At 32.1% G+C, this 1,153,433-nt stretch overlaps 17 protein-coding genes and 4 long non-coding RNA genes across 38 annotated transcripts; 12 read left to right on the top strand and 9 right to left on the bottom strand.

The window, feature by feature from the left end:
• Positions 1-33,114: 33,114 nt before the first annotated feature.
• On the top strand, positions 33,115-41,513 carry LOC130441338 (translational activator of cytochrome c oxidase 1). The gene is made up of 4 exons (XM_056774963.1): positions 33,115-33,538; positions 34,737-34,890; positions 35,915-36,007; positions 41,101-41,513. Exons 1-4 carry the CDS (start codon positions 33,355-33,357, stop codon positions 41,474-41,476), a joined length of 807 nt encoding a protein of 268 aa, XP_056630941.1. The 5' UTR covers positions 33,115-33,354; the 3' UTR covers positions 41,477-41,513.
• A 19,608-nt stretch (positions 41,514-61,121) lies between these two features.
• LOC130441252 (uncharacterized) lies at positions 61,122-85,635 on the bottom strand. Its single transcript, XM_056774839.1, has 5 exons — positions 85,482-85,635; positions 74,631-74,886; positions 71,343-71,628; positions 64,092-64,203; positions 61,122-61,340 (listed from the first exon to the last, which is right to left on the bottom strand). Exons 1-5 carry the CDS (start codon positions 85,527-85,529, stop codon positions 61,122-61,124), a joined length of 921 nt encoding a protein of 306 aa, XP_056630817.1. The 5' UTR covers positions 85,530-85,635.
• A 5,129-nt stretch (positions 85,636-90,764) lies between these two features.
• LOC130441251 (uncharacterized) lies at positions 90,765-94,698 on the bottom strand. The gene is made up of 3 exons (XM_056774838.1): positions 94,657-94,698; positions 91,301-91,634; positions 90,765-91,140 (listed from the first exon to the last, which is right to left on the bottom strand). Exons 1-3 carry the CDS (start codon positions 94,696-94,698, stop codon positions 90,803-90,805), a joined length of 714 nt encoding a protein of 237 aa, XP_056630816.1. The 3' UTR covers positions 90,765-90,802.
• Positions 94,699-111,811: 17,113 nt separating this feature from the next.
• On the bottom strand, positions 111,812-168,417 carry LOC130441640 (facilitated trehalose transporter Tret1-like). Of its 4 annotated transcripts, XM_056775409.1 has the most exons (7): positions 168,066-168,296; positions 151,765-151,836; positions 138,566-138,854; positions 131,943-132,121; positions 122,575-122,791; positions 114,359-114,559; positions 111,812-112,805 (listed from the first exon to the last, which is right to left on the bottom strand). In XM_056775409.1, exons 3-7 carry the CDS (start codon positions 138,841-138,843, stop codon positions 112,373-112,375), a joined length of 1,308 nt encoding a protein of 435 aa, XP_056631387.1. In that variant the 5' UTR covers positions 138,844-138,854; positions 151,765-151,836; positions 168,066-168,296; the 3' UTR covers positions 111,812-112,372. The 4 variants fall into 4 exon arrangements, with proteins under 4 accessions (XP_056631387.1, XP_056631386.1, XP_056631389.1 ...); XM_056775408.1 differs by lacking the exon at positions 151,765-151,836 and having other exon boundaries at positions 168,066-168,417; XM_056775411.1 differs by lacking the exons at positions 151,765-151,836; positions 168,066-168,296 and adding an exon at positions 144,420-144,502.
• Positions 168,418-181,035: 12,618 nt separating this feature from the next.
• Positions 181,036-193,839, top strand: LOC130441250 (kelch-like protein 10). The gene is made up of 6 exons (XM_056774836.1): positions 181,036-181,247; positions 185,547-186,176; positions 190,427-190,905; positions 190,958-191,269; positions 191,365-191,512; positions 193,584-193,839. The coding sequence occupies exons 1-6, from the start codon at positions 181,036-181,038 to the stop codon at positions 193,837-193,839; spliced, it is 2,037 nt and encodes a 678-aa protein (XP_056630814.1).
• Positions 181,910-182,575, top strand: LOC130441639 (uncharacterized). The gene is made up of 3 exons (XR_008909633.1): positions 181,910-182,038; positions 182,393-182,497; positions 182,548-182,575. It is a non-coding gene; the product is annotated as an uncharacterized LOC130441639 (long non-coding RNA).
• A 15,091-nt stretch (positions 193,840-208,930) lies between the features above and the next one.
• On the bottom strand, positions 208,931-748,098 carry LOC130441295 (calcium/calmodulin-dependent protein kinase kinase 1). 8 transcript variants are annotated; one of them, XM_056774909.1, is made up of 11 exons: positions 747,938-748,098; positions 681,660-681,808; positions 588,435-588,501; positions 386,036-386,592; positions 365,923-366,104; positions 351,853-351,906; positions 271,265-271,595; positions 245,044-245,246; positions 226,675-226,890; positions 215,633-215,800; positions 208,931-209,580 (listed from the first exon to the last, which is right to left on the bottom strand). In XM_056774909.1, exons 2-11 carry the CDS (start codon positions 681,676-681,678, stop codon positions 209,335-209,337), a joined length of 2,043 nt encoding a protein of 680 aa, XP_056630887.1. In that variant the 5' UTR covers positions 681,679-681,808; positions 747,938-748,098; the 3' UTR covers positions 208,931-209,334. The 8 variants fall into 8 exon arrangements, with proteins under 8 accessions (XP_056630887.1, XP_056630885.1, XP_056630888.1 ...); XM_056774907.1 differs by lacking the exon at positions 747,938-748,098 and adding an exon at positions 731,493-731,594; XM_056774910.1 differs by lacking the exon at positions 747,938-748,098 and adding an exon at positions 723,156-723,166.
• LOC130441296 (uncharacterized) lies at positions 467,319-468,968 on the bottom strand. The gene is made up of 2 exons (XR_008909601.1): positions 468,500-468,968; positions 467,319-467,739 (listed from the first exon to the last, which is right to left on the bottom strand). It is a non-coding gene; the product is annotated as an uncharacterized LOC130441296 (long non-coding RNA).
• On the top strand, positions 612,737-629,919 carry LOC130441297 (uncharacterized). Its single transcript, XR_008909602.1, has 3 exons — positions 612,737-613,029; positions 624,230-624,422; positions 627,172-629,919. It is a non-coding gene; the product is annotated as an uncharacterized LOC130441297 (long non-coding RNA).
• A 14,217-nt stretch (positions 748,099-762,315) lies between the features above and the next one.
• On the top strand, positions 762,316-767,508 carry LOC130441246 (uncharacterized). The gene is made up of 2 exons (XM_056774832.1): positions 762,316-762,574; positions 765,998-767,508. Exons 1-2 carry the CDS (start codon positions 762,316-762,318, stop codon positions 767,506-767,508), a joined length of 1,770 nt encoding a protein of 589 aa, XP_056630810.1.
• A 1,159-nt stretch (positions 767,509-768,667) lies between these two features.
• On the top strand, positions 768,668-769,030 carry LOC130441237 (uncharacterized). The gene has a single exon (XM_056774823.1). The coding sequence runs from the start codon at positions 768,668-768,670 to the stop codon at positions 769,028-769,030; it is 363 nt and encodes a 120-aa protein (XP_056630801.1).
• Positions 769,031-776,004: 6,974 nt separating this feature from the next.
• Positions 776,005-817,743, top strand: LOC130441234 (kelch-like protein 10). The gene is made up of 6 exons (XM_056774819.1): positions 776,005-776,216; positions 783,359-783,988; positions 804,003-804,481; positions 804,542-804,853; positions 807,541-807,688; positions 817,476-817,743. The coding sequence occupies exons 1-6, from the start codon at positions 776,005-776,007 to the stop codon at positions 817,741-817,743; spliced, it is 2,049 nt and encodes a 682-aa protein (XP_056630797.1).
• Positions 817,744-826,633: 8,890 nt separating this feature from the next.
• On the top strand, positions 826,634-845,149 carry LOC130441602 (protein takeout-like). Its single transcript, XM_056775349.1, has 5 exons — positions 826,634-826,789; positions 836,698-836,938; positions 838,758-838,891; positions 840,439-840,588; positions 844,685-845,149. Exons 1-5 carry the CDS (start codon positions 826,702-826,704, stop codon positions 844,834-844,836), a joined length of 765 nt encoding a protein of 254 aa, XP_056631327.1. The 5' UTR covers positions 826,634-826,701; the 3' UTR covers positions 844,837-845,149.
• Positions 845,150-857,654: 12,505 nt separating this feature from the next.
• Positions 857,655-864,255, bottom strand: LOC130441199 (actin-related protein 2/3 complex subunit 3-like). The gene is made up of 4 exons (XM_056774767.1): positions 863,905-864,255; positions 863,633-863,812; positions 863,315-863,484; positions 857,655-858,091 (listed from the first exon to the last, which is right to left on the bottom strand). Exons 1-4 carry the CDS (start codon positions 863,908-863,910, stop codon positions 857,911-857,913), a joined length of 537 nt encoding a protein of 178 aa, XP_056630745.1. The 5' UTR covers positions 863,911-864,255; the 3' UTR covers positions 857,655-857,910.
• An 11,140-nt stretch (positions 864,256-875,395) lies between these two features.
• LOC130441245 (farnesol dehydrogenase-like) lies at positions 875,396-902,139 on the top strand. Of its 2 annotated transcripts, none has more exons than XM_056774831.1 (5): positions 875,396-875,646; positions 888,768-888,975; positions 894,172-894,425; positions 895,697-895,855; positions 901,950-902,139. In XM_056774831.1, exons 1-5 carry the CDS (start codon positions 875,494-875,496, stop codon positions 901,989-901,991), a joined length of 816 nt encoding a protein of 271 aa, XP_056630809.1. In that variant the 5' UTR covers positions 875,396-875,493; the 3' UTR covers positions 901,992-902,139. The 2 variants fall into 2 exon arrangements, 1 of the variants encoding a protein (XP_056630809.1); XR_008909599.1 differs by lacking the exon at positions 901,950-902,139 and adding an exon at positions 897,520-901,898 and having other exon boundaries at positions 875,479-875,646; positions 895,697-897,457.
• An 18,491-nt stretch (positions 902,140-920,630) lies between these two features.
• On the top strand, positions 920,631-947,388 carry LOC130441243 (farnesol dehydrogenase-like). Of its 2 annotated transcripts, none has more exons than XR_008909596.1 (5): positions 920,631-920,798; positions 933,823-934,030; positions 939,218-939,471; positions 940,742-942,502; positions 942,565-942,766. XR_008909596.1 is itself a non-coding variant. In XM_056774829.1 (5 exons), exons 1-5 carry the CDS (start codon positions 920,646-920,648, stop codon positions 946,876-946,878), a joined length of 816 nt encoding a protein of 271 aa, XP_056630807.1. In that variant the 5' UTR covers positions 920,643-920,645; the 3' UTR covers positions 946,879-947,388. The 2 variants fall into 2 exon arrangements, 1 of the variants encoding a protein (XP_056630807.1); XM_056774829.1 differs by lacking the exon at positions 942,565-942,766 and adding an exon at positions 946,837-947,388 and having other exon boundaries at positions 920,643-920,798; positions 940,742-940,900.
• A 19,210-nt stretch (positions 947,389-966,598) lies between these two features.
• Positions 966,599-1,004,976, top strand: LOC130441244 (farnesol dehydrogenase-like). 3 transcript variants are annotated; one of them, XR_008909598.1, is made up of 6 exons: positions 966,612-966,760; positions 983,665-983,872; positions 993,075-993,328; positions 994,617-996,370; positions 996,433-996,479; positions 996,584-997,950. XR_008909598.1 is itself a non-coding variant. In XM_056774830.1 (5 exons), exons 1-5 carry the CDS (start codon positions 966,608-966,610, stop codon positions 1,002,852-1,002,854), a joined length of 858 nt encoding a protein of 285 aa, XP_056630808.1. In that variant the 5' UTR covers positions 966,599-966,607; the 3' UTR covers positions 1,002,855-1,004,976. The 3 variants fall into 3 exon arrangements, 1 of the variants encoding a protein (XP_056630808.1); XM_056774830.1 differs by lacking the exons at positions 996,433-996,479; positions 996,584-997,950 and adding an exon at positions 1,002,771-1,004,976 and having other exon boundaries at positions 966,599-966,760; positions 994,617-994,775; XR_008909597.1 differs by having other exon boundaries at positions 994,617-996,479; positions 996,584-997,977.
• Positions 1,004,963-1,042,920, bottom strand: LOC130441241 (arrestin domain-containing protein 1-like). The gene is made up of 9 exons (XM_056774827.1): positions 1,042,725-1,042,920; positions 1,036,690-1,036,801; positions 1,032,631-1,032,780; positions 1,027,937-1,028,148; positions 1,024,388-1,024,570; positions 1,019,576-1,019,767; positions 1,016,844-1,016,961; positions 1,012,020-1,012,139; positions 1,004,963-1,008,916 (listed from the first exon to the last, which is right to left on the bottom strand). The coding sequence occupies exons 2-9, from the start codon at positions 1,036,793-1,036,795 to the stop codon at positions 1,008,855-1,008,857; spliced, it is 1,143 nt and encodes a 380-aa protein (XP_056630805.1). The 5' UTR covers positions 1,036,796-1,036,801; positions 1,042,725-1,042,920; the 3' UTR covers positions 1,004,963-1,008,854.
• Positions 1,042,921-1,060,827: 17,907 nt separating this feature from the next.
• LOC130441015 (uncharacterized) lies at positions 1,060,828-1,085,102 on the top strand. 2 transcript variants are annotated; one of them, XR_008909580.1, is made up of 4 exons: positions 1,060,828-1,060,892; positions 1,061,036-1,061,250; positions 1,061,440-1,061,491; positions 1,085,045-1,085,102. It is a non-coding gene; the product is annotated as an uncharacterized LOC130441015 (long non-coding RNA). The 2 variants fall into 2 exon arrangements; XR_008909579.1 differs by lacking the exon at positions 1,085,045-1,085,102 and adding an exon at positions 1,070,522-1,070,923.
• LOC130441014 (arrestin domain-containing protein 4-like) lies at positions 1,064,528-1,104,669 on the bottom strand. 3 transcript variants are annotated; one of them, XM_056774462.1, is made up of 8 exons: positions 1,104,629-1,104,669; positions 1,091,161-1,091,275; positions 1,083,953-1,084,075; positions 1,072,406-1,072,602; positions 1,070,417-1,070,599; positions 1,070,129-1,070,320; positions 1,064,842-1,064,998; positions 1,064,528-1,064,756 (listed from the first exon to the last, which is right to left on the bottom strand). In XM_056774462.1, exons 2-8 carry the CDS (start codon positions 1,091,261-1,091,263, stop codon positions 1,064,704-1,064,706), a joined length of 1,008 nt encoding a protein of 335 aa, XP_056630440.1. In that variant the 5' UTR covers positions 1,091,264-1,091,275; positions 1,104,629-1,104,669; the 3' UTR covers positions 1,064,528-1,064,703. The 3 variants fall into 3 exon arrangements, with proteins under 3 accessions (XP_056630440.1, XP_056630439.1, XP_056630437.1); XM_056774461.1 differs by lacking the exon at positions 1,104,629-1,104,669 and adding an exon at positions 1,097,269-1,097,530; XM_056774459.1 differs by lacking the exon at positions 1,104,629-1,104,669 and having other exon boundaries at positions 1,091,161-1,091,534.
• A 4,712-nt stretch (positions 1,104,670-1,109,381) lies between these two features.
• Positions 1,109,382-1,153,128, bottom strand: LOC130441013 (arrestin domain-containing protein 3-like). Its single transcript, XM_056774458.1, has 8 exons — positions 1,153,028-1,153,128; positions 1,146,979-1,147,116; positions 1,143,460-1,143,570; positions 1,129,463-1,129,671; positions 1,125,150-1,125,332; positions 1,122,662-1,122,853; positions 1,109,596-1,109,713; positions 1,109,382-1,109,545 (listed from the first exon to the last, which is right to left on the bottom strand). The coding sequence occupies exons 2-8, from the start codon at positions 1,147,079-1,147,081 to the stop codon at positions 1,109,496-1,109,498; spliced, it is 966 nt and encodes a 321-aa protein (XP_056630436.1). The 5' UTR covers positions 1,147,082-1,147,116; positions 1,153,028-1,153,128; the 3' UTR covers positions 1,109,382-1,109,495.
• Between the last annotated feature and the right edge of the window lie 305 nt (positions 1,153,129-1,153,433).

Below are 1,153,433 nucleotides of genomic sequence, written 5' to 3'. Positions count from 1 at the left end.
CAGAGATGTAGAAATGGCCGATGAACACAAAGAAATTTTACAGTACCATCACGAAACTAAAACATGCCACAGAGGAATAAACGAAACTCTAGAAGCTTTAAAATCAAAATACTATTGGCCCGACATGAAAAAGGACATAACTCAATATATAAATGCATGCGACATTTGTCAACAAGCGAAATACGACAGACACCCTCCAGTCATCATATATTCACTCACGCTTACTCCCACAAAACCATTCGAAATGATCCACATTGATGTATTTCAGGTGATGAAAACAAAGTTCTTAACATTTCTAGATTCATTCTCTAAATATGGCCAAGCTTATCTCTTAGAATCAGTAAACGCAATATCAATAATCGAAGGTCTATCTCTTTTTATATCTCACTTTGGCGTACCATCAGCGATAACTTGTGATAGTGGAATTGAATTCCACTGTCAGCTATTACAAGAGTTTTGTAAGCTAAACAAAATCAAACTACATTTTACTACACCCAGAAATTCTAACAGCAACAGTCTCGTTGAAAGGTTTAATTTATCATTATTAGAAAATGCTCGCGTTATTCACTTGCAAAATTCAAACATGCCCCCCAAACAGATCATTCAAAATGCTGTGTTAGGATACAATTCTTCTGTACATTCATTAACTAAATGCAAACCTTTTGATATAATCCTAGGTGACACTAAGGCACTCGACCCTTTCGACCTCACCGAAGAAACTATTATAAATGACTTTTTAGAGAATAGACGCAAACGACTTAGAATTATATATTAAAACTTCGAATTTGGATTTTTAAAAACAAAAATTACAATTACAATATATGTTTATTAAGCAACGTTAGAACAAAGAATGAATCATTAAAAGAAATGCAGTTTTTATTATCTTCCATGTTTCCGCGAAGTCATCACATTTATTATATGTTATCAGCTGTTACTTCATATGTAACTCCTCCCCTCTAAGATGAGAACAATACGGAGTGGTGTTCGATTTTGGACTCTTCTGGGTACTCTTCTATTGAATTTTCTTTCTTTCTGGTTTTTGCAGCATTTTTGCAGGATTTTCTTCTTAAAAACCCATCCCAGTATAAATAAAATTATGGCTAGTAAAGATAAACTACCAGAAATTTTGGGATAGTGGTTGGATATTGGGATTTTTAGTGGTATAAGTTGATTCGTCATTCTGCTTATTTCTTGAATGTCTTCTAAATTGATTTTTTCCATTTTGGGTGTTTCGTATTCTGCAATCGTATCGAATTCTTCCGTAATTGGTTTGGGAAGAAGTAGTGGTTTTCCTCGTTGTATTTTGACGTCGTTGAAGAATTTTTTCGCTTTGATTTCTATTTGACATGACTTTGGTATTTTTATTAGTGTAGGTTTTTTTACTTCTAGATATTTGTCTGTGTTGCATTTGGAAAAAACTTTTTCCGTTTTTGCTGGAATGATAATTATCTCGTCTTGTGTGATTTGTTCAGTAAGTGATTCTTCTAATTTTGAATTTATTTTTTGGCAACCTTTAGGCGACTGGTTTTCGAGGAGCTGCAGGGTGCAATTGTCGTTAGGAGAGTGGTCTTCGATGCAGAAATATACATTTTCTAGTAGTGGACAGATTTCTTCTATAAATTGATTATTCGAGTTGTTTCATGCCAGATAGGAGTATTTTAGGGAGAATATTTGGTTGTTTTGAATGATGGGGAAGAGGTGATATAATTTAAGGACTTCGGCTTTGATAATTGGTATATGTATAGCAAAAATGAATTTATTTTTAGCAACCGAAACTTGATTGCCTAAAAATTGGTAGTATGTTAGAATGTTTTTAAATTTTGTAATTTGGTTGTCGGGGTAAACTTTCCTTAAATATTCTAGCGTTTTTTGTAACTCTTGACTAGAGATAATAGAAGGATGAAGTGTGTTTAGTTTTGCGAAAGCTATGGAGTCTTCCAAATTATCTAAGAATGTGATAATATTTTGACAGTCTAAATTTATTTGTGAAATGATTGCTTGAAAGGTTAAATACTCGTGTGATTCAGTGATTGATTTTTGTACGCTGATTTGAAATTTTTCGAGAGAAGTTGCAAATTTTACTTGATTTTTTGATAAGGTGTGAATTGTTACATTGTAATTTCTTATAAGATTCTTAGAAAGTGAACTTTGTAAGTTTATTTCCGTAATCATGTTTTGTTGGTTTGTTTCTAGAATTTTTATTGCGTTATCATATTTATTACCGTCATCGGTATCAAGTGTACCAAACAACCATTTTTGTAGTTGACCGACCCCGTCAAAGAAACTTCTTTTATTACATATATGAGGTTGTAAATTATCAAGTTTCGTACGTGTAATTTTGATGAGAAATTCTGTTCTCAACAACATGTCTTGAGTTAAGGCATGATATGAGATTTCATTAGTTGCATTTCTCACTTCTAAATTATTTTTTATAATGAAAAAATGTTTTTCAATGTTGAACAATTGCTTAATAATAGGTTCTAAATTTAAATAATGTATAAAGGTATGTTTACTATATATGAGACGGGAGTCTCCTAATTGTATCGGTAGTAAAGGATTATCGATAGTAGTTAGGTCTATGTCTTCCGTAGCGTTACTTTTATGCAGTTTTTGTATTGCCAGAATTGCTAGGAATATTATTTTCATCTGCCCCATCTTCCTGAAAAATTTGTTTTTTATTAGTTTTGGGTTTTCGTGCACTTGCTTTGTGATAAATGTTTTTATCTGTTATTAATTTATTTTTTGTCGGAGCTAATATTATCAATTTTTCGAATTTTGGAAGTTTTTTGTTTCTTGTTTTTGTACGAATATAGGCTACTTTTTCGTTTTTGTAGTCAGGGGCTTCGGTGCGCTTTTCGTTCCTATCATTAATGATCTTTTCTTTTATGGTTTTATTAGTCTCTGTTATATTTTCGTAAAGTCTTGTGGTTGCTTGTTTATGAGCTTGTACATAGTCTGATATTATTATGTGATCATTAAGGTCAAAAGGGTTTGTTTCATTTATGTGTCCCTTTATTACCTCGGACGGTGTATATTTGGTGACACTATGAATTGAGTTGTTATACCAAGTATGGCCCGTTTTATCAATTGATCTGATGTGAGACTTCGATTTTGTTCTCTTAAACATCGTACATGTTCAATCAGTGTGGAATGAAACCTCTCCACGGGGCTATTTGAATTGCTGTTTCTAGCGGTTGTGAAGTGAAGTTCAATTTTGTAAAGTTCACAAAAGTTTTCAAGATCTTTATTTTTAAATTCCGTAGCCGAATCTGCTGTTATTTTTATGGGCAATCCATGGTGTGTTATAAAATTAAATAGGCATTCTACTATAGATATTCCGTTTACAGCTGATAAAGGATAGGCTTGGCCGTATCGAGAAAATGTATCTATTACGGTTAAGTAAGTGTTTCCTGAAATTTGAAAACAGTCAATATGAATATGTTGAAAAGGACGTGAAGTAGTTGGTGTTAGGTTGAATTTTACTACTGGTGGGTTTCGATCGTATTTGTTTTTTTGACAAATTTCGCAATTATTCACGTATTCTACAATGTCATCGGACATTTTTGGCCAATAAAATCGTTTACCAAGTGCTATTTTCATTTCGTTAATACCGCGGTGGCAAGTTTTAGTTTCATGATAAAATTTGAGTTTCTCTTCTTGTGCTTCTTTAGTTTGTAAATCCTCTAAAACGGTGTTACTTTGTGTAATTTTGAAAGCAGAATTTTTGAAGTACGATTGCATCGTAGTCGTGAATATTCTAGGTAAATCGCGGTGTTTGAAATAAATAGCGTATCTTTTGTTTGGGGCGATGTGTTCTTTTACGAAATTTATTATATGGAAGGAAGAAATTTTTGAAGGTAGTGTAACATATAATCTAGTATTGTCGAAAATTTTGGCAGTTTTACATCTGATCGATTCTATTTCTCCAGTTTTTATGAATATTTGGTTCTTGTATGTGTTTAATACTCTCTCGGTAATTGGAATAGAAAAGATAGGATTCTTTCTCGACGTATGTTGAGTTTCAATGTCAGATTCTGAGTTTGAATCTTGAGGTCTATCTGATTATTTTTGTATGTCTCGAACTATATTTGTTTCTTGATTTACGGTGTCAGTGGGTCTTATATTATTCAGTATTTCCTCGAGGTCAGGGCTAGAGAGTGGAGGAATTTCGTCAGGATTTTGTAGGAAGTTTTCTATTATTTCGTCCGCATCCCCTACGTTATTTATTATTGATTCATTATCCATAGCATTCAATTCTATGTATGGATTTCTACTTAGGGCATCTGCGGCTGAGTTCGACGATCCTTTTTTATATTTGATGACGTAGTCGTACTCTTCTAATTTCAATCTCCATCTGACTAGCATAGAATTTGGGTCTTTCATGGAGAAGAGCCATTGCAGTGGCTTGTGGTCTGAATATATTGTGAATTTTCTGCCGAAAAGGTATGGGCGAAAGTATTTGCAGCTCCATACTATTGCTAGGAGTTCTTCTGAATCGTTGAATAGTTTATTTCGGCTGGATTGAGAGTCCTTGATGCATAGCATATAGGGTGGTTATTTTGTGAAAGAACTGCGCCTATTGCGTAGTTGGAACTATCTGTAGTTACTTCAAATTCTTTATCGAAATCCGGATAAATTAAAACTGGTTCAGACGTTAAAATATTTTTACATGTTTCAAAACAATCTATAAATTCTTTTGTATGTATTCCTTTTTCGTTTTTCTTCAGGCATTTAGTCATGGGTTTTGTGATTTTAGCAAAAGTTTTTATAAATTTACGGTAGTATCCTAATAATCCTAGAAAAGATTTTATTTCTTTTTGTGCTTTTGGTAAGGGAAAGTTCTTAATAGCTGAGATTTTTTTTTGGATTGGGTTTTATCCCGTCTGTTGTTACTATATGACCTAGAAATTCTACCTCTTTTCGTAGGAATTCTGATTTGTCTAATTGAATTTTAAGTTTCGCTTCGCGTAGTTTCGAAAAAACAAGTTTTAAATTTTGAAGGTGTTCTTGAAGTCCGGTACTGAATATTATTATGTCGTCCATATAGACCATACACACTTTATTTTGGAGATCTTTTAAAATTTCATCCATAACACGTTGAAAGGTGGATGGCGAGTTTCTTAACCCAAACGGCATTCTTAGAAACTCATAATGGCCGTTATCGACAGTAAAAGCTGTTTTTGGTATGGAATTTTTGTCCATTTGGATTTGATGAAACCCAGCCCAAAGGTCAATAGTTGAAAAATAGTTTGATCTTCCCAGTTTGTCGAGAATCGAATTAATATTTGGTATCGGATATCGATCTGGGATCGTTTTTTCGTTGAGTTTCCGATAATCGATGACTAGACGATATTTTTGTTTCCCCGATTGGTCTTCTTTTTTATTTACTATCCAAATAGGGGATGACCATGGTGAAGTTGAGGGCCGTATTATGCCTTTATCCAGCATTTCATCTATCTGGTTATTTATTTCTTGTTTATGAATATAGGGATATCTGTACGATTTACAATGTATAGGAATTTCGTCGGTCGTTTTAATTTCGTGTTTTGTTCTTGCCGTGAAGGATAATTTATCACCCGGTTTAAAGAAGATGTCTGAAAATTTTCGAATAAGCTTTAAGATTTCAGCTTTTTCTTCCGCGTTCATATGGTTTGTCCTAATTAATTGTGATATATCGATATGTTTTTTTGATTTATTATTGTCTTCGTTATTTAAATTTAGAAACGAATTAACATTAAAGGTATCATAACTAGTTTTTTCAAATGACTCTACCTCTAAAGGTTCTTTAATATTAACTGAAATTGTTTGATCTGTTTTGTTTTGGATTTCTACAAGAGCAAATCCGTTTCTGGCATCAATCAAGATTTGCGGTATATATAATGGTCCTATTTTGCCATCATTTATCAATATTTCTCCATTAAAAATAGAAACAGGTAACTTCTTTAGAATTTTTTGTTGTGGTTCTACTGAGAATAATATATTTGAGTTTTCTTTCCGTTTATATCAGAGAGGTATCTCAGTATTTGGTCCTATTAATTTGTTATTTATAAGATCAATATTAAAGTTCATATTTCTTAAATCATTTAGTCCTATAATACCATCGAAATATTCGTGGAAATCAAATAATAAAAAGGAGATGAAATAGTTTGGACTCTGAAATTCAGGAAATGCTCTAAGTGTTGATTGATATACAATATCTCGACTACCCAAAACTGTCTTAATTTGTGCATTGATTCGATTAACGGAATGTAGATAAGTTTTTTCTATAATATCAGGTTTAATAATTGAACGTGAACTACCGGTATCTATAAGTAATTTTAATTTGGGATTATTAATTTCTATGTAAGGTAATGCGTTTTCTGTTGAAATGTTAATTTCTACTAAGGTATTCCTTGTTGTTGGCTCGTTTGGATAAAATTTTCATTTTCTGACTTGTCATAGTTATAATACATTTGATTTTGGTCATTATCGTCCGTATTTTGGTTCTGATAGTAATGTTGTTCGTCTGATTGGTTGTAATCGTTTGTGAATAGCTCTTCGGAAGTAAAATTTGAATTCTGTCCAGAATTTCGAAATTGTTGATTTCGATTGTAATTGTTATTATTTGGCCATCTTTGTCTTTGTGATAATGTGGAAGAATTTCTTGAAGTCGTTGACATAGGTGTTGGCTTAGGAAGTTGGTGCATGGGTTTTTGGTTTGGTCTGAAAACGTTTTGTGGAGGTCCAAATACTTGTTTGTTCGTCGGGTATTGTCTGGGGGGCATTTGTCTAGGTTGGATGTTAATAGGTTGACTGGGGCATTGATTAACTGGTTTATTATTGTCAACGGGATGATAGGGTTGTTGGAAAGAGGGTTGTGTTTGGTTTTCAGGATAGTATCTTGGTTGTGAATAAGGTTGTCGATAATTACTATTAAATCTGGACGTCGTTGCTCGGTTATTGTCATTTAGATTGCCATATAATTTTTCAAAGTTTTCAAATTCGTTTAGATAGGCCATTGCATCTTCCAGTGAGGCTGGATTTTTAAGATGCAAGTTATTTCTTAAGGTACCACTACAACCTGCTATAAAGGTACTAAGTGCAGTTTTATCATAATGGTTTATTTGGCACACTTTCTCCGCGTTAGTTATGTTAGGATTATTACTAATTTTCTGCGCTACACTACTTCTTAATAATTGAATTCGACTTCCAAAGTTCATCAATGGTTCGTTCCTAAATGGTTTCATTCTAGTGAGTTCTTGTACTAAACAGTCAATATTTCTACGATCAGCGAAACACTGAATCAGGGCTTCTTTCAATCTCGGCCAATCTGTTAACTCAGCACGATTACCTACTAATATTTCTGCTTTATCTATAAGTTTTTCTTGAACTGATTGGAATATGTGTTTAGATAATTGTGCATCATTAAATTGCCGATAATCATTAATAAGGTCTTCACACCTAATTAGAAATTTATTTAACGTGTTACTGTTACCGTCATACGGTTTAATATTATCAAGTCTAGATTTTAAAAGATCCCAGTTCATCTCAGGCATATTTAAAGTTGAATTTATTGATTTGAAAGAATTAGTGAATTGTTTATTAATATTCCGTTGAGTGTGATTATTATTTTTGTTATCTAATCCTATATTTGAAATTCCGTTAATTATTTCATCAATATCGCTCATGAAAATAATTTAAAATTAATTATTATAATAAGCAATTTATTCGCAATGAGCAAAATTTATCCATCTTTACCAAAATCCTTATACAGAGGGGTTTGGAAAGGAAAAAGGAAAAGGCACTTACAGATTGTTCGTCGATTCGAGCGCTCTGCTTTCCTGCTCCTTTTCTTGATTCCCTGCTCCTGTTGCCACAACTTCGAAAGTTTTAAGCTCGTAATACGCACTTAAGGTGTAGAAACTCCAAGGTCCCGAATTTCACTTCCGGCACAATGCGAAACTGTTCACTTCCGAAACCCGTGCGTATCCTACTGACTGCGCCAATTATATATTAAAACTTCGAATTTGGATTTTTAAAAACAAAAATTACAATTACAATATATGTTTATTAAGCAACGTTAGAACAAAGAATGAATCATTAAAAGAAATGCAGTTTTTATTATCTTCCATGTTTCCGCGAAGTCATCACATTTATTATATGTTATCAGTTGTTACTTCATATGTAACTTTAGTAATCTTTATCAATCAATAACAGAACGGTCATTAAACGAAAAGGAAAAAGTAATTTCAAAACGGAACGAGAATCGCAAAGACCCTATAAATTTCGACGAAAATCAGACAATATTCATTAAAAACCGTGAAGCAAAACGAAATAAAATAAAACATCGACATGTGAAATCTAAAGTAAAACGTGACTTTGGCATAAAAATACTTTTAGAAAAAAATACAAAGATTCATAAATCTATTGTTAAGAAACCTAGTAATAAGTAAACCCTTTCTTTACAGAATTATGAACAGAACAAAAACAAATCTTATCCTTACCCTATTTCTAATCCTAATTCCCATCTCAATAACTTTCGACATAGAAATTCATGAATTGGACACTCCAATTATGCCACTTGACTTAAGACCAATTAAAGTGATTGAAACGAAACATACATTCTTACACTATATCAACACATATATACACAAATCAACTAACTAACCAACTACAAAATATAGAGTACTTTTACGCTAAAATTGACAAACTTTTGAATATTACAAATTTAGGATACAATAAAAATATGATAATTGATTTATTTTCCCATGCTTATTGACTACTTATTGTAAGGAACTACAGAAAAATTGAACAATCTTACTCCTATTAAACGGCAAAAGCGCGGATTAATAAATGGATTAGGAACCGCTAGTAAATGGCTATTTGGTACACTCGATCACGACGACGAAATAAAATATAATTCTCAAATATAGAAATTGCTAGAAAATCAAAATTCTATCAAGCATCAATTAGAACTTCAGACATCATTAAATTTCAACCTTATCGACCACTATAACAGAACCGTTCTAAGCCTAAACAAAAATCAACTCTCAATAAAAGTCAAACTAAAAGAACTCTCTACAGAATTAAGTAATTTTACCGAAGATATATTATAACTATAACTATGTAAAATTCCATGTTTAGTAATACTCAAGAAACAACCGCTGTAAACCCTAAAATTTGATTGGGAATTCGCTGGAACAGAAAAGTACACAAAACAACCCATTAAACTATTAAACTAGAAACAATCGACCTTCAATCAATCAAGGATTTGAAACTCCAAGCTGAATTAACAGAACCAATACAAAATCAAACAGTAAACCCTGCAAAATGGAATATTCCCGGACTTCTAGCAATCATAATACCAGCCATGATAATGAAGAAGATGAAGAAAACCAGTCAACAACACCAACAAAACAACCCCTTTGACGGTGTCGTTTTAACTTAAGGAGGAAGGAGTTATGTGAAGTTATTTTACTTTATATAAAAATATCTGTGTTAGCTTTTAACGATAAAGGAACTTTATATTATCATGATCATTTTTTTCATTTATCATTCTGTTTGTAACTCTGAAACTGTAAACTTGTATTAAATAAAGTTTATTTTTAAAAAGATATTTTTCTTACGAAATATCATAACTCGCTTCTATACCCACTTTACACATCATCTTACATGTTCCCCAAATGAGTATGACCCCGCATTAATTTCATCGATATAAGGCTTATACAATGAGAGTACGGGTCACTCGAAATTGGTCCCGTACTCTCATATTACCATTGTAACTTATTTTTGCTCAAATAAATAATATAAATAAATTGAGGAAGTTTTTAAAATTCCACATGTCATTGTAAACACAGATGAGCGACCACCCAAAATAAATCGAATATTTTTTGACGGTAGTGTAGATAAGATAATTATTCTTTATTGATTATAACCTTCAACAAAATATAATTCAAATAACAACTAATTTTTTACAAATATTCTTGAAAAAAAAATTCAACCATGGATCTAATCTTTTTCATCGAGCCCCCGCACCCCAAACTATCCCCCGCACGCCACCTACCTAGTAACTCACACACACGCTTCTATACCCACTTTAGACATGTTATTACATGTTCGCCACGGTACAGTAGACAACGCTTCGGCCTCGCAATCCGAACGAGACAAGTTCGAATCCCAGCCTGTCCATCTCGATTTTTTGCTATTTTTCACTTCTTATAAATTTAACCAGAAGCTTCGTCGTCGAAGACACCACTCTTTGCCTTCAATTACCAAGAACTCTGGGCCATCCAACTGCCCCGAAATACAATGAGAGTACGGGACCACTGAAATACAAGGAGAGTACGGACCACTGAAATACAATGAGACCACGGGACCACTCGAAACTGTTCTCGTACTCTCCTCATAGCTTCCCGAAATACAATGAGAGTACGGGACCACCCGGAAGTGGTTCCGTACTCTCATAGCTTCATCTACTATTGTATATTGAAATATTGAGCATATCTTGAAGATAATAAAGTGATAAAGAGTACCAACTTCTGCTTTTTGTTTAAAAAGTTTAGTACATTTTGATATAGACGCGTTTCAGACAGAATTTAAGTGTTAATGTAGTGGCAATAAGTAATAGTGCATATGAATCTCAACCTCAGTTCCAAAAATACTAATTTAAAGGATAAAAACCTGAAATTTGTTCAATAATGACGAGTATATTGTTAAGAAAAATGTACATGCTACAAAGTATCCACATCATGTTTTAGTAAAAATTTATCTGGAAATATATTTTTTCAGCATTTCTTTGCACCAACCGGCACGACCATTTTTTGAGCGATTGCTAATTATGCGGTATCCAACGCGGAAAAATGTTTTTGACAGCTAAATTTTCATGCAATATTGAATGTATGCGAGTGGAACTAATCCCTACGTATGCCTCAACCTTACAGTATGTCACAAGACGATCTTGCAATATCAGTTTACGCACAACATCGATGATTTCTGGCACAATAGCTGATTTTGGACGATATTCATGAAATTCATCCTATAGAGAAGTGCGACTACGATTGAATTCGGAAAACCAGCGAAGCACGGTGACTCGAGATGGTGTTTATCACCAAAAGTCGAAGTGAGTTGGTTTAATCCATAGAAAATCATTGCACGAAAATGTTTGCGATTTAATTCCATTTTTTTATCAAGATTAATATTATAAGTATCTGTAAACAACTTAAATAGCACTCGTATAACAATACATTCTGAGTACGTTCACTATTAAAAATGTCAAACTTTATGATGGCAATGTCAAATTTGACATATTCACATCAGAGTTGCCATATCTGACAACTCAATGAGCAACTCATATTTATTTGACTTTCCATATTTCTATATTTAAATAAGTATCTATCTTACTAATTAAGTTGGAATTTCTGGAACTGTTGGTTATATTCATACTGAACACACTGTTAACAATACCACTACACCAATACTCACTCACGCGCTTCGATGACAAAGTTAGAGATTGAAGCTAAACTATTTACCTTCACTATCTTATTAATGTTTTATTAACGTTTTTATTATCAGAATAAATCGTGATATTATTAATTGAGTGTTTTATTATGAAATATAGTTGCAACATTTGGAACAATCTTAAAATCAAAACAAAAGAATGTGGTACCGCGCATCATTAACTATGTACTACCATTAAACACTACACCGAAGTAAACTCTTTCAGTCTCTGAAGATAATTTTGATATTGAACCGCGTTTCAGACAACTTCAAGTGTTAATGTAGTGGCAATAAATAATAGTGCATATTAATCTCAACCTTAGTTCCAGAAATTCTAATTTAAAGGATAAAAACCTGAAATTTTTTGTTTTATTATTGCTAGTTCAATAATGACGAGTATATTGTTAAGAAAAATGTACATGCTACAAAGTATCCACATCATGTTTTAGTTTAAATTTATCTGGAAATATATTTGTTTTTTCGACTTAATTGTATTGTGAATAAATAATTTAAAATCTTATTATTGAGTAGAGGCTCTAATTAAATAATAATTTTTATTGTTTTTAACATGAACCCTAGCACGTGTCCTCACGATGTATAATTAACAATTATACTTCATTTATAATTCATAATTCTAGAAAATATAAAAGATTAGCAAAGAAACGACAATCATTCTTATAAAAATAAAGTCCTTTTATAAAACGTACTACGAATCAACTTTTAAAATGTTGAAATATTAAGGGACTTGGTCACAAAACATTGATCAAAAAAATAAAAATAGTTATCTCACTTATTGTGTTGCTACAAATTTTTTTTATTTTTATGCCTAATTTTATACGATTTATTCCTATCTTGAATCAAACAGATTTTAAGCATATTATTTCGCGTGCTTATGCATTTCCGTTATCTTGTCTGCCGGTCATGAAGTCTTTTTTCTTCTTCAAAAAACGTTCAGATCTTCAAAAAATTCAACAATATTTCAATAATTTCCAACCAGAGGTCAATGATACCAATTTCATCATGAAAACTATGAAAATTTACCGTGTTTTAAAAAAATCTGTAGAGTGTTTAGCAGTTATGATAATTACAATCGATACAACAACAATGGCCTCTGTGGTAAGTCACTATAAATATCATACTAATGGCTGTTTTTTGAAATTAATATATTTTAATAAGATCTTTAAATATTACCCTTGATTCCTGACTTTTGTTAAAATAAAATTTTACCATAGTATGGATATCGAATGTTATTTAACGCGATGTTAAAATAGTTTGAAATGGTTTTTCATGAATATGGTGTTTAAAAAAATTGTGAAAAATCAATTAAAGAAATTGCTTATTTTGAATGATTACTTTTAAGTATAAGAATGTAATTGGGTACCTAGAACCGTTTATCGAAGTTGTTAGTATTTATAAAAATAATAACTTTATAAAATGAGGTATCTACGCCTATGTAAGCCTTATGTAAATCTATAAACACCTTGTTTGTAGAAGATCTTTCAACTCTAAACCCATTTTGTTCTTCTTCTTAGTAATAAGTATATTCCTGCTTTACATATTCCTTGTTATTCTTGTATGTATACTGTTCATTGTATTTATTACTAATATTCCACGATAAATTTTGCATTTTTTATGTAAAGATGTGATATAAGCTGATTTCCAGTCTTCGGATACATAAAGTGTTCCGGAACTTGATGCAAAAAAATTCGGGAATGGGTAGATGATGTGAAAATAATGCCGTGACATGGAAAAAAAATCTCATACGGCCCCTCATTTCTGAGTTATAGGCCATAAGATGCGAAATCTGAACATATATTTAAGTATATTTCCTAAATTATACATTCGAATATAATGAATTTTTAATGGATAATTCTAAACTATTATCTGAAGTCTAGATGCGCCTTATGCCCAATGGTTGACAATCCGTAACTTTTACAGGGACAACTGTACAATCTGAAGATAGCAAAAATAAATTTTTCAATAAATTTTTCAACAAAAAGGTACTCTTTGGGAGTACCTTTTTCTTAGGAGATATGTAGATGTTTAGATCGTTGATAAATTGTAGGCTCACCAACTAAATTTTTCTATATAAGTTTTTCCTTATGTAAGTAACATGATGTTCGACAATATGCAGTTCAATTAGAAATTTTTGATTGTGTTCAAATTCCACCTGTACGAATTTTTAATGATTAATTACAATTTATGATAATTTTCTTCAACATGTCTCTTTATGGCGAACGGTGTCCTTGGCATGTACAACGATCTAAAAATCTACATATCTCCTAAACCATAAATTTTATCGAGTTAAACAAAGAGTAACTTTTTGTTGAAAAATCGATTGAAAAATCAATTTTTACTATTTTCAGATTGTACAGGTTGTTCCTGTAAAAGTTACGGATTGTCAACCATTGGTCATAGAATTATTCATTCCGTCAAACATATTACCTACATGGACATACGTAATTATCCATTAAAAATTCATAATGTTCGAATGTATAATTTAGGAAGTATACTTAAATATAAGTGTAAATATAAGTTCTGATAACACAACTTTAAATGTCTTTAACTCAAAAACAATGGATTGTATGAGAATTTTTTGCATCAAGTCCCGGAACACTTTGTATATGCAATAGTATGATTTTTGTAATCTTTTTCGCCAACAATTTATAGATAATGCATAACACTAAGCACTCACCACAATCAAGTTCACACCCACGGTCTTTGCTATTCCACATAGTCCAGACTGTAATAATAGTAAACCTCAGTGGAATGGATTAAGAAGCATGTTGAACGTTGAGGTTAATAATAACAAATGGCAAAACATAAACAAGAAAGCAAAAGTTTTAAGATTATTTGTTACAATTTGTACTTTATTGAATATTCTAGTGGAATGTAACTAAGTTCCATTAAAGTAAAATCAACAATAATAAAAGGCGATATTAAGATATTTGGGGGTACGTCACAAGGATTTTTCAGAATTTCCTAATAATATCCCTTAACGCATCAAATGAAGACATTCTCATAGTTATGCTTTGAGTTTTGAGAATCCCGCTACTTCTCTCAACGCTCTCTTCGATTCAACTTTTAACATGGGTCATCAGTGGTTGAGTCATGAGTGTTAGTGACCGTGTAATAGAGCATTTTTGTTCTTATAATGCGCGTGTGCTGGTTCAATGTGGACTGTTTATCGTTTTGAATAATGGTTTGTTTAATTAAACGTAATGTTTCACTTCATTTTGCTTAACACAACAACAATAAACAATTATGCCGGACCGGCTTAACTCGAAAATACCGGCGGACAACAAAATACTGATTGGCTGGTCACGTCCGCGTTAAGAATTTTATTACATATCTATGCTATAAGATGCTTTCCATTAAGAGTCCACGGCGCTTGTAATACTCTTTTGAACGTTTCGCATAACTACGATTGTTGTCACGGCGAGAACGTCACTTATTATGTCACTAACATTCACGACGACACTTCAACAGGTGGATCTAAGTGGCCGTTGCGGCATTTTTAAAACTCAAGCAACGGAGATTACAACTATGAGAATATATCTCATTATTTGATGCAGTATGGGATATTATAAGTACTTTTGTAGCATATATTTTACTTTTACTTCACAAATATTTTGATTTTAGTTTAATTTAAATCAGTTAAGCACTCCACTAAAAAAATCAATAACTTACAAATTACATAACCGCTTTCACTTTATTTTTTCTGTTTTTCCATTTCTTAATATTTATCTTAACGCTCAAAACGCCTTGGAAGTCCATTTCCTTTGGATTACGATTATAACGCTCTGGTCTAAGTGGAACGGGAAAGGTCGTGGTCGTGAACGTGATTGTCTTGAGTGCTTAGTAGAATGCATCAATAGAAAAGTAAACAAATCTTAACAATGAGCATTAGTCATGACGTCATTAATAACGTTCTCGATGCGACAACAATGATCGTAGTCGTCATGTGGAACGCCCAAAAGGGTATTTGAGGCGTTGTGAACCAATGGAATGCACAAAGATAATAATAAAGTTGTTTTAAACGTAATTCCCTATTAATACAACAACGAAACCTACTAATACAAAAGTTTATAATGCTAAAGAACCAAACTATCAAGATTTAGTTCAACATCTGCTTATATTAATTAGTGTTACAAATAAATAATAATTTTTTCTTATAATTGATTTCATTGTATTTTTCATTTAACTCGCGAAAAAAAATCGGAAATCGAGTGCTGCTCTTAAAACGCCACCTTTACGTCTTTGTAAAAACATATGAGAACAAGATGTTTTCAGATAAGTACAGAGTGAGTTTTATGTATGGAACGCCTCAATTATTTGTTATATCATATATATTTTGTGTTTTTTGAAATACTTAAAAAATACTGATTTTTCATCTAATCTTCTCTAAAACTAAATGTCAAAATTTCGGAGTAATAGCTACATTTGCAGTATCTCCATCAAAGTTACAATGAATATTGTACATTTAGATGGCTACTATTGAATAATCTCGTTTAATTTAAATATTCTTTAATAATTTATGTGCTAATACAAATAACTTATCAAGGTCTTGTGTCAGTAAGTTTAACGAAACTGGTGCAGTAAAATATTTATCCAAATCATGGCGCAGAAAACCTACAACAACTGAAGACAAATCTTTAAATGGTTGTGTCGTGTCAGAAGTAGATCCACATTTGTGAAGTAGAAAAATTACGAATTTTAGGAAACATAATTCCTGAATATTGGCAGGTTTTGTTTTATAAACGATGTTTTTTAAGTGACCCCACAGCAAATACTCTAAAGGTTTTATGTCGGGTGATCGCGGGAGCCATTCGATAAAACCACGCCTTCCAATCCATCTGGGAAACACATTTTTTGAAATATTGCCTCACCACACACGCATAGTGAGGTGGGGCACCATCTTGTTGTAGCCAAATATTGTCGTTTAGGATATTGTTATTGCCTGAAAATTTCTAATAATGAAGTTTTTTTGAAATGTAATTGAAAATACTTACTTGAATTTGGCAATATCTGAGCCAACTCAGGTATAATACTATTTTTCAATAAATCTAAATACGCCGGACCATTTCAGTTGCCCTCAATGAAAAAGGGACCAATTGTTTTGTCGCCTATTATTCCAGTCCATACATTTATTTCTTCAGGATATTGGGTGTGGGATTCACGTGTCCAACGAGGATTGTCACGTGAACAGTATACAATTATGCCGATTTATGTTTCCATTAATACAAAAAGTGGCCTCATCGCAAAACATAACATTACTTAAAATTTTTGGATCGCTTTGATTGTAACATTTTTCCATCTTTAGGTGTGCAGACTCTTCACGTCTATCAAAATCATCATCTGACAACTTTTGAACAAACCAATTTATTATCACATTTTAATTGCGGATGTTTGCGAAATATCAAGTTTCCTGGATATTTGTCTAGTACTCAAGTGTAGATCATCTTCTAATAGGACACAAACATCTAAAGATTTGTTTTCAGTGGATGCAGTTTATCTGCGTCCTGATTTGGATAAATCTTTTACAGAACCAGTTTTGTTAAATTTTTTTACTAATGTACTGACAGTAGATCTTGTTATGGGATTTCGGTTGGGATATAAATTATTAAAGATATTACACGTTTCTTGGTAACTTCTATGCCCATTACCATATCCTATAGTTTATTTCAGAAAGGTATAAAGTAATAAAACCTCATTAGGTATGCAATGGGACCACAGAGTGACCCAACGAATATTTAAGCTACTTCCATAGTTTGGCATTGATTTCATTGTAAAATTCTCTCTTTTTATCAAGTGCAGGTACTACCACCCAGGTTGGGGCCTATTGTTATCTATTCACAAACACTGAAAATAGTGTGTCAAAGGCGTGCCGGTACGATACTCGTTAAAAGGGAAAGAATTTTATTTTAATAGAATAAAAATTAGGCATTATGTACATAGTATTAGGTACACTTATTTTTTATTGAACATTATACAAAAAATACATTATACGTTATAATTAACGGGTCGACGGTCCGATCGATCAAGTAGTCAAGATCCCACATTTTCTCCTCTTCTTTAATAACATGCTGGACTGCTTTTCGCCAGTTCTCTGGTGTCACCTCCTTAATGGCTTGATCAAACAGTAGCTTAACGTCTATCATTTTGAATGTCGTGTTGTGTCTTGCTACAAATCCTTTCTCTTGCGCCCATATAAGTTCTATAGGATTTAGTTCGCAATGATATGGCGGTGTGCGCAGCACAGTTACACTATATTTTTCCCCTATATCTTCCACGGCGTATTTCATAAAACGTTTATGTAAATTTTCTATATCCCTGTCCTCGTGGTAATCTTCCGTATGGCACGACTGAGAGGTTAGCAAACCTTCTTTTAAAAATCCCTCTTCGCTTCCAATATGGACGATTATTAGTCTTTTCCCTTTACCTGAATGCAACTTAATACTTGTTGACAGGCCTTCCATGAAAGCTTGGCGAGCACTGATTATATTTTTGTCTTGCCACTTTTTTGGTACTGTATAACCTTCATCAATCCACGTCTCATCAAGATTAAAGATTTACTTATGCTCTGTTCTGTACTGCTTTATACTTCTTAAGTATTTTCGTCGCTAGCAAACAATTTCATCGCTTTCCAGTAAAATTGCTCTACGGTTATGCTTTTCCCAGATAAAATCCATATTTCCCAAAGTGGTCCATAAAAGTTTTTTAGTTATCAACGGAATACTGTCATCCTGGCCAAGCTCCATTAAAATCTTGACTAAGGTGGGTATTTCTTTTTTAAAATAAAAAGAGTGAACTTTTCTTAGAAATTACACTTTTGGTGTCTTCATCAAGAACTTTTACTGGTCTGCCTGGACTTTTCTTGGGAGGTTCCACTTGGCCTGCTATTTTTCTCCCCCGCAATATTTCAAAAATGGTGGACTTTCCAACTCTAGTCATTCGGGAACATCGGTCGACAGTTTCTTGTATAGTAAATTTCGGGTATCGTATTTTATGCAATCGTGTACATTTAAAATAATAAGTTTTTCATTCACTGATAGTGGAGAATTATTGGAAGATTTTTTCGTTGGTGTAAATGTCGCCATTTTATTACTAATCTTATAATACTGTGAACACTATTTACGGTTTAACAGCAAATACTGATGCGTTAGACTAAACAAATATACTCATAAAGGTCTAAAAATTTTGGGTAAGGCACCATTGCCATGGTTAAGCCAAATCTGAAATAGGGTTGGAATTAGGCAGAGGCACTAATAGAAGGTTAAACAGTATCTGTTAAACGCAAAACGTAACTGTATAATCTACTACCTAAGTAATCCCTACACAATATTTTGATATTGACACTTCAGGCCAGAAAACATACTTTTAAGACTTACACCTATGGCCGACACCGAAGTTGAGGACGAAATTTCCCATTTTATTACTCTATACCTTTCTGAAATAGACTATAATATCAATAGAATATCAATTCGTTCTTTTTCAGTTAAACGATCCATTGTGACTTTCAATGAACTTCAACAATAATAATTTATTGAAACGGCAAATTTTTTATCGTAGCCACCTTAATATATTATTTTAACTTCGACGAAAATGTAGCTATAACTTCAAAATTATGGCATTTAGGTATAAGAAACATCAAATGTAAAATAATAAGTATTTCTTAAGGATTTCGAAAAGCGAAAAATATACAGGGTGATCCATTTGAAATAATAAAGTTCATCATTTTTCCGGAAAAGGGAAATATCTGGCAACAATGTAAATACCAGCATAATACCGGCCGTATCACAAGACTCTTGTAAACAAAAAATATCAAAATCGTACAAGCTGTTTCCGAGATAATTGAGGCGTTCCATGTATAAAACTCACTCTGTATAATGAAAAAATCTTTTTTGTACATTACACTTGTATTGTCAGCCGACAGTGTTAAAAGTGGATGTTTACGTGATGTTTACGTGGAAGTGTGTTAAAAATATTAACCGCGTTGAGAATACTTTTAGTAAGGTTTTGTAATTATGTAAAACATCACTTTTAACACTCATATCATAGAAACTGATATATAAGAAGGGTTTTCAGTATAAGAGTTGGGGCGCCTTATATCTTCAGAGAAATACATATTTGCGAGTTATCAATAAGTAATTTGAAAACAGAAATTTTCTCATGTCCCAATAGTCACATTCAGGGATCAGTTTTAGTTTCACTACAGAATTGAAGCATTCTGCAGAAACCAAACAATATTATCACTATATTTTTCTTGTTTTAGGTGTCCAGTTAACTCATCATCTCCTCTTAAAGAAATTATTCACGTTTATAATATAAATTTGACATATATAACTACAACGTACATTTATATTCAACTTATCTACTCGGCAATATTCATTTTTATAGGAATGCTATGTGATTTATATTGTAAACGTTTGTCTAGAGTAGAACGTTTAGATGAAGTTTTACTGAAAAATTTGGTGCAGCATTACGAAAATATAATAAGGTAATGTAGATACTTAAATCATATAAAATGTACGAAATAAATTCTTTAAGTTGAAAATGTGAATCAAAAACCAACTTCTCTGTTACCAACCACTGTTAGTGTTTTTGTTTTCAATTTTTCACCACCTAACAACATTGATAATTTCACCTTTAAGAAACGAAGTCACACCACTTGGATTCCTACTCTGGAACCTACATTGCTACACATGGTGTTGCCATATGCTTGAATTGTTAAGCCACATAAACGGCTCAGTCCGACTATTTGAGAAATATTTATGAAATGTACTTCAAACCAAAATCATTCGTCACTTTTTTCATAAAGTATACATAAACCCCTTATTCTTGGATACGTTAAAAGGCAATGTAAAGACTGACCAAGACTAAAAAAATAAAAGTTTTTGTACGTACCTACAATTTGGTTTACATAAGGAAACTATGATCGGGTTAACCTGATCATTGTTCGTAATGTTCGGAAACTAACTCGGAACGTTTATTATTATATATTCGGAAACTGATGGAGTTAATCGGGTTGTAGTCAGATGATATGACCTTTTTACCCTTGTAAACCTGTGAGTAAATGCGATCAGTGGACGGATTGTTTCATTTGTCTATGTTTTTTTAAATTTTAATTATTTATTCTTCTTGAATAGCTGTCAACTATTAAATCTTATTTCAGCATAAAAATACCTTATAAGTATTATACTTTAGTACAAAATTCACGAGAGGGGTAAATCGTTGATAATCATTGATAACTGCTTGATAACAATTATTAAACATCATACAATTGAATAAATATCATTGAAGTATTAACGCACAAAAAAGCGATAAAATCAAAAGTAGATCATATTTTACATTTGAAATTTCCACCGAAAATAGAACCCGACGTTCGGGAACTGTGAACTAAACTGTTCTGGGTTAGGGCTGCAATTAGCCGGTAGGTGAAACTTTGCTGACGCCTAATTATTTGTCCTTACCTATATTTGCAACATTCGATGCCTATAAGAAAATTTCCGATTAATTAGAGATCTGTAAACCAGAAAAGAAATTCTTAATAAACAAGGGGATTGAAACAAAAAACTATAATCAAAAATTATATTTATGCTCCATAAATACATTACAATAATAAAGGTCAGATTATCTTCTGTAGGGCAGGGATTGTGATGATGTTTAGGATATGTAAATCGTGTTAAAAGTTCTCACTGTATACCTATATCATGTGAGGGATAAAAAATAATAATGGGAGCAAAACAGAATATCGAATTTACCAGGCTACAAAAAACCGTATTCAGCATATATATATTGTGGGTGTTTATAGAATTATAATATTTTATTTTCATTTGAGTCAATTGACATCAATCTTGTCATTTTCCCGACCATTAATAACTTTGGATACTGAATTTTTGCATAATCTCTGCAATATGCAGCTTCTCATTTATATTTATTTTTATAATTATCACATTGCACAAACATTCCTCATTTATGTAAAGCTGAATAGTTTCCTTTTCATTCCACTTTTGCTGTTTTCTGCCCATTTTTATTTTTATTTTAATACGGAAGAAACGTGATAGTATATGTTTCACACTTGCCAAAGCACGGCCATAGAAAGTCGGGTTTTTTGAACCGCGATAAAGAAGTATTGGAATGAAGCTAGAACAAATACAACTACACACACTCTAGTCACCTTGCTTGTTAATGCTACGTGTTTCTTATAAAAAACGAAAGCTGCGAGTATCATCAAATTTATTTTAAAATAATTTATATCTGTTGTATGCTGCTTATGACTTTTTTGTCACGTTTTCATTTCTATGAGTAAGTTTAGGTAAGGTTGGAAGGTGAATGTTGGCGCAAACGTTGGAAGCAACCTGTAGTTGCAGCTTTGTCTATTAAAGATAAAATTGAGTATGTAAGAATATATTATGTTCTTATACAATTTTGACAAAATTTAATACTATAATTATTTTGAATGTAGTTATAACGTTTTTAACGAAACAGATTGCTTCGCTTTATAATCTTCGTAATGTTATTTTGTAGTACCCTATACTTTCTTATTTTTTTCCTACAAATCTCGACACAATCTGTACAACAGAAATTGATCTGTCGATATTCTTTTCTAATTTTAGAATTTCCGTTTTGTCTGAAAGAGTTTTTAGCGAAATATTTTTAGCTGAAATTATCTGGGTAACTTTAGGAATGTGTCTCAGACCTTTCGTAATTTCTCTGGTGAGGAATAATTATTATTAAATCAATTATAACTGAATAATATCAATTTTTGTTTACAGACAGAGAATTTCTTGGAACTCCCTATTCATATATCATCATTAATTCTCGCATGTGTTTTGATATTATTCCCTTGCTGGTTTTCAACGACTGTTAAAACAAAGGTAACTCAAATGTATAGAAAATGTTGTAAACACAATTTAAAATTCAATAATTTCAGAGCGATAGAATTTCTACTGCTGTTTATTCATTACCTTGGTACAATTGTCAATCTTTGAGAGTAGTTCAATTCATTCGTATAACTGAAAGGCCAATTGAATTTACTGGGATGGGACTTGCCACTCTTTCCACTGATACGTTCATTAATGTGGGTATTTATCTGAATAAATCTATATATTTTCTTTAAATATGGTTTCAGATGATGCGCACCACTTTTTCATTCTACACGTTTTTGGGTTTTCTAAATCAACGAGAAGCTGAATAAAACTAAAAGAACGTTCACATACTTGAATACAAATATTGCACATTTAATCCAATCACACAATCACTGATTTACAAATTAACAATTACTGTGACTTAATTTCTAATCATTATGGTTTACTCAAATTAAATATATTTCAAACAAATGTTTTAATTGTGATTGTTTATTTTTTAATTATAGTACGTGCTTCATGCCAATTGCGCCAAAAACATAAATTCAGTTATTCTTTGGAAAACAACAAAATAAGAGAGAAAATGAAGTTAGAAATCTATTGGAAGAAAAAAATAATGAAGATTAATTTCTTAAAATTGTATTAGTTTCGTCATAAAAAAATTTCACCTAATAACTCACATAGTACATTAATATACAACTTAAGTTTAGCACTTTCATGACGCACACGTTCTGGCTAAGCGCTTGTTACGGAATTTAGTGAAGCATACATCAAGGTACTGATTGGCTCATTCCTTTCCGCAATAGTGGTGACGGATATTTATTCTGTACCGTCTGATGGAGCCCTTTTATAATTTAAACAAAGTAAAAATACATCTTATTATTGTTGGTAAGTAAAAACTAAACTGATACTTTTCCACATCTAGAGAAGAGGAACATGGAATTAAAATTCCAATAAACAATTCACATGTACAACATACAAATAAGAAACGCTGACATCAGGAGAAACAAGTTAAGCATATATAATACTTACATCGTAAACTACTTTTTCATATTACGTTACATATGAACTAGTTTTATTAATAACAATTTATCACTAACATCTTAGCAGAGGAACAGAAAGGTTGCACAAGGGTGCAAAGAACAACTTATTATGGACTCTGTGACACTTCGGCAATAACAGAAAGATCACCGGAATATGCACACTGCTTTCATGGATTACAAGAAAGCGTTTGATAGTGTACCTCATTCCTGGCTTCTGGAGGTCTCGCAGATTTACAAAGTCCACCCAGCTATTGTAAACTTCCTTTCAAGAGAGATGAAGGGATAGCGAACCTACATCTGCAAATCGATCCAAACTCCCTCATTACTGACGAAATACCCATTCGTAGGGGAATATACCAAGGCGACTCCTTGAGTCCGTTGTGGTTCTGTCTTGCTGATATACATATGGTTGGACTGTCTAAGTGCAAGACTCTACATATCGAGAAAGGCATTGTCATGAACGTGCAACTTCCCAACGAATATATCGTACAAGCGGTGGAAAATGGAGAAACCTACAAATACCTAGTATTTCAACAGATTAAGTTCCTGGGCCACAAGCAGGCAGAAGCTAGAATCCAGGGTCAATACACCAAAAGAGTGAAGTCACTTATTAAGTCCGAATTGAATGCAGCAACTTAAGGTAATCAATACCTATGCCACGCCTGTTTTAACGTATTCTATTGAAATCCTGAAGAAAAATGTTATTAAGGATCTGGACACTCAATTTGACAAATGCAGAAAGTACCAATATACATCAGAGACCATTCAACATATAACATGTGCTTGTAGTATGTTATAACCCAGTGTGCAACATCATCCACCAGAAACTAGCCAACAAGTACGGTTTTTCAATACATATACACCTTATTACAAGTACCAATCGTAGAAGGTGCTCGAAAATGACAATTTTAGGTCGATGGACGATAGGTCCGTTATCACCGATAGATGGGAGACGAATAACGGACCTGACATCGTGGTGGTTGATAGAAGAGTCAATTCAGTCCTTCTTGTCGATGTAGCTATACCGAACTCTCATAACGTTCTCAACAAACACCAGGATAAACTGGCCAAATACGCGGATCTTGTAATTGAGATTAAACAGATGTGGCACAGCGAAAATGCGGAAATAGTCCCAGTTATTATGTCAGCAACCGGAGTCTATTCAGAACATGCAGAACTATTATTCTGTTAACACAATTCGGCGCCGTTAAACTGCATGAAGTTTGTGACTATCCAGTCCTCGATTACAACACTTACCTGGCGGCCGCCGAGGGTGCATTCCACTAAGCACTCATGACAATCACGTTCACGACCACGATCTTTGTCGTTCCACTTAGTTATAATCGTAAATCCAAGTGTAATGGATTACGAGGCGTTTTGAGCTTAAAGATATATATTAAGGAATGGCAAAACAGAAAAAATAAAGCGAAAGCGGTTATGTTATAATTTGTGAGCTATTGAATTTTTTAGTAGAGTGCTTATCTGATTCAAATTAAACTAAAATCAAAATATCTGTGGCGATAGTAAAATATTGCGGTTGGGCGTTACAAAAATGCTTCAAAACTACTTATAATTTCCATACTGCATCAAATAATGAGATATATTCTCATAGTTGTAATCTCCGTTGCTTGAGTTTTAAAAATGCCTCTAATTATTTGACAAGGATCGGTGTGAACGTTATGAGTGACGTTCTGGCTGCGACCACAATCGTAGTCGCTATGTGGAACGCACAAAAGAGTATTTCAGGCGCCGGAGACGGTGAGTGAGATGTGAAATGAACTCACCATCCAACTCACCTCGTTGCCAGACCACCGTGGATGTACCTAATTTTGAAGTTTATCCTCCATGAATAACTCGAAAAATTCATTTTTTTGGCATTTTAGTTTGGATAAAATTTTTTGGATTGATATGTATTTTTCAGTATTAATTTTCATGAATTTTTATATCTTATGCGAATTTTTGTAGTTTCACTACTATTCTTAAGGATATTTTGACAGAATAAATATATTTTTTCATCGAAGTCGATAAATAAATGGAAGGAACTCGTCAATGCGCAAAGGAAAGCAAAAGTGTGTCCAATATTGTATGAGAGAGAGCACATGATTGTAAGATCTCCGTTTCTCTTTTGAGCGTTCTGGTTAATGCCGTTATTCGTTTATTTCATATGATTTCATATTATTGCGTTTGACTTTGAATTTGTGAGGTTTTTGAAGCTTTGTAAATATAAAAATTAGTAAAGTAAGTGTTGAGGACATTTTCATGATATTATTAGCACATATTGCTGTTGTAAACTTGGGAATGGTGTTATTTGAAGCCAAAGTACAGTTGCGATTTTTGAGTGCATGGACATTTTAGAACATTAAAGTAGGCTTTCTAACGTCGAGAACAAGTAGATTATATGAGCAACATTTCCTACCACCAGATTACCAAGATATACCTGGTAGAAAACAAAAAGTCTTAAAACTTTATGCCGTTCAGAGTGTGTTTAATTTTCCAAAACATCTCAAACACGTCACGGAATCTCGAAAGGAGCCAGTACAACGAGTAATATGTGCTACCTAATTTATTATTTAATTTTCATCCGGCTTACAATTTATTTTAGTCACTATAGGTTTTCATGAGTTTTAAGAATAATTTGTTATCAATATATCATAAAAAAAATTGTGTGTGTCAGCTCCGACGCACGACTGGAGTTTACTCCTTAAGTTCGATAGTCTAACCAGACGCAAAAAGAGTTTATTTAACTTAAAAAAGATTGATACTGTATAAAAGGGTGAATTTGTTAATTAATGAAAATAATATACATATATAAATATATATTTATTCAATTTATTCATTTCATATACATTTATTATAACTAATCGACGAAATATTTTACATTAAACTTTTTACAATAGTCAATTTCAGATGTGCATAAATATATCATTAGGAATGTTGATAAATTATGTAAATATTATAATCAGACTATTATCATTTTTTTTAAATATTAATTAAATTAACATTGTCTGCATTATTAATTACAGTGACAAGTGGTTTATAGTAACTAAAATAAGACACATGGACGTTCGTAGATACGTGGTTCACGAATCGTTGAAATTAGTAATCGTCTAATTGCCGTACTTTCCTTCCTAAGTAAAGGCTTGGCAACATCGTAGAGGGACTCGCAATTGTAAGAGATCCATGGTTACGCGACGATTCCCTTCGAATTCTGATTTGGACCATGCGGCAGACGTGCAGCGTTGCCAGACTTGCATTTCTATATTAAAAATACCGAACAATTGTAAAAAACGCTACTGTCACATAAATGGGATGGGCCTAAGAGAGAAGGAAATTATTGCGGCCTTTGTCAGGTATGACGCGTCTGGCCTTTTCTTAGCTGATTTGTACTTTACCATACCTCGTTGTCCCCATTGCTCTATCAGAAACAATACCTAAATTCAGTTCAGATTTTAAAAATTTTATTAATGTGAATCCATCATCTTTGTTATAATCGACAGTAAAATCGCCACTCAGTACGAGCGGCAGTAAATGGTATTATATATATTTATATGAACTACATCGATAATTATTAAAATATTTAATAAACATAAATTGCACATGCTCATACATATAATACATGAATTGTAACGTTCCTTGCAACCACGTGTTTGTTAGATATTCCGGCAAAATCATCTACACCCCTTTCTGCCATAGTTATTTGAAAATACTTTCAGTTCACTTTAGCGGAACACAATGATAAAAATTAAAGCTTCACAATAACAATATTAATTACTGATATTTATAATAAAAACAGCAATATAAGTATGTCGACACTGATAGAAATAAACAAACCAAATAACATATAGGTATAGTCGCTTTGCAGTATACCCTATGCACGTGTCCCTATACCCTACACTCACCACCAAATTAGAAAGTTGCGCATCATAGGGTGCGCACCAAGAACGTAACGAGGTCATTCATCGATAGATTTTATTCCTCACATTTTTCTCATACCGGGCCCCTTATATATGCAAATCGATTCTTAAGGAGTAAACTCCAAAAATTTTAACCGACTTTAAGAAAATTGATAAAAAAAGGTTTTTATAAATATTTTTTTTTTTAAATTGAAAATATAATATTATCTTAATAATTAACAAAAATGGTTATAAAAAGATAATTGTCACTAAATCTTTTACATACAATAATAAATAGTTCATGAAAATTATTTAAATAAGCTAAAAAATAACTTTTCGAAAGAAAATTATATAAAAACATTATTATAATGAAAAAATATTGTCGATTTTTCTGATAATATTATCGAATTATTGACTACAGTTGTTAATATTTAAAAATTATTTATAAAATAAATCATAATAACGTGGAAGAATTTATAGACATCGACAAAAAAATTAATTTTTGGTTAGGTTAGAAATTTTCTATTTTATGTGGATGCGCTCGATAATTCATATTGGGTTGATTATCTAATTTTATGTGTTGTTTTCAAATATATATTTATATGAACTACATCGATAATTATTAAAATATTTAATAAATACAAATTGCACATGCTCATACATATAATACATGAATTATAACGTACCTTGCAACCACGTGTTTGTTAGATGTTCCGGCAATATCATCTACACCTCTTTCTGCCATAGTTATTTGAAAATACTTTCAGTTCACTTTAGCGGAACACAATGATAAAAAATTAAAACGTCACAATAACAATATTAATTATTGACATTTATAATAAAAACAGCAATATAAGTATGTTGGCTCTGACAAATTAGAAAGCTGCGCATCATAGGGTGCGCACCAAAAACGTAACGAGGTCATTCATCGATAGATTTTACTCCTCACATTTTTCTCATACTGGGCCCCTTATATATGCAAATCGATTCTTAAGGAGTAAACTCCAAAAAATAATTTTTTTTATTTCAGTGCCTCGACAGCGCTGGTTATTGGCACACAAAAACAATCATAAGTTAAATAGAGAACTGTTACAAAATCTATTACAATGCATAAATTAAATTATATTTTCTTATACAGCTTGGTGGCATTAAGAAACTCCACGATTTTCTTCATTTCCGTCGGGCAGTTAAGTGTCTCCTTGAGGTTGGTTTTCATATCAAACTGTTGATATGCGGTAGAATATTCTGCAGTCGGTGAGGAACTTGACAAATTCGGCAGACAGGACGACTTTCTGACGACATCAAATAGCCGTGAGTAAGTTTCGTGTGTTTCCTATTCAAAATATTTAGGGAAATGTGAGAAGTAGATGGGTGAATGTGATGTGCTGTAGTGCTCTTGCTCCATGTATCGCGCCAAGATTTTTTAATGAGGTGTTTGAAGTTAATCTTCAGATTATTGGCCAGCTGAACTGGATTTTCAGGATGATTTTTTGTGGCTTCGTTGGCATGTTTTGCAATGGCAATGTTTTGGACTATTGGATGGTCGGTAAATATGGTTGTGATTGACTGTATGGATGAAAGAGAGTCAGTACATATGACGATATGTTTATGGGGAGGAGAAATATATTTGAAAGCTTGAAGGATACTGTATAGTTCACCAGTGTAAACACTACACGTCGAGGGTAAGCGGAAATAACTTATAAGTTCGTGGTTTGTAGTGACTGCGCAACCCACACCAAATTTAGCTTTGGAGGCATCCGTATAGAGAATTAGGTCGAAGGATTTTTATGCAGAATTTCCAAGAATGCTTTTTCTACAAGAACGCTAGGGGATTCGTGTTTATTGTTGATCGTTAGTGAGGTATCTACTATGGGAATATTTTTTATCCAAGGGGGAGAAGAAGGCAAAGAAAGTGGAAAGGTCAACGAGAGGTTGGTATTTTGGACTAGAGGTGCGAGCAATTGAGGGATTGAATTTACAGTTATTCGTGAGTTGTTAGATACGGAAGTGGTGGTGAGTAGCGAATGGACAGGATTAGAAGGATTGGAAGATACTTTAGCAGCATATGACAGGAGAAGAGATTGTCGTCTTATGAATAGTGGTGGCTCATTAGCTTCAACATTGACACAAGCGGCGGGGCTTGAGCGAAAGGCACCAAGGCAAAGGCGAAGAGCGGTGTTGTGTACAGAGATCAATAAGTCAGTTTTAGACTTGGAACCGGACATATAGATAAAATAACCATAGTCAAGCTTTGAGCGTATGAGAGCTCTGTAAGTATAGTATCGTTGGAGCCCCATTGAAGGTGGCTAAGGGTTTTAATTATGTTCAGCCTCTTTAGGCAAATGTCTTTTACATCATGAATATGGTGATTCCAGTTGAGTCGAGAATCAAAAGTCATACCAAGGATTTTGCACTGATTCACAATAGGTAGAGGGGAGTTATGAAAGAAAATTTGAGGTGAGTGAATAGATGTTCTTCGAGAGAATTTTATCAGCAAGGATTTGCTTCGGGAAAATGATAGTCCTAGGTAGGGGGATCTCTCTTGTAGTAGATTTATTGCGTTTTGGAGCAGTTGGCATTTAGAGGGGACGTATTTACCATGGCAATAAATGATAGGTCATCAGCGTTTTGGACATATTTTATGGGAGATGTTGTCACATAGCTCATTTATTGTGAGGATAAATAAAGTAGCGCTTAATACTGAACCTTGAGGGATGCCAGTATTTTGTGGATTGTAGCGTTTGCGGAAACCCTGAAAATTCTATCAGCTAGGAAATTATGGATGAATATGTTACTGGTGAGTATTCCAAATAATGTTATAGATGTCAAAGAACTTGGAGAGGGACGAGTCGGATAGTTTTTTGAGAAATATATACAGGACATCACCAGGACCGGCAGCGGAATTTTTGCAGGACGATAGCGCGATTTTAGTTCGTTTAAATTAATAGGAGCATTGACAGACGCAATATCAAGAGGATTAGCTGGAGTGTGGAGGAGGGCTGAATATGTGAGTTATGAAAATCGGATGACGGATTATGGATGCTGAAATTTCCTTCAAAGTGTTGTGCGAGTGTGTCAGAGATTTTTTGGCTGTCGGTGATAAGCAGATCGTTAGATAATAAAGAAGGAATTTTGATATTAGTTTTTGTGCCTTGGAATTGTGCATTTTTTTTCCAAACTTGACTGGGGTCTGTTTTGTGGGTAAGGAATGAAGTATAACTTTGCCAAGCAGATTTCTTGCTTTGCTTGATAATAAATTTAGCTTTAGCTTTAAGCCTTTTATGTATAATAAGGTTTTCTTCCTATTAAGAGCATGTTTTTTCAGTTTTTATTTGCCAGAAGCTTTTGGCAACAGTTTCTTTATTAAAGGGATTGGATAGGATAATAGGAAAGTGGTTGCTATCATGTAGGTCATCGGAAACTGACCAAGAAATAGATATTGCAGTTTTAGGGCCACATAAGCTGAGGTCAATAGCAGGAAATGAACCCGAGGAGATGTTAAAGTGAGTTTTGGATCCAGTATTCAACAGACAGATACCAGTGGAATTTATCACTCTTTCTATTGTGTTGCCTCTAGTGAGAGTTTGGGTGGCGCCCCTCATAGTGAGATGTGCATTAAAGTCTCCAACAAGAATATATGGCTGGGGAAGCTGACGAATTAGGTCTGTTAACTCTTTTTCATCAAGGGGGTGATCCGGTGGAATGTATATACTGCAAATGGTGAGTTTATTGGGGCACCAAGTAGTGACAGCTACTACTTCAAGTTTGTTGATAATAGGAAGTGGGATGAGTATATGTCGCTGGATACAAATATTGAAGTACCGCCACTGGCTCTTATGCAGTTAGTACGGATGTAATGATATCCTTCAAAGTTTCTCAAATTGCGTTTATGATCAATTTTGAAGTTGGTTTTTTGGAGACAAAGGAAATCAGGTTTGTGAGAGGAAATGATTTTCTGAATTCTTTCTAGTCGAGGATAAAATCCATCGCACTGTATCAGGGAGAATGTTTAGGAAGAAGGAAGAGAGTATTTACTGAGATAATGACGAGGAGTCAGTGGTATTCCCATCATCAGTAATAGACATTTCGGGAGGAGTTTTTTGCTCGGGGTGAAGTTTAAAATTAATTCTATTGATTAGACGTGTAATACGGTTTTTTAAAGATCTTTCTTTTATATTAAGATAAATTAGGAACAAATCCTTCAGAAGAAGGGTTGTGTCGGAAATAATTTGTTGTCTTCGGGGAGGGGGTAATTGATGCCATACGTATTTTCAAGAAACGCAATAAATTGGGTGCCTGTAAGGGAAAATGATTCATTGTTATTTATGTATAACGGAGCGTGATTCAGGGCTTATGAAGTGACAACCGTTTTTAGTCAGTTTAGATTTTTTGGTCTTCTTTTTCGCAGGGTTTCTAGAGCTGGATGTTGAAAATTCGGGAGGAGGTATTGGATCTGGATGAAGATCAGTAGGAGATATAGTCTGTGGTGATTCGAGGTTGCTGTCATTCGAAAGAGGACGTTTTTCGCTAGTTTTTGATAAGGAATCTAGAGATGGAAAATGAGAAAGGGTGTCCTCCGAGGATACTACGGGAATAACTGAAGTATTAGTAGTGGCACTAGGGTCAGCACAAGAGGAGGGGATGAGATTGACCGAATCATTCGATTTGGGAGAGGGATCTTGAGGGATGGAAGGATTGGGCTATGAATCAGCAGTGTGTTATATGTGCAATATTCTGTCTGTTGTATTTTCATGACTAATGACAGTCAAAGTTTGAAAAAAAAATCATTATTGGTAGGTAATACGTAAGATACTCGGCGGAAGCTGAGTATATGTGCGTATTCATCATCAGGTGAGCCACATTTGACGGATGATATAGGAGAGGTGAGTGATAACCTTAGGTCTAGCAGTGCTTTCTCCATGACGGAATGGGGAATGGGGAATGGATGGACAAACATTGGAAATGAGTATTCTTTTGGTGGGAGATATAAGCCGATGTATAGGGATTGAATTAGAATTAACTAGGATGCTTTGGTTGGTATTTTAGAAGTTCGTCGACTTGAGTCGTCGATGATAAATAAATGCATATGCGACCGTGTGATATTCTGGATGAGAAAATGACATTTTTAGGAGAGACAATGCTACCTATTGATTAGATGTAGTCAAATAGTACAGTGTTGGGGATAGAAGGCATAATGTTGGCCTGATCTCGTGAGGGCACAGAAGGTGGTGGATATTTTGTTGAGATAGCTGCAGCATATGATAAAGATGGAGAGTGAATATTTGGATTGGTTTTTGGTAGTGAGGGGAGGTTAGACATATTGCTGTGATCTTGGTTGCCAAAATCATAATCAATAGTTGAAAAAAATGAGAGAAACGGATCAAATATATAAATGAATCTCAGCTCGAGAAAAACCAAACAGTCTGTGTCTCAGTGATTGGCCTATCGATTTCCGGATACGTAAATAATTTTAGAGTATATTTACCAAATTTTATGATAAAAACACTGTTTCAACAATTTGAGGTATCACATTTTAATTATTACAAAAATCGAAGAATTTATTATTTTTGGGATTTAACTGACCTGACGAGGTATACAGATAGAATAAAAAAAATATTTAAATTATTTATAACGAAGATATGATTCAATACATGAAAATATTTTAGTTCTTGCCATTTGTCCAATGAGAAAGAGTGCGACAGTGATACTACAATATAGCTATTTCAGCTGGCCTCACTTTCGCAGCCCTACGTGTCCGTTCCATTTATTTATCGACGTCGATGACTTGGTTACACCTCATTAATTCTCCTGGCCATAGATAAACAAAACTGTTATTGTTATCATTATTATCAAAACTCTAGCATTTATTCTCAAAATCGAAATATTTATTATTTTCTGATATAAATTGTTCAACTAAATTTTATCACATAATTAATATACCTCAGTTAATTATTTACATTAATCAGAAAAAGAAGAAAGTTAAAGTGAATGTAACCTTTATTAGAACTTCTGAAAGTCACATTAAGATAAGATGTCATAATATTTATTAATAAGAATTAAATTTATTTCCAAGTAATGTTGAACCGAATATTTACCAAATCATTTTTAACTGATATTTGTATTTGCAATATATTCGTACCTAAAAGGCTTGCGGGGCATTCAAAATGGGCAAATATCCGCCACATAAAAGGAGCGAAAGATGCAGAAAAAGCCAGAGTTTTTACAAAGCTAGGAAGGCAGATAAAAGTAGCTTTTCAAGGTATGTTTTAGCAACACTATGATACTTTACACAAAGTTTTAAATTTATTGACATCCTAAATTATTTGTAGCTCTGAATATATCAGTATATTACTATTTAGCCAATGTCACAGTACTGGTTATTTTTACATAATATTATCAAGATGTTTTCGAGTCTATGAAGAGTTTACAACCCTCTCTAATGTTTTTGACTTACTATTTAATTTTTAAAGCTGAACACTAATACTTTTTTTTCTATGATTGGAAAGATGTTCATCATTTCGAAAATACAAAATTAACCAATTCTAACCAGATTGCAACAAAATAAACTCAACCAAGCTACAAATTATTTTCGGCTCTTTGAAACAATGTGACTGCTTCAGAACAATGAACCTTTTACCAAATTGAGATATTTTCCACAACTTACTCTTGTATTGTTGTCCGCATTGCTATAAACGTATATCCTACATCAGACTAAATCAGACCTTTTGTCATAAAATTACCATAATCACCAACAGACGACTGTTAAAGTTTGGACTTGAGAAGAAACTCTTTAAGCAGGAGCAATGTCTCACTACCCCAAAATATGAGAATCTTCCCCCTGTGACTGAAGACATGCTGTTCTCCAAGACTCTTTGTGTCTTACTCTGTGTGTCCCAAATATCCCTTACTGTTGAGAATGGACGGAAAAATTTTGAAAATATTTCTCATAGGTTAATTCTTATTTCTCATCTCATTTTCAAAGTGTTTAACATCATTCTGGTAAAAAATTTTAAAGGTCTAGTTTGATGATCCTTAAAATTAAGAAAACTGTAATTGTCTCCCTCTATCTGTTAATAGGTGAATTAGAAACAGGCTCTCCTTCATGTATTTACCACATTAAACAACTGACTTTCTGCCATCAAAAAAATTACAAGCTCAGATGTATATGGTTTCATGTGTTGCTATCCAAATTTATCCCAGCGTATTAGCCAAAATTTGGCTTGAAGTTTTTGAAAAATAATTTTTACTCAAGTACCTATGTAAAATTATTTTTTCAAAGAAATATCCTCACTAAATTGTCTGTTACTGGTGCTCTTTATTCATCTTCAGTGAGAACAATCTAATAATGTCTCAATAAATTTGAAGGCGATATATATACTCTAACTCACTTTAAAACTGTATAGCTTTATGAGTGTTTTACTTAACTTTTTGTCTTTGTGATAATCTATTTTTTGTAGAGGGAGGATCAGCTGATCCCAAACGAAACTTGCAATTGAGTCAGGTTTTGGAGCAAGCAAAGAGAATGAACATGCCTACAGCCACAGTGCAGAGTATATTGAAAAGTTGTGAAAGTGATAAATCCCAAAACAAAAAATATCTCCTAGAAATAAAGTAAGTCACAGGTAACTGACATAAGGAATAACAAAATTATACTTAATAACCTCACATTTGATATTAGTTTGGTGCAATAACTGATTTTTTGTAGTACCTTAAAAACTAAATTAGTTCATTGGTGTAATGAAAACAATCAACCACATTCTTTAGATGGCCAACTCGAGTTCCCCTTTCAGCACTATCTCTTGGTTCATTAACAGTACTAAACATACTAAACATATTTCAAATTAAGATCTTTCGTTCAATTATCTTTCAAAATTTAATAGTCATTGTGATCATGAACGTTTTAGTAGATGCAATTTCATTGAATTGTTTTGAAAAATAACTGGATGAAAGTTGGTCTTAAATATGATGCATCCATCAATAAGGTTTCAGAAACGAAACAGAAAAACAGAAAAATGAGACCTAACCTAACGCTTCAGTTGTCTGACCCACAATTTGAAACTAAACACTTTTTCACACAAAATAAAATGAAAACACATCTGTACGACTGAAAATGTGCTACATTGATATTAGCAAGTAGATGTTAAAAGGATGTTTCAATTTTTACACAAAATAACAAATATAGAATTTATTTGTTGAATAAAAATCTGTTCTACCCTTTTTAGTCAATTACCTGAGAATTTACAATAATTGTGTTATTCCTTCACTGAACATATACTCCAAAGCATCAGAAACATTGGGGTAGTTACCAAATACTTATTTTGTGAATACATTTTCAGTCTCATAAATTCAAAAGACGGACATTGTTAAAATAGCAGATTTATTTGTAGTGTAATATCGATATTTCAATATTTATGCTTCTAAATGTTGTCTTGATTTTAGGTCTCTTCGGTTTTAAAAATATTTTTTTTCAATAATTTGTCTTTCAAAAATTATTAAAGAAAACTAATTTTAAAACAGAAGAAACCTAAAATGAAAAACATATAGAATCATAAACATATCAAAAAATCTAAGAAATAAGAAATTAAAGAAATTTATTTCAATATTTTTATTCCTAATTTATTACTCTTACTCCTAGGGGACCAGGAAGCTGTTTCATTTTATGTGAACTATATACCAATCAGTTACATATATCAAAAATGGCAATTAGTACAATTTTAAAAAAGCATCAGTAAGTATGTTTTAATTTTGTTTATATATTTCTTTGAAATGATAAACATTTGAAAAATATAAAAACTTCCATAATTTAATTCATATTTGAATACAATTTTAGTTGGATGGTCGGGGCAGTCCAATAATAAATATGAAGGCACTATTAGTATTAATTTTTATATTTATAATTATGAAAAACGTCTTAGACATTCACTCTTTACAAGAAACGACAAAGGAATAAATCATTAGTATTATTAGATGGTTGAGTCAACACGCTTTGTATATCTGGCTGTCATAGGCGGGTACCCTACCAGTTACGCATATAGCACGGCCATCCTGACCTGTTGTTGTTCTCAATAACTTTCTGTCAAGGACTTATCTGTGAACAAATCAAAAAAATAATATCTATTTGTGACCGATCCATCAAAGCTCATTTTCTTGCCTTCGAAGGCTTCTTTCTGCCAGCAACGGGTTTATTTTTGCAATCAGTGCTAATTTCTTCAATCAAAGTGCTGATTCTTACCTTAAAATTTCTTAAATTCCAAAGGTTTAATGTGTTCCACTGTGCTACCACTCCTTCATATGGGCGGTTGGATCTACCTGTGTGAATGTCCTCTTTAACTTGTTTGGTATTCCACTTTTTTAAAAGATCTTTTGAACTTCGACAGCAGCTTTTTACTTTTTCCGTTTCCTGGATTGCTAATGACCTTCGTTAACACCAAATCCCCAATCCCAAACATTTTTGGTGGTAGTCTTTTCTAATAAAAGGTAACATTTTGTTTCAGTCTATTATCCTCTAGCCTTTTTGCAGCCTCTTTGAGAATAGTCATGGATGTTAGTATCCATTTTCAAGAGAAATTCAAATAAAAGTTCTGCAGGCGTATGCTGTGTAATTCCAAAAAATGAAAAGTATTTTTTCTTTTCAATTTTTTATTGCTTTTACTATCAATTCAGAAATTTTTGTTGATATCAAAGTCTGTAATCATGAACAGCTGAAGTTGTTATGACATCCAAACTAAGAAAATCAGTGCATAAAGTGGAATCCTACAGATCAATTTGATTATTCCAATTATTTCAAAACTATATGAGAAGATATGTTATTAGAAATCGAACAATACTTGATCAAAACCAAGTTATTCCATCCTACCAGTTCAGCTTCCGCAGCAGGCATTCCATAATAGATAAAGTACATCATATAACAAATATGATAGAGATGACTCTTGAAGAAAATAAATCAAACTCAGTCGTTTTTTATAGTTATTGCAAAAGCGTTATTGATAAAGTGTGGCATAAGGGTTTATTACTAAAAATCAGAAAATATTCACTTTCTTTTTATGTTCACCTAATAAACTCCTACCTGAAAGATCGTACATATAGAGTTAAACAAGAAAATGAATATTCAGAGCTCCGACTGATTGAAGCGGGGGTTCCTCAAGGCAGTGTTTTGGGACCAAAACTGTACATATATACTTGTGACATTCTTGTTACCGAAAATGTTAAACTGGCTACATTTGCAGACGACACTGCAATGCTTCAAGAATTAATTGGAAAGATGCTCAAGAGTCTTCAAAATTCCATGAGCAAAGTAGATGTATAGACTAGTTATAGACAAAGTACGACCTGTGGGTCAAATGCGACCCTCGGGTTAGTTTAATCCGACCCGCGACAGTTTTAAATAAAACCTACAGAAACACTCATGGTGATCGTTCGTCAACGAAAGAAAGCATTGATGTACTATCTGTCCCATAAACGGTTAAACATAGACATCGACTCCATCTGAGGCGACCATCTAACATTAACTGACGTGCAAGTTTGCACTTTGCAGTAGCAACCTTGCGTAGGCGGATTGTTTCAAGGCCAGTTTAGTTAGCACAGTCATCGACTTGGAACGATCTCGAGCAGACGATCGGCTTCGGCTTCATTTTGTATATTTTCAAAGTCAGTCACCTAATTAGTACAACATATCGAGTATCCTCTGTGGTACTCTTGTTCGTTACAACAAGTAAAAAACGTAAAGTTGATTCAAAATGTCGTGTCTTTAAAGATGAGTGGACTTAGAATAGTTATTTTCCTAACAAGTGGAAAGTGATACTTTCCCGCACGCGATTGCAGTTGTCCCGAATGACGCGGAGTGAAGTTCCGCCAAGCGGTCAAGTGCGGAAAGACACTTTACGCATTAGTTAGGAATATTATTTTTTCTACGATCGTATATACAACGACCCATTTTTCAAAAACTATTTTATTCCAACATACATAATAATATACAAAACTTTAACTAAAAACTACTAAGTATTATAAATATTAATATTGAAAACACAATTTGTTGCATTCTGTCGACTAGTAAGAATTGCCAGTCCAGTGGAGTCATTTGGTTTAATGTGGTTTAATTTAGAAGAAGATTGTACTTGGTCACTTCCAAGACGTTTTGAACAACTTTGACGTTTTAGTAACAATTACACGCCTGGGTTGTCATAGCAACTGATATCAAACCCAATGATAAGTTTATTTATAGCATTCGTTCACGAGCATTCAATCATCAATCTTAAAAGTTTCTTGAGTCATTGCAGTCTGATTATTCTGATGTACCTTAATACATTAAAGTGAGGTAAGTCAGTGCAGGAAAGGTTACTGAACGAGTTTGGGATCAGAAAGACGAAATAATCTCATTCATGGAAGAAAAAGGACTGGATCAGTGTGAACATTTGAAATATATTGCCTGGTTCTCGGACTTTTCATTTTTTACAGATCTTTTGGTCACATCAATAGATTGAACCTTAAACTTCAACAAAGAAATCAATAAACCTCTGATATTTGGAGTCATATCAAATATTTCAAAACTCAATTAAATCTATTTTCCAGACAACTAGTCAAGAATTACTACTTATTTTTCAAGACTAAAAACTAGTGCAGTTACGGGAAACAAACTTTAGAGATATGAGACAAATGTGAAATGTCTTCACGAAGATGTTGAACGAATAATCAAAGACTTCAAAATTATCGAATTGGACCTGGACATTTTCAGCATGCCGTTTAATCTGAATTGTGAATCAGTCAAACAGTTCATTGAGTTGCAATGTAACTCTGAATTGAAGCAATTATTTCTCAACGCTCTTAAAATCGAATCCTACAAAGTACTATCAAAATCAAGTTTCACAAACCTGAAATCTCACGCGCAGAAAATAATTGTGACAGCATTAGAAATCGATTGACTGACGACAATTCAGCTTCACTTCTCCAAATCAACTGATCCCAATTTTTACTAGATTACAAACAACCTTTAGAAGCTCGGGCACAATTTTATCTGTCGCATACGCTTTAAAAAATAATCAATTTCCGTAACTTCATTCACTAATTTTCAACCATTGTAGCATATATAAGTTGTGTGTAATGTTTAAAAAAGTTCATCATAATTTTTTGGGCCCGCTTTCATAATTTTTTGTTTTATCTGCCCCCCCCTCTAAAAAGTTTGCTCATGTCTGGCCTATACTAACAAATGGTGTATTAAAATCAATGAGGGAAAATCTGCACATATCAACTTTACCTATAAGTGGCAGGAATATTTCAAAAAGAAACCAGAGGAATTTAAACTCAGATTTAAAATATATATTGGATACTACGGAAAAACTCACAATTTCTATGAAAAATAAGGTGCTGATATACAAATACTCAAATCGGTATGGACTCACATGGTGTACAACTATGGGAATGTACTAGTGAAAGTAATTATGCTTGCCTGCAAAGAATCCAAAACGGAATACTAAGGAATATTGTTAACACGCCTTGGTATGTCCGCAATAAAGATCTACACCCAGAACTCCATATAAAAAAAATCACAGAAGAGATCAAGAAAATTGCTAAAGGTCATAACCACATAAACAACGAAATATTGGAATTTCTCGATAAAAAAGACACAATCTGCAGGCTCCAACGCACGAAGCCTTCTAAACTTCTCTGATAAGTGACAGCTAAAACCCAGTTCAATAGTTAGTAGTCTCAAGAATAAAGTGCGCATAAACGTCTATATCATACTGAACTTGGCAGAGTAAAGTACTTAGTAGATTAAAGCTTGGTTTATGCAACCTTAATTAAAAAGTACCATTAAAATAATAAATTAAATTACTAGTTGGAAGACACTAAAATGGCACTTGTAGTTCATGTGGAAAATTAAAAGTAAACTAGAGTTCGCAAACTTATAACTTCTTAGTTTAATTTCTTAATTTTGTGAGGTTATTAGAATAGAATACGTTAGGTCAGTCGGTATCAGTTGTATTGTTTTGTTCACATCCTTGTTCTTTGGTTATGACAATATTATTCACGCTCTTGCGCTGATTTTCTCCGTGGTGTTTTATTTTTAAACTGACATAAAAAAAAATAGGAAAGAGCGATGTCTGAAAGTCAGCAATGTTCTTTAGACGAAGGAACACTAATAGACAGTGTCAGAAGTTTTCCACATTTTTATGGCAAAAAGGGTCTATACAGGGAATTTCTATTGGTTAACCAGTGATTCATAATTATCCTTTATTTACTGCATAAATTTAAACATTACCATCAAGAAAGTTTAATTTAGCTGCAGAAACCAAGCTTTAGTTAAATTGACTCTAGTTTTGTTTTACTATCTTATGATAATTTTAGTTATATATATATATATATATATATATATATATATATATATATATATATATATATATATATATATATATATATATACAGTGCTTTTCAGATAAAAGTATCCACCTTTAATAACTTTTGTAATACTGGTATTTAGAAAAAATCCAAAAACACGTCAATTTATGTTGGAAGGGGCAAGCATTATGGCTTATTTAAACTTACTGGAAAAGCCACCCCCTCACCCCTAGCAGCATCCCCTTTATTTTTTTAAATTACTTTTCACATTTTTGGATATACGTGTGGATACACGTGTTTTTGGATATATATATATATATATATATATATATATATATATATATATATATATATATATATATATATATTACTACATGTTTTTTCATTACTGGTGTTCATTATTTCTTAGATTTTTCTGATTTTTTAACAGCTAGATTTATATACTTATTAGAATATAATATAAAAACATATCTGATTCATTTGTTTTAGGTCAAAGTTCAGTGAGGGAGGCGGCTTACATTTATTTGACGAAAAAGGACGAATAGAAGCTGAACACCAGTCTATGATTAATAAATCCCAAGGAGAAATTTTAGAGCTAGCAACAGATCACGCAATAGAATCGGGTGCAGAAGATGTAACAGTGATAGAAAACAATTTACTCCAATTTACCTGCGGTAAAACGAATTTAACCCGAGTGGTTACAGAATTAGAAAAAATAGGTTACAAAGTTAATAGTGCTGAAATTGAGTATGTTCCTTTAAAATTACAAGATTTACAAGACTTCGAACTAGATCATTGTCAGAAATTGTATGAAAAATTAGAAAATTTACCTGAAGTTGTGAGGCTGGTAGATAATATTGCCTAAAGTTGATATATTTCAAAATAAATATATATACATATAGCTTTTATTATTAATATTTCCTTTTTTACAAAGGTTACTAAAAAAATTATAAATTTAGTCAACAAATGTTTTGAAGATGATAACTCAATGTTTTAAATATTTAGAAAATTTTTGAAAAAGAATCTATCAACTTTCGTTATTTCGTCAATACTCTAAAATTTAATCATTATGGAGACTAGAGGTAAGGAGAATGGTCTGGAATAAGGGTAAAGCTGAAAAAGTGTCCAGCTGTAAACAGCAAATTTTTTGATTTGATTTTGATATCAACAAGTTCATTTTATAAACTTTGGTACAAAACAACAAATCTATCACTTGCAGAAAGAATTTTGAGAAACATCTTCATCACATTCCCGTTCTTCTAGAAAGAGTATTTTTTCCCGAGAGCATTTTTCGAGTATCCAGTATCAGGAAAGTTGATTTTGTGAATATAAGTTTGTGACGAAGTTGCATTTATTTTGAGTTGGATTCAGAGGATCTGATATTACTCATCCAAAAAGTGTTTTTTGAATAAGGGTTTGTTTTTGCCGAGGCCGATTTGACAGCCACCTTCATAGTAAGTCGGCAACAATCAGTAGATCAATGCTATTTGGTATGCTGTATTTACGACTTGTTAATTGCAGATATTTAGCAGTTTGGTGTCTATTTTGACATTTGGAATTAATGAGGTAATCTTTGGAAAAATAATACAAGAAAGCATGGTGCTAGAATTATTAATAGACGATTGTAATTTTACGTCGCATTTGGAATTTACTTGAGAGCTTAGGGATATTAAGCACTCAAGCTTGGTACTAATTGGATATTGTAGTCAACTTATCGAATTAATTGTTCTAAATATAAATATGAAAAATAGGAAAGTAGTGCTTAGTGAAAAGTTGACCATTGGACGAAAATTTAAAAAGATTTGATATGTCGCAACTTTTGTCTTTTTTTTCAACCAACAATATTGTTTACACTATAGTACACCAACACTCACAATTACACTGTCTGACGCATAAATAGTTTATCTTCAGTTTTTAAAGACGATAACTTTGTAATCGAAACGCGCGTGTCATTGTGAGTTTTGGTGTAGTGGTAGACCTATACTTACATATGCAGGGGAAACTTGAGCGAACACAATAAAAACGATGGACATGATGAGGGCAACAGAGATAAAAACATTGAGAACGATTATAGGAGTGGGTCTAAGAGATCAAATGAAAAGCAAAGCTATAAGAGAAGATCTGAAAATTCCTAAATACGATATTGGAGAGATTATGTTGAGAGAATGATGAAATATTGATGGGCTGAAAGGATGAAAAATCAATTTCAATGAGACCTCCCGCCGACCTCATAAGAGATAGTACGAAAGCTGGACATCTACTTCTGAAGAGGCTCAATAGTAGAAAAAATAAGATTAAGTATTAATAAAAGAAGAAGAAGATACTAGGAAAATTGTGGTATCTGTAATTGGGATAAACACTGATAAGCAAACTACATGAAGAATTGGTCTCAAATATTTATTTGTTGACTCGACAAATATCAAATAATTCAAAGTTTTCTTGAAAATACAAAAAAAGGACGAAGAACGACGTGAAGAATTTAATTGCACACCTCTAGAATTACATAAAGTGGCAGATGGTGTCATATAATTTGCTTCCAAAATGACAAAAAATATTGTGCTTATTTATTTTGAAATTTTGAATAAAGTTGAAAAATAATCGACATTGTGGTTCATATATTCGAAGTTGATGGCATCGTTGCATGTAGATGAAAATGTTGATATTTCGAAATATTTCACGCTTTACAGTGGCCCAATTTCGATAAAACACGGACAAAATGTTGTTATTTTCAGTGGGTTTTGGGTTTTTTGTTGTTAAATTATGAATAAATGATACTTGTTTTAATTAACAAAACTTAGGATTGTTACTCAATATTTAAAAGTAATTAAAAATCACAATTTGTAGCACGTTTGCCTGTCACAATTTTTATGTCACTACTTCACTTTCACTTGTACATATCTAAGAGTGCTTGTCCTCTGCCAACTTAACTAAATTAGAAATTAATATAAACATGGCTACCAACTATATAAAACAAAATAGTGTGAGATAGGGATAGGTCGGATCAGCTGTTAATTTGATTAATTATCAACACTCCTCCTTGATCAATTTACAGTGGAGCGTTTCAAAGATTTTTCTGTTCAGTGACTGCAATCTGCTTGCTGCTCTCGACGTGTTGCCGTGTCACAGTATTGCCGACGTGTTGCGGGATGTACTTTCGTGGTATCTCAATGTATTTCTTTCCTATGGTCGTCTTTCCTTCGTGTGCGTTCTATAACATGTGTATGGCTGACATGTTGTCAACTCAAGATGATCGGCTGATCAATTTCAAGAATACCAAGTTCCAGTGCAATTCTTTTGATCCAGCACACATCGTCAATCACTGACACCGCGGCTCGGTACTCCGCTTCTGCAGTTGAAGTCGCTACCAGACGCTGTTTCTGTGAGTACCAAATTACTGATCCTCTCTCATCACTAACACTCTACTCGTCGACTGTCCTGTCTCAGGGTCTCCTCCAAAGTCTGAATCGGTATGTGCCATGAGTTCTTTGTCTCCTTCGAAGTGGCTTCCTGCTGTCACTGTTCCTCTCAAGTACTGGAACACTCGTTTCACCATCACCTAATGACTTTTCATGGGCTTGTTACAGAATCGACTTAGGTAGTTCACGGCAAAGCTGATGTCTGATTGTAGCTAAGTAGAGCAAACTTCCTATCGCTTCGCGATAGTTGTTCCCGGAAGTGGCTCGTCGCTCTTGAAGTCTGTCTTCTTGGTGATCATCCCTTGCTCAATCTTTCTCAAAATCTTCTCCGTGTAATCAAGCTGATTCACGAAGATGCCATTCTGGTCGATCTTGATTTCCATGCCCAAATACGTTAACTAGTCTTGTACTTTCTCACTGTATGTGATCTGAAATTCCTTGCTTATCTCGCCTAAAAGTTTTATATTTCTTCTTCATCTTTCCCATCTACCAATCCATCACCAATGAAGAGTTAAAGCATAATGCTCTTGTCCTTGTTATAGTAAATACATGGGTCGTCATCTGTGTTGATCAGGCCTATCTTTTTTTCAAAATGAGCGGTGACTCTCTCGTTCCACATCCTTGGGGCTTGTTTGAGTCCGTAGAGACTCCCATCTAACTTGCAAACTTTCCATGATCCGTCGTTGAACCCTTCAGGCTGGTTCATGTAAATGACTTGCTCCAAGTTTCCATACAAGAACGCTGTTTTTACATCGGATGATATCAACTTCATTTTCTCTGAAGCTGCGTGGCATAAGAGTAGGTGAAGCGATGCATGGCGGGCTACGGGGCTGAAGGTTTCCGCGTAGTCCACTCCTTCCTTCTGTTCAAATTCCCTTTCCACGAGTCTGATCTTGTATCTACCGTCTACTTTCTCCCTTTCTCTCGTAGTACCCAACGACAAGTGATTGGTTTCACTCCTTCTGGATAGTCAACCAGTTTCCAAGTTTTCATTTCCATGAGTGAGTCGTACTCCTCTTGCATTGCTTGTCTCCACTTCTCATTTTTGAGTGCCTCGCTCACCGGGATGTCTTCTGTTTCATCAATCATGGCTATTTTTGCACTCTTTTCTCTACGACGGGAGTCCAGTATGCAATCTCTCAGTCTCGGTGGTGGTTGCAAAGTCCGACAATCTCGCAAAATTCTCGTTCCTGGCTCTTCTGCTGGCTGTGGTCTCCCATTCTCATTGTCGCTTGGCTCCTCGGCGCTTTCTTCAGTCTTCCAGTTCTCGTCTTCTTAGTCTCACTCGCTATTGCTTTCTTCTTGCTTGTCCGCTATGCTTTCTGGTCTCAATGTCAGTGCCTTGATTTAATCGCACCTTTTCCTCGTCGAATATCACATTGTCTGAGCTAACTACCCTCTTTTTCTTCAGATGAATCCTGCAACAGGGCGAATCAATGTCACAGCCAAACAGAATTCCCTTTTCTGATTTTCTATCAATCTTACCTCTCTTCTGTGCTTGCGTCCACACATAACATTCACATCCAAATGGTCGCAACTTCTCAATCTTCATTTCCCTTCCAAACCAAAGTTCTGCTGGACTTTTCTCTAGTACGTTGGTGGTTCCAGTCTGTTTGATTGTGAAGATCGCATGGTTCATTGCCTCTGCCCACAGTCTCTCGTCCAACTCGTCAGCATGTATCGCTACTCTAGCTGCTTCAGCAATCGTTCTTATTTCTCTCTCAACCCTTCCGTTCTGCTTTGGCGTGTGTACATTCGTAAATGTGTGAAAGATTCCCAACTTTTCCATCATTTGTTTGATTTTTGCATTTTTCAGTTCAGTGCCATTATCTAATCTCAGACTCTTCACTATCCTCTCCTAGCTGATTTTCAACAAGTCTCAGGTAGCTCTCAATATTTTGTCTTTATAAAATAATAGCTTCGGTAGTGGGTTAAGTCATCCTTAAACATGAGCCAATACTTGGCGCCTCATAGAGACGGGATGTTCATCTCGCCAGTGTCGACATGCACAAGATCTAATGGCTGTTGGGCTGTATTGGGATTGTTTGGGTATAAAGATCGATGTTGCTTGCCATATGCGCACCCTATGCACACATAATCATTCCTTTCCTTTTCAGTATGTCCCTCACATACTGTACATTTTGATGAGCGAGTCTCTCGTGCCATACTTTGATCGACTGAACCATCAGACTTGTCTCTTCTTCTCTGCTAAGCATTATTTTGTAGGGATGTCCGTTGCGCTTTGCTATTGCCACAATTTCCCTACCATCTTGACTATAGAATATTGATTCTTTTTCGTTTACCTTCTGTACATGTCCCTTGTCTAGCATCTGACTTACTGAGAAAAGATTAAAGTTGAGATTTGGTACGTAGATCACACGTCTTTTCTTACTGTACGTCGTAACTTGAATTACGTGTTTTCTTAGCTTTAGTCGAGTATAAATCTTAGGTTTGGTTGCCGAATTACCCCAATAACAGATGGCGCCAAAATTATTTAAAATATTATATTCAACCCTTAAGCTGTGTAAAGTTTCTTATTTTGGGTGCCTATAGTACAGTTGCAATTTGAGTTCATTATTGTATTGTGTTCGTTGTGTTATTGTTGAGTTTCGTTGGTTGTGCATTTTCGTTGGTTGTGCATTTGGATTATTTTTTTATTTGACAATCTTTGAACTTGGATATATATTACATTTTAAGGTAAGTGGATATTATTACAATTAATATACCTCACTTCTCTCTTAGTTAATATATTCAAATTATAAGAGGCGCTAGATGTATAAATGCTACAGCTTACAATTTCGTAAAAAAACTGTATATTTAACGAACTTCTTACTAAAATGTATTTATAAAACAAATAATCACTTCTTTTCAATTTTTTAGAAATGGATGGAAATAAGTGTGTTTATTTCAAGTGTGGACTAAGTAAGAGATCAGATCCTACAATTAAAATGTACCGATTTCCTGTGAATGACTTTACCAGATGTCAAAAATGGATCATATACTCGGGAGTTATTCTTAAGACAATTATTTTTCATAAAGAAATAAAAAATGGTGAATGTGAATAAATGACTGTTTACAAATGTTCAATACTAAACATAAGTAGGTATTTAATTATCGTCAAATAAAAGATAATAAATAGTTTTTTCTGATAATGAGTTTATTTGTATTATGGTCGCATTGCATATTATACCCTTACAATGATTTACTACAAATTTCAAATCCATTCAATCTTATAAACTTATCAAAAGTACTTGAATCATACCTAAATTTAAAGTTAGGAGCCATCTTTATAGTAAAGACAAACAGAATAGAATAAAACATTTTTGAAAATATGCATAACTAACCGAATACAAATGACTGAACTTTAATATTTCAAAAAAATTGAAATAGTATTTTTTGTTATTTTTTAATGTTTATGAACTAAGCACATAATAATAAGGTAGTGTGACTGTGTGTTTATATTTGGAAATTATCCTGTCAATGAGGCAAAAACTTCATCTGTTCAAATGTATATAGACTGTTTTTTTTATCACATATTATAATATGGTTATAATACTATATTCTATGCCATAACATATTGACAAAATAGTAACAATTAGGGAGAAAATTATAATTTCCTCTATTCTTAAGTTATACATGAAAATTATGCTTTTGTTTTATCCAGCATAGAATGTTTGAATGAAATAATATCAAATCCTAGTTTTATTTGATTACAAATTTACTATAGATATGTACCAACAAATCTTCGATACGACGTTTCGTGCCTTCACGAGGCAACATATAGGTTTTTAATGAGGATATGCTTATTTATTATAATTATTAGTCAATTTAAGCGATATAGCACACTTTTATCTCGAATAACTAACATTACTGATGATTATTCTTACAAACATTTCTGTCTTAGATACTTGTTTTGATTTTGTCAAAAAATGTACTGAGAGCTTTACTTTACTTATCTGGCGTTTTCTATATAAAAAAGGACTTTTTTAACCAATGTAATGTCCCTCCATAATATAATCACTATTTTTGTCCATTGTTCATTTTTGTCCTCGTATCTATTAAGGGTAAGATTATAGTAATATAGTAATGCCATATTTGTGAATAAAATCATTTTGTTAAATTAGTACCATTAGTAATATAAATATATTTAACTCAACAATGAGCTCAGTTTTAACATTTCTTTATTATTTTGTGGTCAATCCAAAAGGTATAAATAGATAATACAATAAATAATATTTTCGATTATTATAACTTTTAGCTCTCCAATGTGAAACCAAGACCGGTCTTGGGTTAGTTGGTACACTTATCAGTAAGGATGAGGCCATTTTATAAATATCTTAACACAATTATAAAACTGACAAAAAAATTTTAGTAGTAGCTGTTAGGACAACTTTCAATACAAAGCCAATGAATATAATGTTTATATTAAAATCAGATTATTTAAATATCTTTGGTACGTATATACTTATTAGCATATTTTTTATTTCTGGTTTTGTTACAATTCTTTTGAATGGTCTTTTTTGTTTGACTTTAAAAACCCTTATTAAAGATAAGTATGAGAGTGTTTTTACCGTTGTTGTGAGCATACCAAGAAATTTCAATGATGTGTAGTTGTTTTTGAGTATGGAATTATCTTAACACAATTCGGGAAAATTCTGTCATTCCGACGATGATATAAGATACAATTAGGGAAATTCCAAATAAGGTACTACTAGTCGTTATAGCATTTATGCCCGTTATTGAAATGAAATAAAGTTTTTGAATATAAAAAAATACTACTTTACCATAACCATTACAATAAATATGTTTGTTAACATTGATGTTCCTTATTTCAAGTAATGCTGTTTTGGCAAACCTAAGCCAGAAATCACTAAGAAATAAGCTGATCTGCAGCAAACATTTCAGTGAAAATATTGGTCAATCTAAAAGATTGCTTACTACTTCTGTACCATTCCGCTACAAAAATGATGAAGGGAATAATCCAATTGAATGTTTCCTCACATTCACAAACATATTCAAATAGTGATTTTATTGCCCCGATTCATTCCAGAAATGATGACATGACAGATAGTTCTATCAGTAACCATGAAGATGAAGAGTGGTTGAAAGAGTTACAGAACCTTTCATCTTGTTCTATGGGAATTGGAGGTAGGAAGCAGTCATTGCAAGAAGAAAATGAACGGTTGAGAAAGGAACTAACTAACGCTAGGAACAAAGTCAATAACCTGAATATTCAATTGAGAGCTACAAAAAAAAAGGATTATGAAAACGTAACTCTCTGCGCACGTTTTGGATGGAGAAGGAACTCTCATGAATTTTACAAAATCTCTTGGGAATATGCAATTACAACATAAGATGAAATCCCCATGGTTACTATCTGAAAAGAAAACTGCCCTGTCATTATTTTATAAAGGATGTAAGACATACAGATATTTGCGACAAAAAGGGTTTATTTTGCCAGAAATTTCAACAGTGAAATCATGGGTTGCCAATTTCCGCTGCAAACCTGGATTCAATAAAAAAATTTCTATGCACCTTACTTTAAAGGCGGATAGATGCTGCCTTACAAGAAGAAATGTATTCTGATGTTCGTCGAAATGTCTATTAAGAGGAATCTTGAGTACAACATGAAAACAGATTTAATTGAGGGTTTCGAAGATCTGGGCGTGTTTGGAAGAAAGCCTTTAACTGTCAGTGAAATAAAATTCCTATTGCCTACTTTGTATCGAATGGTGGTGTCATATGCTTCTTTATGGTGTATAATTACCAAGGCATTGGAAAAACTTAGTGAGACAAAACTAGACACTATAGGCATAGTACTTGATTTATCAACTACCAATCAGAAGCTCATAAAGGACTTGAGAGTTAACACAAACCAACCTTATTTTTTTCATAATGAGAAAAATATTATGCTTTTTTTGATGCTCCCCATCTGTTGAAATGCGTTAGAAACAATTTTTTGAACAATAGTTTCATATTTAATGGGCAGTTCATAAGTTTTTCTGACATTCGAAAAGTTTATGATCTTGATAAAAGGAGCAAAGCAGGAAAAGCCTTATTGAAACTGACTGATAAGCACATCAATCCGAATTCTTTCGAAAAAATGAAGGTTAAATTAGCTGCCCAATTGTTGAGTCGCAGTGTTTATTCTGCCATAATGACATCTTTGGAAACTGGTGAACTTATTTCAAGACAGCTAAAAATACGGCTAACTTTGTTCTAACCATGATCAATTTATTTGATGCCCTGAATAGTACATGTTTACATTCAACAAAACCGTGTAATCGTGTTCTTAGCGAACGAATCCAGAAGTGCTAGCAGCTTTAAGCTCAGGACATGATTTATTGGAAAATCTCTATAAAGTTGGAAAAAAGGGAAATTTGACCAGACCTGATAGCTTTGATGGTTTTCTTCTCACCATTAACTCCGTTAAACAATTTGCAAGTGATCAAAAAAATGAAGGTTCCAATTATTTATTCATAGGCACACTAATTCCAGATCATCTTGAAACCCAACAGTGAAAGCATTTCGAGCTGCATTTAAAATAAATATTGTCGCCAATTTGATGATGCTACCTAAAAGTGCTAATGCAGGCAGTCAACTGGATGATGATGATGTACTGCTTTCACCAACAGATGACAATGAAGCACTCGTTTCATTAAATGTTGAAGAAGAATCATCATCTGAACAAACGGATTCATCCACCAATTCAATTTCTTCAGAGATACATTCAAATGATATTGCGACGTTCGAAAATTGTTCTGTAGTATATTTTGGGGGTTATTTAATTAAAAAATGTTTAGATCGCTTCAATTGCAGAGACTGTAAAGTCAGTTTAGAAGCTTCTGATGACATAAACAGTGGACAAGAGCTTTTTATATTCTATAAGAATTATTATTTAAATGATAGTGCGCATTAAAAAGTCCAACAACATTATTGAAAAATTTCACCATGATAGCTTCGACAAAAATATAGGGAAAATTTCAGATAATAAAATAATATTAAATTTGAAAAAGAAAATTGTTGGAAAAATAGAAAAAATTCTTCCCGAGTGGTATGCAACAAATGCAATCTGTTGTAGTCTTAGGCAATACATTTTCAATTTATTATTGCGAACTCAGATTTTCAAATATTGTAAAACTTTTTCAAGTTCATTAAAAACTAGACAAAATAAAAAAAATGATAAATTAACAATAATTCAGCATAACTGAACCACCAAGATATTTTGTATGTTTCTTATGGTATATTATGGTATATTCTTTCTGTTTTTTTTTTTGGTAAATCAATACACAATCTTTTTTATGTTTCGGTAGCGTTGATCCAGTTACCGTTATGAAGAATAATGTTTTATAAAATTGTTGGACCCTAGCTGACATTAATGAAAAAAATCGAAAACTAGAACATCAATAATATTATATATCATTAGATGGTTTAAGACTGATGCAAAAAATTGTCGTACATTTTTCAAGGTCCATTCACAGAAGATTATATTTTCGATAAAAGGTGCATATTAAAATATTTGCGTGGATTGTGGTTTGATTTCCAATATTCAACAACAAAAATAATAATGAATAACCAATAATATTCAACGTTTTTATTTATAGTAGGTGTTTCAATAGTAAATGTGATTACTTGACCCAAGAATATCTAGAATACATGTACTACATTTTTGGGGTCTTACAGTCTTCTTAACGGAGATTCAGGTTGTTTAGTGGATTTTGTCCATTTCTTTCGGTGGTCAACATTAAGAGCTACTTTGTATATATTTTCTTGATAAGACATAGTCCAAATGGGTTGGGTACTGGTTATAAAAAAAATCATTTCCAGAAAACAAAAATTTTAAAATGTGAATAATGTTCCGAAGTAACACTGTCATGCTATTACAATAAATTTACTCAATTTGTTGACCATTTGAATTTCCCACTAACAATGTTGTAGCTGTAAAATGCACAAGAAATATATACAGGACCGTACTACTTGTAGTTTCTGATTATTTTTTTAAACGCTCAGTCTATAATTATTATAATTTTATATCAACAATTTTATAAAAAGTGTAGTTATTATTGTTACTTTATTTAATATTTCTGTTCTATATTTTCTAATAAATTCATTTACTAAAACTTTGAGTGCTTTATTTAGTTATCTAATACAATTACCTCAGAGCAAAAATCCGCGAAGTCCAAGCATTAGGTAATGCCATAAGATGTTTATTGCCCAACCGACCTCTGACCTGTTAGAACCTTCATGCTAAAAAATTATCATATAGGTATTTTTAGAATTATAAGCAACAAATAGATTTAGTTCCGAATATCGACGACGGCATTTCTTCAAGAGTGGACATATTGCACAATTGAAGAATTCTACAATGTCATTAATTGAATTATGAGTACTATATTGTATTATATATATAATATAAATTTAGTATATTTAATTTTTCCCAGGAAGAAATGGGAAAATGGATAAATCATATAAATCAACTGAAAGTTAGAAAAAACATACAAAATGGCCAGGACTTATTTTTTCGCCTCTTCAAAATATCATCAAAATATGAATGTTTCAAAAATACATTCATGTCCGAGGTTCTGAAATCGCAAATTCATATTATTTCAGTCACCAAAGGAAAGTATATATATTTTACATACCTTTGTGCAAGGATCCTTCTTTCTATCTAAGTGATTAACAGATTAATGAAAAATTATTTGTTTCATTTGCTAGTGCTACATGAACTCATTACAAAAATCTTTTTTTATACATTGTAATTGGTGAGAGATAATTAGTACTGAGATTAAGTTTATTTTCGGTTCGAGATGAATACATGCTATAACATTATTAGAAAAATGGTATTTCAAAATACGCCTTATCTATCTTTTGTAAAGATTCCTATCGAATAGGTAATTTGTGTCACTTTCGTAATAAAAAGTCGGCAACAATGTACTGTCGGTTCGAATTTCGAAGATAAAGAAAACTTTTTTCCCACATTTAGTTGGGATCTTTCCAAAAAAATTTAGTTGTTCAAAATAGTGCTTTTAATTTCAGATGGCACTAAGCTACGCATCATTTTTATGAAGAACGAGCGTAAATGTAACTAGATGGCATGCAAAATTGCCTCAAATGGTTTTAATATTGTCATTGTTCTACTATCCTATTCTTTATACAATGGCTGTACAAACCATTCTCGATGAGTCGTCATGTGTTGGCTGGCTTCACAATCCTGATACCATGAAGTTGCCCCGTCCTTCGAAATGTCGTTGTCTATTGTCGAGAGTGCCGTAGTCAAAAATGCTTTCCTTGGCGGTTTCCCGTTTGCTGGTGTGTTTGCATCATCACGGGATTCGCATTCTCTTGCGAAGTGTCCTTTCTTCTTACAGATATTGCATGAGTATTTCTTCTTGCAGTAGGCAATGTATTTCGCACATGCTCTGCCTTTGCACTCCTTGATAACGTCACCTGTCTTCCCACATTTGTAGCATGCGAGCGATGACTTGTCCTGTTTGCTGTGTGACGACTGTCCTTGTTTCTCACGTTTTGCCATGAGAACGTTGCTGGTGCTGACCTCTGCATTTGTCGTCGTTTCCTTAAGTTGCTCGTCCTCGAGTCTCAAACGTTCGTGGAGAGTCTAAGTTCTTCGTTGGTCCGGTCACGTTGTTCCAGGATGTTCTGAAATGTACCAATTTTGGCGGTAGTACACTCAAAATTCTCTTCATGACCCAACTTTCCTTCATAGGATCATTTTCAGTTGACACTTCTTCTGTCAAGTACAAAATATTCATATAATTTTCTATTACTGACTTCTAAAGTTTCTAAAGTTACAGCAGTTTTTGTACCATATAAACTAACTAATTTATCCATAATGTCTTCAGCTATCTTACAATTTACAATTTTGTTCGCAATCAATCTTACTATTTACATTTAAACCTATCATCGTTAGAGCTTCGACATCTTTCTTTATCCAAGCTGAAACGTTTCTTTCTGACACAGCACCTGCTGGTTTGAGCTTTGCACCTGTTAAAATTTCGTGCAAGTCCTTATTCTTAAGTGCTTGGTTCAATTTAAATCGCCATGAAATAAAATTGACATTCCCCTGACTGTCTTCACTTAACATTTCCAATTGAGACTTTACAGTATCCATTTTGCTTAAAATTTTACAATTCGACTGACTTCTGACAATTTTTCAATAAACAAAATGAATTTACAATCTTACGTGGCGTTTTTCTAACTAAAAGCGACTTGCGTGTACGTTGCTCAATGTTATTTTGTTATGCGATGGCTGCTCCTTTATCACTGATTTGTAGGTTATGTTGACCGTGGTTCTGACTCTCTGGAGTGCTTTTCTCGACTTTACGGTTGTTTTCCTGACCTGACTTCCAAAGAAACCCTTTCACAGCTGCCCTGGGCATGTAACCTGTTGTTATTTTCAGTGGATTTTGGGTTATTTGTTAATAAATGATACTTGTTTCGATTAACAAAACTCTTGCTGAACAATCTTAGGATTGTTACTCAAAACTTGAAAGTTCTTAAAAATTACAAATTGTAGCACGTTTGCCTATCACAATTTTTGTGTCACTACTTCACTGTCACTTGAACATATCTAAGAGTCTATGTCCTCTGCCAACTTAACTAAATTAGAAATTAATATAAACATGGCTACAAACTATATAAAACAAAATAGTGTGAGATGAGGATAGGTCGGATCAGCTGTTATTTGGTCAATTATCAACACAAAAATAAAAAAAATTCGAAATTAATATCCCATAATCTCGTGATGGTAACACCACCGTGCAGGGTTCCGGAGCTGGGGTCTTATACATGACTGTATACGTTCTGTTTTCTGCGGTTTTCTTGCGATCTGGTGAACGGGTTCTCCAGCCAAATGGCCGACAATAGGGAATAACGCAGGTGCGGCTGTACCGCCCGCCCCCTTTAAATTTGAAATAAACAAAAAAAATTTTCAAAAATAAATAAAATTCCTCAAAAAATAAAAATAGCCCAAGCTCCCTTCTCGTTTACTTTTAGCCAAAATCTCATCACAATCCCATGCAACTACCACAATCCCAGCCCTGCAGAGGAGCAATTCCTATATCAGGGCCCACTCTAACAAACATTTAAGTGAAATCAAGCAGATGTTTAAAAAGGGATATCTTTTGTTAAAATTAGTTTCATTTAATCCAGCAAAATGGAAAATGTTAATGAAGGTATGTACAATAAACCTTGTATGTTATTAGACATAATCAATATCTATAACGTATGTAAAAATTAACTGAACAAATGGATATTTATTAATTTTTGTAAACAGTAATATTTTGTTAAACCATAAAAATAGTAGTGAGATCGATCGAGATTCGAGGTGTAACTTTTTTTAAATGAGGTTCAGAATATGATTTTCAGATTACATTAGATAAAAATTTTTTGTGCTGCGAGCTGCCCCTGCTCATTTTAAGCCAGTTTAAATATATAAATGCGTGCAGAGCGAAAGCGTTTCAAAGTAACGACATTTACAAAAATGAAAATTAAAAAAATTGTGTATTTATGAATTCAAATCAACTAAATCCAATATTATTTTGAAATTAATATGTTACGCAAAATAACTAAAATTACTTAAAATTTATTAAATTTGATAATGTAAATTCAAATTATCTATTACAGCGAATACAAACATTGTGGAATGCAGCAGGCAAGAATTTTCCGATGTTTTAAAGAACAATTTGCACTTAGAATATACCTATACAAATGTGGGATTGTGACCAATCCGACATTAGTTCGGATATGAGTGATGACCTATCTTATTCGAGCGATTAAGTGATTTTTATGTTTTTCAGTTTTCAGTTAAAATACTGCTAATTTGAAAAAAAGTTTTAAATTAAGCATAAAAAATTTCAAAACCGGTATATATACCATATTTATATACTTTTATATATTGTTTTAATCAATTTTCTAGTGCTTTGATTGCCATTGTGGACCCGTCATTCTAAATTTGGAAAAAATAATGTTAAATTCATAATTTTGGACTTAGAAAACCCTTATTAACCATTTTTTGTTACAATCAAATATTTTGTTTTTTTATGTTCGCCATTTTGAATTTTGAAATAATATAGATTCATAATTAGCGATCTTGAAAAACGCTTGTATATCGACTTTCATTAGAATCAAAATATTTTTCTATTTTTGTCCGCGTGTTTCGGAAAATGGGCCACTGTGCGCTTACCTAAAAATATTTTTCCCAAGGTGTGAACCTAAAAGTCTAAAGTTTTGGAATCTGGTGACATCCACTGTTTTATTACTAAAGATGATGGTAATGTCTACTTGGCAATGAGAGTACATATTCCATTATATATGGATTTCCACATTATATAAATTTTTACAACTACTTATCAAGATGTCTATAATGTCTATAGATGATCTTCAAATAAAAACTGATGTTATTGTGACACAGACCTTCTAGGCCCATAGCTTGGAGCTGATTCCGTTCAGCTCTTTCCTATTTTTGGCTTTCGTTTTCCAGTCCCTAATTCATCTCACTCTTTCATCATCTCTACGTATCATCTTTTTCTTTGTCTTCCAAAGCTGATGTTCAAGACTATTTGCAAGTACAGTGGAAGTATTGATTGGAATTATAAAAAAAAATATACTAATCTCAGATCTACTTGCTTAATACATAAACGTTTAATATTAACTTATCGTAACTTATTGCATTAATAGTCCAATTGGCATAAATATTGGAATAATGCCACGTTTAATTGCCCAATATTTGAAATTACCAGGCTGTATACTGGTAACTGTTTTCGGAGGTCCTCCAGTGTCACCCACTTGGTTATGCATGCGGTAACTTGGTTACAATAAAATGGAATATAGGTTGCAGATCCTTATCTGTAGCACAGTGTGGAAGTAGTTCAAATGTTTTTGGAGTTTACTCCTTAAGAATCGATTTGCATATATAAGGGGCCCGGTATGAGAAAAATGTGAGGAGTAAAATCTATCCATGAACGACCTCGTTACGTTTTTGGTGCGCACCCTATGATGCGCAACTTTCTAATTTGTCAGTGTCAACATACTTATATTGCTGTCATTGTGAAGTTTTATTATCATTATGTTCCGCTAAAGTGAACTGAAAATATTTTCAAATAACTATGGCAGAAAGAGGTGTAGATGATATTGCCGGAACATCTAACGAACACGTGGTTGCAAGGTACATTATAATTCATGTATTATATGTTTGAGCATGTGCAATTTGTATTTATTAAATATTTTAATAATTATCGATGTAGTTCATATAAATATATATTTGAAAACAACACATAAAATTAGATAATCAACCCAATATGAATTATCGAGCGCATCCACATAAAATGGAAAATTTCTAACCTAACCAAAAATTAATTTTTTTGTCGATGTCTATAAATTCTTCCACGTTATTATGATTTATTTTATAAATAATTTTTAAATATTAACAACTGTAGTCAATAATTCGATAATATTATCAGAAAAATCGACAATATTTCTTCATCATAATAATGTTTTTATATAATTTTCTTTCGAAAAGTTAGTTTTTAGCTTATTTAAATAATTTTCATGTACTATTTATTATTGTATGTAAAAAATTTAGTGACAATTATCTTTTTATAACCATTTTTGTTAATTATTAAGATAATATTATATTTTAAATAAAAAATTAATTATAATTTAAAAAAAAATGTTAATAAAAACCTTTTTTTATCAATTTTCTTAAAGTCGGTTCAAATTTTTATAATTATGCGTTTATAAATTTTAAAAACTCCAGCCGAGAGACAGCGAGCTTACAGATTTAAAAAAAATTAATGAAGGAAGCCCAAAATATTCTGGCAATCAACCAATCTTTTTTAAGTTAAATAAACTATTTTTGCGTCTGATTAGACTATCGAACTTAAGGAGTAAACTCCAGTCGTGCGTTGGAGCTGACACACACATTTTTTTTTTTCAGAGAGATCTCAACCATCAACATAATTTTCTTTATGTTTAAATGATACACAAAAATCATCATCCTACAGGATTGAATCTACTGGTGACCAAAATGTTGGACAAAACTTTCACTACTATTCACAATTAATATGTTGAAAGTAGCTTAGTTTTTCGTTCGTTGTTACGTGAGTTACTCATTTAAACACCATCCACATATTTCTTTCGTTTAATAAACAATATTGAACTAAAATATTAGTTTGAAATTTACAATAATTAATCATATACGCATATTTTTGATGAATTTGGTGATTATTCTACTTAAATTTTTTTAAAAACTTGAAATTATTTGTGTGCAATATTCTGATACACATTGTTCCTTAATTAAGTCAAAAATATTATTAAAGTAACAGAAGTACTTGTATCTCATATCAAATAATGCATCCTTGTATAATGGCCTGCCCACCGAATTTTATTCTATTTTTTCAAAATCTTGTATCATTTTTTTTCAAATAAATTTTTATGGGTAAGTGAGAATGGTCAAGTACTAAAACATATATTTTTTTGATTATTGTAAGTCGCATTAAAGGCGAAATATTTATTAATTAATTATCGGTGGTCTTACTTATTTGAATAATCTAAAAAAATACCAATCTACTCTCTATTGTCACTTGCAACCTGATTTTAGACTTATTTCTTTAGTACAATAGGCTTGGAAAATTTGGAAAAAGTATATTCTTTCTTAACGAAAATAAAATCAACCTAATTTTACAAGAATTGTGTTTATTTCAAGTCGATAGGATTAGTATTAACAAACCTACAAAGTTTAGAAGTCTGGATTTATAAGGTTGGCAACTAAGTACTTTGGCTTTTTACTAATAGAGAGTCTTGCTTTATATTTTGAATAACTTATTGTTAGTGCTGTACTTTGCCGTTCGTCACCTGATATTAGTCACATTGATGTAACTGTAGAAAAGCAAATATTACGTGATTTTTATTAAGGTTAATTTTAAATAGAATGCAGAAACGAACATTTTCGGCATATTTTACTTTACATTTTACTACATTTATATTTGTGCCCGTGTATATCATTGCGAAGAGCGCATGATCTCTTGTATGTGTGGAAAAGCTCATGTGCACGACGTGTGCCTTGACAGGCTCCATTTCTATATAAGATGTTCTATTGTACAGATGTTTCTTTTATTATTTGTCTAGTCTGAAAGTCATTACCACATAACTCATCAATCTTCACTTTTATTCAAAATGAAGAAATGACTGTGAGGGAATGACAAAACAAATTATAACCTAAAAAATCTTGAAACATAACTTTTCGTTACCAACTAGCTTTTCGCTACGTTTTCTACCTCTAAAAACATACTTAACTACGCCATCAAAATGGAAATATTATAATAACTTTTTTTATTCTTCGTTGTGATAGAATGATTGAATAAAATGTACTCTTTGAAAAATAACAGTGAAATCTTTTTCCAACAATTACTCTAATAAACTTGAAGTTAAAAATCTACCTAATTGTCGACTGTTGTTAATGCTGTGAGGGAATGATTATGTTTCATAGGACAAATATTGAATTAACATTAGACAAGTATTTAATGACTTATGATCCTAAATTCAGAGACATTTTGTTGTATTTACAATAGACAAGTCATAATTTCAAACATATTTTTTAAAAACTTCTTCATAAACACTTTAGACAATGTTCTAATCTGGATATAGGGACATAGTGAGGGAATGATTTTCAGAGTACTTTGTATTTTTTATTCCTCACAAATGCCCGTATAATCCCAAAGTTATTAGCAGCATTTTTACCCTAGATGATGTTCTTTCGAAAAAAAAAAATCTCTCAAGTTGGTTAGGTTTATTCTTAATGGCTAGATCAGTACATGATGAATTTACTAATATAGATATAGGCAAAGTCGTATCAGTGAGGCCCCTTTCCGTTCGATCGCAAGATCTACCTAATAAATTCATCTTACCATACATGCTTTGATACGATAGGCTTACTTATGAAAGTGAAAAAATATATTGTAAATAAGTGATGGAAGAATATAGATTGAAACTTAAGTGGTTTAATTTTTTAAAAAAGTAAGGTTCTTCGGGTTTTTGCTTTACTGAAGCCATCTAATAAGGATTGAGAGTATTACTAAACCTACTTCTTTCTGTGGAAGCTGTACTTACGGGCATAGTCAACATAATTCTGATTGCAATGTTTTACAAGAATCCAAAATTTTTGTAATATTCAGTGAAAGCAGCAAATCTTTTTTGATATATTGTATCACGGTGCCAATCATTGTAATGAAAAAATTAACTTTCAGCGGAATCAATAGGCTCATCCACAGCTTCATCAATGAACATTTTCTTTTTCAGGAAGTATTTTCTCTTTATAAGTCATTGGAATCTTACAACTAATTTCTATGGATTCGTAGGCTTCTGCAGTACATTTAATGGAGTTTTTTCCCGAAATTTTTGAATCCAGTTACAAATTGTATCGAAATAATAAATGCCACAATTAGCATTTCAGTTCCAATTGCTTGGCAATTGCAAAAAGTATCGATAACATTATAGTTGTCACTGTAGCATTAGTACTTTCACATGTTGTATCAGACAATGATTTTAAGGTTATCTTCATTTTATCCTGTACTAATTACCATAGGAGTGAACCACATTTTTGTTTTGTCATTGTTTGCAAAATAATAATTACATGTCACGAACGAATACGCTTTTGAAGAAGACAAAATGTCATGGTACTTTGATACAAAAAAATACTACAAGTTTCTTTGATATACTATTTGAATCAAACGAATAAATTCTGATTCACGTACTTCTAAAAGTTTTGAAAACTTCTCTTTTTTTCCAAAATGTTTTCCATCTCCGCTGTTTTGCAAGAAGTATGCGTTTGAAGAAACGTTTTTAAAAGCTAAACTGTGTTGCGAGTGTGGTCAATATCTTCTAGGTTTTCTATTTAATTTAAAAATAGATTTCAAGTTTGGTTAGGTTTGAGAGGAAGAAGCTAATAGATTGTGTACGGCCACTCTTATTGTATTAAATCTTCGTAACGCCCTATAAATGACAACTACTGATCTACCAAAAATTATTTAATCATTCAAATCTAAATTACACGTTAATACAATCTCACTAAACATAGTATTACAAGGCATATGATAGAGGTGGAATATATTGCAATGCCATGTTGATATAACTGTTGGATTCTTCCAAATCTGTAATTAGTTGTTTCACTTTTTTCAAAATGTCAGCCCTGTTTGTATCTCGATGTTCTATAAGTTTTTTTAAGGTGTATAATAGCTGATATGAAGAAGTGCCAGTGGAAATATCAGCAAGTTCTTTCAACATCTTTTCAGTGTAACCCTAAAAAGATAACATAATTAAAATTAATAAAATCATTTCTGTTGGTGTTTTCATCCATAATACACACATGTGTTGCAATATGTACAAGGTACTAGTAGAATCATAAAAAGTAAAAATGAAATGCCTTTATAAAGATTTCCTTCTTTCTTCCATAATAGGTCTAACGCCTGTTTATCAATCGCTATATTTCTTTATTATGGCAGCAGGTTGTCATCTACTGACTTTTTCGTGTTTTAAAAGAAATTCATAAATATCAATATTAAATATATTCAATTTTTTGCCAGATCATATTATAAATAGGCAAATGTGAAATTTCACTTCGAATTCAAGCTAGTAGATTGCTTCAACAATTTACAATCTTTTTCAACAGCTGATTATCTCTAATAAGAAATATTCACCTTTTCCGTATAAATTCGATGATATTCCTTATGTTCTCCTTCAAGGACGATGAAATGATTAAAGCACTTTTCAACTTATTGTTCATAAAAATTGCACGAGAATCCTCTTCACCAAATAAAAACGTTATTTCGATAAATCCTGTCTATTTAACCCTTAACCCGTACAACGTAACGGAATCCAGAGACGACTGACAACTTGCTCTAAGCCGGTGTAATAATGAACTTGTGTGATATTCATCTTTAGACGAGGGTTGCTACGAAAGGTTTCATATAGACAAATAAAAACAAAAATTTATAATTGGTTATTGTTTTATTGTTTTTCTCCATTAGGATCAATACACTTTTGCATGCGTTTTAAATAATTATAGAAGCATATTCCGACTCCAATTGAGGTACCTCCAAAACATGTGATTTACACGCATCTACCACTTCAGGTGTACAAAAAGGTTGACCTCGCAATTAATTTTTGATCTGCGAGAATAAGAAGATATCATTGAGTGCCAAACTAGGACTGTATGGCAGATGACCCATCTATTCGAAGTTTTGACTGTTCAAAAAAGTTTTTGTTTGAACTAATGTGAGAGCTTTCATTGTAATGGGGGGAATCATAAGTCTTCTGCGATTGGTTTCCCTGATTTTCTTAAACACCTCTGGTAAACAAATGCTGGTGTACGATTTAGAATTGACCGTTCTACGTGGTTCTTATGGAACGTCCAAAGTCATAGAAAATCATCACAAGAAAATATTCCCGATTTAATTCCATTTTTGGCCAAGATGAATGTTTCAAGTAATTGTATAGAACTCGTATGACAACACATTCTGTCTACGTTCACCATTAAAAATGTCAAATTTTATGATTGGCAATGTCATATTTGTGATATTCACATAAGTGTTGCCATATCTCAGAACTTAAGTAGTAGCTCTCATATAATGTTTCATGCGTAACACTATGTTATTGGTTGAATTCATACCTACAGATCGTAGAAGCTCTCATTTTGTTAACTTGGCAAGTTCATTTAATTTATAAAGGCTTCAAAAGTGTTATCTGGACTCTGTTCCATCGAAAAGAACCATTTGTTATTGGTTTACTAAATTTAAACATGGTTGTACAGACACCGATGATGGTGAACGTTCTGGTAGTCCAATTGGGGTAATTACTTCAGAAAACATCAAAAAAGTCCACGAATTGGTTATATCTAATCATAAATTGAAATTGCGTGAGATATGTGACAATGGATGAAACATGGATCCATTACTTCACTTCGGAATAAAAACGTTGATCATCAGTGTGGACTGCCAAGCGGCTTCATACGTCGGAGAAAAAATCACTCTATCACCAAGCCAATGCACAGATTCACAAGTCGATGGCAACGATAGTTAAATTTATTGAATTATACTTCGAATTGCTTCCTCTTAAATGAAGAAGCAATTGCTGAAACTGAAGCCTATTTTGAGGCAAGAGACAACAAATATTTCTACAAGCACGGCATCGATAAGTTAGAGAAGCGTTGGAATGATTGTATTGCTCTTGAATTGATAATTCAACGACACAGCAATTTTAGCGTCTCACCGCAATACATAATTAACAATCAGAAATGTACAAAACAATCTAAACAAAATAGAAACATGGCTGCAAAAATGGAAAATAAAAGCCAACGAATTAAAATCTCACAATATTATATTTATACTGAACCAGTCCTCCTGTGCCCTCCAGTCACACTGAACCACTGCCAGGTCACACAAGTAAAGAGTGCAAAATGCATCAAGACAAGAGACTAATGTGAAAAACACACATTTTCAATTAGAGAAAGCAGCTGGGACTTCGAGAGCTTTACTGAGTAATTGGTAGCTGTACCTATATAAAACAATTATAAAGCCCATTTGGACATACGAAATACACCTGTGGGGATCTGCTTTCCAGTCAAATCTATAAATCATACAAAGATTCCAAAATATGGTTCTAAGAATTTTAGTTGATGCTCCATGGTACGTTCCCAATTCAGCCATAGAAAGAGACCTACATATCCCCACCATTAAAAGTCAAGTATCACGCTGCGGTAAGAGATATAGAGATAGGATCAAATCCCATCCAAATGTCCTCTTAAAACGTTTCACACCGCGGGACCTTTTGACTGAGTTTAATTAACTATCCATGAAGTGAAAACAGAAGAATATAGCTTAAGAGAGGAGATATTTAATTGAAAATATTTCCCACATGTCAAATTTTGTAAAATCTTACTACTTACTTATTGTTTAAATATATTAAACAGATTAAACAAATATATTAACGTTTTCTGCCCAAATAACTATTTCAAACCCACATAGGTGACAAAATAATTGGCATTCTACTTACTTGATATTTGCTCAATCCTAAACGTTTCGATTCTTTATTCAACATATCATATAATGATAAAAGAGTAACATAAGCTCTTGTGGGCGGTACTCGCTTTTGCCTGAACTCTGTCCTAAAAATGATGCTTAAATCAATACATGAACAATACAATATGGAAAAACAGGGGCTTGATTTCTCAGGGCAATAACTCATTCATAATAAAAATATCCAACAGCATCAGAATTTTGATTGCAATTTGTACTACTATAATTATTTAGAATTGAATAACCTAACTCTCACTATATTTAAAACTAATCTCTAATCAAGATAAAGGGCGATGAAAAAAAACCTATACGCATTGTTCACAATTTTGCCGAACTTGCAACATTGTATGAAATTTTATTCGAATACGTTTTGGAAGCTGATGTATCCATGATTTTGTTTCCATATCTGAGTCTCATAAAGGGCGCTAGTTACACGGTTTGTACTAAGAATTATTAAACATAACCTTTCCAAGATTACACCAAAAAGGTACTCCAGGTAAAACACGATACTATGTACTGTTTTCGGAATAATTTGATTTGACAATTATTATGAATAACCGTTGCTGTTATAATGTAATGAAATTAACAATTAGTATGCATTATGTGAATTAAAAATTTTTGATCGCGTCACCTTTTTTTGAGACAGGGTCTCTTTTTTGAGGCATAATGATAAACAATACTATCAATGGACAAATCAAAATTTGTACACACATTTTGTGAATTGGTAGAAAGATAAGTCAATCGATAATTCTTTATATTTGATTAAATTGTAAATTGTGATACAATGTTCACTGAAAAAGCATACATTTTTCTGCGTAACTCGTAGTTTCTGTCATTGTCAGGTCAACAGATAATTTAACAATTAATTAATGCAGTCAGCATATAGCAAATGCGTTTTTTTCTAGCCTCTTCTATCGCTTTAACTTGAACCTGAAGGTCTTTCAGCGCAGCTTTCACTTCCTGAAGCCTTTTTCATCGAACTTTCTTTCAGCGACATTTTTAAATTGTAAAATATTTGTTAAATGTTGCTGCACAAGGATAATCGAATCACGGAATCTCTTAAATATTTCAATGTAGAAGACAAACAAGCATTCTTCACTGATTGTTTGACTTGTCGGAGAATAATACCTCAATGATCAAAGATAATAGTGGACATATTTTGTTTCTGGATCATACGCCGGTTATAGTTCGCTCACCCACGTTTCATAAATGGTATTGAACATCCAGCCTTCATAATAAACACAAGCTGCTGATCCGCAATTCAACAAATATTTTATTAAACTGATGAACTTACTGAATCACATATTTTTAATTTATAGTTGCATTTATTTTTTGTATATAAGATCGATCAAAAATAACTATTGTATAGTGTAATTTTAATTATTAACAAATAGTGTCGTTTTGTTGTCCAAATTAAGTATCATTTTAAAAAGTGATTTTTGTGGCAGTAACCTTTAATTGGCGCAGTCATTAGGGCAGTGAAAGAGCGGATCACTAAGGATACTCTCCGTTATTTAACGTTTGTCCACTACAACGAACCTTTGGAAAACATTCAAGTTCATCCAGGAAGCATAGGTGAAAATTTGAGAAGTATTCATAAGTTAAGAAGAAAAAAATAGAGTTAATTCAAAGTACTAGAAGATAAGAAAATAGAAGCGAAAAAATCTTTGGAAAACCGTATGAAGTTAATCCGGAAGTTTTGGGACGAATAGAAGAAATAAAATAATAATAGTTACAACCAGATTGTACTTCAGCATCATTGTTAACCTGTAAGCAATCATAACTTTCCATAACTTTCCTCGACCATTCCAAGCATGCAAACCTACACCGATGTATCAGTACCAGAGTACCAGAGTAACAACTCAGAAACAAAACGAAGCACCGTAATTTTGGAGACCTTAACACCAACCAAACCCACCAAGATTTGCATCCGAAGAATTATTTATTATCGAATATACCATCGAAAGCTATGATTATGACATAAACGGATTTGAAGATGAAACTACGTATAACGATTCCTTTCTAGAAAAGCAATTCTTCGAGCGGGACCAATAAAAAGTTTCAGGAAAACGTCGAAAACAACGCTGAGACGTAGTAGAGCTACACTCCTACCACGATAGAATAGAACTACCCTACATCTTAAGCGCTGCTCTTAAGCCCTTATAGACACTTGCGCTACCAAATCTTTCCTCAATCACAAAGCTTCAAAGTACTAACCTAATAATATCAAATACGAGCCCATATTCCTTAAATTCCAAAAGATAGGTAATTTCAAATTCCACCTTTTTAAATTCCACAAAAACTTCGATTGTTTAATAGGATTCAATAATCTCATAATACTTCTTAAAACCAAACTCAATTTCCCCGATTCTGAACTCATTACAGACAGTTCCATCCTATCCATTCAATACTACAAAATTAACAATACACAATTTTACTCTATCCAACTCGAACCACAAACCATTACCTAAGTCCGATTACCCGTTAAAGAAATCCAAGGAACTATCATACTGCCCAAACAACAGATACAAGGAGTGATTCTTAGGGAAAGCTTAACTATAGCAGCTAATGGCTTAGCACGGACAGAACTTGTCAATTCTACAGGCGAACCGATACAAATAGCTCTGACAGATCCAGTGAAAAGTTCAGAATTCCATTTACCCGAATTCCATCTACTTACGGCCGAAATTATTCCTCGCGAATACCAGAAGACAGATATCAAATACCTCCTAAGAGTCGATCATCTTAATCCAGAAGAATTGAGCATAAAACAACTGTGTAAAAGAGTTTTAGATATTTTCCACCATCTAGAGTCACGCTTGACTTTCACCAACCAAATCAAACATAACATAAGAACAACTGGTGAAGTTCCGACCTACACCAATCATACCGTTACCTACATTCAAAAAGAAGAGGTACAGAAACAAATAATATCAATGTTAGAGCCAGGAATCAATTGACCTAGTCAATCACCATGGTCTTCATCGATTTAAGTTGCCCCTAAAAAACGCGATGCCTCTGATAAAATCAAATGGCGAATAGTAGTAGACTACCGCAAGGTCAACGAAAAAACAAAAGATAATAGATACCCGATTCCAAGCATCAAAGATATCCTGGATAAACTAGGAAGATGTCAGTATTTCTTTTGACCTCACTAGCGGGTTCCAGATAGAAATGGCAGAGGAAGATATTCCTAAAACAGCATTCAACATCCAAAACGGTCACTATGAATACCTAAGAATGCCATTTGGACTCAAAAACACCCCTGCAACATTCCAAAGGATTGCAAGGAGAAATTTGTCTGGTATACATGAACGACATAATTCTCATCTCCACATCCCTACACTAACATCTTGTCAATCTAGCAAAAGAGCAAGAAAAAGAGCAACTGGATAATTGTGAATTTCTAAATTTTCTAAAGAAGTTAGCTTCCTAGGTCATATTGTCACTTCAGAAAGAACTAAATCGAATCCAGACAAAATCAAAGCTATTATGGACTACCCGATTCCAAAAACGACAAAAGAAATCAAGGACTTTGCAAGGATAACAAAACCTTTAATCGCATGTTTAAAGAAGGACGCGAATAAGAACATACACCAGAATTCTTAGAATGCATGAAGACATGTAAGAACCAGAACCTGTTGACCAACGAATCATTGCCACAATACCCAGACTTCACGAAGCCGTTTAACTTCACTACATATGCCTACTCTCTCAAGGTCCCATCGGCAACGAGAAGCCGATCGCATGCGCATCCAGAACTCTGAATGATACAGAAATAGAATACTTCACTATCGAGTAATACTTTGGGGTACCAAAGAATTTGCCTACAAAGTTGCATATGAAAAAGGCAAAGCTAATACCATTGCCGACGCCCTTTATAGAGTTGAGATCAACGCACACAAACTAGAAGAAGAGACAGATAATGAACACTTGGCATTATTATACAAGCATCCAGGTTCCCTCATCGACACAAACAAGGATGAAACAGAATTTGTACAAAGGACAAATCATCTAAATCCAAAAGAAATAAAAATAAGAATTGTTGAAAGAAGGGGAGAATCAACATTCTCCAGCGAACAGCTTTAGCATGGAGCATCTTCAAGCTATAGAATACTTATTCCAAGAAAAAGCAACAAGACATACAGCAGAAGAAACTTCCATGTTAGGAATTCCCATCAGCGGTAGACCGATAAATCACTACAACAACCAAGTGATATTCAGACTCGTTAACCATAGTCCAGTTCCACTGAAATCACTTTTACTAATAAAAAAGGATTTATGCTCAAGTTGGAAGAAACAACCTAAAGAGAGACTTTTTCGAGTTCTTTGGGGACTATCTCGATTCAAAAAAGAAATACGCTACATACTTTGAGGTCGATGATTTTTACCCATTTCTCTGTAACATAATAGAAGAAACATTGAAGAGCACGGCGTATGACTTAGTAAAATATAACCAAGTTTTTGAAGATATTAATAACCCCAAAAGGGGGGGAAAATATCATAAATCATTATAAACAAGGAACAACCAATCCCTATGTCATAAACGCAACAAAAACTTAAATTCGAAGACTATATTATTGGCCAATCTTAAAGAAAGACGTTAAAGAAATTATAAACCTATGTGATACTTGTCTGACCAGTGAATATGACAGAAATCCTCCAAAATCCAAATTGGAAATCATTCATATCGAGGAAACGGCCAGTTTTTAACAATCGTTAATGCATTCTCCAAATAAGGACAAACCTATCTAATAGAAGGGTGTAACTGTCAATTTCCTAAATGCTCTTCTCACCTATGTAACACATCATGGAATACTCCACATGATAGTAGCTGACAGCGGGGCCGAGTTTGTCGACACTTAAATCCATTACACAACTGCACACAATCCAATGGAATAGTCGAACGATTCCACTCTACAATACTTGAACACCTAAGAATTCTCAGAACAAAGAAGAAAACCTTGATTAAAAGGAACAAATATTTTACGCTATTCTGGGCTACAGCAACTCTATTCATTCCGTGACTAAACAAAAACCAATAGATGTTTTAAATGGCCATCTGAAAGCTCAAGACTCACTTGACTTCGATATCGATTAAGCTCTGCTGAACAACTATACTCAAAGTCATAGAAAAAAAACTAAAGAAATATAAACCTTCCACTAAAGTTTACATAAGAAAGATAGTTAAAAGAAACAAACTTCGACCAAGATTCTCTTCTAAATTAGTCACAAAAGATAACAAAGTTACCATCGACATTCAAAATACAACTAAACACAAGAAAAACGTTAAAAACTAACCAAGAAAATCTAATACTAATCCTATATTATAGATGTCCCTATAAAGTGGCTCAAGAAGTACTTATACAAGATCTCAAGGACAATCCAGGAATTCTTTCCCCCAGGCTGGGACTACCAAAAATCCAGACTAGCAAATATGATTTTATCCACATAAATAAATGCACTAGAAATGCAATATCAAACAGTCACATCAGAAATTCACGAAGGATTAATACAACCCTACTTCGATCAGCTAAAAAATTTTGATCAAAGCTTATAATATCTTCTAAACGCCCCTAAGAAGAAACTCCACAGCATATACCTACAATATAAACTTAAAAGAGGGTTAATCAACGGTTTGGGAAGCGTTATCAAAACAGTATCGTCTCACTCGAGAAAAACCAAATCAATATAATAACGGAAATTGATAGACATACCAGTCTTCATAAACTGGTAATGGTGAACTACAATAACACATTATCACTTATTACACACAACCAAGAAAATATCGCTCTATAACTAAACAAAATCAATACCGACCTAAATAAATTTGTTTTCGACTTCAACCACTATATGGAAGTACGTAACATACTTGATCAACTCAACTTAACTCTTCTAACCGTTCTACTACTTCTCACTGATTTTGAAACTATTACATTTGCAAGATTAAACATCATCCATAACAGTCTAATTAACCCAGACGATTTGAAATGGGAAGTCGAGAAAATGCACGAACATCACTCATCCGAGCAACTGCCATACATGGAAGATAATTTTACAAAATACTTCAGCATTCTGAAAGTTGACAGTTATTGCACCAACCACATACTGGTATTAGTTATCCACTTTCCGGTCTTCTACTCAGATCCCTTCTCATATTTCCATCTGTTTGTTTTTTCTACCCCTACTCATAATAAAACTATAATCATTCCACCAGGTCCCTACTTAGCCTCTAATGGAAATTTGTACCAGTACATGGAAACACCCGAATCATTTGTTCTGGAAAATCTATGTTCGGAAAACTTCAACTGTGTGAACAAAATACTCAAGCTTACCAACGAAGAAGTCTCTTGCGAACATCTACCCATCTCAATTAACTCCACATTCATACAAGAGATGTTAGAAGCTCATTACATAGCCGTGTTTCAAAAATTATGGTACTCCAGGGAACGTACCTAGGATCAAAACCATCTCATAAACAGTTATCTAAGATCAAACCTCTAACAATTAATAAAATCCATTTCGACCAGCTCCACCTCCTCACCCCCAAAGAAGAACGACTGCAATCAATACCCATCAGTACACAAAAGACACTTTTCTGGATGACCCAAATTTATATAACTACGACTATCTCTACAATAATAGGATTGTACAAACTCCGAAGACTATACAGGACTCCGAAGACTATACAGGACTCCGAGAGAGTCGGAAATCCAGCAAGAACATCACCATCACAACCAGTTTTGTTGGTCCCTTACAAAACTTCCTCGAGGGATGGAAAAGTTACAGCCGTCATAACAAACACAAATTGCTGATCCGCAAATCAACAACTATTTTATCAAACTGATGAACTTGCTGAATCACAAATTTTTTATTTATAGTTGCATTTATTTTTGTACATATATAAGATCGCTCAAAAATAACTAATGAACACTGTAAATTTAATTATTAATAGTGTCGTTTTGCTGTCGAAATAAAGTATCTTCTTAAAAAGTGACTTTTGTGGCAGTAACCTTCAAGTCACCATTTTATTCTAAAGCTTAGGCAGAACTCAATTCGGTGATATAATTTTTAGTTTTAACAGTAAGAATATGAAACAAACGAGTATACACACCAATGAGCTCTGAAGACTTACACTTCCCATGTAGGGAAAGTTTTGACGTGGTGATATGAAGGAAGGCTCAATACTTTTGAGAAAAATATCCTTTGTATTATTTGTATCACTTACGTGAAAGCTAAATCGTCATATTTCTTTAAAAACTCTTGTGGGTTTTCTTCAATATTGTTCGGAACATCGTCTTTTTCAACTTCAATTCCAAGCTTATAAGTGTCCAGGAAATTATTTCCAAAGTATTCAGCAATAGTTGGAAATATTCTATCTACTTCGCCGGTTTCAATATTTCTAGGATTTCTATTAACATTCTTACTTCTATCCAAATCTTGTTTGTATCGATCAAAATAGTTGAGGCCGCTTGGTCTTTGCAGACTTGCGATGTAATCTCTATAACCATTACCTGAAAATTGAAAAGATAAATCCAGAAATCTCCAAAATAAATTTTTTAGAAGCTAGAAAATGGGACGAGATCAATTGTCAAAGGAAAAAGGAAATTGATGGTTAATATTGAAAATAACAGTATTTTAAAACGAATTGGTGGTCAAAAAACTCATTACCTTATCTAAAGCATCTTATTAATAGTTCAAAACAATTGAATACATATTTCTATTGACATAGACTATAAACAGATAAAAAATACCATCATATACTAGTCCAGTAAAATAATGGTTAGTACACCCAATTATTCTGTTACATTACATAAAATAGTAAAATAAAACGATAAAATGGAACAAAACAAACAAAACGAGGTAATTTTAATACAAAATAATAACACATTATTTCAAGAAAATAATGCCAGGACACAAAATAAACAAGTATTATATAAGGCATGTAAAAAATTGTAAGCAGTAAGCTAAACAAAATGCAGCTTCAATGAGAACAAATGCAAAAATATCAAAAACCAGTAGAATGTTGCACAGATGAGAAGAATTGGCCAGAGAAACTGAGTGAACCGGAAAGAAAATCGTAAGAAAAGATGTATGGATACTTCGTCTACCCCACCACAACATAGTTAAAAGAGCGAAGAAACGGAAGCGGAAACCCAAAATAACATCAACCACATTCAATAGTTGTAAATGGAAAAGTAGCAAAATGAGTAATTTTCAAATAAAATTAATTAATGATAGAAATAAGTATTATTTCGAAAAGAAACAAAATAGGTCAATTAAGGTGCGCACTCTTGCGATCCCAGTCACATAACTGCTGAACTGAGAAAGAGAGGTTATAAAATCGTTGATATATAAAATATATAATAGATGAAAAGAACATAATTCCACTCATCAATTTGGTTTCCGAGAAAAGTACTCAACCATCGACCAAGTTCATAGAATCAAAGACGTAATCGAAAAGTCCTTGGAGGAAAATAAAGTGTGCTCTGCTGCTTTCCTCGACGTGGATCAGGCCTTTGATAAAGTTTGGCATAAGGCCCTAAATTACAAGCTAAGTTACTTCCACGGCAATGTTCTAGTACTAAAATCTTATATATCAGACGTAGACGCCATTTTGGACGTAGAAAAAGACCATGGAGGAGCTAATATTAAATTACAAACATCTATAGATCTGATTAACACCTGGACTAATAGATGGCGAATTAAGTTGAACGAAAAAAAAATCTGCTTACGCTGAATTCACGAACAAACGAAACCAAAATATCCTAGTTAAAATAAACAATGCTCGAATTCCTCATACTAACAATACACAATATTTGGGAATGACGCTTGATGCTAGACTTCGTTATAGAGTCTACACCAAAAAGAAACGCGAAGAGCTAGATATAAAACATAAAAATATGTACTCGCCTCTAGGATGAAACTTAAATTGTCCACACAACAAACTGCTTCCCTACAAACAGATATTGAAACCTGGACATACGGCATACAACTTTGGGGCCGTGCCAGTAAAAGTAACATTCAAGTGATACAACGTTTCCAAAAAAAAAATATTAAGGAACGTCGTTAATACACCTTGGTACTGCCGTAACTGTGATCTCGATAGGGACCTCAGAAACTGTTAACCAGCTATGAACAACGGATACTACAACATGGAAACGTTCAGGTAATGCCAATTTAGTGAGAAGGCTTAAAAATATCAAGCCGTTCGAGTTAGTTTAAATGACTATGTTAGCTGAAAGCAGAGTATAACATGTAAACGATAGTGTTGGATAAAATTACTGGACACTAAGGTATGAGTAGGACCTTAGGATTCAAGAGGTTAGAAAAAAAATTGCTTATAGATCTTCATGATCAGATTGTAATAACCCCTACTTGGGTGTTTTTCTTAACAAAAAAAATTATATTAATGTTCCTTCAATAACTTTCTCAGTGAGAAAAATTAGAATGACTGGACAAAAAATTGTCTCATTAGTTTTCCCTGTTTCAATTACTACTTTTTCAGTTCGAGATAAGTTCGTATATTGAGAAACTAAGTCAAATAAGTAGATTTTTTTCTTCATTTCATTATTTCATAGGTATTGTAATTTGACAGTACCTGGTAAAAAATGACGATAGTCCTGAGATTTTCAGGGACGTGATGGAAACTTTGTTGTTGTCCAATTAGTTGATATCGCTGATAGATGAGCAACAGAGAATGCAATACTTACACCAACAAACCTTTTTTAAAAGCCTATGGTGAAAGCAAAGGTCAAACTATTGACTACTGATCTTAAATTTGGAGCAGTCACAATGGCTTCAATTTATAAGAAATTTACCTACAAGTATGACCCGATCATGGAATTGATAAAATATAGTAGAAATAGAAAAGCATCAGATGATGATGTTGGCGAGTTAGGATATGTACTCTGTGAGACACTGGAACAACTAAAACGGCGAGAGATAATAAACTTGAAGGTTCTACCGACGAGACTGTTAACCGCCACATGTGAAAATGCCAAATTTTATAGAGAGAGACAGATTGGGTACAGAAAAGTTAACGCCTTTGGTTAGGTAGCTGACATCAAAGAACTATTTTCAGTTGGCCTTGAGAAACAGAACTATTGAAGTAGCCTACAGCCTTCATTAAAAAGAAGACAACACGGGTTTGAAATTGTAGAGAAAGATAACGATTATTTACATCCATGAAACGAAACTATGAGAGAAGCGCGGTAGGTAGGTAGGTACTCAACACAAAACGAAAAAAAATTATAACAATGAACTTGATTTACTTATACTTGAATGAATAATTTTTAAGATTAATAGTAGATTATTATTCTAAAATTTAAATCAAACTAATTCTAATTTTGTACATATGGTTAAATAGAATAGTGGTAGTAAAAAGGGGGAGATATTTGATATTCTTATTGTATCCGTATTGACTTACACAGTTAATTTAATATATCCGATATTTTAGATTTTATTTTATCAATAAATGTAGAAGCAACTAAGCAGTATTATGGAATATACTTGCCTTTTTGAAGTGACTGATAATAGGAATCTCGTCCCGGAGGCTTGAGGGGGGCATAGACACCCGGCCTGTGAAAAGGCGTGGGCTTAATTGTCGAAGTAGTTGTTGGTCCGTAAGGTGGAGCTGTTGTAGGCTTCAAATCGTACTTCATCATTTCAGTTAAATACGCCATCATTTGCATAGCAGGTGGAATATATGATTCTAGTAATAAAGTTACTTTTTCAACTTTAGGTGGAGAACCGAGTTGAGATGAACAGATCTGTAAAACAGAAGAAATTACATATTTTTTAGAGATCATAATTACGCAGATCGAGTAATGATAAAAATTTAAATGAATAAATAAAAAATAAATGAAAACTTCTTGAGTATACATGACAAAATACCTCAGCTTTGTGGGAAAATGGACAAAAAGGACCGAATTTTTACATATACCTATAAAGTGAGTCAATTTGAAAACATAAAAACCTGTGTATTTTGCTCTTTATAGAAAATTCGGAAATAAGCAAAGCCAGGTCACAATTATTTTTCATGGAAATACTGGTTTTTATATACATTAACCTCTAGTGGGGACAGACTCAAACTAAAATCTCAAATGGAAATAGAGGTTGCATGATATCTTATTTTTGTCGTTCAACTGAATGTTAAAATATTACAAATCATTAAAATAATAAATAAATAAAAATAACTAAATAAAGATACAAAATAAAATGAAATTCCAATATACAAAAGGAAACCACAATGAATAACAAAATTATAGGTAATAGTAATAGATAATACTTAGTATATAAGTCCATAGCAACATTAAACTAGTATGTAGCATGCCTGGAATTAAATATTATTATTACAGAGTAGAGGACACTTTCCAGTAAATATGCCCTTAAATTGATGCGAAATGCGGGAAAAGATGATATCGATTTCATTTCAATTGGCAAATGATTGTTTCTTTTTTTGCATTGTTAACTTTATGTGATAAAACTTTAGTTTAGAAACGTAGTATCGCACCATGATTTAAGAGTGAGGTCAGGGTTGCTGTAAGAGAAACTGGTATCGTCTGCAAAAAGACTTATTTTACCAAATATGTTGCGATAGGCGATATCGTTTATAAACATAAGAAACAAAATAGGTCATATTACTGAGCATAGGGGCACTTCACATTCTGTTGTTTCGCAAGAAGATATCATTATATAAACCCTTACAAGCTGACTGATGGTAAGGTATCACTTATAAACCATGCGACAGGTATTCTCCTGAAACCGTAGGAATGCAATTTGTTAATTAAAATAACAATAGATGTTGCAGTGGAGTGATGGCTGTTTAGGCTGCAGTGGGAAGGGGTACAATTAGAGAATAATTCGATACTTGATTTAAGCAATTAGAAAAAGTGCCATTTTGAAATGAAACGTTAATTAAGGTGGTAAGGTGATTTAATGTGAAATCGGGCAGACTTGAAAACATTCACAAAGTAATTATCAAGATTATTAGGTGAAGTAGAGATTATGTTCCAAGATGAAGCCTTATTTCTTAGGTCATTCACAATGGACCATGTTATGTTTAGAAACATTACGAGACTTGGCGAGTCTCCTATTATAATAAATATCTTTGGCAGCTTTTATTGTCTTATGATAAATTTTCCTGTATAGTTTCACGTAATTTTTGAAGAAGGTACTATCCGAGAATTTACTTAGGTGAGATAAAGTTCGCATGTTCTTTGCATGTATACGTAAACCTTTAGTGGCACTAGATTTATTTTGCTTATCTAATTCTATTAAATTTTGGAAACCTTCCTAAATAGTTGTCTAAAGTCTGCAGTTAAAGTCCTCTCAATAACATGTAGCTGTATTCTCTTGCTCCTCTTTAATCAATCATACGAAATATTATTCGTTTGTCTGTTTGTGCGTCTAGATAGATTGTGCTAGCTTGTGAGCTCTGCCGATTCTATAGTGACTTTATCTACAACTAGAAACTTTCTATTTAGCTTTTCGTATGAAAAATCTTTCCCTTAACGATTGCAATATCTTAACCCTGCTTTTTGTGGCGAATAGTGGTCTTCCGTACTGTAGATTTTTGTTTTTTGTTTATTACTGATATCTATTTATATACTCGTATATTTAACACAAGAAATCTATACTATGTTGGAAAAAATTGATTTTATTATACAAATTGGCTAGTTTTGACGTAGTTGAATATCATTAAATAAATTAACTATAATTTCATATAAGAATTTTGTCACCAAACGATTTATAACAAAAGTGCATTGACGATCGCATGGTTAGATCGTCGCCTTGTAGTCAAATGGTTGCAGTCTAGTCTGACTATTATTCTATAATAGTACCACTTTTCTACTCCTTTCGAATCTTTGATTCAACGTTATTTTTACCTCTATATAACGGCCTGAAAAACTTCTATATATTGAAGTTTTTGCAATAAAAAACACAAAGTGAACAAAATATGTACGGAAAAAAACTTTCTTCTTGCGATTTGTCACCGATACCGGGGAATTACAATACAATATTTTTAATATGGTGTGAGTTTTAGTCTAAAATGTAACGTGTTACAAGTAATTTTTATTTTTTATTTTTTTGTGCGATGGCAAAGCAAAAAACATAAACCTATGAAGAAAAATTCAAATGATAGAGCCTGTAAACACTGGTGACAAGAGAAAATGTGAATTTGATATACCTACCACCACACTGTGTACAATAATGAAAAATACGATAACGAATCATCTTTATCAAAGAGAATTAAAGGAGCTAAATTCGAAGACATCGAAGATTGCTCTCTGCAGTGGTTGATAAGTGGACCAATCCTACAAGAAAAAACAATTAACTCAATTTGCTCAACAACTGGGTAAATGTGAAAGTGACTTCTGTACTAGTAATGGCTGGTTTCAATGCTGACGAGACTGGTCTTCATTACCAGTGCTTACCTGACAAAACCTTCACGTTTTAAGTGGATTCTTGCCATGGTGGGAACGACAGTCAGCTTAGAATTACTGTGCTGCTGGCACAAAATCTTGGATCGAATCTGAAATTTTTTGTCAATTGTTAGCTGATCTGGACAAAGAAATGAGGAAAAAGAAAAAACAATTCTAATGTTTATCGACAATTGCACAGCTCATGGAGATATCCTAAAGATCGAAAACATAAAAATTGAATTTTCACCTCCAAATACGACATCGAAGCTACAACCGTTGTATCAAGGAATAGTAAAAAATTTTAAAGCTCTTTACAGAAAAGAAGTTGTGCACCAGTTCTTTTATGATATTGAACACAATAACCCAACAAAAATCAATGACCTTGACGCCATGCAGATGGCTTCAAAGGTTTGAAAAAAAAATAAAGAACTGTTTCAAAAAAAGCGGATTTAAACAGCAGAATCAAAATGATGAACAGGACTGCATTATTGATAAGATGCAATTGAAACTCCCGATCGATGGAACGAAGACACTGAACGTTGACGGACTTTTATTCGAGGAATTTGTTAATTTCGATGAAAATCTGTCTGCATGCGGTATACTCAGCGATGCAGACATTGTCGCATCTATTTCGCAAGTGGCAGAAGAGGATGAGAGAAGATAGCAAAGACGAGAATGTACCGGAGCAAAATCCAACACTCTGTGATGCACTGTATGCCTTTACCTCCTTGAATAGATTTTTACAAAATAAAACAGCAATGAGTGATTGTGTAATCCAATGAATAGTTGTCCTGGATGATGCATTGGACAAGGCGGGATTTACTGGCAGTAAGCAAACAACAATTTTGAATTTTTTCAAATCCTAGATGAAATTTGATTTCGTATTACTGTAATTTGTAATTGACATTTAATACTGTACTGTATTTAATTTCATTGTTGCACTTCGTATGCTTTGTTTATTATTTATCTTATAATTATATAAAATATAATTTATCCTACTGCAGTGAATTATGTTTGCATTTACACCATATTTTGCTCCATAATTTGCATTGAAACAAAATCATGAGGGTTGTTGTGATCTTCAATATATCGAAGTCTGTCGAAAAACACCTCGATATATCTAAACTTGATATACTCGTATCAAAGACCTCGATATATCGAAGTTGTCACATTCCCCTTGAACTTCGATATATCAAGGTTGCACAGTATTTTCGGTTGAAATAACTCATTAACTTCTTGAAAAGGTTTTGTATAATAAATCATTCATATGAAACATAAACTAAATGAGGTTGCAATTTTGATATACAGTGCTTTTCAGATAAAAGTATCCACCTTTAATAACTTTTGTAATACTGGTATTTAGAAAAAATCCAAAAACACGTCAATTTATGTTGGAAGGGGCAAGCATTATGGCTTATTTAAACTTACTGGAAAAGCCACCCCCTCACCCCTAGCAGCATCCCCTTTATTTTTTTAAATTACTTGTCATATTTTTTATGTAAAATTTGGATACTCCTCTTTGAGCTGATTTCAAAAATGTATAATACTTGTAGGTTAAAGTGGTTAGTTTATGAGATAAACAATTTTTCTTTTAAGAGCACAAATTTTACTTATTATTTACTTTCACCTTATTTGCCTGTACTAAAATGGGTTGTACAACAGTTCAAACTCTTTAATCTTTTTAACTGTGCTATTTATTATGAAGTTACAATAAGTGTTCAAAATAAGTACCATTCACTTCCATACAATGGTATAATCTATTTTGAAATGCCTCTCTGACATTGCTTAATACGGCTGGATTTAATTGTCGACATTCATTTTCTATCCTCTCTCGTAAATCATCCAGAGATTCTGGTTGGGTAGCATAAACTTTTGTTTTTAAATACCCCCATAAAAAGAAGTCTAGGGGTGTTAAATCCGGTGACCTAGGTGGCCACTCCATCATCTGCCCCCTTCTACCTATCCAACGAGCGGGGAATGTTTCGTTTAAAAATTGTCGGACAGGCATAGCATAGTGTGGGGGAGCTCCGTCTTGTTGAAATACCAGTAAATCTTCGGAAAGGTTATCATCATTTTCTATTATTGTTGTAATACGTGGGTCAACCCCTTCCCTGAGTAACTCAAGATATGATTCACCATTCAAATTTCCGTTGATGAAGAAAGGTCCGACAATGTGGTCACCTAGGATACCACACCAAACGTTTAACTTTTGGGGATGTTGTGTATGGAATTCACGCATAATATGTGGATCACTTTCACCCCAATATCTACAATTATGCCTACTTACTAAGCCCTTTAATGACCATGAGCATTCATCAGAAAAGCAAATATTGTTTAACAATTGTGAATTGTTATTGATAATTTGCGTCATTGATTCGCAAAACTCTAGACGACGATCAAAATCATCTTCATTCAACTCGTGCACCAACTTAACTTTGTATGGGTGGTACTTGAATTTATGTAGAACTCGGAAAACTATAGAAGATGAAACACCGATCGCTCTACTTATTGTTGACAACGATTGGGGTTGTTGAGCCTCTAAGCTGACTTGCCCTAAAATTGCCACTTGGATTGCTTCGTTATTTACGAGTCCCTCTCGCTTATGCACTTTATTGCAAACAGACCCAGTTGTGGTAAATTTCTCCATCAGTTGAATTACATACTTATGAGTTGCATGTCTTCCGTCATGTAATTCGTTAAATATTCTAGCAGCAGCTCTTGCACAATTATTATTTTGGTAGTATAAACCTACAATTTCAATTCTTTCTTGCAAAGAGTAAACCATTTCAGAGAAACAAATAAAATAATGTATCAAATTACACTATCAATAGTGACTACAAATTCTAGTTGACAATGTCAAACTTTAATAAAAAGTAGAGTTTTTTGTTGTTTGGATTTTTTAAGTAGAATAAATAGCATAGTTAAAAAGATTAAAGGGTTTGAACTGTTGTACAACCCATTTTAGTGCAGGCAAATAAGGTGAAAGTAAATAATAAGTAAAATTTGTGCTCTTAAAAGAAAAATTGTTTATCTCATAAACTAACCACTTTAACCTACAAGTATTATACATTTTTGAAATCAGCTCAAGGAGGAGTATACAAATTTTACATAAAAAATATGACAAGTAATTTAAAAAAATAAAGGGGATGCTGCTAGGTGTGGGGGGGTGGCTTTTCCAGTAAGTTTAAATAAGCCATAATGCTTGCCCCTTCCAACATAAATTGACGTGTTTTTGGATTTTTTCTAAATACCAGTATTACAAAAGTTATTAAAGGTGGATACTTTTATCTGAAAAGCACTGTATATTCGATAGATACATATCTCGCGACTCATCAATCCTATGGTCGTTAAATCGAATATCATTCGTGAATCGGGACGTGATTTTAATTGAAAATTATAGAATAACAAAAATGCGAAATAGAACATTCTGTTTCACATAAAAATTATTCTCATTCTTATTATCTTATTCAATCGACATTTTTTTAATTTTCCAACAATTTTCCTATTTCATGTATTGTCATGAAAAGCCAGAAAGTATCACAATTTCAATCAATAGATTGATTAGAAGTTAGGAAACATTTGATAGAAAATTTCATATGAACATAGTAATTGAACTTTGGTGATACAATAAGATCTGGAAAATTTATCATTAATAATAAGAAATTTATGAAATAGAAAGATCATTTAGATATTTTAGAAGCAGATCAACTATTGTTATTGAAATAATGATAGTGATAACATGATGAAAGCATTGAATTATGAAAATAATCAATAGTCCAAGAGGTGTAATATCGAAAAATTCTTGAACTAAAGCTGATCTATAATATCAAAAATGTTGACGCTCCTTGCTGATTTTTTTAAATCATATATTTCAATCTACGGCTGTGATGATCATACCGGTTGATAGTTGAAATATTATAATTTGTTGACGCCTATAACACTGATGTTATTGACCTTTACCGATAATGTAGATTTAATCTATTTACCATTTTCCAAGCTGTCGGGATTTAGTTTCTTTCCATTCCCAAATAAGATTAGATCACAAAAAAGACTGGTAAGATGTACTAAGAATTTTTTTAATTTGCGTCTTTTTTGAAATAATAAATACATATTTTGGTATTTCAGTTTAAGTGAAGCAGCCTTAGGAAAATCAAATTTAAACAAAGCATAATGAGCACCGCAGATGATGCATGTAGTGGACGAAAACATCAGAAAAGTCCACCAAATAACTTCGGATAATAAAGTGAAGTGAAGCTGATTGAGATAGCTGAGAATCTAACAATATCAAAAGTACGTGTTCGTTATACTGGGTGTCGCGTGAGCTTACAATCGACCAAAATACAACAATGAAGTAATGATTCTGAGCAGTGTTTGGAGCTGTCCAATAATAATAAATTACGTCGATATGAGACAATGGATGAAACTTAGTACTATCAGTGGACCGACTCCAAAGCGTGAGAGATACAAATTTGGCTTGTTAGCTTATGGCATCAGTACTTTGAAGTGAGCATAGTATTATATTATTTATATACTATTCAACAATCATAAACATCCACTATTACAAGGCATTTGAGTCTAATTTGAGTTTAAAGACAAATCGTATTATAACATTGGTATCGAAATTGGTATGACCGCTATAATCGTTGCATCGCACTCGAAGGCAACTACATTGAATAATAAAATAAAATACTATAAAAAAATATTTTCATATGCTAGTATATATATATATATATATATATATATATATATATATATATCCTACAAATTTTTCAGCTCAGAATCAGTATTATACTGAATACAAGAAGACACAATCAACTCTTCCTACAAGACTTATCCATCTACATGAAGAGACTAATTAATTGACGATGACGATGAATAAATAAGTATTCGAAACCTATATTAGAGTTAGTACACTTTGGTGTCTAATTTTGCCGCCATCCCACTACGAAAACGCTAATATATTGAGAGGTGAGGTTGATGTTATCACAGTGGATGTGCAGAATCAGATGAAACTGTGACTGCATTGAAGACATATACATGAAACTGCCTTAAGTGAGTTTTAAACATATGTGCTTATTTATACTTATTATAGCCAGTATAGCTAGTATTATAGGCTAGTTTATAAATGTAGTAGTATCATCAGGAGAATTTTCATCGGTTGGGAGTAGGTGTGAAAGAAAAATAACAGATTGGTAAATTGCTGGGGTTCAACCCATACCCAAAAGAAGGAAAAAAAGACGGATCCTAACAACTACCGTCCGACTGCTTTAGTCTCAGCCATTGCTAAAGTCATTAACCAGCAAATATTGAGATATTTTGAGTCTTAATTAGCGATCATCCATACTGTTTTTTTAAACATAGATCAACCGGGAAACTCTTGGTCTCTGTCACCACCGTATGGACTAACACTATAGAGAAATATGGGGAATACCGAGCAATCGCACTGGACATATCGTAGGTTTTTGACAGGGTTTGGCATGAAAACTTTCAAATTAAATGAAGATCATACGGTTTGTCGTTCTCACTTATCGACTGAGCTGGCTTATTAGGTTTCTCACAGACCGATCCATCTAGGTCGCTATGAATTGACAAATCTCAAAAAGATTTGGAATCAACGCTAGTGTTCTTTAGCGATCTCTTTCTTCTTCACATCAACGGTCTACTCGACATCAAACCGATGTATAGCTTCGCAGACGATACTGGTGTCGTTGTTCAAAGCGACCGTCCCAATAATCTCGGCCAACATGCAAATCAGTAGGCAGCAACAAATCAACACTATCAATACCGCACTTGGAAACATTCTGGAGTCGACCAGGAGCAATCTGATTGAGTTTAATGCAGCAACTGGCAAGGAAAGGCAAGGCTTACACTGTAGCTCAGGATTTGAACCTGAAAGGGAGAAATTTCAAAAAATCGATCACATTAGAATAAAAAGGAAGTGATTTTTCATCAGAACAGCACAATTTTTCACATTTTGGTGATCGCCATGACTAAAATTCACCAATTGCACTTTAAGTGGGTTCACCACTCACCATATTCAGAGCTGCCCCTTATGGACTTTTGCGTATATCCTAACATTGATGTTTCACATGTACAGGAGAAAGATTTTCATCAGATTAGGTCGTTATCGCTCAGGTGAAAGGCAACTATTACTTGGAGGATTATATCATATCATGTCATCGCTGAAAATAGTATATACTGTATAGAAAAAATATAGTAAAAATTATACTGGAAGAAAACGGCCTGTAGTAGTATTTAACCTGTGAAAATAGATGCATTAGAATAGAAATTCTAAAGGAATCTAATTACCCAAACAATTGAGTAAACATTCTAGATCTTGGAAATAGTATTTATTTATATCACTGCCAAATTTCCATTCTATATGGTATGAAAGGACCAAATGGAATAAATTCGTTAATTAATAAATGAGAGCGTGTTAGGAAAAGCGTTTAGACACGTGGATTTGTATTTTTAAATGCGCATTTTAGAAAAAATCATACAATGGACTTTACCAACTTTCTTATTTCAAATGCAACTTCCTGTGTATTATTTATTCATACACATTTTTTAGAAAATTTTATACAGTTTCGGAAATACTAAGTATTTTCAGATTGATAAACTTAGGAAATATTAGGAAATTATTTAATTTTAAAAATTCGATACATTACACTCAATAGATATTTCCAATGTAGATTTTGATATTGAGGGAAAAAGTTTTGTTTATTTTCGTTTAACACTAATAGTCTTAGCAAATTGTTGTGTGCCTGTAAGAAAATATTGTCGTTTTGATTTCGTTAACTGTACGCAATAATATCCAGAAATGGTTCATTCAACAAAATGTACAAAATAACCATTCTACAAATTTTGGATAATGGAAGTTGAGCGCTTATCTCACATAAAGTATCCAAAATGGCCCTAATAATAAGCAAAATAGAAAAGCAGTTTCGTAAGCTTGGTCATGTAAGACAACTAAAAAAGTAGTTTCCAATTCTGATCGAATATGAGCTCTGTGCAAAGTTAGCTACATATCAATTTTCTGAATATGTCAGGAAAATAAAATCCATCCATATATAATGATAACAGGAAGAAGATTTCATAGGAGAGTCCTCATTGGATAAAACACCAAAACCAAAATCCTACTTTTTTGGCATATATGGGGATATATATGTAGATTTGCTCCAAAATAAGGTCGTGTCAAATTCATATCCTGATCCAGCAAATCTATAAGTTCCTATAAACATGATATGGTTTCACCAAGGAGGAGCTTTTCTCCATTGCTAAATCAATGTACCTAAACCAAAATTTTCCGAACCTGTGTCTGGGAGGCGCGGATAGAAATAATGGCCAGCACGATCACCTGATCTGACGCCATAAGACTTCTTTTTGTGGAGATATGACAAAAGTGAACATGAATAACCTCCTCAATTTAGATGACTTTATTAGACGAATCAGGCTTGCGATTAGATCAGTCACGCCTGAGATATTGAGTAAAGTTTTAGTATTACTTATTAGGTTTTTGTAACAGATTAATATTTCCAAAACGGTTAAGGACATGTATTGCACCAGAGTTATGTCCAGAACTTGTCACTGTCACACTCCGTAAATTTTTTGAAGAAAATAGGTATTTAATAATACAAATCGATGTGTCCATGCGTTTCACCAAACTCGTCCTTATTTATTAACAAATTTATTCCACATCTCTGTTTCAACAAACAAAGAATTTCTCATAAAATTATTTCATACGTTTCGACTTGATTTCTATCAAAATATTACCTACCGTCAACAACTTTGATTTATGAATTGACATTGACAATTTATTAGATAGAATTATAATGTGAATTTTTCAGCCATATTTAGTATAAAGTTGGTTGATAGGTAAGTAAAATTTCCTTACTTTGTATATATTACACCTAGTGTGAAATGATATAATTTTTGCTCACCTTCATTAAACCAAATATCACTAAAAACTTTGTCACAGTCGAAGACATTGTCAAATATTCTTTTTTCAACCGGCAAAAACGAATTCACCCGTATGACTAAAGAACAATAAGCAAATGTGTTGTTGATGCAAATAAACCACCGGCCAAACCAGTCTTTAGGCGATGAAACGACAAAAAATAGAAGACGCACAAAGTGAATAACTGTAGTTATTGAAGTAGGCGCGACACACAGGCCTAGTCTTCGAGTGTACTAGTTATTTTCACTTTTTTCTTTTGTATTCTAATATATCGGAAAGTGGATCGAACAGTAATAGAAGGTAACAGAAATGTTGTCTTGATTTAGTTTTTCTGATGAATGCGACAAACTTTGGTTTACATGAATGTCTCAAGTATATCAATACAATATTGAACGCATTCTTAAATTATACAAATGTGATATGTAGAAAAAATTGATTTCAAACTCTTGGAATTCTTTGAATGATACAGAAAATTCCACCCGTATGTAAGCTGGTGAAATTCCTTCGCTGGTTCCTCACAGTGGAGGTTTTATTCATGAATTGTCTGTGGAATTTGCAAAATGTGTTTTTGGACAATAATAGACTGATGGTTACTCACATTTTTAAGTAGTTCAGTGACGCCATTAGAAAAAACTCGTCGATGAGCAATATACAATTAAAACTCTACGGAATATATAAAGGGTGTTTCTAAATTCATAGGACAGAATTCAGGAGGTGATTGCTAATGTGAAATTAAGATGGGTCTTTTCTATAACAAAATTTCCGCAGTACATCCCTTTCCAAAATTAAATTAAGTTTTTATTTTTGTTTCTATTTCAGTAAACCTAGAAACTTGAAATTCTGTAACTTTCGTGCATTGGCAAAGGACTTACTAATAGTATTTTCTCAATATTCTTGTTGAATTATATGGGGGTGAAATTAGCAGCACTTACTTTATTTCGCTCTGTTTTAAGATGACGTTTTATGACATAAAATTATAACTACAACTAAATTTCTTATTGTGTCACATGCTAGTTCAATAAGATTCAACTATGGGTGTCGTGAAGACTAAGGTAATCCCATAAACAGAAATCAAAAGTGTATTAGAGCATCATCGTGTATGAACAACATGTTCTGTCTGATATCAGTGATACCTTCAAGTCGTTCAGGGAGATCATTTTCGAGAAAACTGTTATGGGAAATTCCATTTGAAGGATGAGGCTAAAAATGTGGCCAAATTACATTATCCCTTATAATATCAATCCATACAATCACTAAAAAAGACATTTTGAAAATGATGCTCTTTAATCTCATGGGGATTCTCGTCTACCCATACGTGATTATGTGAAAATTTATGATAGATACTCTTGGAAAATGTATCTCGTGCGTAAACAATACATTATTTAAAAATTGAGGATTTTGTTGCAATTTCGAATGTTATAAAATATAACTCTCTGAGGAAAATCTCATTTTATTTAAAAAATTTTGAACTATTGTTTATTTTTTTGATCTGCAGCTATCGGTATTGGAAATGAAATTTAACAATAATTATATTTTTAAATAAAACAAGGAACTTAAGTTATAATTTTATTTCGAAAAACTTCATCTTGAAACAAAGTATGATATGAAATAAAGTAAGGATTGCTCATTTCACCCCCGTATAATGTAACAGGAATAACAGGAATGAAAAGAACTCGTAATTAGTCCTTTGCATGTGTACAAAAATAACAGAATTCCAAGTTACTATCATTAATGAAATTGTAGAAAAAAAGAATATTACTCTGTCCAAATCACATTATATGGCTACATTGAGATACTGCTACACTGGGGCAAAGTCATCAGGTATAAATTTGTCTATATCTAAAAGGAATATTCCATTTGAGCGATATACCTTTTTCCTTCGTAGCCACTTTTTTCGATTAAATAAACTTGCTAGATCAGTCATGTTTATTTTTCGCTTATCGCTTATCTTCCGATGCTGATAGAATTCTCGGTAAAAGACATTCTTTAATGGACTGTAGAAGGACACGTCGAGCGGTTGGTGATTATTTTTTCATTTCATCTCTAAATGTGGATTCAGGAATTCTGAAGTCTCGCCCAGCTTTTCGAATTGAAGATTCGTTATTAATAGCCTCAATCGCTCGTTCAATGGTGTCAGTTTTCCAGGTTTACCCATGTTTTTCTGGCGTATTTTAGGGCCATCTAGAACATAATACTTACCAAGAAAATAATTCCAGATTTTTTATCTTTAGAGCCAATTAGTTAGCTAAAAAGGCCCAAATTAAAAGCTATAAATCAACAAACACTAAGGTACAAATTTTAAGGAATAAGTTATTTTATTATAACATTCTACCATTAACTTAATAAGGGGTGAAACCATACATAATATCGCGCCAGCTTTCAGTCTGCGCGATAATACCCCCCAGGAGTATTTTGACAAATAGTGATAAATTTTCTAAAAACGTGACCATCGACATAAGGTAAACTAAGATTAAACAGAGACTAAAAAAAGATTTTCAAAAGAGTACCAGCTAAAACCAGAAGGAGCTTCAATTACTCTCCAACCAGTTTCAGCAATTTTTATCTGGATACTCTCAATATTCGATTACTAAAGTTTGCCTGCATTTCTTCTTAATGGATATTTTTGTAATATGACTCAATATTGATTAAAACAGAAGTTAATAGATATCACACTTTCTTAAAGCTTTACAATAAAGAAGATAGATATACAGGGTGTTTCTAAATTCATACTACACAATTCAAGAAGTTTTCCTATAAGAAAATTCCTTCAACCCAGCCCTTTCTGAGATCTCACCCTTAAAAGGTGGTGACTAAAATTTAGTTTCTTTTTCTAAACGAGTGCGGCAATCCATAACACGTAGGTTTATATTTTGGATAAAGGTGGTTATTTCCACAATATATTATAAATCATATTATATTTTATGTCTAAACTGTTTTCTACTCAATTTATTAGGAAAATTATAAATTATGGTGTTTATTTTTTTCCTTTGCAGCTATTGGTTTTCGGAAAAAAATTTATCAATAAAAAATATTTTCAAATAAAACAAGGATTTGAATTCTATTTCATGTAACTTCATCTTAGGAAAAGTTTTGATATGAAATAAAGTAAGTGTTGCTAGTATCACACCCGTTTAATGTAATAGGAATATTGAAAAAATAACCGTAGTTAGTCCTTGGAGAGAGCACGAAAATTACAGAATGTCAAGCAGCATCACTTAAATTTTAGAAAAGAAATAAAATCTTGGTTAATTTCATGCGAGCAATCACCTCCTGAATTTTGTCGTCTGAATTTAGAAACACCCTAACACCATAACGGGAGAGTAATTCATTCTATATTTTTTCAATATTATCAACGTAGATACTTAACTGTTATCTTAAATTGAATCTAAAAAACAATCGTTATCATCTATTTTTATGAGGAGGTATAAAAGATGTTAATTCACATCTTAACTTTATTTCGTGATATATTAAACAACCTTGAATTTTTCGTGTTAATAACCTTATTTGAATTCTTGTTTGATTACAAATGGTTGAATATTGCTGTGTGGGTATTGATAATTATCAGAGGTATGCAAAACTAATTCTGAAACGTTCCAATAAATATGGATTCCCTTCCAGGCAAAAATAAAACTTGTTTAATAATATTTCATATTAGTTAAGGTAACCATTGAATACGAGATTGTTGCAAAATCACTTAAGTGTTGTTTAAAATATAATAAAATTTCTAGGATATATAATAGCAGCAAAATAAAAAAAGGGGGTTATGCCTGCAGTAAAGTAAAAAATCTTCGAAAAGTTGGAAAGTTGGTATTCACCATCTTATTAGATTAACATAATTATCAAAATTCGGAGCAGAAATCAAATTTTTAGTTCCTAATCGTTCCAACACTTTGGAAGCGTTTGTCACATAAAACCTTCTTAAAAATACTCAATGTAGGAGCAGTTTAAGATGGTGAACTCAAAATTATTATTGGCGCTGCTCAAATTAATTAGTAATCAGCCAGAAAATTGAATTGATGGATCAACACAGATTTGGTCAGTGACTTTTGTTTCCGCACATCAAAAACAAGATCCGCGGTCGACGAGTTTCAGAAGTGTTTCGAAAATACATTAAAAAGTATGTTAATTTGAATAGAAAATATTTTGAAGAATAATGAAGGTAAAGTGTATTTATTGTCTGCTCGTAAAAATACAAAATGCCGGCACCTGTAATCGATATATCGTTTCACAGTATTGGAAGTTTTATCTAAACATTGAAGTTTTGTTTTACTTGGTTCTTTTATTTTCGTGGTTTCTGTAGATACGTCCCGTTATTTGTTATGTGTTTTGGTTTCTAATATGGAAGAGACACAGCAAATGAAAGTAGAGGCCTTTTAATTAAAGCTTATCAAGTCGTCTATCGAAAAAATATTTTAGTGTTAGATGAAAGAACTTATTTCATATTTTTTGGTGATTGTTACTTGAAAAGCATCTTGACGTTTTTAAAGTTAAACTATAACCGGTATGACCGGTAGTACCACATTCATGACATGTTGTTTGTTGTATCGTGTCAGACAAACTAGGAATCATGAGACCTTTCTTTATTGGAGGGACATTAAATCAGCATACTTTCAATAATCAGTTTGGTGGAAGATGGTTTGGGAGGATAAGTGTGAGATGTTGGCCTGCTTCACTCCCAACTCTGGAGTTTTTCTATGGGGAAGAATGGGTGTAGAACCATTTGTTTATCAAGAACAGATTCCGAATGATAGAGAAATATTAATGTGAATCACAGAAAGATTTTGAGCATTTCCGGAAACTTATTGATTAATGCGTAAATATTAGTGAAGCCTAACATTTAATATGTATTCAACTTACTTTTTTTAATTAACATTAATTAGTATTAAGCCGATAGTAATAGAAAGAAATTTGTTATATGGGTCTAAATGTTGATTCTATACAATTTTTCTGCATGAGTTTTTTCATATTTACCATAAAAAAGACTTTATTTCTATTCCTAACAAGAGTCGTTTTACATAATCAGGGACACATTTTATATGATCAAGGTTCCCTATATTGGGATGGTGCGCGAATTCCACAATTACAAAATAAATCTCGATTATCGTTATGATTAATATGAAATAGTAAATACGTGTGAAACTTAGTTTTCTCAAAAATCAATTCTAACCTGTTCTATTGTTATGTAAAATAGAATCATTTAGAGATCTGGGTGACATAAATTGATTGACATTAAAATATATGAATATTTAGTTTTTTAATTGAATGTTGATTTATAATAAATATAAGAACTGTATTGATAATCCCTCAAATTGTAGTTTCAGGCTGGTATTCTCCTTGAATAACTTTATTAATATGTGCAAAAGCTCCGTAAACAAGCGCTAGGAAACTTCCAAATAGTTCGGCAAAATGTATTCCAGCTTGACCAATTTTATTATTCTCTTGACTCGTACAATTAACATCATCAAAGTTTTCAAACTCGGTACTACTTTCTGAGTCTTGGATATCCAAGTTTATTTTCAATGGAGTTCCATACTGTTGAGAGATTAGGTTTTGGAAGGGGGTCTTGGACTTGAAAAAGTCGGGTTGCTTCAAATCAATCTTAACTTCACTCCTTGGAATTTCTTCTGTAGAAACTTCCGTGGCTGCAAAAAATTATTATTATGAAACTAAGTATATTTCCAAAGAAGAATTAAAGTGCTACTACTCAGCAAATTCCTAGATAAGATGAAAGTAGCATGATGATGAGCAATGAGGAAATTGAAGTTTTATGTGGATTAAATTTGAATTTTGTAAATTACTTACAGTTATTTTCTTCTGGTTCAGGAGGTGCAACAAAACTAGATATGAACTGCAGTTTTGTTAAAATTTTATTAATTTTTTTCTGCAGGAAAGTTGGATTGGCTTCATTTTTATCTTTTTCATTTGGGTTCTCCTCGATTTCATGATCTTCACTTAATTGCTTCTCTGCTTCTAATTCTTGAGCTTTTCCTTCTTTCCTTCTGTAATCAGCTATGTTTGTAAACCTTGCAGAAGTAGGGGATGATGCAGAAGACGAAGCTGATACAGCTATTGTGGTTAAAGCTCTTGGCACACTATAAAGAGATGGGTATGATCTTGAATATGCCAAGTGTACTACCTGGTGAGGAATAAATATTAAATGATTTCATTGTACGGAATATATCTAAAATAAATAAATATTTTATTTTCTCAAAGAAATAATGTGCGAATGTTTCTTATTTCTATCATTTTTTTGTGTGATTGAACTTAATCCAGCAAAGACCTAGGCTGATATTTTTACGAAGAGGATTGGTACTGTAGCGCAGGATTTGGTCCTGTCTAGACATAAAATATCACCATCACCGCAAATTCGTTTGTTGGGTGTTGAGGTTTGAAACAATATATTCTAGCGTAGTAATCTGACCGATTTAGCCTAGGCAGCCTCACAAAAACTTGGAGCCCTCTTTAAGAACAAAAACTGTATACCCCTGCATCAGCTTCTAATATTCTACAAGGTTCAGAGGGCAGTTCGACTTATAGGTGATCCCGATTTGAGCAGAAACTTGGACGGCGTAGAACATAGAAGGAAGGTTGCCATCGTGACTCTCTTTAATCCATACAACCACGGCAAATGCTCTCCCAGCTATCCATCAAAGTCCCACCTAGAGCAGTTCTTACAAGACCTACTCGACTTGCAGAAGTGGCTCCTGAATACAGAGCTCGCCTGAAGATGATCAGAACTTCATTTTATCGGGACTTGATTCTTTGGAGGAGTACAATCCTGTGAAATAGCTACCAAGACACTCTTTCCCGAGTACAGCCTACAGGAGTTCAAGATCAATATCCACAGGCATCTTCACACGACAGGCACCAGTCGAATTACTTGAGTGTAAAAGGACTTAATCTCTTGTGCTTCATTTTTATATAAAGAAAATTGCAACAGATTTCTTAGCGTTAATTCTTACTCAACGATGTTAAGAAGAAAACCAGAAAGTGCACAATACGTACCATCTACTGAATAATTCATTGATATGGAAGTGATTATAATCGGACAATCAGGCTCAACAGATTTTCAATAATAAAATTTGAGATACATTTATGGTACGTTGTATGGATTTAAGAAAACTAGAACAAGATGTAACAATAACAAATAAATAAATATCACCAATAAGATAAAACGAAACACGTAGATATGGTTGTGTACTGTAAAATTTTTGGTATATTACTTCAAGAAAATACGTCCTACATCCCAAAAAGTTAAATTGCTTTTGAAGCATTTTTAAACACTGCGCTAACTTTTATCATTTTTTCTATAAACACATTTTATTAATTTCTCCATCTCCATTCCCAAATTCTTAAATTTTTATGCAAGTAACATTTCTGCCCCTTTTACTGGAAATAGCTCACAAAACTACTCTTATCAAATAATTTCTTCTACATCGTTGATACAGTGTAATAGTGAGTGTTGGTGTAGTGGTACAGTAAACACTGAATAGTTGAAAATGGTAGACCGCATGTCGCAAGAATTGTTCAATGGATTGTTGAAGGGAATGGCATAGCCAGTCGTTATTTTTTTGTATTTTTGTATTTTCGTTGATTTTCTGTATCTCCCACAGTAATGGTAAACAAATACTTAGAAATTTTTTGCGTAATTCAATTACAATATTTGGTTAAATATTTGAAAATATGCATAATGTCATTTGACATAGTGAAAAGGTAGTTTCGTGAGATTAAATTTGGTGAATAGTAGTGTGATAATCATGTGAGAATTAGATAAATAGTTGTTTTTTATTTTCTTATACAATGTGGTAAATAATATACTAAGCGCCGAACTGAACATGGAAATATTGTATACACGATGGGTACAACAAATCTTAACAGAGCCCCATAAGCAAAGTGAAAAAAACATTTAAAGTCATTTTTTACATTTAAAGTCATTTTTTTCAACGCATTTAACGTATAGATGAAACAGAGAGAATTTTATTGAAATATTGAAGACAATTTATGGCTCATTGATCTACCGCTATGATGCGGAGATATCGAGGTTTATTACAATCGGAAAAATTAAGATATATCATTCATCAGCGAAGGTCATACTACCCGTGTTCTGGGCTGGTAAAGGCGTAGTTTGACTAGATCGCAGTCAAAAATAGCCAAAATAGATACTTATTATGCAAATTTGGGTCAACAAGTAAGTGACGCGTTAAAAGATAAACCATTGATAGAAGTAGTATCAGGATAAAGCAATTGCAACAGCCTCAATGGCTCATGCTCATGTAGAGTCTGGAAAATACTTGCCTGGTAATGAATTCATATATGCGGCTTGTCAGTGGTTTATAGAGGTTGAAAACTTTTCCATATAGACTATATTGAATTGATATGAATGATACCAATTTTTATTGCTAGCGGGCCAGGGACGAAACAAAAGGATAAGCATACCTAAATATATAAAACTCATTTGAAACATTAAAAAACTTTTTTTGTCTTTCTATATTGTAAACGACCCATTTTGATACGGGTTTGAAGAACCTAAGTATTAATTATCAAGAAGGTATAAAAATAATTTATAAAAATTTAATAATATTGGTTTCGCGGGTCTTACGGCCTTGTTTAAACTCTGCTATTTTATTGTTGATAACGAAGGAGCAGTCTCACCCAGAGTACAATCTTGTTCAGCTGTTATATTGGTTGGGCTAACGCCTTTCAAATGAAAGTATTTATCACATAACGATGACCAATTTTGTCCATGTTTACAAATTCACTGGAAACATTCACAATTGATGGCTGCCAACAGCGTCGGATTAAGAAGTAATAGGGCCTGGGGCATAAATAAATCCTTGCTACTCGTCTTCTAGTGTAGTGATCGATTCAATTTTGCTCTGCCTACGTACTTCTAAGTGGACTGAGTAGCCTAGTGGCACTGATGCCGTTCTAAGGCGTGGCAAAACGAGGAGAGCTGAGGGGCCAAGTTAACAGCCTACCCCTCAGAAAAATGCAAAAAAAAATATTTCTAGATACCGTCAGAATATGAAATGTGACAATTTTCTTGACTACTACTGCATTGATCGTTATTATTATCATCTCTTAATCATACATATACATTCGATGACTAAATACTTCATATAATAATGTTTTTTTTAATAAAAAATGCTTTTACTTACACTTGTTATAAACAACACGTTAACACAGCCACGTACCAGCATTTTTGTTACAATCAAGAATAGCAATGATGTAAAAAATATGAAGAGTGTGATATGCATAAATAGTTTGACAATCCCTCTTCAGAAAATAACATAATATGTTGTAACAATTAGACCAGTTGAAAATGCTGTTAGCAATTAAAATTAATTGGACGGTCTGGTCTAAAATTTAATTCTTATATAATAAAAATAAATCTTATATCTTCGATAATTCATCCAGTTTTTTGAGCTAAGGATGATCCAAAATTTCTTGCTAAGCCTTTGGTTATAATTAAGTAGGATACTAATGTTTATGATTATACTTTTAAAGCAATATGTAAGTAGTAAGAATGTACTAAACGCTGATCATTAGTCATTAAATTTGCACAATAGGCCCTTAATCAAATCACATCTGCAGGTATGTATTCTCTAAATGCAACTCAATTTGAATTACTGGGCATACGACACCTCGTGATTTTAATACCCACCATAAAATTTCAACTTGTTACAAGGTGCCAACTTGTGATCGTGGCTGTTATGAAGATTAGACAGCTGTTCACGGAAGATTATGCAGCTCAGGATTATAATTATGATATGAAAAACAAAAATAAAAAAATATATTCACGGTGTATTTCAATAAAAAATATTTTTTTTAAAACGGGCCAGAAATTAATACTTTTCGGTTTATTTTTAGGTCATTTTGTCTGACCGAGCCAGAAAATTATTGTAATAATCTTTAAAGAGAAAAATAATAAAATAGTTAGTCTAAGATAGTGGTCAATTGGTTTCTATAGTAACCGAGTTTTGTTTTATTATTTAGAACTATAAAATAACTTGACATATTTTGACGCTTAGTTCAAAACGTGACATTTATTATAAAATGGATATTCAAAATGATGCATTTGATTGTATTTATGGTACAATGCCCGTTTAAAAAAAATATTGTACGTAATACGTCCCGAAAGTGGTTTTTTACCGGATTCGCAGGCTTGCAGGACTCGCCCTGCAATTTGCCCACTCGTCCAGTAAAAGACCACTCTCAGGACTTGTTACGTAAACTACTATTACATTCTAAATACATTGGAAAACAATAATAGATATTTACGCAATACAAACCCTAGGATCCCGCTAAATCCCGCAATAGATACGAAAAACAATATAAGCGATTCGAAGACTGCTGCAGTTCAAAAAAATTCCGTGATATATCGGAGAAAATTTTATTAGCTTATTTTGCTGGGAAAGTTGAAAAAGAGAAGGCATCATCATTATGGACACATTATAGTATGTTGAGAACAATGATATCTGTGAAGAAAAATGTGGACATTACGAAACTCATATTAGTATCGTAATGTTTGATATTACATATTGGTAGTAGGTAAAAAATGTTACACTTTGTATCTATGAGAAACCTGTTACAAAAATTTATATTCTGTAATTTTATTTGACTAACCTAACCTAACTAATTGCATTATTATTTTATATGGAATTTTATAAATTCATTTTTGTATTATATATTGTTGAGTGTGTCTACCTAATGTTATATTGCAATTTCTGGATTTTCCAATTTTATGAAGTAAATTAAGTACGAAATTCCAGGTAATACTTTTAATGTATTCGTCTTGTTGGCTCAACCTTATCTCAAGGGATTAAGAATCGTCACAAGCTGTAGCGCAGCCGAATTACTGATTAATGAGTAGGTGTACTCCGGCGTTACTGTAAGAAATAAGCCACAATTACCTGTACTGGTATTTAGTATTAATAATTTATCAAAATTACATTATAAAATGCTATTTAAATATTTAAAGTTTGAGTTGCCAGGTGTGAACAAATATATCACTATTATTTACAATTTCATCTGTGTTTTTTAAAAAGATATCACTTCGAACTAATGTTTACCTAATATTTGCAGTACCTGATGACCCTGTGTTATCAGTTAAAAATAGCTACAAGTAGTAGTTATCAAGATTTGGTTTAATTACGAGTATGTTCACTCTAGATATGCATTTAACAAAGGATATTCATACTGTTACATTCTGTAAATAACAATGTGATACATACATTTTTGAGAATTTTAAACATCTTGAGCTATTGGTGACATTTACACTAAACGCACTACTACTAGTATACCAACAGCCTCTGTTATACTATCTGACACACTCGTTTCGATAACCAAGCATCGCCTTCAGAGGCCGAAGGTGAATTTTTCTTTGGATAAGATAATGAGATTGTGATTGTTGGTATGGTGGTAGTAGTGAACAGTGTGTCCTGTATAACACATTAGTCGTGAAACACTTTTTATTGAAAATAATGTTGAAAGAAAAACAAAATTTTCTCATTCCTTTAATCTCTATTATTAGAAAACTTTTTTTATTTTATCTCTATTGTAAAAGTTGAAGGAAAAACATAAATAATGACCAATGGTACATATAATAATAACATCAAAGAGCAATCGCAATTGTAATGTTTTTTTAAAAGACAAAATTAGTGGCTTTTCGTATGCGAAAAGATATTCATACTACAGCTGGCATTAATCCTCAATATTATTAATTTAAATTATGGCAACCTCTCTATGTAGTCATTTTTCAACTGGTAAGCATGGGTTTTTAAGAAAAGAACCAGTTGCAATGTTGGTAAAAGTGATTAATATCTATCAATAATTTCTTTTAGATTTCAAATATTCTTTTGAAAATACTTAGAAAAAACTAGTTTTTTGATAATAAATAGGGAAATTGACCTGAATTCTCTTTGTCATGATTAAATACGAAACGTTTTGGTATTGCAATTTGTGGTGCAATTGCTTGCCTATACATTGCGTAACTCATGATCATCCAACGATATTAAATGAATATATTTGTTTTAGGTTCGTGTTTATTATTTTTTACAATGAAACCTGGTGTTGTATCTGTTTAGTGTGTATGTGTATATACAAGGGATATAAAATCAATTGTGTAGTACAATTTCACATATGAATGTAGGAAACGAAATAATATTGTAAATTGAATTGATACAGTAATATTTGGCTGCAACATAAATTATCAAAAGCTTGGCGAGAATCTCTAACAATCCCGATACATAAATCACGTACTCCCAAATCAACTCCCGAATTTTATCGCCTTATGTCTCTTACATGTATGATGAGCAAAATGATTGAAAAAACTATCAATACAAGATTACTATGGACACTGGAAATACGCTACTTAATAATAGAGAATCAGAATGGAGATAGATCAGGAAGACCAACATTAGACAACATTGTTGATCTCGAATTTTCTTCGACATTTTATGAGTGCTTTCAACACTGCCTTGTATGCCACAAGTACTAAGAACGACACTATTCATAGTAGCAATGAAATGTTCTACAAGGATTAAAACTGCCTCTGAAAGCTCGTTTATGTCAATGACCTGGTCGTTTACTGTAAGAGTAGGAGCCTTAAAATTTACAAACTGAAACTGGAATGAGTGGAAAACTTTCGGTCAATGATAAAAGTAATGTCTTCAATAATTTTTTTTTATTCAAAAAGTACGGAGAGAAATTAACTGAAATATTTTAAATATCGTAAAAGGCACGCATCATCACGATAATTATTATGCTGGTAACATTGTTTACTTAATCATATTGGTTGATATGCAGAACGGGTAGCTGATACTTATTTGGGCCAAAGTCAAATCATATCATTTCAGAATCTTCTTTGAAGGCTGAAACATATTTATTAGACCTGTCAATGATAATAAACATAGATTAATCGCGTCAAGCAATTTCATAAGTTTGTTGTCTAAAATATATACCTATTCAATAAAAATTTTATGTCCTTATCCATGGGTTGCTAGCCACGCTGTTTTCAACTCAGGGGCCGAAATTTATAATCGAGTAGTCTGGCCATATTATTAGAATAAATATCACATAATCATAACATCCACGTTAAAAACCAGCATTGATTCGATACTCAAATCAATTTTTATCAGATTTTTGGAAAGTAATTTTGCTAGAACTGTTGTGATATATTCTTTCTATTATAATATTTTTCACAATCTAATAAAGTGCCTTTACTATCCAAAATCTATATAAAGTTCGATAGGACTCAAAAGTCGTAAATTTATGGCTATTTATTTATTGGGCGGGGGGTTATTATGCACGGGCACACTATTGTATTATAATCCATAGTATTTATAAAATTTATTTGATATGGCACTATTGAATTTTAATCTGAGGTCTACCAAATGATACATAATAAATTAATATATATTATTATTATATAAATAAATGAAATATAATATATTAACATATATTATATTTCATTTTTCACTAAATATCTAATGCAATTTCACTATCGATAAAATTTTTAAAGCAATTATAATTTTTACGGATTATAAACTATAAATTTGTCATTCAACACGCCACTACTGCTATCTTCGGCCATCTTGATTGAGTACGCGGCAAAGATTTGTGTTTTCGTAAATAAAAGATTGATTTTAAAGCTTACCTAGTCGGGCAAAGTGAATAGGGCAAAGTGGATATGGTATCCACTTTGTCCGCTATTTCTCATTGCTGACTTATTATCTAAAAATGTCTTTTATTTGTTTCAAATGGTAAATAAATATAAAAAAAAACTAAGCAAGGGACTTTGGGGAAAATGCTATGCAAACGGCTATTAATTTGTGCAAAGCTGGAGAATCAATAAAAAGCACAGCTAAAAAGTATGGTTTGGCTTATGCAACCTTGTATAGGCATGTAAAAACCGGCATCGCTGCTTCAAAACTTGGTAGATTCCGTTCTGTTTTCACTGAAGATCAGGAAATAGAGTTGGTGACATATCTCAAAGATATGGATTTTGTATTTTTTGGCTTGACTCGAGATGAATTTAAATTTAAACATTTAGCGTTCATCTACGCTACGTCATTTTTGTCTCGTCACGATCAAATATCCCTCAGGACTCCAGAGGCAACATCGGTTGCAAGGGCAAAAGGATTTAACAGACGTGAAGTTGGACGTTTTTATGAAAATTGTTTATATATATATATATATATATATATATATATATATATATATATATATATATATATATATATATATATATATATATATATATATATATATATATATTGAAAGCCATTCTCGAAAGGTCCCGCGGTTGTATCGTAGTGAGAATCCAAACTGAAATATTTTTGGCTGCTAAAAACATACATTCTGGTATCCGTTTTTCAGGAGCTATCGAATTATTCACAACTTTCCATAATGTACTTTCAGGAATGCTCGTTAAAGCTGGATTCCCTTTTAATGAAAGGTATTATTCGTTGCCGCACTACCAACTTTAAGCAAACACTTAAACTATAATTTTTTCGTTGTTTCGTAGACATTTTAAAAGACACTATCTAACTCTATAATACACACTGTTTCATGGCTCGAAATGAACTGACACAGAAAAATTCGTTGGGACCATACATAATTCTATCATGTTAGGGCCAGGTATAAATAAAAGGAATAGGATAGAGTCTATTCTATTGCATCTTATATATTAACTGGAGGCTAGTCGCTTACTTATAATTATATCGAGAAAAGTTTTGTACCTTACTACATACACTTAAATAATTAGTGCATTTGATAGGGGACTATTGCAATTCAATTACAATAACCCTATGTTTTCCTGAAAACATAATGATGTATTGCCCAAAGTTTTTATTCAAATATTCTGGGTCAAGTGCTCTACAATCAAGAGAATACTCAGCAAATTTTAGATATTTTCAGATATTGCTCCAAACTTCTTTTGTCTTTATTGTCATGTTTTCCTCTATACAAAAAGAAATTTTTGAAACTTTTTCAGATTAATGCTTATAAAGAGAAGCTTTCCTTTAGAAAACGCTAAGAAACTGATTTCTTTTGAATTCAAACTTTGCTTTAAAAGCTATAGTTGATGGATAATGTTGAAATTAATTTACCACAATTAACATAAAAAATATTTCAATACATATTTGATGACACTACTTAGTACCATGACATTATTATTTTTTTATTCTTTCATTTGTGTAACTCATCACAAAATGGGATTTTCCAAAAACAAGGGCGAGTCGATGGGAAGTTGACAATGCAACGTTTGCTACGATGTTTATATTGTTAGTTCGCCATGCTTCTGAAGTTATTTCTCGAAATTTAGCATAATTTGGTGGATTAATTTTATTACTTAAATAAAAAACACTGTTTTCATTATTGAGTAATCAAGGAATAATTTAAAATATTGATTGAATATTGACTTCAACGTGGAAAAACACTTAGATAAACAACAAAAGATTACATGAATATTATCTTGAAAGTGCTCCATTTCACAGAATTATTGGTACTTTTCTTATGAATGTTGCCACATGAACAAAGACGGAGCTGAACATACGAGACCGTCTTTCTCAGTACGCATATTAGAAATGGTTAATGAAATCTTTGCCCTTGTGCTTAATGATCGTCGAATTGAAGTACGAGGGCCTTTTTTTCAGCATCCGATAAACTATAAATAGAAGACAAGTTTATATAAAACAATAATTTTATTACCAAAAGAATGGTACACTCACGGTTACTTTTCGACATAATCACCGCAGAGATTGAGACATTTGTCATATCTGTGGAAAAGCTTTTGACTGAAAAGACAGATTTGCGTACTTTTGGTACACCAATGAGTGCCTTGGTGTCATCTATTTTGGCATCGTATGTCATGGACGATGTATTAGACATGGTTATCCATGTACACTCCTCAAAACCTTTTTCATAAAAAATATGTTGATTATATTATCGTCTCTGTACCCAGTGATGATTTGGACGAAATTTATATACTTTCAGCAGCTATGACCCACACATCCAATTCAATAGAAGTAGAAGACACCAACCATTTTTTGTCACGAGATTTATTCGTAGATTGGATAATTCCATTGTAATAGATTGGTACAGGAAACCGTATAGTTCAGGTAGATAACTTAATTACTATTCATACCATAAACATTCTATGAAAGTGAAACTCTAATCACATTTTTCATAATAAAAACCTGAACATCCTTCTTAATCTCTATTTAGATAACTCATACACCGAACTTTTCTTACGTAAACTATTATTTCATAAATCTTCATCCATAGACGAACATACCACTAATATTACTAATTCTACTATTAAAACAAATAACACGACTAAGCTGTCTCAATCTCATATGATTCATACATCTACACAATTTATCAAGGAAATTACTCCTAGGGCTTACCAAACTTTTCAATCATAATAACAAATTTAATATTACAAATGAAACAATTTTAACAATCCCATCTATATTTTCCAAAATAAAAGATAAAACACCTCTTTTATTACTTACTAATGCCATTACACAATATTGGAAAGCAATATTGGTGAAACCATTGTATCCTTATCAAACAGATTCACTTCCCATAAAAGCGCCTGCAGATTACATCCTGAATGGTATGCTCTCGCCGAACATGTTAATTCGACCAACTATCAGATGTATTTCAATGCTGTGAGCGTTTTAAAAACTGAAGCATATCTCAAAAAAGAACCATAATTGTATAAACCAGAAAAAACATATATAAACCATCTCAGCAAGATTTATTCCTTCCTACTCTCATTAGATTCAAATAAACTCTTTAGAGTGAATCCCAATAATACAACATCAATAAGCTTAACATAATATTGACCAAGGAGGACTTACATCCCCATAAGGGTAAACCTCCACTGGACAACCAATCATCTGATTTACCAATAAGGGTGCTAGGGACGTTTCCCCAATCTAGCCTGAGGAAAAATACATTGAAATATTATTCGATAACTGATCAGGGTATTGAATAATCAGAACTACTATAGAATGTTAAAGGTGGAATAAGGCCATCAGCAGCAATTCATCTGGTGGAAAATCAAACCGGTAAGAAAATTATTTGATACTGAAATAAGAAGTAAGAGAGCGAAGTTGGCAGAAACGACCATATTTGTACAAAATAACTATGAATAATAGAAAACACAAGGAACGGAATAATTGATAGAATAAACTTCTATTGTGACGCTATAAGGCAGAATCTTGGAATACTCTTCTAAGTTCAAAGAAATATTCTCCGAAAGTGTGTAGAAGTGCGAGATGCCCACTTAAAAAATTTATTATAGTGTAATATTTTTCTAATTTATTTATACGGTTTCTATTCGTGGGTGAATTAATAACACTGTCTCTTACGTTCTCAATTTATTTAAATACTTCACACTACACATAACTAATATATACTATATAATTAACTTATCACTAACGCTAACTAATTTATATAATTCATTGAAATTCTTCGATTACTCTCTATTTCAGCCTGTTCACTATGAATATTAGTTATAAACTAAACTACACTAAACTGCACTACACAAACTCCTTATATATATCCCAAAAGAATTCTCATAACTTCTATAAAATGAAGAAACAAAACAAATAAATTAAGAGACCTTCCTATAAATGATTCAAAAGAAACAGTGTGAATAAACCGCCTGCTATAATAAAAATTAATATAAATCAAACATCAAACGAGTTTCGCGTTTTATAAAAAATATGTCAAAGAAATCGCACGCCTTCGCCGAATTTAAGAATTCTAAAATATCTAGACAGGACTGGCTCTAGGACGGAGACGCGTTCGTAACAATAGTTTTGTTTTATTTTTAATTTGTTAGGCTGACCAAATAAATTTTTATAATTTACAATTTCTACCTTATGTAAATAATACGAAGTTCGACAGTGCGCAGTTCCATTACAAATGTTCGATAATAATTAATACCTGCTGTAAGTATTTTTAATAGCAATTATCATTTTCTTCACAATGTTTCTTTATGGCGAACGGTGTCCTTAGCATGTACAACGATCTAAAAATATACATATCTCTTGAGCCATAAATTTTATCGAGTTAAACAAAAAGCTAGAAAATCGATTGAAAAATGTATTTTTGCTGTCTTTAGACTGTCCCTGTAAAAGATACGAATTGTTCACCATTAGACATGAGCCGCCGTTGGCCTTGAGATAGTAGTGTAGAATTCTTTATTCCGTCAAACAAATTACAGGGATATACGTAATCATCCATTTAAAATTCATGTTGTTCGATTTAGAAAATATACTTGAATATAAGTTCTGGTTTCGCAACTTTGAAGGCCTCAGAAGCAAGGGGTCGTATGAGAAAATTTTTTTCATGTCACAGCATTATTTTCACTTCATCCTATCACTCCCGAATTTTTTGCATTAAGTCCCTGAATATGAAAAATAATACTGTTGCCGTAGCATTGTGAATATTTACCACATTTTTGGATATAGACACTTGGCATAAAGTGCTAGAACGAGTAGATGAAGTTAAGTATTTTCCTATTTTAGGCTGTGATATTCTTAAAAAAGAACTTATGAGTTGTTGAAAGAACTTTTGAATATTTTTATAGTAATGAATGGAATTGATAAATTTAATCAACCCAAATCTGGAACAGCGAAGTAATATGAAAAAGTAAGAATTCTGAATTTTTTAAATCATCATTTTTATATAAAAATGTAATCATAAGGAGCCAGAAGACCATAGCCGACCTACATGCTTAATTACAAGCGTAATATTATAATAATTGAACACATGTTTATTATGACTTCTTATAGTGAGATCTTTGGTATAAGGGTTGTTGTTATGAAATCTAGTACTATTTATAGTCCAAGATAGTTTGTATTAAATCTCGTTCAGACAATCCTTAGATACTAAATAAACTCCTAATAAACTATTAATGAAAATAAATAAAAATAGTTCTACACTTGTATAATCAAAAAATTATCTGCTCATTTTCTCTTCAGAATGGAATAATCATCTCCAAAATATCAGGGAATTTATCATTAAATTAATTAGACCAATCACCCTCTCTCATTGAGATTTATAAAACAATTATTAAATTATTTAATTGAGAAAAGTTATAATTTTTAAATAACGAGCTTCTTCACATTTTCTCCAGAGATGCCCTTCTTTTAACGATGTACAAATCATATATCATCGAGACGTATGATTCCGAATGTTCATAACGGCACCAAATGCATAGCAACAGGTAATTTTGTACAGAAAACATCTAAGTCATATTAATCGGAATGCTACTAAACGTCAAGATCAATAGATCCAATCAACCCGTGTCATGTTAACTGAACCACCAATTGTTATTGAAAGCGTCCTTCACACACCAAAAATCATTCAAGAAATTTCCAGAAGCATACCAGACCACGGAATCAAACTAGAAAAGTTGTAAATTCCAGAAACTCACGGTCAAATTCAACCAATAAAGTCATTGGAAAATCTTCCCCAAATTTTTACGGGACTGAGTGGTGCTTCTATGATTTTATTATTATCTGTTTGAAAGTCTATTAATCAAAGAAAAATAGTGAACCAAAGCTTTGATTAGTGCGTGATTAACACATAAACATCCCGGGCGAAACTCGGCGCAACATCTTTATTGGTTGAAATCAGTGGTACCATAATAAACCACAAATAAAAATCCGCGTGGGAGTGGCGAGATCTGCATCGCTGTTAGAGCAGGTGTACTGTAGTTAGATTGCTTAAATGTCTCTATTACGTAATTTTATTAAATATGTCTGAGATGGAGATAGAGGATGAAGTTGTTGACATAAGCTATCCTCCGCCCAAAAAATAATTAAAAATCTTCATTTCAACACTAGCGCACAATTTATATTTATAACAATGAAATGCAAGAAAATTATGACATGACTGTTGATGATGTTATTTCGAAAATAAAAAATATTTCAGGAGTATCTTCAAATGTTCAAGGTTGAAACCAAAATATGAAATATAGACATTGTCATTGATGTGCAAGTTGAGCCCCTTATTATACATGGCGAAGACAGTAGACGCTCAATGTCATTTGATAGGGAATGAGAAAATGTGTTTATTGAGGTAGAAAATGAAGATTTTATTTTTTTGTTGTAATACATATATTTTCTGTATTCGGTGTTAACAAGTTAAGAGGCTAAGAAATTATTAATACCTGATTGTTAAATGAATGTGTTTCATATGTTGGCCGTTCACTTTATATCTATTTCAAACTTCACGTTTACATTGTATATTTTTGTAATAATAATTGTGAATAGTTTTTTATAATTTATATTATCAATCTGCTGTATGAAACCGCAAATTATTTCTTAAATGCGTTTTCAACCCTGATTACGTGCACTATTCATGATAATGTTTTGGTTCACTATTTTTCTTCGATAAATAGAGTGTAGTAAACTGCAACCAGCCCAGGCAAAGTATTAAAAGAAAAATTATTATAACGGTTGTTGTAGTAAAATTCATTTATTTGCTATAAGCTTTATTTTTGAAAATAACACTATTTCTAAACGTGTTAAGGTGTTACAAACGACAATGTTATATTGCTACTATTTATGTAATAAAATAATAATTTCTCACTGTTTACAGTCTTTTAAAATAATAATCTCGGAACAAATGAATAATTACTCAAAATTTATTCTATTATTTTATTCTTTTAAATTCTACTTTTCTTTAAATACAGCCGGATGCGGTAAGATAAAATATTGTATTTGTATTTATACTGTATTACTGTAAATATTATATTGTATTGTTATACAAATAATATTTATTTACTGTTTATTATGCAGTAACAAGAATAATTTATCACAATATTTTATTATAGCAATATTAATATGGTTTTTAGTCCAATTGATACTTTACTTTTTCTTCAATTGTATTTAAAATAACGGTAGATATTAATTATCATTGAAAAAATTAATTTTAAAATTGTAAGACACGATCCCTGCATTCCGTAGTTACTCCTTCTAAACAATAATAAATAGAACTATTTGCCGGACATTACGAACGCAGCATCGCACTTGCGGCATATTTACGAAAATGATAACCGATTTCAAGCGAATAACCTGGTCATTATTGGTAATTACCAGTAATAACCAACGACATTCAAGCGCTTTTGGTTACCGAAGGTAATTATATCATAACGTCATAAATTAGCCCTTCAACATCTCTATTTTGGACCGCAGATTATCATACTTGACAGTTGAGTTAAATTTGTGGTTATCTAAGAAGTGAGGTTAAGTTCGATATATAACGGTATTTTGCAAGCGTTCCAGTGAACTAAATAAAATTATTATACTCCAAGGCATTTGGTGGATTCTTTAGATTTTGTGGAGAGCTCATCAGATGGGACCGTCACAAGTGAGGCTCAACCAGAAGGGATTCCTGCACATCTGACCCTATTCTAGGAACCGGTATGGTGAGCCTTCCCAGTTGAAAATTAGTGACCGATTCAAAAATTTGAAGGATGTGTCGCCAAAACCTAATAAGATTGATCAAGTTCTACAAGAGTTTAATGATCAACGATTGGTGCAAAAAATACAGTTTAATATTTTAACTGCACATATGAAGAAAGCAGAACAACAGAGAAAGACAATCAGATTCAGACTCTGAATAGTTAGTATTAAATGTGTATCATATAGTTATATTTGTTCTTTTAATAAAATTTTCCTTTGTTTTAGTTTATTAGTATTATGCTATATATATTTGGACAGAATTGTCATGTTTTCCATGATTATAAACTTTTCAAATATAGTTTGCTTATCTATAGGTAGGTATTTTTTGTTAGTGTAATATTCATTTTTGTATCCAAGTTTCAATTATTTTACACGCATCATTATTTAATTATGACAAAAGGTAAGTATTACCTAGATAGTGAAAACATTTGTGCTACAGTATGGAGCTCATGATGTCTAGGAAAAATAATATTAATTTTTTTCAGTTGCAATAAAAAATATACTATTCTATTGTTGACATTAATCACTGTGGCAGGTGATATATTACATCTGTCTCCTATTGACATTAAAGTAGCCAAATACCACAAAGAAATCAAGAATTGTTTTGAGGTCTAATCAATAGTGACCTCCTATATTTTTATTTATTATATCCGACTTTGCAATCACTTCGGCGTGAAGATAATAATTTGTTTTGTCAAGCGAAACATCCTGAAATTAAAATACACTTGGTAATAATGAATATATGAATAAATATCATATTCAAGTACATTTTCACTAGCAACGATCATAGTTACAATTACATCTTCTGTAAACGACATTATTCTCTGTAATATGTAATTTGAAATCTGAAGTAAGTGAAGTATTTTAAATAGTTTTCTCTAGAACCTTATTTGATACTAAATATTAAGAGAAAACACTAGTATGAGCATTATTGTTATGTAATTTTTCTAAAAATAGTTATAATCCGGGTTATAAAAGTATTATTACTTGTGGATACTTAATCTCATTTTTTGGAAAGTAAAGTAAAATTTGCAAACAACTATGAAATGTTTATTTAGAAAGGAACTTCTATTAGATACTTCAAACAAAGAACGTTCATGAAAGTTTGCTTTGATATCAACACCCTGACCTATACTAAAGTAATTGATGGCATATAACCCTAGTGTATTCAAGCGGAACTTGGTTATTGCCTCCAAAGTACTAGAGCCAACAGCAAGACCAACTATAACCGCGGTTTTTCCTGGTCATTTGCTTGAAATCCTACAATTTTTGGACGCCTAAGTAGGTCTGAGACTATAAAGCGGCTTGATCAAATGCTTTAGCAAATTGATTGTATCAAGCATGATTAATAGTTTAGAAACCCGTTTGAAGCTTGAAGCAAGTATTGACGATAATTGATAAAAATTTTTAATGACTCATGCGGATGGTAAAGCCGCTTGATAGTTTAGGGCAATAGTTTGGGAAGAGCAAGGATTATTTCAATAGAAATAAAAAAGTGCGACGCTAGAAAAAATACGTGGGGCTATTGAAAAAGATAAAACCCGATTTCAGTGTGATACAATTGAAACAAAAAATTAATGTTGTTATAACAAACTTCAACGGGGAGTTCAAGGCCATCGAGGGTAAAAAAGTATCAGGGATGTTTACAAACCACATCCCTGAACCTTCGCTTTGGTATTACAATGACATGCACTTTATAAAAGACCAGTTGGAAATCGCACAAACCGAAACTTCTGAGGTAAGAATTTTATTTCATTTAATTTTATTTTTTTACTGTATTCATAATTATTGTATATTACGAGTAATGTTACACAAGGCAATTGTTTTGCCATGGACTGACTCAGACGTATTGAAACATTTGCAGAAGTCATCCCTTATTCTTTTGTCTCTACTGTAGAATTGCCTTTGGTTCTTTGAAGTTGTGCCATTTGTTAAACGTTTTGCTTCCATGGCCTAAGTTCCACAGTGTCAGTCACAATATCGTATCTGTCAATATCCTGAGGTTGCAAATACTCTGTTGTTTGAGCACAAGTAGTTGTGCAAATGTCACCATGCCATTAAAATTTTCACAGCTTTTGGTGGTTCAAATTTAATGGCAATTTGAAATATTTTGAATCTCTTCGTTAATATACCAAATGCATTTTCAACAACTCTTCTGGCTCGGGAGAGTCTATAGTCGAAAATCCTTTTCTCGTTCGTCAAAACAGCTCTTTTGTAGGGCTTCATGAATTGAGGGAGAAGTTGGAATGCTCCATCTCCAATGAAGACATACGGAAATTTTTTACTAGGAGTGTCTGATAACTCACGAGGATCGGACATGTCAAGCTGGTTCTGAGACAACTTGCGCCAAAATAATGTGTTCTTCAACACACCACCATCTGACACTCGCCCATTTGCTCCCACATCAGAAATTTATAATTTGCGTCAACAATTACCATAAGCAATTGATACTTATTTACCATTAACGCTCCCCGTGCAGTGAGTAACCCGTTTCCAACCATCCTGCGATTTTGAAAACTAGAAGAGAGACAAAAAATGAAACTTGCATTATAACTCTACAACAACAACTCAGTTTCGAAAGTGTAGGGTCTCCTTCTGACGTAGTTACACCCCCAACTCCCAAACCAGCCATCCATATAAAGACGGCTAAAAAAAGGAAAGGTGGGCCTGATAGCACTGATCAATTAGTGGGACTAGTGATTGAATATTTCAAGTGATCTGAGACTGAAGAAGATATTCTGACTAAGGAATGGGCTATGAAATTAAAAAAGGTAATCCCAGACCAACGATGCTTCGCCGAAAAAATCATAAATGACACGCTTGTTGAAGCAGAAATGAGTAACTTGGCAAGGGAAGGAGTGCGTTTCCAACCCCCCCTACTCGATGGTTACCGTCACCACCTTCATCGTCATCTTCTTCAATGAATAGTACTCCAACCCAGGGCAGACGCTGTACATTTCGCATCCAAGTGAACGCCCCTCATACCCAGAGCATCACCACGAAACGTCTGATGAAGATAATGCTGCTACGTTCTTCTTCTCATTTACCTCAATGTGAACTTGTCCCCTAATCTTTTCAGTTCAGCAATAATGTACATTACCTGTGCCATATCTGTATTATTTGTTAAGTGTAATTATTTGTAATTTTTTTCTTAAAATATAAAGAAATTTACTAGGGCAATAATTTCTTACCTGGATATATTCCGTCAATGCCTTGATAATTGCAGAGCAAGTTTCCATTATGATGAGTTCCAAAGTCTGCGAAGCAATAGCACACGTGTCTTGGTGGACTAAATCGAGTAGATTATCGAGGTCCATGCGTAGAAAGTTCCTATAATCCTCTGGTTCCGAACCACTCAGAAAGTTAAGGAGATGTTGATGATTGAAGCGGTTCCTCATTTTATACCAGTACCTAGACCACCGTCTTTTGTTTTTGTCTCCCCTTCATAGCAACCAATGTTAAGGCCAGGAAGCCCATTTACATTTGACATTATGATACACTCCACACTCCTCCACTTCTCAGCTTCGACTGAGAGTTTTGATCAAAAGATTGAAGTACGTTTGAAACGCCCATCAATCGGAGCCTCAAGCATTTGATCAAGCCGCTTGATAGTGTAAAGCCTCCTTTACAAAATACATTGCGATCGTCCTCATATAGCCTCCATTATCTTAATTCTCATACAGTACAATGCCAAATAAATTCTCTAGCTTCTTCAAAATCCCAGATTCAATGAGTTTTCCTTTTTCGAATAGCAAAGAATCTAAATTCAGAATTTGATAGTTGGATAGGTATATGAACCAATTTTGAGAGTTAAATATATAAACAAATTAATGATTGCGCTACGCAAGCATCTGCAGCAGAAGATCATGAGGAAACTGTCTGAAGCTAACTAGCTAACTAACATGACAGCATTACTGCTGAACCAAAAAATGGAATTTGAAACTTTAGTAAGAAATGCAATTTTTATCATAAGAAACTTTGGTTCAATCGAAATCGAACAAATAAATAATTAATTTTCTGGATGTCACATGTCACAATAACATGAAACGAATAGATAATAGGGTAACTATATATATGAAAGTATAATTTTTACAAATTTTGGCATTAGTAGTCACTCTATGTAGTGCGTGGTTGGCAAAAACTTATCGACATATAGGCACATGTGTACATGTTCATCTACAAGAATGTATCTGCAAAAACAGTTAGAGTGATATCTGATATTCTGCTCATGGATCTAAAAGCTGAGAAAAGTCATCAGAAATACATTGAACCATTAACAATGAATGTAAAAAAACATGCTCATCAAATGGCAATCCAAGAAATTGAGGCTGACGTTTATTTACAGATGCTTTGGTGGAATGTTTTATTTAAAAAAACCTAAGACAACAAGCCAAATACGTGTATATTATTCTCAAATAGAAGACATTTAAAATACTCTTTTTAAATGACAAATGTTAATGGGTGGGTAGAAACTAAATGCGAAAGAATTGCTTTGATAAAATGAAAATGATAGAAACCGTAGTAGGCTCAGACCAAGCATGTGAATAGCAATGTGAATTCCAATATGTTATGCAGACATGTAGAAGTTTCTTTCAGTCGGTTGGTAACCGTGCAAGTGGTATAAACCGACACTTGATTGGTCGCTACAACACCATACGGGTATATCGTTTTGTAAATTTTCGCTACCACACAAAAAAGATCAAGAGCTCTTTCCAAACGATCTACCGTATAAATGAATGTTTGTTAAATACATCTTGAGATTTTATATTTAATGGAATGTGCTTGAGCATAATTAAAGGTGAGTAAATAAAAGTTATTGGAATATAAGAAGTACATTGTTTATTTATTCAATCTTATATTATTGTTCAGTACATTTTTATTCTACTTTACATTTAACAGTATTGAATAAAACAAGAGTTTTTATACAAATATCAATTTCTATTTGGAAAGAAGTTGCATTTGATCGGATTTAAGTTAATTTATGAGACTACTCTATCGACTCAACAATACTTCTTAGCTCTCACAAGTGTAGAGAAAATTGAACATTTTTCTGAAGAAAGTACAAAAAGCTATGTTCCCAATGTTTTCCTATGAGAATTGAAAAATAATCGACTTTTGTTGTTTAAATTATAAGATTTCTTTTTGTTCTCTAAAATATTTGAATAACAATTCTATATTATCACTATATCCAAATATCATCAGATTTGTATATAATATCTGATCAATTGAACTAATGAAACTGATGTCAGGTAGAACACTACAACTTCTCACAATTGTTGTTAACAGATATACAATTTGCAAATTATTTGGTATCTTCAAAATTTTGTTATATCAAAGTTTTGTTCATTGTACATTAGAGTTTTGATGTTTGTTGTACCCCAAATCATTTATCCAACATTTCTTGTATTTCATTCAAACTTTTACCTTTTGTTTCTATAACATAGAAACTGGAAAATATTGCAGCTAATAAACAACTAAAGGTGGAAAATAGGAATACGTTTCCCAATCCAAACGTAGCTACAGCCAAACCAAAATATTTCGTCACCCAAAATGATACTAACCAACAAAGTGTTGACACCAAAGCTGCTGCGAAGGACCTGTAGTTTGTTGAGAACATTTCAGCTAAAATCGTCCATGGTAATGGGCCATAACCAAAATTGAAAAATATTATGAACGTAGTGAGTGTTAACACTGGAATCCAGGAATAACTTTCTACATATATTTGGGAGCTCCTGAGATGGCAGTAGATAGCTAGAGGTGCATTGGAAGCTATCATTCCAACGGCTGATATTAACAAACATATTTTTCGACCAAATCTGCAAACAAAATCACGTTCAAGTTTATTGAAATGCGTTCTATTTATTTTTTTTTTATTAGAAAAACGATAATTTCAAATTTGGCTTGTACTCTTGTACTCGTACCGAAACGTAACCAGTATTTTTGTTATGACGAATATTTAATTGCAGCTTCTCCAGAGAAGAGAATATCTGCTAAAAAAATTAAAAACTGTGCTGCTGATTATCATGAAGATAGAATAGCAGAATTATTTGAAAAGTGGTTAAATGAACAGCTTTTACCTAACATTCCACTATTCATTAATCATTACGGACGACGCATCCTACCATACGCGGCAACTCGCGGCAAGATACCAAATAGTAGTGGTAACAAAGCTCAAATTTTAGCATTTATGTCTGAAAAAAATATTCCTATTCCTGTCAGCGCTCGTAAAAAAGGTTCAACAAACAAAGAATTGCTTACCGTTATTAAAGGTCTTAAGTTAGATAAAATTTATTATATTAACAAGCAGTGCAAGGAACAGGGTAATACTCTTCTCAGATTATCTCCTTACCATTGCTTATTTAACCCTATAGAGTTAATATGGGCAAACGTAAAATTAGAAATACGAAAATCTAATCAGTCTCCAGAACTAACTGAAGAAGTTGTAAAACTTGTAAAGAAAGTTCTAGCAGCAGACCGCCTATAGCTTTGGAGAAACGGTGTTGAACACCCTCTTTAGAACCCTTCATAATTTAATCGAATGATGACTAGTTCAGACGATTCTGACTACCATTATTATTTATGAATATACTTTGGAATTGAAATGTTTTTTCTATTTTGTTTTATTCGCAAAAAATTTATTTTCCTTCATGTTTTTTTCTCTAAAATTTCTTATTCCAGAGAAAAAGAACGAATGGGATACAAAGACGGCTCAGTTCACGTCTGGTACCCTGCTTAAACCAAACTCCCTAATAGGCAGGTACATTTTACTCATCTATTTACGTTTTATAATTTGTGCGTCTATCTAAATAACGGCGTATATTTATAATGATTCGATTGCCTTTTAACGAATACTTTCTCGCATAAAATATACATATTTTTAAAAGTATTAATAAAAATAATAAATTTATAAAATGAGGTAAAGTGATTCATTTGGAAAAATTGAGAAAATAATGTATTAGTATTTTGATTCATCCTGTATCAGAGTCAACGAATATTAACGAAACAAATAATTTCCCAGAATTTTTACCACTATTTGAATGTTTTGGCCGGAACAGACCTTCATTTTTGAATTTCTCTTAAATTGTACAGGGTATTGAACTTGTTGAAAATTGGTTATAATTTTTCAAATACTCCGTATAACACATCCCATATTATTACAATGGGAGAGTCAAACTAATCCAAATATGCAATGAAATATAGTTTCAATAAAAAGAAATGTAACTTTGATGGATGGAATACCTGTAAGATGGTAAATAATTTTAAAATGATGGGTGTAATCTAATTTTCAAATTGACAAAAGAGGCACTGAACTTCATGACACTAATCAATCACATTGTATTATGCATTAAGTATATCTTAAGATACTCACCTGTCAACGACAAATGAAACTATGAAGCTGCTAACAAATTGTACACTCACTAGAATAATCACACAAAACTGTGGTGCCAATTTGGTACCGGCTTGTTCAAAAATGGTCTGGCTGTAGAACATTATGGCATTTATTCCGGATAGTTGCTGGAAAATTAATAGTCCCAATGACGAAATTGTTCCTTTGATAAAAGGTTTTGATCTATAAATAAAAAAAAGTATTTATAATCTAATTTACAAGGTGTCCATTCAAAAACTTATTACAATTCATATTTCGGCCTCAATTGAAAATTAAAAAGTATGCATAGCCACGTCACACTCTAGCGGAGAGGACTAAAATAACCTCTAAAATATTAAAAAGGAAGAAGAATCGCCTCACAAAGTACTCTCAAATTATTAAAATTATCATAACCTCGATTTTTTTAGTAGTCAGCTGGCGATACCTGTTAGAAAAGGAATATTCCGTTATTTTGGATCAAGCTGTGTGACTCGAATTATCATAACATCCACATTATTTATAAATGAAAAAGAAATGTTAGTTTGTTAGTCAGTTAGTTGTAACATAATTGAAGGTAAATTTTATTGTCGGGAATTTTGTAAGTGTAAAGTAGTAAATAAATTTTTAAAAAGTGATTATACACCTTCAGTGATTTATTTGGCGCAGTCAGTAGGATATTTGGGTCGAACATATCGTATGTGCGATTTACGAAATAAATTTACGAAATTTAACGATTTACGAAATTTAAAGATTTACGAAATTTAACGATTTACCGAAATAAATCGAACACTTAGCTACATTGTTGAATTTTTGTAGGTAATTTGTTCAGCGAGTTACCATATTTTTGGGCTCATCCGTCCACTAAGGACCTGTTCAAGGCGCTACCAACTATTCAACGAGATCTTGGACCCATATTGCCTATAATCTGCGAGAAACCAGTCGTAAGTTCTCATAGCTAATAAGACATGTTTAAAATCATCCTCTATGTTCTCTAAGTACAATTTATGAATTCTGGAGTAAGTGTTAACGAACTAAGTCGAGCATTTAATAATTTATTATAAGAAACCACTACTGACGCTAGCCCGACAAGTTCAAGTGGTACAATAAATAATCAAATTGATATGGCGGTGCAATCTTCCAAATGGGAATATTCAAATTTTATTCCTAATTTTGACGAGAATCCAAACGACTTGAATCGATTTATTTTTTATTTAGCAAATCACTAATAAGTAATTTCATTGGTAGAGCTAATCCTAATAATATCCAAAATGTTTATTTGCTGAACTCCATAATAGCAAAGATAAAAGGTAAAGCTAAGATAAACATATAATACCTGGAACGAGTTGAAAGATGTCTTGATGAGAAACTTCTCAGATCAGCGAGATGAAGTATGTCTAAACAGGGATCTCGTAATGCTAAGACGAAGTTCTAATGTTAGCCCACAATCATTTTACGATAAGTGCTATCATATTTTGAATTTACTTTGCAGAAGCATATAGGAGAGAATAATTGAATTTTGTGAAATAATTACGGATTCTATGATTGACATCCAGAAGATTTTAAAAAATATTCTCTCCGGTGATGAGTGTACATTGTTTCTTAATAGGCATGTTGAAAAGCAAAATTGTCGTTTTAATAGTAATGAAACTTCTTAAGTTGCTAGGCTCATACACAGTACATGAATAAAGTGAACACTTGAGCTAGTATTCCAAGGAATGATGTCACTGGAAATTCAGTCATTAGGAAAATATAATTGATCCAAAACATGATAGACCCGTTAATAACCGACTAATTAGGAAAACAAATTATTGCGGTGAATAACATGCTTTTATAGGGATTTTCTTCATTTCCAATACAACAATTTGAATTTCTTCATATTATCTGGTGGTAGAGGTAGATTTTCTGCCAAATAGATTGGCCAAAGAAAATAAATAAAATGGCATTGAGATTGCCCTACTCAGTGCGTCTAGCTTTCTCGTAAAGACATTTTACATAAGAGGAAACCTCGAGATAAATAATATTTTGAGAGATAAATAACAGCTGCGAATAAAGAGCTTTGGAGAGAAATTTTTTGAAATGTTATTGAAGAGTAGGCTTCATCACCCCCGCTAGAGGATGAATGTAAATTATTGCACTAAATTGTATAATGGAATTACGTCATACTCAAATTTTGGAAATAACAGAGCAATAAAAATATTTCCTAGAGCTGTGTTTATCACCTGCAGCAGGTATATTATTTTTGTGGACGGCCATAATCTCAAGATGTAATGGATACTGGATATCGACCTAGCCCTAGACCAGGGATCGCAACTTGCGGATCTTTGGATGTGAAGCTGCGGCTCTTTATTTCCATACGCAGAATATTATTGATTTTATCAAAAAAATATTCAAAAATCGTTCTGAATCTATTAACGAGGATAAAGCATTGATTCTACCACTCAGCGACTTGTATTCGCTTTTTTTCGCTTCCTCTGCCATGACACACGTCAAGGATTGCTAGATACGTGCATATGAAGAACGGTTTCGTGATTTCAAAAACAAACCAGAAATCATGAAAAAGATCAAAGATCAAAGTAAAAGACACGGTACAAGATGCTCTTTTGTCAGATAAATGTCTTCCCAAGGTCTAAAAGAACAACTTCCAGCTATCGCTCTACCACTCTAACATTCATAGTAAATTGTAATGAATACTAATGAATTCTACATTGAGCCATTAGGAATTGAAACCGGATATCTAGCAATGCAATTAATCGAATGAAAAAGTAAAGCTTTGGGGAGTGGAAAACTTACAGAGTTGAAAAGCAATTTAGAAGAGTTGAAGGTCTAGAAGAAATATAGGTACGTAACACAACAGAAGTGGACAGATTCTTATATCGCATGGAATTGTCTTCCAGAATGCTTCAGTGAGGTGAAGAAATTGACATTTCAAGTGCGGACCATCTTCGGATCGTCATATTCGTGCATGCAAACGTTTTCTTGCAAGAATATAATTAAAAGTAAAGTAAAGAAGCCAACAAACATGAAAATTTAGAGTCATGTTTGAAAGTGTTTTTTTACTTGAAAGATAGGTAATTATCTAATAATAAAAAATAATAAATATATATTTTTTCTTATGAATAAAACAAAAAATTTTGTGGCTTTCTAACAACTTTTTAAATTTAAATTAAATTTTGTAAATTGTAATTTTTTGCTCTCTCAACTCGAAAGGTTGCCGACCCCTGCCTTAGACCAAAAACGATTTGAGGTGCACAATTCACACACATACGAGGATGTATTGATATCTACTTAGCCTAAATCAGTTACATGCGTAATCGAAATATTGCGTTACCATAGAAACAAACAATAACTTATTAGAAGTGTCAGTGTAAAGTTTGACGTCAGAAAAGTAAACCAGAGCTATGCAATAAATAAAAAGAAAAAAGATGTCCACCGAAATTGTAATAATTAAAAAATTGGAGTATTAAGCCATCATCAAGTACCTGGATTTAAAAGGGTTAAGAGGTAAGCAGATTTACGAGATATGCTTAATACTCTTGGTGATCAATGTCCTACGTATGCGACCGTGAAAAATTGCAAAGTGCAAGTGCAAGCTTCAAGAGGTAAATTTTCCATTGAAGATGATGACTGATCGGGAAGGCCAGTTTCTGTGGATTTGGACATAAGAAAAATTGCTACAAAATGGATCCCCAAATGTTTGAATGTTAACCAAAAGTGTGCAAGGGTAGAAGCATCGCCTTCGATGTGACGATGTAGACTTCTTAAACCGAATTGTTACTATGGATGAGACAATCGATAAAATGGCGACCTATGAAGTCTCGTGTCCAAAAATCTGCTGGAAAAGTTCTTGCTGCAGATTTTTGGGATTGCTACGGAGTCATGATTGATTATTTGGATAAGGGTAGAACAATAATTGGAGATTAATTACTATTCGACATTTCTGACCAATTTGCGAGAGAAAATTGAAAAGAAAAAACGCGGAAAACTATCCAAAGGTGTTTTGTTTTTGCAGGACAACGCTCCTGCTTCATGATGCCATGCAAAAATTCGTGATTTAGGGTTTGAATTACTAGAACACCAGATTTGGCTACGTCCGACTATCATCTTTCTCCTCAATTGAAAAAAAGTTTAAAAGGTCGTAAGTTTTCTTTCAACGAGGAGGTAATAAAAGTTGTGGAGGTCTGGTTTGCAGAGCAGGAAGAAACATTTTTTTTTTGAAAAGTCTAGGGACGTTGCAGGTTCGCTGTAATAAATGTATCCAATTAAGAGGAGAGTAATACTATATTTATATAGTACTATATACTATACCCACCATATATACCTACTATATAGTTGGCTAAGAAGTTTTCAATATATCCTCGTAACTTAACTTAATTACAGTTATTCTTAATCTCGTCACTCTATTTTATGTAGCAATTTAGTATTCTATGAATGATATATATTGGATTTTGTATAAGCCACTCTCTGGTTCAATGAACCTTTGCCGGTGCTTTTAGATCACTACAAGAACTTGGATACAGTCAATCAATAAATTAAAAGTTCAAATAAAATGGTAGATTGGAGGAATAGATAACCAAATAAAATGGAAGGAATTCGTAAGCAAGATAAACAATTCTGAAATTATAAAAAATCACAGTAACCCTTGAAGGAAACAAATTGCTGGAAAATGAAGATGATTTGCAAAAAAACAAAGAAAAAAGAATTGAATGATGAATAAGGATAAAGTATAAAGACGAGCTTATGCTGCATTTATTTTAACTAGTATGTCTAATATCCTTATATGTTAAGACTAGCACTGTTAACTGTGTTGGTGGTGATGAGTTATAAATAATACCTGAATATTAAATTGAATTCCATGTTAAAAAAAGTGTTAAAGATGTTGAAATTTGTCTTTAGTGGTAATGTAGCAACTTTGAAGACTATTCACAAATTGTATCAATAGTTCAAATATTGAAATGAGTTTTCTAAGAACAAGCAATAAATGAAAATGTACAAAAAGTAGACAAACTTATTCATTCAAACATAAGATTGACTATCCAAGAATTGAACATCTAAAAAATCTCGTCAATGAAAGTTAAGCCTCAAGCCCATAGTCATTGTTACTTTCTGTTGTAAGGCAATAATAGCATTCCAATCTAAGGGAAACAATTGATGCGTTTCTTACATAAACAACCATTGTCCTAAAACTCGAATTTCGTGGTTTAAATTGATACCCATAAATTAGGGGACACCTGTTTGACCGGGAAAGTCAGATTCTACAAAAAGAACTATAGTACGAAGTTACAGCCGCCAAAAAATCGCCATAGTCCAACCGAATTCCACCAAAAAGCACCATTGCCCCGGTCTGTTTGATTAGTAAGCATGACGAGTGTTAACGATATTTGTGATGAAAATAATGTTACAAACTGGCAGAAAAAAACTAAAAATGTGTAAAGAAAGAAACAGTTATAAAGGAAAATAAAGTACGTGTTGTGGCACATATAAATCATGTGGGAAAACAAGTTCCGGCTAGAGTTACTGGCGCTGATTGTATGTATGTGAAAAACTAAATATATTCATGTTATTATTGAGTAGAACTTTTGTTTTAGGTGTTCGCGTTTAAAGTACTTTCAAAATATTAACGAGAATAATCGACAGACTTTAATAACATGGTATCAAAAGATGAAGAAGATTCTTATTTAGTTGACTTAATTTCCATAAGTGCTCCGCTTCGCTATAGATCAAGAAAAGTTAGTAATACAAGTGATGATGAACCAAATGCAGGTGAAAGAAATGACAGAATGAAATCGTGCAGAATTTTCTTACAAGATAAGAGTGGAAGGCAAAGAATATTCAGTGTGTTTTAAGGCGTTTTTAAGCATTTTTGGTGTTACTAGAGGGAGAGTACGAAGACTACAAAATAATCTTTTGCTTGAAGGTAAATCACCACACGATATAGGAGGAAGGCATAATAACAGGCACAAGAAAATATCGGAGCCTGTAGCGAATTTGATAAAACCTATATCCAGTCATTTAAAGCTCGGCAATCACATTATTTAAGAAAAGATCCAAACAGATTATACTTTCCAGAAACACTTTCTGTCAAAGCAATGTATAAAAGGTTTTTAGAGAAGTTTCATATTAATGTATCCTGCATATTGGTCAATTTTCATAACATCATTTAATATTAAATTTGGATTGCCGAGATCTGACACGTGTACCATTTGTAATAGATTTATATCAAAACTAAATTTATGCACTAACTTAAAAGAACGTGTTAGTATCGAAACATCATTTATGTAAGGCTGACAAATTCTATAAGATAAAAAGGCAATGTAAACTTAAAGCAAAGCAAGGCCTTATTACGCGCTTATCTTTTGATTACATGCAAAATTTGTCATTGCTCCACATTCAAACTGGTGATGTTTTTTTGCCAGCCAGCTCTGGTACAATGTTTTTGAAGTGCATGATTTGGCAACCAATGATGCAACTATATTCGTGTACGATGAAACTGCAAGAAAGGCCAGAATGATATTACTTCTTTGATGTTGCATTATTTTAACAGGACAGATGGAAGCAACAAATACTTAGTGTTGTTTAGTGATGCGATACGAAATCTTGCTAAATGCCTGAAAGTTCCCGATAATGTCCACTATTATCTCAATCTGCAATCAAACCTTGCTCAGTCCAGCATCAGTACTAGTACTGGGCCTGAAGTTGAAATAAATAACAAAGACAATCGCAGTGGCGCTAAAGATTAAACAATGATGCCAATTTTCTTGGTAGTTATTACAACTTAACATTGTTTAAAAAAACACATTTCTTTCAACCTTCTGCATATTGAAATCCTCAGTTCCATAGAAATTCCCGTAAAGAAACCATTGTCCATGAAAAAAGGAAAAACTACTTTGTTATTTGAAATATTACCAAAATTTTGAATGTTTTTTTTGCCCACTTTCACTAATTATAAAATAAAATATGTTTCACATGAAAAAAGCCAAATTGAACAAAACGTTGGGCGACATAAAGTTTTTTCCACTTTCCTAAAAAAGTGAAAGCTGGACTATGGTGGTTTTTCTGAGAAACGCCTCAATTGTAAATTCAAAATTTTTCCAGTGGAAAATGGAACGTTTTATGGAAAGCGCAAAGCCTCCAATTCATTAACGATTTATTTGTTGCTAAGAAAGCAAAGTTTCTACATCATTTCTAACATTGTGGTTACCCTAACAGAGTAGATGAAAGCCATTTTGAAAGAAGATGACAAGTTTCCACTCATAGATTGAACGTTAGAATCGGTGCATTGCTAGGCAAGGGTAGACCTTTGAAATAGTGTTATTCGAATTTAGAATCACTTTCCTTTTTTCTTTTAAATAAAATTATATGCCATATTTTTTATCCTAAATCGTATAAAGGAAGTAGGGACAGGATAATTGAATTGCTTCAAGATAATGTCAAGGAAAGCTGGTACATATAAAATCATGAAGAAGACTTATTGGAAAAAAGTGTGAAACTATATACTTATTGAAGACAGAGAAAAGAAGGGATATGGGCAAAAAGTGAACTAAATAATTGATCAGAAAGGTTAAAAACAATATTATGGAACATAATGGCAAAAAACACCAAACCAACGATGACTATATGATACTAGCAACTTCTATACGAATACATCATAAAGCCATACTTAAAACAATACACAAGAAATCAATTGATGAGACAATGTTGTCTAATGGAATATTCATCATCTGAAAAAATGTGAATCTCAGTAACTTACTCTGAATCATATTGAGATAAGAATTTTTATATAAGAAAACATGTAATAGCCAAGCCAATAACCAATAACTGAATAGCTAGAATTCAAATGCAGAGTATTATATGATAAATTATTTGATAAAAATCAAATTTTCAGCTTCAAAATAGAGAAAAAACAGAATATTGATCCTTGTTATAAAGAGTGTGGCAAAAACGTGTTGGGTGACTAGAATTTGAACTAAATATTTCAGACATAGTGTCACAGAAGATCCTGGTAGGTAATAATCTCGGACGTACCATCAAAAAAGTTGGAAGAATAATTATCAAAAATTTATGGGCCAGTTGTAACGGATACAAAAATGGAATCATTCCGATATATTGGTAGTAATATGACTAAATGTAGAACTATAATGTTATGATTATGAAATAGGAAGTGAGCTTGTGATATACGGTAATAGATCAAATGGAGTTTGTGACAGAAGTAATCAATTCACCTGAACATTTCTTTGTAGTTTATAGTTGTATCTTCTTTATTTCCATATCCACTCTGAATCTCCAGGATTTCCTTCTTTGCGGCTTCTAGTGTCCTTCCCAAATTGTGTAAAACTGATTCGGCTTGTTCAATTTCTTGATTTTTTATTAAATATATAGGACTCTCTTCACTAAGTATACTGAAGATAATTAAGAATAATAGAGGTGGGATAGCTAGAACTATAAAAAAAAGTAAAATATATACTATATTTTTTATATGACACTTTAATAAAAAAGTTTTAATTTCATGTGAATTTCTAGTTATCAGAAACTGTTTTATGATATTTAATGTGATTATTACAATAACATTAACATTGCTATAGTTTTATTGAAAGGATAAAACGGGCAATGTTAACAAACATTATAATCCAATTTTTAAGAAACTGGAATACTTTGTTTTATGTTTTTATAAAAAGAGCTTGAGTTCTATTCTGAAAATATTTTTAAAAGGTAATTTCTACTTTTGACTAACTTTTTGCCGCAATTAGTGGAACCATTGTTACTTATCAAACGTGCTTAATTTTGATATAACAATTGACTAGGGGAGAGTGTTCCACAGCGGAACAATCTATCTTAATTAAAAGCCAACAGACAAAAATCTTCCGCCATCTCGTGAATTATTAGATATCTAATCCCCACTTAAAAATACTTTACAGCAGATGACGGCATTTGTTTAGTACAGTGCTTTAGTTCAGCAAAGGCATCCAAAGACACAATACCCTGACTAGAAATTTTTCCTGATTTCCTTAAAATTATAAGGACCTTGTCAGGTTAAAACAAGGTTAATCTTATTAGTTGTAATCCAAACGAGGTTCACGCTAGGATTACATCAGGATAACCTTATTTGAAATAAATTAATTTTTGGTCAGATTCCCTTGATAATGTCCTTACAAGGAACGTCTCAGGATAACCTTACTGAAAAGAAAAATATTTCTCACAAGGTAATCCCGACGAGGTCCATAATAGGATTGTACCAGGATTACCTTGTGTAAAATACATTAATTTTCATCAGGTTTTTCTCATCATGTCCATACAAGGAACCTCTTAGGATCACCTTACTAAAAAAAAAGAATATTTCTCATCAGATTATCCCGACGATTTCCATAGTAGGATTACATCAGGATAATCCTATTCAAAATACATTGATTTTTATCAGGTTTTTCTGATCAGGACCATACAAAGAATATCTTAGCATCACCTTACTGAAAAAAAAAGTATATTTCTCTTCAGGTTAACTTGGCGTTTTGCATACCAAGATTAAATCAGGTTAACCCTTTTTAAAATGCATTAATGTTTTTCCTGATCATGTCGGTGCAAGGAATCTCTCAGGTTTACCTTACTGGAAAAAGAATTTTTCTTATTGTTCTCAGTTTATTTCATCTACTTCTAAATCTGATTAGTATAACCGATTATAAGAACAATTTCTTTTTTTTTTCGTATGATAACCTTTCTGATTACTTTCACGATTCTAAAATTTTTACAAAACGTATTTCCATGTTTTTTATTCACTCCAGCTTTGGCGCCAGGAGAGGGTCACATAGACATTATAACGATAACCTCATTTCAATTTTTTAATCATTGAATATTAACATTTTATTCATTCAATAAATCATATATAGTTAAAAATTCATTTTTTACCTGAATCCAGCATTACTAAGGTAACTCAATGATACTCATCACAACGATTGTAATCGAACCATAATTACCATATGTAATTCTAATAATGAAAGAATGGATGAGATTGTCAATAATGTGAATGATGCTTTTGCCAAAATTCATTTAGTTACAAGAAATGGAATTCAAGAAATAGATGAAGTCGAAGATCTTCGTGAGTGGGCACTGCCGCCTAATCCACATGCACGTCTCCAATCATTATTAAAAATTCTCAGAAGATGGAAATTTCTAGAACTGCCTAAATATGCAAAAACTTTCTTAGGTACCACAGATACTAATTATAACATTGAAGAATTTGATGAAACAGTCGAGAGTGAGTTGGTTTATTTCGGAGTTACCTCTCATTACCGAACTATTAACTGATGATATACATGAAACTGATTACGTCGAATTGCTGGTGAATATTGATGGTATACCCTTATTTACCAAAAATTTCTCACCAATATAATGCATACAAGGCATTCCCCTTTGTTGTTTGTTGTGAGTCCCATGAACCAAAAAGCGTTGAAATTAAAATTATATGAAAAAATTTATAACAGAAATAAAAGGATGGAATATTTGTCAATAATCGTAAATTTCAAGTTTCTATCAATCTATCATTTATGATAGACCATCGCGATATTTTCTGAAATCTATAAAATGAGGGTGTTAAGCTTGTGAAAGATGTGTAAAAGGTGAACGTGAACGAATAATTTATTCTATAGCTGCAAGAAAGTGTATCGCTAAATACAACTGTTGAATCATTTAGACAAAACAGCATCACGTACAAACTCCTGTTTGTAACATAAATCCACCGATTGATGTTATACACGCATTTGTTATAGATTCTATGGATTTAGTTTATCTTGGAGTTGTTAAAAAAATTATTATTATTGAATATTGGTTAACGGGAAAAATCAAATCTGCAAGACTGAGCAAAAGTATGTAGGACCGATTAAATCTAGTTTACTCATAACATTACAATGTCAAGTACCTACAGAGTTTCAACGAACCACCAGAACGCTAACACATTCATAAATTTAAGGAGACTGAATTTCAGTTTTTATTATTATATATGCTGGACCTGTTATATTCAAAAGAGTATTATCCGAAGATGTATATTTCTTACATGCAGTGGAAACGAATCATGAAGTGAAATTTTTATTAAAAAGATTAACAGTGCTTGATTGGAAATTTGCATAATCTCATTCATTTAGCTGATGATATTGCTTATATGGGATGCCCAATTTCAGAGATGAACGCATATCCATTTGAAAATGCACTAGGAAAACTAAAATAACTTATATGTAATGGTAATAAACCATTGTCACAATTATGTCGTCGAATGAATGAAATGTTTTTCTAATGTTGAACGAGCATTAATTCTACCTTCTTTTCAAATTTTAAAGATATCAAAACCTGACAGTACTGTTTAAAAATGATCACCAAAGTAAAATATGAAGATATTATTATAATTACAGTGAAAGAACCGAAGAACACTGTGTTACTAAAAAAGAAACGGTTATATAAATTAACCAAATGTATGTGCTTTCTGTCGAAGACCCGAGTGCAATACATGTTTGGGGATTCTGTGGACATATTTCAAGGAAATTGAAACTATTATATACATGATCATTTGATGCAGTGTATTGGAAATGTGGAGAGTAACCAAAGAAACTCTGAAGCTATTAGTTGTTGTTAACAAAAATTAAAAAAAAAGGTAACATTTTATACCAGTAGTGATTATGAAGAGTGAATTTATACACTGCCATAACTTCATATGTAGTTTGTGTGAATTATAATAAAATTAAGTGATCATTTATCTCTTATAAATTATATTATTATTATACACTAAAAAATTATACTTTTCTGTTACTTTTCTTATACAAAATATCAATTCTCATTTTTTATGATATAGTGCATAACATATAAAAGTTTTTGTTTCTCAAGATATGATATTGTGTGATGCTGATCGACCGACCAACCGAACCAACTGTAAAAACTCTCTTGGACATTTTGTTGCTCATATCAACGACTGGCAGCTACAGAGAGGCAAATATGTATTATTTGTTTTGTTCTTCTTGGGTGTTGTAGTTGTTACAAAGTTAAATTTTTATTTTCTCTTGACATAACACTGGACATATAGTGAACAGGTTATAAAGGACATATAGTGAACAGGTTATAAAGGAAAGAAATTATTGCAATTCATACTCAATGAATAATATTAAGGTACCAAAAATTTCAATTTATATAAATATAAGTATCTTCAAGTGGATATCTAACGATTCAAAGTATTTGAAATTAATAAGGAAAGAAATTTTGATCTCAATAGTTTTGAAAGTTGCTTCATTATTTTTAATGTTTATCTTGAAGTTTCATGGGATATCCATGTAGTAATTTAAAAAAATATCATTTTATACCTAGTTAGAAAAATGATTATTTCATCTCAATTTGAAATTTTTTATATTGACAGATGTGGATCATGAATATAGACTGATTGCATTTCAAGAAGATACAAATAAAAATTTGAAGCAGATCAACATTATACCAATATCATGGTTCATTTATGAAGATTCAGAGCCAAATAAAACGTATCGTAAGTTTATGCCACCACCGAGTTCTACATTATGATATGGCCAGGCCGGCCATACGTCCCGGTTTGGCCGGGACAGTCCCGTTTTAGACCACTTTTTTGGCCGTCCCGTCGGTTTCCGAAAATAATCTACAATGTCCCGGTTTCAATGAAATAATGCTAAAAATAAATATTTTTACAAATCTAAGTAATAACTTAGTTATCAACAGTTTCATCGTATCTCATAAAAGCTTACAGCAATTGGAATACAGTCAGTACAGTATTAAAAAGTGTATTCATAGTTTCTGTGCTGCTTCGGGCATATTTGCGTGCAGCGACTGTACTTCGCCAAGAGCATAGCTTTTCTTGCTGACTGTACCTCCGCGCCTGCGCAAGTCGATGACAGCCGCCATTGCCAGTCAAGGGTATGATGGTATGATGTATTAACTCTGTATGTACAAGTACAGTCGTATACGTGTGCTCGGTTTTGTGAACTTCGGCTGTGTAAACTTGTGATTTGTAAGTGTCATATAGTAATGTGAATGATGTCTCTCTCAAAACAGCAAAAACGGTTATGTGTTTTCAATGACGATTTGGAGAGAGAATTTAAGTTTATTAAAACTGACATTTCTACTACTGACAGATCAAAAGTAGTGTGCAAAACCTGTGGTGTCCATTTTTCTGTCGCTCATGGAGGAAGAAATGATATTACTCAACATACAAAAAAGAAACATAAAGATGCTGAGAAAGCTGCCAGCAGTTCTTCTACTTTGCAACATTTTATATTGAAAAAGGACACCGATGATAAAATTTCTGCACAAGAAGACATGTTTGCTTATCATGCAGTTGTTCATGGACACAGTTTTAGGTCAAATGACTGTCTTTCCAAACTGATTAAAAAGTTTTATGAGCTAAAATATTCATCCGGAAAGACCAAAAGTGGGGCAATCGTGTGTAATGTCTTGGCGCCGTTATCCATTGATGAAGTGGATCAAGAGATGAGTTCTTGTGGGTCTGTTTCTCTCAGCATAGACGCCTCAAACAAAAAAGCAGAAAAATGTTTTCCTGTACTTGTTTTTTGCCATTATCTGGAGTCCACGTTAAAATTATTTCATTTTCGTCACTGCCTAATGAAGAATCTGAACCCAAAGCAAAATGCTTGAGAAACTAGTGAAGAAAAAAAATCTCAATGAAAAATTGGTGGCTATGAGTGCTGACAACACTAATATAAATTTTGGCGGGGCCGCTAGAAAAGGGAAGAATAATGTGTGGCGACACCTTCAACAAAGTCTAGGGAAAGAGATAATCGGAGTAGGGTGCGGTGCCCATATAGTCCACAACTGCAATCAAACAGCTGTCGACACTCTGCCGTTTGATATTGAATGCTTCACCGTTAAAGTGTATAAATACTTTCACATTTATACCGTTAGAACAGAAGAGCTGAAAGAATTTTGTCAGTTCGTTGGAGTGGAATACTCAAAGTTACTAGAGCATGGAAACACTCGTTTTCTGTCCCTTGGCCCAGCTATTATACGTATTCTGAAGATATTTGAAGGCCTGAAGTCCTACTTTCTCTCCCAGGACAAATGTCCATACTTTATAAGCCAGCTTTTTGAAAATCCATGTTTTAAGCCATGGCTGATGTTTGTGACATCCCAGATTTCAACTTTCGAAGAAACCATTTTGAAGATAGAGAAAGATAATATCTCAGCTACTGAAGTTGCTTGGCGCATAAGCTCACTCAAAAGTGTGATGGAATCTAGAGAGGAAGAGGAATATATCCCAATTAATGTGATAACACTAATATTAGACTTAGAGAAGGAAGGAGAACTGAATGTCCAAAACTTTAAAACAACTGTGAGAAAGTTTTACCAAACATGTGTTGACTACTTAGACAAATGGGAATCGAGCTTCGGTGGCGTACAAAACTTGCAGTGGATTTTACTACAAACACTTCCGTCATGGAGTGATATCCAGACCAGCCTGTCTAATCTAAATGCTAAGCAGATAAAGGAAATATCTGAGGATCAAGCTAAAGAAACCAAACTCTTTGACCAGTGGCAGTGTGTAAAAGAGATTGTGTCTGAAAACATAGAGGAATCGAACAGAGTGGACAAAACAAAGGCTAATACTTCTGTTGACGAGAGATGGAAGCAAATATTTTCAAAGCTTAATAGTGATTACATTGCATATGATGCTGTTTTGACAGTAGTTGAATATGCAATGTGTTTGCCAGGAACCAGTGCTCCCGTAGAAAGAGTTTTTTCTATTGTGAACAATTTGTGGACATCTGAAAAATCACGTCTTGATGTTATGACAATGAGTTCAATGTTGATGGTTCGAGTAAATTTTAAATACACTTGTGACCAGTTTTACGAGATGCTTTTGAAAAACAAAAATGTAGTGAGACAGATAAGGCTGGACCCTCAAACAGACTAGGGGGTCCAACAGGCAAACAAAGTTTTTAACTCAACAGACTTTCCATGTGTAGCCAAAGTTACAAATATTACTAAATAATTAAATGCAAACTACAAGTTTTATCTACAGTGGGAACAATAAAGTGGAAGAAAATAAATAACTCTAGTTTTGATTCAACAACAAACTCAACCCATTCCCAAAAAGTCTAAGGTAAACCGCCCTAATTAATTACGATCACCTACCTAACTCCATTGATTTTAAATTCTTATTTTGTCCATATAATAGCCTCCGCAAAATATTTTAATGTATGAAATTTGTTTTTTGGAATAAGTTACAGACTGAGAAATATTTATATAGCTTTTTACTTTGATCAACGATGGTATTAGGTAGGTGACTGCATTTAGGGTGGTACCGGTTTACCTTATAGGTTTTCGGACTACACAGGAACCCCCCCCCCAAATGTCCCGGTCCAGGCTAGGACATTTATGACCACCCTAGATATGGCTAAAACAAATCAAATACCTGAAACCAAAATTCCTGAAAGCTGGGTCAAAAATAGAGAAGCAGGCTTCAGGCTCAGAAGTATAAGAGCGACATCCTAGTATCAGTATTTGTACGCAGTCTTTCGCGAATGACCTCATTCAATGCACATAATGTACAATCATTTTTTGTTAAGTTTAAAACCGTTTATTCATAAAATGAACACTTTTCTGACTGTTCAAGGTTTAAAAATTTAGACAAAACATCAACCACTCTTAAGAATAAAAAAAATTGCTGGAAAAGGGATTAAGTAGGTGAGCAAAGATACAAGCGGGGAAAGGGGATAAAATGTCACTATATGCTGAATTATTAACGCTGTTGATACCTCCTTGCCTCCAGCCATGGTTAATTACAAAACTCATATGATTAGTGGAGCTCCTCACGGAACGCTAGAGCTTTTACGTCTCCTTGTGGATGGACTACTTCGGAAATATTTCCACAGATTCTGGATCACTTCATCAAGTTTACTTTGTGCAATAAATAAAATCCTACGCTCTTGTTTATAGACAACCATGAATGTCCCAGTTACTGTGGACAAAGTTTGCGAAAATTGTAGTCTACAATCTTTGGATGCAAGTATTTTCTCGTCTTCTAGAGCTCATTATAATGCTGCGATAGATAGTCAGCCTCTGCATCATATCGGAGCGCCCAATGCTATTTATCAGAATACATTGGATTTTGATCGTGAAATATTTCTGCTAGATAAGAATATATTTAGTGAAAGATTTTATGAGCAGCTGGTACAGATGGTCTATCACAGACGAAAACACAGGGCAATAACTATTGCTGCTATAAAAATTAAACAACGAGAAGTTCAGTGCTGGCCAAACAAAAAGAAGTAAACTTTGCACTGTTCTGGGGAAATAAAGTATTCCCGCAAGCTTCCACACGAGAAGGTAAAATGAATAGAAGAAAAGTATTATAAGGACTGGCCATCGCGAAAAAAATATGCTCTTGAAAATGTTACACAAAAACTTGTTAAAACTTCGGAGGAAGAAAATGAAGACGAAATCTCTCTTTGCTCAGAAATGGAGAGCTGGATACCTGAAGGAAATCCAAATGGATTTGAAGTTTAAGTTCCTTTCTCAGAACCTGGTGATTTTGTATTGATACAATTTAAAATAACAGAAAATTTAAAAAAACCGTTTACTACGTTGCGGTAGTCTTGGAGGGTCCTAGCGACAAAACACAAGATATTGGAGTTAATTTTGTAGAAGGCACACTAAAATAACCAACAAATTTGTTTTGTTGGGTAGTTTCTGACATTGCGGTAGTTCCTGAAAGTAACATTAAAATGATTATCTTCAACAACATGGAAGTTAACGTTAAAATGCAAATGATTTAATTAAAAAATGTTCGCTTGAAAAAATAGGTTGCAGTATTTGCCAATTAGCGATTCGTTGTTTATTTGTTTATTAAGTAGGTTATAGTTTCTTAAGCCAATTTATAGTTTTAAGTCACTCTTTATTTTTGTAGCTAGTATGTATAATTTTTTTAAATTGTTTCTTTATTCTATTTCACAGTACCACACTAGTGCTCCACGGTGAAATAAAAAACATGTTTTTTTAAATGCTCCACAAAAAACATTTTTTGCCTACTTTTGATATTTTATTTTAAAGATAAATATATAATTTACTAGAATTTTTAATGAAACTAAACTTCGAGGGTAGCATTATGATTCGGACAACAAAAATCTTATTATGAATCTGAAGATTTCCAGTTCGTCTGGATCTATATAAATTGTATAGTAACTTGAAAGTTATTTTTTTATAACTACCAGTACATTTAAGACGTCATTTCATATGTTTTTGTTATTTGTGGATTGCGAATGACTCGAAGCGTCAAGGTTCATGGAGATGTCTCACGATTCTTGCAAATATTTTATGATTTGATATTAGTTGCTCATAAAACTTTTTTTGGTATACTTTAACGCTTTTTCGAAAATTTACTCCACAAAACGGCAACATCTTAATTCGTTAATCATAAGTATACTTATTAACTCTTTTGGGAAAGTGTACAAAGAAACAAAAAATTCAAAAAGAAAACTCAAGGTATTGAAACACTTTCACTCTGAAATATCATTGATTTTACGTAAATAAGAAATATGAATGATATTTGATTTTAGGTTAGGAACAACATTAATTTTACCTGTGTTAAAATATTGAATTGTTTTGAATGGTCCCAAGGCTACTGAAAATAACAATCCAAACGAGCAAATAGCCCCTGTTAAACAGCTGATCAATCCTCTGTTTCGACTTTCAGCAATTTCTCCAATGTACATGGGTACCATGGTGAAAGTACCTCCAACTCCAATTCCTGATAGAATCCTAGCAATAAACTTAAATTAAAAAAAATAAGAGTTGTTCAGCTGAAATTGTTATATAAATATGGAAAAATCATATAGACAACTCTACTAAATAATTTTATTCCGGAAATTTAACCTCTATAAAAAATTTTCGAAACATAAAATATAATAACCAATTTTCTTTAGTCAAAAAATTACATTAGACAAGTATATTATAACTGAAACATACAGAAGAAGAGATTCACCCTTTTTTTCAGAAGGGTATTTGCTTTTGATATTCCTTCGATTAAATCAAGCCTCTCTTCAACTTGAATAATTAGAGCTTCGAAATCAGATACCTTGTTGCTGCAGAACCCAATCGACTACAGAACTCTTTGATGCAGATTCTTACCTTGATACATCGCCATCAACATTATCCAAATCGTTGCTAATTAAGCGCAAGTAACGATGTTCGTTTACTTTCGCCAGTGGATTTGCATACAGAATAATGCCATATACCACCATCAATTTAGAAAATCAAAATAATGCATTTGCCGTGAAATATTTCGATCACCGACTGGTACATTTCAGCGGGAGTGTTTCATAGTAATTGAGGCTGTATATTCGCTACAAATAACCATTGTGGCTCATAAACTGTATTGTGTGAATATTGAGTTTTTTCAATAGAAACAATTTTGATGAATCATTAATAGTGAGAATCACAACGACTCGTTCGTTTTTGTTAGTTTAGTAGAGTTTAAGTAGACATGCACACATTGTTATGAAAATATCTTATACGATTATTGTCTGTATATCAGGGGTGTACCTAAAGTAAACAGGCGGCTGAGATATGTAGTTTTTGTTTATTCAATTGAATAATATTGAGAGAAAGAATATTTCGTATGCTGAAATTATGGCGATTGTGCAGAATTGTATAAGAATTATAATATTTCAATGAGACTTCAATATATAACACGGACGGCTTAAGAATAAGATCATCATGAATAAGTAGAGTTGAAACAGATGCGTAAAATGAGAAAGAGAAACTTGAGCAGATTATACAAATTAGTTTAGTGATAGTGGGTATTATAAAGTGAACATTATATTTTAAATATAAATTTTAATGAGTGAATAAATCAAAAGTAGAGAAATTCACCATGCGTTTGAATTTATTCTACCAATCAAGATATGTATATATACATGGTAAGTTGTTAACACAGCGCAATATCTATTTAAATTTATTTTTTCCAAATTTTCTGTTCTATCCCCATTTCATGGATCGATTTAAATGATAATACAAAATACTTCGATCTTTTGTGTCTGAAGTAAGCTCAAAATATATTACTATGTATTTATTCACAAAAATATGTTCGCACTGATATTATTGAGTATTTCATTTCACTTTTTCCATTTGATAATTTTAAAATGAACTGGGAAAAAACTAACAGAGCATTCGGAAGTTTCTAGGCGACATATCGACTCCAAAATGGCCCAAAAATGAATAAAACAAAGATTATTTTCCATATTTTTATGTACACCTCAAAGAAGGGAAAATCTTTGAATTTAAACGCATCACGTGAAGGAAGAGGAAGAATAGTAGCAGCAAGAATCGACTCAGAATAAAAGTATTATAGCCAGCTTCTGAACCAATGTCTGTTTCAGTAACTTTACTGAGAGTCTTTATACTATTTCTAGAATCAAATCCAAACTATCTTCGGAATTAGCCAGAATTAGGCGAATAGTCCCATTAATGCTATTATTGAAGACGCTTCAATTCTAATAAGTGTGGGTATACCATCTATTACTCTAATGAGACGCTTTTTTCAATAATTTGTTAGGATCAACCTTGTTTGTCGATGTAAAACGGCATTTCGTAGCAATTTGTTCAGTTGAAAATATTTGACTAACTGGCTTTCAGTCAATGTATGGTGAATCCAGAATCTAATTTTGAAGACTTGACTGTACGTGATTAGTACAAGAAATAACTGCCTGTTCATTTGTAAACCTCTCAACCCGACCAAAAGATGACGGTCAATGTACTTATTTTTTCAAGCAAATCTTAGATTTTGATATATTCTCTCAAGTATGTCGTGTTTAAACTAGCAAGGATTTCACTCCAACAGATATTTTTGAAATGGACAGCTCGAAGAAATTCAGTTTTAATAAATGATTATTTTGATATATAACGATATATTTTTATTAATTTTCTTTGTTTTTATATGAACGAAATAGACTTAAGTTGGCGGTTCGGTTATGTGGTTGGTGAAATTTTGTGAGGAAAATTTATTGTCAATTTGTAGCATGAGATTACCGAACTTCCGCGTTCGAACGTATTAAAAAATTTATTTTTCAGTAATTCATATGAACTCATATTTGCTTATTAAAAGGGCCTTATGGGACATATTTGGTTGATTTGAACCTAAGGTATCTCTCCATGTTTCTGATTTATTCTCGTTTTTCCACTTTTTATCATAATTACTTGATGGACACATAAGGTTCTGGTCCTAGACATAATCTCATAATCTCAGTGATATTTTTGGGAGATAATTCAAATTCATGTCCCCATTCCACCTAGTAGGCGAAAGAACAAAACATACCATTATTCGCCGATCATTTTTGTTTATACTCGTATATTTAGTCGAAGCTCATGTTGATCATGGCGTTGTTTGATGGTGTATGGAGTTTTATCTAAACTTGACCGCTTGGCGCTCTGCGTCGTTCGGGACAAATGCAGTCGCGTGCGGGAAAGTATCACTTTCCGCCCTTGTTTGGAAAATAACTATTTCACCTAGTAGGCCACTGTCTAATAAGCTACTACCTGAAATTCAATTAAATATTGCAAGCGACATAATTTTTCAATATCAGTTTACTGTCAATCTACAATAGTAGAATTTAGCTTTAGTAAATAGGCCGAAATGCATTTGGGTTTATGCATTTATGGTTTGGGTTCTGTAAACTCATCAGATGAATGTATATTGAATGCTTTCCGAGCAGAACTACACCCGACTATAGAACTTTTGTTAGGGTTGATCACAGCTTAAGAGAAACCGATTGGTTTACATAAATTGAGTAAATATGTTTCCATTTTTTATAAACTGATATTTTAGGAAGTGTTCCACCAAAAAAAGGCGGCGAAGGTTAACATCGAAGTATACGATCATCAGGTTTAGTGCAAAATGCATTAGACGTAGTTGATGCTGATTCCACATCTAGGGTACGCAAAATGTCACTATAATTTAACGATCAACCCCTACTAGTCAGGAGCAACTTCCTCACCCCTTTCACATCCAAAAATGCATACCATGAAAGTAGAGGATTATCCAGCATAGTCTACGCTTGGTTTCTAGATAAGATACTGATGAAGTTGGTTTCACATGAGACGGTTTTATTAATTCCCATTAATTTGCAGTTATGGGTAGATGAAAATTCTCATAGTACAATTCAAACAAATAATCAACATCTATTTTGTGTTGATGTGTGGCAGGAATAGGACACAAGGAACATAATAATCGATATAATATACTTCCATTGTGACGCTATAAGGCAAAATCTTGTAATGCTCCTCTAATTTCAAAGAAATATTCTTCGTAGACTCTAAAAGAGAGTAGAGCTGCAAGGTGCCCACTTCAAAAATTTATTATAGTTTTACTTGTTTTTATTTGATAAGTTGTGGGTTAACCAACTAAAATTTTCTACATTCCAATTTTTTCTATGTAAGTAACACGATGTTAGACAGTATGCAATTCAATTACAAATGTTTGATTGTTTTCAATAATGTTCGAATATATAATTTAGAAAATACATTTAAATATAAGTTCTGACCTCGCAAATTTAAAGGCCTATAATTCAGACACGTGGGGTCGTATGAGAAATTTTTTCTCATGTTAGCTTTATTTTCACATCATCTATTCACTCTCGAATTTTTTTTCATCAAGTCCTGAAGCACTCTTTATAAAAATTAACATTTTCCTTGATTGTGATCGAAAACAAATTATGTTTTCTTGTGTCTTGAGATTCATAATTATACGTGCTTCTTCATAAAGGCTATCAGAACCATTCACCAACAAAAATGGCAGTTATTATTACTGATTGTTTATATTTCAATGTCATATTCGCTTCACGAATTAACTCGGATATGTTACGTGCCCGATAAGCAGTTATGAGTTTAATTTTACTAACCTATGAGAAGGTTGCAAACGATTTTCAAGAAGGTTGTTGTAATAACATTGACCTTGACTCCTCCACTTTGAAAGTGAAGGTGATCTCCACAAAAATAGAATATGGGAATTGGTTAATTTACAATTGATTAATATAGCTATCGTTGTATTCTTTCCAGTTTCTGGCCATTGAAAATTCTTAATATTATACTCAAAAAATAACCGATTTCTTTTCTGGTTCTAAAAAGGCCGAAACTGGTCTATAGCTCTTTTTGACTACAATCTCAATTGATTAGTGTGAATTGTTCATGATGTCGTTAGGTTGCAAAAATTCGTGGAGAACGTTTAATCGTTGTTTATGTATTGTTATGTAATAAAATATGTCATTTTGTAATTACAAAGAATCTCATATCTATATGGAGGTATGTCGAACTGTACTGAATTCACAATTTAAAAACTCTTAGATAATTATATAGAGTAAAGATACGTTAGGTTTTTCAAATTATTGTTTGAAGATATTTTAATTGTGTAAATTTTTTTGAGGCCATGGTATGCATTGATTATCGATGCGATATAGATTTCTCTTTCAAAAACTATTCATTTCATTTGAAGTTTTAAGAACCTTTTTATGAGGAGCTTTACTGGACGACAAAATAAATCCACATTACGAATTACACGTAGGTACTACAGTTCCTTAACTCATAATTCTCTGGTTGTTAAGGAAGCGAATAGTCATCTTTATGCATCTTAAGCTTATGCCTTTTTCCTAGAATTCATAGGTGATTAACGTCAGCGAACTTATCGAAGCTCAATGGAAGATAATTTCAATTCCTACAAGAAAAATTTCGATTTGTATACTCAATCGTTGAGAATTAATCTGTTCCTATGGGAAAATTGAAGTTTTACTTGAAAAGCAAACGATTTACTTTCTACATTGGGACTGAGTCCTTAGACAGGAGACGAGGAAGTTGTCAAGAGCTGCAACTGGAATCACTGAAGATAATTCGGCAACGTGGGGATGGCCACACTGTCATAGATCAGTTTTTGTTATCCCTTCAATTCCCTTATTGCGAATCTCATCTTCGTACAGTAGATACAATATTTCTTGCAGCACCAACATTGGAGTTGTGCATTTGTCGTACAATAAACCTTGATGAATTCTCTAGTGTTAATTTGAGAAAGTTGAAGAAGGAAGAATTACTAATGAGATTCACCAATACAAATGATGTTTTAGAGACAGAACAAAGGATTAAGACCGTTTAGAGACCTTCAATATTAAAAACTGATGTGTGAAGGATCTCATGAAATCAGACAGTTGACAATCAGGAAATGAAAATAATTGCAGCGTACACATGTTAACAGATGACTTCAATATAATAATTATTTTTTCCCAAGTTCTAAAAAACCAAACAATAGAACGGAAGGACAATCGAAGACACGTATGAGTTGATAGTGTGCAAATGAAACAAGTTACAAATACGTAATAACAGGGGCTGCTACTGATAGTATGTAGCTGCCCAAGTAAATAATAGGAAAATGGTTTGTTAATGAAAAATTCTTTTCATAACTTTTCTTGTACACTTTGCAAGAATGAGAAGATGTATATAAGGTGAATAGTTTCCATCAAAATGCTTTGTATGCACACAAAAGTTCTTTGTATTTGGCAATTTTAACTTTAGTTTAGGAGAATTTCTGTTAGGTGAGGTACCATTGTTATTTTCAACTGTCACTGAAAGCGTATGTCTAAAAAATGCCTGGGAAGCGTAAATCTACATTATCTAAAACTTCGTCACGGGCCCCTGCAGCAAAAGTTGCACGAAATCAAGTATCTTCGGTTCATGCAGAACTGAGAAGACAACAGCAAGCAACGGGTAGCTAGAAGAGCGATAGTAAAGCTTTAACAATCACAGGCTAGGATAATTGTTCGAGCAGAAATAGATACCACGCGCCGTCGAAATTTCATGTGTAAGGAGTGGTCCGTATTTAATATAGTCTACAAAAATATTCTAGATTAATACTCATTTGTTATTGTATTTCAATAAAGCATGTTTTGAATCTTCACTGTATGTAGTAATTTTTAAAAGTCGATAATACTAACCAAGCAATAAAATGAAGTTATAATATTGATATGTTTCTATTATAATTATTTCTGATGCTTATTTAATGGATTCGATTCGAGCGAAGCCGCGGGTAAAAGCTAGTCATATCTATATAAAGAGCGTGCTTTTTTCTCTCTATTCTCTAGTCATTAAGAAATGGTTCTACGCTTCATCATGATAGAATGTACTCATATCTAATTCAAAGTATTCGAATCATTCACATGTACTAACCTTGCGCAATAGAACACCTCAATCACTTCTCCTGTAGCCAACATGACGTAAGAAATGAAAAATGGAACACCAACAAGTAGTATTGTTGATTTTCTACCAATTTTATCTGCAAGGAAGCCAAATAGGAAAGGTGCCGTAACGGCTCCCAAAGTAAGCAGTGATGAAATCCAGGAAATTTCTTCTTCGGTTACAACTCGTTCGAATGGATTTGTGGTGGCATTTAAAAGCTTCGGTATTTCTGGGGATGACCAACAACATGATGTTCCCGCCATGAACATCAACAGGCTTGCTGTAAAATATGTGACATTAATAGGAACTATTAGACAAAATCAATTAATATAGTCAAGTGATACAGAAATGATACCGACTAGAATTATTCGTAAGAGCTTGATAAGGACCTTATCAGGTAATTCCGCAACCTGGTAAAGAGAAGGTCAGGATAACCTCACAAGGACCTGATAAGGATGTAACGCAGATCACTGATGATGTCTTGATCCAGTTAAGCTGGTCCTCATCAGGATTGCCTTATATGGTCCTGATCAGAAGTGTCTCAAAGGATCCTCATAAAGTTCTGGACGGGATTACTTGCAGCAATGAACATAACTTTGATAACATTTTTAGATAAACCAAAAATAACATAAATCATAAACACTGTCTCTCCTTCAAAAATTTCAAATCATAAATAATTCTCAAAATCATAAATCAGTAATTTTGTTAATGAATCACAAGGAAAACTGAGGAAATAGAAGCGATATATTATATATTATCATATTAACTTTTCTTATAATTTTGATCAAATGCTTCTCTTAAAGTAGTTCACACTTTAGTTGGACATCCAACAGCCAAATGAATAAAGCAATTTCTGAAAGTAGATACTGTTATATTAAAATTCATAGAAGGTTCTTATTATATGGTTTGAAATGTGTGATTTGATAATAGAAATATTCGGGAATATCGAAATTTCGTGAAAAAATATTATTTTTCCCGTGAGGTAAGAGATTCCTCGAATGGATATGATCTGGAAGTTCTTATGAAAAATAATTTATTTTTAATCAACCTTATGTGATCCAAGTATCGTCGGAATAACCTAAAAAGAACGTTGCCCATGATAAAGAAAACCTCATGAAAATTAATTTATTCTAAATAGGGTTGTCTTGATGCGCTTCTAGCGTGGACCTCGTCAGGTTTTCCCTAATAAGGTTAACCTGATAAGATCATTCTGATGTTTCAAGGAAATGAGCAAAAATTCTAGTCGGGATAATACAGAAAAATTGATGGATCTGACATTTTTTAGCTTATAAGATTATCTATCTATATTTAATATAGAGCTATGAAGAAATAGAAGTGGAACTATTAGAATAAAATATTTCCACGTAGCTAGATAATTATTTGAGGGTTAAATAAATTTTTTCATCGTATTTTATAAAGTTGGTCGCAAAGGAACTTAACAGCTGACTTTTACTCTTGTTTATTCGCATCTTCTTGAATTGTAATAATAGCAATTGAATCTTATGCGTAGTTTCGAGTACTCTAACCTCGCTTCAATAAAGAAATACTCCTCTTATTCTGCCAAGCTTCTAGAAGAGAATCAGTTTGTGATGCTTAATAACCAATTTTGTCTTGCATCCGTTATTAGTCGAATATCATCACATTTCTTATATTATTTTAGTTTCAAGGGAGAAGATATTCTTTTTCTAGAACTGATTCATATGGGACCCTTTTTTCATATTTTGGAAGTGAATAAAGGAGTAATTCGCTGTAATTATTTTCATGTTAACTATTATTTCATTTAATGTGAATATATAGAGTAGACAGAAATATGACGAATACCGTAAAAACATGTTATATCTTCAATCTATCTATCAACAAGTATATTTGATGAAGGCATCAAATTAATTTTTGTCGGTTAATACTTGTCGAATATGTCAATATTGACTTTTCTTGTGTATGCTGCTTAAGAATGCCTCCAGTTAACTTTTGATTATTTTGTCGCGTCTTTGTATGATTAAACATCTATCGACTGTACTATCCTTATTTCAGTTCTTTCCGATTATGAAGCAGTAGATTATTGGTGAAATCCAATACTACGAATGATTCTCGTATATTATGCAGTAATTTTTCGGAAATTTTTTTTTCATAAATTGAAACAACGATGTCTAACAACTGACTGGGACATTCTCTCTGGTGATTTCGACTTCGAATTTTCTAAATTCGTAAAACCACTAACTAGTTCAGCGTTAAATTCTTCTCCTCTCGGGTATATTAAAAATTATTTCTATTTGCTTTGTGTTAAGATCGGATTACACGGAATTAAACTTATCAACTTATATAACAGTTTATTATCCCCTTTTTGAGTCGCATGAGCTGCTATGCTTCCTCTTCTGGGGTCCGTTTTGTCTGGCTCCATTTTAGGGAAATCTCAAAAGGACGAAAGAGAGTTGTTATAAGTTCACTCAGACTAAACAGTAACACTCACTGCCGGGACTTATAGGACTTATAGGACTATCTATATATGAATCCGTTGACCTAATTCGTAAGGACAGTTCTCCTATTTTAGAAAGATCAGGCATCCTCTTAAGAACGCGGAACATAATCTCTACCAATCTACTCCACATTGAGAATCGATGAAGGGTTCAATACTGTACATGAGACGAAAATTTTTTATACGGTCACAAGAAAGGTAAATTGAACATTTCACAAGACTAAATATAGCCTCTAAATTCTGCTTATTATGATAGGAAGCAGCATTTAATACTACCATTAAACAACACAAATAATATTTACAACAGAAAAACTATTATCAACTAATGAATTATATAATGAATCAAATATACTTAACGTAGAAATACTTTTCACTTGCCAATATATAATATCAATATCTAGGAGAAATTAACAATAAAACTACCTGGTTAGCCCGATCAATCACAAAAAAAAAATTGAAATACAATCTATAGCACCTTTTCACAAGAATTTGTAGGCATATTTACTGTAGTTGTAATGCCTTTAACGCTCTAAAGGACTTGTATTCTTATAATAATATTTAATTCTGAGCATTCTAAACACTGGTTTAATGTTAATACCAATTTTAAATACAAATTATTACATATTTTAGGATTGGCTTATATTTAATCTTTTTATCTGATTTAACCAAATCATTGAATTTGTTTTGTTTCGACAATGTATTACATATAAAAGTTTTCACAGTGAACATTTTGAAAGGTGATATTGTTATTTATTGTAATTTTGATGTGTCCACATTATATTGAGATTTTATTTCATTTACGTATTTATTTAGTTATTTGAGTGTTTGTTTTATGGTTATTTATGATCTCTTGTCTACAAATTGTGTACAATTCATTCATTGAAACATAAATTCTCCACATAAAACTAGAAATCAATCAATCATATTTCTCAACAGAATATACTCGAATCTTCTTATACTTAGTTAACAATCCTTGTAGAAATCTATGCTCTAATTTACACTTCATTAAACCTCCTTTAACCTTACCTTATTCTACTTTCCTGGTTGTGCTAATCATCCTGATAATATGTGGATTTGTGATGAGTGCTTATCTTATTTATTTGGGGATCCATTTAGGATATCATCACAAGTTTTAGTACCAATGTATTACATAAGTTGAACAATAGGAACAATAAATATATTTGGTATATGAATGGTTGGAGAGGCCAAACTATCATGATTTATGCTATTTTTATCTGTTTTGTCCCGATCCTGACTCATTTATCTATTGAAACAATTATTTGGTATTACGAGGATGTATTGATATCTAGTTAGCCTTGACCAGTTCCATGCATAAACAAAATATTGCGTTACCATAGTACGAACAATAACTTGACGTCAAAAAAGTAAACCAGAGTTACGCAATAAATTAAAAGAAAAAAGATATCCACCATCGTGCTACCTGTATTTAAAAGGCGTAAGAGGTAACCAGATTTACGAAGATATGCTTAATACCCTTGGTGATCAATGTCCTTCGTATGCGGCCGTGAAAAATTGTACTACAAGCTTCGAAAGATCGTCAGACCGTCGAATTGAGCTAAAGCACTGAATATTCCATACGAACGCGTTTATCATATAGTTCACGTCAATTTGGACACGAGAAAAATTGCTGCAAAATGGATCTCCAAATGTTTGAATGTTGACCAAAAGCGTGCAAGAGTAGAAGCATCGCGTTCGATCTGTGCTCGATTTTAAAACGATGTAGACTTCTAAAACCGATTTGTTACTAAGGATGAGACTTTGGTACATTTCTACGATCCAGAAGCAAAGCAACAATCGATGGAATGGCGACACTCTGGCTCTCCAAGGCCTAAGAAGTTTCGTGTACAAAAATCTGCTGGAAAAGTTCTTGCTTCAGTTTTTTGGGATTGCCAATAACTGTAGATTACTATTCGATATTACTGACCACTCTACAGGAAAAAATTAAAGAGAAAAAACGCGGAAAGCTATCCAAAAGTATTTTGTTTTTGCAGGACAACGCCCCTGCACACAAATCTCATGTTGCCATGCCCGTGAATTACTAGAACACCCCCTTATTCACCAAATTTGGCTCCGTCCAGCTATCATCTCTTTCCTCAACTGAAAAAAGTTTAAAAGGTCGTAAATTTTCTTCCAACGAGGAGGTAATAAATGTTGTGGAGGTATGGTTTGCAGAGCAAGAAGAAACATTTTTTTTTGGAAAGGTCTAGAAACGTTGCAGGTTCGCGGTAATAAATGTATCCAATTAAGAGGAGAATACGTTGAAATACATTGAAATTTTGTTTGCTTCTATAGTAGGCTAAGAATTTTTTAATATATACTCGTTTATGGAGCGATGGAAGATTTAGGATCACCTAGTACAACCGTTGGAAGTGTTCTTGAAGAAAATCTAAATAAAGAGATCCATTTAAATTGGTTGGTAGTTCAAAAGGACTTATTAAATACCCACATATTACACCACACCAAATGTTAACCTTTGTTTACAAATTTGTTATTGTTACATATTTAATAATAAAATTTTTTTATGAAAAAATTAAAATTTATATAATTTTTTTTATATAATTTATATAATTTATAAACTTTTTAGAAGCAAATAACTCGATAACCGATTGAGTTACACGAATCAAAGAAGAGTAATTTTTTTTGTAGAATTTAACGCTTCTTAATATTTTTTTATTATTTTAGTTGTAAGTTTAGCACAAAAAAGTTTACTTTGATTTAATTAACACAAACAAGTGTAACTAGCGCCCTCTATTAGCAATGTTAAATTAGAGTGCAAATTATGATATCTCATTTCAAAAAACGTAAAATTGCCAATTTTCAAAAAGAATTTGTGAAAATATAAAAAATTATTGCGAAAATCAAAATTTTACACCCCGTATCTCGAAAACTAACAATATTTGCATAAGGCATGTTGAGGAGAATCATCATATTTTGAGGTCTACAATCTACAGTTCAGAGATTGGACATTCTTAATGAATCACCATGTATATCAGTTTTGCTGTCAGAATTATTTAATAATTTTTTCTATTATTTCAAGTGAGTAAGAATAGATAAAATGAAGAATCAGTAATGCTTCCAGATTTTTATATACTTGTTTGTTATATAATTAACTTTACTTTAAGAACCATTTTCTTCTTTAATGATCATAAAAATAAAACAGGAAGATGGCATCAGGACATTGAAACTGAAAGGGCGATATCGTAATTTTAAGTTTCTGTATTTAACACTAGATGGCGAGACCATACAAGCAACAGCATGAAGAATATGGTTATAAAGTATTTGAGTATTTAACCTTTTAATTATTATTTTACAAATGTTATTTTGCCCTATCAAACGAGATTTTATGCATACCTCTCAATGTTCGTATTATTTAAAATACGGAAAAATGTAAAATCCAGTATTAATCCTTTCCCAGCGGTTCTGGATTTACGATGTTATACTGTATCAATCAATAGATCAACTACATCATGAATATTAAAATAAGAATAAAATCAAATTAGAAATTTGTTATAACAAGAAACATTAATTTTTTCTTAGTTTTTACATTTCAAATACGCAGCAGTCATCAATTAAATTATTTGTAGTTGTAGCTATATATTTTACTTAAATAATTTATATCTTTTTTACCATTAATAGCTTTTTCGTTATCATGAATGTGAACCATTTTTAAAAATTCTTTTTTTCGTGAATTACATTCCGTTCCAAGAATTTTCTAATCTTTATAATTGAACTTTCGAGTATGTTATTTTTGATATTTCATGCTTGGTTAATGCTGTTCTATTTTTTTTATCATATTTATGACCCCTTATTTTATTTTATAAATTCTGAGATGTATGCCCTATGTAGACATCGTCACAATTAGTATAAGGTACTTGATATTTAATATTATTTATTTTGTTTTCTGTTGTTTTAGATTTCAGTTTAGTGAAATATTTGGATAATGTATTATGTCCTTTATGACAAATACCTTATTTATTGAAATATGCGATAGTTGTTGGGAAAGTCCTTGTACATATGGTAAGGAGAAATGCTTATGTTCTGATGTTTCATTTTTGTTTTTTAATTGATTGTAGTATCCGTTCATCCTCTTCTTGGATATGTTGTTTAATTTTTTTCCTTTGTGTTATTTTATCATAAATTCTAATGTTCATAGTCAACCTAAAACCTTTTTAAAAACAAAAAAACGTGAATACGAACGAAAAAGAGCATTACAAAAAGCAAAAGAAAAACATTCATTGTATATCTAGAGAATCATATAATTCGAATGCTTTTTAGATTTTAATTATATTCAATTACAGTACTAGTCTATTTCCCTGTCACATTAACGTTGAATTATAATTATTTTAATGCATGTTATTATCACACACACGAGACACAATATAATTTTAGTGAATCTAAAAATAAACTTTATTAAATAATACCCCTTATTATGTTATTTGACAACAGACTTCAAAATTGCAGCGAACCATTCTTTTCATGGGCTGAGTTCCCAATTAGGGGCAGGATGCGAGAAATTACGTTACAAATATTGCTTCAATCTGCTATAAATATGGCAATAGAGAGTGATAAGTGTCGCAGGTGTTGTGTACTTCGTACAATTTAAAAAATATGTTCATAATTGATGGCTCCATCAGCATTAATTTTTACTTAATTACTTTGTTAATTTTTCCCGTTATCCTACTTTAAAATCAGTAATATTGTCTGGTTCATCAAAATATACTTTAGATTTTAGAGGAGTCAAATCGGGAGAATTTTTATGATTAAAATCAGGAAAAGTCTTTGAATGTAGGCACTAAGAAGTTGATAAAAAATATAGATAAACCTTACCATTAAAACGGCCAATAATTTTATTATTAATGTTACCAGCCCAAACGTTAACTTTTTTAAGATATTGAGTGTGAGCCTCACACATCCGGTGAGGATTTTCTCTGCTCCAATATCTATAGTTCTGTTTGTTAACTGTTCCGTTTAAATGAAACGTCGCTTAATCAGGGAAAACTATTTTGATAATGAACTGCAAATTTGCGTCCATCATCAATTTTTCTTTATGTAAAACTGTCAAAATAGATTCACTTCAAGTGGCAAGTTTTCGAGTTGACTTATGTGGATTTTCCTCAATCTCTAGAAGTACATCAAACTTTTTTTCATCAGTGAATTGAAAATTTTCACCTGGTTTTTCACTATTTTTCACATGTCCAGTTCCAATAAACTTTTTTCAATTTTGCTAACTGTAGATTGCGAAACGTGTTGATCAGAGTATTTATTATTAAAAATTTCACATACCTCCTTTTGTTCTTATTTTATTACCTCAACCAATCATAATTAAAATGTCTATTCTTTGAGTCCCGGACAAATGAGCCAATATTAAATTTAATAGTCGCACAAATATTATTCTAACGTTTTTTAGTAACTTTAAATACCTGAATGACAGCAGCCTACTAGATTCATATCAATTGTTTATTTTTGGCTTTTTGACTTAAATTTTAGTATATTCAAATATTTTTTTCTGATGTTAAGCAGAAAAGATACGAAAATACCTGACTATTTCTAAAGTATATTCTAATAGATCAGACAATATTGCTGAAATTGCTGAAATTAACAAAATAACCCATGAAGCCATACAAAATGTTGTACAAGAATTCCAAAATCGGCTCGGTTGTTGTCAAAAAGTGAATGGTGGTCATTTTGAACGTTTAATTGTAAAATACTTTAAAAAGTACATTTTACATATTATGCGACATTGTTATCTTCATTGTACGTAAATTTTGTGAGACATTACCAAAATCAAAAATTAATTTTCTCAGTTAAGATTGCACCAAATTCAAAAAACTTCATATTGCTATGAAGAGGACTCTATTTCCAACACCACCCCCTTTCTTATTTAAAATTTTCGAGGGGTGTTCATAATTCAGAGGAGATGCTTGAGGGGGGAAATACTTTCTTACTGTAAATTGTCAATTCAGGAATAACAACCCACCTGTTTCAGGTTTTTTTTACATCGTACATAATAACGCTAAAATCTAATTTATTCTATACATATGGCATTGTATAACAAAATCTTCGAGGCACTTAACTTAATGAAAGTTTTGAGAAAATCAGTGCTTCCGGCTATATATAAGCAATCTTTTGTATGTCAGTTTTCATTTTTGTTGAAACTCTCAGAATAGCTCTCAAAACTTATCTGTGAGTCTAGAAGTATATTTTTAGGTATCATACTTAATAATAATATTATAAAATTAATAACATTGTTTTAGTTTCAAATCTTAAAAACGACGTTCAGGCAGACAACAGACGCTTATTTCAATAGAATATAAAAATTAAAATTCCCATGATGCATTTACTGCAGTAAATAGCGGATATCAGGCGGACGCATATTTTGAATATTAAAATTCTCAACATTTACCGTATGCCAAGGAATAATGCGTCTCCTATTTACAAATGTACCTCTGATCCTCTTTCCCAACAATTATAAACTAGAGAATATGACGTGTGTAGCACAAAATTGAAAAGGGATTTGGATGGAGACTTTGACCATAATGATTGCCAACGATCATTTTCGATATTTACATCGTATTTGTCATAAAAAGACTGATTAATTCACAACAGTTTTTAAAAATTGATGGCTTGTTAAGGTGCCATTTTCTCCTGTTACATTTAAATTAAAATGATAACTAATTGTAATCTAACAAAAATAAAATAAATTATGAGTTATGATACATGAAACATTTTTAACTCAATATTGAATCTAGGATCTAGATGATCAAAATGATCCATCACTTCCATACGATTGTAGAGTAACTATTTGAACCTACGCCGACAATTTCGAAAAAATTCAGTATTATTGGATTACATTCTTGAGGTATTCGTTGTTTTAGTTCTTCCTACTAAGTGTTCTCGATTTAATGAATTTTGCTCTTTAAGCAACCCTTCATCAAAGATTCCAAGGACCTTGGGGACCATTTAATAAAGCTTTTATCTCCAAACCAATCTTTAAAATATCGCATTACATTGCACTATTGTAATGTGAAGTTAACAAAAGAGATATCCCTTAGAGTACCTAATGTTATTTTTGACTATACCTAGGAGAGCGAGATCAATAATGACCTTAACTGACTTTACATATGTTTTTTCGATTAAATTTAGTGCAAAAACGATCTCCATAATTTTCCGACCACACACTTAATTATAAATTATTATGGGTACATATCTTGTCGCATCTGTGACATGAAAGGAACATTCACCTAGTTGTCAGTCTTGGTATTTATTTCTTCTATAAAATGCATCTGGAAACGATGAGATTTATCTTCACTCGATTTAAAAAAATATGGAAATAATCTCAATCTGCAATAAAATTTAGCAATCTAGAAGTGAGTACCTGAATTTAATGAGTAATAATTCTGAGAATGTTGTAGTATCATATTACAAATTTGTTTCAATTTACTTTTGATGATATAAAAAAATGACTGAATAGCAAACAGTCGCGTTTTATTTTCAAGAGGTGCTGCACTTAGTACATCAATGAGGAATTTTTTCTTATTTTCTATGACCTCTGTATAATACAAATATTTCTTACAAAAGAGCTCCTCTTCGATAATATAAAATATTTCACCTTCTTTCAGTATATGTTAACATACTTTTTCATTTGCCAATTTACAGCAAATTTTGATGAGACATCTTTTTCAACGTACAAATGCTTTTATGAGAACAATCAGAAAGGTTTCACGAAACTTCATTAATTGGAAACGGTTTTCGACGATTTTTGCTCTCTCAGAAGAATACTATGATTTTATTGACATGTCTTAAGTATACACTTTTTTATGTTTGTTTCTAACTTTATAGAAGATCATGACATATGTTCTTATTTTTTTTAGTCATATTCATTTATCTGTTATTACCATAGTATCTATTGAATTTGCACATTTATAAAAGTACGTACACTTTGCAAATTAAGAACAGGATGTAGTGGAAATAAACTAATCATAAATATATAAACGAATATATGGTATTAATGTGTAATTATTATGTCGAGTTGATATTCAATCCAATGATTTCGTTGTTATTACGTGACAAAATAATTCGTTTGGAGGTTTCCAGTGCTGTATGTTAGTATCTGAAATTAGCAATCGAATCTATAAAAATATTATTCACGATTTTTCTAGGAATATTCAGATCATCAAACAAAGAAAAAATAATTAGGAGTTACATGAAGAAAAATCTAGATTATTCTAAAAATTAGAAGGCAAAAAAATTATATTTTGTAAACATGTGTCAGCATTTATTTTACTATAAAAATAGTATTGTTGTAAACACCTTTTAATGATTCTTGTTAATTCAATCGCTTGGAATTAATAGAGTTCATTCATATGTAATTTGTGTTTTTGTGTTAATAAAGTTTTTAAAAATAAAGTTTCGAAAGTATAATTGGCGTAGTCGTAGTAGTATTTGTACGGACGGGATTTTTACGTATAGTGCGGTTGAAGACTCGACTACGTATTTTATATAAAAGTGCGAATATCTACGTTTTCTTCGAGGGACAATAACTTCAGATTGCTGAAGTATTTTAAGAACTCAGAAAATTGAAGAAAATAAGGAAGAAGAATATGAATTAGAAGAAAGAAGTGGAGCAACAGAACAAGATTTTTATATGTATATATATATAACCTCCGTTATTTTTCAGTCTTAGGGATGGAGGAGTTACATGAAGAAAAATCTAGATTATCCTAAAAATTAAATTAAAACGCAAAAAGATCATATTTTGTAAACATGTGTCAGCATTAATTTTACCGTAAAAATAGGATTGTTGTAAACACTTTTCAATTAATCTTGGAACTAATAGATTTCATTCATTTGTTATTTGTGTTTTTGCTTTAGTAAAGTTTTTAAAAATGAATATATAATTTGGGCAACTAAGCAACGTATACATATAAATTTTTATCACAAAATATACTCAAATACAATGAAATCTCATTTTATTTATTGCAAACAATAATGAAAAATCTGTTTATGCCAACTATTTTAACTTAAAACTGCCACTGTACGAGAAATGTGAGTACATTGTAAAAATTCCTAAGAAATAAAAGGCAATATATAGGGAGATTGATTTGTGTGATAAAGTTCAGTGCCTCTTTTGTCCTTTGAGATATTCATTTGACAATTTGAGGTATTATATTCATTATAAATCCTCACATTTTAAAATTATATATTAATTCTTATTCTTTCGCTTTAACTCATCACAAAGACGTATGGTGTCTTTTCTCACTAAATCTGATTATTAAAGAATTTTATTTTGTCACAAAAATCTTGAACTATTAATTTCTACATATATTATTTTACATCTAGTTATAGATTTATCAATTACTTCAATCTATTTATCAATTGCTTTCCCTGCATTAACTATCAATTAGTGTGTTATCTAATACATACATTCATGCATATTTCCTCATTTTTGAATAGTTCCATTTCGTGTAATTACAGTTTGTTCAAAGAATGTCCTACATTCCTTAGATAAAGTGAATGATGGTTTGTGTATATATGTACTTTCAACTTTTGTTATTGAGATCTAATGTAAAATTACTTTGGAATCTTCTTTCCTCTTCTTTGCGAGTATTATTAATGAATAGAATACTTCTCTACCAGTTTTAATAAGTCGGTCAATTATTGAAAAGATAAAATAGAATTTCTGTTAGTGGAATGAGAATGTGGTTAATATATTACATTTTTTATCAGCATCAAGCATCTGCGGTACCATAGAACTGAGTACTTTTTGGACAATTTTAACTAAAACTGTGTTGTTTATATGAGTGATACTGATATCCGACCAATTTATATAAAATTTGACAACAAAAAAGATAATCAAAATAGCGGAAGTTTTGTTAACCTTAGAAAAGTTATTCTCCCTTCATACCTCTCATGCATTTATAAATAATAGTCTAGCATTGAGTTTAAGAATCTTGGGAACTCTGTTATGACTAATCTGATCCTTGAAATAATATCATTGTTCGTTCAGTATCATAATATTACTAAACCAGAAAGTTTAATCAATTGGATATAAATCAAATAATAGGGATCATTTCGAGTAATTATTATAGTTCATACAGTTGATTCCATACCACCATGCTTACTTGTTCTTTGTGAGCTATTTTTATTTGTTGTTCCTATGATTTTAGGAATAAATTCATATATATTGTGTTTTCCGATTTATTATTTGGAAGCTCTGTATTCCTTAAAGTAGTTAGGACGAAGCGGATATAATATACGAAATAGGACCTGGGTTGAAAAAATGAAGTTATACTGAATATGTTTTGAAGAAACTAATTTTTAATATTTTTCTTTAAAGGGGAATCAATTTATAGTTAAAAACCTGGTACAGTAGATTGAAGATTTTAAACGGTCCTAGTAATTGATATTTATGGAAAATAAATCACCCAAAACTTCGTACATCCACCTGCGTCTTCATCTACCTTCGGGATTTTGTATGGAATCACCTCTCTGTAAACTTTGTACATGACTCAACTATCTCGGTCTTTGTGCTTCCACAAAACAAAGGTGTCGTTTAATTCAAGAACATCATTTTAGAGAAAACTACCAGACTAATCCGTACGTTCACTGAACAAACATTTTTAACATGGTGCTCTAAAATCTCATGGTGATTTTTGTCCGCCCATACGTGATTATTGTGAAAATTTATGATAGATACCTTTAAATAATGTGCCTCGTCCTCACATTACATTATCCTTACAACACGATTTTGTCGCAGTTCGAGCAATTACTGAAATTTAAGAAAAATCATTTAAACTCAATTTAAGTTACCACCGCAACACCGTTTAAATGTGATAAATTGGAAAAGGGGTGGGGAAAGGAAATTTCGTTATAGGAAAGACCCATCTTAATTTCACACGAGCAATCACTTACTGAATTTTGTCGTGTGAATTGGAAATACCCTGTATATCTAGTTCCCATTTTTCTTGTATTGAATAATTGTTTGGACTAAATTTCAAAATTATGTTTGACCATAAATGTTTATAAAATTGAAGATATTTTGGAAATAATGTATTCATATATAGAGGATGTTCTATTGAACTGACTTTAATGGAATTTGGAGAGAAATATACAGCATAGGCAGGATACAATACTTTATACGATTTGGTAATGCTGCAAGGAAGAATCATCAGGTCACATAATTACAATCTCATTCCATTTTAGTTTTTAATTAAATTCTTTTTAAATAGATGCAATTAATGATTATTACTGAATGTTGATGGGCATTGTATATCTTTGCAAAACTTTTACGACTCGAATAGAAAAAAAAAGATCTGCAACGGAAACACGTGGTTCTGTAAGTGGCTCTGCATTTAAATAATTGTCATAGAATATATTGGTTATCTTCGGATATATTTAAATCATCCCATCACAACCTCTCAATATGCATTTTTCAATTTTTTTTTCATTCAGTTATCACATGATATAGGATGAATTATCAATATAGTACTGAAAATAAATGTTGTTGACATCCTTTATTCTTTATCTGTTGAATAATCCAATTGAATAATGTTTCACAGACTTAATTCTAATAAGAATTGGAAAAATAAATCAGTATCAAGAGATTCAGACATAATAAAACTAGACGTTAGGTAGTATTATTTGGAGTAAGATTATGTTAATTGATAGACAAAATTTGTAATATTGGCATTAGTATGTTTCGGAAAGTATGATCGAATTAATCCGATCATGATTTGATTGCTAGGAAACTAATTCATATCACGGTCATTGTTGTTAGAAAACTGATCGATTTAATCGGGTCGTAATCATATGTTATGATTCCTTCTACCCGAATAGATCGGTGAGTAAATACGATCAGCTGACGGGTTGTTTCATTTGTTCATAAATTTTTGAATTTATTTCTTCTCCTTATATTGCTACCTACTATTAACTCGTTTCCGGTTTTTATACTTCTATACCAATTATTTCACATTTAAAAACTATCATATAACTAAATAAATATCATAGAAAAATTGATGCAGAAAAAAGTAATAAACATAAAAAGTTCTTGTAGATCAGGTTTGAGCACGACGCGACATTCGGAAACTGTGATCTAAATCCCGTTCTGGGATAGGATCCGCAATAAGCTGATAAGTCATTTACCTGTACCCGGGTTATATTTTCCGAAAATTTAATATTGTTGAACAGTTGAAAAAACAGTCTTGGTTTGATTTCATTTATTTTTGAATTTTTGAGAAATTCAAAACCTTATCTCAAAAGATCGGTAATATTGATACATAGTTTTTTTGTAGAAACTATTATCGTTTAAAAAGTAACAATAAAAAAATATATGTTTTCATTCAAAAAACGTAGTATGATGTCATCAAGGTGTACTAATGAATGCATAATAGGTATTGTTATTCGCACCAAAAAGCAAAACATAGATATATAAATGTTGATAAAAACGTCAAATAAAAATTTCAGTGGAAAATAATGTCAAAATCAGTATAATTGATTCATAAATTATCATACGACGTATGAGGAAAAAATTGATTGATTAATCATCTATTTTAAATTTGACATTTTCTATTTTGTTGATCATTGTTTTGAATTTATATTGTTTTATGAGAGGCGATTGCTCTGCCTTCTAGCTTACCTGGCAATACACTCTACATAAAGTGGTAAATTCAACAATATTCCAACGAACATCAAAAAGCCATTGTAAACAAATTTCTCATTTGTCTTTAACCAAATAGCCACACAAGGAGAATTATAATGAAATTAAAGGAAGCTGAGCTTCTGCACGAGTCGGTGACAAGATAAGCGGTCGTCTTTCCAGCGAATATGCCTTTTAGAGAAAAGGGATAAATTATTTGGACAGTTTTTACTGGACACACTCAAAAGCGAGCAAGCACGAATCAAAAACTGTCCAATTAGGCTTTCGAAAAGGCAAAGTTTTCGATTATGGAATATGTTTTATATTTATATTATATTAAAGATATTGTCAATGTTAATACTATTGTGCTATAGGTCGTAACAATCTGTTTTGTGTAGTTCAATATTTTTTTCATGAAATAGTAATACTTAATATCTAGGAATAAATAAATTCACCTACAATGTTTAAAAAACAAATATACGTCAAATGAAATTATATTTAATTTAACATAAAACAAGTAGTATTAAAAAGCAATATAATTTCACTGGAATCATAAAATCTGTGATTTTAGTCAGTCGTACAGATACATTTTGTAATTCATTTTGGATTTAATTAGCGTATTAGCATAATTTTCTTGCATGTGAAACTGTTCGTCGAAAAAAACAATATTTCATAGTACACTAACAGAATTGAAATAATCGTTCAAATTTGGAAATATAAATAGTTCGTGTTCGGCATCTTCTTTTGTATAATATCATCTTACTTAGTTGAAGCATAAATATCAATAAAATAATGGACTTTTTTCATGTTGCTGATATCATACAGATGGCCTCAAGAGCAAGTGTTATTACTGTCTTGGTTTTGTATTGAATTCAACACTTACAGTCGTCTATAATGATATTTTTAACATCTCATTATATTTTGGCCAACAGATTGCAGTGCAGATGTAGCATTTGTTTGTGAAAGTATTATTGGAATGCCGAATTTATTGCAGATTGGTAACAGTTGAGCAAGACAACTATTAACCAAAAATTGAACTTCTAAAAATGTATGATGTCACCCATTCTTTTACATTTCTTAGATTTTTCAAAATGGCCTTTAGTTTACAGGTATTATTCGCTACAATCATGTACACTACAGTACTTATGAATATTTATCGTCTAGACCAGGGTTGTCTAACTGGTGGCCCTCCAGGCTATTTTGTGTATTAATTAATTGAAATATTATATTATTAATCAATACTTCTATCATCGTCAATTTGAATATTGAATTCCATGAGTTTAAAAATTTTACAAGCTTTAATGACATTAAAAATCACCGGCAATCTTAATTAATTATTTCCCAGACGATGAATAAATAAGTATTCGAAAGCTCGGAAAATATATTGAAGTTAGTCCACTTTGGTGTTTCCTTGCCACGTTCCCAATAAAAAACTACTCATAATATAGCTGGAAAAGACTTAATTACAATTCATATATATAAATATATGAATGTATGAATACGCAAATATTCAACTAAATACTGTTAATGTCAAAAAGAAGACACAATTGCTGAATACTATACTTTTAAGAGCATTTTAACATAATTAAAACACAATCCTACAACTTAAATTAGATGTCTGTTTCCATTGACAGGAAATATTTGTAATGTTTCCAATATTATATCTTCATTCAGCCTCTCAAAAAGTTTTCAATGCCACGTAAAAATAACCAATAAAAAAGAAGGTTCGTGAAGCGGTATGAAATAAACAGTAATAATTAACAATCAATCAAATTGGTCACTATTATATGATTTAGAGATATTATTTAGTTTGCATGAGTTGGTTAAGCGATTCATTCAATAGCATTATCATGGTTTTGACTAAATTTGTAATATTTCATTCCATTTTTCTAACCTCAATTATTCTATAACCTTGTGTGTAAACGATGAATTTAAGGATCAAACTGGCCAATTAAATGTTCTTGAACTTCCAAAACACTTCCAGAAACTGTTTTCTAGTCAAATCATTTACTAAGATACTTCAGCAGACAACAGTTGCTTTGAAAGCTAGCAGTATTTTTTTTAACATTTTATCTTCCACTTTTCTTTGTTGTTTGTTGTGAAGCAAATTGTAATTTTGCGACAAAATTGTAATTTTAATTTTGAGGTAATTAAACATCTCTAATCCTTCTCAAATTTGAAATACTAACTTGAGATGAATATATTCATTGTTCCCAAGTATCTATTTTGACCAAAAGAGTTCACAGAAACTTCTATAATTGATTTAAATGTGTATCATAATTTTTACCTCAAATGGATATTTTATCCTTAAATACATACATTTGACTCTCCTCATATGTTTAGGATTAATATCTCTTTGTGTCGAATCTTTTTAACTGATGTTTTGAAAAAAATTCATTATTATATGGTGTTAATTAAATGTGTTGGTCAAGTGGATTTGTAGTGAAACATAAAGGCATCACTATTAAAAATTATGCATCAAACTGTAAGCTTCTTCCGGATTTTCAAATTGTTCGTAGTCCCCAATTTTAGTTCTATCAATGGTTTTTTTAAATAAGAAGATAGTTTATCTATGCCCGTATCTTCACACTCAACAAATTTGAGTGTTTCTTCAATTTATAAAGCATATATTATATTAAATTATATATTAAAAGAAATCTATGCGTTTCTGCTTTTGGGCCAATAGATGAACTGGTAGTAGTTTTTATACCTTACACTGATTCCTTTTGTATTGTATGAATCTTTAAATACCCTCATCAAAGCTCACGAGACACTTCTTCTCAGTTATTTCACGAACACCTTTTGTTGTTTGTTCAAATTCTAACGAAATAACGTTCAACAAGTGATATGTCAACTTCTCGACTCTCCATGTTTGATAAATAATTTTTTTAGTCCAAATATGTGCCAAATAATCATTAATGAAGTTCATCTATTTTTTTAGACCACCACATGACAACTAATTGCTGAGTATGTCAGGTGCTATTTAAAATTTCAAATTTTTTAAATGGGACCAATCAACACAACAATCGAGGTCTAACAATTAAGAAACGGAGGCTGTGAAAATTATTCGTAGCCTCATTATATTCATCAATTTTCTAGTACATCTCAAGCTCTCTTTAATACGATTTTATAAAAAGTAATGAAAAAAACAAAATTAAAAAATATAAAAACGAATCATATAAAAGTTGTCACATATGCAGACGATGCAACCATATTGGCTAAAAAGAGCTTATAAAGGCAATCAAAACTGGAAACAGAAGCAGTAGAAATCGGTCTAGAAATAAACTAAGAAGAACAAAATACATGAAGATAGCAATATAGGACGAAAGAGGAATGGACCACATAAGGACACAGGAATACGCATTTGAAACTATATCTTCGTTCACTTATCTTATTATATAATTAGGATCAAACATTACAGGAAATGAAGGAGAAAATATAATATATAATAGCACAATGGATACCTCTATGACCAAGAGGCAGAGGCAGACCAAGAAATACCTGGAGAAACCAAATTGAAAAAGATATCAGAATCCTAGAAATAGTAGACTGGAAAGCAAAATGCAAAAACAGAAAAGAATGTAGAAAGCGGACAAACAAAGCCATGACCAACAAAAAACTGTAACAATAAGATCAATGGCAGTAATCAACTCCAATAAAGGGATTGTGGTCGCACAAAGCGTTTAGTCCAGTCATTACGTCGGAAAAATTGGGTTATGAATGCAAATGAACCGAGAAAGCCGAATTTTGGATATTAAGTGGGGGGGGGGGGGCTAGAAAAGTTTAAGTTCAAATTGTCGACCCAAATAACCTTCTGGGTTTTCCGCCATCCTGAAAAAAGGGTTAAATTCAGTTTTTCATCATAACTTGGTTCCCGGTGAGATATGAAAATTTGCAATACAATATGCAATACTTTTTTGTTGCTCTTAGAATTTGGGCATGAGTCAGGTATAGAAGACCCTTTTCTAGTGTTCGTGCCAGAACATCCGCTCCTTTTCGAAGCATTCCAGTCAGTTGTCTCGAGTCTTTTGAAGTGAGCGTACGTGTTTGAAAGAGTCTACCGAGGAAGAACTTTTACAGCCAAGACCATCAATTTATAGTTTTTTTTGATCGATATCTCGATAACGATAATCGGTACGTGGAATGTACAGGACGTTAATTGTAAATCGTACAAAGAGCAACAAAAAGTATTGCATAAAAATTTTTGTATCTCAACGGGGAACCGATGGAAAACTGAAATTAACCCTTTTTTCAAGATAGCGGAAAACCTACAAGATTATTTTGGTCGACAATTTGAACAATAATGACTGGACTAGTTAGCTATAATCCAAGAGATTGAGCGGCATAATGATGAATGATGACGATGTAACAATTTGTCTTCTACTGGAACGTACGGGAGCACCCTGGTTACAATTATATATTTTCTAATACGTCTAGTTTTAGAATATTTTTCAAGACATTACAATAAGTAGATACATTAGTTGATCTACATTTAGATTATAAATATATTGTTAAGTGAATAAAATGAAATGTGAACTTTAGCGGAAATTATATTAAGAGAATGGCGACTTTAAATAATTTACTGCCACTCAAATCAAAACGGCAGTTAGTAACATTTTAAAAAGATTGACGATTTACGGTTTGCGTAATAGATATATTAATTTTCAGTGATTAGTTCCAATATAAAATATAATACAAATAATTCGATTTAGTCACTTAAATAACTACTAAATATATTATAACTGTTAAATTAATGAGAAACATTTATTAATAAGTAATAGTAAGTACTGGGAATTTATATGAAAAATTATTACTGCGTATATGAAGTAAAGTACGTAACATGAATGTTAATTACATTAGATACTCATGGAATTAAGCACTCACCACTTTGTGCCTAATTTTTCTAACCATGTTTAGTATGCAGTATGCTACACACTACTTTTGGTAGGTAATATACGATTACGTTATAAGGATCAAAATAACATTATAACATTAGCCATAATTATTGATGAATATTTTGTATCTGTCATTCATGCCAATCAGATGTTTTAACTTTGATAGGTTGTTACAACATCCTGAATTTTTCGAAAATTTTTTCGATCGCGTGACGTAACTGCAAAATTAATAAGTGATAATTTTCCATCATTGACAGCTGTCACGTGCGAATGTCATAATGGCAGAAAAATAAATTATTTCTAATACATATTTATTTTTACAGAATATAGAGTAAATAACATTTTCTTCTCACAAATAAACTTAAAAATGCTTTAAAAAATTGTCAATAGAGAGTCAAAAAAATCATGTCATAGCCACTTGAATTGATTAACTCACCCAAAATTGGGTGTAAAAAAATGCTTTATTATAAAATTCTCGTACCGAATGTCCCATAATTAATATCTGTAAATTATTTCTAGTGGGGGTTAAAGGATGGTATAGGTCTCAGAGTTTGCATATGGGGTCGATCGGTATGTGACGAATTCAGCTCTAGCAACAAATCCTCCTTTTACGTCCTCGACGATGTACTCGTATTTATCGTAACCCCAAGGTTCATGGCATATAATGAGTATACGTTGTGTAGCAATCGAGTGAGGGCTCCCGGCACCTTTGAATAACGATCAAGGAAAAACCCCCTACAGAAACTTTAGTCCTTCAAGTTGGGTGAAATGCAAAAAAATCCAATGTTAGCCTTGGAAATGAAACTGGAATAAGAGGTAAACGACAAAGGCAAAGAAAACGAACATGAAATTAGGTATGTTGGGTAATGACGCCAAGAGAAAATTTTAGAGATCGGGAGCCTCTCAATTCAATTCAAAAGAGAGACAGGGGGTCGATTTTTGAGATTCCACCCCCCGCCGTGGAAAATGGGGGGGGGGATTTCGACGTTCTTAGATTTGATTTTACATATTTTGACCCTCCTGAACATGAATATGTCATTAACTTTCAAGATCCGACCTCGAGAAGTACCCCAAATTTCAAATTGAGAACTTCCCCATTTTTCAATTTTTGTGAAAAATTTTCGTCCATAATGGCACAAATTATGAGTCTTGAAATTTCTATCACCCCAAGCATAATGCGTAAAACTAACTCCCAAAACGTTGCAGGAGTTCATTTCTTGTCTTGAAGAAGGAATGATGGGAGAAGAAGGGGCAACTCCTAAATCTCATGATAAGCCTTGTTTCTTCGCTATTTACACGAAAAATATTACCTACATATATCTTATATATATATATATATATATATATATATATATATATATATATATATATATATATATATATATATATATATATATATATATTCAGGGACTTTAAGACTTTATTTCATTCTAATGCAATGTCTCAAGCTTGTAAATGTGAAGCTTTTAAACTTGGGATGGACGCAGGAGTCAATTTTGTGAAAGGGAGTGGAATAAATTTGAATAAACGTTCATTTCTCCCAACCACTCAAATCAAGTATAAGAAAAAATAGATCAAAATTCGAAAGAAAGAAGTTAAGTTCTTTTCTACTAGAAAAAATTCAAATTTTATTCCCAAATTTGTTTTCCCCGCGCCTCTGCAAAGTGATCAAAAGGATTTCGCTTCAGTATAATATTATACCTCTATAATGAATCATTGTTTTAATAATAGGTTATTACGATGAAAATTTTGAAATCGATCCCAATACTGAAGTAAAAGGCTCAATAACGAATAGGCTCATTGTTCGAAGTCTCTAGTCACCATATCTACTATTTGTAATGATTCAACATTCCTCACATTTTGTACAGAGAAGAAAATATTCTAAAAACGTATAGAAAGCATAAAAAATCCTCGAAACTTGCAGTACCTCCTGTTTCCCCTCACCTCGACATATCGAGGGGTGAAAACGGCAATTTTGACAAAAAATTTTTCACAAAAATCGGAAAATGGGGAAGTTTTCAATTTGAAATTTGGGGTACTTCTCGAGGTCGGATCTTGAAAGTAATGAGATATTCATGTTCAGGAGGGTCAAAGTATGTAAAATCAACCCTAATAACTCTTATTCACGGGGGGGTGTAACCTTAAAAATCGACCCCCTGCCCCTCCTATGGCGAATTTCGAGGGGCTCATGACCTCTCTTCTTCTGTCATCACTGCCTAACATACCAATTTTCATGCTTCTATCATCAATTGCCATTTTTTATATAAAATTCACTGTTTGCCATTGCACTAAATGGGAAATGGCATAGAAATGCTTCACAACTACTCACATTTGTACAGTGGCGTGCTGAAAGACCAGCATGCACGTAAAGAAGCACCTATACTAATCTGTAAAGACCTGAAAAAGAGCGAATAACAGACTAAGCTAAGTCGGAGTTTCTGGGACCGTTGGTGATATTCTTACTGACCACACTGTTTACACCGCCACTACCTTCTTGGCGAGATTCTTCACATTTATTTCTTGACCACTGAACAATAGAGTGGGCTGTGAGGGATTAGCCCTTTGATCCAAGCTACTTTTACATTTAGCAATTTCAATGCTTTCAAATGCACCCTATAACTTATTATTGGTAACATTTCTTAACAATTTTATATGGTCATGATTAACATTTAGGTCATGATTATGACTGGGAGAGTGATCGACAATACTCCGGTACATCCATATTTTAAATGAGATATCTGATCTTTAAACCAAACATTAATTGATCTGTTAGTCTGCCCAACATGCTCCAAATTTGTTATATTATGGTTAGGATTTCCAAACAATTATTGAATTGTCTTAATGTTTTGTTCGAGCTACAAACCAATGTAATTCAAATTTATTTATTATTTCTATTTGTGGGGTGAATTTATACTTATTTAATCTATTTGAACACTTACACTAGACTACTAATAATTATCCTCTAATGATATACTACTCACTACATATATATTTAATTTACATTCACCGCTTACTTTTTACTATTTCGATCTGTTAACTATGACATTCAATTATATAGGTAGCTGATTTAGTATTTATTATTAGTATTTATACCAAAAGAATTCATCGAATAATTCTGATAAGTGAACAAACAAGCAAATTAAAAATGAACAATGAACGAGTTCGTAGCAGTAGTCCTCAATTATAACATTGAAAGAGGTGACTCCCACCTCCTGTAGAAGGGTGAAGAAATATGAAGAAGTCACTATGGACCCAGACCTGATCTGGCACGACCACGTGTACACCAAAATAAAATGGGTTAGCTGCGCACTTTGGAAATGAAGAAGGTCATTAGGTCATACAGCTGGTCTTTTATGGAAGATCCTCTACTGGACATACACTTTGATTGTCAAACCCCCTTTCATGTACAAAGCTTTGGTGGGGTGGTACTGTACAGAAAAAGTAAATTCTACAGTGCAAAGTTCTATTCGATATTCAACCCTGGCACCTGAAGATACGAGTACTACCCATGAGGAGAGCATCCAGGACAAATATTCTAGACAAATTGCAGATTGAAATAATTGTTCATATCGCAGGCTGCAGGTGAATGTCCAATTATTTTCACAAGCAGTGATCACATAGCACTTTCAACTGAAAATAAGGGCTTGGAAGGACATATCACTTACAGATAACAATGGATGATTGACTCTTACCCCGAAATACTGAATAGTGGAGCCACCTGGTACACAGAAACCACCAGGATTAATGCCTCAGCTGAAGCAGGCTTCTGCGGAGAATACTCAAACATTTTTCTCGTCTGGAAAAAATACTACCAACTTCGATGTCAAAGTGTTGATGGAATGTGGACGTGCGCTACTCAATTGACGTCATAGGAACAGGCTTGTATTGGAGTACAAAAAACTTCTACATGAACTAGTGAGTACCAGGGTCAAACGCTTGGCAAGCCTTACAGTTTGCTCAGTGATGTTAAAAAGTTCAGGTCAAAATGACTGATTAGCTTTTTGGGAAACATTGGCTATATATTACCAAGAGTAATATTGATATTATTATATGGATGAAGAAAAAATGTATTAAATATCATGAGAAATTGACAAATTACCTATTTATGTAGTTGCTGGACAAACACCTGATTGATTTGGAAGTTTAAATGGAAAAACCTTTGACAATTAAGTTAATGTAACTAGAAAAATGTCGAGTTCCTTAAACACGAAAAGATACTTTTAGCTTATTTGGCAAAATCATCAATGATAAAAAATTGTTCAGCTTTGTTTTGACTGTGAAAATAATGCAAAGTATTTACAATTATTTTGGATGTGAGAAGAATATAAGAAAACGACAATTTGCAAAACTACAAACTAAATAATGGGCCAATTTCAACGTCTATTTCCATCTCCAATTTAATAAATTGCTATAATCTAGTAGTTAATTCTATGTATACACTAATTTATTGAAATATTAAGAAACTCAGTACAATAATAGTATAATTGATTCTGTTCAATAGACTTAATGAAAAAATATAAAGTGCTACAAATTTCAACCTCTTGAACAAATATTTGAATTGTTGGTAAATTAATCATACTGAATACACTCTTTACACTACACTATTAAGGTAAACAGTTGGAGTAGTGGTTGTGTAAACATTGTGTTCATTATGAATATTACCGACGGATCCAAAAATACAGCTTAATAAATTATTTGGATTCAAGAAGATAACTTTTTGTGTTTTTTAATATCAACTTATGATTTATTAATGCATCTAAATTCTCTTGTGTTTTAAAATTGGTTTTTTTAATAATTTTAAAACAGAAGAGACCTAAAATCAAGAATATTTAGTTGCATTAATGTATCAAAAGGTCTAAGAAATCAGAATTAAAGAAACTTATGATTTATTTGTCTATGCTGATGATATATATGTCCGTTTATAACATTAAACCATGTTAGGAAAATGATATTTTTTGTGGTTCTCCATTTCATGAATTATTTTTCTTTCCTTCAATACTAAAAACGAATCTGATCATTTATTGCCATTTATTACCATAACTGAATATAATACAACTATTTCTAGAGTTCTGAAAGTCAAAATTATGTGATAGTTATCGAGCCCACTCTACTAAAAAGTCACTTGTTTAGGTTTGCTTGAAATTGTGTTTCATACTGAACAATATGAATCATAATGAACTTTATTATGATCCACTTTATATCCTTCGTATAAATATGCTTTAAAACAGCCATAAAAATAGGTAGAAGCAATAAAGTTCAACACTATAATAAATATATACTCAAATCTCGTGAAGAATTTAAGATTTTTCATCCTTTTTTATCCTTATCAATAATTAATTTCTCTACTTTTCGCATTAAATTATGGACAGCTTTAACAGATTCCTATAGCATTATAAACATTGTTATTTCATACAAGACGTCAAGCTAGCTAATTTGTATAACAGCCAAATGGAAACATATGATACTTATAGCAAATATTGTTTGTCTGAAAATTAACGAAGAAATATGAAGCAAGGTATCAAGAAATAGTGCAAAAACAAAGACTGTTATAGCAGTTTTAGAAACTGAGCTTTTGACGTACTTTCACGAAACATCAGCTATAGCAAAGTCTTTGTCAAGCTTATGGTATTAATATAGCATTCTGGAGTCCACTTTTCTCATAGAGGAAAGCATAGATATTGTTTATTAACTGTAAAAATGGCATTGTAAGAGATTGTTTGAGGTTATTGCTTGCACTTCCAGGTCTTAACTAGAAAATGCGTCATTACTTGTTTAATTAAGTCATCAAGATAAATACAACTATTACATTCAAATGAATAAGTATGAACAAAACCAAAAAAAAAGTACAAAAGAAGGAAATATAATGTATAATAAATATAATATATATAATATAAAAATTTAAATTTAATAAATGAATATAATATATAATAAAATATGATTGAAAGTAGACAGTAATCTAATTTTACATGATACACGTCTTCTCAAAGTGTTTTTGCTCTAAATCAACCCTAGATGTCTTGATACCCTCCTGGCATAAATTTCCACACATTCCTCGTCGATGGTTTTAACCGCATCATTTTCAATAGCTAGTAGCTGGAGCATATAATTCCTCAAATAGATTTTGATGCATTTGAAAACATAGAAAGATTGTTTTACCGTTGTAGTAGACACAGGTATAATCGAAAACAGTTACAGAAGCTTCAACAAATTAAGGAATACACTCCGGTTGTGAACATTTTCAGACTTGAAATGAGTAACCAAATTTGTCACGAAATGTCGATCAATTTGGTCTGGTCATGATCTTGATCATTTTTGAAAATACATCAATTTTTGAGACTGAAGTGTCATTTTCTAAAGCAAACTATGAACTCTCAACAAAACATGTTTCTTTCATGCCGCTTTACACACAGTTGTTCTTTGTCGAAGTCTTTAGCAGTAATTCCATGTACACAGTACAGCCAGCTGGTTATTTTCAAATCGTAACCTAATATTTTCACTCATTTTATCTAACAGAGGATAGTAAAGTGTTTGTGAAAAAAATAGGCTTCAGATGAATCATATTTATGATGAACATCTCCTCTTATTTTAGATGAAAGTTTTCTTTTGCATTGAGCTGTTGTCCTCTCAAAGTTGTGTTTTTTTACTAAAATCAAGTGGGCCAGTAAAAAAACTTGAAACTCTTCTTTTTCTTTATGGACGTAACTCATTCTGAAGAAGACGTTATAACATATCCAAAAGTTCAACAGAAAATGTAGAAAATAATTTGTCTAAAACAGATTTATAAACAAATATTTGTGACAAAATTTTACAACAGTTACATAATCTAACATAAATAATGATTTTGAATTTTAATTGCCCAAATTAATATCTACAGTGAAATTTGGACAATTGTTCATATTATTTAGTATTATTACATTTGGAAATTTTTTTCACTGTAACCTCGCTACTAAAAAATTGTGACTATAGTTTTTATTTTTGAGGTCGGAGGCGCCCCTGTTTCGACAAGTGTCGATTCGTGCTCTGGCTCCTCTAGTGCAGAATTTCTACTCTTGGCATATCTTCAAATTCTTGGCTGTCGACATTAAACAATTGAATTTTCTATGTAGCTTTTTGCGAGGGTTGTGGATTTCCATCCGTCGCGCCGTGTCGTTTAACTACTAACTTCTGTACTCCCGAATCGGCGAGTAGAGAAACAGACAATCGTCTTAAAAAGTGACCTGTGTAGTCCTTGGGGCTGAGCAAATTTAAATATTGTACTATAATGGATGGAATCTTTACAATCTGGTTAATAATAATAATTGATACCTATAGGTTGTTTGGTACATTTATTCTTGTGATATGTAAAAAAAATCTTTTATTATTCACTTCTGGTTTATGGCTCTCTGATTGTCGTTTTATGGAAGTAATAAGCTAATCAAATCTATTTACATCAATGTTTAAATTTAAATTTATGGTATTTTTCAACATCGAAAAATGGAACCATAATTTTGATGATTTGACTTTTCGGAGAAATATGCAATAAGAACATTTTCCGTGTAATTTTTTTAGAGTCACACCAATTCAAAAACTCGCCATATGACTTCATTTATATTTTTTTGACTTCTTCAGTTATATTTCACGCAATTTCTGCAATTTCAGGAGGACTGCTATCAGATTCTTCTTCCATGTTTATTCAGCTTGACAATTAGTAGTTTATCAATAAAATTTCGAAAAACATGTTGCAAAATGACGATGACGTTTCACACTTCTTAATGACAGTATCAATACAGAACCTTTGACAGAACTCACGACAAAAAATCATGTAACTTGATAAATACACAAATAAAAAATAGTGTATAATGATTATCTCCTTTAAAAAGCATTGTACTTTTTCGCACTGTTTGGGGTATTATAATGAAACTTCTATTTAAAAAGCATTGTTCTTTTTTGCACGTTTTTAGACGTATGTATAATCTGTAATTTTTTTAAATTTTTAATTTTAATGGTAGTCATGGATAAAAGTCATTTCGACACTAATAAGAAAATTGAATAACAAATATATGAATCCAACTGGATTAATTATTTTTCAGATATAATCTATTATCTATTACCAATCAAAGCATTCATTTTGCGATTGATTCATGATTTTTAACATAAGCGAAAAAAAGTTATATAGTTTATATAATAAATCTAGTTTTCATGGGTTATCTGAGTTATTAATTCGAATATAAATGTTTCAAACATATAATTCTTCTAAATGTTCTTGTTTTTGGGTTCGGTCTCTTCTGTTTTAAAATTATTTTGTTTCTAAATTTTTTCAAAGAAAGATAAAAATCGACATTTCAACTTATTTCAGTCTTTTTCAAAATATGATATTGACACTGACAATTTGTATATTTATATTAATTAATCAATAGACCACCTATATCATAAATATCAAAATAAGAATAAAATAAAAATAGAAATTTATTTAAATGAGAAAAGTGAATTTTTCCTTAGATCCCTTATCTTCAAAATGTATTAGATTTCCTTCCAAGAATTTTTGTTTCTTAATAATTGAATTTGTACAGTGATAATTAGTTTGGCTGATAGATGTATTCAACTATGAGATCCTGAATTTAGACGCTATTCAAAGGGCATTGAAAGAAAATAATTATCCGGAAAAAATGATAAACAACATATTCAAGAAAAAAGTAAACAGATAATACATCCAATTGAAAAGCAAAACAGAAACGGAACATCAAAACATTACACACATTCCCAACAATTATCGAATTATTTCATTAAATATGATATTAGTATAAGTCATAAAGGATTGAATACATTTTCCAAATATTTCACTGAAAGAATGTAAAACACCAAAAACAAAAGAAGAAATATCATATAACAAATGCCTTGTACTAATTGTGACGCTGTCTACATAGGGCAGATATCTCAGTATTTAGAAAATAGACTAAGAGGTCATCAATATTATAATAAAAATAAAACTGCATTAACGAACCATGAAATATCAAAGAAAACATAAATTCAATTATAAAAACTCAAAAATTCTAGGAACGGAATCTAATACATGAAAAAGAGAATTTTTAGAAATGGTTCACATTCATAAGTACGAAAAAGCTATAATGATAAAGAATACCTGAATAATTTAAGTAAATAAAGTTCTATTTTGAGAATTCTAATAAAACTAAAAATAATTAAATTGATTACTTCTACATATTTAAGATGTATGATCTAAGGAAAAATTCACTTTTCTTATTAAAACAAATTTCTATTTTGATTTATTTCGAAATTTATTATGTAGATGATCTATTGATTAATATAAATATACAAATTGATAGTGTCAATATCATATTTTTAAAAAGACCGAAATAAGTCAAAACGTCAATTTTTATCTTCCTTTTAAAAAAATTTCCTTCCATTGATCATATTTGATAAATTAAAATAATCAAAATAATTTTTAGATGAATTTGAAAAATAAAATCCTACCTGGGGCGGCTGAAACATAAACAGACTTAATCCTGGGCAGCGGCAACATTTTCGGAACTCACCACATCAAAATCTATTTCACGACTCACAGTCACCCAATATATTGAAAAAATGGTAAACTTGAACTTGAATATTTCAATATTCATCGGTCTGTTATCCACTGATGACCTCAACTACCGTTTTCAACTGTAGTCGTAGAAATAAAAAACGTTTTGGTAGATTGAAATTGCTACTATATTCCTCTGATTAAATTTGTTAACTATTTTGTTCTTAATAGCAACAAAAGTGCTGGAGAACAGGACGAGAATCATTTTGCAACAGATCACAGAAGTGGTGTGTAATTAGACGTTGCGCCAAAACAGATCGTTGACTGAGTATACAACTGCGGTTCAGCCCTTTCACTATTTCGTCAAGTTCTGTGATATTTGAATTGAATTAAAATGACACGATATATATTTTCTTACAACAATAATGATAATTATACAGGGTGATATTGAATTAGGGAAATTAATTCACCCATTTTATAAATGGAGCTATTTTTGTCATATCCTGAATCCTTCAAGTAATATTACCGTTTCAAATTGATCTGTGAAATTCACATTTTGGATTCAAGCCAATCTGATAATCTAAAATATATACTCCAAAAATATTGCTGAGACAATTTCTCAAATATTTGTTTTACTTTATAAATTATTGCAAATGAAGACCTAAATATATATTTTGATAAATACTTAAAATTAGTCGAAACATCAATTTTTATACATATATATTTTAATAAAAACTAATTTTGAAAGAGAAGAGACCTAAAATCAAGAAAATTTAGAAACATAAACATGTCAAAAGGTCTAAGAAATAAGATATATATATATATATATTTATATATATATATATATATATGTGTGTGTGTGTGTGTGAGTGTGTGTGTGTGTGTGAGTGTGTGTGTGTGTGTTTTTTTATAAGAGGGGGATCCTTTTTACGGATTACAGGCATAGGTGGTACGCCTGGATATGTGAGACTCGACTCTGCGGCTCTAGTGCCCCTATTCACTAAACCCTAAGCATCTTATCTTCTATCCTCTCATCCCCCGCGGACCCGCCTTTTAGGCATTATATCGCAGAGGGAGGGATTAGCTGCTGCTCTTCTTTCTGGTAGCTAAGATTTTATATCTTCTTTCTTCTAGTGGACGTTATTCGCTCTTCTTCTTTCAATGGAACGCAGTTCCGTAAGGACTTCCGTGACAAACGAATTGATAGCGTTCCAGGCAGCTTCTGATGCTTGAAGCGGTGAAGATATGTCCGAAAACATCCATGTCCTGACAACATTTGCGTCAAATAATAGTTGACCTCGCCACAACTCCGATTCAGCCAAACGTCGATCTTTGGTATGAGCCGGTATGTCCATATTCCTTTTGTTGCGGCATCCCACTGCGATTGCCATCGTGTGATGCTGTTCTGCCGTTCTTCAGCTCTGAATTCCTCGGCACTTAGTGTAGTTGACCTCTTTTGTTGGTAAAGGTTCCTTCTTTCCTCAGCTAGAACTCCGAGTGGCAAAGTTCCGGAAATGACACAGACTGCTTCCTCCGATATTGTGCGGAAGGCGCTGGCTACTCTTACAGCATTTAGACGATATACTGGTCCAGCCTTTCTCCATGACTCTTGCAGCTCCAGCGCATCTGCCCAAATGGATATTCCATAAGTGAGCACCGATGTGACAACTGATGATAATAGTAGTCTTCTGCTCTGCTTTGGGCCGCCGACGTTAGGCATCAGTCTTGCGAGACTAGCTCTTACTACCGATGCTTTGGAACTGACGTGTTCTACCTGCTGCTTAAAGTTGAGTCGGGCATCAAGCATCACTCCCAGATATCGGATATACGGTTGTGATGTGATTTCTTGTGTACCGACTTTCAGCTTGATGGACTCTACTGCTTTTCTGCTGCTAATAAGCATTGCCTCAGTCTTGTGCTTCGCCAGTTGGAGATTCATTTCGTCCAACCATTGGTTGACTTTGTCAAAGGTGATGTCGAACATATGGCTTATCTCATCAAGATGTTTGGCAACGATCACGATCGCTACATCATCTGCGTACGCTATCAGTTTGACGTTACTTGGTAGTTTCAGTCTTAACAGTCCGTCGTACATGACATTCCACAGGAGTGGGCCTAGAACAGAGCCCTGAGGTACACCTCCTGTAATATCGTTCTCCTTAGGACCATTCTTCGTGTCACATTTGAGAACTCTATCGGTAAAGTAGCCGGCTACTATCCTACACAGATATTCTGGAACCCTTTTCTCTCGTAGAGCTTGCATGATGCAGTTCCAGTTGGCGGAATTGAAGGCGTTTTTGATGTCTAATGTCGCCACCAGGCAATACTTCTTTGTGCCGCCTTTCCATCTGTTTCCTGCGGTCGCTTCCTTAGCGATATTAACAACTAGATTAATCGCGTCCAGTGTTGATCGTCCTTTCCGAAATCCATACTGGTTGTCTGCTAGGAGTTGATCGACTACTTCTTCTATTCGTTGATGAATTATACGCTCTAAAATCTTACCTGCTGTATCTAACATGCATAGTGGACGGTAAGATGACGGTTCATCCGGAGGCTTTTTTCCTTTCGGAAGCAGTACCAGTCGTTGCTGTTTCCACTTCTTTGGGAAGGTCCCCTCTTTGAGGCAGATGTTGTACACGTCTAGGAACAATGTCGGTGCTGCCTTTAAGATAGTTTTCAAGGTAATATTAGGGATTCCGTCCAATCCCAGCGCTTTATTATTCCCTACACGGTTACAGGCCTCCATCAGCTCCTCTTCAGTGACAGATGGTATGTCGTCTAGTTCACTTGGAGTCATCTGGTTATCGAAATTTCTTTGCTGAGGGAACAGCGCAGTGACGATTTTTTGAAGGAGATGAGGACACGTAAGTGATGGCATTTGTTGCTTTTTCAAGTGGGTCATGACCACCTTATAAGGCCTACCCCACACATCTTTGTCTACCTCGTTTATAAGTTCTTTCCAGCATCTTCTTTTGCTCTTTTTGATAGCTTTATTCAGCTCATGACGCGCGTTTAGTTGGGCCATTGATAGCCGCGCTGAGGATTCTTCTCTTCCTGTGACACTCTTTACGAAGGCTGCTGATGTGGTCGTTCCACCAATGCACTGAAGATCTTGAGTTCATGCCACGTTTACGACGCATACTTGCATCACAAGCATGTGTTACTCTCCTCATCAGGTCCTTAGTCTGTTCTTCCACACATCCAAAGTTTATCGGATCACTGTTGAGAGCTATTAACAATAAACTGGGTCAAAAGACTTTACTTTCCAACCAACGTTGTTAGATAGCTTGATATGCCTCCTGAAGTTCTGGTTGCTTGATATTTCCCAGAATATTGAATGATGGTCGCTGGCGGTGTAGATATCCAATACTTTCCATTTGTCGTTACCTTTAACAAGGCTACTACTGACAAAAGTGAGATCTACAATCGAGCTTGCGTCGCCCTTGGTGTAGGTCGGCTTGTCACCGCTGTTGAGCAAGACTACATCTAGTGTAATAAAAGCCTCCAGCAGTGCCTTCCCTCGTGCGCTGGTATGTTTGCTACCCCAGTCGACTGCCCAGGAGTTGAAGTCTCCGGCTATCGATACTGGATGGTATTGCTCCGCATCTTCGATTAGTCGATCGAGGAAATCAGTGAAGTCACCAATAAAGAGGCTAGGTGGTGCATAGCAACTATAGAAACGGATGCCCTCTACTGATGCTGCTACAAAGCCGGCATTGTTGTTGTCGACTGCGTTCTGGAAAGGGAGCTTGCCACATGACCAGATGACAGCCTTGGATGTGCTGTCCGATTCCCAGGGTTGGGTGCTTAGGTGTTCATATGGCTCCGCTATCAGTACCAAGTCAAGCTCTAATTCGCACACCGTCTGTATGAGCAGGTCATGCGCAGCCTCACAATGATTGAGATTGAGCTGCAGTATCTTCATGTTCTTTTGCTTGTTATCCTCTGAAACGCCTCTTGGAATACTGGGCATTTGTGACTGCCGGCATTGTGATGCCCAAAGTGCCAGCACTTGAAGCATTGGAACGGTCTCTTCGTTGCTCTAATTCGGCAGTTTACCCAGCCGATGCGGATTTTACCGCTTCCTTCCAGGATCTTCTTCGCTGCAGCTGCTGGTAGAGTCACAACAGCAATCTGAGTACCTCTGTAGGCTTTTCGGATCCTAATTGCCTCCAGTGGTATCTCGCAAGACTCTCCAATTTCCATTTGCAGGGCGGCTTGGATATCCTCCCTGGTTGTGGTATCGTTAAGATCTTGAAATTCGACATCTTCCTGTGGACCTTTATAGATTACTTTGGCGTCTTCCTGTAGGATGTCCACGATAGTTTTCTGCAAGGCTTGGCCTTTGTTGGTATTTTTCCTAGAGAGCGTTATCAGCATATTTCCGGCCCTGGTTTTGTGGATCTTATCCACGATGGTACGGACCTGCTCTTTGGGGACGTCCTTCTTTATTCGACGCAAAATCTCTGCGTACTTCGCCGGCTCAGATGGGCGGATGATTAGTGTATCTGGCTTGATCCGCTGACGCGGTTTTCTGCGCTTAGGCTCCGGCCGGGGCTTCTTCGTTGGCTTTTCCTTCCGTAGCTGTTCTTTCTTCTGCTTCTTCAAATCTTTCTTGGACTGAACAAGCTTCCAAGCCGTTTTGGTCTGATTCTTGTCAGTGTCGAGCGACGCTAGTTTCGTCGGAGGACTTTGTTTCGCGTCCAGCTTCTTCGTCACTTGCGTGTCCACAGGATTAGGTGAACTCCGTACCCTTTTGTTATTCTTCTTGGGGACATTTTCATTGAGGTCGCCAGCAACTGACTCAGTGTCAGCTTCTGCTCCGGTGTCCATCGCTTCAACAGTTGGTAGTTCCGCTTGTTTTGGCGTCGCCGTCTGCAGTGGCTCGCTTGGTTTTAGGGTGACGTGGCCATGCCGCTGTTGCATTTCCTGCCATTGTTGATCCTGATTTTTGAACCTTCTCAGGGCACTGCAGAGGTTCATTGACGTCGTTTTGATTTCCTTGTGGACATTTAGCTTATTTTTAAGGAAATATTGCAGTCCATTGACTAGCTTTTCCAAATGTTCTAGCGCATCCGTTCTTTTCTTCTTCACACTGAGTAGTAGTGCGTCTTGCTAAGCATGAGGCCCATTTCCCCCATTCTTTTGTGATTGTTTATTAAGGTTCTCCATAAACTATGATATGAGTCCAAAGCAAAAGGTCGTCTCCGAACGCGATGCCTCCGGAAGTGGGGGGGGAGATCTCTCCTACAGCTACCCCCATTGCTGTGAGAGTTTCTGTCCCTGAAGCGGGAAAATTCAACCGCTTCGACCCTGGACCTGCTTCCTTCATCGGCTTCCTCTTGCTTCCATGGGTGCAGCACGTAGATGCCGGGAGTTACCACAGACACCGCGCTATAGGGATCATATCGCACATCTCTTTCGAGCAGCGTCACCCGTATCCGCTTGTGTATGTGACCCGCTGGCCAGATGTATTTCTGGCCCTTCTCCATTTCAACCTTAGTATAGGATTCCAAGAACCATGAAAGAGTGCAAGCAATATCCGGTTGGTACACATAAAAAATAGATACATTTGTTACGATACCATACTTACGTTTATTTGTGTCTGGATACGGTATCACGAGTATTCTGTGATGACATGAATTACCGGTAATTCATGAAACACAAAAAATATTTGCAGATTGTTAAGAAGCATGAAAAGTGGTACTAATATAACAATATAATTAAAAAACCTAAGTGAAAAATTTCGGATATCTGCACACAAACCTAGCAAATCCATTCAAGTAACAAAAAACGAACGCCTAGAAGAGTCCAAAGAGGAGGTAACGGAAGCAATGGAAAAGCTCTCTTATAAATATATAATTTGATAAGATGTTTATTAATATTGTTAACCGTTTCGAATCCATACTGCTTCCAGCACTCAACTTAGATTTCAAAACTTTTCAAAACTCACAGGGCATTCTAAAAGCCGAGAATTTTTTATTTACAATTCTTAATTTACAACAAGTATGACTGAATTTTAATTTCATTACTTTATTCAAAAATATACACCAAACACTACAAACTGTACCTACGAGTATAAACTGCCAGCCATGCCAGATCTGCTCTTGATCAAATTGTAGATCTTGACTTTTTGCCCTTGCCTGATTATCATGCATTCCCAGACAGAAGAAAGATTCGTCACTGAACTTATTCAATTGCTCATCCCATTGAATTTTCTCTCTCCTCCGAAGCAGATGGCGATGACGATATTCACATGTGAAAACCAGCACTCCGTATTCGATGGATAGTAATAATAATACTTGAATGATCGTCAGCACACTGTTTTACATTGCATTGGTGGATACATAAATGGACCAACTTCGCGTAAACACGGGGCACTTCAGGTATTTCACTTGGCTAAAAACATATTGAGAACTGTATTTTATCTTTGTGTGATTAACTATAATTCGTTATAGTTCCACTTAATCCCATTGTCATCAATTTAAATCGTGAGAGTAATTTGTATCATAATCGTTTGTTGATATAACTTTTCAGTAAATTCATGTAATACTTTTTCTTTTCAAAAAGAAATATATAATTTCATTAGAAATCATGGAATATTGTTGAAAAAAAACGGAAAAAAATTCTGACCACATTTTCTCAACAACAAAACAATATAGAAAGTACAATACATTGCAGCAGAGAGTTTTTATAATAACGTAACAAAAAGTATTTGTTAAGTCAAATCAATTACTTTTTCGTTCAATTGATAAATGGAAAACAATATTATTTCCGTCTTATAGATACTGGGAGAACTATAAATTTGTCATTTATACATTAGATAATTCTGGTTACACATTAGCGAATGTTTGCTTCTAATCGTCTTCGACTCATCTTAATTGAACTATCTCGCATCACTTAATATCCAAGATATTAGTCTAAGGATATGGAAAACATAAAAATCATTGAAAATATGAATAATTCTAGTTTCTAAATAATAAATATAAGAAGAAAATACAGTGAAAATAATATATATAAAATATAGAAAATCATTCAAAAATAAAAATATACGAAAATTAGGAATTGACAAGGTTAAAAAATCTGTATAATCTCTTGGGGTTTATAGAATCCTGATCCATGGAAAGTCAAACTAATTGTTCGTCACCGTGTTCTTTCCACGAAAGGTTTATCATATTAACCTATCAAAAAATTTTATTTTTCCTTTAACGAGAAGTGAGTAAAAAATTTTCGGAAAAAATGGTTGGAAGACACAAATCTTGCAAGATAAAAAATACTTCGAAAACCGATACATTCATGAAAGGAATGTTTCGAATTACTGAAGTTAAAACTGAATAATATAATATAATTTTATGTTCTATTTTCAATTTCTGAATTTACATCAACCATATCAATTCAGTTGCAAAATTACTACTTCTTGATATAATACTCACAATAGTGATAAATTTATTTGATTTTCATTCGTGGTCAGGCATTTCAATAATTTACAAAGCATAAATTTTTCCCCTATTTTTTGTTGACAATGTAATTTTAATAAGAGATATTAATTATATTGACGTGGTAATTTTTGTCATATGATCAAAAACAGGCGGTGTGCCTGTTTCGAATGACGTAACTATATAGTGCGATCCAATTAACTCCATTTAATTCACTTTGTTTTGGTTATCAGTACACCACTGATTTCATTTTCTTGGGGTTTACAGACGAATCTATGAATTTACACCTAAATTAAGTTGTGTTCTGTTTATTTTTATTTTTAATGAAAAATATTTACTTATGATATAACTATGGTGGCGGGCAAGTGAATTTGGAGAAGTTGTAATTCTGTAGTAAGTATATACTATTTTCTTGAAGAACAAAAAAGTGAATCTAGTGAAAGTTGGTTTAAAACATAGTATCTTCGATCATTAACACGTTAAGCGCCACCATGTTAAAAAAATGGCAGGGGGCTACTTGATAAAAAAGTATGAGAAAAGCTCTTCATTTCATTATTTTTGTTTATCTGTGATTTTTTCAGCTTTTTATCATTGAAAACATAATCAGGTCAGAAAACTTAGATGTGGAAAATATTGATATGTAAAACGAAAAGTCACATAAGAACAAATGCACTTATAGAGGTTTGAACTATTTGACTTATAGTTTACGTATGAAATGTCAAACCAACACTCTACCTCATGCTCGCATAAAACTTTGGTATGACACCACTTATGATGAGATGAGATTTTTTTGTCCGTAATATTGTGGATGAGAATTATCCGGTTACCTCAAGTCAGAGATTACTGATCAAAATATGAGATATATACAAATAAACTAAACGCTATTTTATCAAGAAACAGAATCGAAATACTAATAAAAACATGGCATTTCACTTCAATCCTCCAGAAAATGATCGGTTGTACCAAAAGTAGAATTTTGTATCGATGAGACACTAGTTCCCTTTCATAGCCTCTGAGCTTCAAGCAATAAAATTTGGAATAAAATTATACAAACTGTATGGTTGTACATATAACCTGAAGGTATTACGGCAAAGACAAAACTGGTGATATAAATATTTTCGGTGCCACTTAAACTGTCCTGGAGTTTTCAGAAAATTAACAATTTTTATAGTAGCTCACGAACTTCAAAAGAGAATGGGGACTTCCTGTTCAAACAGATAAAAATTGTTGATGTTGTAAGAACAAAGTTGGAGAAGTATTGATCTACGAGTTAACAAAGTAATACAGGTTGTTGTATTGTTTTGAAATGGAAGGACAGAAAAGATGTTTTGATGATTTCAACAAAACACAACAATTCAATGGTTTCTGTAAGAAGACGTGGAGAGAAAATAGAAAAACCGACAATAATTGTAGATTATAATAGTCGAAAAGCCTTTATATATCTTTCTGATCAATTGAAATCATACTCTACCAGTTTACACAAAGAGATCAATGGTACCGAAAATTAGCACTATAGCTGATAACAGAAACTATTCTAATATGTGCGTATTATTTACATCAGACGGCAACAAAGAAAAAATGTCCGTCACTAAGTTCAAAAAGTTAGTTGTATCTGAAAGTTTGTCAAGACCTCCCAAGCCTAATCAAATTAACGTCAATCATGTTTTAGTGGATGATAAGAAGAAAAGGAGATACTTGGCTTGCTATTGAAAACTAAAAAAACAGTCATGATTGGAAACTATGCTCAAGTTAAATCTGCACAAACTCACTACATATGTAGTGCTCGTGAAAATTTTTATTATTTTAATATATACAAATAGAGCTTAACATGTTAATTAAACATATTGTTGGTACCAATTAAATCATTATACACTGTCTTACTCCATTATGCATTGTTCACAATATTTATTTTTTGAATTTATCAATATTATTTATGATACTGTATGAAATTTTTCATGTCATTGGAAAATTGTAATAATATACCTTAGATGGATATATTGATTTATTTGAAACAAACAACTTTGAAATTACATCTTTTTCAATAAATTTTATTGCCAAGTTATGAAAATAAATATGACAAAGTATCTCTTCCAGCAAGTTGTAACTATATTTTTCGTTCCTCTATCACTCTAGGTATATAAATAGTTTTACAGTTATTTCCAATGGAGCATTAAGGCACTATACACTACTTATAAGTTATAAAATACATTCAATGGCACAGAAGGAAATGAACACTAAAAAATCGGTTACTGATTACCAGCATTCCCTATACCGACGTCGGTTTACCGCCATATTGGTAGTGAGCATTTTAGCAGTTCAAAAAGAAAACGTTTTATTTCAAATGTGATGATAATAGGATGAAAATATTATAATTATTTTGTAAGTAAAGTTAGAGATATATTATTTCAACCACTTTTTCAGAATTTGGCAAATACTTTATTGCATCTCTTGAAGGGAAAGAGGATATGAAGGATGTAATCGATGAAACTTGTTGTTGATGTTTTATAATTGTCACTGGCCTGCTAGGTAAATACAAGTGTTTTTAACAATTTACAGCTTTGAACTTGCAAGTTTATTTGACAACCCATTGAGCAGCTGATAGTGGCTTCTTATTGAGATTAGTTGAACATTTCATTCAATCAAAATGGCGTACGAAATTGTTTTCAGAATGGTTAATTCGAATAAAAATGGATAGTTTCCAGAATGCCTTCACTCTTACTGATGATGTGCATCCTATGAAACTGCGAACAGGTACTGAAAAAGCTATATTCGTCGTTGATTCTAGTAACGGGTTTATGTTTTTATGATTAATGGAAAATTTTAGGAAGAATTGGATGGTTTTAACAAAGCTGATGTGGAAAACTACCGCTTCACATTCCTGGAACTCTTCAAAACTTCTTCTTATTCATTTTTAAGATCTCATAATCTGTTATCTTTGCAGGTTCTTTTATACCAGTTCCTGGGAGATGGACTGCCAGCTGTCTATTCATTTCTTAGGTGGTCATCCGGATTTTCAAGTACGATGCGTGGCAGTCTACTATCTTCAATTCTTCTCACGTGGGAGTACTAGTATCTTTTTCTTTGTCTCCCCCCTCTTACGATGTCTTGTTTTCTTATGTCAGTGTTTTTGATTCGATTGACTCTTATCTTTCCCACTATAGTCCTGAGCGTTTTCATTTCGGCTATCCGAAGCATGCTTTTCGTTTTGTTGGTTTCCTCTCTGATTTCTATTCCTGATGTCGTGATTGACCTGATACAAGTCTTGCTATCTTTTCGCATGTATTCGTTTGCTCATATTATCTGTCTTAAGCAGCCCTATATGGCAGCCTCTTTTTTGATCTGGCCTCTTAGATTCTTCACTGCGTCGTGTTAACTTGACAGGCCCATACCCAGGTATTTAAATTGACTTGATCGATGATTTTGTCGTGAAATACTAGCTTACATCGTACGGTCTCTTTAGCAAAGGTTATGCTTTTCGTTTTTCCTGTGAATACAGTCATGTTGATCGCTTGGCTGACCTCTCAGAATTTGTGTAGTTGTCTCTGTACGTCGTCCTTCGTTTCCGCGAAAATAGCTGCATCGTTGACGTAGCAATACTATGCTGATTCTTTTATTCGGTCCCATTGGGTATCCCATATTTAGTGATGATACTTCCTCTATAATTCTGTCCATTAAGAGATTGAACAAAAATGGGCTGAAGCTGTTGCCCTGCCTGATGCCTCCTGGTGTTGGTATCTCTTCGGTTAAGTCTCTCCTGACTTTACTTTGGTCGTGTTGTTGAGACTCTTCAAATCTAACCTATAGAAATCAATAGGATAAAATGAGAATATTAGAAGTTTACAGAGATTCCATCAAATGGTACAAAAATGTCTCTCCAAAATACACCAAGCATATTTCTAGCAGAAATATTTGAAATAGAAGAATATGTCCTGTTTCTTTTATAAAGACATTGACGGAAATAGGAGATTATCATGTTATCTGATAGCCAAGCAGATATTAGAGCTATGAGCTCTAATTTCATAGAATCCAAACTGATTTGGCAATGTCTGGTCGTTATGGTAAAAGAATGAAGTCAATTTCCAATTGGGGGGATTCTCTTGATTCGTACGAGCGTTACGTTGTATTCACCATAGACTAAATGCTTACCTATTTACTTACTAAATGCTCAATAACTTTTGAACATCATTTTAATTTGACCTAATTGTTTGTTAATTTTTCACACCCATCTAGAACTTATAACCATCGTTGAGTAATCAATTAATGAGACCGAAAGCCAAACATACAAAAAAATCACTTTTTTTGTATACAAAATTAACAATAGCATTCATATATTTTTTAAAGAAATCCTCAATTCACAATACTGAGAAAAATGTTTCTAAAATTTATTTTTTCTCCCTTCCATGTTTAAAACTTGTCGCGGTAATGATGCAGGTTGGTTTATACCAAATAAGCATTAATTGTAGGGTTATACCATTTACCAATTGGCACTTTGAATATAATATAAATTTAGATAGTTTTCTGAGGGAGATGATTAAAATCTTGTTTTTTCAAAAAGCTGCTAATTTTAAATTTACAATGAGAAATAATTGTCGACCAAAAACTAAATATCCTCAATGGAAAAACGAGTATATTCTTCTCAAGTGACCTATATGTACTCTGTCTTCCTCAATATATTTTAAGTTTATGAAAGGTCAATTCACGAAATCATCTCCTTTTTCCCTTTTTCTCTCTCCATATATTATTTTCTCACTAAATCTTAAATATTGTTATTTTGACCACAAAACTGTGAATCATAACAGTTTTCAAAATATTCGACTCAACAAGAACATTCCTTCACTTCTTTACATGTTCCAACGGAGTTTACTATAAATAAACATTTCATTTGCTATTAGTTACTAACTACAAATTCAACAGTTAATTCGACCAAAAACTCACTGCTACATTATTATTTACCGTCAGCGTATATTATTGAAAATATGAGGAAAGGTAATAAATATACAGATGACAGTCAAATAATTTTATTTATCCAAATGAATCATCAAATTTTCGTATGAACTAATCTTAAAATTATTTGAACAATTCGTAGTACGGAGCTTTACGTCAAGATGAAGGTGGGGGTAAGAATATGTTTGTAGATTGGTTCATATCACTAACTGGTACTCAAAACATACGTATAGAATGAAAAAGTTAATTATTTCCAATTCTGGTTCAAATTTATTGAATATGTTCTTAATTCCTAATTCTCGGTTGTAATTCCATATTCCTATGAGATTAACTTAATTCATGAATTTCCTTCAATCCTACAGCTCATACCATGCATAATGTTTTCTCACTTTTATTCGTCGAAAAGTGGACGAATACGTTGTTTAGCATTTGAGATAATTGATCACCTTTATTACTGTCTTTCAAATTTGACTTTTCATTTCAGTTTATATTTATTAATTGATTCACTAAATTACTTGTGTCCAAATCTTAACAAAGTAACAAAATGGCCCAGAGCAATGAAATGGGCGAATCGAACACCTTCATCGGGAAACACATGGACTGTGGATCAGGAAGATGTATGAGTATTCAGGCGATGCAAGCTCTTTTTGAATTAAAAGAAAACAACCAACTCTGCGACGCAACTATTGTTTTAGATGATGGAGCCGAAATTCCTGTGCACAGAGCAATTCTCTGCGCTTGTAGCTCTTATTTCAGGTAAACATTAAACTGTTTGATAATATATGGAAAAATAACATCATACTATGATATGTTGATGAAAAACAAACTTTCGGTAAAAGTTGAAGATTGGGGAGCATAATAAAAAAGGTAACTGGAACTGCAATTTAGAAAAACGTATTATCTAAAGAAATATTCTCGAAGTTCTCAGTAGGTAAATATCAACAAATAACAACCATAAATAAGGATTTCCGTCAAAAAAGTAATATTTCAAATTTCAAACTTTTCCACTCAAAATTGAACAATTATAACTAAACTTTAACCACGATAAAACAATAAATATATTAAATTCACTCTACTTTGACATTCGCATTTGATTTAGGTTAATACATTCGAAGTATGTCAAACTAAATTTGTTCGCTCTGTGTGTTCTCAACATACTGGTGTAGCTTTCTATCTTTGTCGGCGTAATAGGATAGTTCAATGTAATTTTACCAAAAGCTTTTGTTAAAATTTTTATGGAGTATCAGTGACATACATCACGTAAAAAAACAAAGCTAATTGAATCAAAATTTTGAAAGTTGCGCCTTATCATGGTGTGGAAATTTACAGCTATGACGTCATTAGGTGTTTAGAGAAAGATAAGCTGAGTAACACTAGGATTACGTTCATAATAATATTTTTCGTATCAACTAAATATCATTTTTGTTTAGCGTTATTTTTGAATAGTTTCCTAAATCTGTTATATGATGCGAAATATATTAATACCGATTCTCCCATTTTGTCGAGAATTGATCAGTGTAGAAAAAAGGATTCTCAATATGCAAACGGTAAGTATCATATGTCTCAAATTTTTTAGTTCATATAAGGTATTATATTCATATAATAGTTCAGTGTTCATGTACACGTAATTTCTTTTTATTTAAAATGTAAGAATATGAATATATGACCAAGCAGATTGGATCACATTGTTAAAAACCTTTCCATTCATATTTTCCGTGTTTTTAGTTTTTTAAGAAATTATAATGAATTTTACTAGGTTTACTAAATATGTGGACAAGTTTGTATTTTGTATTATATTTTTAGTGCATTGAATTCGCGTAAGTTTGCTCATTTCATTAACCAATACTGATATGTGATCTGTTATATGAAGCTAAACATTTCTCTCTCCTTTAAAATTGTAGGTTCGTCATAGGGCAGATATTACATGCGCAAAACCGATATGCGAGGTGTCAATATAGAGTTTAAAGTTGGAATGAATTAGAGATGATAAAGATCCAGTTTAAGAAGTAATATCTAGTTTTTGAGTGTATAATTGTATTATTCTTCTATGTTTTAGATATGTTCATAAACTTTATTGAGAAAATGCTGTGGGTTATGTTCATCATTTCTTCAAAAGTGAAGGACTAGACCACACAAGTAAGAACTATCAAATGTTGTGATGAAATGTCGTGATTGTTCTGCTTCTGAAGAATATTGCAAAAATGCGGTGTTGTTCTTAATATGTTTGCAAAGTAGAAGCTTCTTCGATGGAAGGGTGTGAAACTGACAAATATCACTTTTAAATGGAACGTAAAAAAAATGTATTATTACCCACAACACCATCTAAATCTGCTCTTGGAGCAAAACAAGAGTTGAAAATAATACCATGAGGTACTATCTTTTTTCGTTCATAAAATTGAAATTGATTCTATTGACTTAAACAACGCAGATATATTTTGGAATTATCGATTCAACAAATAGAATAAAATTGCCTCAAGAAATTGATTCAGAAACTGAGGACAATTTTAAATGTGAGTGATCTGAAATGAGATATGCATCCACAATAGAATTCCTCGCATGTACTGTTGCACATTGTACAACGGTTAGATGGAACACTAGTAAAAAATATATTGGGGGCCAACGTTTCCGAACGGCTGCTGCAAAAAGAGACTTTAATTTATAGGTGTTTTGTTCCATATCTTCATTGCTGATAGTAATATCACTCTTAAATGCAGACGCAGATGGATTTCACAAATTTTAAAATAAATAATAAAATTATTTCTCAAATATTGTGATTATGATTGAAGGATTTGTTTAAATAGTTTCAAATAAACTAATAATTTCTCAAATTAAAGCTATTGACAATGATACTCTCATTTTTTTCATTCATTGCAAATAATCTTGCAAAAATATTAAGCTACAATATTATCTAAATACTTTCTCCTATCGAAATCGTCTTCCATAAGCTCCTAAGTTGTCACCATTTTATTGGGATGCATTTTCTTTTCATTTTATACTCGGAAAAATGATGTATGGCTAGCGATGGCTTCTTTTCGACCAGATTTATGTGGTTAAATCAAGGATATTGATCCAATTTCATATAATCGGGATAATCGTGTGAAGTGAAAAATTTGAGAAATCTGATTAACCGACCATTGTATGTTTTTATTTTGTACTCAGTTCGATTATTGTCGAAGTCTACATTTCCACAAAATGGCATAACTATTTTGTCCACAGCTAGAGTCCTTTGCCGATTGATATTTTAAATATTACTTTTGATCCGTGACAAGTGACATAGCGAATTTGATAGAATTATGAACATTGATTAAAAAAAATACCAACTGCATTTTTCTGGAGTTGTCTCAAAAATATCTTGTTCAACACCTGTTGGAAATTCGATTTTACACTCTTTGCTTCAGCTTACGTCTCATGGCTCCATTATGCAAACTCGTAAAAATCTTTCATTTTAAAAACTGTGTATACCATATACTACAAGGGTTGCTACTTAAGTTATGAGATAGACAAAGGAAAACAAATTTTTGGATACGTTTGAACCAATTCTCCAAGCATTTTCTCTATTCTGTTCCGTTTGAAATGCTGGAATAAGAAGAAATCATTGGGTGCAAAACAAAGACAGTGCGGCGGATGAACCATCCATTCCATGTTTTGACTGTTCAAAAACTTTTGTTTAGTTTCTAGCATCAATGATTCCTCGCCTATAGTGATCTTATAGATTTCTTTTCAATCACCGCGATTAAATTTTTTCATCATTTCTTTGCGCTAATCAACATGAGTTTTTTTAGCGATTGTCAAATTATGACGAACACATCCAAGTATTCCTCAATCTCACGGTACATCACATGACGATCTTGCAATATCAGTTTACGCACAAAATCGACGTATTTTGGCACAGCAGCCGATATTGATCCATCTTTACGAAATTCATCTTATAGCGAAGTGCGACCACGATTGAACTTGGAAACCAGTGAAACACTGTGTCTCGAGGTAGTGCTTCACCATCAAAAGTAGAAGCGAGTTGATTGGCACAATGCGGTTGGTTTATCCATGTCGAACGTCGTAGAAAATCATCACAAGAAAATGTTCGCAGTTTAATTCCATTTTTTGATCTTGATCAATGTTTCAAGTATTTGTAAACAATTCAAATATCACTCGTACGACAATACGTTCTGAGTACGTTCGCCATTAATGATGTCATTTTATAATGGTAATGTCACATTTTACATATTCACGTCAGTGTTGCCATATCTCAAAACATAAGTAGCTCTACTACAGATATTTCGTTACTTTCGTTATAGATATGACTGAAAAGTATTTCCATGAGCTTACCTTCAAATCCTTCTCTATCACTTTCATCCATCTTTGATAATTGTTTTTTACTACAGTTTTATGATGTTGGTTTCGCAAGTTATAGTTATAGTTTTCATGATTATTTTTTGCTCTTTAGCACCTTTTTGTGTGTTTATATCATGATCATCAACACTAGTCTGTATATCATTTTTAACTACGTCGCTAAGTCCGTATGCTTTTAAATTTCAAATTGAAACATTCAGAGTGAGAAATTTCACTTATTGCATTTCATGTTTAGTAATTTCACTTATGGCTTCAGAACTTATTTTTGTATCCATTTTCATGGGCAACTTATTTCACACTATGTTTAAAAAAGTTTTAAGTACGTGTTTTGCACACAGATTTTTGTTAAAATCAGTTTTTGTTGTATTTTTAATCTAAGTTATTTATTTGTGTGGTGATGAGTCCTGATCCAATAACCTATTGTTTTGGCTTTTTTTAATTCTATCAAAATAACAAAGTTAATTATTTTGTTATAATATTTATCAATGTTATAACTTTATACCGGCTACAAAGAAATAACAATTCTAATATTTGCACTTGCAGTCAGCTTCATAATGTGTTTCCAATTATTTCTTCAGCACATGGAAAACCACCTTTAGCGGCTTCACTTATTCTAATATTGTGATTTTGGGGTAAACAATATTATGTTAGTGGAAATCTATATTGGTTTGAAAAAATGAAGTTTTAGTTTTATTTCTGTTTCAGGGCGTTATTCACTACAACGCTACATAATAGAGAGAAACACAGAGTTCATTTACCAGGAGTAACATCGGAAATGCTCCAAAAACTTTTGGTGTACATATATCTGAGAAAACTGGATATAAACCATGACAACGTATATTCATTATTGATCACCGCAGATTATTTGAGTATATTGGGTGTATTGGAACTTTGTTGTAAATTCCTGAAGGAGAATTTGACTCCTAAAAATTGTATTGGTATTCTGAACTTTGCAAGAAACCATTTTTGTAGAGATTTAGCTAATGACACATGGAAGTACATCATGAGAAATTTCACTCAGATAGGAAATGAAAGTAATGAAATCCTAGCTCTATCTTTTCCTGAAATCCAAGAAATTATCACTGCAGATGATTTGAACGTGAAAAGTGAAGAAACGGTGTGGGAATTGATATTGAGATGGATTGATCAAGATACAGAAGTGAGAAAAAAACATATTGTGTCTTTGATGAAATGTATACGATTGGGGCTATTAGATACGCAATTTTTTCTCGAACGAGTGAAAGAACATCCTTATGTGTCCAGTTCAGAAGAAAGCAGACCCATGATTATAGAAACCCTCAAATTCCTTTATGATTTGGAAATGATAACGCACAGGTAATTATACCTAAAATTATTCTGCGCTCATTAATATAAAAAACATTAAAAAATATATTCATTTTATGCTAATTATTAGGAATACTATGTCAAATAATACATTCAATTTATTAGTTCTTGGACCTTTTATACCCAATGTTCAAAAAGATCATTTCATTATATTAAAACTGGGCTAATAGAAAATATATTAATTTTAAATAACACAATCTATTGACAGGGTACTGTACAACCTCAACACGTAACTGGAAATGTGTAATTACACGTCAACGAGAGCTGGTGTTGTACTGTAGATCCTTTCTTTGAAGTAAGCTTCCATAAAAATTTATATGCGTTAAATAAGGACTTCTGGGCGGTTAATTTATAAATAATCGGGCACTGATTGTACAAAGTCGTCTCGATAAAAGTGCATCTGTTTGCTGAATGAGATAACGTTGAAAGTTTGAAAAGTAGGTTCTTTATCTAAAAATTCAAAATAAAACGGATGATGTTACGTTTGTTGGTTATTTAATTATTGAATCAAACGTTTCGGTTTTCTTTAATTTTATTTACACTATGTACAATTGAATTATTACTTTTCTGCCGTTCATTTCTAATCTTTACTACCCATACCACTGCTGACAGCTGTCGTTCTTTCGCGAACTGTCTACCCTTGACCTTGTTGCGGATTCTCAATCCTATATCCACACTACTGTGGATAAATTTCAACTAAGATAAGTAACAATAAAATTTTTGGAGGATGTAGTTACAAATATTTGACAGTATGTTGTAAACGACTGTTTTTAATGATTTTGTTGCTACTGGATTTTTCAAGCAACTGCATCTAGATTTTTGTGACACTGGATTCAACGTCGTTGATGATCCAGTTTTTTTCCAAAACTATCACACACATGATTGAGGATATTTAATGCAAGATATGGATATATTTTGAGTTGCTACAGTATTCTCAATTCGGATCCTGTATCCAAGTAAAAGTATATAAGTACTTATAAATCACGCAGTAAATAACAAGTACATGACACAGAAGTAGCTTTGAGTGGGTTTCAAATTACAATTCGATATATGATGCATCTTTTGTCGCTACAAAAGTAATGCTTTTCTATGGAATATATTTTTCTGAAAAAAACTTTAACTGCTTGGAATTCTTCTCTGGTATCAGACAGACTATCTAAGCATGCATCATGCATTTCTTTGCACATATTTTGAATTTAAGTATTTCGAACATATCTTCATAACATTGCTGGATAAAAAATTGGAGACTACGTCGCGACCCATCTCATCTATTCGTTTCTGAACGGTGTTATTTTCTGTAATTTCCTGTGCAATATCGTAAACGAGCTTGTGATAAATTATTAAGGAACTCCAATTGTGTAGGTTTTCTCTGACTTTGCTATTACTAAAAGTATGTTATAGAATGCTTGTAGCCATCAACATTGTGCATACATAATGACGAGAGCACCGACCATATGGATATGCTTCTTTATAGTTTTTATTGCGGTGCTTGCAAGAATGAAAAGGGCTTAATTAGCATCTATTCTTAATTACTACTCAATTTTACGAGAATAATGGTGTTTATTTCAAGTCGAAACGATTAGTATTAACAAATCAAAGGTTAGATATCTGGATATATTTTATACCGTCCAGGATCCGTTTCATGTTGGTACTACGTCATCAGCGCCATTTTATAGGAGAGCGGCCGACCTATTCGACAAAATGCTAGTGGTTGGAAAGACTTGTCGCTATTCTGAAGACAAAAAATTGATTTGTTGATAAAATGGAACAGGGGTTTTTTCGCAGCTCTTCACACAACTTGTTCCAAATAGATGCCCTTGCAATAGCTAGATATTTTGACAAAAAGAACGATTTTGTGACTGTTAAAATCCGTGGTATACATCAGATGAATAGACAGATCGGTGAAATGATATATTCATAGGGAAAAACACAGAACTTCTTAATTTTGAGATACCAAGTTTATGCGAATATATTATATTTAATTTGGTGCAAACTCAATTTTGTCGGACTTATGGTGTCCAAGTGAGAAATGTTTTTCATTAAAAAATAATTATAATAAGATAAGGAAATACTATTATTTTCTAAAAGTTGTAGTACCTCTAGATTTTATTAATTTGTTTTAGTTAATGACCGCTAACTAGCTTACGGTTTCAACCAACTCACATAAAAAATGTAATTTGATGAAAATTCTCATAAAAAAGGAATTGTGTGTATTAGTGGCGAAAAACCGATGGTGCTCCTTTTTTTTTCTAACAATATTTAGGTTATATTCCTTCCGGACGCCACGCCAATGCAAAAGAGCAAAAAAATAAAACACAAGTAACACCTTAAAAATACTACATTATTGTTACAATACTATGTCAAGCTACCCTATATCGTAAAGTTTAAGTTTTTATTCTGCGAGATGACAGTACCTACTTACCTCGAAATGATCTTCACAACAAAACCGATTACTTGAACTTGATAAAACAGTATTCCTTTCACTGTCCCTTTTCATTCCATTACACCATTTTTTTTGTAATTTTTCTTCCTTTATTTGGTACAGTAACAGTTGTCTTGGAACATTTTTGTACAATATAATATATATAACGAACCCTTGTCATTGAAACTTCGAAATCTTGACAAAAAATAAAACTAATACAACACGACGCGATATGATGGTAAAACAAAACAACGTGGTATGGATGCTGCTGTAGCTTGATGGGCGAAACTCAGTCGACGCTGGTGACGTAAGCAAGAAGAATTGAGGGCGAAGTGAAAATATTTATATTAGCTTTATTATGAGTGCTAGGGACTTGCGGCAAATTCAAAATGTATGTTACGGTGTGCCCTATCATTTAAAAGTATAAATCTAACATCGTTTTCAGACTCATCTAGACATTGTAACTGAGGTATACAACATTTGAGTTAGGTACTGAGTAGCGGAAAAAAACGAAAACAAAGAATAATAGAATAATGATTACTTAAATATTCAGATATAACTTATTCTAAGTAATTTACAAAAATATTAGAACGTTCTTTTCTTCTTTGGTACTTATCCACATTTTTATAAACTGCAGAAATGTATAGTTACTCTACGTGTCTATGTAATTAAGCACTTCGTAAATTGTAACACATTCACTTTATTATCATTAATTCCATTTAACTGTGTAATCATTCCATGATATCTTGAGATGAATTATTATTCATGATCTAACGTATTTCAAAACGCAAATGAGCTTGCAACCTAAATTGTGAATCAGATAAAACTGCCCCGATATTTGACTGTATTTGTTGGAATTCAAAAAAATCCTGTCGACTTTTGTTATGAGTTGTTAAAATTTTTAAAATATGGATACCATGCGCATCATATTCAGCATATTCGGAATCTTGTCAAACAGAGTTCTATGTATGGAACGCCTCAATTATCTCGGAAACGGCGTGTCCAATTTTTATAAATTTTTTCATCTTGTCTTGTGATACGGCCGGTGGTATCTACTTTGTTGTCATCTTTCCTTTTATCGGAAAAATAATGAACTTTGTTATTTTGAATGTATTACCCTATATATTTTGTGTTTTTAGAAATCCTTAAGAAATGCTGATCATTTTTCATGTAATCTTCTCTATACCTAAATGCCATAATTTCGAAGTGCGGAAACACATTATTGGTATTTCCTCAGCAAACACGCATAGTGAAGTGGGACACCATCTTGTTGTAGCCAAATATTGTCGTTTGGGATATTGTTATTATCTGAAAATTAATAATAATGAAGTTTTCAAATAAAATTGAAAATAAATCTAAAGACGCCGGACCATTTAAGTTACGCACCTGATTTGGATAAATCTATTACTGAACCAGTTTAGTTACACTTTTTACTAATTTACTGACAGTAGATCTTGTTATGGAATTTCGGTTAGGATATGAATCAATAAAGATATTACTCGTTTCTGGTTGACTACGCTTATCACCATATCCTAATATCATTAAAATATCAATTTATAGAAAATTATAAAATTGCGTTTATCTGTAGTTTGCTTCTTTTTCTATATAATAATGACAAAATTACTTATTTCTTACAAGCAAAAATATTTGTAAAGTAGAAATTATATATTCAGTTCAATTATGTTCTATCAGCAAATAATGTTTGCTTATATAAAGCATCCATGTATTTTTTACTAGCATATCGATTACCATTTCGACTTTCAGTCCACATATATTCAGAAGCGGTAGGTAAACAGTTCCTAATAATTTGGTCTCCTAGAGATGGTGAAGTGATAACTCCCGAAATAGCACGTCCAAGAGTGCCGCATGAAATTCTATTTGCCATTGGAGGTTGGAGCGGAGGTTCTCCTACTAATTTCATTGAAACCTATGATACAAGAGCCGATCGCTGGGTGAAAGTTGAAGAGGTTGATCCAACTGGACCAAGAGCTTATCATGGAACAGCTGTTGTAGGTTTCAAAATATACGTTATCGGAGGATTTGATGGTATGGAGTATTTTAATTCTTGTCGATGTTTTGACGCGGTGACTAAATCATGGAAAGAAATTGCCCCGATGCATGCCAGACGATGTTATGTTAGCACTGCTGTATTGGGAGATTTAATTTATGCCATGGGAGGGTATGATGGACATCATAGACAAAATACTGCAGAGAAATATGACCATGAAACCAATCAATGGTCTCTGATAGCTCCTATGAATATGCAAAGATCAGATGCTAGTGCATGTGATTTGAATGGTATGTATCTGTGGAAAAAAATTTTCTTATTACAAAGTATTCTTCTTTTCAGGTAAAATTTATATCACTGGTGGATTTAACGGTCAAGAATGCATGCATTCTGTAGAAGTATATGATCCAGAGCTCAACCAATGGTCTTTAATAAGTCCCATGAGGTCCAGGAGATCAGGCGTGTCCTGTATAGCTTACCATAGTCAAGTGTACGTGATAGGTGGATTCAATGGCATCTCAAGAATGTGTAGTGGAGAAAAATTCAATCCACAAACAAACAGTTGGTCACCAATACCCGATATGTATAATCCGAGAAGTAATTTCGCCATCGAGATTGTTGATGATATGATATTCGCAATTGGCGGATTCAATGGTGAGCATTTGGAAATATGATTGGGCTCATTTTTTCAAATTATATTTATGCAACTCTGTAGGTATTCAGCCTCATTTGAAGCTAATATATTTTAGGTGTAACTACAATATACCATGTAGAATGCTATGATGAGAAAACTAACGAATGGTACGAAGCTACTGATATGAATATCTATAGATCAGCTTTGTCAGCTTGCGTTATTGACGGCCTACCAAATGTTCAGGATTATATACATAAGCATAGGTAATAATATTTATCTGTATTGCAAAGACATATTTAGTTGCAGAATTCGGAAATATTTGAATATAAACACATATGTATTTGAAAAATAAAAGGTAATGGGGTTCTATAAATACACATCACTTTAATTACATGAACACTAAGGACTTCTCAATTTTTATTATGTGAAAAACATTGTACACTAACAATATATTGCAAAATCAATTATAAATTGTTTTTGTCATCTCACATTTTATGCAAAGTCGAGTGTAAAATGAGTAACCTTAAAAGGTGCTCTAGAAAACAATCCTTGCCGGGTACAGATTTATAGGCATACAAATATTCTGCAGGAAATAGATGAAAAAGGAGGAAAATATGAAAATCCAATAGTTTCGAGGAAAGGATGAAACAAACATCCTTAGAATATGATAGCATGCCAATGAAACAGGGGCTGCTGAAGAAACTGAACAATTATTTACACAGACAGCCAGGGAGCCTTAAAAACAAAAATGTTAATGAACTGTCGCGAGGCAATCTTCTGGATTCGCGGCACTAGAGTAGGCTGTGTATCTAGACTCTACAAAATGGAAGAGAACTTAGATCAGATTTGCTAGCAAAAAGTAGGAAGAAGAAACGATCGAGCATCTTCTCTGACTATGTCTTATCTTAACGGAAAAACGATGTCCAATGCTGGGGAGTAAATAACAATATTAGACATAGAAAAAGTTGGAAATGCTCAAAAATAAGTTTAAAAGGGAACAAGATGTGAGGATAGCTACGTTGTCAGCTAAATTCTCAAATTGTGCAAAATAAACGTTGCCACAATAAGTATCAGGCGTCTAAGTGAACCATGACCAATCTAGATTAAGGTGGTCCGTATCAACCTAATATAAACTAAGAATAACATGTTGTATCAAACATTGTCCAATAAAGATTCCAGCAATAACGATATAAAGAAAAAAAAATAAATTCATGATTGGAAATAATTTTGACAACGAAGTAATTAATGCAAAATGAGATGAAGAAAATAATGATTCGTCGTGGTGAACAGAGCTCTACACAATGTCTAATTTCATTTTGTTTTCAAGCTTTGAATGCCAGCAATTGTATAAGCTACCATTCGTTAACAGAACGCCGTAGAGTGAGCATCGTTTATCAAAACTGTGGTATATTTCGAAAAAGAATCATTAATGTGGAATTCAAAATGGTTATAAAATCATAAATACACAAGGTTACGAAATAGTGTATAAGGTATTCAATAGTTTAACGTTGTAATCACAAATTCTTTCGCAAAAGTGCAAGAAAGGGTCGTATAAGAATTGCCACAGCAAGAAAGCGGTGAAAAATATTATGATTCAAGGCAAAAATATTGAAAATATGAAGTGGTATCCTCCAATACCAAACACAATAAATGTAAAACCTTGCAGAATTCAAATATTGGTTGTAGCGTTTTGCGAAGAACTATTCAAAATTGGTATAAGTAATAAATCCACATAACAAACAAACAAAACGAAACAGTGGTTATTTCCAAAAAAACTTTCTAATTTCAGATAATATCCTGATAGTACAATTATATAATATTATAAAGAAGTATTGCTATTTGAGACTTATGAAAATACATTTTAGATTAACATTGTTACAATACTCAGATTGCCACCATATCACCGCGATCTCAATACCATTGAATTTTTTTGGGATCTCTTGAACAATAGATTCTAAATTTCAACCATTAGAATCGCATTCGCCGCAAACCTGCTGTGAAATGTGAAAAATAAAGAGATGATTGTAGCGATAGGACAAATTATTATTAATCCGGATTACATTACCGATTGTGATGATTTAGTAAATTCTGAGAGTGAAAACTGTGAGTCCGAATATAGTGATGTAGTTCATTATGATCAGAATATTCTCTTAGGATTAACCGCCAATGTATAATGAGTAATGTTGAGCACTTTTATAGAAATCTTTTTCCATCTATTGAATGATAAAGTTTAGTCGAGCTTCTAGAAATGTATTCAAAATTCTTTATCATGTACTTAGGTTCCATTGTTGGTGAAAATTTGTTCCTATTATTTGAATTGTCGATATTTTTTAGGGACCGTTTAATGGAGGAAAAACGTCAGAAAATGATAGCTTTGGAAAATCACAGAAATATGAATGGAATACAAAACTTCAATAATAATAATAATAATAACCCTCAGGACAATATAGCAGCGGCTGTTAATGCGAATATGCAACAGCTTAATATTTTGCAACAACTTAATGCAAACTTGAATCCAGCTCTGCCTCCAGCTCCTGTACCAAATCCTATTCCAATGGATGCAGATGATCGCGATGCAGAAGAACAATAATAACTCGAGATTGTTATTTAGCATTGTCATATATTTTAACATATTATTTGAATTCGGAAGTGATAATAAAAAGAAGGACATTAGAAGTATTAAATGGTATTTTGGTAATGACTGGAAACAATAATCTTCAAAAAACAGGTAAATCGAGCAAGGTTAGATGTTTATACTTTTCTTATTAACGTATCTTTGTACTTACTTAGACACCGGATTAACCTCCCTCTCTTCTATCCATTTTCATAAATCTCTATACTTGGCAAATATATCCATCAAAATTTTCCTCATATTTCGCCACTCTCTTTCACATTGCAAATCAATGGTGTCTTTGGTTCCTTTTTTCCTTGTATATATGAATGGATTTTGGGGTCTCGTATACATTGTGACCCAAAGGATCCATTGTGTCTCCATTTCTTGCTTCGATACTGGAGATCCCTGTATTTACAGCTAATCCATCAATCCCACTCCTTTTAAAAAGTCTAGAATGTGAGATGGCTTTAATTGCCAGAGATTTTCGTTTTCTATTTCATACGCTGCCATGTGTAGAACTTCAGATCCACTTCGAGAGAATGTTGATAGAGGTTTCGTTTTCTATGCAACAGAACCTGCACGCCGCATTATCTGCTAGGTTTAGTGTCTTCAGGTGTTTATTGAAGTGACAGTGTCCCGATAGAACTCCTGTTAGTATTATTCGTAGATTGTCCTTACTTAGGTTGATACGTTCATCAGATCTACTCTGGTTATAGAGTATCAGCCAACTTTAGCGAGCTTATCAGCTATTTCATTTCCCTTTGCTACCGAAGTACATAGTAGAGTAATTTCATTTTTCTTACCTAGCCCGTTTAACTTTTCTAGGCAATCCCAAACGAGTTTAGATTTTTTTGATATTGGAGCTTAGAACTCCTATTTGCTACAGTTCCTTTTTATATTGAACCGAACACATTTTTCAATTACGTAAATTTCTGCTTGGTGCGCTGCTCAGACTTTCAGAGTGTTTGGTTATGGACCCTTACACTCCTATTCCAGTTTCGTCTGCTGTTTTTGATTCATCTGTATACCATTTAATGGCATTTCTCTTCATTTCTTGTATGGTATTTTGATCCCACTTGCTTTTATGGTTTATTTTTAGGTGAAGTTTTTTTAAAGCTAAATTTTTCCGATGTAACGTCCTGGAGCATGTCCCAGGGCTGGTCATTATTTAAGAACGGGTTTTCTTTGATGATTCCGTTTCTGAACATTCTAAGTGATGTTTTCTCTGCCGCGCATTCGAGAACTATGTGGTGAGGTGGGAGATTTAGAATCATTTCTAGTACAGCTGGGCAAAATTTCATGGCTCCAGTTGCACATAAGGAAGCCAGTCTTGTCAATTGTCATGTACATCTACCATAGAATCGTCCAATTCCTCCCAGCAAAGTTTCTGCATACCATCAGGACTTTTTTGGCTTTGGTGATGGTGTTTGTTCTAGACAAGATTGTTGTCTAGTTTGAATCCCAGATATTTTACCTTTGTTTTTCATTCGGCTACTTGCCCATCTAGCTTGTTGGGTTTAAAGTTGAGTAATTAGGTAGGTCTTATTCGAACGGACGTTTAGCCGCACCGATCAACACCACCTTTTTGTATAGTTGAGTCCTCTTTGACCTAGGTCACAAAGTGTATTCTCAAAGCATCTTTTTGCGTAGATGACTAGCTCGTCTGCATATCATGGACAGGGTATGCCGGAGCTCCGTCAACCCGCATAAGAGTTCGTCTACTACTAAGCTCCACATAAGTGGGGACGCGACTCTCCCTTGTAGTTCTTTTTTCTTGGCTCTCTATGTCTATGATTTATCTAGCTATTCTATGCCTAGTTAACTATTTTTTCACCAATTTTTTATCAATTACTGATGCTTCCCTGGTTATTTCTATGTTAATTAGATTTTTATTGTTTCAATATTTTACTGATTGTCAATATTACTTCTTCTTGGCTCTAGTTGTAAATTCTGCATCTATATATCCGTCTTCATTAAAAATTTTTCGTATGTCGATGCCCCTCATATAATGTAAATTCATTTCTTTATATATCTGATGTGGCTCATTTATTTTCTTTATTGGCATAATTCCGGTCTTGTTATTGTTTATAACTGTTTTTAATCCCTTAACATCATTATTTCCAATCATTATTCTTTCATTTTATTCAGTTTATTTCTTGAATTTATATTTGTTACTATATCGTTAGAATATAACGACTTACTGATTCTGTTACAGCCAAAATTTATGTATTCTGCTATTGTATCCAATTGGCTTCTTTTTCTTCCACCCTTCCAACTATCTTATTCGTGACCATAATAAATAGCAGCGGGCTTTGTCTTCCTGCTTTACGTTCTATCTTTTTCATTACACATGTATCTTATATCTCCAAGTCTAGGTGAATTTCAGTTTGTTCTAACCAAGTGAACTTTCTATAGCATAAATTATGTTGTACGTGTGTAATATTAAATCGTTCTTAACAACACGAACACTGATTCAACATAACGACATTTTACTATGATACTTCCAAAATGGAATAAATGTGGTGAACAAAATGAATAAAATGTCTTAACATTTTCTGTGTACAACACCTAATTAAAAGCTGGAACTCCGATTGAGTTAAGAACAACCTCTAGTAAGATACCACAAATATACAGAGTGACTCATATCCAGTCAAAGTAAAGAAAAGTCGCTTAGTTGTACAAATAAATATATGTTAATATATAACTATCATGAAATAACCAGAACATATAATATTTGTAGAGTGAGTAAAATAATGAGGTTTTTGTAAATTTGTAATAGATTAAACAGATTTTGGAAAAGCTCGATACTATATGTAGAAAATATATTGAAATTTTGCTATCACACAGTACCATGGCCATATTTAAGTTCATCTTACTCACGTAATCACATTTTTCCCATTCGTGTGCATCATCAACATCAATAACTTATGAAAGAGTATTACATATATCTGCCAGGTTTTAGTGTTGCTACTACCACTTTTACATCCGTTTAAACAAAATAAATAGGATTCAAATCGCACACCTAAAAAACTAGGAGAGAGTAGGTAACGATAAGGCGCTTTTTTTGTTTTCATGTGAGTTAAACTTTTTATGGAAAGCTGAGAGTTTCATGGCAAAAATGGATTGTTAGAGGTGTGTATCTTCGGAGGTGACGGCTATTTCAATTGCAGCACTTGATGACTGCATGTTAGGAAAGCATTTGTTACCCAGGAATTGATAATAATAAGACGGTATGTGGATAAAAATACGATAGTAGTCTGATTTATCGTTTTTCTTTCCGAAGAAATATTAATAACGTTTAGAACTTGGAAACTTCATTTATTAAGCACATAAAGTTTTACAGAAGATATTTTTAGTATCATAATTTAGTATTAAAAGTAAAATTAACGAATGTCAATTAAAGTAAAATTTTATAATAATTATAAATCATTCTTATGTCAATTTTGGAAATGTGAAAACTATCAGGAACTGGTGGAAAATAAAATTTATTTTGAATTTTTTAACTTCTCAAAAAGGAAATAAAAAATTCATCCTTATCCCCGGTAAAGGACAACAGTTTTCCAACATAGTAAATAATAAGATTTTGGTTCTTCTGTTTTAAATTTAACGAGATATAATATCCCACCTCTAGATTCCGTTTCAACTTAATCATTGGGTTTTCTTCCAACTCAATATTATAGTCTGAAGAACCATCCGATTGCCACTCTTCGTCTTCATCAGCGCTGTCATTATTTATTCGTTTTACTGTGATCTTCTGTTGCTGTGGTTTTCCATTACTATGTCTTTCTTCTAACTAAGCTTTATCTGGTGTGTCCGTTGGTATCATGTTCGTTCTTTTTTTCCCTGTTCGGTTTTCTTTTCTTGCTTCAGCTTTAGTCTTCTGGTGAGATAAATTGACCAGATCCAGACGCATTTTCTAAGCTTTCTCATTGACTTGGGTTAATCACTTCTATATCAGAAATAGGTTTATCAGTTATGGAACTTGGTAGAAAAACTACTTCAGTAAATATTAAGCTATCAAAAGGAAAAATTCCACATTTTCTGAAGGCCGATGTAATAGTCTCTGGTAACTTTTTAAAAGTATCTCCGACATAAGCAGCCACTTCATACATTGAAAGTGGTTTTCCTGGTTTCTTGGCATTTTCCTGCCGACATAGTACTATATAAATTAACAAAAAAATTATTGACATTATATTGATTGAAGGACATAACCCATGGCAACTACATACTTCTGCAGTTCTAAAAGAAATATTTGGATTCCGTCGCATAAAACTCATCATCCAGTGAGAGGCAGACGATAGAATATTCGAGAACATTTAATCAAATAGTTTGCGAAATTCGCTTCTTGACCTTCACTAAAAAAATGATTGACGGCATAATTAGGTGTATATATAAAAAATTCATTTACATTTTCTGTAGTTTTCTTTACGTATCTGGAATAAAAAAGACAACATATTATAACAATTTTTACATGAAAATATTTAGTCCGGAAGGTGTTTCTGTTGTTCCTGTTGTTGTAAAATAACACTTGATACCTTTTGACATTATTGCTTAAGCAACAAAAAACTAAATAAACCAGAAAAAATGCATTTTTTCAAACAATTAATTTTTTTATATTCTTTACAATATTTCGAATAAAAAAAGTCCGTATACTCACTATCGTATCTCCAACTCATTTATTATTTTGAATTAATAATCGCTGGAATTCCTAATTTCCTTGAATTAAACAATATACCTAAAAAATCAAAATTATATAATTTTTAAAGAGCATTTCAACCATATTAAACAAAATAGCCTGAATAGATTTGAAAAATTTTGTTTTTCTATATGTTTTATTCACATTTTTCATTTTTTATTCACACTTTCGAGAGAGAAATTGCATACTTTACGGGCTTCATTTTAGGTTTATATTTGGAGAAATTCAGATCAATTTTTATATGAACCGTTAGATTACTCTTATTTTGGTTATGTTCTAGGTGATAACCAAATAAAATCATTGTTTGTAACAAAACCACTATTATCTGAAAGCAAAACCGTGCAATTGTAGAAAAACTAAGGCTAGCTCGTGTCAAAAACTTGACGTTTATGGCGTTATGCGGATGCTCTAGTGAATATTGCTAAAATCGATGTAGAAATTAATAAAGTGTGTAAACTATGATTTTATGTAAAAATTTGATAACTAATTATTATCATAAAAAAGAATTACCAAGCATTTAAAAAATTTATTACTTATGTTGCGTACTTTGCTACAAACTAAAAACCACGTAAGCCAGCTGTGTTCATTATAACAGGTAGATATTTTTCATAAATAATAGATCTATTGGTCTTCTTTAATCTCATTGAGAAATGAGTTTTAAAATAGATCCTGATAATGATTTCTGACAACTTCAATTACCGAAAAAGTTATCTAAAGTGTCTTAAAAATGAAAAAAAATCTCATTACATCAAACTATAAATTGAGAAATTCAATAGATTCATATTAGAAACAATAATAATATTTTTTTACGTCCATTATAATATTCACGTTTTTTTCATTCATTTGCATTCATAAAGAATGTAATTTCTGAATCGGTCAAAAAGCGTGAAAAAAAGTACCAAAGCGGTTCATTTTTTCACGCTTTTGTTATAATGAGAATGAAACTCTATTTAGATTAATTTATATATATATATATATATATATATATATATATATATATATATATATATATATATATATATATATATATATATATATATAGTTAAAAAATACTATAACAAATATCAAAATTTCGATTCGATTTCGATTATTTAGGTTTATTATTTAATTCAAGAAAATTAGGATTTTAGGCGATTCTCAATTTTAAAATATTCATAACAATTAATGGGTTGGAGATACGATAGCGAGTGTAAGGACTATGCGAAATATGAATATGAAAAAATTAATTATTTCCAAAAAATGCATTTTTTCTGGTTTATTTAGATTTTCGTTATTTAAACAATAACGTCAGGTATTAAGTGTCATCTTACACTTTTATAAACACCTCCCAGACTTTAAAAAAAATAATTACGAATTAAAACAATTTTGCAAACGAATGAGACACTATGCTCTGGTCTATTAGGTATTCCATGTTTTGCTAGTGCTTGGTACATGTGTTTTCTTGATATTGAATCATATGCCTGTTTAAAGTGAACTGTTATCATTATTACCCACATGTATATCTAGTTCCAACTGTTTAGTATAAAAATTAACTATAATATGGGATACGTCTCATTGATCCCCATGTCTCATTGTTATCCACTCTCTTCTATACTTTGAGCCATCATGTTTTATGGACATTATTGTTTTCCAACATCGATTAAGATGCGTTTCATTCGTGAGACAAATTTTTTATCATAGTTCCAAACCATTTTTAACATAGTTGATTCCATTTCTTCACATTGAACTCTTATTTATCTCGATACAAATATTATGCGGTACAATCTTGATTGATATCACCTGTATTTATTATCAAAATACGTTATAATCTTGCTCCCCGAAGATGACAAAAATTTTCAAAGATGCTTACAGAAAGAAAAATTATTTCAATATTTACTGATCTAATCGAAATCAGAATGTTGCTTAGTATGTTTGATCAAAATTCAACAAGTTACTGCGTTATTTTAACTAAAGGATTATTTTTAATATATATTTTTTATTTTCATCATGTGATTGTCACTTCATTAGCTAGTAGGGGAGTTTACCTAAAAAGTGATAAAGTGGTTGAACGGGATACCCTCAAGTGATGAGTAATCATCAACAGTTTCAACCAATACGCAAATTGTGAGTTTTTAATGCATTTTTTGTAAAAATTTTAATATACGAACATAAGCTTTTTGTCTTTATGGTCAATCAGGTGACGGCGATATTTTTTTTACCAATAGCGAAGACATAAGCGACCCCTTAACGAATGAATATGGTGGTAAAGTGGGACGCGGAATGTGCTTATAAAACGTGATGTATCCCATTGTAGAAATGTTATGCACGTCTACTATTTCAATTTCAATATGATAGCAGTGGACATTGTTGTTTAATTTTGAATTTCAGATTCAAGTTATTAGCAAATATCGCAACTCGTCAGTCTTGGTCCGAAGAAGGCATGGCGAGAGAAATTAAATGCAGCGAAAGTTTTTTCTGTTTTAAAAAGCACCCTTGAGAGGAGAGAGTGAAAAAGTTAAAATAAAAACATTATCGGCTATGAAGAAGGTTTGGGAAGTCGACAACGAACTTTTTCGCGTTAAATGGAAGAGCAACTACTTAAATACGTAGACACTATGGAGAGCATGCTATTTGTATTAACGTCTACAGATGTGCGTAGGTAGGCGTTTCAGTTAGCGGAAAGGAATAATTTGAAATATTATTTTAATGAAAATGAAAAAATGGGTGGCTCGGTTTGGATTCGATCATGAATGAAAATAAATCACCTCTCCTTGAAGAGACCTAAGGTAACATCAAGAGCTCACGGTGAATTTTTTTATTTGCTAGAGTCCCTGCAAAAAATATACGCGTATGCACCATCTAGAAGATTCAACGTCGATGACACTAGCTTAACAACTGTCCACCTAAAATGATTGTAATGCAAGATAGGAATCAAGTAGGAACGTTAACGGGAAATACTATGCATGTAATATGAGTACTGTTTCACATATGATTATTTTACCAAAAATTCGCGCCAAGGAAGACTTTTCAATTGTACTACCCCCTTAATCCATAGCTACCTATTATTCTTCTGGCTGGATACATCTGGATCTCTTCGTGATTCAACCATTTTTTCACAATCAACCGATGCAACGCAAAAAATCCTTCGTTCCTTATAATGGACCGCCACAAAACTCATACTCCAAACATCTTTTGATAGAGAAAGCCATGGATCATATGTAATCATCGCATGCAACCGCTAGACGTTTCTTCTATGGCTCAATCTATGGACATTCTACAACCAAGTGGTGGAAATATTTCTAAGGAACAATTTAGTTAGGGTCGTCATAATTTCCTAATAGACAGATTATTTGGGAAAGCCTTTTCAAGAAATACTAGAAATAGAACCACCATTAGCAATCAGACACCAAAATAGTTTTTGCATTATTGTAAAGTAGATTTTCTAAGCAGCAAACCTGGTGATCAGTGGAGTCGGTGCAATTCTATACTTGGAACATTATTCTATTCTAGAGATACTACTGACCCAGTTTTAGATATATTTTCCTCAAATGGGAAATTAGTATGCCACAAGAATTATTTTGTTTTTGCTCTATGTTTGATACTTTCATATGTTATGTTAATTTTTTGAATAAATTTACGTTTGATATATATCATGAGTGTTTTCCATGACTTTGTACTTGAAATTTTTATTTAAACTAGGTCCAAATCTTAAATATCCCATTCTAGGTAAACTTTTTTATTTTCTTACACTGCTCTTAAATTTTTGTCTTACATAGAAGTGCTGATTCTCATGCTCTGTGCCTAATCCACCTACAATAAAAAATTTGCAGGTATGAGCTTAATTATTTAAGATACTACCCTTAAATTTAACCTTTCTTCATCGACAATGTAACATTTACAATGCTTCTAGAAACAAAGATTATGTGGACTCTGCTAACTAATGATTCACTCCACAAATGACTTCAAAATCCAAAAAAATTATTAACAGGTTCAGACTATCAGTTCCTAGCTTGCGTCTATACATGCTAAGTTACAATTTGAGGATGATAAAAAATTGTTTTGACCACTTCAGCGGCTCAAAGTATACTAACTACTTATGTCAAATACCGTTGAATGTTGTTAATAACATTAACTTTGACCTACAGTCCTTGGACTATGGTAGTAGCTGCTATTTGTGAACAATTCTTCACACGAATCAATAATAAAAAAAATAAAGAAATTTTTTTTCTAGGTCAGTTTCCAAATCACCATTTGGACAAAATAGGAAAGTTATGATGAATTTTTCTAAAATGTGAATTCGCAAATTTACCTTAGGTAGTGGGGATACAAGATAAATAAAATTCTTTATCCAAATATCAAAAAATGTATTCAGCTGAATTTCAATAAATCGTTTTAACACTATTGATTATGATTTCCAAGGTAAGCTTTGTGCAAGATCATAAAAATTTGGTGCTGTATGTAGATTTTACAAATAGAAAGAGAAATTTATTCCATGCATTGATTCATAAATAACAAGTAATATAAACATAAAATTGTAATAAATATATTATTATCTTTCCAAGAATTTACAATAAAACTTGATTCAGATTATTATTAACCATGATAGACTAGGTTTAATAAACAATACAGTGAACTATTTTATTGAAAAAAAGTAAGAATATAACATTAATTTTGAATTAATATTTTTGAAACCGCTGCAGCGCGCTGTTCTTGTCTAGCGATGTCTTTATTCCAATTACGAATTTATAATTGTTCTGTCTTAGCCTGCTAAATGTCAGAAATAGTTTAAAACCGTTGTTTCCCTTTTAGCACGTTTCTTGGTTTATAAAAAAGCCAGATGCCAAATCTAGAGGCGGATGTAGACAGGTAGTACGACGTTTAGCGGCTAAGAACTCGCGAATCTAAAGAGAACCATTATCATGATGAAGACGAAAAGCATTAACTCAATTTTCATTTCGAAAATCGTTTATCAAACATACCAGTTACCTGTTTGCCTATTTAACCCTTTCGAGGTCAACTGCGCAGAAGTGATTTTGAAATTTGTCTTTGCCTCAAAATTTCTTTATCATATTTTTTTAAGATTTTTGGTACCGATATACATACATATATATTTTAAATTTTAAAAATATATCCATTGGAATTGACAAAACGGCTTTAAAGAAGTAAGATTTGAATATGAAATAAACGAATAAATTTGATAAAATCAGAGAGTGATATTTCATAAAATAATTCCGGCTCTTAATAAAACATATATAAACTTAATACAAAAAGTATGAGATTTGTGTACAGTATTCCAGTTAACAATGTGCTGCCTCCTTCTTTTCTGGAAGATGTCCATAGCCATCAAATCTAAATTCATTCAAAGGTTTTGTTTTTGCAGTGAGGTATCGCCTTGAGAAGGACGTCCACGTTACGGGGATTCGTCATGTAAAATTAAGTACTCTACGATAATTTCTTGTTTATATTTTTTTTTTTATATATAATGTCGGAGAAGGCCTTTTTATTAATTTGCTGGCTCACTTTTAGAATTCTAGAAATTTCTTTCTGTTATAAATTCGTGCTTGTTTAGCGGCGAGAGTCAGTTTATAATTCTAAGTTATAGTAAACGAAACGACATAGGTGAATTTAAGTTATGAATATTTAATTATATTATATTTAATTATATAACTAGTAGTAAGTTAATTATCATAGTGTCTAGTGTGAGTGTGTAAATAAATTAAGTAAGAGACAGTATAATTCGACCCCACCGTTAGAAAGAGTTTAAATAAATAAGAAAATCATTACAATATATTAAACAAAAAGAAAACTCAATTTCACCAGCCGACAATTAAATTACTTAAATAGTAGTTTGAATGATATTTTTTACGCAATATGTACGGTTCTCATAACAGTACTTGCTGTTAACAAAGAAAGAAAGAATAGAAAAAATGTAATCTTAATTACTCAGAATCGTTACCGTACCAAGAACTGTTTTTTGATGGGTTGGAACGAACCTAATATTAAAATCATTGGTCAATAAATAAAAATTATTAAATAAGAACTTATACTCTTCAAATAGAGAAACATACTTCATCATTACCAAAATTCGTCTTCATTTCCCTTCCTTATTAAACAATGACATGTGTTACACTTGTTATTATTTCACAACATATCAGATCTCACGTTTCAAGCAATGACGGCTCTATTCGGCTCTATTCACTTATACAAGGTGATTCATTAAGAATGTCCAATCTCTGAACTGTAGATTCTAGATCTCAAAATATGATGATTCTACTCAACATGCCTTATGCAAATATTGCTAGTTTCCGAGATTCCGAGATTCAAAGTTTGAATTTAAATTTTGATTTTCGCAATAATTTTTTGTTTTCATAATTTCTCTTTGAAAATTGGCAATTTTACGTTTTTTGACATGAGGAATCATAATTTGCACTCTAATTTAACATTGCTAATAGAGGGCGCTAGTTACACTTGTTTGTGTTAATTAAATCAAAGTGAACTTTTTGGGCTCAACTTACAACTGAAATAATAAAAAAATTTTAAAAAGCGTTAAATTCTACAAAAAAAGTTACTCTTCTTTGATTCGTGTAACTCAATCGGTTATCGCGTTATTTGCTTCTAAAAGCAAGCAATAAATTTTAATTTTCTCATAAAAAAATTTTATTCCTTAAATATGTAATAATAACAAATTTGTAAACAAAAATAAAAAACTTCAAAGCAAATGCTCAAAATGCTCACCACTTACTTCAATACACTTTATGATCCGCTTTCGTAAAGATCTCTTAATATCAAATAATCCTTGTCTATTATTTTTAATTACATCCCGGCTTCTTCTATATTCCGTCGCAGTTGTGGAAAAGAAGTAATTTTTTCTTTGTAAACTAATGCCTTCTTTGCGACCAAATTAAAAATCCAAAGGATTTAAATCAGGGCCTCTTGGTTGCCAAGCAAACTCACTTCCACGACCAATCCATCGATGCGGAAACTGTTCGTTTAAGTCAACAATTATAAAATATGACATATTCCATACAGCTTCCCATTATTGTGAATTTTAAACTGTAATTTCAGCAGGGAAACGAGCGAACTGTGTAAAATGAAAATTTTGTCCGCAGTGCAGTGCTTTGTCGAATGACATTTTTAATTTTACTTTTGAACCGTTGGCAAGTGACACAGTGAATTTGGGAGAATTGTAGAATTTTTTGTGAGTTTGATTATTAATATTTTATTTGATATTAAATAATGAAAAATATTTCAGTAAAAAAACGATCATGGGAACATAACTTTCCTTAAAGTTGCAGAAATAGCTACATAAATTAGTGGAAATTCACTGCCATTGATGTCAAAGAAAGAAGACATACATATAGAAAATTCATAGACTGGTAAATGAAAAACAAAGTGAAATCCTTTTTCTGCGAATGTGTTAGATAACAACTTATTTTGGTAAGCTCTGTAACACATGAAAATCCATAAATTCTATGCTCTGTGGAACGCTATTAGCAAAACATGATGTTAACATTGCTACTTATTGCTAACTATTGCTTGTTGAAAAAATAATTGTTAATTACATCGCAACAAATTCTAACCAGTGTACAGTGGTTATTGTTAAAAACTGAATTATTTTGTTAAAATATATCAAAATAACAATAGTTTATTATAATTTTTTTGTTTGTTTTATATAAAAATTATAAAATATCCTCGCTATCACTCGTTGTGAATTTAGTTAAACTTTCTTCTTCCGATGAGAACATAATTCATTCACAGATGCTTTCTGTAGCAATTTTCTTACGCTAGTAATAACTGAATCAGATGACACTGGTAAAACACTAAAAATATCTGCATTAGTGAATTGCCTTGATGCTTTTCCAGAGTGGCTTCTTCGATATACTTTCAAATGTTTATTTCTAGAATTTTGTTCTTCTCCGGATAGTTGCCCTATAGAAAGAATTACAAAAGAAATCACACGTGGTCCATTAATTGATAAATTGTGCATTGTAATTGACAAATAATACAACAAATAATGTTCCATGTACAGTTTAGCTGATTTTTTTCTTTAAGTTCTCTCCCTACTGACTTCATTATGCCAAGCAGCATTTTACGCCAGAAGTGTTGTCCATTCTATTAGTGATTTGCCACCTTTTCGAAAATGCGAAATACAGCTGAAAAATGCTACGTTTCCCAGATTTTAAACTTTCTTCAACATGTCCTTCATATATGAAATGATTGCGGACAATATTCTGTACATAATGAAATTTTTCCGTAATATTTTTCCCTTGTTCTTGTCAAATGGTAAAAAAATTCTATTATTTCATAGAAAAAGCTGTAAAGTGGAATGAAATATCCATTACATAAAAACTACGATATTTTCAAGAGAGGAAAATATGGGCAGCTAATTTTTTTCCAGCAGATTCTATATACTATGCTCTTTTATTTAACCCGGCATCAAAACAGTGACATTTTTTACTATATGGGTACGGTGAAAGTAGTGTTTGATAAGATAAAAAGCAAAAACCATAGCTTTAGGATGTAGAAACGTAAAAGAGCTTGAACCCGTATATTGCTGCTCTGTTAAAACTCGCCACATGGATGAATGAATGTTTTGATAGGAGATACAGTGAGGATTGCTAATTCCACCCCCTTTCAAGGGTGATGTCTCTGGAAATTTTGTTATGAGAAAGACCCTTCACAATTTCATACAAGAAATTTTGTCGCATGAATTTAGAAACACCCGGTAAATACGAGGTAGGAGAGTTAGGAACATAGTTAACAAAAGATCCTAAAAATGTAGAAGAGAGTGCAAAAAGTAAAAAAAGTGTCTCAATAAAATATTTAAATCAATTCTCCCCAACATTGCTGTATCCGAACTATCTAAAGTTGATAACTTCAATTAGAATTATTGCTATATGGATTCTTTTACATGTTTTCAAATTTTTCTTGAATTATCTATATATTACTCACATTACACTATATTATAATGAAACACTAGTGGATATATAGATAGAATAAATTAAACAGTTCCGAAGATACAGTCTACAAAACCCGAACTAATTTTTGGAAAACGAAACTTCGGTAAGCTACAACGTAGGTTTAAAAATATTTTTAATCATGAAAAAGCACAAGGTAAAATCGCCACAATAAAAAAGAATAAACTGGAACTGTGTAGTAAACAAAACAATTAGGAGACCCAATATCGTCCAAAAGATACGCCTGAAATTCTGTACCCGCATAAAGTTGATTCTCATTTATTTTATCGTAAATCTTTCTTGGGAAGTGAAAAACTAAATCTAATACCAAGACCGTAGTTTTCCCATGTTTTTGTTTTGATAATTTAATGAAGGCAGATCCTGCAAACCTTAGGAGTCATATATGACCTGAAAACTGATTTATTAGGAACGTAGTAGAACTTCTGTTACTTCCATAATAATGCAATAAAACTCTTTTACAGAGCATTCCAAATATCTGAGTAATACATTGACCATAAGAGTCAATACGGCAACATTATTTACTGTTGTCGAATCGAATTCAAATATATGCTTATGAATACCAATGATGTTTGGAACAAGCAATTCAGGAAGTAATGTCAGCCAGGGCCGTCTTTCATGACCAAGGGGTACAAGGCCTAACATAGAGTGGGGCTCTTTTCTAAAAAAAGGTTCTCAGTATACAAGATTACACCCAGAACCTAGGTCACTATCCCTAGTCCTATGCATAAAGACGGCCTTGATATCAGAAAATATTTGAGAAAAGTGTTAATCGTTCGCAAAATGAGTTCTATATTTACTTAGATTGGAGGGGCCCTAGGCGTAACATAGGGTAGGGCTATTTTCTAAAAAAAAAGGTTCTTACTATACCAGATTGTATAATTCTTTAAAAGAAACAAATTAATTCGTGCATCTTCATCAAGTTATATATGAAATTTCACGAAAAAAGATATGATATGTGTTTCTGTATCGGCTAGGGCCTGGGCCTCTTGGGCCTATGCGTAAAGATGGCCCTGATATCAGCAAATGTTTGAAAAAATTGTTTGGACCAAACGTAGAATTTGGAGAATTTGATGGAAACAAAGCCTGCAAACTACAGATATCATATTATATGACATGAAAACTGGTTTATAGAAACGCAGCAAAACTTTTTTTGAAAAAAATGATACAAATTTAATTTCTGTACCCACTTTTTAAGGGTGATATCTCGGAAAGGAGTGGACTGTGGAAATTTTGTTACAGGAAAAACTTATAAAATCATATTTTTTCTCATATTTTTGAATCTAAAATGAAATTTCTATTTCTAACGATTTCTAACGATGATAGAGTTGTTGTGACTCATTGGATAAAACTCAATTTTGAGGAAAAGGCAATTTATATGTATGTTATAATTATTTTGAATAATTTCACTTATACATTTTTGCTTTTACAATTTATTAAAAATATTAATTTGTGTAACATATGAGGTGTAAATGAGAAAAAAAATATTAAAGGAAATTAAACAAAGTCATAAATTTTGGAACCAAAAATCACACATATCCCAGTTTTAATTTGCTTTAAATTCATGATTTATAAAAATAATATAATTATGATTTTAAAATATAAGTACTTCAACACATATGAAAATATCAAACTATTTATTTTTGAGTTCTATTCCAACTATAATTGAAATAAATATTTATATACATCTTCATATATGTTAAAGAAATGAGATTCACAATGTAGTGAATTTTTCATTTAATCACAGATCAAGCTCAAACTCATTATCAACATTTACCAAAGCATTCTCCAAAATTTTTCTATTTTATGCAACAAGTGATATCACCGCTTTTCTTCTCTTTTCCCCCCATTATTTGTAGTTTCTTCTAAAGTTTGATCTGTAGCGACCTCTTCAACAGATTCTAGACCCAAGTCGATACTGAGCTGTTTCTCGTGATGCCAATCATAGCTACCAGGTGCGGAATTAGAACGACCCGATTGCCCGATATATTGACGAGGAGTAGATACCGTGCTGGAATGTGAAACAGATGGAACTACAGTTGTATCTCGACGATGAAGGAATGGATTCTAAAAATAAAAACAGAAAAGTGTGAATAAATACATAAATCTGTCTTTTACGTGATACATTTCGAAGCTTGTTATCACAAATATCTGAAATTGGCAACGTTGTCGAAACACAATTAGAGAATTTTTTTTTTGAGAAAGCAAGAGAAAGATAAGGTTAACTCAGCCAATAAATTAAAATGAAAACTTGGGGTCGAATGAGAATCTTTTTTTACCATGGAGAAACGATTGGGATAATTATGAACTAAAATAGATAAAAAATCATAATCACCTGATGCATTAAAAATATGAAAACGTCGAATTTAACTGAAATTGAATGAAATTCAATTATAAGTGAAATGCATACCTCATAATATATACAAAAGAGTTCACTCATTCAAATATTGGGGTTTCTATGAAATATCTTATAGATTAAATATAATTTGGATAATTTTGATGATATAACATCGAAATAATTAGAATTCAGAAAATTTCATACACCAAAGTCAATGTATACATTTTGCTTATTCATATTAATCAAAAGATCACCTGAATCATGCATATCAAAATAAAATCAAAATACAAATTTATTGTTTCCTTAGTTTTTCATCTCAAAAATATGAAGCAGTCATCAATTAAATTATTTAGGTCTTTTTTATCATTTATAGCTGTTTCGTTCTAATGAATGTGAAACATTTCTGAAAATTCTCTTCTTCGTGTATTAGATTTCATTCCAAGAATTTTTGATTTTTTTTGATATCTCGTGGTTCGTTAATGTAGTTTTATTATTTTATTTTATTTATAAGCAATTATTAAAAAAATTAATTTTATAGCCGAAGAGAGATCATGACGATTTAGAAACATAAACATTTAGAAGAATAAATATATACTCGTTTACAGAAGTAAATGATGGAAAATGGAAAAAATATATGTGCGAAGTATTTTCGATTTATTTTAATTAGTGATTGCGGAGTATTAAAACAACATTTTTGGCTGCATTGTAGGCATTCTACACTAATTTGAGAGCCACTTCTCCACAAGCGACATCCACAACCCTTTTTGCAACTACCAAAAAGTTGTATCAAACATGGAATCGTGTCTGTTATATTTTTTCATCTCTCAGATGAACTGATATCCTCAAGCATTTTGTCACTTGATATACAATTTTTTCATTCGTAACCATGAGCTCATATATCACTCCGAATAATCTCATTAACTCCTTGAAAATATGAAATTTCACTTTTTTTAATATATTATTGTTGGTTGTACAAATTTTCTGTTAAATTATTATTAGTTTTTTCTTTCATCTGAAACAGTATGAATTTATCTTTACTTGATACAAGAATATAATCATAATAGCGGTCGCATTCTAATAGTTTTTTCATTTAGAATAAAGTGATGACCAACAGTCCACCCTATCTTCTATCTATTTGTACGAGCGTTGCTACATAGGTTTTGAAATATACTCAAAATATATATGTTGATGGCTTAACACCCCTAATGTGGTTGTGACTTGAACATGCTTTCTAGATCCTTTTTGTTGGGGTAGATCTGTCCCCATAATTCATGTTTACATCTTGTCTTTTATTTCCCGCCACAACTTCCTATTTCCTGTCTTTTTTGCCAGTTTATAACTCCTATTCTGCTTATGTAATATTTTACCTCTCTTAATCATTTTATCGTTTAAAAGATTGATTCCCAATATATTTATTTTCACATATAGTAATAATACGAGAGTTGCTACTTGAGTATTGAGACAAATAAAAACAAATATTTATAATTGGATATGGCTTTATTATTTTCCAAATTATATTCCAATAAGATCCATACATTTTTGCATGCAGTTTAACCAATTGTCGGAAGTATTTTTTCCATTCCGATTGAGGTTCCTTAAAAACATGTAATTTAGGCGCATCAACCGCTCCTTCAGATGTAGAAAAACGTTGACCTCACAATTTATTATTGATCTGAGACAATAAAAAAAAATCATTGGGTGTCAAACAAGGACTGCACGGTGGATGACAATCACAATCGCAATTGAACAATCAATTCGATGATTTAATTGTTCAAATACGTTTTTGTTTGAACTGATATGTGAGATCTCGAGTTGTCGTGGTAGAGAATGTTTCGTTTTCTGCGATTGGTTTCCCTAATTTTTTCGAACACTTCAGTATTGACCGTTCTTCGTTAATCTACAACTTTTTTTGGATTTGGCTTGTCTTAAAAGACCCTTATTTTTTTATCATTTCTTTACAACAATCGACTCGAGACGTTTTTTGAAAGATTGACAACTGATGCGATATCCAACGCGAACAAATCTTGAATATATATGAATGGAACTAATTCCCACGTACGAGTATGCCTAAATCTCACGGTATGTCACATGACTATCTTGCAATATCAGTTTACGCACGGCATCGGTGTTTTCTGGCATAACAAACGATTTCTGACGATCTTCACGAAATTCATCCTCTAGTGAAGTCCGACAACGATCGAATCGAAAACCAGCAAAACACGATGACTCGAGATGGTACTTTATCATCAAAAGTCGGAGCGACTTGATTAATAAACTGCTGTTGTTCTAATCCACATCGAAAGTCATAGAAATTCATCACACACAAACCTTCGTGATTTAATTCCATTTTATTATCAAGATGAATGTTTGAACTAACTTAAAGAACTCAAATAGTACTCTTATGACAACACGCTCTGAGTACTTTCACCATTAAAAATGTCAAACTTCATAATGGCAATGTCAGATTTAACATTTTCACATCAGTCTTGCCATATCTCAAAACCTAAGTAGCAGCCCTCGTATATTTGCTCCATTGCTGCAGGTATCATGAAATTCTTGAACCAACTTTGTACTGAGCAGAATTCTGTTAAATTTAGTTTCCAATATTGATAACAGAATAATATTTTTCTTGAAATAACTGGAAACCTGCTATACCAGAAATTATATGATGAATTCTAAAGTTCGTCTATGTAGATAATGGGTTAACCCTCCTTGCGACATTGTTTCATTTCTCGTGTAAACTTCGTTACATATGATTTTACGCAAACTACTTTCATTCCCACTAAATCGCAATTCTTTCTCAAACTTTAGGCGTTATTTTTTGGTATATGCCAATATTTAATAACCCTTCGCAAAACGCTATGATCAATATCAACTTTTTTGACGTTTCAAATCCATTGTATATGGTATGTAATAATACAAGATAACCCTTTTCAATATTTTTTCCTTGATGGATACCATTTTTCACTCTGCTAAATTATTGTATGTGTAAGATTTTGGAGATACAATTAGTTGAACCTCACATTAAGCAACACTATTTAATTTCAAGTCAGCTATCAATGATTCTTTGGAAGTTTTGACATTATTTAACTCATTACGGGACTTTATTTCAAATAAAAAAGAGTAGAGATTTCTTAGTAGATTTATCTTCAGATCAAAGCATTTGTACTTTAATATGCATTTCAACATAATTTCTACCAATATTGAGGCACTTTTCATACATTCCAATAAGGTTTTTAATTTTGCCTCCAAAGAATTTTGCCACCTGTCTACAATTAGTTCAGCTCAGCCATTTTGACATCGACGTCATTGTTTTAATGTTTACCACTCAGATGTTTCTCGAAATAAAAAAAATATGTGGTCATTACTGGTCATTAGATTGGAAATAACGAGAGGATATGGAGTACTTTAGTGAAGTTTCCTATGATTTTACGATGTGACCATGTTTGTTTAAACTTGAGATTCCTGGGCGATATCATCATTATTCCACACTGTTATTTTGATTATGGTGTAATGTGTGCCACTCCTGTGCTTGTCATTATTTGGTATGAGAAATAATCGCCATCTTCACCGCAAACACAAAGTGAAAAAACACTACAGAAACGCTAGGTTTTGTGAACTTCTGTCAGCTTTTTTAGTACCCATAATGAACAAAATTTCTAATAGTTCAAGCATTTCGTCACAATTTCGAAATTTGCAATTCGGTTCGGTCACAGCGTTCCTCATTGTACATAGCCAAAGCCATAAACCAGTCTCGAACCATTATATGACATATAATATTTTTCAGTCGCTTCATAGATCCGTGAATAACGATCGCTTCGAGGTATTTAGCACAAAGAAAAGGGATAAGTGCCAATACCTTGCAGTTAGCGGAGCTCTCGATTAGCAGAAACATTTTAAACAGTTTCCATGAGCACTGATGGAAAATGTCCTACTGGTGTCTATGTGTTGTTGACAGATGTAGGACCACAGCCACTCTAATAAATAGTTTTATATCAATATCAAAAACTCTCAATTACTAATAACACTTCCCGAGAATATTAAAAGTAATTATTTCATCCAGCTTACTCTATCGCTGTCTAGCATATTCCGTTATATTCAAATCAACAATGTCTAGGTTGGAATTTTGGGAACCGTTGGCGATATTCATGCTAAACATCTGTTTGCCCTACCGCTTACAATACATTGTCTGCCGCGTTTCGAGAACTAAGTTATCGTCTTCAGTATCTAAGACTCCTAAAATAGTCAAAGATCATGTCTTTAAAAGTTTCTATCTGGATAGGACTGAATTGGGAAAAATATTGAACGCATTGGAGCATTTTCCAAGGCTTTACAAAGAAATTTTTATCTCTCACTACAATCTTCATACACGAGGATGGTCTCAGAAGTACCTGGCCCAACAAAGAAAGAGAAGCTCCTCAAAATACACATTAACTGCCGACATCACCTCTTCATTGTTGGAAAATCTTTGACCACCAAGTGTTGGAACAGAAAATAATCCGAGAGGGTTAAATTTGGAGAATGCGGTGCATGATGTAGGAATTCAAACTTTAATTCATTAATTTTGGCCATTGAAATAACAGATGTGTGAGCTGGTGCATTGTCTTGACGAAACAACACTTTTTTTAGTCAAATGCGGCCTTGATTTCTTTGCTAAAACGATGCACTAAGTTCGCATAATACTCGTCGTTAATAGTTTTTCCTATTTCAAAATGGTCTGTGAAAATTATTCAAGGCACATATCAAAACACCGACGCATGACTACAGATGGAACGGTCTTTGTTTTCTTTGGAGCCGGTTCTCACTTTTCAGTCCATTGTTTTGATTGTACTTTTGTTTCGTGTGTGACTTGATGGATCCATGTTTCATACATGGTTATGGAAGCGCAAAAATACGGCTTTATTTCTATTAAACATCTTCAAGACGCTGTGTTTGTACATTGCGATGTACCGCACTTTTTGAAATGCCTAAGTCTGCTAGCTCGTGTACTTTCAGTAGACAATCATCCAGTACCGCTTTGTTGATTTTCTTCAACATTTCTAGAGTCGTCACCTCATTTGGTGGACCACTGCGATGCTGGTCTTCGCAGGTTGTATGGCCTCTGCTGCTTAATATTTCACTGTTGACAACCAAACAGCAGTCTCATCTAGAGTTGAATCTATTTCAGATTTTGTATTGGTTGAACTAATACCTTTCAAATAAAAGTATTGTATCACATAACGATGACCAATTTTTTCCACTTTTACAAATTCACTGGAAACGTTCACTATTGATGGCTGCCAAACAAATATTAAACAACGCAGCGTCTTCGAACTTATATATTTAGACAAATCGAATAAAGAAATGAAGTTAGAACCTCACATGTACTTATTAATAAAAAGATTTAGTTTCTTGTTGAGAAAAGTCCTGTGATTTTTATTCCATTTTTCGAATTTAGAACGAAGAGAATATGTTCCAATAAGTTATGTACAGACAAATAGAAATTGTTACTTTCGGAAAATATGTACATTTTCTCTTTTGACTGGTTGTGCGAATTCACAAGATTTTTCCATGATATCTGAAATATCTTATATATACTTTTTCATTACTTCAATCTGATGGAATGGAAAATCAACATGTTTTGTTAGGCAAATATATCATCGCAACTAAAGGTCACCAACCGTTTATGTTAGTTACTGTTATCGCAATGCCAGTTTTCATATTTACGAAAATTTCATATTTACAAACTTAAATAATTTTTGTTTCTTAATATGTATTACTAAAATGGAAAAGATTACGAACCTGGAAGGAGTGTTTCTTGAGCATGTGCTTGATTAAAATTAAAGTGTCTAGTTTCGGTATTGAAGTTATAACTTTAGCCACTTCTTCTTCAGTAACTTCAACCAACTGGCAATTTTCCTCTTCCGATGGAAGTGGAAATTGTCCACTACGAGTTACCCATGGATGAACCTAAAACATATAAAAATCATAAATAAGCACTTAACTTCAATATTTACCCTACATTGCCACATGTAGCATATATGATACGGTGAAGTTTTTCCTTTTATTTTTTGACTTAGAAGAAAATTTCAATATAGCAACTTTGTAAAAGATCTGCTACATACTTATTGACCTATTTATCGCGCAGCAACATGATATGCGCCAACTGGTGATTCTAATATTCGCCACAAAATTTTAACTTAACTGTTACTAAATACAAAATTTCAATGTCAAAATATTTTATTACTTAACATATTCTCCTCTTAATTGGATATATTTATTACAGCGAACGTCTCTAGACCTTTCAAAAAAATGTTTCTTCTTGCTCTGCAAACCAGAGCTACACAGCTTTTATTACCTCCTCGTTGGAAGAAAATGTACGACCTTTTAAACTTTTTTTCAGTTGAGGAAAGGAATGATAGTTGGACAGAGCCAAATCTGGTGAATAAAGAGGGTGTACTAGTAATTAAAATTCTAAATCACGAATTTTTTGCATGGCAACAAGAGATTTGTGTGCAAGGGCGTTGTTCTGCAAAAACAAAACAGCTTTGGATAACTTTCCGCGTCTTTTCTCTTTAATTTTTTCCCATAGAGTGGTCAGTAATGTCGAATAGTAACATCCAATTATTGTTCTACCCTTATACAAAAAATCAATCAAGATTACTCCATAGCAATCCCAAAAAACTGAAGAAGGATCTTTTCCAGCAGATTCTTAGACACGAAACTTCTTAGGTCTTGGAGAACCAGAGTGTCGCCATTCCATCGATTGTTGCTTTGTTTCTGGATCGTAACAATGTACCCAAGTCTTATCCATAGTAACAAATCGGGTTAAGAAGTCTACATCGTTTTCAAATCGAGAACAGATCGAACGCTATGCTTCTATCCTTGCACGCTTTTGGTCAACATTCAAACATTTGGGGATCCATTTTGCAGCAATTTTTCTCATGTTCAAATTGACGTGAACTATATGATGAACGCGTTTGTATGGAATATTCAGTGCTTCAGATATCCGTTTTAGCCCAATTCAACGGTCTGATGAAATCATATCATCAACTCGATATTTTGGGGGACTGACACTGAAACTGGCCTTCCCGATCAGTCATTACCTTCATTGGAAAATTTACCTCTTTTGAAGCTTGATGTCCAATTATTCATGGTCGCATATGAAGGACATTGATCACCAAGGGTATTAAGCATATCTTCGAAAATCTGCTTAACCTTTTAAATGCAGGTACTTGATGATGTCTCCATACTCCAATTATCGTTTTTCACAATTTCCGTGGACATCTTTTTTCTTTTAATTTATTACGTAACTCTGGTTTACTTTTTTGACCTCAACTTTCACACTGACACTTCTAATAAGTTATTGTTCGTTGCTACGGTAACGTAATATTTTATTTAAGCATGAAACTGGTCTAGGCCAACTAGATATAAATACATCCTCATACAATAAGCAAACTCGTCATCATGGTTGTTACGAAGATTAGACAACTCGTGATTATGTAGCTCGTGATTTTAATTATAAAATAAAAAACAGAAATAAAATATATATTCACAGTGTATTTCAGTAAAAAATATTTTACATTCTAAACACATACCAAAAGTACTTTGGATAGTATATACTTAAAAGTGCCATTCATGTAAAATGTTCCTGAGTTTTTTGAACAATCTAAATTTATTTTAGATTCTAATATAAGTATGTCATGAGTTAAATCTTCTGATAAAAATATTATACTCGGTCAGTTTTTAAAAGATATGTATTTCTTATAGCATTGTGAAATTTTAGATTTTACAACTCTACAAAGTGGATTCGGTACAAAAATTCAGGTGATACTGTTAATGAATCCGTCACGAGTGGTATTATGTAGTCTAACTTTTCGTTTACCTGAAATATCCCCCATTCTTTTATATTCGTTTTTAGTTGTAATATTATTTGATGGATTTCAAAATCAGTTATAACCGATCTGATACATGAAGTTTATCGTGAATTTCTCATAAAAATACCACTGAAATAGCTGATATTGTAGCTCATTTGTCGGAAATGAAATTAACGATGAATACATACCTGAGGACATACATGAAAAGGCATACCTCCATACCATACGAATACCAACTACAGCAAAACAATTTATTATTTGAAAATTTAGTTATATATTTGACTCTTCCGTAAATGTATTTTTTCAATGACGACATAGTCGCAGAAATAGTTTATCAATAGAATTTATATACCACACAGTATGACTCAAACTCCAAATTTGACAGCAGAATATATAAAACAGTTTTTTGGTATTTGCTTATAAATGCCAGTAGTCCAAATGCCAAATGTACTTTTTTTTGGAACTTGGGACTAAGTCAAATAAAAAAATAATGAGCATTAAAAAATTTGAAAACATTCGTCAATATTTCTCCGCAAAACCTCATTTATATATGTATAAAATACAGGTGAATCAGACGATCTTATTTTGGGCCTGAAATGACCAGAGTCGACCGCGAAGAAATTTTTTGAATTTAAGGAAAAGTTGATTTTTCACTTATTTCCAATAATTTGTAAATAAACTTCTCTATAACTTAAAGAACCCTTTCCAAAGGCATTCTTTCCAGTGGATTCCTTTTTTTAAAAATAACATAGTTATTTGGTATAAATATTTATCGGGTTTAGCTGACAGCTTTTGACGAAATAAATTTCACCTGTTGATAAAACAGTATTTTAAACACCGTTTTCGATGTTAAGATACGACCAGCAGCTTATGCCTTTCATTTAATTATACATTTATGCAATAAACCTAACTTTTCCTAAGCTTGATTTCTTTCAGGAAAGTTGCTTTGTGAAAAATCATTGCAATTAAAAATCATCAACAAAAATTCTCCCGGGGGTGGATTTCGTCATATCAAGCTCAAATATTTAAGATCGTGTGTGTACTTCCGAAGCATCGAAAAGCATCAAAATCATAGCAGACACTTTCATCGAATATCAGTGGATCTGCCCATATATTATGCGGTTCAGTTGGATTTTCGTACAATTTCGAAATTTACACTGGCACTGTGTCGAATAATACCCGCTGGTAATATAATTATCGAATGCATCCCAATCATTTTAATAATTCATTTTTGTATATTTGAGGAGAGTTTTATCCCTGGGTATATATTTATAGCACCAAATTGCAAATTTCTGCTTCAAACTGGAATAAATAATTAGAGGAATTTCGTATTAGTATGTATGTGTATACCATAGAAATTTCTAGTGGTTTTTGAGAACATAATGAAATTGTTACCCTGCTATCATCTTTTACATGCAAAATTATCATTCTTTTTTATCAAATATTTGATATGGTTGTAATAAACATCTGGCTTCTGCATAGAGAAACATTGCGACAAAAAATTTGCGAACAAATTTTATTTTTGACACATTTCCGAATCAGAACTTGCATACTGTATGTATTTGGGAGAAGGTAACCCAAAAAGAGGATGGTCATCATCCAAACTATAAAAAAAACTGCAAACAAAAATAACGTTTAGCTCCAATTGCATACGTCTCACCAAACTATGGAAGAGCAGACTCTCATGCGCATGTTTGTTCATTACTCAGTAAGATAATGGCTCAAATTACTGAATTGCAACTATTTTTTATTTGAAAAATGCTCTATTGGATGTGATCCCATTCTTAAAAATTACCTTCATGTTGTAGAATCTATCTATACATTTTTTTGTGATAAAAATTATTTTATAGCAGATATAATATATAATTGAATTCTATATTTTTCACTTCTCTCTCTTTCTCTTTGTCCCTATAACTTGTATCCTAAAAATCAATTGGTAAAAAACTTGTGTCAAATAAATAGAAAATAAACTGATTTTTAACAGCAAAATCAAAACAAACACTTGGTGTATTACCTAGTAAGCACCATGTATCATATTTGCTACATTTATATGTTTTAGCAAAATTTATATTTTTTTATGAATAGAATGTTTTGTATATTTTCCTCGTCAATTTTGCTCAATTTTAAAAATTAGACCAGTATAGGGTTGAAGTTATTTAGTGATAGTTATTTGCATATGTGTTGGATAATATTGTAACGTGAAATTATCAGGAAATCTATCACAAGTACCTAATGGTTTATTTTCTTTGCTATAATTTGAATAAATTTTTTTACTAAATTACTCAAAGTAGATTCTGTTATAAGATTTCAGTTAGGATATAAATTATTAAAGATATTAGATTTGAGTTGGTAAGTTTATAACTGCAAATTAAAATGTAAACTCCAACGGAGTATGAAAATTAGAAGTATTAAATCGAACATTTTGATTCGAAGCAATATAACATGAAAAGGAAACTGCAAACGTTAACTATAAAAACTAAAACGCATAGTTCTTTACTTGGAAAGCGATAACATAGCACGCAGCTGAAATATTTATGATGCGTTTGTTTTTCTATCGTATTCCGTGTACCATTTAGACATGAGACTGAATCTTGACCAAATCGATTTAATGAATTTTCTATTACCGGTAAAATATTTTAGAATGTGTAACTTACCTATCCATTCAATATATAATTAGTAGTGAACTTTTAGCTGCTTGACTATAGACAGGTTCAAATTTATATTAATCAACTAAAAGTTTAATTACTTTATTGAACAAAGCGAATGCTGATGCTGAAACTTGGGACAATAGTCTCAGGAGTACTGTGGTGAAAACTTCCATTAATACAGTAATAGACAATGAAATGGGATTTACTTATAAAAATTGAAAAAACATGTTATCCAGAATATTGATTATATTTCCAGTTGTGAAATTTGTGAAATGAGTGAAACGAACTATTGTCCTCAATATAATCTAAATCTAATATAAAAATTGATAGAATTCTAATTTTGTTTGAAATGTTTCTAGAAGAAGCCGTGATATAGAAAATTCAAACTAACAGATAAAACTATGTGATTCATTCTTGACTTCCACTATTAACTATTTCCATTGGGAGTCTCTGAATTTTAAATTCATTGAATTAATTAAGTGTAGTTCAAATAATTTCAGAATGAATTCGTCAAAATTATTTTATGTGTTATAATTTCAATGTAGAAGAGCTTGAGAAAGGTTCATAAAATTGTGGTGGAATTTAACGCGATGACGAAATATGGACTGGTCTATGTAATGGAAGTGTTAAAGTACTGCATTTGATGTGGCTTGTCGATATGAAAGATATACACCAGCAGTCAAGGATTTTAACAAATTAGAAGGAAGCTTTCCATTTGTGGTCATACCGGCGGGCGGCGTTAGCTCATGCAGCACACATCAAACGATCATATATTGGGATACCTTTATAAAGTACGAAAATTACATTATTAACATAGATTTCAATATATTTGACATATAATGGGAGGAATAACAATATATGATCAGGGAGTATAATTGAAATAAATGGAAAAAATTGAAAATACAACTTTTAAATTGAATAGAATCAGAAAGAACAAGAACACAGTCGAAATTATCACTACGATTTCAAGAAACAAATTAACATAGATATACAAGACTTACCCATAGAATAAACATCCACAATTTAAATTTGGGACGAAGAAATGTGATAAATACACCTAAATATCATTAAGAAAAAATTAATCGTTGCTTTTCATATCAAAGTTCCCTCTTTAGTAAATATTTGGATGTTCCCCATTACCTGTTATCTTGCAATGTATCCACAAATCGTGTATATTTCATTGAACTTCTTAGTTTTATATCAAAATAACTTCAGATGGTAAGTGTGAAAATATTGGTCAATCGACATAACACAAACCATTTACCTTCTTATGTAATATATTAATGTTTTGTTATCAATGGCATATAATAAATGATAATTATTATTAATACGAGGGTTACTACTCAAGTTTTGAGATATGGCAACACTGATGTGAATATGTCAAATCTAACATTGCTGTCATAAAGTTTGACATTTTTCAAGATAAACGTACTCGGAACGTGTTGTCATATGAGTGTTATATGAGTTGTTTACAGATACCTGAAAAAATCATCCTGGTCTAAAAATGGAATTAAATCGCGAAGGTTTTCGTGTGATGAATTTCTATGACTTTCGAGGTGGATTAAAGCAACATCAGTGTGCCGAGAAACTCGCTTCGACTTTTGGTGATAAAGAATTATCTCGAGCCACTGTGTTTTACTGCGTTTTGCTAACTAAATTGTAGTCGTAATTCGCTGCAGAATAAATTTCATCGTCGGCCAAAATCGGTTGTTGTGCCAGAAAACATCGATGCTGTGCGTAAACTGATATTGCAATATAGTAATGTGACATATCGCAAGATTAAGGCATACGTGGGCATTAGTTCTACTCGCATACATCCAATATTGCATTTGGCTGTCAAAAGGACTTGTCGTGTGTGCGTTAGATACCGCATAATTTGATAAACGTTCAAAAATAGCTCGTGTCGATTGGTGCCAGGAAATTTAAAAAAAATTCAATTCAATTTTTCAAGAGGAGTCATATCAAACAAAAGTTTCTCGCATGTGAAGCACTACGAAGTAAATGGTCACCTGATTATTTTTGAATAACTGGACCGCCACCCTTCTATTAGACCAAAATTAAACGGTAAATACTAAATGGTACACCAGCATTTGTTTGCCAGAAGTATTGAAAGAAATCAGAGAAACCAATCGCAAAAGACGAAGCATTCTCCACCTAGATGAGAGCTCATACAAATCAGTTCAAACAAAAACGCTTTTGAACAAACAAGCATTGAATTGAGGGGTCATCATCCGCTGTACAGTCCTCGTTTGGCACCCAATGATTTCTTTCTATTCCCGCATATAAATTGGGAAGTCAACGTTTGAGGTACATTAATCGGAATGGAAAAAATGCTCCCATTATTAATGGAGAATATTTGGGAAAACAATTGAGCCATATCAAATTATAAATATTTGTTTTTATTTTGCTATCTCAAAACTCAAGTAGCAACCCTCGTATTATTATTATATATGAAAAAAATATATCGGGAATCAATCGTTTCACAACTACATTTGACAATATTTATCGATCAAAAACTGCAGGAAACAGAGCATATCTAACAAAATTAGTATTTCAGTACTTATTCATTATTGCCAACAGAGTGTTTTTGAACAAATTAACTTTAATGAATATGTTTGCAACTATCCGTATTTCTGTAACATTTTATCAAAGCATATTCAATTTAATAGTAGTTTTTGCCACTCGCATTTTCAGTGGTTCATTTTAAATAATATAGAACGGAGCCGTGCCTTTACAAAAATGATCCAATTGCTTTAATCTCAAAATGTCGATGAGAGTTGTCGTCACCTTTTCTCAGAGATGAAAGCACGTATGGTCTCAAGTAACTCTAAATAACAATCGGTCGGAATTTCACAAGAAACTAATTAAGTTTGATCTCTTTTAAGGAACAAAATCCACGTTCTTTTCTGTTTGATATTTGATGTTAGTTTTCTCTTTGCTTTCAGATTCAGAAGTTATTGAAGTTAACATATCGATTTGTCACTAACTAATTCATAGCAAATATTGGGAAATTCATCGATACTTTTGAATCTTTGTATGGACTTAAATATTAAAATCTCTTTGAAAATATGTAAGTTTTCTAGATAATTTTTACAACATATGTGGAAATGATACGATACAAATACACCACCAAAATGTTTTCGTATACAAACAAGAAATCTATAGGGTATGGTCGAAAGATTCGCAGTATGATATACAGCTCAAATCCTGGTTAGAGAAAAACAGTGATATGTTTAAGCCAGTTTTTACTTATCAGTTAATTATTACCAACTTAATATTTGCATCCGCCAATGTAAAATATAAATCGTGAACAATTAGTTAACATAACAAGTTAATTGTAAATGGAAAGCCAAAGAAGCTCACGAAAAAATCTATTTTAAAGTGGTACAAGCAATTTTTAAGTGAAAATTAATTAGGAGAGGAAGAGGAACATTGGGAACACGTTTGAAGCTAAAAATATATCAATTTGAATAGAATTGAAGGATCGTAATACATCCAGATTTCGATCACCAAAATCAAAATTATTATTGAAAATGAAAGATGGATCTATGTAGTGATTCACCTCGCCTTAAAAAGTTGAAAATTATAGTCAATGTTGTCTTCGAAGGCGAAGTCCTAGTAGAATCAATATTCGTTACATGTGGCACATTTGTAACCTCCGAATTATAAAAGGGGGGAATGGAATATAAAGAAATAGATCAACAGCTCTCATTTTCACCAAAACAAGTCGACTCGCCACAAGCTCTTTTTGATATGAGAGTTTTTGGCCGTTAATACTCTTCTTCTGTATCCATTTTTCTTTTACTTGAATGGAATGGAATTTGGTACCACAGTATCTGTGGAAAAAGATACAGAAAAGGAAAAAACAGTTCAATATTACTGACATTCAGAAGGATACGAGGAGGTGAATGAAAACCATTTCAAAATAATGCTTTCACAAATTTTACGAATCAACGTTGAGATTAGTGATTTACTATTACAGTACAGTATTTTGAAGATACTTTATTGAATTTTATTTTAAATTTTTACTTCAATAGTTAACCGTAGTTGTTGATCATATTCCGATTTTAAGCTACTCTAATGGAAATCAACTCAAAACAAATTAAAAAGATAACAAATAAAGATGAGTGAGATCGGTCTTGTAAAACCCCACACACCAAGACCAATTTAATATCAGCGAGACCCAGATCAAGACCGAATAAAGAGACTCAGATCAAGACTGATGTGCAAGGTCAAAACAAATATGCTAGTCAAATTTTGATACACATTTCTTCTTATTATTCCAAGGAGGCAATTTGTATTTTTTCACTATAAAACCCACACTATGAGAGATACTGTTTTCTTCACAATAGAGTGTAAAATCAAGTTTTTTAGTTAGTGTTTGTGTAATATTTGAGATGTGAAGATGAGTAACGAAGTAAGAATGACTTATTCTCAAAAGAAATCTAACAGGACATACGAGGATATATTGAAAAATTCTTAGCCTACTATAGAACCAAACAAAATTTCAATGTCATTGGATTTATTACAGCAAACTTGCAACGTCTCTAGACCTTTCAAAAAAATGTTTCTTCTTGCTCTGCAAACCAGACTGCAAACTTTTTTGCAGTTGAGGAAAGAGATGATAGTCGGACGGAGTCAAATTTGGTGAAGGAGGTGTTCTAGTCATTCAAACCCCAAATCTCGAATTTTTTGCATGGCAACATGAGATTTGTGTGCAATAGCGTTGTCCTGCAAAAACAAAACACCTTTGGATAGCTTTCCGCGTCTTTTCTGTTTAATTTTTTTCTGTAGAGTGGTCAGTAATGTTGAAAAGTAATTTCCAGTTATTGTTCTATCCTTATCCAACAAATCAATCATGATTACTCGATGGCAATCCCAAAAAACTGAAGCAAGAACTTTTCTAGCAGATTTTTGAACACGAAACTTCTTAGGTCTTGGAGAACCAGAGTGTCGCATTCCAGCGATTGTTGTTTTGTTTCTGGATCGTAGAAATGAACGTAAGACTCACCTCTACAATTTTACTATGTGAATTTGGCTACTTGATAAAACGTAGTCTTTTATGGTTGCAGGATAAATACGTTAGACTGAATATGATTCTGGTAAAACAATTTAGTTCTTTAATGTGCGAATTAAATAGTAGGTATAAACATAAAAATAAACAACCCTAAGTACGTTATTATCTCTAATGATTATTAGAGCTGTTTTAGCAAACTAACTACCTGCAATAGAGCGTACCAATTGATAACAAACGAATCTAAAACTAAGATGTTATGAGCCCAAAAGATATAGACAATTATGTTTATTTCACGTCAGTTTTTTTTTATTGTTAAAAGTTTTATAATTATAATTGAAAGCAGGTAAGCTAATTTTGAAAATACATATATTAACAGCTAGTCAATACACAACAGTCACTCATTATAGGACACTTGATAATTGAATCTTGACAACTGGAGCAATCAAGAAACATATAGAATACAAAACTTATAATTTAATACTGAGCTGAAAATATTAAATAAATCCTGAGCTGATCGCCTAGGCCTTATTGGAGTTCTTTGTACATATAGATAGGAGAAGAAGCAAAAAGGAGAAGCTGACAAACCCAGAAAATATAGAATGGAAAAGACTTTAAGGTGGTGGTATGAACTACAGAATCACCTTAACATAGGAAAATTTGAGAAATAGACATAAATTAATAGTGCAGAGGAGAGAAAATAATATAAACCATAATATCTTTCTTTTAAATATATTTTGTACCTTTCCTTTATCATTATATTGTCTTTTTAATGAATGTTTTACTTGCTAACCATGATTTTCTTTTTCTTAAGTATGCATACAATTTATTATTGGATCACTCTTCTCCAAATGCGATATTTTATCATTAGGATTTAATAAATGGACGGACCGAAATAGCGAGTATTGCCTATCACGCTTCCAGTGATAATCATGAAATAAAAATAGAAATAATTTGAACTTGTTGAAAAATATTCTAATAATAAATTGTTCAAATAGCGACAAAGTTCTCATTCCTTACAGGCCTTTTTAGGTCAGTACTTTAGGAATAAATGAGAAGATTCCCACCAAGGACTTTTTCCGCTGGAATAATAGGTTTTGGTTTACCTTCAGTCTCTGAAGACGATAACTTGGTTATCGAAACACGAATTAGAAAATGCATTTGGGTGTGTTGATGCAGTGGTAGTGTAAACAGTGTGTTCAGAATTAATATCACCAATGGTTCCAAAAATCACAACTTTGTTAATAATGTATATTTGAATAATTGTTAGTGAAAATAATTTTTTCACTAAATTTTTTAGTATACCTTTATTTCGGGTAGCGTTATTCTTTGGGTAGGATCCTTAACAAGCATTTTCTTTATGAGATCCTTCAACTCATCACTGATGTACGGCTGCTCTGGAAAGTTGACTGGTTGACTTTTAATTTTTGAGTAAAGTCTCACGATATGATCGTCATAGAATGGTACTTGCCCAAAGACAAAAGCGTAGAGTGTGACTCCCATTGACCAAATGTCGGTACCCTGTAAATAAAAATAAAACCTGATTGAGAATGTAATATATTAGGTGGACTGGAAAGTAGAGAATTTCTGTGCAAGTGAATATTTCATTGCTTTTTGTCAGCTCATACTATTATTTGGAGTCGTGTCTAAGTTATTGTGGGTTGTTCACTTCTAAATAATTGAATAGTAGGTTTATTTGCATTCTGTGGTGAAATATTAAGTTAAATACCAGTGTAGCAAAGACAGTAACATAACAGTTCCAGCCAAAAACATTTGCGAATTTAAGTGAATTCGACGTTTGTATCCGGCTGAGAACATTATAGAACGACAAGGATAAAAAGTGGAACAAAATACATGTCAGAGAACACCATTACCCAGCCATGGTCGACCAAGAACATTTGCAGCAGGATTGAAAAATAGTACATCAGGTATTTGGTATCCTCAAGATCTGTCCGAAGAGAACAAATTCATCACATACAAAATATTGCTTCATCGGTATCATATTTTGAGGTCGCCTGATCCCTGGAGCCGTAAAATGGATCCTACATGGTGTTTCAAAAGGCAACAAACGACCCATCACGAAGTAGTGCGATATCAGGTTTACATTACAAAAAAGTGCTTCTGAGTATTTGGTGGAGAGTATGCGAGATTTTTCATATAGATATGCTCAAACTAGGACAAGCTGTTTATAAAGACCTTTATGGTGACTATTGGATCCAGTGAACCAAATTTTAATCGAAAATTATGGGGTGATTGTCAACAGAAAATACGTTATGCCGACCATACTTGACCAATAGTTTTCGGATTTCCATTTATTCCGATTGCTACCTTAGCAAGAAAATTCAAAAATTTGAATAACTTAAAAATATTTTTGTCAAAAACAAATTTATTCTTATTAGTCTCGTATCATTCATTGCATTATTGATTAAAAACAAAAACTGCATCGATTGAATTCAATTTATGATAGCGGCATTATTTTCCGATTCCCCGTTGGGTATTGAAACAGAATCGATATGGTACAAGTGGGAACGTAAATAAAAAATTAAAAGTTTGTCGTTACCCAGTTCAATGGAAACATACCGTTGCTTCATATTAACAAGTAATTTTTTATTAACGTATAAAGTGGAATTAATTAATCGCTATGTAACATAACTCGCATGGTGTGTTTTTACAATAAAATACTTTAAACAGTAATATAGTACTGTTTTCCCTTAGCAGATGAAATTTTTTTTTATTTCTTTATCCTTTTTTAAGTTGTTGAGTAGCTATTTCTATGATCTAATCCTCTCAATGAAGTAGTCAAGAATACTTCTGCTGTACTAGCGGTTCTTCCATTGTTTCGAAATTCTCGTCAAAACTACCACACGATGCCCTCAGTAACATTTCTCAAAGTGTCTTAAAATATTCTATGTCTAGAGTATTCTGTGTTTTTTCATTTTGCAAGAACTATTTAAAGAGTTGAAATTTATCTTGTTTTTTCTCATTTATTTCACGTCAATGTTTTTCTTATCAGGTTTAAAAGATTCCCCCACACGCTACTTCTCTCTGCACATTCACACAACAAACCACCTTGTTGACCAAGATACCTGTTACTTAATTAATTAATTATGCTCATAGATTTTAAGCAAGCTTAAATGGAAATAGAATGTATGCTGCCATTAATCTACTAGAAATCCCGAAATAAATTGTGAAGCTAGTCAAGATGACATTACATAACTCACACAGTAGAGTGGCCAGTGATGGAATTGTATCAGACAAATTTAGGGTGGAAAAGAGTTTGAAACTATATCGACAATGGCTTTTAATCATGCAAACGATTGAGTTTTAATAACCAAAACAAATAAATGAACAGAGCAATCTGTAAACTAGAAGAGGCTGCAAAAACTTATGGATTTAGTACTAATCAAGAGAAAATAAAGTATATGGCAATAAGATACAATTTTATTGTTGGAAAGGAATACATAGATATTAAAGCGGGACACGACAAGAAATATAGGATAGAAAAATTTATGAAATCGAAAACCTGGGAGCAACACTGTCAAATAAAAATTAAGAGCGGATTGAAATAAATAATAGCCAAACGAAAGAAAGCCATCGGATTATTAAGTAAAATGATGAAATCAAAGGAGTTATCTAGAACATTGAGAAACATAAACATATCAAAAGGTATAAGAAGGTTAATTTAACAGTAACGATCTTTAAATAGACACTATTGTTAAGATTTAATTTCGGACTCAATTCAAATTATTGACAGTTGCATTCATAATATAGAATTAATTTGACTTAAATGTATGCAAATTCTGAAACATTTCCATGTTCATATATACACAACTATTCAAAATGTTGATGAAGAGTAGCTTTTGATATTGCATTCGATATATTTTTCAATTCTATATTTAGAAATATATCACTTTTTGATATTGTTAACAAATAAAAGCTATTATCAATAAAGTAATTGAAAACGTATCGATATATCAGTGAATTGATTGATTCAGAAGAACAAAGTGGCTATAAAATTTTGCTAAATCGAACAATCTATACATTCGTAAAAATTCAAATACGCTAGTACTGTTGATGCATAATGTAGTTTCACTTTGTCAAAACCATACATTTCTGGAAAAACCGGTAATCAACAATTTAATACTTATAAGTAAACTTAGTATCGAAACAATATGTTATAGGAAAGTAGCTCAAAAAAAATTTCTAGATAAAAGAGCCTGAAAATGATAGATGTGGAAAAAATATATTTAGGAGTGTTAATTATCTAGTAATTGTTTTCACCCGATCAGTTCCATCAAGAATATCCCCCAATCTTATACTGTTCGAAAACTATTAATGTTGACTGATTTCTATAATTTCAGATATGCGTACAAAGGGGGAACTGGTTGCAGATATTTCTCAGCATTGAGATGTGTAGTAACAATAACCGAAAATTATGATTAAAAAATTCAAATTTGTAACTATCAAAAGCAGAGTTTGACATCAGCTCACTAAAATCTGAATTAAAATCTTCTTGGCATGCATTAAATGTCAAAATGACACAACCCTAATATAATTAATACATGGTGGCCAACTGCATTAAAAAAGGTTTCATTATTGATAGAAATTTTAAGTGATTGTGTCTCAAAAATAACGTCGGCTTTCATATCGAAGTGTTTGAAGTTACTTCTAAATTTATTTTTCACTTTTCGGTTGGTAACTTAAAAGCTGAAAAAGTGACTGCAATAGAACTATTTACAAGAAATTATAAGAAATAAGAATAAGTTTTTTAGCAGCAATAGCTCAATAAATCTTCTAATTTTTTGACTTATCGGACAATTTGAGGGGAGGTGCGATATGTGAAAATTCCTACACCTCAATTTAAACATGTCGTAACGTGTCTCTAATTCTATGGAAAGTACAATTGCTTTACTTTTTTCATCATCATCTGTTTGTTTATTGACGACGCAGTTTTTATAATAAATAGTGTAATGTGCGATAAATGTGAAATTCCTGTAGTGTTAAATCATTATTGGAAACAAAAGTTTGAAGTAGCAGAGAAAATATGTGAGTTCTTGGACCTTCTAAAGGTACCGCATATCGTGATTTAATATTATTAGGTAAGATCTATAAGTTGTCGAATAGTAACTAATTAACCGAAATTCAAATAATACGTCAAGTAGAAGTGTGTAAACTGCTCCTTGCCCTGCTTTTTATTAGACGCATTGTTACTTTGGATGAAAAATAGATTTATCCAAACAACCTGGGCATAGAAAATTAGTAGTTAGACAAAAGACAATTACCAGAACCCATTTTATAGATATATCCATAGGATCGGAATATTTTGTGTGTCTGGTGGAATTATGGTTGAGTGTACTTCAAAATCATTCCAGATGAACGAACTATCTATGCCAAGGAATATAGTGAACAGTTCATGCCAATGTGGTTTTATCGGTGAAATATGCAGGTTTATTTATTATTGAAAGCGGCTTCTCTTCAATAAGACAATGCTTAACCACATATTGCGAAAGTTACGTCAGAAAAGTTGGTGGCATTAACTCCTATCATATCCACCATTTAATTCGGACCTTGCACCGTCCGATTACTATTTATTCACATCCATGGAGGATCGCTTGGGAAACATTTTTAATCCAAGGGAGATGTTGAAAATGGAGTTCGATAAATTTTTGTATCTAAGCCCAAAGAATGGATTTACCAAAGTCTCAAAGAGATGCTATTGGGTTAAAACTGTATAATAGGATAGGCTAAGCTTTGAACACTAAGGCTATATTTTTGTATGATTATTCAATAGAATTCAAGATTGGAAACCAACTTTATGTGTATGACACCCTTATATGACAATTTTATAAAATGAAATCACAAAGAAAAAAATATTTGATATCATGAATGAGGGGCTGATTCTACCTCCATATATATATATATATATATATATATATATATATATATATATATATATATTACTTCCTTACTAGTATATGTAAGTTTACATTATCACTTTAATTTGAAAAAAATAAAATTTGGATCTCAACGTTTCAGAGTTGATATATCGGGAGCGGTTGGTATAAAGAAATTTTATTATAAGATCCTTGATTTTATATTTTATTTAGTTTAAGAAGAAAAGATTCCGATTCAGTTCGAGTGGCTATGAAAAGAGCAAGGAACTGATTAAATATGAAGAGCACAAAGAAAAAACATTAATACAGAGGTCGGCATAAGTCAGGCAACAAATTTGCATCAAGAGAGAAAAATTCAGCGTCAAACTAAATTTATCAAAAGAAATTACAAAACGGATTCGAAAAAGGGTTAATGTAAAGCAATGTTTCTCAACGGAGAGGCAGGTCCCGTGAAGCATGTCAAACTGTCCGCGAAGAGTTCAAAATTCTTTAATTGCAGTTGGGAGGTAGGAAGTGTACGTGGTCCTCTCGCAAAAAAGCGGTACTTGAGAAGGCCTGACAAGAAGAAATCACGCCGTGTCAAATTGTAATATGCTATTCGGCTTGTTAAGCTTGTCTTTAAGTATTTTGAATATTCTTTTGTTCACGTATTGTGGCACTGTAATCACTTCTCATCTATGTATTCTAACATTCGAGTTTTTGAAGAAATTAATTTGTTATCGACCTCCACTTCATTCGAGAAATTGAATAAAACCTCGGAATGTACTCGAATTTTTTTTTTTTTCATTGTACTTAGAAAAATTCTATCTTATCGTTATGGATTTCCTTTTGCTTTAATTGTGTATGATATTTTTCATAAAAATTAGTATTTTCTTTTCATTTGGGGAACAGAACAGAATAGAATAAAACAGATTTTTATTTTGTTAGATTTTAACAAATATAAATTCAGTTTTTTCATATGTGAGCATAAGCTCCTTTCATTCCAATCTGTTCTTTCTGTTCATTCCTCATTCAGTAATTTCCATCTGTGCTCCTAAGACCTTCATTATTTTATTTCTCTGTTCTAGAGCTGCAAGGTTGGAGTTTCAATCACATCCACAGAGCTCAACTAGTACACCACAAATAGACAAATTTAACTCAGCTCCAACAACTGACATTTCAGTTGAGGACTGCAACCATCCCTGATTCAATTATAAGATAAAATATTTTGATAAAGACTAGTCGTCAATTTTTATCTTTCTTTCAAAAATTATAAAATAAAAACAAAATCCAAAACAGACGAGACCTAAAATCAAGAAAGAATATTTAGATGCAGAAACATATCAAAAGGTCTAAGAAATAGGAAATTAAGGAAACTTATACTATATATATATATATATATATATATATATATATATATATATATATATATATTTATATAAATTGTGAAAAAGTCTTTGCCAGCTATATTATGAGTAGTTTTTTATTGAGAACGTGGCAAAGAAACTCCAATGTGGACAAGCTTTCGAATACTTGTGTATACTAATGTATTCATCGTCTGGGAATAATTCATTAATTATTAAATAATTAATTAATATTTCTGGTGATTTTGATATTATTGAAGCTTGTAAAAATTTTTAATCTCATGGAATTCAAAATTCAATATTCAAATTGACTTTTTATTTAAAAAAAAAATTTACAAGCTTTAATAATATCCTTTTAGAAAGGCGTTTGACACAGTTGAACTTCCAGCAATTTTATCAGCCCTGCAACAATGTAGGATAGACTACAGGTACGCAAAGCTCGTTAAACACATATATGAAAACGCAACTCTAAATGTAAATCTCCACGAACCAACAAATAAGATACATGTAGGACGCGGGACTAGACAAGGAGACACTATCTCTCCTAAGCTCTTCACATGTGTGTTGGAATACTCTTAAACTGAGAAGGGAAAGGTATAAATATCGACGGTGAGTATCTAAACCACCTGCGTTTCGCAGACGATATCGTCATAATCACCGACAATATGCAAGACACTCGGCAGATGGCCACGGATTTGAAAAGAACCACAATGAATGTTGGCCTAGAAATAAATCTAGACAAAACCAAATTTATGACAAATCTGGTAACAAATGATAACATAATTATCGATGGAGGTGAGATAGCGCAAGTATATAACTATAAATATCTAGGCCATGAAGTGAGGATAGGAAGAGATAACCAAACGTGTGAGATAAAGCGTCGAATACAGTTAGGGTGGATAGCTTTTGGCAAGTTGAGTAGTACCTTGAAATCAGACTTACCAATAAGCCTAAAGAGAAAAGTATATGAGCAGTGTGTTATACCTGTGATGTCCTATGGGGCAGAGACGCTTATCCTCACGAGACAAACTGCAGGAAAGATGAGAGTGGCGCAACGGACAATGGAAAGGGCAATGTTGGGAATTACGAGAAGGGATAGAATTACAAATGAGAACATAAGAAGAAGAACAAACGTTAAGGACATTATTGAAATTATAGCCCAAAAGAAATGGAAATGGGCAGGCCATATAGCCCGAATGACGGATAATAGATGGACGAAAAGAATATTGGAGTGGAGGCCAAGAATGTATAAGAGAAGTAGAGGCAGGCCGCCAACAAGATGGAGTGACGATGTAAAGAAAATTGTAGGAAATTGGATACATACCGCTCAAAAGGAGGTCTATATCCAGCAGTGGATGGAAGATGGCTGATAGATGGTGATGAATAATATCAAAATCGCCGGAAATCTTAATTGAGTATTTCCTAGACGATGAATACATAAGTATTCGAAAGCTCGGAAAATATATTGAAGTTAGTCCACTTTGGTGTTTCCTTGCCACGTTCCCAAGAAACATCTAATCATCTAATCGTTTAATCATCTAATATTCAGTTATCTACTGATTATTTTACTTGTTTCACCCACATATATGTCTTTTAGTTAATTTGTTCAATACAATAAAGTTACTGGTAGTTCCAGATCTACTTTTATTGTAAGAATAATACATCTAATCAAAATGGATGTAATATCAATTGTTACATCAGGAATGGCCCTCATTCTTTGAAGCTTATGAATGTAGACGATAGTGTTAACAATGCCAATGACTCTTGAAAATCAATTTGATTAAGTGATAGAAAGATCCATTAAACATCGTTATTTTTCATTGTTCCTCAATTAATAATGAAATTTTACTTGAAATGATAATTTCATATTCTCAGGAACATATACCACAGCTTCATATTAAAACAAACAACATAATTTGAAACTTACCCATGCAGACTTGTATATAAACTCAGCTTCCTAACTAACTTTCATCGTGCTCCTTTTATGTAGAAACTGTTATTCTCAGTTGAGCTTAAAGTTAACCTTGTCTATAATATTGATCTAACTAATACCATGCACTTCTCGACTGCTTCAACAGTCTTACTATTCAGTTTTGAACGGCTGGCAAGTTGATAAGGTGGAAAGATTAATCTCTATCGAAATGGAAGCTGTATAAAGTTGCCATAATGTTCTTAATAGCTTGAATATTTAGACAAAGTGGAACAAGTGATTTCAGTTTACATTTACAGCAAAACACGTCGTTTTGATTGAAATTAGAGTTGTTACAAGTTCTAATCAATAAATTGATGACTAATATCATCAAATAAAAATAATTCATAACATTAGTATTGGATAATCTCTTACAAATTCAAGAAAGTGACATTCATATAGAGTATGGAAAAGTAAAATACAATCCTTACTAATATTATAAATCTGAATGTAAGTTTGTTTGTTAAGCTTTAACGCGAAAACTACGTAACCGATCATCATAAAACTTTGTACAGATATTCTTGGAAGTATTAGAAATAACATAGGATACTTTTATGAAAAATGTGAATTTTTGAGGTTAGATGTCATTTTTTTCATTACATGCTATTCATTATTTTAGATCTTACTCTTTGATTTTAATTATTACTCTGTTCTTCTTTAAAAATGTTTCGGAAGTAAAAGCCCCATGCAGCAAAAGTTGCACGAAATGAAGAATCTTCGGTTCACGCATAGATGTGAAGACAATAGCAAGCAGAGCAACAAAGTGTTTTGAGAGTAGCTGAAACTCCTCTTCAGATACGAGTTCGTTCAGAAAGGCAAGCTGCAGGCAGTTAAAAGAGTAATAGAAATGCCAGAACAGTCGCCGGCGAGAAGAATTTATAATGCAGAAATGCATACCACGCGTCGTCGAAATTTCATGCCCAAGATTGGTTGGTATTTAATGGTACTAGGTTTAAATATGATTGGCTCAATGAATAAAAAATGTCACTATTGCGATGCTTTCTAGCGGAAAGATAAAACTATTGGAATGTGCCGTTCCAGTGGTAAAGTTTTATTTCCATTACTTGGTGAACCAAAAGAGCCTTTAAAAACTTAATTGTCAAGTGTTACAGATGAGTCAAAGCAATTTTTAACCAAAATAAGAAAATATAACTTTAGCTTTTAATTATATGGATTCATTTCTAGTGTAATAATCTCTTTTCCATCGTCAGTAAACTATAATTTATTCGAATAGCACAGTTTTTATGGCAAAAGATATAGAGTTTTAAAGTAAAAAGTGAATATTAACACTTTCTCACCAGAGTTTCACTACAGTTTAATATGACTACTACGAAAATCTCGAAACTAATAAACTGTTAATATCAGCATTATAATTAATATCATTATGGAGTCACACGCCTAAGTATATAAAGCATACAATATTTTTTCATTTCGGAAAGCGTCGTTTATATTCATTTAGGGGTAATCAATTCAAACATTTAGAAGAGTGAATCCATAAAATATTTCGAAAAGTAAATGACAATTAGTATATTTATGTCTAGATATGTGATGTGCTTATATGTTTATTGAACAAAGTATAATATTTGAAAAAAATCTTAGAGAAGTTAGGCTTGTACAATTGTGACTATATGGTAGATATTTTTTCAGAGTGGGGAACTTATTATGAGCTCATTGCTACAGAATTTTTTCGAGAATAAATACCAATATGGCAACAGAAAACTCAAACAAAGTATTGCAATAAAATAAAATGAATGAACAGCAAACCATTATATGCTCGTGATTTTTTTTAAAGTAATTGGTAGTTACATTCTCAATTTTTTGAGGGTTGATAACTTATTAGATGTATTGGAAGATATTGTAGCCGATGAATGTTAAAGGAAATTATCAATTCAGAAAGACTACAACTGTTATTTAGTACAGAAAAGAAAATTTTTTGCTGTAACATAAAGTAGAATGAACCTATATAAAGACGAGAATGATCAATAAAAATCTGGAACAAATAGGATTTTTATCACTTTAAAAAACCACAAACAGGTTAACGTTTAATTGTTATTTTATAAATCTTGATGAAACATTTTACCCTTTTCGTGGCTGACAGCTCCCAAATTATCAGGAAAATGGGAATGGAGAATATGAGTTTTTAATAACGTTCGGCAGATAAGCGATTTATAGGAATTTGAAAGTTCATTAACTATTTGTTCATAGTTTGCATCCCTATTTCCTATAAAATTGATATCGTACAGCAATATTCTAATTTGTGGCCCAATACAAATACCCTCCTTCAATTTAGCGTTACATAACTGAGGCCATGTCTTAGGTATCGAAATCTTTTATATTCTTTATTCATAGAATTCACAAGTTTTTTATTAGTCTGATTTTTATTTTAAGTGGATGCAAAAAGATATTTATTGCGTCTAAAGAGTGAGATACTTAAAATATTGAGACACCGGTTGACATTCAGACGTTTACCTCGGTAGTGTTTCTTCATTGTACGACTGTCCCATAAACATATAAAACAGTAATAAGGGAGAGAAATACTTGTCGAAAAATTGTTACAATTTGTAGACAAAAGCTTGTACAAACTAAAAAACAAACATTAAAATAACTAAATAAAGATACAAATAGAATAAAATTTCAATATACAGAAGGAAACCATAATGAGTAAAAAAATTATAGGTAATAGTGATAGGTAATATATAAGTCGTATATAAGTCCAAAGCAAAAATTAAACCAGTATGCAGCATGCTCGGAATTAAATATTATTATTGGAATATAATTCGTTCACAGAGTAGAAGGAACTTTCCAGTAAATATGCCCTCAAATTATTGTGGAATACGAGAAAAGATGAAATCAATTTTATTTCAATTGGCAAGTGGTTGTGAATTTTTTCTATTGTAAAATATTGTGCCCTCAACTAATTCTGAGCATGGAGTAGGTAGATTAAGGTCGTGCTCCACGTTCCTAAGGGGATAGCCGTGCAACGATCTTTCTGAAATTGGAGAAGCGCGAATTTAGCAAACGGATTCAAAGATGAATAAGGCAGGAAGAGTAAGAATTTTTAATCTTTTAAAGAAATCCATGCGGTGAGCCCTGCTGTTTCGTTCGAGTGAATATCTAACAGCTCTCTTTTGTAGTTTGAAGTACACTCAAATTGAGTCGTATCACACGTACCCCAGAAGGGAAGGGCATATCGAATATACGACTTAATAAGGGGATAATAAACTGTTAAGGAGGTGGATAAGTGTAGTTGTTTGGAAACCGATCTCAGCACAAAGCAGGAGGAACTTAATTTTTTAGATAAGGCGGCAATATGTAATTCCCACTTCAAGAAATTCTCCACAACAAGAGTTTTACAGATTCAACAACGTCAGTGGATAACACATTATTCAGGAGGTAGATTATAGCATCATTTGTTCAATTGTTACTTGAAAACCCAAATTGATGAGTAGTAATTGATTTATATTTAAACAGAAATGATAAAAGCATCTTTTTGGCCTATCTTTCCATGATCTTACCAAACGAGGAAAGGAGTGCAATCGAGCGATAATTTGATTCTTGATTTTTATCTCCTCCTTTATTAAGAGTTATAATTAAAGCCGTCTTAAGCCAATTGGAAATATGAATATTTCGTAAATCCTCCTGAATTCCCACTAAAATAGCAATAGCTCTTAAAGCGCCACATACCTTCCACTTATAGAGGTTGTTGTCAATTTTTTTTAAATAAGAGGTATATTTTCATGGGTCATGTCTGTATAGACAACTGTTATAAATGGTTGCAGATTTACATAAATTAACACAGCCATATTTCGAAGAGTCCATGAACAAGCATTCTGCTGGCGGAAGAAGCTTGGATTGTTTCTGAAAAATATAATTTTCGTTTTTTTGGCAAGTGAGTTCCGCTTTTTAAAGCAGAAACCAAGCAGTTCTAGCTGCTGCTTTGACATCCCCAAATCAAGAACTAGAACATTAAATCCTTTATGAAGAATCGAATATGGCTAGACGGAACTGCAACCGTGTGTAAATGTGAGACCTGTACACAGTTTGTTGAGACTTTCGACAAACCATTATTACACTACATTATTCCCCAAAACAATAAATTGTCAATCTGAAGGCGTCGTCGGTATTGCATTGTGAAGACAAGGTCTGATAGTAGATTTCAAATTTGCATATTTGATATCACGCTTCCCTTTTTGGGAATAGCATTTCTGATGCCGAAATAGCATTCATCGAAATAGTTGGTGAGTTCTCGCCATACTATTAGAGCTAGGAAAAGCATACTTTTTCTCGTCCCTTATTAGTCTAGGCGTTGTAGCCAAAATTTTACTAATACCTGGCATTACAACCAATTGTAATGATTCTTAGAATAAGTAGTTTATGAAGAATAATTTGAGGAAAAAAATGATCTGCGCGCGAGGAGCCATGAAAGATGAGGAAAACCCCTGGAAAAACTGGTATGTCGTCAATAACGTGGAAGGGGATGGAAAATTCGAAACGATGTATAAAAACAAGTATTTAGAGCTTGAAGTTTCTTATAAAAAAGATATATACACGTGTTTTCGAAAAATAGTCCATTTTGGAGATACATGGCCCTAAAGTATTGTTTTTCAGTAATGGACCCCTGGTGCCAGAGTTGTGACGAGCATGATTAAGTTAATTGGGCTGTAATTGTGTGGATTCGTGAATTGAGTAGACTGAAATCATATTCTCATTCGCTTCCCGATTCTGAAAACAGCTTTAACGATTCGAATTATCAATTTATGACTTGAGAGTATTTCAAACAATTTCAACGTAAAGATGAATAAAAACTTTCTTGTTGCACGTTTTTAGACGTTATTCTGAAACAGCAGGATTTATGAAATACATGGTATCAAAATTTTCAACTCCTTCCACGTTATTGACAAAAACTTTATTGGTTTTAGTGTCAGGTTAAAACCCTTTGTTCCTAACCTATTATCTACTGGACCAAAGATACTACAGCTGACACAGTACATATGTCAGACAAAATATATGAAATAATACTGAAATTTTAGAAAATGGTCTGACTTATGATTTCACCATAAATTCTCCACATACATCACAAAACTTGTCAAAAGAAATTTACATCTGTGGTGCTTATTACTTGCCATTTTTGTCGTTAAAAAAAATTTCATAACTGCACCGACATAATTATTCGACTATCCAAAAATTTTATGCTAATATAAATGGAGGCCAATTTAATAACCCTTCATAAAATTTAATACCTTCGAACTAAAAAACATATTAAAAGTGCTTAATGAATAATTTTTCGATTATAAGGGAGATATAAGCATCATAAAAATAATTGTTTGTACTATATATATAAAATTTTGGAATTACAACGGGTGGTGTGTTTATTGTCTTATTCACCTGAGAGTATGTATTGTATTGTAAAAATGAACAAAGAGTTGAAGATTGTAAAACAATCTTCTGTAATGAATGTAAGATATGTTTATAAATAGCTTAATATGTTTATAATTAATTTAAAATCAGTTATTTTCAAACGAATTTTGATTGTTCTATTTGAGAAGAGAAGCCAAACTTTTTCAGGTCACCTCATACAGAAAATATATGTTAATATATATCTTCACGAGCCCCCAGCCAGTCAGGTTACATACATAAAGGGAATATTGGAAAATCGATCAGTTTTATTAGAAAAAAATATTATTATTTGTTGAATGATGAGAAAAAACAAAGAAGCAAATTTACTTTCCTTTCTAGAATTCGATATCCTCATGATACTTATCTATTTTTCAGTTAACCAGGTATGCCATAAAAAAATAACTCTATAACAGTTCCATGGTATTCTACTGTAAAATGTTTTTTTTTTATAAGAAAGATAATATGTCTTACTAGTAATAAATATTATATTAACCCTCGGTCGGTCGCATGCGTATCAAAATGATAAAAGATCGCCAATTTTCAATTTTATCAGTGAACCCCCCTAAGCTGGGGAGATTCCTCCTTCATAATACCTTCCTATGCCGCATTAGTCTATCGCTCAGTCGAATTCGCAACGTTGGTTGTAGTCATTGAGTGTGTTTAGCTACGAACCTATTGTATCATATTGATACATTGCGACATAACGCGTAAGTGTTATTTTACTTTGTTATTTTTGGCTTAATTATTATAGCTTAGTGTTATTTTATATTTATTTTACCTTGGAAAAGATAAAACTTCAAGATGGATGAAACTACCACACGCAAAGAAGCGACGCACTGAGCCTAATATTGTTACACGTCTCACAGGAGAATATATGAAGCACGACTAGCTAAGTTACCTATAGAATGTTGGAGTCATATGTTTTTTGATGAAACGACATGACCAAACTCAAAACTTTTTACTGAACTAAAAACTGATAGACTTTCATATGTTGGCACAATAAAAAAATAAAAGAGAACTGCCAGTAGAACTGCTGAATGTTGAGGGGCGACCACCACAGTCAACTATGTTTGGTTTTGGAGAACAACCAACTCTTGTTTCCTACGTACAAAGAAAGAATCGAACTGTTCTTGTTATACCTTCTCAGCATCACGATTATTCCATAGATCAGGAGTCAATACAAGCTGCGAAACCAGAAATAGTCACATGTTATAATAAAAAGACTGGCGTTGCTGGAAACACACGTCGTTGGCTGGCCTATGGTTCAATTTTTTCTAAGTTGAACGTTGGAGGTATCAATGCACAAGTGATTTCAATCCGAAATGGACAGGAGAATATGCGACGTCGCCTTTTTCTTCGAAAACTGGATGACGGATTAGCCTTGCCACAACTTTAAAAAAGAACTCTTATGACACAAGGCATGTCACGTTCTCTTTCTGGAGGTCTCAGAAGATTCAGACCAGCGGAAGAACCCGATAAAGAAGCTGGACCAGTGGCAGTACAAGATACCGTAGCTCCAACAAAGCGTCGACGCTGTGCTTTATGTTACACATTACAAACAACTAGATTGAACAAAACCATTTGCAAGAATTGTAAGCGATATATTTGTGGAGAGCATACAACTTCACACAACTGCACACCATATCACTCAAGGTTGAAAGAAAAAAAAGACTAAATAAAAGATCGCCTCTCTGAATATTTTCACTTGAAATGTTTCTAAGAATATATATTTCTTATTAGTGTCATATAGGAATGCCAGATTTTGAGTTACCAAACTACAATGTAAGAAATTATTTTATATGAGTACCTACCTACTTTGGTTATATTTCTTTGTAAGTTACCATTTTTTCATAACATAAATATTTCAAATCATCCTAATAAAATAAATTATAAGAATAGATATAAAAAACACAACTAAAACCAGACACATTTGACTTTTCGTTAGTAAATTTTACAATCATATATCAAACAGATACATTGCGACATTGCTGTCATTAATTTTTTACCCGTAAATCACGTCTCCGGGGATTGACATAAATAATTTTTTTTGGGATCACAACATACTTAAACAAAAAAATAAAAGGATGAGCAAAATGAATATTGGATTTAGTCTACAACTAAGCTTGATATAAGAACTGATGGTCTTAGTGTAATTATAAACTAGATGTATCAATTTGATACATTGCGACAGCTTTTCGTTTTGATGATCGGCAAGCTAGTCATAACAACATAAAAATGAAAAGTGTTTCTTATTTGCATTTCTAAACAGAACTTTTCAGTTGATCAATTTTACATAGGCACTATTACAGTTTCTTATTAAAAGTTGGAACAAAGATGACATGTGCATGTATTGTTATGAATGCACCGCTATTGATTCAGACACTGTACAAATGAGAGAGATGGCTAATGGAAACAGGGTTATACAATGTTTGCCAGATTGATATCGATGCGACGAAATGATAATGGTCAATATATCAGAAAATGTGATTTTAACTCAGTCTTTTTGAAAAAAGAAAGAAACGTCTTTGATCGATAATGGCTAAATCAAAAGACTTCGTCAAGTATTTCATACAGATGAAAAGCGGATCGGAGAATAGAGATTATATTTTTGCGAAGATCAATGAGTTTGTTTATCGTTTGTAAGCGTTGTCGTAGTGAGATTTTGGCAAATAAGTATAATAACTCTAATATATTCCGAGCTTTCGAATATTCATGTATTCATCTCCTGAAGTGAAATTATGGTTAAGTACAATATAAAAATATGTATAAAAGTGTAACAATAATAACAATTATTTACATTGATTAGTTAAGAATGGCGGTGTAACAACTTATAATATCTTTTAAAAACATTAGATTCATCAACTTCAAAATGATGATGAATATACATTCGTTGGTTAATGGATGACATCAAATTTTATAAGTCTTCCTCTCTTAGTCCTCGCTCGCTTATTGATCGTTTCCTTCTTTCCATCCATGTTTCCTTGATCTTACTGTTGTACGGTTTTCTGGTGGTATCCATCTTATAACTTCCTTTGGTAATCTTGATTCTGTCATTCTCTGAACATGCCGTACCATATCAGTTGTTTCCTTTCTATACATGTTATAACTGTCTCTTCTTGTTTGTTCCTTAACGTTACTTTACGCACTAGTGCCTAAAGAAACATACTTTGAGCAGTAGTGCGTGAAGATAGTTATTATTGAGGTCTCCGTAGCGTAACGGCTAGAGTACGAGGATCTCATGTGGGAGGTCCCAGGTTTAAATCGTACTCCATTTTTTAATTTTCTACTTATGTAGTGATAACTATTTTTTGGTGACATTTATACATTCTGTAGAGAAGAGTTGACAAATTCAATAACTGCAGAAAGTACAGCTCTAATATTAGTATTGTTTATAATTGAATTTATCTGTTGTTTTGTTAATTTGTTCTAATCTTGATTGAAGTGTTCAAAATATTAATAAATATATAATATATCTTGTCAGCAATTATATTATAGTTTCTTTGAACGAAAAATTATACTTACTTAAAAAATTATCGCTAAACTTATGTATTTCAATGAAATTTTCGCTAGTTGTAAGAAGGCTTCTTTACACACTTGTCATGGCCCCTCCACACACTCTCAAGAATCTCGCTGAGAATCTCCACGAAGTTCTCACTACAGTTCTCACTTCAGTTCTCCGCTCGATAATGATGGACGCTGAAGTGTCTGCGTCAAGTTTATTGTTATGCGCATTTGCATATTATAATTATGCGTATATTAAAGAGAAAAGAATGATTAAAAAGAAGGGGTGAAAAATAATTCAAATCGGCGACTCGCTTGTTACTGAGAAACATGCGAGTGTGGAGTCAATAAACGTTCTCGCCAGTTCTCACGTTCTCGCGCTCCTTTCTCGCGGTGTTCTTCATCTTCACCGGAAAATGCCGGAGAACAGCACGAGAACCTGAGAAAAATACGCGAATCGGTTCCACATTCGCATTTCTCACATATCTCTTGCATTCTTGCGAGATTCTCGCGAGAGTGTAGAGGGGCCTTTACGCAAATAAATGTTTCTCACTGCCAAGGCGACTAGACTAAAATTAGACATTCTTGTATGTAAATAACAGTAAGTTAGTATCACTAACTTTCATAATAAAGTTGATCTAAAATTCGAGTTTATTAATTGTCAGAGCAATATTACAGATAACATCAATAATATTTATAAATAGGTGGTATATATATGAAATGAATAAATTGGAAATTAGTTTTGTTATTATACTTTTGTGAAAAGTTTTCTCATGCTCGTGTAATTTAAACACTTACATGAAAAAGTCGCTTTGCGACATTTGTAGAAGAACGAATAACTATTTGCGGAACATTCATTTTATTGGAAAATTTATGTTCCTCGTAGATAAAAATTTTTAATCTGATTGTACATTTTATTCTGTAATTATTAAAAAAAATCAGAAGCCGAGGGAAACCATCTTGTAGGGAAGGTATTATCGGGTAAATTTTCAGTTGATCAGTTGTTTTTTTTTGGGGTATTGAAAAATATAAAATTTAAATAGTGAGGAGCAAATAGGAGAATTAATTTTTTCCACATATTCGGGAGACTAATCCTCTCAACGAACCTCAACTAACGTTCACGAAGCTCTATGCACCTCATCAAATAACGCTTAAGAGGATTTTTCGCTCGTGCTACCTTGATAATATTACCAATCACCAATATTAAATGAAAAGAGAAGTTAATTTAGACCTTCGAATAGGTCTCACGAAGCTATCACTGTGGGCCCGAATATTATTTACCAAATTGAATTTCGACTTTTGCCTTACACAAAGAAATGTGTTATTTATTTATGAATTTATTTATGTTTAAATTTATTAATCAATTTTTAATATTTTTGTTTAAAAATATAGATTTAGCTACAATAACTAAAATTTATAGACATACAATATTTCTTTACTGACTTATATTTGTTAAACTTAAAATTCTCTCAATTCTCTTCGGTCTACCCTACCTAGGAAATCGTGACTTTGTTTTAAATAAATAGTTCGTTATCCAGTTTTTATAGGAGACTGTTACATAATACCTTACCTTTCCACTAAATCCTGCTTGTTTCTGATCGCTAATGGCTTCTGGTGCCGAGAAAGCTGGAGTGCCTGCAGTATTCGAGAGAAAAGCATCGCTTCCGTGAAACTCGTTGCATACCCCCAGGTCGGCTATCTGAACTCTACCCGTATCGCTTAAAAGTAAATTTGCCGGTTTTATGTCTCTGTGGATGATTCTTTGGTAGTGAACTAGAAATGAAAGAATTTAATAAAGATAGAATACACATTCATTCGTGCTTCATTTCAAGGAAAATATTTGTTTATTAAATATGAAAAGATGATTGTAGGAATTTGGTTAGAAATGTCATTTAATAGTACTATTATAATAACATGCTATTCTCATATTATTCAAGGAGGGTACGTTACGATAATTTTCATTAATTTAGGAAAATGAAAATGGAAAATCTCATGCTGCAGTTTTATTTTTATATAGGTTGTCTAAGTTACCTACCTACTAGTCAAGGTAAATTGGGCTTTTCAAAACAAAAAATTTACAGTTCTAAAAATTTGGCTAGAAGTATTTAATAGATATTAAAATATAGATCATAAGTATTCGCTCCTATTAGGAATGTGCTTTATTATGTTGAGCTCAAGAAACGTAATGTAATATACGAGGATAGTCCTAGAAGTACCTGGCCTGATCTAGAGATGGCAGTAGTTGCTCGAAAAATACCAATGTATCAGAAAATACAGAATCTATATAGCATATATTTCAAGTTTGAAGACGCTACATTGTTTAGTATTTGTTTGGCAGCCATATCTATAGTGAAAGTTCTTTGAATTTGTGAACATGGAAATAATTGGTCATCGTTATGTGATACAATACTTTTATTTTAATTTACTCCAACCAATATAAAAGCTAAACTAGATTCTACTCTGGGTGAGAATCCTCCTTCGTTGTTAACAGTAAAACATTGGGTAGCAGAATTTAAGCGAAGTCATATGATCTGCATAGACCTGCATCGCAGTGGTCGAACAAATCAGGTAACGACTCCAGAAATGTTGAAGAAAACCCAAAAAGCGGTACTGGATAATTATCGACTGAAAGTGCGCGAGCTAGTAGATATAGTAAGTATTCCAAAAAGAGCGGTACATCGCATATTAACTGAAAATTTGGACATGAGAAAGCTGTGCGCAAGATGGGTGCCACGTTTGCTCACAATGGAACAAAAACAGCGTCGTTAAGATGTTTCCATCGAGTATTTGGCAATTTTTCATAACCATGGATGGAATATGGGTTCATCACTTCACACCCGAATAAAAAGAACAATATAAAGAATGGTTTGAAACGGTGAACCAGCTCCAAAGAAGGCAAAAGCCGTTCCATCTGCAGGTAAGGTTACGGCGTCGGATTGTTGGGATGCGCATGAAATAATTTTCATTGGCTATCTCGAAAAAGGAAAAACTATCAACGGTGAGTATTATGCGAACTTCCGCATCCGCATTTGACTAAGAAGAAAATGTTGTTGCATCAAGACAATACAACAGCTCACACATCAGATATCTATTATTGCAATGACCAAAATTGATAAATTGAAGTTTGAATTGCTATCTCATGTACCCTATACGCCAGATTTAGCCCCCTCGGATTATTTTCTGTTTCCAGACTTGTAAAAATGGGTCGATGGTCAAATATTTTACAACAATGAGGAGGTAAGGCAGTTGATGCTTATTTTGAGGAACTTGATGATTCTTATTATAAAAAGAGTATTGAACTCATTGAACATCGCTGAGAAACGTGTATGGAACTAAAAAGAGATTATATTGGAAAATAAATATATTTTTTCCCAAAATGTTTGTGTTTCCTTTGTAGCCTCGTAACAAAGTTTTAATTTTTTTTCAATTCCTTTTATTCCTATTCCTTTTATATTTTATGCAGTTCAGTCAAAGCTATTTCGAAATGGTTGAAATACGTCGATGCGTTTTCGCATATCGATAATAAGGCATTAATTTCTTCGCCACAATCTAACAGTGCCCATACACACATTTGCAACTTATGTACAGTGTAAATGAGATCAGATATGTCACAGAGTTTCATTACTTGTATCATATTAGATCCAGAATCGCGGATAGAACAATGAATTTTCTCATTTATGATGCCCCATTACATCAACATACCTAATTTTTTTCTAGAACTAGGTCTCCTGTATGCCTTTCGTCAAATGTGTAGCAATTCTAAATAACTTTTAGCCTTTTAAAATCTCTATTCATGCCATGCGCTGCCAGACTCATTAAGACACATTCGAACTTGGTTCGATACAAATGTCGGTTGTAAATGTGATCTTTTCAAATTATATTAGCAATTTCTTTATTTGTTTTGCTGTTGCATATAAATGAACACAAATATTTTTAGTGAAATAATGTCTTCCCCTTAAGTGTGAGTTTGCCACAGTGAACTGCATAAGTCGCCCAAAATTCTTCCACAAACTTGAAGGGTGGATCTTGTAAGGCAATCATTTCAGAAATCAATCTGTTAATTTCCATAGATTTAACATTAGAAGTACACGATTTTTGATTCTTCGGCAAAGTTTCTTTTAAATACTGTATTCTTCTCTTCAGTTTCTAATTTTATTAATTGTTCGTATTCAGTGGCATGGACAGACTTTAAATGATCTTTTAACGACGTTGTCGTACCTCCCTTTTTTGGATACGTCTTCATACACAGTTTACACTTTGCCGAATCTAAATAAACTTCGAAGAAGATTTTTCAGTTTTGTTGTCCAACACAAAACCCTTCACTTTTATTGATATTAAGCCGCAAACATCAAAACAAATTTTTATAACCTATGTCGTGTGCGTAACGACTAACAACAAGTGAAAAAATAATTGACGATAAGCGCACGTAACGGGAGTCCTGGGGATTCCCCGAGCGACATGTATGAATATGAATCTGTTCATAACAGTCAATGCAGGCCACTGCTGCCGCTATGTAATGCTTCGACCTCCGATTTAAAAGTGTCGGAGCCGAAGTTGGAACCGAAGGAGAAATAATAATCGGAAGTTTCGACGTAACGGGGTTGGATTCAAAGCTCCGTAATATTCCTGGTCTAAGTTTACTTTTTATAAATCTTAAAATGCTGAACATTTATTGAATTACTAGCTTTTACGCGTAGCTTCAATCGCATTGAAGCCATTAAATAAGTATCAGAGAACATATTTTTTCTACGTTCATGCAATAAACACAACTTTATTGAACTATATTCACTGGAAAAAGTGGATCTTCATTACACTAGTGCAATAAATATTGCCCTCTTCTTTCATTATAGTACAGAAGTTTGTAATCAAGACAAACATAAAAACTGAAATGGGTGAAATATGTAGTGCTTTTTCTGTGAGATTGTAATAATTTCAAAGAATTGCTGATTTTATTTTATTATCATTCATATTTATTATGTACTGGTTAAGGAAATTTTCTTGATCCTACCAGAAGTTGGTGGGTGAAGTAAATAGAGAAAACTATATGAAATTCGTTATAATCGTTTTAAAGAGTGGTACTTCGATAAAAAAGTTGTGAATCTTCAAAATGTGTTTCATGCATATTTTTCAAAAAGATCGAAAGTTATTAAGCCCTCATCACTTTGTTCTTAGTATTCAATGGTGAGAGCTTGCCTTTCTACAAAAGAAGATATTAATATTAAAAATTATAAAAAACTAACGGTATTTATGAAGCAGCTCTGGAGGATTTCGGTCAAAAATTCAAAAGTTTTTAATAGAGTGCACATTTATAATTTATAAAAGAAACTCCAAGTATTCGATGAAAAAAGTAAGTCAGAAATTATTGTTTAGCTGTTGTAAGACATATTAAAATTATTTGTTGTAGTTCGCTGGAATATTTGGAATCACAGGAGCATGTCATAGAGATCAGCTTCAAAAATTGAGTATTGAAGACATAGAAGAAGTAGGTTCAATATTAATTGTAAAAGTGCCATGTTCAAAAACTGACAAGGAACGAAGTTTTGTCATTAGAGGCGAGGTTAATGAAGGATTAAATTTGATCGATATATACACGAAACTACGTCCCAGTCATATTCTACATAAACGTTTTTTTATCAATTACCGAAATGAAAAGTGCACTGTCCAAGCTATTGGTGCAAACACCTTTGCTAAAATCCTGTATGAAATTGCAAAATTTCTGAATCCTGAGCTATAAACAGGTCACTGCATCAGGAGATTATCCACAACACTTACAGATACTGGAGCAGATATACTAGAGCTCAAACAACTCGGCGGATGGAAATCGTAGACAGAAGCGGAAGGATACGTAGAGCAATCACTTGCAAACAAACTCAATGTTGCAAAACAAATATTTCAAGCTGAAGAAAATGACAATGTACAGTTACCAAGTATTAGTATATTTAGAGAAGTCACAAATCAAGAAGTAGAATTAAAAATAATTCACAAAGAAATATTAATATTGAAAATTGCAAAAATTGTACATTTAATTTTAATATTAATGGTACAAATAATTTTTACGTTAAATTATTCCTAATTACTAGTTCCTAGCGCTTTTTCAATGTTAACCGATAGTGTTGATTGATTATTGAATATTTTTCTCTCAAATTACGCTATGCTCTTTATTTTTCTACAACTAAATGATTATTTTATTGAACATAGAAAATATATTGTATGCAACTCGTGCAAAAAGTGTTTATTGCACTCGACGTGTTGTCGCGTACAATAAACATTTACTTTTTGCACTTGTTGCGTAAATAACTATTAACTATTTTTAAAATTATTACATACAATTAAGTTTTGAAAACATAGGATATACTTTATTGAAATACAGCAAGAAACGTTAAAATATATTTCTTTGTAACAAAAATGAATAATTTTAACAATTTAAAAAATATAAATGCAGAGAATTAACCTAGGCCATTTTTGTAGACGATATTAAAAGTTTTAACGTGGAGTGCAAAAATGTGTAAATTCCGGGCATTAGACACAAAGCGAACAGGCTACATATAGTTGACCATGAGAGAAACAAGGCGATTCTGAATGCACTCTCGCACTCACATGTAATGTGTGCTCTTGTTCTTTGTTTATAATAACAAGCAAAACTAAGCTTCACGGGAAACAAACTTTTTGAATTAGAATACAATGTCAATGGGAATAATTGGAATCATAATCAATAGCATCTAACCACAAAAATTACACCTAACCTCAAAATTTAAATAGTTTTATATTGCATATATAATGAAATAAAAAAATAACAATAAATACAGAAAATTTTAAACAGCTGAAACTATAGTCAATTGGATTGGATATTGACGTGAGTGTCGGAAATATAGTGCAACGGTATTACAGTACTCTGGGCTGAAACGTCATTACGGAAATACTAGATGGTGTTGAAAAAACTAGATTTTGAGATTTTTTGACAACTAATTTTTTCATCTTACGTAAAAAATATTCTTTGTTATGTACATATTATATTATGTATATGTTAGTTCTAATACCTCCAAGAATGTGTGTACAAAGTTTCAAGATACTCGATTAAGTAGTTTTCACGTGAAAGCGTAACAAACAAACTTACATTAATATTAGTAATGATTAGTAATGATAGTAGCTTTTTTGGTGTTTTCAAAAACCATTCGAGGCATGTATTCTTGATATAAATTGTCTTTGCTTTGAGGCAGCATTATTTCCGAATGTTTTAATCTGATTGATTCATCACAATATTTTCAAGATATTATATGTGATCATTATTTAATTACACAAATAAGGTCCTGCACAATCAATTGAATACGTTACAATCCGATCCAATATTTTGCAATGTAAAACCCTGACAAGATATCGTTGCTATGTTAAACTCAATCTATGGCGTGAGTATGCGATATGACAAGAATTGATGAAATCACGTTTACAACCACTAAAGATAAACAAGTCAATTGGTGTACGATTCATATTAGGTTTTCCTCAAACCTAATATCTTTTCAAATTATTCTCAATATATTTAGTTGTAGGCGGAAAAAATACGGTAAATCCCTAATTATTTCTCGGGGGAAATCAAAATAATGAACCTTTCACTTTGTAAGCATTTCGAATACGCCGACCATTAAGTAATCATCTTTCAACTGTTCGTTTTCCTCACTATTTAATGCCGCATTAAGCATAAACTTTATGAACCGCGAATAGAATGGAAAACAAAGAACAAATAACCGTTCGTTACGTTAGTATTAGTCGATTATACGATTATACGAGATATTGAAAACGTACTCAAGTGTTAATATTAAGGTGGAAAATCTTTTCATATGATAAATTAACATATGCAGGGTCGAACAAAATCACTGAATTTGTGGTTTAATTATGACCTTTTGTATATTTTTTCATACTGTCTAATGGTGTTTGCAGATTTTCTACTTTTGTCACAGTTTTTGAGATATATCATCATTAGGTAATATTTTGGATACATAATTTTTTTAGTATAGATATAAGACGTTCCTGAATTTACTGATACTAAGTTTACTGGGTCCCCAACTTACGGATGACGGTTTAACAACATCAAAGTCATCGTGAGGAAATGTTTATTTTATACAAAATTACCAATAATTGAGAATTCAACACATTTACACACACTTTATAGGAATGAATTTTTGTATCGTTCTCACAGATTTCTTACTACGCGGGTGGCTACTTAAGTTTTGAGATAGACGAATGAGAACAAATATTTATAATTCGATATGACCCAAAATATTCTTAATAAAGATCTCTTTTGTATGCGTTTGAACCAATTGTCGAAGCATCTTTTCCTTTAGGATCGAAGTACTTCCAAAACATGTGATTTGAATGCATTTAAGGTGTGAAAAAACATGGAAATCACAATTTAATTGCGGGAATAAGAAAGGATCATTGACTGCCAAACAAGGCCAGTAGGGCGAATGAATTCATCAATTCGATGTTTTGACTTTTCAAAAAAGATACATTATGAAAAAGAGTAGGCGCGAATCATGGACTAAATTCGTGTCTACAATAACATCCTCAACGCCATCTAAATCCCCCTAACCCATAACTCTAGCGATTCAAACTACGACCCAACATTCATACAAACTACAAGAGATATCAAGAAAGAAAAATTAATAGATTCTACGGAAACTGAAACAAATCCCTTCAATTACCCTTTCAACAAAACAGAACTACACGAAGCTCTGAAATAACAAAAACCGACAGCTCCTGGTCAAGACCAAATACCTGTATATTCCTACAAAAACTTTCCATTACCACCAAAGAATACCTATCAAAACTATACAACTACATTTGGATCCATAAAGTCTTCCTTTCAAGTTGGCGCGAAGCTGTGATAATTCCTTTTTTGAAACCCGACAAAACGAGAACCAACCCAGACTCATATCGACCAATATCCTTAACCAATGTTCTATGCAAAATCATGGAAAAAATGACCAATCGTAGACTTCTCTGGGTACTAGAACATAACGATTTATTAATACCAGAGCAAAGCGGATTTCGCCAAAACAGATGCACAGCCGATAACCTGATAGATCTCGAATCTGAAATAAGGACTGCCCAATAAACAAGAATGCATAGCAGTATTCATCTCTAAAGCGTACGACGTGGTATGGAGACCCAACATAATCTCAAAATTACATCATTGGGGCCTAAGAGGAAACATTTTACAATTCATCAACAATTTTATCACAGATAGATACTTCCAAGTAAGAATAGACTCAAACCTCTATGTTAAAAAAAATACAGAAGAATGGGATACCACAAGGGTCCACAATAAGCTCCACCCTCTTTCTTATCGCGATCTCCGATATACACGATAGATGCTCTCCATTAGTCAAAGGAAGATTGTATGCCGATGACCTGATATTGTTTGCAAAAGGTAAAAACCTAACTACTATTCAAAAACATATACAAATTGCACTAGACGAATTAAACAACTGGTCTAACAATAGCGGATTGAAATTCTCCGAAACCAAAACAAAGTGTATCAACTTCTCCAGAAAATATATACAAGAAACGCCCGTACTGACTTTGAAAGGTAAAAGTTTGGAATTTGTGGAAAGCATTAAGTTTATGGGCATTATCTTTGATCAAAAACTTACTTGGAAACAACACATTAATCACCTCAAGAAAGTCTGCCAAAACGGCATCAATTTATTAAAAACAATAGCCAGCCATAAATGGGGCGCCGATTCTATATGTTTGACAAACCTATATAAGACACTCATAAGATCAAGAATCGACTACGGCTCAATCGCCTATGCATCATGCGAAAAAACATATATTAAACAACTTGACACATTGCAAAGTACTGCACTAAGAATCGCTACTGGCGCATTCCGAACAACACCGATCTAAAGCCTCCATTGCCTCACCGAAATATCACCCCTCCGACTCCGAAGAATTCAATTAAGTATGAACTATGCAACATTAGTCCTGTCAAATAAAAATAACCCTGTTAATCAGAAAATTAACACAGATCGCTTCAAACACCTATTCGAAAACAAACAAACAACTATTCCGTTCTATGAAAGATTTTGCCAATACACAAACACCCTTGTACTTGAATTACCAGATTTCTTTCCAAGCCACATAAATATCCCCCCTCCTTGGACAATCCCTATTCCCACCATCAACGTCAACATGAACTCCTTTATAAAAGAAGAAACAACCCGTTCTCTAATAACACAATCGTTCTGTACTCTTACAGACAAAAGCTTCAAAGAATACCATTTTCTGTACACCGACGCTTCCAAAACACCTAATGGCCTAGGAGCCGCAGTAGTAGTAGAGAACGAAATACACATATTTAAACTATCTTCACAACGTTCACACTGGAGAACTCTATGCCATATTACAGGCACTAATCATCGCTAGAAGAAATCAATAGAAATCAATAGAATAGCCATAATTACAGACTCCATGAGCTCGATACAAACCATCCAACAACTCTTTCCCAAACACCCTATAGGTATCCTTATTAAAACTCAACTACACCTTATCCACCTAACCAAAGCAAAAGTATCAATTATTTGGGTCCCATCACACACAGGAATCGCAGGAAATAAAAAAGCAGACAAATGTGCCAAAGAAGCAGCAGATAGCAACGAAGAACAATTGTACGGGAAGTGATAGCAAACGACTATAAAAGGACAATAAAAACAAAAGTACAGTGCCAGTGGCAAAGTGAGTGGAACAAATCGCAGTCGATATAGAAATCTATAAAACCATCCGTTCAACCATGGTAAAACAGCTTCAAAAATCGTACGGATCAAATAAAAATCGATCGTTTAAGGCTGGGGAACACCAAAGTGACACACTCACATTTATTTTACCGAGAAAACACACCAATATGTGAAACTTGTAACGAAAATCTAAATGTGAAACATTTATTGTTGAACTGTCAAAAGTACAAAAACGAAAGGCTAATTAACAACTTCCCAAACACCATGATCGCTTTTCTGAACAATAATTGTAATACCGCAGACTTAATCAAATACCTAAAAGACACTCAACTGTATCATGAATTATGAACAACTGACATATCGCTAATAACCTTGTAGTTGATGCGACATTAAATAGAAAGTTTTTGTATGAACTGATGTGTGACAGATCGCATTGTCGTGGCGGAGAATGATTCGTCTTCTGCGATTAATTTCCCTTTATCTGGCGACAAAATGCTGGTGAACCACTCAGAATTGACTGTTCTAGATTGCTATAATAGAGGCAATATGTCCAATTATTCCGAAAAATCGCATCTGCTTCAAAATGCTTCATGCGCAAACAACTTTTGTTGAATTTGGCTCGTATTGAAAGACACATACAGTCGATTGTTGTTCAGTTTCTAGTTCATATGTATCCATTTACTGGCACAACAGCTGATTTTGAACGACCTTCACAAAATTCCTCCTGTAGCGAAGTGTGACCATGATTGATTTCGGGAAACCAGCAAAACACAGTGGCTCGATATGATGTTTCATCACCAAACTGTCGAAGCTAGTTGATCGGCCCGCTGCTGTTGGTTCAGTCTATGTCGAAAGTCATAGAAAAAGTCGCACGAAAATATTCGCGATTTAATTCCATTTTTTGTTGAATGTTTCAAGTATCTGTATATAATTCAAATAGCACTCGCAGGACAACACGTTTTGATATGAAAAGGTACGACATTAAAAAGTCAATTTTTATGACGGCAATGTCAGATCTGACATATTCACATCTATATCGAAACTTAAGTAGGAGCCCTCGAATTGCAGTGATTTATTCAAAACTCTTTGGTTATTTTGAATAATATAGCAAAATTATATGAACAAAAAAATGGAGATGAAAATTCATGAAAAGACAATTATTAATTATTATTAATAATAGGACGACAGCAACAATTAGATAACCTGAATACAGCAAGATTACGAGATATTTATTGAGACTGTCAACTGATTTACTTATTTTTTGGTACTATTTCAAGAATGTTTGTCATCGTTTCATAATAAACAATTGAAAATATCTAGATCCCTGCAATGTTTCAATCTAATTAAAAAAAAAGAGAGTTGTGGTGGTTAAAACCGATTGTACATCGGCATCCTCATTGACAACAAATCTGGTAATTAATAGATATTTCTTCATAGAAAACTCAAAAACAAGATATAAACAAACCAATTAGGACACACACATAAACCCGAAAAAAGAAATTGTTTACCATTGATTGAGTTAGTTAATTCTCACTGAATAATACGTAAAGACTCACAATATGTAATCGATAGTACGTCTCCTCATAGATCTTGACAAGCTGATGTCTAGCCCATAGTTTTACGACAATATTTTTATACAAAAGAAAATTTCGGTTTCAATAAAGTTAACTCGGAATTGTGGAGTTCAAGGACGTCCAGGTCTTTAAGTTCAATGAATTGCCAAAATCGTTATTTTCGTCTAGTAAACAAACACGATATTAGAGGATATAATATTTTTCAAATAAGTGCAACTTATATCAGTGAGACGTATGTTATAAACACAATGTTTAAAAGTAGATAATGATGAAAAGTGGAATAAAATACTTTACATAGTATATTTTCAGAATGCGAATGAAAGTTTTAGTTTACCTTTTTTGCCCGTTTTGATTATTGACTTTAAAATAACTTTTTTGTAGTAAACGTAATTTATTCGAATAACAGTCGTTTGCTTACTATTGAATTTAATGAATTCATATTTGATATAGTGTTGAATAAATTGTATTAATAAAAAAATAGAAGTACCAGTCAATTATTATTTAGAAAACTGTGTTTGTTAAGAAATTGTAAGAATACCACGTCTGAAAATAGAATAGCTTTATAATTCATTTAAAATGAAGTATCTCTTTTGAAGTATTCTATAAGGTTTTATATGAATCACTTTTAGAATCAAAATAATGGGGGATGAGTATTTACGCAAAGTACGCTCATTTGCGCTATGTACCGAATCACCTTCCTGGATGCATGAGTGTCCTGGTACAGAAAATTCCGATTTCGTAGGACGCAGCTGTCGCTCTACAAACTTAATTCCTTCAATTCCTTCTGTAACCCTTTTATAGACGGCAACAACTTCTGGCCAAACTGCAGAATAGCCTTTTCCGGCAATTCAAGGATGTGCTGTCATGTTGTAAATATTAAGCTTAGACTTGTAAAACAAATTCTTCATCCCTACCTCTAGGTTTATTATGATTCAAAATTGATCTTTGTCTTCTGCTTCTTCTTTTCTCACAAAAAATATTTCTTTTCAACATATTTTTTATCTCAACACAAAGATCGTGTAAGTCTTATACCGGTTTATTATAAGAAGTTAATAATCTCTGTACTTAAAATTTGACGATATTTGTAAAATTTAACAGGGTTTGAACCTTTTTCTGCTACAAATTTTCAATATAACTCACTCATTTTCTTACATGATAGGTCACCTTCTAGGTACTACCTTTTTGTTTTTGCCCGACAATAATGGAACCACTGAGGGAACAGTTTAATATGCTCTTTCACTAAACTAATGGTAATATACTTCTCAAACTTTCCCTTCTATTCTTTCCCTATTGTTTCGAATGTGTGAGAATTTGTTGCATGGTTATAGACGGGATATATACGTTTTGCCTTATAGCTAGTGTTCCTCAATAAAAATATTCACAAACCTATATTCTGTTGATATTTGAATTAAAAAAACATAGCTATTCATCTTTTGTGAGTTTTCAGATTTTTTTCCTTCCTTCTACTTTCAACCTTACACTTTGTAGTTGTATTTAAGATAATCAATCAATAGAGTGTGAAAACTCTATCGACCAATCCAATTTCACATTTTTCCTCGAAAGTTTGTTGAATAAAAAAATTTACTATTTTTTATTGGAATAAATTTGATAAAAAGAAGTGTGATAAATACTGGAACAAAAAAAGGATGAATTTTCGCGTTTTAATTCAAAAAACTAGTTATGTTGAATTAAAAAAGTAGTTACTTTTATTCTATACGTCCTCAACTAAATAGACGAATATAAAAATACTGGAATGACGATATATCCCAGGCGTTGTAGGATTTATATTAGACAATGAAAATTCTATATGACTGTTATTATTGCAATAAAAGTACGCGGAATAAACGAGGATTAGGGATGGAAAGGACATTCGAATTTGAATTATTTATTATTATATATGTTTCCCAAAAAAAATAGCGCTCTAGCACATATCAGAAATCACGGAAAATATTTTTGTTTGTATGTCTACCGTTAGAGGATATAATTCAATGAGAATTTTTTAAAAGCAAAATTTTGTTAATCAAGGAGTCCGATCGTCACCGTATCATTTATATATTTAATATTACAGTCTCAATATATCTAACTAAATGAAAGGTATGGTAAATAGGAGCTTTGTTATGAAAAAACTCTCTTATTATATTTTAACATATCCTTAAGAGCACTACTTGATATTTTTATATCTAGTTAGTATTATCACTGAAATTCATATGTGTTCAATTTTTTTTCGCGATAAAATTTACAGCCAATTTTGTCAAGCATTCCACAGGGAAGTATCTTATGTACACAGCTGATATTCCCACACACAACAACGTAACTACCAGCACATATGCAGGTGACTCAGGAACCAGCTATTGCTATTTGTGGCTAAAGACTAAGAACAAATCTGTTCGTGTTACCAACACCCAACGGAAAGGGACTTGTTCAGCTATAATATTAAACGGGCATCTTCTACGACAAAAAAAATGTAGAATACTTCGGAATTAATCCGGACTGACGACGATTTGCTCATTATAAATTTTACTAGCAAATAAAAAATGGGTTGTTGAAAAAAATTTGGAAAAAAAGTGAAATTCATATTTTTTTGAATTTCTACTCAGTATTGATGTTGGTGCTGAGCTGATTTTGGCAATTTTATACTAATTATTATTGACTTCTTTGTCCTATTAAATAATAGCTTCAATCAATATTTGATATCTGTTAATTTTATTAGGAAACGACAAAAAAAATTAATGAAATGAATCAGAACAATAATTAGAATAAACAGCGCTATGAAATATAAATAATCAAAACACCACTGATGACCCAAATATTTAGATTGCTAGCTATAATTTTCGATACAAATATATATACTCGATACTCTTCCAATCACATTGTCTCGAAGAGTTTGCTTAGACGCCAAAACAAGCTCTCAATTCACTCTGAGAGATAAAAATTTATTAGGGTATGCTTATACTAAAAGTAGTTATATAATGTATTCCTTGAACAGAAGTTATGGGTTCCATTCCATTCAAGCAGAGAAGCCTTTTTTATTATTCGGAACTTATTTAATGTATTTGCCTTTTAATTTTGAAAGTACCTGATTGAGTAATTTTGGCATTGAAAATGATGGAGTTTTCACCAGATTAGAGGTGGGTATTATATGGTATAATAAACTAAATGTCCATTTTTTTTCTTCTAGTAAGGTAAATATGAGTTGAGTTGTGAAAGTGTGAGAGAAAAGAGCGAGAAGAGTTAGAATTTTGTGTTTTTAAAAATAGAATTCGCAATGATTTCCACTACTCAAACCATAAATGTAACGAATAGCTCTTGTTTGAAATTTGAAGTTTCCACATGTAGTCAAAGAAACTTGATCGAATTGGGAGTCAATATTGAATTTTAAAAGTTGTAAAATCTTTTGTAGGATAAAATTAATTTTTTTTCTGTGTTTCAGCAGAGCCCATTCGCTTTAGACCAGGACTTGATAGTAATGATCTTCACCCATAGTACTCGTAGAATGTAAAACTTGGAAGTCTGGACCACTCCAGGTTACACTGGTTTCATCCGCAAATAAAGTGAATCTACCATTCATTCGTCAGTCCGTGACATCATTATTGAACACTAACAAAAGAAATGGACCCAAAACTCATTCCTGAGGTACACCACTGTTAACTGTTAAATTGCTCGAAATATTATCATTAGCTCATTCCAGTTATTTTCTACATTCAAGGTAAGATACAAACCATTTTAGACGAACACCTCGGATGCCATATAGTGCAGTGGCAAACTGCAAAAAAGTGGCAATTAATGATAGAAGCATGAAAATTGGTATGTTGAGCAATGATGCCAAAGGAAAATTTTAGAGATTGGGAGCCTCTCGAAATTCGCCATAGTAGGGACAAGGGGTCGATTTTTGAGGTTCCACCCCCCGTAAAAAAGTGGGGTGAGCAATTTTGACGTTCTTAGTGTCAATTTTACATATTTTGACTCTTATGAACATGCATATGTCATTACTTTTAAGATCCGATCTCGAGAAGTGCCCCAAATTTCAAATTGAAAATTTCCCCATTTTCCGATTTTTGTGAAAACACCTCAAAATTGCGGTTTTTCTTCAATACACCGAATACATTTTTTAGAATCGAATTTTCAATTCGAGTAGTAGAGATTAAATAAGAAATTTTAACGTATATATGAGGTCAATATGTCGAGGTGGGGGGAAACAGGAGGTACCACAAGTTGCCTAGTTTCGAGGATTTTTCATGGTTTTTGTACGTTTTTTGAATATCTTCTTCTCTGTACAAAATGTGAGGAATTTTGAAGCATTACACATAGTAGATATGGTGACTAGAGACCTCGAACATTTGCCTATTCGTTATTGAGCCTTTTACTACTTTTTTTTAGCATTTAAGGAGCCATAATTTTTGTTTTCTTCAGAGCATATTCGACGAATCTAGTATTGTGATCGATTTCAAAATTTTCATCGTAATAAGCTGTTCTTAAAACAATAACAAAATCGACCTCTTGTCCCTCCTATGGCGAATGGAAAAAAAGTGTAGCTCATTTTGACAGAGGAACATGGAAAATACTTTTAACATCGCATTAAGTGTGCTGTGTTTTCCTATGAGGGACATATTATGTTATTTACAATTCCCGTCGAACTCCAACAATGTACGCCTCTGGATATATCTGCTTATGGAATGTCATCCTGGGAGAAACATGGTATTCCATACATCCTAGGTACAGCAGTTGCATTTCTTATGTATTCGAAGTACATACTAGGAGAGCCCAAGAGGGGATTTTGGGATTTATTGCAGCGCGTCAGATTAACATAAGGGAGGGTAAGCTTTACACCTGCAAAGGTAGAAAGGCGTCAGGATTAAGTAAGTAAGTACGTGAATTACCTATGGATGAGGATGAGCTTTAATATAGGAATATGTCAAATTAATTACGATCTAAAAAGTCCCAATTCTGCCAATCTGATGGTTTGAGCGTGACCCAAAGGGATTGGAAGGTAATAAAATTGCAAAAAACAATTTCTGATTTTACTCGAGCACGCCTATTTTTTTAATTTAAAGGTAATAATATCAGAATAAGAAAACAATATAATTAAATACTTTCCGCAAGCAGAAAAATCGCTAATAAAAATCCTAGAGTGTAACTGGTGTGAGGCATGAATTCCGTACTCCGCGCCGCTTTTTCTCTATTTCGTCCCCACAGGACTGTCTGGCGCCATGACACCATATTATTACAGTATCATTTTTTTGTCATAATTATATCTATGTAATTTGTAATATAGAATACCTCCAATTGATAACTTAAGAAGAAAAAATTGAGAAACTTTATTTTTTTCAAAATTCAATATAATTGAAGTTCCTTTTATCATCAAATAATGCACATATTTGCACAAAATATCATGTGAATTACTAAAAATGATATTCTAAGATATACAAATATAATATTTACCAACATATCTGTAGCCCGCAATGGATAGCAAATAACCGGCCAAAAGAAAAACCACTCTAATAATATTTTCGTTAAGAGATCGTGATTGTTTCTGTGTCTTTAATTTAATCGTCTAGATTTGTGAGCGTATATCAATTTGTAAATATAAAAATATATGTATAGTTAGAATATGTAAAACATATAGAAATCTCCGTATAAAAGTTGTGATAGAAAGGTTAATGTTGACTAAGCTCGTGAGGAAACCCTAATCTGGTTTAGAGCAACAAAGACTCTGAGGGAAATGGAAGATTAGGGGAACGTCCATTATACCCTTATTGGTCAATCAAAAGATCAGTTGATCAGTGGAGCTTTAACCTTATGGGGATGTAAGTTCTACTAGATCTATAAAACTTTAATTAGAGATTTTATATTATGTTAAGTTTAATGATATTGTATTATTAGGGTTCAGTCTAAAAGGTAAATTTGAAGCCAAGTATGAAGTAGAAAGTAGAGTAGGCAGGAAAAAATCTCACTGAACCACATCTTAAAAAAGAGCTTTCCGAGAAATGTCCTACATCGCCCAACCACAAAATTGTATAAACAGAAAAGCAAACATAAACCATCTCAGTGAGATTTGGGATTGTGTAAAATTAAACACAAAAGTGAACTAACTCTAATATATTCCGAGCATTCGATTACCTATGTATTCATCATCTAGGACTAAAATTATGGTCAAGTACAATATAAAAATTTACATAAAAATATAAAAATGTCAAATACTTCATACTTTGTAATAATGATAATAGATTCAACTTTAATGTGAATATAATTTTGAATTTAGTTATTACTAATTACTACATTTAATTTTCCGTTACGCTCACTTGTAATTATATATTTCTTTTGACGTTGTTTGCGAGTAACATTAACAAATATATTGAAATAATAAATGAAAATGATAAATGGTTCTGTCTTTAAATAAGAGGTGGTGTTTAGATTTGCCGATTCAGTTCTTTCAAAGTGATACTAGATATTTGTGAAATGATATATCGCATCAACTAGTAATTGATTTTCCGAATGCATTAAGACATTCAGAAGGCATTTTCAACCCAAAACTCCATAAATAAAATAATTCATTGAAGCTCTTAGTTCAAACTTTTGATATTTTTACTAGAGTAAACTGGTTTGATATCATTCATAATAACTTCATAACAACATAATTCAACAAACATTTCCAAAAGATAAAAATGAAACTATCCTCATTAACAAATTTCAAAGCATGTTATGTAAAATAATACCGAATGTAGAACAAAGAGTAATATAATTAATTTAATCATCAAGATCCAAAACAATTAACACACATTCTGAATGTAACGGGGCATGCAGAAATTATGTATGTGTTTGGGTTTTTTCTCTCCTCCACAAAACGTGCAGTCGCTGGTAGCTCTTATTTTTATTATCTCAGGGTGTTTATGTAAGTTACAGTGTTCCGTCAGAAGCCCTCTGAAAATGTGAATGTTAATTCTGCTAATGTCGATGTATTTACTCGATCTTTTTTAGTGACATTTATCAATAACGTGCACGTAATGAGATTTTATGATACACACGTGCTTACATTTCTTGTTTCAATCAAAATTTTAGCTACGTAGCACTTTATTTGGTCTATTCATATAAATTTAATCAATTGAGAGAAACATTTTGGATTAAAAGAATACCTATGAAGGTCGACAACACATATAATTTCTTAGTTCTCAGCTTTTTGTGCAAAAAAATATTATTGTATGTCAACATCTAATTAATATTATCTACAAATAGATAGGCAATTACATGAATTGTAAGCCTTTTGTGCATTCGACACTGCGCAGCTTCCAGCGTGAACTTTTCACTTCGTGCGTTATAGGTTTACATACAACTCTTGCTTTAGAATACACTACGAGTATTGTGACAAAAACTGCCTTGGTAAAACCAATGTGTGTCCATTCCCACAGAATTAATAACATTTATTCAGTAAAAGGTATCCAAATACTACAATAAATTAAATACTGCTTGGGGTTTAATTAAGAAATTTCTTACGACAGAAAGAAATGAAATATAAAAGCTTATAATGACAGGTTGAGTTGCAAACATACGTAAATCACATCTAGAGGGATCATATTAAGCACACAGAATTCATCTTTACAAAGTTAAAATTTGTCACACTTCAGAAGAAAGTGGGGAAGCAAAGTGATTCCAGTGCTGTTTGTCTTCAAGGAAGCCTAATTTTGGTAAAAAGAAATTGTCATGAATTAACAATTTTTTCTGACGAATGAACTTTTACCACAAATGGTATTCCGTATTCCTAAAACTGTCAATATTTGGAGCGAAGGCAATTCCCATTTTGAAATTAAAGTAAGAAGGTATTATTTCAAAAAAGTAAATGTTTGGTGTGCCGTGTCATACCGCCTTGAAATCATTGAACCTTCTTTTATTACTTACTCTTTTTATAAACCTTCTTTCTGGACGAATGATGAGTTTGGTGAAAGAGTTTGAGAGAATGATTGTTACATGTGGGTCTAGTAGATTCCCAGACCTTTCAATATTGCTTTTTCTGAGGAAGGGTTACAAAATAACGTATTCTGAATAATAGTGAAATAACACACGCAACACGATCAATTACTGAAGAACAAGTACAGGCAGTTTTTGGAAAATTCCTGAAACATATTGAAAATGCGCTGATAGAGAAAGAGCATTAGTGGATTCTGAAATTCAAGCTGAGGTTATCAAATAACTTACACATTTAATTATCAGTAAAAAGTGTTTAGCCAGTAGTAATAAGTCGAGTGTGATTTTTCAATTTTAATAGAAGTTGAGAATTATACTTAAAATTTGATGTTTGGGCCTAGAATCTGAACAACTTTTTCTAATAATTTTTGCAATATTAGACATGTGAAAAATACTTCACAGAAAAATAGTTTTAGTTTGAAAATTTTTAAGCCATATGTGATTTATCAAATCTTGTATTATGCGAAAAGTTAGTCTTTTGTCAAGCAGGGGTAAACTTAAAGAAATAAAAATTGGAATCGAGAATTGTTTATCTTTTACAAAAGTGGTTTCACATTCCCAAGGACAAATTGTATCATTGAAATGAACTGCGATATTTTGTACTATTACATGAAAAAATGAATGGTACTTATTATAAATGAATATAGAACTTAACAAAGTGTTCCCTTTTTGGAGATATGTCTTCTTCAAAAATGTCTAAATACTTTACTCAAATCCATGCTATGTTCAATACTTAGCACTTACTTAATTATTAGTTTGACTTTAATTAATCATATTTTCAACAGATAAACCAATGATTTTCTGCACATTCGTCACACTCCTAACTTTCATACTAGATACAGATTCATACAAACTAGTCTATTCAGTCGGTAACGGATTATTCGATACAGTTTCTGCCAGCTCTATCACTTCATGAGTTTCAAAAACTTAGATTGTGGAATTTTTTTTTAAATTATTATTCATCAATCTTTCTTGACAAATATTAACGTTAATAATATTAATTATAATGAAAAAGCTTGGTTCCTTATTTTTTTTCAATTTCTCAGAGTTCATATGCATATAAAAAATCAAGTGTGATTCAAACAGATAACTTTCTGACTTGCTTCGTTCGTGGTGTTCATTTGAGAAACAGTATCTCGTCAGAAATCCTTCGAACACTCAATTTATTCTTGCTTGGTTCGAAGTATTCACTCAATCTTTCACGATCATAGTTTCCGAGAAAAATTCGCAAAATATTTGTTATTCCATCATTGTATATACCTCTGTATACTAGCTCCCAGATTAGGAGAAAATGGAACAGAATTAATTTAGTATTCTTGACATTATCAACTTAGAGATGAAACGAAAAGATTTTAATAAAGTAATACACAAGTTAGTAAAATTAGATGAACTATGATTTTTACTTGATTTATAACCAATAGGTTCGTCTATTATTGTTATTTATATACTACTTATGTAATTCAATCTTTCTGTTAGAGGGATCCATTGAATTTATTATATAATATGCCATTAAATTCACTTTCTCCTAAATTACTATTATATTCTAAACCTTATGTTGGAAACAATTTTATTAAAAAGCTTTTTCTGTTCCACAATAAAACAAGGTGATTTCCAAATTTTTCGCTATAATTTATTTGCCACGCACTTACATAATTATTCAGAAATACTTGAAGTTGATGTTTTCATAATATTATATTTTTCACCTTGAATAACATCCGAGTCTATTTGTGATTCTATAAATGTTGTGTCCGTCGTGGGCAAAAACCTACTTTGCAGGTACTCTTTGGTTGACCTTCTATTTTCAAAATTTTATCGATCACTTTACATCCTGTTGTCTTATGAATCCACTTATTTTGCGCGGTTTAGACCAATTGCATTCAAATATTCATAAATCTAAATCCGCAAGAAATTAGTTCGCATTATTTTCATTTAGATGCCATAATCTCATGTTATTTTAACGAGTAATATAAATATTTCCAGCATCTATTGAGCAGATGTAAGGGAATTGCAGTAATAGTTTACAACTTTTAGACAACCTAGCCTGACAATTGCTAATAAACACTTTTTCTTCTGCAATATTTAACTGTAACAAATGTTTAAAATATTTCCACCTCTAACAAAACTTTTTTTATATATTAAATCAAATTACGACTACTCTAGAGATAAAACTGACGAACAATTTTTTCTTATAAATCCTCTTAAAAGTGTTTTGCCAAGTTTAAGTCACTGCACTAATGTTTTGTTCTATCTAGGATACTACACAACACAACATGCACTCTGCTCTGTTTTGTCACCACTACATTGACTTAAAAGGTTCAATTTTATTGAGTTTTTTAAGTATCCAACGTTGTTTCGGCAAGGGATTGCCCTAGAGCTCTCGTGAATTTGAAGCCATTCTTCATGTTTCTTTGCAACATGTTTTGCCTCGTCTGTTACTACTTTAACTCCTAGATCGCCGTAACCGTCTCTGTATCTTGCATACCAACGGACATCAACAATACACCTCAATACCTTATTTTGTATGATTTAAATATTGATTGAAGTGACAAATGCCCAAAGTTGTATACTATATATCCTCACAAGTTTCAAGCCCTGTTTTAATATTCATAACTTTTGTTATGTTAATTGTTAGTTTAGAGTTTTTAAATAGAAACTAGCAAAATTTTTCTATATGTCAGATTTTATGTTCATCTTATTCTTTCCATCGTACTTCAAGTTCATGTTTTTTGCATATGGAATGATATGATTATTGATAATTATAAGCATTTGACCAGAATGTCTATTCATGAAATTTGAATGGACTGATTTATTTCCATCAAATATGATGCACCAGATTTTTGCACAGGCATCGAGTTTTGACTCAATTTGATACTTGATGGGGTCTTCCATCAACTTCTTGATCATTTCTACCAGATGTCGAATATTTTGCTAATGTACTTTATTCTAATACTGGTGAATCAAAGATGTATATAAGATACGTCAGCTGACTCTCACAACTTTGCTTTATATACGGAAATTGTTTCATTAATGTAGGATTTTAACAGCAGGCTATATTGTGATCTCGGTTTGGGAAGCACGTCGGCCTCTGCTTCTAGTATCTACGCAAATGTTTTATTCTAAAATTTATATATCCTCACATAATAAATAATGATTGTTGGTATTTGATAATTTTTTCAGTTATAGGATCATAACCGGTTACTGTTTTGGGGTTCATTTTGTCTTTATCTCCTCTACTAGTTCTTCTATTGTTAGTGGTTCTGTATTTTGATATTGCCACTATTTATTGCTTTTAGGATATCAGCTTCATTTAGCTGAAAAGTACCTTTTATATGGTTAGCATAGAATATTGCTTCATGTTGATTACTCCTAACTAATTTTTTGTTTTGTTTCCTTTGAAGCAGGTTATATACTTTAGGCTTTCTATTTCTGTAGTGGCCTCTCACAAAGAAAGCCGGTTAAGGTGAGAATTCAGTATTTTATTCTTTTTTGTTACTCCTCTTTTCAGGGTTTGTTTTTTTTTTCTTGTCAATGTATTATTAGTTTCCTTTATTCAACTACAATAGTTCTCATTTTGTATAGTTGGACTTGAATTTGTTGTAGAATATGTGGTGCTTGCTATAAGTGATAATGTGGTAATAAATGTATTTCAGCCTGAATATTACCGTCGTCGTTGCTATCATATTTAAACTGGATTTTAATTAATGCATCAAAATAATATTATTGTAACGACTAAAGCTCCCAAAATGATTTCTACTACTTTAACAGCAAGTACCATAACGAACTTCTAACTTAAGAATTTTAATCTATCTTATGTTGAACAACAATTTGCTCCTATTATAAAATGCGTGATTGATCATTTCTATGAAAGTGGAATATTATCCTCATGAAAAAGTTCATATAATTACAAGTTTGATAATTTCCTTATTCAAATCTCATCATCAGTGGAGGACATTTTTCATTTGCTATTTTCATAATTATATTAATCTATTAGACAGCTGAACTCGAATCAATAGATAGAAAAATGGTATGGGATAGTATGAGGAAATTAGGAATCTCTGGAAAAATAACAAAGATAACAAAAGGATTACATAAAAATGTAAGAAGATAAGTTCAATATACAAAAAAAAATCGACGAATATGGAAATAAAACAAGAAGATAGTCTTAGTCTTCTTCTATTTATATTTCTCATGGATAGGATGATAAAAAATAGAAGAGACAACTGAAAACTGGAGGCAATAATTGGCTACAGAAAACTAGAATCGGTAAAATTAGGAGAATTATTATACGCAGACGATATAGTAATAGTAGCAAATACATTTGAAAATAATATTTAATATATATAATATATAATATATAATATTTAATAAGGGAGGGACAAAGAATAGATGGAGTGTCCACTTTTGAATACCTGGAAGTCATTTGCACAGAAGACAGAAAAATACACTTAAATATAGCGAAGTGAGAAGAGTGAGTCAAATATACTATGCTTCAAATAAGTTATTTGTCGAGAAAAAAGAAATATTTAAAGACATCAAAATAAGAATATGCAGCCCGATAACACTACCCGCGTTAGTATATTGAAGTGAAGCTTGTGTAATGAACAAAAAAAAACAGTAGCAGCAGAGATGAAGTAACTAAGAAAAATGTCAGGAAAACTAGAATGGATAGGAAATAAGGTAATTATAGAAAAGCTCAAACAAAAACCAATAGAAACAAATGAGTTAACACACTTTGATACTCGAAAGGGTATAAAGAGTCCTAAAGAAGTAAAAGAACAGTTGTTCTAATACATTGTGCTCTATTCATGTATCTATAATGAGCATATTCACTGATACTGAACATCTAATTTATTTGATTACATCGTTTGGTTCACTTGTCATTATCTCGATGTGCTCACAATGACATGAAATACTTTACTGACTCTCTCTATAAAAGCCGGCCATAAAATACATGATGTAAAAAATCCCAAACAAATGACCAGACCTACCAAGAAATATCCGGCAACATATTGGAACAGGACGGCTTCACTGTCAATATCAGCGGACGAGTTCGTACCATATCATATCTAATTTGTTACAGAATTGATAATCACTCATTTCACCAGCATTTTACTAATACCCCTATAGCTATTAATAATGACTAAGCAATTTGGTTTCAACGGAATATCAATATCATCCACTGCAATTGCTCAAACCCTCCCATATTAGCAAACAGGGAAGGGGTAGAAGTGTTTCTGCTATATGCAACTGATTACATCCCATCTATGGGATTATTATAATAACTTTTACAGCATTACAGGAAGTCAGAGACAAATTTACTGCAGGCTTTAATGAAAAAACTTCAATTTCCATATCCAATAATCCATTTTTATGATACCCTTTCATATTTCATTTGCTGTGAATCAACTTTCTTATTACAATTTTGATTTGAATTTTGAAGTACCTAAATATCTCGGATCATGCTCAAACAAAAAACAGTCACTTAATATCACATCTTTTTTTCAAATATTTTATTTTGATAAAAATCCTCACGTAAACTAAAATAATGATTGAACACTATAATATCAACGTAAAAATTGTTGATATCAACCCTTTTATATATGACAGGATTAATTTTACTTTAAAGCGAATTCAATTTATTTGACTTATGTATTGGAAAAAGAATGTTCATAAATTCATTCTTATGAAATTTATTTTTCCTTAAGTTCCGGCTCCTATCGGAAGCGGGAAATCATTATTGTAGTTTCCACTTTACTAACGGAAGCTCCAGGAAGATCTTTAGAGTTATCTGTACCACTTCCTCATATTGCATAACTATGTTTTACGTATTTTTCCTTTACTTTGTGTAATTGGTATCATTAACTTTTGATTTTATCTCTCATATCAAGCCTAGATTTTATGTGTTTTGAATTTGTGTGAAGCAACAAAAGATTGTTTTCTTAAACGTCTTTCTATCATTTACAACATGGAATGTTTTCTAACGATACTTCACTGAAATTAAGACTCAAATAAATAAATAGTATAGATGCAAATAAGAGGATCGATTTTCGCAATATTCCAGGAAAATAATTTAAAGAAGCTATAAAAGTTATGTTAGAAATGTGAACTTTTGAAAAGCATGTTTTATACTTTGAACATTTCAAAAGCGTCGTCACTTTTGAGTTCACATTATCTCCCCATTCTACAGCCAGGAGTACAGCCTCCTCTCGCGTCCATCGTATCCCCAACATTCTTTTGCACATTTCCAATACTTTAATGTTTGTCATTTCAAACATTATTCTTTATCCACTACTTATAAGTAATTTTATGCAGATTCTACCGACCAACACAATTCTATGTCTCTGTGACAGTTAATCAAATATGCGGTTTTCGGTACAAGGCACAGAGAGCAACTGACAAGATTCAACCTTTAGACTGATACGTGTCATAAGAAGAATAGTGTAGATCAAGGAAACTCTTGATTAAGAAAAGTGAGTAAAGTTGAACTGTTTCCACTTGCTGCTCAATATGAATTATTTTAATTTTACCAACGTTCCTTGTGCTATTTGAAATATCATTTTCAATTTTTCTGGATTAATTATTTTTTTCTCCATGCTACTACGTAATTGTATGATATACTCTTTTTATTTGTTTGATATTGAGCGTATAATTTGTCTTTGATATAACTAGAAATTCAGTTTTTTCACGGTTTCAAACTAATATTCAATAACTTTCTCTAGATTTTCTCAAACAAAAAGCGTTTTTTTTTCAATAATATAAAAAATGAACTGTGCTTCATCGTCTAATACTGAATACTATTGAACTGCTTAAATTATTTTTCAGAATCCTACTCCATTACTGAATTTAAATTTCTTAATTCATTAGAGTTTAATTTTAATCCCACAGGTAACCTTAATAATTGATGTTGACCTTTGTCGCGGAGGAGATTATATGGGTCTATTAATTCCACTTGATAATAGCCTTGCGATGAATCTAAATTGGGAAAGTATATTACTTTGATTTTCCATTACATTGGGAATGAATTTGTCACTACCTTCCATTTGGATCAACTTTTTTGCGAAAGAGACGTAATTCTTATTCCCTTTCTCAGTTTATCCACTCTTCATTATCTCCCAGTTTTAATAATAATCTAAATATAATGAGCCGTCGAAATAAAAGTTTATTTCCTTGCATGGTAATAGTTCATATCCAAAATAAATAGTCAAATTTAGGATCGAACTCATATATTTCATGTTAATGTCATCACTATCAACTTTCTCCATTGTGATTAGTTTCTATCTTTTGATTCAGTTTTCAGTACTCAATCTACTATATTTTTAGTCAAGTCCGAATTTACTATTTTTATTTTCATTTTCTTGTAAATTGATAGTTTCTTCAATTTGCTCGCACTTCAGCAATCCAGCATGATAGTGATCAAGAAATGACTATATACTACCATAAAACTGGCGACAAGAACAACTTAAAGTTTAGTATGAAAGTGAAATTGGATAGCAAAACTTGGGAGCAAATATATAATATTAATCCTACTTACGATATTCAATTCCCAATACAACGTCTCTGAAGTAGGTCCACGCTTTATCTTCATCCAACGGAGTATCAGTCGGTATTTCCAATACTTGACCACCTTCGAGAAGTTCAAATACTAAATACAAATGATCTTCATCTGGATCGTCTAGTACTTCTACTAATTTGACTACGTTGGGATGGTCAAGTTTCTTCAAAATGGCTATCTCTCGATATACTTTCTGGAAAGGATGATTGATTGGCGAGGAATTGGATCGACCATCTCTACGTGGTGGTGGAAGACGACCAAACATGCCATGTTTTTTCAGAAGTTTCTTCTTTGATAGAATCTTCATGGCCTGAAAATGAACAAAACTGATTTAAATCAAGTCCTTTAATATACATGGTGGTCAAATAGAATGCGCAACTTTGTATGTCGGGAATCATTCGTTGTAAAACTTTGTAATAGAGAATTTTCTGGATAAAGTAGCCAAAAGAAAGCTGTTAAGAATTTCAGACTTCTAAGATAGTGAAGGTGAGACGTAATGCCAATGGCTAATTCAAAGTTCTGTCCTTTGAATAGATTTTAACATACTTGACTTTGTTGCAAAACGTATCTTTTTCTCATTGACTTTAGGGCTAGTATTTTAATAATTGAATACAAAATTGAATTTTGGCTTGAAAATCGCAACATAATCGTATTTCTAATAACATTGTTAATAACGAATAATTCCCGAGATACAAATACATGTTTATATAGCTTTCTCATACAATTTGTTAGATGCAAATAAAACGTTGTTTGTTGGATTATTATATTAATTTTATTCACTTTCACAAATTTCTCTTCCATATTGTTGTTAATTTATATAAACATCGAAGAATATTACATATACAAAAGACGTTGACAGTAAGAATCGACTGCGCATTGTTTTCATGCATTTTGACATTTGACTTCAGTTTAAGGCTGACCACTATTTGCAGTTTTTGAAAAAAACCAAAATTAGTACTAGTTAAACTGAGGGACCATTTATGTCTCTGACTTATTCATCCCACCATAATATTCTAATTAATTCAATTCAAAATCAATATTTAATTGACTATTTAGACGAGACAGGGGTGAATACTGGTCATACTGAGAAATTATTTTTGGAGGTAAGTCTCCAAGCACCAATACGTAAAGGAAAACAAAAATAACGGTGGACTAGTATCATGATCTTATTATTAAACAAGCTTTCAACTATTACGAAAAAAGCATGATTAATTTCAACTTTCAAACTACATCGAGCCAAATGAACCGTATCATTTAGAGCTCAACCTTTTAAACTTTATTGGCATAGACAGTGGTTACGTAGCGCGTCATAATTTAACTAAAACTGCAGATGCAGAGCGATCACTACGTAAAGCTATAGATAAAGTTTCCTCATTAGCCTGGAAGAAAACTATAAATCATATTCAGAGAGAAGATTGATGTAGGAATTAGATTTTATAGCACATACTCTACCGGTCCTAAGTTTTCGTCCACCCTATAGTTTGCGTGGTTATATTTCAAAGAACATATATAGATAAGAATATAGTAATAATAAAAGTACAGTCTGTAATTGTTACATATTAGCATTTTTCATTCATCGTTGTAACCTCCTTTTGATTTTATTATTTCGGTGCAAAATTTTGATATTCTCTGCAATAATTTTGACAATTAATCGTCTTCCATTTGGTTACATTCGTTTGTCAGAATATTCCAAACAAGTAGAGTGAAAATATGATACTGCTTTCTGACTTCCTTGTCCAATTTGTCTCAATATGGTTTTGGTCGGACGATTGTGACGGACAAATCATTACTTTCACTATATTCGTTCTTTCCAATTATTTCAAATACTCTTTGCACAACCTCGATGAACGCTTGGGATCGTTGTCAGACTGAAAAATAATTTTTTTACCGATAAGGCGCTAGCCAGAATGTTCTGAATTCTCCTTAAATCTTTTTATAGCCTTTCTTCAACATCTATTTCATTTTTACCAGGTCTCCAGTCGCATTTCTTTCCAAAATTTGACCAAACCATCATACATCCTCTATGATTTATAGTCGTAATTACACATGGATCTGCAACCTCTTTATTTAATTTTGACGTCTTAGAAGGTTACTTCACTGTCACTTTTCAAAAAAAAAACCAGCTTCTCTTAATCTATTTTTCACTGTAGAAGTACTCTACTCGAAGGAAGATAATTAGATTTATTGATCTGAGCTGCTACCTCTAGGCCTGTGAGTTGTCGATCACGTTTACTGATTAAGATAATAGGTTTATCTCCATCGGTTGTGATCTTTCGAGGCCAATTCTTATACGAACTTCACAAAAAGATGACTTGGACAGAAAAGTTTAAATGAGACCACGATCTTGCGTCTTACATTGCTAACTGTGACTAAACTACAATCATAAACACCAAATTCGTAATTCACAGTTAAAGAATAATAAACAAATCAGCCGGTAATAGCAAGTTTTAAGTTACCGCTCTCACCAACAAAATATAAATATGCGCTCGTATGAAGTAAACAAATAACGGACACTATTATTTTTGCTTTATAAGACGGCTTTCGCTTGACAATATGGAAGAGGATTTTGTGAAAGTGAATATAACTGATGGATTATGGGGTTGGCGAAAACTTTTGACCGGTAGTGTACGTTTAATGAACTAGTTATTATTTATGTTGTGACCTATAATGACCTTAATATATTTTGTACAGCTTGATAAATGTCTTGGTGATGGAACATATTGGTTCTTCGAAATTTTACTACGAACGTAAACGCTTTTGGGTATTTTACTACACCATGAATTTTTGAATCAAGAAATATGGAATTTTTATAATATATAATGGATTTTAGTTGTGTAGCGATTTTTCACTCGAATATAAGCACTACAATATCAAAGCGACAGAATTTATTAAACAACAAAATGAAGCTAGTGTGTGAGATATCTCAAGCAGTGAAAACTTTTTTAATTAGGGTGTTGGAACTACCTCGATTGGTCTTGAATTTCATGTCCTTATTACCATATTAATTGGTTGTGATAGTAAACGTCTCCAGTTATGCCTTAAAATTGACGGAAATATTCATTTAAATACCTATTAATTAATATTAATTTATTCTATACTTAGTTTTCCGAGTTTCATATAATTTAACTTTCAACGCTTTTTCTCCTAAAAGTAAAATGAGAATAGGTTTTGTTCGCTTTAAATTAAAACTTTGATATAAAGTTTGTAATCAGTCGTTTTCAGAATAATGAATTCAAGGTCGTGTTAACAACTTACATTGATATAAAATGTTATAAATTCCAACAAATCGCGGTATATTTGGTCCATTGATTCCTTATTTCCTACGTGGATAAATTAGCTTATAATCTATTCAATACTGTCACTGGAATGTTATCACTGATATATTAAATTTATTCATATCGCCCACCCTCAAACTCTCTTATCAAAGAAAAATATTTTGAAACTACACCGAAACCTTATTTACTGCTAATTGAAGATTTACTGATAAACCTTTCTCTTTGATGAAGCAATTTTAGAATAAGGTTAAGATAGAAAACAGCACAAATTAATTCACATTAATATATAGTATAGAATCCGTCAGAAAAAAAGAGCGAGACTTATGCTAATTTAAGAGATAATTATTCGCATCAAAAGTCTTTCCTATAACAAAATTTCATCATCCCATCTTTTTCGGAGGTTGTCAGTGGTAGGGAGTAAAATTGACTTTTTATTTCCATCGAGATCAAGAAGAAACTTTAAATTTTGTAACTTATGTGCATTCATAAAGGCATAACCATGGTAAATTTTCCAACATAACATTATTAGGGGGTGGTGAAATACGTGGATTCCCCTTTATTGATTATCAAACCTATTTTGTATGAGATATCTTTCGAAATATCACTAAAAATTACTGTTCATTGAAAGAAGAGAGCAAGCACCTCTCTTTAAGTAGTCAGGAGCTCATTTTCAAAACAGAGGCAATGAATTTCATATAACGGCCGAGACAGAAAATGTTGCTTAATTTTGTTATTCTCTATAATTTAAATCCATACGTCAATTAGAAACTCTTCTGGAAAACGGCGCTCTATATTCATGATGGATACTCTAGAAACAATATCATATATGGATTTTCATAGCAATTAATGATTTCCTCTATAATCCTTGAAAAACTTCAACTCACTTGAATTTCGAAGGTCAGAGTTGAATACTTTCGATAGTTTATAGTTGTGAAATCGTGGACATAGACCTGATAGACCCGTGGGCTTCAATAAAAACTACCAAAAGACATTGTCTTTTGAAAAGTGAATCAGGCACCTTAGCTGGAACATTTTAACGTTACTGAGAAAAATAAAAGACCTGCCCTTGAGTCTGAAATTCGTAAGTGTGACATGGTCTGCAGTTTTTTTCTACTTAGAACGACATTTAGGATCATCCGAGATGTCTATATCAGTAAAAGGGCATCTCATATGACCGTGTTCGGTGAAAGACCACTCAGCAGTCGTATTTCGTATCAGTTTAAGCAGTAGTTGACAGATAATACAGGCAGATGGTGTGATTGCAATGTCTAAGGTGTTTCCATCCATTTCCGTAGAGACCTACACGAATAGTCTCTGGGTCCAAAGGTGATCTTGGTAATCTCAGTCTGGCGAGCGAAACTGTCTCGTAGTTGTCCTCATTAACCAAGTGAGAAGACACCTAAATGAAATGAACGTTCGTTCACCAGTTTAACACAAGCTTAGAGCAATTTGATGTAGTAAGGGTATAATTGTTGCTTCTTTAATACTCACTTCATGTGACTTTGTTTTGTTCCTGAATGTTAATTAATTATATTCCGAATATCTTATTATATTTCCAAATTTCGTACTGGAAACGACTGACTTTCTATGTAGGCAGTATATAATGGGCCTTGGTCAATATGTAAAAATACGGAATGATAAAGCGTTACTTGATGCAGATATTTTTTGACATAAAAATGTCTAGCTTCACAACAATTGATATTTATAATACAAAAGTGCATATTAGTCTTTTAGCGTTTGTATACTTGTTATAAAGGAATAAATTATAATAGTAGTAAACAAATTAATGCAAAACTATCCAACTAAAATCTAGCAAGTAACATTTTGTAACTGGGGAGCGACCCAGTTAGATCGAGTGAGTAAGTTACCGTCAATTTACGACCTGTTAAACTTTTTTTCAGTTGAGGAAAGAGAATATAGTCGGACGGAGCCAAATCTGGTGAATAAGGGGGTGTTCTAGTAATTCAAACCGTAAACCACAAATTTATGCATGGCAATATGAGATTTGTGTGCAAGGGCGTTATCGTGCAAAAACAAAACACCTTTCTTTCCGCGTCTTTTCTCTTTCAATTTTTTCCCCGTAGAGTGTTCAGTAATGTCGAATAGTAATCTCCAGTTATTGTTCTACCCTTATCCCAAAAGTCAATCATGATTACTCCATGGCAATCCTAAAAACTGAAGCAAGAACTTTTTCAGCAGATTATTGGACACGAAACTTCTTAGGTCTTGGAGAACCAGAGCGTCGCCTTTCCATCGATTGTTGCTTTGTTTCTGTATCGTAGAAATGTATCCAAGTCTCATCCATAGTAACATTGTTTTCAAATCGACCCCAGATCGAACGCGATGTTTCTACCCTTACACGCTTTTGGTCAACATCAGATATTCGTTTCAGCCCAATTCAACGGCCTGATAAAATCATGTCATGAACTGTATCGATATTTTTGGAGACTGACACAGAAACTGGTCTTCTCGATCGGTCATCATCTTCAATGGAAAATTTACCTCTTTTCTTACTTGATGATGGCTCAAGATTCCAAGTTTACGATTTTCACAATTTCGGTGGACATCTTTTTTCTTTAAATCTATTGCATAACTCTGGTTCACTTTTTTAACGTCAAAATTCACATTGACACATCTAATAAGTTATTGTTCGTTACTATGATAACACAATATTTTGTTTATGCATGGAACTAGTAGGCTAATTAGATATCAATACATCCTCGTATACTTATAGATATGTATACAGGGTGATTCATTAAGAATGTCTAATCTCTGAACTGTAGATTCTAGACCTCAAAATATGATAATTCTGCCCAACATGCTTTATGCAAATATTGCTAGTTTCCTAGTTCCTAGTTTCAAAGTTCAAATTTAAATTCTTATTTTCGCAATAATTTTTTATATTTTCACTATTTCTCTTTGAAAATTGGCAATTTTACGTTTTTTGGCATGAGAAATCATAATTTGCACTCTAATTTAACATTGCTAATAGAGGGCGCTAGTTACACTTGTTTGTGTTAATTAAATCAAAGTAAACTTTTTTGTGCTTAACTTACAACTAAAATAATAAAAAAATATTGAAAAGCGTTAAATTCTACAAACAAAAAGATTCTCCTCTTTGATTCGTGTAACTCAATCGGTTTTCGAGTTATTTGTTTCTAAAATGTGGAATAAATTTTAATGTTTTCATAAAAAAATTTTATTATTCCTTAATTATGTAACAATAACAAATTTGTAAACAAAAATAAAAAACTTCAAAGCAAATGCTAAAAATGCCCACCATTTACTTCAATACACTTTATGATCCGCTTTCGTAAAGATCTCTTAATATCAAATAATCCTTGTCTATTATTTTTAATTACATCCGCGGCTTCTTCTATATTCCGTCGCAGTTGTGAAAGAGAAGTAATTTTTTCTTTGTAAACTAATGCCTTCATTTGCGACCAAATTGAAAAATCAAAAAGATTTAAATCAAGGCCTCTTGGTGGCCAAGCCAACTCACTTCTACGACCAATCCATCGATGCGGAAACTGTTCGTTTAAGTATTGACGAACTTGTAAAGAATAATTTGGTGGTGCTCCGTCGTGCAAAAACCACATATTTTGTCTTAAAGCGAGATGTATAATCCTCTAGTAATTCGTGTAAATGTTCTTGAAAAAAATCTAAATAAAGAGGTCCATTTAAATTGGTTGGCAGTTCAAAAGAACCCATTAAATACCCACATATTACACCACACCAAATGTTAACCTTAAACTTGTGCTGAAAATGTGTTTCCCTCATAGCATGTGGATTTTTAGAATCCCACAAATGATTATTTTTTTAATTAAATATTCCTCATCTGGAAAATGTTGCCTCATCAATAAAAAGAATTGTATCCAGAAAATCTGGGTTAACATTGTTAACATCTTGCAAAAAATGGGCAAATTGTAGACGCTTTTAGAAGCAAATAACTCGATAACCGATTGAGTTACACGAATCAAAGAAGAGTAACTTTTTCTTGTAGAATTCGACACTTTTTAATATTTTTTTATTATTTTAGTTGTAAGTTTAGCCCAAGTGTAACTAGCGTCCTCTATTAGCAATGTTGAATGTTTTTTGGCATGAGAAATCATAATTTGCACTCTAATTTAACATTGCTAATAGAAGCATCATGTTCGATCTGGGGTCGATTTGAAAACAATGTTACTATGGATGAGACTTGGATACATTTCTACGATACAGAAACAAAGCAACAATCGATGGAATGGCGACACTCCGGTTCTCCAAGACCTAAGAAGTTTCGTGTCCAATAATCTGCTGAAAAAGTTCTTGCTTTAGTTTTCTAGGATTGTCATGGAGTAATCATGATTGGCTTTTGGGATAAGGGTAGAACAATAACTGGAGATTACTATTCGACATTACTGAACACTCTGCGGGTAAAAAAATTGAAGAGAAAAGACGTGGAAAGCTATCCAGAGGTGTTTTGTTTTTGCACGACAACGCCCCTGCACACAAATCTCATATTGCCATGCATAAATTTGTGATTTACGGTTTGAATTACTAGAACACCCCCTTATTCACCAGATTTGGCTCCGTCCGACTATATTCTCTTCCCTCAACTGAAAAAAAGTTCAACAGGTCGTAAATTTTCTTTTAACGGGGAGGTAATAAAAGCTGTGGAGATCTGGTTTGCAGAGCAAGAAGAAATATTTTTTTAAGGTCTAGACACGTTGCAGGTTCGCTGTAATAAATCTATCCAATTAAGAAGAGAATATGTTGAGTAATAAAATATTTTGATTAGCCCAAAAAAAGTTTACTTTGATTTAATTAACACAAACAAGTGTAACTAGCGCCCTCTATTAGCAATGTTAAATAACAGTGCAAATTATGATATCTCATGCCAAAAAACGTAAAATTGCCAATTTCTAAAGAGAAATTCTGAAAACATAAAAAATTATTGCAAAAATCAAAATTAAATTCGAACTTTGGACTAGGAAATCTAGGAAACTAGCAATATTTGCATAAGGCATGCTGAGCAGAATCATCATATTTTGAGGACTAGAATCTACAGTTCTTATATATATATATATATATATATATATATATATAAATATATATATATAGAGAGAGAGAGAGAAAGAGAAAGAGAGAGAGACGAAGTTTGTTTGATTTACATCCCAAATAACTTCCTAACGACGAGAAATAGAACAACAAAGCTTTACGATCGTATCAAATATTTTGTATCGATTTATTGAAATATATATAAAATCTAATAAGAAACGGTGGAATTCACCAGGTCATACCTTGATAATTTATTTAACGATAAAGTGATCGATAGAGTAATAAGCATTCAAACGTAGCCACATGGAGTTATTGAAAACAGAACGAGAATTAATGGCAATTAGGAGTTTATGAAATAAACTATGACGATTTTATAACTACTATTTTGTCCAGTATAATTGTAATAAAGTTACGTTACGGCTGTATTAATTTTTCAGCGAGTCATTGTAGGAAGTTTTTGGCACAAAATTTATTCCTTGCACTGAAAATAAATACAGAATATGATAGTATCAAATAAAATTTTATATTTCTAGCCGTGTTCACTTTCATAACGTAATTCCATCTCGACAACCTCTCAAGGGATCAGTTTTTTATGTTAAATTCAATATCCTGTACAATGTGAAACACCTTTCTCCTGTGATAAGCAATTAACTGATTAACATTAGATTTGGTTATTAAATTCATTATCAGCGAACACAGTTTTATCAAGAAATGCTAGGATTCTAGGAAAGGAGATGCTCTTTACTTTAATAAAATTGCGAAATAACAGTACAAAAGTACAGACTCGTTCAAAAACCAAATGAACAACACCAGACTTCTTCTTTTATTTCGATTTGAATATACAGAAATAATTTTTTACACGAGTCTTGTCATTAATATCATTAGACCTTTCGCCAAAGTTTCGGAAGCAGACATTATATCCAAAACATACTCAGACATCATTATGTCTATGCTAATCCAATATAGTGTATTATATAATCCAGTTAATTAAGGACGTTTTCAGAAGCTTTCATCTTCTGTTGTAGAATCAGTCACTTACATTAAATACGGTACAATTACATCAAAACTTCACTCAGTTACCTGAGCTGTTCTTGACAAAGCAGGAATGATTTTTATTATTACATACTTCATTCGTTGGAATTAGCATAATATAAGGGAACTGTCATTCTATTTGTGCAAAACGTAATATATTAAGCATAATAATAGTTGAATGAATGAAATGAAAAGTTTGCCACAATGTTCCATTCCATTTTCATATACATTTGATTTTTCAAAAAATTACTATAATCCAAGGAAACTTATTGAATTAGTATCACGATTTTGCTTTATCGAGGTAATTTATTTCACTATCTAATAGTGTATTCCTTAGTTTTCAACCTTATAAAAAAATTGGTTCAATCTTTTCTACACTATATTTTTCAACCTAATAATGCCTGAGGAGCTTTCAATGACCCAGAGACTGAAAATGAATCTATATACCAATATCATTTGCAGAAGGCACTAATAATACGTCCGCCTAGAAAAGGGGTGTCCAAAATACGGCCCGAGGGCCACATCCGGCCCGCGGATAGATTTTGTCCGGCCCGTGGAGAGCTAGCATACTTGAAAACTCCTTTTAGAGAACATATTTTTTATAGCAAATTAAATTTAGTTTACCGAAGTATTCTAATTTTATGTTGAATAATTATTAATATGACCTCTACATTGATATGGTCATTGGCTAACTACTCATAACATTGTTGTAGGCTTATTGTTATTGTTTTTGTAATAAGTTGGATAAAGAAACACAGAATTGTAATGAGTAAAGACATGTATAATATGCAGAAAATGTAACTTCAGGATATAATAACTAACAAATTATTGAAATAAATCCAACTAACATTCTGTACATTTTAAATAAAAACATAACTTATAACAAGCATAATGACATATGAAATACTAATGAAATTTATGTAGTTGATATTTTCCACTGACAATAGTTTGTAGTTGTGGAGTAATTTTACTTGTACCAATTATTAAAAAAGATTTAAGATGCTCATCAGTTAATTTAGATCTGTAAACATTTTTTGTGTACTTCATTTTGGAGAAGGTCTTCTCACACAAATAAGTAGTACTAAAAACAGCCCCCGAGCAAATTTATGCAAATTATCAAATTGTGCCAGTGGAAGACTTTTATAAAATTCCAAAAAAAATGAGTTTTGACATTTGCTCTTAATTATATCACTACACTGTAAATCAATCATTTCCATTTGAAGTTCCGGGGCTAGAGTTTCAATGTCAGTATAAAAAGGACTCTGAAAAATTTTAATTTGATTCGCAATGGCATCAAAGTCCAAGAAACGAGTATCAAAATTTATTTTCAAAGCACTCAAAGTTTCGATTGCAAAATCGATAGGAAACTCAGCCTCAATGATGTGGCTGAATATTTCACATGTTTTAAAATATGAAAAACATTTACTTCGTAGTAGTGATTGAAACAGTATCAATTTCTTCCGGAATGATTTGATATTAGTGTATAAATCAGGAAGATGCTGGTTTTCTCCTTGCAATCTCAAATTCATTTCGTCAACATGTTTTGTCAAATCAACATAGAATGTTAACTTCCACAGCCATCCGTTGTTTTGTAATTCAGTAAGAGGGCGATGCTTTTCATTCAAAAAAATTTCGATCACTACTCACAAAAAAGTGCTGAAGAACTTTCTCATAATTAAGCCCACGTACGGTAGTATGATAAGGTAAGTCATTTTCTCCAATCTCTTCAATAAACTGTCGGAATTGTCGGTGCTTCAGCGTAAAAGATCTGATAAAATTAACAGTTGATATGACTGGTTTCAGAACTTCAGACATATCAGACCACCGTCATTTTCTACAGCCTTTGACACAAGAGTGACCATTCCTTTATCTTTTCCACTCATGTTTTTGCCTCCATCAGCTGTAATGTATTTCAAGTTTTTCCATCGAAGGTTCTTTTGATTAATGGCCATTTCAACTCCTTTAAAAATATCTGTACCGGTAGTTGTGCCATAAATACTATACATATCAAGAAGTTCTTCATGCACTTCATAGCTTTTATCTACTCCTCGAATATAAATCAACACCTGAGTAGTATCTGATACATCCGTTGACTCATCCAAGGTCAAAGAAAACCACTCAACATGTTCATTTTTCTCGAACAGTTGAGAAGATATATTTTTAGCGATGTTTTCTACCCTTCGAGCCACAGTGTTTGCTGACATACTGACAGTTTTTAATAAATTTACCTTTTCAGGGCACATTTCTTCGGGTACTGCAATTATGCATTTTCTGATCATTTCTCCATCGGTGAATGGTTTCCCACGTTTTGCAATTTCAAGAGCCACACGAAAGCTGGCACGAGTTGCAGCCTCTTATTCAGTTTTGAGTTTTGTAAATGAAGATTGCTGCGATTTCAATCCGCGCTTCATATCTTCGAATTTTTCTGTCCTGTATATTTTGAGTAATTTTGCAAACGTTTTATTTCATAATGACGTTTAATGTTATATTCTTTGAGAACAGCTATGCTTTCATTGCAAATCAAACATAACGCCTTGTTACTGGACTCAATTACGAAATACTGATCCACTGATCTTTGAATTTTCTGTTTCATTATCAATTTTTCGCTTCTTTTCCATACTATTAAATCTCACAAAAAAGCAACAATTCAAATAAAAATACTGTTACAAAGATGTCTTAAACTTAAACACGCACAAACACGTTTTAAGGAGGTACGTACTATTTTGTTTCACAACAGTGTCATATGAACTGTCTTGTGATCGCGCCACTAGCCTTCTTATATATTCCAATTACTGCCATCTAGAAGTGAGTGGAAGACATCAGAACTTTCTCGAACCAACGAGATTATTCTGTACGTGCTATTAGCACCATCAGTTAGCGATAGAAGGTACTACCTATTTCCGCTTGTGTCCACCATATGTCGAGTCTTGTTACTCCTTATGTTTCGTACTCTACGACTAATCTAGAAATTACAGATAATGATAGGAAAATTATGCTGAGTTGCCGATTTGCAGACTTTAGTCCGACTTGCAGCCTTTTTTAAACGTTGCGTACTTTTTCGGACTTTTTTTGTTCATCAGTGGACTATTTTATTTTTTACCACCGGCAACAATGATAATATGGTTTACGGAACTTACTGGAATAATCATTATGGCCCTAAGGCTGGAAAGTCTGGAGACCCCTGGTCTAGAAGAACGTACTTGATTTATTAAATTATCACTCCCCTTAGAATCGCGAATTCGCCAGTTTCTTTTTGGAAAAGTACCACTATTGTTCTCATTTGAGCATAGTTATATTATTTATTCAAGAGCTCGTGATCAGTTACAAACGATATTTTTATAATTTTGTTTTTTGAATAGTTTCCGGCAGAGAGTTATATATATTTATAGGATTTTTTTGGCAGCGGATACCTTCCTCCACCACGCAGAAGGAAGAAGCTGAATATTTGCTTAATACACTGGTATTATGAGGGGTAATCGATCTGAAGGGATATACAGATTTTTGCATGCGTTCGGCAACAGTACCCTACCTCAAGAGAACAAAATGGCTAAGTTACGTTCAATGATTGACAAAGCATTGAATGGAACCTTGAAAATATGGCTGTAAGCAATTTATCCGCAGTGAGCCCATACAATTTTTGCTATAAGGCTTGAGTTGAGTACCAAGCCAGCCCATTACAGTTTCACATTCATCAAGGACACAAAAATGAAGAAATATCTATATAAAATCGAGATCTTGGAAATATGTGCGCAAAAATTTACTAATATCTCACATGAAGAATATCTACATTTGTTTATATTTCCATAACTTTTTTTACCTCGGAGAAGTTGAAATATGAATATCGAAGCAAGAAGAAGAAAACAGAATAATGAAATGTATGAGGATATATTGAAAAATATTTAGTCTACTATAGAACCAAACAAAATTTCAATGTCAAAATATTTTATTGCTCAAGATATTCTCCTCTAAATTGGATAAATTTATTACAGCGAACCTGCAACGTCTCTAGACCTTTCAAAACAAAAATGTTTCTTCTTTTTCTGGAAACCAGATCTCCTCAGCTTTTATTACCTCCCCGTTAAAAGAAAATTTACGACCTTTTAAACTTTTTTTCAGGAAAGAGAATATAGTCAGACGGAGCAAAATCTGGATAATAAAGGGAGTGTTCTAGTAATTCAAACCCTAAATCACGAATTTTTTGCTTGGCAAGATGAGATTTGTGTGCAGGAGCGTTGTCCTGCAAAAACAAAAAAACCTTTGGATAGCTTTCCGCGACTTTTCTCTTTAATGTTTTCCTATAGAGTGGTCAGTAATGTCGAAGTAATCTCCAGTTATCCTTATCGAAAAAATCAATCATGATTACTCCATGGCAATCATAAAAAACTGAAGCAAGAACTTTTTCAGCAGATTATTGGACACGAAACTTATTAGGTCTTAGAGAACCAGAGTGTTGCCAATCCATCGATTGCTGTTTTGTTTCTGGATCGTAGAAATACTCAAGTTTCATTGATAGTAACAATTCGGTTCAAGAAGTCTACATAGTTTTCAAATCGAACACAGATCGAACGCGATGCTTCTACCCTTGCACGCTTTTGGTCAACATTCAAACGTTTGGGATTCCATTTTGCAGCAATTTTTCTCATATCCAAATTGACGTGAAATATATGATGAACGCGTTCGTACGAAATATTCAGAGCTTCAGATATCCGTTTAAGTCCAATTCGACGGTGGGATAAAATCATGTCATGAACTGTATCGATATTTTCGGGGACTGACACAGAAACTGGCCTTCCCGATCGATCATTATCTTCAACGGAAAATTTACTTCTTTTGAAGCTTGCAGTCGAATTTTTCATGGTCGCATACGAAGGATATTGATCAACAAGGGTATTAAGCATATCTTCGTAAATCTGCTTGCCTCTTAACTTTTTTAAATACAGGTACTTGATGATAGCACGATACTCGATACTTATTACTCGATTTTCATAATTTCGGTGGACATCTTTTTTCTTTTAATTTATTGCGTAGCTCTGGTTTACTTTTTTGACGTCAAACTTTACACTGACACTTCTAATAAGTTATTGTTCGTTGCTATGGTAACGCAATAATAAAATTATGAATAGAGGTATAAGAGGAAATATTAATAAGGACCTTAGGACCATAGGTATAAAATGGAAAGGTAACAGTGTCGTTAGCTCATCGTCAAATGACTATGGTGTTGAGTACATGCAGAAAAGTAAAATATTTTCGATCAAAGACAAATATTTATATTGGTTTTCAAATTTTATTATTAAGATCAATAAACTCTTGCATGCGTTTGAACCAATTGTCGAAGTCATTCTATCCTTTCCGATTGAGGTACGTCCAAAATATGTGATTTGAACGCATCAAGCGCTGCTTCAGGTATAGAAATACGTTGACCTCGCGACGCAATTTTTTTTCGATCTTTTTTATCTGTGGGTATAAGAATATATCATTGGCTGCCAAACAAATACTGTACGGAGGATGACCCCTCAATCGATGTTTTGACTATTCAAAAACATTTTTGTTTCGACTGGTGGCACTAAATGATCTTACATTCAGAATTGACCATTGTACATTGCTCTAAAGTCTAATGGAACAACATGCCGACATATTCAGTTATTCCGACAAAACAACTTGAATAGCATTCGTATGACAACACGTTCTGAGTAGGGTCGCCATTGAAAATGTCAAACCTTATGATGGCTATATCACATTGGATGTATTCACATCAGTGTTGCCATATCTCCAAATTTAAGTAGCAACCCTTGTATAAGATAGGTTAATATCACTCGGATAATATTATATCCAATTACAAAATCACTAAGAGAGGGAAAAAGTTGTAAGCACCAATACTGCACTGGATCAGTTAACCCTCTCTTACGGATATGAGGCAGATAAGTCAATTTGAGACGAGAGATTTCACCATATCTCGTAAAGAAATATGGAATTAAATAAAAATACCGAGCATAAAAAGGCCACAGTGTATTGTAGCACTTTGAAAGGATCCTAGTGTATAATTTGCCCACAGACAAGAAGAAGATAGTCCCTATGTAAGAATAGAACAACTAAAATATACGACCGTCCTGTAATTCCAGTAAACTATATCTTTTGACGAATTTCATAAATTGTAATTATATTTCAATTGTTTTCATTTATTTTTAAAATAAATGAAAATAATATCATACAAAATCATAAATTACAATGCAAACATTTTTTCAAGTATTTCACCTTTTAATAACACAACACAATCGATCATTTTTAAACATTTTTATAGTTCTGAGCATTAATGGATTGAATACTGACAAAATATCCAAAAAACAAATCCTTAAAAAACGCATTACCACAAGAATTGCTTCAATATTCATAAGTGTGTTTTGTTGTTAATAGGATTGTGCTAAATAAAAATACGTATCCAATAAAAGTTTCATATTTATCCGATCAGAACGACATTGAAGTTCTTCTTTTTGCTTTGGAAGCTCATAATAAATATAAAGTCATTCTTATGTCTGTTCGAATAACATTTCTGGAACTTTAAGGATTAATGAGTGTGTCCCACAAAAGAATGTAATCATCAACTTGATTGACTCAATTGATAAAGTTTACATTCTCTCGCTTAATCGACACAGGGTCTATAAATTTAACGAATGACGAATGACGAATGACGAATGACGAATTTTGTATCTATTAATGGGAATCACAGGAATAATTTATTTAAGAATGGATATTACATTAAGGAAATAAAATGAGTAAAAATTTTTTGAAATAATAGGAACAGAATATTTTACAATCGATGGAGATAATTTTTATGGGTATTTTCAAATTTTGTAGTTTACACTCAGAGATTTTAGAAAATCAATTTGTTAGGTACCTGAAACCTATAACCAGACCTATAAATCCATATACTCATATATAGAGGCAAGTCTAATTTAATTTGTCATTAAAGAATTTAACTATAGCTGCCATAGGAGCTCTTGTTAAAGAAGCGAACTTTCGCGCATTCAGATTTACCAACAAAAAATAGTATTGAGCTATATGGTGGGTGTCTATATAAAATACATTTGAATACTGTAGCATTGGAAATCGAAGCAGTGTGGACTGGAGCAAAGTATAAAACTCGCGAAAGATGAAGAATCTATTATCAAATGAAGTCATTGTTTAATGGTCGGTGGAACACAAATATTATCAATTATTGTTTTATAAACAATATATTTTTTCTAGGTCCGTTATAATATTAATGTTTTCTTTATTCAATTCAGAAATTACATTCATAAAGAATGTAATTTCTGAATTGGTAAAAAAGCGTGAAAAAAAGTACCGTAGCGGTTCATTATTTTACGCTTTTGCGTGATTTTGTAATTATAAAACCGTTTTATCAAAATAGTAGGCAATGAACGCTTTCTTTCTCATGTCAATTCAAGTAACAATAGTAATGTAACTTCTTCTTCATTTCGAATTAATAATGCGCACAGTTGTACTTTCAATATTACAATTACAAAATAAAAATTGATAAAAGTTTCTACAGACGTAGGAAAAATATTATATGAAACTCGTGAGTGTAGTAACTTTTTTTCACAAGTAGGACGGTTCGACCGGCAATTCCAAATTCCGGCGATTCCAAATTTTGTATGAACTCGTGAGTAAAGTAACTTTTTTTCACTCGTAGGAATTGTTTGTTGCATAAATAACTATGTTTGAAATGGTTTCGAATTAATTCATCATTTTAGCAAAGAAAATCCACAATTTGAGGAAAAGAAAGTTTTATTTCATTTTAATTGAAAGGCTAGCCGAATAATGAAGATGCAACTAATGTGGAGGTAAAAATATATGATTCTATTGTGGAATATGATAAAAGCTGCGAACTATCAACATTAAAAAAAAATAAACTATAAAATGTAAAGTCACCAATACAAGATTCAATGATATCAGAGGTAGTGAGATATTGAAGGGGAAGGATGAATAAATATATTTCGAATACTATGAGAATTTAGAATAAATAAAATGCAACTCTTTACATAAAAAGAGAAAAGTGGATTGTGGGAATTTCCGTGGTATTTAACTTTTCAGCACCACTTACAAAGTACTCTCAAGGAATATAGCGACTAGATTATTACCCTATAATGAAAAAAATAGGCACCTACTAGCCTGACTTCAGAAGTGTGAGGACTATGATTGTCTAAATTTTTGGTAACAGCAATGTCTTGGAAAAAGTTTTTAGAGCAAAGTATAAAACCATACTAACTTTCTATATATTTTGAACAAGCGTATGATTGTATAAAGAGATAAAAGTTGTACAAGTACTATATTTTTATAGTATTTGAAAATTTGATGAGACTTGATAAAATGACCTCAACATCCATATAGCTCCCAAAAAACTCAAGAGTCTACACGGAATTCAGACAGGGTGATGTTCTGTCTACTACTCTTTAAAATACATAATGAGGAAAATTTAATGTAGTACAAAATTAGAATTCTAAACCAAACTTTTTGCATTCGCTGATAATGTGGGCTTTATGTCAGAAGAATAGAAGATTAGACACGAACTGTGGAACTAGTTAACACGCAAAATCTAAATATATTGCGATCTACAGAGGAAACAGGTGGCTACCGATGCAACAAATACTGAATTTGGTTTGAAAACGGTAACGGAATTTGAGTATCTTGGTTCAATTATTACAGAAAGAAATCATTTAAATCCGAATCCAGCTAGGTAGTTCCTTTTTTTCAGTGAGTTGCTTTGATCTCTTCTAGCCAGAGAATTGACACTAAAATCATTAGACATATTGTCATTTATGGCGGCGAAACTTAGGCTACTAGTCCTAATCACTATAAAATGCTTATTACTATTGAAAAGAAAATTTTGTGAAAAATATATGGGCCAACTAAGGAAGAAGATATTTAAGTGATGAAAAGTTATTTCGATCAAAGTATGCTTACCAGATAAATCGACAGTAAACGTTATAAAAACTGAAAGAGTGCAATGACTCGGACATTTGGAGAAATGGAATGGAGATAAAGCAATATAGGAGATCTATTGAGAGAAAATTGAACAAAAAGAAAAATTGGTGGTTAGATAAAACAGTACAAAACTTAAAGAGAATGAAAGTGAAACATTGGAAGAACAAGGCCAGGGATCAAGAGAAGTAGAGCGGATGAAGGACAGTTCTTCATAGTTTGTAAAGCTTTAAGTTGAGCTTATTTTTGAGAACAAATGTTGCTGTCTGATCAATAAATCAAATAAATCCGTCAAACACAATTTCTAATGAAAACTCGATTTATTCGGGAATTATTTCATTTTTTTCTATTAATAATACCTTATTTAATTTGAAGCGATATTTTCTATTTTATAAATCAAGTATTTAAAGTATAGTGAAATCATAAAATTATATTTATATCATAAATATATGTTCATTCTAATGTTATATATCTGAAAATTACAGATGAATTGAATTTCGAAGAATTTTATCAATAAGTTATACTTTGAATATTTGATAGAAGTTATTGGTATAATTGGTAATTTGAATTTTGATTATTATGAAACATCGAATACAATCATGTAAGATTCTTACACCAAAAATTCTCTCAACGTGAAATAATTGAAATGTGATAATGACTTTGCCATAACTAACCTTTCTGGTAAGTTTATTATAACATAAGAGAACTTTTATAAGTAATGGAAGTTCTTCTTTTTTACAGTTTAATAATATTGACTATTCGATGAGATGATATTATTAATCGTTATATCCAAAATCACGTCAAAAACCAATCATAATGCAAGCGCGTTACAGCGATGGTTTTTGTTGTCGCAAACATTAATTGTGCCATTTTGTGAACTTCTATCTTGAGTTCTGTTTGTTTCACGTACCATTGATGAATGCCAACAAGTAGTACGATGCTTCTGATGGAGTTAAAATGCGTACCTGTATGTACTTCTAACATATTGCAGTTTGTTGCAAGCACAACAGTAAATCTGCTACATACCTACATGATAAAAGAGGGGTATGATGTCGTTTACAAGAATTGTACAGATTCACAATAAAAACAAAAAGCCACTTGTTTTTCTGAGAATGTATCACTCGTGTATTTTGCTCAATTGAACAAGAATTATATACTATATATATATATATATATATATATATATATATATATATATATATATATATATATATATATATATATATATATATATATATACTATATTCGACCGACAACACTCTAACACAGAGTGATCTTAATGAATGATCCATTTTGATAAAGGAATACGAACCCTTACGGGGCGTAGTTATGAGAACACCCTGATATATAAGGTGTTCAAAATTTTAAATCAAAATAAAAAATTTGCATAAATCAAGAACGCCTCTAAATTTTCTTTTCAAATTTGGTGACTAATATGCTCCTTAATAAAGTAATATTTTGACATGAACAAACTTTGGAAAAATTCAACCAGTGGTGCGCTGTCAGGGTTAATGACATCCCCCTGTGTTTTACGCCATTGGAGCAAATTATTTCTTTAATTTTATTTCAATTTGCCTGATTAGCTTTAGTTAAAAAACTAATAACCTTTTATGGAGCTAAAATTAATGGTGTTGTAGAAATTTGCCTCTAAACAAAAGTCTGCAAGCACGTAAGTCATTTACAAATTAATTAATTATTCATTTAATTTCGAATAATGATTAAGCGTAAGTAGTTCAAAACAAATAAAAAATATTCATAATCTCAATTTCAAACAAAAATGTTTTACAATAATAACAATATTGGTAATGAGAATAAAAATAATAATAGCACAAATTAACTTTAAACAACACTGTATTACAACAAAAACAAAATTGACAAAGTTACAGTAGTTGTTCAAACTGTTGGCCGCTTACTTCAATTCACTTATTACACTATTTTGTCATTGAAAAACGTGAGAATAAATCTGGATGGAATTAAATGATTTCTGCCGCAGTTTGAATTCTAGCAATTAGATCTTGTTCAGATTCGATTATTGTTTCGTACACTAAGGACTTCATATAGCCTTATATAATAGAATCGATTGGATTCGATTTTGATTTAAAATTTTGAACACCTTATAGAGCGTTGTCGGTCGACTATAGAAATACCCTATATAAAACTATACCATCCACGTGGAAAACTAAATATTTACCTCGGAGAAAAAGCAATGATCCAAAAATTGAAAGATGTTGATATTATCGCTAATCATTCAGTAATTAAAGAAATTGAAATTACATCTCTGTACATCTGTTCTTAAAGAATGATTTACGGTATTAGATACCTTGCAAACTTATAGATACGGAAATGCTGAAACTACTACTTTGTAATAATTAGCCGAAAAAAGTTAAAATTTACTGCCATGGATACTAACGTACAATGTTATAAGGTTGTCAATATTAGAACAAAGTTGAAATATGTGAAAAAATTGTTGAAAGGGTTAATGAGCCGAGTACCAAAAAGAGTGGGCGTTTCAAACTTTATTCTACTGCTCCCGAACTCACTGAACTGCCTTTAAATTATTATTTTTGAGTATAGCTAAAAACAGATAAAACCTTATGATTAGGATCAATGAACAAATTGGATACTGATATCAGATAATAGCCTATCAAATAACAAATCAGCAATTACGTAATTACATACCAACTTTTTATAACAAACTGTCTTATTGAGGAAACAAGGCATATTGAATAAAATTAATTAGTCTTTTGGTTCTGTTAATTATTTTGGTGTGTAAAATATTTTGTTTACTAAATTTTGAAAATAAACCTAAAATATATAGGGAGTACTATTTATGAAAAATGTAAATAGGTTAGATAATGTATCGAAATACGTAGTGCGATCCACAAGTTCATAAATATAAGAATTGTGATTATTTTTCAATATATTTTCCCTTCATTTCCACACACTTTTCAGAAGGTTTAATTGAAGGTTCTATGTCACTACACAAATATAATGCATCTTTAATGCCAAAATGTTCGTAGACTACCAGATTAGAGCTATATGTTGGGTATTCAAACTCTGTGAAGCTACATTTGCTTGAAAAGCGAAGCAGTATGAACTGATTTTGACGCACATTTTCCAATAATTTTTTGACGCAACTACTATAGTAAGTGCGAGTAATATTCAGCGTTGACGGTTGTATTTGATTCCTCAAAATCGATAAAAATAACTTTCTTGCAGTCCCAAAATATTGTAGCCATCACTTTTTTAGTGCTTTTCGTGACTTACGCTTTTTTGGTACGGGCTCTATTTTCCGATACCACTCAATGGAACCTCTTTTGTATGTAGGATCATAGTGTCGTCAGCGTTTACAATTGATGGGACTACATTTTTTTGTTCCTCGCGGCAAAGCTGTAAACATCTATTTGACACTACTTTTGACTCTTCGCTGAGAAATCGAGGCACCTACCTTGCACTGATTTTTGTCATATTTTAATGCTCATCTAGGATCTTAAGAACACTTGTTTTGGAAATGCCGGTCTATGCTTCTTTTGATTATAGATGCCGGTCACTTGGTGAGTCATCATCTGATGATTCTGGCCCTCAGCGAAACAAGTTACATCAAATTTCAATTGTTGAAAATGATGAACACAAGTCACCGTAAATAGCCTTCATTCTGTTCTTGAATTGTGTTTTTATTAATTTCTTTAGTCAAAAATTTATAACAGCGTTTAAGACATTTTTCAAAACAACTTGACTGAGTAGTCGTTTGAGAACTACTATAATAAAATAGATCGAAGTAGCAAGTTGAGATTGTGTGTAAAGCTTGTTGAGATTTGTCACATATTAAATTGAGAAATGTAATTATATTTCAATTGTTTTCATTTATTTTTAAAATAAATGAAAATAATATCATACAAAATCATAAATTACAATGCAAACATTTTTTCAAGTATTTCACCTTTTAATAACACAACACAATCGATCATTTTTAAACATTTTTATAGTTCTGAGCATTAATGGATTGAATACTGACAAAATATCCAAAAAACAAATCCTTAAAAAACGCATTACCACAAGAATTGCTTCAATATTCATAAGTGTGTTTTGTTGTTAATAGGATTGTGCTAAATAAAAATACGTATCCAATAAAAGTTTCATATTTATCCGATCAGAACGACATTGAAGTTCTTCTTTTTGCTTTGGAAGCTCATAATAAATATAAAGTCATTCTTATGTCTGTTCGAATAACATTTCTGGAACTTTAAGGATTAATGAGTGTGTCCCACAAAAGAATGTAATCATCAACTTGATTGACTCAATTGATAAAGTTTACATTCTCTCGCTTAATCGACACAGGGTCTATAAATTTAACGAATGACGAATGACGAATGACGAATGACGAATTTTGTATCTATTAATGGGAATCACAGGAATAATTTATTTAAGAATGGATATTACATTAAGGAAATAAAATGAGTAAAAATTTTTTGAAATAATAGGAACAGAATATTTTACAATCGATGGAGATAATTTTTATGGGTATTTTCAAATTTTGTAGTTTACACTCAGAGATTTTAGAAAATCAATTTGTTAGGTACCTGAAACCTATAACCAGACCTATAAATCCATATACTCATATATAGAGGCAAGTCTAATTTAATTTGTCATTAAAGAATTTAACTATAGCTGCCATAGGAGCTCTTGTTAAAGAAGCGAACTTTCGCGCATTCAGATTTACCAACAAAAAATAGTATTGAGCTATATGGTGGGTGTCTATATAAAATACATTTGAATACTGTAGCATTGGAAATCGAAGCAGTGTGGACTGGAGCAAAGTATAAAACTCGCGAAAGATGAAGAATCTATTATCAAATGAAGTCATTGTTTAATGGTCGGTGGAACACAAATATTATCAATTATTGTTTTATAAACAATATATTTTTTCTAGGTCCGTTATAATATTAATGTTTTCTTTATTCAATTCAGAAATTACATTCATAAAGAATGTAATTTCTGAATTGGTAAAAAAGCGTGAAAAAAAGTACCGTAGCGGTTCATTATTTTACGCTTTTGCGTGATTTTGTAATTATAAAACCGTTTTATCAAAATAGTAGGCAATGAACGCTTTCTTTCTCATGTCAATTCAAGTAACAATAGTAATGTAACTTCTTCTTCATTTCGAATTAATAATGCGCACAGTTGTACTTTCAATATTACAATTACAAAATAAAAATTGATAAAAGTTTCTACAGACGTAGGAAAAATATTATATGAAACTCGTGAGTGTAGTAACTTTTTTTCACAAGTAGGACGGTTCGACCGGCAATTCCAAATTCCGGCGATTCCAAATTTTGTATGAACTCGTGAGTAAAGTAACTTTTTTTCACTCGTAGGAATTGTTTGTTGCATAAATAACTATGTTTGAAATGGTTTCGAATTAATTCATCATTTTAGCAAAGAAAATCCACAATTTGAGGAAAAGAAAGTTTTATTTCATTTTAATTGAAAGGCTAGCCGAATAATGAAGATGCAACTAATGTGGAGGTAAAAATATATGATTCTATTGTGGAATATGATAAAAGCTGCGAACTATCAACATTAAAAAAAAATAAACTATAAAATGTAAAGTCACCAATACAAGATTCAATGATATCAGAGGTAGTGAGATATTGAAGGGGAAGGATGAATAAATATATTTCGAATACTATGAGAATTTAGAATAAATAAAATGCAACTCTTTACATAAAAAGAGAAAAGTGGATTGTGGGAATTTCCGTGGTATTTAACTTTTCAGCACCACTTACAAAGTACTCTCAAGGAATATAGCGACTAGATTATTACCCTATAATGAAAAAAATAGGCACCTACTAGCCTGACTTCAGAAGTGTGAGGACTATGATTGTCTAAATTTTTGGTAACAGCAATGTCTTGGAAAAAGTTTTTAGAGCAAAGTATAAAACCATACTAACTTTCTATATATTTTGAACAAGCGTATGATTGTATAAAGAGATAAAAGTTGTACAAGTACTATATTTTTATAGTATTTGAAAATTTGATGAGACTTGATAAAATGACCTCAACATCCATATAGCTCCCAAAAAACTCAAGAGTCTACACGGAATTCAGACAGGGTGATGTTCTGTCTACTACTCTTTAAAATACATAATGAGGAAAATTTAATGTAGTACAAAATTAGAATTCTAAACCAAACTTTTTGCATTCGCTGATAATGTGGGCTTTATGTCAGAAGAATAGAAGATTAGACACGAACTGTGGAACTAGTTAACACGCAAAATCTAAATATATTGCGATCTACAGAGGAAACAGGTGGCTACCGATGCAACAAATACTGAATTTGGTTTGAAAACGGTAACGGAATTTGAGTATCTTGGTTCAATTATTACAGAAAGAAATCATTTAAATCCGAATCCAGCTAGGTAGTTCCTTTTTTTCAGTGAGTTGCTTTGATCTCTTCTAGCCAGAGAATTGACACTAAAATCATTAGACATATTGTCATTTATGGCGGCGAAACTTAGGCTACTAGTCCTAATCACTATAAAATGCTTATTACTATTGAAAAGAAAATTTTGTGAAAAATATATGGGCCAACTAAGGAAGAAGATATTTAAGTGATGAAAAGTTATTTCGATCAAAGTATGCTTACCAGATAAATCGACAGTAAACGTTATAAAAACTGAAAGAGTGCAATGACTCGGACATTTGGAGAAATGGAATGGAGATAAAGCAATATAGGAGATCTATTGAGAGAAAATTGAACAAAAAGAAAAATTGGTGGTTAGATAAAACAGTACAAAACTTAAAGAGAATGAAAGTGAAACATTGGAAGAACAAGGCCAGGGATCAAGAGAAGTAGAGCGGATGAAGGACAGTTCTTCATAGTTTGTAAAGCTTTAAGTTGAGCTTATTTTTGAGAACAAATGTTGCTGTCTGATCAATAAATCAAATAAATCCGTCAAACACAATTTCTAATGAAAACTCGATTTATTCGGGAATTATTTCATTTTTTTCTATTAATAATACCTTATTTAATTTGAAGCGATATTTTCTATTTTATAAATCAAGTATTTAAAGTATAGTGAAATCATAAAATTATATTTATATCATAAATATATGTTCATTCTAATGTTATATATCTGAAAATTACAGATGAATTGAATTTCGAAGAATTTTATCAATAAGTTATACTTTGAATATTTGATAGAAGTTATTGGTATAATTGGTAATTTGAATTTTGATTATTATGAAACATCGAATACAATCATGTAAGATTCTTACACCAAAAATTCTCTCAACGTGAAATAATTGAAATGTGATAATGACTTTGCCATAACTAACCTTTCTGGTAAGTTTATTATAACATAAGAGAACTTTTATAAGTAATGGAAGTTCTTCTTTTTTACAGTTTAATAATATTGACTATTCGATGAGATGATATTATTAATCGTTATATCCAAAATCACGTCAAAAACCAATCATAATGCAAGCGCGTTACAGCGATGGTTTTTGTTGTCGCAAACATTAATTGTGCCATTTTGTGAACTTCTATCTTGAGTTCTGTTTGTTTCACGTACCATTGATGAATGCCAACAAGTAGTACGATGCTTCTGATGGAGTTAAAATGCGTACCTGTATGTACTTCTAACATATTGCAGTTTGTTGCAAGCACAACAGTAAATCTGCTACATACCTACATGATAAAAGAGGGGTATGATGTCGTTTACAAGAATTGTACAGATTCACAATAAAAACAAAAAGCCACTTGTTTTTCTGAGAATGTATCACTCGTGTATTTTGCTCAATTGAACAAGAATTATATACTATATATATATATATATATATATATATATATATATATATATATATATATATATATATATATATATATATATATATATATACTATATTCGACCGACAACACTCTAACACAGAGTGATCTTAATGAATGATCCATTTTGATAAAGGAATACGAACCCTTACGGGGCGTAGTTATGAGAACACCCTGATATATAAGGTGTTCAAAATTTTAAATCAAAATAAAAAATTTGCATAAATCAAGAACGCCTCTAAATTTTCTTTTCAAATTTGGTGACTAATATGCTCCTTAATAAAGTAATATTTTGACATGAACAAACTTTGGAAAAATTCAACCAGTGGTGCGCTGTCAGGGTTAATGACATCCCCCTGTGTTTTACGCCATTGGAGCAAATTATTTCTTTAATTTTATTTCAATTTGCCTGATTAGCTTTAGTTAAAAAACTAATAACCTTTTATGGAGCTAAAATTAATGGTGTTGTAGAAATTTGCCTCTAAACAAAAGTCTGCAAGCACGTAAGTCATTTACAAATTAATTAATTATTCATTTAATTTCGAATAATGATTAAGCGTAAGTAGTTCAAAACAAATAAAAAATATTCATAATCTCAATTTCAAACAAAAATGTTTTACAATAATAACAATATTGGTAATGAGAATAAAAATAATAATAGCACAAATTAACTTTAAACAACACTGTATTACAACAAAAACAAAATTGACAAAGTTACAGTAGTTGTTCAAACTGTTGGCCGCTTACTTCAATTCACTTATTACACTATTTTGTCATTGAAAAACGTGAGAATAAATCTGGATGGAATTAAATGATTTCTGCCGCAGTTTGAATTCTAGCAATTAGATCTTGTTCAGATTCGATTATTGTTTCGTACACTAAGGACTTCATATAGCCTTATATAATAGAATCGATTGGATTCGATTTTGATTTAAAATTTTGAACACCTTATAGAGCGTTGTCGGTCGACTATAGAAATACCCTATATAAAACTATACCATCCACGTGGAAAACAAAATATTTACCTCGGAGAAAAAGCAATGATCCAAAAATTGAAAGATGTTGATATTATCGCTAATCATTCAGTAATTAAAGAAATTGAAATTACATCTCTGTACATCTGTTCTTAAAGAATGATTTACGGTATTAGATACCTTGCAAACTTATAGATACGGAAATGCTGAAACTACTACTTTGTAATAATTAGCCGAAAAAAGTTAAAATTTACTGCCATGGATACTAACGTACAATGTTATAAGGTTGTCAATATTAGAACAAAGTTGAAATATGTGAAAAAATTGTTGAAAGGGTTAATGAGCCGAGTACCAAAAAGAGTGGGCGTTTCAAACTTTATTCTACTGCTCCCGAACTCACTGAACTGCCTTTAAATTATTATTTTTGAGTATAGCTAAAAACAGATAAAACCTTATGATTAGGATCAATGAACAAATTGGATACTGATATCAGATAATAGCCTATCAAATAACAAATCAGCAATTACGTAATTACATACCAACTTTTTATAACAAACTGTCTTATTGAGGAAACAAGGCATATTGAATAAAATTAATTAGTCTTTTGGTTCTGTTAATTATTTTGGTGTGTAAAATATTTTGTTTACTAAATTTTGAAAATAAACCTAAAATATATAGGGAGTACTATTTATGAAAAATGTAAATAGGTTAGATAATGTATCGAAATACGTAGTGCGATCCACAAGTTCATAAATATAAGAATTGTGATTATTTTTCAATATATTTTCCCTTCATTTCCACACACTTTTCAGAAGGTTTAATTGAAGGTTCTATGTCACTACACAAATATAATGCATCTTTAATGCCAAAATGTTCGTAGACTACCAGATTAGAGCTATATGTTGGGTATTCAAACTCTGTGAAGCTACATTTGCTTGAAAAGCGAAGCAGTATGAACTGATTTTGACGCACATTTTCCAATAATTTTTTGACGCAACTACTATAGTAAGTGCGAGTAATATTCAGCGTTGACGGTTGTATTTGATTCCTCAAAATCGATAAAAATAACTTTCTTGCAGTCCCAAAATATTGTAGCCATCACTTTTTTAGTGCTTTTCGTGACTTACGCTTTTTTGGTACGGGCTCTATTTTCCGATACCACTCAATGGAACCTCTTTTGTATGTAGGATCATAGTGTCGTCAGCGTTTACAATTGATGGGACTACATTTTTTTGTTCCTCGCGGCAAAGCTGTAAACATCTATTTGACACTACTTTTGACTCTTCGCTGAGAAATCGAGGCACCTACCTTGCACTGATTTTTGTCATATTTTAATGCTCATCTAGGATCTTAAGAACACTTGTTTTGGAAATGCCGGTCTATGCTTCTTTTGATTATAGATGCCGGTCACTTGGTGAGTCATCATCTGATGATTCTGGCCCTCAGCGAAACAAGTTACATCAAATTTCAATTGTTGAAAATGATGAACACAAGTCACCGTAAATAGCCTTCATTCTGTTCTTGAATTGTGTTTTTATTAATTTCTTTAGTCAAAAATTTATAACAGCGTTTAAGACATTTTTCAAAACAACTTGACTGAGTAGTCGTTTGAGAACTACTATAATAAAATAGATCGAAGTAGCAAGTTGAGATTGTGTGTAAAGCTTGTTGAGATTTGTCACATATTAAATTGAGAAATCCAATAATAAAAAATTTTTATATTCTCTTTAATGTACTCGTACTTGTATTTTGATGTGGCAGGCAGGCATTTATTGATTTATATAATTATTAACTGTCAGGTTAAAGTTAATAAAACCAGAAGACAGAAACGACAAGAATACTTTTTATGAAAAAATACGTTTTTCAGAGACCCAAATAAAAAATCATTTATTGCGGAGAATACATATAAAAACATATAAGAATTAAAAATTGAACGTGTTACATTGGAATTTTCATCAGTGATTACGGCTCGATATACCTGACTGATGGCAATCGCAATTGAAAGTGGAGATCACGCCTGAGAGCATATTTTGTTTTCTTCACGTGGCTTGTTCTACATATCTATCTTTGGGACTGCAAATCATATCTTAAGGTGCGTAATCACTTAAATAACAGTCCGAACGCACCAAACGCGCCGTGCACCTCAAACTATCAATTTAAAGCGCGGTCTGAACAACCTACACGGAGCGTTTCAGTTTTCAGGATTCAGTCTGTGTTTTTTGTGTGTTTGTCGTCATGGATTCATCTAATATTACCATAGTCGCTGGTACTTTTTCGATTAAAGAGGAAAAAAAAATAAAAGAACAAAATGTGTGGACAGGAAAACTCTTTTTGCGTCAACAAAATAAGGACCTCACTTACAGATTTAGATTTTATGCATATTCAAAAATTTATAATATTTTTTTAATGTATTATATATTTTCACAATCATTTTGTAAATACGGCAACGCTGTTACCATTACATTTTTTTACTCGTCGTGTAGCAAGTGCATGTGGTAACAATTACAAGAAGAATTGGCATTAAGAACGATCCCGGCCAACAATAATTTAAACTTTTTAAAATAAAACCTCAATAAATAAATAGTTTCAATCTTTAAATGTACTTTTGCCTGTTCCTATAGATTTTCTCCTTTTTGCTTTCTCACTTCCAAAACTTGATAGAAGCCTTTCCATTATTTTTTCACGACCGATGCGGTGCACTCTATATTAATAGCAATTGCCACTCAAGCATCATGCTTCTTTACATTGTTAAAATATGTCCCGTTTTTCGGATCCTATAAAATAGGCTGCCTTTCAAAATCATCAATTGACGCTAAACACAATTCCTTACTCCACTCTATCGCTACGCAGAGTAGCGCAAACATTACAAACGCAAAGGACGTTCAAATTTGCCGAATCCACTTAACACCGGCCACTAGGCCAAGTGTTCAAGCAGCATTTCCCCTCCGAATTCTTTAATGCAGCACCGATTTATTTGAAATTTTGATAGATGATAGGTGTGTATGCAAAAGTCGAGATCTACATAGTACTGAAGTGTGCAACCCCCCCCCCCCCCGGAGAGGGGATATCACCCCTTTTCGGGGGTGGATAATTTTTCACCACCGAACATAACCCCAGAAATAGAAAGATCAGCAAATTTAAAGTAAAAAATGTTTGAATTAAGTTTTTCAATAGATTTGGAGTTAACCGCAATTGGAAAGTACGATTTTTGGTCAAAAAAAACAGCATTTTCCAATAGTTTTTTACGTATAACTAACAAAAATTCAAAAAAAAAACAAAAAACAAAGAGATTAAGCTATACTATAAGATCTTAATGTTCTACCTAAAGCAAGTTATAGATACTTGAATAGTTTTGTTTTGCATAACCTCAAATAATGGGAAAAGGGTACATTTTTCAACAAAAAGTAATAGAAAAGTTTTCAAAGAGCTGAAAAAAATACCAAATACTTTATTTGGATGTTATTTACATCTGAAAGTTTGGCTGATTAGAAATGCATAATTTGAAAAAAATGATCAAGCATTATATAATACTAATGTATATAATACTATGTATATCAAAGAGGTGGTTCTTAAGGGTTGACAGGGTATCGACAATTAAAAATTACTTCAAGTAGAGACAAGATAATTTGATACCAAAAAGAATGCAAAATCTAAAAGTCATTTATTTTTAGATAATTCTTTGTAAAGGGTTAGTTTTTTAGGGTTAAATAATAAAAATTAATAACCAATCAAATTTTATTAAAACGCTATGAATTTTTCACAGTAAAAATGAAATTGGAATGTTTTAAATCGTTAAGAGATTTTTTCTTAAATTATTTTCATCAGAAGGGTAGTTTTTAAAGAAGTTGATACTTCAAAATATATGAATTTTCTATTATACAATATGTTGAGATATTTATGCAGCATAATCGAAAAACATTTGTATTGAAAAAAAGTAGGAAAAACTATCGGTATTTTTCGATAAGGGGTGGTATTTACCCCTTAAAACAATTTGGATATCTTGATTTGGAGGGTAAACTGAGCTTAATTCTAAATTTTCAGGAAAATCGGAGCTGCATTAAAGAATTCGGAGGTTTGAAACCGTTTTGAGCTTGAGTGCCTGCACTACACGGAATAAAATTCTCTTTGAGCAAGTCCCATTTACCGATAAACCTCGGTACTGACTAGACGAATTTATCACAGCGCACATCGCACGTTTGGTTCGTTTGGACTGTGTTGTTGCAAGTGAATACGACCATTAGATATTTCATTATTATTGATTGTATCTCGTTTTGTTGCCTTTTAATTAATATGTAGCTAAGATTGATTAGTACATTGTTTCCACTCGATCTGGAGATTAATTACTGTTTTGTTATATAGATATTACACTTTCTGTATAATTTTGTAATTTTTATGTATTGTTTTTATTATTACTCTTACACTTTCTAGACAATCTATATTTTCTGTCTCTAAAATGTTATATACTTTCCCAATTTTTCACGAGGATATGGGGAATGAATATAGGCTTAATCTGCGAACTATATTGTTTTTTTTTTTCACAATACGCATTGTGAAGTTGTTTTTTAATGAAAATATAGTTAATCAAATCATGTATAGCATGATGTTGTTTAATACTGCAACACAACAACTGATTAATAATTGAAGTAATTTTAAAAAGCTATTAATTACCGTCATGTTAATATCATTGTTTCAACGGTCTTTGATGTCTATCCAATTAGGGATTGTTTTTGAATAGGTATTTTTCTGGAAATATATTAGTGAAGTATTCGAATAATTTGTTATTTATGGTGGATATATTTGTATCACTCAGCTCCTGTCGTTAAAATTTATTTTGAACGATACAAACAAAACAAAATTATTTTCGAAGAACAAGGGTCTAATAAATACGAATCATGTAGTATGGGATAAACAATGACCATGTTTCATAGAAAACTTTGAATATGATATGTTTGACATCAGATAGTAATTACACTTGAGTGATCCTATAGAATCCAATGAATGTTGTGCTTGTGACTGGGTGCAGGTCTCTATCCCAAAAAAGAATTTTGCCACTTATTATTAAAAAGTTTGAAACAATGGTTACTAAACTTTTTTCACATTCAAAATGTTCCATTGATTGTTCCTTCCAGAATTTAACACAAAATGTGATAGCGAAGTTTTTTTGGTGTTGAAACAGCATTACAGTGCCAACTCCTTCGATTTGTCAAATATAAGGCGCATCCTATGGTTGATATTGTTGGAATCAGGTTGTCTTGTCAAGAGAGATTATGTTAAATTATTTTCCCGACAGGTCGGCTCGGATGTAGACGATACATTCTCTAATATTGTCATAAACTGTGTTCACTTGTGGAGTATAAAAGTACCAATAATAATGATAACAAAATTGAATTTAGTGATATGAGAGCCAAAATTGAGCGAGATAGAGTGATTATAACTTAATGAATTTCTACTACGAGACTACTTCAAATCAAATTCATTGAATTATTTATCTAATCTCTCATTCAAATCTGTTAACTGTTCGGTGATATGATAAGCTAGACATGTTTGTTCCAGTTTTAAGAAGGATAATAAGTATGTTATCAAGATCTATCGCCCCATCAAAATTATATCCAACTTTAATACATTGCTATAATAGTTTGTGCAACTAGTGTGGATATGATGACGAAGTTTGAGCATGACGTCGTAGGCGGAGTGCTGTATCGTCTCTAGGAAATGAACATTTTATTGAACTATAATTTAATTTCAAATTGAAAATTTTCAAGAATTTTTGTCATAATTTTAGCAATCCAATTCTATATTCTATTTTTATATGTTGAGGTTTCCTTTTTTAAATCTGCGTAGTTATTTTCTTCGATTCTATTATAAGTAGATGTTGATTCTATTAAGCTTCTGTAAATATTGTGCATCGATGTTGATGGCATAACTTCGTGTTTATTGTCAACTAACCTTACAATAGTATTAGCGAAGTTTGTTTTATTACTTAGGGAATGTTATATATACGTTTCTATTACCGCGGTTAATTTACAACTATCGAAATTTTTCACTATTCATGCGTCACCTATGTCTTTGCTGTACAACATTCCCCTTGCGCTAATTATACTAATGCCACCTCAATTGCCACACTTCTTATTATCTTGTATATTGATGTATTATATGCCATATTCCAACCTTCTGGGATAGCGTCCCTATTCAACAGGCACTTATTTAATAGATTTGTTATAATTTCGTAAAATATTTTCGGTTCATGTGTGTCCAGCACAACGGGAATGTTTCCAAGCCCTGCTACCTTTTCATTTTTGCCCATTTGTAAAGCTTTCCAAATTTCGTCTACCGTTAGCGCTTCTAATTCTTGGTTATCAACTTGAATACTTCACACGTTGATAATGTAAATATAGTCACGATATTATCAAAAAATAAAGGTCTTCAAATTTTCCATTCTGGATGTATTACATCTATAACGCTATATATACGATGATATATTGAGAAATTCTTAGCCTACTATAGAACCAAACAATGTCAAAATATTTTATTACTCAACATATTCTCCTCTTAATTGGTTACATTTATTACTGCGAACCTGCAACGTCTCTAGACCTTAAAAAACAAAAATGTTTCTTCTTGCTCTGCAAACCAGAATCTCTACAACTTTTAGTATCTCCTCGCTGGAAGAAAGTTTACGATCTTTTAAACTATTTTTCAGTTGAGGAAAGAGATGATGGTTGGATGGAGCAAAATCTGGAGAATAAAGGGAGTGTTCTAGTAATCCAAACCCTAAATCACGAATTTTTTGCTTGGCAACATGAGATTTGTGTGCAGGGGCGTTGTCCTGCAAAAACAAAAAACCTTTGGATAGCTTTCCGCGTCTTTTCTCTTTAATGTTTTCCTACTGAGTGGTCAGTAATGTCGAAGTAATCTCCAGTTATCCTTATCCAAAAAATCAATCATGATTACTCCATGGCAATCCTAAAAAACTGATGCAAGAACTTCAGCAGATTATTGGATACGAAACTTATTAGGTCTTGGAGAATAATTCAGTTTAAGAAGTCTACATCGTTTTCAGATCGAGCACAGATCGAACGCGATGCTTCTACCTTTGCACATTCAAACATTTGGGTTACCATTTTGCAGCATTGTTTCTCATGTCCAAATTGAGGTGAACTATATGATGAACGAGTTCGTATAAAATATTCAGTGCTTCAGATATCCGTTTTAGCCCAATTCGATGGTCTGATGAAATCATTTCATGAACAGCATCGATATTTTCGAGGACTGACACAGAAACTGGCTTTCCCGATCGGTCATCATCTTCAATGGAAAATTTACCTCTTTTGGAGCTTGCAGTCCAATTTTCACGGTCGCATATGTAGTACATTTATCACCAAGTATATTAAGCATATCTTCGTAAATCTGCTTACCTCTCAACTTTTTTAAATACAGGTACTTGATGATGGCTCGATACTTCAATTTTTCGATTTTCACAACTTCGTTGGCCATTTTTTTCTTTTAATTTATTGCGTAACTCTGGTTTAGTTTTTTGAGGTCAAACTTCATAATGACACTCCTAATAAGTTATTGTTCGTTGCTATGGTAACGCAATATTTTGTTTTTGCATGGAACTGGTCTAGGCTAACTAGATATAAATACATCCTCTTATTGTCTGATATCATTATTTCCAAACTTCATATGACTATTTACTTTGACTCTATTCTAAATGTCATTCCAGCATTGTAGTCGGTAATCGCAAATTTCAATAGACGGTATATATTACCCAGATCACCGTATATGAGATATATCATTAGTAGCTGTCAAATTGGATCAATTCCATATCTCGATTTAACACGAACAATGTATACCAATACTACTTGAAGGGATTATAGTTCCCATTCCCTAACCTAAATGGAATAGATCAATGATTTTCTCCCAGTTTATAGGGTTGAAGACAAAGGACATGAAGTAGTTAATAGTCATTTCAAAATAACTTCTTAAAAGTACTACAATAATTCACATTTTGTATTTTGTACTTCATTCAAACGTGAACTATACAGGATAATCATAATTATAGAAATTATTTATACCATAATCTTATGATAGGAGCAAATATACGTAAATAAAATATACGCAGAGCCAATCTGACTGAGTTCGACAAAGACCCAGGCTGCTGTTTTTACAAAGAAGGCTGGCACTGCAGCTTGGGATTTGGTCCTGTCTAGACATGAAATATCACCGCAAATTCTTATGTTGGGAACTGAGGGTGGGAGTAATATGTCCTGGCAGCATAGTCACGTGATCAAATGAGCTAATGAAGCTTCAAAAAAATTGTAGCCCTCTTAGGGTTTAGATTAAAAAGCTATAAACTCCGCAACGGCTTCTAATCAACTACAAAGCTCCGATTCGTTCATTATTAGAGTTCTCCTCGCACATTTGAATCTTGGCTCACAAGCATACCCTGAGGATACTCTACTCAATACAGAAGAGTGCAATTTGACTTATAGACGATCCAGAGTTGACCAGAAACTTTAACAGTTTAGTTTGGGGCATACCAGAACGATCCCTTGCCTGCCTCTGTTTTATCGATATTACCACGGTAAAAGCTCTTCCGAGCTGTCCAACATAATCTCATCTAGAACAGTATTTACACGACCTTCTTGACCGGTATACGTGGCTCACAAGCATCAACTTAGACTGCAGATTTTATCGGTACTCCCTTTTTTGTAAAAGTGCAGGCTAGTGGAATCAGCTACCAAGACGCTACTCAAACTATTCGAGTGTGCTTGCTTTTCACATAAAAAATCCGGTATGTCAAATTTTATTCTTTTTTTTTTAATATCACACTATGTGTGTTGATTATTATTATAATCGACAGAGAAGTATAACTTTAGAGAATTAATATCATTTTACGTATTATAGCGCATTTCGTGACATGGGTCACCATGTAACGATTTCTGCTTTTATACGAACCTATTGGTGATTTTGATTAGAAAATATGACGTTTATAATGCGTTGTAATATTCGAACTACAAATTTACAGTAGTCTCAATTGCATTTCGATGTTACGATTTTGAAAGTTGAAATTATAGTAGTTCCATTTTCTTCAAAAGAAGAATTAGACGCGTTTCTTAAGTTAGATTCATGATTTCAATCACTTCACACATTGATATGGTTGAATAGGTATTTAAAATACCTTTCAAATAATCTATTACAACACCCACACTTCCATGTAAAAATTTTAGCGAAGACGTCATCACGCTCACATATATGACGTCAAAAATAAACAGGTAGCCTTACGAATAACCTGATGTGATAATTTTGTTACAAGTTACGTCAATGAACATTGTTTATTAAGCTTTATTGTATAACGCCGACGAGGCACTTCGTAAAACATATAAATATTGTAAACTTGTAATAGTATCAGATTCTGTTTTGTCAATGTATTGAATAAACGTTTCTCAACGTGTAATTCGTTTCTAAAAACGCCTTCTCGAAGTTCAGCAACGTAATTGGCGCAGTCAGTAGGATATTTCGGAAATTTAACGTATTGCACGGGAAATTTTTCGTTTCAACGATTAACCGAAATATTCGAATCTGTGTTCGGAAACTGTGAATTCGAGTGCATATCGAAGAACTGCAGATAGTTCGAGTGGACATCGAGCAATTCCGGCGGTTCCAGTGGACGACACCAGTGGAGAACTTCAGAAGAGCTAGAAAACGAGGACCACGATTTTCCTGGACTAAGAACTAACATCGTTCCAACCTTTAGGACCCCTAGAATGTGATAGCTTTAGTTGTAACGTAAGTGCTCATTATTATTTCCTTTTTCCACATCCAATAATTTAGTAGTTATATAAATATATAATCGTTAGTATATTTTGATGAGCGAATTTGAAGTAGAAAATATAAGTATATTATTTGAAAGCATTTTAAGTTTTCGACCAAGCGAGGATAAAAATTTTGAAAATAGTTCTAGTGAAAATAGTTTAGAAAATATAGATTTAAAAATGACTACATCAGGTACGAACTACCAACTACTTAAATTATATTTAGATTCAATTCCAAATTTTGATGGAAACCCTCATACGCTTAATATATTCATAGGTAATTGTGAAAGTTTTATTTCTGCGTTTGCTAGTAATTCAGATAATGCGTTAAACACATTTTTACTTAGAGCTATTATTGGAAAATTAACAGGTAGAGCTCAAATATTAATTGGTTCGCGCATAGAATTAAAAACATGGGATGAAATCAAACAAGCTTTAAATTTAAGTTTTGGAGATCAACGAGACATTGACTGTTTAGTTCAAGATCTCATTAACCTAAAACCATTTAAGAATGAAACCCCTTATAATTTTGGTATGCGATGCCAAGATTCTAGAAGCCTCATTATTTCTAAATTAAACACTTTACATTTAGACTCAAGTGAAAAACGCTTACATCTCAGGAACTACGATAATTTAGCTTTAAAAACTTTTGTTCGTGGTTTACCTTTACCTATACAGACTAACATACGTTTACGATCACCTGACAGTCTAGGAAAGGCAATGAGCTTAGTTATAAAAGAAGAAAACTTCTTGTACTCTACCCAAAGATTAAGTAATTTGAATTCAAATGTGTCATTCAAACCTAGTTTGAGAGTTACACCTACTAGAACACAAAATATCAACCATTATCCCACAAATCATAACAATGTACAACCATTTCAACCACCCCGTCCAATAATTCCACCTAATTTAATAACTCATCCTCCAGCATCATACCCATCAAGGTATATACAACATTCTCCTACAAATCCGTCTTACAGTACACATAGCTGAAAGAGTTCATTCAACCTTGATTGAACATCTTAGAATACTACGAGAACTTTACCCCGATGAAGATGATTTAATGGATTACGCAATAATAGGGTACAATAATTCTATACACAGTTCTACAAATTTCACTCCTTATGAACTTACCTTTGGTCATACAGATTCTAGAAACCCAAACGAAATTTTTATACCCCAAACTTTCTATAATGACTATGTAGACAATCATCGAACAAAGTTACAATATGTTTATAAAGATGTACAAGAAAAATTAAAAACAAATAAGGAAAAAATTTCACAAAAACGATATACTAACGGTGATTCGAATAGTGAATTCAAAATTGGTCAAATTGTATACAAACATAATCCCAAAAAACGAAATAAAAAAGACAAACGTTTCCTAGGTCCTTTCGAAATTACTCAGATACTTGACAAAAATCGTGTTGAAATTTCTGGAAAATTACTTAAACATAAAAAACTTAAAGCACATAAAGAAATTGTTCACATAAATGAACTGAAAAAACCTCCCGTTTCAGTTTCCTCTTTTGGACCGCTGAAGGAAGACTAGATGCACCCAAATTCCATAACCTAAACGATAATTCTGGCCTCCTATCCTTACGACTAGGCATATACAAACCGACTTTTGGACTTTCATACATGTTTATGACATTACAAATATAACTGATCACTTTCTAAATTTAAAGGACCAATATGATAACCTATACGACTATTTTTCAAGTCATCCTAGCATGTTCAACTTCACAGAGTACTTTGATAACTCCTACCACATAATTCGAATAATAGAAAATAAAATTACTTTACAAATAGAACAATTAAACCCATTATGGGGAAAACATGCGAAACGATCTCTTTTTGACGGAATTGGCCGAGCAATAAAATCTATAACAGGTAATTTAGATATGACGAAGCTATTAAAACCTTATCTAATAATCAGAATAATATCAAAACATTACTTACACATCAAATTACATTACTAGAATCATCTATTAAATCATTCGAAAATAATTCCAGAATGCTATCCCGCAATCAAGAGATATTGAGCTCACGTATTAATGATTTACAAAAAGAATTAAGGAATATGAGAACAGAAATGATAGAAACTTACCATTTCTTTTCAATTGAACAAATTGTTTCCCAATTTTCGACCAGTTTTCAAATCATTTATGACATACTCAACAGAATAGAAGTGGCTATAAGCTTCACAAAAATGAATACTTTCCACAATTCTATAGCAAATCCAAATGAAATACTTTCAGAGATAATATCAGTCAAGAAAAATATTGATGAAAATAACAAGTTTCCATTTGAAACATCGTTGAATAATATTTTATTATATGAAAAAATTTCAAAGTTAAAAGTTACAGTAAATATAATAGTATTACTTTTATATTAAAAGTACCCATTGTAGAGTTTCTTGAATATAACTACTATCACCTTTACCCCTTACCTACACCTTCAAACCAAAATTTCAAACTCATACTACCCCAATCCAAATTTCTCCTTTTAAATGAGCAAAACTATGCCTCTACGAACTCTAAATGTCAATAAATAATTAAAGAAGAATTCATCTGCCGAGGACTACAAAGAAGAGCAATATCAAGTAACTCTCCTTGCGAAGTCCAGTTATTGAAATACTCTCAATTTACCCATAATTGCCGAGATATCCCGTCTACCGTTAGTGAAGTCAAAATTCAGAAATTAGAAACCGACCATTGGATTGTGATTACCCCGTATAGTGTTATAGTCAAACAAAACTGCAACAAAGACATTACGAACTTTCCTGTGAACGGTAGTTATCTAATCGAACTTAACAACGAATGTGACATTTTAATAAACAACTTTCATCTAAAAACTTTTAAATCCAGAGTGTCGAAATATAAAAACATTGATTTACCCAAATTAAATATTCATACAAAAAATTTTACTCCAGATAGTGCTAACCTGAAACCTGTGCTTAACGAAATGAACAATATCATGAGTGCTATTCAAGAAGATAAAACGTCAGCTGAGAAGATAAACTCGTTACCCATTCATTTTCAAAGTATAAGTTTTTATTCAATTTTATTATATCTTATAGTTACAGCCTGCGTTATATATCTAATAATTAGAATAAGAAGAAAGAAGAACCAACCCGAAAGGGAGACAACAAACGAAGAAGATGTTTTGAAAAATTTTCCTCTAATGCCGAACTCTGGTCCATCCCCATAGTTCTCTCTTAGGGCGGAGGAGTTACGTCAATGAACATTGTTTATTAAGCTTTATTGTATAACGCCGACGAGACACTTTGTAAAACATATAAATATTGTAAACTTGTAATAGTATCAGATTCTGTTTTGTCAATGTATTGAATAAACGTTTCTCAACGTGTAATTCGTTTTTAAAACGCCTTTTCGAAGTTCAGTAACGTAATTTACATCATTAATACAATAGTGATCATTAATCGATCAATATGAACGTTTAGTTTTTCGGAAAACGCATTTTTTGTTACTAGGAAGTGCAAAATGTCGAAGGACAATTCGACCCTGGTTTATTTTTGGATCAGAAGCTACCCCGAGTTTGCTGACATAAATTGAAAAGCCTTTAGTAAACTGATAAGTTTGTTAAGATGGTTCTCTTCTATCCGTTTTCCTTAATATTTTGTTTATCCTTGAATATTCAATAGTATGAAAAAATGTATGTTCTTTTTCTAGATACCGACCAAACGGAAATTTTCGGTGACACATCACGTCAGGACAGAATTTCACAAGTCAAAATGCGAGATTAATAATTAGAAAAACAAGAATTATCCGTAGACGGCAAACCGTCATTCATGTAATTTTTGGAAATATTTTTCAAGAAATATGTTCCAGATGAAAAAACTATGTGCCTATGTGATACCCCGAAAAGTAAAGAAAACCGTAGAAAATTAATACATTTATTTTATTGTGGACAAAACTATCGATTCTTTTGGGCGTTATATTGTAAATATGTTAATATCATCTATGTAGGAAGAATCTTATTTGATAGTATGCTGACAACAAAAATGACTATTTAAGAATTTTAAGATCTGTTAAATGAATTGTTTGGTACCTTATGTAGTTTCTAATAGAGAAATTTTACTTATTGCATCAGATGCAGCCACTTACATTGTTAACACTAGGCAAAAAGTTGAAATAATTTATCCAAATTTAGTTCAGGTGACTAGTATAACTTATTAATGCAACAGAGTAGCTAAGCATATTAGATGTTAATATTCTGAGGCAAATGTAGTAATTGATAGTATTAAAAATTATTTATCAAAATTCCTTCACGAACTCAAATCTTCAGGGAAATATTGCCAAATGTACCTTTTCCTGCATAACATGCTGGAAATCGGCAATCTTCTTTGCTGAACATTTTGTAGTAATTAATGAATTACTTTTAAAGTTTCATGCAGATACTACTACTATAGCAAAAGTACAAAATATTGTAACAACAGCTTCATTGACAAATATACTTTTCTTCAAAAATAAAGTTTAGCTGCAGGAAATATGAACAACTCAGAGAAACAAATAATATCTTCAATAGAATCCGGTAAGCAAGTTAAAGAATTTAAAGAAACTATTTCAAAAGTTTCAAGTATAATTAAATAAAAAATGTTGAACTATTTAAGAAAAATTGTTGCCGTTCATGTATTGGTAGGCCATCAATAAAATCATACAATTGATGTTTGATATATTGAAAAAGTCTCTTTGCGTAACCACTATTTTGCAAATTAAAAATGAAGAACAGGAAGAATTTGCTCTGGTACCTTTCAATCCTGTTTGTACAAAAGGATTGGAAGGAGTTTTTAATACAGCGGGTTTAAAGTTGGTTTATAAATCCAGAAATTCATTAGTGCCATTGTTCCAAAGATAAAATACCAGATTTGAAACAGAGTGATATCTATGAATTTAGCTGTAACGATTATGACAGGAAGTATGTTTAGCAGACTAAGAGAACCGTTAATGTCGGGTTTGAAGAGCACACAGCTCATTTAAAATATAGATGGAAGGGTATCGTTGAACACGTTGCTTGTTAAAGAAGTATCCAGTAATAAAATGTTGGATGCAAAGTCTATGTTAATAGGTTTTAGTTCTTCCTCAATCTCTGAAAGCCAAAAATGTGGTTCGAATCGAAACACGCGTTAGACAGTGTAATTGTGAGTTTTGGTATAGTAGGAGTATAAACAGTGTGTTCAGTGTGAATATCGCCAACCCTTCGAGAAATTACAATTTGGTACATGGTATTATAATATAGGAAGAAACCAGTTGCATATACCACTATAGCCGCTTCAGCAACATCCTTCGACACAAAAAAACCTGAGAGATTTTTAAAGAAACATTTTATTAGATGTTTTGCAGATGAAAAGAGTTTTGATAAACAAGTAGAAAAACTTCACTTTGCATGGAATTGTAAGATCGTCTTCATGGTTATTTGATATGAGAGTTAGGTTTTCAATGAAGAGCCGGTGACTAACCTTTCCTAAAAATACCGTTAATTGTAGTAGGACATCTAGGATCAGTTACTGTTTTCTTCGATTGTGATAACATGCCTTGTATCCTAGAAATTAGTACTGGAATGTTTGCGAAATGGTATGCGAAGAAGACCTAAAAAATGAAAAAGCAATTTGTAGATCGCGAGTTTTTGACCGCGATAAGTCTTTCCCGGTATCCATATACGGTTGTATCAACAGATTTAGCAAAAAATAGGAAATGAGCTAAAAGGGAAATGTTTTGATATTATTGCTGACATTGAAAAACTCACGAAAGAACAGAAGGAATTCGTTCCGAAAGAAATATTCCAGTACTTTTCTCAGCCACTATATAGCTATCCAAGAGCAGTTCAGTAATATTTTGAATATGTATAATAAAAACATTCTCCTAATTTTTAGCAACCTCATTACCAATTTTTTAAAAAACTGAATAGTGATGAAGCAGGTGAAATGATTTCGATGTATATCCATCATGATATATTGAAAATGCGTGAAAAAAATTTCTAAATGTATTGCAGTACAATCAATCAAATATTGAAATGGCGAACATATAAATTTATCGAAAATATGACGGAAGCGTAGGTTTACTGATTCCACTCATAAATGATTTACACATTCGTTCGTATGTGATTTGTTATTTCGGTACACGGTTGAAGCTACAATATAAATGATCAGAATTGAATTTGTAAATACCTTGATTAAACACATTGTATAAATCGCAACAAAATAAAATTATTCCATATTACGAATTCAAATCTAGTATACATGGTTCTCCTATTGTGGAAAGATTAGATCAAAAACTAACCATGGAGTAGCATTCTTATTTTTCAATAGCATATTCACCTTGATATAATCGATGTGAAGAGCAAATAAGTGAATATTATGAAAAGAGCGGGTAGTATTTATATGAAGTTTCGCAAATTCTCTTGTATATCTAGAAACAAATTATAATTTTATTTTTGGAAATTAAAACACTTTGAGATAATACGGGGTTCTATCAGTTTTTCTCTTTTACTTTTTGAATGGAGGGTTCTATTGGCGCGTTAACACTTATTTTGTATAGTACAAACTGATTAAATAGATAATGATTTTCTGGTTACAATAAAGGGTTTTTATAAAACTATGATCCGAAAGCAGATACAGCATCATTCAAGTGTCTGCGGATCCTAAGTCAGAACGACATTTTCAAGTCAAGTTTTAGATGGATTTTAAAATACAAAAACCTTCTATTTTTTTGTTCCGTGCGTTAATTCATAACTTCATAGTTTTTCTATAAGCAATTTTTTCTAAATTAACTTAACTAAAGTGGAAATTCTCAAATCCTAAGTTCCTACTCATTAGTAAGTATACTTTAGTGTCTAGTAATTTTAGCAACTCTACCTTTTATGTGCTACGCGACAGTCGCACAATACTTTGCTTTTAATTAATACCGTCATTTAAACTAAGTCATACGGTTTGACCCCAGTTAAGCCTTTCCACAAAATTGGCATTGTCGAGGAACTGGATAACCTCAACGTTCTCATATTGTAGTATCCGTTGTTCATGGCTACTAGCGAATTTAGCTATAGTCTGGTTAACCCTTTCTACATTAGAGATCACTGTTACGGCAGTATCAAAGTGCATTAACGATGTTCCTTCACTTTTACTGGCACAGCTCCAAAGTTATATGCCATATATACAGACGGGTTTTAATATATGTTTGTAAAGAAGTAGTTTTTTGTATGTGGACAATACATACAACAGTACATCTTTTTATATTCTATACCTAGCTCCTTGCGTTTCTTTTTAACGTGGACTCTCCAGCGTCACGTGTCATTCCCAAATACTTTGCATTGTTAGTATAATAAATTTGGACATTGTTTATTTTTACTAGGATATTCTGGTTTCTTTTCTTCGTAAGGTTAACAGGAGCAGATTTGTTTTCGTAAATACGCCATCTATTAGTCCAGGTGTTAATCAGGCCTATGAGTGTTTATGCTCCAACGTGGTTTTTTCCTTTGGCCAAAATGGCAATATCATCAACGAACCTTAGAATTTCATTGTATTCAAGCTTTGGTATATCGCTGTTATACGGTAAGTAGAGTAATCGACCTAATACTCTACTCTGAGGTACTCCTGCTTTTATTTCTGTTAGATAAGAGTATGCTTTTTCCTGTTTTACTCTAAAATATATCTCCGATATTTAAGATTTTAGTGGTTCTGAATATTTGGTAGTAACTTAACTTATAATTTAGACCCTCATGCAAAACCATAATTGTTTTGATAACACTAGTTTATACATTTTAACTTTTTTTCATATACCCCGACATAAATGACCTTTCCCTAAACCTAAAGAAGAAATACTTCATCACGCCACATATTTTCCTTCAACAAAATCATTTTCTTCAACAACCTTACCTTAGGATTCAATTTTATCATTTATGAATTTTTCAACATTCAATATCCCGTTTGATATTTTGCACAATCACAACTCAAAATCGAACAAAACTTTTTTTGCACCTTCTAGTCAACATTTTGAATAAATTTGAAACGAGATATTGAACGTTGAGTATGATCAAAAAACCCATAGTAGATTCTATAAAAAGTGAATCTCATTAATATATTGCGAATCAAGTTTAAAATTGGGTACCGCATGTGTTTTGTGGAAGCTTTGAAATGCTTAGCTGGAGATGTCTTATACATTCCATTGGGTTCACTGACGTGCGTATAGTTAACCAGCCTTTTTCAAAATTAAAAAAAATAAAAGTTGAGCTGAATTGTACTAGGTTCGTGTTACTTACGTACTGCAGAACAAAGTTGTATGAGCTGTTGAGAAATTGCTCTTGTTTCCTTGTTTACACACTTGGCAAATCTCATTTCTTATAACGCTTGGACACTCTTTGAATGAAGCTTTGGCAAGATTGCCTATGTTGACCTCTGCATTTATCTTTATTATTTTCGTACTCGCTTCGGTCGTTTCAAAAAAGGGCAGATTTGCCAAGAGAACGGCTCTTCGTTCGAAAAAACTTTGATTCCAACCTTATTCGATCACATCGTTGACCACACCCTAGATAGGTGATTTTATACTCTCACATGCCTTTTTCTATGTCTCGTTATTATGACAGCATTACATAAGTTTTTTCTTGATAAATTACGTTATGGCAGTTGTTACCGTTTGGGATCGCGGAAAGCAATGTGACTGTTTGCAATGGTGGATAAAATCGTGGAAACGGAGGACCATATTTCGATGACTTCTTTACTTTGTTCTTGCTTCTCCAATTTTGCTAAACCCGTAGTTCATTCATCTTTTAAAAATAGTCATCGCTTTTTCCGGAAGGCGATCGTTTTTCTTTCGCTGTGTTATTGTCGAGCTTTTTTGTTTTCAAGATAATCGCGTCAGTTGATGCATTCTCTTTTTCATATTCTCCAATGATTCAATGAGATAATTTTTTTTTATCGACTGCATAGTGGCCTAGCAGAACTCAACACAGCCTTCACTTTTACGATAATGTCGAAAGATAAAGTTGTTGACGAACCCTTCGAAAAAAAATTTTTTGTTTAAGGTATTCCAATTAATTTTACTCAATGTTTCTCTAGTAGCACAAATAGCGAAAAGCTAGCACAATTGAATCATTTTTTTTATATATTCGAAAATGGCTGGGGTAACCCTTTTTTTAAATTTTTCATCAGCTCATAGAATTTCCATTATTAAAAAAAATCGCAGCACAAGTAGTACAAACCTAACACAATTCAGCACAACTTTTATTAATTTGAATTTCAAAAAAGGCTGGACTAACTCTATCCTCATGGTTCACTAATGTTATAGCGAATCATAAGAATGACTATTACTTTTGAGTAACGGAGACGGCAGGATAGAATACGAAAAATAAGTATTGTATATGCCATAGGTGAGGAACCTGCGGCCTCCACGAGGTTCTTGTGCGGCCCTTTGCCACCTAGTACAAAATGGTAGAGTTCGTTTCAAACAACTATTGTACATCAACGCCATGAGAGTTGCGCAAAAAATCCCGTCAAAGACAGTCATATTGTAACATGACGTCAGAATACTAGTCTGAAACGGATCCAAGCACGCATGAGCGAGGCTCTGGCCCACAGACCATCCGTTTCAGACTTGGACTTGGACAATGTTAATTTTTTAAACAGTTTTCAGCGCCCCCAAGTTGCAATAAGAATGAACTAACCGAAAAAAAAGCCGGCTTATATGTGTTTGTGTTTTTTCTTATTTTTTTCTTTTTTCTTTTTTTATTTAGAAGGAATATTGGGAGTTAAGAAATTGTAGAATTTCCAGGTAAGAGAAAAATTATTTATTCGGAGATTTCAGAATTCCAGAAATCAATTATGCTTTTCTCAGAGTATTGCCGAAATGTTGGTTTTATAATGTGATCTATCAGATGAAGTATTTCTCGGAAACCTTGTATTTTTATCTGATATGATGACAAAACAAAACAATTTAAATATTTGCCTGCAAGGTGAAACGAGGTATATTTATGAAATGTGGCAAAAGATCCAAGCGTTTAGAAAAAAATTATCATTTTTCAAAACATTGCTTTGTCGATCGGAAATATCTGCACAATACTTCCCGGAACTAGCTAAAATGTTAAATGAGCAGAACTGTAAAAATAAAATATTCTTTGATTATGTAGGTGTCTTGGATTGTTTAATAGAAGAGTATACTAATAGATTTTCTGATTTTGACGAGCACACTCCTGCTATGAAACTGGCATTTGAACCACATTTAATAGATATATCCGAGGCTCCTGCAGAACTACAAATGAAGTTAATTGATTGATTTAGGGGAAAATAGTATCGTCAAATCCCTTTTTAATACTAAGAAGGATTCCATAGAAATCTGGAAAAATGCTGTTGAATATCCATGACTTCAAGAACATACTCGCCGTTTACTTCCCTGCTTCGGAAGTACCTACTGTTGCGAGACAACATTTTCTCTCATGTCAAAAATAAAAACAAATTTAAGAACGTAAATTACAGATGCACATTTAGAGGATCAATTAAAGCTGTGTGTTACGAAGCTTGATCCAAATATACAATCACTGTCAAACAAAAAACAAAGCCAAATGAGTCACTAACTTAGTGAATCAAAAAATATTTTTTTATAATATTTTTATATTATTTTATATGTATATCGTATTTAAAATTTTATAGTATTATATTTTATTTTTTCTATATAATGCAATAAATTGTTGAATCTATAGAAAAACTATAATAATTTCACAAAAGTCACTTTCTTAGGTCAATCAGCTTATGCGGCCTCTCTTATTGCTTCCCAATTTAAATGTGGCCTCTAATGGTAAAACGGTTCCCCACCTCTGGTATATGCAGATGTTCCGTATATTACTAATGCTTTTCATATTCGAAAGATCTTCCATATCCAATTTGTTCCATTTTAGTCAAAATATATCAGATGATAATGAAAGTGATTTTGAAGTAAAGCTCTCCAAGAAAATTAATCAAGCTGAATTGAATGATTCCATCGAAAATTTACAACTATCAAGTTCTAGGACATAATTTGTTGGATCTTGCTTACAACTGTGGAATTTATCGCATGTTTATTTTGCTTTTTTCAAAATAGGTCATCGAAAAGCAGCTTCTTATCAAAATTCGATAAAAATTTATAAACGTTCTATCTGTCTATCTGACAGTTCTTGTGCAGCGACGAAGATTCTAGAGATCACATTTTGACTTAGGTATGGATTGATCGAAAATTATCTCTGTACCCTGCATTGTCTGCGCTATTGATAATAATCAATGACGTCGTCTTCATCTGAGTCTGTATACATTGAAAAATTACGTTTAACAGCTGCACCAATTGATTAAATACTGATTAAGAATCGGATCCGTTTGCGATCAAAAGTATTATTTTTATTGCAAAACTGTTGCAAGATAAACTGGTTAGCAACTTTTGTTTCAAAACAGTTGCATCATGGGCGGTGGTCCAAAAAATCTATTCTATAACCCACAAAAGTTAACTTGGCGGGTTAACTTGATATCTGAGTAGGTAGTACATAAGAGCGCTCAGTCTCAAGTTAACTCTGCCATACTTGCCAGTTAGAAATCAAAATGATTGTTGTAATACAACTTTATAGTATTTCAAATAACACGAACAATCGATTTGAATATGAAAACTAATGTGAAGGATGAATCTGATGCTGTTTAAAAAGTTTGTTGATGTCAGGTTCAAATTTACTCAAGACACCACACAGTCACCACGTTTAGAAACGAGCAGACGATTTACCTTTGTAGTAAGCAGCGTTGCGACAGCACTAAGTCAACGTTCATTTAAATATCACGATAGGAATGCTATTAAGAATCGTTGAACGGTTACCACAATCCACAACTGCAGTATTGGTTTTGGTAGCCAAAATTCTTGAGAGCCATGTTTGAATTTTTCTTTATTCCTCGTTCGTTGTCAATCCTTGCAGCTGAAGCAATATTGCTGTGTGGACACTTGGAAACGGATTCCACCTCTGGTTCCAAATGTGCTTGTATCATTCGAAGAAGTCAATTTGGAGGTTTTACAAAAAAGTCATCGTTACTGCAGGATATTGATAAATTCAGAAAATTCTTTTTGTGTAGAAGTTTGACTGCGAAAGCCGCAACAACATTTTTTGTTCCAAATAAATTTAGTTCATCACTTTGCAGTTGGAGATTCATAAAGTTGAACAATTTATACATGTCTATCATATAAGTTATATCATTCTTTGATGTGATGAGTTTGTTGTGCAATTATTTATCTTTGGTTTCTAAGAACTTCACAGAGTCAAATAGGTTGTAAAATCGAGTTTTGATAGCCAATTTAACATTCAAAGAGCTGATTTTATAGACTGCCTCATTGACATGTTTCAGTGATTGAAATATGCGATCACTCGAATTATTAGCAACCAAATGTTGTCGATGAATAACGAAATGTAAAGCAAGGACATCTGGAATTTGTCATAGCTATAATGATCTTCAAAGGATTTTTTTTCTCATCACAAAACTTTTTCAATGCATTGAATTTGGTTCCGCCTTTTGTATTGGTCTTTAAATTTCTAGCAAAAAATAGTTCTTCACATATTTTCTCATCTTTGATAAACCTCAAGTGAGACAGCAACAATTGAAAATTTACTAGTCCTCAGATGATTGCACAATGATTCTTTAAGGTTTCCACCAATATCATTTGTCTTTGCCAAGAATTATTACTTGGTGAAATGTTTCGGATAATATCTACCGCCGATTTATGGAACAGAGTAGTTATTAATTGCTGCTGGCAAAATTAACTCTTTTCCTATGTTGTGTGGTTGGCCTTTTTGTGTAATTGATAAAGAAATATTGTACAAAGCTCGAAATCCGTCGGAATCTTGCTAAACAGCCAGCTAAGAGCTACTGAAGGTAATAATGATAGGCTCAAAACCTTTCTTTTCTGGATACATTTTATTTAAAAGATCTTGCAGTATTGAAGGCTTCATAGCTTCATTCGAAAATGTTTTTAGGCATAGGCACACAAAGGCAACGATGGGTCTGTGGGGTTTTCAATGAATCCTTATTTAATACATTCCGCACAGAATTGCGGTATCTTATTTTTTACTTCTGGCATTCAGTTTTACTTTCAAAAATACGTAAGTGAGTGTTGAGCATAAGTACTGCTTATTTTTTACGTGCAACACCACAAATGAAAAGAAAATAAATAGTACATTCTTTTATATAGCATCACAAATGCAGTGAGCACCGACAAGAATAAGACTTATATGCATAAACTTGTTTATCTAATTCGACGCAAAATCGTACTGAACAAATTTATGAACCAACCAATGACAATTGATACAGGATTGCACAAATCGCGTTATTTAACAGAAAGTTGTAACGACATTATTGGTCGTGGTCTATTATCTACGAAAATTACCTGTACTAATACCTATTAAAATGCGAAAGTTGTTTGTTTCCTTTTTATTTGTTTATGTGTGTCTATTTTCATTTCGTAACGAAGCAATGGATTAGAATGATTTTTGAAATGGGAATAGAAAGACCAAAGAGTGATAGACTACTTTTATCCAGAAAAACATCTCATTTTTAACGGATAATCAAATCTCTATATCTATTATGCAGGAACGATTCCGCGGGAAACTAACTCGTATTAAAAATTTTTAGTTTTCATTCAAACAGGATAGATATAAGAAATATATAAATGAGTACCTAAATAAATAAAATTTCTGTTGAGCAATTTGATGAATTTAAAAAAATTAAAGTGCCTACCCACACTAAATTACAAATCACCCCATAAGTTTCTTCAACGCTTCCATCTTTTCTTGGGTCTCATACCGCCCCCTCTTAGGCCTGCAGCTCCCATAAAAGGGCGTTGTGACCAACTTCGAGAAAGATTTAAATAAATTATAAACTATTATTTATCTCAGTTTAATTATCCTTCTCATTCCTGGTCATACCAGTTTTTTGCCGGATTATATGTGTATATTTTTTCTTCACCTTCCTCATAATTTTCCAATATTTTTCAAAATTCGTTCTACTATTTTCTGTTTTTCCATGAGAGTCGTGCATTTTCCCGTATTTGATGTAAATTTTCCTACTTCTTGAAACAGAGTCTAATACAAAGAAAGGATTTTTGGAAATATTTCATTCAAAAAATGATAAAGCAAAATTTCTGATTCTATTTCTAAATTTCGAAAATTTGAATTAATAATAGCCTTATATTAGAATGTGGACAATTAGGAATAAATGTTTGTATGGTTGAAACATCTTGTATATAGATTTTCATATCATTGAATTAAATTAATAATAGGCTCAAAACCTTTAGGAAAATTACGTTATCGATTAAAATAATGCTGAAATGTTTCTATTCATTTTGATAAGAACTCAAAACTATTACTTGCGTACTTGAATACACACACACACGAACACACGCTTGTTTTCTGTTTGTTCAGAATTATTGATTCGATAAATATGTGAAAAAGGCGAATGCTTTAAGACGGCCGCCATAAATTTGGATATTCGCTGTGTCACATTTGAGCAAATATCCACAGCATTCCGAACAAAAAGGTTAATTAAAGCCTTTGGTTTAATCGATTTTGTAGTTTCTTTGAGAACTAATTTTAAAATAGACCATACACAAATTTGCGTATGTACAAATTTTGAATCAGGTGGTCGTCTTTATTCGTTTCTGTTAAAAAATGTTTCATTGGAATTTCGAATTCATGAACTGATTAAATTCTGATGTTCCCAGCTTATATAGAAAATGAACAAATATTTACAATATCCAGATGGATTCAGTATACGTAGTCTGTCCGTCATCTTAATAATTCCCCAGAGAAGGGCATATTAAACCTGAATCTTGCTCTCATGATAAATGTCACTTCCAGAAAATAATTATACTGCAATTTCCATCAATGTATAATACATCTCGAAAAATCACATTACACCATTCAACAATTCTATGCGTTTATTATTATTATTAACAATTCAATATAGTTACCAGAAAAACAAAGTTTAAAAAAATGAAATAATACCTAATAGTAGAAACTAGAAATATCGATGATTTAGAATTCACTCGATTTGAAACTTTATTCTTCATCTTCGATTTCTATCTAAGCTGAACAATCATTGTATTCTAGAGCAGAATTTACTTAAAATTTTTATCTCAATCAAAATCTATAGGAGATATCTTGTTACTACTCAATAGCAGCGGATTGATACAATTCAACGCTAGTTAATAAGAAGTGAACATCTGCTTCAGTTAGTCAATCGGTTTATAACACTCAAAAAAACCATTTTAAAATAATTATAGAGTTTACGTGATATGAATAAATTTTTATAGTGCATTGACGCATCGTTTTTACGTACATTTGTATCAGAGTTTAATTTAAATGATGGACATTTTTGTGTGTGTACAATCATTATATATATATTTGAACTCCTTCTAAACGACTAGACCGATTTTGATGAAATTTTTTATGTGTAATCAAAGAGGTTCGAGAATGGTTTAGATTCACAATTCAACCAACTAGATAATGTTTTATAAATTATTTTTAAATTGTTGTTGATGTTAGAACGTTTTTCATAGAATTCCGGCAGACTGCGCTGCAGTCGAGTCAGATATTCAAAATTATAGTTGAGTTTCAGTTGCGCTTGGTAGATGGCACTGATATCATATTATAAGTTAGCATAAGTATAGTCTAAACCATGGAGACTATAGACTTCATGTGTATGGCGTATAGTGTCCACACATTCATACTGCTATGCTACTCTATACGATACATATCTGAATGACGATTCATAGAGAACAGTTCGACTGAACACATTTGTCACTTTTTGGTACATCTATTACTTTCTTCTTACAGATATTACTTAAAACTATTTATTTTGAAATTTGTTCCTGTTTCGAAATACATATTTTACATAATTTTTCATAAAATTTTCCTAACCTGCGTAACTATCGTAACAGAGATACAATTTCAAAATTATCTCTTATTTTGAATTATACTGTTCTGGAAATAGTGAATATACAAAACTAAGAAATGAAATTATAATTACGATATTTGTATAGGCCTGTAAACTTTCATTTTTAGAAGTTACCTACATTGGTTGTGTATTTTTGCTACGTCTTCGCGGAAGAGCAAGAAATATTGGCGACGTTCTGAACAGAACAGTAGAAGAACACTTGACAACTAATGTCAATGTAAGAGAAAAAATAGCAAAATCACGTGAAAATGAGAATTCAGAGCAAGCAATCAACGTCTTCGTGCTAATACATTAAGGCAACGAGAGGCGCGTCAACGAGTGACCCACGCTCACAGAGTAAATAAGTGACAGCGAATCATCGAACACTGGCACGAGCATCGTTAATCGCCTTGCTTTTGAATATGACCCTGAAATAAACTATTCATCACATTCGCTAATCATGATTGGTAGTATGAACAATGTATGTCAATATGTCATGCTTTCAAATACAAAGGTGAATTGGCCGGTTTATGTTGCGCATCTGGAAAAATTTCACTGCCATCACCAAATCAGCCACCAGAAACTTTGAAAACGCTATTAGCTGGAAACACATCTCGATCAAAATTGTTTTTGCGTAAAATCCGTAATTTTAATTCTTGCTTCTACGTACAAGACGTGGGACAGGAGAACGTCTGTCGGGAACGCTAGTATATTTGATAAAAATTAAAACCTATAAGTGATTTTGGGTTTAGCCGGATTTCAATAGAATAAGCAAAATAAATGCAGGACCCGGTTAAACTTCAAGAAGTCTTCGACGATTACCAAACTTTAGTTTTATCGTAGAAAGGAGATTCACCAAATCTAAATCTCAACAGTGACTTAATACTATTCTCAAATTCGAAGTTTCTTGGTCTACATATTGACGGTGTCCTTCAGTGGTCTGTACATGTAGAAAGCGGGGCAAAAAATTATCCTCTACTTGTTTTGTGATTAAATTGTGTCTGAACAACTCTCGAACTGCTTTATCAACGTACTACTCGTTGTTTGAATCGCATCTTCGTATGATTTGCCTTTCTGTGTGTCTTGCAGTTTACACTTTAAATAACAAATAAGAACTATTTGTTATATTTTTGGCTTGAGTAGTATCACGCCTTGCGAATTCTATTCTAAAAAAGAAAATTCTAACTCTCCCTGCTCTTTTCATTTTAGAATCTGTTTGTTTGTACTAGAAGAAAGGATTTGAACATTTACTTAACTATATCCACTTCTGATCTCCATCATCTTCAATGCCAGAAAATTATTCAATCAGCTACTTTCGTTATTGAAAATGGCAAATATATATATAAGTACCGAAGATTGACAAATACCTGATATATATTATAATTACTATATTAAGTCAAATTGTTATTTTATATTTTTATACTATCTAATATAAAATTGTGTTGCTTTGTCGATAAAATTTCCTAAGGACAATAAAGCTCTCTCTCCTCTCTCTCTATAATTATAAGATATAATATATATATATATATATATATATATATATATATATAAGATATTTCTATTTCTATACAGGTGTGGTACTATGCGTTTGTTTCGTATGGATTGTGCAAATTTATTCCAGTCACACAAGTGGAAGGACATCCCTTGTGTCAATAGGTGAAATTGAATTTGCAACATATTTCATAGTTAGCACGAAACTGGTTCTTGCGTAACAGAACAAGCCAAGTATATATAGTGTGGGATATACATTTTCCACTTTTGTAACCTATCTAGCGTAGACGCCGCGCAGGGGAAGGGAACTGTGTTACTCTCGCACGGTTCATCACCTCTAGGAAATTTAATTCGCTCCATGAGAGAATAACGCGCGTTTTGGGTAGCACAGTTTCAGAAAATAATGATTATTACGGAGACTTTTAACAAAAACAGTCAGAGCACTCACGGAGAAGAAGTAAAGAGACCGTGACACAAGTAAACGGATCAATGAAGAATTTTGCTGAAAAGTGAATCATAGCTATTAGCATTGCGGTTTAAACAATGAAATTTTGTTGATCGAATAACACGTCAAAAAAAAGTCATGCAAAATGTTCCTGCTTCTTCAGTGATGTGACATGTTAATTTTGATGTCACGTCATACAATTGAATAAGTTCACTTTGGATATGGATATTTTCAATTAGAAAAAAAATTGACGATGGACATTGATAATAGAAACTAAGGAGAACAGATTAACTGGAAATATATGGGCAAAATCAAAATTTCAAATATTGGTTCCTCCACTGTGAAGCGGCGAGGTGACAAAGACGTGAACGATATTATTTTTAAGAAATAAATTTTCATTTTATGTCGTTTATTTTGCATAAACAGTTATCGGATACAATGTATTTTCTTCTCAATGCAATGTCAAAGTGCAAAGATTCATGGTCCACGTTATAGTTCAAATTACGTCTTTCACTCATTGTAATCATTTATTCAAATACTAATGGGAAGAACAATATTGATACGTAACACTTGTTCATTTCCTCTCTCGCCGACATGTTAAGGTTGGTTGTCAACCAACGAACGTGTATAATTTTAAGGAGAGATTAATTCTACTTGGTGATTTTGTAGCATCTCGTGTAATTTAATCACAATATTTATAGAACAGAACTTCTCTTACTAGACAAAAACTACTATTAGATGTTAACCCTATATCCTCTGCCCCAATGTTATTCCTAAGGGGGCTATTACCCTTTAAATATGATATTAAGTTCATTTTTCAACCATATCTTAAAAATACGTTATTTATAAACTTGACCTTAGTATATTAGACGTATACATACGGTGATTATATAACGAGTCACTGAGACTCAGATATTTATAGATATTATACCCTACTGTACTCATTTTCAACGAATTGTCTCTGAAACTATTAGATTTTTCATTCCTGAAGCTCTCAAAAGTTTTAGAAGATTCGCCAACTTCAATTTAGGTGAGTCTTCCTATTCACTCCAGTACGTTCCCAGTTAACAAGCCTTGGTGTTGGTGAATAGATGTTTCCTCTTTTCCCTGCTCTAACTCACAAAATCTGTATGTAGTCTTCTTCCCAGTTTCAATATATGCAGAATCATTAAATCATAAAAATTGAGTTTTTTCCCTATTCTGATATACTGATCGATACAGATACTGTATAAAAGACTTATACAAGTAGGAAGTACTCAACGGAATGCAAAGTGTCGCCACTATTATCGAATTTTCAAGCTCGATAAATTTCAAAATACCCTACTATAACCTAACTTATGGTATTGAGAATACTTAGACCGAAATTTCAGTTATTTATCAACTAATACAAAACAAAATCAATCATAAATGATGTCTTATTCACACTTAACCTTCGTTGAGGTAAGGTTAAAATACACACAAAAAGTGATCACTAAAAATTGGCTGTTTTTTTTAATGAAGATTTATTCCAAACAATAAGACAAAGTTACTCTTTAACACCCTGTGAAGTGCAACTGCTAGAAACCGGTGTACAGAAGAATAACATTGAACCGTAAACTTGTTTAAACATTTGCTGCTAAGAAAGTATGTCTAGACTGACCTTCTTCCGTGAAAATTACTACATTCAGTCGGTGCAGCATCGACAATTATCGTCATTAATTTGAATACCAACTCATGAAGTTGATCAATTGAATTGAGATCAGGACTGCAAGCGAACCGAAATATTTGCTCAATACCAATTTCACTGAAAGGAGCAATCAATTTAAATGTAAATGTGATGACTTTGTGAAGTCGCTGGAGTTCCTATGTAAACCTTTCTTGAGGACAAGTCGTTCATTTCAATTCTCAATTTAATAATGATTTAATCCTAGTTATGGTTAGTAGAAGCTGTATGTACAGCTATAGATCTACGATTTCGTAAACATTCAGGATAATGAAGCGTTCATCAATGGCACATGTTTTCCATTTTCTTCCAGAATCCACTCGCCTTACCGCTATAGCTATATATAGCTGTAGCACCAAAAGGTGCTACAAATTGATATAACATGTTATCGCCTCTGAGAAACTAATTTTCAAAATTGAGGCTAAATTTTAGAGATCAGTTTTGTGCCAGTGATTTTGGATTGTGATGATTTTTAGCTTATATAACCGACTGTCGTTATTTGCCAAATTTTATGACAACATTAGAATCCAATTCACATCCTATTATACAGGGTGATTCATTATGAATGTCCAATCTCTGAACTGTAGATTTTAGACCTCAAAATATGTTGATTCTGTTCAACATGCCTTATGCAAATATTGTTCAAAGTTTAAATTTAAATTTTGATTTTCCCAATAATTTTTTATGATTTCACAAAATCTCTATGAAAATTGGCAATTTCACGTTTTTTGGCATGGGAAGTCATAATTTGCACTCTAATTTAACATTGCTAATATTCGGCGTTAGTTATACTCCTTTGTGTTAATTAAATCAAAGTAAACTTTTTTTGGGCTAAACTAACAACTAAAATAATGAAAAAATATTAAAAAGCTTTAAATTCTACAAAAAAAGTTACTCTTCTTTGATTCGTGTCACTCAATCGGCTATCGAGTTATTTGCTTCTAAAAAAATCAATAAATTTTAATTTTTTCATAAAAAAATTTTATTATTCCTCAAATATGTAACAATAACAAATTTGTAAACAAAAATAAAAAACTTCAAACTTTGAATCAGGCTCTTGGTGGCCAAGCAAACTCACTTTCACGACCAATCCATCGATGCGGAAACTGTTCGTTTAAGTATTGACGAACTTGTAAAGAATAATGTGGCGGTGCTTCGTCGTGAAAAAACGTGAAAAGGACCTATTAAATACCCACATATTACACCACACCAAATGTAAACCTTAAACTCGTGCTGAAAATGTGTTTCCCTCATAGAATAAGGATTTTCGGAATCCCACAAATGATTATTTTTATAATTAAATATTCCTCGTCTGGTAAATGTTGCCTCAAGAGTAAAAAGAATTGTATCCAGATAATCTGGGTTAACACTTTGTTTATCTTGCAAAATATGGGCAAATTGTAGACGCTTAGGTAATAAATTCTGAACAGGAGCGTAATGATATGGATGCAATTTTCCCCTCTTCAGTATTCTAAAAATAGATGATTGGCTTATACCTGTTTGCAAAATTAATCGGCGAGTACTGATATCTGGATTCTCCGTAACACAAATTAAAATTTCATCTTCTTCATCGGCAGTGATTTTTTTTTGTAGAACCGTGCTCAGTTTTAGAGCGTAAAGACCCCGTTTCACCTAAGCGGTTGTAAAGATTTCGGTATAGTTTGTAATTGGGTTGCCTTTGATTTGGGTATAATTGTGAATATCTTCGAGCCGCAGCTGGACCACTATAATTTGACTGAGCAAACACACAAATCATATCGCGCATCTCATTATTGGAAAAATCGTTATGCCTAGGCATTATTTGATGAATAACTATAACACATGATAAATCATAAATTGTTAATAAATGGTATACTAATGTATTACTTATTCTTATTATTATCCAATTTTTGCTTCTACCCAAACTGTCTAATAGCGACACAAGCCTACTTGAAAAGAAAACGAAAAATTAAACCACGGCTTAATACACGAATGTGATTTTGATATTAAGAGATCTTTATGAAAGCGGATCATAAAGTGTATTGAAGTAAATGGTGGGCATTTTGAGCATTTGCTTTGAATTTTTTTATTTTTTTTATTTGGCAAATGACGACAGTCGGTTATATAAGCTAAAAATCATCACAATCCAAAACTGATCTCTAAAATTTAGCCTCAATTTTGAAAATTAGTTTCCCAGAGGCGATAACATGTTATATCAATTTGTAGCACCTTTTGGTGCTACAGCTATATATAGCTATAGCGGTAAGGCGAGTGGATTCTGGAAGAAAATGGAAAACATGTGCCATTGATGAACGCTTCATTATCCTGAATGTTTACGAAATCGTAGATCTATAGCTGTACATACAGCTTCTACTATATTTGCATATATAATATTTGCATAAGGCATGTTGAGCAGAATCATCATATTTTGAGGTCTAGAATATACAGTTCAGAGATTGGAGATTCTTAATGAATCACCCTGTATTATAATAATTGATCTGTGAGACGTCCTTTAAAGATAAGGATTGAGGGGCGTAAAGTTTTTAATGTTATTCTTAACAGTTGAGATATTATTATTCAGGTCAGACTTAAATATGCTATAATAATTCCTCCTAGCTGGCTCTTCTGGCATTCAGTATCATTAGTATTCTAAAGCTGCGGCCTTTTGCTCTTTGTGAATAGTTTCCGTATGTAAAGCTGATAAAATTGAATTAACTGACCCAAATTTCTCTCGTTTGGATTAATTTATATTCATTATAGCATAATAAATAATTAAATTCATGCAACTCAGCATCTCCATAGTATAAACAAATATAAACTTTTTAAAAAATTTTATTTTATTATTTTGTTCGATTTCAAATCTGAATTGAAGTTTTCTATGATAAGAATTAAATTTTTTATTCATACTTTCAATTTGATTCTTTGGTACGGCAGTAATGCAATCATCTACATACTGGAAAAATAATTTAATAATTATATCAAGTTTACACAGGCCAGCTTCCACAGCACAGCCATGAATTTGTTTGTATTTCATTTTCATATTTGTATGTTGTTGTAATTGTAAGTTCTATAACTTTTATAAATTCGTTTTAAGGTATTTCTGTATATTTTTTAATTTTGTCCCATTTTTTTCTTAAAATATTTTTCACAATGAAAATATGAATATTTGTATATCCAATGAAAAATAGTAGGCAGACATCTCAGTATTTAGAAAATATACTAAAAGGTCATCAGTACGATGAAAATAAAACTGCATTAACGAACCATGGAATATCAAAAAACATAAATTCACTTACAGAGATTCAAAAATTCTTGGAACGGAATCTAATACAAGAAAAAGGGAATTCTTAGAAATGGTTCATTTTCATGAGAACGATAAAGCTATAAATTATAAAAAAGATCTGAATAATTTAAATAAAATTCATGGCTGTTTTTTGTAAATTCTAAAAAACAACAAATAATTAAGGAAAAACTCATTTTCCTTATCAAAACAAATTTCTATTTTGATTTTATTCTTAGTTTGATTATCATGATCTATTGATTAATATGAATATACAAATTGTCAGTGTCAATGTTATATTTTGAAAAAGACTGAAAGAAGTCGGAACGTCAGTTTTTATATTTCTTTTAAAAAATTATTTAAAAAAACTAATATTGAAACAGAAGAGACCTAAAATCAAGAACATTTACAAACACACATACACACACATACACACACACACACACACACACACACACACACACACACACACACACACACACACACATATATATATATATATATATATATATATATTTAATTTCTTATTTCTTAGATCTTTTGATATATTTATATTTCTAGATTTTAGGTCTCTTCTGTTTCAAAATTTTTATCAATAATTTTTGAAAGATAAATAAAATTGACTTTTCAATGCCATGTTCTGATAAAGACTTAAAGAAAAGTCGAAACGTCAATTTAATCTATCTTTCAAAATTTATTAAAGAAACTAATTTTGGAACAGAAGAGACATAAAATCAATGGTTGTGTATATTTTAAAGATTCAACTGAATTTTCAAAATAGTACTTTTTAACATTTTTTTGATGATTCTTGAGAAATCTGGTGAAAATCTGCAGACAAGTTTAAGGTATCAATGAACTGTGGTGAGTATTACACATTTTAAGCAAGCAGATCCTACGGTGTCCTTTTAGTAAAATGGATGAAACCCCGTATATTTTTCCATTTTGTCTAAAAAGAAGATAATGTTATTTACTACATTCGTACTTGTACCCAAGTTAATCACCATTTTATTTCAATGTTTGCCACAGTTTAGAAATAAGTTAAATTACTATCCAGAGGATTTTTAAACAATACAAATATAATCATTTCCAAATACATTCATTGCAAAATCTAGCTTCTACAAAATGAAAAAAAACTCTCTTTTATTACTAGAATTTCAATTTAAATCGTACAGACCGTTTTTATAATAACGATATTTTAATAGACATTATGTCACTGGTATTTTCACTGTAAAAAAATTGTACAGGTAGCGTAGCATTCATGAGATTTCGATCAATATATTATTTGTCATACTCGAAACAATTTCTATTTACCAAAATTACTTTTTTGTATAATCACTTTTCAGAGTTGAAGGTTGTGTGTTTTTTTCAAATAATATCTATACTTCAAAAATAAATAAAAGTATTCTTATTTGGCGAAAGAAAAAAAAACGGTTAGTAATTTGACTAAAAAATATATTTTAATTTTTGGTGAAAATAAATATTGTTTTTGATGAGGATTTCGACAGGAGGATTTAATTGTGGAAAATTGTGATCGGTAATTGAAAACAATAATATTTTACTTTTTTGAGAGTGAGTTTTCTGTTAATGGATATGTTACCAAACAAAATTGTTGCTAATGAAGCCATAAAAAAGTGCGATATTTCAGGAAAAGTCATTCGGATTAATTAATATCACTTAATAATAAATTTTTACGTCTGCGATTTTTGTGATTTCGCTAATGCCTTCGATTGTGTCGACATGAAATTCTGATAAATTCTGAATCTTACGTTGAATGTAAAAAAAAAACAAATAGTACAAGTTATTGGTAAAGTTCCCAGTATTCTCTTCTAGGTCTCGTTTTGTTTTGGTATTTGTTAATGATTTCATTGACTCACAATTTAATGGTAAATTCATTTTATTTGCTATACAAGTTTTACATTTTACCATGGGCAAATATCTCATTACTATTAAGTCCTGATCTGACGCGAATAGGCTCTGTTTCAACACTGACAACAGATTTATCCTACAAAGGAGTTTTTAACCTCTAAAACTCAACATAACTTGAAACGATCGTCATATTTGATCAAGTTTCTGGGTCTACATATCGACATTGCCCTTCAATGGTCTGTACATGTAGAGACCTTGGCGAAAAAATTATCCTTTGTTTATTTTGCTATTAAATCTGTGTCTAACCAGCTCGATTCTCGTACTTTAACAATTTACTACTAGTTGTTCGAATCGCATCTTTACCATAGTTTGCCTTTATTATTCAATCAGCTACCTTCAGAATTGAAAATGACAAATATATTTTATGTATTCCGGCGATTTACAAAGGCATTTCTGCTTCAAAGATTTCATTATTCTCTGGCAGAACTCTACAATCTACTATACACTCAATAAACTGACATAATTCAATTAAGTATGAAGTGAGATATATGTATTATTATTATTATCAAGGCAAATTGTTATTTTATATTAACTATTTCAAAATTGTGTCGTTTTGTCCATAAAATTGTGAAACTTTTATGTGACAATAAAGCTCGTCTCTCTCTTATCTTTCTCAAACAGAGTGACGTTTAGGTTGGTATAGTAGTATTGAAACTTAATTTGTAAACTAAAATCCAATCGGTTATTGCAAAGTCTCAACGTTTAAATCTTGTTTCGATCAATTCAAATCGAAATTACTGGATACATCTTTCTTTCCCCATTCACAGACGCGACGATAGTTGCTAATATATTTCAACTCAACATTATGGAACAAAATGAAACATCTCATACCAGGATTCTCAATTTCTACAAAGTCGTCTAATACGACGGAATGTAATATTGTGAATGTGGCTACAAAATTTTGAGTGACAAACTGCATTATTATCCGATTCTCGTGATTTAAATATGATAAACTCAAAACTAGGTAGTTCTGAAAACATTTTTCAACTTTTCCAAGCTCAACAGCTCCAACACGCCACAAAAAAACTTCTTTCCATACTTGAGTTCTATTCAACCTTTCGTTATATAACAGATTTAAGAAACGTTGTTTGACAAAACAAAATAAATTCCTTCTCTATTTCCAATTAGATTTACTAAATAACGATTAAGACGGAGAGGAAGTATCGAACATTTCTGTGCTTCTATTAGGAATGTAAATAAATTATCTACAAGAATTTCCAATTGCCGAATAAGAAAACAATCAAGCTTTTTAGTGCAATATCAACCTAATCATACCAGTATTAGTTGTCTGTAATATGAAACAAATAAAATAGTTCAAACCCATTTTACTTAGAACTTTTTGAAAAAAGTTGGGATTTGTTCGTTCGTTCGGTTAGTATTTCCAATAGCGATTTCTTACGTAAAATAATAATGTATGTCCTCACTAATTTTTCTGAATGGTAATAATGTCAACAAATGTTCAAGAACATCGACCAATAGTCAATTCTTATGGAGAAATCTTTAATGTGATTCATTACAATAAAATTTTACAAATTATTGATTATGGAGATAGACCAAGAGCAAAAACTTCTTTCACATATCAGTTCATTAAAAAATATCATGATCTTACCCCATCGTGGAGGTAAAATAGAAAGATAATTTGCGCCTAGACTAAACATTACTTATTACGCATTACTTTCGTATGTAAAATTTTTTTTCCACAGGATAATTCATTATATGAATCTCATTGAATACTGAAAGAAAATTTCAGGAATGCAGGAAAGAAAAAATCTTTATAACTGATGTTGTCAATATTAATTATTATTGGCGTTATGAGTGGTGAAATTTTACACAATTTTCTCGTTATTTTGTAATACAACTTGACGTACGTCTTCAATCACTATCTTAATACAAGAAGTTAAACCATTATATTCACATAGTTTTGTTTTAATGTAATCCAAACCACTTCTATGGGATTGAACCCACAATAATATGGAGGCAGTTTTAATAATGTATGTGAGTCTTGAAAATGCTACAAGGGTTGCTTGTTTTCTTTTTAGAAGACAAATAAAAACAAATATTTATTATGATATAGCTTAATTTTTCCTTGAAATATTCTCCATTAAGATCAATACACTTTTAAATGTGTTTGAATCAATTGTACAAGCATTTTTCCTTTCCGATTGAGGCACATCCAAAACATGTAATTTGAAAGCATCATCCGATTTTTCAGGTGTAGAAAATCGTTGGCCTCGAAATTTATTTTTGATCTGCGAGAATAAGAAGGGTGTCAAACTAAGAATTGAACGATGTGTGAACGATCCATCCGATGTTTTGACTGTTCAAAAACTTTTTTGTATGAATGATGTGTGAGAGCTCGCAATCGTGGTGGAGAATGAATCGTCTTCTGTACGATACATAATTAACCATTGTACTTCTAATGGAACGCTAGCAACACGAACAGTTATTGTGAAAATGTACGACGACCATTTGATCCGAAGTGCTTTGTGCGCGAGCAAGTTTTGTCGGATTTAGTTCGTCTTGACAGACCTGTACAATCGATTTTTATTTAATTTCGGTTTGATTTTTTCAACATTTCTCTGGAATTGACACGAGCTTCCTTTGAACAAAAGATCCATACAGTCTTTGTTTTAAGCGATTGTTAACTTATGCGGTATCCAACGCGAACAAATATTTTTGGCAACTAAATGTTCATGCTATATTGAATGTTTGCGAGTGTATCTGATACTCAAGTATGCCTCAATCTCACGGTATGTCACATGACGATCTTTCAATTTACAATGTATAATTATGTACAGCATCGATGTTTTCTGGTACAACAGCCGATTTAGGACAACCTTCACGAAATTCATTCTGTAGCAAAGTGCGACCACGATTAAATTCGGAAACCTAGCAAAATACAGTGTCTCAAGATGTCGCTTCATCACCAAAAAACTCGAAATTAGTTGATCAGCACATTGGTATTGGTTTAATCTACGTCAAAAATCATAGAAAATCATTGCACGAAAATGTTCGCGACTTAAATCACACGTCCTGAGTATGCAAAAATTTCAAAATTTATGAGTTTTGTCATATCTCAAAATCTAAGCAGCAGCTCTAATATTTTGCGATCAACAAAAAATATTTCAGTGTTATATTATGAAATGAAATATTTTACTCGTGAAAAGCTCTACAGTATAATGTATCTGTTCTTAATTGATGGACTATAAAAAGTATTAGATTGGTACACTGCTGCTAGTTTAATCCACGTCAAAAGTCATGCATAATCATCATTCCAAAATGTCGCTACACAATTCTTTTTTTTAACCTAGAGAATGTTTCAATGATCTATAAACAACTCTTAATGGCAATTTCAGATTTGACATATTCACATCAGTTTTACCATATTTCGAAACTTAAATAGCAACCCTCGTATCAATAACATTCTCGTTTTTTAAATTATAACTTTTTATGATGTGAAGCATTTCCTATTCTGTGGGAATTTTTTAAGGAATATTTATATTCTCAATTTCCATGAAAATTGATATTTCATCTCTTTAGAACTGGTGTTGGGAATTTTGTTTCATTTTCGGGAATGATGCGTTATCAATAACAATAACTTCATTTGGCGTTCATGTCTTCGTGGTAAGGAGCAAAAATACTGGGAATTATTTTCAGGAATGGTACAAAAGCATCTTTATTGACAGCTTGAACAATAATGACCCGTTTACCTCTTGGCAGTATTCAAGAGACAGTTTATAGAATAACACTGTCATATTTAATTACGTCATGTGTACCAAACAAGGTTTCAATGAAATACACAATATTTCTGATCAAATCTTGGTATATATACATAGGAACTATTTTTTTCGATGTTAGATGAAAGAAAATGTTTCCAAGGTAATAATTATCTTGTCAAATTTTGTTATGTTTAATACCACACTCTATTGAAAAAATCATTTTGTGATATTCAAGTTCTGAGCTTATGCACTATAACATATTTGAAATAACCCTTTGACAATGATTATTTGAACCTTAATCCAAGGCCTCGATATACTTTTTACCATTTGACACTGTATCGTTGATTAAAACACTGCATAATAATGGAAATAAAACACTATAATTAAATACAAAAATCGCAAACTAATCTAAGATCCAAAAAACAAATTGAAATAATCACAACATGCATTAATTACAATACTGCAAAACGCCACTATCAACAGTCAAAACCAAAGTATTTACAATTCAAGGAAAATAATTTGATATCTCTTTTGAAATAATCAGACTATTTTTTATCTAAACGTATGTATTCATTGGCGACAATTTGATTTCTTACCGGGTTATTAAGAAAACTTGTATGCGCTTCTTCAATTAAGAACAGATAGATTATACAGAAGAACTTTTCACGAGTGGAATATTTCATTTGATTATATAACATTGAAATATTTTTGATTGATGCGCAAAACGAGAGTTGCTACTTTAGTTTTGAAATATGGCAACACTGACGTGAATATGTCAAATCTGACATTGCCATCATAAAGTTTGGCATTTTTAATGGAGGACGTATTCAGAACGTGTTCATAGAAGTGCTATTAGAGATGTTTCGTGCGAACATTTTCTAGCGATGTTTTTCCAAATTAAATCGTGGTCGCACTTCGCCACAGGATGAATTTCGTGAACTCCGTCCAAAATCAGCAGTTGTACCAGAAAACATCGATGCTGTGCTTAAACTGATATTGCAAGATCATCACATGACGTACTGTGATATTTAGGCATACTTGGGTATCAGTTCCTGTCACATACATTCAGTATTGCATGAACATTTGGCTGTCAAGAAGATTTGTTCGCATTTGAAACCGCATAATTTCACAATTGCTCAAAAAAAATTTGTGTCGATTGGTGCAAAAATGCAGAGTGATAGGCGACAAATCATGATTTTATGCATATGAACTCGAATGTTCCATTAGTTCCAATCGCAAACATTCAATATTGCATAAATATTTAGTTGCCAATAAATTTGTTCATGTTGGATACCGCAGACGAGCCAAATCCAATAAAGTTATTAGCGCACGAAGCACTTCCACGCAAATAGTCGCGTGTTTTTTCGGAATAACTGTTCATATCGATACCGTTCCTTGAAAGCAGTGTAAAAAATCCAATTCTGAATGATACACCAGCATTTGTTTGCTAGAAGAATTCTAAAAAATCAGGGAAACCAATTGCAGAAGAGAAATCATTCTTCACTCAATGCGAGCTCTTTGAAGATACGGTTGATGCTTTCAAATCACATGTTTTGGAGGTACCTCATTCAGAATAGTAAAAATGCTTCGACAATTGGTTCGAATGTAAGCAAAAGTATATTATATATATTTGTTTTTTATTTGTCTATCTCAAAACATAAGTAACAACCCTCGTATTTCCGATAGTTCAGTGTTGTAGACTCAACAATTACGATGTTCTCTAGTCTGAACCAACATATTGGAAAAAATCTCGTTGTTCATACCTCACATGACAAATCGATGTCCTCTATATGCATTTCTTTTTTAATTGCATGCCCGCTGTTTGTACAAAACGCTCGCGTTGTTTTGATATTGGAGGTGAAATTAATCGATTAGTAGAGATGAAATTATTCAATATTCCATTAGACTTTTTCTAGTTGACCTACAAATATAGAGTGTACGTAAAATGTTATGGATTAGTGGTCAATTTATAAAAAATAGAATTATATAGTTATATATATTATATAGTTGTGTTTTGCTCTAGACGTTTCCCCAACACGAGAGATGTCATCTTCAGAAGTTGCCATCGGTTCTAGTGCCAGCGCACTATTGGATCCTGAGGTGAAAGAAGAGGGGGTTGGTTGGTTGGTTGGTTGTGATTTGAATGGGGACATTTTTCATGTGAGGGGTGCGATATATTTGGTTCGGCACTGATTTAAAAAAATTTCTCTGTAGGGATGGAATCGAGGTGAATTTGGGATGGTAGAGTGATGTGTACTGCAATAGAATAAGAGAACCAAACGAAAGAAAAATAAAGGCCGGACAAAGAAACAAATCTTCGTTAAAGTTGGTAGGCTATATTACTCCGTATCGTTGGTCATTTGGCTGTTGAACCGTTAAGCATTTTAAAGGGTAAACCGAAGAATATCTGCAACAACGACAATAGAAGAGGTGGCATTTGCAAGAGGTTTTCACCTAATAGCGATTGGTGAATTATCAAAAATGCAAGGTAGTTTTCAGAAAGGTCTTCATAGACAGGGTAGAATAAACATTTATAAAACATAGATTGATACAATAAGCTAATATGTACCCCATATCACCCATAAAAATTCATATCAGTTTTCATTCAGCAGTTCCATGATATTTATGAAATAATTCTGTGAAAACAGAGCAACATTTGTGTTACTTGGGGTTAGACGGGGCAACTATTCAGTCGTGACAATTGTTTCAAGTATTTATATCTCTTGAATGCTTTTTACTATTCAATGTTTGATGTACCTTTAGTATTTCCTCTGTTCTGTTAAAATTTGATATATGGTTATGAATTTCAATGGCTTCCCTCTAAAGCCTGGCCTGGTAGTTTTCGCATCACCTCATCTTATCAAGCCTGCCACATGGAAGTTAGAGAAATTTCTAAAAATTTCTAAAATCGTGTCATTGAACGTAAATACTTGATACAGAAATACAAGGTTATACAACGTCAGGATTTATTTTACATACACCATTTACTTGACGTTTGTATCCACTCGATAAAAAATTGTTGACTCTCGCTTCCTATATTAAAACTACCTTTGTATTCATGGACCCCCTGAGTTACCATTAATAAACAAGGTCTTCTTAACAATGTATCTATGAAAAAAAATCACGAGAAAAGGTAAACAGACAGATTTAAAAAATGCCCGGCGCACCCTCCAATCTTTAGATCAATAACATGTTCCAACAGAACCAGCATCACAGTCTATGTCAGTGGACAAGTTCTTAGAAATACCAATATACCTATACTCTGATTACTCGCAATTAACCTATACTCTGAATACTCGCAATTAATGCATTTTTAAGAATATTTCAATTGGTTTATTATATAAGAAGGTTTCTTTTCTGATAGTGAGTACAGCGCATATTCTCCACAAATATCCATAAATTTTCACATTCAATTGAACCACATTATGATGCAAAATAACGGATCTAGCTTATCCCTTCAACAATAATCATTATCAGGGTTCAATTTACGTAAAATTTTGGAACAATTTCATAAAACTAAGTGATGCTTCTTTATCGAGACTTTTCATTGATTTTGCTCAAAACATCAATTCCACACAATCTTGCTTGATTATGTTATCGAGGAAAACATATTAAACAATTTACAGATTATATGCTATTGTTGGTTTTGTCAAAGCTTTTTTTGATATATACGCCTCATAATAATCATTTTACGAACGAGTGTTTTGTGTATAAGCACAAAAATGCTTTTGAGGTTGGATTGCAGTATGAATTGTTATATCCAGAAAGCAACCAAAATACAAAACTTTCACAAAAATATTTCATCGAATGAACCCGGGTCATCCACTCTCAAAAGGAGATTTCAAATATAGACAATAAAAAGTTGTCACGCAAGCACAGCGTAAACAGCAATCAGCAGTTCATCTCTTTGGACATGATTCAGGCCCGGGTTGAGGATTATTTCAATGTTGAATATGGTTTGTAAACAGATTATAAACTTAGAAGAATATTTAATGAGTAAATTGTGCTTGGCATAACTTGTATATTTTATTCTCTTTTTATGATTTGGGACATATTTATTAATTACTTGCTCTTTTAAATCCATACGATTCATGTGCTCGGTAATAATTTTATTATTAAATTGATTGCAGAGCGCTATCTGAATGTAAGTACATTATTTTATTTTCAATAGGCTCATTATAAATATAATCTGTTGAATAATTGTACAATAAAACGAATTCTAATTTAACTCTTCTATAACAGAACTTGTTTGCGTTATCCAATATTGTATGTTCGTGTATACAGTGTTGTATTCCATATTATATTAAGCTAGATGCTAGTTTCATTTTTCATCTATTTCCATATATTTGTAAAATGGATCTATTATTGTCAGGAACTTCCTGAATTTATGGTACTTGAATGTCAAGTTCAAAAATGTTCAGTATCTGATAATTCGTATTCATTTATATTTAATAATTTGCTATCAATACACTTTCATTTGGCTAATAATTGAAAGCTTATATAAAAAGTTAATGTGAGATTTTTGAAATTTCAAGAATTTTTCTCAGGCTGGATGATTGGAATAAATGAAATATTACTTAAAATTGTTGTTAAGGTAATTTATCAATAATTCCTTGTTGCATACAGTTTTTTAATCATAGACTCGGCGGGCCCGAAACTTGCTTCTGGGAAGATTAATTCATTTTTGCCAAGATTTATCGCTGAATTTTAAATTAGTATAGCTATAACAGGATATGCTTGATCTGCTCTACGAAAAAATTGTTGTTTTGTTTCCAGGTGCCCAGGGTACAAATATATTATGTGCTTATGTGCTCTTATTTTTATGCTTTTTGCATATCTTATAATTTGAACAACAATAGCAATAATAGTTATTTTTGTATCACGGTACTAGTGACGAGTGACAAAAAGCAGCAAAACGCTGCGTTAAATATAATATTTTTTTACGAAATCGTCCGGATTCAAAAATACTAGCTGAAACATTTGGAATTGAGGCGAGCAGATAGGTTATGAGCGCAGCGTTTGGTTACACAGCTAAATAATATGTTATGAACCGGCATGCAAATCTTAGATCTTCTCATTCATTTATATTAATGGTAATAGAACAGTTTGACTTAATTAATTAGAGGCTTTGTGAAGAAGACTTATGCTGATTATTTCAAGTTTAATATGAACAAACTGGATAAACCATGGGTTACTTCTATAATCATGTTGAGTCTTGACAACTGTGGAAAAAAAAGGTCCTTGATTAGACTTTGCCTATTATCTGGATGTAGCCAAAAATTATGTCGATAATTGTTAATTTTGTTTAGAGAATGAGAATCTCCTTTAGCCTATCTACTCTTGAAACATAATTCGCATGCCCTTAGAAACAATTATTTTGCCAAATTCACAGAAATCGGTACATTCTACCAGTGAAAGTGAATACTAGGGTGACACATCTATTCCATAGTTATTTACTCAAAATGATCTCGATCTATGGAAATGAGAATCAGAACTAAAAAAAATATTGGCACCACAGTAATAATAACAAATATGTAGAACGCTAGATACTGTGTTATAACAATTTTTTAGTTTTCTCTGATATAGCGAAGCTGCTATTAGACATAGGCTTCGAAGGATAATGGACTGAGTAGGACCTCTTTATTGTAAAAGTTTAAAAATGTGTTTTACTGTATAATGGAAATAGGTATGAATCAGTTCCCAATCAACAGAACTCAAAGAATAACATGGAAATGAATTACTCGTATCATCAATGTCTGATCTATGGGGATGTGGAAATAATTAATTTTTTACTTGGTCACCAAAATAGATTCACGACACACCCTTGCTTCATTTATATGTAGGACAGTAAAGCAAAGCAAATTTATTGTGAAAAAATGTTTGCTTGTAAGAAATTTTTCAACTGTGGCTAAAGACAATGTAATAAGGAGAATCATACTTTCACCATTATACAGAGTGTTCTGGGACTTGATACAAAAAATTCTGGAGTCAATATATGACGTGAAAATAATGCTGTGACAAAAAAATCGACCACCCTTTGCTTCTGAGTTATATGCCTTTAAAGTTGCGTAAACAGAACTTATATTTTAAGTATATTTTCTAAATTTCCAATCGAACAACATGAATTTTTAATGGATAGTTACCTATGGCCATTTTTGATGGAATAAATAATTCTACACTACTATCTGGAGGCCAGAGGCGGCTCATGGTTAACAATCCGTAACTTTTACAGGAACAACCCGTACAATCTAAAGATAGGAAAAATGAATTTATCAATCGATTTTTTAGGAAAAAGGTACTTTTTTAAATCGAGATAATGTATGGATATATATATTTTCAGATCGTTGTACATGCGAAGGAAACCGTTCATCATAAAAAGATATTCTGAACAAAATTATCATTGTAATTGTAATTATTTATTAAAAATACATAAATTAAGTAAGCTTCGAACATTTATTATAGCTTTTTTTGTTTTTATTTAATAAGTTGTACGCTAACCAACAAAATTTTTCTACATTTCAATTTTTTCCTTACGGCAGTTATAAAATGTTGGACAATATATGATAATTTTCTTCAGAATGTCTCTTTATGGTGAATGGTTTCCTTGGCATGTACAACAATATCGAAATCTACATACCTTCTAAACTAAACCATAAATTTTATCTACAAAAAAGTACCTTTTTGTTAAAAAACCGATCTTGCTATCTTTAGATTGTACAGAGATTTTTTCAATATTATTTGTAGCAAATTTCCGAATGTTGGTATGAATAAGATGGAAGATGGAATATTTCATGCTCCTCACATACTTAAATTGATGAAAGATACAGCTTCTATGAAAGTTATAACTTGAAAAAGTTTTCTGTTGATAATCGAAAATTTTGATTGTGGAAAATGTGCTGAGAAACTTTCAAATTTTAGTAGCAAATATCAAAGTACATTATTTCTGAAATCCACTAGATAAATTTCCGGATTATTTTAGAAACTTATATTTCATATAATATCAGGGTCGGTAAGATCGTCACATGATGACATATTATTATTATTACTAGTCTTTAAAAAGAAAGTCGTTTTATCAAAATATAACATTTTCCTCTCTATTTCCCTGATTTTTCAGAAAAAAAATGTTATTTTGAATATATATATATATATATATATATATATATATATATATATATATATATATTGTTTTATTTCATGTTTTCCATGTTTAGGATGTTTACTGGAAATAATTATTTTAAAAAAACGAGTGCAAATCTTTTTAAGGAGCAGAAAAAAATAAAATGGTTTATTACCTTGCTGTAATAGTTTTAGAAAGTTGTGTTTAGGTTTAAATATTAATTGTAAAAAATTTTCTTTCATTTAATTCATGTCCGCCGGATTCCTGGACACTGGATGTATAAAACGACACTGCAAAAGTGGTTTCTGGTATTAATAATTTATTTTGTCCGCCACGGCCTTAAAAACAAAAAATATTTACCTTATTTATCGCTTTGGTCGTGATTTCGTACCTGTCGTATGGGAAGGAGTGAAAGTAAATGGACGGATCTGAGAATACTTCATAAAATTTAGTAATTCTATTGTGAAAGTTTGGTTCATTATGAAGGAGAGCAATTTATGCTCGAATGATGCAAAAAATCTTTGGAAGCTTATTAAGTATTCTAGATGTATGGATAAAAAGTATCACAAGGTCATAGATTCTGTCATTCAGAGCAATGCATATTTTGATGATCTAGAAAACATTCTTTTGACCATAATAACAGATTCCAGGGAACAAATAAGGGAACTGGGATTGCGAAGGATACTGAAAGCAAAAAAATGGCGTTACAAGAAACTCAGTTAAAGTTAGAACTTTTCAATTAACAGCAATTAACTTTGACGCAAGTGAGTATACTGAAAAGATCTATTGGCAACGCTTAACGCATATTAAAGAAGCAACCTTAGTAAAAAGGAGCCCAGGGTTACTTTGTTCTAGACAAAGTAAGCAAAGAACTGTTTAGTAGCAGTTTCGTTTACTCTATCTGTAGATATTGATATTTTCTGGGAAATGGCTTTCAATAGACCCGGTGTACCGTCAAAAAATAATTTAATTTTGATTTGCTAAACTTCCTGTGACCGACAAAACAACACATAAATTTTTTGTAACTATAGAAATTACATAAAATACACGGCGATTCTTCTCAAAAAACGAGAAAATAATGTATCAGTATTTTGATTCACCCTATATCAGAATCAATGAATAATGACGAATTGAATAATTTTTATAGCTATTCTAATGATGGAAAATTGGTTATAACTTCTTAAATACCTCGTAGAAGACATCACAACCCTGTATCATTGTAACGGAGGAGTCAAGCTGATTCTAAATATGCAATAAAATATAGGGGGTTTCATTGAACAAAATGTAACTTTGATATAGTAAAGCATTCTAGAGCACCTCGTAAGAATAATTTTGAAATGTGAAGACTAATGATGGCTATAATCCCTTTAATTTTCAATCTGATATCTCAAAGGACAAAAGAGGCACTGCAATTTATTACATTAATCAATCACCCTGTATATTGATTTATTACAAATATTTGCCATACATTTGGCCAAATAGCATATCATTCTTTTGAAAAGATATGGGAATTATGTCTAACGTGGGGAAATAAGGGAAGAACATCCGTATCCAATGGAAGAATTAATTTTTATTATATATACATGTAGGTACAATCCTATGGAAATTGTAGTCATATCCTGAAGGACTGTTTTTGTAATACCGGAAAACCAGGATAACTACGTGATTAAGAACAACTAAAATCATTGTTTCACATGAAAATCTCTTTTTATTTTACTGAAATAATCAAGTAAATGTTTGTAGAATAAATCAAAATAAAATCTTACGCATACAAAATGTTGAACTTAAATCTCTCAACTTTAATATCAATCTTAACAACTTTAATCTCTTAATAAACAAAAATTCTACTTCAGAGTAACATAATCATATATCTTAAATTAACATGGAAATTTTTGGAGAAATCAACAAATACTTATCTATAATGTCTTTTCGTTTCAACCTTAATTAGGTATTTCTATTAGGCAAGATGAGGAATTTATCTTATTCTACCTACACTCCACATCTCAGAGATCAACATGTGCGTTGCCGTCACTTTTGGTAGTTAACATGATAATGCATTATTTCTTTGGATTGCGAGAATAAAATCTTAGAAGACAAGAAGAATCTTGTGAAAGTTGTTCCAAACAGATTCATTTTCTATTTCATAATTCTAAACAATTCGCTTTCTTTGAATCTTTCCATACTGTTCTGTACTTCAAACTGGAGTTTTTCTTTTAATAATAAATCAGTTTTGTTACTCTCAATCTATATATTGATTGCATTTCAACTTCCCTCTTATCTTCTTTTTCAATTTCGCAGTTGTTCTTCAGATTTTGAGTTAACGTAATAATCTACTTTTCATATGCTGTTTGCTTGGACAATTATTTGAGATTAACATTCCAATTATCACACTCATTATAAGGAATTTGTAAGTAGCTTAATACGCCACTCGATTCTTTCTGCCGTCGATTTTTAATGCGGCCAAACGTAAATCATTTCCGTTCAGTTAAAACAAAAACTTAAAAGTAGCATTAGCCGTGCACAAATTGGCATCAGAGCGATAAAGCACTTCTACAGATAATTTAACCGGGACTAAGACATTCACCAACTTATTTATGAGTTCAGAATCAGATATATCAAAATGCACGGGATTATTCAGGTATACAAGAGCTATAATTTTCAGTTTTTGTTAGTTCCGTTTAGTTAGTTTGATGTATATCCATATTGTTGTGTACTTATAACTTCATCCGTTTTCTTAGCAGCAAATGTTTAAAACGTTTATCGACGGAAAGCGACAATTGAAATTTCAAATCAAACACCATTTATGACATATAAATTAAATTTCTGGGTAAGTATTCACATTACCTCGAATTGGAGCCTTTTCCTATTTATCTAAATTCTATCATGTGATTCAATTTTTTCTACTATTTTTCTTTTTTACTTTCTTTCTTTCTTCGCTTGTAGTTCTCTACTTTACTTGATTATCTGTATTTAGGATAATTCATCAAATATTTTGTTATCAATTGACTCAACAAAATATTCATAAACAGAAATGATTTTTCTGATAATAAATGTTGATATGAGTTATATGAGTACGTCAATGTTAACATTCATTTCATTTACGTCATTACCGTCATTTTTTCCCCTCTAATTATCGTATTATTAAGTGGGTGATTGATCGTTATATCATTGAATTTATCAATTAAACGGTTTCCCTCCCATCTGAACGATTTCGTTCAAAACAAATTAAAGAAATATAATAAAACTCCCAATTAATGTTTTTTTTGTGAAATTGCTAATATCGGAAATTGGGCATTAGATAATTAATGAGGTTTGTCAATTGAAAAAAATTAATGATGCTTGATGAATAATTAATTAAATGCGTATTTGAATTTAAATTGTACATTTACAGAGTTAATTGTTAGAGTAGATTGATCATTTTTTGTCAAGTATGGTTAGAACTGATTGAAAAAGTGAAATTGTATTGGATTCTATAATTTGACTGGATTAATGAATACGGAAAAAGTTGGCGACACAGGAATAAATTAATGTAAAACTTTTCTCTTTTGTATGCATCATGGAGAAAAAAATTTCTTAGTATTTAGTAAATAAAACCGGTTCAAATATGCAAAAAAGTTGATTTCAGATTTGTCTACCGCAAATTTGATGCATATAGTGCTGGTGGAGCTGTTTGAGAAAAACATGTTCATTCTTCATGATCCTCAAAAAATAGAGCTACATCATGTCATGTATTCAACCATGCTGCTGAAAGTTGTGGTACATTTTCATGAAAAAAGATTATAAATAAATGTTTGCGAAAAATCTTTCCAAAGTTACTTATCAAATTATCAACAATTGGAAACTGAGACCTCCTTTTCAGAGCCTACAGGTTTGTCTAACCTGTTATATAATCCCTCATTATTTTATAATTAGGATGAGCTGGATAAAAATAATCTTAAATAACAAGCAATAAATATAAATTATCGGGATTATATCAACGTCATGAGTTGACCACATCAGTTTACTTACAAATGAGTTTTCAAGATTGGAAATTAGAGAAACATTTCTAGAAGATATGCAATATATGTAGAAGTTTTGGGGAAATTTTGACAATTCTTAATTTATGACCAAGTAATACAAAGTATGCAAGCTGATTTTCCTCTAGTGCTTGACCGTGTATTTGGAAAATGTATGCTCCACCAGAGCATTTTCATTTACATCGTCAAGGATGGTCTGGTAAAGCCTTGGTTGCTCAAATTAAAGATTTTTTTAACAAATTTGAAATTTGAAGCGAAAACATCAATTCGACATTTATTTATTGAAAAAAAAAGTTATAATATTCATGAGTTTTCGAAGTCCTTAATCTGCTGATCAGTTATTTCATAATATAATGCATCTCAATAATTTCGAAAGGATTTCAATTTTTCCGAATCTCGCTCAGTTTGAATTAATAGTATATTATTTATCGCATGATGCTTGTTTTAAAAAACTGATGATGAAGAGAAATTTTTTTATAGTTTTTGTATACTTTTATATCACAGAACATATTTTCATTCTTAAGCATTTATATCAATTGCCTCTCCATATGACAAAATTATAATTATTTTCAATTGCTTTCTCGTTCCAATAGTTCGCAAACATCCTGAAAATGAGCACTGTATTCTAGGCTGCTTTTATGTATTGTGTAGTAGTTTTTGGGTTTATGGTTCTTGTTCCTCTTCTAATACAAAATATTTTTAAATGGATTCAGAAAGAGAACATTTCCCATCATTTTACATAATGTGTTTTCCTTTCGAGGGATTTTATTACTTGGCCAAATATTGCTCCAATAGTTCATGCATTATTATTTCATCTACGAAAGAAATTTCGAATATTCTTCTCTGAAGCCATAAGTCCTCGAGCCTCCTTTGCGTTACGTTTATTGTCTATGACTTCTTGCCACGAAAAAGTAACAAGAAAAGTTAACTGCTTAGGCAGTAAGTATATGTACTATTTTACAAAATCAGAAGAATTGACGATTATGAATTTAATTGTGAAAGATAAAATTGAGAAAAAATGTCATTACATTAACATCGGGTTCAAAATCAATTTTTTGCGTCAAGTGGAACTCATCGCAGCCGAGTAATACTATTAATAAGCTACAATTTCAGTGAACATGTTCAGAGACATGAGTCTGCCAATTATTCATAGTTCGTCAATAAATCTTTGTCAACTTGTAAGTAAGAAAGCTGATTTAACATGCCTTGAATAAAGAAAAGTAGTAGTTTCGTCAGAAAGAATTATTAATTTATGGAAATCTTTTTTTTTAATCAGATCCTCTAAATATATACAAAACTACAATGAATCTCGGAAAACAGTGTGTTTAATTCTTGCTTATTTTCTCGGACAGTACTGTTCCAATGAAATTTATACTGAACTAGTACATCTGATGGATGATCTACCGAAAAAAAAATCATCTCAAAATTGGAGAAATGATCGTGTAACGTATATACAAAAAATATACAATCGATTTAAAAACTTTCTCCTATTTTAAGTCGGTTGAAAAATGATGGGATGTTTATGGGTAGACAATCACAATTATTTCTCTTTTAAATACTCCAGCAATCACAGTCTCAATAAACCAAAGGAATTTCATCATTATTAATCTTTAAAACTTTTAGATTCTCATGCTAATAAATTTTCAGACTTTCTATACGCATTAGTAAAACTCTTCGTTCAGTTTTTATACTTTATATTTTTATACTTTTTATACTGTAATATTGAAAAAATCTAATATGAAAAGTTGAATTAGGATGAAAAACCTATAAAAACGACGACCTTCAACTTGAATATAAAGGGTGTTCCGGGACTTCATGCAAAAAATCAAGGAGTAGAAGACATGAAAATAATGCTGTCATATAAAAAAATCTATCCTGAGTTATAGGTCTTTAAAGTTGCGAAATCAGGACTTGAATTTAAGTATAATTTCTAAACTATACAGTCGAACATTTTGAATTTTCAATGGATAATTACGAATGTCCGTGTAGTATAGTGTAGTGTAGTGTAGTGTAGTTTAGTGTTTGATGAGGTAAATAATTTTACACTGTTAACAATCCGCAACTTTCACAGGGACAACCTGTACAAGCTAAAGGAAAAATTACTTTCTCAATCGATTTTTTGACAAAAAGGTGCTCTTTGTTTAATTCGATAAAATTTATGGTTTAAGAGATATGTAGATTTTTAGATCGTTGTGCAATCCAAAGAAACCGTTCGCCCTAAAGAGAAATTTTGATAAAAATTTTCATAAATTGTAACCATTTATTGAAAATACCTACAGGAGGTACAAAAACATAATCAAACATTTCTAATTGAACTGCAGACAGTCGAACATCGTGTGACTTAAGTAAGGAAAAAAAATTAGTTGGCTAGCGTCACAATGGAAGTTTATTCTATCGATCATTTCGTTCCTCATGTTTACCAGTGTTACATATACCAACCTTTTAAGATACTCCTAAAAAACGAATTCATTGTATTTAAATCTGGGGAACATGGTGGCCATACAAAAGGACCTTCCCGACTAATCCACTTATGAGGAAAAATATTATTAAGATGATTTTTTACAGCATTTAGGAAGTGGAGAAGGGCTCCATCGTGCATGAACATCTGCCTCTGCGAATGTTCAGAGGAATATCACATAACATTGGTGGGAAAACATTTTGGAGAAATTCTAAGTACCGTTGACTATTTAGGTTATTATCATAAAAATATGGACCAACTATATTATTATCCACTATTTCTGCCTAAACATTAACACAAAATCGTTGTAGATTCTTTGTTTGAATTTTAAGGATTTTCATCTGCCCATTAACCTAAATTATGGGAATTAATAAAAATGTCTCGTATGTAACCAACTTCATCAGTAAACAGTACTTCTCCAACAAATATATTATTATTTGAAACCAACGAGTGTAGGACATTCTTGCTAGATAATCCTCTACTTCCATGGCATGCACTTACTGGATGTGAAAGGGGTAAAGAAGTTGCTCCTGGAGAATCCTATAAATAGTAGTCGTTGATAGGTTGAATTGTTGTGACATTCTGCGTATGCTAGTTGTGGGATCAGTATCAACTCCATCTAATGAATTTTGCTCTACAGCTGGTGTTCCTATAGTTGTGTATATATGTTGTATAGGTGTTCAAATGCATGTTGGCATATTCACTAAGGACAATTCTACCATGTTGAAACTACGATGTGCTAATTATTAACTTATTTTATTATCATTATTTATTTCAAGTTTTTGCTAATGCTAGTGTTATGATCTTCGATAGTATGTAGTACAAATTTTAATTTGTTCATTCATTAGTTCTCCAAGTATTTTCAATAAATAATTATAATTCATGATAATTTCCTTTAGAATGTTTCCTTGGAATGTACAACGACCTAAAAATTATACATATCTTTAGATTGTTCAGGTTTTCCCTGTAAAAGTTACAAATTGTTAAGCATTGAGCTTGAGACGCCACTGGCCTTCAGATAGTAGTGTAAAATTATTTATTTCGTCAAACACTACATGGACCTACGTAATCATCTAATAAAAAATCATAGTGTTCAAATGTATGATTTAAAACATATACTCAAATAAGTTCTGATTTCGCTCAGCATTATTTTCATGTCATCTACTCGCTCCCGAATTTTTTGCATCATGTCCCGGAACACACTGTATATTTCAATTGACAAAACTGTAATTCAAAGATTTTTAATAAATAAAATGTGTATGTTTTATAATTGTTGTCTCACTTTCTTCGAAAGTATCACTATACAAATTTTTTTACCATTTAAAATTTTTCACAAAAAAATGCTCAAAGAAGATATAGAGGAAAGTTTTAAAAAATTTTCCAAAATTCTTTAGGATTTATGTGAATTGTCTGTTGACTACGTCTTCTCGACGTCCACGTACGTTCATTAGTTTACTATGCAGGTTGGTCTCTTTAGTTATATTCTAAAAGGATCTCACCTCAGTCGCCCTAGTTTATTATGATGTAAATAAATCAGTGTTTCATACTCACATAATGCGTATCGTCTTCTTCATTATACGCCAACTTAACTATCCCATAAGATCCCTAGAAACAAAGGAAATAAAAATGAAATCGTATTGCAAATATGGAAATATTTCTTTTTGAAATGTTCACTGCTTAGATCTTTTAATATTCAATTCCGTGAATAACTATAATGTTTAAATATATAAATAAATAAATAGTGACAATTTGCTTATTTATATTGATCTGTAGATCACCTTCATCATGAATATCAGAATAAAGATAAAATCAACTTGGAACTTTGTTCTAATAAGAAAAATTTATTTTCCTTAATTAGGTAATCAATTAAATTATTTGTAGTTTTATTAGAATTGTATTAGAGCTATAAATTTCACTTAAATTATTTAGATCTTTTTTATCATTCATAGCTTTTTCGTTCTTATGAATGTGAACCATTTCTAAAAATTCCCTTTTTCGTATATTACATTCCGTTTCAAGAATTTTTGAATCTTTATATTAATTTATGTTTTTTTTGATATTTCATGGTTTGTTAATATAGTTCTATTTTTTTAACGTATTGATGACCTCTTAGTCTATTATCTAAATACTGAGATGTTTTCCCTATGTAGACAGCGTTACAATTAGTAACTTGATTGAAGGCACTTGATATGAATTCTTTAGTTTGTTGGTGTTTTAGTTTAAAATTTAGTGAAATATTTGGATAATATATAATATATAATATGTCCTTTATGACTTATACTAATGTCATATTTATTAAAATAATTCGATAATTGTTGGGACTTTCCCAATCAAAAAAACATAAATTCATTTATAAAGATTCAAAAATTCTTGAAACGGAATTTAATACACGAAAAAGGGAATTTTTACAAATGGTTCATATCCATAAGAACGAAAAAGTTATAAATGATAAAAAAGATCGAAATAATTTAAGTAAAATTTATCCTTGGTAATCAATGTCCTTCGTATGCGACCGTGAAAAATTCGACTGCAAGCTCCAAAAGAGGTAAGTTTTCCATTAAAGATGATGATGATGATGATGATGAACGATCAGGAAGGCCAGTTTCTGTGTCAATCCCCGAATATATCGATGCATTTCATGATTTTATCAGACAGTCCAATTGGGCGTACATCATATAGTTCAAGTCAATTTGGACATGAGAAAAATTGCTGCAAAATGAATCCCCAAATGTTTGAATTGTTACAATGGATGAGATTTAGGTACATTTCTACGATCCAGAAACAAAGCAACAATCGATGGAATGGCGAAACTCTGGTTTTCCAAGACCTAAGAAGTTTCGTGTCCAAAAATCTGTTGGAAAAGTTCTTGCTTCAGTTTTTTGGGATTGCCATGGAGTAATCATGATTGATTTTTTGAATGAGGGTAGAACAATAACTGGAGATTACTATTCGACATTATTGACCACTCTACGGGAAAAATTAAAGAGAAAAGACACGGAAAGCTATCCAAAGGTGTTTTGTTTTTGCAGGACAACGCCTCTGCATACAAATCTCATGTTGCCATACAAAAAATTCGTGATTTAGGGTTTGAATTACTAGAATACCCCCCTTATTCACAAGATGTAGCTCCGACCGACTATTATCTCTTTCTTCAACTGAAAAAAAGTTTAAAAGGACGTAAATTTTCTTCCAACGAGGAGATAATAAAAGCTGTGGAGGTCTGGTTTGCCAAGCAAGAAAAAACATTTCTATAAAAGTTTTAAAGACGTTGCAGGTTCGCTGTAATAAATGTGTCTAATTAAGAGAAGAATATGTTGAGTAACAAAATATTTTGACATTGAAATTTTGTTTGGTTCTATAGTAGGCTGAGAATTTTTCAATATATCGTCGTATATATAATAAGAAAAATTAATTTTTTTTCAGTCCTTACATCTCAATTATGTAGCAGCATTAATCAATCAAATTATTGTAATTTTATTAGAATTTTCAAAGTAGAGCTATACATTTTACTTAAGTTATTTAGGTCCATTTTATGATTTATATAAATTTCTCGAATTTTTTATTTCTTAGACCTTTTGATATATTAATCAATTAAATGTTGTTGATTTTAGGTCTCTTCTGTTTAAAAATAGTTTTTTTTAAATAATTTTTTAAAGATTGATAAAAAATAGAGCTATAAATTTTACTTACATTATTTAGGTCTTTTTTTATCATTTATAGCTTTTTCGTTCTTATGAATGTGAACCATTTCTAAAAATCCTCTATTTCGTATAATAGATTTTTTGATTCTTCATAATTGAATTTATGTGTTTTTGATATTTCATGGTTCGTTAATGCAGTTTTATTTTTTTTATCGTATTGATGACCTTTTAGTCTATTTTCTAAATGTTGAGAGGTCTGCTCTATGTAGACAGCGTCACAATTACAAGTACAAGGCAATTAATATATAACATTACTTCGTTTGTTTTTTGGTGTTATAGATTTTAATTTAGTGAAATATTTGGAAAACGTATTATGTCTTTTATGACTTTGAAGATCATCAAGTCTAGCGCTAATTGTTATGGAATATGTAGAAGAGAAGATACTGGATGATACGGATATTGATGTGGTGTTTTTCAAAAGATACGTTGACTACTGTTTAGCGGTAATTCCTAGTTACAAATGCAATACATTTCTTGATCACTTTAATATATTAAACCCAAGTAATCAATTCACTTTAGAAATTCGAAAAAACGAAATTAATTTGTTAGACATGACACTTATTAAAATCAATAATAAAATAAAAACTAAATGTTATACAGAAGAAACATGGTCTTGAAGATATCTTAATTATAACTCCAACTCGATCCTAAAACACAAAAAAACAGCGTCGTTATAGTATTAACAGATACAGGATTAAAATTAACTTCTCCAGAATATCACCACGAAGTAATAAAAAAACTCAAAAATACTTTGAAGAATAATCAATATCCAGAAAATCAAATTGATAGAATCATCCGACAACGCACATATAAATTACACAATAAGAACAATATAAATCCAACTAGACAAATAAATTCAAGTAAAGAAAAAGTTACATATTATATAGCAATCTCCTATACAAACCAACTATCAGAAAAATTGAAATACATTTTTTCGAAACATAACATCAATATAAGTCATAGATCACACAACACATTATCATCTCTATTCACTACACTAAAAAACAAAACTAAAGACACTAAAAAATCAAATATATATTCCATATCATGTCTGAATTGTCCTAAAAATCATATAGGAATGACTACACCATACTTGGAGAACAAAATAAATGATCACAGATACACAGATATACCAAAAATGCATTGACTGCTCTACACAAACACGAAAAAAATTAGCATCATGAATTTGATTTTTAAAAAACGAAAATCTTAGCTCAAGACACGGACTACCAAAAATTATTAATCAAAGAAATGATATACATAAAACAAGATAAGTGTTTTGTGAATGATAGACAAGATATAAAAAATTTCATCCAAATTTACCATAAATTGATTAATTAGTTTATTTCAATCTACCTGGTATAATATCGTAGAAGTTTCGTATTGGGAACGTGGCAATGAAACACCAAAGTGGATTAAGTTTTATATATTTTCCAAGCTTTCGAATACTTATATATTCATAGGGACTGAAATTATGGTCAAATACATTATAAGAAATATGTATGAATGTATAAAAATAGTAAAATTTTTACTTAAAATAATTAAATAAGATTTTCGGTGGTTTTGAATTGGATTAATTGTAAAAATTTTGAATTCATAGGTTTTAAAATTCAATATTCAAATGGACTTTGATAGAAATATTGATTAATTGAAATATTGATTCTGGTTACTATAGGAATTTTTATTAATTTTTGATTGGTTTGATTTTAAATGACGTTGAATTTTTATACGTTAGATAAGGACAAGTTGTAATGAATGATGTTCAATTTTACATTTTAACTTTGCGAGTAAACATCAAAAGACACAATACTAAAGTCAACGTGGATGAAGAAAGCACATCTACTTACACAAATAATGAAGTGGCGTCCTAACAGCATTAAAAATAGTTGATTGAGGCTGTGAAATATCTATGTACTAAATTTCATATTTATAATGTTAATATCTGCAAAACATATAAGGTGGCATATCTGGATTTGAAAATATGAAGAGGATGATAAACAACGTGAGCTAATTTTTAAGCGAATAAATTCAAAGTAGACTCATTTAGCTAACAGGATAAATATGTTAAGTGTTAAGTTGGAATTTTTGAAACCGTTGGTGATATTCATACTGAACACACTGTTTGAACTACCACTACACCAATACTCACAATTACACTGACACATGTTTGATATGTTCAGTATATTGAGAATTGGCACGGATGATGGCCATTAATTGATGCCCGTTGCCGATGCTTCTTTACTGAGTGTTTCCCTCCCAATCCCTTTCATATCTTGTAGATAAACTTCCTCTCCTATTTCGACATTTTTATATCCTAATGCGAGCTATATGCATTTATAAATATTAAATGTGATTCCTCCAGCATCCCGAAGTATTCCATCCATTCAGAAACTGGTAAGACAAGGAATCGAACCAAGCATGGTAGCTTGGGGTATGGTAATGGTGAAAGCCCTCAGAATGAACGTGGTTGAACTAGCCCTTGACTCAGATATTTAATATCTGATGGTGACCTTCGATCAGAGACAGAATGGAAACAACAACTGCAAGCAGATTGCCATAAGGCACGAATTGCTTATTAAAACTGCTGAAGAACGGTCGGAGGAGCATGGAGCCTGAAAACCAAATTATGAACTGGTTGTTGAAATCAGTTATGCGACCTAACAGAAGCTATCAAAAATCCGAAAATTGGAGAAACAACTCTAGCTAAGCATATAGCTCATTTAAAATATGGACGGACCGAAAAATCGATTATTGGCGATCACGCTGCCAATCATAATCATGAACTAAATATAAATAATGTGAAATTGTTAAAAAATGTATCCAATCATGAGCTTATTGAAATTTTTAAATGTGAGAACATTTTAAATAGTGACAGAGAACCAAAATAGTTCTATAGTTCAATAGTTAAGGGATAAATGTAAAGATTCACGCCAATAGGATTTTTCCGCTGGAATTCTTTGTCTCGGGGGAAACTTTATTCGTATAATATACACAAAACATACCAAAAAGAAGGTCAACTTGTATGTAAATCTCGGCAACACAAATTTAGTTCTGCCACCTGCCAATCGTTACGTTAGTGTAATAAAAATATGTCATTACTCTCAATGTCAATATGTCATTCGTCATCAATTTTTGAATTCCCACTTTTCTGATGTGTGTTTTAAATGGGAAAAGTTTTGTAAAATTCAATGCTGAACGCCAAATTATCGCTTGAGTGAAAATCATTTTCTGTAAAGTTATTTTTCAAATTGCAATAGGAAACATTTGAAGCATGAAGCTATTCCATCTATTCCTACCTCCCATCTGGCTTCATTTTCTACTTCCGAAAATGAAAATAACAGTTACTCCAAAGTTCATGACAGTATAGTAAACCAAGAACATTCATATACTGTAAATGGAAGTATAATGGACACCGATATAATTTTGGGGGGCATCAAATTGATAGTTCGAGTTTTCATAACAACATCTGGCAATTTACCTATAGAAGAGCTATTGGAGTTTTTAAGTGAATTTTCAGATTCCATTGTGACAGAAGAAATTAATACTTTTGACAAAAAAATCGGGTTTTTTGAGCAACAACAATTTAACACGTAAAGAAATGGTTATGTATCAAGTTAATCGGAATACATTAGCCAAAATAACAAAATTGAACAGTCTAGAGAATAACAAAGAGCAGTTAAAGACATTGAAGAAGCTGTGTGAAATTGGAAAATTTGAGTGTATAGAAGAAAATTCAAATAATGTAACGAAAGAATTCATTTACTCACATTTAAGACATATTTGTAGACAGAACGATGGACTATACAGGATGAAAAAACTTTATCCAATCTTTAGTCTCCAGTCTCCAGTCCTAGTTTGTATAGAAATTTATCAAATTATTTTTAGTTGCCTTCATTTACAACCCTAAGAGGAATTTTGCCAAGAATACTTTTTGAAACTGGTATTAATAGTACTATTATGGAACATTTGAAGTTCCAAGTGAATAAAATAAATGAACTTGATCACTGTGCATTATGAAATTTTTCTGTGTATAGCACTGTACTCCAGAAGCAGTCTACTCCCAACGAGGGAAGCAATATTTGATGAAAATGAAGGACGAAGAGAATAATGTGGGATCAAAATTTGTTCATTATAGAAGACCGATTCATTTTACAATTATTGATTTATGTTCACATAGAAAATATTTATACTTGTTTTTTAAAATTTTCATATTTTTATTATTTATATATCACACTTTTTAATTTTTTTGTTACAAAAATCAGTATTTTGTTAGTTCTTATATTATATAATCATGTCTACGTGTCATCATCATCATGTCATAATCATTTTGTAAATTGGTATCTCAGTTCTAAATAGTTTTTTTTTATCGGAATGAAATCGGGAAAGTGCGAAATATGAACTGGATGGAGATGAATAACATAGACTGCAGTCGATTTTCTTTGTTGTAAATTCAAAAGAACCGCGAAAATAGATTAGTTCTACCACCTACCATCGAGGTCACTGGGATCGAAAATCCGCCATGTTGTTTCCACTGAATAACAACTAAGTTTGCATTCCTTCTTAGGGCATGTTCCGTGATAATATAGGTAAGTTAAGTGTATAGATTTTATATCACCATCAGTCTCTGTAGACGATAACTTATTTATCGAAACAGACAGTGTAATTGTGAGCGTTGGTGTAGTGGTAGTGTGAATAGTGTGTTGTGAACGTCACAAACGGTTTCAAAATTTAAACTCAATTTACGTTCCGTGTTGGGGTAACTGTGCGATTTGAAGAAACTATTTTAGTATTTGACAGCTGAATTTATGAATTGCTAAATATGTATGGGGATATTATAGTGGACCAATTGTTTATTGATAATATGTAATGAAATGAACTGAAATTTGAAGTACATGAAATCAAAAATACAAATGCGGAAATCCAAACTATGATGCATAAATTGAGTTGTGTGAAATTACTCGAGCCTATGAAGCGGAAGTAAAAAATTTGATGATCAATTTTTTATAAATAAAAAGATTAGTAGTGACGTAAAATTGAGAGCTGAAGCTTGCTTCGTAATAAAACAAAGTTTCTCATCTGACAAATACAAGGTACGCCATAGTACTGATAAAGGATTAAATGATTAAACGATTATACGAAGGTAATATTGAATCAAATATAACTTGACTATCTCACCAAAGGGTGCCTGGGAGTTACGATCAACCATTTTGATTGCTCTCCTGAAGGCTTGGACGTACATAAAATATACGCTTACTTTCCTGCTTTTTGTTTGCGTAATATAATTGCTCCTACTGCTAACGCAGTATATTCTCATAGGAGTTTTTTTATTGGAATTTGTTCATTTTACTAGAAATTTCACAGGACAACAACTTAAATATGTTTGCTTCTGTTGTTGCTCTGATATACACGGAAGATTTATATATTGGTTGCTTCCTGTTTATACATTTTGGAATCAATACAGAAACAAAATAAATTACCCACCCGTTGGTGGAGGCTCACCTTAAGAAATTATAACCCTTTGGTGCATGAAAAAATTATTTTGTTTACCAATACTCTACGTATTTATATAAAAAAATAATATACGTATTCTCGGTACCCATTATAATTAGTATTCCAATTAATCAACTAATTGATTATGAAAACATATTTGCAATGATATCTGGTTTTTGTCATAATTTCTTTCAATACATTGATTGTTTATATATGATTGATATATAAGTATTATAATACATAATATAAGCAAAATAATTTTAAATCATAACATACACTCGGTATTTAATTCTAACTCATACAAGTATTTAGTTTAACAAATTTATAAATGTAAATAAATGTGTTATTCACTGTTTACACTACCACTACACCAACGCTCACAATTGCACTACCTGATGCGCGTTTCGATAACCAAGTTATCGTCTTCAGACACTCAAGGTAAACTGTTAAGTGAAGGTAAACAATTTACCTTGAGTCTATGAAGACGATAGCTTGATTATCGAAACGTGTGTCAGACAATGTAATTTTGAGTGTAGTGGTAGTGTAAACAGTGTGTTCAATAATTCATATATACAGTTTATTTCAAATATATAAACGTAATGTGAAAATTTTATAGAAATAGTGCTCTGGTTTAAGATCAGTGTTTTAAGACCAACTTAATAAATTGATTTTATCTGTTATGGAAATTTACTATCACATTAACAATTTGTGGTAAATCGGGGTACTGGATTACAGAAATGAGAGACACAGCTTTGTGAAATGAATCATTCTACGAACAATAAATTCGAATATGAAATTTACGATCTAAGAAGTTGATACTTCTAGGATGCTGAATTTAGTAACCGCCTCTTGTTATCAGTAGGCGTTATTAGAGAAAAAAATTTCGCATGTATTTCAATATTCCGACGTAATTGGCACTAGACAAATGAATTTTTTAATTCAACGAAATACTTGAGTCGCTTCTGTCACAACACGTCCTTGAGCCTATTCATAGCCTTAATTTTAAAGTTCCAATTTAATGATAAATTATTTCTTAACACCTAATTACTTCATTCACTCCAAGTATGAATACAGTGTGTTTCTAAATTCACGCTCCTATGAATTTAAGCCTCAGCCTCAGCCCTCTCCTTTCCAAAATATCACCCTTAAAAAGTGGTCACTAAAACGAATTTTTCATTTTTTTTGTCTAAAATTTTGTAATGCTGGAAACTTGAAATTCTGTAATTTTCGTGCACTCACAAGGACTATATGAATATATACAGGTACCCTTATAATCCTTAATTATTTATCTGAAAGTACTTTATCATGTTTTAGAGTAAGTGTAAGTAAGTTAACAACAGTAGAGAATAAATGTCATATATGCAAGGTTTCTAAATTCATTCGTCAAACTACGCGTATTTTTTCAATATTCCTGTAACATTATACAGTGGTGAAATTCGCAAACTCTTACTTTGTATCATATCAAAACTTTGTTTCAAGATGAAGTTTAATGGAATGAAATTATAACTTGAAACCCTTATTTTATTTACAAACATTTTTTTCTCAAAATCAATAGCTACGGAGAAAAAATAACAAATTGATAATACTTTAATAATTAAGTGGAAAACAGTGAAGATGTGAAATATAATATGATTCATAACAAACGCTGGAAATAACCTTCTCTAGCTGGTTTTTAGTTACAAACTTTTAGAATATTACGCTGCTGTCACTTCGACAATTCATTTACTGTGTTTACCTAATGTTTATCTAAATTGTAGTAGGCTAATATCCAACACAGTTTTTCATAGTTACCAATCGAAGTATACTTGTAAGTTTGTAGGTTGTTATTTTTGCGTTTTCCTGTGTGTTCTGACAAGTGTACAAACGCTGAAATGGCCGACATTCATTTTGTGTATGGTATGGCAAGGTTTCAAGCTGTTTTACCTAGAGATTAATACTCGAGACGCTACAGTACATCCAGGCAACATTTAAATGCAACATATACCAACCGTTGGATTGGTCGAGGAGGGCCCCAGCATTGGCTCCCAGAGTTAAATTCTTGTGATTTATGTTAAAAGAGTTACCTTAAATCATTAGTCTACACGGCTCCCACGGTTGGTATTAACGATTCGAAGAATCGTATTCACTATTAACTAGTGACACCATACGAAATACACTGAATAGTCTTTGAACGTATATAACAATCAATGAAACATAGGCTATGATCATTTATTTTGGCTAGAGGTGACAATTTCCAATATTTATTATGTATCGTATTCCATTTTACATATTTACTGTTTTCTTCTTCATTCATTGAAAAAATTATAAATTATGTTGTTTATTTTTTCTTCTGCATCTATTGATTTTGCAAAAAAGAATTTAAGAATAAAATATATTTTTTAAATGAAACAAGGATTTGAAGTTATAGTTTTATTTCATACAACTTTTGATATGAAGTAAAGTGAGAGCTGCTAATTTCACCCCTGTATATTATAACAGGGATATTGAAAAAATACCCTGTATCTATGACATTTAATATCTATTGTTGTTCACTTACGCATAAAACGTGATAAAGTACCTTCAGATGAACAATTAAGGATTATAAGGGTGCCTGTATTCTACTTGTTGATATCTGAAAGACTTGTTAAGTTGTGGTAATTTCGTTGGAGTTCCAATTAGTCCGAAAGGCAGCGACACTTTTTGTGTAATTATTCAACTCAGGTTTAAATAAACCAATGAAATTCCTGAATTTTGTGTAGTTATTGTGTATTGTTAAGTAAATACACTCTTGACAACGTAGTATAATCATTTTGTTACATTGTTCGTTAAAAATAACAGTCAAACATACCTAAGTTTCGTTCGTTTTCATTATGAAGTGGTTTGATCAGTTAGTTATAGTAGTGGAATAAACAAAGTCAAACACGTACATTTCGAAACAGTTTATGTGGTTTTATGAATATCGAAATCATAAACTGTGTTTTGCAAATTCGAATATAAAAAGGAGTAGATATACTGAAACATTCAGAGTTTAAAATGGATCGTTCAGAAGCAAGAGAAAATAAGGAAGGTACAGCGGAAATAATATGAAAAATTTCTGATCAACACTTCAGGAAAAAGGTTTTTTAACAGTTGAATAGAGAATTAAATCTTTATGAAGAAGTAATTTTTGAAAATTTTAGAAAGGCCCACATAACTAATTCCAAAAATAACAAATCGCTCAAAATAAAAATAAATTCCCCAAATTGTTTTAAATTTTGATGAAAATACGCAAAAAAAATTTATATTATTGACATAAAAATGGAGCAATCTTTTGTTTATTGCGCTGTTTCCAAGAAAAGTTCGACAATAACGATCAAAATACGGGACGAAAAGATTACAATTCAATGAAGTGAAAAACAGCACATGGTAATCAACGTACATTTGATTCTAAATCGTTAACGCCAAACACAGTGTTCATAGGTTAGTGCCTAGTAGGTCTTTTACAAAAAAAATGTTGAGCTGCGAACATTACTTATGAAAAATATTGAGCCAAATATTCCCAATTATTACAAATAGTCTCCATCCAATGCTCCATCCTCGTAAGTCACTCATAACCAGAACATTTAAAATCGTATCAAACTCAGTGAGATGCGCAATTAAGATATTATTGAAAAGATGAGAAATCATCCATCTAACACTTCAACGATTAACATTTGAAACGTTGTGACTATGTTAGTCACAATTCTTTGACTGAAAGTTTAGGAACTACTATGTTAGGAAAAATAATTAAAACTAAACTTAATTACATTCTTTTGTTCATTTCACTTCCTTGTTTGACTGTGTGTTCGCAATCTCTCTACACAATTATGATTTGAATTTTAACGTACTTAAACATTTTTATTCTTGAAAAATGGATGCTGTTTCTGTTACTAATATTATATTTAATTGAAACATTTACTTCCAGACATAATAATTAATTATAATAAGCACTATAATTTGCAGGTAAAATTGAGTATTTTGAGTACAAATACAGATTATAGATGTAATCAAAATTTGTACTGGCATCAAACTGCTTACGGGATAATAGATAAATTAACAGATGACATAGCAATTAGCAGAAGAGTCAGACAAGTATGCAGCCCATCTCCACTTCTATTTAACCTCTAATCTGAGGCTTTGAAAATCATGATAGAGGAGTGAAAGTAAACGGGGTCGGGTGTTTATAAGCATTATTAGATACGCAGACGACTCATTATAAGACACTTTTAAGAATTTACAGCAAATTATCGACCGACTAAACGGTGCTGGTAAAAGGTGCGGATTGAAGAAAAACCGCAATAAGACCAGCAGATGTAAAGTGAAGTTCACATGTAGAACTCTTGGAAGATGGTGGGGTAATACGCTACTTTCGCGTACCTCAGAAGTTGGTTAGACGGAGACTGGGTGAATAATAGAGAGGTCAGAGACTGAATTGACCCGCAATTATTTTTTCGAATTCAAGAATATCCTCACCAATAAAGATATTACCTTCAAACTAAGAATGCGATACATCACAAGTTACAATGGCAGGTCCCAGTCCCAGAAGATTATTCCAGAAATTGATTTCTTCTATATCTAAATTTTTTTCTAGTGTATATTACAAGAAGAGAGTAGTGGAAATCATTTGAAAGTATTTCGCGAAGCTTCATCAGGAAAAGTATTTTCAAGATTTTAATCGAAAAGTAGAACCATTTGAAGACGTTGTTTGTGAGGATACAAGTAACACAAGTATGACCAAAAGAAAAAAGCTACATGCGCTTCCAGAGAGAAGAAAATCTGCAATATAGTGGAAAACTATGATGAAAACTCATCGGATGGCTTAATAAATCATTCTAGCAAACATCTGCATCGGGCTTTCATGGTGTGGTAACGAAGCAACCTTGTAGAATTTTTCGAAGTACATACTTATTATGAATGTACGGGAATACAACCCCAAATTATTCAAAACTCAAGAGAAAATCTGACCGTTGTTTCTAAATGGATAACAACAAACAATGAATTTCAAGACAAGTATACTATAGCAAAACAGCACCTCAAAATCGAAAACATTGTCCAATATGTATCAACCAACTCAGTAAATGGACACGTCCAGACGGACAAAATATTGGGATTGATATCAAAAAAGCAAAAAAATGCAATGCTCCTTCCCAATCACATAAAGTCAACTTACAGGTAATTATTCAAATTATTGATCATTCTTCAAATGAATCTCTCAAGCCATACCTAAAGCTGATCAATGAATAATAAACATCGTTTGAAAAAATTGTTCAGAATGAATTAATGTTCAATATTAATTGAAAATAAATGATCTATTTTTTCCGTACTAATTTGTCTAGAATTTAGGTTTATTTTCTATAAAAATAAGTTTACAGTAATGAGTTATATTTGAAACAAATTATCACGAAAACCATATAAAAAAGACTAAGTAAAAAGTTAGAAAATGAATGATTTATTATCATTGTCAATAATTATATAGTCAGTTGTATTATCACAACAGCTTTGAAAATAATCGATTATTTTACGTGTAATGAGACGTAATTTCGAAAAATTACGAAAGCGTAGCAAAAATGGGTTTTCAAGGATTACGTCGATTTACGAGTAATAAATAATAATCGATTATCTCCGATTGCTAGCGCACTATTAGTTACGATTATATAATGAATAAATTAAGGATCCAATTGCTTTGCTTATTTATAAACTCGAAGCTATTCTGAAGAGATTAATTGTGAATTTTAGTTATTTTCTGACTTATTATTTTGTGCAGATTACATATCATGAAATAATGAATTATGAAATTAAAAACAGCACTAGTTAATGAACCTACATCTGATTCTAAATCGTTAACGCCAAATACAGCGTCTGTCTGCCAAATATCCCTAATTATTACAAACATTCTTATTTCAACGCCCAATATCCCAAAATAAGAGAATGTTTCAAGAATTTTCCTATAGTCCTGTAAGAATTAATTAAGTGAATGCACACGTGCATTAGATGAAAGTGTTGGAATATATACAAAAAATAAAGAGTAATGATCTTTAAAACGCTTCTCCGCTATTGCATTGGTATTGGCACAATAAAATAACACATAACTTATAACCAGAACATTTAAAATCGTATCAAACTCAGTTAAATGCACAATTGAGAGATTATTGAAAATATAAGAAATCATCTATTAATCTAACATTTTAACGATTAACATTGGAAAAGTTGAAACTATGTTAGTCACAATTCTTTGACTGAAAGTTTAGGAACTACTATGTTAGGAAAAATAATTAAACCTAAACTCAATTACATTCTGTTTTTCACTTTGCTTCGTTGTTCGATTGTGTGTTCACAATCTCGCTATATAATTATGATAGAATTAGAACGGAAAAAGTAAGCTAGGAAACAAACACTAAATAATCGAATGAGTCTCCACAAAATCGTCACTTACCTGGCCAATACTATCCAAGAGCTTGTATTGATTCAGCTGTAAGTACATGCCCGATTTCTCAATGCTAACTCTTCTAGATTCTCTTAACGGTTGCCTTTTTCTATTGCTTCTAGGGCTATTCGTAGGACTGCAGTGTGGAGACAATTGGCAATTTGAAAACAAATGCTTACTTTCTGCTACAACTGAAAATAGAAAAAAAATTTTTATCAAAATTTCAAAAAAAAGGAAACTCAACAAAAAAGTTATGAATTTATGAAATCAAATCACAATAACTATGAATTAATGTTCTCCAAAATTAATGGGCCCATAGAAGTTCTATACATAACGCTATACTAAAAATGTAGTAATTAATAAATTCAATTCAAAGAGTGGTTTCAGAATAAGTGAAACCATTTTCATTCTCCCGATGTTGACCTAAAATTACCAGGTTCAAAGCTATTTGACATCATTGAATATGATCTAATATCACATCTTCAAGATTTGGAATTGAATGGGAAATACAAATGGCGAGTCGCAAATGGCTTTATACATTGATAGTAAAAAGCAGATAATCAAATAAGCAACGCTGGAACAAATGAAGATTTTGAAATTACAGAAGGCGTTCCCTGATGGTATACCTTAATACTCAAGATATTTCCTTTACAATTGAATCAAATGTGCATTGACAATATTCAGTACGTGGATGACACTGTAACATAAGCATATAATATACAAAATTTCCAAAATCAAAGACGGGGTAAAAAAAATAGCACTTCTAAATTTATGACTGTTATTAGAAACGGTATTAAACATACTCATATACGATGATATATTGAAAAATTCTTAGCCTACTATAGAACCAAACAAAATTTCAAAATATTTTATTACTCAACATATTCTCCAACAGCTTTTATTACCTCCTCGTTGTAATAAAATTTACGACCTTTTAATCTTTTTTTCAGTTGAGGAAAGAGATGATAGTCGGACGGAGCCAAATCTGGCAAATGAGGGGGGTGTTCTAGTAGTTCAAACCCTAAATCACGAATTTTTTGCATGCCAACATGAGATTTGTGTACAGGAGCGTTGTCCTGGAAAAACAAAATAATTTTGGATAGCTTGACGCGTCTTTTCTCTTCAATCTTTTCTCGCAGAGTGGTCAGTAATGTCGAATAGTAATCTCCAGATATTTTTCTACGCTTATCCAAAAAATCAATCATGATTACTCCATGGCAATCCCAAAAAACTGAAGCAAGAACTTTTCTAGTAGATTTTTGGACACGAAACTTCTTATGTCTTGGAGAACCAGAGTGTCGCCATTCCATCGATTGTTGCTTTGTTTCTGGATCGTAGAAATGTACCCAAGTCCCATCCATAGTAACAATTCGATTTAAGAAGTCTACATCGTTTTCAAATCGAACGTGATGCTTCTACCCTTGCACGCTTTTGGTCAACATTCAACCATTTGGGATTCAATTTTGCAGCAATTTTTCTCATGTCCAAATTGACGTGAAATATATGATGAACGCTTTCGTATGAAATATTCAGTGCTTCAGATATCCGTTTAAGCCCAATTCGACGGTACATGTCATGAACTGCATCGATATTTTCGGGGACTGACACAGAAACTGTTCTTCCCGATCGGTCATACGAAGGACATTGACCACCAAAGGTATTAAGCATATCTTCTTAAATATGATTACTTCTTAACCCTTTTAAATACAAATACTTGATGATGGCTCGATACTCTAATTTTTTGATTTTCACAATTTCGGTGGATATCTTATTTTTTTTTAATTTATTGCGTAACTCTGGTTTACTTTTTTGACGTCAAACTTCACACTGACACTTCTAAAAAGTTATTGTTCGTTACTATGGTAACGCAATATTTTATTTATGCATGGAAGTGGTCTAGGCTAACTAGATATCAATACATCCTAGACGTAGTGGGGCCCATGGGTTCTAAGCCCAACATTGAAAGAAAGTCATAAATTAAAAAAAATGTGATTATTTTCCAATATAATCTCTCTTCATTTTCATACACTTTTCAAAATACTTGACTAAAGTCCCCTATGTCAGTACTAAAAATATCAAAATGTTCGTACGCCGCCTGTTTTTCATCGTCTTCATCCTTTCATCTTTTACCCCTCTTAACACAGACTTTAGCTTTGCGAAAAAAAAATAGTCAAGCGAGGCCAGATCAGGACTATATGGTGAGTGTTCAATTTCTACCACTATTGTACACGAACGTGAAGCAACAGTAGTCTTGGAAAGCTATCTCGTATAGCCTTTTTTTAGCTCAACTACTTCAGTAAGTCCGTGTCCAGGGTTGTATTTGATCCTTAATTAATTATAGCCATCACTGTTTGGTGCTTTCCATGACCTTTGTTTTTTTTGACACGGGCTCTTCTTTCCAATGCCTCTCCATGGAATTTTTTTTGGATGTCGATCATAATTACATAACCCACCGTGCACTCTAATTTTTTTCATTCATGCTCACGTAGAATCATAGAACACTTGTTATGGAAATTCCGGTATGAGTAGCAGTTTTTTTGTTTTTGCACCGGAACAATATATTCCACTAATTTAATGTTTTCTTGAGTAGTCATCGTCACAGGACCTCCCGTACATAAATCATCTTCTAATGATTCTCGTTTCCAGCGAAGCAACACCGACCAAATTTGATTGTTGAATATGATGGACACAAGTCACGCTAAGCACCCTAAACAGCATTTTGTTTCTGATTTATGTAGTTCTCAATTCTTCTTTAGTCAAACATGTTTAAATATCGTGAAACTGAATTTGAGGCATTTTTCAAAACAACTTAAATGAGTGATCTTTCGAGTTCAACTACAATAAAATCGATTGAAGCAGTAAGTTAAAGTCTATTTAGTACATGAAGCCAAGAACTCATGTATCGCACTACACAGATAGTGATGAGAAAAGCATCAAATGAAGCACACAAAATAGTAAGGTAATAAAAAATGAAATCCGGATCAGAAAGAATCGGAACCAGCTTTTTAAAACAGGAGAAACAGACAAGAACTTGAGTATTAGCCTCAAAGATTGTATCTGTACAGTGCAGTGTTAAGACCTAAGCATTTAAAGTAGCACTCATCATAAAATGGAAGCCTTTGAAATGTGAATTTTGTGGCGATTTTTGAGGTTATCTTTGATCGATTAGAAATGATAACAGAAAAAATCATTAGAAGAAGAGAAAAATAGGCTAAATTTAGAAAGCGACGAACATATTTGAAAAAATCCAAAATGAATCCAAGATATTTGTGATAGATTTAACCGTAATCATGAATATTAATTGAGAGAAAATAGAAAAAAATTGAGAAATTTTAGATTTCCATTGAGAAAATACATACCACAAGCAAATGAGAAACCAGTAATAAATTACTGGTTTCAATTCAAATATAAAAACTGAAATAAGAGTATTGGAACATCGTACACAATTTACAAGAGTGAAGTCTACTAAATGAAAATAAAATATAGAATATACAAACAATCATCTATCCAACTCTAAAACAAATACATGTCGACAAACAAAAATTTACAAGAGGAAAATGTGTTAAACTCAAAATGAATGCAAGCCAAAAGATGAAACATATTTCTTGATGCTAATTTTTTGAAATATTTTCTCTCGATGGGGAGAAAGTGAATCATAAGCAAACCATATGTCTCGTGAGATATCTAAGTTGAACAATATATTTTCAGGAGGAATCCTGCATTGAAAAAGATACTACTTCGATTTACATGTTTTCATGAATAGCCAAATAGATTTTTTTTTAAATTTTTGTTATTATGGTAATTATAAACGATGGATTGTGGAGTGTAAATAAAAAAACCAAGCAGGCAATTCCATTTATTCTTATGTCGTGTTATATTTCACGGTACGAAAGTGACCCATATCACATCTCCGTTATTTTGTCACGATGTGGTAAGTATCTGTTCACTTTCTACTAATTTATTTTCATAATCTATGTTGCGGGCGGAACAATAAAATCTAGAATACTATGTATTTGTTTCTTCACTATAATATAAACAACGCATTGAGACAATGTTTGGAAGGTCGTAAGGTATAGATTGCCTTGACAAGTTTTATGTCAACTTGACGACGGAATGTAAGTCACCCATGTTTTATAACGTATGTCTCATTTACTTAAAAACTACCCTAAACTAATAAATTCCAACTAAGTAGAAGCATAGGAAATACCTTTTGTTATTTCCTTGATAAAGTCAAATAAAAAATAATTTATAAGCATGGAAAAATATTAATAGATATGAATATGAATATTATTTATACAATTTTGATAAATGTTTTTTAGTTCCTTTGTATTGGCACCATTTCTTCAAGTATTGTTACGTTGCAGATTCTTCTAGATCCATTTAGGTGTTATACAAATTAAAAATATCAATTCCCCTCAATTTTTGATAAATAATTGTTAGCGTTGTTGATAAAATAACAAGTCTCATGATCATATTAAAACCGCTTGAAGCTGGTCATAATTTCATGCAAAAACTATCAGTGAAATTAATAAAAATTCAAGAAGAAATCCTGCGGAAGGAGAAGGAGAGAGCAAACCCACAAGAAAACAAAGTTATAAATTGGAAGCAATGAGTCATTCCAAAAATTATATAGTCTGGAAATAATGAACGTCAAACAAAATAATAATCAACCTAAACGGCACACGGTAAAAGATCGAATGTATATTATTGGAAACGAAAAAAAAGTCGACGAATTGTAAAATTAAATCTATTAAGAATTTCAAGTTAGGTGACTACGTTTGTAAGAAAGTTAATAACAGATGTCAAATTTGGTGGCACATGAAATTATGCCAAGCTTTGTATCTTTTGATGAAATTTTCCAACAATGATGAGTTTTCAGATCCAATGTAAATAATTCAGAATGAAGGAACCACAATAGGTTAGAATTGCCTTTATCAGAGAGCAGAGGATGTTTGTTTTTAGAAAGTTGAGCTATATGAGAAATGAAGATCAGTTGAATGAATAATTGGTAGATTATGAAATATAAGAAAATGTTTCATTGCAAGTACAAGAGCTCATTTGATTCAAAAATGCAACAAATATTTTTTTATTCTAGAAATAAATAATCAAAAAAATCTTTATGTCAGCAGAATAATGTATTTGTCATTACTTCCTACATAGATTTCCTATTTAGATTATTTCATAACAAGATTATAGTTAATCCTCATTCTGAAAGCAGTAATTTCAGTACTTAAAACATTATTTGTAATCAGTATATCAGTATATCACAAATATTAATTACATTATATATTATTTGTTAACTCAAGAAACACTAAATAAATTTATATAAAGTTACGAATAATTATTTACTGATAATCTGTCTCACTGTCATCACTAGAGAAAGAAAGAATTATTGGTTTTATAATATCATACACAATCCTATCTAGCCTGATCATTTTATCTTTTTTTTTTTCATGAGATGTGCAACATAATTTTTGCCAGTAAATGTTTGTCACTTTTTCTAAAGCTTGCAGTGAAATATCCTATACATCTTTTAGTTCAGAGGTAGTATTATTGAATGCCACTTCATTTTTTACTTAAGCCAAAATCAATTCTAGAGTTCAATTCATAATGATATGGTGGCAGCTTAAGTACAATTATTTTGTTTTTAATTTGGGATCAGAATTAGTCAAATGTTCTTAACTAAGTTGGATTTTCTCTGGAACCCTTGGTGATATTAATACTGAACACATTGTTTATGTTATCACTACAACAATACCTGAATTACACCATCTCACGCTTGTTTCGATAAATAAGTTATCGTCTACAGAGAAAAAAGACCGAAAATAAACTTTACCGTAAGTGTCTAAAAACAATAGCTTGCGGCAGACAGTATAATCCAAGTATTGGTGTAGTGGTATCGTGAACAGTGTATTCAGTTGTAAATATTCTTGTGCTTTAATTAAGCCAAACTTTCTCATAACCATCACTTAACGTAACAGAAACTAATTTTCCGATATGTTCACATTTTGTTTCTTTTTCATGCCCGTCATAAACGCTTGTTTCAACGCTCCGTTTTAAATCCAGGAAAAAAATTTTTTATTTGAAGTTTTAATTTTCCATTTCTCTATTGAACAAGATGGGAAAAAAATTTCTTTGCATTTATCGGGTCTAGATTTCCAGTTTAGAATTTGAAGTCTGATTTCACTACTTTGACAACATTAATCGGGAAAGGGTTCTATGGAGCATACTTTATTAATTCAACCTTGAATTTCTGTGTATATTGATGATAATAATACGCATATTTTCATTATTTTTGAGGTAAAAATGACCTAAAATAGTTATATTGACTCATTGAAGTCTTTATTATCTTTATAGACATGTACTAAATGATGCAAAAATTTGAACATTGTAAATTTTCTGTTGTTTCCATTGCAAAATATTTAGGAGTGCTGTGTAGTGCTTTTCATAAAGTTCAATATACAATCATAGACAGAGATATAGTATAATTTATTTTGAATTCAATAATCGTATATTAAATAATAATATATTGTTGTTGCTAGTAATATACATTATTTCTCTATATGGATGAATAGCAAAAAAAGAACTGGACCCAAAGCTAAACCCTAAGGTACACCACTGCTAGCTGGCGATTTACTTGAAACTTTGCCTTTAGCTCTTTTTTGTTTACTACATTCAAGGTAAGATACAAACCATTTTAAGGGAACATCTCGGATGCCATAATATCCTGATTTAGTAATCAGAATTTCATTATCAGCACAAAGCTTAAAGAAATCATAAAAAATGAAGCCGTATAAAATTTATTGTTAAGAGAGGTATATATTTCAATGGGGACAATTATAACTGTTTTTAGACAGTTAGGGAAAACCCCTTTTCAAAAGATTCGATGATTAAAGACCATAAAACGTGAGTCATCACGTCTGGAAAATTCAAAAATAACTTAGCTGATCACCCATCGTTGCCACAGGAAGTCTTGTTTTGAGTGCTGAGTATGATTTGCTCTAGCTCAACTCTATCTACAGATCTGAGGAAAGGAACGAGGAAATAAAGAACATCTCGACTTGGAGTTATTTTACAATTAATATTCCTACTTACGTTCACGAAACAATTGTTAAGTTCTTCTGGGTCGAGGTCAATAGTGTTTGATGAACGCGTTTTGTTTCTCAAATCATTGATAACAGACTAAATTTCTTCCGAGAAATTTTTATATCTAGAGATGCGATTGTTCTAATAGTGTTGTTTAATAGTTTTGATAGGTTAGATATAAAATAATCCATAGTTATTGATACAAATGAAGATGTGAGGATTGTCTGTGAACTTTTTAATATACCAGAGTGATCTCATATTCTTGGATGAAGTGCGTGTTTCTATCGCAGTCCATGATTTGTGATGATTAGTTTTACGAGGGCGAAGAGGATGCTGTATTGTAGCACCTGATAATTTTATCGAGAAAGTCTGAAGAGTTGGAGTCAATATCGTCAGAAAAATCAATCCAATTATTAGCTAAGCATAAGTTATGAAATTTGGTGTATAAGTTTTGTATAGAGAAAATCATCACCAACTGTATTTCTTAAGAGATTTACAAGGTAATACAAATTCGGCGAAAACAGCTTCATGATCAGAGAGACCTGAATTAATTACAAGTGATTCACAATGAGGTAGGGAGTCTGGCACTATGTAATCTAGAATTGAGGAAGTTGTTTTAGTAATTCGAGTTGGTAAATCCACGTGCATATTTAGCAGGTAAAACTCAAAAATATTTACTAGAGACTTCCGAATGGTATTGTAATGTACCCATGCTGTTTTCGATGGTGTAGTCATCAAATGATGACTCTAGACCAGACGATTCTGACTACCATGATGATATAAAGATACTTTGGAATTGAATTTTTTTTGGTTTATATTTTATTTGCAAAGAATTTATTTTCCTTTATGGTTTTTGCTTTGAGCTTTAGTTTTCCACGAATGGGGTACAAAAGGGGCTTAGTTCACGTCTGGTACTCTGTTTAAACCAAACTACCTTACAAGCAGGTACATTTTATTCGTCTATTTACGTCATATAATTTGATATCCAGTTGTAGCTAACGAGGTATAATAATGATTAGTTCCAAGTAGGACTACAATTAAGTGCATCTATCTAAATAACGGCATATAATGCCGTCGAATTTATAATGATTCGATTGCCTTTCTTGCATAAGATATACATATTTTCATAGGATTTGTAAAAATAATGAATCTATAAAATGAGGTGATTGCGCCTTTGTAGATAGATCAAACAAAATTGTCGGCACGGGTTTTTACACTCTGCAATTGATATTGGAAGAACTATAATTTTGATGAAGAAAGGTCATTGAGATAGGACCCGTACATAAACTGAGTAACTTATTCAGCAATAAATACCCTGATAAAGGCAGTAAGCTTACTTTAAATCAACTCGGATCATGTACGTTCAAGAAGTTTTATGAAGGTGAAGTTAAATGCATTTGCGAAACATTGCATCGATTTCCTAGAATTCGGTCGGTATCGGTAGTAATTCATCGAACAAGCAGCAAAGATTGCCAATCGTGCCGAGGCAACATTTACGGATTTATATTCTCGATTTTATTAAAGTCAGTTAAACTTTATAAGTAGTCCAGCTACTGTAGCGGCCACCACATAGTATCCGATTACATTATTGAAAGAAAGTGTACAAGATCCACAAAATTTTTATGAAATTTTCTAAAAAGAAATGAATTTTAAGAGATTTTGATAGTGATGGATTGAGAAAAAAAGGACAGAAAGCGCTGGTGAGGATAATCAAATTTTATTATCTCATAAGAAGCACGTGATGGTATATAATAATAATTCTAATACGTCGTCCTATATTGACTCTCTCAAACTACTACGCTACTTCCTTTAATCTATTGGTTCCCAAACTTTTTTGTTTCATAGACCTCTTTTGAAATTTCGCTGGATCTGGTGGATCTCCATCTACATTACTACTAATTTCCAAATTAACAGTTTTCGAGAAAAAAAACGGTTATAATTGATTGCTTGATAGGGTTAATTATTTAATAGTAAAATCAACTGAACAAATTTTCAAATAAACTTCAATCAATTGTGAAGTGAGTGGATATCAAAGTTGACCAATCGCAAAAGTGACTCCATCCAACTTCACTTTTTTGAAATCTACAGTGACTCAGCACAAGAATCAATCAATGATCAAAAATTTTATTTAGAAAACTTCCCATTCGGAGTGGTAAAAAGAATGTATTATATTTCGTCAACTTTAAGCTGAGTATCGAAGAAGAGTTAAGGGGACAAGCGTTTCCAGCCTCATAAAATGCGGAATCTTTCGGCACGACAATTCCTCTTTCCATTTTTCATGGATTGTACATAGTTGCATAGTTTCATAATTGCCTTTTCGACGATGCCACATCAACCTCATAGTACCAATATCGCCTTATGTGACTTTTTCTAGGATGTCGCACATCAGAGAAATCCATGATGGTGGTGAAGTGGAAATTAATTAATTCCTTGAATAGTGGAAGAGACATAGAAATAGTTGTACAGAGTCGAATGCGTATTAAAACCTTTTCACTGCGACGCCCTTCTATAGTCGGGCCAGTGAATCTTTCCCTGCTTTGTCCCATTTTAGTAGGTCCAGACGAATGTTCTGTGCTTGCGGACTATCCATGCGTCCCACAAACCCATTCTAATGGATTCCAGGAATGATTGATAAAGTCATACTAGCAGTGAAAAGGTTAAGGTGAAGGTCGATAATAAAATTTTGTGTTAAAATTTATTCACTTCTTTTTTTGATATATTACTGGTTTTTAATTCTACCTCGTATAGGAGTGGAATGTCTCGTATGAGACATATAAATAAGGGAGATCCAACCTCGTCGCGAATTCCTTGAATTATTCTCGTGTCTCGTACCTTGAGATTCAAATATAGCTTTCAACATTCCGCTGTTTTATAATATTATTTATTTAAATAAAGCAGAAAAATGAACTCAACGATATTCCTACTATTTTGAACAGCTGTTAGTGTTTTGATATAAATAATGTTTTGATGAAAACAATAACATTCAAACTTATCATCAATAGTCATAAAATAATCCAATGAACAAAGCTTTTTAGAGATATTGACAAAAACTCTGGAATTATGTGACCGATCATCCATTATTTCCAATTTCTTAGATGCTCACACCTTCTTAGCATATCTTAGATATGATGCATGTTATGTAGAATATTGATCTTACTCGTATATCTGATCGTTCCACTTCTTAATGCGGTTTATTTTGAGTAACATGCAATGTCGAATCCCTCGATGACTATCTGTCACTTTTAAGTATTGTTTCAAAGTTCAGGTGGGCGAAAAGAGTCCTCGGCATTAGTTGTGGACTGTCTCACCGAGAAATTTTAATTTCAAAATTTAACAGCTTACTAAGTATTAAATCCTCATCCCATCTGGATACGAATTTGGATAAACAAGGGGCTCACCTTTAAAAGAATCTTTGATGAAACGCTTTAATAGCTGGTTCTTCGTATCAACTTTTCTTGTTATTAAATCAGTTCCGCGTATTATGAATTTAAACTGCTTCAATTGATCCTGCGGATAATCTAGAATTGTGAGAGACTTATAATATCTAATTGGATAAACTATCTTGAATGCCTCAAAAGGTTCAATAACATCGTACAAGTTAATGTCAAATGGAAAAAACGTCTTAAATTTTGCAATAGTCCTCAAAACCTTGTGACTTAATCGTGTCCATCAAAATATGCATTTCCAACAGACCACGAGCTGATCTAAGTTTCAGGTTGAACTGATCCAGAACTTCTCCCACAATTGCGTCTATGGAAAACATCAATTTCAGATTGAATTGGACAGATTGGACTTGAGTGGTTCTGTACAGTAGCTGAATTAATTAGAAGTTTACACACAACTACTGAATAACAAATTTGTGTCTAGTTATTGATTACAACACCCAACAAAATATTTCAGATGACATACTTAAGTTGTAAATGATGGTTTCACTGACGATATTCATTTGCATTGTCAATTGTTTCCGTGAGAACGGCAATTGATGTTTTAATAATGTTGTTTACATACTCTTTTAATCGTCTGACCTCCATATTTTCTCCCTTGCTGGAATATGGTGAAAAGGAAACAAGTTTTATGTGCGACTGTATGCAGTCTGTTAATCTCAATCAATATCTTAGCAGCGTCTCAGATCTGCTCCGAATTATTAACAATTTTTGGGTTCCTTAAAGGTGCTAATTACTTAATATTGCGGTAAAACAATTACCTTTATCTCTTTTTATAACCGTGAGATACTAGTGTGAATTCTTTTCAAGTTTTAAGCTTGTGGTCGAAAACATAAAATAGAGATGCCGCTTTATTCAACTAACACTGTTTGTTTGTATGGTACAAATTTTGTAATCAATATTTAACTACCTACCCGTTAACCAATCGACTAGATGTATTACGAATACAAGAACTAGATTGCTCGAACCTAACGGAAAAGAAACCATGCAACAACGAAGCGTTAGCTGAAATGGAAAGATTTTGAATGTGTAAAGTTGAAAGGTCTTGACCAATTGTTAAATATCAATTGTGTACCGTTTTCATGCAAATGACGGATAAGACATGACCAAATTGATATTGTTTTCTCGGATTGTACTCTAAAAGGTAAGGTTCACTGATAGGCCATAGCGTCTATCTTTTAGCAATTTGATTTTCGAAGTTAACAATTACTATAATTCGCGAAGTATTTGAAGTATTGATTACAAAATTTTACTTATACAATTACAAGAATAAAAAGTCAAAAATAATATATTATAAAAAATTTTCTCAAAACCCACACTTTATAAATATTTAAAAAGTCACAGATAAAAAGGGAGACTGTATAGGGGTCGTGGCGGACAAGGTTGGTACGTATGTAGGTTATAATAGAATTGAAAAAAAAAATGAAAATTTATCAGAACAATACCAAATGTGTGGAAGTTTAAATTGTATATAAATTTTTTGGTTGTAATAATAATTATATTACCAACATTGTCCAACAAAACCCCTGTCCTGTCCTTACCTTTTACTTTTTAGTGTACTTTTAAAATTTTATAAACTGTGGTTTTTAAAAAAGTTTTTTCAATAATATATTATTAATATGTACGACAAAAAGGATGACAGCTATTATCTAATCTCTTCTAATAAATATATATTTTGAATATTGATTACTTCACACGTGTTTGATATTTATATAACCCTTGATCAATTTTAATAAATCATTAAAAATTTAGTTTCATGTTATACTACAATTATATCTGACCTTTTATACCAAGTATTGCGATTTTTAATTAGAATAACCAGTTAAAATAGCTACGATACAATTCTATAATTGTGGAAATTCGGGATCAAGAAAAAGTATAATAACTAGAGATGACAGCTCTCTTATAACTATAATGCTATGAGAAACCGAACAGTAACGGTAGTTTACTTTCGAAATCATATAGAAGTGGAAAATGTCAACGTAGTAAGTGAAAAGTGAGGAAGCAACTTCAGGCAGTTGGATTATCTTTTCGAACGAGAACTACTTGACTGTATTTTCTCGTAAACATCGGATTGCAAGGTTGAATTTTGTCTGACAATACAAGACAGGATTAGGGTATGGCGTCGACAAGGTGAGAGATATGCTCAAAGGTATAGTGCCGACCAACTTCCATTTTGTGGAGGATCATATAATTATGAAAGACAATATACAAGGCCCTTCGCGACGAGCTGAATCGATATGTATATGGGAAAGTACTGCAATTAGTGTTCTGAAAATTTGCTTGCGTGGGTTTTCCGAACTGCTCGGTTCAGTTAAAATAATTTCACTTTTCTAAAACTTCCAGTTATACCGGAAGTAGACCCAAACTTCGTTATTTTAAACGGAATGCTATGATTTTTATCAAGTTTTTGGAATCTACACGAAATTTCAATATAATATCAGTATGCCTAAAGTCCACTATTTTTTATTTATTTCACATAAACCCTGACAAAAATTTATATAGGGTGTTCAGAAAATGGTGCCGAATTTCGTTATCTAAAAACTTCGAAAACTTAATTTTCTCAATTGGCAACTCCCTCTTTACCATTGGATTTTACGCTGTAAATTAAGGGGACTTGGTTTTTAATTGTCGGTTGTCTGGAGCGACATATCAACAAACAAACAGCTTGACGTTTAAGCATCGCAAAAGTGTTCATCATTTCCCGCTTACGATTTATTAATGAAGATTATTGTTAAACCCACGGTCAGTTTGTTGCACCGTGCAGCAAATTGAACCTGTCGTAGACAATGAAACCAATGAAATTACAGTTTTAGGATACTGAAAATTCATTAACCGATGCAGAAAGAGATTTGGGAATATCAGACATAAGTATTCACAGGATTCTTAGAAAACACAAGTTCCATCCGTATTCAATCACGTCAGTACAAAATTTAAGTTCAGGTGACGATCAAAGAAGAATTGCTTTTGGTGAATTCATGTTAATTAAAACTCAGGAAGACTAAAATTTTTTACAAAACTTAATTTGGTCAGATGAGTGTAAGATTCAGAAGAATGGAATATTTAACCGGCGTAACTCCCATTATTGGAGTGATACTAATTCTCACATTAGCATGAAAGACAGTTTCAAGGGTTCTGGAATTTCAATGTTTTTGATAAAAAACGACAGTATGCTGGTGGTACATATTTATGACGAACATTTGAATGGTAATCTTACTATTTAAATTTAAGGGTGAATTTTACTTCAAATTTTTGTTTATTTCATGTAACATATATCTAGAAATAATAGAAAATTATTTACACCCACTAAATTTGAATTGGAATCATCTGTGGTATCCGCACGACGGAGCCCTACCACACGGTAGTGCGCTTATAAATAACTTTTTACAGATTCATTTTGAGGACCCCGTTCAGCGGATATCACCCCATTAGAATTTTTTCTATGGGGTTATATAAAAGATATCGTGTATGCTTCGCCGCTAATTACAAAAGAAGACTACCAGGAAAGAGTTCGGAATGCATTTCGAACTCTTTCGCCGCAAGAAATCCGGAAAGCCACTCAGTACTTTAGTTTAATTTTTGGTTTTGTTGTTCTCCTCTTAGTCTAGTGTTTTTAAACATTTTTTAATTGACTGAAGTATTTTATTTTTTGATACGTTAACTTTTGTTATTCGTTGTTCGCCATCGGCAGGTGACAATTAAAAACCATGAAGATTTCAGTTTTTTCAAGTTTCTATATAAACCGTTAATTTGAGATATATGCATTTACTAACGAAGTCCCCTTAATTTAAAGCGTAGAATCCAATGATAAAGAGAAAAATGGAGGCTGCTATTTGAAAAAATCAAGTTTTTAGATAGCGAAATTCGGCATCATTTTCTAAACACCCTATATAAATGTTTGTCAAGATTTTCACAGATTTTGAGAGCTGTATGTGTCATTTGTCCAAATCTAAATAATATTAGACCTGACTCACTTAAACTTAAATATAATTTTTTTAGTATTAGGCTGCATGTGTTTCGAAAATGTGAAATAATCAAAAAATGGTGGACTTTAGGCATACGATGCCTTATATAAAGTTATATTGAAATTTTACGTACTTTCAGAAAACTGAAATTATTGTAGCTGGAATGAGCATTTCCGAAAACCCATGCAAGAAAATTTTCAGAACACTAGTCCTAGTACTTTCCCATATGCATATCGATTCAGTTCGTCGTGAAGGACCCTGGTATTTAAAAATAAGATTGCTGAGAATTGCAGTTCATTCTAATCTATTAGAAAGTGAAATTTCAAGAAATTTTGTACAATCAATGATTAGTATTTATTCAAGCACCTGTTTATGAGAGCAAAAAAAAGCTACGGACTACAGTATTTGATGAAAAGATAGGCATTTCGCAACTTTTGTAAAATATTTGAAAACTACTTTTCTTAGAGTGCTGTTATATCACCGACGCAGTGACATATTTTACTTATAAGCTCCGAAGATTTTTTTTTATTAACAATCACAATATTTTATACATTCTATGGGAATTTGCTCGCGAGTGTTAGATAATCTAACATCTATAATGTCTTGATGGTACAACCTCTTATACCTCATATTCGGTCTAGTGGCCAACTTGTTTCAGCCTTTTCGCGTTTCGTGTCGTTAACAACTCCTCTAGTAGTGGATTTGGGTGGTTTTCTGTAGTTTTGTAATGTTTGATGATCCTCGTGCACCTGAATGGTGTGAATTGTTACATACCATCGAAGATAAAAAAAAAACATAGAAAGAAAGGTCACAAATGAGAAAACTGACATATTGTCACTTGATTTTTCCTCACTCTTCCGAAAGTCTGATTAAAACCTTTATATCATTATAAAAATATGATGCATCTTTAGAGTCACAATCTTTCATCCTCTCAACTTTCACCCCTTAACTTACTGATCTTTATCATATTAAAATACTCATGTGGGATCCTCAGAACACTCGTTTTGTCTGTGCTATAGTTTCTTTTGTTTTTTAGTCACCGGACAATTTCTATTTCTTCTATCCTTCACTTCTTGCACTAATTCAATGTTCGCGGATTTTTTTTCAGCGAAGCAGCTTAAACCAATTTTCAATTGTTGAGAATGATGGACACGAGTCACCTCTCACCTTTAGTCAACAATTTTATAACAGCGCGAAACTCAATTTGAGACATGTTGCAAAACAACTCACCAGAGTAGCCTTTCGAGCTCTAATATAATAAAATAGATTTAAGCAAGTTGAAACTTTGTGTAAAGCTTGTTAAGACTTGTCACTGACGTGTGCATAAAGATTTTTTTCGATCGCGCTCTATTATATACGGCCAAGAACTCATGGACCGCTCTACGTAGACTTAATATTCAATTTAAAAGACAAAAAACTAGAATCTGTAATCGGAGGACAAAATTAATTATATTCTATCATATGTATAGTCTAAATTATGTCCCAATCATATTTCTCAAGAGCGTTTTTTCATTAATTACCGAAATGAAAAGTGTGCTACTTTAGCTATTGGTGTGTACGTAAATCCCATATAGAATTGCAAATTTTCTGCAACTAAAGAAACCTCAACTATATACAGGACAACATTTAAGCAACATTTCTGGCGGATACCAGGGTAGATTTATAAGAAATTAAACGACTCAATGGAAATTGTCTACAGCAACGAACGGATAAGTATAGCAGCACTAAAAAAATTTTTTTCTCAAGAAATTGCAAGGCTACAGGTAGTAAGTACTAGTACATCAAGTTCAAAGACTTGAAAGTATACTCTCAAAATCATGGTGTTCGAAAAGTAACTGTTGATAACGATAGAAATATGAATTTGCTACTGTACTTCGATGGTCCTACATTTATATCCCCAAATAGTGCCGCAAAAAACATAAGATTATAGAATCCTATTGTGAACAATTCAAGCTGGAAGTAAATCCTAGTAAAACTGAAATGGTGGTTTTCCATGCGAATGTTAATATGGGTTGAGAGCCACATTTTTTAACAATCAAAGAAAACAAGAAAATGAACGGGTATATAATTTCTCAACTTAATAAAGACTTGGATACTAAAATACTTGGAAAAAGCAGAAAAACCTCAGAATAGTTATTAATGTCATTTTTTTCTGAGTAAAACTGAGAGTAATTGATATAAAATGTCAAAAAACAAAAATTTATCTATAAAAATTGAAAAATTCTTAATACGGAATCAAACACAAAAAGGCAATTTTCAGAAATGGTTCACGTATATAGAAACAAGATAGCTGTTAATGATACGAAAGACCTCGAAAATTTCTATTTTATAAATTTTAATGCAACTATGATTAATTTAATTGATAGCTGCTACTTATTTAAAATATATAAGCACTAAGGAAAATGATTATATTTTATATCCATGTTGTAAGTGATCTATCGCTTAAAACAATCACGCAAGTTTTCAATATAAACACATTTGCTACATGTTTCAAAAACCAATTTTTGTACAGAAGAGAACTAAAATCAAGAAATAATCTTAGTGAAATCTATACACAAACACACACACACATTTTAGCTAATATCCCAGGACAATAGGCAGTTGGCTATTAGCGCGCCACTCATGCCTATTCTCCCGGAGTATTAGCTGAATGCCGGACAATAGATTATTCGTCGAAAAATCACCAAGCGTTTGTCTATTCTCCTGGGACCTTAGCTAGAATTTGGATAATAGAATTTCTATTGAAAAGGGCCAAATTTTTTAATAGTCAGAAAGGTAATCGCGGTATATGGGATGAAGAACAGTTAGACAAAGTAAAACAAATTTTACTCGCTGGTCCTCCAGTCAGAGAAGCTAGACCCAAAACTTACAATACTTAGTGTCATTATGTGAATAGCTATGAATTATTGCAATTCGATAATGAATGTCACGTAATCGTAAAAAGAAAAAAATAAACAGATGCTGTCATTTACTGTGTACCTGTAGAAGATTATTATGAGAAAATTTTAGAAGCTCATGCTCAGACTGGTTAGGTTAGAGTAGGTTAGGTTAAGTGGAGAAGAGGGTGGGTTTTTAGCTGGTAGGCGTCCACACCAGTGGATGAATGCAGTACGCCTGGGTCCATTCCCAGAAGTCTTTGGAAAATTTTCACACAAACAAAAAAAAGGTTAGGTTAGGTGAGGTTAGGTTAGGTAAACAATGTGGAACAAACCGGTGTTCTTATTTTAAAAATAAAATTAAATGTAAATCACAATGTCACCAAGCCTCCACGTGTTGCAATAAATGATTGATTGACATGCAAACAATAAATAAATAAGACTTCTTTAATCCTATTTTTTTATCTTATTCTATGAACCCAATAGTCTGTTATCCGAATTTTAGCTAAAGTCCCAGAAGAATAAACAAACGCTTGGTCATTTTTCGACGAATAATCTATTGTCCGGCATTCAGCTAATATTCCGGGAGAATAAGCATGTGTGGCGCACCATCAGCCAACTGCCTATTATCCTGGGATATTAGCTAAAATGTGTGTGTTTGTGTATAGATTTCACTAAGATTATTTCTTGATTTTCCAATTTATCTATTGACCTACAATATATATATATATATATATATATATATATATATATATATATATATATATATATATATATAAGCTATAAAAGAAATTCAAAGCCATCGGCAACCGATTAACCTATTTAATGTCACTCAAAATCGAACCAATAAATATTCAGTTCCATTCAAAACGATAAGCTAAAAAATTTGTATAAAAATGTCATTCATGAATTATTCAATCCATATTTAACATAATTCACAACAATCTAACCTTATCTAACCTATAAAAATTTCAGATACTCTGAAGAATGTGCCACGTCCGTAAACCATACATGGAGAGATATAAATTGAGGATTTTGTCGCATTTCTTGTGTTAACCTAACCAAATGCAACTCGTTGAGGAAAATCACTAGGTAAAAGAGATTAAACGCGTTGGATATGGTAAGGATATAACTGTTGCTCTTCTAAAACTCTTTAGGGTGTTGGTACTAAAATTGCTTGTTCTACCATTACATTTGTAACTAGACGGAAACGATCAGTATTGGTTGAATTTCTTTCTAACATTCCAGTTTAGTTTCGAATAAGCGGTTGAGAACACGTGCAAATACGGAATGAGGACTCATTCTTTGCGGGTATTTTTCAGCATAAAGACGTCTAGCTTGTAGAGAATTCACATTTGACATACTATACACAACATGCAGGTCGGCCAACTTTGAATACATGTTACAACACGCAAAAATAACAACTTAAAAACTTACAAGTAACTTCGATTGGTAACAACAGTGTTTGACATCAGCCTACTACAAGTTGAATAAACATTAAGTAAATACAGTATATAAATTGTCGAAGTGTTTTGTAGTCCTTCACAAGTTTCTAGCTTCACTGCAATTTTAGTCAGAAAATAAAAATTCAATTTTAGTTACCACTTTTAAGGGTGATATCTCCGAAAGGGGTGGGCTGAGGAAATTTTTTTATAGAAAAGACCCATATTAATTTATTAAGAGCAATCACCTCCTGAATTTTGTCGCATGAAACTAGAAATACCCTGTATATAGATAGAATTTGTTTTCTTCAACCTTTTGTGTATATTTTTGATTGGAATGAGCTCATTTCATTTTATTTTCCTAATATTTCGTTCCTCTAAAAAGCATTATAATTCTTTTAATAATGCAATGCATGCATTATTGATAGCCAAGGTTCAATTATTGTTCCAAACATAGTTCCTAACTTTTCCAATATTTATCGATAGTGCTAATTAATTAATAACGCCTTTATTTGCTATATCTTCAATGTAGGAAATGTAGAAACGTACAAAACGAGAAACTTGCACGTCGTTGATAATTATCACTCACTTTTTGCAATTGTTGCATCAAACCAGGGAATTCCTAATTATTGGTTTAAATTCAAATTAAAAAAGGAATAAAACTTTTGTAATTAAAAACAATAACAAATACCAATAATAAAACGTCAATGTCAAAAAAAAAATAATTACAGAAACGTTTCCGTGAAATCAATATTCAAACCCTCAATTATTGTTGTCTTGTGTTTGACCAAGTACGAGGTAGTTGAAAATATGAGTAAACCAAAAAATGGACAACTGAAAAATATTTGATATTTGTCAAAAAAACTTGTTGCCAATTTGTAGTTGATACATTTTTCCCCACAATATGCCATTGAGTTATCAGAATGTCCTCATATTATTTTCACTATACCTCTAGTTACCATTACCTTTTCATACAAAAGAATCGTAGAAGAAATTTCCTCAAATAATTGAAAAAATGTGATTCAATAATCTTATACTTACCCACTAAAACTATCTAATATTCGTAAGAGAAAGGTAATGCTATGACATTGATTATCCTGATAACTACGAAACATGAATTCGATAATAAAAACACTTTGGTAGATATTTGGAAACATAAGATTCACAGTTCACCTCTTTGTGTAATACCTACCTACTTAATAAAAGATATGTACATCATTCTTAACATATTGTCCGCTCTAGCTATTATTGTACTCTATTGTGGGCCACTTTTTATTCGTATTTAGGTTGAGAGAAAGAAAATAACTTACCAGGTTTAGATTGGACCAATATATTTGGATCGTGCACTGGAACGTGCTTTGCAGAGGCATGCTCAGACAAATTAAAGGAAGGCACTGAGTTATTAATTATCACAGGTATGCTCGGCTCGGATCGACAACTACCACTGCCGTCGGAAATATGTGCGTTCAGTTCTGAGTGTGGGTTTTCTCCACTTGATTGGATATCAACTTGTCTTTCAACTTTGTCATCCGTTTGACAACTATCGACTTGTTCTAAAACAACTTCACCTTGGACTTGTTTTTTGACAACTTCGATGGTAGTTCGGCTAACGTCGGTTGTTCGGGCAACTTCGACTTTCCTAGGAGTTTTTGAAATTTTTTCTTCTGTGCGCATTTGTTCAGCATCTTTTGTAATTTTAGTAATTTCCGATATCATTAGCTTATTATCATCATTATTCAGAGATTGTGTATAGTTCTCTTGAGCTCTAAGTACATCTTTTGGTGGGTATATTTTCTTCAAATTTCCCGATAATTGGCTACTTTGATCTACTTGCTTGCTTTTCAGATCGACATCTACCGCAGTATGTCTGGAATAGAAAAAAAGGATAAGTTGAAACAGATATAATTGAATAAAAACATTTGTTTCGTTATTTTATTGAACAAGATACTTTTTCTTTGTTTATTACGTATCCAATATTCTTGCATTCTCATATCGTACAAGTTACAACTTTTCATAATGATAAGTTTCATTTGCTTTATGAATTTGGAGTACAGAAAGTAAAATACTCAACATTTGAGCAAATTTTTTGTATAACATGCAAAATATTTTCTGTATACGAGTTCATTGATCACAAATGTTTTTGTCAGGTATTTCAATCCATAGCTGAGCTCTAAAATCTATAATTTTCTTCAAACGTTAGGATAATTTTGTATGTCTAGGAACAATAGGATGATGACGAGCTTATACAATCTTATAGGGTTACAAATCAATCTACTTTGTCGATATTTGTAAAACTGTATATGAATAGAATAAATTTTTGGGCAGCAATCCATGAGCTGCTCCAAAAGGATCAAAATTCTAGTTTTCATTCAGTAATTAATATTATCAATGATTAAACGTCTTAAAATAGGATGTGTCATTCGACCCCTGTCATAATTTCCTTTATGATTTACTGAATATCATTGTGATGCGATGCTGAAAATTTTAGATATCTAGTTTAGGTCTCTACATCTGAAACAACTGAACAAAAATTTACGATATGGTATTGACCGATCGGATATTGGAGAGTACAAGAGAATGTAGAAGCCCTAGATATTTCATGAATGATAACTTCGAAAGATGAGTGCTACGTTTGCACACAATCGACAAAAAATGCTTTCATTTGGCAAATTTCACAAAGTGTTTGGCATCTTATATCCGCAACATTGAAGAGTTCTGGTACATTTTCGTAGCCTTCAACACATGGGTTCACTACAACTCACCAAAACAAGTCATTACAACGTGGATTAGTTGGCCAATGAGTCATTGAGAGCTATTTTACTCTTATGTAACAATACAATGTATTTCTCTTTAATAGATCTACAATCCGCAAAGGCTTACATTTTTTTAAGAACATCTTAGTGCGGCGATTTTGACACGTACAATGCAGTAATTACAAAGCTGTGTAAGCTTATACAGCAGTAAGCCTTATCAGTTCAAATACGTTAGTTATCTTTCATATTTAATACACTACCCTAATCGCCTACAATATATGATTCAATTAAATATCGTAGGAGTTATCGCAAGGAAATGTGAAAATAGATTCAAGTTAATTTAATACTCACGTCTAAGTTCTAAGCATAATATATTCTATTTCATACGTTCAAGTTGATGTCATGACAATATATAAAAAAATATTTCAGGTTTTTTATTTTAATTTAATCTACAGATTCAACTCATCAACCGAATGCGATCCTACGATAGATGAAACATATTTAAAAACTGAAGCGGGTTCGTAGTAACTACTCACTAATTTGTTTTAGAAAAAAAGTTTGATAGATTACTAGGAATTAACCAATTCAAATAATTGGAATGAGTTTTGAAAAATCCTATATTCAATTGGGAGAAAAAACTTTTATTTATTCAAAAACTGAGTTTTTTATTGTGAAAACAAAGAATATAATTCATATATAAATGGAAGCTTAATTTTGGTTTCCCTTGAAGAAATGTCAAGGATCCCCAAGACCCGGATATTATAGTCGTCTGTCTCTGTTACGAACAATATGGGAAATGAATTTCATATAGTTGCTTTTCATAATATAAGAGTTTGATTGAAAATCGCAACAAAGAAAAAGAAGTTCGTATGTTGACACGTTGAAAATTTCAACTTTAGTCTAATCATTCAATGAATTCAACCATGAAAATAATTAGATTATTTATTATAACAAGGATTGTTCCAGTAGCACCTGGCCCAACAAAAAAAACACAAAAATTTTGAGAAGACAAATATTTATTTTTGAACGTAATCTCCTTTCATTACACTTTTTCCAGCGATATTCAATTAGTTCTATACACTTTTTATAATAAGAATCGCCAAGTTCTTCAAAATAGCTACCACTTTTAGAAAATCTTTGACCAGCGAGCCATTTTTTCAATTCTGGAAACATAAAATAACTCGAGGGGGCTAAATCTAGCCAATTCAAAACTGTAACTCATTAATTTTGGCCATTACATCAACGAATGTGTGAGCTGGTGCTTTGTCTTGATGAAACAACACTTCTTACGCAAACTGCTTGATTTCTACGCTCAAACGTTGCAATAAGTTTGCATAGTACTTGCCGCTGATAATTTTTCCTTTCTCACGGTAGACAATTAAACTTAGATTTTGCCTTCTTTGGAATCAATTCTCCCTTTTTAGTCCATTGTTTTGATTGTTCTTTTGTTTCGTGTGTGATATGCCCAAGTTATAGTTATGAAACGGCGCAATAATTGGGCTGTGAAACATCGCCAAACACTCGATGGAAACAATCTCACGATGCTGTTTTTGTTCCATTTTGAGCAGACGCGGCACACATCTTGCGCACAGCTTTCTCATGTACTAATTTTCAATTAATATGCCACTTTTTTTGGAACAATCTATCTGCTAGCTCGCGCACTTTCAGACGATAGTCCAGTACCGCTTTGTAGATTTTCTTCAGCATTAATGTCCTAGATTAAATTGTAAACTACAACATATATTTTTTACAATACCATTGTATTATTCAATTTCTGGTTGATATTTGATAGATTTCTGGTGGAAAATTGGACGAGTTTGTCTCATTTTTAGAGAGCATAATAAAATTGTTTTTGAGAACTATAGCTTCATCACTATTATAGTCAATTTTTTTAACAAGTTTGAAATTCTACCTTACCCCATAACAACTAATCGAGAGGAGTCAAATTGGGGATCTACCTAATGAGAATAACCTCGTTCAATTAATTTCTAACTGTACGTGCAAAATGCGGTGTAGCTCCGCTTTTTAGGTAATATCTAGACATATGCAAAAGTTCAAAGTATACAAATGAACCATTCAGTTCACTTATCTAATAGGAGCATTTTAGTATAATAGGATTCCAATGTAAAGATTGGATTAAGGTATCAAAAAATAATTTATAAAAAAAGTCGCATTAGGGAATATGCTTGCAAATATTGACGTAGTTTATGATACCAATAAAAAACATGATTTTCAATGGGATCTGCAAAGTAAGGGTGCCACAAAATTGATATTTATTCACGAGGGTTGCTATTCAAGTTTTGAGATATGGCAACTGATATGAATATGTCTAATCTGACATTTCCATCATTAAGTTTGGCATTTTTTATGGCGAACGTACTCATAACGTGTTATCGTATGAGTGCTATTTTAGTTATGTAGATACTTGAAACATTCATCTTAGTCAAAAAATGAAATTAAATCACGAACATTTTCGGCGATGATTTTCTATGACTTTCGACATAGATTGCTACTTAAGTTTTGAGATAGGGTAATACTGATACCGATATACCAAATCTGACATTGTTATCTGACATTTTTAATGGTGTAAGTACTCAGACCGTGCTGTCATACAGTATGACTTTTGTGAAGGTTGTCCAAAATCGGGTGATGTGCCAGAGAACATCGATGCTATACGTAAACTGATATTGCAAGATCGTCATTTGACATACCGATAGATCGAGGCATTCTAGGACATTAGTTCCACTAGCATACATTCAATATTGCATTTAGCTGTCAAAAATATTTGTTCGCGTTTGATACCGAATAATTTGACAGTCGCTCGTTTCGATTGATACAAGGAAATGCTGATAAAATCAATCGTGATGCATCCAAAGACGTCTATGAGATCGTAGGGGAGGAGAGTACGATTTCCGTGACACCGCGATTCAACAGCAGATTTAGCTTAATTAGGCCAAAAAAAAATCGAAAATGAAGAATGAAATTTTTTGATATCACGCTTCGTTTTCGAGATATCGATACTTGAATTTATAATCAAACGTTAGTTTAAAATTCGCTTCATTGAACAGATGGCGTTCAATACTTCGTTTCAAATGAATAATTCATCACTTCAAATTCAATATGAATCTTGTTATTCAATGAACAAAAAATTCTTTTTTATATTTACCCTGATACTCCAAAATTATATTTAAAAAAAAACAGATTTTTATAGCAAAAAGAGCCATTATTGATAACTTTCTTCACTCTGTGATGAATATAACTTAACGAAAAATACATGAATAATTTGATGTTTTTCATAAAGAATTGTCGGTTATTTTTCATTATTTATAAAATAATTTATAAGTAAAGAAAATATTTAATTAGTAATTAGTAATTTAATGTAAAAATATCCTCTTTCGAGCAAAAAGTACGTTCTGAATGCTTTCAAAAGTTATTTATTTAGGTTAGGTTAGGTAGTATTTTTATGTATAACTCATTTCTATAATAAATAAATAAAAAAAATTTAAATATCTTTGAAATATACATATGGCGTAGGTGCAGCTGGGCCGTATATAAATAGACTAGACCTTTTACAAACGGACTAGGCAGTTCATTAAAAGATAAGCTTTTTTACACATATAGACTAATATCATCAGTCCTTTTCTATACGGACTAGTCCTTTAATATATGGTCTATTTTTCATAAACGGTCTGTAACATATACAAATATTGAATAAAAATAAATTTTTCCAAATTCAAGTATCAATATTTCGAAAACAAAGCGAGATTTGAAAAATTTTATTCTTCATTTACGGTTTACAAAATGGCATAGTCAAATCCAGGCGCCACGGATATCGTACTCGTGCCAGATCGTGAATAGGAGCGAATCATGGATCTATGCAAATTGTGAATTTTGTAAGAACGAATTAAGTTAATAAAAGGTAAGAAACAATTTAATTTCCATTATTTTAGTTGATTTATCAACTATCTTACACCTTACGTATTCTATCACATTCGCATTTAACATGGGTGAAATATTTTTAAATGGTACTCTTGATTTTTATTTGTGCCAACTGAATTGAATATATGTATGTTCAACAGTTATACTTAAAATATCCCCGGAATACTCTTTTCCAATATTTAAAAATCAGTTTTGCTTTAGCTTTCATGAAAATAAATATCACGATTCAACAAGTCTTCGCTCTACTTGTTGCTTCATTCGACTTGAAGAAAAAAATTTAACAGCAAATCTGATAACTTTCAGTCAAACTTAATATTTTTTTGCTGCAATAACTGAAGAGAAGATTTTATGCTAAACGCATATTTTATATATAATAATGGCAACTGAGTACTTTCGCTTAATACTGATAGAGAGCTATATTTTTTAAATAACTTATGTTAGTGCTCTATTTTGCCGTTTGTCACGTAGTCACATTAACGTAACTTTAGAAGCAAATAGTTAATATTAAATGGAGTGCAGAAACGAACATTTTCGACATATTTTACTTTTTTATTTCCGTAAAGGAAAGAAAGTTGCTGTGGCTCGCAAATAAATATGTGAAGTTTATGGTGCTTATTGCTTAACATAGCGCACGTGTTAGAATTGGTATAAAAAATGCCGTTCTGGAGATTTTTCCCTTAAAGATGAGCAACGTTCTGGTCAGCCAACTGAAGTTGAAGATGACCAAATCAAAGTCATAATTGAAGAGGATCATCATATAACTGGTCGAGAGGTTGTGAAGAGGCTACTTTTATCGCACACAACAATTTAAAAACAATTAAAATGGCTTGAGCTAGTTGAGAAACTTGTTATTTGGGTACCTCACGGTTGAAAGAAATTTATTTAACACAAAGAATGAACATTTGCGCTATGCTTAAACGAAATGAAGCCGATCCTTTCTTGAAATGAATCATCACTGGTGATGAAAAGTGAATCCTGTATAGTAACATATTTCGAAATCAATCATGGAGCAAACACGACGAATCAGCAAAAACCATATCGAAAACTGAAAAACAACAAAAAATGCTTTCAGTTTGGTGGGATTACAAAGATGTTTTGTTTTTTGAGCTGCTTCCAAGGAACCAAATGATCAATTCTGATGTTTACTGTCAACAAATAATGAAACTGGATGAAGGAATCAAAGAAAAACGGCCAGAATTGGCCAATCGGAAAGGTTTAGTATTCCACCATGATAATGCAAGGCCTCAAACACCTTTGGCAACTTGTGGGAAACTATTCGAGCTTGGCTGAGAAGTGATGCCACATCTCCCATACAGTCATGATCTTGCACCATCTGATTATCGTTTATTTCATAGTTTGCAGAATTATTTAAATGGTCAAACTTTCACAAATGACGATGACCTTCAATCGCACCTGGTTCAGTTTTTTGCCTATAAGAGCAAGGAATTTTATGGGCGCGGAATCATAAAGCTGGAAGAAATATGGTAAAAGATCATTGAGCAAAATGGAAAATATGTAATTGAGTAAAAACTATTCTTTGTTAAAAAAATTTGTGCATTTCATACCACAAAACCAAAATTACTTTGTCGCCAACCAATAATAATATTTGGACATTTGGTTATTTTTTTGTATATTTCTACCTATATAAGAATATTTGAAAAAAATGTTTTCGATGTTTTTTCCAGCTATTTTCTCAATAAATGCCGTGGGATTTATGTTATCAATTTTGTTTCACCAATAATCAATTACTTCACTGTTTCCCCAGTGACCAACGATTGATCAATATAAACATTTAGTTTTTTGGTTACAGTATTGTGGTTTCTGCAAAGTGCAAAATGTCGAAGGACATTTCGAGCCTGGTTAATTCATGGATCAGAATCTATCCGAAATTGCTTACATCAATGGAAAAACATTCTGTGAAGTCTGTAGTAAACTGGTAAGATTTTTGAGATGATTTGCATCCTTTAGTTTTGGGAAATATTTTATTGGTTCTCGAATATTCGAAGTTCAGACAAATTGAAGAAATACATCTTCTTATTCTAGATACCAACCTAACGGAAATTCCGGTGACACAAGATGTCGGGACAGAGCTATATAAGTGAAAATGAATTATTCGAATAATTTCAATTACCCTCAGACGAGACGGTAGACTGTTGTTCGAGACTGTTCATATACAATGAACAACAAGAAATAAATGCTGGATCATGCGTCGCCATGGTTTGTACAAATATACCTTTGACGAAACTACATTCTATTTTCAGAGAAGTATTTTTGGAAAGTTATTTCAAGAGAAATGTTTCCGATGGAAGTATATTGCGAAAAAACTATAATAGGACCGGTGGAAGTCTGCTATCACCTGACTGATTTATCGAACACATGTTTTGTACATACTATCTTTATCTATCTATTCTCTACAAGACCAACTAAAATCTTTATATTTTTAAAAATTCCTAATAATTTGCACTTACACGGATTATCATGTTTTATATAACATTTTATTGCAAATTTTATGTACTTTCTAAAAAACTTGGTGTGACAGCTCACATCAATATCAATATGATCGGGTTCAGATGCTTCTACTGTAGAAAAAAAGTTTCCTGGCATGTGTTGATTTCTCTGTTCTAAACATTTCTCCGGTAACATAAGTCAGTGCAGGTGGAAATGGTAACAATGGATATGATAAACAGGTTTCCATATCTATTTTTTTCCTAGGATATTCCTAGTAATCTTCCGAAGATGTCGCGTTCCATACGAATTGTTGCACATTGACCGTCTTTTGATTTTTGTGTTGTACGTAATGATTCACAAGCAGAATTAAGTATTTTATTCCTTTCAATTGCTCTAGTAAATCTTTTCTCATCTGTGGCACATTCCTGTATAAATTTTTATTTCTGTTCAATCCCTGCTTCTTTTACGGTTAATAAGAAATTGGTCTTCAGATGCAGCTTTTCCTGTGATAATATTATATAAATTATTGTGATCAATTGTAGAACTGAAAGGGTTCATAAATTTTTTTATAGTTTCGTCTTTAAATGCGTTCCGGTCTTTATTTATTCTTTGTGATTCTAATTCATGAGTTATATCATCTTTTTCATTGTAATTTACGCACTCCAATAATTTTCATTTTCAAGGCTTCTGGGGTAACTCAGGTATAATATATTATACATAGTAGGGTAGCTTAATTTCACAGTTGAAAGTATAAAGAGAAAGAATTGTAGATGACATACACTATATTTAGTGTTGAAAATTGGAAAGAGAACTAAAGAAAATTCAATACGCTTCATTCTCATGACTTTCAGGGGTTGAAGCCACAATTCAAAGTGGTGTGACAGATATTTTTGCCAAGTTTTGAGCTGTCACACCGAGATATTTCATGAGTAGAAGTAAAAAGGAAGAGATTAGAACCAAAAAACCTAATTCCGCGATAAGAGCAAAATTTGATGAAGTTTCATTATTAAAAGTCGGTGTGACAGATATTTCTGCCAGGATTAGAGCTGTCACACAAAGTTTTTTAGAAAGTACATAAAATTTGCAATAAAATGATATATAAAACATGACAATCCGTGTAAGCGCAAATTATTAGGAATTTTTAAAAATATGAAAATTTTTTAAAAATATTTTTGCCAGGATAAGACCTGGCACACCGGGCTTATTTTGTACCTATAATTAAATACTATATATTCCTATGCGAAACTTTAGAATCCGTGTAAGTAGAATTTCACTGTCACCGGCTCCCAGCCCACTATTTAAATATCTTAATTCACAACTTTAGAAACTATTTATTAACATAAAATATAAATAAATAAAGTGGTTTCAATAGTCTGACTACTGTTCTCGTTGGATAGTGAGACTATACAGGGTGATTCATTAAGAATATCCAATCTCTGAACTGTACATTCTAGACCTCAAAATATGATGATTCTGCTCAACATGACTTATGCAAATATTGCTAGTTTCCGAGATACGGGGTGTTTAAAGTTTAAATTTAAATTTTGATTTTCGCAATAATTTTTTATGTTTTCACAATTTCTCTTTGAAAATTGGCAATTTTACATTATTTTTAGGCATGAGGAATCATAATTTGCACTCTAATTTAACATTGTTAAAAGAGGGCGCTAGTTACTCTTGTTTGTGTTAATTAAAACAAAGTAAATTTTTTTTGGGCTAAACTTACAACTAAAATAATAAAAAAAAATTAAAAAGCGTTAAATTCTACAAAAAAAGTTACTCTTCTTTGAATCGTGTAATTCAATCGGTTATCGAGTTATTTGCTTCTAAAAAGTTCAATAAATTTTAATTTTTTCATAAAAAAATTTTATTATTAATAAATATTAAACAAAAATAAAAAACTTCAAAGCAAATGCTCAAAATGCCCACCATTTACTTCAATACACTTTATGATCCGCTTTCGTAAAGATTTCTTAATATCAAAATCACATTCGTGAATCAAGTCTTGGTTTAATTTTGCGTTTTCTTTTCAAGTAGTCTTGTGTCGCTATTAGACAGTTTGTATAGAAGTAAAAATTGGATAATAATAAGAATAAGTAATACATTAGTATACCATTTATTAACAATTTAGTAATTAACAAGTGTAATAGTTATATGTATATGACCATCTATGCAAGTTTTTGCTCTCTTAAATTCTAATTCTATTGTATATGAAGGCTCTAACTAATTATATTTATGGTCGTCCGGTCACATCAATAAAATAAGTAATGGAACTGCAAGTGTCTAAGGGACATATGGAACCACTTAAGTAAGACATTGATGACGGTCACTCTACAATAAATCTCACAATACAATACGTATACAATAGTAAGTAGAAGTCAAATAGGTAGATTAATGATTCTTCACAGTCACATTAATATAAGACAGAAATTAGGTAATCCGAGACGATACGTTAGTGAAGCATAAAATAAGAGACATATTGTATAACTTGAAACGTTAAAAGATCTTAAATGGTTCCCATCAGGAGTGGCGAGATAATTCCTCCCTTCGAAAATTCAACTTCGAGGGCTAACGAGAAAGTCGAGTAGATAGGGTGGTCTTCTATCGGTCGCATCCACTGGGAATGAAGATTCGTGCTAACTATGGTTCCTCCAATTATAATAAGAGGACAATAGATGATTATTGTCCATACACTGGAAATTTGAGCAGTTGTTGTTGATTTAGGATTTTAATTTAGCTTGATTTCAAATAACAATCTAGACTCTAGAGGAATATTGATTAGGTAGGATTACCTCTTGGTTTTGACAATTTAATGTGATTATTTCTTGGAAAGGAAATATGACAATTCAATCGTTTGTTCCTCTGATCGCTGTACGAATGATTCGTGCTTCGTAGCGAATTTGATTTCGCAAAGATCTTCTTGGTGAATATCTTGTTCGATCGATGTTCATCTGATAGAATTTAAAACAGGATTTGCTAATAAATACGTTGTGACAACTGTTTTTTTTAATTTCTTTTATGAATCTCTGTTTTCAATCGCTCTTACTCACCAATTGTTATTGGACATAAATGATAGTAATCGAAATTTTGATTGAAATTACAGGTATTCGTAATATGTGAGTAATTCTATTATTAGAAATATAGCTAAATAAAGCTTAAATTTTCATAAATTTTTCAGTTCATTCTTAATAGTAATTTACCTTTTTCTAAATTTCTTTGTAGTGCAATTAACTCGTTGATAAGCGGGTTAGGATCGTAATAATGTTTAAATTGTTATCTAGAATTTTTAGGGTGATTTTATTTTCGCGGATCCGAGGATTACAAGTAATCTGAAGGGAATTGAAAAGAATAAAGGTTAATTAGGAAAATCGTAGGTATTTCGTAAAAGCCGTTTTAAATTGTCCAAGTGAATTTTTGGTTTTGAGTTGTTCGAAATTGTTTTGTTTTGTGCGCTTACTTTTTTTGGTTTTTTGAATACATTTGCTTGTTTTTGTCTTTTGTGATTTTTAACATATACCTTTTGATTCTGTTTAAATGTCTGTTAATTACGTCTATAGGTTTTCTTTTTGTCTTTAAGTGTATATAATGGTTATAAGCCATGACTGCATAAGGGATTTTTAAATTTATTGGTATTTTGTGGCATCCGTGCGTATTTAACAATCTCGTTGGTCTCGTTGCTGTTGGGGTTTGATTCATTTCAATTACTACGGGGTTTCTTTCATATTTCCTTTGTTGGCAAATATTGCAATCACTTATGTAAGTTTGTATTGAATTTTTCATGTAAGGCTAGAAGTATTTGTCTTTAAGTCTCATGTAGGTTTCGTCTATCCCTCTGTGGTTTGTCTTACCTTCATGATAAGTTTGTATAATATCTTTTACGTCGTTTTCGTTTGTAATATCTGTTAGTTTTTGGAAATCTTTTTAAATTTTATAGAAGAATGACTTCTGATTGGAAATTCTTATTAGAGATTTGAGCAATTGTACGTATTTTCTTTCCAATGAAGATTTTTATTTTATGTGTAGCTGGTGAATGAAGTACGTCAATAATAATTACTTGGATTCGTCCGTAATTTACTGCTGTATTTATTGTTGGTATTTCAAAAGTGGGGTTGTGTGCTTTGCTGGAATATTTAGTATCGTTATCATCATCATCATTGTCAATTTTAACAATTTCAAGTTCCTCATTTCCTTATATTTTGGATTGTTGTTCAGGTCCGATATTTGTATTTGCGTCTACATGCACTTCTAGAGATATATTCACGGTTTTGTCGTTTGTTAATGATATCTCAGGAATTGATATATTTTCTGTGTATTGGTCAATAAGGTCATTGTCATTAGTACTTTGTTGTGGTCGATGAAATTAAAAAGTTCTAGGTTATGTTCTTTGTTTGAGTTTACAACTTTTAGAATATCATGCAATTGTACACAACGATGCGCTATGTTTATCAAATTTACTTCTTTGTTAGTGGGATGATAAAGCAACTGTATTTTCGTAAGGGGTTGACAAGTATCCTTTATCAATATCTATGTTGGCTTGTAAAAATTTTAAGATATCCATAACTATTAAACCGTCTAATATACTATGAAATTTAAACAAAAAGAATTTTTGATATGAAGTTTCTGGTAACTTAAATATTTTCGACTTAGGTATATTATAATTATGAGCAGATTTTTGAAGGGCACTTTATACCCACTTTATAAGATGACCCACGATAAATGAGTCATATTAACTCTGTGCAGATTATATGGTGGTAAATGGAAAAGTCCAGGTGATTAACGAGTGTTAGATTTTTATATATGTTTTTCTGTTATTATCTAGATTAGGTTACACCTCTCCGATTTTGTTAAAATTTTAGTTTTAAAGAAAATTACGCTGAACAAGAATATATATATATATATATATATATATATATATATATATATATATTCAGCGTATTCTTGTATGTTAGGTTGTTAGGTTAGGTTAGATTAGATTAGGTTACGTTAGGTTCCAACGATTAATATATATATATATATATATATGCGTAATTTTCTTTATAACATACCAAAGCTTCGAAATCGGAGAGGTGTAACCTAATCTAGAAAATTATCGTTTTTCTTTTTATATTTTGGAATAGAGGTCAACATACAGAATACAAAGAACAAAGCTGGTCTAGGTTGCCTCAATGGATAGGTATCTGAGTTGTACGATTAAAAGGTTCTGAGATGTTGCGGGTTAACCCTATTAATGAGGTATCTGATATATTATCACAAATGAATACTATGAACTTTCTATTTTCAGACGCTTTTCCTTGAACTTTTATGTCAAGTACAATAGTAATTTACGAAATACAATCAAAAACAAATGTTTTGTTTATAAAACTTTGAAGTGTTTACGGCTAGAATAAAATACATACACCGAAAATACATTTTAATTGCTGCTTTTATCGAAACATTCGTGGTGGTAGAGCAGTAATATTTTAATTACTTTCTTTTTTTTAGATATGAGTCATATTGATTTATTTTATCATGAAGTTCATTGGAATTATAAAGCGATATCTAAATTGATTTGTTGAGAAATTATTGACTCCAAAATAGTTTTTTTTTATATGAATCAATATATTACAAATTAAAGACTCCCTAGATACACACCGACCGTGTATAATTATGTAACGTTGTTTTGTGCTACAACGAGACCCGGAATTATTCGCCATCGTCGCCGATGTAATTAAACACTCTAGTTCCGTCGCAAATTCGATCCTATAAATTTCTGTAACGGTTGGCATTTAGAGGTTGCCAATCATACATTTCAGTTGACATTCGAAAATAATTGGAAATATAAGTATATTGGCATATTAAAGAATCGATCGAGAGGCCCCCTGGAAACGTCCATAAAAAGGATAAATGGGAATGACTTTTAACCACATTCGATTAATTCGGCAATTATGTTTTTCTCAATCAAAGTGATCTATAAACCAACAATAAATGGAATAGAAACCTAGAAATCTTAACTAAAATATTGTTAGAATGTGCCTACAGTAGAATTCAATTCAATATCAAAAAGGTCGAACACTATAACACTGACTCCAACACAAATTCACAATGATTTGTTGGAAACATTAGGTACAATATCTCATATAGTAATACGAAAATGTGGTGTCGTGAATATGAATGTAATTAACTACCGTATATGGACGAACAACAGCTAGAACAAATTAGAAACTATTGATAAAGACGATGATGTACTTGCAAGATCGACTAGTAGGCAACAAGTTAAAGATAGTGGTTTCTCATACCCTGTGGTACATAACACGAGGGTCGCTACTTAAGTTTTGAGATAGACAAATACAAATAAATATTTATAATTGAACATGGCTCTTTTCTTTTTCAAAATAGTCTCCATTAAGGTTAATACACCTTTGCATGCATTTGAACCAATGATCAAAGAATTTTTTCCATTCCGATCGAGGTACCACCAAAACATGTGATTTAAATCCATCAACCCTTTCATCAGGTGTAGATAAACGTTGACCTCGCAATTTATTTTTGATCTGCGGGAATAAGGAGAAATCATTGGGTGCCAAACAAGGACTGTACGGCGAACAATCAAACATTTCGATGTTTTGACTCTTGAAAAACGTTTTTGTTTGAACTGATATATGAGAGATCGCATTGTCGTGGTGGAAAATTTTTAGTCTCCAACTATTGGTGTCTCTGATTTTTTTAATACTGCTGGTATACTGTTCATAATTGACTGTTCTCCGTTGCTCTAATGGAATGGTGACGATGTGTCCAGTTATTTCGAAAAGCAGGCAACCATTTTCTCCGGTGTACTTCATGCGCGATCAACTTTTGTTGGATTTGTTGTTTAGTTTAGTCTATGCATCATATGCATAGATTGATAATTCGTTGTCTGTCATGATTTTAAAGACTTCTTTTGAGGCACCGCGAGTGAATTTGTTCAACATTTCTTTGCATCAATCGACACGAGCTTTTTTGAAGCGATTGTCAAATTATGCGGTATCCAACGCGAACAATTCTTTTTAACAGTACATGCAATATTGAATGTATGCAAGTGATACTAATGTAATGCATCGATGTTTTCTGGCACAACATCTGATTTTGAACGATACAAAATTCATCCTCTATGACATCATGGTTTGAGTACTACTACTTACACCATTAAAAATTTCAGATAGCAATATCAGATTTGATATATCCACATTAATATTGCCATATCTCAAAACTTAAGTAGCAACCCTCATATGATACTCACATGAAAAAACCTTCTGCACGATGAGTAGACATACCAATTATGCATATAAGCAAACTCGAAACCAAAATTGCGGTCATATTTTAGCGCGTTATAAACAATACAAGGAAAATTTTATTTCAAGACTAGTAACTATGAATGGGTTATAGATCCACAACTTTGATTTAGAGACCACAGTGTAAAATTAGGACTGAAAACATGAAGGTTCACCATCCCGGTTTACTGGGAATGTTGAAGAGGGCATTTTAGTTGATTATCTGAAAAAAAAGAGACACAGTTAAAGGTGTTTAATATGTCTTTTTAATTCCAAAATTACTTGACGCGAAGAAAGTTGTGCAAAGTTATTCTCTGTCATCTCAGTATAATGCACCCAGTCACATGTCCACCATTACAAAAACACAAAAGATCAGGTGAGTAATTTTTATATTCTGTTTATTTTCTATGTCAAAATTATCTTTAAAATACTTCAGGGTGTTCCCCAGAGTGATTTATACTCAATTTATTAGTATATGAGTTGTTCTTTTAATTGATATGTTAAATTTTTAAAGACTATTGCATTCTAATGAAATTGCTTTATTGTTGGTCAAGATAGGGTCCGTAGGGTACACGTATTGAAAATACTATTCTTAAAAGTTAATTTTACAAAACTTAGCTGCGCAAATATAAGACGGAAATTAGCTTCTTGGGAACGTTCCTGGCAAACTCTTGTTTCACATTTTATAGGCAATATCAGTAAAATAGAAAATTTATGAATATACATCAAAAATTATCCTATTAATGTAAATCATGGTACCACCAACGAAATTTATTTTATAGGACCGTATATAGGTAATAAGAAAAAGTGTGAATAATGCGGTGTTCATTTTTAGAACGCTAAAAGGATGATCTACTAGTTCACGCGCTCTAGTCGAAATTTTACTAATAGCTTGACATCAAAACTAATGTTATGTAGTTATGATTTTTAGAACAAGTAGTTTTTAAAGAGTATTTAAAATCACCGGAAAAACTCTAAAAATTGGTAGTTTGTCAATAATGTGCCCGGGATTGAAAATTTCGATACAATGTATAGAAACAAATATTTAGAGCGTGTAAAATATTCACAAAAAAGGTTTTACATGTTTTTTCGAAGAATAGTCCAATTTTGAGACACGTGGCCCTGAAGTGTTTTTCAGAAATGGACCCCTGGTCGAAAGTTGTGAGACGCATACTTAAGTTAATTGGGCTGTAATTGTGTGGATTTGTGATTATAGTAGGCTGAAATCAGCTTCTCATAATAATTGTTATAAAGTTGATTTGCCGTCTATATTATTTATTACTTAACAATATTCTAAAAAATTGAAACATAATGTTTTCTTATCTATAGTCCCCGCGAATTGGAATATATTTTTTAGAAGTAGAAGATAGGATGAAATCATATAGACCGAGTGAAGTTTATAAGAAATTGGAATTTTCTAACTGGAATACGTGGAAAAGAAGGAAAAAAATTAGTACTATAAACCAGAATTGCTGAAGATGTGCTAACTTATTAAATAATGATATGTAATCACCCGAAGTACATAATCTTTATTCAATTATTCAAAGCGACCCCCGCGAACTCCCCTATCGAATCGATCACCGTGTGAGAAATTATCGCTTGGAATTTAAAAATAAAACTGGCCTGAGATTACCAAATAAGTTCAAGTTTCTGCAACCGTTGATGATATTAATACTTAACGCGCTGTTTACACTACTACTACACCAACATTCACAATTATATGTATTTCGATAACCAAGTTATCGTTTTCAGAGACTGATTATAAACTAAAACTTAACAACTTGACTTACCTGTATTATACTAAATTTTCCCACCAATAAACCTTTTCCCGCAAAAATTAATTGCAGCAGAAAACCTCCGTGGCGGAAATCTTTACATTTAATCTTTGGCTATTGAAATATACAGTGCGCTGTAAGAAATTGCTTTCAAATGCATCCAACAATTGATTATTGGATACATTTTTTAACAGTTTTACATTATTAATATATATATATATATATATATATATATATATATATATATATATATATATATATATATATATATATATATATATTAATAATGTAAATAAGTTAATTATCCGTCATAGGTTTAAGAAGTCGCTATATGAAACCACTTTGTTCCAAACTATGGATGAGAAACAGAAAAATTGGTTATAGTACCTTCCAAATCTGTTTTTACAAGGGAATCGAGAGGAATATTTAAAAGAGTGAGTTTTAAATAGTTTATAAATCATCAAAACAATTGGTGGGTAATTCTAAAGATAAGACCAAATTTGGAAAAGAATGGTATGTATGAAATTAGCTGTGGTGATTGTGACGGGAAGTATATTAGGAAGACTAAGAAATCCGTCATTTCAAACAGGTTTATTGATAGGAATATTTAGTGTAAAACAGGTATGTCAAGTTAAGTTTTAATTTACCTTCAATCTCTGATGCAGTGTAATTGTAAGTATTGCTGTAGTGGTAGTGTAAACAGTGTGTTCAAGATGAGATAATCAAGAAACAAATGAAGGTCAATGCGAGAAAGAGCAATTATTCTTACATTGATGAAATCAATAAGATAGACTTACTAGCCTTATGAAATAATTTCCATGTATTTTGGAAAACATCCGGAAAGTTTAAATAAAGATGAATGGAAACTTTATTATCGCACGTCTTTAGAGCATGGTCTTGAAGTAGACTAGAATGCCTAGTGGCTTTTTTCAGGAATCTGGACTTTGATATTGATACAAAAATGAATATTAGTAGAATTAAATTGTTAATTTATTGAATAAATTTATTTCAGCTTTGGATAATAAAAAGAAACCAATTTTGACAGTACTTGCTAGCTGTATATATCAATTACTGAAGGATTTTAGTTCAAAATCCCGTTTACTTTGACACATTTTACCCAAAAAGGAGGAAGTTGTAGAGATTTTAGTCGAGTGTCACGGTAAGTAGTATTCCGAGTTGAAAAAAATTTTTGGAAAAAATATGTAGCGATTTTTTTTACGATTTTACGTTCTACAAGTTTGATCACATAAATTGCATTCAAATTTTCAACCCCTTCCACGTTAGTGACAAAATACCAATTTTCCGGGAGTTTTCTTCAGTTTCCGTAGCCGCTCGCGAGCAGAAGTAGTGTTCAAAAACCAAAAATAATTTCTTTTGGTTTGAGTATCATGTTAAAACCCTTGCTTTCTGAACTATAATGAAATCAGCAAATTTTGTGACTGTTGCAGTATTGAGAATCAGTCATATTCACGATCATTGAAGACTCAAAAGATCTCAAGTTTCTCAGACTTCCTTAGTTAAGAGTTATAAATAATGAAATTGATATACTAAATAGCCCGCCATATGTGACCACTGCAGTTCGGTGAGATAAGTGATGATTTAATTGGAATTTTGAATGTTACTGCTCAGCCTACACCTGTTTTATTCTTGGATGCATCCGTATTTGAAATTGAATTTAGCAGGTTTTCCAACTTACGGGTTTTTTCTCCAAATTTAGCTCCAAAATGCTTCTAGGAGTGTTATGTTTTTAGGGATTTTTATAACTCTAGCATTGTAAAGATAAAACTGCGTAACAGAATATCGATTGATATGTTAAACAATATGATTATGGTTTGATTCACGCTGCAACGGAATGTTGTATCATGCACAACATTCCAACCATCCGCAAAAATGTTGAAATCATTCAATATCAATTTGTTTAATTAATTACTCGAAATTTAGCGATAATTTATGAATAAAGGATTTGAAAAAAATAATTTTACTAAATGGAATTATTTATTGATTGTTCGAAATTTATTTATATTATATTTTTTCAATGATATTTTAGTATTTTCAATGTTATTTATTTAAAAATATTCTATTATTTATTTTTATATTTTATACTTATTGTGAGATTGTGAGAATTTTGGGGGTTTTTAATTGAAGCTTTGCAGATATATATTTTCTAAATTACCTGAATTATAGTTACAACCATTGATTACTTCTTTGCATGTATTTTTCATTACTGGTTTTGGGTTTTATCGTCTTTTGTGAAGGATGTATCAAATTTGGGAAGGTTGATAGGATTTGGTAGAGTGGACTAATTAAGAAAAGAGCTTGTTCCTGAAAGGTCTATGTCATCAAGAATCTGTGATAAAATAAAGGGAACGGATTTTATCACTGGAATGATTGATGAATGGTATGAATTGTTAAATGTAGATATAATGAACAGTAAGCAGGGTTTAAGTGGTTAGATAATACAGCGGCAACAAAAATAGAAGTTGTTGCTGTCGTCTAATCTAAATTGGTATCTCATCAGCTTCACAGCTTTCCATAGAGTTCGAGAATGGAATAAAATTAGGAAGATACCTAGATGAAGAGAAAAAATCGTTTATATTACTTGAATTTACATATATCAAGATATTTAAACAAACCTTACAGGCTTCAATACAAATAAAAGTACTTCCACTAATGTTGACAAATATGTTTTTTTTATTTGGTAATATTCATCCACCGAGTGGGTCAACAGCGTCATTAAGGTTTACTAATAATGTTGTATATATAAAGTAGACAAATGTGTTGATACAAGTCTTTTTTACTGGAATATGAGAAAGAATTATTAACCACAAATTTGGTAAGGTAACGGTCCATTATTTTCCATTTCATAGGAGAACTTTATAGATGGATATTTTTAATTGAGTTCCAAAATTCTTCTACGTATTGAATTCCTCCATCAAAGAAGATTAAAATTTCCTCATCTTCAATTTCTTTACATTGTTGTTAAATTCTAACGAATTCTTTATTTAAAAACTCTCAGGTTTGATAGGTAGGTTTTCAAACTCCTTCTTTAACCATCTAGAAATATTATAACCAGGTGTACAAATTGTTGAAATAATATGTTTCATTGCCCTCCCAGGTTTGTAAATTTAAGGACGGCAATAGAGCTTTCAGAATGTTGAGTTACTTATGCATAACTTATAATTGAATGATTTTGGTGTTTCGATTAAGCTGTGCACTTTCTGGAAATAGTCCTTTTTGTTCTTTATAACAACCTTGTTACCTACCAGTTTGTCATAGAATAAATGAATCCTGGTTCCTCATCTTCTATTGTTGTGATCAAGTTAATTTTTTTCATAATGTCCACAAAATATTCAATTTTTATTCTCTACAAAAATATATAGTAGGACGTGCCTCTTAAATCATTTTGTAACGTGATTCGGGTATTGTGTCTATGTTCACCATTAATCCATTTCTTCAGCTATTTTTTATATTCCTCAAAGTGGGAAAATAAGAACAATGTCTTTCTGATGTGTCCCCAAAGAATCACACGATGTAAAATATAGCGACCTTGGAGGTCATTATCAGCATAACAGTCAATCCAACGATACAGGTTCAGATATAATGCTTTGTTTACACGTATTATTTTCTCATACTGACTTCTGGAAGAATTAAACCCCGCTTGTCAAAGATGCATATTCCAAGACACACTATCCTTAGTTTGTCTCCATTTTGGAAGGGACTGGTCTTGTTAGAAAATCGTATGATTAAATGTTTTGTAGTAATGATGTATGTGTAGGTCTCGAAAAAATATAGTGTAAATTTCTATTTCTCTGTTGCTTTACGAGATTGTATAGTTTTATTATTTTCCAATGAATAGAGAACATTCAACTATAGAAAGTAGAGACTGTTGATATTATTGTGATGATACTGACTTTGATCGTAGTGTCATTCTCTGGAATTGGTGAGATGATTCGTTAAAATTTTAAAAATGACTGTCCATGCCATCTTTACAAATTAGATGAATTGAAAGTGAATAAGACAGAAGATTCTACAAACTTGACCGGCAAAAATTTTGTTATGCTGTTTGTGGGACCAGAATACTTAAGGACTAGATTTTCGCTGATAAAGTAAACATTTTTAAGCGATTTTAAGAAGCTACAATATATTATATGGTCTGTAAAATAGAAAAAAAAAACGTTGAGTGGCATACATTGGCAACAGTTTCTTCATCTTTATGTATTCATAAATGTTCATAGAATACAATATCTAGAAATATAATGTGGACTATATCAACAGAATACTAGAAGAACGGCGTCTAAAATTGATTCGCCCAGGAAAAACTGTCTCAATATTCGTAGGAATATTCGGAAAACACTTCAAGACTGAAAAACCTTCGTTGGGTTGCTCCAATGATAAACTAGGAGCTTTGAAACAAAAACAAACTACTGAATACTCTTTAAGCTTATAGTTCGTAAAATAGAATCAATTTGAATATTTTTCTTGACATATTTGGATTATTTTGTGTTTCTATCACAACAGATTGAAAATACAGCTACTCACGTTCCTCCTGCAAGAACCATTGTCCACTTCTGAGATTATTGTTATTATTATTTGGTAAATATAAACTTTTGACCACACAAACCACAATTTAAAACTTCACACTGTAGTTCGATAATATCATCCAACTAAAATCGGTGTACGACTAACTTCATTTAACATGTACGTTCTACTTAAAAATTTATCAGACATCAACAAAATTGGAATATTGTTTTGAACGTCCTAATGACTATTATCTCTTCACTCAAAATTAATTGCTTTGTCGTGACGTCAGTAAGTAATAATTTTCCGCATTCTGTAATATTATAACAATTTGTGTTGGTTATTAATAATGAAAAAAACCAGAGGCGTCTTCAAAATCCTCCATATTGTAGATTAAACTCAAATATGTATCCCTAATATATTTCCATCTATAAATCAACACTTAATAGATCATCACTCAAACACGTGTAAATATATAAAATTGCAGTTTTTGTTCGATTTCATGGCTATGTTTCTATTGACAAGTTGACATCTGATTTTTATCCAGATATTGACGAAAAAAATCATTTTTATTTAAAATGATGAGGACAGTTTAAATAAGAAATCAAAGCATTCTTATAATGTTAAGAAACACCATAAAACCATGACAAGAATTTGTCAATGTAAAAGAGTGCAATTAACAGTATATAAATATAAATAAAAAAGGTTTATATGGAGTTGTTTATAATGTTATAATTAAATTCAAATATACTGACTAAAAGAGTAAATATACCAAGAGAATATTAGTAGACATAGTTTTCATGATGAAACTGATGGGAACCAAAGTCATACTTTGCACGTTTGGTAGTGGGAAGCATGATATTCGAGCGCAAAAGAATACATAGTCAAGTGAAGTCTTGAGATACAAAACAGATACATTTAAAGAAGAAGAAACACTATGTGATTATAAGGACTATATAGAAGATGGCATCATGTCAGGGATGTCAAAAAACAAGTGGTCGCGAACACACTAGGCAATATGCGTAGTGTGTTCGTAATTCGAAATAATTGGTTCGACGAAGAATGACAAGTGACAGAAAGAAAGAGAAAAGCATATCAAAGAAAAAAGATAGGCAGAAGAAAAGATTATTCGAAGAGAGAAACAGAGCATATAACAAAAAAAGCAAAAAAAAAGCATAAAGAGAGAATCCTGGATGAAATTGAGAGACTCAGAAACCAGTCAGAATCAAGAAAGTTCTACCAGGAAGTTAACAGCATAAGAGAATATTTCAAACTAAACGTCAATATTTGTAAGAACAAGAACGGATGCATTCTTACTAACAAGTATGAAATTCTAAATAGGTGCGTGGAGTATTTCTTCGAACTTCTTGGCTCTGATACCCAAAAGTTAAAAGAGTTAGAAGTATTTAATGATCACCCAGTGGAACCGATCAATCTAGAGGAAATAGGAGATACCATCAAGAAGCTGAAAAACAAAGCCTCTGGAAAGTATACGTCACAGCAGAATTTATTAAGGCTTGTGAAAAAAAGCTTGAAGAAATCGTCGTACAAGTTATACGAAAAGTATGCCCCTTGCACAAAAAAGTTACTCATTTATTGAACAGTGATTACCAAGCAATCACACTACAAAAAATTATGCTTATAAAATTTTGCCATACATCCTGACATCAGGCATGAGGACGTATTTGGAACCCATAATTGAACAACCCAAAGGGAATCTTGAGTTGGTCTATCGACAACAAACCAGGTTTTCATACTAGGAAATTTGCTTGAGAAGTGGCACGAGTGCAACATTGACACCTTCCATATTTACATCGATTTTAGGGCGGTATATGATAGCATTCTAGAACCGAAGCTCTACCCTGCTATCAATGTACTACAAATACCAAAAACTTTAAATGATTTCAGAAAAATTACATTGTCAAGTGAAAAGTGGTATTTCACGTTAAAGTAGAGAATGAAATCTCAGATCGATATAAGACAACAGTGAGTGTTAGGCAGAGTGACACTCTGGTGTGTCTCCTGTTCAACATAGCACTGGAAAAAGTAGTTCGACATGTGGAACTCGATACTGGAGGTGTCATCTTTAATAAATCATCGCAGGTATTACACAGACGACATAGATCTGACTTCTGAAGCTCTAAGAAAAGCAAAAGAAATTTTCGCAAATTTTGAGAACGCCGCAAAGAATAAGGGACTATAAATGCAAATAAGACGAAAGAGCGCAAGGCTAGAAATCTGCAACACAAGATTATAATTGAAGAATATAATATCGAAGCAATTGATGAGTGCCTCGATAAACCCGAGTAATGACGCTAGTAAAGAGCTAAAAAGGCGTATAATGCTTGCCAATCGATGTTATTTTGGATTGTCAAAATACTAACGGAAAACTGCGGGAAAATGGTCTCCCAAGAAGCAGAAAGATCAAAATCTATAACACGTTAATTGTACTAGTTTTAATCTATGATTCGAAACCTGGACCTTAACAAAAATGAGGATGATAATATAATAACAATGATCAAGATTGACAGGCAGGACATGTACACGCAACGACAGCAGTGTGCACCAAAAAAATAATTTAAAACCATACCAACTTACAGAGGCTAAGACGAAGAGACGGAGTCTCCCATGATGCTCCAAAGATCAGTGAAGCAAACTGGATGGTCCTTGAAAGAGACCGGAAAGGATGGCGTTCGAGACTAGAGAAAGTCGAGGCCCCCCTGTAAGGATGTAGCGCTAGTGATGATGATGAGTGAAAGAGTGATGCAGAATAATGTGCTGGTTGACTATGTGTTAAAATTGAACTTTTTCGTATTGAGATTTACAGGTGACGTTGAAATTAATATTGCGAGAACCAAGAAGTTTGAAGTTGAATAATTGTAGAAGACCAAATGCGTACTGTTTTTACGCTATCGGAATGTTGAACTTTAATTAGAGATGTAAGAATTTTTAGGGCTGATATTAAGAGAGGAACATTTGCAGATGAGGCGTGGGAATTCCGTATTCCGAAACATGATGCAAAAAATTTGGAAGTGAGTAGATGAAATGAAAATAATGCAGTCACATAAAAAAAATGTCTCATACGACGAAATCTTTTTCAAGCTGTACTTTTCAAACAGTTCTAACTCTCATAAAATCTGTATCTTTCATCAATTTACGTATGTGAGGAGCATGAAATATTCCATTTTTCAACATTTTCATAACAAGCTTCGTAAACTTGTTAAAAACGTTATGGAAAAAATCATCTTCCATGTCGAACGCTTTGACAAATGGTTTAATCATTCCTAATTTAATGTACAAGTTGTTTCGGGACTTGATGCAAAAATTTCGGGAGTGAGTAAATGACGTGAAAATAATGTTTTTATATAGAAAAATTTCCTCATATGACCTCTTGTTTCTGAGTTATAGGTCCTTAAGTTTGTGTAATCAAAACTTATATTTGGATATATACATTCACACATTATAAATTTTTGATGGATGATTACGTATGTCCATACATACAACAAGGATTACAATACGTATTCAACCCAATATCTTTTGTAAATGCGTCGTATTACAACTATGCCTAAAGTATGTTGTTAATTGTTATAAAATGACATAAGTCGCCTTTACCGCGGACGGTGTTTTTGAGAATGCAAATTGTGATTTGTTAATAATCATGTCTAATGCAAGACAGATTGGAAATTAACGTCGTTTAAACTCCTACGGTAAATCTGTTGGGATCCTCGGAATTAGAACTTCCTCACTCTCGAATTTCTCTTTGAGTATCTTGGTGTAAATCATATTGTTTATCAATTTACTCACCAGTAAACATGTTCCGTTTCATAGTTTTGATTGGTTCATGTTTCGAAATATAACTACTACGGAGCCAACCTTTAGCCTTAAATTATGCGTTGGTAAGCCGGGCACATTCAAATTAATGAGTAACTTGAATGTTGGAGTAAATCATATTTTTTCGATGTCTGTCTCAAATTAGTTCATTTAGAAAGAATCATTGTAATTTTGAGTATTTGCTAGAAAATGTCATTCACCACGAAGCAATATCTCATGTTGCGCGCTATACTATTCTCAAACAACCTCCATTGGCACAATGCAAACGCAATAGTAAGTGCTGCAATCATATCGAAACAATTCTCGAGTCAAATTTTTGTTTGTCAAAAATTATCTAGTCTATCTCTAATTTCACATTGTCAACCGAGCCATTTCGTGGGCTGCCTCGCTTTGCTGTTGTTATTAAGAAGCACGAAATGGAGCCATATTAACGGGGCGCGCTTCACGTACAGTTTCTTGTCCTTTCATTCGCATTGTATCAAATCCTAGTTAAATTACGACTTCGTCGGGACAGATTAGATCGTATTGGTCACGGAATTATTAATGCGGCACGATAAGCTAATAGAAATCCGAATAAACTCATCAACCAGTCAGCTTCAAATCTTAGATAACATTACGTTTAGCTGTGAGTTCCGTGTTGTTCTTCGTGTCAGTTGCGTTGTAATATACCATTTTTAACAAATAAATGGCTATATTGATGTTTCTACATTAGTTTAAAATTTCTTTTTCATTTTTCTGTTTTTTTTTGCGTTTTATCATACCACGTCTTATGTCACCTTCCAGGGAAACGGAAGAGAATATCCTTCTCCTGGTTCTAAGCCACCTAATTTTGAATTGCAATTCTCCAATAAATATTTCAAGAAACTGAAAACAAATGCAGAACCTAGCAACTGATATACTTATTGGAGAACAAAACTACAATGCTCTTTACCGCCAAAATTAGTAAGCACAGTTTTAATGGTTATTACTTCTTGGGTGATCATTTTATTTCACTGAATCTGATAGATTAATCAGAATCTTTGTATTGTGAATTCATATATTATAATCATTTATACATTATTAATATTATAATTATTAATATTTCTGTATGATAATATAAAACAATACCTTTATAGTACGACCTCAACCTCAAGAGATGGGCACTTATCAATTACGTGTTGGGACATATATTCGTCACATACGTGTTTCACAACATTTCCTACATTTTGGACGCTTATTTCTGTTAGACAATCGTATCAGTAGTCACTGAAAAGTTTTTCTGAAAATGGGAAACGTCTACGCAAACGAAAAGAGAATGAGACATTGTGTACTGACACTTTGCACCATCATTTACGATCTTAAAATTATGAGTATTTGAATTCAAACGTAACCGTCTCAGCTTGACTGACGACGAGGGTTCGGGAAGGCCAATAACTGTGGCAACTACCAAGGTGAAAGAGATAGAAGAGCCTATCGGCTTATCAATAGAACGCATTTTTCAGGCATTATTGGAGCGGCTTAGGCAGAATGAGTCTGCATCTCTTCATAACGATATCCAGCACTACATACACCACTCCCACTTGGGATGGTCGTGGGATTGGGTTCATCGATACCAAAATGGTAAAATATTAACAGGAGAGTATTAAGCATCGTTGTTTGATAAGATAAAATTACTAATTGCATAAAAACGATTTGAAGGAAATGGTGTTTTTCCATTGTGATGACGAATCTTCTTAGGCTTCTCATACTATCCGTCGAATTTACCAAATCAAGCCCCGACGATTTTTCCCAGTTTCCTACCTTCAAAGTTTCCCTTGCAGAAGAGAGAAACTTTCAGACAACCCTCGTAAAAAATTATTATGTGATAAAACTTTCAACTTATTCGGTTTATCTTATAATATCCATATTTTCTTTTGTATTAAGTGTAGCTCTAAACATGGGGTAATTTAACCACAACGAAGATACACTTAACTTTGTGGATAAATCGGAGAAGTATGCAATCATGACATTTCCGGTCGGGAGGTTGTCTTTTTCCTTGGCAATAATTCACGAAATTTTAGTATAAGTTTTGATATTTTAGATTCATTAAGAAATAAAAATTACATTTTCGGTAGCATTTATCAACTCTACTAACGCTTTGTCGTATCCTGAATAAATTTTAGTGATAAGATGTGAAGAAGTGAATTTTTGGTACTTAGTACAAGCATTAACACATATCAATTGTTAAACAACTAAATAATAAAATTCATCCATGAAAATTTGGTTGACAATTGTCAAACTAAGTTGCGCTATACTGAAGCACAGATTAAACAGAAGCTGAAACCAACTTTGAACCCAGACAATTTGAACAGTGTGATGCAAACTGTGCTGGAGTACTAATTATCCCTAAGAACAAGAACATGTTAGAAATAAGCGATTTAACATTTAAAAAAAAACGTAGGAGAATTTTTTATTAAGATACAAGATATATAAAATAATATGAACAGCTTAGTTGAACATAACATGGATGTTATATAAATATACAACTATTGAATGTACAAACACAGAGCTGAGAATGCAATGATACTTCGAGAGCTTTTGACTAAATGTAGTCGTGCATACAGTATGTATAATTAATATTGTGATAAGTAGTATAGTGGAAGTTAAGATGTACTTTAAATTTTAATTAGTAGGGTGAAGAAATTCTAGTCAAATTTACCATATAGCTTAATTTTTTCAACATCAAGGGCACTAACAACATGAATCATAAATGAACCTATTGATAAGGATTCACAAAATGATCTTATCGACAAGTCAAATTATGAAGGAAAAAATATCCAACAGTAAAAAACTCTCTTGCTAAATATGGTTATCAAGGATTAATGAAGAAAATGGATTTATTAATTCCAGACCAACACCAACAAATATCTTTTCCTACAACTGCTATGTAAAATATTTCTCTCTTAGCTAACTTAATTTCAAAACCACATATACATACATTTATATGGAGAATCAACAATTTTAGTGAATGCAGGAGGGGATATATTAACCTTAAAACGCAATGGAGGATGGCAATCCAGTACCGTGGCAGAAAGATACGTCGAAGAGTCTATTAAAAATAAAATTAAGTTGCTAATAAAATCGATAACTCCATTGAAAAACCTTTACAGAAATGGAGACAGAAAATACACCGTATATGAACGATCAACCCTCAGCATCTAAAATTAACTTAACAGAAAATTTAATAAAAAGAGATGATGTTCCGTGTTTAACCATACAAAATTATAAAGTTTCAAAATCAACTACAATTTTAAATAATATTATTCAACAGTTCAGAGGATACTTGAGTATTATTTTGGTTTTACTAATCATAAAAATGAACATTAAGTTCCATTACTTTTATTCTTTCAATTTGTGCAGTTGTAAAAAAGTATAGTGTGCAATATGTGGTAAAAGTACTTTTCTTACTCGTGTGTTTACGGCACTCACCCTTCGGGTTCGTATCTCAATCTTCCACTCTCGTGAGAAAAGTTGAACTTTTCCCCCTTTTTGCACAATGTACTATTTTTACAAGACAGTTAAGATACTAATTGAATTTTTTTAATTTAATTATGAAGATTTTTTTCTTCTTGTAGGTTCCTCTCCTACTTTTTTCTTTTCTATGAATTCAAGTATTCCAATACAATAGAACTATCATTATGTAGTGTGGCTTCACAAATGAATTAAGAACTATTTCGATTTCCCAAAATCCGAGTATTTTTAAATCTAATATCATATTTGATTTTTGACAACGATGTAGAACTTATCTGAGCGCTATATCCAAAGTGACTTGATTTACATCCTACTTCTAATTGGAATAATCTGCATTGAATTGCTTTCAGAATAGTAATTGAATGTAAAGCGCATTCCAGCTTCAATAGTCTCGGGTTCCTCACATGTGCCGATTAGCTTTTATTAAACTGAATATATTCTTGATCAACCTCTAAATCCCATAACTTTGAAAATAAATTGTCGAGTATGGTGAAATCGAATGAAGTAATTTAATTTAGAAACAACCGTTGTGAGATTTCATGGAAATGACCGTGGAGAATAGCTGAAGAATAAAAATATGAAACATATAAAAAAGTTAGATTGTATTTGGAAACAGAAACAGAGAATTATATAAAAAGTGACAAAGTATTGGGAAATATGAAATTAGCAATACCATTTTTTTTAAATTTACATTCTATTATTCACTAGGAGGGTACCTGAAAAGTTTCCAGCATCAGCCTGAAGTTGGGAAATATAGTGGCGTACGCGTTCAGAGATTCTCACAATAATTTTAGCCTTTTGTAGTAATACGCGAACGCAATTGAAAGAGGAGTAAATAACTGCTTTCTGCACCATAATTTACACACAGCTGAATTCAAACGACCTAATTTTCATTCTGTTAAAATAAAATTCTTTCCTTTTTAAGATTATCCTACCGGCACGCCTTTGGCACACCATTTTCAGTGTTTGTGAATGGATAACATTAGGCTAAACCCATATATTGACCCCAACCCTGGTGGTACTACCTGCACTTGATAAAAAAAAATTACAATGAAATCAATGCCAAACTATGAAAGTAACTTAAATATTTGTTGGGTCACTCTGTGGTCCCTTTGCATACCTAATGAGATCTTATTACTCTATACCTTTCTGAAACAAACTATACATATTTAAGATGGACTAAGGCAAAATTAATTTTTCATATTAGAACAAATTTCTATTTTGATTTTATTCTTATTTTGATTTTCATGATTCGGGTAATCTATAGATTAATATAAATATACAAATTGTCAGTGTCAATATCATATTTTGATGAAGACTTAAAATTAATCGAAACGACAATATTTTTATATTTTAAAAATTATCTTTAATTAATTATTATCAAAAAAACTAATTTTGAAACAAAAGAGACCTAAAATCAAGAACATTGAGAAACATAAAACAAATCTTATATATTAAAAAAATGGATAATTTCCATCCCGAGTCCGTATAGGCGTTCTACCCAATCGATTTGCTTAATTTTTTTTTCAATGAAAGGTATTGATACGCAGATCAGCCATCAACCATCGGATTTCATCTAATTTTCACCATTCTCAAATGCGATTTCCCCCTGTACATTACTTATGGGAATTTTTCACTTACACACGTTCTATCCTCAATATCTCAGGTTCTATTCAAGATAGAGACTTCGTTTTGGTTTAAGAACACTCACTGAAACACCTTCTTTCTTTTGAGCTTTTGATCATTTAAATCGGTTGAGTTGGAGAGGAGCTAGGAGCGGACATTCAATGTGGAGTTTCGGTTTCATTTAATCCACAAACACATATTATTACATGATGTGATAATACTGCACTCTCATTGGCTGTTGTTCTTGGCCTATAATCCACAAACACATAATATTACACAATGTAATACTATGTGTTCGATGAATATTGGCCAAGACCAACAGCCAATCAGAGTGTAGTATTATTACATTTTTATTTTCAAGACTCACCACAACAGGAGTCACCGAAGGACTTTCTAATATAAATTCCAGAACTACGAAAACAGCTTTACACCAACACACCTTAACGGAAGTAACCGAGACGAAGGGTGAAAAACGAAAATTTGAAAGTGAGGGATCCACACTAACAACGTGTGGTACTTCAACCACAAGAAGAAGATAAGTCCAGGATGGTGGAAGTTTAATGACGTGTGGTCCCTCAACCAATAAGAAAAGACGACTGGTTCCTCTGGAAGCAGATGTTGAGCCAGTGACATGTGGTCCTTCAACCACAAAAAGACAAGTTCCTGTTAGTGCTGACCAGGTGACATGTGGTCCTTCAACCACAAAATTCATCAACAGTTTTGTTGGGTTTGTGAAATTACATAGTCTATTGTATTTGGTATTTTTTTTTGTCAATCATATTTATTATGTACTGGATTACGAAATTACTAGACAATGTATTTTTTTCGAAAATGCCATATGATTACAATTTATAAACACAAACGTAAATGCCTCAAACATACACGATCACTACTACTACTATGATTTGGATAATGCAGCTCTGAAGTTCTAGAAATTACAGTCAATATGACTAATACTATTAGAAAAATAGATAATAGTGATAAAAACGAATTTGTTGGGACCACACCAGAAGTAAGTGAAATAGCAAATACGGCGTCATTAAACTTATTACCTATTAAATCATGAAAACTAGATGAAATTCATTATAATCGTTTTAAAGAGTGGTGCTTCGATAAAAAAAGGTCCAAGTCTCACAGAAAATGTGCTTCTCGCATATTTTTCAAAAAGATCGTAAGATATTAAACCATCATCACTTTGGTCTGAGTACTCAATGGTGAGAACTTCCTTTTCTACAAAAGAAGCTGTTAATATTGAACATTACAAAACACTAATGGCATTTATGAAGCAGAACTCCTCAAAATTTTGGCCAAAAAAATCAAAAGTATTTAATATGGGACGCATTTACGCCGATTTCTTCGATTTTTTTCAGAGGTTTTCCAGTCTGCAAAAACTTCTTGTGCTATCACACCGCTCTTAGTTGAGGTTTAAGCCGCACGTTACAAAGGGTTATGCGTGCGCACGTTATGAGGTTTTCCAGCCAATTTTTCCGTTTGGGAAAACCGGCTTCATATCCGACTTGAACTGCCAGTTTATAAATTGCGCACATCTTATCGACCCTGTTCTGGGACTAATACTAGACCTTAAACGACACGGCGGATGGAAATCGTCATCAATGGCGGAAGGATGCGTAGAGCAATCACTTGTAAACAAACTCAATGTTGCAAAACAAATATTTCAAGCTGAAGAAAATGACAATGTACAGATACCAAGTACCAGTATATTTAGAGAAGTCACTAGAAGTAGAATTAAAAAATAATTCACTAAGAAATATTAATATTGAAAATTGCGAAAATTGTACATTTTGTTTTCAATATTAATGGTACAAATAATGTTTAAGTTAAATTATTCCTAATTACTAGCTCCTAACTTCCTCAATGTTAACCGATAGTGTTAATTCATTATTAAATATTTTGCTCTTAAATTACGCTTTTTATTTTTACACGCCTAAGTAAAACGTTTTTTTTTTCATGAACGTGGAAAATAAATTGTATGCAACTCGTGAAAAAAGTGGTTATTGCACTCGACGTGTTCACTTTTTGCACTTGTTGAATAAATGACTATTGTTCTCAGTTTCTTGAGTTATTATTCAATTCTTTGTAAACAAACCCTAAAATGACTCTCATTTAAAAATCACTGTTCATAATTTTTTTAGGATTACAACCAACTCGCCGTTTTGAGAGTGAACAAAGTTACATGTTGTTTATTTGTTTTTAAATGGGCGAAAGTCATGTCTAAATATTGAGAAAAATAAATATAGGTCAAGCCAATATACAGCATGTAAAATCAGACTTGTCTTTATTACATATTGTACATCAAATCGTGGAATTACATTTCATAAGAAGAAAAGACCAATTGTAGCTATCCCTTTCAAAATATGTCAATCAAATGTACTACGATATAACCGTTTTTATGAACTACCTACTTCAACAATAACATTTATTCCGTTAATTCTAGATTTTAATGACTGATAAAATTTTGTATACATAACTTTGCCATGAAAGAATTTCTTTAGAACGCAAAATGTACCATAATTCTGTGAGAATTATTTTTCCACAGCAAGTAAACATCGGAGATCAAGCGGATGGCGCGTTAATATTATTACCACTTTATTTATCTTACTTTGTTAGTTCGTCGGTTTGTTTGTTTACTTGGATAGAATCCTCTAATTAAATTTTCATTATTATTTAATCAACCTACTGATTTGAAATTTCGCATACTTTCATGATTTAATGGCAATTCATGTTTCGCTGATAGTAAGATATTTAATGCCCCTCGCCCTGACCGAATCTTTAACAAAATACTCAAATACGGAGGACCTGAAATACGACCACCATTCACATATTATTTCAAAACACTAAATCGATGAAAAAAATACCTACTGATTGAAAAAACAGCATCACAATCCCGGTATACAAAAAGAGAGACAAATGATCCAGACAATTATAGAATGATATCTTTGCTAAACAGCGTAAATAAGCTGCTGACCAAAATCATTACAAAAAAATTAATGAATAAAATAGATATAAAAGAGTACAATGAAGCTTCATAGAAAAAAGATCAACAATAGACGCAATTTTCATCCTCAGATAGAGAAACCCCTGTTATTTTGTTTTGACGATCTCAAAAAAGTATTTGTTAGAATTCAAATAGCTGACATCATTGATATACTTAGGGAATACCCGTGAAATACATAAACGTAATAGAAGAAATCAATAAAAATAACAAAATACAGATCAAAACACAAGGATTTAACGAACCAGCACCAATACTATCAGGAATTCGACAGTCTGAGTCCAACTTGTTCAATTTGAATATGGATAAAATAATTGATAGCATAAAAGAAGTTCCTGGAGGATACAGGATGGGTCGAAGAGCAATAAAGGTAATATTTTACGCCGACGACGCGATCTTGATAGCCTATAATGAGGATAACCTACAGCGTTTGCTGTATAGGTATCAAACAACGGCCGAAAACTTCAATAAACAGATATCTTCAGAATAAACAGAATCAACTCGAGCGAACATAACAAAAACGAAGAACATGATGAGGGTAGCATGTTATAAGATAAGAACTGAAAATTCAGGATATAGTACGGTTCACGAGATCGAGACGACGATATTGGAAAGATCACGTCGACAGAATGACGGAAGATCGATGGGCTAAATTGGCAAAGGATTAAAACCAACTTCAAGGACACCTTCTAGCCGACCTCCTAAGAGATGGCACGAAAGCTGGACATCTACTTCTCAAGAGGCGTAAAACTAGAAGAAACAAAAATTGAAAAAAGTATTTCTAAATAAAATTTTTATTATGTTATTTTCGATTTTTTCAAGAAATTAATTTGTTATAGATCTCCCATTCCATTCGAAAAATCCAATAAAACCTCGAGTGCGGGAAAGTGTTGATGGTCGTGGTTGTGGTCGCTGAATATGTGGAGAGGTATTTTTGGTTAATATGGAGTGGGACCATATGTTCAGTCGAATAGCAAATGCTAAGATTTATTAATATTTTCTAGTAAACGAAATAGCTCTTTTATTGGAAGAGACCCACTTCGTACACGTCAAACGATGTGATTTTTGTCTGATTACGCTATTCAATTAATTAATGGTGAACTGAGTCATCTATTTCCTGGAAAATGGATCGGAAGAATGGTCTAATACAGTGGTCACCAAGGTCATCAGGTTTCAATAATGAAATGCACTTATTTTTGTGGGGTCATATTATTGATAAAATGTAGGAAACACCTCTAACAACAAGGGATGACATAATGGAGAGAGTACGGAATTTTTTTATTGAAATGTTTCATAATGTAAGTGACTTTTCATTATTGCTTTCAAGTAGGCGTAGATTTCTTTGGAGGTCACTTATTGTGATACTTAAGACGTGTATGTATAGTAAATCGAAGCACCGCGTTCGATCTGTGTTCGATTTGAAAACGATGTAGACTTCTTAAACCGAAGTGTTACTATGGATGAGACTTAGGTACGATACAGGAACAAATCAACAATCGATGGAATGGTGACACTGGTTTTGTGTCCAAAAATCTGCTAGAAAAGTTTTTACTTCACCTTCATCGGATTTCCATGGGGTAATCATGATTGATTTTTTGGATAAGCGTAGAACAATGACTGGAGATTACTATTCGACATTACTGACCACTCTACGAGAAAAAATTGAAGATAAAAGACGCGGAAAGCTATCCAAAGGTGTTTTGTTTTTGCAGGGCAACGGTCCAGCATACAAATCTCATGTTTTCACGAAAAAACTTCATGATTCAGGTTTTGAATTACGAGAACACTTTATTCACCAGATTTGGCTCCGTCTGACTAGCATCTCTTTCCTCAACTGGAAAAAAGTTCAAAAGGTCGTAAATTTTCTTCCAACGAGGAGGCAATAAAATCTGTGGAGGTCTGGTTTGCAGAAAAAAAGGAACCTTTTTTAATGAAAGGTCTAGAAACGTTGCAGGTTCGCTGTAATAAATGTATCCAATTAAGAGCAGGATATGTTGAGTGATAAAATATTTTGAAATTTGGTTTGATACCATAGTAGGCTAAAAATTTTTCAATATATCCTCGTATTATTATCTTGAATAACCCTGAATCAGATTCAATGAATTTTAACAAAATAAATCATTTTCCAGAATTCTCACAGATCTCCATTCTTGAGTTTCTCTCACATTGTACAGGGTATTGATCTTGTTACGATTTTTATAGTAAATTGGATATTTGGAACTCTTTAAGTACCCCGAACATATCACAACCCTATATTATTGTAATGGAGAAGTCATGCTGGTTACAAATATGTAATAAAATGTAGGATGTTTTATTTAAATGAATGTAACTTTGATGTGGCACAGCATTTCAAATTGATATGTCAAAGGACAAAGTAGGTGCTGAACTTTATCACATCGACAATCACCCTGTATAAAAATTGATATAATTATTTGAATAGAGCGTCCTAAGTAGCTATTTTTATTAGTTGTTGGTGTATTATATGGAGATATTTATAATATGATAAAAATTGAATGAAAAAGCAATTTGCTGTTTTTACGTTGTACAATTTTACTCCCGATAGTTTTCTCAATTTTCCTAGGGGCCCAATGTAAATTACTTCTATACAAAATCCGATTAAGTCAAAACAAACTGGAATTAGTATACAAGCAATTTATTCCAGTCAATTGTTGAGAGAATTAAAAACTAACAAATGTCTAAATTGGCCTAGAAAATCTTAAAACAAAAATAAATTTCAATGAAGCACAGAATTTATTTCTTATAAACATTTTTACTTAATTGGTGCGAAAGAAAACAAAATAAATAGTGAAAATAGATTGAAATGAACAAATGTGATTTAATGAGTCGGAATACCTTTGATATGGGTGAAGATTATTTGACAATACAATAAACTAGGAACTCGATGTTAAGTGAGAAAAATATGACAACTGCTGTTGGTAGTTTTGCACAAAGACGGCAGACTCTTATTCTTGAATTCTTCACACTAGTGGAAATATTTTATAAAGTGCTGGAAAGTTCAACTTACATATTGGGCATTATTGATTAAACGATTCCAACAAAACTGTTGTCTGATTGTGTGGTGGAAGTATTATAGGTCCCTACTTGTTTTTAATTAATCATGATTTGATTTTTTAATTTGATTTTATTCAAATGCACTTGAAATAGTGACAAAATATACTTTTAAAACCAAATGATAGCGATTGGGGAAGGAAATTCAGTTCCTTTCCCACCTTAATCCTCAGATAGTACATGATTGTTTTACTTTTAGAAGATTATGTTGAAATATATTTAAATTAAACCATCAACTAAAGACGTTCTACATTTTTCATTTTTCCTTATAATATGTACAAGGACAACAACTATCAACTTATGTTAAAAAATATGGAATTAGAATAAGCGATAATAATTTTTAAAATAAGCTTAAAACAATTTCGAATGAAGAATACTAGTGGTATTGTGGTAAAACCATTGGGCGCTAAAAGTACAAGAAATACGAAACATAGAGCCTAAAAAAACAGCGTTAACGTGAAACGAATCCACGACCGGCGAATCCGGAGGTTGACGTCTTACGTCTTAGGTCGACGCTAGTCGAGCGGGCGTAATTAGAGGGATATAATAACAGTAATTAGCCACTTGCTCTTGGTCCAAAGGAGAGTTTCATACACACACATACAGTTGAAGCTAATAAAAGAATGTTAGAGAGTTTCTAGAATTGATTCACATTATACCAGTTATCTATGCTAGATTATATTTTGTAAGAAACGAAACTACGTCGATGCATCAAATTATTTTCTTTTCAAAAAGCCGTCAATAATTGAAAAATATGGAAGTGAAAAATTAAACTTAAAGGAAGAAGAAGAATTATAGTTCAATTAACAACGGTAAAAACATGGCATCACCACAAAATTCCATAAAGCATGGATTTGCGTGACATTTTGGAATTAAATTATATTTACCGCTCACTTCAAAATCTATCCTCTGCCAATATTTGTAAGGGATGAAAACTACCCCTTATTGTCAGAATTCAATAAATTAAGTTAAAACATAAGTAATTTAAAACATTTAAAAAGTTGAAGAACATTTGTAGGACTAAAATAAAAATCGATTGAAAAACCACTTTATAGGAAAATTTAAAATCCATCAGGCTAAAAGATTTAGAATACATTCAAACGGGAAACGTTCAAACGCTCTAAAATGGTACCAGTCACACACTACTGTGTACCTTGTCTCGGTTAAGTTAAGAAAAAAATAAAACAAAAACAAAATTATCATGAAAAAAACTTACGTTTTTTTCTGTAGCAGTTTCAACATATCTCTCATATTTATTAAGTTATTTTTAATAAAAGACAATTTTTTTTAAAATGCTTTCACCATTGTAACCATAATTTTTTCACATTCAAGCTCTCGAAATCATTCAAACTTCTTGATCCTATTATTTGTATTCAATTAAAGTGATTTGCAAATTTATAACATATTTCAATTCAATATGAAGGGTAGAAATGACGTTTTTTTAATGAAATGGAGGGATTCTATATTATTTTCGTCATAGCTCTCTTATTTTATGTATTACAAAGTCTTATGAAGTGTCATTCGAATGGTTTTCAAGGTTTCAAAAAAAACCCAATACATTTTTTTTCGTAAAATAGACCATTTTCCACTAACTCAATTCTCAATTTTTCAAAATCTGGGGTTCACTAAATAAGTTCCACCTTTAATAAATCATAACTCGGTTTATATTAGGTCCCATTCTTTCTATTTTTTCAAAAGCTACATTCAACCACTTTATAGTCTTTAAAATGGAATCTAGAATTATTGAATTATTTGTGAAAAATTTATTAAAACTATGCTTTTTTATTCAAAATTTTGATCACGAATAAGTCAAAAAGTATTGATTTTCTGAAAAAACTTCATAGAATAATTTGTGTTTATGTTTCAACAAAAAAATTACCGCCTTCCAGAGTAAAAGCACTAATTTTGTATTTTTGATCATAAAAAACTAATTGTAAAGATAAATTAGAGAATGAATAATTAGTTATTGGAATTGGAATGGATAATTTAAAAAATATTTCGTAACAAATATATCGTCCATAATTATTATATTATTTAATATTCCCTTCTCAATCATTTATCAATCTTTTCCATTGAATCGAAACGATCAAATTTCTTCTACATCTGATCCAATGTAGTTTCTCATTCCCACCAGCTATATTTATAACGATCTGCCCTCTGTAATCTTGTCAATTAAGAATATTTATGGGGTGAAATATTTTATTTCCCTTGTAAATCTATTTCCCGGAATTGATAGTGATTAAATAGCATTTTCGAATTTAAAAGCCGAAAGCATGTCAGGAAATTCAGATTGAAAGGAATAATCTGACTAGTAACCGATTAATTTATTTTATAGGTCAAAAATAATTTATAGCTTGAATATGATTAATAGATGATTTACAATAACGATAATAAAAAATATCAAATGATAGAAAGTTCCAAAAACACATTATTTAGCTTAATATTATATCAATATATTTCACAGTGTCATATACTAAACTCTAATTAACTAAATAATGAATTGGTCAGCTACGTTATGGGTATATAAAAACAATCGTACTGAAGCGCTAGTGGGGTAGGGATGGATTAGTGTAAGTGCACGAGAAATAAGTTCTTCTTTGTTCACTATTCATTATTATTATTTCCATATTTGATTTTCTCAACAGTCATATACTTAAGATTTCAATTGAATATTGAAGACATGAGGACAATAGTTATATTTTCGTTGCGTCCCGGGAAGAAAGAAGGTAAATACTTATATTGACAGTGTGCTTGTAGGGGGACTATCCAATGAAGTTAGAACCCCAAGCTTAAATTGAAAATTGAATTATACTAAAAAAATATTGTCATTACCACGTTTAAGTACCAAATTCATGAGGTATTATTTTTGTTTCAAAAAGAAAATCAGACTATCAATGAGATTTCTACAGTAATCAAAAACAAAAACGTAATTCTTATTATGAATCTTGCATAAACAATTGCACCAAATCAACTTGAGGATGGAAGAATGAGAACTGCATTGATAGAAATACAGAAAAAGGCAATTTATGTAAATGATTGTCAAAATATTAAGATACTTGCCAGTGGTCTAACTTCAAAAAAGGACTAGAGAAGGTTTGGAAAGTCTTTCGCAGGTTAACACTACAATTTCTCAGAGGGTGAACTATTAACAATACAGTCTTCACAATTTGTTGTTTCAAATAGAAATTAAAGATCTCTTTTAACCCTTTTGCTATTCTTACAAGCTCAAAATGACTGTAGTCTGAAAGAAAAATAGAAAAAATGAGGTAATCCAAAAATTATTGAGCCCCGTATCAATTAGGACATTCCAGTCAGCCCCGTAATAATTAGAACAACCCTGTCTTACCAAAAGTATAGAGAGAGAAATACTTTGAATTTGAAGACTGAAGCTTGTAAAAACAAAAACAAACATAAAAATAACCTAATAAAGCTACAAATAAAATGAAATTTCAATATACAGATGAAAACCACAATGAGTAACAAAATTATAATAAATAAGTTCATAGCAAAAATTAAAGCAGTATGTAGCATGTCCAGAATTAAATATTATTATTAGAATAGAAATCGTTTACAGAGTAGAAAGCACTCTCCAGTAAATATGCCCTCATATTATTGCGGAATGAAGGAAAAGATGATATCGATTTAATTTCAAGCTGCAAGTGATTGTGCATTTTTTTGCATTGTAGAATATAGAGCCCTTAACTAATTCTGAACGTGGAGTAGGTAGGTAAAGATCGTGCTCCGCGTTTCTAAGTGGATAGCCGTGCAACGATCTTTCTGAAATTGGAGAAGCGTGCTTACGAATTATGCAAACGGATTTAATGATGAATAAGGAAAAAAGAGTCAGAATTATTAATATTTTAAAGAAGTCCCTGTAGTGAACCCTACACGTACCCCAGAAGGGTAGGGCATATCAGAGATGCGATTCAATAAGAGCACAATAGACTGTTAAGGAGGTGGATGAGTTCAGTTCTATGACAACTAATTTCAGCGCAAAGCAGGAGGAACTTAATTTTTTAGATAAGGCGTCAATATGTAACTCCTATTTCAGGTAATTGTCCATAACAAGCCCTAAGAATTTTACAGACTTAACGATGTCAATGGTGGTGTTGCTTAATAAAAAAGGCTGCAATTTATTTTTATGTGATAAAACTCTGGTTTTAGAAACGTTGAGACAGAGAAAATTAGAATCGCAGCACGATTCTATAGTGATTAGGTCACTAGATATGGTCCTATGAAGTGTCGTGGGATCAGGTTTACTCTAACAGAACCTAGTATCGTTTGCAAATAGATATATTTTATCACTTTTGTGTAGTTAGGCGATGTCGTTTATAAACAGAAGAAACAAAAGTGGACCTAGTATTGAGCCTTGGGGCACTCCACATTCTATTGGTTTGCAAGAAGACATGGTTGTATCAACCCTCAAGCTGACTTCTGTTGGTAATGTATGACTTAAGCCATGCAAGAGGTGTTCTCCTGAAACCGTAGTACTGCAGTTTGTTGATTAAAATATTATGATTAACACAATCGAAAGCTTTAGAAAAATCACAAAAAGTTAGCTGTTTAGGCTAGAGTACAAATTATTGAGGAGAGAGGATAAGTATTTTATATTTAAACAGAAATTATGTAGCCTCTTTTTTACCAATCTTTCTATGATCTTAGATAACGCGGGAAGGAGTACAATTGGGCGATAATGCGATGCTTGATTCTTATCTCCTCCTTTATGTAGAGGTATAATTATATCTGTCTCAAGGTAAATGGGAAGAATGCAATTTGAAAATGAAACTTTAATTAAAGTGGTGACGTAATTTTTGAAGAAGACACTTCGAAAATTTCCTTAGGTAAGATAAAGATCGGATGCTCTTTGCAGATATACGTAAACCTTTAGTGGACCAGGGTTTATTTTGCGTCTTTTTCTTACGCCTGAGGGGATACACTAGTTAGTGTTTTTATGAATCTAGAAAAGTCCACATCACCAGAGAGCATGTTCCAGTCAGTTGTTTGACAACTGAGCCTGAAGTTTTGAAAAGATACGGCCTAATTTTCGACAAGCAATTCTAGTATTGTTTTTTTTTGAAAATGTTGTTATCACTGCTTCATGACCGCAAAGACCTGAATTAAAGACAGAATACTCAACCTCATTTCAAACAAAGTTTAAGGCTAATCCAAGTTCACAAGTACTAACACCAGAAAGTGTGGGGAAACTAGTTGGATGACTCATGACATTTGTCTTCTTACTCAGCCAGTCATTTTATTAATTATTATATTAATAACTAATTTTCAATCTATACTCTTGATATGGAAAGCAAAAAGCTCAGTTTTCGGACAGAGTATGGGAGAGAGAAAAAAGTTATGATGGAATTGCATTTTTCATGAGTTTTTCATTGAACCCACACACAACATAACTTTGCTTTTGACAAAAAAGATTCCACCTGAGGGCATGAAAAAAAAATTACATAAAGAAACAGATATGAAAAGTTTTCTAGAACTATTTACGCAAGAGGACGTCATCTCTCCAATGTTAGTTCATAAAATTACCTTAGTGCTTTGGAATTCTTTATACCCAATTTTCACATTAGGCTGCAGGCCGATTTTTTGTTTAATACATTAATATATGTCTCACTGAAATACATTTATAGACATCATTTCAAAATACAGAATATTTGTAAATCTGAATCACGCTTCATAATACAAAAGACAGACTAGTTAGAATTTATGAAAATGAGGATCGGTTTTTAGAAAAATACAAAGTACAATTGATATATTAATAACGAATTCTGAACAAAAGCAAAACAAAAGACAAGACTGACCAAACTTATATACAATGAATTTTAAAGAATATATAAAATTACAAAAGTATGAAGATAGCACTTAATTTCTCAGAAGAGTCTCTCATTACTGCAACTGTCATGGTAAGGTGTCCTCGTAACTCCTCCGTCCTTAAAAATCAAAAATTATGTAAAGTTTTTTGGTTTTTGAATCCATTGGAATTTCTTCATTGGTCTCTCTATTTTTTGTTATTTTTGAATGATTTCAGGATTCTTTTAGATAAAAGGTATATCAATATTACTATACATTTAAGAATTATCATTGGAATCGACGTTAGTTTTGGAATTTTTTAGGTGTCCTTTTGTTCATTGTTGGGAGTCAGCTGATTGGTAATTCTGTGGATCTGATATAAGGCATTGGATTTTATTTTCAAAATTTTCGGAGCTTGAGCTTTCACTGTTTCGATTAATGTTATTTCTAATTTAGGTAGAAGCAATGGTTGTGCCTAACTGATATCGCTTTTCATATAATACTTTTCATCTTTTATTGAAATTTCGCATCTATTTGGTATTTTAATTAGTGGACTTAAAAACTTTGCTATTATTATACTTCGTTGTTGGCCACTTGTTCGGTTATGGATAATTGGATAATGATTTCCGTGGCGTGGTAATTGGTTTGCAGCTGTCCGCTTAAGAGTTACTAAGTACAGTTGTCTGTTGCTGTAATATCTTGTTCATTGTTCATTGTCGTAACTTAATTCGTGCAGTTTGATAAGAGATGGTGTAACTTGTATAATATTACAACGTTCCAATATTCCGAAGTTGGGAAGCTACTGTTATTGTACGTCTTTTCAGTATATGTCATTCATTTGAAGCGTTAACATCAATAATTTCTTTTTCCCGCAAATATGTCGAACTTTGTTCTGAAAAAGTGTTTTTGCGGGGAGTTCTTCTTCATTACTTCAATATGAACAAAAATGCTGTCGAAAGTCATCGTATTTTGGTGAAAGTTTATGGTAAACATGCTCTAACTGAGCAAAGTTACCAAAAGTGTTTTGCACGATTTAAAAGTTGTGATTTTGGCTTGGAAGACGATTAACGTCCTGGGCAGCCAAAAAAGTTGGGAGATGAAGAACTGGAAGCATTACTCGATGAAGATTGTTGCCAAACACAAGAAGAGCTCGCAGAATCTTTGGGTGTCACTCAAGCAGCCATTTCAAAATGTTCAAAAGCAGCTGGATATATTTAAAAGCAAGGAAATTGGGTTCCACATGAACTCAATGAAATGCTGCTGGAACACTGGAACGCCAAAGAAGAAAGTCATTTTGCATCGGATTGTTACTGGTGATGAAAAATGGACCCATTACGACAACCCAAAGCGCAAAAATCTTATGTGAAATCCGGCCTACCAGCCAATTCAACGGCAAAGCTGAATATCCATGGCGCGAGGGTATTTGGTGGGATCAGAAGGGTGTGCTGTATTATGAGCTGCTAAATCCGGGTGAATCCATCAAAGGAAAACGCTACCGAACACAATTAATCGATTTGAAGAGAGCCGAAAAACGCCCGGAATATGCGACTAGACACGAGGCAATAATTTTCCATCATGACAACGATCGGCCCCACGTTGCTATTCCAGTTAAGAACTATTTGGAAAACATTGGATGGGAAGTTTTACCTCACCCGCCTAATAGCCCAGAACTTGCCCCTTCTGAATACCTTTTGTTCCGGTCAAGTTTCGGGCATTCGTCTTCTTCTAGTTGTATATTCATTCTTCTCGTGTCAAGTAGGAGTTGAATAGTTGGATAGATACAACTGTTCAGTTATAATAGTAAATTAACTTTTTGAACAAACTAGTGTGTAAATTTAGAAAATATGTGTTTTTGATTTACCTGTAAAACCTTGATAACGATCACCATCGCCTTACCAAAAGATTACCAAAAAGCCTTTTATTAAATTTACCTACTCCATCTATTAACCCACTTTTAGACCGCATAGAGGGGTACGAATTAAGGATTTTTTTTTCTAATGAATTGATTAGGAATTTCACTCCGTATAGAACACATTCACTAAGACAGAATATGATTAGACATATTTACTCTTACAATTGTTTGCCTAACTAGAAAAAAAAGTATCTACTGGTCTTACTACTTCTGAATCTAAGTAATGTATAAAGGTGTGTTCACTTTATATTAACTTTGCTTCACATAAATGTATGGAGAGTATAAAATTCTGCAATGGCTTATTTCTTTTTCACTTGTTATTTCAATGGTTTCGAGGATTAAGTATAAAAGGATTGTCAGAATTCTCCTCACCATCTTGACTCTGTAAAATACTCAAATAGTTTTAGGCTTTCTAAAAATACTCTTGTGATATATACACCCTTATTTATTTTCAATAATACACTGTCATCTTCAATTTTTTCAGCTTCTTTAAATTTGGGAAAATAAGAAAAAATAAGAGTAGTCAAGGGGATCCTGTCGCTTTTCGTTAAATTTACTGATTATATTTTTTTTTCTTTTGTGCAGTCGTTACGTTCTGTTTTATGAATATTTTTGAAAGCTTTCTTATGGTTTTGATTATGATATGATATAATTAGATGGTCGTCAAGATCAAACGGATCAATGCTATCGATGTGGCCTTTTATTATTTCAAAGAGGGCTGACTTTTGTGATCGAGTGTATGGAGTTTTCATAAGCCAAAATAGAGTGTTTTATTATTTGAACAGGAGTCAGTTCCTTACCTTGACCTCTTAAACATATGAAATATTCTATGAGACTTGAATGGAATCGTTCTACCTTGAATTTGAGTATGTTTTTGGATGTGGTGATGTGGAGCTCTATTGTGTGATATCTCTATTTTTAAAATCTGTTCTGAAATCGATATGATTTCATGGAGTAAACTGTAATGAGTTATGAAACTTAACAATTCATTTACCATAGATATGCTGCTAACTGTCTGGATATGATAGGCCATTTGAAGCTGTAGGACTCAAACTAAACTTCACAATTGAAGGGCTTCTGTCGTATTCGTTCCTTTCCCACGTCTCCCAATTATTCACAAATTTTTCTTATGTCTCATGACATCTTTGTCCAGTATTAAATTCTATTTAGTGACGATTTTAATTCGGTGATGCCGCGATATCCCTTTTTATATATGTGATAGTATTTTAATTTTTCCAGTTGTTCTTCGGTTATAATGATGACTTATGGAATTTAGAACAGTGAATAAGTTTAAATGTCGAGTTTTTGAAATATTTCTGTAAAGTAGTTATTTCAGGTACAAGAGGATTCTTGAAATATGAAGTTTATGTAATTTGATGATTCAAATATTCTCTAGCAAATTTGAATAAAGCGTTTTCTAGGTTTCTAGTTGCCAAGTTTACATTTAATCGGGTATTGTTAAATATCTTTTCATGTTTGCAAATTGTATCATTTATGTCGCCGCAGGATAAAATAATTTGATTTTTGTATTAATTGATCGGTTTTTCGGTAACAGTTAAGTAATGTATTGGATTCTCGGCTGTTTGTACAGTTTCTAGGTCGTTACTTGGTCGTGTCTCTTCTAAAGGGGGTTGATTTTGAATGTTCTGTAAGATTTATATTTGTTTTTGTTCATTTAGAATGTCATTTATTGAAAAGTTTGGTAACGGATTAATATCGGTCGTTGATAAGTTTGGCAATTCGCCAATTCTATCGAGTTCATTTTGGATAATTTTTCCAAACTATCATGAGAAGCTCTTTCTCTATTGTAGAATAATTAATTTCAGCAGGGTTTCTAGACCTGAAATCATTACAAATCAGGTGGTTGTTAGGCTCGCGCGCATACTCAACCTTTTTGTATTTTTTCAAGCAATTTGTAAAAGTTTTAGATTATCGTAAAATTTTGTATATATTTTATGTAGTAGCCTAGGAGTCCAAAACGTTTTTTTTGCGTCGAGAAATTGGACAATTTTGTATAGCATGAATTTTTTCGAATTTGGGTTTATACCAACTAGTAGGATAACGATATGCCCAGGAAATTCATCTCAGGTTTCTCATGTTCCTGAAGTCCTGATAGATAATTACGTCGTCCATATATCCGAGGCAGACTTTATTCTGAAGGTCCTTTAAAACTTCGTCCATAGATCGTTGGAAAGTGCTGGGTGAGTTTCTCAAACCCATTGGCATTTTCAAGAATTCAAAATCGCCATTATCTACATTGAAGATGTTTTTTTCTATAGAGTCTTTATTTAGCGCGATTTAATAAAATCCATAAAAATATTGCGCTCAATCTAATTTATAGAGTATTTCGTTTATGTTGGGTAATGGATACCGATCAACAATAGTCTTTCGTTTAATTTTCTGTAGTCTACAACCAGACACCACTTCTTTTGTCCGGATGCGTCTAATTTTTTTGGTACGATCCATATCCTAGAAGACCAGGGGCATAGTGCATAGAGGTACCTGTACAATTTCACATGAACTGGAACTTTATCCATTGTTTTGATACAATGACTCACATTAGAGACATTAGAAAATATTTTTAGTTCCAAGAGGTGTTAATAACAATGCATTAGAGTGAAAAATACAGTTTGGATAAAATTTCTAGGCAATTAAATGTTTTATAATAATTTTAACGGACGATTTTCCATCACTACATATGGCAAGGGGTTGTTAGATGTTATGTTTATTTTCGATATCTCCGTTGACGTGGTGAGGCACTTCTCTGAAAATTTGGATTAAAACATTTATTATCTTGTAGCTTGGAACCATATCATGTTCATACTCCTCATCTCAACCATCTCAATCTAATAAAATAGAGATTAAATTTGGTGAAATAATTAATAATATTATAGATAAAACAAATATCACAACTAATAAAATAAATCGATTGTTATAAATATCCCCCGCCATATATTCTTCTCTATAAAAAATTACTATAGAAGAAATAAATAAAACAAAACTTATAAATAATAAAGATAATCAATCTATTAAAACAAAAAAATTAATATTAGTAGAATTTAACATTAAAAAATTAAATTCTAAAATATAAGTTAAATTTATAACTAATAAATATAATGAACCTAATAATATTAATCTTAAATATAAAAATATTAAAAAATAAATATAACAAATAATCTAAAATTTTTATTTATATCTTTAGTACCACAAACTAATATTTTTTATTAAACTATTTAGATTAAATTCATTGAACTAAAAACTCTAATTCTATAAACAATAAATTCAAAGGCAATCAATGTAAAATTATTAATAAATATTCACGAATCAAACCTCTATTAAATATATATAATCCTGAATAATATTGACAATGTTGAGTATGTGAATACAAGAATAATGAATAAACAGCCCTAAAAAATGATATTAAAGATAAAATAATATACTATTTAATCCGGATCAATATCGTTGTTGAAAAGTTCCGCTATGAAATTAGGCTTTTGATTATTATTATAGGTTTATTATATTTCCCGTATTTTCATTAAATGTTCGTCTAGTGTTTATTGAAGTTATTCTCGAGGTAGTTGATAGGGGTTCCGGTTTAGGTAGCTAATTGTGAGCAATTTGGTTACCATTAAAAAGTTGGTGGTTGAACATTTACTAGTTGAGGGGACCACATTGTATTTTTAAAATTCTGTTGATTTTGTTGAATTTGGTTCGCGTTTGTATTTTGAAAATTTTGCCGATGTGGATTAGAAATTTGTGGAATAAATTGCGGTTGCTGTTGTTAGTTATTGTTCGATTGAGTTATATTTTGAGGCTTGAAATTATTATTTCTGGTTATATTATGTCCTGTTTCGCTGGAAAGTGAATATAATCTCCCAAAGTTTGCAAATTCACTTACAAATGTTATAGCGTATTTAAAGATGCGGGTTGTTTTAGGTGCATATTATTTTTCAATAAAGAATTATCACAAAATTGCATATGAATAATTTTCCCGTTCTGATTTGAATTATTTATCATAGTGATTCTTCGACCAATACTACTTCTAAGCAAATGCAATCTATTTCCGAATTTTAATAAGCTTTCATTTCTGTTTGACCTAGTTATAGTTAATTCCTGAGTCAAACAATCTAAATTCCGTTTCTCATTCTCATCTAATTTCCAATCATAACGTGCACTGTATGTCGTTGTAAAGCTTTCCCATAAGGAAATAAATTTATTTAATGTGTTGCTATCCCCATCGTATGGTTTTATATTATCTACTTTTGATTTGGATAATCCTGAGTTGATTAGGCGCTCTTCCTGTTGAAAAAAAAAACTAACCATTGTTATTTGGTTTAATTCAAGTTTACTAGTCAATTCACTACTTTCAATTTTTGTTTCCTTTATATTGATATTTTAGAGAAATTCAAATATATTTTCAGGATCGTTCATCGATTAGATAAATATATTTAAAATTTGTTATATCCAATGTCTTAACAACTATCTTTCCAGTTTCTTCAAAAAGGTAAATATTAGGAAAGGCGAGGAGGAACTCGGCACTTACCTTGACGGTAGACTGCTACTTCTTTCCGAAGTCTCGTCACTTGGGTAGTTGATTCAATGATCACTTGTTTGTTCAGTGTATATGTAATGTTCGTAAAATACACGTTACGCTGTATAAACGACAAAATATATTATCCGAACAAAAGCAAATAAAATAACACATTTTCTATATCAAACACCCATGCGTATCCTACTGACTGCGTCAATTATATCTTATGAAAATAAAGATCAGTTTTTGTATAATATACGAAGTGTAATTGATGTATTAAGAACGAATTCTGAAGAAGAGCTAAGACACAAAAGTCTATTATTACTTCAGCTAATAGTTGGAATCGAAACAATTAAGTGGATAGAAAAGTTGGGAGTTCTGTATAAATTAGAACAATTTCCCTGTTTTCAAGACTGTCAAATATGATATTGGCATTAAAAAGTTTGACATTTTCAATGGTGAACGTAATGTCAAACGAGTGCTATTTGAGGTGCTTACAGATACTTGAAACATTCATCTTGGTCAAAAGATGGAATTAAATCGCGAACATTTTCGTGCGATGATTTTCTATAACTCGTCACGGATTAAACCAACAACAGTGAGCCGATCAACTCGCTTCGACTTTTGGTGATGAAGCAATACCTCGATCCACCGTGTTCAGCTGTTTTTTTTATTCAATCGTGACCGCAATTTGCTACAGAATAATTTTCGTGATGCAGCGCGTGAATTGATATTGCAAAATTGTCATGTGACACACCGTGATATTGAGGCATACTTGGACATCAATTCCACTCGCATACATTCAATATTGCATGATCATTTGGCTGTCAAAAATATTAGTTGCGTTGGATACCACATAATTTGACAATCGCTCAAAAACAGCTCGTGTCGATTGGTGTAAAGGAATGCTGAAAAAATTCTGTTACAGTGCTCTAAAATACATCTATGAGATGGTGACATGCGATCTATGCATATGAACCTAAAACTAAACAACAATAAGACGAGCCAAATCCAACAAAAGTTGTTCACTCCTAAGCAAATGGTTTTCTGTTGTTTCAGAATAACTGGACATGTCGTAGAACGGTCAGTTCTGAATGATATACCAGCATTTGTCTGCGAGAATTATTCGAAAAAATCGGGGAAACCAATCAGAGACGACGACTCATTCTTCACCACGACAATGCGAGCTCTCACACATAAATTCAAAAAAAAGTGTGTTTGACCAATCAAATCATGGAGTGAATGGGTCATCTGCTGTACAGTCCTTGTTTGGCACTCGATGATTTCTTCTTATTCCTGTAGATCAATAATAAATAGCGAGGTCAACATTTTTCTACACCTGACGAAGCTATTGATGCGTTCAAATCACATGTTTTGGAAGTACTTCAATCGGGATGGGAAAAATGCTTCGACAATTGGTTCAAACACATGCAAATGTGTATTGATCTTATTGGACAATATTTTGAAGCACAATAAAACCATCTATCATCAAGGTATTCATTTTATGAAGTTATCCAATTCTTGTGATAGTAAGTTAAATTTTTAGATATATAGCACTAAATTTTGGAGATCTGTTGAGTAGAAAAGTAATAATAAAAAAAGTAAAGGATAAGCTAATCGGATAGTCCAGGAGAGGTGAATGCTGCCGTATGCAGTTATAGGGCCAAGGATAAAACAGTGGCATTCTTATGTATTTTGAGACGCTAAATCGAAATTTTCCCAGCGTTTTTGCGAAAAAATGGTCATTTGTCCTTTGTTTAAACAAATTATGAACATTTGGTTTTTTCGGTTTGGATAATTGTTTTATGCAAATATGGCCTATTTTGAGAAGATGAGATTTCTCTTCATGTTTCCCTATAATTCTTATTTAAAAATTTATAAACTTTTGAAAGTCGAAAAATCGATTTTTACTAACTTTCGATGTTAATAACTTTAGACCAACTGAACTAAAAGGGAAAAATCGTACTTCTTCTTTGAATCTTACTCTACAAATTGGTATACTTCGATATTAGTGCAGGTCCGGTGTTTGGCACTTATTGCGATTGACAATTAATCGCTTTCTCAACGTGCAGCGCGTAGCGACAATCCTTGATCACCGCGCGCCGAACGCAGGTGGCTCTGTTCTGGCGGGTATTTTATGTCGCTAATTTACTATCTGCCTTAAAAAAAAGATCAACAACAAAACTTTGGCATTAACATTAACAATATCATTCCATTACATTAGCTCGACCAAATAAATTATAACTTGAATTATTGTGATTGAACGCTTTTAAACGAAATGTAATAGCTTTCTTCATAAAATCTCATATATATTTTCAATAACTTTTAGTTGATTTTTATTTATTATATATAAATAATATATATATATATATATATATATATATATATATATATATATATATATATATCCCTTTTTGAAGCAGATGGTAAATTAGCGACATAAAATGCGCACCAGAACAGAGCTGCCTGCGTTCGACTTTCAAAAATTTATAAATCTTTAAATATGCCTTATACAGAAAAATGACAAGAGACCTTCTCTTCTTAAAATGGGTCACATTTGCATAAAAAAATTGTCCAAATCGAAAAAAACCAATTGTTCATAAATTGTTTAAACCATTGCGATAGAAACAAAACGTACCCGTTTTTCGCAAAAATGGCATGCATATTTGGATTCTGCGTCTCAAAATACATAAGAATACCACGTTTTTATTCTTAGCCCTATGATTGCACACAGCAGCATTGATCGCTCCCGGATGAAGAACATTTATTACAAAATGATTTTTATAAAGGTGTTTTGACATTTTTACATTCATGTGAATGGTTACTATCATTGTGTAGACATATCAGTCTTCTTCTGTTGTTATTTTTATTGGGTTTGGGTTCTTTGTTGAGAAATGATGAAGTCCAAAGTTGACAAAAGTTTGAGTTTATTAAACAGAGTTTCAACAGGTACCTTTTGAATCGTTTGACAATACTTGTTTCGATTAACAAAACTCTTGCTTAACAATCGTCGTATTGTTGCTCAATACTTAACAATTCTTGAGATTACAAATTGGAGCACGCTTGCCTGTCACCATTTCATTTCCCTTTTTCGCTGTCGCGTGAGCATATCAAAAAGTGCTTATCGCCTGCCAACTGAACTAAATTAGAAATTAACATGAACATGGTTACCAACTTTGACACTATGTAAAACAAAATAGTGTGAGGTAAGGATAGGGTCAAGGTTGGGATAGGACGGGTCAGCTACATTTAATCAATTCTCAACATCTTCTAATCGATTTCATTTTCACTAGTAATGGTTTAGATATCATAATAACCAGTCTTAATGCAAATGATGAACTCAAATACATTTATGTTGATTTTATAAATGACCCCGCCACACAGGGTAATTAAAGATCACATTGGGATTATATTCATGCACCTAAATTTCATTAGTGATTAATTCATAAATATAAATGGATGTTCTTCATCCATACCGTAATTTTAAAAAATTCATATGTGTCATATTAAATTCGAAGTATTTTTTTGGTATATATTCCCATAAGAATTCATTGAGTACGTCTTCCCTATTTACTACTTATTAAATATGTGAATTTGGACGGAAATGAATCAAGAATATTCCAATTGAAAAAATATATATTACACAGGTCTGCGAAGCTATTCTTTGAAAGATGGAAGTAGTTCTCCAAGTAGCTTTCTTTAGAGAATTATGTTCAGAAATGGTCTTTCAAGTTTTTGAACTGAAAAAATCAAATAAAACACGCTATAAAATTTACTGAACAATAAAATAGAACTCCTGATAGAAAATAATGGAAAATTTCATATTTACTGCATTCTGAATAAATTGTGGTTTTAAAATATATCCTCCGACTTTTTTATATATTGATTCTATTTTATTTTAGAATTATTCACAATATTACAGGGTATTCTAGAATGCTGGGCCATATAAAAGTTAAATTTTTAAATGAAACACGCCATATTTTATTGCATATTTAGAATCAGTTTTATTCCTCATAGAGGGTTTGCTCTATAATGTAAGAGAAATTAAAAAATGATGATCTTTTGATGATGCGGTCAAACCACTCGAATAGTAGGAAAAATTTTGGAAAATATTCTGTTTCGTTAGAATTCATTCAATCTGATAAAGGGTGAATCAAAATTCGAATACATTATTTTCTCGATTTTTTTAAATGTATCACTCTATATTTTATGTTAGTATCTTTAGTATCTTTAATTTTTCCGTGCAAAACAATGTTTATGTACCTTTAACTAATCATACAATTATTAATTGTTAGTTTGCTATCAATTATTTGTGAAAAACTTATTTTCTGTTATTGCTGTTTGGTACTATAGCGTTTGAATAGAAATTACAAAGAAAAAACGGGTATATTACGAATAAATTACAGGAAAGAAAAATGCAAAACTATCCTATTTACTACAATTGTTCGAAATGGACTCCAGAAATATCTATGCATGAAAGCGATAATTAAAAAAGTTAATAACATTGCGAAGGATTTCTATAGAAATATTTTTATATTCATTTGGATAATTTCATATCTTGTTATTGGTGGTATTTTGTACATTTCATTATTAGTGTAAAAGCAGAAGAATAAGTCCATTTTATTGAAATCTGGTGATCCTGGTGGCCTCTGTACTGGACCATTTTCACCGATCCATGTTTCAAGAAATAGGTAGTTCAATCAGTTCACCCATCAATTGATTAGCGTGAGCAAGCGCACCATCATGCAAAGCCAAAACCTTGTACATGTACGAAGTGGGACTTTTTCCAATAAAAGAGACAAGTAATGCACTAGAACAACTCAATACATCTCAGCATTCAAATGTTACTCAAAAATATGGTCCCATTACATATTCATCAACAATACTTCCCTACACATTCAACAACTATCTAATTTAACAGTGTCACTATGTGACATGAATTAGTTGATTACTAATACTGTAAAAATTTGCCTGTGGACACAACCATTTTTATTAAACGTGGATTCATCCCCAAATAAAAGATAGTCGAAGAAGTATCTCTATTGATTATTTTTTTGTACCGACAAAATGCTAAAATGCTATTTTTTTCAAAATCAACTTCACCTAATTCCTGTTGCAAGTGAATATGGTGAAAAGGTATTTTGTTTTTGTTCGCCGTAGTAACTCAGTTCTACTCTGGAAATACTCCTTATACTTGTGTATGGGTTATCAGTAAATGTCAGCAAAACATCAATTTCATTTTATACTGTCACAGAAGTTTTTAATCGTTCATGTTTTTCATAATTAACTAAGATGGTGCGATTGAGCCGCTCCATAAATCTTTCCAGCTTGCTTTTGAAGGTTGCAGCCTTTTAGAACAAAGTTCATGGTATACTCTTGCTGATACCAAGGAGTTTTTATTGTCCTATATTCAGATCAATCATTTTATCACTAGTGTACCAAACTACTAAATCAAACAACAATAATATACCTAGTGACATGTCATGTCGTTGTCAAATATCTTCGTCTTCTTAAAGGGCCATCTCCAGGCGAAGGTTGGTGACCATCATGACTATTTGTATTTTATTCACAGCCGCTCTAAATAATTGGTTTAATGTGCAGTTAAACTACACTCTCAAGTTTCACAGCCATGATATTCTTTGTCATTCTAAACCTCTCTTTCCCTCTATCTTTCCCTGCATAATCAATCTCTGGAATTCGTATCGTTGTACCCTCATTACATGACCGAAGTACTCTGTGGCTTTTATAGTAGTCAATAATTCTCTTTGTGTCCCCATTTTACGTAAAACTTCTTCATTTGCGATTCTATCTGTCGTTGTATTCTTCTCAATAACCACATTTCAAAGGCTTCCAGTTTTTTCATTATTGCTTTGTTTAAAATAGCTGCCTCCATTCCGTACAGAAGGATTGAGTACATGAAACATTTTATCATTCTCTTTTTCAATTCGTTATTCAAGTTTTACATCAAAAGAAGTGAAATGCACCGCGAGCAATTTCAATTCCTACTTTTAATTCTTCAGTGCTGTCATTTTTCGAATTAATCCAAGTCCAAGTCAAATATCAGTTTTTGACAAAGAAATCGTAGCCAAATCACAATTAATATGAGTACGTGATCATTGTTTTTAATTGAAAAATCAAAATATCTCAAGAACTAATAACTTTAAGTATAGGGAATGCTTGATAAAAAAAATTAAGAATAATTTAATAGTATTTTTGATCGCCTTTTATCAAATTAAATTAGTATTAACGAAATGAATAATTTTCCAGAATTTAAACTATTCAAATGCTTTGGCCGCAACAGGTCTACAATCAAGAATTTCTCTTAGGTTGTGCAAAGTATTGAACTTTTCACGATTTTATGGAAAATTGGTCATAACTTTTTTTTATAACCCCACAAGTCAACCTTATATTATAACGGGGAAGTCTAGGTAATTCTAAATCTGCAATAAAATATAGGATGTTCCATTTAAAAAAATGCGATATCGCACTGTAATCTGGACCACTTTTTAAGATTGTTAATAATTTTGAAACGTGAATACTAGTAATGGCTATAATCCCTCAAATTTTCAAATTTATATCTCTGAAGTTTATCACACTAATCAATAAAAGATTTAGCTTACAGCTGTTTTCAAGGAAGGTAAGCAAGACGGTACTCTTGCTATATTATCCATATTGACGCACTGTTTACACTAAGACTATACCAACACTTAATAATAATACTGTTCGATCCGAATTTCGATAAATGTTACTTTCAGTCTCTGAAGAAGATAACTTGGTTATCGAAATAGGCATTAGACAATGTAACTGTGAATGTTGATATGGTGGTAGTGTGAACAATGTGTAAGCATGAATAACCTAACCTAACCAACTGTTTATCAAACCAATTATTTATCAAATTATTATTATCAAAACCAATCGACAGGGTAAACTATCTTCAAATTCTAACTAGCAAATCAAAAAATTGGCTTTTAATAAAAACTAATGATTCTATATTGGGTCATATACGTTTACCTCACACTCATTATCCAATAAAGATTTTGAATTGTATTGGTTTCACCTACGAAGTAATTATGGCACAACTATAAACCTTTATTGTCCAATTGTTAGAAACGAATGTAGCGTGCACGTATTTTTCGGAAATTTGCATCTCTAAACTTAGTAATTATGTTTAAATAAATACCTCAATTCTTGCATAATTAGAAATATTCATATATTTTGTAAGTAGTAAACTATATCCTCATTGGTCATAGCAAGAAAAAGTTATAAAAACTAATAATAAATATCATTGAATATCCATTATTTTTAGAATTGTATTTTTCATGGTTTATAATTATTGTGTACCTAATCCCCAAATTTCATGCAATCACTGATAAAAGGACAAATATTATCGTAACAATGCATACCTGGCAAAAGAGATTTAAACAATGTTTTCGTAAGAAACCATATAAGTTTATATGTATTTACATTGAATATATGTGTTGTGATAAATTTAAAATGATTAATAATTGCCTATTATTATTGATAATTACCGAATGCCAAGGCAAAAGTGGAAAATTAGTCATATTTATAGATATAATTATTAATGCAATAACCTTGGTACCGATGAATTTTCAATAAAACGTGTCTACTTAGCAATTGTATCCATTAATTGTAGAAAAATTCGTTTCTACTGAGGAGGTTTTTAATACAGATTGCCGTATTCGATTGTATTGGTGATTGCAATTCCAACCACTGTAAATCCATCCTCCTTGAAAACGAAATATATGACCTACCTGCCCTACTATGTACATTTATAAATAATATATCATTAATATTTTTTTAAAAAAACCCACTTAATAATGATATAAAAGAGCATTAAAAATCAAAAAAAAGTAATAACAGATTTGAAAAGAAAAGAAAATTTTTTTATAACAACACCAAAAATGTGGGATATAACATAATATATACTATTCTTGAAAGATATAAAGTTTATATATAGTTCAAGCCCCACACTTTGGATGTTGTTATAATACATTTTTTTTTTCATCTAGATTACCAACTTCTGACGTACATTATACATACATATCCAGGGAGTTTCTAAATTCATGCTACATAATTCAGTGAGATGATTGCTAGGTGAAACTAAGATGCGTCTTTCCTATAACAAAATTTCCTCAGCCTACCCCTTTCCGAGATATCACCCTTAAAATGTGGTGACTAAAATTTTGTTTTTCTTTAATTTCAGTAAAGCTAGAAAATTGAAACTCAGTAATTTTCGTGCACTCGCAAAGAATAAAATACGGGTATTTTTTCAATATTCCATTTCAAGCATTTATTATGAATCGTATAAAATTTTACATATTTACTGTTCTCCACTCAATTTATCATAAAAATCAAAAATTATGTTTTTTTTTCTGACGCTATTGGTTTTGGAAGTAAGTTTAACAATAATGAATTATTTGAATAAAGCAAGGATATTGAGTTATAATTTTATTTCATAATACTTCATCTTAAAAAAAAGTTTTGAAATGAAATAAAGGAAGGGTTGCTTATTTCACCCCCGTATAATGTAATTTGAAAAATATTTGGTAAGTATTTAGTTCTTTGTGATGCAGGAAAATTACAGAATTTTTACAGTTATTAACATTAATGAAATTTCAGAAAAAAAATAAAAACTCAATTTTATTCACCGCATTTTAAAGGTGATACCTCGGGAAGGGGTCGGCTGGTGAATTTGGTTATAGGAAAGACCCATCTTAATTTTATATGTGTAACCTGAATTTAGAAGCACCCTGTTTATCAACTTGTACACCACGACTCCTATCCTATCCTTATCTTTTACTTTTTAGTGCACTTTCAAACCTTTATAAAGTATGGTTTTCAAAAAAGTTTTTCCAATAATATCTTTACCTTTTTGTTTTGTAATTATAGTATTATGGAAATTTTGTAATCAATATTTGAAATACTTTCCATGTACTCTAAAATTTATACTTCTTAATTTAAATTGCAAAAAGGAAGACCCTGTGGTCAACCAGTGGACCTTACATTTTAGAATGCGCTATATCAATTTGGTTAAGTCTTTTCCATCATGTGTCTGGAAACGTTACGCTATTTATACCAAACAATTGGTCAAGATCTTCCAACTTTATAACAGGGTTCTAAGCCTTTCCAACTCAGTTAACTCTTCGTTACGGCAGTGTGACTTTTCCGTTATCATCAAATTCAATTCTTGTAATCGTAATCCATCTAATGATCTTAATCGGATTAGTGCAACGTATCCGATATTTTTTTAAATAGTCAGATCCAAGGAACGATCATAATTACTTATATTAAAAGTAATTATTGGAATGAAAATATATTTTAATTGTTAATATGAATAGCGTCATCTATTGCAATCTATATAGAAAGTATAATTGTTACCAGCGCCATTTATTGGTGAAATCAAGAACAAATTCATCCTTATAAAATATTAACTTAATTTATTTCTAATCATTGGGTAATTCATTTGTAGATCTTTCAATTGATTTATATATTCTCATCTAGAGTAAGTAAGCATACAAAATTTTACGTTGATTGGTCACCAGGAAGTTAGTTAAATATTGATTACAAAGTTTGTCCATGCAAACAGTCAAACAGAATAAGTATGCTTTGAAGAAAGACCTAACATTGGAAGAGAAAGTTGTAGCGTATGTTTATCAAGGGGCTTCTGATCTTTGGCATCATTTTTAATGTTAGAAATGTAGCATACAGGGACGAATTTTTCAAATTTTACCTCTCGAAAAAACTTCAAGACCCACAGATATATTTTGCATGGTTGTTAGTGATATGAAGGGTGATCAGGTAAGAATACAAAGTACTATATCTTGAAAAATATTAACCGTAGTAACAAATGTTTGCACTATAGTGGAGATTGTGCAACATATAAAACTAAAAATACTTAATGTCTTTGTTAATACAATTTTTAGACAATGTGTTGACATTGTATTCAAGGCAGAGTTATTGTACATTTCCATTTCTCTAAGAAAACACTACTTTCTTGGTTTTCTGTCAAACGAATTTCTACATTTATTGAAAGACGTGTCTCTGTAATTGCGTAGCACACGATTAAATACAAGATATCTCAATAGGTGATTTGGAGGAGGAAGCCTATTTTTAGCCTACCCGATCCTATTTCATACTTATTAGAAATTTTATCTAAGGGTTGAGATATTCTCCACGAAATATTACCAACAAGAGATGATCTGATATGTACAAGTCCTTCAAGCATCAAGCTTTTAGAGAGAAATGCTTTTTTGTCAAAAAATTGTTACAATTTGTAGACTAAAGCTTGTAAAAACTAGAGGACAAACATAAAAATAACTAAATGAAAACACAAATGGAATAAAATTCCAATATACAAAAGAAAAACATAATGAATAACAAAATTATAGGTAATAGTGAAAGGTAATAATTGGTATATAAGTCCATAGCAGTGTTAAACCAGTATGCAGCAAACCCGGAATTGAATATTATTATTATTAGAATAGAAGTCGTTTACAAAGTAGAAGGCACTTTCCAGTAAATATGCCCGCAAATTATTGCGAAATGCCGGTGTTAGTTTTTCTATCTCTAAATCTTGGAACATTATAAATAAATCACAATAAATACTGAACTTTCTTAGTTTGATATTTCGAACTAGGAGTTTTTCGTATTTTCCCAGTAATTGATTTGAAATTCATTTTTTAAAAATGTTTTCACATCATACAATCGTTTGAAAACATTGGCAGTTAGATATAAAAATATCTACAAAATTTTCCCAAAATCAGCTGTTCCTCTTTCGACATTTTTTCATTTAAAAACGACTATTTCTAAAGCAGAAATATTCAGATATTGGATCATCCATAACTTTATTTAAATGAATTCCATTATTTTGCATAATAATGTTAATATTATTATATATTATATTATATTAATTATTATGTTAATATAATTATATATGTCTGCTAAATAAATTAATGCCTTCGGTATCCACGATATTTCCTCAAAAATTTTGGACTTTCACCCCTCATTACTACCCACTGTATCTAGTAGGTTGTAATAGACAATAATAATAATAATTATAATAGTAATAGATAAACATAATTAGCAATACTAAATGAACATGGGGACTCCACACAACTGATGACGATAATTTTTCGGTTCTAGCTCTCCGTATACAATAGGGTTTCTGTTTCCTCCTACATTATACTATATAGTTATCATTCCAGTCTATTATGATAGAAAAAAATCATGTTTCTGCTTTTAATTTTTTGAAGAATTTTCCACTTTTATTTTAATCATGTTAAATTTGAATCTATGTTCATGGATTTAGATGGTGTAGAAGTTTAACTTCGATCAATGCATTAACTTTAGACAAGTGAAGTTTCATTATATAATTCAAATATTCTCCGCATGGAATACCCTTTATAGTATCAATGTATTGAATGGTACACTTAGTTTTCTAACATAGTGCGTAAGGATTCACTAAAGCTATCTCTAATCTTTTTGAAAATATCAAGAATTTTTCAAAAATTATGAATTATTCTAATTAGTATTATTTCACCATATGTCAATTCTGGATACAAGATATACGTTGACTTGAATTATTATCTGATCAATATAATAAGTATCTTATATTACAAATTGTATATATGGTGAAGGATAACAAAAAATAACTTTAAAGTTACTCCAATTGAACATCCCGTTCTATAGTACAGACTAAGGAGTGTAACCCCTCCCTGAAATGATAGTCTAGCATCTTTTAAAATGTTAGTTGTACCTGCAGCACGTTTCTAATTCGAATCTCATATCATCGGGAGTAGTCTTAGTCTGTGTAGTACTGTATACAATAGTTGTGTGTCTTCATAAAAAGAAATTCATTAAAGACAGATATGGAGGTGGATAGCCCACTGCATGGACATCTCATTTTTATCCATCTATTAGAAAAGTTTCTATTCACATAATTAGTTATGACTATTTACTAGACCATTATTGTGCAGTAGATTGTTCTGTTCTAACACAAATTCGAAATAATCTCCCTCCTCGGTGACTAGAGCAAGGGCCCATAAGTACAAATCTATTCTGTGGTCATGGGCGTATAAATAATGGGGTAGCTGAATATAATACGGATGGAATGTGTGCTTAATAAGAATCCTAGAAACGCCGAATTGACACAAACCTATTTTATGATGCGTGTGTTCGGATTCTTAACTACAGATCCTAATACCTAATTCATTGTCTTCTGATTATGGTTATCGTTTTCTTTTGATTCATTTAAGTAACACTACTTGTAGTACGAAATCTTGCCAGCAACCTTTCAAAACTCATCTTCTGCAATATGGTCTTCTTCATGATATTTATGTGCATATACTGTTGATGCCAAAAGTATGTTTTCATGGCTTTCGTCTATGGTTAAAATCATATCGATATTCTTATTATTTATTCTTTAAAAATGTCACTACAAAGTATTATCGTTGGAATAAAAATGAAGAAAACTGAAATTATATAGATGTAACCAAAATATCATAGTGAGACATACAAAACGGTTCTAATTGTTTTTTTTTAACAAATCTATGAAGATTTTACTTCAGGCGACTAGATGATATTTGAACGCTCTATTATTAAATATTGGAACAACACATATCACGATTAGTTCAAGATATCCTTAGATTTGGTTTTACTACTTTTGGAACATCCTGTGTGGCTAGAAATAATTTTAGGTTGTAGAAGTAGTTAATATATGTATCTAAGTTGAATAATTTCTAAATAAATTCATCATCTGCTCACTTAAGGCATATGGGTAACTCACCTAACATACTTACCGAACAAATGACTCCAATCACTCTCATGATAAATTTCAATTTCGTATTCACGTTTACGGAATTACGGAGTAATAACTCGATTATAGTCCAAGCATAAAAATCAACAAAGTTTGGGAAATAAAATTCCCATAACAAAGATAAACAACATAGAAATCGCATTCAAAGATTAAATTCATTCGGAGAACAATTTCGAAAATTTATTTTCCATGCAGCAATGATATTGTGTTTATTCTGTGGCATATACAATGAAAACTAGAGCAAACTGTTTGTTTTTTTATTCTAAAAACAAAATTAAAATAGTATGATTCTAAAGTGACAGACGAAAGTACGAAGGTTGTCTGAAAAGTTTCCTACCTCACCCTGAAGATTTCAACAATTATCAATATAAGTTGAAAGATTCTCACTAAACTTTCAGCTTTTTGGATACTTATCTTCTATTTGACAGTCATTTAGTCCTAGAGTCAGCTGCAAATTTGGAATAGTCATTCCGTTCCACCCAATTCTGCTTGTCCTGACAGAACTCACCTTAGAAGTGAACGTAATGACCTTCAGTTGGAAAGATAGTGCCGGGTCCCTTTGATCCAGGTGTACTAAATTCCATAATTTTAACTCATTCCAGGATGGCTCAAACTGAATACTATGATAGATTATATTGTATTTCTAACAAAAAAAACCTTCGTGCGTGCGGGTACATTGATATCAGCGTTGATCACGTACGTTAACCTAGCGGACCAATTTTTTCAAAAATGACTTTTGTTTAGCTTAATAATTGCCGTGTTTTGCCGTGAAACTTCAAGAATTTTCCGTTAGTTATTTTTAAAAAAAACCTATGGTCCGTTATCTTAACACATAAGTTAGCGAGCCACCGCCTGAAAAATCGCTTCCCTATGTACGGCAATTATATTTGAACACATCAATAATTGCCGCTTAACTTGCCGTTCAAGAAATCATCGTTGATTTATCCGGAGCATATCAGGGTCAGGCGCAAAGTTGCGAAATAGCAATTTTCCTTATAAAATTAACGAGCCACACCCTGAAAACCGCTTCCCTAGCAAGAAATTTTATGTAAGCCATAAATTATACTGATCTTCATAATAATTGAAGAATCTTATCGATGAAATGGCACAAGAAAATAATAAAATTGTACTTAAGCTGTCATCATATAATTGTGAGTTGAGCTCTGTAGAATTGAATTGGGTCTCAGTAAAAAACGAAGTTGCAGCCAAAAATACTACTTTTAAATAAAAAGATATGAAGGATCTTATGATACAAGCTTAGGATTGTGGATAATCTTGAAGAACCAAAAATCGTTTCTATTTCTACTGATGACTGATCTTAATATAAATTTATTTACTGTTTCTACAGACAATGTAATTGATATTTCTGATATAGGTACTGTAAGTGTTTGTTATAAAAAATGTTTAATGAAAAATTATGTAAATAGTTCTATTATTTTTATGGCACATCTGATTTCTAAGTACCGAAATTACTGTTTTTAGAATGAGAATTAACTATAATAGGTTGTCTATTGAAAAATAAGCCTTTTTTCCTACCAATAAAATATTTTCTTAGTCTCATACTCAACCAATTTTTCATTTAACTCATGTGCATTTCTCATGCAGTTCAATAATGCAGTTTTAGTCTATTGTGGTTTCTTAATTCTGAATTATTTAAATGTGTTTACCTTCGTAAACGTTGATTAACCTTATCAAATTCTCCTGGCTCCAAAACTCTTTACTCAATTTGCGGAAAAATCACACACACACACACACACACATTTCCACTGAATATTTTCTATAAAAAAATACAAATAATAATGTTTATATCCAAGAATTATGCCGGAAAACCACTTCAAAATACACTAAAACCAGCCAAACAGGTGGTAGGGGAAGTCACTGACAAACAATGGTCGATCTAGGACGGTAACATTTTAGACAAACAAAAATGGCGGCCCCTTTTCCTTCCACACATGAAATGTTTGTTGGGATAGCGTCCACACCAAAAACAACGGCGAAGATTGTTTATAGACTGTATAATTTTAGTAAGACTATGTAGTATTTTATGTTATCGCTTCCAATCTAGTAACTTTTCTAGTAAGTTCTAGTGGTATGATTCCGGTGTCCTAAAATGTTCTTCTAGTTTAAAAACCTCAATATCTTCACCCCATAGATAATTTTGAAAATTATCAAATTCCGATGAAGAATGGTATCTAATTAAAAACTTCATTGTAGTAATATTGGATCACTTTTTTGAAAACATTAGTGACAATATTATTTCTAAAGATAAGAGACTCATATTGTATTATATAATGATGCAGTAACATTATATGTTCAGGTAAGTTGTATTTTTGTTGGTAAGAGTTCTATTATTAAGATAATTACTGGACTTCACTCACCTTTTTCCATCTTCGTCATTAGTTTCATTTCCACTGCTAGTTTGCTATATTTCTTTGTTTCTCACCCCATATATTCCCTATATGTTGTGATCCAGGAGATGTACAATATCCTTTAAATTAGTTGCTTCACCTTGTTTTTCAGTAGATGTTTGTGCAAGATTGTGCCTATTCAGATATACTGAAGCTAAACAACATCAACCTGATGTAATAAATTGAATTGTCTTGAATTGTCTCTGATGATGTTTTACATAATCTACATTTCGGTCTCTATTTGTAATCCTCCTATATCAAGTCATTCATTTGATGGTGCATTCTGCTAATATTCTTGAATCAGCTATGAATATTTTCACCTTATATAGCCGAAAAACATTTTAAAAAAAATCTTTTATTCAATAAAAATTTCATGTACAATCTGCTTTTGTTATCAGCCAACAAATTTACTCCAGTTTCATTCCTTTACCCCAAATTTTCTATGATGGGGAAGCACACAATTTAGAGTATTGAGTTTTCAAATTTTAAGATTATTTCGATTATTTACAAGAATAAGATAACTAAAAAAATTTCAATGCGATTATTGATTCAAATGAAAATATGTTAATTAAATCGAATCCACTAATTTTCTAGTTTAGTGCCTCCTCGTTGCGAATTTGTGTTAAATACTGAAAATGTGAAAAATGGTAACATTATTACCACATCACTTACTTAGTCGTGTGACTAACTAAGAAAAATACATTTTTTTGTCAAAAATCGATTTTATTCAAAAGAAATACAATAATTCCAACACTTATCTAGCTTCTCGATGCCGTGCTTGTAGAAGTATTTGTCTTTTTCTCAAATAGGCTCCAGTTTCAGCAATTGCTTCTTCATTTGAGGTGAAATTCTTGCCGGCGAGCACTTTTTTGAGATCAGCGAAAAGCCAGTAATCACTGGGGCCAGATCTGGACTATACGGTGGAGGAGCAATTCGAAGTGTAATTCGTTCAATTCCACTATCGATGCCATCGACTTGTGAATCGTGAAACAGTGGTTTTTTTCTTCAATTCAACAACTCTATGTGGTATTCGGTTTTGATTGTCTCTCCCTTTTGGAGTGATAATGAAGTTATAATGCGAAACATCTGATTTATTACGTGTAAACATGACCAAACACTGCTCTGAATCATCAACACGTTGTTTTTGATCAACTGTGAGTAAACGCGATACCCACTCTGAAAAAAGCTTTTTAATGGTCAAATGTTCATGCGTAATTGTAAACACACTGCCCTCTGATACGTTTATGGCCTCAACTATCTCACGAAATTTCAATTTATGATTAGATATAACCAATTTGTGGACTTTTTTAATGTTTTCTGGAAATGGTCGACGAGACCGATCACCATCATCGGTGTCTGTACGATCACCATTATCGGTGTCTGTACGATCACGTTAAAATTTACCAAACCGATAACAAATGGTGCTTTTCGATAGAGTAGAGTCCAGATAACAGTTGTGAGGCCATTGCTGAACTTGTACAGTTTTTTATCAAGGAGGAATGATAAATTAACACACGAAATCCATTGTTTTGAAAATAACAAAAGTAGCATAACTTAAATGGCTGTCACTATTTTCTTACTAGTAGAAATGTCATGAAATTTTTCACATGGTCTTTTGAAAGTTGGTGCTTCATAAAATTCATATGGATTTGACAATGGCAGCGCCATCTATGTGTCAGCCAAACTACTTATTGAGTGATGTTATATATCATATATACAAAATTGGAGCTAAAAGTCGCAGGATATTTATCAAGAGTATATAATATATTATAGCCTCACGTACAATTTCAAATTCATCAGAATATAACTTTCGGGTAGATCTAACCACTTCTTTATATGTTGAGTTGAATACTAATAAACTCTGACTCCAAATTTAAATAGAATATACTGAAAATGTCAAAAAAGAAACACAATCTATGTTATATTAAAACTTTTTCAAGAGTATAGGGATATTTTTCATGTTGAAGGAAATCAGCATACGTTCACAAGTAAAATAAACCGTCACATTAAAACTTCTAGCGAAGTACCTATTCCTAATAAATCTCACAGATATGCTTATATTTCTCGGGCTGGATAGGTAAAATGGCCGCCAACATTACTTTTTTTTAAAGGGAATAGTTGAATATAAAAGTTTCTAATAACAAGAGCATTCAATTGATTGAAATAATTGAATTCAATTTGATTATTTGTTTCTCGTAATTACGTTATTTTTTATGATTTTCCCATTAGGACTAAATAAAAATTTAATATTCACGTATTACCTTACACATTCGGCAAAATCAGCAATGACATCATATGTCTAAATTAGGACGCTTCATATGAAGTGTCAGAATACAACAGGTACGCAAATTTTTCAAATAAATATTATCTGATTTATTCAATTTCTTCCAATTAGAGGACTCTGTACATGGTGAATGAATTTATGACTTTCTGGTTGAAATTTTATTTCTTTAATATTCATACAAAACTTATTTTTATATTCCATAAAAGTACTTAGATTTTTATGAAGATGATAAAATTTATTTTAGATTTATATTTATATTTTTTTGATCGTATTCAAGATATTTTTATATTTTGTTTTGTTTTCCTTACTTTCATTAATTGCCACGACCTTTTGTTTTCTGCAGGTATTTTTTCACAGTCACCACAATATCACCTTTCAACTCTCTTTCGCAACCTATAGGCGGAAATTGTTCACAAGTGTAAATTAATCGGGAATGCGCTCAATAAAAAGCTCGAATGCAATTCAACTTCAAACATTTGAACCGCCTTCGCAAAAGGGGTACTTACATCTTACGAATCATAATGCATCGATGGAATTTCAAATTTCACATAAAACAGATTTCAGTAGGCGTCGTATATGTCTGAGATAAGTCAATCGTCTGGTTTTAAAAAAATTAACTATGAACATTTCCACCTTTACCATTACAATTTTATTCGAAATATTACTCCGCGATCATAAATAACTCAATCTGTATCACAATTATTCCAACTGAACGATCAACATATTCAAAACAACAGGGACCTTTCAATTGGAAAGTGGTTTATATGAATTTTTGAAAGTTATTTTGATAAGTTTATTTGCTGTCACTGATTTACTGTCACGAGAAAAGTTTTGTGAAAACGTTTGCCTCTTACATTCCTCAATTTTCCTTGTCCTAAACAGAGTTCACATTCTACATAATTTGATAATATTTAGCTTCTTGGTTTTATGAGAATGCAATGATCAAAAAGTCAGTCTTTACCATTTCAATTGCTAGTAGAATAAATGTTATCTCCTTCAGACTTCTTCTCCTACTTCTTCTCCTACTCTAGCTTTCCTATATATATATATATATATATATATATATATATATATATATATATATATATATATATATTCCTTATATATTTCTATTTCTGCATCTAAATGCCCTTGATTTTAGGTCTCTTCTGTTTTAAAATTCTTTCAATAATTTTTGAAGTCGAAACGTCAAATTTTATCTTTTATCTTAAAAATTGTTAAGAAAACTAATTTTAAAACATTTAGATGCATTAATATATCAAAAGGTCTAAAAAATGAGAAATTAAAGAAATTTATATATATTTATTGCCATTGTCCTCATTGCGTTCAAAGTTTTTCTCTTTTTTAATAAATCTTTTTTTTAATATAGTCATTTCCTTTTGAGTTAGAATTTCTGAGTCCTTTGGTGATAGTTTTACTGAACACAATGTTGATTTTCAGTCCACAAACACTTTCAATTATATTTATGAAATTTTTCGTCTCGCTCGTTTTGATATGGTCTTCAAACACCAAAGATAAACTAGAACTAATTTTATTTTTCCTACAGATATATACGTCATACACTAATGAAGCTTCTCCTTTGGAAAGAATTCCACTGGGAAAAAGAAATTCTCTTCATGTTAACAATTTAAATATATTCGAATGCATCCAATAATCTATTGTTTATACGAAATTTTACCGAGTATGACAAAATGTAAGAATTGTTTAAATACAGACAGTAAATCTATTAAGTATGAAATTTTTCTGTCGAATTAACAAAGGTTTCTTTGTGCGAACAATTTAGTATGGAAATATATAAAAACATGACTTGGTAATCGTAACGAGCGATTAGTACGAGTACTACGACTGGTCGTAGTCATATGATAGGATCCTTTCTACCCCAACATTCGTAAACTGTGAACTTAATTTCGTTCTGGGTTCACAATCAGCTGATAATTGATATACCCGAACTTGGGTTATAATTTCCGAATAGCCCTAGTGTAATAGTGTAAATTTGAGTGTTGGTTTAGTAACAGTAAACAGTATGTTGAGGATTTATTGCCTTAGTTTTCATGTTTTTTAATCTAAAATAACGGAGTAAATTTGTAAAAACACACTTATATTAGCTTCACCTGTGTGTGGGTTTGTGGTCTTGTTTGTTTGTAACTCTCCTTTGTGGCTTATTACTATTAGTATATCCCACCTCTTGAATTGCGTTGGTTAACCGAGCGGGATAAGGTGTCAACTTCCAGATTCACCAATTTTGGGTTATGTTTTCGGTAATTTTTTTTAGAAATTATCACTGCAAATTTTTTCTTTACATTGTAACAAATTTGACAACTGTCTGTCCTCTGTGGAAGATTTACTATAGTACCTAGATTAGTAGTACGCGTTTTTCAGTTTCTTTTTAATATATTTATTTCTTATTTGTGTTCGTCATTATCCCTCTAATTGACATCTTCTCGTTTTTAAAATTGATTCTGGCTTCCCTGCTGCATCTATTTTCTTGATTGTCCAGCATGTTATTAACATAACTTTTTAATACTGTTGCAAGTCTTATAAGTGTAAAATCTTCTAGGTGCAATGATTCGGGACGATAGTGTTAAAAAGTCCAACTTGAAAGAGAGACAGTGACGACACTATAAAAAATATGAAAAGATAGGAATCACAAGTGGAACAAGGATCAAATTACTATGTATATGTTGTATATATATATATATATATATATATATATATATATATATATATATATATATATATATATATATATATATATATATATATAATTGTATATATAATGGTTCGGAGACCTGATCGTTACAACTGGTAGATAGACGTTGGATAGATACGGTGAACAGATTGAAGAACGAATGTATCAATTCTAAGAAGTGAAGTACCACTGATACTATCAATGCTTTTGTACAAATTTTTTGTATAAATAATGAGTCGCAATATTTTACGGTTCTTAGTGCAAGAAAAAGCAAACCGCAAACGCAGGCTGGGTATATTTCATTTTACTTTGGACAAACGACACAGTTAGAATTCAAGTATTAAGTCTGCAATTATACCAACGTAAAACAGAATACAGTGGTAAACTACAATAAGACTACTAATCGACCATAGGGTCCATTGTTGATAGTTTCATGTAATTTCACACATTCTTATTCAGAGTTTAATAGCTTATATTCAACTCAACCTACTATTGCTGTGTTTTAAAGTGGTATAAATTATAAGTTAAAGTAGCCTGAGCTGAAAAATTCACAATGTTTAGATATTGTACACTGATGCATCCAAAACAACATCAGGAAATGCTAGAGCTTACATTTGTAACGACAAAAAATTTGCCCTGCGTCTACCTAACAATTGTAGTATTTACAATGGAAACGTATTTGCTATACTATACTATGCTCTAAGAATGTACAGAACTGCAAATGAAAAAAATTTCATCTCTGATTCATTAAGCACACTAACAGATATTAAAACTTTATACCCATAACACCCGATCCATCAACTCATTAAAGTGAAACTTTATGCCTTACAACATAAAAACATCTTGTTTCTGTGGGTACCATCACACACGGGAATAAAAAGCAACGTAGAAGTAGACTTTTTAGCACTAAAATCAACCTCCACTGATAACTTACCACTCATTTTAAAATTTCCCCACACCGACCACAAATTATCTTATCAATAAAAGGGCACATATACCAAAAATAGTAATCAATCTGGAAAGAAAACGAGACAAATAATATCCAAAATTAAAACCAAACTGCCAATTCCTTACAGTTTATTAGCCAAAGAATGAATATGAAGATTCCTGCCAGGAGGTTTTCTCACTGGAATTAATTTTCGCAGCAAGTTTATTGGTGGGAAAATTTAGTATAAAACAGGTAATTCAAGTCATTAGATTTTAGTTCATCTTCAGTCTCTAAAGACGATAACTGGTTATCGAAACGCGCGTCAGACAGTCTATTGGTGTAGTGGTGGTGTAAACAGTGTATTCAGTATGTAATCATTGATGATAACTATTATATGAAATGATATCTCAATTTAAAGGGACGAAAGCGGTTGTTCGAAAACTTTCAGTTTTGGTTTCATTTTACGCAGAATTTATTTCTCTTCAAGTTTTATGATAAACATTCTATTGATAAATGTAAATTTCTTATTTCTTAGATCTTTTGATATATTGATTGTTTTTGATTTTATGTCTCTTCTGTTTCAAAATTAGTTTTTTTTTTTGATAATTTTTTAAAATATATTTTGATAAAGACTGAAGTTAAGTCGAAGCGTCAATTTCTTATCAATCTCTCAAAAATTATTTAAAAAATTAATTTTAAAACAGAATAGACCTAAAATCAAATTTATCAAATCAAAATCAAATCAAAATATATTTTAATAAAACTGAAGTTAAGTAGAAGCGTCAATTTTTTATCAATCTTCCAAAAATTATTAAAAAAATTAATTTTAAAACAGAATAAACCTAAAATCAAATATATCAAATCAAAATATATTTTAGTGAAGACTGAAGTTAAGTAGAAACGTCAATTTTAAAACAGAAGAGACCTAAAATCAAAAACATTTATATTACAGAAAACCTGATGTTAGAACGACAATTTTCCAAAAATGTCGAAAATTGGTCCAACTTTGAGGTGCAGTAGTATCGGAACAAGTGGACAGAAAAATTTGCGACATTCTCATATATTGCAGAATTTAATGTTCTAGAATTCTTATAGTATTACGGTATTACGAGTTATTTTAGAGATATTACGGATATAAAGATTCCCCTTTTGAGGATACGTTTTACCCTCCAACAACTAAATTAGCACAACTCCGGTAAGGATAGTCATATTGGAGTAAAAATGTATCCTTTAAAATATAAAACCTTTTGTAGCAATTATTTCAGATTTGAATTTCAATCCTACTGGACTATACGAGTTATCGTTTACTACGTAATAATATATTGGTGATTATTTTGAAGATCCTGCAAATGGATATAAACAAAAGAAAAAAGCTAGAACGTCAGCATAAAATAATCTACCTTAGAAAATACTGTTAGTCTAGGCAATATAGTTGTGCATTGTTTCCTTTCTGATGGCTGATTTCGTTGGAGACATGTTATAGAAGAAGATGCACGATATTTGAAGTCGTTACGGTAAACTGTTTAACAGGATAAGAAGGGTATGATCTCAGTTTTTCAAGAAAACGTTTTGCATTTCATTCTTACAGAAAAGAAATTTTTCTCCTCAAAAGACCTACAAAAAAATTCAAAATCCGATGTTATCATTATAAAGTCTTTATAACTAATTGATCTCTCAATTTCACAAATATATAGTATGGAATTTGCAATCTGTAACTTAGAATTAATTGCATTGAGTTATCAGTTTTTAGAAATGGACAATTTTGCAACCGTGAGAATGCAATATACCGCATGCGAAATGAACTTTGCAATATATTATTATGAAACTTTATAGCGCATGAAAAATGCTTTAATATGAAAGAATATTCGTCTAGAAAAATAAACCGTCAAACTTTGAGGCTCATTATTCATAAATTTGGCAATGATGAAATGATCAGAACAAGTAATATTTAATCTAAGAGGGACATATTAGTAAGATGAAAGCCATTTCCAAAGTTCTTGTAATGCTTTCATTTTAACTATTTGGCTTGTGGAGACATAGTGGAAATATCGAGACTCGAGTCACTCGAAAGGTACTGGAGCTGCATTGGTACTTTTCTCGGGCTCAATTCAAAATAAATTTTTCCAAATTTCATACCAACCGACGAGAGAAATTTATTTCTATAATCTATAAAATTATAAAATCAGACCCTTCCTTCTTACCTTATTAACCAACTTTTCGCAACAACTTCAGAGTGAGTGCATCTTGTTCTACGTTAAATTTGCACAATTCTCAAGTGAAATCAGCCACCAGGTGAAAAACGATGCGGAATGATTATTTTCAGTATAAAATTCCTGGACTATGTGAGTTACATCCATATTTTATGAAGTAATGTTTTGTTTTATATAAAAATTCTTGGAAATTCACTCAAGCTTGTATGAAATATTTATTTCATGAGTATCAAATATCTTTTACTTAGAATCTGAAGCAGGAAATTTCTAATACGTATGTGTAAGCTTCAGGAATTTGAGAATCAGGAAATTCTTAAATTTTAAAATTTTTACTTGTTGGATCAACTAGGCAAACAGATGATACAGTAATTATTATTAAAAAAAAAAGATGATAATAAGTGAACTAGCTATTGTAGTTTTGAGATTTGGCCACACTAATGTTAATGTATCAAATATGACATTGCCAACATAAAGGTTGACATTTTTAATGGTGAACGTTCTCAGAACGTGTTCTCATACGAGTGCTATTTGAGTTGTTTACCAGATACTTCAAACATTCATCTCAAAGGTCACAAAATGGAAGTAAATCGCGAACCTTTTTGACCGATGATTTTCTATGACTTTCGACATTGATTACAGCAACAACAGTGTACCGATAATTTCATTATAGCATGAATTTCGTGAAGTTCGTCCAAAATGTTGTGCCAAAAAACATACTGTACGTAAACTGATATTGCAAGATGGACATGAGACATACCGTGAGGTTGAGGCATACATGGACGTTAGTTCTATTCGTATTCATTCAATATTGCATGAACATGGCTGTCAAAAATATTTGTTTGCGTTAGACACCTCATAATTTGACAATCGCTCAAAAGTACGCTGGATGGGTCATCCGGCGTACCATCCGAAATCAAAAATAAATTGCGAAGTCAACGTTCTACACCTGAAGAGGAAGTTGATGCGTTCAATTCAAATAACATGTTTTGGAGGTATCTCAATCGGAAAAAATGCTTAGACAATTGGTTCAAACGCATGCAATCGTATATTACACACCGAGGTGAGAAGAATTTCATTACTGTCGAGAGATTAGATATAGTTAACCAAGACGCGAAGCGTCGAGGTTAGCTATGATCTCGATGCTACAAATTGAAGAAAAAACTGATCTTTCAAAACATGAGAAACTGTTGTCGTTCCTAAAACGACAAAATGTGGGCTTCAGGCCCAAGAAATTGAACGTATTTTCCAGGAAAAATATAGAGAATTTTTAAACAAAGCTCCAAATGAATTTCTACCGATACAGGTGATATATTTATGATCTTTAAATAAGTATTAAAAAAATCGTGTTTGAGCTTATATAAGTATACAGTTATTATAGTATTATATATTTCTTATTGTTTTAAGAACCTTGTCGGACGGACGAATTAGTGAAAATGATAATTTTCGATTTTCCTTTTTTTGAAGAAAAAATTTCGGTTGAAATTCCATATTCAGAAATACATACAAGTAGATCATTTTTCATTACTGAGAATGGGTGAAGGTCATTCGAGACTACATGAATTTTAGAAAAAAAACATAGAAATCGATAGACTTTTTGCAGCTTAGAGAAGGAATTTTAAGAAATCAACCAGTTGAGTAATGCAATAGCTAATTTTTCACAAGCATTGCTACTTTTTTGAATTTAGAGGACTCGAAAGGCTCTACAGGCCGCGCTCTAAGAAGAACCACCGCTACGTTACTTGCCAACAGCTGTGCAAATGTACTCCAATTAAAAAGGCTGAGAGGATGGAAATCTAGTACTTTGGCAGAACGTTATGTGGATAGCTCAATGGAGAATAAAACCAAAATTTACCAATATGCTGTCTCAATGTGCCATGTCTTTTGAAGCTGTTGCAAGTAGTTTAAAGTTGAACGTTAAAAAATTAATCATTCTTTGTAAGTATAGTTTCGTATAGACAAATAGTGCATATGAAGTATGGATGTTAGTATAATGTAATATTTTGTAGAAAAGGAAGAACGTTGTTGTTTGAAATTTTTGTAGAAAAGATAGGGTGCGATGAAGAATTCATTAACATCATTTTATATATTATCAAGAACTAAAGTGAACACAACAGCGAAATTATTATAGCATTTTCCTAATAGGTAGAACGCGAAGGCTTTTAGATAATTAGAAAAAGTTCAGAACTCCTTCTTTTTAAATAGAAAAAGTTTAAGCTACTACTGAATAAGTTAGACATAATGATGACTAAATTATGATAATGACAGAAATGTATTAACCGTTAGCGGAGAGAACTCTATGGAAAATATTATGAAGCTACCAGGGCAGCTTATTTATTGCAGCTTATATTTTGAACAGCTTCGAAGTATATAATGTAATACCCTGCTGCACATTGGATATTAAAGTATATGATTTTGAAAATAACGGTAAGCCCCAATAAGAAATATTGAAGGAATCCGAAAATTATTCAGGATTATGAAATGAGTATTTGTCGATTCTAAAGCAGACAGGGATACAAATGGGATTAGGGATTGGAGCTTTCAAAAAGAATCATCTGATTTTATAAATAAGTTTTTTTACATACAATATACAGTTGTGTTTTAGATGCTTTACAAATGTCTATCCACACAAAAAAAACACAAACAGTGAAGTCAGGTAACCTTGCAAGCTAGTAATATAAAGCGGAAAACATTTGGAGAATCTTGCTTAACTGTGTAATTTGATAGGGTTTCTCGGTCCTCAATATATTCACCATGTGACGAATAACTCAAATGGAAAGTTGCATCGTCACTAAATACTACCTACTATGAAATCTCTGTAGTAATTCTCAATACCTTTGTCTACCATCTGCCTTTGGATAAACTCACAAAACTCAATATGTCGTCCTTTGACACTTCATACAAAGCTTGTAGTAAATGCTCTCACAATTAAAATAAACTGTACAGACATCGAAGGAATGTTGAGTACCCCTCCAGCAGAAAGAGTGGATATCTATCTAATGATGTGCATTTATAGAGACAGCCTGTGTCACTGAATTGACACAGAATGATTTCTATTGTGCATATGACTATGACTATGACTACCGGAAATAACGTAAAATTCTGAATCTTCTTTTTTCTAACAGTATATTGTTTGGTTAGATCGAAATCATAGATAATGAGTGATTGTTTCAAATGTTTGGGTCTTAGCAATATTATATCATAAAGGCTAAAGCTAAAACACCGAATATTAACAAATCACGTTTGAATTTGTAATAAAATCTCTATTATAATTCGTTATAGATAAGCCACGTACAATCAACAAACATTTCTAATGATTCCAGAACATCCTAAAATCATTTCTAGCATTTATTTCGCATTACAGAGAGAGAGAGAGAGAGAGAGAGAAATGCTTCATGATCCGAAAATTGTTTACAATTTGTAGTTCTTAGTAGTAATTAGTTCTTTGGAAACTGATCTTAGGACAGAACAGGTAGAACTTAGTTTTTTAGATAAAGCAGAAATATGTAACTTCTATTTGAAAGAATTGTTTACAACAAGCCGTAAAAAATGTACAGATTCAACAACGTCAATGGTGGTGTTCTTTAGTGCAAAAGACTCCAATGAATTTTCATGGATAAAAATTTAGTTTTAGAAGCGTTGAAACACAGAAATCACACCATGATTTAAGGGTGATTGGGTTATTAGATTTGATCGTATAAAGTGTCAAAGACATATTCTACTACTGATATCTAGACTAGATGTCGTTGATACACAGAAGAAACAAAATAGAGCCTAGTACTGAATCTTGAGGAGCTCCACATTCTATTGGCTTGTATACGTCATTGTATCAAACCTTACAAGCTGTCTTCTGTATTCAATCGAAGATTCAATCCATTACTTATAAGAGAAGGCATAATTAAACGTTTCAGACGAACCCAGAATACTTTTACTATTGTTAGAACCATCCTTAAATCAGTAATATTCACCCACGTAAAATTTACGTTTCAATATTTTCACTTTTCACGCCGGCAGTATTTTTCCCTACTGTTTCTCTACTGTGAGAGAACAGCGAGGATTTTTTATCAATTTATATTTGTCGTCTTGGTGACAGATTCAGATTCGTGTATGTGAAATTTACCAGTGTTTAGTGATAGCATTTGTGAATAGATATGTATATTTCCGTTGCGTTGATAACAAGCAGAAAGAAAATCATCTTTAGTAGAATACGGCTGTCACAGAGAAGTAATTGCAGTATATTTAAATAACTGTAGTAAATTAGTATAAGGTCAAACAAAACAGTACTTTTATGTGCATCATTAAAAATTATAAGAAATGACCAGTTCATTTCCTCGACATTAGAATTAGTCCTTCGACTAATTCATGAAGCAATAAACAAGATTACTATACTTTGATTAAAAATTTTAGAAAATATTTATGCCAAATTTATTGAAAATACAGAGTCAGAAAATAGTACAAAGAAAAAGAAGCTATTCTAGTACAGCATGTTTTCTATTCCAAAAATAATGTCGCCGCGTCTTGTTTGCTGAATAGCAAATAAAATAATGACTAAACACAGATTTTGATAAAAAATATGAAACCGCTCTTTTTCGATTATGTTGAAAGAAGTTTAGTAAATGTACCGGCTATATATTTCTTGAGAATCCTATGATTTTTTTAAGGCGACAATTTCTTTGTATTTTTATAAGCTATACACTTTATGATATAATAGTTTTTATATACACAATTTTTTAAAAGAACTTTTTGTTTGTTTGTGGTATTCTATAATCATAATTATTTACAATTATGTATTTAAATAAGAGATAGTTTAACAGCCAAAGTCGGTAAATATTTTGATGTCATAGTGAATACATCGAAATATTGAAAGGTAAACGATGAATTTAGATAAATTAGAGTGATCAGAATTAGAAGTGTTTAGTAAGAGTTTTAGTGGATAGTAAATAGGTTAGTGTATTAAGTGTTGTTGTATAAAAAAAATTCGTACGTAAGATAAACCCACTGTACTTATAAAATCTGTTTAAATAAATAAGAATATGACAGTATAGTGCAAAATGTCGTGGTCCAATATTATCTATTCTTATAAAGAAACGTGGCAATAGTTAAAGGCTTTTTCCTTATCAGGGATATTAGCGCCGGCTATATAAAATAGAAAATGTATAAGTTTTACAGTTTTGTCTAGCAAAAAAATCATAAAAATTTAGTATATTATAGATTTTACCTTCCCACTAAAAGTTGACCCAACTTTTTATCCGTAACTGTCTCCGTGGCTTCAGGCAAAACAAGCTTCAGTAAATTAACAATTATTAAAAAAATACTAAAGAAATAATATGACACAAGAAAGGCTTAGAGATTTGGCAACCATCTCTATTGCATCCTATTTCTTTAAATAAATTTATTTCACCGAGATCAGCAAAGTTAGTTAATTATAAGTTATCTCGTTTCACGAGATTTATATGTAAGTTGCTATTAGATAGTATTTTCTGATTGAATACTGTTGTTTTTTGTGTGTTCTTCAACCGCTAAGGGTTATTATCACTTATCCTTACATTATATATTATATATATATATGTATATATATATATATATATATATATATATATATATATATATATATATATATATATATATATACTATAAGCCACGTACTATTTAGTTTAACGTTAAATATTCACTACACATTATTATAAAGTTTTATATATTTTCTTCTCCGTATTTGTGATAGAGTTATTAGATTTTTGTTCAGTAGATTGAAGATTTTGTTCATTTTCGATATCTTCTTGGAATTCTAGGGAGTCCACGAGAATATTTTCAACGGCCAGTCTCACATCGCACATGTTAAATTTGAGAGAGTCTTATTTGAATATTCTTTAACCATTCGATTAGGGCCCAGTCTGAGTCTTGATATTTTAATTTGATCTAGCCGTCTATGAATTGTGGCTTACGGTTTTTGATGATATTTTGTTCGCTATTCCATTATATTTGAATACTTTGCCCGATTACCATTTTGATAAAGTTGTCAACGTCATAGAGGATAAATATTTGAGATATTCCTATATTCAGTGATGTTGCCACATGGTCAACTGTATCTGCTAACTGCTTGCCGTCGATGCCAACATGCAAAGGAACAATGATGGGTGTTATTATTAGATTTGTTATGCTATAGGAATTGTATTATCTCCACCCTATACAACTATATAAGAAATGATGATGCCATTGTGAATAACTTGCTTGTCTCATGTAAATTAATATAATATAAAAGACCATTTTTCTGTTGTAAAAGGCAGTCTTAGCTATAACTTTAGCATTGTTGTACCGAACAAACATTGGGATAGTTAAATTGTAGTTTGACTTGGTAAATATATTTTTTAAAAAGGACTTCTCCTTTATCAATTAAATATTTAGTGCAGTCAGTATGATGGTTCGGGTCCTGCCTATTGAACGTCCGATATTCGTTTTAACGATTTACCGAGACAATCGAATCTCGTTAGTTATAAAAAATCGGCGTGTGTACAGTGGAAATTCAAGATGTTTGGAATCTATCAACAGTCTATTGAATACCTGTTCCATTTCATCCAAATCCGAGAATTAGGACTCATATCGCTTAGTTTCTTCGAGATTTAGCTGTTCATTGTAGTACAGGAAGCAAAAATTGGCCTAAATCCGGCAACCGAGAAAGGCTGTCGAGAAAGATTGGAACGAAGCACGTTCGTGCTTCTGATTAACTTAACGTAAGTTAAGAAACCACTAAGGCTGAGTCACAATAAAATAAATGATTACCTTATAATTTCAAAAAATGTATAAAAAGAATTTTGGTATGTAAAAACTAAAATTGTTTGTTTGTAACTCAGTGAATAAACGTGTTCATCTTAATTTTTGTTTTTTAAAAAGTATTTTTCGAAGCGACGAAATATGGCGCAGTCATAGTTGGATTTTCGTAATTTAACGTTTGGTACGTGATATTTTCGTCTCAACTCTCAATTGACTCCAGAATAGTTTTAACGACATGAAAGGATGTCAAATATGCTTTAAGTTTTGGTGACCAACGTCATATTGATTATCTTGTTCAAGACTTACTTCATTTAAAACCTATCAAAAAGAACCAAATTTTGACATGCGTTGCCAAAATGCACGCAGTCTAATTAGTTGAAAATTCCAAATTAAATAATAAATAAAAAAAAGTTATTGAGGAAGAAACCTTCATGTATTGAACTCAAAGAGGTAATAACTTAAACTCACTTTTAGGCCTAGTCTAAGAATAAAACCTAATTAATAAAAACCAACACTTATCCTTTCACCAAATTTGAGTAATATACAATCATCTAAAACTTCTTAACCACAGCAACCAACTTTCATGAGTTCATATCAATTGAGATCGAATTTCCAGCATAATAATAAGTCTTACAATTGGTGATCTAATAATAATTTTCCTATTCAGCGTCATCCCTTTTTACAAAATCAAACTCGTCAACAGATTTTCCAAAATCAAAACCGTTAACCGACTTTCCAAATCAACATAGTCAACCCGATTCTCAAAGTCAAAATATTCCTAGACAACAAATTATATAAGCCAGAACCTATGTACACATCATCAGGCACCAATAGATTTCATCTTAAACCTAAATTCATATCTAATGAGCTTTACAATCAAACTGTTGATGATCTTAATCAACAAATAAATAATAATACTGAAACTTCAAATTCATTTGAATATCCGAACGAAAAAAATTCAACATAAAATATTAATCCACATTTCTCTGACCCTGAAACTCAATACATCTGTGATTACGATGATTATCATTACACACATGTTAACAATGATGTAACAAACAACCAAGACATGTTCTCATACAACGATCCTCAAAATACAATTCAGGATTTTCCCGACAATTCACATTTCCACAATCAGACGTAATACTAGTAAACGCTTTAAAAGCAAAATTACCGTACACCAAAATTCAAGAAATTCATGCTAAATTTTTAGTCGACATCGGCAGTATCAAATCCCTTATCAATCCAGAGTTAGCTTACAAATTTTATAAACTTTTAAACCTTTTAATATACAAACAGCACATGGAATTTACTATCATAATGAAATAGCTTATATTCCGTTATTCAAAATGTTTAATGTGATAGAACCTCATAAATTTAATTTGTTGAAATTTAGCGATTTAGGACACCAACAACAATTACCCCTTTCAATTTTGATTCGAATAAAAATCAAAATGTAATAAAAAATTAATCCATATTCATTCCAGGCCATTGTCAACAAATTGTTGAAATTCTGGTAAATGAAACTAATGATATAGGTATACTTGAATATGAAATTTTAGGAAATGGCTTAAAAATGCCTACAGCTTTAGTTTGTAGTTAGTATTTTAATGTATAGCACATTCCTTCAGGAAAATTTAGAAAAATTGAAAACTGTATTTGATAGTCTAAGACAACACAATTTGAAAGTTCAGTTTAACAAATCAGAATTTTTGAAAAAAACAATTATGTATTTAGGACATATAATCGCACCCAACGGCGTAAAGCCTAACCCACCTTAAAAAATTAAACGATTCCCAAACATTTTTTCAAGGACTCTTTAAGTTACTACCGATATCAGACTTTGCTGGGCTAGTAAAACAAATGACAAAATGTTTAAAAAAAGGATACAAAATCATAAATGACGAAAACTTGTAAAGATATTTCAACCAATGACCAACTTTGCAATATCCCTTTTTTCAAAAACATTTATTCTTACAACTGACGCCAGTAAATATGCAATAAGAGCAGTTTTCTCCTAAGGAATCGTACCCAATGACAAAGCCATAGCATACGCTAAATTTTCAAATAAATAATGACCGTAATGACTTAAACACTCCCGAATCTTTTTGGACAGAACCTGATTCAAACGACGACTTTAACGATGAACTAGACACTTACCTATTATATATGAAATGATAAATAGTACATAAAATTTTCGATTATATATATATATATATATATATATATATATATATATATACATATATTCAAAAACAGTTGAAATTCTTAAATTCTTGAATTATATAATGAAAGGATTATTATCTGTTTTATAGCCGTATATACCGATTTGAATAATACTTTTCACATGTATTTTCATAATCAAAATTTATATCGCGATTTCAACAATGTTCATTTAAAACATTTTTCTTCTAATACACAAAATATGAATACTATTAAAGGCGAAGGACAAAGAAGATCAAATACTTCTGTTAAAATATTATTATGGAGGTAAAAATAATCACAGAGGAACTCATGAGACCTTAGAACAATTACGTTAACTTAATTATTTGAAAAATATGGAAAACAAAATCACAAACTATATTAACAATTGTAGTAATTGTCATAAAAATGAATATTCAAGACATAATTGTTATGTGCCTCTTATGTTGACTGAAACAGCCACCAAACCCTTCCAAATTATTCATATGTATGTTTTTTGTTTTGATGGAAAGAATTATTTAACTTTAACTGATGCTTTTACAAAATTTGCACAGGTGATATTCATTTCAGGAAAACCCACAGTAATTATAAGTGAAGCAATTATAAAATATTTCGTTTCTTTGGCATTCCTCAATTGATAATAGTTGATAAAGGCACCGAGTTTAATAATAAAACAGTTCTCCCAACAGAACTCCCAGCTCTACCTAAAATAAAAGTTAATTTTACGACCCCAGGTTACCACGAATCAAACTTAGTAGCTGAAATATTACACTCCACTTTGATAGAACACTTGAGACTTTTAAGAGAAATTTACCCCAAAGAAAATGGTTTGATGGATTATTCTATAATTGTTTACAACAATTCGATAAATAGTGCTATGAATTGCAAACCCTTCAAATTTACTTTTGGACATACTAACTCTAGAAATCCTATTCAAATTTTTATGTCTCATCAATTTTATTCACATTACATTAATGAACACAAGGAAAAACTAGAATATATTTACGAAGAAGTTCGAGAAAATATAAATAGGAAGAAACAAAAAGTTATAGAAAAAACAAATGTACAAGGTGTGTTAAATATAGAATTTAAATTAGGTCAAACTGTATTCAAACAAAACCCAAAAAGTAGAAATGAAAAAGATGAAAGATTTTTAGGATCTTATACTATAACAAAAATATTAAATAGAAATAGAGTGGAAATATGCAGAAAAACATTAAAACGAAATAAAGAAAAAAATATATAAGCAAGTATTACATATCAAAGAATTAAAGAAACCTTCTGTTACAGATTTCTCTTCTGGATCTCCAAAGCGAAACGAGACACAACCCTTTTCCATAACCTTAATGATAATCTTGGCCCCTTTTCTCTTCATAAAGGAATAGCAAAAATTAAAACGAATTACTGGACGTTTATACACATATTATTATTTGATGTTACAAACATAAACAAAGAATTTCTCACCTGAAAATAGCAGTATAATAATCTCTATAAATTATTACCAAGATCTCCTAAATTTTGTAATTTTGTAATTTCACTACTCATTTTCAAAACTCTTATCACATTACAAAACTAATTGAACATAAAATATTTGAAACATTTAAATCCATTTTGGGATAATCGATCAAAAAGATCCTTATTCGACGGATTACGATCTGCAATAAAGATTATAACCGGAAATTTAGACCACAATGGTGCAAAACGTTGCGATGAAGCTATTACATCTTATTTAACAATCAGAACAAGTTGAAATCTCTTATTCAAGATGAAGTACCCCCCTCCTCATCCGTAACAACTTTGAAAACAATTCCAAAATACTAGCCGATAACCAATTAATACTAAGTTCACGTTTTAACGATTTACAGAAAATAATAACTCATTTAGAAATAGATGAAATAGAAACTTATCGTTATTTCGCAATAGAACAATTCGTTTCCCAATTTTCTATTAGTTTCCAGATGATATATAATATTCTTGAGAAAATTGAAATAGCAATTAGTTTTACTAAACTTAACACCTTCCATAATTCAATTGTTGATCCTAATGATCTATTTTCTGAAATAATAGAAATCAGTTAAAATATTGATACAAAAAGTTTCCAATTGGTTTATCATTGAAAAATATTTTATTATTCAGAAATATTATCGAAATAAAAAATTACGATAAAAGTAAAAATATTATTTTATTATTAGAAATACCAATAGTTGGAAACTCGAATTATATTACTATCATCTCTATTCCTTACTTACAGTGTCAAAAGAATCCTTCAAAACAATAATATTCAATAACAATCCAAGTTTATCCTTTTGAACGATCAACATTACGCCTTCTCACGATACAGCGGCAAAGACATTTTTCAAGACATATTACTACTTCTAATATACTCGCAATCAAAAAATGTATTGTATGTATGTATGTATATATGTACAAATTCCAGTAACAATCAGTAAGGTGAAAATTCAGAAGATAGAAGGCAATCAATGTATCGTCATATTTTCAGTGAATACAGTGGCAATTCAAAAACGCAATAAAGTCATAAACAGTATCTTGTTGAATGGTACTTATATAATTGAAATGAACAATCCGATCATAATTTCAATAAACAAACAATAAGAACTTTTTCGAGTGTTTCACCAAAATATAAATGTACAGCTTCCCAAATTACAATTTTTTGAAGAAGAATCAAAAATAAACTCTTTTCATTTGACGTACAAATAGACTCAAGAATTTTTCCTATTATTTCAAAATCTAGAGCCAGAAGAGAGTTGAGAAACCATAAAGGCTGAGTCACAATAAAATAAATTCCAGAAAAAGTATAAACAATTTTTTTATGTAAAAACTAAGATTGTTCGTTTGTAATTCAGTGAATAAATGTCTTCATTGTAATTTTTCATTATTTAAAAAGTATTTTTCAGAGTGACGGAATATTATTCGTGTTTTCTGAATAAGCGATACAAACTACGTTCCAGTTTTTTTTGTTATATCTTATCTGCATACAAACGAATTTCAAGAATTTCCGAACCCTCCGCTACCAAATCGTACAACAGTATGGAGTATGTACCAGAAATTCTTAAAAAACGGGCTCTGTCACCAACGCGCCGCGTTCTGGACGACCAGTATCTGTAACAACTAATGAAAATATGTGGCGCTGGTGTTGTCAAGCAGCGGAACCAATCTGCAGTGCGGCTATCGAGAGAACTTCAGATATCTGATCCTTCTTTACGACGAATTATGAACTCATGCACTATCCAGTTTACCGTCCGCGTCTCTTCCACGCTCTTCATACCATTTTGTGGTCGGATGAAGCAACCTTCAATCTGAACGGTACGCTCAATGGGCATAGCTGCGTGTACTGTAACAACGAGAATCCTCACGTGTTCATATTGATATAGGATGAAATTTGCAAGGGGTAGGTGTGTGGGCAGGAATCCGTACTGGAGATCTCTTGGGTCCGTACTTTTTGGTAGGTCACGTGACAGCCCAAAGCTGTCTGGAAATGGAAACACTCGAGAACATCGTTATATGTGCAAGAATACCTTATGGATAGACAGACGAGGATTCGTTGAGCGGCCACACGGTCATGTGACCTGACATCTATGATTTCTTCCTGCGGGGCCTTCTCATGGACCGCGTTTTTGCAAAACGACTACGCACCCTTCTCAATCCCCGAACTGCAATTGAGGAAGAATTTGAAAGTCTTCGCGGACAACTTGAGATGCATTGCCGGACCTGTCTCTGCATTAAGAAACGTTGCCTTAAATGCATTGGGCATCAATTTGAACGGCATAATGATTTTCACTTCTTCCAGAAATGAAGAACTGACTAGGAACATTGCTCGATTGCGGCTACGAGAAGATGCGGATGCGCGGTGCCGGAAGAAGCCAAGATTGCAGGCAGTATAAGTATATAATCAAGGACTTTCAAAGCTTTTACACTACAATATTAGGTACTTCAAATATTTCATAACTATGGACGAAATAAATTATCAGTCGTTCTCTTAAATAATATAAACTTTCTAAATAACCTTAGGAGGTGAAGGGTAAAGATATAAAAGCTTAAAAGAACCGCAATTACCAACAACCACCAATTAGTAAAATTGATGAAAACTATACATTTTTAAGGTAAAAAGGCAAAGAATAGGAGACATTTTGAGTTGCGGATCGAAGCATACTAGACTGCTATACAAAGCTAAAAAAACTACAGTTCGATTTTTCCATTGAAATTCTAGAAATGTTCATCGTTAATTACCACATATGGAAATAATTACGAAGCCAAATTACATATTACGCAGTTTTGAAAAAGCTCCCAATTTAAATATTTTCCATATCGATATTGATGTTTCATCAGTTTCTCACATCTCACATTTTTTGTTATCAAATACATCATCGATTAATAAGTTTTTCCAGTCAAATTGCGTTTTATTCGTCAAGATAGTTTCCTTCGAATATCTACAAGCAGCTCAACGCTTTTACAACCATTTCAAGTCATTTTGATAGAAACATGCCCGTTTTTCAAAACAGGTTTCTATTTTAGAAAAGACTTTCTCATTCCATTGATGTTTCTTTTCATGGAGGAGTTTTACAAGTCTGCAGCGCGGAGGGCTAAATCTAGAGTATTTGGTGGGATTGGAAGAGACTTAAAGTTTAATTAGTTCTAATAGTCTATGAACAAAATGTGTGTATTGTAAAGGGCTTCCAACTTGCCAGTCGGTTGTTGCATTAAGCGGCTTGCGATTGCGTTTTAATTCAAGTGTATAGTAATGAATTTTTGTATCTCTCGTAAATAGTTGCAAAGAGATTGAAAGAAATTCTCATTTGTTATTTTTGTTCCATTTTGGGAGCACGCTGAAATCCTATGCAAAAAAGCTAACACATATATGCTAACACCATATATCTTTGTCATTTCTACCCCCTTGATTTCACTTTGGGTTTTTACAACAAAAGATCCAATTTTCTTGAGTTTACCGCTCGTTTTGGTTATCCTGATCGTTGAACATGATTGTATGACAACGTTTAAACTACTCATTCCAGTCAATGATGGTTGAATTCAGAGAAAAAGAGTCACGATAATACTTAATCGCATTTTTTCAGATTGAAAAACAATCTATAAAAGAAATTCTAGTTCGTCCGTTGTTCAAAAAAAGTTGCAATAGACTATTAGAAGAGATTTTTGAAATATGACAGCGTTTAAAAGATTGTATTTAAAAAGAGGAATATGATGAAAAAATCATGGAAACTTTATCCATCAGAGTGATGGATATTTCCAATTATTTTTAGTTTAAAACATATATAGAATTTTGTACATTAAATAAGTCTGGAACCTCTAAAAATGATTGTATTATATTATTCTATTCGAAATAAAAAAATTGAATCCTCCACTTTTTCATTATTTAAAAATATCGTATCAACATCCAGGAGTCTATTCATTTATTATCTTATTCATTCTATTTGACTATCACATACTGTATACAGATTTGCGTGAGCAAATCTCATTCAAATTTTTATGATCTTTCTCATATTTACCGACGTGTTAATTAACTACCAGTCTATAAAAATTTCAATTACAAACATGAACCCACTCGTTACTAAGAAACGATAAGACGTCAATTTTTTCATGTAAAAATAGAAATATAAGTAACTAGTAACGAGTAAATCCAAAATTCTTTTCCATTCGTAAAAACAAATAGTCCGGGATTCAGCTGGCATTTTGAAATCATTATAATATCCTGTGGTATATTCGTATATATTAATTAGCGAAATGAGCATCTGCTGGACGGATGATGGCCACAGGACTCATCCACAAGTGTATAATAGTTGCTGGAGAAAATAGATAATAAATAATATCGTTTTGTTCTGAGATACTGTATTTTGAACTAAAATATAAAAATTGGAGCTGTTCGTTCTTTTAACGAATATAGGTTTTTTTTTATTATACATGGTTATACATAGTAGATTTCAACAGACATTATCTAGAAATTTTTTACCAAAGGAGTACTAAGATGTTGTTTCTTATATTATTCTAAAGAAATTTCCACTTTAGTAGAATTTTTCTATTCTTGGATACATTTTATGTTCATGTGCTGTGATGCACATTATGTTCAAGATGGATCTATAATTGCCAAGCGTTTGGATAAAGCCGGACATAGGTGGGCTTTTCGATGGCATGTCCGTCAAAAATAAACGGTGTGCGGCTTGTTCGGCTTTTTACATTTCGCAAACGATCTTGGCCGAGCACAGTCGGTGAGAGTCGACTATCGGTCGCTTACGCAGGTCGAAGTACCGCCCACAGAACATACCCTACGAAGAAATGCAAACTTAGTTGTTATTCAGTGGAACTAACATAATACAGCGTTTTAAATAAAAATATAAAAAATTTGAAAAACAGCCTTGTATTAAAAACAGACGAAAATCCCACATGATTCCATCACATCCACTTCCATTAAATAATGATTCACTCACTGAAAGTGAACTGATTTGGATTACAGTTCACAGGTAAGTGTTATTTTCATTTTCTTCTTGCATGAGTTCATTCAATGCGACTCTGTTTGTAGATCCCTGATCTGAACTGTAGCAACAACTTTCAAATTTATATTTTGCAGCTCCTGGATCACATGAAGAATAATTTGTTTAAAGGCAGGTATCTGCATTGTATGTGTTGTAAAATAATATGTAATACCTTGCTTCCAGCTCGTCCTTATTCCTCTAGCTAGAAAAACTAGTGCATGGTTAGCCAACTGATTTTTCCTCACAAGGTGTCCAAGATTTACATATCTTAAAATAGAACTTTCATGCTTTTCATGATGAAGGCCTGTAGACAGACAAATTTCATCAAGTAATAATACACAGTGGCGATCAAGCTCATTCATTTTATTCACTTGGAGGTTCAATTGTTCCATGATAGTACTATTGATACCAGTTTTGAAAAGGTATTCTTAACATTCTTTTCAGTTTTGAAACTGAAGGCAACTGAAAATAATTTGATAAATATCTATACAAACAAGGACTTATTTTATACGTAGAAAGAAGAAAAGTTTTATCTTGTATAATCCATCCTTGTATACGAATATTTATTGTGAGTGTGAGTATTCGTTATATTTATACACTTAAATGTTTTGATTTCACACATCTTCTTCAATTCTTCTAACTATTCTTTAGACTGTTCCTAAATTTTGATATTTTGGCTGTTGTATTCCGATGAACCTGATACATAACCATTACCCTAGGTGTTAAATTGTTCTTGCTAGTTACAGCTATAGTAAAAAATCCGATTTTTCTTGGTCAAAACTATTAATTTCCTCTGTAACAATGTAGTCTGAGAGTTCTCTTGAAAACTCCAATGGCTCTTCTAGGTAAATAGCCAGATGTTAGGGTATGAACACTCGAACTATCAATTTGATGCTCCTCTACAATTATAACAGTGTCTACTATACCTGTATTTATAGCATTATAGCAAGAATTTTCTTGATTTAGTATACAGGCATGTAGATAATGAAGGCAGATGAGAGATAGGAATAGTTGAGATAGCTCCATACTTCAAATTTTTTCTATTGCAATTTTTAAAATAGCGCTTAATAATAAAATGTATAAGCCAACAACAAAACCATCGGAGGTGAAGCGTGAGCTTTGCGACAAGTTAATATCAATAGCCAGTAACGGAAAATATGACCTGAAAAAACATTTAAATACCAAAAACCACCGTGAAAATATTAGAACCGGTTTGTGACTGGGACTACTTCAGTTTTTCACAGTATAAAGCTCAATCAGTCATTCAATTCGTTAGACTGTACAGTACCACTTCAAAAGTGTCTTTATGCTGATTCAAACATTGCGAAAGACGTACCCTGTGCGAAAACCAAGGAAGAAGCAATTATGAAAAATGTTCTTGCTCCATATGTTTTAAAAAATATATTGGAGGACTTGTCTAATATAAAATACATAACCGCTTCCACTGAAGCAAGCAATTATGGTGCTATTAAGTTATTTTCGCTGTTAATTCAGTATTTTGACTATCAGAAAGATGGAATTCGGGTTTTCTTAATAAATAATCACTCAACAAACCAAATAAGATATCCAAAATGAAATCTAATTACGTTACGATTAGAGGCAATTAAGAGAGAAAGAGAGATTAATAATGTTATCTTCACATTAAAATATCTAACGAATAATCAGAATATTATTGGAGTCGGCTGTGTTGCACATATTTTTAATAATTCTGTCCATACTGCTCTTGATTCCTTGCCACCGTGTTTTAAAAGTATTGTCATGAAGATCAACAGTTATTTTGCTATATTTACCGTACATATAACTCAAAAATATTAACTCAGAATTTTAAACAAATACTATATCATTCAAAGACGCGCTGGCTAAGATTTTTTTCAGCCATAGAAAGGATTTTAAAAATGTTTGAACCTCTTAAGTCGTATTTTCTTAAAAAAAAAAAGAATAATACATACAGAACTCTGAGAGATTTCTTTGAAAACGACCTTAACGAAGGCTATTTGTGGGCTGTACATTATTTCATGGTCATTTATCAAAACTACATCAAAGATACAGAGAAGGCTGATGTTTCTGTAAATAAAGTTTTGAAAAACTGTTCTGAGATAATGAATACCATAAAAGCAAGAATTGTACAAGACTTTTGTCCACTGAAAGTGACTTTCATTTTGTGTGAATTCAAATAGAGCAACGAAAATTCTGAATAGGTGACTGCTTTTAAAGAGTATATCAAAAAGCTGTATATTTTTACATTACAATATTTACGATCTTGGACTGAAAGCATATATAGACACAAAATATTTCATATGGATGATTTTGAAAGATCTTGAATGGAATCAAGATTCCGATACTATAAGTATCTTATCACAATACAATGTCAAAATTGACGATAGCAAATGTTTTGACCAACTACAAAAAATTAAAATTTTCAGAACTCTAATAAAGAGCTAATTATTTGTCAGTATTACTTTGCTATCCCAGGACATAACGCAAATGTTGATTGACCTTTTTCTTGATAGGTCAGCAATGGACAAAAGAACGCAATAGATTACATGTTGACATTGTTGGTTGTAGGATTTAATTTAAAACGTTTGGTATGTAAGAATTTTTACACATACATTTTGGAAGAAACTAAGCTCTTAAAGCAGGTTTCTTCAGACAAAAAATAAAAATAATTATTTTTATTGTGTATCCCAAACGTAAAAAGTTTTTGATTATTTTTTTTTCAGATAAAAAAAACTTATTTGTGCCTTTCATTAGTAGTTACATGAATTAAATATGTTTATAAATGTATAAGTATTGAGAATTTATTTTTGACTGATTTCTATTTCACTGATTAATAATGAAGCAACTACCTAAGACTGAATTGTCATTCGATTTTATTTATTATATCACTAGAAGTGGTTCATCTGTCCGGCTATTAGGATTGGCGACCTGTCAACCCTATTCATAGTAGACTTAATTTGTCATTGTAAGATTGCAATTGATAAATGAATAAAACAACGATTTAACATTGAGCTTCACCTATGAAATAACTATAATGTATTATAAGACAATAAATTTTATTTGATACAAATTGTTCGGTTAAAATATTTCTGTTTAACTGTAGAAAATCATGAAGCCTATGTATATCATTTTTAAGTTCCGAAAAAAGTAACCAAAGAAAACACAAGGTTTTAAACACTATGCAAACACATCACTGTCCGTGTCCTTTTCCATACGTTGTCCCTTTTATAAAATAACAAATTTATCTATTACATTTAAACATTTTTAAGCAGATAGACCAATACAATATGCCTAACTTTCCCATTTAAATTATTTGAACGCCATACCATATGTATTCCTACATCGCTCCATTCGAATCTCCCATTGTTCTAAGCACTGAAGCACTGTCTTTTTCTGTCAGTTCCTTCAGGACGCACGCCGTTTTTTTTTCACTTCAATTTTTCAATTTTTGTTTCAATTTCAATCTTTCAATTTTTTCGCTTCAACTTCAAATCATGTTTCTTTTTAATGCAGATCTGACCTAAGGCAACAAGTAGACGTCGTACGATGCAAGATCCGGCGAATAAGGTGGGTGGTCTAACGCTAGGATGTTGTATTCGGCAGAAACCTCTTGACAGACAGTGTGGAGTGAATGCATATAATTTTCGTTTAAATTTTCATGTGAAATTTGCGCACATCCTTGGTCAATTTCTATAGATTCACCGACGTATTCTATATTTTTATCATAGCATCTTCTCAGCCGTCTTAAAAATGCATGAAGCACTCAAAAACACGTAGATGCCACCAACATTTATATACTCGATACAATTAATAATAAGTAACAGTTGTAGTTTCTTGTGGAATTTTACAACAATGTGTTGCTGTATTTTTGCGACAATAATTTTTACGGTAAAATAAAAATAGTCCCTATACAAACGAAAGCTATAGCTACACTGGTTGGTTTACATACACGGTAGACATCGCATTCGATAGAATAGGCTTCAGGCTAAACAGCTGACAGTTGTTAAGATTTGGCGCAAGCGTACTTTTTATGTGGCAGTGCTAGACAATAGCCACACTTCGTAGATTTTTTATTTGGACGTACGTCAATCACATCTACATATTCTATCATTTCCTGTTTACGTATGGTGAACATTATTGTTCGTTCCATTACTAGCATATATGCTCATGTTAACGAGGTTTTGATTGGTCCCAATGAAAACAGCTTCTTCAATAGATAATTTAAATATTATATCGCAGAAGATCTATTAATTTTAAATACCCTAACGCTATGCACTAATCGAGAAGGTATGAAATCCTAACTAATTTTTTACGTGTAGAGTAGTCCAATTTGATGTATGTACATATATAGAAGGTTGTAAGAACATATACAGCGGAGTCCGACAATAACAGTGAAGTAATATTTCTTACGTATTCATAAATGTAAAGAGAAAATCCTGAAATACATCAGTTTTTGTAACACGCTATACTTCTAAATAAAACTGAATAAAATTATTCAGCTGTTATTCTAATCCACTTGGAGTAAGTGAAAAAATTTAAACCATCAGGGGTTGCGAGCGATAACTGGTCTCAAAGGGTTTTCAATTCTCTATTCAACAAAGTTTTGATTTTTTGACGTCGACACTTAATTAATTAATTAAAATTATTTCATACAAACAAGTAGACCTCGAAAAGATCAGACGGGTTCGAAATTTATTTTAGTTCCCTAGACCGTTCATAATTTTCAGTTGTTAATCGTTTATTTGCGGTTTTCTGCACTTGGAATTATTTGAAAATTTTCGGAAATGAGAGACCCTTCCAAATAAAATTCAAATCATCGCAGATTACAATTTACGAAAAAATACAAATGACATCCGATGTTTTTCAAAAATATCATTATTTCGATAATGCAACTTTTACTCAACATGGGAAGGCTGACAAACATAAATGTAGGTATTGAAGTATGAAAAGTCCACACTGAATGAGAGGACGTCACATTTTTTATTTATTTATATATTTACTTATTTATTTATTTATTTATTCATTTATTTATTTATTCATTCACCCCTCCCTTCAGCCCAAAGACCAATTAAAGGTGGAAAATACATACATAAAGGTTAACAATTTAACACTTAAAGTTGTAAAGTACAAATAAACAATGGTAAAAATAAGAAAAAAGTAAGCAATCCTATAATTCCTAGAATTACATGATTCCTGTTTTATGTTAGAAATAGTGCTACAAAAATATCCAAAGAGTTCTGCACATGACAGTCATATATAATGGAGAAAATTTAGGAACATTAGTTCTAGCGACTGGAAAGTGGATTGAAGAGTGAGGCCGGATGGCAACATACCTAGCAATTCTGGACAGCCAACTTTATTCATCACAATTTTGTGAAGGAATATCAAGGAAGAACACATACGCCTAGTCGCTAGATCGTTCAGGTTAAACCGTTGTAATGGTGTTTTGAGGTATTCCTTGTGGTGGATAAATATTATCAGACCTGCACAACATACGATTAACATACTTTCTGTGAATATTACTCATTTTTTTTATATGAGTTTGGTAGCTTGGGTACCATATAAGAGGAGTATATTCTAGTTTTGGAAGAACGAATGCATTGAAAACCAAAGATACGGTTTTAACTTGGATAAACTACTTAGAGTTTCTCAATACGAAACCGAAGTTCCTAAAGCATCCACCAAGGATAATATTGATATGCTCAACAAAGTCTAATTTACTATCAAATATAACAGTAAGATCTTCTAGTGAAAGATAAGGTATTACACTTTGTTGAGAGGAAATGAATTTTTATCGCACCGATCATAAATTATATCTAAATCAGATTGAAGTAAATGGCAGTCATTAATGTTCTCTATGGAATGATATAGATTCAGATCGTCTGCATAAAGTGAAAAGCATATTAAATTTGTGACCGTAATTCTACCAGGATAAAAACCATGCTGTTCATAACATATGGATAGTTTCATGTGGTGGAAAAGAGCTTCGTTAAGTATCCTATTAAATTGGATGGTCGGCCCGCAGAATAAATATTTTTACAAAATGTTCAAATCCTTGATATGGAATAACTTTTTCTGTTGATCTTAAACCCGCATAAATTAACCATCGATCAGGCGCACGCTATTTCTTAACGTCGTTAGACGCGTCTCATCCAAGAAATGCATGTGGTTCAAAAATACATTGAAATGTATAATAACAGTTAAAATTCAATTTTTCGAAATGGCAGTTATATGAAAATTCGAGGGCAGCTACTTAAATTATTAATAATAATTTTTATAATTGGTTACGGCAAAACATGTAATTTTAACGCATCAACCGCTTTTTCAGAAAGAAATCATTGAGTGCCAAACAATTAGATGTTTTGACTACCAAAAACGTTTTGTTTGAACTGATGTGTGAGACATCGCAATGTCCTGGTGGAGAATTCTTTTGCAATTGATTTCCAAGATTTGTTCAAACACTTCTGGAAAACCAATGCTGGGGTACCATTCAGTATCGACTGTCCTCCGACCTTTGTGCGAACAACTTTTGTTGGATTTGACTCGTCTTGAAAAACTTATACAGTTGATTGTGTTTAGTTTTGTTTGATTCGCCGCCTGTCACGATCTTATAGACGTTTTGAAGCACCGCCATCGAATTTTTCCAACATTTTCTTGCACCAGTTGAAACGAGCGATTGTCAAATTATACAGTATCCAACCCGAACAATTTATTTTTGATAGTCAAATTTAATCCCATGGTATGTCACATACAATTGCAATATCAGTTTACCCACAACATCGATGTTTTCTGGCACAATAGCCGATTTTGGCCGACCTTCACGAAATTGAAAAATTGAATTCGAAAACCAGTGAAGTACCGTGGTTCCAGATAATGATATATCACCAAAAGTCGAAGCGATCAATCGTCATACTACTTTTGGTTCAATTTAAGTCGAAAGTTATAGAAAATCATCGTACGAAAATGTTTTTTTTTTGCGATTTAATTCCATTTTTTTTGACGAAGACGAAAGTTTAAAGTATCTGTAAATAACTCAAATAGCCCTCGTATGATAACACGTTCTGAGTACGTGCACCATTAAAAATCTCAATCTCTCACATCAGTGTTGCTATATCTCAAAACTCAAATACCAACCCCCGTATTTTGAATTGGATTCTTTAGGGTTAAATGGCCAAATTTGAGGACTATAAATTTTAAATCGTTCGGCATAGAGATATAGTTGAAGTATTTACATGCCCATTCTATGTCAATTATCTTTCAATTGTACAGATTTTTTTTCTGTGTTATTCACTGTACTTGAAGTGTACGCAATTGGTCTATTTGAACCAAGCAAAGTGAACCTGTGATAAAAAGGCCCCCAATGCTACGTTTGAAGTATCTGTAGTTAATACCGGCTTATAAAAGTCTGGATAATGCAGTTTGAGTGAATTAGTTATTAAATTCACATATGAGATAAGATATACTTTTGCATAAGTTTAACGTTGTATTTGAAACATATAGTTAATGATGTAGTTACTCTAGCGGAAACTTTCATTTCGCGGGCCTATATATAAGGGATTTCAGTGATTAATAACAGGCTAAAAGTTATTATACATATAATATATACATATAATATATATATATATATATATATATATATATATATATATATATCTTTTATCATTGGGAAAAATTTTTATAGTGGGACGAAAAAGCGATAAGGAGCGAAATACGTTGATTTGATGAGTGTCCCAAATTAATTAGTAACAGCTTACAAAAATTAATACTTCGATAAAATACTATAGGAAACTGGAAAAAACTTATGGCATACAAAGTGAGTGGTACCTTCCGAGTGACCCCCATCTTTATTATATCAAAATGGTGACTTGAAAAAATTTATTAATAACAAGCACATTTTTGTTTTGTGGCTTATAAAAAAATATATTTCTTATAAAAAATGCATTGGCATACAAATGTGTGGGAAAAGTTTTTAGAATTTACACTCTAAAATGTAAGATGATTCTGAAGATGATGATGTTATCATCATCTTCAGAATTATCGGTGACATACTGATCAGATTCTATAATAGAAGTAAAATTATATAAATAATAATCAAAAACATTAGAAATAATTTTTTTATTATAATTAGAATACCTGTAACCTAAAAAGTCACATTTTGGGCTCCAACTAAGCTCATCATGTTAATGTGTGTTGTCAGGGTTCGTTACAAGATTTTGTTGTGCTTAAGATGTACAAAAATTTATATATGCTTTCAAACTCCCAAATGGGGCGCCACTCAATTTATTAACCTAAACTGAGAAAGGTGAAGAAATAGGTTGAGATATCTTTAGGAATAAAGCTACTCCTTAAGACAAAGCACAATGATTTCTATTTGAAATTTGAAATTATAAAAAAAAAACAAAGTTAAAAAAAATTACCCGCATAACTCATAGTTTGTTGGTTTACAGAAAATAATGAAGTAAATTGTACAACAAAAAGAAACTAATATGAGTTGATCTGACCTTTAACAACACATAAGGGCTTCCTACTTGCCAGGAGAATACAAATAGGACCATATCCGTGGAATATGGTTAAGAAATAAAGAGGTTCATTCAGTTAGTTGTTCCGGACTAGGTAGTCGAGGTTTGACGTTAATTCCAAATTAAAGTCGTCTAAGTAAATTTTAACTTAAATACCAGGAATCCAGTATGTCACCAAGTATATACAAAACTACAAAAGAGATATGAAATATAATATGTAAATATTTCTACTCAAAGATAATATGACAAAATATCTTATAAAGAAAATTATTCACAAAAGGAAGTTGGTAAGTTTCTATCGTATAATTTTTATAACAACAAAAGTAACGCAAGCTGTGAGCAGTGAAAACGTTACATACCTTTTGTTGCAAACAGTTGATCAAGCGATGGACTTTGTGGTTCGTCAAGCCAATAATAATGATAATTGTTATCAATTTTATACATCCATAATCCTTTAGCGTTTTATCAGTTGGACCCCCATATGCTGATAATATACTGAGTTCGCCTCACTTGTTGCAACAGTCTTGTTTTGTTAGTAGTAGCCAACTATTTTTTTTAATATTTCCTCACTTTTGTTCTTGAAACGATAATTTTCATGAAACATCTCGACTCTACCTTTATTAACATCATTTTTCTGTTTTAAACAATACATTTTGCACGTATATTCTTCAATCTTTTGGCTATCACTTAAAAATTGTTTTTAATTGAACAATAAAATAAATAAGTAGTTCAATAGCTCGTTCCAAGATATTTCAACAAAATTTCATGCAATTCACTTGTTTTTTTACTGTAATTGTTTATATAATTGAGTAATTTTAAAAATAATATCCATTTCCATTTAATAAGCTGTAATATTTTATAGGAATTTTCCATTCAAGCAATTTCATACAAAAGCTGGTGAAAATTATGTCCGGAACATCAACATGTTAAAAATCCAAGATTTAATTTGTTATAAAATTTTGAAAAGTTCGTTGTAAATTAATCGCTTCCATTTTTTTGTATGCCAATAGTGACATGGTGTTATACATTTGATTCTTAACAGAAAAAATTAAAAAACAAGTTATTATTAATCAACTTTCGAGTGTATGTTTCAAAAACACTACCAACAAATTTGTAAGGCAATGCATTTTTTATGAAAAAAATATTGTTTACAAGCCACAAAGCAAAAATCAGGTAGTTACTAATAAATTTTTTGAAGTCACCATTCTGACATGATAGAGGTGGGAATCAGTCGAAAGGTCACTCACCTTGTATGCCACTAGTTTTTTTTTTCAGTTTTCTATTGCATTTTATCGTAGTATTGATTTTTATGAGCTGTTATTAATTAATTTGGGACACTCATCAAATCGAAGTGTTATCGCACTATCAAAATTTGGTCCAATGATAAAAGTTAGGTGTCTCGTCAAAACGAAGCTGTATATTAACTTTTAGCGTGTTATTAATAACTGAAATCCCTTATATGTGGGCCCGGGGACTATTTACTGTATCTCCCGTAATATCCTAATAGTCTGTATATTTTGAAGTGCCAAGTGAACTTATCATATTACATTTTTAAATACCCTCATTCTTAACTATTGAGCTCTGACTACAATTGAATTGCAGTTATCACAGAGTAAATAGTGGTATATACAATTTACCATCGATATATGAATTTGTCAAGGGATGAAAGTCCTTCACAAACAACTGTGTTTTGCAGGTTCAATTGAAAAGAGTACGGATATCGTTTGATTAAGAGGCAAATGTTCTTAAATTATTATAGTAGAGATAGAGAGATCGGCATGTGACATTGCAGTATTGGAAGAGCGAGAAAGAGCGTGAGTGTACTACTCTCTACTGGCTATCAAAATCCAATCAGAATAGGGTAAACAGAGAGAGATAGGAGTAAACCAATGTTCTTTGTATCCCTATAAGCAGTACGAGTCCACTTAAACAATCTCCCATAACTCTTTTTCTCTATCTTCAATAATAACACTATGTGCACCCTGCACAGCAGACAATTGAATTTTCTCGTGAACATAATGTCATTGGGGCGACCATCGCAAAACGTAACTTGTTTCAAGCTTTTAAGTTTTGAAAATATCATTTACAACAAGGCATATAGATGGTGACTATTATGAACATGAATAAACTCATTTTCTCAAATGTTCATTGTTCATCCAAAATCAGATTTTGTAGTTGAGAAGTCATCGTGGAAACAAATTCTGTAACTCATATCGTCCATGAGTAAAGTATTCAGGAACACTGTGAGCACTAATTCATATGACATTATTTTAGTGAGTTTTATTGGTTTGGAAAAACAATTTACTAAAAGCCAACGAATTCCTTATCTTCTCCGGCTTTATTTAGAGCGTGTAATTTTCACAACCGTTGTGTAGAATCGTTAGAGCGCTTAAGTTTCTCGTATCTATTCTCGTTTTACTTTAATATGGATAATAGGCATACTATGATCCTTTGCGAATGATTTCTGTCAGTGCTCTGGAAACATGTTACACTAGAAAAAGCAGGTACAAATTGATGGTGCATGAACATAAAAGTGTTTTGATATCACTTTTCTTGAAAAAGCTCCATTGAAAGTTATTGAATATTATTTCGTGTGAGCAGTAACCTGAAAATAAATCGAACATCATGTTGAAGTTAGTCAGGAAAATGTGAAACAAGAACTTCAAAATAACGCATATAACGTAAAACACACGCATATATTATGAATACCGAGAGTCTCTAAAACGTTAGGATATGGTTTAACTGTTAGTCCAGTCAGGATTTTTTCCAGAGATTTTTGGTCCCGGCAACCAATTGATATCAAACGTGTAATATTAAGTCAAAATCAATGTAAGAATCTACTTTAATACTTTAAAAATGTGCTCACATCTGGTATTGTCTATGAGGTTGAAGCCACCCCTTCTAGGGGGTTGAATATATAATCCTAAAAATAAGTGCAGGAATGGATAAAACAAGTAATTCCATGAAAAACATTGTCTATGAAAATATTTATTTAAGCGATAATTTCTTTTGTTTAGTTGAAAACATTGAATATTCGTGTAAAAAAGTGCATTTTTGGATGTTTTTCTGAAAATAAATTTGAAAACTTACAAAAAAAATGTACGAACTAAAGTTGAAGCCTGTCAAAAAAGGAATAAATTTAACTTTAATTTAGTTATGTAATTGCAAAAATAACTAAGATGTGGCTAGTTGATGATAATTTTATGCCACAACTGTAAAAATAAAAAAAGATTCGATGAATCTCATTCATTATCATTTGGATAAAAATGAACAAAGTTGTAACTAAAATAAAATTTTTCAAAGAAAAGAGATACAAAAGTAATGAATTCTCCATGACTATAAGATTGAAAGATAATCACTTTACTTTATAACCTTTTGATATTGTTTATGTTTCTAAATGTTCTTGATTTTAGGTCTCTTCTGTTTCAAAATTATTTTTGTTTAATAATTTTTAAAAGAAATAAATTGAGGTTTATACTTAACTTCAGTCCTTATCAAACTATATATTTGAAGAAAACTATATATTAAGTTAAAACGTCAATTTATTTCTATTTTTTAAAAGTTATTGAAAAAATTGATACTCACTATATATGTTATAAGGTAAAACAATACCTGAAATCGATCAGCTCCCAAGTGTATAACAAATTTTGCGAGTATAAAATCGAATAAATTCAATTGAAAGTCATAATCTACCTAAACTAATTATAACAAATATAATACGTGAGTACTATTTACATTACCACTGATTCTTATAGTGTTTACAAGCAATAAGACGAAATTCCATCAACAAACGGGTACCATCCTTATCGCTTATCAAAAGGAATTCACTTTTTCATTTCTGACTCTATCTCAGTAGACAGAGTCGGACGTACAAATGTTAGTGTTGAAACAGAAAATTGTATTAACAGTTACTTAATATCAAAAATTATTATGGATAGCAGTAATTCATTAAATATAATGCAAACAGGAATATCATATTCGAGCGTTCTAGTACAAAATCAACGACCAAATTACCCAACGAAAGAACAAGCTATTATTTTTCCGTTAATTAATAGAATCAAATGCCAAGAGTATTTGTATAAAGTTGGTCCACTTATCTCATCAAGAAATATATTATATGCTTCAGGCATTGCCAACGACAGAATTTGCATATATTCATTATCGAAACAGATGGTAGACAAATTATTGAAAGATCATGGAGGGGAAATAACTATTAACGGCTAACAAATAAAAGCACGTAGAATGATTACACCAGCAGATAGACTTATAATTTCAAGTGTTTGTCCTTTAATCCCTAACGAAGTTATCCAAGCAGCTTTAGAAAATATTGAAATGAAACTAATGTCGAATATAACATTCCTAAGAATGGCTGTTACTGACCCTACCTACAGCCATCTACTCAGTTTCCGAAATCAAACATATATTAACCCACCAAACAACGTTATCGTACCAGACAGTCTCCTTATGCAATTTGAAACAACCAGTTATCGGATTTTTCTTAATTTAGATGGTCAGGGTTACTATAAATGCAAACAACCAGGTGACACTGAATACAACTGTCCTTTCAGTCAAATTAATTCCCAATCTAATAAAAGCAGCAGTTACTCCTCTGGTTCTGCCCCGCCCCCAAGTCCAAGCTAACACTACTCCTTCTACACCTCCAGTGCAAGTTAATATAATTCCTCCTCCACTCCAACTGCAATCTACCAACAGTTTAAGTGAAACTGAAACAGACAAAAATGTCGTAATAAATAATGGTCACACAGAAACTAACAAAAGAAAAATCAACGAAATAGAATATCCCCCTGTACAAGATACAAGATAAACTTATTGAAAGAGAAACAACTTAAAATGCCCAAAATGTGAAAAAACCCAAAAAAATTGGACGAAACAATGAAAATGTTGGAACTCGCGGAAAATTTTATTCAGAAGCACAGAGATGAGCTAATATTAAATTATGATCATCTGACAGATTTGATCACCAATATTCATGGTTTAAGTGATTTAATCAGTACAATAAGAAATTATACCGCAGATTTTGAGTCTTCTCTTGATATGCTGAAAAAAGTGTATCCCCAAATCTCGAACAAATCCCTGAAAATTCGCATAACCAAAATAAAAAACGATTAAGAAGATACATATCAGAAGGCCCCATTGACTCTAGTAGCGAGTCGTCACAACCATCATAATAGAAATGGATCTACTGCAATGAAATTTGAATGGATATTATTCACACTTTGAAATGTTGAGAAAACGTTTATCTAAGTACAAACCAAACACTATGTGTTCACAGGAAACACATTTCAAAGACAGTAACATACATAACCTGAAAAACTATACCGTGTACTATAAAAATAGACCCACTGGAGAAGGGAGTTGGGGAGGTGTTGCGAAATACGTCGAAAATAATATTCAATCGAATAAAATTCATATAAACATAGATCTAGAAGCAGTTGCGGTTACTATTTTCAATCCATCTAAAATAAATATTTGTAACATTTATATTCCCTCCAATATTTATTTCAAAAAGAAAATGATTTGGAGAATTAAATCCAATTCATACTTCAACCTCGTATAATTGTCGGTGACTTCAATGGACACAACTTATTACGAGTATCGAACGAGAAGAATGATAGAGGTAACTAGATTGAGTAAATTGTTAATGACTACAATTTCACCTTGCTTAACAATGGATCTAATACGAGAATCAACGAATACAATGGAACATCGTCTGCTGTAGCAATGTATAGCTATTACTCCTTTCTCCTTACTGGGAAGTAGTATTATACCTCTTTGATAGTGATAGCCACATTATTTACTCAATACAAAATAACAAATGATATCTATGGAACGGTTGACAAATTTACCAACTTAATCAAACAAGGCGCAAATAACAGTATTGGAATGAAGGAAACCATAAAAGGTCACAATCCAGTAACTTGGTGGAATGACGAATGTCGACGGATCATAAAAGCAAGTACAGCAGCATTTATGGAAGGCATTCGTACAAAACATAAACAGCTCAACCAATAATAGTACTATTTGGAAAAAAATTAGGCAAGTATCCAGTTACAAATCAGATAAGAAAATTACGTCCTTAGAAAATGACGGACAAATTATTAGTAACCCTAAACAAATAGCTGATTTACTTGCCAGCAATTATGAAAAACAATCTAGCGATGCTGCTTTCACAGAGAGTTTTCTGGAAAATAATAAAAAGAGTCTTCATAACATTAACAATATAGAGACGGACATCAACAGACCTCTTCTAAAGACTTAGTTTGAAGCCTTTATTTCCTTTGACGATTCTAGCCCAGAGCCAGACAATATATTTAGAAGCTTTCTACAATACTCCCAAAAATAGTTAACGCTACACTGCTTGAGATATTTAATCAAATATGGACAAAACATACATTTCCAAAAAATTACCAGAAAAAATAATTAATCACAGACTTGTTAATGTTTTCAAGTAAGGATGAATGGCTCTATATCTAACAACAAAACACAACAACATGGAACACCGCAGGGTACAGTAATCAGTCCAACTGAATTCCTGATAGCTATCAACAATATCACCACTAATTTACAGAAATCAATTAAAGTCAAAATATATGTAGGTGATCTGGTTATGTATATAAAAAGTAAGAATCTGGTAACAATGAAATCAATTTTACAACCAGACATAAATATACTTGGAAAATAGATCAGAGACTCCGGTTTTTGCTTCTCTGCAACGAAAACCAAATGTTCTGTAAAAGAGAGGTAGACCAAAAACCACTACGCAAACTAAATGGTATTCTTCTCGGTTATGTAACAACCTGTTAAAAGAGAATGGGGATCTCATCAAGAGACTTTACCCTCAATCTACAGGCATGTCATAAGATCTAGGTTCAAGTATGGGTCCATCGCTTATGCCTCACGCTAAAAAACCTATACTAAAATATTTAGATACCATAGCCAATCAAGCATTACGCATAATTACTGGAGCTTACAGAACATCCCCCATCGAAAGTTTCCAAATAGAACTAGGAGAGTCGTTACTAGATAAAAGAAAACAATACATAACATTGTCATATGCCAGTACTGTAATGAGTAACCAAACTATATTAGCACAGTTGCAAATATATATCAAAGCACATTCGAATTCAGGAAAAGGGTCGCCTATCCCTTTTATCAGAGAGTTTCTTAATATATCAGACAACTAGATTTGCAGTTTCCTCCCATTCTATAATTAAATACTGATATACCTTCCCCATGGCTGATTAAAACTCCGAGCATTGACACGAGCACGACAAGTCTGATTATCTTCAATAAGACAGAAACGCCAGCCTCCATAAAATAAACAATTATGCATCCAAAAACCCCCAATGGGTTTTTATATATATAAACCCTCTTATAAACCTCCCTTGAAATATAAATTACCTCACGTAAACTATGTGTATATTCAGCAGAAATATATGCTATCAAATTTTTGTGGGTGCCCTCTCATCAAAGATTACAAGAAAATGAAGATGCTGACAAACACGCAAAAGACGCTACGGTTTGCAGTGATGTACATCTAATGAATAGTGAAACGTGAAAGCATATATCAAAATGAAAATTAATCTTCAGTGGCAATCTGAGTGGCAAAGATCAGTGGTCGCGAATATGCAGTAATCGTCCAAAACATATAAATAGTAACTAGACCTAAAATTCCGCACGAATATTAGGCCAGGGCATTTACGAAATTACGTGCCAAATTAATAGTAGAAATAAAACAACGTCATCGTGTTCTAGAGATTAAAAAAAAGTTATGTGCATAAAATTCAACATTTTTTGACTATGCGTTATTTTTTTAAACAATAAAAACACCAAAAAATCGGTACATATTTTGTTTTTTTTTGCGTTTTACGCTGAACCTATGCAAGACTTGTTTTTGATACTATGGGCAATATTGTAGAGAATTGAAAAATCTTAAGCTTGTTTAGTTTTGAATATAAAGGTTTCGTATTCACTAAAAACCGAGATCTCGATATACTTAATCAATGTCCTAAATATGGGCCCTGTGGCCCCAATAGTTTTTGCAAAATGGTATATAAACCTTAGGAGGCCATTCCTTCTCACTGGATGGTCCTATCATCATTTGGAAAGTAGCGTTGGGAAGAAGAAGAGTAGAAATAAAAATCCCTTATCTCGGTTTTTTGAATTTTTTTTTGACCCCAAAAAATTGTTCAAAAAAGGGGTAAAAAGAAATTTATAAACAATTTATTGTTTTTTAAACATTATATAAAAATATCGTAATACCAATGTCATATACGGAAAGCTAGCAGTTTAATTTGGGGCAAGACATTTTTTTTAAATCATTGCGGATTTTGATCTTTTTTTTAACTGGGATAACTCGATCAGCTAAAATTAGCTGTCACATTAGATTTTTGCTAAATTTATTAATTTTCCCAGAATTTTCCTCTCTATGAATTGTGCAATTGTGCAGACTCATTTATTAACTAAATAAACAGTTGTTCATACTGGCATAAAATACTTTGCATTCTAGGTGAAAATACTTTATTTGATGGGGAAATATTTCGTATTTACTGCTTTACTTGAACGCATTTATAGGTTTCATACAAAAAATTTAAAAATACTCCTTTTTTGTGTGTTGTTCATAAAAATATTTTTATTTGTACCCTAATACTGTGAAACAATAATTTTTCAGCTTGAATCTTGATACTACGTATAACATAAATAAATAATTAATTTCGATTATTAAATAAATAAAATTTTTGAAGTTGTCATAATTTTTTTATTGTTTCTATGCAATACATCATTTTTCAAATGAATCCTTACATTAAACAAAGTCGCTTGGGTCTTACAACTTCATCATCATCGTCTATATTATTATGATTTAATTCAGTCTCATTTATATTGGGGACATCGTCTCTAAAAATATTCTCGTCATCGTTAACGTCTACTTGATCATCTATACTAATAAAGCTAGCACCGTAATTTTTGCAGCACTCTGTTTCGCAATTAGCGCATATTAAGCTGCAACATAAACTGTGCTTTTTGCATGTGCAAGCAGCAGTTTTGCACCCTGCTTTGCAAGCGCATGAAATCTGCTTTAAGAAAAATTCCGGTATGGGAGGATCTTCTGTGGTTATGGGAAGTATGAGCCCCTTATTTGTTTTCCGTCCCCAATTTGAATCTGTCGGAGCATTTTTGAGCGCGCCGTCTTTGCTTCTCTTCTTTATCCCCACTCCTCCGCTGTCGAGGCTTCGCGGTGCGGCGGAGAAAAACAGTGTCACTTATACTGCTACCAAATGCACATTTTCAATAATAGATTATTGAAACTTTTATTGATAAAAATTTCAAGCTTCCCTTACAAAATGACACAAAAAACATTCCTTAATATTGAAAAAATAACCTCTAACTTCGCCCCAAATTAAACTGCCAGCTTTCCGAATATGACACTGGTATTACGATATTTTTATAAAATGTTTAAAAAACAAAGAATTGTTTATAAATTTTTTTTCCTTGTTTGAACACTTTTTTGAGGTCAAAAAAAATTTTTAAAAATGAGATGAGGGATTTTTAGTTCAACTCTTCTTCTTTCCAACGCGACTTTCCAAATGATGATAGGACCATCCAGTAAGCAAGAATGGCCCTTTGAAAAAAAGGGTCTCCTATGATTTAATTGCCATTTTGCAAAAACTATTGGGGCCACAGGGCCCATCTTTAGAGCATTGATTAGGTATATGGAGATCTCGGTTTTCAGTTTATATTTAAAATTAAACAAATTATGAACAATTTAAAAATTTTCTCCTTTTGGTTAAATTATCTAAGCAACATATTATCGAAATTTAATATATAAAAACTTAAGTTTTGTCAATTCTTTACAATATTACCCATAGTAACAAAGACAAGTCTTGCATAGGTTCAGTGTAAAACGCAAAAAACATAATTTGTACCGATTTTTTGGTGTTTTTATTATTGAAAAAAATAATGCGTAGACAAAAAATGTTGAATTTTATGCACATAATTTTTATTCAACCCCTAGAACACGATGGCGTTGTTTTTTTCTACTATTAATTTTGTCAACAAAAGCCTTTGTTTTCGTAAGTGCTCTGACCGATATTTACTGTGTAAAAGTAACAACCAAATTGTATCCGAGAACTTACTGTAAGACATATACTTTTAGAATGTATCTGTTAAACACGTCTTTAATTAACAAGTGATTATATCGAGATTGAAAATTTAAGTACTATCAAAAAAGAATTATTCGAATTTAAAAAAAAGGGAAAGACGATGCACGTGTTACGTTCTACTTGATTTTTCTTAGTGATTTAACCAATCAACCTGCACCAGAAGAACTTCTGAAGATGATATTTTTCAACTGCAAAAAAGGATGCTCCACAACTTGCAGTTGTCGAATTTTGCAATTCGACATGTGGAACATGCTCTGGTGACAGCTGTTTAAATTAGCCTTCTATCACAGATGAAGCAGACGAAAAAGAGGAAGAAATCGAAAGTGACTCTGAAACATAATGTTACATTCCATTCAATTAAAAATTTATTATATGCACTATTTTAATTTTTCCTTTCAATTATTGAGTAATATAGTGAACGATGAAAAAAGGGTGTACCTTTTTTTATTAATTTCATGATAATAGGTTTGTTTTTAAGGGTGAAAATATTATTATGAACTAATGTTTGGACCACTAATTATGATAATGATTATTAGTTATTATGTAGCATTGAAAAAACTTCTTAAAGCTGAAGAAAAACCATTTTATTTATAATGTTATCATTAACATTAACATGAAATAATAATCATTTATAATTGACAAATCGTTTTGGATATTACAATTTTTATCGAGTGTTTGTTGTATAGTGTTATTAAGGTTATTGTCTTGTTTTGATTGTTGAAATTTTGGACAGTAAGTTATTAGGTTTTTTTATAGTGTGTTGTGTCTTGCATAGTTCACATTGTAGGTGTTCACTTTTCGTAATGAAATAACTGTGGGCTGTGGGTGAGCCTATTCGTAAACTAGTTAATTTAACTTAGAGTGATATTTCCCCTGCGACCAGGGTTTTACATCGTTTCACATTGCCACTCGTTTTTCCACAGTTTTTGCACTTTTTATTTAAGTACTGATTCACTTCATTACTTTACTACCGCTTGCACTTCACTCGCGGTTACACTTATCACTGCTTGTCCAGCATTATGGTCGGTTTCTTAAACCCAAAGTATTTCCACACAATTATTCATTTGTTTTAACTGTAATAATTCGACTTTAATTTGGAGTGCTATTGTGAGAGTGGGATAAAGTTTACTAATTATATGGATTGAGTTAAGAGGGTTTTTTATTATAGGGGATCTTCGAATACATTTTGTTTTTATATGAATGTGTGCTTCCAAAACAGCGTATAGTTTTCCAGTACAGACGCTGCTTGTTTCAGGTAGCTTAAATTGTAATGTGCTGTTTTGTACGTTCACTGCTGCGACTACGTCGTTAGTGGTTTTGGATGCGTCTGTATGTACAAAGTAAAATTATGTAGATTTCAATATTATTATTATTATTACAATTATTGGTTTAGATAAAAAATATTGACAACTGTTGAAGAACTCAGCAATTATATACTGCAAAATTTGATATTTGTATGCAATATAGAAATTAATCATAATTGATCCTGAACAAGCATGATAAGAAAAAATGTTTGAGGAAAGGTTTCAATGATTTATTCTAATTTTTTGTGTAGCAATGTTATAATGGATTTGATGGGATAATTTTACTGTTTGTATATCAATTATATTGTTTATTCAACCATGTTGAGCACTATGATTTGTCTTTCTAAAAATGTTAAAGCAACAAGTTAGAAACTATTACTTGAAAAGTATGAAGCTTTCTGTCGAGAAACTGTACACGGCTCACATTCCATTGTTTGTTGTTTCAAAGCGATTCGTATATGTTATACAGTTCTATTACGTTATTGCTTCATCAACAAAGACAACAAATACAAACTTCCTCTTCTACAAAGATAGACATTTCAATAATAAAACTAAAATATTCGATTATATACAATTAAATGAAAGATATATTTGAACCCACATTATGAATAATATAAATAGAGATTGCGTTTATGGTTTGGTGAATGAAGTCATTACTATGATATGAAACAAAATACTTATTCTTAATTTCAATTCTAGCTTTCTGCGGCTTTGGTCGCGCAGTTTTGTATGATTGCAGAGACAACAAAATGGAAATAGTTTCATTTAACTTTCTGACTCTCATTCCGAAAAAATTCAAAGGGAAATTGTCTATACAAAAAAGTAACGTCGATGTGTGGGACTGAATATTAATCCGAGCAAAACCTACCTAATCACTTTGACTAGAAATAAAAAATTCATATTACGGTCATAAATTCAAACGGGCTAGGCATTAGTTGGAAATAAATTCACTCTAGATAATAAACTCCCCTAGAACAAATATGATAAGGAGATGACCAGTAAAGCCATGAAAGAAGCCCTGATTATGTGCAGGGAAGAATTGGGGTTCTACAGACTTACCTCAGAAAAAGATCAAATCTGGAACAAGTCTCTGATTAATACTGATAAATTTGGGCTTTGAGAGAAAATTTTATCACAAAACTTGGTGACAGAAGTAAAGTATATAGGGATGGCTTCAAAATAGCAGACCGAACTGAGAGTGTACAAGTTCAGCACTAAGTAGTCTTAACCTTACACAGAAATACATGAAATTGGAAAATGTAGTCCTGTTATATTTGGAAAGCAATTGTTGTAAAGGATAAATTTTCATCCTATGAAATGCCTCTACCAGATGAAAGAGCTGGATGAGAAAATAGTTACTCTCTAATGGATTACAGTACACAATGAAGTGAAAGGAGATTAAGTTTACCTTTTCAGTCTCTGAAGACGATAATTTGGGTATCAGAACGCGCATCAGACAGAGTAATTTTGAGTGTTGATATAGTGGTAGTATAAACAGTATATTTAGTATGCGGAAGAAGATCAAAGATAGACTTGCTAGTAGTAGTAGATGCGGATGATTGATAACCTCTTTGTAAGATCTAAACCATTCTTAGCAATCAGCTACGAAGTAATAGAGAGAACATTAGAAAAGGACATAAATAAAAAGAAAATCAATTTTTGGAATACTCTACAAACCCATTGAATGTATCATTTGAACTATGAGCGTTTCACGAATACTAACAGGTTTTTTGTCTGGTCGTCAAGAGACAATGGCCCGATAAGGTGCTAGGGTTAGCAGTGGATGCAACGAGCACATTCTGCTACATAGAGGGCGAAACTATAGCCTAGAGTAGATCAAGAGAATGAGAGAAGAAAAGAGAAGAATTTAGAATCTGTCTCCATTCAAAACATTCTAAAAAATAGTATAAAATGTCTTAAATCTGGAAAGTTCATCTTTAAAACATTTTACTGCAGTGGTATGTCAAGAATATAAATTTACTAAACTTGTGTGAATGTGAATTTCTATTCAATGTTCATTCCTTTGTTTGATTAAATATTTGGCAGAGGATTGACTATAAATTGATACAGGGGATATGGTAAATACAGCTGGGGCAACACAAAACAGTATTTCACGATATTTGGCAGTTTTCAGTTCAGGTAGATTTTTTTGGATTCCATTTTCGATAATCACATCATGTTTTAAAATAAGTCTTGATTAATTTTAGATGCACTATGAGTGAGCCTATAGTTTACTATTGTATAATGTTTTCTGTCACAGCGAAAATAAAATAAATTAGGTAAAAACAATATGATAAATTATATTGTACTATAAAAATAAATAAACCACTCCGTATATTGATCTAGCCGAACATTTTAAATAGCACAATATATTTTTCAGAGAACGTGACGACGATCTATCCCTTATTACACTAAAAGATGAAATCTTTCTCGTGATATCGTTGAACTAAAGCAAGCAGGTGCAAATATTGAATCTTCTTAAAGTTCTTGAAGATTCAATTATTGAACTATAGCAACCATGTGTAGAAGACAACAAAAACGCATAAATATGAATTAAAGTTTTCTGCTGTAGTTATTTCGTAATTTTTCCATTTTAACGTTTTGAGGGAATGCTGAAAGACGTCCATTTTATTTGCGAATTTGTCATACCAAACGTAAATTAGAACAAATTTAATACTGAACTAATGAATAAGATATTCATAAATTCTTCATATTATAATCACATTCAAAAGCAAGCTTTCAAATTTTTGTCAATTTTCCCCCTAAACCGCTTATTACCAATGTGGCGGTGCAGTGACGTCAATATATAGTAAGCTTTTAAATAGTTAACAGCACTCATTACTGTTCATTTGCTTCTGTATTATAAAATATTTTTCAAAACTATAAATGCTTGAAAAGATCCAGAGACTACAACAAATTACATTTGTAGAGATCTCTTTTTAGTTTAGTTTCTTAGAGTTTTAATTGTTATGTTCATTTTTCTACTACGTTGTGGTTATAAAATATGTATCACTTTCATATTAGTATATAAATTATTATTGAGTTCTTAGTTCATTTTTTCCGTAAATGATATAGCATAAGACAAAATTGGATTTTGTTGAACATGAATAATTGAGTAAGACAGTAGATAGTAATTTAATTAATATGACCAATATGTTCAATTAATTTGTTGAAAAAAATACATTCAATTGAAATTTCGAAATTTACATTTTTGTATCTGGATGCAAGTAGAAAAATAAACATACATAATTAAATTTTATATCAAAAACTATAATTATTATTCAAATATTGAAATAAAAACCATATCATAACTTTAATGAATGTGAATGATAGAATAACCCATCAAGTGGAAAGTATATACTAACATTGAAATTTAAAGGTTTTTCAATCCAGCAGCACATAAATTATTGGCTGCAAGGAAACCTGCCGCTATAAATGCATCTAGCATTAGTTTCGAAACTATTCACTTTGGAAAATTCGCTTACCAAAATGTTTTTAATTGGAAAAGAAAATGAATTAAGTAGAATTAATCGGACTGCATCGAGCGTTCACTATATAGTGACATCACTCGTAGCTAACTGGTGCACCATCTGTTTCTGAACACGTGCCAAATAATTTGAATTTAATGAATTTATTAATAGTATATTATATTATAAGGATTAAAAGCGCATATTTTTTTACAAGCAATATTTGCAGTTGCGAGGCGGAGTGCAGCACAGTCGAGTGAATGCAAAATTGCGAGTAAAAATAGGCACTTTTAGTCCGTATGATATATATACTATTTTTTCTTCAACCATGTCAAAATTAAAATAAAGTTAGCTTTATTCAAAAATATTTAATAATTTGGTAATAAATTTGTACATTATAATAGCGATAGCAAGTCGGTAGTCATGGATATCTGGTATTGTTGGTAAATATCAATTGTCAAGTAGACGTACTAATCATATAATTTTTGTAGTACTTTTGCTAAGCAACGAGGAAATTTTTGTACGGTAAGGGAATTGATGGCTTTTGCACCTGAAAATAGTACAGAAATGTCAACATTTTTTGATGGTTGGAGAAAAAATTAATATGTGTGTGAGTATTGATATTTGTCTTCAGGAATCATAGTCCTCAGCCTCAAAAATTGTGGCAATAATTAGAACCTTATAATTTTATATTACACAATTTATACTAATTGAATTGATGAGTCTAAAATTACTTGTTTTCTATGCTTAATGAATACGTGGAATTTATAGGAAAATTGATATTGTTTGAGTAAGAGTATCTATGAATTGGCTAATTTGTGTGGCATGATATTTACAAGAAAATATTAGGTGATTTAGATCAGCAATAGATGTATTATCACATGAGCATGTGGCACTGTCCAGTAAACCTGTTTTATTCAGATGCGCTGGTAATATACTGTTATTGACCCTAATTGTGCTAGAATATTTTTTACTAACACTATATTTAAATATATGGGAAATATTTTGATGTAGTTCTTTATATAACGAAGAGTAGTGGTTAGTTGAGCTCTGGAATTTTTTCTATTGTATGCCAGTTATTTTTTAGATCTTTTTTAAGAATTGGTAGTATGTCTTGGGTGTTGTAAAATTTTTCTATATCATTTTTTCCAATTGCTTCTTCTGCGAGTTGGTCAGCAATTTCATTCCTATTAATACCAGCACGCCCTTTAGTCCATATAGAAGTAATTCTATATTTAATTGATTTAATACCCACTAGCAGTTTTTAATATTCCACAATAGTGTCATTTTAAAGATTTTTATGCTTTTTGTAAAGAATTATTCGAATGACTTCGAATCGCTTATTATTACACTGTCACCAACCTTTTCTTTTCTAATATAGAGAAGTGCTTGCCAAATGACAAACATTTCTGTTGTATGTCTAAATGTTTGTCTAAATAATAAAGGCACATCCTGTCCCATTTTGAGTTTTTCACCCATTAGTAAAAATTTTTTAATAGTTATGGAACAATATGGATATCATAATATTTTCATTGATTACGTGTGAGATTGAATATAAGGGAATATGATGTTCGACCTCGCCGTAATTATTTCAAAATTAAATTTTTCAGCCTTTTTAGCCTACTATAGAACCAAGCAAAATTTCAATGTCAAAATATTTTATTACTCAATATATTCTCCTCTTAATTGGATACATTTATTACAGCGAACCTGCAACCTTCCTAGACCTTTCAAAAAAAATGTTTCTTCTTGCTCTGCAAACCAGACCTCCACAAACTTTTATTACCTCCTCGTTGGAAGAAAAAAACTTTTTTTCAGTTGAGTAAATAGATGATAGTCAGACGGAGTCAAATCTGGTGAATAAAGAGGGTGTTCTAGTAATTCAATCACGAATTTTTTGCATGGCAACATGAGATTTGTGTGCAGGAGCGTTGTCCTGCAGAGACAAAACACCTTTGGATAGCTTTCCGCGTCTTTTCTCTTCAATGTTTTCCCATAGAGTGGTCAGTAATGTCGAAGTAATCTCCAGTTATCCTTATCCAATAAATCAATCATGATTACTCCATGGCAATCCTAAAAAACTGAAGCAAGAACTGTACTGTACTGGCAAATACTATATTGTTGGAACGGGTGGAGTTGCTGTTTGAAATTACATCGAACGTTACGAAGTATTTCAGGGTTTAATATATCACATTATTGCACTATCGCACGTCGCCTTTCTTCTGGCTCGTGTTTACATTTTGTACTGTAAATAATTCCACAAAAAAAAATTTAGAGGATTTAATCCGGGGATTATATAAGTCATTCAATAAAGCTTATCTTATATATATATATATATATATATATATATATATATATATATATATAAATTACAAAAAGAGGACATTCATCGTAAAACACAGATTTGTTTTGCTTATATATTATTATATATATGTATTACCTGTACCAAATTTGTAAGGATGATACTTATAATGTTCTAAATCCCTACAAACCTTAGTAAGCGGAAAATCAGATTCGTTGACCAATTGTTGTAGGATGTAAATTAATATGACCTGAAATTGCTAGTCCTGCCGCTGCAATCCTAATACTATTTTCTTTTTTGATTAGCTACTGACCGTGTTCAACGAGATTTTCTCGCCAGCTCTAATACGAATAGGTGATGAAATAGCTTGGTTTGAGAACTAATTAAATAAATTGTTTGTTTTTCAGATACTCTCCGTTTTAATATATATATATATTTATATAAAAGTATTCTTAATACCGTCAGCAATAGAAAATTCCATATAGGAAGTATTGAAAAAATACAAAAAATTTTGAATAAACGTTTTTGCAATAGGTGTGTGTTGGTTTGTAAATTAACGATATGAACATGAAAAAAAAACATCAAAACATCTCTTACCTAAAAATGAAGTGTAAGACTAGGTGGAAGAGAGAGAATGGACAAATGATAGGTATCGTTTCAGCATCTATTTAAAATCTGAAGAATACTTCAAAATATCGGGGTAACTCTCTACTGTGGCCCCTCTACTGTAGCTCCCTTCTACCATGTCTGCTAAAAGACGAATTATTGATTTACTACTAGTGTTAGTTGTAATTTGGTCCATGAATAAATACTTTAATTAAATTTGATCAATAAATACGTTTCGATTGTCATCTAGTGAGAGATTTTGTGTTTTATGTTTTATTCAAGTTTACGAAGATATCGCTAGGTAACGCATTGTAGAATACCATAAACAACGTGTACTTGACTAAACAGTAAATTTATCTCGGTATTTGCCCAAGAAACGTTAGGTTTAAGTTTTATATGCACGTTTTTGTGAATATAGCAATTTAAACCAAGTAAAATATGTTTATTGCGAAGTTATTACTGAAAAATCAATATAATTTATTCCTTCGATGAGTAATATTGATTGATAATTTGATAGATGTTTTTTAAAGGACGGTGGCAGAATATAAATAGTAAATATTATATGGTTTTAAGAATTACTGGAAGGAGCCCCTCAAACTTTGTGAGTTATTGGAAAAAGTCGAAAATCTAGATAGAGGAGTACCTTCAGAAATAATAACATTTCCACCAGAAATGGTGCCACCGACTGATGAAGACTCTGGGAATAAGAATGAATTTTCATTAAGAAGCTTACCTGGAAGCCACCTGCGTCTGAAGTTGAGGTTTTGGTGAGCAAAAAAGTTAAGAAGTTACAACATTTCAAGTAAATGACAAAAAAACCATCAATACACATCCCTTAAATTTTTTGCTTGTTTTTTAGTTTTTTTCGAGGTTTCGATAAATTTTAGCGACAAATATGCTACAGCTAGAAATAAGATTAGATATAACAGACAGTAAAATGAAATGCTTTATAGGTGATTTGTTACTTCTCATCCAAGACGTGAAATGTATTAGGAAAACACAAAAGATACCAATAAAATTTCAAGATGTGAAGCAATACCAAACGTTTCAGATATATTATGGAGAATTATTGCAATAACCAAAAATTCGTCCTTTAGTGGTATCATTAAAACAAACATTTTGAGATATGTCTCCACCTCAAAAAGCTCTCAATATCGAGGAAACTATGGTACCTTAATTTGGTCGAGATGGTTTAAAACAATTTATCAAAAACAAACCTACTATGTAAGGTTATGAATTTTGGAATGCGCCTATAACATTTGGAAATGTCATAGGCATTTGGCAGAATCCAGCATTCAGCAGACTGCCCAGGGAGTTTGCAGACTGACGGCAGATGGAAGAATGCATCATCGAAATCATATTCCAACTGCCTAACATACATACTTTTCTTCAATAAAGTTATGTTTGAAACGACTACTACTAACATAATAATTTTCTCTAATTCAATTTTCACAATACATCTTCCTCGTCAAGTTTATATATCGAACGGCATCTACTTTCATAATACCTTTAAAATGTTACATCTCGAACGGCTTCTATTTTCATAAAACTTTAACCTAACCTAACCTAACGCATCTTTCAGTTTTTTTTTCAAACTCACCTCGGTTCACTGAATCACTGCCCATTTTCTAATCACTTATGATCACGACTCGCAGAAAAAGTGGATTGAGGCAGAACTAAAAGCGATTTACGATGAAAAAAAAAAACGCGACAGACTTTCTCTTTTCGTAGCTTTCAATCGAATGACTGCTAGTTATCGATAATTTTCTCATCCGCCGGCATACTGTCAACTCCCTAGGCAGTCGGCAATAGACTTCGATAGATCGTCCTTCAAATTGCAGGCAGTCTGCGACTGCCTGGACGAAGCCACATAGTTGGAAGACAGGTGATTCTTCCATCTGCCGGCAGTCTTCCAACTCTCTATGCAGTCTGCAGAATGCCGGATTCTGCCAACTGCCTTCGACAGATACATTGAGGGGCTCTAGCAGGGCTCTATTACAATGATAGAGGACAGATTTACATATGGACTTGGTACAAGCGTAGTAATCCAGTTTGCAAAGCTCTTGTGCCAAAGATATATACAGTTTTATTTTATTTTTTATTTATTTTGACTTATATTTTGATAACTTTCTTATTAATTTCCAACTTGTATGAAAATGGCATTACAATAATATCATTAGTGCTGCTTGAAACAACTTAATAGTTATTTTTCCAAATCAAGTGAAAAGAGTTTCTCAGAAAGAATAGAAGCCATATAGTAATAATAAATCAACTTGCTGTTGATGTATGGGCGGTGTCGATAGAATAGATCAAAATATTAGCCTTTACAGAACAGGTAAGAGTATAAGGGGGAAAATGGTATTTTCCTCTAATTTGTCTTTGTTTGGATTTGGTTGTTCAGAATTCCTAGCAATTTTATCGAATTGTTGGATCAAAAAGTCAGTTGCGTTATAGACAATCGATTGCGAGTGCATTTTTGAAACCATATAAAAAACAACTGAAAGAGACCCAAGATAACAATCTAAAAAATTTACTTGACACTTTCAATATGATACAATAGATTACATTGTCCAACATAAAGATAAGGAGGCTAGATGCGCAACATGATACAAAAAGTGTAACAAATGTGAATTAACATTACAGTCTAAAAATTGTTTTATTAATTTCCACACGGAGGAATGATAATTTTGATAATTGTATTTCTACTTTTTCATTAAGAATTTACTTTTTATGTATTTAGCATTATAGTTTATTTTGCCACTAATCTTTAAAAAGGACATTAAAACATGTACAAAAAAATGGCGCTACCTAGATTAATAAGGAGGCTAGTGACATTAAATTTTAACTAATAAACAAGCGCTTGTCCGCTTACTCCATATGTTCAGCTCATTGATATTTCATATAACTTTGCATAGAAAACAGTGTATTTTATGATATTTCTCACTGTAATTTTTTTAATCCAATTCGTTTGGTATCACCATTCCCTATACCTAAATCCAATCGCGCTAAGATATTTCATTATCCCAGTAAAAACGTATCAATTAATATTCTAACATTAGTTAATTTAATTGGGTAACATACATACATACCAAAATAACTAATTATAATATTAAACGAACAGACTTTTATAATTAGTGTTCAACATTAGCACCATCTTCTAAATATTTATATATCCTTTTCATAAAGTTGTCATGAGACTTTGGGTACAGGTTTGAAAATTACCTGATTTTCAATATAAACTCAAATACCACAATCTAAAGAGATAAGTCAGGAATGAAACATGTCGTAAAGATACTTAACAACACGACCAAAGTTAAGACGAGCTGCTCCATCTTGCTGATAGCTAGTTTTCATTTTTTAGTCCAAGATAACGGGACATTCGTAAAATATATGATGATAAATAGTTGTCCTGATATTTCGTTTGTTTCCAGATACCGTAATGGGGCTGACCCGATTCTTGATATGATATTACTTCACACAAATGAAGAAATATTACTGAAAAAGCAAAATTCTATTGGTAACAACAATGTATCACCTACCACTAAAGAATAATTGCTAGCCTTGGTTGCATTTTGATCATCTCGGCTGCCAACAATCTATTTGCCAGGCATATTTTTGATACCAGAATTTCTGGTTCCAGATCATGCATGAATTGTGATACGATTTGTGTTTTTGCTGAATTGTTTGAGGTTTGAATCAAGGGAAACAAGACGGGAAAGGAAAATGAATGATCCTTTTCCAGCTGTTCGTGAGATATGGGAAATTTTCATTGCAGCTTGCAGATCATCATATATACCCCCATCTTTCCTGACCATTGACGAACAGCTCCTGGGATTTCGTTGAAGATGCCCATTCCTCAAGTACATACCGAATAAATGTGCAAGTCCGTATTTAGGAAAAAAGAACATTACAAATGATTTACCACTTGCTAACTATTTAGTGAAGGAGCTTAGAAAATTTATCCATAGAAGTAATAGGAATGTTATCATGGATAATTGGTTTACTTCAGTGAGTTTGGCTGATGAACTACTCCAAGATCCATATAGATTAACAATAAATGGAACGCTGGCAAAAAATAAAAGGGAAATACCAGAACTGCAGGTTACAATAAAGCGAAATGCAAATACATCAATGTTCCATTATGATCAGGAGAAGGTGTTACTTTCTTACTATGTGCCTAGAAAGCAGAAAGTTGTACTGCTATTGTATACAATCCATCAGGGAGGTGAAATTTCAGAACAAAGAGGAAAAAATGCGATTGTTCAGAATTACAATGAAACTAAAGGTGGTGTCGATACATTCGACCAATTGTGCACCAACATGAGCTGCGGCAAAGAAAATAGAAGATGGCCCCTGTGTGTGCTATATAAGATGATCAAGATGGCCAGCATCAACTCCTTTGTGATTTATTCGACTAATATTTTAAAACAGGAGAGAAACAACTTTAAGGCGAAATATCCGCCAAAAAAAGAATCGGAAAACGTGTTTCTAATGCCCGAGTCATAAAAGACGAATGTCAACAACTTATTGTGGATAATGTGAACATCCGATCTACGGGGAGCATAGCGGAGACATTTGCAAAAAATGCAGCGTTGATGAATACGAATTTGAATTTATTATTTATATTTTGTTTTTGCATTTTCTAGTAAAGAGTTTCTCCCACTTTCAATCAGTTTTTCTGGAAAGCTTTTTCATAAAATGTGTGTTTATACTACCATCGTAAAATTTAGGATAGTCCGTAATAACGTCTCTTAAATTCATAACATGATAATGCTAAAATTTTATTGTCTTTTATTTAAAAAAAAAAAATAATTCGAACTCCAAATCTCCAACTATCTAAAAAATAACGTTCTCTACTAATTAGAGCAAAAATGGGAGTTATGTAGATTAAATAATCCATTTTTGCGAAAGTTTGTTTCTTAACACCATATAACTTTGTATCATATCTTACTTTGTCATAATAGATTCGGAAAATACCTTATTTTTATTGTAACTCCAAATATCCAAATCTGATGGAGCCAAGTCAGGATAGCGAACTAGCAAACGAAACGGCAATCCATCTATCATCACACATTTCTTGAAGATGCTGATCCCAGAGTTATGAGGATCAAATCAATCTAAAATCAAGCTGAAGCCGCCTCTACTATTCTTAAAGTATCTTAAGCTAGTCGTATGGCTTTTTATAAATTTTAGCTATACCTTTCATTATTCTAGTTTTCTTCAAAAAATTTAAGTGTTAAAATTGCATCGTTCTCTATTGCACGAAGAAAATTGAAACTCCAGCTATCTTGGAAATAACATTGTCTACTAACATGTTCATTATACCAAAAATGGGAGTCATGTCGATTTAATGATCTATTTTTGCTGAACTTTGCTCCATAACACCATATAACTTTTTCATGATGTTGTCATCCTTTTGGGTGTTCAATAAAAACCATTATCAGTAGTGTACTCGTCTAGGAAAATCACATAATTGTAGATCTAGCATCAAATCATACGAGCATGGTTCTAGTTTGTGTATTTTTTCAATATGAATAGTTGTTCTTATCGTCAAAATAGCCCAAAACATCAATTTCGATTGTGCTATCCACCAATGGTTTATTTTTTTCTTAAATTGACCACGCTGACGACAGTTTTGAAACAATATTTTCACAATATCTTCAGTTGCATTTGGTCTATTACGATATCGTTTTACAAAAACACGGTAGGTTTATTCAACAATACTATTACATTTTTTATAAATAATAAAAAAAATTATCATTGGTAAATCTCGCATTCTTCAATATTTAGTATGGAATTACAAACTGGCGAAGAAAACTGTCAAAATAGTACCTATCAAATCCCTGAGAGACATGGCTTAACCGATACTATGTTTAAATAATTAAGTTTCCAACTAGATAATGAAATATCTCAAAAGTGGTTGTATTTAGGTATAGAAAATAGCGCTAGCAAATGAATCGGTTTGAAAAATATAGCAGAACGTGCTAATTCATTATATCATCGGTAATAGACTAGAACCACACTCTTGTCATTCTTCTTCTGCGGCTAGAAAAGCCTCTAATATTAGATTTTTACTATTTACTTCCCCATATTCTTGTCCTTGGTACATGATCTTCTCCCTTTGCTAAATCCGCTTTATGGATCATTTAGTGATATTTCTACATTTGCTTCAATTTGATATCTAGGATTTTTTTGTACACTTTCATCGATGTTCGCAATACAGTTATTTCCCTACAGTTCTTGCATAACTTGCTATATTTTGACATAAAAATGGATAGTAGCAACACTATTTCCCATTCTTTTGGTCTTTCGCATATTCGAAGCTATATTGCAATATTTTAAAAATGTTTTTTAAAAAAAGTTTTAGCCTCTCTTCCAAAGCTATTTTGGGCTCTGGCATACGATGGTATTACACAGCGAATATGAGGAATAACTTTTCTCAAGTATATAAAAAAAAATGAGGAATGATACAACAAAAAACAAAACGAAACTCTGGAAAAGTGGAAGAAATCTTGAACACACAGAAAATGTTATATATATATATATATATATATATATATATATATATATATATATATATATATATATATATATATATATAAACTTAATTCTTTTGAGTCTCTTCCATTCTAAAATTAGTTTATTTTAATAATTTTCCGAAAAAGATAAAATTTGACGTTTCGACTTTTCTTTAAGTCTATCAAAATATTGTGAAAATAGATTAAAAGGTCATCAATACGATAAAAATAATAAAGCTGCAATAACGAACCATGATATATGAAAACATAAATTCAATTGAAAAGATTCAAAAATTCTTGGAACGGAATCTAATATACATGAAAAAGAGAAATTTTAAAAATGGTTCACATTCACATAAAAACGAAAAAGCTATAAATGATAAAAAAGACCTACATAATTTTAGTAAAATTTATATTTCTATTGTGTAAATTCTAATAAAACTACAAATAACTTGATTGAGTAAGTACTGATACATATTTGAGATGTAAGGACTGAGGAAAAATTAATTTTTCTTATTAGAACAAATTTTTATTTTGATTTTATTCTTATTTTGATGTTTCACGATGTAGGTGATCTATTGATCAATATAAATACGTAAATTGTCAAGTGTCAATATCATATTTTAATAAAGACTGAAGTTAAGCCGAAACGTCAATTTTTATTAAAAATTATTGAAAAAAAAATTATAACAGAAAATACTTAAAATCAAAAACATTTAGAACATATATATATATATATATATATATATATATATATATATATATATATATATATATATATATATATATATGTTCTAAATGTTTTTGATTTTAAGTATTTTCTGTTATAATTTTTTATTGGGAATGTGGCAAGGAGAACAATTATAAATAAAATTTTATTATTGTTATACATTTATACATATTTCTTATATTGTATTCGACCATTATTTCAGTCCCAGACGATGAATACGTAAGTATTCGAAAGCTCGGAAAATATATAGAAGTTAGTCCACTTTGGTGTTTCCTTGCCACGTTCCCAATAAAAAACTACTCTACTACTATTGTTTTGTAGTATCTCATTTAAAAAAAGGTGTTGACATTATGACAAAGGTCATTCAACTTTAGCTAATAATAAATTTGTGCATTACTTAATATTCCAACTTAAAATTACTAAGATTATTTGTTGGAAAACTACGCCTCAGACTATTATCAGAAATTATTGAAACACAAAATCACATCCTAAGTCTAAGATTACGCTTTTTTTCTAGGCAAACCAACTGTTCAATATCAATTCATAAGATTACTAGAATAAACAAATTACAAAAAACACATTCACATTATATATAATTTTCATCAAAACATATTATTTGCTTCATAACCCTTTATTTTAATCTTAATAACATGTTCCATTGAATACGAATCACTTCTTCAAATTTCAATCGTGAAGAGGTTACGAAAAAAATTGTTAGCAATAAATGTTCCATCCAAATACTCTCTAGTAAAATTGGAGAGGAAATTTATGTTGGTCTGACATGAAAATTTCATTTTATTATGAATACCAAATTTTCTCGTCTATTCGTTTCAACTTCCATTACATGAAAAACTGTGTACATCATTTATGTGTCTTGAAAATGGGTGGAAAACAAGACCATCGTCTATTGTACATATATTTTTTCATATATTCCACACTTGAGAAGACACCAAGTTTACTTATAGAACATTGTGTGTGCAAAATTTTTTATATGGGTAACGTAAATACTTTTGATAAATAATTGAACATAAATTTAGTGGTTTAGTTTTCTTATATACATGTCGTATCCAACCATATAAGATGTCCCAAAATCAGTTGATCAAATCAAACGTATGATGTTTTAAATAGATTGCCCCATATCTAATCACATTTTTGAAATCTGAAATGATAATTAGGTCAGTTTTGAATTAGGTTTCTTGTATATAGGTTTTGCCGTCCTTGAGACATTCGATTTATGCAGATATGAAGAGTTGTTGTAGAGATTCAATTTAATGAATCCATTTAATTTAGAAAGTTAACCAACAATTATTAAGGATATTTCAAACAATGTTTTACCATGGTTTATGAGGGGTTCCTGTACCTATCTCTAAACGTTGTGTATCAACACTTCACCAAAAATAGTGTATTTTTCTCATTAGTAATGTCAAGAATTTCATTAACTTAAAGCAAATAAGAAAAAATTAATTATAACGGCTCAGCCTGCACCAAACACATCAAATTGTCATATGATTGGGAGTAGTCCATGGAGTAATATATTTTCCACGTGCTGATCTATGGATCTTGGTGGTCAACTATATGGACCTCCGCTTCTTATTCATATATTTGGGAATTTTTTAATTAGTTTCTTACCACCGTAATGAAAATCCACACCTAACTGCCATCATACTTTGATATCCAAAATAATTTGATGGAAGAGATCCCTGCTGCTGTTTTAAAAAATTTGGACCATTAAAAAAATAGGGATATATTCCACGATTCTCCACATACCCACCAAATACATGTATACATCGATTCTGACGGTTCACAATATAGAAAAAGTGCCTATATCGAATGTCAAAATAGTGAAAGTTATTACTATTCACTGGAATATTATTGTGATACGTAGATTCTTCTGTGACTAACACAAGCTTGGAGAAGTCTTGATTAATGTCCCATAAGCAAAAACCTATTCTGTGATGAAAACCGTATTTCTAAAATTTCTAAAAATACTTCTTTGACTTTTACCTTTGAGTCTGGTAATTTTTCTAGTGCTTGTGTACGGATTCTCAACTACTGATTCTAATACAAAGAAATCGTTTCCTTTGTGATAACTGTCATCGTCTACTTTTGATTCGTGTGAGCAACATTAACTGTGCGCAATATTTTGCCAGCACCATTTCAAATCTTATCCATCGCGGACGGTCTATTTAGGATATTTTTGTGCATATACCCTTGACTCTAGACTGTTCAATTCATTCTTTAAGAGAATATTGCTTAATAATTAAAATATTAGTGCAAAATATTGTTAGAATAAAACACAGGAAACTAATTTATTTTGCTAAACTTAAAAAATGGCAAGTTCAGATATAAGAAACAATTCTGTTCGTTAGAGAGAGATAGAGAGAGATAATATAAAAATATAAGAGATATAAAAAATATAAAAAAATATAAAAAATATCGAAAATATAAAAAATATAAAAATATAAACAATAAAAAGCTATAAAAAACAATTTGGCTCAATATAGTAATTATAATATACTTCATACTAAATTGAATTATGCTATTCTATTGAGTCTATGGTAAACTGTAGAATTCTGCCACAGAATAATAAAATATTTCAGGTAGAAATGTCTGCCAATCTTCCGTACTTATTAAATGTTTTTGATATTTTTAATTCCGAAGGTAACCGACTAATTTTTTGACGCTGAAGATGATGGAATTTTTTACCAGATCAGAAGTGGGTACGAGTATAGTTAAGTGCATGTCCAAATTCTTTCGTCTAGTAGGGTAGGCATGAATGGGTGTCTTAAATGTGTTGTAAAAGTGTTTGCAAACCAAACAAACAGATTCTAAAATGAAAAGAGCGCGGAGAGTGAGTGTTTGTATTTTTTAAAATAGAATTTGCGTTCCATCACTCAAACCAAAAATATAACGAATAACTCTTTATTGTAATTTGAAGATAGATTCGAAGAGGTACAAACTAGAAGATCCCCAGAAAGGCAAACCATACCGAAGATACGATTCGAGCAACGAATAGTTGTTAAAGTAGTACGGGAATCGAGCTGTTCAGACACAGATTTTATCGCAAAAAATATGTATACCAAGAAACTTGATCGAATTAAATCACTGTTGAGTTTTAGAGCTGGTAAATCTCCTTTATAGGATAAAACTAAGGTTTTCTCAGTGTTTTAACAGAAACCGTCGCGTCAGACTAGGACTTAATAGTAATAAGATCTTTGCCTATGGTAGAATGTGAAGCTTGTATATCTAGACCACTTCAGGTTACATTGGTGTCATCTGCGCAACCAGAGAATTTACCTAAATTGGACCTAAAACTGAGCCTTGAGGTACACCACTGCTTGCTGGCAATTCACTAGAAACTTTGCCATTATCTCTTACTAATTGTTTTCGACATTTAAGGTAAGATACAAACCATTTTAAAAGAACACCTCGGATGCCATAATATTCTAATTTGTTAATCAGAATTTCATGATCAACACAATCGAGGGACATCACAAAAAACTAAAGCCGTATAAAATTTATTGTTAAGTGAGGTGTATTTTTACTAAAAACAGAAAACATAGCGTCATTAGCGCTTTATTAGGACGTAGAAAACCAAATTTTAGAGCTATCAAGATTTTATGTTTTAAAAAGGAATAATAGACGGTTTTTCATTAGTATTTCAATTATTTTCGATAGGATTGGTAATAACACAATAGAACGATAGTTACTAGTGTTATTTTTCTCACCAACCTTGTGAAGGGGAAAAATTCTGGCTGCTTTTAGACAGCTAGGGAAAAGCCCCTTTTCAAATGATTCGTAGATTAGAGAACATAAAACGTTAATTATCACTTCTGGAAAATTCAAAAATAACTTAGCTAATAACCCATCGTTGTCGCAGGAAGTATTGTTTTGAATGCTGAGTATAGTTTGCTCTAGCTCAAATTTATCTATAGGTCTGAGGTCTGTCACTAATTTTTTTAGAAGGAACGAGGAAAGAAAAAGCATCCCGACTTGGAGATATTTTAGAACTAATATTCTTACCTACATTCACGAAATAACTTTTAAGTTCGTTTGGGTCGAGGTCAAAAGTGTTTGATGAACAGGTTTTGTTTCTCAAATCATTGATAACAGAATAAGTTGAGATGCGATTGTTGTAATAGTTTTTGCTTAATAGTTTTGATATTTTTCCGATACAATAATCTATAGTTATTGATACTCGTATAATTGAAGATGTGAGGAATCTCTGTGAACTTTCTAATATACAAGAGTGATCTCATATTCTTGGATGAAGTGCGACATTCTTTCGTAGTCCTAGATTTGTGATGATTAATTTTACTAGGGCAAAGAGGGAATGCTGTATTGTAGCACCTGATAATTTTATCGAGAAAGTCTGAAAATTTAGAGTCAATATCGTTAGAAAAATCAATCCAATCATTAGCTAAACAGAAGTTATGAAATTTGATATTTTGTTTAGAGATAATCCTCACCAACTGTGAGTGTTTCATTTAGCAAGTCTGTCAAGAATTGATACCAGATGAATTACCGAAACGTTATAAATGAGAAAACTGTATTAGTTGTAGTAGAGTGTATATAATTTCATCACCGTTAGATATATGTAAAGGGAACCATTTACACTATAATATAAAAAATTCAATACATTGAAAATAAACAGAATATTCCAACACTGTTGTAAACTTCCTTTGTCTTAATGAAATAGATTCATCGGGATTCAACTTCTACGTCAATTTTTTATTTCGCAATAAAAGAATTATATCAATATATATCGGCAAAACTGATAACCGAAATTTTCTATTTTCGATTTAAAATTGTAATAAAATATAAGGCGTTAGCTTTAATCAACGTATATTTGAACCAATTAACTGTTTTTAGGACATTATGGCTCAAAATTATTTTCGATAGCCGTAAGAAAAAAAACTTTTCTAAAAATGTGACTGTTTGCTCTCTAAAGACCGTGTAAAAACAGGTAACTTACCCTGAACAGAAAAAAAGGGACGGTTGAACATCATAATTTTCAGCAAATAAATTATCGGCTGAATTAACAAAAACACATAAGAATCGGAGATAAAGTAACTTGTTTTACTAGTCTAATAGTTTTGTCGACATGCAGAAAGTCTTAGCAAAATAATTTTAGGCATTTTTCATAGAACAATCAATAAAGTCTCAAATGGATAAAATAAAATTTTTTGGTACCTCCGTACGTTACAAAGCAAATCGAGATATATTTCATACAATCCATTCTAAAATTCTGATTTTAATCACTTTTAAGTTGTTGCACTTTTTAACAATGGGAAATTTAACACTTACATATTTACATAGATGTTTGAATTTGCTGTTTCTCTCAGTTTACTGTAGTAGTACTTGAATTAGTTCACAAAACTTGAAGTAAACTATGAGCTCTTTATAATAATAACCCTGATCTCGTATGCTACCATACGTGATAAGTTTTGCAAAAAAAACAGCGAAAGATAGAACATTGTCTTAAACACATTATGTATACTTTGAAATTCGAATAGAATCAGACAAACGCACCGGTTTCCGTACAATATTTGCTAAATAAATATAAGTTTTTTCAACAAGTTAACAATCAAAATTGCTGCTAGTGGAATGATGGGACTTTTTAAGGCAAGCCTTACATAGTATGGAGCGAAAATTTAGATTGGTATTCTTAGAAATAGTATAATTGGTTTTTTACTCATGCATATATGAGTTCTTAAGAGTATGATATAAACAAGTTGGAGAAAAACTTGTTCATAAAAACACGTTCAAAATTTCAAAGATTACCAGCTGCGTCTATAAAGCGTCAGGTAGATGTTTTGTGAAATCTGAATAAGCAGTTTAAGAGCAATTAATAATTCCAAATAAAGCCATAAAACTTTGTATTTGTAGAAACAAGTATCGTGTACTTCAGATATGTAAAAGTATAATATGAATACGCTACAAAATGTGCTGGACTGATAGAAGAATGGTGCATTTCTAAGAAGCCTCATTGACACCAGCAAAAACCTTTCATTTGATTAAAGGTCACTTTGTTGTTGGCTGTTTATTGAACCACTGGTATTTATTTCAATCCTAAAGGTAATAAGTAGTTCTAAGTATGATTGAATATTATATAAATTGTAGTAAATTATATCATTGTGAATTGTTGATACTTACAAAGATAGTTCAAGCATCTCTGTAAAAACATCCTTGTTGGCGAATGTATTTGCCACAATTACGGAGTTAATGTTCTATAACTAACAACTGCTTCAATTAGTCCAGTAGAAAGTATCATTGTTTATTAAATTATCCGTAAAAATAGTTTACGGTTATGTAAAATAAATCGGTTCATTTCTCAGTCATACTCGCGCTCTGAACAGTTACAATAATTGAGTTTTCATACCTTATAATAGGTGTTCAAAAACTGATGATATAGAATGTAGCCTTACATCGATTTTGTTCTTCGTTGGGCCGAGCAATAAAGACGTGTTTACTAGTAAGACAGAAACACATTATCAGAAGTGACGAAGCTCATTATATATCAGATACGAGTGTAGATTTTGACGATAACGATTAAAGAAAACGGGATGATTTTTTTGTATAGATATATAATCTGTTCCCTTTTTACCCTATAGGGTGTAGGGGTGCTGATTGTACTATTTAGCTGATTTCTCATGAAAAGTTTCAAGTGAATTCTATCTTGCGTCATGTTTTCACCTTCCTTTCTTCTTTTATTTTCACAAGCGCGTTATATTACTCGTTGTCTTCCCTTTTTCCCGGCATTTTACTTTCCCAATTTTTTTTAACTGGCACTATATTATCCATCCTTTGTTATAGGTGGCCCTACCACCCTAGTTGTCTCCGTTCTATATATTCGTAAATTTAACTTTGTCGTTAATTTGCTGATGATATTTCTTTTTCGCAGGTACTCCCATATTTTCCATATCAAGGATTGGTTTTGATCTTGCTATTTGATAATTTGATATTAGATTTGATTTCCTCTCAATTATTTGATGAAAATACAAGGGTGGTTAAGATATAACTGGAGGATTTCGGATGTTTTTTTAGTAAAAATTTTTTTTATCACCTTACCACCTTCAATATAATGTATTATATTATAGGTAGAGGTATATTATACCTCTCTCTACAACGCACAATTAAATGGAATACAAATTAAATGGAAGTTATCACGTAATCATTGGCGCACCGAGAATTCTACTTTCGAATCGCATTTCGCCGAACCAAATAAATAATAGTCGCATGTTGCCAAATCGAGACTATAAGGAGAATCGTCCAGTGTTTCCAACCCAATTCTTTCAATGTTTCCATCCTAAGCCTATGCGATCTGTTGTTGTCTGGGAATATAGCGTCGTTTTGATCTGTAGACAGGTTTCACCGTGTTTTATTGGAGGTTACTATAACATTCGTATAAAACACTTTAACTGCGTTTATTTTCCGGAATATAGTTGTGTATGTAGTTTCATCTGTGTTGAATATTCAGTGCAATAAATCTTCTCCTTCCTATTTACACCGGGAAACGTGTGCAAACTTCCCAGCGCGTGAATTTATGCTCAAAATTCAGAAGACTTAGCACTCAACTGGCTGAAATTCCTAATTCCTCAGACATATCGTGTACAGAACTGCGTTGGTTTCCCGGAATTTGCTTTTTACAGTGCTGACGTTCCTATCGGTAACACTTGGTATGGGTGCAGCACACGTGACAAGTTTTTATACTGGTCATGGCTATAGGTCATTTTGAGAGGATGTCACGATCCGTGCACCATTTTCCGCGCGGGGCAAACTCATATTAACTACAATATAAATAACCTGAAAAGAGAGATTTTAAAAGTGGGTTTATATAAGAATGTCGGCTTTTTGTGCAGTCGTGGATTCCTCTGAAAGGGCTAATAGGGAGTAGGTTCGTTTTTGAGGATTCTTAGTTCACAAAAAGGAGAACAAATGATGGTATTAGCCAAAGAACGACGTGAACATTGGATAAGAGCGTAGAAGAGAGATGAAATTTTGAGCGTTTACTTTTCAAATAATGTAACAATTTGTGCACCTCACTTTGTATCAGGTAAACATATTTATAAAAATGAAGTTTTTGTCATAAAATTAAGTGCTTTGGTACTTTAAAAAGTGTTTTAAGATTACAGAGAAGACTGTTTTTAAGTAGATGAAATAATTATATATTATGAGGTTTACAGGTAATATTGAGGGTTCTGAATATTTGTAATCTAAATAAAACTGTTTTCACTAACTTATCCATTGATAACCGTAGATTTTTTGTCCTTTTATCTGAACCAGCCAAACTTGAAGACGGGGATAAACCTGATTGGCTGCCTTCAGTAAATATTGGGTATATTACTACAAAAAGTCAAACTGAACAGAGTATTAGATGACATGCTAGGAGTGTGAAACAGAAAACCAATCAAATAAAATTGGTTATTATTTTGCATATAATTACAATTATACATATAATAAATTAATATACTCCTTAACCAGATAAGGGGTCGTTCCGATAATGCATTAAAAAAAGTCATACCTAATTGAAAAAGGTTTTAATTTTCTGGACCGCTTCTATTGTTTGGTTTGTTCTGCAAAATATGCTAAGAGTACACTCTCGGAACTGGTATTCTCCACCTTTTTTTCTGCGCACCACTTCCTTCTTTCAATAGCTTTTATGTAGCGATGCTTACTTTTTTCTGGCACCAACCCGTCTGCAGCTGCGTCAGCAGCCTGTCGTATTTCTGGATGAGTACAAACCATCAGTTCTTCATCGGAGAGCATTTTTCTCAATTTATTATTCGCGAACTTAATATCAATCCGACTTTATCTAACATTTATTTATATTGGTGAAAGTTGTTAGCAACAGCAACAGTAAAAATGAATGACTGGCAATTTTTTGTTAAATGTAATATTTTAGGTTTGTCCAGAACGAAACAATGATTTGTTAACTTCGCATCTTGGTTAACTATATCTAATCACTCGACAGTAATGAAATACTTCCCGTATATATTAGGCTTACCCCTTTCAATACCAGTTTTTTATTTTCCAATGAAAGGGTGAATTATGACTTCAGAGTGTCAAATAAAGTAGAAATAACAATATTCTACCCCCACTGGTGTTGAAATGACAATATAAAATACAGTGAAATGTTCTGTTTACTAGTTCAAAAAAATATTTATTAGATGACATCCTTTCAGAATATTTATGATACAACTTTCTACGTATAATACATCGCAAAACAATTCTTGTAGAGTACAGATTTGCACAATGCACACAATTTTTGTTCGTGGCAACGGCAAATAGTCGCCAAATCGTGAGTTTTGTTAGATTTGAAGGTCGAACCAATTTTTTTCTTCTGACAGTTTCATTTTCTTTTCTTTGGGCCATCATTGATTCAGCTAAGGGAACAATAAATTGTAGTAGAAGCATTTTCTTATTCTTGAAATATTATAAGTGCATTTACAACCGCAGACATCAAAAGTTTATAAAATACCTTTTTCTATAATTTTGTAGATCTTCTGTCAAAGTCATATAAGCATATCTTTTGGTCAAACAAATCTGCTTCTCCCATGAATCTGTTGTAATCGGCTATATCAGTAGGTCATGATTTTTTCTTCGTCCAAGAAGAAAGTCTGCTCCTGTGTTTTCTTAGAGGGGTCATTTGACAAAGTTTGGCATGAAGGGCTCAAATACAAAATAAACAAACTCATGTCTAACCAATATGCAAAACTGTTAGAGTCCTATATGAGAGAATAAAGCAAGAAGATGCACAATATAGTATTCTTGAGCTGATCCTTTACCTCTTATAGACTAGTGACATCCCTCAATTATAAAACTACACTATCACCACATTTGCGACCCGACACAGCCATTTTTACAGTAGGCGATTCCGACGAAGAAACAACCTACAGACATCAATTAATAAAATTAATTATTGGACCAAAAAGTGGAGGATAAGCTTAAATAAGAAAAAATCAGTACATATTACTCTTTTTATTTGTGAGAGTAAAGTACTTGTAAAAATAGACGATGAACAAGAATCATATACAATTAAAGTGAATTATCTGGGGCTAACACTGGTTGCGAAGTTACTCTGGAAACCTCACATAGAAAAGAAACGAGTAGAGCTAAGTATTAGATACAAGAAAGTGTATTGGTTGCTGGAAAGACAATCCACTCTGTCAATTTTTAATAGACTACTTGTATATGAAGAAATCCTGAAGCCGGTATGGACCTACGGGATTCACCTATGAGGATATGCCAGCGAAAGCACACCCAAATAATCGAAAGATTTCAAAATAAAGTGTTAAGGAGCATCGTTGATGCCCTCTGGTACTTTCTAAATAGCGATCTTCATCGGCACCTGAAGATAGACACAGTAAGGCAAGTATCCACTAAATTTGCAAAAAGTCACTAACAGCTGCTCTTGAAACATATGAATATCGATGCAATCCAGCTCCTCGACAACACGAACCTAGACACAAGACTGAAGAGGGCGGAGCCTTTTGACTTAGTTATTCCACTACTTGTTGTAAAAGCAAATTGCCGAATTTTGCTTATTAGTGTTAGTGTAAACAATAATAATTGCAGTTATAATAATTGAAGGAGCTTCTACTGAGTAAGACCGTTAGTTTACAAGCATTTATAGTAATTTAGAATGGAACAAAATTTTACATTTATCGTGATAATGATCAGATTACAATGACAGAGAGATCTTCCAGGTTTTCTTGAAAAAAAGCTTCAAAAGTATTTATTTGTGCAAAAAAAATTTTCGTATGCGCATGGGAATTAAATTGCTTATTTTAATTATGTATCGTGACCAAAGTGAATTATTTGAATGAAAACGAGCTATAAGTTACATCAATGTTAAGTGGTTGTTTCAAGTTTTAACATCAAAACTTAAATCAAAATTGTGTCGCACAATTACAAGTTCACTTACAATAAACAACAAAGAAAAAAGTTTAACAAAACACAATATTATACAGTAGTATTTACAGATATTTTAATAGTAATCGTATTAAAAGTAGTTTTCGTATACATTGGGAACCATTTTCTAGAATACGTTGTGGAACAACCAAATGGAATATATTCTTTAATAAATAAATGATAGCGTGCTAGACTTGTTGATATATATTATCATATGAGCATTTTTTTCGAAAACCAAAAATATGTAGAGTGTGTCATATGACTGTGTCAAGTAGAAACTTTCTTATTTTACATGCAACCTCCTCTATATTATTTATTCCAGGCATAATATTCATTCACAATGTCAATCTCAAAACTTTCCCATTTAGTCAACCCGGAGTAATTTATGAAAATGCTTAAAATTTACACATTTCTTAGGATATCTCGTAATACAAAAAAGATATCGACATGCGGTTTTCGCTATTCTGTTGATAATTTGGTCTAGTTTTATATTCCTTAATTAAAACTGCATGTTTTCACTTTACATTTTTCAACGATAGCTAGATTTAAAAAAATTAAATAAATAGCGCCCTCTAGCGTATACGTTACTCATTAGGTTGTTTCGAAATTATAACTCTTACATTGGTAGAAAGGAGCTCTCTTCAAAAAGACTAAATTTGCATAGATAGGTTAAGTAGAACTGGACTTAAAGGCGTTTTCATAATAAAGTTGCCGCTTCCCCCCACCTCTTATTTGAAGAGATAGACTAAAACTTGTGAAATCAAATATCCGCTGAATTTTTTGAAGAATACGTTAATAATAGTTTAAGTGCATCTTGATTAGGCAAAATTTGTAAATTATTCATTTTATAATTTCGGTATTTAATTACGCCCTCTAGAGGTGGACCTAAAACTCTGTAAATAATTTCCAGGTTTTTCACGAGATTACTTTTGTTATAATTTTTTTCCCGAAGCTGTACTATAAACGGTTCCTGAGATATTACCGAGAACCATTCTTATTGGGACAGCCGGTACATTACACAAAAATCGATTGAGTAATACTGGTTATTCATAAATAATATAAAATGAAACATTAATATTAATGTAGATGTTCAATTTCTTGAGGCGAACGTCTTAGCAACATGAGAATCTGCTATAGAAATGTCAATCTGTCATAGCAATGACATGTTGCTCAACGTCTTATGCGTGACTAATCTAATCGCAAGCGTGATTTGTTTTTTCAAGTAATCTAAAATGAGGGCCTTAGTATTGTATACAATACTTTTGATAAACCTCCTCAAAGAAGTCAAACGGCGTCAGATCAGAAGATCATGCTGGCCATTCTATCGATCCGTGCCTCTCTATCCACTGATATATTATTATATTATTTAAATTCTGGATTCTTCAGAAAATTATAGACATCATTCATGTACAATACCATATGCCTATCTTCAACTGTTTCAGAAATATTGAGCATTTCCGGATTTATTACAAAAATTGACATTGAAAAAAGAAAATTATTTACTTATTATTTCAATTTGTCTAAATGCTTATTTCCCATATCCAACTCTTTAAATTGAGAGAGTAAGCAAAACCAATCAAGCGTTCCTTTTTACTGTCATGAATTTGAAAAAAATACGAAAAAAGTCCTGTATATTTTCGTTTAAAACTTAAAGATGGATAGATAGATAGTGATCTGTGTCAGTGCTAATATATAATAATAAATAAATGATTGGATATGGAGATAACATACGAACACAAAGTTGTTCCCTTATTTTACGACAAATTTCCAAATCTCTCCCCTATGTTCCAAGGATAAGCAAATTAAAAAAAACTTACCGAGCTTAGTCATGTAAGATAGATTAAAAAGGAACTGCCAATACAGCAAATGATATTACAAAATTATGTTTGAGTTTCAAGAAAACCCGCATATTTCTGGTATAAAAGTAAAATATGTATTTTTATGAACACATTAGATAACAATGTGATCCAGTTAGAAGATGTTTTGTTTGATGAGAGCATATTTACACTTCAGGGTCATGTTAATCGTCAATAACCGCTATTGGTCTCATAAGAATCCCAACTTTGACAAATTTATATCCTGCAAACCCACAAGTTTCTACGAATATAATATGGTTTCAACAAGATGGAGTACCGCCCTTTTGAAATCAATGTTCGGTAGAGCTCGAACCAAATTTTCCCAAATCAGTGAATAGGAAAGCACGGATCGATAGAATGGCCAGCATGAACTCCTGATCTGACGCCGTTAGACTTCTTTTTGAGGATATTTCTCAACAGTATTGTATACAAAATTAAGCCTCTCAAGCTTAAGAAGAATAACCTTAGAAGTCATTTTTATGGCAGATTGGCATGTTGCCAAGATGTTCACTGCGAGTATTTTGAGCATCTACATTGGCATTAATGTTTTTTTTAACTTATTTGGAAATAATCAGTATTATTTATTACGTTTATGTGTAATGTATCTACTGAATAAATCTGAAAACGCGTAATATTTCTAAAACAATTGAAGAGAGGTATTTGAAATTAACATTGTAAATTATGCCTAAAACTCAAAAAATAGATTATATATAGGGGGTTGCATTTAAAATAAAAAAGTTGGTAATGGCCACTATCACATGACACATTCTTTATAATTTTTTATTTAGTAGAAGAAACGAATCTAAAAATAAAAATCGTCGTTTTTGAGCGTTTTTCTCAACACGCGCTTGTTGATTTATTAACGACTTTATTCTATTAGGCTGTTCCACACAGTACTCTTGAAAATAGTACCCAATGTTCAAGAAAACATCTGTACTACTTGTATTTAAATATCTGTAAATTCTACTGCACAATTTATGTTCATAATTTTCGGATCACTAGAAAAATTCCTGTTTTGCCTATAGCATATAGATAAGAAAACTTTCCTACTTAATCGAATTTATACGAGGATTCCATTGATATCTAGTTAGCCTAGACCAGTTCCATGCATAAACAACATATTGCGTTACCATAGCAACGAATAATTAGAAGTGTCAGTGTAAAGTTTGACGTCAAAAAAGTAAACCAGACTTACGCAATAGATTAAAAAAAAAGATGTCCACCGAAATTGTGAAAATCGAAAATTTGAGTATCGAGCCATTATCAAGTACCTGTATGTAAAAGGGTTAAGAGGTGAGCAGATTTACGAAGATATGCGTAATACCCTTGGTGATCAATGTCCTTCGTATGTTACCTGAAAAATGGTACTGCAAGCTTCAAAAGAGATAAATTTTACATTGAAGATCAGACTGTTCGGGAAAGCCAGTTTCTGTATCAGTCCCCAAAATATCTATGCAGTTCATGACATGATTTTATCAGACCGTGGAATTGGGCTAAAACGGATATCTGAAGCACTGAATATTTCATACGAACGCGTTCATCATATAGTTCACGTCAATTTGGACATGAGAAAAATTGATGCAAAATGGAATCCCAAATGTTTGAATGTTGTACAAAAGCGTGCAAGGGTAGAAGCACTGCGTTCGATCTGTGCTCGATTTTAAAACGATGTAGACTTCTTAAACCCAATTGTTACTATGGATGAGACTTGGGTACATTTCTACGATCCAGAAACAAAGCAACAATCGATGGAATGGCGACACTCTGGTTCTCCAAGACCTAAGAAGTTTCGTGTCCAAAAATCTGCTAGAAAAGTTCTTGCTACAGTTTTGGATAAGAGTAGAACAATAACTGGAGATTACTATTCGATATTTCTGACCACTCTACGGGAAAAAATTAAAGAGAAAAGACGGGGAAAGCTATCCAAAGGTGTTTTGTTTTTGCAGGACAACGCCCCCGCACACAAATCTCATGTTGCCATGCAAAAAATTCGTGATTTATGGTTTGAATTACTAGAACATCCCCCTTATTCACCATATTTTGCTCTGTCCGACTATCTTCTCTTTCCTCAACTGAAAAAAAAGTTTAAAAGGTCGCAACTTTTCTTCCAACGAGGAGGTAATAAAAGCTGTGGAGGTCTGGTTTACAGAGCAAGAATAAACATTTTTTTAATGGTCTAGAGACGTTGCAGGTTCGCTGTAATCAATTTATCCAATTAAGAGGAGAATATCTTGAGCAATAAAATATTTTGACATTGAAATTTTGTTTGGTTCTATAGTAGGCTAAGAATTTTTCAATATATCCTCGTATTTCATATAAAAAAATAACAATTTTCATTCGTATTTTTGGAAATATTTGCCTGATTTATTCTCACAACAATTTCTTTTGTTGTGATTACTGATATTAGTTTGAAATAAATATTAATTTTTCACATATTTTTACGCTGATATCAAGATTTAGACTAGAATATGTCGTAATTTAGTATAACTCTCGGTCTTTCGCGACAATAATGAAAATCCTTTTTTGTAATTTTAGTTCTAGTACCGTTAAAACAAAGACCCTAGGTTCAATCTTCTATATGTGTGACTAAATTATTTACAAGTTCTTGCAGCTGACATCCACCTAATAATAATACGACCTTGTTCATTGAAAACGTTCTACTTCAGAACATTCTCTCTAAATAACATACTGGATTTTATTGTTCGTTACCCTTTTGATGTTTGCTTTAAATACATAATTTCTGAAACTATTTACCATTGAATTTTTTTTCGTCGAATATTTAGCCCACAAAAAGCTTGTGGATAATTTTGTATATACGTGATTGAAGGTTACCATTGCCTTTTCGGTGTTTTTTGCAATTACAGTTGGAATTTAAAAATCTTGGTTCAGTTTTGATTCTGACACATTGAATATTTTTATACTTATCTCCCTAGCAACAATAACGTAGACAAAAATTATGTCAAGGTAATATCATAGAGAAAAAGAAAAAAACAGGTAAATCCAACTGATGGAGGCCATAGGATGTGTAATCCTGTCGTTCTCAGAGTGTAATCATCTACTTAATACCCTTGATACCTACATAACTATAATAATGAGCCTCATAATATAGTTAGGTAAAAAATATTGTATGAAAATAAATTCTTATATACAGTTATCACGATTACTGCTGAAATGATGGTCTTTTATGAGTTCTTGATATTCAAAAATGTAATAAGGAAAATTATAATCAAAATGTGGTTGAAACGACATGGTACATTACGGAAAAACCAGTACAAGAAAAATATATGAAGGAATTTAATAGAGTAGTTAATCAATTCTCAATTCCTATACATTGAAGACAACCTCAAGTTTCACAGGACAAAATAAAGGTCAGTAATATGAAAATTTTAAGATACTAATACATAGCAAAGATACACTAACAAACAAATTCCACTGCAGATCTTGCGTGTAGTGAAAAAGGAGAAGTGTCATGTACTCCACCTAGCAGAACACAACTAGATATTGTACATTAACCAAAGCTACAAATGCTAAAAATCAATAGCTTCTACTCAACCATAATGAAATAATTAGCAATAGAGTCTTTAGATAAACTAAAAACGAGAACATCAATATTAAAACAGACAAATTATCTCTCATACTAAATCTTAATTAGAGATGATAACACTTGGATGGTACAAGAGTATGCTAACTGGAGGGCAAGAAATAAGTAAGTACACCAACAAGTCTGCATTATTGATAGATTTAAATATTATAAACAAATCACATTCTGGCGGGGCCAGTGAACTTTCGTAATAAGCATCGGCAAGTGTGTCCGATCAAGATCTGAGATAGACCAATTCTAGGTGGTCATTTCAAAAGTCACAAAACTTTCTACAGTAAACTCTATATGTACTGAAAATGAAACGCCACTTCTAGCAACCCTGTGTGGCCGGGGTATACTACCTTAAAACTTTAAGGAGGGTAGTAGAACTGAGTATGAAAAAAGTCTATAGCATACGAGTCTGAAGTATTATATAATGAAGTAGGCAAATCAACATTCATAGAAATATACCTCACGATATTTAAAATTGTCTTTACACGAATATATTGTCAATCTTTAACAAAGAAAATTTTTGCAATACTTCAGTATAAAATATTTGTTCTGATAGGAAGATCGATGCACGTGGAAAACTGAACTGCACTCCAAAAATGTTGTAAACGACTACTGAGATATTGAATCATATGGAATAACCCCAACCGTTAGAGGATCCATACTTTCTATTCATACCTGTGTTAGGACCTTCTAAATATAAAGTAAGAAATATAAAAGTACGTCACAGGTACAGGTAACAGCAATATACCTTGCCACTCTAAAAGTACGTCACTCCTAAAAGAAAAGCATACCTAAAATATTACGCGTTTTAATATTTTTCGACAGTATCCTTGATAATGACCTATATAATATCTGCGTTAAAGGTACTGAAAAATCTTTCAAAATGATTTTAAATAGTCTAATGAAGTCCACAGATGCTCAATAAGCGCTCTTACTCTAATCCGCGGTTTTCCATATTACTTCTTCCACTCGCACGGATACGTTTTTTGCTCTGACAGGCTGTTGGCGATGAAATTTCGTTCTGGCAATGTATATTATCAATTGTTTATTTATGTTATTCATTCTGTTGAAAGTTGAAGACTGATGTATTGACAAAAATGGAGTTATTTTAATAAATATTTATGACGTTCGGTTAGAAGAGATGTAAATGCTCTGGCAAAAATACTATGAAGACAAAATACCGTCGAAAGTAATTTCCTAAAACTTTATGATTGATACTTTAACTGAAATACATCTTATTCCTTATCCTCCTTAAAATTTTCAGTAAGCTTAGAGGATTTACTATGGAAACTTTCGTTACTTTTCAAATGATCACCTAAAATTGGTAACTGGCTCGTCCTCTAAGATGAACAACAACACGACAACATAATAAATGAGATCTAATTTGAAAAATTTTCTTTTTTTCTTATTTCAAGCACTTTTCCAGTGCAGTAAATAAATACACTAAAACAAAAGTAGTATATAATTATTGATTGAAATTTAAATGAATGGTTTGTTTCCTTTACTTAATTCACCTAAAAAATTATCATGTCAAATAAAAAACGTACTTCAAAATAAATACTCAAACTTCCTGCATAATTTCAAATTGTAACATACTATTACTGAAATTAAATAGATTAACTCATACTATCCGAGGTCATTTTGCATAAAAAGTTAATTAGTCCTTAAAGAGGAGAAAATTTGCTAAAAAAGGTTCCGATTCCCAGAACTGTGCCTAATTTTAATTTGAATATTTGAATAATGTTTATGAGTTTGTATTTTTCTTTGGAATAAGAGCATGTTTTTTGTTTACTTTAGATTTCTATTCCCAGTTTTTCCAAATAAAAAGTTGGAAAAGATAGGGTATAAGTACTTTATGAATAACCTGAAATAGATTGTAATTTCAATCAATTTGAGTTCCTAATTTTCAAATTGTACATATATGTATAACATAAGAACAGAAAGGTACACAAAATCAACTTGGTACCCAAGATAGTTGAACTTCAACTCGTGACATCCTATGTCACAAAAAGTTTAGCTAATAGATCTATCCAACTATCAGATCCTGCATTTATATGCTTAGATATTCAAAAAGTAAAAACTGCATTGAAAGAAAATAGTTATCCGGAAAAAATGATAAACATCATATTCAAGAAAAGGATAAACAGTTACTACAATCAATTTAAAAACAAAACAGAAACGAAACATCCCAACATAAAACATTTCTCCTTACCATATGTATAAGTATGGAGAGTAGAAGTTAGGAGAATCATCTCGGTGTATCGAAAAGTGTCTGTTGAGAGGAAGCAAATTAAGGTGGCGCAAGTGGAATAATTTTAAAGAGAGCGCCCCAAACTATTAGAGTAGAATAGTAAATTAAATTCTTTTTTTTTAAGTCATGAAGTATTTCAAAGAAACTATTAATATACAAATTTATTTGAAAATTGTACATAAAATATATAATTGCTAAATTCATATCATTACCACTTGCTACAATAGCGCTATTTTTAAGAGTCTTATTATAATTTGCTGTTTACAGCTGGACAATTTTTCAAATAATCCTCCATACAAGACGCTTGTCCTCACCTCTAGCCTCCATATGTACAAGGAATTTCTCAACAACTATCGCATTATTCCAATAAATATGATATAAGTATAAGTCATGAAGGATATAATACATTATTCAAAGATTTCACTAAGCTAAAATCTAATAAACTAAAAAACAAAAGAATTAATATTATATATCAAGTACTCTGTACTAATTGTGACGCTGTCTACATAGGGCAGACATCTCAGTATTTAGAAAATAGACTAAAAGGTCATCAATAGGATGAGAAAAATGAAATTAACAAACCACGAAATATCAATAGGAAAAAAAGTCAAAAGTCAATTATAAAGATTAAAAAATACTGGGAATGGAGTCCGACACACGAAAAAAAAAAGAATTTTTAGAAATGGTTCACATTCATAAGAACGGAAAAGCTACAAATGATAAAAAAAGACCTAAATAATTTAAATAAAATTTATAGTTCTATTTTGTAAATTCTAATACAAATACAAATAATTTAATTGATGACTGCCACGTATTTGAGAAGTAAAAACTTAAGAAAAATTAATCTTTCTTGTTAAAATAGAATTCTATTTTGATTTTATTCTTATTTTAATAATCATGATGTAGGTGATCTATTGATTAATATAAATATGCAAATTTGCAGTGTCAAAATCATATTTTGATAAAGACTAAAAGAAGTCGAAATACCAAATTTTCATCTGTCTCTAAAAATTATGAGAGAAACATATACCACATAGTGGTATATGTGAATCTTTAATTCCTTATTAATAACCCCACCAACTCAACTGCCTTTGCCCAATAAATTCCATAAGAGACATCTTCATTGCCTGTATTTTCTATTTCCGTTCAAATGTTCTCACCGTTTTAATTCTATATCTTTTATTCCTATGTTTATCGTTTGTTGTTTATACTCATACCAAGCTGCTTCAGTGCCAAAGTTTTTCTATTGATCTTGGTTGTTTTCTGCGATAAGGACTATATCATCAGCATATGCTCCATCAGATATTTTTACTATTTTCTGGTTTTTATATTCAACGCACATTTTCTTTGAATTGGATGATCAGATATTCATTATATCATCTAAAAATATGGAATTAACTTAATCCCCTACCTTGTCTTACTCCTTCTGTGGTTAGAAAAGCCTCAAAAATTAGGTTTTTATTAGTAACATAGTTCACATTTCTTTTATATAAGCTCTTGATTACATTTCGTGAGTCAACATATATTTTTTTCTTTCTAAGCTTTTCCATATTTTTACACTCAGTTCTTTGTCGAAATCTTTCTACATATCAATAAATCCAAATAATGCATCTGTATCTGGGCGAAGAGTTCTACCTATAATTTTTTTGATGGTAAATACGTGATCTTGTACACTTCTACCTTTGTGGAATCCTCTTTATGCATCATTTGGTGTATTTTCTACGTTTGGTCTCTTTTTTTATCTAGGATTTTTTCGTAAACTTTTATCAATGTATACAGTAATGTTATTTCTCTATAGTTGTTACATTATTTGTTAACAGCTGACTTATAAGTAATAACAATGTTGTTATCAGTTTTTTGGTATCTTTGCCGTATTTCAAGCTATGTTACATATTTTTGTAAATAGGTATATACCACTTTTGATATTTCAGGTGTTATTTCGTCCATCCTGCAGCTTTTTCATTCATTTTTTAGTCATTTAATCGCTCCTATGACTTCTTTCGTCATGTCTCCTTTATTTACATCGTGGTTCTTTCTTTCACTTATTTCATCAGTTTCTTTATTTGGATCATTATTATCCCCTGTCCCTATCAGTAGTTGCATCAAATATGAGTTCCATCTTACCATTAATTCTGCTTCTTTTGTTAAAATTATACCATTTTCGTCCTTTATATGTATTTCATCTTGTTTCTTGCCATTTCTTGAATATTTGATTGTTTTGTAAAACATTTTCTGGTTTACTTTGCTGCCTGCTTTCCAGTTTGTTACCGAAGTCTGTCCAGTTCGCTATTTGTTTTAGTTTTCTATTGTTTTGCTTGCAATATATCGCTTTCATGTGTCTTTTGAATTGTATGAACATAAAAGGTGTAAAAATCTAATTTTTATGATTTTTATTTTAAATAAAATATGTGTTTCTCAACAAAATATAAATTGAGAAATAAATTTATTTCTCTACCACAAAAAGTTGACATTTTGTATCAGCTAAATAATGGTAAAAAAGCAATAGTAATAGCAAAGGATCTGGAGCGAAATAAGTCAACAATCCGAGCAATTAAACAAGATACAAGTAAAATTAGAAGTGGTGTAATGCTCTAAGACTAAGTGAATCTTTAATTGTGAGAGATTTACTTATACCAAAAACAGAAAAATATTTGATACCTTGGATAGAAGATTGCGATGAAAATAATATTCCCATAAATAATTGCTCAATAAAACCAAAAGGCCAAGAAATTTTTACTCATTTGAATGAATTGGAAATTGTATGTACCGACGACACAAAATCAAAATTTTTCGAAAAGGTTTTCTTTGTATAATATCCAAATCAACTGATTACGGAAGTACTCGCAAAAAGAACTTCCGAATATAGTTAAAGAAGGCAGATAGAAAGCTAACCAAATTTATAATGCCGACGAAACTGGCTTATATTGAGAAAAATGCCTAAGCATACATATTGATCGAAAATGTTAGAGGTCTGCCGGTGGGTTGAAGGCATCTAAGGATCTAATACTGTCTAGCATCATGTGGAAAAATACAGAAAATAAATAAAAAACTACAAATAATTATTTAATTAAATTTTACGGCATAGAACCGAACAAGAATATATTCTCATATGTAATGACGGTAATAAAAATTCGAAAGGTGAAACTTTTGAACATGTCGGTAGAACGTTATTCCAGATAGCTTGGTTTGATTTTAATAGAACCCCATATTTGTTTCAGCATAGATTTTCCTTAATATTTGATCTAAACCTCCTTTAACGAGAGAAAATAAACGTGAATCATCTCCACATACATACATATGAGGTCATACTCGTACAACGCGTTTTCCTACAGCGTGAAACTCATATACTGTGTTATACGGGGAGATTACTGTAGTATGTTGAGTTAACACTTATTTGATATTTTAAACTGGACTAAGAAATTGTAATTGGATACACTTTGTAATTATTCAACAAGTTATAGATATATAACTTGGTATTGGGAAATAACCTCTGCAATATCCAAATTGTTGATGTACTATGTAATGTTGGGACGGCATGTGAACGTCTAGGAAAATCTTGAATTCCGTGATATGTTCACAGTACAGATGTTGTATTGGGCTAGGATAAAAAGCTGTGATTGTGCTGATATATGTGTTTTGCATTCAAAAGCATTCAATTTTCAACAGATTCCTTATTCATATTCAATGATTAGAAACAATGTACTTAACACTCTGTTTACCACTACTACTAGCCGTTTGTAAGCACAGAAAATTGCATTGAAAATTAGATATACAAAAGGTATTTGCTTGGTTAATATTTGGAAAAATATGTAGCGTCAGAAGGAATGCAACTATATGTTACAGCATTCGAAACTGATAATCTTAACTTAATATTCGCGACACATTGTTTGCGCTTATAATATTGTAGTTGGGTATAATATAATTTGCAAGCTGAACTATAATTTCTTTGTCGTTAAAAGATTCTGGTTAACGTCATTTACAATTTTCTTTTCAATGATACCAGTATGAATTTAAGCTGTTACAACATGAGCAAACATATATCATATATGTTTTGAACTATTGAGTCATCGGTTAAAATCTTTTCAATTGGTTAATTGTTTGCCGAATCGATTATTTCCCACGCGCTGGTAAGCTGGAAACAGTCTTTCGAGCTTTGGTCTGTAGATGGAATAAGGTGAAAAATGAATGCTACTGATTTGATGAGAAATTTGTATCAGAATAAGTACGTCAAGAAATTAGCTCTGATGTGAGATGCATTGAAATGGACGAAGAACTATTTGAAGGAGATCGCATTCAATGATAGTTGATTATTTGCATTCTACATATTTTTGAACACTTAATCACCTCTTAAAAAGTGTGAATTATACTGGAATTATTGAATATTTGATACTATTAAATTTACAATGTATCAAATTATTACTTTTCGAAGTATGCGGTATACTAAATATCAAATTATAAAAAATTGAGTATATGGATTTTGTAATGAAAATCGTTATATAATACATTTGTTTGAATTAGTTATCTTCGAATATCTGCAAGACTATGAAATAATTATAATAACGAAAATATGAAATCTCTTCACCTCCGAATATGAATAAATATCATCGATTTGAAATTCCACGAATTCTTGAGAAGTCGCAAAGAAATAACGAAAAATAAAAGTATTCAAGGACATATTGATTTTCAATAGATGTTAGAGTTATCATCATTCCTTATTGTGTATATTTATTTTAAAAACATTATATGAGTAATAATCACCATAGTTAAAAAATGTGTATTAACTTATGAGAAGTGACTCAAAACTTTTTAAACTACCAGTAGTGACTCACGTATTATTTAATAATATAAAATATGGAATAAAATTCAGCTTGGAACCTTTTTGAGGTTTTTAGCGCTAAAAAAATTACTATTGTTTCAAAACAATATCTTAAAAGTCAGATAAAAGTACTTACATCGCCACTAACCGGTTCATTATTCATGTTTTTATTTACAAATTCAATATTCGAAAATTACGAGATTCTAATGACAGTACCCCACACGTGAAATGAATATATCTTCCAAGCACGCCGGTCACAAATAAAACAACGTAAAGTTGCGGGAAACACTGAGTTCCGTTACACTACACGTGGAATGAACGAACGAACTAACTTATCCGAAGTTGAAATTCAGCTGAAATATAACAGGACGCAGGACTGATAGCATGAGAGGAAGAGCTCGATCAAAACGAACTGACCGAAGAACAGGCGAATGAATAGGGAAGTGGTTGAAACTCAGGAAAGGTGAAGCTTGAACGCGTAATTGTAGGTATGTTGTGTTTATTAGCAACAGTTCCGCTTCCAGGTTCCATTCATTGAAGACTGTTTTGGAAATTATTAATGAGTAAATAGAGGAACGTTACATTTTATATATTCGAAATTTTTATATATGTAGTATGGTTGGAAGCATAAAATAGAGTAATAAAATATGATTATTCTTAGGGATAATAATTAAAATATTATTTCAACTAAATATAATCAATTTCTTTGATATGAATTTTTATAAAATTACTGAAAAACTGCAAGAGAAAGGAAATACAAATTCAAATAGGGAACTGCTATTTAACAAACATTATACACCTTGAGACAAGATTTGAACCTAGCTTAGCTTAGAGATAAATAACCATTGAATCCCTTATAATGGGAATCGATCCCTGATATTTTAAAGGATGCTAACGATATTAAGATAATGAATATATAAATATGTTTTAATTCAACAAAAATTTTGACGTTACTAAATATCAAATAGCATATTATAACACTATTACGTTTCACCAACAGGAATCCTAGGATTTCCTTCCAAAATTTGACACTTTTCTGCCAACTTCCATCCTATAGTTCTATAGTCTAGCGAATATTACTTTTAGGTTCCCTACGCGGAACAACAACGAAAATGTATGTGAAAGTCATTTCACGTTTGAGCGTAGATGAAATAGACTTCAAAATGTCAACATGATTTCGCAACAGTCACTCTAGAAAAAGTGGATCGAAAATCCCTTTTCTTCCAGTACTTTTTCGGTAAATTGTGAACATTCATAAAACATATTTTCAATGATGAATTTATCCAGTTTTCTAATCAATGTTCTGGTTATTGGGTACTTTCAGACAGAAACTTTTGGGATACTTATCTTCTGCAGACTGCAGTCCCAAGCCAATATCCCATTACAGCTGTCTTACCTATTTATGTACTTTATTTTAATAAATAATAATAAAAACATGATACGAAATTACAAACCAAACAATAGAGGATGTATTAAAAAAGAGTACTGTTATTCGGCGTAAAAAATACGCCCTGTATAGAGAGCCCAGCAGAGATCAAGAGTGCGAGACTAAGATGACTTAATCACGTTGAATGGAGGTCGGAGGGACGGGGAATCAAACTTGATACAGGCAAAAGCCGGAAGGGCGCAGACTACCAGGACGACCACGCATAAGATGGCAGGACGACGTAAAACAGAAGTTAAAAGAGCTAGACGTTCAAAACTGGCGGAGAAAAGTACAACATCGAGAACAATGGAGGACAGTTGTCCATTAGGCCAAAGTTCTTCAAGGACCGTAGCGCCAATTGGTAAGGTATTATTATTCGGCAAAGATGTTGAAACACAACTTGACAATATCTAAATTCGAAAGCTTTGTAAAATATGTAAGAGTAGAAGCAATGAGACGTTTAGCAAGAAAATTTTGTTCCAAATCATCAAATTCAATAAAGTAAACTAAAGTATGAGTATGATGAGTGTAGGGATCTCGTGAATGAAAACCGCATCTCAATCCAAGCAAAACCTAGAACCATTGATTTATCTTCAACATAATCACTGTAACTTAATTTGATGTCCACTTTCGTTATTGGATGTATAAGAAAAATGAGGAATCTCGAATAAAAGTCGGACGAATTATGTTTTGAGAAAGAAGAGGACTCGATAATTTTGGAGCTGCTAGTAACAGGAATTAAATATATATATAAAAATAATATAAATATAGAAGTGATGTCCAGGGTGTTTCGTGCGACAGGAGGTGATTGTTCGCATGAATTTGAGATGGATCTCTCCTATATTACAATTTCCTTAGTGCACCCCTTTCCGATATATACTCTTAAAAGAGTGACTAGAATTGAGCTCTTATTGTTTTTTTTTTATAAACGTGTTACGGCAATTCATGACCCGTAGGTTACGTTCATGTATTTTGGTCATAAGTGGTATTTCCAGCATTTATTATGAATCATATTACATTCTACATATTTCATTTACAGTTTTCTACTTAAATTATTAGAAAAGTTATCAATTTTGGTGTTTATTTTTTTCTTTGCAGCTATTGGTCTTGTGAAAAAATTTGAGAATAAACAATAGTTTTAATTAAAACAAAAATTTAAGTGTAATTTCAATTCATAGTTTTGATATGAAATAAAGCAAGGATTGCTAATTTCACCTCCGTATAATAGGAATATTGAAAAAAATATCTGTAAATAGTTCTTTACGAGTAAACAGAAATTACAGAAATTCAAGTTTCTAGCAAAACTGAAATTGAGAATGGAGAAATAAACTCACCACGTTTGTATTAAATGATACTTTATTTATCGTCTATTAATATAGCTAACGTAATCTAACCTGATATAACCTAACCTAACCTATCCTGACCTAACCTAACCTAACCTAAACTAACCTAAACTAACCTAAACTAACCTAAACTAACCTAAACTAACCTAACCTAACCTAACCTAACCTAACCTAACCTAATTTAACCTAACCTAACTGCGTCAAACATAAAGTTCAATGAAATTCAAAATGCCACAACAATTCCTCATGCAAAAACAAAAAGGTGGATATGCAGCGAAGATTGATTTTAGTAATAGACTTTTTTACATTAAGACGACTGTTTCTAATTTATATGAATAATTTGATTGAAATTTTTTTTATAACTCTGTATATACAGTGTTATATTTTTCAATAGTTTCGTTCTGCATTCATTGTTATATAAACAGTACGTACAATTACTTATCAGTTGTAAACTTTACTCGTAACGTCAATCGTCAGAAGATAAATAAAGTATCTTTTAATACAAACTCACGTAGTTAATATGAATATTATATACATGACCTAAGTTCACTCCGGAATTTCATATAATATCTAGAAATTTCATAGAATGCCTAGTCAAATCATGGAATGAATGCTCGATTCCATACTTCGCCTAAAAAGATCCGGCATTTTATAGAATACCTAGGCATTTCATAGTTTGCCTGGATTACATGATTTGCCGGTGACACATACACATACATCACATCGACTACATCTACACAATATTGATTCCTCTCGGTGTTTTCGATCAAAACTTAACACTGGATTAAATAAATTAATGTTCGTAATAATTATATGAAGTTGCTTAAATTGTTTATTTTTTTGGGAAAGTATTATTTTTGTTTACTTAAATTTATTTCTAATGATTTTATATTTTCCTCCATACCTTGCTCGAAAGTACTTACTTTCGTCCCTAATATCGGGGGCGGAAGTTTAATATTTACTCCCTGTGAGTAGTTCACGCGTGGATTACACTACATGGGCCAAAACTTGAAATCTCGGTCCTGCGCGTCATGATGCCCGAGGGAAAGTAAATATTTAACTTTCGTTCCTGCACCTACACACTACACGGGCAAAAAGTTGAAACCTCAAATCACTTCGCCTCGTGCAGGGCCGAAAATTCAACTTTAGGTCCTCGTAGTGAATTATACTAGCAATTTTGCCGTTTTGATCAATCCTAAAATTGTGGTGTGGATAGTGCCACAGAGCAGTTGCTGAAGTGCTACCTGATCCAAATAGCAATGCTGGTTGGTGTTGTCTTCAGTTTAGATTAGAGACTCCAAACGAGAGGATGTAAGATCTATCTGATGAGACTTGATAATATCGAACCCGGCCAAGGGATACTGCAATTTTCCGTCTTACACATCCCAATATCGACAAAAGGATCGAGATGTAATTCAATATTCGTCGAGGCAAGAGCAGGAAAGTAGTTATTTTCTCCTAAAAACAGCAGTTTATGTTATTGAAGTTCTAAACAAAATCAGATACAAACTATTATGTTTTTGATATATCAGATACACCTCTTATATCAATACATTTTATTTTATAATATCGGCGACTACGGTTCGATTTTACGAGAAAATTGTAACTGTAAGTGAGGATGGCGCCAAAGAGCGTTTGGAGTGTTTATATACACAAATCAAATGATGGCACAGACTGGTGTGTATTCAGTTCAGATTAAAATCTCTGAATGAGAGTCTATATAACGTTCTTTGCAATTGCAAGACATAAGACATGTCAATGTCAAAATGATTCACTCTGTATCAACAAATTTAATAGTCACTCAATTTGAATAAAATTTGATAAACCTAGAATGATCTGTATCAGATAGTTACTAGAAACTGGACATCTTCTAGGAGTCACGGTGACAAGCATTCAAAGTACACAATGGGAGAAAAAATCACAATGTAGTCTAAGGCGTCACCCCAAAATAAGAATAGCAGCAGTTGAACACATTTCAGACGAACTTATGGATCGTACGTAATTACGTTTTGTCGTAGATTTGCTGCTGCCAAAGATCTAAGTGAGCCTGGATCCACTACACAACGCATAGTCACTCTTCTAACGTAAGCATGAATTGGCTTTCACCGCATTGGAGCAATGGAAATACCTTTGCCTCTGATGAGTTAGTTAGGACCAGACCTAAAGCGCAACTAATTTTTGCTGGAGAAATTAATCCTTTAAGGAGAAACCAAGACGTTTTAAAAAGATTTTAAGTATGAATGCACAAGACTTAACTGTATATTACACATAGACATTCATAGGAAATATGAACCCTGGAATATGTCATTCCACCAATTATTCAAGTAATGAGATAAGAACTGAGAAGTAATGAGAGGATAAGGATCAGATTAAACACGTGTAATATGATGGGAGGGACAATATTTGGAAGGTCTAATTCACTGGTCAATAAGCAAGAACTAATTATGGCGATTGAACTATTTCCTAAAAGCTAAATGAAAATTTACTTTTTTGCTGCGGGGGTTGACTCCTATCCTGTTCTAGAATAGAAGAGCTTACACTGAATATTAGTGTTGACAAACCTTTTTTATAAGTGCACATTTTGAAAAGTTTTATTTTCAATAAAATGTATATTTTTACGTGTTTATTATAACATTTAAACAAAGTATGGGAATATTAAATGCAAAAAGACTTCTCTTTCAAAATATTGTACTTTTATAATGTTGATTCAGACATGATTTTGGAAGTAGTTTTCTGATCTGTTAATAGTTATTTATGCAACAAGCGAGTAATGTAATACTTTTTTCACGAATAGGACGATTTGACGGCAATTCCTACAAGTGAAAAAAAGTTACTTTACTCACGAGTTTCATTAGAAAAATTTTTCTACGTCCGTAGACTCAAAGAAATTCAATAAAACTTTCATTAAATATTTATATAATATTAAATATTTTGTCATGGTAATATTAAAAGCACAACTGTGAACATTATTAATTTGAAGTGAGGAAGAAGTTACATTACTATTGGCACCTGAATTGGCAACATTTAACGAGTTCAAAGAAATAACATCGTCTATAGCTGTATTAGTACTTATTGGATTATTGGTAGTGTCGTTATTATTTATAATGTTTCTTGTTGTTGTACCCATTAAAATTTTCACTGTGGAATCCATTTTGTTTTTTATTGAGTCGTCTACGTAACCCTACGCAACTGTGTTGGATTTCCACCCACCGTGCTTTTTTAGTTGAATTATATCACCACCGGAATCCACTAATAGAGACGCCGAAGAGCGTCGAAATGTATGCCCAGTGTAGTTTTTTGGATGAGTTGAATTCAAATATATTGCGATAAGCGAGGGTATTTTTGAAAAGGTATTGATACCTACAGCTCGAGTTTTGCTTTTACCATTTCTATACTGCAAACAGAAATGATCTGTTTTAAAATTTGTGAATCGTGAATTTTTATATTTTTTATAAATGTTTACCAAATGCAATCTATTGTCAGATATTTCACAAATAACTGTAAATCGATGATGAAAATGAGTTTTTGTATCAGGTACTGTGATAATTAAAACATTTTCTGTATTATCAATATCGTTAGACTTCATTTTATATAATTCCTCCCTCCATAGAGCTCAACTGAAGTGTTGAAGACTTCCACATTTTGGATTTAGTTTCAAAGTAAGATAGTAACACTCTTTCTGTTAAGCTGTTTAAGCCTTTTTTAGTACGCCATTCCATAAAGGAATTATATTCCTTTATCTACTGTTCCCTGGATTTCTCAGGGAGAAGATTCATAGTCGCTGCAGTTGCCGAATCAACAACATCTTCTAGTGTGCAGTTTAAACTTTCTTCACTATTACTCTCCATCACTAATAATAATAATAATAATACACTCCTTTTAATTAGACACAAAACGGATTTTCTTGAATGAATATCAAGAAATAAAAGTATGACAGACAGAAAGAAAGCTTTCACAGCTCTTTATTTTGATAAAACAATTTTATAATTGCGTTAAAAAATGGCACGTTACGGCACTTTTTTCAACGCAAAAGCGTTAAAAAAATGAACCGCTTTGGTACTTTTTCTCACGGTTTTTGACCGATTCAGAAATTACATTCTTTATGAATGCAAAGAATGAAAAAAAAAAACGTGAATATTATAACGGACATAGAAAAAACTTTTTAACCTTGTCATAAATATATTTTGGTATTTCCTGAAATGAAGAGAAAAAGGTTTTCAAGCTATAGTTCATAAAACCAGGTTTAGATCTATCTATAGAATGGATTATAAAATCCAAAATGTATTAAGTTTAGGAATCAGGTAGTTCAGTTCTCTTCTCTCTCGAACATTAACATTGTAAGAACATACCTCCGAAACTCTAAGTGAAATACAATAACCTTCCAATTGATAACGTATCCATAAAGGGTATTAAAAGCAACGTAATAGAGTAAAAAGGTAATTAGAATATTTTGTTTTATATTTTGTATCAAGAGGCTTGTAAGTTTTTCCAAACTATTTCTAATATTAACAAGAGTCATAAACATTTCTAATTTTGTTCATAAAAGCACAATTTTTCAATTAAATATATATTATCAAACTACTGATTGCTGAGCTGGTGGCAGGAATGGAGGAAAATTTATTAAAAATATTTTTTTAATTTTCTGTGTTAATCATAATTGTATTAGTTATTTTTTTATTTTGATTTTCAAATATTAATACAATCCGTATTATGAAAATTACTCACCACTTATTTTTATTTTTGAACGCGGAAATCGTGAATCGTACCTGGAACAAAAGATATTTCTAAAATTCATAATTCTATTCAATTTCACCTCAAAGAAATGTATCAAATAAGATAATAATTATCATATCAATATCGCAATGGAAAAAACATAAAGTTCTGAATTTTAAATTAGATTTTATTTTCCATATTTCCCCCCAACTAAATTTTATTAGTTCTAGGTTGTTATCCCAGAAATAACCTCGAATTTATATGTACTGATTACCGGAAAATTTTTATCAATTTTTTGGTTATACAGTGTGAGTCATGAGGTTCTTACATACTTCTATCATATGTAGATTCCCTCAAGGACCGTTTCATGTGCCTACTAAAAAGTATTAAATCCTATTATTTATCAATTTACAGGGTGATTTGTGAAATTGACCGTAAATTTTAATTGGCTATTGTGTTTACACAGCTATTAGCCAAACTTAAAATTTCCAAGACCAATTTTGGAAAAATCAGTAATAGGGCTAGTAGAAAAAATTTGGAATTTAGTTTAAAACTATAGATTAGCATCTATTTCACCCCAAAAATATATTATTTTGAGATAAATAGGTTATTTACGTTAGTATTTTGAGACTGTCATGGCGTCTTGAATGACGTCACACCTCGCTAAACAGCTGTGTTTGTTTATAACAGTCATTTACGATTTTTGATAAATAATGAATTCCTTGTATTATACATACTCTATAACTTACTGTGTGTAAGTGCAACTTTGAAAACGCCAGACAAATTTTTCATATACGTTCCAAACAATAAAGAAATACGAAGAAAGTGGTTAAACATAGCGAGGAGACAAGATGCTCTTACTTTATCAACTAATTCCACAAATTATTTCTGTGAAGATCATTTTAATGTAAGTATGAAACAAAACTTACTGTATCTATTTATAAATGTATAGTAAAAGAAATGAATTTTGCAAAATCTACCATAATATACCACACATAACATATAAAATGTTATGACTTAATTAAGAAACTTTGTATTCCCTAACCTCAATCAAAAAGTATTTTCATTCCACAGTTGGTAAATGCGTCTCTCTGACTAGTAACTGCTAATTAAATAAGACTTTGTTTCTTCTTTACATAATACTTACATATAAGTTTTAACAGTGCGGACTTTCGATGAACAAAATTAAGCGTCAATTTTGGGCACATTACTGCAGTTTGCTTTGTTAAATCCTGCCCATGGCAAATTATACCTGTCTTTCAAATTTAAACTAAAAAAGAACTTTATTAATTTAATAATAGTTGCTGAGAACTCAAAATAACCTGGTCAATTTATACGAAAATGACAGCTACAACATAGCGTTTCGCGAGGTGTGACGTCACGCTTTTCTGATTGGTGTTTAATGTCTCATGATTAAACGTCCCATTTTGTCGATTTTATTTTCCAAAAATATTATTAATCTTTTATTTTTTTAGAAAAGTTGTATTTTTATTTACTAATTATCATGGTTAATCATGAGAAACTTAAAGCCATCCGATTTATTCTTAGTAGACACAAACCTATTTAGGGATTCGTATTGAATATTTTTTCAATTCAATAAAGGGATTTTAAATCTACATAAATAATAAATAACGACATATACGCTGAGGTGACCGCATTTGTATCAAATTTTTAATGAACAATAAAAAATAATGGCGTATCAAATAAAGAATTATTAATTTAAACAAATATTATTCATTTCAAATATTCGGACTAAAATAATAAACTGTATCGAATTACCACAACGACACACACCAAACAACAAAATACAGTAACTGATAACAAAAATAAGCAACAATTTTAAAACTATAATTGCAACAAAATGAAAATAATAGTAATAATATTTATTTATATTACAAAAAAATTTAATTGTGTTAATTATTTGTTATCAGTTATTAATATTCTCTGTGTGAACTAGCTTCAATGGTCCCCAAAGATGGTAATCAATGGAATTGAAATCAGGGGATCTTGAAGGCAATGAAATGGAGCTTTCACGTCCTATCCACTTGTTGCCATAAACATTATTTAGATGTTGTGTCACTGCCCGTAAAAAGTGGGATGAATACATCCCTTAGGTAACAATATTCGCGTTGGAAAGCAAATTAGGCCAAATATTTTGTAGACCTGTTCTCTTAAAGGACTTTCTTTTGCCTACACATATGGATTACGGAAATTATTTATTCTGTCTTCCGTTGATTGGACTTCATCGGTGAATAGTGTCCTTTACAGCGATGATTGATAATTATTAATCCATCTACAAAATTCCAACCTATGGATTCCATCTCCAGGATGTAGTCCTTGAACCATTTGAATATGATATGGGTACAGATGATTTTCTTTTAAGACTCTACTTACTTTTGAATGAATAGAATTAAGTTCTCGACTTACTTGTCTAGTGTTTATTGAGATGTTATAGTAACAGCTTCAATAATTTCATCTTCCTACTCTCCATCTACATGTTATTCTGTTTTTCCACTAGGAAAAGTGCACATTTTCTCGATTGTATTCAAAAACTGACCCAAATGTTGGATGCCTAAGAGTTCGACGATCTTCTGTGATATTCCCTAGCAGCAGCTCTATCATTGCCATTACAAAATCCATAAACAAAAATACATATAAATAACGCTTGATAATGACAATAATGACCATGTATAAAGTATCAAGAAATGCCAATCTTGATTTTAAAACTTTTAATAATTGCTCGATACTTTTATTTGGTACAGTTGATACAGTGTATTATTATCTGACATAAAATTTCAACAAGTTGTAATCAACACACATACAATCAATTTAATTCATTATATAACGAAAATAATGGAACAATGCGATTGATGATGATACAAAGTGACAGTAAAGATGTAGTTGAATTTATACATACACATTATATTATGCTGTAGGTTCTCATTTCAGTTGAAATACTTAAAATTTATAAAATTTGTACAAATTAATATAATAATATAATAATAATTAATGGTTGTTTTATGTTTGGTAAGAATTGATCGTTAACTAAAAATTGAATGAAAGTGCGACAACATTATTTGTATTTGTCGTTTTTATTGGTTATTGATGTAATTTGAATATCATGTATAGCATTTAAAGGGAAATATACAGGTTGAAATATTCAATACGAATACATAGATTGATTTTTCCAGTCCTGGAATGTCACTAATACCATTCGATTGCTTTATTATAGTATATCATTAAAATTTATAATCAATTTCACAAATCACCTTGTGAACGAACTAACATGAAGAAAGAGAAAGAATTAAACTTATACAAGAAATTGCATCGATTCATATTTTTCGGACAAAAAGTTAATAATGACCCTATACAGAATACATTCTTTAGGCATCGATAAAAGATATCTGATTATGACATTTTGTTACGCATAACAAAAATAGACAAACTCGCAATAACTCTAGTCGTTCCTTTATAGTACTACTTTGTTTCGATAAGTACATCTACTCGTATATCAGTTGAAGAGTTGACTTTTCAACGTTTTAAGCATGAATTCTATGTTTCCGGATTGATCATCTGAGTAAAACAGTAAAAATACTCCCACTTTGGGTTTTTCCAAATGCATAGTTATGATTTGTTGTTAATATCAGGTATTGATTAATTTTTAATCATGCCACGCGAATGCAAAAATCCCCCCGATAGCTTCTGCTGAGCCTGCCAGGAATTTACTTCAAAAGCGCAACGAAAACCCCTTTCTCCACTTCTTCAAACTGCTTCTGAATTTCACTTCGTTTGCCAAGTTAATGACCAGGACAAGACTAGGGCTTCATCAGTTTTTTGTTTGACTTGTTATAGAAATTTGACCTAATGGCTCAAAGGTACCCGTCAATCAATGCCATTTGATGTACCCATGGTTTGGCGTGCACCTCGCTGTCATCTTACAGACTATTACTTCGGTATAATTTTCACCGTCGGTTTTTTTCGAAAAAGAAAGCATACAAGCAGTATCCCAATATTGATTCAGTTCCAAGACATGTTCCTCTCAACGAGTCTTTGCCAATTTCAGTGCTCTCACAAACTTATAGTCTGGAGACAAAGGAAATTGAAACACTCTGATTTACAACCTGGTCCATCGAATTATACGTTCACCGATGATGGGGAAAATTCGGCTACTTCAGTTTCTCGGCAACCTCACCTGCTTAGTCAATCTCGTCAGGGATTTGGAGTTACATAAGACTAAATAACAATTTCTTTGATCGCAACTTCAACAGTTGAATCTCTTTGAAAAGGGCGTAAAACAATCTTAGAAGTTGTCCTGTTGGCAAATAGGAATAACTTACCATAAATTTCAGTTGCATACTCTGTTTACATGAAGGAGACGTACGAAAATATCATCACGATCATAGATAAAAATAGTTATCGTGATTATGAATTGAAACTTTGCGCTGACTTTCAAGTTGTTACTCTAGTCACGAGCCTGCAATGAGGGTTCACAAAATATTACTGCTTTCTCTGTGAATAAGGCAGCCGAGCCCGGGACAAACATTAGATCGTAGGAGCTGGTATCTGCGAAAAAATATTACCCCTGGTCAGAAAAATGCAAGCGACGAAAATTAAACTTCCTCGTCTTAATGACACTAAAATCGAGGAGTTTTTGTGGATCTACAAATTAGACAACTTTTCCAGCAACTAAATCAAAAAGGAAAACGTGCTTGTCTTGCATTCTAAAACGTGTATAAAAACTTTTTGGATGAACACAAGAATGATGATTATGTCGCCCACGTCGAGAAATTACTGTTAGCGTACAAGGCCATGGGATGTAACATGTCTCTTGAAGTACACTTACTCCACCCGCATCTAGACTGTCCTAAAAATTTATAGCAGTTTCCGATGAAGACGGGGAACGGTTCTATCGACGCACGGTCGCCTCAACAAACACCTGAAAACGCTAGACCCAGCAGATAATGCGGCGTGCAGATTTTGTTGCACAGAGGACGAAACCTCTATCCAGGAACTCCAGAGCACTTTACCTGGGTCCGAATAAAATAGAAGACGAAGATCTCTGACAATTAAAGACATCCCACTTTCTAGACTTTTCAAAAGGAGTGGTATTGATGGATCAGCTGTAAACACAGGGTTCTCCAGTATTGAAGCAAGAAAGGAAGACACAATGGATCCTTTGGGTCACAATGTATTCGAGACCCCAAAATCCATACATATATACAAGGAAAAAAGGAACCAAAGATACCATTGATAGGGGGACACAATAGATCCTTTGCGTCGTAGTGTATACGAGACCCCAAATCCATATATACATATATTCACCCGCATCTGGACTGTCCTGAAAATTTAGGAGCTGTCTCCGATCAACACGGGGAACGGTTCCATCAAGACATCGCTAAACTGTAGAGATTTTTGCTGGTTTTTGGGACGACACAGCTTTATCTCAGGGTATAAATGAAAGCACCAAATATTGATGATTATTTATAATTATTTCCAGATGAAAAAGTTCTTTTCGCCTATTCATTTTGAATAAATGTCCATAAGTTTATTATTATCATCGAAAAGTGGTAAAAATAGAAGACCGGGGCTCCACCAAAAATGGTGGGTGATGGAAGAAAACGGCAGTTATATTTGGATTCAGGACATAATTTTCAATAAAAATTTTCTTTGCCGACCCATGTCATTCAAAAAGGAAAATATTCATCAATCAAACGAGTTGATTCTGATCACACTAGAAATATAAATATAATATATAATAGGAGCATCAAGTTGTAATAAGTAGGTATTAAACAGAAAAAACATGATAAGCACTAATTTATTATCAAATCGGGAAGGATAATACAATATTACTTGCAGTAGTTGAAATTGGAAAGCTCATGACATTTTAACAGATCAATTATTTTTCTTGATGAAATAAATTGATAAATTCGATCATCATGATGTAGTTGATTATGATTGAGTACAATATAGTAGAAACTTCCGTTTTAGTAGGCCATGCTCTAAAGTAAAAAGTCTTATATTACTACTCGTTGGAACCAAAAACGATTTTGTATCTTATGCTTCATTATTATCAGCTAAAAACAAACACCTATTGATCATAACGAAGACATGATAGCAAATTTATTTGAAAAACTATTCAGAGAATTTGAAACTAATTTCTATTCATTTATTGTTTTTTAGATACCGCCGGTTTGCGCGACTTCAAAATACATTTTTTTGCTTCAGTATTGCTCAGTGTTAGCCATAAGAAAAAATATGTTCTTACAGCTTTGAGTGACATTGTAGGCAATTTAGCGGATATGCTGAAATTAGATAACCATATATGAGTCGAATGTGGCCAATATGTATTCTGCAAATAACAGTCTTATTTCGTTTATACAGATCTAAGTTCATTAAATGTTTTTTGAATATTACGAAGATCCGAAGTAACTGGATTCCAATGATTTTGCCCGATTGACGATTTTTTATGCGAGCTTTTACGTTTCTAATTATTTAAAGTGAGAGAAATGTATTTTCTACAAGATAATCAACTTTTACATTACCCATTAGCCGGATGTGAGAAGGAACCGCATAGGAGAGAAGGGTGCAGGATTGTTTACCTAGTTCAGAGCTTTTACTGAGAGAGTGCTTCAATAATATTGAGCCTGAAATTTGTCTAGGTAATATCCCCTCCGCATTTTATGTTGACTAGAATCAAAAATTTCTTCCAATTATAGTGTGTTCTTAGGTACACATTGTATACCTACCCTTTACCCAGGTAGATTGTTAATTTGTTTGAACCGATAGTTAGGTTTTAATGAAGTCTATCCAATTTATTAATTGTGCTAAGGTAATATCCTTTTACTGTTAAAGTTGGAGTATTGATAATCAATACTCTCAACATTTCTATTCAAGGGTCAAAGTTTCTATAACTTTTTTAAATCGATGATTGTTTTTTAAGAGAATCGACGAAATTTAAAACGACGCAATGTTTAACTAATTAATTTCCAGACGATCAATACATAAGTATTCGGAAGCCCGGAAATATATTAGAGTTAGTACACTTTGGTGTATAATTTTGCTACAATCCCACTACGAAAACTCTCATAATCTAGCTGGAAAAGACTTCGTTCCAATACATGAGTGAAAAACCAAGAGTAAAAGAAATATCAGGTAAAAAAAAATAATATTCAATACATATCCGTGAATTTTTTTATAGTAAAATGAAGAGAAGTTAATCCAAACGTACAGTTTTTCATTAAAATTAATAACAGATTATGTTATATCATATTCTCTACTGCACAACTTCGGTTGCTTTACATTCTCTGTAGCACACATTGGCTTGTTGTAATTTTCTAACTTCAAAGACTCGCAATACTAATTAATAGTAGGATTATTGCAGGCGAAGCTATACCATTAAATTATCTATCTTTTCATCTTATCCTTTCTAATGGTTAAGAGATCCTTATAATTAGCTATATTAACTTACTTGTTTACACGTGCTTTCGTGGTATGATATCAAGAAATGAGTGGGTATTATATACCATTTGAGCAAAATTTCTCTGCTGATAGAAGGACAAACAAAAAACATAGCAGCTAAAATTAATTTAGAAGTAATCTATTCAGAATTTCGTAATCGTATTTGTCAATTTTTGAAAATATAGAAGGGCTCATCAGCACCTCTTATCTACAATTTTTATTTTCCAATAGTCTTTGAGGTTATCACATTTCTCCCAATGATGTTTCGAAAAAAAGATTGTTCAAACTTTGGAAACTACTGATTTATCGAACATATGACTACATCATCTGCAGTAAATCGTTCACCACGCAAGTATTTTCTAGAATCTGGGTACAACCTCTCACAGCTGAATTGTTATAAGTACCTGTAATTGTATCTTCTTTATCCAGGTTACTCATTAAAGTTATAGAGCCGACGTGCATTAAGGCTAAGGACTCCGAGACGTCGACGAGTGAACACGTGTGACAGTGAAGTGCAGTGAAAGCGGACGCAGGTAGTGTTTGTAAACACAAATTTGACTGTGCCGAATTTATCCGTTTTTTCGATACAGCCGTACTTCTGAGTACGGCTTATTATTTTATTTTTAGGTACTTTCTAGGTATTTCAGCAAGAAAGGAAAACCACAACAGAAAGTAACAGGCACGGAGCCAGAAAACTCCAAAAATAGGGAGAAACCCTATGACTGAGGATCGTCTGTCGAAAGATAGAGAAAAAGCCAAGAGACCACAACAAGACGACTAGAAGAAGAGAACAGCAGATAAGAAGAGGAAAACAAGTTGTTAAATAAGAAAATTGAAAAACTAGCTGATATTGAATTGATGACGAAGATGATGGAAAAACAAATTAAAAATCTTGAAGAGATAATTATTAATAGAGATAAGCATAATAGCAATTTAGAAGAAGAAATTGAAATCCATAAGTATAAAATTAAGTCCTTAATGGACATAAATCAAGAATTAAAAGTCAAAAACGAATCATTGGACAAAAAAATACAAAAGTTGGAAAGAAATCCAACTACAGCAGAAGTAGATGAGACTAAATCTCAACCCAGAGTGAACGAAGAAATACAAAATGAAGACAGCCCCATGGAAGGAGACTATATAGAAGTGAAAAATAAGAAAAAAGGAAGAAACCAGAGAGACAATCTTCAGAGGAAGAAGATACATCAACGGACAAACAAGTCCAAGACGAATTAGAAAAGATAAGAAGAGAAGAACAAAGAAAACAGACAAAACCGGAGATAAGGCCACCTCCGATAATACTAAAGTTTCCAATCATGTGGACAGCACTTCGTAAGCAGCTAGTGCAAAGGAAAATCGATGCCCAGTGTAAAATGGGAATACACACAGGAAAAATAACGACAGGAACAAAAGAGGATTTCAACAGAATGAAGATGCTACTGAGCGAGTATAAGGAGATTGAGTGGTATACGTACCTACTCAACGACGAAAAAGAGAGGAAGCTAGTCATAAAAGGACTGGCTGTAAACACCCCCACGACGGAAGTAGAGGCAGAGCTGAGAGAAAATGGATTGAGACCAAAAAAAGTATGGCAACTGACAAGCCGTACACAAAGAAACGAGGACAACACCCGAAATTTACTACCTATATACAAGGTAGTAATCGAGCCCGCAGAGGAACAAACATACAAGAAGCTGAGATACTTATGCCACACAAAAATAAGTGTGGTAGAACAAAAAAGACATGACGGGCCTGTACAATGTTACAGATGCCAGGGCAAAGCATGTGCAACATGGACGTGCACTGCGTGAGATGCGCGGGAGCGCACAGAGCAGCGGAATGCACACTGCGGCGAAGAGCACCTTGCAAACTACAAGGGGTGTCTGAAACACCCAAAGAAGACGGAAAACACCAGCCCCGAGCAACACACAGACAGGATGCAACTACGCACTAGCTGCTAAGAAAACGACAGGAGAAGGAACGCCCGAGCTTCTGAATGTGCTGCAGAACATACAGATACTCATAGCAACACTCATAGCAACACTCATAACAACACTCATTGCAACAACAGGTAAAGTAAAACGGAGGACCAGAATCATTAGGGTAAGCTAGGTTAGTGAAAACACAAAAAAAACAAAATTTTATATAAAAAAAAACAAAGAAAAAATACATTTTACAAGATTTTAGGTTTCACCGAAGCAACCCACAAGAGGACACCCCATACGGTAACTCCGCATTTCATAATATAGCGAGTGCAGAGTTATACATCTTTGCACTTTGCAAATATGGAATTGAAAAAACGTGAGGAACTTGCTATTATTTGTTTACTTTTTCACTAAAGAAATAAACACTTCATAAGTATTTATATTCATTCTATTTTAGTAAGAATTCTACGGCGCATTCTATTTATAATTTCTAAAGTTGCGGGATGACTATCATAAGGTTTGCAACTATTTTCGAATAACGCCACAGATATTCGAAATATTCATTTAACAAGAAAAAACAAGAAGAAACTATTTTGCAAATAGTTCTTCATTTCTTATTATCAAAATATTGTAGTGAAGACTTACTTCGGTCTTCTGGGTAGGAATATTCTAGTCCAAGTACAATACGACTTTACGATAAAATAAGTTTCACAGCGTGAAAACTGTACTCTAACAATATATTGAGGAAAAAGGGAAAAATGTGCTAATCATTAATTCTTAATGAAAATGTTATTTCCTTCAAACATGTTATAAATTAAAGCACTAACGTTTTTTGAGTAAATGTTAATTCCACAATTTACGTTTTTCAAGTCACTTATCACACTAATTGAAACACTACAAACACTTCAATAACTAACGCTTCATTTTAAATATAAGTTCTTGCAATAAGTTGAAATCGTCGTAGAAACTTCTGCCAAGTTTCAATTGTTTTTACAAATAATCTACTAGGTATATGAGATAGCCGGCGATTCTAAAGTTCTTTTTTAATTTCAGCTCTTCAATCCTGTGTTAAAGCGATAAATAGGTTGAACAGTTAATCAATTCTCGTCGCCAATTCTGCAATCTATTGAAATCCAATGAAATCCAATTAGATTGGCAATGAAAATTGTAATCTTCAAATCGGGTTTGGATTTAGTTCTTTGACAAACTCACAAATCGAATCGGAAATACTTATTCTTTCCACAGTTACCGACTTCAAATTACTTTTCTCAAGGATCTTTCATAACTACGTTAAATCTTCTTCATGATTGGCTCTTACAAATCGAAAGTTTCTCATTACTTTCTTATCACGTTACCGATGAAAGTTTAAAACTCTGAGTTTAATTTTAAAAGAGGTAACCCGATGTAATTCCAATCATTTTTAACTGTGAGAGCTTTATAGCTAAATGACCATAGCCATTGAGAACGGCTAATTAAAAATCTCCATGAATTTATTAATTATTTTTGTACAAGTTTAATGAAAAAATTTCTTTTATTCAACAAGAAATGTTTTACGTAAATTCTATTCTAATTGATTCCATTCGGCCATGCGAAGTTATTCTACGCTACGAAGAAGTTGTTTTGAGTGCTAACGAAACTGTTCATTATACAGAGACAATCTATTGAAATTTCTTTTTGTTACAAAAAATTTTTGCTAGACGAACGAACAGGCATAGAAATCAAAACAATTCTCAGTAGTAGTAAGTGACACACACGATAATTGACTAGCTGCATAATTAACACATTAAGAAAAAAGTGAAACAAAATTTTTAGGAAAATACGTAAATAAAGCCGAACACTTACGGTTCAACTCAAAAGAAATTGATTTATGATTTAAGTAATTAACCAGTTTGCATTGAGTAACAACCTTTGTGATATAATGGGGAACAACTAACCAGCCGGCAACGTGTTGACAATCGATCTTAAAAAACTCGAACTGTTGATTCGCTGGCAACTTGAATCACGCACCTCTCAAAGGTTTCAATAATGGACCAAGGTTATTTTGTTTTCAATCTGATCACGAAATCACAAACTTGTCAGTTAGTAATTCGTTCTAGTAAAATAACTGTCTTCATTTGATTCATTTGTTTTTATTTTGTTTTTTTAACTATATTTGTTTTTTCATGTAAAATGAAAGCACAGGAGGGTAAAACCTGTTACAATCAAGCAGTTTGAGTGTTACCTGCTGTATGGAGATGTCTGTGGAAATTGATCTTGAGCTTCTGTAGGTTGTAATATTCGGAAAAGGCGTGCTTTGATAGCTAACTCCACAGGCTTTCAATTCTCCAAAGAAATGAGTTCCTATAAGTTATCGTTCTGGGCGTGCACACGTAAACTCGGTATTCATGAGCCACGTCTACCTGTCTAGTAGACTCTAGGTGAGATTTTGTTGGTCAATTCAGAACACTTGCCATGGTAGTATCGGTGAAACATAATCAGGTTTGTGACATTTCTTCTATGTTCTAAGCTGTCCAAGTTTCTGGTCAACTCAGGATAAGTCGAATTTCCCTCTTCCCTTTTCGAGCATCCTGAGCGTGTGCTTGGAAGCCGAGCTCCAAATGTGCGAGCAATAATTCAAAAATGGTCGAATAGGATAGTTTATACATTTGCAAAAGAAGTTTGGTGTAGAATAAGATGCATTCAGTCCGATCTCTGAAGTCGTTAAAAATTAAAATTAAAAATTGTTAAACAAGGTTAGATTTCAGTCAAAATAAAATTGTCAGATTTTATTGTTATGACGTCTTTGGATTATATATAATTATGTCCCCAAATTTACAAATAACATGTACGGAATTTGGAGTCTGTAATTTACTTAGTTTGTCAATTATGACGTTATGAATAAATTAATTGATTCCCTCCTTTTACGACATTGGATCTATTGTGTTCCCCTTTCTAGCTGCAATACTGGGAAACCCAGTGTGTACAGCTGATCTGTTAATTCCACTCCTTATAAACAGTCAAGAATGTGGGATGGCTTCAATTGACAGATATCTTCGTTCTCTATTTCATATACTCCCACGTGTAGTGTTCTAGAGTGTCTCACACAATAATTGGTTTTGTTTATTTATATTGTTCTGTATTTGATACTACAGAAGGGTTCAGGTCCCATGAAGGACTTGTCTGGCCTCGCCTTAGCGAGCTTATCAGCTATTTCAAATCCCTTAACTCAGGTGTGTCTAGGAATCCATTGTAGAATAACTATATTTTTCTTGTCTAGCTCGTTAAATTTTTCTAGGCAATCCCAAACGAGTTTGGAGTTCATGATATTGCAGCTTAAAGCTGTAATGGCTGCTTGTCTATTAGATAGCATGATGATCTTCTGTTTGCGATCGTTCCTCTCTAGTCTGAACTTGACACACTTTTCAATTGCATAAATCTTCGCTTGAAACTCCTATTTTAGTTCTATCTGCTGCTTTAGATTCGTTCGTATACCATTTAAAGGCATTTCTGTTCATTTCTTGTATTGTCTTGATCCCACTCAAGTGATGTTTTTCCTTCCACGCTTTCCAGTACTATGTAAACAGGTGAGAGATTCAGAATCACTTCTAGTGTAGCCGATGAGCATAATTTCATGGTCCCGGTTGCACATATGCAAACCAGTCTTTGTACCTTCAAGAGATTGTTCCTCGTGGTATTCATAGCAGTTCTAGTACCCTAAATCACTGCCCCATATGTGATGATTGCCGTGTACATACACAGTAGGATGTTTGGGTTACAACCCCAATTCCTCTCTGCATTGAGTGAAAAACAGAGGGGAATTATCTCACACTAGATAGGAAAATTCTCGAATAACCACGAAAAGAAGATAATCAATAAATCCACATAGCTTTAGACGTAATTTTTTGACGTGTTGAATCTAGTATCGTAGATCTTTTAAGGAGAAAAAAATGTCTTAAGGTTTTTTCTGTAAAAGCAAAGAAATGAACTACTATTTTCACTGAAATGACACCTTCTTATCAATTTTCCATAACGATTTCAGAGATCGGGATGTCAAACAAAACTTGCCACCAAGTGGGAAACTATGTAAAATATACATTTTTAGGATATATTTCCTGGATTAATTTGTAAAATTGTAAAATTTTATCTATAACATTGTTTCATATGAAAATGAAGATCATTAATTCACACGAAATTATCAAATACTTCCCAATTTTTTATGTATGCGAATTTTCAAGTCAATGAGTTGATTAGAAGTTTATGACAATTCTATTAGGAAACTCCATATGAACAGGGAAACTAAAGTTAATTAGAAAAATATAAGTGTAAAAATACTACAATACGGCGTATTTATTGACGTATAAAGTTATCGTAGGTTAGTTTCAAGATTCCAAATAAATCAATCTTGGCGAGAAGTAAACAAGATTGAGATTTTATTATATAATAAAATGTTCAAGGCAAATAACCCATATTAAGATATTCCCATATACACTTAATAAGTTAATAACATTAAAGATTAAGTTAAAAATAACTTAACCTCAAAATATCTATTTTAATCTTATTTACATTTATAATTATAAGAGAGAGTCGCATTAAGGAAGATAATCGGATTCACATCGTGTATTCATAAGTAAAATGTCGTGTTTGGTAAGATAGATGGGTAAATCTTGGGAACGAAAGGAAACGGACCTCGCTGATGCGACTTCAACCACGGCTATATACATACCAACTGAAAAAAACTTATGGATGGATGCATAGATAAAGACTTTCCAAATACACACAGATACATACAGACTTTATAGATACACACCGTTAATGGTGATCTGGTTAATATATTATGTTTTTCTTTTACAGTCAGGATTCCTCCGCCTTCTTACAAGTTTTTGAGTGTTTTAAAACAGCAGACACATACAGAATTCCTAGGTACACACAAGATCTGATCATTGCATCAATTTTTTCTTACAGGAATCTTACGCAAATAGTCATGATTTCTCAAAATTTTGAGTGTTTCAAATCAGCAGGTTTAGCTGATGGATTTCCAACTGTCAAACACCGATATTTTACAGGGTAATTTTCAGAAACATGTATAGTAGAAATGAGAGATGATTTTAATCTGAATCTAAATCATATGTTTAAGATAAAATTTGTTTTGAAGAAGTAAAATGACTTATATTGATTCCTCTGACGAATCTATAATGTCCGATTTCCCTGTCTCGTAATTTCATTTCGAGGACGTCCTAGAAGAAACGGAAAATCAATTTTTTTTAAATAGTAGCTCAAATCAATATAAAGAAATTAATTGAGGCCTTTTAGGATAAACGTTTTAAGGAAAATGAAATTATTTTGCCTACGTTAATAGTTTAGGGTGAAAAATGAAATTAATATCTGAATTTCAATTGAAATACCAAGCAAACGAAAAAAATGACTAGAGGTTAGGTGCTAATTACAGAAATGTAAAGTTTGGCTTCAATAAAACTTGAAAAAAAAATAAAACCTGGATTTAGTCACTGACCTCCAATATCTTTTATCTGTCGACACAAATAATTTGGAAACTATCAGAAATATTCATGTGCATTAACGTTGTATTGGGAAACTGTCACTAACTGTTTATTTATTCTCAATGAGTACAAACCCATTATCTAGTAAAAAAATTTACACATGTCGCTAACATTTATTAAGTAAATATTTTTTTCGGGATTGAAACCAGTTGCACTCTATAGCGTTATTTATCTACATAGGTAATTCTAGTTTTTAGAGGTATGTAATATGAATAATGAGACGGTTTGATAGAATAATGACTATTCAATAAAAAAATACTTTACTGTAAAAATATTCATGTTTGAAATTAAATTCCTTTTGACTCTACCCAGTTACTCCAGCGAGTTCAAATTTTTTCAAACTATCTGAAAATGGAATTTAAGAAGTTCTGCAAATGTCTTTACCATCACCTGTTCATTTATATAGAGAGGATAATTTCAGGATCAAGTTCCTCCAACTCAAAAATTGATAACTTTCCAATATTCAAAATTAGAAAATTTAGAGCTGGATTCCATTTATCAATTTTAGTTATATATATATATACTGGTCCGTGTTCTGCACTTATGCATTCTGGATAATAAATAAAATTAGGTGTTTTTGTGTCTAACACAACATGTCAAAACTTAGCAGCTAATCTTCACAAAACCATTTAAAGAAACATATATTCTGATAAATGATTGGTGGATTTAGCAACAAGCTGAGTAGGCTGTAGCCGAGGGCGGCAGATTTCAAAACGCGCGAAATTATAAATCACTCCGTATGTTATTCGTATAAGAGAATTTAGAACAATGGAACTAAGCGTATTGATTGAAAATACTCTAGACAACCAAAAAAAGAAGATTAGATGAAACATGATTAGATGATTAGATGTACTCTAATAATTTAGAAACAAACTCAATACAGGAATGCGAACACTTCTATTCATTTTTTATTTTCCAATTATATCAATTAATCTTGAACAAATGATAAGAAATTCATTTGGTGTTGCAACAAATAAATATGACGTTATTTCATCAATAGACTAGAGCATTAGTAGGGAATTCCTCATATTTTACTAAGAAAATTCTTGAGGAAACTTCAAAATTAAATTTTAAATTACCCATAAATTCGGTCTGAAGCTTATAGGAGCTGTTAATCCTACCGTTTAACTCGTCCTATTCCGAGTAACTTACACTGTTAATTTCGATGTAAAGTAATACAACCAAAGGTCCAATTCATACTGAAATTTTCTAGAGGCAGTGGATAATTCATACAGAATGTTTATATTTTCAGCTCTAGAGAATTTCAAGGACATAATGAGGGTTAAATAATATGTGGCATAATATATTCTATCGTTACTCCGGTAAAGGTTCTAGGTAAAAATTGTACGAGTTAATTTCACACTGAAACTTTATTACACTAATTACAATTTTATAATGTCTGTTTTCTTCTAGCTCAACGGTATCCACTACCTCGCTCCCCGCTGGTAATACAAGTCTTCCGAAAGAAATCCCCGTAGAACCGAGGTATCATTTTCACCACTATGATAAATCCTCAGACTTTCAATTTCCTTGTAGACTTTGGCTTTGTATGGGTCACCCTAATGTCAATCACTATCTGTCAAAATTCTCCTGTCGATGACTAGTTGCGATATTCTTAGTTGGATTCCTGCGGCAAGCAAGTTCCTGGCCAGCCTCTCCTCTCAAAGTTGACTAATAGAAGTTTCCCTGGTTTTCCTCGTTAGTATTGTCTTGTTGACAAGGCAGGAGCTGACATAGTCTTTAAATAGCATTGATTGGACTTTTGTTTGAACAGCTTCCGTCCTTTTCGACGAGCTTCTTGATAAGTTCAGTCATTTGAGAATCAATGTTCCGGCTAGTAAGGTCATCTCGATCCGGGACTCTAGTTGGCTTATTGATAAGTTGGGTTAGTCCGTGACTATTGGAAACATCTTCAACTTTCCGCCCCTAAACGACAATTATGTTGGAAAAATTTAACCAGTTCACGTGATGAATATTAAACGATATTAAACGATAACAATATCTGAGTTTGGATGTAATCTATTTTATCGACAGGGTTTGAGAATAACTGCCGTGGAAGTGACAACATTTGCTTTCCTGATCTTTACTGTTCCTCTCACCAAACTTCCACGGCAATGCTTTTAGGCACCTTCTCCAATACCAATTGGAAAGTCAGTTTTCCGCGCATTACATCGTTACTGAACTGTTGTTTAGTTTCGTTAACATTTTATTTCCTGGTCTCGAATTGAATCCTCAGCAATGTCAGCCTCGAAATCGCCGTTTCTGATGTTTAACCAGGTAATCAATATCTATTTGTCGCCCCTCTAACACGCTTTGTAAGATTTATAGTGCATCATTTCGAAGAGCAATTATCGAAGAAGTAGTCTTCTCCAAGGAATTCTATCCATTAGCTTCAGCTACAGTGTTTAATAGTCCAAGGTAGGTAGACCAAGAGGATTTTCCATCAGGGAAGAGTGCTTTGATTTTCGCACGCACTGTGACAATCCCCACAGATTGTGATGTTTTGAAGAAAAACGCATTTTTATTTCACTTATTAATGGCTGATGCTATTGTTTCACAACCGCTCAAGCCACCCAGTTCCTGTTTATTTTCTTTTTTTCCACTTCGATCGTCTTTGTTACCTCGAACACCATCACCGTCATTTCTCCTTGAATACCAATTACTTTCAAATACAAGTCCTCCATCTTGATTACTTATACCGTAACTTCGGTATTCAGTTTCTCTTCTGTCAGTTCTTTTTAACTCTTCTTCATTTCTTGCATTAACCTCAATAAATTCTTCATGTTTGCTTGATCAGTTCTAACTGACTTAAATTCCAAGAAAATTCACTCAAATCTCGATCGAATATTCTTAACTAAATGCTCTACCGTGGATTTTTCATAGCACATGACAATAATGGATGGAGCCAACTATCATATTTTGAAGTTTCCACTACATATATTAATGACCGGCGCAATTGATTCTGCAGCTTTTGACCCGTTTACGGTCCGTACAATTTTTTCAATTCTAATTAAAATCGATACATTTCAACTTTATTTACAGTTTCAATGAAAAATAAGATTTATTATTGAATTTTATGCACTAAACTTTCATATTTGGCATTTTTGCTTGAATATTGAGCACTAAGATATCAAAATAATAAAGTGTAATTAAATGTTTATTTGCAAAAATTTTTTCTTCTTTCTTTTGATTAATGACCTTTTCAACTCCTTTAAAAATATCTGTACCAGTAGTTGTGCCGTGAATACTACACATATCAAGAAGTTCTTCGTGCACTTCATAGCTTTTATCTACTCCTCGAATATAAGTCAACACCTGAGCAGTATCTGACACATCTGTTGACTCATCCAAGGCCAAGAAAACCACTCAACATGTCCATTTTTGTCAAACAGCGATGTTTTCTACCCTTCGAGCCACAGTGTTTGCTGACATACTGACAGTTTTAAATAAATTTACCTGTTCAGGGCACATTTCTTCGGCTACTGCAATTATGCATTCTTTGATCATTTCTCCATCGGTTGTTTTTCCACGTTTTGCAATTTCAAGAGCAACACGAAAGCTGGCACGAGTTGCAGCCACTTGTTCAGTTTTGAGTGTTGTAAATGAAGATTGCTGCGATTTCAATCCGCGCTTCATAGCCTCGAATTTTTCTGTCCGCAAACTTCCTGTATATTTTGAGTAATTTTGAAAATGTATTGTTTCATAATGACGTTTAATGTTATATTCTTTGAGAACAGCTATGCTTTCATTGCAAATCAAACATAGCGCCTTGTTACTGGACTCAATTACGAAATACTGAATGTTCCACTGATCTTTAAATTTTCTGCAGTCATTATCAATTTTTCGCTCCTTTTCCATATTACTAAATCACACACAAAAGCAAAAATTCAAATCAAAATACTGTTACAAAGATGTCTTTAACTTAAACACGTACAAACACGTTTTAAGGAGATACGCACTATTTTATTTCACAACAATGTCATAAGAACTGACTTGTGGTTGCGCCACTAGCCTTCTTATATATTCCAATTACTGCCATCTAGAATTGAGTGGAAGACACCAGAACTTTCTCGAACCAACGAGATTATTCTGTACGTGCTATTAGCGCCGTTTTTAGCGGTAGAAGATACTACCTATTTTAGCTTGTGTCCACCAGATGTCGTGTCACGTTACTCCTAATGGCTCGTACTCTAAGACTAATCTAGAAATTACAGATAATGACAAAGAAATTAATAATATGCAATGTTGCTGTTTTGCGGACTTTAGTCCGATTTGCTGCCTTTTTTAAACGTTGCGTACTTTTTCGGACTTTTTTTTTATCAGTGGACTATTTCACTTTTTGCCACCGGCAACAATGATAATATGGTTTTGACCCTCGGAACTTACTGAAGTAATCAGTATGGCCCTAGGGCTGGAAAGTTTGGAGACCCCTGATTTAGATCGGCAATCTAATGGTTTTCGATCAGAAATATTTCTTGGAAAAGTAAGTAATCCGTTGTCATTACTTTCTATCAAGATTTTATACATCCTGCTAACTGAGGTTACTGAAAAAATTAGTTTATCATAAATAAAAATACAACTGGATAAAAACTTATCAGTATTGAAAATACTTGAAATCGTTCGATTATCCAAAAGATAAAAATGACACTTATTTCTCTTCACAATTTGCTACTTCAATAGATAACTTGCCATTGCGCCAAATAATCTCATGATAAAGTTTTTCTGATTTACTTATACTTTTTCTATTCGTGAGGTCAATCAATAAACACTGTCTCTTACGTTCTTAATTTATTTACACAATATATACTCGTAATACACTTAACTCATAATAATTTACTTATAAATAATACTTAAATAATTTATGCGATTACTTTTTACTAATTCCTTCTATTCACTACGATTATTTATTTAAAACTAACTCACTGCACTACATGAACTTATTTATATACCACAAATACGATTATATATTGAAAAATTCTTAGCTTACTATAGAACCAAACAAAATTTCAATGTCAAAATATTTTATTGTTCAACATATTCTCCTCTTAATTGGATACATTTATTACAGCGAACCTGCAGTTTCTCTAGAGCTTTAAAAAAATGTTTCTTCTTGCTCTGCAAATCAGACCTTCGCAGCTTGTATTACCTCCTTGTTGGAAGAAAATTTACGACCTTTTAAACTTCTTCTCAGTTGAGGAAAGAGATGATAGTGAGACGGAGCCAAATCTGGTGAATAAGGGGGGTGTTCTAGTAATTCAAACTCTAAATCACGATTTTTTTTTACTGACAACATGAGATTTGTGTGCAAGGGCGTTGTCCTTCAATAACAAAACACCTTTGTAAAGCTTTCCGTATCTTTTCTCTTTAATTTTTTCCCGTAGAGTTGTCAGTAATGTCGAATAGTAATCTCCAGTTATTGTTCTACCCTTATCCAAAACTGTAGCAAGAACTTTTCTAGCAGATTTTTGGACACGAAACTTCTTAGGTCTTGGAGAACCAGAGTGTCGCCATTCCATCGATTGTTGCTTTGTTTCTGGATCGTAGAAATGTTCCCAAAGTTCATCCATAGTAACAATTCGGTTTAAGAAGTCTACATCGTTTTCAAATCGAGTACATATCGAACGCGATGCTTCTACCCTTGCAAACTTTTGGTTAACATTCAAACATTTGGGGATCCATTTTGCAGCAATTTTTCTCGTGTCCAAATTGATGTGAAATATATGATGAACGCGTTCGTATGAAATATTCAGTACTTCAGTTTCGACGGTCTAATGAAATCATGTCATGAACTGCATCGATACTTTCGGGGACTCACACAGAAACTGGCCTACCTCTTTTGAAGCTTGCAGTCCAATTTTTCACAGTCGCATACGAAGGAGGGTATTAAGCATATCTTCTTAAATCTGCTTACCTCTTAACCCTTTTAAATACGGGTACTTGATGATGGCTCGATATTCCAATTTTTCGATTTTCACAATTTTGGTGGACATCTTTTTTCTTTTAATTTATTGCATAACTCTGGTTTACTTTTTTGACGTCAAACTTTACACTGTCACTTCTAATGAGTTATTGTTCGTTGCTATGGTAACGCAATATTTTGTTTATTCATGGAACTGGTCTAGGCTAACTAGATATCAATACATTCTCGTAGAATTCTACGAAGTTCTAGAACAACAAGAAAAAAAAAGGAATAAATATATACTTTCCTAAAAATCATTTTCACTGTAAATAACCCGCTCCCTATAATAAAAACTAGGATACATCAAACGCGGTTCCGCCATTTATAAAAAATGTTAAAGATGCCACGCGAATTCGACGAATTTTAAAATTCCATTGTAGCTAACAGGGCCGGCCTAAGAACCCATTTCGCGAGCTTGTTCGTAACATTCTGAACCGACTAATTTTGATATTACCTTGTAAGTGTTTTCCCAAACGCGTCGACCTCAATTTGACAATAGATTTATAGAAAATATTTTGTACTAACTGTTCCTAAATTTGTATATGTATACTATAGTTACAATACTCTCAATTATTTATTCTACATATTAGAAAGGATAAGAGAGAAAGTCATAAAAATATGACGTGTATGTATGAGTAAGAGTTATGTTACAGGAATTTACATCTCAAATTCAAGAAAAATCTCTTAAGCACAATAGATAACTGAAAGACAAAAGTATAATGCTTGTTTCGAACGTGACCATCGAAACTTGACACCAAAATTTCTCTGTTGGTTATATTGAAATTTGACACACTAAAAATGGAATTAATGAGCAATATTATCGATACAAAAAATATTTGAAGTGTTGGTAAAGATCGCAACTATCTGTGTGTATTATATAACACAAGAGATTGGCACTGGATTTTATTTTTTTCTTTATACTGGAAAAATAAAATCAGTAATCTTATGCCATTTAAGCCCAAATATTTATTTTTAAATTGTTGTTTGTAGATATATTCATTCATAATGTCCCCTTAACTACAAAATAATCGATGCATTGCAAAAAAGTCATTCAGGGGCCATATAAAGGACTATTCTCATTTGAGGACATTTATTATTTGCAAATCATGTTAAGGTAAAATAGTAATTTTAATTTTATAATAAGATTTTTTGATAATTTGACAAGAAACACAAAAAATTATTTGATTTCATCAATTGTAACGCAGTATTCGTATTTTATCTATATTTTTTTCGTAGCGATTAGTTTCTTCAACAATATGTCATCGGTAAATATCTGCTCAAATAAGTCAATCGGACATGAATCGTTCAAGATAGTATTTACTTGCTCTAAACAATCATTCGCTGTATTCGCACTTCTCTGTTCAGTATACTTGAGATTTATTTTTATCCAATTTATGTTATTATTCTGTTGTTTTTCTTCTCGTTATCGACCGCTCACTTTGGTATTTAGATTACAAACGGTGATTTTAGCATCATCAGTTTTCTCCTTGTCTTCTATTTTGTGAAAATCAATTTACCATGAAATATCTGAAACAATCGGTAGAGACAATTCTTTATCGTCAAAGTTTTCTTTGTCCTTCAATTCATATATTTCAGGGGTCAAAGCAATATTCGCCTCAATTTCTTTGGAAAATAAATATTCGTGAGCTTCCTCTAGGACATTCTTGAATACGTAAATTAACATTGAAAGAAAAAAATATAAAATACAAGGTGTCGCGAGAGGGTATCGGGTATTTGTTTTCGCGCCACATTCGAAACGGAGCACCTGTAAGTTTATGCAAGAATTTTGATAATAAAATATTTTTCATCCAAAACCAATATTTCATAATCTCAAAGTATTATTCCATATAATTTAGAGAAAGAAACAACTTATATTTGGATAGCTTTAATACCCGTAATAGCAACTCGTGTTAAATTCACAAAACAAAAGTTAACTAAAACAATCATAACCTATCACAAAGAAATGAAAACACACTATGTTATATGTTAAATTATAGTGTCATCTAGCCACATATCAGCGAAATTCTAAATAAAAATGTCGAGTAAAATAACAAAATGGCAAAAGTTTTACTGTCCTCAAAGGCGCTGGATGCTAAAGGGTAATTTTAATTTTATATAATGGGTAAAGTTAGCTTAACCTTTTTCAAAACTCAAAAAAATAGTTATGATGCGAAACAATTTTTTTTTAATATTGAAGCTGATAAAAAAATTCAAATAGCCCACTCATTTTCGAATTTCTTAAAAAAAAATTCAGTTGTGCTAGATTTGTGCTATTTGTGCTACTAGAGAATAATTGTTAAAATTAATTGTATCACCTTAAAATAATTTTTTTTTGAGAGGTTCGCCAACCACTTTGTCATTAGAAAATTTCTTTCATCGAAATTAATGATTAAACTTTGATAAATGTAGATTTCATAGAAGCAACCAAGTTCACTACCAATCTTCAAACAATTTTTTTTATTAACCAATTTAAGGCCTAGGCTAAAGCAAGAAATTATAACTTCGCCCATCATAGGCAAATGTAAAAAAAGTCTTACGTTGTTTTGTTTTGTCATTTGAACTGGTTTTGGAAAATTATTCAAACAAATTTTCAAACTCAGGCAAAAAATTTTTATACAAGTTCTCTTCATAATTTTTAACAACATAATTTGTTTAAAAAATTTTTAATAAACAATTGCAAATGACAAAAAAAACATTTTTTTTTCATTTGCCGATGAAAGACGTAGTTAGTTTAGCACAGTTTTGGCATTTGTTTTAGGTTAATAATTTTTATTGTTAGATTTATTGTACCGTTGAAAATGAAGTATTATTATAATTTGAATTATGATCATTGTAATTATCAAAATCTTGATAATTATAAATCTGGAAAAAAATATATGTTATGTTTTAGGGTATACAATACAGGTAAACACATTTTTGAAGCTCTATTGTTCTAGGATGCTAGTACAACTCACCATGATATTCACTTTTGCGATACAAAAATTCCTGTGTTGAATGAAAAAGTGGTTGGTGAACCCTCTCAAAAGAAAATAAAAAAATTTTTGTTTCAATCATTTGTTTCCAATCATTTTCACAATTTTTCTCTAGTAGTTTAATAGCACCAAGCTAGCACAATTGAACCTCATTTTTTTCTGAAAATGGCTGGGATAACTTAAATTTAAAAAAATTTGTTCCACAACACAAGTAGCACAAACCTAGCACAATTCAGCATGGCTTTTATTTTTTTGAATTCCAAAAAATGCTGAGCTACTTACCCACATTAATGTTTCTAGTACTTTCTACTTTCTTAGGTATTCATCATTTTCCTCACCTCTTTCTCTATGTGCTCATATATTCTATTTTAATAATTTCGTTAATAGCATACTTATGCTGTTTTTGTTTCAAATATTTCAACTCTGTTCTTTGTGATGTCAATAAATCGATCCCGAAAACAATCTTGAATAATTTTATCAAACAATTTGTTTTATATTAAAATATAAATGCAACTACTATCCATCGTTATATCCTGAACTTTATTTTATCTGAGGTTATTCAAAAACGAATTTCGCACTTCGTTTACATTCTATTGATGAGCACTGGAAATGTTTTGTCAGCTTCACGTTTCGAAAATTGATTTAATTATTTAATTTAGTATCCGTGGATGAAAAATTGGTATTAGTGTTAATTTAGTGAAAAAAAGTATTTACCAAGAGAGAAATTCTGAATGATAAAAAAAACTTAATTTTCAGATAGCATAGGCCATCGTTGATACAGTTTTTAGTCCTGTATCACATAAAGTTATCTACGTCTAACGTTTGAGCCTCAAAAGTCAACGGTTTCCGTGTGCCTCTCGGGGCAAAATTTACGGCGCAGGTTCGCCTTGGACCACGTATTCGATGTAGGAAGAATCTGGGCATAATAGCAAATGTGCACTATGATTGAGACAATTTGGAGTAGGAATAGACGAAGATTTGAATCACACATAGAATACTATGAATAACCTAAATATAAATGGAAAATTAATAATTAGTGCTATCGAAGAAAGAAGAGAAGCGTTTTAAACGTTCAAAAACCAGATTAAATGTTACGCTCCAATAATGCACTTCCTATGTGCATTTTTCAATACGATTTCGGAATTTTCCAAAAGCTGCTGTATTGGTTGTAACTGATCGAATTGCGCTAGTTATTTTGTTTTTGAATATTTCCTTATCATTTGGAATGATGTCTTGAAACACTATTTGTTCACCCTTCCTTATACAAAAAAACTCCATTATTGTAGGGCCCGACAATCCAGAGGACCAACGTGCCCCTAATTATATAGCCAATTAGTAATAATTCTTTTAGAAGGAGCAAAGCAGCCGTCATATAAAAAGAAATGAGTATTGGAGTCAATGGAATATTCAATGATAGTTTAAATATTTGCAAAATTTGTAAACAAGTATGCTGATTTAACGTTCCTGCAATAAAAAAAGATCCGATGATTCTAAATCCTTTGAAACGACACAACATTCCCCTTTATGAAATATTAGTTTAAGTACGTAATGGGACAGTTCCAAAATCAACACTTTTGGAAAGAAGTACTTTTATTAGAAAAAACCTCTGGTTTGTTAAATTATAAACTCTCTTTCTATTTTCTGCATTTACTGAATTTGAAGCAAATAAAATTTCCGCATCTTCATTTATCAGCCTGTCTCTTCCACAAAAGCCTCTCTCAACCTAGACTATTTAGTTTCATATAGCATATAGTATGTAGTACAATTGAGCATGAAATATTTGACAGACATAATAAGAAGAAATCATTGGGTGCATAACAAGTACGGTGGATGACATATCAATTTGATGTTTTGACTATCCAAAAACGTTTTTGTTTCAACTGATGTATGAGAGCTCGCATTGTCGTGGTGAAGAATTCTGCCATTTCTGGCAAACAAATGCTGGTAAACCATTTAGAATTGAAAGTTCTCTAAAGTTGCTCTAATGGGACAATGGATGCATATATTTATGATTCGTCGCCTGTCACGATCTTATAAACGTCTTTTGAAGTATCTCGATTGGATTTTTTACGGCATTTCCGAGCACCAAACTACCCTAGCGTTTTTTGAGCGATTGTAAAATTATGCGGTATTCATCGCGAACAAATCTTTTTGATAGCCAAATGTTCATGCAGTATGTTAAATGAAGATCTTGCAATATTCGTTTACACACAGCATCGATGTTTTCTGGCACAACCGCAGATTTTGGACGACCTTCACGAAATGTATCCTGTAACGAAGTGCGTTCACGATTGAATTCGGAAAACCAGCGAAACACGGTGACTCGAGATAATGATTCAACACCATAAATCTAAGCGAGTTCATAGGTACACTGCTGTTGGTTTAATCCACGTCGAAAGTCATAGAAAATCGTCACACGAAAGCCTTCGCGATTTAATTCCATTTTATGGAGATGAATATTTCAAGTATCTGCAAACAACTCAAATGGCAATGGTGTGACAACACCTCCTGAGTACGTTCACCATTAAAAATATCAAACTTTATGATTCCAATATTAGATTTGACATATTCACAGCAGTGTTGCCATTTCTCAAAATATAATTCGCAACCCTTCTGTTATTATGGAGATGAATATGTGTATCTCATATAGTGAAATTAACATTGGTTTTTCTATTTTTCTTAGTATTTCGTTGTTGTTGTTGAAATACAAAATTCAGTGTCCTAACATCCAGATTCTTTATATTTACATGAAGTGGCGATGCACCTTTTTAATCAAATATTGCCACAACCTATGTATATTCAAAACAACATACTTTATATTTACTATGAATCTCGGCCTATTTGTATATATTAAATATCTCTAAAACTGTTTCTTTTTTGTCGGTCACGAAATTGTCATCCAAATAAATTAAAAGAGCCAACGAAGAAATTCTTGTGAATTACTTTCCAGTTGGAAAAATACTTTCATTGAATTTTCTCAGTATAAGACTTAATTTGACTATCCTAATGATCACGATTCCTCTTTTCATTGAAAGGGCAACTTTCCTAACAAGCCGTATTTGCGATTGACACGAAGTTGAAGAAGTGTCAGAGCTGGTAATTTTATTTGCCGCCTTTAGGGAATTTATTTGAAAACAATTATTATTTTTGAAAGTTTTCATTAATATCAACTTTATAACACGAATTCAGAAGAATCTATAAATGGTAGGTATTTCATTGATAATAGAATCATTTAGACTACTGAATCTTGAGCTCAAAATATTAAAATTCAGCCTAGATAGGATAGACTGAATAATGAAAGATAAAATTTTAATATAAAAAAGTTTGAAGCTTTTGATATCCATCGATGTAAATATTTTATGTTGATAGATACTTGATGTAAGTAACGTCATCATAAAATTTTCTTAGAAATGACCTCACGCTTTTTACATTAAAATGGTATCTAACTTTTAATTTGGTTTGCTATTATTTTCCATTTTTATGTGAATGATAAAACCTACTTACTAACCTAACAAAACCAAAACAAAAAAAGTACAGTCATCCTAAATATTATTACTGAATCTTCTAAATATTTCCATAAAATTTTATTAATATTCCTAAGTTGATACAAATTTTTGGGCTTTCAACTGGTTATGAGTTGTACAGAACAATAAAAAGAGGTTTGGACTGGTAAAAAACCCTGTGTATTAAAGATTACATAACTTTATCATGAGATCTATAAGTACATATTTGCTAGACTATATAGTATAGAGGTCCATGTTATATATTCTCAACAGTTTAGTTCAGTTGCAGCTTCTATCGTGAATTCTAGGTTGATTATGAGAAATTTGAAAGGGCCGCATAAATACCGAAAAATCGGTCCTTTAACATTAATCGTTTTAAATCATTTACAGATTTATTGAAGAGAGATGTGGCGACTTTCAAACAGCACGTAAATAAACAGGATAACCAAAATTTCGAATGGAACATCATTTGAAAGAAATACTTCGGAGGAAAGTACATCCGAGCGATACTTAGAATTTCTTTAAAATGATTTCCCACCCATGTTATGTGATATTCCTCTAAATATTCTCAGAGACATGTCGTTCATGCACGATGTCGCCCCTCCCCACTTTCTAAATGATGTATAAGATACATCTTAATAACATTTTTCCTAATGGGTGGATTGATCGGAAAGGTCCATTTGCATGACCATCACGTTCCTCTGAATTGAATACGATGGATTCATTTTTTGAGGATATCTAAAAAGCTTGGTATATGCAACACTAGTAAACACAAAGAACGAAATGATGGATAGAATAAAATTGCATTTGCATGCTATAAGGCAAAATCTTGGAATGCTCTTCCAAATTCACAGAAATATCCTCCATAGACTTCGAAAGTGTAAATAAGAATATAAGTTTTTTTTGTTTTTAGTTTGTTTTAGTTGTAAGCTACCAACTAAAATTTTTTTATTTCCATTTTTCCTTACGTAAGTAACACGATGTTCGACAATATGCAGTTCAAATTGAAAATGTTTGATTGTGTTTCAATACCTCCTTGTAAGTATTTGCAATAAATGTCTCTTTATAGCGGTTTCGTTGGCATGTACGACGATCCAAAAATCTACATATCTTCTGAATTTTATCGAGTTAAACATAAAGTACCTTTTTGTTGAAAAATCGATTGAAAAATTTATTTTTGATATATTTAAATTGTACAGGTTGTCACTGTAAAAGTTACGGATTGTTAACCATTGAGCATGAGCCGCCCCTGGATTTCAGATAGTAGTGTACAATTACTTATTTCATAACATTCCAATGTATAATTTAGAAAATATACTTAACTATAAGTTCTGATTACGCAACTTTAAAGGCCTATAACTCAGAAACGAGAGGTGGTATGAGAAAAATTTTCGTATCACATTATTTTCACTTCATATACACACTCCCGATTATTTTGCATCAAGACCCGGAATACTCTGCATTTATGCAAATGTTATTTCGTACGAAAACACTCGACGTATCACAAAAATATTTTAACTGCCTACAAAAAGAAGTGGTACGCCTATGGGTTTAGAATTTTATTACTTTCTATCTCATAAAAATACTATAAGTATCACTTTTATTCAAAGTTGGTTACTCTAAGTAGGAATTTAATTTCGCGTCTGCTAACTTCCTCTGATAAGATGATAGGTTCTTGGACCTCTTTCACTAAATTTTTTTTTCGAATATGAAATTTAGCCATGCGCTCGCCTTTCCGTTGTTGTCACAAAGCACAACCAGAAATCAGATATAGGAAAATCGCTAATAGTGTGAACCCGATCAGGATCATGGGAAGAATTTATGAGTTTTTTCTATTGTCATTGTTTGTTAATAATGCATTTACGTTGCAAAGTAATTTCACTATGGTATGGTTAACATTTGGTCAAGTATTTAGTTAAATATTGCATTAGTTAACTGTGCTTTAGTATTTGAACAGAGCAGGAAGTGAATTTTTGTGAGAAAATTGGCATTAATCATAAGTTTTAATTCAACAATTTTTGAACGTACTGTAAGAAAAGTTGAGCTTAATTTTATTCTGCTTTAGAACACAAGCACCTAATTTGTACCATTCGCCGTTCAATTTGCTAATGTGCCAGATATCACCGATGGCTGAGTCAAACCAATAAAGTGGATATTAATTGATTGTACCATTATTTTTACGTAAAAATTCAACTGTTTACTGTGTGACGATTCATTATTGTGACAACATTAACATGTAAATATTGACTGTGTCAATAATAGCTGGTAAAAATTATGTGATGTACCAGTTTGCTTTGACTGTACGTTAATCCTGAAGTTTAATTGCTTCCAATAATCCATTACTACATAACTTTCTTGATAGACCTTCGCTTTTTCGCCTTTGTTTACGTTGGTGAATTTTATCGAATTCACACAGGGCTCTCCTAACGGGAAGGAACAAAATGTTATGTATGTTTTATCATCTTTCACTACTCTAGGAAGAATACGATGTCAATTATTATTCAAGATTCCTGTGCGCTTCTTAACGTTTCCTGTGCGCTTCTTACTCGCTGTGTCTTTCAAAAGTCGTGAAACATATGTGACAAGCTAATTTTTTGACATGAAAATTATTATTCGTTCCTAAGCCTCACTTAATTTTCCAACTGTAACTGAAAAACAGAGACGTGAATCGTAATGAGTCGATATTTCTATTCTTTTAAATTTGCTATATCCGCGAAATATTCAATTAAGAACTTGTTGCTTCATATAAACTGATCTTGAATCGTAGATCACGTCACACATGTTCTCTATACAAATTAACAATTCTATCACAAATCGTTACATATAACACCACTTACTCTGAAAGCATCGACTGAATTCAGAGCTACTACTTAAACATACCCATTGAGGAGGAAGTCTCGAATATTGTTTTGAAATATTGAGAATTCTTGTTCCTTTTTTCATCCACATAACCAGTATATTTTTGTTTTAATTCTAACATAAAATGCTTAAGTGCCCTTAATTACTCAAGTTTATATATTTATATATAAATTTATATAATCTGATACTTTACCCAAAGGAGTATACTCGTACATTTATACATATTTCTTATATTGTATTTTTGTATTTGATCATAATTTTAGTCCCAGACGATGAATACAAAAGTAATATATGTATATATATATATATATATATATATATATATATATATATATATATATATATATATATATATTTCCACATTCTAATTTCTTGTGTTCGTAGATTGTTTGGATATAATAATGAAACCTCGATAAAATATCACATTTTTATATATAACTTAATGTTTCGCTCCTTCCTTGGAAGCATTTTGATATTCATGATGAAGGTGATCTATAGATCAATATAATTAAGAAAATTTATATTTCTTTCAAGAAACATCAAAAAAAACTAATTTTAAAACAGAAGAGACCTAAAATCAAGAACATTTAGATGCATTAATATATTATATAATATATATATATATATATATATATATATATATATATATATATATATTGTTATGTTCCTTGTATGTTCTTTATTTCCATTTTAAATTCTCTTCTTCTGCTATCTTAAAATTCATTTTTATTTCTTTGTTCATCTCTTCCTCCATATCTTGTATATTTTTATTCGTTTTCATTATTTCTCTATCTAATTTCTTATCTTCTCAGTATTTATTTCTATTTTCTTACTATTCCCACCTATTTCCATTTTTAATTCATTTTCATTTTTCTTAATATTTTCCATTTCTTTAGATTGTATTTCTTCCACTTCCATTAATCTTCCTAACATTTCATCTCGAATTTCTTGTTTTGTCTCTTGTATTTTGTTTTGAGCATACCTTCTTACTTCTTCCAATTGTTTTCTCATATCTTCTATTTTCTCTTCCATTCTTTGACTATTTGTATTCATTTCTCGTTTTATTTCTTCTTTAGATTCATCCATTTTTTTTATCATAATCTGGAACATAATCATTATATCCATCCTCTCTTTCTTTTTCTGTGAATTTTCTGCTATTTAATTCTCTATCATTTCTTCTGTTTCAGTTCTCTCTGTTTCTTCATTATGGTCTTGTTCCATATAATGTACTTGGAAATCACCCATTCCATGTCTCCTTTCTTCTTCATCTGATTCTCCTTCTGCTCTTATTTGTTTCCCATCTCTGAGTGTCATTCCTTTTTCTATTTTTCTTGTTTAAATTTGTTATTACTGTAAATTCTTCAATGCCAAATTTTGTTATGTCCAATTTTTTTTATGCCCAATTTTTATATATGCCCCACGTTGGGCGCCATTATTGTTATGGTATGATAATATGTAATGTTTATTTCTATAAATTTTTTTTTTTAAATAAAATCAGATTTTAATTTGGGCGCCATTAATAATTATTTGAATTTCTTTATTTTATTATGTTATTATTTTTTTTATTTTCAGGGTATTATATTGTGAGGTCAAATTAAAAAATTTTATTGCGATAAATTGTTATGGTTATGAGGTCAGATGATAATAGTCTTAAGACCGGGTCTGTTCTTTATAATGAATAAAATATTCAAAATATACAATTTCTTAACTAGCTATTACAATTATTTTATTTTACAAACATTCATTCATTCATTCATACTCGTAATTACACTCATAAAACTAAATTATATGGAAATGTGAACTCAAATACTATATACTAAAAGAAATACTTAAACTTAATAGAACAGTACCTTAAGTGTTTGTTATGTTGTATTTTTAATTTTTTTTTTAATTGGAAATTGTTACGGCCTTGCAGAATAAACAGATACTCCGCTGTAGTTCCACTCCTGTTCTTTTCCTTTTCCCAACTTCTTTATCTTGGAAATTGTCCCTTTGTGACTATTCTCACTTATTTCACTTTATTTAATTGTTTTCACTAATTTCTTATTACTACACTTATACAATTATTAATTATCAATCCTTTGAATATTTTATGCCTTTTTTATCAAGATTTTAATTTTTTAAATTTCAATTAAAATTATTTTACTCTTTTCTTTTCTTGCCAAAAAATTTGTTTTGAAAGTTAGTTACTAAATTGTCATTTCTAAATTTTTAAATTATTGTGACTTTATCCAAATAATATTATTCTTTAATTTCTTTGTTGTATTTATTTCATTCCTATGTTATTAATTTTATCATTGCAGTTGTCAAAATTTTTATATTTTATCATTTATAACCTTAAAATTTATGTTGGTATGTCACACAAATTTTTGAAGTTGGTGCTCCTGTTTTTATCTGTCAATTTATGGATTAAATTCTTTGATTATACAGGATTTGTCAAAATTAAATGATAATTTAGAATATAGTGTTGGATAAAACTTAATATAAAGAATGTTATTTATTTTATTTTGATAATCTGCTCTAAGTAACCGAATAACAGAACTGAACTTATTGCTTTATTTATATCTTATTATTATTTAATAATTTATTTTGGATATATTCATACCATAACAATATATGTATATATTTCCATGATGATTTTAGGTCTATTTTCATAGAAAATCAGTTTAAAATAAGAAGAGATGGAGAGACAGGAAAGAGTCTTGACGAAATAAGGTAATAAGGTAGACTTTAGAATTGCAGTGTACAGAAAAATAACCTTCATTTCTATTTTATTATAATTCAGAATTTTTGATATTCATGGAGAAGTTAGTTTAACTTTCTCTTAATATCCAGATTTCCAAATAGTAGTAAATAACGGACCTATATATTGAAAATACCATGACAGTTTCCTCTGGAATGTCTATTCTTATAGGATACATATATCGAAGACACTTCGCTACACATACTCGCATTCTAATGTGAAAGTTCAAATTTATCCTTAGCAATTCTTTTCATCAGAATTAAATAACAGTATGTTTTCAATAGTGAATACATTGAAAAATTTAATTTTTCTTTCAAAAAATTCACAAGCCTATTGATCACAAATAGATCCTTATATGACAAAAGTTCATTAAAACTTTTAACAATAATTTGCCAACATTTCATGAGAAATGTTGGCACAGATACTGTAAATTGTTCTCCTATCAAATTATTAATTAACGTTATGTATTCATTTTATCATGTTGATGAGATTCTGAATTAAGTTTATCCAAAAGTATAAAGTTAACTAAGTCAGCTAGTTACGAATAAAGTGAAGAATATGAGAATGCGACTCATTGTCCACAATGCTCTTTGTATAAATCCGGAGAAAATATAAAAACTTGTTACAGAAAACTCGAAATTAATTTTCATCATATATTTTTTCATTACAGTTACGAATTAATATAAGATAAGTCAACATTGTCATTACAAATGGAAAAAGAATCAAATGTGTAACGACAGAGAAAACGAAAGAGAGATTTTGTTTACGAACGTATACTCGTACTTTTCGTGAATAATTAGTACGGGAGTATGCAATAAATTATATTGTAAATAAGAAATTGTACATATAAACCTAATGCGTGATCGGTAATGTCGAATTAACGGCTGCGAAGTGGATTTAAAGCAATGAAATGATAATCTACAGTTGCTTTATTTGTTGGATGAGGGGCGTCAAATAAAATGTAAATCAAAACAAAAGTTGATGACAAAAATAAAACATTTCAATTATAATTCCAGTCAATCATTGTATAAAAACGAAACGTGGGAAATGTGGGAAAAATTTTGTTAAGTGATTTTTTAAAAACTTCAATAATTTATTTATATAGAATTCCAAGATAAGAATCTTATCATAACATTATTGACTATTCCGAGTATAATACAACTTTTTAGTAATGTTAATGATGGGACGCCGCTGAAGACAACAGTTAACATAGAACTAGGTACTACATTCAAAGGTACATTTTTCTATGTGCAACTCGAAATAATTTTTCTGTAAATTAATTATCAACTTGCATTGAAACGTATTTGGTAATCACTGAATACGATTGTTATTTTTAAAAGAGGCACGAAGTTATAAATTATGAATTAATCCTTGACTCTATAAAAACATGTGAAAATATTTACTTTGAAATCATAGTGTTGAAATTTCAAGTATATTTGAATCAGCTATAATGAATAAACACATATTGAGTAATGTTATCGATACTCGAAACAGCAAAGTTTGTTATTTTTACGAAAATATTAACCTAAGTGAACAGTTGCAATAAGAAAATACTATTTATATCAATTTAATTTAACGACATTTTTTCTAGCTGTATCCTAACAGATTTAGTTCTCTTAACAGTTGAATAAAAAGATTATAATATTATAAGACTGACATTTATTCCCTTTTATATTGAAGGGATATTAGAGCAGTCTAGCTCTAAGTTTGCGAAATACAATTCTCTTAGAATCAGACATTTCTTGCAAAAGTAGAAGTCTTGTAAGTTTTTTGTAAAAAATGGAATTGCTACATTTGGAAGTTTCACTTTTTCTGTTAGAACCAAAATCGTAAAAGTAATAAGCAAAAAAACCGTATAGAAATTATCATTTCTTTTCCAATATACAATGCGGTCCATATGTATAGATTAAATTCAATTTTAGCGTTATTATGTACTATTTGGAAAAAACATCAAGAACATCGATTTTTATTCTTAAATTGACAATTTACACTATGAAAACATTATCCCCCTAAAGCATCCCTACTGAAATATAAGCACTCCCTCGAAAATTTTAAATAAAGAAAGGAGGTCGTTCGGCACCTTGTTGGAAAGGGGTTTTAGTCCTGCATTTAGCAATATATAAGTTTTTTTTTAAAGTCAGCAGACAGCAGCCTTCTAGTTTCATGTCAATTGTTTATTTGGCTTTTTAACTAATATTTTAGTATCTTCAAATATTTTTTTCCAAATGTTTAGCAGAACAGATACCTTCTCTCGATTACTTCTTATGGGGTTATTTAAAATCGAAAGTATATTTTAATAGACCAGACAATATTACTGATTTGAAAGTTAGGATAACGGGGGGAATTAACAAAATAACCCCTGGTTTTATACAAAATGTTGTACGATAATTCCAAAATCGCCTCGGTTATTGTCAAGAAGTAAATGGTGGTCATTTAGAACATTCAATTTAATTATAAAGTACATTGAAAAATACATTATAAATATTATGCAACATTATTATCTTGTGATACAGAGTTCATCAAAATTTTACATTTAAAAATAAATTTTCTTAGTTATGATTGCACCAAGTCAAGAAAATTTTATACTACTGAACAATGGACTAAAATCTCTTTTCAACGACCTTCTTTATTGGGTTATCTTTTCAACGACCTTCTTTATTGGGTGGTGCTTATAATTCAGAGGAGGTGCTGGAGGATGATAATATTTTCATACTTTAAATTGTAAATTTAAGAATAAAAATCAACTTGTTTTTCACATAGTACATAATAACGCTAAAATTGAATTTATTCCTTACATATGGATCGCACTGTATATTTTTATCTATGTCGAAGTACGATCATAATTTCAAAAGATCAGGTATAAAAACATGATCTATATCTTACCATAATGTAAACAGAAATACAATCTACGTATTACAATATTTGATAGTATAAACACAGATTTACTTAATATCACGAGAATGTGTTTTGAAATTTAGAAACTCAACAGAGTGATTCATAAGTAATTATTTGAAACGCAAAAACGATAATACTTTCATTAGCAGGAATGTTTCAAAGCCTCTCCTAAGGAAAATAATACAAGATGGTAGATTGGAAAAAATGTGAATATATCAGATATGTTTCAGATAAATTGGGTTTAAAATAGTTTCTGAAATATAATCACTTCTCAAACGAAGAAATGACAAATTTTATTCGAATTTTAGATAGTTTTTGAGATATAATCACTTTTCACACGAAGAATTGAATTACTGATTTCCTCGAAAAACAGCAATCAGAAAATATCATGAAATATATCCTGAATGAATAAACACAAAATATAATATACGAGTAGATTAAAATATTCATAATAGGGTCCTTGCATACTTGTTTTATACCTTAACTACGCTTAGTATATTGTTCTTAACAACACACTATTTTTCAATTCTTTTTAATCGGTATATTAGTAAAAAAAATAAATAAATTTAAATACCAAAATGACGCGCCAAAACGCATTCGTAGTCATATGAACGTTGTGTGACGTAGAAAGTAAGTAAACAGACCTGCCTCAGGAGATAAAAAGGCTATTTACAGACATTTAAAATTTCCGACAGTTGAGTGGAATAAAAATATTTATTCTGAATATATATTACTTTATGCTGTACAGTTATGTCAGGTAAATTCCATTTTAATAAAAAAATAATATATATAATAATATATATATATATATATATATATATATATATATATATATATATATAGATGTGCTACATCTATTGCCACTGCTAACTACTTTTTAAACTGCTTATTAATATCTTAAAAATATTGATGTTACTATAAAAAAGTATAATTAGTAGTACCTTAGGTAGATTGTTCGATCTTGCTTCGATAAATCCTATTTCGGCCATCATTTCAATTGCAATAGTCTTTGAAACCTTTACAGCAGGGGTGCTCAAACGGTCGATCGCGAGTGCTTTTTGAGTAGATCTCGAGAAGAAAAAAATTTTTAATAAGTAGGTGCGTAACTAAACTACAAAAATATATTACGCATTATGTATTATTAATGTATTATTAACACTGCTTGTGGCAAAAGGCGGCTTTATCAAAGGAACGCGCGGCACTTGTCAAAGAAAAGCCGCGTTGTTTCTAGACTAGACTGTAGTGTCTAGTTTCGAGCGGCGCGTTTGACAGGAACATTCATAAGACGTATTGAAGTCATAAGTCAGGAAATCGCAGATAAACTAAAACATGATATCATGGAATGTACATACTTTTCTTTACAGTTCGACGAATCCACCGATATGACAGACACTGCCCAGCTGTGTATTTTTATTCGGATGGTATTCAATGACATGTCGGCTAAGGAAGAATTTTTGACAATCATTCCTCTGAAGGGGAAGACCCGTGGCGAAGATATATATGAAGTTATCTTTAATTTTGTAAAAAACTACGAGCTACCAATATATAAATTAGTGTGCATTACAACCGATGGAGCACCAGCAATGACTGGAAACAAAAACGGTTTTGTGGCATTGTGTCGAGGTAATGAAGAATTCCCTTCATTTTTTTCATTCTATTGCATTATACATCAACAAGTTTTGTGTTCCAAAGTTTTAAACACGGAGGAAATTATGGGCATTGCAACAAAAATTATGAATTCCATCCGTGCACGTAGCTTGCAACGGCGGCTCTTTCAGTTGCAGTTGGAAGATAGGGAGTCAGCTGAACACACTGATTTAGTTCTTCACACAGACGTCAGGTGGTTGGGTCGCGGAAAGTTCCTACAAAGGTTTCAAGAATTATTGCTCGAAATAACAGCTTTTCTAGACGAAAGAGGTGATGACACTCAGATTTTGAAAAACGAAAAATGGCTGACTGATTTGGCATTTTTGACTGACATCACAATGCACTTAAACATCGTTAACTTGGAGCTTCAAGGTAAAAGAAAAACTATTATTGAGATGATTAGCGCAGTAAACGGATTCAAAAGTATATTGCAACTTATGATAGATCAACTGAAAAGAAAGGATCTGAAACATTTTCCGTCTTTGAAAGCAAGGATTCCTCAGTTTAATTGTTTAATTATGATACGTATGAGGCTGAATTATCAAATATTTTGGGACAATTCGAAATGCGTTTTTATGATTGCAGTAAATTGGATCATTTATGAGTTATCCTTTTTCATGTAAAAACATTGAGGAATTAGCTACTGAAATAGCAAGTCAGTTTAATATGAACTCATGTTCTGTTGAAAATGAGTTGGTGCAGATTATATCAGATATACATCTCAAAGCTACAGCATCTGAAACAAATTTTTGGTGTTTTATATCTGAAGATAAATATCCGAATCTAAGGCAAATCGCGCTTCAACTGACTAAGGCATTGTTTGAGTCAACTTACTTGTGCGAGTCTGCATTTTCTGAAATGAAGATAATTAAGTCAAAATATCGCAATCGACTAACTGACGATCATATGTCATCATGCTTGCGATTAGCACTCAGTGGTTACGTACCATCTTATGAAAAGTATGCTGAGGACATGCAGTGCCACGCTTCAACATCCAAAGCCTCTCTTTAGTTAGGTTTAACACCATATGTAACTCTTTTGTTTTGTAACAACCAATAAACTCGCAATTTTGAATAGCTATGAGTTTTTTCATTGATATTGTAGAGAAGAATCTAGCTAAACCTAACCCAAACCTTGACTAAAATAATGTACCTATATTGTGCAGAAAGCTAATATCTATATATGCTACGGTACACCCTACCTAGGTAGGTAGGGTGTATCGTGTATGTACGACAACCCTGTATCACACATACTTGCAGCCTCTCAGAGTCGATCGTAAGTAGTCTAAAAATATTAGATAGGTAGATCGCCAGCAGTTCAAGTTTGAGCACCCCTGCTTTACAGAAACACAAATGGTACTAAACAACCAATCACTTCCACTCACAACAACAGAATGGCGTTTAAAAGGCGACTTGCGGCTACCACGTTTCAGTATTTACTTACTTTCTACGTCACAACCACAGTAACCAATAGAAACATGTTTTCTGTCACGAGTTATCATTCAAATTATCATTAATTTATATTTGCGATTTATAATATTTTACATTATAATACAATTCAACCTAAATTCAGAAATAAAAAGTGTTATATAAATTTTCAAATATGTTAAATACCCAAATTACCGACCACTGCAAGGACCCTATTATTCCGCCAAGGTAGGATTAAATTTTGGTAAAAGTGAAATAAGCATTCCTAGGTTATCTGCAGTTAGAAATGTTTCTAGGTCTCAATATTGGTTTTTTGAAAAATTTATTTTATTATTTAAATCAATTTTTATATTGAAAATACATCTACAAAGCTTGATTTAAAAGTGAACAAATAAAGATTGGAAATTAAAATGAAAAATGATATGATTAACTGATCTTAAGGAATGAGGTTGCAGAGTCCGCGTTTCCCATAAGGAGTGGTGAAAAATGTAATTTGTAAGAAATGATATAAACATCATGTCTTGGAAATGAGGTTGCTGAATCTGCGGAGTGCGCCAGAAATGTTTCTATTTTGATTAAAAGTTTAAGACTTTGTTGGAGAATTTTGGTTTCTTGGGGGGCCGTGGTTGATTATTTACTGGACACAACAGGAAAAAGTTTGGACATTAAAGGAATTATTATTTAGAAAATTATTATTATTTGGAGTTTGCACATTATGACCTTAAGTGTAGAAGTATATTTCCATTATTAAAATTGCCTTAATTATTAAAATTATCCCTATTGTTAAAGTTATTATTTGGTTTCTGATTATTGACATTTTTATTTTGAAAGTTTTGAAAATATTGAATATTATCTTCATACAAAATATATTAGACTTGATTCAGGAGCCAGGCTTCATATAGCAAATTGTTTCCAAGCGGCTCTCTGAGACCCGACAAGAAGATTTTCAAGGCTTAATTGGTATACAAGTCCTTCTAGAACAATTTATTATGATGTGTTGTTTCATGTAATTCAACGTAACTGCTCATTAAATTTAAAATTTATAAAATTCTGTCATAGAAATGTTGAGGTCGTTCGTTATTTTTTTGTATCATTATAACAAAATCACGATTTAAGCAGCCCTCGTCCTCTTTGATTTGCAAAAATGTCCAAAAAGTGACGATTTGAATAAGGACAACCAATTTAGTATTAACAATAAATTTATAAATTAAGGTGCAATGTGCAAAACTGCGACGAGAATTTCTTAGTTTTTGTCAAAAAAAGTAAAGGTAATGAAGCCACCTAAACTGTAGTCTATTTACTCAATGTTAAATCGACACTATACTACGTACATGACAATGTCAATATCGAAGAAGAAAGTTTTGCATATTTTGGACCCCATGCCAAAAAATCTAAAATATTTACTCAAGGACACATGAAGAAATTCTTGAAAGAAGCGCCTGCGGACAGAAAAAATACTTTCGGAATTGCTGGAGGCTATCGACGAGACGAATTTGTTAAAAGGAATGTAGACAATATTAAGGATAAATGATCGATACTTATTGTGAAAAATCTAGTTTTGAAAACAATAAGGAGGCACATATTTATCATAAGTAAGTCTGACTCTAGAGTTTATTTGTCGTACTACAGAAAATACTGCAATTTACAGCCAATGAATTCAACCTCACGTCGATTTTTTCTTAAATATGCTACCATAGTCAAGTTGTTGGTATAAATTCTTTATATATTCAAATTTAATAAATGCTGAAATATACAGTGGTCACTGCTCTAGGACAGGGGTCTCCAAACTTTTCCGGTGGTAAAAAATGAAATAGTCCACTGATGAAAAAAGAAATCCGAAAAAGTATGCAACGTTTAAAAAAGGCTGCAAATCGGACTAAAGTCCGCAAAACGGCAACACTGCATATTATTAATTTTCCTGTCATTATCTGTAATATCTAGATTAGTCGTAGAGTACGAGCCATGAGGAGTAATGTAACACGACATCTGGTGGAAATAGGTAGTACCTTCTATCGCTAACAGATGGCGCTAATAGCAAGTACAGAGTAATCTCGTTGGTTCGAGAAAGTTCTGGTGTCTTCCACTCAATTCTAGATGGCAGTAATTGGAATATATAAGAAGGTTAGTGGCGCAATCACAAGTCAGTTCTTATGACACTGTTGTGAAATTAAATAGTGCGTACCTCCTTAAAACGTGTTTGTGGGTGTTTAAGTTAAAGACATGTTTGTAACAGTATTTTGATTTGAATTGTTGCTTTTGTGTTTGATTTAGTAGTATGGAAAAGAAGCGAAACATTGATAATGAATGCAGAAAATTTAAAGATCAGTGGAACATTCAGTATTCCGTAATTGAGTCCAGTAACAAGGCGCTATGTTTGATTTGCAATGAAAGCATAGCTGTTCTCAAAGAATATAACATTAAACGTCATTATGAAACAATACATTTTCAAAATTACTCAAAATATACAGGAAGTTTGCGGACAGAAAAATTCGAGGCTATGAAGCGCGGATTGAAATCGCAGCAATATTCTTTTACAAAACTCAAAACTGAACAAGAGGCTGCAACTCGTGCCAGCTTTCGTGTTGCTCTTAAAATTGCAAAACGTGGAAAACCATTAACCGATGGAGAAATGATCAGAGAATGCATAATTGCAGTAGCCGAAGAAATGTGCCCTGAAAAGGTAAATTTATTAAAAACCGTCAGTATGTCAGCAAACACTGTGGCTCGAAGTGTAGAAAACATCGCTGAAAATATATCCTCTCAACTGTTCGACAAAAATGGATATGTTAAGTGGTTTTCTTTGGCCTTGGATGAGTCAACAGATGTGTCAGATACTGCTCAGGTGTTGACTTATATTCGAGGAGTAGATAAAAGCTATGAAGTGCATGAAGAACTTCTTGATATGAATAGTATTCATGGCACAACTGCTGGTACAGATATTTTTAAAAGAGTTGAAATGACCATTAATCAAAAGAACCTTCGATGGAAAAACTTGAAATGTATTACAACTAATGAAGTCAAAAACATGAGTGTGAAAGATAAAGGAGTGGTAGCTCTTGTGTCAAAGGCTGTCTTTGTGCAGAAAATGTTTGGATATGTCTGGAGTTCCGAAACCAGATTGATTTTATCAGATCTTGTGGGCTGAATCATCGACAATTCCGACAATTAATTAAAGAGATTGGAGAAAATGACTAATCTTATCATACTGCCGTACGTTGGCTTAGTTGTGGAAAAGTCTTCATCGCTTTTTTGAACTTCGAGCAGTGGTCAAAATTTTTTTGAATGAAAAGCATCGCCCTCTTACTGAATTACAAAACAACGCATGGCTGTGGAAGTTAGCATTCTATGTTGATTTGACAAAACATGTGAACGAACTGAAATTGAGATTTCAAGGAGAAAACCAGCATCTTCCTTGGCACATGAAAGTATGAAGCCCTCAAAACTTCAAAGGCACATTTCAACAAAACATCCCGAATGCTCAAATAAACCTTTAATATATTTTCAAAAGAGGAAAACACAACTATTTTCGTCTCGGTCGAATATGGAGAATGTGTCGTTGGGGCAAGGTAATAAAAAAATTACCATGGCCTCATACCAGCTGTCATTGCTAATAGCAAAAAATAGCGCTACTTACATAGCAGGTAAAAACCTTATTTTGCCTGGGGCAAAAATAATTTCCTCACTACTGCTTGACGAAAAAGCAGTTCAACAGATAGGTAAAATGTCTTTCAATGTAAAGGAGAGTTTAATATCTGCATTGAAAAAAAGTGATTTTTATTCTTTACAATTAGACGACAGTACAGATATTGCTGATAATACTAATTTCTTATGTTTTGTAAGGTTTACTTTCAATGGAGCAATTGAGGAAGAAATCTTATTTTACCAGTCAATAAAGACTAGTGCAACAGGCCAAGACATTTTTGACTCATTGAATAGTTTTATCCACGAAAATGGAATAAATTCGTTCAAATGTGTCGGGCTTACAACCGATGGAGCTCGAGCTATGTCAGGAAAATATACAGGACTAGTAGCTAAAGTCCAGGAAGTAGCTCCGTTAGTTGAATGGACCCACTGTAGCACTCATAGGAAGGCATTAGCAGTCAAGGGAATGAACCCAGGCTTCAAAAGCACACTTGAAGGCGCCGTAAAAATTGTGAACTCAATCAAAGCACAATCTAAAAACTCGAGGTTGTTCACTGTAATGTGTGATGAAATAGGAAGCGATCATAAACAGTTGCTTCTACATTGTGAAGTGCGTTGGTTGTCAAGGGGAAACGTTCTTTCCAGATTGTTTGCAGCTTTTAGGCCCAGTACACACGTAACGATTTGGCCTGAAGGTTTGGCCGTTCAAGCCAACGTACATTTGTAGCGGGCCTTTGAAAAGTAAAAAAATATATATATTCTATTATCAATCTGTTTTTTTTCTCAGGAAGATGCTTTAATTGAGTTATCATGTGACTCCATCAAGAAAACGATGTTCAAGGAGAAAAGTTTGACCTCATTTTGGCTGAATGTTAAGCAAAGCTATCCAGGTTTATTTGAAAAAGCAATGAGATTCTTAATAGTTTTTTCAACAACATATCTTTGTGAGCGTGCCTTTTCAACTTTGGTGCATATCACGAACAAGTATAGGAACAGACTGGATGTGGAAAGTGACCTAAGACTCAAAATATCAAATTTCAACCCTGACATTGAATCACTAGTCTTAGAGTCAAACTATTTGCAATAATCAATATAATGAATACACTCTTATTTTTTTCATTACTAAACTGTGTACTTATTTATTGACATTTTTCCATTACCACGCATATAATATCTACACGATTAAATCTTATATAAATGAAAGCCTATATATATATATATATATATATATATATATATATATATATATATATATATATATATATATATATATATGAAATGATTGATCTACAGTGCAGTGATATAATTGAGAACAGATATCAAAACTCATCTTTGTTGGAATTTTATGAGAGTCTTCCACTGACACAATTTGAAAATTTGCATAAATTTGCTCGTGGGCTGTTTTCTGTTTTTGATACTATTTATTTGTGTGAGAAGACCTTCTCCAAAATGAAGTACACAAAAAATGTTTACAGATCTAAATTAACTGATGAGCATTTTAAATATCTTTTAATAATTGGTAGTAAGTAAAATTACTCCACAACTACAAACTATTGTCAGTGGAAAATTTCGATTACATAAATCTCATTAGTATTTCATATGTCATTATGCTTGTTATAAGTTATGTTTATATTTAAAATGTATAAAATGTTAGTTGGATTCATTTAAATAATTTGTTAGTTATTATATACTGAAGGTAAATTTTCTGCATATTATACATGTATATGTATATTCATTACAATTATGTGTTTCTTTATCCAACTTATCACAAAAATAACAATAAGCCTATAACAATGTTAGTTAGTTAGTTAGTTAGCCCATGACCATATCAATGTTAATATTGATGTTAATATTAATAAATATTTAACATAAAATTAGAATACTTCAGTAAACTAAATTTAATTTGCTATAAAAAATATGTTCTCTAAAAGGAGTTTCAAGATAATATGAAGTACAATTGGGACAAAAATATAAATTGAAAATGTTAAATAAGCTGCTGAGATAAAGGGATAATATTGGAAAGTTTGAATAAAAAATATATGTTTTATTATAGTTGAAAGAAATCTTTAGATATGTCCGTTATTTTGAGGATAATATGAAAAGATAAACTGAACTTGCATTTTATAAGACTCACTAGTTCGAATAAGAAGAAATATTATCAACGAATAATTGTTTTGGAACACCATGTTGAGGAAAGAATTTGTTAAAATAGTCAACCACTTCTGTACCAGAGGGCAAATTTATGTGACTTACTTGCTAAGAGACATCAACGTTTAAAATTGTGTTTATTCCATTGTAAAAGAATCTGAATGGATACTTTTAAAATGTTTTGAGCTGATTGGACTGATATTACATTGCATGTGCATTGGGTTTTGGTCATATTTGCACATATTTCTTGAAATTAGACCAATAATATTTTTTTATAGTCTCAAATAAATTTCCTTTATTCCTCGGTTATTCAATTTTCCTTCGTGGTAGTTTTGAATGATAATTTTGATTTCTTCCTGGATTGTTAATTGGTGCAAGAGAATGTTGAAAAAATCCAATCGCAGTGATTCAAAAGACATCTATAAGATCGTGATAGGCGAGGAATCATGGATCTAAGCAAATTAATCCGAAACTAAACCAGAATTGTCTATATGGGTCTTTCAAGACCAGCTCGCGCATGAAGCACTTCGAAGCAAATGGTCGCCTTTTTGTTATTCATGCCACCAACGTTCCATAAGAGCAACGTATAACAGTCTGTTTTGATTGTTACACCAGCATTTTTTAGCAAGAAGTGTTAAAAAAAGACTAATCATTCTCCAGCACGACAATGCAAGTTCTCACACAACAATTCAAACAAAAACGTTTTTAAACAGTTAAAACATCGAATTGATGAGTCATTCGCCCTACAGTCCTGTTTGGTACCCAATTATTTGTTGTTAAATCAGATCAAGCAGATCAAAAATAAATAGCTAAGTCAACGTTTTTCTATAATTGAACAAGAGGTTGATGCGTTCAAATCGCATGTTTTGGATGTATCTCAATCGGGATGGAAAAATGCTTAGACATTTGGTTCAAACGCATACAAAAGTATATTTGTCTCTATATTTTGAAAAACAATAATACCATATCCAATAACAAATATTTTTTTATTTGTTCATCTCAAAAATTAAGTAGCAGCCCTCGTATTGGTTAAATATTATTTTTCTATATTTGAACGATTATTCGTTACTAATTAAAAAGGATTCTAAATTTGAGTTTTGCTGGATTTGATTTCAATTTGATTTGGTTTTACGTTAACTGTACATTTTTATTATGGTACCAATTATCGGATTTTCCTCAATATTCTCAACCGTGAGAAATTTTTTACCGTCAATACTTTCGCCTTCTGGTTTATTTTGGTGATTAGGTGTTATCTGCTGTCAGAAAGAATTGAGAGTATCGTTGGTTGAATTCGTTTTTGACAAATTTACGAAACTTGTCTTACCAAAATAAAATGAGAAATATATTTGCACATGCATTAAAAGGTTTTCAGCAAAATGTATCGTACTGGAAATTTAAATAAAAATTATACTCCTATGCGTATGAAAGAAGAGTTAATATGTGTAGAGAGACTCTGCACCATCATTTACAATGGTGAAATTTATAGTGTCTGAATTGAATCGTGGCCTTATCAGCTTGACTGAAGAGGAGCGATCTTTGAGAATTAGAAAGTTTGTAACAGTTCACCAAATGGTACTGGACCACGATATTTGCCACATCTTTACTGAAGAATTGTGGATGCGTTAGCTATCTGCTGCATTTGCCGAGTTCGGGCCAAAAGTGCATTCAAATGACCACTTCCCAAGCTTAATTGACGCGGTTTAAGGAAGTAATTGTAGATAAAAGCTGGAACCAGCAATACACTCCTGAATCGAGCAAAACAGTAAAGGCTGTGTAATTCATAGGGCAAAGATGGATTTATTGATAGGAAAAGTGATGGCAATCGTTTTTTTGGGATAGTGAGAGCCATATTGTTGTGTTAATTGACTATCTTCAAATAGGTAAAACAATAACCGGAGAATATTACCCATCAGGGCACCTTCTCACACTTTAGTGACCGGCATTGCGTATGTTTTATTTCCAATTGCTTATTACCCTCCCGTTTTTACCGGATATGGCACCGAGCGACTCTTTCCTGTTTCCTAACTTTAAAGTGTCATTTGTAGGAGAGATATTTTTTATCAAACGAAGACATTATCGCATACGTAAACAAACGACTATTTTGAGGAGAATGATGTCAACCATTATTTAGAACAGTTAAAGGAGATTGGGGCATTGCTGGAAAAAGTCTATAGGCTTGAAAAGAGACAAGACTAAGATAGAAAATAAAAATGATTATTTTTAAATATATATTGTTGCTTTGTTAGGTCGGATTTTATATTTAATTTTGTCCATAAAATAGAGTAGACTGTTTAGCTGGAGGTTGTAAATTTTCCCACAGTTAATTGTCACTCATAATAATGCAAATTTTTCGCCAGTTACGGAATATTTTTGAATTAAATAAGAATACAAACATTTCCCCAAAGAAATATTTCATTCCGCCAGATGCAACAACTTCAAAGGGAAGAAGTTTTGGAATAATAGAAGTTAGCATTAAAATACTAATTCATATTAATGTATCTTATGATGAATATTGAAAATGGAAGTTCTGTGAAATTATTCGAAATAATTATTGTTTATTATTTCCTATTTGATACTTTTTTATAGATTTATGATACCATTAAATTACCAATTTCTCATTATATTGTTTCCCTTGCATATTAAAAAAAGAAAGACGGTAGTAAAAATATTTCTACATTTTCACAGAACTACTATGAGCAACTAATTGGTTACTAAACACACTATTTAGCAATTCCACTACAACAACCATCACAATTCGACTGTCTACCCTGGGTTTCGAAACTGAAGGTAAATTTTTATTCCTAAAGACGACGAACAAGTTATTAGACAATGCACTTATATGTATGTATGTAGATATTGGGGTGTCATATACATTGTGACCCAAAGGATCTATTGTGTTCCACTTTCTTGCTGCGATATTGGGGAACACAGTGTTTAGAGCTGATCTGTTAATCCCACTCCATTCAGAAAGTTTAGAATAAGGGATGGCTGTATCTGTCAGAGATCTTCGTCTTATTTTTCATACGCTCTCAGTTGTAGTGCTCTGCAGTTTGTAGTGTTTTCACACTTCAGAAGAATGTGAATAGTTTCCTCCTCTGTGCAACAGAAGATGTACGCTGTCTTTAGGTTTTGTTGAGGGCCCGATAGAACTCCTGTTACTATTGGTAGATTGTTATTATGACACATCCAGCAGATCTTCTGTGGTTTTAGTTTCCCAGGAGATTCTTCACCTGCCTTCCCCATAAGTTGTTCTAGTAATGTTTTACCCAATCCAATTTTTTTCTATTGTTCTGTACCTGATACCCCGTCAGGTCCCATGGAGGGCTTGTTCGCACTTGTAAATGTTGGTGTAATAATAGCAGTATAAATATCATTTCCAGAAATTACAACAACTGTTGTCTGTATATATAGAGAGTGAGTTATATATATGGAACGTATCAATTATCTCGGAAACAGCTGGTACGATTTTTCTAAATTTTTGTGTACAAGGACCTTGTGTTAATGCAGGTATTATGGTGGTATTTACATTGTTTTCAGGTCTTTCCTTTTTTCGGAAAATAACGAATCTATATATTTTGTGTTTTAGGAATCCTTAGAAATACTTATTATTTTTCATGTGATATTCTCTATACCTAAATGCCGTAAAATCGGAGTTATCGCTACATTTACAGTATCTCAACCAAAGCTACAATAATTATTGTACATTTAGATGGCTACGATTTAATAAACTCGTTTAATTTGAATATTCTCTAATAATTTATGTGATAATACAAATCTCGCAACAAGGTCTAGTGTCAAGAAGTTAGTAAAAAATTTACCGAAACTGGAGCAGTAAAATATTTATCTAAATCGTGGCGCAGAAAACCTTCAAAAACTGAAGACAAATCTTTAAATGTTTGTGTCATGTTAGAAGTAGATCTACATTTGTGAAAAAGCAAAATTACGAATTTAATAAAACATACTGTAAAGGCGATTATAGCAGATACTCAAAATGTTATCCATTAACTTCAATACAACAAACTATGCGATTTTTAAAACTTTGCAATACATTTTGCATTTTTACATCTCTGACTGCTCAATTCTTCTTATCTCTGTGGTAATCCTATCTTTCAATTCCTGATATTGGCAGGTTTTGTTTTATAAATGAAGTTTTTTGAGTGCCCCACAGTAAATTGTCTGAAGGATTTATGTCGGGTAATCGCGGGGGTCATTCCATGAAATCACGCCTTCCAATCCATCATCTAGGAAACACATTTTTTAGGTATTGCCTCACCTCACAGCATAGTAAGGTGGAGCACCATCTTGTAGTAGCCAAATGTTGTCGTTTGGGATATTGTTGTCTGAAAATTTCTAAGTTTTCTTTAAATTTAATTGAAAATACTTACTTGGATTTGGAAATATCCGAGCCAACTCAGGTATAATTATACTATTTTCCAATAAATATAAATACGTCGCACCATTTAAGTTAGCAATGGAAAAAGGACCAATTATTTTGTCGCCTATTATTGCAGCTCATACGTTCAGTTTTTCGGGATACTGGGTGTGGGATTCACGCATCCAACGAGGATTGTTACATGACCAGTATTTTGAATTATGCCGATTTACGTTTCCATTAGTACAAAAAGTGGCCTCATTGCAAAATAAAACATTACTTGAAACATTTGGATCGTTTTCATCATAACGTTTTTCCATCATTAGGTCTGCAAACTCTTCACTTCTATCAAAATCTTCATCTAACAACTCTTGAACCAACGTTACTTTGTACGGATGGAATTTATTATCACGTAAAATTTTCATTACGGATCTTTGAAAATATCACGTTTCCTGGATATTTGTCTAGTATTCAACTGTGGATGGTCTTCTAACAGGACATAAACATTTTAAGATTTGTTTTCAGTTGATGCAGTTTTTCTGCGCCCCGATTTGAATGAATCTTTTACTGAACCAGTTTCGTTGAACTAATTTACTGACAGTAGATCTTGTTATTGGATTTCGGTTAAGAAATAAATTATTAAAGCTAATACACGTTTCTTGTTGACTTCTATGCCTATCACCATATCCAAATTTCATTAAAATATCAATTCGTTCTTTTTCAGATAAACGATCCTATGTGACTTTCAATAAACTTCAACAATAATAATTTATTGTAACGTCAAATTTGTTATTGTAGCAGTCATAGCCACCTGAATGTGGCATCGGCGAAGATAACTCAAATGTAGCTATAACTCCGAAATTATGGCATTTAGGTATGGAAACATTAGATGAAAATTAATAAGTATTTCTCAAGGATTTCGAAAAGCGAAAAATGTACAGGTTAATCCATTTGTAATAACAAAGTTCAATATTTTTCCGGAAAAAGAAAAGATCTGACAACCATGTAAATACCACCATAATAGCTGCCGTATCACAAGACCCTTGTACACAAAAAATTATAAAAATTGTACAAGCGGCTCCTGAGGTAATTGAGGCGTTCCATATATCTATTTCACTAAGTTTGAAATCTGTAACCAGCTATGGCTTTTTTTATTTGATTCTCGATAAATATAATTTGTCCTTATTGATAAATAGTTTCCACTAGTAAAAGCTGTTCATTGAATTGACCGAATGAATTGGAACCAATTACAGTATAAAAACTAAATCACAACTCACCTGGGAATATCTCCAATTTTCGGCGGTCTCGGGATTCGATGCCCACATCCATCTTGCCATAAATTTACTGAAAATGAACTTAAATTCAATAAAAAATATAGACAAATCACGAAAGTTTCCGTTATTTTATCATTAGAAAATACAATAGTTATCAAAAATTATCAAAAGAGAGAATGATGATAAATAATTTTGTAACCTTCCGCTCTTTCATTATATGAAATATTGCTGTTGTTACAATGAAGTTTCGTTGAAGATCGAGTTACTATTTTTAAATATAATAATAAGGGTACTTTAACTAAGAAAAATAATAACGAGATCTATTTGTAACCCAATGCGCAGAGTCTGTTTACATATGAGTATTTTTAATGTATGATATGAGTCTAATAATATCCTATAATATCATATCTGAAAGTGTTAATAATATCATGTCTTTTAGAGTAAATGAATAAAATTACAAGTCTATTCTTGATATTTCTGTTTTCATTTGAATAAACGATCCACGTATCTTATTAATATATACCTTATACATCCAAAATAACAACCAGTAGACGACGTAGAAGTAGACGATGTGGGCCTTCGCCCACGGCCCCACACTTCAATGGGTGTCATGAAGCCTCTTTAAATGCAATATAATCAGACTTAGCCTTTCTGTTTAGCTTCAAATTATATGAAAACCTGAATATTGATATTTGTATAATAGATGTGGCCGACCATGCCAAGTACAACCCTCCTGTCGCATTTAAAAGTACATAATGCAGATACACTTTCATCCACGATGTTTTCATAGTTCTACCGTTTTCCCGAACAACTTTTTCAATAAAACAATATTTTTTCGATCCTTGGCCGACGCCTAACCCAGAAATTCCTAGTTGCCTTCTTTTGGGAATTATCTTTCATGTATAATTTTCTTAATTCCCTAATTTTCTCACAGCATGCACTCCCTAATATACCTGGTAGCACGTTTCAGAGAAAAAACTAACTTACTTACTGTCCTCCACTTCCCACACTGTTTCATGAACCTTGACCGTTGTGTTAAAGACTAGTGTCCATATAGAAAATTGAATTATCGTTTGGCGCGCATGATTGCAATCTCTGATAATAGTTTGTGTTAATTAGGGATCCCACGATCTTTCTTTGACTGTAGCTGAGAACGAGGAATTATAAGTCTCATTCTATTAGAGACGCTAATCGTCTTGAAAAACACATTGTGAGATTGCTGTGAGAATTATGAAGAATTATTTGAAACTACTGGAGAAGTATTACCAATTCACAATCGAAGCAGATTCTGGTACGAAAATTAATTACAAGCCTCAACTAGCGGATTTCAGTAGAGCAAAAAAAAACTTTTGAATAAAATTAAATCAGCAAGTTCCTCAATAGAACAATGTTTTCTATACTTGTGTTTTCGGCTTCTCAATATTCCCCAATTACGTAATCATATTTTTTCAGTACCATAAATAGTTGTGTCCTGTCAAAGCATGCTTGGTAAGATAGATTAAGTTCGCCTACAAACGCCCAAAACGTCAATTTAGTTTAGTTTCAGCTAAAATAATTTCAGTTTTCTGAAACTTCCGGTTATACCGGAAAACCCCGTAAGAGACTTGGAAATATCAGAGATAAGTATTCACAGGATTCTTGAAAAACACAAGTTTCATCCGTATTCAATCCCGTTTGGTACACAATTCAAAGCCAAGTGACGATCAAAGATGAATTGCTTTTTGTGAATTTATATATTAATTAAAACTCAGGAAGACGAAAATTTTTTACAAAACTTACATGTTGCGTGAAAGACAGGTTCAAGGATACTGGAATTTCAATGTTTTTCATAAAAAGGACAGTATCCTGGTGGTACATATTTATGACGAAAATTTGAATGGTAATCTTACTATTTAAATTTGAGGGTGAATTTTACTTAAAATTTTTGTTTATTTCAGGTAACAGATATCTAGACATATTAGAAACTTATTTACACCCACTAAATCTGATTTGGAATCAGATGAGGTATCAGTACGACGGAGCCCCACCACACGGTAGTGCGCTTGTAAATAACTTTTTACAGACTCATTTTGAGGACCTATGAATAGCACACAATGGACCACATCAATGGCCTCCCCGTTCACCGGATATCATCCCATTAGATTTTTTTCTTTGGGGTCGTATAAAAGATATCGTATATGCTTCGCTGCAAACTACAAGAGAAGACAGTCACAAAAGAGTTCGTAATGCAAGAAATTCAAAACGCCACTAAGCACGGGTTTTTAAGAAGAATCCATAAATGTTTCGAAGTTGGGGGCAACCATTTCGAACATTTACTTTGGTTTAATTGTTAGTTTTCTTCTTCTCCTCTTAATGTAGTATTTTAATTTTTGATACGTTAACTTTTGTTATTCGTTGTTCGCCATCGCCAGGCGACAATTAAAAACCATGAAAATTTCAGTTTTCTCAAGTTTCTTCAAAAACCGTTAATTTGAGATATATGAATTTACTAATGAAGTCCCCTTAATTTAAAGGGTAAAATAGAATGGTAAAGAGAAAAATGGGGGTTGCCATTTGAAAAAATTGAGTTTTCGAAGTTTTTAGATAGCGAAATTAGGCACCATTTTCTGTATACACCCTATATAAATTTTTGTCAAGTTTTTAACAGATTTTGAAAGCTGTAAGTGCTATTTGTTCAAATCCCACAAATATTAGACCTGACTCACTTAAACTTAGAAATAAAATTTTTTTAGTGTAGGGATGCATGTGTCCAAAAATTTCAAAAATGTGAAATAATTAAAAAATGATGGACTTTAGGCATACAATGCCTCATAGTTATATTGAAATTTTGCGTAGATTCCAAAATTTAATAAAACCCATAGCATTCCGTTCAAAATAACGAAGTTCAGGTCCACTTTCGGTATAACCGGAAGTTTCAAAAAACTGAAATGATTTTAGCTGAAACGAGCATTTCGGAAAACCCATGCAAGCAAATTTTTAGAACACTAGTTCCAGTACATCAAATTTCCCTCATATCCTTATTTCTTTTTGTTTCATTGTCTCTGTTCGCGGATGTGAATCCGAATTAGTTCATGCGCAGTTGTTTCAAAATTGTCATTCGCAGTTCATAGCGTTTTCAACTTGTAATAAAAGTTTCGTGTTCGCGGGTTACAACGATTCGGTTCATTATTGGTTCTAAATCAGTGCTAGCAGTGATAGTTGATATTATTGATAGTACTAAAATTACCAAAAAGTATATCAACAAATGTTAGTGAATGAAGGTAGGTTTATTAATTGTTCATTCACCTTATTAAGAGCCACTTATCTTTTAAGTTTGGAAAATTGAAGAATTTGCAGAAATATTCAATAATAGTGAGTAGTAAGAGATGATTGTTATGTGAAATTTTAGATTCGGAATGTGTTCTAATCGTGACCCGTGAACAAAGCTAATAATTCCAACCCATTTTTATTGTCATACTCTACGTTAAACAAGTGTTAATATCAATTGAAATATCTATTGAAATGCGAAGTATATTATTTTTTCAAACGTTAATTAGCAATCATAAAAACTGCTAGTTCCGAAATTAGATATCAACACCTTTCATTCACAACACAAGATCTGAAAATTCATTACGGATTAGGGGACCATATTGAGAAACTAATTGAGAAACTTTGATGGTATATCGTTATAATAATCTAGGCTTTTTATTATATACATATCGTTGAATTTTTTGTTCATATAACGTGCCTTATCTTGATCGTCCCAAATTAATGACTTTCTATGACCAAACAAGAGTTCATTGTAGATGAGAATCATTAAAAAATATCACGTTTGGATTGAGTAAATACTTATAAACGAATTATACCTACCGCGTGATAATAGAGACAGTATATGTAATTGAAGTTACTTTAGATTATGTGATACATAAATAGTGCTTCTAGTATTCATATTATCTGCATATAATTTTGTTGTTTTTTTCTATATATACTTTCCAATTCATTATTTCTCGGTGTGAACACTGAAGACTCTGAAGGCAAAAATCAAAGATGTCTGCAAAATGTATCATTACAAACTTGATATAGAATCCAAATCCACATACAGGGTGTTTCAAAAAAAGGTGATCCGTCTCTAGCATAGATACAAAACTGGAAAATATTCATGGTTTGCTTCATAATTTTTAAATCAAAATATTACGAAACTGGTACAAAGTATCGAGTTTTTGTTGTAAAATTAAATCATGTTCAAGTTCACTTGGGGTTTTTCTTAATAAATCTCCTAATATTAAAAAAATTATGTTCAATACTACTTGGTACGAAAACATATTTATATAAAATTTTAATAGTTGCGGCCAGTAGTTGCGGCAAAATCATAGAAAATGTGTATGATTTTTTTTCCTCAACGCCCTCTACCTTGAATACGGATCGATATGAAAATTTTTTACTGAGCAAACCCCAAATATTTTTCAGTTTTATATCTATCCTAGAGACGGGATTTTTTAAACACCTTGTATAGGTAATGGCAGGGAACACAGTAATAGTACCATTCTTTTTTTTATTACAAAATTCGCATCAACCGTATACTGGTTATTAGCGATTTAGTAAAGATTAACTATTATTTCTATGAATATTTGTTAAATTTAATTTACGATAGAGATCTGTTTAAGGTAATTTTTAAGGTAAGTAATATTGTATTTTGGTCCTAAAATTTCACCTAGATTTGATGATGATCTTTCTGGATGCATGGACATTCTGCGATTATTTGTTCAATAGTCAATTTGCAATTGCAGTTGCTACATTTTGGTTTAGGTTTCGCATCAAATAAGTAGCTATGCGTAAGTCGCGTATGGCCTAGACACAGACGTGTTAGAAGAACTTCATCTCTGCGATTTTTCGGTAGTATTGACCATGCTTTTACTGAGGAATAATTTAAAAAAATAAAGGGGATGCTGCTAGGGGTGAGGGGGTGGCTTTTCCAGTAAGTTTAAATAAGCCATAATGCTTGCCCCTTTCAACATAAATTGACGTGTTTTTTGATTTTTTCTAAATACCAGTATTACAAAAGTTATTAAAGGTGGATACTTTTATCTGAAAAGCACTGTATATATATATATATATATATATATATATATATATATATATATATATATATACATATAGTGTTTTTCAAAAGATACGTTGATGACTGTTTAGCGTTAATTCAGAGTAACAAATACAATAATACATTTCTTGATAACTCTAATAAACTTAACCCAAGTATCCAATTCACTTTAGAAATTGAAAACAACAAAATGCATTTTTTAGACATGATACTTATTAAAAAATAATAATAAAATAAAAACTAATTATTATACTTCTCCAGAATATCAGCCCGAAGAAATAAAAGACTCAAACATACTTTGAAAAATAATCAATATCCAGAAAATTAAATTAAAAGAATCATCCGACAACGTACATATATATTGCACATTAAGAAAAATATAAATCAAACTACATAAATAAATTCAAGTAAAGAAAAAGATCCATATATAGAACTCCCCTATACAAACCAAGTATCAGTAAAACTGATGTATGAATTGTCCTAAAAATTATATAGGAATGACTACACAATACTTGGTGAACAGAATAAATGGTTACAAATAAACCAAAAATGCATCAACTACTCAGGAAAAAAATGAACATCATAAATTTGATTTAAAAAAAAAAAACAAAAATCTTAGCTCAAAATAGGAAGTACCAAAAATTATCAATCAAAAAAATTATATACATAAAACAAGATGATTTTTCTATGAATGATAGACAAGATATAAAAAACCTCAGCCAAATTTACCATAAATTGATTAATTAGTTTATTTCAATTTACCTGGTGTAATATCATTTTACTGAAATTTCTAGGTTGATTCATTCTTATACTATGTTTTTAAAATATCTACTAATATGTTTTTGTCTATTCTACAAATATTTTAAACATCATGTATTAATTATTCTTTTGAAAAGAAGGATATAACGTTAAGTTATACAGAGCTAACATAAAAATGTGCAATTTAGTATAAATTTGATTATTATCATATAATAGAACTAGATAGTTTCACCTCCCTTTCTTCTCACCACACCATCTACACTTGTCATTATTTCTCGAGGCATCAGTACTCCATAAAGAAGTTGAGTATATTTTGGATCTAGCAGAGTTAATTCTCAAATATACATACTTATGTAGTTATACTTATATACATGAAATTTTAATGCTCCCTGAATAAAAATAGTCGAGACAATGGACATCATCCCAGGAGCATGCTCCCAAGAAAGTAAAAACCGTTTTTTCGGCCATCTACCCGAACTAGTTGGAGTGATATAGAAGGGAAATTTGTTCCAGTTTTCTCGTCCTCCCGAAACTTCATCTTGTCAGAACAATTGAATACTCAATTGATATTACAAATTCCATCAAATTCCCTTCGGTATTCTCATGTCGAGTATGACATTGGCATTTAGTGCTTCAGTAGCTGCTACAGTATCAAAACGAATCGTTCACATTTGTGACATTTTTTTCATGCTAATTTCTGATGCTCAGAACATCGTCACGTCAGGAGTATTCGGGTTTAATTTCAATTCAATTCAATACAAGGCTAATCTCATGTGAAAATAGGGATAATTGATGCTAATTTGTGAAGTGTACAACGTTGCTCACACGCATACTAATGTGATAAAAAATATCTTAATAGATATATTTCCAAAAACATTCTTAAGCATCATTACCTCTTAGCCTAAGCGGCATTATCAAAATCTAGGGACAAAGTCGTCTATATAAAACTATATAATTTTTTTTATGTTCTCTCAATTACTACGAGTTAAAGATAATTACGTTTTATGTTAAAATGTTGATTGCTGGATATTCCAACTTGTTATTTCTTATTATTATTTCTTTCTTATTTCTGTAAATTTATAAGAAAAATTAAAATTTTGGAAAATAAATAAATATTTATTAAGTAAAGACTCTTTGTACTTCTGTCGCTTCTTGGCTATGAAAGCTCGTATTTATGAGATCAAGTACTATTCCAATTCGCAACTATTCAACTATCGATCCCAAATAAACTTTTGATCAAACCTGTAACGATTTTTAGTAGAAACAGCTTACCCCGTGAATGTAGCTAGTAACAGGCTTGGGGTAAATTGTAACATTAGGAATTGAAAACCAGTTTTATATTTTATAAAGATTTATTTGGCATATTTAGCATAAGAAACTCTAGAAACGCTAAAACAGGCTTAGACACTTTAAGTCAAATTTTTAATCTAAAAGAAAATATTCAAAAATAAACAAATACGTAACATATTCTTTATTTACTTAAACTTTTAAGGCAATCTAGGCTTACAGCCATTTATAATTATAACTGCCTATAATCTAATAGGAAAATAATCGAATATTGTCAAAAACATGGTTTTTCTTAAACTATGAAGGAACTTTAAGCTCACTGCCAGTAACAAAATATCAATATCTTAAATAATCAATCTTTTGATTCACGTAGGTAAAATATGCAATTAGTCTTCATTAGAATCACAATTGAGACAAACAAATGAGATCTTAATTGCTGTTGCACATTTCACATGTGCCCACATCTCATATATAATGTATTGTATCCACTCCCCGTTTGAATTTTCATAAGTTTCCCCGCAAGCTAAACAAAACCATTCCTTGGGTTCAGATTCCGAATTAGGATTTAAAAATTTCTTTTATACTTTTTCTATTCCTTGTTTTTTAGCTATTTTTATCTTATCTGTTTCCTCTCGATCTTTTGTCATCGATCGTTTGCCTTTTTCTTTACCCTTTTCTTTTCTTTTCTTTTCTTTGTCTTATTAAACTTTTCTTCGTGTTCTTTTTGTAACTCGTTGTTCTCTGGCGTGTCTGTGAGAACACAGCATTTTCTTCTACGTTGAGGGCGGTTATTAAATTTTCGTGGTGGAGCTTTCGGGTACGGCCTTATTTTAGATGGAGAGAAATTATTTTGCTTTTGAATACCAGAAGGTCCAGGAGTCGTCTCAAAGTTCGATTGACCCCCAGGTAAAGCTGAAGTTTCTGGATTACAATTTTACATGGAACTAATGATTTCACTGACACTTATATCTAAGGAACAATTATCAAATTAATCTATATTAGGAAGATCTCTTATCAATCTGGAGACAGTAATGTTCATATCTGTTTCAGATTCTTTGCTTGCAGGATTTGATTGATCCGTATCATAAGATGGAGCAAAATCTGAATCTTTAAAAATATCTGCATTTAGAGGCCATATGCCCGTGGATTTAAAACCATTCATAATATTAGAAGGATTCATTGCTAATGGCAAAGAATGTTTAACGATCCCAGGAATGTCGTATATGGTCATCGTTTTCCCTGGGTTGTTATCCATCCACGCTGTCTGTGTTCGGCTTAAGTAATTCTTGAATGGACCATAAACTCCAACATCCAACGGCTGCAGATTATGTGAACAGTGGGGGGAAATGATAGCATGATAGAATGACTTTCTTTCGCTTTTTTCACCACTGATTTTCACTACTGAGATATTTACGTGTGAATGATGATTTTCGAGTAATAGGAGGACAGGTTCTTTCACCGACGGTTTGACAAACTTGATGAAATGATCCAGATAATAATTCTTATCACAGAACTTTTAAGTAACAAGCTACAACTTGCCCCGTAGAAGTTTTACAACATACCCCACTACGAGGTACTTTGAAATAACCTCTATTAAAAAAAAGTCGCTTACTTGGTGTGAAATAACATTAAATATAGTTAAACTAAACAAATGCTTAGTGTATTTGTATAAATCAGCAACTGCGAAACAACTTGAAATCTACGATAATCAATTTTGTATAAACAAAAAAAAGTCCATTACCTGGTTTAATAACAGCAACTGCACAACACCGCTTCCTGCGCCGTCTGGCGGGGTACTGATCGCGCTTATACGATAGGAGTATTACGTAGTAGGTTATGTTGAAAATCAAAGGAATGTTCTTCTATTATGTAGGTAAAAAACACTTGATACTACTTGCCCTTGTTACAACTAGCCCCCCGCTTCCCTACATGTCACCTGGAGGATGTCCAAGGAGAAAGTAAATACTAAGGGAATATGCAAAAATAGAAGCACATACGTTCAATTCTTGAGGATATTATGTGTATTCTTTATAGAAAATTCTAGGATTAGAATAGGCCCGGTGGGAACAATTATGCTGATAAACAAACGATACCGTTTAAAAGAGATAAACGCATTCAAAGTAAATTAAATAAGGAGCTATATCTTGCACATGCGAAAATGATGTCACAACATTGCAAGGAATAATTTGATCAATCTTTATTTAGTCTCCTACAAAAATAGTATCTTATATGGATAGAATTTCTACTTTTTCAATATTTGCAGAGAATATACGACAAATATTCGTTGCTCCATCGAACTGTCTTGAAGTCCACTTTAGCTTGCACCAATATTGTTATTTGTACAGCTTTATTTGATACCAGAATTTCCCCGCCCTTTTCTTATTTTGAACAGTTTGATATACCCGAAATTTCGACACCAATTGACGCAGTTATAACATAAACATGTGTATCGGCATGTCAATGATGCAGTAAGTCTGCAGCTCTGTTTTCTCTTTTATTATTTCTTAAATAAGTTCAATTCCTATAGTATATGTCATGAATTTGGAATAAACATTTCTAAGAACACAGCAACACAGATGTTCATTAATTTTTCGATTCGATGAAGGATAATTTTTGGAAGTACGAGATCATGAAATGAAGAATATCACACAAAGTAATATCCAGCTAAAATACTCTGCAAGTCAACAAAATGAAACAAAAGGAGTAAATCTGTTCTTATCGATATAACTTCGAACCTACTCGTACAGTCAGTATTTAACCCTCCGTTAATCGCGCATGTATCTAACAGATTCATATGCTGTTGGTATTCACCCTTCTCTCGAAAATAAGCAACGGTTACCAAACAGAAAGTTCTTCTGGTCCAATTCGTCTACCATTATATTCTAGATAGTCCAGTCATCTGTGATTTTTGGATAACAATCCAAACACCCAATTATCATGAAATTCGGAATGGAAACAGTTCATTGTGCCGATGTGTGCTTTTAACCTGGCGAAAAATACTATCCCTTCTCGAGGGTGGAAATTAATAAATGTAAATTAACCTCAAATATCGATGAATTAGTCAATTTTGTGCAAAAAGAGTATTGTTTTATAAAGTCAATACTTTTTTAGCTATTCACGATAAAACCTGCTGAGCTTTAGACCAAAACATGCATGTTTTTCAACATTATTCTTACTAATAACCGTGAAACTATTACTTCCAAATTTAATAAAGCATAATTAAAGAGCATAAAAAACCTTTCAATTAAGCTATGATGAAAGTCTTTTGCATAAAACTTATGTCAAAGTTATAATGAAACAAAGTCATTATCCTTATTTTTCGAACTTGGGCCGATTTTAGTTAATGTTCCAACAATATGTTCAAGAACTTTGACCGATTTTGAAGTCAAAAATTGTCACATTTTAGAAAGAAGTGATGAAGCAAGGCAATTTTATAAAACAGAAATTTTTGTAAATTAATAATTGTTTCTAACAAAAGTACTTTTACAAAAAATGGTATTCCGTTTTCCCAAAACTGTCGATATTGAAGCGAAGGCAATCCCCATTACGTGAATAAAGCAAAAGTATTTAAAAGAAGTAAATTTTTGGTATGCCATGTCAAAGAAGCTAGGAATCTTCCTATTTTTCTTTATTAAAGGAACGTTCAATCAGAATATCTACTCACAAATTCTGTACAGTTTTATTGACGGGATTCTTTCAAATACGAATGACCTGCTCATTCTTCACAAAGTATTACTGATTGACTAAATAATTAGATGCAATTGGCTTGAAAGAATGAATGTGACATGTTGACCTTACAATAATAGATTTTTTTTATTTGAAGGGTAAAACAAATAGTTTATCAAAAACACATTCTGAAAGATAGTGGAATATTAAAAACAGAATAAAGAGCGCAACTCGATCTATGGAGTGTAGAGAAGGAGTAACGTCTCTGGGTTAAAAAATGTGAGCTGATTTTTGATGGGTAGATAGGTGGCGCTGATTATAGAGGGTATTCGGTTGAATTTTATGCGCTGATTTGAAAATAACTGAATAGTAATGCTTTAAATAATGCACCGTGATAATGAAATTAGTAGTATTAAAATAATGAAACGATTAACAAAACAGAATCTCGTTAAATTAACTTTATTATTTAGCTATTTATTTGGTTTAGATAATACATATATTCTAATATGAAAAAAAAGTAGAATCATGTAACAATAATGAAATAGTATAAAAAAACATTTTGGTTGATTAAAATAAAATATTGAATTTTATCCGTAACTAATATAATAATTATAGCGATATAATTAGATCAATAAAAATAATAGAATAATAAAAAAAATATTTCGGTTTATAAAAATAAAATATTGAACTTCATTAGCAACTAATAAAATAGTTATAGTCATATAAAAATATCAATAAGAATAATAAAATAATTGAAAATAAAACATTTTGGTTCATAGAAATAAAATATTGAGCTCTATCCGCAACAAATATAATAATTATAGTTTTGTTAAAATATCATTGGTAATTAGCTTATGCAAGCAGGTACAGAAATATATCAAGCTCTTAATAAAAAATAAAAATCTAATAAGATATTAAGGATTGCACAGCTTTTCACATGAATATAATCAAACGTCAGTCACAACTTTGATAATTTCTTATACAGTAAGTGTTTAACTTCAGATCTCAATCCAATAGTACAATCAGCGCCACATATTATCCCTACAGAATTCAGACCATATTTTAAACGTACCGTCCATAAGAGATGTTACTCCTCTACACTCCATAACTCGATCAATTACCAAAGAAGAAGTACAGGCAGCTTTTGGACAATTCCGAAAACGTATTGAAAAATTCACATATATAGGCGAGCACAACATTTAATCTGAAACTTTCAACTTAGTTTCACTTAATTATAACTAGTCAGTGTTAAGTGAATAGTAATAACCTAATTGTGAATATTTTATCATAACACAAATTGAGAATTATGGATGACAATTTTTCTAAACTTGGTATACGAGCTTAAATGTCTATTCTAAACAACTTTTTTCGATAATTTTTTCATATTTGCCATATAAAAGACACATTAAAAAATGAGTATAAAAATAGAGAAATTTTTGAGGAATATTTGATTTTTAAGAGCTTAGGAATCGAGAATTTTTTTTTCTCTTACATGAGTCCTCTCACATATCTGGATATACATTGTAGGTTTCAATTTATAGCTAAAAACACAGACACTATAATTTAAAATATACGACTTTCCAACTTAAAAGGCAAGAGAAGATATTACATAAACAGAAATTATATTAAAATAACATCAAATAAGTCTGATGCGACATAGGCTCAAATATCTACATATATGTATAATTTAATTTTCTTGAAAACTAGGTTAATATTATTTTAGTAAGGAACAATTCATTGGTGATTCTTTCTTGCCTAAGTCTCATATAATATAATATAATGATGTGTTGAGAAGGCTTAATTGCTTTCCATATCTTTAAGCAATCTTAGCTATATGTTCATAACAGACGAAATATTTCAATATCCCAATGCTTCAAGAAGAAGGCCGTACTAAAACGTACGAGCTATGGCCTTATCGGCAAATAAAAGTTGGAAATAAAATTATCAAAACCCGTTAATGCTGTTCAGTATCAGCCGCTTTAACAATTCTGAAAGAATATATGGACGAACTTTACATTCAATTTGAATGTTGTTTATTATAATAATCATATCAAAAGAAAGCATTGCTCTTTGGAGTATAGCCCATCATATTATATGGTTTAAACCCAACGTTCATTGAGCTTTTGGAGACCTTGGTAAAATTATTCTTTGGGATTCAATGCAAAAAATTGTCGCAATGTATTTTCAACATATCCTTTGAATTCAAATTTTTCCCAACCCAGAATTTTGCTATTAATCTGAATGAATAGTAATTGATGGTGCAAGGCCTGGACTAAATGTTAGTTGTTATAGAAGTTCAATAATATCAAGTTTATTGATCTTATCCCGCGTAACTTTAATAATATGTGGTTTAACATTGTCTTGTTTTAAGAGAAACTACTTTCGATCCAGGCACACAACAAGGCTTTCCATTCGATCGACCTTCCTTTGCGATAAGTTCCGGTAATTAACCTTATTCCAACCATTGATTTTCCATATTCGTATTGTTTAGATAAATCCTATTTTCATTTTCATATTTCGGCAAGGCAAGTGGCTGATCCCCCACCTATATCGTTGTGTTTCGCTCTAATCTAGGCTTATTTGTGTGGCACTTTTCGACAAATTTTATAGATTTCACCTAATGATTTTGAATTGCGATTTATAGTATCTTTAAAAGGTCCAAGAAAGTCCTATAATCGGCGAGTACTGGTAATATGATGATTTTTTACTGCTTCCCGTGTAATCTTCAAGCGTCAAATCTCCAATATTGAAACGATAAAGCCAACGATGTGCGGTTCGCTCATGAACTGTCTCTTCCCATCCAATTTTACAATTTTCCTTGCTGCCACGATTGCTTTAAACTTTCGATTCCAATAATGTCTTAAAGTGGGTCCGCATCTGATATCAATTCTTGTGTTGTGCACCAATGCATTTTCAACATATCCTTTGGATTCCAATTTTTCCTATGGCAGAGTTTTGCTATGGATCTGAATGAATAGTAATTTGCTTGTACAAGGCCTGGACTAAATGCTGGTTGTTAAAGAAGTTCAATATCACCAAATACTTCGATCTTATCCCACGTAACTCTCATAAAGTGTGGTTTGAAATTGTATTGTTGTAAGAGAATCTACTTTCTCCGATAAAACCTCATTGATAGATAATTCCACCAGACACAACAAGTCTTTCCGCTCGATCCACCTTCCTTTGCGAGAAGTTCCGTTGATTGTCCTTAGTCTAACAACTGATTTTTCATGTACGGATTGTTTAGATAAGTTATTTTTTCATCGCGTCTAATAAAACGATCATATTTCGGCAAAGCAAGTGGCTGTTTATACACCTCTACTCGTTGTTTCGCTCTTATCTCGGTTTATTCGTGTGGCACTTTCCAACAAATTTTATAGATTCCAACTAATGATTTTGAGTTGCGATTTATGGTCCAAGAGAGTTATATAATCGGCGAGTACTGGTAATATATTGGTTTTTTACTGCTCCCATGCAACTTCAATATCCCACGCAGGTGGACGACCTGAGCGCGAACGATCTTCAAGTGTCAAATCTCCAATATTGTAACAATGGAGCCAATGAAGTGTCGTTCGCTCATTAACATTCATTTTTCCTTAAATCTAATTCAGCCCTTAGGTATTTCTGTAAACACAAAAAGAAGTACAAGACACAGCAAGAAAGACCAAACTTGGAAATCTCATCTGACATAAATAGTAAATTTCCGTCACGAATTTGCGTGACGACAGTTAGTACATCCAAATATACATCACTATGCGCCACAAATCCTTTGACGTTCGTTGAAAAACCGCCAATGCGGGATAGCGTGTGTCTTGTGTGACAAATATTCTTGCGTAGGAAATGTGCGCGTTACTACGTATAAATTTGACATAAATTATCTGCGTCACAAAAAAATTTGGCCGATTGCTACGCAACACAAGAATTTAAGAATATACGGAGTTTGTATTTTTCACACTTCATATAATTCACTGCGTCGTCAATAAACAAAGAGATCATTCTCTCTTTGTAAAAAGAAATTGAAGCAATTTGTACTCTGCATAGAATTAGAGACTAGTCTTAACAAGTTTAAGAAGTTTAAATTGAGGTGTAGGAATTTTCATATATGAAAACTGACTAGGTACTATGAGATACCCTCAATATATTACCTACTATATTATTCCGGAGTTTCCGAAATTAAGAAAAATAGAAATTGCTCCGAAGTATTAAATTCCAGTTTTGTGGTATTTACATTTGTTACAAACGGTTCATTGATGAAATATTTATTTTTCCAATCAACGGGTATGAAAAATTTAATACTCTTGACAACATCAAAAACCAACATTAAAAAAGAAAAAATTACAAATGTCCTACTTACTCAACTCATCCTTATTCATAGTTTAAAATTCACTTTAACCTTATAGATATTACGATAATTGTATGCTTGCTTACACCACAACTTCACTAATAGCCAATCTATCATATTATTAAATTTACCTTCCAGCGTTTTTTATTAATACCTATATTGAAATTTGTCGAATACAACTTTTTTGTTTATTCAAATCTCAATGTAAATAATTATCTTCCGACGCTTCGGTTCGGGCCAGCTGTACTTTGATAACAAAATTTGATAATAAAAAATTTTATTTTTAAAACTGGTCAATAACAATATGATTCATTATCGCACAACTGTATTTTAATGAAAAAGTGATATTTAGGACCAGTTTCAACAATCAAATAAAACGTGGGATCAAATAATGACTCAACAAAGCTAAGCGTATTACATTTAAACTTAAGAAATTTAATTTTAAATGCGGAGCAATGGTGGTATGAGATAAATTAATATTAAATTGTAAATAAAATAAGGATGACATAAAGAGGAGTTCATCTGTATACTAATTTCAAATTATTAACGTAAATATTTTCTTTACAAATTTGATTTAAACAAAAATTTAGTAAATATGATGATTATTCTTGGTCATGGGCTTGCCGTGTAACAATTTATCTGGGTCTTGGTCTTGCAAACTATTTTCCCGTCAGAAAAAGAAAACTTTTCTTTTCAGACACTAATGTGATTAATAATGGAAATTAAATATGTATTGTTCTTTTTTAAAGTTTGAATAGATAACAATTTCAGTAATAGAGCTAATGCTAATATTTCAATCAATATATTCGACAAGAAACAACTGAATGATAAGTTTTAATAACCAGGTAGTTTATAATATTATACAGGAGGGTGAGTTTTGTGTATAGCACGCCTCAATTATACCGGAAACGGCTTGTACGATTTTTTAAAATTTCTGTGAGAAAGGGTCTATTGATACGGCCGGTATTATGGTGTTATCTACATTGTTGTAAAATCTTTCGTTCTTCCAGAAAAATGATGAACTTACTTCAAATGGATCACCCTATATATTTTGTGTTTATAGAAATCGTTAAGATATATTGATCATTTTTCATATAATATTTTCCGTAATTTCGGAGTTATATGCAGCTACATTTACAGTATCACCACCAAAGTTACAATGGTACATTTAGATGGATACGATTGAATAATCTCGTTTAATTTGAATATTCTTTAGTAATTTATGTGCTAATACAAATCTAGTAACAAGATCTAGTGTCAGTAAGTTTAGGTGGGTTGCGGCAAGGCTTTTGTAAAAAAATACAAAAATTTACTAAGCATCACATTTGATCATAACGAAGTAATTATTTATTAGTGGGTTGTAACATAACAAATATTTGGTGCAATTTTTGCCAGTTCTTACTTGCCAATAATTATTTGCAATTTATATGATGTACAAAAAACAGTAGCGTAAAGTTGCCGTCCACGATCTGGCAACAGGGGCAAGCCAGTCGGACCGGTTTTCTCCCACCACAGGCCTCGCTTTGTCACTCGTCTCGGTTATTTGTTCTGTTCACTCACGCAGTCTGGCAACTGCATTTGCTCACGCGGCAGTGGCTTGATAATTTATTTGTCTAGCTTTGTTTTGGTTTAAAAGTAGTGAAGTACTGCTTACTATTTACGACGATAAAGAATTGGCTGAAATCTGGGTCGTGTGTTAAGAGAAAACAGGAATTTACTAACGAAGGTGAGGTTAATCGTCCTTCTACTAGTAAAGACGTTATAGTGCCTCAAACATCATCAAATGTTAAAAAAGTGAAAAAGATTTTTCTAAAATATTGTTCTGAACACCTCCAATATGGATTTACTTTCATTGGTACCGATGAAGAACCTCTGCCTCAATATGTAATTTGTTTTGAAACCTTGGCAAATGAAAGTATGAAGCCCTCAAAACTAAAAAGGCACATTTCAACAACACATCCCGAATGCTCAAATAAACCTTTGATATATTTTCAAAAGAAGAAAACACAACTATTTTCGGCTCGGTCGAATATAGAGAATGTGTCGTTGAAGCAAGGTAATAAATATATATATATATATATATATATATATATATATATATATATATATATATATATATACGGGTGGGGGATGAGTCGCTAAAATAAAAAACATCAAAAGCTAGACATAAACGGTTGGGAACCACTGGTCTAAAGGATTTATGTCGTGTGATCTCCTCCCAACCCATCATCTGGGAAACACATTTTTTAGGTATTCCCTCACCAAACATGCATAGTGAGGTGGCCACCATCTTGTTGTAGCCAAATATTGTCGTATGGTATATTGTTATTGTCTGAAAATTTCTAGTAATGAAATTTTTTTAATGTAATTGAAACTACTTACTTGGATTCGGAAATATCCGAGCCAACTCAGAAATAATACTATTTTCCGATAAAACTAAATACACCGGACCATTTAAGTTACTAAGGGACTAATTATTTTGTCGCCTATTATTTCAGCACATACATTCAGTTTTTCGGGATATTGGGTATGAGATTCACGCATCTAACGAGGATTGTTACGTGACCAGTATCTATAACTCACGTTTCCATTAATACAAAAAGTGGCCTCATCGCAAAACATAACAATTGTATCGTTTTGACTGTAACATTTTTCTATCATTAGGTCTGCAAACTCTTCATTTCTATCGAATTCATTATATGAGAACTCTTGATCCAACGTTCCTTTGTATGGATGGAATTTATTACCACTCACTGACAGTAGACATTGTTATGAGATTTCGGTTAGGATATAAATTATTAAAGATATTACACGTTTCTTGTTGACTTCTACGCCTATCACCATATCCTAATATCATTGAAATATAAATTCGCTGTTCTTCAGATAAACGATCCATTATAACTTTCAAGAAACAAAAATAATAATTTATTGAAATATCAAATTTGTTATTGTAGCAATCATACCCTTCTTCTTATTCATTTTTAAGATCTTATGATCTGTTAGTTTTGCAGGTTCCTCCGTATCAGTTCCTGGGAGGTGGACTGCCAGCTGTCCATCCATCTCTTAGGTGGTCGTCCGGTTTCTCTTTTCCCTATTGGTTTCCCTTCAAGTACGATGCGTGGCAGTCAACTCTCTTCCATCCTTCTCACGTGGGCGTACCAGTATCTTTTTCTTTGTTTCCCCCATCTTACGATATCTTGCACCCCACATTGTTCCCTGATGTCAGTGTTCCTGATTCGATCTACTATTGTTTTTCCACTATAAACCTGAGCGTTCTCATTTCGGCTAGCATGCTTTTCGTTTTGTTGGTTTCCTCTCTGGTTTCTATTCCGTATGTAATGATTCGCCTGATACAAGTCCTATAGATCCTAACCTTGCTATCCTTTCGCATGTATTCGTTCGCCTATATAATCTTCCTTGAGCAGCCCGATATGGCAGTCGCTTTGTTGATCTGGCTTCTTAGGTCCTTCACTGGGTCGTGATAACTCGACAGGTCTATACCCAGATATTTAAATTCTGAGACTTTCGATACTTTTGTCCTGAACTACCAGCTTACATTGTAAGGGCTCTTTAGCAAAGGTTATGATTTTATTTTTTTCTTTTGATATAGTCATGTTCATCGTTTGGCTGACCTCGCAGAATTTGTGTAGTTGTCTCTGTGGGTCGTCTTGCTTTTCCGCAAAAATAGCTGCATCGTCGGCGTAGCATACCATGCTGATTCTTTTATTCTGTCCCATTCGGTATCCCATATTTAGTGATATTTCCTCTATAATTCTGTCCATTCTGTCGTCCTTTCTGATGCCTCCTGGTGCTGGTATCTCTTCCGTATAAGTGGACCTTTACTTTGGTCGTGTTGTTCGTATTGAGACTGCGGACTGCTCTCACGATGGTGTCTGGCGTTTCTTTCGATATCAGTATATTTATGATACATACATACGCTGGTGTATTAAAGATGATCGATTTTTCTTTTATTTGTTTAATAATGAATATGGTGTCGGTCGTGGATCTGTTTCATCTGAAGCCTTGTTGTTCTTCCCTGTTCATTGTTTGTCTTTCCTTTAAAATGCTAGTGAAGAGTTTCATGCTTCAATTTCAGCAACGTTATGCCCCTGTAGTTATCTGGGTGCGTCTTCTGTCCTTTTTTAAATATAGAAATAGTTATACTTTGTGCCATTCCGTTAGGTATTTCCGATGTCTCTAAAATTTTGTTACAGAGAATTTTTAAATGTTGCCTAGCTCTGATCGGCATATTTTAAAAGTTCATGAGGTCTGTTCCGGGGGCTTTTCTGTTTTTCAGTTTTTTTTATTTTTACCATTACCTCTTCTTCGTAATGTAAGCATCATATCTTGATGTGCCCTGTCCTTTCCTCTTCGTTTCTGATACAGCGCATATGTCAATCTTATGTTTTTTCATTTCGTTAACAATCTCCTGGTCTCTGCCATTTCACGATGTTATATTCCAAGTCTTATTAGGCTTAAAACAGACGGAGCGTTTTGTGCCGAGTCGGCTGCCGACTCGGCTGCCGCTTCGGCGGCTCTGTTACGACACTTCTGTTACATAAAACAGACGGTTGAGTACCATGCAACGAAAGCGTTTTTACGACCCTAGTCGGCACATCAGTACGTGTTCGCGTATGTGGTGAAATAGGCGACGAGCGTTTTTGTTGCGTTTTTTAATTTTTGAGAGTCTCAGGGTTGGCAGATTACAAAAACAATGGAAAATTTGGACATTGACCGGATTTATTAATGAGGTTCATATAAGACTTCCCAAACGTTGTTGGGAAGAGGTAACGGAAACTTTTGTTGGTGAGAATGCTACCCAGGAGAAAAAAAAGAAATGTAGTTAATTATATGAAATCAAATTTTATTTATTAATTTAAAAAAAATCAGAAACAATCAGCATTCTCCATTTATTAGCCATTAAACCAAATGTGCTTTCAACATATCTTCGGGCCCTTGACAATCTATAGTTAAAAATTCTTTTTTCAAAAGATAAATTTGATCCACCGTAGGGTCTAAGCAAATTTTCAGAGAGAGGAAAAGCTTCATCGCCTACTATTACAAATGGATAGTCTATCAAATCTCCTTCGATGGGCGTTTCTGCGGGTATGTTCAGTGTACCATTTATCATTTTTTCATAGTGTGGAATTTTTAAAAATTCCAGAGTCACTTAATTTTCCATATGAGCCAATATCAACAAATGTAAATAAATAATTGCTATCACACATTGCAAAAAGCACCATTGAAAAATACTGTTTATAACTAAAGAACATAGAGCCGCTATTCGCCGATTTTATCAATCTGATATGTTTTCCATCGATCGCTCCTATACAATGTGGAAAATCTGCATTTTCCTTGAATCCTTCAGATATTTCGAGCATAACTAGACAACACCACACGACTGTGATTTTTTAACTTTGTCAGTCGGCAGCTGCGGAGACGCGCGTGTGTTTTGAGCCGCTTTTCCGCCGAGTCGGTAGCCGACTCGGCACAAAACGCTCCGTCTGTTTTAAGCCTTATGGTGCGTTTACGTCTCACAGGTCGTTTTTTCCTTTTCGTAGCGTATATCGTCATAGTATGGTTCCGATCAGTTTCGAGGCTCTTCCTACAGTTCTGTGAGCAGTATGTTTCTTTTACCCCAGGCAGGGTGTTAGCCTAGCCTGAGAACCCTCCTCCTTACCCGCGCTTAGGATCGAGCTGCATGACCCTTGAGCTATTCAGTCCACCCAACAACCATACAGGCAGAGTTTCATGCCACCTAAATGTATTATTTTAGCTTAGACGGAGATAACGCAAATGTATTTATAACTCCCAAATTATGGCATTTAGATATAGAGAAATATATACAGGGTGATTTTTTTGAAATAACACTGTTCATTTTTTTCTGGAAAAAGAAAAGATCTCACAATAATGTAAATTACGCACAAAAAATTTATAAAAATCGTACAAACCGTTTCCGAGATAATTGAGGCGTTCCAAACATAGAACTCACACTGTATTAAACTACAAAGACTAGCACATAGAAGTAAAAAAGTTATCTTATTGAGCAACCATATAATGTAAACATAAGAATTGTAGGATTTATACATATTGATAAGGTATATATACATACTTAAATTAATTACAAATTAACTTATATCAAAATAAACTGAGCTGTATCAACTTCATCAAAGAGACAACATAGAAAATATTCAAACACAAAGTTACTGAATCGTTTTATGTAGTTTTTTTTTTCTTTTTTCCTTCTTTTAACACAGTTCTCCAACTTTTGTATTTATGTCGTATCTAATTCCCGGTAATGTAAAATCCTTAACCTACGCTTCCACGTTATCAACAGTTCCAAATCAAACATTGATATTTTCCTTGCAAAGATCCTACGCTGAAATCCCTTAAAGCAAGTAGGTCAGCCAAACAACTTTTATAGTATACAGGATGTGCAGAAATTTTACGCAAAAATAGACGATTGAAAGAGGTTAAAATAATTTTTTTCCATACAAGTTACAAATTTTTTTCCATGAACTCGTTACATTTCCAAAGTAATGATATATTTATTAACGGTATTGTTTTATTTTTTTGACAGTTAAACTCATGTTACGTTTAAAAAATGTACTTGAAAGCAAACAAACAATTTTTTATGGAATAGTGAGATTTCAAAGAAGGAAACTGTGAATGATGATTTTCTTCAGTTTTATTTTATCGAAAAAGCCAAAGTATGAAATCTTCCACGTTATGGAATCGGGTCTCATTGCTAGAGAAACGTTCAGCTATAAGAGAAATTACTGATAACACAAAATTTCCTAAAATGTTTGCTTTTTTGGAGCGGTAGGTTGTAGGCTGGATCCCAAAAAAGGGTACTAACGGCAGAACAAGTAAACTCATTTTTATGCGAAACTTGAGATGAATAGTTCTATTGGAAAGCATGTTTGATGTCATATCATCAGCCAAAAAATAAGAGTATCACAAATATTGTTTGAACCTTCTCACTTGCACAATTCAAGCTTCAGCATCTTTAAATCTAGAAAATGGGACCAAATTTCTGTAATAATACTAATTGTAGAATAAATGTTACCATTAATACCGATTCTTATATACCGATATCCTAATTATGCCGTTGTTTTCTGAAAAGTGTTATTTATACAATAATTGTTTTTCTTTTACAACTAATTTCAATTGTATTTTTCTAATTAGCGTATGAAGAAAAATTGATATCGGGAAAATTTTTCCGTGCACTGTTCTGAAAATTTCACCTTCACGTTTTTTCAAAACCAGATGAAAACAAGTTGTATTATAAAAATATTTTTGCCATATTATTGAATATTAGTGATTAATTATTTTCATCCAAGTGCTGTGTTGAGCGGTATATACAGTGTGTTTCAGAAAAGGTGATCCTATCTATCCTAGAGAAAGAGCTGAAAACTATTTAGGGTTTGCTCAGTGAAAAATTTTCGTCACGTCATTCAAGATAAAGGACGTTGAAGACAAAAAAATTACAACTACTGGCAACATTGTATTGAAATTTTGTACGATTATGTTTTGGAAGTTCATATATCCAATGAATTTATTTTTATGTTTGACTCTAATAATTGCTAATTGCACGGTTCGTACTAAGTAGTATTGAACATAACTTTTTCAATATTAGATTTATTAAGCAAAATTTCAAGTGAATTTAAACATCATTCAAGTTTACACCAAAAAGGTACTCTTGATAAAACTCGATACTGTGTACCGTTTCCTGAATATTTTGATTTAAAAATTATATAGTAATAACCGATGAAAGTTTTTTGTCGCGTAAATGAGACCCCATCAATAAAACGGATACATTTAAAAATAAGGGCTTTCGTTTCTTGTAACGTTTCACAAAAATGGTACTTAAGGAGCAACAGCTACATCTTTATCATTACAGACAAGTCCAACATCTCTTGCCAGACGATCCACCGATTAGAGTGGATTTTTGTCAAACAATACAAGAAAGCACACACTACTACCAACTTTAAATAAGTTAATGTTTGGGCAGCAGCTTTAGGTAATAAATTAATAGAGTACCGTTTTTGTGTAAAATTGAATGATGTTTAAGTTCACTCGAAATTTTTGCGTTGCGAAATTATAAAAAATATTCCATTTCAAGATAACTAATTACCAAGGAAATCATTATTGAATCCTAGAATGTAAATTTCTGATATCGACTCCATATGACAAATCTGTTTTTGGTATCTTTCAAGTTATATAAGTATGAATTGTTAATTGTTATGTCTTTTGAATGAAATGTTCTAATCTAGAACTTATATTATGATCGTTGTACTAGGCCAATGGCTACCTTTCTAAGCAAGATCTCTTGTTCTTCCCGCATATCATTTTTTATGCTTTATTATATACCTTTTTTATTTTCTTGGCTGTTTTCTTATGATATTTTTTGTTTTGTCATATTTCTTTTTCCAATACCAGTTTACATTATTAATCAAACCACTCATCTTGATTTTTGCCCTTGGGGTTTCCTAATATTCAAACTGTAAAATCTCTTATTACAGTTTCTGACCATCCCTCCGTTTCTTCGACGCAAGTTCTTAAATTTAGTTCTTTAATTTTTTGTTACTTTAGCGTCTCTCATTTTTCACAAATCGTATTTTTTTAATTGTAAATTCTAGCTAGCTTATATGTTTGGGTTTTGAAATTGGTGGTAGCTATCCGCAACGACTCCTATGTAACTACATTTGTTACTTTTTCTGTAGGTTTCATTTCTTTCAGTAGGTGATAATTTTGGTTCTTTGTTGTACCGTTCCTTATGGATATTAATGAGGTCGAATGACGTGCTTACTATTTTCGTCCATATCTTCTATTATTATCATATTTTGATATCTTTTGAGTACTTATTCTAGTTCTCCATAGAACTTTGCTTAAGTGTCTTCGTCTTTGTCTTCTTATATGTGTCATTCTTATGTTACATACTCCCTCAAAATCTATATCATTTGCTTTGAATTCACTGCTCACTATAAAACTTGTAGCCAACTTTCTATTCTCTAATCCTCTATTAAAAAACATTATTTTCGTTAAGTGCTAGAGTTTACCTGGAGTAGTCGCTATTTTCAGTCATTTTTCATATTTTTTTCTTTTGTTTTTCGTTTATGTTTGTCGCTACGGTTTTTTTGTCATTATATTTTGTTTCTGTAAACGTTTCAGGTAAACGTAGTGCAATATTCAGGAGTTGAACTAGAAGCAGATTGAAACCTAGAGACGGAAATAAATAGAAGAATTGAAAATGCCAACAGAGTATATTATGCTCTGGTTAATAGATTCATAAATAAAAGAGAAATATCCAGAAAAACCGAAATTGTAGTAGTATTTCGAACTATATTTAGGCCCATACTATTGTATGGCTGAGAATCGTGGATACTACATCAGCAACAAACAAGTAGAATACAAGCTACAAAGATGAAATATTTGGAAAGTGACAGGAAAGAGTAGAATTACAGGTAATGGACAATTCAAAACAAATAAAAAAATTTTGGTAAGCCAAAAGCCAACAAAAAAGAAATAGGAAATCTAAACGAAACGTGAGACAACGTGATAAGAAAAGTTTTGAAGAAGAAAATGTTGACATGGAACGAAGCAGTGTTCACAATTTGTAAACAAAAGCTAGTAAAAAACTAAGAAACAAACACAAAAATAACTAAATAAAGACACAATACTTATAACTTATTGGTTCGATTATGAATAACATTAAATTTTATAGGTTAGGTCGTTATGAGTTAAGTTCAATTTTATACGTTAGGTAAGGTTAGTTAGTTCCCGATGGCGTTGAATTTCTTTTATAGAATAAAAGAAATTCAAAGATATGCACTAAGTTTATTAAAAACAATTTTATTATTCATATATTGATCATATTGAGCAATATGCTAATGCAGCTAATGAATACCTGTTAATATATAATTTGCTATCGCTTTTGTGAAAGGTTATCCGATTGTTGAGTGAGCTCTTCGACTGACCAATGTGTATATATGTACTGTTATATTTTCTCAATTTCCGTTCTCCGCGTTCCATTCTAATGACTCTGTTTCTATGTATATTTTTCTGAACCTAATTTAGAAAATTTGACATGATTTAGAAATATGATTAACTTGACGACGTTTAACATACGAAAACAAGGTTTTCCTCACTTATAATAACGTTGAAACTGGTTTTAGAAGTGATCTTGTTGTTTTTCAGCATTAAGTGAAAAATAAAAAGTTAAAAATTAGGCTCTGGTGGTTTAGGTAGTGTAGAGACATTACTATACTAACATGTGTAAGAGCAGATTTTGTCTTGTTTATTAAACCACTAAGAAGCAATTGCGAAGAAAATAAAACAGCCACAGATATTTTACAACCTGTATCTTTGAAGCAGCCAATGCTTATTGAGAAAAGGTGTTGATCAATTTATTAGTTCTATCTTTGAATTTGAAGAAACTAGAATGAATGTTAAGGTATTGCCAATCCCTATTATATGTTGTTCAAAAATTCCGGAAAATTTAGTGGTAAAGGGTTATAAATAGAAAGAATATTATTGTTAGAATTAGTATCACTAGATTTTAACCTTCGTGTGAGGTTACTGTCAGAAGTATTATATAGAATTCGTTGTGAAAGATATGACGAATCTAAGTTTTCACAAGAAAATTTTTACAGTATTTTTAATTTCTTTCCGTGATATATTGGATTGAACATATTTATCTCTATTGTCCATTTGTTCGATTACATTAATATGATCATTTTTTTAACGCCTCATTTGCATTTAAGAGCTATCAGACAATTCAATTATTGTAAAGGAGTCTGTAGTATGACTCCTTTGGTTACGTTCGATAATATTTATGTTATAATGACAATCTTCCTTAGATAATATTTTTTGTAACTCAATTTTCAGCTTCCATATAAAAGATCTTCTACATAAAATCCTCTTGTAATAGCTGTAGCTGCAGCTCACTCACTGTTTAATTGCAATTTCATTTAGTGCACTATAGCAAGATAGGGTGCGCTTGGTGTACTGTATATCGCGGTTTTCAATTTATATTCTGTGATGTCATGGTTGGTATCAGACCGCCGTAGAATTCTTTGTGAATGTTCTGGTCGTATAAGTACTTGGCAATACATTTTTTCTACATCTACTGCAAGAACTGCGTTGAAGCTTGTGAATTTGATTAGTATTGTGAATAGTTCTGGCTGAGTTGTTGGTCCAACCTTAAGGCAATCATTCAAAGGAAGATTTATAGAGGTTTCTGAAGAACCATCGAAGGCAGCCTTCGTTTTGTACTTAAACTTTCTTGTTTCGTGACTCCATGAAGTGGTAACTAGTACACTAGTGATGCTGCGTTATCATCTTGACGGGTGACATGGGTCCTAATTTGTAAAACTCATAATACTCATAAAATTCTGGTAAAATTGTGTTACCGTTGGATCCTTTCCTAGTTTTCCAACCAATGGAGAGAATACCTTGGGTTCAGGATCTTGTGTATTTAATTTCGTCAAAATGGGCACAACAAATCTTCCCGTTTCATCTTGTTACACGTTTTCTTTGAATTCTTTTTCACACCATTCTTCATTTTGACCAAATCCTCTCTCACTGTATATATTTTCGATTTCCTAAAATTGTTCCAGTTTATTTTGAATTGGAATACTTGATATATAGCATTTTGTCTCTTTCTTGAACTGTTTGTCATTAACCCATGTTGTTTCTCTAGTAACAATCCATCCATTATCTTTTATATGTTGGAAAAATGATTATTTTGTTTCATTGGACCGACGCTCAGTACTTCCTATATCTATGTTTTCCTTCATGTAAAATAGTACAGGAGCCAGGTGAAAATTAGGTTAATTCTTACCTCTCGAAAGATAATTGGTGAGATGCATCAGAGAGATATGAAATAAAGCCTAGTGAACAGCAGATGCGACTCGGTGGATGGGAGAAAAAAAAATTCTGTCAATCTTTTCCAACCAAACATTTGTTAAATTGTAACTCAATTTCTCGAAGGAACAAAACAATCAACTGACTATACTATAATATATTATACGTCAGCTGGGGCCTCGGAAATGGAAAAAAAATATACTTTCAATGATTTCCTCACGAATAAAATTTTATTTATTATAGCTTATATATAACTGTGAATACATATATAAGTCTGCTGGTTATATCTCGGTGGAAAAACTGTCAGATGCTAACAGAGTTAAGCGGAAGCATCTATTGCCTATGTATATGCATCAGCGGACCAGGTAACCCTCGACTTACTACTAGTTGGTTTTTTTTATTCATCACAGTAGTATATTAAAAATTGCTTACAAATTTTCAACGTAGCTTATAAATTAATGAGGAACACTTTGAGGCCTTTTTGTGTGGAGCATTGTAAAAGATTTTTGGGGGAAACAGAAAAGATGCGAAAATAAAGAGCCTCTAGAATAGAGGAATAAAAGTAGTCACTCGAAGAGTGTAGTCAAGACACATTATTATAGTAACCGTTAAAAATCAATAAAAATGTTAACATCACGCCTTTTGCGTTTTCTGCAAAAAACAACTACTTCTTTAAATCATTCAGTCAAGATTATCTTATTAAGTCCAGTACAGTAATGATTGTTTGAAAGAATAATAAATTAGCTGGAAACGAAACTATAATTCCTAAAGAAAAAAACAAATTTCAGTTGTATCACAGTGAATGTTATGGACGCATAGTCAGCATTAATGGTTTTATTAAGAAAATATGAACATTTCGAGCCACCACAAAATACAGACCCCACAATAAACTATGGTGGGAATATTTAAAAAAAAGCTCTGCAAATGATATGTGCAATCGTCATTTCTTTGATAGATACATTTTTCCATCAATTAGATGCTGAGCTCGAGCCTGGTGCAAGGCCTTGACCAAGTGCAAAAAAGAGATTTTTCATTAGAGCTCAAGAAAATCAATTTTAAGGAAGCAATTGTACAGTTTCTCAATGAAATTTGGGAAGAAGATCATATGGGTACGTATATTACAGATAAAACTTTTTACAGATGCAGATGCCTGTTATAAATATACAGTTGAAGATTCAAAAGTTGAAAAAACTTTAGTTGAAGAAATTTCGTGTCTGGTTTACAAATAAGTGCAGATAAAAATGGTTTTCAACGTTTGCCACATAAATAGTAATGCGAACGTGACAATTCGTTGTTTAGACAATGACGTATTAATAATTATGTTAGCCAACATGGTCAATCTATCAGAAAGTTTTCATGTTCTCATGGAAGTTGTCAAAGATTTATAAATGTTTCTCAACTATATGAAGCTATAAGATCTGATTTTAACGCAGCATTCACAGGATAAGATTATAACCTAGCCTTTATGAGAATAGGAAAGAAACGTCTTTTTTCAATAATAGCGAAATCGCAAGAATTTATCCAGTATTTCATCAAAATGTCCAAAAACATCAGAAAACTATGAAGATTTTATTTTTCATGTTCGCAGCACCTGACTATCGTATAGTCAGCTGATTGATTTGTTTCTTCAAGATATTGAGATAGTTATAATTTCACACATTTTAAGATGGAAGGAAATTACTGAATTCCTTTTTTTTTTCGTGCATGGGAGGCTACTCGCTCATCCCACCTACCAAGCCGCAGCTGGCGTTCACTAGGCTTTATTACTTTGTTGTGTATTTCTGTTGCTGGGTCTCGGGCTAAAATATTTAATCAGCTAACGTTATATTTGGCGGTATTGAAAATGAAGCCACGTCTGGGCGTGTAGTTGGTAGGTTTTCAGTAATTTTATAAAGAAACGAAAATGTTGTATACGAAGTTTGTTTGGTTGATATGAAGTATTTCTTCATTGTATGGTTGGGTTTGTATAATGATTGTTTTGAGTAAAATTTTAATTAATGCCACTAACTAGCAAATGTTTTTTACAAATTTATTCGTTATAAAATTTGATTATGAACCTGAGTCGAGTAAAGCACGCGCTTTATACTTATTTCCAGACGACCGATGCTAAAAGAAATTCTGAACCTTTATTTAATAAACAGTTTAATACGACAGGAGAACTAAAATCGAATGAAACTTCCCGATTGCCTGATAATTGTGAGACAGTATTTGAATGTTGATAATTTGATTAACTGATTGTAGGAAAACTTGACTTGATTGAGGTTTATTGAATAACTGATTCTTTTCTACTGATTCTTGTGTAGTTTGAGTTTAATCATTGTTAATAGAAATTGGATTACATGATATTTCATTTAGTTGTGTCTACCCTAAACATTAAAGTGAATTATGCATCTCGCCACTGTATATACAGCCCCTGATTAAGCAATTTTCTACTGAATAATTGGACCAAAAACAGAGGTTTATCGTTTTAATTTCAATACTGCGATATTTAACTGGTTTTGTCAAAAATTTCGGACAATGAAATAAAGAATGGGCATCAATGATTTTTCACGTTCAGGAAAATAGTTATTCAAAATGTTATTTGTTTTAGCTATTATTATTATTAAGTTTATATAAAAGAGGATGTATAATTCATATTGTCTGACATAATTTCATTTAATTATCGTTCCATCACTACAAGAGCCTAGAGATAGAAACTGTGAAATATCGTTAGGTATCTTGGTGTTTAAGATTCTAATTGTCTTGTGATTCAAGGGCTGAACTATTTTTTTGTGAATAAGATTATTAAGTTTATTTAATTGCTTATTATAAATAACTGGCTGTCTGCTAGTGAAATTTTCAAACATAAATTCATGAATTGTATTCAATTGTTTGATTTTTCAGTTCTAAAGGACCAATAAACAGTTGTTTTCACTTAATTTCGACATCTAAGTGAAATAAGTGAATAATAAAAGCTTTTGTGAGAAAATCAATTTATCTCAAAAATGTCCCTAGCCGTATGTCTTCTTTTTAACTTAGTTCAAAAGATATTTGAGCGTCCAATTGTGGAAAATATTTATTAAATTTTTTCATTTCAACTATATGAGATAATTCTAATTATTCTTTTTGTAAAGAATTTAATTTCCTATCAAAAACAATAGAACGGCTTTTTCGTGTTTCTCATATTTGCAAAGTTATTTTCTAATGAAATTTTTTGCAGTTTTTCAGTTGTATTTCCAACGTATGAGTATTAAAATATCAGCTCCATAGGGTAAATGAATATATGTGTTTTCATATTTAAAGTATTCATAATGTAAACCTCATTCGTCCAAGATGTAAACTATTGTGCGATATAGATCACGAAATAAAGACGCGTATACTAGATGCTCAAGTCGTTCTGTCAGGTAGTTAGAACCGCCATTTTGTACTATTAATTGTCAGATATACTTGAAATAACATATTGCGTAACTAAATACTAGGAAGTTGATTGTTTCTACGATATGTTTTGTTTGCCACCCTCTTAGAACCGTCCAATTGATCTGTAAATATTATATAGATGATCCTCAACTACCAGAAGACTAATGAAAAGAATGTTAGCCCTAACTAAAAAATAGAAGAGACGTGTTCTGCCCTCATAGATCCACGATCAGTGCTAATCCTCACCTATAGCACTTAAAGAGGCACTAACCATAAAGTCTCTTAAAAAAATGCCCTCAACTAAATTTCACTGGCTCTTAGACAGAAGTGATAATAAATAAAAGACTAGAAAAGGTGCTAACAGAAAATCGTTATGTCTATGTGCAAACGACACTAGTTTTTCTTGAAGCAGCCCTGATCTCACGGCACCTCATAGGACCATATCTAGTGACCTAATCACCTTTAAATCATGATGTGATTCCAATCTTCTCTAGCTCAACGTTTCTAAAACCAAAAGATTTATCATATAAAAATACATTGGTGCCTTTTTTATTAAATAACACCACCATTGATGTCTTTGAATCTGTAAAATTCTTAAGGCTTGTTGTATACAATTCCTTGAAATAAAATATATATATTTCCGCCTTATCTAAAAAATTAAGTTCCTCCTGCCGAGACTAGTTTCCATAGAACTGTACACGGCTATCCACTTAGGATCGTAGAACACGACCTTTACCTACCTACTCCTCGTTCAGAATTAGTTAAGGACTCAATATTTTACAATGCAAAAAAATGCACAATCACTTGCCAATTGAAATTAAACCGATATCATCTCTTACCGCATTCCGTAATAATTTGAGGGCATATTTACTGGAAAGTGCCTTTCACTCCGTAAACGACTTCTATTCTAATAATAATATTTAATTCCAGGCATGCTGCATACTGGTTCAATTTTTGCTAAGGATTTATAAAGTATACTATTATCTATAATTTTTTTACTCATTGGGGTTGTATATTGAAATTTTATTTTATTTGTTTTATGTTTATTTAGTTATCTTTATGTTTGTATTTTGAGTTTTACAAGCTTCTATCTACAAATTGTAACAATTTTTTGACAATAAAGTATTTCTCTCTCCTCTCTCAGGACTCGAACTCAATCCACAAGGCTCAGTTGCATCAGGTAGAAAGGTAGGTGAGATTGCACACTGAATCGAAACATTCGGTGGCTTCTCTTAGTAAAAATAGAGCAGCATTGTGAAGTGTATGATAATTAATTAAATTAATATCATCGTGTAATATTCCTGAAGAAATAATAACCGAGCTTTCATATTCAGGGCTGAAAGCTGAATTCAGAGCAATTGATGTTCGGGATTGAAAAGAAGAATTTCTATAATCTATTAAAGATAGTTAGCAAGTGACAAAAACGGAAATTATACGTAGATACTTGATTTTGAACTGGACGATCCTAAGATGTTGCAGTTTCGTTGATCCTCAATATTTTTATCTCACATTAAACAACTAGATCTAATTTTTTTATTTTATTTAAATATGAAAAAAATATGTTGAAGTTTCATTCTTGTATGGCATATAAGAATTTCTGTAAGTGATGTACTTTTTTTCTCATTCAGTAAGTCTGGATTTTCTAAGTTTATAGGACCTAATTAATTGGAATATTTTGTTACTTATTGAATTTTCGTCTAGTTAATTTCGATTCAGGAGTTTCTGACCTATACTTTGGAGTGACTGGTAGTATTGATTGTGATAGCTATTAACGATATTAACAAAAGAGAAACGACTCATTTCTTCAAATATAACTTTTCATAGACTCATAAATGAAGATCTACTTTCTTCCTATATCAACGAAAGTATTCGGCTTCAAAGTTCTCATACGCCCGGTACTGACTAATATATCGGAAAATTGCACGATGACGAAGTGTATAGTTCTTGGAATGATTCTGTGGACAATATATGGCCCAGTAGAAGGAAATAATTAGTGGAAGAAACATCTTTATCAACAACTTGCCGGATTGAGGAAATGCACGTGGTCAAATATATAAAATTTGCGGTTGGTGATCTAAGTCTTGTGGATCTTCAGTGCCGAATCAATAAAAAACGGAAGACTGAAGTTGAGACGAGATGCCAGAATTCTTAAAATAGGAAGAGTGGACTTGAAGGAATTATTGAAGGCCTACAAGATTCAATGATACATTTACGTAATAAGGATGATGCTGGGTCGATACTAACCTTTCAGAAACTGATGCAAACATCATCTTGAAACTGTTAAGTCCTAAATTTATCAAATCAAATGTTCATTAACCAATTGCGAATAAAATGAATAAAATACTAAAATAAACTAGTGTGAAACTTTTGCTTCATTTGCTCGAAATTTGTTTCCAAATATTGAAGCAATATTTATATATTTATTTATTAAACCTTGTTATAAATCTAGACCTACTGATATAGTTATCCATTTAACTATGATGTGAAGGGCAGTTGTCATCCTGAGAAATCAATTCCAGGATCCACTCTGAAATGTACTGCCTAAAATGTGTGGGAGATCATTTTATTGCTTCATATAATTTTGTGTCATTCAGAAGAAAGTTTCAGAGCACACCCTTACTGAAAAATATATCTGAAGAGTTTTTTCTTCCAAATGTGGATTTGAATCTTAATATTTCCGATATCTAAGGTTGTAAAAATTAATAATACCATGGAAAAATTATTATAAAATTGATGCTTTAGAGCAGCGGTCACCAAACTTTTTAATATGTTGATCTACTTCTATAATTTTGGAATAGATACAGAGAACTGTAAAAGATGTAAGCCAATCAAATAATGCATAGTTGTGTTCCACACACATTTATTTCGTTTACTAACATAAATAATGGAAACGTCCCGTAAAAAGTAACCAGAGGTGTTTACTACGTAAACAAAGTTTTTATGCATGTATGGAACTAAAATAGTATAGAAGCAACAAATTGAATAATGCACTATTTTAATTTATGTTCAATGAGAGGAATAACAGTTTGTAGTATAATTTGATACGGCCATTCGAATACAATTATTCAAATGTTCATTTGTAAGTTGATTGCAATGTTTGTTTCTAATTAACTTCAAATTTGAGAAAGAGGATTCACACAATATGTTGAACTAAATAACGCTTTCGAAGTTGATGTTAGAGTTGAGACATTTTGAAATGCAATTATTTCTGCAAAACACAAGATGCGAACTGTTGGACATCAATTTCAATGAAGGGTAAAATAACCAACTGCTCCAATAAAACATTCGTTCCCATGAATTTTGAAAAATATTTTCTGAAAGAATTGGAAAATGCTTGGTATTTGGAGCTAATTGGGGAAACCTTTCATCTTTGTGACTTAACACGAGACCCTTATCACAACCCATCATAGCTGGAGCGCTATCGATTGTCAAGCTATTATGTTTGATATTGGAATTTTCTCGGTGGAAATAAGATTAATTAGATGCAAAAAAATCTTGTTCTTCAAAGAAATGAACTTCAACAGATTTTCTTCATTTATAAAATCACAGAAAACCATCCTAACGAACACGGCCATCTGGGAGGTGTCAACTACGTCAAATTATTGCAGTGAAAAATTAACACAATTAGACAAGTCATTGTACAATTATAGAAAAATATGAGAGTTTCTCTTTGTTTTTATTATTTATATTATTTTTATTGTTGTTTGAATTGTACCAGAGGCTAATTTTGAATTAAAATATTTTAGTATGGCTCAAGTATATTTGTATATGATGCTATTTAAGTATATAAAAATCTAAAATCAATTTGTCAAACAATAATTCGATAATTAAACCTAACCAGACTGATCTAAAAGTGAAAAGTAAATATCCCAAAAATATTTTGAGAAGTGCGAGCTGTTAGAATTTTGTTTGCGAGCGATAAGTGGCGAGTATAAAATAAGTATTCATTACATTCCAATCCACCCACCACCCTAATTGATTTCTAATTATTTAATGGAATCATTTACTAAAGTACACCACTGTCTTTTTACTTTCGTAAGTTCGTATGTTCCGTCCGTCCTAAAGTTTCTTGGAAACTTGTCTTTTGATGTACAATTTTTGAAGATGATATTAAAACGAAAGTTCAAAATACGTCTTCCCTTTCAAGTATGTGCTTTTATCAACTTTAGAAGGAGACAACTATTAATCATTTCCAAAGAAGCTTATAGGGTTTCGCCTTCGGGAGTTTGGAGATATTACAGACTGATACATAAACAAATTGATAGAAAAATCTACCAAGTTATATACTCCAGATACATTTCAAAGTAAAAAAAAAGGTACACGAGAAAAGTTGAAGAATTATATTCCACTTAGAAATAAATTACTAATATCCAATCTACTATTGTGGTAATTTGTCGATAAAAAGTAATGAGAATTATTTAATTGAATCAATTATTTATATATATATTTATGACTAAATACTGAATACGTACATAACCGTGACTCATTATATCTTTAAAGGTTGTTATTTCACAGCAAGTTTTTGTCCTATCACCAGTTAAAGATTTACTTTTGAAAATCTATTTTTAAAAACTTTATTGTTACAAAAAAAACAATACACAATTTTCCAAGCGAATGTACTTAATTAATTTCACGATTTAATTAACAAGATTCATTCAATGAACGAGATTCCTATTTTGAGGTTTACAATATTCATATTTATACTAATAAAATACTGACAGTTGTCGGAATTTGATCTTTATACGTTTCACTTTTTAGAATGTTCTGGATTTTTTCTTCACATAACTCCATCCTTAAGAACTAAAAATAACGGAAGTATGTTTCATATTATCTTCTATAGTTCCTCTTCTTGTTTTAAATTAATATTCTTCTTCCTTCTTTTCTTCTATTTTTATTTCTTCTTTTAAATTTCCGAATTATCCAGAATATTAAAAAGTAATTTGAAGTTCCAGTCCCTCGTAGAAACGAAGGTATTGGCACTACTGTCTTAAAATACTTTGCCGCACTATGCGTAAAATTCGCGACCACACAAATTCTACTGTGACTGCGCCAGTTAAAGATTTTACTTTTGAAAATCTATTTTTGAAAACAATATTGTTACAAAAAACACAATTTACAATTTTTCAAGTGTATGAACTTAATTAATTTCAAGATTGATTTAACAAAATTCTTTGAATGAACTAGATTAATTATTTTGATGTTTACAATATTCATATTTATACTAATGAAATGCTGACAGTTGTTTACGTAATTTGATCTTTATGCGTTTTACTTTTTAGAATGTTCTGGATTTTTTCTTTACATAACTCACCATATTTTTTTCTAAATAACCTTCTGTCAGCATATTTCCCAATAGATGAATCACTAGATAATAACGAATATATTATTCTCGTATAATTATAGAATTCGATTGGTTCCGGTAAATGGAGAATAATTGTGAAAAATTATTGAAATACTCTCTGCTGATACAATAGGAAATGGAAAATTCACAATAATATGTCCACGGATATCGCAACATAGCAACAAAATGCATTATTAATGAATCACAGTGGGTGACAATGGTCCTCTATCTTGGGAAAGTCAGTCAACAGAAAAAGTAAGCAACCACATGTGCTTTTACCACCGTCAACAAAAACCTACTAACTTATTAACTCCGACGATAGTGAGATGTTCTATCAACCGGTCACGGTATAAGAGATATTAAAAAGTATTTTCTATTAACGAGTCACAATATGGTATTATTTAGTTACTAGGGTGCATCATAAAACTGGTTGTTCGAACATTTGGTTTTTCCTAGTCTCACAGCAAAATTAATCCGAGGCAGAGGCGTAGTAGTTACGAAATTACTCTAGTGATAAGTAATTGGAAGAGTGGGTGTAAATTTTAATGTGATGAGAGGAGAAAAAATTCAGGAACTAGAATAGAGAGAGATAATAGACAGGAAGTAACTCTAACATTTGCTATACCGCAAAAACGTAGCAATAAAATGATAAAATACAGATGTTCTGAAAGCAAAATATTTCTGAAACGGGATTAAAAATGGTCTGAGAAATTAAGTGTAAAAATAGTTCGCAGTTGATTACCGTCCAATTTTAACAATGCCAACAATAAGCTAAAATCAAATGGCAACAGAAATTGAACAAACTCAAATGAAATGTTATTGCTGTAAACTGAGGCGAAACACACAAACAAATTATTAGACATTGTAGTTTTATGGCCAAACTGTTGGCCGTACGAAAAAAAGGTAAAACCTAAAACCCCATTATTTTTAAGGAATCGATTTCTGTATTGAAATTTTTACTTTGATGTGCAAGGTGGCCCAGAGGTTGACACCCTATTTCCAGCAACTTTTATTTAGGTTAATTTTTTTTGATAATATTAACCGTATAAAAGGGTTACGGAGTTTTTCGGCAAACAAAAACCCCCTCTTTTCCATATAAGAAGAGTAGGTACCATTCAATTCACAATAAATTTTTTGCCCACTCTTAGGAATATTTTCGAGTTCAAGATCGTGAATCCTTTGTCCCTATGCCCAGTCATGATCTTTAAAAATTATGTTTTGTTCTGAAAGAATAAAAAACTGAATTTTATTTAGTATAAGTTTAAACAAACATTTGAAACAAAGAACTGGAATTCCTAAGGACAACATTTGAAAAAAGGCAGAAGCTAAGAGGAAAAAAATTTTTTCTCGTAAACCGGCACGAACCCATAGGTAATCTAAACTATGGTACTTATAATCAATTTGTGTAAAGGCCAACTTTTGAGCGATTTTTGTTATAAATGTTTTAATTTTTTTTTATGTTTTTCATTAAAAAAACTTCGAGAGTCTATAAAAGTTGCATAAACTTAAATTATGATAATAAAGTTAAATTATCATAATAAAAATCATTGATTTTGGTGTATAAAAATAGTTTTAGTACTTTTTCTAAAAAAAGGACATTTTCCATGAATTTTGATAAAATATCTTAGGTGGAAATTTTTAATCAAAAGAACTGACGATGGACAATAATAATAGAAATTAGAAAGAACAGCTGAATCAAAAAATATGGGAAATTCGAAATTTTAGATATTGGTCCTATGTCCACCAAATACATAGGTTCGTTCCACTTTGCGATAAGTAAAAAGAGATTAACAAATTCAAGCAACTTTCGGCACTTTGTAACATAAAAGGCATAGCAAGATAGTAGATACATGAAAATTTTTTGCAACAGCGGTACAAAAAATTTATAAAAACTAGTTCAAAAATCAACTTTTTTAAATAACATGTTCCTTATGCCGAGTGGCTTATATCTGCGTGATAAAGCAGGCATACGTGTTTTTCAAATGCCAAACCGCTAAAATGCCTCATATTCAGATAATCCCTCTTATTACAATATACAGTTTAACCCAATTGAGTACAATATTTAAAAATTGTTACTAAATAAACACTCTGTATATGAATAACTACTAAATGAACGTACTGAATACACTATTTACACCACCACAACACCAGCACTCACAACTACACTGTGTGATGCGCGTTTCGATAACCATTATCCAAAAACATTCACATGATGTTGCTTATTTACAGAGTTTTCCTGAAATACTGGCTATTTATTAGGTTTCAATTTGATATCGACAAACATACACAGTTATGATACAGTCTGTTAATCAATTTAAAGCTTTCTGATAAACCAAATTTTTTGTTTTGTTTCGTGATGTGTAAATAGAAAAAGATGACGGTTTTCCGATACGATAACACGTGTCGTATTATTGTCCATGCGCGAAACAGGAAAAAAAAGAGAAAAAAGTTGTTTCCGCAAACTACCGACTAGCCTTGCGATTTATTTATGATTATCGCAAAGGCCAGACGTACCGAAAATTTTAAACGTTTAAAATCGAATGGTAAATTCGTTGAAATCATCGGTATACACGAGATCAAGACATCCTCTCCATGGTATTTTTCCTTTATTATTTTTGCTTCAATAATGTTATTCATCACCACTTGTACAGTCGAGATTGATTAATGTTACGCAGTTCGATGACAACTGATCCTACTTTTAACTGAAAATTGTGAGGTGGTAATACAGGCAATTCTAGTGAATTTAAAACCTGCGTGGTACAAATCCGAACTATAAGGAAAGTGTTCCAGTGTTTCCTAACCCAATTCGTTCAATATTTCCGTTGTAAGCTGAGCTAAATGCGGTCTGCCGTTGTCTTACAGCAATATCGCGACATTTTAATATGTAGACAGGTTTTAGTCATTCAGTTTAGTGTCATCTAGAGCTCTAAATTTTGATTATGAGATTAATTTAACTTTGGATATGGGTGAAACATCTATAAAATAAATAGTTTATATGTTATAGGTTCAAAAGCAGGGGTACGCATTAGAATTTTAAGGAGAGCCGATTTCCTTCATTCCATTAGAGTTGAAGATCTTAGTTTGTAATGGTGAATTGATATGATTACTAGCGTCGTAAGAATATCTGAGATAGTATTTAGAAATTTTAATTTAAGGAAAGCATTGAATAAAACAATGTTAAATAAGGAGATATAAAAGAAAGTAATAGTTAGCGTATACAATACAATAACAGTTCCAGCACTAACGTATGGAAGTACCCAAGAAAAATAGGAAGAAGCACTAGAATGGATAGAATGAAATTATAAGAAATAACTGCCAACAAGAAACAATTGAAAAAATAACAAATAAGAGAATCTTACAACTGGTTTGGACATTTAACAATGATGGAACTACGTAAAAACCTAATAAATTACTAAACTAACATAAATCATTCCTGGCTTCTTGATGTTGATAATTGGAGTAGTGGAGAGTTACCTATTTTGGAATAGTAATAACTGAAACAAATTTTCTATATTTCCGTTTGCGATCCTATATCTGTGTTTGTGTTTTAAATCATATAATCTGTTGAAAGTTGACTTGCAACATATTTAGTGGTGAAACGCATACATTCAATTATATATAGAAATTTATCGTGATCAACAGTTCCCAAAAGTCATATTGAACCGTTTTCTTTTATTTTTCTTCAAAAAAGAGCTGAATATTCCTGCATATCAATTAATCTTTGGGCTTTAAGACCAAAATTATAAATGAGCTACGTTGTCAGTTGTTATAGCTTTCGGACTCTCTACTAAGCGAAATGATATCTTTTGATACCATTGAACCACATCATGATGTCCCAATTTAGGTCTGAATACAACTGTGTCAATCCAGATACATCTTATCTTCATTTAGATTTCTTTCAAATAGAATTTCAACACTAGAAAAACTAGAATCTCCAACAAATATATTTAAATTGATAATTTTGTTGTCTCTTTGTATTCTTCTTGATGTATGATTAACAAAAGTCATAGTATCGATGAGGTACTTTTTTTACATACCAATTGGAATTATAAATTACTCAAGTTTTTTTTACCTTTTGAGACAAAAACGAAGTGATTTTGTAACGAAAAATAAAAAATATCTCTCCTCACTTTTTACGACTCAGAGGAAAAGTATATCTCCGTATTGAGAAATAAGTTCTTTCAAAAGCTCTGTGGTTTCAAAGAGAAAATATTTTTCATGTCAATTTACGACATTCAAAGACTTTACTATTACCTAATAATCCGAACAACGAGGTTTGCTCAGTTATAGGAATCATCCTTAAAAGTCTTCTTTGCCATAACCGTTTTTTTGTGATATATTTAGAAAAAATAATAATGTAAGAATAAATTTTCAATTTGTTGGCGAATCCAGAGCAAGACTAAAATATTAGTTCATAATTAATTGATGCATTGACCGTTGGATAATATAGTCGTTTCATGCAAATTAGATAAGATAATGGTAGTTTTGTTATTCTTCCTTGGTTTGTTTACTATTTGGTAAATATGCCAGCATTGTTTTGCTAATAGTGAAAACGCACTCTAGATCAATACCTGTCAATGATTTAATCTTACTTGCTGTAATTTCAGTTTCATAATAAGATGGTTTGCGAGTCAGCTCGTATTTGTCAATTTCACTAAAAACTGTGTTCCCTTCAAAATCAAATTAATTCGTCACCACGCCATTTCTCAATTCTTATTTCTATATTCGTTGGTAGCAAATTGTGGATAAACCGTTGAATAGTGTATATACAATTTACATCTTTTGTATCCGTTTACTATTTATTTTAAGCCATATCAAACACAAAGAAATTCTTTCGTTTTCATGTGTAACAAAGAGAAATTTTGTTCCGACTTCCGATTTTCCGCTCCGAGTTTCCGAGTTTACTATTTAAATGTATATATTGATGTGATGTTCAATCTAAACAAACTCAGACTGACACGATTTATGGTTTTGTAGAGTTTTTGACAAAATGTGAATAAAAAACAAGTGAATTGGAATATGTGAAGTAAAATAAAAGTCAAGATAAAAATACTTAATATCACAAGCAGGGTCGCCAACAGCTCAGAACGAAAAAACTTAGTTTCCGCAGACAGCCGCTACAAAAATATCTGTAGAGTCTGGATTTTTCAACAATTTACATTATTTATGTGAAAGAAATTATCACAAAGTAGACCCAAACTTTCTCGTAAAACATGAAGTCGCTGACAAAGCATGGGCTTTGTAAAAATGTCTGTGAGTTGGTACTCGGTCCCAATGTGCTCCACAGCTAGCATTTTTTTCTTGATTCAATCTCTCAAAATCTGGTTTTCAATGAGCTTTTTGGCAGATTTATCGTCAATTTTGATAATAGGAGCATCAGAAATTCCTATCAGCTCTTTGAACAGCCGAGAAATCTAAATGGTCTCCTTTGAACTAAGATTTGATGCGACAATTTTGGCTACACAGGTAGAATAAGTAACTTTGACGGCGGCTTAGCCAAGTTAAAGCTGCATCTATAAATTTTACGATCACTCCATTTGTTGAACGCATATTGTATAGGCACCCAGCAAAATCAACATCACTGTATATTTTGATTTTTAAATAAAAATATATTTTAAATATTTTTTGCAAATGTAGAAAATAATCTAGCCATAGGCCTTCAAGGCCTGAAGTAGTGGTTTGTGTTGAATACCCATGGCTTTATTATTTTTACAATTAAAACATTTACAAAATATATATTTCTCAATCTGCAGGCTTTGTTTTGTTCTTCTTTATCTACTCTTTTTACTATAACTCTCCATCCGTTCCTTCTTTCCACGCAGTTATTCCCTCGCTTTTTAAATCTGATGTTACCTCTCCTATCCACTTCTTATTCCCGTCTCTTCTCCTTTTTATACCCTCACCCTTCATTTATGCTCTCCTAGGCATTCTGCACACATGTCCCAACCAGCTGACTTTTTGCGATCTGAATACTTATCTAATAGTAGGCTCATTACAATTATATATTTCTTTCAGCTTCTTCAGCATTTGTTTTTCTTCTCCATTACTCATTGTCCTTTTACGCCCCCACCCAGTATTTTTCGGAGTACTTTCCTCTCCCACACTCATATTTCTCAGTACTTGATTATCAACCAGAACTCACATTCATACATTACAGTCGGTCTGATCATTGTTTTGTACAATCTTATCTTTGTTGCTTTGGATATTACATTTGTTAAAGAATATTATTCAAGGACCCCATTATTCTACTACCCTTTGATATCTGATTTTCATATAACTTCTTATTTTAGTAGGGGGGTTATTTATATTGCTTCTTATGAGTAATTTCTAGGAAGGTCTATTTATTAACTTCTGTTTCATTATTTTCTAGAAGTTTTTAGGATTCTTTTGGGATATATATATATATATATATATATATATATTTAAGTAGTTTCTGTAGCGCAGTTTAGTTCAGTTTATAATAAATGGTCGTAGTGAACAGACCGAAATAGAAAGTAATCAAAGGATTTAAATAAATTATTTATGTTAGTTAAGTGATAGTGATAAACGAATTAAATTAAAATACAATACATTGATTTCAGTTCTATTTAAAGTCATTTTCATCATTCTTATAAGTTTTCTAAAGACACCTAAAATCTCCAAAGCCTAATACAACTTTGACATCCTAAATATATATTTGCCATTGTCTACAAATTGTGGTCCGACATGTCAGATCACAATATTAAGAATAGGCTACCATCTATTGGTGCGTGGTGAGCATATCCACTTGTACATACCAGCTACTACCGCCTGCGCACTATAGTTAAATACGTCAAGTAAACTACACTGCTATGTATAACAATCCACGAAGAAATATTTTATTAGTAAGTACGATCTACCGTTGATGGAACCAAAAACTTGCTTTGTTACTTTCTTAGTATAATTTTAAGAGACATTAATATTTTTATTTCGTCCAACGCCGTACGAAATTGCACTGAGGGCAACGTTATGAGTACCTATTACTATTCTAAAGCCTACACACCATGGTTTATGTACCATATTCACCACCCTCGCAGTTATACCATGAAGCGATGATGCAAGTGCAACGAGACTCACAGCTAGAGTAACTGCAATGAGTCTAATGAATCTTTCACGACCTCAACTATCCCCCGATCTGACACCGTATAACTTCTATCTTTGGTAGGTCATAGAGGATCGTATGTATATATACCTCCATGACCAGCCGACCTTTCAAATTAAAAACAGAATTAAGGTAGCTGTTGCAGCAATTAGTTGGGAGAAAATGAACAACGGTTGCTAAGAACTTTTATACCGTCTTGATGATAATGGGAACACCTGTAGGCATACAAGTGATACTTTTAAATACAAATGATGATATACCATATATAATGGTGGTATATTGGCGTTTAATTTCGGAACTACCCCTGCTTAAACTAAGATTACTATCGGCGAGCGAAAAGGGCCAGTGGCAGTATCAAACAGCCACGAGAACATTTACCCGCAAAGTAGAAGACAACGTCGCGTTCTGAGCTTTTAATAAGTATTTGCACGAATCCGGTGTAGTTATTTTGGAATTTTTGAATGAAAATTGAAATAAAATATTAGTCACTAGCTTCTAACCTAACTTAGCCCAGCCTAACCAATTTACGATAATCCGCTTAACGACGGCAGGCGTAGGTTAGGTTATATTCTACTTCAATTTAAATTCATATAATATTAAATGGTTAGAACGCGTTGTGGCTATTTCATACCGCCTCGTCGAGTTGTGGATGTTAACCCAGTCATTTGGTGCCCAGGAGTGCCTGTTTCAATAAAATGAGGGTTAGGTTTTTCGACGGATTCTAATGTTTTTCGGGGTGCTTTATCCAAATCTGACGTTTGTCTACAAATAAAATTATAGGTTCACAGTTAAATTCGCAAAAAAGTACTAAAATATTCATTCTAGTGAGTTTTTCATTATTTACAAAGTAAAGTAAACAAATTCTTTTTTAAATGTACTGAGTACCTACTTTGAGTTTTTGAGTACAGGGTACTGTCACTAGAGTGCGCTGAAAAAGAGCGAAATGAAACTTATAGCGAGACTTTGGGAAATGATAACTAGTGTATAAATAAAGACTTTGCATAGCTTTTCATCATTCTAATTCTACAATGCTGAATCTGATGCATTGTAATTTGTGATTAAATAACATATTGCTTAAAAGATGAATGACAAATCAATCTAATGAATACATACACGAGACGGAAAAACTATTAGATTTTTAGAAATACTGTTGCAAAGATCCCTTGGATCATTGGAATTGCACATTACGTCAAACAAAGAATAAACCTGTCGCCTAAACAAAAACAAGAATTTAATTAATACAATAGATGATGCTGATCCGAGGGCGAACTCGTTCATCTATTTCAAATTGTACTTTTTGTTTTCAAAATGAGAAAACAATAGATGAAAGCAACAGAAATATAAAAAAAGTATATGATAAAGACGAGTTTGTTCTTCTTGCAATTAAGTTAACAGCCTACGAGTCATTGGCGTTCAAAGAACAAAGCCCACTTCTCCATCTCAAAGAGTCGGAAAGGTTTTCTGAAACACCGTTTGTAAATTGTCGTTGACTTTGTTGACTTCAAATTTATCAGTATTCATTTTTCATGAAGGGAAAAAATTCTCTTTCAATCGTGAAAAACACTTGGTGACAACTGAAAGTTTCTAAGCCATAAAAAAATCGCTTGATACCTTTCATTAAGCTAATCTCTATATAGCTAAACTTAGGTCTTTAGGTAGTGAATATATGAGGGGCGAAGTTTTCGCGTCGTGAATATGCAATTTCTGAGGAGCTTTTAGATGATCAGACTCGGACTACTGTTGTGAAAAAGGGGGACTGAACTCGTTCATTAAAGCAAATAAAAAACAACTGGAAGGCAAGGTTGTCTTTTTCTAAAGAAACGCAGAATTTGAAGTTTACGGTAAATGTAGGAAATAGTACGTGAACGAAAGAATGATTACGACTTACTAGAAGAAATCTCAAGATTGCACCAAGGCTCACTGTTTCTTATGTGGAGAACTTGTGCCACCAAACCACGTTCAAAAGCAAATGAAGAAGACTCTTCCAAAAAACAATCACGTGTACCCTGTGAGAACATTGGGAATGAGGGAATCAGTGCTAAAACTCGCAAAAAGCGAGGCATAAAGGAGAAAAGTAAATTGAGAATTGGAATTAATTGTAATGTAAACATTGGTAATTTTAATGTAGCAATTGTTTGTTTCGCTTGTTTTGTTGCAATTAATTGTATTGTTTGTTGTTTTTGCCCAAGTGTCAAAAAGTTAAGAAATTCAGTAGTATGCATACTTCTTAACTTATACGCAATGTTGTGAAAAAAGTCCGGATCTTTTGTTTTTTTCGCGATTTTCACTGTGAGGTCGTCATTTTTTATATCAGCAAACTTCATATTCAGTACATCGAAAAACATAAGAATCTGAGGGGAAACCTTCTACCCTATTTTTTTTATCAAAACTACCATTTGACTGGATTATGTTCTGAAAGATCCACAATGCGCTATGGCCTCTTCAAAACGGCCAGTGGCCACATAAATGCAATTTCGAATCATGAATAATGTGACATAGAATCAGTCTTAGTCCTCAGTAATGTACGGCTGTATCCTAGCTCTGTCAAATATTTGTGTTAGTGTCTATTACGGATTCTCCTGTTCATTACAGTAAAAACTAATAATGTTGATAATATTTGCTATAAACAGAATGTAATTAAACGTCAAGACGGAAGCGATTATTAATTTAAGCTATTTATGTAAAAATGTGGAAGTTTGTATTGACATGGTTTGAGAATAGCGGACGTGCTCTAAAAATAATATTTTGTATAAAGGTAACGTCAAGACGTCAAAAATATTTTCTATGGAAAAACAGCATATTTATTAAAATTATCTGCTTTATCAAAAGTGAAATAAGTCAACTATAACATATAATTATCATGCAACATGTTTCCTTGGAAAATACATGAATTTCATAAGCGTGTCCAGAATCAGATTTCAGAAAGTTGCCGTCGAGTTTATTACTGCATGAAAATAACAAATAATCAATCTCTGGCCAATGGGTATAACATTTTAAGTGAGTTATTAGATATTAGAATAACAGAATAAGTTTTTGTACTCAAATAAATTTCTTTAATTAAAGTACAGGAGTAGCGTTGAGGTTTATACCGAAAATTTAATTAATTAAGAATAACAATGAAGCCGTGAGCAGCAGAGCTCCATCACGAAAGTCGAATTTTTCGTCGAATGAAGAATTTAACTAATACACAAACAAATCTTTCCATAAAATGAATTTCTTGGAAATGATATCAATTCTCAATCTTATTTCTTTATATGGAAAATTTGCTATTCCTCAATAACTTTTCATTTCACAAGTTAACTCTATCTCTCGAATGAAAATTCATAATTTCAATAGACCCGGTGGTCTCGAACCCTCTTGTTCAATTCCAATTGACAATAAAGAAAAAACTGTCATAATAACAATGAAATTTCGAAAATGGGAAATAAAAAAAATCACCCTAGCAACGATCATACTCGAATTATTCATTAAATAGGAGGCGGTCCAGTTCAACAATTACAACAATCAAAATGATTACGGGCGTTTTGTGCTAGAAGAACTGAAGAAGAAAACTTGCGAAGTTCGAACCCTCTAGTTAAACTTTTTCTGGCCATAAAATAAAAAAATATAACAAAAATGACCATAAAATGGAGAGGCGTGGAGATGGAAAGTTTCGACCTTAGACAGGAAATCATCTCGCAACTAATTGAACCTACATGTGAAATTTCATTTTTCAGTCGCTTTTGAGTCGATTTTTCAGTCGTTTGACCTGCAGAGGTGAGCAAAGATCAAAAACCACTTTTTTGCACTGCGACCTCTCGAAATATTAATTTGTTTTCAACCAAACTCTAATAACATCAATCCGCCGCCAAAAAAGCCATGTATGCTAATTTTGAACCAAATCGGACCCATAGCAATTGAAAGTAAGAATTGTAGTTTAAACAGATATATATATATATATATATATATATATATATATATATATATATATATAGACAACAATATATATATACAACTACAGACATTCGAAAAACCATCATAATCGTATTCAGAAGGTCTCAAAACATGGGAAAAATGATGTGCCCCCCATTTTTCTTCTAGTCATGCCTACCGTAATAGTCTAATTTTTCCTTAAAAAATTCGAATAATTAGTTGTCTTCAAATGGAATGAATTATAGGTCAGTCGTGTATATGACCTTAATTTTATTTTAAGAAGAATCATTTCATGCTCAATACTATTTTGCGTATGGGTCGCTCTTAACTTAAGGTGATCTCTCATCCCATGGGACACTTAAGCGGAAGACACTTGCGTCAGTTCGTCGAGAAGCTTAGAATTATACACGGTGTAATGCATAAGAACCGACACTGAGCAGAGGCGTACAGGTGAGCCCAAAAGATGACGATTGGGAGAAAATTACCTCTATACCAAGTTGCGTTCCTCAGGTGTTATAGGGACTCAAAGCACAAAATTTCTAAGAAAATGAATTTATTTACAGCTAACAAGTGCCAAACTTGTTACACTGTAAGAAACTGTTGAGGATATTAAGTGATGGTAAGTGGAAGGCTTTCGAGCCATTCTGGAGGGTGAATTTAGGGTGACCTAACCTTAAAATTCAACAGAAGTTTTTTATCTATCAGTTGATTTGAACAAAATTATTTCATTCCATGAATAAAATTTGACTCTAATTTTTTTATTTTCAAGGAAAAGACGAATAACCAATGACATGTTTTCAACAATGTTATTTGAAAAGTCAAGATTTGGCTAGATAAGAAGATGAGTGCCTAACAATTTCATCGAAATATGTAACAAAGAATAAATTCATGAATTTCAATAATTATTATAAATACAAATTTTTGGTACGACGTAAATAAATTATACAAACTTATCATGAAGGTAAGACAAACCACAGAGGGATAGACGAAACCTAGATGAGACATAAAGCTAAATACAAATTTACATAAATAATTTTGCCAACAAAGGAAATATGAAAGGAATTCCGTAGCAATTAAACTGAATCAAACCCCAACAACAGCGAGACCAACGGATTGTTTAATACCCAAGTATCCCTCCAAACAGCAATCAAGTTGAAAATGACTTATGGAGTCATGGCTTATAACCATTCACTGTACTTAATGACAAGAAGTAAACTTATAGACGTAATTAACGGTCATTTAAACTCTGATGATACAGAGAGTTTTCAACAGAATCAAAAAACATATGTTAAAACTCACAAAAGATAAAAAAAAGCAAATTTATTTAACAAACCTACAACAATAAAAAAGGTAAAAGTACAAAACAAAACAATTTCGACCGACTCAAAACCAAAAATTCACATGGAAAATTTTAAACGGCTTTTAAAAAATTCCTACGATTTTCCTAATTAATTTTCTTGTTTTCAATTCCCTTCATATTACTTGAAATTCTCGGATCCTCGCAAAATAAAATTACCCTAAAAAATCTAGATAATAATTTAATACATTATTAAGATCTTAACCCGCTTATCAACGAGTTAATTACACTACCAAGAAATTTAGAGAAAGGTAAATTACTATTAAGAAAAAACTCATGAAATATATTGCCATTTGGAAAATTTATAAAAATTAATAGCTATACTTCTAATAATTGAATCATTTACCAATTACGAATAACTATACTTTCAACCAAGATTTCCATTACTATCATTTATGTCCAATAACAATTGGTAAGTAAGATCGAATAAAAACAATAATTCCTAAACGACATTTAAAAAACAAGTTGTTACAATGTCTTTATTAGCAAACCCTGTCTCAAATTCTATTCGATGTATAAGTACTTCTACAAGAACATCGAACTACAAGATATTCACCAAGAAGATCCTTGCGAAATCAAACTCGCTACGAAACACGAATCATCATCAATCATCCATTCGTACTTTAAATTGCCAAAACCAAGAAGTATTCCCCTGATTGATCCCTTTACGGCTTTCTGGCATTGCTGACTGTACATATAACCTATAAATAAATCAACTTAAAATACTTATTGATCCAAAACTGTGACTTAATATTGAATTCGTTTGCTTATTATTTGACTCACCTTTTACAATAATAGAACACGTATATTTATCAAACACGTACACATTTTTGTTTTGATTTAAAACAATTCGCAAAAAATTTTAAGTACAATATGTACAGGTACGATAATGGCCGTTGTTAGCTACAGCTCACAACACATGTTTATTTACATCAGAGTAAAAACTCTCTTCTCAGTTAATAATAAATTGTGAATAAATTATTATTGCACTGGAAATTAATAATAAATTTACGATCAAAATGATAGGTACGTACGTACGATAGACACAAAAATTAAATGCTTCATTCTTATTGGTCGCAGCGTGATGTTATGTAGCCTAAGACGTTTATCGATAAATGGACTATCCAACACAAAAATAATTTTTCAATACGAACCAGTAGTTCTTGGGATTAGCCCATTCAAACAAACGAATAAACGAACTCTTCTTCTTCTTCTCAATATAGATACATGTAGCATCCTTTTTTTGGAATGCTTCGTTTTTAAAGCGAACCTTTACTTCCTCAATCCAGTTTCTACCACCTTACTCTTAGGTGGGTATCATACAAAATCTGAAATATCTCATTGTTTTTCACGTAGTATCCAATCATATCGTCTTTTTCTTTTTCATCTCATCATCTTTTTCAATCATCTTATTTCTCATCATCCATTGGTGAAAAACTGAGTATGTTGTATATTTAGTGAAATAAATTCACTATTTTGGAATATCCATTACTAAAACACGTATCCAGAGCTGTTTCACTATACGAGGATGGTCCCAGAAGTACCTGGCCTGATTTAAAGATGGCTTGACAAATACCACTATATTAGAAACTACACAATATATACAGCATAATTGTTCCAAGTTTGAAGACGTCACGTTATTTGATATCTGTATGGCAGCCATCAATAGTGAACGTTTTCAGTGAATTTGTAAACATCGAAATAGGTCATCGTTATGTGATACTATACTTTTATTTGAAACGCCTGGAATATTGGGTAGCATCACTTCGCACCCGAAACAAAAGAACGATCAAAACAATGAACTGAAGAGGGAGAACTGGCTACAAAGAAGGAAAAGACCGTTACATCTACAGGTTAGATCGTAGTTAGGTAGGTTTTTTGGGATACGTGAGATAATTTTCATTGAATGGCTTGAAAAATGAAAAATTGCAATGTCAGAGTAATCAGTAATTCTTCTGATGCTCCAATGATGTAACGTTATGTGGCATCTCCAAATTGAGTATTTACTGATAATAGAGGTTTCACGGGGTTAAACCTAAGATGGATTATTGTGGTACTCCATCAAGAGCTCTCTATTATGAAGGTAGCTTTCTACCAAAAGTTTTAAATATGATTGTCTTTTTGCCTTACCTATAACCAGGTTTACCGTATCGATAGTTGATTTTCCGTCGATAAAACTTACAAGATGTTGAAGAATTGCATTCCAGTCAAGAAAATACAGATGTCTGTAGGATGTTATATTAATTGATGATTTTTGGGGCTTCTCTAGTAGAAGTAGCCTCGCTTTCTTCCATATTTTTGGGAACTCACCCTGAAGGTGATATAACAACCAATGTAGGGTTTGGTTCAAGTTAAACTCTTTCGAAATTGTTTAATTTTTTCATAGGGGCTACAGAATTTGTTACAAATACCGTTAGAAATTAAAGTAAAATTTATCAGGAGTTGAGTTCCTTGGAACAATATTATAAATATGAAGAAAATCAATTTGGTTTTTAATTTATTTTGTAAGATATTATATGAACTCTATTTATTTGTATATATGTATGTATTTGTATATATGTATGTTTTAATATAAATATTTACATATTTAAGTTTTTATTAATTTTATAGTAGAGAAAACTAAGATATTTATTCATTTATTCCTAATGTAACTGTTATAGATTGTATGAGTAATTGAAGACATATGAAGAATCGTGCCAGGCATTTGTCGTTAGAATAGAAGTGTCGTCGAAATAGTAGATATTTGTTAACAGGATGTTTCTACACATGTTTGCTGATAAAGTTAGAAAATTATGATCAAGTTTCATTATAAGAAAATAAGGTGTATTAACTGCACTGTTATAACTTAATTATATTGACTTATGTAATTGCCTATATGACTCGCAGAATCGCGGTCCATATTACAATGAATTTAATTCAGTAAAAAGCTTCGAAATTATATCTTGTATCCGGTGGATTTTGACTATTTTTCATGTATAATGATTTTATAACCGGAACTTATTTATGACTATCACTCAAGAAACAAATAAATGATGTACAGAAGAGCATGATTGTTGTAAATAATGGAATTGTAGAAAGACAAATCGTAATATTAAACAAAATATAAGGTAGGGAATACCTACCGTAATCCAAGGTAAACACTCCTGTTGTTAAATATGATGATTTAAATACTCACAAAATATCAGAGACGCCTGCAATAATATTGTCAATTGCGTCCAGAATGTTAAGATAATAACCCAAGACGCTCCACCCTACTATAGATACTGTTATATGTTACGATTCTTCAATTGCGGCAGTAGTTTCCGAACCAAGATCGTTCAATTGTCAATCTCGCCGTAGACTATCCCCAATTCACGGTTTACATACTACTGTAGAAATTCATGAATAATTATAAAAGTTAGAACCTTTTTGAAATCAACAATACATGTGAGTTTAGAGAGGAATCGACTTTTTAGAGATGAATGTCTGAATAGGAATTAGGCTAGTTGAAATTTGAATGGACGACTCGATGTGCTTCATGAATCAGTAATCAAAGTCTAATGTGATTTAATGTTTAGTAGTGCCCTTAAATACAATTTTGGATTCAAACAGCGTTAATTAGTGAGATTGGTGTAGGAAATTAAATTAAATTGAGGTATTTCAATACAATATTCGTATTGTTAGCGTTGTTAGATTAGAGATCATTTAAATAAAAATAAATGAACAATATTTGCAGATGGCTTTCCGTAAATGAGAAAAGCTTTCCATATACGGCAAAGACCAAATTCAAATTAACACATTCTTGTTTTTCTGTTTAAATTATCACTTTCCTATTATTACTTCCCATCACCTTGTCATTGCCCTTTTTTTAATATTACAGCTAGCTCAAGAAATTCTCAAATTCGGTAGAGTAGGGGTGGGTAAATATAAACTGGTATGTACTTTATGCACTACGTTTATATGGTACTTCTAAATAGTGAAAATATCAGGAAGCTATGAATTATTTTACAAATTGATATATCCAAAGTGCTACTAGTTGGTTGCTGCTGTCAGTGTAAGTATAATATAATATTGATATATTTGTGAATTTCTTCATATTTATAGTTGTATATTTGTATATCACTTTTAGGATAAGATATCTATGCTTGTTCCCTCTTGTGATTGGAATTGGATGTGTCATGGAATTAGCTTACTTGAGTTTAGGCAGCAGATAAATAAACAAGTTTACATGCACTCGGGAATCTGTAGCTGATATACATACATGCAGCTGCACTCCAAATCAGTACTTATACACTCCTACCTTTGGGTGGATCCGTTCTTATAAAGCTAAGTATTTATAGTTATTCCAATATCAATTACAGATTATAAAAACCGGTTCGAAACCTTTGCCGACAATTTTGTTTGATCTACCATAGGCGTAGATACCTCTTTATATAATTATATAATATAAATTTATTATTTTTATAAATACTTGTTTGAAGAAAAAAATCATTATTATACCTCGTTAACTTGCTACAACTGCATATTAAATAATAAAACGTAAATAGACGAGTAGAAAGTACCTGCCTGAAAGGGCGTTTGGTTTAAGCTGGGTACCAGATGTAAACTAAGCCCTTTTTGTACTCCATTCATTTTTACTTCTGGAAAACGAAATTTCAAAGAAAAAACCATGAAGGAAAATAAATTCTGTGCAAATAAAACAGAAATAAAACCATTTCAATTCCAAAGTATCTTTATAAATAATCATATCAGTCAATTATGATGGGTTATAAAGATGGTGATACATACCACTTACACGTCTTCTTCTTTGATAACATTTTCAACACAGTTCTGGAGGCTGATTACATTTTCGTAATTCTGATTTTACCTTTGCTCTTATTAACTCTATAGGATTAAATATGCAATAGTGAGGAGGTAGTCTGAGAAGACTATGAACTTGTACTTTGCACAGCTTGTCAATGTAATAAATTTTCTCTACCTTTAGACCTTTAATAACAGTAAGCAATTCTTTGTTTGTGGGGCCTTTTTACGATTGCTGACAGGAATAGGAATATTTTTTTGAAACAAATACTAAAATCTGAGCTTTGTTAGTACTACTATTTTGTATCTTAATGAATTGCCGCGAGTAGTAGGAAGCGTTGTCCATAACAATTACTGACTGTTGTGGAATGTTAGGTAAAAGCTGTTCATTAAACCACTTTTCAAATAATTCTGCTGTCATATCTTCTTGATAATCAGTTGCATAGTTTTATATTTTTTTATCAGATATTAATAAAGTATTAAGTACGAAGCCGACTTTGCTTCCAGCGGGTAGTATTATAATACGTTCCCCGTTAGAAGATGGGCCCCATTCAAACAGCAATTTTTACTATTGTCAACCTAACCGAAATTTACCACATCGTGAGTGTGAAACCATGTCTCATCTAGATAAATTATGTGTCTATTAAAACTTCGGTAGTCTTCTACGCAAATAATGTCGCCATTAAACGATCCATGACGATTCGGTTATTGCCATCAATTTATTCAGTTTTTTGTGTTTAAAACCACATGTTGACAAAACTTGACGCATGTTTCTAAACTGGTATAATTGCATTCTGGATAATTTGCTACCTTTTCATGTATTACTTCTAATTTCGCAGCCCTGTTCGCCTTATATAAATTATAAATTGTCCTAGGTATAAAATGTTGTGTAGCTTTGTCAACTGATTTCAGTTTTTCTTTACATGTTTTTCGGTTCTATGAATGATCCAAAGCAACTCCTTTCGTGGCTATTCAGCAAGTTTTATCAGCAAGAAGCTGATAAAGCAAAAGAAGCAAAATTGAATAAAAATCGGCGAAGACAAATTTCATACATGAATACTGCACAGTCCTTTTCCTGATACAGATACTATCATGTCCATCGCTACGGGAATTACTGGTTTGAGGGTAATGAAAAAAACAAAGGGACAAAATATAGGCGAATTGAAATTATCAAATAAAGGTACAATAAATCCGTAATATGCGATAAGTAACAAAATTAAAATTTATGACTATGTGATTCCTGTGATTGATTTCTGCTGTTTCAACGCTTTTGTGTTCTGAAAAAAAAAACCGATGAGGAGCTTGAAAATTATATGAATCACGAACTCGCACCATATTCGCTTGTTCTGTTTTAAGATGGCGAACTGCGAAAGACAAAAAATCCACTTTCCCGACAATTTCAAATAATTTAAAAAATTTAGAAAATGTTCATTATGTTATTGATGGATGCATGTTATTACTTGCCTTTAAAATGATATGTATTATGTGAGTTATTTAAAAAATAATTTTCACATTAATACGTGGTATTCGACGGATATAAGATAGATTCTATTAAATCAGATGAAAGAAATCGGCGCGCATTGAAAATTAAATGTGCAGATATTGAATTCAATGATGATAGGCGTATGAATATCGCTACAAATAAATTTTTGTCAAATAAAATTCGCTTGATAGAAATGTTGAGAATTAAATTAGCAGACAACAATATTTTACATGTGTAACATTTCCCGCAAATGCCAGTTCCGTATGGTATGATGTTTGTAATGGGCTAGGCTGTTTCATTCAAAAACGAAGTAGCAATTTTTTGTGAATTTTGATTGCAGGCCCGTGACTAGAGCAACAACTTTCAAATCAGTGCGAAGTTTCCATTTATAATCATGATAAATAATTTTATCAAAGATTGGGCTAATACTTTCATGTCAACAGAGTATGTAACATGATTTGGAAGTGAGTCACTCCCATTTACCATTAGGACAATTTTTAAGCTTGTTTTCGACGAATCTATAAAAAGTTTTCATTGATCTGGGACCCATAGCATCTTTAGTTCTAAGTTGGAATTTCTGGAACCGTTGGGGATATTCATACTGAATACACTGTTTACACCACTACTACACCAATACTAACAATTATACTGTCTGACGCGCGTTTCGATAACCCAGTTATCGTCTTCAGTCTTTAATTGATGACAGAGCTAAAGATACAGAATACACTGTTTACACCAAAACTCATAATTACACTGTCTGACGCGCATTTCGATAAACAAATTATCGTCTTCAGTCTCTGTCATTAATGAATTGGCATTAGGGCAGAGCACTAGGCTTTTATCTTTCGAGGTAAGTAATTTCAGGTTCGAGTGTCTGGTCCTGTAAGGAGAAATTTTTACGCCTTTTTCTAAGAGATTACACTGTTGAAGTCGCGATCAAAGAAGTTAAGACTTAGTTTCATGAAACTCCAAAAATAAAATAGTAATGAAGATAAATTGATTGTTGATACAGCAATCAACTTAGAAATAAAAAATGTTATAGTTCCAGAATATATTGACATCTTGGTTACATTAACGGCATTAGTGGATGAGGATCAAGAAATATATTTTCTAAAACCATTCCGAGGCAAGGTCGAGCAAGAAATATTTTCTTCGAAAAGTTTAGAGAAATCTTCACCACAATGTAAAGAACACTTTTTTACATTCTTTAACGGGTTGTGACAATACTTCCGCATTTTTCAATACAGGAAAAAATGAGTTTGCCAAAAATTTTGAGAAACGTCATGATTTACATGAATCAGAAAAAATATTCGAACGTCAAAAAAGACTTCAATAATATATTTCAATTGAATACATTGCGATACCATTTTTCATTAAAGCTACAACCAAAAATACATATGTTACTTTGTTACCACCTATAACCGCATTTGAACACCTGAAAATAGTGTACCTGCAAACCCAGTTATAAATAATGGAGATTGGAGTATCTCAATAACATTTTTATCCCTATAACGATAAACCAATTACTACCACCGAATAAACTACTGCCAATGTTATTTTGTAATTGCAAAAAAGGGAGTGGAGCATGTGGATGTAGGATGTAGGATGTTTATATTGTGTAGTATGTTTACAATACAACGGAAATATTTATCTTAATACTTTACCTACCATTAAAATAACTGAAGTGGGAGAGAATATTTGACGCAGATCAATAATGTAAAATGCCTAAACAAACGAACATTTTATTTTAAATTTTAATATTTAATATACATTCATTTATTTTTTATATAAAAAACCATTTCACATTCTAATATGCCTTATACTAATTAAATTATTATGAATATCCTTTTATAATCATTTTTATTTATGTTATTATTTATGTTTGTATAATTTTGACGCTCCAAGTTCTCCGCTAAATATCCCACTGTGTAATTCGTCCGCAGGATACTTACAATTTATTTTATTTTACTCCAATATAAATATTATAATGTTATATATATTATAGAACAAGGTGTTAGCAGAATGGGAATTCACAACAATAATATGATAACAGTACAGTAGCATAAAGAGAGGAAAACCTCTAAGTCTAATAAGAAAAGACAGAAGCAATAAAATATAAGAAAAGACGGAAAGGAAGACCCAGGAAGCTTGGATACAGAAAAGGGGAAGACAAAATAAAACTTTACAGCAGATGGATGAAGTAGGAAAGGATCGAAAAAAAAAAGGAAAAAATGGATGGAAAACGAATGATTACTGAAATCGCAATACTCTGTCGAAGAAGAAATTGTAGTTAGTTGTTATTAATACCTCTTGGAAATTAGTATCTCCATTTTTTTATGAAATTATAAATCTTCTTTGTTTCTTATAGCTCCACCTTTTCGTAAAATTTTGAAGTTTGATTTAGAAGTTCAAATTAACAGTTTTTTTATATAAAAATGAAGTAGATTCCAAATTCTAGAAAGACTGTGGAAGCTTTGATATAAGAGCCGGTACCGTTTAAAATATGTGATCCTATACAAAACTCTTGATAAGATTGAAATTACAAATGACCTCACACGACCCAAAGAATTGATTCATTATTATGGCTGACATAAAAGATTCTAGATTTATGCTTTCTCACAAAATATAAATTTTATATAAAAATTCCAAATGAACAACACAATCACTTCAATTTCCAGTGAAATCAAAAATATAACACGACAAATAGTTTTTGAAATTCTTGATACAAACCAAAGAGAAAATGATAATGATGTAAGATCGATTAATCAAATAATCGATTCCTCGGACCAAATACATTGATTTTTTAAATCGATATGTTCTAATGAACCGATTCAGTGAATCGATATTTTACCCATGAAAATCGATATTAGGTTTTTTCTGTTTTGGTAAAAACCATAAAATTATTAACAATTAGCTGAATGTACTAGTAATATTACGGTGTTGGTTAATTACTTAAAAGCTCCCGAGATGACGGTGTACTTGTTTTTTTTGGTATTTTTTATGAAAAAAAGGTTGTAATCTTTGACTTTGTTGAATGTGATCAAAGAGTAGGCTGGATGGTGCAACACAAAGGCCGCAAAAATAATAACAAAAAAGACTTTATTAGCAGGAGTTGGAATTTATGAGAAATCTTATGAAAATGTTTTAGACGTTTTTCATATTTTATTAAATCACCAATGTAGTTATTCCAATAATTTACTGGGTAATTTTTGTTACAAAAACAGTTAACAGGAAGAATCATTTGGTTAAGATATTAGGCCACCCTGGAATTTTCAAAAATCGATTATTTTTTATTTCAAATTGTCCAAAAAAATTATATCCCAGAAGATAATGGCCGGGAAAAATTTCTAAATACTCGGTTTTTGTCAACGCATATTAAGGATATTGCAAAATTATTCATGATTTTCTACTACTCAAAATTTTGAAGGCGATTATCTGAATACTACGTTTTTTAGGTTGGGTGGACTTATAGCTTTAACCAATTTACTCCAAATTTTGTATATATCTTGTGACACACATTATGTTTGCAAGTACATATTGTATAGTTAATTTGTTATTAACCAGTTGGGGGCGTGAAAGTATTTCAGGGGGCTCGTGAGCTTTCATAGAAAAATGATAAATAAAAATAAAAAATAAAGCAAAAAATTCCTCAATTAAAATTAGAATGCCGCAATTAAGTTGTTTACCAGCGGCAAAATAGCTTTGGACTGTCAGGTGGGGAGTGAGTGAATTTTTTGGCCAGCCGGGCGGTCACTGGTCGCGCTCCGTCCTTTCACCTTGGCTGGCTTATCCCACCCCTGCATTCGTGTTCGTGTTAGTGGATAGTCAGTGTCTTTGCGACTGCGTTATATTTTATCCGTTTGTTGTTTGTTCTGCTGACACCTTTGCTTAATTTTCGTTGTTGCTGTGCTTGTGGCTTGTTCAAAGTAGAAGTAGTTTGTTATGAATATTAGTTCTTAGTAATAGTTGTAGTTCGTCGTCGTAGTAGTAGTAGTAGTAGTAGTTAGTTATAAGGTCGTTCATAGTTAGTACTTAGTTTATTTGAGTTATAATAGAGTGAAAATGGCTAAAAACGCACTAGAGAAAAGACACTATTCTGATGATTATATTAAATGTGGCTTTTCCTTTATTGAGAATAGTTGAACTCAATTACCGCAGTGTGTTATCTGTCATAGCGTTCTGAGCAACGATGCAATACGACATGGTCGTTTGGAGAGACATTTGTCTACGAATCATTCCGCTGTGAAAGACAAGGCGGTTGATTTTTTTACAATGAAAGAAGACAGTCTTAAGAGCATGAAACTTGATGTGACTGGAAGTTTTCGATTGGATAATGAGAAAGCTGTTGAGGATTCTTACAAAATTGTCTTGTTAAAGGCAAAAGATGAAAAGTCTCATACCATCAGTGAGTCGGTGAGTCACTCATAAAATCTTGTTTGATTACTCCTTGTAGTGATTTACTACGTGAGAAAAATTCAGGATTCTAAGGGGGGCGGGGAGCAAAAAATATTGAGAACCCTTGTTATTAACAATTATCTGATGATTTTTCACTTTCCACTCTCCAAGTGCACCATTTGGTTAAAAATCAGCAAAATTCTACATACTCCTATATGTTATTACAGATAATAAAAATAGTTGGCTCATAATGATTAAAAAAATTACAGGGACAGCGGAAGATTCTGAAAAAAACAAGATTCAAAAACGACGCACAGCCGCCAATTTTAAATAAATCACTTCAATGAAATTAAGTTCAGCAGTCTCTGATATGTACAATAAAATAAAGTTTTTGTTATCTCGTTTTATTTTGTAATATTTCTAAAAATAAATCTTCAATAAGCCTACTTTAACGGCTGCTTAAAACCTATAATTAGAAGCTAATAAATAGATATAGCTTATTATAAGTAGCTGGTATAAAATAAAAAAATCGCTGATTTTGTACTGTTAGAAGTTTTTTTTTGTGAATTTCTCCATTAAAAGGCTTTGTCTTGAACACAGTGTGTTTCGGACATCCCAGCAAAAATAGTCTAATGATCCCATTACAGTGGTGCTATTAACATCTGTTCAAACATAAACTGCGAAAGGCTTTTCTGTTATTTGTATCACTCCAATATCTGCAATTGTGGGCGATTTAATGTATCATTCAACACAAACGTATCTTCATTGCTAAATACACTACTACTATTTACCTACTGGATTATGGTTTCATATAATTCCATTCTGCGATCATGATCACTTTCAAGTAATTATTCTTGTAATAGAGTTGCTTTATAAGGATCCTACTTATTCTTTTTAATAATATTGCATACAGATATCAGTTATGAAATCTAGATTATTTGTTACGTTCAAAACTTTTATTTCGTTTTTAGTCTACGTAACAGACTACTTTAGTAACTCAAGTTTAATACCTTATTAATAGAAACGATCCTAAGCTCATCCTGCTAAGAGAAGAGACCACCTGGTCGACAAGGAAATGGAAAAATAGTGTATTATTCACGAGTGTATAATGTAGGTTATTACTCACGAGGTGAAGTTTACTGCCGCGAGCCCTAGCGAGTGATATAAATCACCGAGTGAAGTTTTTTTGTTGGGAAATTTTGTTATATCATAGGAAACTCTATTATATTTCATTTGAACATAGTACATAGTTATCGAAAATTATAATAATTGTATATCTACATAATAATAAATATACATCCTTTTTAGTTTGTTTTTAAACGTTATTTGACAAAAAATATTAATAATAATAATGTTATATGTTTGATTCAAATTTATATAGTTTCAAAATGTACTTCAATTAATAAATTGTTTTAAAAATCATGGTGCGTTAAAAACAGATATACGACAAACACATTTAATGTTGCTGTTAGCCCAGTGTTAGTTTTCCGTGCCTGCAAACTTGAGATCCTGGCTTATTTTACCCAGTATGTGGATTTGTTTGTGAGCTTGGTTGTACGGGAAATATGGAACAATGCGCCCCCACGTTTTTTTAACAATAATACTAGTATTTTTCATTTTTCATTCATTACTAGCTTATTTAGAAAATTATGTTTAACTTATTAGTTTGATTTGCTTTAAAAGCGGGCTTGATAGTTTTTTCAAACTCCATACATTCAATTTTTTTGTCTAAAAAGTGCCGTGATTAATGGGTATTATAAATGTTACCCAAGCGGTCCTATAATGAATAGATTATACAACAGTCGTGGATAAAATTTATTATATGGAAATCGATCAATAAATAATTAAGTATACTTTCTACAAATTTTCATAAATATAAGATTTCTTCTATAAGTATTGCAGTACTTGAGTATTTGTTGACATGGAAATTAATATCAATGGTTTAGAAAATGTTCTCAGGCGGGATAAAATTCACCAAAAAATCATTCAATAGTAAAATTATATATATATATATATATATATATATATATATATATATATATATATATATATATATATATATATATATATATAATGTATACCGAATACACTTTACTGAATTTTGATGTTACTAACAATTTCAAAGAATATTTTAATAATTCATTTTTTCTTTCTCGTTTGGAACAAAATATTTCTATTAGACGTTTTCGCTGTAGGATGCCTCGTGTATTGAATGAGAAATGATGAACAAAAAGTCTCAATTCAATTATTTTTGTCTGAGAATATTTTCTGTCTTTTCAGTGTCAGAGCAAACTCGTTTTTCTTTGTAGTTTGAAAATCTGATTTTCTTTTCTTAATTGCATAGTGTTGACGTTCTTATTTTATGCTATCTATAGAAATCGTTAGATTTACTACGACCTTCAGTTTAGTTTTAGAAAGGCTTAAGGTAAATCTCTCTTTTTCAATGCTAAATTCATGTCTTCAAGTTTATCGTCAGGTTTGTTCGGGTATTGGCTAATTAGGACTAGGAAAAGCGCGAATAGAAAATTACCAGCATCCTTGTTTCTGCGTTTGTCTTTCCAGTTCATATTTTCAAAATTGTGGTGAAAAGCTTTCATTTTTCCACTGCTGCTAATACTGTTCAAGTATGAATACATGGCAAACATTCTCAATTATTTGGAATTTCCTTACATTTAATGAGAATCAATAATAATGCAATCATTGATAAACTTTGCTCTCATATCGTGACGAAAGTCATCCAACAAACGGGTTTGTCTATTCTGCAAGAATTTTATTGGTATACTGTAGGTCTCCCTGAAAACAAATTTGTTGTTGTTATGTCAAAGATTGAGTCTAGAAAACATAGACGCCTAAGAATACATATTTATATAACGAGTGGGAAGAGTAGCCTTTTTTCGAAAACATGAATATTGTCACATGCCACAGCAACAAGTTTCGAAAAAAGGTCTTTACGCACGAATTTCATATTTTTCTAGTAGCGAAATTTTTATCAAAATTCAGATTTGATAGTAATTTTCCTTATAAAATATATTATATATTCATTAATATTTTGAATATTTTAATCAAATTAACAAAACAACAGACGGATTTGTACAATTAAATTTGTAAACTGTTCTCCTCGGCATATGTAAATTTCACCTAGAAATAGAAATTAATAAACAACATTGCATTAGCGCAACTGGAACTACGGATACCTTAATAATACATTTTTTACGCACTATTGCTTAAAGTATGTTTATTTATGCACTAGTAAAGTTTTATACACTCCAAAGTGGGTTTAAAGTACGTATTGTACTGACGGTAGTAGAAAAATGATATTAACACTAGGCACACATTCTAACATTATACACTGCAAATTCTGTGAATTTACGCATGATATATCTAGAAGTTTAAAAAAAATAGCCATGGGCCATCGGCAAGTTCTATGACCCGTAGAGTATACACTGCATTTTTTGTCTAAACTGTCGACGCCTCCTTTCGTTGTATTATAATAATCTATTATCTCTGGTTTACCACTTTTTTCATCGGTATTTTTATTATGGTGCATGGAATAGATAAGTAATACTGCCTTGTTTTTCTTCGGAACGTAGGATAAAAGAGTTGTATCACCGGTGAACCCTTAGAGACTGGAACCAATACCTCTCTGCTTATTTGGTAAAAATGAAGCAAGGATTTTCACCTTTATTTTTTTAGCGTTCCTATATAAGTTAACTTTTTAGTCTTTAGGTAATTAACCACCTCCAACGAAGAAAACCAGTTGTCGGCGGTAACGTTTCTGTTAGTATTATAAATTGGTTTGGATAGTTTTAACACAGCCTGAGTCGATTTAGAAAATACCCTTTCATCGTTGCTCAAGAAATGACCATCAGAATCCTTTCCAGAATACACGTAAGCCTTGAGAAGGTATCCAGTTGTTGCATCTGTTAAGGCCATTACTTTTATGCCATACTTGCAAGATTTCGCAGGCATATACATTTTGAATCTACATCTTCCTCGAAATGAAACGAGCATTTCATCTATACATGCACAACTTCCGATGGTGTAAAACTCCTGACAGTTTGATATGAAAGTATCAAATATTTCTGAAATAGCAGCTAGGGTGTCTTGCCTTTTTCGTTCCTCCCTACTTTCAGCATCGTCAAACCTCAGACAAGAAAGAATAATTTCAAACCGATTCGAATTCATTACGCAACGAAATATATCCCTCCTGGAGCCATCTGTAGCGAAAATCCATCTGATATCCTGATGATTGGATTTGAAAATTGATGTAAAAATCGAGAGGCCCAAGAAAGCTTTTAGTTCAACAAGATCCAACTCACGAATGTCGGCACTGTTTATTTGTTTTATTTTCATCAATCATGGATTGCATTTAAAATCCGTTCATTAAATAGAAGACTCCATACTTGCTCCGGATTGGCACTATGCTCATATATATTTTTAAGACTTGGGCATTTGAGGACAATGTTGTGTTGCAAGGTACGCGTATTTTTAGGAACTGCAGGAATCGAGACCATTTAAACCTATTTTTCCCATAACTTTTTTGGAGGGCCCAGGGTTGCAATCCATACCCAATCTAAAAGCGCAATCATTAAAAACAAATAAGTATAACAATTTTAATTTATTACCTAAATACAGATCACCGGTATTTTTGACTGGCAGCGAAGTTTCCACGTGAATAATTTCCTTAAATTGAACACAACACAGTATGCACTTTAGCTGTCGCTATAGAACTAACTGATGGGAAGGTACACAGACGCGGGCACGAGAAAGTAGTAGGGATGCGGAGAAATTTCCAAAATTTAATTTTAAATGAGATAATAATATGAAAAAATTATAATAATAATTATTATGTTTAGAAAATTTGAGGGTAAAATTAAGCTTATGCATTTTTTGCGCAAGATTTAAAATATTTTTGCCCTAATAAATGTTCAATCCATAGTGGGCGTACATCATACATCATACTTTTACAACTTAGTATTTCCTTTTCTGACAAAAATTTTTCCCTGGTTTGAGCTTCCATCTGTATTGAATTAGCCATTCGAAATGTTTGAAATCACTATTGGAATTACTCTGTTAATATTCGATATTTACATTCTTCTTTTTCATAAAAACATTACTATTTTTATCATTCATTCTATATTTGAATGAAGCTTGAATAGTCTCATTAGAAAACAAATAACAAAATACCAATAAATTGTACCCATTTCTCGTAGATACAGATAATAGCAATCATTCTGTTATTGCCGCTTGAATTCGAAAGTTTTTGTGTACAATAACGTAGCTGCTTGGTATACTTGGGTATTTATTAATTTAGAAATGCTACTTTTAACGTTTTTCATTCCATAAGATGCACATAAAACTCTACTTTGAACTAAAAAAGTTACTAATTCAAACGGTTTAATCCAAAGGTCTCCGTAATATATTGTTCAGAAGCCCAAAAGGTAAATTACCTCAATGGAGTAAATTATAGCTCTTGAGAATAGTCTATGATGTGGTTGACAGTTGCTATATCGAGTTTTCTACGGAGATTTGTAACTTTTTTAACACTTTATTTCGAAATCATTAACTGAAGCCCAAAGAAGCTGTATACCTTATGTCCCAACCTTACCAAACATCTTTTTACATCTGTTTATTGAATAACACTGTTGCTTGTGGGTATCTTGGGTATCACCTAAAAATGTGTTACGCACTCGCTCTATGATATAGAGCATGAAATCAGTACTTTCCATGTTATCGAAGCTAAAGTTTGATGGATGTACTGGGTACTTTTTTGGAAGGTCTCTTCACCTATTTTTGCACCCTATTTATATTATATTTCTCTTCGGCATTCTAGAGCTCGAAAGAATCCGAAAAATCTAAAATCTGATATTAATATATAAGAGGAAATTTAGCAGCCGTAGTAAGTGAATAAATACATCAGGACATTGAGAAGCGAAGTGAAAAGTGTATTTAAATAAATAAATAGATTTTCAGTGTTAGTAAATAATTTATCGTGTAAGTGTTGAGTATTAGTGTTTAGTTACTGTATAATTAATTCACCTTTATTCGAAAAGTGCCTAAGCACACTTAATTTACGCTAAATTAATGGCAAGGAATCACATTTTTTTCGAACTATAGCATGTTTTAATGTTTTTAAGAATAGATTATTCGGTGGAATATAACTTGGCTCGAATATAATAATAACTTTTGCTACTGTCCTATAACTAATGTATGTTTTTCAATCTGTATAACTTGAGAAATTTCTAAATGGCTTTGCGAAGTAGTTGCTTCAGAATTTCATCGGTAGTGACGTGGAAACCCAAAGCTATTTTAGGATCTACGTCAATCGTCATTTTCATTACGTTTCTTCATCAGAAGCAGATATGCTCCATTTTGAAAAACGTTGGTGGAAAATAAAAATACTGTCAAGACCCTCCGAATAAATTATATTACATTCCAAAATATGCTCTCACTAATATGCAATTTGGCAATTATGGGAATTTATTTTCAAGATGATAACTTGGTCGGCTTATAACTAACCAAAATATAACACTCGATATATTGGTTAATAGTATGGTGTACTAGAATTGTTAAGCAAAAGATGTTTCTTAGGATAATAATAAAAAATACTTCTTCACAATCCACTCTGTTTAATAAGTTTCTATCGTGAAAAATGTTCCCAATTATAAGAATGGCAACTAAGTACTTTCGCTTTTTACTGATAGAGAGCCTTGAATAACTTATGTTAGTGCTGTACTTATGGAGCGAACATGTTGAATTTCAAAGTTTGCAAAATTCTATGAATAGTCAAACTTTCATAAATAACGATGACCTTCAATCACACCTTGTTCAGTTTTTTGCTAATAAGGTCTATAAGGTTTATGAACGCGGAATCATGAAGCTGAAAGAAAGATGGCAAAAGGTCGTTGAGCAAAATGGGAAATATATAAATGATTGAAAACTGTTCTTTGTTAAAAAAAATTATTTTCTACTACAAAACATAAATTTTTATGTTGCCAACCAATAATATTTGCAGAGTAAATTAGGGTGAATAATTGTCATGAAAAAAGGGTCTATACAATAATTCCAGCAACTTCCAATGAAAATATGCGCATATAGCACGCATAATCTAATCTTTTTCCTAACAAAAATTGAGCACGCCAATATAGAAACTATGTTCGTGCCAAAGATCAGATATAGTAAAACTAGCTTTGAGTGAATTTTTGCGTGTAATTTTGAGCTGAATGTTACGTGAAATTAATTATACGGAAAGTTTGAAGTTTTTTAAGAATATTATCAACCATAATTTAACGAGAACAACTGCGTGTGAATAAAATCTGGTGATCTGATCCCATTGAATAAATACGATTATTTTAGAACAGCTAATGAGTAAGAACGACTAATATTACCAATATTCGTTGTATTTAGCATTTCCATAATTGTAAAAATATTCAGAGCTTACACAATTAAGACCAACAGACATTTGGAAGAATATAATTCAATAACAAACAGCCTAATCTTATAACATAACAAATCACTACAATTTCCATCTAGAATGGCAAAATCTGAAGAAGACATGCCAAGATTATTAAAAGTTGGAGCAAATTTATCACCTATATACGTTGATCTGCTTTACAGTTGAATTGTAAACATCATTCCCATGAGGTAGAGACAGAAGAAAAGAGAAAAAGATTACTTAGAGTTTGCATTAGGACGGTCAAAGGACTCTGAGCTCTGAATAACTTGAGTTGTTTTTTATGTAAAAAGCAAAAGCTTTTACACCTTCCTGTAGATGTTGATTTTGAACTTCTGTAGGTTGTAATGCTTTATTGGCCGGAAAAGTGATGCCAATCATTTTTTGTAATAGTTATTGGACTACCTTCAACCAGATAAGGTGAAAAGAGTATTATGCATCACTGCTTGATAAGGTAAATTGGTAATTGCAAAAAAGGGACCGCAATTTAAGAAAGTTATTTCCATCAGAACAACGCACCTCAGACGGTAATCGCCATGTTTAAAATTCACGAATTGCTCTCTGAATTGGTTGACCAACCACCGTAGTCATGAGGTCTGGCAGCGACTTTTTTCTTTCACCTAACATCAAAATTTCACTTACAGCATGGAAATATTTATTGGAGGATGTTGTATTATACTTAAATGTTTATTTTGAGGAAAAACAAGGCAACCATTTGGCAGTTTTAGAAAGATTAGCACTAAGAAACTGTTGAGAAATGGTTATGGAAAATAATGTATTTCTTTTTGGTGTAATATTGATATATTTGAAGCTAATGGACAGAAGTTCCTAAGAGTAATATATTCATTTTCCAAATACAGACAATCCTACCCCATAGGAGAAGACAAAGCAGTAATTAATGCCTACATTCGTAACTCATCTCTATGATAGCTATATATACCGGAACAAAATTTAATAACGGAATCATATAAGAATACGTTGATTCGCATAAAGTAGCAAGCCACTATACCAGCCCAAACATCCCCCAGTCGGTATGATCGAGATATTTCATTCAACATTAACTGAACACCTAAAGATATTCCGAAGCATAAGACCTACATTCATCAAAGATCAAGTGCCCTATGCATTACTACACTGCATTTGAATGCAACAGAACTTTTATATATAGATAACAAAAACCTTATTGAACGATTACATAGTAGGAAAACGAAAGAAAATTATAGGCCATTATAAAAAATAGAAATGAGACGAGACAATCTCCTAACTCATACAAACCCTCTACTAAAATTTATACTATAAAAACTTTGAAAAGAAATAAACTATTGCCAAGATTTCTATCAAAGGCAGTACTAACAGATAATACTATAGCAGACACTGCGATAGGTACTGTACATATGTAAAACAAAGTAAAAAGTATACACAAAAAAATATTAATTCCAAACCTGGGATAACAGTAGTGAAGAAATCTACAATAAAGCCATACAAACAACATATCATCATGTGAGATCAATAGAGCAGCCCTAAAAAGACCATAATCATTTGTGGATAAGCTGAGAAATAAACAACGCTAGACAAAAGAACACAGGAAATAGAAGACGAGTAGAACAGTAAAGTTTTGTTCATCCCATACAAAACTTCCCCAGGGGATGTTATAAACCTCTTTAAAATAAAGTAAATAGAATATATCAGAATCTCGGTACGTTAGAATATACAAATTATATTGGATGTTAACTCGACCAATTCTAAAAAAAATGAATATACTCGTAATATGAATGAAATATTATCACAGTATGTTAGATTGATGAAATCATTTCCAATTTTATGAATCATTGGAAGAACTATAGATAGTCAAAACTTTCAATAGAACATTTGATGCCGAGCCATTAATATTTTTCATAAAAATTAACCAAAGCAAATATGTACACCTCAGCCTGACTTTAGTTTTAGTTTAGTTACATTGTTAATTGTGTATTGTATTAAATTTCTAGAAAAAGTCGTAGTTATAATATTATCATAACTATTCTGAACTTGTATATTTTGAATCACTTTTAATTAAGAAGTATTTTATACATTTGAATATCTGATTTAATGAACTGAATCACAAACCCAAAGGGTATATTGTGCTTCTGAATTGTTTTTTACAAATGTGAAGGATGTTCGTATACAAACGTATACGTAAATATGGATTTTCAGAGAAAGTTCGAATACCGTAGTGTCGAATTACCTAATTATTGAATGAAATTGATCTTCGATTTAACTGTACGTATCTGTATGTAAATTGAACTAATATAATGTGAACCTTTTCAATTAGAATTAATTCCTAACTGATTACATTGTTACTTGGCAAACATTATCACTCCGTAAGTAAATTCAATTTCCTCCTGAAATAATCCCACATTGATTTTATAATTTATTAGAAAAATATCAGCACAACACAATTTTACATATTTTGTCACAATATTCCCATGAAAATTGATTACTGTGATATGATTTTAATCATAATGCCTATATATCTCTTCAGACTTGTTAACTTGTTTTTGTATCCTTTTATACCCTGCCTCTTTTATTTCCATTCCCAGCATTTTATCTCGTCCTATTATTCATTGTTCTTTTTCGGAATATCTTTACTCCATAAATAGTATTTTATACCACTCGTTGAGTGTCCTAATAATCATAGTAGTATTTTTTATAAATGGCGGAATTCATTTGATCTCAAGTTTTCGTCTTATTTACATCGTTTCTTTGGAATCATTTCTAGAAAGGTCTATTTATTTTTTTGGTTTCTTTATGTTCTGGAAGTTTGGAGAATTCTCTTTGTGGAATATAAATAAGTTGCTGTAGCGCAGTTTAATTCAGTTTCTAATAAATAGTCGTAGTGAACAGAACTAATTAACAGAGTAATCGAAGAATTTAAATAAATTATTTAAGTTAGTTAAGTGATAGTGATAAGTCAATTATTATTCTTTAAGTGTAGTGAATCATGTTTAAATAAACTAGAATTGTAGAAGACACTATTTATCAATTAGCCCCACGAATAGAAATTATATAAATAAAAAAGAAAATCTTACATTACTAAGAGATAAATGCTGCAATTATTTATCTTTGAATGTTTCTATCAACGTTTTAATTTTCTATTCATACTCATAGTTTAGGACAGCCTACAGTTAAGTCACTTTCAGAGTGCCAAATGAGTATATTTCACAAAAAAAAATTTTCGTGATCCTTGATCTCTGTAGAACCTATACAAATCGCGACTTTTTTGTTCTGTTTCTCTACTGATATTGGAAAGGGACAGAGTCCGTATTACCTGTCAAAAACTACAAAAATACAGCCAGGATTACTAATCTTTGAATATATTAAAGGAGCCTTTACTTGAGAGACTATTACAAATCTATAATGGGACCACTTCACCTTAACAACAAAGTTAAAGGACCCTACCATCTAAAACAATCTTCAGTTAAAGTACCAGTTAGAGTGGGATTATGAAACCGGCTGTAGGCACCATAATGTATAATGCCTGTATAATGAATAATAATATATTAGTCCATAACTTATATATTTTGAAAGTCTTATCTCTACATAAATGTTCGAATGATTTGAAAAAATCGTTAAATAATTCGTCAGTGTTTGGCACAGTGAAGTATTAGGCCGAATCATAAACTTGACTTTCCGCATGCCGTTGCGGTCGCGGTTGACGTTTGCCGTTTAAAGTTCGTAGCAAATTCTACACCCTATTCATAAACTTGACGTTGCTGCCGTTCATATAAAATTTTTTTTTATTCTTCTTTTCGTGTGTACTGCTTTTTGTTTTTGTGATATTTTTGTATTATATTATACGGTATTTATGGACGATATTATTGAAAATAACGAAGAGAAAACAAGCAAAACCAAAAGGCCACTATAAACAAACAAACCGAAAGAGAAATAACTTCAACATCACGCTCTAACGTCATACGTCAAAATCACGTGACAAATGAAAACCGATGTGATTGGCTATTCTATATTGCTACGAAAGTTACTACGAATGGCCGACGGGAAAATCACCAATAGCAGACCTATCGGCGAACGACAATAATTATGAATAGTCTTATGCATTTCAATGTTTTTAATTTTGTAACAGCAAACGTTAACGGCAACGGCAAACGGAAACTTTATGAAGTTTATGATTAGACCTTTTTAAACTCGTGGCCATAAATAACGCACCACGTTTATTTCAATATCAAAACCTAAAATGTTGATCTTTTGGGTTTCTTTTTTTTTCTATCACAAAACGTTAAAGTATTTTATACATTAGCGATAAAATGTAGCAAAATGTGTGTTAATATCGAGACTACTTAAACAAAAAATATATAGAGTTAGTCAGTTGAATGCGAAGCTGAAAGAATAGCCGAGTTAGTTGGACAGGAATAAAGTTATCGTGAAGTGGCAAATCTGTTTGGCGTACACCACACAACCATTGGCAGATTGATGCAAAGATTTCGAGAGACCGGTTTACATTCTAGGAGGCCTGGACAAGGGCGTCCTTCAGTTTTAACTCCTCGAGTTTTCACGATTTAATTCATTAAGAAATAGTGATAAGAAGTGATAAAGCTCCTAATTTAGAGCATGCCCAGGAGAATGTAAGCAATAATTACATCCAGAGGCGGAAAAAAGGAACATTACTGTTTAGAATGCAAGTTCTATTTTCTAGAAAATTTTGTTTTAATGCAATGTTTTTATTTTTATTTTTTTACTCATTAAAAATCTCTTAAAATTACTACACATTTCTTATTATTGCGCCAAAATTATTGAAAAGGAGTTGAAAAATAGCAATATTAATTTGAAAATATTAAACAAAAAAATATTTTCAGAAATCGGGGTGGTGGGTTATTTTTGACCACGAGTGTATTAAACTCTACGAATTTTAATGGGAATCAAGTATATTGTATATTCCTTATTTCTGGTTTAAAAAGCTGGTTTGTTAAAGACAAAAAACATTCCACTTCATAGTTTATTAGAGGGGTATTACGTGAGAAATTTCCGAAGTAAAGTTGCTTTTCCCGCTGGAATTATTTCCCTCGAGAAAAGTTACATTGGCAAAGAAAATTTACAGAATATATATATAGGCCAAATTAACTGTTAAATTAAGTTTTAGTTCATGTTGAGTCTCAGAGGACGATAACTTATTGAAATGTGCATTAGCAAATCTAATTGCGAATGTTAATGTAGAGGTAGATAACAGGTTGTTCAGTATGAGTATCACCAATGCCACGTTTTCAGATATTATGTCTTAGTTCTCAAAGTTAGAACGATAACACACACTAATTTTAGATAGCGAACAAATTTAAATCAAGTTTTTCTCATATCTGTTTCGCCGATAATATTTTCTTGATTTGCATTCGCATTTTGAAAAATACGAAGGTTGAAAACAAAGTTTCATAGATAGAGATGTAGCAAGCCGTATGTATTCGGTACTGATTAATGGGTGCGCCACCTAGTAATGAGAAACAAAACGTTACATACGAATATACTTTGTTACTCGCATTTTTCGTAGAATATTATTCTCAAAGTGAATTTAGATTTAGAATGACGAGCAAAAAAAATAACTACTAGCACAAGTTTGGGTCAAAATAGGAAAAGTGAAAAAATGTACCTTACGTAACTTCTTATGTAATGTAAAATTTAGTTCCGAATTACGAATTAGTAAAATTACGAATGTTGCACATCGCGACATCATACTATACGCGTAGGCAATGCGACTTTATTCGTTCAAACGACCGCACAAAAGTTCTCAAACTTCTTTTCATCGTAAACCACTTTCAAAATACTTGTTACCAATTTTAGTTGATACATCTATACCATACTGTCAACTCGTCAAAGAATCATATCTAACTATGGAAATTCAAGTAAACTCATGTTGTAGAGCTTTCTGTGGACCCCTGGGGGTATCTAGACCAATATGTTTCCTTGAAATGATGTTAGCTTCAATGACCCCTCAGTGTGTGCAAACGATATGTCGGCAGGTATGGAATCCTATATTCGTTACTCCTTCAAGAGCTTCGCCGATAACAATCTATGCTTTGATAAAAACTACGCTAAAGCAGTCACCAACAAAAATGATGCTTATACTAGTGTCGAAAATCATACAAATGAGAAAGAAGAAAGTCCGAAATTGACTTTAGACTCTTCATTAGCGAGGAAAACTACCACTAGCCCCGATAGAATACCACCAATCGTATTGAAGGAATGCGCAACTGAATTAACAAGTCCCCTATGCAAACTTTTTACCCTATCATATAAAAAAGATTTTTCCCTGCAGATTGGAAACTTGCTTGTCAACGAATCATATCTTGGGTACAACCCATACTAAAAAACGTAAAAAGACGGTTCTCAACAACTACCGTCCGATTGCTTTAGTCCCAGCCATTGCCAAGGTCATGGAGAAAGTTTTTAACCAGCAAATATTGAGCTATATTCAATTAACATCATCAGCGACTATCAATATGAATTTCATAAATAAATACCAACCAGGGATCTCCTGGCCTATGTCAGTGTATGGAATGAAGCTATAGGGAAATAGGGGAAATCCCGAGCAATCACACTGGACGTAACAAATGCTTTAGATGTACATAACTGTGGTGAACTCCTGTAATCGACAAAACTGATAATCCTATCTATAACTACACCAAAGATAACACACTAGTATCGTCGTTCAAATCAACCGCCTCAATAAACACCATCTGTAGACAGCAACAGACCACCACCATCAATACCAAAATTGAAAATTTTCTGAAGGGGCGAAAGCAATCTGATTGAGTCTAATAGAGCTGTTATTTCAAAGGTTTGCATTGCAGCTCAAGATTTGGTCCTGTCTAGACATAAAATATCACCATAACCGCAAATTCGCTTGTTGAGTGTTTAGGTTGGAAGCAATATGTCCTGGCATAGTCACGTGGCCACAAAAAGGTGGAGCCCTTTTCAAAACCAAAAAGCTATACACCACGCAAAAACTTCTAATTCTATACAAGGCCTAGATTTGTCCATCTTTGGAATATTACTCGCATATTTGGAGCTTGCTCTTCCGAGCTCTCCAGCATAATCTCGCTCAGAGTAGTTTTTTACAAGACCTACTCGACAGGAAGACATGGCTCATGAATGCCGAGTTCACCTGCAGATGCCCAGAACGTCAATTTATCGGGATTCCTCTCTTTGTAAATATGCAAGCCCGTTGAACCAGCTACTAGGCACGTCTATCACGAACACTACAACCTACAGAAGCTTAAGATCAATACCCACAGGCACCTCCACACTGCAGGTACCACTCGAACTACTCGAGTGCTTGCTCTTTATATAAAAAAATTAACATAGCATGTTATGAGGTATCAGAAATAATGAGTAACGTAACAAGTACTAATTGTTATAGAAATGAATACATATGGATACACTTTTTTTCGTTCTATACATAGCCGACTACTAAAAAATTGTTCCTCAAATTGTTGACATATTAATGTGGTGGTAGGTGTATAAGAACCATACTTTCTGTACCCAATAATATCTGTTACAGAATTTTATAAACTAGTATACTTTTTCAATTTAGATTTATATAAGTTGTTTCAATACCACAAAACAGTAATAAAAAACCTCACTAACCACGTATATGCAAAATCACGCAACGTATAATTTTTATTATACATCGAGGGAGCGATAGTCCAAGTGGAATTTAAAGGTTAAAAATGGTGTATTGATCGAGCAGCGTGTCAAGCCTGACAATAATTAGTAGTAATAATTAATTTTTCTCATTGAAAACTTGTAGGACTATATACAGTGGTGACGTGTATTTCGTAGCATTAGTGTATAGAATAAAATATAATATTTTTTTGGCTTTTTGGCTCTTCGTACATGGAAAAATGAAATTGGAGAGTAGTCATGAAATTGTACAAGTAACTGAGAATAGTATCTAATATAAATGTAATTGCCAAGACTTACACCTAATCCAACAAGTGAATCTGAGAAAATTTGATTATTTTGACAAGAAAAATAATAAATTGAAATATTCAAACACTTCACTGCAAAGCTAAAGTCTCCTTAATAGCAAGCATCACGTCTACCAAACTGTAAGATCAATGGAGACAGCTTTACACTTTGCAGTTTTTTTTATAGATGTAGATATAGATAAAGAGTTTCAAACGTACTTCCAGTTTCACTGACCCAACGTTTCAATTTTGCAGGCACATTTTGTAGCGCAATAAGAGTTGCTACATCTTGTAGTTGACTTTTTCAGACATAGTTTCACACTACGAAGCTTGGAGTACGTTGGCTTTCGAATATTTTACAAAACTCGATGAATATTTTGTTAAACCCGGTTTGAATGGTGACATGTTACTTAATTTTAAATGTTGTGATTTATTTTGCGATAAAAATGTCATTTCAGCTTTCAGCATGCACGATACCATAGATTTTGTAACTGGTGATCAGCAAAAATCTGAAATTATCACTTTCTGCAATTCTACAAAGGGCGGAGTTGATACTTTATAACAAACTTTGCGCTACCTATGATGTAGCCTATATACGTCGTTGGCCTTTTTTCCCCCTTACGAATGTATCATGAATAATTTATGATGCAAACAAAGGAAATGCATCAGAAGAATCTTTCTGAAAAATTTGGCGTAGGTAATGATTGATGATTATTTAAAACCTGAATCTCAACTATCTAATCTACTCCTATAGCTACAAAAAAGAAGAAAGTATTGGCTAGTCTTAGTCACTTAGACGAAGCGAGGCTTTAGAAACACCTGTGGGAAAAAAATATGCGACTTGTGTTAGGGACAGCAAAACAAAATAGAGGTGTCGAAGCTGCACAAAATATATTTGTCCAGCACACACGGAGACTTCCTATCCTTATACGTAAATCGGAATGAAAATGATCCAGAGAATTTGAATCTAAGTATTCTATACTTAGAAAGAAGTTTCATTTCGATAACTCTCGATTTTTATAAAAGTGGTTTGATTTTAATATTCTTGCCTTATAATTGTCACATTTATTCAAAAATGAAGTTATTTTCAATTGAGATAAGGTTAAAACAAACATGTTGGAAAAAGAATATTGTGAGATATTGTGAGATGTTGTGAGATACCTTAATAAAGCAGCAATAGATCGATAGGAAAATGGTTTTAGATAATATGCTAACCAGCTAGACAATCACGGCCATCAATATATATATATATATATATATATATATATATATATATATATATATATACGCTGCCGATCTTTTGATCATCACCAATACCTAACTATAAATTACACACGGAGATATGAAAGTGGCGGAGTCCTGGTACTAAAAGACTGAACTCTGATGTAATAATGACAATACGCTACTAGTGGGATAAAAACTGCAAAATGTCTATAAACAGAGAGAAGATGCAGTTTTGCAAGGAGTGTGAAAGCTACTTGTTTTCTGGACATCCAACTTCCCTGAAAGTACTATCTAGAAAGAAAGCACTGGAGCCTTACCACAACGACGTAGGTACTACCGTGGGCAATTGAAGACAGCTGGGTCCCCTAAGTCTGTGTACCTTGATCGATATATTCAAGGTTGTAACTACCAAGTCGGCAGAAAGCGGAGGAATCTTCATAATACTCACTGACAGGATCTAACGGACAAATGTATTTGACTGGAATATCAGACTTCCTACCTAGTAGGGAGCAAAGGGATCAGAATGAGACAGTTGGATACGAAATAGGCGAGCTAGAGCAGAAGTATGCAAGCGCAAAAGAAACGAAGGACTTATATTTGCCATAACAAGATATGAATCTTCTCGGCAGACCGAGCTTGCTAAACAATCATTACATTAGTGTGAGCAAATGCTCAGAGAGTATAACAGCACTTATTATTGAAGTAACCGATGACCCGACGAAGCTTGGAGTGAGGTCCTGCAGTGGGAATCCCTTGTGAATCGAGAAACACCTGTAGAAAAGAAAAAAAGTAAAGAAGCATATCTCCAGTAATATAGCTGCAGATAGACGAAAGCCTCATCAGTGAGAAAAGCCTCTGAAATTAGGTGGAGAAAATATTGATGTTGGAGCTCAGTTGTCGGGAGTCAGGTCTGTGCTAGGTCTAATCACAGGGCACGTGAAATCTAGTTATTAAAGATACAATCCAAACTGCTGGATATGTGGAACAGCGTAGGAAATTATCCTTTTCAAGCTCATAATAAATACACTAAATTGAGAATTTTTGTCTGTGCTGCTCAATTGATGTCACTTCTAAGTTTTTGCAATTTTAAATGGACGGAATATACCTAGTACTAATATAATCTCTACATATTTGAAATTTTTGCTATATCGGTTGTGATTATCAAGAAAAGAAGTCATTTTCGCAAAATTGAAGTCTATCTCATACATTCTATCCATGAAATTTATTTTTAAGTGGAGCCTCATCGTACAATAATTAATTGAAGACATGAAATAAGATTGCATCGAGAAATTTGTCTTATATAGCTCTAGAGTTCAAAAGCATTTTCGCAATTTTAATTAGATTTGTAATTAATTACTGGAGACGACCCGAGAAAACGTATTTTTAGATTAAAGACTGGATGTAAAACGTAAGCGACAATAACGAAAATCGGTCTTGGAAAACCGATATATTTGGAGAAGGAACATATACATAAAGGCAAATTTAAAGGAAGTCCAATAAATTTCTAGATTTACCTGTTGGAGTAGTTAATTTATATGTTGAATATAAATCAGAGTAGCTGGGGCATTTACATTTGTTTTTATCAAGAAAATAAGTAGCTGTCAAACTAAGTTAATCTCAATTGCCAAATACCTACTTGTGAATGTTTGAAATAAGTATGTTTTGAATTCTTCGTTCTTAGACCTTTTGATATATTTATGTTTCTAAATCGTCTTGATTTTAGGTCTCTACTGATTTAAAATTAGTTTTTTTTTTAATTTATTAAGACGATTTAGAAACATTAGTCTTCCTTTTTTTCGGTTTTCTGTTTGTTCCTCAATTCTATCATCAGTCACTCTTTCCAATTTTGATGTCTTAGATACTTTTCCCATTGCTTTCATTTTCGTAGCTTCTATTTTCCATTTCTTTTGTGGTTTTAGTCGCTACGTCTCTGATTCACATATTAAGGTGCTTTTGATCGTAGTATCATATATTCTCATTTTTCTTTGTTTGCGTTTTCATTATCTGTTACGTCTTGTTTATCTCGATTCTATTTTGGCTTCATCCGACCCTTCTCTATTGAAATTTACGCCTAAATATCTATTTTTTTGTCTCATTGTTTTCCAGAACAAAATCCGTGGTCTGTTCACCAATGCATAAGTGAGTTTTTTAATATCCTAATTTTTAGTTTCTTACCCGTTATTATGTTTGTTTTCTTATTATTAACTACATTAACACTAAAGACTTTGTTGGTCACACGTGATTGAGTGGTATTCATGGAAACAGAATTGGAGAATCTTTCAGGCGTGGTTGCGTCTGCTGCATCCATTCCTCTTTGTTCTCTCATTTCAAGATGTTCTTCAATCTACGATTTTTACCGCATGTTCGGGCTCTGGCTCGGTTGAGAGGCTCCAAGCTTGGCCTTGTATTTTTATTACCACGGAGTCCATTATACTATTGGAATAATCAGCAGCTCTAGCGCCTCTTTACCAGCTAGCATTGTAGAATTAGCTTCAATTTGGTTGTCGTAAATGCGATTTTTATTTTTGCAGCAAAAGAAGCGTACCGTGAAGTGAGGTGTGTTCAGACAATTTTTAAGGGTTTTTGCAATAATACATTAAATATAATAAAAAAATGAAAAAAAACACTGTAGATGCATGTATTATAGATATATAATATGAATTTTATTTTTGCAGCAAAAGAAGCGTACTTTAAAGTGAGGTGTCTTCAGACAGTTTTTGAGGGTTTTTGAAATAACTACGTTAAATATAATAAAAAAATGAAAAAAAAAACACTGTAGATGCATGTATTATAGATATATAATATGATTTTTATTTTTGCAGCAAAAGAAGCGTACTTTAAAGTGAGGTGTCTTCAGACAGTTTTTGAGGGTTTTTGCAATAACTACATTAAATATGATGAAAAAAAAAATGAAAAAAAAAAACACTGTAGATGCATGTATTATAGATATATATGCTATGTTTTTTTAATTATATCCTACCTCATCAGTTTCGAAAAGATTTCTTCTGTACTCTTCAATTTTGAAGTGTCTTCGGACAAGTATTAAAACGTTGCAAATGTGATTTTAGGTTCATATTTAGACAGCTTCGTACAAAAAAGTTCTAAGCGGTAAATACATATATTTAGACATACATACATCACAGTGTAGGATCCACGTTTGCTAACCACCGGAACATTGCAATTGGTTTATCGTAGTTTACGAACTGACTTCTTTAACTCTGAAAAATATTCATTGACTGTCTTTTCACTCATCTTCCTTTTATCGTTAAATATTGTTTAACTATCTGCGGACAGTAAATTAGCTTTAACAAACGAACAAGTTTCTTCTTCATCCGTGAGTGTTGTCTGCCCATCATATCCTTTGGGTGAAAGCCCCCATCTTATCATCAATTGGACTTGTGGAATATTATAACGTTACGGATAATATATGGATGAGAGTACTACGTCTAAAAATTCGATTAATTCATAACTTCACTTGATATTTATACATTCACCTTTCAACTATCCTTCAAGACGCAATTACTGGGATAGTTCACACTGTTTACACCACCAATACAAAAATTACACTGTCTGACACCCGATTCGATAACCAAGTTATCGTCTTCAGAGACTGAATGTAAACTCAAGTTTAGCACAGGCTGTGCAAACCTAGGAATAATCATTGGAACGGTGTTGCGTGGTGATTGTATACAAAATTCCGGGTTTGTCACATCTAGAAAATCAAACTTCGGAAAATAGGAGAATAAAATAACTTTTTCCGCCGAATTCTCCTAAACGTATCTTCCTAGTACGACCTCTTAGAACTATTGATGTTTTTGAGATACTTCTCGACGGTTAGGTGCTTGCTCGATCTTAGATTTTTGTAATTATATTCATATTTGATTTGGTTAATCTTAATCTTCACTAAATAGTGGAAAGTAGTGAAACAAATGAATCAAAATACAAAAGGATTGCAGCAGATGCCGTAAAGGATCCTAAGCAATAAATAAGTTCTAATAGACTTTCCACATGAAAAGATGAAGAGGTATTTAAATTGAGTTCGTATTATAATGAATTATTGAACAAATTAATATTTACGAAATAGCTATGTTGTGAAAATATATAAAAATATTGACCTGCTGGTATATGCAATTCTAAAATCAATGTGGGACTATTTCTCCATTAAATAATGTGAGAGCCAGGTAACCAATTAAAAACAAAATCTAATCGTATAAGTATATTTATTTGATTAGCATAGATATGCTTACAATTTTGAACATGGAATATTTTATTCGATGATAAGAGGTAATTTTATGAGTCAAAAACCTAACTACTAAAACATCTAATATTGGTCCAGGAGCTTTCAATCTAAAAAGTTCCCTCATATCGTACTTGTAATTTTTTTTATAAAAATTGATAGTTCAAAACTATAGGAATTGAAACGCGAGGTTTGCGTGGATTTGCAAAGGGGAAAACATGTTAAAAAAAAATATTATTAGAAATCGATAAATGTTTCTCTCTCATGGTATGAATTGGTTTGCCTAAAGTATATTCGATATGAAATTTCAATCTCTTCCAGAAAAAAATTACGCAAACCATTTTTTTTGGCTGAGAGAGTCAGGCAAGCCTTTTTTAAGTGTGTGATGAGGGAGGAAATTTCTCCCTCATCACGTAACATGCTTTTATTTTGTTCGTTCAAATAACTACTTTAGAATTATCTTGGGTTACAGGCTTAGAAACGGCCAGAAATATCCAGCAAACCAGCTTAAAATCCATTGACTCCGAACTCATTTTCGATAAATAGAATTATAGTCAATGAATACTATTGTTCCATAATGATTTTAATTTTATATATCCTATTAATCCTTTTTATGTTTCTAAATGTTCTTGATTTCAGGTCTCTTCTGTTTCAAAATTATTTTTTTTAATAGTTTTCAAGAGATTGATAAAAAATTGACTTTTCGACTTTTCTTTAAGTCTTTTTCGAAATATGATATTGACACTGACAATTTGCGTATTTATATTGGTCAATAGATCACCTTAATCATGTATATATAATAATAAGAATAAGATCAAACTAGAGCTTTGTTCTAATAAGAAAAATTAATTTTTCCTTAGTCCTTACATCTCAAATTTATAGTAGTAATCAAATAAATAATTTGTAGTTTCATTAGCATTTACAAAATAGAGCTATATATTTTATTTAAATTATTCTATTTTTTTATGGTATTGATGACCTCTTTTCTATTTTCTAAATACTCAGATGTCTGCCCCATGTAGACAGCATCACAATCAATACAAGGCACTTGATATATAATATTATTTCTTTTGGATAATGTATTATGTCCTTTATAACTTATACTAATATCATATTTATTGAAATAATTCAATAATTGATGAGAACGTCCTTGTACACATGGTAAGGAGAAATATGTTTTGATGTTTCGTGTCTAGGTCCTCAAGATATTTAAGCTTTAATTCGTGTCATCCTATGTCACAAAAAAGATCAAAGATAATAAGTTTGGCTGATAGATCTATCCAACTATCAGATCCTGTATTTATATGCTTGGCTATTCAAAAGGCAAAAACTACATTGAAAGAAAATAATTATCCGGAAAAAAAAGATAAATAATATAATCATAAAAAACATAATACACTATCCAAATATTTCACTAAATAAAAATCTAAAACACCAAAAAACCTAAGACGTAATATTGTATATCAAGTGCCTTGTACTAATTGTGACGCTGTCTACATAGTGCAGACATCTCAATATAGACTAAGAGGTCATGAATACGATAAAAAAATAGAAGAGGCCTAAAATCAAGAACATTTAGAAACATAAGAAATTAAAGATATTTAATCCTTTTTTTTAAATTACTTTTTTATATTTTTTATACACATCATGGAATTTTTTAAACATTTTTCCGGCTTTTCAAATCCCCGCAAACTTCGCGTTTTCAATTTCTACATTTTTAAACTATCAATTTTCATAAAAAAATGTACTGTATGAGAGGACTTTTTAGATTGACAGCTCTTGGACTATATATTTTATATACACACTTAAGCGCACAACCTTCCTTCAAATCAGTAAAAAGCGACTTTCAATTTCTTTGAACCATCCTCGAAATACGTGTTTGTTTCTGCCACCACGTACCTATTCGTTTCCCTGAAATAGTTTTCCGTATGGCCATTTTTTTATTTGGAAATATAAAGTGATCGGAGGGAGCCAGATTAGGTAAATTTGGCGGACGAGGCAATAAATTATTACGCTCGGATAATTTATCAGAAATAATAGCCAATGAATGAGCAGACCCTTCGAGAAAAAACGAATCTTTTTTCGTCAACCAATGCGGAAGCTTTTTCTTAGTGAGTAAATCAATATGATATTAGCTTGTTATCATATTACCTATTTCTAAATAATTGATAAAGATAACTCTGACCTTATTAGCTGAAAAAAAGTTTTTGGTTTCTTGAGAGACAGTTCCTAGAATGAAATCAATGGATTTATTTTTGTTTCTAAGATATAATAGTGTAGTTTGGAAATATCCAAATATTTGTTTCAGTTTTCAATGCGAGCGAGCTATTGATTAGCTCAGTAATTTCGGAAATCACATCTTACATATAGATTCTCAAATGTAACCTTCCATATAAAATGTTCGATTGATTTACTTGTCTAATTACTACCCGTATTTCAAATTATAATTATATTAGAAATTAGATTTAAATGTTATAATATCGATAATATAACTGCCTAATTTCATTTTTAGCTTTTTAAACTACATAGACGTTCAGAATATTTATAATATGTATGAACTGAACTACAAAAACAATTGGTTAGGATGTTTAGATATAAATAAACTTCTTTTATGACTAAGTTTTGTTTACTATGTTAATAAACTGGGATTGCATTGTTTTGTGTCAAGGCCTTCTTAAACATTTCAGTAGTCGCTCAATTGTCCGGTTTATAAGCTAATACCACATCTTTCGCAGTAGTGACGAATTGCCGGAAGTAACGAATTATCAATAAAAGTTTTATCCTCGTAGAGGTTGTGTCTGATTGTGTAAATTAAGTGTCTTCAGCCGTTAGAGTGTGTTTGACATTTTTCCTTCGCCTACAATTATAACACAGAGATCTGTAGTTTTGAATAAATTTATTAATTAGGAAAATTATTTTTTAGCTAGTCTGACCCGTAGATTTGAATTTCCCTTGCTAATTTTTATATATGTATATCAGTTGTCTCAATTTAGATGGGACTTGGCTGGAAACCTCTTGGAACCAAAAATTTAATCAATTCCTTCACTTCCAGCATTCGCATAAATATTAAGCCAATAACTGAGTTCGAATCAGATACAGATGAAAATAATCTAGAACTTTCACATTTACTTCTTATCCAATAAATTATGATGTGGGGAATAGTTTCTTTGGCACTATCTATATGTACAGTAATATCATTAATGTTTGATTGTGATTAGTAGCATTCTTGGCTATAGCTTAGTATTCTTTGAGCCGAACAATAGAACATTTCCTTGTTTGTCCAACATACTTTGTGTTACAATCATTAGAGCTAATTTCGTGAATACCATACTTATTCAAATCCTGTTATAAATTCTAAGGATAACCTGGCCATTGTTGAATTTGTAAACTAAAGAAGAACCTACTGTTTTTCATTTAGAAACCTATAATGGGTCCCACTAAAATGAAATAATAATAAATATACTAGGATACCAGTTACTGCTTCGTGTGAAGAGCACCTAGAGCAGAGGTGGGGAACCTTTTTACCATTAGAGGCCACATTTAAATTAGGCAGCAATAAGAGAGGCCGCATAAGCTGATTGACCTAAGAAAGTGACTTTTGTGAAATTATTATAGTTTTTCTATAGATTTAACAATTTATTGCATTATATAGAGAAAATAAAATTTAATACTACAAAATTTTAAATACAATATACATATAAAATAATATAAAAATATTATAAAAAAATACAATTAAAAATATTTTTTTATTCACTAAGTTAGTGACTTATTTGGCTTTGTTTTTTGTTTGACAGTAATTGTATATTTGGATCCAGCTTTGTAACAAACAGCTTTAATTGATCCTCTAAATGTGCATCTGTAATTTGCGTTCTTAAATTTGTTTTTATTTTTGACATAAGAGAAAATGTTGTCTCGCAACAGTAGGTAATTCCGAAGCAGGAAAGTAAACGGCGAGCATGTTCTCGAAGGCATGGATATTCAACAGCATTTTTCCAGATTTCTATGGGATCCTTTTTAGCGTTAAAAAGGAATTTGATGATACTATCTTCCCCTAAATCAATTAACTCCATTTGTAGTTCTGCAGGAGCCTTCGATATATCTATTAAATGTGGTTCAAATGCCAGCTTCATAGCAAGAGTGTGCTCGTCAAAATCAGAAAATCTATTAGTATACTCTTCTATTAAACAATCTACAAAACACCTACAAATTCATAGAATATTTTATTTTCACAGTTCTGCTCATTTAACATTTTAGCTAGTACCGGGAAGTGTTGTGCAGATATTTCCGATCGACAAAGCAATGTTTTGAAAAATGATAATTTTTTTCTAAACACTTGGATCTTTTGCCACATTTCATAAATATACCTCGTTTCACCTTGCAGGCAAATATTTAAATTGTTTTGTTTTGTCATCATATCAGACAAAAATGTAAGGTTTCTAAGAAATACTTCATCTGATAGATCATATTGTTTTCCTTGTTCTTGATAAAAGTTTAAAATTTGTCGTCGCAAAGACAAAATTTTTATCAAAACCTGACCTGTTGATAGCCAGCGAACCCTGCAGTAGTATGGTAGGTCAACACTATACGTTTCCTCATCTAAAGAGAGCATCTGCCGAAATTTACGATGGCGCATTGCTTTACGCGAATATATTTGACAATGGCAATGGTTCTATCCAGAGTGTCTTGCAAAATGGTAGATTTTGCGCAAAGATTTTGCTGATGCAAAGTGCAGTTAAATGATCAATTTTTTCAAGTTTTCCTTTTTCAACAAAGCAACGAATCCTTCATTTTTGCCTCTCATGGAAGGTGCGCCATCGGTGCAGACACTGACTAAATTACTGACATTCAATTGTAATTTATTACATACTTCTTTGAAGTTTTCTAAAATATCGGCTCCGCGAGTTCTTCCAGTTGGTGTAACCAAACCAAGTAGTTCTTCGTAACATTGAAAATCTTTAGTTATAGCACGAATAAAATATAAAACTTGTGCCGAATCTGTTTTATCAGTGCTTTCATCTAAAGCAATTGAAAAATAAACATCTTCATTTTGTATAATTGTATGAAGTTGCTCTGTAACATTTTGCGCCAATTCTTGCTGTCGATCTGTTACAGTTCTTCTTGAAACAGCTAATTGTGTGTATTTGTCGACATTTCTTGGATCTAACATACTCACTGCTTCAATAATACATTCTTCAATTATTTCAATGTCACTAAATAGTTTGCCCCTTTTTCCAAGTATATGTGCTATTTTATACGTAACAGCAACTGCAGCGGAATTTTGATTTACAAAGACAATAAAAGATGCCAGCTGATAATGCTTCTCATTTTTCAACTTTTGAGGTTCAACTTTTTGTGATTCACCTTCTAAAGCGACATATTTATGTCCTTTATGAGTCAAGTAGTGTTTATTTGCATTCGCTTTTTTTAAAGTATTTAAAACTGTATTGCACAACAAACACATCATTTTATCTTTCTCAGCAGTAAACAAAAAATCTAACTCCCATTCTACATTAAATGTTCTGTTTTCATCACCTAATTTTCTTCTCTCACTATTTGACATGATGGATAAAAAAACGAATATCGAATAATATCGTTAAGTGTATACTTTCTAGAAATACAATAAAACCGTGTAACTGTTATAAGCATGCACTGTTAACTACAGTTTGCTGAAGATCGCAACAGGGAAGCGTTGAGAGATGCGAGTCAGAGAAGCCAAAGCAAGGTGTGACACTCAAATGGGAGATCTGAAGCCGAGTTTTGTTTACTTCTTAGACAAGGTAGTTGACGCTGCTAGCACTAATTTAAATTTTTTTTTTGCACAGACAATCAGCTGACTAATGGATTGCTCTGTGTAATCGATGATGCAACCAATCAATATCGATGTAAACATATCGTCTGTTAGCATGTGGCTGCTCTGTATGACAAATTTTGTTAATAGTATTTTGTAATTTTAATTTATTTCCAAATAAATATTACATAGAACATTATTCGTTCCTTTATATATATGTAAATTACATTAATATTGTGGAATTTTCAGTGAAGTGAAAAATTATTTATTTGGATATAAAACCAACATTTCGGCAATACTCTGAGAAAAGCATTATTGATTTCTGGAATTCTGAGATCTCCGAATAAATAATTTTTCATTTACCTGAAAATTCTACAATTTTTTAATTCCCAATATTCCTTCTAAATAAAAAAAAAATAAGAAAAAAGAAAAATACACACACAGATAAGCCGGCTTTTTTTTCATTTATTTCATTCTTATTGCAACTTGGGGGCGCTGAAAACTGTTTAAAAAATTACCATTGTCCAAGTCCAAGTCTGAAACGGATGGTCTGTGGGCCAGAGCCTCGCTCATGCGTGCTAGGATCCGTTTCAGACTAGTATTCTGACGTCATGTTACAATATGTCTGTCTTTGGTGGGATTTTTCGCGCAACTGTCATGGCGTTAATGTACAATAGTTGTTTGAAACGAACTCTACCATTTTGTACTAGGTGGCAAAAGGCCGCACAAGAACCTCGCGGAGGCCGCAGTTCCGCAGGTTCCCCTGACGTAGAGCATTTCTAACAATAAATTACTAGATTTATTCAAAAGTATTGGAATGATTACCTAATTATAGCTTCTTCAGATTCCTTTCAGTACACTTGATCATTTTATAGTTCAATAGATCGAAATCGAATGTGAAATTGTACCACCGAAATTGATTTTACCGTTAAATTTCTTTTTATAGAAAAATATTCCATGGTCGATTAAAAAAAAGTTTGCACCCAAAATATATTGATTGGAAACGAATGCCGAAACAAGTCAGTTTTAACCAAAATAGGCTTTATTTTTATATTAGTCTAGAGCACACTAGTTTGGCCGTTATGCTGTTGCTCCTCAACCGAAAAAAATCAGCTTATATTGGTTTATCCTCTGTAGAAGCCCACATGGGCCAAGTCTTGTACCAGGTGGCTTCATTATTCAGTATTGGAGCCTTCTGTCCACTGTTCTGTCAGTAGTGTGTGCCTCCAAGCCGTTATTATCAAAGCTCACTGATGCCATTTGGTTTTAACCTGCAGCTTGTGTGCCGATTTTTGCACGGCTAGTTACTCCAGCCTGTTCTTATTGCATCGAATTGTATCATAAGGTCTAGAGATAGAACCTCCAATAGGAATTCAAGGGCATTATAATCAATCAAATTAATAACTATTATTACCTGATTACACATGTTGGTAGTATCTGAAACCGCCTCTAGCCTTGTGAGATAAGCATATTCACGAATGCGAAACAAATTCTAAGAAATGGATTTCTGAGAGAGACTTGCCATTTGAAAACGGTATGATTGAAAAGCCAAAGTATTTTTAATCATATAACTTCTACAAATTAGAAGATGCGTTTTATACTTTAGCCAATATATTTGGAGGCAGATCCAGACTGATCTACAAAAGCAGTTGAATTTTCCATGAGCTCGCTGCATTAAATTATGTTTATGGAAATGAGTTGACACTGCGATGATTTGTCGCTGCAATGTACTCTCAGCGATGAATTGGCAATTATCGTAGATTTTTATGTCCTGTACAACGGAAGAATTGATAAAGTAAATAAGTTGTGATTTGTTTTCATATTAGTATAATTTACCTAATAACCTCTACGTTACTCTACGCACTAAAATTTTATTTTATCTGTATTTTCAGACAAATAACTAACTAACGGGTAACTAACTGAATAAATGTTGATTGACACTTAACTAGACGTTGGTCAAAAATATTGAACCTTTTGGAATATTTATTTCGTTTTTGATATTCGTATTATTAGTTCAAACTATTTCAATCTGAAGTCGAAACTTTTATTTGGTTCCGAACTTTTCCCATGAGGCATCATTCGATACGCTTCTGCATCCTTAAGATCTGCTAGCGTCAATGACAATAAAAATAACTCGACCGAGGTTGAGCAGAAAGGTCAAAGATATGTACATCAACTTATCTGTAACATTCCTCGTGTTCGGAAAATAAGTTATTCATGACATGTGCATATTTTTAAATTTCTTTCTTCAGTGATTTTGCTTGAATAGACATAATTTATACGGCTAAACACTTTCGAATACTTATTAGAAATATTTCAGTATTCGAAATATACATACAGTATTTGAAGCCCAAAAATATATTCTTACTTACTGCTCAGTTTCTCTGCGAAAAGAGAACAATGACAGCATTTGACCTAATTTACATAAGCATCCACTATAGTAGTCTTGATAATACGAACTAAAGTGACAGCCGGAAGGTCGAATACCATGGGAAATTATATAAACAATGTTTACTCTGAGAATACACCGTGTAGTAACATATATGAACGTTATAAACAATGTTAAATTTCAATTCAACCGTATGTCGTTTTTTTGGTTCCCAAATCTCGTAGTTTCTCAGAAGTAAAATCTCGGTAGAAGATGTTTCGTCTAACTACTCTGGACATTTTATCGCATTTTCTGAAACTCTGTGTCCTACACTGTAAGAAATCTCACGTGTACTTTCTCTTACTTATTTGTGTCATTTGTTGTTGCTTCAGGACATCCCAGCACTTTATATACCCACGAAATTAGGTTAGTATTGTTTAATAAGGTTGAATGCTTTAGTCTTGATTTTCTTGAAGCAAAATATTCTAACATTTAGTAATAGGACTTGGTAAAATTTAGCAATGTTATAGGTTACTGCTGCGTAATTTTTCTACCATAGCATAAATTAAAGAAGAAAGTAGATTCTGCAGTAGTTCCACTTGAATGTTCCTAAGAATCCCTGGTCTTCTACTACCTTTTAAAACGATAAAACGAAAACACAATTAGGATAGTAAATGCATGAATGCTACAAGTTAGCACAAAAGAAGAGCAGACGATATTATTGCAGTGCCCCAAAACAAACATACCCTCAGCCATTGAAAAATATGAAAACATGGGATAACTTAAATGCTAAAATCATGTTAGCACACGGAAGTAGCGAAGGTAGAAAAATGGGATTTCACTCGAGACCTATTGCGTCGCAATGCTTGAATGATAACAAGAAAACGTCATTTGATGTATAATAATAGAGGAAGGAGCTATAGATTTTCAAATATCTAAAAAAACTGTCTTATGGATATAATCGAGCGTGTCAGATAATGATAGTAACAATGTCCCACATATTTTTAATGATGTGCGTATGTTAATCTGATCATTTGCATGATACAGTGGTCGTACGTAAAGCTTGACAATGAAGGAAAAAAAATTTAATCGAGCGCGTCAAAGGATGTTAAATGAACATAAGAAAAACTATCATTCAATAATCTGTCAATTTCCATGTGACGAAAACTCGCGGCCATCATAATAATGTGCAAAGAAAATCAGACTTTTTAAAATACAAGCGCGTCACATCTATATTTATATGGTTCATCTTTATGTCTCATAACTTGACGATTATCTCGAAGAATTTGCGTAATCTCACAAGAAAGTTATTTTTTATTCTAACAATAGACTTTTACAAAGAAATCAATTTATTATCGACCTCCTACTCAATTAAAAAAATTTAATAAAACTCCAGTTTCGTTGCTAAATCGTCCTCTATATATCTACACTCTGTGTTTAAAACAAAGTGAATTCAGTAAAATTTGTGGTGATATTATTCTTCATATTCGCTGTTAAGTTTTTCTTATATATCCTTAGCGTTGCTTTTTATCTAATGCTCACAAAATCCAGTTATATAACGAATAGAATATTCAGTTTTTTATATCTTAAAGCATAAGCTCCTTTTTATACACATCTGTTCTACCTACTCGTTCCTTCTTTAGTAATTTTTATCTGTGTTCCCGTTTCCTTGCCTATTTTATTTTTTCTGCAGTTCCGCAGTTCTACAGCTTCCAGGTTTGAGTTCAACTACACAAAGAACTCAACCAATTCACAACCATTTCATTAAACTCAACACCAAGAACTGGAAACTCAGTAGAGGGTTGCAACAATCTCGGCTTTCGATAGATATGTCCCAGTCTTATCTTCAATATATAGAAATTTAAGTTGTTCATTAATTTATAACTGCTTTTATTCGTTGTGCTCTTTTGAATACACAATTGAGATTTCATTATATTTTTTAATAATTTTATTTGTTGCTGAAACGTTTTCTGTGGTTCACAACTATAAATAATAATTTGGAAAATCATGTCAGCGAATGGTTTGTTCAGTTTTTATCAATTTAATTCATAAGTTTATTCCAACTTATCCAACTTTTATTATTTACTTCTAACGTCGTTCATTAAAAAGCTGGTGACGTCAATATATATTGTTCACCCCATGTTAGTAACTGTTATTTATATTTTTTAACTGAAGCCGAATACCGTGTCCTAAGAATCTCCAACCTGGGAAGTAAGGCTACAAATACTTGTAAGTATTTGTAAGAAAATTATTTAAAACACACTATCTTTCATAAAATAGTGTCTTTTTATTGTTATCAGCAAGTACTAGCAACATTAATGCAAGAATTTTGGAGGAAAACCAACATAAAATGAAAATATGACAAGTACTAACTATATACATTAACAATAAAAAAACTGAATAGTATTGGTGTTTATTACAATATAAAAAATAAACGGAATTTAATTTTTGTAAATTTAAAGCACTAGGTATAAATTAAATGAATGCAAAGAAATGTAGAATGGATTTTAGTCACTAATCTAAATTGAAATTATTTCTAACACTGTCAAATATATATTTAAAAGTGAAATATCCAGATATATCCCTTCTGGGTTAGAGCACCAAAATATAGACAATTTATATCACGAGTGAATTATAACATCCTATAACTATGTAACTGGAACTCTAAAATACAAAAAATAACAACATGATTGACTATTTGTGGCCCCTAAATTATCGTGGCAAATAAGCAAAACATTTCAATTATAATCTACAAATAGCAATTTTAATACCTAATTAATACTCAATTTACAGAAAACCAGCATAAACTGATATGTCTTTACCATATATTTCCAATAATCCCAAGTCACATAGATCACCAGTATACAAATCAATTATACATAGAGGATTTAAATGGAAATGTTAGGCAACAAAATATTTCAATAATAGTAACAAAGATAATGGCCCGCCACTAGCGATAAATTATTTTGTTTACCTGACATTAAACATAACCATACTAACCTGTAAACTTAAATTTGGAAATAAATTTGGAAATAAATGACTTTTCCACAAACTACACAACCACTAATTATAATTATTTGATAATGGAAGTTTTTTCGAGAAAAATTACAGGTATATACTAAAAAAGCCAAATAATTGAAAAAATAATTGTACATGCACAGTTTTTAGAAGGCAACGTCGCAAGAAATAAATTCATTCATTATCATTATCACGAATCCATCCGCCACCTAGCATAAAATAATAAACGGTGTTGTCATATTTTTTTTATATTACTACAGAAAACTCCCGTTTATCCGAGTCTTGGTGAACCAAGCTTCCGGGTTAACCGAGCCTGTCATTACAAAATAACAAACATAAATAAATGTCTTAATACCGAGACATCTACGGGGAGCCGCGAAGGTTATTTGTTTATACAGTTACAAGCGCATTCGAGCCGTAGACGCTTCTACTGGCTGTTGCTTGGTCGAGTCGTCATGTCGTGGGAGGGGGAAGATGATACATTCTAGAATCAGATGGTTGTGAATTCGTTGTAGTTTTTCTTGAAACAAACTTTAATGCTATTAAACGATTGGACAATGGTGAAACGATAGAAAAGGTGGCTGCTGATTTGGGGGTGGGGAAAGTGACTGTTAGCAATTGGAGACGAAAACGTGAAGAAATCGAAAAATATGTTAACTAAAGTTCATAAGAACTTTAGAGACAGCGAGGAAACATTTCGCGAGTGAAGGATGGCTTGACCGATGGAAGAAGAGGTATGGAGTAAGGCAGCTAAATATTACTGGAGAAAAGCTATCAGCAGAATCATCTGAAATTGCGATTTTAAATAAAATTGAAGAAATTGTGTTCAAGGACGAATCAACTTCTGATCAAATTTTTGGTTCCGATGAAACGGGCCTTAATTTTCGAATGCTACCTTCTAAGACCTTGGAAGCAAAATCCGAGAGAACTGCTACTGGATTTATAAAAGCAAAGAGAGGGTAACGATACTGGTTACAGCTTATGCTTTTGACTCATTGAAGCTAAGTCCACTATTTATTGTAAAGATGAAAAAACCTAGAGCCTTTAAAAATATAAAAGTCAACTGTCTGCCAACAATGTACCGCAATCAAAGGAGTGCATGGATGGACGGCCCGATATTTAGTGATTGATTTTACAACAAATTTGTACTATTGGATAATGCACCATCTCACCCTAATGCTCAAGAGCTGTGCAGTGGTGGTATTAAGGCAATCTTTCTACCCCCTAATGTAACCTCGCTTATACAACCTCTAGACCAAGGGGTTCTAGAAGCGATGAAGAGGATATACCAGCGAAAGCTTCTTCTTCAGATGTTGATTTTGAAGACGAATGACTGTTAAGGATGCCTTATAAAAAGTCACATTAAAATATGTGTCATATTGGAATGCGTCAGGGTGGGATTAGGTAAAAACAACCACCGTTCAAAAGTGGAAAAATTTATTTGGCAAGGACGGACCATGCAAAAAAGCACCAGAACCCGAGTGAATTAGTCGAACTAGCTAATGGGTTACCCGTGGAAGATCAAATCAACAGCGAAGACATTCGTGATTGGGCAATCAAGATGTTCAGATGGAGATTATCGACGAAGGAATAATCAATATGATAACCGGTGCTAAGGACAGTGAAGAAGATGACAATATGGGAAGAGGTTGTCTCAGAAGACGGTCAAAAACTTTTTTAAGAAATAATCTATGTTTCCACTTGCTTACAGGTCTGTTATTGTGACTATTATATGTTTTGTCCTTTCAATGAACCAGGTTTGTAACCTTTCACAGGGTTTTACGTCTTTTTTACCATAACTGAACTTAACTTTCGAATTATCTGAGTTTTCCCATATCCGAGGTGTTCCCGGTTCCAATTACCTTGGATAATCTGTGATCTTCAAAAATTAAAGTAAACAATGAAGGCAGATGAGAGGTAGGAATAGATGGAACAGTTTTTCACTTCAAATGTTTTGTATTGAAATTTATGAAATCACATTCCAGAAAATGATTTTCACACAAGAAATAATTTGTTGTCGAGCATTGAACTTTATAAAATTCTTCACATATCAAGAAATCATTTGGGAAATTTAAAACAATGATAATTTATCTCACAATTGACATTGACAGTATTGACACATCTTTATTACATTAGCGCCACGATTGGTAAGTGGCAGGACTAAATTTGTGTTGCTGAAAGTCGAGCTTCTTATTGGCCATGCTCTATGGTTTCAATAGAGGTAGAGGGTTTTCTGACACAATTATAAAGGAACATTACGGTCTAAGCTTACTGCTCAATTAAAGAAACGCCACAATCTTCATTGGATGACACAATATATATATATATATATATATATATATATATATATATATATATATACTTCTTTTCCGCTAAAGATTAACTAATTATGTTGAAGTTACTCACCATGTTGAAGAGCAGCCATTATAACGTTCAAACTTCTTTGTCATTTATCGATTGTGCCTCGAAAATTACGAACTGTCTGATATTGAAATATTGTAGGTGGTTGAACTTTTCCTCTAAAAATTCTGACGTGGTCAATAATTCCAATCTACCTGAAATACAAAGCCGTAATTAGTTTTTCAACAGTTCTGGAAGCTCAAAAATTCAAATTGGATTTAAACTCTTCATCGCGGTTTGAGATCAAATAAAATGATTAAACAGAAATATACGAATATAATTGAATAATATACGGAGGGCAAATGTTCTCCAACTCACAAATTAAAGAAAGGGAAGACATTTGTTCAATATTGAAAAATTAGAGATAATTACAAAAATTTTGTCAATACTATTGCAAATTCATAAGAACATCTTTGATAATGGGATAAAATCAAAATTTTTGATACATAAAATTCACTCTAAATACCTTCTTGAATCATTAACTAGATATAGCAAAAGTTATCTGGAATATATAGTAGACGATTGGGTATCCACTAACCGCATCCCGTGTTCAACAAGCAACAAATAAGACGACAGGTGGACGGCAATATTGTTTTTTTACCTGTGTGAATGAGTACTGTCTTACTTGAAAAAGATATTCGACAACCTATAAAAATATGGAAGCGAAATTGGTTTTAACTCATTGAGCTCACCTATCAGAGCTGCTTTTGCAGAAGATATTTGATAGACCATTTAAAACTCATTTGCCAGTTCCTGAGTTCTCATGCTAGATAGTATATTTTATTCACAGGTTCCTTTTCATAAATTTTTCAATGGCCAGTATTTCTACCTGAAAGATGTTTATACAGGAGCCTAGTGATAGTAAGTATTTGGTGTCAGCCTCAAATCTTCCAGCACCGTAACCTACCGTGGTTTTAGATATGTATATAATTTGACGGAATTTTCCTGGAAATTTTGAGTGGTAGATAACCTTTTCCATCTTTCTTTCTGCAAATTCGCGTTGAAAGCACTTTTGATGCTTACTTTCTTATCATTAAAATGAACAATCGCCGATAAGATGTATTTTAGTTCTCTCAATGCTTGTACTCTTCTCAGATATCTTCAGAATGTCCTACTTCATTTTTCTTCATTTTGTTATCAGAAGATGATAATGTTGAAAATCTACACGATCGAGTGACTGGATAGAGTTAGAAATTTGCTGTCCCAGAAAATATAGTCAAGAGTACAGTGAGCCCAAATAATATAAAAAAAATCATTTATAACGCGTGCTCGAATGTCACTTTTTGAAATTTCTAGTCGATGAAAAAACCCAGGAGTATTCAAAATATATATATATATATATATATATATATATATATATATATATATATATATATATATATATATATATATATAAATTCTCTGTGATTGGGTAATGAGATAAATGTTCAATGAATGTTTCTAAATGTTTTTGATTTTAGGTCTCTGTTTTAAAATTAATTTTTTCAAATAGTTTTAAAGCAGAAGAGAAAAGAACATTTAGAAGTATTAAAATATCAAAAGGTCTAAGAAATAAGAAATTAAAGAAATGAATCGTTTTTTAAACCTAAATTAAAAACAATGCAGCTGAGTAGCTCAGTGGGTATCGAAAGATGACAATGGGCCCTGTTTCTGCTTACAAATATTACACGAACAGATGGACCAGAACGTAATTAGGTAAGTGAAACACCAATCAATACAAAGAAATTACCGCCATTGAGACTTTATATCTGTAATAATATTCTGGATAAATTAGCGTCATTTACGCCTAAAAACGATCAAGGTCAGGAAACACATGGGACAATGAAAATACCAATTGTACCAAATATGCAATTTTTAACAAAAAGTTACGTGTTTCCGGATAATGATTATGTAAATTTGTGGTTACAAACAGACGAAGCAAACCTATTTATAGATAAGTAGGATACCGATAATTTGATAAAGCTATGACTTGTTTTAATACACGTGTTCATTAGATCTTCACAGTGAAATAACAAAGACAGATATCATCTTATTTCATAGAAGTAGATGCAGAAAAGTGAAATAAAAATTTTTTAAGTATGTACATCAGGATAAAAGTTGAAGCAGATCTTTCCGCCTTCACGTCTTTCTTTATAACGGAGAAACTTATACAGCTCCAAAAAATTAGGAAAAGTCATAGCAAATATTATTCCAGTGGCTCTCCATATAAATATAAAAATTTTTAGTTAAAATGACGCGATAAGAGGAGCAAGCATCCTCTAAAAAGCTGCCTATTTCTTATTAATTTCAGTCCCTGAAATACAAATCAGATGAATTATAGCTTTTACTAGAGGAACTTTATTTTCCATAAATAATTATTACTGAACATGGATTGAGCAATAATTAACCTGTTCTTGTCAAAAACTGTACGACAGTAGCCAGATATAATAGAAATAATTCATCTCATGGAGGTACTATCATCATACAAACAACGACTTTTTCGAAATAACCCAGTTCAATTATTTTATATCTGAATGTTCGAATCTTCTATCGTCTTTTATTCTTGGTATCGTCATGTATATTGGCTCACCAACCACAATAACTAAACCAGTTCTAGTACCATAGACTGTCGGGTAATCGTATGATTCAGAAACCACCGACTGTACTGTGTTTAATTCAGGTCTCTCAAATTTTAAGAACAAATTTGGATGAATCATTTTTGGCTCCGTTTCTTGGAATGTACCTCATTTCATACAGTTCAATTTATCAAACCGTTTTGAACTCACTCGATTTTGGGTAGATGAGAAAGTTCCTACTCAAAAACCTTTTTTTAAAAGAAGAAGCAATTTGCGAAACACATTTTGTAGAAACTTTTTCAAGGATTGGGTGACCTCTTTCATATCATCATGAAAAATTCAATTTTTCATATTTTCATATTTTATTTGTATTAGAGCGAAAATTTGAATGCAAGCCAAACTAAAGAAGTGAATATTGTGAATTTATAAACAATTACACAGCCTTAAGACACATGCAAAAGTTCAATGATGTAAATAGGCAACAGTCGTATTTTTTGTTATATCAATGCGTTATCATGCTCTAATATATAGGAAATATGATGATTAGATGAAAATATTTCGGTAGAATTGATCTACTGGCGACACTTACCGTTATCCAAGAACCCCGCAGACCTTATGTCTCGTGGTATCATGTCTAATAAGCTAGCTTTCCTCAACATTTATTTGAACGTTCCCAATGGCTCAAACATGATAAACTTAACCGATTCTTTTTTTTGTTTTTAGACACAACTTTGGAAAAACATACATACTCACGTCGCCGTTTCGATGTCGCCCTATCGAAAATACTCCGATCTATTCAAACTAGAACGTATCATAGCGTACTGTTCAAGATTTACAGACAATTTTTCAAAGAAAGACATCGATAGGCGTCGCTTTAACACCTTGTTGAGCACAAAGACTTCATTTTTATTGAAAAAGTGTCTTAATCTGAATCATTCCAGGATAAAATGAATATTATTTCTAAAGATACATTCAAACTTAAGGGTGCCAAAACTCTTCCCATTCCTGGATAATATTGGAATGGTAAAAGCTGGTCCTAGGCTCAAACATGCAGCCATGTCGTCCCATCTTAAAAAACATCCCATTCATCTATAAATACACATATTATTAAAACTTTTTTTAAATGAGAACGTGAGACTACTAGAATCAGGAGGAGCAAATTTTATATTTGAGTCGCAAAAGGTATTGGCCATTATCGGCTCGTATCGAGAAAACAGTTCACCAATAGATAAAGTGTTTCAGAGCCAAACCCAAAACCGTAGAGCCAGTCATTGGGAACTTACCAAAGGATCGAGTGAGTCATGCTCTTCCATTCTACACTACAGGTGTTGACTATTGTGGCCATTTCTTCATAAAGAACATAATGCAAAATATTGAAATGTTATATCTCCCATTTTGTTTGTCTTACATTAAGAGCTAGAAAGAGTCTTTTATATCAGCTTTAAGACGATACATCAGTGACGCGGAGAATCTTATCAATTGTATTACAAGAACGGCACCACAAGTTTAAAACTAAAACCATTCTAAAACATAAATCATCCGATTTAACATGTGCCGTAAGAATCGAGGGTATAGCTTGATCATTTATACCGCCAAGCGTACTATACTTTGGTGGCCTCTAGAATGTTGGAGTGAAGAGAGAATAATACCACCTCAAACGAGCTGCGGGAAATGCAAGTTTAACCCTTGAACAGTTCAATACATTACTCATTAATCGAGGATGTGCTATGCAGATGGTGGGATCAATAGAAAAACAATTTACACCATTAACATTAAAAGATTAAGTGAAGGACATCCTCGAACATGATCCAAGTTATTGTAAATTGCTGAAATCAAAGAAAAATTAGAAGCAAGAAAGGCGAACATATCTGTAGAAAGCTGGGTTATTGCAGATCTCAGCTATGCCCTATATTCTGGTGATGCAATGTAGTATATTTGAAATCTAAATAAATGGAAGATACAGTTTCGCGCTCATGAAGCAGTGTTAACAAAATTTTCGATAAAATCCAATACTGGAAATGATTCTCGCAAATTATGTCGTATCTTTTCGGAAAAAAAAATTTCAAAACTTCAGATATCGTTGTCTAGTAATTGACTGGAACATTCTCTCGCGTGATATGGACATGGACTTATCTAGATACATAAAAACTCTAACTAGTCTGGCATTCACTTATTTTCTACTCAGGCTCATTAAACATAAGATTTACGTATATCTGTAAAGAGTATGCGATCTTTAGCTCACCTAAATTAATTCTTGGATAGTGTCTTCCTCCAAAATTACGCAAAACTATCCAGAAAAATTTTGATAAAAAATACGAGCAGTCAAGGATATTTATTATAATAGGAGACTTGCCAATTCTCGTAATAAGACTTTGTGTAGCCAAAAATTTTCGAATTCTATAACTCCTTATCATAATCCGCTTTCATATCTCCTTGATGCTAATGCACAAAAACAAATCTTCATCTAACGGATTCAATTAAAAATATTTTCGAGTCTACCAGAATGCACATTAAATCACCTTACCACTTTAATGAACATTTAATTTCAAAATGGCACTTTTCCAAATTTCCTTAAGAAGGCAATAATTATACCTCTGCATAAAGGAGGAAATAAAAATCAAACATCGAATTATCGCCCAATTGCATTTCTTCCCAAGTTATCTAAGATCATAGAAAGATTGATAAATAAGAGACTTTGATAATTTCACTTCAAATACAAAATAATGACTACCGATCAATTTAAATTTTTGAATAATAAATGCATGAACGATGCTCTATTCTCCCTTCTAAATAATGTTTACTTCAGCGTAAGCAACCATCACTCCACTGGAACAACTCTTTTTATATAATAATAAAAATTACAACGCAGCCTTTTGTACTAAGTAACACCACCATTGACGTCCTAGAATCTATAAAATTATGGGGGCTTATTCTTTGAAATGGCAGTTATATATTGCCAGTTTCCACCTTCATAACAATTGATTGTCCATTTCCATAAGCTCTTCCCTTCTGGGGTACGTGTGGTGCGACTCAATTTGAGCGAATCTTCAAACTACAAAAGAGAGCTGAGGATTCAAAATATTGGCTCTTCCTTCCTTATCCATATTTGTCTCATACTGTATAACGACTTTTACTCTAGAGTCTCTTTCAGAAAGGTATAGAGTAATAAAATTCCGGGAATTCCGTCCAGTTCGGCTCAATTTCGGTGTCGTCCATAGGTGTAGGTCTCGAAATAGTATTGTTTGTAATATTAAAATGTCAAGTAAATGCGCAAGAGAATTGGGAAAAGCATGTTTTCTGGCCTGAAGTGTCAATATCGAAATATTGTGTAGGGATTACTTAGGTAGTAGATTATACAGACGTTTTGCAGTTTTAACAGGTACCGTTTAACCTTCTATTCGTACCACTGCCTAATTCCAACCCAATTTCAGATTCGGCTTAACTATGCGCCATAAGGGCAATGGTGCCTTACCCAAAATGTTTAGACCTTTATAAGTATATTTGTTTAGTTCAACGCATCAGTATTTGCTTTAAGCCGTAAATAGTGTTCACAGTATTAAAAGATTAGTGATAAAATGGCGAAATTTACACCAACGAAAAGATGTTCCAATAATTCTCCACTATCAGTGAATGAAAAACTTGCATAAAATACGATTACCCGAAATTTACTGTACAAGAAACTGTAAACCGAGGTTCCCGAATAACTGGAGTTGGAAAGTCCACCGTTTTTAAAATATTGCGGGGGAGAAAGATAGCAGGCCAAGTGGAACTTCCCAAGAAAAGTCCAGGCAGACCAGTAAGTCCTTGATGAAGACACCAAAACTGTAATTCGAACAAAAGTTCACTCTTTTTATTTTAAAAAAGAAAAACCCACCCTAGATAAGATTTTAATGGAATTTGGTAAAGATGACACTATTTCGTTGATAACTAAAAAACGTTTATGGACCACTTTGAGAAATTTAGATATTGCCTGGGAAAAGCATAACCGTAATGCGCTTTTACTGGAAAGCGATGAAATTGTTTGCTGGCGACGAAAATACTTAAGTATAAAGCAGTACAGAACAGAGCAGAAGAAAATCTTTTATCTTGATAAGACGTGGATTGATGAAGGTTATACAGTACCAAAAATGTGGCAAGACAAAAATATATCCAGTGCTCGCCAAGCTTTCATGCAAAGCCTGTCAACGGGTATTAAGGTGCCTTCAGGTAAAGGGAAAATACTAATAATCGTCCATATTGGAAGCGAAGAGGGATTTTTAAAAGAAGGTTTGCTATCGTTTCTGTCGTGCCATACGGGAGATTACCACGAGAACATGGATTCGGATGTTTTTGAAGACTATTTTGGTGAAATGATAAATTATCTTCCTGCTGATTCAGTAGAAGTTATGGATAACGCAATATCCTTCTTGGCACATAGAGAAGACTCCAACTTCATCTTGGAGAATACAAGAAATTATTGACTGGTTATCCACAAAAATTATTGAATTTGAAGATAATTTGATAAGAAAAGAACTATTAGCTATAGCAAATTTACCCAAACATCGTTTTATGAAATACGTCGTGGAAGTTATAGCAGAAAAACATAGTGTAACTGTGCTGCGCATACCGCCATATCATTGCGTTAATTATAACGTCAAGGGGAGATGACAGTTCCTCAGATGACGAAGAATATTATGATTTTTTACAATTTAACTTCTGTATAATGTATTTTTTGTATAATGTTCAATAAAAAATAAGTGTACGTAATACTACGTACATGATGCCTAATTTTTATTCTGTTAAAATAAAATTTTTTCCTTTTTACGAGTATCCTACCAGCACGCTTTTGGCGCAGTGTTTGTGAATGGATAGGTAAACCCATATATTGATCCCAACCCGAATGGTACTAATTGCATTTGATAAAAAGAAAGGATTTTACAATGAAGTTAATGCCAAACTATGAAAGTAGCTTGAATATTCGTTGGGTCACTCTGTGGTTCCTTTGCATACCTAATGAGGTTTTATTACTCTATACTTTTCTAAAATAAACTATAATACTAATATTTAATTTTGCATGCAACGCAGATTCAATGTTGTTATTGATTTTTAATACGTATATTAGGATTACCGGATATTTTCCGTATTCATTTGTTGAACCCACGTGAGTTAGTATATAAAGGGTCTCACTAAATTCGAATCTGATGGAAATTTCCAAATTTTGACAGCTTTCTACAGGGTGTCCCTAAATTCCACTTCTAACGCTCTAGGGGAAATTCCTTGGGTCAACTTATGCCTATGGGGATAGGGAAGTTTGCAAACGCATCCTTTCCAAGATACGCAAAATGTGTTTTCCGGAAATTCTAAATTTACATTAATACCATTCAGATAACAATTTTACACAAACAAATCATACAAAAATTTACCTCAAATTTTCTAGCTCCTTCATTTAAACACGCCCTGACCTTTCGCAGCATTGATGAGCGTACGTTTTGGAAAATATTGGGTGTCTTAGAAATTCAAATTAACTCTGACTTCGAATATTAGGACATTTTGAAGCAACTATGTTGTTGTTACAATGAAATTGTTTATATGTGATTTATGTGACGTTTATATGAAAGTGTGTATTACAAGATAAATTATTAAAAAAATATATAAAATGAATTACAGTTTTAAAGAATTAGCAGATATTTATTTAATTTACAAGGAAAGTCGACTAAATTCGAGATTGGCGGAAAGATTTTATAGAGAAAGGTTTCCTCATAGACATCATCCTAAACCGTTCTATTTTTGCCAGTATTGATAAAAGATTAAGAGAAACGGAAAGTTTAAATATTAGAAGGAATACCGCCGGACGACCTCGAGCTACCCGTACAGGTGAGTTTGAAAACAACGTTTTGAATAATATAGAGAATCAAACAACTAAGTAAAAGATCATCAGTCACTGATTGAATAAATACAAATAGAAACTCTGTATAGAAAGTTGCAAATGAACAGTTATTGCATTGCAATTTTCTAATTGGTATTTTCAACAACATAGAAATAATGAGATGAATTTTCTAAATTAATATTATTTACCGATGAGGCAATTTTTACCAGAAAAAGCATGTTTATGTCCCGAAACAGTCATGTATGGGAGGATAAAAACCTGTATGCTACTTTTACCCAAGCATATCAGCAAAAATTTTCTGTAAAATTATGGACTGGAATAATAGACGACCACATAATAGGATCCTACGTATTTCTTCAAAAATTAAACGGAGAAATTTATATGACATTTTTAAGAGACATATTATGAGAACTTCTGGAAGAAGTTCCTATTTATACCCGACAAGATATGTACCACAGCAAATGTATGACTCCATTCATATGCCACCTAAGGACAGAGCTGGATAGGTCGAGTTGGGCCAATTGGTTGGCCAGGAAGGTTTCCGGATTTACTTCCATTGATTTTTTTCTGCGGGGTAATATAAGTATAATATAAGTTTCTCGTCTATAAGAGGTCGGTAGAAAATGAGAAAGATCTTGTTGTTGGTATACAAACAGCAATAGAATAAATTTTTAATGCGCCTAATGTTTTCCAAGACGTGCGCTTATCAATGCTGGAAAAAGTCAGGGCTTGTGTGCAGTTGCTTCAATTTATTGTGTTTCACCTATTTTGTGTTTAAGATGTGTTAATTAAAAGTTACATTTTTATTCTGCATATTTATTTGTAAACTTATCATTTGAATGACATTAGTTGCATTAAAAATTTCTGGAAAACCGTTTTAGCGCAGTAAAAAACAACACTTTATCAAAGAAAATGTTTAGTTTAACGAACAAATATCATTTTGTAAAACACCATTAACCCATCGATGGAAGTTAACTCGCAGCGGTCACAAAATTATGTTTTTCTAGAAAACGGTTAATTTTAGCGCAGTCAAATGTCATTACATTTTTATTGAGGAATGATTGTAGAGCTTGAGAATTTGATTTATCCAGTGGCGGAGAATTTAGGGGTCGGAAAAGGGTTTTTTACCCCTGCTGCACATATCTGGAATGAACTAGAAATCATCTCTATCCCGAAAGAGATAATTTAAATCAAGGAATTTTCCCTAGAGCGTTGGAACACGAATTTAGGAACACCCTGTAGAAATTTGTCAAAAATTTGGAAATTTCCAATAAATTCTGCAATTAAATGTAATTGATAAACGGAACGATTTCGATAAACGTACGAAGTAAACATATTAATTCCGAATTCGTATATTTTTACGTATTATTACCCTTATCTTTACACCATACAGTGTTGGATGTCCCTTTTTATAACTTCGGGCAATTAAAATAATTTTCCTATTTTTGTAAACCATAATTCTGCATATGTTATCATCAATCACTATAAGTTTGGGCAAATTTCAATAACATTTACAGTTTCTACTGTTCTACTGTTCAATTTTTAGACGAAAAATAAATCTGTGAACAAAAGCCACGGTCCAATGATTTGTTTATAGTGTCACTGGGTTCTGAAGAGTATGTTTCACGATAACAGCTGTTGGTTACTGCCTCAAGGTGAAAGCTGCATTATTTTTATTTCGGTTATTGAAATTCCTACACAGCAATTAATATATTTTCGAATTATTTCAAATCTGTTCGTTTGATCATACATTTTAATGTGTTTCTGTATTGATTTCACGAAGAAGAATATACTTTTAGATCAAGGCGACCTTCAACGATCAAGTACTATTTACACTTGTGCAAATGCAACAAACTTTAGCTTGAGCATTGGAACACCCGCACAAGCCTAATTAATGAAAAAGGACGATCCTCGTAAATGTAATTTTAGACAGTAGACAGGAACAAATATGGATAAATTAATTGCATTAACGGCTTGTCCAAGAAAATCTGGACAGAAATTTGTTGTAAGATATTATGTTGAGTGTATTGAATGGAAACATACTCGTAACAGGACAGGAATATAGGAGTCAAGTGGTGGTCAACAAAGTTCTCTTTATCTATCCTTTCCAAACGTGATCACCTGCTTTGAATTCCTTGAGCCTGCTTGGGATCTTGGGACCTCAATCCGCGAATAAATTATTTTGTCTTATTATTATATATTAGCACTTTATTTAATTTTCGAAATTTCACCGTGACATAGATACTAAGACTTGAATAATAGAAGTTTATACTATTTTTTTTTTTCAATAGTCTAAGTTGGAATTTTTGGAACCGTTGTTGATATTCATACTGAACATACTGTTTACACTACCACTACACCAACACTCACAATGGATGATATTTTCGCCATATTCAATACGAAAAAGCAAACGTAGTCGAATTGATTTTTGAACTTAAATCAAAATATATATCAACGTTCACTTTTGAAATGAAAAATAATGGACAGTTTCCATTTTCAGATATTTTAGTAATTAGAAATAATAATGGGATAGAATTTTATGTATTTAGAAAAAATACCACTACGTGTAGGTACATCCCGGCTGATTCTTTACATTATATCCAACATAAAATGAGCAGCCTCCATTTCCTGGTACACCGTTTAATTCACCGTCAAAGGTTTAAGAAATCTATGTGAATCAATTTTTTTCCAAACTCAAAGTGAAATACAAGAAAAATTTGCCCTGGGATTGGAAAGAATATTTAAAAGATTAGGTTTTAAATTGGTTTATAAATCCAAAAATACATCACAACAATTGTTGGGTAAGCCTAAGGATAAAATACCAAATTTGGAGAAAAATGGTATATGAGATTAGCTGTGGTGATTTTGATGGAAGGTATATTAGGCAGACTAAGAGATCCGTTATTGTCCGGTTTGAAGAGCACATAGCTCATTTAAAATATGGACGGATCAAAAAATCGAGTATTGCTGATCTCGCAGCCAGTCATAATCATGACAAGAATATTAATAATATAAAATTGTTAAAAAATGTATCCAATAATAAATTGTTGGATACATTTGAAAGCATTCAAATTGCTAAATGTAAGAGTAGCTAAGATAGGGACAAAGGGCCAATTCCCTACAGCCCACTCTATAGTTCAGTAGTCAAGGAATAAATTCCCGCCAACGAAGTTGTCCCGCTGGAATTATTTTTTTCGGACAAGGTTTATTGGTGGGAGAAAGTCTCTGAAGACGTTAACTTGGTTATCGAAACGCGCGTCAAGCTGTGTAATTGTGAGTGTTGGTGTAGTGGTAGTGTAAATAGTGTGTTCAGTACATATTAGTCTGTCAACCTTTTGCATTTTTTTTGATATATTACTTCTTTTGTTTTTCTTAAACTTCTTCGAGTTGAGTAATATATTGAATTATATCTAAGTAGTTGAAGTTGATTTGTAACTTAATTATATACATCAATAAAATGTAGTATTTTTTACGATCGCCTATTTCATTTCTCTACCTGAGAGTTCGTAGTATTCGGAATAAATCAAACAAAAAAAAATTTTTCCATTACTTTATTGCGGAAAGTAGAGTTCACATATTGTTTCCAAACAAATTGGATCAATGCTTTTTAGAAAATCTAAAATACCTCCATTTTAAATTCGAAAGGAGAATATAAACTTTTGAAAGTTGGACAACTTTTAACCATTTACTTCTTTTAGGAAAAGGAATTTATCAACTTTGTTGGATAACATTTTTCAACTGTTTCAAGTCGAGATTGTAACCCGCAATTGTTTTCTGGTTACAAAATTCATACCTAACCTAAACCTATCAGTAGTTGTTGATATTGTGGCACTTTGTGAGTGTTTTAGAATTATTTTTCATTTAATTTTCGTAAATGATTATATACACTATTCTAGAGAAAGTGGTCTTAAATTTATTGGAATAAGATCCAATAGATGCAGGATTGAGAATTCTCTAAACTCCTTCCTTTCAACATTATTATGAACCTGATAATATAAAGTGTATGGCTATATAAAGAATAGAGTATGGAAGACCATTACTTTTTGCTACACTGACAATGCCGTATTGGTGGCTGAGGATGAAATGAAATGATGAAAAGTTAGAAATAGAAATATTAGGCTATGCCGACATTAGGGGGAGACTAGACAACAAAAACGAAGGCAACAAGAAAAGCTTTTTCATTGCAATAGAAACTAATTCGAAAATCTACAAGGCAATGTTTATACTCACTACGACATACATTGCAAAAGCTCGACCTGTCACATCTAAAATAAAACAGTTAATAGAGACAACTGGTATGACTGTACTACGTAAATAATTAGAGAAAACCTCTTCGACAGAGAGAGAAGTGAGAACATTAGAATATGTAATATAGTGTAGTAAACGTTAATGACAGGATGCTGATGTCAGTTAGAGCAAAGTTGATTTTAATTTTTGGGCCCCTTTGGACATCAATTTCTTAAATAGTCTGACAAGACAAACGTTGCTGTTGTTGTTTTCTATTATGAATTTAATTTCAGTACATATTCTTGAACCACCTTGCTGAATACAGGGTAATAGTCAACTTGATTTACAAAACCAACGTTGTTTGACTCGAAACTAAAAAGTCAGTGAAACAAGCAGCAGCTTCCTCGCGCCCACGCCATGCTAATTCTACCGCGGTTATGTGATAGAATTTTCGTTGCTGCCCCTGTGGGTTATTTTCATTCTATAAATTTTTTTAATTTTTTTTCGTTATTTTTACGTTTTTTACTTAATGCTGACGAACTTTGTTTCTTTTTCCAGACATCTTATTGCAGTTTTCGTGGGCAGCTCGCGATTATTGAAATACAACACTTTTGAATGAGTCAATAATAAATTTCTATCATTGCAAAAGTCCATAAACGCTTTCCATACAAATTTTTAACAGTAAACGGCATTTTTTGGTATGTTTGATTCTATAATTCCATTAATATTCTTGTCTGTATAACAACAAAATCGTGACATTTTGAAATTATTAAATATTTGAAACGTAAAAATCGAAATAAATCATTATGTATCGATAGTAATCCGATAAAGTGAAAACTTGGGATCTGTTTTCAGTATAATGTAGTTATTGGTTGTCTTCAATCAGATAACTTTTACTGTAGCAACAAATTTTTATGGAAATGACTCTGTATTTGCTGTTCTTACATATTTTCGGATTTCAAAGAATATTGAATTAATCTCAACTAGTTCTGTGCCATCTAAGCAATATTTAAAAAATACCTCAACTCCATATGTAATAATGTAATGACTTAGTATGAAAATATTTCCAAAATTTGTTCTAATTTCCTTTTGATAGAAAAAATGGTACATTAGCAATTCGAAGGCTTTGTCTCTTTTTGCAAGAAATCGAATGTTTAATTGATTTAGACGTTTTTCTACAAATTAAGTGTTAATTTCAATGTACTGATTGGTCGCCTTCATTCATTTCACCTCCAATTAATTGATATCATTTGATTTCTACTGGAGCAAAAAAAATTCAGTGCAACAAACAAAATGACTAGATCACAGAAGGAAGCAAACGAAGGATGCTTTTGGAAACCATGCACTTATTCAATCAATAGCCAGCCGATCAACATTTGTGGTAAAATATGCCTTAATGGATTTGGCAATTTAAGGAATTGGTTCTGATCGGAATAAAAGGAGGCCTAGTAATAAACCGGCCGTAAATAATGGTGTGTAAGTATCAGTATAGGGGCTGCAATTAACTTCACTAACAGTCTAAGACAATTGGCTGGTACAACGGAAATTTATCTTTGAATGATATTCAAAAAGTACAAGTTACAACTTTATAAAATTCAATGATGGCTTGACATAATTGAAAATTATTTCGACAATAATGTATACACTAATACTTTGGCAGATCTGATGGCATCATTATTGCATTGCGCGAAGTAACATCGGAAGTTCTGCGTAATGTGCGACAACGAGTTGAGAATGATCTGAATCATTGTATGGAGGTTGGTGAACGTCATTTTGAATATGTACTTCGATGGTACGGTGAGTTTTTGAGAGACAGCGAGAGATAAATTACATGTGGTGTTTAATCAAATTTCTAAAAGAGATGTGTGGTTAATAAATAGTCGTATTTTCCAAGACAACATTTTCATTGGGAAAAATGGGAGTTGCCACCTTCGGGATATATTTTCTGCGTCTTTAAAAATGAAGTAGATATATTTCCAGTTTTCCTCGTCAAAAAATTTCACTGACAATTAGGTGTTTATTGGACCAACTTGTATATTGCATTTAACCTCTCATGTTACAAAAACGTTTAATCTGCCCAACATACTGTATCTGAGCCATACTCAAAGTGTGCTCCGCGGAACCTCAAGGTTCCGTGAAGCCTCTGTGGGGACTCCGGGAGATTTCAGAAAAACAAAGAAAATTTTTTTCATTATCAACACCGATCAACAACATGTAGTCGAGTCGATTCATTTCGTTCTATTTATCTCCAACCACGCGTCACTGCTCACGCGTTAATTTGTTAACAAGTTAAAAACTAACGTTTTAGTCGAGTTTATATTGTGAAACACTATTTATTTGTGCACTGTGCTCGACCTTAGTGCACCAACAATTTATGAAAATATTATTCTGCTCGTCGTAGCTTCACATTAAAATTACTTACTCGTAGATATTAATAAATGAGAATGGAGAGTCAAACTCCACGGTTTCAAAAGCGAAGAAAAGGAAATATGATAAATCATACATCAGTTTCGGATTTTTTTATTCCAGCCGCTCAACTCTCTGTTTTTTATGTAGTAAACTGCTTCCTAATAGTTCTATGGTACTTGCCAAGAAGCGCGAGACATTTGAAAACCTAACACTGTAAGATTAAAGACAAGAAAACAGATTTTTTTGCGTGAAAAAAGAGGATTCATTGAAAATTCAAAAAACTATGATTATATGATATCGTATTTAATAAGGTATCGCATTGCGCAGGAAGGTTAAACAAACACTGTCGCTGAGTCTGAAAATCTGCAATCTTTCTACCGTACCGCTATCAAACGATACTATTTCTCGCCGAATTTATGATCTGGCAAGCTATGTCAAACAAGAACTAGTTACACGTCTACAAAAGAGACAATTCGTCTTGCAAATAGATATGTCGACCGATGTCGCTGGTCGCTGTCTTCTTTTGAATAAGACATGCTTATGTGTACACCGCTGCTTACGAACACTAGTTTTTGATAAATTAGACATATTTTCCGACAAAAACAGAAAAACCCCAGTTGGAACAATTGTATCGACATTTATAGAGATGGAGCCAAGGTGATGACTGAGAGAACAGCGGGAAAAGAGTCACAAATAAAAAATGAAGCATCTAATTGTAGCCATTGTATCCTGCATAGGCAGGCACTTGCGACGAAAAAATTGACGCTAAATCTAAAATTAGTTTTCGATGAAGCGGTGAAATAACAAATTCCATCAAATCGCGACCAGTGCAACATTATGGCAGCCAAATAAAGTAAGTAAAATTTTAACAAGGCTATTCGAACTTAGAGCGGAATTAGAAATGTTCTTTAAATATATTTCTTTTAATTTGAAAGACTGTTTTTATGATAAAACTTGGTTTTTGCGACTGTCTTTTATGGCTGATATCTTTCAAAAATTGAACGAATTGAATTTATTATTACAATGTAAAGAGACAACATTGTTCCAAAAGCTTTACGTAACTCAATGAACTTATTAGCAAAAGCGACTAAGAAATGTTTAAAGATGATATATTTGACGAATATCTCACTGTAGTACGCGTATCTTCTGAGATGTATTTTCCCTATGAATATAATACAAAAGTTCAAATGATTCAGAAAGCAAAAGCCCGAAAGTATATCAAATGAGATATTTGAGTCGTTTTTAGAAATGTCATCTGACACAAGTACGGAGTCATTGTTCAAATCGACACGCGACGCCTCTCAAGGATTTTGGGTCAGAATCCATGATGGATTTCTAATCATTGTCAAAATGGCCCTGAATGTTTTTTCCCGTTCTCAAAAACATGGTCCTGACATGAGACCTCAACGATCTTCTATCAAACCTGGCATCAACCAATTAATGAGAAACAAGAAACAGTTTCGTACCTGTCATTAGATTCTTTAACTTGTACTACATTGTACCTATTTATATAAAACGGTCCATATGTATGGAATAAATTCAATATTAGCGTTATTATGAACATTGTGAAAAAGACCTGCAACAGGTCTATTTTTATTCTTAAATTGACAAATCACAGTATGAAAATATTGTCCTCATCCAGCACTCCCTCTGAATTATATGAACCTCTTCGAAACTTTTAAATAAGAGAGGGGGTCGTATGGCACCTTAAAGGAAAAGGACTGTAGTCCTCTGTTCAGCAAAATATAGATTTTTTAAATTTAGTGGAAACTGTGGAAATTGATTTTTAAGATGTAAAAGTTTGATAATGGATCTATTACAAAACGTTACAATGTTCAAAATGACCACCATTCTCTTCTTGACAATAGCTGAAGCGATTTTAGAATTCTCATACAACATTTTATATAACCTCTGGAGTTCGTATCTGTTTTGCTAAATATTAGGAACAAATCTGTGAAGATACTAAACTATTAGTCGAAAAACCAAATAAAAAATTGATATGAATCTAGTAGGCTGCTGTCATTTAGGTATTTGAAGTTACTAAAAGACATCACTATAATATTTTTATTTGACTCAAGGAGTGGACATTTTAATTATGATTGGTTGTGGTAATGAAACAAGAACTTAAAAGAAGGTTTGTGAAATTTTTATTAATAAATATCCTGGTCAACACGTTTGGCAGTCTACAGTTAACAAAATTGAAAAAAAGTCTTGTGAAACTTGAAGTGTAGACAATATTGAAAAAAAATTTAATGATGAAAAAAAGTTAGATGTACTTCTTGAGGAACATCCGCATAAGACAACACCAATAAAGATGTAAGTTAATCATCTACTTTGAGATTTTTGCATAGAGAAAAATACCACCCTTACAAAGGTCACTTGGTTAAAGAGTTCAATGAAGATTATAGAAGGCATGAATTCCGTGAATTAATGATGGACAAAATGAACGCAGATTTGCAGTTCCTCTACAAAATAGTTTTTTCTGATGAAGCAACGTTTCATTATAAGGTAACTGTTAACAAACAGAACTTTAGATATTGGAGTAGAGAAAATCCTCAATGGTTGTGTGAGGCTCACTCTCAATATCCTGAAAAAGTGAAGGTTTGGGTTGGTATCATTAACTATAAAATTATCAGTTAGTGGTGAGGTTTATCTAGATTTTTTAACTAATTTCTTAGTGCCTGCATTACAAAGACTTTTTCCTGATGTTAATCATCCAAATAAGATAGATTGATCCATTTACTACAAAACAAAACGGAGCTCCATCGTATATTGCACGTACAGTTAAAATTATTTGAATGAGGTTTCTTCCAATAGTTGAATTGGAAGACGTAGAACGATCGAATGGCCGGCTAGATCCCCTGATTTGACTCCTCTCGATTACTTCTTATGAAATTATTTAAAATCTAAAGTATATTTCAATAGACCATACAATTATTCTGATTTAAAAGTTAGAATAACGGAAGAAATTAACTAAATAACCCCTTAGGTCATACAAAATGTTGTAGGAGAATTTAAAAATCGCCTTGGTTATTTTCAAGAAGTGAATGGTGGTAATTTTGAACATTTAATTTAATTGTAAAATATTCTAAATATTATGCGACCATATTATCTTCATTCTATGTTTTGTGATACAGACATTATCAAAATTTTACACCTTAAAAATTGATTGCATTGATTGCACCAAATTTCGAAAACTTTGTATTGCTAAGCAGAGGAATGAAATCCCTTTCCAAAATATTTCTATACTGTAAATTGTCAATTTGAGAATAAAAATAAACCTGTTTCGGGTTTTTTCACATGGTACACAATAACGCTAAAATTGAATTTATTGGACCGCATTGTATTAATGTACATAATGTACAAGTTTGAGAGCCGCTGCGATTCCTCATTAACGTGTTTTCTTTTTTTACTATGAGAGAAAAAGCCAGTGGGACAGAAGTTACAAAATGAAAGACATTTAATAGAAAACTCTGCAATAATAAAAGATTTAGTGTTCAACATATTTCAATATAAAACGTTTACATAACGAAAAAGCCCGTAAATCACTACCCCAAGTAAGTTACAATAACAGTGAATGAACATTCTGAAAATTAATAGTTTAATCACGTAATACCCGATTCGAACTTGTTCACATTCCAAGGTGACTAAAATGAAAATGCTGTAAAAGGATCTTTGATAATAATGGTAAGTGAGTCATAATTTATTCATAGACTTGCTTTTCAACAGGTCCAAGAAATTTGTATAGCTTCTTATCGATATCATTCATATCATTTATTTATATTATTCATATAACTTGATAGGGTTCTGACAAAGTATTGCCCAAAATTCATAAAACGTACAACGTTCATTTCTGAAAAATATGCAGACACGAAACATAAGAAAAAGCTGAGAGAATTAATAAAAAAAATATAAAGTCGATAAAACCACACAATTAAAAAAAATCACATCTTAACACGCTTGTTTTTATCAATTTTTTCAATTGTTTTAATAAAACACCTGTTTGTCATTGTCATTCTTACAATTAGCATCATACCAATTTTATAATTATTGCTTCTGTAATCAAAATGGATAAAATAGATGTCCTAATGATGGTAAGTTACGGCGATAGACTTTGAAGTAATGAAGAATCATGTGTTTCATTTAACGAAACATTTTCAAATACTTCTAATTGCTAGGAGAACAGTGAGCAAAATTTCATGAGCTGGAAAGACCTGGAAGACAAGGAATAAGCGAAGATATTTTGTTATCATTGCAACTATAATATGTTAGTCAGTCGTTTGTAATAAATATACAAAGACAGAAAAACTACACCTATAGGAGTTAAACTTCTTCACGAACTGTCAGAAAATTATTCGCGCAGATATTTGTAAATTTGTAAAATCTTCATGGGGCATTGTAATGAATATTTTAATTCTCTCAATAGTGTAACATTTTTAAACGAGGCGTAGTTTTGTTTAAGTGGTACATTAAATCGACACAATAGCCGCTACTGCGCTCGGGAAAATTCCCACTGGATTCACAAAAAACAAAGTCACCGCTACTAAAAATTTCATGTAGGAATCGTCAGGGGAAGATTTAGTGGTTTTTATTTCTTCCGCGGAAATTATAATAACGAAAATTTGGATTGGATTGGAAGACGTAGATCAATGTAATGGAAATAATTAAATGTGACTATAACTCTGCAAAAGGCAGATGGTCCAAAATCAGTTCTACCATCGTATTGGCTTATGTCAGGACACATTTAGAATAATTCCTGTAAGAAATAGCTTTGATGCAATAAAATGTTTAGTGAATGTAAAACTTAGCACTAAAATTAAATTTATTTATTTTTATTAATTTTTCCGTCTTTTTCGTATTACCCATACTTAAAATACTTTTTCATGATGCCGAAAAGTTTTATCAAATTATATAAGAAATCTAGCATCTTATTTAGAAAAAATATTGATGACGTCATTACATTCACAAATTCGACGTTTCATTTTTTCAATTTACGTCAAATAACGCGGAATGAAATGAACTGTTGACGTATTATTACATTTTTTTCTTAAATAGAAATTGTTGTTTTTATCGTCGCTGTGAAATCAAACCGGCAAATCTAAAAAATTTTCAACTGAACACTTTAAGTTTTTGCTTGTGATATTTTCTACGTACCGTCTGTGTGGGCTCGTCTCAATGCCATCTTGAGCTTGAATAAAATTTAGATTAATACTGCTTAATGAAGCAGTAGTGGCAAATGAATTAGAAATCGCCTAAATGGAGAGACATACGCAGATATGACAGTAAGAATTTAAGACCGGTGTCACATTGCCTTCTTCTTTTGAAACCTTTTCTAGGTTAAAAAAGAAAAATAACCTATCGCTCCAAAATTTTTTTAGGCAATTAACATATTGATCTGCCCTTTGCTGGCAACTTAAAGGTTCCATAAATTGTTATGGAAATTCATAGTATTATCCCGGCGGTAACTAACTTTAGGATTCTTCCTATCTTCTCATAATAAGAAAAGGATTCACATATACATTTCATTGCGTATTCTTTTTCTTCGCCTCGTATCAAGTATGTAATCCATAGGATATTTTGAAGTACAAAGTTGCCCTCATCTCCAATTGCATTGAACATTTGAATGTCCAACATGGGTAAACTCCTTAGAGATGTAAGTCCTTTTCATGGACATTGCTTATTGGAAGGTAAGTTTACCGAACTATCGTTTATACAGTTGTTTCCTTTCATAAATGAGCTCAATAGACTCTCCATCGCTTTCGGGATGGAAGAAGAAAGCCTAATCGATCTAAAATATATTGGGGTTGTGTTACTTGGTTCATCTACCTGGTGCTATTGACTTGTATTTCAAGGTCCAATAACCACGACGTCTCTGTATAGTTCTTAGAAATTGGTTTTTCTGAAGGCAGTTTCCTGCACCTGACGGTTTATTTACATCAATTATTGACACCAGGAGTTCATTTAGCGATTTTCATTCGCTCTTACATATTAAATTTCTATTTTTTTTTTCATAAGCCGTTTGAAAAATGATGAAGCTGCAAAAAAAAAATACATATTTCCTTTCTTATGACATATTTTTTTTAGTTTTTGAATATAATCAGATACCTAAAGAAAATTGATAATTTCAGTCTATTCTGCCCAATTGGTACCACTTAATAAACTCTACAATTATAAATAAAAGAACTATACATCGTATCACTTAAAATGTCTCTGCAATTCGTATCTATTAAATTGCTAAAGTTAGAAGGTGACCAATTTATCTTCAGTCACGTACAAGTTTGTTTTTCATTTTTTCGGGTGTTTAGAAAATTAAGTAATTTGATACAGTTTTAGTTTAGCTCTAATTCAATCTACCGTAACGTTTTTGTGCTCCGATAAAAAAGATTTCAGAATTTCCCATCACGTTTTCTGTTGAAGCCGGTGAAACTCTATGGGGTAGCTCAAACTAATTTAGAATGAAAAATAGCTGAGAAGGAAAAAAATCAAACGTTCGCTGAATTAACTTATACAGAGGAATATGAAATTCTAAAATGAAGAGTTTTCTAAATGATGTATCTACAGGAATGGGAAACAATTCAAAATTATCTTGTTAAAGTTGAGACTCTCTGCATTCACAATAGTTTACAACTGTAATTGATAAAAGAAACAACAATTATACATTGTGATTAATGTATTAACTAGACCTGCAATTGATTTTACCTTCTGAATCATTTTATATAGTTTGTCCCATAAGATTTGGTCTCGACTTATTACTTACAAACCGTCAATAATCTATGAAAGTGTCATACTTCTAAAATTTTGTCTTTCTGTTGTATATGCAATTAGATTGTTTAAATTTTGAGGGCATATTGGAACTTTTTGTTTTTCGAGCTACCATTTCTTGTATTTTCCATTACTCATTTTATTATGGTACTGCTACTTATCTAGGATTGTAAGAAGAGTGTAAGAACGGTTTCTTTGCAATAATCCGGATTGCAAAACCAGTTTTAATACAACCTCTAAATTTTACTTTGGAGCAAACAATGAACGCTTATGCTGCTAGGGTAGTTACCGGAATTGTACACTTGACTGATCCAATTTTAGATCGACAACGTTGGGCAGGGAGCCATGACATTTCCTCTATGGTAATATCTAACGTTTTGGAGTAAGGAGAACTTGAGAAAAAAAATATTTCCACTCAAATACAGCCATCAGATGTTAAAAAAGCACAGAACTAGAAAATTTCATCAAGCTTTTTGAGCAATATATTAATCCATCCAGTCATGACTTACCAATGTATCAATTATTCAACAATACACCCGTAAAAACTGCTTCGCTCAGGGTTGAAAAGAAAAGAACGAGAAACATTCATAATTCAGTGCTCAGTGGACGTTTCTCGATTTGACCAAGCGAAACAAAAACATCTATTGACAATTTTCCTAGCCAAATTGAGAAAAAAAATTTCACTTTGCGGAAAATATAAAGAAATTCAGTTACCATGGAACTTATTTGGTCGCTTGTTGAGGATATTAAAGGATATATATTCGATGTTCTGCGGATTTTATCTTACACCTCTTATTACTTTTCCGTTATGCCATTTACATATTAAACGTTTGGAAGCATTTCCAAAGGTTCTTGTAGATGATAACCAAATATCCTGCAAATAGGAGCGATGTAATCTCCGATCAGTATTGGCATCCCTCGATAAAAGCGACAACTACGAAAAGAGGAAGAACTTCAACTTCAATTACCCGGCCCGATCAAGTGAGATTTTACAAAAAAATGAAGAGCACTAACTAAGAAGCTTCATTTGATTTTTGCTCAACTCTTTGGACAAATTATGAAATTGGTTCTTCCATTGGCAAAAATTACCGTGTCGATCAAGTAATGGAAAAGTTGAATGAATTAGTCTTAGTTGCGACTTGCATAAAGAGGCTGGTATGAAAATTACACTAGGCATTAAATTCGGCCCTGACACCATTCTTGACGATTCCTATGTAAAATGACCTCCAAATATTATTTGGACATCAGAGAACATGTTACACCTGTTCAGAAACATGACGCTCACGATCATTTGGTCCTGAAAGAAATTATTTACTTGCCACCTATGCACATAAAACTTGCATTGATCAAGAAGTTTGTGAAAGAAATGAACACGACAGATGACGCCTTTCAATTTTTGAAAACTAAAACTCGTCTTAGCGAAGCTAAAATTAAGGAAGGAATTTTGTGGGTCCCCAAATTAGACAACTCTCCCAAAATTCGATGTTTATTGAACACCTAAATCAAAAAGAAAAACGTAGTTAGCTTGAATTCCAAAACGTATATAAGAACTTTTTGAGTAACTACAAAAGTGATGATTATGTCGCTTACGTCGAGGAAATGCTGTTAGTGTACAAGACCATAGGATGTAACATGTCCATTTATCCACTCACACCTGGATGTCTTCGTTGAATATTTAGGAGCAGCCTTCGATGAATACAGGGAACAGTTGCATCAAGACATCGCTAAGATGAAGAAGAGATTTTCAGAGAAGTGGAATGTAAGCATGTTGGCGGATACTGCTGGTTTTTGGAACGAGATAGCTATACCTCTGGTTATTAAAAGAAAGCAAATATGAAATAGTGGTAAACATCTTTATTATTTTTAATTGTCTCCAGCTTAAATAGTTTTTTTTTACCATTTCATTTTGAATCAATGCCTATAAATTTACTATTATAATGGAAAAGTGGTAAAAATAGAAGTTGACCAATCTCGTGCTGTCATTAGAGCCAGTGATACTGATATATTTATAATTATGTTTGCTAATATGAAGAAATTAAAATATACTTCTCACCATATTTCGATTCTTATCGAAATGGGTAATAATAAAAGACTTATTAACATTACCAAAATATATGAAGAATTGTATGAATGAGTGAAAAGCTTCAGTGGGATCCATGCTTTTAATGATCGCACTGATATTTTTAACAGAAAAAAGGAGAGAACTTCCGGCTTATTGCAAAAATGTATGGAAATTTAAAAAGCTTTTGCAGATCTTGGTGATCCGAAGTTCTATAACTCCACGTAAAAGCGAGTTATATTGAAATAATTATGTTACTAATATTTTACGTTATATTGATGGGACGATAGGATTAAGCTTCTGAGTTGGCTAAATATAATTGAGAGTCGATGTGCAGTGAAACTCTTGTCCTTTGTTGGAAGCTCATTTTTTGCTACAGATGATAGTGATAGAGTTGGTCGTTTTGAGCTTCAAACTAAAATAAAACTTCATAGTTGAAAACTGGATTTGTACCTATAGGGGAAAATTAAATTGCAAATACAATAATATTGGTATATTATATTTGGGACAAATGAATCACGATATTTTTTGTAACAAAAAATTCATAACTTAATTTGATTCGAATATAGAAAGACCCTTTTAGCCACTCATTTTTCATTTCGTGTCATGCAAGAAATTAGCTTCAATTGAAAACTTTACGTAGCTTTATTAATTCATTACATTGAAAGCTAAATATTTCAAACTCTATAAAATATTAATAGAGCTCCTATAGAATAGAGCTGGTATGAAATTAAGCCTGAAATGTAAAATTAGACAAGATGCTCTCTTCACAGTATCTTAGAATCAACTGATTTAATATCAGAAAAATATGAGGATTGATCCAGAAAAGGCTTGCAATTCGAATAAAGAAATATTTATGTAGGCACTACAAAATTTTAGTAATCGATCAATGATCAAGTGTCCGTAGATATTTTCAATTACTGTATATTGGATAAGCGATCCTTAAACTTCAACGCAGGACATTGTCATGCATGATGCAGATAACACTACTTGATATCCAGAATATGGTTGTGATAAGTTTCCCATATAGGTTATAGCCTCAATTCCTTTACCGTTAGCTATTCAAGAATGTTTACCTTCATGAGTACTTCTTCATATGTAAAGATAAAATGATGCAACCAAGTTTCGTCCCTACTTTGTACTCATCCGATAGAGTATGTGGCACCCAGTGAGAACACACCGTGAAATATCGCACATTAGAAATATTATGTACGCAGAGTTACCCGTCGAACATTTGTCGTATCGTGAGTTTATATAGTTAAAGAGCTTGGCCAGCTAATTCCTATTATATTGCGATTTTTGAGATCCTTTCTACCCAATTTGCATGTTGTCTGCTAATTGCTTCTTCACAATAAATTTTAACGATTTAGAGATATGGCAAGAATGATGTGAATATGTCAAATCTGACATTGTGATTATAAAGTTTGACATTTTTAATGGTGAAAGTACTCAGAACGTATTGTCATACGAGTGTTGAGTTGTTTAAAGATACTTGAAACATTCATCTAGGTCAAAATATGGAATTAAATCGCGAAAATTTTCGTGCGATGGGGATAAAACCAATAGTTGTTAAAAATCGGCTGTTGTACCAGAAAACATCGACGCTGTGCGTAAACTGATATTGCAAGATAGTCATGTGACATACCGTTAGATTGAGGCTTACTTAAGCCTTAGTTTTACTCGCTTACATTCAATATTACATGAAAATTTGGCTGTCAAAAAGATTTGTTCGCGTTGGATATCGTATAATTTGGAATAAATTAAAAAAAGCTTGTGTCGATTAATGCAAAGAAATGCTGAAAAAATTCAATTGCGCTGCTTAAAAAGAGATTTATAAGATCGTGACAGGCGACGAATCATGGATCTATGCATATGAACCGAAACTAAACAATAATCGACTGTTTGGGTCTTTCAAGTTGAACCAAATCCAACAAAAGTTGTTCGCGCATATATCAAGTCGAAGTAAATGGTTTTTTCGGAATAACTGAACATATCGCCACCGTTCCATTGGAGGAACGCAGACAAGTCAATTCTGGATCGTACACCAGCATTTATTTACCAGTGTCCGAAAAAATAAGACAAACCAAAAGCAGTAGACGAATCATTCTTCGGCACGACAATGCGAGCTCTCACACATCAGTTCAACAAAAACGTTTTTGAACAATCAAAAGGAATATTCTGCCGTATTGTCCTTATGTGGTACCCAATCTTATTATCGCAGATCGAAAATGAATTGCGAGGTCAAATGTTTTGTAAACCTATAGAAGCGATAGATGTATGCAAATCACATGTTATAGAGGTATAGTTTCTCCAATATCAATAACAGAAGACAGTTCTGCGAGGATCAATCAATATTTCATAAATATGCACGGCACTCATACCAAATTAAGATATGAAATAATGTTTACTCCTCATATAAATTCGGTAAACATCTAACAAACCGTCTGTCTACGTGGACTCATCATCTCCACTGATTACCAATGAAAACATCGAATCGTAAACATAAATGCATTTCTATTGCCCGAAACTTTCGGAAGGCGTATGTACACAATTTCTTTGAAATATTTCTGCTAGGCAGTCTGCGATAAGTAGTGGCGTGGCTAGGTGAGATTTTTTTAATTCATAATTTTTTTTTAATAAATAGAAATATAGAAAGATAGGTATGAATTTAATAATAAAGATATGGATATACAAACACAGAAGTTATTTTAAATATCTTCAAATGTTTAAAAAAGGAAAATATTCAGCAATCTGATAATGCAATCATAATAATAATTGCTGAATTAACTAAAGTGATTGAATTTGCAATTTATCGATTAGTCACGAAAGGGGTTACTATGGATCATTCACAGAACCGAAAAATATGTTAATGAAAACTGAAATCACTTGACAAAGCTACCCAAGATTTTATATTAGGACAATTTATATTTTATATAAGGAAAACAGGGTTGCGATATTAGAAGTAATACAGCAAAAGTTAGAAAATTATCCAGAATACAATTATACCAATTTAGAAACATTGCGTCAAGTTTTATCCGCACGTGGTTTAAAAAAAAATTAAGACTACCGAAGTTCTAATAGACAAATGGGGTACAAAAAGGGCTCAATTCACGTCTGGTACCCTGCTTAAACCAAACTACCTTACAGGCAAGTAAATTTTACTCCTCTATTTACGTTTTATAATTCAATATTCAGTTGTAGCAACTTAACGAGGTATAATAATGATTTTTTTCTAAGTTCCAAGTAGAACTACAATTAAATGCATCTGTTTAAATAACTGCATTCAGTGCCGTCCAATTTTTAATGATTCGATGTCTTTTAAAAAATATTTTCTCGCATAATATATAACATATTTTTAAAAGTATTCATAAAAATAATAAATTTATTATTTGAGGTATCTACGCCTATAGTAGATCAAACAAAATTGTCTGCAAAGATTTTTATAATTTGTAATTGATATTGGAAGAACGATACCTCAATCGGAATTAAAGAAATGCCTCGACGATTGGTTCAAACACATGTAAAAGTGTATTGATCTTAATGGAGAATATTTTGAAAAACAATGCTATATCCAATATTTGTTTTTATTTGTACTTGTTAAAATTTGAGTGACCACCTTCGTCGTAATCGAATTAAGATACGCATTTTTATACAAAACCAATTTTTGAAATATCTTATGATTTCAACCGTCCATAACCGTTTGGAAACTTTTACGATCATCACAGGTGCAAGCTATATAATGAGTATCTATCTACTCTGGAAAATTTTTCAATGTTAATTAAAATAGACTTGTCATATCGAACAACCAACTATATAATTCAAAGCTTCATATTTTTACGTAATTGTTGAGAAAGGTTATTGTGAAGAGCTATATATTAGCAATTCATGTAGTTGAATACACTTGGGAAAACAGGAGCACTTGATAATCATAATTTCATTACGAAAAGTTGAATATGATACATGAAGCTAAACAAAGAAGGGCTCTTCTGTCCACTATAACAAGATTATCCTTTTTCTGAAAATGACGGCGTTAGTTTTCAAATTAATGGAATAATCAGATTGTATAGTTAAGGCTGAGAACAATAAAAACTTTTAATTGAAAGATTTATATGACGAGCTAGTACTCGTTCGAAATTAGTAAAGCCAGAACGTTTTATGAATCGCAATTACTCTGGCATTTTTGATCCTGGTAACGTTAATGAACGCATCGGGTAATAAAATAATATAAACCTCGTCATCGTGTCTGTGAAAAGGAAACAGTGACGTGGGAAGTTGATAATTATCATGAAATATTATGATAATATATAAACAAAGTGGGTTTTCGCAAACATCCAAACGAATTATTATGACTTTAACAAAATAATATACTCTTCTGAGGAAATTGCTAAGGTCTAACAACTACTACATAACCGAAATAGAGAAGAATATTTTGAATAATTAATAATTCAATATTATAAGAGCAAATAGAGGGAACCAAATACCTCGATAAAACCAGTTTAGTAAAAACAAGATGTCTCTGAGGCCATATGAGAGTATGATGATATGAACTTGCGTGAAAAAAATACTCATACCTAAGGTGTCAGTTCGGAACCCCATATTTAAGACAAAAAAAAACATAATTTTAAGTTATACTTCGTGATATTCATTTTTTATATATGTTTTACTGTAGTCAAAAAATCGGACATACTTATTGATAAGTACAGCCATCTATTTTTTAACAAAACCACCACCACGCTTTATACACTTCTCGTATCGTAGGATCATTTCTGTTGTTGAACTCTGCCGCCTGTGAATGCAACCAGCGTGTGAAAGACGTGTTCAAATTTTTGTTCTATAAAATGTGAAAATCGCTAACACCAAGATCAGTGCCGAAGGGTGGATGACATAACAACTAGCAACCGTTAACACATTTACGACCGTTGATGTGTTTATGCAACACTGCATTCATAAATCATTTATATAATGTCACAAAACAAATATAATTAGATAATATATTTCAAAATTTATAATAAAATTCAACTGCATGACCTATATAACCTTCCTCTCCCCTAGACGTACCCCACAACATTTTAGTCTTGATCGCGTCCGTATTTTTGAAGAATATTCCGAAACTTTTAACACAAAGGCAGCTAGAACTGTCTTTAGAGGATGTGATACTTGAGTTGAATGATTAAAGTGATAAGTAAATCTTCATTCTCAGATGTTTGCGCAAGTTTGAACATATTTTTTCTTTTAAATATTACGCATATTTTTCGATTTTTCTAGAGCAAATTGACGCTGTCTATACTCCTCCCGAGGTAGACTAACTGTAAGAGAAGGAAGATTGTGCAGAGGATATTTTTTATGTAAAACGCGAACACAAGAGGCTGAAACCTTCTACACTCGCGTGATAAGACACTAGCGTGCCGTGTAGACATGCCTGTGCATATTGGTCTTAAACTTCTCTAGGTTGTAGTGATCGGGAATGACGTTCTTTGATAAGTGATTTCGTAGATTTACGTTACTCCATAGAAATATGTCACTATAAATTGGAGTTCTGGGCGTCTGCCTATCGAGAAGGTCTTTCAGAAGCTGTTCTAGGCGGCATCATGCTGTACAACATTGAGAAGCATTTGCCGTAATAGTATCGGTAAAAAAAGTTAAATCGGCGAACTTTCTTCTTTACCCTGAGCTTCTTTAACCTAAGTTTTGCCCAAGTTTCTGGTTAACTATGGATCGAATTTCTCTATTCTGTATTGAGTTGAGCATCTTTAGGTTACGCTTGGGAACCGAGCTCCAAATGCGCAAGCAATACTCCAAAGATGAACGAATTTGAGCCTTGTAAACGATTAGAAGCTGTTTCGGAGTATATAGCCTTTTGATTTTCAAGTTTTTGTGAAGCTGCCGTAGCTAATTCGGCCACGTGAACTATGACAGGTCATCTGCTGCTAGCCTCAACACTCAACAGGCAAATTTGCGGAACTGATAATATTTTATGTCCAGACAAGAGCAAATACTAAGGCGTAATACCAGCCTTCTTTGTAAAAATAGCAGCGTGGGTCTTTGCTGTATTGAGCTCAGTTAGATTGTTTTTACCCCACTCCAGAATGTTTTCTGTTGCTGCCTACAGGTTTGGGTGTTCGGCAAGTTCATTGGAGTGATTAATTTAAACGATAACACCAGTGTGCTTTCGTAGACAAAGCTATAAATTGGATTACAGTTTTGTCGAGTAGATGTATGTACAAGAGGAAAACAGTAGGTGATAAGATGCATCCCTGGCGAACACCAATGTTCACCTCAAATCTTTCTAAGGTGTGTCCATCTATAGCGCCCTGAACGATGAATGGGTCTTTGCGAAGATACTAAGTCAGTCGATGAGTGAGAACGACAAACTGGACAAACAAATGATCTGGAGAGAACCAGGATGGAAATAGCAAATTAATTTTATACTGTCCCCTAGAAACTAACATAATGTTTTGAGGAAGAATAAAGTTCAACTATCCCACCCAATTATTTTGTGAGCCAGAAAACAATATATGTTGAATTAACACGGAACAAGTTAACATTTCTTATAAACTCCATTTACAATTGTGAATTTATGGTTTATGGACAACGATCGACCACATCACGAAAGAATCGATCAGGATGAACTGGAAGCAGATGATATCTAAATTTGTCAACCAACTGTCCCGATATAAATATAATTGAGAACATGTGAGATTTTATTACAAAAACTACTCGCAATGGTGTCAACCTTAGACTGCAGATGAGTCGAAACAGTGTTAGAGGACTAGGACGTGTAGGGTACTATATTGACTAGTCAGAATTGAACATGTTTTATTACTTTTCTAGATTCAGTGAATTTTAACTTATATATTTCTTAGTTCTGAATTTGAGATTTTCATGGATACCAGAAAACATGTTTTTCATGTTCAGTAAACAAAATACTTTCACAGTATTGTTTTGCTTTCTAAGATTGTGACTGGTTCAATACCCTTGACGATCTTTGTAAATTAATTTCTTATTGATTTAGTGATTTGTCAATTCAAGTGAAATTGTGATAAACATCTGTACAAATGAATACTGCACCTACTGAGTCCGTTCAAGTTGTAACAGTGATCCAGGCTGGTTTGAGTTAATGTGTCGCGGCTCGATGTCTTCATTTGAGTCAATCAGCAGTAACACAAGTGTATCAAAGGTTTTTAGATATAATAAAACTTCTGATGACCTAGAAGGAAACTGGTGTTCATGTAAAACAGCGACTTCGTATGCTCCATTGTGTCTTATAAGTGAGTAATCTATACATCGGAGACTCGTAAAAGTATATTACACCTTCACAAATCAACTCATAGTCCAAAATTAACCCCTGCGCACCTACGAAGGCAACTTAAATTTAGTCATATTCACGTTGATTGGACAATCGAAAAATGGAGGATGAAAATAAAATCAATTTTAAAACCAAACCAAACGATGGACCCAGACAAGTATATCGAAGGCTGGGAAACTTATTTGCACAGGCTTTCACTGAAGAATGAGTGGTTTTAGACGGAGACTCGTGTTTGGGGTAGAATTTATTAGGAAGGAAAAATTGTCATGTAGGTCATTTGAATACATCTAGAAGATTTTGGAACAGTATTAAGTGCCATTCTCCGGTCTCATATTAATTTACAACGACGTCTAAACGTGAAACTACATTTGTCATTTTCAAAACAATGGATTGAAAACAATTTCGTGTGTTAATTTATCGTTGCTTCTTGACGAAAAAAAATACTGTAAAAGCTCAATAATGGCTTCAAAATTGTTATCCGGATTCTATTACATCGATTGGTTTTCCAATTAAGTTGGTTACTCCAGAAAACATCACAAAGTCCACGAATTGATTATATCTAATAGTAATTTGAATTAGCTTGAGACAGACAATTATGCATGAACATTTGACCATTAGAAAGCTTTTTCCAAAGAGACTGTCGCGTTCAATCACAGTCGATCAAAAACAACAACGTGTTGATGATTCAGGATTTATCACTTCACTCCTGAATCAGAATGATCTGAGTGGACTACAGCCAGTGAACCGCGCCCGAAGAGTCCAAAGGCCCAACACTCAGTTGAGAAGGTTATGGCTTCAGTATTTTGAGATGGTCATGGAATATTGTTCATCGACTATCTCCAAAAGGAGATAGGAGAGACAATCAATATAGAATACTACATAGAATTGTTGCATCATTTGGATGCACAAATCAAGGATAAACAGCCTCATATGCCGAAGAAAAAATCAACGATTCACAAAGCCAATACACCGATTCACAAGTCGATGGTAACGATTGTTAATTGGAACTAAGTACACTTCGAATTGCTTCCTTATCCACCGTATAATCCAGATCTGGCCCCCAATGAGTACTGGTTATTCGCTGAATACAAAAAATGCTAACCGGTAAGAAATTCAGCTCAAATGAAGAACCAGTTGCTGACTTATTGTGTGAACGAATATAGCTTTTCAATAATCTTTATACTATTTTTCGAATCTATGCAAATCATATGAAATTACCATAGTTTGAAAAGAAGAAAAATAGAATGATTATAATATTTTCTTATACTTTCCACCTTTCTGGGGCAATGTGACTGCATGCGAATGATCTTTCAATTCCGTGCAAGCTAAAACACTATCACCTTATTGTTCGTTAGTTGTATGTCTCGGAACAAACTTGGTATTTACGTTTATTTCTTGTCTATTCCCGCTTCTGAAGCAACTATCCCTACTAGAAATTAATAAATAACTACCATAGACAGATTTTAATTTTTCGTTATCTTTATTGGGACTTTTTGACCTTGAAACGAAACATAATGTGATTGCTCTGAGAACTGGTTGTTATTTTACAACATGAGTTGTAGACTTATAGGCTGGGATGGGATATAATATATAATTGCTTGTCACATGAGAGTAGGGAACATATTAGTTGAAATAGACGCCGCGTACGTAGTTATTACTACTCTTATGGGTATATACATATACAATATATGTAAGAGCTACGAAGGTTTTCATGTAGTTTAAGAAGATAAAATAAGGATACTTAAAAATTACAAGAATATAGACTGAAACCTCAATGCAATAGATGCCATAAATATGATCATCCTAACTGTGTGCGTATTATCAAGGACACCCAGGTATTGAGTATTACGAATTCGAATACAAGTTATGCCCAAGCAGTTATTGTTAATCCGAAAATATAACTTAGCACTTAAGACAAACCATTGAGAGTAACTACTCTCCAACGGATACTTTCTCACAATAATTAAGAACTACAGAAGTTATTCCGAAGACTTTTAATAGTAAGAATCCCATCGGCTACAATGCACATGAATTGGCCTTGGCCGCAGTGGATGAACGTCCTTTTTACTAAAGACTTCCGTTTTAGATTAACGAGTGAAGTAGACACAAACTTTTTCTAAAGAAGTTATTCCTTCTGAGATTTGTTGTGAGGATGTATCATCATTGGACATGACTTGTATATGTAGTACAGAAGTTAGGAAGAAATATCTAACTCGAAAATGTAATTAAAGATCAATTATTGAACCCATGAGAGAAGACCTTTTTTTTTATAAGGGAAGATGCTCGATAAAGAACGGTACAAAATGTGTTATACGAAGCAACTGTGGAAAGACGAGAGAGGCCATTGTTGGATATGATTTATAGAATAGAAATTCTTAGGGGTATATGTTGTTAACTAAGATATTGTATAAGAACAGAAAAAGCAGGACACTCCTCCTATCAAAATTTCCAAATTTTGTTATTTGTATCCATCAAGCTCATCAAAAATGTTTCCCGTCTCCATGAAAATTCATCTCTCATCAACAGCAACTCCAGGCACACCGAATCAAGAAGGGAGTGAGCAAATTGTCATATGCTTATAATAATGCAACATTTGTCACTGCTCAATTGAAGTACTATAAAATGTCAGGGGTCATAATTTTCGTTGTTCATGACGCCTAAATGCCTTGCAAACCGGTAACTTAAAACTTTTCATTTGAATTCTCTATAAAATATCCAATTTTTGCTCAAATCGATTACTGGGTAGAATCTCATGTGCTGGTATAGTACTGAATGACACCGTACTTAAAGTTGAAAGTAATAAACAATCAACTATCTTTTTTGCAATTTGTCATTGGTGCGAGATAAAACTTTACCGACTGTGGGAAGAATAAAGGATTATTTTTATTGAACATAATAGGACATAACAAGCGGTTGATACTACAAAATTAAAAAATTCCTATTAGAAAGACTGGTATTTAATCTTTCAGGTATTGTAATTTTTATATAATTAACATTTTAGTTTTTTAAGCAGATTGTTTGTATATTGTATGTATATTATGGAACTTTATATATATTTGGTATACACAGAAATGCAATTATTATTTTATTGCCCTAGACTTGCCGCTATTTATAGCCAAGTCTGACTTTCCTTCTTATCGATTAGCTACGGTTATGTGAGGTTAATTACCCTGTTCGCAAGTTACAAAGGTTAAAGTACACATTGTGTTAATAAATAATTGATAGAAATCAAAGTTAGAAGGTCTCGTCAATTGAATTATATGATGAGCAATGAGAAATGTATGATAAAAACTCGATAATAAATTATTTTAATTTGAATTTAAAAATCATTCATACTACATGTTATTCATCAACATCAGGGTTCTTAAACTATTTTGGACAAGAGACTGCTTTCCCAAAATGAACCGACACCATAGACCAAACAGTAAAGTTCTTTTCCTAGTATGTTATCTACTGGTAAGATATACCAATCAATTTAAACCATCAAGTAAGTTCTCAGAAAGAACGATATGAATAAATTAGTATAATATAGTATTATATAGAGTTGGATCATGATATGGCCCAGTGCGAATTGAAAGGTACCCTACACGACATAATAGAGAAAATTGTTCAAGTTTGTGGAGCTGGGGGTGAAAAAACCACAGTGATACCATCCACTTCCCGGTATCTCCAAAAGAAGTTGGGAACACCTAACTCAACTATAAGTACAGTTCAAGGCCATTCCAATATCCTGGAAAGAAGAATGACTAGTGACACAGTTTAAACTTTACTTTTGATAAGCCGCTTATAATTTATTGCACCCAACAAAAAAGAGAGAGAACAAATTAATTTCGGAAGTTTGAATGGAAATCAGACATTTTGTAGACATTGCATTTAATAAAATTAACAAAAACATTTTTATTAGTACAAAAAACTATTGAATGTTTGTGGCACATTCACTAAATTTTTAAACTTGCGCAATGACCACAAAAATATAGAGCAAAATGATAGAAGCATCATTGATTGGAAAGGAAATAGAGTGAAAAGAAATTTAGAATACAAAAGATAGTAAGGAAACGAGATGGATAAGTTACTAGTCTATTTGAATAATGGATACTATATCCCCATAACAAGACGATATCAGTATTATAGAAGAAGCAGAATAGAATAAAGAAGAAAGTAGCGAAGATAACAAGGAATAGAAGAGTGGAAATAATTTGTAAGGAAATAGGGAATGATTAGATTAATCTTGGTCCTCATTTGTATAATATAAATACAATAATAACAGGAAAATTGAATCGAAACGTATACCGCAAAAATATCATTAAATTTCAAGGAAATGCAGAGACACATAGATTTTTGTATTAAAAAGGAAATTTTGAGAATATACACATGTCATTTGTCAACCCAATTTCCTGTCCCTTTGTTTAGAAACAGATTTTGATAAGAGTATTGGGGTATAATAAATATCAACAATTTTTTGAAATTAACACTTAGTTTGAAGAAAAATGTCTAAGTCAATTAAAAATTCGCAACTCTTGCAAATAAGAGACACAGGAAATTAGAACAAATTTTGAAAATATTTGGAAATACTTTCATACTAAGTCATTACATTGTTAGATATGGAGTTGAAATATTTTTTAAATATTGCGAAGATGGCAGAGATTATTTCAATATTTTTTGAAATCCGGAAATACGTAAGAACAGCAAATATAAACTCATTTCCATGACAATTTGTTGCTATAGTAGTCATCTGATTGGAGACAACCATTATACTGAAAATAGATCCAATGGGCTGTTTTCATGGATACATACTGATTTATTTCGATTTTGACGTTTCAAATTTTTAATATTTCAAAATGTCACGATGTGGTTGTAATACTGACGAGAAATTATAGAATCAAACATAACATACCAAAAAATACCGTTGACAGTAGAAAATTTGTGTGGAAAGTATTTATGGACTTTTGCAATTATAGAAAGTATCAATTAGATACTTTTGCTCATAGCACCATATATGAGCATTAACCCGGCTTAAGGAGACCCAGAGCTATCGTCTCTGACCTCACTTAGGCAAATCCCAGCAGGCGCGTCCAAGTCGCGGGGGTGGGCCCGACTCAAAAGAGTCGGTGGCTAAGTTCTACTGGGGACCCAATGTTGCGGGGTATAACGCAATCCCCTACCCAAGGATACGGGTGAAGACCACACCGGCGGAGAAGGAGAAGAAGAAGAACTTCAGCTCGGCGGATCCGGCGCAAGTGGCAACCGTTGCTTCTAGGGTTAATAAAAGAGGAAAGTGGGTAGATAAAACTCATTAGCTGCAGAGAAAGCAATTTATCTAGGAGAAGGCACTCGATTTAAAACCCTGGTCCTCCAGGTTGGGGGTTGAGGCGTCGGGCCAACCCCTCGATACTCGTAAAAACAAATAAAGTTTAAAAATCCCAGTCAAAAGCCTCGGAATAGGAAAAGTAAAAAATTAAGACGACCAAAGCAACGGAAACGGAAAATGAATTTAGGAACATGGAACGTACAAGGCCTCTCCATCAAAATCAATGAAGTTCTACGAGAAATAAGACAACTAAATATGGATATAGTGGTGCTAACGGAAACAAAGAAGAAAGGACAAGGTTCAGAAAATTTGGGTCATTATGATCACTTCTATTTGGGAATATCTAAGGACAAACGAGCTCAGAAAGGAGTATCTATATTAATTAAGAAAAGTTTAAGAAAATACGAGTCATCGTGGGAAGCAGTCAATCAACGAATTATCAAAATAAATATAGCTATTTGCGGAAACAAAACGACAGTCATAGGAACATATGGGGTAAATGAAGACGACACAGTAAATAACAAAGATGACTATTTGAATGTTTGTCCGAAGAAATTTCTAAAGTAGGCACCTCAAGAGAGGTAATTATCCTAGGAGACCTAAATGCAAGAACAGGCAAGAAAATAGACGATCAGATAGTAGGAAGATTCGGGGAAGAAGTAACAAATGAAAATGGAAACAGACTTATTACATTATGCCAACAAAATACATTAAAAATACTGAATGGCTTCTTCCAACACAAAATGATACATAAATACACATGGGTACAGCATACACGGGACTTAAGATCTATTATAGACTATATAATAATGAGACAAAACACAAAAATTAAAATACAGGATGTTGAAGTACAAAGAGGGGCAAACTGTGGCAGCGACCACTTCTTGCTTAGAACAAAAATTTTACCTTTCATGCAGATAAATAAAATAGAAAAACAGCAACAAGAAAAAGCATTTGAAATAAAAATTAATAGATTCAATCTAAATAGCTTACAAGAGGAAAGTGTAAAGAACTTATATCAAAAACGTCTAGATGGAAAACTGGTACAGGAAAATTTTGACAATACGGAACAACACTACAGCTTTATCAAAAGAAGCATCGGAAGCAGCGGAAGAAGCCCTGGGAAGATCCGATAACACTAGAAGACCAAGAACGTACTGGTGGGACAAGGAAATTGAGGATCTCATAAACGATAAGAAAGTAAAGTTCTCCAAGTTTCTATACACGAAAAATGAAAATGATAAAAGAAATTTCAAAGAAGCACAGACAAAAGTAAGAAAAGCTATAACAAAAAAGAAAAATGAGACATGGGAAAAGACCTGCACTCTTATAAACACCTACCTAGAAGGCAGCAGAAACACAGAAAGTTGGAAAACCTTAAAATCTCTTCGAGAAGATAGATCAAATAATCTTATATCGCCAATAACATTAGAAAAATGGGATGAGTACTTCTCTAAATTGTTTTCAGAAACAAGACCAGAGTTCAAAAATCAAAAACAGGACAATATAAACATCATCACAGCTCCTCTTAGATTTACAATTAAAGAAGTAAAAGATGTTTGTCAGTCACTAAAGAATCGAAAATCTCCAGGCCCGGCTCAAATAGCACCAGAGTTAATTAAAAATGGCACTGAACAACTTTTTTCTCATCTGCAAATCCTTTTCCAGAAATGTATAAATGGTGAAGCGCTACCCCAAGAGTGGAAAACATCTTATATATGACTACCGTATATAAAAAAGGGGACAGAGAAAATTGCGACAACTACCGGGGACTTACAGTGCTGTGTACAATATCCAGAATTTATGGAAAAATCATAAAAAATAAAATCGAACAGGAATATTGCAACATGGAGACAGAAGAACAGGCAGGCTTCAGAGCGGGGAGGTCGACTATTGATCATTTATTTACGATTTCGCAAATAATTGATAAGAAAACCGCCAAAAATCAAGAACTCCACCTTTTGTATGTTGACCTTAAAAAAGCATATGACAGCGTACCGCAAACAAAACTATGGGATGCCTTGGAAAGAACAAATATAAATGCGGCCCTAATAAAAGCAGTACAAAAGCTTTATGAAAACAGTAAATCACAAGTAAAAATAGGAAACAAGGTCTCAAAAGGATTCTCCAGCAATAAGGGGTTAAAACAAGGATGCTGTCTGTCGCCCACACTCTTCAAGATATACTTGGAACACGCACTAGCACACTGGAAAAGGAAATGTAAGAACATGGGCATTCCACTAATCGATTCCACACTATATACCCTGTGTTTTGCAGATGACCAAATCATCTTGGCACAGGACTACGAAGACTTAGAATATATGACAAGAAAGCTAGTAGAGGAATACAGGAAATGGGGTCTAGAAGTAAATTTTAGTAAAACGGAATATATGTGTATTGGAGGAGAACAACAAAATTTAATACTTGAAGAAACACAACAAAAAATAAGTCATTGTACAAAATACAAATACCTAGGCATGATCATCACAAATGATGGAAGATTAGATGAAGCAATAGCACAAAGAAATAACCAAGGAAGACAAGCAATAAGACAACTAAATAGTGTATTGTGGGACAAACAAATATCCAAGGAAAACAAACATCGAATATACAATAACATAATAAAAAGTATAACAACATATAGTAGCGAAGTGTGGCCTCTTAGAGAAAAAACAGTCAAAATGCTTGAAGCCACAGAAATGGATTATTGGAGACGCGCGGCAGGAATATCAAGACTGGAAAAAATAAGAAACGACAGAATCAGGGAAATCATGAAGGTGCAACACACGATTACGGAAGACATTAGGGTGAATCAGTTAAGATGGTACGGACATGTCCAAAGAATGCCTGAAGACCGCATACCCAAACAAATTTTAAATTGGGCACCACAAGGAAGAAGAAAGAGAGGAAGACCAAGATTAAGTTGGAGAGAAGGTATCGAGAAGGATATTCGAGAGAGAGGATTGGAAGAAGATATTTGGGAAGATCGAGAAAAATGGAAACTGGGAATCGGAAGACGGCAAAGAACGTTTTAACCCGATTAATAAAAAAATCAATTAGATGGAAATCGGAAATGAAAATACAAGAAGAAAAGATGATACAGAGTTTAAGGAAACTACGGTCACAACCTTATTGAACCTAACAAGTGAAAATATTATAAAGAAATTAAAGGTGTAATTGACCTATTCAAAAGTGTTGTATTGCAACAAGCGCGAGCTGCGGGCGATTCTATACGACGAAAAACTGCAATCAGATCCCTGTAAAAGGAAACAAAGTTCGACGGCATTAAGTTCCGTAGAAGTAACGAAAATGATAATCTTATGGAATCAAAATACCTCTGACAGGCTGAAGCAGAAATTCTATCACTTAACGCAATAGAATTAACTCGGCGAGATGGAGAAGCTGTTGCTTACTCGACTGACTTTTTTGCATCGAAAATGTTCACTTGTATGATAATATGTCCATTGGAAGGAATAGAATTCTAAATTGGAGAAAATCGTCTGCCGAAGTGATTAGCTTGAATACCAAGGAAAAAGATTACTAATAAATTCAATAGATCGAGCCCGGTTAGTCGATTACCTAAAAATGGTGTATAGGGGGAAGAGCTTATATAAAAATTAAGGGTTACAACAATGCTAACTCAATAAAACCCTACTTGAATATCAAATGATTAATAGAATACGTATTGGAAATACATCTTCATCAGTTATAGAAACTAACTCGTCTGAATCTTCACATAAATTTTTCTATTATTATTTTGTAATTTGCACCTTTAAATAAACATTGACAAAAGCTCAAAAAATTTATAACAATTTTCTCATGCTTGTTGCTTATAGCAAAGTGCATTCGAAATCTGTTTGGAACAATTATCAATGTTCTTGTATTATTACTACTAAAAAAACAAGCAACTGCAATATTATACGTATCAGAGCTGATGAGAAAACTTTGTCAAAAAAGACAATATTTAAAAAAAATAGGACTAAAGTGATGGGAGTAACAGTTTTAGGTCATTAGGTCATATTAATTCCCATCTTACAAAAAAGGAAATTGCTCAGTCTAATTTTTCCGCACTGCCGTTCGTAGTATTTTGACACATAAAATTATCTACAAAAACTACTATAGATTATGATTAATATCATAGATAATTAAACCAACTTTATTCAATATTGGGAACTATTAATCTCTCTCCCAGCTTTATGGCAATATCTCGATAAACGTATTAATAGGCAAAGCATTGGAAGAAGAGACTTTAGTGAATAGTCATAGAGATCTGCGAATTAATGCCACTAGATTACTATGTCTGTATTTATTGGAATAATATTGTTTACAACCCACGAAATACTGAAACATTCTATCTAATTTCAAACATCGACTCTTACAACTTTCTATCCAATATCTAATTCATCCTTTCATTATTAATTAAGGATATTCAACCGATCGTAACTTCTAATTTTGTCAATTTTCGTTACAGTATAATCGAATTCTCCTGTTGACTGTTGAGATGTCATGGATTATGCCTCGGAACTTTGATAGTCTCCTTAAACAATGTCAAATTCTGACATAGCATATAGGAACAGTCCCTACAAAATATATATCCGACAAATCTAAGACAGTTGTGAGAAATTTTTACACCCTCGAAAATGGAATAATGATAGTTTAGAAGACAATATTAGATATAAAATTATTGTTTATCTAATTCCGCTATCAAATGTGAAACATCGTCACATTTTTCATAACCTTAGTTATGAAAAGTAGTTATGTAAAAACTTATGCTATCCTTGTACTTTACAGTAGTCATAAATTCTCCCAGCCCCGTTTCAAATAATAATTGTTTACAATGTTACCTTAGTGACTTCTGTTGACTTTTATTTTTTTGAATAATAAGAGAATAATCGAAGGACCTATTTTTCAGTAAAATTTTTAAATATGACATTTCATATTTAATATAATTTTGCTTTTTATTTGAAACCGAAAACAGTACGAAAAAAAAATATTTTACGATATACATACGTAAAGTTATTATTACGGTACTCGATTAGATATTCTTGACTCGACTCCTTCGTCGCCTCGCCCATAAACATCTATCCCATATTCCATACCGTACTAAATCACTTCCCGGACTTATAACGTCAATAACTATATTGATAACTGTAAAAACTGACAATTTGTTTATTATTTAAACTGACAATTAATTCATTATTTTAATTCAATACTATTTTAAGATTTATAAACATTGAAAACCACATTATTAAAGACGCAGATATTTAGAGTAAGTCCATTTTCTAGGTGAATATTCTCTTGGACTTCTTGTCTAATGTTAATTTCATTTGAAGTTGTGATATCTACATGTACGCAAGGGGCTTGACCCAAAATCTGAAATTCTTCTCTTATCTTCTAATGAACTCTCAACATAGCCTTCGGCTACACTGTTGGATTTCCATCCTCCGTGTTGCTTTATTTTCATAATTTCCGCTCCAGGAAAGACGCTGATGAGCGTCTGAAACAATCCTGTGTATCCTTTGATATTAGGTAGACCCAGTTACTGAGCAATCTCAACTGGTAATTTTCCAATGGTATGCTCACGGGTTGAATGTTACATTTTCCATTATAATATCGCACAAAAAATCTGTCATGCTTTACAGCAGGAAGTCTAATATTTCTATACACAAAAATTTTGACATAGGAAGTTAAGTGGAAATAATTTGTTAAACGATAAATAAATCACATTGTAGTTACAAAATAAGTAAATTGATTGACTTTGCACTAATGAAAACAGGAACGTGACTCTTATTTTTTTTAAGATAATTTGCATTGGTATAAAATAGTAAGAATAAACGATTACTATATAGTATGATTAATGAGATATTTGGTCAATCAATCCTTCTTGAACGGTAACTGGTAAATCAATAAATGATTATTATGATAAAGCGTCGTAAAAGTCAGCTGGAGCTATGAGCAGCAGTAACCTCTTTCGTACGATATTCAACTATTTCTTCCTAGCTAATCATTTTTTATATTGTAGCTAACTCAACATCTCTAAGAAAAACTTTAATTAACAAGATAATTATAAAATGTGAAATCAACGTGAAATTTTCTTGAGACGGAAACATAATCTAAAAGGTAATTTATTTCACAAACGGAACAACGTTTGAGATATTTATTATTTAACTAATGTATTAGTTGAGTATCAGTGATAATACGGAAACCTTAAAATTTTAACAAATTTCAAATCAAATGTCGTTTTTTGCTATTATGTGATTTTGTATATATCGTATGTCAATAGAAAAGTTGGGATAATAGGCAGTTGGCTGATTGTGCGCCACGCTTGCCTATTCTCCCGGAGTACCTAAATGCTAGATAATATTCGTCGAAAAATGACCAAGCATTTGTCTATTCTCTTGGGACTTCAGCTAAAATTCGTATAATAGAATATCTGTCGAAAAAGCGTTTATCTCCTGTCCTATACTTCTAGCGAAAGGGCCAATACCGAAGCCAATTTCAATATTTGTTTTTATTTTTGAGTTCACACTGAGGTTCGCACTGGCACTTTCTTGACTTCCCGTATTTTCCTCTTTTTCTTTCTTTCTTTCTCTCTCTCTCTCTCATTGTCTCCAGATTCATCAACCGTGCTGTCGCTTCTGTCGAACATACAGTGTCTTGTCCAGTTTTGTATAATATTAGTCGGTTTAGTCAATACGTGAACTTGAAAAGTCATTTAAAAATACTCTTTAGAATGGAGATCATTCTTGACCGCGAAAATTTTGATAAGGAGCTGAAAGAATTGTTAAATAGTCAGTATGGTAATCGCGGTATATGAGAACAGTTAGACAAAGTAAAGCAAATTTTACACGCTGGTCCTCCAGACAGAGAAGCTGGACCCAAAGCATATCTATTATCTAGTCTGTTATCCGAATTTTAGCTAAAGTCCTAGTAGAATAGACAAACGCTTGGTCATTTTTCGACGAATAAGGCTGAAACAAGGATGGGAAGAAAATCTTCCTCCTGGAACCAAGGTCGTTATGACACTCAAAGGAAGTATGATACACGATGTTTTTGTGAAGTGGATCGAACATTTTCAACAATTTCAAGTAGGAGGTAGAAATGCTTTATTGATTTTTGAGGGTGTCAAATCTGATTTGGATGCACATTGTTAAAGCTGCTGAAAAGTACGAAATTATTTTGTTTTGTTTGCCAAGTAACACAACTCATGAGCCTACAGCCTATGGACAAGGGTTTTCAAATCTCTTGAATCTTTTTCGGACGACAAGGTTTTTGGTTATTGGATGAACAATCCTAAACGCTCGATAAGACATACAGTCTTTGGGAAAATATTTTCTGAAGTATGGGCTAAGGCAATTACACCTGGAAATAATATGTCAGGGTGCAAAGCTACGGGAATATATCCTTACAATCCATTAGTGATTCCAGAGCGTGCTTCTGCACCTTCATGCCTAAGCGAACTTAAAAATCAAAATGTTGAAAATGAACAAGACTCAACCACTTCCTCAAATCAGAAGAAATCTACAAAAAGTGAACAAAGTTCTTCTGAAGAACCGATTACTCAATCTTCAGCTAAAAGGTTCAGAACGTTACCTCCTAAACGTTCTTCCAAAGACCAAGATGTTAGCTCTGAAAATGATGACTCTTCAGATTACTCGGTTCATGACATAAGCTTATCAGATGACGAAGGTATGGATCCTTTACCAACTGTTACCTTTGAAGACGCCAAATCTAAGTTAAACACGTCCTTTACAGAAATGTTGTCCACTCCCATGATTAAAGCGAAAAATCCATAAATTCACGAGCCCAAAAGCTAGTGGTTAACTTATTTGACGCTCCTTCTAATAAAAATAAAGATGCACATAAGAAAAGAGAATAAAAACCGAATCTTCAAGCAGTCAATCTTTTAATCCATCAATTCCATCTACAAGCCATCAACAAAGTCTTCGCAGAAAGGCGTCTCCCAGAAGGACAGTTGGTACTGTTTCATTTGTGACGAGGGCCAGATCAGAGATATGCGGATGTGCTACGCCTGTGAAAGGTTACACTTAAATTAATTCAATGTTTTTAAACGTTTTTCTTTTGACACGATTCAAAATTATATATTTGAATTTCAAAATACAGGTAAAATAAATTGAACTTTTTATTTTTAAACCTATAGAAACACCAAACGTGTTTTTTTGTATTGTCGTTATTTAGAACCCCTGTCCTTAATAAGATCAATCTGCAAAAAAGTAAAAAATCACGAACAATCAATTTTACAATATTTTTTTGTAAAATCGAGGGGCGTATTGATTGTCAATAAGTTAACTATCATTTTCAGCTACTTTGTTATTGTTTCAGTCAAGAGTCACCTTTTAAAAAATTGGCAAACGTTAATGTGGCCTTACTTACTTACTTGGAAATCTCTATGCTCTATTTCGAGAAAATGTACGGCTGAACATACTAAATCTTACTTATCTTTATTAAAACATGAAAGTACATAGATCGATAGATACAATGAAGCGAGTTAAGATCACCTCGCACAGCAGCACTGCAAATGAAGCAACAAAGTGGAAACTGAAAGCACATAAGGAACAGAATATGAGGTCCAATGAAGTGACTGGGTATCTAAACATACTAACTTAAGCAATTTAAGGTGCCTGTTGGTATGGTTAAGGGTACAATGCTTCTCAAAGTATGTTTTATAAAACACTATAAAGTAATTGCAGCAAGTCTCCGGCATAAGCAATGGCAGAAGTTGCGTTCCCACAAAGCTCATTGGTATCACATAGTGATGGCTAGAATATGGGCAAGTAGATGCAGGTAATGTGGCCCTAGAATCAAGCCTGCTATTCCAATGGACTCAAAAGGCGAAAGTAAACGCCCTTCGTACAGATATAGCTAATTGCAAAAAGGACTCAAGACAAAGCAAAGGTATTTATTCTGAAGGTATTTATTCTATGAGACCGTAGACCAGCCTTTTAAGTACTTGTGTCTTTGGTGATTGGATTAAACCTAGTATGAGAATGTACGCAGTTTCTAGTCTCACTGGAAGAAAACAGCAAAAATACTTTTATGTGTATAACCAGCCACACAGGAATGCACAGCAGTGCAAAAGTTGATCACCAGGTGCCGAAGGGCGGAGAAACCCAATTTAATGGTCCACAATCTTTCACGGGCTTCCCAAAAGTCATTAACTTATAATTATATAAAAAACTGAGAAAATAAGACGATATCAGAAAGATGAAGTGAGTGTAAAACAATTGAAGAACTTCCTTTCTTATTCTACAAACTGAGCCCCAAGATGAGTTAAGGAGTGTTACTGGTATGCTCAGTGAACACAGTTCGGTAAATTTCCATCTTAAGAACATTTGAAATCAAGCCCACTTCATTGCTGCAGTTTCAGAATCTGAAATAATTGTAAAAATGCAGACACGAGATTTGATTATTTTTGAGATAACTTTTAAAACGCCTAAATGACGGTGTGTATGAAAGTTTACTGATGAAATCCCTACTATGACTCTACTATACAATGTATGAGGTAAATCGTGAATATTGCTGAAATTTTGCATCAGTTTTTGAACTTGTGGAATAAATTTAGAATACTGAATAATTTAAATCAGACTCTATTTGATATTCAGAACGTGAGTTTGATTCAAGAAATTTGAATCAATATATAAGTTATTTGGATAACACGGATTGACCTAAGAATAGTTATTTTCAAGAAAGAAATTTCATTTATATAATCCTATAGGACAATTTTTTTCTCTTCACTGTTTTGGATAGAAACTTACTGAATTTCAATATTATGTATTGGTCATATTATGAAAAGTTTTTTCACAGTATTTTCCCCATACCAGCAATATTTATATGGAGAATAGAAGCTATTCAACATTGGCTCAATTGATTAATTAACCAATTTTTCTCTGTCATACCTAACGGAGAGAAAGCTGACAGTTCTTATCATCGTTTTAACTCCATAGAAACCAACGCAACTTCTGGAGTGCACCAGGGCTCACTTCTTGTGCCGTTATTATTATTGATATGAAGGGTGTCTCTATATGCATGCGACAAAATTCAGGTGTTTGCTCGTATGAAACTAAGTTGAGTCTTTCCTATAACAAAATTTCTTCAACTTACCCTTTCCGAGATATCACCCTTAAAAAATGGCGATTAAAATTGAATTATTTTCCCTAAAATTTCAGTATAGCTATGTTGTTATTTTCAGTGGATTTGGGTTCTTTGTTGTTGAATGATGAATACTTGTTTTGATTAACAAAACTCCTGCTGAACAATGTTAGGATTATTGCTCAATACTTAAAAGTTCTTAAAAATTACAAATTGTAGCACGTTTGCCTGTCACAATTTTTGTGTCACTACTTCACTATCACTTAAACATATCTAAGAGTGCTTGTTCTCTGCCAACTTAACTAAATTAAAACTTAATATTAACATGGCCACCAACTATATAAAACAAGTGTGAGATAGGAATAGGTCGGATCAGCTGTTAATTTGATCAATTATCAACAAGCTATAAACTTGAAATTTTATAATTTTGTATGCACATGCCGAGTTCTAATCACGGGTATTTTTTTAATATTCTTGTTACATTATAAGGGGGGGGAATTAGCAACACTTACTTTACTTTCAAGGCAGTTTTTTGAAATAAAATAAATTAACATCTTTATTTAAAAATATTTTTTATTCTCATATTTTCCCCCAAAATCGATAGCTACAGAGAAAAAACACTATAATTAATAATTTTTCTAATGAATTTACTGGGTGGAAAACAGTAAAAATGTACAATGTAATAGAATTCATAATAAATAAGAAAGTTTTATTGTAGGTAAGGCCCATCTTAATTACATACGAGCAAACACCTCCTAAATTTTTTCGCATGAATTTAGAAATGCCTTGTGTATAATAATATATTTTCTCATTATTCCTATTCGTCAGAATCATCAAATAATTCCTTAACTGTTATGCTTTCTTCTCTAGAAGTTTTCTGTATACTATTCCTTTAAATGTACCATTTTTTATATGTACTCTTCAACTTGGTTTAGTCTTATTTGTGTTTTTCGCACTTATTAATTAATTAAGTCCTCCATGTTTTATCGATTTCTGTATTCAAAAATATTTTTTAAGGCGCATTGAAACTGATAACATCACATCAGAAAAGTATTTTTGAAATATATTAGGATCTGATAAGTATGAAGTAATTTCCTATAACAGTAAATACCAACGTTGATTGGGAAATAATTTTCCCAACCAAAAACTATGAAATATTTAAACAGTTCCCAAAATGATTTTTTGACGGACCAACATTGCTGTTAATAGAGCGATGCCACCGATGCCCAGGCACAGGGCGATTATTCGTGGATGTTGAGAGCAAATACTTGTGTGACGCTTCCCTATGTAGCTAAAGATGGTTATAGGGTTTAATTACCATTCTATATTTAGATATTATTATAGTTTTTACCTCTTCTACATAAAAAACACGGCAACGAAAAATTAATTCGAAATGTAAATACTGCTGCACTATTTGCCAAAATGCTGCTTGCTCTTGATGCGTGGAACAAGTCTTCTTTTAGAAAATTTACTTTACTAAATGTTTTATGTACATAGGACTAAAGACAATAATTAAAATTCAAAATTTAATTTTAATCACAAAAGTGTTAATAAATCTGTACTCTCTGAACAAATTTATTTGTGATATCATTCATTTGAGGTGTAGTTGTGAATAATTTTTGTAATTATTTTCGAATAAACGTTTTTTCGTCAATTCATACTTAAACGCAATTTATATTATGCTATCTTCCTTCAAAATTACCATAACAAGTTGTGCAGGGTGTTATTTTATGACAGACGTATGAAGACCAAAGTGTCCTAAAAATGAAATCTTGAGCATTAGGGTGGGCAACGCATTTGCACTAGTGACCTTGCGTTTGAGTTTTAGTGAGTGAGACACTGTGGGTGGTATAAGAGGAGAAACGTCCACTTAAATAGCTCGTCTGTTTGTTTGTTCATATCAGTTCTAGTTCGTTTTTCCAAAATATTAGATAATTGGTCCAACAATACCCCAAGGTTCTTTTGCTTTATTTTATCACCCTGAATGAAATAAAGTAGGCCTGTATATAGCTAGGTACCTATAATATCTAAAAAAAATTGTGTGTGTGTGTGTCAGCTCCGACGCACGACTGGAGTTTACTCTTAAGTTCGATAGTCTAACCAGACGCAAAAAGAGTTTATTTAACTTAAAAAAGATTGGTTGATTGCCAGAATATTTTGGGCTTCCTTCATTAATTTTTTTTTCCATCTGTAAGCTCGCTGTCTCTCGGCTGGAGTTTTTGGAGGTTTCGATTTTTTCCTAGTCAAAAAATATTAAAAAAAATTAGAAAATTAATAAATGCATAATTATAAAAATTTTAACCGACTTAAGAAAATTGATAAAAAAAGGTTTTTATAAACATTTTTTTTAAATGGTTATGGTAAAATCTCCAGAACGGAATATTTATACCAATTCTGACACGTGCGCTCTGTTAAGAAATCAGCACTATAAATTTCACATATTTCTTTGTGAACCGCAGCAGCTATCTTTCCTTTGCGGAAATACAAAAGTAAAATATGCCGAAAATTTTCGTTTCTGCATTCTATTTAAAATTAGCCTTAATAAAAATCACTTAATATTTGCTTTTCTACAGTTACATCAATGTGACCAATATCAGGTGACGAACGGCAAAGTACAGCACTAACAATAAGTTATTCAAAATATAAAGCAAGACTCTCTATTAGTAAAAAGCCAAAGTACTTAGTTGCCAACCTTATAAATCCAGACTTCTAAACTTTGTAGGTTTGTTAATACTAATCCTATCGACTTGAAATAAACACTATTATTCTTGTAAAATTAGGTTGATTTTATTTTCGTTAAGAAAGAATATACTTTTTCCAAATTTTCCAAGCCTATTGTACTAAAGAAATAAGTCTAAAATCAGGTTGTAAGTGACAATAGAGAGTAGATTGGTATTTTTTTAGATTATTCAAATAAGTAAGACCACCGATAATTAATTAATAAATATTTCGCCTTTAATGCGACTTACAAAAATCAAAAAAATATATGTTCTAGTACTTGACCATTCTCACTTACCCATAAAAATTTATTTGAAAAAAAATGATACAAGATTTTGAAAAAATAGAATAAAATTCGGTGGGCAGGCCATTATACAAGGATGCATTATTTGATATGAGATACAAGTACTCGTTCTGTTACTTTAATAATATTTTTGACTTAATTAACGAACAATGTGTATCAGAATATTGCACACAAATAATTTCAAGTTTTTAAAAAAATTTAAGTAGAATAATCACCAAACTAATATTTTAGTTCAATGTTGTTTATTAAACGAAAGAAATATGTGGATGGTGTCTAAATGAGTAAAACAACGAACGAAAAACTAAGCTACTTTCAACATATTAATTGTGAATAGTAGTGAAAGTTTTGTCCAACATTTTGGTCACCAGTAGATTCAATCCTGTAGGATGATGATTTTTGTGTATCATTTAAACATAAAGAAAATTATGTTGATGGTTGAGATCTCTCTGAAAAAAAAAAAAAAAATTGTGTGTGTCAGCTCCGACGCACGACTGGAGTTTACTCCTTAAGTTCGATAGTCTAACCAGACGCAAAAAGAGTTTATTTAACTTAAAAAAATTGGTTGATTGCCAAAATATTTTGGGCTTCCTTCATTAATTTTTTTTTTAAATCTGTAAGCTCGCTGTCTCTCGGCTGGAGTTTTTAAAATTTATAAACGCATAATTATAAAAATTTTAACCGACTTTAAGAAAATTGATAAAAAAAGGTTTTTATAAACATTTTTTTAAAATTATAATTAATTTTTTATTTAAAATATAATATTATCTTAATAATTAACAAAAATGGTTATAAAAAGATAATTGTCACTAAATCTTTTACATACAATAATAAATAGTACATGAAAATTATTTAAATAAGCTAAAAAATAACTTTTCGAAAGAAAATTATATAAAAACATTATTATAATGAAGAAATATTGTCGATTTTTCTGATAATATTATCGAATTATTGACTACAGTTGTTAATATTTAAAAATTATTTATAAAATAAATCATAATAACGTGGAAGAATTTATAGACATCGACAAAAAAATTAATTTTTGGTTAGGTTAGAAATTTTCCATTTTATGTGGATGCGCTCGATAATTCATATTGGGTTGATTATCTAATTTTATGTGTTGTTTTCAAATATATATTTATATGAACTACATCTATAATTATTAAAATATTTAATAAATACAAATTGCACATGCTCATACATATAATACATGAATTATAACGTACCTTGCAACCACGTGTTTGTTAGATGTTCCGGGAATATCATCTTTCTGCCATAGTTATTTGAAAATACTTTCAGTTCACTTTAGCTAACACAGTGTTAAAGTGTGAAGCTCAGTTTAGAAATGTACTAATCTGTCATATGCAGAATTTTATCCTAATGTGTCACAGAAAACTCACTTTTTTGACAGTTTAGATTGTACTTACAATACAGAATAAAATATAAATAAGGTAATTCAAACATGTGTATGGTATGAAATGAAAATATAACACATCATAGTGCAAAGAAAGAAAGGAGGTAGAACATCAGGAAGAGCTTTAAAAAAGAAAAAACACATGGGAAAAGCTTGATTTCTTTATTGATAAAAAATGTTGACATTTTTGCTCGTTGCTTAGCAACACTTTTAATCGTAGGACTGAAGGTAATTGCATTTGATCTCTCTAATAGAAATTTGAAGAAAAAAACATTGTCTTTTACAAATATAGTAAAACAAACTAATTGGCAACTATATATAGGTATTTATTTGTTATTTATAGTGGTATTGATTGTACAATTGGAACAATTATTGCCAAAATTCAAAGCACCACTGAAATTATCACTAACAATTTTCGACCAATTCAAAAGATTTTCATTATGTTAGAACAACTCAAAATATTCTCCGTAACTGTTGATGAAACATTCGAGGGAATATCTGAACAGGTACTTGAACCTTCTTTGTCAGGTTGCAACATTTTTCTGGTAGTATTCTCTTTGTTGATACGTGATTCTTCAATATATCCTTCTGCTACCGTACTCGATTTCCAACCTCCATGTCTTTTAAGACAAGTGAGGTCACCGCCACCATCAATAAGAAGTGCAGCAGATGTTCTTCTTAGCGAATGTTCAGTATACTCCTTCTAATTTTCTAACTTCAAAAGTTTTGCACTTTCTTGCGGTACGGCACTAATTTTGTGAATACCAACAACCATTCTTTAACACTTCCCATTAACATACTTCAAAAATAAACGATGTTCCTATTTGATGGTCGTAGTGCAACATATTTTCGAAATAAACGCAAATAATTATCGCCTATAATGGTAACCAAACGAGGTTTCTTGTTTTTTGTCTGCAAAATTTTTACGACCAGGACAGAGTCCATATCCTCAATGTCATCAATTTTCAAATGAACTAGTTCGTCACAACGCATAGCCCCTCCAATTCCTAATATTAGAACAACCTTTATCATCAAATATAAATTATCAGGTGCCATATCCAGGAACCGATCCACTTCCTTTGTAAAAACCCTAGACTTTTTAGGTATATATCCATCACTTTGCCTTTTCAAAAATGCTCGTAATTTTGAATATTTACTAATATCCAAACCATTATATTTTCTTCGTGTTCGGGATTCATTTCGAAAGCAGCGTAAAAACTACTACAAAAATTATATGATTAGTACGTCTACTGACGTCTACTTGACAATCGATATTTACCAACAATACCAGATATCCATGACTACCGACTTGTTATCGCTGTTATAATTAATAGGTGTTTAAATTTATTACCAAATTATTAACGATTTTTGAATAAAACTAACTTTCTTTTAATTTTGACTTAGTTGGAGAAAAAATAGTATATATCATACGGACTAAAAGTGCCTGTTTTCACTCGCAATTTGCTTGTAAAAAAATATGCACTTTTAATCCTTATAATATAATATAATATTTATATCCGATCAATTGAAGGACACTATGACAAAGTTTCAATAGATTTTTTCTAAACATTCTTGATTTCCTAAAACTCTCTCATAATACGAAAACAAAATTATTGAAATAACCAGACTTCATATTTTGTGAAATGTATGGATACAGTGACAGAAGTAGAAAATGGTAATGTGAACTATTTCATTTTTTTTTTGGAAGCACGCTTTAATTTGTGTCATAAAATCGACCATATTTTTAATCACACTCCATATACCAGAAAAAAATTAAAAAGACTTCTGGCCTCACCGAATGTGGTGTCGATATCGCCTGTTCTGTTTTGAAAAATCTCTCATGTTGTCCGAGATAGTTAAAACAAGACAGAAAAAATTTCACGTTCTAGAAGTAAAAACATTTGACACAAATATACATTACTTTTTTATTAAACAGGCGAAAGCATTTAATCAAGTGAAAAGAGAGAATTTATGAACATAATTACGTTCAGAGTTGAAAAAGAGGGATCAGATTCAATTAAAACTACATAAGGGTTAACATAGGATGAATACTGAGTCCACTTTTATTCCTTTTACTGGGGTAATTGGAGGCGTAAAGAAAATAAGTGAACTATAAAGTATGGTTTACGGGAAACTGGAAACATAACGCTATTAAAACTCAGATCATAGATAGGAATACGAAAAATCGAATAAATATCGGAAGATATTGAAAATTGAAATATGGAAGTCCAAGACAACAATAAACAATGAAACAAAACATAGGAGAGGAGGGAACAACGGTAGAGAGAAGCTTAAAGTAGGGTTAACTTAGAGTAAGATACATACCGTATTAGTCTTAAACAAGTGTTCTAACAGGTCACATATTGTAAAAAGACATTCAACGTTCAGTTTTCGACTGAAATATGATTCAGTGTTTTAATAATAGTGCTAAAATGAATAAAGCTTCTAATAGAACATCTCATAAGTAAGTAATTAAATGGACCGTATTCGTCGCAAGTTAGAAATTTTTTATTTCACAAAAAGTATTTTGTGATGAACTTCCATTTTCTCATTTGTGCTAAGTATATTTGACACATATTTCCAATATAGAAAATGCCTAGCACATAATCATAAAAATTACAACTATTTATATCTTAATACCGAATATTATTCGAGCTTTGAACAGAACCATATACATACCCCTCTCCGATTTGTTGTGGCCTAGTTAAGCAGCGTCAAAGTGACCATAATGATCCAAAATATGTATTTTTGTACACTCTCCTGGTCTTTAATATTTTTCCACAGAAAATATCGTCTTCAACGATATGTGTATTAAAGAGTTTCTTTAAAACTTCAGATCAGCGAAAATTGATTGAAGAATCGACAATTACTACCAAATTACTACCTATAGTTTATTTTTTATATACAGCCGTTATAATTAAAGATGAAATTACAGGAGCATCGCTGTGATGTGTACAATCTACAAAATAGTCACCTGCAAGTTGAGCCAAAAGCTGGAAGAGTACATGCAGAAAGATGTAGGTGAGTATCACTGCGGTTTCCGCCGTAACCGTTGCACTGTTGATCACATATTTACGCTCCGTCATACCCTAGAGAAACCCTACGAGTACAATGTCGATTTTCACCACCTCTTCATTGACTTACGCCATGCGTACGACGGTATCCTCAGAGACAGTTGTATGAAGAATTGATAAAATTTGGTATCGGGGTCTCTAGGCACAGTTTTTACTGTGAATACAAACTTGCGTCAGGGAGACCCACTAGCGACAACACTATTCAATTTCTCACTGGAAGGTGCCGCAAGGTGCATCCGACCAAAACCAGGAGGAACTATTTGCAATAGACTCACACAGCGACGAATGATGTTCGCACCATGGCACGAACCCCTTCGGCTTTTTTAGAAGCAGTTGAGGAGTTCGAGCGAGGAGCTGAAGCAAGTGAACTCAAAATGAACAGAAAACTATGAACATGAGAACCCTGATCCCCCAAATCACGTTCCAAGTCAGAGAACATCCGCTTCCCTTTGTGTCACCTAATTAAATATCTTGATTACTGAAGATAATGACGTGACAACGGAGATTAAGGCAAGAGTTGCTGCGGGGAACAGATGATTCGGGGCAGTCTAGAAAGCGCTCAAGTTTAAAGGGCTCTCACAAAGATCAAAGCTCACAATTTACAGGAAAATATTCCGTCCCCTAGTCACTTACAAGTGCAAGAACGTAAGATCCTACGAGATTTTTGACCCTGTTTGTGAGAACAGTGCGTGGAGGATCCTCTCAGCTTTGTTGGCGTTCATTCGGAGGGCGCGCCTGATGTGACTGGGACAGGTGGAGAAGATACCTTCTAATCCAGATGCCATGTATGGAGTTCCTGGAGGACGGCGACTGAGAGGAAGACTGTGCTTTCGCTGGTTGGAGGACGTTGAGGCGGACCCGATACAGCTAGGGGTTGGAGGCACCATACTTAGGACAGAAAGGACTGGCAGTCGATTGTTAAGGAGGCCCTGGTTCTCAAAGAACCGTAGCGCCAGTTAAAAAGAAGAATGAAAATAGAAAAGGTTAGTTTAACCTTACATTTCCTATATTCCTACTTTTCCTAACCAACATAAAATATGATCAAGTGTGAATTTTCAATTTCGTAGTAGTTTTTCTTCTTTTATATTAACAAAAGATATGCCATTATCAGGGCAGAGCCAAATGTAGAACCAGACTGCTGTCAGTCCCACGACTCCATCGTTCTTATTTACTCCAAGTAGGGAAGCAAAACAATCTATGACATAAGAAGATTTTTTGGTACTGGTTAAGAAGAAAAATTAAAAAAGGAAAATTTGAAACTGGATACAGTTTTATACAGATAACGGAGAAATCTTAAACGACTTTGGCAAAGGAAATCATAGGCATGGGTATAAAATTATATTTAGCTTAAAGAAACATGATAAGAAGGAAAAAATTTTATGCTACAGAGTAAGTTACTATAGGTGAAATATGTCCATATATGAAAATATCAAATCAAAAAAGTTCTCTCAGACTCTAAAAAAGTTTGTGATTCTCTAATAAGAGATGTTCCACCACGATAATAGGAAAAAGCTGAAAGGGCATGTAATACATACAGGAGTGGAAGTAAAGAAATCATTTAATTCAGTTAAAATAGAGGATACGAATTTTGAATAAGAAATATAGGTAAATAGAATAATATAAGAAATATTTAAGAAGGGGAATAAATTTTATCCATTATATATTTCCCATTTACTGTGAGGACTGGGACTGAGAATTATGAGAAACCCTTGTATAATTATTATTTATATAACCTTTTTTTAAATAGAAAGTAATGTTTTAGTCAAAAATTAAAATTTTATAACAAGAAAGAAATTAATATAAGGCGTGTTGATTTTAACAATTAATTCATTTTGGTTTTTAGACTACAGAATATTTAATTGCATTTAAATGGCTTTATCACCAACGGATGCTGCACGACCAGTCAATTTATATAGCTTCCTACTAGTATAAATCAATGTACTGTTCAAATATCCATTCAGCCAGTCAATCACCTCGGCAACTAAACTAGAAGACTAGGATCAGGTCATAGAAGAAGAACATCTCCAAGCAATAATCAATTTTTGGTATTCTCATGTTCAAGAAACAGATCTAGTGAACTCATAAATCGTCTGAACTAAGTGAGAAATGTGGATATGAACACTTCATAAACTACTGAATTAACCTAATTCATCATTCAGAAGACCTCTGCTGTTAGTAGAACATCGCAGAGCTCGATTTGCTTTTGCAAGTGATCACAAACACTGGTATTACGCAGATTGTAGTAACCTTTGGTTCTCGGTACCCAGGTTTTGATTATGATAAGTCATGGGAGGGATGAGAAAAAATCTGAAAAAGACAAGTTCCGTGTGTGACAAGTATAAGTTCCGTACTGATTTGATTCTTTTTAATTGAGGTTCTAGACAGTAAGAGAGTACATAAAAAATTTATATTTTTTCAGACAATAACGCGCGCCAACTTCAAGTCTCGACTCCAATCCAATAGAACACACTGTTTACACTACTACCACACCTGCATTCTCAATTACCCTGTCTGACGCGCATTTCAATTACCAATCGTGTTTAGAGACTGAAGGTGAACTAAAACTTATTAACTTGACTTACAAAGTGTATACATGTATACATCCTCGGCGAGAAACTTCATATTTATTCCTTAACAACTAAACTATAAAGTTGGCTATATGGGATAGGCTCATTGTTCCTATTTAAACTGTTTTTACATTTAACAATATTTCAATGCTTCCAAATGCAACCAACAATTCATTATTGGATACATTTTCAAAAAATTTAAAGTTATTTATATTTAATATAAATACTCGATTTTTTCATCCGTCCATATTTTAAATGAGCTATGTGCTCAGCTTACAGCTATTCGTAATTTCATATATACCACTATTTTCCCACATCTGGTATATTATCCTTGGGGTTACTGGACAAAGGTCCAATGTACAGCTGGATTTATGAATCAATTTTAAACCCACTCCGTTAAAAATACTTTCTAATTCTTTTGTATAAACTGTTTTTCTTTTGGCAAAGGGTGGTTTCATATAGAGATTTCTTACACCTATGACAACGACTATGAAATCTCTACATAAAACTACAATTTTCGAAAATGAAAACGAAAAAAAAAAAAAGAAAATTTGCTCTGGTACCTTTTAATCCTGTTTATACAAAAGGATTATTGAAACAATTGTTGGGTTATCCTAAGTATAAAATACCAAAGTTTGTTGAACAGATTAAAAGATCTATTAATATCGGGTTTAAAGAGAAAATAACAGAAATATGAACGGACCTAAAAAGCGAGTATTGCTGATCACGCTACCACTTATAATCATGAAATAAATATAAAAAAAGTGAAATTAATAATTAATTAGCATTAAGTTTTTTAAATTTAAGAACAGTTTAAATAGGTACAAAGGGCCTATTCTTTACAGCCCAATCTAAAGTTTAGTAGTTAAGGAAAAAAGTTTCCTGTCGAATAGGTTTTTCCGCTGGAATTATTTTTCTCGCGATGGTGGGAAAATTAAGTATAAAATTGGTAGGTCAAGTCGATGAGTTCTAGTTTACCTTCAGTCTCTGAAGAAGATAACTTGATTATAGAAAAGCGAATCAGACAGTGTAATGTGAGTGCTGACGTAGTGGTAGCGTCAACAGTGTGTTAAGTATGAATATCAACAACGGTACCTAAAACTTCAACATAATCTAGAGGAGACGAATTCGAATTCAGTTAACCAGTGCCAACAACTTGGCCTAGCTAAAAGCGATGCTTCATATGAAATGAATTGGAAAAACATTATGTTTAAAATTTGAAGTTCTCAAATTCGAGACGTATTCAAGCTGTTTAAAGATCCAAGGAGAGACTACTAGGTTTTAGTAGTAAATAACTGTGTTTTTGAGGAAATACTTTTTTTGATCAATACATATTTTTCCACATAATCTGTGTTTCTATTTATATTTAATATTCCTTTCTAAATTTACGCCCGAATATAAACTGATATCCCATCTCCAAAAATGTTGTTTTATATAAAATAGACATGGATTATATATATCTTATCAACTTTGTAAAGCTGGAAACGTGAGGTAGTCGTAAGTATATAAAGCACAACTTGACATGACAGGAAATTAGATTTTTGAGACAAATGGAAAATAAGTGTAGGAGATATAACATTTTGAATAGGAAAATATAAGTAACGGCCGAAGGAAGAAGGGTGAAATAGGTATTTGATGCATACAAAAAGAAGTAGAGAGAAGGACAGAGAAAACGGAATGTAAAGGTGATAAGAAGAAAAGAGAATACCTAGCAAGTGATAAGAGAAACACTGTTGGAGATGAATAACATAAAACCCACTTCACAGATAAACCTTCTATGGTAAGGATGTGATGATAGTAATTAATAACTATAGATAGTTCAAGATATAAAAAAGTTTCTTGACGTCTTTCCTGAGGTAATAGAGACACAATTATTAGTAAAAATCCACATAATTTTTTATTAGAACGCCACTGATTTTCATTATGTTCCAACCTTTCAGCTTAGAGAAATGATTAAATCTTTACGAGTTTCTTCTCGATGTTACTTATTTGGTCTTTATTGTAATATCCTTGATAATTGTTTCGTTCATATATAGGAGTGCTTTGAAGTCGAGTATAATTATAATTACAGACTAGCTCGAAAAAAAAAGATCTTGACATTTTTATAATTAAAAATGTGTATTTATAGAAGCGGTTAAGGTAAAATATGAATGTCATCTTAACCATGATATTTTTTTTCAAGTTTGAACTTCAATAAATGTACAATCAAAGATTGAATGGCTAAATTTGTAAAAGGAAAAGTGTTAATTTATCTGTTAGAGATAAGTTGAGGTGCACTTAACAATTTTTTTCTGGTGAAATCGATGAAATATCTCCGACAAACAAGAAATGAAAATGCTTATTTGAAATTGAACTAATATTGTTTTATAGTGAGCACATTAAACTCATAAACGCATGTATCACCATCAGTTTTCATAACTGTGAGATCAAAACGTTCCTAGCATATAGGAGGGAACCAAAAATAACCGGAATTATTTCTAAAAAATATTGAATTTCAAATTTATCATAAAACAATGTGGTCCTCCTCAAAATATTCCCCATTACAAAAAATATAGACCAGGGTTTATAACTTTCGGATCCAAACTGATAGCAGGATAAAATCTATTGCAGAAGGAGAAGACTAATTAAAAATTGAAAAAAAAAATTACGGTCGATCTTAGGTTGGGAAGGGGGAGGAGGTGAGTTTTTAACTGTAAAAAACGATTTATCTCGATATCCGACAAAACTACTATGTCCTAGTAGTCCTATGGAAAGTAAAATAACAGGGTTTTGGGTAATAAAAAGTTTTACAACTTTTTTATCTAGATTTTCATCAAATAACGTCAAAATTTTTGTGAAAAATTTAGATTATTCAGTTTTTGTTTTTTCATTTTTATCTTTTACAAAAAACATCTTTTGTTCGCACTCACATTTCAATGTTCCAAATACACTCTAATTCATTTGATTTGAAATATCTATTTTTTAACCTTATTTTGAAGCAATATCAAAAAAGAACCCTAATTTTCAATCGTAAACTCTCCCATCAAAATATCGTTTTTTTTTTAAAGGTCGGAGAGATTTTCATTTGCTGAAATCTCTACTTTCTGATGGTGTAGAAAAATATTACCATTACCATGGTAAATTTTCTCAGAGAAGGCAAAAAAAAACAAAAATAAAACTCGCCTCCAAAATTTTTTTAAGCATTTGTACCATTTTTAGTTATTTATTGAAATTTTACACCATAATTACATGAAAAACGTGAGATTTCAGGTTATATTGATAAATATGAGTAATAAAATTGTAAACTAGTGTAAAATAGAGTTTTTTTGCATTTTCTCAGAAAATTTACCATGGTGTTGGTAAAATTTTTTACATCATTAGAAAGTAGAGATAGAGACTAAATCTCATCGATTTTAAAAAACGGAAGAATTTTTCATTTGAAATTTGGGTATTACTTTTTGGTATTAAGTTGAAATAAGGCGAAAAAATAAATATTTCAAATCAAATGAATCACAGTGTGTTTGTGACATAAAAAGTTGAGTTTTCACCAAATTTTGAAAAGAAAATATTTTTTGTAAAATATAAAAATAAAAAACCAAAAAATTGGTTATTCCAATTTTTCACATAAATTTTGAGGTTATGTGAAAACAGTGTGAGTACAAAACTTTTTATTACGTGCAGCTTTGATATTTGACTTTTCTCAATAGAAATAAACTGTTTCTTACCCTTAAAAACTCACTCTCTTCCACTTCATGAGCTCAGATCACCCGTGAATTATTTTTCCATTATATTCCTGTCCTTTTCCAATGGGTTTCATTTTACTGTTTTTTTTTTTCACTTTTTATTACTTTTAAAGGCTTCTACCCTGGTCTAATACATTTATCTCACCGTAACATTGTACTCATTTTTATAAATGACATACAGTTCGTTTATAGTTTTATTTTTGATTTTTCAAATATTGTGGAATCAGTATCCTTTCATGTTCAAACTGTTGAACGTAGAAGGAGAATCATTTCATATTCGTTGTGAAAGTATCATTTGATTGTAAAATATTTTATATTTATTTATTGTTCATTTATGATATAATCATCAATATTTATATTTTAGTAACCTTACTGCTACTAAACCTTACACGCATACCTACCTACTTGGTAACATTCTACTATGCTCATAGATAATATAGTCGACTCACATTAATTGGAAACTCAAGGAACTTTGAAAATATTTCGAATTAACAAGAGTTTGAAATATCACAAGTTTCGAACTTTTCGAGAGAGAAATAAGAAACTTTAAATTATTTAGTGCTTGAAATGGTTCGACATATTCGAAAGAAGAAACAACCTTTTTATATTATTTATTAATGGCTTTTTCATTACAAAATGAAAAGGTACATATTTAAACATAATCCATAATGCCAAATGATTATTTTGTATTATGTCTATCGGAAAAAGTCTGTGATAACAGAATATTTCACAAAACATTACTGAGACCCATCAATAACATTTTCTATGAAAAATTGCCTGAAATTCATTAAGGTTGAATTGTAGATGGAAGCTGTGTATATGTCGAATTCGATGTTTGTTTCTTCTATTGACACCCCTGTCAAAGACTATCATGTATCATTTCCATATTCATTGTTGCTTTTTCATTTGTATCCATAGCGGAAATTTCATGTTCGATTCGATAACCACTGACATCAACATCTTCATTCACCTGAACAGAGCCTGAAAATCTGATTTGAAACATTAGTGGTATTGCTGGTTCTTCATCATCCTAATATTGAGCTGATTTTCTTGATCTTCGAAAAAAACCAATATTTTTATGCAGTTAAGAATGGTTGGAGGTATTAAAGCTATCCGTGCCTTATCAGTAAGTAAAATAACCATCACGACTTTGAAAATCGCAGTTAGCTAAGTGTCCAAAGATATATTCCTCTAATTTCTTATATCTTTGACCTTTTGTTATATTAATGCATCTAAATGTTCTTCATTTTAGGTCTCTTCTGTTTTAAAATTAGTTTTTTTAATAATTTTCGAAAGATAAAATTTGACATTTCGACTTTTCTTTAAGTCTTTATCAAAATATTTTGGTAACTAATTTTTAAACAGAAGAGGGCTAAACTCAAGAACATTTAGATGCATTATCCAAAGATATTGAAATAACCGTAACAATTAGTTTGCGATCGTCTTAAAATTATAGATAATCCTTTGGTCCAAGGTTGCAGTGTGGCGGAAAGAAGTAGACTGGTGTGGACAGTGCAAATGTATTATTGTATATATTATTATTGTTTCTCCACGTTAACTGTTAAATGTCAATTGTTGAAAAGCCGCGTAGTCCTTTAAACTTTTTATTAGCGCGATAAACAGTAGAAAACGATTTCATTCATTTGAAATATCGCGGTTTCACTAATTTTCTTTTAACTAATAGCTTCAATTTATCCGATCCATATTTATATATTGGAAGCAAATAAAACTATTCACTTCTGAGTACTACGTTTCTCCCTATGACTTTTTTCATCTATGAGAGTAAGGGTTTTGACGCTGCCGCTTTTATCAGTATTACAAATATTTCGGGAATCAAGGTTTTCTATTGAAGATGCTGTGCAATCTAAGCAAATAGCACGATTAATACCCTCACTTATCTCACAAACTTTTTTTAACACAACTTCATTCCTTCTTCGTTTCAGTTAATAGACACTTTAACCGACGCGATGTTGTAGTCGAGGAATACCCAGAAGAGATGTTTTTAACAAATATTATAACATGTCAAAAATCGGTGAAATTGAGTCAAATCGCTTTTTTCCTTCATTGAACTTTCAATTTTGACAGTTAAGGAAAGACACTCTCTTAAGTTCAAATAGATAATATTCTGATATGCATGAGGTAGCTGATCTATTAATTTATATATCCCGATAGGTAAACCTCAACGTCAGAATAGGATTTATAGAATGTTATGTGTGGTTAGCAGTATTGACGGAGTACGAAGTGGAAATCTGGACCTTGAAAGCTCAAATGATAAAAAAACATGAGGTATTTGAGATGCGACTCTATAAACGCATCCTGAAGATACCCTGGACTGACAGAATTATGAAGATAATAAAAACATCTTACATAGGACAAATCTTACGCAACGACAAATACCTTCTGCTATAGAACATAATGCAGGACAGAGTAGAGGGAAAAGCATCGACAGAAGAAATCCTGGCTCCGTAACATAAGAAAATGGGCAAATCTCAGCGTCGGAGAATTGTTTCATGTTGCGAGGGACAGAAATGCATTTAAAAACGTGTTCGCCAATCTTCAATGAGAAGACGACATGAGAAGAAGAAGATACTTAATGTTGATTTTTTCTACGAGAAACACGCTGTTCATCTCAATACAACTGAAATCATTTATTAAAATCAATAATATTTAGAAGATTTAGAAGACTCGCTTCAATAGCAAACCAAATTGAGAATTGGAAGAAAAAAAAAGAATAAATCAATAAAACAAATAATCGCAGAACTATACATACGAGGTATGACTATTAAATAAGGAGACTGGTTACGAAAAAGGGTTTTATTATAAAAATTATTCTGCATTCGAATGCTTATCTTCAATATACTCCGCTTCCTTTGCCACACAATTTTCTATACGTTTTTTCCATTGATCGAAGCAGTGCTGGAAGTCTTCTTTGGTGAGTGCCTTCAGGAAATCTGCCGTTTTTTGCTTTACCGCTCCCATCGACTCAAATCGGGTTCCTTTCAAAGCAGATCTTTTTGTAACCTTTCAAGGAAATATGAGTAGACCCGTTGACGCAAGAGCTTTTGGTTAGGAGTCTCCATAGGCCTCTTGCAACAATTTATAGCACTCAGTCAGATTTTTTTGCAATTTAACGAGAAATATGATTGATACGTTGCTTCTATTTCTCGTCACACATGGTTTTCGGCACGAGTAAAAACACGTTCGTTTCAAACCGCTACTGCACAAATACAATAATAGTACATAGACAAGATATCTAGATACCAAACGCACTATTTGTTTTTTACCCCACCTCTCTAGGGCGTCCTCTAGGCACGCAGTTTTGTTTTTTAATAGCCAGACCTCGTATATTATAGAAAGTGACTGAACTAATAAGGAATATATAGGAGGGTTGCTAAATAAATTTTGAAATATGGCAGCACTGATGTTAATATGTCAAATCTGACATCTGACAACCAAGTTTGAAATTTTTAATGGTGTACGTACTCAGAACGTGTTGTCATACGAGTGCTATTTGAGTTGTTTACATATATTTGAAACAATTGTCTTAGTCAAAAAATGGAATTAAATCGCGAAAATTTTCGTTCGTTAATCTTCCGAATTTTCTAGTGGTCGTACTTCCCTACAGGATGAATTTCGTCCAAAATCAGCTGTTGTGCCAGAAAATATCAATGCTGTGCGTAAACTTATATTGCAAGATGTGACATGCCGTGAGATTAAGCATTGAGGATACTTGTGCATCGATGCATCCGATATTAATGAACATTTCGTTGTCAAAACGACTTTTTTCTTCGACCGTGCGTTTTAACCCACTTTTCCGCACGCATTTTAGTTTTGAAAGTGTCCATAAAATAAAATTTAAACCTTTTACCTTTAAACCTTTAAAGCTTTTTGTAGCATTTTTAATTTTTTGAAAATATAAAATAATACAGATATTTTTTATATAACCATGTAATTGTTACTAAAACGTCAAAGTTGTTCAAAACGTCTTGGAAGTGACCGATTAAGTGCAATCTTCTTCTAAATTTAAACCACATTAAACCGAATCCGATACAATAATATTAATGGATTCATCCGACGAAGAACTTCCCGAAGCCACTTTGAAGGCTGCAAATGAAACTAATTCCGAGCTGTTACCTGCCAAATGACTTAAAACCGTTACCGTCATCGTCATATTTATGCGACCTGCAACCGATGCCATTCTCATCGACGTCATCTACCAAATAATTCCACTGGACCGGCAATTCTTACTAGTCTACAGAATACAACAAATTGTGTTTTCAATATTAATATTTATAATAATTAGTAGTTTTTAGTTAAGGTTTTGTATATTATTATGTTTGTTGGAATAAAATAATTTTAGAAAAATGGGTTGGTATACTTTTTTGTATATACGGTCGTAGAAAAAATAATGTTCCTAACTCATGCGTAAAGTGTCTTTCCCGCACTTGATCGCTTGCCCGAACTCCGCTCCGCGACGTTCGGGACAACTGCAGTCGCGTGCGGGGAAGTATCACTTTCCATACTTGTCAGGAAAATAGCTATTTCGCGTTGGATGCCGCATAATTTGACAATCGCTCAATAAAAAGCTCGTGTCGATTGGTGCAAATTGAATTCTAAAAAAATTGAATCGAGGTGATTGAAAAGACGTCTATAAGATAGTGACAGGCGACGAATCATGTACATAAACCCGAAACTAAGTAACAATCGACTGTATGGGTCTTTCAAGAAGAGCCAAATCTAACAAAAAGTTGTTAACGCACGAAGCACTTCGAAGCAAATGGTCGCTGTTTTTCAGGAATTACTGGACATATCGCACCGTTCCATTAGAGCAACGTAAAACGATCAATTCAGAATGGTACACCAGAATTTGTTTGTACGAAGTGTTCGGAAAAATTAAATGAACAAATTGCAAAAGACGAATCATCCTCCATCACAACAATGCGAGCTCTCACACATCCGTCCAAACAAAAATGTTTTTGAACAGTTACCATATCGATTTGAAAGGTCATCTGCCGTACAGTCATTATTTGGCACCCAATGATATCGTCTTATTCCCGCAGATCAAAAATAAATTGAGAGGTAAACGTTTTTCTACACCCGATTATTGCGTTCAAATCATATATTTTAGAGGTACCCCAATTGGAATAGAAAAAATGGTTCCAGCGCATGGAAAAGTGTATTAATTTTAATGGAGAATATTTTGGGAAGCAATAAAGCCATATCCAATTATAAATATTAAATAAAACAAATTTTGTTTTTAATTGTCTATCTCAAATCTTAAGTAGCAACCTCGTATAAAAGGTATCGACCATATCAATTTTTCCTTTATCCTTATATTTCATAAATACCACATAACCAAGAAGGGAACAAAGAATTTTATACCCCTATTTAATTTGTTGTTATATCTTTACTCTTATCGATAAAAAATTGTTAACCACCAAATTTCAATAGTAATCGATAGAGAAATTGAAATTTTGAACTGTTGGTTTGAATCCATATAGTTACTGTGTAATGAATGTAAACCTATCCTTATGTTTACATTCATTAAATCACGTCATCACTACTCACATTTTTATCTCATTTTTTATTTGTAAGTATTTAATAAAATAGGTTAATTCGGATAGTTTGGCCTCCATTTTAATATATAAATTAAATTCAGAGGCAAACATTTCTAATTAGATGACATCGAATGAATTGATTTGAATAAATTAATTTTAGGATAATTATCTTTTTATTACAGGAATATATTGTTAATTATATAAGATTATAATAATAATAAAGGCTCATTTATAAATATCATATTTCCTGTGATAAAAGTTGATTAAAACGACCGGCATGTTATCATCAAGCGAAAGTTATCAATATCATAAAAAGTTTCAAACTTACTGTAGAATAGTGCCTTTATCCGTCTAAATATTTTCAATGTCTTTGTAAATTGCACAAAAAACAATCTAAACTATCAAACGGGGCGTCACGAATCGCGTTTTTTGAAATTTCACCGACTGCACTTCTGCCTCGGTGTAAAAACAACTGACCAAACAATAAACATTATACAGTTCCATGGTCCATGTGAAACGCGTGTATTCGATCGACGTTGCCGCTTTGATCAATGAAGGATTTAACCGCTAACAATTATATAATGCAATAAAGTATATAAAGTAGCAATCGTGTGATAATTGAAAGTATTTAAAGATTTTGGTTATATTTCATGTTATGATTTATCATGAGTTTTACTGGAAATTTTAGGATTGCATTTCTAAAAAGATTATGTCATTTTGCATTATAAGGATATAAGGATGTCAATTGTTCTATACAATGAATGCTTCTAAATACAAGCGAAAAAATCCAGGAGGTGACTGTTCTTACGAAATTATGACGATTTTCCACTGCAGGAAACTTCCAAATAAAAGTGGTAAATAAGGTTTCAGTATTTTCTTATGAAATTTGGGTAAACATAGTACACTGATCCCTCTATTTCCAATGTAATTGTTTTATATAATTTACAAATTAACGTTGAAATTAATGGAATTAATGGAAAAACAAAAATGTACACAGGGTAAGTTACTTGTATTTGTACGTTCTTTACTAACTTAGTTTTTCCATTCTTGAGTTCTTACATTTTTGCGGAAATTAATTTAAGCGTATCATTATTTGATTGGACCAGTTATTTCACTAGGCTCCTTCTGCAGTTTCTTTCGGAAAAGTTTAACACTAATACCATACCTTGTTTGCTAAATGAAAATTGTGAAGTGAATTGAAAATTGTTAAATTTGACATCTACATTTATAGCCAACTTTTTCAAAACTTTTTTAAAACATGTATTTGGTTATTCAAGTTTTCCTTAAAAACTATAAATATTTATGAAAAATTACAAGAATGAAAAATTCTTTAGAATGAAACTATGCATGGTATGAAGTTTTATTGAATCAACTGAAAGATAAACACTATGTGAAATTTTATAGTAAGTTCACCTCTAATTAATCCCTATTATGGCTCAAACGACCTGCAGAGGTCGAAATTTCTTGTCATTATGACAATTTTTTCTTTATTGTCAATTGGAATTGAACAAGAGGGTTCGAAACCACCGGGTCTATTAAAATTATGAATTTTCATTCGAGAGATAGAGTTAACTTGTGAAATGAAAAGTTATTGAGGAATAGCAAATTTTCCATATAAAGAAATAAGATTGAGAATTTCCAAGAAATTCATTTTATGGAAAGATTTGTTTGCGTATTAGTTAAATTCTTCATTCGACGAAAAAATCGACTTTCGTGATGGAGCTCTGCTGCTCACGGCTTCATTGTTATTCTTAATTAATTAAATTTTTAGTATAAACCTCAACGCTACTCCTGTACTTTAATTAAAGAAATTTATTTGAGTACAAAAACTTATTCTGTTATTCTAATATCTAATAACTCACTTAAAATGTTATACCCATTGGCCAGAGATTGATTATTTGTTATGTTCATGCAGTAATAAACTCGACGGCAACTTTCTGAAATCTGATTCTGGACACGCTTATGAAATTCATGTATTTTCCAAGGAAACATGTTGCATGATAATTATATGTTATAGTTGACTGATATGTTATAGTTGATATTTTCGTCTCTCGAGCAATTACTATGGGTCCGAATTGGTTCAAAATTAGCATACATGACTTTTTTGGCGCGGATTGATGTTATTAGAATTTGGTTGGAAAGAAATGAATATTTCAAGGAGTCGCAGTGCAAAAAAAGTGGTTTTCGACCTTTGCTCACCTCTGCAGGTCAAACGAAAAGCGACTGAAAAATGAAATTTCACATGTAGGCTCAATTAGTTGCGAGATGATTTCCTGTATAATTCGAAACTTTCCACCCCTCTCCATTTTATGGTCATTTTTGTTATATTTTCATATTTTTTGCCAGAAAAATTTAACTAGAGGGTTCGAACTTCGCATGCAAGTAGGGGTGATGTTGAAGAATTGTCTTTCTCAAGTTCAAAGTTTTCTTCTTCAGTTCTTCTAGCACAAAACGCCCGAAATCATTTTGATCGTTGTAATTGTTGAACTGGTTCGCCTCCTATTTAATGAATAATACGGGTATGATCGTTGCTAGGGTGATTTTTTTTTACTTTCCATTTTCGAAATTTCTTATCATTATGACAATTTTTTCTTTCTTTTTTCAATTGGAATTTAACAAGAGGGTTCGAGTCCACTGGGTCTATTGAAATTATGAATTTGCATTCGAGAGAGAGAGTTAATTTGTGAAATGAAAAGTTATTGAGGAATAGCAAATTTTCCATATAAAGAAATAAGATTGAGAATTGATATCATTTCCAAGAAATTCATTTTATAAAAATTTGTTTGTGTATTAGTGATGGAGCTCTGCAGCTCACGGCTTTTTTTTTTAAATATATGGAGCTAAAACACGTCCCTAATTAGAATTTCAGCATAAAATTAGTCGTTCTAGTACAATACACTTATCCTCATAGAAAAGGATCCATCAAAGTCAGATCTGGGTAGTCAACTGCTTGATTCTCCTATCCTACCGATCATTTGGAAATTTCCTATTCCTAAAGAATATGCTACAAGTGATACCAAAACGCTGTTTTCCAGAATCTTAATAATGTTCGATGACCATTGAAAACAGGGACCTACCACATAATTCTATAAAGTCTCCCTCCAATCTGATATTCATGCTCCAACGATCTTGGCGTTCCACAGTATAGAACAAAAATGCTCTTTTCAAGGGTTATAATCCCGGAAATTATGCGGGAAAAGTGCCTATTTTCAGGGTCATATTAGTGACTAGTTATTTACTAGACCATTATTGTGAAATAGAGTATTCTGTTGATAACATAAAGTTATATATATATATATATATATATATATATATATATATATATATATATATATATATATATATATATATATATATAATATGTATATAAATACCAAATTATATGGATATATCGGCATTAAACTTCAACTATTGGCTCTTTTTAATCTTGATTTTAATTTCGAGGATTTAAGGTTTCATTAGATTCTACTGCACTTAAAAAAATTAGACTTGAATCTGGAGGCACGGCAAAGCACCCACCGTACCATCCTTTTCTCGAAACAGTTCAGACCATTTTCGACCACCTATAACTTCGTTGTGGATAAGATAAGGAAGCCTGTCTCTAAACAATCATTATATGCACACGATATATTTGAAATTTAATTTAATAAGAACTAGTAGCTTAAGAATGATAGCTAGTCAAAGTTTGTTAATTATGTTATTTACTCACCTACTGAATGATCGATCATCGAAACTTTAAGGGACTTCTAGCAGTTACAGAAGCTTCGTATTAAGTCTACCGAAAAAACGAAATATCTTACAATTTATGTCAAGTTTTCTAGATACATCAACTGCATAAATAACTTTATAATCCCATTCAAGTGTTTACCGAAAAAACGAAATATCTTACAATTTATGTCAAGTTTTCTAGATACATCAACTGCATAAATAACTTTATAATCCCATTCAAGTGTTAAGTGAGTGGCAACTGATCTTTTACAGCCTTAGTGAAGAAGAATGTCATTAAATGGTACATGGAAGCCTCCGAAGTCTACACACTCAGTACCAAACGTGCTGAAACCTTAACTAATGAGCCTAATATTTTTCAACCAAAAATATCCACAATTGAAAAATATAAGACAGGAGATTATCAACTTTCCGATATACAAGCAGTCATTAGAGTTTTAAGTTCTAATGTCATAAGATCCGAAGATAAGCCAAATAAGATATATTGGAAGAATAAAGTTACCCTCCAATGGATTCCGGAACACACTAGAATGGAGATAATTTACGAGATCTAATTATTGATTAATAACTAATAAACTAATGTTGCAGCTAGTATAAATGTCGTTTCCCAGTTTTTACGAAGATCAAAAAATTATCTTCTATTTATTTATGCATTTTGAAATTTATTTGTTTTATCAGTTTAGAAAGCATATCCAATGCACAATCATGGTTAATAAATATAATTAAAGAAAACATTTCGCTAATTTAAAATGATGATGTGGGTTATAAAAAGTCATTATTTCTTTTCCAATAATAAAAACATGAAGAACATGTTTTAAATTTTTTATTAGCTAATTCTCTCAGAGCTGCTTGATTTGTATACATTAGATTGTAAACAGTAGTTATTACATTTAATTCCATATCTTTTGCTCTGGTAAATCTACCTCTACAATATTTGATATTAAATCTCCAATTTTAACCTGATCTTTGGTAAAATGATAAGCCACGGACTACTTCCAAGCATTTATTACAAATACCACGATGGCAAGTTTTCATTGGTAATGATCGGAGGTTCTAATTTCAGCACTGTTGCCTTTGATTATTGTCAGATGAAAATTTAAACGAAATGTTAAATTAGTCCAAAAAATATTTACAATAGAATTCTTTACAAACGGTTATAATGAACTTTACCCGTTGATACCATTTTCAACCTTCAGTTAGTTCAATTTACTGCATAAAAACCAGAATTCTTAATAAATTGAATCTTAAATGAATTTTGCTTATCTTTCTCACGTGCAATTTTTATTTGCACCTTAATGAACACAAATCATATGACACCAATGTATGAGTGATTTTGTATATTTTCATTTTCAATAACCTAAATTAAAATACTTTTTGTAATCTTAATAGACTTTAAAGGTGATTTCAAATATGTTCTTATGGTTTTTATTTTGGTCTTTTACATATTCACCCATTAACTGGCACTAATCTGTGGAGTCTCGATTGTGAACCATCAGACACTAGAATACACATAAAATAACACTTCGTTGTTTATAGGAAATAATGGACGCATACAAGCACTCTTACAAGATATTAAATCAAATGTGTATAATCTGAACATATTATTAACAACTCGGCAACTTGTAGTCGACTATCTCCTAGTACCACTTAGAATTTCTTCAGTATTCTCAAAAACGTCACTCCTTTTGCTGTACCACTGAGCGGTATGACACTAATCTATGCAGCTGGTACGGCCGTTAAAAATGTACCATTTAATATTTGACTATTGTCAACGAACAGCCAGAGAATGACTCAAGTTCATCTCGATTGAGTTTATTCCTAGTAAATTAAAGTATTGTATTATATAATGATGAGAGAAATTGATACTGACAGTGGGCGTTGCGCACGTAGGTCTAATAGATTTGTCTTACCCCACGTAGAACTATCGAAGGTCGATGTCTTTGAGAAGGCCCATCAGGTACCTTGACTCGGATGTTCGCACTTCACTGAGCAAATTTTGAGGGTTCATGTGTTTGAACCTCACACTTCCGCAGTGATGTGTGATTATCGATGATGTTGCCTGCACTTTCTTCTTCGATGAAGCACCAGCGACTCTCCAGATTATCCATGATGCCTATACAGTCACAACAGAAGTCGCCATTCATATTTTGCTTCTGTTTAAACGGAGGAGTAGATTGATAAAATATACAGAAGGCCTATGTGTTTATGTCTTAGTTTGTATCATGCCATTTGTTACTATTCATCTTTAAATAGACGGCCTTGCGAGAAAACTCTTTAGTAATCCCATAGCTACAATTATACCAAGTTTCTGGGCCCACTGGTGGTTTTGCTCACCTACTTCTGGGAAACGAATCAGCTTCGTCGTTGTCTAAGTGATCCAAAAATTGTACGAAATGGGGGTGATAATTTACTTCATTTCAATGTAAACGGCCACTTTGGTTGTTGGAGAATTATCTGTATTTGAAATTACATAATCTATAAGGTCGTGTCAAGGTTTTACTCATCATTATTTTCTGAAAATTCGACTTCTTTTTATCAAGGGAAGGATGAGGATAGAATGGTTATCAATTCATTGGTAAGAAATGATCTGATTCCATGGTATCAATCTGCCTACACCATGCATCTAATTACCCCTTTTTTGATTGATTCCAAGGCCTCAATCGGCCAACTTTCACCGAGGAAATGAAAAGCTGAAACAAAAAAATATGAAACGATTGAAATAAAAAATAATATGCTTACCATCGAGAACATTATCGACACTAACACTATCACTGATGGTCTTGAGGTAACTGGGTCTTGAACTAACCCAGCAGATTACTTATTCCCAATGAACGAATAGCTACGTATCCCCATCTTTCTTCTGATAATGGCTCCAAAATGGAAGCCGAAAATTTCAGAATTTTCAAAATTTAAAGGCGGGTCAACCTATGAACCTCGTTGTTTTGTTCATACATACATCAGTACTAACAATATAGAAATATATTTTTTCCGAGCTATCGACCAATTAAGATAACCTAGCCTAAGCTCAAGTAAACCTATTTCAATCTAATATGAAGTAAATTCAACTTAGCCTAACATAATCTAATCAAAAATTCCGTATCTCGGTTTGCTTAACAACAAGACATTAAGACAGTTCTCAATAGGCCCCCTAAAATAAAACCTTTCGCTTAATGCATGAATCCAGTTCACCAGAAGACAACCAATTCTATTATTGGTGAAACCGGAAGTATCAATTCCCGTTATTGATAAATGGATTCTATGATCTCAAAAATGCTAAACTGACGAGTTGCTATCCAAAAGATCTTTTCGATAATTAAAATCTTAATGTGATGTTTCTAAGTAAAAAAGGGTTAGTATAGCCGTACCTTCAAATATCAGAGGTGGGTATTTAGGAGCGAATTCATCTGCAACTAGAATAAAAGGCTGTCAAGCATTTCTAGTTTATTCCTATGTAGTTTACGATTTATATGGTTACAATATAATTTCTAATCTATTTTTACGCATGACAGTCGATATTCAGTAAATATGTCAATCTTTCGTCTGACATTATTGCCAGTGCCGGATTTACGGTACTTGCGGCATTAACCCATATTAACCCGAGGGGCCCCTGCACTGGCCGTTCCTGAAAGTGGAATATTGAACTATACCTTATTTAAATCTCACTTTGAATAGAGTTAGTAGATGATGAACATTGATGGGTGCTGGTAATTATATTGTATACTTCCGTATACAAGATTCTGAAATTTAAGCATAAAGCACAATTCAATGAATACATGATGTTCATTTTAATTTTACTCTTTACAAAACACTACTTTTTTTGGGTACCTAGACCGCGGCCTAGTGGTAAATCCGGCACTGATTATTACATCCACGATTTTACTATACGCAATAACTAAAATGAGCAATCACTGCTTCCAATGTTACATGTCATTACCAATTAATAATTGGGACGACAGAAAAACAGAAAAATTAACAACATATAGTGAGAAGAACGTAGATTCAATAGTGCTTTGATATTACATATACTTCCAATAGAACGTGTACATTAGGATAATGCCGTGAAGACAAGTGTGTGGGTATTTCAATTACAACAAAGATTTTCTATACATTCCATCTGGAAGGAATAAGAAGTCACTTCTGTTTGTTGCAGTTTATTTACTTGAATTGAATAATTGAATTTCATAAGATGATCCCACAAACTGTATTTATTTTGTTACATCAACTGTATTAATTGAGAGAGAGAGAAATAATATTTGGAGTTGACCCGAAATTCCAAGGATAGTGAGTGGGTGAATATTCAAATCATTCCAACACACATTCCGTATAATAACGGTGTTAGGTGTGAATATAAATCGCTTATTCAGTGTTAGTATGGAAACATAAATATCTGATAAAACAAGGGTGATGATGAATAGCATACTAACTGCAACGAAGAATTTTTTAATTGGAATACTTGGATTATTATATCAATTTATGAAATCTTTGGACTTCTAGATTAATATAGTTGCTTTTGTTACTGATACCATGAGAAAAATCATGTAGAATTTACCGGTCTTTCGAAAATCTACATACCTGATCTTTCACTATGAACCATTGTTAGTGCATTCAGCTGAACTCAAACAACTCTTGGCCAAACATCTTGTTGAAATTATTTAGAAAATTGCTGAGCTATAAAAATACTACATCAAAAAGTCTCCCCATTTTATTGCTCTACTGAACGGTTTTGATATTCTTCTCACCTATTTCCAACTTCGATTTTGTCTCCTTACTTACATTCCTATCAATGAAACTTTGAGACACTCAACATCAAGTTTTCTCAGATTCTATATCGCTCGTCAAAAACGATTTGTCCAGCACATTTTCAAGGTAACATTTTTAGGGAATATTCCGAAAATAGAACCTCTTCCCCTCTTCGACCAAGCTGTTTTCTAATATATATTGTTGATATTTTCGCCATTCAACTTCTTGGGAGATAATTTAGATTCCTTCTCACTTCATATGAATTGGGTACAAACCTGTTTAACAGCGAAAATGGAGATAAACTTACCTCCACTAGTTCTTGACGTTATCATAAAAAAACCTTCTCCATCTCTTACAATCCCACTCACATCAACCTTTTTCTCAATTGTTAGTCCGATCGCCACTGGGACCAACTGAATTATATCACAAATACATTGATATCACGATATTCATATCGCTGTCTGACGAATCCAATCATCGCACAATCTTCAAATCCCAGTAATAACTACCCTACCTAATCAGATCTGTTAAAAATAAAATTCCCTAATCAAACAATCGATATATTTCTATCAGAGCAAGAGAACTTATTGTCTCTTGAACATTCCCATACTTCCTACATATTAGACCAACTTCGTATCCATATCAGTCAGTTTTAATGGGAATATATCCATCAACCCACTTCGCTCCTTGATGTCCAGAATAATTAGAGAAGCACAAGAAACGGTAGCCAGATATTAACATCAACTAGGGAACATATTCATCCATCCCTTTCTGATGCCACATCACCCTATTCTAGTTTGACCAGTTCTAATAGTAATCATTATTTCTCTCCTAAAACTTCCCGAACAGATGAATTCCACACATTTGTTATCCATCCCATCAATGACACATTTCCCCATTACCCCGAAAACACTAAGCCTCTCAATAGATCCTCTATATTTACAATTTTCTTTTATTTTAATCTTAATTTTTATTTTCACAGGTTCCATTTTCTCGTCGGAATTCCAAACAATCATTAGATGGAGGCCTTGGAATCAGCTGAAATAGTGATAGGTTGGGTGGACTATGCAGATTAAGACTACAGAATCGAATCATTCCTTCAAATTAGCTAGAGTACCAGTTAAAATAACAATGACATTTGAATTTCCAACGCTGCTTAACCAGTAAACGTTATAATGTAGAAATCATATTAACAAATAGTCAGGGTGAGATTACTTAGGGTTATGGAGAAAAGAATGTTGATGGATTTGTAAAATATGTGCACATATACGATGTATATTCGGTAAATAATCGGAATCAAAACAATGTCATTATTGGGTTCAATTTTCAGATGATCAAATTTTGGCAATCGTATTAAGAATTAATCAAAAACCGTTTAAATTATATCGAATTTCGAAAATTGAACAGTATACCTATTGTACAAAATTGTTGAAATATATAATATGTCCGGTTTGTATCTCCCACACTTAGATATAGGAAAGGATATCACTAAGTCAGGGTAGTCGTAAAGAGTATGTAAGAAGTCTTAGTCCGATCGTTAGAAATATACATCAATAAACAAATTATAAACTAAATACAGTCGTTATCATTTTAACAAATCGGTCCTTCGAATACAAGCAACATCTAAATAGGGGAACGTCCATGAACCACGTAGCTGTGCTAATAGGGGGAAGATAAGTTGAAATACTACGCTGAGCCACGTGACGGTGAACCAGTAGGTAAGAGCAAAGCTACGTAGCTTTTTTTTCAGATTGAATTTTGTTTTTGGAAAATGATTTTAATTGGCACACAAATGCTAATTTTTCCGGAAAAATAATGAATGGAGGAAGGAGCACCACGAATAAGAGTTCTCTGCAACATCTACTCGCTGGTCACATCCAATACGAAGTACACCCTAAGAGCCCCCCACTCAATCGACATTGCCATCATCACTAGGAGCACGAAGGCACGAAAACTTCAGTAAGTCTTGAACCAAATCGACGACTGATGGAGGAACATCAGCATTAACACAAAGAGATGAGTCCTCTTCATGTTGGTCGTGATATTATTTAAAAAAAGAGAGAATATCAAAATAAGGACAACTTAGAACTTTGTTCCAATAAACATAAAAGATTTTTCCTTACCATATGTACTAGGACTTTCCCAACAATTATCGAATTATTTCAATAAATATGATGTTAGTATGACTCATAAAGGACATAATACATTATCTGAATATTTCACTAAATTAAAATCTAAAACACCAAAAAGCAAAAAAAGTAATATATCAAATGCCTTGTACTAATTGTGACGCTGTGTACATAGGGCAAACATCTCAGTATTTAGATGATAGAGTAAGAAGTCATCAATACGATAAAAAAATAGAGCTCATGAAATATTAAAATAACATAAATTCAATTATAAAGATTCAAAAATTCTTGAAACGGAATATAATACACAAAAAAGAGAATTTTTAGAAATCTTTCACACCTTTAATAACGAAAAAGTTATAAATGTTAAAAGGGACCTAAATAATTTAAGTAAAATTTATAGCTCCATTTTGTAAATTTTAATAAATTTAATTGATTACCGCTATATATTTGAGATGTGGGAACCAAAGAAAAAATTATTTTTTTCTTATTGGAACAAAGTTCTAAGTTGATTTTATCCTTATTTTGATATTCATGATAAAGGTGATCTGTAAATCACTATAAATAAGCAAATTGTCAGTGTCATATCATATTTTGATAAAGACTTCAAGAAAAGTCGAAACGTCAAAATTTATCTTTCTTTTAAAAACTATCAAAAAAAACTAATTTTAAAACAGAAGAGACCTAAAATCAAATATATATAAATATATATATATATATATATATATATATATGTACAGCGGAAACGGATCCCTTTTAAATTGGATACAAGGTCAGTGGGAATAATTGGAATCATAATGAATAGCATCTAACCAGAAAAATGACAACTAACTCAAAAATTCAAATCGTTTTATACTGCAAATATAACGACAAAAAAATAACAATAATTATAGAAAAATTCCAAGCACTTAAAGCTATAGTCATTTGGATTAGATATTGACGTGACCGTCGGAAATACAGTGCAACGGTATTACAGTACTTTGGGTTTGAACTTCATTACTGCATTGCTAGATGGCATTGAAAAAGTTAGATTTTGATATTTTTTACCAACTAATTTTTTCACCTCACGTGAAAGATATTATTTTCTCATAAAAAGTAGATATCCTATGTTAGATCTAATACCTCCAAGAATATGTGTACAAAGTTTCATGATGCTCGTTTAAGTAGTTTTTACGTGAAAGCAAACAACCTTCGTGGAAAAACAAACCTTTTCCAAATAGCAACAAAAGTAAGCAGCAGGTTCCACGTGGACTGATGAACGTTTTTAAATCACCGCAACAAAGTACTTCAATTTATGAAGAAGGTAAGCTGAGGCGACGCGTAAGAATCTGTGGTCCGATGATGCCTAGCAAAAAAAGTTCACATGGGCCAAAGTCAAACAAGTGGCGCTGTAAGCCTAGATCAGTATCAAAAGTCACAACTATTATATCTAGGAATCCAGTTGAGGGCTGCAACAATCCCAAATTTCCATAGCTCAATCCCAATCTTATCTCTGTTATATGTAAATCTGAGTTGTTTTTAATTTACAACTGATTTTTTTTCGTTGTGCTCCTTTGAATACGCAGTTAATGCGAATTTATTATTTTGCCAATAAAGTTATTTGTCGCTGAAAAATTTTTTATTGTTGTCAGCATGAATATTAATGTGGATAATCGTGTCCGGTAGTAGTTTTAGTTTGTTTCATTTTTATTAATTTAATTCATGAGGTGTTTCCAGCTTTCCCACATTTTTTATTCACTTTTAATTTTGTTAGTTAATCGGGTGGCGTCAATTTAATATTGATTGTCCACCCCAACTAAATACCAGTTACTTATATACTTTAACTGAGGTCGAATACCACTTCCTGATAAAAAGTCTTCTGCGGGAGAAGTAGAGTTACATCTCTTATATCATTTCCTTCATACATACTCGTCTTTATTCTCTCATTTTTTTTATTTATTTTCTACCAACCAACTAAAACTTTTCTTCATTTAGATCCTTCAAAATTAAGGGAAAAAATTTTTAAACATTATTTCGAACAAAACTTTAGTTATCTTAAAAAACTTCTCAAAATATTTAATAACAATAGTTTCCAATACTTCCCATACATCTTGGCAACGGTGACCAGCATTCAATAACTAGTCGGGATTGCGCGGTAACTTTTCAAGGCGTTGCTATGGTTACCGCGGACTGCTTGTTGTTGTCTGTCAAAACGAGAGGAGACCTTGCTTCATTACCGATTTAACGTTGCTTTAATCTTGAGTCTTCATTAGAATGTGAAAAAATCCTTGGTATTCATTAATGAAATTCCAGTTTGTATCTGCATCACATTGACATTAATGGTAATTATATGGATAATACTTGTAGGAAGCTGGTTTGATCTCAATAACTTTCATCGTATTTACCTACTACTAAAATTGGATACAAAAACTAGGTGGGTAACTATGTTACCTAAATTTAGATTCAATTAAATTCTTTATTAATATGTTGTGATATATATGACCTTGTAATACTACAAATTATTCAAACTATTGCTGACTTTAATCCATTAAATATTTTCGTTACATTGATTACATACGGGACGGAACATGAAATATGTTTTCCAACGTTAGATATCTTGATAAAAAATGTTAATTTTTTTATCGACATTTCACTCAATACATCATAGTTTTCGACACAAGTTTTTGATAAGATTCTCTTCGGTTTCGTTTCAACCCATATTTCGCATTTTCATTTGTCTTATAGAAAAAACTGATTTTATAAAAGAAGAGATCCAAAATAAAGACGATTTAGAAACATAAGTATATAAAATATTTAAAATATTTATATACTTATGTTTATTATATTATATTATATATATATATATATATATATATATATATATATATATATATATATTTATATATATATATATATATAATATATATATATATATATATATATATATATATATATATATATATATATATATATATATATATATATATATATATATATATATATATATATATATATATATATATATATATAGGCTCTCACTCCTAACCCAGGGGGTGATCCTTTCCCGTTTCATACCATTCAACTCCCTACAACTTCCCAAAATTATTCCTTCCCTTGACCGGTGGCACACCACATGTTCAGGGAATCCCTTACTCTTCTCCTGATACCCTTCATTTCAAGTTCTTCATACAAACAAAATAAAATAAAAAAAAATCCGCATTTACATGTAGAATAATAATAAAGTATTAAAAGATACGGTGCAGGGGGATTCGCACACCCCAGTACACGCCCAGAGTGTTTGACAAGTGGGCCATGATGTTGCGATAGAAAGCTACCGCGACTTTTACCTCGGTGGGTCCCAGGCTGGAAAAAGTAGTGAAGCATCTGAGAGAGACGAAACAGTGAAGGCGAAGGACTTAATTATGACTCACTGACCTAAATAAACTCGAAGATGATGATTGGGAACCAAATGCAATTATAAATACGAGAATTATAAATATAATTCCTTGAATTCGGTGATGAACAAAAGTGATCTTGTTGCATTTATAGGAGCTCATAGGAGCAGAAAAGTCTGCACTAGTTAAGAGACTAGGAGAAAGATTGGTACAAATTGAAGACCTTATAGAAAGAAATATGCCTAAGCCAGAAAAGCTAGTCTATGTACAATATAGCAGCAAAGTCCTTTATAGCGAGAGGCGCGAACTATCATGTGTGTTTCAAAGGAAATTGAACCAAGTGCGTTGCAGACAAATAGCAGAGTACGCATTCAAGAGCTAATATTTCCAAATCCGCAAAAAGACTCAGTAGAAGTGAAACCAAAAACGACTACGGATGCGGTACTAATAGAGAAAGGAGACAAGACCTACGCAGACCTTCTTAGACTTGTAAAGAAAGAAGTTGTAGCAAAGCAGCTTAGCGGTGAAAACCACCGGAAAAGGAAAAAGCACAGTCTTACACATACGAAATTTGTTTCTATCACAACAAAAGAAGATATGGAACTCGCCTTGGAGACTCTCATGATGAGAGAAATGTAAAAGGCAACGTTAGAGTTAGCTCCATGTGACTCTTGTATGGAGAAACTCAGAATGCGACAGTAATAGTCACAAAAGAAGTAGCAAAAGTGCACATGAAAATGGTAAAAGTTAGAATTGGACTTACTAGTTGCCCTGTGCAAGAGAAAGTCCAAATTACGACATGTTATCGTTGCTGGGGTACGGGCCATGAGGCTAGGGAATGCCATGGACTGGATAGAACAAAAGTATATATCAACTGCGGAGAAGAAAATCACCAAAGAAATGATTGTACCAACAAAGAATACTGTACCGTTTGTGACACTCCAGGCTATAAACCTCTAACACTAAGGTGCCCGGTGTATAGTAAAGCAGTTAAACGTAAAACTCTGCTAGTACAGTTAGAAAATATTTAAAAATGATTATATAGTACAGGTAAACTTCGAAGATATGCAGCTCATGATATGCTACAACACGTAATGAAAAGCAAGGACATTGGGATAGGGTTACCAAAAAACTCCGGTAGCGTACAGAATCATGGGATGGGCGAGGGTTTTGTATGGTTGGATTATGTGGACATGATTAAATATAGCTGATATATATCGCCAAATAGGGGCGAAGAAACCTTTAAAAGAATACTTTTAATGTCTGGTATGCGGTGATTTCAATGCAAAGTCTATGGTGTGGGGTTCTCCCAACGGACTTGCAGCGAAAAGTCTATATTGGGAAGTGTCCGATGAAGAAAACATGTCGGATCACAACTACGTTTTCTTTGAAATGAAGAATAAATAAAACAGGACAAGAGAAAAGATGTACAAAAAGCAGAACACGTGGGTTGGAAAAGAAATACATCGCAAGTGAAACTTAAGAAGAATACGCCACATAATAGAAACTGAAACCAACAAAAACGGAGACAATATTATCCCAGAAATATGGATCGAATTTATCACTGATGCTTGCAATAGAACCTTTGAACAACGAGTATATATGATGAGAACAGATTCGCCATAGGACAATACAAAGAAAAGAGAGCAGTCTCAAAGAAAGCCATCCTTGAAGCAAAGTATAATGCCCGGGAAAAAGTAGTGTACGATATTGAAAATGATATTTGGGGCCTGGAGTACCTGGGCACCTACGCGTCTATCGGATGATATTATGATTGAAGAAGCTAAAAAGCTATTCTCCAAAGCCGAGGTCATAAATTGGGACTCATTAGATATCTCGGAAGACAATATACGAAGAGTTAAAAAAGGCCTTCAGCAAAATAAAACTGAAAAGAGCACCAGGACCGGACTGTATACCACATGAGATAATCAGGTAGAAATTTTGTTGTCATTAAACCCTATGAACCGTCAGCTTATCAAGGGTGAGTTCCCAAAAATATGGAAGAGAGCGAGGCTAGTACTTCTAGAGAAGTTCCAAAAATCGGTAACAAATAGAACGTCTTACATATCTCTGTGTTTGCTGTACTGCATGGGAAAGCTTCTTGAACATCTTACAAAGGCAAGACTTATTACAGAAATGGATTTTCTAAAATGCAGTTTGGTTTTACCGAGGGGAGATCGACTATCGATGCTGTAAACCTGGTTATAGGTAACTGTAAAAGTTATATAGATTATATAGCCATAAGCTTTGTCTCTCGGACGGGTATTGTGTAAGCGCTTCGAGACAAAAGTATATCATCATATTTTTAACGCGTAGTAATGAGCTACCTTCATAATATAGAGCTCTTGATTGGGCAAGAACATTATATGCAAATCACATGTGGAGTACCACAAGGATCCATCCTAGGTCCAACTCTCTCGAACCTCTACTATGACAAACTACTAGTCGTAGTCACCGGTGCATCAGAAGAATTACTGGTGAACCAGACAAATATTGCAATACATAAAATATTGGAGTGTATGAAAAAAATGAATCTAGAACCCGCAAATAGAACTATAAATTTTACTTAAATTATTTAGGTTCATTTTATCATTTATAGCTTTTTCATTCTTATAGATGTGACAGATTTCTAAAAATTCTCTTTTTTCTTTATTATATTCCGTTACAAGAATTTTTGAATCTTTATAATTGAATTTTTTTTTATATTTCATGGTTTATTAATGCAGTTCTATTTTTTTTATCGTATTGATGACTTCTTAGTCTATTTTCTAAATACTGATATGTTTGCCCTATGTAGACATCATCACAATTAGTACAAGACACTTGATATATAATATTACTTCTTTTGCTTTTTGGTGTTTTAGATTTTAATTTAGTGAAATATTCAGATAATGTATTATGTCCTTTATGACCTATACTAACATCATATTTATTGAAATAATTCAATAATTGTTGGGAAAGTCCTAGTACATATGGTAAGGAAAAATGTTTTATGTTTTGATGTTTTGTTTCTATTGTTTTTTAATCGATTTTAGTATCTGTTTATCTTTTTCTTGAATATGTTGTTTATCATTTTTTCCGGATAATTCTTTTCTTTTAATGCAGTTTTTGCTTTTTGAACAGCTAAGCATCTAAATTAGGATCTGATATTTGGATAGATTTATCAGCCAAACTTATTATTACTGATCTTTTTTGTGACAAAATGACATGAATTTAAGTTTACGAGTAAATATTTTGAGGACCAAGTTTATAATAGACATCCGCTAGATGCTATCTGTCGTAGAAGACCAAAAATGTCATTAAGAAAAAGGGCCTCTGCAATCCAAACTACTTTAGTAAGTAAGTAATATCATGCACACAAACCGCAAGTTGTACACACGTTTCTATGAAGGGATTACGATATTCGTTTTGAATTCTGCATCCAAAGAAAGTTGGATGAAGATCCGTTTTTTACAAGAGCTATAATATTTTCCTATGAGGCAACATTTTATACAAACGGAACCGTTTCATCACAAAATTGTCGCTGGTGGTCTAACAGTAATCCAAACTTTGTGAATAGTGAATGAAAACTCGGAACCGACATCCTTAAATGCCGCACAATACTCATAATTATTATAAAATCAAGTAAGTGATTTTTGCACAATCTTCCGTTGGAGTACTCTTTGAAAATATGTTTAATGGGAAGATGATTCACAGGTATTATGTTGAGAATTGATCAATTGACAGCTGACCCGAACCCAACCCAACCTTGACCCTATCCAACTTCACACCATACTTTTGTTTTATATAGAGTCAAAGTTGGTAGTTATGTATTCTAATGTATTCTGATTTTATTAAATTAGTAGGTGATAAGCACCTTTTGACAGTTTCATGTAATAGTGACACAAGCGAAAAGAAAGGCGAAAGAAAAACGTGCTCTGAAATTGTTATTCCGTTATTATTATTTATTTGAACGCACTTTGAAATCCTGTTCAATAAATCGAACATTGATCAAGATTGGACTTAATTTATTTGCAACTACAAACCCAAAACCCACTGTAAATGAAACAACAGGTTATGGGCCCAGGGCAGCTGTAAAAGGGTTTTGTTGTAAATAAAGCCAGGAAAGCGACGGCGAAGTCCAGAAAGCAGTTCAAAACGTCAGTCAGGCACGCAGTCAGACGACCACATCCTGCTCGCACAGCAAGTCAACGTTGAACAACGCACACGCAAGTCGTTTTAAGTCAGAAAATCGCCACGAAAGATTGTAAATTCATTTTGTTTATTTAAAAAAAAATTGTCAGAAGTCAGTCAAATTGTAGAATTTAAATGCAAAATGGATACTGTAAAATCTCAGTTGGAGATGTTAAGTGAAGATAGTCAGGCGATTTAAATTAAACCTAGCACTTAAGAACAAAGATCTGTTTGAGATTGTATCAGGCACGAAAGTCAGACCAGCAGGTGCTGCGTCAGATGCAACTGTTTCAGCTTGGACCAAGAAAGATGTCGAAGCTCAAACACTGATAGGTTTAGATGTAAACAGTAAGATAGCTAACAAAATTGGTAATTGTGAAACTTCCAAAGACATGATAGACAAATTAGTTAGTTTATATGGTACAAAGACTGATGTAACTTTAGAAACGTCCCGAATCAAATTCTTTACCTTTGAGTATGATGAGAGCAAGTCAGCAATAGAGAACTGTATGGAAATCATGGACTTGGCAGAGGAATTGTCAACTGAAAATGATCCAATGAGAGAAAGTTGGGTCATGACGAGGATTTTGAGTGTCTTACCGCCAAAACTGGCACATTTCAGAACTGCGTGGAACAACGTGACGGGACATGCAAAGAACTTGGACACACTCATCGAACGTCTGAGACTTGAGGACGAGCAGCTTAGAGAACCGACGACAAACGCAGAGGGCAGTACCAGCAACGCTCTCATGGCAAAACGTGGAAAACAAGGGCAGTCGTCGAGCAAGCAGGACAAGTCACAGTTCACATGTTACAAATGTGGGAAGCCAGGTCACGTGATCAAGGAGTGCAGAGGAAAGGCATGTCAGAAGTACATTGAGTATTGCAAGAAGAAATACTCATGTAGCAATTGTAAGCAGAAAGGCCACTTCGCAAAGGGTTGTCCATCCCGAGAAGAAGGAAATAAGTCAGCAAATGGAAAACCCAAGAAGGCATTTTTGACCACAGCTCTCTCGACAGTGGACAACGACATCTCGCAGGACAGGGCAACTTCATGGTATCAAGACAGTGGAGTTAATCTTTTCTCAGTCAGTCAGATGTTAGACAAGGGACATGTACAGAAGGCAGATGAAAACGAGTCGATATTCCATTGTAAGAAAAGCAACGAGGTTGTGGCAGTAGCAAGGCGCAAAGGAAATTTATACAAAATGATGCTCAGAAGAAAAGGACAGGAAGAAGAGGCAAGTTTGATGGTTCAGTCGATCAAAGTATGGCATGAAAGACTCGCCCATCAAAACGTGAAGTATGTGAGGGACATACTGAAAAGGAAAGGGATCAAGTATATTGATGACTGGAATAATTATGTGTGCACAGGGTGTGCATATGGCAAGCAACATCGATCCGCACATCCGAACAATCCCAACACAGCCCAGCAGCCGTTAGATCTTGTTCATGTCGACACTGGAGAGATGAACATCCCATCCCTGGGAGGAGCAAAGTATTGGCTCATGTTGAAGGACGACTTCATTCACTACCGAAGCTGTTATTTCATGAGGACGAAAAGTGAGGCCCCTGAGAAGATTGCCAGCTACCTGAGACTTGTAGAAAATCAACTAGGAAGGAGAGTGAAGAGCCTGAGATCGGACAACGGCACGGAACTGAAGAATGCAAAAACGAAAGAACTCATGGACAAGTTGGGAATCTTTCACACCTTTACGAATGTACACACGCCAGAGCAAAATGGAAGGGTTGAATGAGAAATGAGAACTATTGTCGAAGCAGCCAGGGCAGCGATACATGAAGTAATGAACCACGTGATCTTCACGATCAACCAGACAGGAACCAGCAACGTACCAGGAAAGAGTCCAGCAGAATTGTGGTTTGGAAGGAAAATGAAGATTGAGAAACTGCGACCTTTTGGCTGTGAATGTTATGTGCTGACCCAAGCACAAAAGAGAGGCAAAATAAATAGAAAATCAGAAAAGGGAATTCTGGTTGGCTATGACATTGAATCGCCCTGTTACAGGATTTACATGAAAGAGAAAAGAGAGGTCATTACTTCAGACAATGTAATCTTCGACGAGGAGAGGATACGACAGAGGCAAGGCACTGAAGTTGAGACATCGGCAACAGAGGGTACACCTGAGAAGAAAGAAGAAATCAGCAGTGAGTCAGACGAAGAAGAAGACAACTGGACGACTGGAGAAAGTGCTGAAGAGGAAAGTGAGAACGAAAGTGGGACACAACCGCCAGAAGAAGAGCCAGGAAGGAGAAGTTTGCGAGATCGTCGAACTTTGCAACCACCACCGAGACTGAAAGACTATGTACTTAATAACAGATATGGAGGAATGAGCGCAAAAGTAGCCATTCCGAAGACATTCCGGTGAGTCAGGCACTTAAAGATGAAAAGTGGAGAAAAGCAATGCAGGAGGAGTACGACTCGCTAAAGGAAATGAAAACTTGGGAACTGGTGGACTGCCCTGAAGGAGTGAAACCTATCACATGTCGGTGGGTACTTCGAGAGAAAGCAGATGGAAGATACAAGGCCAGACTCGTAGCCAGAGGATTTGAACAGAAGGAAGGAGTGGACTACAAGGAAACATTCAGCCCAGTAGCCCGCCATGCATCGATTCGACTACTACTAAGTCACGCAGCGTCAGAGAAAATGAAGTTGGTATCGTTCGATGTGAAAACGGCATTCTTGTATGGAAATCTGGAACAAGTCATCTACATGAATCAGCCTGAAGGATTCGACAATGGATCAGGTAAAGTTTGCAGGTTGGATAAGAGTCTTTACGGACTAAGCAAGCCCCAAAGATGTGGAACGAGAGAGTCACTACACACTTTGTAAAGAAAGTTGGCCTGATCAACGCAGATGACGACCCGTGTATTTACTACACCAAGGACAAGAGCATTATGCTCTCACTCTTCGTGGATGATGGACTGATAATTGGGAAAGATGAAAAGAGAATATACAGACTTTTGAAGGAAATAAGCAAGGAGTTTCAGATCACTTACAGTGAGAAAGTTCAGGACAAGTTGACGTACTTGGGCATGGAAATCAAGGTCGACAAAGATGGAATCTTCGTGAATCAGCCTCGGTACACGGAGAAGATCTTGAGGAGGATGAAACTCGAACAGTGCAACCCAGCATCCACACCAATTGAGCAAGGAATGATCACCAAGAAAACAGATTTCAAGAACGACGAGGCACTACCGGCGAAGAACAACTATCGCGAGGCGATAGGGAGTTTGTTGTACCTCGCTACAATATCTTGACCAGACATCAGTTTCGCCGTGAACTACCTCAGTCGATTCTGCAACAATCCCATGAAAAGCCATTAGGCGATGGTGAAACGTGTATTCCAGTACTTGAGAGGGACAGTGACAGCAGGAATCTACTTCGGAGGAGGCAAAGAACTCGTAGCATACACCGATTCAGACTTCGGAGGAGACCCTGAGACAGGAAAGTGGACAAGTGGAGTATTGGTGATGAGAGGAGGACCAGTAGTCTGGTACTCACAGAAGCAGCGTTTGGTAGCGACTTCAACCGCAGAAGCCGAGTACCGAGCCGCAGTGTCTGTGATTGGAGATGTGTGCTGGATCAAGAGACTCGCACTGGAACTTGGTATCCTGGAAAGTGATCAGCCGATCACTCTGAAAATCGACAACATATCAGCGATTCACATGTTACAGAATGCACACGAAGGAAAGACAACCAGAGGCAAGAGACACATTGAGATACCACGAAAACACATTCAGCAACACGTCGGCAACACTGTGACACTGCAACACGTCGAGAGCAGCAAACAGATTGCAAACATTTTCACAAAAGCACTCAATAGAAAAGTAAAAGTCAACATTTTGATGGCCAGTGATCAAATGGCCTCTGTGATTGTTAAAAATAATAACAGAGTATAGTTGAAGAGGACATCAAGCCCACAATTCTAAATAATGAAGCCAGTCGAAATATACAAATAGACGACACAGCAACACAGCATAACGGCTTAAATGGTGGGCTCTAGGCTTGTATTGACGGATGAAGAAATCCTTTAAGAAATGGTGAAGGATGGCTACAAGAAGCAGTTCGTTAGGGTTAGGCTAGGTCACTCGAGCAACAAAGACGTTAATTCACCAGACTGGGATCAGTCAAACTACCAATTTGCATAAAGGCCATTTTCAATGTAGCCAAAATTCTAGCTATCATATCTATGAAAATTCTAGTCACAAGATTTATTTTACTAGAATAGAAGGCACACATAGATGTGTTTTCTGCTTATCTTGTCCAACTCTAACTTAAAATAGATGTAATTTTTTTCATATATTACTTCAATCACAATAATAAATTGAAATAATAATTGCTACACGTGGAAGTATAAAAAGAGGGATCAAGTACTCAAATCGTAGAGAGAATTTTGAAGTATGGTTAACTTATGGTAAAATATAACATAGTGCATTAGTTTTGATTAAGTATGTGTGCAGATCACATCTTCTAAAGAGACATTTAACGTTTAATTTTCGACTTGAAAACGGTTCTGTGTTTAGTGTTAGTGTGTTTTAATAATAGTGAAAAAATAAATAAAGCTTCAATTTCCATAATTGAGTTATCTCTGGCTTCTGCCTTTTACCAATGTTGGTAGGGGAGGAGCAACTTAAATGAGTCTATAAAAATTCTTTTGGCATAGTTAGGTTATCAAGAAATTGCTCAATCAATCTCATGTTTAAAATCGAAGCTCTGGAAAATTACTTCATGCAGTTTACTTCAAAATTATGCTTAATAATATTTATTATGCTAATAAGATGTTGCTATAATAATAATTGTATTATTAGAAGTTCAGGAAAATATATGCGACATATGTTTTCAATAAGGGATATGCAGATGAGTACCATAATTATTATAACCATATCTTAATCCCACATATTTTTGGACTTCAAATTTAAACAAAACCAATGTTTGAGACCTAGGTAGGAGGCTTCAAATAAATCATAATAATCCAAACAAGTTTGTATATGTTTTAAATATTTGTTTCAAAAAAAGATCGTTTTCAAGAAAATATAGATTGAGGTTACAGTAGGGGTTAATTGGGCTCCATTTAAAGTTGTCCTCTCATGCTCTCTTGAGTCTTGCTTTTCAATAATTCTTAATAGTTCTAAAAATCAGCCCAAAATGATCGAGAGTTCAATACCAACCAAAGTTCTACCTAAAGATGAAGTAGATTTTATTATTCATATGTGGCCGTATTTTTGAGAGTAGGAGAGCTTATGTTTTTACTTTCCCTACTATTCTGACCGTAATATTTGATATCAAAAAGGTTTAATTGTGAACTTCGAGATTCAAAGCGCAAAGATAGGCCATTTTCAAAAGCAGATTCAAATGAAGAATCAGTAGTGGTAGTAATCGTTTTACTGGAAATTGTATTAAATATATAAATATTTAATATAGTAACAAATAATATGGAAAATAATTCAAATCATTGTTGTGACTTCAATTGCAATTTGGTTTCAGGCATGTTGTTATTTATATAGCGTGATTTATAGTAAAATACTTTCCATAACTTCAACATTAACATCAGTGAACTTGTCTAATGAATTTTTCAATATAGATTAAGAATAAGGGTAATTTGATCTATCTCTCTGAAAATTATAAAGTTTATGAGTTCTGTAAAAAAATAATCAAATAACACACAAATTTATCCGAAGAAACAATATCAGGCATTCGAATGAAAGAAAAATTGTGTTTATATGTGTTTATATTTTTCCTAATTGTTCTCAAGGGACAATGGAATTCAATATATTAAATATAAATTTTATTTTTTTGTTGTATCGATGAAAATTAATGTATTATATAATAGTAAACAAGAATCAAACCATTACGTATCTTTTTCGAGCAAGTGCGGGGAATTTCGACAACAAACATTGAAGGTACTGATCCGTTCGAGGTACTTTGGCTACATGCTTCGTCAGGCGTCTATAACGAAGCAGACTGATAACTTCCATATATAATGTGCGATTGCCCTGTATGTAATCGCATACTTAGTACTTGCAGGCAGACCCTGATAATTAGTATTCTCATTGCAGAGAAGCTTTGAAAGCGATGTGAACAATATTTGTAGAATTGCTTTTCGGTACTCCAATAGATCGCGAATTCGTATAGAATTGGATCTTCAGGTTTCTGGTTAATTCTATTTGTACTTTGACTATAATTATTTTGTTTTATAACCATATAAAAGGCGAATTTAATGTATTGGAAGATAGGAATATGAAAAAAATTCATTCTGATGTAGTGTTATTAAGAATGCCATGCTTTGCTTGTATGGTTTTTGTCCAAATTTTTTGGTGCAATAGATCTTTTAGAAAGTAAATCTGTAAAAAAATTTACAATTATTTTTAGAAATATTCGTTACGAAGTGAGAATATCGTGACTTATACCCCTTTTGATTGGTTCCAATGATGATTTTAAAGAAAAAAACAGTTATATACTCACAGATGATTTGAGATGCTTTAGAATTAACAAGATCGGAAAGCAAATGAAATAAAGGTAAAAGTTATGACTACGAGATAATCGTGAGACTGAAGCTTATTTTATATTTTGGTTTTTTGTCGATTTAAGATATTGATATGCTATGTTATAAACTATACATTTGACGTATACTACTACGATGTAAATTGAACCTATAGCACGCACGACATATTTGACGAATACAAAACACGCGCATGTTAGACAATAGTTTCAATGAAAGATAACGCAAATTTAAGGTTTATTTTGATAATTTGCGAGACGCATCGATTGTCTCGTACTTTCATCATGACTATCTTTTTTAAAAAGTTAATAGATGTAACCCGTTTATATTTTAACATCGAACTTCCTAATACTACACTATCGAACTTTCCTGACAGGTCCGAATAATAAATTCGTGGCCTGTATAGTGTATAACAATTCTTGTCAACATTCGCTGGCATGGAAGAATTCAGTATTTCAAATTTCATGGAGTTTTTTCCAATTAGAAGACATACATATCAAGTATATTTTTTTTTTACATACATCACTCAATAAGTCGTGTGACTGCCATTGTCAAATCCATTTGCCGTTTATGAAGTAGCAACTTTCAAAAGACTATTCGTAAAATTTCATGCCCTTAACGTGAAGCTACTTTTGTTATTTTCAAAACAATGGATTCAAAACAACTTCATGCGTTAATTTATCATTGCTTCTTGATGAAAAAGAAAATACTGTACAACCTCAGCAATGGTTTCAAAAGTATTATATGGAATATGCTATCGAAAAGAGTCATTTGTTAATGGTTTGCTAAAGTTAAAGATAGTAGTTCAAACACCTATCATGGTGAACGTTCTGGTTTTCCAATTGAGGTGGTTACTCCAGAAAACATAAAAAAAGTCCACAACTAGGTTATATCTAATCGTAAATTTAAATTGCGATAAATAGCCGATGCCGTAAAGATATCAGAAGGTATTTTGTTTACAATTATGCATAAAATTTGACCATGAGAAAACTTTTTTCAAAGTAGGTGCCGCATTTATTCACAGTCGATCAAAAACAACGTGATGATGATTCAGGGCAGTGTTTGGCCATGTTTATACGTTATAAATTAGATTTTTCGCATCGATATGTGACAATGGATGAAACATGAATCCATGGATCATCATCACCTGATTGAACTGCAGTCGGTGAACCACGTCCGAAGTCCAACAGCACAATAGTTGGTTGAGAAGGTTATGGTTTCAGTATTTTGAGACTCGCATGGTATATTGTTTATCGATTGTCTTCAATGGGGAGAGGCAACCAATAGCGAATACTACATAGAGTTGTTGGATCGTTTGAATGCAAAAATGAAGAAAAAACGGCATTTCATCAAGACAATAGCTGATAAGAAATTCAGTTTAAATGAAAAAAAAATTGCTGAACCTGGAGCCTATTTTCAGGTAGAAGAGAAATCCACGGCATTGGGAAGTTAGAGAAGCGTAGGAATTATTGTATTGCTCTTGAAGGAGATTACATTGATAAGAAAATCGATTTTTGCCAGAAAATGTGCTTGCTCACACAACTTATTGAGTAATGTGTTACTTGTTCTATTTCTAAGTTATTCTGACGAAATTATTCAGGACCAATGATATTTAAGTAATACTCACGAAAAAATTCTTATAGCTAAATTTTAGATAAAACTTGTTTCACTAAAATGAAATATGCACAAATAATTTCAAGTTCACTCTGAAACATTTTTCCATTGTTGAGTATTATTTGTAAGCGAAAAGAAAAGTAACCCTTCCTAAATTTACGTCTAGCACGCCTATAACGTCACTATTGAACTTGTTGGTACAGTCCTTGCTCACTTGCAAGCTATTTCTACGTACAGGTACCTAACCTTATTCCTATCAAGTGATTGGAGAGTTAATCATACACGTCTTCATTTGTTGAAGTCTCTCCATTGATTTGAATACTTATGTGTATCAACTAGGATAAAAATTGTTGATAATACCTTGTTTTCGTTTCAATTATTTATTAATAACGACAAAAATAATAAAAAAACTGACACAACAATACTAGATAAATCAAAATAAATGACTAAGTTAATAAATTGTTTTAATGGAATAAAATATAAAAAGGGCCGTTTACACCTTATCTCCTGAAATTAAATTTATATCAATTGACATTTAATATTCTAGCAACAATAAACTGTATCATTGCGCTTGTAGAACTTTTTCTTAATTTCTATTTCTTTCCTTAGTTCAAGATAATAATTTTGACGGATTAGAAAGTTAGAAAGCTGGTTGGTGCATTTTTTTATATTATTCTGAACATTTCTGTAGAACGCAGTAATAAAATTAGTACAATAGGACTCAATAGGTTGTAACCGGGGACGGCCAGAATCACTAGCCAATAAGATTAATACTAGTTTTAGCTAGCGAATGATTTGGAAGGTTACAATTACTGAAACTAAGGCTCTTAGTAGACGTGACAGCAAAGTTAAGCTACTAATCGGGCAATCAGTCACCGGGCATTGGTTCATATGGAGCTTATCATATGAAGAAAGCCATGGTTTGGCTGCCGATTGGTTGCTCAGCCCGCTAACTACACCAACAACCACTGGCTGCTTACTTTGGTTGCATTCCTGTGTAGCATACGGATCTTATTACTCTGGGGAGTAAATCACCTGTTCCCACACAGGAATTCCGTCAGTCTCAGATCATAACTCAGGCTATTTATCGTTGTTTCTGGTGTTTTGCATTATATGTACAAGTATTCTAAGAATATGTTTAAATATATACTATACGGAACTATCATATAGTTAATTTTCTATCTCTTATAACGGCTATAAGGGACTGAGTGAAGCTCCTCTTCTGATGAGCTATATTTTCTCATTTGAGTATTTATCCCAGTTATGCCATCCCTTATTAGGTCTAACAGTTCGACTGTTTCGACATGCAAAAGTAATCAAATATTGTGTGGTATAATCCTTTTGATGTTGTTGGAGAAAGAATTAGATGCTTCGTCGTCCTTTTTCACACTCACCAAATAATCTCGTCTACAGAGTGAGTGTTATGTATGGAACTTCTCAATTATCTCGGAAACGTACGATATTTATAAATTTATGTGTACAAGGGTCTTGTGTTACGGCCGGTATTATGGTGGTATATACATTATTTACAAATAATCAAGGTCATTATTTTTCCGGAAAAATGAAATATCTGACAATAATGTACATACCACCATAATAAGATCCTTGTACAGAAAAATTTAAAAAATCGTACAAGTCTTTTCCGAGATAATTGAGGCGTTCCATACATGGAACTCACTCTGTATATTGAACAGCGAACTGTGCCATGCATTGTACATGCACATATGGAATCTTCTTCTTTCGTCTTCTTTCAAAGTTGGTGATTTTATGGTTGCTCTGTTCGGCATCCAGAGTGGCCTAAGCTACGTTTACGTCACGAACACAAATGCAACAAATGAGTTATTTTCAAGAAATCGTCAAATTAAAAAAATGGTATGGAAGTATAATCGTAAATAATCGTTAAAGCGGCATTAGATTATATTAATGAGTAGTATTATACTGATCGTTATTATGATTCTCAAAAAATATATTATATTGTATCTTGCATGACTCTATGACTGATTCATAACCTCTTTTATTATCCTTCAAATTTGACATTTCGTTTCATTCTCATTTCAGTTTATAATCATTCAATGATTTACTAAATTACTTGTGTTCAATTCTTAACAGAGTAATAATATGACTCAAATTAATGAAATAGGAGAATCCCATACGATTATGGAAAAGCATATGGAGTGTGGATCAGGAAGATGCATGAGTATTCAGGCGATGCAAGCTCTTTTTGAGTTAAAAGAAAACAATCAACTTTGCGATGCGACTATAGTTTTAGATGACGGAGCGGAAATTCCAGTACATAGAGCAATACTCTGCGCTTGCAGTTCTTATTTCAGGTACATATTTAGCACTTTCATTCTATTTATTAGAAATACGTTTAGAATAGTAGAAATACTAGGTGCGCAAATAACGGTTTCAAGTATCAAGCATTATAAAATGAGAAGGGTAGTTGTTCATTTAAAACTAGACAGACTTCGTACTATCTCAATCGATAAATAAAAGACGTAAACTTTAGTATAAAATGAACTTAAAAAAACAAAAGGAGTCCTTTTTTTATCAAAACAAATTAAAAAAAATGCCCGGTATAGATGAAGTTTTATTATTATTTTCCATTAATTACACGTGATGTTGCTTACTTACAAAACAAAGTTTTCGTGAAATACTGGCTATTTATGAGGTTTCAATTTGATATTGACAGACACACACAGTTGTGATACAGTCTGGTAATCAATTTAAAGCTTTCTGATAAACTATATGTTTTGTTTTGTTTTGTGGTGCGTAAATAAGCAAAGACGATGGTTTTCCGACGTGCGAACACGTGACGTAAATTTGTCCATGCGCGAAACGTCGAAACTCCAAGTTTACTCCGTAAACTTCCAACGATTGGTCTTGCGATTTATTTATAGTCATCGCAAAGGCCAGACGTAAAGGAAATTTTGAACGTTTAAAATCGAATGGTAAATCCGTTGGAATCATCGGTATACGCGTGATCAAGACATCCTCACCTTTGTATTTTTTGTTGCCCCAATGACGTTATCCATCACCTTTTTCACAGCCAGTTCTATTCCATTGCACAGTCGAGGTCGATTAATGTTACGCAGCATGATGACAACTGATTCTATTTTTAACTGCAAGTTGTGAGGTGGAAATTCAGGAAATTCCATGAAATCTAACAACTCGTTGACTACGTCATTCTGGTTCATAACGGTGTCAGCTGATTTGAAGGAAACCAACTGCCCCGAAAGAGAATTCTGATTGGTCGTATTGAGATCGTCGACATCTTTATTTTTCGTCGCCAATATTGCTCGTTCACCTATCCAATTATGGTTATTGAACTGTTGCGCTATATCTAGGAAGACTCGCTAAATAACTTTGTGATGTGACAGAAATCTGTGTGTAATGTGATCCGGTCGAGGTGTCCACTGCGACTTTATTATTTTCAATGTCTAATAACCGCTTCGCAAACACATTTGAAGTTTCATATTGTGGCATAAATACTTGCATGTCAGCAGTACAGTGTCACTATCACAAAAGATCAACTAAAAAAGAAAACATAAAAAAGTACGTAGCGGTAATTGTCACTCACAACGATAGAAGGATGAACTCTTTGTCTGAGGTATCGAGCGACTTAGAGGATGGATCAACATATTAGTTGGTTGTCAATTGTCAAATATGATGGTTACCTTCAGAAGTTTAATTTGTGATAATATTTGATATTTAACAAACAACTATATGTAGATTGATAAAACTAAAACTTTTATGGCTGCGCTTCGTTCAAAAATTTGATTTGGGAAAAACATCAAGGAAAAAGAAAATTGTTTTTATTTAATTCCGAGCATTTTCATATTCATTCATCTTTTAAATCTTCTCTGAACATTTACAAATAAATAATTCAAGACCAAAATTAGCCAAATCAGACCAGCCATTTCAAGTTTTAGCGATACAAACGAACAGCAATTTAACAGTAGACAAGTGTTATATTAGGGTATATCCACAAACCACCTATTTTATGGATGTTTCACTCAGATGACCCAAGGCTGGATTATTTTTAAAATTCAAGTTCAAAGCCCTAGACAGATCTGCTAGTATATTTCAAGTAGGCGAATTTGAGACAAAATTGGATAATTTAATGTTGGTAGATCTTGTGCAGTTTCTCTTGATGACTCATTATTGTTGTGTTGTGCTCGTGTCCTTTTGATTATGTATAGTGTTAGCTGTGGTTAATTTTTCAAAATGACTTTCAATAAATATTGTATATAACACTGAGGATCTATTAATGTGATGCATTTGTTCCCAAATCCTCGTAAAGACTAAATGTATTAATAGATTGCTGCCGGATATAAACAAAACTAAATCAACTGCAAGGAATTTATGATGAAGTTCAAATCATGAATTTTATCTAGATTGGATATAGAAAATTTACGCGTCATGAATAAAATTTTAATTTGCCACTATTTTATGAAGGATATCATATTAGTAGTTCAAGTTCAGACATCCAGTCGACGTCAATTTGGATTGAACAAAGAAGATTGTAGTCATTAATCTAAATATAGGTGTGAAGATGCAACCGGTGGAACTTCTACTATGCATGCATGTTTAAAAAACCTATACTTTTAGACACCAGAAGAGTTATAGTTATATCATAAACCAAATAATGGAGAAAATTTGTTTATATTCACTTCAACAAAATGAATGTGTCAAACATAACCTCTTCAGCCCTGGAATAGATAAAAGTCCATTTGGCTAGCAAAGTAGGTATATTCATATAAAAATTTAAAAAAGCCTCACACTTCATATAGAAACGTTCTTTGAGACACTTTAAACTTTTTATAAAAAATACTTTACTTACAATAAATGACTTATAATTTCTATTCCGCTATGTGAATATTATTTATTGTTCTTTGAAATTCGCTGATAGTGTGGCAGGGTCGGGAACGTTTTACATTTCTCCTCCCTCCTTTTGTGTTGACTTCATCCTCGAAGTCTCTGAGAACAAATCTAGGAGTATCTGGAATTGAGTGGGCTGCAGCTTGGGCCATCTGGAAATTTTTTTTCGTTTCTTTACAGTGACTGTTATTAAAATGGCTAAAATAATCAAAATTGTGATTAAGGAAACAATACTGAGTCTTGCAGAAAATTGCGGCAGGAGTGAAATTGGTTTAATGTGTTGAACTTGTTCATGCGTCTGTGGAATTTGGAGTTTTTATAACATAATTTCGTGCTTCGGATGCAGCTTAATTGGGACTACGTACGGCACTGTAAGTTCTTGCACAGTTTTCTTATTGTATCGTATTCCTTCTATAACAATTGGCTCGTTTGTCATTAAGATGCCACTTCTCCTAACTTCTTGGTTTTGAATTATGGTTGGATGGACTATTCCTAATAAAATTACTTTGATGATTTCTTGTGAAAAGTTCTCTGTTATGATTGACTTGGTGCAATTCTCTATATTCGGAATTTTGCATTGCGATCTTATATGTTACGTACAGATGAAGTGTTCAGCTACACTGATGCAGATTTCGTACCATTTATTATTTGCGTAGTAATCTGCTAGTGGCAGGATCATTATGTGATAATTATTAGGAATTGGGTAGATTCTAGATGAAGGGTAAGAATGAGGATAAAGGATGAGTATTTTCAGTATTATGAGCATTTTCTTAGTGGTAACGCAAACTAATGATTTAGAAGATTCAATTAATTGATAGGGATGTTCGTCACTGATTAATAGGGCGTTTAGACAATATCTTTCTAATAATTCTTGTTTTAAAGTTTCCAGTTTATCTGAACTAAAGAGTTCAATATTTGAAAGGTTTATTGAAATAAAGTTATAGTTCGAATCAGTTTCAAAAGGAATTCGTTCATAGTTTGAAGGTTTAGTATGCAACGTATTCATTGGAATACACTGACTATGTGAATATTATTTATTGCTCTTTGCTGATCTTGTGGCAGTGTCGGGGACCTTTCACATTTCTATATATATTTCATAGATCCCTTTAAACGTATGGATAAATCAATCATTGATATCTTAATAGAGATCAATTTATGAAAAATCTGTTGCGAATCACGATAACTGTGTGAAGCATGGAAAAGGCTATCCATCAAGGCATAACCTCATTTATTATTGTTGTTAAATGTTAATAAACAATAAGTATTATTAGATTGACTTTATTAATAATACATAAATGAAGCACAATAATACATGAATAAAATTATGCACGTAACGCAGTATATAAAATGCACTTGAAAAAGTCTTTCGTTTAATTATAAATGAATGGACTGTAAAAAACACTTTTGTATAAACACTGATAACTGGATGTGAACTGCTGAATGCGACTGGCTGTCACGTGGGCTGGTGGCGGACTGACCGTGGTGGGTCATCCTTCGGGGCTCTTCAGACGGAAGGGGAAGAGCAATAAAATTTGGCTCTCTTGGTTTCCCGTCTACCTGGCATTTTCAATTCGCACAGGCACAATTATATTTAGTGTGCGCATCGTTGCTATACTCCAACAATTATAATAATTTGATATAATATAGTCCGCACCATCATTCGAAGGTACAACCACAAAACGATATCATCACTACCATTCTCAATTAATTAGAGCGCCCAATAACTATTAACATGTCTTCTGCCTCTTCCCTACTTCTACTTGCCAGACCTGAGCCCGTCGATATGAAAATTTTTATCATGATAATCAAGTTTGAAAGCGTGTCCGAAAAATACACCTCAACCTACAATGATTAGCAGGGTCGTCGTAGTTCTTCTCTATTATCATCTGACTGGGACAAGTTGACGGATTCATTGCACAGTTGTCCAAATATTTGATCAAGAGCTACGCCACAATGAATCTTCAGTAAACAGCGTGGGGTTTAATGATACCAAATGAAACAACTAACAATAGTGCAACTTCATTCGTGATTTTGTAATGACCACTTGAGAGGCCGCAAAGGCAACCCACGGATTCCAAGGGAGTCGCGCAAGCGCTTGCATCGCTTATTTAGTGAAAATCTAATGGAATTCTCAAAGAAGATGCCAAATTCTATAACAAGATGTTTGGAATACTACAGGAGTAGTGTTCTAGAGGTCAAACACTGTTACAAACGATGTGGAGTACCAATATACTTAGATCACGCTTATTTGGTTTTTGTAAAAATTGTAGTAATTTATACCAACTAGGATCTCACGCAGGCTAGTTATATTTAGTGACTTTTATTTTATTTTGGTTTCTTACCATGAATGAAGGGCAATAAGAAATTTTTAGCCAGTTGAAGTAGATTGACTCCTTTTAGTTGAAGTGAGTACTATTTTTGTTACATGAAAGCATAAAATGACATTTCACAAATTTATCTTATTTTGATTGTCTAATGCTCTAGAAATAATTATGATTACATACTTTTTCACTGCGACGCCCTTCTATAGTCGGGCCAGTGAAGCTTTCCCAGCTTTGCCCCATTTTAGTAGGTCCAGTCGAAGAATCTGTGCTTGCGAACCATCCCGTAAGTCGGGCGCAAGATTTTCAACATTTGTCTGTTGCAACTGACTAAAATAATTCCATAAACGCATTCTAATGAATTTCAGAAATTATTGATAAAGTAATACTAGCAGTGAAAAGGTTAATAATATAAAAAATACTACCCATAAACAAATAGTGACGATGGGTCCTGAAAACCTAACACATAAAGCGACTAGGTCCGTTCTGCTCATTGATACGAGGGTTGCCACTTAAGATTTGTAATAGATAAATCAGAACAAACTTTATAATTGGACATGGCTTTATTGTTTTACAAAATGTTCTCCAGCAAAATCAATAGACTTTTGCATGCGTTTGAACGAATTATCAGAGAATTTTATCCATTCCGATTGAGGTACTTCCAAAACATGAGATGTGAACGCATCAACTACCAAACAAGGAGTGTACGGCGAATGACCCACCAATTCGATGTTTTGAATGTTCAAAAACCTTTTTGTTTGAATTGATGTGTGAGAGTTCGCATTGTCGTGGTGAAAAATGATTCGTCTTCTACTATTGGTTTCTCTAAGTTCTTTGAAAACTTCGTTTTATGGCACAATATCCAATTTTAAACGAACTTCACCATCATGTAGCGAAGAATACCAGCGAAACATGATGGCTAGAGATGGTGCTGGCTGCTGGTCGCGAATTCCATTTTTTGACCAAGATGAATGTTTCAAGTATCTTTGATTGACTCAAATAGCACTCTTATGACAACAAGTTTTGAATACGTTCACCATTAAAAATGTAAATCTTGATGATGGCAATGTCAGATATATTTACATCAGTGTTGTCATATCTCGAAACATCGTCGTATAACGAAACCAAACCGTATAGTCAAAGCTTTATAGTCCTAGATAATTCCAAAATAAAGATTTTAAAAGCATTTTTATCATTACTGTTTTTGATGTCTTTTAAAATAACCCATTTACTCAAGGCCGGATTAAGCTAGAGGCTTGGGGGGGGGCTATAGCCCCGGGCCTCAGGTCCAAGAGGGCCCCATCATTCTGTATTTTTTGATATATTGATACCACAAATCTAACGTATTGTTATTATTTTGTGAATATTTCCGGGTTTCCGAATTCTTTAAGGGGGCCCCGTCATTATTTTAGCCCCGGGCCTTATAAATCTTAATCCGGTCCTGCATTTACTGATATAATTTTTTGTAAGATTGGTAAAAACTTGATATTAAGCATGAAAAGTATGTATTTGTGTGAAAAACATTAATTTTCACAAGGAAATTTGCAAATTTCAATTAATTTGAGGTACATTAACAATATAATCAAAGCTGTGTCCCCAGTGCGCGGATTCCCTCACAAATGAACAACAAAGCAAAGTGGGGAAAATAATATAATGATACCCTCGCACGCAGTTAGTACGAGTATAACATTTCAAATCATTATTATTCAAAGCAACGAAAATATGAGGATGATTTCATTCCAAATGCAACACACTATATATATTTCGTAGATGATTTGTCTAGTTTAGATTGTGGTAATTGACCGAAAACGGTATAACTATGAATTACTACTCCTTAAAACAGTTCTTCTCCAGATTCATCCAAATTTAGTTTAAAATTTTCCATATAATTTTCTGCAATCAGTAGGTTAAACTATAAATCTACTTGTACATATATTTTTGCAATATAAAAAGGTTACTAATACCTGCCAGTTGCATTAAGAAGATAATTTTTATAATTTCCCTACAAGGAAATTTCCACATTCTTTATCGATAGCTTTGTCAAAACCTACGTAAACGTATTTAATGATTCATGGAATATATTCAAAAAAGAAGTTTTTTGTGTAAAACATGCAATTAATATAAATTGAAACATATTCAACGCCTCACTATGAAACAGATATGGTTCACAATTTAGAAAATGACACAATTAATCTATTTCAATATCTATCTCAATTTGTGACATGGAGTTGTAAAGTTGTGAGGTTTTATTGTAAATTAATTTATTGTAGGGCTCTGTTTACCACCACGCTACATAACAGAGAGAAACACAGAGTTCATTTGCCAGGTGTAACGTCAGAAATGCTTCAAAAACTTTTGGTGTACATATATTTAAGAAAACTGGACATAAATCACGAAAATGTATATTCTCTACTAATCACTGCTGATTATTTAAGTATATTGGGAGTGCTAGAACTTTGTTGTAAATTCCTGAAAGAGAATCTAACACCAAAAAATTGTATTGGTATACTTAAATTTGCAAAGAATTACTTCTGTACAGATTTAGCAAACGATACATGGAAATACATTATGCGAAATTTTGCTGAAATTGCAAATGAAAGTAACGAAATTTTAGCTTTGTCTTTTCCTGAAATTCAAGAGATTATTAATTCGGATGATTTGAATGTGAAAAGTGAAGATATAGTATGGGAGTTAGTTTTAAAATGGATAGACCAAGATCCTGAAGGAAGAAAGAAACATATTGTCGCTTTAATGAAATGTATACGATTGGGGTTATTGGATACACAATTTTTTCTTGAAAGAGTGAAAGAACATCCTTATGTGTCTAGTTCAGAGGAGAGTAGACCAATGATTATAGAAACTCTCAAATTTCTCTATGATTTGGAGATGATAACGCACAGGTAATTATGTTTTCCACAATTGGTCAACTCAAAAATAATATGATAGGCCTCCTCTCCCTCTCTAGATGCGAGCTTTTTAAAATCGTATGTCCAATGCATTCGTGCTCTCCCTTTTTTTCCAAGATCCACAGTGTATTAATATTTAATTTAATCGATTAGTTTTTTGTCTTAAGATATGACTTGTGAATTTCTATTAAATCTCCTATATTAAGTTTGTTACGGAGTTGTTTCTTTCCCAGTCTGAAGTTTGTCTTATAATATATTTGATTGCTTCTTCTATTCTATGGATGTTTTTATCAGAGAATGCTCAGTCTTAATAGCCTTGTATCATGTAGGGGTAGGATAGGTTAATACGGGCAACCGCGATATATATTGGTCGTGGTTTACTCGGAAGTCCGAAGACTCTTTATTTTTCACAATTCTGAAACTCCGCTAACTAGCTAACCCTCCTCGCCTCTTTTTCTTATTTATAACTCATTTTTAAACATTTTGATTCCAGAATAATGTTTTTTACTTTTTGTTTTACTAATTCTGCTATTTTTTAAGCTAAATGAGGCCAACTGCTCTATCGATTATTTTTCTTTGATGCACTCTTTGCAATAAATGTCTTTCGCCACTCTCCATTTTTGGAGTCATTTGAAAATAGTACTACGTCCAGTGATCACCCCAATAGTCTTCTGGATTGAGTATTCCGTGAATCTTGTGTCTCTTCAATGATTGTCAAGTTGCTCTTGACATCTTGCAATCACTTTTGTTTTACCACTCATCATATCATCCATTTATGGTATGATTGTTACTGTCTCTTAGACATCCTCTGGTCTCGCCTCAATTCTAGTCTATCTGTCTTAGAGTTTGAAGATTTTATTGTTATTAATGCTATTGTATTTAAGGCTGCCCGTCTGTATATATTTACTGTTGTGTTTCTGTTTGATTCTCTGTTGCGTAGATTTCTGATTGAAGAATAATATGTACAGTTTTCAGTCTTACACCACCATCCATTGAGATTTAGATTTCATTATTATCATGGTTGATTTTTCAACCATTTTTCTCTTAGGGAAATGTTTATTTTTATCCTTTTCTCAAATCCGATTACTCCCAATGTGCAGTACTTCTCGACTACAGGTGTAGAAAGCGTTGAATCCTTATTATAACTTTTACTCCACATTCCTTTCCCAGGAAAGGTTGGAGTCTATTATAATTGCCAATTAGTTAGCGTCCTTTCAAAGGCAAAGTTCTTGTGCAATAAATTATAGTGCGGGAAATAAGGTACCTAGTATTTTTTGTGGAGACAATTACTTCGGCCTTTCTATGATTGACCGTCAGTCTGTTTATTTCCGCCCATAAGGTGATATAATTTAATACCTTTTTCATGATGTAGCCAATTATTTGTGTATTAAAATTAGAGCTACATTTTCAGCATATGCTATTGGTTTTATTCCTTTTCTTTCTATAATTTTTAGAATCTTTTTGATCCTCCTTGTGGCGTTCCTCTAGCAGTTCTTTCCCTTGTTTTGTGTACACCTATTTCTAAACAAATCATTCCTTATTCAGCTAAGCTATAATATAGTTTATTACTTAAAAGTTTACTTCTAGATCTCTAAGTGTATCCCTTATTTGTCTGTGTTTTTAAGGGGATAAATGCAGCCTCCTTCTATAGGAAGGACCCCTGAATAATTTCATTTACTCAATCATACCTACTGCGTCAACGTTAACTCAGCTGATTTATGTTCTAAATAGACATGTTAAGTTTTGTAATCCGTTCCTATTGATGTGTTTTTTCTTAGTCCAATAGGTTGTTCATCAGAAAAAAAAGTCTTATCTCTCTATAATTTTTTAGTGTTGTGTTACTTGGTTCACCCGCCTTGGTAATGTAAACGTTTTATTGTTTTTTTTAATATATATGACAGTTTCCTGAATAAGGCTCATGTAGATATTATTCTTCTCATTTCTCCACTGGGCAGTGGAAAACTGCACAAAATGGAAGGATATATATATGTTACAGACCGTTTATGAAAAATAGACCATATATAAAAGGACTAGTCCTTATAGAAAAGGACTGAGGATATTAGTCTCTATGTGTAACCAGCTTGTCTTTCAATGAACTGTCTAGTCCGTTTGTAACAGGTCTAGTCTATTTATATACGGCCCGGCTGCAGCTACGCCATATGTATATTCCTAAGATATTTAAGCACAATGTTTTTTATTTATTTATTATAGAAAGGAGTTATACATAAAAATACGTGGTAAAGAATACAAATAAGGATATTTAATATTTTTTTTTTGTTTGTATAACTTAATCTATTATGGCATTTAGAATTATATAATACATTACCTTTTCGACAAGCAGATTTCTTTGATTGACATTCACCCTTACAATTGCATTTTTTAAAACCTTTTAAAACCATGTCCTGACGATTGAGCAGTAGCCACCGATCTAAGAGGGATTTCCCTGTCTTGGGAAACTTATTCGATTTTCAAAATGTTAGCAGGGCACTTACTAAAGTTTGAACGGCTCTAGTATTTTGAAATCACTCCTTGATTTGTTAACAAGCGGTAAAACCCATCTTCTGTAACTTCAAGTACTACAGCTAAATCCTAACCTAATCTTACCTAACCCAACCTAACCTAATCTAACCTAACCTAACCTAACCACGTGCTTGGAAAAACTGCCATCGAGCATATGGCCGAATCACAATAGTCCGTATATAAACGGTCTATGAAATACCATATATTTCATACGGTCATAGATCATATACATAAGGTCTCATTTTATATATGGTTTGTAACATATACGCCGATTTGATAAGAAATATGAACGAAAAAGAAGCAACAAATATTGAACTAATGAAATAAACAAAAGATACGCCTAGGATTAGAAAAAGAGATACAATTTTAACAAAACTTCTGCATCAAGAATTGGCAGACATTTGCCAAAAATAATATTGGGATTATAAGGGTTCAATATATACGCGCAATATATCATTTAATCATCTCAGATATGCAGATGATATATGAAAAAGGAGGTCTGCAAACAATGCTTCAGACATTAAACGATGAATAAATGAAAATAAGATTACAAATCATCTTCAGTAGAACAAAAACCATGACCAATTAACAAGTAAAAGAATTCACAGGGTGTTTCTAAAGTTATGCGTCAAAATTCAGGAGGTGGGTCTTTCTCATAATAAAATTTCCTCAGCCAAACTCTTTCCTTAATATCACCCTTAAAAGTTGGTATCTATAATTGGGCTTATAATTTTTTTTTTAAATTTCAGTAATGATGGAAACTTGAAATACTGTAACTTTCTTGTACTCGCAAAGGATTAATTAGGGGCATTCTTTCAATATTCCTGTTACATTATACGGGGTGAAACTAGAAATCCTTACTTTAATAAATATCAAAAAATATTTTTAAAGATGGAGTTTTATGGAATAAAATTATAACTAAAATATTTTTTTTATTTGAACATGTTTTTTATAATAAATTTCCTCCTAAAACCAATAACTGAAAAGAAAAAAAACATAAACACAATAAATTATATTTTTTTAAATAACTTGAGTGGAAAAAAGTTAAGATAAAATGTCAGACGATTCATAATAAAATGCTGGAAATAACCACTTCTAGTCAAAACACATGAACGTAGTCTATGTGTCATGGATTGCCGTACAATTTAGAAGATTTGAGGGGTCTTTTTTATGGTATCATACCCTATTTGAATATGATTATTCGTTTCGTTGATATCAACTATGGGTGTCGTGTGGACTAATGATCCAAGGTGACCCTATAACCAGAAATCATAAGGATTTAACTTTGAGGATCGAGGAGTCCAATGTTGCGGTCCTCCTCGACCAATCCAACGGTTGAGATATGTTGCTTCTAAATGTTACCTAGCAGTCCGATTGAAGTATACTGGCGCACCATCATGCATGAATCGCATGTTAAGTTCAAACCATTCCATACGTACATTGAAAAAATATTTTGAAAATGGTGCTTTAGAATCTCATGGGGATTCTCGTGATTATTGTGAAAAGTTATGATAGATATTCTTGAAAAATGTGCCTCGTCCGTAAACCACACATTATCCAAAAATTGAAGATTTTGTCAAAATTCGTGTGTTGACCAATAATACAATCAAAGTCATTGTGAAAAACCTCTAGGTAAAAGAGTTTGACCCCGTTGGATGTGGTAGGTATATAACTGCCGCTTTTTTAAAATTTGTCACACAGGTGAATGGCTAATATTTAGGGTGTTGACAGTTTTTCTAATGCTTGTTTCCGGATTTACGGGTGTACATCAATTTCATCAAAAATTGCTTGTTCTACCATTCTACTTGTAAATATCTGGAAACTATAGTTAGTGTTGGTTGAATGACTTTCCAATAATCCAGTTGTGGATAAGCGGTTGTGAATATGCGCAAATATGGAATGGTAAGGCGTCATTCGCTGCGGATATTATTCAGCATAAAGACGTCTATCTTGTAGAAAATTACCACTTGCCATATCCTAAACAAAATGCATGTTCTCCATTTTAGCGTTTGTATATATATTACAACACGCAGATAATGCAAAAATAACAACTAACAAACTTCGATGGGTAACTATCAACAACAATGTTTGACATCAACCTACTACAATTCGAATAAACATTAAGTGAATACGGTAAATGAATTGTCAATTCACGACAGCCTTCTATACTAAAACTTTGTAGTTCAAATCGAGGTAGAGGTGGTTATTTCCAACATTTATTATGAATTATGAATATTACATTGTACATCTTCACTATTTTCCATTTAATTTATTAAAAAACTTATTAATTATGGTGTTTGTTTTTCTCTGTAGCTATTGGTTTTGGGAAAAAATTTTTGGTCACCACCTTTTAAGGGTGATAACTAAGAAACGGGCGGACTGAGGAAATTTTATAAGTGCAAAAATCCATCTGAATTTCACCTCCTGAATTTTGTCGCATGACTTTACAATCTGTATATGTATATTTACGAAAAATAATAAAATCAAATATAGTAAAAAACTGAGATCTACTGGGCTTAAAACTGAAATGGGAGAACAATCATACAGTCTAAGTTTTATGATATTTTCTTAAATTTTGTTTTTGTATAATATTACTTGTTGCATTAAATTATTATTGTTTGTGATATAGAAAACACAAATATAAATTATTACTCAATTTGGTAATACTATTTACACATTAATTTGAAAATAGCGTAAAATATATGTATCCTTCAATTCAAAATGGACCAATTGTTTTGACGTCTATTGGCCATCTCATAGATAATTCTTGGGTAAGTGAATATCTGGTGCGGGGTTATTTGATCCAACGGAAACTGTTCACTTTACTCACGTGAAATACTCCTTAAAGGTGTTTGTGGAATATCAAATTCCTTGAATGTTTTTCTCGAACTTAAGTGTCTTCTAACACAACACTAATATTTTAAGATTTGTTTTTATTTAATGCAGTTTTATTGCGACTTGATTTGGATGCAGTGTCAATGACACTAATTTAGTTCACATTTTTTCAACACACCTTTAGTAGGTCTTTGTTATAGGATTGCGGTTAGTATATGAATTATTATAAATTTTAGAATTAAAAAAATGTAGAATGGTCAATGTTTACATAAAAATATGGGATGTTATTTCAAGAAGCAAAATCAATATTAGAGAAGCGAGCATTTGGTACCTCGGAAACTTACAGGGATAATAGTTTTTATACTAAAATATATAATTTGGCAATTTGAATATAGGATCTTCGTAAAGTATATGTTACAGCTAATTTAATTGATCCGAATATTATCGAGATGGTCCCAGAAGTTCTTGGCCTGACCTAGAGATTTTGGTAGTGGTTTAAATACCACAAATGTATCTATACAGCATATCTTTCAAATTTGAAGAGTGTCACGTTGTTTAGTATTTGTTTGGCAGCCATCAATAGTGAACGTTTTCAGTGAATTTGTAAACATGGTAAAAATTGGTCATCGTTATGTGATACAAAACTTTATCAGACAAGAAGTATGCACATCAGCGTCAGGTATTCTGTAAATACAAACAATATAGAGGTCTTAAGTCTTGTGGTAGACGATAGAAAATTCGAATACTCTCTCAGATATTGAATCATTGAACTGTGTTATTTCGGAAAAGTCGTTTTTGTGGACATGATCATAGTACCTCCAGTTCTATTGAATCTGGTTACTGAGGTATTGTTCTGACAAGAACAGGCTCATAATTATTTAACCAATGTTCAGTGAAGTTAACAATTTGTCGTAATTTTACAGTAGCGCAACAGAGAAGTAACATTGGTGGGTTAGTAAAGAACCTGGATTTTGCCTATTTCAACTTAAAACTTGAAGATCAAGACAAATTATGGGCTTCCCATAAAGTGCATCGCACCAGTGTAGAAGGTTTTTGGAATGCAAGAAAAAGGAAGCAAATGTCTTTCATCGTCTGGCTAGATTTCTAAAGATAAGAGTGTTGTTTACTACAGTATTCTCTCAGTAATATGATTTGTGCCACATGGGCCAGATCCAGATTCCATCTCCACCTGATATTTCGATCGATGTACCTGCTAAATCTCTGTACACATAAATTAATATTGATAACAAAATTTGTAGTATTGTTGTGTGAAAGAACGTGTCTTTCTCCTTAAAATACATATCATAGTCGGGTGAAATTAGAAAATGAATTTCTAGACGTGATAGAGGAAAACGGAAAGTAGATATATGATCGGCAATAAACATATCCGAAGCAGCTATTTTCATTGAATCAGTAGAAAAATTTTTATATACAGGTTGGTGTAATTGACCCCATTGTGTTTACGATGTGTACTATGAATTTAAAGAATTTATACCACTTATTTCTGGAAACATAATGTTTTAAATACAAAACTAAATTAATTCCGTTTACATATTTTTTGAAAATGGAGAGAGAGGGAGAGAAATTTTTCTGAAAACTATTAACCTTAGAAATTCAAACTATATCAAGTGAAAAATATTTTATTTTTCTTCAGAAAGGTTTTTGACTATTCTAATAATTTCGGTACGACCTTCAAATAATCTCTGTTTTTATATGTTATATATGTATAATGTATATGTATATGTTATAGTTAGTGTGATTAAATAGCTATTATACATAATAACTGGTCATTATATATAATAAAATTGTCTAGGCGATGTGATAAATTAATCATCTTATCCAGATATTATTCATAATGGCGGACCAAAGTAATAAAAGCGTCTCAACTGAGTTGTTACCTCTCCCGTTCTTCATCCAATTGCCGCATGGCGTGATCGCTGCGAAATATGGTTGACGCAATAGTACTGTTGTATAATGAGAGAACGCACCGCGTGTGCCACAATTTACGCGTTATTTTACGTTTGTATCGGTGTCTGATGATGCCAGAGAAAAAGAAAAACGTTTTTATGAAAACTATCACCGTCTTATTGCAAGTAAAGGGAAAATAATTAGTTGCTTACAAATGATGAAATTTTGTCTTCAATTAAGAAAGTGAAATGATCAAAGAACAAAATTACTAAGAAAACACGTTAAGCTTACTAGCGGTTGGTAAGGTACGATCTCTCCAAATTTGGAAAATCGGAAAAACTAATAATTCCGGTGGAAAACGAAGCGGAACCCATTATGTACTATTCTTATTTAGATAAAATTACAATTTCAAACGCTGCAAAATGAAATACTAAATAAGATGACAGGTAAACCTGATAAGGAGACCGACAACCAAAGAGATACTACAGATTCGTCAGATGCAACGCAAAGTGATTAAAAAATAATAATTGCTTTTGATAAAGAGAAACAAGATATTGAAGACATCAGAAAATTAGTTGGACAATTTCTGAAACAACAAGCAGATAACATTTCAGCTTTATCTTCGCTAAAATATCCTATTGCTAAAACAGGTAGTGGACAAAATTCCTGATGTAAACCGTGCCAAAGCCGATGATAGACACAGCTATCATAATTTTTTAGAATACAGAAGGAATGTATGAGTTAGGCACTAAGAATGGGATTAAAATTAGTTCACTGTCCTCAAAGAATCGTTTATTACAGTTGATATTGTTCCCTAATACGAAATGACCATCTGAGAATATGCAAAAAAAAATCACATCTTGACGGCCAAGAGTTCCAGCAGTGTAACTATATTGGATAAATAATTTCTAATAGATGTAAATGTAAAAAGTCAAGCCTCCTATAACTTAAAATGTCACTAGAGCATAACTGGTAAGAATCAGTTGATTTTAAATATTTTTCTATATTATTCTTCAAATATCAAATATTAATCGCTTGTTTTTTTTGTTTTCTGACTAGTGGACTTCAATTTAAATTCACTATATGAAGTTGAATTCTTAACAATGTTACTTGAAGTAAAAATTTTATCTATGATAATGTTATTATTGTTATAATTCTCATTTTAAACATTAAAATTATTTGTATATAAAGGCAGATTGAAATACAATTTTATAATCTCTACCTGTACCTACTTGTTTTATTTTTCTATCAAAGTCTTCGAAGATATTATATAAAATTGCTAGTTAATTTTATTAATTCTGTGTCATTTATCACATTTATCATATTCACAATATATCCCAGATATTTTGAATAAGTTCGATTTCCTTCTTATAATAAAAATCCAGCAAACCCCTCAAAATAGCCATTAACTACCGACTTAACTTGTCTGAGAACAGAAAATGAACCGAGGGGGCTAAATATGGCAAATAGGGTGCATAAGGTAGCAATTCAAACTTTATTTCATTAATTTTGGCCATTGCAATAACGGATGTATGAGCTGGTGCATTGTCTTGATGAAATAACAATTTCTTCTTAGTCATATGCGGCCTTTTTGGGTCGATTTCTCCACCCAAACGCTGTAAGGAGTTGCATAATACTCGCCGTTAATATTTTTTCCTTTTTCAAGATAGTCAATGAAATTTATCCCACGCGCATCCCGACAAACCGACATGACCTTGCCTGCAGATGGAACTCTTTGCTATCTTTGGAAGTTATGGACCTATGTTTCATCCTTGGTTATGAAACGGTGCAAAAATTCGGATTTGTTACTGTGAAACATTGTCAAACACTCGATGGAAACATCTTCACGACGCTGTTTTTGTTGCATTGTGAGCAAACGCGACACCTTACGCACAGCTTTCTCATGTCCAAATTTTTAGTTTATGCGATGTACCGCACTTTTTGAAATCCTTACTGCGTCTTCTAGCTCGCGTACTTTTAATCGACGATCATCCAGTACCGCTTTGTGGATTTTCTTCAAAATTTCTGAAGTCGTCACCTCATTTGGTCGCCAATGCGATGCTGGTCATGGCAGGCCGTACGACCTCATTTAAACTCTGCTAACCAATATTTTACTGTTGATAACGAAGTAGAAGTCTCCCTCAGAGTAGAATCTAGTTCAACTTTTATATTAAGCCTTTCAAATAAAAGTTTTGTATCACATAACGATGACCAATTTTTTCCATGTTTACAAATTCACTGAAAACGTTCACTATTGATGGCTGCCAAACAAATACTAAACAACGTGACACTCTTCAAATTTGAAACATATGCTGTATAGATACATTTGTGTTATTTAAGCCACTACCAAAATCTCTAGGTCAGGCCAAGGACTTCTGGGACCATCTCGATAATATTCGGATCAATTATATTAGCTGTAACATATACTTTACGAAGATCCTATATTCAAATTGCCAAATTATATATTTTAGTATAAAAACTATTATCCCTGTAAGTTTCCGAGGTACCAAATGCTGGCTTCTCAAATATTGATTTTGCTTCTTGCAATAACATCCCATATTTTTATGTAAACATTGACCATTCTACATTTTTTTATTTTTAAAATTTATAATAATTCATATACTAACCGCAATCCTATAACAAAGACCTACTAAAGGTGTGTTGAAAAAATGTGAACTAAATTAGTGTCATCCAAATCAAGTCGCAGTAAAACTGCATTGAATAAAAACAAATTTTAAGATATTAGTGTTGTGTTAGAAGACGCTTAAGTTCAAGACAAACATTCAAGGAATTTGATATCCAACAAACACCTTTAAGGAGTATTTCACGTGAGTGAAGTGAACAGTTTCCGTTGGATCAAATAACACCGCACCAGATATCCATTTATCCAAGAATTATCAATGAGATGGCACAATAGACGTCAAAACAATTGGTCCATTTTGAATTGAATGATACTTATATTGTCCGGTATTTTCAAATTAATTTGTAAACATTATTACCAAATTGAATAATAATTTATATTTGTGTTTTCTATATCACAAACAACAATAATTTAATGCAACAAGTGGGGGTCCCATCTGACTAAGGATATAGCATTTACTTAGGATTTTAAAAACTCTAAAAAATACTTTGAAATAATAAAGCTAATTATGATACCGGGAAATATTGAAATGCGAAAATAAATAATTATAAATAAATAATATTATACAAAAACAAAATTTAAGAAAATATCAAAAAACTTAGACTGTATGATTGTTCTCCCATTTCAGTTTTAAGCCTAGTATATCTCAGTTTTTTAACTATATTTGATTTTATTATTTTTCGTAAATATACATATAGAGATTGTTTGTAACTTCATGCGACAAAATTCAGGAGGTGAAATTCAGATGGATTTTTGCTATTATAAAATTTTCTTAGTCCGCCCGTTTCTTAGTTATCACCCTTAAAAGGTATTGACCAAAAATTTTTTCCCAAAACCAATAGCTACAGAGAAAAACAAATACCATAATTAATAGTTTTATTAAAAGTTCTTTAATAAATTAAATGGAAAATAGTGAAGATGTACAATGTAATATTCATAATTCATAATAAATGTTGGAAATAACCACCTCTACCTCGATTTGAACTTCAAAGTTTTAGTATAGAAGGCTGTCGTGAATTGACAATTCATTTACCGTATTCACTTAATGTTTATTCGAATTGTAGGTTGATGTCAAACACTGTTGTTGATAGTTACCCATCGAAGTTTGTTAGTTGTTATTTTTGCATTATCTGCGTGTTGTAATATATATACAAACGCTAAAATGGAGAACATGCATTTTGTTTAGGATATGGCAAGTGGTAATTTTCTACAAGATAGACGTCTTTATGCTGAATAATATTCGCAGCGAATGACGCCTTACCATTCCATATTTGCGCGTATTCACAACCGCTTATCCACATCTGGATTATTGGAAAGTCATTCAACCAACACTAACTATCGTTTCCAGATATTTACAAGTGGAATGGTAGAATAAGCAATTTTTGATGAAATTGATGTACACCCGGAAACCCGGAAACAAGCATTAGAAAAATTGTCAACACCCTAAATATTAGCCATTCACCCGTGTGATAAGTTTTAAAAGAGCGGCAGTTATATACCTACCACATCCAACGGGGTCAAGCTCTTTTACCTAGAGGTTTTTCACAATGACTGATTGTATTATTGGTTAACACACGAATTTTGACAAAATCTTCAATTTTTGGATAATGTGTGGTTTACGGACAAGGCACATTTTTCAAGAATATCTATCATAACTTTTCACAAAAATCACGAGAATGAGATTCTAAAGCACCATTTTAAAAATATTTTTCAATGAACGTATGGAATGGTTTGAACTTAACATGCGATTCATCCACGATGGTGCACCAGTAAACTGCTAGGCAACATTTAGAAGCAACATATCCCAACCGTTGGATTGGTCGAGTAGGGCCGCAGCATTGGACTCCTCGATCTTCAAAGTTAAATCCTTATGATTTCTGTTTATAGGGTTACCTTGAATCATTACAACACACCCATAGTTGATATCAGAAATCGAATAATCATATTTAAATAGGGTATGACACCATAAGAAAGACCCCACAAATCTTCGAAAGTGTACGGCAATCCATGACGTAGCCTACGTTCATTTATTTTGGCCAGAAGTGGTTATTTCCAGCATTTTATTATGAATCGTCTCACATTTTATCTTTACTATTTTCCACTCAATTTATTTAAAAAATATAATTTATGGTGTTTATGTTTTTTACTTTGCAGTTATTGGTTTTAGGAAAAAATGTATTGAAAAAAAGATTTTCAAATAAAACCAATATTTTAAGTTATAATTTTATTCCATGAAACTCCATCTTGAAATATATTTTTTGATATAAAATAAAGTAAGGATTGCTAATTTCACCCCCGTATAATGTAACAGGAATATTGAAAGAATGCCCCTAATTAATCCTTTGCGAGTACAAGAAAGTTACAGTATTTCAAGTTTCCATCATTACTGAAATTTAAAAAAAAATTATAAGCCCAATTATAGATACCAACTTTTAAAGGTGCTATTAAGGAAAGAGTTTGGCTGAGGAAATTTTATTATGAGAAAGACCCACCTCCTGAATTTTGACGCATGACTTTAGAAACACCCTGTGAATTCTTTTACTTGTTAATTGGTCATGGTTTTTGTTCTACTGAAGATGATTTGTAATCTTATTTTCATTTATTCATCGTTTAATGTCTGAAGCATTGTTTGCAGACCTCCTTTCTCATATATTATCTGCATATCGTAGATGATTAAATGATATATTGCGCGTATATATTGAACCCTTATAATCCCAATATTATTTTTGGCAAATGTCTGCCAATTCTTGATGCAGAAGTTTTGTTAAAATTGTATCTCTTTTTCTAATCCTAGACGTATCTTTTGTTTATTCCATTAGTTCAACATTTTTTTCTCCAAACCATATATAAAATGAGACCGTATGTATATGACCTAGGTCGTATTCATACGGTCTAAATTGTGCAGACCGTATGAAATATATGGTATTTCATAGACCGTTTATATATGGACTATTGTGATTCAGGTCATATGCTCGATGGCAGTTTTTCCAAGCAATTGGTTAGGTTAGGTTAGGTTTCAAACAACTATACAGAAAAGTTTATCATGAGACAATAAAAGCTGCCAAATATATTTATTATAATAGGAGACTCCCTAATTCTCGTAATGTTTCTAAGAAACATGGCCCATTGTGAATGATTTTAGAAATAAGGCTTCTTCATCGAGCATAATCTCTACTTCACATGATAACCTTCATAATCACTTTGTGAATGTAACCAAAAATTTATCAAATTCTATAACCTCTTCTCATGATCCGCTTTCATATCTCCCTGATGCTAATGCTAACTTATACATTTTTTTCTTTATGCCCGTAGTTTTAGCAGAACTTCCCAGTACAATTAATGACATCAAAAATAAACACTCATCTCACCACTTCAATTAACGTTTCATTTCAAAATAGCACTTTTCCCAATTGCCTTAAGACCGCTATAATTATACCGCTGCATAAAGGAGGAGATAAAAATCAAGTATCGAATTATTGCCCAATTGCACTCCTCCCCACGTTATCTAAGATCGTAGAAAGATTGGTCAAGAAGAGGCTATTATCATGAAATACTTATTACTTATCAATTTGGGTTTTTAAGTAACAAATGCACAAATGATGCTATAGTTTCCGAAATAACACAGTTCAATAATTTAATATCTATCGTTTAGCACAATACTTGTGACCTCTATATTGTTTGTATTTAAAGAACACCTGACGCTGACGTGCATATTTTCTGTCACAAACTACTGATCTCTAAAAGCAAACTAATTTTTTGTGGCGATCTCAATATTGATTATTCCAGTGTGTGTGCTGGTCAAGAATATCTTCAGTCAATTTTTGATTCTTTTGGTATGGTCATGCATATAACGGCGCCAAACAGAATAACTAAGACCAGTTCTAGTTCTATAGACTATGTCGTGTCATCGTATGATCCAGAATCCACCGACTGTACTGGCTTTAATTCAGTTCTCTCCGATCATGAAGCTGTGTTAATAAAATTTTCGGTAAAATCAAATACCAAAAATGCTTCTCGCAAAATATGCCATATCTTTTCGAAAAAATTTTTTCAAAACTTCAAGCATCGTTGTCAAACAACTGACTGGAACATGCTCTCTGATGATGTGGACTTCGAATTTTCTAGATTCATAAAAACACTGACTAATCTAGCATCAAATTTCTTTTCCCCTGTTCCACTTAAGGTTTACGTATATCTGCAAAGAACATACGACCTTTATCTTACCTAAGAAAATTCTCGGATAGTGTCTTCTTCAGAAATTACGTGAAACTATACAGAAAAATTCATTATAAGACAATAAAAGCTGTCAAATATATTTATTATAATAGGAGACTCGCCAATTCTCGTACTGTTTCTAAAGAAACATGGTCCATTGTAAATGATCTAAGAAATAAGGTTTCTTCATTGAGCATAATCTCTACTTCACCTCAATAATTACTTTGTGAATCTAGCCAGAAATTTATCCAATTCTAGAACTCCTTCTCATTATCCGCTATCATATCTTCCCGATGCTAATGCTACCTTACACAGTTTTTTCTTTATGGTCGAAGTTTAAGCAGTTTCGCAGCACAATTAATGACATCAAAAATAAATACTCATCTGGAACTGATGGACTCACATTAAAAATGTTTTCGAGTGGGCACGATTATCTTACCACTTTAATCAACGTTTTATTACAAAAACGAGTTAATTAACATCCAATTGCACTCCTTTCTACATTATCTAAGATCATAGAAAAGTTGGTCAAAAAGAGGCTTTTATCATTTCTGTTTAAATATAAAATACTGACAACCCATCAATTTGGGTTTTTAAGTAACAAATGCTATATTCTTCGTCCTAAATAATATCTACTCTGGCCTAACCTACCATCACTCCACTGCTACAGCGTTTTGTGATTTTTCTAAGGCTTTCGATTGTGTTAATCATAATATTTTAATGAAAAATTGCAGTATTAGAGTTTCAGGGCAACACCTCTCGCATGGTTTAAGTCATACCCTACCATAGAAGTTACTTCTGTTTCACGCTGAGACCATTTTCCGAAGAACTGAACTTATCCATCTCCTTAACAGTCTATTACGCCCTTAATGAGTAGCATTTCCGTTATGCCCTTCCCTTATGGGATACGTGTGGTGCGACTCAGTTTGAGCGAATCTTCAAACTATAAAAGAGAGCTGTTAGATATTTACTCGGACTTAACAGCATGGCTCACTGAAGGGACTTTTTTAAAATATTAAAAATTCTTACTCTTCCTTCCTTATTCATCTTTGAATCTGTTTGCTTAATTCGTAAGCACGCTTCTCCAATTTCAGGAATATCGTTGCACGGCTATCCCCTTAAGAACGCGGAGCACGACCTTTACCCCTCCTCCACGTTCAGAATTAGTTAAGGGCTCAATTTTTTACAAAGCAAAAAAATGCACAATCACTATTACTATTACCTATAATTTTGTTACTCATTGTGGTTTTCTTCTGTATATTGAATTTTATTTTATTTGTTTTATCTTTATTTAGTCATTTTTATGTTTGTTTTTTAGTTTAGTAAAGCTTTTCTCTCTTTTTCTTTCTCTTTCTTTTTCTTTTTCTCTTTCTCTTTCTCTTTTTCTCTCTCTCTATTCAAACAATTTCGTTTAGTTAAGCTCATTATGTACCTACCGACACTATTTCTACAGTTATCGGAAGAAGAATAAGAAATGAACTGAAGTGACTATAGATTGACGAATTCACTCGCTACTATATACTGTATTTGTTTATAATTTGTTTTCGGCCTCTTGCAAAAAAAGATGACTGCAGTCCATGAATGATTAAAAATAATTTACCGATCGTCAGTAAGGTGCCGACAGATGAGAGGAACATGTAACAGGCCAACGTTGAACTTGTAAATCCTAACTCGACACGAGAATCATGAATGTGCGGCTTTACGCGTTTTACTCGCTAAATCGCCGCTGTGCGTCGCGGGTGTCTGATTATTATTTCCTGACCGGGAATGAATCCCCACGATATAAATTATCGATTTGTAAGTTAACTTGCTAGGAAAAAAAAGGAATTGCATATTTAAAATCAGCGTGAAAAACTGCTTAAAGAAGATGTATTTTCATTCAGTCATAAATTTTGATACAGGGTGATTATCGAAGTATTATCTTTTACTTTTCCTTCATCAGTTTATTCAATAATTTTTAGAAATGTAAATAAATGTTTTTTTTATATTTTCATCCAAACGTATCTGCACCTATTGCATTAATAAAACTAAATATTCTCTATTTACCCCCTATGATGAGCCAATGTTATATTAATTTTCCTGCTCACTTTAGAAAAACGTTTTTTTTTATATGTTTACGAGGAACTTTTAATTCACTCCTAAGAAGGGAATTTGTAGATCTGTCACTATAACAACCATATTATCGTTTTCAGGGACCGAAGGTTAACACACTTTACTTTAATATATTACTAATAAACAAAATATGATCCTATAATATTTGAAACAACTTTGAAACCTACTTGTAGTCAGAGAGCTCACTAAAAATTTCATGCTTATAAGCCAGATACTAGAGAGAATTGGAATAAGTCTACAGTAGATTTGGAAAGGAATTAAAAATATTTCGCCTATAAGATGGAAATACATGGAAATGCAATGGCAAAGAAATAATCCTTTCAGGATGGAAAACGAATTCGGATAATGAGACGAAAGAACGAGGAAATCGGATAGCAAAGGGTAGTAGAATAATGAGGTCCTTGAAAAATGTTCTTATAGCGGAAGCAATCTCCAAAGCAACAAAGATAAGATTATACAAAATAATTATCAGGCCGACTGTACTGTATTGAACCAAGAAGAGTGCTGAAAAAATAGAAGTCTGGAGAGGAAAGTACTCCGGAAAATACGGTGGTGTAAAAATAAACAATGAGCTATGGAGAAGAAGAACAAGTGCTTAGCTGAAAGAAATATATTACGAGCCTAATGTTACACAAGTATTCAGAGTCCAGAGAGTCAGGTGGTTGGGACATGGTGCAGAATGAATGCAAACTGAATTGCCAAGAGAGCACAAATGAAAAGAGAGGGAGTTAGAAGGAGAAGGAGAGGAGGGCCGAGAACAAAATAGATTGGAGATGTAACATGAGATTTGACAAGAGTGGGAATAACTGTGTAGAGAAAGAACAGAGGAGAGAAATGGATGGAGACATAGAAAAAAGAGGAAGAAGAACAAAATAGAGCATGAAAATTTTGTCAATTTTTCAATTGAAAAAAAAAATATAACCATTGATCTTCGAGGTCCGAATTGCTGTAATATAAGCCATATCCCAATTAAATATACTCAAAATGGTAGTACTGACCTTCTACATTCGTATCGGGGTAATTCTGAGTTTGGGATAGGTACATTCCTCTAATAATACATTTTTTGGACCATACATTCACATATACAATAACGGCTTTGAACTACTCTTTAAATTTAGTATTGGTTATATATGAGATTGTGACTCATTTCATCCTGAGCATGGCAAGTCTATTTTGATCTATCAGTGCCTATCGCGAACATCTCCAAACTCAACGCGAATTAATATATTCAGATGTTTTCATACAGTAAAAAATGAAATTGGTACGTGCACGCCTGTTTAAAGTAGTTATACAATACTTTCCATTTGTCATGATCTTATGCTCTTATTGCTTCAATAGATTTTTTCCCAGATATGCTACACGGAGGTAAGTTTAGGTAAGCATCGTTGGACACTATCATAATGTGGTCCCTAATCACTAGATTTTACTGATTCTACTGAGGAAAACAGACGCTGTTCACCTCTAACACAATTATCAAGCTTCTCAGTTGTTAAGCGAGTCTTTATCTAGTGTGTACGTGTTAGAGAATTTATCAGTTTTAGAAATTTGTTTGACTTAATAAATTATCCCAATGAAATTGTACTTTTTGTGTGGTCGTAGTGAGAGTTTGAAAGTTTTTGATGACGCTCATTATAAAAAACTAATGTTATGGCTTTGCTTCGGATTTTAGAGAAACTTAAATCTCCTGTTCTAAATCATTCTGTTGACAATGAGTGATGCTATTTCATGAAAGTAATCTTAGGCAACTCCCTATTTACTTGTGATAAACATTCGCTGTAGAAAAGTTATGCTTAATTTTTAATAGTTTACTGGTTTACTCATAATTACATTTTTATATTCTGCCTCTTGATATGCTGCTTAATTAACTTGTAGGTTGGTATGAAATTTTCGGTTGACTCTCTGATCCTATTTGTACTCTTCGCTCGTTACTCTTGTTACCTGTTGAATTCATTAATTGTAAGAGCCCTGGTGCATCCAGGATTGCATACTCGTAACAGAAATGTTGCTGCTGATCATAATTATAATGATGAAAATAATAACAGTCGTGATTATGATGATGATAATGAACAAAAATGATGATAAGGACTGAATGAAGAAAAAGTGTGCTCTAAAGTGTTCATTATAGAAATAAATTTCGATTTAGCAACCATGAATAAAGACATTATATAGTGCCAGTTATTTTTAGATGCACTTTCATTTCATGAAAACATCTAAGTATTAATTAAAGTTTGGAGACGTAACGCGATAAATACTACAATATATAATCCTATAATCAGCATTATATATTACGAGTAAAAAGCTGTGACTGTATAGGTGAGAGAATGGCCCAAGAAATGTATTATTTCCTCACTCAGTAGTAGTTCAATAATGTTGTAATATATTCTACCATTTGGCTGTTACAATATGGAATCTTGTAGTGGGCTATCGGACTATTAGGTTCATTTTTTTAAAAAGGCTAGATACCTTTCAATCAGCTACGGGACGCAATGGAGAGAAGGAAAATGAGATAGAAGACTAATTTAAGTAGAAGTGGACAAATAATTCAGAGGACCTGAATCCGTTTGTGCAATTGGTATTAGAACAATAGAGAAAACTTTAGAAATGGAGACAGATACAAAAAACCAGTCACTGGAATAATCAACAGGATATGAAAAAAACACATATACTTATGAGAACTATACCAGGGAAGATTTGTTGAATGTATCAACCTTGGTAGAAACAATATAAGAATACTAACAGGGGTATTGTCAGAACCAGTAGGACACGTGAAAAAGTTAGGCTCAGCAAAGGGAACCAATGTGCAAATTCTACTACATAGAGGACGAAACCTGTATCCATATACTTCGAAGTGTGAAAGCTCACAGAGTACCTCACCTGGAAGCGTATAAAATAGAATATGAGTATCTTTGGCACATCCGGAACGTTCTAAATGCAATATTAATAAAAGCGGACACCATTCAAGTTTAGGCTTAGTAAATTATAATTATCAGGAAAAGCAGACCATAACAGGCTTAGTGCCGTTTTTTCTCCGATATGTTTCCTCATCCTGGCTTTAGATTGTCCACCTCTTTGGTAGTTGAGATTTATCCCTTGTTATTTTTACCAGTCTATCATCTGTTCATCGACTAAGTTGGTTCCATTATTTGTTACACTGTGGTACCCATTCGTTGGTGTTATATATGTCACATATTCGTCTGAAGTTTACGCTTCTTCAGTCTAATAGTGTTTTTCCCAAGATCCGCCAGAGAATTTTCATTTCTGTGGTGTCAAAGAGTTGTTTCAGTTTTGATGTTTTTGGTCTTGTTTCTAATGTATATGTTTTTATAAGTCTGTCATACTACGTTGTGGAGACATTCTGCGACCTTATTTGCTATTCACTTTTTCTTAGTTAATGTTCCTCTTAGTACTTCTCTTTATTCTCAGGATTTTCTTATTAACTCTATTTCCTCTAGATTTATAATCATTAGTTGTTCTGGCATTGGGTCTCAACTATTTTTTTGACACAAGGCTTGGTATTTGGATTTTCCCATTTCCTTATTGTTCCATGTGCAGGAGCTTTCAATTCTATTATTTCTCTCCGTTTTCCCATATTAGAACAATATGATTGTGTTCTTGCTAGAAATATGTTATTCAAGCAAAATTTCCCAATCTAACGAAAATTATTTTGCTTGTATAATTAGAGCTTCTACTACTTGCTAGCATATCGATTACCGCTTCAAATTTCAGTCCACATAATATCAGAAGCGGTAGTCAGTTCCTAATAATTTGGTCTCCTAGAGATGGTGAAGTGATAACTCCAGAAATAGCACGTCCGAGAGTGCCGCATGAAATTCTTTTTGCCATCGGAGGCTGGAGCGGAGGGTCTCCTACAAATTTTATTGAAACCTACGATACAAGAGCCGATCGTTGGGTGAAAGTTGAAGAAGTTGATCCGACTGGACCAAGAGCCTACCATGGAACGGCTGTGGTAGGTTTCAAAATATACGTCATCGGAGGATTCGATGGCATGGACTACTTCAATTCATGTCGATGTTTTGACGCAGTTACAAAATGTTGGAAAGAAATTGCCCCTATGCACGGCAGAAGGTGTTACGTTAGTACAGCTGTATTGGGAGATTTAATTTATGCTATGGGAGGATATGATGGACATCATAGGCAAAATACTGCAGAAAAATATGATCATAAAACTAATCAATGGTCTCTGATAGCTCCCATGAATATGCAGAGATCAGATGCTAGTGCATGTAATTTAAACGGTATGGTTTTGTAGAAATATGTGTTTTCTTATTTCTAAAATGAATTTCTCTGATTTTAAGGTAAAATTTATATCACCGGAGGATTTAACGGTCAAGAATGTATGCATTCGGCAGAGGTTTATGACCCAGAATTTAACCAATGGTCTTTAATAAGCCCTATGAGATCCAGAAGATCGGGTGTTTCTTGTATGGCTTATCATAACCAAGTGTACGTTATAGGTGGATTCAATGGTATTTCTAGAATGTGCAGTGGAGAAAAGTTCAATCCGCAAACTAACACTTGGTCACCAATACCTGATATGTACAATCCGAGAAGTAATTTTGCCGTTGAGGTAGTTGATGACATGATATTTGCGATTGGTGGATTCAATGGTGAGAGTTCAGAAATACTTAATTAGCAAAATTGTTATTTCAACAGTATGGTGGGTCAAAATCAGATATTTTTTGTTCGACTGATTTTTGTTCATGAATTTCATAACTGTCAAACGAATAAGCATTATGAAACGATCAATATTTTACTAGAAAATCAACTTCTCTAATATATTATTAAAAAAATATGGAGAAAAAACTCTAATAATAGATATTTTTATAACAGAAAGTGGAAATTGAATAAATTCCTAAGCAATATTGGAATTTTCTGAATCAATTAAAGCGAAACACTCAATATCTGCTTCGTTTTGGATGTTTCTGGCCTTTTTTTCTGATGTATAGGTTATTATAGGTTTGATAATCGCTTTGTAAATTCGTGCATTTGGTTTTCGTCTTAGTTGTTTGTTTCGTCACACTAGGTTCTGAAGACATCCCGCGACCTCGTTTTCCTATAGCTGGTTATAGGAGTACCATTCTCTGATGTATTATCTTCTAGTTCTAATTTGTATCTAATGGGCTTTTTTGATGTTATAATGCATAGGCATTCAGTCGATATAGTTATGTTATACTTTTTTCTGTGAGATGAAATCATATTAATAGTCTATGAAGATTGTCTTCATTTTTGGCACAAATCAACGCGTCATCGGCATAGCACAGTATTTTGATTTCTCTGTCACTCATTCAGTAGCCTTTGTTTAGCGGCACCTTTTTTATGAATTTGTCCATTATTACGTTGGAAAACATTGGACTAAGCGAGTCTAATACCGCTGTTGACTGGCTTGGGTTTTGTTTATTTACCATTAAAGCGAGTATTAACTTATTATTGTCTGAGTATTTGTTTACGATGGTTTGCATTACATTGATAGATATGTTTCTATTGTATAATAGGTGATTACCATCTTCCAGTTTGATGCGGTCTAACGTTTTTGTGAGGTCAATAAGTCATTGGAATGCTGGTTTGCTATATTATAAATACTGCAACTAAGCAGGATCTTCTTGATCTATTTTTGTGACAAATTTCAATATTGTTTGAAGATTTGTATAATATTTGTACACTGCTACGTATGGTCCGTATTATTATATGGAGCTGAAACTTGGAAGCTAATAGCTCAGATAACAAAAAAGCTTGAAGCATTTGAATTCTGGCTCTATCATAAAATGCTAAAGATCCCATGGACTGCAAGAACAACAAATGCAGAAGTGCTAACCAGAATAGGCAGAGAACTATCACTGATAAGGACCATAAAACAAAGGAAAACAGAGTACTTAGGTCACATACTGAGAGGAGACGAGTATACTCTTCTGCAAACAATTATGCAAGGCAGGGTAGATGGTAGACGGAGTGTCAAGAGAAAGAAGAAGTCGTGGCTAAGGAATGTGAGAGACTGGACGAATATGAGTGTGCCATAATTGTACTGACTCACCATCCATCTAGTACTTTATAGTGTAGCCGTATTTTACAGATAAAATTTGTAAGTTACTGTGTCAGATGTTGGCCATCGTACATAGTAGTTCATTATAGACTCCAGTCTTTCTGGAAGATTTTCTATTTTATAAGATTTTCAGAACTTGCTCGACTTCGTGAATGGCGACTTAAGTTATTCTTTATGTGCGGTAAGTTGGTTTTCTTAGTATAAGCTTCTTCTTTGAATAGCTTCGTTAGGTAGTAATTCGTTTGGTTTGATAAGAGATGGCGTAACTTGTATAAAATTACATCGTTACAATATTCCGAACCTGCGTTGGAAAGCTACTGTTATTGTACTTGTACTTATCAGTATATGTCATTCATTTGAAGCGTTAACAACAATAATCTCAAATATGTCGAACTTTGTTCCTGTGTTTTTGTGGGGAGTTCTTCTTCATTACTTTAATATGAAGAAAAATGCTGCCAAAAGTCATCGCATTTTGATCGAAGTTTATGGTGAACATGCTCTAGCTGAGCAAACGTGCCAAAAGTGGTGGTGATTTAGTGTGATGTGGTGGTGGTGATTTTGGCTTGGAAGACGATGAACGTCCTGGGCAGCCAAAAAAGTTTGAAGATGAAGAACTGGAAGCATTACTTGATGAAGATTGCTGCCAAGCACAAGAAGAGCTCGCAGAATCTTTGGGTGTCACTCAAGCAGCCATTTCAAAACGTTTAAAAGCAGCTGGATATATTCAAAAGCAAGGAAATTGGGTTCCACATGAACTCAAGCCGAGAGACATCGAAAGACGGTTTTGCATGTCCAAAATGCTGCTGGAACGCCATAGAAGGAAGTCATTTCTTCATTGGATTGTAACTGGTGATGAAAAATGGAACAATTACGACAACCCCAAGCGCAAATCATATTTGAAATCCGGCCAACCAGTCAATTCAACGGCAAAGCCAAATATCCAATGTTCGCTTTTTATCTGCCTAACCAAAAAGTTAGTCTCGTTCCTAATTTAGTATGCATATGTTGTAAGATTCTGATGTTTGTTACGTTCTGTAAGCTAAGAAAGCTTAATATTTTACTTATATTTGTCTATAACTTTAAATCTTTCAAACCATACCTTTGCACATACATATCCATGCAATGGATGCAATGCAATTCCTCGACTTTCTCCTAAGAGCTAATATTTATTGAAAATATCAATAATACACAAAAACTATAATTTTTTTGACCCACCCTATCTAGAGTCTTTGATTTTAAGTGGAATTTTTTTCTCAGGAGTGACTACGATATATCATGTAGAATGTTATGATGAAAAAACTAACGAATGGTACGAAGCTACCGACATGAACATCTACAGATCAGCTTTGTCGGCTTGTGTTATTGATGGCCTACCAAATGTTCAAGATTATATACATAAACACAGGTAAATTTTAATACTTCAATACTTACCCCAGAACCTTGAACTCAAGATTACAATTTTGCAACAATTTTTGGATTCAAAAATCTCGCTCTTTGCCTCATTTTCTACTTCATCATCTTAACGTCAGCATGCACAGTAATCAAAAAAGACATTTTGGAAAATTGAGTATATTTTCTTTACAAATTATTCAAATAATAATAATAATATTAAAAAATAAGGAGACATTTTTCAAATTGTTGTAGCTAAGATCTCGAACTACAACAAATTTTTTCCTCATTTTTGACTTTAAAAACGTTATAGTTTGAATAGTTAGAAGCATAAACATTTGCAACAATATCAAATATCCGATTAAAGTTTTGCAAATCCATAGATTAATGTTTTAACTACGTAAATTTCAAAACTTTGTCTGGCACCGGCTGTTATTTTACCTTAATGCGTATATTGTTTGTGCTATAGGAACCAAACACTCAAGTCAAATTTCAATCGCATAAATGATAAAGGAGAACATTTGTTCATTATAACTTTTTTCCTTAGTAGTTCTGTCATTATAAAGGGTTGACTTCGGAAAATCGACATACCCACTATATTACCACGTAAAAACTTATATTTTGGGATCCTAACACTATTCTCAAAATTCACATATTATTTGAGGGTCGCAAGTTTGAAAGTCAGTGGTCAAAGCTCACAAAAATCGTTTTTTTTTTTTATATTTTTTACAAATATTTCGTCTTTTATGAATCACGCTATTTGTTTTTAATATTATTATTGTAGAGAATACAATTCTCTAAAACATTTGTATTTAACTTTTTTTATACCATGAACTGTTTTCGAGATATAGGGTGTAGAGCACGCGGTCAGAGAATTATCTAAGTAGTCCCGATGAAAAACTAAAATTAATGTTATAATTAATTTCTAAATATTTAATTATCATTTTTCATCAACTTTTAGATTCAATCTTTCTTTCTAATAATTCTAAACTTTATAAATTCAATAACACTCATAATGTCTTTCGGTAATTGAAAAATTACTAAAGGATATACTTGAATTTCTTTGTAATTATATTCTCATTTACACTAATAGCATTTGAAGTAGAAAATAATTAAGTTCATATCATTAAAAATTCGTAAGCTTGCTGCAGCATTTGAAGAAGAAAACTGTCCGGTTCAGAGATTATTAGCAGTTTATAATGCTCCAAAATTTAATTAGGGCATGATTCAGAACTCCAGGAATGGGTTTGGACAATGCGAATTCCTGGAACCTATCATGACTATTTTACCACCTGCACCAGATGAATTACTCAATACAATATTCTGTATACCATATCAGACTTATATTAATGATGAAAGAATCTTTGACCCAGAAATCATGAATGACTTGGAGACAAATATCGTTGAAAAAGAAGAAGAGAAACTTGAAATTCTGCGGCAGCGGGACGATGATGAACAAGATCGAGAAGAAGAAGAGAATTGAAACTAGAACTTGTTTTCGAAATTTCTATTAATTTTGTCAATAATAAATCTATCAACCTTAATATTACGAGTTTTTGATCGAGACTACCAGTTGATCTCAGATAATTCTCTCACCACGCGCTCTACGCCCTCTATATCGAAAACAGCTCAAGGTATAAAAAAATGATGAATACAAAAGTTTAGGCGAAATTAATTCTCTTCAATATTGATAATAGCGTAAAACCAATAGAAAACGATATATTTGCAAAAAATATAAAAAAAAAATCTGGACTATAGTACGGAACTCAGTCGAGAGTTTGCATATATACAGTTCACATGTCCAATATCAAACGGTTCTTTTACATATGTTTGCCTTAACTTTAATTTCCCCGGCAGGAGACTCTTCCTCTGGAAGTGGTATTCGGCCTCAATTAAAGTATATAAATAACTGGTAATAAGGTGGATTTCCAGGTGTTGGACTAAGTTGAATTTGTAGTCTGGTGGTTGGATCCTTGGGAGTTGAAACTCTCAACCTGGCAGTTGTTGAACTTTGAGAAAAAAATAAAATGTGGGATGAAACGAGAGCACAGAAAAAACGTAACAAGTCGAAAGGCATGTTACAATATTCATACTGAAGACACTGTCTACACTAACACTTCACCAACCGTTACAAAACACTCTGTGGCACGCATTTCGATAGCCAAGTTATCGTCTTCAGCGACTGAAGTTAAACTGAAACCTATTGGCTTGACCTACCTATACCTACATATACTAAATTTTCCCTCCAATGGACAAACCACAGAAACTTTTTAAGCCGATTCAAACAATGAACACAACGGAATTATTACATAAAAAATTGTTCCAAAGCCTTGAGGAGCAAATCGTTCAATATCCTTGAAGCTCAGATATGACATATTGATAACAATATATTATGATCAACAAAAACAAGATTTTCAATCATTATTTTTCTAAAAGTGGCATAAAAAATAAAACATGGATTGTTACGGGCTTGAGAGTTAAGCAGTAAAAATGTAATAGGAGAATTAATGAAGGAAGCCGAAATACAATTACAAGAGCTGGTCAAACATATACCACTTACGTGGTTGTCATCAAGCCCAACCCTTGAGGAAATTTGAAAAATTTATCCTGCCCTTGAAAAGAACAATTTTTTTATTCCAATCTAAGGTTGGCTGATAATGAAGCAGATGTGGACGTTTTTCAAAGTGCAGTTTTCGATTTCCAGATTTTTATATCAAATTTTACCACTATTTAGATAAGCATTTATTACTTCAGCGACGATAATCCTTCAAAGAAAATATCGTGTCTATCCATAACAGAGGATACACTATTTGAAGGCCATTTAGAAGCTGCCACTGCACTGGGGATTGAAAGAAAAATCTCCTTAAATCATTCATTCTATTACAAAGCCAGTTTTCAGTTTCTACAGTTCAGGAGAAATGGGGTCAGATTCTCACTAGTGCCAAAAAAGTGAATTTGGTTGCGCTAAAAACCGTTGAGTCCTTCGTACTGAGTATCCCTCCTTTTAACGAATATGTCGAGAGGGTATTTTCTGATATGCAGTTCAAATGGACTAAGTCTAAAAACCACTAAAATTTTCAAAACTTGTTGTGAATTACATTAATTTTCTGACTTACTCTAAACAAGATAAGGGCTTGATAAATGCTGCACATAGCTAAAAAAATATCCGAGGAAAAAGTAGTGGCTGATGAAGAATGATAAAAATATCCAGTTTATTTTTAGTTAATTTGTTAATTTTTTGTGTTTATGGAATCTTATTTATTGATTCACTGATTTCTGTCGACCAGAGTTAGCAACCAAGAGTATGTTTTTGCTTTTTCAAATTTTGTGATTCAATAATAAAGTAAAGGTCGTTTTTGTTGATTGACTTCACTAACTTTTTTGTCAATCAACATTTTCTTTTTACCTGCTTCCGTATGTTTTTTGTTCTCTACGTATTTTTTCCAATAATCACTCTAATGGTATCAATACTGTTGATGTTTTGCCTTTGTTTTGTTGTTTCAAAAGATTGCTGTTGGACCATCTTAAAAATAAACAGAGAGCTATAAAAAACGAAGTTCATACTAGTTATAGCATACAAAAATAACTTAACTATACAGAACTGAAGATTTAAAATGTTGGTAAAGTTGTCATTGCTACTAAATATTTACGGATAACACTTCGATAGATACTTAAATGGGATTCACATATCCACATACAAACACAATTAGAATTCTTCAACAAAATCCTAAACATAAGATGGATAAAAACTGTATCACCCGCTTTTTGATCCACGCTTAACATATGCAATGCTTGGGGAGGTGTTTACTAAAAAAACAATTGTTCTACAAAATCAATTCTTGGAATTCATGTATATAACAGAGGAATATATTTACCCGAGGAGATAACCTAAGGCACAAGATATTCGAGATCATGGAAAGAGTACGGGAAACAGAAACAATGCCGAGAGAGTGAAACAGCAATAATAAATGAAGGACTGAAACAGTGGAACGAATAAATGGGGGAGTATCAAAAAGCTTTTAGGCAAGGAAAATCAACAGAAGATGCTATACATACTATAAAACAAATGATCAAATGAAACTATGAGCACAACATTAGTATGCAAATACTATTCATCGATTTCAAACAAGCATTCGACAGTCTAAGAAGGAGAACAATTATGAAGGACATAGAAAAACTGCAAATATCCGGAAAGTTGATGCTATTGGTAGTGTTAAATTCTAGGGCAAAGTTAATAACAAAAGAAGGACCATCTGAAAAATTTGGAATAAATGCTGGGGTAAGGCAAACTGAAGGCATGATAAGGGAATGTAATATCGATGGAAGTATCATTAATAAACAGAACATATAATAGAATATGCTGATGATTTAACTCTAATAGCAAAGGACCGAAAAAGTCTTGAAGACGTATTAGAAAAAATTTATGAGATGCAGAAAAAAGAGGAATGAACATTAATTAAAAGAAGACAGAATATATAGATATTAAAAGAAATAAGGAACAAGAAACAGTGAAGATAAATGATCTCATATTCGAAGTAGTCGACGCCTTAGGTTACAATGATAAGCAACAAAAATGACACAAAGATCGAGATGAAGAATTTATGCAAGATATAGGACATATAATAAGTACAAAATTATAATGCAAAGCAAAATAATAAGGCGAGCAACCAAATTGAGTGCCTACGAAACTGCGAAAAAACCAGTAGGTACATACGCCGCTGAAACTATGAGTCTAACAAATTTGTACAAAGAAGAACTAAGGATATATGAGAACAATTAGGAAAATTCATGGACCCGTAAAAGTTCGAAATAATGAGTACAGAAGACTCATTAACTATGAAAGTAAGAATATATTAGAAAATAAGGATATCGTAAATGCAATTAAATCAAAAAAATACAATGATACGGACACATTAAAAGAATGGAAAATGCCATGGTACTAGAAAAATTACAGAATGGAGATAAAACGAAAAAATATTACCATGTAGTCCAAAAAATAGATGGGAAGATCAGATTTTACAAGATTGCAATTGTAATTTCGTAGTGATAGAATCTGTGCTGCTGACCACCCACAAAAATACAGGATGAAAAGAGTTCATTCTGTGCAGCAACATTTCTAAATAGAATATATGTTCACTTAGATAACTTGATAGCTTTCTATATAACATCGTAATCACGATATTCCAAAACAAACATTAACTAATTTTTTTTAATATAACCTGTCCCAAAAACGGGATATCAGCACTGCTATAGGTACTTATCTACAATTCACAGCTCAACTCATTGAATCGGGGCATAATTTCCAACTTTTATTATATAGAGGAGCCTCTTGTCGATTAATATATGGTCTATCTGGTTTCTGACTCCTTTTGGTTGGTGATACCCATGTTTCCTTATATATATATATATATATATATATATATATATATATATATATATATATATATATATATATATATATATATATATCTTTATGCGAGAAACTGGAACTTGCTACGAAAATATTCATCAATGTAGCGAAGCTTAGTAGTCTGACTCTATTGTCATTAGTCGTATTTTGCAGACTATGCAGACTATCCATTCCTGCTATACTTTTCCTCTATGTTTCTTTGCCTATTTTAGTATTAGCATCACCGAGGTTCAGTTTGGTAACTTTGTAACAACTTCTTCTAGTTGGGCATAGAATAGATCTCTTTCCTTATCTTCATTACCCTCTTTGTTTCTTAGAGAGCAGCTATATCTATTCTGTAAGCTTCTAGCTCTTCACTTACAATATCCAATTTGCCTGGCACTGCTAGTGTTCTCACATTCCATGTACCGATTCTCAAGTACTTATGTCTAAGCTTGGGTTTCATTCCATTTAATCCATGAATATCAGAGGTATTTTGTTGGTACTTCGAAACAATGTCTTTTTATAAGATAGGTTCGTTAGCCCTATGCTCAACCCCCAATCTGAATGGAGGGCCGCACCTACTTGTGGTCAGCGGGTCTATCGGACCTAGCCGAGAGGGCCGCCTTAGCAGATCAACCGACCGTTCCCCTATCCGCCACCTTGGGGACGCTCCGGATAGCGCACGGAAATTTATTCTCAAATTTATGTAAAACTACGTTAATATTGCAAAAAAAAGCGATGAAAATAGGAAACTTTATCGTTAAATAACTTTTTAACAGTGGTTTTTATCAAAAAAAGTATTCAAATCTTTTTTGTAGGGCGTTAAATTCACTACAAGAAATAGCTGTTTGAGTATTTTCAACTCCAATTGTTACAATTAACTGCAAAAATCATATGTTATTTAAATGGGAAATGTATCATGATTTAGGCAAGGGTTAATATGAATGTCAAGGGTAAATAGGTTTGATATTTTTTGTAACAACTTAAAAATTTGAGGGGAATTTGCAGACAAAGAGCCAGTTTAGGAAATAACGGACACCCAAATACAATCATGTCAAAGATATGGCCAACGGGCCGCTTCCGGCCCCTGGGCGGTATCAATGAGTCACAGAAAGAAGAATCATGTTTTTTAGAGCTTTTAGACTTCATTTGATTTCTCTACGGATGTTTTAAATACTCATGTGTCTAGAAAGAGAGAAAGACAGTTTCGCCATATCTTAGCAGCAAGCGAAAAAATCCTATTATTTTTGTCGAGAACAATAGAATCCTCCACGCGCTTCGAATCTAGACTAGAACCTTCCTTAACCATATAAAGCGAGTGCGTCAGCGTGACGTGAGTCAGTTGAGTCGAGTAATCGAAGCGATACGGTTGGAGAAGAATTTTAATTGTACTGCGAAGTAGTGAAGGTATTGTGAATTTGTTTGTGTCGTGCGCGTGCGATATCCATAATTGTTGTGCCGAGTTCCATAATTGTTAGGATTTTGGCATAATTAATTATATTAACTTTAATGAGTTTGAAAATCCAATTGTGTTCTTGCACAAAAAAATTCATAGCAGACCCAATATAATATAAAATATTAAATAATCTATTCCAAATATATAAGAATAGTTATTTTCCCCCATATGTTTACTTTATTGTGTTGTTTTCTAAAGATGAGTTTGGTGTTGGATCTTAGCCAAACTTGAATATCGTAGAAAAATGAATTACCCTTCTCAAGTGAAAATACATCAACAAAAAAACTGTTTCGCCATGTAGTTTGTATAAAATATTCATTTATCAAGTTTATTGTAACCAAATAACTATTATATTCTGAAGATCGATAATAATAAATATTTCTCTATAAAAAATTGTCCTCATGAAATGATGATCTATTCTTAGCTGTAAATTGGAAAGAAATATTACATTCACGAAAAGAAAAAAATAAACATTTGTTACGTTTAAATATGGAAATATTTCCTTTCCAGCAGAAAATATGGAAGTAACCAACTGTACAATAGGAGACGTCACTATAAGGTTCTTCATGATAGTTTTCTCAAAGTGGTACTACATTTTTGAACACGTGTAAATTTTACTGTCGATCGGTTAACTCATTCGTGCATCCTCAGCTGTACAAAGTTGGCGCGGCGCGTCACAGTATTTTTTTATAATGAACGGGATAGCACCAAAACACTGTCTTTATTTTATCTTATATAATATATAAGATTAAATGAAGACATATTATGTGAGACTGAAAAGATTAGCTACTGCTAATGATTTTGACGTAGATTGTAGACCTGTGCAAATAAAATGGCTGTAACACTCACTAATATGCAAAAAACACACTCGTATGCGATTCTCTCATCATTTGAAGTTATAGAAAAGATAGAAAGGATTTAGTTTACCACTACGATCCTGAATCAAAATTTTATGTAGGAAGGCTGCAATAAATGTAGCTATGTCTCCCAGACATAGCTACATTTGACTGTTGGCTGTTTTTATATCTCAGAGTATTCCTACCTGGGAAACAAGTACCATAGGACGAAGTCATTGAAGCGTAATTCATTTAATGCATTTTTATCCACACAAAATAGAAGCCTATTATTCACCACTTCAGTTACGAAAGCCATCTCTGTTATTTGCAAAATAATGTTGTCAAAGGGGATATCCATTATTTCGTATTCAGAACTCAAGTTTCAAGTTGAAGTATCTCTCTTTCAAAGTATCCCTTCAGAAAAAAGTCACTTTTCGATAAGTGGGGATACCTGGCAGGCCTAGGAAGAGGAAGTGATATGAGATTTGATTCGATACTGCTGGAACCAAACACGTTTTGAGAGGATTCGTTGTGTTCTTAGTCCTGGATTTAAGTCGAGCCGAGTCAATAGTAACTGTTACTTTTTTTGAGCTTAAAGGAAACTGGTAGATGAAATGTGGATTCTTTCCGTAACGTAGTTTTAACTTATTCACAGATCCATATATGGAAACGAGCCTCATCTTTCATAAAGAAAATTTCAATTTGATCCCAAAATTACTTGCATTTGCATTCTGTTAGCAGAGCTTTAAGTTTATGGACAGTGAGAATTTTGTGGGAACGGCATTTTGATGTTTTATGTAAAATTGGTTTAGCCTATTAACGATTAATTCATAGCTCGTAGCAAGATATCTAGCTGACCACCCTGTCCATTTACACTGTGAATTGGAACAAGATGCGTATGATTCATTATCTTTCCACTAAATTTGAGATTTGTCAGTCATCTTAGGATCATGTTCCGACCCCGAACAGCTCAATCTCAATGGACATAAATCTACGCACGGAACTATCGCTGCAGCTGTAATAGTCTCATCACTTCTCACGAATCTGTCATAGACAAACAATTGGCGTTGCAAGTATCACTGCTTCATAATGTCTGAGTAAATGGAATGACTTATTGTGTAGAGTACAACCAATCACTTCCCACCACCGCATTCTCGGTACTACGCAGTTCAAAACCGATTCGCTCTCGTGTGTCACCTGCTAAATTTGGAAAATTAGATCTTTGAAAAAAGAGTACCGCAGTTTAAGAAGAATATATTGAATAATAAAATCTCTTTAAAACCACTGTATCGTATTATTCTGATCGAGGGACAAAAATTTAGTGGACCATATTTGCTTACTATTGTAGTTGCCTTAGCTTAGATTAGATAAGCTAGGGCTTAAAGGCCGTGAATCTATTTCTATATCTTAATTTATTGTGTACTCCAGAATGTGAGAGTGCAACGATCTACCTAGTAGCTGCGGTCTATTTCTTCCTGCTTTTGATTGCTTGAATGTGAGTTTAGCAGCCTTTGTCTATGGAACAGTTGCGCACTCACAGATGAGCTATTCGGCGGTTTCCTTTGGTTCCTTGAAGAAAAGAGTTGTCGGAAGTTTTTACGATATTCTCCAGATGATACCCACTGGTATGCGTACTGGACACTGTACACATACCAGTAATTCTTCTACTAATTAGTAGAATAAGAAAGAAATCTCTTCGATTTTCCTAGACCTTCACTTATTCACTAATATGAAATTATCTAAAATGATCCTTGAGTAGGAGCTTGATTCCTTTGACATAAATGACTCGTGCAGCTGAGGGTGACTGAGATTTTGAATTATTTTTGGTTTGTTGGAGAATTATATAAATTCATATTATGGTTCTGTTTTCAAGAAGAACAAGTGGCTGAAAATATCTCTTCTTAAACAATTCATTTTACTTTACATAAATCCTCTCTAAGAATAGTAATTTACTCTAAATATCGAAATGAATTGTTATCTTTCTTTTAAAAAATTATTAAAAGAACGAATTTTAAAACAGATCGAAAATAAAGAACATTTAGAAGAATAGACATATATAAAAGGTCTAAGAAATAAGATATTGAACAGAATTAATAGTAATATTTATTATTGTTTGTAGGGACCGTTTGATGGAGGAGAAACGTCAGAAATTAATAGCTCTGGAAAACCAACGGAACACAATGGGCGTGCAGAACTTCAATAACAATAACCATCAAGAAAATATAGCAGCAGCTGTAAATGCAAATATGCAACAACTAAACATTCTACAGCAGCTGAATGCAAATCTAAATCCAGCTCTACCTCCAGTTCCTGTACAAAATCCTGTACAAAATCCCATACAAATGGACGTAGATGAGGATGATGCAGAAGAGCAACAATTAATATAATTGAGTTTTGCTGTAATTTCGTCAAACTAAATTTCGGTAACGTGAAATCTGAATATCAACTCGGATCAATTTCGATTTGGTGAGCTAACGATACTTTCATATACAAATTATCCATTGTGCAGGGCACCACTGAGTTGGAATAGCAGGGTCGGTATAAGTTTCTTTTTAGATTATTAAACGAGTATGCGCTCATTGAATCCGAGCCCGACATTGTGCGCGTCTGTCAATTCGATTTCGAATTCTAGTGGTGGTGCTAACGGTCTGCTCCTATAATTTAGCAGTGAAAGTTATTTTCGCTGAAAATTATATCCAATATATCAAAGAATAATCATTTATTACTGCCAATTTTTTTTATATTATTCATAGATTCAATATCTTTCTTCTTCTTTTGCCTCAATACAAACTAGAGACAATATAATAATTACTGAACCAAATGAGCAATTCTGTTACCTATTTTTGTTTGTCATTGTTTCGAATGTTGCTGATTTACTTTTTATTTCAGCATATTCATTGTAAAACAAGTACACGTGGGTCATTCTATTATAACGGTTTTTCACATGTATCTGATAAGGCCTAAGATTAACACCTAGCTTTGATTCATATTTATCACATATGAAGTAAACGTTTTATGAATTAGAAGAAAAAAATCCTATACCTAAGTGTTTAATAGAACTAAATATTCACCGTTGCATATCACTATCCGCTACAACGTCTATGATGCTACAACTCATATGTATCATAGTATCTCGATATACATATGAAATTGGAGCTTACGCGGAATAGGTAGATAGTTTATTGGCCCCATTCATATAATTATTAATTTACGTATTAATTATAATCAATAATCGCTATATACAAGATGTTTGAAAGAAGTGAAAATACATTTAGAGCCATTGAACGACGTTGTCGCGAAACTGGGAATGTGAGTCATAAAAAAATAAATTCTGGTAGGCGAAGAACAACAAGAACTATTAATAAAGAAAATATGATTTTAAATTTAGATGATCAAAATACAACAGCGTAAGTAATCTGGCAAGACAAACGAATACGTCTTATTCAAGTACTTGGAGGATACTTAAAAAGCAACAGCTACATCTTTATCTTTATCCTGACAGACAAGTCCAAGAGCTCTTTCCAGACGATCTACTATCTTTTTACGGACGAAGCCACTTTTACGCGACAAGGTATGATTAACTTCCATAATGCACATTACTGGTGTGATGAGAATCCACATGTCAAAAGGGTATCAAATTACCAAAACTCATTTAAAGCTAATATTTGGGCAGCAACTTCAGGTAAAAATTAATAGGTTATCACATTCTACCTGGAAATTTAAGTGGTGATATGTACCTGGATTTGAGATATTAGAAGATTTAACAAGTGAAGATCTCTATTTTTTATGCATGATGGAGCATTACCGCACTTTGTAATTGATTGAGTAATCATTTTCCGAATCGATGGCTAGGTAGAGGTCCAGAAGCTCCGATTCATTGACCTCTTCAGTCTTGGGATTTTAATCCCTTGGATTACACAGTTTGGTCTTATCTTAAAGAAAAAGTTTATGCTACAGAGATAAATTTACCTCAAGAGCTGAAAGACAGAATTCAACGTAACTTCAATGATTGATTTCAATTGATGGATTTTTTAGAAAAGAGGATAGACTTACATATTCGTGAAAACGGAGTACATTTTGAACACATACTCTAATTGTATTCTATTTTATATTATTAGCCTTTTTTCAAATTGTCATCTAGTGATATTTTGTTAAATTAATACATTACTTCATACCAGCATCGGTTATTATTTTATAATTCTCAAATCATAATATTCAGAGAACGGTGAACAGTATCGAGTTTTATCAAGGAGTACCTATTTGGTGTGAAATTAAATTATGTTTCAGTTCATTTGAAATTTTCCTTAAAAAATTTAATATTGAAAAAGTTATGTTCAATACCATTTAGTATGAACCATGTAACTAACGTCCTCTATGAGAATCAGACATAAAAACAAATTCATTGGATGTATCAGCTTCCAAAACATACTCGTATAAAATTTCAATACAATGTCAGTAGTTGCGGCAAAGTTATGAAAAATGTGTATAATTTATTTTCTCTATTTTTCTCCAACACCCTTTATCTTGTATATGGATGGTGTTACGATATTTTTTTACAGAACAAACCCCAAATATTTTCCAGTTTTATACCTATCCTAGAGACGGGATCAGCTTTAATACTCGTACAATAAAAAATTTTGATATGTCTTAACTATAATAGATAAATTTAAATAGTTGCAAAAATATAACTATAAGTAATATATTATGATATGTCCTAATTACTATAAATAATTCATAAATAATCGGAAAAAGTTATTAGTACTTTCAGAAGAAAAGACTTTGATGCATGAAATATTTTACAAATGTGACATGTGGCATTCAACTCGTTGTTTTGTATCCAGATTTTGAATGTACAATGCCCTCATTATTTCTAATGAAATAATCATGAATATCTTTATGTTTCATCAGAACAATTGGTTTTTGGGTATTTCTATCAATATTTCTAAAATATACGTGCACAGAAGTGGCAATATTTTGATTTTTTGAAGATTCTCTGCAATTTGTAGTTTTGGGCAATTTGTGAATGATCCTCATTACTGTTTTCTGTAATAAAAATATTTTGTTTACTGATGAGCAGTGAACGCACAGATAATATTATATATCATTTTGCTGTAAAAAAGTGAGTTAAATACAGTTTTCAACAAATTAATAGGTATAAAAGATTGACTGACGAATTACAAAGATTTGAAACGCTAATTTTGAACAAACATGATCAATATGATGTTCCCAACTTAAATTGGTATTCAAGTGAATACCTAGTATTTTCACTAGCTCCGATTTCATAGCCCATTTGTCTACACTAATGAGAGGATATTTCGTTTTATTCTCAGTTTCAATTTATTAGCTACGAACTACTCATTTATTGAAGTCTTATCACTCATTTGTGCACCATCTGATAAGTTTGTGGTATCATCTATAAATAAGATATCGATAGTTTCCGGTGAATTATTGAAAAATATTATAAATAGGGGTAGGCTCTAAATAGATCCTTGAGGGATGTCATTGTATGTACTGCGTAAATGTGAGTTTCTGTTTTCACAAATTACATACTGTTGTCTATTTTTTTAGTAAGATGCTAGTAATTGTATGCTTCTTTCCTAATTCCATAAAATTCTAGTTTGTCGAGGAGTATATCTGTGGAAAGGCAGTGAGTAAGATTCTAGATAATTTACCAATTTTTCTTTAACAATAAATTCGAATATTTTATTTATTGTTGGTAAAATAGCTATCGGTCTGTAGTTTTCTGGAAAGTCTATGTCAACGGTTTTATGTAATGGTAGAATATTTGTTATTTTGAAAGATTCTGGCCAGTGTCCTTCTCATTTATTAAACAAAATGGTGAGGTGGACGATCATTGAATAGATGAAGTGTTCAAACAATTTGCTGTTGATGTTGTAGAAATCTAAGCACGACGAATTGTTTATATTCAGTATTGCTTCCTGGACAGCACGTCACGAATTTAAAAAGAAGCTTTATTCCAATTAAGAGTCACCAAGAGATTTTAAACCTATTTCTGATATTGACGTGTAAAACTCATTAACTTTCTGCGATGGAATTTCGGACTGTTTGGTCTTATTTATTTTAGATTTCCGTCCTGAATTCACGATTCCTTACTTAAGATATATTACTTCAAACTCCTATTATTTTTAAATATGCCGACTTTTTTGTATCTAATTGCTTTTTTATATGTTTGAATTCTTCTAATTTTTAAAGTTCAACTAATCAGCTTCTGAGTCTGTATGTATTAATGTATGTTTTCCATTTATGACCTCCATTCTCATATTTCGTAAGTTGTCGAATCATTGCCCAATTGAACTCCTTCTCACGTTATCAAAGATCATAGAAAGATTGGTCAAGGAGAGGCTTTTATCATTACTGTTTAAATATAAAATACATACTTCCCATCAATTTGAGTTTTTAAGTAACAAATGCATAAATTATGCAAGTCACTCCACTATAACAACTTTTTGTGATTTTTCTAAGGTTTTGAATGGTCAATCATGATATTTTAATTAACAAATTGCAGTACTACTACTATTTTAGTTATATTTTCTTCCTTTCCCAATGGGTTTTTTCCTACTACTGTATTATTTAATTTTTTTATAATTTTTAAAGGTTTTAGCACTGGTCCATTTCCTTAAATGTGAATTTAGTTATCGTTAATCTGGCTTAGGACAAAATGATCGCTCAAGATTGATGCTAGTGTCGTTAGCAGTGATTTCCAATCCTTTTAATTTCGAATATGTAGTGTAACTTTTAAATAATTATTTGTAAATCCTTATCACGGCGGAGTCTTGTAAAAAGTCGTAAGTCAATACCTACCTATTTTATTAACCTTTGTCATTGTTCTTACAAAGTGTATATTCGTCTCCATTGGTACATCAAGTTTATCCATAATCCATACATTTTTTTGAATCCCAGTTAGCCTTGTGAGATGAAATAACGTGCTGTAATTAATACTTTTTGGATGAAGACAGGTTTTTTGTAGTTCGTATACGAATTATTTTCGTTCTCGAAAATTCAAACTTTTAAGTTTCAAAATAAGCTGAAACTCATGTATTAATCGCAAGTCTTCAAAGTCTAGGCAATATTTCCGCTGATTTGAAAATACCTCAACCCAACAAGGAATATAGCTTGCGAAAATATGCATCCACCAGGAGCTTTGGCGATAAAAAACGTTCAGGGCAGAAAAACCATAACCGCTGAAGATAAACGTATTATATTAATCATTTAAGGTGAACGACGACTCATAGGCTTATAGATAGCAGCTCAGATAAATGAATCTAGGGATTTGGCTTTGAGGATTTCTATAGTGAAAAGGAGATTGAGAGAAATTGGCCTTTTTAGAAAGGAGGCAGTGAATAAACCTCTTTTAAGACGTCAAAATAAAATTAAAAGGTTGCAGTGGACTACTGAACATAATAATTGGACGCATGAATAGTGGAGTCTTCATTCTTCGAAGACGATATAACTTGGGTTAACGAAACGCGCCTCAAACAGTGTAATTATGAGTGTTGGTATAGTGGCACTGTGAACAATGCCTTCAGTACTTCACTATCAATCACTTTTATCGAAATTCAAATGCAGCTTCAATCATTTTACCATCCCGTTTTTACTGTCAAAGATACAGAAGCAAGATATTCAAATAATGAAAACATCTTATTTTGACTTAGTTTCGATTGATTTGTTGTATTTTTTGTAGATAATATATTAATTCAAAATATGCTTACATTTATTTGCCATTTACTTTTGATCAACTCGAAATACCAAATACGTCCTCACTAACTAAAATTCATAAATTAAATTAAAAATAGCCAAATACTTGATAGCGTGAATAATTTAACTCACTCATTAGGTGTTACAGAACCCGGGCTATTATAAAAATACTGGTGCCTTCTGTGACGTCACTCTCATCTCTCTCGCACTCACTGATTTTGATATCTGTCTCTCTCGCACTCATTCATTTCCCTATACTTGTGATAGAACCGGCTTAGTATATATACTGAAGAAGATATATAATTTCATCAAAAGATGGAGTTACTAACTTTCAACTGATATTTATTGGTAGCTTCGTTAAATACTATCAAATACTCAATGATTCATAACAAAAATATTAGGACGTTCTTATGGTTAGCTCGTTGCCTTGCAGTAAAAAAGTCGCGGGTTCAGATTTATGGAATGTGCAAATTTTTGATTAATTCAACTGTTACAAATTTCATAACGATTTTTTTGTAAAATAAATACATCATTTATATGAGCCTTTAGACAAATGATGTTTCAAAAGTAAAATAGCTTTGATAGCTCAATGGATCATAAACGCGGCTTATAATCCTATGATAGATTGGTCGAAAATCATTTGAGACTCAAATCAAAAAGTTTGTTAAATTCATAGTTTTATAGAATAAGTAATTATAAAATTAAATATAATGTGAAAACCATTTTTAAGCCAAACATTATTTTTGGCGTAAATCTTGGTACAACTGTTGAAAGTATAGCTAGAACTATCAATTCCTTCAATATTAAACAAACGGGTTGTTTGAAAAGTTTCCTACATCAAGCTGAAGATGTCAGCACTCATTAATGTAAGTGGAGAAATATAATTATGCGTTGGGATATTTTCACTAAAGTTTGGGCTCTTTCAGGCGCTTAGTTTCAGTTTATAGATAGTATAAATAATTCATATCGAAGATCTCTCTGAAAATGGAAAGGTAATGGCAATGGAATGGAATTTGACGCCGTGTACGGAAATAGCTCAGTCATTTACGACGGTAAAATTTTGGGGAGCCATATCATTTCTTCAAATGATACAGGACGACCGTTAGATTGAGTGCTAGAAAAGGCTATGGGCTTATCAGAGAATGCAATTCCCATGTACTGACTAATGAACATTTCCATGCCTTATTGACGTGGCTTAAGAAAAATAAGTCAAATTTTGTATTAATTTAAACTTCATATGGAACTTGGGTCCACCAATACATTCCTGAACTGAAACAATAAACAAGACAGTGGATTCCAACCCTTGTAGCAATATTATAAAATGTAATCGTTTCAACTTTGATCCCACTGCTTCCAAACTCACTGAGTACATCAAACACCCATTCAAGCTTAACTCAATAGCGAATTTTTTAAAAATTATTGGAAAGCACTCTTTCCCACATGAGCAGCTTTCCTTCACTTTATCATAACTATTTGTTGACAATATACTTTTTCAGCCTTACATTTTGCAGCTTTGCTATTACCCGTATAGCTCTTCCAATACCAATTGCAGATTATAAAAACCGATTCGACTTGCCGACAATTTTGTTTGATCTACTGTAAGCGTAGATACCTCATTTTATGAATATCTTATTTTCATAAATACTTTTGAAAATACTCAAATAAAACAAAAGAGAAAAAAAAAACATTTCCATTCCAAAATATCTTCATAAATAATATCGTGGTAGTTAGAATCTTGTGAACTAAAGGCATCATTTGATTGAATTATGATGGGTTGTGATGTGTGATACCACATACTCATCTTCTTCTTTGATAACATGTTCCACAACAGGTTTCCCAAAGCTCTTGGCAGTCTGCTAAAACTTTCTTCGCGAGTTATACAATCTCTTTACTCAGTTCTGGAGACTGATCACATTTTCATAATTCTGATTTTATATTTGCCCATATTAACTCTATAGGGTTAAATATGCAATGGTAAGGAGGTAATCTGAGAAGAGTGTCACCCTGTTTTTGGCCCAGCTTGTCAATATAATAATATATAATAAAATAAACTTTAGATCTTTAATAACAGTAAGCAATTCTTTGTTTTTTGGGCCATTTTTACGAACTCTGAAAGGAATTTTTTCAGGCATAAATGATGAAATTTGAGCTTTGTTATTACTACTATTTAGTATCTTAAGGAGTTGCCGCGAGTGGTAGGATGCGTCCATAATAACTGGCTGTGGTGGAATGTTCATTAAACCACTTTGAAATTATTATGCTGTCCTATCTTCATAATTATCATCTGCACAGTTTATAATTTTTTAAGCAGATATTAATAAAGCATTAGGCACGAAACCGTTTTTGCTTCCAGCGCGTACCATTTTCGCTATTGTCAACCAAACCGAAATTTACTACATCCTGAGAGTCAAACTATGTTTCATTCAGATAAATTATGTGTCTATTAGAACTTCGGTAGTTTTTTATTTGACGCAAATAATAATCTTGTCGCCATCAACGCAATGCCTCTAAGCTGGTATAATTGTATTCTTGATAATCTGCTACGTTTTGTTGTATTACTTCTAATATCTCAACCCTGTTCTCCTTATACGAGTATTAACTATAATTTTCTCACGTATAAAATCTTGAGTAGCTTTGTCAATTGATTCCGGTTCTGTGAATGATCCACAGCGACCCCTTTCGTGACTACTCGATGAATTTCGAAAATTTATTCACTCTAGTTAATTCAGTAATTCTTATTATGATTGCATTATTTTGAATATTTTCCTTTTTAAACATTCGAATATATTTAGAATAACTTGCTGTGTTTGTATATCTAAATCTTTATTATTAAATTCATACCTGTCTGCATTCTGTGCAATTTCATTGTCTTCATTTGCCTATGGTCAAAAGAACGCCATAATTTTTACATCTTACCAAACGACGCCACTGTTTATCGCAGACTGTCCGGCAGGAATATTTCGAAGAAATTTGTACATACGCTTCGGCCAATAGAAACGCATTTTTATTTACGACTCCATGTTCTCATTGGTAAACAGTTGAGATGATGATTTTGACACACTTCCATTAAGTCCACGTGGACTGACTGTTTGTTAGATGTTTACCGAATTTTATACGGGGAGTAAACATTATTATATTATCTTTGAAATGAGTGCCGTGCTTATTTATAAAATATTGATTGTTCCTCGCATAACTGTCTTCTGCAATTGATATTGGAAGAACTGTATCTATAATGTAATTCATTTTTAAAGACCAATTGCACCAAGATTCACTCCAAAAAGTTTCATAATTTTTTAGTGCATTTTAATTAAACTGTAGTTTGAGGAAATTTTTTCATTGGCTCTATATATTCAATTACCTTCACGAGTTTGCTTCTCTATAAAATTATTATTTGAACTAATAATTCAACGACAACCTGTAAATACGTCAAGTTCAGCTAATATTAAAATTATTGTAAACCTTTATTTATTTTTCTAAAGTACGTGTCAAGTTCACTATGATCTTGAGTCACATCAAAATATTTATAATAAATAAGTTGTTGTTTTGGAAGGTTATTAAATACATAACTATAACAATAAAAATTACATTGTGATTTTGATTGACTGAAGTGTAGCATTAATAATCTCAACATGGAGCTTAATACATTTTTCCGTTGTTTAGTGTTACAACAGTTTTTGTTTTATGTTGCTTCTGCGGCTACAGGATCACAAAAATTGCGTAAGTTGATTTTCTCACAGTTTATTGACAGTAAAAATAATTATATCATTTATCTTAGACTGTTACTTTGATATCATACGTTGGATAAAAAGCAAGTATTAAGTTTTTAGGCATAACTCTTACCCAACCACGTTTAGTGGTAGAAGTTAACATAAAATGCGGTACATACGTTTGGAATAAAAAGCTGAAACAGTCGATTTTCATTCTTAAATTGACAATTTACAGAATCAATTATAAACAACCCTTTGAAAATTTTAAATAAAAAAGGGGGTCGTGAGGCACTTTCTTGGAAAGGAATTGAGCAATATGAAGTCCTTTTAAATTTGCTGCAATCATAACAGAGAAAATTTATTTTTGAGATGTTAAATTTTGATAATCTCTGAATTAAATTGAATGTTCTAAATGAATACCATTCACTTCTTGACAATAACCGAGGCGATTTTGGTATTCTTGTTTTGTATTTGTATGACATCAGGAGCTATTTTGTTAATTCCCTCCGTTATTCTAACTTTTAAATCAGCAATATTGTCTGGTCTATTAAAATATACTTTAGAAATCATCAATTATCTGCTCTGCTAAACATCAGGAAAAAATATTTGAAGATACTAAAATATTAGTTAAAAGCCATATTAAGAATTAATATGAATCTAGTAGGCTGCTGACATTTAGGTATTTAAAGTTACTAAAAGACGTCAGTATAATATTTGTTTGCATATTCAATTTAATTATGGCTTATTTGTCCAAGACTCAAAGAATAGATATTTTAATTACGATTGATTGTGGAAAGAAAACAAGAACCCAAAAGGAGGTTTGTGAAATTTTTAATAATAAATACCCTGTTCTGCAGTCTATAGTTAGCAAAATTAGTTTCGTGAAACTAGATTTGCAGTTCATAAGTAAAATAGTTTTTTCTGATTCATCTAAACGGAACAGTTAACAAACAGAACTGTACATATTGGAGTAGAGAAAATCATCACTGGATGTGTGAGGTTCACACTCAATATACTAAAAAAGTGAACGTATGTTAATGGTGAGGTTTATCTAGTTTTTTTTGATTAACTTCTTCGTGCCTACATTACAAAGACTTGATGATGATGTTAATGATCTAAATGAGATCGATCTATTTACTACCAACAAGACTCCTTCTCCGAATTTGCATGTACATTTAGAAATTATTTGAACGATGTTTTTCCCAATAGGTGGTTTGGAAGACGGAATCGCTGGCTAGATCCCCCGATTTGATTCCTCTCGACTATTTCTTAAGGGGTTATTGAAAATTTTAAGTATATTTAAATAGACCAGACAATATTGCTGATTTAAAAGATAACTGAAGAAATTAACAAAATAGGACCTGAGGTCATACAAAATATTACACGAGAATTCCAAAATTGACTCGGTTATGGTCAAGAAGTGAATGGTGGTCATTTTGAACATTTAATTTAATTGTAAAATACATTAAATAATACATTCCAAATATTATGCAACATTATTATTTTCACTCTACGTAAAGTTTTGTCATTTTCTCAGTTATGATTGCACCAAATTAAAAGAACTTTAAAAAAACTATATCTCCAACAAGGTGCTATACGACCCCCTTTCTTATTTACAATTTTCGTGGTGGTGCTTATAATTCAGAGGGGGTGCTGGAGGGGGATAATATTTTCATACTGTAAATTGTCAATTTAAGAATAAAAATCTACATGTTTCCGTTTGTTTCACATACCACATAATAACGCTAAAATTGAATTCATTCCATACATATGGACCACATTGTATAAATTAAGTAAAAAAGATCTAATATAAAATGGTTCTCTCTACACTGAATTATTTAATATATTTCTGGGGGTCACGATCGATTTAATAACGGTGGGACAATCCTCAATAACAAATACCAATATGTAACTTTTGTGTATGACATATTCTGATAGCTAAATCGTAGAATCAATCGTGAAAATTTAAATTAAAGGCAAAGAGAATATTAGAAGGAGATTAAGGATCAGCCATCTCTCATGTGGAACAAAGATAAATGATATAAATTCCAGAGGATCCTGTGGTGATAAACGACTAAGGAGTAAAAAAATAGAGCGGCTTGCCAGAAAAGTCAAAGGAACGAAGACATTTGGAAGCATAGTATAACTCATGAAATTTGGATTAAAGTATGTTTCAAAGAAATATAATATTAATTAGTAATAAAACCTACCAATTAGTCAATGAAAACATATTGGCCGGATGAAAAAGGAATGTTTGAAGAGGAAATAAAATCATCAGGACTAGAACTTATGGAGAATTGAATAGTCGAAGATGTTAAAAGAGGAGAATATGTTGAGTAATAAAATATTTTGACACTGAAATTTTGTTTGGTTCTATAGTATTCTAAGAATTTTTTAATATATCCTCGTACTAACAAAATTGGTAGGTGAAACGAAGAAACGGCAACAAATGAAGAAATGATATGAATGTGTTATGGAAGGTTTGAAAATTGATTCAGAATTGGTGAAAAAAACATGTAAAAATGAGAAAAACTCGATAGTTATTAAGGATATTCAGAAATATTTGTTTTAAATTGGCAACATTTTATTGAATAGGTATAGAGAGAAATAATTGTAAACTTTTGTGATATCGCCATTCTTGCAACACACATTTGAAATTTGAAGTAACTTGCCGATTTCCTCCATTCTTTCAATGTCAAACATTCTTGCAATAAACTATCCATAAAGGAAGAAATATTTGGAATAGTATCAATATTTAACAGAAACCCAATTACATTTAGCTTTAAATCGTCGGAATTATTTCTTTTTTATTTTTTTATATGATAGTTAAATAAATTGCAATTAGAATTCTTTATTCTCAGCAGTTGTCAGGTAATTGTCTTCCAAGAACTCTCCACTTTTCAAAATTGCTAGTCAACTCTGGAGTTTGTGGAAAATAATTCATTTTTTCATCTTATTCTCAACTAGATAAGCCAAGGCAATTTCGAAAAAATATTACCCGTAATTTAAACTTTGACGTTTTTGTTGGTTTACAATTTGCAGACAAAGGCTTGTAAAAACTAAAAAACAAACATAAAAATAACTAAATAAAAGTACAAATACAATAAAATTTTAATATACAGAAGAAAACCACAATGAATAACAAAATTATAGGTAATAGTAATAGGTAACAATCAGTACATAAGTCCATAGCAAAAAATAAACCAATATACAACATGTCAAGAATTAAATATTATTATTAGGATAGAAGTCGTTTACTGAGTAGAAGGGACTGGCCAGTAAATATGCCCTCAAATTATTGCAAAATGCGGGAAAAGATTATATCGATTTGATTTCAATTATTAATATTAGGTCACTAGATATGGCCCTATGAAGTGTCGTGAGATCAGGGTTGCTCCCAAAGGAACTAGCCAATAGAAATATTTTACCACTGATATCTAGATAGACGACGGCGTCTATAAACAGAAGAAACACAATAGAGCCTAGTTCTGAGCCTTGGGGCACTCCACTTTCTAGTGCCTTGCAGGAAGACATTGTTGTATCAACCCTTATAAGCTGAGTTCTGTTGGTAAGGTATGACTTAAACCATGCGAGGAGTGTTCCCCTGATGCCGTAGAACTGCAATTTGTGAATTAAAATATTATCTAAATCTAAATCTAAATTTTTATGTTGCTTTCAAAAAAATTTCAAATTCGGTGTTTGTTGAGAGATTTTGTACGATAAAAATCACATTTAGTTTAATTTAATTTTTCTCTTATAATGCCAAGAGTTTTTTTGCTTCGGCCTTCCTACAGGTATATAGGAATTGAATGCAACAAACCCGAGCTTGCTACATGCTTCCTGATCATCGCTACAGACAGACTCACGCACAAAGCGCATTTTTTTAATGTTGTACGACATAACTTTTAGGTAGTTTTTCCAACATGCTAAACATGTCGAATTCATTATTGTGGTGTTGGTGATAACTAGCAGTCTGATTTTTTTCGTATCGGTAAAGCCAATAGTAGCATTATCAGACAATTAATATGGAGCTATAGCATTCCAACCCTTCAAACATGTCGAGTTATCATTATTCGTGACAAATATGAAGAAAACACTATAGGAAGTTATAATGAAGGTTATTATTCACGAGTTGAAGTTTATATCACTTAGTGATTAATAACTCATTAAACTCAAGTAGAATACTATACTTTATCCACGACTGCAAAAATATTTTTGTTGGAAAATAAATTAATAGAAACATTATTATTTTATTCTAGTAAATATTTCATACAATATATTATTGTTTATTTGAAAATAGTACATAGTACATAGTATATAGTACATAGTACATAGTACATAGTACATAGTACATAGTACATAGTACATAGTACATAGTACATAGTACATAGTACATAGTACATAGTACATAGTACATAGTACATAGTACATAGTACATAGTACATAGTACATAGTACATAGTACATAGTACATAGTACATAGTACATAGTACATAGTACATAGTACATAGTACATAGTATATAGTATATAGTACATAGTACATAGTACATAGTACATAGTACATAGTACATAGTACATAGTACATAGTACATAGTACATAGTACATAGTACATAGTACATAGTACATAGTACATAGTACATAGTACATAGTACATAGTACATAGTACATAGTACATAGTATATAGTACAAAGTACATAGTACATAGTACATATAAAAGTATAATAATCATATAATATCTCCATAATAATCAAGTCAAAAATCTATGTATCAGTTTATTGAATATTGGATATCTAATGTTACGTGAGGATGATATTAATTTATAGTTATTAATAATCTTATTTTATATACTCTGAAGACGACACTTCAGCAGCTTCTCTAATTTCTGGTGGTATTAAAAAAAGTCACTTTCATTTTCTATATTCTTTTTAGTTGGTTTTTCAACATGATTTAACATCAAATTTGTATTATATCAAAAGGTACTTCATTTTATAAATTGTTCTGAAAATCCGGTGCAGATATGCGACAAACACATTTAATGTCGCTGATAGCTCACTGTTAATGTTCCATGCCTACAAACTGGAGGTCCTGACTTAGCTTCACCAATATATAGATTTGGTTTGGTTCTGATTAACTTTTTTGAACAAAGAGCAAGTAGATTATTTAATAAAAGTTTCGTTCGACATAGTATTCGAACCTCCGACCTCCGTGTTGGAAATCAAGCATTTTTCGACAACCATACCAACTACATTTTCACGGATTGATACAAGTTTCGACGAGATATTAAAAAACTAAATAGTGAAAAATGAATTTAATTTAAAAAAACACGCTTTCCAATCACATCAAACCAAAAATTTTTGTCAATAATTTTCAAAATAAGCTTAAAACAATAGTTAATTAAAAGCATTAGTATTATTGTGAAAAAGCTTCGGGCGCTAAATGTATATGAACAAACCACAATAATACTAGTATTTTTCATTCATTATTGTTCTAAGCCTATTTTTAGTTAAATTATGTTTAGCTTATAAGTTTGATGTACTGTAAAAGCGGACTATCTAGTTTTTTAAACTATAATCATTCAATTTCTTTGTACAGAACTAAATTGAAAATATTCGGAAGTGTTTCACATGATAAAATTATAAAAACAATTTTTTTGTAACAGAACAATATAATGTAGCTAAAATATTTGACAGCAGTGATTAATGGATTCATTAATCACTGCCGCGATCAATGCATATTATTGAGGTCAAACAAGCAGACGTATAATGGGTCGTGGATAAAATTAATCATTTGAAAATATGAAATAATATATCGTTCATAAAGAAATGGGTTTACTTTTTTCAAATTCTCATAAATATAAGTATTGCAGTAGTTGAATAGTTGTTGAGATGGAAGTTAATATCAATAGTTGAGAAATGTTCTCAGGTGAGAAGGAAGTTGACCTTCCACCAAAAAATCATTGATTAATAATAGTTATTTATGCAACAAGTGAGTAACGTAATATTTTCTTCACGAGTAGGACGGCAATTCCTACGAGTAAAACAAAGTTACTTTACTCACGAGTTTCATACAAAAAATGTTCTACGCCCGTAGTCTTAAAAAATTCGATAAAACTTTTATCAATCTTCATTTTGTAATAGTAAACTGATTTATTTTTCAAATATGCAATGAGTTTTTTAGTATTTACTGATGTCAACGTCGTTATTTACCATAAGGGTGCCTTTCAGTTTTGAATAAATCGACCAAAGTGCTGAAGACTTCCACAATTTGGATTTAGATTCAAAGTAAGCTAGTAACACTCTTTCTGTGAAGCTGTTTAAGCATTTTCTAGTATGTCTATATATAAATAAAAGTGTGGCAGTTTATTGGAGAAACGAATTGACATGAGAAAAAAGCGTTTACAGTATTTTCATAAAACAATTTTATAATTGCGTTAAAAAATAACACGTACTGCAGTTTTTTTATCGCAGACGCGTGAAAAAATGAACCACTGCGGTACTTTTTTTCACGCCTTTTGACCGTTTCAGTAATTACATTCTTTATGAATGCAATTGAATGAAAAAAAATCGTGAATATTATAACGGTCGTAGAAAAAATTATATATTATAGTGTAAAAATATACAATTAATTCAATAAAATTCTCACATGTATTCAAAACTATATCATTTTATGTTTTAAAAACTATATAGATCTTATAGAAAATTACATAATGGAAAAAATTTTAGCAAAGTTTAAGTTAATAAGAACAGAACATAAAATTATTTGTATGAAAATATTTATTCAATTTAATAATAAATAACAATATTAATAATTTTTAAGTACATTTAATTATGATCCAAAATATAAAAAAATTCAAATTTACGTAAAAATTATTAATATTGTTATTTATTATTAAATTTACGTATATATATATATATATATATATATATATATATATATATATATATATATATATATATATATATATATATATATTTACGATTTTGCCGTAAGTACTGGAAGCATTGAAATGAAATTTTATACGAATATGTTTTAAAAGCTAATACATCCCATAAATTTGCTTTCAGATCGAACTCTCATAGAAGATGTTAGTACACGGTTCATACCAATAATATTGAGCATAACTTTTTTAAGGCTAGCTTTTTTCATAAAAATTTTGAATGATCTTGGACATCAATCAATTTTATGTCAAAAAGGTAAAATTCGATGTTGTGTGCTGTTTTTGGAATATTTTGATTGGAGTAATAACTGTTGTATTAAGAAATGATAAATTTATTGATTGAAGAGAAAATCACAAGTAAAAAATTGAAATTAAGACAAAGAACATGAATTAAAATTCTAGAAAGTTACACAAGTATATCCTTTTAAAGAATTCATCAACCTTCTAGGAGGTCAATGAAGTGAAGTTGATTTCTATCTTTCAGTTCTTAACGTGAATTTATCTTGTAACATAAATTGTTTTCTTAAGATACGATCAAACTGCGTTGTCTAAACGATTAGAATCGCATGACCGAAAAGCTTCTGCACGTCTACCAATGTATTGATTCAGAAAATGGTTCCAATTACGACACCTTCCATCAAAGTGCGGTGGAGATACGTACGTCTTTTCGAAGAATGTTTGACAAAATTGCACTCTAATCGGTAGATCGTTTGACATGATCTCCTGGACTTTGTAATTTAGAATGGTGTTGCGGTTTGAGGACTCAAAATAAAACTGTCCAAGAGTGTTTCAAAATGCCAACGTTCCGATCTTTTATTTATTTGATATTTATCGAAGCTAAAAATATATTGTACATTATACTTCAAACTTTGATGAAGATAAAGTGAAATTAGAAGTGAAACAATAATCAGATAGTGTACTAATATAAATATCTACACACTGCATCTAAGACAAACTATATAATATAAAAAAATTAGAACATTGTTGTATAAAACAGAAGAACAATAAGAAAGTTATTTAAAGAAACCATTACATAGAAATACTCGTATGAGTAAAAACCTTTGCAAAAAACATACCTTTTTAAATAATTAGACGTCAGTCAAAATATAAAATAAATATATAAATATTCCGCATTGAAAGATAATTCTCCTGATACATCAGTGAATAAATACTTCCAAGCTTGTCCAATATTAACAAAAGCATGAACGGTAAAAACTGTTGGAATTATTATAATTATTACCATCAAGTACTAGTCCGGTCAGACAGTCTTACTTATAAACATTCAGAAGATGGTTATATTGAACCACTAGATGTTGGATCAGAGCTTTTTTATTTTTTTTTTGTTCTGGACAATATTAATGCTCTTATATTCTAGATTTCAATCACTGTTAAGTCATACCAATGTAACTCTTATTGCAGTCTAAACAATTTATTTTTTAAATCACATTGGAATGCTGGAGTTTAGGTGTTTTGTCTGAATAAGATGCCAATTTTGTTTATTGGGTAGAATGTCAGCTCAAATTATTTCACGAATGCATTTTGAAATAATTTCCAAGTTTCTTCAACAATCCTCTAATTTAAGGAAATTTATAATACATTTTACTTTCGTTTCGAAGTACCTGTATTACGTGCTCTCACTTATAATTTTATTAACTAGCTTTCTTGGGTAACCATTAATTCCGAAAATTTGATTGATTTTATTCATATTATCAGCATAGAATTCAGGGCTATTTAGACGTTGAACCTTGTCTAATTCCTTTTATTGTTCCTAATTTATGTCTCCAAAGATGGTTCAAATGAAAGTTGAGTAGTTGGCCTGATGCTAAAGCATTGGAAAACCATTCGATCATGTGTCCAAAAAAGGGATAGCACCATATAATTCTTCAAGATAGGTAAACTTGAGGTTGGGGTGATAGGAGTTATACGTATGTACTACTATCTCAATTTATTGATTTGGAATGGCTAAAATAGAATCATCAGCATTAATTTTAACGAAATTAACTGGAAATGGTAGATGCTTGTTTGTAATGATAAGGATGTAGCTACTGCTCTCTAAGTATTCTCTGAGTACTTGAAGAAGACATATTTGTTTTGTCATATTCCATACACTTATTGTTGGATCTTTATCAACGGAATTTCAATTATTTTTTTTACTAATGGCTCTTGTTGTTCTTAGCATACCACATTTTTTTTGGTCTCACATTCTCAATACCTAGGCAAAATCTCTAGGGAACTTTTCTGCATAAATGTCAATTTATAAACTTTCACTCTAGCGCCCACGCTTATTCGCTTTCAACAGATTACGGAGTGTGATGGATAAACACCAACGTCCGCACTTGCGTTCCAACGCGTAGCCAACGTGAAGTCGAACGCCAATGGGGGCGTCAACGCGTGCGTGAACGTAAAAGTTTATAATTGCAACTTAACACGTAACAGTTGCACTTCAGTTCACTCATCTAACGTTAATAACATATCGGTGTATTCAACATTTAAGTAAATTTTGATAAACAATATCCAATTTTATAAATAACAAGGTTTCAAACAACTGAATATTGGTGGCTCATTGTTATAACTATCAATAAATGTCAGTTTTTCATTGCATATCTAGTATTTTGAAAAATACGTGGTAGGTTCGCATATTTTTCTCTAAATTGTTCCGTTATATTGTTTTTCGTTAAATTTATATTAATCCAGAAGGAGCCTATGATTTGGAATCTGTATATCACTTGTATATCTAAAGACTAGAAATATTTCTATAATGTATTATATACTTCTATTATATTTAATTGAGTATTGAACTCCTTATCTCACTCACAATTATTATACTGTGCTTTACGATGCTTTATATTTTTCTGGCTGATGCTCGGCTGGAAGGACCTGACAGGGTAATTGTGAGTTTTGTTGTAATAAAATATGCTCCTGTATAGAATTGAATAACATTTTTCTCTCAAACTCAACTTACTTTTTTTTTAATTTTTAGCATCATACTTCAAAGTATGTCATCAAACAGACCCAAATCTAGCGAAATGTATTCAAAGTTCAGTAGAAAAACTACGACCTCTACTAATCAAGGGAATTCCTGATTTGGGTATACCCAGTATTGAACCATTATCGATACCAGAAGTTGTTATTGATCAAGGAACAGGTTCAGTAGCACTTCGATCCGAATACAAAAATATTAAAGTATACGGTCCATCAAAGTTCGTCATCAAGGATATTAAGTGAGTATTACAATGATTAACAGAATATAATGAAATATTGATGAAGGTTATTTATTCACTGATATAGGAACAGATAATGACAATAATTTATTAGTTATCTATAACACCAAAAACAGCCATACACATATTGGTTCTACTCATTCTGTTTTATTTTAATACAATTTTATTCATTATTACCTTCAAAATAAACCTATTCCTACATCGATTTCTTCTAGTCTCTTTGTTTGAAACAGTGCAGAAGTCTTTTTTTCTCAGTTACATCAGAGCTGCCTCTACCACGGCAGATTCAAATCTATTTTTTAGTAGACTTGGAGAAAAATGTATATCGCACAGCACCGCATCCTGCTGTTTCACCATGTAATGATTCATTATATTGAGAAATTAGGAATATATAATGCAGAATGACTTACCACATTTTCTTGGTGTCAAGCCCATGACTGGTGCCTACACAATTCGGGTTGTTTCCCCTTATAATTCCTCGAAATTGAGAATAAATACAAAGAATACGAAGTTGGTAATGCTGATTAACATTTTGAGCTTCAATAACATCATAATAAATAGAAAGACTAAGCTCCGACATAGATGAAATACAAGCCATTATGGCTGGAAGATTGAGATTGCTTGAACAATTTTTATTCCAACGGAAAGTTACTAAGGAAGAAGTACGAGTAAAACACTCATTCCAGAGATAAACAAACACTGCCATACATTTCTTTGAATATATTTTCACAAATTCGCGCACTGATATAGACCATAAAATCAGTCATTGTCTAATATGTTATCCAAGCTCAAGTTTGACGGATGTGCACTGTTATGAGATAGTTTATTCACACTAATTTAATTATAATATATAAAACGGAGTTTCAGCGGTTGTAAAAAGTAGAATACGCCGAGACAGTGACAAGTAAACTAAAAAGTTTTTTTGAATAAAATAGATGTTTAATGTGTACATAAATATCAGTGAATCGTTAACCGTATATAAGGAATAATTAGTGTATATATAAATTATGTAAGTATGTGCATATATATTCATCCCACTATTTTGTGAGTAAGAACTGTTCATATAAATAAATACAACATTACAGTATTTCAAGTTTCAGTTACATTTTGTTCAAGTTTCAAATGAAATTTCACATGTCATTACCCCATAATTACATTTAAGATTTTTATTGATGTTAATGGTTTTTGTAAATCCTTATACGATGTCTCTTCCTATCAGCATAGTATAGAAATACTTGACATCTCGGGATTTGAAACTTGAGAAATATGAAAAAGGAATGTCTAGCGTTAATTAAACATCATTTCATACTTGAAATGATTTGTTTTTTCCTGCTGTTAAATGTAGTCACATGAATAAGAAAAGTCCTAATAACCAGAACAGTCCTTTAGTACCTTTAGTAAGTACCCGAGATATCTTATGAAATAAACCGGATGAGTATGATATATTTTGATTTGAAAATTGATTATGAAAAAACGATATGTCACAACAGATTAAACTTCGGTAAACCATTATATCCCTGAATAAAAATACAGTGGAACTTCCTCCGAATAAGGAACTCACTTCTATGTAGGCAAAATCCGTTTTTTGTCAGTGTTTTGAGAATTCAAAAGTGTAATATGTTATTGAAACAGTAAAATATTCTTCACTAATCGACGAATCTGAGCAATAGAAAATTAGGTTTGAAATATGGAATATATTGTAAATTACAGATTGTTTTTATATATTTTCGCAATCGGAGAGAATGGAGTAGATTTTTGCAAAATTTTTCGCATGGAGATACAGTTATACGTATTATTAATATTATTTGAATTGTTGCAGAATTGATTTAGAAAAAGATAAAATGCGAATTAAGCTGTTGCTACCAATATTACATGTTGTTTGTGACTATAACTTGGATGGCAAAATTATGCTGATGCCTATAACTGGTTCAGGTTTAAGTACCTCAAACTATAGTAAGTATTATGAAATTAAGTTCAAACCGCGAAAAAATTATACGAGGGCTGCTACATGAATTATGAGGCAGACAAATAAAAATAAATCTTTATAATTGGATATGGCTCTATTATTTTACAAAATGTTCTCCATTGAGATGAGAAAATTGAGAGATTGAGAGATACATTTTCACATGCGTTTGAACCAATTGTCGAAGCATTTTTTTTTAATTGAGGTACCTTCAAAACATGTCATTTGAACTCATCAAGTGTTCCTTAAGGTGTAGAAAAACGATGACCTCGCTATTTATTTTTGATTTGCGGCAATAAGAAGAAATCATTGGATACCAACAAGGACTGTAGAGTGGTCGACTTATCAATTAGATGTTTTGATTGTTCAAAAACGTTTTTATTTGAGCTGATGTGTGAGAGCTTGCATTGTCGTGGAGTTTTTTGCGATTAGTTTCTGGATTTCTTAATACTCCTAGCAAATAAATGCTGGTGTGCCATTTGGAACGTTTTGAGCTGCTCCAATGGAACAATGGCTGCATATTCAGTTATTCCAAAAAAACAGGGCGATCATTTGTTTCGTGCACAAACAACTTTTGTTGGATTTAGCTCGTCTTGAAAGTCCTATATAGTCCATTGTTGTTTAGTTTTAGGTTAATATGCATATAGCCATGATTCGTCGTATTTTGAAGCACCGCTATTGATTTTTTTAGCATTTCTTTGCACCAAATTCCACGAGCTTTTTTTTAACCCATTATCAGATTAAGCGGTATCCAACGCAAATAAATAATTTTGACAGCCAAATGTTCATGCAATATTGAATGTATACGAGTGGAACTAATGCAAAACATTAGTTCCACTCGCATACATTCAATTTTGCATGAACATTTGGCTGTAAATAGCCTCAATTTCACGGTGTGCCACATGACGATCCTGCAATATATGCTCAGCATCGATATTTTCTGGCACAATAGCCAATTTTAGAGGACCTTCACCATCATGTAGCGATGTGCGACCACAATTGAATTTGGAAAACCAGCGAAACACGGTGTCTCGAGATCATGCTCCTTTACCAAAAGTCGAAGCAAGTTGATCAGCACTCTGCTGTTGGTTTAATCCACATTGAAAGTCATAAAAAAACATCGCACGAAAATTTTAGCGATTTAATTCGATTTTTGACCTATATAAATGTTTCAAGTATCTGTAAACAACTCAAATAGCACTCAAATGATAACATGTTCCGAGTACGTTCACCATAAAATATCAAACTTCGTGATAGCAATGTCAGGATTGACGTATTCACATCAGTGTTGCCATATCTCCAAACTTAAGTAGCAATCCTCGTAGTTTTCCTATGAAAGGTCGTTAGTTGAGTAGATTGAAAGATTAGGCTTGTTTCACTACTCCTTTTTTTCTTTCCTATTCCACAAAATAATTTCTCTCAAATTAAATAGTAAATTTTATTGTTCGATATTTTCGAGAAGATAGTATAAGTATATTGAAAAATAAGTATAAGATTTTATAATATTATATTATATTTATACAAACTTACATTTCAGCTAATATTGACGCAACTGTGACACTTCGAGTGGAAAAAATAAAAAAAAATGATAACATATACTATAATGTCAAGGATTTTTATATAAATTTTGATATAGCAGAAGCCAATATACGATTTGAAGATTTATTCAATGGGGATCAAGATTTAGGTTAGTAAATATTCACAAAATAGCTTTGATTGAAGCAACTACCACCTTAACTAAATTCAAAAAAGAAATTTGTTCCAATGATAATACGTTTTTAGATAGGTGAAAGGATTAAAGGAACAAAAAAATTCACGATCACAACTGTTATTTTTTGAGGTTAAAGTTTGAGTATACTCGCATCACCAAACATTAACTTTTTTTAAATACTGCTTACATTAATTTCGTAATGAAGATTGCCTCGCTCCAATGTCTACAGTTTTGGAAAGACGAAGCACTATTTGTGATAACTTTTCTTACTTCTTTTCTTAAAAGAAATTGTTAATTTATAAAAAATATCTGTTTGGTGAAATTAGCTCCCTTAAAGACATAAGGGCATAAAATATCGATATATATATAAGCCGTGAGCAGCAGAGCTCTATCACGAAAGTCGAATTTTTCGTTGAATGAATAATTTAACTAATACACAAACAAATCTTTCCATAAAATGATTTTTTTTGAAAATGATATCAATTCTCAATCTTATTTCTTTATATGGAAAATTTGCTATTCCTCAATAACTTTTCATTTCACAAGTTAACTCTCTCTCTCTCTCGAATGAAAATTCATAATTTCAATAGACCCGGTGGTCTCGAACCCCCTTGTTCAATTCCAATTGACAACAAAGAAAAAATTGTCATTATGACAAGAAATTTCGAAAATGGGAAGTAAAAAAAATCACCCTAGCAACGATCATACTCGTATTATTCATTAAATAGGAGGCGGTCCAGTTCAACAATTACAACGATCAAATATTATTTCGGGCGTTTTGTGCTAGAAGAACTGAAGAAGAAAACTTTGAGATTGAGAAAGACAATTCTTCAACATCACCCCTACTTGCATGCGAAGTTCGAACCCTCTAGTTAAACTTTTCTGGCCAAAAAATAAGAAAATATAACAAAAATGACCATAAAATGGAGAAGGGTGGAGATGGAAAGTTTCGACCTTATACAGGAAATCATCTCGCAACTAATTGAACCTACATGTGAAATTTCATTTTTCAGTCGCTTTTCGTTTGACCTGCAGAGGTGAGCAAAGGTAAAAAACAACTTTTTCTGCACTGCGACCCCTCGAAATATTCATTCGTTTTCAACCAAACTCTAATAACATCAATCCGCCGCCAAAAAAGCCATGTATGCTAATTTTGAACCAAATAGGACCCATAGCAATTGCTCGAGAGACGAAAATAAGAATTGTAGCTTAAACATATATATATATATATATATATATATATATATATATATATATATATATATATATATATATATATATATAAACTACAGACATTCGAAAAACCATCATCATAATCGTGTTCAGGAGGTCTCAAAACAATGGAAAAATGATGTGCCCTCCATTTTTCTTCTAATCATGACCCCCATTTCCTTGAAAAATTCGACTAATAATCGATTAATATCGTCGATTTTTGTTTATCTTGAAGTATCAATAGTCGTTATTAATTTTATTAATTTTCGAGAATCAAATTCGATATTTTTTCAATATCTTCATCATATTTCATACTTATTATGTATTCCACTTATTGTCGTAATATTCGTCGTATAAATTCATAAATTAATTAATTATACAAGTAAGTATACTTTTAAGGGTAGACCAGAACGCGCGAGCTTTCCTGTGTGCCTATATATGTAACAGTGGCAACCACAGTTGTGTATTAGGTTGTGTATGTAGTGTACATACATAAGTGATAGTTTGAAAATGGAAACAATCAACTTGTTTCTTGTAATTTATGTGGTGAAGAATATGAAACATGTGGTAATACTAAAAATTGAGCCACTCATCTAAAAAAAGCATTATAATGCCTTCCTCTGTATCATCTGAAAAACTTGCTTCGACGGTCAATCTAGCTGTTCCAGATAATAGAATCATGTTAACTGGAGAGCATATTAAAGACCGAGTACTTTTGATATGTATACGAGATTATTACTGGTTTGAATAAAATTCAGATTCCTAACTGCTGTTTAAATGATCATTTTCTGACATTACTAAAATCTTTATCTTATTAACAGTAATCAAAAATTTATTTGCTTAATTAATAAATAAAACTGATATAATTAAATGTTTGTTCATAATTTTTAACGTTCGAATAATTTGACTATTTGACAAATATAATCGCACCTTGAAGCAAAAATATCGACAAATCAAAATATACATATTTCTTTTCTGCATAAGTCGTTGTTGTTTAAAAATATCGATGCGATATTTTTTTCATTTGCCCATCCCTATAGTCCGGGAGACGGCAATCTCAAAAGACCCGTGATCACGGAATTGCAAAATTCTTATTTAAGTCCACAGCTATTAATTAGAGTAAGCATCGATTTATTTGGCCAAAAATATGTTTTCCCATCATCACGAATTTCGATAAAAAACGGTCTGTTCGGTGGGAAATTTTGTGAATTAATGGAAAAAATCGTCTTACCAATTGGGGAATAAAATTTCCTCGTCATTCCGGAAAACTTTTAATTTGTTTATTTTCAAATTTTAAAAATATCATGGTATGCGTGCCTGAAAACGGCACGAAATATCGCACATACCAATTTTGTTGTATACGGACTCGATTCTCATCTCATATTATTATATTAATTTCTTAATATTTTTTAATTATTATTACTACTGTTTTTATAATTCTTTATAATTTCAAAATATTTTTGAGCATTTAACGGATACACAAGATATTAATAATAAAGAAAAAACAGATATAATACAAAGATTTACGAATAAAGTGTACAATGTACAAAATAGTGATATAAATGCTGCAAGATTTGAATTAGAAAAAGTTCTTTGCAAGTACAAGTGAGAGAGAAGAATTTTATGAAGGCACTAGGAATTTTTATTCTAGTAAAATTACGCCGTGCTGGAAAGCGTTATCACAAAAAATTTCACGCACAATATTCGTAAATAAAATGTGGCAAAATGTTACGGAACCAAAATGCATTTCAAATGATCCAACCGAATGTGGATGGTAATTCACGGAAAATAAGAAACTCGAACCATTGTGGTATAACGGCCCAGCGGCACCACTAAAAGTTGAGTAAATTCTGATTCAGCATGAAAATAATGAGGAATGTGACGAATCAGAGGATGAAAAACATTATAATAATAATAATATAATAATTATATTTTGCTTTAGTATAAACAATAGTTTATTGTATTATCTTAAATTAATAACAACTGAAATAAAAATGAGCTCGAAAAAAAATTTCCTATATTTCCGTCGATTCTATTCAACTTCAAATCCGCGATGTCGAGAAAACAATTTTGCTTTTTTTTAAATAATTCGGCCAAATAAATTGACGCGTACCGAGTGCAGGTCACGGGTCTTTTGAGATTGCCGGCTCCCGGTCTACTGTCCCGTCGCGTTCACGACGCATACTAACCATACATAGTGTGGCCGCTTCATGGCACAATTCTCGCGTTTATCTCTTTGATGTACCGCCACTACTTGAGGTCGATAGTGTGACCCCAAAAATACAAAGCAATAACCCAAATTATCAATCTTTCCCTGGAACCACAACACTGAATCACATAAACGTTCATTCTCTAATGTTAAAGTGTATTAAAAAACAATTTTAGTAGTTTCCACACATCATTTTACCATATTATTGTTGTTATTCATACAACTCTGTTTTTCCGCGACAGTTTTTGTTGCAAAGATTAATTATTTATTTGTGAAAATGAAAAAATTATAATTAACCGACGATTTTGAAGTTTAGTATGAATCTTCACAACTTATCTCAATAACCCACATAAAAAGCACTATATTGTCGAGACAAATACGTTTTCTGGTTATTTCCATATACCTAGTTTTTCTGTTACATTAATTACTATTAGACCAAGGACTGAACTCTAAAAATTGAGATTAAAATGGAAATTTTTTATCTTTTCACCTATCCTGGGACACGATATATATTTTTTGGAATGCTATTTCTCCAATATTTCCCATATCGATATGTCGTCACTTAATTAGATCTTTGTAGCTTCATATACATACTTATAAGTCAATTATTTATGTCTTCATTCGATATTTGAATATTATCATTTGTTGTAGGTGAAGCCATGAATTTGTTCTTGAATGACAATTGGAAACAAATTGCAAACGAAATCAAACCAGTATTAGAAGACAACATTGCCATGATATTGAAAAAATTCGCCAACAAGATATTCCACAAATATCCAAAGAATATACTACTTCCCAAATAATTAATTATTTTTCAAACTTTGATAAGAAATTGATAATTTCTTCTCAATAAACATATTTAGATCCTCATTTTATTCGTTTTAGTAAATTTCTAAAAAGTGAGAGAACAGTGTTGTGAAAATTATGCAGAACAGTCAACAAAAATTGTACGGGGTGACGTGGTATCTGGAACATATGCCGATTTGCAACGGAAATAGAAATATTGAGTATATATTTTTCAGAAATATCTCTCATTACATCCGATAACTGATTTGTATCTATTTTCTATTACTGTTTAATAAAATCCTTTCATATTTTTCCCCACTGCAAGTTGATATTTTTCTAAAACGAAAATTCAACGAAATTACCGATTTCAAATAGAGGCTGTGTCAAAAACATTCACATTTTTTACGATTTTGCAGCAACTACTAGAAACATTGAATTTTATTAGAAATTGTTTTGGAATCATTCCATTATAGTAGGTGTCCTCCGTTTTCACGAATACACAAGTCTATCCTTTGTTTTAAAGAATCCATTAATCTTCTAAACGGTTGGGAGTCAACTATGAGCGACGTTGAATTCCGTCTTTCAATTATTGAGCATAAACTATAGCATAAACTTTTTCTTTACGATGCTACCATACTGTGTAATCCAAGGAATTAAAATCCCATGGCCGAGGAGGCTAATGCATTGGAGCTTCTCCACCTATTTAAGTATCATCGAAGTACTTGAAGAAGACGCATTTGTTTGTCTTGCCACATTCCTTACGCTAATTGTTGGATTTTGATCAACTAAATTTGAAATCATATTTCCTTTCTAATGGTTCTTGTCCTACCAGATTTTATTTTTTTAGGTCTCACATTCCCAGTTTCTCAACAACGTCGTTCTTCAATTGCTCTAAATGTATTTTCACTTGGTAAGTTTTTTCGAAGAAACTTACGCATAACGCATAACAGCTGCACTAGAGTTTCCTAAACACTCTCCTAAGGTTAATAACATGTCAGTGTATTCAAAATTTGAGTACATTTTGATTAACAATATCTAATTTAACAAATAACAGGGTTACAGAAATATAACTAACATTGACTCAACGTCATAACTATCATAGAATGACAGTTTTCCATGACATAGTCATAGCAAATGCTATTGCCATGTAAAATTCAAATTAAAATAATTATGGGTACTCAGCTTTTGGGGGCCTTAATATGAAACAAATAACAGTTTGCGTCCCAGAACCGCAATACATAATCATCAAATTGTTGTTTGTTTCATACTAAGGCCTCCAATAGCTCAGTGTCCTTACTTATTTAACTTTATAAGACAAGATCCACTACTAATTACACTGGATTATTGTGAAACGTTACAAGAAACGAAAACACTCGGTCCCAATTTTTTTGAATGTATATGTTTTATCGATGGGGTCTCATTTACGCAACAAAAATTTTCAATTTACATAATGCTCACTAATTAATGATAATAGTTTATAACTTTATTGATTGATCAGTTGATTTTCGATACCACCGATTCTTGGACATTGGTATCGGTATCGAGAATCGATCGCAAAGTCGATGCCGATACCAGTAAATGGACGGAAAAATTATTTTTTAATCCAGTTTATATTGTTATCAAAATGAAAACATCATATATTGGAAAATAAAATATTTGTCTTTGTTTAAAAAACAGGCTGTATCGGTATATTTATTGCGCCGACAAAGTGGTTCCACATGGTCTTTCATATATTAGGTGTAGAGTGTAGAAAAATCCTGCTTTTAAAATAACTTGAATAATGATTTCGATTTTTGATACAATAACCAAAAAACCAAAGAGCTAAAATTTCAATTGATGATATGATAAGATAAAACTAAATACAATTAAAAACGAGAAAATTACCTTTATTAGGCGATAACTATATTCGCCTCTACTGTGCCTTCCTTACGCAAGAAAAAGTACATCCACATTTCTTTCTGATATTTATTTTATTTAATAATTTCGACAACTTAACCTTTGCGTATGTCTTACATTTTTTATCATTAGAAATTGCCTCATTTATCCCTGTATAGGCATAGATATTTTAAAATTGGTCTGTAGATTGTTCAACAAACTATGAATATGTTTCTAGTAATAAAATTTTTTTACAAGTGGCTATTATACATCAATGGTATCGGTATCGAGAATCGAAAATCGATTTTTTAGGTATCGGTATTGAGAATCAAAAAATTTTGGTATCGACACATCTCTAAACTTTATGAATACTTTATACCAGCATTGGTTATTACTTCATACTTTTCAAATCAAAATATTCCGAAAACAGTACTCAATATCGATTTTTATCAAGAGTACCTTTTTGGTGTGAAATCAAATTATGTTTAATTTCACTTGAAATTTCGCTTAATCAATATAATATTAAAAAAAGTTATGTTCAAAACTACTTGGTACGAATAGAGTAACCAGCGTTCTCTATGAGAGTCATATATGAAAACAAATTCATTGAATGTATAAGCTACCAAAACATATTCGTATAAAATTTCAATACAATGTTGCCAGTAGTTGCGACAAAATCGTAAAAAATGTGTATCTTCAACGACCTTTGTCTTGAATACGGATGGCGATATGAAAATTTTTTAGGAGCAACCCCTAAATATTTTTCACTTTTCTATCTATCCTAGATACGGGATCACCGTTTTTTAAAATACCCTGTAGAATTTATATGCCCGTTATTTTTCGACGTAGAAATGTAATCCTTTCTCGAGTGTTATCAAAAAAAATAGGCCGGTTATATTCTTCCCGCTCTCCGAAATTCAAGGAACCGTAGCCAAGGCGATCCCACCTTTCACACCGCTAGAGAAAGGAAGCGCTTACAGTAATAGAAGATACGGCATGGAGTCGTTCTGCCGTCCTCATCAAAGCCAGCCAACCAAGAAATACAATTGTAAAAATTGTAAAATTCCCAACCGGAATCCGCGCAGGTCCAGCGGATTGGTATAAGGGAAATACCGGTAGACGCCTTGATATTTGATAGAGAAAAGGCAGTTCTCGAAGAATCAGCAGACCTTCCATCACGCTGCACACAGTGAAGACAAGACTCGGAGCAGAGTAAGTATCCGAAATTTCGTTCGGAAAAAGGTTTCTGCGCCAGTGCATCCGAATTGAAGTGGGAGAAACTTAGGTAAGCCGATGTAACTCACTAAATTGTGAAAAGTAGGTCTAGCAGCAATTGCACCGGATCGCTCAGACTAGGATCAAAGGTTAATTTGGTGGATTGCTATTCTCAACCGCCGAGCTTTAGATTCCGTGGGTTAAGAAAATTGCCACTGAGGACGCTGAGTATTCACATCTCAATGGTGGTCGTCTTACTGCCTTCAGCCGATGAGGAAAACGCTACTGGAGGCGCTGAGTATTCAGATTCCAGTAGGAGTCGCGAAATTGCCATTGAGGGCGTTGAATATTCACATCTCAGTGGTGCTTGTGTAAGTGCCTTCAGCCAACCGATTATACCGATGGTAAGGAAACTACTACTAGAGGCGCTGAAGATTCACACTCATTAGGACTGACGAAATTGCCATTAAGGGCGTTGATTATTCACATCTCAGTGGTGATTGTGTTAGGGCCTTCATCCAACCGAGTAGGAAGATACTTTACCGTAGAGTTTTTACCGACGGAGAGCTTAGTTTGAGCACTTTCCGTACTTTGAAAGCTTTGTAAGTAACAATAGCAGCAAATATCTAAGTTAACAATCTAGGAGAGCAAGTAAAATCTGTTCAACTAGCTTCAACGTATTCGTTATCACCATAGTAACCCCTGGAGTATTTTATTTTCTTCACTGATGGTGCCCAGAGTAAGTAGAGCATACCACGATAAAAATCTGGCGCCCAAGGCAATCCGATACCTGAGTCAAGAATTGGCAATGAATTTATACATCAGAATTGACAAGCTGCAATCTAGTTCTTCTGAATGTAAATAACGGAGAAATTCTCAAGTGAAGTTATTGATGTTAGGTTTTTGTGAAGAAACTGTTGACGAAGTATGAAAGAATATTGGAGGTATCCTAATCACGTGGTTCCTCAGAAAAAACATTTTCTAATGCAGAGAGACAGGCTCGCCAGCAATAAAGTTTCTTAGTATTAATCAAGAACGTCCTATTCAAGTGAGTGTGCGAGATGAAAAACTTATTTGGATACTATCAACTAACAACGGTTTAACACCACATTAGTACAATACACTTATCTAGAAAGACATATCAAGATCCTCTGTACAGCGAACTATTAGACGTAATTTACTCCCTTCACATCATCTTCCAAAAGTGTAAAAGTTGCTATCTCAAGACATGGTTCAGCGAGTAAATTTCTGGTGATTTATTGTACGTTAGCATAGAGAGAGAGAGAGAGAAATGCTTTATTGACGAAAAATTGTTACGGTTCACAATTTCTAGATAAGAGCTTGTAAAAACTAAAAATCAAAAATAAAAATAACTAAATAAAGATACAAATATTATAAACTTTCAATTTACAGAAGGAAACCACAATGAGTAACAAAATTAGAGGTAATAATTAGTAAATAAGTTCATAGCAAAATTAAACCAGTATTCAGCATGCCCGAAACTAATTATTATTATTAGAATAGAAGTCGTTTACAGAATAGTCCAGTAAATATGCCCTCAAATTATTGCGGAATGCGGGAGAAGATAATGTCGATTTGATTTCAATTGGCAAGTGATTGTGCATTTTTGTAATGTAAAATATAGCACTTAATTAATTCTGAACGTGGAGTAGGTAGGTAAAGGTGGTGCTCCGCGTTCCTAGATGGATACCAGAGCAACCAACTTTCTGAAATTGAAGAAACGTGCTTACGAATTAATGAGGATGAATAAGGAAGGAAGAATCAGTATTTTTAATCTTTTAAGGAAGTCCCTGCAGTGAGCCCTACTGTTTAGTCCGAGTAAATATCTAACAGCTCTCTTTCGTAGTTTGAAGATTTGCTCATATTGATTCACACCACACGTAGCACAGAAGGGAAGAGCATATCAAGATGCGACTCAATAAGGGCATAATAAACTGTTAAGGAGGTGGATTAGTTCAGTTCTTTGGAAACTGATCCCAGCACAAGACAGGAGGAACTTTTTAGATAAAGCGGAATGTGTAACTCCCATATAAAACTTTAGTTTGTAGAAATGTTGAGACAGAGAAAATTAGAATCACTAATTATACGCCACATATTATTGGCGTGCAAGAAGACATCGTTATATCAACACTTACAAGCTGTCTTCCGTTGGTAAGGTATGACTTAAGCCATGCGAGAGGTGTTCTCCTGAAACCGTAGTACTGCAATTTGTTGATTAAAATATTATTATTAACACAATAAAAAGCCTTAGAAAATCACAAATAGTTGTTTTAGTGGAATGATGGCTTTTTGGGCTAGAGTAGACATTATTTAGTAGGGAAAATATAGCATCATTTGTGCATTTGATACTTAAAAACCCAAATTGATAAGTAGTAAGTATTTTATGATAAAATCCTCTTCTTGACCAATCTTTCTACGATCTTAGATAACGTGAGAAGGAGTTCAATTGGGCAATAATTCCAAGTTTGATTTTTATCTCCTCCTTTATGCGGAGGTATAATTATAGCCGTCTTAAGGCAATTGGGAAAAGTGCCATTTTGAAATGAAACGTTAATTAAAGTGGTAAGGTGAGTGTTTATTTTTGATGTCATAAATTGTACTGCGAAGCTCGGCTAAGACTACGGGAGTAAAGAAGAAACTGTATAAGTCAGCATTAGCATCAGGGAGATATGAAAGCGGATCATGAGAAGGAGTTATAGAATTTAATAAATTTTTGGCTACATTCACAAAGTAATTATTAAGGCTATCAGGTAAAGTAGAGATTAAGCTCAATGAGACAACCTCATTTCTTAGATTATTCACAAGGGACCATGTTTCTTTAGATTATATTAAATATCTTTGGCAGCTTTTATTGTCTTATGATAAAAAATTGACTGAAGACATTTTAGACTATCACACACACTGAAATCACTGAAATAATTAGTTTGAGATCGCCACATAGAATTAGTTTGCTTTTTAGAGATAAGGACTTCAGTAGGGTCAGTAATTTGTGACAGGAAGTATGCAAGAGGTCATTGGTCTTGTGGTAGACGATAGAAAATCCGAATACTTTCTCAAATATTATATCATTGAACTGTGTTATTTCGGAAAAGTTTGTGGACATGATCATAGTACCTCCATGAGATAAATTACTTCTATTGAATCATTCATGGTTTGAAACTAAAATTTTCAAATCAACTAAAAAACTTAAGGTTAGGCCACCCATAATTAAATCTCAGATTGGTTGAATGATCTTCTACTTACCATTACATAATATCCTTAACAGTCTTATACAGTGTACCAAATTTGCGATTTTTAAGTTAAAGGATTACAAAAAAATTGTTTGATGCCCTGCAACTCCTCAGATATACAGCCCTCCATCTCCATATATTGAGCACGCCTACACGCCACTGTTCTGTATCGGTTCTTAACCGAAGAACCCTGTATATTCTAATTTATTGATTTGATTATTTGGCGCATATGTAATAAAAGTGTGCTATGCTAATTGTAGATCTATCGTCCCCTTAAAACCAGAAGGTCGTATGTAACACTTTTTATGTAAATCACTATACCTGGAGACTAAAATCAGCTAATATTATTAACTTGAGAAGGGCCTTATATGAAATGAAATACCAGAACCTTTAAAACTGAAAATAACTTAATGTGCATATGAGTATGTGCATTAGATCCAATCATACAAAAATAAAAGGTCCTATATGCTGAATAAATACATAGATATATCTCATATTGTCTTTTGTTAGTTTAGAAAACTGTTTTCAGGAAGTCAAGAAGCTTTCTGTGTATTATTCTGACATATATCTTTCTAAAAATAAAGATGGAAGGGGAGAACATTCACCAAAAAATAAAACCTCTAGAATCATGGAATAGGAAGTCATTACTCTCGATCCAAAATCAAAAGGCTGTATTTATCGTCAGACTTAAATATAACCAAAATGTATGAATTATATCTGCGAAATTGCACAGAGAATAATTTAACCGATGCAGTGCCTACGGAATTATATAGAAAAATATTTTGAACAAATTAAAATTTTGGATTCCACACGATAGCTGTAATGTCATAATAAGGAAGTTGATACTGATAAGATGAAGTAAATCTGTGAAAGGCATATGAAAAATAAAGAATTTTTCCGAATGAAAAATGATCTTCTTAATTCTTTATAAAGAAAAAGTTAAAACAGATAATAGTTTTAAGTCACTAACATTTGATTTGCAGTCAGTTTTGAATACTAATTATTATTATACTCTTAAATTTTGATCACATAATTTGTGTATTTTTTATCTAGCCACCAAGAAGGGATATTGGGATATTCATATTTTTGACCAAAAACAGATGGTAAAAGAGGATCTGGCAAAATTGGAACTGCTCTCTTCATGTATCTCAAATCAGTACCCGACACAGTTAAAAACACCTCTTTGTATTCAGTCTCATTTGGTGGTCAAAATAGCAGCCACTTTCTTGTTGCCTTACCTTTCAGACAGCTACCGATTGATATCATAATTTCACAATTTTCTCAAACCAAGTCATACTGATATGGCTGTAGTGCTGCCTCAAAGAAACAAAAAATCCATGTCAACTCTGCGAGTTTCCACGATAATAATAAAGGAAATACACCACTGGAAACAGTCGCAAAGAATATTTATATTAAAAAACTGAAGAAAAAATACATCAACCTCTGCTAATATCGGGAAAAAAATAAAAAAAACTTGTTAATCTATACAGAGTAGATGCGATGTTTCATAATTTCTATACGTCTCTTCTACGTACTTCCAATGTTTTCAATCAACTGCCAGAACCTATTTTCTATGTAGAAAGCAAGCACAATACTGTAAACCCTCTAAGCTCGAGTAATTCGAGTGATACCTGCCGTGTTGAGATGCCTGTGGATATTGAGTTGAAACTTCTGTAGGATTTAGTGCTCGGGAAAGAAGTGCTTTGGTAGCTGATTTCACAGGCTTGCAGTTCTCCACGTTTGGTCGAATAGGTCTTGCAAAAACTGCTTAAGGCGGGATTATGTTAGTCAGCTCGGAAGAGCATTTGTCGAGGTAGTGTCGGTAAAACAAAGTCGGGTCGGTGACCTTTCTTCTATGCTCTAAGCTGTCCAAGTGTCTAGTCAACTCTGGATCGCCTATAAGTCAAACTGCTTTCTTTTTATTGAGTCAAGTTCCTTCAGGATATGCTCGGGAACCGGGCTCCAAATATGCGAGCAATATTCTAAAGATGGACCAATCTGGGCCTTATAGACGATTAGAAACTGTTGCGGAGTATATAGCTTTTTGGTCTTGACAAGTGCTCCAATTTTTTGTGTTGCCACCCTTAAAGTAATATTAATATTTCAGATATACCGATATATAATTTCGATGAGATTCCTAAAAAAAGTAAGGAAGAAACCCCGATAGATATTCAGGGCACAAAACCAAATTTAGATTATAATGTCAGTAAGTGTTCTGTTCACAAAATGTATCAAAAATAGATACACGTAGAAAGGCAGTCAAAAGAAAGATTGTACCACAATCTTCAAAGAGGAGATTGAAAAATTACAGGAATCTTCAAATCGTGCATCACAAGTCACTGTAAACGAAGAAGACAGTTATGATCTTTTTGGTAAATATACCAAGTAAGTTTTATGTATGGAACGCCTCAATTATCTTGGAAACGACGATTTTCATAATTTTTTGTGTGCAAGGGTCTTGTAATACGGCCGGTATTATGGTGGTATATACATTGTTGTCATATCTTTCCTTTTTCCGGAAAATAATGTACTTATTGTATATGTTATTTCAAATAGATCACTCTGTATAATTTTCGCTTTTCTAAATCCTTAAGAAATACTTATTATTTTTCATCTGATATTCCCTATACCTAAATGCCATAATTTTGGAGTTATAGCTACATTTGCGTTATCTCCGCCGAAGTTAAAATAATACATTTAGGTCACTATGATTACTACAATAACAAATTTGACGTTTTAGTGAATTATTATTGTTGAAGTTTATTGAAAGTCACAATGGATCGTTTATCTAAAAAAGAACGAATTTATTATTTAATTACATTTGGATATGGCAATCGGCATAGAAGTCAACAAGAAACGTGTAATATCTTTAATAATTTATGTCCTAACCGAAATCCCATAATAAGTTCTACTGTCAGTAAATTAGTAAAAAAGTTTAAGGAATCTGGTTCAGTACAAGATTTATCCAAATCAGGGCGCAGAAAAAATGCATCAACTGAAAACAATTCCTTAGATGCTTGTGTCATTTTAGAAGACGATCCAAACTTGAGTACTAGACAAATATCCAAGGAACTTGATATTTCGTAATTAAAATTTTAGGTGATTATAAATTCCATTCATACAAACTAACGATAGTTCAAGAATTACGAGATGACGATTTTAATGGACGTGAAGAGTTTGCAGACGTAATGATGGAAAAATGTTATAATAAAAACGATCCAACTTTTTTAAGTAATGATATGTTTTGCAATAGGATCACTTTATGTATTAATGGAAACTTAAATCGGTATAATTGTAGATATTGGTCACGTAACAATCCTCGTTGGATGTGTGAATCTCTCACCCAATAGCACGAAAAACTGAATGTATGAGCTGGAATAATAGGCGACACAATTATTGGTCCCTTTTTCATTGAGGTTAAATGGTCCGGGGTATTTGAATTTATTGGAAAATAGTGTAATACCTGAGTTGGCTCGGATATTTCAAAATCCAAGTAATTATTTTCAATTACATTAATAAACTTATTATTAGAAATTTTCAGACAATAACAATATCTCAACAACAATATTTGCTCACCTCACTATGCGTGTTTGGTGAGGTAATAGCTAAATAATGTGTTTCCCCGAAGATGGATAGGAAGGCCCCCGCGATCACCCGACATGAATCCTTTAGATTATTACCTGTGGGGTCACTTAAAAACATCGTTTATAAAACAAAACCTGCCAATATCCAGGAATACACAGATAGGATTACCTCAAAGATAAGAATTCAGCAGTTAGGGATGTTGCAAAATGTATTGCAAAGTTTTAAAAATCGCATGGCTTGTTGTATTGAAGTAAATGGACAACATTTTGAGCATTTGCTGTAATCGCCTTCACTGTATGTTTTCTAAAATTCATAATTTTTCTACTTCACAAATGTTGAAGTTGTAAGTTTTCTGCGCCATGATTTGGATAAATATTTTACTGCACCAATTTCAGTAAACTTTTTGCCAACTTACTAACGCTAGACCTTGTTACGAAAATTATATTACCACATAAATGATTAAAGAATATTCAAATTAAATGAGTTTATCCAATCGTAGTAATCTAATACTCCATCGAAATGTTACAATTTAAGGACCGAATATTGCATTTTTTAGAGGACGCAATTTTATTTTTGAGACATGTGTGGGGGTTCAAAAGAGGCTTAACCTCAAGTTTGTGGGGTCGCCACTCTTGTCCCCCGGCCATCATCTTGGAAAAAGGGGTGCAAACACCATTTTCGCGATATCTCGGAAACTATGCGCCTTACAAAAAGTTCGTAGACATAATTTGTTGCAAATTGTTTTGCCTACAAATATGTTCATATAACTTTTTGCCCTAAATTTGAAATTAAAGAAGTTATAAGCAAAAAGGTGAGAAAATTTTTATAAAAATTTTCTTTTTTGCTCTATAACTTTCTTTTATACGTTTTACAAACAAATTACCTCTGTCCAATCTTGTAGATGATCTTTTGAGGAAAATTTTTTCTAATTTCATTCATTTGAAACGCCATTACAGAGCACCAAAATTGAACGGGTTCGTCAATGCTCTTGAGAATCCGGTCAAAATGAAGAGTTTAGCTTATTTTTGATATTTTTTTATTGTAAATATATTCTTGAAAAATTTTTGTTAAATTCGTACAACTTTACGTATTCATACCTAACTATTTTCCTTACCATATTCCTGTTATCATCATTATAGCGATAGTCTAAGAGATAATCTTCAGTATCAGAAAATCTAGATGCTGATTTTGATTTCTCAAACAATTGCTTTATTTGCGCCGAAGTACTCCAGTCTTGAGTCAAAGCCGTCAGATGAAGATATGTAATGTACGTCATGAAGATGCAAAAAAAAAACATTTTGGACGTTGTTCTCAAACGTTTTCATGACAAAGCAAAGAGCATTGCTGATCGCATAGCTAATGTTTCTAGATTAGTCAATGTTGAAACTAAGTATCACAAGGATTGCAGCAACCAATTGTACTCCAAAAAATGGAGTGACAAAATAAGACATGATGAGCGCAAAAATAACATTGACAATGCTATGGAGGATGTTTGTGCTTACTTGCACGAGAATAGAGAAGAGTGCCAATTTAGCCTTACGGATTTAATGAAATCCATTAAAGGAGAATACATTCCAGAGAAGCGTACGGTCATTGAACGATTAAAGAGTTGCGTTGAGTAGGCCTACTGGGAATACCACGTAAAAAAACGCGCCTACAGACTCTACCTCATAGGTGGCAGGGAAAAAAGTTAGGAATGAATAAGTGAAGTTGTACGAATTTAACAAAATTTTTTTAAGAATATATTCACAATAAAAAAAATCAAAAATAAGTTGAACATTTCGGTTTAACTGGATTCTCATGAGCATTGACGAATCCGGTCAACTTTAGAGCGCTGTAACATCGTTTTAAATGAATGAAATTAAAAAAAATTACTGAGAAAATTTTTTCTCGAAAGATCATCTACAAGATTGTTCTGAAGTATTTTTTTGTAAAATGTATTAAAAAAGTTAGAACCAAAAAGAAAGTTTTTGTAAAAATTTTCACACTTTTTTGCTTATAACTTCTTCAATTTCAAATATAGGGCAAAAACATATTTGTAGGCAAAACAATTTGGAGCAAATTATGTCTTCATGAAATTTTTGGAAGACGCATAGTTTCAGAGATATCACGAAAAATGTCTTTGAACCACTTTTTCCAAGTTAAGCTATTTTCCCCCCACATATGTTCGAAAAATAAAATTGCGCCCTCTAAAAAATGCAAAGCTCATTTCAATGGACAATATTCATTATAAGTCCCTCATGCACAAAAATTTAAAAAAATCGTGATAATTGCGGCAATTCATACATAAAACTCACTGTATAGCCTCTATGTTACGGGATATAGGAGCACAAGCAGCTACAAAATTACAAAGAAATATCACTAATATCGTTACAACCGCTTTATGTATTGTATAATTTTATTTACTTGCATAAATTATTTCAGTGCATTATAAAATGCTACACAGGTATAAGGAATAAGCTTATTATGTTTTTTGGAACACGAAATAAAAATTTCAAATTTTTTAAAGTATCCCCGGTAGCTAAATAACCCAATCACCTCTAGTTTTGTTTTTGCACTGATTGCCTGTCACATGTTTATGTCAGATTATTATATGGTATTCTGAAATCATCTGCAAAACTGCTTTTTAAATCTGTATAAACCAAATTTGATGCTTCTAACATTTTTCTTTGCAGTATCCATTCTTTAACCTAGAAACGTATTTTTTCGTTTTCTGGTCATTGTGTCTCGTAGGCGATCATTGTTTTTGTTAATGAAAAGAACTCAAAACGGTTTCCAACAACTAGCTCATTCATGATCGATGTATACCAAAGTGGCACTGTACTGGTACAAAATTGATGATTACAAACTGTGTTAGCACATATACATCGATCATATTTTAAGGATGATTCAATAAGTATTGTTGAAAATTAATGATTTCATATTTTATTTACATTTTTCGACTTAAAAATTGGTAATTGAAAACAATATAAAGATACATATTAGACACTCCACACCTTCCAACTAAGACTAGAAGGTCATATAATTAAAATAATGAAATATATTATCAAATGAACCAAAATTGGGATAAAATATAAACTTATTGAAAACCAGATAATATGTGTTGTTTCAAAATAAAATATAAATTATCTATATTTCAGATGACACAAAATAAAAATATAATTATTACTGTCCTGGGCCAGAGAGAGATTTGTCCATAAACTTCTTCTTCGCAAAACACAACCACCACTTGCTAGGTTTTTTATCATCTCCAAAAACTTTATCACAAACTCTCAACCCAACTTCTTGTCGTAATTGTGTAAAATAGGAACGTAACATTTCAGCATCGTTTGCATTAGAAGGTTTGCTAAATTTGAAAAAAAAAACAATAAATATTAGAAGAAAATATAAACAAATAGCATTAAGCTTGAATCAAGGGAATCGATTAGGCTTTGTGTTTTATAACTATTAGTGGGTAAATTTCTCTGTATTCGCTTCTTCTATAATACGAGGATGGTCCCAGAAGTAAGCCTGACATATAGATGACTGTAGTTTCTTGAAAAATACCACCTTATTAGAAAGTACACAATCTATACAGCATATGTTTTAAGTTTGAAGACGTGAGACTGTTTAGTATTTGTTTGGCAGCCATCAACAGTAAACGTTTTCAGTGAAATTGTAAACATGGAAAAAATAGGTAATCGTTATGTGATACAATACTTCGTTATCAACAGTAAAATATTTGGTAGCAGAGTTTAAACGAGGCCGTACGACATGCGAAGACCAGCATCGCAGCGGTCCACCAAATGAGGTGAGAACTCCAGAAATGTTGAAGAAAATCCGTTAAATGGTACTGGACGATAGAGCTAGTAGGCATGGTAGGTATTTCAAAGTGCGGTACATCGTATATTAACTGAAAATTTGGACATGAGAAAACTGTGCGCAAGATGGATGCCGCGTTTGCTCACAATCGAACAAAAACAGCGCCGTGAAGATGTTTCCAACGAGTGTTTGGCAATGTTTCACAGAAATAAAGCCGAATTTTTGCACCATGGATGAAACGTGGGTCCATCACTTCCACCCGAAACAAAAGAGTAATCAAAACAATGTTGCGATTATTTCCATTGACTATCTTGAAAAAGAAAAAACTATCAACGGCGAGTATTATACGAACTTATTACATCGTTTGGGCGAAATAATCAAGAAAAAAGGTTAAGAAGAAAGTGTTGTTTCATCAAGGCAATGCACACATTCATTATTACAATGGCCAAAATTAATAATTAAAGTTTGATTTGCTACATCATGCACCTCTTTTCGCCAGATTTAGTTCTCTCGGCTTATTTTCTGTTCCCACACTCAGTGGTCAAAGATTTTCCAACAATGAAGAGCTGATGTCGGCAGTTAATGACTATATAGAGGAGCTTGACGATTCTTATTTAAAAAAGGCATCTAACTTATGAAACTTCACTAGGAAAAGTGTATGGAGCTAAAATGAGATTACATTGAAAAATAAGTGTATTTTTTTCCAAAATGTTTGTGCACCAAATCGGAATTTCTGGAACCTAGTTATCCTCTTCAGAAAGTTATTTAATACTGAACTACAACAATTCTAAATTGAAGTGTATTTTTTTTTCTAGATAGAAGTCTGTCATTTTTTTAGTGATAATACGACTTTTGGGTATAAATAATCATAACCCATAGGCAAGATATTCAATTGTACTTATTACAAACTTTTATTGGGCAATGAGAATATGGACAAAACGTTTTAGCATCACACCACTATGAGTTTTTGCCCAATAAGTATATTTCTCACCTGACAAAAAATTATCCACCACATCAGTATTCTGTAATTATGTTGATCATGAAATTTCAATGTTTCATGGCCTGAGCAAATAATTGCGAATAAACGAGAACATAATTGTTTTTATTTTTCTAAAATACTTTCTCAAGTAGTTCTTGCTAGAGTCAAATGCAACACACCTTTGGAATACAAAGGATTGAAAGGTTTTGAAAATTAATGATTAAAAGAAGTTAATTGTAGCATTAAAACCAGGGAAAAGGGCATAAATTATTATGTTACCAATGAAGAATTATAGTAGACTATATGAAACTCACACCAGAATAGACCACGAAGGAAGAACATGTATGCTTAAAGAGTTGCAAGTTACATACAAAAATATTACATATGAAATTGTAATGTATTTAAATTTATGCAAACAGTGTCAAATGTTAGTTCTGAATTGAACTCAAGATGTCTAGTTCATCTTATAGATCTGCAGTCAAACAGAGATGGCGAATGTAAGTTAATAATTGTGTATCAAGATCATTGAACTAAGTTCGTCCAGCTACGACCTTTGAAAATTAAACGGGCTGAAGAAGTAGCGCATGACGTTCTTTCAATATTTTTAAGATTTGGTGCATTGGCTATATTGCAATCTGACGATAGGAGAGAATTTAGCAATCAAGACATATCCGAAATATGCGCTGTGTGGAAATATGTAAGAATAGCTCATAGGAAGCTTCGTCACAGTCAAACATAAGGCTCAGTTAAAAGGGCCAATCTGAATGTACAGAATATGCTAACTGCATGGATGGTAGATAACGAAACAAATAAATGGTCAGACGGTTTATCCTCTGTTCAATTTATCACGAAGGAATACACCAAAGTCTTTGTGAAGTCATGTTTGGCGTTAAAGCAAAAAGAGGCATACAATATTGAAACTGAAGAACGGCTCGAAGAAATTGCCAATACTTCTAAAACCGAAGAGCCGAAGTACAGATAATTGAATGTGAAAATTGTGAAATTGTATGGTAGTTGTTGGAATAGAAGACTCCGACTTCTATAAACTGGTAAATGAAAATGGTACCCTCAAGCAGCTTTACACACATAATCAGTTCGTAATTTATGAAGAAAAGTTAATTTCCATAGACGAGATACCTTATCAAGAAATGTCACTGAGAGAAGCTGCTGCATCTAATTCGAGAAGCGGAGGACAAGGTTATACACGCTATCTTTTCAAAAGGAATAGTCCCACAAATAAATGCATTTGTTAAAGCAAAGGACTCTGGACTCTTATGTTATTCAAAGTGTCATAATAGTTTAAGTTGTTTTCTCTGTCTTGTAGAATGTACGACGTATTTTAAATTGAAGTCACCCCTTAGGGTGACTGAATTACGGGGCGAAGGAAATATATATATATATATATATATATATATATATATATATATATATATATATATATGAAGTGTGAAGCACCACCACATTATTCTTTACAAGTTCGTCAATACTTAAATGAACAGTTTCCACATCAATGGATTGGTCGTGGAAGTGAGTTTGCTTGGCCACCAAGAGTACCTAATTTAAATCCTTTGGATTTTTCAATCATTCAATGGCATTAGTTTACAAAGAAAAAATTTCTTCTCTTCCACAACTGCAGCGGAAAATAGAAGAAGCCGCGGATGTAATTAAAAATAATACACAAGGATTATTTGATATTAAGAAATCTTTACAAAAGCGGATCATAAAGTATATTGAAGTAAATGGTGGGCATTTTGAGCATTTGCTTTGAAGTTTTTTATTTTTGTTTACAAATTTGTTATTGTTACATATTTAAGGAATAATAAAATTTTTATATGAAAAAATTAAAATTTATTCAACTTTTTATAAGCAAATAACTCGATAATTGATTGAGTTACACGAATCAAAGAAGAGTAACTTTTTTTGTAGAATTTAACGCTTTTTAATACATATTCTTATTGTGTTTCATTAAAAATTCCAAAGTTGATGTCGATATTAAAGAATTGCGACACCCTGTATAATCTGAATGTCAATAATCTAAAAATTCCTCAAATACAAAGAAATTTTGTAATTATAGTTTTTTTCTAACTCTTACAGGTTTTAAGAAAAGTATATGAGTCACTTGTACATAACTATAAAAAGAAACTAGGCGCATTCAAAAACAAGATATGAATCCAAACTCAAAAGTGAAATATATTTTACAGAGCAATAGTAAGGAGAATGTGAAGGGGTTGAAGAAAAAATTATTATTTTGTGAGGAGATCCGAAATCAACTCAAACAAAATATGAATTTGAAAACGAATGACAATGAAAAGATGATATTTGAAAAAGTATTGAGAGGTCAAATAGTCAATAAATATTAAGTGTTGAAACGACTTTGCTAGAAAACTATGTTTATGATACCCGAAGAATTTGATTTTCAAAAGAAGATAATTATCAAATCTTTATCAAGTTTATTTAAATTAAAGTACCTTAAATGTTGATTTCAAGTTTTATAATTAAAATCTATCAAACAGTATGTTCTGTGATTTTCATCTCAGATGTGACTGACTAGTTTTATTTAAGTCCCCTTGTTTAGTTAATAATCAATGGTATGTCACTTCCTTGCTTTAATTTGTAAATATTCTGTCAATAGTGGTCGCATTCAGCAGACATAGAGCTACCGCTACCTATCAGTAACGACTGGCAACATATTAAACATTCACTGTTTAGAGGTTTTTATTTTTTGTGTCTTATCAGTTTGTGATAGGTATATTTCCAAAACAGAGGTTGTTTTGGTTGCTTTTAATGAACTTAACAAGTGTTACATTAAATGGTATGTGTAGGTACTTTGCCTATTTCCTTTTCAAAGAATTAAGAGTTGTATTCATCACTCATCCACTTTATATATAATAAAAATTGTCATTTGAATTGAAAACAAAATTATAGAAAATAATTCATACAGTTCCAATTCATTGTTCTTCTAAGAAAGGTTACAAGTTGACATTTGATCACAGAACCCAGTTGATTTAACAAAATGCTTTGAAACATAGATGTATCATGTCTGTTGCTTTCTAACTTTAAAATACAGTTGACAACTGGTTCGAAAAGAGGTGTGGTACTTTCTATACACACCCAAAATTCTTTGTCATCCAAGAGCATTTGTTTTTTATTATGACCAATTATATTTCTAGCCTCTACATTCGCAGGCAAAATTTGCAGACTTTCTTTACAAACAGACATCAATTGTAAGCAAAACAAGTGCTGTGTGAAGTAGTAACTGGTAAAACCAAATTCTTGGTGCAGTTTTTTGCTTTTCCATAATAAGTCCACAATAACCAAGTGTAATGTATGTGCCAAACAGCCAATGCTTGAAATATGTGGGAACATCTCACTAACAGAATCTGTAACCTCACAAATAACAGCTAAAACTATTGTCAAATTTAACATGTTGTATCTAATATTACGTAATTGTATTTATTTAGTAATTTTTAGTAAAATTGATTGTACAACAGTTGTACAATGGTTTTGTCTGCTGAATGCAACCAGTATCACTCCACTGGTAATACATTTTCCTCGAGTACTCAAAAACATGAAAAATTCTTCTGTCTCTCATCCTTACAAATTTAAAAATAGTGTTAAGTAGAGAAATTATAAATAATGAATTGTACAGATTATATTTATTTCAGGAACACAAAAAAATCAAATAGAGTATATTTATCCAATTATAACATACATTTTTCAATTTATAACTCTGTAATTAACTAATCTAATTGGCAAGTAAGCAAAATGTCAATTACTGAAATTTCTTACCTGTACACAGAGTTTAAAGGAAATTTTGGATCTCCAGGAATATCAAATCTAGATATAGCCAAAGTTCTCATTTCATTTTGTGCTTGAGTTTTTGTACTACATTTTTGAAGTTTTTTCAAACATTCCGTAATATACAAGGTGATGTATATCAACAACCTATCAGCTTCAGACTAAAAAAAATTAGTAAAAAATAGAATTCAAAGCAAACTCTAATAATTGTTATGAACATTCTGGTTCACTAACAATTTGCATCTAAATTATTTTGATAATTGCATTGCAATATTATGTATATAACACACAATTAAATATTATCAATACCTTAATTTCGTAAGTTCTAAAAAATACATTTGCTTTGAAGTAATATAATGATTCATCAATGATATCCTGTTCTTGTTCATTGCTTTGAATAGGAGCAGGTCCCTTAAAACGCGTTTTGAGTGGCAAAATAGCCACATTACCAATTACTGCACAAGGTTCCAAGAAACTCGAATGATAAGCCTATAATGTTAATAGTAAATATTACATTTAAAAAAGACACGCCCTGCCTATGTGAATTCTGTGCACACATAATACATATCGTTTCAACTTACTGGCATTATAATCTTTTTGTGAACTATGGAATAAATTTTTTTAATACTAATTCGTCAATCAAATTTGTACAAAAACTAATTGTGTTACCGAAATGTCACCAAAAATACAAATTTTTGAGGTTAAGTTGTGATGTCAACTAAAATGTCATCCATTGACAGAATTAAAACATACACATAAGCTGTGCTCTTGCAATTTTTAAGAAATAACTTGATTCCAATATTAGAAATGAATCCAAAGACCTTTAGTAATTGATTCATTAAAAATACTATGGTGAAATACCGGGTAATAAGAATTCGTGCGGTAATTTACTATAAGTAATAGTAATTTACCACCCATAGACAAAACTAAAATATGACGAGAATGACAGGATTTCGTTCTAAGAGATTCGATAGAGAGAGAGAGAGAGAGAGAGAGAGAGAGAGAGAGAGAGAGAGAGAGAGTATTGTCAACTGTTCCATTAAAAACAAGTAAATAAATATAGTTTAGAAAAACTTAAAATACACGCTTCTGAAGAACATCAAACTAAAAAGTTAAGATAATAATGAATGGAAAATACTAGTATTATTCTGAAAAAAGCGTGGGGTGTTTTGTTCCATTTTATTCGAACACAATATTACGTTTAGTTATTTTTGTTTGTAGGCTATTTAATTACATTAATACAACATACCTAGTTAACGTTTTCAATGGTGTCCAAAATCAGTAATCTGTTCATGCTATTATTTAGTTTTACAGTTTTAATAAAATATTACCTTAAATAATCGAAATCATGGGTTACCCTTTGCTAATGTTAGGTATTGTTTAATTTAACTATCATAATGGAATATCTCAAAAGTTGATGGATTTAAATAAGTATAGGGAATATTGATATTTAGCGAATAGGTTTGAAAAATATTTAGTGGAAAATGTAATAAATTGCTTACAATTTATTAGTCCAATCATTTTAGGTAGATTTAGGCAAGAATTTCGGAAAATCGAGATATCCAGCTATAAAGTCGTTTAAATTTGTTCATTTGACATCCTAAAACTCCTCTCAAAACTTACATATAATTCGATGTGAGTAACTTTAAAAATTGGGGGTCAAAAGTAAAAAAACTCGATTTTTTGCACATTTTTTGCAAGTAACTCGTTTCCTATGGGTTTAAAGCTATTTGTATTTTTTATCAATATTCTTCTTCTTGTATATTTTCTATAGGCAATTTTGCCTGTTTCTCTCCTTTGTTGTGCTTTTAAGTTACATTATCTCTCCATCTTTTCCGGTGTCGATCGACACTTCTCCTCCCGGCCAGCGATTTGTCTCTTGCGATCTTTACTACCCTATCATCTGTCATTCTACTTATATGGCTGTTCCATTCTTTTTTTCTGTTCAATAACCACTCGTTAATCTTCTCCACATTACATGTTTTTCTAATCTAGTCGCTACTTACTCGATCTCTCAGTGTGTTCCCCGTAATTCTCCTCAGTATTCTCATCTCAACTGTTTCCAGCATTCTTTGTGTTTTGGATGTGTCCGGCCGCGTTTCTGCTGTGTATGTCATTATTGGTCTAATAAAACTTTATAAATTCTAGACTTTGTTTCCCTTCTTATATGTATGTTGTTTCTCCATATTATTGAGGCATCCTGCTGCTCTATTGGCATTCTGTATTTGTTTTTTTACTTCTAATTCTGCATATCCATAGCTGGTACCGTCAATTTTTATCTTACATCTAATCGGTTTTTTGCTAATGATCAGTGTTTCTGTTTTTTGGATTGAAATTACCATGTTCAGCTTCTCTGCTACTATGTTAAACTTGTGGACCAATCTTTGTAGGTCGTCTTCACTTTCTGCTATGAGGATAGCATCATCTGCATAACAGAGAACTTTTATTTCTCTATTTCCCATCTTATAACCTTTCCTCCTTTTCACTGCCTTTATTATTTCATCCATTATGAGATTAAAAATTAAGGGGCTTAAGGAATCTCCCTGTCTTATTCCCGTGCCTATGTTTATTTCCTTTGTAAGTTGTCCGTCTATTCTGGCCTGTATTTTGTTGTCCATGTCTTCGATTGTTTTGATGATGTCTAACGTCTGTTAATCTAACTCTGTCAAAAGCTTTTGTCAAGTCAATTAAGCAAATGAACGGCAGTCGATTATATTCTAGAGCTTTCTCTGTGATTTGTCTAGTTACAAATACTGCGTCTGTACATGATCTTCCACTTCTAAAACCTTGTTGTTCGTCCTCAAAAGATATTCTTTGATTTAATAGTTGGATTAAAATTTTAGTTGTCAGTTTTAGAGTAGTATTTAAAAGATTGATGCCTCTATAGTTTTCCGGTTCTTTTCTGTCACCTTTTTTAAACAGTGAAATTAGTATACTTGCTTTCCATTCTTCAGGTACTTTTTTCTATTTTAATATTTTGTAACAGTGCCAACTGCTCGGTCATTGCTTTCCCACAATTTTTTTAAAGTTCATTGGCTATTCCTTCACTTCCTTTGTACTTACACTTTCTTTGTACTTATTTTGGTCTCTTCATCAGTTGTGATTTCTGGTGTTTCCGGTTCTTCTGTTGTGAGTTGATTTTGTGAATACACTTCATTTCCCTACACTGCCATGGCGTTTTCTTTTTGAGTTGTTTATTTTTTTCCACTGTTTTCTCGCCGAAAGATTCCTTTGCGGCTTTTAGAATGTTGGTTTTTATTTTTTTAGCTTAGTTAACTTGACGTATTGTGCATAGCAGAGATGATCGATACTTCGATCGATATTTCAAAGAATCTTTGAATTGGACAGTTTTCTTCTTCAAATGCTACTGCAAGTTCATCCAAATAAGACAGTTTCTCAAATGTTCTTAAAAATGTTTTTTTCCTTTGAGCGCAGAAGTCGTGTCACAGCCACTTAGTGCACGAAGAAATAAAATATGTTTTTTTGAATAAGGATATTTATCGAAACTTCTTGAGGAGTATATTTCCGTTTTAACATTTGCTTTGCCAATTTTTTTGAGGAAAATTTCTTGTTCATGACATCCTGTACGCCCAATTAAAATTACAAGTAAATCCATATCTTCACCTATTATAGCTGTTTATTCATGTTTCGATTCTTCAATGATTGCTGTCTCAATGGTAAGAAATCCGCATCATCTCTGGCCTGTTTTGTATTGATATTAACAGCTCGTCATTTTTCAATAAGCATAGTGATTAGCTTTACTTTATTATTGCGGTTTGATAGGAATTTTTCTTGGCTAATTGGTACAACCATGGCTTTGTCGAAAGAAACTTCGTATGATTTTAAAGTGTAGCAGTTCTTCTCTGCTGCTCCATTGCTTTTATGTTTTTGCTGTAATCAGAGTATCCATCAAATACAACAGTAATCACCGATTTATAATGAGTTTGTAAATACTTAACGTATTTGTCTAATATAATTGAAAAAGTATCTTCTTAACTCCATACGACTCGATGTAAGAGGAATCCACCATCAATAATGAACGTCACAAAGTCGATAGGTAACATATTGTCATACAGTGATGATTTTGTGGTTTTCCTCATCATACCATCATTGTCAAATGCGCGGTTGGAGAACGTGCTTTTCAAAATCGGTGGCAATTCAATGTCTTTTGTGCTTAGAAACAATCAAATAATAACATTTCAATTCTACGATGGGAATTTGATTGGTTAGAAAAAACAATCAGTTTTTGTATTTGTTAATATTCTTTGTTTTATTTTTAGGTGAAATATATCTTGATATTTTGAGAAATTTAAACACACACAATTATTTGGACCGCTTGCCACCAGACGAATTGAACAAACTTTTTATTATTCATAACGGTGCTCCTGCTCACAATTCAATCGTCATAAATATATTTTTAGAAGAGCAATTTGAAGACAAGTGGTTAGTACATAATGGTCCTTTTCGGTTGCCTCCTCATTCTCCAGATACGACGCCTTTAGATTTTTTTATATAGAGTCACATAAAACAAGAGATTTATTCACAAGCCTTAACAATTAGAGAAGATTGTGAGCTAAGAATTCGAAATGCCTTCAATTCCCTCTCTGAGATGATAATAAGCTGTGCGACGAATGAAGGCGTACTGAGAAGGGTTAAAAAATACATTGGAGTTCAAGGGAGCAACTTTGAACATTTATTTTAAAACATCAGACTATTTTCCTTTGGCTTTTAATTTTCCATAAAATTTTGTAGCATATCTTATTATTGCCACAAATAATTTAAATTTGAATAATAATTCAAACTGCGCACGAATCTGATGACAGAAAACACATTCAGGATATTTACCGCGAACAAAATTAATATATGGCGACATTGCGAGCCTCTATGCATATAGATTTAGACCAATTTATAATCTTAAATAGATATTCGCAAATATAAAATGAGAAGATACTTCATTCATAAAGATATCAAACTCTCTGAACAAAATAAAAAAAAATTGAAAAACCCATTCCAACGACGTTGTTGACAAATTGGAAATAATAAAATCCAACAAACAACACGGAAGCCATTCAGAAAGAGATATGATTTCAAATTTATTTTATACGACAAGCAAATACGTTTTCTTATGTTTATGTAAAAAGCAAGCACAAAACGATAAACCCTATTACACTAGAGTAGTGCCTGCTATGTGGTATGCCTGTGGATATTCATATTAAACTTCTGTAGGTTGAAGTGTACCTTGGTACTTGATTCCACAAACCTGTACTTCTACAAAGAAAATAAATGTGAATTTCATCATTATGGTTTTGCCAAACGATATTTCAGTTGGAACATAACAAGTTTTTTCTCCATGAGACTTCCTTCCCACGGTAAGAAATGTTCGACTTTACTGGTGTGAGGAAAAGTGCATCATACATATGTATTTAAGAGGTTAATGTTTGCTTGGAATACACATTATAATATTTAATTGAGTATACAAACTCCCTAACACAAGGTTTTATTAATAATCTTGAACAAAATATACAAATTTATTTTTTGTTTTTATTTGAAGGTATATTTATCATAAGTGCATTATTTTTTAAACAATTCGAATGTTTTGTTGGTTTTATTTAAACGAGTGGATTGTATATGTATATAAATTATTTACTTTCAAAACAATTTCTAAATTTATGACAAATAATAGTTCTATATAACATAATACAACGTTTTCGTCTATCACTTGGAATTTTTAGTTTTTCGTCCGGTTTCATAATCTGGTCTCAATGATAAGAAATCCGCATCATCTCTGGCCTGTTTTGTATTGATATTAACAGCTCGTCATTTTCCAATAAGCATAGTGATTAGCTTTACTTTATTATTGCGGTTTGATAGGAATTTTTCTTGGCTAATTGGTACAACCATGGCTTTGTCGAAAGAAACTTCGTATGATTTTAAAGTGTAGCATTTCTTCTCTGCTGCTCCATTGCTTTTATGTTTTTGCTGTAATCAGAGTATCCATCAAATACAACAGTAATCACCGATTTATAATGAGTTTGTAAATACTTAACGTATTTGTCTAATATAATTGAAAAAGTATCTTCTTAACTCCATACGACTCGATGTAAGAGGAATCCACCATCAATAATGAACGTCACAAAGTCGATAGGTAACATATTGTCATACAGTGATGATTTTGTGGTTTTCCTCATCATACCATCATTGTCAAATAGCGCGGTTGGATACGAACTCAACTCATATTGAAGATATTCTTCAAGATTGCTCACAAATTGATTGCTGACTGTTGTTCTTTGAAATAATAATAGTGGATCAATCGAAACTTCACATTAATTAATTTTTACTGATTTATTAGTAATTTTAGTCATAGATCGATTTCATAAGCTTTGTGACATTTGATTTGCTCACTTCCAACCATCCCAGAAACTAATGATATCAACTGTGTGGTATTTCGAAAAGGATCATGAAGTTTAAACCATTCATCCAGCATCTTTACGTCTTTATTTTCTCTTTTAATTCTTGAATCTCTAGTATCTACGTGTTGTTCTGTAGAGTCTAAGGAAATATTATAGAAATTTCCCATTTCCCCACATATAGTGAAACGTAAAACCCATTGGAACCGAGTTATTTGTAAAAATGTGCAAAAAATCGGTTTTTTGACTTTTGACCCCCGATTTTTGAAGTTCACATCGAATTTGATGTGAGTTTTGAGAGGAGTTTTAGAATGTCAAATAAACAAGTTTAAAGCACTTTATAGCTGGGTATCTCGATTTTTTTAGGTGAACTACCTTAAATGACTGGACTATATATCTTACTAGCTGACCCGACAAACGTTGTCCAGTCTGAACGATGAATATTGAATTCGAATTAGTTTTGGAATTGAGCGGCAAAGCCGTTTAAAAGTTATTCCAAATAAACCACATTTAAAAAAATATTTGATTTTTCTTAAAATCTACCGGTCCGAATCGGTCAGTTTCAACTTTCACGTACATATCCTTATAATATTGATGAAAGAGACGTCGACATTTTAAGATATGAGTGTCCTCATTTTTCCGAATCATCAGTCTGTATGAATAATAATCCATTGAACTAACTTTTTTGTTAGTTTCGGAACCTGTAAGATGGATGAGAAATTATATCCATCTGCACCTTGCCAAAATAAGTTAGGACATTGTAGCGCATCATATGATCGATGTGTTTCGGAGATACGCTACAATTGTTTGCTACGCCGATGTAAAACAATTTTGCAGTTTTTGCGTCAATTGTTGGCGCATTAAAACGTCTCGCGTGTTCTCTTGCTGGCGTCTTATAACCTTTGATGATAATTTTGTGATTATCAGACGACATGCCTAGAATAATGCAACCAATTCGTTTGACTCGCAGCATTGCGAGTTCTGCGACTTAAGTTTCTACGTTTAATTGCTGTAAATTAAAGAAAAATATAACGTTCATGTTAGTTTATCCAAACTTACCAAAACTCCATATTCAATTGAACTTTTAAATCTTTGATTTGTGGACAAGGCTTCTTTCAAAATTTTGATATAAATCGAACCTTGAAAGTATCCCATTTTTGATATACGACATTATGAACCAATTTTATCTAAAATTTCTGAAGAATTCAAACATAAAATAAATATTAGGATGTATTCGAGATAACCAAGTTGACGTCTACTTCCGATATAACTGTGGGGCTACATTATATTTGAATTTGGCGTCATCCAAAGTGTACAGCTTCGTAATTTCAAACTGTATCTGCCATTACTTTTAATGAAAACTGTTCGCACTACACCCTGTAGATCGACTTCTATTTATCAAGCTGCAGTTAAGCCGAAGATTCCGCGAAAAGTAATAGACCAGGGGTCGGTAACCTTTTAAGAATCAAGCACATGTGCAGTTTTGAACAAAGCCAAAGCTACTAAAAAACATAATATATTCATATACACATAAATAATATATGAAATTATTAAAAGAAGAGAGGTAGCTAATGAAATAAAAAAAAATCAGCAATACGAGGTCTGGCTATTAAATAACGAGACTGCGCGCCTAGACGGCGCCCTAGACGGGTGGGGTGAAAACCGAGTAGTGCGTTGAGTATTTAGATATCTCTTCTATGTACGTCAAAAAATCACGTTTCCGTCACTATTATAGTATTACTGCAGTAGCGGTTTGAAACGATCGTGTTTTTTTTGTACCGAAAACCATATGTGACGAAAAACAGAAGTAACGTATCAATCTCAAATTTCTCGTTAAGTTGAAAAAAACTCCGATTGAGTGCTATAAATTATTGTAAGAGGGGTCAATTCCCTATCGCGTGCGCATGTTTTTGAGTTGTGTAAGCGCTTTAGTGAGGGCCGAGAGAGCAAATGAACAAATTAAAATTCAAGGCAATGTTGATCGTTTTTTTTTGTTTGGCATTAACGGTATCGTGTTGACTGAATGGGTTCCAGGGGGTCAGACTGTCAACCAGACTTACTATTTGTCAGTTTTGATAACACTGCGAGAACGAGCTCTTCAAAAACGACCCGAGTTGTGGAAGAACAACTAGTAGTTTTTGCACCAGGACAACGCATCTGTCCATAACGCGCTATCTGTGAAGCAGTATTTGGCCAATAAGCGCACTCCAGTGCTCGAACACCGAACACTTTTCCGAAGATAAAATCTGCTTTGAAAGGGACCCGATTTGAGTCGATGGAAGCGGTAAAGCCAAAAAGCTCCTCAAGGCGCTCACAAAAGAAGACTTCCAGCACTGCTTCGATCAATGGAAAAAACGTATGGAAATGTGTGTGACGAGGGGAGGGGAGTATATTGAAGGGGAGCATTCGAAGGTAGAATAATTTTTATAATAAAATCCTTTTTCGTAACCAGTTTCGTTATTTAATAGCCAGACCTCGTATTTCTCAAATTTTTAATTAAAAGGAAAATATAGTATAGACTTTACTGTGTATATATGATTTTATGTAAGTCAATGTTTTGTTGAAAATTTGAAGCTTTTCGGGGTTTACCAAGAAGGAAAATATATAACATTTTTCAGTGTCATGCAATTCTCTATTAAATTCAGCATTATGATGTTGAAATGAGGATTTCCGAAAGTCATGACGATCCGATCTTTATGATCATTCCACATATCAAGGGAGCAGTTTACCATGGCTAAGTCAACGGATATTACTTGTGATGGAATATCTGAATTTGCATTGACTTGAAGTGTCCATGAGTTAATAAGGATCGACCAGTAATGAGATCTTCGCGCTTAAACTTTCTCGATTAATAATGCAATGATGCATGAAGTAAGAAGAGATGCGAATCCTTTATTTGTCTTGATCATAGCGGATGCGCCATCTATAGTTAAGCAAAAAAAAATTAGTTGTCTAGTCCCCGTTTCTCAAATAATAAAGTTAATCCCGCATTTCAACTTTTAGCAATAAACTTTGGTTCTTGAGCTTATCTTTACGTTCGCCACTTAACTCGTGACAATCCTATACCCCTGACCCCATATGTCATTTTCTAGATCTGTGATGAGGTCTTCCCAGCAGGTTTTTTTGGCTTTTTACTCTGCTCTTTCATACCATCTTCCAAATCCTTTCTTATTGTGTTTAGTTTTTCTCTTGTGAATTTTCTCCTTATTTCCTCATATGTTTCGTTTCCAGTTTTTAGGTGCTTTATGTACTTATCTACGTCCAAGTAGGTCTTTTTGAGATCCGTATAAAAAATAGTCTTAAAAAAATAATTTAAAACTACTATGGATGTAATTATGTCACAATTCTACAGGCTAGTAAAAGTTTTCTCAAACTTTCAAGTTCACATATGAGTTTATAATAATTTTTAATATTACAGAACGACAGTTACGTTAGGTAAACAAATTTGTGCTACATGGTTTGACAACCGTAGCGGCAGATGTAAACATGTTGCATCAGAAACCCAAAGAGTAAAAATATTTTAATGAATCAGCAACTAAACGTTAACTTTTTATTCAATGAAATTTATGTTATTGAAATTAATCATATAAATATCAATTGTAAAGTAAAACCTACTCCTACGAACAAGTTCCCAAAATGGTTCACTAGGACAATCCTGTCCAGCTACTATGGAATTTCAAAAATTCGGTGTATTCGCGCGGCGCTTTTCGGGCGGAGTCTTTCACATTTTTTAAAAACGAGGGAACTCGTTTGATGTTTATTTTTATATAATTCTTCAAGTAACAGGCGGTTTATTAACAGTATTTCTTCTAAATAATTTCTAGGAAAGTCTATTTATTTATTTCTTTTGTTTCTTTTTGTTCTAGAACTTTTTAGAATATTATTTAGGTATATAAATGATTTGTAAAAACGCAGTTAGTTAGTTTCAAATAAATAGACGTACTGAAAAGTAGTTCAGTATGTTGTATAGTGTGTAAATAAATTAAGAACGTAACAGGCAGTGTTTATTAATTCACCCACGAATAGAGAGAGGGTAAATAAATCTGAAAAACGTTACAGTGCACTACTCTGAGTTTGCACGCTACATAATATGGTTATAGAATACTCAATTTTTTCTCACTGTATTAAATTAAAGGTTAGAATGAAGCAAAATTTTTGATAACAATAATAATATGCAATCGTCTCAATTTTCTCGGATATTTAAAATGAAACTTCAAATGATGCTCTATGAAAGCCGCAAATGTTTTTGTTGCCAATTATAAATAATACTTACATAAATTAAGTTTTTGGTGAAAAAACTAGTCTTTCATTCATAAGAAAAATATCTATTTCTTCTTATATTTGTAGAGTTTTTTAGAACAAATTAGATAATGTACATATATATTTGTATGGAATTTTTAGATAATTACCTATCATTTGAGTATAAACATAAAACAATTAAATATTGCCTACAACCCTAAGTTGTACCTCAATAATAAACCATTGGGAAACAATTTCAATGGCAGCGATGGCTTTGTATGGTTTTCAAGTAGAAAATTCAAACTTTACTAAACATTGTAACTTTCATGAAATAAAAAATAATAACATGAGTAAAGAAGTTCATTTGGAGCGTTGAGTTTGCTTGGTTTTAGAAAGCTTAGACTTCAAATGTCGATTGAAAATACAGATAACGTTTTTTTCACCTTTTATAGAAGGCGTTCACTGACAAACTTGGGCTTAAAAATTATCTGCGGTCTGGGAGTAGCTTAAGCTTCATTTTAATTAAACGGAGGATCCAAACCTAACTTTTCCATATTGTTCACATTTTTACAATATTATGAAGGGTTTTGGTAGAATGATTGAAGATTTGCACTTTATTTTTGATAAATTCGACAATGACGAACAACATTTTTAACGTACCAAGAGAACAAAAAGTTATTGTGTTTCTATCGAAAACATGACCGTTTTTATTATTTTCACCATTAAATTCCCTTGCCAACTCCTCCAAATTTTTTTCCTTCTTCTTCCAAGTTACCGTATCAGTTTTCTATTTGGATTCGACTATTTCTTTGTAGTTCTAAGATTAACCAAAAGTACTACTTCATAAAAATAGCACGATTTTTTCGTTCTTTGTTCATTTTTGTTTATACAACTTTCTAGAACAAATAAACTTTAAAACAAACATCGGAAAAATTTTGGTTATATTTGTTACAATTGGCAGAAAAATTTCTGTTTAACTGTGAGCAATACAATAGAGCAATCTTTCTCGCAATCCTGTTTATTCTTGGTTTAAACTAGAGATCAAACCATAGTTTAAACTTTAGTTTAATCTCCAGTTTTATCCTAGACTGGAAAAAAAGTAGAAAGACTCAAGTATTTGCTATTTTGGAAAAGTAATTGAACAACCTACGGAATAAAATATTCAAACCGCATTTCAATTCAATATTTTAGCGGTTGTGTCCCCTCCATTAGATGGTTATTATATATATATAATATATATATATATATATATATATATATATATATATATATATATATATACTATTTAATAGATGAGAAAAATATCATTTCATCAGACCAAAGAAAGTATGAATCAACTTTTCTCGTTAATTTTCAATTTTTTTGTAGTTCGGTCCAATGCTATCAATTTAATATAATTTTCTCAAAATAGTTCGAAATTCCTTTATCAGCAAGTTAATAAAAGATTTGCCATTTATAATTTTAGAGGTCAAGTTCTCAATTAGACGCTTATTTTCCGCACCCCGCTCTCCACCTATGTTATAAATGTATGGTGCGCATGAACTTATTTGGCAGTCTAGGTCATTTAAGTCCATCGTTAACATGAATAGGTGGTCGGGGAAAGTCGCTGTAGTTACTGGTGCCAGTGCAGGAATTGGGGCAAGTGTGGCTGAAAAATTGGTACAGGAAGGATTGAATGTATGTACATTTCATTATATATCATGTATAATTTGAACTGAAATACATGAGGAATCTAACTCTTTTACACAATGTCAAAATGTAATTGAAATTGATGGTGTTAAGGAACATGTATACATACAAAATTATTTTCGCTACTTCAACAAACAATTTTGAAATTAGAGTTAAAATTAGAGTTAATATTTCTGTGTCAATCATTACTTGAGTTAACCGGCTCGTTTGAATAATTAACAGTACCTACCTGCGCAAATTATTTCCATAAAATGAGAATTCATTTTGCCATTCAAAAGACAAGCCTGCAATTTTCCAAATTAAAGTTGATTTCAGCCTAGATTTAGAGTTATATGCTGAAATCCTTTTGGGAGTAGAATATTTAAAATAGCCAAAAAAAAAATATTTTTAGAAATATTTGAGAACTGTGGGATAATACGAGGAAAAGGTCTAAGTAAAAAGTGTATATACTAGAATTTTCTATGATATGGTCTTTCTATTTGAAATTGAAAACAATAAGCGATTAAATTTCACTGTTCAGCCGTGTGGAATATTAAAAATTTCAGAAAATATTAGAAACTGAATTTTCAAACTATTTGTTTAATCACATCAACTAAGCCTAACAAATAATCTCGGAAATGTTCGGTTTGCTTTTACTCTCCCAGTTGCTGCCAATAGTTTTAAGAAACAGGTCTACCTGTTACTAAGCGTACACTATATCGCCACATATATGTCTTTGACCTTCGCTATTCACTAGTGGAGGCGCCATCTATTTTCAATTAAATTCAGTAAGTTTTTGATTTAAAGAGTTAAAAGTGGGAGGTGTGAGGAAATAAATCACAACACAAATAATTCTATCATAAAACATAGTATCTTGTCAAGGATGGATACTAAATTATTCTGCATATATAATAAGAAATATACGAGTTAAATAATTTAATTCACAACTTTGTAAAATTTATTTATTAACATAAAATATAAATCAATAGAATGGTCTCAATATTATGACTACTGTTTTCGTTGTATGTGAAGACTATTAAGAACCCACAATGCGTCTTCATCCTTTAAATACTAATTCTGTTGCATACAAAAGCTATTATTAATTATATACAAAAGTAAGGGTAAGTAATTTGATAAGTTTGATGGAACTAAGTGTCTAAGGGACATATGGAATCGCTTAAGTAAGACCTTTGGCTCCCGTCAGGGGACGGTTAGTTTACAATAAATCTTAACGAATACAGTAGTAACTAGAAGTTAAATAGGTAAATTTATGATTCTTCACAGTCACATTAATATAAGACATATATATTGTATAACTTAATATATGGTTAACAGATATTATATGTTCTCATCAGGAGTGACGAGATAATTTACGTAAAAATAAATGGTAGATTACCAATTCGATTTTTTCTCTTTCAGTTATTTGCTTTATATTTAAGATTAGGTTAGGTTAAATTAAGTTGGATCAGTTGAAAGTTAGGTTATTAATGTTAAGATTGAGAAAATTATATTTGTTTATAATTTTTTTCTCCTTAATCGTAACGAAAAAAGTGTATAGGAAGCTGGAATGATCCAAACAAAAAAAGGGAAGGGGGTAATGAGCTGGATACAAATATAACTTGTATATTAAATATAGGCAATTTAATTTAACCTAATCTAACCTAACCTATGCTGACAATAGTTTCGAAACATCCAAGGCGACAAGGGTTTGTTGACGTTATACTTATAATGAGAAAGATACTAACGAAAATTAAATTATTCTATATCAATATATTTGTCGTTCAAGCAAAAGCAAATATATTTTAATATGAAAAGGTAATTGCTTTAAACTGAAAAAAAAGTATATTGAATACATAAAAAAGCCATTTTCGATTCATAGCAATTTTGTTCGAAAGCGGATGAAACATTTAAAGTTGCAGGTTCTCGGTTTTAAGACGCTTGCTTCTGACCACGATTAGTGCTTCTTATGACTGCCAACCATTGTCGTTTGAGTTAGTACAGAGATCTACTGCACTTCTAGAACAGCATAATGGTCTAGTGGGCGATATATCGCGATTCTGTTTAAGTCCGCATGCGTCAAAAGCCATTTGTATAGAACTGTAATGGTTTAGGTAAATTTCTTGTTTTTACATGATCTAACCTAGTCTAGTACCCTGAAATTCTGTGGTGTCTTATTCTTGATGTTAGACTACCATGTTAGTTTTTAAAATGTCTGTATTTGTTCTGATATAAATTTTTTGTTTTCGTATGACACCACTATCAAGGGTAATTCAATTTTTGTGCACAATTTCTCCGAAATATTAGGGTTGCCAAAATTTTTTCAGAAAAATGCAATATTTTTCAGAATTATCTAATAAAAATATAGTAAGCATCTAAAAAGTATAGTATTTTAAGCACAAAAATTATAAATGGACAAAGATATATTTGTTACTTATAAACTTTATTTCTTGGTACTTTTTGCATTTTTTTACAATTTTTTGTCTGAGATAAAAGTGTCTTATGCTTCATATCATCAATTTTTAGATTAATTAAATCAAGAGCTCATTTTTTATTGATGAGATAGTACTTCTCTATCTCTTTTCACCATTTCGATTCATACTAAACTCACTATTCACAACACCACTACATCAAAACTCACAAATACTCGAAAACCAAGTTATCCTCTTCAGAGACTGAAGGTAAACTGGTTTCAATGAGATCACATTTTGATTAATCTAATTAATTTTTTCCTAATAATGCCCGAAATTTCTTTCGCTTCGGCCTCTACAGCTATACAGAAATCAAATAAAAAAACCGAGCTAGCTATATTATCCTGTGAGGAGATATCGCTGCAACAGACAAGATTGTCCATTTCTATACTACATTTTTCTCGTGAATTTCTAATTAATATTGTTTCACAGTAATTGAAGGAAGCTTCTTGTTTAGAATTGAAATTTTGAACAACCAATTGCTTTAATTAAAATCCATCTATGGATAAATAACAAAAAAAAATTATTTCATAACTTTCTCTGGGGGAATTTAGTTATATATTTTTTCCATAACAAAAAAATATTTTGTTTTGCTGTACTAGTGCTGATTTTTGAGTCGATATAATATTATACACATCTACTTCTGTGATATTCTTCCCTAAAAGTTGTTTAACAGAAAATTATAATAGAAATGGCTTACAAAATGCAAAAACATTTGAACTTTTCCTATTTCTTTCATCATCAAAATATTTCGAATATGTCTAGGACAATCCTCCTTTAAACCAAAAAAATAAGGACTCAAAGCTTTTCAATCCAAAAGTATGTTGTACAGACGAGGAAACAATGAAAGCCACTTAGTATAACATATCGTTTCAAGTCATACCATTCACCTTCAATAGCATCAACAAATTGTGCTTCTGTAGGGCTGCAGGAACACAGATTAAATTTTAGTTACAGCATCAATTTCTCAAAAAATCGATACATGCATGACTGCATTTTAAACTATGTGTACGCGAGAATAGCCTTTCTCCAAATTAGGTACTATTTGTTCAATATTTCTATAAAGAGAATTGTGAATAACAAAATTCGGGTTAGTATTGATTGTGACTGTGACCGTTTACAAAGAAAACAAAAATAGACCAATAACAATGTTTTCAATTTGATATTGACATTTGGCGTGCAGCCAGCGCCTCCAGTTAGTACAGAGATCAGTGGAAGCCAAAGAGAAAAGATTGGAGATGCATTCGGAATTCGGGAAATTATTCTTAAAAATGATAATTATTTCGTTAGTTTTCGTTTTCTATGCGTAATTCAATATTTTTCTACTATAAATAGCTTCATGTAAGTGTTTTCTCTTTGATAAATTGGCATTGTCAGTAACTATTTCGACAAATTATCGTTGTATATTTAGTTCCTTCCATTTTCCAGTATATTCCAAAAATGTGGAGTGAAAGTTTGACACTGCTTTCTGATTTTCTTGTCAAATTTGTCCCACAACTCAAACGGGTCGAGTACTGGTGACTGTGACGTCCAAATCATTACTTTCATTACAAACTTCCTTTCCAATTCTTTCCAATACTCTTTGCACAGATTCCAGATGAATTTTCTGCTAATAAGGCTTTGGCCAAAATGTCATACATTTCCCTTCTATTTTGTTATAACCTTCTTTCTTCAAAATTTCTTCAATTTTTACCAGGTCTCCAGTCGCCCTTCTTCCAAAACATCCCTAAACCAATACTGAACCTTCGTCGTGTTTTACAGTCGGATTTACACATGGATCTAACATCCGTTCTTCCTGTGACCTCCTCACAAACACACTTCTCTTTGACCCAAAAACTTCAAACTTTGTCTCATCACTCCACAAAACTTTTGCACACTCTTTATGCGTCAAAATTTCATATTCTTTAGCCCACTGCAACCTATTAATTTTATTTTGACGTCTCAAAAGAGGTTGCTTCACTGCAAACCTTCAGAAAAGGCAGCTTCTCTCAATCTCCTTTTCATTGTAGCAGTACTCAAAGGCAGATCCCTAGATTCATTGATCTGAGCTGCTATCTGTGGGCTAACAGGGCCACAGATAGCAGCTCGATCACGTTCACTAATCAATACAATAGTTTATCTTCAGCGGTTGTGGCTGCTCTGAACGTTTTCTGACACCAAAGCTCCAGGTGGATGCAGATTTATTCATGCTGCAGTTCAGGGTATGTCGAGGTATTTTTAATAAGACGGCAATAGTACGGTTACTTTTACCAAGACTATGAAGACTTACGATTAATGCACAAGTTTATAAGAATTGAGGTTGGTATTGGTTTTTGTTTAACTTAGAATGTGCAGAGTAGATTGATTCATTCAGAAAATTAACAGAATATGTGATTCAAAATGATACTTGCAAAATATAAGGAATAAAAAAGTTTTGGTCACATTTAACACGGTTATTACATATTTTCATAAACTTACGAAAGTGTTGTTATAATAGTACTGCACTCAGTGGAGTAGAGGTTTAGACACCCAGGGTGGAAGAAAATTTTGCTATCCCCTTATTCAGGTATCGCTATTAAAAAATCTCTAATAAACGTTAATTCTGAAGAACTTACCTATTTATATATATGATACGAAGAAGTTAGTTCAAAGCATCCCCCAAAGACTAAAGACATAACAATGGCGCAGCTTCAATGAGTAAGAAATCTTTACTATACACCAGAAGGATGGTCCCAGAAGTACCTGTCCTACCCTACCCTAGAGATTACGGTAATTGCTTGAAAAATACCACGGTATTGGTACACAACCTATACAGCATATGTTTCAAGTTTGAACATGCTACGTTGTTAAGTATTTGTTTGGCAGCCATAAATAGTGAACGTGTTCAGTGAATTTGTAAACACGGGAAAAATGGATCATCGTATTGGGTAGTGGAGTTTAAACCAGGCCGTACAACCTGCGAAGACCAGCATCGCAGTGGTCGACCAAATGAGGTGATGGCTCCAGAAATGTTGAAGAAAAGTAGGTATTTCAAATATCGCTTATTAACTGAAAATATGAACATTAGAAAACTGTACACAAGGTGGGCGCGTTTGCTCACAATGAAACATAAACAACGTTGTGAAGATATTTCCATCGAGTTTTTGACAATGTTTCACAGAAATAAAGCCGAATTTTTGCACCGTTTCATAACCATAAATGAAACGTTGTCCATCATTTCACACACAAAGCAAAACAACAATCAAAACGAAAGACTGAAAAGGGAGAACCGGCTTCAAAGAAGACAAATACCGTTTAATATGCAGGCAAGTTCATGGCGTCGGTTTTTTGGGATGCGGGTAGGTGAATTTTCATTGACTATTTAAAAAAAAATTATGAACGGCGAGTATTATTTGAACTTATTACAACATTTAAGCGAAGTAATCAAGCAAAACCGGCCTTATTTGGCTAAGAATAAAGTGTTGTTTCATGAAGATAATGTACCGGCGCACAATCCGTTATTGCAATGGCCAAAATTAATTAAGTTTGAAATGCTACCTCATGCACCCTATTAGCTAGATTTAGCTCCCTCGGATTATTTTCTGCTCCCAGATTTGAAAAAATGGCTCGTTGCTTAAAGATATTCCAACAATGAAGAGGTGATGTCTGCAGTTAATAGCTATTTTGACGAGCATGAAGATTCTTATCATACAAAAGGTACCGAACTTATTCAACATCGCTGGCAAAAGTATTTGGATCTAAAACGAGATTACGTTGAAAAATAAATATTTTTTTTTCCAAAATTTTTGTGTTTTCTTCTGGGATCATACTCGTATATGGATTTTCTCAACGGCCATAAAATATTTGCCTTTGATTTCATCGCAAGTGCAGTCAAACTTGACTATAGATTTTCGATATTGTTTTAAAAAGCATTGTTCTATTGATTTTTTCTGCACGAGGTGACGATGACATCTTCCATTGACATTACTATTTATTTGATTCTATATTATAATTATGTTCATCATCGCTTATTACCAGCAATAAATATTAACAAGACAACAAGAGTCACTTTCGTCGAAACGATTGAAGTCACCGGGGAATGTTTAATACTCTCAATAATTAGACGTTTCTTTCTCCCGCGTAAATTAATTCCAGCGGGAAAAAACTCCTTGGCGGGAATATTCTCATTCATATCTTGACCAGTAAACTATAGAGTGGGCTGTAAGCAATTTCAATGCTTTCAAATGGATCCAACAATTTATTATTAGATATATTTTTTAACAATTCTACATTATTAATATTTATGTTATGATTGTGACTGACTGACTTTAAACTGAACAAGAACGGATTTCTTAGTCTGCCCAATATACTTTCGATCACAATCACCACAGATAATTTCATATATACCACTATTTTCTAAAATTGGATTGCCTAACAATTGTTTTAATGTATTGTTGCATTTATAAACCAATTTAAAACCTACTCTGCTAAATATTCCTTCCAATTCTTCTGTATAATGAGGATTGACAGGTATCCGAGCAAATTTCTCTTGTTTTTTATTTTGGGTTTGGAAAAAACTGGTTTGAAATAGAGATTTCTTAAACCTATGACGATTGATTAACCTATTTAGAATTCTTTTATCATAACCGTTGAGTACAGCTACATCCTCAATGAAGGTCTTTTCTTTATTATATCTCTCGATGGTAAGTGGAAAGGGGATTAACCGATGTACCTGGAAATGGAGACTGGACATCTTATGTTGAATACAATGAAAATAATCAGCCAGTACCTGCACGTAGCGGTGTTTTTTCTAAATACATCAAATTGTAACTTATTACTATTGCTAATTACTAAAGTATCTAAAAATGGTAACTATCCATTGTTTGTTATACGTCTCAACAATTTTTAATAATATTAATCATATCATCGCTTGGATATAAAAGACAGTGCCTCGGCTTTAAATAAATATAGTTGAGAAACATGATATTCAAATTTTATTTTTTTTCCTATTTTAAAACTTCCAAAATCTGCTCTATATGTCAGTAATTCCAAACTAAATGTTGATAGAAAATTTGCCTCAAATGCATAATTGTGTTAAATAAGATAGTTATTATCTCTATTTAAAATAGACTCATTTATCACATCAATTTCAGATTTTTTTTAGAACCAATATTTAAAATATTAATTTCTTCTAGAGAAACGAAATTTCCTACACCTCCTTCTCTTATTTCGGCATGAATTGTAATTTTATAAGCAGTTGGAAACTGTCTTCATGTAGGATTATTTTTATAACCACCATGTGCTTTTATGGAACTGAAAAATAATTCTATATGCTCTTGATTTAGTTTGTAGGTGGAAAAAATTTTAATTTATTATGAATATATTCCTCATACATTCCAATAACTGAGAAGATACTAATAAGTAGTCTAGTAAATTCAGCTTTTCTTTTTGACTATAAAACTGGACAACGTGAAAGATTCAAATTTGAAATGTAGTCATCAAATTTCCCCAAGAAAAGTTCTATATTATCAATGTTACATAGGCAAACTAATTTTTTATAACTAAAATCACTTATTTTATGAGAATTCATAATATCAAAAGCATTATCAAGAAATAATAGAAGTAAGCAGTAGGTCCGCATCCTTGGAAATCGTCTAGTTTTAATGTTTCTTTACAAAATCTTAACGAGTCAGCCACAAACTTGCTCAATTATTGTAATTTAACTTTCATTTTTTGCCTGAAAAAATTTATAAGTTTTCTTCTCAATTTGTATCCTAAATGAAAAATGAAAATAAATAATCGATACATTCCAAACTGTAGCTAAGACTAGCTTAGAAGGAGTATTTTTCCATTTCCGGCATCTTAAAGAAACCTCTCTTGAATGGAATGGTTCCTCTATGACCTGCCAGATTTCTTCTTCTGCGTACCAGATAACGTCGTCAGGCGTGGGTTATTTCCACTGAAACAATCCACTAGGTGCAAGAGATTTTATTTTATATTACTTTACATTTTTCTGGATAATTTCCACGATCTTTCCAGGATAAGACTTTTTCTCAAATAGAAATCCGATTTTGAGTTCTTCGTCCAGTTCTTGTATTTTCTAGTGAGTCTTCGTTTTCACTTTCAAGTTCTCTGAAATCTTGGTTTCCCTGTGATTGGAGGGAAATATTAACAGAGCTGTCGCAGTCACCGGATATGGTCATAATTTTTTTAGTAGGGCATGAAGCGATATTTTTCTTAGCACCACTAGGACCCGCAACTGGTTGGTTTTGAATGCTTGCATTGCTATTATATTGAATTTTTTCTCCTTAGTGTTTTTCTTCTGTTTCGGCGAATCTCCATTCTTCGGTCAATGACGGAGACATTGACATTTATTGGAGGTTATTGGATGTGAAGATTGAGATTTTCATTTGATGGTATTCGTTAGAATATTTTCACTCTGTTGTCAGGGTAAATTCCCGCTCTTTCAAAATCACTTCTTGAATTTTCTCTTCCTGGTCATAATAAGGCACCTGGTGAATATCCTAGTTATTCTATATAAAAGTTTTATGTACCAAATACCGAGCCATATTTCATTAGATTTTGACGAAGTATTTTGGTAGTTGTTGCCTGTGTACAAAAAATTCATGGGTAACAGAAAATAAAATGCTTTTTGTTTGAGTACTTAAATAAAGAATGCGCTTATTTCATTAGTATTATTTCGTTACTTCATTTTACAATTGATTTGAACGGAGCTCGCCGAGGGCTGAATGACAATATAAAAAGATTTTGTTGTTAGGATTGCAAATTCAATTAGGTTTAACAAAAGATGCATGTAAATAGGATTTTATTGAATTAAAATTGATTTAAGTAACAAATTGCTTCTACAACGTCAAGTTTACTGTTATATATTGGGAAATTTTCTACAACATGGGATACTTAACATGCTGAATAGTTTTTGACTTGGAAAATTTGTGCTAGAAAACTAAATAAGTAAGGGTGTAAGATTCGTTTATAAATTTCAAAAATAAAAATACTTAGTCCAACGCTAAACACAAATCACAAATAAAATACTCATCTTCATCTTTCGCCACGGTACATGCATCATGAGACCATTTTTTGCAGTTAGAACACATAATCCAGCCTTTTCCATCAGGGTCATTGGAATAGGAAATGGTACAATAAAGACAGAGAGAGAGAGAGAGAAATGCTTTATTGTCGAAAATTGTTACAATTTGTAATAAAAGCTTGTAAAAACTAAAAACCAAACATATAAATAGCTGAATAAAGATAAAAGAAATGAAATAAAATTAATATTACAATATAAGAAGAAAACAATGGGTAAAAAAATTATAGGTATTAGTAATATGTAATAATCAGTATATAAGTCCATAGCAAAATTAGACCAATATGCAGCATGCTCGGAATTAAATATTATTATTAGAATAGGAGTCGTTTACAGAATAGAAGGTACTGTTCAGTAAATATGCCCTCAAATTCGATTTGATTTCAATTGGCAAGTGACTGTGCTTTTTTTTGCATTGTAATCTATTGAGCTCTCATTTAATTCTAAACGTGGAGTAGGTAGGTAGAGGTCGTGCTCAGCGTTCTTAAGTGGATAGTCATGCAACGTCCTTTCTGAAATTGGAGAAACCTGCTTACGAATTAGGCAAGCAGATTCAAAGTTGAATAAATAAGGAAGAGTCAGAATTTTTAATCTTTAAAGGAAGTCCCTGCAGTGAGCCCTGCTGTTTAGTCCGAGTAAACAGCTCTCTATTGTAATTTGAAGATTCGCTCAAATTGAGTCGCACCACACGTACCCCAGAAGGAAAGGGTATATCGGAGATGGGATTCAATAAAGGGTTAATAGACTGTTAAGGAGATGGATAGTTTAGTTCTTTGGAAACTAATCTCAGCGCAAAACAGGAGGAACTTTAGATAAGGCGGCAATATGTAACTTCTATTTCAAGGAATTGTCCACAACTAGCGCTAAGAATTTTACAGAAAAAGGCTGCATTGTATTTTATATGATAAAACTTTGCTTTTAGAAACGTTGAGACAGAGAAGATTAGAATCGCAGCATTATTTATGGGTAATTAGGTCACTAGATATGGTCCTATGAAGTGCCGTGAGATCAGGGTTGCTCCAAGAGAAATGAGTGTCGTCTGCAAATAGACATGTTTTACCACTGATATCAAGATAGTTGATGTCATTTATAGACAGAAAAAACAAAATAGGTCCTAGTACTAAACCTTGGGACACTCCACATTCTATTGTCTTGCAAGAAGACATCGTTGTATTAACCCTTACAAGCTGACTTCTGTTGATAAGGTATGACTTGAAACATGCGAGAGGTCTTCCCCTGAAGTCGTAGTACTACAATTTGTTGATTAAAATATCATGATTAGCACAATCGAAAGTTGTTGCAGTGGAGTGATGGCTGTGCTAGAGTAGACAGTAATTAAGAGGGGTAGTATAGCATCATTTGTGCATTTGTTACTTAAAAACCCAAATTGATGGGACATTCGAAGTCATTTGTTTGTTCTTTTTCAGACACGCTTGTGTATTTTTTGTGTTGCTTGTTTTACTTATCTTGACTTTTTGGAAATATTTTCTTCAGATAATTATCTGATTTTAGTCTTCAAAGCGATTTTTTCACGCCAACTTTTTGTCTTTTTACCTCTAATGACTTTTCCAGCTCATCCTTATAAGGAGTACTGGTTAGAATGGCAGCTTTTCCCCTCTTAACATTCCTTTTCTTTTTTAAAGCAGCAAGACTTGATACTTTGGGATACGGTATAATATCTTGAGTGCCAATAAACGTTTGGATACCACTGGTGGATGGTTTATTAAGTACATCGTACCCAAGAGAATTCTGCTCTGTTAAAATTTGCTTTAAGGGTGTAACTTAACTTTGTTTTCGTATACTCTCAATAACTGGATTCTCTTTGTTCGCCTTATACGGGTTCTGCATTTTCAGTAATGATAGATCTTTCTGTTTGTACACTAGGAGTGTTCGGTCTATTAGATAATTACCAGTCTTTCGAAATCCTTTTATGGCATTAAGTGAAGGTTGCTGACCTTGAAAAAGCCTTTCCAAACAACAAAAAAACTTCGCTAACTGTGTTTCACCGACCTGGATTATTCCTCAGCCAAACTCTTGGGTATAAAATGAACTGAGAGGTCCAATGAACGCAACGTCAAGTGGTTGCAGTGTAGAGGGAGACATAAAATTGTAACTCCGTTACTTCTTGCTTGTGCGTCTCATGAATGAATGAAATAGGAAATGATCAACCGACTACGCTAGATTTATACCTGACTAGTGGGTCGCAGTTGGAAGTGAGGTTGGCGCCAGTAAGCGTTGGTTGGGGAATGTTTATTTACATCAACCAAATAGCGACGCTCTTTGACGTTGTCTTCAGTTCGAGTCTCAATTCTGAACGAGGATTTTTAAATCATTCTGATGAGATGTAATAACTTCGAAACTAGTCACCGGTTGCAAACCCCTCCTCGCAACTGCGGGCCATTGGCTATTTTAATATCGACAAAAAGGTCGATTGACATGAGGCTCTTCAGAAGAGATGAAATTCAATATTCGTTGAGGGATTAACCAGGAAAGTAGTTGTTTTCCCCTTTGAAGAACGGCGGAATATATTTTCGAAATATTTATTTTCGAAATTATTTCAGAGGTGAATATTAAGAACCGTCTATTTTGATAGATACACACCTCATTTAAAGTAAGATAGTAATTAATAATTTGAGCTTTGTGTAATTATCTACCATGTTTTGTTTACGAAAATATACAATCACTAATTCTTGTTTGCTTAGAACTGTTACGAACATAATTTTGATTTCTATCAACCTTATCTTCATGTTAACTTAAACTCAGTTCACTTAGTCTTTCTAACCTTCGGGGTAAATAATCATCAACATTTGTGTGAAGATAGGTATTACATTACATATTATTTTCTTATTTCCACTTAGTTATTTTTGCAGTATCCTCATTGTTAAATTTTTTTATAATCTATCATCATATCTTGTTGTCTTCCTCTTTCTTTAACTTTTTCAATTACCTCATACATGATCAAAATAAAAATTGAAAATTCCTCCGATCAGCTTTTTATTAATACTACAAATCGTCCTTAGACTTATTGAGGCTGAATACACTTTTTCCTTTCTTCGGATTTTTCGTCATTCTCTGAGTTCTTGTCTGTGCAGACAAAAAACTGTTTACTTTCTTACAATCTTATTATTAACCACAATCACTTTGTTTTTTAGCAAAAATTATGCATAGACTATAAAATAAGATTAAGCGAATCATATCAGATGGGATCTGAGCAACTTATTTGTCCTTCCTTCTGTTTGTGAGCAGTATATCATTTATCCACGGTTTCGGAATCTTCCCTGTTTTCCATGCTTCTTCACATATTTCCAATAACCTTTCCTTTTTTACCTATCCATTTAATCATTTCCGATACTATAACATTATCCTTATCTAAGTCATCTTCTTTCCCTTCTCCTATGTTATATTTTGATGCAGTGTTATAATACTTTCTACTCACTATTACATATTTTCATTCAAATTTCTATCTTCATCAAGTTCTTTTATCATTGTATTTATTTTTAATCTTCTTCTCCATTTTGTTCATTTTTGCTATGTAACTTTCCCAAAATTCAAATGTTTCTAGTGATAAAATTTTTTAAAGAAAAAATCTCATTTTATAGGTTGTTGGTATAGCTAGGAGAAAAGACCGCATCTTAGAATTAGCCAAAAAATGTGGGGAGCAGAATGGAAAATTGTATGCAGTCCAGGCAGATTTGACAAAACAAGAAGAAATCATACAAGCATTTGATTGGATTAATAAGAATGTGGGTCCCGTTAGTATCTTAGTAAACAATGCTGGTCTAGGAAGAAAGACTAACCTCATTAATGGTAGGTTTGTAATCTATATCATTTATCTGGAAAAGATATTAATTTCTGTCTAGAAATTGATATTATCATATAACATTATAAGGTTTATTTATTTACTTATTCCATATTCTGCTTAATCCAAAAACTATTTACCGTATACATATCACATCGAATCAATTTAAAATTATCTTGAAAAGAGCGTATTAGAACTAATGCTACTATTTTAAGGTATTCGAAGTGAGAAATTAATTTCTTTTTGATATTGGAAATAATTATGCAGCAGAAGTGCCCTCTACGTTACAATAATAAATAAATAATTAACTTATGGTAAGAAAATAATTTTGATAATTTTTACGCTTGCCACATATGATCTAGCTAGAATAATGACGGTCTTTCAGCTGCAATTACGAATACAACTTCTGGATCGCCGTTTTATTGATTTTTGTCTAGGCTTACATACCATTATTTAAGTTTATATTCTACATGAACTTTCCTTGTCTACTTTATGGCTGTCCACTAGGTATTATGCGATCTTTTATTTCTTGAGTCAAACCAATGTACTGGGTGTTCAAATTCAAGGCGTATCGTTGTGATCTGGAACACGATAACAGATGGAGAATAATTTGTCTTGCGGCGCATTTAAGAAAAGCAGTTCTCTTTGATTAGAATTTGTTGAGAATTTTGTCGAGGAGGTACGGTGGTGGATCATGGTGGAAAATGAGAAAATTCGTACGTGTATGAGAGACCTTTAAAAACTTCTCATAGGAAATTCATGGAAAACTTACATTGATAGCAGATATATCTCTGAAAATTATATTTTGAATCTAATAGATTCCTTAACCCACGTAACTTATTATAAGACTAAAAAGAGAATTGATCTGTCCCTGTATGGGTTTTTGAATCAAACAGAACTTGCCGCTATCTATTTCGGTCCCTCATATCGTCCCTTAAATCACAATTTCCAAGAAAATTAAGATCTCTACCAGAATTCTACTGGCCGGATTTTCTTCACATAGATGTTTGTATTGGGCTCTCTGAGCCTTTGGGCTTTTAATTATCCATTGATTTTTAGCTTGTTGTCCTTTTTATTTCTTCATTTAGTTGAATTGGATATTGTCATATTATAGTTATTATTCCTATAATTTCTCTGTACGTTTTGAATTGTGATCTCCAGACTTCTGAGTTTAATATACAGTTTTAATGAGGAATATATAAATTCTCATTATGTAATTTTTAGTAGCATCAATATCCTTTTATGTTTATATATTATTTATTTCATATTTAAGTGTCATTATGGCAGTATTATGACATCACCAAGGAATTGAAATAATTTTAACACCGTATGCGATTAAAGTACATATGTTTCGTTTCTTGTTGATGTTGGAGCCTCCTTTTTTGGTTTCCTTTCATATTTTAATAACCATTTCCTGTGCCATACGTCAAAATCTTTATCCGTATCCAGTTCTGAGGATTCAGTTTAATATTATTTTTTTAGACATATTTAAAACTATGTCAAGAGGTAATAGATCATCTATTTATTAGCTTAGTTTAGAGAGTTGCTTGCTTTTCAATTATTTGCGATTGATACACAATAGTACAAAAATACCTTTCTGTTACATTGCCGAAAGAGTTTGGGATACAATAAAAGGCTAATGCGTTGCTTACATAATTATTAGAAGTGTTCTTTTTTTGATGCAAATACTAATACAGCAATACCATTATGAAATTTGGAATTGTAGTATAGCCCATCTTGATGAAGCCAAATTAGATAGTTTTTCTTCTCGAAATCAATAAATACAACTGCAATAGCCACTGCATGGTAACCAATTAATTGGTTTGTATATAAAATAATCCTTAAATGGTTTGCTTCGAAACCTAAGTGCGAAGAACTTATTTTAAATATTGTTTCGAATGATTCGAATTCGAAACTAAGAAAATACTATCATCATTTAGCGCTGTTGACAGTACATTTACTTACAGTTTTGACTAACTGCTTAGATAACTGGTAGTCGTGGAATGAATAAATATAAAATAACTCTGTGATTCTTAATACGTACCTGGTTGTTACTTAATTCAAGAGCTATGCGAAACTGGTTGGTTATATAGTTAAAAAAAGCGAATTTATAAAGCATAGACGGAGTTTGTTAATTTTATTTGAATATTTTCAAAAACTGGTAAAATATAAAATGAACGAGAAAGACTGTAGATATTTATTATTTTCTCCAAAAAAATCGACGGTTAAAATACTCATTATCTTTCTAACCACATCCATTTAAATTTTTATGATATAATTTCGTTCAAATGGATATTAAATAAGACAACGCTGAGAAAATATTACTTATAAGTATAAGAGCCGAGCTTTTCTTATATCCCGTTCTATATTTATGAAATCCTAAATTTTAAAGTAGGAAGTCCAGGAACTAAAATTAATTCTACTCAATATTATACCAAGGTAAGTATACTACTAAGGCAGGATTATAATGCAATCGTTTTGAAGTGGAATCCGTAGCTCATCTCATGAATTTTCAATGAAATTTGTCTTTTTATGGAGTATTTTAGCTCATCTCACATGTGCTCTATAGAATTCATGTCTGATCTATGATCTAACCAATAAATTAATTTGTAGTCGATTTAGAGTTTGAGAATGTTTACTTTCCTTATACCTTCACAAAATGAAGAACGTACAACGTAAATACGAGCCACATGATGTCTAGCATACATTTTTTATGTGCAGCTACTGGAGAGATTTGAGAATAAGGCTAGGGAAAACTGTGCCAGCATAACGTCAAATTATATCTTTCGGTGATGTTGCATAAGATAGATAGAATAGATAGGCAACCAGTTGATACCTATACAGATTCTAATAAAAAAAACACAAACGGTTGCTTGACATGATATTGACATTCGCAGGAAGATGAAGGGAGGGAGATGAGAAAAGGATTCCGTAACTTCTTGGAAAAAAAACGTATGATTTCGAATAGAAGTTGGTATTGAAAAATGGTCGTCAATTGTTATTATATACCTTCCAGTAGTAGTAATGTACGATCGTATTATTAAGGCTATAGAAATAGAAGAAGCTATCTGCATATCAAAATAATGCGAGAACTATGCTTGTGTTATCGATTCGAGCGTTTGCTCACTTTGGACCAAGTACGCATTCGTGAACATTTCCCTAATATTATTGACGCTGACTGATTCATAGCTGTAGTTAAATCTGTATCCACTACTATATCCATGAAATGGGAAAAAACATTCATGACATTCGATTACAAAGGGCGAATCTGCTCCGGAAAAAATTTTCTTCGGAAACTGTTCCTTGCGATATTCACGGGATGGTGATCATCTTCAAGAAGATAAAACAATAAGAGGGAGTATTACGCGTTAATCTTTGATAAAATAGAAGGAGAAATTGCACAAATCACATTTGAAGCAAAAGAAAGTGTTTTTCCATCTGAACAACGAACAACTTCAGAGTTCACCAAGGTTACAATTCACGAATTGGTTGGCCACCGTATTCATCGGATCTTGCTTCCAGAACCTCTTTGCTGTTCTCAAACCTCAAAGTTTCAGTTTGCAGAAGAGATATTTTCATCAATGAGGGACGTTATCGCATACATTAGGGACTATTTTGAGAAATATCAGAAAAATGCAACGATCAATGAGTATGGTGGATAATTATGTGAAAACTGTTCTAACAATCAATTTTCGAATGAATCTGCTGCAATGTCTTTAAGATAATCAACTTTCAAACTTAAATTTTGTTAGTGAATAATAATTACATTGAGTATATATCTGTCTTTGGTTCCAGCGTGTAGCATTAGGTATAATACATTTCTATTTAGATAATTTAAATAGCGAATAATCTTTTAAATTGATTTAGAACAGCTCTACTAAATGCAGCTATACTGCTGTTTTTTTCCTTACAAATAATATTTGCCGTCTTTATTCTCAAAATAGGTGTTTATATATCCTCGTCTGATAAAACTTTAATGGAAACAGGAAAAAGTCACCAGAACTATTGAAAACGATGGCTGGACAACCAATTCAAAGCCCAGTTCGAGAATTTTAGCAATAGCGATCACCGAAATGCGAGAAGATACGTTGTTCTGATGGAAAAGCACTTTCTTTTTCTTCATATGCCATCGTTATTCGGGAATTTCTCCAATACGTTTCTGTTACTTTTTACCTTTTTGAAGATAGTTGATGACTAAAATCCCATTACTATCCCAAAAAACAGTTGCCATCACGTTACTGGCCAATAAAACCGCCTCTGCCTTTTTCAGAGCTAGTTCGCCCTTTGCAATCCACAGTCTTGACTATTTTTTCGTTGCAGGACTGTAGTGGTGGATCCAGGCTTCATCTACAGTTATGCATCATTGCAAAACTTATTTTGCTTAAATTGCGTCAATAAGTCCAGGGAAATGATCATTTAAATGCGCTTTTCCAAAGTGAGCCAATGTGGCACCCAACAGGCTCTTTTGATATGATGCTATCCTCTTCTATCTCTCTGATCTCAAATCGATGTTCTCCCATTTAGTGAACTTTTTCGAATATAAAGAATGGTCCAACCAAAATGCACAATTTTAATTTTAAATAAAACAACAAGTTTTCAAAGAATTATCTGAATATGTTTTATAATGATAGAAGAATCTATGGCAATTACGTTTGAAACAAAATATCGGCCAAATGCTCGCCACGGCTTAATGCGCAATTGTGTAACTCTCCATGGTTGAATTTGTCAAACACTGAAACAAAAAAATGTCAAATTAAGTTGGGCAAAAAACTTGACGTTAAGGTGCGACTCACAATTAACATCGTGCATTATAGTTGGACCACCTTTTATTTGGTTGTCGCAGTTTTTTTGAATTTCCAAACGCTTACGTGTGTCAGTCAAGCTTATACGGGCATGTTCGAATTCAGTTACTCAAAATTTTACTCACAAATACCGGTGTATAGTCTCCGTACACAATGTCTAACTTCTCTTTCATTAAGGTAGGCGTATTGCCAAATATTTCATGATAGCTCGATTTTCTTCAATTTCAGAACAATCTTCACCCACTATACTATTATCAAACAAAAACTATTCGTCAAAAATGGCTGAAATTTTAGTGAGATAAAGGTTTTGATTGGATACTTTTCAGACCATTTGCGTATAATAAATTTATTACAATAAGCTTCAGATTTTGTGATAAAATGAAATTATTTGTATTTTTTTAGGTGACATTGAAGAGTGGAAAAAAGTACTGGACACAAATGTTCTAGCCGTAGCGATTGCCTCAAGAGAAGCTATCAAATCCATGCAAGAAAACAAGATCGATGGTCATATCGTTAATATCAATAGTACAGCTGGTCATCAAGTTCCAAAAATTCCATATAATAACGTTTATCCAGCTTCAAAGTTCGCTGTAACTGCATTATCGGAAACATTGAGAAATGAGCTTATCACTATTGACAGCAAGATAAAAGTATCGGTAAGTGGTACCTCTCTTCAAAAAATCTTTTAAATGAAATCAGTTTCCATTAGAAAAAGCATTTCAGAATATCTATTAATAGGACTATAATAGAAATTTTATTTAGATGAAAAATGGATCAAGGAGATGGATCGCAAGATGGATCTGTTAGAGGTCAACGACAGGTTTTTTATCCACTGGTTAAAATCCACCGACTAGAAAAGCCGTAAATTAATAAATTTCATATCAACAGTTAAAACGGTTTATTGACTATTGAATCTACTCGTACCGGTGACTACCATGAGGACAGGTCTTTTAAGAATGGTTCAAACAAATGATAGATCATCTTCCCTAGCAATATATAATAGTAATAGATAATGTAGAGTTATAAGTTATCACTCGAGATTTTAATAAAAAATTTCCACAACCAAGTAGATAAAAGAAGATTTACACAATAAGCTAAATTCAAATAATATTAATTTCCATCTCCGTTCTGTGAAAAAAGAACTGTATTATTTAAGTTCCTTCCATAAAAAGAAATTTGAAAAATATAAAATTGCAAAAAATTGTGGAATGACGGTGATTGGATTACCACCATATAATTGAGAATTAAACATGATTTAATTGGTATGGGCACAGATAAAGGGAGAAGTTTGGTAAAAAAATAATTCTTTTAAAATAGTTAATGTTAAATAATTGTTTCTGGAGGCTGTATATAATTTGAAGCCTGAAAACTGGGTAAAGGTAGTAGATACGATTAAAGAAGAAGAGAGAATTTGGAAGCTATACAATATTACTGATGAAATGATCGTGCTACTCATTGTAAATATTCTGTTTTCCAATTGTAAGAAGTAGCTCTACTTATATTGATGAGTTTTATATTAAAATTGTTATTTATGAACTAATGTAGTTAAAACCTCAAATATTTAAGCTCTTTGTCATAAAGTTTTCAAGCCCGTATAACTAATAAACAGTTTACCACAATGCTCCAAACATACCTTGTAAAACAATAGAACACTTTAGAGACAAATTACATTTTTTACGTTACAGACAGGCTGAATAGTTGAAAATATAAATGTAGACGAGATATATTCATTATATTCATATAAATGTTTTTTTTTTGTACGAACATACTCGAGTTATAGCTGGAAAAAAATATTTTTAATTGTCTACTTTATTATAACGAATGCTTCAATATTTTAATATTCTCTAATTCATGACAATATACAATAAATAATGCAGAATTAGTAACATGCATAAAATAACAATTAATTTCTCAATTCTATTTTAAGAGCGTTAGTCCAGGATGTACTATGACAGAAATATTTGAAGTGAACGGATTTACTGAAGATGAACAAGTGCAACAATTATTAAAAGTTGTTCCGTCATTGAAGGCAGAGGATATCGCCAATGCTGTACTATATGTTTTGGGAACTCCTCCAATGGTTCAGGTACAGTAGTTTCAAATATCAGTATAACATAAAATTTTATATTGTTCATTTAACGGTATTCTAATCTGCTTCAAATGGTCAATCAAACATTCGCGTACCAATCTTTTGATAAAATGATCGATAAATATTTATCAGAAAATAATTCATATTAGGACATCACGAAAACTATTATTGGGTTAAACCGATCATGATCTGACTCTTCGGACACTAACCCGGATCACGTTCATTGTTGTTCGGAAACTCATATAATAGAGTTAATCGGGTCGGAGTCATATGATAGGATCTTCTCTATCCTGGTAAAACCGGAAAGACCCTGGCATAATAATGATTCATTTTATAGAAACATCGCACACGGTTAGATTGGTTTTTATTATATTATTAAATAATTTTCAGCCCCAAAAAGTGAAGAAAAGAAGCGAAAACCATGCTTTTGATTAAATTAAGAAGTATGTCAAATATTCTTGTTAAACCACTGTAAAAACCGAGAAACGAATGGTTTCTCAAGGGCGGAGCAGTTGCTCCAATGGTCGTTCCTTCTACGCATATATGATGAAAATTCGAAATCCTGATCTAATTCAATCTAAAAAAATCACACATGATTCGCTTTGATTTAATTTGTACTATCTAAAAACTATCATTAACTAATATGTACCCTTAGGTAAAATGTATGAAACATATAAGTAAAGTGCCTTCTGAAAAATTATAATAAGGTAATGTGACAATGGTAGGTCATTGGAAGAGTGGGCCACCCCGTAGTAAAATTATTGGTATGGTCGTTTTTATATGAATTACCATTAAAAAGGGTTACTGGGAGTGCCATCTATTTGCCGTAAGATTAACTATGTCCAAATCTCAGCCTACTCGAAATTAATCAGTATCCGACTGCAGACCGTGTTTTTTTGTCGTTAAGGCCGCTTGACATGTCGCAAGACAACGTGCAATGCAATGCAAGACGCAATATTTCTCGATGAAAAGTATACATAGATGAAGTTCAGCTGATTGTTTCTCGCATTTGCATCATTATCTGATTGGTATCATTTTCATTGTGTACAAGTTGCAATTTTAGGAAGAAATGAGTTTCTGATCTGCTGTTATTACAAGGATTTCTTAGTTATCTCATGTTTTATTTTTCTTGGGAGTTTGTCAAATGTTTCTTTATCCATTCCCAAATGTATGTATTTTGTATGTTTCTCGACTAATTCTATAGCTGAATTTATGTTTTCTCTTATTTTATGTGGCCATGGCTTGGACCACCATAGCCTAGATGCTCTTTTCTGCCCAATAGACTCAAAAAGCAAGGCATCAGCCTATAAACTGACCACAAAATAAGAAAATACAATTTGGAGTTAGGAAATTGTTTACTTTTTCTTATGGAATTTTGATAAGTGGCAACCATGATGTAATGGGAAGAGACTTGCGTAATGTTAAGCAGCGTGCAATATTCGTCTTTGCAGTATTTTGATCTTCCATATTACATTTTATACAATTTCTTGCACATTATCTTGTCCCATGTCAAGCGGCCTTTACAATTTTTAACACGTGCAGTTTTTTCGAGATTCTAGTTACAATTTCGGAGGAGAAACATAACTTATGTGTACTTAGGTAAGTAAGAAAAGTATTTTGATAATATTTTAAATTTATTAACTTAGTCAGAAATTTTGTAGGTTATAATGATGGTAGCCCATTTAACCCGAACATTTTTCGATTTGGGGTAAGTGGGTAGCAACGTTGCAGGTAAATGGTTCCTTATGGGTCTATTCACCTCAGCCAAAGGTGAATTTACAAAAAATATCAAATATATATTTTTTAATTTAGTAGTAGTAGTAGTAGGTACAACAAAGAAGAGCTGAAAGCTGCAGTTTTGGTTATACAGCAAGGTCAAAACACGATAAAGGAAGCGGCTGTACAATACAACATCCCAAGAACAACCCTTAAACATCATGTTAGATGTACAAGGGGGAAAATAGACCTTATGGCAGAAAGTGGCAAGGGAGGAGGAGTAGCGACGATTTTAGATGAGGATGAAAAAATGTTAGTAGAAGGACTTTTGACAATGGAAAAGTGGGGGTTTGGTTTGAAAGGATGTTGCAATCTTTTGTTAAGGTCAATGATGTTACAAACAGGTTTAAAGATGGACGTCCTGGAGAGGACTGGTTTTTGGGATTTGATTAGAAACATAAAAAAGAATATGGCTTATGCAGCAAAACACAACTCATATCAGCCTAGAAGTTTGTAGACTTGTGTACGAACATAATGTTACTATATTGAAGCTTCCTCCCACACAACCGTACTCCAGCCGTAGCTTAGACGTAGCCATATTTGGACCTTTCAAAACTACATAAGATAAACGGTGAAATGGTAGGGACATAATCTCTCTCAACAAGAAAAACAGAGAGTTTAAGAACAGAGCTACCTTAAATCGAAGAACGCTTAGAATCAGGTTCAGGAAGGAATCGAAAATCAGTTGAAGATATATTGCTGGGTGCAGTGAGAACTACAAAAACGATACTCATTCGCCAAAAAGGAAAAGAATCACATATTACGAACGCTGAAATAATTATGACAAAAGAATATATTGAATGACGCGAGCATGAGAAAAAACAAAGAAAAGATACCGAAAACAGAAAAAAATAAAGAAACGAGCTAAGGTGTCGCGCGAGTTACAGAACAAAAAAGAACGAACTGATAGTATCACCAAGACTTGTATTGATAAAAGCTTAAGCAAAGATGAAAGAAACCAACGAACACCAAAAAAACGCTGAAAAATCCGTCCCTACAATGAAAAAGAAAGCAAAAAACCTTTACTCGCCAGGCGATTATACAATTATCATTTATAATAGAATAAGACAATGTGACAGTAAAACATATGGAGCAATGTAGGAAAATAAACGTTTGGCGTTGACCTCAACGAGAAGATATAATAGAATACGACCATAATGAAATAAAAATTATTAAAAAGCCTGTTTTAAAAAATAAGAGAAACAGGTTTAGTGTGCCAAAAATAGACGATTTTGTGGAATATTTATAATTAAATATATTTTGTTCTAAACTGCAATTTCTGAAAACTGAAAATTTCGAAGAAGGACCCAGTTTCATCATGTTGTTTTTAGTACTTCTTAATAATAAAATAGACGAGTGTGGTCCAGTTGCACCAAAGTCCCAGATCAAAAAACAAAAAAAATAAAACAAGAATTGAGTTTTTTAAGATGAGATTTGGTTTATTCCATTACATATACTTGATACTTGTGAACTCCAAAATCTCGCAGAATCCTGAATAAATTTAACTGTGTACTAAGGTTCACAAAAATAAAGCTGTATATTGGAGACCCACCCACCTCACACTACCTTTGGTACTTATAGAATAAACTATATTCTCAGGAAAAAAATGTCTTTATTTTCCTTTGTACTACCTTAGTTTTTTTACATACATCTCTAGGAATACATAGGGAAATATGATTTTCTCAGGACAGAAAAATACAATTTTGTTTGATCCACCATAGGCGTAGATACCTCATTTTATAAATTTATTAATTTTATGAATACTTTTAAAAATATGTATATCTTTTGCGAGAAAGTAATCGTTAAAAGGCAATCGAATAATCATAAATTGGACGGCATTATACGTAGTTATTTAGACAGATGTACTTAATTGTAGTCCTACTTGTAGTTTAAACCGGGTACCAGACATAAACAGAGTCCTTTTTATACCCCATTCGTTTTTTCTTTTGGAAAACGAAATTTCAAAGCAAAAACCGTAAAGAAAAATAAATTCTTACTTCTCTGGTTCTTTGATAACATGTTCAACACAGTTTTGCCAAAGCTCTTGGTGGTCTGCTGCTAAAACTTTCTTTACGAGTTCTACAACCTCTTCACTCAGTTCTGGAGACTGATTAAATTTTCGTAATTCTGATTTTACGTTTGCCCATATTTATTCTATAGGGTTAAATATGCGATCTGCACTTTAGATCTATAATAACAGTAAGAAATTTTTGTTTGTTGGGCCTTTTTTACATCGCTGACAGGAATAAGAATTTTTTTTCAGACACAAATGCTAAAATTTGAGCTTTGTTACTACTACTATTTGGTGTCTTAAGGTATTGCTTCGAGTGGTAGGAACGATTACTGATTGTGATGGAATGTTAGGTAAAAGCTGTTCATTAAATCACTTTTCAAATAATTCTGCTGTCATATCTTCATGATAATCAGCTGCACAGTTTCTAATTTTTTTAGCAAATATTAATAAAGCATTAGGCACGAAACCGTCTTTGCTTCCAGCGCGTACTATTATAATACGTTTCCCTTCAGAGCATAGCTCATTCTTACAGCAATTTTTACTATTGTCAACCCAACCGAAATTTACTTCATCGTGACTATCAAACAATGTTTCATCTAGATAAATTATGTGTCTATTAGAACTTCGGTAGTCTTTTAGCTGACGCCAATAATTTTGTCGCCATCGAATGATCCTTTACGATTCGGTTATTGCTGTCCGGTTTATTAGTTTTTTGTATTTAAAACCACATGCTGACAAAACTTGACCCAATGTTTCTAAACCTCATTCCCCCATGGTCTAAAAAACCCCATATTTCTATTTATTTAAAGAAATTTATAAATTAAATTAAAATCACCAAGCCACGCCAATGCTTATCGCAGAGTTTCTAGCAGGAATATTTCCAAGAAATTGTGTATATACGGTCTCGGCCAATAGAAATGTTTAGGAGAGAACAGTGGAGATGTCCACGTGGATTGACTGTTTGTTAGATGTATACCAAATTTTATATGAGGAGTAAACATTATTTTTCATTTCTGAATTTGGTATCAGTGCCGTGCGTATTTATGAAATATCGATTGATCCTCCACATAACTGTCTTCTGCAATTGATATTGGAAAAACTATACATTCTTGGCGTCGGCTAAATCAAAATATAAATATAACCTAGCATGTTTTATTCAATCAGCTTAACTGTAATAACAGTTAAAAAATATTAAGTAGTTGGCTTACGTGCGAGTCTATATATTGAGAGATGAATAAGAAAATGGATGGATTCTGATCTGATAGTAAAAAATAGAACAAAGCTATTAAGTTATACTGTGCAATTCATATATTATTTTCTGATCATCTAATCATAATTTTTTTTTCATACCAGAATGTACCGGTGCTTGCTATTGATGAAGTACGAGTGATGATAAAAGTCATGGCGAAACTGGTGTCTGTATAATAATTTAATAATATAGATTGTTTGTTAAAAAATAAAAATAAGTACAAAGAAATATCAGAAACTAACAATACTGGACCACATATGATCACGGTTTTATATACCTGATATGACTACGACTCGACTAACTCGGATCAGTTTCCGAACAACAATAACCATGATCCATGTTTCTGAACATTCAGATCATGATCAGGTTAACCCGATAATAATTTCCGAAAAGTCTATAGGTACATTTCTAGTCGTGAGCGAGCGAAGTGCAAAATGTCTTTTAAATGGATGCAAAAATAAACGATGAATTTCTTCTTCAGTGTGTATCCAATTACAAACCATTCAACATTCAACGATTGTTAAGATACGTGGTCGATCAAACAAATTACTCACTAATAATAAAAAAGGCTTTATTGCCTGTTAATGAGAACAATGAATGAAACATCTATACAATACATAGAACAAGTTGTGCGCATGAACATACAAGAGATCATGCGTCTTCCGCACAACGATACACATACGCAAAAATATAAATGTTATACTGTCAACAAAGATAAAGATAAAGGGTATAAAATGCGAAATATAGCCATTCGATCTAGTGCGCATGTGTCATGTACGGCACGAAATTCACAATCTTGTAACTTGAAACCTCTGTGGACCGTGTCGGCACGACTTTTAGCTTTTAATTGCATTAGAAATGCTAACATTGTTTCTCGTGTGCCGAGCATGTGTTCCACTTAGCCCAAATGGCATTAGAAATCTACTCTAATGTATTATTTTTTCACCGCAAGCTCGTTGAAGAATGTTTATTCCCTTATTGCAATATGATTTTTATAAAAAAGTTAACAATCAATTATCCAGGTTTCTAATTTGAATTGTATTATATTTTAGGTAACTGAATTGATCGTCAAGCCACTAGGTGAATCCGTATGATCAATATGAGAGAAATATTGATTTCTCGCAATATGATTCTCTAAATGCAAGATGGAGTAATATTATTCAGAATTATATAATATTCAACTCATTATCTATTACAATGTATTAGCAATTTAGTATATTTAAATAAATAAGCATTATTTTATTTAGTGATTACCTAAAAAAATAATAACAACAAAACCAATATTTTTTAAGTTGGTAAATACAATGTTATTGGGAGTTTTGGTGTAGTGATATAATAAACAGTGACTTCAGCATCCACATTTGCATTGGTAGGTTTCTTGTTAATACAGTTCCCATTTTAACACTATTATTGATTCAATGATTAAATCCACTAATATTTATTTTAAGATAAATTCAAAATGTTTAATAGGTAGAAGAACACGCGAATTTTTACCAAAAATTGACCTATTATTTATTTTATTGCATTTCCGTTCATATATATGCTCTCCAAAAAAAAAAATATTTTGGTTGAAATTTTTAAAAATAAAAATGCAAATTTAAATTAATAATTTGTGGTTTTGTATATTATTTTCATAAACAAGCCATAGGGTACGTGAACATCCACTCGTTCGGACTGTTATAAACATCTTACAGGTATGTCACACTTTTAATTAAAATGGGGACCGTTTATCTTCCAATTGATAGATTTTATATTGCCATCATGAACTCGTGGCCGTAAATAACGTACCACCCTTTATTTCAATATCAAAACCTGAAATGTTAATCTTTTGGGTTCCTTTTTTCTCTATCACAAAAAGTTAAAGTATCTTAAATGTTAGCGATGAAATTTAGCAAAATTTCTCAGCAAACAACTGTTTTTGTGGTTTTTTAAAATTCTAATTTTATGCATATTCTAATGTTTCTTTCATTCTATTGTTGTACCAACTTGTGGATAGCAGTAATTTAAGTCAATCGATATGTGTTAAAGTCGAGACTAGTTGAACAAAAAATGAATAGAATTAGGCAGTTTAGTGAATGCGAAGCTGAAAGAATAGTAGAGTAAGATGGACAGGGACAAAGTTATCGTGAATTGGCAAATCTATTAGATGTACACCACACAACCATTGGCAGATTGATGCAAAGATTTCGAGAGACCGGTTCACATTCTAAGAGGACAAGGACATTCTTCAGTTTTAACTTCTCAAGATTACCGTTTTTTGCACTAAAGCCTTTTACGAGAAGTCCGAAATGTAAATATCTCTGATAGACCAATAAGACAACACTTTCAGAATGCTGGTCTATACAGCAGAAGAGCTCTCCAGGCACCTTTGCTAACCAGTCATCATCGTGTTTCTAGACTAATCAAATTCGAAGGCGGCGAGGAGAAAGATTTGTACAGTTTTCTATTATTCCCAGGGAGCCGTTCCAAGGAGGGTCTATCATGTTTTGGGGAGGAATTTGTTTTGATGTCCGCACAGAATTAGTGTCTCTTCCTAGATCTGCGCTTAACGCAGCAGACACATAACTGACATTCTTGAAACTCACATCGTTCTGTATGAGCCATTTATTGGTGATGATTTTCGCTTAATGCTAGACCACACGTTGCGGCAGATGTTCTTAATTACCTAAACGAAGTAGGAATTCATACTCTGGACTGACTACTAAGAAGTCCAGATATGACTCTTGTCGAGTATATCTGGGACATTTTAAAACGCCGCATTTGTCGTCGAAATCCATCTTCTCAAAAGTTAAATGATCTTGAGCAAGTGGCATTAGAGGAATGGGAGAACATACCTCAAGAAGTGATACAGCACCTAATTGAAAGCATGCCCAGGCACCTAAAATTTTTGAAGTAGCTATTTCTTCGTAGAGTTGTATCTAGTTAACTGTCCACATCAGTTTATCAGATTAAATATTAAGATATATTGCTGATCACTTCAGGTTAGTTACTTAATAAAAAGATTTGTGGCGTTAAAGGTAATGCAAAATACTGGTACATTGATTTCAAAGGAAGTCAACCAACTTTTTGTATCAAAATTTATTTTCTATAGCACATCTTAAAAATATAAACATCAAGAGTTATACAAAATTGGAAACTGTATAAATATTTAGTATACAAAAATAAACAACTTCTAACAGAAAAAATGCAATTTATTCACAAAATTATAAAAATATAAAATTTAAGACATGGATCACTATCTAAAACCCAACAATGGGTCAAATCATTCATGGAAAAGATTATTTTTTATCATTACCCAAATATTTAGACCCCAATGAATTTGCGAATTTGATAAACATAACAATTATTTACAGGATATAGAGGGCAGTACTATAAAACCAGCACCACTGCTCCAATGATCAGCTAGCATATTCATATCAACATACTTCATTTGGAATAACCAGAAATCAATTCATTCAATTGACACATTGCCTTGTATCTGCCACGAAAATATGCAATTTTGAAAAATTTTGGTAGGCAAATAAAGGCACAAAAACAAACGAGGGTGGAACCGACTACATACAAACCATAAGTGAACCACCAACAATACAGGACACTGTCAATATAGTACGGCAGGTCACGTAGCCGTTTGAAACTCAGTTTTAGACCGTTTTCTTAGGTTTTTTTGTTACGTAGAATCGATTTTTAAAGGGTGTCGAGCTTAAATCTAGCCGAATAATTTGTTATAAACAATTTAGTTGTTTATAAAACAACAACTCAAAGAAAGAAAGATGAAAGAAAGTTACAAATAAATAAAATTGTTTTAAAAAGATCTATAAAAAGGTATATACAGCTTTTTGCAAAAAATCAATATTTAAAAAGTTACCGTTAATATAATATGCAAAATTATTGCGAAATTAATGTTTTTTCTCACTTTATCGATCATTACTTAGTTCTTAGAAGACATAGAAAGATTTAAACTACCTCATTTTTAACGTTAAAGCTAAAGCTTCGAAATGAGATGTGACAGACTTTTAGATATTCTCTGATAAAAAGTTTCATTATTTTATTGAACCTTACCTTTTTATAAAATTGTTTCGACAAAAATTATGACAAACCTTCAAGTATCAATATGTATTTTCAATCTATTTTCGTATCGTATAATAGTTTTTTCACATGTTATCTTTAATACATTTACAAAAAGAAAGGCACAGTGATTTAGACTCTTTACATATGCAGTATTTTGTATTACGTTTAATACAATTACAAATCGGTGGCAATTCATAAGCTGGTCGGTACAGCAAAGCTACTAAAATAGTTTCATCTATCTCAAATCCAAAAACTTTTGGGTTCAATTTGTTACGTTGTAATTTTGATAAGTTCATTTGCTCGTGAGTACCATTGAAAACTCCTAAAATATGGCATCTCTGATAGAATTTGACGTTGGTTGCAATGCCATTATAGTTTTACTATCAAAAAAGTAAATATTTTTACTCGTTTGTTTGACAACTTGCACTAGATAAAATTTGTAATGAAATTTCCATTTTTACAGCATCTGCGAATACAGAAGAACTGTGTTTATAGTACTTTAAGAAAGAGAAATTTGATGTCTTAGAAATGGAAACTGTGTAATGTATATATTTTACCATAAGCAAATGATTGAAGAAATTTATCAGGCCCAATTTGTGAAGTAACATGTTTTGTCCTGACTTTGGTCATTTTTGTATCAATATATTTTTGAGATCATAAAAAATCAACTTCAATTAAGTTACTGTAAAGAAGTTATCGCAGGCACACCTCTGATCGCGGGCGCGTACTTTAGCCTAGTTTAAAACCTGCATAAACAACTAAGGATCGAAACCATGACTGGAAGTGATCAAAATATTCGTATTTATTAGCACTTTAAGCTACAATAAGGTGCATTTGGTTTTTTTTAATTTATATAACTTTAAAACATTTATAAAAAATGACGATGCTTCTTTCATGAAAATTTCAAGATTAAAACTTTTGTAACTTTTTAACAGATTATATCTAAAAGTCTCTAGCATCTTATTTTGAAGCTTAAACTTTAACGTTTAAAATGATCTGATTCAAATCTTTCTTCGTCATGTAGGAACCAAGTAATGACCGATAAAGTGAGAAAAAACGTCAATTTTTCATTATATTGACAATAACTTTTTAAATATTGATTTTTTGCAAAACACTGTACAAGCCTTTTTTGTAGATATTTTTAAAACAAATCTTTTTTATTTGTAATGTTTTTCATATCTTTCTTTGGGTAAAAGTTATGGCCAGATATAGGCTTGTCATTGTCGAGAAATCGATTCATGGCGTCAAAATATATAGGGAAACGGTTCAAAAACTGAGGGGAATTAAAAACGGCTCAAAAACTGAAACGGCTACGGGACCCACTAGCTGCCGTACTGAGATCCTTAAATGGACATTGAGATAAAAGGAAATACGACGACAGTTTATATACTTGAAAAAGTCAACAGAACTCAAAAAAGAATTTGAATAGTCATATTGTTGGAAAATATAAGTATTCGGCTCAATCTATGCTGTTATATTTCTACATCTGAAAATCTAAGCAAGAGAATTAGTGCTATACTCATTTAATAACTAAGCAAAGAATAAGCAATCCTGAATATTGTTGGCACCAGTAATTTTTGTTGCCGCCGTGTAGTTTTATATCTTCAAATATAATACCTAAGGGAACATAATATTGAGATCAACAATATTTTACTCCACTTATGTGAAAAAAATCTACCCTTTATTAGTAGTTAACCTGAAAAACTGAATGAAGGTGTATTTGTAAGGTCACTAATTTTCCAATTAATCAATCGGCAGGGCTCTATGGCACTTTAATATCCATAAATAGGATTAAAAAACGAAAAATTGATCACGTAGCTATCTTACTTTTTCAATTGTGACTGATTATTCAATCTGAGCGGCAATATCATTTATTTCTTCTTAAAAACTGATTTTAACCATCCCTAAACATAACTAAATCTACTCCGTAGCTTATTCTTTCCATGATATTGCGTTATGCAAGTGTCTTCATATTTTTGCACTGCCTTTAGGTAACCTGAACAAAATTAGAATAATCGGATAACAAATTAATGAAATTTCCTTTAGTAGAGTTATTGTATTCTTTGGCAAAATCAAGCCTAGCTCTGCAATGTTCTGTGCATAGTGGGACTGTTTTTGTTTGGTTGAATGAAACTAAAAAACGATGATCGCTTGTTGATATTGCCTTTATACGACCTAAACTCGTTCTAGTGTAAATATCGAATTAATGAAGCCGCTAAACAGTTATCTTAACCTCACAACATAGTACTTCAACCAGCCACCATAATGAACTGAAGGAATTACTAGAACCATATCGGTGTAAGTATTTGAACAAGCAAGAAAAATTATGAACTTGTTACGCAATTACCACATTCCGATACTGACATGAATTCTCAATGTTTATAATAGTTGCGTACCAATTGATGATTTTCAGAATAAGGGTTATCATCAAGTTATATAAGCCACATGAGCAAGTTGTGTTTTTCTAAAACAAAATAAATGGAAGGAAATATACTGTACTGAATTATTGCACCAAAGTTTTACAATTTTAATATTCAACTAAGAAATTGTTTATCAATAATTGCTTTTCCAATTGAACAAAAAAGTAACAAACACAATCTGAAATCAACAAATTATAATACATGGTTTTATCATTCGGTGTTTTAATAAATCAATCCTGGATTCGTCTACTTTTAAAATAACAACCTTTACAGTAATATTACCCATAAAAATTGGATAATTAAATATATTATTATTACTGAGAATTAATCCTCCAAGGATGTAAAAGAAAATACAAAAGTAATTATATGTTCTGCACACAAAATATTTGATACTAGAACTAGTTCCATCCATCTAGTATATTTCATATACTATTGTAAATTATGCTACATAATTTTCTTATCCATATTCAGTTTCATTGTGTTCATTCTTTCGTTGACTTACACATAGCTTCTTCATATGATGGAGGAAGAGTGTCGATATCATCTATAACAAACAAAAAAAACTGTAATGGTAGTAAAGCACTTCAGCTATTATTAAAAATATAGGCGGTTTTCGCGATCTTGTATCATTATTTCGTGAAACTTTTAAAGCCACAAACAGAAATATTCCAACTTCTTTGGTTTCTGAAATACAAAGCGAAAACAAAAATGTTTACTTTTCGAGATGTTATTATTTCTCAGGTCCTGTAGAAGATAGAAAAAAATTAATCTGCTTATAATAGATATTTTTACATAAAAGACGGTGGCGTATTTAGTAATTGTTGGTAGAGCACTGTTTTTAAGATTGGGGATGGATAAACTTGGTATTTTTTCAATAGAACACCCTGAATATTTTGACGTAAATTTTTTGCAATTTTGTTCTGAAGACATTGATGTATCACAACCTAATCTTTAATAAATTACAGCTCCAAAGATAAGAAAAATTCTTTCACACATGCATTTAATTATTACTTTCTTAAAACGCAATGTTGATTTAAAACTATTTATTAAATTATATTCTGAACATAAACTCAATATATCACTCTATAGCATAAACTTAAAAATTTTGAAAACAAAAAAATATATCGGGACAGATTCAACATTAAAAACTGTAATAACAAGAATCAAATTAGAAAGTGAATTACAAAAATAAAAAAAAACATATAAAGCTAATAAATTGTTCAAACTGTCGCCCATTTCGTCTTATACATAAACCATATACAGTTTCAATTTGCCTTAAGGCATTTGAAATCATAAAGGGTTGCCATGGAAAGTATCTTAATTCTTCTTCGGTGTTCATCTATATTATTATGCCGATTTGCATAAATCTTATTTCTTAAGTATAACCATACAAAGAAATCTAAAATACGTGTGCCAATCGAGCGACTACCAAAATAAGCACTTAAATATTATCTAGCTACCTTTGAAGTATGAGCGGGCGATGTCCTCCAGCAACTCTGGCATATTATTTTGTAATAAATTTAGGTACCGTTAGGCAGTCAAGATACCCTCAAATTGTATATCAAATTTTAGTGTTCAATACCAAACATAAAACCAAATCGGTCCTGTTGCTGTTGTTCAAAAGTGATATGTTGGTTTTCTTGATACCAATGTCTTGTATTTTGCCTATTAAATATACCGTTGTTGCTTGTATGGGATTCGTCGGACCATATTACCTTTTTCGCAAAATCCGGATCTTCATTAGTTTTGGTTAAAAATCAATTTGAAAATTCCAATAGTTTAAATGGATCGTCAGGATGTAATTCTTGAACAATATTTACCTTGTACGGTTGAAATTTATGCTTTTTAAAAATTTTTTGCACTTTTGATTTTGAAACTCCTACCTATTCCTATATATTTCTACAGGAAATTTGGAGTATTGCTCCCCTCACGCTAAAATACTTATTTTCCCAGTTTCAATTCTTTCAACATGAGATTGCATAGGTTTTGAATAGCAGCCAAAATTTAAAAGATTTTAACGGGAATATCGTAGCCTGAGATGGCTCACGTCTTTCTGGAAACCTAATAAGATCTTTTTTCTTTTTTGTATTCTGTAACAAAATGAAATAATCCGATTCTTTACCTGTTTAAATATAATTGAAGAGCTGATTCGACATTTTCGTTAGAAAGGTTTAAACATTTTATAATTTCAACTTTTCAAAATTTTGAAATTTTTCTTATTTTTGAAGCTGAAATAGAAACCAAAAATTTGGACCGCTGCCATTTAAAGAATAGGTGTTAAGAGGACTAGAATTTTTGCAGTTGGTATTGTATAAAAAGTTATTCACAACTGTGCTTTTATGGACTAAATCACATATTAAACAGCCACTTTTTGGTGTACATTTAGGAAAAGTGATTTTTCAAAGTTTCATCAATAAATGTATTATTTGAAAATATGACGCTTTCACAAACATACTCCAATGTTGAGATTGAAATTTCTCCTAAATTGCTCATTTTATCAATATTACACTAGAATATGTTTAATAGGTTGGAATTAAAAATTAATTTTTATAATTTAGATATTATACCCGACTGGGCATAAGATGCGTCCAGGTTTCTATGCATAATGTAGTGATTCATAACAAAAAACTCAGTATGAAGTTCTGTATAATGAAAGTTATCATTTTGATATCTTCTACACACTACCACAGTATCAAGTTCCTAGACATTTTTTATATGTACACTGTGCCCATTTTGGTTGAGACAACACTGTATCTCAGCTAATATTGGATTGATAAAAAAAATAAACTGCTAATAATAGATATTTTTACATAAAATTTTTTTGAATCACAGTTCTCAAGATTGGGCACAAACTTGGTATTTTTTTAATATTTTGACGTAAAATTTTTGTAATTTTGTTCTGAGTACATTGGTGTATCACAACCTAATCTTAAATAAATAAATTTCAGCTTCAAAAATAAGAAAAATATCAAAATTTTGAAAAGTTGAAATTATAAAGTGTTTAAACCTTTCTAACGAAAATGTCGAATCAACGCTTTAATTATATTTAAACAGGTAAAGAATTGGCTTATTTCATTCTGGTGTTATTTTAGGAATACCATACGTTCTAAACACTTTATTAGCTATTTCTGTCCTGTGTACTACCTATTCATCATACATAACCTTCAGCAAACATTGATGAAACCACCATGTATCTTTAGTGTCATTTAGTCTCCCCCAGATTCAACTAAAAGTGCAGAAGACGATCTTCGAAATAAATAACTGGTATATGAGTTAACATTTTCAAGTTGAAGGATGAGTTAACGTTTTCAAGTTGAAGGAAATTAGCCGCTGTTTCTGGAACTTTATAAAACTGGTTTTCACCCACAATCTGATCGATACATTTCCATTGTCATATGCATAAAACAAGTGGCGATACTTTGCTGTTAATGGACGAAGGGCTATGTCCATTTGGTAAAATTTAACATATTGTTCAGTAACTACAAATCTCCTGTTTACATTATTCTCTGATTTAAGTTTCACAATTGATAACATTCCTGAATCATCTAATGTTACATTGCTGATTTCACAAATTCGACAAGCTCCTCTAACCCCGAATACAACAACAACCTTGACCATTAAATAAATTCCATCTAAAGCATTCTTTATGAAATCACTAATTTGTGAACTTGTAAAAATCGCAACTTTCTTGGGCTTGTTTAAGAAATGTTTTGAAATGTCTACTACTAGATCGTAACATAATTTTAACCATTGAATAATTCAAACATACTGTTTATGGCTTTTGTTGTTGTGTCAATTTCGAAAAATAAGCTAATAACACCGTCTCCAAGAAAGAGCTGCATGCTTTTTTCATCTTTCATTCTATGAATTATTCGAGATTTAGTTAGCAATAATTTTTGTGATACTACTTTGGCTACTTTTACTAATTCCGGTGGAGTCCAAGAAAACTTGGAATCAGACATTTTTTAATTTATGATATTGAAAATAATTTATGAACAATTTCTTTCTGATTTCTTTAAAAGTTTCTTTATCAACGTAATATTGTAATAATATAATTTTCCAATATTAAATCACCGTTTTAGCAGTACAGAAAAAAATTGTTTATTATATATGAGAAAAATACTAGATTTCAGCTTCACAACCTCAAGCTGAATCTAGTAAATTTTTGTCTTGTATAATGAATAACTATTTTCCAATTAAATCCCAACATGTGAATATGTTTCTTCCAGTTTCTTTGGTACTGGTATAATTTTGTAAAATGATACAGCTACAGCACACATGTAGCGCTTGTACTTATTCTTACTGAAGATTACGTACCTGTAGTTTTCCACGGCGCCGAGGGTCGATCTATTGGAGGAGCACTCGGTATATTCTCATTGCTTGAATTGAAGAAATTGAATCCTAATGGTCTGTTTATTGCACCCGAACTGTGAACTCCTATAATGTGATAATACGAAATTTTAAAAATAATTATAATTATTGAACATATATGCTCGAACCCGACTTCCAAAATTTCATAAAGTAACCAAATTTTGTCTGAACAATTAACTTTATAAAAAGAATGTCACTAAATTTAGACGAACGAAGAAAATTACGTCAACACTCTAACTATAAATTACAACAATTTGTAAATTTTACTTCCTATTCAGGGAAAGCTGCAATATATGCTTTTTTTATGTGAAATTGGTACTTTTATTGAAATTAACCTCATTAAATACACCTGTATATTGATGATAATAATAGCTTTGTTCGCGGTAAATAATTTGGACATATTCCGAATGAATTCGGAATATTTCCTGGCCGTGTCAAATGCGCATGCTTCGTTCAGAATATGTCGTTGAATTCGAGCCGCTTGAAATTTATTGTTGTCTGGATTCTCCTGCCCTTTCCTCGCAATATGAACACTTTCGCCAACAAATTCGCAAACAAACAACTCTAACCTATCATTCTTATTGAAATAGTGTTCTAATAATGTTATTATTGTATGTAAATGATTTATAATTGTAGTCATTTCATGAAACGAGTAGTGTTTGCTGAATTTTTAAAAATGAAATGCCAGGAAGATGAAGATTTTTCAAAAAACATAATTTGGTGCAACGAATTGAAATTCATGAAAAATGGATATTTAATAGACCTTATTCCCATTATTGGAGTCAAGAGAATCTACATTTAATCAAAGAACGTGCTTTTCAAAATCGGTGGCAATTCAATGTCTTTTGTGCTTAGAAACAATCAAATAATAACATTTCAATTCTACGATGGGAATTTGATTGGTTAGAAAAAACAATCAATTGATTTATTCTTAATTAATAATGTAAAAAATACCGTTTTTGTATTTGTTAATATTCTTTGTTTTATTTTTAGGTGAAATATATCTTGATATTTTGAGAAATTTAAACACACACAATTATTTGAACCGCTTGCCACCAGACGAATTGAACAAACTTTTTATTATTCATAACGGTGCTCCTGCTCACAATTCAATCGTCATAAATATATTTTTAGAAGAGCAATTTGAAGACAAGTGGTTAGTACATAATGGTCCTTTTCGGTTGCCTCCTCATTCTCCAGATACGACGCCTTTAGATTTTTTTATATAGAGTCACATAAAACAAGAGGTTTATTCACAAGCCTTAACAATTAGAGAAGATTGTGAGCTAAGAATTCGAAATGCCTTCAATTCCCTCTCTGAGATGATAATAAGCTGTGCGACGAATGAAGGCGTACTGAGAAGGGTTAAAAAATACATTGGAGTTCAAGGGAGCAACTTTGAACATTTATTTTAAAACATCAGACTAATTCCTTTGGCTTTTAATTTTCCATAAAATTTTGTAGCATATCTTATTATTGCCACAAATAATTTAAATTTGAATAATAATTCAAACTGCGCACGAATCTGATGACAGAAAACACATTCAGGATATTTACCGCGAACAAAATTAATATATGGCGACATTGCGAGCCTCTATGCATATAGATTTAGACCAATTTATAATCTTAAATAGATATTCGCAAATATAAAATGAGAAGATACTTCATTCATAAAGATATCAAACTCTCTGAACAAAATAAAAAAAAATTGAAAAACCCATTCCAACGACGTTGTTGACAAATTGGAAATAATAAAATCCAACAAACAACACGGAAGCCATTCAGAAAGAGATATGATTTCAAATTTATTTTATACGACAAGCAAATACGTTTTCTTATGTTTATGTAAAAAGCAAGCACAAAACGATAAACCCTATTACACTCGAGTAGTGCCTGCTATGTGGTATGCCTGTGGATATTCATATTAAACTTCTGTAGGTTGAAGTGTACCTTGGTACTTGATTCCACAAACTTGTACTTCTACAAAGAAAATAAATGTGAATTTCATCACTATGGTTTTGCCAAACGATATTTCAATTGGAACATAACAAGTTTTTTCTCCATGAGACTTCCTTCCCACGGTAAGAAATGTTCGACTTTACTGGTGTGAGGAAAAGTGCATCATACATATGTATTTAAGAGGTTAATGTTTGCTTGGAATACACATTATAATATTTAATTGAGTATACAAACTCCCTAACACAAGGTTTTATTAATAATCTTGAACAAAATATACAAATTTATTTTTTGTTTTTATTTGAAGGTATATTTATCATAAGTGCATTATTTTTTAAACAATTCGAATGTTTTGTTGGTTTTATTTAAACGAGTGGATTGTATATGTATATAAATTATTTACTTTCAAAACAATTTCTAAATTTATGACAAATAATAGTTCTATATAACATAATACAACGTTTTCGTCTATCACTTGGAATTTTTAGTTTTTCGTCCGGTTTCATAATCTGGTCTCAATGATAAGAAATCCGCATCATCTCTGGCCTGTTTTGTATTGATATTAACAGCTCGTCATTTTCCAATAAGCATAGTGATTAGCTTTACTTTATTATTGCGGTTTGATAGGAATTTTTCTTGGCTAATTGGTACAACCATGGCTTTGTCGAAAGAAACTTCGTATGATTTTAAAGTGTAGCATTTCTTCTCTGCCGCTCCATTGCTTTTATGTTTTTGCTGTAATCAGAGTATCCATCAAATACAACAGTAATCACCGATTTATAATGAGTTTGTAAATACTTAACGTATTTGTCTAATATAATTGAAAAAGTATCTTCTTAACTCCATACGACTCGATGTAAGAGGAATCCACCATCAATAATGAACGTCACAAAGTCGATAGGTAACATATTGTCATACAGTGATGATTTTGTGGTTTTCCTCATCATACCATCATTGTCAAATAGCGCGGTTGGATACGAACTCAACTCATATTGAAGATATTCTTCAAGATTGCTCACAAATTGATTGCTGACTGTTGTTCTTTGAAATAATAATAGTGGATCAATCGAAACTTCACATTAATTAATTTTTACTGATTTATTAGTAATTTTAGTCATAGATCGATTTCATAAGCTTTGTGACATTTGATTTGCTCACTTCCAACCATCCCAGAAACTAATGATATCAACTGTGTGGTATTTCGAAAAGGATCATGAAGTTTAAACCATTCATCCAGCATCTTTACGTCTTTATTATCTCTTTTAATTCTTGAATCTCTAGTATCTACGTGTTGTTCTGTAGAGTCTAAGGAAATATTATAGAAATTTCCCATTTCCCCACATATAGTGAAACGTAAAACCCATTGGAACCGAGTTATTTGTAAAAATGTGCAAAAAATCGGTTTTTTGACTTTTGACCCCCGATTTTTGAAGTTCACATCGAATTTGATGTGAGTTTTGAGAGGAGTTTTAGAATGTCAAATAAACAAGTTTAAAGCACTTTATAGCTGGGTATCTCGATTTTTTTAGGTGAACTACCTTAAATGACTGGACTATATATCTTACTAGCTGACCCGACAAACGTTGTCCAGTCTGAACGATGAATATTGAATTCGAATTAGTTTTGGAATTGAGCGGCAAAGCCGTTTAAAAGTTATTCCAAATAAACCACATTTAAAAAAATATTTGATTTTTCTTAAAATCTACCGGTCCGAATCGGTCAGTTTCAACTTTCACGTACATATCCTTATAATATTGATGAAAGAGACGTCGACATTTTAAGATATGAGTGTCCTCATTTTTCCGAATCATCAGTCTGTATGAATAATAATCCATTGAACTAACTTTTTTGTTAGTTTCGGAACCTGTAAGATGGATGAGAAATTATATCCATCTGCACCTTGCCAAAATAAGTTAGGACATCATATGATCGATGTGTTTCGGAGATACGCTACAATTGATTGCTACGCCGATGTAAAACAATTTTGCAGTTTTCCTAAATTTCACCCACGACAACAATAGCGACTTCGTCAATTGTTGGCGCATTAAAACGTCTCGCGTGTTCTCTTGCTGGCGTCTTATAACCTTTGATGATAATTTTGTGATTATCAGACGACATGCCTAGAATAATGCAACCAATTCGTTTGACTCGCAGCATTGCGAGTTCTGCGACTTAAGTTTCTACGTTTAATTGCTGTAAATTAAAGAAAAATATAACGTTCATGTTAGTTTATCCAAACTTACCAAAACTCCATATTCAATTGAACTTTTAAATCTTTGATTTGTGGACAAGGCTTCTTTCAAAATTTTGATATAAATCGAACCTTGAAAGTATCCCATTTTTGATATACGACATTATGAACCAATTTTATCTAAAATTTCTGAAGAATTCAAACATAAAATAAATATTAGGATGTATTCGAGATAACCAAGTTGACGTCTACTTCCGATATAACTGTGGGGCTACATTATATTTGAATTTGGCGTCATCCAAAGTGTACAGCTTCGTAATTTCAAACTGTATCTACCATTACTTTTAATGAAAACTGTTCGCACTACACCCTGTAGATCGACTTCTATTTATCAAGCTGCAGTTAAGCCGAAGATTCCGCGAAAAGTAATAGACCAGGGGTCGGTAACCTTTTAAGAATCAAGCACATGTGCAGTTTTGAACAAAGCCAAAGCTACGAAAAAACATAATATATTCATATACACATAAATAATATATGAAATTATTAAAAGAAGAGAGGTAGCTAATGAAATAAAAAAAAAATCAGCAATACGAGGTCTGGCTATTAAATAACGAGACTGCGCGCCTAGACGGCGCCCTAGACGGGTGGGGTGAAAACCGAGTAGTGCGTTGAGTATTTAGATATCTCTTCTATGTACGTCAAAAAATCACGTTTCCGTCACTATTATAGTATTACTGCAGTAGCGGTTTGAAACGATCGTGTTTTTTTTGTACCGAAAACCATATGTGACGAAAAACAGAAGTAACGTATCAATCTCAAATTTCTCGTTAAGTTGAAAAAAACTCCGATTGAGTGCTATAAATTATTGTAAGAGGGGTCAATTCCCTATCGCGTGCGCATGTTTTTGAGTTGTGTAAGCGCTTTAGTGAGGGCCGAGAGAGCAAATGAACAAATTAAAATTCAAGGCAATGTTGATCGTTTTTTTTTGTTTGGCATTAACGGTATCGTGTTGACTGAATGGGTTCCAGGGGGTCAGACTGTCAACCAGACTTACTATTTGTCAGTTTTGATAACACTGCGAGAACGAGCTCTTCAAAAACGACCCGAGTTGTGGAAGAACAACTAGTAGTTTTTGCACCAGGACAACGCATCTGTCCATAACGCGCTATCTGTGAAGCAGTATTTGGCCAATAAGCGCACTCCAGTGCTCGAACACCGAACACTTTTCCGAAGATAAAATCTGCTTTGAAAGGGACCCGATTTGAGTCGATGGAAGCGGTAAAGCCAAAAAGCTCCTCAAGGCGCTCACAAAAGAAGACTTCCAGCACTGCTTCGATCAATGGAAAAAACGTATGGAAATGTGTGTGACGAGGGGAGGGGAGTATATTGAAGGGGAGCATTCGAACGTAGAATAATTTTTATAATAAAATCCTTTTTCGTAACCAGTTTCGTTATTTAATAGCCAGACCTCGTATTTCTCAAATTTTTAATTAAAAGGAAAATATAGTATAGACTTTACTGTGTATATATGATTTTATGTAAGTCAATGTTTTGTTGAAAATTTGAAGCTTTTCGGGGTTTACCAAGAAGGAAAATATATAACATTTTTCAGTGTCATGCAATTCTCTATTAAATTCAGCATTATGATGTTGAAATGAGGATTTCCGAAAGTCATGACGATCCGATCTTTATGATCATTCCACATATCAAGGGAGCAGTTTACCATGGCTAAGTCAACGGATATTACTTGTGATGGAATATCTGAATTTGCATTGACTTGAAGTGTCCATGAGTTAATAAGGATCGACCAGTAATGAGATCTTCGCGCTTAAACTTTCTCGATTAATAATGCAATGATGCATGAAGTAAGAAGAGATGCGAATCCTTTATTTGTCTTGATCATAGCGGATGCGCCATCTATAGTTAAGCAAAAAAAAATTAGTTGTCTAGTCCCCGTTTCTCAAATAATAAAGTTAATCCCGCATTTCAACTTTTAGCAATAAACTTTGGTTCTTGAGCTTATCTTTACGTTCGCCACTTAACTCGTGACAATCCTATACCCCTGACCCCATATGTCATTTTCTAGATCTGTGATGAGGTCTTCCCAGCAGGTTTTTTTGGCTTTTTACTCTGCTCTTTCATACCATCTTCCAAATCCTTTCTTATTGTGTTTAGTTTTTCTCTTGTGAATTTTCTCCTTATTTCCTCATATGTTTCGTTTCCAGTTTTTAGGTGCTTTATGTACTTATCTACGTCCAAGTAGGTCTTTTTGAGATCCGTATAAAAAATAGTCTTAAAAAAATAATTTAAAACTACTATGGATGTAATTATGTCACAATTCTACAGGCTAGTAAAAGTTTTCTCAAACTTTCAAGTTCACATATGAGTTTATAATAATTTTTAATATTACAGATCGACAGTTACGTTAGGTAAACAAATTTGTGCTACATGGTTTGACAACCGTAGCGGCAGATGTAAACATGTTGCATCAGAAACCCAAAGAGTAAAAATATTTTAATGAATCAGCAACTAAACGTTAACTTTTTATTCAATGAAATTTATGTTATTGAAATTAATCATATAAATATCAATTGTAAAGTAAAACCTACTCCTACGAACAAGTTCCCAAAATGGTTCACTAGGACAATCCTGTCCAGCTACTATGGAATTTCAAAAATTCGGTGTATTCGCGCGGCGCTTTTCGGGCGGAGTCTTTCACATTTTTTAAAAACGAGGGAACTCGTTTGATGTTTATTTTTATATAATTCTTCAAGTAACAGGCGGTTTATTAACAGTATTTCTTCTAAATAATTTCTAGGAAAGTCTATTTATTTATTTCTTTTGTTTCTTTTTGTTCTAGAACTTTTTAGAATATTATTTAGGTATATAAATGATTTGTAAAAACGCAGTTAGTTAGTTTCAAATAAATAGACGTACTGAAAAGTAGTTCAGTATGTTGTATAGTGTGTAAATAAATTAAGAACGTAACAGGCAGTGTTTATTAATTCACCCACGAATAGAGAGAGGGTAAATAAATCTGAAAAACGTTACAGTGCACTACTCTGAGTTTGCACGCTACATAATATGGTTATAGAATACTCAATTTTTTCTCACTGTATTAAATTAAAGGTTAGAATGAAGCAAAATTTTTGATAACAATAATAATATGCAATCGTCTCAATTTTCTCGGATATTTAAAATGAAACTTCAAATGATGCTCTATGAAAGCCGCAAATGTTTTTGTTGCCAATTATAAATAATACTTACATAAATTAAGTTTTTGGTGAAAAAACTAGTCTTTCATTCATAAGAAAAATATCTATTTCTTCTTATATTTGTAGAGTTTTTTAGAACAAATTAGATAATGTACATATATATTTGTATGGAATTTTTAGATAATTACCTATCATTTGAGTATAAACATAAAACAATTAAATATTGCCTACAACCCTAAGTTGTACCTCAATAATAAACCATTGGGAAACAATTTCAATGGCAGCGATGGCTTTGTATGGTTTTCAAGTAGAAAATTCAAACTTTACTAAACATTGTAACTTTCATGAAATAAAAAATAATAACATGAGTAAAGAAGTTCATTTGGAGCGTTGAGTTTGCTTGGTTTTAGAAAGCTTAGACTTCAAATGTCGATTGAAAATACAGATAACGTTTTTTTCACCTTTTATAGAAGGCGTTCACTGACAAACTTGGGCTTAAAAATTATCTGCGGTCTGGGAGTAGCTTAAGCTTCATTTTAATTAAACGGAGGATCCAAACCTAACTTTTCCATATTGTTCACATTTTTACAATATTATGAAGGGTTTTGGTAGAATGATTGAAGATTTGCACTTTATTTTTGATAAATTCGACAATGACGAACAACATTTTTAACGTACCAAGAGAACAAAAAGTTATTGTGTTTCTATCGAAAACATGACCGTTTTTATTATTTTCACCATTAAATTCCCTTGCCAACTCCTCCAAATTTTTTTCCTTCTTCTTCCAAGTTACCGTATCAGTTTTCTATTTGGATTCGACTATTTCTTTGTAGTTCTAAGATTAACCAAAAGTACTACTTCATAAAAATAGCACGATTTTTTCGTTCTTTGTTCATTTTTGTTTATACAACTTTCTAGAACAAATAAACTTTAAAACAAACATCGGAAAAATTTTGGTTATATTTGTTACAATTGGCAGAAAAATTTCTGTTTAACTGTGAGCAATACAATAGAGCAATCTTTCTCGCAATCCTGTTTATTCTTGGTTTAAACTAGAGATCAAACCATAGTTTAAACTTTAGTTTAATCTCCAGTTTTATCCTAGACTGGAAAAAAAGTAGAAAGACTCAAGTATTTGCTATTTTGGAAAAGTAATTGAACAACCTACGGAATAAAATATTCAAACCGCATTTCAATTCAATATTTTAGCGGTTGTGTCCCCTCCATTAGATGGTTATTATATATATATATAAATATATATATATATATATATATATATATATACTATTTAATAGATGAGAAAAATATCATTTCATCAGACCAAAGAAAGTATGAATCAACTTTTCTCGTTAATTTTCAATTTTTTTGTAGTTCGGTCCAATGCTATCAATTTAATATAATTTTCTCAAAATAGTTCGAAATTCCTTTATCAGCAAGTTAATAAAAGATTTGCCATTTATAATTTTAGAGGTCAAGTTCTCAATTAGACGCTTATTTTCCGCACCCCGCTCTCCACCTATGTTATAAATGTATGGTGCGCATGAACTTATTTGGCAGTCTAGGTCATTTAAGTCCATCGTTAACATGAATAGGTGGTCGGGGAAAGTCGCTGTAGTTACTGGTGCCAGTGCAGGAATTGGGGCAAGTGTGGCTGAAAAATTGGTACAGGAAGGATTGAATGTATGTACATTTCATTATATATCATGTATAATTTGAACTGAAATACATGAGGAATCTAACTCTTTTACACAATGTCAAAATGTAATTGAAATTGATGGTGTTAAGGAACATGTATACATACAAAATTATTTTCGCTACTTCAACAAACAATTTTGAAATTAGAGTTAAAATTAGAGTTAATATTTCTGTGTCAATCATTACTTGAGTTAACCGGCTCGTTTGAATAATTAACAGTACCTACCTGCGCAAATTATTTCCATAAAATGAGAATTCATTTTGCCATTCAAAAGACAAGCCTGCAATTTTCCAAATTAAAGTTGATTTCAGCCTAGATTTAGAGTTATATGCTGAAATCCTTTTGGGAGTAGAATATTTAAAATAGCCAAAAAAAAAATATTTTTAGAAATATTTGAGAACTGTGGGATAATACGAGGAAAAGGTCTAAGTAAAAAGTGTATATACTAGAATTTTCTATGATATGGTCTTTCTATTTGAAATTGAAAACAATAAGCGATTAAATTTCACTGTTCAGCCGTGTGGAATATTAAAAATTTCAGAAAATATTAGAAACTGAATTTTCAAACTATTTGTTTAATCACATCAACTAAGCCTAACAAATAATCTCGGAAATGTTCGGTTTGCTTTTACTCTCCCAGTTGCTGCCAATAGTTTTAAGAAACAGGTCTACCTGTTACTAAGCGTACACTATATCGCCACATATATGTCTTTGACCTTCGCTATTCACTAGTGGAGGCGCCATCTATTTTCAATTAAATTCAGTAAGTTTTTGATTTAAAGAGTTAAAAGTGGGAGGTGTGAGGAAATAAATCACAACACAAATAATTCTATCATAAAACATAGTATCTTGTCAAGGATGGATACTAAATTATTCTGCATATATAATAAGAAATATACGAGTTAAATAATTTAATTCACAACTTTGTAAAATTTATTTATTAACATAAAATATAAATCAATAGAATGGTCTCAATATTATGACTACTGTTTTCGTTGTATGTGAAGACTATTAAGAACCCACAATGCGTCTTCATCCTTTAAATACTAATTCTGTTGCATACAAAAGCTATTATTAATTATATACAAAAGTAAGGGTAAGTAATTTGATAAGTTTGATGGAACTAAGTGTCTAAGGGACATATGGAATCGCTTAAGTAAGACCTTTGGCTCCCGTCAGGGGACGGTTAGTTTACAATAAATCTTAACGAATACAGTAGTAACTAGAAGTTAAATAGGTAAATTTATGATTCTTCACAGTCACATTAATATAAGACATATATATTGTATAACTTAATATATGGTTAACAGATATTATATGTTCTCATCAGGAGTGACGAGATAATTTACGTAAAAATAAATGGTAGATTACCAATTCGATTTTTTCTCTTTCAGTTATTTGCTTTATATTTAAGATTAGGTTAGGTTAAATTAAGTTGGATCAGTTGAAAGTTAGGTTATTAATGTTAAGATTGAGAAAATTATATTTGTTTATAATTTTTTTCTCCTTAATCGTAACGAAAAAAGTGTATAGGAAGCTGGAATGATCCAAACAAAAAAAGGGAAGGGGGTAATGAGCTGGATACAAATATAACTTGTATATTAAATATAGGCAATTTAATTTAACCTAATCTAACCTAACCTATGCTGACAATAGTTTCGAAACATCCAAGGCGACAAGGGTTTGTTGACGTTATACTTATAATGAGAAAGATACTAACGAAAATTAAATTATTCTATATCAATATATTTGTCGTTCAAGCAAAAGCAAATATATTTTAATATGAAAAGGTAATTGCTTTAAACTGAAAAAAAGTATATTGAATACATAAAAAAGCCATTTTCGATTCATAGCAATTTTGTTCGAAAGCGGATGAAACATTTAAAGTTGCAGGTTCTCGGTTTTAAGACGCTTGCTTCTGACCACGATTAGTGCTTCTTATGACTGCCAACCATTGTCGTTTGAGTTAGTACAGAGATCTACTGCACTTCTAGAACAGCATAATGGTCTAGTGGGCGATATATCGCGATTCTGTTTAAGTCCGCATGCGTCAAAAGCCATTTGTATAGAACTGTAATGGTTTAGGTAAATTTCTTGTTTTTACATGATCTAACCTAGTCTAGTACCCTGAAATTCTGTGGTGTCTTATTCTTGATGTTAGACTACCATGTTAGTTTTTAAAATGTCTGTATTTGTTCTGATATAAATTTTTTGTTTTCGTATGACACCACTATCAAGGGTAATTCAATTTTTGTGCACAATTTCTCCGAAATATTAGGGTTGCCAAAATTTTTTCAGAAAAATGCAATATTTTTCAGAATTATCTAATAAAAATATAGTAAGCATCTAAAAAGTATAGTATTTTAAGCACAAAAATTATAAATGGACAAAGATATATTTGTTACTTATAAACTTTATTTCTTGGTACTTTTTGCATTTTTTTACAATTTTTTGTCTGAGATAAAAGTGTCTTATGCTTCATATCATCAATTTTTAGATTAATTAAATCAAGAGCTCATTTTTTATTGATGAGATAGTACTTCTCTATCTCTTTTCACCATTTCGATTCATACTAAACTCACTATTCACACCACCACTACATCAAAACTCACAAATACTCGAAAACCAAGTTATCCTCTTCAGAGACTGAAGGTAAACTGGTTTCAATGAGATCACATTTTGATTAATCTAATTAATTTTTTCCTAATAATGCCCGAAATTTCTTTCGCTTCGGCCTCTACAGCTATACAGAAATCAAATAAAAAAACCGAGCTAGCTATATTATCCTGTGAGGAGATATCGCTGCAACAGACAAGATTGTCCATTTCTATACTACATTTTTCTCGTGAATTTCTAATTAATATTGTTTCACAGTAATTGAAGGAAGCTTCTTGTTTAGAATTGAAATTTTGAACAACCAATTGCTTTAATTAAAATCCATCTATGGATAAATAACAAAAAAAAATTATTTCATAACTTTCTCTGGGGGAATTTAGTTATATATTTTTTCCATAACAAAAAAATATTTTGTTTTGCTGTACTAGTGCTGATTTTTGAGTCGATATAATATTATACACATCTACTTCTGTGATATTCTTCCCTAAAAGTTGTTTAACAGAAAATTATAATAGAAATGGCTTACAAAATGCAAAAACATTTGAACTTTTCCTATTTCTTTCATCATCAAAATATTTCGAATATGTCTAGGACAATCCTCCTTTAAACCAAAAAAATAAGGACTCAAAGCTTTTCAATCCAAAAGTATGTTGTACAGACGAGGAAACAATGAAAGCCACTTAGTATAACATATCGTTTCAAGTCATACCATTCACCTTCAATAGCATCAACAAATTGTGCTTCTGTAGGGCTGCAGGAACACAGATTAAATTTTAGTTACAGCATCAATTTCTCAAAAAATCGATACATGCATGACTGCATTTTAAACTATGTGTACGCGATAATAGCCTTTCTCCAAATTAGGTACTATTTGTTCAATATTTCTATAAAGAGAATTGTGAATAACAAAATTCGGGTTAGTATTGATTGTGACTGTGACCGTTTACAAAGAAAACAAAAATAGACCAATAACAATGTTTTCAATTTGATATTGACATTTGGCGTGCAGCCAGCGCCTCCAGTTAGTACAGAGATCAGTGGAAGCCAAAGAGAAAAGATTGGAGATGCATTCGGAATTCGGGAAATTATTCTTAAAAATGATAATTATTTCGTTAGTTTTCGTTTTCTATGCGTAATTCAATATTTTTCTACTATAAATAGCTTCATGTAAGTGTTTTCTCTTTGATAAATTGGCATTGTCAGTAACTATTTCGACAAATTATCGTTGTATATTTAGTTCCTTCCATTTTCCAGTATATTCCAAAAATGTGGAGTGAAAGTTTGACACTGCTTTCTGATTTTCTTGTCAAATTTGTCCCACAACTCAAACGGGTCGAGTACTGGTGACTGTGACGTCCAAATCATTACTTTCATTACAAACTTCCTTTCCAATTCTTTCCAATACTCTTTGCACAGATTCCAGATGAATTTTCTGCTAATAAGGCTTTGGCCAAAATGTCATACATTTCCCTTCTATTTTGTTATAACCTTCTTTCTTCAAAATTTCTTCAATTTTTACCAGGTCTCCAGTCGCCCTTCTTCCAAAACATCCCTAAACCAATACTGAACCTTCGTCGTGTTTTACAGTCGGATTTACACATGGATCTAACATCCGTTCTTCCTGTGACCTCCTCACAAACACACTTCTCTTTGACCCAAAAACTTCAAACTTTGTCTCATCACTCCACAAAACTTTTGCACACTCTTTATGCGTCAAAATTTCATATTCTTTAGCCCACTGCAACCTATTAATTTTATTTTGACGTCTCAAAAGAGGTTACTTCACTGCAAACCTTCAGAAAAGGCAGCTTCTCTCAATCTCCTTTTCATTGTAGCAGTACTCAAAGGCAGATCCCTAGATTCATTGATCTGAGCTGCTATCTGTGGGCTAACAGGGCCACAGATAGCAGCTCGATCACGTTCACTAATCAATACAATAGTTTATCTTCAGCGGTTGTGGCTGCTCTGAACGTTTTCTGACACCAAAGCTCCAGGTGGATGCAGATTTATTCATGCTGCAGTTCAGGGTATGTCGAGGTATTTTTAATAAGACGGCAATAGTACGGTTACTTTTACCAAGACTATGAAGACTTACGATTAATGCACAAGTTTATAAGAATTGAGGTTGGTATTGGTTTTTGTTTAACTTAGAATGTGCAGAGTAGATTGATTCATTCAGAAAATTAACAGAATATGTGATTCAAAATGATACTTGCAAAATATAAGGAATAAAAAAGTTTTGGTCACATTTAACACGGTTATTACATATTTTCATAAACTTACGAAAGTGTTGTTATAATAGTACTATCCCCTTATTCAGGTATCGCTATTAAAAAATCTCTAATAAACGTTAATTCTGAAGAACTTACCTATTTATATATATGATACGAAGAAGTTAGTTCAAAGCATCCCCCAAAGACTAAAGACATAACAATGGCGCAGCTTCAATGAGTAAGAAATCTTTACTATACACCAGAAGGATGGTCCCAGAAGTACCTGTCCTACCCTACCCTAGAGATTACGGTAATTGCTTGAAAAATACCACGGTATTGGTACACAACCTATACAGCATATGTTTCAAGTTTGAACATGCTACGTTGTTAAGTATTTGTTTGGCAGCCATAAATAGTGAACGTGTTCAGTGAATTTGTAAACACGGGAAAAATGGATCATCGTATTGGGTAGTGGAGTTTAAACCAGGCCGTACAACCTGCGAAGACCAGCATCGCAGTGGTCGACCAAATGAGGTGATGGCTCCAGAAATGTTGAAGAAAAGTAGGTATTTCAAATATCGCTTATTAACTGAAAATATGAACATTAGAAAACTGTACACAAGGTGGGCGCGTTTGCTCACAATGAAACATAAACAACGTTGTGAAGATATTTCCATCGAGTTTTTGACAATGTTTCACAGAAATAAAGCCGAATTTTTGCACCGTTTCATAACCATAAATGAAACGTTGTCCATCATTTCACACACAAAGCAAAACAACAATCAAAACGAAAGACTGAAAAGGGAGAACCGGCTTCAAAGAAGACAAATACCGTTTAATATGCAGGCAAGTTCATGGCGTCGGTTTTTTGGGATGCGGGTAGGTGAATTTTCATTGACTATTTAAAAAAAAATTATGAACGGCGAGTATTATTTGAACTTATTACAACATTTAAGCGAAGTAATCAAGCAAAACCGGCCTTATTTGGCTAAGAATAAAGTGTTGTTTCATGAAGATAATGTACCGGCGCACAATCCGTTATTGCAATGGCCAAAATTAATTAAGTTTGAAATGCTACCTCATGCACCCTGTTAGCTAGATTTAGCTCCCTCGGATTATTTTCTGCTCCCAGATTTGAAAAAATGGCTCGTTGCTTAAAGATATTCCAACAATGAAGAGGTGATGTCTGCAGTTAATAGCTATTTTGACGAGCATGAAGATTCTTATCATACAAAAGGTACCGAACTTATTCAACATCGCTGGCAAAAGTATTTGGATCTAAAACGAGATTACGTTGAAAAATAAATATTTTTTTTTCCAAAATTTTTGTGTTTTCTTCTGGGATCATACTCGTATATGGATTTTCTCAACGGCCATAAAATATTTGCCTTTGATTTCATCGCAAGTGCAGTCAAACTTGACTATAGATTTTCGATATTGTTTTAAAAAGCATTGTTCTATTGATTTTTTCTGCACGAGGTGACGATGACATCTTCCATTGACATTACTATTTATTTGATTCTATATTATAATTATGTTCATCATCGCTTATTACCAGCAATAAATATTAACAAGACAACAAGAGTCACTTTCGTCGAAACGATTGAAGTCACCGGGGAATGTTTAATACTCTCAATAATTAGACGTTTCTTTCTCCCGCGTAAATTAATTCCAGCGGGAAAAAACTCCTTGGCGGGAATATTCTCATTCATATCTTGACCAGTAAACTATAGAGTGGGCTGTAAGCAATTTCAATGCTTTCAAATGGATCCAACAATTTATTATTAGATATATTTTTTAACAATTCTACATTATTAATATTTATGTTATGATTGTGACTGACTGACTTTAAACTGAACAAGAACGGATTTCTTAGTCTGCCCAATATACTTTCGATCACAATCACCACAGATAATTTCATATATACCACTATTTTCTAAAATTGGATTGCCTAACAATTGTTTTAATGTATTGTTGCATTTATAAACCAATTTAAAACCTACTCTGCTAAATATTCCTTCCAATTCTTCTGTATAATGAGGATTGACAGGTATCCGAGCAAATTTCTCTTGTTTTTTATTTTGGGTTTGGAAAAAACTGGTTTGAAATAGAGATTTCTTAAACCTATGACGATTGATTAACCTATTTAGAATTCTTTTATCATAACCGTTGAGTACAGCTACATCCTCAATGAAGGTCTTTTCTTTATTATATCTCTCGATGGTAAGTGGAAAGGGGATTAACCGATGTACCTGGAAATGGAGACTGGACATCTTATGTTGAATACAATGAAAATAATCAGCCAGTACCTGCACGTAGCGGTGTTTTTTCTAAATACATCAAATTGTAACCTATTACTATTGCTAATTACTAAAGTATCTAAAAATGGTAACTATCCATTGTTTGTTATACGTCTCAACAATTTTTAATAATATTAATCATATCATCGCTTGGATATAAAAGACAGTGCCTCGGCTTTAAATAAATATAGTTGAGAAACATGATATTCAAATTTTATTTTTTTTCCTATTTTAAAACTTCCAAAATCTGCTCTATATGTCAGTAATTCCAAACTAAATGTTGATAGAAAATTTGCCTCAAATGCATAATTGTGTTAAATAAGATAGTTATTATCTCTATTTAAAATAGACTCATTTATCACATCAATTTCAGATTTTTTTTAGAACCAATATTTAAAATATTAATTTCTTCTAGAGAAACGAAATTTCCTACACCTCCTTCTCTTATTTCGGCATGAATTGTAATTTTATAAGCAGTTGGAAACTGTCTTCATGTAGGATTATTTTTATAACCACCATGTGCTTTTATGGAACTGAAAAATAATTCTATATGCTCTTGATTTAGTTTGTAGGTGGAAAAAATTTTAATTTATTATGAATATATTCCTCATACATTCCAATAACTGAGAAGATACTAATAAGTAGTCTAGTAAATTCAGCTTTTCTTTTTGACTATAAAACTGGACAACGTGAAAGATTCAAATTTGAAATGTAGTCATCAAATTTCCCCAAGAAAAGTTCTATATTATCAATGTTACATAGGCAAACTAATTTTTTATAACTAAAATCACTTATTTTATGAGAATTCATAATATCAAAAGCATTATCAAGAAATAATAGAAGTAAGCAGTAGGTCCGCATCCTTGGAAATCGTCTAGTTTTAATGTTTCTTTACAAAATCTTAACGAGTCAGCCACAAACTTGCTCAATTATTGTAATTTAACTTTCATTTTTTGCCTGAAAAAATTTATAAGTTTTCTTCTCAATTTGTATCCTAAATGAAAAATGAAAATAAATAATCGATACATTCCAAACTGTAGCTAAGACTAGCTTAGAAGGAGTATTTTTCCATTTCCGGCATCTTAAAGAAACCTCTCTTGAATGGAATGGTTCCTCTATGACCTGCCAGATTTCTTCTTCTGCGTACCAGATAACGTCGTCAGGCGTGGGTTATTTCCACTGAAACAATCCACTAGGTGCAAGAGATTTTATTTTATATTACTTTACATTTTTCTGGATAATTTCCACGATCTTTCCAGGATAAGACTTTTTCTCAAATAGAAATCCGATTTTGAGTTCTTCGTCCAGTTCTTGTATTTTCTAGTGAGTCTTCGTTTTCACTTTCAAGTTCTCTGAAATCTTGGTTTCCCTGTGATTGGAGGGAAATATTAACAGAGCTGTCGCAGTCACCGGATATGGTCATAATTTTTTTAGTAGGGCATGAAGCGATATTTTTCTTAGCACCACTAGGACCCGCAACTGGTTGGTTTTGAATGCTTGCATTGCTATTATATTGAATTTTTTCTCCTTAGTGTTTTTCTTCTGTTTCGGCGAATCTCCATTCTTCGAGTAGGTCAATGACGGAGACATTGACATTTATTGGAGGTTATTGGATGTGAAGATTGAGATTTTCATTTGATGGTATTCGTTAGAATATTTTCACTCTGTTGTCAGGGTAAATTCCTGCTCTTTCAAAATCACTTCTTGAATTTTCTCTTCCTGGTCATAATAAGGCACCTGGTGAATATCCTAGTTATTCTATATAAAAGTTTTATGTACCAAATACCGAGCCATATTTCATTAGATTTTGACGAAGTATTTTGGTAGTTGTTGCCTGTGTACAAAAAATTCATGGGTAACAGAAAATAAAATGCTTTTTGTTTGAGTACTTAAATAAAGAATGCGCTTATTTCATTAGTATTATTTCGTTACTTCATTTTACAATTGATTTGAACGGAGCTCGCCGAGGGCTGAATGACAATATAAAAAGATTTTGTTGTTAGGATTGCAAATTCAATTAGGTTTAACAAAAGATGCATGTAAATAGGATTTTATTGAATTAAAATTGATTTAAGTAACAAATTGCTTCTACAACGTCAAGTTTACTGTTATATATTGGGAAATTTTCTACAACATGGGATACTTAACATGCTGAATAGTTTTTGACTTGGAAAATTTGTGCTAGAAAACTAAATAAGTAAGGGTGTAAGATTCGTTTATAAATTTCAAAAATAAAAATACTTAGTCCAACGCTAAACACAAATCACAAATAAAATACTCATCTTCATCTTTCGCCACGGTACATGCATCATGAGACCATTTTTTGCAGTTAGAACACATAATCCAGCCTTTTCCATCAGGGTCATTGGAATAGGAAATGGTACAATAAAGACAGAGAGAGAGAGAGAGAAATGCTTTATTGTCGAAAATTGTTACAATTTGTAATAAAAGCTTGTAAAAACTAAAAACCAAACATATAAATAGCTGAATAAAGATAAAAGAAATGAAATAAAATTAATATTACAATATAAGAAGAAAACAATGGGTAAAAAAATTATAGGTATTAGTAATATGTAATAATCAGTATATAAGTCCATAGCAAAATTAGACCAATATGCAGCATGCTCGGAATTAAATATTATTATTAGAATAGGAGTCGTTTACAGAATAGAAGGTACTGTTCAGTAAATATGCCCTCAAATTCGATTTGATTTCAATTGGCAAGTGACTGTGCTTTTTTTTGCATTGTAATCTATTGAGCTCTCATTTAATTCTAAACGTGGAGTAGGTAGGTAGAGGTCGTGCTCAGCGTTCTTAAGTGGATAGTAATGCAACGTCCTTTCTGAAATTGGAGAAACCTGCTTACGAATTAGGCAAGCAGATTCAAAGTTGAATAAATAAGGAAGAGTCAGAATTTTTAATCTTTAAAGGAAGTCCCTGCAGTGAGCCCTGCTGTTTAGTCCGAGTAAACAGCTCTCTATTGTAATTTGAAGATTCGCTCAAATTGAGTCGCACCACACGTACCCCAGAAGGAAAGGGTATATCGGAGATGGGATTCAATAAAGGGTTAATAGACTGTTAAGGAGATGGATAGTTTAGTTCTTTGGAAACTAATCTCAGCGCAAAACAGGAGGAACTTTAGATAAGGCGGCAATATGTAACTTCTATTTCAAGGAATTGTCCACAACTAGCGCTAAGAATTTTACAGAAAAAGGCTGCATTGTATTTTATATGATAAAACTTTGCTTTTAGAAACGTTGAGACAGAGAAGATTAGAATCGCAGCATTATTTATGGGTAATTAGGTCACTAGATATGGTCCTATGAAGTGCCGTGAGATCAGGGTTGCTCCAAGAGAAATGAGTGTCGTCTGCAAATAGACATGTTTTACCACTGATATCAAGATAGTTGATGTCATTTATAGACAGAAAAAACAAAATAGGTCCTAGTACTAAACCTTGGGACACTCCACATTCTATTGTTTTGCAAGAAGACATCGTTGTATTAACCCTTACAAGCTGACTTCTGTTGATAAGGTATGACTTGAAACATGCGAGAGGTCTTCCCCTGAAGTCGTAGTACTACAATTTGTTGATTAAAATATCATGATTAGCACAATCGAAAGTTGTTGCAGTGGAGTGATGGCTGTGCTAGAGTAGACAGTAATTAAGAGGGGTAGTATAGCATCATTTGTGCATTTGTTACTTAAAAACCCAAATTGATGGGACATTCGAAGTCATTTGTTTGTTCTTTTTCAGACACGCTTGTGTATTTTTTGTGTTGCTTGTTTTACTTATCTTGACTTTTTGGAAATATTTTCTTCAGATAATTATCTGATTTTAGTCTTCAAAGCGATTTTTTCACGCCAACTTTTTGTCTTTTTACCTCTAATGACTTTTCCAGCTCATCCTTATAAGGAGTACTGGTTAGAATGGCAGCTTTTCCCCTCTTAACATTCCTTTTCTTTTTTAAAGCAGCAAGACTTGATACTTTGGGATACGGTATAATATCTTGAGTGCCAATAAACGTTTGGATACCACTGGTGGATGGTTTATTAAGTACATCGTACCCAAGAGAATTCTGCTCTGTTAAAATTTGCTTTAAGGGTGTAACTTAACTTTGTTTTCGTATACTCTCAATAACTGGATTCTCTTTGTTCGCCTTATACGGGTTCTGCATTTTCAGTAATGATAGATCTTTCTGTTTGTACACTAGGAGTGTTCGGTCTATTAGATAATTACCAGTCTTTCGAAATCCTTTTATGGCATTAAGTGAAGGTTGCTGACCTTGAAAAAGCCTTTCCAAACAACAAAAAAACTTCGCTAACTGTGTTTCACCGACCTGGATTATTCCTCAGCCAAACTCTTGGGTATAAAATGAACTGAGAGGTCCAATGAACGCAACGTCAAGTGGTTGCAGTGTAGAGGGAGACATAAAATTGTAACTCCGTTACTTCTTGCTTGTGCGTCTCATGAATGAATGAAATAGGAAATGATCAACCGACTACGCTAGATTTATACCTGACTAGTGGGTCGCAGTTGGAAGTGAGGTTGGCGCCAGTAAGCGTTGGTTGGGGAATGTTTATTTACATCAACCAAATAGCGACGCTCTTTGACGTTGTCTTCAGTTCGAGTCTCAATTCTGAACGAGGATTTTTAAATCATTCTGATGAGATGTAATAACTTCGAAACTAGTCACCGGTTGCAAACCCCTCCTCGCAACTGCGGGCCATTGGCTATTTTAATATCGACAAAAAGGTCGATTGACATGAGGCTCTTCAGAAGAGATGAAATTCAATATTCGTTGAGGGATTAACCAGGAAAGTAGTTGTTTTCCCCTTTGAAGAACGGCGGAATATATTTTCGAAATATTTATTTTCGAAATTATTTCAGAGGTGAATATTAAGAACCGTCTATTTTGATAGATACACACCTCATTTAAAGTAAGATAGTAATTAATAATTTGAGCTTTGTGTAATTATCTACCATGTTTTGTTTACGAAAATATACAATCACTAATTCTTGTTTGCTTAGAACTGTTACGAACATAATTTTGATTTCTATCAACCTTATCTTCATGTTAACTTAAACTCAGTTCACTTAGTCTTTCTAACCTTCGGGGTAAATAATCATCAACATTTGTGTGAAGATAGGTATTACATTACATATTATTTTCTTATTTCCACTTAGTTATTTTTGCAGTATCCTCATTGTTAAATTTTTTTATAATCTATCATCATATCTTGTTGTCTTCCTCTTTCTTTAACTTTTTCAATTACCTCATACATGATCAAAATAAAAATTGAAAATTCCTCCGATCAGCTTTTTATTAATACTACAAATTTCGTCATTCTCTGAGTTCTTGTCTGTGCAGACAAAAAACTGTTTACTTTCTTACAATCTTATTATTAACCACAATCACTTTGTTTTTTAGCAAAAATTATGCATAGACTATAAAATAAGATTAAGCGAATCATATCAGATGGGATCTGAGCAACTTATTTGTCCTTCCTTCTGTTTGTGAGCAGTATATCATTTATCCACGGTTTCGGAATCTTCCCTGTTTTCCATGCTTCTTCACATATTTCCAATAACCTTTCCTTTTTTACCTATCCATTTAATCATTTCCGATACTATAACATTATCCTTATCTAAGTCATCTTCTTTCCCTTCTCCTATGTTATATTTTGATGCAGTGTTATAATACTTTCTACTCACTATTACATATTTTCATTCAAATTTCTATCTTCATCAAGTTCTTTTATCATTGTATTTATTTTTAATCTTCTTCTCCATTTTGTTCATTTTTGCTATGTAACTTTCCCAAAATTCAAATGTTTCTAGTGATAAAATTTTTTAAAGAAAAAATCTCATTTTATAGGTTGTTGGTATAGCTAGGAGAAAAGACCGCATCTTAGAATTAGCCAAAAAATGTGGGGAGCAGAATGGAAAATTGTATGCAGTCCAGGCAGATTTGACAAAACAAGAAGAAATCATACAAGCATTTGATTGGATTAATAAGAATGTGGGTCCCGTTAGTATCTTAGTAAACAATGCTGGTCTAGGAAGAAAGACTAACCTCATTAATGGTAGGTTTGTAATCTATATCATTTATCTGGAAAAGATATTAATTTCTGTCTAGAAATTGATATTATCATATAACATTATAAGGTTTATTTATTTACTTATTCCATATTCTGCTTAATCCAAAAACTATTTACCGTATACATATCACATCGAATCAATTTAAAATTATCTTGAAAAGAGCGTATTAGAACTAATGCTACTATTTTAAGGTATTCGAAGTGAGAAATTAATTTCTTTTTGATATTGGAAATAATTATGCAGCAGAAGTGCCCTCTACGTTACAATAATAAATAAATAATTAACTTATGGTAAGAAAATAATTTTGATAATTTTTACGCTTGCCACATATGATCTAGCTAGAATAATGACGGTCTTTCAGCTGCAATTACGAATACAACTTCTGGATCGCCGTTTTATTGATTTTTGTCTAGGCTTACATACCATTATTTAAGTTTATATTCTACATGAACTTTCCTTGTCTACTTTATGGCTGTCCACTAGGTATTATGCGATCTTTTATTTCTTGAGTCAAACCAATGTACTGGGTGTTCAAATTCAAGGCGTATCGTTGTGATCTGGAACACGATAACAGATGGAGAATAATTTGTCTTGCGGCGCATTTAAGAAAAGCAGTTCTCTTTGATTAGAATTTGTTGAGAATTTTGTCGAGGAGGTACGGTGGTGGATCATGGTGGAAAATGAGAAAATTCGTACGTGTATGAGAGACCTTTAAAAACTTCTCATAGGAAATTCATGGAAAACTTACATTGATAGCAGATATATCTCTGAAAATTATATTTTGAATCTAATAGATTCCTTAACCCACGTAACTTATTATAAGACTAAAAAGAGAATTGATCTGTCCCTGTATGGGTTTTTGAATCAAACAGAACTTGCCGCCATCTATTTCGGTCCCTCATATCGTCCCTTAAATCACAATTTCCAAGAAAATTAAGATCTCTACCAGAATTCTACTGGCCGGATTTTCTTCACATAGATGTTTGTATTGGGCTCTCTGAGCCTTTGGGCTTTTAATTATCCATTGATTTTTAGCTTGTTGTCCTTTTTATTTCTTCATTTAGTTGAATTGGATATTGTCATATTATAGTTATTATTCCTATAATTTCTCTGTACGTTTTGAATTGTGATCTCCAGACTTCTGAGTTTAATATACAGTTTTAATGAGGAATATATAAATTCTCATTATGTAATTTTTAGTAGCATCAATATCCTTTTATGTTTATATATTATTTATTTCATATTTAAGTGTCATTATGGCAGTATTATGACATCACCAAGGAATTGAAATAATTTTAACACCGTCTGCGATTAAAGTACATATGTTTCGTTTCTTGTTGATGTTGGAGCCTCCTTTTTTGGTTTCCTTTCATATTTTAATAACCATTTCCTGTGCCATACGTCAAAATCTTTATCCGTATCCAGTTCTGAGGATTCAGTTTAATATTATTTTTTTAGACATATTTAAAACTATGTCAAGAGGTAATAGATCATCTATTTATTAGCTTAGTTTAGAGAGTTGCTTGCTTTTCAATTATTTGCGATTGATACACAATAGTACAAAAATACCTTTCTGTTACATTGCCGAAAGAGTTTGGGATACAATAAAAGGGTAATGCGTTGCTTACATAATTATTAGAAATGTTCTTTTTTTGATGCAAATACTAATACAGCAATACCATTATGAAATTTGGAATTGTAGTATAGCCCATCTTGATGAAGCCAAATTAGATAGTTTTTCTTCTCGAAATCAATAAATACAACTGCAATAGCCACTGCATGGTAACCAATTAATTGGTTTGTATATAAAATAATCCTTAAATGGTTTGCTTCGAAACCTAAGTGCGAAGAACTTATTTTAAATATTGTTTCGAATGATTCGAATTCGAAACTAAGAAAATACTATCATCATTTAGCGCTGTTGACAGTACATTTACTTAGATAACTGGTAGTCGTGGAATGAATAAATATAAAATAACTCTGTGATTCTTAATACGTACCTGGTTGTTACTTAATTCAAGAGCTATGCGAAACTGGTTGGTTATATAGTTAAAAAAAGCGAATTTATAAAGCATAGACGGAGTTTGTTAATTTTATTTGAATATTTTCAAAAACTGGTAAAATATAAAATGAACGAGAAAGACTGTAGATATTTATTATTTTCTCCAAAAAAATCGACGGTTAAAATACTCATTATCTTTCTAACCACATCCATTTAAATTTTTATGATATAATTTCGTTCAAATGGATATTAAATAAGACAACGCTGAGAAAATATTACTTATAAGTATAAGAGCCGAGCTTTTCTTATATCCCGTTCTATATTTATGAAATCCTAAATTTTAAAGTAGGAAGTCCAGGAACTAAAATTAATTCTACTCAATATTATACCAAGGTAAGTATACTACTAAGGCAGGATTATAATGCAATCGTTTTGAAGTGGAATCCGTAGCTCATCTCATGAATTTTCAATGAAATTTGTCTTTTTATGGAGTATTTTAGCTCATCTCACATGTGCTCTATAGAATTCATGTCTGATCTATGATCTAACCAATAAATTAATTTGTAGTCGATTTAGAGTTTGAGAATGTTTACTTTCCTTATACCTTCACAAAATGAAGAACGTACAACGTAAATACGAGCCACATGATGTCTAGCATACATTTTTTTATGTGCAGCTACTGGAGAGATTTGAGAATAAGGCTAGGGAAAACTGTGCCAGCATAACGTCAAATTATATCTTTCGGTGATGTTGCATAAGATAGATAGAATAGATAGGCAACCAGTTGATACCTATACAGATTCTAATAAAAAAAAACACAAACGGTTGCTTGACATGATATTGACATCCGCAGGAAGATGAAGGGAGGGAGATGAGAAAAGGATTCCGTAACTTCTTGGAAAAAAAACGTATGATTTCGAATAGAAGTTGGTATTGAAAAATGGTCGTCAATTGTTATTATATACCTTCCAGTAGTAGTAATGTACGATCGTATTATTAAGGCTATAGAAATAGAAGAAGCTATCTGCATATCAAAATAATGCGAGAACTATGCTTGTGTTATCGATTCGAGCGTTTGCTCACTTTGGACCAAGTACGCATTCGTGAACATTTCCCTAATATTATTGACGCTGACTGATTCATAGCTGTAGTTAAATCTGTATCCACTACTATATCCATGAAATGGGAAAAAACATTCATGACATTCGATTACAAAGGGCGAATCTGCTCCGGAAAATCCACAGACGGTTTTCTTCGGAAACTGTTCCTTGCGATTTTCACGGGATGGTGATCATCTTCAAGAAGATAAAACAATAAGAGGGAGTATTACGCGTTAATCTTTGATAAAATAGAAGGAGAAATTGCACAAATCACATTTGAAGCAAAAGAAAGTGTTTTTCCATCTGAACAACGAACAACTTCAGAGTTCACCAAGGTTACAATTCACGAATTGGTTGGCCACCGTATTCATCGGATCTTGCTTCCAGAACCTCTTTGCTGTTCTCAAACCTCAAAGTTTCAGTTTGCAGAAGAGATATTTTCATCAATGAGGGACGTTATCGCATACATTAGGGACTATTTTGAGAAATATCAGAAAAATGCAACGATCAATGAGTATGGTGGATAATTATGTGAAAACTGTTCTAACAATCAATTTTCGAATGAATCTGCTGCAATGTCTTTAAGATAATCAACTTTCAAACTTAAATTTTGTTAGTGAATAATAATTACATTGAGTATATATCTGTCTTTGGTTCCAGCGTGTAGCATTAGGTATAATACATTTCTATTTAGATAATTTAAATAGCGAATAATCTTTTAAATTGATTTAGAACAGCTCTACTAAATGCAGCTATACTGCTGTTTTTTTCCTTACAAATAATATTTGCCGTCTTTATTCTCAAAATAGGTGTTTATATATCCTCGTCTGATAAAACTTTAATGGAAACAGGAAAAAGTCACCAGAACTATTGAAAACGATGGCTGGACAACCAATTCAAAGCCCAGTTCGAGAATTTTAGCAATAGCGATCACCGAAATGCGAGAAGATACGTTGTTCTGATGGAAAAGCACTTTCTTTTTCTTCATATGCCATCGTTATTCGGGAATTTCTCCAATACGTTTCTGTTACTTTTTACCTTTTTGAAGATAGTTGATGACTAAAATCCCATTACTATCCCAAAAAACAGTTGCCATCACGTTACTGGCCAATAAAACCGCCTCTGCCTTTTTCAGAGCTAGTTCGCCCTTTGCAATCCACAGTCTTGACTATTTTTTCGTTGCAGGACTGTAGTGGTGGATCCAGGCTTCATCTACAGTTATGCATCATTGCAAAACTTATTTTGCTTAAATTGCGTCAATAAGTCCAGGGAAATGATCATTTAAATGCGCTTTTCCAAAGTGAGCCAATGTGGCACCCAACAGGCTCTTTTGATATGATGCTATCCTCTTCTATCTCTCTGATCTCAAATCGATGTTCTCCCATTTAGTGAACTTTTTCGAATATAAAGAATGGTCCAACCAAAATGCACAATTTTAATTTTAAATAAAACAACAAGTTTTCAAAGAATTATCTGAATATGTTTTATAATGATAGAAGAATCTATGGCAATTACGTTTGAAACAAAATATCGGCCAAATGCTCGCCACGGCTTAATGCGCAATTGTGTAACTCTCCATGGTTGAATTTGTCAAACACTGAAACAAAAAAATGTCAAATTAAGTTGGGCAAAAAACTTGACGTTAAGGTGCGACTCACAATTAACATCGTGCATTATAGTTGGACCACCTTTTATTTGGTTGTCGCAGTTTTTTTGAATTTCCAAACGCTTACGTGTGTCAGTCAAGCTTATACGGGCATGTTCGAATTCAGTTACTCAAAATTTTACTCACAAATACCGGTGTATAGTCTCCGTACACAATGTCTAACTTCTCTTTCATTAAGGTAGGCGTATTGCCAAATATTTCATGATAGCTCGATTTTCTTCAATTTCAGAACAATCTTCACCCACTATACTATTATCAAACAAAAACTATTCGTCAAAAATGGCTGAAATTTTAGTGAGATAAAGGTTTTGATTGGATACTTTTCAGACCATTTGCGTATAATAAATTTATTACAATAAGCTTCAGATTTTGTGATAAAATGAAATTATTTGTATTTTTTTAGGTGACATTGAAGAGTGGAAAAAAGTACTGGACACAAATGTTCTAGCCGTAGCGATTGCCTCAAGAGAAGCTATCAAATCCATGCAAGAAAACAAGATCGATGGTCATATCGTTAATATCAATAGTACAGCTGGTCATCAAGTTCCAAAAATTCCATATAATAACGTTTATCCAGCTTCAAAGTTCGCTGTAACTGCATTATCGGAAACATTGAGAAATGAGCTTATCACTATTGACAGCAAGATAAAAGTATCGGTAAGTGGTACCTCTCTTCAAAAAATCTTTTAAATGAAATCAGTTTCCATTAGAAAAAGCATTTCAGAATATCTATTAATAGGACTATAATAGAAATTTTATTTAGATGAAAAATGGATCAAGGAGATGGATCGCAAGATGGATCTGTTAGAGGTCAACGACAGGTTTTTTATCCACTGGTTAAAATCCACCGACTAGAAAAGCCGTAAATTAATAAATTTCATATCAACAGTTAAAACGGTTTATTGACTATTGAATCTACTCGTACCGGTGACTATCATGAGGACAGGTCTTTTAAGAATGGTTCAAACAAATGATAGATCATCTTCCCTAGCAATATATAATAGTAATAGATAATGTAGAGTTATAAGTTATCACTCGAGATTTTAATAAAAAATTTCCACAACCAAGTAGATAAAAGAAGATTTACACAATAAGCTAAATTCAAATAATATTAATTTCCATCTCCGTTCTGTGAAAAAAGAACTGTATTATTTAAGTTCCTTCCATAAAAAGAAATTTGAAAAATATAAAATTGCAAAAAATTGTGGAATGACGGTGATTGGATTACCACCATATAATTGAGAATTAAACATGATTTAATTGGTATGGGCACAGATAAAGGGAGAAGTTTGGTAAAAAAATAATTCTTTTAAAATAGTTAATGTTAAATAATTGTTTCTGGAGGCTGTATATAATTTGAAGCCTGAAAACTGGGTAAAGGTAGTAGATACGATTAAAGAAGAAGAGAGAATTTGGAAGCTATACAATATTACTGATGAAATGATCGTGCTACTCGTTGTAAATATTCTGTTTTCCAATTGTAAGAAGTAGCTCTACTTATATTGATGAGTTTTATATTAAAATTGTTATTTATGAACTAATGTAGTTAAAACCTCAAATATTTAAGCTCTGTGTCATAAAGTTTTCAAGCCCGTATAACTAATAAACAGTTTACCACAATGCTCCAAACATACCTTGTAAAACAATAGAACACTTTAGAGACAAATTACATTTTTTACGTTACAGACAGGCTGAATAGTTGAAAATATAAATGTAGACGAGATATATTCATTATATTCATATAAATGTTTTTTTTTGTACGAACATACTCGAGTTATAGCTGGAAAAAAATATTTTTAATTGTCTACTTTATTATAACGAATGCTTCAATATTTTAATATTCTCTAATTCATGACAATATACAATAAATTATGCAGAATTAGTAACATGCATAAAATAACAATTAATATCTCAATTCTATTTTAAGAGCGTTAGTCCAGGATGTACTATGACAGAAATATTTGAAGTGAACGGATTTACTGAAGATGAACAAGTGCAACAATTATTAAAAGTTGTTCCGTCATTGAAGGCAGAGGATATCGCCAATGCTGTACTATATGTTTTGGGAACTCCTCCAATGGTTCAGGTACAGTAGTTTCAAATATCAGTATAACATAAAATTTTATATTGTTCATTTAACGGTATTCTAATCTGCTTCAAATGGTCAATCAAACATTCGCGTACCAATCTTTTGATAAAATGATCGATAAATATTTATCAGAAAATAATTCATATTAGGACATCACGAAAACTATTATTGGGTTAAACCGATCATGATCTGACTCTTCGGACACTAACCCGGATCACGTTCATTGTTGTTCGGAAACTCATATAATAGAGTTAATCGGGTCGGAGTCATATGATAGGATCTTCTCTATCCTGGTAAAACCGGAAAGACCCTGGCATAATAATGATTCATTTTATAGAAACATCGCACACGGTTAGATTGGTTTTTATTATATTATTAAATAATTTTCAGCCCCAAAAAGTGAAGAAAAGGAGCGAAAACCATGCTTTTGATTAAATTAAGAAGTATGTCAAATATTCTTTTTAAACCACTTTAAAAACCGAGAAACGAATGGTTTCTCAAGGGCGGAGCAGTTGCTCCAATGGTCGTTCCTTCTACGCATATATGATGAAAATTCGAAATCCTGATCTAATTCAATCTAAAAAAATCACACATGATTCGCTTTGATTTAATTTGTACTATCTAAAAACTATCATTAACTAATATGTACCCTTAGGTAAAATGTATGAAACATATAAGTAAAGTGCCTTCTGAAAAATTATAATAAGGTAATGTGACAATGGTAGGTCATTGGAAGAGTGGGCCACCCCGTAGTAAAATTATTGGTATGGTCGTTTTTATATGAATTACCATTAAAAAGGGTTACTGGGAGTGCCATCTATTTGCCGTAAGATTAACTATGTCCAAATCTCAGCCTACTCGAAATTAATCAGTATCCGACTGCAGACCGTGTTTTTTTGTCGTTAAGGCCGCTTGACATGTCGCAAGACAACGTGCAATGCAATGCAAGACGCAATATTTCTCGATGAAAAGTATACATAGATGAAGTTCAGCTGATTGTTTCTCGCATTTGCATCATTATCTGATTGGTATCATTTTCATTGTGTACAAGTTGCAATTTTAGGAAGAAATGAGTTTCTGATCTGCTGTTATTACAAGGATTTCTTAGTTATCTCATGTTTTATTTTTCTTGGGAGTTTGTCAAATGTTTCTTTATCCATTCCCAAATGTATGTATTTTGTATGTTTCTCGACTAATTCTATAGCTGAATTTATGTTTTCTCTTATTTTATGTGGCCATGGCTTGGACCACCATAGCCTAGATGCTCTTTTCTGCCCAATAGACTCAAAAAGCAAGGCATCAGCCTATAAACTGACCACAAAATAAGAAAATACAATTTGGAGTTAGGAAATTGTTTACTTTTTCTTATGGAATTTTGATAAGTGGCAACCATGATGTAATGGGAAGAGACTTGCGTAATGTTAAGCAGCGTGCAATATTCGTCTTTGCAGTATTTTGATCTTCCATATTACATTTTATACAATTTCTTGCACATTATCTTGTTCCATGTCAAGCGGCCTTTACAATTTTTAACACGTGCAGTTTTTTCGAGATTCTAGTTACAATTTCGGAGGAGAAACATAACTTATGTGTACTTAGGTAAGTAAGAAAAGTATTTTGATAATATTTTAAATTTATTAACTTAGTCAGAAATTTTGTAGGTTATAATGATGGTAGCCCATTTAACCCGAACATTTTTCGATTTGGGGTAAGTGGGTAGCAACGTTGCAGGTAAATGGTTCCTTATGGGTCTATTCACCTCAGCCAAAGGTGAATTTACAAAAAATATCAAATATATATTTTTTAATTTAGTAGTAGTAGTAGTAGGTACAACAAAGAAGAGCTGAAAGCTGCAGTTTTGGTTATACAGCAAGGTCAAAACACGATAAAGGAAGCGGCTGTACAATACAACATCCCAAGAACAACCCTTAAACATCATGTTAGATGTACAAGGGGGAAAATAGACCTTATGGCAGAAAGTTGCAAGGGAGGAGGAGTAGCGACGATTTCAGATGAGGATGAAAAAATGTTAGTAGAAGGACTTTTGACAATGGAAAAGTGGGGGTTTGGTTTGAAAGGATGTTGCAATCTTTTGTTAAGGTCAATGATGTTACAAACAGGTTTAAAGATGGACGTCCTGGAGAGGACTGGTTTTTGGGATTTGATTAGAAACATAAAAAAGAATATGGCTTATGCAGCAAAACACAACTCATATCAGCCTAGAAGTTTGTAGACTTGTGTACGAACATAATGTTACTATATTGAAGCTTCCTCCCACACAACCGTACTCCAGCCGTAGCTTAGACGTAGCCCTATTTGGACCTTTCAAAACTACATAAGATAAACGGTGAAATGGTAGGGACATAATCTCTCTCAACAAGAAAAACAGAGAGTTTAAGAACAGAGCTACCTTAAATCGAAGAACGCTTAGAATCAGGTTCAGGAAGGAATCGAAAATCAGTTAAAGATATATTGCTGGGTGCAGTGAGAACTACAAAAACGATACTCATTCGCCAAAAAGGAAAAGAATCACATATTACGAACGCTGAAATAATTATGACAAAAGAATATATTGAATGACGCGAGCATGAGAAAAAACAAAGAAAAGATACCGAAAACAGAAAAAAATAAAGAAACGAGCTAAGGTGTCGCGCGAGTTACAGAACAAAAAAGAACGAACTGATAGTATCACCAAGACTTGTATTGATAAAAGCTTAAGCAAAGATGAAAGAAACCAACGAACACCAAAAAAACGCTGAAAAATCCGTCCCTACAATGAAAAAGAAAGCAAAAAACCTTTACTCGCCAGGCGATTATACAATTATCATTTATAATAGAATAAGACAATGTGACAGTAAAACATATGGAGCAATGTAGGAAAATAAACGTTTGGCGTTGACCTCAACGAGAAGATATAATAGAATACGACCATAATGAAATAAAAATTATTAAAAAGCCTGTTTTAAAAAATAAGAGAAACAGGTTTAGTGTGCCAAAAATAGACGATTTTGTGGAATATTTATAATTAAATATATTTTGTTCTAAACTGCAATTTCTGAAAACTGAAAATTTCGAAGAAGGACCCAGTTTCATCATGTTGTTTTTAGTACTTCTTAATAATAAAATAGACGAGTGTGGTCCAGTTGCACCAAAGTCCCAGATCAAAAAACAAAAAAAATAAAACAAGAATTGAGTTTTTTAAGATGAGATTTGGTTTATTCCATTACATATACTTGATACTTGTGAACTCCAAAATCTCGCAGAATCCTGAATAAATTTAACTGTGTACTAAGGTTCACAAAAATAAAGCTGTATATTGGAGACCCACCCACCTCACACTACCTTTGGTACTTATAGAATAAACTATATTCTCAGGAAAAAAACAACCTAATGTCTTTATTTTCCTTTGTACTACCTTAGTTTTTCTATATACATCTCTAGGAATACATAGGGAAATATGATTTTCTCAGGACAGAAAAATACAATTTTGTTTGATCCACCATAGGCGTAGATACCTCATTTTATAAATTTATTAATTTTATGAATACTTTTAAAAATATGTATATCTTTTGCGAGAAAGTATTCGTTAAAAGGCAATCGAATAATCATAAATTGGACGGCATTATACGTAGTTATTTAGACAGATGTACTTAATTGTAGTCCTACTTGTAGTTTAAACCGGGTACCAGACATAAACAGAGTCCTTTTTATACCCCATTCGTTTTTTCTTTTGGAAAACGAAATTTCAAAGCAAAAACCGTAAAGAAAAATAAATTCTTACTTCTCTGGTTCTTTGATAACATGTTCAACACAGTTTTGCCAAAGCTCTTGGTGGTCTGCTGCTAAAACTTTCTTTACGAGTTCTACAACCTCTTCACTCAGTTCTGGAGACTGATTAAATTTTCGTAATTCTGATTTTACGTTTGCCCATATTTATTCTATAGGGTTAAATATGCGATCTGCACTTTAGATCTATAATAACAGTAAGAAATTTTTGTTTGTTGGGCCTTTTTTACATCGCTGACAGGAATAAGAATTTTTTTTCAGACACAAATGCTAAAATTTGAGCTTTGTTACTACTACTATTTGGTGTCTTAAGGTATTGCTTCGAGTGGTAGGAACGATTACTGATTGTGATGGAATGTTAGGTAAAAGCTGTTCATTAAATCACTTTTCAAATAATTCTGCTGTCATATCTTCATGATAATCAGCTGCACAGTTTCTAATTTTTTTAGCAAATATTAATAAAGCATTAGGCACGAAACCGTCTTTGCTTCCAGCGCGTACTATTATAATACGTTTCCCTTCAGAGCATAGCTCATTCTTACAGCAATTTTTACTATTGTCAACCCAACCGAAATTTACTTCATCGTGACTATCAAACAATGTTTCATCTAGATAAATTATGTGTCTATTAGAACTTCGGTAGTCTTTTAGCTGACGCCAATAATTTTGTCGCCATCGAATGATCCTTTACGATTCGGTTATTAGAGTTTCTAGCAGGAATATTTCCAAGAAATTGTGTATATACGGTCTCGGCCAATAGAAATGTTTAGGAGAGAACAGTGGAGATGTCCACGTGGATTGACTGTTTGTTAGATGTATACCAAATTTTATATGAGGAGTAAACATTATTTTTCATTTCTGAATATGGTATCAGTGCCGTGCGTATTTATGAAATATCGATTGATCCTCCACATAACTGTCTTCTGCAATTGATATTGGAAAAACTATACATTCTTGGCGTCGGCTAAATCAAAATATAAATATAACCTAGCATGTTTTATTCAATCAGCTTAACTGTAATAACAGTTAAAAAATATTAAGTAGTTGGCTTACGTGCGAGTCTATATATTGAGAGATGAATAAGAAAATGGATGGATTCTGATCTGATAGTAAAAAATAGAACAAAGCTATTAAGTTATACTGTGCAATTCATATATTATTTTCTGATCATCTAATCATAATTTTTTTTTCATACCAGAATGTACCGGTGCTTGCTATTGATGAAGTACGAGTGATGATAAAAGTCATGGCGAAACTGGTGTCTGTATAATAATTTAATAATATAGATTGTTTGTTAAAAAATAAAAATAAGTACAAAGAAATATCAGAAACTAACAATACTGGACCACATATGATCACGGTTTTATATACCTGATATGACTACGACTCGACTAACTCGGATCAGTTTCCGAACAACAATAACCATGATCCATGTTTCTGAACATTCAGATCATGATCAGGTTAACCCGATAATAATTTCCGAAAAGTCCTTAGGTACATTTCTAGTCGCGAGCGAGCGAAGTGCAAAATGTCTTTTAATATGGATGCAAAAATAAACGATGAATTTCTTCTTCAGTGTTTATCCAATTACAAACCATTCAACATTCAACGATTCTTAAGATACGTGGTCGATCAAACAAATTACTCACTAATAATAAAAAAGGCTTTATTGCCTGTTAATGAGAACAATGAATGAAACATCTATACAATACATAGAACAAGTTGTGCGCATGAACATACAAGAGATCATGCGTCTTCCGCACAACGATACACATACGCAAAAATATAAATGTTATACTGTCAACAAAGATAAAGATAAAGGGTATAAAATGCGAAATATAGCCATTCGATCTAGTGCGCATGTGTCATGTACGGCACGAAATTCACAATCTTGTAACTTGAAACCTCTGTGGACCGTGTCGGCACGACTTTTAGCTTTTAATTGCATTAGAAATGCTAACATTGTTTCTCGTGTGCCGAGCATGTGTTCCACTTAGCCCGAATGGCATTAGAAATCTACTCTAATGTATTATTTTTTCACCGCAAGCTCGTTGAAGAATGTTTATTCCCTTATTGCAATATGATTTTTATAAAAAAGTTAACAATCAATTATCCAGGTTTCTAATTTGAATTGTATTATATTTTAGGTAACTGAATTGATCGTCAAGCCACTAGGTGAATCCGTATGATCAATATGAGAGAAATATTGATTTCTCGCAATATGATTCTCTAAATGCAAGATGAAGTAATATTATTCAGAATTATATAATATTCAACTCATTATCTATTACAATGTATTAGCAATTTAGTATATTTAAATAAATAAGCATTATTTTATTTAGTGATTACCTAAAAAAATAATAACAACAAAACCAATATTTTTTAAGTTGGTAAATACAATGTTATTGGGAGTTTTGGTGTAGTGATATAATAAACAGTGACTTCAGCATCCACATTTGCATTGGTAGGTTTCTTGTTAATACAGTTCCCATTTTAACACTATTATTGATTCAATGATTAAATCCACTAATATTTATTTTAAGATAAATTCAAAATGTTTAATAGGTAGAAGAACACGCGAATTTTTACCAAAAATTGACCTATTATTTATTTTATTGCATTTCCGTTCATATATATGCTCTCCAAAAAAAAAAATATTTTGGTTGAAATTTTTAAAAATAAAAATGCAAATTTAAATTAATAATTTGTAGTTTTGTATATTATTTTCATAAACAAGCCATAGGGTACGTGAACATCCACTCGTTCGGACTGTTATAAACATCTTACAGGTATGTCACACTTTTAATTAAAATGAGGACCGTTTATCTTCCAATTGATAGATTTTATATTGCGATCATGAACTCGTGGCCGTAAATAACGTACCACCCTTTATTTCAATATCAAAACCTGAAATGTTAATCTTTTGGGTTCCTTTTTTCTCTATCACAAAAAGTTAAAGTATCTTAAATGTTAGCGATGAAATTTAGCAAAATTTCTCAGCAAACAACTGTTTTTGTGGTTTTTTAAAATTCTAATTTTATGCATATTCTAATGTTTCTTTCATTCTATTGTTGTACCAACTTGTGGATAGCAGTAATTTAAGTCAATCGATATGTGTTAAAGTCGAGACTAGTTGAACAAAAAATGAATAGAATTAGGCAGTTTAGTGAATGCGAAGCTGAAAGAATAGTAGAGTAAGATGGACAGGGACAAAGTTATCGTGAATTGGCAAATCTATTAGATGTACACCACACAACCATTGGCAGATTGATGCAAAGATTTCGAGAGACCGGTTCACATTCTAAGAGGACAAGGACATTCTTCAGTTTTAACTTCTCAAGATTACCGTTTTTTGCACTAAAGCCTTTTACGAGAAGTCCGAAATGTAAATATCTCTGATAGACCAATAAGACAACACTTTCAGAATGCTGGTCTATACAGCAGAAGAGCTCTCCAGGCACCTTTGCTAACCAGTCATCATCGTGTTTCTAGACTAATCAAATTCGAAGGCGGCGAGGAGAAAGATTTGTACAGTTTTCTATTATTCCCAGGGAGCCGTTCCAAGGAGGGTCTATCATGTTTTGGGGAGGAATTTGTTTTGATGTCCGCACAGAATTAGTGTCTCTTCCTAGATCTGCGCTTAACGCAGCAGACACATAACTGACATTCTTGAAACTCACATCGTTCTGTATGAGCCATTTATTGGTGATGATTTTCGCTTAATGCTAGACCACACGTTGCGGCAGATGTTCTTAATTACCTAAACGAAGTAGGAATTCATACTCTGGACTGACTACTAAGAAGTCCAGATATGACTCTTGTCGAGTATATCTGGGACATTTTAAAACGCCGCATTTGTCGTCGAAATCCATCTTCTCAAAAGTTAAATGATCTTGAGCAAGTGGCATTAGAGGAATGGGAGAACATACCTCAAGAAGTGATACAGCACCTAATTGAAAGCATGCCCAGGCACCTAAAATTTTTGAAGTAGCTATTTCTTCGTAGAGTTGTATCTAGTTAACTGTCCACATCAGTTTATCAGATTAAATATTAAGATATATTGCTGATCACTTCAGGTTAGTTACTTAATAAAAAGATTTGTGGCGTTAAAGGTAATGCAAAATACTGGTACATTGATTTCAAAGGAAGTCAACCAACTTTTTGTATCAAAATTTATTTTCTATAGCACATCTTAAAAATATAAACATCAAGAGTTATACAAAATTGGAAACTGTATAAATATTTAGTATACAAAAATAAACAACTTCTAACAGAAAAAATGCAATTTATTCACAAAATTATAAAAATATAAAATTTAAGACATGGATCACTATCTAAAACCCAACAATGGGTCAAATCATTCATGGAAAAGATTATTTTTTATCATTACCCAAATATTTAGACCCCAATGAATTTGCGAATTTGATAAACATAACAATTATTTACAGGATATAGAGGGCAGTACTATAAAACCAGCACCACTGCTCCAATGATCAGCTAGCATATTCATATCAACATACTTCATTTGGAATAACCAGAAATCAATTCATTCAATTGACACATTGCCTTGTATCTGCCACGAAAATATGCAATTTTGAAAAATTTTGGTAGGCAAATAAAGGCACAAAAACAAACGAGGGTGGAACCGACTACATACAAACCATAAGTGAACCACCAACAATACAGGACACTGTCAATATAGTACGGCAGGTCACGTAGCCGTTTGAAACTCAGTTTTAGACCGTTTTCTTAGGTTTTTTTGTTACGTAGAATCGATTTTTAAAGGGTGTCGAGCTTAAATCTAGCCGAATAATTTGTTATAAACAATTTAGTTGTTTATAAAACAACAACTCAAAGAAAGAAAGATGAAAGAAAGTTACAAATAAATAAAATTGTTTTAAAAAGATCTATAAAAAGGTATATACAGCTTTTTGCAAAAAATCAATATTTAAAAAGTTACCGTTAATATAATATGCAAAATTATTGCGAAATTAATGTTTTTTCTCACTTTATCGATCATTACTTAGTTCTTAGAAGACATAGAAAGATTTAAACTACCTCATTTTTAACGTTAAAGCTAAAGCTTCGAAATGAGATGTGACAGACTTTTAGATATTCTCTGATAAAAAGTTTCATTATTTTATTGAACCTTACCTTTTTATAAAATTGTTTCGACAAAAATTATGACAAACCTTCAAGTATCAATATGTATTTTCAATCTATTTTCGTATCGTATAATAGTTTTTTCACATGTTATCTTTAATACATTTACAAAAAGAAAGGCACAGTGATTTAGACTCTTTACATATGCAGTATTTTGTATTACGTTTAATACAATTACAAATCGGTGGCAATTCATAAGCTGGTCGGTACAGCAAAGCTACTAAAATAGTTTCATCTATCTCAAATCCAAAAACTTTTGGGTTCAATTTGTTACGTTGTAATTTTGATAAGTTCATTTGCTCGTGAGTACCATTGAAAACTCCTAAAATATGGCATCTCTGATAGAATTTGACGTTGGTTGCAATGCCATTATAGTTTTACTATCAAAAAAGTAAATATTTTTACTCGTTTGTTTGACAACTTGCACTAGATAAAATTTGTAATGAAATTTCCATTTTTACAGCATCTGCGAATACAGAAGAACTGTGTTTATAGTACTTTAAGAAAGAGAAATTTGATGTCTTAGAAATGGAAACTGTGTAATGTATATATTTTACCATAAGCAAATGATTGAAGAAATTTATCAGGCCCAATTTGTGAAGTAACATGTTTTGTCCTGACTTTGGTCATTTTTGTATCAATATATTTTTGAGATCATAAAAAATCAACTTCAATTAAGTTACTGTAAAGAAGTTATCGCAGGCACACCTCTGATCGCGGGCGCATACTTTAGCCTAGTTTAAAACCTGCATAAACAACTAAGGATCGAAACCATGACTGGAAGTGATCAAAATATTCGTATTTATTAGCACTTTAAGCTACAATAAGGTGCATTTGGTTTTTTTTAATTTATATAACTTTAAAACATTTATAAAAAATGACGATGCTTCTTTCATGAAAATTTCAAGATTAAAACTTTTGTAACTTTTTAACAGATTATATCTAAAAGTCTCTAGCATCTTATTTTGAAGCTTAAACTTTAACGTTTAAAATGATCTGATTCAAATCTTTCTTCGTCATGTAGGAACCAAGTAATGACCGATAAAGTGAGAAAAAACGTCAATTTTTCATTATATTGACAATAACTTTTTAAATATTGATTTTTTGCAAAACACTGTACAAGCCTTTTTTGTAGATATTTTTAAAACAAATCTTTTTTATTGGTAATGTTTTTCATATCTTTCTTTGGGTAAAAGTTATGGCCAGATATAGGCTTGTCATTGTCGAGAAATCGATTCATGGCGTCAAAATATATAGGGAAACGGTTCAAAAACTGAGGGGAATTAAAAACGGCTCAAAAACTGAAACGGCTACGGGACCCACTAGCTGCCGTACTGAGATCCTTAAATGGACATTGAGATAAAAGGAAATACGACGACAGTTTATATACTTGAAAAAGTCAACAGAACTCAAAAAAGAATTTGAATAGTCATATTGTTGGAAAATATAAGTGTTCGGCTCAACCTATGCTGTTATATTTCTACATCTGAAAATCTAAGCAAGAGAATTAGTGCTATACTCATTTAATAACTAAGCAAAGAATAAGCAATCCTGAATATTGTTGGCACCAGTAATTTTTGTTGCCGCCGTGTAGTTTTATATCTTCAAATATAATACCTAAGGGAACATAATATTGAGATCAACAATATTTTACTCCACTTATGTGAAAAAAATCTACCCTTTATTAGTAGTTAACCTGAAAAACGGAATGAAGGTGTATTTATAAGGTCACTAATTTTCCAATTAATCAATCGGCAGGGCTCTATGGCACGACGAAAAATCGATCACATAGCTATCTTACTTTTTCAATTGTGACTGATTATTCAATCTGAGCGGCAATATCATTTATTTCTTCTTAAAAACTGATTTTAACCATCCCTAAACATAACTAAATCTACTCCGTAGCTTATTTTTTCCATGATATTGCGTTATGCAAGTGTCTTCATCTTTTTGCACTGCCTTTAGGTAACCTGAACAAAATTAGAATAATCGGATAACAAATTAATGAAATTTCCTTTAGTAGAGTTATTGTATTCTTTGGCAAAATCAAGCCTAGCTCTGCAATGTTCTGTGCATAGTGGGACTGTTTTTGTTTGGTTGAATGAAACTAAAAAACGATGATCGCTTGTTGATATTGCCTTTATACGACCTAAACTCGTTCTAGTGTAAATATCGAATTAATGAAGCCGCTAAACAGTTATCTTAACCTCACAACATAGTACTTCAACCAGCCACCATAATGAACTGAAGGAATTACTAGGACCATATCGGTGTAAGTATTTGAACAAGCAAGAAAAATTATGAACTTGTTACGCAATTACCACATTCCGATACTGACATGAATTCTCAATGTTTATAATAGTTGCGTACCAATTGATGATTTTCAGAATAAGGGTTATCATCAAGTTATATAAGCCACATGAGCAAGTTGTGTTTTTCTAAAACAAAATAAATGGAAGGAAATATACTGTACTGAATTATTGCACCAAAGTTTTACAATTTTAATATTCAACTAAGAAATTGTTTATCAATAATTGCTTTTCCAATTGAACAAAAAAGTAACAAACACAATCTGAAATCAACAAATTATAATACATGGTTTTATCATTCGGTGTTTTAATAAATCAATCCTGGATTCGTCTACTTTTAAAATAACAACCTTTACAGTAATATTACCCATAAAAATTGGATAATTAAATATATTATTATTACTGAGAATTAATCCTCCAAGGATGTAAAAGAAAATACAAAAGTAATTATATGTTCTGCACACAAAATATTTGATACTAGAACTAGTTCCATCCATCTAGTATATTTCATATACTATTGTAAATTATGCTACATAATTTTCTTATCCATATTCAGTTTCATTGTGTTCATTCTTTCGTTGACTTACACATAGCTTCTTCATATGATGGAGGAAGAGTGTCGATATCATCTATAACAAACAAAAAAAACTGTAATGGTAGTAAAGCACTTCAGCTATTATTAAAAATATAGGCGGTTTTCGCGATCTTGTATCATTATTTCGTGAAACTTTTAAAGCCACAAACAGAAATATTCCAACTTCTTTGGTTTCTGAAATACAAAGCGAAAACAAAAATGTTTACTTTTCGAGATGTTATTATTTCTCAGGTCCTGTAGAAGATAGAAAAAAATTAATCTGCTTATAATAGATATTTTTACATAAAAGACGGTGGCGTATTTAGTAATTGTTGGTAGAGCACTGTTTTTAAGATTGGGGATGGATAAACTTGGTATTTTTTCAATAGAACACCCTGAATATTTTGACGTAAATTTTTTGCAATTTTGTTCTGAAGACATTGATGTATCACAACCTAATCTTTAATAAATTACAGCTTCAAAGATCAGAAAAATTCTTTCACACATGCATTTAATTATTACTTTCTTAAAACGCAATGTTGATTTAAAACTATTTATTAAATTATATTCTGAACATAAACTCAATATATCACTCTATAGCATAAACTTAAAAATTTTGAAAACAAAAAAATATATCGGGACAGATTCAACATTAAAAACTGTAATAACAAGAATCAAATTAGAAAGTGAATTACAAAAATAAAAAAAAACATATAAAGCTAATAAATTGTTCAAACTGTCGCCCATTTCGTCTTATACATAAACCATATACAGTTTCAATTTGCCTTAAGGCATTTGAAATCATAAAGGGTTGCCATGGAAAGTATCTTAATTCTTCTTCGGTGTTCATCTATATTATTATGCCGATTTGCATAAATCTTATTTCTTAAGTATAACCATACAAAGAAATCTAAAATACGTGTGCCAATCGAGCGACTACCAAAATAAGCACTTAAATATTATCTAGCTACCTTTGAAGTATGAGCGGGCGATGTCCTCCAGCAACTCTGGCATATTATTTTGTAATAAATTTAGGTACCGTTAGGCAGTCAAGATACCCTCAAATTGTATATCAAATTTTAGTGTTCAATACCAAACATAAAACCAAATCGGTCCTGTTGCTGTTGTTCAAAAGTGATATGTTGGTTTTCTTGATACCAATGTCTTGTATTTTGCCTATTAAATATACCGTTGTTGCTTGTATGGGATTCGTCGGACCATATTACCTTTTTCGCAAAATCCGGATCTTCATTAGTTTTGGTTAAAAATCAATTTGAAAATTCCAATAGTTTAAATGGATCGTCAGGATGTAATTCTTGAACAATATTTACCTTGTACGGTTGAAATTTATGCTTTTTAAAAATTTTTTGCACTTTTGATTTTGAAACTCCTACCTATTCCTATATATTTCTACAGGAAATTTGGAGTATTGCTCCCCTCACGCTAAAATACTTATTTTCCCAGTTTCAATTCTTTCAACATGAGATTGCATAGGTTTTGAATAGCAGCCAAAATTTAAAAGATTTTAACGGGAATATCGTAGCCTGAGATGGCTCACGTCTTTCTGGAAACCTAATAAGATCTTTTTTCTTTTTTGTATTCTGTAACAAAATGAAATAATCCGATTCTTTACCTGTTTAAATATAATTGAAGAGCTGATTCGACATTTTCGTTAGAAAGGTTTAAACATTTTATAATTTCAACTTTTCAAAATTTTGAAATTTTTCTTATTTTTGAAGCTGAAATAGAAACCAAAAATTTGGACCGCTGCCATTTAAAGAATAGGTGTTAAGAGGACTAGAATTTTTGCAGTTGGTATTGTATAAAAAGTTATTCACAACTGTGCTTTTATGGACTAAATCACATATTAAACAGCCACTTTTTGGTGTACATTTAGGAAAAGTGATTTTTCAAAGTTTCATCAATAAATGTATTATTTGAAAATATGACGCTTTCACAAACATACTCCAATGTTGAGATTGAAATTTCTCCTAAATTGCTCATTTTATCAATATTACACTAGAATATGTTTAATAGGTTGGAATTAAAAATTAATTTTTATAATTTAGATATTATACCCGACTGGGCATAAGATGCGTCCAGGTTTCTATGCATAATGTAGTGATTCATAACAAAAAACTCAGTATGAAGTTCTGTATAATGAAAGTTATCATTTTGATATCTTCTACACACTACCACAGTATCAAGTTCCTAGACATTTTTTATATGTACACTGTGCCCATTTTGGTTGAGACAACACTGTATCTCAGCTAATATTGGATTGATAAAAAAAATAAACTGCTAATAATAGATATTTTTACATAAAATTTTTTTGAATCACAGTTCTCAAGATTGGGCACAAACTTGGTATTTTTTTAATATTTTGACGTAAAATTTTTGTAATTTTGTTCTGAGTACATTGGTGTATCACAACCTAATCTTAAATAAATAAATTTCAGCTTCAAAAATAAGAAAAATATCAAAATTTTGAAAAGTTGAAATTATAAAGTGTTTAAACCTTTCTAACGAAAATGTCGAATCAACGCTTTAATTATATTTAAACAGGTAAAGAATTGGCTTATTTCATTCTGGTGTTATTTTAGGAATACCATACGTTCTAAACACTTTATTAGCTATTTCTGTCCTGTGTACTACCTATTCATCATACATAACCTTCAGCAAACATTGATGAAACCACCATGTATCTTTAGTGTCATTTAGTCTCCCCCAGATTCAACTAAAAGTGCAGAAGACGATCTTCGAAATAAATAACTGGTATATGAGTTAACATTTTCAAGTTGAAGGATGAGTTAACGTTTTCAAGTTGAAGGAAATTAGCCGCTGTTTCTGGAACTTTATAAAACTGGTTTTCACCCACAATCTGATCGATACATTTCCATTGTCATATGCATAAAACAAGTGGCGATACTTTGCTGTTAATGGACGAAGGGCTATGTCCATTTGGTAAAATTTAACATATTGTTCAGTAACTACAAATCTCCTGTTTACATTATTCTCTGATTTAAGTTTCACAATTGATAACATTCCTGAATCATCTAATGTTACATTGCTGATTTCACAAATTCGACAAGCTCCTCTAACCCCGAATACAACAACAACCTTGACCATTAAATAAATTCCATCTAAAGCATTCTTTATGAAATCACTAATTTGTGAACTTGTAAAAATCGCAACTTTCTTGGGCTTGTTTAAGAAATGTTTTGAAATGTCTACTACTAGATCGTAACATAATTTTAACCATTGAATAATTCAAACATACTGTTTATGGCTTTTGTTGTTGTGTCAATTTCGAAAAATAAGCTAATAACACCGTCTCCAAGAAAGAGCTGCATGCTTTTTTCATCTTTCATTCTATGAATTATTCGAGATTTAGTTAGCAATAATTTTTGTGATACTACTTTGGCTACTTTTACTAATTCCGGTGGAGTCCAAGAAAACTTGGAATCAGACATTTTTTAATTTATGATATTGAAAATAATTTATGAACAATTTCTTTCTGATTTCTTTAAAAGTTTCTTTATCAACGTAATATTGTAATAATATAATTTTCCAATATTAAATCATCGTTTTAGCAGTACAGAAAAAAATTGTTTATTATATATGAGAAAAATACTAGATTTCAGCTTCACAACCTCAAGCTGAATCTAGTAAATTTTTGTCTTGTATAATGAATAACTATTTTCCAATTAAATCCCAACATGTGAATATGTTTCTTCCAGTTTCTTTGGTACTGGTATAATTTTGTAAAATGATACAGCTACAGCACACATGTAGCGCTTGTACTTATTCTTACTGAAGATTACGTACCTGTAGTTTTCCACGGCGCCGAGGGTCGATCTATTGGAGGAGCACTCGGTATATTCTCATTGCTTGAATTGAAGAAATTGAATCCTAATGGTCTGTTTATTGCACCCGAACTGTGAACTCCTATAATGTGATAATACCAAATTTTAAAAATAATTATAATTATTAAACATATATGCTCGAACCCGACTTCCAAAATTTCATAAAGTAACCAAATTTTGTCTGAACAATTAACTTTATAAAAAGAATGTCACTAAATTTAGACGAACGAAGAAAATTACGTCAACACTCTAACTATAAATTACAACAATTTGTAAATTTTACTTCCTATTCAGGGAAAGCTGCAATATATGCTTTTTTTATGTGAAATTGGTACTTTTATTGAAATTAACCTCATTAAATACACCTGTATATTGATGATAATAATAGCTTTGTTCGCGGTAAATAATTTGGACATATTCCGAATGAATTCGGAATATTTCTTGGCCGTGTCAAATGCGCATGCTTCGTTCAGAATATGTCGTTGAATTCGAGCCGCTTGAAATTTATTGTTGTCTGGATTCTCCTGCCCTTTCCTCGCAATATGAACACTTTCGCCAACAAATTCGCAAACAAACAACTCTAACCTATCATTCTTATTGAAATAGTGTTCTAATAATGTTATTATTGTATGTAAATGATTTATAATTGTAGTCATTTCATGAAACGAGTAGTGTTTGCTGAATTTTTAAAAATGAAATGCCAGGAAGATGAAGATTTTTCAAAAAACATAATTTGGTGCAACGAATTGAAATTCATGAAAAATGGATATTTAATAGACCTTATTCCCATTATTGGAGTCAAGAGAATCTACATTTAATCAAAGAACGTGCTTTTCAAAATCGGTGGCAATTCAATGTCTTTTGTGCTTAGAAACAATCAAATAATAACATTTCAATTCTACGATGGGAATTTGATTGGTTAGAAAAAACAATCAATTGATTTATTCTTAATTAATAATGTAAAAAATACCGTTTTTGTATTTGTTAATATTCTTTGTTTTATTTTTAGGTGAAATATATCTTGATATTTTGAGAAATTTAAACACACACAATTATTTGAACCGCTTGCCACCAGACGAATTGAACAAACTTTTTATTATTCATAACGGTGCTCCTGCTCACAATTCAATCGTCATAAATATATTTTTAGAAGAGCAATTTGAAGACAAGTGGTTAGTACATAATGGTCCTTTTCGGTTGCCTCCTCATTCTCCAGATACGACGCCTTTAGATTTTTTTATATAGAGTCACATAAAACAAGAGGTTTATTCACAAGCCTTAACAATTAGAGAAGATTGTGAGCTAAGAATTCGAAATGCCTTCAATTCCCTCTCTGAGATGATAATAAGCTGTGCGACGAATGAAGGCGTACTGAGAAGGGTTAAAAAATACATTGGAGTTCAAGGGAGCAACTTTGAACATTTATTTTAAAACATCAGACTAATTCCTTTGGCTTTTAATTTTCCATAAAATTTTGTAGCATATCTTATTATTGCCACAAATAATTTAAATTTGAATAATAATTCAAACTGCGCACGAATCTGATGACAGAAAACACATTCAGGATATTTACCGCGAACAAAATTAATATATGGCGACATTGCGAGCCTCTATGCATATAGATTTAGACCAATTTATAATCTTAAATAGATATTCGCAAATATAAAATGAGAAGATACTTCATTCATAAAGATATCAAACTCTCTGAACAAAATAAAAAAAAATTGAAAAACCCATTCCAACGACGTTGTTGACAAATTGGAAATAATAAAATCCAACAAACAACACGGAAGCCATTCAGAAAGAGATATGATTTCAAATTTATTTTATACGACAAGCAAATACGTTTTCTTATGTTTATGTAAAAAGCAAGCACAAAACGATAAACCCTATTACACTCGAGTAGTGCCTGCTATGTGGTATGCCTGTGGATATTCATATTAAACTTCTGTAGGTTGAAGTGTACCTTGGTACTTGATTCCACAAACTTGTACTTCTACAAAGAAAATAAATGTGAATTTCATCACTATGGTTTTGCCAAACGATATTTCAGTTGGAACATAACAAGTTTTTTCTCCATGAGACTTCCTTCCCACGGTAAGAAATGTTCGACTTTACTGGTGTGAGGAAAAGTGCATCATACATATGTATTTAAGAGGTTAATGTTTGCTTGGAATACACATTATAATATTTAATTGAGTATACAAACTCCCTAACACAAGGTTTTATTAATAATCTTGAACAAAATATACAAATTTATTTTTTGTTTTTATTTGAAGGTATATTTATCATAAGTGCATTATTTTTTAAACAATTCGAATGTTTTGTTGGTTTTATTTAAACGAGTGGATTGTATATGTATATAAATTATTTACTTTCAAAACAATTTCTAAATTTATGACAAATAATAGTTCTATATAACATAATACAACGTTTTCGTCTATCACTTGGAATTTTTAGTTTTTCGTCCGGTTTCATAATCTGGTCTCAATGATAAGAAATCCGCATCATCTCTGGCCTGTTTTGTATTGATATTAACAGCTCGTCATTTTCCAATAAGCATAGTGATTAGCTTTACTTTATTATTGCGGTTTGATAGGAATTTTTCTTGGCTAATTGGTACAACCATGGCTTTGTCGAAAGAAACTTCGTATGATTTTAAAGTGTAGCATTTCTTCTCTGCTGCTCCATTGCTTTTATGTTTTTGCTGTAATCAGAGTATCCATCAAATACAACAGTAATCACCGATTTATAATGAGTTTGTAAATACTTAACGTATTTGTCTAATATAATTGAAAAAGTATCTTCTTAACTCCATACGACTCGATGTAAGAGGAATCCACCATCAATAATGAACGTCACAAAGTCGATAGGTAACATATTGTCATACAGTGATGATTTTGTGGTTTTCCTCATCATACCATCATTGTCAAATAGCGCGGTTGGATACGAACTCAACTCATATTGAAGATATTCTTCAAGATTGCTCACAAATTGATTGCTGACTGTTGTTCTTTGAAATAATAATAGTGGATCAATCGAAACTTCACATTAATTAATTTTTACTGATTTATTAGTAATTTTAGTCATAGATCGATTTCATAAGCTTTGTGACATTTGATTTGCTCACTTCCAACCATCCCAGAAACTAATGATATCAACTGTGTGGTATTTCGAAAAGGATCATGAAGTTTAAACCATTCATCCAGCATCTTTACGTCTTTATTTTCTCTTTTAATTCTTGAATCTCTAGTATCTACGTGTTGTTCTGTAGAGTCTAAGGAAATATTATAGAAATTTCCCATTTCCCCACATATAGTGAAACGTAAAACCCATTGGAACCGAGTTATTTGTAAAAATGTGCAAAAAATCGGTTTTTTGACTTTTGACCCCCGATTTTTGAAGTTCACATCGAATTTGATGTGAGTTTTGAGAGGAGTTTTAGAATGTCAAATAAACAAGTTTAAAGCACTTTATAGCTGGGTATCTCGATTTTTTTAGGTGAACTACCTTAAATGACTGGACTATATATCTTACTAGCTGACCCGACAAACGTTGTCCAGTCTGAACGATGAATATTGAATTCGAATTAGTTTTGGAATTGAGCGGCAAAGCCGTTTAAAAGTTATTCCAAATAAACCACATTTAAAAAAATATTTGATTTTTCTTAAAATCTACCGGTCCGAATCGGTCAGTTTCAACTTTCACGTACATATCCTTATAATATTGATGAAAGAGACGTCGACATTTTAAGATATGAGTGTCCTCATTTTTCCGAATCATCAGTCTGTATGAATAATAATCCATTGAACTAACTTTTTTGTTAGTTTCGGAACCTGTAAGATGGATGAGAAATTATATCCATCTGCACCTTGCCAAAATAAGTTAGGACATTGTAGCGCATCATATGATCGGTGTGTTTCGGAGATACGCTACAATTGATTGCTACGCCGATGTAAAACAATTTTGCAGTTTTCCTAAATTTCACCCACGACAACAATAGCGACTTCGTCAATTGTTGGCGCATTAAAACGTCTCGCGTGTTCTCTTGCTGGCGTCTTATAACCTTTGATGATAATTTTGTGATTATCAGACGACATGCCTAGAATAATGCAACCAATTCGTTTGACTCGCAGCATTGCGAGTTCTGCGACTTAAGTTTCTACGTTTAATTGCTGTAAATTAAAGAAAAATATAACGTTCATGTTAGTTTATCCAAACTTACCAAAACTCCATATTCAATTGAACTTTTAAATCTTTGATTTGTGGACAAGGCTTCTTTCAAAATTTTGATATAAATCGAACCTTGAAAGTATCCCATTTTTGATATACGACATTATGAACCAATTTTATCTAAAATTTCTGAAGAATTCAAACATAAAATAAATATTAGGATGTATTCGAGATAACCAAGTTGACGTCTACTTCCGATATAACTGTGGGGCTACATTATATTTGAATTTGGCGTCATCCAAAGTGTACAGCTTCGTAATTTCAAACTGTATCTGCCATTACTTTTAATGAAAACTGTTCGCACTACACCCTGTAGATCGACTTCTATTTATCAAGCTGCAGTTAAGCCGAAGATTCCGCAAAAAGTAATAGACCAGGGGTCGGTAACCTTTTAAGAATCAAGCACATGTGCAGTTTTGAACAAAGCCAAAGCTACTAAAAAACATAATATATTCATATACACATAAATAATATATGAAATTATTAAAAGAAGAGAGGTAGCTAATGAAATAAAAAAAAATCAGCAATACGAGGTCTGGCTATTAAATAACGAGACTGCGCGCCTAGACGGCGCCCTAGACGGGTGGGGTGAAAACCGAGTAGTGCGTTGAGTATTTAGATATCTCTTCTATGTACGTCAAAAAATCACGTTTCCGTCACTATTATAGTATTACTGCAGTAGCGGTTTGAAACGATCGTGTTTTTTTTGTACCGAAAACCATATGTGACGAAAAACAGAAGTAACGTATCAATCTCAAATTTCTCGTTAAGTTGAAAAAAACTCCGATTGAGTGCTATAAATTATTGTAAGAGGGGTCAATTCCCTATCGCGTGCGCATGTTTTTGAGTTGTGTAAGCGCTTTAGTGAGGGCCGAGAGAGCAAATGAACAAATTAAAATTCAAGGCAATGTTGATCGTTTTTTTTTTGTTTGGCATTAACGGTATCGTGTTGACTGAATGGGTTCCAGGGGGTCAGACTGTCAACCAGACTTACTATTTGTCAGTTTTGATAACACTGCGAGAACGAGCTCTTCAAAAACGACCCGAGTTGTGGAAGAACAACTAGTAGTTTTTGCACCAGGACAACGCATCTGTCCATAACGCGCTATCTGTGAAGCAGTATTTGGCCAATAAGCGCACTCCAGTGCTCGAACACCGAACACTTTTCCGAAGATAAAATCTGCTTTGAAAGGGACCCGATTTGAGTCGATGGAAGCGGTAAAGCCAAAAAGCTCCTCAAGGCGCTCACAAAAGAAGACTTCCAGCACTGCTTCGATCAATGGAAAAAACGTATGGAAATGTGTGTGACGAGGGGAGGGGAGTATATTGAAGGGGAGCATTCGAACGTAGAATAATTTTTATAATAAAATCCTTTTTCGTAACCAGTTTCGTTATTTAATAGCCAGACCTCGTATTTCTCAAATTTTTAATTAAAAGGAAAATATAGTATAGACTTTACTGTGTATATATGATTTTATGTAAGTCAATGTTTTGTTGAAAATTTGAAGCTTTTCGGGGTTTACCAAGAAGGAAAATATATAACATTTTTCAGTGTCATGCAATTCTCTATTAAATTCAGCATTATGATGTTGAAATGAGGATTTCCGAAAGTCATGACGATCCGATCTTTATGATCATTCCACATATCAAGGGAGCAGTTTACCATGGCTAAGTCAACGGATATTACTTGTGATGGAATATCTGAATTTGCATTGACTTGAAGTGTCCATGAGTTAATAAGGATCGACCAGTAATGAGATCTTCGCGCTTAAACTTTCTCGATTAATAATGCAATGATGCATGAAGTAAGAAGAGATGCGAATCCTTTATTTGTCTTGATCATAGCGGATGCGCCATCTATAGTTAAGCAAAAAAAAATTAGTTGTCTAGTCCCCGTTTCTCAAATAATAAAGTTAATCCCGCATTTCAACTTTTAGCAATAAACTTTGGTTCTTGAGCTTATCTTTACGTTCGCCACTTAACTCGTGACAATCCTATACCCCTGACCCCATATGTCATTTTCTAGATCTGTGATGAGGTCTTCCCAGCAGGTTTTTTTGGCTTTTTACTCTGCTCTTTCATACCATCTTCCAAATCCTTTCTTATTGTGTTTAGTTTTTCTCTTGTGAATTTTCTCCTTATTTCCTCATATGTTTCGTTTCCAGTTTTTAGGTGCTTTATGTACTTATCTACGTCCAAGTAGGTCTTTTTGAGATCCGTATAAAAAATAGCCTTAAAAAAATAATTTAAAACTACTATGGATGTAATTATGTCACAATTCTACAGGCTAGTAAAAGTTTTCTCAAACTTTCAAGTTCACATATGAGTTTATAATAATTTTTAATATTACAGATCGACAGTTACGTTAGGTAAACAAATTTGTGCTACCTGGTTTGACAACCGTAGCGGCAGATGTAAACATGTTGCATCAGAAACCCAAAGAGTAAAAATATTTTAATGAATCAGCAACTAAACGTTAACTTTTTATTCAATGAAATTTATGTTATTGAAATTAATTATATAAATATCAATTGTAAAGTAAAACCTACTCCTACGAACAAGTTCCCAAAATGGTTCACTAGGACAATCCTGTCCAGCTACTATGGAATTTCAAAAATTTGGTGTATTCGCGCGGAGTCTTTCACATTTTTTAAAAACGACGGAACTCGTTTGATGTTTATTTTTATATAATTCTTCAAGTAATAGGCGGTTTATTAACAGTCTTTCTTCTAAATAATTTCTAGGAAAGTCTATTTATTTATTTCTTTTGTTTCTTTTTGTTCTAGAACTTTTTAGAATATTATTTAGGTATATAAATGATTTGTAAAAACGCAGTTAGTTAGTTTCAAATAAATAGACGTACTGAAAAGTAGTTCAGTATGTTGTATAGTGTGTAAATAAATTAAGAACGTAACAGGCAGTGTTTATTAATTCACCCACGAATAGAGAGAGGGTAAATAAATATGAAAAACGTTACAGTGCACTACTCTGAGTTTGCACGCTACATAATATGGTTATAGAATACTCAATTTTTTCTCACTGTATTAAATTAAAGGTTAGAATGAAGCAAAATTTTTGATAACAATAATAATATGCAATCGACTCAATTTTCTTGGATATTTAAAATGAAACTTGAAATGATGCTCTATGACAGCCGCAAATGTTTTTGTTGCCAATTATAAATAATACTTACATAAATTAAGTTTTTGGTGAAAAAACTAGTCTTTCATTCATAAGAAAAAATATCTATTTCTTCTTATATTTGTAGAGTTTTTTAGAACAAATTAGATAATATACATACATATTTGTATGGAATTTTTAGATAATTACCTATCATTTGAGTATAAACATAAAACAATTAAATATTGCCTACAACCCTAAGTTGTACATCAATAATAAACCATTGGGAAACAATTTCAATAGCAGCGATGGCTTTGTATGGTTTTCAAGTAGAAAATTCAAACTCTACTAAACATTGTAACTTTCATTTGAAATAAAAAATAATAACATGAGTAAACAAGTTCATTTGGAGCGTTGAGTTTACTTGGTTTTAGAAAGTTTGAATAAATTTGGCTCATAATTTGTTTTAACTTTCAAACATGACTAAAAATTTTAATTTGTTATTTGGCTTATCACTTTACTTTTTATTATATCCGAGCTAGAGAACGTTTTCTTGCTCTTGCTCTAACCTGCTCTTCAACTTTGTAAATTTTCCACTCCACAAAGCTTCACTTTTTAAATCGACAGTTACATTTCTAGTTTCAATTCATAATGCCTGAATGTGTGTATATTCCGTTATTATTTGTGTTGGGAGTATTCTAATGAATGCTCGAGTAGTTTTGTTGGTTTTGAATTGCCGAAATCTGTCAGCAAATTCATCTTTAATTTTTTTTTATAAGTGTGCCGAAGCAACTTGTGTTAGTTGAGCTGGTTTTATCGCGATATTGCTTTAAACAAATTCTAATGCTAAAATATAGGCTGAGTTTCCCTTCACTTACAATTTTATATTCAGTTTATTCAACTTCGCAGTGGTATCCACCATAATGTAAAATTTTTGCAACCATTTGTCGCTCTTTAACTCAGGGTGATTAATACCTTTTTCATTTAAGAGTGTATTTATTTCATTCAAGCACAAACTAAAATTTACACTTTGTCTTTGGAAATCTATCGCACTTTATTTATGGCACCATTAGTTGCGATTTCATTTAAATTGATCCCATTGTCTTCAAGACATTTTTGCAGGCCATTCGCCATATCTTCCAGTCTAGCTTGTCTTGAAAGGGGTAGCAATACTAGAAGTTCTTCTTTTGGACCTTGGAAAAACATATATTTGACAAAGAGAGCATCTTGTGTCGTCTGTATCTTGTACTGTTTTCGCAGATAATGGTAAATCTTTTTCAAGATTTCTGGTTTGTTTTTGATAGGAGGCGAAAAAGATCGAATACAATTTGCTGAAAGAATCGATGCCTAACTCTCGTTTATAGATTCAGAACGATTTTTAAACGAGTAAAAACTTTTACTGCTTGATGAATGAAACTTTTCCGTGGTTTTATTTGATTTCCTTATATGTACTAAGGCCCAATTTCACAAGTGGAGTTTAGACTTCAAATGTCGATTGAAAATACAGATACCGTTTTTTTTCACGTTTTATAGAAGGCGTTTACTGACAAAGTTGGGCTTAAAAATTATCTGCGGTCTGGGAGTAGCTTAAGCTTCATTTTAATTGAACGGAGGATCCAAACCTAACTTTTCCATATTGTTCACATTTTTACAATATTATGAAGGGTTTTGGTAGAATGATTGAAGATTTGCACTTTATATTTGATAAATTCGACAATGATGAACAACATTGTCAACGCAAGAGAACAAAAAGTTATTGTGTTTCTATCGAAAACATGACCGTTTTTATTATTTTCACCATTAAATTCCCTTGCCAACTCCTTCAAATTTTGTTCCTTCTTCTTCCAAGTTACCGTATCAGTTTTCTATTTGGACTATTTCTTTGTAGTTATACTACTTCATAAAAATAGCACGATTTTTCGTTCTTTGTTCATTTTTGTTTATACAACTTTCTAGAACAAATAAACTTTAAAACAAATATCGGAAAAATTTTGGTTATATTTGTTACAACTGGCAGAAAAATTTCTGTTTAACTATGAGCAATAGAATAGAGCAATCTTTCTCGCAATCCCGTTTATTCTTGGTTTAAACTAGATATCAAACCATAGTTTAAACTTTAGTTTAATCACCAGTTTTATCCTAGACTGGAAAAAAAGTAGAAAGACTCAAGTATTTGCTATTTTGGAAAAGTAATTGAACAACCTACGAAATAAGATATTCAAACCGCATTTCAATTCAATATTTTAGCGGTTGTGTCCTCTCCATTAGATGGTTATTATAATTAAATTCACAACTAATGTAAAAATTGCCACGTTTAAATTAAATGTGGCTTTCCATAATGTTGAATTTTTTATAAGAACCTTGATATGGAGGGTAGTACCTTTTCAAATAGATACCCTGTATATATATACTATTTCATAGATGAGAAAAATATCATTTCATCAGACCAAAGAAAGTATAAATCAACTTTTCTCGTTAATTTTCAATTTTTTTGTAGTTCGGTCCAATGCTATCAATTTAATATAATTTTCTCAAAATAGTTCGAAATTCCTTTATCAGCAAGTTAATAAAAGATTTGCCATTTATAATTTTAGAGGTCAAGTTCTCAATTAGACGCTTATTTTCCGCTCCCCGCTCTCCACCTATGTTATAAATGTATGGTGCGCATGAACTTATTTGGCAGTCTAGGTCATTTAAGTCCATCGTTAACATGAATAGGTGGTCGGGGAAAGTCGCTGTAGTTACTGGTGCCAGTGCAGGAATTGGGGCAAGTGTGGCTGAAAAATTGTTACAGGAAGGATTGAATGTATGTACATTTCATTATATATCATGTATAATTTGAACTGAAATACATGAGGAATCTAACTCTTTTACACGATGTCAAAATGTAATCGAAATTTGAGTTAATATTTCTGTGTCAATCATTACTTGAGTAAACCGGCTCGTTTGAATAGTTAACAGTACCTACCTGCTTAAATTATTTCCATAAAATGAGAATTCATTTTGCCATTCAAAAGACAAGCCTGCAATTTTCCAAATTAAAGTTGATTTCAGCCTAGATTTAGAGTTCTATGCTGAAATCCTTTTGGAAGTAGAATATTTAAAATAGCCAAAAAAAACATTTTTAGAAATATTTGAGAACTGTGGGATAATACGAGGAAAAGGTCTAAGTAAAAAGTGAATATACTAGAATTTTCTATGATATGGTCTTTCTATTTGAAATTGAAAACAATAAGCGATTAAATTTCACTGTTCAGCCGTGTGGAATATTAAAAATTTCAGAAAATATTAGAAACTGAACTTTCAAACTATTTGTTTAATCACATCTACTAAGCCTAACAAATAATCTCGGAAATGTTCGGTTTGCTTTTACTCTCCCAGTTGCTGCCAATAGTTTTAAGAAACAGGTCTACCTGTTACTAAGCGTACACTATATCGCCACATATATGTCTTTGACCTTCGCTATTCACTAGTGGAGGCGCCATCTATTTTCAATTAAATTCAGTAAGTTTTTGATTTAAAGAGTTAAAAGTGGGAGGTGTGAGGAAATAAATCACAACACAAATAATTCTATCATAAAACATAGTATCTTGTCAAGGATGGATACTAAATTATTCTGCATATATAATAAGAAATATACGAGTTAAATAATTTAATTCACAACTTTGTAAAATTTATGTATTAACATAAAATATAAATCAATAGAATGGTCTCAATATTATGACTACTGTTTTCGTTGTATGTGAAGACTATTAAGAACCCACAATGCGTCTTTATGCTTTAAATATTAATTCTGTTGCATACAAAAGCTATTATTAATTATATACAAAAGTAAGGGTAAGTAATTTGATAAGTTTGATGGAACTAAGTGTCTAAGGGACATATGGAATCTCTTAAGTAAGACCTTTGGCTCCCGTCAGGGGACGGTTAGTTTACAATAAATCTTAACGAATACAGTAGTAACTAGAAGTTAAATAGGTAAATTTATGATTCTTCACAGTCACATTAATATAAGACATATATATATTGTATAACTTAATATATGGTTAACAGATATTATATGTTCTCATCAGGAGTGACGAGATAATTTACGTAAAAATAAATGGTAGATTACCAATTCGATTTTTTCTCTTTCAGTTATTTGCTTTATATTTAAGATTAGGTTAGGTTAAATTAAGTTGGATCAGTTGAAAGTTAGGTTATTAATGTTAAGATTGTGAAAATTATATTTGTTTATAATTTTTTTCTCCTTAATCGTAACGAAAAAAGTGTATAGGAAGCTGGAATGATCCAAACAAAAAAAGGGAAGGGGGTAATGAGCTGGATACAAATATAACTTGTATATTAAATATAGGCAATTTAATTTAACCTAATCTAACCTAACCTATGCTGACAATAGTTTCGAAACATCCAAGGCGACAAGGGTTTGTTGACGTTATACTTATAATGAGAAAGATACTAACGAAAATTAAATTATTCTATATCAATATATTTGTCGTTCAAGCAAAAGCAAATATATTTTAATATGAAAAGGTAATTGCTTTAAACTGAAAAAAAAAGTATATTGAATACATAAAAAAGCCATTTTCGATTCATAGCAATTTTGTTCGAAAGCGGATGAAACATTTAAAGTTGCAGGTTCTCGGTTTTAAGACGCTTGCTTCTGACCACGATTAGTGCTTCTTATGACTGCCAACCATTGTCGTTTGAGTTAGTACAGAGATCTACTGCACTTCTAGAACAGCATAATGGTCTAGTGGGCGATATATCGCGATTCTGTTTAAGTCCGCATGCGTCAAAAGCCATTTGTATAGAACTGTAATAGTTTAGGTAAATTTCTTGTTTTTACATGATCTAACCTAGTCTAGTACCCTGAAATTTTGTGGTGTCTTATTCTTGATGTTAGACTACCATGTTAGTTTTTAAAATGTCTGTATTTGTTCTGATATAAATTTTTTGTTTTCGTATGACACCACTATCAAGGGTAATTCAATTTTTGTGCACAATTTCTCCGAAATATTAGGGTTGCCAAAATTTTTTCAGAAAAATGCAATATTTTTCAGAATTATCTAATAAAAATATAGTAAGCATCTAAAAAGTATAGTATTTTAAGCACAAAAATTATAAATGGACAAAGATATATTTGTTACTTATAAACTTTATTTCTTGGTACTTTTTGCATTTTTTTTTACAATTTTTTGTCTGAGATAAAAGTGTCTTATGCTTCATATCATCAATTTTTAGATTAATTAAATCAAGAGCTCATTTTTTATTGATGAGATAGTACTTCTCTATCTCTTTTCACCATTTCGATTCATACTAAACTCACTATTCACACCACCACTACATCAAAACTCACAAATACTCGAAAACCAAGTTATCCTCTTCAGAGACTGAAGGTAAACTGGTTTCAATGAGATCACATTTTGATTAATCTAATTAATTTTTTCCTAATAATGCCCGAAATTTCTTTCGCTTCGGCCTCTACAGCTATACAGAAATCAAATAAAAAAACCGAGCTAGCTATATTATCCTGTGAGGAGATATCGCTGCAACAGACAAGATTGTCCATTTCTATACTACATTTTTCTCGTGAATTTCTAATTAATATTGTTTCACAGTAATTGAAGGAAGCTTCTTGTTTAGAATTGAAATTTTGAACAACCAATTGCTTTAATTAAAATCCATCTATGGATAAATAACAAAAAAAAATTATTTCATAACTTTCTCTGGGGGAATTTAGTTATATATTTTTTCCATAACAAAAAAATATTTTGTTTTGCTGTACTAGTGCTGATTTTTGAGTCGATATAATATTATACACATCTACTTCTGTGATATTCTTCCCTAAAAGTTGTTTAACAGAAAATTATAATAGAAATGGCTTACAAAATGCAAAAACATTTGAACTTTTCCTATTTCTTTCATCATCAAAATATTTCGAATATGTCTAGGACAATCCTCCTTTAAACCAAAAAAATAAGGACTCAAAGCTTTTCAATCCAAAAGTATGTTGTACAGACGAGGAAACAATGAAAGCCACTTAGTATAACATATCGTTTCAAGTCATACCATTCACCTTCAATAGCATCAACAAATTGTGCTTCTGTAGGGCTGCAGGAACACAGATTAAATTTTAGTTACAGCATCAATTTCTCAAAAAATCGATACATGCATGACTGCATTTTAAACTATGTGTACGCGATAATAGCCTTTCTCCAAATTAGGTACTATTTGTTCAATATTTCTATAAAGAGAATTGTGAATAACAAAATTCGGGTTAGTATTGATTGTGACTGTGACCGTTTACAAAGAAAACAAAAATAGACCAATAACAATGTTTTCAATTTGATATTGACATTTGGCGTGCAGCCAGCGCCTCCAGTTAGTACAGAGATCAGTGGAAGCCAAAGAGAAAAGATTGGAGATGCATTCGGAATTCGGGAAATTATTCTTCAAAATGATAATTATTTCGTTAGTTTTCGTTTTCTATGCCTAATTCAATATTTTTCTACTATAAATAGCTTCATGTAAGTGTTTTCTCTTTGATAAATTGGCATTGTCAGTAACTATTTCGACAAATTATCGTTGTATATTTAGTTCCTTCCATTTTCCAGTATATTCCAAAAATGTGGAGTGAAAGTTTGACACTGCTTTCTGATTTTCTTGTCAAATTTGTCCCACAACTCAAACGGGTCGAGTACTGGTGACTGTGACATCCAAATCATTACTTTCATTACAAACTTCCTTTCCAATTCTTTCCAATACTCTTTGCACAGATTCCAGATGAATTTTCTGCTAATAAGGCTTTGGCCAAAATGTCATACATTTCCCTTCTATTTTGTTATAACCTTCTTTCTTCAAAATTTCTTCAATTTTTACCAGGTCTCCAGTCGCCCTTCTTCCAAAACATCCCTAAACCAATACTGAACCTTCGTCGTGTTTTACAGTCGGATTTACACATGGATCTAACATCCGTTCTTCCTGTGACCTCCTCACAAACACACTTCTCTTTGACCCAAAAACTTCAAACTTTGTCTCATCACTCCACAAAACTTTTGCACACTCTTTATGCGTCAAAATTTCATATTCTTTAGCCCACTGCAACGTATTAATTTTATTTTGACGTCTCAAAAGAGGTTGCTTCACTGCAAACCTTCAGAAAAGGCAGCTTCTCTCAATCTCCTTTTCATTGTAGCAGTACTCAAAGGCAGATCCCTAGATTCATTGATCTGAGCTGCTATCTGTGGGCTAACAGGGCCACAGATAGCAGCTCGATCACGTTCACTAATCAATACAATAGTTTATCTTCAGCGGTTGTGGCTGCTCTGAACGTTTTCTGACACCAAAGCTCCAGGTGGATGCAGATTTATTCATGCTGCAGTTCAGGGTATGTCGAGGTATTTTTAATAAGACGGCAATAGTACGGTTACTTTTACCAAGACTATGAAGACTTACGATTAATGCACAAGTTTCAACTGATAGTTCTTTGATTTTACCCATTATAAAACTTACAAGTCTGAATTTGCGAGTAGATTCCAACACTTATATGAACTTCACAAAAAGATATCTTGGTTCAAAAAATATAAATTACAGCACATTCTTATGTCTCGCCTGGCTAATTGAGTCTAAATCACAATCATAACCTCCGAAAAATAATTCACATTAAAGAATACCAAACAAAGCACTCAGTACTTGCAAATTTTAAGTTATTGCACCAACAAGAAATAACGGAGACATTTGACAAAGTGTATTATTTAAAAATTTATTGAATAGATTATGGGGTGGGTAAAAACTTTTGACTGGTAGTGTAGACTTGTGTAGATAAACAATTCTTACACGTTTATTTAACTATGATTATTTTGAATGTGTCTTTTGAAATAATTGTTAATTATGGTAATTTTATTTAATCTTTTACTAATATAATACCCGTTATAAAAATCAGTCGACTTGGAAACTACAAAAAATTAACGATCTTTTGTAGAACAATCAATTAGTTTACAAAAAAAAACACCCAAAATAACCAACAAAGCGGACATTTTTCAATAATGTCAAAGTGCAACCAATGAAGTTGTGGAAATAAGCGCTAGGGAAGAACCACCCCGGGCGACAAATTTCACAATAAGTAATATGAACCATTTGTTATTTTCGTATTTTGAGCATGATTTTATGTTTGTGATAAACCCTTCAGATAATTTCAAATTGAAGCTTAAAGGGGTCCTAATATTAGTAAAGTGAAAGTTTCATAATTTTTTCATTCAGTTAATTATTTTAGTGAGGGTTAATATTTACTGAAGACATTTGAGTGCTGGTTGAGTTTACTCAACAGCCATGTGATAAATTTATCAAATTTCAGTTCTATCAATCTTGAATTGTTTATTTACATAAAAAACACATTTGTTTTTTTGTATCATAGTAGGCGATGAATTAAAAGTATCATTTCGCTATGCGGAAATATATTATTAATGACATAGCAGTTGTTCACAAATTATGATACAATTGAGTATCGCTTAGATATTTGATTAAATTTGTGGTATTACAATTATTGTTAAGTAGAGATATTATGATGTTTGGAAAGTTGTTAGTTAGTCTTTCGTTTTTGTACTTTTGACTTTTCGACTGCAATCTGTTCCACTCACTATGCCACTTGCACTGAACTTTATCTTTAATCTATTCTTATCTTTTATCTATTCTTACTTGGAAGTATCTATCGGCAAGAAAATTGTTAATAAAGTGTGAAATGTTTCCTCTTAGGCCCCAATAATGTAATTTTGAGTTTATGTTGGGTCTCCAGACTAAGTCGTATGCCTTAGAGGTATCAATGAATACTGCATTCTTGTTTTTTGGCCAATACTTCGTTTATTTCAGAGCAGTCTACGATTGTTAGTTGAAGATATTGGTCAATATGAGCCTGGTTTGGTTCTCGTTTTGTCGGGTTTCAAAAGTGAAGTCATTAAGGCTTTGCGCCAGCTTGAAGGGAAGACTTTATTAATCCAAATGTATTTAAATAGTTTTAATAGGTAATCTTTGGTGGTGATTGAGAGTTTTTGTAGGAATATTACAGGTATTTGGTCTGGACCAGGAGCTGTCTGTTTTTGTGATTTCGAAGCTTCATAAAGTTCTGTTTTGTTGAAAGGGTAATTGATGGGATTATTATCAGTTTCAATAAAATCTATTAATATTTCTTTCTTGATATCTTTTTTATTCTGTAGAAATGTCAGGTCGTAGTTTCAATTATTAGAGTTATGCTCATATTAAGAGCTTAATATTTCTGCTATTTCGTTTGATTTTGTGAGAAGGTTATTATTTATAACTAAGAATGAAATTATTGGTGGTTGTTCAATTCCTGACATCTTCCGGTTTAAGGATGATGGGGTTGAGGATGTTATTGTAGACACGAATTTAGTCGATGATTCGCGTCTACTCTTTTTCATAATATATCTTGGTTGAGCTCTTTGTTTTTCATATTTGATCAAATTTTCTTTTGAGTTATGTTGTTGAAACTTGTTAAAGGAGTGTTCATATGTTCTGATTGCGTTTTGACAATCTTTGTCCCACCAAGGTACTTTGTGGTTTTCTAATATTTTACTATATCCTATATGTGTTATTGCCACTTCTATAACAGTAGATGTGAAGGTTTCTTCAAGAATTTCTACGTTTGTGATTGGCACGTCGTTTGTAGTGTTAACTTTAGTCTAAATTGTTTCGTTAAATTTTGCCCAATTAGCATTTCCTAGGTTCCATTTTGGGTTTGGTAAACTACTATTCTCAGAGCAATTTGATGAATATGAAATCTTTATGTGAAAATGATCGTTTGCAAATAAATATGGTATTACATCCCAGGTTAATGTAGGGGGTAGCTAGTTCGCAGAATGTGATGTCTATGGCTGATTTTGTTCCCTTTATGTATGTCGAGCCTTGTTGGTCTTTCGTGGTTCAAGATGTTGAGATTTAGGGAGTTTGTTATGTTTTCTATCGATTTACCATTAGCTATAGTGAGGTTTGATCCCCATAGGGATTGTGGGTGTTAAGATTAATCGGGTGGTCGGAATAGTTTTTAGAACATTTTCTAGTTCTGATATATCGACGCTTCGGTCTGGAAGTATGTACAGAGATGATATATACCGTATGTTTCTGAGGAAACTGGCCATAGGATTCCCATGTTACCATTTAAACTCCATGTTAACTTCGGGTCGTAATTCTATGATATTTAGGGTTAAATAGATGTGTTTTGTGTTGTGGATATATATTGCTACACCTACAGATATTTTTTCATTATATATACGGTTTTTATAGAAACAGGTATAGTTTTTTAAATTGTAATAATGCTGATTTTCAGAATTCGTTTCTTGTAAGCATATTATGCTGGGGGATAGTCCAAGGAGTAGGTTTTTAAACATCTCGAATCTTTTGTGGTCCTCTTAGATTCCACTGTAGAATTGATTCAGACTTAGATATTATTCCTGAGATGATTTGATTGACGTTTCGGGGTAATATTCGATTTCTTATGCAATGAATGATGGGTGTAGGTTTAGTTGGTCCATAATTTTTTTCTGATCCTTGTACTGATGCTTTTCATTCTTTTGTTCCTATAATATGGATGTAGGTTTTAAAGGAATTTTAGAAAGCTTTTTGTGTCTTCTGTATATATTTTTGACATACTTAGTGGCTCTTTTGATCCTATTGCGTTTTCGAAGAAATCAACTGTTTTTGCGCAACTTAAAATTTGCGTTTCTTCTTCGAATAATAGTAGTACTGACTCCATTAATTTATTGTAATTATTTTTGGGTATCCGTTTTGTTATATGTTACTTTCTTGTTTTTTTTTTTGATTATTTGTTCGTTTAGTTTACGAAACGTAACTTTTTTTTGTGGTGTAGGTGAGGGTGGAGTGTCAGAGAGGGTGCGTTTTAAATTCATTCTCTGCATTCGTATAAATTTCTGCTGACACTGTCAGTTTTTTTGCGTTTTTATTATTGTTTATGGATTGGTTATCATGTTCTAGATTGGTAGGAGTAATGTATGATGGATTGTCTTTTGTTTGGTTGTTTATAATTGTTGGATTAGTTAAGGTCCAGTTAGAGGTCAGTGGTTGGTTTGGTTTGTTGGTTGTTTGGTTGAAGATGTTTGTTAGGCTTGATGTACTAGATTCTATTTTTGATGGTGCTTTATTAGGTGTGTTTGTTGCTGGGTTTTGACAATTATTAGAGTTATGTCCTGAATCATTGTATATAGAGCACAAATGGCTATCATGTGATAGAAAGATTCGGTATGGTATGTTTCCAAAGTTTATAAGAATTGAGGTTGGTATTGGTTTTTGTTTAACTTAGAATGTGCAGAATAGATTGAGTCATTTATAAAATTAACAGAATATGTGATTCAAAATGATACTTGCAAAATATAAGGAATAAAAAAGTTTTGGTCACATTTAACACGGTTATCACATATTTTTATAAACTTACGAAAGTGTTGTTATAATAGTACTGCACTCAGTGGAGTAGAGGTTTACACACCCAGGGTGGAAGAAAATTTTGCTATCCCCTTATTCAGGTATCGCTATTAAAAAATCTCTAATAAACGTTAATTCTGAAGAACTTACCTATTTATATATATGATACGAAGAAGTTAGTTCAAAGCATCCCCCAAAGACTAAAGACATAACAATGGCGCAGCTTCAATGAGTAAGAAATCTTTACTATACACCAGAAGGATGGTCCCAGAAGTACCTGTCCTACCCTACCCTAGAGATTACGGTAATTGCTTGAAAAATACCACGGTATTGGTACACAACCTATACAGCATATGTTTCAAGTTTGAACATGCTACGTTGTTAAGTATTTGTTTGGCAGCCATAAATAGTGAACGTGTTCCGTGAATTTGTAAACACGGGAAAAATGGATCATCGTATTGGGTAGTGGAGTTTAAACCAGGCCGTACAACCTGCGAAGACCAGCATCGCAGTGGTCGACCAAATGAGGTGATGGCTCCAGAAATGTTGAAGAAAATCCACAAAGCCGTAATGCATTATCGTGCTCGAGCTAGCAGACGTAGTAGGTATTTCAAATATCGCTTATTAACTGAAAATATGAACATTAGAAAACTGTACACAAGGTGGGCGCGTTTGCTCACAATGAAACATAAACAACGTTGTGAAGATATTTCCATCGAGTTTTTGACAATGTTTCACAGAAATAAAGCCGAATTTTTGCACCGTTTCATAACCATAAATGAAACGTTGTCCATCAGTTCACACACGAAGCAAAACAACAATCAAAACGAAAGACTGAAAAGGGAGAACCGGCTTCAAAGAAAACAAATACCGTTTAATATGCAGGCAAGTTCATGGCGTCGGTTTTTTTGGATGCGGGTAGGTGAATTTTCATTGACTATTTAAAAAAAAATTATGAACGGCGAGTATTATTTGAACTTATTACAACATTTAAGCGAAGTAATCAAGCAAAACCGGCCTCATTTGGCTAAGAATAAAGTGTTGTTTCATGAAGATAATGTACCGGCGCACAATCCGTTATTGCAATGGCCAAAATTAATTAAGTTTGAAATGCTACCTCATGCACCCTGTTAGCTAGATTTAGCTCCCTCGGATTATTTTCTGCTCCCAGATTTGAAAAAATGGCTCGTTGCTTAAAGATATTCCAACAATGAAGAGGTGATGTCTGCAGTTAATAGCTATTTTGACGAGCATGAAGATTCTTATCATACAAAAGGTACCGAACTTATTCAACATCGCTGGCAAAAGTATTTGGATCTAAAACGAGATTACGTTGAAAAATAAATATTTTTTTTCCAAAATTTTTGTGTTTTCTTCTGGGATCATACTCGTATATGGATTTTCTCAACGGCCATAAAATATTTGCCTTTGATTTCATCGCAAGTGCAGTCAAACTTGACTATAGATTTTCGATATTGTTTTAAAAAGCATTGTTCTATTGATTTTTTCTGCACGAGGTGACGATGACATCTTCCATTGACATTACTATTTATTTGATTCTATATTATAATTATGTTCATCATCGCTTATTACCAGCAATAAATATTAACAAGACAGCAAGAGTCACTTTCGTCGAAACGATTGAAGTCACCGGGGAATGTTTGATACTCTCAATAATTAGACGTTTCTTTCTCCCGCGTAAATTAATTCCAGCGGGAAAAAACTCCTTGGCGGGAATATTCTCATTCATATCTTGACCAGTAAACTATAGAGTGGGCTGTAAGCAATTTCAATGCTTTCAAATGGATCCAACAATTTATTATTAGATATATTTTTTAACAATTCTACATTATTAATATTTATGTTATGATTGTGACTGACTGACTTTAAACTGAACAAGAACGGATTTCTTAGTCTGCCCAATATACTTTCGATCACAATCACCACAGATAATTTATACCACTATTTTCTAAAATTGGATTGCCTAACAATTGTTTTAATGTATTGTTGCATTTATAAACCAATTTAAAACCTACTCTGCTAAATATTCCTTCCAATTCTTCTGTATAATGAGGATTGACAGGTATCCGAGCAAATTTCTCTTGTTTTTTATTTTGGGTTTGGAAAAAACTGGTTTGAAATAGAGATTTCTTAAACCTATGACGATTGATTAACCTATTTAGAATTCTTTTATCATAACCGTTGAGTACAGCTACATCCTCAATGAAGGTCTTTTCTTTATTATATCTCTCGATGGTAAGTGGAAAGGGGATTAACCGATGTACCTGGAAATGGAGACTGGACATCTTATGTTGAATACAATGAAAATAATCAGCCAGTACCTGCACGTAGCGGTGTTTTTTCTAAATACATCAAATTGTAACCTATTACTATTGCTAATTACTAAAGTATCTAAAAATGGTAACTATCCATTGTTTGTTATACGTCTCAACAATTTTTAATAATATTAATCATATCATCGCTTGGATATAAAAGACAGTGCCTCGGTTTTAAATAAATATAGTTGAGAAACATGATATTCAAATTTTATTTTTTTTCCTATTTTAAAACTTCCAAAATCTGCTCTATATGTCAGTAATTCCAAACTAAATGTTGATAGAAAATTTGCCTCAAATGCATAATTGTGTTAAATAAGATAGTTATTATCTCTATTTAAAATAGACTCATTTATCACATCAATTTCAGATTTTTTTTAGAACCAATATTTAAAATATTAATTTCTTCTAGAGAAACGAAATTTCCTACACCTCCTTCTCTTATTTCGGCATGAATTGTAATTTTATAAGCAGTTGGAAACTGTCTTCATGTAGGATTATTTTTATAACCACCATGTGCTTTTATGGAACTGAAAAATAATTCTATATGCTCTTGATTTAGTTTGTAGGTGGAAAAAATTTTAATTTATTATGAATATATTCCTCATACATTCCAATAACTGAGAAGATACTAATAAGTAGTCTAGTAAATTCAGCTTTTCTTTTTGACTATAAAACTGGACAACGTGAAAGATTCAAATTTGAAATGTAGTCATCAAATTTCCCCAAGAAAAGTTCTATATTATCAATGTTACATAGGCAAACTAATTTTTTATAACTAAAATCACTTATTTTATGAGAATTCATAATATCAAAAGCATTATCAAGAAATAATAGAAGTAAGCAGTAGGTCCGCATCCTTGGAAATCGTCTAGTTTTAATGTTTCTTTATAAAATCTTAACGAGCCAGCCACAAACTTGCTCAATTATTGTAATTTAACTTTCATTTTTTGCCTGAAAAAATTTATAAGTTTTCTTCTCAATTTGTATCCTAAATGAAAAATGAAAATAAATAATCGATACATTCCAAACTGTAGCTAAGACTAGCTTAGAAGGAGTATTTTTCCATTTCCGGCATCTTAAAGAAACCTCTCTTGAATGGAATGGTTCCTCTATGACCTGCCAGATTTCTTCTTCTGCGTACCAGATAACGTCGTCAGGCGTGGGTTATTTCCACTGAAACAATCCACTAGGTGCAAGAGATTTTATTTTATATTACTTTACATTTTTCTGGATAATTTCCACGATCTTTCCAGGATAAGACTTTTTCTCAAATAGAAATCCGATTTTGAGTTCTTCGTCCAGTTCTTGTATTTTCTAGTGAGTCTTCGTTTTCACTTTCAAGTTCTCTGAAATCTTGGTTTCCCTGTGATTGGAGGGAAATATTAACAGAGCTGTCGCAGTCACCGGATATGGTCATAATTTTTTTAGTAGGGCATGAAGCGATATTTTTCTTAGCACCACTAGGACCCGCAACTGGTTGGTTTTGAATGCTTGCATTGCTATTATATTGAATTTTTTCTCCTTAGTGTTTTTCTTCTGTTTCGGCGAATCTCCATTCTTCGAGTAGGTCAATGACGGAGACATTGACATTTATTGGAGGTTATTGGATGTGAAGATTGAGATTTTCATTTGATGGTATTCGTTAGAATATTTTCACTCTGTTGTCAGGGTAAATTCCCGCTCTTTCAAAATCACTTCTTGAATTTTCTCTTCCTGGTCATAATAAGGCACCTGGTGAATATCCTAGTTATTCTATATAAAAGTTTTATGTACCAAATACCGAGCCATATTTCATTAGATTTTGACGAAGTATTTTGGTAGTTGTTGCCTGTGTACAAAAAATTCATGGGTAACAGAAAATAAAATGCTTTTTGTTAGAGTACTTAAATAAAGAATGCGCTTATTTCATTAGTATTATTTCGTTACTTCATTTTACAATTGATTTGAACGGAGCTCGCCGAGGGCTGAATGACAATATAAAAAGATTTTGTTGTTAGGATTGCAAATTCAATTAGGTTTAACAAAAGATGCATGTAAATAGGATTTTATTGAATTAAAATTGATTTAAGTAACAAATTGCTTCTACAACGTCAAGTTTACTGTTATATATTGGGAAATTTTCTACAACATGGGATACTTAACATGCTGAATAGTTTTTGACTTGGAAAATTTGTGCTAGAAAACTAAATAAGTAAGGGTGTAAGATTCGTTTATAAATTTCAAAAATAAAAATACTTAGTCCAACGCTAAACACAAATCACAAATAAAATACTCATCTTCATCTTTCGCCACGGTACATGCATCATGAGACCATTTTTTGCAGTTAGAACACATAATCCAGCCTTTTCCATCAGGGTCATTGGAATAGGAAATGGTACAATAAAGACAGAGAGAGAGAGAGAGAAATACTTTATTGTCGAAAATTGTTACAATTTGTAATAAAAGCTTGTAAAAACTAAAAACCAAACATATAAATAGCTGAATAAAGATAAAAGAAATGAAATAAAATTAATATTACAATATAAGAAGAAAACAATGGGTAAAAAAATTATAGGTATTAGTAATATGTAATAATCAGTATATAAGTCCATAGCAAAATTAGACCAATATGCAGCATGCTCGGAATTAAATATTATTATTAGAATAGGAGTCGTTTACAGAATAGAAGGTACTGTTCAGTAAATATGCCCTCAAATTCGATTTGATTTCAATTGGCAAGTGACTGTGCTTTTTTTTGCATTGTAATCTATTGAGCTCTCATTTAATTCTAAACGTGGAGTAGGTAGGTAGAGGTCGTGCTCAGCGTTCTTAAGTGGATAGTCATGCAACGTCCTTTCTGAAATTGGAGAAACCTGCTTACGAATTAGGCAAGCAGATTCAAAGTTGAATAAATAAGGAAGAGTCAGAATTTTTAATCTTTAAAGGAAGTCCCTGCAGTGAGCCCTGCTGTTTAGTCCGAGTAAACAGCTCTCTATTGTAATTTGAAGATTCGCTCAAATTGAGTCGCACCACACGTACCCCAGAAGGAAAGGGTATATCGGAGATGGGATTCAATAAAGGGTTAATAGACTGTTAAGGAGATGGATAGTTTAGTTCTTTGGAAACTAATCTCAGCGCAAAACAGGAGGAACTTTAGATAAGGCGGCAATATGTAACTTCTATTTCAAGGAATTGTCCACAACTAGCGCTAAGAATTTTACAGAAAAAGGCTGCATTGTATTTTATATGATAAAACTTTGCTTTTAGAAACGTTGAGACAGAAAAGATTAGAATCGCAGCATTATTTATGGGTAATTAGGTCACTAGATATGGTCCTATGAAGTGCCGTGAGATCAGGGTTGCTCCAAGAGAAATGAGTGTCGTCTGCAAATAGACATGTTTTACCACTGATATCAAGATAGTTGATGTCATTTATAGACAGAAAAAACAAAATAGGTCCTAGTACTAAACCTTGGGACACTCCACATTCTATTGTTTTGCAAGAAGACATCGTTGTATTAACCCTTACAAGCTGACTTCTGTTGATAAGGTATGACTTGAAACATGCGAGAGGTCTTCCCCTGAAGTCGTAGTACTACAATTTGTTGATTAAAATATCATGATTAGCACAATCGAAAGTTGTTGCAGTGGAGTGATGGCTGTGCTAGAGTAGACAGTAATTAAGAGGGGTAGTATAGCATCATTTGTGCATTTGTTACTTAAAAACCCAAATTGATGGGACATTCGAAGTCATTTGTTTGTTCTTTTTCAGACACGCTTGTGTATTTTTTGTGTTGCTTGTTTTACTTATCTTGACTTTTTGGAAATATTTTCTTCAGATAATTATCTGATTTTAGTCTTCAAAGCGATTTTTTCACGCCAACTTTTTGTCTTTTTACCTCTAATGACTTTTCCAGCTCATCCTTATAAGGAGTACTGGTTAGAATGGCAGTTTTTCCCCTCTTAACATTCCTTTTCTTTTTTAAAGCAGCAAGACTTGATACTTTGGGATACGGTATAATATCTTGAGTGCCAATAAACGTTTGGATACCACTGGTGGATGGTTTATTAAGTACATCGTACCCAAGAGAATTCTGCTCTGTTAAAATTTGCTTTAAGGGTGTAACTTAACTTTGTTTTCGTATACTCTCAATAACTGGATTCTCTTTGTTCGCCTTATACGGGTTCTGCATTTTCAGTAATGATAGATCTTTCTGTTTGTACACTAGGAGTGTACGGTCTATTAGATAATTACCAGTCTTTCGAAATCCTTTTATGGCATTAAGTGAAGGTTGCTGACCTTGAAAAAGCCTTTCCAAACAACAAAAAAACTTCGCTAACTGTGTTTCACCGACCTGGATTATTCCTCAGCCAAACTCTTGGGTATAAAATGAACTGAGAGGTCCAATGAACGCAACGTCAAGTGGTTGCAGTGTAGAGGGAGACATAAAATTGTAACTCCGTTACTTCTTGCTTGTGCGTCTCATGAATGAATGAAATAGGAAATGATCAACCGACTACGCTAGATTTATACCTGACTAGTGGGTCGCAGTTGGAAGTGAGGTTGGCGCCAGTAAGCGTTGGTTGGGGAATGTTTATTTACATCAACCAAATAGCGACGCTCTTTGACGTTGTCTTCAGTTCGAGTCTCAACTCTGAACGAGGATTTTTAAATCATTCTGATGAGATGTAATAACTTCGAAACTAGTCACCGGTTGCAAACCCCTCCTCGCAACTGCGGGCCATTGGCAATTTTAATATCGACAAAAAGGTCGATTGACATGAGGCTCTTCAGAAGAGATGAAATTCAATATTCGTTGAGGGATTAACCAGGAAAGTAGTTGTTTTCCCCTTTGAAGAACGGCGGAATATATTTTCGAAATATTTATTTTCGAAATTATTTCAGAGGTGAATATTAAGAACCGTCTATTTTGATAGATACACACCTCATTTAAAGTAAGATAGTAATTAATAATTTGAGCTTTGTGTAATTATCTACCATGTTTTGTTTACGAAAATAGACAATCACTAATTCTTGTTTGCTTAGAACTGTTACGAACATAATTTTGATTTCTATCAACCTTATCTTCATGTTAACTTAAACTCAGTTCACTTAGTCTTTCTAACCTTCGGGGTAAATAATTATCAACATTTGTGTGAAGATAGGTATTACATTACATATTATTTTCTTATTTCCACTTAGTTATTTTTGCAGTATCCTCATTGTTAAATTTTTTTATAATCTATCATCATATCTTGTTGTCTTCCTCTTTCTTTAACTTTTTCAATTACCTCATACATGATCAAAATAAAAATTGAAAATTCCTCCGATCAGCTTTTTATTAATACTACAAATCGTCCTTAGACTTATTGAGGCTGAATACACTTTTTCCTTTCTTCGGATTTTTCGTCATTCTCTGAGTTCTTGTCTGTGCAGACAAAAAACTGTTTACTTTCTTACAATCTTATTATTAACCACAATCACTTTGTTTTTTAGCAAAAATTATGCATAGACTATAAAATAAGATTAAGCGAATCATATCAGATGGGATCTGAGCAACTTATTTGTCCTTCCTTCTGTTTGTGAGCAGTATATCTTTTATCCACGGTTTCGGAATCTTCCCTGTTTTCCTTGCTTCTTCACATATTTCCAATAACCTTTCCTTTTTTACCTATCCATTTAATCATTTCCGATACTATAACATTATCCTTATCTAAGTCATCTTCTTTCCCTTTTCCTATGTTATATTTTGATGCAGTGTTATAATACTTTCTACTCACTATTACATATTTTCATTCAAATTTCTATCTTCATCAAGTTCTTTTATCATTGTATTTATTTTTAATCTTCTTCTCCATTTTGTTCATTTTTGCTATGTAACTTTTCCAAAATTCAAATGTTTCTAGTGATAAATTTTTTTAAAGAAAAAATCTCATTTTATAGGTTGTTGGTATAGCTAGGAGAAAAGACCGCATCTTAGAATCAGTCAAAAACTCTGGGGAGCAGAATGGAAAATTGTATGCAGTCCAGGCAGATTTGACAAAACAAGAAGAAATCATACAAGTATTTGATTGGATTAATAAGAATGTGGGTCCCGTTAGTATCTTAGTAAACAATGCTGGTATAGTAAGAAAAACTAACCTCGTTAATGGTAGGTTTGTAATCTATATCATTTATCTGGAAAAGATATTAATTTCTGTCTAGAAATTGATATTATCATATAACATTATAAAGTTTATTTATTTACTTATTCCATATTCTGCTTAATCCAAAAACTATTTATATAAAACATGAGCTAATTCAAATTAGCACCAACTTTTGATGTACTAATAAATTGTGTTAAACTCTTCGTTGTGACAAAGTGTAATTTATATTTATAGTGCAACGCTAGAGACCGTAATTCAAATTTCAATAATCAACATTAGGAGCTCCCAAAGTTTGCGACGTCCTTTCCTTGTGGTAGAAGTCGGCTTTCCAGGTGTTGACGTAAACAAAAACTGTTTTTTGAGTGATTGTCGGCTATTTTTGAACCTCTTAATCGCACTAGTATTTTACCAAAAGGTTTTTTAAATCCGTATACCATCACATCTAAGGAAGGACTCATGGTCATATCTTGTAGAGAAAGGCTTTCGTTTGAAAATCAACGAACCCGAAGATTTAAGGCTACAACTTACCAATATTTAACATACTTTGATATTTTGATGTAAAAACGTTTATCTAGATAGGTATTATCTGGTTATCCGTACTCATTTACTTTGCTAAATTTTAAAGAGAAAATACCAATAAGTAACATCAAGAGATAAGAGCATGAGGTATCTATTGATTTTGCAAAAGAATCTCGTATCCAGAAGTAGGAATCCTTGATCTAGATACTTTCAATTTTCACCAATATTGAAGGCTAAGTATTGATATCGAATTGCGACATTCATATAAAACATAACATTCTAATCGGCATAACAGTATAGAGTTGTGAGACGTTTTCTTTCTTCATCACCTACCAAAGGCAAACAAAAATTCAACAATTTGAATAGATTTAATGTCACATTCATATTTATACTCACTGGTTGTTTTTTCTAATATATATTCAACTTTGCTTTTTATGTGTAGTGCTGACGCTTTGGTCCTTTTGTATTATTTCTTCTAATGATTTGTTTGAAAGAAATTTTGCAAGCATCACACATAAAAAGCAAAGTTTCATATACTCGTATAGTAGACAAAACTTCGAGTATACATATCACATCGAATCAATTTAAAATTATCTTGAAAAGAGCGTATTAGAACTAATGCTACTATTTTAAGGTATTCGAAGAGAGAAATTAATTTCTTTTTGATATTGGAAATAATTATGCAGCAGAAGTGCCCTCTACGTCACAATAATTAATAAATAAATAATTAACTTATGACAAGAAAATAATTTTGATAATTTTTACGCTTGCTACATATGATCTAGCTAGAATAATGACGGTCTTTCAGCTGCAATTACGAATACAACTTCTGGATCGCCGTTTTATTGATTTTTGTCTAGGCTTACATACCATTATTTAAGTTTATATTCTACATGAACTTCCCTTGGCTACTTTATGGCTGTCCACTAGGTATTATGCGATCTTTTATTTCTTGAGTTAAACCAATGTACTGGATGTTCAAATTCAAGGCGTATCGTTGTGATCTGGAACACGATAACAGATGGAGAATAATTGGTCTTGCGGCGCATTTAAGAAAAGCAGTTCTCTTTGATTAGAATTTGTTGAGAATTTTGTCGAGGAGGTACGGTGGTGGATCATGGTGGAAAATGAGAAAATTCGTACGTGTATGAGAGACCTTTAAAAACTTCTCATAGGAAATTCATGGAAAACTTACATTGATAGCAGATATTTCTCTGAAAATTATATTTTGAATCTAATAGATTCCTTAACCCACGTAACTTATTATAAGACTAAAAAGAGAATTGATCTGTCCCTGTATGGGTTTTTGAATCAAACAGAACTTGCCGCCATCTATTTCGGACCCTCATATCGTCCCTTAAATCACAATTTCCAAGAAAATTAAGATCTCTACCAGAATTCTACTGGCCGGATTTTCTTCACATAGATGTTTGTATTGGGCTCTCTGAGCCTTTGGGCTTTTAATTATCCATTGATTTTTAGCTTGTTGTCCTTTTTATTTCTTCATTTAGTTGAATTGGATATTGTCATATTATAGTTATTATTCCTATAATTTCTCTGTACGTTTTGTATTGTGATGTCCAGACTTCTGAGTTTAATATACAGTTTTAATGAGGAATATATAAATTCTCATTATGTAATTTTTAGTAGCATCTATATCCTTTTATGTTTATATATTATTTATTTCATATTTAAGTGTCATTATGGCAGTATTATGACATCACCAAGGAATTGAAATAATTTTAACACCGTCTGCGATTAAAGTACATATGCTTCGTTTCTTGTTGATGTTGGAGCCTCCTTTTTTGGTTGCCTTTCATATTTCAATAAAATATTTAAAAAACATATTTAAAACTATGTCAAAGATTAGAGGTAATAGATCATCTATTAGCTTAGTTTAGAGTTTAGAGAGTTGCTTGATTTTCAATTATTTGCGGTTGATACACAATAGTACACATGTACCTTTCTGTTCCATTGCCGAAAGAGTTTGGGATACAATAAAAGGCTAATTCGTTGTTTATATAATCATTAGAAGTGTTCTTTTTTTGTTGCAAATACTAAAACGGCAATACCATTGCTTAGTTTAGAGTTTAGAGAGTTGTTAGCTCTTCAATTATTTGCGGTTGATAGACAATAGTAGACAAATACCTTTCTGTTCCATTGCAAACAGAGTTTCGGTTACAGTAAAAGGCTAATTCGTTGTTTATATAATTATTAGAAGTGTTCTTTTTTTTGCAAATACTAAAACGGCAATACCATTGCTTAGTTTAGAGTTTAGAGAGTTGCTTGCTCTTTAATTATTTGAGGTTGATAGACAATAGTAGACAAATACGTTGATGTTCCATTGCCGAAAGAGTTCGGGATACAATAAAGGGCAAATTCGTTGTTTATATAATTATCAGAAGTGTTCTTTTTTTGTTGCAAATACTAAAACGGCAATACCATTGTGAGTGTTGGAATTGTAGTATAGCCCATCTTGATGAAGCCAAATTAGATAGTTTTTCTTCTCGAAATCAATAAATACAACTGCACTCTATGAGAGTTCGAAGAGCCACTGCGTGGCAACCAATTAATTGGTTTGAATATATTATATGTATATCATAAAATCATCCTTAAATAGTTTGCTTCGAAACCTAAGTGCGAAGAACTTATTTTAAATACTGTTTCCTATGATTCGAAACTAAGAAAATACTATCATCATTTAGCGCTGTTGACAGTACATTTGCTTAGTTTTTACTAACTGCTTAGATAACTGGTAGTCGTGGTATGAATAAATATAAAATAACTCTGTGATTCTGAATACGTATTTTACCTGATTGTTACTTACTTCAAGAGCTATGCGAAACTGGTTGGTTATATAGTTAAAAAAAAGCGGAATTTATAAAGCATAGACGGAGTTTGTTAATTTTATTTGAATATTTTCAAAAACTGGTAAAATATAAAATGAACGAGAAAGACTGTAGATATTTATTATTTTCTCCAAAAAAATCGACGGTTAAAATACTCATTATCTTTCTAACCACATCCTTTCAAATTTTTATTATATAATTTCGTTCAAATGGATATTAAATAAGACAACGCTGAGAAAATATTACCTATAAGTATAAGAACCGCGCTTTTCTTATATCCCGTTCGATATTTATGAAATCCGAAATTTTAAAGCAGGAAGTCCAGGAACTAAAATTAACTCTACTCAATATTATACCTAGGTAAGTATACTACTAAGGCAGGATTAACAATGCAATCGTTTTGATGTGGAAATCCGTAGCTCATCTCTTGTATTTTCAACGAAATTTGTCTTTTTCATGGAGTATTTTAGATCATCTCACATGTGCTCTATAGAATTCATGTCTGATCTATGATCTAACCAATAAATGAAATTGTAGTCGATTTAGATAATCAGACACTATTCCAGCTACTTAATAACATAATCCCGAAGGATATTCTCTGTACACGTATCTGCAGTCATTCACCCAACGACTTTCACGAATGTGCGTTATTTCTAAAAATACCACTTCAAAACATTGTACTAACCCATCCAAAGGCAATATTATTTCTAAAATTGCAAGGGAGTATTCTTCGCCAATCCTTCCGTACACCTGGTTTCGTCCATCTGGTTTCTATAATTATCTTGAAGTTTTCTCAGTAATATGAGTAAACAAGATTTCACCAATCGTCGTTATTCCATTGAACTGGAAAACATAAGCAGGAGGGCGTCTTAGCTACCAAGTCATTTCTATTAATCGTCTTATGATCGTTTTCAAACTTACATTCGTAGTAGCTCATTTTGAAGGTGACTAAATGTAGGGATGTCCAATCATAGAACATTCGGAAGTCGATTACTACAGACACAATACAGGTAAGGCCGGTTTGTTGAAGTAGAGGAGAGAACTATCACGCATATCCTCTGCAACTATGAAACTCTTATTGATACACGGAGGAAATTCCTAGGAAGAGGAAGACCCATGCTTTACATCCAGCGCCTGGCTTCTCTGACTGAAGTAGACTGAAAGGAAGTTCGAGAATGTTTACTTTCCTTATACCTTCACAAAATGAAGAACGTACAACGTAAATACGAGCCACATGATGTCTAGCATATATATTTTTATGTGCAGTTACTGGAGAGATTTGAGAGTAAGGCTAGGGAAAACTATGCCAGCATAACCTCAAATTATATCTTTTAGTGATGCTGCATAAGATAGATAGAATAGATAGGCAACCAGTTGATACCTATACAGAAACGATTCTAATAAAAAAAAAACACAGACGGTTGCTTGACATGATATTGACATCCGCAGGAAAACCCCTGAAGTGGAAGTAATATTAAAATGGTTTCTGGTTGGAGGGAGATGAGAAAAGGATTCCGGAACTTCTTGAAAAAAAAAAACGTATGATTTCAACTAGAAGTTGCTATCGAAAAATGGTCGTCAATTGTTATTATATACCTTCCAGTTTCTGAAAATCCTCTTAAACTCCGGTTTGGTTTCTCCCGCGGCATGGCACAATGTGTTTTGTGTACACCTTTCACTAGCTAGAGTAATAATTTTCACCGCCATTGTGATTTTAAATAAAAGTCATAGAATATAAAAATCATAACAACTTGAGTCCATATAGGTTTTCCAGTATTTGAAACGGGATTTTATCATCAAACATATAGAATACATAATAAACCATCAATAAGAATTTTGTAAAAATTAATAGATGGCTCAAACTATGTGAATTTCAACATCAGAACGACGAATATAATAGAATTATTTCAAATTATTTTGAAATGTCGGTGATAATTCTAAAAACGCCATATTTTTGTTATCATTTTATTATAATGGGTTAAATAGATAGTAATGCCACATGTACATCTTCCGTTTTAATAAAAAAAAAAGCTTCCGATCAAGTTGATATATATTTCCGCATGCGCTGAGAGATTTTTACTAAAATTTCTGTCACTTTGGATACTTAGTGTTTGTTTGGCAATCGTCTATGTGAGTAATTTGATGTTTTTCCAGAAAGTGTCACAATAGTTATTTTCCTAACAAGTGCGGAAAGTGATACTTTCCCGCACGCGACTGCATTTGTCCCGTACGACGCGGAGCGCATGAGTTAGGAACATTATTTTTTCTACGACCGTATATACAAAAAAGTATACCAACCCATTTTTAAAAATTATTTTATTCCAACAAACATAATAATATACAAAATTTTAACTAAAAACTACTAATTATTATAAATATTAATATTGAAAACACAATTTGTTGTATTCTGTAGACTAGTAAGAATTGCCGGTCCAGTGGAGTTATTTGGTTTCAACTGGAAGGTAGATGACGTCGGTGAGGATGGTATCGGTTGCAGGTCGCATAAAGATGACGATGACGGTGACGGTGACGGCAACAGTTTTAAGTCATTTGTAAAATAGAGAAAATTTTTACCATCGAATAGCGGGACCATAATGTATTAGATTTCAAAACCTTACTTAGGTCTGAAAAATACACCAGAAATACCTCTTCCTTATATGTTATGACCCCTTTCTCCTTATACCATGTAACAAAATGGTCGTATTGCTTCTCATACTTTAGTCTGGATTTGGCAGGTAACAGCTCGGAATTAGCTTCATTTGCAGCCTTCAAAATGGCTTCTTCGTCGGATGAATCCATTAATATTATTGTATCGGATTCGGTTTAATGTGGTTTAATTTAGAAGAAGATTGTTCTTATTCGGTCACGTTTTGAACAACTTTGACGTTTTAGTAACAATTACACGCTTGGGCTATCATAGCAACTGATATCAAACCCGGGTGGTTTGATAGTTGTTTCTCCTTTGAAGAATGTCACTTTCCCGCACTAGTGCGGGAAAGTAACACTTTCAAAACTAAAATGCGTGCGGGAAAGTGGGTCGTAGAAAAAATGATTATCGAGCTGTCATTAAATATTTGTTTTGAAAAGGCAATACACCTACGAAAAGGGAAGATGAAATAGATACTGTGTATGGAGACTGGACCTCATCACTTGAACTTTAGAGCAGGTTAATTCAAACGTGGCCACGACGTTATATCAGGATGGTCAAAACATGCAACAACCAGTGATTTAATCGAAAAATTTTATGAGTAGTAATGTACGATCCTGTTATTAAGGCTATAGAAATAGAAGAAGCTATCGGCATATCAAAATAATGCGAGAACTATGCTTCTGTTATCGATCCGAGCTTTTGCTCACTTTGGACCAAAAACGCATTCGTGAACATTTCCCTAATATTATTGACGCGGTTTAAGCAAAATGTGTATTTTGCGCCCATTCATAGCTGTAGTTAAATCTGTATCCACTACTATATCCATGAAATGGGAAAAAACATTCATAACATTCGATTACAAAGGGCGAACCTGCTTCGGAAAATCCACAGACAGTTTTCTTCGGAAACTGTTCGGGATATTCACGGGATGGTGATCATCTTCAAGAAGATAAAAAAATGAGCGTTAATCTTTGATAAAATAGAAGGAGAAATTGCACAAATCACATTTGAAGTAAAAGAAAGTGTTTTTCCATCTGAAGACAAAAATTAGGTAATTCCAGACGATACGTTAATGGAGGGGAAAATAAAGGACACATTGTATCACTTGATATATGATTAACAGATCGTAATGGTTCCCATCAGGAGTGGTGAGATAATTCTCAGACTTGATATGTTGTTAAATCCATACACTGCGTTTAATCTTACCATTTTAAATTGTTTTAGAACAGCTCCATAAAACTGAGAGAGCTAATATTTAAAAACAACGGTCAAAATTCCTGGTTTATTGATAGCTAAGTAAATTGACTTTGTTTCTCAATTCAATACCAAAAAAATGGAATAATAAAAAATGCTAGTTTGACGTTAAACTGGCAGTAAAAATAACTAAATACGAAAATAGATCAAATTTATTACTTGATACGATCCTACTCAATTTATCATATTTTTGAATTTTGACTTTCTTTTAAAGCCGGTCAATTTGCTAGATTTTAAAAGCTTCGAAATAAGAGTTTTTTATCCTTACTTCAAATTCAACTTCGTATTTCTACCTTTTCAATAAATTTTCGCTAATTTTGCACTGCCAGTTTAAAACAAAATTTAAGCAGTTTCGCGTATATCAATGAAGTCCATCCATATGGACTAATTATTGCTTCCTTTGAATATACATACGAGTAGTACACATTATTTATTGTTTCATAGGTGTATTACACAATTTGCGGTGGAATAAGATGAAATTAACTTATTAGTGAAGAATGAGTGCACAACTACGAGGGTTGTCTGAAAAAATCTCACCTAACAAAGAAAGAAGACATTTTTTCCAAAATCGTTATTATTTTCCTATATAGCCTCCTTTTAAGCCTATATACTAAATGCAGCTATGCTGCTGTTTTTTCCTTACAAATAATATTTACCGTCTTTATTCTCAAAATAGGTGTTTATATATCCTCGTCTAATAAAACTTTAATGGAAACAGGAAAAAGTCACCAGAACTATTGAAAACGATGGCTGGACAACCAATTCAAAGCCCAGTTCGAAAATTTTAGCAATAGCGATCACCGAAATGCGAGAAGATACGTTGTTCTGATGGAAAAGCACTTTCTTTTTCTTCATATGCCATCGTTATTCGGGAATTTCTCCAATACGTTTCTGTTACTTTTTACCTTTTTGAAGATAGTTGATGACTAAAATCCCATTACTATCCCAAAAAACAGTTGCCATCACGTTACTGGCCAATAAAACCGCCTCTGCCTTTTTCAGAGCTAGTTCGCCCTTTGCAATCCACAGTCTTGACTATTTTTTCGTTGCAGGACTGTAGTGGTGGATCCAGGCTTCATCTACAGTTATGCATCATTGCAAAACTTATTTTGCTTAAATTGCGTCAATAACTCCAGGGAAATGATCATTTAAATGCGCTTTTCCAAAGTGAGCCAATGTGGCACCCAACAGGCTCTTTTGATATGATGCTATCCTCTTCTATCTCTCTAATCTCAAATCGATGGTCTCTCATTTAGTGAACTTTTTCGAGTATAAAGGGTGGTCCAACCAAAATGCACGATTTTAATTTTAAATAAAACAAAAAGTTTTCAGAGAATTATCTGAATATTTTTTATAATGATAGAAGAATCTATGCCAATTATGAGTGAAACAAAATATCGGCCAAATGCACGCCACGGCTTAATGCGCAACTGTGTAACTCTCCATGGTTGAATTTGTCAAACACTGAAACAAAGAAATGTCAAATTAAGTTGGACAAAAAACTTGACGATAAGGTGCGACTCACAATTAACATCGTGCATTATAGTTGGACCACCTTTTATTTGGTTGTCGCAGTGTTTTGAATTTCCAAACGCTTACGTGTGTCAGTCAAGCTTATACGGGCATGTTCGAATTCAGTTACTCAAAATTTTACTCACAAATATCGGTGCATAGTCTCCGTACACAATGTCTAACTTCTCTTTCATTAAGGTAGGCGTATTGCCAAATATTTCATGATAGCTCGATTTTCTTCAATTTCAGAACAATCTTCACCCACTATACTATTATCAAACAAAAACTAATCGTCAAAAATGGCTGAAATTTTAGTGAGATAAAGGTTTTGATTGGATACTTTTCAGACCACTTGCATATAATAAATTTATTACAATAAGTTTCAGATTTTGTGATAAAATTAAATCATTTGTATTTTTTTAGGGGACATTGAAGGGTGGAAAAAAATACTGGACACGAATGTTCTAGCCGTAGCGATTGCCTCAAGAGAAGCTATCAAATCCATGCAAGAAAACAAGATCGATGGTCATATCATTAATATCAATAGTATGGCTACCAATCAAGTTCCAAAAATTCCATATAATAACGTTTATCCACCTTCAAAGTTCGCTGTAACTGCATTATCAGAAACATTGAGAAATGAGCTTATCACTATTGGGAGCAAGATAAAAGTATCGGTAAGTATCAAAAAATCTTTTAAAAGAAACCAGTTTCCATTAGAAAAAGCATTTCAGAATATCTATTAATAGGATATAATAGAAATTTTATTTAGATGAAAAATGGGTCAATGAGATGGATCGCAAGATGGATCTGTTAGAAGTCAACGACAGGTTTTTTATCCACTGGTTAAAATCCACCGACTTGAAAAGGCGTAGATTAATAAATTTCATATCAACAGTTAAAACGGTTTATTGACTATTGAATCTACTCGTACCGGTGACTACCATGAGGACATGAATGTTTGTGTCTTTTAAGAATGGTTCAAACAAATGGTAGATCTTGTTCCCTAGCACTATATAATAGTAATAGATAATGTAATAGTTATAAGTTATCACTCGAGATTTTAATAAAAAATTTCCACAGCCAAGTAGATAAAAGAAGATTTACATAATAAGCTAAATTCAAATAATATTAATTTCCATCTCGGTTCTGTGAGAAAAGAACTGTATTATTTAAGTTCCTTCCATAAAAAGAAATTAAAAAAATATAAAATTGCAAAAAATTGTGGAATGACGGTGATTGGATTACTACCATATAATTGAGAATTAAACATGATTTAATTGGTATGGGCACAAATAAAGGGAGAAATTTGATGAAAAAATAATTCTTTTAAAATGGTTAATGGTGAATAATTGTTTCTGGAGGCTGTATATAATTTGAAGCCTGAAAACTGGGTAAAGGCAGTAGATACGATTAAAGAAGAAGAGAGAATTTGGAAGCTGGACAATATTACTGATGAAATGATCATGCTACTCATTGTAAATATAGGTTAAGACGAACTCATTTTCTGTTTTCCATTTGTAAGAAGTAACTCTACTTATATTGATGAGTTTTATATTAAAATTGTTATTTATGAACTAATTTAGTTAAAACTTCAAATATTTAAGCTCTTTGTCATAAAGTTTTTAAGCCCGTATAACTAATAAACAGTTTACCACAATGCTCCAAACATACCTTGTAAAACAATAGAACACTTTAGAGAAAAATTACATTTTTTACGTTACAGACAGGCTGAATAGTTGAAAATATAAATGTAGACGACATATAATCATTATATTCATATAAATGTTTTTTTGTACGAACATACTCGAGTTATAGCTGGAAAAAAATATTTTTAATTGTCTACTTTATTATAACGAATGCTTTAATATTTTAATATTCTCTAATTTATGACAATATACAATAAATAATGCAAAACTAGTAACATGCATAAAATAACAATTAATTTCTCAATTCTATTTTAAGAGCATTAATCCAGGATATACTAGGCCAGACTTAATTGAAGTGAACGGAATACCTGAATTTCAACTAGTGCGACAATTATTAGAAATGGTTCCGTCATTGAAGGCAGAGGATATCGCCAATGCTGTAGTATATGTTTTGGGGACTCCTCCAATGGTTCAGGTACAGTAGTTTCAAATATCAGTATAATATTAAATTTTATATTGTTCAGCTAACGGTATTCTAATCTGCTTCAAATGGTCAATCAAACATTCACGTACCAATCTTTTGATAAAATGATCGATAAACATTTATCAGAAAATAATTCATATTAGGACATCACGAAAACTATGATTGGGTTAAACCGATTATTCTGACTCTTCGGACACTAACCCGGATCACGTTCATTGTTGTTCGGAAACTCATATAATAGAGTTAATCGGGTCGTAGTCATATGATAGGATCTTCTCTATCCTGGTAAAACCGGAAAACCGCATAATAATGATTCATTTTATAGAAGCATCGCACACGGTTAGATTGGTTTTTATTATATTATTAAATAATTTTCAGCCCCAAAAAGTGAAGAAAAGAAGCGAAAACCATGCTTTTGATTAAATTAAGAAGTATGTCAAATATTCTTTTTAAACCACTTTAAAAACCGAGAAACGAATGGTTTCTTAAGGGCGGAGCAGTTGCTCCAATGGTCGTTCCTTCTACGCATATATGATGAAAATTCGAAATCCTGATCTAATTCAATCTAAAAAAATCACACATGATTCGCTTTGATTTAATTTGTACTATCTAAAAACTATCATTAACTAATTTGTACCCTTAGGTAAAATGTATGAAACATTAAGTAACGTGCCTTCTGAAAAATTATAATAAGGTAATGTGACAATGGTAGGTCATTGGGAGAGTGGGCCACCCCGTAGTAAAATTATTGGTATGGTCGTTTTTATATGAATTACCATTAAAAAAGGTTACTGGGAGTGCCATCTATTTGCCGCAAGACTAACTATGTCCAAATTTCAGCCTACTCGAAATTAATCAGTATCCGACTGCAGACCGTGTTTTTTTGTCGTTAAGGCCGCTTGACATGTCGCAAGACAACGTGCAATGCAATGCAAGACGCAATATTTCTCGATGAAAAGTATACGTAGATGAAGTTCAGCTGATTGTTTCTCGCATTTGCATCATTATCTGATTGGTATCATTTTCATTGTGTACAAGTTGCAATTCTAGGAAGAAATGAGTTTCTGATCTGCTGTTATTACAAGGATTTCTTAGTTATCTTATGTTTTATTTTTCTTGGGAGTTTGTCAAATGTTTCTTTATCCATTCCCAAATGTATGTATTTTGTATGTTTCTCGACTAATTCTATAGCTGAATTTATGTTTTCTCTTATTTTATGTGGCCATGGCTTGGACCACCATAGCCTAGATGCTCTTTTCTGTCCAATAGACTCAAAAAGCAAGGCATCAGCCTATATACTGACCACAAAATAAGAAAATACAATTTGGGGTTAGGAAATTGTTTACTTTTTCTTATGGAATTTTGATAAGTGGCAACCATAATGTAATGGGAAGAGACTTGCGTAATGTTAAGCAGCGTGCAATATTCGTCTTTGCAGTATTTTGATCTTCCATATTACATTTTATACAATTTCTTGCATATTATCTTGTCCCATGTCAAGCGGCCTTTACAATTTTTAACACGTGCAGTTTTTTCGAGATTCTAGTTACAATTTCGGAGGAGAAACATAACTTATGTGTACTTAGGTAAGTAAGAAAAGTATTTTGATAATATTTTAAATTTATTAACTTAGTCAGAAATTTTGTAGGTTATAATGATGGTAGCCCATTTAACCCGAACATTTTTCGATTTGAGGTAAGTGGGTAGCAACGTTGCAGGTAAATGGTTCCTTATGGGTCTATTCACCTCAGCCAGAGGTGAATTTACAAAAAATATCAAATATATTTTTTTAATTCCAGAATACCCAGGAAATATCCATGGAAAGCTACTCGTGCTGCCAATGGAAGTAGGTACAACAAAGAAGAGCTGAAAGCTGCAGTTTTGGTTATACAGCAAGGTCAAAACACGATAAAGGAAGCGGCTGTACAATACATCCCAAGAACAACCCTTAAACATCATGTTAGATGTACAAGGGGGAAAATAGACTTTATGGCAGAAAGTTGCAAGGGAGGAGGAGTAGCGACGATTTCAGATGAGGATGAAAAAATGTTAGTAGAAGGACTTTTGACAATGGAAAAGTGGGGGTTTGGTTTGGAAGGATGTTGCAATCTTTTGTTAAGGTCAATGATGTTACAAACAGGTTTAAAGATGAACGTCCTGGAGAGGACTGGTTTTTGGGATTTGATTAGAAACATAAAAAAGAATATGGCTTATGCAGCAAAACACAACTCATATCAGCCTAGAAGTTTGTAGACTTGTGTACGAACATAATGTTACTATATTGAAGCTTCCTCCCACACAACCGTACTCCAGCCGTAGCTTAGACGTAGCCCTATTTGGACCTTTCAAAACTACATAAGATAAACGGTGAAATGGTAGGGACATAATCCCTCTCAACAAGAGAAACAGAGAGTTTAAGAACAGAGCTACCTTAAATCGAAGAACGCTTAGAATCAGGTGCAGGAAAGAATCGAAAGTCAGTTGAAGATATATGAGTGCAGTGAGAACTACAAAAACGATACTCATTCGCCAAAAAGGAAAAGAATCACATATTACGAACGCTGAAATAATTATGACAAAAGAATATATTGAATGACGTGACATGAGAAAAAACAATGAAAAGATACCGAAAACAGAAAAAAATAAAGAAACGAGCTAAGGTGTCGCGCGAATTACAAAACAAAAAAGAACGAACTGAAAATCCGTCCCTACAATGAAAAAGAAAGCAAAAAACCTTTACTTGCCAGGCGATTATACAATTGTCATTTATAATAGAATAAGACAAGGTGACAGTAAAACATATGGAGCAATGTAGGAAAATAAACGTTTGGCGTTGGCCTCAACGAGAAGATATAATAGAATACGACCATAATGAAATAAAAATTATTAAAAAGCCTGTTTTAAAAAATAAGAGAAACAGGTTTAGTGTGCCAAAAATAGACGATTTTGTGGAATATTTATAATTAAATATATTTTGTTCTAAACTGCAATTTTCTACTTGCCCTATGACTTATATTTCAAATGCCATATAATAAAAACGAGAAGGGATAGTTTCATGAAACAAAAACAAAAAAAAAGTGAAAATTTCGAAGAAGGACCCAGTTTCATCATGTTGTTTTTAGTACTTCTTAATAATAAAATAGACGAGTGTGGTCCAGTTGCACCAAAGTCCCAGATCAAAAAACAAAAAAAATAAAACAAGAGTTGAGTTTTTTAAAATGAGATTTGGTTTATTCCATTACATATACTTGATACTCAGGTTCACAAAAACCGTAAAGAAAAATAAATTCTTACTTCTCTGGTTCTTTGATAACATGTTCAACACAGTTTTGCCAAAGCTCTTGGCGGTCTGCTGCTAGAACTTTCTTTACGAGTTCTACAACCTCTTCACTCAGTTCTGGAGACTGATTAAATTTTCGTAATTCTGATTTTACGTTTGCCCATATTTAGTCTATAGCAGTGCTCCGCAACCGGTGTGCCACGGCACACCGGTGTGCCGCCGCTTGAAATTACACAACATATTTATTTTAATGCAATGTACTCTAATACAAATTTACAATTTATAAAAACGAATTGTATATACTATATTTCAATGCAAAACCATAAATAAAATAACAATTGTTTAGCACTTGCTATAATGTATTCACACAATAGAAGAAATGGATGTCAATAGAAGTAAATAGAAGATGGAGTCTGTAGTATGGGTCGTATTGAAAACTTTACATTTTCAAGCATAAATACAATGTTACAACAAGAGCTCAAACACCGTAGCAACTAGATCGAACTTGTATTGTGGTAGATTAAATTTGCGAATACGGCTCTAGCTAAAAATGTCATCACAACCAATAGAAACGCTCCTAACCACCTGCACAATGTTTATATCGACTGTTCCTGAAAAATAGTGATTGCGCAGAATTCAATAGTCAGCAGACAGCGTTGTTTAGGATTTAGAACCTAATATAATATTGTCAGTGTTAGATACGAATTTCTACTGGACACATACAACCAGATCACTTCTTACCCTTATAACTTAAATCGCAGAAGTTTATAAATTAACCATTCGTGTTTGTTATTAACGTGATTTATTTTTGTGCCCATTTCAATATGGGTAAATTTTTATTTGGAAAACAATCTACTTCTCCGGCAGAAGATGATGAACCTTGCACAAGCAGTATTGCTAAGAAAAGAAAGATTGTGAATAGAAAATACTCCGAAGACTACATTCGTTATGGCTTTTATTGGCGCGGCGATGAAGCGGCTCCGAAACCATTATGTGTAATTTGCAACGAACAATTAACAAACGACTCAATGGTGCCCAGTAAACTAAATCGCCATCTAACTTCAAAACATCCGAATTGTGCTAAAAAGGATATATCATATTTTCAAAGGCTTTTGGCTCAAAATTTAAAACAAAAAAAATTTATGATGTTGATCGTATCTGTTTCCGATAAAGCATTAGAAGCTAGCTATTACATTGCAAAATTAATAGCTCGTGAAAAGAAACCTCATACTATTGGAGAAAAACTTATTAAACCAGCATGTATGGAAATTGTGCGAGTTATTCTTGGACCTAAAGAGGTTCAGGAAGTGAGTAAGGTTTCACTGTCAGCTGAAACTATTAAAAGACGTATTGGCGACATGTCAACAGATATTTTGAACACACTTATTTTGAAATTGATCGCAGATAACAATTTTGCTCTTCAAATTGACGAGTCAACGGATATTAAAAATCAAGCAATTAATTGCAATTGTACGTTTTGTTGACGAAGATTGCATAAAAGAAAATTTTTTATTTTACCACAACAACTTTTAAAAACTATGAATGAATGCATCAAAATTATAAATTTTATTAAATCAAGAGCTTTAAATACAAGAATTTTCGAAATGCTTTGTGAAGAAATGGGTTCAGAACATAAATCTTTATTATCTTATACTGAAGTACGTTGGTTATCCCGAGGAAAAGTGTTGGCTAGATTGTTTGAGCTTCGCTGTGAGTTTTTACTAAATCAAAATATGCCCGTACTCGGCCAGCACTTCGAAGATAACAGTTGGATCGCCAAACTTGCATATATGGCTGACATTTTCGACCATCTTAATGAACTTAATAGAAAAATGCAAGGTCCGAATGAAAACTTATTAACCTGTTCCGACAAATTGCAAGGGTTCAAAAATAAACTGGAACTTTGGCAGAATGAACTAAGTAACAACTCTTTAGAAACGTTTCAAAGGGTTCATAATACAATAATTGAAAATAGGCAATTAATTATCGATCTGGCCCAATCCCATTTAACAACACTGGAAAATAAATTTGACTACTATTTTCATTCGATTAAAAGTGAAGAATATGATTGGATTCGCAATCCTTTTGCAACTAATGCAAAAAAATCTGTTGATGCATTTTCTCTTAAATTTAAAGAAGAGTTTATTGAACTGAGTAACGACGGGACGTTAAAACTACATTTTGGAGAAGTTCCATTGGATATTTTCTGGATTTCGGTTAAGAATGAATATCCTCAAATTTCAAAACAGGCTATTTCAATTTTAATCCCTTTTTCAACAACATATTCATGCGAACAAAGCTTTTCGACACTTGTTTTAATTCAAAATGATAAGCGGTCTTGCTTAAAAAATCTCGATCAAGAACTTCGAGTTGCACTATCAAATATCGAGCCCAATATAAAATACTTGTGTTCCTTGAAACAAGCTCAAGTATCACATTAATTACCGTTTTTGCCTATTTTTTTGTATTATTGTAGTTTTGTAATTAATTATATATGTTATGTACATATAATACCTTAAATATGTAAAATAAAACGAATTAAAATATTAATTAATGTATTAGTTTCTGATGTGTATACGTGTTGTTTTATTATATTTATACCTATTAAATTTGGTGTACCGTGAAAACCAGAAAAAGCTTTTGGTGTGCCACGAATAAAAAAACGTTGCGGAGCGCTGGTCTATAGGGTTAAATATGCGATCTGCACTTTAGATCTATAATAACAGTAAGAAATTTTTGTTTGTTGGGCATTTTTTACATCGGTGACAGGAATAAGAATTTTTTTTCAGACACAAATGCTAAAATTTGAGCTTTGTTACTACTACTATTTGGTGTCTTAAGGTATTGCTTCGAGTGGTAGGAACGATTACTGATTGTGATGGAATGTTAGGTAAAAGCTGTTCATTAAATCACTTTTCAAATAATTCTGCTGTCATATCTTCATGATAATCAGCTGCACAGTTTCTAATTTTTTTAGCAAATATTAATAAAGCATTAGGCACGAAACCGTCTTTGCTTCCAGCGCGTACTATTATAATACGTTTCCCTTCAGAACATAGCTAATTCTAACAGCAATTTTTACTATTGTCAACCCAACTGAAATTTACTTCATCGTGACCATCAAACAATGTTTCATCTAGATAAATTATGTGTCTATTAGAACTTCGGTAGTCTTTTAGCTGACGCCAATAATCTTGTCGCCATCGAATGATCCTTTACGATTCGGTTATTGCTGTCCGGTTTTTTAGTTTTTTGTATTTAAAACCACATGCTGACAAAACTTGACCCAATGTTTCTAAACCTCATTCCCCCATGGTCTAAAAAACCCCATATTTCTATTTATTTAAAGAAATTTATGAATTAAATTAAAATCACTAAGCCACGCCAATGCTTATCGCAGAGTTTCTAGCAGGTATATTTCCAAGAAATTGTGTACATACGGTCTCGGCCAATAGAAATGTTTAGGAGAGAAAAATGGAGATGTCCACGTGTATTGACGGTTTGTTAGATGTATACCAAATTTTATATGGGGAGTAAACATTATTTTTCATTTCTTAATTTGGTATCAGTGCCTTGCGTATTTATGAAATATCGATTGATCCTCCACATAACTGTCTTCTGCAATTGATATTGGAAAAACTATACATTCTTGGCGTCGGCTAAATCTAAATATAAATATAACCTAGCATGTTTTATTCAATCAGCTTAACTGTAATAACAGTTAAAAAATATTAAGTAGTTGGCTTGCGTGCGAGTCTATAGATTGAGAGATGAATAAGAAAATTGATGGATTCTGATCTGATAGTAAAAAATAGAACAAAGCTATAAGTTATACTGTGCAATTCATATATTATTTTCTGATCATCTAATCATAATTTTTTTTCATACCAGAATGTACCGGTGCTTGCTATTGATGAAGTACGGGTGACGATAAAAGTCATGGCGAAACTGGTGTCTGTATAATAATTTAATAATATAGATTGTTTGTTAAAAAATAAAAATAAGTACAAAGAAATATCAGAAACTAACAATACTGGACCACATATGATCACGGTTTTATATACCTGATATGACTACGACTCGACTAACTCGGATCAGTTTCCGAACAACAATAACCATGATCCATGTTTCTGAACATTCAGATCATGATCAGGTTAACCCGATCATAATTTCCGAAAAGTCTATAGGTGCATTTCTAGTCGCGAGCGAGCGAAGTGCAAAATGTCTTTTAATATGGATGCAAAAATAAACGATGAATTTCTTCTTCAGTGTGTATCCAATTACAAACCATTCAACATACAAGAGATCATGCGTCTTCCGCACAACGATACACATACGCAAAAATATAAATGTTATACTGTCAACAACGATAAAGATAAAGGGTATAAAATGCGAAATATAGCCATTCGACCTAGTGCGCATGTGTCATGTACGGCACGAAATTCACAATCTTGTAACTTGAAACCTCTGTGGACCGTGTCGGCACGACTTTTAGCTTTTAGTTGCATTAGAAATGCTAACATTGTTTCTCGTGTGCCGAGCTGTGTTCCACTTAGCCCGAATTGCATTAGAAATCTACTCTAATGTATTATTTTTTCACCGCAAGCTCGTTGAAGAATGTTTATTCCCTTATTGCAATATGATTTTTATAAAAAAGTTAACAATCAATTATCCAGGTTTCTAATTTGAATTGTATTATATTTTAGGTAACTGAATTGACCGTCATGCCACTAGGTGAATCCATGATCAATATTAGAGATATATTGAATTATCGCAGAAAGTTTCGTTAAATGCAAGATGGAGTAGTATTATTCAGAATTATATAATATTCAACTCATTATCTATTACAATGTATTAGAAATTTAGTAGATTTAAATAAATAAGCATTATTTTATTTAGTGATTACCTAAAAAATAATAATAAATTGTAATATATGAAGCCGGAATATAATGTAACGATTATCAACCTCTTATGAAATTTATTCACTCATAACAAAGGTAGTACAAACACACATAAAAAATAAAATAAATATATTGTGTTAAGAAAAACCATACTGCAGAGTTTTGTTGTCAAAGAACAGTTGAAGAAAAGCTAGTTTCATAATATTAAGAATGGTAATATCATACAAAATGCCATAGAGCGGAAATCTTATCAATTTCTATTTGAAATTAAAAAAGTTTTTAATTTATATTGTCTTTTGGTTTTGTGTTTAGTGATGAAAGTTTCTTCTTCGATAATTGAGGGCTTTTGGAGACTATTATCAAATAGATTTCCCAATCCAAATATTGAAAATACTTTGTTTATCATCTATCATGGACAATTAATTTTAGTCGTTGTTAACAAAACCAATATTTTTTAAGTTGGTAAATACAATGTTATTGGGAGTTTTCGTGTAGTGATATAATAAACAGTGTCTTCAGCATCCACATTTGCATTGGTAGGTTTCTTGTTAATACAGTTCCCATTTTAACACTATTATTGATTCAATGATTAAATCCACTAATATTTATTTTAAGATAAATTCAAAATGTTTAATAGGTAGAAGAACACGCGAATTTTTACCAAAAATTGATCTATTATTTATTTTATTGCATTTCCGTTCATATATATGCTCTCCAAAAAAAAAATATTTTGGTTGAAATTTTTAAAAATAAAAATGCAAATTTAAATTAATAATTTGTAGTTTTGTCTATTATTTTCATAAACAAGCCATAGGGTACGTGAACATCCACTCGTTCGGACTGTTATAAACATCTTACAGGTATGTCACACTTTTAATTAAAATGAGGACCGTTTATCTTCCAATTGATAGATTTTATATTGCCATCATGAACTCGAGGCCGTAAATAACGTACCACCCTTTATTTCAATATCAAAACCTGAAATGTTAATCTTTTGGGTTCCTTTTTTCTCTATCACAAAAAGTTAAAGTATCTTAAATGTTATCGATGAAATTTAGCAAAATTTCTCATCAGCAAACAACTGTTTTTGTGGTTTTTTAAAATTCTAATTTTATGCATATTCTAATGTTTCTTTCATTCTATTGTTGTACCAACTTGTGGATAGCAGTAATTTAAGTCAATCGAGATGTGTTAAAGTCGAGACTAGTTGAACAAAAAATGAATAGAATTAGGCAGTTTAATGAATGCGAAGCTGAAAGAATAGTAGAGTAAGATGGACAGGGACAAAGTTATCGTGTTCACATTCTAGGAGGCCCGGACAAGGACATTCTTCAGTTTTAACTTCTCAAGATTACCGTTTTTTGCACTAAAGCCTTTTACGAGAAGTCCGAAATGTAAATATCTCTGATAGACCAATAAGACAACACTTTCAGAATGCTGGTCTATACAGCAGAAGAGCTCTCCAGGCACCTTTGCTAACCAGTCATCATCGTGTTTCTAGACTAATCAAATTCGAAGGCGGCGAGGAGAAAGATTTGTACAGTCTTCTATATATAGCTTAATGCTAGACCACACGTTGCGGCAGATGTTCTGAATTACCTAAACGAAGTAGGAATTCATACCCTGGACTGATTACTAAGAAGTCCAGATATGACTCCTGTCGAGTATATCTGGGACATTTTAAAACGCCGCATTTGTCGTCGAAATCCATCTTCTCAAAAGTTAAATGATCTTGAGCAAGTGGCATTAGAGGAATGGGAGAACATACCTCAAGAAATGATACAGCACCTAATTGAAAGCATGCCCAGGCACCTAAAATTTTTGAAGTAGCTATTTCTTCGTAGAGTTGTATCTAGTTAACTGTCCACATCAGTTTATCAGAATAAATATTAAGATATATTGCTGATCACTTCAGGTTAGTTATTTAATAAAAAGATTTGTGGCGTTAAAGGTAATGCAAAATACTGGTACATTGATTTCAAAGGAAGTCAACCAACTTTTTGTATCAAAATTTATTTTCTATAGCACATCTTAAAAATATAAACATCAAGAGTTATACAAAATTGGAAACTGTATAAATATTTGGTATACAAAAATAAGCAACTTCTAACAGTGAAAATGCAATTTATTCACAAAATTATAAAAATATAAAATTTAAGACATGGATCACTATCTAAAACCCAACAATGGGTCAAATCACCCATGGAAAAGATTATTTTTTATCATTACCCAAATATTTAGACCCCAATGAATTTGCGAATTTTATAAACATAATTATTTACAGGATATAGAGGGCAGTACTATAAAACCAGCACCACTCCTCCAATGATCAGCTAGCATATTCATATCAACATACTTCATTTGGAATAACCAGAAATCAATTCATTCAATTGACACATTGCCTTGTATCTGCCACGAAAATATGCAATTTTGAAAAATTTTGGTAGGCAAATAAAGGCACAAAAACAAACGAGGGTGGAACCGACTACATACAAACCATAAGTGAACCACCAACAATACAGGACACTGTCAATATAGTACGGTAGGTCACGTAGCCGTTTGAAACTCAGTTTTAGACCGTTTTCTTAGGTTTTTTTGTTACGTAGAATCGATTTTTCAAGGGTGCCAAGCTTAAATCTAGCCGAATAATTTGTTATAAACAATTTAGTTGTTTATAAAACAACAACTCAAAGAAAGAAAGATGAAAGAAAGTTACAAATAAATAAAATTGTTTTAAAAAGATCTATAAAAAGGTATATACAGCTTTTTGCAAAAAATCAATATTTAAAAAGTTACCGTTAATATAATATGCAAAATTATTGCGAAATTAATGTTTTTTCTCACTTTATCGATCATTACTTAGTTCTTAGAAGACATAGAAAGATTTAAACTACCTCATTTTTAACGTTAAAGCTAAAGCTTCGAAATGAGATGTGACAGACTTTTAGATATTCTCTGATAAAAAGTTTCATTATTTTATTGAACCTTACCTTTTTATAAAATTGTTTCGACAAAAATTATGACAAACCTTCAAGTATTAATATGTATTTTCAATCTATTTTCGTATCGTATAATAGTTTTTTCACATGTTATCTTTAATACATTTACAAAAAGAAAGGCACAGTGATTTAGACTCTTTACATATGCAGTATTTTGTATTACATTTAATACAATTACAAATCGGTGGCAATTCATAAGCTGGTCGGTACAGCAAAGCTACTAAAATAGTTTCATCTATCTCAAATCCAAAAACTTTTGGGTTCAATTTGTTACGTTGTAATTTTGATAAGTTCATTTGCTCGTGAGTACCATTGAAAACTCCTAAAATATGGCATCTCTGATAGAATTTGACGTTGGTTGCAATGCCATTATAGTTTTACTATCAAAAAAGTAAATATTTTTACTCGTTTGTTTGACAACTTGCACTAGATAAAATTTGTAATGAAATTTCCATTTTTACAGCATCTGCGAATACAGAAGAACTGTGTTTATAGTACTTTAAGAAAGAGAAATTTGATGTCTTAGAAATGGAAACTGTATAATGTATATATTTTACCATAAGCAAATGATTGAAGAAATTTATCAGGCCCAATTTGTGAAGTAACATGTTTTGTCCTGACTTTGGTCATTTTTGTATCAATATATTTTTGAGATCATAAAAAATCAACTTCAATTAAGTTACTGTAAAGAAGTTATCGCAGGCACACCTCTGATCGCGGGCGCGTACTTTAGCCTAGTTTAAAACCTGCATAAACAACTAAGGATCGAAACCATGACTGGAAGTGATCAAAATATTCGTATTTATTAGCACTTTAAGCTACAATAAGGTGCATTTGGTTTTTTTTAATTTATATAACTTTAAAACATTTATAAAAAATGACGATGCTTCTTTCATGAAAATTTCTAGATTAAAACTTTTGTAACTTTTTAACAGATTATATCTAAAAGTCTCTAGCATCTTATTTTGAAGCTTAAACTTTAACGTTTAAAATGATCTGATTCAAATCTTTCTTCGTCATGTAGGAACCAAGTAATGACCGATAAAGTGAGAAAAAACGTCAATTTTTCATTATATTGACAATAACTTTTTAAATATTGATTTTTTGCAAAACACTGTACAAGCCTTTTTTGTAGATATTTTTAAAACAAATCTTTTTTATTTGTAACTTTTTTCATATCTTTCTTTGGGTAAAAGTTATGGCCAGATATAGGCTTGTCATTGTCGAGAAATCGATTCATCGCGTCAAAATATATAGGGAAACGGTTCAAAAACTGAGGGGAATTAAAAACGGCTCAAAAACTGAGAGGGGTTTGAAACGGCTACGGGACCCCCTAGCTGCCGTACTGAGATCCTTAAATGGACATTGAGATAAAAGGAAATACGACGACAGTTTATATACTTGAAAAAGTCAACAGAACTCAAAAAAGAATTTGAATAGTCATATTGTTGGAAAATATAAGTGTTCGGCTCAACCTATGCTGTTATATTTCTACATCTGAAAATCTAAGCAAGAGAATTAGTGCTATACTCATTTAATAACTAAGCAAAGAATAAGCAATCCTGAATATTGTTGGCACCAGTAATTTTTGTTGCCGCCGTGTAGTTTTATATCTTCAAATATAATACCTAAGGGAACATAATATTGAGATCAACAATATTTTACTCCACTTATGTGAAAAAAATCTACCCTTTATTAGTAGTTAACCTGAAAAACGGAATGAAGGTGTATTTATAAGGTCACTAATTTTCCAATTAATCAATCGGCAGGGCTCTATGGCACGACGAAAAATCGATCACATAGCTATCTTACTTTTTCAATTGTGACTGATTATTCAATCTGAGCGGCAATATCATTTATTTCTTCTTAAAAACTGATTTTAACCATCCCTAAACATAACTAAATCTACTCCGTAGCTTATTTTTTCCATGATATTGCGTTATGCAAGTGTCTTCATCTTTTTGCACTGCCTTTAGGTAACCTGAACAAAATTAGAATAATCGGATAACAAATTAATGAAATTTCCTTTAGTAGAGTTATTGTATTCTTTGGCAAAATCAAACCTAGCTCTGCAATGTTCTGTGCATAGTGGGACTGTTTTTGTTTGGTTGAATGAAACTAAAAAACGATGATCGCTTGTTGATATTGCCTTTATACGATCTAAACTCGTTCTAGTGTAAATATCGAATTAATGAAGCCGCTAAACAGTTATCTTAACCTCACAACATAGTACTTCAACCGGCCACCATAATGAACTGAAGGAATTACTAGGACCATATCGGTGTAAGTATTTGAACAAGCAAGAAAAATTATGAACTTGTTACGCAATTACCACATTCCGATACTGACATGAATTCTCAATGTTTATAATAGTTGCGTACCAATTGATGATTTTCACAATAAGGGTTATCATCAAGTTATATAAGCCACATGAGCAAGTTGTGTTTTTCTAAAACAAAATAAATGGGAGGAAATATACTGTACTGAATTATTGCACCAAAGTTTTACAATTTTAATATTTAACTAAGAAATTTTTTATCAATAATTGCTTTTCCAATTTAACAAAAAAGTAACAAACACAATCTGAAATCAACAAATTATAATACATGGTTTTATCATTCGGTGCTTTAATAAATCAATCCTGGATTCGTCTACTTTTAAAATAACAACCTTTACAGTAATATTACCCATAAAAATTGGATAATTAAATATATTATTATTATTACTGAGAATTAATCCTCCAAGGATGTAAAAGAAAATACAAAAGTAATTATATGTTCTGCACACAAAATATTTGATACTAGAACTAGTTCCATCCATCTAGTATATTTCATATACTATTGTAAATTATGCTACATAATTTTCTTATCCATATTCAGTTTCATTGTGTTCATTCTTTCTTTGACTTACACATAGCTTCTTCATATGATGGAGGAAGAGTGTCGATATCATCTATAACAAACAAAAAAAACTGTAATGGTAGTAAAGCACTGATCGAAGTACACGGTGTCCCAATTTGGTTGAGACTGCACTGTACCTCAGCTATTATTAAAAATATAGGCGGTTTTCGCGATCCTCTATCATTATTTCGTGAAACTTTTAAAGCCACAAACAGGAATATTCCAACTTCTTTGGTTTCTGAAATACAAAGCGAAAACAAAAATGTTTACTTTTCGAGATGTTATTATTTCTCAGGTCCTGTAGAAGATAGAAAAAAATTAATCTGCTTATAATAGATATTTTTACATAAAATACGGTGGCGTATTTAGTAATTGTTGGTAGAGCACTGTTTTTAAGATTGGGGATGGATAAACTTGGTATTTTTTTAATAGAACACCCTGAATATTTTGACGTAAATTTTTTGCAATTTTGTTCTGAAGACATTGATGTATCACAACCTAATCTTTAATAAATTTCAGCTTCAAAAATCAGAAAAATTCTTTCACACATGCATTTAATTATTACTTTCTTAAAACGCAATGTTAATTTAAAACTATTTATTAAATTATATTCTGAACATAAACTCAAAATATCACTCTATAGCATAAACTTAAAAATTTTGAAAACAAAAAAATATATCGGGACAGATTCAACATTAAAAACTGTAATAACAAGAATCAAATTAGAAAGTGAATTACAAAAATAAAAAAAACATATAAAGCTAATAAATTGTTCAAACTGTCGCCCATTTCGTCTTATACATAAACCATATACAGTTTCAATTTGCCTTAAGGTATTTGAAATCATAAAGGGTTGCCATGGAAAGTATCTTAATTCTTCTTCGGTGTTCATCTATATTATTATGCCGATTTGCATAAATCTTATTTCTTAAGTATAACCATACAAAGAAATCTAAAATACGTGTGCCAATCGAGCGTCTACCAAAATAAGTACTTAAATATTATCTAGCTACCTTTGAAGTATGAGCGGGCGATGTCCTCCAGCAACTCTGGCATATTATTTTGTAATAAATTTAGGTACCGTTAGGCAGTCAAGATACTCTCAAATTGTATATCAAATTTTAGTGTTCAATACCAAACATAAAACCAAATCGGTCCTGTTGCTGTTGTTCAAAAGTGATATGTTGGTTTTCTTGATATCAATGTCTTGTATTTTGCCTATTAAATATACCGTTGTTGCTTGTATGGGATTCGTCGGACCATATTACCTTTTTCGCAAAATCCGGATCTTCATTAGTTTTGGTTAAAAATCAATTTGAAAATTCCAATAGTTTAAATGGATCGTCAGGATGTAATTCTTGAACAATATTTACCTTGTACGGTTGAAATTTATGCTTTTTAAAATTTTTTTGCACTTTTGATTTTGAAACTCCTACCTATTCCTATATATTTCTACAGGAAATTTGGAGTATTGCTCCCCTCACGCTAAAATACTTATTTTCCCAGTTTCAATTCTTTCAACATGAGATTGTATAGGTTTTGAATAGCAGCCAAAATTTAAAAGATTTTAACGGGAATATCGTAGCCTGAGATGGCTCACGTCTTTCTGGAAACCTAATAAGATCTTTTTTCTTTTTTATATTCTGTAACAAAATGAAATAATCCGATTCTTTACCTGTTTAAATATAATTGAAGAGCTGATTCAACATTTTCGTTAGAAAGGTTTAAACATTTTATAATTTCAACTTTTTAACTTCAGTTCTCAAGAGTGGGCACAAACTTGGTATTTTTTTAATATTTTGACGTAAAATTTTTGTAATTTTGTTCTGAGTACATTGGTGTATCACAACCTAATCTTAAATAAATAAATTTCAGCTTCAAAAATAAGAAAAATATCAAAATTTTGAAAAGTTGAAATTATTAAGTGTTTAAACCTTTCTAACGAAAATGTCGAATCAACGCTTTAATTATATTTAAACAGGTAAAGAATTGGCTTATTTCATTCTGGTGTTATTTTAGGAATACCATACGTTCTAAACACTTTATTAGCTATTTCTGTCCTGTGTACTATCTATTCATCAACATAACCTTCAGCAAACATTGATGAAACCACCATGTATCTTTAGTGTCATTTAGTCTCCCCCAGATTCAACTAAAAGTGCAGAAGACGATCTTCGAAATAAATAACTGGTATATGAGTTAACATTTTCAAGTTGAAGGATGAGTTAACGTTTTCAAGTTGAAGGAAATTAGCCGCTGTTTCTGGAACTTTATAAAACTGGTTTTCACCCACAATCTGATCGATACATTTCCATTGTCATATGCATAAAACAGGTGGCGATACTTTGCTGTTAATGGACGAAGGGCTATGCCCATTTGGTAAAATTTAACATATTGTTCAGTAACTACAAATCTCCTGTTTACATTATTCTCTGATTTAAGTTTCACAATTTATAACGTTCCTGAATCATCTAATGTTACATTGCTGATTTCACAAATTCGACAAGCTCCTCTAACCCCAAATACAACAACAACCTTGACCATTAAATAAATTCCATCTAAAGCATTCTTTATGAAATCACTAATTTGTGAACTTGTAAAAATCGCAACTTTCTTGGGCTTGTTTAAGAAATGTTTTGAAATGTCTACTATTAGATCGTAACATAATTTTAACCATTGAATAATTCAAACATACTGTTTATGGCTTATGTTCTTGTGTCAATTTCGAAAAATAAGCTAATAACACCGTCTCCAAGAAAGAGCTGCATGCTTTTTTCATCTTTCATTCTATGAATTATTCGAGATTTAGTTAGCAATAATTTTTGTGATACTACTTTGGCTACTTTTACTAATTCCGGTGGAGTCCAAGAAAACTTGGAATCAGACATTTTTTAATTTATGATATTGAAAACAATTTATGAACAATTTCTTTCTGATTTCTTTAAAAGTTTCTTTATCAACGTAATATTGTAATAATATAATTTTCCAATATTAAATCATCGTTTTAGCAGTACAGAAAAAAATTGTTTATTATATATGAGAAAAATACTAGATTTCAGCTTCACAACCTCAAGCTAAATCTAGTAAATTTTTGTCTTGTATAATGGATAACTATTTTCCAATTAAATCCCAACATGTGAATATGTTGTACGTACCTGTAGTTTTCCACGGCGCCGAGGGTCGATCTATTGGAGGAGCACTCGGTATATTCTCATTGCTTGAATTGAAGAAATTGAATCCTAATGGTCTGTTTATTGCACCCGAACTGTGAACTCCTATAATGTGATAATACCAAATTTTAAAAATAATTATAATTATTGAACATATATGCTCGAACCCGACTTCCAAAATTTCATAAAGTAACCAAATTTTGTCTGAACAATTAACTTTATAAAAAGAATGTCACTAAATTTAGACGAACGAAGAAAATTATGTCAACACACTAACTATAAATTACAACAATTTGTAAATTTTACTTCCTACTCAGGGAAAGCTGCAATATATGCTTTTTTTGTGTGAAATTGGTACTTTTATTGAAATTAACCTCATTAAATACACCTGTATATTGATGATAATAATAGCTTTGTTCGCGGTAAATAATTTGGACATATTCCGAATGAATTCGGAATATTTCCTGGCCGTGTCAAATGCGCATGCTTCGTTCAGAATATGTCGTTGAATTCGAGCGGATTGAAATTTATTGTTGTCTGGATTCTCCTGCCCTTTCCTCGCAATATGAACACTTTCGCCAACAAATTCGCAAACAGACAATTCTAACCTATCATTCTTATTGAAACAGTGTTCTAATAATGTTATTATTGTATTTAAATGATTTATAATTGTATTCATTTCATGAAACGAGTAGTGTTTGCTGAATTTTTAAAAATGAAATGCCAGGAAGATGAAGATTTTTCAAAAAACATTTGGTGCAACGAATCGAAATTCATGAAAAATGGATATTTAATAGACCTTATTCCCATTATTGGAGTCAAGAGAATCTACATTTAATCAAAGAACGTGCTTTTCAAAATCGGTGGCAATTCAATGTCTTTTGTGCTTAGAAACAATCAAATAATAACATTTCAATTCTACGATGGGAATTTGATTGGTTAGAAAAAACAATCAATTGATTTATTCTTAATTAATAATGTAAAAAATACCGTTTTTGTATTTGTTAATATTCTTTGTTTTATTTTTAGGTGAAATATATCTTGATATTTTGAGAAATTTAAACACACACAATTATTTGGACCGCTTGCCACCAGACGAATTGAACAAACTTTTTATTATTCATAACGGTACTCCTGCTCACAATTCAATCGTCATAAATATATTTTTAGAAGAGCAATTTGAAGACAAGTGGTTAGAACATAATGGTCCTTTTCGGTTGCCTCCTCATTCTCCAGATACGATGCCTTTAGATTTTTTTATATGGAGTCACATAAAACAAGAGGTTTATTCACAAGCCTTAACAATTAGAGAAGATTGTGAGCTAAGAATTCGAAATGCCTTCAATTCCCTCTCTGAGATGATAATAAGCTGTGCGACGAATGAAGGCGTACTGAGAAGGGTTAAAAAATACATTGGATTTCAAGGGAGCAACTTTGAACATTTATTTTAAAACATCAGACTATTTTCCTTTGGCTTTTAATTTTCCATAAAATTTTGTAGCATATCTTATTATTGCCACAAATAATTTAAATTTGATTAATAATTCAAACTGCGCACGAATCTGATGACAGAAAACACATTCAGGATATTTACCGCGAACAAAATTGATATATGGCGACATTGCGAGCCTCTATGCATATAGATTTAGACCAATTTATAATCTTAAATAGATATTCGCAAATATAAAATGAGAAGATACTTCATTCATAAAGATATCAAACTCTCTGAACAAAATAAAAAATAATTGAAAAACCCATTCCAACGACGTTGTTGACAAATTGGAAATAATAAAATCCAACAAACAACACGGAAGCCATTCAGAAAGAGATATGATTTCAAATTTATTTTATACAACAAGCAAATACGTTTTCTTATGTTTATGTAAAAAGCAAGCACAAAACGATAAACCCCATTACACTCGAGTAGTGCCTGCTATGTGGTATGCCTGTGGATATTGATATTAAACTTCTGTAGGTTGAAGTGTACCTTGGGTACCTTGGTACTGGATTTCACAAGCTTGTACTTCTACAAAGAAAATAAATGTGAATTTCATCACTATGGTTTTGCCAAACGATATTTCAATTGGAACATAACAAGTTTTTTCTCCATGAGACTTCCTTCCCACGGTAAGAAATGTTCGACTTTACTGATGTGAGGAAAAGTGCATCATACATATGTATTTAAGAGGTTAATGTTTGCTTCGAATACACATTATAATTTTAATTGAGTATACAAACTCCCTAACACAAGTTATTATTTGTTGCTTTTATTTAAACGAGTGGATTGTATATGTATATAAATTATTTACTTTCAAAACAATTTCTAAATTTATGACAAATAATAGTTCTATATAACATAATACAACGTTTTCGTCTATCACTTGGAATTATTAGATTTTCGTCCGGTTTCATAATCCAACCCTAATTGACACTTCAAATAAAGATTCATTTAAATTGTAGAGTCCTTTAACTTAGTCTTTAAATTGAAGTGGTCCCATAACAAATTTGTAACGGTCTATTTAGCTAGTGTGGCCCCAGCATTCAAGCAAGATAGACGTTGGCAGAGCTCCGGACCTCAAAGACTTTTTAATTCTGTTTAAATGGGTTCTTTAATAACCCATTGAGGTTTCCCTCTTCAGTTTCGTTTCTTCATAGTTGTTTTAAAAGGTAATAATTCCATCATTCGTCGCCAAGCATCACTTTGTTTGTAATAACTTGTTAAAATTGACATTTAGACATATTTCCATTAATTTGCATAATTAAATTAATCAATAAATCACCTGCATCATGAATATCAAAATAAAGAGAAAATCAAAATACAAATATGTTTTAACATAAAAAATTTGTAGCGGCTATCAGTTGAATTATTCATAGTTGTGTTAAAATTTATTAAATAGATCCAGAAATCACTCACATCATAAATATCAAAATAAAGAGAATCATTCATAGTTGTGTTAGAATTTATTAAATAGATCCAGAAATCACCTACATCATAAATATCAAAATAAAGAGAAAATAAAAATACAAATCTGTTTTAACATAAAAAATTTGTAGCAGCTTTTAATTAAATTATTCATAGTTGTATGAAAATTTATGAAATAAAACTAAATTTTATTTGAGTGAGTTAGGCCTTTTTTATCACTGATAGCTTTCTCCTTTGTATGGGAACCATTAAAGAATTTTTTAATATCTAATAATTGAACTGAATGTATGTAGGAAAAGAGAATTTCTAGAAATGGTTTACAAACAAGTCACAAGAAGGTTATCAATGATAAAAAGGATTATGGATTATGTAAGGGTGTTCTTATGAAAATATTTAAAGATGTTAATAATTAGAAAATTGTTTTTTATTTAAACTAGAGTTTTGGAGATATATCTTTATAATGTCAAGAATTAAAAAGAACTAACTACTTACAATACAAAGATATATTGAAAAGTTTTTAGCCTAGTATGGAACCAAACAAAATTTAAATGTCAAAATATTTGATTACTCAACACATTCTCCTCTTAATTGGATACATTTATTACAGCGAGCCTGCAACGTCTCTAGACCTTTCAAAAAAATGTTTCTTCTTGCTCTACAAACCAGACCTCCACAGCGTTTATTATCTCCTCGTTGGAAGAAAATTTACGACTTTTTAAACTTTTTTCCAGTTGAGGAAAAAGATGATAGTCGGACGGAGCCAAATCTGGTGAATAAGGGAGGTGTTCTAGTAATTCAATCACTAATGTCGAATAGTAATATCCTTATCCAAAAAATTTTGACACGAAACTTCTTAGGTCTTAGAGAACCAGAGTGTCGCCATTCTATCTTCTCATCCATAGTAACAATGCGGTTTAAGAAGTCTACATCGTTTTAAAATCGAGCACAGATCGAACGCGGTGCTTCTACCCTTGCACGCTTTTGGTCAACATTCAAACATTTGGGGATCCTTTTTGCATGTCAAAATGGACGTGAACTATATGATGAACGCATTCGTATGAAATATTCAGTACTTCAGTTATCCGTTTTAGCCCAATTCGACGGTCTGATAAAATCATAACAAGAAATCCATCTATATTTTCGGGGACTGACACAGTAACTGGCCTTCTATATCGGTCATCATTTTCAATGGAGAATTTACCTCATTTGAAGCTTGCAGTCCAATATTTCATGGTCACAAATCTCCTTACCTCTTAACCCTTTTAATTACAGGTACTTGATGATGCCTCGATACTCCAATTTGTCGATTTTCTCAATTTCGGTATAAATCTTCTATCTTTCAATTTATTACGTAACCCTGGTTTACTTTTTTGACTTCACACCGACACTTCTAATAAGTTATTGTTTATAGCTATGGTAACGCAATATTTTGTTTATGCATGGAACTGATCTAGGCTAACTAGATATCAATACATCTTCGTAATTTAATATTCTGGGTCTGTATGATGTATTCTATATTTAAAATTATACCTGGTTCTATGACTCGAAAACATTTATCTATACTTCAATGAAATACTAAAACAAATTCTTTTAAAAACAATGTGTTATTCAAATAGAAAATTTTCCGCTTCCAAATTATAGTGAACTAAAAATATGAAAAGTATTATATCTTGAAGAATTACAACTCATCCCGAATTTGATTCAATATTGCCTTGAATGTGGGCTTAGTTATTTAAAATCTTTCGAAAAAATCTATGTCGTCATATGTTAAAAAAATTTTTCGATGTATATATATATATATATATATATTATATATATATATATATATATATATATATATATATATATATATATATATATATATATATATATATATAAATACTCACTTCTCACTGGTTCATGTCGACGTCCGGGCCGCCGCTGTGTATCGATAGGAATATGACCTAATTTTATTTCCGTTTGAACATCTAAAGTATTTTCTGAGTCATTTATCAGACATTCAGCCTACAAAATAAAATTCCGTTTTGGATATAAGGTGATACTTATATTGGTAATATTCAGAGATAATTTTAAATAAATTCAATAGTTCATGTACTTAGCTTTTAAAAATACTCGGACGCATCTATTACTTTTTCTTTTTAATAGAAACAAAATGATAAATTATTTTTCGATTTGTATAGTTTGTCTCAATTTAGAGATATATTGCCATTGTTAAATTTGTTAAACAGCAGCAATTTTTATAGAGTGTGTAAAGTTATAGATAACTGCTAAATATTATTATTTTTCCTATACCAATTAAAAGATAATAATAGGAAACAATAAACCAGCCAAATTAGATAAATGAAATAATGTATGCGCACCACCTATTAATATTTGCTACTATAAAGAAAGAACTACAAAACAGTGAGAAGTGGAGTGTTGAAATGAAACAATACGCCGCGATAAAAAGCCAAACACAAAAATAATGAAGATATCAAACAAACCCTACTGCGCAAGTACAAAGAAGTCTATAATACTAAATTCCGGTGATCTCGGGGGCCATCTGATTGGGCCGTGTATGCCAATCCAGCGTCTACTAAAATGAGCACTTAAATATTCCCTAGCTACCCTTGAATTATGAGCGGGCGCTCCATCTTACTAGAAATATATCCGATGGCACTGTACCAAAGGTATGTCCTCCAGCAACTCTGGAATATTATTTTGTAATATATTTAGGTATAGGGGCTGTTGAGCTACCCTCAAAAATTGTATATCAAATTTTAGTGCCCAATACAAAACATGAAAACCAAATCGGCCTTATTACTGTCGTTCAAAAGTAATATGTTGGTTTTCTTGATACCAATGTCTTGTATTTTGTCTATTAAATATGCCGCTGCTGCTTGTATGGGATTCGTCATGCCAGATACCTTTTTTGCAAAATCCGGGTCTTCATTAGTTTTCGTTAAAACCAATTTGAAAATTCCAATCGTTTTAATGGATAGTCAGGATGCAATTCTTGAACAATATTTACCTTGTACGGTTTAAATTTATGCTTTTTTAAAATTTTTTGCACTTTTGATATTGAAACTTCTACCTCTTCTTCTATTTTTCTACAGGAAATTTGGGGTGTTGCTTCTACACACGCTAAAATATTAATTTCGCCAGCTTCATTTCTTTCAACACAAAGTTGCTTAGATTTTGAATAACAGCCAAAATTTAAAGGATTTGCGAAAGAATTCATGGCCTACTATTGAATAATATGGATTTTTCTGATTTTTAAAACTGAATTTTATTGAAAATTTTCCGTCATAATTTACAGGTTGTATTTAAAAAAAATAACCAACAGCGTTCTAAAAAAATTCTAATGCGCCACTGACTTTTGTATAAAAATATCTATTATAAGCAGTTTTCATTTTTATTCTACTTTATACAGGATCTGAGAGATAATAACATTTCAAAAATTGAGCATTTTTGTTTTCATCTTGTATTTCTGGAACAAAAGTAGTTGGAATATTTCTGTTTTTGGCTTTAAAAGTTTTACACAAAGTGATATAGGCTCGCAAAACCGCATGTTTATATCTTTAATAATAGCTGAGATACAGTGCTGTCTCAACTTAAATTGGACACAGTGTATAGCAGGGGAGGGCAAAATCCGGCCCTTTTGTGTATTTTGCCCGGCCCCCGACATAATAATAAATTGGAAAAATGGATTTTATGCAAGTATTTATTGACTTGTTTAAAAATTACGTACATATTAGACAGGTTACAAATTTTTCACTTTTATTATTACTGTTATTTATTATTGACTGTGAAATTTCTTTATCTTAATGCATCAAAATGACACTTGTTTTGTTATCAAAAAAATTTTTAAGCAGGGAAAAAACCCCAGCCAAAACATTCGTATGTTCATAGCATATGATCTACGGTCCAGGAGACATTTTGAAAATACCATTATGTCCCGCGCTTGAAAATACTTTTCCTCTACTGCTGTACAGGATATTTTTCAATAGAAAACGGAATTCTACGACTACTACCAATGCTGACCTATGGTTGCAAATCCTGGGCATTAATCAGCAAATTGGAGCAGAAAATAACAATGTATGAAATGATACTGAGAAATAAAGCGGAAATGAAGAGAATAGATGAAAAAAGGAACGATACAATCAGACATGAATCGAAAATCGAACAGCAACAGTTCAGACTATTTGGACTTTTGCAGAAAAAGAAAAGGTGGGCGCAGAAGTAAATATAATAAGGTAATAGCAAACAACTTGTAAAAAAGGATTGAACTGAATAGGAATTACAAGATAGATCAAATCTTATCATAGGGCCATTAATCGATTACTTAATAATTTGCCAAACAACGGCGAACGTGATGACTTTCCCGGATTATATTCTCAAACTACATATACTGATTGGGTATCTAATAATAAGTATATACTATTCCTGATTAAATAATTCATTGAATTTGGCCCAAACAAAACATTTCGATGCATCGATTTATTCCTAACAGATGAATACAGAATAATAAACTGTTCGAAATATTTGATTAAATCAATAGTGACAGCATAGGGCTTCCGTTTTATTGAAGATTATTTTATAATTTATGTTACTATTTTATGTTGAAATAGTAAGTTACCTTAAGAACACATTTTTGTCTAAATAATGAGCTGCCATTGAAATTCGGTATTTCCTTTGTTTGAGGTACCTCAAATTTGAGGGGAAAAATATTTTTCTCGCCACCTCGCATCTTTCCTATCTTAGCTCCATTTAACAAAATCTGTTCATATCTATGCGCAATTCTTGGGTTGGATGCAGTAGCTTCTATTACCTAGAAGAAAAAACACGGTAAATTTATAATAACAGTACAAATAAAAAATTTGTAAAATAATAATCATATATAATTACAGAGATATCAATTATTGTAATATTCCAGGGTAACAAGGTAAAAATGAGGTTAAGGGTTAAAATACAAATTATTAAAATACTATTTATGATGAATCCGTAATATTTTCTACTCGGGGTAGCTGAATCGAAGTGGTATATATTGACGCATTGATATGGGATTAAATTGGTACCACCCAGTACTTACATTTGAACTGAACTGGTACGAAGTTTATGGAGAAATTGACCGCGACGGCAAGACGCTACATAAAAAGAGATGTCGTGCGTACCAAATATTGAAATAGAAAATAGCTACTTTCGTGGAGATTTTTGCTGATATAATATATTTGAACGATACACAGCCCATATCAGAGTAGAAGGACAATTGACTGATACTTTCAGAGTTAGCAATAGAGGAATTCCTACTTATTACATTACTCTTCAACATCCATGGTAAGTTGATGATAAAAAAGGTCGTCTCTGTAATTGGCAAGAAGTATCAACTATCGATGAAATACAAATCTTCAACTAACTCATTCTCATTTCAGTATCAATGGAAGAATTGATAAACCTTGAACGAACAAGCCGATAATGGAAGAGGTTGATAAAGGAAGATAAAAAAATTTAAATACTAATAGTAGGTGACCAAAATGACAAAAACGTGAAAAAGATTAATAATATTAACATCTTAATATCAAACCAGGGCTAATCCAAAGAAGGAATGGAAAAAAAGTGCGATAGCATATTGACAACAAGCTTTTTAAAATCACCCTGTTCAACTGAAGACATTTTCTGGATCTATCAATGTCGGATGTAACGTGACAATCCATATTTTTACTCCAAACAATAAAGAACAAATGATTATTTCAAATGAATACACCTAAAACATTTTTCAGAGGTAGGGTCCCAACATACTCGTATCATTTGTTGTAAATTATTATAATTAATATTATAAAATTATTGTATTATGGTAAATAATCAAAACCCACCGTACGATTCCAGGTTATAATTTTCGAAATTTATGTTGGAAGAATGCGTTTGTAAGGAAAACTTGCAAAAAAGGGTTTTTGATATTTTTATTATTCAAATTCCGAATTTGCCATAAGAATAATTCCAATGTCGTAAAATGTTTATATTTGTTTGAATACGAGTCTAGATTTGCACGAAATCATACAAAATATTTCCGAAACTAGATATGTAACTCCAATAAATAATTTTTCGTGAATTTATTAAATAAATAAAATCTGATCTGTATATCTCGCTTATTTCGTCATGGATACCTAAAAACTACATAACAGCCAAAAATTGAACAAAATAGATGAAGATTCTGTCAGTTAACGATGTGTCCACATTTTACATTGAAATAGTAAATTTGAACTTAACAAATATTTCTTGCAGAAGTAATGATGTAATCTTTATACTAGAAGTCTTTAAACGCTTGGCTTTATTCATTTTTTTAATGGAGAAATTTATTTCACAAATTTGTTGAGTTTATTAATATTTACGTCTGATTGCTAATCTAAACCAATCACGTCTGATTGCTTTAATAGTTAGGTATTTATGTAACAAGTGTGTATAGTACCTTTTTTTTCAACGAATGTGAATATTGTCGACAATCACATGAGTCGAAAAAAAGCCTTCACACATGAATTGCATACAATATTATTCTACTAGCGAAAGTTTTATCAAAATACAGTTTAAGTTTAATGGTCATTTTCCTTATGAAATATATATTATATATAACATTTTAATCAATATACCAACAAAGTAGCAAAAAAAAGTCACATTTGTGTTATTAAATTTTTCAACTCTTCTCTTGGGTATGTATAAATGCCACATAAAAATAATTATTAGTACAAAGAATTAAAAAATGGCATCTCCGTATCTGCTACGCTACGGAGACCTTATTAATACGTATTATACGGAGACGTATTAATACAATTCTTTACGCACAACTGCGTGAAGTTTTATGCATTCGACATTGTGTCATTAGTACGTACTTTACGCACGGTAGCAGATAAAATCATTTATTCCTAATTATATTGTTTATAATATATCAGTTATAGTATATGTATTACTGAATTTACTGCTACTTTTTGTTTACGAATTTTTTAGAACTTGCTATTTTGCAAGAGATATATGTATTATTTCCTGGTGAGGAATATGATACCAATGATCAGAAACCATCTCGAGGCTGCTCCTAGTCATAAATAAAATTCAGTTTCTGATGTGGAAACTGTATAGTCGAATCGGCAAAAAGATAGTATAAGTGTACTCGCTAGTGAAAGAATTACATTTGAGGTTTTTGCTGCATACTTCACTTAATGTAACTCCTTACGCTATCGAAACATTATCAACCTTTAGCGCATTTCGACTTCTAATAAATGATTTTAGTCTAAATCCCATAGTACAGTGAAGGTACGCTAATACGCGCAGATGACTCAGATTCTAAATGGACAATACCTACAAATTGAAGAACTACCAATATTTACTGCACTTATCTCTGCAGCTTTACTTTTTATGATAATAATAGTAGCAATTAGAGATTAAACAATGATAAACTCGTTTTAGCTTGAATGATTTGGAGCAGTTTTGTTACGAACGGCTGATGTTTTCATCCAGGAAAAAATGTACCCATAGACAAATAGCTCTACTCATTGAATTGTTCATTTCTTACAGTATATGCAAAATAAACTCATTAAATTTAGCACAAAATTATTAATATTGGCAGATCTAGGAATATTAGGAATAGCAGAAAAATTAATGCCATGACATATATTCAACTAAAATTTTCTAAAGAGACCAAGGAAACATTTTGAGAGCTAATCAAGATAAAAAATACAATAAAAATGGGCTGATTATGAGTATTTGGCTCTTAAGCCTAATACTTTCAGAGAACGGCAAGACTAAGTAAAACACTGAAGTTCTAAAAGAAGCACAAGTTCAGAATAAATAAAATGTGTAGGAATTACTGTATTAGAGTACAGTCTAGAAGATGGCAAGTGTATATTTAGTGTAACGTTTTAGAAATAGCTCGGGTAAGTAGTTGGATACTTTATAAAAAGGCAACTTTACGCAAATTAGTAGTCAGAAGTTTATGTGCTAGTAGAAAAAAAAATCCTTAAATTCTCTTTAGGGGGAGAGAATGAGAGAAATGCTTTGTTGTAAAAAAATTGTTACAATTTGTAATAAAAGCTTGTAAAAACTAAAAACCAAACATATAAATAGCTGAATAAAGATAAAAGAAATGAAATAAAATTAATATTACAATATAAGAAGAAAACAATGGGTAAAAAAATTATAGGTATTAGTAATATGTAATAATAAAATTTCAATATACAGAAGAAAACCACAATGAGTGATAAAATTATAGGTAATAGTAATAGGTAATAATTAGTATATAAGTCCATAGCAAAATTAAATATGCCCTCAAATTATTGCGGAATGTGGGAAAAGATGATATCGATTAGATTCCAATTGGCAAGTGATTGTGCATTTTTTTGCATTGTAAAATAGAGCCCCTAACTAATTCTGAACGTGGCGTAGGTAGGTAAAGGTCGCGCTCCGCGTTCCTAAGTGAAGATAAAGAGTGCTTACGAATTAGGTAAACGGATTGAAAGATGAATAAGGAAGAAAGAGTCAGAATTTTTTAGATCTTTTAGATAAGTTCCTACATTGGGTTTAAAGAAACATTTCCTGATAGTGAAAACATTAAATTAATCGAGTTTTGCAAAGAAATAAAGAAACGATTGCGGATACAAGTAGGATAAACTTCTTCGAACAAGAGAGATGAAGGTACAGAGAAGAGGAAATTGGAAGACACATGTCAACAGAAAGGGTAGGGCCTGTTTGCGAAACAAGCTTTCAAGAAGAAAATAACTACCAAAAGATCAGCGTGCTCACCTCCAAAGAGTCAGGACGAATCATAGACATCAGCATCCCAAGGTTGAGACTAGAGAAAGTTTTGTGATTTTTCGAAAAAAAGGATGTAGAAGGTATCTAAGTGGTTTTTACAGAAATTGTGGTGAATAGAATAGTTAATTATGATTATTATTTTTATGCTACAATTATTATGAGGAATATTATTTTATAATTATAATTTTTCAACGAATATAATAATAATGTAAATGGAGTAGTTTTATTGTCGAAATATTTAGTCGACCCATCAAGATATTACTATAAAAAGAAATTATTAGGTTCTTCTAGTGTAAAATATACAATTGTATTGTTACTAAACAAAATAAGTTAAGTACAGTTTGTCTTTCGAAATAGTTAGCATAAGTGATTTTTCATACTGGATAAGTATATTTAGTTAGTGTCATTTGTAAATACCCAGTAGATGTCATGACCTATATAAAATTAAGATGAACGAGAAGAATTTACTCCATTTGGATGTTTCACAGTATAAGAAGGAAATTGGAGAAACAGTACCCATATTTTGACATTGAATGGTTTGAATTCATGTTGTAATTAATTACAATTCGCTCTTAGTATAGCCTTTATATAATATAGAACTGATTTTAATAGAAGCATCTCAGAAATATTGGCCATTCGTCAAAAAACTTACTAGTGTTAAAGTAACGTTTATATCTTCAATATTTTCACTGGACTTATTATTGACATCTAATTTGAAACAAATTGGTTCGGTAACTACAAAAGCTTCTCTCTCCAAAACTAAATCCATTGTTATTGGGTCACCTGCATAACAGCAATGCCACATAACCTCTTCGTTTTGATATGCTACGGGTTCCTGAAAAAATTGAAAATCATATATTATAAACAAAAACTTACTATTATAGTATTTTAGAGAAACTGTGCGTCAAATTGATGAAAAAATACTGAGCCATCCAATCAAGATTTGACTGAATGAGAAGTAATAAGTGAGATACGAGATACTAAGTACGCCTCCATCATATTGAGTCGGCGAAACGTTAAGAGCAGTCTTTATAATGTTCCTCAAAGTGCATTCTTAAATATGAAATTTTAATACCAATCATTGAAGTATCATACCAAATTCCTTTTCTGTACTTACATCGTTATTTCGTTACTGAAAAAATTCTGAGACTGGTAAAAAAGTAAATCAGGGGATTTTCTTTTTCTTTTCTGTGATCACACCATTATTTCGTTACTGAATAAATTCTGATACTGAGGGTAAAATTTAAATCAGGGGATTTTGACAAACTTGTTTTATAGATAGCCAACAACGTTAAGACCATTTTGTAAGGCCAGAAGAAATGATAAATTGACGGAGCAAGGTCAGAGTTATACGTGGATCAAAACTTCCCAATGAAACTATCTCAACTTTTGCATGGTGATTAAAAAAATGTGCGGTCTAGCGTTTACACTAGACACTAGACATATACTTCAAAAACCCCGGCACAAATACTATTTAAGTTGAGAAGTTGAGATGGCAAGTTCTCCCAAAAAAATGCATATTCTACAGATATTTCCACATCCGATTATAATTTATTTCGATCCCTCTAACATTTTCTTTTTGGAAAACATTACTATAATTAATAACCGCCTCAAAAATGTTCTAAACAAATTGTATGAATCTAAATCACAAGAATTACAAGACACTCAAGTGTGGGGTACAAGAAATTGAAAATAACTGCAATCATTAAATTACTTTCTATTATGGAGCCAATTAGTTGAATTTATTAAAAAAGACATTAATTGTTACTAGATACACTCTAGATCATATTGCAACAAACGATTTATGTGTATTAAATGTAGTTAAGCATACAATACCACAGTCTATGAAAAAGAGAAGATAGTTCTGCATATGTAATGGTCTACTCAAATAATAATATAAATATAAATATCAAACTAATACATAGTACAAATAATAACTCGATATATTTAGAACCAAAACAAATTATCAGATAAAATGACTATGCTCATAAGTAAGAAATGGTAATTAACAAGCATCAATCACAAATGAGCACATTTCAAGGTCTAGCGATTACTACAATAAAACTGGATATGCAAACTGTACATACCTAAACATAATTCCGTAGCTTCAGAAAAATGATATTTATGGTCGAATGCAAATACGTTTCCAAAGAACAAAAATGCTAGTTGTTTCTATTGCACAATAAAATTTCCATTTTATCAACTTAAACCTAATTGGAAAAAATATTCTTGAAATCATCCATATAGGTGAGTAATCGATTATGTTTGTTGAACTTTAGTGATAAAACATATCTCAACCAAAATTTGGACAAAATATTTCTCAAGGAATAGTTGTGAAATTTTTGTTTAGCTCGAATGAGCAAAGAAAGTCCAAAATTTAACAGAAAACATATTTTGTTTGGATCTTGGGAAAAAATTGATTTTTTCAATCCATCACATGTTACCTGGCACCTCTCTACATATCTACAGGCCAACAAATAACAAATTCAAATTAAATAGATAACTAGCTAAATTAATTCACTGCTGCTTCCATAGTCGTGTCAATGACTGCTCTGCGATAAGTCAATAAGTCGTGTGACTGACACACAGATGGCGCTGCAATTGTCAAATCCATATGACGTTTATGAAGTATCAACTTTCAAAAGACTATGTGTGAAATTTCATGACATTTCGATTTGTCAGAAAAATGTGACAGCCATTTAAGAGAAGCTACTTTTGTTATTTTCAAAACAATGGACTCAAAACAATTTCATTTGTTAATTTTTATTTGCTTCTTGGTGAAATAAAAATAATATAGAAGCTCAGCTTCTGTTCTATCGAAAAGAACCATTTGTTATTGATTTGTTGAATTTAAACGTGTTCGTACAGACACCGATGATGGTGAACGTGGTCGCCCAATTGAGGTGGTTAATCCAGAAAATATAGAAAAAGACCAGAAATTGATTATATCTAACCGTAAATTGAAATTGCGTACAATAGCTGAGACCGTAAAGATACTAGAAGGCAATGTATTTATAATTATGCATGAACATTTGTCCATGGGAAAGCTTTAGCTTCTCTCAAAGTAGATACTCACAGTCGAAAAAAAAAAAATAACAACGTGATGATAGTTCAGAGCAGTATTTGATCATGTTTACACGTAATAAATCAGTTTTTTATGTCGAATCTAATCTAATCTAATGTAATCTAACGTATTACACTAAATTGCTTTCTCATCGACCGTATAGTCCAGATCTGGCCCTCAGTGACTACTGGCTATTCACTGAACTCATAAAAATGCTCACCGGTGAACAATTCAGCTTAAATGAAAAGGCAATTGCTGAAACTGAAGCCCATTTTGAGGAAAAAGACAAATTCCTCTACAAGCACGGCATCGAAAAAGTAGTGAACAGTTGGTATGATTGTATTGCTCTTGAAGGAGATTATATTGATGAATAAAATCGATTTTTTTGTGTTTTTCTTAGTTAATCACATGACTTATTGAATGATGTATCAACAGACCAAATTTTACATTCACTAATTCCACACCTGTAACAAATTTGAGTAACCAAATTCATAGATCCAAGATAGAATTTGAAAATTGGTCACTCATAAAAGGAGCCAACAACGAAATTGTTTACAAATCATACCAATTCAATTTGACAAATAGTTAAGAATTTCAGGAAACTTAGAGTGTATGTTCCTTTATTCATACTCAACTGAGGTCTGCTTTAAAATAGATTAGAACTAACGAAGGAAAAACAGTAGAAATTGCAGGTTATCTTGCAAAATTATCAAAACTAATGTTTGATTATAAAGTATAAAGGAATTTAACTTAACTTTAAAAGCATTTTAACCAAATCTTTAAGCAAAGAAGAAGGAATTACTACAAACAGTTTACCAAATTGTTACAGCATTTACTTTCAGAATATCAAATCTTACAAGAGATTGAGGACCAAATTTGTATTAAGGCATATAGGTAATAGAGCCAATACACTATGGCGCCATACCATTAGCTCATAGAGCATATTATAAAAATAATAAATTATCCAGAAATGAAATGATTTTAAAAATGAAATATTGAAAATACAAGAAGTGTTAGTGATGTTATCATTTTATCATTTATGTCAATTTAGACCATAGTTGTCATGACTATGGTCATCAATGATTATAAATCCGGAAAATGAAACAGATTCCAAGTGTTATTATGAAATTCATTTACCAGCTGCAGTTCACTTCTGATATCATTAAAATTTATTGGTGCTTTAACAGAAATCAGCTTTTCGGCTTCATATTCATATCCAGTTTTAGTATGTACTACAACATGAATTTTGTATTCTATGGATCCATAATTTGATTTATATGAATTTGGTATATTTCTTGGTAACATATATGTAAATGGATATTCATGTACTCCGGCATCGACATCTGCGTCTGAAAGAAACGAACACATTTTTAATTCTTATCTAATCGCATGATTTCGCAAATAATTATATCTTCTAGACAAGATGTAGTGAGAGTTTGTAACTGAAATGAAAACAATACACCAATTGATATTATCATTTGATTGCAGAGCTTTTGTACCACCTCAATATAACCAATTCATTGGCATACTATATAAATTTTCAATTGTCCATCTTCATTTTTATAATGGAATAAAAGAATGATGTCAATGGCGAAAACTTCTTGTTTGCTATCAAAAAATCTATAGTGCGATACCATTTGTATCATAATTACTATCGTCCCCAAACTTGCCATAGAATTGATGATTAGTATCTTCTATTAAGTCGCCATCATATTTTAAGAACACAACACCTATAACTCTTATAGTTTTTTGAGTTACTAGAATGATATATTGGTAGCCTCTTTCAGTAAAAAATATTGATTAGTCTTCGTTTTAGGGTTTCATTAAAAAATGACCTCTTTTTTACTTGGAGAAGGTTACTAAATTTTTACTATTCTGAGTAATATTTTTTCTCGCGCTTTCAACAAAATTTTGCTAAATTGTTCATGCTTATCATTTACTCACATTTTTTCTAAATTTGATTCTGTGAGAAGTGATTCAACCAAATACCTGTAATAATTAACCTATTACTTATTTCGCAGATTTCACTGCCAATTTATTATAAATAAAACTGATTATACGAGTACACAACACCAATCAATCCATGTTAGTATGTAATATTTAAATTTATTATACTTTTAACTTTCTTTGCAGTCGACACTTAACGTATTAGCGTAAATTCTTCATAATATGTATCTAACCACACACTGGTGGTAAACATTCATATGTTATTTTTTAAAAGAGTAAATTATATATATAAAAAATCAAAGGTCGGCACAGACTTAAAACGTTAAAAATAATTCTTAATATAAGATTAAAATTTCTGAAGAGAATATTAATACAACTCTAATTTGTTTTTAGTTTTATTCCAGAATACAGAGTTTAAAAATGTCAAAACACCACAAGCATTTGAAACAGCGACTTTAATTTTATCGTGAGTCATTCTATTCTTATATAATTATTTTTTGTTTTTATTTACTTTCACTATAATTTTGTTCTTAAATAATATACAAGTTTTGTTTGACATGACAAAGGAACAAGACTTTTTTATTAACATTTTTATTTTTTAACATAGTGAATATGTTGTTCCATCAATATGAAATACAATCTGTGAATTTTAGTCACGGCGAGTGTAAGAAAGTGCGTTGTCCTGATGGAAAAACACTTTCTTTTTCTTCAAATTCGGTTGTTTTTCTGCATTTTCTCCTTTTAGTTTATTAAGCAAAGATGCATTATACTTCCTTGTTTTATCTTGAAGAAGCAAACTTGGCAACGCGTGGACAGCTTACACATGCATAATTCTTCAGTCAGTATGTGTCTTTTCATATGCTGATAGCCTCTTCTATATATCTAACCTGAATATGATGACCGACCAGTACCATTTAGTGAGGTTTTTTGATGAAATTCGTGGTTCTCGCATAAAAATCTTCACTTATACGATTATCGATCAGAAACTAAGCGTCCCAAATGGCTGAAATTTCAGTGAAATATTTCAACACAGGAGAAAATATATTTCACAACTTATATTGATAAGTGCTGATGTTCAGTTTAAGGCCGGAAAGTTTTCAGACGGATTAGATTATCAGGTTCGCAATCAAATCATTTCTTCCAGTGCTTGACCGATACATTTTCCTTATTGTTTAGCAATCAAGTTTCTTATTTTAAATTGATACGACGTTTTTCAGTGTCTAAAATCAAGTCCAAAGAATCTGGTACAAATATACAAACACATAACACAGGAAGCCGATGAAAGCATACTAAAAAGATAGCAACAGCACGAATGAACATCAATCCTACAAAATCATCACATTTAAATAATAGTATGAACCTAACCCGCCTGAAAATGAAATGGCAAATCTTATGTTATAAGGGTTATGGTTTCAATGTTACTATGAAACTTGTTAAATCCCTGTTATAACCCGCTCTTCAAAAATAAACTGATCGGTATACACAATCAACATGTTTAAATACTTCTTAGGATATAGAAATCACTAATCAAGCCTATCCTGTACATTTTAAAAAAATATTGATTAGTTTTAACAATGACTATTTTGCCCAACGGCTTTTTGAGGAACTCTCCTGCTCGAATCATTGCTCTTGTTCGTCTTTTCCCAAAATAGCGTCTTCAAATGCAAATTAATTTTTCACTGATTCAAATGTTTGGATAATCTATTCATTGAGTGTTCAGTCATACTTATTTTCTACAAATTTATCATGAAGGTTGAGGTATCTGTCATGCCGAGACCAGTTTTCCTATGTTTTTGCTAAAGAGCTCAGTTAGTAGTGAAGCGTTGACTATGCCTTTTCGTTTGTTTTGTATTGCTCTCTGGAATAGGATCTACAGTAGACTTTCCACCGTACTCGTTATCTTCCTCATAGTCACACTCTGTTTTATTTTTGGTTTAACAAGAAGAGCGTGTGCAACAATTGCTCCGACTTTGGCCTTTATATTGTCTCCATTTTCAGTTTTATCTCGAGTAACAAAATTCTTTAGAAAATGGTCTCTTACATTGTTAAACCGTGTGATAAGCTTAAGTGCTGATACTTTTTTCGCACACTTGCCACGTTATTTGGATACCAACGGTATATAGTTTTTAGTATTACTGTTCTGTGGTTAGAATTTTATGCAGAAAGACCGTGAAATGTACGAAAATTATGTACATTTCGTGTGTATAACGAATACACTGTTTATATAATCACTACACCAATTATACTGTTAGTTTATGTTTATACAAAGTTATTGGAAGGCATCTTTAATAAAGTGGGTTTCAAATTCATTCATAAATCTAGCAAAACATTAAAATAATTGTTGGGTAGCTCAAAAATAAAATAATAAGTGTGAAAAAGCTATTTATGAAATTAGTTGTAATAATTATGACTGAAAGTATGTTGGACAGACTAAGAGATCTGTCGATGCCTGATTAAGGAACCCGTATTGCCGGGCACGCTGTTAGTCATATTCATGAAATAAATATAATGTGAATAATTTATTTTCGAATGAAATGGTAAGAAAATTTATCATAAATAAGTAAGTCAAGTTGATAGGTTTTAGTTTACCTTCGTTTCTGGAGACGATGGTTTTAGAAAAGCGCGTTGTAATTGTGAGTGTTAATGTAGTGGTAGTGTAAACAGTGTGTTCAGTATGAATATCACCAATGATTCAACAAATTCCAACTCAAAACCAATTTCAATATATTTTGACTTAAAATCATAAATTAAAAATACCTTCTGGTTGAATCACTAAATTCAGTTGTTTGTGAATCCATTTTGAAAGGTTTACATTATTCATAATAGAAATGTAGGTGGACAAATTAGCTTATAAGGGTTGATACAACAATGTCTTCTTGCAAGCCATTAGAATGTGGAGTGCCCCAAGGCTCAGTACTAGGCCCTAGTTTGTTTCTTCTATTTATAAACGACATCGCCTATCTAGACATCAGTGGTAAAATATGGTCATTTGCAAATGACACTAGTTTCTCTTGGAACAACTCTGATCTCACGGCACTTTATAGGACCATATCTTGTGATTTAGTGATCTTTTCTGTTTCGAATTTTATAAAACTGAAGTTTTATAATATAAAACAACATTGCCGCCTTTTCCACTAAATTGGAGGAATCTGTAAAATTCTTAGCGCTTGTTGTTGAAATTTCCTTGAGATGGGGGTTACATATTACCGCCTCCTGTTTTGCACTGAGATCAGTTTCCAAAGAACTGAACTTATCCTTGACAGTTTATTGCCCCTCCCTCCGGGGTACGTTGGGTGCGACTCAATTCGAGCGAATCTTCAAACTACAAAAGAGAGCTGTTAGATGTTTACTTGACCTAAACAGCAGAGCTCAGTGCAAGGATTTCTTTAGAGGATTGAAAATTCCCACTCTTCTTTCCTTATTTATCTTTGAATCTGAATTCGTAAGCACGCTTCTCCAATTTCAGAAGATCGTTGTACGGCTGTCCACTAAGGAACGTCCTATCTACTCCATGCTCAGAATTACTTAAGGGCTTAAAATACAATGCAAAAATAATGCATAATCACTTGCCAATTGAAATCATATCGATATCATTTTTTCCTGCATTCCGCAATAATTTCAAGGCATATTTACCGGAAAAGTGCCTCTCTCTGTAAACGACTTCTATTCTAATAATAATATTTAATTTCGGACAAGTTCCATAGTGGTTTAATTTTTGCCGTGGACTTGTATACTACTTATATACTAATTACTACCTACAATTCTATTACTTATTGTGGTTTTCTTCTGTTTTTACAAGCTTTTGTCTACAAATTGTAACAATTTTTTCATGAAATTTGTTGTCTTAGAAATATTTTAATATGTTATAACTGTTGAATATTTACCACTTGTTAGAATAACACTGTCCGATAACAATGTGTTTTCGCCTGTGTAATATACTATTCCCGTGCAAAAATTTTTTGTTCTCTGGTTGTATATGTTTTCAGTAATGCTCCATGCAGATTTTTCTTTCCCAGTAATAGAGCATGATATGTCTAAAAATAAAAAAAAAGGTTGGATAGATTTGTACAAAAAAATATTTGAAATTTCAGATATAATTCAGTAACTGAGGACAAAATCATTAACATTTTCGAACCCTTAAGTGTAGCATAGCATTATGTATAGCAGCTGTATACTAAATAGGAAATCTCGACGTCTATATGGTATTTAATAAATTATGACCCTTGTTTTAGTAATTTTTTAAAATTAAAGGGATGAAGGAAGATTTCTATCAACTGCAAATTTTAAACAAATATCTCTATTAATTTTTAACTAAGCGATTTTGAAAACAATACTAAAATATTAAATAAAAAAATATCCATCTTTCTGGGGTCTACTTTTTTTTTTGAGAATTTTTTGGAAATATTTTTTTCAATCTAGAAGAAAATTGGTATAATATAAAAAAATACTTAAAGATCATTTAGCTCAGAACCTAAAATAGAAGAATGGTATGTTAAATCCTCCCAAAAGATGTACAGACTAAAAACTGTTGTAAAAACCTTCAAGCGAAAATCTACACAATAGAGAGGCTGCCAGACTGTCAAAGGAGAATAGTAAATCAAACAGAAACACAATAATTTACACGGTGGCCTCGACAAAGGTCTATGTAAATTTCCTTCGTTAGAGAAGATATTTTTTTATGAGTTTTGAAAATATGGCAAAAATGTATCAGTTGTGGGTCTACTAAAGCAATAATATTTTGAAGAAAAAAAAAAGTGTGGGAGCTTCTGATCTACACGGACCGCCGGAAATCACAAATGACAAAAACAAAACTGGTAATGAGCTATCTCAAGGTACTCTCCTATATTCGTGCACTAAAGTAAGCTTATGGTTACCTAAACAGTACGACGTGAAAGGGAACTTTATTACAGGAAAGCTTGATAAAAGTGGGACGATAGGATAGGATGCAGAAGATACAGTAACAGTGCTCTACCAATGGAATTGTTAAATGATTCTTTTGACAAGGAATTTATGGTCAAATAGAAGTAATGCACAATATCCATACCGATTTGGCCAAGGATTCATGGAGAGAAAACAGAAATAAGATTCATCAAACAATTTAAGACCATTGGAGGGATCATTAGACATTGTACTGATGGCACAAGATTCCAAAAATGACAATAAGCAACTATTGCATAGAGTATAACGGCTATAATGCAAAAAAAAATTGCAAAACTTTACTCTGTATTGGAAGTGATAAAAATTATCTATATGGTGCGGCAGGCGAAGCATGTGATGAGGAATTATCATGGTTTTCAATTGGATTTTTTCCTTGAGTACCTACTTTAACTGTATGAGGTCGTTCTTTGTACACTTTACTTTTTTCAAGAAAAAATCCCATGGTGTTATATCAGATGGACGGGGAGGCCAAACAGTCGCTCTGTTTGGGAATAACCTGATACGAGAAAATCTCATTAACAATATTCAAGCTTACACGGTCTGTGTAGCTTGTAGCTCTGTTTTCATGAAATGCTCACTGCATGTTGAAGAAGTGGAAGAATGAAGAAGACCCTAACATTTCCGAATACCATTCAACGACCACGGTAACAGATTACCCCCTTTTATTTTCTAAAAAAAAATGGTCCTATAATTCCCGATGAGTAAATGCCACACCAAACATCTTAGCTGAGTGATAAGGTTGTTTATTAAGTTGATAAGGGTTTTGATCACCTCAGTACCTAGAGTTTTGTTTGTTCACAAATTGCGAGAGATTAAAATGTAGCTCGTACTCATCCAAACGTTATGAACAAGCTGCTCATTCTCATCCTTCGTTTCGCAGATATTTTCAACTCCACAAATTTATTGTATTTACACTGGCAGATTGCGATTAACTTCAAAATAAGACGCTGAGCTGCTACATAGCTACTGGTTTGATAAAACGCTTTCACAGCAAACGCTGTTTTGAACACTGTTCCATGGCGACTAAAGTGTTTTGAGGCGAGGAGCATAACGGTAACCATTATTGATTGCCTCACCCAATTTCGATGTATCCAGGGTTTCACTCCCGCAACCTGTATAAAAAAGAGAAGATGGTAGGGTGGTTTGCTTGTTACTAAAGTTTTCAAATCGTGGACTGAACCACAACCATTCTAGATCGAGGTTGTCCTAACCTTACTCTCCTTGTGGTATTATTAGCTTCAATTCTCTTGTAAATAAACGAGTTCTGTATTTCTTTGCGTAAAATGAATAACAATTTATTTCTTCTGTGTTGCTTATTATGTTGAAGATTTCGAATAAAATTTATTAGAACAATGTTTTCATGTTCTTTAGAAAACATTCATACAATTTTCTTCAAAAATTAGAATTTTTCTGCTATTATTTAACAGTTTCTTTGTAAACTACTAATTTTTCTAGTTATTAGGAAAAATACATTCAAAACATGTTTGTTGACGAAAAATTTACGTTTCCAATCGTTTCGTTACGTAAAAATATTTTTCTTTCTAGAATCTCATTATTTATCGATTTCTATAAGTATTTTCAGAATATCATTTTAATGTACTTTTAATGTAAGAGGAGTGGTTTCCACACACTGAGCAACAACAACACAATATCACTATCAATCCTTGGATTATTTTCCACCAACTTAACTATTTAGGGACAATTAGACTACCGATACTCTAATCAGAGACAAAATTCACATTCCCTGAGCAATTGAAGAAGATGCTTAATGAATATTTTTATCTATATGACGCATAGCTTTACAAATGTCAGTTCGTTGCGCCGTTTTGAAACTTTTACTTCCGATTATCTTCAGATTTAACAAAAAAAAATCCAGTACTAAGTTTCATCAAATCGACATATTTTATCATGCTACGTTTTTTTAGCTACCACAATCGGGAGTTTCGTATCGGAAATTGTTGGGCGTCTCATCGAAATGAAGCTATTCACGCAAATTTAGCTTGATATAAGTGAAAAAATATACCATGGATCCGGAATTATAATATTCAGAGATTAAGTAACTGCCCAATAATAATGATAATACACAAATACATATAAACAAAAAGAAATGTAAAAGCACGTCTAGTCTAAATGATGGGAACGCGTACTTCGCATGTAGAAATGGCGCCGTTATCTGCGTAGTCCCCTTTATAATGCTCCCCTTGATATCTTTGTTATCTTTCAAGGTTTAAGTAGTTCTTCTTCCCAGAATATAGTTTAAAATGGAATATTTTTTATGATTAATTAATTAAAGTCCCGGTGAGTTGAAAATCATTTATTTTTATTAATAAAAAATTGAGACCGTGAAAAATCATTTTTTACACTTTTTCCTATTAACAGTGAAAAACATTCAAAAAGGTTTCATCAAGATTCATTGACGGACCCTACATTAAGAGGTATAAATTTAACAACACTCTACTAACTTAACTACAACATTAGGAACTCGTTCACTGAGGCAGATCATAAAGGCAGTACTATTCTATTATGTTAATAGAATCTAAAGTTTGGCGGTGGCAGTCTCTTTAATTTTATAACTTATAAAGAGTAAGTTGTAGTCGTTTTTACAGCATCAATTAAAAAAAGGCGTTTTTTGTATGTTTACATTCTAGAACCAAATTATTGAGAAATATATAAATAGGCCGAACATATCAGGCAAGTAAAGATTGTTATCAAATAAATAAGTGTCTAGCAATAAGTCTTAGTGTATAGTTTAGTGGTTTAGTGTTAGTGTATAAATAAATTAAGTGAATAAGTAAATAAGAAATACCATGTGTATGAATTCATCCCACCATTAAAAACAGTAAATAAATTCGAAGAAAACCATTACAATAATAGCACTGATACGAAATCTCATTTTTGTGTATCCTCATATTTGATAATAAATTCTAAAAAATTTGGAGTTCCGGTCAAGAGTCGTTTGGCTTCAAAACGGGTCTAATGGGATATTATTTAAATGCATCACTTACTATTAATATGTGTTTCTGTTGGTAACCTCACAGATACTACGCCATTAATTGTATCTCTAGGGGAGAAGGTCCCATCTGATCCTACTACTTCAATTGCACAACTCATAATGCGCTGAAAATAAAATAACATTGGTAATAACATGATTAATTTGTAATTGATAGAGACTAGGTATCGATATATCACATGCAAATTCATTTTATTGATCATTTGACAGGTTTAACTCTAATCCATTGAACATTGATCAACAATTGTTGTAATATTTAAAGACTGACAAAAACGTCAGCCTGCAGGAACTCTACCTAAAGGAAGATTTGAAGATTAGTTCCCCAAAACTCGTTCGTTTCGTTTTCAGTTTGTGAGATTATAATGATTATAACGATATAAGATTTATTAGAATCCGAGCCGAGCTCCTTCATATAGGTCGGGACGCGAATGAGTGAATACTTTCCCAGAAAAACCAGATAGAACTAGATAAACCATTATAAACTGATGATAGCTTCCTTGTGAGACTATCGTTCACCTTCATGTGGTGTCAACTTTTCTCAATATAAACGAGGTTAGGTTTGGTTATATAAGTTGGGTTGGGTTAAGTTAGGTAAATGTGATTTCCATACACTAGATATAAAATTCGATCGGTTTCCTGGATTTCCTTGTTGTGTATCGATCTCATCTCTATACTTTCAGTCTGAGAACCGCCTTTATTCAAAATAATCTCGAGCTCGGGGATCAGAATCCCCTTTTTCTGATTATAACACCATATCAGAGCACTGAAATTCATTTTTCTGATATCTCCACTAAGAGGAATTTCCGCAATTCCGAATTTCTCTAGCATTACCTCCCACCAACACACCTCACATACGAAGTTTCTTCGAAATCAGATGTTGATACTAATCCGACGGCTTACCCAAAACAGCTGGTTACTAACTCTCAGTCTCAGTCTCTTTATGACCTTCAGGTTACCAAGAGGATCTAGACTTTCTTCACTTTCACATTTAGAAGTGATTATGTCTTTATTAAAATAACTTTTGAGGTCTTCATTTCCAATGTCCGATGGCATATTAGCAAAGATTTCTAGTACTTCGTATGAAACGTTTGGATAGGATTTAAATTACTATCTTTGGTACAACTTCTAACTGTATTCCGTACTCCTGTCCTTATGATGAATACATTTGCTGACATATGTTATATCAATTTTATCCAAAGTATTTTACGTAAGCGATCATTTAGGCATTAATAATCTGTTGCATCTGCAGAGGAAAATGAGAGTAATTGGGAGTTCATCATGAAAAGGATCTCATTATTTTTTTTTTCAGTGCATAGTCAACGCTTTGTTTGTAAAATTTATTGTATGAGATTTTTCTATTTTTCATTTCATTTCATATAACAATACATTATTTACTGTTCCTTATACAATCAATGAATGGTTCATAAATTTGTTAGTCTTTTAAATTGTGTCTAAAAATTTTATCCAATAGGCTATATCATTAATTTATCTTTATATTCAATTTATACTTGTAATACCTGTTTCTTCGCTGAAAACATTATAGTTTATTTATATATATATATATATATATATATATATATATATATATATATATATATATATATATATATATATATATATATATATATATATTAACTTCGTAATTCGTAATCAACATGAAATAAATTATATATTTGCTAATCAGTGCATAATCTATTAGAGCAAGAGCCCGTATGGGCCAGGCCTTCCTATCTTTCGTATGTTCGTGTGAAAGTTCTTCCATTTGTCTCCCTAACACATGTAAGAATGATGGCAGTTAATAGGTAACAAAAGTATACAAAATCTGATCTCAAATTTATTAAATTATCAAGTTAAATTTTTTGTATTTTATTCGTAATAGCATTAAAACTCGCAATGTTAATTGCCAGACACATAATATAGTTATATCCATCCGCCAGGCACCCCTAAACTATAATATTTTGTAAATATACTTATTTTATATTATGAAAGCTGAATTTTGTATGTGTTATTCAGAAAATTATTAAACTGTGTTTCCTCAGTTGTAAGACAGTTTCGTGGGTTCTATCATACTGCCAGACGCATTAAAAGTGTCTAATAGTTGCGAGCGTGGAGATCATAAGCAGTATCTGGTGGTGAGTATCAGGATTTAGGAAATTACTATTCAGAAAAAAAAATCATTAAAAATTGTACGGGTTGGCGTTTGTACAAAATGGTGTACATACTGCTATTCGCAGCGAACTCGTTGCGCGTACGCGGCGTGATCGTTGCGCGCCCGTTCCGCTTTGAAGACGCTCGAAATCCGGTAGTATGATAAGGCCTAATAGTTGCGAACGTGGGGATAATATACAGCAACTGGTACGAGTGAGAGGGAGCGTCAGCACTCGTATTATTCTGAATTAAGTTTCGAATGTTTATGCTCGTAGTAAAAGTTGTATTGATTATTTTTGCACTATTATAAATGTGATTTAATGGTAGTGAAGTTATCATGAAACGAAAACTTAAAATCAGTTTGTTTTGTCGGTTACAAAATTCGTTTAACAACATTTTCCGTGGAAACTTTGTAAAATGTCAGACTATTCTAAAATTTATAAAAATACACAAAAAAAACACTCAAATACAAAGACGTAATTTTACCTGATGATTAAACAGACAATGCTTATCACTGGGCATGTTATAAATCTTTTACAAGTCGCATCAAAAAATATTTTAGCTCTGAACCTTTGAATGCTGAAAAAAAAGAGGAACAAAAAGTAAGTGATGTTTTTACTGGTAACTTAGTTCCAATCTCGTCGTCGATACCAGTGTTAAGTTCAGAAGCACCTCATTCACAATCTGCATCAACAGAGTCTTAACAACATCTCAATAAATATTACAGTCAACAGGTTACAGATGCACAACCTTCAACATTTCAAGATAACTCTTACTTACCTACGGAATCTTCCATGACATCACAGGTAACTCTGATTTCTGAATCATTAGGTCCACAAACTTGAACTAAGTGGTAGAGACTTTTGATATAATAGATATTTGCTTATAAAATATTTACTGATTTTAGATGGGAAAATATATTATTCAGACAGTAACAATTTTATTTAATTAAATTTCTTGATAAATTATGGAAAAAAATCACTAAACGATTCGGGATAAGCGATAGTAAAAGATCGCAATGTCTTACTCGGACCAGATGCTGCATATGATCTCCACGCTCGCAACTATTAGACACTTTTAATGCGTCTGGCAGTATGATAGAATCCACAGAACTGTCTGGTTATTGAGGAAACACAGTTTAATAATTTTCTGAATATATAAAATTCAGCTTTCATAATATACAGTAAGTATATTTACAGAACATTATAGTTTAGGGGTGTCCAGTGGAGGGTTGTAACCATACTATGTGTCTGGCAATGAGCATCACGAGTTTTAATGCTATTACAAATAAATTACTAAAAAACTGAACTTGATGATTTAATAAATTTGAGATAAGATTTTGTATCCCTTTGTTACCTATTACCTGCCACGATCCATGTTTCATGGGTGGGCATCATTCTTACCTGTGTTAGGGACACACATGGAAGAACTTTCACCCTAACGAAAGATAGGAAGGTCTGACCCTCACGGGCTCTTAGACTATACGCTTTATTATAAAGTTAAAATTTAAAATCAACTTATTATTTTTATTAATGTAATAATGGTAGTAATCATAATAAAATTTATTGTGCTTTATAAAACCAACAACTCGTTTATTAATGTGTACAGTCTTTTAAATTGTGTTCTGTCTGTTGAGGAAAGTGGAGGACCTAAGCCATTTGTATGTCCCTGAGGTTTAACAAAATCGTTTGACGTCTTGACGATATTGTGAAAACGCAGCAGGTTCAAGAGTGCATTTTCTAGAAAAAAATAATATTGCACTATTTGTTCAAGTATATTAAAAAGGAAAGTCTAAATTCAAATCAAAATTTGTGACTTTAAAGGTCAAAAGAGGATTGAACTTTGATTATGTTAACATAATTAGTCCCAAAAAAATTTCACGAAAATTATATTTGTTATATTATTTCTACTGATTTTATTCTAGTATTGTTTTTTCTTGAAATATCATATGCTTTTAAAATATACTATTAGAATATTAGGGAGTTAATTTGTTAAATAATTAAATGTGATTATATTTTTCTGGATTGAATTATGTTCATTGTAGTTAAAATTATGACGAAAATTAAAACTTTTTAATCTCCTTAGCAGTTCAGGCCCACTCGAACAACCTCCCATACCTCGCTCGTTCTATCTTCAATATTAACAATATAGAGCAAGAGCCGGCGTAGACTACCCCTGTCTTCTTGCACTCGCACGGAGACGTTTATTTTATTCACTGTGATCAAATTTGAAAACTGATAAAATCACAAAAATGTTTTTTTTAATAAATATTTATAGCGTTTTCTCAACAATTAGGAGAAATGTAAACGTTCTGTCAAAAATTCCATAAATACAAAATACTGTCGAAGGTAATTTCCTAACATTTTATGACTGATACTTTAACTAAAATAAATCTTATTTCTTCCCCTCCTTAAAATTTATGGAATGGCGACATTTATCATCCAAAAAAGTGAAGTTTAAGCAAACAATTTTTGCCACAAAAATCATGTGCACAATTTTTGAGACAGAAGAAGAGTATTGCTAGTGGAGTTTCGGCCTCGTAATGAGACAATCAATGCAGCGTCTTATTGTGAGACATTGAATAATCTGCGTCGTGCAATCCAGAACAAAAGACGTGGCAAGTTGAGTAAGGGTATCGTTTTGCTACCATTTGTTCTTGCACTTGAAGAAACACCTGGGCGGTCAGGGTCTTCAAGACGAATACGAAGTCAAAACAGTTGTGATACAGTGCTTAACAAGTCAGGCAGCAGAATTTTATGATCATCACATTGGTTGCAATCAGCGAACGAAACCGTTGTGCAGCTGTTGTACAACCCTAGCGGCATTGATCGTTGACACATACGCTACAAACTCAACACGTTCTGCAGCGGGCGGCATGTTTCGGAGCGCTTTTAATTTGTGCTCGGTTGTTACCTTTTTTAAAAGAAAAATTATTAAATTAGTTTTTGAAGATCCAGAGCACTACACCTTGGAGCGTATGAAATAGAAAACGAAGATCTTTGGCAATTAAAGCCATCCCACATTCTAGACATTTTAAAAGGAGAGGAATCAGTTGTAAAAACAGGCTTCTCTAGTATTGCAGCAAGAAAAGGGAACGCAATAGATCATCTGGGTCGCAGTGTATACGAGACCCCAAATCCATACATACATACATTATCTTCAATGCGCCCCTGTTCAGTCTAATCCTGGTGCCAGGTCTTTCAATATGCATATACTTTTATTTACATGCACTTTTTGTTGGGAAAAAAACCTTATGGGGGGTCACATTATGCACCCTCATTCAAGAAGGTTGTGAACGAAGGAAAAAATTTAATAAAAAAGATAACAAAACATATAGGTACGTGAAAACGTCACGACCTACATTTTTTTAATTATTGGATGTAAACAATTTATTTTCTTTTCGTGTTAATCCGTAACCACAAATCATTATTAAATTAAAAGCAAAGATAATATATAATTTATTCTGCAAACACAGGACTCAACGGCTTGTTTACACCCAAAACCTTGACGTATTTCAAAAGATGACGCATAATAAATAGATGTTTTGTCGTTCTTCATCTTGGTTTTCATAAATTCTTCATTCAAATCTTGTTTTCGTTTTCGAAACGAGTTGAATTTATCGATAAAATGATTGATAAATACAATGTGTTTCTCGCTAACATCAAATAATTACGCCTTTTTTTATAGTCGTTGTAGTAGTAGTCACTACCAAACTGATTTTTCACAATTAGAGGAACGTACATTTTATATCGTATCATTGCGTAATAAAACAATTATGACACTATGCATATCTTTAAAAACAAAGTAATTTACATATAAACAATGGAAATCGTTTATTGAACGGAAAATTTAACACATTTTAGCAATAACTAATTGACTAACCTAGATTTTCAAATCAATCCAACAGGTACACACTTATAAACCAGCTGTCTTTTCTAAAACAAAAAGATCACTTCACCACATTATTCTACTACAGTACACAAAAATAACGTTCTAATAAAATACTAGGAGGTGAACTTCAATATCACTCGCAGATAGTTAAAATCGAAATGACCCTGACTCCTGGCTTGGCGTGTTTGATGTTAGTTCAGTAGCGCCACAAGTATGAAAGTAAGTGATGGTTAAAAACAGCCAGATGTTTTTATTTATTATATTATTTATTATGGTTCTCCTAATGCTTATTGAATATGTTAGTTTTCCTAATAGTTTTCAAAATTCTTTTAACAATGGAATAAACACAAAAATAACATTTTTATAACATAAAACAAGATATAAGACCACCGCTTTTAACCTTCCGTAGCTAACATGATTACTTTTAACAAGAAAGCTAACATCCGCCTCTGAAACCTAACTAACAAGTGGAAAAAAATATGACTTGAATTGTTATACTATGTAAGGTGGTTAAAAAAAATGGAAAAACTGTATTTGTTATTTGATTTTTAATGAGATTAAAATAACAAACAAATTGGGGTGGAAAAAAAAACATATTTTTAAAATGTCTATAATTAAAAACAGTAACAGTTTCTGTGGTAACTAAAATAATTATATTATTTACAAAACATCAGAAAACTTGAAAATAAAAAAAATTGAACATTCATTAGATTTAAACTGAACACAAATATACAAACTTGGCCTTAAAATTTAACACACTCCTTACAGATAGCAGATAAGTGCTCTAAGCACATGAATTTTTTACATTTATAGCAACTAAATCTGGTCTTGTAGGTGGTTGATTTTGTACGTTTTCAGTAGTTGAAATGTTATAGATTTCTTGAATGCGCAAACATTCTAGAAACCATATTACAGTTAAAACACTTTTTTGTATGGTTTTCAACTGTTTTGCAAGTGCTTCTAAAAATATTGTCCTTGGAATTTTTTGGCGATATTGTTATTTTTATATATAATGTGAGAGTTAATATTTGCTATATTCTACAGGCCATATAAGCTGCGCATAGCTTGTCAACCGTATCCACTCCGCCTTTGGTCTTGTTATAGTCGATAATAATCGATGGTTTTCCCATCAATGGAGTCGTCAAGATGCATAGTTGAACGAAGAAATACGTTTTTTCGTGGTTTAGGGAAATACGATACTAAGGTACTTTTTTCTTCAAATGCGGACATAGTCGTCTTTTCGGGCCTCTTTATCATCATATCTGGTGGTATTTGCGGTTTATTCTTTCTGAAAGTAGCTATAAGTGTCATTTCATGCTCTTGGAGATGAGTATATGCCAAAGGTGGGGAACCTTTTTACCATTAGAGGCCACATTTAAATTAGGCAGCAATAAGAGAGGCCGCATTAGCTGATTGACCTAAGAAAGTGACTTTTGTGAAATTATTATAGTTTTTCTATAGATTTAACAATTTATTATATTATATAGAAAAAATAAAATATAATACTACAAAATTTTAAATACAATATACATATAAAATAATATAAAAATATTATAAAAAAATACAATAAAAAATATTTTTTTATTCACTAAGTTAGTGACTTATTTGGCTTTGTTTTTTGTTTGACAGTAATTGTATATTTGGATCAAGCTTCGTAACACACAGCTTCAATTGATCCTCTAAATGTGCATCTGTAATTTCCGTTCTTAAATTTGTTTTTATTTTTGACATGAGAGAAAATGTTGTCTCGCAACAGTAGGTACTTCCGAAGCAGGAAAGTAAACGGCGAGCATGTTCTCGAAGGCATGGATATTCAACAGCATTTTTCCAGGTATCTAAGGGATCCTTTTTAGCGTTAAAAAGGGATTTGATGATACTATCTTCCCCTAAATCAATTAGCTCCATTTTTAGTTCTGCAGGAGCCTCGGATATATCTATTAAATGTGGTTCAAATGCCAGTTTCATAGCAGGAGTGTGCTCGTCAAAATCAGAAAATCTATTAGCAACTTGGGGGCGCTGAAAACTGTTTAAAAAATTAACATTGAGTGTCCAAGTCTGAAACGGATGGTCTGTGGGCCAGAGTCTCGCCCATGCGTGTTAGGGTCCGTTTCAGACTAATATTCTGACGTCATGTTACAATATGACTGTCTTTGACGGAATTTTTCGCGCAACTGTCATGGTGTTGATGTACAATAGTTGTTTGAAACGAACTCTACCATTTTGTACTAGGTGGCGAAGGGCCGCACAAGAACCTCGCGGAGGCCGCAGGTTCCTCACCTATGGTATATGTTAATGGAATACTTAAAAAGAAGTTGTGTGTTGTGATATTCCGATTAGATTGGTTGGCATAATCTTGGCACCAGAAACATATTTGATGTGTCTACATAAAATGGCTCTTCTGGTTGTTGACCAGCATATATTTCCATTTTTGCAGTATAGAACATTTTTGCATCTACTAATGCATACACTTTTAGGCCATATTTGTTGGGTTTCGATGGTATATATACTCGAAACTCACATCTTTCTCTGAACGCCCATGACATTTCATCGATTGTTGTATACTTGGAAAGGGAGAAGAATTTTGGTAGGTTATTGTTAAAATTTTCAAAGAACTCTCTAATCGCTGCCAGTTTATCATATTCTTATCTTGCAGGCCTTGTTTCTTTATCGTCCAGACGAATGTTTCGAAGCAAAAATTTAAACTTCTCTAAGGACATGGTCAACCTAAACATTTCTAAACCCATACCGTCTGATCTGAATAGATCAGCAGCATTTTGAAAATTGCTTTTCATTACACCACCAAGATATAATAGCCCCAAAAATGCTTTCAGTTCATCGATATCTGTCGTTTTTGCTGTTCTATATGTTTCCGAATAATTTTTTGCTATTTTTGTTGGTATAAAGAACAATATTTTGTAACATTGCATCTGTAATAAATAAACTCCAGATTTCGATTGGTATTTTTTTATTCTTTGCTTCAGCCTTTACTCCCGGTAAATGGGTTACAATATTATGGCGTCGTGTTTTTACATTGGGATATCGGTGACAATGTTTTCTCCACTTTGTTCAATCTTTTTCCCATCGTGCAAGGTATGCGAGTTTCTCTTCTCTGTTCACAGCTTCCACTTACATTTAGTTCGTTATCTGTTATGTCTTGTCCACTGTCGGAATTTTCTTCTTGAATCTCAATATTGTCTTCTCCCAAACTTTAATCGCTATCTTCTGCTATGTCTATGTCCGTTTCAACTTCATCAAACATACGTTGTAGTGGTCTTGGTTCTTCTTCATAAGTTAAAGAAGCCATATTTACGACAATCTCTCAATTGATAATTAGTAAAATTCTTACAACATCCGTCTCAGAGACCGATAACTTAATAACACACGCTACAACAATTCACCTCCACTGTAATTTTGATACTGAGTCCACTAGCCCTAGAAAATCAACTATTGATGATGGCCCAGTGCGTTCGCGATTTCTTCGGGAATAATCGGAAATTTTCTTAGGCGTCGGTCTCTCAGACGCCGTGTTAGCTACGGAAGGTTAATCGAAATTATTTCCTTATTAAATAGTATATGATGTTACTAGGAGTAGAAGGCTGTCATTATTGTTTAGCCCAGATTCTTGGACTGCTGAGGCTGAGCAAACTGAGCGAAACATATATGCTCCGAGTGACATATACTATTTTTTTCTTCAAGCGGAGGTGTACATTGAAATCCTTCTTGAGACATTTTTACAACACACTTTTCAAAACTGACAAATTTTGGTTACAACATCCATAATAAGACGTTACTATCGTTTCTCATTATTTTGTTACTAGTACAATAATGAGCGTTCATTATTTTACTAGCAAAATAATAGGTTCTTTCAACGATCTGTGTTGCCGAAAATAATATAGATATTATTATACGCTTGAAGAAAAACGAAATTTATCTTGAAACTCACTGCTTGAGCTAATAGCCTATCTATCTAGAACTTATTAAAAAGGAGATGTATGAGGTTATATGTATTTTAACAGGTATTGTATATACCAGAGGTGGGGAACCTTTCTACTATTAGAGGCCACATTTAAATTAGGCAGCATTAAGAGAGGCCGCATAAGCTGATTGACCTAAGAAAGTGACTTTTGTGAAATTATTATAGTTTTTCTATATATTTAACAATTTATTGCATTATATAGAGAAAATAAAATTTAATACTACAAAATTTTAAATACAATATACATATAAAATAATATAAAAATATTATAAAAAAATACAATAAAAAATATTTTTTTATTCACTAAGTTAGTGACTTATTTGGCTTTGTTTTTTGTTTGACAGTAATTGTATATTTGGATCAAGCTTCGTAACACATAGCTTCAATTGATCCTCTAAATGTGCATCTGTAATTTCCGTTCTTAAATTTGTTTTTATTTTTGACATGAGAGAAAATGTTGTCTCGCAACAGTAGGTAGTTCCGAAGCAGGAAAGTAAACGGCGAGCATGTTCTGGAAGGCATGGATATTCAACAGCCTTTTTCCAGATTTCTATGGGATCCTTTTTAGCGTTAAAAAGGGATTTGATGATACTATCTTCCCCTAAATCAATTAACTCCATTTTTAGTTCTGCAGGAGCCTCGGATATATCTATTAAATGTGGTTCAAATGCCAGTTTCTGAGAAATACTTCATCTGATAGATCACATTATTTTCCTTGTTCTTGATAAAAGTTTAAAATTTGTCGACACAAAGACAAAACATTTATCAAAACCTGACCTGTTGATAGCGAGCGAACCTTGCAGTAGTAGGTAGGTCAACACTATGTTTCCTTATCTAAAGAGAGCATCTGCCGAAATTCACGATGACGCATTGCATTTACGCGAATGCAATGCGTCGAATTGACAATGGCAATGGTTCTATCCAGAGTGTCTTGCAAAATGGTGGATTTTGCTGATGCAAAATGCAGTGAAATGATATCAATTTTTAAGTTTAAGTTTTCCTTTTTCAACAAAGCAACGAATCCTTCATTTTTGCCTCTTATGGAAGATGCGCCATCGTTGCAGACACTGACTAAATTACTGACATTCAATTGTAATTTATTACATACTTCTTTGAAGTTTTCGAAAATATCGGCTCCGCGAGTTTTCCATTTAGTGTACCCAACGCAAGTAGTTCTTCGTAACATTAAAAATCTTTAGTTATAGCACCAATAAAATATAAAACTTGTGCCGAATCTGTTATATCAGTGCTTTTATCTAAAGCAATTGAAAAATAAACATCTTCATTTTGTATAATTGTATGAAGTTGCTCTGTTACATTTTGCGCTAATTCGTGCTGTCGATCTGTTACAGTTCTTCTTGGAAGAGGTAATTGTTAGTATTTGTTGGCATTTCTTGGATCTAACATACTCACTGCTTCAACAATACATTCTTTATTTATTTCAATGTCACTAAATGGTTTTTCCCTTTTTCCAAATATATGTGCTATTTTATACGTAACATCAACTGCAGCGGAATTTTGATTTACAAAGGCTTTAAAAGATGCCTGCTGATGATGCTTCTCATTTTTCAACTTTTGAAGTGCAACTTTTCGTGATTCACCTTCTAAAGCGAAATATTTATGTTCTTTATGAGTCAAGTAGTGTTTATTTGCATTCGCTTTCTTTTAAAGTATTCAAAACTGTATTGCTCAATAAACACATCATTTTATCTTTCTCAGCAGTAAAGAAAAAATCTAACTCCCATTCTACATTAAATGTTCTGTTTTCATCACCTAATTTTCTTCTCTTACTATTTGACATGATGGATAAAAAAAACGAATAGTATCTTTAACAAAGTGTATATTTTCTAGAAATACAATAAAACCGTGTAACTGTTATAAGCACGCTCTGTTAACTACAGTTTGCTGAAGATCGCAACAGGGAAGCGGTGAGAGAAGCCAAAGCAAGGTGTGACACTCAAATGGGAGATCTGAAACCGAGTTTTATTTACTTCTTAGACAAGGTAGTTGGCGCTGCTTGATTTATGCAATTCTGAAATCTCCGAATAAATAATTTTTTGCTTACCTGAAAATTCTACAATTTCTCAATTCCCAATATTCCTTCCAAATAAAAAAAGAAAAAAGAAAAAAGCAAAAACACACACAGATAAGCCGGCTTTTTTTCGTTTAGTTCATTCTTATTGCAACTTAGGGGCGTTGAAAACTGAAAAAAAATTAACATTGAGTGTCCAAGTCTGAAACGGATGGTCTGTGGGCCAGAGCTTCGCTCATGCGTGCTAGGATCCGTTTCAGACTAGCATTTTCTGACTTCATGTTACAATATGACTGTCTTTGGCGGGATTTTTCGCGCAACTGTCATGGCGTTGATGTACAATAGTTGTTTGAAACGAACTCTACCATTTTGTACTAGGTGGCAAAGGGCCGCACAAGAACCTTACGGAGGCCGCAGGTTCCCTACCTATGGTATATACCTATCCATTTATAATTTTATTATTCTGATTATGAGTCACCGTTGCCAGATTTTTTTATTGATCAACGGTAGTCAGAAACGTTTTGAGTGAAAAAGAGGGACTCTTTCGTCGATAGAAGGACAAAAAAATGCAAACAATTGGTGGCTTTTTATTACTCAAGTTTTTATCTGAGTTTAAGACTAAGTTTCAATGATTGATTAGGTTAGGTTAGGTAAAACATATTTAAATGATTATATTTCTTTGAAAATTCGACTTCTTTCAAAGTTTATACAATGCGATCCATATGTATGGAATAAATTCAATTTTTTATGTTTAAGAATTCCAGTTTAGCCAAAAATTTTTTCATTTGAAAAATTATAACGCTTCTCTATATACATTTGACAATTTGAGTAAAAATTATTGAAGTCTTTGATGGCTTTGGTTTTTTCAATTTCAGCCAATTTATTCGATGTCTGTTTCGTCTGTTAGCTGAAAAAACAATCCCTTTGTCTTTGAGTTGATCTAGAGTAGAAGAGGCATACTGACTCATACATTTATGTTAAAGCAATATCATTTCCCTGAGACTCATTAATGTATCAAATGTACTCATTACATTATAAACTAAAGGCAAGAAACGAAGTTTTTATCACCTCTGCTTTTCTATGGCCTTGGCACATAATTCTGGCTTATCATATCATATATTTTTAGGATGATATGCAAGATGTGAGCTGAATATTTAACTTTTAATATTTTTTTTGCCAACAAGATTCATGTAAACAGATTGATTTGAACCAATGTTTACATTTGCCATATAAGTGCCATATGAAGTTACTCGTCATAATTTTAAGTTATGTTTATCCAATGTTTCACAAAACTGCAATATGGACAACATATCGGAAATATTTTCCGGTTTCCCTTATTGGGAGCATCCGTAGATATCGAAATAATAAAACTTCTTTTAACTATTGTATTGCATACTTTAAAACTACTTTCGCCAATACTTCACAAACTATTGACAATAACTTTTGAAAACAATCCATCCTATTTTAACATGACGAATGTTTAACAATGTTTGAGTACTTCACTACATCATTTAGTCCACTACTCTTTTTTACACAGTCTACAATAAGCTTTATTCAACTAATCGACCTTGATTTTTGCTTTCGTGTCTCTAGCAAAACCTTTCATCGAGGCAATCAGGAATAACTTTTTTCACACTTTCCATAATTATAATTAACAGTTCCTATTTAGAGAAAAAATTGATTAAAACACATTTTCAATATTTTTTCCTCCCACTGATTTCCATTGTTACTCGTATTATTATATGTTGAATTGAAATGAAATGAGCGTAGTTTTCCTCATTTCACCTCTTATGTTTTAGCGAAGTCAGAAAAAAATGCCGCAATCCTTTTAACTTTGCCGAGATAATTTTTGAGTTAAAAACGTACATATTGCTATGCCACGAATTTTGGCTTGGTTAGGAATGTGTGTAGAGAGATTTCTTAATCTATGCTATAGAAGATATGGGACTTGGGTATTTTGACTTTTCAATAACTGGTTTATTTTAAGATATACATAAAAAATTAGCTGGCGCTAGATTCCTGCTGGAATTGGCCTTGCATCTTATGCACTACCATGTACCAGTGAGGATAGAATAGACTAATATGCTTGGGGAGAGAATAAGTGGAACGTTTGAGGGACAAATAATTCCGACAAAGATAAATTGTATTTATACATAAACATCAGGGTGCTTTTATTCAACTATTTTGTTTTTTGTCCTATCGTGAAATTCGGCTGCAAGTACCAAAAAATAGTTTGGTCTCTTAATTGTAACATTGTAACAAAGGCCTCGACCGAGGGGTATAAAGATTTTATCTTAAACAAACACAGAAACTCCGATTTTTCCTGTTCCACCCGAATAATTTCGAGTGTAACAGTGAAGCAACGAATTATTGATAAATTTTAGGTAGAAAATCTGAAATATGGCATTCTCTACACGTGACCCAGCCACTCTATTCTTTTGGATATTTCTATTTTACTTAGCTCTACTTCTCCAAATAAATTCCGTATTTCATTATTTGTTCTTCCCAGTCATAATTCTCCGTCCTTTTTACCCCCAAATATCCTCCTGAGTATTTTCCTTTCCCATATATCTGCTTTGTTAAGAGTCCCCGTTTCGCTTCCATATCTCACTGTTAGTTTTGTTATTTTTTTGAAACTTTTTATCGCATCCAGAGATCCCAATTGTTCACTTCTCTTCATTACACAACTTTGAACTTGTTCTAAGGTCATTACTTTTTATTCATTCAGTGGTATTGAAAAAATTGTCATTGCTCTTCTATTTTGTGGTGTTGTCATTATCATGAATTACGATTTTTCTTCGTTGACTCGTAGATTCACTGTCTCTTCCGTTTCTATGAAGGCTCTACAAATTACCTTAAACTCAATTTCCGATGTTAAAAGGATTACTACATCGTCTGCGTAGGCCAGTAGTTGCGTTGTCCTTATTTTTAGTGTTCCTGTTCTCTTCAAACCAATTTTACGTACCATACAGTCTAATACTAAATTGAACAGAGTAGTAGATTGCGAATATCCCTGTTTTAAACATGTGTTGTTCTGGAAACATAACAAATAATTGTGTTCAAAGTATCGTAAGCTTTTTAGAAATCTATGAAAACTGAGTAGAGCAGATCATATTCCTACCTCATTCTTTGAATTTGCCTCAGAGTTAAAATATGGTATGTGACCGATCTTCCAGATCTGAACCCGCATTGTTTGGCTCTAATCAAGTTCTCTCCATAAATTCTCAAACTTCTATCTATGGCTTTAGCCATTATTTTGTAGGCTATATCTAGTCCCATTCCATTCATTTTTTTTGTGAATTGGTACTATTATTATCATTTCTAGTATTTCCTCTCTCAATGGTGGCAATATATTTTCATTCTTATTCCAATTTGAGTTGTGAGCTCCTCCCATTATTCACTATCCTTTTCTGCTTATAGTATTTCTTTAAACTGCTCTTCCCATCTTTAGATCATTTCGGTCTCATCCATTATCATCATACGTGGTCCTCTGCTCAGATTTTTCTTTGTTGTATTCTAGTTTTTCTCTATGCGCTTAATCCCGCTTTCCATTCCTTTCCATTTCTTTGCTCAAGACGTATTCTTCGTTATTCTTCTTTGCTCTTCACACCGTTTTTTACCTTTATCTGTAACATTTTCTGTTTGGTTCGTTCTCTCTTTTCTATTTCTTCTCTACATTAAGCATCAAAACCATTCGTCCTTTCTCCCTGTTTTATTTTCTGTGGTATTATTTTACTTCTCGCCTTTTTTATAGTTTTCTCTATATGTTTCCATTCGTCATTAATATCTTATTATTAATGAGCCTTTCTACCTGTAGTCTATTTTTTTCGTCTGAATTTCTTTATTTGTTGTGCTATTTTTGCGTCACTAAAAAATGGTCGCTGTCAGCATCTGCTCCTCAGTAGGCTCTTACATTTTCAACTCTTTCCATTGATAGTATTTCTATTACGAAATCATCGATTTGATCGGAATAGTTTCCGTTTGGAGCTAACCATGTTCCTTTGTGAATTTCTTTGTATTCAAACTTCGTGCTGGCAATAAAGAGTCCCATCTCCATTGCAAAATTAACTAGTCTTTTTCCATTGTCCTTTGTTTCGTCGTTTGTTATATTTGCTCTTATGTTATGAACAAAAGGGCCAATCCTGGCAAGTTTAGCATTCAACTCATAAGCCTATTTTGCGATCCAACTGGTAGTCCACACGCATGACTCGCTATTTTGCGCAGTGGGATTTCTTCTAATATCAATTGCAAAAAAAAACAGTTATGCGAGGAACGATCAATATTTCATAAATACGCACGGCACTCATATATAAAATAAAATTCGATAAACATCTAACAAACCGTCAGTCCACGTCAACTCATCATCTCCACTGTTTACCAATGAAAACATCGAATCGTTAACATAAATGTATGTATGTACACAATTTCGAAATATTTTTGCTAAACAGTCAGAGATCAGCAATGGTGTGGTTGGTGAGATTCTTTAGACCATGGGCGAATGAAGACAATAAAATTGCAAAGTGTAGTGAACAAAAGACAGGTATGAATTTAATAATAAATATTTAGATATACAAACACAGTAAGTTCTTTTAAATATATTCGAATATTTAAAAAAGGAAAATATTCAGAAATCTTATAATGCAATCATAATAAGAATTGCTGCATTACCTAGAGTAAATAAATTTTTTATTTATCGAGTTTTATCGAGTAGTTATGAAAGGGGTTGGTGTGGATCATTCACAGAACCGAAAAACATGTAAGGACAATTTATAGTTTATCTAAGGAGAACAGAACGAGATTAGAAGTAATACAGCAATAGGTAGCAGACTATCCAGAATACAATTGTACCAGTTTAGAAACATTGCATCAATTTTTGTCAGCATGTGGTTTTAAATACTGAATAAACGATTGGAGATAACCGAATCGTCAAGGATAGTTCGATGAAAAGATTATTTGCGTCAGATAAAAGACTCCCGAAGTTCTAATAGACACATAATTTATCTAGATGAAACATAGTTTGACAGTCACGATGTAGTAAATTTCGGTAGCCCATTCAAACATCAATAGTAAAAATTGATGTTTGAATGGACCATGTTCTAAAGGGAAACGTATTATAATTATTAATATCTGATAGAAAAATTAAAAACTGTGCAGAAGATTATCATGAAGATATGACATCAGAATAATTGGAAGAGTTGTTCAATGACAGCTTTTACCTAACATTCCACCACAGTCAGTAATCGTTATGGAAAACGCATCCTACCACTCGCGGCAACTCCTCAAGATACCAAATAATAGTAGTAACAATGCTCAAATTTTAGCATTTATGTATGAAAAAAATATTTATTTAACCCTATAGAGTATGGGGTATAGGGTATGAGCAAACGTAAAATCAGAATTACGAAAATGTAATCAGTCTCCAGAACTTAGAAACGAGGTTGTAGAACTCGTGAAAAAACTTCTAGCAGCAAACTGTCAAGAGCTTTGGAAAAACTGTGTAGAACATGTTATCAAAGGAGATAAGTATGTGGTATCACCCTCCTTACAACCCATCATAACTCAATCAAACGATGACTCTAGTTGAGATGATTCTGAATACCATTATTATTTATGAAGATGCTTTAAAATTTCATTCTTAAAAAAAAGAATGGGGTGCACCAAAGGCTCAGTTCAGGTCCGGTACCCTGTTCAAACCAAACTCCCTTACAGGCAAGTACATTTTACTCGTCTATTCACGTTTTATAATTTAATATTCAGATGTAGCATGTTAACGAGGTATAATAATGATTGCCTTTCAGCTAATACTTTCTCGCGTAAGATATACATATTTTCAAAAGTTTTTATGAAAATAATAAATTTATGACATGAAGTACGCCTATGGTAGATCAAACAAAATTGTCGGCAAGGGTTTTTATAATCTGCAATTGATATTGGAAGAACGATAAATTCACATTGAAGAAAATAATATTTTAGAGGTAGGTACCCTGGAATGGGTACGCGCTCTGAAATAACTGACAAGAAATGTTGCCGAACTATTTCAAACATTGAATATTCGTATGGAGCGTTGTAGAGAGAGGTATATATTTAAGGTGGTAATGATGAAAAATTATATAAATCCAAAATAAAATATTTTACAGTGTCAGTCTTGTTATTTAATAGCAACACTTCGTATGTTTCACAATATTATTTTCTAGATTGGATCTTCCCACGCTTCTAAAACTGTTATAAACATTATATTCCAGAATAAAAAAGAACGAATAAAAAAACTTGCATTATCTACATCGGAAACTTATTTTACAAGCGATAATTTGATATTTTTCACAGTATTATGCAAGAATAATTCAGTACATAATTGCGATTAGCCAGCCAAAATGAAGACTATCTGGTTATTTTCAACTTTTGTTAGTATCGTGCGAACCGAGATCTGTTCCACAGAAAACTTTTCAGTGAAAAAATGTACAATTGTTTCAAGTGAACCGTATGTGAATATAACTATTAACTTCATTTGTTATCTCACTAATGAAAAGTGTGATTTATATGGAAATAGAACAACAGGTATATTTTTAAATAGAAACTCAACAGTGCTACCTCCTTTCTACACAAGTATTTGGGATTACGATAGGAAATTTAAATCGATCTATAATAGTAGTGCAAAACTATTTTTGTTAGAAGATAAACTTTTATTACCCACTGGTATATTCTGCGAATATTCTCAGAAGGCGTGTTTTGATACTAATCTAGATGCGTTTGCGTATTGGGACTACGATGAGATTTGTAACAAAACGCCATTCCAGACAATATATTCGGGAGATGTTTCCTTTTGGACTCCGTTAGACAATTCTTCAATCAAAATTATACAGGTTAATATCAATAATGAATTGGTTATGTTGAATTTGGTGAAACAACAGTTTATATGTAATCATAACGTGTGGAGAACACAAAGCGACAACGTATTGATTTTTGACGACATACTTGATGTACCATTTCTTTTAAATGAATCATTAGTATCGCATTTAAATAGTTCGAGTAATTATTTTCGCGAAAGTTATTTTTTTAATCATCCTAATTTGGTAAATTATTTAATGTCTGGTTTCGTTTTGTTCGTTGTTATGAAATTTATTTGTGGTGCACTTGTGAATTGTTTTGTGTTGGCAAGAACCGGTAAATTAAGTTGTTGTGGTATACTAGCGAGGTGCTTTTCTCAGAGTTTAACTAACCAACATTTGTTATCTGAAACCAAATCATCAATAACACAGTGCATTTCTCCGGAAGTGATGTATAATAATAAACTATATTATTGAGAATTATCACACACACACACACACATATATATATATATATATATATATATATATATATATATATATATATATATATATATATATATATATATATATATTTCTCCAATTTTAATTTGGTTTTGAATAAATATTTCACAATTATGTGTTAATATTTATTTTTACCATACCTAATATATAATGAATAAAGAAAACTCTACTCATGTGTGTACTAAAAATAGAACAAATGAAAACAAATCTAGAGATCTAGTTAAACTAGAGGTGTCGATAAAAAATGATAAAAACAGAGTGGCAAGAAACTTAATGAATCTAATGAATATAGAATTTTGACACGATTTGAAGAAAATTTTTTTTTTGCTATTAAAAGTGATACTTTAAGCGTGTCATTTATCCACGACTGTTGTATAATTTACCCCGTCTGCTTGTTCGACCTTCATCATCATCTTGACGTTTAATCTCTTGGATTATGTCTAGCGCTTGGGGCGCATACATATCCCTTTATTCGAATGGATTATTTCCCTTGTTCTTTGTTATAAATTTTTTTTGGTTCTAGCATCGTTTGTCATCTTTCTCCATTCTTTTTTGTTTTTGGATTTGGCTTTCCAGTCTACTATTCCTAGGATGCGAGTATCTCCTTCAATTTGGTTTCTTCAGGTATTTCTTGGTCTGCCTCTGTCTCTTGGCCAAAGAGACAGATACCATTTCTGTAGGTTTCCTTCTCAAGTTGTCTCCTGCCCAATTTAGTCTTTCTGTTTTTACATACCTTATTATATTTTCTCCTCCAAATTCTTCTTCTATTTCTTTATTTTTCTCTCTCCACCTCTTGTAATACGTGGTCCGAGTATAGTTCTTAGTATTTTTCTCTCGATTATCTTCAGATCTTCTTCCTTTTTATAACTTATAGTAGTTTACATGGCGTACGTAATCACTAGTCTTATTAATGTTAATATATTTTTATTTTGTTGTTTTTACTAATATGTCTGCTATTAAATAACTTTTTTTTGGACCTTATGTTCGATATTCTTTTTCTATTCTTTCTCTTATTCTTTGTCATTAGGTAGTCAATTTCTTTTTCGTCTTGTTTCGCTATTTTCATGTATTTTTTTCTTGTTTTATTTATAGACTGACTTTTCCTGCTTCTTTTCCCAATTCTGCTTGTATTTGGTTTGCTATAATATTTTTATTATTTAATTTTGCCTTTCTCATTACGTTCTCTAAAATCGTATTAAAGAGCGTTGGAGAGATCGAGTCGCCTTCTTTGACTCCTTCGTTTATTTTTATTTCTTCTGTTAGTGTTTTCAGATATATTACTTTGACTTCCGTGTTTTATAATATAACTTTTATTAATATCTTCAGTTTTCTGAGTATCTTACATACCTACCAGTATGCTTTGAGTTTTCTATTTATTAAATTGGTGAGTATTTCATATGTAATGTTAAGAAGTGTTATGGCTCTATAGATTTTACATTCATCTTTATCGCCTTTTTTGTATATAGGTATTATTACTCCAGTATTCCATTCCTCTGGGATATTGTTTTGTTTCCTGATTGTCTCGATAAGTTGATTAATTTATTTTTTCATTTGTTCTTCTCCGTATTTTAACAGCTCGGCTTCTATTCTTCTTCAGGGACTTTTCCATTACGTAGTCTTTTTATTTTTTCTTCTACTTCATCTTTAGCTGACCATTTAGCTTCTTCCTCTTTTACTGTTGTCGTTTCTGATTTTTCTTCTGTTATGTTTTGTCCATCTTTGTATAATTTATTTTCATAGTACTCTTCCTATATTTTTCCAATTATATTAGGATCATTTTGTATTATACCATTCTTATCTTTTTTTCCTCTTGGTTTTAATTGGTTTGATGTTTTATCTCTTTATAAAATTGCCTCGATTTTAGATTTTCGATTTGCTTGCTTGCTCTATCTTTTTTAATTTCTTATTCAGCCATTCATTCTTTTTTCTTATATATGTTATATTTGCTACGTTTCTTTGCCTCTGATAACCTCTTCTGTTTCGTTCTTCTTTTTTATCAATCCATTTCATTTTTGCCATGTTTTTTGTTCTCTGACTACACACTCTTCGTCGTACCAGTCTTTTTACTAAATCATCTTGTAGTTCTTTCCATTGTGTTCCTATATCCTTTTATGATCAGTTTGCCCTTGTATGTTACATATTTTTCCTTGCATTTTTTTTATTGTCTCCTCATTTTTCAAAACATCTATCTCCATCTTTTCGACCTTAATAAAACCCAATAATCACTGCAGTGATTAATGAATCCATAAATCACTGCTGTTAGATGCTTTCTTCAATTAGCTATATTACCTATATTGTTTTCCTTCAAAAAATAATATGATTACTATCAAATATTTTCAATTTAGTTCTGTACACATTAAAATAAATTAAAAAATTAAATTTTCCTAGACTAGATTCGAGCCTGAGACTTAGGGAGTTTGAACACTCTAGGAGAAGTATCTTTTGAAACCTGTCAATATTATTGTTTGTTAAGATTTCCCAGTGTTATATAATTATGTTAAAAAAACCAACTAGAACCTAACCTAACCAGAAATTGGGAATGTTGTCTCATTGAATTTATTTTCGAAAAAGTCAAGAAAAGCATATTAAATGGTATATGAATTTTTAACAGAAAAAAGGGATTATTAATATATAAATATAATCCTCTCGTATCATTAGATGTCTAATAAATATTTCTGAACTAAAACATAGAATTTTGTGTTCTATTAATTATAATATATATATATATATATATATATATATATATATATATATATATATATATATATATATATATATATTATAATTTTCAATAACTATGTACTACGATTAAATAAAGAATAATATATTGTATAAAAAATTTGTTAGAATAAAATAATAGTGTTTCTAATAATGTAACAAAATTTTCCTATAAAAAAACTTGTACAAGAATATTTAGTAAGTAGTCGTGGATGCAGTGTGGTATTCTAATCATAATTTATAGTGAACTTTACATCGTGAAAAATAACCTTCATTATATACTCATGAATAATATATTATTTTATCACAGTGATGAAATTATTTGGATATTAAAATGAATTTTGAAGTTGTGTTATTCCAAATTCACTTATTTTATTATTAAAAGAGGGCAGTTATACAAAAATCATTGTACGATATTTTTGTTAGATATCACATTATTCAATTTGCACTGCTCATTCCTCAAATGTTTTCATTTTCACTCACAAAATAAAACATCAAATTTAAAACTCATATCATCAATGAACTATACAAAATTTAGTAGTGAAAATACTTAGAAGTTCCTTAAAACACTACATTCTTAAAAGAGTTTCCTTTTCATTCGTATTTTTTATAAAAAGGAATTCAGAAAAAGTTTTCTTATATTGGAGCTTCTGAGATTGTTCAAATTAGCTTCAGGTAGCTTCTATTTTGTTGACGTGATTTCTCAAACATAAGCCGCAGATTTGAAATTAAACTTTCTGCTGATTTGTGCTTCAAGTAAGGTTATATTGCTAACATTTTACACATCGAGGATGCGGATTTCTCATTGTAACATTTCAATTCTTGTATTATTTCATGGCTCTACGGCTCAATTATATTACAAGCAAATATTAATACTTTGTATTTTATCGTAACCTGCCAGCTACACCAAATAAATAGTAACTATATTGGAGTCCCCATAAACCGTTTAATAGTTTCCTTTCTCAATGTTATTGAAAATAGTGGCTGAATCATGATAGTTCTTATCCATATACACCAAGTGTATAGGAAAACATGCAAATGTATTTTTAGCGTGAAGCAAGACTGCTTTGAGATTATTATTGAATCAATCAATGGGTAGACACTATTCATGAGCACTGAAGATGTTTGTTACCTATTGTTACCTGTACTATTTAAATATACCACCAGATGATACAAGCTTTGTTTCAGCCGCTTCCCTTGACACCTAAATTTTGTTAAGCTATTCTCGCCATATTTCGGGAATTTGGAATCGAAACGAAGATATCACATATGTCCACTTTTCGTAGTAAATTTCACACAAATCAAATGGAATCTATCAGGAGAAATTGCACAATTAAAGCATTACTGAGAAATAGTGTAAACGTTAGCACCGTTTCATTTCATGTTTGAAGCGGGAGCCAGATCAGATGAATTTAGAGAATGTCTTGGTGTAAAAAAAATTTTTTTTTTCTATAAATGAGATGTTTTTCTCTTAATTTCTTTTTCAAAATGTGTCAGCAAATTAACACAATATTGAACTATTATCGTATTTCCTTCTTCTATTGTTCTATTCTATTTTTTCGACAGTATAATGGGATATAACTTGGACCAATCAAAAATATGGACCTAGCATGTTTGAACTGAATGAAACCAACAGTATGTTATCAAATTTTGCAATTAATGTTTATTATCGGAATGCATGTTATGTTTTACAAATATTTATTCTTAAATCGTAATATTATTAAAAATCAACAAAATCTGGCTTTAGTCCTCACTAAATTTGGTGAATGGGCAAGATTTTCCACAATTGATCTAAACAAAAATATTTTCATAACAAAGAAAATAATTTTGGTCAAAAAGCTAATGACAAAATATAAGCTGGGTAACATCGCTATGTACCTGTATTTGTGTGCGGTAAATTTTTTTTCAAAAAGAATGTGATACTTTTATCATACTTTCAATCAGATAGCAGTACAGATAATGAAATATCTTCCAGTAAACGGTATCAATTTAAATAATTGATAAGAAAATTAGCTTATTTACAAAAAATATTGATTTCAGGCAAAACGTTATTTGGATTTTAAACAGGGTACTTCTTGGTAGTGTTTAGATTCAGCATCAGAAAGGTATTTATTGTCTGTTGGAAAAATGTTTATAATGCTTAGGAATTGATTTATTAGACTCATCTGACACTTTAAGTGCTTCTAAAAATGACCAATAATTAGAACGTTATAATAATGTCACTGGTATTAATGTTTTTTCACTCCAGGAAAAGAAAATTTGCACGAAATCTTAACAGTTTTTTTGACCGAATAAGGCCAAAAAATATGAAGATTCTGAAAAATTGGCATTTCAAAGAAAAAAGATTAAGCGACCCCATCAATCTGTTCGAAGACTAGGATCCAAAGTATATTCTTTAAATCTCTGTTATCTGTTCTAAAAGAAAAATCTTTAATTAGTGAAAATACCGAAACAACTTTGTTGGTAAGTTCTCAAATTTTCTCATAAATTCTCCATAAACAGTTTATAAAGAATTGTATTTTAACAACTATTAAGCTTCATTTAAAACAACCACTTATTTGATGTTTGATGAATTTTGATTGAGAGCTTCCTTCTATTCTCAAATAAAAGTTAATCTTCTAAAATTTATACAGCCAAACTTTTTATTTTTAGGCTTCCATTCCAAGCAGGGCTAATGAAATTTTTAAAAGAATGCTAAAAGCAGGTAAAGTGAAGTATTCTCCAGAGTTGAAATGTTTTCTGTATCCCTAAGTTTCTATTCACCAAGTGCATATCATTGTGTAATAAACATATTCCATAAATCATAACTACACATTGTTACCATTTCAAATTATTATCAAACTGTGGTGTGTTCACCAGGATGGAGCAAATAAGCTTTAAATGGTCTAAAATCAAAAGCAAAAGAATTTTGTGATAAAGAAATTGTATGCAATTTAATTTTGGATGAATTGACCATAAGTAGACAAATTGAATGGACAGGGAAAAACTTATGAATTATATGACTTAGGTTATTGATGTCACTTTTAGAATTAATTGTGTTCTTATTTTCTAAATATGAGTTTCTACATTTCATTACAATTTTCTTAATGATCTATGATAAATGAACTACTGAAATTATTATTTTTAAAACTACCTTAATATTTATATTTACCTTTCTCATAGTACGTTCGAATAATGTAATGTATGCTTTCGGTTGCGAGAAAACAATAACAAATTGTCGTTAAGTTGGCTTAATTGATGCTAGGTCCATCTTTTGTTATTCGTCCAAGGGGTATAATGGTGCTGTAAAGTTTCATTTAGTGTGGCAAATATTCATTGGAATGCGCTTTTGTACCTGAGTGAGCAAAATTTTTCAGTTGGTTTATGGCGAATGTGGATAGCCTTTTATTTATCTTCAGTCTTATTCCGACGGTCATTCTTCCAACTTTTACAGTTTTCAATATTGGTCTAATTCCCTCTACATAGTATCTAACTCCTCTTTGATATTTGGGTAGCCGCATTCGATTCCAAAAACAAATATTTAATGAAATCTTGATTCTAATTGTTTTCAAGTTTCAGGAGAATATTCACAAAGATTCAAACGATTATCATAAGACATCTAAGCATCGAAAATAAATGAAATTTTGATAAGAATTTCCCAAAGCATGCACAAATATTTTTCTCAACTTATATTGATAAGTTCTCACATCTTCAAGATGAGGAGGGAAACTTTTCAGATAACTGTCTTATACTGAACCAATAATAAACATTACACACGAGGAGAGCTCAGACAATATTTTTATACACTACCGGTAAAACGTTTTCGCCCACACCATAATCCATTCATTAATTTTCAAAATAATCTTTACATTTTGTCGATGAATGCAACAAGTTAAAACTTGCAAGTAGTGGCTGATTTGTTTATTATTCTTTGACTGTGAATTATTCCTTCGATGTTTATGATTATAGTTTAGTTCAAGTTAGTCCTGTGAGATGAAAGAACGTAATGTGATTTATACTTGTTGGGCTAAGACATCTTTTTGTGAAGTTCGTATGCGAATTGTTTTCCCGCAAATTCAGACTATAAGTTTAAAAATGGGTAAAACCTATGAAAATTTGGTTGAAACTCGTGTACTATTTGCAAGTCTTACATCCGAAATAACAATACTTCGACGTACCGTGGGCTACAACATGAAAAGATATCCATATATCAGGAGCTTTGACAATAGAAAACTTTCAGGGCGGTCTTGAAAAACCTCAAGCGTTGAAGATAAACGGTATTGTATTGATAAGTGAACGTGATCGAAGACTCACGGCTCCAGAGACAGCAGATCGGATTAATGTATCTAGGGATCTGCCATTGAGTGCGTTTTGAAAGGGTAGCAGTGGAGAAACTTTTAAAACGTCAGAATAAAATTAACAGGTTGCAGAGGGCTAAACAAACTAAAAATTGGATTCATGAAGATTGTAAAAGAGTTGATGAATCAAAGCTAGAGACTTTTGTGTCTAAGAGTAGAGTAATTCTGCACAGGACAAATGAAGAACGAATGTAGAATGGTTTGGGGTTGTTTTGCAAAAAGGGCGACTAGAAACTTGGTAAAAATTGTGAAATCTGAAGGCTATAAGAAATATTAAATATAAAGTAGTATGCTTTGGATAGCGCCTGACCGGCAGAACATTTATCTTCCAGTATGACAACGATTCCAAGTAAACCTTGAAGCAGTGGAGAGTATTTGGAGGAATGCGAAAGAAATAATATGCTGAAAGTAATGGTTTGTCCATCATAATCGCCTAACCTCAAACCAAATGAGATATTGTGGGATAAATTGGACAGGAAAGTCAGAAAGCAGTGTCCTAATTCTACTTCTAATCTGGAATTTCCTGAAGAACGAATGGAACCAGACGATGTTTATTTATCGAAATTATTACAGAGAATGCCAAAATTGTGCACCAAAATAAAGAAACCAAGGGGATTACATCGATTAATCAAAAAGTTTAATATGTAACAATTACAGACTGTAATTGTATTATTATCACATCATTATCTATATATGTTGTTTAAAATATGAATATCAAAATTGATCGCATTGATTTTATTTATTATGTGTCACAGAAACTATAGGGTGGACAAAATCTTTTGACCGCCAGTGTAGTTTTTACTTGTTTAGCAGTACTTGAGTCTTTAAAATTTTTACATGTTTATAGGATTATAAATGATAAAGAGTAATAAACATTTTTTGTAGATTTCAATCAGTTGTACTTTCAGAAAATACATAACAAAATAATAATTTCATAGTGTGGCAAAAATACCCATCTTAAGAATATTAGTCATAAAGTTTATTTCCACTGTATATTTGATTCGATTCAAATGCATATTGTTGATCATTCATCACTCACGATTCAGCGTTAAGACTGTATAATCTTGTAGGTTAAAGACTGGACTACAATGTCGACGTTGTAAAGCGTTCCTCGTGTTATTTCGCACTGTGTGCACTGCAGATTTTGTTCCTTCTGTACACCGATGCTTCTTTTAGGAATAGATAAATAGGTGGGAAATTATTATCACTTTGGACTAGCATATCCAATGAAAACTCAACTTAATTAAAGCGAGCAGCATCTCCATTAGCAGACATCTGCTGTATGTTGTATGCTAAATAGGTAGATTCCCTCCCTCCGCAAATACTGGAAATTGTTTTTTTTTTCACAAAAATAGTCCTAATCGCTCTTTTTTCGGAATTGAAGGTTCTAAACTAGGAACATATTGGGATTAATAATTTATTTGAGACCTATTTTAAACAAAAAATAAAAGAACTTTCACAGTATATATGGTAACTTCACTTCCTGTACTTTCATTTCTTCGACTTTTGTTTTACTGGAAATTTTGTCTTTATTCCTAATAGTTTATGATTGTTATTTGATAAATTACGAAAACACTAGTTAACGCCGTTTTATTACATCGTCATATGATGGAGGAAGCTGTTTGGTATTATCTGAAAAATAATTTCATTTTGTTCATAAGCATATCCAAAAGAATATGAGAGTTATATTTCATCTCAGTTTAAAATGAAGATATACCTGGAGGTGCTTGTCCTATTGGAGTAATGTTATTTTGTGGTTCTGTTTCAACTGTCGAAGATTCTATTTGGTTTGACGTTCTCAAAATGACGTGTCCCACTTCAAAAGCTGCCTCAAGGAATAAATTTGAATAACATACTGGCAAGGCTGCTGTAACCTGGAAAAAGACATAATCAATCACATTACATTGTTGAAACAGTATAGTGAATCGACCAATAAAATATTGAAATAAATAGCACTATACGTTCTGAGATACAAGAAAACTATAGATGTTCTCAGGAAAATTATTTTAATGCATCTAAATAATCTTGATTTGAGGTCTGTTCTATTTTAAAATTAGTTATTTTTTGATAATTTTTAAACAGAAGAATATTAAGAACATTTAGATGCATTATTATATCAAAAGGTCTAAGAAATAAGAATAAGAAATTAAAGAAAATTATTTTATTGATGTTCGTAGTAAACACAATATACTTTAGAACTAAACGTTGACCCTCAAGTTAAATGTCTTCACTAATCCTGCACTCTGAAAGAAAACTGCTTACATAACTTTCTTGACATTCGCTATTATGAAAGTTATAATTGTATTCACTTGAAGATGATCATGTAAAAATTCATTTACATAAGTGAATATTATTTAATCATACGAGGATGGTCCCAGAAGTACCTGACCTGACCTAGAGATGGCTTGAAAAATACATCTGTGTTAGAAAATACACATTCTATATAACGTATGTTGCAAATTTGAAGACACCACGTTGTTTAGTATTTGTTTGGTAGCCATCAATAGTAAACGTTTTCAGTGAATTTGTAAAAATGAAAAAAATACTTTCTTTTAAAGGCATTAGCACAACCAATATAAAAGCTGAAGTGGATTCCAATTTGAATGAGACTGTATCCTTGTTATCAACAGTAAAATATTGGGTAGCAGTTTAAACAAGACCTTACGACCTGCGAATACCAGTATCGCAATGGCCGACCATTTGATGTGACGACTCCAGCTATGTTAAATAAAATCCACAACGCGGTACTGGATTATCATCGACTGAAAGTGCGGGAGCTAGGAGACGTAGGCAAGATGAGTGCCGCGTTTGCTCACAATGGAACAAAATCAGCGCCGTGAAGATGTTTGCATCGAGTGCTTGGCAATATTTCACAGAAATAAAGCTATAGATGAAAAGTAGGCCCATTTCACCCGAAACAAAATAACAATAGAAACAATGGACTGAAAAGTGAGAACCGACTCCAAAGAAGGCAAATACCCTTTCATCTGCAGACAAGGTCATGGCGTTGGTTTTTTGGGATCCGTGAGAGATAATTTTCATTATGCAAACTTATTTCAACGTTTGAGCCAAGAAATCATGCAATAATGGCCGCATTTGGCTGATAAGAAAGTGTTGCTTCATCAATACCATCAATACCATCATCTCACACATCCTTTATTGCATTGGCCAAAACTAATGAATTAGAGTTTGAATTGCTACCTCGTAACTTGACGTTTCTTATCATAAAAAGATTATCGAACTTATTGAACATCGCCGGGAAAAGTGTACGAAGCTTAAAGAAGAAAAATAAATATATATCAAATTTTTTATGTTTTGTTTATTGGGCCAGGAACTTCTGGGACCATCCTTGTACGTTTAACTCTATCAATTTTCCCAACAGTAACTGAAAAATAGGACTCTGTTGTTCAATTAAACCGACCTTGAAATCATAGTTGATCATCACGCGCATATGTTGGACAAATTCGTGTTTCAATGAGAACTTGTATATACCATTATTTACTCTAAAATAGTAGTGGCATTTCAAAATATACACAAGACCCTCGTATTAAATTTATCCAAGTATATGGTACCACGTTCAACATAATCCTCCATGTATTATTTATTCATCGATTTAATGTCTAAATAATAATAATGTCTCCACATAGCATTTGCTAGTTAAACAGGCAGTACTTATATTCTTATTTCCTATGTCTTCTATTTCAAGCGCTCCCAGTTGTAGTGCTCTGGAGTTCCTTAGTGTTTCACACTTCGAGAGAGTGTGTCGCCCTCTGTGTAATAAAATCTGCACGCCGCATTATCTGCTAAGCCTAGCGTCTTCAGATATTTGTTGATAGTATTCGTAGATTATTCTTATTTAGGTTACTCTCGTTACAGTTTCCCAGAAAAGTCTTAGTCTGTCTTAGTCCCCTACTTTCTGTACCAGTGCTTTTTCTATTGTTTTGTAGCTGATACTACAGAAGGGTTCGAGTCCCATGTTTTGGTTAGTTATAAGGTGCCATTCTGTATTGCGTTGTCTGATTCATATAATAATTTCTAGAAACCTTCCGTCCAGTCCTACTGCTATATTAGTGTCCTAAGTATTGATCGTAGTATATGGCAGTATTTGGTTTGTGCCAAATCACATTTATTTCCGATTAGTCATTGTAAAAACGTATATTCGAAAAATATAATCAAGTTTGAAACAGTTTTTTTATTTGTTTTATCACATTTGATCTTACAAGATATTTGATATTAATACATCATTAATCATGTGGAAACTAAGTAAACAGGAAAGAATTTCATTATTGATAATTATTGATTTTGGAGATCCCAAGAGATCGATTGTTGAGACATAATATCTAAGTCCACAGTGGAGAAATTTAATGAAACTGGCATTGTAAAAATATATAGTTATGGACGGAAAATAACAACTACAAATAAAGATTATGAAATTAATATGAGTGATGAACCTTAAAAATCAATTGATGATGACCTCAAAAAGTGATCTCAATTGAAGTCAAAGAAAGTCGCTTTTATAAAGACAACGCACCTTATCACACTTCGATGACCACCATAAGTAAAATTGCACTTCGAATTGCTTGAACACCCACCGTATTTACTAGATCTGATCCCCACCGTCTTTTCCTGTTTCCTACTCTTCAAGGCCTATTTTGAGGAGAAAGTCTGCGACTATTATTTGAAAAAGCTGAAAAGATCTCGGCAATGCTAAACTAAGTGTATAGACTTTAAAGGAGACTGTGTTGGAAATAAAAAATAATTATGTATACTTAATTTCTTTGTTAGATTCTTTTCAGACAACCTTCGTTCGTCATGTGTTTTCTACTTAGTTATCAATAATAAAAAAAATCATGACTACGAATGTTTTAGGTTCATGTATCCTTTTGAGAAAGTGAAAAAAACTCAATCATATACATAAACAATACATAAATTTGTTCTATGAAAATTAACATAAATAACATTTTTCCCTATCACTCTAGATATTATCATACTGAAGTAGCCATCACATTACGACTTCCTAACGTTTTTATTTATCTTATGATTACAGGTGTCGTAAAGATACATTTGTTTACATGTACGATTCCTTGTTAAAGCTACAAAAAGAATTTAACACGTTGACGGACAATTGCGGCTATAGCCGTCAAAGCGAAGTTCACAATGTGGCATGACTGCTATAGCCGTCCAAAACGAAACGGTCGTTTTTAGACACTATGGCGATAGCAGCACAAATGTGCACTTACTGGCGTATACGTAGAAGCATAGTGTCGTGTTTTGAAAACATCTTTTTAGGTTGAAGTTCATATTTCACCTGTTATACGAGTTGCAGATTCAGTATGCACGTGGTTGTGAAGGGAGTAGTGCGATCGTGTTTTCTATTGAATTTATAGTTCTTATTGATACGTTTAACGATATTTATTATTATTTATATAACTATACTGGTATGTATTTGTTTATTATTCATTTTATACTTTAAACAGAAATAAAAAAACAAAATTTAGCATTTTAGGTTAGGTTAACGATACTATAGGTTATACTGTTTACTTTTTTTTTGGTTTTACATTTAAAATATAAATAAATAATGATAATGTAAATGATAAATATATATTATATATATATAATATACAATAAATAATAATACAAAATAAAATGTTTTATTCAATATTTACAGAAAATGGACAGTTGGGAAAAAGATCAGGCTAGGCTGCTGAAGATTGTTGAGGAAATGAATAGTGGATCAAGCAACAGTGAGTCTGAATCTGATGCTGACAGTGCTGAAAATAACAATTCGGATAGTGAAGATGATGAATCAACTACAGATGAGGAATATGAAGCACCAGAAGAACCAGAAAATGATGAGCAAAAAGACACATGTGACAGGAACTCTTCGTGTAAATAGGAAGGGTCTGCCACAAGAAATAACACGTCGTAAGCTTAGAAAAGGAGAACATGTATGGCGACGCCAAAATCAGACTTATGTGTCCAAATGGAAAGATAAACGGGATGTGCTAGGTCTAACAACAGCTTACCACCCAAGCATGATAAACACAGCTAACCGGCGACAACAGGAAAAGAGAAAACCAATTGAAATAGTGAATTATAATCAGAATATGTCAGGTGTAGACAGAGCAGATCAGATGATGTCCTATTATTCCTGTCCACGGAAGACAATTAGATGGTATAAAAAGGTAATCTTTCATCTACTGGATGTAGCAGTATGGAATTCTTTCTACATCTTTAAAGAAAAGACAGGTTCTCAAATGAAGTATATAGAGTAGAGGGAAGCAATCATACGATCTCTAACTGGTATAGATAATAAACGGGATGGAAGAACTTTGGTTCAATTTAAACGTGCACAAATCCAAACCAATGAAATCAACAACAATGGAACACAGCATTTTCCTGAGAAAATTTCACCTCCTGAAAATTATCAGCGAAAAACATATTTTCAGCGTTGTAAACAATGTTATAAACAGGGAATTAGGAAGGAAACATCATATTGCTGCAAGAATTGCATGTCAAAACCTGCACTGTGTCCTGCACCATGCTTTGAAACATGGCATACCGAAAATAATGTATAATAATTATAAAATTATAATAAATTTTTTTGTCATTTATTTATTTTTGTTTGATTAAGAACTAACATTTCGTGTAAAACTCCCAAAAATACTTTGTTGCATACAAAAATTGCTTGTTTGAACCATTAAACCTGTCATTTACGTTTTTAAATTTTTGCTGTTATAGCCGCCATCGTCCTATCACTTAGTGTGTAGAGTCCGCTGGCGCCACGACGGTTATAGCCGCAGCCTAATTAAAGGTACTAAATTAATCAAAATTAAGTTTATTTAAGCAGAAAGAGTAAAACTATACTTCTAACATTCTAAAAATCACAAAAACATATAGTGTCAATTTTCGAACTTCGCTTGTTCCTACTGTCCGTCAACGTGTTAATACCCAAAAATAGCCTGCAAGTTTATATTTTTTATCTAATTAACACGTATACTCACATTTACTGCAAACCACTCCTTAAATAGAAGGCATTTCGAGAAATTATAAGTTACAGTATTTTCTGGAATGGTCATGTCAATGTTATAAGTTTTTTGGCCTTTAGAACGTACACCACCCCTTTCGGTAGTGGCTATAGGATGCTTCTCAACTTTATACTGCGTTGAAGGTTTATGAGTTGTGAAATGCACATTCTGAGGGCAAAATGAAAATGATAAAACCAACATCTATTGAGGCAAAGAAGACAAAAAAATAAACAAGAATCGCTATTCAAAATATTATATACTCACCCTTGTCAGTTCTATTTTTAATCCTTCAACTTCTATATCCGATTCATTAACCAAATGTATTTTGAAGCTTACTGTTTCTCCCAGTAAATAGGTATTTTTTTCTAGGATGATATCCAATGATATGACACCTCTAATACAACAACAACAACCTACTCTTTTTTCTTCTTGGTACTTTAATGGCAGCTAAAATAAATATGGATTGAGTGTTTCAAAACTGCTTAGTATTGTAAATGGTATTATAAATGATAAATCAAACGAACGAGCAATTCTACTTCAACATTAAAATTATCCCATTCGCAGACTGTGGACAGTTAATTCACAAAGTTTGAGTCGTTTGGACTTACAACCAGTATATGCGTAGAGTAGTATATTCAGCTAAGTGATCACCATATATTATCACTTTTTGTCCAAATACAAATAATATTAAAAAATAAAAGGTCCTTTTCTGTAAATATAAAAATCATCCGCTGTAAGAAACTTACAAGTGTAGAAAGTATAATTCGTCACAAGGCACAGGCCAAGACGATATATGAGCTCTTTGCAAATATTGTGTAATATTTGTAACATCTTCTTCAATCGTTTTTTATTATGGAAGGTTTGATAGTGCTGTAGGTACATACACATGATCTCTTATGAACTGCCAAAACTGGGAATTACAGGGACAGATCGGGTGATTGGGAAAATAATACCATCGCAAACAACGGTTGGGTGGAGTGAGATAAAGCATATCACGTAACTCGTAATGTAAGTGAAGCGGCGCACAGTTTCCTGGTTCATCTTCTTCACTGAGTGAAGAGTCAGTAGTTTGAATATCAGTTACGAGTATAGTTGCTTCATAAAAAAACACACCCATATTTTTTCACTAAGATATGGCGCAAAAACATTAAATTCATGTCTTTAATCCAAGTGCATTTCTATCATCGTGTGAATTTTTTTTCATCATCGCTGATGATGATGTTCAGAAAATCTAGAACTATGTAAATCATGGTATTAGCGCCTTAAAAGCCTATAAATTCTGCAGATGAGAAAGTCGTGAGCGTCTTCGTGAAACAATTCAGAAAATCATCACAGGAATTTCCAATCCATCACTAGCCTCTTGACACGTTCTATTGGAATTTGCAGGAACGACTGTTCATGTTGCTCGTTTGACATTTATAACTGGTTAGTTTAATGTAATATGAAGAGTTGAAACGCCGTAATTGGTTTGGAATTGTAAGAGAGTACCACAGAAAATTTTTCTACTCCTAATCAGTTTAGACAGTTCAGTCCAATACAATTAATTGAAATTGGAAATACAATACCAGTTAATTGATAATCACTACCCTCTATTCGAGATCAATTTTCGCATTAGTAAAACAACTAAACCTACTCATTAACTCTCCAGTTGTTTCATATCTAAATGGTCATCAATCTTAAAATCTCTCGGTGTGTTTCAGTGACACTGTTCCTTGTTTGAAAATATGACATGACAGATGAAGTCACTTTCGTTGTCGTTGACATCCAAGACACCCCTTTTTTATGTCGTACTGTTATTCCAGAACCCACTTCTCTACTTTGTTGATAATAGTTGGTTGTACAAGTCATATAATATTGAGCAAAGCCCCATCTTTGTTACTTTTTCTAATAATCACGTAATCTCATACTAGCATCATTTTAATTTTTATATTTTCTTTCTCCATTTGCTTTTACTTACATTATATGTTCCAGTTTTGAATATTCAGTTGATATTTTTTTCGTGAAACTTATTTGTTCCTGCTTCTCGCACATATTTTGTTTTATTCAGTTTCTATACCTTGACAGCGGACAGAATCCAACGATTAGGGAGATTTTTCAATTAATCTTATTTTTGTCAAAACTGGTAGCACCACAAATGTATTACTAACAACTGACAGGTTGAAAACAATAAAACGTTGGCGAAATTATAGTTTTCAGCTTATTTAACGTGATGTTCTCGCTTTTCTGAAAAATTAATTACAAATTCAAACTTACCATGCTCTGTATTAACGAAACAGGTACTACAACATGTAATGTGACATCTTTTCGATAATCGAAAGCAAATGGCCGATCGACTAATGCTTCAATATGATATAGAATAGAGCCAAATTCGTGAGTATATGAAGATGGAATGTTTTCTGTGGGTAGAGCGTAAGCAAATGCATATTCGTATCGGCCAGGTCTTATGTCACCTAAAAATTGAAACTAATAGAAAAAAAAAAAAGAGGAAATGATTGTTTTGAAAGACTAGATATATTTAAAATATACTAAAAAATGAAATTTTCGTGCGAATCTAGAAAATATAAAAAGTGAGTTGCCAAGTTGTGATTAAAAATAATAGCGGGTACAGTTATATCTGAAATAACTAAACTAAGTAGAACCATCAGTCTCTGAAGACGATAAATTGGTCATCGAAACACCCGTATGACAGTGATGGTGTAGTGGTAGTGTAAACAGTGAATATCACCAACGATTCTAGAAATTCCAACTTAGTAGTTATGTGATATTTTATTAATACTGAATACTAATCAAAGGATTATTAATTTTGAATATCATTGAAAACGTTGACAAGGTATTATGTATTAATTTAATTGAATAGCATACAAACAAAAATAGTTAAATGTTATATTGAACAAAGTTTTAAAATTAGCACTATCTACTTCCAAACATTTATGAGTTTCTGTCTCATATCATCTATCGTTATTATCATATATGTCATAAAAATCCTGGGCCACATGCCTAAAATTATAATGAAGTGATATCTCTTAGCATTGAAATTCTTATCATAAAATTTTAATGCCAAAATTTCATCATCTGTCATTGAACAAAAACATTAAAACTCCATTTATCTTGTAAATAACATTCTCTACTAGCGGATGTTAATCACAAAAATGGGCATTATATCGATTAAATAAACTATTTTTGTTGAACTTTCCTTCATCACACCATGTAACTTTTTTATCAACTTAAGTTTACTTTCCTTTAGATCTTCATTACACACTATTCACAGAATTATCCGTTCTAGTAATATTACCTAATTGACAGTGTTGCACCAAATTATATTAAAATTTTTAATTTTCTGAAATGTGATTAATTGTTCTCGTCGACATAGTAACATCTCTCTTACAATCTGTAATGGAGGTGTTTGGAAAAGCCGTGGAATAACCCAAAATGTCAATTTTGTTAACACGTTGAGAACCTGTGCGGACTATAGGCCCACAAATGAACTTTACCCACAGATCAGAGCAGTCCTATGGACTCCACGACGTACTTTATATTTTAAACCTCCTCCACGGCCCAAGGGACCGCATTTAAATGTGATTTTTTTTCATGATATTCAAGTACATTGTAAACCAAAGAACATTATTTTTCATAATCAGTGTAAAGTTTGATGTCAAATAAGTAAATCAGAATTACGCAATAAATTAAAAGAAAAAATATGTCCACCGAAATTGTGAAAATCGAAAAATTGGAGTATTGAGCCTCATCAAGTACAGGTATTTAAAAGGGTTAAGAGGTAAACAGATTAACAAATTAATGCTTAATACCCTTGGTGATCAATGTGCTTCGTTACGACCGTGAAAAATTGGACTGTAAGCTTCAAAAGAGGTAAATTCTCCATCGAAGATGATGACCCATCTGGAAGGCTAGTTTTCTGTGTCAGTCGCCGAAAATATCGATGCAGTTCATGACATGATTTTTATCAGACCGTCGAATTGGGCTAAAACGGATATCTGAAGCACTGAATATTTCATATGAATGAGTCTATCATATAGTTTACGTCAATTTGGACGTGAGAAAAATTGCTGCAAAATGGATCCCCAAATGTTTTAATATTGACCAGAAGCGTGCAAAGGTAGAATCACCGCGTTCGATCTGTGCTCGATTTGCAAACTATGGATGAGACTTGGGTACATTTCTACGATCCAGAAATAAAGTAACAATCGATGGAATTGCCACACTCTGGTTCTCTAAGACCTAAGAAGTTTCGTGTCCAAAAATATGCTGGAAAAGTTATTGCTTCAGTTTTTTGGGACTGCCATGGTGTAATCATAATTGATTTTTTTGGATAAGGGTATAACAATTTTGTTTTTGCAGGATAACGCCCCTGCACACAAATCTTATGTTGCCATGCAAAAAATTCGTGCACACACCCCTTATTCATCAGATTTGGCTCCGTCCGACTATCATCTTTTTCCTCAACTAAAACAAAGTTTAAAAGTAAATTTTCTTCCAACGAGGAGGTAACTAAAGCTGTGGAGGTCCGGTTAGAGCAAGAGCAAGAAGAAACATTGTTATTAAAGGTCTAGAGACGTTGCAGGTTCGCTGTAATAAATGTGTCCAATTAAGAGGAGAATATGTTGAGTAATAAAATATTTTGACATTGTAATTTTGTTCGGTTCTATAGTAGGCTAATAATTTTTCAATATATCCTCGTAATTCAAATAATATTTATTAAAATTGTTAATTTGTGCTATCTTCACATTACCTGTACCTATTTTTGGTATATTTTGTTTTTAAGGGTTAATAAAAAAAGACAAATCACAAAAAAAATTATTTCAAAATAAATACAAAAACAACAAATTGTTGTTACAATCTTTTTTTACTTTGGATTTCACAATAATATTTTTTTGATTCTTTTTCACAACACCCTACTCAATCTCTTCTCACCTTGTGACTTGGACCTTCTTTCTTCACTAGGCAATAGTTTTTTTTTGTTTTGGCGTCTCTTGGTCAACAGCATCCGTAGTTTCTTTTTTCAGTAATTCCTTGGCTACACTAATTTAAAAGTCAGTAATCGATATATTCTTTTTTGTTATTCTCTTATAAATAATATGGGCATTTACCATTGCTGTACCAAATAGCAACTCAATAGCAATTTTTCTATTCCAATCCTTCACCTTTGTATCATTCGACCACGGCTTGAGGCTATACAACCCTTCATGATCGTCTGTTAATGCTTACTGTCTCAACGACATGCTTAGTAGAAAGCATCAAGACATCACGCTTATCCTTCCACTCTAATAGTCCTGGGGAAAGTTTTAGTTTTAAACTTACTCTCGGGCTCAAAGCGAGCCTATGAACACACAAAAAACATAGTTTGTTCCCACTTTTTATTTCAAATAATTTTCTTCATTTTTCCTTGGATCTACACCCCATGTGCGTGGGGCATAGTGGAAAGTTTATAAATTTCGGTTGAGGCTGAATGCCTTCGGCTGAACGTCTTCATTGCCTAATAGTGTTTTAGTTTTATTAATGTTCATCTTAAATTGGCCAATCTGACAGCATTTTTTGAGCAACTTCTTACAATATCACCAATTGCATTTGGTCAATTAGGATATCTTTCTGCAAAAACAAGGTAGATCCCATCAACAATTCTACTACACTAGCCGTAAATAATAAGATAAATCCTACATTCGCCATTATTTAATATGAAATTCAAACTGGTTAACAACCTGACAAACAATATAAACAATTAACGGTAAATCCTACTTCAGCCGTTATTTACTATGAAACTGGTGAAAAATCTGATAATAGTTATTATTTCAACAATTGCAACAAGTGAGTGTTTCTTGAACGCAACGTGAATTTGTCTAACGAGGTCGAGAGTTTGACAACTTTGTCCCTATTTAAGCTACTCTTACATCTATCAATTTCAATGCATTCAAATACTACCAATCACAATCATGACATAAATATTAATAATGTAAAATTGTTAAAAAATGTATCCAATAATAAATTGTTGAAATTTGAAAGCATTGAAATTGCTGGATGTAAGAGTAGCTTAAATATGGAAAAAGATCCAATTTCTTACAGCCCATTCTATAGTTTAGTAGTCAAGGACTGAATGTGAAGATCCTGCTAAGGATCATTAGATTTTAGATTACTTGGTTATTGAATTGCACGTGTAGTTTATTCAGTATGATTTCAACATATTTAAAAATAAATCATTGATTAGTTAATCCTATACCAATTCTGAATTTTGCAAATTTAATTTTGTGAAGTGGTTTTGTGAACATATCAGCAAGTTGGTTTACACTCCCAATATGCGTAATACTTATTATACCATTTTCATTTCTTTTATAAAACAAAAACAAATGTTAACATATTTCAACCTTCTATTATTCTCCGGATTATCTATCTATCTTAATTTTCGATTATCTTATATATATTATAAACAAAAATATTTCAAAAGTTTCCTTTTCCAACATGGCAAATTCCCAAACTTAAAGTAATATATTCTGATTCTGTCAACGAGATTGAAACACTTGAATACATAACCTGTAGTTGACTTTCTATCTTGTGCATCACCTCCCCAATCAGAGTATACATATCCACATAAGACATTGATATTCTCATGAATTCTGAAAATCAACTTCAAGTTTAGTTTCTTTAATATGCCTCAAAATTCGTTCTATAGCTTGGAGCAAATTATTGTTCGCTTGATATCTACTTAGTAAAACACATACTTTGACAAATATCAGGTCTTGAGCCTTGAACTGAATACATCGAGCCCCCAATATTTGCCTGCACATTTTCTGCAATTTCCCATCACCTACAATATTCTTAAAATTATCATATGTATTTAAACCAATCAGTGTACATATAGAGTTACAATTTTGCATCCCATACTTTTCCAAAACTTTTTTTAATAATTTTCTCGACTTAAATAAATACATTCCATCCTGAAATAGCTTCACATCAATCCCAAAGTACTGAGATATGATAACCAAATCTTTCAGGCAAATATTTGCATTAAAAGTTTATTTAAGCTTATCAATTTCTAACGAATCTGTCCCTAATATAAGTAATTCATCCATAAAAATCAATATATACAATTTGTTTTAATCTATATATTTGGAATAGAAACATCATTTTCGGATCTAACAAAATTTTAATTTTTCATTGAATCAAATTTTGCGGTTTTCGTTAGTCCATAAATCGACTTTTTCAATAAACAAACTGTCCCAGAATTATATTTTGTTTAATCTGGTTATTTCATGAACACTTCTTGCCCAATTTCTCCAGACAGTTCTTATCCATCTGATAAATTGATTTGCTCAATTATTTGCCACCAATAACAATATTTCGAATGTCGCCAAATTATCTACAGGAGGGTAAATGTCGTATATACTTTCATCACTCTCTTGTTGAAGCCACGAGCCACTAGCTTCGCTTTAAATTCACTATTGTTTTTCACCATGTACTGTCTATCACCTTTTTTCCCTATGGACAAGGAACTTCACACCATGTATTATTTTCTTCCAGATCACTGAGCTCCTTCCCCATCTCTTTCTGCCACTTTGCTCTGTTTTTATTTGTGGCAGCCTCTTCATAGGTTAGCGGCTCTTCTTTCTCAGAATAAAAGCACATATCAGCATTGTCAAGTTCATAGTCTTTCATCCAATAAGTCTGTTTGACTTTTCTTTTTCCTGTTCTATATCCTCAATATTATCATCATCTAACTCATTAGCAACCTTAAAACTTTTATTCTCTTTATCTGAATCAGTTTCGTTATATGAATCTTGATTTTCATTATTAAATCCGTTATTATCATCTATATGTCAGATACACTGAGATTTAATGTTTCTTTCTCCTTAAAATCTAGAGATATTACTGTTTCAGTTTTTTTTGTAGAACTTGGTAGCTTTTGATCTTCTTCTGTAATAAAAATTACATCTCTATGTGTTTCCACCTTATCTCTCAGAGAAAAATATTCAACATCGTTTCTTAGTATCCCAGAAACGTCCGTGCCTCATTTTATGCTTCATGTTTCAATTGCTTTCTTTTAATTATATGTACAGGAACTTTTTGTCCAAACTCTTGCGGAATCATACGGAATCTTTTTTTTATTGAACTACAGCCAGCACTATTTGAAATAAAAACTAAGTTGTTCACGGCTTATATCCACCATTCCTTATCTAGTTTTTTGGTGTGTGAGATAGTTCTACACCCTTCCATAATTATGCGCATTTTTTTTCTGCTCTCCCATTTTTTTAAGGTGTGTCAATAAAGCTTCTTTCATGAATAAAGCATTTTTAATCAGTTAGCTTCTGTAGTTCTGAATTAACAAACATTAATCCATTATTTTCATTTACTGTTTTATTTTGTTTTTTGTTTGTCTTTCTATTATGGTCACATACTTTTTAATGCTTTCTACAGTCTCATATTTATATTTGAGAAAAAACATATATCTATAATTTTTATAATTTTCTTTCAACATTAAGAAATATCTAGCTTTCCAAACTGATAGAACTTCAATAGGCCCTTCCAAATCTCTATGAATAAGCTCTTCAGGCCTCGTAGCTCTACTTTGTTTTTGTGGGACAGGGAATCTGTGCTGTTTTTCTGCAAGATAATTTCTACAGTACCTTGCTCACTTGATCGTAATTTATATGAACTAACTTTTCATGCAAATCATTCAAACTATACATCATATTACATTCTAAACGTTACGTTCTAAACTCAGTTTTGTGATTAGAGTAAAGATCTTCCGACAGAAGAAGAAAACAAATAGAGACGTATTTGCTAATACTTGGCATTTTCCTGCTTTATATATCAATCGACACTTATATTTGATTGAGAACATTTCTCACCAATGCTTTTCTGAACGAAAATAAATTCACAGCTGACTCTGGTATTTACAATACATTTTCTAAATCTAATTAACCATCCACTATGCATTTTCTTTAGGTTTTCTTTATCTCTTATATCCATTACGTTTATACAATTTGATTTGGATTCATCTATCAATGCTTGGTCAGCAGTAGAACCAGTAGATCTTTCTTTATTTTTTGCTTGTTAAGCCAACAAAAGTTTGCTTTCTGGCCGGGATGTTTCTAACAGCTTTTTCTCTACTTATATACAGTTACTTCTTAAATGAGGCGCTCCACACTCAAAGCATTTTATGTCTTTCTTTTTATTATTCCTATTTTCCAATTTATTCTGACCCACACTACAAAATCTTTGAGTTACCAACCCTGTTACTTCCTCACTATGTTCAGTTCGTTCTTGCCTTGCTCGAGAGTTAATCTCGACATCAGATCAGTAACAGTTCTATTTACTTCAGGAGACTCCCGCGCTGTTACGAAATGCTTCATACTTTCTGAAAGAGACATCAACACTTTTGTCATAACCATCTTGTCACTTATCCTTTCCTTCAAAGACTTCAAAGAGCCTCTAATCTCTCCTAGCTTTGACCTAAAAACGGCAGCATTACCTTCAGTGATACCTGAATTTGAAATTTCCACTCTGTCCAATTATCTCCCGTCAATTTTTTTACGCTTACTGCTACGCGTCTCCCATTTTCGCGTGAATTAAATACAGCTTTAAATATTCGTTCGAATGTAACATCAACTTTCACCGACCTTCCTTTCCGTGAACTTTTCACAAAAACTAGCCGTCAACTGGCCCCATAACCAGTTAACGATAAGTTCCTTACATCAATTTACAAACAGCACTTCTTTCTTATAACATTCATTAATTTTAATAGCAGCGTAGAAAACTTTGTGTAAAATGGTAATTGACCTGTTTAACGTCGTTGCCACAACTGTTTTTTAATCAACAAAAACTTAACATACGCTAAAAAATATCCCGACGGTAGAATAATCTTATTGGCTAGTTCTAATAAAACCAACCTTCTACATCATATAAAAATCAAGAGATCAATTTGACTGTTACAAATATTCACAACTTAAATAAAGTTTTATCTGGTAATAAAAAAACACAAGCATTACCGGATCGAAATTTCACATAAGCCAATCCAATAATTGCATTTTCAATATTCACATTGCCATGTGAAATGAAAGTATATCATTTAGTTATAGTCTTAATATCGTCTACAATTAATTTCCAATTCAATCATCAATGCGTTCATTGTAATTTACCTAGGGAGTTTGAATAAAATATTCCAAATTTCTATTTGAATTTTATTTTTATGTATAGGTAATTTTGTTTTCGTTATTAATGGAGATATTGTTATTCAGTGTAGATTATAATTTTTCCAAAAATTTTGAAAATAACCGAAATATCTTGAAAATACTTCATTTTTGGTATATATTGTGCACCAATTATGCCTGAAATTTAATGTTGAAATCTACAATAAAATGAAGAATATTGGATTCTATTCAAAATAACAAAGTTGACGTCTAATTCCGATATAGCTAGAAGTGCCACATTTACGTCATTATATTAGAATATGAACACGAAGTTCAATCAAAAACCTTCAGCTTCGAAAAGAGGTATAAGTAATACGCCCATGTTGGTTAGGTTAGGTTAGGTTAGTAGAACGGATGTTCTACTTGCTTGCGCTACAGAGCATTAGATGGAATGTCAAGTGTTTACCGGTCGGTATTAGTTACATGTGTTTTAAAATCATCATTCTGGAATCACTATTAGGCGGGCGAAAAATTACGGTTAGAACTCAAAAATTAAATAGATAAATGGAAGATTACTTCAAAAAATTTAAGGACATCTTATTGGAGTTTGATTTGATGGATAAACCAGAAAGGATATACAACGTAGATGAGAAGGAATGTAGATTAGTTTTGCATCATCAACAAATTATTCTGGCTAGAACCAAGTGAATGCACTTAACGGCCCCGAGTAATACGACGCACTAGCTCCAGTCCAGGGACAAAGTTGTTCACAAAGCTTTTAAATATTACTAGATGAAGTTCAACAAGGAATTTTAGAACAAGCGACAGAAGAAAATAAACAAAGTAAGGAATATTTCCCAAAACAACAAGAAGAGATTGAGAAATTTCATGAAGAAAGTAGCGAAGAAAAGGTAGAAAAAGAAGTAAATGATATAATTACCAAGAAGTTAGAAACGCCTTATAAGGAGCGAGTGAAGAGAAGAATTAAAATAGAGGCCATCAGTAGCAAAGCATTGGTGGTTGAAAGAGATGTTTTCAACAAAGAGAAATTAAACAACCAACAAAATAGAGAAGCTAAAAAAACCGTCATAGAAAAAATTTAGTACAGGCCAAACAAACGCAAAAAAAGAAAGACTCTTCATAGCGCAAACTTTGTGATGGAGGTAAGGAGAGGCTTTGCAATGTTTACTCATTAAGGGGTAAGGTTAGGCTACAGTTTAAAAAAATTTCCCCTTTCTCTTAAAGGAACCAGAAAATGTTTAGTTTTGTTTTGAAAACATTATTGTAATGTATTGTAATAATTAAGAATACTCACTCTTTCTTTAGTTTCTAATATTAGAATTATTGATGAGCATAATAACAACACTCTATGGGCATATTACTAACCTATGATGGGAATAAGCCCAGTTGTAACGATTTAAAAAAAATAAAAAAAGAAAAACATAAAAATATATATTTCACTTTTTCTCTGAGAAAATTATTTTAAAAAGCAATAAGAGTATTTCTTGCATCAAGCAGAAACAAGAAGTTGATTTTTTCTGTGTTTTATGGAGAGATATTCCTAACTTGGGCATATTCCCTACACCTACCATAATAAAAAGTTTTCGCGCTTCACCCTGTGTTGTTAACATATATGTACAGAAATTCAAAGGACAGTCGGTTTTACAGAAACTATTACTTTCTAAAAATTAGCTAAAAATCCGCTGATTTTAGTTAAAATTCATTATGATGGATTCTGACTTATAATATAATAAAAAGTGGGAGTTTGATGTGAACAGCGAGATCGGGAGCAGTGGGACAAAATTTAAAATTCCAAATTTATGTTTATTCGCTCTCCAGCAATTCTCATACAAATAACAACTATCTGTGATTATTTCAATTACTTTCTGACATTTAACGTTTCCATGACAAGGAATTTTAACGTTACTCAATACAAGATGTTTCATTAATTATTAGAAAGTAATAGTTTCTATAAGACAACATACATTTCACATTTCTATACCTATATGTATAAAATATACTGTTTCAACTTTATCATCATCAGCGCCTTTTGAATCAATTAAAAATGTCAATTGTTCCAAGATCAGCGACAAAATAGTTATAAGTGCGGAAACTTTCCCGCACGCGGAGCGGAGTTCGAGCAAGCGGTCAAGTACGGGAAAGACACTTTACGCATGAGTTAGGAACATTATTTTTTCTTCGACCGTATACAAAAAGTATACCAACCCATTTTTCTAAAATTATTTTATTCCAACAAACATAATAACATACAAAACTTTAACTAAAAACTACTAATTATTATAAATATTAATATTGAAAACACAGTTTGTTGTATTCTCTAGACTAGTAAGAACTGCCCGTCCAGTGGAGTTATTTGGTTTCAACTGGAAGGTAGATGACGTCGATGAGGATGGCATCGGTGGCAGGTAGCATAAATATGACGATGACGGTGATGACAACGGTATTATGTCATTTGGCAGGTAACAGCTCGGAATTAGTTTCAGTTGCAGCCTTCAAAATGGCTTCGGGAAGTTCTTCGTCGGATGAATCCATTAATATTATTGTATCGGATTCGGTTTAATGTGGTTTAATTTAGAAGAAGATTGCACTTATTCGGTCACTTCCAACACGTTTTGAACAACTTTTGACGTTTTAGTAACAATTACATGGTTATATAAAAAATATCTGTATTATTTTATATTTTCAAAAAATTAAAAATGCTACAAAAAGCTTTAAAGGTTTAAAGGTAAAAGGTTTAAATTTTATTTGATGGACTATTTCGTGAATATTTATTTACCTGTAGTAACAATAGTTATAATCTCAGAAGTAAAAAACTATCTAATAAGGTCAAAATTTGTATAATTTTACTTTCCCGCACTAATGCGGGAAAGTGACACTTTCAAAACTAAAATGCGTGCGGAAAGTGGGTTAAAACGCACGGTCGTAGAAAAAAGTTATTTTTTAATATTTCTTAATAATCTTTAATTTTTTCACTCACGTCCATAATGAGATTCGATCAACCAATCATAAGAATGTTCTCTAATCATTGAACCATCGAATAGCTTACATTTAATGTCTCATTTGGTTAAAGGCTCATATAAATGATTTTTCTTACAGAAAAACTTTATGAAAAATAATATTTATATAAGTATTATATATATATATATATATATATATATATATATATATATATATATATATATATATATATGTATATATATATATATATAATATATATTATAATATAATTATTATATAATTAATATAATTTAATTAAGAATAAAAATAAGCTTCGAACCCTTGGTGATATTCTTTCTGAACACACGATTTACACTATCACCACGCCAACACGTTTGACGAACGTTTCGAGACTTCAGAGACTAAAGGTAAACCGGTACATAGAGTAGTTAACCTTCAGTCTTTGAAGACGATAACTTGGTTATTGAAACACACGTCAGACAGTGTAACTGTGAGTGTTGGTGTAGTGGTAGTGTAAACAGTGTGTTTATTCAATTCAATGATAGGAGAGCAAGAATGCAAAATAGAACATTCTGTACAGTAAAAAGTTACAACTTGAGAAAAATCCAGAAAATGTTCTGCCAAAATCGATATTTTTCTCTTACTTCAAAAACATGAACTTCTATTATTCTTCAATATCGCTTACCTTCACCCATGAAATTATTGTTAGCAGATATGATAGTATTTTTTCCAGTGAAACGTACATTATTTTTTCCTCTCCTTTGCATCCAATGAGTTTCTTCTTCTCCTCGAAATCTGCATTTTATTCCTGTAACGTTAAAGAATATTTTCGCATTAATGAAAAATATAAAGACATTTCCATTCAGATACCATTGAATATTTTAATATAATTCAGATAAAATGAAGAAATGGATGTATACTTATTCAATTAGTATATATATATATATATATATATATATATATATATATATATATATATATATATATTTCAATTTTATTAAATAGAATTTTAATTTTTCGAATGAAATAAATTTCCGATCACAAGGGCGACCCACAGAGGCCTTCCAAATTCCAATGAATCTCAACCGGTATATGATTTTAACAATAAATATAAAAACACTGACAAAGGACCTTATTTCGTTCATCTTGAACTTGTAGATAAGAACCTAGGCAGGTTATTTCCTATCAAAGTAGGGTATTTTTTGAGGAAACCATTAGAATTTAAAAATGATATTGTAGATATCAAATCCATAGGTATTAAAATCAGAATAGAATTCAAATCATATCATATCGCTAATTCTTTAATGAACCACAATTTCATAAAAAATAATAACCTAATCGCATTTATACCTAAATTCTTTACGCAAAAAGTCATTCGAATGGTCGATAATTTTTTCTCAGAAATTTTTTTAAAAACTGTATTTGAATATAATAGGCCAGTTGTTAAGGTGAAACGTATGAAAAGACGAGTAATCGACTCAGAATCAAAACAAGTCAGCTATGTAGATAGGCAAATGATAATTGTCACCTTTTTAGGCAACAAAATTCCAGACACAGTCAAAATTAACTTAGTAAGATTAAATGTAGAGTCATATGTACATCCTGTGGTGCAATGCTACAAGTGTTTGCGTTATGGTCACACGTCAACCCAATGTAAAAGCAAAAAACGTTATCAAACTTGCACTAACCAACATAACGAAAGTGATGAGAATAAAAAATGCGAATCAGAAATATTATGCTTATTTTATAACACTTCTGATGACACTTCTATTTCTAGAAACTGCCCAGAGTATATCAAGCAATATAATATTAAAAAAACAATGGCCCATCAGAATGCAACATTCAAAGAAGCTGAGTTTGTAGTAGAATACCTAACTTATGCAAAATAGCCAGAAAAAATAAATTCGAATTACTGAAAAATGATGAGAATTTTCCAGAAGTGTCATATAGAGGTGCGAACAACCTACTCAGAAAACCCAAAATTTCTAAACTCCTCGTTTAAATTTAACTCCAAAATATCCAATCTGTCTCACTTCCCATTTCATCCTTATATAATACTACTCCCAACCCCAATCAAATCATAGCCCAAATTAACTCATTTATTTATGAATTAATACAAAAACCAGAATCAACCGATGAAATTAAGATTAAAGATCATTAAAGGTAGATACAAATTATGAGAATAGTATGGATTACATAAGTATTAATAGTATTAACCATAATATGAAAATTCTCCAATGGAACATTCGATCCTTGCTTCAAAACAAAGGAAGCCTCGAAAAATTACTAAACGAGAAGAATATTGATATTGTTCTTTTATCAGAATTATGGTTGAAACCACAAAGTACAATTCATTTGAAAGGTTATAACTCCTTAAAAAAATGTCGAGATGACGGTTATGGCGGTGTCGGAATTCTTATTAAAAATTCAATTATCTGTAAGCAATTAGAAGTAAAAAACTATTTCAATAAAAACATCGACGTTTGTGCAGTAGAATTAACTAACTGCAATCTGACCTTTGTGTTAATATACAAACCACCTAATGTTTATACGAATAATAAAGATGGGGAACAATTATTTCAACAATTCCCTTTGACTACAATCTTCTGTGGAGATTTTAATGCACATTTTATTATCTGGATAAACAAAGAAATAATGTTAGCCGTAGTGGTAGACAATTTAGATCTAGTGGTACTCAATGACGGTACTCCCACTAGAGTAAACCCGCCGAATCAATATAAAACAGCAGTTGATTTAATCATAACAACTCCTTCTCTAGCAAGTAAAATACACTGGGAAGTAATTGATGATACAATGGGATCGGACCACTACCCAATAATTATGGAATTGCAAACCGTGTCTTTGTCTACTCTAATCAACCCTTCAACTAAATGAACAGACTCTCGTGCAGCACCTTTTCAAAAGTATTATCGGATCAAAACTCAAGTCTGGTGCTCAAAATTTGTCTTCAAATGAGGACAAACTATCATTATTCTTTGAACTTCTGTCCACTTCCGCAAATCAAGCGATGCTCATAAAAAAATCTCACAAACAGTTTCATCGTAGACCATACTGGTGAGATGCTACCTGTTCATCAGCATCCATAGAATGGAAAAAAGCATTGAATAAATATAAACGTCTGGCTAATTTAGAGAACTATCTACATTATAAAAATGTTGCCGCCAAAGCAACATTAATATTCAAGAAAAAACAGAAGCAATGTTGGCTTGAATATTTAAATAGATTAAATAAAAGTACTCATTTGTCTAATATATGGAACAAAGTTAAATGTATTAATAATAAATATCATCAAACTAAAAAACCAAACTCCGGAATTAATAGATCAAATGTTAAACTCCTTAGCTCCGCCATCAGTTTTAAGCCCTCCACTTTTATCAACAGAAAATTATAATTTTTCATTTCAGTCAAAATCGGAATTCCTAGGAAAACCATTTATTCTAGAAGAGTTCTAGCTTCACATACAAAATGATATCTAAGTACCGTTTTGGAATTAAAAAAAGAAGTAGAAATATATCGCAATAATTTTATTTTTACATGAAAGCCTGTACCTTAATCTACTTTTTTACATAATTTGTGTGAATATTGAGGCACTTGTCATAACGTGGTACCAGTTTTTGAATACCCTCCTCATAAAATTCTGCCGCCTGTTTTGACTTCGTTATCGTCTTGAAGACGCTGACCCAGGTGTTTCTTCAAGTACAGGAACAAATGGTAGTCGCTGGGCGCCAGATCAGGGCTGTAGGGAGGATGATATAGAGTTTCCCATTGAAAAGATTTGATGAAATCTTTGGTTTGATTAGCCACATGTAGACGGGCATTATCATGCAGCAAAATGATACCCATACTTTACTTGCCATGTCTTTTGTTCTGGATTGTACCACGCAGATTGTTCAATGTCTCACAATAAGACGCTGCATTGATTGTCTCATTACGAGGTCGAAACTCCACTAGCAATACTCCTTTTCTGTCCCAAAAAACTGTGCACATGATTTTCCGGGCAGAAATTGTTTGCTTAAACTTCACTTTTATGGGTGATGATGAATGTCGTCGAATATCTCTTTTCTATGTTTTATTCTTATTTATTGTTTGTCTTGGTAGTGTTTCAACTCTTAGATCATGTTTTTTCCCACATATTTCGGTTTCCGCCTTGATTCTTCTAAGATACATCACTCTCGGACCCTCTCAAAATATTGTATTTTATTTTCCAGTTCATCAATTTGGTATTCCAAGTATAATCTGAAAAATAATATATTATCTGAAATGTTTATTTTTTCAATTTATTCACATTCATTTTCTGGGATTTATCCTTCATAAAATATAATTTTGTCAATACAATTAATGGGCCAAGTGATTAGAATGTAGCAAATGCTCATAGTATATGTACATTACTTTCTGAAATGACTTGACAAACTTCAATAAAAGCATGTAAGTAAAGGGAAGGATGTTCTTAAGTTTTTAACTCAATTTTTCCCAATCTTTTCGTTCTGAATCATTATACAACTTTATAATGCCTACCTGGTTGGCATTTGGAGTCCTATTTGCTGAAATGTTCCTCATTTACAACTATTAATGTTGGTTCTTCCTCGCACGCATTTAAAAAGGTATTTAACTCCACACTCCTTGGATTTAGAAGACTTTGTTTCCTTGAAAATTAGAATCAAATTTTGATTTAATACCGGTCATTCACGAACGCTTTATTTCTTGGTCTACATCTTCAATAAAACAAAAACAAGCAATAAAATAATATCTTAGATTAGATGATCGTCAAAATAAGAGATATTCTAAATTTACCCATAGTAATCTACAATCAAGTCAGTAAACAACTTAATAAAATATCATTCAATATTCTTACCTTTCTGAGTCATTTGGTAAAACAAAATAACTGGAGTATTCATTAACCCGGAAAGGACAAGGTCGATATGCACCCCTCTTTCTTTTAGTTCTTTTTAACTTTAGATAGCCCTTGGAGAAATCCAGATAAAAATACAAATAACTCTCACTGAGAGTACATGGAATGAAACAAATAATAGTTATAAATAAGTACAACAATCAGCCAAACAAAAACATTTGGTTAAAATCTCTTTAGTTGACGTGTGGTTTACGGTTATAAAATGGCTACTTGACACATACGTATAAAATTTCGGTTACCGGAAAACCCAACTCCTTCTATACTGTACGAGTATTAATTCTGTGTTTTAGTCATAAATTGTTTCTAACATGATAGTTTCAAAAATTTGAAAAAATGCATCCTTATTTATCTCCAATGGAATAGTTATTCAAACTACAAAGGATTTATGAACATTTCTGAATTTCTGTAGAGCGCTTTTGAACCCGAGCGATAGCGAGTGCTGGCAATAATATTCCAGATAAAAAGTTAAAGAAATTTCCTATATGTATGTTCTTTAGATAAATAAGATACACGTTCCAAATGGCAATTCGTCGTCAAGTGCGTTATATATAGCATGAATTATTAATACCTAAGGATGGAGAGTTAACTTGAGATCAGTTGTCTAGGGCAATCGATACCTCTTTGGTAATTGTTACTTACGTCCTTCAAAACAGAATCAAAATGCGTTGAGATAATATGGGAAGGAGAAAAACACTTTTTTTATAATCACGTTAGATTTAGTAAGCTCTACATTCATCTCAATAAATAATAAAAAAATATCGAGAAGTCAATCTCACAAAGCAAAATCATTAAAGCGCCAATATGGAGGTAACTTAATGAGTTTTGTCAATTCAGAAATTATAAACTGTCTAAGATATTTCTGTTACAAGTGGGGATCAAATTAAATGGAAAATGCATATTATGCATATTGTGCATATTTTAGAGATTTAATTTTTTTTGCATATTTCACTGTAGTCTGATTATTTCGATATGGTTTTCAAATTTTAGGATATATTCAGTCAAAATTTATGACACTACTCAGTTGGAACTTTCGAGTTTCCCTACAACTCTTTATTTACGACATTTTCAGGCTGAGGGGGGATAGGAGAAGCTTCTTATTTTCAATGGTATTGCAAAACGGCCATTTACAATAATTGATATTTTACATAGTTACATAACTACGAAATAGAGTTCTGGAGCTCGAATTGTTTTCAAAAATATTGAAGTAGATTCGACCTTTTCCCGAACTTCTCTTGGATGATAAATATGTTTTTTGTGAACCCTGTGGTAATCATTTTTAGATAACTTTCATAAATTTAACTTTGTTGTATAGTATAGTCCCAGAAGTACCTGGCCTAACCAAGAGATTGTTACTTGTTTGAAAAATAACACTGTATTAAAATGTACACAATCTATACAGCATATGTTTTTCAAGTTTATAGGCCCCACGTTATTTAGTATTTGTTTGGCAGCCATCAATATTGAACGTTTCAAGTGAATTGGTAAACATAGGTAAAATTGTACATCGTTGTGTGATACAATATTTATATAAGACTTTAGCTCGACCAATAAAAAGTTGATCTAGATTCTACTTTGGGTGAGACCGTTCTTCCGTTATCAACAGTAAAATATTGGGTAGCAGTGTTTAAACAAGGCCGTACGAACTGCGAAGACCAGTATCGCAGTGATCGTCCAAATGATGTGATGATCCAGAAATATTGAGGAAAATCCACAATGCGGTATTGGATGATAGTCGATTGAGAAAGCACGAGTTAGCAGGCATTCCGAGAAGTATAGTACATTGAATATTAACTGAAAATTTGGACATGAGAAAGTTGTGCGCAAGATGGGTGCCGCGTTCGCTCAAAATGTAACAAAAACAGCGTCGTGAAGATGTTTCCATCGAGTGTTTACCAATATTTCACAGAAATAAAGCCGAATTTTTACGCTGTTTCATAACCATAGATAAAAAGTGGGTCCATCACTTCTCATCCGAAACAAAAGAATAATCAAAACAATGGACTGAAAAGTAAGAACCGGCTCTCCAAAGAAGACGAAGACCGTTCCATCTGCAGGAAAGGTCATGGCGTTGGTTTTTTGCGCGTGGGATAATTTTCATTGACTATTTTGAAAAAGAAAAACCTATCAACGGCGAGTATTATGTGAGTATTGCAACGAACGAAGATATCAAGCAAAAATGGCCGCATTTGGCTAAGAAGAAAGTGTTTTATCAATACAATCGACCAGCTCATACTTCCGTTTTTGTAATGACCAAAAATAATGAATTAATGTTTGATTTGCTCCCTTACACACCCTATTGGACAAATTTAGCCCCCTCTGGATTATTTTTACCAAAATTTTTGTGTTTTCTTTGTTGTGACAGGTACTTCTGCGACCATTCTCGTAGGTATGTTTAACTCCCTTAATATACACTGCTTGTGTGATGAGAACCCACAAGTCAAAAGGGCCAACACTCATTGGAAGTAAATGTTTGTTCAGTAGCATCAAGCAACAAATTATGTACATGGATCACTTATGCGAGATATATGGAGATTTAATGGGAAGATCTATTTTTTACGAACGATGGAGTTTTACTGCACTTTGATAGAAGGTGTCGTCATTAATTGAGAAATTATTTTCCGAATCGATGGGTTCCTATATGTTCAAAAACTCCGATTCATTGGCCTCCTCGTTCAGCGATTTTTATTCACGTCAAGTATTGCAAGACGAAATTCAACGTCATTCAAAGATTTCATAACAGATTTTCCATCGTTTATAAGATCAATGGATTCTTAAGATTAAAGTGTAGACTAAAGAAAGAAATGTCATTGGGCCTATTTAGATGATAAAAGTACATCCAGGAGCTGGAAAACGGATTTTTTGGACACTATAGTGAGAATATCAATAATATAATCGTGACATCTGAATTTTAGTTATAAATTGCTTCTAAAATATAAACTGAAGACAATTAAAAATAACTTTACCTCTAATGCGTTCTTGGCTATGGAATGTGCATATAACTTTTCCTTTCACGATATCTCCTGGAGCAAATATTCCTGGATTATCAATCACAATTTGAAGCGTCATTTCCAAATATCACTGAAACAGTTTAAGGTATCAAACAATGAATAGTTTCGCCAAGTTTACCATATAACGAAATAAATAGGGTCAAAAAATTGAATTACATATATAAAACAACAATTTATAAAAGTAAAGCGTATCCCAAAATCCGATAAAGAAATCAGAAGACTAATAATCGAGTCAACAACTCCAAAAATATAACTAATATCGATTGGAGTCATTTTGCAACAATACCAAATCGTAAAGCAAACATCAAATTTCGATAAACAAAACAAACGAAAGATAATCATGATAATAATGCTAACAATATCTTCTGATATTTTAAAGATAACATATGAAAACGTTCTAGCAACTGAATACGAGATACAGTACAATTTAGTTGAATCATAACGTAGATACTTTTTTATTGAGATACATCATGAATTCGCAACCACAGCTGTTTACATTGTATAGGATACTTTTCATTTTGGAAATATGGTATATTTTCGAAGGGTTATCATAAAAGGATTCTAAAATCACCACAGATAAAGTAGACACATCTATCCTGACGTGGATATTGATGCGTGATGTAGATCTTCCCACTTGTATCAAAATTGTTTTTTCAGTATTAACGTTATTAAGTGATAAAGACCCACACTTCCAAATATATAGAATTGATATTCTTTTGGTACTGGAAAACAATTCTATGGATATCTACCTAGCGGAAAAATAAGTTCTTTAATGCTCTAGTGCAATTAAAATTATATGGCACTTATTAGTCATTTCAAGATAGCATTTTGTTATCGTGATGCCCTACACAGACTCTCGCGATGCACTTTCAAGATACTTTCGACACGAGACTTGGCGCACGGAAGCGACAGAAGTGATATCCACACTCTCGATTTATTCTATATTCACGCTATCACGTTCATTAATTCGCACTCGAAAATTCTATGCGGAATGAAGCGACAACGGACGGGCGAAGCGAAAGAAGGCACGCGCATCATCCACACTCTCGCCCTCGTTGTTCTCTTGTGTCGTCTCGTAGAAAGTGTGGATCGGACATTACAAATTCTACAATTTCATATTGCTGCTCAACGTTTCATACTGCTGAACAACGTTTAGCTTTTTCACAAAAACAATTTTTGCACTTTGTAATGATAACTAATTGGAATGGGTGTCATTCTTTTCAGCCATTTTACCTTGGAGTATCAATTTTTTACACTAATCCATTATCGCTTCCAGCTATTGCCTTTCAATAATTCTACAATTAAAATTTATTATGAAATTATCAATGTTGACATTAATCAATCCATTATCCATTAATATTTACGGATATTTATACATGGAATGAAGTCTTTGGCAACTAGTTTGTGATTGCTAATATTGTGGGACTGTGGCAATCAAACACCAAAGTATACCCTTTTTTCGAATAATGGAATCATCGCCAGGTCAGGGAAAGAAAATATGGTCCAAATATAACATTGTATATAGACATAGAGATTATAAGAAATTCAAAAACTACTAACATTAATTAAATAAAAATTGCTGTAAAATACATTTTTTATAAAATTGGAAGTTAGTTTAAGTTGTTATGGATCATGTTGAATTTTGATTATGTATTTAGATTATGTCGTCACGATTTTTTTAGACTTTGTTTTTCCAAAATCTAAAGGAAACACCAAAGTGAACTAACTTCAATATATTTTCCGAGCTTTCGAATACTTATGTATTTATCGTCTGGGACTGAAATTATGGACAAATACAATATAAGAAATATGTATAAATGTATAACAATCATAAAATTTTACTTACAATGATAAAGTAAGATTGCCGGTGATTTTTGATATTTTAAAGCATGTAAAATTTTTAAACTCTTAGAATTCAAAATTCAATATTCAAATTGACGTTGATAGAAATAAAGAAAGATTAATTGAAATATTGATTCTGGTTACTATAGAAATTTTCATTGATTTTTGATGTTGACGTTGAATTTATATATATATATATATATATATATATATATATATATATATATGTTTTTCCTCGAAATAGTCCTATTTTGTCGTTATATTCAGTTATTAAAACTTGGCAAGATTCATAATATCTAGAATGCCATAGAATCCGTTTCATAGCAAAGACGCTCTGCCAATGAGCATGTGTCAATATTTCATATACATGCTAGTCAATACATTATCTATAATTTTAATGAAAATAGATTGCATTTTGATATATGCTATATTAATATAATGTTTGTAGATTCCGGAAAGTGAAAGGTAGAGGAAAGTAGCAATGTCGGTTTTCCCTAAAACATGTGAACAGGTATTTTTGAGAAGATTAGAATAATTGCAAGAAGATTGTAAAAAAAGGTAGTTTGCAATTCCTGAAGAAAGTATTTTGTAACTCTTTGGATACGGCGTTGGACAATTGGGTGGTGAAGAAATATTATTTTATTGAAGTTGTTGTTCGGGAAAACGGTCGGAGGCTGCAAAAGGACGTTAATGAGAGTGTACCTGTATTATGTATATACTTAGCCTCATAAGGGCGTGTTTTAGATGGAGATGATTGAAAAATAGGACGCCAAAGAATTGAGCGCCTTCTTCTTAGCGCATTCTTTATAGAATGCGACTCCAACTAGTATCACGATATCTTTAGCACTAGCTTTAGCGGTCCCTTCAAATGGCGTTGTTCGTGGAGAGTGTATTTGTCGGTTTCTATGCCAGATACCGGCTTATGATCTTTGACAGGAGCTCATTGGACGCCTTGGGGATATGCCAGGAAAGCTCTGATTCTGTGCTGACGTGGAGATTGGCGTTTGGGAGCATTTGTCTAATTAGACCAAAAACCGATAATGCCAAAACTTTTCCTCTTCAAGCATAATAAAAAAATTAAAATCCGGCTCCTGGGAAAGCCGAGCGCTATTGCTTGGAAGACGCTCCATGACGCTCAAGGGCAGTATAAAATGTATAATCGTACGGTCAAGAAGATGATAAAATATGATCGGATAATATGAACTGTTGAGTCCTTCCTCTACTTCATATCACCGGGTAGAAATGAAATTTAACTCTGCCTATCTTAACAAGGATCGGGCATACTTTCTGGCTCCTCATTAAGTGAATATTTTCAAATCCCGCCTCACTTGAGGTCATATTCCTGAACTAGTTGTGTTTATCCCGACACTCGTGAGGAGCGACTAAATCCATCCGAAACTATACCGTCGCATTAGATTCACCGGTTTGTTACTTCAAACAATGGAAAAGCTAATGTACAGGCATTTAAGAGAAAATATGTGTGTTGAAAGATTATATGGCTACTAGAATGACAAATTCATATATCTGTCGCTACATCACCAAGGAGAAAGATAAAGATGATTTAGATAGCAGAAAGGCTGATCTGGGAGTATTTCTTCATATTAAAGGGGTATTAGAAAATGCTCCTTTCGCAGTGCTTTCTCAGCGTCGTGTAACTACCTAACTAGTGAGGATGTTCAACGCGGCCCTTATTCTCGTCTCATGCAATAAACACTTACTACTAAAATTGTTATAAAAAAAAACTATCACCCTCCCGATCACATATTTTCTGGCCATTTTACGAGATTCAACATCTGTTCTATAGACCAGGGAGTAACAATTACTGACATTCAAACTGACTATTTTGGTTATGTAGACTAATATGTGTTCATTATGATCACGCGCCGTATTTTAAGTCGCTTTTGATTCGTAAGCTTTCGACGGCTAGAAGATATAGCAAAGCTATGCCAATGTGATTTTTTTTCCATTATAATGTAAGTACTCTGGCTCATAAAACCCGTAAAAATAATATTTTTTAAAAAAGCGTTCTGACGACGTAAAAGCCAAAACATGTCTAAGAATTACAACTATAATAAACTTTAAATTATGCAATATCACCTAAGACGTACATTGTAAAATGGATAAAGGTGCTTGACATTGCGTAACCTGAGGTTCTGGGTTCGAATCTAAAATCTTGACAGAAAAAAACAATTTTTAAAGTTAAGTTGGGTTATCTTTGTTTAGTTCAGATTAGTAAGGTTAGTTGATGTTAGGTTAGGTTAGGCTCATTCTGGGTGTTGGTCCAAACTCTTTGATTTTTTTCTCATATGATATGCCCTTTATACAGTTTTCCTGTATCAATACCTTTTTTAGTGCAATTACAATGAATGGTTGCATATTTTGAGTCCTCACCTCCAACCGAGTCTAACCTAACTCAACCCCATCAACTTCCGTTTCCAGTATACTTAATACAGAAGTCTTACCAAACATTTTGATATCATTACTGAGATTTAAAATTCCACCACAACTAATTCGATACATTCACTCGTATATTAAAAGTTGTACTGTACTGAATTAGTCCATATTGCGTTTTCTTATTGGGAACGTGGCAATGAACACCAAAGTATATAGTTTTACATCTCATATATGTAGCAGTAATTAATCAATCAAATTATTTGTAGTTTCATTCTATTCTAATAATACTGCAAATGATTTTGATGAAGAACTGCTACATATTTGAGATGTAAGATATAAGTAATTAATTAAATAATTCAAGTGAAATTTATAAATCTATTTTGTAAATTCTAATAAAACTAAAAATAATTTGATTGATTATATACTATTTGAGATGTAGCGACTGAGGAAAAATTGAATTTTGTTATTAGAACTAATTTCTATTTTGATTTTATTGTTGTTTTAATGTTCATGATGTAGATTGTTGATTAATATAAATAAGCAAATTGTCAATGTCAATACCATATTTTGATAAAGACTGAAGTCAAGTCGAAACGTCAATTTTTTATCAATCTAACAAAAATTATTTGAACAAAAAAAATTATTAAAACTAATTCTACAACAAAAGAATATTTAGAAATATAAACATATCAAAAGGTGCAAGAAATAAGGAATTAAAGAAATTTATACCGGCATGGATGAAATTCATCAAATTACATTTTATTTAAGCTTATTTTCCAAATCATACAACTTTATATTATCGAATCAACTACTCTAATAAAAAAATTAGGAATTACTGAAAAAAACATAATAATTAAAATAAGTGAAGTAATTCCTATTAATATTTCATAAAAATATTGAAGAAAAATCTCGAGAAAAAACTGAAAGATAAAAATATTAAGAAAATTGATATCCCAATATTAAAACTGATACTGTCACACCAGATGAAGTGGAAGAAGTTTTATCTTTAGGTCTAAATTTTGCACAAAATATTTCTAGTGGCAGAGAATTAATTACCTGTAACGAATATCGAATGCAACATCAGTCATCTAAATATATATATATATATATATATATATATATATATATATATATATATATATATATATATATATATATATTGAAAAATAAACAACAACAAAGCAATATCAAACCCCAAAATATAACTAAAACCAAAGAAATTTTAAATTCTTGTAACGGTCTAATACACGAAAAAAATAATTTTTAGAAATGATTATCATTCATAAGAACGAAATATTTTTCTTATTTGAATAAAGCTCTAGTTTGATTTTATTTTTATTTTGATATTCATGATGAAGGTGATCTATTGATCATTATAAATACACAATATGATATTTTGAAACGTCAATTTATTTCTATCTTTAAAAAATTATCGAAAAAAACTTATTTTGAAACAGAAGAGACCTAAAATCAAGGACATTCAGAAACATGAACAATATCAAAAGGTCTTAGAAATGAGAAATTAAAAAAATTTAGATATATATATATATATATATATACATATATATATATATATATATATATATATATATATATATATATATATATATATATATATATATAAAGTTTCTAAGAAATTTTGATGAGTTTATATTTCTAAATGACTTAAAATTAGTCGCAACGTCAATATTTATTTTTCTTTTAAAAAATTATTAGAAAAAAAAACAGAAACAGAAGAGACCTAACATCAGGAACATTTAGAAACATATATATGAATATATGAAACTACTAATAATAAACTTCTGATAATAAATATTACATATTCACCTAATTCTTTTTAAATCTGTCAAAAATATGCGATAAACTTTCATCAATCGTGTTTTGGCTATTGTTGTATAATCTTATTAGTTGCACAATTCGCACAATTGACTTCACTATTTCGTATTCACAATCGTTAAGGATGTAGACTATTGATTATATCTATTGTCTTCACCGAAATTGGGAAACATTTATGGGTGTGTTTTTAAAACGGAGAGCTGGAATATGATAATGAATTCAACACAGAAATGTTTTTGTGATAAAATCAACTAAAAAATTATCTCTCTAATTCTCGTAATAACCCAAATAAATGGTATAAATAAAATGTAGCAATTCATATATTGACAATACAGATAACGTTTTGAAGCTGATAATTTGTTTCTTACACAAATGGATTTTATCTAGAATTAATAAATCCTCATATCAAATACACACCAAGAAAATCATTCAAAATTTATTGATCGATTAATTATTATTACCTATACACCTTTCTAATCTTAGATCCTCAATTAAGAAAGATAAACTTAAGTGTTAATAGTGTCTTGAAATATTGAATCAGAAGCTCCCAAACAAGCCACATTGTGACTTACAAGTAACTGCAAACTTCACAGTTGTTACAAAAAGTGAAACAGAAACCAACAAGGTCGAAACAAAGTGTTTCTAGAGTGGAAATTTTTCTCCACTCTGAAGCTGATATAGTGAAACATGGTTTTAAAAGTCTTCAACAGCTTCTTGATATGATGAAAATCGTTGTCAAAGCATGTTTTGTTTGACAGTGGGTAATAAGGAAAATTTATTAGTCGACAAATCCGTGCAATAAGACATGAATTCGATGTTTTTCTTTTTCAGATATTCAGTTGTTTGACACAGTACATAGAAGAAAGGTCGCGACTTAGATTAGTTTTTGCAATATCTAATCGACAGGGAGACATGGCTCATAAACACCAAATTCGCCCATGGTATCAGAAACCAAGACTCGTCTTTCCCGGATACTAGATATAAAAGTTCAAGATCAATATTCACAGGCATCTCCACACGGCAGGCACCACTCGAATTACTCAAATGTAAAAGGGTTTACCCTCTTATGCCTGCTTTTCACATAAACAATAAAACAGTTAATGGCTGCAACCTGTTCGGTTTGCTCCATCCGTAAACTATGAGATTTTTCCACTTGTATGTATAGTGAATTGTCACAGACGATCGTTCTTAAAATTGCACACCCGCTCTTGTATTTGTCGAAATAGTTTCGACATGCAATAGATAGTCTAATCTGGTGAAAATAGTAGCTGGGTCATTACTCTCATTTTGTGTTTGGCCAAAAAATCAGTTGAAATCTACTAGAATACGATGGCGTCCACTGAAAATGGCCTCTTTATTGATCGATTGACTTTATGGAATGAATTTATACACCATGGTAGTTCAAGAAACGTTAGGTGTTATCTTAAATTTTGACTGACTTAAATGTGATTTTTTTGTTTCTGCTTTATTTTGAAGCGCCATTAGCTATGTTGTTATGTAATGCCAGTAATGAGTAAGAATCTCTTTTACTACCTTCAACGTAAAGAAAAAGCTGACAAACACACAACAATTGAGATATGTTGTTCAAATTTCACAAAGGCATCGAGAAAGTTTCTACCAATTTAGAAAAAGAAATGTGAGCGATACGATTTACGTGCGTAGTTAAATTGCACCCATCTAGGTCAGATTTGATTGGATAATTTTTAGATTTTTTTGGAATGAGGAAAAAATAGAAAACTGTAATAGTAGATCTGTTAATATTTTTTATAGTCAAACACTCATGTCTTTTGAATTATACAAAATACAAGATATGTCACTCAAGTACTGTATAATTGGATTTTATAAAATAAACTTGTTTACACGGTTCTCATACCCCAGCTGAAAGTTGTGTTTTTTTTATTTATTTGGACAGAATTATCCAGAAAAAATAATAAAAAATCCGGTAACGTCTGGTTTAAGAAATAAAGAGTGATTTTTTTGCTGGTATCTTTTTAGCAACACTGTTTTTGAGAGATCACGTGTGAATCGTGTCTCGTGTCAATGTCAAACTTGTTCAGTTTGGTTTATAATTTAATCATGAATCGACTTGCGAACGAATTTTGCTATCAGGATTCATGCTCGGTTAAGAGAGTGCATCGCGCACTTCTTCCAATTTATGGGCAGTTTGGTCGGTCTACTGAGGGAACTATTCGGAAGCTTGTGACTAAATTTCGAACCCAGTTCACACTATTGGACATTAACCCTCTAACACGCATACGAACAATTAGTACCGAAGATAATATTGCAGCTGTATCCGTCAGTGTTGCTGATAACCGTGAAATGTCGATTCGCCGCCGTTCGCAGCAACTGGGCCTATGTTACTCCACTACATGTAAAATTTTGTGAAAGAATTTGGGTGTAAAACCTTGAACCTTGTAAAATACGGCTGGTGTAAAAATTGAAGCCACGACGTCTAACATTTGGTGAATAGGCGCTGGTAAAGTTGGAAGGATATTCACTTTTTTATCGAAAAATTGTGTAAAGCGACGAAAATCATTTCTGGTTAAATTGATACGTCAACAAGCAAAATTGCCGCATCTGGTGTGAAAACCAGTCAGAAGCATTGCAAGAGCAATGCATCCCGAAAAAGTCACTGTTTGGTGTGGATTATGGGCCGATTGCATCATCGGGCCGTACTTCTTCAAAGCGGCGATGGCCGGAACGTTACTGTGAATGGCAAGCACTACCGTGTTATGATTGATGATTTTTTTGTGCTAAAAATGGAAGAATTGGACATGCCTGACTTGTGGTTTCAACAAGACGGTGCCACATGCCACACGTCACGCGAATCAATGGGCAAATTGAGTGCCGCCTTCGGTAAACAGTTTATCTCACGTTTGGGGCCCGTCAACTGGCCGATTAGATCGTGTGGTTTAACGCCTTTGGACTATTTCTTGTGGGGCCATGCTAAGGCAAAGAACTATAGGGATAAACCAGCAACGATTGACGAGATAGAAGCCGATATTGAAACATTGTGTGCCAGAATTGGACTTTGCGCATTGGCTATCTAAAGTGGAGCCGCGGCTTAAAATCATCTTCAAACATTAAATTATACTGATCTTTCTAACGATTCCAATGAAGATTTGTGGTTTTTTACAAAATCAAATTCTATACCTCTTGAGAAAACACTGATTATTCATTAACTTGACTAAAACATATAATTTTTGTATTAATACTAAAAAAAAATTAAAAATACCTAATTGTTGCTTTCTTTTGAATTTGCTATTTGAATTAATTCTTATAATAGACCAACAGTAATCCCTTAAGTTGTAATCCAAAAATCCTTGATGTCTTTTTTCGAAAACCTTCCTTAGTTCGTCACTCATACTTCCTTTTTCTTCCTTTTTAGGGAAAAGACTCATACGCGCGTGCAGAAAATGAATTTTTAATAACATGTTTACTTCCATCTTTTTTGTAATTTTCACTTTTTTATCTTCCAAAAAATTTTCCACAACCGTATTTCATAATTATACGGATTTGTGATTCAACAAATATACCCTCTGCCAGTTTTTCCTCTGTATGTTTGGAAAGATTTTTTCTAAATACCGGAAAGCATCATTGTTTTATCCAAATTTGATGTGTAAAGAGGGTAGAGTGATGTTATTGGAAACTTCGCTATGGGTCCACAGACCCAAATGACACAATACGACCTAAACCAACAATTACAATACCCCTATCAATACAAACATACGCAAAGAATATCTCACCAAATCCTAACAATGGGCTCTAGTATTGCTCAATCTCAACCTATTCCACCCATCCCATTTAATAACTATCTCAATTACCAAAGGCAACAAGACCCTATAAATTGCTCACAACAAACGTCAACGGCAGTGTAATCGGAATGGAAAACGATACAAAACAAAAAACTTCTAAGAAGCCAGAAGAACCTAGTACAAGAAAAGAAACAAAAATCACGGAATACTGGCTACAGAAACCCATCTAAATCAACAATAGGTTCAAAGATCTAATGTAGGAAGAAGTTCAGGACAATGCTGAAGAAATACAAGACGATGAAATTGTAAGAGAAAAAACACCTATAACTGTCTCTAAAGTAGGGTATGTCGAACATATACACAAAATACTACAAGCGATTGCCCCAAATGAGTATACTCTTAAAACGATTGGTCCAAAAACGGTAAAAATACACGACACCCGAACAAAACTCGACCACAATGAAAACATTAGATGAAAAAAAGAAAAAATATCATATATACTGACTTAAAAGTGAAAAAAGCTTCAGAGTGGTAATGCGAGGAATGAACCCTTCCACACCTCCGGATCATATTAAAAAGGCTCTAAAACAAAAAGAGCATGAAGTCTTGAATACATATTTAATGAAAAACTAAGCTACCAAAACGAAATTGCCTCTATGGTTTTTAGATCTTAAACCAAAGGAAAATAATAGAGAAATCTACAATTTAACTAAACTAGAAAATAGTTTAGTTAAATTTGAACCTCCTCACGGCAAAAAGATAGCATATGGCACGATATTCACACTTTTGTCAAAACATTCTACACTCTTAGATCGATAAATGTGATTTGAGGATTAGAATGAAATATTTGAATCTAATTTTGGCAATAGCTTTTTTGCTTCAAGTCAAGAAATCCTTAACAATAATAGAAAACAGTTTAAATTAAGTGATTGAAGCTAATCAAAAAAGGTCAATTGAAAGAGAAACAATCAAAGGGTCGCCGAAAATTTTCGAGATTACAGGCTTGGAGAAAATAAAGATATTTTTGGAAATAAATGGATATAAAGTTACAATACCATGGGTAATGCAGTTGTCTCTATATATAAGAAATCTTCAATAAAAAAAAGGAAATATCAAGAGTGATAATCAGACTTTTGATCAACTAAAATGGAGGAAAAGAAGAATTATTCAGCAGAAACACATAACAAAACAAAAATAACGATTAAAGAAAACAGCAAAGAAAAAACAGTTTTACTAATAATAATGATATCCAAAATATAAGAGAAGATTGAACAAATAAAGATAGAGAGAATGATGGATAGTAGTTATCGAACTTTACACATAATTCGAAATACATTGGAGATATAGAACCAACTATACCCTAATCATATGCCTTATATTGTCCATCTGCAGACTTAAGCTTTAGGATTCCTATAAAACGAGCTCCTGTTATATCCGTTAAGTAAAGTGATAAATAGAACTACATTTTAGAAAACCTAAGACGGAAGAAGTATTCACGGTTTTCTTTGTTAAAGAATTTTTCGAGTTTCATGGTGCATTAATCAGTAACAAAAATAGCAATAGTTTCAATCCGTTATCATTTTCCCATATTTCAAGTTTCACTATGTGATTTAGTTTAACGGCTGTTTTCCTTTTGGTGAAATAATATATTATTCGAGTACAATTAGGTTTAACTTACCTTAAAAAATTCTTTTTCAGCTTTTCATAAATAGTTATAGGAAGAAAATTATTGTAGAATATTTCACATCTACATAACTTCTTCAAGTTGCTAGAAATCTAAGTATAGTTGGTAGTTTTTTATAATTATCTGATGGTAAAAGATTCACTCACTTGTTCACCCTATTTGGTGTTTGAAATCATAATTAGTCAAATCTTTAATATACATGCAAAAAAACTTGATTTGCCTTCTCCCAGACAATGCGAATTTTGTTTGTTTATCGAACTGTGTAGGATAAATTTTGTTTCATCCGACAAAAGATTATCGGATACAGATTATATAGCTTCAATAATCAGGAACAAGTTTCTAAGACTTCATATAACAGATGGTGCAAGTTTATGGGTCCAATCAATGTGTTTCTATTCTATTGATTATAGTGATGGCTGAACTGTTATTCATGACAAGCAGAAACAGGAAAAATTTACTCTGCTACCTATTTATCCGGTTTATGTAAAAAGATTAAAAAACATATTTAACAGTATTTTTGAAATTAGTCTATAAATCCTGAAATACATTAAGTGAGTTGTTGAGTTATACCAAAGATAAAATACCAGATTAGCAATATATTATTATAATATTATCAGTTATTAGTTAACATTAAGAAGTTCAATATAAATAAATAGATCAAAAATAGGACTTAGTTCAACTGCAAATTTGGTTATTGAAACGCGCGTCAGACACTGTAACTGTGACTGATGATGTGGTGGTTTTATTTAGCTATCGATGGAGTTTTCCAGAATCGCTAATTTCATAGAATTACAATCAAATAATATACAAATGTACATTCATAAGCTGTTATTCTATTAGTGAAGAATAAATTAATCTTAAATCGTTTTTGCGCTTTAACGCTCGCATACGCTATAATATTATGTAATTTATGTGGATGGTATCTAAGATATAAAATCCCAATAATGTATGATACCCTGTACTTCTCGGACCACCCTTATATTGCTTAGTATATTTTTTCATAGCATTTAGATTTTTGATATATTAGATCAATTTCTGGCAACCGTCTCGGCCTATATCTGATGATTCCTGCTCTAGATATTCTGAGTGAAATGTTCTCCGACACATTTTTGACGACAACTGGGAGATTCAGGGTCGTTTAAAATCCAGATGTTGGGCCCCAGTTGTGCACTCTTTTTGTGACTTCTGCGAGATTTATTCTCATGGTGTTGCGGACAGTTTAACAGACCCAGACCACTACCAAATGTGTTAATTGCAAAATTTATTTTCAAAACCCCTCTTGCGCAAATGACTATGTCGTTGGCGTACTCCTGACAAAATACGCCGAGGTCATTCAGTCTGTATAAGAGTTCGTAAAGCTCTGAGTGAATATTCCATGTAGTAATTTAAAGCTATGAACGTTTACTATCAATTTATTCGGTTATATGAATTGATTTTCTTCAAATTGTCAGAAATAGTGAATGAGATAACTCGTTTTGTACTTTATACTTATTAGTAAAATAAATAATAGGATATAATATATAATTTTTGTTGGTATTTAACTTATTCGAAATTATTATTGCCGAACACATATGACTCGTCAATTTCCTTTCTCCTTGAACCCGCAAAGGTCTACGTTGAAACTATGAGCCACTCTACATATTTGTGGAATCGTACTATAGCAGACGGAGCAGTAGTCAGTATCTTCAATAAGGCACTTTATTATGATTAATTCGTCCTCGCCTGCCAAATAGTTTTTAGAATAATCTTATCAAACGTTTAAAAATATATTGAATTTATAAATTCCTGAGCTGGAGTCAAATTTCTACTAATATTCTCATTATATTAATCATTGAGTTAAAATGTCGTAATTTTACGTATTTATAAATTATGAAAATATAACAAAACGTGAATGTAAATAATATGGACTCACCAATTTCAAAAAACCGATATGCGCCAACTACAAACGTAGATATCCGAACAACTATTTCAACGAACCATTATTTATTTCGCAAGTATACAAAATTTTTACTCCACTGTTTGCGCTGACTTTGTACAGACCCGGACTATAGAATAGAAAATGTTCATTTTCTTAATATTCATTAAAAAATTGTTTATTCTTTAATAAATAGAATGGTAAATTAAAGTTATTTTATCGTTAATACGAAATATTGTGCTCAATTATTTCTGTGTTAATGAATCCAACAAGAAACGTAGTATTATGTATAAGAGAAGTGAAATAATTATTTTTTTTTCAAGGAACTTCTTTCAAGATGCTTCTCGACAGTGATTACACGGAATACACGTGTGGAACATGTGAAATCATCCCGTATTACAATAAATGTTCGTAAAATTGCAGGATTTTTGGGAAGAGACACCAAGCATGTGACTCGTTCAACCAAGCATTTGACTTTTTCTTTAGTTCTATCTTTCCTCAATTAATCCCACATTTTTACCAACCAAATTATTTTCTGAGAAACAACGAGGACTATCGTAATTAAATTCACCTCTATTTAGAAGCTTATGAGTAAGGTGAGGTGTGGTTTTAATAAGTGGTCATCAGTTATAATGGGAATGTGTTTTACAACCACGAGAATGTTTTAAAAGGTTATAGTCGCTGCTAATTGTTACTAACAACTCCTTTAAATAAGCTGTTTGCAGAAGCTTATTTTTTTGTACCAAAAGTACAAAACACCGCTGCTTGATGATATTTCCTTTAAGTTTGCATTTGTTGTTAGAAGGCGAAATATTTGTTTATGTGGTGGTTCTAATACATAGTCGTCAGGATTAAAATATTTTCACAAACACGCGTATGTTTAGAATAAGTATAGAATTGCTACAAACCTTTGTCTAAGCAGTTTTTAGCATTCACGAAAGTCATATATTTACATATATTTTTTGCTTAATACTAATTCTAGATTATTGTTTCTAATCGTTCTTTAAACTAAAATCCTAGCTTAGGACTTCGATGGGATTTCTTGTGGAGACTTGCCAATAATTAGATCTGATATTCCTGCTCATCATCATCTTCCATTTTATTACCGTACAAGACAAGCTAATTGATAAAGTAAAAAGAACTATAACAAAAAATTTACTGTCGAAGAAGCTGATTAGGAACATTTCTCTATTAGAATTAGGGCTGAAATTATCATTCCAAAGGCATTTTTACATTTTTCTATATGAGTTGATTAGAAGAAACAATTATAGATAGTTAGAAAATGTTGAAATTCGTTCAAGTGCTAGAAATTAAGACAGAAATACGTTTTGGAACATATTTTGAAAATATAAGAAGGTAATAAAACAAGTTCACAGGAAATTGAATTTTTTCATAAAATCGACTTAAATCACTTTTGAAATTCGCAATTTTTTCATAGAAATACTCTCCGTAAGATGAAATACAAAATGATTATCTAAAGTCTGAACTACTTTTTTACATGAAAGAAATATTCTTCACATTCTTCTTATTTATTTGTAAATCTAATTACTTATAATAATAATTTTTATTAAGATGGAATATTATTTGAAACTATTTACATTGGGAATATAGATATTGAATTTAAAAGTCCTCTTTGGATTTTATATATCAAAATAAAATTCTATACATACAAGGGTAGCTACTTAAGATTTGAGATAGACAAATATAAACGAATATTTGAAATTAGATATGGCTTTATTTTTTCCAAAATACTCTCCATTAAGATCAATACACTTTTGCATATGCTTGAACCAATTATAGCAGTATTCTTTCTATTCCGATTGGGGTACCTCCAAAACATACTAAGCTGGAATTTCGAAGTACACACATACTAACTGGGGGAGGGACTAATTAATAAATTGATTTGAAAATATCTAACTTTTGTTGGATTTCGCTCGTCTTAAAAGACCCATGTAGTCGGTTGTTATTTAGTTTCAGGCTCATATGTATAAATGCATGATTCGTCGCCTGTCACGATCTTGTAGACAGCTTTTGAAGCACCCCGATTGAATTTTTTCAGCATTTCTTTGCACCATTCGACACAAATTTTTTTTCAGCGATTGTTAAATTATGCGGTACAAATATTATGACAATCAAATGTTCGTCCAATAATTAATTATGTGAGTGGGACTAGTGCCCAAGTATGCCTCATTTTTACGAAATATCACATGACGACTTTGCAATATCAGTTTACGCTCAGCATCGATGTATATTTAAAAATGTATAACTAATTTTTCAAGTGTTCATTCTACAAGTTTAACGAATAATCTAGATGTTTTTTCATGAATTTATTCATTATTTATTGATGCACAGAAGATCTGGACAGGCAAAATTTCAGACAAATATATATGCTTTCACGAGAAAACAGATGTTGAATTTGAAGAAAATGTATATTTCGAAGACCTTTTTTTTAATGTTGGCTAGAAATTACTTTCTTCCGAATACAAATGTTAATGATAAATCCATAATTAAAATGGTATTAGAACTTCGTGAACAAATTTGAAAATTCAATTAATTTTTTTATACCCCGGATGGGGGGTTCCTGCAAATATGTCGGTTATCCAAGTTATTCAAGAAAATTCTATAGAAAATTTCAATTAGCAATTCTGTTATTTATACTTTTTTCATACTTCTCATTATCTCAAAATATTTCGTTCGTTTACTTTTTTTCTACGTGCGTTAAATTCAACTTAACACCTATGAGGTAACCAAGCGGCTCATATTCATAGTCATTTAAGTATCTGTCTGCCCCACTACAAACAGCTATAACGCCATCGACGTCTGTACCTTTTTGAATTTTAGTGTCCTTTAAGATATCTTGGTGAGAGCTATCTCTTTAGATACTGCGAGTGATAATTTTACGGATAGTAAGCAAGAATTGGACCAAGAAGTGATAGAGTATGCCGCCATAGTTTTGGCACAAAATTTAGCAATTCAAAGATAAGTTGTGATACAAATTTTCGCCCGAGAAAGAGCAGAAAGACTGGTAAGACAGAATCCGGGTTTTATTAGAAACTTGAAGATATGGTGAAAAATACCAAAAAAGATGAACCCCTAAACCCATTACCACGGATAATAAGATGCGGTAGTCAACTGAAGCGGATACATTTTGCGATTGAGAGAGTCATTTTATTGATGATGAAAAATAATTCACACTTGCCAATTCCGCAATTAATGGTTTTTATAAGGACAATATAGAATGAATGCCCTAACAATGTATAATATAGAGAAAAATTGAAATTTGTTAATGAAGCTCTGGTCTGGTGTGCGATTTCGACAAGAGGGATAATCAGACCTTATTTGAATCGATTTAAGGGGGAGCTGTAGATTCTGAAAAGTATATTAACAACTGTCTCACTAAATTAAATAGTTCTATCATTATGCAAGGACCACTCAAAATTGGCTACATCAAAAATAACTTAACTTTTGTACCAAAACAAGATAACCCTCGTAATTTATCTCAGACCCGTCCAATCGAAGAGTTTTGGGTCCTTTGATGATAAATTATGCAAGCCGAAAATGAGGAACAATTACGGTATAGAATTTTTAAAAAAACATCCTAATTAGATGTTAAGTCATCTAAGAGCTAATGATTGTTGTTCGCAAAAAATTACGACTAGTTGAGGAGCTCGGGCCCCTCCATTTAATTCAAGTTGTTAAAACTATTGGAATATACGCTATCTTGTGAAGACGAAGATTTCATAATTTCTACTATGGAAGGAGCATGTGAATGTAGACCAAACATAAACCAACCAGAAACGATACTAACTCACGTGTTACAAGTGTGTTACCGTAAATGTGTTCACATGCACAAAAATTAGAAAGTCCTAATTTCTATTCTAAAAAATTGTTTTCCTCTAGTCTTTTTGTGAAGAGTATCATTCTAAAAATTTCACCCCCTTAGTGACAATATAGAAGATAAGAAAAAGAAATAAACGAGTTGGTTGATACTGATGAAATTGATTGAAAGCTTTTTTGGCTGCCCTGAGATTTGACAATACCAGATAATTTTCTTATCTTTGGTCCATTAGTGGGAGATGTCGTTTCTCTGTGTATTTATATTGAGAAAGGGTCGGAAGAACTGAGTCTCATAACCAAAGAAAAAAGAATAAGCGTACGTACTCAAGCCGTAAAAAGATTAGGCAATGTAATGTAATATTGCAAGAGGTAACAATTGGTTTAGTTTAGTTATGTTGGCATATATATTAACACAAAAATAAACTTATGTCCGCAAAATTCTCAAAAAAAATAATAAATTTCCACAGAGTTTCTTCTGTGGCCAAATGGAAGGCGACAGGATAGTCTATAAAAATTCTTGTAGCTTAGAGGCCCTTGGTTATTTTTTATGAAATGCTAGGCATACGTCCGCATCAATTCCTGTATAACTGTCATGTCGGTACCTGAAAATAATGAGACAATATTCAAATTTCTCCATATTTACACAGAAGGATTGAAATGCGTAAGATACAACGGCAAATGGAAGACCTCATCGGAAGTATTATTTATCAAAGTAGCTTAGCAACTTCCTGCTGTCCTGCTGCAAGAAGTTTCTTTTCCTCTCTAGACACAATAGATGATTCAATTATGATTATTATAATAATTAACTTATTCATTAAAATTTATCATTCTTCGCCTCAAAGTATAAATGCTCGATTTATATAAATTATGAAAACTTGAATTGATGGGGGTATGTAATTAAAATAAAAGTGGTGAAAGAAATCGAAATTATATTAAATAATGAATATTTCATTACAAATAATTCCCATACATTCTTGTTTCTACCACACAAAATCATGACAAAAGCTGGTTTATAATTTTTATTTAACTAGAATAATGCACTATATCTTGGAGGTACTGATGACATATCCACATTTTCTAAAAATAGGAAAATTTTTATTAATTATCTAATCTGAACATTTACCTACCTATTACCCCCAGAGTTGTTGTTTCAACACTTTCATCCTCTCTTAACGGAATATGACCCAATTTTATATCTGTTTCTACTGTTAAGCTTTTATGCCAAATTGGTAAAACTGCCTCAGCCTGAAAGTTGATTACGTATTTATTTATTATATTGATTAATAATACAATTACTGATTCACACCCAGCAGCTTTGTTTATGTTAATATAGACATAACCTCAATTACACCACTTTCTCAAAATCCAAGATAAAATTTCCCTTCCTCTCCTTTGTTTGCTTGTAACTATAAATCAAGGACTCCCAAAAAATGTTCTAGTCTCCTTGACGACCCCTATCGCCATTAAGTGAATTCTGAACCCTTCCAATCTATTGTCGGTATTACAACTTTTCTGCGATTTTCTTATAGCCTCATCCATCAACCAAATGGTCGACATAATACAGCTGCAGCTGTATATGCTCTTCCGCCAACAAGATCCTTGGTCGTCGAGCAATTTTGTTATGTTCTATATTATATTTTGACGCTCGAAAATCAAATTCCATCCACGATATATAGCAGACATATACACTGAGCAGGCGCTACATATTAAGAAAGCATTTCAACACCAAAAATTACCCCAATCTCAAAAGAAAATGTCTTCTATTTTTATGGCCATTCTTGAACAAACAATATCCCACTTGAAAATGTTCATACCTCTCCCCATGAAACAAAAATCACAACGAACTTTTTGTCTCTTATTACAAGAAGTAATGAAACCTTCAAATACAAATAAACTTTTGTCATATCAATATTGGTTTCAGACTTAAAAACCTCCATCTAGAAATAAAATGAGCTGCTTGGTGATTAGACTATCGTCAGACTCTCTAGAGATCGACATCCTGTAAAAAGTATCATAGAATTTTAAGGTCTACTTGACAATAACTAATTTCAGATACTTTGATATGATATCAGAATATATCAAACAATTGGTAACATCTAAAACCATTTTAGTTGACGATAAATGTTAAAACTACAAAATAATAGAATCTATTGCACATCATTAAATAACTCTTCCTCTTTCCTATTCATTTGATGTATTTACAGAGTTTCAGCATTGACATGTAGTCTAACTTCGTGCTAAGCAACAAGATAATTGAAAAATTTTCCCACAATTATTGTTAAGTTTTTCGAAATATTACTTTCGAAACGAATTAGATGTTTTCCGGAAGTTTCAATATGTTATTTATCTTCTCTCCTTTTTCTTGTCCCGAGCATTCCCACTTTTTGCGAATACTTTGATGCATAGTATAAGATTTTCAATTGATTATTTGGTCTCCATCTATCGTTTCCCCTTATGTTTTGGATTGTGGTATTCAGTTATTAGTTAAGATTTATGAAAAGGCAAATTCCATTTTTTTCTCATTCAGTCTTACATGATTTGTTCGCTTTGTTTCAGGATATCATCAATTTTATTATAAATTAGTAGTATGAATCCATTTTTCACGTATATGGTACCATATTTACCTTAGGTACCATCAATTACTTAAAATTTATATTACATGTTTGATGCAAATAACAGAAAAAATCTTAGCCTAATATCAAGGGCATCGCCAGCTTATGACTAAAGGGTGGACAATGGGGCAATATTATGGAGGATAAAAAATATGAACGCCTGGTACAGTCGAGAGCATAAAGCGTTACACTTTGGAAGTATTTGCCTCGATGATTGTAATAAGAACGGTTCTAATATCAATGTATAAATTTTCACAAGCCCTCGACAACACAATAACTAAATCTAACTTTTAATCGCAGTAATAATTATTTATCTGAACAACAATTATATTTAATTAAAATATAAAATACTTTCAACCACTTTATCATTAAAATTATTTAGGTTTCTATTTATTATAGCTCTGTGTACACTCATCATGGCCAAACCATTGAGGCGATCTTGTGCAATGCCATGTTTTTAGTCTTCTGAGGCGGCTTAAGGATCATCGCTATACTGTACAGGTCGTACATGGTTAAGCGATCAAATTTTAATGATTTTTCCGTTTCGTGAAAAAAGGAAATAATCCCTTCAAAAGTGCGCAAAATTTTAAATAACTGCATTGAAAATGATTTAGACCACGAATGTGACCAACTAAAATTAGAGTTTTTTGATTTGTTAATAATTCAATTCAGTACTTAAAAAGCTGATTCAAACCATTTGAAGAATTTAAATGTTTTAAATGGATAAGCCTAAATGATATTACCAAGTGTCATAGGGAAAAGGATTTTATACCCTCATTACTAATCTAGTATCTCAAAAGGAGTCAAAATAGATGACGCTAAATTTTTCAATGAATTATATTTATCAGAAAATTTTGATTCCAATGACCACAATCTACCTATTCACGAAAAATGGTTAACATATTTTAATGCAGGTATTTCTGAAGAAATTTTTTCATAGTAACTAAAAGAAGCCGAATTTCTTTTTGCAATTCCATGTCATAATGCCAATATGGAGAGACTATTTTCGCTTATTGGTGCCCAGTGGACCAAAGAAAGAAATAGGCTAATTTTATCTTTTGTGAAAGAGATACTTGTAACTCTTTTAAAGCATGAAATACAAAGCAGCGAAAAGTACGTGTACCAGTTAATTTTTTGGTTTTTTTTCAATTTTTTTTACTTTGTAAGTTTAAATTTGTGTAACTTCGAATAAAAAGTTGATTCTTTTCTACTTGTTTTATTAGGAAAATAGCAGATAATATGAACATTGTTGCTCTGCTAAAAAATTATACGACCCGATTTTCTCAAAGGCTTGTCTTGAGTGAACAAGTTTTCATCTGCTAACCCTAGATGAAAATGGTTAGGTTAGGTTAGGTTAGGTTAGGTGAAAATGGTGTTGGCTCAAAATTTTTCCAAGGAATCTTGGATCATTTCTAATTTTTTCCAATTTTTTGGATGGTACCGACCATGATGAGTTTCTTGTCTAAGAGTTCATTAGGCAGATTCATTGAAACGAACCAATTACACCTTGAACCTCGAGCGATGGTTCATATTTAGAATACTTAGTAAATAACAAAGAAGACATTTATATTCAAATAGGGTGACTGTACCAGTAGTGGATTACTTATACTCTATTTGGAAAGAGCGTAGAGTAATAAATGCTCATCATAAATGCAAAACCCTGAAATTTTTAGTACGGTACTTTACGTCCAAATTTGGAATATTTAAATATGCCAATGATAAAAAAGTAAGTGGACAGAGATATATTTTCCCCATAATTGACCGTACTAAAATGTAAGCGGTTACCTAAATAATCCGAATGGTCATCCTTTCCTTTCCAAAATTGAAGGATATCTTCAATTCTCTCTCTATTTTAACACTTTCACACCAACCTCTGAATCTCCTCAAAAGTAAAAGGACCCTTACCATCATAACCGTTGCAATGGGCTTTACGTAATTAATAAAATATTATTTTTGCTTTTTAATATATACAGTTATTTTTATTTAATTATTTACAAATACAAGTATATACATGTAAGTATGAAAAATAAAAATACAAAATATACTGAACTACACATTATTATATTATATACAACAGTCTACAAATATTTCCTGTAACATATTTAAAGTATGTACATATTTGCAATATATGTATTTTATTCCGAAGAACTAGTGGATAAATTGTTTAAATTAATCACGAGAGGTTCTACAGTTTGATCAAAAATGTCTAATTCCCACATTTTTATTTCCTTTTTGATAACATGCTGAATGCATTTTTGCCAGTTTTCAGCAGTAACGTTTTTCAAAGCTTCGTTTAGTAATCTTCTAGCGTCCTTTAATTTAAATGTTGTGTTTTTTCGAGCTACTTCGCCTCTAACTTGGACCCATATCAATTCGATCGGATTGACTTCACAGTGATAGGGAGGAAGACGAATAATAGTAATTTGGCAATTTCTTTCCACTTCATCAATATTATATTTCTTGTCGGGATTTTTATTTATTTTGACAATCGACAAAAGTTCATTTTTCACCAAGTCATTGTTGAATGTAATATTTTTTTGTATTAACCAGTAATGCCTTGTTTTCTCCATGACGTCGTAGGTAGACCGTCAACTTGTCTCGAGTGGTAACTAGCGTTGTCAAGAACAATTACAGATCCGGCTGGAATAAGATCTAGCATTCGTATAAAGTAAAGTCGAACACATCTGCATTTATATCCTCGTGATAGTTACCGGTTTTTTTATTCAAATAATAGTAGGCCACTATTAACAAAACCACTGTCACTGCCAATATGTGTTACTATTAATCATCTGCCTTTCCCTGATGGAGCTCTCAATCCTGTTGATAGTCCCTACAAGAAAGCTTGTCAAAAATTGTTAACCGTCTTATCTTGTCATATTTTTCCTACAGTGTACCCCTAGTTAACCCAAGTGTCGTTCTCCCGGAGTTTCTTAAATTCCGTAAATAAGACCTTCTCCAACACACGATTTCTTCGGAATCTTTTAAATATGAATTGAACAAAAATTCAGTTGCCTGTCTGCCAAAGCTTATTTCTGCTAATTGATGGCCATCCGTCTTCCAAAAAGGACGCCAAAATTTTATCAATGGTAAGAATTTTCTTTTTAAAGTAAAATGATTGGACTTTCCTGCGGATTGCATATTTGTAATCTTCATCGATGTAAACTTATGGCCTTTCTGACCGAGACTTTGGACCACTTAAACATCCACTTTTTTTCCTTTCCGAAGTTTGTAGACCGTTGATTTTCCTAGACCTGTCATCTTCGAACACATACTTGTTGGATCATCCACACTCACTGAAGGGTACTGATATTTTAATGCAACCATATACATTTAAAGCCATGGCTTTCTCGTTAACAGAGGTGCATGCGTCTTCACTTTATTTATTGCAGTATAGTTTTCAAAGGTCGACATATTGAATATTGAATATTCACTTTTTCTTAAACTGAAACTTGTCAATAACCATTCAAGTATACCTCATATTTTAATCTTTTATTACCCTCTTCCAAAATATACCTAATTATTATTTTTCCCAGAAAAATTTTACAAATCGTTTTCAAATTAACCTGTCTGGTATAGGTATATACTATAAAGGGCGTGAAATATTTACTTGTCAACATCATTCCTTTCTTAAAATACCCCAAAGGAATTGTCTTGGCCGATAAGTAAACATAGTTGGAAATGTGAACTTGATGCAATAAATTTCTTAGAAAATAAATGTTGTGAATAAATAAATAAATGATTCATTTGCTAAGGTTCAATAAAATAAAATAATAAATTGTTTTTAAATGTGACTACGGCTATGGTGGCCAAGAGAGGGATTGATTTATTACTCTACAATCTTTCCGAATGGAATATAAGAGGAAATCACCATTTAAACATATGCTAATTTGTTGTAAATTCAAAGTTAGGAAGCAACGTTTCATCTTAGTTGTACTCATTTATTATTTATATATGTCGTAATTTAGGTTGTTCTTATCACTGAGAATATAAAACAAAATAAATGTGGAAGTTATCGTGTTTCTCTAGTAGTCCGCCATGAAAATCCTATTATCTACGAAGCATGTTCCTATAGTTAGTCATTATTAAAATTTGAAAAACTTACACCTTTTTGTGAAATAAAATATATATTTACTATTCAAGTAACTGAAATGTTGGATTTGAAATAAAATATAAAATAATAAAAACAAAAGTGATTCTTCACAAATAAAACAAAATTAGAATATACCTATACAAAAATAATAAATATATGTAGGTAATAGGTATTAATGGCAAATGAATATCTAGGTATCTCGCATCAAGGTTACAAAATTGACATACAAAATCGTTATCACTTATATCTTCATATTTTTGGTTACCGAAATCAGTGAATTTTAACTTTTCGTCGAGCACGCCCAAAAAATCTTACAGTCGGGCGCGGTGTATCAAAACGGTCAAAATCTTTGTTAATTCATATTTTGGGGTAATTATTTAAATTTTGTTATTTCTAAACCGCTTTATTACACACAATTACATACAGACGTACTTGTAGTAAATACAGGATATAAATAAATTGTTTTAAGTGAAAATAAAAAAAATATGCTCAGTGCACGCAATAACAAAAAAATTAAAACACATTATAACACTTAACAAACATTCTAGGTAACATCAAAAAATATAATTCTAGTTCTTCCTCTGTTATAGTTTATTTCAGAAAGGTATAGAGTAATAAAATCTCATTAGGTATGCAAAGGGACCACAGAGTGACCCAACGAATATTTATGCCAATTTCATAGTTTGGCATTGATTTCATTGTAAAATTCTGTTTCTTTTTATCAAGTGCAGGTAGTACCACCCGGGTTGGGGTCAATATATGGGTTTAGCCTATTGTTGTCCATTCACAAACATTGAAAATAGTGTGCCAGAGGCGTGCCGGTAGGATACTCATAAAAAAGAAAGAATTGTATTTTAACAGGATAAAAATTAGGCATTATGTAAACGGAACCTGTTAAACGCAAAACGTAACTGTATAATCTACTACCTAAGTAACCCCTACACAATATTTCAAGACCTACACCTATGACCAACACCGAAATTGAGCCGAACTGGACGGATTTCCCCCATTTTATTACTCTATACCTTTCTGAAATAGACTATAGTGGTTGTAGTAAATGAGGGTACATTCTGAACTCCATATGCGATAAACAAATGGGTTTCTTGCAGTTTTTGCAATTTGCAATATTTAGTTAAATTTCGATTCTCTTGACTCTTTTCGCATACTTTTCTTTTTTTCGTTCAATTTCGTTATTTACATCCGTTCTTTCACCTTCTTTATCTGCAGTTGCGTACTTTGTCAGGTGTAACTTGAGATCCATATGCATCCCTGAAGTGTTAGAACTTCTTCAAGCCAAATAAGGTGCAGTTAGTTCGTGGGATAAGAGATTCAGGAATAATGTTCTTTGAACATCACATTATTTTCAAAATATTCATATTAATCATGGAAAAGAATATGACCAGAGGCCAACATTTATTATTTCTCTCCACATTATACGATGCATACATTTTATCTGCAACGTCTATACCGCTCTTGATTTGATTATAAAACGTGATAATCGAAGGTTTCATCTTAACACCCGTCTCAGGATCAATAGAATTATATTCCTCCATACTTGTTACCAAAAGCACACATTTACCTGGCTTAGGTACATGGGAAACCAAGGTACAATCATCTGTGAACCCGAAAAGACTACTATGAGGAGCTCTGTTTTTAGTTGTAATAAACTGTATTGGAAGTCGAGACTTATTTTTTTTCACAGTACCAATATATCACAGTTTCTTCTTTCGTGACTCTTCTATCAGTTCAAAACTGGAAAACCAGTTGTAGGCAGTTATATTTGTCCCCAGAATTTTCATACAGTCCCCTGCCAAAATTTTACATCCACAATTCACAAAATCTATAATATTTAGAAACGTTTAATTGAGTGAAACGAAATTTGAAACGAAACGCAACCGTAGTGAAGTGAGCAGCCTTATTGAATGAGGCGATAAGGCGCCATTTTGTTTAGTGTCATTCGTGAGGTGAACCCGCGTTTGGACCGTTTCCATACACAGTCCTCTGGTAATTAATAATATGCATGTTTAATATTTTAATTATTTCTATTTATAATTGATTGTTATATTATTTATGCCTAAATTAAGCAGAAGGTTTTGAAGGAACAATTTTATGTCCGTTTTATAAATATTTTGAAATCTAACCGAAATACACAGTCCCATGGCAACAGTTCTCTATCTTAAGTTGTAGCAGGAGACTGTTCAAAACAACAGAAGACTGTGTTTTTTGCGGATTGGTTATTATTTTGCTTTTTTTGTAAAAGAATCATATAGGATTATTACTTCGCATAATTTTCCATTATTAACTTAAAATATGTTAACAGGTCAATAACACGCACGTGGTATGACTAAAAAGAAAATGATCCTGTAAAGAGAGAAGAAATGAGAGAAAAGGACAATTTTAAGTATCAAAAGAAGAAAGAAAAAGGGTTGCGAAAGTTAGTGAAGGACATGACACCTCGTGAGCACGGCTGTTAATGGCTTAGACGTATGTGTAGCTAAACGACCTAAAATACCTGATATTTTAAAAAAGATTTTTTCGAAGATGATAATAATAGTCGTATGGCAGCAGGTAAGAAATAATTTATAATCAGAAAAACTATGAAGAAACCGAAGAGATATCTCCTTGACACAGTTTCTAATCTTTACAATAAGTTTATCGTTGGAAACATAAAAATTAACTATCAACCATTTTGCCGACTCCGTCCTTTTTGGGTTGGGAAATCAAACGATAAAAATCGCGATACCTGTCTTTGCACAGTTCACAGCAACATAGACATGAAGCTCAGCGCACTTCATACTGCAATATTAGCTTATAACAATCACCAGAAACTGCTGGGAGAATTATGTTGCGACCGCTATAATGAGGATTGTTTGGCGAGATCTTGTCATACTTGCCTTAATAAAAACACGAAATATAAAGAATTTGATAATAGAAAATTGATAAAATATAAAATATGGGTTTTCGAAAGACAACAAATCCCAAGATTTTAAGACGAAGAAGCCCCGACTGGTAACTAAATGTTTGAAATAAATATTTGAAGTACATCCAAGACAGCTCATAACAATTTTATAAAAAGATTTACACAAAATTCTTGATCACCAGCGAAATATTGTTCACCAGTATAAGATACGTGATTTGAAGTCAAACCTACAAGATGAAGAATTCTTGATCCACGTAGATTTCAGCGAAAATCATTGCACTAAGTATGTAGACGAAATACAGGCTTTTCATTTTGGTGGATCTCGAGCATAACTAAGTCTGTATACTGTAGTTGTTTACCTACGAAACTCCATCCTTTCTTTTTGCACAGTCTCAGAGAACATAGCTCATTCACCTGGTACTATTTGGGCACATCTACAATCAATTTTCAAGGGTCTTCCACATGGCATCAAACGAGTGCATTTATTGAGCGATGGCCCTGTTACTCAATACCGTAATAAAACTATGTTTCATATAATGGCAACCAAACTTTCCGAAGAAATTCCATATATTGAAAACTTTACATGGAACTATACCGAAAGGGGCCATGGCAAAGGGGCACCGGACCGTATCGGAGCAACATGCAAAAGAACAGCTAGTTTTGTTGTAAATTCTGGAGACAATATCAAAAATATTGATCAGTTTGTTCAAGTAATCTAAGAGCGTTGTCCTGGCAACACTTGTATCGCAATTAATCAGGATTCGGCCGATCAGAAGTCTTTTAAGGGTATTTTGAATGTCCCTCAGGTAGCAGGTTTTTATTCCAGCTCCATCCCCGGCCTTCCAACCAAATGTAAAACATTGATAATGAGAACTCTTAGTTGCTATTGCAACAGCGGATCTTGTGAGCATTATAAGATTGGCAGTATCAATTTCGATCTAAGACCTAGATGGAAAGTCGAAGAAGTGTTTACAGAGTCCGAGCCGGTAGATTTTGAATCTGCTGAACCTACTACACCTAAAAAAAAACAAGTCCCCTCAAAGATTGGATGCCATAGCAGGAACGAGTGGTATTCGGAGTTCAAGTTACAATACTGGAGATTACGTTCTTGTGAAATTTTCCAGCTAAAAATGTAAAATACCCTTTTACTTGCTGTAATTAATAATATTGATAACAATGAAAATGACTTACGTGTTACTTTCCTCAAGTTTTGTGACCAAAAAGGTGACCAAATAGGAATATTTCAAATGTATCATTTGGTCAAGTTATCCTAGCCCTAACTTGATCATGAAGGGTAAGAGAATATTTCATCAGTTTTCTACAGAAGTTAATGTTTTCGAGCGCTAATTTTTCAAATGTGATTAAACTTCATTATGTCCCTTGTATTTAATTAAGAAAATTCTTAGAATTTGTTCTTAGTTGAAATGTTTCTAGTAGATAATAAGAGTGTTACAATGAAGACTTCATAAAATATTTAATGACTGATATGAATAGTAATAAGCCTCTATGCTGATCTCAATGAGTACAAACTGTTTCTAGCATTTAAGGTTAATTTTTGATATAAATGTTTAAAAAAAGTTATGTTTCTGTTCATTTTTATAAAGAAGCTTTGTTGATAATTTAAATATATATGATTGATTAATATACAATGACGTTTTTTACTCACTTACTTAATAATCCCCTGTCACATTAAAAACAGCCCCCTGATGACTCAAACAGTCCCCTGCCATGATTTTTTTGAAAATTGCTAATAACTTATCTTTGAAATTGAACTGGATTTTCCTACAAATGGTAGAAAAATTGCCAGGACAGCATTTGTATGAGACCTGAATAAGCTTACAGAGAATTACCCAAATGCATTTCTATTGGCCGAAGCTGTATGTACACAATTGGCTAGATTAATTTATTTGATAAATTTTTTCAAATAAATCAAAATATGGCGTTCTTTAGACCATGGTAGAAAGAAGATAATGAAATGGCACATTGTAGTGAGAATAAAGAGAGGTATGAATTTAATAATAGATATACAAACACAGCTAGTTATGTCGAATATATTCGAATGATTAAAAAAGGCAAATTCTCCATTTATCGAGTAGTCACGAAAGGGGTTGGTGTGGATCATTCACAGAAATGAAAAACATGCGAAGAAAAACTGAAATCAGTTGACAAAGCTACTCAAGGTTTTATACGTAGGAAAATTTATAGTTTATATTAGGAGAACAGGGTTGTGACATTAGAAGTAATAATAATTTTTTTAGTAATAGAACCCACAAGTTGAAATTTCTGGAACCGTTGGCAATATTCATACTGAATATACTGTTTACACCACCACTACACCAACACTAACAATTATACTGTCTGGCGCGCGTTTCGATAACGAAATTATCGTCTTCAGAGACTGAAGGTAAACTAAAATCGAATTACTTAACTTACCTTTTTTATATTGAATTTTCTTACCAATAAGCCATCTCCCGCGAAAAATTAATTCCAGCGGGAAACTCCTTGGCGGGATCCAAATCCAATAATTTATTATTGGATACATTTTTTAACAATTTTGCATTATTAATATTTATGCAATGATTGTGACTGACAGCGTTATCGGCAATACCTGATTTTCCGGTCCGTCCATATTTCAAATGAGCTATGTGTTCTTTAAACCGGACAATAACGGATCTCTTAGTCTGCCCAATATACTTTCGGTCACAATCACCACAATTTATTTCATATATACCACTCTTTTCCAAATTTGGTATTTTATCCTTAGGATTGTCCAACAATTGTTTTAATGGGTTGTTGTACTTATAAACCAATTTTAAACCCACTCTGCTAAATATTCCTTACAATTTTCTCGTATAAAGAGGATTGAAAGATATCAAAGCAAATTTTTTTTGTATTTTACTTTGGGTTTGGAAAAAGTGGTTTCACATAGAGATTTCTAAAACCTATGACTATTGATTAATCTATTTACAATTCTTTTTTTATAACCGTTGAGTACAGCTACATCCTCAATGAAGGACTTCTCCTTATTGTATCTCTCGATAGTGAGTGGAAAGTGGATTAACCGATGTACCAGAAAATGGATGCTGCCCATCTTATGTTGGATACAATGAAAAGAATCAGCGGGGATATACCTGCACGTAGCGGTGTTTTTCCTAAATACATCAAATTCTAACCTAATACTATTCCTAATTACTAAAGTATCTAAAAATGGTAACTGTCCATTATTCTCCATTTCGTAGGTGAACTTTATAGATGGATATTTTGAGTTGAGTTCCAAAATGGATTCGTCTACGTTTGCCTTCTTCGTATTGAATATGTATCATACCCTGGGAAAATACTGAAACTCTTGACTGATTTTCTTTTCAAAATGACTCAGGAACAGTTCAGCCATGAACGGTGATGGCATAATTCATTTTAGTATGAAGTAAGATATATATATATATATATATATATATATATATATATATATATATATATATATATATATATATATATGTATTATATGTATGTATGTATTATAATCACTATATTAAGTCAAATTGTTATTTTATATTTATTTATTATCTAGTATAAAATTGTGTCACTTTGTCGATAAAATTGTAATTTTTTTTTCTTTTCTAAAAACAAAGCAAACTTACGGTCAGAGGCATGCATGTCGACTATTAACATCGCATATAGCAAAGGTCGCAAAGAAACAAAAATAAAAAAGAAATTATATGGAATATATCGGAGAAATTGATAATGAATATACAAGAAACGAGGAGTACGATATAAACTAATTCAGAAATAATATGTTTAACTGAGGTAAACTTAGAACCAAAGAAGAAATAAGCGAAGGAGGATGCCAAGAAATTGTCTCAGAGAAACCAACTAAAGTTATAGTAATAGAAATTATTGAGAAACGTAAGGATGGGGTTGTATCATAAAAAGACGGAAAAGCGGAACTTCGTGGAAGATTATATCAGTTAACAAAGAAACTGTGGAAAACAAGAAAACTTGGAGCTGGCTAATTGATGAAAGAGTAATTTAAGAAGAATAATTGTAATGACCATGATCAGTTAAAGGTGAATATACTGCCAAGCAAAAGAGAAACAGGAGGCATGATAACAGTTTCTCAACATCATTATTAAATTCAGCCCTAAATCGTTTTATGATAATTAGATGACAATTATCGTAATGAAAAAAAAGTCGAATGATCAGGAATAATTCATATGAACTATGGGATACTGAGGGCAATGAACGGTATACTAAGAAGAATGAAGATACAAATAATAAAATGGCTTGGACAAATAAGGAAAAGGGGAGAGCTCGAAATTGTGTATTGAATGCTGCAGTGAAAAACAGAGAAAGTAAGGAGAAAGTAAGAAGATAATATAAAAGCTTCGCTACTAATGGTATAATAGTTGTAAACAATATGTTTGGTATGAATATTATTCGCGGTTCTAGAAATATCAGATGCTGAATTTTTAAATATTAATTATATTGTTGTATGAATCATTAGTATTTTTATAATAAAATGTTCAGCGTCTTATTGTATTCTAAGAATGCTAATAGATAGGTACTCAACTTACACGAAGAGTGAAAAATTGTCTAATTAATTGACATGAAGCTAAGTTATACAACAAAATCGAATGAGGCATCTGGAAATTCAATAGGTACGTTCTCTGGCCATGTGCACCAACTCCAGTGGCTGTTTGGAATCCTAGTAACTCTTGGGTTTTAGTATATATCATTCCATCTGCTTCACTTTGATAATAAGTTAACTAGAACAAAGTATGTGAATCAAACATTGATGGTATAGTATTTTAATACAGGAAATGTTCTAGTCAATATCAATATTTATTTATGAAGTGGAATTGATCTCGCCAAGCTTGTAAGGGTTGACAGATCTAATAGCGAGATACAATTAATAGAAGTCACTTGTTTCGTCTTGGCCATCAAATCGTTATGTGTCTTGAAATGCTAATTCGGAAAGGTATCCATTGACTGGAGGAAAACAATTGTTATTTTGTTCTCAAAAGTTTCTAATAGATTGGTGGAGACTCAATTATAAATTTGGATTTTTCCAGCCGATTGTTTAATAGAATTTTGAGACAGAAATTTGTATCCATTAATTTCTTTGAATTGTCTCCAATTTTTTCTATATCTCGATTTTATACTGCAAAGGCACAAGTAGTGAATGTCTCCAGCTTTTTTCTTCCTTATTTCCGGCTGTCATTCCTTCAATCGTTCAGTTTCTCAAGATACTTTCCTGAAAGTATTTTACATGCCAAAATGTTTCAAAAAAATCTTTTATCATCTAAATTAATTTATTTCATCTATTAAGAGGTAGAATTTCTACATTCTTGTAAAATAAACTTGTTTACTGGTTTCTAAAACTCGAATTTTGTGGATAATCTTTTTTTATTTAAAGCCTACTCTATTATATATATTTACCAATTCAATCCGATAACGTATTTGGTACAGCTTTTATAGTGTGAGTCGTCTCATTGGTTGAATTTTCTTATCTATTTTATTCATGATGTCATCCATAAAAAGTTTTCTTACCACTGGTAAATTTGTAAGTCCACTCGATGCACCAAAAGCTTAACCCTATTCGGTTTTTGGTCAAATAATTCATTATCAAATGGAGACTATGGTATAGGATCTTTCATTTACCCAGCTTTTTTCTTTGAATGTCACGAGCTGTTAAAAGTCATCTTAAACGAAGATTCATCATTCTAACTTGTTGAACTAGAGATCTGTTGTACTGGCTCTCAACTTCTTTGTCCATTGACCAGAGATCCGTTGTTATTTTCTTGTTATAATTCATAAACTGCTTGATGTTTTATTTACACTTGATCCGAGCACCCTAGATTCAGTATCTTAGCTCTTAGTGCAATCAAAACAAATATGATTTCCACGTACTTCGTAGCGTCTTTCCTATTTCTGTTTTCAATGATCTTTTGTAATATGTTGGACATGTGTTTATGTATCTTATCTACTTGTAGTTTTTGGAACAATTATTATAAGATATCTTAGCACGAAATTTTAAATAACTATACAAATGTACTAGGTAGGAAAGAATGGAGAAGAGGTGAAGCTCACACAGGTGGAAGTTTTTATATGAATGTATAAAAGACGTAGGAGCAGAAGTAGTTGCCATAGAACAAGGGATAACTTTCCCAGTAAGCATAACTGAGTATGCTATAATTTTATAGATGGAAATGACGATGATCCACTACAATGTGGGAAAAATCAACATGGGTGAAATAACATTTCGTTCTGTTGCTATTTTTGTAGTCAACCAAGCAGGGCTTGAGACATTTGTTTCTGTGAGGTTCAGCTTTAAGCTAGTATGGGTGTGTGTTCTAAACATACTAGGTGTCCGTATTGAAGACACGATGGCCTGGGGCAACGAAAATTTAGACTAAGTAGTCAAACAAGCAAAACCAGTAACAAAATCGGCAAACTTCATAATTTATATTTGAAGAATCATTGAAATTCGTGACAGATCTGAAATATTAAAAGAGGAAAGGCTGTTGTGGGTAAATCCAATAAATACTTACAATTCATGAAGTTGACAAAGAGCTAATATGGAATTTACCTTTGGTCACTGAAAACGATAATTCGGTTATCAACACATAGATCAGACACTGTAATTTTGATATAGTGGTAGTAGTAAACACTGTGTTTATTTGATAGAGGAGACTTTGGTAGATTCTACGTATTAGAAGATAAAACTGCAGAGACCACTGTGATAGTGATTGAACGTGTGGTTCTTGGTACTTGAGGAAGATATTTGAACAGACTCCAAAATGGAGAATAAAGTTTGAGTATTTCATCCAGATTTAGAATACTACAATATATCTGAGAATCTTGCAGTGACCGTAGGATCTGCTACCGATATTTAGGTAGAAACTTTGGCTAATAATCCATACAAAATGTGACTCGCTCCAACTTTTTTCTATTCACCATTTAGTTGCTATCTGACATGTTTGGTATAAATCAAACTGCGCTGCGTAGAAATAATGAAGCAGTCAAGTAAAGATTATTATTGAATTATTATAACCTACTTACTCTTATCAAGGTAAGGACTAGTTCTTCAACATTCTTATTTGATAAGTTTGTAACTTCCACTGTAACTTTTGCCAATTCTCCTAGAACGAATGCATTTTTTTTCAAAGATAGGTTTATAGTTATCGGTTCACTGGCGCAACACCAACAACAAAGATTTTTTTCGTTTTGATAGGTAATCGGTGTCTGAAACAAATTAAAATTGTTAAGTATCAATAGTTCTAAATAGCATGCAGAATATGTGGAAATGCTGTTATTTTTTTTAAAGTTACACCTGAAAACTCACTGTCCACAATAAATAAGTTAGAAAAACAAAGCGACAAAGCTTCAGAAATTTCTGCGAGGATATTGACTCTACAGTTTGAACACTTTTCAACCGTTCAAGTCGCCAGGAGTCCCCCTTCAAAGAGGACAGAAGGATATCTTACCACACTTGATCCGCTTCAGTAAAAGCAATCTAGAGCTGGGGTGTAAACAAGAGCCTTGGAGAAGGGCCAAAGTAACTTTCATACAAAAAAGCAGGAAAGAACACCCCAAATGCTTCAGACTAATCAACCTCTCCTCGATTCTACTTGAAATGATGGAAAAAGCTGTCGACAACTACATTAGAACAGGAAACTTCTCCATTCGTGACAATCCGCATACAAAACTGGAAAATCTACGGACTGGTACAATTGACCACTGGAATTCAGAACGCTCTGTCAAACAAAGAAAACGTAGTATTTGCCTTCTCAGGGGATGTCCATAAGGGGAAGTTGCATCTTCACTTATATGGAGCTTAGTAGTACACGAACTTTTATGCAGGCTAACTAAACTCGGTATAACCTGTCAAGGACATGCTCACGACATAGTCATCTACGCAAGAGGATGCTTTGAGAATACACTTTGTGACATAGTTCAAAGAGGACTCAACTATACAAAAAGGTGGTACCTACCTAATTTTTTTCACTAGGAATAAAAAAATCAAGTCTATCAAGATAGACGGGCAAGTCATTACGTCGAAAACAGAGGAAATATCTGGAACTCACATTAGATAGTAAACTTCAGGAATAAACACGATAAGGCACTGATGGTGTGCAGAGCCTTCGCAAGAAGGAATCGGAGTACTAACCCAAAGATCCTACTGTGAATGTACACAGCAACTGTGAAACCAATCATCATATATGCGGCAGTGGTTTGGGGTACTGGAACTAGTCTGAGGAACAATAACTCGAAGGTACAACAGCTGCAATAGAAGTGATTCTAAATCCCCCACCTCTTCACATAGTACTGAAAAGTGTGGCAGAAAAATATCATTTAGAATGGAATTATCAAAGAAAAACCGTGTAGAAATAATGACCAAACCTGGGTCATGCGTTAGGATGATGCACCAAAATGTTTAGCTTCAAGAAAAAATTTACCTTAAAACTATGCTGCAAGAACTGAACAGAAATACCATTAAATGGTATAAGGGTGGACCTAAAGTAGCAGACAGAACTGGAATAAGAGTGTACAGGCCCAGAACCAAACACTATGAAAGCCTGGGTAACACGCCAAACATTTTCCAAGCAGAAATTTATGCAATTGAATAATGTGTCCTGTTTAATCTAGAGAGGAACTATCGCAAACAGGAGATGATCATCCTGCCCGATAGCCAGACATCCATTAGAGCTTTAAGCTCCAACATCATAAAATCCAAACTCGTTTGGGATTGCCTAGAAAAATTAATTGAGCTAGGTAAAAATAAAGTTGCCCTACAATTGATTCCGCTAGACACTGGAGTGAAAGGAGATGAAATAGATGATTGGTTCACCAAAACAGGTGCAGGCAAACCCTTCATTGAACCTGAACCCTTCTGTGGTATCACTTACAAAACAATAGAAAAAGCATTGGAAGGGAAGGTAGAGAAGAGCAAAACCAATATTTGGGCAACATACAGGGGCTGAGACAAACAAAGACTCTCCTGGAAAACTATAACAAGAGAAAATCTGCTTAATGTACCTAAGTAAGATCAATCTGCGAATACTAACAGGATTCCTATCGGGGAACTGTCGGCTCAATAGATACTTGAAGACGGTAGACTCAGCAGATAACGCGGTGGGCAGATTTTGTTGCATAGAGGATGTAACCTCTATACACTTTCTCTCGAAGTGTGACATGAATACCATGGAACTCAGAAGCACTACATCTGGGAGGGTATGAAATAGAAGACGAAGATTTCTGGCAGCTACATCCATCCCACATTCTGGACTTTCTAAAAGGATTGGCAGTAACAGATCAGCTCTAAACACTGGGTTCCCTGGTATGGCAGCAAGAAAGGGGGGCACAATATCTATATGAATACATACATGAATATATCAATTTGAATGTTACAATAGGATGTACCAAAATTTTTTCAAAACAAGTTGATCTCTCGCGTTCCATTGCCTCTCCACAGCACTGACCTATCTTTTTATTGGCTTATCCCAAGAATTGTGTCTCCAAGAATTAACCAAGACCATTATTAGATTAGGAAATGCCAGTGGCTATATGATGTTCACTGGGACGATATTCTCTTTGATAAATATTTTTCCATATTATGTCCTATATTTTAAATGAATATTTGCTCGAATACAATAACAATATTTCTTAAAATACTCGTCAAGAATAGAATCATCGTCTCCTCTCATGTCCCTACTGAAATACAAATAAAAAAAATAGCGGTCAGTAGTGTTCTTGAATTGTGCAGCAAGAATGGCCATTAGGTTAACAATATAATGAAATTATAATGACCATCTTCATAGAAAAGATTCAAACCTACAGTTTTGTTTTTGAGGGAAAGTTGTAATTCTAAAATACGACAGCCGATATCGCGTTCACTCTACCAATTCATTGGCTCTTATTTTTCTCTCTGTGTCATTATTCGTTTCGAATTTCTCATAACACTTCATTTTTATCTACATTCATTTTAGTAACAAACAAAAAGAGCTCGATGAAGACATAAATCTTCATTCTTGATTTAGATAATATTTCGTCGTTCATAAATCTCTACCCTATTGTAAAGTCCTGCTCTTTCTTTTGCCTCTCCCACTCGGCTATTGGATGGTTGTATTATGTGCTAGTACAAAAGGTTTCAGTTTTCAGCTCTACTGAATTCTATTGAAAAACTGATGATATAGTCTTGAACAGATATCGATCGTTACTTCTGATTAAGTGGAACACTTAGAACAAAAGAAAAAACCCACATAATCGGCGTAGGAAATCCGCTTATGTGCCCTTTAAAATTATTTCGATAATTCATTCTAGACCCATTCAATCGGTCTCACTCCTTTTTAATTCTAATATTCGTGACCATAATTTGACAGGAAGCGTCGAATTGCACACTAATCTTCATCTTCGATTTTTTTATGCGTAGCCCTTTCCCTCATGTGCTTCAAAAACATCCTTCTACAATACGACAGGTTGTTAGAATGTAACTGAAAACTACCCAGTTCTGGAACCACTGACCAATTGATAGATTGTTCACTCTTAACCACAATATCTTATTTGTAGCCATTCTATCAACAAGAAATTCTATTGTTTCCATGATTTAAATTAAAAGATTTACACTATATGCAACACGTGACCGAAATCAAACCATTTTTTCGTTTATTGGTAGGTATATATGAGCATGGTTTTTCTGTTTGAACGATTTCCACCAGCTCGTCACCATAACTTCGTCACAACTTGTAATTATAAATCGTATTTTCCTTTTTAAGACGTGTGTATATGTATATTTGTAACGAAATTTTAGAAACCGATTTTGAAGAATTAAAAACGTCGGATATATTTGAAATTTCTCCACTTATTAAGGACCCATGACAATCAATAATTTCATGAATTCAAGCCATGTTCCTTATTAGTTCGGTATGTATGTATTTAAGTGTATGGAGTCGATTTTTGAACTTTTAAAAGCATAGCGTTACCATCTGGTGCGCTTCATCAACAGGTAGGTAAGTACCATATGTTTTGTAACCCCATCTGACTAACAATAGTGAACCTATGCGTTGCCGCTAAAGAAGCTAGCTGCAGTGTGGAGCCGTTTCACATCGTGAGTTCTCAAATGGGGTCATTCCTACTACTGAAGCACGCGAGACTGACGAATAAGATGGTTTATTTAACTACTATCAAGTAATATGTCACAATTATCTTTCAATAAAAAATTTGGATTTTTGCAAAATATCTGAATGAGTCCTTTGCAACTCGAAAGCTACAAATTAGGCTTTATATTATTCCTCCTTATACAGTAACTCCAGCTGAAATTTGTTTTGACCAATTTAAATAGTTAATTTGATAAGAAATTACTCATAAAAACTTACTAATCGAATATTTTGTCGAATTTTATTAAAATCTGTAAGTGCCGTAACCACGAACGTCAATTTATCTTTATAATCGAACGAAAAAGGTATATCAACTACAGCCTTAATACTGTAACTAATACTTCCGAATTCACCTTGAAAGGAACTGGGAATATCCTGCGGAAGTGGAAAGTAAAATGGATATTCGTAGACACCAGATTGTAGGTTACCTGAAATGAAATATTGTTAGAGTATATGTTCTTAGTACAAAAGGAAAAGGATGATGCTATAAGGTTGTAATTTTTAGCTGCGGTATTTTAATCCAATAAAAGACAGAAAGCTTTGCCTTTACCCAACGAGAAAGGAAGTGATATATTTCATACAAGCTTTAATGTTGACGCTAGCTGAGTGAGTCAATAAGTGAATGCGAGAAAATTTATATTGAGAATTACATGGAGAAAATTCTAGGACATTTTTATAAAACGCAATTGTATTTAATATCATAAACACTTTGTCAGCAATAATTTTATTATAAATACAAATGATTGTCAACAACTTTTCAATGAATATATGTTTGAATATATAGTTCATTCAATGAATATTAGTTAGTTCGCTTGTGAGATTAATTGTATTCATTCAACTACATAAAATTATTGTAATTTTGTGTAAAATAAATTTTTAAAAATAATTTTCAAATAACCGAAAATTATAATTTGCGCAGTCATTCGGATTAGTGCGGTCGCGATTTTTCACGCAAAGTGCGATAAAAAATTCCGTCTAAGTACTTCAGTACAGTAGCACTAGATCAATGTGTTCAACGAGGAACTTCAGGACTTCAGATAGCTGTAAGTGCCAAGTTTCCTTATTTTTATTCCTTTTTTTTATCTATCCTTATCAAACTCTGAGTAAGGAAGAGATAATTTAATAATTTGGAACATATAATTTTTATGAACGATTTAGATAACTTATTAAATACATTTTATATATTAAGCTTAAAAGATAATTCAGATTCCGAAAAAATGGCAACTTCAAGTGAAAATTTAATAGAGACGTATTCGATCTATAATGATTAAGATATCAATAATCATGTATTGGAATGCATCCAAGAAAAATTAATTGATAAAGCAGAAATGATGGTAGGAAATAGGATCGAACTAAATACATGGTTCAAATTAAGAGAAACTTTAATACAGTGTTTCGCAGACAGACCCGATTTAGACTGTATATTACAAGAATTGACAAGAACACGACCATATAAAAATGAGATTTTGATAGCATTTGGAAATAGATTACAATTATTAAAAAGTCAAACAATCCAAAAAATTAATAATAATTTGAATTTAGGGGAAATTGACAAAAAATGTCAAATAAACCATTGTGAAAAAACAGCTTTGAACATTTTCAAAGTAGGATGTTCAGGCACCATACGCAAAAATATGTATTTGAAAAAGCCTGTATCGCTAGAAGATACTATGGGTAATGTCGACGAATTTGAAAACTTCGAGAATCTCTATGGCCAATTTTATGAGCCCAGAGTTAAGTACAATAATAATAATAATAATAATTTTAAAACTAATTCAATGAAAAATAATAGAAATAATCAATATAATAATAACAATCCCTACTATCAACAATATCACTAATATGATAATAATTATAATAGAAATCAATTTCATCATAATGAAAGAGATAATAGTAATAATAATTACAACTTTCCTAGCCAATCAATGAATATAAATTCCATGCCACAAAGTAGGCAAAATTATCCAACAAATGCACAAGTGTTTGGCACCAAGAAAAAACGTTTTCCAGCCAAACCAAATAACTGTAAACTGTTTACCAAGACCAGACCCGATGTCTATGACATCGAAAAATTTTTCAGATAAATCTAGTAGATTTGTAAATATTAATCGCAATAATAATTATAATAACAATAATAATAATTATTATAAACATTTCCAATCAAGAAATCAAAAACCAAATTTTACATCTGAGAAATTATACAATAATAGTTGTAATGATAACGAAGAAGAAAAAGAAGAGGTAATTGATTTCCAACATTTATTTGACCCAGATGAAAATAATAATCAAAGCGTAAATTTTCGAAAAAAGCCTCGGGAAAAAGAATCGAAAACAGAAGAAATAAATTTTACTCCTAATCATCCATTAGGACCCATCAGAACCCAGTGAAAAAATAATTGAAATAAATATCACAACTAATAATTCATCGCCAAAAATTCATAAAAATGAAAGAATCGGAATTAAATCAGGAAGTAGAACTAGATCTCAGTAAATTATTTGATGAAGAAGAAAAAGATAAATTGAATGTAACAGAAAAAAATTCAGAAGAAAATATTATAATGGTAGGAGAAATGAATAATGATACAGAAGGAGAATTAGAATTATTTGATAAAGTGGAATTAAAGGTAGAATTAATATATACAGGATTAGATGAATTAAAAATGAATGAAAATGATAATGAAATTGAAGTAAAAGAAAATGTGATAGAATTAAACAGAGAAATAAATGAGATAAATAATGATGAGACAATGGAAGAAAAAGATATAAATTATGTTATAAAAATAGAAAATGATATATTAGAAAAAGAATCTTATGTTATAAAACCTGAATTAAATACAAATATATTGGATATACAAAATCAAAATAATATCATCGATAACAGAGAAATAATCCATGAAAATGACGAAGTTGAGATTAATTATGAAACAATTAACAAAGTATTTGAAAGAAATAATAAGGAAATAAGTCTAAAATATTTGAATAGGAAATTAAATGCAATATTAAATGAAAAAATAATAGAAGAACAATTTTTGAAAAATAAATATTATCATTCATTAAAATGGTACGCAATTCAAGAAATTATAAAATGCATTTTCATTCAAAGATCTTTCTTTCTTTTTTATTATTATGTTATAAGAATAGATAAGATTTAGAATTAATAGATAATAAATAAGTAAAATATAAAAAAAAATTAGTAAACTTTTAGAAACTAGAATAATGAAAAGTTATTTTTAATTAGAATATATATGAGAAATGTGATAATATCCTTCAAAACTTTGTTTATTTAACTAATGGAAAAGGAAAATAATATAAATTTAAATTATAATCAGTGTAACACAAATGAAATGTTTAAGACAATTTATATAATTTTGAATCAGCCTCTTAGTGTTTATCCTTTAGAAATAAGCCGATATGAAATTCATAATTTTAATTATTTGAAAGAGGACGAAAAAAAAATATAATTAGCGAAAATATAATTGGCAATTAACAAAAATATAATTAACACGAAAAAGATATAAGTAAATTAATTCGAACCAATCACATGAATATTTATTCATAGATATTTTAACCGAAGAAAAACAAAAAGAAAAAATAAAATACTATCATATATGCAAAAAAGGACACAGAAGAATTAACGATTTAAAGAAATCATTGACTGAAAAATATTATTGACCTAAAATGTTACATTGACAAGATATAGAAAACTTTGTTAATAATTGTGAAATATGTCAAAAGAATAAATATGATAGAAATCCCCCCGCAATTAAAATCATTTTAACCCCAACAAACAGTAAACCATTCGAACACATACATATAAACACTTTTAAAATAGCAAATCAGTCATATTTAACTATAATAGATACATTCTCTCGTTACGGTCAAGCATATTCAAATTCAAGAGTGATTGGAACCTCAGTTGTTGATAATATATTAAATTATGTTACTCATCACGGTTTACCTTACAAAATTACAGCTGATTGTGGTTCAGAGTACAAGAATAACGATCTGCAAGATTTTTGCAAATTGTACAGAATTGAATTAAATTATACAACATCAAAAAACAGTAACTCCAGCTCACCTGTAGAACGTTTTCACTCTAGTTTAATTGAACATTTCAGATGTATAAAAGAAAATAACAAAGATTTAACACCCAATCAATTAATAAAACATTCAATATTAGCATATAATAATTCGATTCACTCTGTAACACAATTTACACCAATAATATCCAATTATATACAAAATCACAAAAAAAGCTCTGAATTATTATATAAAAAAATTGAAGATAGAAATGCTAATATTAAAGAAAAAATAATTAATAAGAGAAACGAAAATCAAAAGATAGCTTATATAAAAACAAAATTCCGAGATAAAAAATTACCTAAATTTAAAAAGGCAGAAATCATAAAAGACTCTAGTATATTGTTAGAGACTGATCATAAAAACATAATCAGAAAACCAAAAACTAAAACAGAAAAATTGTTACAGAATAATGAAGTTGACGACAGTATTAATATTACTACTACTTTACAAGATAACTAAGACAGAAGACATAGCAATTACAAAAGTAAATAACTTACTTTAATTTAGGAACCAGTAATCTTATATATACTAAACACAGTTTTATATTTTATATAGATTTAGAATTTATTCATAAACAAATTAATAGTTTGAAACAATATTATTATAGTTTAAAAAATAATTTATCTCAAGCGAACGCTACAAATCCTATTTCATATCATAATTTAGCTGAACAATCGCTAAGTAGAACAGAAATTTTAATTAATACTTTAGATAAAAAATCAGAAAACATATATCCACATTTAAGATTAAAAAGAGGATTAATAAATGCAGTAGGCAAAATAGATTCAGACGACGAAGAAAGATATGATAATGCTATAAATGTTTTACAACAAAATCAAAAACAAATAATTCATGAAGTAAATTTGCAAATATCGTTACACAAAAAATTAATTGATCATTATAATAAATCCATTACGACTCTATGGAATCATCAACAGAAACTTTCTGATAATTTAGAGAAATTTCACATTTCGATAGAAAATAAAATAATAACTTTGAATAATTTTATAACATTTCACAGTACAATTTCACAGATGAATCTGGACTGTCAGAGTTTAATTACATTGTTTGATAATATTGAAAACGCAATAACATTTTCTAAATTAAATACGATTCATAGTTCAGTTATATCTAGTCAAGAAATTTTAGAAATGATTAAATATTCAAGTACTATTTATAAAGAAGAAGAAATCCAAAAATTCAATAATATTCTAACGTATTATCTGTTTCTTGGCTCACAAGTAACCTTTTCCAGATCCAAAATAATTTTTGCTACCCATGTTCCAATCCTAAAATCTAAAACCTATGAATTTTTCCATTTGTACCCTATAATCCAAAACCATACGATATTTATCGCTCCTCAACCTTACTTTGTCAGAAATTAAGAAGAAGTTATTTTTATTAAGGAAGAATGTCCAGCATTGGAAGAACAATATTACTGCAAAGAAACATTTAAATTAAAAGACAATTATACTATTGAATTGTTGAACGGACGCTCTGCTGAAAATTGTGTTGTTAGTGAAAATAAATCTCCAAGAAACTATATTAGAACAAGTAACAAATAACGAACTTTTAGTAATTCCAAATTCAGAAACTGAAGTGATTCCTAAATGTGTTTTGGATCGTTATTTGAAAATAAGTTATCCATCAGTTACAAAAATTCTAAAGAACTGTAGTATTCAAATAGGAAGTGAAATTTTCTCAACCAACATACAAATTAAAAAAGGAAAATCGATAATATTACCGAAATTAAACCTCAAATTTTTAAATAATCAAATTTATAAATCTCCAAATTTAACCAGCATAGATTTTGACAAATTATATATTATGAAATAAATAAAATTGCTAGAAATATAAAACCAATTCATGAAATTTATAATCCGCAAAGCCATGTATCAATTGGACTATTTACAATATTAATAATAATTTGTGTAATTTTAATAACATTATGGTTAATTCGAAAATATAAAAGAAAATTTGTAAGAAAACAGAAATTTGAAGAAAAGAAGAAAGAAAACATCGAATTAGAAGAAGGAAGACAACAAGATATGAAAAATACCTCCGTCATTTTTCATTCTTAGGGATGGAGGAATAACATGGAGAAAATTCTAGAAGGACATGTTTATAAAACGCAATTGTATTAAATATCATAAACACTTTGTCAGCAATTATTTTATTATAAATACAAATGATTGTAAACAACTTTTCAATGAATATATGTATCGTTCTTGAATATATAATTCATTCAATGAATATTAGTTAGTTCGCTTGTGAGATTAATTGTATTCATTCAACTACATAAAATTATTGTAATTTTGTTTTTACGCTATATGTATTCATTATCAATTTCATAGAGAATTTAATTCTTGACATCTCGACAACTCTTTTCGAAATAGAGGGAGTAGAGCACGCGGTCAAAGAATTATCTGAGATCAACTGGTAGTCTCGATCAAAAACTCGTAATATTGAGGTTTATAGATTTATTATTGTCAAAATTAATAGAAATTTCGAGAACCAGTTCTAATTTCAATTATCTTCTTCTACTCCATCGTCTTGTATTGAGATGAGAGATGAATGATACTGTCCACAGGTTTTGGAGCATTATTAACTGCTAATATTCTCAGAACCGGACAGTTTTCTTCCTCAAATGCTGCAGCAAGTTTACAGATATTAAATAAGATGTACTTAATTATTTTCTACTTCAAATGCTATTAGTGTAAATGAGAATTTAATTACAACGTAAATCATTTATATCCCTTAGTAATTTTCCAATTACCGAAAGAGATTATGAATGTTATTGAATTGATAAATTCTAGAATTATTAGAAAGAAAGATTGTATCTAATAATTCATAGAAAATGATAATTACATATTAAGCAATTAATTAAAACATGTGAATTTTGAGAATAGTGTTAGAATGCCAAAATACAAGTTTTTTCGTGGTAATATACTGGCTATGTCGATTTCCCCTATAATGACTGGACTATATTTTGAACAGTTTTCAAAAACATCGAAGGAGTCTTAACTTTGGCTTGGGAAATGCTCATTTACAAATGTGACACTTCGTTTACAGTGTCTAACTCCTATTTCATTCATATAGAAATAATGCTTCTCCAAAACAATTATTTCTGTAATCAATTTTTTCCATTCTCAAATTATCTTTGACACAATATATTTCGCAACTCCTTTTGATAAATGCTGACATCTTTAAGTTGAGTAGGAAATTTTTCAGATAACTCTAATATTCTTAAATATCATCAAGACTAAATTATCCATTTAAGAGAAACCCAACTTTTTCTGAATAAGCGAATATCATAAGAGAATTTAGAATTGCGAGAGATACTAAATCATTTCAAATTATTGACAAACTCCATACATGGAACTATGGAGTGTAGAGAAGGAGGAACATCTCTTATGGATGGTACTTTTAAAATATAGTCTGAATTAATGTAGGGATAATACGTGGCGCTAATTGTACTATGGGACTGACGTTTGATTATATTCATGTGAAAAGCTGTGCTATCTTTAATATCTTATTAGATTTTTATTTTTTATTAAGAACTTGATATATTTCTGTACCTGCTTGCATAAGCTAATTACCAATGATATTTTAACAAAACTATAATTATTATATTTGTTTTGGATAGAGTTCAATATTTTATTTCTATGAACCAAAATGTTTTATTTTCAATTATTTTATTATTCTTATTGATATTTTTATATGACTATAACTATTATATTAGCTGCTAATGAAGTTCAATATTTTAATTTTATGAACCGAAATATTTTTTTTATTATTCTATTATTTTTATTGATCTAATTATATCGCTATAATTATTATATTAGTTACGAATAAAATTCAATATTTTATTTTAATCAACCAAAATGTTTTTTTTATACTATTTCATTATTGTTACATGATTCTACTTTTTTTTCATATTAGAATATATGTATTATCTAAACCAAATAAATAGCTAAATAATAAAGTTAATTTAACGAGATTCTGTTTTGTTAATCGTTTCATTATTTTAATACTACTAATTTCATTATCACGGTGCATTATTTAAAGCATTACTATACAGTTATTTTCAGCGCGTAATATTCAAGAATACCCTCTATAATCAGCGTCCCTTATTTTCCCATCAAACTCCCAGCTCACATTTTTTAACCCAGATATGTTCCTCCTTCTCTACACTCCATACATGGAACACTACTCAACAATATTAAATTATCATGTCAGAGAAGTTCCTGTATTTGTCAAAGTGTAGCAATTTAGACATACTGGTTTTCTTTTTTTTTTCACCTGCAATTTTCGATATGAACGTTCTTCTTGGTATTATGTTTTTGGACAGAAAAATGATGCTTTCATTATCTTGGGTGCTTTACCAACTCTTACTAATTGTCCTCGTATTTCCTGCTAAAGTGTACTATTAGTATTTATTATTGCACCTACGTATTCATATATTCTTATTTGTTCAATTTGTTTTTTCTCTGGTTGATATTATGTATTTTATCTTTTTTACTATTATCTTTTGCTTTTGATATACTATTAGTTTTATGTTCATTCTATTCATTGTCGTATTTAATATCTCCAATTTCATTGTAGATCATTCCTCGATTTTGCTAATAAAAACAAATCATCTACGAATATCATTTTCCCTACAAATGTTGTTTCAATGCTTTAGCCCCCCAAGCTGTATAATTGTTTTGTATGTCCCAATTGGTTCATTGTTATGGAAAGCATCTAGCAATAATGGAAATGATTGTCACTTTTGTGAAGAATTCTCGTAATATAGAACAAGTGGGGGCTGCATCTCTCGCCGTTAGATATAGGAGAGCATCTCTCTAAATGGTGGTTGTAAAGACGATAATACGTAACTATTCTCACTTGATCATTAGAACTATACTTTCAATGAACAAAACATGAACGGAATGCAGTCCTCATTATATTAAAAAATACTAGCAACATTTGATTCTTTAAGCCGGATTAAATTAACTTAACAAGTGAACGTGAAATATATCAGTAAAAATCAGTGAAACAACGTTATCTTTATCAACAATTTGTTCGAACATCTCAACTCAAGGTTAGTGTCTCTTTCCTTCCTACCAAAACAAAGCTTTATCGTGTTATTATACTTTTATTTTGATATTGAGATTCAACTAAAATTGAGTTTAAAAGGACTTAAAAACAAAAGAAGAGTTCTTAAAGATTCCGTTACTCGACATTAAATGGCTGTTAATGAACTAAGAGACGGAGACAATATCTTTTAGTTAGAATCTCGAAATTATAAAAATTTATAATATAGTATAAACTGATATTAAAGAGATGATGTTTACTAATTCAAAGACATCTCAACCTCGTAATAAAGAATTTGAGATTTAATTTAATTAAAAATTCGTGTTGTTTTGAACAATCTCGATCATTTTCAGAAATGAAAAACGGATTATGGAATTATTTAAATCAAATGTTTCGTATCCAAAGAGGCTTCGCCTCAGGGAAATGTTGATAAAGCATTAATAAAATAGTTTAAAATAACGAGAAGGAATACCTGTCAGCGGTTTTATGTTACAGGAAAATGCAAATGTTTACCAGTGTTAAATCTTTATTTGTCGATTATGCAAATAATCGTAAAGCTTGTACAACACCAACGGCAGAAGATTTTAAATAATGGTTTCGAGTAAGGTATCACGATTTGGTGAAGAAAAAAGTTGTATTACTGGTCAATACTTGCCCGGTATGTCCCAAAGTTAATAATTTAGATAGATCAAGGAAGTATACGGTCACTCGAATGTAATTTTATAGAGAATCTTGTGCTTATAATGATAAATTGCATTGATACTAATGTAGACCACTCTTTCTCAAAAATAACTATTCTCGATGCAATTTTTATGGTTAATAATACTTAGAATAAAATGGCACAACGTACCATTCACAATTGTTTCAAATATGCAGGATTTATTGAAAACCATGATGTTGTACTTGTTCATTTATCAACGTAAATTTAATGAGGATGACACTATATTGTGGCTACGAAACCTGATTTAGATTAGAAATGTGGGAAGATTATGTTGACATTAATAGTGCACTCCTCACATCCTAAGAACCCTTTAATGAAATATCGTATAGAACATTCAAGTTAATGAGACACGCGAAAATGATTGAGATGAGAGAAGAAGAACCATTACCTACAGTTGAAGGGGCATTATGGACCCCACAATTTCTATTGTAATGAAAGATGCTAGCTCTGTCTCTACACAATAGACTATTACTACAATATAAGGTAGAAACAGAAGCAATAAGCATTCCTGTTTTTTTGCTCCCCTCTGTTAAAATAAATACGTACAAACAAAAACAGAAGATTGTTTATTTTCTACAAAATGCTTTGTATGGCATCTTCTTGGTATGAAGCAGGAATAATCCCTTAATTGTATGTTGCGTCATTGTAATAAGTCTTGTGCTAGACACAATAAAATTCAGTAAAATATTTTTTTAAATGATAGTGTTAATATAGTATTCGTAATAATATTAACCTAAAAACACTAGAAGGACGAGATAATTTACTTACCTAAAATGACGGCACGGGTCATTCGGCAATCAGCATTATTTTACTCGATGATTTATTTTTATCATTTTACCTACTAATTCTAAATAGTGACAAATGAGAAGATTCAAAGGCACAGGTTAAATAATTTTTAAAAATCCTTGTAATAAAACTTATTTTTATTAGTCTCTGAAACATTATAACGACCAAAAGAAAGTCATCGGATAATAACAAAATATTTTTCTTATATTGAATTATATGATAAAATACAATTAGAAGAAGTTTGTAAATTATAGCTATATTGATAATTAATTCTATTAACTTTCACTAAATTAATGACTCTTACAATTTATACAAAATGTAATTTTAACACTATCCATGAACTCAATCAGCTACGAGGATATATTGAAAAAATTTTAGCCTACTATAGAACGAATCAAAATTTCAATGTCAAAATATTTTATTACTCAACATATTCTCCTCTTAATTGGATACCTTTGTTACAGCGCAACTGCAACGTCTCTCTAGACCTATTAAAAAAATGTTTTTTTTGCTCTGCAAACCAGACCTCCACAGCTTTTATTACCTCCTCCTTGGAAGAAAATTTACGACCTTTTAAACTTTTTTTCAGTTGAGGAAAGATATGATAGTCGGACGAAGCCAAATCTGGTGAATAAGGGGGTGTTCTAGTAATTCACACTCCAAATCACGAATTTTTTACATGAGATTTATAACCGGGGGCGTTGTCCTACAAAAACAAAACACCTTTGGATATCTTTCCGCGTCTTTTCTCTTTAATTTTTTCCCGTAGAGTGGTCAGTAATGTCGAATAGTAATCTCCAGCTACTGTTCTACCCTTATTCAAAAAATCAATCATGATTTCTCCACGGCAATCCCAAAAAACTGAATCAAGACTTTTCCCGCAGATTTTTGGACACGAAATTTCTTAGGTTTTGGAGAACCAGAGTGTCACCATTCCATCTATTGTTGCTTTGTTTCTGGATCGTAGAAATGTACCTAAGTCTCATCCATAATAACAATTCGGTTTAAGAAGTCTATTCGCTTTCAAATCGAGCACAGATCGAACGCGATGCTCCTACCCTTGCACGCTTTTGTTCAACATTTAAACATTTGGGGATCCATTTTGCAGCAATTTTTCTCATGTCCAAATTGACGTGAACTATATGATGAATGCGTTCATATGAAATATTCAGTGCTTCAGATATCCAATTTAACCCTTTTGGTCTGGAAAATTTACCTCTTTTGAAGCTTGCAGTCCATTTTTTCATGGTCGCATACAAAGGACATTGATCACCAATGGTATTAATCATATCTTTGTAAATCTGCTCACTCTTAACCCTTTAAATACAGGTACTTGATGATGGCTCGATACTCCAATTTTTGTTTTTCGCAATTTCGGTGGACATCTTTTTTCTTTTAATTTATTGCATACCTCTTTTTTACTTTTTTGATGTCAAACTGTACACTGACACTTCTAATAAGTTATTGTTCGTTGCTATGGTAAGCAATATTTTGTTTATGCGTGGAACTGGTCTATGCTAACTATACTGACCATCTCCTTGTCCCAGTTCTCGTAGAATTATAAAAATCTACCGTCCCTGGCTTTCTTTTTTCACCTCCTGATATATTTATGTCACTGTGCATTGTGCATATTTTTATGTCTTTTCCTTTAATGTGCGGTGAGCATATGTTTTTTTTTTCATTTTGAAATATTTTGGTGCTATACAAATCAGAGTTTTTTCTAACAGAAGGCGGTATCTCTCTTCGATTTTTTTTATAGTTCCTACTAAGGAAATTTTGTTTGTTCGGAGTTTCTCAGCCATTTTCACATTGGAAAAATAATTATTACAAGTGACATTTATGCCACTATTTTTATATAGCTCGGATAGGCATAAAATGACATACTCTCCCAATTGCTAAATTGAAGGCCTATCTTCTTCTTTTCTTAAATACGGAAAAGCGTTCAAGCAATACTTCCATTTTACATCAGCCAGAATCCATCCAATATTTAAGACCAAACTTGTCGGGCTTGTTGGGCATGTATTGTATAAATGGACAACATGTCATTGTATAAGTTGTTTTTCAGCCGTCACACTTTCATTAGGACTATATAGTCGCTTACAATTATTTATAAAAAGGGCTCCATATTTCTGATGCTAGTGCAAACCTTTCAGATTGCAAATTTCTACTCCTGTTGTATGGATAGTCGAAACGAAGATTTCATGATATTCAAAAATCTGTCCCTAGCCATTGCATTTTTAAAAATATTGGATCCCCAAGTTTTATCCCAGCAAGCTTTCAAGGATAAATCGTTTTTTTTAGCTTGAATAGTATGCCCAGGAGCCCAGGAGCAAAAATCTTGTTTTGATCGCCTACCTTGTGCCAAACCTGGTTGAATCTCCGTCCATTTAGTACCATCGCCAGTCACTTCAGTGTTGGTTGATGAGCATTGTTCGTGCTCCACATCGGAGTCTGAAGAGCAAGAATTTTCATCTGACTCTTCACTTTTAACTATAAAATCGGGATCCTCTTCAAATAAATTGAAATTGAATAGCATTACTTGTGGATGGTTGATATTTTTCCGTTTCTTCTAAATCAATCTCTGGTTCGGATGCTTCTTCATCCATTTCCCGAAATGCGGCGAGAGCTTCTTCTTCTATAATTTTACTCATTATATACATTCACTACAGATAATCACTATGAAAGAAACCAAAAGGGGACGACTGGTTTGATGTTAGCGAACAAAATGTAAACTGAAAGAGAGTAAGAGAAGGGTTAATTATACTACAGGTAAAGATTTGCAAGCTGTGGTAGGGAAAATGTTTTGGGTCATGAATCATAATTGACTCTCCCAGGAATAAAAAAAACCTAAAAGACATAGTTTTCCATCAAATTAAAAGATAAGTTCTCAAAGATAAAGAAAGGTGTTTTTTAAAGGGCCAAATAACTCTTCCTCGTCCTTCCAGAAATAATTTAAAGAATTAAAAGAACATATTATTTTCTTAATTTTCGTGATTTTTTGGGCTATTAAAAACAAAATAAACAAAGTCAAGGGATATTAAGAAAAAATAATAATACACACGTACTGAAAAATTAGATTTAAATCCCAAAAAGGGTCATTTGACCTGGCCCGTCCTTCTAGTGTTAAAATTTAGCCTCCAGTTGAGTGGTGATGGTCTGCCGTCAATGGATGTCGTACATAAACTTGTTCAAATTTTGACAGAAGTTGAATTATAGGTCTGACAGGGGCAATATTTCCATCTCAATTAAGAAACGGTAAATTTAAACAGTAATGGTATCATCGACTCGCATCATAAAATTCTCAATAAGCTAAACGAGACGTAGACATTTTTATATCAGTTTGAATACAGCAAAACTTCACTGAATATTACGAATATATTTTTGAAAAAACCAAAGTACATATGATTCTAATTTTTTGGGGGTTGTATCATGTTTACATTAAGAATCCAAATTTTCTTATATATGATTTTATAATGTTATGAAAATTTTTTTAACAAAATAATTACAAAATTTGTAATAGAATTCTTATGTCTGTTAAAACTATACTTACTTTCACCAAGAAGTCTCAATTTCAAATTGAGAAACTCATTTTCGCCAATGTAAGTATTTTTTCCCCGTCTTATTCTCGTATCCTCTGTTCCTTTTAATTTGCAGCGGATTTCTACGAAAAATTCCAATCAAATTAAATAAAAATATATTTTAATGATGATTAATGATGAAATAGTAATAAAAAGACTTATTGAACCCTCATATATAATTCTCATTAATTTGGTTAATATGTTAATAAAATGAATTTAGTTAGGTGAAAGTGAGGTGCCCGAATTTACAACAAAGTTTCCAGGGAATATTTCATACATGTTTATGATAACATTAGTAAATAGAAATTACAAATTGATCATACTACGGTGCACGGTCAGTGGTTTGAATTAAAAATCTAGCTAATAAAAATAAAAAAAGTTGGGTCCTCTAAATCCGAATGAAAGGTAACATAAAGAGAACAAAGTGCCCGACGCGTCCCCTTTACTTTTCCTGACTGTATGCATTGTATTCGCATCCTGGCGACAGGTCGTACCCAGTTTTTTTATCAGTGCGGTTGTGTTTTGATTTTTTTGTCACTAAAAGTTGTAGTGATGGCTTCAAAACGTAAGAAGGTGGTTGTCTCAATGGAAGAAAGGCTTGAAAGCATTGAAGATATTGGACAATAGCAAAACTTTATTAAAAGTGACGTAAGATTACAGCGTAGGAAAAACAACAGTAGTGGTTGTGTTCACAGCGGGTCAAGGCAAAATCATTGGAACGGAGAAGGATGAAAAATGTGAATATGAAAAAGTAAGTGAAGCTCTGTACCTGTGGTTTACTCAACACAGAGATTAAGGTGTTTTGATATCAAGGCCAATTCTACAAGAAAAGGCGTTAAGGTGTCAAAATGCACTAAATGAAGGTAAACCTTATTTCACGGCCAGTGTAGATAGATGGAAAAAGAGATATGGAATTCGGCAACTCAACGTCTAACTAACAGGTGATCAGATATTCAATTTTAATGAAACTGGTTTCAATTACATGTTATTACAAGCGAAAACACTCACGTCAAAAGCTGAAGCGACAGGTTACAAACGTAGAAAAGAAAGAGTGAAAATTCTTGCAAGCAGTAAGTATGAAAATGAAACTGGCTATGATAGACAAACCAAAAAATACTAGAGCGTTTAAGAATGTTTCTAAAAATGTGTTATCAGTGAAATATAATAAAAAAATGCTTGGATGAGCTCAAACATTTTTGAAGAATGGTTTCTTCAAGAATTTGTGTCACGAACCGAACAGTTTTTGAAATCCAAAAACTTGCCAATGAAACCAATATTGCTTCTTGACAATGCTACATGCCATTCCAATTAAGAAAAACTTGAAAATGAGGATATAAAGGCAATGTTTTTGCCTCCAAATGTAACTTCCTTATGTCAACATATAAATCAGTGGACATTAGAGACAATGAAGAGGATTTATTGAAGGAACCTGCTTTCTTCTTCAATTGATGCGCTGGACCAGGGAGAAGACATAGTGAACAAATTTAAAAGTCGTTGTTTACTACGTGGTTCAGTCATAGGAGAGTGTTGGAGGCACCATTTTTAAATCTTGGAAAGTTTTGCTCCAAGAAAATCAAGAATCCACAGGTAGAGAAAATTTACAGAAGGAGACTGAATCCGTCAACATCAGTCTACTTTCATTGTTACAATAAGTGCCGGGTGATGAGGTCGCAACGGAAGATGACAAAATTGGCACAAAATTAACAATATTATTAACAAGTGAATATGGTAAACGGAAGAGGAGAAGAAGAAGAGATGAAGAGAATTTGAGCGCAGGAAGTTTCACACAGCGAAGGACACAAAGCTCTAGAAATAGCGATAAATTATGCAGAGAAGCTGGAGGAATTTTTACTTACGAGGAGACTACGAGATTTGGTGGCCAGAAAACGACAAACAGCGGGCAAACAAAAGAATATAATGAACTTTTTTACCAAATCCTAAGTTTGCTTTCATGGTTTACGGCATTTACATATTGTAAAATATATGTTATTACTTATCTGTTAGATGTTTTAGTTTGTTTAATTCAGTTATGTTTTAATTCAGCCTTGTATTTTCAATGTTTAAATAAAATTAACTAATTGTTAACGGCGTATTTATCATTTTCCATGTTATTCGAACTTTTCACTTATCCAAGCTTGGTGCGGCCGGTTTAGGTCGGATAATTCAGACTCTACGGTACTTTCAACTGTAAGGAACGGATGAGAACCAAAAAATTCTTATCTGAATACATGTAACTGATGTACTTGCGTGAATAAATAATTCTTTGTTTTCGGAGTCAAAATTCATCGTTAACTACTTAGAGTTATTTGATGTGTTGAAGGCTGACAATTTTAATTTAACAGAAGATAATGAAGATTATTTTTAAACATATTTCAAAAAAAAATGATACAATTCTAAACTGACTAGAGAAAAAAGTAAGCAAAAATTATTTCTGATTACTACTTTTTAAAAAGGAACATTTCTGGGTGAAATTCTATAGAAAATCAAATCATTTTTATGCCAAATATAATGAAGCATGCTTCCAAAGCTTCCTAAAACCTGCAGGTCGGAGTACTCCTACACTTGGAACTAGTCATGCTTCACAGGGACGACCATCTAAAAACTTGAATGAAGTAGCAAAAAGGCCAATAATTAGGAAAACTTTCATTGGAGGAACTTAAAGTAAAAATTGCAACATAATGGTAAAAGAGAAGGAGCATATTTATTGGGTTAGGTTAGATTATGTTAGGTGGCTGGCTTCTCCAAGTCAAGTCAACAAAAATTGATAAAATACACAAAATCCAAACAAAATCGATTCCACGTTCTATTGTCCTCAGGAAGTACTGGCATAAATTATTGTGGTTGAAATCAACAAACATACATATCTGCTGCTTCGCAAAGGTGTGAGTGTGGAGAGTTGAACCAGCACAATCAAGGAAGCATGAATTAGTAAAGGTGAAAATGATTAGGTTCTAACGTCTTTTTTACCAATGATATTGTATGGTGTTGATGAGAACACTGTTCACACTACCACCACACCAATACTCTCATTACACTCATGCGCGTTTCGATAACTAAGTTATCGTCTTCAGAGATTTCAAAAACTTTAGTTTACCCTCATTCGCGGAATAGGATGACTTGGCTATCAAATCGGGCATCATATAATAAATTGTGAGTGTTGTGGTGGTAAACAGTGTGCTCAGTATGAATATAATCAACGGTTCCAAAAATTCCAACTTAATTGTATAGTTTTGATGAAAACCAGTATAAAATTCATTTCAGGTTTAAATGAAAAATCTCGACTTTTAGATACCGACGACCCATACGTTTTGATGGGAAGGAAACTATACAGTTTATACATACTATAACTCAGTGAATTCATATCTCTCGGATGTAACGCTGCCAATGCCAGTGAGAACATATATAAATGGTAAACTTGTAATTAGACTCTTATCTGAATTTTTCACATTTAGTGATACTTAGTAATTAGTTTGAAATAAAAGAGTTCTTACCTCTAATATTCAAATTAGATATGAATGTACAAACAACTCTACCGTACATCGTACTTCCCGGACTCATTATGCCTGGTGTATCCAATAAGATTTTGCAGCTCATATTAACTTTGTAGTACTTCTTCGCTTCATTTGCATCTGGAAAATATTCAATTTTCAATAAAAAATGTATTGAATTAAATGAGCTTAATGGTATAGAACCGTGATTCTCAAAGGGGTTCAGATGGATCACCAGGGGTCTACAGAAAACTCGACGGTGGTCTATGTTGAGCGTGACAAAAAATGGGGGTCGACAATCGTAAGCGGGGATCCATGAAGAACTAAAATGTGTACTTGAGTTCTATCAATATAGGTGGATAATATATTAAGGAGCTCAGTGAATGGTACTTGTAAAAACTTGCATATTCCATAATATTCAGTACAACGCGTTTTGGCTTGCGCTTGCCACGCCGGCCGCCGTCTCGTCCGCAATCCTTGTTCAGACGTGCATTTTAATGCGACTTGTGGTGTATGTGCTTGCAGTCTTGCATGACCTTGTTTGATTCTTCATTAATATAAATACGAATGTCAATAATAAACGATACTAATTTGTTTCCGGAATTTCATAAAGAAAAGTGAATCGGTATTAGTGTTGGTTAGTGACGGAATTTGTTTCCAGACTTTCAAAAAGAGAAGTAAAGTGAATCAATATTATAGTGAAGAAGTACGTACCTACCTGTCTAGTTGTTATATGCAATTGATTTATTATTTATTTTACAATTTATCACATTACAAATATATTATTTATTACAATATAAAATTTATAATGTACATATGTATAGTATTGAAGTTACTTACATATTTTGAGGAAATAACAGAAAGTAGAGAAACTTTATTCCGACTTTATTTTTATTACCTACCTAATTCATTTAATTATTGCAAAGTTTTCATATCAAAATCTTGTTCATAAGTTTCTATAGAATTTACAGGAATATATTCAAATATAAGAAATTAAATAATAATATTAAAACACATTAAAATAAGACGCTTTTATAAAACTCTATTATGGATCTTAAGGCACCCAGACACAACGGGTAAACACGACAATCTTAACCAAACTTAACCGAATAGTTAAAATTGTATGTGCAAAATTGCCGTTTTTAAACACACACACAATGTCGGAAAAGAACGTCTGCAGTTTCACAATGAACCGCAAGGACATAATTGCAGTGGAGTTGGTTTTTACTTTAAAAAATAAATCATGTAGAAAACGTTCGAAATAGGCAAGAGATTGGTTATTAAAAAGAAACGAATTTTCCCATGTTAATCTATTAAAAGAGTTCAAACTGGAAAAAATGAACTGGTGTCATTATTTAAGAAGATACTTATTTAGAATTGTTAAACCGTGTCACACCTTTGATACAAAAGCAAGATTCGCGCCTTCGGCAGTCCATATCCTGTCGTAAACGTCTTACGGCAACATTACGATATCTTGCTCCAGATTTGTGTGAGGTCTTTACTTTTTCCATCTCTTTTATAATAGATTCCCTTAGTGAGTCAATCTTTTTCTTAACATCATTTCGTCGGAATATTTTGAAGTTTTTATTTTCCATAAACTTGGCAAAAATTTAATAGTAAAATCTTTATTCCACTTTCTTGTATCGGCCATTTTGCAGAACTACTATGTTTTTTCACGACGGATTTGAATTTCATGTCATGTCGGAGATGAAGAACGTCCATACACTATCAATTTTGTACGCGTAATTTCGGTTAAGATTGTAGTGTTTTCACGTAGTGTATGGGGCATTTAGCGATTTATTGCTTTTAATAATTATAAACTGTTTGGCGCCGGAACTTTGTTTATTTCATAATATACATAATAATTGATCATATCATATTATTTCATTTCTGATGATGACAACGTTGTTGTCGAAACCGGTTGAATTATTAAGGTGGTATATATTATATATTCAGTGTGAAACTATTTAAACTTTGCATAATTATATTCTGTGAAAAAAGCTATACCCTGTTAAGTTAGATAGTCTTAGATTACTAAAACAGGTAGGTTAACGTCTGAAAGCAACGATGATGACTTGCGGGCATTTTACAATATCTCATTACTGGAACATCCGGAAAACCGCTCACCATTGGGGAACAGTTGATTTTACCAGCTGTTTACGAGGTTTTAGAAACTGTTCTGCAAAAATCTTCCTTTGATATACTCAAAAGAACTCCTTTCCTAACAATACTAACAAAAACGTATTGATGACATGAGCTTAGATGTTGACAACTCATATTTAACAAGACGTGTCAACTTTACTTGACAATGAAGCATTCATATTGGCATATGTTCGATTTGATATGAGCCAAGAAATTCATGGAGAGCCACTATTCGCGAAAACTTTAAACACTAAACGTGAATCAATATTTAATGTCCTGAGGAAGTTTTTTGAAGCAAAATCGAAGATTCCATTCATAAATTTTAATTTGGTCGCAACAGATGGAGCTCCTGCCGTGAGATATTATGGAATTATAAGCCATCTTAAGAGAATTATACCAGAGGGAACTGCAATTAACTGTGTTATCGACCGACCACATCAAGTAGCGACAAATTTGAGTTATAATTGCACCAATCACTCCAATTTGTGATTAATGCAGATAACAAAATAAGAAACAAGGCTTTGAATACGCGCTTATTTGTATAATTGTGAGATGAATATAATGAAGACTTCCAACGATTGCTGTTACATATCGAAGTACGCTGGTTGTTGAAAGGTGCATGTTTATCAAGATTTTCTGAAAAGTGAATATACTGATTTGAAAGAAAATATGAACAATATTAAATCAGAAATCCCGTATTTAACAGATTCGTTCAAAAAATTTAATGAGCTCATCTTAAAATAACAAGGGTGCCTCCTCAATTTCTATTGAAATTTATGAAGGAAATTATTGGTTGGTGCAAATTTTCACAGTTTTCAAACTTATCGCAAGTAGAATGCCTTGTTAAGATATTCAGACATATTTTAAAATCAGATTATTCTGTCGATGGAAATATGACAGTAGGTCACAAATCCATTTGATGAAACGGAAATGGTGAATGTAGTATTACAGGAGGAGGTACACCATATTAGCATTATTGAGGAACTTAAAGTGGCATCTGAAAAAGGGTATTAAAAAATATGGCTGCAGATAGAAGCGTTTTGCGCGTATTTCTTACAAAACTCAAACCAAATATTGATAATCTGCCGCTAATCCAACGAGTAATCTTATTAAAATATTTTTTTTTTGTAATTACTATTGCAGACGTTACATTTCGTTATAAGTGATTCCTTTCGATTATATTAGAACTGTTATAACAATAATAATTAATAATGTAATAATTCATATATTTGAATAAATACCTATAGAAATTTTCTAAATAAAATTTGAGAGAATTGATTGGTTCTTGTGCTGTGAGTCACTGTAAATACCAAAATAGTAAAGTGGAGTTACTTTTCGATTTGCCAGCTTTGCTTTTTGATATCCACTTAAAACATAACCAACTAAAGTTTAATTGACAGTTTGCTTAGTTGATTTTATTATCAAATAATTAATCCTATCAAGCGATCAATTGTAGCCCTTTTTTCCGAAAATTCTATATAGGTCTAAAAATCAAGAAGAGAGGTAAAGTACTAGTACAAAAGACTAAAACAAGGAAAACAATAAGAGAATTAATTGAAACATGAAATTGAAAATGAATTAAATAAGTAAAGTGGAAAGAGGAATCCAATTATTAGTGAGAGAATTTAATGATGTTGATATGACTAAGACATGGTAAATAAATCTAGTAATGAAGTTTCAACCCAGAGTACTATAATACCGTTGCACTGTATTACCGACGGTCACGTCAATATCCAATTCTATTGACTATAAAGTTTATTTATCGAAGAAAAATAGTGAACCAAAACTGTGATCAATGGATGATCATCACGTGAAGAGCTTTGGAGAAACGGGGCGTGGCATCGTTATTGGTCCAAATCAGAGGCACCAATATATATCACAAATGAAGAGCCGCGTGGAAGGGACCAGTGCCGCATTGCTGCAAAAGTCGCTAGATCAGGTGTAGTATAAGGATGGCATCGTATTATCATACTGCAATGAGATTGTTTGTATTTGTCTGTTGTCTGACATGGATACAGCTGACGAAGTTGTTAATATAAATTATTGTGAATATTTATAAAAATGAAATGAAAGAAGATGATGACAATACTGTTGATGACGTTATTTCCAAAACGGCACATACGGGAGTATCTTCTTCAAGTGGCCGATTCAAAAAAGTATCCATTTAGAAAAAAATTAACAATTCATTTGATGATTTCGATAGGAGCGCCATCAGAAGATTTGTGCACAATTTTTTCTTTCAAAATGAGTTAGCTACAGTGGATAAAGTTCTGAGAATAGTTAACGAAGATATGGACTTGACGGATTTTAAAAGATCAACTTCTCATAATTTAGCAAAAGAAATGGGATTTCAATACAAAAAACGAGGAAGGAACAGTTTCTTATTAGAAAAAGCAGAAATAATTGTGTGCAGACGGGGCTACCTTGGGAAAATTAAGAACTTTCGTGAAGAAAACAAAAAAAATTACTACCTGAATGAAACATGGATAAACGCTGGACATGCTAAAGATAAGGTGATCTGTATGTGTGTAATCAAATCAAGTTCAATTTGATTGACATCCACTTTTTATCTATTCCAAACTTCACGTTTACATTGTTATTTTGTAATAATAATTGTGCATAATAATTTATAATTTATATTATCAATTTGTTGTATGTTACATGGTCGGCTTTGGCGTTTTTAACTCTGGTCAAGTGCGTGAATATGTAGATTTACTACTTTTCTTCGATAAATAGAGTATAATTTCAGCTGTTTGGAATGTTTCCATATTTATTGTTATTTTTTTTTGTAATTATATTTGTGGTATAAAACCGTTGAAATTTTTGAGGTTAGGTGTCATTTTTGTGGTTAAAGCTCAACTTACTCAACTCAACTTACTATAAACAAAGCACAAGGGCAGACATTACAGGTTGCGAGAGTTCATTTAGAAAAGCCATGCTTTTCTCACAGTGAACTATTTGCTCCCGACGGAAAAACTTATAATATAGTTCACAAAAATATCCTAGTTTAATACTCTGCACTTATATCTTTTTAAATTGCTAGAATTCAAAATTATTCATTTTTGTTACAGAAAAATACATCACCTGCTCCAATGCGACAATCACATGAGTCGAAAAAAGGATTTTACATACGAATTGCATACAATCTGTTTTCTACTAGCAAAAATTTTATCAAAATACAGAAGTTTGATTGTAATTTTCCTCATAAATTTTTGTTTTATTAAATTTGTCAGTTCTTCTCTTTGGCAAATATAAAGCCTCGTACTCTAACATCTAAAGTAAGAATAAATACCTTATAATACGTTTTTTCACGCACTACTACTTAAAGTGTATTTTTTCACGTACTAATGCGTAAAGTTTTACGCACTCTCAAGTTTGTCTAGAGTACGTACTTTACACACGGTAGTAAAAAAAGTAATCCCAGTCATGAAATGAAATATAGTTATCAAATTGATTCATCTTTTTTGTAATGATCTCTGATACTTAGTTAATGGCTTCAATTCTAGCGAAATCGCAGATAAAAGCTAGTATGTGATAATTTTGAACTAGGCCAAATGATTCTAATAAGCAAATAAATTGTAACACTCAATAACTAAGGTTAATAATTCATTATTTTATTATAATAAATTAGTAACCAGGCTAGTGATATATTCTAAATTTGAGGGTTTGTTAATATATTTTGTAGATTGAACAAAAAAATCTAATTTCACAGTAACATCTTTTGAGATTCTATCTCACACAGAAAAAAAATAGAATATGGTTATTTTGAATGGCTTTTAAATTTCTAAGAAGATAAAGAATTAATAGGTGTATTCCACTTGAGTGAGTCCAATTTGATCACAATCACAGTTTAAGTTTTCTTTCAAATATTTAGAATTATAAAACTAAATATAATTTTGAAAAAACTCACCAAATTAATCAATACTTAATAGCACACAGTTCAATTAACTTTAAATTCAACTAGAATACATAGACTGTGGTCTGTACACCATAAAAAGGAAACTAGAGAATGAGGTAGTCTAAAAGGCGCCAGAAGGATGTTTTCGATTTGGCAGATTTGGAGAGAATATAAACGTTAGTCTGGGTCTGGAGCATAATACGAGGAACAGTTTAATAGAAAGAGCGAACAAAAGTTTTGATTAAATACATTGTTAATATGTTTAAATAGAAAAATCATATAATACGGCAAGAAGGCATGGTTTCTGTTGATACGCAGAAAATATAGTATCGATATTTTATGAGATGAAGAATATTACATTTTCATGTTAAAATATAATGATTGTATCGTTTCCAATAACTAAACTGATAATTGAGAG

This window comes from Diorhabda sublineata, chromosome 3 (assembly GCF_026230105.1).
Source record: "Diorhabda sublineata isolate icDioSubl1.1 chromosome 3, icDioSubl1.1, whole genome shotgun sequence".
NCBI classification, from domain to species: Eukaryota; Metazoa; Arthropoda; class Insecta; order Coleoptera; family Chrysomelidae; genus Diorhabda; species Diorhabda sublineata.
The sequence above is the reverse complement of the archived record's forward strand: the minus strand, read 5'-3'. Positions and strand labels throughout refer to the sequence as shown.

What these genes read in the sequence shown, in the direction of transcription:
- LOC130441338 (XM_056774963.1), top strand. Translation starts at nt 33,355, where the DNA reads ATGTTGAACCGAATATTTACCAAATCATTTTTAACTGATATTTGTATT. An exon ending in AAATATCTCCTAGAAATAAA is followed by an intron (nt 34,891 to 35,914) that starts GTAAGTCACAGG and finishes TCTTACTCCTAG; the next exon opens with GGGACCAGGAAGCTGTTTCA. An exon ending in ACAATTTTAAAAAAGCATCA is followed by an intron (nt 36,008 to 41,100) that starts GTAAGTATGTTT and finishes CATTTGTTTTAG; the next exon opens with GTCAAAGTTCAGTGAGGGAG.
- LOC130441252 (XM_056774839.1), bottom strand. Translation starts at nt 85,529, where the DNA reads ATGTCTTCGACTGTGACAAAGTTTTTAGTGATATTTGGTTTAATGAAG. An exon ending in TGATATTTGGTTTAATGAAG is followed by an intron (nt 74,887 to 85,481) that starts GTGAGCAAAAAT and finishes TCTGTTTTACAG; the next exon opens with ATCTGTTCATCTCAACTCGG. An exon ending in TATGACGATTTAGCTTTCAC is followed by an intron (nt 64,204 to 71,342) that starts GTAAGTGATACA and finishes CATCATTTTTAG; the next exon opens with GACAGAGTTCAGGCAAAAGC.
- LOC130441251 (XM_056774838.1), bottom strand. Translation starts at nt 94,698, where the DNA reads ATGCTGGTACGTGGCTGTGTTAACGTGTTGTTTATAACAAGT. An exon ending in ACGTGTTGTTTATAACAAGT is followed by an intron (nt 91,635 to 94,656) that starts GTAAGTAAAAGC and finishes ATTCCTCACCAG; the next exon opens with GTAGTACACTTGGCATATTC. An exon ending in TGAACCAGAAGAAAATAACT is followed by an intron (nt 91,141 to 91,300) that starts GTAAGTAATTTA and finishes AATTTTTTGCAG; the next exon opens with CCACGGAAGTTTCTACAGAA.
- LOC130441640 (XM_056775408.1), bottom strand. Translation starts at nt 168,114, where the DNA reads ATGTTGCCGCTGCCCAGGATTAAGTCTGTTTATGTTTCAGCCGCCCCA. An exon ending in GAGGTGTTCTATTGCGCAAG is followed by an intron (nt 132,122 to 138,565) that starts GTTAGTACATGT and finishes GTTTATTGCTAG; the next exon opens with GATTCTATCAGGAATTGGAG. An exon ending in AATTCAATATTTTAACACAG is followed by an intron (nt 122,792 to 131,942) that starts GTAAAATTAATG and finishes TTTTTTTTATAG; the next exon opens with TTCTAGCTATCCCACCTCTA.
- LOC130441250 (XM_056774836.1), top strand. Translation starts at nt 181,036, where the DNA reads ATGGCCCAGAGCAATGAAATGGGCGAATCGAACACCTTCATCGGGAAA. An exon ending in TTGGAAATGATAACGCACAG is followed by an intron (nt 186,177 to 190,426) that starts GTAATTATACCT and finishes TTGGTCTCCTAG; the next exon opens with AGATGGTGAAGTGATAACTC. An exon ending in GATTATATACATAAGCATAG is followed by an intron (nt 191,513 to 193,583) that starts GTAATAATATTT and finishes GATATTTTTTAG; the next exon opens with GGACCGTTTAATGGAGGAAA.
- LOC130441295 (XM_056774909.1), bottom strand. An exon ending in TGTATTGGGAATTGAATATC is followed by an intron (nt 245,247 to 271,264) that starts GTAAGTAGGATT and finishes TTTCATTTCTAG; the next exon opens with TTCACTACCAAAGAATCATC. An exon ending in TCAAGAAACACTCCTTCCAG is followed by an intron (nt 209,581 to 215,632) that starts GTTCGTAATCTT and finishes TTTTATTTTTAG; the next exon opens with AATCCATTCCTTCATCGTCG.
- LOC130441246 (XM_056774832.1), top strand. Translation starts at nt 762,316, where the DNA reads ATGGTAAAAGTTAGAATTGGACTTACTAGTTGCCCTGTGCAAGAGAAA. An exon ending in GTATAGTAAAGCAGTTAAAC is followed by an intron (nt 762,575 to 765,997) that starts GTAAAACTCTGC and finishes AGATTGTATCAG; the next exon opens with GCACGAAAGTCAGACCAGCA.
- LOC130441237 (XM_056774823.1), top strand. Translation starts at nt 768,668, where the DNA reads ATGCTCTCACTCTTCGTGGATGATGGACTGATAATTGGGAAAGATGAA.
- LOC130441234 (XM_056774819.1), top strand. Translation starts at nt 776,005, where the DNA reads ATGACTCAAATTAATGAAATAGGAGAATCCCATACGATTATGGAAAAG. An exon ending in TTGGAGATGATAACGCACAG is followed by an intron (nt 783,989 to 804,002) that starts GTAATTATGTTT and finishes TTGGTCTCCTAG; the next exon opens with AGATGGTGAAGTGATAACTC. An exon ending in TAGTGCATGTAATTTAAACG is followed by an intron (nt 804,482 to 804,541) that starts GTATGGTTTTGT and finishes TCTGATTTTAAG; the next exon opens with GTAAAATTTATATCACCGGA.
- LOC130441602 (XM_056775349.1), top strand. Translation starts at nt 826,702, where the DNA reads ATGGAGCTTAATACATTTTTCCGTTGTTTAGTGTTACAACAGTTTTTG. An exon ending in TTTAAGTACCTCAAACTATA is followed by an intron (nt 838,892 to 840,438) that starts GTAAGTATTATG and finishes CTTACATTTCAG; the next exon opens with CTAATATTGACGCAACTGTG. An exon ending in CAATGGGGATCAAGATTTAG is followed by an intron (nt 840,589 to 844,684) that starts GTTAGTAAATAT and finishes CATTTGTTGTAG; the next exon opens with GTGAAGCCATGAATTTGTTC.
- LOC130441199 (XM_056774767.1), bottom strand. An exon ending in TTAGAACTTACGAAATTAAG is followed by an intron (nt 863,485 to 863,632) that starts GTATTGATAATA and finishes AATTTTTTTTAG; the next exon opens with TCTGAAGCTGATAGGTTGTT. An exon ending in CCTTTAAACTCTGTGTACAG is followed by an intron (nt 858,092 to 863,314) that starts GTAAGAAATTTC and finishes TTTCAAATTTAG; the next exon opens with CAAACCTTCTAATGCAAACG.
- LOC130441245 (XM_056774831.1), top strand. Translation starts at nt 875,494, where the DNA reads ATGTATGGTGCGCATGAACTTATTTGGCAGTCTAGGTCATTTAAGTCC. An exon ending in ACAGCAAGATAAAAGTATCG is followed by an intron (nt 894,426 to 895,696) that starts GTAAGTGGTACC and finishes TTCTATTTTAAG; the next exon opens with AGCGTTAGTCCAGGATGTAC. An exon ending in GAACTCCTCCAATGGTTCAG is followed by an intron (nt 895,856 to 901,949) that starts GTACAGTAGTTT and finishes ATTATATTTTAG; the next exon opens with GTAACTGAATTGATCGTCAA.
- LOC130441243 (XM_056774829.1), top strand. Translation starts at nt 920,646, where the DNA reads ATGTATGGTGCGCATGAACTTATTTGGCAGTCTAGGTCATTTAAGTCC. An exon ending in AAAGACTAACCTCATTAATG is followed by an intron (nt 934,031 to 939,217) that starts GTAGGTTTGTAA and finishes GTATTTTTTTAG; the next exon opens with GTGACATTGAAGAGTGGAAA. An exon ending in ACAGCAAGATAAAAGTATCG is followed by an intron (nt 939,472 to 940,741) that starts GTAAGTGGTACC and finishes TTCTATTTTAAG; the next exon opens with AGCGTTAGTCCAGGATGTAC.
- LOC130441244 (XM_056774830.1), top strand. Translation starts at nt 966,608, where the DNA reads ATGTATGGTGCGCATGAACTTATTTGGCAGTCTAGGTCATTTAAGTCC. An exon ending in TGTTACAGGAAGGATTGAAT is followed by an intron (nt 966,761 to 983,664) that starts GTATGTACATTT and finishes CTCATTTTATAG; the next exon opens with GTTGTTGGTATAGCTAGGAG. An exon ending in GGAGCAAGATAAAAGTATCG is followed by an intron (nt 993,329 to 994,616) that starts GTAAGTATCAAA and finishes TTCTATTTTAAG; the next exon opens with AGCATTAATCCAGGATATAC.
- LOC130441241 (XM_056774827.1), bottom strand. Translation starts at nt 1,036,795, where the DNA reads ATGAGTTGTGCAATTGAAGTAGTAGGATCAGATGGGACCTTCTCCCCT. An exon ending in TCAGAAGTGAACTGCAGCTG is followed by an intron (nt 1,024,571 to 1,027,936) that starts GTAAATGAATTT and finishes CAATTTTTTCAG; the next exon opens with GAACCCGTAGCATATCAAAA. An exon ending in TCGACATGAACCAGTGAGAA is followed by an intron (nt 1,012,140 to 1,016,843) that starts GTGAGTATTTAT and finishes ATCACATTATAG; the next exon opens with GAGTTCACAGTTCGGGTGCA.
- LOC130441014 (XM_056774462.1), bottom strand. Translation starts at nt 1,091,263, where the DNA reads ATGACGCTTCAAATTGTGATTGATAATCCAGGAATATTTGCTCCAGGA. An exon ending in TTTCGTTAATACAGAGCATG is followed by an intron (nt 1,070,600 to 1,072,405) that starts GTAAGTTTGAAT and finishes TATTTATTTTAG; the next exon opens with CTGCCATTAAAGTACCAAGA. An exon ending in AGGAGTGGTTTGCAGTAAAT is followed by an intron (nt 1,064,999 to 1,070,128) that starts GTGAGTATACGT and finishes GTCTTTTTCCAG; the next exon opens with GTTACAGCAGCCTTGCCAGT.
- LOC130441013 (XM_056774458.1), bottom strand. Translation starts at nt 1,147,081, where the DNA reads ATGAGCTGCAAAATCTTATTGGATACACCAGGCATAATGAGTCCGGGA. An exon ending in ATTGAGACTTCTTGGTGAAA is followed by an intron (nt 1,129,672 to 1,143,459) that starts GTAAGTATAGTT and finishes ATTTCATTTCAG; the next exon opens with GTAACCTACAATCTGGTGTC. An exon ending in GACAATTTTTCACTCTTCGT is followed by an intron (nt 1,109,714 to 1,122,661) that starts GTAAGTTGAGTA and finishes ATCAACTTTCAG; the next exon opens with GCTGAGGCAGTTTTACCAAT.